The 1153433-nt window shown below is 37.6% G+C and overlaps 1 protein-coding gene across 1 annotated transcript; it reads left to right on the top strand.

The window, feature by feature from the left end:
- Positions 1-204782: 204782 nt before the first annotated feature.
- Gpc6 (glypican 6) lies at positions 204783-1148690 on the top strand. Its single transcript, XM_048341182.1, has 9 exons — positions 204783-205592; positions 437216-437374; positions 665746-666137; positions 832054-832219; positions 1047354-1047484; positions 1064453-1064596; positions 1127338-1127474; positions 1139870-1140045; positions 1144083-1148690. Exons 1-9 carry the CDS (start codon positions 205433-205435, stop codon positions 1144283-1144285), a joined length of 1668 nt encoding a protein of 555 aa, XP_048197139.1. The 5' UTR covers positions 204783-205432; the 3' UTR covers positions 1144286-1148690.
- The last annotated feature ends 4743 nt before the right edge of the window (positions 1148691-1153433 follow it).

Below are 1153433 nucleotides of genomic sequence, written 5' to 3'. Positions count from 1 at the left end.
CATGTTAAATTTCTTGGCTTGTGTGTGCATGTGTGTATAAGAGAGAATGAAAGGAGAAATAGAATCTAAAGCCTTGTGCATACTTCTAGGCAACACTCTTATGACTGGACTCCCTCCCCAGCCCCCAGAATATGGCACTTATCATTCTTTCATATTTTTTTCCTATTCCATAAGGGAATAATGTGTCTCCTCATTAATTTCTAGTAATAAAACACAACTAATGCCTGCCACAAATCCAGATATTCAAAGCTAATATAAGCTCACTGATGTTTTTAGATAGAATGTACTCTAGTCCTTTTCTTTCATCTACTCAAGTTGCTGCAGTAATAAACAATGACTATCTAGCTTCATCACATTTGAAGCTCCTACTTGCTTTTAGTCTTGGTTATTTGGAGCATCCCTTGGTATACATGCTCAGATTATCTTTGAGGGGAAAAAACGTTAATTAATTCATTCAGATTTCTTGAGGCAGACTTTTCCAGCCCAGCTTAGACCTGAGAGGGGATTTAATAGGAGAGTCAGAGGGAGAAGCATATGACATTGGTAGCCCTCTTGGCCTTAGAAAGGAGTTAAGATTTTCTGGCTTCTCCCTCTCCTGGCTTCTGGTCATGTCCAGTGTTGCTTCCCGATTAGTTCTGCTTGGCCAGAAGGCATTGGACCATAACAGGTGTATCTGGAGAGATTAGAATTGATTCCTTTGCCTCCAACTCTTCTTGGAGATCACCAGCGCCAGTGTCATCTCCGTTTTGCGCCATTTTCACAGTCTGCACATTTACATTATTGTGTGGGTGTGTTGGTTTTAATTTTATTTCTAGTGCAAACAATGTACCGGAAAACAAATAACTTGTAACCACGATTTCAAATCTCCTCAAAGTCTGTTATTTATGAGGTTTTATTTTTTTATTTAATTTTCTTGGATTTTCCCCGTATTGGCCTGCATAGTCTTTATAGGAGGCATCCTCGAACCAGCAGAACTACTACCAGGTAAACCGATCTCCTCTTGATCTAACAGAGCTGGATCCCAGATTCTGAGATCAAGATCTGAAGACTTTGAACTACAAACCTTTAATTTACAATCTCGTGGGTGTATCAGCTACTCTTGGTGGTATATGAATGGAGCAATTCAAGTTTTACAGCAGCCAGCTGACCATGAGCTTGGCACCATCACCTCAGTTAAAACTGCTTTCCATTGAGATGTCTAGAATGGAATGCATTGGGCATCATGTCTACTTTATTTTTACTTCACATAGCCTCCAAAAGTTAAAATGTTGCTAATTAGCTTTGTCTTTTTTTAATGTATTAAATTTTATCATTTCTATTTTGAATAAACTAGAAATTAGGTTTCTAGGCTAAACAAATGGTTTTTGAGGTTTATTTGAAGTTTCTGATTTGGCTGGAGATTCATTGTTGTGGTTTTGATTTTGCTTTGGTTTGGTTTTTGGTCTTCTGAGATAAATTTTTGCTGCCTAGTTCAAATAGGCCCTGAACTCCCAATTCTGTGTATTATCAGTCAACTTGTCAGGTTTTCTTCAAAGCAGTTTTAAAGGTCAGATTTTACTAACATTAAATATATGTGATTTTATTCGTATCAAAAATGGACATATAGGGGCTGGGAATATGGCCTACTGGTAAAGTGCTTGCCTCATATATGAAGCCCTGGGTTCGATTTCTCAGCACCACATATATAAGAACTGGTACTGTGGCTCAAGTGGTAGAGTGCTAGCCTTGAGCAAAAAAAGCCAGGGACAGTGCTCAGGCCCTGAGTTCAAGCCCCAGGACTGGCAAAAAAAAAAAAAAAGGAAATATATGTCATAGTATTTTCTTGTCTCTCAATGTAATTGTATGATTTTTATCCTTAAATTTAATTGTAGTAAATCCCACTAATAAATTAGCTCATCTAACCCCTTGATATAAATCTTAGTAGAATAACATTGCAATCATTTAAAAATAAATTATACACTTCTGTGTTCCTCTGAATATTAATCTTCAGTTCTGTATTATGTTTGTCAAGTCCCAATATATTACTCACACAACTATAAACAAAAATGCAGAATCTTTTTTTTCTTTTGATGGAATCATTTATTGAACACAAAAATTAAATATTTTATGTTTGGTTTGATGAAGTTAATTGATGCATTTTTCTCAGCCCAGTGGATTTTATGTTTTTAAGTACAGCATTTAGACAATTTAGGGAACTTTAACCTTTCATTATTTGTGTGTGCGTCTGTTTCCTTTTCTTTCTTGAGCTTATTTTACACAGATTAATTTTAACACAATTATATTTATTTTCATGGATTTTATTCATTAGCATAAAATCTGAAGAAAGGGAAAAGTATTATCTTTAAATTCCTGAATTTTGCCAAATTTATGTTGCCCTTCTCATACCTAAAGTTTTTATGCTTGCGATGCATTTTCTCCTTTACTCTTTTTTTTTTTTTCCCCAGTCCTGGGCCTTGGACTCAGGGCCTGAGCACTGTCCCTGACTTCCTTTTGCTCAAGGCTAGCACTCTGCCACTTGAGCCACACCGCCACTTCTTGCCGTTTTCCATATATGTGGTACTGGGGAATTGAACCCAGGGTTTTATGTAGATGAGGCAAGCTCTCTTGCCACTAGACCATATTCCCAGCCCTCTCCTTTACTCTTGACTAGGCAAGTCAGTTATTCAAATGATTTTTCTCCCTCAAGAATAAATACTGGCAATTTTCCCACTTTCCTGGTCCTTAATTTATTTATTTGTGCTTTAATCAGCATTAATTTTCATTATTTTTCCATTCTGTGTACCTGGAACTCATTGAATTTTAATGTTTAATTTATTAACTTTGTTCATTTTTGTTTGACATAAAATTATTTGAGGACATGTAATTATCATTATTTTGTATAAATTCTGCCATTGTGGTTTGTAAGTTCTTGAAGCTCCATGTGTGTTAAACAAGAATGGCATAAAAATGTCAAATGCTTTGGGGTGTTTTTTTTTATTTCTAAATTTGACATTTACTTTTTATTTTATTACATTGTGGTTTTAGACTATGATTTGAAATACTTCTCTTTTGAACTGAGTATTTCTGTTTGGAGCTAATATGTGGTAATTTTTTTCTAAAATATTCCTGGGGCTATTTTAAAAAGAAGAGCATTCTTTCATAGCAGATTATAGCTTTAGTATTTTTTTATTAAATGAAATGAACTAATCTCTTATTGTACTCTGTAGAACTTCATGCAGAGTGCTTTCATATAGATGAAATTGCAAGGACAAAAAATGGATTCTTCCATTCTTAGATTCTCCCCTCCTGTTGCTATTTTATGTGATTCTTATTTCAGTTGTTGCGATGTTTTCTTCAGGTATTCCGAGGCTATTTTGCTTGTCACATAAAGGCTCATTGAGAAATCATTTGGTTCTTATTTTTAAAGAGAACAGGTTCCCATTCAATGAGTGTTTTTCAAACTTAAGTTTTATGTAAGTTTGTCATGAGTTGTTTCTTTTTTCATCTCTACTTTCTGGTTATATCATTCCCCATTCTTTCATGTTTTCTAAGCTAATTTGAACATTTTATTCAAATGCATTGGGATTTATCAAGAGCTCATACAGAGCTATTGCAGATTCTTTTCTATTACATTTATTTTGTGGCTATAGTTTGTTTTCATTGCCGGAAGTAACAGAGTCTGTTTTTCATACAATAGGAGGCTATGTCTGTAACTCTTGACTATGATAGGTTTGTAGCAGTAAGTGTACCATCTTCAGTAAACTTCCAGAAAATCACCCTTTTGAGAGAGGAACCTATTTCTTGAATAATCTATTTCTATAAAGGTCAGTCTTCATTGCCTTCTGTTAACATATTCCTTTTTTTGTTTGTATAGCGCTTTATACAGATCTATATGTTTCAATCTATCTATCCATATTCGTATATTATCAGATTAGTATATTATCAGATGTGTTATTGTTACAATTTCTTGATTTTTTATATTACTTTCATCATGGTAAAATTATTTAAAATTGTTAAGATGAAAAATTCTACCATTGGGGGCTGGGAATATGACCTAGTGGCAACAGTGCTTGCCTTGTATACATGAAGCCCTGGGTTTGATTCCTCAGTACCACATATATAGAAAATAGCCAGAAGTGGCCCTGTGGCTCAAGTGGCAGAATGCTAGCCTTGAGCAAAAAGAAGCAAGGGACAGTGCTCAGGCCCTGAGTTCAAGACCCAGGACTGGCAAAAAAATATATATATATATATCATTGGATTCTTTGCTCCATGACTCCAGCTAAAGAATTAAGCAATCATTGTGTTGTTTGGTCTTGTTCTTTGTTTATTTAAATCTTTTTATTCATTCTTTATATGCTTGTGAGTTTTAGAAGTGATGAGTGCCTTGAGGCAGTAAACAACTAATAGATGAACTTTTATCTTTAAGTTGAAAAGCTACTACATTGTTTCCGTAGACTGTCAATTGCTTGGGGAAAGTAACAACTTTTCTCTTTCACTCATTCCATTTGTCAGTTCTTCCAGCAGCATTATTTTCACAGGTATCTTTCTGTCCTTTCACCAATGTCTGTCTAGCCATGTTCTGCTGCCTTCAATATATCATTTAATACCTGCCCATTTCTATTTAAGAAACCCTGTGTTAAGGTAATGTGACAGAGGACTACATTGCCCCTTTTTGCCCAATTCATATTTTTTTTAATATTATCTTCAAATAATAGTACAAAGAGGTTTCCAATTAGCAAAGCAAGTTACGAATACAATACATCTCGGTCAGCTTCATCCCTTTTAAACATTCTTTCTCACTTTTGGCCCACTTCTTCCCTTACTTTCCTTAATTGTGGAATATATATAATGAATTATTGACTGCATTCTTCTGCTCTTCCCCACTTCATTTTTCTATCCCTCTCTCCTTGGCCCACCACCATCTTGAAAGTTCCCACTTTCTGATGCTTACTTGTTGGGGTTTGACTTTGATTTCTAAGGGCTTGTACTGTTTGAGCTCTCCATACACTGTTTGAGTCTATCATAATATCAAGGAAACAAACAATAACAAATGCAGGTTAGGGTGTGACTGAAAGGAAACTCTACACTGTTGATGGAAATGTAAACTTACTCAACCACTCTGGAAAGCAATGTGGAAGTACCTCGAGAACTAAATATACAACTACACTATGACCCAATAATTCCACTCCTGGGAATATATCCAGCACAGAGAAAGTTACAGCAAATACACTAACACAACCCTGTTCTTGTAGCATCGCTTACTGTAGCCAAGATATGGAATTAACCTAAATGTTCCTCAATGGGCATCAGGAATATGTGGTATGTAAACATAATAGAATTTACTCATCCATCAAAAAAAAAATGATATTCTAACACTCACAAGAAAATGTAAAGAATTGAAACACACACGCACACACACACACACACACATTAAGTGATTTTTGATCCAGAGAAACAAATATTGCCAAATGTATGATTAGTGAATTTTCCACACTGTGTTGTAATAAGTATATAAAGTGAATATAATGCAATTATAAACATGTTAGTTCCCATGAAGATAATTGTAAGGTTGGATCATGAGAAGGATGAAACGGTAATAAATAGTTCACCAATAGAGTTGATGGAAGGGGCTAACGCAAGATTGGTCAGGGAGATTAGGATGGTTTCCTTCATTTGTGGTAGCTAGAGTGTGCTTGTAAATGTTTAGATAAACCTACTGGTGGCAAGTAAAGGCTTATAGATGAATTAACTGATGTATGGAAGACTCTGAAGGTTTTGTGTGTGTGTGTGTGTGTGTGTGTGTGTTTAACACAATTCTAATATCTCCCTAGAAAAAGCAAATAGGACTCAAGCACAGGGGGCCCTGGCTAATTTCACCTTTATCTCCTTGTCTCTGGCCCTTGTCTTTCAAGGATAAGCCATCTGGTCAGAAAGATCACAACTCCTCAACTGTTTGGCTAAACACAACTTCCCATTCACCATTTTGGAGAGATTATTGAAGCTCCAGATCTTCAAATTTCCTTGTAACAGGCAACTTTTCTTCATGATCTGTGTAAAGAATTTCTTCAAGATCTGTGGTTTCTTTGAAGATTTGTTTTGCACTTTTTTCATACAGTGTAGTATTTTGGTAAACTCTAAAAATGAGAGCTCTTTAGCAATGTTCAGTAAAGATTTCATTGTCCTGAGAAAACCCCAATCAGCACTTTTTACCATGACAGATTTGTGATTATTTCCTTCTCCTAAATTTGCATGTGTTGCCAAGAAGCACAAAGGTTTCCAGGAATTTTTGTTAAGAATTTCAGATATTCCAGCAAGAAATTTTATCTCTGCTAACAAGATCAAGTTTATAACTGTAGCTAAACATGTGGCATCCCACGTAAGCATGCTTCTCTGTAGATAAATGTGAAATATCCCTTGCAACCCAATGTAATATTCAATGGAATTATGTATCCTTGAGTTATTAAGTGCCTTAAGTGTCTAGAGAGGACTGTAAATGTTTCCTGATTGATATATATCAACCATCATGAGTTTCATGCACATATAAAGTGATGAGCGTGTTAGTGACTATTGGGACTCACAGACAAAAGCATCTCTAGAGTGTCCTGCAAGAGACCCAGCATTCACCATTCTGAGTTGTGAGCTGACTCTGTCCTTAGGATTTTCATTATTAGAGGCTGTCAAAGATAAGACAGAATGTCAGAGAGACCCCCGCCACAGGGCACCTCAGGTAAGGTTTTAATAGTTATCTGTGTTTGAATAAGAATCCTCCTGATACATTTTTCTCCCAGTACAATGAAGTAATGTCTTTATATTTCTAAAATGACACTTCTATTGGGGAGAAATGATGGATTAGTGCATTAATTGATGCCAATTTCACATGGAACAACTTTATGGAAAGCACTTTGTTCTGATTTTCCAGGTCTCTAAGAATAATGTAACATCTTGTTTCACCAAGTTAAGAGTGGTCTGTCTGTGGATATGAGCTATATATAGAAGAAAATGACCTTAGATTATGTATGTATGTGTATATATATTATATATAGAGAGAGTAAACAGTGAACATTGGTGTTTATTTTCCTATTTACAAATGTATACATTGGTACTAGACAAGTTCCTGCCATTTCATTGAATTAATTTAATTATTACTGCTGGAAAATAAATGATGGATAGAGTAAGATAGGCTAGGAAGATATGAAATATCTGATACCTTATATAATGAACTAAAGAGATGAATTTTTCTGGTTCTTTCTTCTTTTCCCAAATGTTCTCACATGGTTTTCTATAAAGCATGAAAACATACCTTGTAATATAATGTTAAGTATTTATATCTCTTCTCTAAGACAATTTTTCTTTTACATTGCTTAGTCTTGACACTGAGTGATATTTCAGTAGTGTCTCAAGGATTATCAGTCAATCACAAATATTTATTGAATGTACTGTGTGTGTTGAGGACCATGCCATCCATTTTGAGGTAGTTCAGAGAAACAAGGCTATCTAGCTATAACCATTGATCTAAAGATAAAAACAAGAAGAGAAGGAAGATAGAGAATACTGAAAAGAACATTATTTATGCTAGTTTTCAAAGGTTTATTCCAGGTCCTCCACCACTCTGTCTTCTGTCTGTTTGTGTTTCTGTCTCTAAGCATGTATCTCTGTCTCTGTCTCTGTCCCCCTCCCCCCTCTGTCTGTCTGTCTGTCTGTCTGTCTCTCCCACCCTCCCCCCCTCATCTGCTAAGAAGGCATCTTAGTTCCTATATTATACAAATATGAGTGGAGTACCTCTAATGTGTCGTACACTGGGCAAGAAGCCAAGAGTACAAAAAATGAAACTTAGTTTCTGTCCTCAAAGAGCTTGTGGTATAGTGGTAATGATAACCACATCGAGTCCTGAAAATTATACATGCATTAATTACAAGTAGATAGAGCACAGGATATGAATATCTAATTCTGCCTATGAGGGAATAGGAAGTATTTCTTCAGCAGCTTATATTTTAGCAGACTTTATTTTTTCTGGTCCTGCATCTTGAAACTGTGGGCCTAGGCACTGTCCCTGAGCTTCTTTTGCTTAAGGTGAGCACTCTACTACTTGAGCCACAACACCCTTCTGGCTCTTTTGAGTAGTTTATTGGAGTTTCCTCCCAGGCTGGCTTTGAACCATGATGCTGAGACCTCAGCCTTCTAAGTAGCTATGATTACAGGCAAGAGCCAATGATGCCTGACTATTTTAGCACACTTTTAAAACATAAGGAAAACCTATAGCTTGCATGAGGAAAGAACACATTCTTAGCAGGTAGGACATCATGAGCAGAGACAAGAGAAGGAGAAACAGCACAAGTTATCAGCATTGTTGAAGGTGGATATGAAGGTAAGGACAGAAGAGTTTGAAGAAGTGCTTCATTTCCATGTTAAGAAGTGTAGTTTCTATCCTCTGGGCAGTAGGGTACACTCAATAATTTTAATCATAGAATGACAGGGACAGCTATCTATTTCAGATCTATATAAAAGTTCAGTGGCAGACTAATTTGAAGGAAATAAGGCTGAAATAAGAAAAATTGGTCAATACTCTCTGGCAATGGCCAGGCTTCAAGATGATGAAGTTTGCAACCAAAATAAAATTTGCATACAGAAAGAAAGAAGACAGATTTGAAAACCCTTTACGTAAAATTGGTAAAATGCTGTCGTAATTTTGGAGTTGCCATAATAAAAAGAGAAGAGTAAAAGAAAATCCAAGCTGTCTGATATACTCTAAACTAATCACAGCAATAGTTGCAGTTGTCATTTCAGGCCCAGTTATCTGCCCAGAGTGAGGACAATTGTCCTTGGTGAACAGTTTAGAGGAAAGAGGTCTTGTGTGATTGCCATTCGATGCTATTTTTGAATCGTTACAGCCATTCCATTGATAGGGAATGGAGACACAGCCATTGGGAAATAGCAAGTCCAATGTTTCTTGACTTTTCTTACATGTTTGAAAAGTGGCCTACTCTCTTCTCCAGTGCCCCAAAGAGGTAAGTAAGTTCCCTATGGTTTCTCAAGAATGCATTTCAGAAAAGAAGGCAAATGGTGCAGCAACAGACACCACAATGAATTACCAGCCCTGTATGGCAGCATGTCTCTTCCTGTGTCTTCTTCTACTACACCTAAAAATACATAATAGACTCTTGATTTACTACTAACAGAATAAGAGACAAGTCCTGGAGCCAACTGTTTCATTATATTCTATCCTAGATGTCAGCTTGCTCATTTACAGAATAGAATGTTGGAGATATGGTCCAGGGGTATGAAATGTGTGAGTCTCCTCTCCATCCATTCTCCAAAGCATCATTGTCTCCATCAGATGCTATGCTAAAGAGTACAACGTTTTCTCCTTGTTTAATGGGAGATAGATGGAGACAACATTGCTATATTCATTACTATCCAACATACTCCTGTTCCATTAATATACTGTTAGTAATACTGATGACAATAGGTATATGTCATGCCTAGAGAATATGCCCACAATTTTTAAATGATAAATTAAGGAAAATTCTTCTAATAGAAAATATCTGTAACCTTTAAAAAGTCTCATTAACCAACTATAGACTCACCGTCTGAGACAAAAGCTATAAAACATTCTTTTTTTTTTTTTTTTTTTTTGGCCAGTCCTGGGCCTTGGACTCAGGGCCTGAGCACTGTCCCTGGCTTCTTCCCGCTCAAGGCTAGCACTCTGCCACTTGAGCCACAGCGCCGCTTCTGGCCGTTTTCTGTATATGTGGTGCTGGGGAATCGAACCTAGGGCCTCGTGTATCCGAGGCAGGCCCTCTTGCCACTAGGCTATATCCCCAGCCCTAAAACATTCTTAATATGGAGAGATGACACAAATTGGACGTAGTAATTAGAGGCAAATCAATAAAACAATGTGAAATAGATGACCATGGAGCAGGACTTCAAAACCTTGTGTAAGAAAACAGCATATTTCTTTTAAGACTTATTCTCAATGATGGCATGACTGCCAATATCTAATTCAAATACAGTGAGAGGGAAAACAGGACTAGCAAAGTAGAGCTAAAACAAAGCCAACTAAAAAAGTGGCTGAGAGCCACAATCAAGACAAGAGTTTTGTTATAGACTCTCAGACAGAACTTTAAGGGGAAAATTATTGTTCTGTCTTCCAAATTAAGTAAACATGGCTACTTGTGTGGCACTGAAACTCATTATACACACGGGCATGCTTCTAGTTTATATCTTGATGATTACTGAACTATTGTAAACAAGAGTGCCAGGAAGGGTATGTCAGAAACCATGTGCTCATTTTGTACAGCTAACCAAGAAAACATGTTGCTAATGAAAATAACATTGCAAAAAATCAAATTTATTTCTCCATTGATACATTGATGGACTGTGTGTTTAGAGTATTTTGTTTCTTAATTCAGAATCACCATGTAAACATGCAGCCATCCTTAACAAGTTGTACCTCTCACCTGTTCAGAGTTCTGAGAATTCAGAGCTGAGCTAAGACTATGCTATCTATGAGGACTAAAATAACATTCATCGTTGTCAATAACATATTTTAACGTTTGTATCCTAGGTAAAAGTAGATCAGTAAAATTTGGATCACATAAAATAAAGCCATTGTTTAAATATGAGTTTTTCTTTTTATCTTTTAAAACCCACATCTAGGAATAAGTTATACTTATGTTAAGCTATTGACCCTCTAGTCCCTATGCCAGGCATGGTCCTTGTCACTGAACACAATTATCTTCTTCAGTGAACAGTCTCATCACTTATCCCTGTGTACTATACTAATATCAATTCTTACATGTATCATGATGTGAAACATTTTTAAATTGTTTTAGGAAGTAAGTTATATGTTTTGAGGTGTGTGTGTGTGTGTGTGTGTGTGTGTGTGTGTGTGTGTGTGTGTGTGAATTCATTTGACATCAGGATTTTGGTCTCTCTCTTCCAATTAATATTTTGGTCTTGGCTTAAAATATTTGGTCTTAGCATTGCTTGACAGATTGCTCTTTAGTCAGTTAGTAGCTACTGAGAGAGATAACTCCTATATCATAGTCCAATATGATTCCATCCAGAAGAATCTTATTCTATAGATCTCACTATAAAAACTGAACTTTTACAGCCACTGTTGATCTTAAACAGGAATTTAATTTCAAAATATTTTCTTCACAGTAAATGTAGTCACTCATTCTTTTTCTTAGTTATTTTTCATGGACTAAATACAGCAGTAGAACAAAGCTCTATCTAAGGCAATTCTAATTCTCCCTGCTCCCTCTATGTGTTTCTGTGTCTCCCCTGGCCACTATGGGTTTTCTGAGTAACAATGCCATTGAGCAGCATTTGCCAGATAAAAGCCTGCTGAGAACACTTGTGCAAGAGAAAGTGCAACTCAGGGGAAAAATACAAGTAAATAAAGGACATTAGGAATAAACATTTCTCATCAAAAAGATTATGTAAAGACACCTAATATTGAACCTTCCAAGTGTGCTGTAATTTAGAACAGATCTCCTCACTGATTAAAATGCCTAGAACATGATGCCAACATTGCTTAAAATTTCAAGGCCCACGTATGACAATGGGTCTCCTTTATGCACATTCTGCATCTACATTCCCTCCCTGGAGGGCCACAGTTTCTTCAGGGACTTCATTATTTTTCCAGGGTTAGAACATGGTTTCTTGGGAGATAACATACTAATTATACAAGGTGCTGAAAAGAATTGTTGGATGTTCTCATTTGACAAAATGATATTGAGCATGCACTAGCATACTAAGCATCAGGTACTAAAGATAGGATTTTTTTAAATCTCATTGTCCCATACTGATAATAGGATGTTAAATAATACTGAAATTAGATAATTTTTATGAGTGTTGTTTTACTGATAAACACTAAATCATTAAGCCAGAAAGGAGGGTGAATAACTCAGTGGTAAGATGGCAGAGAAGTTCTCAACAGAGACTTGATATTTAAATGTTTAGGTATTTCCCTAGTAGAAAATATGGAGAAGGAAACGCGAAGAAAAAAAAATCTGTAGTACTTATCTTCCTAATCAAAGGGTGTTAAGTAACAATTGAACATAAAATACCCTGACTTTCATAGCAAGAGCTGAATGGTAAGAAGATAAGTTGGAATATGGGAAAATAGATGTCAGATTGAAGCTAACTCCTGCAGCCCACAAGACTGCATCAATGGGCAGCATTATCCATTTCACTGTAGACGAACCTGATACCATTATTACACTGAAGAATGACGTTTTGAGAAAATAGTCTCTTTTAAAGAAATGGATTAATTTTTATGCCTGGGAAATGAGACTTGCAATATCTTCCATACTGTATTACCTCATTGCAAAAAGTTGAACTACAAGGGATAGAACAAGTTATATACACCTTTGCGTGTGTTGAAGGACTCAAGTAGTAACAGCAAACAACCCATATTACTACTTCACCTTGAGCCTCTGGCTCAAGTGTAGATACACTCACAGAGCCCTTGAGCACTCTACAGTACTCAGGACAAAGTTGGCTGCTCTGTAATTTAGCACCAACATTTATTTAGATTAGATAAGACACTTATGGTACATTGAAAACAAAGTGATTAAAAACACATTTTCACAAATCTCATTTGTAACACATAGGACTTTCAGATTTGGCAGTTGTGTGATCTTAACAAATATGGTTTTAGTAATGAATTTGTGTTTAATTTATGGATTTGCCTTATTGAATTGTTTAGAAATTAGTGCCCATTTGGGAAAGATCCTGTTGCAAGGAAATTAGTGTGTGGGGATGGATATAAGGTTAATGGATTTGGGTGTTTAGAATATATTCATTCACTCAGTTCATCAGAAAGACAGTCCGGAATTTGAAAAATAAAACTATCACCATCTGCACAGCCACATTTAGCGTTCATCAAAATATTTAGTCAAAACAAGCAGTTCAAAGTCTGATCCAATCTACAAAGAGGTCTGGGGAACCCCTCGCCCAGTTGTTTAGCACTCAGATATGAGACCAAAGAGGTTAAACTCTCTAATGTCAGATGTCTAACATGAGCAAAGTCAAAACGAATGCAAGGTGTCTGGCTATCAATGCAGTTTTTCTCCACTACATCATTGGGGCTTTGGTTCTGTGGTGATTTATTACATAAAAAGGTAATCATTTATTTTTTTTAGTATAGTCAAGTGGAATTAGTCTGCATTGTACATGATTGTACAGGTACCTCTGGGACACATATTAAGGATACATACATGCACATATACACATATGTGTACAGAGAGACCATTTTGCATTTTCATGGTAACAGTCTAGGAGTCTGAAGTGGGACTGAGCAGAAGCAAATAAATTCTAGAATTGCAGGGATGCTGGAACAAGAGTGACATGTAGGAAAAGCATCGTAAGAATAAAGCTGAGATCAGATCTACACTATCTCTGTATCTTATCTGAGTATATTGGAAATCATGTATACTAGTGTTAGAACCAGGAAATTGAAATGGAATACCAAATTCGAGAGACACAGGGTAAAAAAAAAGACAAACAACTACAAAAGCAATACTTGCAAAACTGTTTGGTGTAAAGGAACTGAACAACTCATGGGGGGAGGGGAAGGGAAAGGGGGAGGAGAGGAGGGGGAACGAGGGACACGGTAACAAACAGTACAAGAAATGTATCCAATGCCTAAGGTATGAAACTGTAACCTCCCTGTAATTCAGTGTGATAATAAAATTAAAAAAAAAAAAAGAATAAAGCTGACACCTGGAGAGAAATAGACCAAGGACCTGGTAATCCCAGGGAAATGGTGTCTTGGCTCCTCATTATCTTCCTGTTCCTGAATGCTTCCAGTGTCAAAACTCATTTACATTTTTCTGTTCTTTCATTCTCACAATACATTTATCTTTTTTTTTTTTTTTTTTTGGCCAGTCCTGGGCCTTGGACTCAGGGCCTGAGCACTGTCCCTGGCTTCTTCCCACTCAAGGCTAGCACTCTGCCACTTGAGCCACAGTGCCGCTTCTGGCCGTTTTCTGTATATGTGGTGTTGGGGAATCGAACCTAGGGCCTTGTGTATCCGAGGCAGGCACTCTTGCCACTAGGCTATATCCCCAGCCCCACAATACATTTATCTTTACAGTAAATTAACACTAGGAAATATCTCAAGCCATAGAATCTGAAAGGAAGTATGAAATCAAGAGAATTCCTCCTGCCCTGAGTATGTAGAAAACACATGAGAAAATCTTTGATCTATCTATCTATCTATCTATCTATCTATCTATCTATCTATCTATCTAGAGAGAGAGAGAGAGAGAGAGAGAGAGAGAGAGCGAGAGAGAGAGAGATCTATTTATACGCTGTCTTGGAAACATGAAAGTAGAAAATGATTAACTCCTGACTAGATTTTACATAGAAAATAGAGAAAGTTGGGGCTGATTACATAGCAATGTTTAATACCTATGTCAAGAAAATCCTACCAAAAGGTTGTGTTGGGTCAATGAAAGTAGGCTAAATGATATGACTAAAAAAATCATAATTTTGAAAGCTTAGCATATTAACTGTTCATTTGTGACTCAGCAAGTCATATGTTTAGACAGGCAACTTCCTTGCAACTATCCTGGTGTAAAGTCCGTCCCCAGAAGGCTCCATGTAGATGCCCCCACCTCATTAAGTCCACCCAGTTTCCTGGGTAACCAGCAGACCTAGAGGCCGTTACCTTCCCTTTCCCTGAGGTCACATCCTAATCCACCTGGCCACACCCCTTGCCCCTGCCCTAAATAAAGCAGGGCTGGGTGTGGATCTCCACAGGAGAGCAGTTTCTCTCCTGCCTGAATACTGTGTGGCATTCTCCTTTACTGGCTACCTAATTTAAAAAACCTAACATATATGGTGCTGTGACTCGGATAGGGCTTCAGAGTCAAGACAGGTGGAATTCCCCTCTACTTTTCTCCTTTTTCTGGGAGTATCCCCAGTCCTGACGGCCCTTTTTCCACGAACCGAACTGCTGCGAGACACCAGTGGCACATTTCACTAATACCATTGCTGGCCTCCATATCCACATCCACACCACTTGTCTACCCTGGTGAGTGAAACTGCTGCTACTCCGGTTCTCTGCTGCTCCGTCCGCCGCTTCTGCAGCTTCTGCCCAGTAAGCTCATCCACTCACCAGGCGCCTCCCTCCCGTGCTTTTTGGGTTTTGCATCACAGGCACATCCGAGCCCGGACACAGCTAGCACGCCTCTTGACAGTGCAATGAGGCCTGCTCAAAATATTCAAACAGATACAGTTTTTGCCACTGCAATGGCAAATGGTCAGAAGTCACTTATATTCAGGCTCTCTTTCTCTCTTTTCCTCTCTTTCTCTTCCTATTTCTCCCTCTCTCATCTGCCTGCTTACTTGCTTACTTTATAAAAACTCCAAGTCGTACCATCCTGATAACGTGCCTTGCTCACAAAGCTGCCTCTTTTCACAGACCTCCGATACTGAGGCTTGACCACCAATGTGCTTTGTCAGCAAAGATATCTAAAAGTTCTTTTCTCTAGCATTGACCACGTGGTGGATATTGGGTTTAACAGGCACCAGCTCAGGCTCCATTATGCCTTGATACCTGTTCTCTGTTAGTGTGTTTGTGTCTTCCTGCCACCCCCCTCAACATGGCATCCCACTGGAGTTTATCAAAATATGGTTTCTCCACTTTATAATCTGAAAATTGTTGTTTGCTAGCAAAATTGTTTTTCTAACCAACCACGTGGTTTTAAAATATTGGGGAAAAAAATGTCATTTACTATTGGAATTCCAAAACAGTCTACTGCTGAAATTCATTTTTGCATGCTATAAAACCTATGTGCACAGTGTGTATGACTGTGTAAATGTCATTTGTTAGTATGTCCATCTAGCTATATATCTGTGCTAAAACTCATCACATCTACTGAGTTTTGTCATTGCAGAATTCTGGCAAGTATTTGGTCAATTATTGACAAGGTACAGGTAAGCTCTAGTCCCCTTGGTCTCCTTGTTGTTTTAATTGGAAATTAAAAAAAGGGCTTTTGTGGAAAAGACTCCATGGATTGCAGTTCGAAGCCAGCCTGGGCAGAAAATCTCTCTCAAACTCCATCTCCCAACTAACCAGCAAAAAGCCAAGCTGGAAGCATGGCTGAAGAGATTTATCTCTTACCAGCCAAATGCTGGAAGTGGAGCTCAAGTGGTAGAGTACTAGCCTCAAGCAGAAGTGCTCAGGGACAGTGCCCAGGCCCTGAGTTCAACCCCCGTGAATGCCAATGGGGGCAAGCCATCCTAGCAACAGCACCTAGACCACTGGGACTCAGCCAGTTTCAGTAACAAGGATCATGGAGTGGAGTAAGAGGAAAATGATCACATCCTAAATGGAGTCACTTTGTCTCACCCTTTCAAAATTAATCAGAGCTGGGGGATCAAGAGATAGTAGTTTGTCCATCTAATGTCCATACCTGAGTATAAGAATTAGCCAAGTCATCCAATTTTTAATTTTGTGCCCTAAGCCCTTCCTTTTGCCTTAATATATATTTTTTGTCCAGGCCCTGCCTCATGAGACTTCTTCCAGGCTTCATTCAAGGACTGGCATCTACCACCAAGGGACCCTGCTGCTCGCCTTCTCCAGGAGGGGCCACATTTCTGCCTTTTACCCTTAATGCCAATGCCCCTTGCCAGCAGGAAGCAGCCAGAGAGAGTCTTTGCCCTTTTCCATAACTATTTTTTTTCTCAAATTTTTATTATCAAAGTGATGTACAGAGAGGTTACAGTTTCATACGTTGGGCATTGGGTACATTTCTTGTACTGTTTGTTACCTTGTCCCTCATGTCCCCCTCCCAAAAGGCTGGAATGTAAGGTCCGTCCCTGGAAGGCTCCATGTAGATGCCCCCACCTTATTAAGTCCACCCAGTTACCTGGGTAACCAGCAGACCTAGAGGCAGTTACCTTTCCTTTCCCTGAGGTCACATCCTAATCCACCTGGCCACACCCCTTGCCCCTGCCCTAAATAAAGCAGGGCTGGGTGGGTCTCCCTCTTCTCTCTCTTCTCTCTCCCTTCTCTCCAGCCATAGATCATCTTGGCCACAGGCCAGCAGTTCGGTAATAAACTTTCTCTCCTGCCTGAATACCACGTGGCGTTCTCCTTTACCAGCTACCTACTTTAAAAACCTAACACCTGAGAAAAATACCTTAGGCATCACAGGTCAGTTCATCAGTAGTAACTCACTATGCTTCAGCTGTTTAATTCCTTTGTCATATTCCCTTTGTCCAGCAAATACATGGAGAGAGTTAAAACATTGTCTGTTTCTGACTCCAAACAAGATCAGGGAAGGAAAATCTTCTGAGTTGCAAACCCCCTTAAGTCTTTCCTCAAACCATGCTGGGTATCACCATCTCCTCTACTGTTTTGAATGGCTTTAGACTTATGAGCCATAAACTGAGAAGGTGGCATGAAGGCAAGAAAGAATGAGGCATACATAAGAAACATATATGGGAAACAACTTTGGCTGTTGTCTGCAGCACAGGAGGCCTTCTACAAGTTAGGCTGTCGAATTTACATCAGCAGAAAATGGGCTCCCGACACTGTATCGCTAAGGCCAACAATAATAACTAATAATAATAATGGAAGCCTCTTCTGGAAGATGGTGCTTATATCCCCAGTGGGGAAAGGAGCTAGTGCCTCTAAAAAAAAAAAAAAAGCAGATTGTCAGTCACTGTTATCTTCACTACTCAGGAAGCTGAGATCTGAGGATGGCACTTCAAAGCCTGCCCAGAGAGGAAAGTCCACAAGACTTATCTTGGATAAAGTAAGAAAAGAACTGGAAGTGGAGCTATGGCTCAAGTGAACGAGTATTAGCCTTGAGCAAAAAAGCTCAGGGACAGAACAAAAAAAAGCAGACTTGTAATTTAATCTAGCTCCAATTTTTTATAAGATTTTTTAATTTTACAGTTTACATATTGGCTTATCATTGTTCTTTGTTTTGTATCTGTAAGAGATTTCTTGCTCTTATCTGTGAGCGGCTCACCCTTATATGGGGAAAGAATGGAGACAATAACTCTTCTTTGATTTCTAAAGAAACTAGATCAAAATGTCACATTTTTGTGTGGTGGAGAGGATAGAGCATTGCCTAAGGAGAAGCTTGAGGCTATGAGTGGGGTAGGAAGGGGGTAAAGAATAGAGCAGCTTCTTGGGGAAGGAGAAGACTGCTTTATTTGCAGAGAATGACTTCATGTTTACTAAGTGGATGTTATCTTTCTCCCAGGCACACTCCTGGTTCAGAGCCAACACCCCCAGGAAATTGGGTGAGATTATTATCTCCAATTAACTAGGCAAAGGCCAGAAGTAGAAGCAGCAGAGCACAGACTTGAGTTGGGGAAGCTAAAGGACTGTGTCCAGGGCCTCAATTCAAGCCCTAGTAAGAGCATAGGAAGATAGATAGATAGATAGATAGATAGATAGATAGATAGATAGATAGACAGACAGATCAATAGATAGAACCTTGGATGACACAAAGTCAGTCTAATGCCTTGCGCAACAGTCCTATTCTGCTAATGTTGGCTACCTACATTTTATGTGAGTTAGAAACTGAGGTCATCTATGGATACCTAGAATTATGTTTGTTAAGAAACTACCATTCTTCATCATAAAAACAAAACAAAAAAAAGTGTGATGAGCTCTTCGAGAGAAGGTGGGTTTTAGCAATTAGAATAAAAATAGAAATATCTAAGAGGATTCAACTCTAGACCTTTTACACAGGCATCCCCAAGGACTAGAGGATATTGTGTCCACAGCTAAGCTCCAACAGACTAAAAATATCTCAAATAAATCAAAATAAACAGGAAACAAAAATGAAACAAGCACTTTGATCTATAAAGATGGAATGTAAGAAGAGCCTCAACAATCACCGTGTTATTCTCAATAACAGCTTGAGGTTAAGGCCACTTAGAAGAGAATAATAGAGAGAGAGGAGCAAACAGATATTTTGCTAATAAACTGAAGACTCTACTACTCAGGTCCCAAATCTCGTTTGTAATTCAAATAGTCAAGGATATCCCCAGATCATCACTTTTCAAGAATTTTTGAACCATCTCATTGTAAACCAAGGACTCCAAAACAAAACTGATAATATTCCACTCTACATAAAAGAGGACCCTTTACACAGTCAGAAAGCCCACTGGGTCCTATATATGGGATTAGTTATGAAGGCAAAAAGAAGCAACATGCCAAGGCCCAAACTTTCCCCACAGGACAATTCTACCCTCAAATTTCCCACTGTGTCCCTGACAATCTTGAACAATAACAACAACAAAAAGCCTCCAGGGAAGGAAACAATGCTCATGAGATTTATCCAGCAATCATTATACCTGACACTAATCACTGGATACTTTCATCTGCTTTCCTGATTTATTTCAGAATGATGTTTACCTTTTTGAAGACATAGTTTCAAGCATTATTTTGGAGGTATTGATATTGTTCATTTGCTTATTGAGGTTTTTTTTTACATATGTTTTCTGTAATCAGGAGGTCAGATCTGGCCAGTGCCATCATTAACTGTGGAGGGGTATCAGATTGAGGGTCAGATTAGAGCAGAAGCCAACTCCATCTTCACTAAGATCTCCCCCACGCTATCCAGGGAAGTTCCCCTTTGCTGTGATAACATTGTGTAAACTGCTTGACCACCTGAAACATGGAAGTTTCAAGGAACATTCAAGGTTAAGCCCATGCCCTCCTATGAGTAGGCGTATCCACCTGCATCATGTGAGCCCCACCAAATCCATGCACCAATTATAACTAGAATGATAGGTTGGTTCAAACAGATACTATGAGACAGACTGTAACTCCATTGGCCACCTGCGTGTGACCTGGCATGCTCTGTAAGTGTTGTAACCTCATTGGCCACCTGTGTGTGGCAGGCTTGACCATGTGGTGTTTGCCTTTATAACCCGACCCTGAGTGTGGCCTGGGGCGTGCAGTCCCAGCTCCCGAGTCTGGGCCATGACCCTGGCTGGTCAGTATACTTTTTACTTCCCCAATAAATCCATCTTTTTACTTGAGACTGTCTCTGAGTGGTGGACTCTTGGAGGGATGGGGGATTCCCCATTACATTACAGACCCCATTACATTGTGGTCCCCTCCCTTTGGGGGTCCCCATTACATTTTCTATTGTCTCCATCCTTTCTATCCCTCCACTGCAAGTTTACAGTGAAACTGGACTTTGTCTAGTTCCTGTAGACACTAGCAGGCCATACATATAGCCACATATGGCATGGAAAATGGTTCAGTGCTTTGGTAGAGCTAGACATACTCAAGCAAAGAAAAGTTATTTGTCCATTGAAAAAACAAGGAATGAAATTAAAGGCATATTTTGTAGTCCATACTTTCTTCCTATGGAAATTGACCTTTCTTACTCATAAAGTGGCACCATGTCTCTGAAACTCTTTTACATCACATGACAACATCCTTGAAGTGCCAGACTTTGAAGTTAGGCCCCATTTTACCACGTGAACCCCATTTTAGAATCGAACCCTGAGCCAATCAGATTTGTACCTGTGTCCTAATCTTGCTTGCTTGAACACCTGATTGTTGTAACCTTGTTCTTTGCCTTTATAAGCCATGTGTGATCACAGCTCGGGGCTCCCTCCTAACCTCCACTGTGTCGGTGGGTAGGACGAAGCCCAAGTTGCAGCTCCCTTAAATAAAGCCTTGCCTTGCTTTTGCATTTCGGAATGTCTGGGTCTCAGTGGTCTTCTTGGTGGTGGTTTCGTGACTTGGCACAACATTTGGGGTTTCATCCGGGATGGCCCCAGAGACCCCCAAGACCCCAGACTCCGAAGGTAAGAAAATAGCGCTGTTCATTCTGTGTGTCTGTGTCTGTGTCTGTGTGTTTTGTAGTTTTGTTTTCTGTTTTGGCCAGCCGCCTGAATCTGAACCTGTAGGTAGTGAAGGACCAGCCGGAGTGGACACGCTCGTATGGGCAGTCCTGGAGGACTTGGGGCACACCTCAAGCCCTCCACAGGGGGCTCAGGCTTCCCACTACCACCCTGAACCTGAAGGACTGGACCGAGAGGCCCTTCTAACGGGCGCCCGTCCAGTCCACTCTATATTGGGGGTTGTCTGGTCCGCTCCTACACAGGAACAGGAGAGAGAGAGCCTCAAGACTGTGTGGTCTGCCCCCTCACAGGGGCAGGAGAGACACAGTCAAACCTGTAAGCCGCGGCTCCCTAAGTCTGTCTGTAAGTGTTGTCTGGTCTTTGTGCCTGTAATTATTTTTGTGTGTTTCTTTCTTGCACTGTGCCTGCCTGACAAACGGATGATGGGGAACGTTCCTTCCACTCCCCTGGACTTGACTTTAGCTCACTGGAAAAATGTACAGGTGACAGCCCACAATCAGTCAATCAGTGAGAGTGTCTGCAAAAAAGAACTCTAGGGGGACCCCCACCCAGCCTTCTTAAGCAGAAAATTATTTGGTGTACTAAAATGTTTTACTAAGACTAAAAATGTTTTACTAAAACTATCAAGCCCTGGAAAATGAGGCTGGAGAATGCTAAAATCATTTGTTGAAGGTTTTTGTCTTAAAATGTATGGCCGATGCTTATTCTGCGTGCTTTAAGATCTTTTGAAAATGTATGTGTGTGCATGTGTGAGTGTGAACATGTTCAAGACTGCAGGATGATGCAAAACTAAGTTTAAGTTTAAAGTCAAAGGGTCATCAAGTTTGGGCATTACCAAATGCTTTAAAGGATTTCTCAGGGTTCTTTAATTAAAATTTAAAAAAATCAGAGCTAAGTGTCAGAAATTTGGATTTAAAAAGCTATACATATATACTAAACTAATGGGGATAGAAGTAAACTCTCATTAACTCTGTATGTAGGAAGAAATGGGCCAATGTTTCTCACTAATATATTGGAGCTGAATGGATAAGTATTTCTAATTGTAATTCTTGCATTAAGGAAAAATTCAAAGGTCTTCATGCCATGCAGTAACTGGGACTGAAGAAAAAAAAAAAAAGAGGCTCTTTTGAAACAAGCAGCCCGTAGGCAAAGGGCAGCACCTGGTTTCAGAATGCCTGTGAGCTTCAGTTTTTCCGATGCAGATAAAAGCTAAAATGTTGTGTTAGTGTTAAAAAAGGCTTTGGAAATCAAGAATACATTTCTAGATAAGAAATTTGGAAGTAAAAATGTCCTAAATAATTATTGCAAAGTGAGAAAAGGAGAATTATGGCTACCAAAATGTTTAATTGCCATTCCAGCTTCTTTGTAGGTTTTTTGTAACCGTTTCCAGCAGACCCACAGGGAAGCACAGGTGATTCCTACAAGTTTGTCGAGATCTAATACTGACCCTTAATAAGTTCCAGGTAAGAGAGCATGCTTAAAAAGTACTTCTGTGTGGACTACCTTGTTGCTTATAATTGGAGTAAAGTGGCCCCTTATAAGACTCACTGATCTGAATCTGCGGTTCGAAGCCAGCCCGGGCAAAGAAAGGTCCCTGTGAGAGATTTGTCTCTAATCAGCCAGCAGAGTGCTAGGAACAGAGTTGTGTGGAGCTCAAAGTGGTAGGGTGCTAGTCTTGAGCTGGAGAGCTGGGGGATAGCGCTCAGGCCCTGAGTCCAAGTCCAGTGGAAAGTCACTCCTCCTGGGACAAAAGTGATGGAGCATCCAGAGGCAGTAAGCCACTGCTTGGATGGCAGAGATGGTGTCAGATCCTAGAGTCACTCCTGTCTGGCCTTTCAAAAGTTAATCAAAGCCAGGAAGTCCTAGAAGAATAGTTCATAAGCATGCCTTTCTAATGCCCATGTCTGTCTACTGGGCAGGAACTTGCCAGTCATCTGTGATAGTGGTTAGTAAGGGTAAGTTTGCCAAATGAGAGGATAGATTAAAATCTCACCCCCCCCCCACATTTACTCAAAGCTCTGACTGGCAGTGAGAATTTTAAGCTGATACATCTGTTTAGGAAAGAAAGCTTGTAGACCTGAGATTGTGTCCTTATTGAGATCTGTTAAAGGCCTGTCAGCTTGCCAATGCCCCCAATCAACAGATTACTAAAGGAGCTCGCCTCTGTGGGAATAGGCCAGGTGTGTATTGGGAAGTAGATTTCACAGAAATTACAAATATTTGCTAGTTTTTGTAGACACCTTTTCAGGATGGGTTGAAGCCTATCCAACAAAGCATGAGACTGCGAATGTAGTGGCTAAGAAGATCCTGGAAGAAATCCTACCCAGGTATGGCTTCCCATCCACCATTGGGTCAGACAATGGACAGGCTTTCATCTCAAAAGTAAGTCAGGGAATAGCCGCTGCACTGGGGACGGATTGGAAATTGCATTGTGCTTATATACCCCAGAGTTCAGGACAGGTAGAGAGAATGAATTGGACTCTAAAAGAGACCTTAACTAAACTGGCCTTAGAGACTGGCGCAGACTGGGTGTCACTCCTTCCTTTTGCTCTGCTTAGAGTAAGAAATTCTCCCTATCAGCTTGGCTTTACTCCATTTGAAATGATGTACAGGTATGCCCCGTCCATTATCCCTAGCCTTCAGACTGAATTGCTTGCTGATTTGGATGATGCTGAATTTTTGTGTAAACTCAATTATTTGCAGCTCATGCACAAGAATGTGACCCCAACTTAAGGCATTATATGATTCTGCTTCTGTCCCTAACCCCCATTTATTCAGACCAGGGGACTGAAATCCTTAGAACCTCGGTGGAAGGAACCCTAGACAGCATCGCCACTTGGGTTCATTGCTTCCATGCCAGGCCAGCTGACCTCTTTGCCCTGGATGACGACTACAGTGGTGGAACATGGGAGGTCTCCAAGCACCCAACTCAGCCGCTTTGCCTTCACCTCAAGAAAAGAAAGTTAGACTGAATATTGTTGTAATTCTCTTTTTGCCTTCTTTCCTTACTACCCTGGCTAGTGTTGATGTTATTTTGGCAGCTCACTCCAAAGTGAGGTGACCCCCTTATTTTAGGTAGTTTTGGGCTTGCTCAGGAATATGGGTATAGCCACCCAACCCTTAGAGCACAGCTGAGAAGTTTATGTATTATTTTGTTGCTTACATTTGCATACTAAACACTATACAGCTAATGGTAAGTCTGTATAGCTGAAAGTTAATTTTCATTTTGCAGCAATCCTGCAGTCCCTTGGTAAAGTAGACTAAGGTTATAGGTTCCTGGCTAGGTAAGGTCAACACCCCTGAGTCAGCCTGAAGACATTACAGAAGATGGATGATCTTCACTCATCAGCCCCCCTTTAAAACCGAGGGACCAGAGTTATTTTCAGATACTACTTTGGGCCCTACTGGCCCATGCCTTACCTCTATATCATCCCCTAGACATGCAAGCCATTGAAATGGACAGAATGGAGCCATGATTGGCTCCCAAGGTACCAAAAAGAAAAAGGGGGAAATGAAGTACCAGACTTTGAAGTCAGGCCCCATTTTACCACGTGAACCCCATTTTACCACGTGAACCCATTTTAGAATCGAATCCTGAACCAATCAGATTTGGACCTGTGTCCTAATCTTGCTTGCTTGAACACCTGATTGTTGTAACCTTGTTCTTTGCCTTTATAAGCCCTGTGTGATCACAGCTCGGGGCTCCCTCCTAACCTCCGCTGTGTCAGTGGGTAGGATGAGGCCCGAGTTGCAGCTCGCTTAAATAAAGCCTTGCCTTGCTTTTGCATTTCGGAATGTCTGAGTCTCGGTGGCCTTCTTGGTGGTCGTTTTGCGACTTGGCACAACAATCCCATTGGGAAAAGAATTGATAGTGTTGAAATGAGTACAGCATCAAAGCCAAACAAATTAAACTATTTTCCTTGAGAGCAATTTCTAGAGTTTGAGATTCCATCAGGGTTAAGGCTAGCTGAGATTCCAGAAGTGGAGAACACTGGGCAGCCAAGAGTCATGGACAATGAAGAAATATGGCAGGAAAGGGAAAGACAGCAGGCATGAAATCCAGGAAGAATGACAAAAAAATGGGGCTGCATGGGTCAAGCTTGCTTGAGATTAAACTCCACCATGATCACTTTCCTAAGACAACTCTGAATCAACTGTACATCTTCCTAATTTTTTTTTCTTAAACCAGCAAAGTTTGGTTGTCTTTCTTGAAGTCAAAATGGAAACAACAGCCAGAGCTCTTTTGGAAGACAAACCCTTCCTGTAATTAATCTTAGCTTCACTCCTTTGCTGACTCCATTTCCTGCATGTTTAGGGTACTTTCTATTTCTCCTCACTAAGTTGTACGATGGCCATCAAAGAAGTCATGTCCCTCATTGGATTGCTCTTTATCATTAAAGTTTCCTTACCACAAAATTTCCTTTGCCTTTGCCTTATTAAAGTCAGGTTTTAAACAAGAGAGTGTCATTTTTACATGTTTCCAAAATCTACTGTTCTGGTATTAGTTCTATCTGCCTTTTATCTATTTTAGTTTGATATTAAGTGCATAAGAGATACCTGTCTTTTCCTGATCATAAATCAGTGATTTCTTTCTTACCATTTGCTTTGGATATGTTGACTTAATCTCTGCTTAGGTTAGGTTTATCATGTAATGTTATTTGAGTCAAACTAGTCTGGGTCTCCTATTGGGTTTATATTTACTTTACAAGGCCTCCCTTCATAGATCAGTGACAAGTTATCGTATCAGCTTGGTCAGCTTGATTAGTAGCCATAATGTGAGAAAACAGTTGTCAACCCAGAGTAAGACATGTCAGTTTTTCATTACAGCATGCATATTACAAAAGATTATCTAGTATCCCTTCTCACTCAACTAAGTTAAGAAAATGCATTCCTCACTTTACTTATAACAACTTCAGAGAATATAATATCATGAATCATCTTCTCCCAAGAAACAATGCTTTTTGTTCTCCCTAAACATTCTTAACTATTCTTAACTTAAACATTCTTAACGTTTTATTCTCCCTAAACATTTAAATTTGCACAGCTTGGGAATCAGAGACAGAGGACCATTCCTAATGAACAATGAAGGGGTTCAGCATTCCCATATTTAATACCTAAAGAGACTTAGATTCTGGTAGATGAGACATTAATCAAAGTCAATTTTGTTTGTTATAAAGCTTACTTTGGGTTTTAAGCTCTTGTAAAATTTGATGTAAATTTATTCTTTTAACAATTAACAGAGAAAGATTAGGTTTTACTAAATTCTAATCCCCAATGCTTCTGTTATAGAGCTTCCCCGGCTTCTTTCACATAAATTATTATATTGGCCAGTGCAGAAGATTGGTGTGCAATTATTTCTGCAATCTGCCTGAGTTCCTACTACTCTAGGTTCAGCCCTCATGGGAAGGTTATTGAAGAAATCTCTGACCCACGTGTGTCAATCTCCTCCTCGGGCCAGAAGATAAATCCAGGTATGATATACTTGTGGCAATAGGAAGAAAGCCCTTCTTAACCTCAGGGAAGGCACTGGCACACCATCAGTTTTGCCTTAGTTTATTAAAGAAAAAAAAAAAGCAAGTCAGTTGGCCACATGCAAATGCCAGAGAACCAAGAAAAACTTTCATGTGTGCAGCTCAAAATCACATGTCACGGAGCCCAAGTGGAGAGAATGGTAAATCAGGACCATAATGCAATCCTCCAGCACACAACTAGTCATCTGTCACCACACTTGAAGAAATTGGATTCAATATTTAGATCTTTTCTAGATTGTGCATTATGATTCTGCATAAACAGTCAGTACATAGGCCCACAATTCCAAAACATTTTTATTACATTGCCAACCATGGATATCTATGCTAATTGAATTTATAGAACACTATAAATGCCTCAAGATATGTGACATATGCACTGCTATTTCCAGAGAGGACCAAAATTAAATTATATGATAAGACTTATTATGTGGTTTTTTTTAAATTTATGGAGAAAAAAATGTGTCCCCTTGTCTATAATTCATATATATTTAGCCCTTTCCAGCCCACAGAATCAAATGAGGTCGTATTAGCATTTTAACTATATCCCATTTTACTTGTTCTGTAATATAACTTGTATAGATTTCTATGGCTCAGATTTTACACACACACACACACACACACACACACACACACACACACACACACCTATGTAGTGGTTTTTAGGTATCTCCAGGTTGTATTGTGTAAGTCTACAAATAAGTTCGCTTAGAGAGTCACCACCTCAAAAATCCTTACTGTTCTCTTTTCCTGAAAAAGCAATTAAGGATTTTATTGACATAAAATTGAAGACACTCATTTTAAGTTAGGCTTTTCCATGAATTTTAAGAAATGTATCACATTTTCCAAAATCCAACTTTTGGGGGAAAAAATCTGAAATGAAATATTTACTAGTGATATTATTTGAAGACTAGAAATCAAAAGAAAATCAGTAAACTTAAGACATAGCAAAAAGAAATCTGTGCAAAAGTCAAGCTTACTTTGAAAATGATGAATAGATCCTTAGTTATTTTTGTGCCCACATAGAGTATTCTATATATAAAAGGAATCCATAAAGGGAAAGTGTCAGGGGGAAAAAGATGCACATTGTGGGTGGTGGACTAAAGTTAAAAGATTACAAACTTGCCATCAAAACCTATGCAAGTAATAAGACAATGAGAGAAAAACTTGAAAGTAGGTGAAAAGATTAAAGTAACAACTTAAAAACCAGACTTTTTTCATCTCTAATATTAAAGCAAGAAAAATATTTTAGACAAACAGAAGTTTGTGTAGGTCATTATCAGATAAGCATTACAAGCTCCATTAAACGCAGATTATACAGCAGAAAGAGGACAATTCCAAACAAAATTTGCATCTACATCAGAATGCAGAGGGCTGGAAATGTACTCGTGAGGGTATACAGTAAAGGTAGAGCATCCACTGCTATAAAACAAGTCCTAATAAATTTAAAGGACAGAGGATAAAGTGGAATATTATTTTTACATCATAACTTAAATTAAAACTCAGTATAATAGGTAGAAAATCTGAGTACCTGGAAGTTAAAAATCAAATCTCTGCATAATTTATGAATCAAAGAAAAACATAAACATTGGAAAATATTTTGATACAAATTAAACCAAAAACACGATTATGTCAAATTATAGAAACCAGCTAACAAAACATTAGAGGAAATTTTATAATTTTACATGATTATAATAGAATAGCGGCAAGATCCACAGGGATTCATGCTTCTACTTTAAACAGCAAGTAAAGGAACAACTAATCACATCCAACATGAGTAAAAAGAAGGAAATAATAACAAACCAATGGAATAGAAAGTGGAAAAACTCATATAATTTAAATATGTTCTTTGCATGGTTATAAAATTGAAATATTTTAACTACATTAATCAAGAAAGCAAGAAAAGACATAAATGACCAGAATATTAAAGTCCAATAATCAGTAAAAGATAATTTTGTTTTTAATAAAATGGACAAATTATTATTAAGTGGGCCAAGTTTTCAAAAGATAAAAATCACTTAACTGGTCTCAAGTAACAGAAAATGTGATTTTCTACAAACTAAGTAACATGGATTTATAGCTAAAATTTTCCACAAAGACAATTGAGAACCAAGATGCATTTGCTGGTAAATTCAACCCAATATTTATATATTAACAACAACAAGAACTCACTAATCCAACCAAACTTATCTGATAAAATAAATCAAGAATTGACACTTTTTACTCCATTTAATTAGTGAGATATTATTTTGAAGTTGTACATTTTATCAAGAAACTATTTGCGGGCTGGGGATATGGCCTAGTGGCAAGAGTGCCTGCCTCATATACATGAGGCCCTGGGTTCGATTCCCCAGCACCACATATACAGAAAATGGCCAGAAGTGGTGCTGTGGCTCAAGTGGCAGAGTGCTAGCCTTGAGCAAAAAGAAGCTAGGGACAGTGCTCAGGCCCTGAGTCCAAGCCCCAGGACTGGCCAAAAAAAAAAAAAAAAGAAAAAGAAAAAAAAGAAACTATTCGCAACATCCTCAAAAGAAGTATGAAAACTCATTGAATGCTACCAAGTGAAATCGAATGATATGCAAAACCAAAAAGTAGAAATATAAAAAAATTAATAAATTATGACCAAGTAGCATTTACTTCAGCAATACAGGATGGTTTGGCATATATGAATGAGTGTGATTATACTTTATCTTATTAACAGAATAACAGAAAACAATCCATACAATCATCTAAAATGAGGCAGAAAAGACATTTGGCAAATAGTCAATAGACATGTGAGATAACCTGGCATCAGGGAACTTTCTCAACTGGAACATCTGAATTTTCTTGAACAGTGCTTTTGGTTCCATAATTTGGTTTATCAACTAAGGAAAAAAGTAAAGAGTTTAGAAGACTGATTTTTTTCACACTTTGTCTTTCACAATTTGAGTCTATCATTTTGTAGAGCTCTTCTTTGATTTCTCATCAATTATTTTTCCAATTCTGGCATGTCATATTTCATTCATAATTTATTTATCTTTTTATTGTAAGCTAGGATTCAGTGGTTCATGTCTGTAGTCCTAGCTCCTCAGAAAGGTAAGATTAGAGGATTGTGGTTCAAAACCATCCTGGAAGATTCCTCAGAAGGCTAAGCATAGAGCTCCCCTATGACCCAGCAGCCCCACTTTTGGGCATCTATCCAAAAGACCACAAACAAGAACACACTAAAGCCACCAGCACAACAATATTCATCGCAGCACAATTAGTCATAGCTAGAATTTGGAACCAACCCAGATGCCCCTCAATAGACAAATGGATCAGGAAAATGTGGTACATATACACAATGGAATTTTATGCCTCTATCAGAAAGAATGACATTGCCCCATATTTTTTTTTTTTTTTGCCAGTCCTGGGCCTTGGACTCAGGGACTGAGCACTGTCCCTGGCTTCTTCTTGCTCACGGCTAGCACTCTGCCCCTTGAGCCACAGCACCTCTTCTGGCCATTTTCTGTATATGTGGTGCTGGGGAATCGAACCCAGGGCCTCATGTATACGAGGCAAGCTCTCTTGCCACTAGGCCATATCCCCAGCCCACATTGCACCATTTGTAAGGAAATGGAAGGACTTGGAAAAAATTATACTAAGTGAAGTGATCCAGACCCAAAGAAACATGGACTCTATGGTCTCCCTCATAGGGAATAATTAGCACAGGTTTAGGCTAGTCACAGCAGAGGACCACAAGAGCCCAATAGATATACCCTTATGAACACAAAAGATGATGCTAAGTGAAATGAACTCCATGTTATGGAAACGAGTGATATATCACTGTTATAATTACTTTCAACATGCGATGTGAAACCGTAGCTTATATTATTGATGATCCTCTTGTATCCCCTTCCTGTGGTTGTACCTGCACTATCTCTGTATCTTATCTGAGTATATTGGAAACCGTGTATACAGGTATTAGAACTAGGAAACTGCAAGGGAATAACAAAATCGAGAGACACAGGGTAAAAAAGACAATTACAAAATCAATACTTGCAAAACTGTTTAGTGTAAATCTACTGAACAACTCATGGGGGAAAGGGGAAAGGGGAAGGGGGGAAGGAGGGAGGAGGTAACAAACAGTACAAGAAATGTATCCAAAGCCTAAAGTATGAAACTGTAACCACCCTGTATATATGTTTGACAATAAAAATTATTTTAAAAAAAAAACATCCTAGACACAAAAGTCCATGAGACTCCATGTCCAATTAACTAGCAAAATGTGGAATCAGAAAATTCAGATGTTCAAATAGAGAACGAATTGTTTTTGATCCATTGAATCTTGGAAATGGGAGAAAACAAACTTTGCATTAATTCTCATCCTGAGTTGTTATTGGTGAAGTAACAGTACTGAAGTGAATAATAAGAAAAACTGAAGGAAATATCTTAATTTTGCGTTAGATTTGTTAACTCTAAAGTAGACATGAAATATTTAAGAGATGAAAGATGAGATGTGCTTATGTTCCAATTTTCTATATTTTATTAAAGTATTGATTTTCCGGGTGCATATAATTAATATACTCACAAAGAAACCAATACAAAATTTTCTACTTTCAAAATGTCAGCAAGTAAATAACGTTATAATTATAAATAATGTTTCAAATAAGTATACCCTCCCTAACCCGGACTTCTTTATTTGATATTGTTTGCTGGATATTAATGTGGTAATGCAAAATGTTCAATGTTACATGCATTCTACACCAATGTATGTATGTTCATTGTTATTTTAATTAATGTTTATATTTACTTACACAATATTAATGGCTATACAGTAAGGAGAAATCACTGAAACTGGTTATTTGATGAGCATAGATATTCTCAATGATTGAGTTGATTTTAACCATCAATGCTTTTTCTTAATTCATGCAAATTAAGCAAAAGTTTACAGTCCTTGACTCGTTTGACTATGTCAACAAAATATGTAATCAATGTATTTCCTGAATCATAGAATTGCTCATTTTTCATGACAAACAGAAAATAAGGGTTACCTTCCTATGATTCATGCTGTAATATCTTGTTTCCTCTTTTGCATAAGCTGAGTAGATTCCTAGGAGAGAAAGAGAATGCATCTATGAGTCAGCAATTCAGATCCTTCTGATTTTTCTGTCTTGTGAGCACATGGATCTCCAGACAGAAAAAAAAAATTCCATAGTTCTTGACATCCTTTATTTTCAGCCTGATTTAGGTGGGTTGTAAATATTTCAGACAAAGACTTGCTCGGCAAATACTTTGTAGATGTTTCCATTGTGTTTTCCTCCCTGGAGTAGATGGAGTCTTTCAGGTTACCAGGGGCCACAACACTGACAATTTAATTAATGAAAAGTCAGTGAATTGTACAAAGGCCAAGAAGCCAATAGTCCCCATCTGCCATTCAACATTCCTTCCTGAGACATTTCCAGTTCTAATTGTGGTCTAATTCAGTCAGACACCTGGAAAGTGCTCATTCTCCTCATAGTTCTTGCCTAGTGGCATACTATCCACTTACTCAGAGATGCTGGTATGCTAAGAGCCAACCAAATACACTTTGGTTTTAACCACAAAATCCAAAATTGTTCCAAGAGAATACTGCAAACACCTTCAGTTCTTTGGCTAGCATTAAACTGAATGTAGCTGGGCATTTTAGTAGGTAGGTCCTTTCCAAGATCAAATACTGTCATGGTTTTGCCTCCTTCTGCTCATATTCCAATAAATTGTTACTTATTTTTTACATTCCATCCTGAATTTATGCTGTCTGCAGAGCATTATCTTATAACCATGATTTTCCTCTTACAGGAATTGGGATTATAATTAGTATTTGGGGTATTCCTTGTTCTTGAATCCTCTACAGTATCTTCTCTCAAAGACCATTTCCTACCAATGGATCAGAGATTTCATAGTACCTGGTATCTTCATTTATTGAATCTACTAATATGAGCTACCATATATTATACACTATACTAGATTATGTGCATGTGACTTAAGAATCTCCTTCACAGAATGCATATTCTAACAGAAGACACAGACACAAACAGATATTCAGCCTTGCTGGATGGTTGAATGGATTGCCCAATGATTTGCTAGATCAAAAGGATATTTAAGGGACTGGGAATATGGCCTAGTGGTAAATTGTTCGCCTCGTATACATGAAGCCCTGTGTTCGATTCCTCAGTTCCACATATATAGAAAAAAGCCAGAAGTGGCGCTGTGGCTCAAGTGGTAGGGTGTTAGCCTTGAGCAAAAAAGAAGCCAGGGACAGTGATCAGGCCCTGAGTTCAAGCCCCAGGACTGTCAGAAAGAAAAAAAAAGATATTTAAGCAGATAATCCATGAAACTCTAGGAACTTGGAAATCTAGCATTTAGTTCAATGTCTGGCTTATAATAGATACTGAGGAAATGTTTGCTCAATGCATAAATGATTGCCTAAATGATTGCAAATAAACTTATCAGCAACTTTAAGTATCTGCTATTTTAGATTATTATGTTCCAAGTGACTACAAACAGGTCTTCTATTAGTCAGATATAAAATTTTAAACTCTATTAAAATCATCTAATTCTCAAGAGTTGTTAGAGAACATTCATGTTCCCTGTTAATTTATTGGGATTATTGATGAGGAATTATAATTAATTTCATAAATAAGAGAGCAACTATCTTGGAAAACAAGAATCTTAAACCAAGAAAATGGCCAGATAATGTTGAAAGGATATGGTAGAAATATAAGGTAGTAAAAGGAAAAGGCCTTTAGTCCAAAAATCTCTCCCTAAAGGGCCAAAACTTTTTAAGTAATTAGTCTGCTGTTATTAAGTAATAATTGAACTGTTGGTTCATTTTAACAATGTTACCTTAAGTAGAAAGTTAGCAAATAAAAGAGCTTGTGGAAAGTACATACAAAAAATCACTTAAATTGCATATTCACATATGGAGTCATTTTTCCATTACATTTATATCCCAGGCCACATGACATTATTAATGTCAAATGCAAGAAATCTATGAAAAACTTATGTGTATATATGCAAGTCCAAAAATATAGTCATATTCAATTGACTACATACTTTATAAAGATTTTTATTGTCTGCAGATTTTAAATCAATGCTAATTATTACTGGTCAAAAACCAACTCACCTTTTCTGTACTTGAACTGGTTTTGGTGTCTGCATTTGTGCTATCTATCTATAAGCTTAGCAAAAATTCAAACGTAGGTCTACACTATTCTTTGCACTCAAAATAACTATTTTCTAGCTAGTAGAAGAAAAGATCAAGTAATACTTGTTGATTTCTACAAAATAACTCTACCTGGGTACCCAACCTTATTAAATATGATGATTAATTTAGTATCCTAGAATTCTTTCTTAATTTTCTTGGCAAAAGCTTAAGCTATTAGCAAAGGTCAGGAATTTGCTCAAAAAGACAATGGATACAAAGTATACGCAGTTTAATTGTAAAAATTTCCTAGCCATGTTTTGAAACAGGCTCCACCACAGAATCTTCAAATTGCTTATCATCTATTTATCTATTTGTCTGTGTGTCTGTCTAAAATCAGCAGCAACATCATCTATCTATGTATCATCTATACACCATCTATGTATATCTATCTACCTACCTGTCCATTTTGTACCTATGTTTCAACCCATTACTTATCCATAAATGCTGAGATGTCTGTTATGATGAGTTTCTTGGCTTAGTGTAGCTAAGACCCCAGAAATATCCTTGTAAGTCACTAGTACTAAAACCATCAAGCACCATTCATCAAGAATATTAATTGTCTCAGGGTCACTTTTGAGGAAATATGATTTGGTGATTCTTTGCCAAAAATCTTAACTAGATTAGCACTGTGAAGTCTCAGACCCTTGCATACTTTTGAATATGGATTGGCATACAAGAATTACTAAGATTTATTTATAGAGGGCTTAATTTGGAAATTAAGTCACTTATAGAAAAAAATAAAGTATGTTGTGTCCTTCTAAATTGCAAAGCACACTAGTTCCAAATTACTAGCATGGCATAGCATACAGGTATGGTGGAAGGCATTTAAGAAAAGTGGCATTCCTTTATGGGCAAGAGATGACTTATTGACATTTAATTCAAGGACATATAGATTTTCACTTAAAAATTCAGTTATCATATTTTATAGTGTACAATAAGCCATACACTTTAGCCCAATTAATCAGAATCAGATTGAATATACCAGGCCAGCACAATCATCATTCCTGATTCAACTCTTAGTACTACAAGATACTCATCTTGATCTATAATTATTCCTTGGAATTCGAAGGACTTTCTAGAGCCTAGGATGTTGCCCGTGCTTTCCTTTTCTTCCGTCAGCAACATCCCTACCTCTTATCTTATGTACTTTTGAGAGTGCCCATCAGGAGTCACCCTTCGTGAAGCCATCCCTACAATCCCAGGAGACCTCAGCTCTTATTTTCTTCTCTATACCCAGAATATAATGCTCAAATCACAAGGGTTCTTATCCTATCTGTGTTATAATAGATAGTATAGCCATATGGCAAAATTGGAAGCAGAAATTCGCAGAGATTAGAGCAAAGGCCATCTTCAATAAAAGATGAATAAGACTGAATACTGGTGGCTCATACCTGAAATCCTAGCTCCTCGGGAGGCTGAGGTATAGAAGAACACAGTTCAAGGCCAGCCCAACAGAAAAGACTTTGTTCTCAAAATAATCACTAAGAAACATAGAGATATGATTCAATTAAAAAAGCAGCCCAGCAAGCACAAGGCTCTCAGTTCAAACCAGAGCACTGCTAAAGAATAAGGTTAATAAAGTCCTTAGCTAGAAGTGGTAGTCATACATTTGTCCTTATGACAAAAATACCTGCTAAGACACCATAAGGGAAGGAGGGGTTTTGTTGGCTCATGGTTTCTGAGTCTTCAGCATGTTGTTAGCAGTCTCTGTGCGGTTCTTAGACCAGTGGCAAGGCAAAAATATCATTGTAGAAGAGCGTAGCAGAGGAAAAGTTATTCACCTCTGGGTGGCCAGGAAACAGAGACAATACCTTTCAAAGGTACACAGCCATTGACCTTCCTCTTTCTTAGTTCTTTGTTCTAGATTTCCAACACTCCTCAGAACTGCCATTAATTATAAATCCATAAGTAGATTAAACTATCATGAATAGATTCATCCTTATTGAAACAGCATAAAAATGATTTAAAAAACACTAGCTAGGATGAGAAAAATAAAGGAAGTGGTAGTTAAAATGTACGTACCTCTGAATAGTTGAAATGTATCAAATGTGTTCCATCTTTAAAGGGCAAAAGCAAAGATGATTTACTCTCTGAAGTTAAAAAAAATACAACAAAGTTTTAGTAGTTCAGTAGGGCAAGGTTGACTAGTGAGCTATTTATAAGGTTTGGATTCTGGGCTACTTTTCAAGGAAGGGGGCTTATTGCGACTGGATGAGATATCAGACATAATTGAATAATAATGATTGGCTACATTTTAAGAAATAAACTCTTGTTTAGGAAGCAACCTGTTTGCACAGATGAATAGAACACAGTCATTTCAGATAAGTTGACATGCCAGGATTTCCTGATGCAAATAGAGAAGCCATTTATTGATGTATATTCAATCTTTCCTCATCTGGAACAAGCAACTAAGTCATGTTGCCACAAGCTTTCAATTCTTAGAGCTTTCTTTTCATAGGTATGTAGGTGGTTGTACATGTCACAGATACCACACATATGACCACCAAGGTAAGGACAGCTTGACTGTAGGTAAGTGGGACTATATGTCTTAGGTTCTGATGTAAGGATAAGAATGGAAAGTGTTAAGTAGAAAACAATGTTGGCTTCTTTAGAAGAAAGGACTGCATTCTCTTGCTTTGCTTGAGACATGATACAGAGGTAGGAAGCAGTCAATTCTGATTATATAAAGTAACTTTAATGCTGAAGGTAGTAAAGCAATGAAACAGAACCTGCAGTTTCAATCAATCCCTATTGTATTCCTCAACCACTTTCATTTAGACTATTACAAAAAAAAAGGAGGTCCAACTTTTAATAGCCTAAGGAAATTGGGATTGTTTTACAGTCTTCCAAACTGCAACCAAACTAAAACTGGATGTTGAAATTAGCCAGCCCTTCTACTTGATTTTCTTCTTTCACTTGGAGACCACACTAAGTGTATCCTGTCAATAATCTTTGAAGGAGGAGGATGCAGAGGAGAGAGAGAAGGAGGGGAAGGAGGAGAAGAAGAAGAAGAAGAAGAAGGAGAAGGAGAAGGAGAAGGAGAAGGAGAAGGAGAAGGAGAAGAAGGAGAAGGAGGAAAAGGAACAGGAGAAGGAAAAAAAGGTTTGTCTGAATTTACCAAACTGGTGAGAGCTTAGAATTGACTCTAAGGCAGTCTGGACTCTCTCTGGCTTTCACTCTGTTGCCTCCAAATTGCCACTTGTTATCAGACAGAAAAAACAGAAAATTAAGTTAAGGAAACAGAGTTTCAGGAAATGTGAAGGAGATGATGGAGACAGGGAGTGTGGGATTGCAACAAAGATCTTGGCTCTAGTTCTTAATTCATTGATAAAAGACAAGCCATCTGACCAGCGAATATCGTTCTTATTTTTATACTTCAAACATAAGAAGAAAAGTACTTTTTGAGTAAGATCATGCATTGTAACAATGATTTCCTCATGCAATGTGAAGCATGCAAATAAATAAATCAATGGTCTTGCCTCAAGTAGCATAAAAACTAGTAAGAAACGCAAAAACTAAGTGAATTTAAAAAGAATTATAACCTTTTTAATCATGAAAATTTTTCATTAAAGATTAAGATATTATATATCGTTACCATAAATTATATCATAATTGCAAGCAAATTTAGTTAAAATATAATTTTAAGATATATATGTATGTATTCATATATTACCACAATTAATATACACTAAAAAGAAATGTACTGTGGTCACATTGGTTTCTTTCCAAGGACACAAAGATGATTCAACACAAACAGATTAATGAACATAATGCACACATACCGAGCACATACACAGAATCAAGAACAGAAAAGATCCAACCATGTCAAAAGATGCAGGAAAAAATCTTTCATATGATTTAATATTTCTAAGTGATAAAGGCTTTGAAGAAACTGAGAAGGAATGTATTTTCAACTTAATAAACAGTACCTATAACAAACCAATAGCCAACCACAAACAGAGAAACAGTAAAATCATTACCTCTAAAGCTAGGAACAAGACTCTCATGTCCACTTCCCTCATTACTATTTACTCTTGTACTTGAATTCACAGCTGGAATCATAAGGGAAGAGAAAGAAATATAAGGATTACAAATAGGAGAACAGAGTATCCTTATTCATAGATTCTATATCTAAAGGACTCTGAAGACTTCACCAAAAAACTCTTTAGATCTCATAGACCCTTTCAGTGTAGTAACAAAATACAAACCAGTAGACTTTCTGTATACCAACAATGAACTGCCTTAGAAAAAAAGTCAGAGAAACTATCCCACTCATAAGAACCTCAAAAATAGCTAGGAATAAATTGAACCAAGGAGGTAAAAAGCCTCTTTATAAAGCAAGCTGGGTCCCAGTGGCTCATGCCTATAACCATAGTTACTCAGGAGGCTAAGATCTACAGACCTGGATTCAAAGCAAGCTCAAGCAGGAAACTCTTCTTTTTTCTTTTTCTTTTTAAATTTAATTTTTTTTTGTCAAGGTGATATACTGAGGTGTTACAGTTACTTACATGACGTGGTGAGTACATTTCCATGAAACTCATATCTCCAACAAACTACCCAGAAAAGCCAGAAGTGACACTATGTCTCAAGTGGTAAAGCACTAGCCTTGAGGCAAAGAGGCTCAGGGATAATGCCAAGGACCTAAGTTCAAGACTCAGGAATAACAGGAAAACAAAACAAAACAAAACTATACAACTTTGAAGAAGGAAGTTGAAAAAAGAACATCAGAAAAAAAAAAAAATAAAAAAAATAAAAAAAAAAAAAAAAAAGAACATCAGAAACATCAGAATGAACTCCTATGTTCATCGATCACCAAAAATAATATCATGAAAATAGTAATACTACCAATAAATCTATGGATTCAATGTAATATCAACAAAGTTCTAAAAGCATTAATTATGGATATAGAAAAATTGATCAAAATGTTATATGAAATCAGAAAATACACCAAAAAGTATAATAAAGCAATCCTTTACATACAAAGAACAATATGGAAGGTATCCCAGTACCAGACAGCTCCTTTAACAAATAGTATAAGAAAAAATAGGCGTCCATACGTAAAAGTTTGAAACTCCATCCTATTTCTTATTTTTTAACAATTTGATTAGATAAAAAAAATATAATTGGGCCACAATCATTGTCTTATTGACGATGTTTTGTTTTTCTCAACCATGATATTTTTAGCGCACATAAGTACCCTCTGTTGTTCAATTATTTAGAAAATTCCAGTAGAATACTGAATGGACTGTGGTCTTTGTGTATAAATATATGCTAGTGTCATCCAAGGGAGAGAATCACATGCTTACACTGATAAAAGTATAGTTTGTGTTTGTTGCTTTTCTTAACTTTTCATTCATTTGGGAAAAATAGAAATATTTTTTAAACTTCAACTATTAATTTCTCACGTTTTTTTGTTTTCTCCAAAAGACATCGATTATATAATTCATTTCAGGTAAGAAGTGAGGCTTAAATAAAATTGCTTTATTTTTTCCCTTTGTTTTTTCTATTAGTAATTGTGCAACTATATTCTTCCCTTGCTAGAATTTGTCAGTAGATACATCAGGAGGTTTCCTATGCTGTCTAAAATACAATCATAACCTTTAGAATCTAATTTCTCTTTCAACTAATCTTTAGAGAGGATCATTCATGATTTTTCCATGGTAGCACCTATTCTCTTATATAAATCACTATTTAAAACCTTTTAGAGTCCTCTATTTGATCATCATTTCTCCAAATCCCTAACTATGACAACCTCCTGAAATGCCCACTAAAAAATTATGTAGTTAATTTTTGCACAGGGACTGGACATGAAACTCTTCTACCGTAAATTACCAGTCTTCTCTTGCAGGCTTGTAGAGAGCATACACGGTGCCAGAATTCAATTATTTCTTTCCACATTTACTGTAGCATATGACTCATCATTATTCAGGACACTGAGACTCTCCTGTCAAGTACAGTAGTTAGCACATTCAGGAGATTTAGAGCAAAGTTGGTTTTGGATTAATAGTTATCCCTTAGTACTTAACAACATATCCCCAAATATGTTCATGAAAAAGCAGTAAAACTGGTGTGATGGAACATCTTGAGTCTACCCAATGAACTTTGGAGGGAAGATGAATACCCTAAATTATGATAATATGGCAACTACATTCCTCAAAGAAAAGACCTAGGACCAACAACTGACCTAGAACTAGCCACACAGAGAACATCTGTTGAATATCTGAGTCCCTTCCTGAATTTAGTTTGCTGTAAAGCAATTTGAGAAGAGTCCACATTAAGTAATTAAAAATAAGTCTTAAGGAGCCAGTCACTGATTGAACATACCTGTAATCTTAATAACCCAAGAGGCTGAGATGTGAGGATTGCTATTGGAAGCAGAAAAATTCTCCAAACTTTCTGGGAAAAAGCTAGGCCGGAGGCATGACTTAAGCAGTGGAATGCTTACCTAGAAAACACAAGGCCTTGAATTCAAGCCCTTGTATTGGTTTTCTTTTTTCTTTTATCTTTTTTTTTTTTTCTGGACGGGGGCTTGAATTGTGGGCCTCGGCACTGTCCCTTAGCACTTCAACTCAACCTTAGTGCTATACCACTTAAGCCACGGAGTCACTTCCAATTTTCTGTTCGTTAATTGGAGATAAGAGTCTCATGGACTTTGCTGCTTGGGCTGGCTTTGAACCACAATCTTCAGATCTCAGCCTTCTGATTAGCTAGGATTACAGGAGTGAGTGCCCAGCGCCCAGCAGTGTCGTTTTGGGTTGTTTGTTTGTTTGTTTGTTTGTTTTGTCTGCTTGTTTTCTAAGTCCCTAAAAGGAGGCATTCTATAGTTCACTTCTTTCTACCCTGGAGCCTGAACTCTCTTCAGATTTTTTTTCTGCAGCCACTGTTGTATAAGTACCGCGCGCTAACCGATTGCGCCACTGGAGCTCTCTGCAGCCACTGTTTTAAGCAATTAAATGAGGAATATGAATCTTGGAAAGCTAATTCTTCAAAGTTAGAACTGACCAGTTAAATTTATTAAAGCAGTCATGACTAGTGTTGGGTGTGTCATTAAAATGTTGAACATTTAGTCATTACAAGTGAGGAAGAAAAGGTCAAAAAGCAGTCATAATAGAGAATTCTCTTTTTAAAGAAAAGAAAAGGGTAAATTTTAAATATATCTTATCATTACTACTCCGGTACAAGAATTAAACCCAACCACAAACATTCCAAAAAGAAAACTAAAGAAGAATTTATTATCCTGGGATACCTTGACATATTCTTATTTATTCTATATAAAGTTTGAAAAGAAGTAAAGAAATTTAAAATGAGATTTTGTTTCAATTATTCTGCTCAGCATATGGAAACTAAGAGTTGGGAATTCACCAATGATATTCTGAAGCAAATGTAAAAGTTCTTCCATTTAATTATTAGATACTAGAGAGTTGTTAGCAGGTGTTGGTTAAAAGAGCAAAAATCATTTTCTTAATAAACACAATGAGAATGATCAGAATCAACATTTTTAGGACTCTGGAAGTGAGCCAGATGCTTGTAGCTATGCAAGGTTGTGTTTATTCAAGAGAAAGGGGCTGAATCTTGGTAATAACAGTGAACCCATGGCATTTTATATATCCTTATTCTCATCCCTGGCTGTCCATCTCTACAGTAACCATGGAAACCAAAAGCCCTTTCATGGAGAAAGCTGCCAGGCAGCCACTAGAGGGAGAAGCATGGAATTAAACTTACCTGAAAGGCCCATTCCCAGAGAATGATATTATTATTTTACCTGTTATGTGATTTACTAGGAAAGCTCTCATGTAAGACTGACAGCATTTGACCTGAATCATGATTCATCAAATGTACAAAGCCCCTTCTCTGAAGAAAAACCAAATTCAAGCAACTATTAAGTGAGACTTTAGACAGATGGTAAAAGGAAAAGTTAGAGAATAAGATGTCCACAGGTCCTTGCAAAGCTAAAAAACCTTTTTGGGGTATATAGAAGTTGGTATGAATGTATAAGATAGTGCCTGTGATCAAGAAATAAGTGAGAAATCTCTAAGATCTCTCTCAGCTCTACCTGGTGTTGAGGCTCCGAAATAGCAGAAAGTGAACAAAAAAAGCAGAGATGTCAATCATTAGCTGAAAGTAAATCCCAACATGCACATGAAACTCCTTTGCAAAAACAGGAGATTTACATATTCTGGGCATATAAGGAAAACTGACCACTAAGTGAACTGATCGGATTTTTCAATGTCCAAACAATCACCAAGAATACAAGCTGTACAGAATTATTTTTTCAGTTGCTAGAAAAGCTAAACATGAAGATATGTGTTTGTATTCACAGCTACTTGTGAGGTAGAGAGCAAGAGCTTCATCATGTGCAAGGCCAGCACTAGAAAATCTGTAGTGAGGCCTCATCCCAACAAATAGGCTGAGAATCATGGTGTGTAATTTTGGTCCTAGCTATACAGCTGGAATAGGTAGGTGGACAATGGTCTGAAGCCAATCTGGGTCAAAATGTGAGACTTTGTCCAAAAAATAATTAAGAGCTAAAAGGGCTTAATGCAGGGCTCAAGAGCTGAATCACCTGTCTAATGGGTGTAAAATTCAAAGATCAAATTCCAATCACAGGAAAAGAAAAATAACTCCTGTTTTGAAAATAATATAACAAGACTTATACAGATAGAAAAAATAGAGATGATGCACAATGAAAAGGGCAAATGAAAGAAACTTTGGAGGAAGACCAGCCACTGGATTTGCTAGATAAAGTCAAGTTGTCTATTTAAAATGGACCTGGAAGACTGAAAAAAACCTGAGTAAATTATTAAAGTGAAGTATGACAATGATGCTTAAGCACATAGACAATATCACTAAAGACAGTTATTCAAAAGACCAAAAATAATTCTAGAGATTAAAAGTATGATTACTTAAATGGAAAAAAATCAAAAGAGAGGCTAGATAGGAAAGTTGAGTAGGTAAAAGAAAGGCCAATTAATATTATCCAAAGCTGGGTGGTGCTGGTGGCTCACTCCTGTAATTCTCGCTACTCAGGAGGCTGAGATCTGAGGATATGGTTTAAGGCCAGCTTGGGCAGAAACTTCCATGAGACTCTTCTCTCCAATTAATCACAGAAACAGTCCGGGTGGCTCACATGATAGCATACTAGCCTTGAGTAAAAGGAGCTCAGGGACTGTGCATAGGCTCAAAGTTCATGCCCCAGAACAGGCAAAAAAAAATGAAGGTTTTCCAGTCAGAATAAAGAATGGGGACAAAAAAGAAAAATATGAACAACTCAGAGATCTGAGCAGGCATCATTACATGTACCAATATATGCACAATGGAAGTCCCCAAATAAAATATATGAATGGGAAGAAGTATTTGAAGAAATTGTGGCTGAAGTAGCCTTTTTGAATTTAAAAAAATGCAATAAGGTGGATCTCCTAGAATCATAAGGAGTCCAGGTAGGATAGACTCAAAAAGCTTATGTAGAGAAATCATAATCAAAGTACAAAGACAACTTGTACAAAAGTTCCTTACTAAGACTCAGAGCTTCTGCTCTTGGAAAATCATGGTGGTCAGAGGGCAGTGACTGCAGAAGACAAATTCCAAAAATACCAATGGATGTCTGGTTCCCTACAAAGTATCATGTTAAGCTTCCTATCCATAGATAATGATGATAAAGTATGAGAATAATAGCATTAATATTAAAATAGATCACTTATAGGATCATACTTTTATAAAAATTAAACTAATGTGCTCTCTCTATTTCTATCTAAATATTATATTGTACTCTTACCTCTTCCCTTAAAGGAAATACTTAATGGCTTCTCTGGCATATTCAAATACCAAAAGTACTGCTCTTGTTCTTTGGGGTCATTATTAAATAAAGTGTTACTTAAACATCAGCACTCTGATTCTGTGGCAGCCAATGCAATAAGAAAGATGGCTACTGACAACATTGTGGAGGAAGCCTCACTACGGGTAACAGAGAAATACCAAATGCTGGTAGAATGATTCAAATGAAATATAAGAATATCTTAAGAAATCATAACTTCTCAAATGTTCTTGCATATTTTAAACTCAAAGTATAGTATTAAGAAGAGACAGCCAATCATTAACACCCACATAAGGATGGCTATTGAACCTACTACTCTATAATAGGATATCCTAAATCCTATATTGTTGCAGCAATATGAGCAGCACTATGTTTGCCAGATTACACATTATTTTTCTGTAATGGCATCCTAATAAGCTTGCTTCTCCTGTCTCAGTAAATTCTTTTACTATGATTCCACAAAAAGGAGTAACATACACAAGGTTGATACACTAGTGAGTCATGATGAAACAAGACATATGACACAGACAGAATAGCATACAATTTACAACTTATAAATTCCTTATTTCTAAGATTTTCTGTTTAAGAGTTTCGGCTCATAATGACCAAAGGAAACTAAGACTGTAGAATATGAATCCACAAATGAAAGGATAGTACTGTATTCGAAGGGCTTAGAAAAAGGTGATGGGTGAAAGCTATGTTCAGCAAAACTTATCCTTCAGAAATGAGAATTAAGAAATTTCCAGATGAACATTTACCAATAGAAATGGTATGCTGTCAAAAATACTAAAAGGTCCGTAAGGGTATTATGAAAGAATGAAAGCAATAATTTGAATCAACATTATGAAACAAAAACAATGGCATAGACATTTATTTAGGTAAGTAAAATGAAAATATCGATGTATTTTTGCTACTTTTTTGTGAGCTATCTAGATTAAAAGACAGCTCTCCAAAGCAGTAATTATAAATCTACATTGATTGGCACACAATTTTAGAAGATGTCATTTATATGACAGTACAACGTGGAGTGGATGGAAAATAAGCTGTAAAGGAGCAAAGGTTTGCAGTCCATGAAATTAAGTTGGTATTATGATAACAATCTACTTAGATTATTATAACAATCTAAGAAGATTTTTATCACTAAGATGTTAATTGTAATCCCCATGGAAATCAGTAAGAAAATAACTCCAAAAATATAGTAAAAGAAATACCAAAGGAATTAAAATACCTTAAGAGATAACTACTGTGCGTGCACACACACACACACACACACACATACAAACACACACATACACACAAATGAACTGGGAGAAACAAAGAGACATAAGGCATTTCAATAAAAATTTAAGAACTACTTGCTTTTAAAAACTACTTGGAGGTGATGACTCTAAAGGACACACTAAAGTTACAGGAGTTGAGTCTCTTGGCTTTTTCTAAATTATTTCACTTTTGCTTTCATCTACACTGTCCTTTAAATCCTAGAAACCTCTTGAGATTAAATACATTACCTTCTAATATTCTCACTATAAAGACAGATAGAAAGAAAATACCTTTCAACCCTTTGTGTAGGAAGAATAATTGTGAAACTTCCACATAGACTCCTTACTAATGATCACATTAGAGCATCCTGCTTAATGTTTCTGCTAGGCTAATTAACAATCTGGAAACAAGGCCAGGGTAAGGGGTGGGGGGAAGACAGGGAGACAGAAGGAAAAGAAAGAGAAAGTGGGCTGCAAAGGAGCAGAGGGAAAACATATATTTCTAAGACAAAATTCCTTCTAGGTTTTCTTTTTTCTATAAAACCACAATCTGTGTATCTGCTTTTCCTTATTCAAATCCCTCCCTCTCATCCAGGCCTTCAATGAACATACCAATGTCTCTCACATTTGCCTTTTTAAATTTAAATTTATTTATCGTCAAAGTGATGTACAGATGGGTTACACTTCCATAGGTAAGGCAGTGCATACGTTTCTTATTCAACTTCTTACCTCCTCCCTCATTGTTACCCTTGCCTGCCCCCCTCCCCATCCCCCCATGAGTTGTACAGTTGGTTTACAGCATATAGTTTTGTAAGAAAGAACAACATTACCCCATTCATAAGGAAATGGAAGGACTTGAAAAAAATCATACTAAGTGAAGTGAGCCAGACCCAAAGAAACATAGACTCTATTGTTTCCCTCATGGGGAATAATTACTACATGTCTAGGATCATCCTAGCAGAAGATCACAATAGCGCAATAGCTATGCCTGCATGAATGCATAAGATAATGCTAAGTGAAATGAACTCCCAAGTTATGGAAACAAGTGGTTTATCATTGTTGTTACGTTCAAGGTATCATGTGAAAACATGCCTTTTTCTTTTGTCTTTCTTCCCCACGGTTTTACCCTTGATGTCATTTTAACTGACTTTGGTACCCTGGATATTGTATATACATATATTGGAACTTGGAAAGGGAAGGGGATTATCAAAATGGAGAGACAAAGGATAAAAGAAAACCAATGTGACAGCAATACTCACATTGCCTTTTCTTTGGCCATTTCCCTTTTTAGACAGTTCTGTTATCCTCACTCATGGAAAAACTGATCTATGAAATTACACACACACACACACACACACACACACACACACTTCCTGTCTCCTCTCTACTAAACCTCCCCACGAGCTATCAGCTTGAAATGAGCTCAGCATTTGACACTTCTTTGAATTATTACATTTTTTTCTTAACTCTGCCTTAGTACCCTGTCAGGCTCAGAGACACTAAAAAGTGACTTGAATTACAAAGGCTAACCTTAACAGATAGATAAACCCCAAAACGGGCTATGTAAAGATGGCTAAGAGGAGGGGTCACTAAACTACCTTTCAAAATTCTAAACACGAGGCCCTAGGTTCGATTCCCCAGCACCACATATACAGAAAAAGGCCAGAAGCGGCGCTGTGGCTCAAGTGGCAGGGTGCTAGCGCTAGCCTTGAGCGGGAAGAAGCCAGGGACAGTGCTCAGGCCCTGAGTCCAAGGCCCAGGACTGGCAAAAAAAAAAAATTCTAAACACAATCCTATCCTTTAATTTAGGGATTGTCTAAGTCAGTTTTTATACTACGGTGACAAAGTGTAGTATCTACTATATCTCACAAGGATTTCTCTTAAGTTTCCTCCCTCAGTAAAGACTCTTGAAGAACTGGAGTTGCCTCTAGTTCATTACTCATATGTCTTTAGTATAAAACTTTTGTTTTCAATGCATTTCATGTCTCCAGTGGCAGTTCAGTTTCCAAACAACAATGTCTCCATTTATAGGCAACCCAGTAGTTTCATGGAGAACACCCACTAGAGTATTTTTTCCAGAACTTTTCTGCATGACCTGTCCAGCTGCAGACACTGGGAGAACTAAGACTTACAGCTGGACATATTGCTAGACTTGATAATACCAAGTCTAAAAGGCAAGGAGAGGAAATGGATATTGAGTGACCAATTAACAATCACTCTCACAGTTAGGAACTATTTGATTTCGAGATACAAATATCCAAACCAATACCTGAAAATATTTATGGGAAAACTTCTAAGAAATCACATATTCAAGTGCGTGTAAGTTGTCAATTCTTTTGAAAGACAGAATCAAGAAATTAGAAATCTAGATTGATGCCTTTTGATTTTTCTCATCTTTCCACAAACACCAATACATCTTTTCTCTCTTTGCTAGGCTTTTCTGTGTTTTTTTTTATTTTATTGTAAATAAAGTTTCCTTTTATAGTCAAAGGAAAATATATTTCTCTTAAATTTTGTAAAATAGTAAATATCATTTAATTCTAATTGTACCTAATTGCGTTCTTAATATCAAGACTCCATGTTATGGAAACGATTGTTTGTTTTTTGTTTTTTTTGGCCAGTCCTGGGCCTTGGACTCAGGGCCTGAGCACTGTCCCTGGCTTCTTCCCGCTCAAGGCTAGCACTCTGCCACTTGAGCCACAGCGCCGCTTCTGGCCGTTTTCTGTATATGTGGTGCTGGGGAATCGAACCTAGGGCCTCGTGTATCCGAGGCAGGCACTCTTACCACTAGGCTATATCCCCAGCCCTGATGATGTTCTTGTATCACCTTCCTGTGGTTGTACCTACACTATCTCTGTAATCTTATCTGAGTATATTGGAAACCATGTATACTGGTATTAGAACTAAGAAATTGAAAGGGAATACCAAAATTGAGAGACACAGGGTAAAAAAAGAAAAACAACTACAAAAGCAATACTTGCAAAACTGTTTGGTGTAAGTGAACCGAACACCTCATGGGGGAAACGGGAAAGGGGGAGGGGGGGGTATGAGGGACGAGGTAACAAACAGTACAAGTAATGTATCCAATGCCTAACATATGAAACTGTAACCTCTCTGTGTATCAGTTTGATAATAAAAATTTGAAAAAAAAAAAAGACACAGAATACACTAATCACATCCTCCAAGCCCTAACAAAAATTCAAAAGAAAAATTAACACACACAAATATTTTTTTTCTATATGCTGTTGAATCAGTTGTGGTACCAATGCTAGTTTTACATGGGCTAGACTTTCTTGTGTACATGAGTAATATTCACTAAGAAAGAAAAGATATACATCTGTCAAATAATGATTATAAATTTATATATATTGCATCACCAGTAATAAAATATATTGATTATATTTTCATAATTAACTGGTTCATCTTCACTGCACCAAATAATTGTTTTTACAAACATACCTATGTACATCTATATTTTCAAGTATGTACACATATAGACTTCTCATGTCTGTACATGCTTAATTTATAATTGTATACAATGCACAGCCATCTTCTCTGGCCCCTGTTCCCCACTGCAAATTGTCAGCTCTCTTCCCAAATAGTCCCCCTCTGCCTTTCTGTCTTCTTTTATTTTAATGTAGATTTTCTATGTGAGAATCAAAGCATACAAAATTTACTACTCTGAGTCTAGCTGACTTTTTCTTTAATGCTACAACTCCCAGTTCCATTCACTTTCCTGTGACATAATTTTATTCTGTTTTTTTATAGTTGAATAATACTTCAGTGTGTATATATGATATTTTTATGTAAGTCTGGTAATTCCTTGACTTTGCCTTTCATGTTCTTGATCTAGTCATATGATGATACTTTCCACTATGTTTTATATTTGATTGAGCTTTTGATATGCTTGATCTAGTCATATGATGATACATTCCACTGTGTTTTATATTTGATTGACTTTTTATGTCCACTATTTCCATTTCATTTCATTTTTTCAGAATCTCAGTTCCTAAATTTCTTATCCCTGTTTCTGTCTCTCTTGTTCAGGGACTTAACTGACTTCCTCCCTTCGTCTGTTAGAATTTTCTTTGATCCTATTGATCATTTCTACACGTTTCTCTTTAGCTCTTTTCCAGCATTTCAACCATTTCTTCTCTGGATTTGGCGATGAGGAGTTGTGAGCTTTAATAGGAGTCATTTTCTCTTCCTTTTAAAATATTTCTTATGTTTTTATGTTGAAATTTATACAACTGTTGGGAAGGATATCTGTTGACACTTATTTTTTATATGTGTCTTTCCTTGAATCTTTATGGATGAGCCTTTTTGTTACCTCAACATTCTGCTGAAGGACTGCCTATACTGAACAAATTTGTGAATGAAAATAATACATATTGTCTTCTAACATTTCTAATGTTAATTACTAATTATCTAGTGAAGAGCAAGTCCCCAAACCTATTGTGTGATATAACTTTCCAGAAATGATGGCAAAAATGCAGGAAATTAAAGGTCAAACATAAAATCATATTCATACAGTCCAGAGAAGCAATCTAGGCATAGTCAAGAGAATCTCCATGCATAATGACTGCCCCGCAGCAGTGGCTCATGCCTCCAGGCCTAGTTACTCGGGATGTAAAAATCAGGGGGATCTTGGTTTGAGGAGAAAATTGTGTAAGACCCTCCATCTCAAAAGAAAATAAAACCTTAGGTGGTATATACCTGTCATACTAGATATAGTAGAAGTGAAAATTGACAAATTAAGGCCCTGACCAGCCTGGGGGCAGGGAGGGGTGAAGGTAAAAGACTTTATCTCAAAAATAACTAAAGAAAAATGAACTAGGGCCATGACCCAAGTAGTAGGGCTCCTGCTAGCATGCTCAAGGCCCTCAGTTCAAACTCCAATACCTTCAAACAAAGGGGAAACAAAAATTGCATACATTTTCCATGCCCATCTCAGATTCACTATAACTTATATGAGGAAGACACTTATTCCTTTTCTTTACCCATATCCAATTTATCCATTATACAAGAAATTAGAAAGCAAAGCACAGGACATTGTTAATATTCTCTGTACTCCTCAGAAGTACATTATCTACAAGACATTATCTTTTATATATTCCTTTCTTATCTAAAATATACAAAACACTTGTACAAAAAAATCAATGCTATTTTGGTATCTCAAAAAATATGTAATCATATGTCCTTGTTATTTTTGTAATATCTTAAACAAAATCAATGATATTTCAAATGCCATTTTATTCTTCCTGTCATGTACTTTACTTTCTTGCATTTCTCCACCACAAAGCTATGTTAGTAATTTCAAAACTCATAGTGTTTTATGATGGGTCCCTGGTAAAGGTGGAGGATATTGAGAGATGTTGTAGACTACTTGAGACAAATTCTATATATTTAATTCTTCCATAATTCCCTTAGAAGCTATAATCAAATAAGAAATTTAAATCATTCATAAAGTTTAAACAATTCTTTGGAACGTCTACTTTTTAAATTAAAAGACAGAGTAAAGGGTTGGGAATATGGCCTAGTGGTAAAGTGCTTTCCTCACATACATGAAGCCCTGGGTTCGATTCCTCAGCACCACATATATAGAAAAAGCCGGAAGTGGAGCTGTGGCTCTACTGGTAGAGTGCTAGCCTTGAGCAAAATAAAGCCAGGAGCAGTGCTCAGGCCCTGAGTTCAAGGCCCCAGGACTGGCAAAAAAAAAAAAAAAGACAAAGACTCATAGGCTGTAATGTATCCAAAATTGGTTAATTTTGATTTGGGTTTGGCATTTATTGTTTACCTTCTATTTGCTTGTTTTTAAGCATCAAAAATATCCACACAAAAAAAAGAGTCACTGCAGCAGTGGATCTGTGATTATTATTGGTCGCTTGTGGCGACAGGAATCTGAGCCTGAGACAAAGATTTCCAACATCAGCAAGGTCAAAATTGTGACAAACAATTATAACTTATATTCGTCACAAAACAGCTATGCATGTTTGAAATTTAGTTCACATCATTACCATCATTGTGCTGGCATAACTACATTTTTCAGTTTTTATTGGTTCTAGCAGGTTATTAGAAAAAAGTGCATAAGAAGAAAATATGGAAAAGAAATAGTGTAGCAGCATATACCATGTGTCATGATTTTCTGTAGTCTCTTGGTGCTAGTTACATGGTAGGAATAATCAACTTAAATCTATACAATTTTTGCCAAACAAAATACACTATCCATTCTACATCATGACCTTGCTCCATTCATCTGATCAATGACAATGACTTTGTCTCAATGAAGTCATTTGGCTTACTTTGATCTTTACAATACCCAAGAAAGACTTTCATCATTGACATTGATTTGTTATGCATTTGACTTTTTGATGACATAGAAAGATAAAACCTTCCTTGTTCTATTAGTAAGATGGCGTGGCATTACAAATTACATGTTTGTTTTCTAGTAAAATATAAATGACACTCGAGAAAGCAATTTATTCTAAAACCATAGTATAAACTCCTATACTTTCAAAGAAGTGATGTAATCAAGTTGATAAACCATGAACCAGGCTTATTTAAATGAGTTGTCTTTGGCATATGGAGAGAATTATTTTCTGTTATGAAAATCAAACAAGCTGTTAGTGAATCACAGAAGACAAATACAGAAAATTGCCTTGTGAAATCACATTTCAAGAGGATTCATTGCCCATAACAATGATAAAAGAACAACTGGAATAAGAAAGAAAATTGTCTTAGGAGCCAAGGCAACAGAATCTTCCCTCTTGATATTATTCTAAAAATAAATATTAATCATATTAATGGCATAAATGTTTGAATAATGAGAATACGCATAGTGTCACCAAAACCATACAAAATTACAATTATGTTCCATCACTAAAGTCATATTGAATACTTTAACTGTCTCTACACCAGTGTAAACAATGAAAATGCTGTATAAAATATTTTAATCTTTCAAAATGCATAATTGAACCAACCAAAGTTTTAAGAAATAGTAGAACTCAAAAAAGTAAAGTTATAACTCTGAAAATAAGCAAAATGCTAATTTGTTTTATATATTGAGAAACCTATTAACTAAATAAAACTTAGCTTTAGTTTTTACAGGCTTTAACAATACCTGGGGAGGAGCTACAGAATATAAAGAAAAGAATCTACTAGATAGTTTCTACGATTTTCTATGAATTCAAAGATTTGAACTCAAATGTCTACACTGAATGTTTCAAGAAATCTGCCCACATAAGAATTGTGTGTGTTGATGTGCACATGTCCACATAGGTGTGTGTTTATGTGTGCACACACACACACATGTCAATCCTGGGCCTTGAACTCAGGTTTGGGTGCTGTACCTGAGTTCTTTTGCTCAATGCTAGTGCTCTACCATGTGAGCCACACCTCAGCTTCTGGCTTTTTGATAATTTATCAGAGATAAGAATCTCATGGACTTTCCTGCCTAGGTTGGCTTTGAACTATAAAGCTCACATCTCAGCTTCCTGAGTGGCTAGGGTTATAGGCATAGCTACCAGGGCTCAGGACATATGAGCTGAGCATTTAAAACTGAGTTTGAGGTGAGCTCTCCTGGAAATTTGTAAATATAGGCACATCATTCCTCAACTTGTATCAAGCTTGGTTCAAAAAGCTTGACATTAAGGATTTGACTAAAATTGTCACAGGCCAGAAGTACCTTGAGTCCCTGCTGGTACTAGCTGTGTTATCATCACTCCTATTGGAGAAAAAATAATAGCAAAGTATGAAAAAATAGAAACAACAAATCAAATTTCACAATCACACAAGAAAACAAAACCACCCTGAAGAAAATTTGTATCAGACCTGAAAAGAGTTGACAAGAAAAAGAGAGAGAGAGAGAGAGAGAGAGAGAGAGAGAGGAAGAGAGAGAGAGACGTTTAGAAGGCTGTTGCTATTATCAGGCTCAAAGAAACCAGGGAACAATTGTAAGAATGTTTATAGGGAAACGTTTTGGAAATGGCAGCCTTGAGGAGTATCATGAATGTGAGATAAGGGAACAATGTTAGCCTGAGATGACCATAGAAAGAAAGAAATGTCCTAAATCCCTCTCCCCACTGCCATCATTGTCCTGACAGTGTTCATTTTTAGATAAACACTCCCAGGTGCCAGACTGCAATGGAACATACTGATGTAGTTCATATGAGTCAGTCCCTTAAGACAGAGATTATAGTGGTGAATACAAGACTGGGGATGTGGGAACAGATTTCCAAGGTATATATATGAATGAGCTTCATGGAGGGGTGTGTGTGTGTGTGTGTGTGTGTGTGTGTGTGTGTTGTGTGTGACTGCAAACTATTGCAAGAGCTGCTAGTTACTTGATATTTTGAGAAGCATTCAGAAGACAATCTACATATACAGTGAATGAAATGGCAAGCTTTAAAATAATCATCTTGAAGAGCGTTGTAACACTTATATTTACCTAATGTTTACTTGACTTAAAAATGCATGCAGAACAACAGTCCATATGTAGTAAGATCACATGAAAACAAATCAGTTCATAGGTGTTTAGCGTAATATGAAGGAAAAAATAAAGAAAAAGAATAAATATGTAAATATTTGCATGCTGCAAGAGGAGGTCTAGCATACAATCAGGAATAATGATAATATGCCATGAACTATGGATTGTGATTAATTCAGTGAGTAAATACAATTAATAAATTCAAAAATCATAAGAAAAAAAGAAACTCCACTATAGAAATAAATGTAATTACACAAATCCAAACATAATTAATGTTGTGGTGGAAGATAGTCATAGCATACACAATTATTTTTAAATCATTTTTCTAGAGAGATAGCTAGAAGGATACCTTAAGTCACAAATATCAATAATAAAAAAGTAATGCTAAGCAATGATAAAATTTTTAAATATTAATTCTCTAGGACAATATAGTAACTCTAACATTATGGCAATTGAATAAGATAATCTCTAGCCATACAAAGTAAACATATAGTAAGAATGAGAAACTGATAAACTATACAAGTTGTTGACACATTTTGTCTATTGATAAAGCAGACTTAATCAGCCATATTATGAGATGCAAACACAAAGTCTTAATAGATGATAAAACACAAATATATATGAGTGTGTGTATGTAAATATACATATGTACATATATATGTGCATCCCATTGAAGAATTCACAGTCTTCTGAAATTTATGTCAGTGATTTTTAATTCTTTTAGTGATAGACTGTCTTGATATAGAGCAGCCCCAACAAAATATTCAAATCATCAGTTGATACTCAAAACACACTACATTGGTGAAGATTTAATGGAAAAATGCCTCCTGAAAAGGACATAGGAACTGCCTTTGGTATTTCTTGTCCATACTTCTTCTTCAACGTGTTTGCTGATTCGCAAGTAAAAATGCTTAATTAGTAAACAAAACCTTCAGCTGTGCTAAAGCGTCATATAGGCAAATAATTCGATTTCCAGATGAAAAGTCCTACGAAACACCTCATGCTTTCAGCTGGAGGTTTTCTTTCCTTCTGCTTTCCAGACTTCCTCTCTTTCCTATTATTTGTCTTATTTTTGTTTCCCTCTCAAAATGTCTGGTATTACATACATGAACTACCTATCTACCTACACACACACACACACACACACACACACACACACACACACACACACACAGCTTTAATTAATTTCCTTCCTGTGTAGAATAAATGATCAATAGACTCAAATTGGGCTGTAATTTTTCATACGCACTGTTCATCTCTAAAAAGTATCCAAAGTATCAGACACAAATGTCAATGATCAGTTGCCATGATGACAGACCAAACAGAGAAAAAATATTTTCAGTTAATCTAGACAGTCATGTTTTCAGAAATAGAAAATATATACATATAATAGAAAATGCCATTTGATAACTGGAAACTCTTCAGAAGAGTCAAGTATGAACTATACAAGTTGGACATAAAGTTTAATGGATTATTAATACCAGCAGATTAAAAACCGCTGAAGAAAGAACTAACAAACTGGAAGATAAGTCAGGTGGAATTACATAAACATAAATAAATAAAAAGACAGAAAAACATAAGTAAATAAAAATAAATTCAGACATCATAGAGCTGGCATCCAAAATTCCTAACAGATACAATGTGTGCAGATATAAGGGTAAGAAAGTTCATGAAGACATAGATAAGAGAAAGTTAAAAACTATTACAAAGAAAGAATAATGAAAACACATATTAGAATAAAATCATTAAAAGCAAAAAATTAAAAATAGAAATATGCTCTTCAAAAAATGCACAGGAAGTATGAAATCTTATTTATCAACAATAACAAAAGGAAATCAAAAGTCAGTGTATTACTATTTAACTTAAAGCAAGATAGGAGTTTTTTCAAGGAAGCAACAACTGAAAAAAACTGAACATTTGTGCACCCAAACTAAAGGAAATCACTAAAATGCACATGAAGACCAAAGAAAAATGATGTACAGGAATCACTAAGATGCAGGAGGGAATTAAGTATACAAAAGGAAGTAGAAGGCTTGGAATGTGGCTTAGTGGTAGAGTGCTTGCCTAGCATGCACGAAGTCCTGGTTTTGATTCCTCAGCACCACATAAAGAGAAAAGGCTGGAAGTTGTACTGTAGCTCTTAAGATTTGAAATTTGAGCAAAAAGAAGCCAGCAACAGTGCTCAGGCTCTGAGTCAAAGCCCCAGGACTGGCAAGAGAAAATAAAAAAGAAAGAAAGAAAGAAAAAGAAAAAAAAAAGTAGAAATGTGAGTAAATCCATATAAAGATAAATAACAATATTGCCTATGGAAATGAATTAACAACCCAAATATTTTTTTATAAAAATTACTCTTTAAAAAGATAGGTTCTGTACTATGTAAAGACTGTATCTAAATTTTGTGTATTATGTTCTGTTATAAAATTATGTAATATACAATATACATGAACTTCATTAAGGTGTAGACTCAAAAAGGAATGCTCAACAACACCAACACTAGGATGTTTCTAGGAAATAAATCAAAGCAAAGAAAGGAATTATATTTATAGGGAAATAATGCATTGCTAAAAGTCATTAAGAATAAAATATTCTGGAAAACATACTTTGTATGGGGAGTGGATGACTGCATATTACGAGGGCACTTTTCCCCCATGTAATGTTTGTACTCAAAAGCATTTCCAACGCAGAACTTCGGAGTCAAAGCATGAGTTTGGAGCCAGTAGAAGACATGAGAAATATTGAATCTCCAATGTATATCAAAGGTGGAGGGAGGGGGCAGGTTTCCAACAACAACACGAACATCCAATGCTTTCTGCAGAACAAAGTAAGAAGACCTGACTCTAAGAAAGTCAATGGTACCTTTAACTGGGTATTTTTATGGATGCCCAGATGGACATATTATTTTTGTGGCCAAAACAAGTATCATAGTACCTTGAGAAAGGGAAGGTGGGAAAGAGAGGGTTTACTAAAGCATACTTGAATATTTGGGTTCTCATGTGGGCTCACAAAAGAAATTAGACCCCTACCTCATACCATTCAGAAATATTTCTTCCAAATAAACTAAAGAAATGCTTTAGTTGATTAAAATTCTGAAAGATGGTAAGTATATTGGCCAACTCAAGAGAGAAAAAAAAGATTTCTTAAACACACAAGAAAGATTTTTTTAGGCATAATCAAGAAACACAGACAAGGAAATATTGATAAATTTGACAACCTAAGGACTTCTCCTTATCCAAAGACACCAGATGATAAAAAAGATGAATCACAATGAGAAGAAGCTATTTGCAACACATTAGTATCCAGAATATATAAAGAACACCTACACATGAATAAAAAATAAAATAATGTATGTTAAAGCCATATGCAGTAGCACAAAACGCCCACCATCTCATGTGTTAGAAGGAAGAAGAACAAGAACAATTTATTTCATTTTGGTGACAGGACATAATATTGCACAACTGTTCTCCCAAAGCAAATCACAAACAAGCACATAAATAAATGCCTCCAAAGTTCAAAGATTAAGAAAACTACATCCTACATGATTAAAGGGAATAAATCTATGTGGGAAATCCAGAAAAATCATAAAGGTAATGATTAAAAACACAAATAGGAAAGAAAGCAGGTTGAGAGATAATGGTATGCTTCTTTTTTTCTTAAAGTTGGCTTAACATACCATTTTTTTTCTTTTTTTAAATTTTGTTTTACTTTATTTGCGGTACTGAGGACCAAGCCTAGTGCTTACCATTGAGCTCTACCTTCAGCCCCCAAAATTGCTAGCCTTAATATCGGATATTTGCTTTATAAATAAATACAGATATCTAAGCATTGCTAAACCCTTATTAGTAAGAACATACTGACTAAAGTAGCCAAAAAAGAGCTGATGTTTTCCAGAAATGGTGCATTCATTTCACAGCCTGGACAAAATAGTTCAGAATATTCAGAATTGCGAAATTTCTGGCAACTCTAATCCTTTTGTGCCCCTATTTAGAATACTCTTGGCAGAGGGATGGAATTGCTGATCAGAAGGAAATTCTTCAAATGGTTGTTGGGAAGTCCAATAATTAGTTATGAATTATGAAGACTTCTTGGTGTATGTGAGCTCATCCTGGAGCTTGGACTCAGGGCCTGGGCACTGTCTGTGAGCTTTTATTGCTCATGACTAGTGCTCTACCACTTGAGCAACAGCACCACTTCCAGAGTTTATGGGAGATAAGAGTATCTCAGACATTCCTGCCTGTGCTGGCTCCAAACTGCAATCCTCGAATTTTGACTTCCTGAATTGCTAGGATTACAGGCATGAGCCACCGGTGCCTGGATATCGTGGCATTTCAATAAATGAGCCACAATGAATGGCAGCCCTGTCTACAGTGTTGACCCTAACAGGGCACTTCAGTAGCCAGATATGTGAGATTTTCCAACAATCTCTGGTGAGCTGTACAAACTAAAGAGAATTTCCACTGAACTGTTTTTGTGTTTTTTTTAACAAGTTGACATAACTTAATTTTTCAGCTTTGTCTTATAGTGAAACTTGGATGGAGAAGAGAAGCAACTTTTTCTGTTGTGGAGTTTCTGTCTAAGAACTTGGTAGAAGACTTGATGTGAAGGACATGAAGAGTCAGTGAGTCCCTGTTAACTCTTTTAACTGTTTATCAGTTCTTCTAGAGTGATGACTTTTGTCTATTCTTACCATTTTTAAATTATGCTAAAATACAAGTAGATTTGATTACAAACTCTCCATAAACAACTCCCTTGCTTTTTGATATTACTGGAAATATAATTTTCAACCACTCACTTCTGGTTTCCTAGACAACATAAACTCCCTGGACAGGTAAGAGGCTAACCCACTGTAACTTTCTCCACTGCTTTTTTGGTCACTCATCCTCAGATGACTTGTAAAACCATGTCTTTCTTGCCTATCCAACAACATTAGTAAATCTAGTATTTTTTATAAGTTTTTATTATAAAACTGATGTACAGATAGGTTACAGTTTCATACATTGGCATTGGATACATTTCTTGTACTGTTTGTTACCTTGTCCCTCATACCCCCCTCCCCCCCTCCCCCTTACCCTTTCCCCCCCTGAGGTGCTCAGTTCACTTACACCAAACAGTTTTGCAAGTATTGCTTTTGTAGTTGTTTCTCTTTTTTTTTTAACCCTGTGTTTCTCAATTTTGGTATTCCCTTTCAATTTCCTAGTTCTAATACCAGTATACATGGTTTCCAATATACTCAGATAAGATTACAGAGATAGTGTAGATAACAATCACAAGAAGGTGATACAAGAACATCATCAATAGTAGAAGCTACAGATACACATGGGATATTGAAAGTAGTTACAACTGTGATATAACAATCATTTCCATAAAATGGAGTTCATTTCACTTAGCATCATCTTATGTGATCATAAGGGTATAGCTATTGGGCTTTTGTGATCCTCTGCTGTGACTTGCCTAAACCTGTGCTAATTATTCCCAATAAGGGAGACCATAGAGTCCATGTTTCTTTGGGTCTGGCTCACTTCACTTAGTATAATTTTTTCCAAGTCCTTCCATTTCCTTACAAATGGGGCAATGTCATTCTTTCTGATAGAGGCATAAAATTCCATTGTGTATATGTACCACATTTTTCTGATCCATTCGTCTACGGAGGAGCATCTGGGAGTAAATCTAGTATTTAAGTAAAACAGCAGAAGATTTTTTAATGCTAGCTCTTTTTCACAGCTATTCACACTGCAAGAAAAAGAAATACCTCAACAAATAGGATACATTTTCAAATTCACTTTTTAAAGCATTATTCAGTACAGTCCCTTGTAGCGATGACATTAGCATTTTAGCAATTATTTTAAGTCAAATAATTTATAGTTTTAATGAATTTAAATTATTTTAAATTGAAATAATAATGCTAATAGTTAACTTAGAAAACATCAAGTACTAAGGAAGAATACTCTAGATTTTGACATCCATCTACAATACAACCACTATTCCTGTATCAGTCATAAAGTTATCCGTGAGTTAAAGAGTTGAAGTCAATTTTAAATCTCCCATTCTGGATCTGTGGGATTCCATTCCTGTAACCAGGGTGACAGGTTCCAGCCTTGTGTGTCCTTCACTATTGAACCGAGGACATGAACGTAGTGACCCTTAATTGACTTTTGAGCCTCCCTCTCAAAATCACCCACATGACTGCATCAAACTTTTGTTGGACAAATTAAATTGCATAGCCAAGTTCAACCACTAAGGGCAGCCAAAATGCAATAATTCATGTACCAACATGGAAAACAATAATGTATATATAGTGAACCACTCTCATGATGCTCAGAAACATCAAAGCTATTTCACTTGCATTGTTTTTTTCTGGTCTAGAATTATGGGAACACTGTTAGCATTATATCCTTTAAATTTCATTGTATCTGCCTTCCAATCTTATAATCTAGTTATAGTCATGTTGTATATCTTTATTGTGGAGTCAGCGATCATCTTGTATAATTATGTAAATATACTAATGGTTTCTGGACTTCTTTTGGGCCCTTCTTAAATGGCCCGACTCCTGGTTAGTAATTTCCTGCCATATCTAAATCATAATATGATAAACCATGAAAAATTTCTCCCCTATTCTTAAGTTTGTTTCTCCATTTATGTGAGCAGTAAGTAAGTCATGAGCTACTTTCCCTTCCTCCTTTACAGCTATGAGCCATCTTTCTTGGGTTTGTTAAATGAGACATGTGAATTAAATAGTCTGACATGGTTGTTGCATATTAAGTTGTTATAAGAGCCTCAGATGTTCCTATTTGCTAGGAAAATGTCACTTATTTAATATTGTCCTAAGGCTGTAGAAGTCCTCACCCCATTTTCTTTCCAAGAGAAAATTCTCAAATAATTTAAATTTCTTATATGAAATATTTTTCTCTTTCTTTAAACCTAAAGGAATACAAACTTTACATTGGGGTAATGACTGAAATCGCTGTAGAATAAATAATCCAAAAAATACAAAATCTTGAAAGTTAAACTTTGTTCTGTTTTCATGGTGAAGTACTTGAAAGTGTTGAGCTATATTTGTGGTGTCAGGCTGTTTTTATAAACAGAAGAAAGTGAAATATTGAAGTCTGGGCACCAATGGGCCATGTCTATAACAACAGCTATGTAGAATGCTGAGACCCAAGGACTGAGGTTCAAAGATAGACTAAGCAGGAAAGTCTGTGAGAATTTGTCATCAAAATCACTAGCAAAATCCCTGGCTGGTGGCATAGCTCAATTGGTAGAATATGTGCCTTGAGTTCCAGGTCTGATATTGTCACATACACCTACAAAAACACTGAAACAGAAAAGTAAAATAAATGTAAAATAAAAGCAGCCAAGTCCCTCTTTTTTTTTTTTTTTGGCCAGTCCTGGGCCTTGGACTCAGGGCCTGAGCACTGTCCCTGGCTTCTTCCCGCTCAAGGCTAGCACTCTCCCACCTGAGCCACAGAGCCCCTTCTGGCCATTTTCCATATATGTGGTGCTGGGGAATCGAACAGAGAGCTTCATGTGTAGGAGACAAGCACTCTTGCCACTAGGCCATATTCCCAGCCCCCAAGTCCCACTTTTTTAAATAACAATACTTCCATTATTTCTCAGTATCTGTTCATCATACATTTTCTTGTGATAAAAAATGTTTGCTGGTTATAGTGTTGCCACCACTCATATCATCTATACAGGTTATCTAAGATTAAAGAGGTGAAATGAAAAATTGTAAAGTACAATTCCAGAACCCAGGAGGCTGAGGCCAGAGAAGCACGAGTTTAAAGCTAATCTAAGCTATATCGCAAAATTTCATGCCAGCTGGGGTTACACCTCATAACTTTGTTCTTGGGGTTGTTGCTTGTTTGTTTGTGGTTTTTTATTTATTATAAAGGTGATGTACAGAGAGAATACAGTTACATCAGTCTGGTAATGAGTACATTTCTTTCTGGACATCGTTTTTGCTTTAAATGGAGGGGAGAAAGTGCAAACAAAAGCAATCATGCTATTTAGCATACACTATGTGGAAAATTATCTATGTAACTTGTAGGCAGATTTGGGAGTGGGAAATGGGAAAAATGAAGCCAAGGGTTACATTGTCCACAAAGAATAGTACTCATTACTAGATTTGTGAAATTGTAACCCTCTGTCCAACACCTTAGTAAAAACAATGAAATTATATTTAGACTATAACTTAAAAATTAATGTTGCAAATCAATAAGGTGTATTGCTTGCATGCTCTATGTCACATATAGACCTTTCCTACAAGGGAAGAATCATATGATCATCATCAAGTTTCAAACAAAAAAAAAGGTTTTATTTTAATTACAATTTAAAATGCAAGCAAGTATTTCTTCATGTCTAAAAACAATTTGAAATACTAGTTGAGATGTGAAAAAAACGTATGTTGATGCCATATGCATTATTTGTAAAATTATTCCGGAATATAGTGATATTGCTTTTTAATCTTCTTTGACCTCATGTTCACTCGATTTAATTAATGTGATTATACTTTCAATAACTTTCTAATAAAAATATACCTGTCTGACAATAGAAGCTTACCAACACAAAATACATATATGTATATGCATATGCATACAGTCAGTAGATATGTGAATGCTCTTAAGTTTTTTTTCATTTTGGTTATAATCTAACATCGGTCATGGTGTAAATTAGCATATCAATTTGAAATAATGATGCAGTATCCCTTAAACAAACCTCTAATGCTGCAACAATTTCCATAGCTGTTTTCATGTTTCCCTGTTTTTCTTTCATTCCTCTTCAACTGGAAAGCCTGGGAATGGGAATGGTCCTCTGGGGATGTTATCGCGAGATTCAGAGAGCAAGGATGACACTTCATTAGGGCACAAGAGTACAAATGACTAAAGATGCACCTTCTCCACAACCCAACAAATCATTCTGGGACTGGGACCTGTAGCACTACTTTAAAGATATAAAAAAAAAAAACTGAGCATACTCCATAAAACACTTCCATCACAACCTTTCTTTTATTATGGTCTCTTCTCCTCTGTGGGTGAAATGTTTTTCACACTCCAGTATCCATTCATTACCCTGTGGCAGGTGAGGTGCTGAGAGCTAGACGCAGGCATTATCTTATTTAAGCTCATGTCAAGCCTGAAAGGTAAGCATTTTTTTCTCTTTTGTCACAATTTAAAACATTTTTTTTAAAAAGCATGGCTCAGGAAAATAAAGAAGTATGTCTCAGCTTAAACTTATCAGAGTTCTAAAGAATTCTATTTCTTCTACATTTCATGAGTACAACTTTTCTACATAGCCTTGAGATGTCTTTGAAACCTAGAAATTTTAATTTTTTTCCACTGAACTATGTGTGTATTTTATAACAAATACATTTTACACTAGATCTATTTCTTTCCTTGATCACATCATTATTTAGAAGGCTGGTAGCAAAGGAACATGCAAGGTTTACAGCAATATTGTGAACAGCATTGGCAATGGAGCCAATCTTTCCAGAGCTAAAATGGATTTTGCCCTGTCACCAAAGATTTCCTGTATTTATTAACAGTTCCAAAATAACCTTTCAATGCTGCGTAAAAGTTCTAGAACTTCCGTTAGTGTCTACATGAGTCACAGATGTTTCAAATACCCCAATATCATTAACAGTCCTGTCCTAATCTTTGAAAAAGTCCTAGAGCTCTGTGAAAAAAGAAATGTCAAACTCCTTAAACACGTAGAAAGAAAAAAGGAATACTCATTTGGGACTTGAATAGTTCTTCTTGATAGTTAGACCAGAGAACTTCAAGGGAACTAACCAAAATATATTTCACAACCTTTAGTATAATCAGGATATTGGTTTTGTATTTTCAGTTAAGTATTTAAAATTATATAGTTAGAAAAAAAGTCCAAGTGATACTAAAAGAATTTAGAGTTGAACAATTTCAAGGGAGCAAAGAGTTAAGATTTTTTTAAATAGCAGTATATAATAATTCGAGTAAATTTTTTCTTTGTCTGCCTGCTTTTATGGTTCAGGTTGGTTGGCAAATTGGTTGCTGACTGGCTTTGAGAAAGGAACTCCCAAGCTCTCTTTACCTTCCTGTCTCAATTTACCTAGTAGCTCTGACTAGAAATACACATCATTACACTTCACTCTGTTAGGTGGGTACAAAAATGAAAAGATTCTGAGGTAGACACACAGACTGGCAAATTTATTAATTGGGCCTTGACAAATGAGATATTTATATAACTGAAACATTCAGGAACTTTTTAGAGCTCTTCTTTATATTTCTAAATTACATTGATAAGATCAACTGAAGTTTCATTGGGGACCAAAGATATTAGCTCATTCAATTCATCACAGTTAATTATCTACCTGAACATAATCCATGTCTAATATTAAACTCCATGTCTATATTTGGAGGATACCAGATAAGGTACACCTCAGGGGAGTTAAAAAAAATGAAGTGAAAGACTTACTATCTGTTAAAAAAAATGTAGAGGCCAGACCTTTTAGAGACTTAATAGGAAAAGAATAAAAAATTTGAATATATGATCACATAAGATGATGCTGAGCAAAATGAGCTCCAAGTTATGGAAACAAGCAATTTATCATTGTTATTTTTAACATACTATGTGAAATTCTTTCTTTTTTCTTTTGTGTATCTTCCCTATGGTTTAGCCCCTGTTGTCACTGTATTTGATTTTTGTACCCTGGGTATTATATATTTTTTTATTTATCTGAATCAGGGAAAGGAAGGGAAACATCAAAATGGTAAGGCAAAGGGTAAAAGGCAAACCAATGCAAAATGTAAAAATACTTACAAGATGATATGTTGTACACTAACTGTACAACTCGTGGGAGGTGGGGGGTGGGAGGTGGGGAGAACAGGGGAAGAAGGAAGGTGGGAGAAAAATGAGGAGGTAGCAAGTTTGACAATAAATGTACTCACTTCCCTATGTATGCAACTGTAATCCTTCTGTACATCATCTTGACAATAAAAATAAAAAAAAAATATTGGGCTAGGAATATGGCTTACTAGTAGAGTGCTTGCCTAGCATGCATAAGTTCAATTCCTCAGCACCACACCAACAGAAAAAACCAGAAGTAGGCACAGTGGCTCAAGTGGTAAAGGGCTAGCCTTGAGCAAAAAGAAGCCAGGGACAGTGCTCAGGCCCCAAGTCCAAGCCCTAAGACTGGCCAAAAAATAAAACACACAGAAAAATCCTAACCAAAAAATATGTACTCAGTATTTGTATGAAATATAACTGGTCAAATAAAAATATTGTTCAATTTTACTGTTAACATTTTAGATTTAGGTTACTCTGAGAATTCAAGACCAGATGATAGATATATAATAGACGAAGATGAAATAGGGATAGAGAGATAGATAGATAGATAGATAGATAGATGTTAGATAGATAGACAGATGTTAGATAGATAGATAGATAGATAGATAGATAGATAGATAGATAGATGATTTCTATTAAAATCCTCATAGGAGCTAGTTGAAAGTATAAGATATAAGAATAATGAAAGCATATATGGAATGTAACTGACAATACTGACATATTAATTAACTAATATTAACATGTTACCTAACTAATAATAATATGCTAGCAACTAATATTAGTTAATATGTTGTGAATTTATCAGATTATTGATGGTGAAATTTCCTACCGGAAGTAATATCACAAGTCCTCCATGGAGATGACCTGTCTTCAACCTTCAACCCTTGGATGTCTAGAGATTCAGCTAAAACCAACTTCACTACAAAACAAAGTAAAGATATGAAATGAGCCAATAAAGTTAGATAGTAACTGATTGAGATTTTCCAAATGGAATATTTATTAATTTACTCTTGGTTGCTGGTGTTGTTTACATTTTCAGAATATTATTTTGTAAACTGATAGAACAAGAAGATCGGAAATTCTCAGCTACCACCTGTCAAGTATTTCCTTTGGTGCTTACATTTTCCAATGCATAACATCAGGCCATATCTATCTCATACAGTCTTTATTCTACCACTATTCTTGGGAAGTATCATGTTCCCTTTGGTGTTTTAAAGGAATGCTCAAAAGACTTTTCCACAAGTGAATTGTCTATCAAATTTGTAGACATCTAAGACTTAAGTTGATTCAATGACAGAGTCCAAGTCTTCCTCTTCTAAAGCCTTTAATTGAGTAGATCTTAGATGGAGAATATTTAATAAGTGGCAATAGTCATTTATAAGCAAAAGTTTGATGTAATATGATACTGTTTATGTAAGCTATTATAAAGTATTCTAAGCATCTCTGTAATCTATCTTTGTTCATATTTCTTTTTTATTCATAAAGACAGGTAATATATTTTATTTTAAAAATTATTCCATAGATATATTATTTTATCTTCTCACATTATAATATCAATAGCTAAATTAAAACTTTTTTTAGAAATCTGTAAAAGGAAAACTCATAAAATCCACAAGTGCAGGGAAACATAATTTTCATACTGACCCTTTTATTTTTTAATATAAAAATGCATTTTTAATATCTTAATAGAGCCACATTTGCCAGATGCAGGCCTTTAATACTGTGACTGAGACTTGTGGCTACATGAGCGATAAAGCAAGAAATCTATGGCGCTGCTCTTCATGGAGCACTGGGTTTTCCATTCCGTATTATGCTCATCCTCAATTTGCTTTCACGTGGCTTTATTTCTTGTTTCAAGCTCATGCACTTGGAAATCATTAGTTTCCATTGTAATTCAAATTGTAGTCAGGGGCTATGCACCCTGGGGATCTGCACCACAAGGAATATTTCCTGAAATACCAGCATTATGTACCTGTAAACCAGATAAACAGGAGATTTTTCCATGAGCAACATTGCTCTTAGGCTTCAGAGGATGAAAGTATATAATAGTCATTATCTGACAGATGCCACCTTATCCTTTACAGAAAAAAGAAGAAAAAAAAGAAGATACTGCCATAAGTGGAAAATGATCTTTCTTTGTCACTACTTCTGGGCTCTTGTCTTTATCATCCATTTAGACTGAGATTACAAATGTAAATAGCGCCAGCCATGAGACCATCTTTCCCCAGAGCCCTCCACCTGTGATTTTTGTACCGCCTGTCCTAAGTATGCTGCAGAGAATCTGCTCAGGAGGAAAATAAGGACACAGAGAACAGAAATCACCTCGTGATGCCGGATGCATACATGGCCATGCTCCACATCTCTTCATTGTTCTGTGACTGCACCTCCGCAGTGATGGACAGAGCTACACAAGTGCCAAATGAAAGCCACTCAATCCAAGCTTGTTACAGTTCCTCTTTCTTTCAACTTTCTGCCAAGAAAATTTTCTCACTATGAAGTTTATTTGATTGTATGAAAGCTCAGCCCAAAAGTACTGGTCAGTAGCAACTGTTAGAAATCCCAAGACAAATGGTTGTGTCCCTTGGGGTGTAAATTCTGGGAAGTCAACTAGACCTTCTTGTCTACATAACAAGGTGACTTATTATGTTATTATTCCTTTGGCACTGATATTGTCAAATCCTGTCTTCTAACTCTTTGCTTCTCTCTCCTCCTTTCTCCTTTCCCCTTCCTTCCCTTCTTCTCCCTTTCTTTCCTATTTCACTTCTCTATACTTGCTCTCTTCTCTTGCTTTGAATCTGTGGCCTGTGCTTTGCTCAAAACCCAACTATACTCTTGACACTGGGACTGTTAAATTGGCTGAGAAATTGTTTCAGTTTCCTTCAATGAGATCACATGGTTTTCATTGACATTTCAACAAAAATATCCTAGGGGCTGGGGATATAGCCTAGTGGCAAGAGCGCCTGCCTCGGATACACGAGGCCCTAGGTTCGATTCCCCAGCACCACATATACAGAAAACGGCCAGAAGCGGCGCTGTGGCTCAAGTGGCAGAGTGCTAGCCTTGAGCGGGAAGAAGCCAGGGACAGTGCTCAGGCCCTGAGTCCAAGGCCCAGGACTGGCCAAAAAAAAAAAAATATCCTAAAAATACAAATCCCAACCTGTGAATGTTTTTATGCAAGTGCCCAAAAATTTAATGTTATGTGACTCACATCTTCTACTAAAAGTAGCAGGTTTCAATGATCATCATGAGAATACCTTGTTATCCTAATCTAATATTAGACATTGTATAAAAATACCATTAATAATAAACACATTTCTAATGGTAGAATCTCAATAAGGGTTGTATGAAATGTATCTCCAATTCTCTTCAAATTATTCTTATATTGTTTGTCAGATCAGCCTTTGCGCACTATGTTGCCCTCATAAATCATATCAGAAAATATATATTAATGAAAACATTAAAGTGAGTGAAAAATTTAAATATAGCTATCATATTTTCTCTTGTATTAAGAAAATAGGAAAGTAATAATAATTTAAGATTCTTATCTTCAAGCTATGGTCAAGTCTTTCATAAAAATAACCTCATATGCCAAATCACAATTGCTTCTATGGTAAAAAAAAAAAAAAATTATTGTAAAGGTGAGGTACAGAGGAGTACAGTTAAGTACATAAGGTATTTAGTAAGATTTCTTCTTTCACAATAATAAGGTTCAATTACCCATACTAAAGAAATAATCTCCCTATTTCTTTTTGTTTCTATTTTGTTGTATCTCATATTTAAATAAGAGAAGTAAATTACAGATTGTGATAAAGTCAGTATCAAGTACTATGATTCTATAAATAGATAGGTCAGTTGCATTATTTGTTATATAAGTAGAACAATGGTGTTAGCTTTTAAAAGAAAAGAGATATACAACTATGTAAAATAAATCATTTAGGACTTTGACTGAAACAATAAACAGTAAACAGTTGTTTTGCATCAAAATTGCCTCAAACACAGGAGGCTAATATGAATTAATATTAAATGTTGCCTCAGGAATTGCAGCTAGCTGCCTCCGAAAATATATAATGTATAGCTATATATCTCCTGAATTGCTAGTAAAATAAATTTTGAATAAATCAGGCATTGCTTATAGCTTAAGCCTATTTATAGAGTGAAATTTTAATATTAATAGCATTTTTAAATTTTTCAGGTTTATTGGAGCTGATCTTATTCTAAAATTATTTAAATTAGAGGTCTAATTGTAACTTCTTTCTATCTAATCGTGTATAGAATGATACTGATTTTATTCTTCGGTGCTGTTTATTTTATTTTTTAAATTTAATCCACTTAAATTTAATATGGAAATAAATATTTTAATGTAGGTATCTGGAGGGATTTTGCTTTAAGTCATAATATTTTATTTTAATATCTGTTTTTGTTATATAAATCCATTTTCCACATTCAAACAATTTGTACTGAATCTTAAGTTTTCACTCAAATCTTAGAGCATTCATCTAATGGTTATTTAATGTTTAATATTCAGTAGGAATTAATTTCACAATGTTACAAATGATTAAAAATGACAATTTTGTATTACAGAGTTAGAATTTCTGGTTTATAAATCCATTTTTAATTTACCTTTTGGAGAATATTGTGGACACAATAAACTGCTTACCTTAGCTTTTTATAGAAGTAGCTACCAAATGAGAAGCAAAATTTGCAGTGCCATTTGGTTGGCTAATTTATCTAAAATACTATAACTGTAAAACCAGATAGAAGGTCATAATTATAATTTTCTCTTAGTGAAACCTGTGATAGATCTCTCCACATTTAAAGACTGCAGCATTTTGCCCATTCTTTAAAAAAAAAAAACAGTATCCAAGAAAAGCAAATTACAACTCTTTACTAAAGGTATACATATATAAGACACACATATATTAATAACTTATCACTTCAAGGAAAGAATAAAAGAATTCCATCCTTTACCCTAAACATCCAGAAGAGAGGTCCTATTAATTCAAGGTCTCTTACCCTTTCAAAGGAAATCATCTAAAATTTTATGTGGCCGTTTAAATGATTGCTTTGGGAAATTTATATAGTAGTCATGGGAACAAGTAAAGAAGTCAAGGCAACGTTGATCATTTTAATGTGTGCAAGTGATCCATCCAATTTGTAAATACCTTGGACAACTCTTCTAGGTCATGAATGATCAGAAAAGACACTTATGTAGAATTAATGAAATAAAATATAGCCTCATTAATATCTGGAATCCTCTAAAGTATTTTTAATTGGCTAGGTTCATTGTAAATACTCTGGGTATTTCAAAGAGAAATAAACACCTTCTCAAAGGGTTATTACATAGTTGATAAAGAAAACATATTTTCTCTCTATGGATTCAGAACTAAGTCTTGTGTTGTTTGGTTTTTGAGTACTTCCCTGAATAACAGTTCCTTGCAAAATATACTTCTCGGATTTCATCATTTGTCTGCCTGGGAAATATGTAAAAGTGTCAGTCTAGGTGCTTTTTATTTAACCCTCATTGAGACTTGATTCTTCCTATGTGCTCTGAAGATCATGTCTACCACTTTGGTTTTAAGGGCAGATTAAGTGGATTTGTACCAGGAAAGCTGCGGATACAAAGTAAAGGCACAGTGAATGCTGACAGCACTCTGATTTCAGGGCCACAACCCAGGCTTTCTATACCACTTCTGCACTCCAATCTCTAAAATTAGATTTCTTTTAAATTCCTTTTCTATGCACTTTCCATCACAGCAGGTCAATGACTGTATCACTATGGGTCAGAAGCAAGCAGTAACTGTATTTGCCTATATAGAAAGCAGAAGCCTTCTCAACAGAAAAATAAATGAAGTTCTATTGGTGGGGACAATTATAAGTGGGAGGAGAGATAAGTAAATGGAGATGTATGAATGGGGATGAATATAGTCAAAGAAGTGGGAAGGCATCAAGAGTGGAAATAATGCAATGAAATTCGCCTTTGTACAACTAATATACAACTAATAAATAAGTGGTATTAAAAGGTCAAAACCTACATAGTACAAGCATATATGTCAGAGACCTCAGGGGGCAAAGTATGTGTCAGCCATGTTGTAGCCATCTATATCAGTCCTGTGAAGAATCGGCCATTGCAAAGAATTTTTAACAGTCTTCTGGCCTGCATGGCCACATTGCTCATGACATTGGTAGTGTTGCCCTACTGAAATGCTGTAGTATGACAACAGGGTAAAAGCACAAGATGTCAACTCTGGGAGTTTGCAGCGGGGGCCTCTCAATATCCTCTCAAGTCCCACTCTGAACTGACTGTCAAAGGCCACCTTGTCTAAGACAAAATCCTCGCATGGCAGTATTAGAGGGGTTGCCATTTTACAAGAAAGTTCATGAATACATTATATCTTCGTCAACTACAGCAAGTTGAAGTTCTAGTTCAGAAGCCAAATGCATGAACTCCTCTATATTTCAGATCTACAAAAATATCTGCTTTCACTTGCAGACTAGAGAACCTCTGGTCTCGACATTTCATTCTAAAATCATGTCTGCTCCATGAATAGCAAAACTTAAGTATTTAAGGAAAAAATCAAAGGTTAGTTCTTTGTTTCTCTCTGTTCTTGTTTAATTTGTTTAGTTTCTTTATTTCTCTTTATTTCTGTGATATCTCTCTGTCTTTCTCTCTCTCTCTGTGTTTGTGTGTGTGTGTGTGTGTGTGTGTGTGTGTGTGTGTTTGTACATGCACACGTACCATTACTGGAGCTTGACCTCAAGATCTCAGACTTCCGCATGGCTTTTGTGCTCAAGGCTGGAGCTCTATTACTGTAATCACATCTCTACTGCTGGCTATTTTCTGGATAACTGGAGAAAAGAGTCTTGGATTTATCTGCCTGGACTGGGATCTCAGCCTCCTGAATAGTCGGGATTGCAGATGTGAGCCAGGGGTGCCCAATTTGTAATAGATTACAATAATAACAATAATAATAATAACTAAACTAAATTGTTCACAATTTTTTCCTTCACTCCAATCAAAAGATGCATCCTGGCCAGGCCAGGTTAGAAGTTTTCACAAGCACTTAAAGGGAATGTGACTCAAGCACGATGGGTTTGCTCTTTCTTTACTGCTGGGATTCTTCCAACACCATGTAAAAAGGCCCAGACTCCTCTTGTTGAGTATGATACACCAAGCAATTCAAGGTGCCTTCCCTGCTGAGCCAGATAAAACTGTGGATGTGAAAGTGAAATGTTACTAAACATCCAGTCCCCACCAAGACTCCAGATCAGAACTTCCCAGCTGTCCTATGGAACTGTGGGGGAAATTTTGGGATTTTTTGGATCTTAGTGTTTGAGGGGCTTTGTTATGCATCAGAACAAACTGAAATATCTGCCTCTTATTCCCACACCATAGAGTTTCAGAATAAAATATTTTAACAAGTGTTACCAATATAGATAAGATCTGTATGAGGCGTCACTTCATGTTTGGTTACCTATCTTGGAAAAGTGATATTACAGAATGTATTCTGTTGTGGTAAATAAATGACATAGGTCATGAGTTTTGTATCAGTACAAATCTCCCTAGCAACATGCTTATATATGGATACTCACCAATCAGCACTTCTTATGTTTGTTAGTATAATTAATTTGAAAGTGAAGAGTGGCTGTGCGGGGGTGTTTATCAAAAACTTCCTTATTTGAGCAAGTATTTCCCAAGGGAGCATTTTCCTTGACACAGGAAGGAACTTCAAGATAAATTTTGCTCCCATGTTCTCAGACATAATCACCTGAGTTATGATGTGACCAAGAGGATTTTTGCTTTACTAATATGGTCCAATGGATCGTGGAAAAATGTGGTTCCCTGCTCCGGGAAAGAACCAGAGGAATCTCTTGCACAGTGTGTCTGCTACTTAGGCTGCCACATTTTCCTATTCATTGATATAGTACAAGGTCAGAGATCAAAGAATGAGAAATGGGTTATTTATGGTTCATCTCATTCATTCCAGGTACACCTTACTGTTCTGGTCATAATTACCAAGTTATTGCATGAGATTCTGTGAGCTTGGCATACCAACCTGCTTCATTTGCTAAGATGCTATAAAAACACACCAGCCACATGGCAGGCAGCTGATTTCCCTGTACATTATCCAACCAATATGGACCAAAATTAGAAATTTGAGACATTTGGACTTTTTTCCTTAAAATAATTTAGCAACTCTAATCCAAAGACTTCAAAAATGCTGAAGAAGTTGCAAACAATTTATCACATAGATATTTTTAGAAGCATCCACATCAATGAAAGAAATCCTTTCTAGTTTATGACTAAAAAATCACCTAATAATCAATAGCAGTATGGTTTCTTTCCTATACAATCTTCTGCTGAATAAATGACTCATTAAAGAACCATTTAAGTCCACAAATTTCATGGTCTTTGATCTTCAAGGAGAAAATGGGAATGATTGTTTAAAACATGTTCTAAAGTGGCAATGATGTCATTTTAAGAAAAATATTGATTATATGAAAAAGAGTCATTATGGATCCACTGAGATGCAGAAACTTGAGCATGCATGTATTTTTCTGTATATATATATGTATATATGTATGTATATATATGTATGTATGTATATATTCCTTACCATGAATATGTACTACCCATTTCTAATGTTTTAGCCATCATTACTTATTTTTGGGTTAAAAAATGTGAGGGCAAAGAAGGAGATGTTTTATTTTGTCATCTGTGTACCAGTATTTTCCTCAAGGAAAATACAACATTATATAAACCTTTAACTTCCTAGAAATAAAGAAAAACAACTCTATGGAATTTACTTCCATTTCCACAAACTGAAAAGCCAAACGATATTTGAAGTAAAGGCAAACAGGAGTTGCCAAAAGTCAACACAAATCCTCCCTCTGAACTGCACAAATCCTATCCTGCCATCTAAAAAAACAAGTTACTACTTTGGAAATCATTTTCTTTTGTCTCATCTTAATCTTCTTCCTTATCTCAAAAATGTTATTCTCTAGCTCTCCTCTTATCTTCACCCTTCCTTAACTCTATCATGACCCATGCTGAAGTCTTTGGGGAACAGGATTTCAAGCTGCTTCTTCAACGTTAAAATAAGTTCACCTCACAAACTAATGTTTAAAATAATAATGCTCATTACTGGTGTTTTGTTGTTTGTTTCTGGTTTGTTTGTTTTTTACCATAACTACATTAATCCAAGAATTCTCAATGGCAATAAATAGAATAAAGTATAATACATATTAGTAAACAAAGCATTCAAAATAAGAAGAATGTTTATATGTTTTCATTCATTAATATCTTCCTAGAGGATTTAAACTAAAGGTAAGTAGTAAAAGAGGAAAAGTATATGATATCTTATGAGTAGTATAGAGACTCAAATATCATTTACAATACTCTTAATAAATGAAATACTGTAAACAGATATATATCTATGTATGTGCGTATACATATATACATAATATATATCCTTTATGTGGAATCCATATATGCCCTTTGTATACACACATATATATGTTTGCTTTAATAAAGCACTATACACATACCTATACACAAACACACATACAAAAAAACATTAAACACATAAAAAAATATTATATTTTGTCAGGCTTACTAAAAACCCACTATCTGAAAGGCCCTCCTAAATGGGTTTTGTTTTTTTTTTTACCCCAACTCCTCTCTCTGCTACTTTAAAAAGTCTGCCTGAAGTTGTGGCTCAGTGGAAGAGTGCTGGCCCTGAGCCTAAACCCTAGTCCCACTAAGGAAATGAAAGGGAGCTAGACAAAGAAGCACAGGGCCCTGTATTTGTGAGGGTCTGTATGTCCTCTCCAGCCTTAGAGTTAAAAATAACATGGCCTTCCCGCAGGGATGAGTGGGAAATGGCCTCTTTGGGCCTTAAAGATAGTATCAAGGTTTTACTTTTCTCCTCCTCGTCATGAGTGCAAAAATTACTGACTAGCCCTAGTTTTCAAGATGGAAGTATCTTTTTAGTTTTTCTTTGCTTGAGAGGGTTACACACTGTTGTGTGAGTCTGTGTGTGAATTGTTTCTTGCTGCTGTTTCCTGCTTCTCTAGATCTCACATGCATAACTTTACATGCATGTCTGTGTACACATTTATACACATATATAAATGTATGGATATATTTTTTGTTTTATTTCTTAATTCTCTGGTATAGCTCGGCTGCCAGTCATAGAAGCCTGGCCCATAGTATCCCTCCCCACTGGATCAATAATGCTCTTTTTGCAAATCTCAATATAAAGATAAAAAGGGGACCAAAATCCAAATATATAGAAATTAGCAAATGCAATTACGTCTATTCCAGAAAGTCTACATGTGGTACATGAGACAGTTTACACAATGAATTTAAGATACAAATAAGACCTCAGGAGAGCTTATACATTATGTTTATATCTTTGTCGAATTAGGTTTGTGTATCTTTGAGAAATGAACTAAATTTGAGAACAGGAATAGAAGAGAAATACAATCTTGAGATGTGAGTTTGCTCATTTATCTGTTTGAAACACTGTTATCTACATCTGCTAATTAACTAGCAATCAATTCAGATAAAGTAGCTGGTAGAAATCTCAGTCCATAGGCCCTCACGATGAGTAAGTACAAGTTGGTTTCCAGTGTCTAAATTAATTTCTCTCTGGTTCTTCATGCTCCTGAATGTCAGACAGCAACAGGGATGCCTTGCTTCTTTGAGAAAACCCATCCTTGTTTATCTCTGTTCCTCAATCCTAGGTCTTTACTTCCTCTCTCTTCCCACTTCATTACTTGGGTGTCTCAATCCCCTGCTCTCTTATAAATGTCCAGGCCATTCACAGAAATGTGGGAACTACCGTTTGCTTCCACTTTCATCTGGCTCCAGTTCCAATTCTTGTTCTTTTCCCTTCAGGCACAATGGATGATTCTGCACTGACATGGAGCTATCAGGGTCTGGAATTCCTCTCCTGGTCCACTTCTAAATAATCATTGTGCCCACAGTTGTCCTCCTAATGTAAAATTCTGCCATCTTGGTCTTCTCACCACCAGCTTTCATTTTGATATTAGCACTCTGCTCAGTGATGACCCAGGTTCCCACACTCTCAAGACATTTGGAAAAGCTGGAAAGAAAATAAAATTAATTATTGCCCATGTAGCATTCATTTACAGTAACCAATTTTAACTTCTCTCCAGCTTTTCTTTCTTGATATTTTCCAAAATAAACAACTAGGAAAGAAAGAGAGTAATAGAGTTGGTTTTGAAAACAAACATATAGAAACAAATATTTTTCATGGAATTTTGGAGAGAATTGGGATAGTAAATGAGAGAAAAGGGGATTACTAAATACCTTTCTTTTTAGGTTAAAAAGACATTGAGGTTATACACTCACACAAACCCCCACCCCCACCCCTAGAATTTCAACTATATGGTGAAAAATCATGCGAAATAACCTTTATTAAGCTTCCATAATTTTCCTTCTATCTAAAAATAGTCCTTTATGCTAATTCAGGCAGTGTGGAATAGTGTTGGCAAAAGTATAAACAGATACATCAATAGACTAGACCAGAGAGCTCACAAGGAGATCCACATAAACACAGTTTACTGCTCTTTGACAAACAGGCACAAGCAGCACAGTGGGGAAAGAGTCTTTTAGACTCACAGTACTAGGGCACATGGACAAATATGTTCACAGCAATTAATCTAGATTCAGACCTTACACCTTTTACAAAACATAAATCCAAAGAATATTTCAGATCTAAATTTAACACACAAAACTCTGATCTGACAGGAGAAAAGCTAGATGTCATTGAGTGTGGCTATCACTATTTAGATACAACATGAGAGACATGAGTCATAAAAGAAATAATTGATAAGCGTGATTTAATTAACATTAAAAAGTTAACTCCTGGGCTGGGGATATGGCCTAGTGGCAAGAGTGCTTGCCTCGTATCCATGAGGCCCTGGGTTCAATTCCCCAGCACCACATATACAGAAAATGGCCAGAAGGGGCGCTGTGGCTCAAGTGGAAGAGTGCTAGCCTTGAGCAAAAAGAAGCCAGGGTCAGTGCTCAGACCCTGAGTCCAAGCCCAGGACTGGCAAAAAAAAAAAAAAGTTAACTCATCAAAGACAGTCAGGAAGATGAGACAAGCTACAGATTGAAAGAAAATACTTGACAAGGATATATCTGATAAAGGACCAGCATCCAAAGCATACAAAGTTATTAAATTACAACAATAAGGAGAAGAACCACTTGCTTTAAAAGTAGATGATAAGCCCAAATGAACATACACCTCACCAAAGAAAATCTACAGATGGGAAATACACATACGAAAGCATCCTATACTTCACATGTCCTCACGGAAATGCAAATTTAACCAGCAACGGCCTCTTACTGCCCATCTATGAGAAAAGCCAAAATCAGAAACAATGACAATAGCACAGCAGAAATTCATTCATTGCTGGGGCGATGCAAAAATTCCAACCGTAAACTTAAACTAACCATGTAATTCCAGAAACCCTGCTCCTTAACATTTACACAAGAGTTTGAGAATTTGTGTCCACACAAAACAACATATACCCTAGTGTTATAGACAGCTATGTGCACAATTGCCAGAACTTAGAAGCACTGAAGATATCCTTTGGAATGTTGAGTGGGTAAAGAATCTTCAGCACAAGCAGACAGAGTATTATTCAGCATTAAAGGTTCATGGATTGAACCACAAGGCTCCCTCAAATGGGAGGAGTAACAGGAAAGGTTAGGGCTTGTATGTTTCTAATTCTGTAGCATAACAGAAAGGAAATTCTGGTCTAGGAAACTCAGTGGCTTCTGAAACTCCAATCACAGTGAGGGGGGTGTGGAGTGAAATTTTTAGATTTTTAGGGAATAGATACACATTGGTGGATAAATGAGCAGAGACTAAGTGGCATATATAGTCAATGGAATATTATTCAGGCATGAGAAAGAAATGAAATCTTGTCATTTGTGGCTCTGTGGATGGAACTGAAGGAGATCATGTTAACTAAAATGGGCCAGGCATAAAAAGCTAAATAGGGCATGATCTCACTTGTGTGTGGAAAATAAAACAGTTAGCTTCATAGAAAAAGAGAGGGCAAGTGTGGACTCCAAGAAGGAGAGGAGGGATAACAGATACTAAAGCACAGTGAGATAAGAGGAAAGTTCTAGTATTCCATGGCATAACAAGGTGACTATAGTTTAAAACACCTTAAAAGAACTCCAAGGGAAAAATTCAAGGATTCCTAATGCAAAGCAATGGTTACTGTTCAAGGAAACTGAAAATCTAATTGTTCTAATTTCACCATTATGTACTGTATACCTACATGCATCAAATGATTACACAATATCTCCACAAATATGTACACAATTATGAGGTACAAATACACACACACACAGAAATTTTCATGTGGACACATAAATCTCAGTCCAGAAGGATGAGTAGAAATTTTCAAGTAAATGCTTCCAATGTGGCATATGAAACTTAGAAGCATTTCTCCATAAGTAAAAGCATCATATTGGATTCAATATTGTCCTTTCCTCTGGGGACTTCAGTCTCCTTTGAACCCATGAGATGATGTGATTTTGGAAATTCAGTGGGGGAAATGGCTCTGGACTATTTCCTTTTTTTTCCTACATCTTGTCTCTTTTGAGAGAATATTGATTTCGCAAACCCAAATGTCAGGTTCTGTTCATTTTCTGAACTTTATTTCCTTTTGTGCTGTGTTATCTTTCTAAGTGTAACAAATAACAGGAAGACAAAATCTTGTTAGGGGAGAAAGGCTAGGCAGGAATCCATAACCGGTGCTTTAGCTAAACATCCTCAGTGGAGCCAAGGGGGCAGAAGAAGCTGAGGAATTATCTTACTCATGTTCTTCATCAAAATTTTAATTCTAAGAGAGCAGGGTGATCCTAGGTAATCAAATCTCCTCTGATGCTTTTTGTTAATCTGGGGCACAAAGCAATTGCTAGAGAATTTTATTCAAATATATCTACAATGCATATACCAGGCTCTACAGTTACAGATACAAATGTAAGACAAGGATTCTGAATTCTGCATTTCTTGAAGGAATGCAAAGGACTAGGAATTCCAAGAACGCTGAGCTACCCAGCCCCCAGAGACAGAGGCCTCTGCTCGTCCATCTCCTTACTCCCTCCACTCAAGAAGCACACAGTAGTAGAGAGGAAATGTTGAATGTTGAATCAGTAAACTATTTCTAAAATTACACACCACCTCCATTTGTTGTTTGTTTCTAGCAAAAACAACTCCAGATTTGCTCTTCACTGGAATGTTTTGAATTGTTATCATTGCATTGTTATGATTCTGCCTTGCTTTACACATCATGTTTTCAATACGAAGCCTTGCACAAGCTCTTTACATACATGTACACACACACACACACACACACACACACACACACACAGCACAGCCAAAACAAAATTCCACAGCAGACGGATTTGAAAGCTAACATTTTGTTCAATGGTCATAGAAAAAGATAAAATATTATTCCAAACCAAAACTCAAGTCATTTTTCTATATTTATTTACTATATTTCTAATTTACTATAATTACTTTACTTATTTAGAAAATAGAGTGAGGAATTACTTTTCACTCAGTAAACATGTGACTATTAAATATTTAGGTCTAGAGAATGGATTTCTCCACATTTTATGTTCAAAATATTCTAGAAAGGAACAACTGTTATAAATAAATGAAGATAAGTGAGGATAGTGATTTGACAGAGAAAAATTACATTCACTGGCTTCTAAGAATTAATCTATTCTATAATAACTTATGCTATTTTAAAATACCATCTGGAGGGATTTGCCATACATAAATTATCCATTAAGAAAGAAGTCTACATGTAAGGGTTCTGACATCAGGATTTTTCCAGCTGTGTCATATAGTCACAGTGGAGGTAATTAGTATTCCTGAATTTCATGAAGGGGTTAGAAAGAACCTCAGTGTAATCAGCCTCTATCATGTTGCATATCTTCTCCCATAGCCCAGTCTGAATGGCCCAGCACATGGCCCCTGCCTTCCAACTCTAATTCACATAATCTGGTTATCTGGTTCGGAAAGGATTACAAAAGACCATTTCGATGGTGTAATTGCAGGTGAGTGATATCCAAGACTGAGAAAATGTAGATGATTAGATTGAGCAAATGTTATACTATGATTCATATTTGTTGATTGTAAAAATGCTTTGGGGAGATTGAATTAGCAGAAAGAAGATCTTTTAGGAAGCTCAGAAGAAAAAAAAAAAGAAAGAGTCCCCCCAGGAGCATAATTTTGTAATGAATTAAGTTATTGTGGACCTAAATGAGCATCCTAAAAGTGAAAACAGCAAAAGAAGACAGCTTACAAAAGAATAGAAAGAAAGCAGATAAGGCAAATGAATTTCAATATTTGGCAAGGATGATAGTATGCTGAAAGTAACCCTTAAAATTCAAAATTACTATATTCATATTGATGAATTCTGGCTAGACTATGGCATAATTATCTAGATTTTTTAAAACACCAAAAGTAATCATTGGGAAGTTTTTGTGTTATCTGTATAAGTGTTGTGACTAATACCCAATTTTCTCAGCAACATTTGTAATTTTGCTTTCACAGTAATTATTGATTTGTCTGTAAGATGTGATTCTGTGGAGACAGAGTCTGAGCATATAGACTAGGTAGGCCCCAAACCTCAAAATTGGGACTCCATCCTCCACCCTCTGAGGGCTGGATTACAGGTATGTGTCAACATGCCTAAATTTTGATTTAAGTTCCATCTGTTTGGGCCTCATAAAGCAAAGTTGATGGCCAGAGAGACTAACTTATAGTACTAAAATCATGTTTCTTATAAGCATTGTGTTTTAAGAGCATATATTCAATTAGTAATAGGTCTAATGCAAATAAAGAAATCTCAAATTGTTTAAAGTGCATTACAGGATAAAGACATGGTTATTGAGGAAATGGTTGTTGAAATAGTCATGAACTACATTGAGGGAATTTATTCTTCCCACCACCATGGGCACTGATATTTGAGGCAAAGGTGCTTAATTAAGTAAAAGACAACACTACATGTATCAGGAAACAGTGAACTTATTAGTCTCGACCTTCCAACCTCCTCTTCCTGCTCTCTCATCAGATTGCACAATGAACCTCAACCCCATCTCCTCATCCCCTCCCCCTGCCCCAAGCAAAAGTGCCATGTGACAGTGAAAAAGCAACCAGGAGAGAGTGCTAAGTCTTTCTTCCTAGCACATGATACCTTTCTTGGCACAAAAACAGTAGGAGAAGCTGAATGCTAGAGGTTTATGCCTGTAATCCTAGCTACTTAAGAGTCTGAGATCTGAGGATAGCAGCTGGAAGCCAGCATGGACAGCAAGAAAGGCCAAGAGGCTTTTATCTCCAATTAATCTCCATCCATCCAGAAGTGCAGGTGTGGCTCAAGTGGTAGAGCACTAACCTTGAAGAAAAAAAATACCCAAAGGACAGAGCCCAGGCCCTGAGTCTAAGCCCTGTTTTCTCACACACACAAGAAAAAAAAAATAGGAGAAAGAATTAAGGGAAAACATTCATGTTGAATTAACTGATTCCCAGCAAGAAGTGTTATGTGTTTTACTGAGTGGACATGATGGAATATTTGGTACATAAGGACTGTTCCTAAATGAACAAATCCTATCTTACATGTTTCTTAGAAGTGTGTGTGTGTGTGTGTGTGTGAGCGTGTGTGTGTCACTGTGTGTTCTTTCAATAAATAAAGTGATAGGCATCTACAAGTAATTGGTGAGGTGGGAGCAATCCTTGAATCCAGGCAGGCAGTAGTTGGGGGAGGGGAGGAATTTCCTTCTCATTCACAGAACTGCAAAAAGGTGATTTGTGACGTGGCTTTGCTCTACTCCTTTCCCATGCTGTAAGATGAATCTTCTGTAAGATGAATCTTTCCTAGGACAGAGATTACCGTTTCATCCTGACTGCAAGCATGTGTGCGCATAAAACGCCACATTTCCAATTAGCATGTGTATCCAGAGGCAGGGTGACCCATCAGGGCTGTCAGGCTAAAAGCCCAACAGCTCAGGCAGATTTTCCATATCACTCCTTGGGCCTGCCAAGAGCCCAGTGTTCCTCCATTAGCTGTCTTCATCTCTCTCTATTCCTTTGTTTCCAAAGTCACCCTCCCTCTTCAGGGGTACACTTGCTTAGATGGCCCTTGAAACAAAATGAATGAATGATCCTTCTTACTAAAACTTGAAGAATGATCTGCTTTATCCCAGGGAGATGAGCACCCTCTTATTTCCAATATGGAATACGTTACAACCATTCAGCTTGCTTTCTTCATAGAGAAAAATGTGCTGTCTGCAGACTAGTGAGCAAGTTGGCTTTCTGTGGAAGAAATTGCACAGGGGAAATCTCTGCTCAAGCCCAGCACATGATGGTGTCTTCTTTGAAAGCCTAAGATATATTTTTGCAAATGGAAAGGTTGCAATACCATAGCTTCCCTTCACGTCAATGATATGCCTATTTACTAGACAGGTGTGAGATCTTCAGAAAGACATTTTTTGAACTCTTGAAATCTACAGGTGGAAATTTAATAAATCTCTATTTTGTTGATAATCAGTGTAAAAGTAAGAATGTCAGTGGGGAGATTGGTAGCAAATTGATACATCTGGTAGATATTAATATATCAGGTAGATACTATGTTAGGTAGATGTGCCAAAAGGAAATATTATTTTAGTATATTGCATTGTAGTCTGAGATCTGTGGATCGTGGTTTGAAGCCAGCTATGACAGAAAAGTCCATGAGACTCTCATCTCAAATAAACTACTCGTAAAAGGCTGGAAGTAACTCTGTGGTTCAAGTGGTAGAGCATTAGCCTTGAGCAAAAAGAAGCTAGGGACAATGTCCAGGCCTTCTATTCAAGGCACAGAACTGGCACAAATAAACAATACAAGTATGGTTCATATTTCCACTGGGCTCATTACATTAATTTGTAAGTAAGTGACATGGCTCAAAGTTTGTGTGCTGTTTCTGCAAGCCATGGTGTTTTAAGCACCACAGATTCGAACGCATCCAAGTTCATTGAAATACATCAAACACATTTTCATTACACTGAGCGAAGCAGAGAAGACCACAGAACCTGAAGAGACACAGAAGACAAATTTGATCCATTTTCTCCTGATATTCATGAAGGAATTACCATATTTTACCAGGCTGTGCAATCAATAATGCATTCTAAATGCATTCCATTTGGTTCTCTGCAATATTGGTTTTAATGTCCTCCTCGTGCTGTTAAAGTTCCTTTTTTCTGGTTTTCTAATCGGTCCAAGTTGATCTTCTTAAAAGGAAAGAGGCAATAACTAGCTAATTGACAAAGCACATTTGCTCTCCTGCAAAGCATATTACAGACTGCAACTCAGCCTGTAGCACTCTGATGATGTGGGGGAGAGGGGATTTTATTATTCACAGGGGAAAATAAACAGGCCTGAGAACAAGAAAGGCATTTTCTCTAGGCTTATTTACTCAACACAAATGTGGGCTTAAGACTGCCTGATTTGTTTATTTGCTATCTTTTGACACTACCGTTTTAATGCTATAACTGTTAGCTAGTAAAAGCTTTCATTTTATTAAAAGTTTAATGAAATAGAATTTATAAAATCAGGCAAAGAAGATTTAATTTTTTGTATGTATTGTTTTTTTTTTTTTCCTTTCCTTTTCTTTTTTTTTTTTATTTATCTTTTTCTTTTATTCATGCTGGGACTGGGGCTTGAATTCAGGGACTGGGAAGGGTTCCTTAACTTTTTCACTCAAAACCAGCACTGTACAATTTGAACACCAGTTTCAATTCTACTTTTTAGTCTAGTTAATTGGAGATGAGTCACAAACTTTCTTGTACAGAATGGCTTTGAATCGTGATCCTCAACTCTCAGCCTCCCCACTTGCTAAGATTATGGGCATGAACCACACTGGTGCCTGGCTTCATGTATTCTTCCCTTGTGATCTATCTGTGCTCTGTAGGTTGTTTGATGAAATACACACACACACACACACACACACACACACACACACACACACAGAAACACACACACACACATAAAGATGGGCTCATCCAAATTTACCAATTCAGTCCAAATCAGGAAGATCACAGCCTTTCGCCCAAAGGTTCAGGTTTTATAGCCTTTTACATTCATAAAACAACTTGTTCAGTTAATTTCCAATTGTGAGATTCTTGTAAGATTGCTGTTACATTAGTTTGCCTTTTGTCTTTTGTCTCACCATTTTGATGTTCCCCTTTCCTTTCCTAATTCAGATAAACATACATTCAACTTGGTGGAGGGCAGGGGGCAGGGAAAGTAGGAGAAAAATAAGGGAATGGGCAATAAGTTTGATAAGAAATGTACTCACTACCTTACATACGTAACTATAACTCCTCTGTACAGCACCTTGACAATAAAATTAAATTTAAAAAACTTGGATAGTAAGTACATTATGAATTAATGGCCTAGCTATCAGTCAACATCATTGATCAGCTTTAATTCACTCCTCTTCTTTCTGTTTAGTGGCTACAGAAAGATGTGGAGGTGTGCAACCACAGATGGCACCTCTGTTGGTTGTAATAAATGTATTGTTCACATTATAAATCCTAAAGTAAAATTTGATTATCTATTTTGGTCAAGGCTAGTGCTCTAAAACTTAAACCATAGCACCACTGCCAGCATTTATTTATTTATTTATTTATTTATTTATTTATTTATTTATTTATTTATTTATTGGTAGTTTATTGTAGATAAAAGTGTTATGGACTTTCCTGCCTGGGATGGCTTCAAACCACAATCCTCATTTCTCAGTTTACTGAGTAGCTAGGATTACAAGCATGATCTACCTTATACTACATATGTATATAAAATTTTAAATTCTTATCGCAAGAGATGATGGAATTCTTTGGACAAACTCATTAGTGTTCCAATGATTACATCTCCTTAGGAATATCAGGGATGTTATTTTAAATCACTATGTAATAAATAATCAGGAGTATTGGAGTATTTAGTTTTTTTTAGAAAAAATATTTATTTAATAATAGGATGTTCATTTTATTATGTGTTTTTATTTATTATAAAACAAGTGAACATTTTTTAAAAAAATAAATAGATGAATACTATAAATTGCTTCAAGGAAGTTAGATACCTTAGAAGGATAGAACAATGCTCCATATACAAAAAAAAAAAAAAATCAGTGAAAAGGTAGACACAGTTAAGTACTAACTTCTGTGTTATAGACTGAGAGTAGAGAATAAAAGGAGATGACATATCAACCTTTCTGCTGAGAATAATTGGAAATACTTTCTTAAAGATGGTCAGAGTGCAACCAGAACTCAATGGACAACTGTGCAATATAGACTGAAGGTAGACAGGTGGTCCAAATGGATCTGCAGAACTACATGGAATGTTTCTAAGATATCCATGAGTGGCTGACTGAACTGAAATATATGATCTCACATCATCATCAACTCAGTAAATATTCATGGAAGCCCATTATTGTGGATGCTAGAGAGATAGCAGAGAGAGTGAGAGAGAGGGGAAGGAAGATAAAACCTCTGTCTTTTTTTATGGTCCATTATGAAATATATAGCATGCCTAAAGAGAGTTAGAGAGGAGAGTAAAACAAAAGGATCACATATTAAGATACAAGCAGATTTTAAGGAAACCAACAGATATTGCACCAACCGTGCAATACTCCAAGGCTAGCAGTTGAGGAAAGCAATTCATATCTCAGTGAGTAAGAGAAGTTTCTGGAACCCAGAGTAGATGCAGAAAAAGGGTTGTTAACAAGAACCATGACCTTGGTTAGAGAGCATTATCAACCTGGACTAATCAAATGGATGAACATCTTCCTCCTGCATCTTAATTTTCTTCAGAACTCCCTCTTAGCTAACTAGAAAGCAGAAGGCAAAGGAGACATTCAATGCAGCCAGAAATGTCAATGTGAGGATACAGCAAGTGGTGATGTAGGAGAAGTGATGCTATTGTGAAAGCAGAGGGCAACAGAAATGTTGAATACCGTCCCTGAATTAACCAGGGTCTGTCTACCAGAGAAAGGAAACTAGTTGTATCAATCAATCCATAGATGATAGATTGATCAGTAGAAATGACACTGAGATAACAGATATTTTATGAATTTTAAATATACACTTACACAAAGTTAATGTAAATATTATTTTCTTTCATTAAACTGGAAGCTTACAGAAGTCTCTAGGTAGAAATTCTTCTTGTGCCTTTAAGAGCTCTCAGCTGATTGGATGAGCTCCACTAAGATTCCCAGTATTAGCTCTTTTACATGAAATTATCTAGTTTTACAAGTTAACCAAAGCAACTGTGTACCTTCAGAGCAACTCCTATACTCATACTTCACTGATAATTCCAGTAGACTATGTTGGGGGAGGGGGAGTTTATGCTTTTGTAGGGGAATGTGAATTTAATTTAAATATATCCTCCAGGAAGAGATCACTGCCTCCCCCAAAAAAAACTGAATAAAAAATACAATTGCTCCTTGACTTACAGTTAGGTCACATCCTGATAGACCTACTGTAAAATGAAAACATTTTCATTTTTAAAAAGTATTTTATAGCTTAACCTACCAAAGATCATAGCTTATCCAAGTCTACCTTTATTGGACTCAGCATGTCTACCACTGGGCAAACTCATCTATCACAGTCTGTTTTCTAACATAGTGTTGAGTATATCATGTATTAGTTTTCTTTTCACTGTACTAAAAGTGCAACACAGAATGGATGCATAGTTAAGAAGCAAAGAATCCTAAATTAAGCCATTGTGAGATGAATCAACCTAAATTGAAGATCATCTTCCTGTATGTAGGGAGGGAACAGATGATCACAGAAATATTCAGACACCTGAGCCACACAGTGAAGTGTTGGGGACACTCGGCTCCGGGTGCTTCTCCTGCCAGCAGGAGGAACAGGGAGCATATCCCAGGGGGGTAGAGCTGAAAAGAGGTAGAGTCGCGAAACTGCCCGCCTCGAGCCCCCCTTATGTTTAAGGCAGGACACAGGACAGGCAGACAATTCCGGGGAGATATCGAAGCAACGTCCGAGGTCTTTATTCTGGGATTGGATTTATATAGCAGTAATGGCGGCAGGAAGGGGAGGGATTTGGAGCAGCTAGCTAGGCACTGTGATAGGCTGGTTAGGCTGTCCATCAAGGGTGACATCATGGGACTTCCCCTAAGGGCCAACGTCACAGCCCACAGGACTGCCTTTGGGTTGATCACCCGCAGCCATCTTGGCGCACACGCGGTCTTAGGTGGGAGGTAGGGTTGTTTAGAGTCGCCTTCGCCGCCTTTCCGGTTCCAGACCCAGAGAAGGCAGGTGGGGCTAGCAGCCATGCGGCTCCAGGGCTGGAGAAGAGGCGGGCCGGCTAAGACCACCTCTTAAAGCTGTAAGCCAGCACCCAACATCTCCCCCTTCTGTTTTTAAATAGCAGGAGGCACCTTACTCGAGAATGTGCCTGTCTTAGGTTGCCTCCTTCATGGGAGGCCTTACTCGTCATGGGCTAACACCCTAGCTCTTCAGGCAAACCTAACTGCAGGGCCGGCCAGCCCAGTAGAAGAACTCGGGGAAAGTGGAATTGGCACTAAAGAGAAAGCCCTGTTATTTCTGCCTCACGCCTGTATACCCCAGTAGGCTGCGCATCCTGTTGGGTGATGTGACCAACCTCATAGGGTTCCCAATTGGCTAAAAGTAAAAGACCACCATTGACTGGACAGCCCTGGCTTATCACTTAAGAAACAGGGGAGACCTATTTGTTCTAGCAAGAGGCAATGTGAACATAAGGCAAATGTAGACATAAGGCAAATTAGGGGCCTCTCCCGCAAAAGGGAGTAGGTGAAGGAGCCACCCATTTGGCTCAGTCCAGAGAAAATTGGAGTTCTTAGGCCGTTTCTGTGCCACTCATGGTAACGCAGGCAGCATTCCCCTTCTCTGGCGGTGTGGTAGAAGCAGGTTCAGGCTCTATAAACATTGAAGCAAGGTGCCAAATCCTCAATGCCTATTTTCCTCCAACGGGAACCCCTAAGCTCAGCAGCAGGGGAAAGGCAAAAGGGAAGCAACAGTGCAATACTCCATTCTAGTTCTTTTGCAAAGTTGCAGGCAATATCGCCACAGCAAAACATTGCACCACGAAAGACGCCAAGGCAGAGTCCAGGAAGCAAGCAGGGCTGGGCACTGGGAGGAAGGGAGGCTGGCTGCCTCTGATGTTGTCCACCACCAATGCACTCAGGCAGGCTTCCCGTATTTCCATGGAGGAGCAGAAGGAAATCCACCACGGTGTTTGTTTTTTCCTAGAGAGAATGAGGAGAAGACATTCCTCAAGAGCAAGTGCTCTTGGGTGGTTATTTTGATGAACAATACTTTAAGTTTCTAATGTAAACATAGCTGTCCTTAACTGGTCATAGGGGCTGCTCCCCCCTTTTGTTTTTATTAACAACAGAGGAGGGGCACCAGGCTGGGAGTATGGGCGGAGGTTGTCTCTTCTGGAACTCCTTCCTGCTGAAAAGGGGCGAAGTAGTCAGGGGTCCCTGATTCATCATTTGGCCTGGTATCGCCCAGTTTGGTTGAAAAAAGTCCTCATCATTTCCAAAGCCACATTTTGAAAAACCAGTTTAGCTCCAGTGGGGAGCTGAAATGGGATGCTATGACCAGAGAAGGTCCAGGAGATGGGAGACAAGACGCGAACAGAACAGACACGTGGCATGGCTTAATGGCGGCGGAGCTGGTCAGAGCCTTAGCAGGCTCACAGCAAGACACCTTCAAGTCCCTGCCCAGCCTTGAGGAATTTGGCATGCCCATCATCTGGGGGATGGGTGGGCTCCACCTCCAACCAATGTTTAGGATTTAGCCAAACAAGCAGAATTTAACCGAATCTCCAATTTAGCAAACATCAACAAGAACCGAAAGCCTTTTTTGTCTCTTTTAAAGCAGATGTTAAGCAAATAAGCCCTTTTCCTCCTGGGCAGCCAGGGGCTGTCTCCCCTCCATCCAATACATTCTTCAGCAATGCTTCCCAGTCTCAAATGAGCCTTTACTGTCCCCAGGTGACCCTTTACCACCTGGGGGGGCCTGGGGAGAAACGCCCTTGAGGGATAGGGTCAGGTAGACCCCCAACAGGGCTTTCCTCTCCCAGGCCCATGCAAGATGGTGGGGAACCTCTGGTGGAGGGGCGACCAGGTGGTGGAGGCCACCGGCCACCATCCCGCTCATCAGCCACGTGTCCTGGGACCGAGGTGCCTGGCCCAGGATCCAGGGGATCAGGCCAAGGCTTGTCCATGGGTCCATCGGAATGAGGTGCAGAGCCCCTCTCCTCCTGAGCAGCGGGAAGGCTGCTTCCCTCCCCTCAACATACCCTCACTCTCCCACAGATCCCTCCTGGGCTCAGATGCCTTTCTCCAGGAGGCCTGGGGAAAAACAAGCCTCAAGGGCAGAGTGGACTGGAAAGGCCTCCTGAGGGAGCTCCCCTCCCAAGTCCAACTTCCTCCTTTTCACTTTCCGCTCTATGGGCCCTGAGCTGTCCAGCTAGTAGCCCCTGCCAGCTGCACAGGGGCGGCGGGTGTCAAGGCCTCCCAGATCCTTTCGGCCCTGGAGTCTGAAAGGTCCTGTCCGGTATTTTGGAGCTTGAACCTCAAAACCCTGAAGGGTGGATTGCTCTGCTGACTTTGGGTTTGCCCCATGGGGGATGCTCTTACCTCCATGAAGGGTTACTTGGCTCTCTAGTAGATCTTCTAAGCCCCATGTTCGTTCGCCGCGCATTTGTTTGCTGTACATTTGGGTGCCAATTATGTCGGGGACACTCAGCTTTGGGCACTTCTCCTACCGGCAGGAGGAACAGGGAGCATATCCCAGGGGGGTAGAGCCAAGAAGAGGTAGAGTCGCAAAACCACCCGCCCCGAGTCCACCTTACATTTAAGGCAGGACACAGGAGAAGCAGATGATTCCAGGGAGAAGTCAAAGCAATGTCTGAGGTCTTTATTCCAGGATTGGACTTATATAGCAGTAATGGCGGCAGGAAGGAGAGGGATTTGGAGCGGCTAGCTAAGCACTGTGATAGGCTGGTTAGGCTGTCCATCAAGGGTGACGTCATGGGACTTCCCCTAAGGGCGGTCGTCATGGCTCACAGGACCACCTCTGGGTTGATCACCTGCAGCCATCTTGGGGCACCCACGGTCTGAGGCAGGAGGCGGGGCTGGTTAGAGCCACCCCTGCTGCCTTTCTGTTTCCGGACCCGGAGAAGGCAGGTGGGAGCCCAGGGCTGGAGAAGAGGTGGGCCGGCTAGGACTGCCTCCTAAAGCCTCAAGCCAGTGCCCAACAGTGAAGCCAAAAAGTGAGCCATATTGACACGGGTGGAAATTAGCAGTCTCTGCAACCTAGAGGAGGATTTGTCCTCCAATGTCCAAGAATGAAAACAAGAGGTCAATTATTGGGGTGGAGTTAGCAAGAAAAGAGGGAAGGAAATGAGATTCGATGGTAAAATGAGGTTACATCGGGGCCTTTTAAGCAACCTATAAATTTTAGATTGTATTTTAAATAAAACAGAAAGTAGTTCAAACATTTTGAGCAGAGTCATTTGAACTGATATTATTTTTTTAGAAAAGAAGCTATGTTGATCTTTGAGTAGAGAAAAGGTTGCAGTCATAGGGAGATGAGGCCAGGAGCTGTAGGACATTCGGGTCCTATTCCAGAATTAGAATAGTGTTGTTAGAAACTCATCTCATTTCAAGGTATCAACAGGACATGCCTCTTAGCTGTAGCTCCTATAGAAAGGAGAGAAACCAATAGTGATTGGCTCACCTGAATTTGTGGGATTACAACATGCTGATTTTTGAAAGACTAGGAAAGGAAATATATGGGGCTGGGAAGATGAAGACTCAGAAGTTCAAATTCAACATAAATTTCTAGTTTCATCTCCAAGAGACATTTGTGGCAAGCATCTGAAGTTGGCAAGAAAGGTCAGCACTGTAGATGTAAACATGATAGTTAACAAAATGACTGTATTAGGGTAAAGATTACTAGTTAAACAAAAAGGTTGATGACTGAGATTCATGGGTAGCATAGACGATTTTTTTATGTTACCAGATCATATGTTTACCTTTTTATCCTGTGTAGCTATTTAGAAAAGAAAAGAAATTATTTTGGAGGTTTAGCATACATATAAATAGGGAGCATATGATAACTAAAGTATGATATAGGTAGCATATGTTAAGGTAAGTGTTTGCTAGATGAATGAGTGAATTGAAAGGAATTGAACTGTTATGAACAGAGGCCTGGCATGATCAAAAACCCACAGGAAACCTCACAAAAGACAGATTTTAGCACAGAATGCTTGGCATTCACCTAGTTGAAGAAACAAGGTCCCTACAGGTTGGCAAAAATATGTTATAGCCCATCCCTGTTACTTTACAGCCTCTAGCTATGTGATCCTGGCCAGCTATTAAACTCACAAGCATCTAGTTATGTCAGAGTAAAACATGTGCCTCTCACACAATGTTTGGCACAGAAAAGTTGTTTAATAGAAACTAATATCCTTACTTGCTTCCTCAGAACCTCATTAAAAGAAGCCAGAATGCCATCATTTATGAATTTTACATAGTATTTATTTCATGGCTACACTACAGAACCCACAGAACTCATTACAGCTCATGAATTTGTTCTGGGTTGTAAGAAAGTTGGAAGTTGTTGAAATCTGCTCATCTAATTAACATAATCACTTCAGTGTCAATCTCATAGCTCTTGCTCCTTTATTCTCCATATTGGCCACATACACATATTCAAATATTTGTTGATGACTGACTGTGTTCAGTGCTCAAGGCACTGTGGGTACAAAGCATCTCAAGTCCCAGCTTACATTCATTTTAGTCTTGTCAGTGGTTGAGTCTCCAGTTTATTAATTACATTTGCAGCAGACCCAATGATTTGACAGTTAATTTTAAGAAATATCTTTTGCCTTCATTACCTTCACAAAAAGAAGGCAATTATACTTGCACCAGAGAAAGTTTTAAGAAGTCTGTAGAAACACTTTACAAGTAAAAAGTGTCATGTGAGTTCTATATGTAGCTAAATGTCTTATGAGATCTTAAAGGAAATACAGGGATAGAGTGACTGCACACAGGAAATAAACAGTCTTGTAGAATAAGCAGAACACAGCCCAGGAGGTAGCATGTGATAAATGTGAGAAGTGGAGAATCACTACATTGGTTGAGTGAATAAAATGGATGAGAAAAATAGATAAGGAGTGATATATATACCTGGACATTAATGGGTCACACTTGTAATCCTTACTACTCAGAAGGCTGAGATCAAAGTATTGCAACTCAAAGGCAACCAGATCAGGAAAGTTCATGGACTCTCATCTCCCATTAACCACCAAGAAGTAGGATGTGGAAATGTGGCTCAAGTGGTAAAGCCTCAGCCTTGAGCAAATAGCTAAGGGAAAGTGCTCAGACTCCGAATTCAAGCCCTTGTACTGGCACATTCACACACAAGAGAAGAATGGTATAATTTAAAGTTCATGGTTGAAGCCATTATGGACTGGCCCACACAGGAAGTGAGAGGTGAATTGGAGCATCCAGAACCATCAAGCTTCCAGAACAGCACATGGAACAACATTTAGAATGTAAAAACCTACAGGCACATAAGGACTCAAATAGCATTAGTATACCGGGTCGAACATAGTAGATGGTAAGAGTGGTTTTGAATAAATAAAAATGCAGATTGTATTTAATTGGTGCTGTTCACACATTACATTAGGAAACTTGCTTTGTAGGGAATAGAAAAATCCAAATTTTGTTAGAACACTGAGACTGACTGGCTGGTGTCCCTCCTGTTACAGGATGGACTCTGGGATGATGTCTCTGAGTCTGGTTCTTCCCTCGGCTCTGCCCTGCTTTCTCTGTTGGCTCTGTCCTCAGTCTCATCGTTACAAATGTGCTACTGCTGCAAGCTTCACAGCCGTGGATAACAACATCTGGGAGAAAAGAAATGGTCTCTGTATGGCAGTCTTCAGATACAAGGACTGGACTGGTTTCCAGTGGGTACAATACAGTCGCTGGGCGAACTGGAGTTTACAACCTATTGTTATTTATGCTAGGAAGGGCTGGAAGAAAGAAGTAAAGGCTCAAAGTACAAAGCAATGATAAGATAGAATACTTATTTTCCTGATTTGATCATTATACTCTACATGCTTCTGTTAAATTATCGTTTTAGAGCCTATAAATACACCTACTTATGCATCCATTTTAAAAAAAAAAAACTAAAATAAGAGGAAAACAGTTCCAAGTTTTCTCTGGAAACATCCATTCACATTTCATTTGCTCTAATTTGTTTACTTGGGACTTTTTCTTACCAGAACCCTGTTCTGTGATCAGATCTTGCTAACAGGAAAGTAGATTGCTGAGCCAATCACTGGCCAGGAGAGTGGGACAGCTGGGGCTGAAATAGACCCCTTTGGCTGCCTGCTCAGCTATAGAGCTGCAGCCCTTGAAGAGAGAAGGACACGTACCACTAGGAGCCAATTCTGGATTCATCCATTCTGGACTTATCCATTCAGGATATTACTAATATGTGCTATATACACAAGAGACTTATAAACAAATGATTCTTCTGAGTAGTCACTGATTTACTAATTGGCCAACAAAGAAAACTCTCTACTCATAAAACTACCTAAAGAAGTAACCCTTTGGATAAATATTTTAATTAAGTTTACAAATTAATTAATTTATAAAAAAAATCAAGAGGAAAAGGAGCTGAGAAAATTAAACAGGAGTATAGAGTAGAAATGTGCTAATTTACCTGAAAAAGCATGCTTGGTGTTACCAATAGTGTTTTATACTGAAACATAAAAGCATACAGCTTCGCTTCAAATTAGATCTTCAACAAATAGCACCCTGCCATACTGGGGGTTTGTGTGTGGTAGTTATAGCGTACAAAGGATGACAACTTTTCTGGAAGGCAATCTAGCATTTTGCTTTAGGAGCTTTATTGATAGTCATTGACCCTGTAATTACACCTGCAAGAATGGGTCTTAAGGAAATAATCAGTGATGTAATTAAGGGCCTCTGTACAGAGCCTTTCATAGCAGTCTCTGAAGAATAGCTAAAACTCGATGGTTATTAGCAAACAACAGGCAAAAGGCCAAATAAGGAATGGTCCATAGAGTGGAAATGCTTTAAAATTACTTTCATGATTTAGGAAAATACCTAATGTAATAATATTTTTAAATAAAGGACTTCAAATATGTACTTTTCTAAAAGTTAATTGAATTTTCAAAAAGTTAGTGACCCTTTTAAAAGTTCCACTACATTTTATCTATTTTGATTGACAAAGGTAAGACAATGTTTCACATTGCTGAGACAAAATCCATGAGTGATCACAGTAGTGGCTTTTCTGTAACTTTCTGTAAAGCATCAACAATTCTCTCTTGATAAGCAAACTAATTTTACTAGAAATTCCTGTGTGATTTCATTATTGCAATGGTCTGTTTAGTCAAGCTATTTGATTTTCTACATTTAATACATTTTACTGAGAAGTAGCTCATTAAATACCTGGTGTTCATCTTCCAGAGTAACTTATTTTGTAAAATTTCAGTCGTTTGACATGGGCAAAGTCTCTTGATAATCCAACATTCACAAATTCTATGCTATGAATTTAATGTATTTATATTTTACCTTGGCAGATCTGGTTAACAAAACATCCTGTCATATATTATTAGCATTACTCTCTTACTTTAGTAGTAGTCAACTTAGCAGAGAAGTACTATGTGGCCAGTACTGGCTTTGAATTCTTTATCATCCTGCCTCAGCCTCCTAAGAGATAAGATTACAGATTTGCACCACCACCGTCAGTAAATCAAAATATTTCTAAAACATTCATAGTAACCATTACTTGTGCATTTGTGATTAAAAATAAATTGTCAAGTAAAAGATTTGAAAGGCCTTCGGGATTCTTTCTACACAAAATTACAATGCTCCTTTTCATAACAAGTTCTCAGTTCACAAGATACTCCTGAAAAGTTTGGTGAAACATTCTAATTCTATGTGTAGGCAACATATTTTAATTTCATAATCAAATACTAATATACTGCTTTCTATCTTTGCATTCTAAAAATACTTCCAAAGGCTCTTAGATCTTCATTTGGTTCTACATATGTGTTTCTACAATTGGATTAGATAAATTGGAGCTTCATAAAAATGAGGTGGAATTAAACTATTTCATGGTCGAGTTTTTATATTAAGAAATAATATAATTTTATCATGGGTCCCCAGTGCCCTGGCAGTAAACAAATGCTAGGGCCAACTCTAAGCTTTTATCAGAAATTAAACTTGGACCCAAAGCCAAGATTCTGCTTTTGAGCTAAGATGCTTCATGTCTGTGGCAGCTTTGTTCTTCATAGACTAATTGCTGTAATACAGGATTATTGATGCAGAATCCTCCATGATTCCTTTGGGTCTGATAGATTTGCATGTTGAAAATTAAAGTTATAACATATTCAATGGTAAAAGTGACTAACATGTTAGAGATTTTTACAGTGAAATCTGAAAAGCACACCCCCCCCCCCAAATCAAGACAGCCTTCCTTCCCCCCCTTGCTCCACCCACATCTCTGCCTCCTTCCTTCTAATATTACTCGGAGTGTCAGATGCTGGCATCTAGTAAATCCAATTCTTAGTGGCCCAGAGAATGTTCTAATTATATCATACAGCTAATTAGAAAGCAGCCTCTTTGCTAGAGAAGAGTTTATTTAGTTCATCAATGAATAAGACTTGGTTTGAATTTTGATTTTAAAATCAAAGGCAAATGGAAATGGGATGGAGTAGAGAGAATGATACCTCCCAACAGGAGGAACCCTCAGTAATTAAACTTTAAAAATAAGTATATGAAAAAAAATTAAAAAATAAGTATACGATTTTACCTAAGAGCTAAAAGGAGAAGAATTCCTACCATAACTAGAAATGTTAAGTATGCATTCCTGTTACATGAGGCTTACAAGGTATACAAATAGATAATTTAAAATCTCATAGTAGTTGCAGTTGCTGAGACAATCTGTGCTAAAAGCTGGTCACCTTCCTTAGCAAAAGATAGAGAAAATTCAATTTTGTTAATGAATATTTCATTAATAGCAAGCATGATTCTGTACATATGTGTGGGTTAAATTCCTTCAAAAAATCTAATTTCTGTAACGTACACTTGTAGTTAGTGTGGATGCTGGATTTATTAAGGAAAAAATACCGGTTTTGTTTTTCCTGGGCTCTCCAATGAATTTGGAGGTGACATGACAGGTGTTAATCATCAAAATACGTCCATCCTAACCTGTTTGATTCACCTTTTCCCCTTTTTTGCCTCAGCCCCATCTGGTCACAGCGAGTAGCAGAGAAGGACATGTTCATACTAATTTTTGAAATTGCTACCAATTTACCATGACTAATTAAAATGTGGGACTCCATAACACGCAGGTCAGTGGCTGTCCACCCTGGCTGCACTTTGGAATCATTCAGGAAAGTTAAAAAAAAAAATAAACCCCAAAGTCTTGTATTACCACCTGCTTGCTTCATCACAGATGCATTTATTCAGGATTTCTGGTCTGAGAAAAGAGAACCATCTTTTCCCAAAGTCTCTTAGGTAGCTGTAGGTGTACTATGAGATAGATGGTCTGGAAAGCTTACAAACGTTCTTGAGTAGCTTTAGGAAGAGATAAAGGCAGGAAGACAATTAATGAAAAGAATCTATTCTATCAGCTCAGACAATCAGCTCAAGATAATGTCTCTACTTCCTCTAGCAGAATTTTAGAAGGGACACATGAGTATATCTGAGAAGCTGGTGATGAGCTCTTTTCCTACCTCCATACCCCTCTTCAAACCACACTCACATTAAAATGATCGACTGGCATAGAAGGTAATATGTTTTACACAGAATCAGAATCTCCCAAGAGAATTCTCTGGGCCCTAAAAAAAAAATTAAAGCCTGGATTCTCTGTAAAAAGAAATAATCTCAGAGGTGTAAATGCTGAATTCAAGAAAGGAAGCCCCAAAATTGCACCCACTGGGACAATTTTTAATCTCGGCAATAGAGGACATTAAAAAACAACAGACAGGGGCTGGGGATATGGCCTAGTGGCAAAAGTGCTTGCCTCCTATACATGAAGTCCTGGGTTCAATTCCCCAGCACCACATATATGGAAAATGGCCATAAGTGGCACTGTGGCTCAAGTGGCAGAGTGCTAGCTTTGAGCAAAAAGAAGCCAAGGGCAGTGCTCTGGCCCTGAGTCCAAGGCCCAGGACTGGAAAAAAAAAATACAGTTGACAATAAAACAGTTAAACAATCCAAGTGATAAGGTTTCTCTCACTTGAAGGGATAATGAGCTTCGTATGAAGACCCAATTCCTTCTCAAATCTAACCATGACTATCTCTTTGCCATGCCCTGAAGCTGAGGTAAAGAAGACTGGTGCATTGCTTCATCTCATCTAGCCTCCTGTGTCATTTTCCCCAAAGAATTCTACAGATCTCATCCATTCCCTCTCCTTTAAGTTATATTGGACTGATGCTGTTCACGCAGACCCCACATTTTAAAGCCTTTTAGATTTTCATCTCAAATTACTCAAGGAGCTATGTACTTCAAGGTCTTCTTTTATAGTTTGGGTTTTATTTCATCTGTCTCTCAAATTGCCAGTCAATGCTCCCTGATTTTCTTTGAACCATTCTTAGAAGATCTCTTTCAAATCATGCTCTTTAAAATTTCTCCATCCACCTTTCTATATTACAAATCTAAAGTGTAATGTAGGTGTTAAAATCAGCTATGAAACTATTCTAACTACATTCACTAAGCCTAATAAATCTTAGATTATTCTTCACTTTTTTTAACATAGAATTACCAACTCATCAGGAAGTCAGAATGAAAGAATTCCTTAAAAGTGAAAGCATTTAAAATGCATTGGCCTGGATAAGTAGACCTCACAATATCAATCGTTTATTTTTTTTAAGTGAAGAAGACTATTCTTGATTCAGTCCATTATTCTTGATTCAGTTGTCAATAGACAGAAGACACACACTGCTAGCAAGAACAGGAATGAAGAACAAATAAAAGACTAAAAACAATAAAATCAGTAAGACAAAAATAAAATTTTATGTACAGTTTTTCTATAGGTAAATTTATTATTGAGGATAATGAATAAAACTCTCCATCACACCAAGCACTAGTGGCTCACACCTCTAATCTTTGCTACTCAGGAGAATGAGACCTGAGAATCTCAGTTCAAAGCCAGCCTGGGTAGCAAAGTCTGTAAGAGTCATATCTCTAATTAATTACCAAAAAGCAAGATATGAAGGTGTGGCTTAAGTGGTAGAGCACTAACCTTGAGTGAAAAAGCTAAGGGAGAATATGTAGGCTTTGAGTTCAACCACTGTAAATTAAAACAAAATTTACCAAACAATGGAACATCAGCAAAACATTTAAGATACAGCACCTGTAGTGTACTATTTCTTACTGCTGCCTTTGTGAGAACAATAGGTGGTATGTTGAATTAGATATGAAAATATCTGTGACACCAAATAAAATGAAAAACTGAATTCAAGAATAAAACCATGGTGCTTGGTTAACTAGTTACACTTTTATTGTAGCTACCAATACTGAAGTGTCTCCCTTGGATGTGTCCACCTCACCAGATATTTAGACAAGTTCATTTGGGATTTACTTGAAATTAGGTCACCTACCTTGTAACTGATGTATAGTTATGGGTATCTAAATATTGTCACTTACTCTACTCTCCCCAAGGCTACCCATTTCAACTTTGTAAGGTGATGTATTTCTTTTATGAACAGCTTATATTTTGTTCTTGCCAGGATGATATGCAGAAGGTGGATAGAAAGATCCATTGGAAAAAAAAGCATAAAGCTCCAATCATCTCAAATTCATCTCTAAGGAGGACAAAACCAAGTACATGAGGTCTAAATTTTTATACACAGTTGATTACTCATTAAATATTTGAAGAACGATGGGGTAATTTGGAATCACTTTTGTTTACATATTTACAATAGCTTAAAAGATCATTTATTTATTTATGTTTTAAGTTAAGCAGCTTTGTTGTAACTTAACAGATCTGGCAAGTGACAAGTACAGAAACACAACACTATCAGAGACAGCCAAAAGAACCTGGAAACCTCCTGTTCCTTCTCTTTCAAGCGTATTTTCTGATTTCCATAAATATGTTTTTTTTCCAGTGTACCATAACTTACATTATCAACAGGTTTTTAGTGTTTAATCATATGACACTAAAATTTGAGACCTCATATATCTCTGTAATTTTGCACTTCTCATACAATGGCTACAAATAAAATTTATCTAATGTAAAAGGCCTGGTATGGAGATCTATGCCTGTGATCCTAGACAGTCAGGAGATAGAAATTAGGAAGATCTTTGAGTTCAAGGACAGCTTGGACCAAAAGTTAACAAGGTCTCACCCCAGCAAACAAAGTCAGGAAAGATGGCATGAATCAACATGGGAGAGGTAGGTATATATACATACCACAGAGACCAACACTAACTTGGGCAATAAGTCAGTGAGATCATATCTCAGCAAACAATGACAGACATAGCACATTAGAAGGTGACCTCGGCCTGCCCAGGACAAAAGTAAAACCTTATCAGGAAAAAATAATAAGTTCAAAGGGCTTAGGATGTGGCTTAAGTAGAGATTTCCTTGCATAGCAAGCAAGAGATAACAGCCTGAGTTCCAAACAAAATATTTATTTTTAAAAAATTTCATCAGAAATCTAAATTCAAGGACTAAGAGTAATAAAAAGCAAAAGTAATAGTTTACAAATACAAATATGATGTTTCAATTCTTCTATAGCCTATTGTATTGCAATTTACCCATAAATCTCTACTTTTGTAAAACTCAGCAGTAGGAGATGAGAGCCCAGAGAACAGGTGATAACCGTGTTATTCAATCATCTGCAGCCTGTGCCTAGACCAATGACTCTACACCTTATTAGTAGCAGCAAAATCTGGAAAACAATGAATGAAATTTTTAATAAAAGAAAATCATAAACTAATGCAAAGCTGGGTCAAGGATGGAAGGTTGTATCTCATTGAAATTCAAGTTTTGCAATTATAAGAATCCAAGTAAACTATGTAGTGTATATGCCAATTGGGGTTGAATATATTTGTAGTCCACTTTAAACTCATATATCCTAGGCCATCAGCAGAGTCATTTTAACTAATAGTAGCTAGGCTTAACCAGTTTCAAGCTTGAAACATGAAAATCACACATAATAGCATTAAAAGGGTAATTTAACAACAGTAACTGTCATTATTTAATTTATGCAAAGAGAACTATTCTCCACCACTCACCAAATAGATTTCTGAACAAAATCCAGAAAGGTACTATTAAGTACTTCACAAGAAGAAATTATATGTCTCTGCATGTGCGCCCACTAACATCTTTATTTGTTAGGAATCAGTGGAAAATTAGATGCCCAAGACCATGAAAAGAGAAAACTCAGTGACACCTGTTTCTGTCCCCTTTGGCCCCCAAGATGGTGCCTTCTTGCTTCATCTTCACACATGGCAGGGGAACACGTTGTCTTAAGACTACTCCTGAGAGCTCTTCCTTCACAATCTATCCATCTCCCAGGAAAACTACCTCATTAAAGATAGTTCTATCACTAAAACCTGAATCCACCTATGGAAGATTAGGTTTCAATATATACATTTTAGGACGCAAGAACAACCTTTCAAACATACCTATATAAGTGGCATACAGTACAAACCAATCAGTCAGCAGCCTGGATTAGATATGGGGTGAAATTTCTATCTGAACTTAAGAAGAACTCTTATTTGCAGCATCACAGCAACTTTTCTCACCTGGAACCCTGCCAGTGATCTACTGGTAATGTGTGGTTGAAAATGCTGCTGTCATCAGATTCTTCCTGTGGTGGTACTGTACACATCTGTTGCTGAGATAACATGTTCACTTCATATGCAAGATCCAATGGGAGCAGGAATTGCTCCCTTGGTTTAGCAAGTTGTTATTTATGAATGTTGAGCAGAGCAAAACTGTGGTTACTTGCAGATCCTCATTAATAATACCTCCTACTATTCCCACAAAAGCAAATGAGTTTGGACATTCTGTGTTCTTTCTTCACCATTATTTGAATTCCCACTGAACAAGAGAAGACAATAGGTCATTGTGCCCATGGTTCAAGTAGCACAACCGTTTATTTTAGAATTGCAATGAGAGCCAATAATTTCTTTGTCTGACTCAATGTTGTAACAAATAAAATGACTGCTCCTACCACAATGTCAAATGGCACAAGGCTGCTACTTCTTTGCTAAGATAGTTCAATGATTTAAAATTTCCCTGAAGAGTCTCAGACCCTGTTTGTGAAATTTTTCTGCTTTCAGGACAAATAAAGGCCAAAAAGTGAAAGAAGCATGGATAGTTAACATTGGAAAATTAACCACAATGACAGTTTGGAAGGAATGAACAGCATACAGTTAACCCCATCCCCTTTTATGATAGTGACTTTTCATTTAGGTTATATGTGAAACATTTAGATATTCACCAAATAACTGTTTGTTAGAATTATGTGAAGAACTCTGGAGAAGACTCTAAAGAAGTTCAAGAACTAACATTCAAGTGATACTTTGGCCGCCACATTTCTGCTTCATCTTCCCTTCACGATTTCTTCTCTACCCATCTACTGTCCCAACAGCAGATCTGGTCACATATCTCCCACTTTGATATGCCATTTTTTCAGGTCTTTCCTTTTTCCACCTTCTTCATGAGGGGCATACCAGTCCTGATTCTGTCCCCAAAGACTATCTATCAGACAGTAGTATTCACTTTTAAGTAACTTTCATTTACACCTTTATTTCCTTCCTTTTTCTTCTTTCCTTCCTCCTTCCTTTTCTTCTTTCCTTCCTTACATCCTTTTTTTCCTTCCCTCCCTACTTCTTGCTTTTCTTCTCTCTTTCTTTCATCTTAAGCCCATAGGAATTTCCATAATCCTGAAAAACTATGTGTCTAGAAGGAACTGTCTCTGATTCACCCCTGAACAGTACTTAGTAATAGTGTTTAGAAGTTACTATATAGGCTGGGGATATAGCCTAGTGGCAAGAGTGCCTGCCTCGGATACACGAGGCCCTAGGTTCGATTCCCCAGCACCACATATACGGAAAACGGCCAGAAGCGGCGCTGTGGCTCAAGTGGCAGAGTGCTAGCCTTGAGCGGGAAGAAGCCAGGGACAGTGCTCAGGCCCTGAGTCCAAGGCCCAGGACTGGCCAAAAAAAAAAAAAAAAAAAAAAAAAAAAAAGAAGTTACTATATAGAGAAGTCGCTGTCTTAATTAAACCACCACTAATATAATTCATAGTTGTGTCATTGATAAAGAACTCCTGTTCTTGATAATGGCTAAGAGGTCTAAAAAGTAATTTTTTTAAGTTGATTAGATGGCTTTGAGAGGCATTAGCTATCTGCATGCCAACACACTGAAAAGCACACATTCCATGAGGAATATTTAACATCATAACCAAACTCCTAATGCTTTTGCATCTGCTCGGGTCACTAAGAGCCTGAAGCTTTGTGTTTGAATTAGTTGTTGCTTTTTCCTGTCTATTTGTTTATTACATAGCACACGTCAGCATACTGGAAGATCATCCTTACTGCCAGCTCATATTTCCAACACCAAAAGTTAAACTGCATGTGTCATACAACCTACATTCCTAGCTAGTCATTTTATATTTATACACACACACACACACACACACACACCACTGTAGCAGTCAAGTTTCTCCAGAGAAATAGAAGTAACAGATATGTGCATGTGTATTTGTGTGTCTATAGAGAGCAAAAGAGTTGGAGAGAGAATAATGGTATGTTTATATGGAGAGAGAGAGCACGAGAGAGAGTCATTTTTAAGAAGAATGTATAATTGTGGAGGTAAGTATAATACTTTTGCTATATCTAGGCTATTCAGTTCTAGACAAAAAAAAATGAAGTTCAAGCCCAAAGGCTATCAGCTGGCAGAATTTATTCTTACTTAGTTCATTCTTTTTCAATTAAGGCCTTCCACTGATTGGATAGGACCCATTTTGACTATGGAGAATAATCAGGTTTCAGTGTTAATCTGGTTTAGTGTTTGTTCCACTCCAGGAAAAGCAAAGTATTTTCATAGAAATATTTAGAATTTTGGTTGATCAAATATGAAAGTACTGCAGCCTTTCTACATTGAAACAGAAAATTAGCCATTGGAAATTTCAAGTTCTCTTATACTACTTTAAGAGAGAGATAAGGAAATAAAATTTTGCTCGCATACATAAGGGAATTCAAATTTGTTTATATAACAAAATGCTTAATCAAACTCCTTGTTAGGCTAGACCAATTCTTCTTTTAAACCACTGGAAAAAATCAGTAAAAGAACTGTCTTTGGTCTCATATTTTGATTTTGATGGAAAGACCTTTAAACACAAACACATGAGACTTATAGAATTAAGTTGCTAGCATAAAGACTGTCAGATTTTTATGATACATGCTAGAAGAATCTACATTTCTCGTAACATTTGTTTCTTAACTATCTGTCATAAAACTTCTTTATTACAGAGTTCATAAAGCATTTTAACCTCCTACATTCAATTCTTAAAGTAGCCATTAAGTGCCTACAAGGCACCCATTTGTAATGTTATTAATAGTAATTATGACACAATTCTACAAGGGAGAAATATCAACATAAAGAACTCATACACTGTAATCTTCTTGGTGAAGGATGATCTGTCTTTTATACAATCAAATAGTATGAAGTTTTACCTCTTCAGTTTAATGAATGAAACATTTTTTTTTTTTTTACTCTACTAGGTCCATGGAAAAAAGAGATGTGTAAGGCGATCCTCGCTGTCATAGCCATTTTCCTAGAAAGGCCCTCATGTACAGTAACTGCTCACAGATTTTAATGGAGTCTTGTGGTCAGTGAACTATGCCAAATCCAGCCTGTGGCCTGTTTCAGCATAGCCTGAGAGCTAAAATGACTTTTTTTTTTTTTGCATTCTTACAGGGATATAAAAAGGAATTGGGGGGCGGGAGAAAAAGAAGATGGTACAGAGCCATTTATGGCCACAGGCCCTAAAATATTTACTACTTAAACTTTCATAGAAACAGTTCATGAGTTTGCCAAAAACTGGTCTGTAAGATGAAGTACAAAATTCATAGCACAAACTATACCAGCTTGCACACTACAAAGGCAACTTCATAGACAAAGCATATTTCAAGTGCCCTTGGTCCTTCTCTTCCTCCTGTCATCTGTACTCAGCTGTCCCTCAAGAACCAGCTCAAGTTCAGCTCTGGGAACCTTCATCTGGTAATCTGGATCTATAAGAAATCTTTGTCTTAGAACTCCAGCTGGCATTAATATTTGTTTCACACATGAATGGTTTTGTTTCCTTTTATGTCCATAATTTATCTAGGCCTGTCTTCCCACATGGGTGTAAAATCCTCACATAGTTTTCTTTGAGCAGTGTCATGTAGTCATTTGGTAGCAGTATTGCAAATTTTAAGAACTTTCTGAACCCAGAACAGCTAATGTCATATTAAGCAATAACTTAGGAGCATGATTCGTGAACAATCCTCATCAAGTATTCCCAAACCTCACACATATGTTTTTTCTCCATGTAGTCCTCCCAAAATTTAGATGAAGTATAATTATCTTTTACATATAAGATTGATTGACTGATAATATTAATATCTTTAGTGGTAACACTTACATGACTTATGTTTCATACTCATAAGTACATTAATCCACTAGATATTTCTGAAGTATAAGGCAGGAAGAAAGCCAGACAAATTCCCTGCTCTAATTCAGTGAGAGATTTTAAATTCAACTTCACTGAAATTTTAAACATTATGCCATACTATTGGTGCATTTTCTGTGTAAATAAATGTACCTTTGATGAAGATAGCTTTACTTTTCCACAAATTAGAAGAGAACTAACAATGCAAGAGCTAAAGCAAAGATGGCCCTAGAGAGATAGGCAGGAAGTGGGAGCAAGGAGTTCAGGAAGACCAAGTAAGAACTCCAGCGCTTTTAATGAAACTACATAGATTAAGTTGGATGCGTTGGTCCATGCCTAAAACTCAGGAGGCTAACATCTCAGAATCAAGCTTTGGAGCCAGTCCTGGAACACAGTCAGTGAGATTCTTATATCCAGTTAACCAGCAAAAAGTCAGAAGCAGAGGTAGGGCTCAAGTGATAGAGTACCAGCTGTGAATGAAAAAGTCAAGTCAGAGCTGGAGGGTCTAAATTCAAGCCTCCTTCCTAGCACATGCATCTGTATGTGCACGCACACACACACACACACACACACACACACACACACACACACACACATACTCACCCATTCAACTATTTACATAGACTTTGGAACTGCAGTGAATAAACTTTAAAATAAAGATTTGGTCAGTAGTTAGCACTTCCTTGCTAACACTCAACGAAGAATCAATTCATAAATTCTACATTCTCTTAGGAAGTCAAGTTTAACAGGAGTCTTTGATGCTACTTACTGGGCTTAGCAATGATTCCTTTTGCCTAACATCAAATCACAGATAATGAAAAACAACAACAAATTAGTTAGAGTACTTGAAATTAAGATTTCTATGCATCCAAGAAAGACTCAACAGAGAGGAAAGGTAGCCTATTAAATGTGAGAAAATATCTGTAAATTATGTATCTGAAATACAGTTGTTATATACGTAATTTCAGAACACCAAAATGGGCCAATTAAAATGCACAAAAGACAAGAACAGGCATTTCTTCCAGGAAGAGCTACAAATGATAAGAACATGAATATACACTCAACACTTCTAATATTTAGCAAAATAAAAATCAGTTTGAAAAGTAAGTCACACCCACTGGGATAGCAACTGCAAAAATTATGATGCAAAAAATATCAGTGTTGGTAAAGACATGAACAAAAAAGCAGTACCCTGGAACACTATTGGCAGAAGTACTAAAAATGGCAGAGTTGTAATAAAAAGCAATATGGTGGTTTCTCAAAAGTTAAAAATAGAATTACCATAAGATCCAGTAATATTACATGTTTTTGAAAATGGGACCCCAAAGAGATATTTCTTTCATTCACACTTTATAGCAGCATTGTTCACTCTAGCCAAAAGGTAAAAACTAACCAAATACCCATTGATGGTTGAATGAATAAACAAATGTATTCTATTCGTACCTTAGAATATTACCCGACGCTAAAAAGAAGAGACAGTACGTATTCCAACATGGATGAACCTTGAGGATATAGTGAAATAGTCTGAAAATTTGCAAAAATAACTGCAAACAAGTTTCTATGAGGCACCTGACAGCGCAGATTCACAGAGACAGAAAATCCAGGGCTAAATGGTTCCAAATTTGGGGGCGGGGGGGGGGTGGGGAGGGAGATGGGCCAGGATGATTCCAAATTGGGGAAGAGGAGGGTAGATGGGGCAGGAAGGCAGTTAGTAAATAGATCAAGACCTTCAGTTAAGCACTACCAAAGGCTTCTAGAGATTGACTACACAACAGTAGTGATGTATATTTGTCCCAATTGTTATATGCAAGGAACTGCTCTAGAACTTTCTACAGATACACAAAACCACAGATGCTTATATTCCTCATAAAAATGGTATAGTGTTTGTATTGTACCCCTGCATATCCTCCACTGCCCTTCAAATTGCCTCTAAATTGATGGTGAAACCCTACCACTATGTAATTGTTGTGGAAAGAAGTGCTGTATTATTTGAGGGATAACATTAAAAAGAAAAGTTTATATTTGTTCAGAACAGATGTAATTTCTTTCCCTTAAATATTTTTTAGCTGAAGTTCATTGATTCCAAGGTCATGGAACCCATAGATATTGCAGGGTTATAATACTTTGCACTATTGAGCTGTACATTTAGCTGTGATTTGTATAATAGATGTTATGCTAGATATCTTTTTACCACAATTAAATTTCTTGAAATAGAGTTAATAAGGATCTTCAATCTTTAAACTGGAGGAATTTTCGCATTTCAAATACCTAAGGTGATTATATGAGGCTACAGAAACAATTGCTACCTACACCCAAGATTCTTCAGCTAGGAAAACATCTTGAACACCTGAAAAATATTCAGCTCTGCTTGCTTTTTCATTCATGGAGATTCTGAATGGTTGATGCATACTCCATTTAGTTTAAAATGTTATAGACTTAGCAGACATCATTTCCCTAACTCTGGGAAACAGTGACATGTTCTTGGACTAGGTCACAAACATTAAATATTTCCTCATTTCTCAATTCGCTTCAAGATTTTATTCTTTAATTTATTTTATTGTCAAAGTGAAGTACAGAGGGGTTACAGTTTCATCGTTAATACAGTGAGTACATTAATTATCCAACTTGTTACCTCCTCCCTCATTTTCCCCTGCCTCGCCCCTCCCCATTTCCCTCTCCCACCATGAGTTGTACAGTTGGTTTACACCATAAAGTTTTGTAAGTATTTCTGTTGCTTTGGTTTGTCTTTTTATCCTTTGTCTGTCGATTTTGGTGTTCCCTTTCCCTTTCCTAATTCCAATACATATATACACAATATCCATTTGCAGTACTATCACTTCAAGATTTTTAATCTCCAGTATTCCCAAGTAGAACATAGAAATGATGCAGAAACTCTCCATTGTATTATTGGGGAGAATAGCTTGCAGAGATAGACAGTGGTGGCTTGTGTCTGCAATCCTAAGTACTCAAGAAGTCTAGATGCACTCTAGGGGAGATAGGAAGAAAGGAAGCTAACGGTGGACACATAAGGCTGGATGGCTGAAGAAACCAAGGGTATGGAAAGGCGAGCACACTATTGAAATATAAACTGGAAAGAACATGAGCTTTGGTGATGAGATGTGAGACTTTCAACAATTATTTGATTCTTCTGAGCTAATTTGCCTTATCTATAAAATTATATAACAACACTTAAGACATGTTTTTTGTCATGGTGACATGAGATAACTTTAAATGCTTCTCACCAAGGACAGACAACAGGAGACAATCAGTAGGGGACAGAAATGCCCATTCCTTTAATTCTTTAGACTTTGGAGATGGCTGAGGTTCATTTTGCTAATTTTCAATTATGATTGCAAGCAATAAAAGACTTTCATTCATTTATCCAACAAATATGTCGTATCCCTCATTTCAGGCATATTCACTTACTGTTAAGAGAATGATCATTTTCTTAGAGAAAAATGTATATCTTAACAAAAATGAAAATAATATAAAGTTTGTATGTAAATGATATATAGTTAATATAAGGTTCATAGGAAAGGAAACCCACTACATGATCCAGGCAGAAAGAAGTTTATTGGGGGGAGAGCAAACTACCAGCCCACACAAGATGGAGGCATAGGGAGACAGAGGAGAAGGAACGAAAAAAGAGAGAGAAGAGCAAGAGGGAGTAAGATAGAAAAGGAAAGAGAGCAGGGACTGTTTTGAGCTGGCTTACATATGAAGAGGTGGGCAATATGGCAGGTGGATTGGATGTAACCTCAGAGAAGGAAGAGGTAACTGCCTCCCGGTGTGCCAGTTACCTAGGTAACACAGGTACTTGGAAAAGACTTCTGGTGAGGGCATCTGCATGGAGCTGTCCCGGGAGTGGACCTTACAGTTGATACCATACATTTCAAAAAAATTGTCTTCTGAAAAAAGTAACAAAGAATCCTGTCTCTAGAATTTTCTATGGTGATACTTACCCTTCACCTTTAACACAATGTCTCATTAAACAATTCACCCTTAAGATGATCAGATTCTCATTGTTCAAGTAGAAGTATTTTTCTTTGTTATATTGCCCTGCATTGTCAAAAAAGTTTTTCCCACATGCAGGCTGTCTTTGTTAAAATTATTGTAGAGTTCAGCAATTACTGTGTCATATCTGTTTGATCAGATTTTCTACAAATAACCTTGGCTGTGGCTGGTGTTAAATAAAACGATTGGTCATCTGTGCTAGTGCAAGGTGCAGTATAAGATATGGAAAGATAGAATGGGTGGATAAAATAAAACCATAGAATGCATGCCATAGGCCTTGCTTGTCCCTCAATAGCTATGTTAGTACACAGACTAGAAAACAGATAATGTTTGCCAAAATGAGAAGGAAAACAAAAATCACTTAAACTACTTGAGTTGTGACATGAAAGATAAGTGAATGCTTACCAGTTAGAAAAAAAATTAGAGTTTGGTATTTGGTCAAAAACAACAGCTTGGGGATAAAAATGTTTACTAGTTGCAAGCAGCATCTGCATCTGTGGAGCACAGGAGGTAGCCCTACCTCAGATGGAACTCACAGCAGGAGGAAAGGAGGGGCAACCAGCCTTGATGGCCATGCTGGTGAGTTTGACTTTTTCAAAAGGTTATGCAGAGCTGTTAAATATTTGCCAAAAAAGTCACAGTTTCATATTTGTTCTTTTAAAGATTCTCTAAATACTGCAAGATGGGTTGGAAAATTCAAGGCCAGTAAGTGGTTACTGTTAGCATTTCCCTAGCCTCAGGTCCTCAGCTCCTCCCACTAGCCCCCAGATCCACCTATATCTAATGAGCCACTCCTACTCACTACCTACCGACTTCCCCTTTACCCCCAGAGAGAAGCTGCCACCTGGATAAGGTGCAGCACCATGTAGCTCCCTCTCCTGTGGGAACCGTGACCCCACTAATAAACCTCCTTATGAACCTTCTTCTTTTGTCTGTGATTATCTCCGCACGGTCCTCTGGGATGGCTGGGACCTATGTGTTCATTGGTGCTGAACCCGGGATAGGCTCCCCAGTGGATTTGCTCCCTCATTTCTGGGGGGTCCAAGCTGCCTCCGGGACCTATTCTGCTGTCCTAAACCCACCCAGAGGACCACCAAGGTAACTTCTCCTGACCGAGCGCTCTAATTCCATCCACCACGACAATCTACAAATTCGCCCTCACACCCAGGGTAAGTGATCATCTAACCCAAGGGCTCAGATCTGATTTTCTGATTTACCACAGGGCCGCAGGGCCACAGGGCTGTGGCTTCAGGGCCACACTAAAACTCTTGGTGCCAAGTTGCAGGCCCCACTCCAAATGACCATAGCATAGGGCCACACTCTGTGCTTGATCCTGGACAGGGTGACAGACTCATTGCTGATTGTCTCCTACATTTCAGCGGACCAGAGTAATACCGAGGATGCTTGGTATTTAACCCTCAGCTCTGCTAATCACTTACCATGGGAGGGGCACAATCCCAACAGATTTGAAACTCCAACCAGGGTGAGTGACCAATAGCCAGGAACTTGGATTTTCTGTAAGGCCACTGGGCCACCTTAAATCTTGGCTCCAAGTTCCAAGCCCCACTCCCAGGGAAGGCCACTGGGCCCTCCACCTTAAGCCACTGGGCTAAGTCAAGGGAATCAGCAATTGTTGGTGTTTGGACTCAACTGCTCTCTAGTTCAGCTCCGCTGGACACTCATCAAGTGGGGGACAATCTAAAATGCTTCAGGAAAGCTGCTCAAGTTTGAGCCCAATCTTACAAATTTGGAATGTTTTACAGGATTTACATAACTTATATGAACGCTCTGGCAGATGGAGTTCTCTCTCTCTCTCTCTCTCTCTCTCTCTCTCTCTCTCTCCCCCTCACTCTTTCTGCCTCTCTCTATGCCTGCCTGCCTGTGATGGGCTGGTACCAGCTTCCAAAGGTACCAATATTTGTTTAACATCTGCTTTGAAAGACACAAAGAAAGGTTTTGTGTTCTTGCTACTGATGTTTGTTAAGCTTGGAGATTTGGTTAAGTTCTGCTTGTTGTTGGCTAAATCCTGTTTTCTCTAGCATTGACCATGTGGTGGACAAGAGAATTGGTTTTAGCTAGCACCATCTTGGTTCCATCAAGGTTCCAATAACTCTTAGAGGTGGAGCCCACCCATCCCCCAGGTAATGGGCATGCCAAATTCCTCGAATTCCTCGAGGCAGGGCAAGGACATGTCTGAACTCTGTAACTGTAGCCTTTCAATTCAAATGTGCCTTGCAATTCAAATGCTGGAAGATGAAGGTGTCTTACTGTGAGCCTGCTAAGGCTCTGACCAGCTCTGCCACCATTACGCTGTGCCACGTGTCTGTGTTCTGTTCGTGTCCTGTCTCCCATCTCCTGGACCTTCTCTGGTCGTAGCATCCCACTTCAGCTCCCCATTGGAGCTGATCTGGTTTCTCAGAATGTGGCTTCTCCATTTCCTCGATGGATAATCTGTGAAAACTTTTTGTTTCTAGGAAATGTTTTTGTTTTCTGACCACATGGTTCTAAAATATGGGCAAAATAATATCATTTTGCCACTGGAATTCCACAAAACTTACATGGCCAATTTAAGAGAAAAAAATTCTAAGCGCACCCCAAAGCTTGTACACAGCTGTCTGTATGTCTGTCTGTCTGTATGTATGTTGGTAAAACATGTAAAAACTGGCATCATGGTTTCAAAATTACTTGCTTAAAACATCAGAGTTGTGTTTAGTGGCCACAGAGTTGCATTGGGGTAGCATTGGTGTCTTCCCCCTCCATGTCTCAGAACCTGTCATGGCTGCTGCAGAGACTTGGTTAGCCTTTGGTCTGTGTGGATTTTGTGAAGATGGTTAAAGGCCCAAGCCTTCTAAAATCTGCTTAAAGTTGTCACCCTGCTTAAACTAGTAGGGCACCAGCCTACAAAAGCCAGAGTACTCAGAGTAAGCAACCAGGGAATACTGGGAGGTTTCAAATGTCTTTAACGAGTCTGTGTAGAAATTTTGCAGGCAACCCAGCAGGAGGTGTGACAATCCATCCAGGGGACTCTGAGAGATGCCACTACAGCCTTGCCCCGATCCAACCCATCTCTCCTGCCTGCCTCCGTCACACATGACTAACAGGCCTGCTGATTCGGGATGGAAGACACAGCCACTAGAGCTAGAGCCGCTAGAGCTGAGACTTTTACATTGTCCTGACCCTTTGCCCTCTTGATTGTTATTCATTTGTCTTCTCTTCCACCTGCCAGTAAATGATTTGGTTTGATGGCACATTGATCTCATTCAGTCTGCTGTTCTCTAAGTGTTACATCAGAACTCTGGCAAGTACTTGTTGGTCAATTCTCAACAAGTTACAGGTAAGCTCTACTCCTATTGTTCTCCTGTTGCTCTAATTGGAAATAAAAAGGGCTTTTATGGCTAAGACTCCTTGGATTGCAGTTCGAAGCCAGCCCAGGCAGAGAAAAAAATATCCCTCTAAAACTCCATCTCCCAACTCACCAGCAGAGCCAGACTGGAAGCTTGGCTCAAGAGAACCAGCAAAATGCTGAAAGTGGCACCATGGCTCAAGTGGTAGAGCACTAGCCTCCAGCAGAAGTGCTCAGGGACAGTGACCAGACCTTTCAAACCCCGTAAACAATGAGCACCTAGACTTTCAGGACGATGTCTATCCTGACAATGAGGAACTATGGAGAGAAGTAAGAGAAGAAGAAGTTTCATCTAAAATGGAGTCAATTTAAACTTGCCCTTCCAAAATTAATCAGAGCCGGGAGATCAAGAGGAACAGTTGTTTACCCACCTAATGTCCATACCTGTCCATTTTCCAACTGGAAAGAAACTTGCATTCTTGCCTTTGTTACTTGCTATTTGTATGTATCTATCTATATAGCCTCTGATTGGTTACTCTCATCCAGTCTACTATCCCTAAACAATTCCTTCCTGCCCCCAGTCCAATTATTCCTCCTTCCTTATAATGAGCCACAATTGGGTTTATGTTCCAAATGGAACTTTTCTGGCTTGTGCCAAGGGTGTGTTCTCCCATGTTGTTCATGTTAACTGGTCCTGTTAACTTGTCAGCCTTTTGCCTGACCTTTTCAAAAGTCTTTTAACAGGATACCATCCCTCACCCAGGACGCCACCTGGGAACTTGCAGTTCAAGGCCATCCTCTTACTACATTGCTCTGCCCAGCACAGATCTGGACCCTGAAGACCCCAGCCCCAGGGACTCCTTGATGTGCCCAAGCTGCAGGAGGTAGCCAGAGGAGACCATGACACCCATTGGCTCTGATAACCATTCTCGTGGAAATGATGAGGACTTTTACCAACCAAACTGGATGGTGCCAGGCCAAATGACGAATCAGGGAACCCTGACTACTTCGCCCCTTTACAGTAGGAAGTAGCTCCAGAAGAAACAACCTCCACCCATACTCCCAGCCTGGTACCCCTCCTCTGTTATTAATAAACAACAAATGGGGGGATGTTAGCATTTCCCTAGTCTCAGGTCCTCAGCTCCTCCCATTAGCCCCCAGATCCACCCATACCTAATGAGCCACTCCTACTCACTACCTACCGACTTCCCCTTTACCCCCAGAGAGAAGCTGCCACCTGGATAAGGTGCAGACGCCATGTAGCTCCCTCTCCCATGGGAACTATGGCCCCACTAATAAACCTCCTTATGAACCTTCTTGTCCTGTCTGTGCTTATCTCCGCATGGTCCTCTGGGATGGCCAATACCTATGCTTTTAGTTACAGTAAACATCAATGCAAAAATCTCCTGACTTACAAACTTGACACTATTTTATGGCACCTACATATATTAAGTATCTTACTTGATTTCTATTGACCTGCCAGTGGTAGGAGCCAATCCACTATTTTACTCAGAAAATCTGAATCAATAGGATGGAGCGACAAAGACAATGACAGGGCAGACAGAAAGAAACACCAAGAAAACTGAAAAATCCGTGGACGCAATACTTTTGTAATTCAGCCTGGGTAATGATGAGATTCTGGGTTTCGTTTTCAACAATCTCAGAACTCTTGAGGTTGCTTTTAGAGTTTGAGCGTGTGGGTCATTTACACCCTTGAGCTGGGACTTCACTTTCTGACTTTACCTCTTTTCTTTATCACAGTTGCCCAGAAATATTAAGAAAAAACAATGCATCTCATTCCGCGTTGGTTTTACAAAAATATGTAAAAGTATCAGTTATTTCACTATCTGGATCTTTGTCTCTTTAAAGGTGTTTAATTAAGAGTAATGCATGGTAGTGTTTGTTGTTGTTTTTTCATATTTCTACTGCTACATCACACCATGGACTCAATCTGTGTTCTCTTTATGGCTTTAGAGGCATCAATGTCTCTAACACTAACCAGATTGCAGGGTCAATTCCTGAAGCCCAAAGCCAATTCAGAAAACATTTCTAATTTAAGATGCTGTTCTTTCAAAACTACTCATGTTACCAAACCTTGTATTAGTGACAGTTCAGTAAATAAAACCAATATGATTTCCACATATATACTAAGGAAAGGATATATTTTAAGGCTCATGGGATTTAAAGGCTGTCAGTCCAAATCTTTAAGACTCTGTCTTAAGAACCATGAGTATGAACTTAAAATGGTGAAGATTGAAGCACTAGACACCCAGAGCTACATATCTGAACACCTTGCTTTTGGACAGTGAGGGTTGGTTGACTGTTGTGTGTTTTAAGTAGTCAAAGGAAATTCATTCAATTAGCAGCAGAAGGCAAATCTTCACTATTTTTTGTACCTAGCAGTGTGATCACTGGTGAATGATCTTGTTATCTGAGACTAATTACTATTGTCTTTTAAATAGATGTATACTTAATGCCTGAATTGTTTTGTGATCACATCTAATTCTTTGACAGCAGGCCATGTTTCCTTCCTGATTAAGTTACTTATGAAACCTTTTATCCATCACTGAATGTAGTTACCCTTTTGGAAGCTCAATCTTAATATTTACAGTACACATACAGTATTGTATTGGAAAGCTATTTTAGGAAGGTGCTGTGGAAACTTGATGTGGTGGCTAATAGATGCAGCCCCCCCATACCACCCCCCCCCCCGGCCAGGCAGTGATTGGGAGGATTCAAAAAGTTCACAAAGCCTCATCTCATCCAACAAAAAGCTGGGTCCAGCTTTTTTCATCCCAGCTACTCATTATCGTGGCAGGCCTACATAAGAAAGAGGGGAGAGGGAGAGGGAGAGGGAGAAGGAGAAGAAGAGGGGTAGAGAGAGAGAGAATATTCAAAAAGAATGAAAGTAAAACAGGATGTAGATATGACTAAAGTTGTAGAGCACCTGCTTAGCAAGGGTGTGGTGCTGAGTAAAAACCCCACTACAACCAAAAATGTAAATGTATTTGTTACATACACATACACATTTATCATATAAAGACAGGCACACATGCCTCAGAAATCATCAAATTTTCAGAATAGTTTTGAGATTGTTTTCAGGGAGGTACATACAGTATTATGGCAAGGAAGATAAGAAACTAAATTGGGTAGTAACAATGAGAAATGAAAGGAGAAGACAGATGGAAAAGGCATTACAAAGCACAAACACGACCCAAAGACTTGGCTTGAGTGGGCAGATAGTTACTATTCCAAGAAAAGAAACAAAACCAAACATGAAAGGCAAGTCTCATTTCAAAACTGCTAAACTGGTGCCAACCAAATGTTCACTAAACATCTTCAATCTATGAAACACTCCCATCATGTAGATCAAGAAGGGAATTTTAAGTTAAAAATTCTGAAAGATCCAGGAGCTTGTGGCTCACACCTATAATCTAGCTATTCAGGAGGCTGAGATCTGGGATCATGGTTCAAAGCCAGCCCAGACAGGAAAGTCCAAGAAACTCTTTTCTCCAATTAACTACCAGAAAACCAGAAGTGGCACTGTGGCTCAAAAGGGCAGAATGCCAACTTTGAATGAAAAACTTCAGGGACAGCCCTCAGGCTCTGAGTTTAGACCTCACAACCGACAAAGAAAAAAAAATTCTGAAAGAAGCCTAGTAGAGTATTAAACAAAACTGAACAAGAAAAATAATATACCATCCGTTAGAAAAAGATACCAGAAAATAGGTAAAAGAAGAAGCAGTTAAACACATAAAGAAACATGGTACTATAGATATGAGGAGAGAAATCTCACTTAGTTTTGGTTTGCCTTCCTAGCTACAGCTTAAATAACCTAGTGTTCATCCTGTCTCTTTCTTTTCTCTTTGTCACAAGACATCCATTTGAAGGTAAATTCAGTGGGCATCTTCTCCCAATCACTCCCTGTGAAATATCTCTAAAATCTCAGAGACTATTAGAAAAAAGTGAACTGTATTTGTCAATGTGTTTTATTTTTTGTTTTCATGCCTGTATGGTTTGATTGCATGCCCTTCATTTATTTAAAACTTTCTTCTTCTGTTTATAAAAAGCCATATTTGGAGACTCCTAAGCATTGGGGAGGGAGACTTCTTAGTCTCCATCTTCACCTCTCCTTACTTTACCTTTAAAGTATTCACCATGTTTACCTCTTCAACCCTTCCCATCTCATATTTTTAAGTTACCCTCAAGAAATTTCTCCTGGGTATATCAGTTCTCTTTCTGGGTCCCAGCTCTTTCTCATGACCTCTGACCAATTACACTAAACAGTCCACTGGAAAGTAACAGAACACATACATCGGAAAGTCAGAACTCTCCATCTGCCTTCCAACAGCTGTCATGCCTCTGACTTCCAGTTTCACGCAAAGGCCTTCCTTCTCTCCGTGAATCAAAACTCAGAATCTGAGAATTATTCTTTCGTTGCCTATCTCCCACTCATCATAATAAAGTACACATCTCACCATGCATTTTCAGCCATGTAGGTTTTTCTTTCACATTCCTCTACTGATTTCTTCCTAACTCTCCAGCAATTCCTCTCGCCTCCCTTGTTTCACATCCTAGTCTGCTTTGTGACTAATTAACTCCTGTCACCATTCCGTGCTCAATTCAAGTGTTATTTCTCCTTGAATCTACCATATGTCAGGAACTGTGCTCAATACTAGAAATACAAAAATGAATAAGGTAATGTATTTAACACAGAACACATCCTATATATATATAGATATACATATATATGCATATATGTGTTTAATGAATGTAAGAAATAGAAAATAAAATAAGTGCAGAACATGAGTATAAAATAGAACAGAATACAGAGGAGAAGAATATAGTGGGTTCCTGTGAGAAAGCAGAGGGTAAGGAAGGGTTGTCTAAGTGATGTCATCCTAGAAGACATGTTCACCAGGTAAATAGGATGGAAGAGTAAGTATACCCTAGAAGAGTGGCTTGAACATAGAGCATGGAAACATGCCATGGGGAAGGAAATGGCAGCTTTCCATGGTGGTAATGTTCATGCTTGGTGGATATGCCAAGTGTTGAGACACAAAGGCTGAGAAAAGTCAAGTTCCAATGGAAAGAGTAGCAAAAGAGCAAATATTACAGTTTAAAATAAAATGGTCAGGGCAAAATGGATAGATGGGTTTGTATTCATTACTCCTCAATAAAACAATGCAAAAAGTAAAAAAAAAAAAAAAAGTCATACAAAAAAAGTCAGGGCACACAATGGTCAAGCCAGGCGACCAGAGATGTCAGCTACAGATTACTTCTGCAGTTTTCCAAACAGAGGATGACTAGGAATTCAGCAATAGCAGAAATTGTAAAGAAAATGAAACAGAAGATAGGAGCATATAGTCTGAATGTTTGTCTGTTACATCCCTTGTGATTATATTGGTGGGTTAGGCTGTGGAAGGAGAGTAGATCTTGAGGGTGTTAACTTCATGAAAAAAAAACACAACTCAGTGGCCTTATTAACACAAACCCCAAGAACTGCCTTGCCCTTTCCACTAAGTGAGACACAGAGAAGGAGCTCTCAGTAAATCAGAACACGATAAGTCACTGGACTTTAAATCTGCCAGCAAATTAATCTTAGACTTTCAGATATCAGTGTAATCTTAGACTTTCAGATATCAGAACTGTAGAAAATAAATTTCTGTTGTTTATAAGCCAGCCAGTTTGGTGTATTTTGTAATAAACATCTGAATGAACTAAAGGAGAGAGCTATTAAAGTAGCAAACATAACAAAACATAGTGTCTTGGTGCCTGGGGTAGAGAAGGTGATAGAAATACACAGATTCTTGTGTTTTGTTTTGTTTTGTTTTGTTTTGTTTGGCTTAGGTAACTTGTTGGATGCTTCCAGCTCAACCTTTTTTTAATTCTTTTTTTGCCATTTCTTTATTGTCAGAATGATGTACAGAGGGGTTATAGTTTCATTACATGGGGCAGTGACATTTCTTATCCAACTTGTTACAACCAACTTAACCTTTTTATGAAACAAATAAGCATTCAAGAATCCAATGTATAGTCTACAAAATTAAGAAGACTGAGGAAAGGGATAGGTAGGAAAGGACTGGGAAAAATGTTGAAAGGGGCAACATTGATCAAGATATATTGTATTCATGACTTTCTTTGTTAAGTGGCAACTCTTTTGTACAAATACTTGAAGATAATCTTTAAGAAAAATAGTGAAAACTTGGGCTGGGGATATGGCCTAGTGGCAAGAGTGCCTGCCTCATATACATGAGGCCCTGGGTTGGATTCCCCAGCACCACATATACAGAAAATGGCCAGAAGTGGCGCTGTGGCTCAAGTGGCAGAGTGCTAGCCTTGAACGGGAAGAAAACAGGGACAGTGCTCAGGCCCTGAGTCCAAGGCCCAGGACTGGCAAAAAAAAAAAAAAAAAAAAAAAAAAAAAAAAAAAAAAGTGAAAACTTCCATGATTTACTAATATAATTAGTGTGTATGTGAGTGTGAACCAGTTCTGGCAATTAGCCTCAGGGATAGGGCATTGTCAGATTTTTTTGCTCAAGACTGACAGTCTACCATTTGAACCATAGCTCCACTTCTGTCTGTTTGCTAATTATTTAGAAATAAGAGTCTCACAAATTTCCTGCCCAGGATGGCTTCAGAACTCCGTCTTCAGCTCTCAGCCTCCTGAGTTGCTAGGATTACAGGTGTGAGCCACAAGCACTCAGCTACAGTTGTTTTCTTTAGGTAGCAATTGTTCAAAACACTGAGCTAACAAATATTCCATTATTCTTGAGTATCACATCAACACCTCCCCTTTCTTAAGATAGTCATATTTAATATTCATCATGTGTTATTTCATATATTTTTCTTCTTGCTGCCCAAAATATCAGGGACATATATTTTGCATTTATTCTTTTTTTTTTTTTTTTTTTTTTTGCCAGTCCTGGGCCTTGGACTCAGGGCCTGAGCACTGTCCCTGGCTTCTTCTTGCTCAAGGCTAGCACTCTGCCACTTGAGCCACAGCGCCACTTCTGGCCATTTTCTGTATATGTGGTGCTGGGGAATCGAACCCAGGGCTTCATGTATACGAGGCAAGCACTCTTGCCACTAGGCCATATCCCCAGCCCATTTTGAATTTATTCTTAAATCACCAAGGACTAGATTACTATATCCTACTCTTTTGTTTCCAAATAAAGTACATCTGGCTTCCAATTCTAATGCAAATTATGAATTTTTAGTTTGTGTATTGATCTAATACTTTTTAGAAGGCAGCACACATTTGCTACTCCACCTACAGGCAAGAAGCTGATGGTCTCACTAAGCAACCATACTCCACCCCTTTGCATGGTGTTGATTTAACTCCAGTCCAATCTGTGCTTTTTCTGTCTTCAGTGAACAATGCCAAACGAAAATGAACTCCATGCTATTGAAACGAGTGTTATATCACTGTTGTAATTACTTTCAACATGCCACGTGAAACCGTAGCTTCTATTGTTGATGATCCTCTTGTATCCCCTTCCTGTGGTTGTACCTACACTATCACTGTATCTCATCTGAATACACTGGATACTGTATATACTGGTATTATAACTAGGGAAGTAAAAGGGAATGTCAAAATTGAGAGACAAAGGATAAAAAGACAAATGACTCCAAAAGCAATGCTTGCAAAACCATTTGGTGTAAAACCAACTCAACAACTCATGGGAGGAGAGGGAAAGAGGGAGGGGGAGGGGGGAATGAGGGAGGAGGTAACAAACAGTACAAGAAATATACCCAAGGCCTAACGTATGAAACTGTAACCTCTCTGTACATCACTTTGACAAAAATTTAAAAAAAGAAAAAAAGATAATGAAAGGAATTTTTTTTAAAGCATATGCAGAGTTAACAGCTAGAGTCATTGAAATGTGGGGTTCTTGGCTGCTGATAATGCAATTACAAACGTTGGGATTTTACAGGAGGCATCACTGATTCATTCACAAAACATAGAATTGTAAGGTGGGTAGCTAAGGACCCAGTAAGAGGCAATTACTATAACAAGCTATGGGAGTTTGCCTTTGGCTGGAAAGAGATGCCAGTCAGCTGTCTTCCGTGGGCTGCTATGCTTCATGAAAGCTGATGCTTCCATATCAGTATGTGTGATCCATTAAAACAGAAGTGGTAGGGACCCATGAATTATAAACTTCCTATACTCATCATAGAATCCAACTAGTGGGAAAGTAGGCAAATCTTCAGCTCAGGTAGTTACATAATCATATAATCGTCCATGTCAGTGACAGACATCCTACCCTTGAATAAATGTGTTATTGCTCTGTTACTCTAACAAAATACCTGAGACCTGTGATTTGTGATTTCAATATGTTTCAGCCCTTGCCTGGATGGCTTCATTGCTTTTAGGCTGACATAAGGAAAAATATAGTATCAGTGGGAGTGGGTGGTAGAGTTGCTTGCATCAAAGTAGCCAGGGAGCTAAGAGAGATAGAGGGAGAGGGAAAGGGATAGGAAGAGGGTGTGAGGAAGGAGGGTTGGCAGGCCCCATTACACCCTTCAAAGTCACAATAGTTACCTATTTCCAATAAGGCCCAACCTCCAAGGCCTGCCGCCTTCTGTGTGTGATGTGAGAATGTGGAGAACATGTCAGATTTGAACAAAAACAGGGGAGTTAAGAAAATTTTACATGCCCTTGATCCATGCACATTGAACATTTTAGAAGTGATGTCTATACCTTCAAATTGTGTGTTAGAGGTCATAAGAAAACAGATGCTTAGAAATATTAATTAATATTGCATCCAGGAGCTGTTATCCAAGCTATGTTCATTCAGTAACCTAAAATCAACATTTTCTACACAAACCCTCTCCATTTTTGTTGGTCTTTTTATTAAAACATCCACAGTTTAATAGCCTTTGACACAGAAGGAGTCTGCCTTTCCATCACTTCTACTCCCATGAAAAATAATGTTTATACATTGTTAACATTTCACTTCACTGTTAAAATAGCTCCCACTCCAGTTGCTGTCAGCCATCAGTCCAGAGGGTAAAACGGAATACTCGTGCTTGTTATAATATTTCTTGTCATGTCTACAACCTCACAGCACAATGCAAGCCCAGAAAATTGATGATTATTCTGTATGGTCAGAGACAAGTCATGCAAATCAGACTAAATAATACACTTGCACATTACGTGGTGCTTCAACTATTTAGAGTGTCTTCTGACTGACTTATTGTCTACATTTTAAACTTGTATATTTTATCCTGTGCTTTCTAGAGCCTTAATCATTGCAGTCATCTTTTTATCAGAACTATTTTAGTTATTTTCCATTTGCACATAAGTGTATATACATAGATATGCACATGGGTGTATACATAGATGTACACACTTAGTTATACAATATCACACATCTTTTAGACTCAGACTACTGGTTGAGATGGAATCAGTTTTGTATCTTCGTAAGGCACAAAACTGGGTTTAGAGTGTGAATTTAGAGTTTAGGGTATGATGATAAGAATAAAAAATATCATCTAGGTATGATGCACACTTGTAGACCCAGGTATTCTGTTTGAGTCTAGGAATCTGAGGCTAACTTGGACAGCATCAGGAGGCCACATCTAGAAAAGATGATGGGGAAAATAGGAAAAGTGAAGAAAAAATGACAGACATTTGTTCTCATCACTGATTTCTGGTATACAATTCCAGAACCACTCGATTCTCCAGAGTGACAGTAGATGTCCAAGATGATGGAGATGAGCCTGGGCCAGGAGCCCCCCAGCTAGCTGCAGAATAGAGACCGGTCACCAGAAAGACCAAAGCTAGATAGGAAGAATGAGACTCTCAGTTCAGAACCCAGCCTCCCAGGAAGGGATATGGTGACATGAAGGGTGTAATTCTAGGAAGACAGTGTGAACATTGAATCCAATGATGGGACAATAGGTGGCCTCCACTGGAGCACTGTTGATATGTGAAGGATACCACACACACACACACACACACACACTCATAGTTTTCTGTGTAGGAATGTTGAATGTGACAGCAGAGAGAAAAAAATCTTATTTGTTTTATCCTCCACACCAACAATCTCAAATATGCAAATAAATTAATTGTATGCTAATGTTATCTGAAACTACTAAGGATGTCATGCCCAAATATGACTCATGTTCTGTTAGTAGAAGGGTAGAATAGCCTTGATATGTGTTTGCCACAAAATGTCTCCATGAATGAACATTAAAACTGAATGAAACTCTTGGGGAAAAAAACCCATCCAAATGAAAACTGAGAAATCTTATCAGCCATCTGGAATTTCTATGCACAGTGCCAAACATCCAGATACTCGTGAAAATCTGGATAAGTATTAGCTGTCATCTTGTTGCAACATGAGTTGTTGTTTTTTCAATATTTAAATGTTTCTAGTAAATGTTTACTCCCACTGACTTAAATTTCCCTTAAATCTCATGTCATCATTCATATGATGTCAGTAATTTGAACAAAAATCTATGATTAATGAATCAAGTAGAAGCACAATAGCCAGTGCCAATTCAGTTGTCATAACACGATTTTAGCTGAAATTGCCATGCCTCCTCTCAAGACTGGGTATAACATTTGTTAAAGTAGAGGTGCATAAGTTATTAGTCTGAACTTTCTTCTAGCTTTTTGTTCTGAATGGATAAAAATGGCTAGAGGCATGATTCAGATGGTAAAATGCTTGGCTAGAAAAAGTAAGACTTAAAGTCGAACACTTTTTAAAATCTGAATGAGAGTTAGCCGCCAAAAATTACAGTCAGGAGAGAAAGAGAGAGAGAGAGAGAGAGAGAGAGAGAGAGAGAGAGAGAGAGAGAGAGAGAGAGAGAGAGAGAGAGAGTGAAACTATCTTGGTTTCACTTGTCCATAAAAGAAAAAGCCCCAAGGAATCACTCAACAAATATGAATACAATGTTGTTTACAAAGATATTCAAGAGTAGGAAGATACTCTTCGTTCAAAAAACAAAGTTTCTAATAAATCATGTAATGAATATTTGTGATTTGTTATTGTAATTTACCTATTCCCAACAACCCTTACTACACACTAATCCAAGAGATGGGTAGTAAATCATTCTCTCAAATAGAATAGTATTTATGTTCAATTTGTTGCATAGAATATTTAAACCAAGCTATATTTTTCTCACTGATTAAATATTGTTATATTTTTCTCAAATGTCCAGAACAATTTCAAATTTCATTCACTGAAAATAGACTATTGGATGTTTCCAATTTTAATATGACCTGACATCTTAATGTGAAATGTATGACTCTATAAAGATTATATTTTGATTCTTTATTTGTGAGAAGTGTGCTGCATTATAACACAGTTGAAAATCAACCTGATGTTTTCAGTACATTTGTAACAACACCAATGTGTGCAAGTAGGCTTAGACCTGCACCAGCAGTATGTAGAAATTGGTTGCATGAAACTGTGCTATTGCACCTAAGTAATTGAATTCTTCATTTATTTAAAATAAACTCAATTTTAAAAACTGAACCATTTTAAATTAGTTTTCTGAGAAGCACAATATCATGATAAGACTTTTAAAGTTGTGTGCAATTAGACACCATTGCTTTGTGGCATATACATGAGGTACACATCGTTCCCCAGGCTAACATCAGTCAAAAAACTGACTAAGTTGGGATATATTTTTATATACCACTTATGTAAGAATTTCTTACATTCCAATAGCAGTCACTGTGATATCTATGTAAGCTATCTTTGGTAATTTAACTGAATATTCATTATTCTTAAAATTAAGAAAGTTTCCTCTAATACATATGTAGAACCTCTTATTTAAAACAATACACACAAGTGATTTATGACTAGAGTTAGACACGTTTCAACTAGATCATTCAAGAAAAAGATTCTGCAAAAGGTGTGCTGATGTTTCATGAAGCACCATCACAAATTCACGCAGTTAAATAAATGAAACAAATTTCAAGTGAAAATTGAAAATTTGTGCTTCAGGTGAACTAATTCAGCAGTGATACTCACTAGACACTATGTTGGAAATAAACTATACAACTGGGGGGGAGGGAGATTAGAAGGGAGAATATGAGCGAGGGAGTGACACTGCTCACATGAATATACTCAATGCCTGACTTATGTAATTGTAACCCTTCTGTACATCACCATTACAATATTTTTTAAAAGAAAAGAAAATTGAAAATTTGAAAAAGGCTTTAGGTCTATATATAAAATATCCTTAAAGATAATTTACACATTCAACTGTTTTCAGCAGTTGCATCATGAATTTCATAAGAAGGTAAAGCTAATGGACCAAACAAGTTATCTAAAATCTCAGCAGGAGAAGGAATGTGGCATAGTGGTAGAGTGCTTGCCTAGCATGCATGAGGCCCTGGGTTCGATTCCTCAGTACCACATAAACACAATAAATAAATAAAATTATTAAAAAAAATAAAATCTCAGCCAAAAAAATCAAGAAATTTCCAATGATGGTTTTCAGTAGTTCTAAATTCAAATTTTGATTATAAAATATCTTCAATCCTTCTATGATTTTGATGCGGAGACAGAAAAGAAATCACCCTACAGTGCAAAGGAATGAACAAAACCTGAAGACATAAGGAAGGCAAAGCTTGTTTATAGCCTCCCTGCACCAATGGAAGGACTTACATAATACAAAACACAAAGAAGTAACCATAGCCCCACAGATATGCGGAGGAATAACTGTGCAATCTGAGATGAATTCATTTCATAATAGAAGTGACTTGACACTTCATGCTGCTACATGTGGAGTATGGCATATTTTCCTCTGCTTGCGTTGTTTCTATGGTAATCTTTCTTCTTTAATATCTGAACAAAATTATTGGCTATAACACTTTAAAATATTTGACCCAATCCAGTGCTGAAAACAGCACAGTCTGCTTTTCTAGATCTGTAGATAAGATCTGTAAGGTCTTAATCTGTGTTGCTTGCAATTTAGTGCTCACAGATCTGGACAAGGAAATCCAAGACTAAGGAAGACCCCAGAAGACATGGTGTCTGCTGAATGCCTGCCCTATACCTCGTGCCTTTCACCTCCACACATGTAGCAGAGGGCAACAGGGGGCAGAAGGCAACAGTCAACCCTCTTTCCTTAGTTACTAATTCCACTCATGAGGTTACAGCCCTTGTTACCCCATGACTGAGTCTTTTCCGGTACGTTTCATACGATTGCATGTAATGTGATTACATTTGACGCATATGAAGCAAAATATTTTAGCTGATGTGTTGGACTTTATTCATATTTTCAAAATAGAAGGCTATTTATCAACTCTTAGAAAAACAAAAGCAAAATATCAATACAAATATTTAAAAACAATGAGGATTGCTCCTTTGGCTCTCTGAAGACATTGCTTTTTGTCCCTCAAGACAATCAGTTAACGTCTGATTCCAAGTTTGGCAGCATGAAGACAACAAACGAGACTTTGAAATATATTGTGGAACTGATCAAAGGTCCTATGACATGGTCTGTATTTTATCTTCATTTAAAACAGCAAAAGTGGAAAGCTGTCAGTAGACACTACCTGTAACAGTAAATATGAGGCGAACTTGCTAAAATCAATAGTGCCAAACCAACCCAAGACAGATGATAACCCTGAATACAACTTGAGGTTTTCATTTTATCAATGAAAGAATTTTGAGACTTTCTGGGAAAAACCATTCCATGGTCCATTTGAGGCTTTTAACCATTATTGACAATTTTTATATAAATACAAAACCACATACATATATTATTATATTGATTTATATACTTGAGTATGCCGCTCAGTCTGCTTTTTAGACGGAACACGATTAGGAAGAGCTCACAGATGCTTTAACATTAGTTATGACTCCAAGAAAAGTCTCAAATGTGGATTGGGCATTGGCATAAACTTAGCTTGCTGGCATCGGAGTCAGTAACAGGTGGCAGACTACGCAGTTAAATTGCAAAGGCAGCACGCTTGCATGTCCTGTGTTCGATCTATCTTTTTTTAGTAGGTGTAATTTGGGTAATTACGAGTGACCTTTTCCTTTGCTTTTTTTTTCTAATTGAAAGCTCACATGCATAGGATTATTTATTCATGGCTTCGAATATACTTCATATAAGTTTTAATCCTCCATTATAATAGTGACATTTATGTATCTTGTGGTAGGTAGTATACAATTCTTTTCACAAATATCACATTACTTTTCTCCCTGGGTATAGTTTTTATATTTCCCTCCCTCATTTCCTGTACCTCTTAATATATGTGTGTATGTGAGTGTGTGTACATATATGTGTGTATGTATATATGGGTGAATGTGTATAGGGGTGAATGTATATATGGATGCATATATAAATCAATTTTCTCCATATATCTTCATGAACATATATATTCATATATGTGTGTTTGTGTGTGTCTATATATGTACACACACCCACATGCACGCACAAATTTGGCACCTTTCAAGAATAAAGCCTAAGATATATCAGCAACTTTTATCATCAACTAACTTCATTCTTTAGCTTCTTTATTTTTGTGCATTTGATTATTTTCCAACTCTTTTCGTTTCCTTACAAATGGTAACTTTCGCTATTCTTAGGAACATAGATAGCTATTCAATTTATTGTTTTAAGAGTAAATAAAAATAGCTAAAATTGATGGACATGAAAGGGGCTTTACCTAAAATTTTGATTAAGATAAAGCCACCCTTCGATAATTCACTTATGTTGAAGTTTAACCAGTATAAAAGAGAGAACTGCTGCATTCTTAATGTCCAAAATTATTATAAAAATGAAATATCTGCAACCAAATACCAGTGGCTCATGTTTGTAATTCTAGCTATTAAAGAAGCTGAAATCCAGATTGTGGTTCAAAGCCAGCCCAAGCAGGAAAGTCCACGAAAACTATTATCTCCAAATGACCACCATCAGGTGCCAGACATGGAGCTGTGTCTCAAGTGCACCCCTGAGCACAAAAGCTCAGAGAAAGCACTCAGGTCCTGAGTTCAAGCCTTAGTATGGGCACAAAAACAAACAAATAAATAAGTAATAACTGAAGGAGAATTCATTTCAGGCCTGCCTCCTTGGCTTTTTCTTCCCATTAGCATATATTAATAATAATGTTATAAATCCACAGCTACATGCAGTGTATTTTGAACAAGTGCACTTTACCCATCTTTCCGGTGCCTACTTCCCCTCTTTCTCAAATAGCATTTGGTAGGTTTCCTTAAGGAATATTAGTCATACTGGGTTAAGGTTCACGTATTAATTTCTGTTAAGGCTCCAATCTGCAAATAAGGTCACATTTTGAAGGTGCAGGGGACTAGACTAAGAGAAAGGGGCCTGGACAGCACTCAATCCAATACTGACTGACCTCAACTTGAGAGGACTTAACTCTGCTGGTGAAAACAAGAACTCACCAATGGTGATGGGACTGGCTTCCTTTGCCATTAAGCAAGACAACTCAAGTCACGCTGTATCTGCAATCTATATGAATGCACATTGAGATTTATTATAATCCTTTTTCATTTCCCATTTGGTTTCTGTGCTGATGTTGCAGTGGATTTCTATTGTGTTCTGCCTGTCTCTTCATAAGTCACATATATTCTGTAAATATTTGAATTTTCCATTTTGGAAAATAAATTAAATTTGGGAGAAAGAGTATCATATAACTTTTCATGAATGTTTTGATACATCCATATTATTGGGCTTAGTGACATCCAGTGGTCATGACGGGTCAGTGGCAAGATTTCAGATCTTTCCACAAGTGCCTTTACCATGTGCTTTTTGTCAAGAGCAGAGAGAAAGGAATTCATTCTTTGGTCACTAGTTGTTTTATCATAAGTACAATCAAATACCAGCTAACAATTGGTGATACACAAATTGAATTACCTTTTACATCAAGAAAAAATGAAGTTTTGATTTCTTTTTTTCAGTTATGCTACCAAGTAATATGTCCATCCCATTATTCAAAAATATTAACACCTATTTTTTTTTACTCAAATTTTTATTATCAAACTGATGTACAGAGAGGTTACAGTATCATACGTTGGGCATTGGATACATTTCTTGTACTGTTTGTTGCCTTGTCCCTCATGCCCTCCTCCCTCCCCCCCTTTCCCTCCCCCCCCAGGTGTTCAGTTCTCTTACACCAAACAGTTTTGCAAGTATTGCTTTTGTAGTTATTTCTCTTTTTTTACCCTGTGTCTCTCAAATTTGGTATTCCCTTTGAATTTCCTACTTCCAATACCAGTAAACACGGTTTCCAATATACTCAGATAAGATTACAGAGATAGTGTAGGTACAACCATAGGAAGGTGATACAAGAACATCATCAATAATAGAAACTACACATACACATAGGACGTTGAAAGTAGTTACAACTGTGATATAACAATCTTTTCCATAACATGGAGTTCATTTCACTTAGCATCATCTTATGTGTTCCTAAGGGTATAGCTATTGGGCCTTGTGATGCTCTGCTATGGCTTGCCTAAACCTGTACTAATTATTCCCAATAAGGGAGGCCATAGAGTCCATGTTTCTTTGGGTCTGGCTCACTTCACTTAGTATAACTTTTTCCAAGTCCTTCCATTTCCTTACAAATGGAACAATGTCATTCTTTCTGATAGAGGCATAAAATTCCATTGTGTATATGTACCACATTTTCCTGATCCATTCATCTATGGAGGGGCATCTGGGTTGGTTCCAGATTCTCGCTATGACAAATTGTGCTGCGATGAACATTGTTGTGCTGGTGGCCATACTGTGATTTTGTTTGTGTTCTTTTGGATAGATACCCAACAGTGGGGCTGCTGGGTCATAGGGGAGTTCTATATTGAGCCTTCTGAGGAATCTCCATACTGCTTGCCAGATTGGCTGAACCAGTTTACATTCCCACCAACAATGAAGTAGGGTTCCCTTTTGGCCACATCCCCTCCAACAATTGTTATTATTAGTTTTCTTGATATATGACATTCTTGCTGGGGTGAGATGGAATCTCAATGTTGTTTTGATTTGCATTTCCTTTATGGCCAGTGATGTAGAGCATTTTTTCATATGTCTATTGGCCATTCTCATTTCCTCATCAGAGAAGTTTCTTTGTAAGTCTTTAGCCCACTTGATGAGGGGGCTATTGGTTCTTTGCGGTTTTGTTTTGGAAGAAGGTAATTTTTTTAGTTCTGCATATATTTTAGAGATGAGGCCTTTGTCTGTTGAATGTCCGGTAAAGATCTTCTCCCAGTCTGTGGGCTTTCTGTTTATCTTGCGAGCTATGTCCTTTGCCGTGCAGAAGCTCTGGAGTTTGATGCAGTCCCATTTGTCCAACCTTTCTTTGATTTGTAGCCTTTCAGGGTCTTTGTTAAGGAAGTTCTGTCCTGTGCCAAGGAGCCCAAGTGTTTCTCCTACTCCTTCCTTTAGTGTTTTCAGGGTGCCTGTTTTGATTTCAAGGTCTTTAATCCATTTGGAATTGATTTTGGTGCAGGGTGATATATAAGGATCTAGTTTTAGTTTGTTGCATGTGTTGAGCCAGTTTTGCCAGCACCACTTGTTAAAGAGGCTATCTTTCTTCCATACTATTGTTTTACCTCCTTTATCAAAGATTAAGTAGGCGTAGTTCTGTGGGTTTAATTCTGGGTCTTCAATTCTGTTCCACTGGTCTTCAGGCCTGTTCCGGTGCCAATACCAAGCTGTTTTTATTACTATAGCTTTATAATACAGCTTGAAGTTGGGTATTGTAATTCCTCCAGCACTGTTCTTTCTGCTTAGGAGTGTTTTTGCTATTCTAGGTCTTTTATTGTTCCATATGAATTTCTGGATTGCTTCCTCTATTTCATTAAAGAATGGTAACACCTATTTTTTTAAAAAGTTATAAACAGGGATCTATTGAATAGTACTTTTTCATACATTTTTCCATTCCATGTGTGTGTATGTATGTTTGTTTGTGTTCTACTACTGAGACTTGAAATCAGGGCCTCTTGTTCTTGCTTGGCATTTTCACTCTGCTGCTCTACCACTTGAACATTTTCATTTCTGACTTTTTGCTACTTAATTGGAGTTGAAAGACTTAGATTTATCTGTCCTAGCTGGCTTCAAAATATGATCCTTATATTTCAGCCTCCTGAATAGCTAGGATTACAGGTATCTGCTACTTGTGAAAAAAAGAAAGAAAGAAAGAAAGAGAGAGAGAAAGAAAGAAAGAAAGAAAGAAAGAGAGAGAGAGAAAGAAAGAAAGAAAGAAAGAAAGAGAGAGAGAGAAAGAAAGAAAGAAAGAGAGGGAGAGAGAGAGAGGGAGGGAGGGAGGGAGGGAGGGAGGGAGGGAGGGAGGAGGAGGAAGGAAGGAAGGAAGGAAGGAAGGAAGGAAGGAAGGAAGGAAGGAAGGAAGGAAGGAAGGGAGAAAAAAAGAAAAGAAAGGAGATAGGGAGGGAGGGAAGAAAATGTTGGTTTGCTTGCTTGCTTTTTGTGCTGGTATTGGATCTTGAACTCAGGGCCTCATGCTTTTGATTAACTTTCACATACAGGCTGACCCTCTACCACTAGCCACAACTTCCATTCCTACAGTATTTTTATCTAAGTAAAATGATTATATATACACATGTGTATGTTTTTCTAAAATAAGGAATATTTTCCTTCCGAGGTTCTTGTTGAATTTTTAAATGCTACATATTTCATTAGAATGTGGGGAAGAACTTTATCAGAGACATAATATTAAGTTCTGACTCTGTTCTAAGTGCTAAATTCAAAGACTAAGAATTAGTTTGCTACCAGAAAAGGAGAGAGTCCACAAAATATATGTAATAAATTTTTGTAACCTGAAACACATTATTTAGTATTTTAAGCTTGTTTTTTAATAATAGTTAATTTATATTGTTAGTTATCTAAGAATAATGATTACATACTATTACTGTACATTTTCTACTACATATTATATATTGTATACTATATGCTATATAGTATAATATAAGTAATTATATATTAATGGAATGTAATATTTCAATATATTTTATAGTCATATATAATATATGACATTACATATTTTATATATTCTTATTATGAACTTAGACACATTATTTTTTTTGCCAGTCCTGGGGCTTGGACTCAGGGCCTGAGCACTGTTCCTGGCTTCTTTTTGCTCAAAGCTAGCACTCTACCTCTTGAGCTATAGCACCACTTCCCACCTTTTCTGTTTATATATTGCTGAGGAATTGAACCCAGGGCTTCATGCATGCTAGGCAAGCACTCTACCGCTAAGCCACATTCCCATCCCTTAAACACATTATTTAGTTCTTAAATTTGTTCTTTAATCACACGAACACTAATATATATTATTAGTTATACTAAAAATAATGATTATATATTATCTTATAGTTAAAAAATCAACCTTGAAAACTGATACATGCATGAAACCTACAGATACCTAAGAACTAAAGCTCTGAGTCCTTGTATATAATAGAACGTTAACTCATATTAAGTCCCTTTTGTAATACAGCACAAAACTAGAGCAATGACATGCTGAAATTCATGAAGCACATACTTACAGTGAATGAAATCTAAGAGCATGGTATTTATAATTTTATTGGAGATTTGACATGCATCTATGTAACAACTAAGACAAAAAGGGTTCATTGAATACATCATTAAAGTCTGGGACAGGTAGAAAGTTTAGGACAATGACAAGTCGGCCACAGTTATCACTGCACCTGAAGAAGCATAGATATTTGATTATCAAGGAAAATATGAAGGAAGGGAGAAAAGGAGCACTCTAACTCCAGGTAGTAGACAGGATTAAACATGGAAGTGAGGCACAAGCATGTGGGAATGGCTGAGGGAAATCCTGACCACAGATGATGATCGTGTTGGAAAACGAGTGAGAGATGACAGTGGATTCATGCCTTGGCCACAGTGGGATGGACCCAGTGCCCAAAAGCAACAAGAGTGATCACTATAGAATTTTAGAGTTCTACGACACAGTGCAGGTAACATGCAAAGAATTCAATCTAGTATTTGAGACAGGTGGACTGAGTTCCTTGTCAGGTAACCCTTAAAGAAAGCAGACCCATGCCAAGAATGCTTAGATGTTGGCATAGTAAAAACAAGATTTACACACTTCAGGTCATGGATTGAGCCTGGTGTTTGGCAGTGTGTGGGTGGGAGAAGTCAGTAAGGAATCAGAAAGTTATGCAAGACACTACACTGACACTGTGGAATTTTACACAGCCATTAGAAAGAAGAATATTACGTCATTTGCTGGAAATGGATGGACCTAGAACAAATCATGCTAAGTGAGGCAAGCCAAGGTCAGAGAGACAAACTGCACATAGTTCCTCTCCTATGAGGAAGCTAGTTCTAAAATATACAAGATCATAATAAATTATACAGGTCTCTAGCCATTCACACACTGTGAACCAAAGGAGTGGGGGGGACGACACAAATTCACAGTGCCCATGTGCATGATCATATAAAATAATATTTACAGAAATGAGCTCCAGGAAATGGAAACAAGTGTGTTTTTTTTACTTTGTTGTTTCTTTGATTTTTTTCTTTGTGTCTTGTTAGTTTATTTATCTGCCTTTAGGAAGGTAAAGAGGATCATGGAAATGGTGGAACAAATGGTGAACAAATTCAGCAGTGATACTCACTAAACACTATGTTGACAATGGACTATACAACCTCTGGGGGGAGAGGGAGCGAAAAACTGGGAGAGAGTGAGTGAGAAGTGACATTGTCCAAAAAGAAATGCACTCATTATCTGACTTATATAATTCCTCTGTACATCACCTTTAAAATAAAAATAAAAATATTATTAAAGATAACAATAACAATACTGACACTGAGAATGAGGTATTAGGGCATCAGGACCAGAAAAAAGAATTTTTAAGGTTATGGAATATGCATAATTAATGTGAATTATATGCATGTACGAAAATGTTGTGGTAAAACCCATTGTTTTGCACAGTTATTATGCAGTAATTAATTTTTTTAAATATCAAAGGAAACGTCTAGAAAGTCTAAGGAGCTAGAAATTTAGGAACTATGAGCAAAAATTAAAATTTCAAAGTCAAACTCTACATAAGACAGTTATGTTCTCAAAATTAACAGAAAATAAGCCTGGGTATGGTGGCACAAAACTATAACTCCAGCTATGTGAGAGACATTGAGGGGAGAATTGCAGTTTGAGACCAGCCTGGGCTGGATATTAGCTAGATGCTACCTCAGGAAACAAGCTGGGAGCAGTGGTACATTTACTGTAGAGGAAACTGAGCTCACTTTCAAAACAGAAAGAAGAAAGTCCCAATTGGGAAGGTAGAAGATGAATACAGAATAAGAACAATTAAAATAGAAGGCAGTGAATAGGAGAGTCAAACATGCACTTTTTCTTAGTGCAAATAAAATATTAGACCAGACATCCATTTGCAAAACCAGACATTAAATTTTTTTTATTATTAGTTCTTATTTATTTGTTTTGGGGGGGAAGTCCTGGGGTTTTTTATTCAGGCACTTGCAATTGTTAATCACGTGCTTTACCACTTAAGCCATGCCACCAGTCATTTTTTATTTTGCTTTCATTCTTTTTTGAGTAGGTTCTCAAATTTTTTCAAGGTAGACATAGACTGTGACCCTACTATTTATGTTTCCTATTTTATGATGTCAGGGAGGCACACCACTTCCAGATTTTATTGGCTGGGATGGGATTCGCATGAACTTCATTTGCCTAGGGTTGGTCTGCAACAAAGATTATAAGCCTGAGCTACTTACCTGATTCAGACAATAACTTTTGAGAGGAGAGTGTGTGTGTGTGTGTGTGTGTGTGTGTGTGTGTGTGTGTGTGTGTGTGTGTGTCTGAAACTTAGGGAAAGAATAAACTTAGAAAAACAGATAAGTGGAATTAAAGGTGAAGGGATGGAAGGCTTAAAGAAATAAAGCAAAACTTGAACACTTTTGGTTGGTAGAAAATGGTCCTGGGAGTCACAGAGGGATAAATCAGAGAACTGAGTGCAGAAGGCTGCCAACTTGAAGCTGTCCCACAGCCTCTACCAGGAAGCCAGCTGTGCACAGCCACAGAGCCTGCTCCCGCAGCTCCCTGCAGGCTGCGAGCAGAAGGCTCACCATGGAACTATCCAAGATCAGAGATGAGAAGGATGCATGAGGGAGTCCAGAGCACTGGCAGGAGGAGCACCATGGCAGCTGACCACTTCATATATGGCGGAAGGGAGTTCAATTTGGTCTGTAGAGAGAAACTTAGTCTCAGTACAAAAGCTGTGATGGATAATGCTGTATTTTGCAATCAAAGCAGACGGCCTGGTTTAATGGGTGTGGAGGAGGAGGAGATACGAAATTGTGCAAAAGAGCTGATTTTGACACATCTGGGTGAGTGGGAGTGGGATTTTATGACAGGTAGCTCCCCGTGTGCCTCAGGAATACTCATAGTGACGCCAAGGATTCTGATGGGAATGTGGATGCTGAAAATATCATTTTGGACATGACAGAGATTAAAATATTAAAGAGGTAACCCAAAGGCCAGATGATAGCAGTTTGGGTAAATTGATGTTTTCTCTTTTTTTTCTTAGAGCAGCGGTTGTCAAAGGATAGGCTTCTGACCAGCAGTGTTGGAAGGATTTATAAACTCAACATGTCAATTTCTGGGTGCCATTTCTGAATTGCAAACTCTAAGGAGAAGCCTTTCCAATACATTTTAATTCGTATTTATTGTGCTCATTTATGTTGTACAACATGTGTGTGTTGTCTGTGTGCATGTGTGTATATAATACTAGGATAAATGATTACTGCAGTCCAATGAAGTAACATACCTGTCACCTCCCATGTTAATTTAATGCATACTTAATTTTGAAAATGACTGTCTCATCAAACAGAGGGTGGAAGAAGAAGACAAGGAGTTCACCTGTTTAAAAAAATTAGTATTCTACTATAGTCATTACTAATAATGACAATAATAATAATAACCAAGAATAAATATTTCTTTAATCCTTTGTACTTTATACGATTATTTTAAATGTATCTCAGAATTTAATTTCAGACAATCATTTTATTTCATGGATTGGGGGAGGTATGGGTAGGTGAGACTTTTAGGCCTGGAGAATTATCATGAAAATGGTGTCTACTGGGTAGAGAAATTTTTTAATATGACACAATGAAATGACACAAAATCATTTTTAAAGCAAAATAGAATCTACTTTAAAAGGCAATTGTGACTCATATCCATAATCCTAGCCACTCACAAGACTGAGGTCAGAAAATCACAGTTCAAAGCCACCGTAAGCAGCCAAAGTCTGTGAGTCTCCATATCAATTAACTAACAAAATGCTGACTGGAGCTGTAGTTCCAGTGGTAAAGCATTATCTGTGAGTGTACAAACTAGGTGAAGAATACAATGCCCTGAGTTCAAGCGCACGCACACACACACACACACACACTCACACACATTATTTTCCCCAAAGCATAATATGTATGTAGACAAGAAAAGTAAATTGAAATAACTTTCATGGATGTAAAGTTGATTCCAGAGGTAGTAGGTTGGAAATAAATAATTTGCCTGAGTGAAACAGTGAATTGGGAATAAGAGGTGGAATTTGCTTGGTGTATAAAGAACAAAATTCTGAACCTCTTGGACTCTGTTTCATGACACTTAATGATGAGTGTTGGATTGAAAATGTGGTTTGAAATCTATCACTAATATATATGAAGCTCATGACTTAGGGAGTTAATTCTATGGTACTCATTTCTTTTCCATGAAATAAATATGCTAAAAACATACGACTTCATCTTTCTTGAATTGGTATGAGAGTAAAAATACCACTTACACCATCAATCAATACCTTGCCCTTCTCTCCTTTCACCTCTATACTATATTTCTAAGACTAAATTCTTAGTAATATGAGGGACACAGAGATGAATTTAGTATACAATAAAGGAAATTAATATACATGAGATTTGGGAAAGAGATACAGAGACAATTTGAGGGGATCTGAGGCTAATTGTTGCTACTTGGAATAATAACAGAACTTTTGCACTTCTTAAAATCTGACAGAAGGCTTCTAGAACAACAAATCAAAGGAACAGGAAATGTATTACTTTTAATAGAAGCCATATTTTAAGCTCGTGCTTGCCATTCATGGGATAAATCTAGTTCTAATGAGACCCAATCTCATCTCTACCTTAGAGACACCCTGCAAACAAGCAGACAAAGATTTTGCTCTCATGAAACCTGTGTTCATATGAAGAAGGCTGAAGTTTAAAAAATAATTATGATAGTGCCATTTTCTGTATATGTGCTACACAAAAGGAAAACAAGCTGACTGGAGGATATGTGATTGGAGCTAAAATAAAATTGATGGGAGGTAGAGCAGAAAAAATATACAATAGATGCTACATTACCTGACAAAAAATTAATCGTATAAGTTGTGGTGGAGGGTTCTCAAATCCTGTCTTCACTTCAGCTCTGCTTACTCTTTTCTCAGGTAACTCCATTTGCAAAATGAGACACGTGGAATGCTCCTGTTTCTGACAGGATGTAAGTTCCATATCTCTATGTATTCTTTTCATTTAACATTTTATCAAAAGGCTAAAGCTAGTAGATATTTGGTGAAATAATCCTTGCCCAAACAGATGATTTTCAAATAAGTAAAAACTTCTCTGAAAGATTATCCTGTTTTTTGTGCTAAGATCAATCTGGACCTCAGTGTGACAGAGTCTATGAATATTGATAAATTAATTCTGTATGTTCTTTGTGTCCTTCTGTACCCTTGTACTGAAGAAGCATAAACAGTACTGTTCTCTCCTGCACCTCTCTAACAGCACCTAATCATTAGTAATTTTATGACATGTAATAGTACTGGTGCTTGCCAACCATTTTGTAGAAAAGGTGCCTTTTTCTCTTGCCTTTCTTCCCCACAATTTTACCCCTGATATCACTGTAACTGATGATGACACCCTAGGTATTTTGCATACATTTATCAGAACTACGAAAGGGAAGGGGAAAAAAATCAAACTGGAGAGACAAAGGGTAAATGCGAACCAATGCAACAGCAATACTTACAAAACAACATGCTATAAACCAACTGTACAACTCCAAGAGTGGAGGGAGTTGGGAAGAGGAAAGGGGCATAGAGAAATAAGGGAGGAGGTAATAAGTTTGATAAGAAATGTACTCACTGACTTACATATGAAATTGTAGCCCCTCCCTCTGTACATTACTTTGACAATATAGAAATTAATTAATTTTAAAAAAGAGAAACAAGGTACAGGACTTTAAACATTCACACAGTGAGACCAAAGGAGGATATCCTTAGGAAAGGATCACAAAGGCACAATAGTTAAGTGCATATGGTCATATAAAATGAAATTTATTGAAATGAACTCTAAGAAATGCAAACAAGGTTTTTTTCTCATTTCAGGTTTTTTTTCTCCCCTTTGTTACTGTTTTTTTATTTCTGTATCTTTTGCCATTTTTATAAGTTTATATGATTTGGGGAGAAGACGGGGAAGTTCAGAAACAGTGGGACACAGGGTGAACTCATTCAGCAGTGACTAGTCACTATGTTTAACATGAACTTTACAACTTGGGAAGGAGTCAGGAGGGAAACTGGGAGAAAATAAGGGACGGCGTGACACTGTTTAGAAAGGAATGCACTCATTACCTTATGTAATGACTTATGTAACTGTACCCCTTCTGTGTGTCACCTTTACAATAAAATAAAGAAATTAACATGACGTTTAGAGATTGCTACGTTCCTAAAAAATACAGAAAATAATTTCAAGAAGAGTAAATAATCATTGTAATTCATAGCATTATAAATAAGAGATAGTGAAGCATTGTGTACTACTGTGGCTTGAACTCAGCATAGTACCACTTCAGCCAACCCTTACGCTTGGCCTTTTAGGGTTTACTAATTTTCCAGGTAGGGTCGATCCCTTGCTTTTGCCAAGACTACGGAAGACCAAGCCTCTCTCATAGGTTGAGTTACAATCTTTTACTACCATGCCCAAACCCGCCTGGGACTCTTTTTCAAGATCAAACTTTTGCTAAGCCTATTCTGAAGAATCATGACAAGTTAGATACATTGCCAATTTCTTGGTAATCACTTTATGAAAAAAATAGCCTTCCTTATTAGATAATTTACATAAAAACAATTTACAGTGTCATTTAAATTTATGTAATTATTGAAATGCCAGGCTAAATATGTTCTCTAGAGATATCTTCATAAAATTGTAATTTCATTAGTATTTGGAAACAATATTGCTTGGTAATTTCTCTGCTGTGCATGTTGTTGAATTTCTTCCTTATTCCCAGTGGGGCCAAGGTAGGAACATATAACTGACAAAAACTGTCAAAAAATAATCAGCCTTCACTCACTTAGAAATAAGGAGATATCAGGTACCTTCAATTTATCTAAGTTGTAGATTTGATTTCAAGGATTCTTTATCAATGTACTATAAACAAATTCCCAAAGAAGTCAATTAGCTCATCCCTTAAAATGATAGTTATCATCTCAAAATATTTCAAAATGTCCTTCCTTGCAAAGGCAACATCTTTTGTTTCATTTCATTGCACTCTGTGCCAAAAAAAAAAAAAATCAACAAGATGGAGAAAATACAAATGCTGTCTTTCTACCACTCATTAATTGTTATTTACATATAGTGGATTATAGCTCAGTATAAAACTCTCCAGATGTTTGCTATCAAATATACTTTTTGCCATCAAACAAACTTTTTTCAGTTACTTAATATCCATCCATTCTTTCTGTCCAGTAACTTATCTCACCACAATGCATATTCTAATTGCCTCAAGTTGTCTCAAAAATGCTGATTGCACTATTTTTTTACACATGACATGTTTCTTACAGTTCTTGAGTCCTTTCTCTTTTTTAATCTGACTCATCTTTTCTTTTTTTTTTTTCCCAGTTTAGGTCATAGACTTATTGAGATGACATTGTCTGTAGTACTAAAGAGCATTTTATCTTCCAGATATACCATAGATTAGTGTAGCTTGTTCTTCTAGCCTAAATTTATTTCTGACTAGTTGTGGTATTAAGAATACAACACCAATGATGCAACAACACCCATTGTCATATCAGAAGACAGCTGGATGAGCCACCACTATTAACACAAAGATTAACTACCAAATTTCGGGCCTGACAGGCTCATTCCTCAAAGTAAAGCTATCTCTCCCTTGGGACTGTAAAGTTTCTGTAGATTCATTGCCTTTCAAATGTTCTATTTCCTATCAAGCCAAATCATCTTTTTTTGTTGTTGTTTTAAATATGGGTTATGAGGCTTGAACTCAGGGCCTAGGTGCTGTCCCTGAGCTTTTTCTCTCAAGGCTACCACTCTACCACTTGGAGATACAGCTCTACTTCCAGGTTTTTGGTTTTGGTGGTTAAATGGGGATAAACATCTCACAACTTTCCTGCCCAGGCTGGCTTTGAACCACAATCCTCATATCTCAGTATCTTGAGTAGCTAAACTTATAGGCATGGGCTACCACCGCCCAGTTCCCAAATCATCTTTATGCTAATTAGTAAGATCAGTTTGAGGTGGCATTTTACTAGAAGTACTTCTAACACGTTAAAAATCAGAATGGAACATTCAATAGTTTTATTATCTGTTACTGAGCACCTCATGTCAGGTTTTACGTGACAGGACACATAGGAACTGCAGTTCTAAGCACTATAGTAATCCTATGAGATAAGTCCTATGTTGCCCCAGCTCCAATAAGGAAACTGAGGCTATTAGAATAAGATTACTAGGCAAGTTAAAATTCAAATCGTTCATTTGCAACAAAACAAATAAAATAGAAAAAGGATCTGAATAAACAGTTCTCAGAAGGAAATACCAAAGTGACAGGTTTTAAATAAAAAATGTTCAACCTCACCCATTTCTGGAGAAATGCAAATTACACCACAATATGATATCATCCCAGGCCAGTATAGTTATTACCAAGAAGGTGAAAGAGATACTAAATATTGTTAAGAAGGGAGAATGGTGAACCATGTGCTCTCTTAGTGGGAATGTAAATTGATATGATCAATCTGGCAAGTAACTTAGATATTCCTCCCCCAAAATTAAAGAATAGAATTACCATATGATTCAGAAATGCCAGTTATATTTTTATATCTAAAGGAAACAAAAACAGTATATCAAAGAGATATTTTCACTCTCTTATGCACATTGAAGCATTATTCACAGTAGTCAAGAAATAATTACAACCTGTCTACCAATGTATGAAGAGTGAAAGAAAAAGAAAATGTACAATGCGTGTACACACACACAGAGGAATACACACACAATGAATAAAATTCAGCCTTGAAAAGAATTCTGTGTTTGTAACAAAACAAATACACCTGAAGGATATTGTACTCACTGAAATAAGTAGGCAGTGAAAAATAAATACTGAATAATTGTATTTAGATTTTTTTAATAACTCATCCTTATAAAAAGAAAAAAGAATTCTACAAGTGTATGAAGAGATGGGTAAGAATATGATAACTTCACATAACAATTATATTGAATATACATATAATATAATATTGGAACCCATAAAATATATGTGATTACTAGTTGCCAATTAAAATCTAAAAATTTTCAATTTAAGTACCATCTCATTAATGTCAGAGCCACCAGATGCGATTGTGTAATGCCATCTGTTTCCAAAGTCATAAACAGTCACCACTAAGTGCTAACACCTTCTTAGATTACAAATATATATTTATTTGATACATTAATAATATTAATAATAATAATGGATACTGCAAAATACAACCATGAAACTCAAGGAAATAGACTTACTGCATATAGTGGAAGTAGTTTATTTACCTCGTTTGCATCCTGTCTGCCATACATTCTCATTCTTCAGCAATCAATTTCTGAAAACTCCATTCGTTAAATTTCATAGTTGTGGAAAATTTTAAAACTAGATCCAAAGGAGAATTCAAATAAGTTCAGCAAAATAAAACACAAAGAAACAGGTACTTGAAATGGATGGGGTATGGTTAAGGGAAAAGAAATAGACAAATGAAGAGGAGAAGATGAGGAGAGCGCAGTCAACAATCCAATGTATATTCTACAAAATTAGAAAGAGTACTGGAAGGAGTAGGTAGGGAAGAGATGGGTAAGAATAATGAAAAGGATGAGATCAATAGAGATACACTCATAAACTGCTTTGTTAAATGGCGACTGCTTTGTACAACTACTTAAATATATGTATAAACCTGTGTATATATATATACACATATACATCTAATTTAAAATTAAAAATACAAGTCACACACAAAAAAATTCTTGAAATAGCGCTTCAGGAGTTTTCAGGAGAAAAGCTCTGTTTGGTTTGGTTGGCTCTTGGTGATGAATGATTGTCTCATAGTGATAAAACCCAGTTACTAAGGAACAGAAACAGATTTCCTAGAAAATCGAATTGATCTTATTTATTTGATTTACTTGAATCTACAATGCTAAATGACTTAATCATTCTTAGGAAATCCCTTAAAATGAGTAGCTAATTTTTTTCTTTTTAGTCTTTTGTATTAAATATTGCACGCATACAAAAATATTCCAAGTAATGTTTGTAAAATACAAGTAACTGACACATACTCACTTAAAGAAAATACCAGATTGGGTGCTGTGTCTCATGCCAGCAATCTCAGCTATTGGAGAGGCAAAGATAAAAAGGATTGTGGCTTGAGGTCCAGGCAAATATTGAGACACTATCTCAAAGAAAAAGCCAGTAATACCCAAATGGATCCCAGTCTTAGATTGGCCCCAGGCAAAGAACATGAGATTTACCTGAAAAATCACTAGAGCAAAAATGGCAGGGGATGTGGATAGTGAGGCTCTACAGAGAGAGAGAGAGAGAGAGGGGGGAGGGAGGGAAGCAGGGAGGGAGGTGTGGGAGGGAGAGAGGAAGATAAAAATTTGTTTGCTTGTTGGTTTTTAATGAATTAATTTTAGATTAATTTTAATGAATTAATTTTAGATAGACTGCAGTAATATCTCACTAATTTGACATTCACTTCCTTCAAGGACTATTTTAAGAGAAGGGTGGTTTTACTTTCATGTAGTCATGGGTAAAGCTTTTATTCATCTATGCAGCTGTATTTTCCTATCCTTTTTAATACAACAGTGAAGATAACTAATAATAGCAAACATCTTTGTCTCATTTTCAAAACAAAAGTCATTAACATTGTCCTATTAATATGGTACTGACATTTAGTGATTATGGTTTATTTTGATAACCTTTACTCAACAAATAAAATTTATCTGTATTCTTAATTTGACAATGGTTTCTTCTGTGAATAATTATTTAAGCTCATCAAAAAGCATTCCTGCAGTGTTTTCTGCAGGGATTTTTCTCCTTAAGATTTTCATGAAGGAAGTACTGAGAAAATAGCGTAGGGAATGTTTACTATGGAGCAAGCTTTGCATTTCTGAAGAAAAGGAGCCAATTTTGCACAGGACATAGAATTCTTATCATCACATAGCACTGGGTTCAGTTTGTTGCTATTTTACTTAAAATTGCACATCAATGCTTATGGTCAAAAGGCTGCAATATGTCTGACTGACAGATATTCCCGCTACCAAGCTCACATTGACTTCCTAAAATGTTTTATTTTTTTTCCAAGTGTCTGGGAGAATCCATATGTATTTGGGCATTATTTCCTTAAGTATCTAGAGTTATATCCTTCATGTAGTCTACTGTTAAGATGTGGGCCATTGTAGTACTCTCAAAATCTAAAATCTGTCTCTAAGACTTGACAAGATGGATATCATCTTCTGGGCTCTTCCTGCCAGCAACATATTAGGTCTGTTCTGATAGAGTAATACTCCATCAAATAGAAGCAGAAGACGAAGTGTAAAATAATATGATGCAATTATTTTGCATCTTAAGTTTTTGTCAAGAAAATCATCTATATCTATCAATGGATCTATATATATTTTGCTTTATTTATTTTTATTTTTTGGACAGACGTAGGGCTTGAACTCAGGGTTGGGATGCTGTTCCTGAGCTCATCAGCTCAAGACTACTGCTCCACCACTTGAGCCACAGCACCACTTCAGTCTTCCTGGTAGTTAATTGGAAATAAGAATCTCACAGGCAGCCCGGGCTGGCTTTGACTATGATCCTCAGAACTCAGCCTCCTGAGTAGCTGGGATTACAGGCATGACCCACCAACGTCCGGCTCAATGCTATTTTTTAAATGAATTCAATATTATTTTTTAAATAAATTTAACCTATGTCAAGTAAAGGGAAAGAATGTACAATCTATTTCATCTAAGCCCTTAAGCTTTTTACTACAGAAATGAGCAATCTAGTGTTTAAATGGTATTTTGATGATCTGGCTTATGCCCTATAATCTGCCTTTCTGTACATTTCTGAAAACATTACTGCAGGAAGAATCAAGATTGTTGAGAAGTTATGACTTTTAAAACATTTACTAGCTTTAGTTGGCAGACTTTTATTCTCAAATGAATTTTTATAATTTATATTAGATTCAAAAAATAAATTTGATAATATAGCAGAGAGAACCATCGCCACATTGGACACTGATGAGAGGGAACTAAGCAACTCATGGGTAAGAATTGGAAGGAAGGAATGAGTGAAGGAGGAAACAGATGTTGCTAAACAAAAGGAACATAATGTACATATCATCCAAAATGGAGCAAATGCTTTTATTGTTAAAGTTCAAAGACTTCACAAGCTATGTAGAACAGAATGACAATTTTCAACATTGTGAAAGTTAAAATGTATACTGTGAAATATATGTAAAAACTTAAACTGAATTAAAAAGGAAAAAAAATACAAAAAAAGGAAATTTGATGATTTCACACACATAGAATTTATCATCTAAAACATTTACTAATCATAATATGTGCTTTTGACATAATATTGACAAGAGTAAAAATATTTTCTGATTTATGGTTATGTCTGTTCTCATTTCAAACATATTTTCTGCATTTTCTGTCCAATTAATTAGAATGAATATAGAATATAGTATTTATTCAATACTCCATACATTTAAGAAAAATTAATTATGGGAATTGAATTATTCATCATCTTAATAAGCATTACTGTATTTTATTCACTTAATTTTTCTTTATATTTCTCTTTCATGTATTTTTAAATTTTGGATTCTTCTTGTTAATACTATTTGTTTCCCTTTTCTCCCATGTACACTGAAAGCATTTCCCATTAAATTTATCTCTACATTCTGCTTTAGCACTATCATTTTTGTTTTAAATTGTAATATTAAAATCATCTTTGCACCCATGATTGTAGTTTATTATATTAAATGGTAAAAACAGTACACGTTGTTCTTTGTGTGTGTGTGTGTGTGTATATGTGTGCGTGCGTGTGAGTGGTCACAGTCCTGGGGGTGCAACTCGGGGCCCCAGTGAAGTCCCCAACCTTATTTTACTCAAAAGTACCACTCTACCACTTGAGCCACAGCTCTCCTTCCTGCCTTCTTTTTTTTTTGGCCAGTACTGGGCCTTGGACTCAGGGCCTGAGCACTGTCCCTGGCTTCTTCCCGCTCAAGGCCAGCACTCTACCACGTGAGCCACAGCGCCGCTTCTGGCTGTTTTCTGTATATGTGGTTCTGGGGAATCGAACCTAGGGCCTCGTGTATCCGAGGCAGGCACTCTTGCCACTAGGCTATATCCCCAGCCCCCTTCCTGCCTTCTTTGGGTACATTAGGGAAAATAAGAGTCTCATGGACTTTCCTACCCAGGCTGGTTTCAAACCGTGGTTCTCAGATCTCAGCTTCCTGAGTAGCTAAGATTGCAGGCATAAGCCACTGAGGCCTGGCTAAAGGTCATTATAAAGGCCAAAAAAAAAAAAAAAAATCACAAGAAATTTAAAGGATTTTTTGTTGTCTTTTTGTCTAACTAAATTTGAAATGTTCTTATAATTTAAAATCATTGATTTAATCAATAAGTTATCACCGCCAAAAATATTTTCACGTCATTTTGAGAAGATGGATACTGGCACAGAAAAAAATTTTTTCTGAGAACATACTCAATGCACAAGCAAAGTATTATTGATGTTTTCAATATTCATTTTGCCATTCCAGTAAAAAGCATCAAACAGGACCTACAATCAATGTGTCTTCATCTTCTGAGATTATTGACTGATATTTCCACATTAATTTCTTGTTGACCAGGCTTCTGATTGTTTTATACTTTTTTCCCTCCTTCTTGGCAATAAAAATATCTTACTTGGACTATAATCCCCACCAATCCAAAGAGCTAGATACAGTCATGTCCCTAAATTCTGGCCAATAGAATTTGAGAAGTGATTTGTGACACTTCAAGGTTAACCTATCAGAACAGAATGCAGGTCCTTCTGAATGGGGCATTGCCATTCTTTCTGATAGAGGTATAAAATTCCATTGTGTGTATGTACGACATTTTCCTGATCCATTCGTCTACTGAGGGACATCTGGGTTGGTTCCATATTTTAGCTATGACAAATTTTGCTGCAATGAACATTCTAAGTGAAGTGAGCCAGACCCAAAGAAACATGGACTCTATGGTCTTCCTCATAGGGAATAATTAGCACAGGTTTAGGCTAGTCACAGCAGAGGATCACAAGAGCCTAATAGCTATGCCCCTATGAATTCATAAGATAAAGCTAAATGAAATGAACTCCATGTTATGGAAACGAGTGATATATCACTGTTGTAATTACTTTCAACATGCCATGTGAAACCGTAGTTTCTACTGTTGATGATCCTCTTGTATCCCCTTCCTGTGGTTGTAGCTGCACTATCACTGTATCTTATCTGAGTACATTGGAAACTGTATATACTGGTATTTCTAGGAAAGTGAAAGGGAATACCAAAATCTAGAGACGCAGGATAAAAAGACAAAGGACTACAAAAGCAATACTTGCAAAACTGTTTGCTGTAAACCAACTGAACAACTCATGGGGGGAGAGGGAAAGGGGGAGGCGGGAGGGGGGATTGAGGGAGGAGATAACAAACAGTACAAGAAATGTATCCAATGCCTAATATATGAAACTGTAATCTCTCTGTACATCACTTTGACAATAAATAAGAAAAAAAAAAAAAGAACAGAATGCTGTGAATTTCTCACTGACTCCTTCCCACAGCAAGAAGGCTTGTGTTAGAACAGATACTGGGGAACATGAAGGTGGAATAATTTGCTGGAATACAACAGGGTAACTGAGACTGGGTCCCTGGCACTTAGTCAGTGTGTTTTCCTTGTTTCTTCTGTGAAAGGAATCTGTCTCCATAAAAGCATTGTTAGTTGGGACTTTCTTACAGGTTTGCATCCATAATAAGTCTAATAAATAGTTATAATTCACTCATTCTTGTTCTTTACAAACATTTGTATTCTCTTTTTTTTTTCATTTCCACCACTTGCAATGATACTTTCATTGAAAAAAAACAAAATCAGATACAATACAAATCAATGTGCAAATGCCATTATGATAGCATTTTATAAAGTTCTTTGCAAATCTCTAAAATAATGAATTCTAAAATACAATTCAAAAGAGATACTTTATTTTACTACTAAATTAAGATAAAATGAATTGTTAACTCAAGATTTAATGTGAAGGATTTTAAATTTAACATGTTGTCCTACAATTCTATTAGTCTTATTTTTATTTGTTCTTTTTAATTTGTTAGGTCTCAGAGAGGAAGATTCTCACTGATACATTTGTAATATTGCATTTTTTCTGGAAAAATAGAACTGCTAGTATCTGCAAATTAGTTTATCTACTTACTTAATTAATCTATTTATTTATTTAATTGGATATACTGAAGTTTAAACCCAGGGCTTTTGCTTGTTATCCAAGTGTTCTAGCACTTAAGACATATCTGCAACCCAAATAAAGATATATATATGTATATATATGTGTGTGTGTATGTACATTGTATATATACTATATATTGACTATATACAATATAGTCTATAATTGGAAACATATAAAAGTGTATAACATGTAATCATATATAATACATAATTATATAATTCACAATTTCATAACACCTGCTTATAAATACAATTACATATGAGTGCTACAAATTAAACCTGCTCCTTGTTCATGCCTCAAAAATGATCTACCACAAATTACATCTCCAGTCCCTATTTCTATAAATTTGTAAGCTACAAATTGATTTCTCAGAGGATTATATAAGAACAGTTTAATTACTTAAAGCTAATTTTGGTGTTTTATTATTTGATAAGCTATCTGCTCTTTTCATTTCATGGTAATAACCTCTGTGAAAAAGCCTGGATGCAGCATACAGAAGAAATTCCTTCCCTTGGATGGTCCCTGGAAGTCTTGCCTCCCTGAGCTCCTTCCCATCACTGCAGGATCTGAAGTCCTCTGTAAGCCCTCAGAGCTCATTGGTGGTGTTCCGTTACTGCTTGTTCAATTTTAACCAGAGCTTGAACTAAAGTCTAAATGGTTAGAGCATTGCTCCAAAAAGTGCAAGTCACTTTAAAAGTCACTTGATGAGCTGAATACAAAGACAGACTCACTAAATGCATGCTGTTCATGCACACTCTAAGAGGAAGGAAACTGGGAATATTAAGTTTGCAAAAATTATTGTGTCACCATCCATTTGCATTTATTGAACAACAAATCATTGAGGGGATAAGGAGAGAAGACTTGGCACTAGAAAATGTTATCCCCTAAAGATGTCTTCAGTTTGTTTAGATCAATATAATACTGGTATTTTGTGACATTTCAAGTATGTAGTAAGCACAATAATTAAAATTCTATGTTGATATTTGTGTGTTTTTATTAATTTCTCATAAATTTATTTGAAGTGTACATAATAGAACTTAATATGAATAAAATTTTGAAATTCTGAGAAGAAGCAAGTATCACTTGTGTTCTTCACTTGAACACCACCAAGTCAACTGTACAAATTTGGGACTTTGTCTCCAATAATGACCTATTTGGTGGGCAAAACTATATTTAATCTTTAAAATCTGAAGAGGATTTATGTAAAATGTGTATTCAGACAAAGTGGCAGAACAGTAATGACAGGGTCACATAGGATCAAATAAGCCTTTTATCAAATGATTACATAAACATAATTGTCATTTTCTACAAATAGAAATAATAATGTAATAATGGATGTCCTTTAGTGATCCCTGCTGGCTCTTGACAAGCAGTATCTCACTGACATTTATTCTTAAAACAACCCTTCAAGGTGAGTTCATTATCCCTACTTTACAGATGAGAATGTGAGCTTTGAAGAGGTTATGAAACTTTCCCAGGCTGGAAATGTGGCTTAATGGTAGAATGCCTGCATGCACAAGGTACTGGGTTGAATTCCTTAGTACCATGTAACAAAAAAAATGAGAGAGAGAGAGAGGAGAGAGAGGAGAAAGGAAGGAAGGAAGGGAGGGGAAAGAGGAAGGAAGGAAGGAAGGAAGGAAGGAAGGAAGGAAGGAAGGAAGGAAGGAAGGAGAGAAACTTGCCCAATAGTTGGGTCAGGAATGTCTGTGAGATTCTCATCTCCAACCACTAGAAGGCCAGAAGTGGAAGAGCCACCAGGCTTGAGTGAAAAAGCTAAGGGACATCGCTTGCTACAATTGTTACAAGAAATAACTATGAGAACTATGTAGGGTTCTGTCAGACAGCTAGAGTGGTGTGTGTGTGTGTGTGTGTGTGTGTGTGTGTGTGTGTGTGTGTGTGCGTGCGTGTGTGTATGAGAGAAAGAGCACTCCATTACTTGGAGTTCATTTCGTTTAGCATCATCTTATGTGATCATATGTACATAGTCATTGTGTCATTATGATCATCTGCTGGGACTATCTTAGATATATAGTTGTCCAAAGGAGGTGCCACTTAAGAAAGCAGTTTATGAATACAACACGTCTGGATCAGCGTCACTGTCTTCAACATTCACCCTACGCCAAGTTGCCAGTGATAAGAAAGCCCTGGATAAAGTAAGTGAAGAAGTTACAATGAGGATAGATAATTTCTTTTTACCATTTTTAAAGGGAAAAAATATGATTCAGACCTGCCTGATGTGCTGACTTCATATCAGCTTTTATGACACATCACAGTCAGTCTACACAGAGGGAAATGAGTCAACCCTGTTACATGGTCATGGACTTCTCCAGGGAGCTGCAAGCATCTGCTGAATTCATGTTATGATCTTGTCCATTATAAGAACCTAAAGCAATTAGAGTCAGCACGATAAACTGCATAGAGCCCTTCAGCTTGGATAATGGATAGGGACATTATCCAGCTAAGGACTTTTAGTCACTCATCACTCAGTTATCTGTAACTTTGGAACATCAATAAAACAAGCACGGTGCCACCTGGTGTTTCCTTAGCATACAAAGAAATCTATAGACTGTCAAGGAAGACTAATTGTGATGAGTAAGACAAAGATTGTTCAGATATCTGAAACCCAGTCAACTATAAGACAATTCTACTTATTAGTCATACTTCTTTCAGAAGAGTACTATCTTGATAATGTTTAAAAATGAGTTTATATCAAAGTATAAATGTTTCTACATTCTTTTCTCATATTTCTCTAACATTACTCAGGATTTTCATCACTAAAATAATCTTATCATGCTTGTTCTAAATGAGGTTTCCATATTACAATATCTTCTTCCTCATCCCTCTGCTCTTTCTTATTTATTGTCTATGCCAAAACAAATATTTCATAGGAAGGGGAGATTGTGGTCCTATTTTGAAATAACCAAGGAATTGTGAATTTTAAAATAATTATATTGTATGTTTAATTCTGAAAAAAGAGTACTATTTGTACTTTATGAACTAAATTAGGAAAATAATTAAAAACAAAGTTAAAGATATTCTATGATGACCAAAAATAATATAAAGTAAATATATGGCTAACTAGAGATTTCTCAATCAAAAAAAAAACTGGAATGCTTTGTACTTACAGAAAATGGTGGGAAGACTAAGCAAATAAGCTTGGACAAAATAGATTTATCTGGAAGGATGATACTTGTTAAGGAAAACAAAAGAAGGCTACTTCTAGGACTAAAAGCTAGCTAAAGCTAGGCTCTTTTTTTTGGTCAGGGGTCTTGAACTCAGGTTTTGGGCAGTGTCCCTGAGCTACCCACAGCCTAGTGCTCTACCACTTTGAGCCACAGATCCACTTCTGGTTTTCTGGTAGTTAATTGGAGATAAGCATCTCACAACTTTATTGTCCAGGCTGGCTTCAAACAACAATCCTTAGATCTCAGCCTCCTGAGCAGTTAGGACTACAGGCATGAGCCACCAGCACCCAGATCATATTTTCTTTTAACTAGTCTTTTTTTTTTTTTTTTTTTTTTTTTGGCCAGTCCTGGGGCTTGGACTCAGGGCCTGAGCACTGTCCCTGGCTTCTTTTTGCTCAAGGCTAGCACTCTGCCACTTGAGCCACAGCGCCACTTCCGGCCGTTTTCTGTATATGTGGTGGTGGGGAATCGAACCCAGGGCCTCATGTATACAAAGCAAGCTCTCTTGCCACTAGGCCATATCCCCAGCCCCCTAACTAGTCTTTTGACAGAATGTTGTGTGTTGGGGACAGCTGTGCCTTCAAGAGGCCACAGCTGGCTTTAGCCTGTCCCCTCCCCTCCCGCCTTTAACAGGAAGAGAAGCCCCCAGCCCCTGGAGCGAGCATGCGTCTGATGGCCGGGGACCCCAGAACCCAGTCCTTGGGGGGCTGGGCCTCCGCCCACAAAGGAAGTCCCCTGACATCACTTGATGGACAGACCTCGTGGCCAACCTGTACTCCCTCTCCTATGCCCCCCTTTGGGGGTATATCTGTGGCTCCTCATTTGAATAAATCAGACGTCCTAGAGGCGGTCTCCAAGACCACCGCGCTCCTGTCTTTCCTTGGGCTGGTGGGCATGGGGTCTCGCAATCACACGCTAACTGAGGCTAACCCGGGACCCCGCTTCCGTGTCTAATCCCTACCGGCCCGGGCGAGGGGAGTGGGGCGACGTGAGAGAGTGAGTATGGATCCCACACGGAAGAAGCAGACAAGCCCAGGAACCCCCCCCCCCTCCCATGCAGATGGGGGAGGGGGGTAGAACGAAGTCCGGCAGTTGTGCTGTGTTTTCTGGAGATCATGATAGAAAAATTGTCACCATCATCTTCTCCCAAGTTTACATCTGTGCTAGTAAAGTAACCATAATGGACTGAACTCTTGAACCTCAGAGCTGCATTTGCTACTGGTTATATACTCATGTGGGAACTTCTCAGAATCAGTGTAGAAGGGGAAGAGCTGCTCCCTAAATTCTAAGGCAAAAGGAAGTCATGCATAAAATGAGCATTATTCTGCTCTTCAAACTTGGAAAAGAAAAAAAAATTGTGGAAAATATGTTAACCATAGCAGAGTGCAAGAAAGTACGAACAATTTCTGCTGTAAACTATTATGTTGGAAAACTAATCTCAGAAAATCAGTCAGATGAGGAAAACACCAAATACTGCTTATGGGAAAGCTCTAGATTCAACGAAAATGGAGAAAAGAAATAATATGTCATCTTTCAAGCCTTTATCTATCACTTCCCACTCTACCAACCTACCTACCCAACAGCCTTCCCAACTCTTAAGTCTCTTTCCTCAAAGAGCAAATACTTTGACAGAAATGACAAGGACATGCTGTTCCTTGACTAATCTGAAAGTCTAGGGTAACAGGAAATCGTGACTTTCAAAGAAATACTATCCAATAGTTAATATCATGCAAATGGATTCTCAGAGATACCATAATGCATGTAAAAATTGTGTGCACAACACTTTAAGCAAACTTAGGGATTTCGCTTTCATATAATACAACAATAATATTCAAAATATGTAAAAAATGTGCTATCATCTTCCATTCTGGTGAAATATAAAACTGAATTTCTAACCCCTACCATAAAATGCCCCCAAAGGACCACATGCCAACAACAGCATTTATTATTAGAAAATTTCAGCTCTTAGGTCTACAATGTAAAATTTAATAAAGCAGGTATTTGACACTGTAATACCTACAAGGACATGAGTGAGGGAGATGAAAATAGTGTAAAACCTAATAACATTCACAAAGTTCCATTTGAAAAATACATATTCTAGTGTCAATATGACAGCTCAGACTCAAGGTTGAAGGTACATCCTTGTAATAATGTGATGTTTCTCATCCGCAAAACATTTGATCCTGAACAGCTAGAATTACTTTTTCAAAGGCAAAAAATATGAAAAATATTTTTAAAGTTGAAGAAAAATGTCTACACTATTATTCTTCAATGTATTGTGTTTTAGTAAAGCTAAGAAAATATTTAAATAAAAATCGATTAGATTAAACTATTGAACATGTTAACTCAGAAATGAACATGATGTAGAAAGTACCAATGCTTTTAGAAGCTTTCTAGGAGTTTTTGGACAGTCAAGTGAATCCTAGAATTCTGTCAACTAAGAAATCCAGGATCACCTAATGAAACCATACTTCCAACATCTAATAGTAGAGAGCTTTTTTGTAGAGCTCAACTTTTTACATATTTATTTATTTATATTCTAAAGGTGAGGTACAGAGGGGTTGCAGCTACATAAGTCAGGTAATGAGTACCCTTTTTTAACAAGGTCACCTCTTCCCTCATTTTCTCCCAGTTTTTTCCTCCTGATTCCCCCACAAGCTGGATCACTGCTGCATTTGTTCACTCTTTCTCCTGAATAATAAAAACAGAATCACTTTCTGACCAGGTTCAATCTAGAAGACCAAATTTAACAAATGCAGAATAACTCCTAGGGAAATTAATTTCTAGCACCACAGAAAATGTAAAGAAGGTTTATGTACTATATATTCAAAACAGATTATTATACCTTTTGTAACTGAATGTTAGTACTTTTATCAGACATAAGCCTCACCTGAGTACAGCAATGTTAAGACAGGGATTTTAGGTCTGTGCTACACAAAGAACAGAAACAAGTGACAGATAATAGAAATTTTATAGATCTTTGACAGTCATTAATGTTCTTTAAGCTTTAGGTAATTTTCCCTTTCCTCAATGAAGCATGTATTGTTTACATTTTCTTTTCTCCATGTACTCTAATCTGGGGTATTTCTTCTTAAATGGAAGCAAGTAGGCACTTGCAGCTTAAAAGCACTCCAATGATTTGTGATTGCTAGAATTTTTAGGGACAAATTAGTAAATTTCTGAGAACTATAGCATAGACACAAAGACTATTAGCAGTTTATACTTCTGAAGAGCAAGCTATAAACTTAGGTCTTTCTCAGCACTCAGATAAACTGATGGTATGAGATCACTTATACATTACTATAAAATAAAGATGTAATCTTATTAAAGATCTTATTGAAACAAGGAGATTTAAAAGTGTATTCTAAAATGATTTTTAAAAAATCTATCCCTAATAATGGGTAACATTATGTTTCATCAAAGTCAAGGATTCTTGTTTTTGCAAGTATTACTGAGCACCATTTGTAGCACATTAGTCATTCAAATGCAAAACTATGACCAAAATATATGTAAAGTAATAAGAGAGTTCAGTAAGGTCAATAATTAAGTCCTAGCAACATCATGATGTTATTCTGTATATCTATGCATTCCTCATAAAAAGAAAGTTTCTTTGGTAGTTTGAGATAATTATTTTTTTACTATAGTATAGCACATAAGAATGAGAAGTAACTATACTGATAAATCTATGCTGTACAGATTTCACAATCTGTAACATATTTACTCATAATCTTGTGTGTGTGTATATATATGTATATATATATATACATATATATATATATATGCTTTTAATAGCTACTAGTTCCTTCACTGGAAAGCACATTTGCTTTCCAGCTGGTCGAAGCTTTTTGGTTAAAAACCACATTCTAATTTCCATAATAACATATGTGGTATGCAGCCTAGAAGCTAGTATTGAGGTATTCTTCTATTCACATGGACATGGACATACACCCCCCTAGTTTGGGGTTTATCTCTATTGATATACATGGAGAAATTTAATTAAGAACAGACAAGAAAAAAAAAGACCAATGGAGGAGAAAAACAAAGTTATGGCATGGTGTCTATTGCCATCCTGCTCCCTTCCAGTGCCTTTGAAATATTTCAGTCTAGGATGACAGAAATATTTCTCCTGTGAGACCACAAACAAGGTTCCTATGGGGTCCCGCGGGGTCCTATGGGGTGCTAGAGCATGACAGGAAGCAGAGTACATGAAAATGAGATCTGATTCACTATCTGAAGGTGAGAAGGTTCCTGAGAATGGTGTAAGTTGTTCACACACCAGTCAAATTATATTCAAATCATTGGGAAATGCAAAATAGTGATGTTGCAAAATAGTGACTTGAAAATAATACAATTCTAACTTGAACTTGTTTTACGATTCAAAAAAAAAAGCCTATTTTAAATGGAATGGAATGCCCAAAGAATAGGGAAATATACAGCCCTAGGAACTGGCTCTTCGGGGTTCTCCGGACTTCCCTCCAACTCTCACCAAGGCTTCTTTCTCCAGGCTGGATGCTTCTTTGTCTCTATAAACCTCTTTTTCTACTTGGGAAAACAGAATTGCCAGTGAGTCCCAGGTGTCACATCTGTATTGCTTTCCTACAGCTACTATAACAATGGGCCTCAAACCAGATAGTTTTTTGTTAAAAAGAAGTTTATTGTGTTTCTGTTCTGGAGTCTAGCAGTTGGAGATTAAGATGGGGGCAGCCCTGGGCACCCTCTGAAGACATCAGGAAAACATCTATTCCTGGCTTGTCTTTGGGTTTTTGATAGTTCCTCAACTAGTGGCAGCATGAATCTAGTCTTCAACTCTTTCATTTCATGTCCACATAATATATATATATATATATATATATCACTAAATGTCATTTTTATATTATATGGTATGTATTATGTATACATGTACATATAAGATACATAGATAATATATCTTGTAATGTTCATATATAATAATGCATATTACACACACACACCCCCCACACACACACATATTGAAGCCCCAGGCTTTGTTGCTTATTCTACTGGATTTTTGTTTTTAGTTTTCTGTAGTGCAATTGACAAATCAATTAAGACATACAATTTGATGTTTTGATATACATTGTAAAAGAATTATCACAATTGAGCTAAATTGACATAATTGTCATTCCAGTTATCTGTGTATGTGTGTGTATTAAGACCACTCAATACACGAGCCAATTTGAAATACACAATATGTCAGTAAAAAAACTGTAGTTTCTGTGTTATATCTTAGATCTAACTATCGGCTTTTTTGAAAGTCCTGGACATTAACCAAGGACATATACTGTAGCACTAACTAATATCCCCCGTACCTAGAATTTATTCATCTTGTCATGACAAGTTGATACTCTCTGACAAACACTTTCTGTATTTTCCTCACAGCATCAACCTTTGTTAACCTTTTATTCTGCTTCTGTGAGTTCAACATTTTTAGACTCCACATATGAAAGAGATCGAACAATTATTTTTCCTTTAACGGTTCATGATTTGCACCGATAACTACCCATGTTACATATAGTATATACACCATACATGTGACATATATTATGTTTAGTAACTATATAATTCACACTCATAAGTATTCTTAAATATTTAATGCATGTGTACATAGTTACTCCTATCTCAGATGCCTTTCTTATGGACTGACATACTTCCCACTGAAACTAAATTCTATGTTCTTTCTCTTTAAATCTAAGTCGACATTTTCAACTGTCTGCATGAAAATGATGTAGCAAAAGAGTTGTCATATGCTTTCTGAGGCTAGAACCTTAAAAGCCAATGGAACGTTAACCTAGTTTTGTCTCTTTTCTTTCTCCCTAGAATTCAGTGACCATATTGTAAGATTGAGCCCCAGAGAGGTCCTGGAAACAGATCCAGTGGCATTCTCATCCAACAGCCAGAATCAACACCCTGATCAGAAACAAGTGGCCTTCAGATGATTCTATCTCCAGACTTAAGACACTTCTAGCCAAGTCCCCACACAGTGTGGAACAGGAGATCTCTGTCCCGACCGAACCTTATCCAAAGTATGAACTCTCATGCTGATCTTGAGAGGTAATAAAGAATTATTGCTACTTTTAGCCTCTGTGGTGGTCTGAATTATGTCCCTTTCCCTCAGTTTCTATGCTGGTGTTCTAGCTCACAGTATGGCAGAATGCCAATGTGTCCGGAGATAGAACTTTTGGAGAAGTCATTAAATTAAAATAAAAGACTGGTAAATTGGGGCCTAGTCTAAGTTGGACTGGGTTCTTGTGATTGAAAGCAGGAGACACCATAGGTGCTTGTGCCAGAGAACAAACCCTATGACATAGCAAACCATGGCCACTTGCAAGCCAAGGAGTCAGACCTCAGTAAAAGTCAAACCTCCCGAAACCTTAGGCTTGGACTCCCAATCTGTAGAACTGGGAGAAAAATAAACTCCTGTTGTTTCTCCACCCCACATATTATGTTTTGTAATGGCAGCCCTGGCAACCTAAGACAGTCATGAAACGGCATGATTTGCTATATAGCAGCAGAGAAGTAACTCAATGACTTTTTACTATAGTAGTACAGGCAAAATTAAACATGACATCCGTGATGTGTAGGAACATAGAATAAAAATATAGCCTAAATGCTGACAGTTAATTTAGAAATACTACAGTGACAACAAGCCTCAACAAATACATAAACATACAATTACTTACATTACATCTGTGCCTTAGGGCAAATAAATTGACAACACAGGCTCTTTACAAATAACGCACCACAAAAGCATACCATTAAAATGCCCTCAGCAATAAATCTTCCTATCATCATCTGTATTTAATGACTGCTACAGTGTATGCCTTATAATTTAGAAATACAATTGAAAAATAATTCCACTTTAAATATATGTATAGCAATTATCCAAGAATCATTCAAAATATGCATAAATAATGAAGTACCTTCTCAAATATCACTTCAAAAATTATAACATGCCTATGGGGAATAATATTGAAGAGAGGCAGTTTTGTTATTCAGAGTTTAGGAATAGAGTGGTTAGATTTTCTAAAAAATAGAGTCACAAAAGATGCTGTAGAAAATCTCATGAAACAAAGAAAGCAAAATGAAGGTGATGAATTAAACTCTAAAGGAATAACAGCTACAATTATGGAGTACCATGTTTGAAATGGTATTCACGTGTTTGCTTTGCAGTATAGAATCGTTCGTTACTGCCATGTTTTGAAGAATAAAAACTAACTTAGAAAGATTCATTTGTGCAAAACCTCATACCTAGGAACTATTGACATAGTTTCCATTAAAACAACTAGCCCAAATGAAACATGCACTTTATACTTATATAGGAGCCCACTAACTTGAAATTTTCCAATAGCAGATTACATATGGCCCCATCAATTTATCTCATACAAATATGTACCTTAATAATCAAGGAATGTGGCCCACAAAATTGTATGGTTCAGAGAAGCATTTGTATTATTGGAAGTCTAGTTGTTTAATTCCACTTAAGCTACTATAGCAACTAGCAGATCATTACAACCATCTTAGGATTTCAGGAAAATATGAGAGAGTGGTCACTGGCATCTAATCAGGATCTTTCAGGAAACTTAATTTTATTACCACAATATGGCAGATCTTCAAAAAGACAGCAGGTCCTAAAAGAGAAAATAATGCACATCCGTGTATTGGGGTCCCCAAAAAGGCAATGATCCTGTAATGTTTTAATTAACTTGTTTGCCATTCATTTTTTGTTTAATTTTGGTTAGCTGCCAGCCAGTCAGTTTTATAAGACACTAGTAAAGTCCGTTTCTGGTGTTGTTGTCCTAATAGCAATTTGTATTAGAAACTGGGTTTGGGACAGTAAAGTCACAGAATCTGAAACTGGGTTACCAGGTGGAAAAAATCATAAGATACTCATTAACATCCTAAAAATGGGAAAGCATTACCACTTGATTCTCAGTAGTTAAACATGCCGGTTATTTTATGGTCTATAAACCATGAGGGTTGGATATGATGGATATTCTTGAAAGAACTTGACTAGTTTAAGAAACATCTAAAAGAGTGGTAAGGCACAGCTCTGGGATAAAGAAGCTCTGCCATGAGCTACCACCACTGCAATGAAACTGCCCAAGAGCGGGAAATCCTCCAAAACAATGAGCAAAAAATATTAGTCTTTGTCCTCTAACTTGCTATGTCAAGTATTTAGATTGTAGTGATAAGAAAACTAACAGGATTATAAAGAAATGGGAATGGGTAGTTCCAACTACAAATTCAAAGAGGGAAAAGAAACATTGATCTAATATCAATTGATATATATATGTATTGATATCATAAAGTAACATTTTATATAAAAATATTTGCTATATATAACAGAGTAAAACTCAATGACATCTTGTTGTGACTTGAAGCCATAGGAAATAGCCCCTAGAAACAAAAATTCAAAACAAGTTGTGCTGTGCTGCGAAGGTTCTATCACTGAAATTTCCCCCTCTGAGCAGAGAAATTGCTTTACAGTCAGAAGCCATGAGATTGCCCATCAACCATTAGCATTTGTCTCCTCCTAATGTATAACATAGAAGAACAATCGAGTCAAATTTATAACTGAAGATCAAATGTCTCCAATCCAGCACCCAGTTTCTGATAGTTTATCTTTTGTATTACAAAGGAAATAGCTATTTGTTTTCTCTACCATCTGACCCAGAACATTAACCTGTAAATCAGGTGGTTTGAAAACACTTGGCGTTATGGAGATTCTCATCTCATTTCCTGATACCAGGTACTGCTTCCTCAAACATCAATGTCTGCCATCAGAGCCTTTGGAATCATCCTCAGTTTCCTTCCCTGGATAGTTCCCACGTGGCCAGAGATCATCCAAAGACAGGAAATAATGTTCTCTCAAACCTCTCCACTCCTGAGTCTTCTCCAACTAGACTTTCTGCATTGTGGTTTTTAACAATTTTGTGGAGTTCCTTCAACTGTATGGTGGCAACTGTATCAAAGACAACTGATAATTTTAAAAGGAGAAGAAGGTATTTGCAATATTGTCCTTATGTGCAGAGGTCATAAAAAGGTGCAGTCATACTTGATATCATTGCCTGAGATGCTGCACAGTCTTGTGCCACACCTTACCATAGTTTCTTTTATTGTAGCCCAGTATGTTTCCTTCCTCCACCATTGGCCCACACTATTCAGGGAAATATTGCCCATAGGTCATCTCCCAGGAGAGCCTCAACTCCTCACAGTAGAAGTCCTGACCCTAAATCGCAGGAGAGCAGAGATTTCTATGACTTATGTGGATTTTACTTGACACAAATGCACACAAATATGAGTTAGATCTGGATATATCAACACATAATATAACACACACACACACACACACACACACACACACACACACACACACACACACACACCAGTTCTGCTGCTGTACGAGTTAACCTTGACAAATGTGTTTTCTTGCTTGGAAAAGTCAAGCTGCCTACTTTGAGAAGGTGGCTGTGGGCTTTATATATTGTTTGTTTGTTTGCCAATCCTGGGACTTGAACTCCAATCCTGGGCACTATCTCTGACCATCTTTTGCTCAAGGCTAGCACTCTACCACTTGAGCCACAGCATCACTTCTGGCTTTTTCTGTTTATGTGGTACTGAGGAATCGAACCCAGGGCTTCATGCATGCTAGGCAAGCGCTCCACCACTATGCCACATTCCCAGGCCTGGCTGTGGAGTTTATATAAGTTGTTTTTTTATACAGTAGTCCCTAGAGTACTGAATGGAAGAAGAATTAGCAATATTAGATTATGGATATTTGTCATAGCTCTTTTTTAGGAAAAGATTATTTTACTCAACCTCAGCAGGTAGATGAGGCATTGCCTATGCCAGAGCTTTGTTATCAAAGGCTATGCCTACATAACTGTATCACTAATGAAACCTCTGGAAGGAACCCTTATCTTGGATCCATTCAATTGTAACTTAAATAAAGGAACAAGTAAAATAAGTTCCCCCAAGGCAGGCTTCATTCTAGCTACCAACTTATTATAATTGTCTATACATGACATGATAAATATTGGGAACCCAGAGAGACATAAGGTGTGCATTTGATGCATTTGTCTGTACTAAGGAATGGTTATGAAATATTGTGTAGAATCTAGTAAGTCTTCTTGGTTTTCCTAAGGACAACAGCAAGCCTTTAAATTAAAATAGTAAAGTGATATAATCAATATTTAAGTGATATAACCCTACCAGCATGTTATACAGAGATTGCTTTGACTTCAGTATGGAGAACAAATTGGAGAGAAAGGCAAGTATGCGTCCCTGAGAACCATATGCAGAGCATGACAATGGTACAAGCAGACATGTTGTGAAATAAACCATAGAGCTGATACAAAGAAGCAGCAAGGAATCACTTTACCAACAGGAGCTGGCAAATCCAAACCACTTTTTAGATCCAGTCTCCCACTGGTCTGAGTCTCACAGATAATCTTGCCTTTAAACATACCCATAATTGTGCACTTATTTCTTCTCTGTTCACTTAGATGTATACTTCTGTAATAGAATTTTTCAAATGATGTGAGTTCTTTGCATACAGGTCTTCTTCTTAAGAGAAGGAACCCTAGCAGACCTTTCCGTAACAGTCAATTTAGGAGGGTCACAGAGAAAATATTAAGTAGAAGTATATTTATAAAATGAGTCAGTAAGTGCTTATTCTAATAATGTCAAACAGCAAGCAGAAGCTTTACTCTGATGATCTTTGAAACTGTCAAAAGTACCTGCTCCCTCTGATTCCACAAATGAAGCATGTATTTTATTTCTCCTACAATAAAAAACAGGGTATAAGAAACGATCAGTGAAAGAAAATCAGCATAGAACCATAAAGGATATATGCTCTGATCAAACTGGAAGAATTTATTAATCAGAAATCAGAACATAATACTCCCTCACTTTATTTACCCATGGAGATATGTTGCAAGAACACCAGTAAGTTCTTGAAAATAAAAATACTTCCAACCCTCTATGTGCTCTTTTCTCATATATAAAGTTCCATTTATAAATTAGGAATAGTAAATGGTTAATAACAATAATTAAAACTAATGTAGAGCAATTAGAACACTACATTGTAATAAAAGTTACTTAAAGCCTGTTATTTTCCCCCAAAATTTTCCCTCAATGTTTTGGGACTCTTGATGTCTGATAACTTCAGCTGTGGGAAGACTAGTTAGTAAAACTACGATATGAACTTTAGTGTGCTAGTCCCCCGTGTAGTGTTATAACAATGTCAACTTGTGTCAACTGCCTTCTTCAGACAGTAGGGTTTTACTTGGCCATTTGCCCTCATTGTCCAATGGTCTTTTATCTATAGTCTATTTTTTAATTACTTTTAAATCATTTTATTTTAAGAGAATTTCAGATTCATTTTGTGTCCCAATTAAAACAGAAATTTGATCACATGTTGAACCTAACCTTTCTCAAGCTGGAGAGCAAATGTAATCCTAAAGTTAAATAAAAAGCCAGTTCTCTTGAGGAAATGCTCATATTTGTTTATACTATGTCATTTACATGCTCTAATTGGTTACCTTAGCATTCTAAAGGTAAAATTTAGAATAATTTCCTTATTTGAACTTTAATTTGCAAACTATTGTGTCTTCACGTATTTGGTTATAAATTTGCATAAACAGCATAATTACAATTATCTGCTTTCCCCTAAAGATTAGTAAAGGAAAACTACTAATTAATCTCATTTACATGTGGATAAGGTTAATTGCTAAAACCAATTTTTATTTTCTCTTACTAAGCTGTAATAAATGCTGTCATGCTTATTAAGATACAGCATAGATATATTATGTATTAAATGGAATAATAATGATATTTGTGTAGTATCTTTCACTCCCCATTTTAAGAAATAATTTTCTCTCTTAGCAAGAACACATTATTTAATTAGATGAGTGATTTCTGTCTGCAATCTCACTTTTTACAACTGTGATCACCTATCTTTCCTAGCCTACTTTCACACTTCTACTCTTTGCATCTATATAGAAATAAATATTGTTAAAAGTCCTATATTTGAAAAGTATAAATTAGAGATAAAAGAAATGCCTAAAATATAATTGTATAAGTTAACACTTATACAATTGTACTCATATTTATAAGCACATTTATAAGTACATTTATTCAGTGTCACTACTTGACTGTATACATGGGTCTTTCTCCATTCTACTTCATGGCTATTTTTTTAAATAAAACTTTCTGCCCAAAGTTATTTGTACGGTTTTCATTATATACTTAGTAAAGCCACCACTCTGGCCTTCTGCCCAGCACTCCATGTTCCAGATATGCCTTTCTAAAATATAAATTAATGTTTTCACATGGAGATTCTGAAAAACCACTATTTCTAAGCTCCATAGGATAGCAAAATCCTTCACAACCTGGCTGGAGACCTGGGTTTGACCGATCATTGTAGTCACTTACCAACACCATTACCAACTCCACTCACAAAAGAAATCCTTTACTCCCTGCTTTGGTCTGTCTACACTAAGCACCAACTGTAATCTAGACTACCATCCTTTCTGGTAAAGTCAGATTATAACCTGGAGTCCTGAAACCCACATCTCCTGCTTCTGAAGTGTAGTCATGCACACGTGTCCTCTCTCCACCCACTGTTAATTACTGAGTCTTTGGACATTTTAGGAAGAGGCAGAAAGCCTGGGTACAAGTACAAAATAGTTCTTGGGGAGCCTGTGTATAAAACTGACTGGCAGAATCATCCCAGAAAAAAAAGGAATTTAAGATGCAGGGTATTCATAAATTGCTTTGTTAAATGGCAAAAGGAAAATTTCAATATATAACCTAAAAATTAAGAAAAGTGACAGAAGGGTATGCTTGGAGGGAATGGTGAGAATGCAGAAAGGGGAGACATTGGTCAGGAAGAACTGTATTCATGAACTGCTCTATTGAATGGTGACTCCTTTGTACAACTAACTAAAGAAAATAAAAATACTTTTTTCCAAAAAGGAATTTAAAATGTCAAAGGTTCTAGTAATTTCGTACTGAGGTTCTGTATTTTAAAAAACATGTTCCTTTCCATGAATTCATTTTGGAATCATCTAATTATATTCTTTCTCCTAAAGTGGGCCTCTGGGCCCACCCCTGTTCATAGACTTATTCCTTTATCCACGTTTCTTAGTTTACTTCCTCTTCTAGTCCAGGTGGTGGGGGGGGGCGGCGGGGGAATCTTACTGCTGTCTTTAAGAGTTGACTTAAAATTCACCTCCTCTGTTTCCTTATTCTCGAGCATCCCAAATATGCATCTGTCCCCCCTGTTTCTTCTACCGTGGAATTTATCACGCGGTATTTGTTCATTGCATTAATTATTTATTGTCTCGTAGTTGTTTTCTGTGTGTGTTTAAGGCAGTATGGTGAACACGTGTGGCACTTGAGATACAAGAATGCGTTCTTCTTCCTTAGCTGTACCTGACTTCCCCGTGGGAAATTCTCTTCCCCCCACAGGTCTCCGCCCAGTAAATCAGTAAATCCGGTTGCTCTGCCCTCACCGCCCCCTCCCATGCCCTACCATTCCAGGGACGTTTTTGCCCATTTTACTTTACTTTTCTTCTCCCCGCACAGCAAGCATGTTTCCATGGAACCCTCTTCTCGCATCACTGGAATCGCTCCCTTGGGACTCTCATGCTTGATCTTGTGGACAGATGGTGTCTTTGAAGAATGTCCTTCCTCTGAGGGTCTCTCACTTTGAAGATCCTGAGTGCTCAGCCTTTCCTTCTGAGAGAGAGGCAGAGCGTCGTCATCTCCCCATGCGTGCGCCCTTTCTGTCAGACCACAGGATTTCCCAGCAGGAGAGGGCATCTCGGCCTCCTGAGCCATTCCATGTGGCTTTATGACTACCTTCCCCCCAGTGGAATGCGGAATACTGAAGGCAGAGGACTTGTTGCTCAGTCTCCTTCGCCTTCTTCCTGAGTGCCACCGCATCACTCACTAGCACAGGACTCTTCATGGAACTTGAGCAAATATAAACATTCAGCACTGCGCCCGCATCGCTCTTTATGGAAAGGCTGGGCCCCGTAAGAGGCATGAGAAGTGCAGCACTTACTTGAAAGGGTAAAGAGCTCAAACTATGAAAAATCATACTAGAACCCATTATTTTCTAAGTTCAGCAGGGAAGAGGTTTTTCCCTTTCTAGTACCCAAATGTCTTGCATGGTGCTCAATAAATGTTATGTTATTAGACACATAACAAGGTTTGATTTGCCCTAATCTGGTGATAAAACAATGAATTCCATGATTAAATTAGTCTCTTGCATTTCATTTGTTATCTTTAAGTTTATTACCAATAAATATTATATTCAATATAGAATCTTTTAACTAGTATTGTATAATGTTGCCTTCACAGAAAATCACATTTGTGGCATCTGCAATTTGACTATTGGAAGTTTCACTGCTTGACACAATAACATATCTTTCCGTTGGAGTCTACATAAAACAGGTTTGCTAGTGCAATAAAACATTTATGGATGAATATGTATGTTACATTTTTTCCTTTTGCATATGCAGGAGGCCTTCTGATGAATAAAATCAATCTAATAATCTAAAATTAACAAAGCAACACTAAGAATTGACAATTTAATAAAATTTAAAATTCAGGGATTACCAGTCTGGTTACAAATTAGAATTACTGAGAAAAAAAAATTTTCATGCCAAAGCACACCATTCAATTCTTTTATTCAAGCAGTGGTTTTAAAGAATAGCCCTGGATTCTATAACATTTTTTAAGTATCTCCAGATGATTGTACAAAAATGGCTCAAAAGTCAAGACACAAAGAAGAGCACATCTTAATCTTGCTTTATCCTGCTAAGAAGTTTCACTGCAAATGTCACAGTTGATTATACTTGTCATGAATATTAAAAGGGACAATAAGAGAGGCAAACAGGGAACAAATGCAGCCGTGGTACTCACTAGACACTATGTTTAAAAGGAACCATACAACTTATAGGCTGGGAGAGGAAAGAAAAACTGGGAGAGAGAGCGAGGGAGGAAAGAAGAAACATAGAGGAAAGAAATGTACTCATTACCTGACTTAGGTAACTGTAACCCTTCTGTACATCATCCTTATAATAACAATTTTAAAAATTCATATTGAAATCAAACATAAAAGTACATTAGAGGCAATAAAAGAAACTAAATCTCATTGGAAAGATGGATGATTTTCTTCATGAAGTAGAGGCACTATAAGTGGGGCCAGGGGCACCCTGTTGTGTCAGAGAATAAGGAGGGGTGCAAAGGCACAGTTCAGAGGGGTATCTACAGCATAGGAGCTCCAGCTGGAAGAGCTCTCAATGGCCAAATTTGAACAATAGGTATGGATTACATGTAGTGACTTGTTTCCAAAGAAGACAGCATGGAGAAGTAACTATCAAGTAAAGAAATCAGCCGAGCTCTACCCATACATACCATCAAGGTTAACCCCAGCCATGAAAAGTCATGTGGACAGCCTGTGACGCTGACAGAGTAGTCCAAGATCTTCCTCCTGAAAAGTCAACACTTTTTGGTCAGAAAAGTCAAATAAATCCAAATCAATTTTTACTTTGCAAAATACCTGTTCAATAGCTTCCCAAACTGTCACAGTCACAACACTAGTAAAAGTCTGAAAAACTCTCAGCTCCCCAGAGGAGCCCCAGGAGACATCAGGGCTGGATGTTCTGCATGATTTTAAACAAGAACCTACAGAGAACCAGTGAAGAACTCATACTGATGAACACTAAAGCTAATTTCAATTTTAAAAGAATAGCACACACACACACACACACACACACACACACACACACCACAGTTGCTTCATCTGTCACAACAAATCATAATAATGTAAGATGCTAATGATTTTCTAAATTCCTAATACAAAGAACTCTACTCAATTTTTACAGCTTTTGTGTAAATCTAAAACCTGCTAGTATTAAAAGCCTATGTAACTAATAAAAAAAGTACTTTGGACCTTGATGTATGCAGAGGCATAAAAACACTAAAAGCATTCATAATAGAATGATATCTAAAATTTGTTTTCTAGAAGATGAATAATACTTTTACAGTCTATTAATATATTATAACTATAATTAGAGTTATGATTTCAGAATTATTATGTAATATGATATTTTTCCATTCAGAAGTATTAGTTCAAAAGTTTGGGTCAAAATAGAGCAAAAAGCAGTATGGATTTTCAAGTGCACTCTAAAGGAGTTACACTTAAATACTCAGCAGGCTACAACATTCTTACAATTCGGAGATTCAGAAGGAAAGTGTAGTATTTATTCTACAAGCGAGGCGTACAAATATCTAACAGGAATTTGCAAGGAATTGAACATAATTTTGCTAACATAATTCCATTACCATATCTAGGCAAAGAGAAAAATCAGTTAGCGCCTGAAAAGTCAGTAATTGAGGAGCTATTGGAAGAAATTTCTATGAATATGGTATTCCTCCCCTTTAGCCAAATGAAGAGACTTTTGTCACGAAAACATGGGGTCAGGATAAAGCTGACTCTGAAATAGCTAATAATAATTCCATAACTGTGCAAAAACAAACAAGAATTAGTAAAACAATAATAATAATAATTTGGAAACTAGTACCAAATTTGAGTTAAAACAATTGACAGAATCTGTCCCTCATCTCTCTGTCCCAGTTTAAAGAAGCCATTTTATTACATTCTCAGATAACTTATTGTCAGAAAAATCACAGGAAAAACTCTAGGGATGGTGTGTTTCTCAGTCCTGGAGTTCAATCTGGCAAGGGACTTGAATTAACTAAATGTTTATTTCTTCCACACATCTAAGAATGGGATACTAGGAATATCAAAGGGACCTTCCCAGCTCCCAATGACTACTCATGCTTTGATTTCCTCGCTTCACAGGGACTCCAGGATTTCCAACTGCAGAATTCCAAGCAGTCAGACAGAAACAGCATGGAGTTTTCTAGAAGCCTCAGACTCCTGCTGTATAACTCAAGCCAACCTTGCCTACCTGAAATTAGAGTTCACTTGTCACGAGACAGTGGCAAAACCCCATGCAGACAAACTTATGGAGCAGATGTGGTAGTCCCCATCTTAGGAAAGTACCATTAGCCAGATCTTCTTCCTTCAAGTCTGATGTAGTCTGAGGTGCTTTTACTAGGTAAGGACTCAGCCTGAGGGAGAGTATGAAGAGGGAGGATTTCAATAATAGTCTGTTAGATTATCAGTTATAAAGCACTGAGTATATTGAACATGAAAGTAGATGGTTTCTTACTTGATAATGACCAGACTCACTAGAAACCTGCTCAAATCTTATCCAGTGAAGGGAGTGATTATTGTTAAGTTTGTTTCAGAAGTTGTTTTCCACTCACAAGTTCAACTCAATCTGCCTGGTTACAGACACCCTACACATGCAATGCCATTAGTATAAATCACCAAAAATTCCTTGTTTGGAATTTGTACAGTCATTTGCACAGGTAATAAATCAATTTCAGCCTCAAGACAGGCAAGTAGAGTACAGAAATTAGTTTTGAGAGAAAATCAGATCAAAATATGATTGTCAGTTTTTATTTAGAAAATTATTTGGTTTATTTACGAACTTGGCTTCCCTTAGCTCATTCTACCCACACATCAGGAAAGCTCTAGTTTCTTTTATATCTCAATTTTAATTTATAAATTTAATTGTACTAAAACAATGAAAGAATATTTTGTGAACAGTTGCACACTTGTTACTTCAGTTCAGCATTTGCCAAATTGCAGCCTATATTTTTGTCAATATGGCCCTGCTCTGCACAGCCGAATCACCTGGCGTACTGGGATGAAGCTGAGCTGTTCAGCATGAATCACTCTGGATCCTGTGATGCCAACCTTCACTTCCCCTTTTCCTCAGGACAGGGATGAGTACAACTCAAGGCACACTTCTTTCCTGTCTTCCACACACAGTCTTTACTAGGTTCAAAAACTGTGAGGATCTTAGTTTCCTCATTTCCTTCCTCCTCTTCTTCCTCCTCCCCTATCATCTCCTCCTCCTCCTCTTCCTCCTCCTCCTCCTCCTCCTTCCCCACTCCCCCCTCCCTCTCCCCCTCCCCCTCCCCCCCTCCTCCTCCTTCTCTTCCTCCTCCTCCTCCTCCTCTTCTTCCTCCTCCTCCTCCTCCTCTCTTCCTCCTCCTCCTCCTCCTCTTCCTCCTCCTCCTCCCCCCTCCCCCTCCCTCTCCCCCTCCCCCTCCCCCCTCCTCCTCCTCCTCCTCCTCCTTCTTTGCTAGTCCAATTTGTATAATTACAGGAGACTAGAAGGCATTCAACTCAAACCAACAGACATTGACACTGAGATGGTAATGTTGAGCTTATTCATGGCAAATGCAATTTTGAACATGGTTTCTGCAAACAAGCTTCAGTCCCAGTCACCATGTGTAAAACTTAGACCAAGATTAGTTTGTTCTAAGCCCTCAGAAACTGGACTGTGATGCCTCATTCTACCCTCAAATCTAGTCTCATATCTGGGAATGGTCATGTAGTTACTTTGGTCAGAAGGTTAAGGAAAGATGTGGAGTAAGTATGTGTAAATGATTTCTCTTCCTGGCAACTTGAAAGGGCTGCCCTGTTCTACAGAAGACATGTTTTGACACCTATAAATTTTCTCACTAAGCATCATTTCTGAACTGTTTAGTATACTTGTGCACTCTGAACATCTCATCCAGAAATATTTCACTGAGTCAGTGTAAGATCCACCCCCAGAAGGGCTTTATGCAGATGCTCCCCACCTGTTCATGTCTGTGCCCAGTACCTGAGTTACCTAGGTAACTGGCACAACTGGAGGCAGGCAGTTACCTCCTCCTTCTCTGGGGTCACATCCACCTGGCCATACCTCCAATCTGGCTCAACATGGTCCCCGCTCTCTTTCCTTTTCTCTCTTACTCTTTCTTGCTCTTTTCCCCTTCTTTTTCCCTTCTTCCTTCCCCTCTGTCTCCCCACCCCTCCATCGTGTGTGGGCTGGTAATTTTCTTCCTTCCCCCCCACCACCCCAATAAACACCTGTCTGCCTGAATCATGCAGCTGGTTTCCTTTCTGGCAAACCTTACAGTCAGTAATTTAAACAACAAAATTTAAAGCAACAAAATGAAGTCTTCCTTAATCAAGAATTGCTGTGAAATAGTTACAAAATAAGATGAGTTTGAACACCTAAGGCACAAAACTGTGAGAAGCAATTATTTTTAACATACCATATCCATTAGAAAAAATACATTCAACTGAAAAAAAATACAGGTAAGAAAATTTAAATGAAAAAAGAAAAAAAAAGAGGAACAGAAGATAAGTTGAACAGGATATGAAAAAGAAAGAAGAGCCAAGAAGAATAGAGATTCTAGCTTTATAGTCCTCATTCAAGGACTGTCACGTAAGATTTTAGACTTTGAGTAGTTAGCAAAGGTTACTAAACCAAACCAAGCAAACATCAGTTTGATGTTTACTGCCACACAACCTTTGCTTTTCCTGGATGCTAGAGAAAACTACATTTCCCAGGTTCCTTTGTAGTCAGGGAAAGAGGATACCATCTTCTGAACATAGAGTGAATGAAATGTTGCCTGTGCCTGCCCTTAAAGTCATTTTTTACATCATCAGCTTAGTCCCTTCTGTTTGTCAGAAACAGCTCCAAAAGATACAGCTTCAAGTGATAACTTCACAATTTGGAAAGAACAAAATTCGCTAGGACAGGAGAATAAGCAAGATATGTGTCAGGATTGTGCTTGCTTCTAACATTACCAAAATAGTCTTGTTCTGGACTGCTGAGATGTTGTTTCTGTTTGTTACAGCAGCCAACATTATCTATCCTAACCAGCAGAGTAGATGTGAGACACAGTCAAGTTTGGCATTGATTTAAGGACATTTGTCAACTGTGCCACCATAAATTAAAGCAGGCCAGTATTAAGATGAACCTGAAGGTAGATCACCACCAACTTCTATGCATATTAGGAACTTGTGAACATAGTGAAAACTCCTCAATAGATAATACTGACCCAAGAAGCACCTTCAGGGATTTCACTACATGATTTTTAGACAGTAAAGCTTCATGAAAGTAGAAATCTTATTTTGTTGAACATTCTTTCCCTATTTATTAAGTCATTCTTGACAAAAAGTAGACACCCAACAAATACATGTTGAATAAATGAGTGAGATTCCTGGTTGTATGTTAAGCAGACATTGGGACATGTCAATGTCCTGGGAGTAATCTAACTTGAGTAGTTGAAACAGTCTTTGGTGAAAAAAAGAGTAACTAAAGAGAACACTTGGCATAATCAAGATTTTTAATATATGATAGGATATTCTTCACTGCCTGAGAAGAAGTGATTGGTTAAAAGGGATGAAGGACATCATATCAGGGAGGAAGACCACATTGCCAAATACAACAAGGAGTGCCTGTGTTCTCAGTCTGGAGGAAAAGAATTAAGATGAATGTGAGTATGGGTAAATTTGCAAATGATAGAATTAGCTGAAAAGAGATCATTTGGATATGAGGAATATGAGAAAGGAAGGATCCTGAAAAGCGTAAGGGAGGGTGGGAATATTTCTTGAAGAAAAACAAAACACAAGGAGATGGAGAACAGTTAAAAGTCATCTAGATAATACTAAGGGAATAGCTTTCTTAAGAAACTATGAATTTGTAGACCAGAAAAATGGGAAGCCTCATAAGAATTTTCATTCACTTAAAAATTTATAGTACCTCTTCAATTATAAAGCATTGTGTCATTTACAGGGATCAAAGTGTGCTAATGGTGTTAGTGTTTTTTATTTATTATGGTTGAAGCACCAACTATCAGTCATTCACATAAAAACAAAACAACTTATTAGTTTGTGGCAGGTACACAAAATTACTGGCTGTGTGAAATTTTCCCTTCTCAAGCCTGCTGTTTTATTATAGTGGTACTCACAGGTTCCTCACTTTATTTCTCAAGTTAAAGCTTTTAATGTGTTCTCTCTCTGACCTTCATTACATAGATCACAGTGAGCCTGACAGAGTCTGGAAACAAGGCTGATAAAACTGGGAAATGAGAGAATCCTTCTACTTTTCTATCTTTCTATGGCTCCATTTCCCCTCTGGAGGAAACAGAATTTCCTCTTTTCTCATTCCTTTGCATGCACAGGATAATCTCCATGTAAATGTGCTGAGAAGTATGTTAGTTAAAGCTGAGAATTTTCCATAAAGGAAATAAAGATGCTTCTATGTGTTTTCCTGCCTGATGGAGGGGAGGCTGGATGTCCTTTTTCTATAGCTATGAAATCAGACCCCAGTTCCTCTTGCTGCTCAGTACCTAGAAAGGCCAAACATTGTGGCTGGCAATAAATAACTGAGGTAGTTTATTTTCTAGCCGTTTCCTAAACTTTGAAGTCATAGTATGAAAATAGTAATGACTTGATCAAATCGGATGGCTAATAAGTATTAGCAATCTATCCATTGATGACAGTTAAATCTGTATTCACTGAGTATAATAGCCCAAACAACAATCATTTTCATTGTATAACATCAGAATATTATATTAAATAAGTATGGCTTATTTTAGGGCCATAGGGATATTTTTTTCTCCAGAACATCGATGTTATACACCATTGCAGAAGATTATTCTGCAAATAGTTCTTGGACAACCTCATTTTCTATATTATTGAGCATTGTTTTGGGAATGTTAAAGCAATTCTATGTAGAGATAGGTAATTTATAGGATAGCTTTTAGGAGAAATTACCAAACTACAGTGTGATTTTAGCTCTGCATACCTTATCTATCTGCTCCATTAGTAAATCAACTTGAATGACCTGTGAATTATCCCAGTGAAATAGCAGAATTGTAATGACAGTCAATTAAACTAATTTCTAAATTCACCTCCTTGCTTTTACCAAGGTCACTCAACCAAACAGATTTTTATAAAAATTAATATTCTGTCTCCTCTTTACTAAATCATCTCTGATGGGCTCAAGAGGAAGAAATGCTGAATGCTGGACTAGTATTATCTTTTAAATCCTCCTAGTGAACTTCACTGAATCCTCTGCTAGATTTATCTTTTTAAACTGACAGATTAGATAACCCACGGCATGCAGAAAAAGAGTAGGAGACTTAAAATCTGTAGTTGATATGATGTTTATCTTTTTAACACTAAATGATTATTTACACTCATGATTTCCTTGCTTTTGGAGCATCAGAATAAATTCCAATGCATGCTCCTGATAGCACAAGTCAACTGAGTAACTAGGGCTGCCTTATGGGATAAACAAAGAGCTATGGAACACATGCTTTCCTGCATTTCCTCTCTATTAATATTGCATTTAATTATTGAAGCTTGTACTATCACATGTTTAATTTCATCTCAAATCATATTTGCATTTAAAAATATCAATCTGTGATTTCTATGCATATGAGATCATAAAGTTACCATCATATCTCAGTTTTCCACAACCTTCCATGAGGCTTTCCCTTCCTCCAATTAATTGATTAAATGTTTCATAAGCATTAAGGAAATTGTGCTAAGTGAAATAAGTCAGTCATGGGAAGACAACTCTCCCATGATTCCATTTACATGATTGATATACCTAAAAACATTCCAATTTGTAGAATGAAGTGGTAGTTGCGAAGAGCTGAGAATAAAGAGCACTAGGGAGCTACTGTTCTACACATGTAAATTTTCAGTTAAGTAACATGATAAGCTCGGAGATCTGAGGTACAACATTATACTCATCTTCAAAGCTGTATTCCACACTTAAGAAGTTGTTCAGAAAGTAGATTGTATGTCAAGTGCTCTTACCACAATAAAACTTTAAAGATACTTTAAATTCATTATACATTCAACAAACTCCTTATTATCTATTGTATATCAACTAACATCCAAACCATTGAGCTTTAAACAGTATTTTTATTAAACTCCTCTGGTAGCTTACAGGGAAAATTCTCTACAAATGTGTTTCTGTTATTCTCTCTTTTAATGTCTTTCAATTGTTTCTCACTGCAAAACAATAAACTCAAAACATGTTAACATAGTTTGGTGAGCCTATCACAAACTGGTTTCTCATTATCTCTATTTAAATCTCCCTTCATCTGATATCTTTCCAAGCTACAGATTAAACAAAACAAGCTGACTGTCTGAAGTTCTAGAAGAATCTATTTATAGGAGACAGGGTGGATCCCAGAATTATCAGTTGACTGGAGAACCAGTCTTGATGCTGTTTAGCTTCCAGGAAAGATGCCCAAAATCTCATTGCATGAATGGTCTGAGATAGAAATCACTACCATAATCAACTGGTATATCTTCCAGTCCTGAGTTTGAATTCACAGGGAGTACCAAGCCTCACACTTTCACTCAGGAGCACCATGACCAGATGGAGAAAAACATATGGAGTAGAATTCTCTCAGAGACTAAATGCTCTAAATAGGTGCCGGCATGGGACGGTACAAGAACTCCCCAGGCATGTCTGGGTGATAGATGCACCGCAAATATTTTATAAATACATGGATTAAAGCATTTTCCAATCCTAACAATCTCAAAGTACTTACATGTCACTGAAAGACTGTGAATAAACAACTTTTCAGAAATACAGCAATATATTGTCTAGAAGAATCTAAATGCTTGTTTCTGCCATCATATAGGTCACAGTCTTAAACTGTTGGTTGATACCTAGTAATGCACTATGAAGTAAATTTTTGTTTTTATTAAAAAGAATGAGTCATCAAAGAATGGAGTAGAAAAAGAAGAAAGCATTTATATTTAAAGCTATTCATTCTTTTTTTAGTTGATAAATGTAAAAATATGTGCATGTATACACAAACATTGGGTCACAATATCACATATATTTATATATATATGGGCATACTTGGATGTTGGTCTGCCGGGCTCAGGTCACCTCCCCTGGCATGGGGGTTCAGGCTCTACTCTAATCTAATCGCTCCCTTTCTCACCCTCTCCCCTGGTCACCCGACCCGCAGGTAAGGCCAGAGTGGAGTGGGGGGGCTCAGGAAAGACCTCAGGTGCACGCGGCCGTATGAGATCCCTTGTCCTCCCTCCTTACCCTCGAAGGAAGCCAGGCGCAGACGGGTCTCAGAGATGCTTCAAGAGCAAATTTGATTTAATAAGGGAGTGGCTAGGAGTTGATATAGTAGGGGTGACGAGAAAAGGGGTGATTGACCAAGAGCTGGCGATAGGCTGGCGAGCTTGTCATAAGACCCCCCCTCATGAGCTAACATCACCTGGATAGCACCACCCCAGGGGCAAAGCCCATGAGAATGGGGAGCACATGGGCTGGCGAGAAAGTTGGGGGGCTGTTCGCAAAGCCAGTTCTTCTGGTTCCGGACCCAGAGAATCGTGGCCTGCTTCTGCATTCCCCCAGGGCTGGGGAAGGGGGGCATCTCCGCTGCGCTCTCCTCTGCCCTTCTCCCTCAAGGCCAAAGCTGAAACCCAACATTGGTCAAAAACTTCAACAGTCCAGATACTGATATAATACTTCTCATTTTCTTTCAAGATAAGACCAGAGATGTTTAGAAGAAGGCCATTCTCAACCACTTCAAATGTTTTGAGGGTAAGGAGAAGTGAGAAAACAAAAGTCATCTTTCACTCCTCTTCAGATCTCCCAAGAGAAGAAGCCTCATCTGAGAGTTCTACCTGTATCTATTGCATTGGACTCTTAATTTTAATAAAATGCCTAAGTGAATCGTATATGCATTAATGTTCAATAGGCATTAGGTTGCTGACATTAATACTGTTCTGCTTACATTTGCTAAGATCCTTCCATTCTTTTTGTGCCTACCAACTGCTTGTTCACTGTTGTGATTGGTGTTGTTTGAGACAGGATCTCAAGTAGTCATGAATGGCTTCAAACTCACCATTTCCTTTCTATGTCTTCTCAGTGCTGGGATTATCACTGTGCCTTCCCATAAGTACCTCCAAGCCACCAGACTCTAAAACAAACTTTGCCCACAAATAAGTTGTTTTAAAAGATTGTGAATATAACTCTTGCCTTGGGAATGGTTCACCAATAGTTAAAGAGTGAGCCGGTATAAATTGTTCTGTCTTCCCATCTGTCAATTTTAAGGTACAGTCATGACATTTAATTTTCTCTGTCAACTTGAAAACTGGACCCTGAGTATCTAGATTTTTTTTTTTATTTTTTTTTTGCCAGTCCTGGGCCTTGGACTCAGGGCCTGAGCACCATCCCTGGCTTCTTCCCCCTCAAGGCTAGCACTCTGCCACCTGAGCCACAGCGCCCCTTCTGGCTGTTTTCCATATATGTGGTGCTGGGGAATTGAACCAAGAGCTTCATGTGTAGGAGGCAAGCACTCTTGCCACTAGGCCATATTCCCAGCCCTAGATTTTTGCTTAAATATGTTTTGTATGTGTTTGAAGACATTTCTGAATGAGCTTAGGATTTCCATTGGTACCGTGAGCAATGCAGCTTGTTCTTCCCCACACAGGTAGGACTTACAGATTAACCCATTTAGGACAAGAAGTTAATCCAAAGGTTTTATAGAAGTACCCCTTGGCCTGTCTCCATCTAGGACACTGTTTTGTTTGTGTTTTTTTTTTTCTTATCTTCAGATTCTGACTCATACTAGACCTTGTACTATCACTTCTATCAAGCCTTGTGACTTGATATAAGACCATATTATGAGCTCTTCTGGACCTCCAATATGCTGATTACAAACCTGTGGAATTCTTTGCCTCCCTAATCATGTTTGCCAAGGTCTTACAATCAATGGATCAATAAATCAATTTATTACTGTTTCTGTTTCTCTACAAAACTCTGGCTAATTCAATAACCATATTTTCTCCATGGTTCTTCTATGGGATTGTGCCAAAAATATTATTTATGTACATTGCTTAATGATGCATTCTGGAGTGGTTTATTTTACTTCTTCCATTTTCCCATCAAGTTTTCCAGTTTTCAATGAATCGCCTTGACCTGGATCTATAGCATATAGCCTGCCACTTCAAAACTCAATGTAAAGACTCAAGGAATGGTAGCTACAGATAACAAACCAAAAAATACTCTCCCCAAAGTTTTGCTCTACTCAGATGGGTGAGGGGTTGAGATAACTGGTTTTGTATGGCACTCAGGAAAAGTACAAATGACTTTCAAAGTTGTTGACAATTACCACTTCAAACCAAGATGGGGTTATAGAAACTAAATTTACCCTGTCACTTGAAAATATTTTTTTAAAAAAACAAGAAAGAAAATACCCAGAGAAATTATATTTATTCACGATTTCTATATCACATAATAAAGAAGAGTGATCTCTGGGAGACAAAAAATAAATAAATAAAGTAATTCTTATTATACGTAAGCAAATAAGTTCTCTGGCCTTGTAGAGTATCTACTCTTCCCCACTAGACAGTGCAGCCTATACAGAATATTGAACCCTTCATAGGAAGAGAGGACATCTGGGAAAGGAAAGCAAGGCAACCAGAGTTTGCAGGGAAGACATTGGAGAAAGAGCAGGAGAGTGGAAAATGATGCCAGATAGAAATGCGCATTGACTCCAATGAAGGAAAGCTATGAATCTGTTTGAGTAGATACAAAGGATGGAATGCCTTGTTGCAACAAATGCTAGCAAAATTATTGCGTACTTTATTTTCTGTAGTGACAAAACTTCATATAACAAACTTTTATTATTTTACTCTCAAATTCCATTCATGTGTCATGACTATTTCAGTCTTTTCAGGAACTGACATCCCTGAAAATGACATGTGAAAATGAAAGTTCAAGAATCATGCTAAAATTCTACTATCAGATAAAATTGACTTCAAATTAAAAATGGTAAGAGGAGACAAAGAACTTTACTACATACTAATAAAAGAATCTCTCCTACAGGAGGATATAAACATCCTAAATATCTACACACCAAATATAGGAGCACCCAACTTCATCTAACAAACACTACTGGCTCCAAAAACACTCATAGACCGAAACACGTTGGAGACTTTAACACTCCACTGTCACCTTGGAGAGATCAACACCCCAAAAACTGAGCAAAGAAACGTCAGAACTAAACAACTGCATAGACCAACTAGACTTTACCGATATCTACAGAATATTCCAACCAGCAACAACTGAATACACATTCTTTTCAGCAGCACATGGAACATACTCCAAAATAGATCACATCTTAGAGCCCAAAGAAAATCTGTACAAATTCAGAAGTATCAAAATCATTGCCTGCATTCTCTCAGACCACAATAGAATTAAATTAGAGCTTAACTCAAACAGCCACCATAGAAAATCATACAATTCATGGAGCCTAAACAACACATTGCTGAACCATCAGTGGGTCATTGAAGAAATTAGAACAGAAATTCAAATGTTTATGGAATTAAACCAAGATGAGCACACAAAGTACTGGCTCCTTCGGGACACAGCAAAGGCAGTACTCAGAGGAAAATTTATATCTCTGAGTGCCTACATAAACAAACTGGAGAAACAGCAATTCAACAATTTAAGGAAGCACCTTAAGCTCCTTGATCGAGAACAAGAAGCCAAATCCCAAGCCAAAGATGGAAACAAATATTTAAAATCAAGTCAGAATTAAATGACTTAAAGACAAAAAAAAAAAAATCAAAAGAATCAACAAAACGAAGAGTTGGTTCTTTGAAAAAATTAACAAAATAGGCTGACCCCTAGTAGCAAATCTGACCAAAAAGCACACCCAAATAAACAAGATCAGAGATGAAACATGTAACATCACCACAGAAACATCCAAAACTCAGAATACCATAAGGGAATATTTTGCAAACCTTTATGCCAACAAATTCGAAAACCCAGAAGAAATGGATGATTTCCTAGCAAAAACTGATATCCCCAAACTCAACCATGAAGATTTAAACCTTCTAAACAGACCCACATCCAGTATTGAAATAGAGCAATAAGAGATCTCCCATCCAAGAAAAGCCCACGTCCAGACAGATTCACAGCAGAATTCTACAAGACCTTCAAAACAGAACTCACACCAATATTTCTCAAGCTCTTCAATGAAATTGAAAGAGAAAGTTTGCTACCAAACCCATTCTATGATGCCAGCATAACCCTCATCCCAAAACCAGGCAGGGACTCATCAAGAAAAGAGAACTATAGAGCGATTTCCCTCATGAACATGGGTACAAAAATTCTCAACAAAATTTTGGCCAATCTATTTCAACAAGTCATCAAAAAAATCATACACTATGACCAAACTGGATTCATCCCTGGTATGCAGAGCTGGCTCAATGTATGCAAGTTAGTCAAAGTAATCCACCACATCAACAAGGTCAAGAATAACTTGATTATTTCGCTAGATGCAGAAAAAGCATTTGATAAAATCCAGCACCTATTTATGATAAAAGCTTCAGAGAAACTAGGATTCCAGGGAACATTCCTGAATATAATTAAGGCTGTCTACAACAAACCCACAGAGAACATTACATTTAATGGGGGAAGGCTAAAGTCATTTCCTCTAAAATCAGGAGAAAGACAAGGTTGTCTGCTCTCCCCTCTCCTCTTCAACATAGTACTAGAATTCCTAGCGAGAGCAATAAGGCAAAAGAAAGACAGAAAGGGGATCCAAATTGGAAAAGATGAAGTCAAACTCTTTCTCTTTGCAGATGACATGATCCTGTATCTAAAGAACCCCATAGACTCTACTCCCAAGGTACTTGAGCTGATCCAAAACTTCAGCAAAGTAGCAGGACATAAAATAAACCCTCAAAAATCAATGGCTTTAATATATGCCAATGACCCAAAGACTGAGGCCGAAATCAGGAAAGCAACTCCTTTTGCAATAGCCTCAAAAAAACATAAAATACCTAGGAATAACCTTAACAAAAGAAGTTAAAGACCTCTATGATGAGAACTTTAAAAACATGAGAAATGAAATTAAGGCAGAACTAAGGAAATGGAAAAACATCCCATGCTCCTGGATTGGGAGGATTCATATTGTCAAAATGGCAATATTGCTAAAGGCTATGTACAAATTCAATGCAATACCAATTAATATCCCAACACCATTTTTTAATGAAATAGAGGAAGCAATCCAGAAATTCATATGGAACAATAAAAGACCCTGAATAGAAAAAAAAATCCTAAGTAGAAAGAACAGTGCTGGAGGAATTATTATACCAAACGTCAAACTGTATTACAAAGCTATGGTAAAAAAAAAAAAAAAAAAAAAAAAAAAAAAAAAAACAGCTTGGTATTGTCACAGGAACAGGGCTGAAGACCAATGGAATGGAACTGAAGACCCAGAAATGAACCTGCAGAACTATGCCTACTTAATATTTGATAAAGGAGCTAAAAAATAATAGTATGGAAGAAAGATAGCCTCTTTAACAAATAATGCTGGCAAAAGTGGTTCAACACCTGCAACAAATTAAAACTAGATCCTTATATATCACCCTGCACCATAATCAATTCCAAATGGATCAAAGACCTCGAAATAAAAGCAGATACTCTGAAAACACTACAAGAAGTAGGAGAAACACTTGGGCTCCTTGGTGCAGGACGGAACTTCCTTAACAATGGCTCAGAAATACAACAAATCAAAGAATGGTTGGACAAATGGGACTGCATCAAACTGCAGAGCTTCTGCAGGGCAAAGCACATAGCTTGCAAGATAAACAGAAAGCCTGCAGATTGGAAAAAGATCTTTACCGGCCATACAACAGACAAAGGCTTCATATCTAAAATATATGCAGAACTAAAAAAAAATTACATTCCTCCAAAACAAATCCTCAAAGGACCAACAGCTCCCTCAACAAGCGGGCTAAAAACTTAAAAAGAGACTTCTCTGATAAGGAAATGAGAATGGCCAAGAGACATATGAAAAAGTGCTCTACATTACTGGCCATAAAAGAAATGCAAATCAAAACAACATTGAGATTCCACCTCCTCACCCCAGTAAGAATGTCCTTTATCAAGAAAACTAACAATAACAAATGTTGGAGGGCATGTGGCCAAAAGGGAACCCTACTTCATTGTTGGTGGGAATGTAAACTGATTCAAACACTCTGGAAAGCAGTGTGGAGGTTCCTCAGAAGGCTAAATATAGAGCTCCCCTACAACCCAGCAGTCCTACTTTTGGGCATCTGCCCAAAAGATTACAAGCAAGAACAAAGTAAAGCCGCCAGCACAACTATGTGCATCACAGCACAATTTGTCATAGCTAAAATATGGAACCAACCCAGATGCCCTTCAGTAGATGAATGGATCAGGAAAATGTGGTACATACACGCAATGGAATTTTATTCCTCTATCAGCTAGAAAGGCATTGCCCCATTTGTAAGGAAATGGAAGGACTTGGAAAAAATTATACTAAGTGAAGTGAGCCAGACCCAAAGAAACACGGACTCTATGGTCTCCCTCAGAGGGAATAATTAACACAGGTTTAGGCTAGTCACAGCAGAGGATCACAAGAGCCCAATAGCTATGCCCTTATGAACACATAAGATGATGCTAAGTGAAATGAACTCCATGTTATGGAAATGACTGTTATATAACTGTTGTAATTACTTTCAACATGTTATGTGAAACAGTAGCTTCTTTTTTTGATGATCTTCTTGTATCCCCTTCCTGTGGTTGTCCCCATGCTATCACTATATCTCATCTGAGTACCCTGGATACTGTATATATACTGGTATTAGAACTAGGGAAGTGAAAGGGAATATCAAAATCCAGAGACAAAAGAAAAAATGACATACAACTCCAGAATCAATACTTGCAAGACCATTTGGTGTAAACCAACTGAACAACTTATGGGGGGAGAAGGAAAAGGGGAGGAGGGAGGGAGGAGTAAGGAAGGAGGTAACAAATAGTACAAAAAATATACCCATGGCCTTACATATGAAACTGTAACCCCTCTTTACATCACTTTCACAATAAATAAGTAATTATTATTTTTTAAGTATCATGCTAAAGATTGCTACAACTGGATCATATTTATCCATGTAAAATATTGATTTGCATATTGAATCTTTTGTTCCTAGCAAAACTGTATTTCATAAAGAATTTTTGGCACTAAGCAACAAACAAGGCTTTATGTGGGTAGGCATATTTCTCCATCTTTCTTATTTCAATGGAAAAATTACCTTATAAATTTATGTCCTTAATTATTAAGAAAAAAAGAAACTGATAGGAAACCTTTCATTTTAAGCAATTAGAAAGGTACAAATGAAACAAATGTATTCACTCTAAAGATACTATGGAACTTTTCCAAGAATGATTCTGTATGAAAGCAAAGTGAGGTTCTTTAGACAGAATGTACAAGTTAACTGGTTCATGCATAAATGCTTCAATATCTATGGGAACTTAAACACAATTACTCATTAATGTATGAGTGAGTTAGATATGTCACAGAAAATAATTGAACATATCATGTTTATGCATATCCTTGTAGAACTTTTGAGGGTTTGAACAGAGAAAAATCATATTTTTAATTAATTTACCTTTCACACACAAAGCAACTTATTTCCATGCTGGAATATTCAGACACTCCACAATAAGAATGAGAAGTTAAAGATTTGAAAATTAATGACATTGTTAAGAATCTCTCAAATTTAGTAAAAAGTTAAATTCAAGAGAACCAGCAGCATATTGGAATAAAAGTATACCCAAAATGTACACTTCTGAGCTTTTATGAAAAATAAAAACACCAAAGAAAAGAATTTGTAGTCAGGAGCAGTGTGTTAGCCTGTAATTCCAGCACTCAGGAAAGTGAGGTAGGAAGGAGTTACAGGCCAACCTGAACTACAAATTAAGACCCTGTCTCACATAAAGAAAAAAAAGCACTTTTTAATAAAGTGACTTTAGAAATGTGAAAGCATAATTACAAATAAAATACCCAAATATACAAAGTAGATTTGCAATTTAAACTATTATATAAAAGAAACTGATGAACAAAAAACAGACTTTAAGAGTGAAAACGTTTTGTATTACACTTAGAAATATCATCTTCATATACTTTTCATGATACAATTTGTTGGTGAGAGTAGAGTAGAAATATGTTCAGGTGTTTAAAATTTTCAATCACTCATTTTTACATTAAGTCCAGATAAACAAAATGAATGAATGGAGATTCTACTTATAAATAACCAATGCATTTCAGTAGTCGTATATGCTATACAAACTTAACCTCTCAAGCCTCTTGCATGTATGTCTTCATTAATTTCTGAACAGGAACTAGAAATTGTCCCTAGTTATATATTTTAGTAACTACTACCAACTACAAAAATACATTTTATCGTACACATATGGATATAAAATTGTCTGTTTAAGATGCTTATAGTTTGATAGGAGGAATACGGAAGTCATTTTGCAAAAGAAATGCAGGAGCACAGTACAGGGTTAGCTGCTAATACATGTCTTTTTTATTTAATTTATTTATTAATTGAATACAAATTTTTTGACAAGGTGTTGTGCAAAAAGGGTACAGTTACATAGTAGGGCAGTGTGTACATTTCTTGTGATATCTTACACCCTGTTTTTCTTTCCCTTCCCTAGGTCAGGTAGACATATATACAGTACAAAATGTATCAAGAACATATACAGTATCTATGTGGCCAAGCCCAAGAAAATTCGCCTAGGGCTTTAAATGTAATGTCGATATTAGACAAGATGTCAACAGTAGTCTTATATGAACGTACATACATAGCTTTTGGGCTATTTTATTCCACTGAGAGGTCAATTTTTTTACCTTTATATGTTGAGTAGTTGTTTGGTTTTAGTTACATACTGTTGGGTCGCTGCCCCAATCCTGTGGGAAATGCCATTTGACAAGCAGTTTTTGGTTTCACAGACCTGGTCTCTACTGTCTCTCCTTCACCCTTTCTTAACAGTCATATATCAGGGAGATCTTGCCCCTTTGTTTTCTGTGTTCTAGGCTTGTCTCACTCAGCATTATTTGTTCGAGTTCTGACCATTTCCCTGCGAATAACAATATTTCTCCATTCCTAATCGCTATGTAGTATTCCATTGTGTATAGGTACCATAGTTTTTGGATCCATTAATCTGTGGAGGGGCATCTTAGTTGTTTCCATATTTTGGCTATTGTGAATTGTGCCACGATAAACATGGAAGGACAAATGTCTTTTTGATATCTTGGGACCTGCTGTTCAGGACAGATGCCTAGGAGTGGAATGGCTGAGTCATAGGGTAGGTCTATATTGAGCTTTTTGAGAAACCTCTATACTGTTCTCCAAAGTGTTTGTATTAATTCGCACTCCCACCAACAATGGAGAAGGGTTCCTCTTTTCCCACACCCCCTCCAGCATTTGTTGTTTCCTGAGTTCAGAATATAGGCCATTCTAACTGGGGTGAGGTGGTATCTCAGGGTTGTTTTTATTTGCATTTCCTTTACTACCAGGGATGTTGAGCATTTCCTCATGTGTTTCTTTGCCATTTTTATATCTTCTCTTGTGAAGTCTCTCTTTAGCTCTTTTGCCCATTTCCTAATAGGTTTATTGGGCTTGGAGGGGCTTAGTTTTTTGAGTTCTCTGTAGATGACCGATATCAGGCCTTTGTCTGTTGCTGTGCTGGTAAATATCCTTGCCCATATCATTGGCTGTCTTTCTATTTTGGAGACTATGTCCTTAGCTGTGCAGAAACTTTTTAATTTGTAGTAGTCCCATTTGTCGAGTCTTTCCCCTATTTGTTGTGCCCCTAGGACTCTATTCAGGAAGTTCCTTCCTGTGCCTATAAGTTCGAGCATCTTTCCTACTCTGTCCTTCAGTAGTTTCAAGGATTCAGGTCTGATATTGAGGTCCTTGATCCATTTTGAGTTGATCTTGGTGCATGGTGATAGGCTTGGGTCTACTTTGAGTTTTCTGCATATGGCTGCCCAGTTCTCCCAGCACCAGTAGTTGAAGAGGCTATGTTTATTCCATTGTATGTCTTTAGCTCCTTTGTCGAATATCAGTTGGCTGTAAGAGTGCGGTTTTATTTCTGGGTCTTCAGTTCTAATCCATTGGTCTTTTGATCTGTTTTTATACCATGCTGTTTTTGTTATGATGGCCTTGTAGTAGAGCTTGAAGTCTGGTATTGTGATACCTCCTGCACTGCTTTTTTTGCCTAGAATTGCTTTGGCTATTCTAGGTTTTTTGCTGTTCCATATGAATTTATGGGTGGTTTCTCTATTTCAGTGAAGAATGTGGCTGGGATTTTGATAGGTATTGCATTGAATTTGTATAACAATTTGGGCAATATGGCCATTTTCACTATATTGATTCTGCCTACCAGAGCGAGCCCCGGGTCGCTGGGTTGTGCTTGCGCCCTCCCGCGAGTCTGCTGTGGGGGGGTGGTATGTGTGGGGCCCAGGGGGATCAACTGTCCGGGCGCGGGTTAGAGCCCTCAGACTGCGCCTCCACTGCTGGGGGTGCGTGATCAGGCACAGGTGTCCCTGCTGGGTTGGTATTGCCCACCAGCACCTGTGGCTTTAGTTGAAAAAGTCCGCAAGGAGCAGGCGCCTCGGGTGGGGCTTGGCTTGCACTGCCTGCGGTACCCGGGGCCCTGTTGGGAAGGGGGCGGGGCCGGTGCAGCCGATTCCGGCTCCTCGGCTGCCTTGGCGCTGCTCCGCTCTTCCCCTGTTAGCTCCTGTGTCTTCCCAGGGCCTGTTGGGAGCTTGCCGCCTGATTTGGGAGTTCTTTGTTCCCTCGGGGTGGGGAGGGGGAGGGAGGGAGATCAAGCTTCTTTGTAGGGTTTGGGTCTCTGATAGCTGGTCTCCCGTTGGGGGAGGGGGTAATGGGGAGACTCACTGGTCCTGGATTGTGTGTGTGTCCTGCACCGCCATTGGTCCTTCGGGGGTGGAATGCTGGGGTGTGGCAAAAGGTCATGGTGGCGTCCCCGCCTCTCCCCTTCTGCGCTGCTCGGTTTCCCTGCTGCTCACGTCCGTTCCCGGCCGTGTGTACCCGAACTTCCCGTCGCCGCCATTGCTGTGTGTCTTGGTCCGCACTCTCCCTGGTGTCCATGGAGTCCCGCTGTCTGGACTCTGCGCTCCCATTGTGGGTTTTAGGCAGTGGGTCTGCAGTTCGCCGGGTCCCCTTTCCCGGCCTGGCCCTGTCGGGCCAGGGTTGGCTGGTTGGGGGAGGGTACCCCGGAGATTCTCCGGCTCTGTGCAGGTTATAGGCTCCTCTTTTATGCTCCTTTTTGTTTCCTGAGTTTCTCCACTGCTTCTGGCGGCTGGTTTTGCTGTGTTCTTGATGGGGTGTTGGGTGCTGGAGTTCCCAGCTCGCTATTCAGTTGGAGTGAGTCGGGTTGTCTCCCTACTGTGGCGGCGCCATCTTCCTCTGAGTCTCACTGGCTGGAAGAAAAATTGGGGCTGTTGTTCCTTGGTATTCTGATTAGCCTGGTTTAGGTGCGTTCTGAGCCTAATACATGTCTTTAAAACCATGACTCACTGAAATATACAATGAACACATGTCAGAGATTTTGTTGAGTTCATTAACATGAGTTCCTGTAAGCTGTTAAGCTGGTATGAAGAACAGGTAGGCATAAATGTAGGCACAGATATGCAATGTATTCAAAAATGTTGGTGATAATTGCACATACAGATACACAGCTAACAGGCAAATATGAAAAATACAAGATTCAGACTTCAGTTTTCTGTTGAGGAGACATCAATTGTATTCCTAGCACAAAAACTCATTTGCATTGCAGTTGACAAGAATAATTTGTATTGCTCTAAGTTTTTGACTATTTATAGAGTTGTAAAATAGTCAAAGGTAATCAAAGACCCAGAACTTTCAGTTTCAATAAGCCCAGAGAGTCAGTCAGACAGCTAAACAGAACAGAACTCAATTTAAGACAGATTAAAACCCACCAGAAACAAGCACTGAACAACTAGGAAGGCCTACCTCAGTTTGCAGCTTCAGGGTCACATAGATACAACAACACATGTGGATCCCCAGCTTCAGATATTGGGACTGAGGCAAAGGTCAAAAGCAAACACAGAAAGCAATGCAGATCTCTCAGGATCATTCTCATTTATCAGTGGGTTCTTACTTCTTCATTGATTTAAGCTTACAGCCACAAGATAATCAGTAATACACAGGAGGTTCCCTGCCATTTCTCACTCATCAGAGAATGTATTTCTATTATCCATCTGACAGATATCATCAAAAAGTCACACCAGAAAAATCAGTTTTCTAATCCTTGTTGTCACCCAAATAGAACAAATTATTTTCATATACACACAGAGGCTCATTTTTAAAAGGAGCAGAATAGAGATAAATTTTATTGCCACTTGGGCATTGACTTAAGAAGTGAAAAAGACAATTTTAAGAAGAGATAAATCTGTATTTAAATAGCCCAAGTGGTACACATTTCTACCAACCTGGATTTCCAGGTGATTTCCCTGGGTATCTTCGTAAACTTCTAAATTTGATAAAAAAAAAAATATATATGATGCTCCCATACGATCTGTCCATGACTATCAAAACAGTTCAAATATTTTATTTCACATACTTATTAATGAGCCAGTAAGATTTTAAAACAGTAGACGCCAAATTTTATATGTATGTTTTTATAGACAGAGATAGATGGGATATCAACACACATATACAGTACACACACACACACACACACACACACACACACACATACAGTATACATATAACATCATCTCAATATATTGGTGATCTCATGCTTGTCAAAACTGACGCAAATTCTGGAGAGAGAAATAAATGTGCTAATTAATGCACAATGGCAGGGGATCAGGGATGACTTTTCTCTTTGTACGGCACACAAGGGGGTTTGAATTCAACACGTCTATTTATGTGTACCATGAATCTGGATCTGTCTCGTTTTCCATCATTCTTCCCATATCTTAACTATCCCATCCCCAGCAATAATGTTTTATTACAGACTAAATTCAATCAATTGCATCTCTACTAAACAAAATGTAATTGATTTCTTTCTTTCTCATTTCATTTTTGGTTAAACAAACCTAAAAGCAACACAAAGAATTATACCACGGAGCCCTGGCTGGCTGGAATTTTATTACTACCAATCTACATCAGATTCTGAAGTGCTGGCATCACAGGAATGGACCACTACACCTGGATTAAAAAATAGTTTAAAATAATCATTTAATTACTGCAATCTTTCTTAGAATTATGGAGTTGTAAAATAATTCATTCAAAGACAAACCAAGTTGCTACAAATGGGACTCTCCAAAGGACCACCTAGGAGAATGACACCTGGAGAATTCTATTGAGAGCTACTCAGTAATTTCATTTTCCCATTTTAAAGTATGTCACCAATATTCCTTGCAAAATCAAAAAGATAAAGTAAAAATATTGACTTATTGAAACGAGGTAACAAAGGTCATAAGAATATCCTCATTAACCTCAGGTTATCCTGTAACCTCTCTGTACATCAGTTTGATAATAAAAAAATTGGAAAAAAAAAAGAATATCCTCATTAAAACAGTAGAGGGGAAAGTTGGTAGAAAGGGCAAAGCTAAAAAAGACATAATATCACAACACATTGTAAAGCATTCAGGAAAGAGAGAAAATCCAATAAAGTTCAAGTATATGATTTCAATCCAGAAGATGACACTGGATGGATTTATTGAAGTTAGATGATTTTTTTTAAGTAGCTTTGGTGCTATATGTTTTTAAGCAGTGATTGTTATTCCCTAGCAGAGATGACTTCACTAAATATGTGTGGCAAATAAGGAAGTTCAAATATAACTTGTATCTGGATACAAAATACTAGTATTGGTGGAGAGGGGGAAGAAATGTCTTTGAAAGAGTAATTTCAGAGAGGTAGAAGCATCAGAGAGTCTAACAAAGGAAGGAAGCAATTCACTTTACTCTGGATGATTTTTCCCTTAGAAGCCCATAGTTGGGACGCATTCTTCTTTCCATCTTCAATTATTGCCTTATCCCACACAAGTACCATGGTAATTTGAATTCAGTGGATGGAACTTGAGTATGAATATAAGTATTGATATCTTGCACTGATTTCACTGAATAAGCGAGAAAATGCCCGTAGGTAGCCTTAGAGGGGTTTCCTTACAATTTAGGACTGTTGACACGCAATACTTGGAGCCACACATTAAAAAAATGGTTGTGGTTCTTGTTTTAATTGAAGATATGAGTCTCCAAGTTTTAGAAGTAGTGTGATACAGATGAACAGATTTTAGAGTTTAATCAAGACAGTTTTATTTCATAGTAATAAGGGATTATTTTTCATAAACAGTTACCAAGAATAAGTATCATTACTGTTATTTTCATCTTATCTCTTTTAGAGATTTGAGGCATTTTCTTCATATAGAAACATAGCATCGATATGATACACTTAAAAATTTATGATGGGCTATAACAATATTCCATAATAATAACTTGGTAGTGTAAAGTACTGCTGTCTACTTTTTTAATTTTCTCTAAATACATATGCTTATATATCAATTTTTCAAAAAGAATAGGCAAGTATCACAAAGTATATGCCATTTTTTGACAGTCAAGAAATTAAGCTTGGACATAAATGATATTTTTCTGCCTCCCCTAGAATATTTTTCAGTTAGAACTCATGGGGGAGATGGTAGTAATAAAAATACAACCCAGCAATGATTTTATTATAGTAGATTTTTATTATAAAGATGTTAAGTCAGGAGAAATGGTTTATGATACTGCTGATTCTTAAAATATGAACAGCTTCCCTCCCTGCTTTTAGAAAAGTCTAATATGAAAAAAAGACAATGAGACCTTGCTGAAAATGTAGAGTTATGACTGTTCTTTTATTTTTTAGATCTTCAATCATGACTTCAGGATATGGCTTTGAAATATAAAGTGCATTTCATTAAGATAATTTTTATCATTGAAATTTCTCATATCAAAGTTTTTTCCAGTGCTCTTTATACAAAAATGAATTTCTATTTTTGTAATTAGTAAGAGATATATTAATCAGATTATTTTGTCTTACATTAGAAGAGAAAGGCTAGAGTATTATTTGATTAGTGTTCTAAAGCAGCAAGGGCCTGTGTGTGTATGTGCGTGTGTGTGTGTGTGTGTACCTATATATACTTATATATACAATGAATTCCATCACTTGTCTAACCATTTTCATATCTATGCATAGCCATTTACATACATATGTATATGTGCATATATATTTATACACATATACATATATGTAATGAATTAAGTCATTTGCCTAAACATTTTCTTGTCTAGAAAACTAGATTCCAGTGCTAGAAGTTCCTCATCTAACAATATGCCTTTTTTTCTTTAAGGCTGAAATCGACCCCAGAGTCATCCTCAAGTCAATTGAAGTTCGCGCATGAAAGAAAAGCTATTTGTCAGGCCTGATTCAGTGGTCTAGCAGGAATCAAGCAATTTAGCAAGAAATTTTTATTTCAAATAATATTCATTCCCACTAAAATAGAGTTCCCTATTTCATTGATATCAGTGCACTACTGGGGAAAATAACTGTTAGCCAAAACAACTGTAATGGAAATAAAATTTAATATATGTAAATATAATGGGAAGATTCAATCACACATACTCCTTACTGTTGATATTTCCTATAATTTATTGGAGATGGGGATAATTTCTAAATATTTCTATTAAAGATATGGATAGAGACAGCAGAATGCTATCCACAAGATCCTTAGGTATCTATACAATTTCTAAAAACATCAAAGTAGTCAAAGTTGTCAAAATATTCTATTAAACAGGCAAATGTACTATATTGTGTATAGCTAGGATGCTATTCTCATATTGAAAAATATGAATTGTGACATATGACATAGAGGTAAGAGAAGTTCCAGTTATGATTTATAGCATTTATATCCCAGAGTTTTGATTTAGATGAAAGTACTAAATAGGCAGAAAACTTAAAGATGGATACTAAATGTTATCTGCCATTCTTTTCACTTTCTGAGAATGAAACTAAAAGTTTTTGGAGAGTGAGAATCATGTCTATATTCATGGCTGTATCCTCACACTCAAGATGGTGCCCTGCCTTTGGTAGGTAAAGAATGGATGCTTTGATTCCCTGGTGAAAAGGTAAGACTATCTTGATGCATTGCAATGGCTTTAGATTTGCCTAATGCTAGTGGTGCTGCAGAGATAGGGTTGAAAAGAGGATCCTTATTTCTCTATGTAATGTACCTTGGTTTCTAAGAATATGTTCATGTATTAGATGATATGGCATAAAAGGAAAAGATCATAAGGAATTTGGTTGTGTGGTCATAACTCAAACAGGAGGAACAAGGCAGGCCTTTTTCAAGAAAAAGAAGAACCACTCCCATGGCAAGGACAGTTTAGGGAACCTCAGAAAGAGGCCCACTGTGAGGACCCACAATGGCATCCTGGGATGGATCATGTTTGCTGGTACAGACTCAAAAGACACTAGACTTCTAGACTTGACAGATAGGTTATCACTATCCATGGAAACATTCTGGATAAATGGTCACCCAATATTTGACTTACCCACAAAATGACTCCAATTTACTAATAGTATCTCACTTCTTATTGGGAATATACTCTCTGTGCTAGAGAGGTTAAGTAGGTTCTTCTAAGGCTCACGTGTTGGCAATATAATCTCCACTCAACAGGTATAAGAGGCAAGATTTTTAACAAGTGATATCCCTAACTACCTAATGAATAGATGAATGGATTAATGGCTTCCTTATTGTAATGGACTTGTTTTCAAGAGGTTGGAGTTGTTGTAAAAGTTTGCCAAGTGCTCTCACTAATGTCTTCCCTTCTTCCACCTCCCACCATAAATGACAGAGCAAGGTCCCGGTGGCTGGTGGCTGTATTTCTAACTACTCAGGAGGCTGAGATCTGAGGATTATTATTGTGGTTCAAAGCTAGCTCAGGTGGAAAAGTCTGTGAGATCCTTATCTCTTATAAACTACTCAGAAAATGCTGGGAGCGGCACTGTGGCTCAAGTGCTAGAGCATTAGTCTTGAGCACAAGAGGTCTCAAGGACCGTACAAGGCCCTGAGATCAAGCCCCAGGACTGACAATAAATAAATAAATAAAATGTATAGTTTTTTTAATTTAAAATTGACTTGGTGTCCTAAAGGTTAAAAGGTCAAAGTGGGTTATATGAGGCTAAAATTAACTGTTGATTCTACTCCTCCTGAAGGCCCTAGGGAAGAATTTGTTCTTTGTGTGGTCCTTCGTTATACATGGCTCCCTTCTGACCTATTTCCTTATTAGAAAAATTTTGGGGACTACCTTGAGATAACCTAAATAATCCAAGGTAATTTAATCTCAAGAATCTTAACTTTATCACATCTGTCAAGTCTCTTTTGTGATGGAAGATAGTATACTCATAGGTTTTGTGATTAGGATTTGAGCATCATTGAGAGGTATTGCTCTACAATGGTCAAATATTAAGGTAAATGGTTAGAAATATTTCTCTTCATTTTAGGTAATATAAGGTCTGCTTTCTGAGAATGAAAAATATAGGGAGCATACACTCAAACATATTATCTTGAAGTGGCAAGAGATGCATCTTTTATCCCTTACCAAGAGTTTAAAGGAGCTAGATCTCAATAAAAGAATGGCCATTGATAATGTTTACAATGGTGCTAACACTGTTAGAAAGAAGAAACATAAAAGTGATTTCTTTTCTACTTTTGAGAAAAAAAACTTGGAACCAATATTTAAGTCCATCAATTAGGAAGTGAATGAAGAAAGTATGTTTTCTGGTATGATAGTATCTGCCAGCATATGGTCATGGTTAAATGAACTAAATCTATATTTAAAAAGAAGGAAAGAAACAAAGGCATGTTATACAATATATTTAAAATTAACTCTACATACTATAATGTCAAGCTTAGTTTTTATTAGATGGATGTATTTTGTTCAGAAAAAAAATCAGTTGAATTGAATGTTTTATGTGCAATTTTATGTTATACTTCAAGAAGATTTTAATAAATCAGAATATTCTGATTATAATGTATGATGACATTTATCATAAGTGCATTACAAATTATTTGTATAATACAACATAATACCCTTGCATATATATCTGTATATCTATATCTATATATATTACTCATCATATACTACAATGTGCAGGCAATTCATATTCTTTGTAATGTTAAACCCAGTGAGCCTCTGTACACATTTAACCTATTAACTAGTACATAATTAAGCATATACATTAATTCACTTATAGGATTAAAGATTTCCTGCTGACGATTAACACACTTCTAAAAATCTAAGAGAATTTTTCATGTTTTAATTGAAATCTCATTTCTCTTGAAGGGTTGTGACCATTTCACTTACTGACTTTGAATCAGAGTCAACAACACAAAGTATGAGGAACTGAAAACTTTAGGTTATTTTTGCAGGGTCACAGTTATTCTCCTATTTATGATTAATTAAAATACAAAATTACATTATGGAGAAATTAAAATGTTCTCAAAAATGTTTTGGAAAACACTCAATATGTTCAAACGTATTAGTGTTAGTAAGGTTTCTGGGTACATGAAGCAGATGGTGAATGTTAAGAAGGACCAGACAAATTCGTTAAAATGATCTTTTTATGTATACTTGAGTTTATTAGCTTCTCAGATCCTACTTGAGTGCCAATTACAGGCAAGATCTTTTTTAGGACATGAAATAATCAAATCTCACAAACAAAAATCTATTTCTCTCTTGTTCACTGGCTTTTCTGAGCCATTATTCTTTCAATTAAAAAGTACCAACATCTTCCAAATTTTGAATGCCTTTTGAGAAGTGATGTAAAGAAACAAGTTAGATATAAGTTGTACAGATAACAGAATTGATATTTCATAAAGAAACAATACTATCCTAGAGTTTTAAGTGTGTCTGAGAATAAGGATATTTACTTCATAATCTCTGCACTGGTTTGCTTTTCGTAGTCTTCTACTATACCTAGTCTTACTTTGTAACCAACTGATAATTGACATTTTTTAAGCACCTCAACTCTGTAGCACTCTAGACTGCAGGCTTGTAAGGGTCGAGATAGAGCCTGCATTTTCACAATTTCATGACACGTTTCTAGTACAATGCTTTTTTGTGACTGAACGAGCAATGTATTTAGAGAAATCAAAATAGTAACAAATTATGAAACTCAAATGATAAACTGGGAAGGATGTTTCCATCACTTTCCCCAGAGACAGAGACAAAGGAACAGATGAAAATCTACACCTAGTATCACCCATTCATTATCAAGGAATGATCCATTGCTTTTGAAATTGCCTGTGTTTCTTCACTCTCACAAGTGACCAGAATTGGCACATCTTCCCATACATGGACATGAAAAGGCCCAGCCTCAGTTTCCCTATTCAGAGTGCCATCCAACTTACCCTCACATCTATACTTCTAGCACATGCACATCACATGTCTATGCATGAAGCATGTATCCACAGGTGCAAACATGTACATCCACATGCATGTGTACATCCACACACACTTGATGATGTAACTTGGCCAGAGGCTTTAACTTGCTCAAGGATGAATCCCCATGTAGTCATTTTGGGGTTCTGACTTGGTTTTTTGCGGTTATGGCATTGCACCAGCTAGAAGCACAAGAGGGTCCTTCATGGATTGCAGTTACTGATTCACATCCAACTAAGCGGGCTGGGAGCACACACCCTGGAGAGGACTGCTTAGGCAAGCTGTTGGCATAGTTTGATTTGGAGATGCAGGGGATAGACCCCGGTTTTAAAAATCAAGAACTTGGCCTTTGTCTCTCTCAAAAGGGATTAAAAAATGGCAGACATATGATACCTGGCAAACAACATGTGGCCTGCCACAGTGTATTGTCCTTCTCCTGGGTTTCTGTTCAAATGCTTCTTTCCATAATGCTTTGGGTTCCCACTGAAACGAATGAAAAGAGCCAAGGTGGTACATACACAGCCAGCAAGCAGCAGCCATCCGCGGAAAGCCAGGGAGAAGGTGTGGGAGGAGCTCTGAGTTGTACTAACTGCTCTTCCTCCATTGGGCTCCCACCTTTGGGGCTCTATCCCCCTCCTCATGGAAAGGGAGTCTGTTTTACTTCCGTGCTTTCCGTTCAAATTCAAATACATTTGCTCTGTCTTCTTTTTTTTGGCCAGTCCTGGGCCTTGGACTCAGGGCCTGAGCACCATCCCTGGCTTCTTCCCCCTCAAGGCTAGCACTCTGCTACCTGAGCCACAGCGCCCCTTCTGGCCATTTTCCATATATGTGGTTCTGGGGAATCGAACCCAGAGCTTCATGAATAGGAGGCAAGCACTCTTGCCACTAGGCCATATTCCCAGCCCTTGCTCTGTCTTCTTGAAACACTGTCTTGCCTTTAATTCTCAAATTGGAGGAGAAAAAATGAATCCAAATCCATACATGGCATCACGTTGACTCATACAGACATCAGAGAGGTAAGGAACACCTGTGTTTTCATCTGGAGACATGACAAATGCAGAAGTGGCAGAACACACAAAGACTGTATAGGAACTATCCTCCCCATCGTATTCTAGCACCTTCTTTTCTCCAACTTTCTAGGATGGGAAACCAGGGAATTTTCAGAACTCAGAAGATGTGGGAGATGACAGGAGAATTCAACAACAAACAGGAAGGAGAGGGCTGCAGTTATCAGACTAGAGTTTAGACCCTGACTCAAAGAGGCTGCATCGTCTGCCTTAGCTCCACTCAGAAGGCGGCTCTGGGAGATCATTGAAATGGTCAAGAAAATCACATTCAGATTTCTTTTGTGTAGCCTTGCAATTTCAAACTACAGCACTTTTTCAAATCATGCAAAGGCCAACACAACACACATGCATGCTGACTCAGTACCTGGGACTACCGTTTCATGTTTTAAGAGCCTCAAATATTAAAAGAATTGATTTAACTCTTCTGGAAGCAGTTTTCCCAAACACCCTCCTAGGGCCGTGAACACTATCAAGGGAGGATGGGATAGGAGGAAACTACCTGCAGTCACTCAGCTTGATTTATATTCCTCCTTAGGCGATCAAAGCTGCTATCATGTACATGTCTCCCCAAAGGAGAAAAATGCAAGACAAACACATTTAAAATCTCTAGTGAGGAAGCTCACCATATGTTTTTCTCACCTAGTCCTTAGCTCACTGGAGTGTCTTGAGGGTTCCTGATACAAGGTTTTATGTGCTGAAAGGCTGAGACCACAGTTTGTTAATTGTTGTAAGGCGTGACCACGCTCAGTACTAGCTAGAAGAATTATCTTACAATGTTAAGTATCAAAAAAAAAATCATCTGTTGGTCTCTTTTGTCGTCTACATATATTTTGTTGTCCTGTCAACTTTCATCCCATTTGTTCAATGTACAAATTGTCATCTGAAAATACAAGAACAGAATTCTAGTTTATTTACTCTACCTATCTACCTACCTACCTACCTACTTATTTATTTCTGTGAGAGTGTCCTTGGTGCTTGAACTCAGGGGTATTATGCTCAAGGCTAGCCCTCTATCACTTTGAGCCACAGTTCCATTTCCAGCTTTTTCGTTGTTCATTGGAAAAAAGAGTCTCATGGACTTTCCGCTCCAGCTTTGCTTTGAACTGGGATCTATAGATCTCAGCCTCCTAAGTAGCTAAGATTACTGGCTTGAGCCACTAGCTCTTGTTCATTTATTTTTTTCCTGGTCTTGGTGCTTGAACTCAGGGCCTAGGCACTGTCCCTGAGCTATTATGCTCAAGGCTAGCACTCTACCACTTAAATCAAAGCTCCACTTCCAGCTTTTTTGTGTGTGCATGTATATGTATGCTTAATTGGAAATAAGAGTCTCACAAACTTTCCTGGCCTGGTTGGCTTTGAACTAAAATCCTCAGATCTCAGTCTCTCAGTAGCTAAGATATAGGAGTGAGCCACCATGCCTGGCTCAATTGTCATTTTTTAAATACTTGAAGAAGTTCCTTTACCTGAATACAGTGATAGTCTCAACAGCTTTGGCTTTCCACAAGAGAAGAGGGCTCTTTTGAGCTCTGAGAGTTCTCTACCATCTGAAGGAAACAGGGCATATTCTGCAGGCTTTCCACAACCAAGCAGAAAAAATGAAGAAAAGAGAATGTGAGGACTGTATTAAAGACACGGTGGGCGAAGAAGATGAGAACATGTTGGAGGAAAGCCAGGAGAGAGTGTCTCTCTGTCAGTGACTGCAGCCTGATAGCCTCTATGGGGGCAGAGATGTGTACTCTGACTCTCTTTCTCTGGAGACATTCCTCCTCTGCTGCCTCAAAAAGGTCCTATCACGTCTGTGGCCCAGGCACTGTGAAATAGAGAAGCTTGTAGAAGTGTAAGGCTGCAATGAACCAAGGGGCCCAGAGAAACTAAGGGCAAGAGAATTGCTATGTGAACACTTCTTTTTGGTGTGTGTGCAGGGGTTCCAGAGGAGAGGTGGGGTAGCATAGGCTAGGGTAACACAGAGGACGGGGTTTCTAGGTCCGGAAAGAATCATTTTTATCTCAGAGAAGGCCACAATGACCGACTAGGTAATCTGTTTTCATCAACACTTGTCTCACTAGATCCCTGTGAAAACAACTCATGGCAAGATCTGCCTTACGCAATTATATCTACCTGAAATTGGCAAGGTTTTTCTTTTTTCCATCTGAGCAGAAGAGAGTCTTAAAATAGAAATTAAGCTCCACTACAGGAAAATTACAAAAAAGAAAAAGAAGTTTCATTCCTTACACTTGAGTTTGTGGTCTGTGAAAATGCATGACCATTACACAAATATAAAATTTTCCATTTGAGCTGCTACCAATTGCAATTGCATACTGATTTTGTATGATGGTTAACTAATCCTTTAAGTCAACTTGAACATGCCCATGTGTTGCTCAAAAATTAGAAAGGAAAAATAAAAATCCAGAAATCTTCCAAAGTCCAGAGCCTTCTTCTAATGAATACTTCAATTCAATGTTGTCATGTCCCATATTTTTTTATTGAATGGCAAAGTCTGTGTGATTCATTAAGGTCTCATTCATTATGAAAATAGACCCACAAATTATATTCTTTGTAAGTGAAACCATTATGAAAGTAATTTACAAAATACATTAAGGCTTTTCATGATCTTTCTAAAGGAAAAGGCAAATAGTTTTAAACACATTGCAAGGTCATTATCATTTAAAAGTCTTAGATCTAACTTTTCATTAGTTATTTTGTAAAATATGTCTTGCACAAATATCTAAATTGTATTATACTTTTCACTGCAGAAACTACTTTTGATGTGTGCCTGGGAGAATCACATTTCAACTATGGTTTCATCGAGTTGAAAATAATGATGAAATTCAAGGTTTTATTTTAAATACGCATTCAAATGTTCTTTTCTTTTTCTCTCAAATTTGTGTAAGCTTGTCTTGCCCCTTAGAGATTGTAACATGATTCATCTCTTCAATTTTTGTATTAAATCATCATTTCAAACTTGCAAAAGCAGCATGCAAACCAGGCAGGCATGTTCCAAGTTTAAAATAAGGTTGTTTGACCCTCTTTGGAGTTGAAAATTCCATTCTCAACTTAAATTAAGATGGAAGTCAGAGTAGATTTAGTGCCCTTCTAAGCTGTGCACGTTTACAATGCTGTTCATTACCGTAGACATGTCAGTACATGTTTGTTTCCCAGGAAAAAAAAAATAGAGCCCTATTCATTATTCATACAGGTCCTCTCGTACAGTGAAGACATTCATTCTCTAATGTCTCTATGACTGGGGTGTTGTGAAGTCCAAAGATGTTATTTTTGGAAGATAGTGTACCAATTAAAAGCAAACAGCACCGATTGCTTCGTAATGTCTTCAACATTGATTGGCCATGACTGCAAATGAACATCAGGAGAAAAACCCATGGCACATTGCCTCCTGTCTCTTAGTTTGCTTCAGACACCTCCCTGGAAACAGATCATTAGCAGATAGAACTTCTAACTTGCAAGCTCTGATTTTTGTTTTCCTCCAACTAACCCCCAAACTGTACTCCATTTATTCTCTCACAAGCATTTAATTATTTCACCCTGAAATGTAATAAAAAATGTGCAAAGTTAATATAGAAGCAAGTGTTAGCAGTGATTGCTGAGAAGTGAGTTCAGGATATAAAGATAAATAAGATCATATTCTTCCAGTGAAAAAGAAAGTTTGGTATGTTTACTTTTTTCTTTTTCATTTGATAAGAATGGAGTATCCTATAAACCTAGCACTGAAATGAGAGTATGGCAAGTTTGAGATCAGTTTGTGATACATAAATGACATCTTGTCTCAACAAAAATGAAATTGTGAAATAGTCAATGGACAAAATAAAACTTACCAATGTTACTGGATAGACATTATTGGTCATTTTCATAGGGATTTATCTTTTTTCGTTTGCAGAGTGACATTAATACAAATCTGAGTGTTTCCTCCTACTCTGTCATTCTTGGGATCAACAATAGACATTTGTATGGTTTCTAAGAGGTGTGTTACTGTAGCCAACTAATTGAGAAAAGCTACTTGTCTGTTGCACTTGAGAACATTTCCTTAATCCCCTCCATCAACCTCTACAGAAAAAGGACTGTTTCTTAAAGGTAGAGCCCTCTACAATGTAGTTTAAGTGACTCATATTTACATGTCTTTGACGTCCAATCCATTTAATTTTTTCCTTGCTAATATATGGTTATTTATAATAGAAGCTAATGACTTTAATCATTGTATTTTGAGGTTATTAGCAAACTTTCTAAATTAATAGCTTTGAATACATTGGTTACTACATTTTAGGATATTCAGATGGCTTCCCATTACTAAAAGTAATTTCAAATTAATTGTATGATTACGGATGGCAAGGTTTAATCACATTAATACCTTGATGTTGTGTCAGATTTTTCTGATTCTAAGTAATCAACCCAATTTACAATTTACTTTTCTAAGTAACTTTTTGTTTTCATTCTTAGGTAGATATTAAGCTGTAAAACAGATTAGAAAATAGTCAGATTTACTGTGGCATGAGAGAGGTAACTTCTGAACTGGTTTCACAGAAGATTATTAAGAGGGCTGAGGATATGGCTTAGTGGTAGAGTGCTTGCCTTGCCTGCGTGAAGCCCTGAGTTTGATTCCTCAGCACCACATAAACAGAAAAAGCCAGAAGTGGCGCTGTGGCTCCAGTGGTAGAGTGTTATCCTTGAGCAAAAAGAAGCCAGGCTCTGAGACCCAGCCCCAGAACTGGAAAAACAAACCAACAAAATTATTAAGAGATTGAAGACTTGAACCCAGTAATACAATTAAATACAGTAACATTTTCTGGGTTAATCAACAAGGTGTTTTATTTCTCTAAAAATCAAACTGGTTATATTGTTTGTTTAATGTTGAAATAATTAATGACAGGTAATTAACCAACATCTTTAGAAACCTGAGAAATCATTTCCATGAAGAGTAAATGTGATTTATTGATGAAGGTTAGCAGCATGCAAAGAGCCTGCCTCAACAAATGTCACTGTTTATGGTGTCAGGTGATATGCAAACTATGTAGAGCTCCATTCTTCTCACACAAGAGTAAAAGAACTGGAGCAATGATTGCCGAGATGTATGGCCCCCAATAAGCTAGGTAAGACAAATTTACTGTCCAGTTACAGAATCATTTCTCATAGCAATAAAATCCAAATGTATAATGAGCAAGGCAAGGTGATATGATCTCCTTTGATAAAGTATAAAAACACAAGTGGATTCATTTACGGTAAAGTTTTTGTTTTTGTCACCCTTTCATTGACATATTGGATGTTGAAACATTTCAAAAGCACATGAACATTAAATAATGTTATTGTTGAAGGCATCAATTAATAGATGAGTCACCAAGTCCAATTGAAATACTTCTTGATATATAATGCACTTTTTAATGATGATATAAAATGATGCTCAAGAAGTGTTATATTTGCCAGGATGGTTTCAAGGCATACAACAGTTTCTAAAAGTAGATATTTTCTTATTTAATATTTAAATATACACAACAGCTTAAGACCCATTCCTAGCTATGACAATTACTTTGAATCAATGGACAGATGACTCCTGGATCATTCATTCATACATACATACATACATACATACATACTCACACACAGACATACATAATGGCACCTTAAATCATTGTAATGACTTAATATGTTTTCTATTTACACCATCTTGAAGATTGATGGTAATATTTTCAAGTAAATCTGAGTGGTGGTTATGAATATACAAAATATTTTTATTGCTTATCTCTCCATTATATATAAAAATAAAATATCTTTAAATAATTATAGCTTGTTTGGTTCACTCTTCTGTCTCTGGTTCCAACTATTGGACACAATTTGGATGAAGTGGGTCTGTGATTCTCTGTTCTGAACCCAGACTTTGCTGGCTTCAGAGACTGAGAAGAATATGCAAGACAAGAAGAATGTGTTGTCCTAAGTGTGCATATAGCTTTCTCCCAACATATCAAGCATACAGCTATCTGAAAGATATAATTTCAGTTCGTTTGCATCCCTACTATGTATTTTCATAAGGCTTGAAATTGTTAAATGGTCTCTTTGTATGTGGTTGGTTATAAGGTAGAAAAGGAAATGAAATATTATTTTCATGATTTCTGATCGTTATTCACCCAGGTTTACCTTTCCTTTCTCTGTAGCTCAGCAACCTTCCCATTATCCAGGCACCTGGCAGAGCTACTGTTGTTAAATTTCTGACAGCTTTTTCATTACAGGCTCTGTTTTTCAAGAGGCAGGTTAACTAAGCAATTTTGATTTGTGCCAAGCTGTGATGTGGAATAGACACTTGAAGTCCATTCTCTTGTTTTCACAAGATTTCATTTGAACTTATTTGTCCTACTTTGATCTAAAGAAAAACAAAAAACAAAAACCCCACACAAAGATAAAACCCCAAATCTAGCAAATTTCTCATTCATGACACAGTGTAATTGAACAAAACAAATAGAAAATTCTGTAAATTGTCTTTTCAACTCAAGGTTTTTAAAACAGTTAACAACAAACAATTTCATACCCCAAACATAGTTTTATTGGGAAAAACATTAACAGCTATTCTTTCCGATGAGATACTAAGATTTCCTTCTGTCCTGTTTGGAAAATATAATCCAAATAATGTTATATTTGGCTTAAAAGTAGGACAGTCATTTTTACATCAATATATCTTGTTCTCATAGTTTAAAAAAAAAATCACATTTCTGCTGGGCAACTGAGATCTAAGGACAGAGGTTCAATACCAAGCCTAGCAGGAAAATCCATGAGACCTTTATCTCCAATTAACTACCAAAATGCCAGAAATGGAACTGTAGCTTAAAGTGGCATAGCACAAAAGCTCAGGGACACTGCCCAGGCCTTGGGTTCAAGTCCCAGGGTCAGCACAGACACACACACACACACACACACACACACACACACACACACACACACACCTGTTGGAAAAAGAAATGCAGATAAGAAAGGGAAGACAAATGTCAACTATCCAATGGAATCAAATTGAATTTCATTCTCTGGTCTCCCTCTTCCCTGAAGTCACAGAGCTTCTTGTCGAGAACATTTCTAAATATATGCTCCCTCCCAAACAGAATCAACTGCCCCATACACAAACCGTCATCACACTAGTGAGTTATACCCTGTGTTTACGTGGTCTTGCTACCCATTTCCCATACAATTCCATGTGGTCTCACCATAACTAATAACTAAAATATTCCTCTGGAAGGGTCCAGCTAGCTGCTTTATCATCATCTGAATGCCACTTTCTTAGTCTTTCTTGATTTTCTTGGCCACTAATATTTGTTCCACATTTGAAAAAAATCGCACAATTCCACCATATTTTATCTAATTTCTGTACTTTTATGTTTGTAACTTATCTCTGTCTCTTGCCTTAAATTTCTCTTCTTGCTCTTCACTTACATTGTTTCATGAGGAATCAGTAGAAGAACCAATGGACAGAGACACCAACCCTAAGAAATTAGTTATATAACACCAAGGGAAGATGGGTTTGGTGACCCATGTAGGAAGTGAAGGATCTGAGTTCTTTACAGTCTGCTGTCTTGTCATTGTCTCTCCATGATCTGTGGCTTGTTTCCTATTTACAAGAGGGCCATTCATCTCTAAGGATGTAAGAGGTTAGGTAAAAAGACCTTTCTATCTTTTAATCACAGAAATGTTCATCAGAAATCTCTCCTTCCATAACATTAGTCAGAAATGGCTCTTACATTTACTCTCTCGAATAGTTAATGGAAAAAAGAAAACAATTGCCCACAGTAACTTCGACTAATTGCAGTCAGTTTCTTGGGGGTGAGCATTACACTACACAAACATAGTGTTTTGGTGGCAAGGAGGAAGGGACAATGGCTGTAACATAGATGATTGACAGCACCTGTTTCCTTGATTGTCAACTATCAGAGACTCTCTTTCCCTCTTCAAATCTTTGAAGTGTTTTGTTCCCCTTCTTATTCCTGAACAAATCATTATGTAAACCAGCTCAGATGTGAAAGTGCTGATAAATAAGGATTTTACTGAATACTGTTTTCTCAATAAGAGACAATCTTCAAGTTTTACACATGGAATCACGTAGCATATTGTGGTTAGTCTTTCTGTTTTCCATCCTCCTATTGTAAAATAATCTAAAACTCAGGAGAGTTTCAGATATGTCTGTCTCCTACTTAATTTTCTGTGGCATCGCTCTGTATTGCATCTTCTCATATGGAATTCTTCAGTGTTCTAACATTGTCCTTACTATGCACAATATAAGCATTATAGCTGGGTTCCAGCCTTTTGCCCACTCCTCCAGGTCAAATCTTTTCTCTCCAGTCTCTTCAGTGAACTTCTGTTGTATCCCACACTCATTCCAATACTGCACCGAGGCTTCTGCTGTTGCCTTTAGCTCGAATGTTTGACTTTATCTCATACCCTACTTCCAAGAGTGCTATGTTACAGTAAGTGGCCCAAGCATGCTACTTAATTCTTCAGTCTAAAGCTCACAAATCTACCTTAAACTCTTCAACTCCTCCTTGGGATTAACATAATCTGTTTATTCGAGGTTCAGTTAGTAACTGCTTAGGGCTTATGTCCAATAGCCTGGTGTATGTAGCTGTTTTGAACATTCACTACAAACTTAGTGATTTGTTGATCTTCCGTTTAAAAACACCATAGTTAATCTATGCATTTTCTTCTTTGTAAGTTATGACAATAAAATGCGCTTATTTATTTTAAAATTTGCCTTGTCCCACATACTACAGATGAGCCCCATGGCCACCCAGCAATCCATCATGGCAGTGACTGCTTACCCTGCTTTTCAGTCCCTGAGCCTTGTCACACAATATAAGATGGTGTACATTGAAGCCTGTGCTGTCCAATATGATATCCACATCGGGCTTTAAGTCACTGGACATGTGGCCTGTCCCCATGCAGGAAGACTGTCCTGACAAAATACACATTGCTACTTGAGGTCTGAGTATGAACAAAGAACGTACAATATCTCTATAAATTTTATATTGATTACCTTTGAATGACTAATATTTGGGTAATATAGTCTTAAATATATCCAAATAAAGAATCATCTTTTAAAACTTCTCTATACTGGTTACTAGAACATTTAAACTTACATTTTTTCCCTTTTTATTCTTCTTTATTGTCTAAGTGAAGTACAGAGGGTTTATAGTTTTGTATGTAAGGCAGTGAGTACATTTCTTATCTAAATTGTTACTTCCTCCCTCATTTTTCCTCCCACCTCCCCATTTCCCTCCCCCCCACCCACAAATTGTATAGTTGGTTTACACCAAATGGTTTTGTAAGTATTGCTGTTGCAATGGTTTGTTTTTTTATCCTTTGTCTCTTGAGTTTGGTATCTATGCATTTTCCATCTCCAATGTCCTTCTTTATGGATTTAGCTGCTGTCTAATACTAAGTCATGGTAAATCATGGCGAGTCTGAGTTTGAGATAATAGGATGGGCATGTGTTTTCTCCTTTCCTTTGGAGTGGGAAAAGCCTACTTGGTCCTAACAAAAGTTCTAAGGAGGTTATCATATAGAGAAGTAGTGACTTCAACTCCTCCCCTTACCAAATCTCATAATAAGTATTTCAGATTTGGAGTAAACCAAGTTCTGATTTATGTGAATTCTGCCATGTAACATAGATATCACAGGGGCTGGGAATGTGGCTTCATGGTAGAGTGCTTGCCTTGCATGCATGAAGCCTTGGGTTTGATTCCTGTTTATGTGTAAACAGAAAAAGCCACAAGTGGGTACAGCATTAGCACTGAGCCAAAGAAGCCAGGGACAGTGCTCATACCCTGAGTCCAAGCCCAAGGACAGGAAAAAAAGAAAAGAAATTAACATAGATATCACGAAAGCAATAATTGTGCTAAAACATGAGGAAAAAATCAGTTGCTATTTTTAGAAATAAGTGTTTAGCTATGTAGGACTTTTGTTTTTGTTTTGCTTTAGCTGTGGAGTTTGAAGAAAAATATCTTGATACTAACAACATCATTTAATAAAAAGCATTTCCAGAGCTTCAATGAGCTTGAGTCTTACACTGAGAGGGTTTTACACGGAAGGTCTTTAAAGTGGAGGAAAAACTTGAGGGAAAAGAGAAAAAGAGGAGGTATCTAGTTCATTGAGATGATAAAGAAGATGCCCTTGATGGTGATGACAAACAGAATGATTCAAATTTCCTGAGTCATGCTAGTTATTAACAGCATCATCAGGAAAACATGTGGCTTTAAAAACAAGTGCCACAAAACTAGGCATTGCTTTGTAGACATCTATGAACAATGGCCATTTCAGAGAACAGCTTATTTTTGGAGGAGTGAGTTAGGTACTGACTAGAGACCTAATTTTCAGCACTCAGAATTCCTAGATTGGAGTTTGCTAATTAGCATAAGAAAGTCAGTGCCAATGAAAGAAACCTAGAATCTTCTTTATCCCATTACACAGGCTTTCAATGTAAAGGGGGAGATTCAAAGGAAGAAGCCAGTTGATGCCCCACTAGAGAGCTGTGTGAGTTTGGCCTAAACTCTGAGTACATAGTATGAGACCATCTCCTGAGAAGAAAGCAAGAAGTAGCCCCTTCCCCAATATCTTCTCCAGGTTCCATAGTCTTGTTTTCTCCTTTCCCATGGTTTTTCTGTTTCTTCACTTTCCTGTTCCTCCACACACAGGAAACCTAAGCACACAGTAGATTGGACTATTTGGTATGTAAAATACACACACACACACACACACACACACACACACACACACACACACACACACAAAGATTTGTCGCGTTTGGAAACAAAAATTGAAGAGAAAACAAAGCAAAACCCCGAACCCTTGATCTCTCATAGGTGCATAAACTACCTGACTTCAGAAAACAAAAGCAAAGCCAAACACAAATTAGACAACTAATCAGATCCGTGGTTGAGCGCTGCTATTGTGTGTGTGTGTGGGGGGGGGGGGGTTCGCTATAGGTTTATTTCGCCCCTGCCTTTGTGTTTAACTAGGACAAGAGCAACAATTGGAAATAGGGTGTCCTTTATCTCCACGAAAATAAAGCTTAATCACATAAATAGATGGCTGAAAATACCGCTTCTTTCTACCTTGCTTATTTATATCATGAAACTCAGCACCGCGGATCCGTCTGTAGGATACGAAATGAATGAGAAACTAGGGACGCTTGCTTTATTTTTTTTTCCCCCCAAATTAATTTTGTTCCCCTCCTACCGAGCCCGAGAGCGATCCAGTCCAGATTTTGTCTGCGACTCCGCCTCGGAATTTGGGCTGTGCAGCGAGTAGCACGTTTCTCCCTCTCCCCGCCTTTCTCCTTCCCTCTCGCCACCGGCGTCTGTCTCCAGGATTTCTCTCTTCCTATTTCAGAAGGACTCTCACAGGCTGCCTCAGTCTGTGAAGCGGAGGTTTCCCCGGGATCCTGTGCATCCCCATCCCATACCTCCACGCGCACACACAGAACCCCGCGCTCACACCGACTCACCCGCGCGCACGCCGGCGCTCGCCTGTCCACCTCCCTCCCGGGGGAGCCGGCGCGCCTCGCCTCCCGCGCCCCACACACTCCGGCCCGCAGAGCTCGCCGCGCCCCGGGATTCTGCGGCTCCGAACTCCCGCTCGCAGCTCCGAATCGCACCCTTTGCACCCCTCACATTTATTTATTTATTTTTTTTTTAAAAGAAAACATTTCTTTGCTTTCTCCTGGGTCTCGTTTTCCTTGCACCCCTTTCGATCGGAGAGGCTAGCGGAGCCCAGGCGGCCGCTTTCCCCAAGCACCTCTGGTTGGCTTTTGCCATCCTCCATCTGGCTCATAAAAGTTTGCTGAGCGCAGTCCGGAGAGCTGCGCTGCTCGTCCCCTCGGCTGGCGGAAGGGGGGCGACGCCGGGCAGTGGCTGGAGGCGCGCTCGTTGGCTCTGGCGGGCTTTCGGCTTTGGGGGACGACTAGGTGAAGAGCGCACGGGCCCTGGGGTTTTGAACCGAGCTGGATTTGCAATTGCACCATGCCTTCTTGGATCGGGGCTGTGATCCTTCCCCTCTCGGGGCTGCTGTGGTGTCTGCCGGCCGGCGCGGATGTGAAGGCTCGGAGCTGCGGCGAGGTCCGCCAGGCGTACGGTGCCAAGGGATTCAGCCTGGTGGACATCCCCTACCAGGAGATCGCAGGTAAGCGCGGGCGCTCGGCTGGCCCGGGCTGCAGCCCCGGGGGCGGCCACTCGTCGTCCATCGGCCTCCCTCCTCCTGGCCCCCTGTTGCTGAGTTGGTGTTCACTTTCTCTCGGGGCTCCTCGGAACCCCGCGTCCTGGCGCTGGGGGCGGGGAGGGACGGAGGGTGCGCGTGGGTCCCCTGCCTCATTGTGTGCGCACGCGGGAGCGCCCTGGCTCCGTCCCTTCCTCCCTCGGTCGCTTGGCCCTCGCGCCCTTCTGTCCCCGTGGTGGTCGCACACCAGGCGGGCCGGGGAGTTCGGGACACCCCGGGACCGCCGCGGGGCGAGGGTAGATGGCGAGGCGGGGACGCCCATCCCGCGCCTCTCGCTCCGGCAAACTTGGAAGAACTGCGGCCACAGTTTGCCCAGCGCCCCAGCCTGAGTGGCGCCTTCTCTACTCCCGCCTTCGCGCTGGCGGGGGCGGTGGAGGGACGCGGGGGTCCCCGGGTCCTTTTCGCAGCTCTCCTTGGGATCGGGGAAGGTTGAGCAGTCGGCTCCCCGGCCCTGAGTGGGCTCAGTTGGGGGAGACTGGAGGGGTGCGGGACACGGCGGGGAAGCCCAGCTTCCAGGACGCCGGCCTTTCAGGACTGGTTTGGGGACTTCTTGCTCAGGGTTGGGGCGGGCTTTCCCCGGCTGCGGTTGGCCACCAGTCCGGTGGGGACACCCCGGCCACCACCCCGCGCGGCGCCGGGTCCCGAGCGCGGCCTCGACCGCTCGCCACCTCCTGTAAGCGGAGCCTACTTAAGCGGGTGGCTCAGTTGGAAGATGAGACTTGGGGTGCGCACCCCCCCCCGCGTGCCGGGGGTAAGAACCCCCACTTCTCTGTATGCGCTCGTGTGTAGCACTTGGGCTCCTGTCGACCACTTGTGCAGCTGCAGCAGCCTATCTGGCGGCGTGTTTTCCGGCTCTTTGCTCCAACCGTATCCGAGCTTCTCCGGGGCTCTGAATGGAACGTGTCGGGGGACCGAATCCTTGGGCGGCAAGGGGTCCGAACTCTGAGCGGCCCAGGGAAGCCTGGGTGTGTGTGTAGGAATGGGGGGGGGGGGGGATACTGGGGCGGTGTGGGGGGGGGGGCTGGGGCCGCTCACGCCGGGTGCCTAGAGTTCCTGGGGGGAATCTCAGATTCCCAGCGTCTCTCTCTGGTTTTTTTTTCCCCCTTGCCAAAGATAACTGCTGGGTGGATGACCAGCGTCCTGCAGATGTCTGAACACATCACGGTTTTTCAGTACCTCGCGGAATTGTTGCTGTGCGGTGATGGTTGACCTGCAAACTCTAGCACTGAAGCCGAAATGAACGCATTTATGTACATGTGGGCATTGCAAAATAACTAGATTAATTAAGAGGCGCGTGTATCCAGGAGGAGCGTGGCGCATTCTGTAGAGGGAGTCTTTCCCAATTCACAGCCAGCCGTTTCCTCGGAGTCAATCCAAGGCGGAACCTGTGGCGACTTTAACATCAGGATCCCTGCCTCAGTCCCCCTATTCCAGTACTAAATAATTTGTTCATCAATGAGAGAGAGAGCTTGAGGAGAGAGACTACTCCCCCTCCAGCTTCTTAAGTTTCTTAACTCCTTTGTCTACTGTTATTTCATTCTTTTTAATTAATTGATAAGGATCAGCTGGGTGTTTTTTTCCCCTTCCCAAATTTAAGGAAATCCAACTTTTAAAAGGTTTGTAGTATAGATTACTTTGAGCAACTTTTATTTATTCTTTTTTCCCCTCCTCTAATCTGGCTGATTTCAAACTACCTTTTTTAAACACACAGATATTTCCCAACCCGATTTCCAGATAAGGTATCTCAAAGAAGAAAACAGTTAAGTATTTTAAAATTGCTTGGGGATTCTTTTAGTGGATAATGAGACTCTCAGAAGACTGCACTTCACCCTTTACACAGCAGGCTTAATATCAAGATTTTTCAGTGTAGTAGTAGTTTCTGTGGGCACCGTTTATTTTGTTGGAGAGCATTCCCTGTGGCTTATAGACATTCTTTAGTAGAATTTTAACTGCAGAGAGCTTGTCTCACCCCCCCCCCGCTTTTTTTTTTTTTTTACAACTACAGCTCTACTTCTTAGGGATTGTTCACAAATACATGCATTTTGCTAAAGTCACCTACATTTTCATAAATACCAGCATGCTGCGGACACTGCCTTAAGCCTGGTGTCCTTCTGTGCTGGAGATAACATAATCAAGATTCAGGTCACCAGGGGGTCAGAGGTACATTTGACAGGAAAATAATGAGTTGAAAGACAATTTTAAGTATATACTTGTTTTTCTCCAAAGTAAGCTTTACTTAATGCTAAAGGAAATTGGATTCATTACCGTTGTTGGAACAAGCACTTAGGAAATTGGTCCTGATATTAAAAGCACACACTCCTCTCAGGCTTTTGGTAATCCTTACCTTTATCTAAAGCAAGTAAGAACTACTATGGTACTGATCCTCAAACTCTTTTCCATTCTTCACCAGGTTTACACCAGTGGTTTGCTTGAGAAATGCCATGCACTATTTGTCAGCCAGGAAACCTGAATTTAAAAGAAATGTTAGGGGGAGCAGGTGGCTCATTCTATTAATCCTAGCTGCTCAGGAAGCTGAGATCTGAGAATGGTAGTTCAAAGCCAACCCAGGAAGAAATGTATATAAGACTTAGTCTCCAATTAACCAGAAAAAGTGAGGAAAAGGTTAAGCAATGGAGCTTAGGCTCTGAATTTACACACACACACACACACACACACACACACACACACACACACACACTGCCCATCAGATCTCAGATCCATGAGCACTGTTTCTGCTTGAAGGTGATGTTCCTACAGTTTTACTCAGAACCCACACTGATAAAGGACTGTGGTCTTCTCTGTCCCAGAACAAAGAAGAGCTCTTCAAACCTTCACCTGGGGGACTGTGATAGGCAAAACATGGACTTGTACTCTCAGAGGGTGTTGGAAAGGGCCAGTTTGGCCCATCGGGCTGCACTCAGCCCTGGTTTTAAGCCAGAGCAGCCAGCCAGAAGATCTGTCCTTGTTTGAAGATCTCCAGAGGAACAGATTCTTGAGCTCTTCTCAGCGGTTCTTTCTAATACTTGGAAATTCCTGTGGTATAGAAATGTTTCCAGGTATCTGTTGAAGCCAAAAGCCTTCAACAATGTGCTTGCTTATGTTCTCTTGTTCTGTCTTCTGGGAAGATGCTGCAAACCAGGTTGTTGGTTTTTTTATTTTTTATTTTTTAAATTAGGATAGTTCTTTGGGTCAAAGGTCAGAATGAAGCATTCCAGCTTTTGCTCAAGCCTCAAGGATACTACTGTTTATCCTACTTCTCCATTCTCTCTTCTTGGTGGCTGTAAACTTTTCCAGGAACTTCCACAGCTACTGAGGTTGAGGGTGTAGCTCTGAGGTAAAGTACTTGTCTAGCATGTGCACAGCCTTGAGTCCACAGCAACGATCACACACACACACACACACACACACACACACACACACACACACACTCAGAGGCTCCTCCTGCTTAGAAGTCTGGGAAGTTGGGAGAATGTTGAGTAAACCTTGCACTGTGGTTGTCTTAGGCCTTGTGAAACCTGGTTGGGAACTCTAATTATCATCATATCTGGTAGTTCACAGTGACTCACTGGCTGATGTGTGTATCCATTACTCATATAATGTACTTTCATATTTTAACAATCTCATATAGAAATGATGCGCCCACTACCTATTTCTAGATGCTACCTTGAATCCATTAGTTCATTGAATTTTTTCTCATGACTTAGTCTATACTAACATTAGCTCGTTTATAGATGCAAAGATAACGATAGAAAAATAATTACTTTACCCAAAGGTGACTCAATTAACTGTCATGAAGTGATGGAGTGGGAATTCAAACCCAGACATTCTTACTGCAGATACCACAGACCAGCCTCGCTTGCATGTAGACATAAGCAGGAGTGGACATCTAGCACTTGTTGAATGGACCTGTGTCAAATCTCTTTTTTCCCAAGTCTTATCCTTAGATAGACTGGTATTATCAGTCACCATATGTAAGATGTGTCTTTCTTCACAGTCATGTTGAATACTTTTCCGTTGACTTTTATCATAATTTCTCTGGATTATTTTTAATTTAGATTTCATGTTCTATGTTCTCATGAATTGGTTACCCCCTTAACATGTCTATTATTTATGTATTTTCCCAGTCATTTTATTGTGCATTTATGGTTAACTAGAACTTAGAAGGTCAAGTACAGGACATAGCCTCTTCCTACACACTGTGCCTCCAGGAATAGTGGGTAAGAGCCCAACAGAACTTCTGATGGGTAGTCATCCATGAGGAAGAAATAACACATTTAGAAGGAAATAGGAAATTTAGTTTCACAGATTAGGATAAAACTCACAATTTCAGTAGTTACAGTGTTCTACTTTCTGTCTCTGGTATTTTGAGGATTGGGTTATGGCTGAATATAAGGGAAGTTATTAAACTCTTATTAATCTCTTTAATGTTAACTCATTAACCATGGCAAGGCCTAACTCTAAAAATAGGGTATTCTTTTATGCAGTGATGACATTATAGCACTGTTTTTAAAGACTTTTGTGAAAACATATATATAATATATATGCATGCAGATGTGTGTGTGTGTGTGTGTGTGTGTGTGTCTGCTCTTTGTTGGACTAGCCTCTCTTTTCTTTGGAAACTTGTACTTGCCTTTGGTTTGATAGCATGCCACCATATTTAATAATTGAACACATCTTTACATTAATATATTTTTTCTAGGTTCCATATAGATATTGCCATAAGTGGGAACAGAGTTTTGGCTCACTCATAATCCTGTACAGTCACTAGTTATACCAACTTGAAATAAATAGTTTAAATTCCATTTATCTACTTGCATTCTTTGTCCTTTGGTTTGTTGGCTGATGTCTTTAAAAATCCTTTGGCTGAGCAGTATGAGTTATAAATGTAGTTAGCTGAGCTTCATTATTTTTTTCATTGACAAATCACTAGATTTCTAACAGAATTTTATCATTCCAAGTGTCATCATAATCTAAAATCTGGACAACTAGGAGTTCTACTTGTTAAATCTTGGGTCAGAAATTTATTTTACAGTAATCTTTGCAAACTGAGTTACTTCAGAAATTTCAATTAGAGGATAATATGTCATCAGTGAAAACAAGAGTTCATTTAAGTTGACTGATACCCTTTTTTTAAAAACAAATTCTCACATCTTTTAATTGCATTGCATCTTAATAACTTGTGAGTGGAAATATAGGCCACTCAAAGCCAATGTAATGTATGGCATTATATCTTCAAAATGTTTCAGGAAAAAGTTGTAATCATCATTTATCTAAAAAAGTGACATTTTTAAAAATTATGGGTAATTTTATAAACATTTATAAAATACAAAATTATGAAGCACTTTTATGCTAAAATGACCTACTTTCAGACACCAGATTTGTACTCAAATAGAAGTATGGGTAAAAATTGCAGTCAAATAACTATTGGTAAAATGATTTCACCTACTTAATCTTAACTTTTATTATGTTCAAACTGACAAAACTAACCTTTGAAGACTGTTTTTCCCAGTGTTAATTCCTATCTCTCCAAATACTGATACAAGGGTGGTGAGGTAAGTTAAAAGATGTCACGTTTATAACACCTGTTATAAACAGCTGCTTGATATATAGCATATACATATATATACACACACTATATAGAGGTATATAATCTAGTTCATTTCTGTATTTACACACCAGATTTGTACTCAGTTAATTTCTTTAGCAGTACATACCAACTTTAATTGATTTCATAGAGTTTTTCAGTATTATTCAGAGGTTGTGGATTATTTTTAATATCTTCTTCCTTTCTTTCAGCCATCCTTTCCATTCATTGTATACAACTGTGTGTGTAGGTCTTAGTGTCATGTGTTTGGTCTAGAATCATAGACAGTTTTGATCCTTGTTGGGAAGCGGAAACTCAGGGTACTATTTCAACTTAGGTAATTACAGCTGAGGTAAGTGCATGGCACTAAAGGCACCTAACTCTGCAAGAGCAGATTATCTGAACACGTGATCTGGACCAAGGGGCTTAGAAATTCTTCCTTGAGGAAAAGCCAGTGAGCTCTGCATTCTTCATAAGAAGCCACAAGTAAGGGAAGGGACAGGGGAAGGTACACACTTACCTGTGTGCTGACAACACTAGAGCACAGGAGAGGAGTCCTAAAACCTGCAGAAACAGGAATGGGAGAAAGGAGGAAAAATGAAAACCAGAGAAGCAGAAACTTAGGGTCAAAATATTGATTTACACCCTTGATCCCAAACTAGTCCCTGAATAATCAGCCTTATGTTTACTTTTCCATAGCAGGCCTGGCCCTTTAGTGAAGAGCACATCAGAGCTAAATATGTTTTTTCTTCTTTTCAGATCCAGTTGTTTAAGGTATATCACAGGAAGGAGATTTTTAACCATTTAGGTTTTCTCTTATGTTCTGTACAATTGCATTTGCCCTGCTAACCAGCCACATGTTTAAGACAAAACCTGGGGCTATAACTCCTCAGTTGCAGCTGCCCTTTGCAGCTCCTTGCTGCACAGAATGGCCACCATGTTGCTAAGTGACATTACCTACAGACTGGTGCCTTTTTGCTGATTGCCCACTCTCCTGGGAGTTCCCTTGACCTCCTGCCCTTTTAGATGGTGGCCCCTCTGTAAGCTTGGGGAGGTCTCATGCTGTGAGGGACTTTCCCTTTCAAGCAACCTGTCTAAGTGCCTCTGAAATAAACCTAGCTGTGAGCTACTGCCCCCTAGAGGTCATGCTTTATCCTCCATTAACCTTCAAATGCCACAACTTCAATGGCTTTGGCCTTTGGCTGGAGAGCAGTAATAAGCTGTTAAAGACTGTTTTCCATCAGAGTTGGGCACAGATTTGAAATGTGATGTTGGCTGTTCAGAAGACAAGGTATTGTAGGGGAGCAAAACAGAGAGGAAGAAGAAGAGATGCTAGTTTAAATAGAGTAGTGACTGTGGGAATGGAAGGAGTCAAGAAATATTTAGAAGGTAACAGTGGAAACTACCAGCAGACCATTAACAAAGAAAAATGACTTAGCATCTATTGTGTCATTGACAGTAATAGAGTCTGTAGTGAGAATGTGAGAGGGGAGGACAGGAGTATAGAAGGGAAGAAAGAAAAAGGACAAGAAAGGGAGGGAAGGAGTGTGTTGCAGAAACATTAATTCAGTTACTAAGGCAATATAAATACTCTGGCATAGTTTATGTGGGCTTTTGAGTGGAGACAAAACTCAATGTCATTAAACCAGCAGAGGCTTGTTAAGAGAGGAACGGGGAGAATGCAGTCATAATATTCAATGCATATCCTATGAAATTACAAAATTAAGAAAACTGAGGAAAGAGTTGGGTTGAGAGGAATGGGGGAGACTGATGAAAGAGGTGACGTTGCCCAGGATGCATTGTAATTATAAACTGATTTGTTGAATGGCAAATCCTTTGTGAAACTACTGAAAGGTCATAAAAATACAAAGGAAAAAAAAACACAGATCACCAGTGTAGCTGAAAGAAAGTAATTTCTTAAATAGAGTTCAAATGATTTATCTGTCTCAGAACTACCAAATTATCAAAATACACAGAATCATCTATGTCTGGAAATTTAAGGCATACTTGTCTGTGCTGTGGTCATATTAAAAAAAAAGAATTTACAATTTTCAATGAGATGGAGAATTAATTAAATTGTATCACCACCCCCTCAGATTTAAACAATGCTGAGTGAATGGTGTAATTACCCAATGTCATTACTGATTTAATGACAGGAATCAAACAATGGAACAGTTTCTTTGGCCTTGCTGAAAAGGAGTGACAAGATTTAATTGGGGCTCTGAAGAATTGGGGAGAGTTTGGCAAAGGAGCATGAGTGAAGGTGGTGTTCAAGGTGGAGTTGATAAGTGTGAGAAAAATAGTGTGTGTATGCAGGAAAACCCAGACATTTATTAAGAACTTATGAAAAAATAACGTCAAGTGGCCAGGGTGGGGTTGGAATTTTGGAGTGTCTTGGAAGTTTTCAGTGTTATGGCGGGGATGAGGTCATCACCGTGGGACTCTGGCAGTGATGTGACATGATTAAAATATTGTTGCAGATGGGTCAGCACTATAAACAGAATGGATGAGAGAGGAGATCATCCGCAACCCAGGGAGGGGACAAAGAAAACTCTAAGGCCTCGGCAGAGTCTAAAAGGAAGGAATGAGGTCAAGAGGTGCAGTTTCTAAGAAAAATAATATTAAATTTCAGCTCATTAAAACAAACAAAAAACATAAGAAATGTACTTACTGCCTAACATAGGAAACTGTTACCTCTCTGTACTTCACTTTGACAATAAAGAATATATATATGTGTATATATATATATATATTATGATTTGATCATGCTACCTACAAGTCCCAATCAAATCATTGAAAGAGGATGAACTGTTGAAATTCTTGCCTGAAATAATGTGTCTGTTAAGATACCTTTGTCTTGGTATCATAGAAAATCCTGACTCTCTCAATCACTGCTTCACCTGGCAGAAGTCCTAACAGAAGGAAACAAAAGGAAGTGAGAAAGCAGTAAGTATATTATATCTACATAGTGCCCGGTTATCTCTGTTTTTCTGATCCTCATCCTTATCCTTTCACATCAATCCACGAAGACACAAGAAAGCTTCTGGGGCACCAGCAGTGAAAGCCAAAGCCACCAGGACACACATTTTCTCCAGATGTGTCTCTTCATGGGTAAATTACTGCCACCTGAGTTACTTAGTCTTCATAATCTTAATAAGGATCTCAAGAAATTGAGTTGTCAATGGAGAAAATTAAAAGAAACTACCCAGATTCTCAGAATTAATTAAATATTTGATGTTGTCTGTCTTGTCTGGTATTTCTCAATCCTGGCCTGTGGTAAACTGATAAATGTTTAGCAGCTGGCCTGGGGAGAGGCAGAGGGTATTTTTTTCCTGATAAGTACCATTGGCCAATGTCTCCAGTAAAAACATCCCAACACGATCAATTTCAAGCTGCCAATAATTAACCACCAGTTCACAACATTTCTTAAACATTTAACAATCAGCTCCTGTGAGTCAGAAGGAGCCTCACTTGTTCCGGGCAGTACATTTAGAAACTGGTGGGACATTGAAAAGAAAGAGCCGTCTTTGAGCTCTGTCTATAGGTTTTTGTTGTTGGTGGTGGTTGTGGGGCTTGAACTCAGGGCCTTGGGTGCTGTACCTGAGCTCTTTTGTTCAAGGCCAGCACTCTTAACCATTTCGAGCCCCAGCTCCATTTCCAGATTTCTGGTGGTTAATTGGAGATAAGAGTCTCACAGAGACTTTTTAGTCCAGGGTGGCTTCAAACTGCGATGTCATGTCTATGCATATTTTGACATAATTGGTTTGGAAAGAGGCACCTCACTTGCTATCTCTCTCCCTCCTTCCCTTTCTTCCTTTCTCTACCTGAAGTAATTCTGATTTGCTCCGTGGTTCAGAATCAGTGGTCTTGAGCAGGGAGTGCTTTATAATCTACATATCACAGATGTTCTGGCTGGCTATATACAAATATCTGGGCCATCTCTTTGAGTTTCTGATTGAGTAGGTCAAGGATAGGCATTTCTAGAATGTCCTCTGTTGATGCTAATGCTATTGGTGCAGGTATCTCTACTCCCAGGTCCCTGGAGTCTACCTTCTGGTTTCATTAGAAGTGGTTTAAATACAGGTTTCTGCCAGAGTAGACAGTCAAATCTTGGATAATGGCTTTTTCTGTTTTTCAGCTTGATCAGCTGCACGAACCTCCATTCAGAAAATACATTATTAGTCTAGATTGTAGCAATGATTTCCCAAGATTTCTTTAAAGCAATTGATCTGGGCCAGTAGGGAATATACCAAAGCAAATTACATACCATGTACTCGGAACCGAAGGGACCTACCCCCTTTCATAAGGAAAGGCACCTTTCATGTTGCTTTGAAGAGAAGATCAGTAAAACTATGGAAAGCTTCTTTCACTATTAAATGCCTATTTTTCTGTGCTAGGTTGGCATGCTTTGGGTTGGTACATACTCTGTTTGTTTTAATTATCTTTGTCTGTCTAATATTCCTGACCAAGAGGTTCTATACAGTCACTTCCTTTTTGAGTTATTTTTCATATTCTAGCCTTCAAGTACATATCTAGACTTTAAAAAAATCTGATCTCTAGGTTCTTATTCAAGAAGAGATTTTGAGCAGGTCATTTTCATTTCATACACATTTAATTAAAGATGTAGCAAGATCCCTTCTGGGTAGACACCCTTGAGGTATGGGCATTGTCACTGTTATCATTGTTCCTTGTTACAGTACTTGGATTCATTAAGAAATTGACTTCTTTATATATCCCAAGGACAACTGAGATTAGGGGGGCCAGTGATCCTCAGTTGAATTTAAAGGAACTGCAGCTTCTTCCTCATAAGGTAGCAATGAAATTGAGACACGTATTTTCACTGCAAAGCAATTTGAGGTCTTCTAAAGACAGATGAATGACTTTTGCTTTCTGTTTTCTTTCTTCTTTTCAGGGGCTAGGGAGGGTAGTATTGGGGTTTGAACTTAGAGTCTTGCACTTGATCAGTAGATGCTCTACTACTTGAGTCACGGCTTTCATTATTTCATTATTTTTCAATTACGCTTTCACTGTTGCCTGGGCTGGCTTAGATAGGAATCCTATTTATGTTTCCTACATGGCTGCCGGCAGGAAGCACCATAGTGTCTAGCTTTTCTCTTTTTTCCCTTTTTTCTTTTGACTAATAGAGTGTCTCATGATAATATATATATATGTGTGTATATATATATATATATATGTTTGTTTGTTTGTTTTTGCCTAGGATAGCCTTAAACTTAAATCCTCTTGATATCTCAGTAGCTGAGACTACAGGCTTGACCCACTACTTGCAGTTCACTTGTTTGTTTTTTTTTAAGTAGGTCAGAACAGATCAAAGTTACTACCGCTTCTGAAATGAACTTGAACAAATAGACTGAGCACACACTGTAGATATTTTCAATGATAGGCTTTAACTTTTTCTAGGGAAATCAGAAAATATTGTCTTTTCAGTTGGTGGCTTTTAAACCATTTATCATAACGAAAAGCTTCACCATTTTTTTAAAGTATAGTATAACATTTCATTGTAAAATGAACAACTTTTAGGAACGAACTTGTGAAACACACCATTCTTGTATGCTTGTAATATCCTGTGTCTGTAAGATTTCTGTTCCTATTCATACTAATGGAGTGATTTTAAATCTAGAGGTTTTTGGTTTGTTTTCAATACTTATTTTTGGAAAAGTTGTAGAAAAAAATTCATCCATAAACAAATGCATTTTTATCATTGACTTGTTTTCTGTTTGTTTAAGAAATGTATTTGAAGAAGTTAGGAACTCTGTTTGAAAAGCAGGAATTTTGTAATTCCAGTATGGAATAATGGGGTACTTCTGCCTGAATATCTATCTGCTAGGACTTTTTATTCAGCCATATACACTGTATTTGCATTGAACTTGGGAAGCATAGTTCACTGGTACTTTTACATTAGCAAGTGCTAATGTGTAGAAGGATTTTTTGTGTTGTTAACTTGTTAAAAATTAATTTCTTTATTGTCAAAGTAATATACAGAAGGGTTATAGTTTTGTAAGGCAGTGAGTACATTTCTTATCAAATTTGTACTTGTGTTCTTCATGTGATTTTATGGTATCTTATTCAGTATTCTTTCTGAGACCGGGGTATTGGACATCAGGAGGTCATATACTGTTTAAAGCAAGGGCCAACTTTTTATTTGGCTGCAATAAAAATATATACATTTCATTTATATGGCTACATGGTTCTTTTGTATATTTTTTTCTTCTTTTTTGGTACTGGGGATCGAACTCAGGAGGTTGTACTTGCTAGGCAAGCGCTTTGCCACTGAGCTACATCCCAGCCCTGCATGGCTCTTTGGAAAGGCCATTTTTGATGGAACATGAAATTCCATGCAGGATGGCAGGTAGTCATCAACAAGCAAACCTGTTAGAATAATCTTTTCCCCTTCTTTCAGTTAGCAACTTTCCCACTTTAAGCAAAAATAAAATGAAGATTGCTTTCAGTCACAAAAGGAACTTCATTATATGTTTTGTAGAGGAGATATAAAATTTTTACCAACCACCATTTTTCTGTTTTAGAATACATAGAATACCCATTTAAATGATAGTTTAAGTGAATTGAGTATTCACTAGTACAAAACTATGCCTTTTCCATTTTGTTTTTAAAATAAAAAAAAATTGAACACATGAACTTTGAGTCAATTATTTCGCTCAGGCTATTTATGTAAAGATAAATAATTTAATATTATAGGAAGCTCTACACATAAACATAAAGCTGAATGTTACAATTTGAATACCAATTTATTCTTACCCAGAATATGCTCAGCAGATTGTACAAAGGTTTCCGGTTTAACAAAAGGTTGGCTATATATAGAAATATTGCTTGGAATTAATCATATGTGGTAACCAAGGTTGCATTTTGCGACTAGAGTAACAATTTCCTAAAACTGCAAAACCTACAACACATTATAAAATGAATGTTAGCCTTCTTAACCATTAGTTTGTAAAGCACAACTTTTGACAAAACCATCGTTATCCCTTTGAAATACTTATTTTCACAAAGTATGACCTTATATTCGAAACAAAGTTTTGATATGTTCTATACTTTAAAAGACCTTGTAACAGTATGATTTAGGAGGGGGGGAAAACAACTGAGTTTCTGTCGTAATTACTATAATCAGGAAAGCCAGAGGAATGGAATACAAATAAGCAAGATCAAGCATTTCCCAGATCAACATTTCCAAAAGCTGCCTTCATTCAGGGTGACGATTCTGATTTTAACCTAATTAAGTCTTTCAGAGGAGCAGTGTTTGAAGAGATCAGTCTGAGGTCCCTGAGACATAGACATGCTGCTATCTCCAGGCAGGCACTGCCTGAGAGACCCAGCCTGGGACATCGGCAAGGCCCCACGCATGTCCAGAAGGAGGCTCTGCTGCACAGCGCCAGTCTGTAGGTGCCCCATCTACAGCCACATTTCAGCCTGGTTACTGTGGAATTGATTTTCACGGCTCATGACAGAAGCTGTTTCCAGCCCATGAAAAGGAAGTAGCTGGGGCTGATACTCCCTAACACAAACAGCAAATTGCTCTCTGGCTTTCATAGCCTTCGAGGTCTGTTACCTTAAGGTTCTAATGGCCTTTTAACAGGGTTTCCAACTGAGCAGCAGATGTAAAGGATCTCGAACATTGAAAGCACTGTTTTTTTTTTTTTTTTGCCTTTCCTTGAAAGAATCATTTTTTTCCCCTTTGTGCAGACATTGTACCATATCCTAGGATCTATTCAGTGTTGTGTTAGATTTGAAAAACTGAAACAAATATCAGATAAATAGAGGGTCATACCGGTGCTGTAATACCATCTTATGTGGCTGCCAGGAATTAAGGTCAGCAAAGGAATATTTTCACCATTAAGGATGGTCCCACAGGGAAAAGAATAATGAACGGAATCCTGTGTAGCTTCTAACACTCCTCATACTTTAAGTCATCTCAATTGAATCCTAGAGGTTGCAGTGTAGTTCTGAAAACAGCCCATTTCCCTTTGGGAATTGTTTCCAGGCTGCCTTGGTGTCCCTTTCTGTTCTGTGGGTTTTGTTTCCTGAGGCCCACATCTGTGAAGTGTACCTCAAAGTGGCAGTTCTATGCTCTGTGCATGGGGAACACTGAAGGCCCAGTTGAAATAGATTGAAGAGGGGATTTCAGTCTCGTAGTTCTAGTTGTTAAGAGACAGACAGGGAAAGCGAGAGCGAGAGTGAGAGAAAGAGAGAGAGAGAGAGAGCACGCAGGGTTGCAAAAGTTAAGCATAACTGAGGAGTCTTTGTCAAATTGGAGGTTTTTCCATTTCAAGAATTAGAGAAATAGTATGGCTTTTGATTCCACTTTCCAGTGGTAACTAGAAGAGGTAAGAGAAAAACAGCCATACTGGTGAGTCACTTCCTCCCCCAGGAACTTGTCTGTTAACTAACATAAGCTTTTGAAATGACTTTTAAAATGATATACTTAAACAGCTGGCCACCATTCTTGCCCCCAGAGTTGAAAAGGTACTCATCACAACTCTGAGGTGAAAAGTCAGGCAATGTCCTCTTCCGCATGTTCCCCGCCTCCTCCCTCTCTTCTTCAAGCAGATACCCATCTGGTTTTCCTTAAGTGCTTCTACTTGTTGAGTAACAAGGAAAACATTTTAGTCTGATCTTGTGGAATTAGGTTGATTCAGTCTGTCCAGTTGAGCCCTCCTGGGCAGGCATTCACCGTGTGTGAGATGGTTGTGGTGATATAGGACTGAAGCAGAGACTTTGGTGACTCCAGGCTGGTTTCTTCAGTCCTTTCCCACTAGACTGTGTCTCACTTATTTCATCTGTAAATAGGAATGATAGAGCCCTTACCTCTTACTGTGATTCTATTAAATGATTTCCCATTCATAGAGCTCTTAGAATACGGTCTCACACATAACTGAGGCTAAAGAAATGCCTACAGCTAACGAATAGTTGGCAAGAAAGTCTGTCTCATACATGAGGTAGGGCCTCCCTGGTCTGCACAGTTGTTTTCAAGCTTAGTCTGCTTTGTGGCTGTTATTATTCAGCTTGGGAACGACCAGGTAGCCAGGCCCTCTCTTAGTGGTCACTATCACCTCGGCCTCTCTGAGGTTTCTGGAATCTTGTCACTCAACTTCTGTTTTCCTCCTTAATTAATGTTGGGACCACAGCAGTTTCAGCTCTTTTTGAGTCTTCCCAGACTACTGAGCTAGGATTGTGCTGTGTGTGTGTGTGTGTGTGTGTGTGTGTGCGTGTGTGTGTGTGTTGATTTCTGATTACTACTTTTACTCTGTGTCACAGAGTTAGCCCTAAGGCTGGTGCCCAGCAGCCCCTAGATCTCTGCAGACTGCTAAATAGGATCTAAGGTAGAAATGCTGCTTCTCATTGGCTTCTCCATGTGAATCAGCGCTCAGACGAGGATCCAAGAAACTTGGCAGACATTTCTTTCCTTTCCCTCCCTTCTTTCCAAGGAGCCTTGGGCAGGTCCTCTTTCTGGCTAAACCTAAAAGCTCTTCAGTAAGGCTAATGGACCTTCTTTTCCAAAGAGATTACATAACAGATCCTCTAACCCTAAAGCCTAGAAGGGAACAATAAAGGGTAAATAAATTAGAATCAGTTATTAACACATGTTTAGCCTCATTACTTGATTGATATGGGAACTTCTGAAAAATCTCTAAAACATCTATAAAATGAGAACAATATGAATTCTTTGGTTATATGAAAATCTTTGGGCTTCCCAGCAAAAGGACTTATTCTTTGTTTCGTGCTTACAGATTAGTTCTCTATTTTAATTATTTTGGTAGGCTATGGGACTTGAACTCCTGGGCTCTGGCCCTGAGCTCTTTTGCTCAAGGCTAGCACTCTAGCACTTTGAGCCGAGCACTACTTCTGGTTTTTTTTTTTTTTCTTTTCTTCCTGAATGAATCTTTATTTTTATTTTTTTTTCTCAAATTTTTATTATCAAACTGACATACAGAGAGGTTACAGTATCATACGTTGGGCATTGGATACATTTCTTGTACTGTTTGTTGCCTTGTCCCTCATGCCCCCCTCCCTCCCCCCCTTTCCCTTCCCCCCCTCAGGTGTTCAGTTCACTTGGTTAGCTGGAGATGAGTCTCATAGTATTTTCCTGACAGGGCTAGCTTTGAATGGTAATCCTCAGATCTCAGTCTCCTGAGTCCCTAGATTATAGGCATGAGCCACTGACACCCAGCACAAATTGGTTCTTTTAAAGTTTTCTTACTGCTTAGAGCATTAGTTTCTGTATCTTTATAATAAAATGAAATAATACCTTCTGACTCATAATCTTCCCCTCCCCATAAAGATTAAGCTGTGTAACGCATGTGAACATACTGACAGACAGCTCTCCAAGTCCCTGTTATTTCTCTTTTATTCAGTTCCCTCCCAACAAGTTAGATGGTAGTAAGAAGTTTTCTGTTTCTTATGCAGAAAAGGAAAGGAAACCTAGTAGACCCATTTCCCATTCTAGACTTAATCATTTCTAATTTTCTTTTATGATGAACTTCTGAGAGAAATTCAAATAGAATTTTTTTTTTTTTTTTTTTTGGCCAGTCCTGTGCCTTGGACTCAGGGCCTGAGCACTGTCCCTGGCTTCTTCCCGCTCAAGGCTAGCACTCTGCCACTTGAGCCACAGCGCCGCTTCTGGCCGTTTTCTGTATATGTGGTGCTGGGGAATCGAACCTAGGGCCTCGGGTATACCGAGGCAGGCACTCTTGCCACTAGGCTATATCCCCAGCCCCTCAAATAGAAATTTTTAAAAAGTAGTTTTGAAATGCTCTTACATGTCAAAAATAAATCTTAAAAAGAGATTTGCTTCTTTACGGTTTTCTACATAGAAGTAGCACTGAAACTTTCTTTCTTTCTTTATTTTTTTCTTTATTAAAGAGAAGTACAGAGGGATTATAGTTTCATTATTTAAGTTACTGAGTACATTTCTTATCCAACTTGTGCACTGATACCATTTTTCTTATACCATTTTGCAGGTGTTTTGGTGCTTTCTGCCAAGAATGATCTAACAGCTTACTTCATTTAGTTTGTTTGTTTTGTTTGTGATTGACATAATTGTATGTATTTGTGGGGTTCAGTATGATAATTCAATACATGTATAGAATATTTAATAATTAAACCAAAATAATTAGTACTTCTACTGCTTCTACTACTTCTACTGCTTCTTGAACTTTCTTCAAGTGTTTCATGGAATACATGAAGACTTCCCTTCACTCCTACTCTTTTCCACTTCCTAGTAACTGTAGTTCTGTTATCTTCTACTTTAAGTTTTTTTTTTAAAGCTTTCACATATACATAAAGATTCAAAGTGTTATTTTGTCATTCCAGGCTTATTCTACTTTATGTACTGTCCTACACCTCCATTCATTTTGCTACTAACAGTAGGATTTCCTTTGTAAAGCTGAATAGTAACTTTTTTATACCACATGCTCATTATGCATTCATCTGCTGATAAGAATCTCATTTGATCCCATGGTTTGATAATGTGAATGATGCGAGAGTGATGGAAATTCAGATATCTCTTTGATAAGCTAAATTTATTTTCCTTTGAATTCTAGTACTAGAATAGCTGCGTTGTTTGGTAGTTCTATTTTTAACTTTGGGGGGCACTTTCATATTGTTCTCCATGTTTTACCTTAATGCTCATTCCTTTCACCGGCATATGAGTTTCTTTTTCTCTTACCAATAGTGTTTTGTTTTTTTTTTATTGCTGGCTTTTGTTTTGAGAGTGGAATTTGTTGTTACTTCTGTCATTTGCTTTGCCTTTGCCTAATGATTAGTGATGTTGAACATTTTTTTCATATAGTTGTTGGTTATATTCATTTCTTGAAACTAATGGTTCTTAAACTTGAGTGTAAGTCACCCAGAAGTTCTGGGTATATGTGGGGTGTTTTTAACTCAGTAGATCTGAGTCAAAGCTCCAAACGCTGTTTCTAACAAGTCTTCCTCTTAAAGAAATACTTGTTTAGCAGGTCCATGGACTACACACAGACAGGCATTATCTTCACCAATTCACTTTGTTCTCAGTGGCTTAAGAAGAAATTTCAAATATTATGGTTTGGCATTCCACAACTCAAACTATCTCCCTTTGTTGCAAGCATGCCTCTTTAAGGAAATGCCCATTTGATAAAAATGTTTTCACCCAACTTACTTTTGTCTGGACCCATATCATTTGCCTCTCCCATGACACCGCTGAGCTGTCCTTCCAAATTTTCCTTTTACCAAGTAGGTTCAACCCAGCTAAAGTTCCCCTTCAGAATCCACTCAACAATCTTCTTCAGCCTCTTCTGTGAAAGGTCACCTGATTACTGCTTTCTTTTTCACCAAGGATAGATAATGTTCCCCTCTTCTTTTGTTCAAGTTCTACTCTTCCAGAATATCTTGCAGCTGTTACCATGGGGTACTTAGTTTTTATCTTTCAAGTTAATCTCCAAGGAACATGAGAGTATCACAGATATTTTCTCTGCATACAGTGCCTGAGCATAGTGGGTATTCACTATATAACTGAATAGTCCTTGATTGGAATTATAATGAAGATTTTTCAGAGAGTAAGATCAAAAATAGATGGCATACTGTAATAGCATCCTTATAATTCTTTGACAGATTGTCATCAATAAGCTCTATTAGCTTAAACCAGTGAAAATCAATTTGAGAATATATAGGCCAGCAAAGTTTACTGTGTGGAACATGTATTTTGTTGCTTTCAATTTACATTAAAGTGTAACATTGTTCCAGTGAAGCAATACAATAGATAGGAATAATGTCTATCATGTTTTCTTTTTTCCCTCTAAAGTTGACATATTTTAGCTAACACTGACAGCAATTTCCAAATACCTAAAAAGATTAGAGAAGTTAAATATAAAGAGTACTTTAAATGGCAGTGACATTTCCTTGGAGATAAAGAAGTTGATAGGAAAGTTAGTTTTAAAAAGTCAGACCTAGCGACAAAGCAATCAAATTGTACTGCCATTGTGATGATCTATTTACAGTGTAGGGTTTGAATAATCAATCCTACCACTGGCATGTACATAGGAACCACTTGTAATTTTTTGTGAACTCCATTTTTAGCTACCCACTTAAGGCCTCTTTAAAATGCCAATACAGTCAGTCAAAATTTATTTTTAATTGCTTGGTCACGAGAGCAGCACTCAGTTTGCTCTGCCCTTGAGGTCCACACACGGAGTGAAGGTGGGCTTACAGATAAGAGAGACTCTTCAGCGAACTGGGAAGAAGATTTGAGGAGTCAAAGACCACAGGTAAAAGTGACCCCATTGGTGAGAGAGGGTAAGTGGAAGTGAGAGCTGAGTCAAGGGGTTTTGATGTGATTATTGTCTCTTTTGTGGAATAATTTATTTCTTATCCACCATTATAAGTTCTTTCATATTAGTGGACAATCTTTTAAATAAATCATGTCCTTTGACCTCTCTAAGCCAAGGACCATTCTGGTGTATTTCAAGGCTGTCCATTGATCTTTGTTTTAATTAGCTGAACTAGACTGTGCATCTGTCCTAAGGGAATTGTTAAAAAAGAAAAAAAAAACTATGAAGGAAAATACTGAACATCAGGCTATCTTGGTTGCCATATGTCTAATGACATTTGTAGAGAAATATTGGGAAAATAATCACATGGATCCTATGATTATCCTTGCTAAAGATGTAATTTCAAAGAGTGGTAATTCTTTTTCATCTTCCAATATTGCTAAATTTCAAGATTTAGCATGGTGTGTATTGTAAAAAAATTCATGGTTACTCTCTTAGAGCATGTCTGCTTGTGTATAAAGACATAAATGTTTTGATAATGCATGATGACACTAATGATGTGGATATACATACATACATGCATGCATACATACATCTATTTCTCTTTTGCCACAGGAAACTAAAAGGAACAACTTGTGTTGTGAATCCATTCACTAGCTTTCTTATATACACCATGCTGTAAGTGGTGCCAGAGAGAGAAAGGCGGGAATCGGTTGGCATTTTTTTTGATGCCTTGTGCGATCTGCTTTGGTTTATTTTGTACTTAGTTTCTGTGTTTTCTATCATGTCTGCAACTTTGAACATTTAAGAGCTTGGGCTTGTTGGAGTTAGCATATGAAGATGTTTTAAATGAGTTCTGGAATTATAAAGACAGGAAGAGACAGAGAAGAAGGGATGACAGCAGAAAAATTCCTCCTTTCTCCAAATGCCTCCCTTCCCATGTGGAAAACACACATCCTCTCTTCAAAGTAGCAGCTGCAGGGACCCCAAAGACAGGCAGAAACACACTAATCTAAGTTGTAAAATGCATTTTGGTAGCTCAGCAGAGATTGAGCTGTTTGTGAGGAAAGGATCAGATTTTTAAATGAAGGTATTTAAAACCGCAGCACTACAGAGCCCTATTTATGAAGTTGGCAAGAATCCACTTACTGTTCCACAAGACTCTTCATCCCCAGCTCTACGCCCCTGTGCTATGGAAGCTGTGTCTCCCTGGCACACCTTAGCCAGGTGTACAAAGGCACAGACACCTATCTTTTCACAATGCAGCTCAGGAGATAAGTGAATTAGAACTAGTGTTAAAAAGCAGGTTTTATTTTGCTGAAAGTTGATCTGGGCAAACTATCTCTTTCTCAGTACAAGATTAAACAATCAGGGTTCTCAAATTCTGTGAGTGTGTATTTCACTAACTGATGTACGTGTTAAGGCATTAGGCATACTGGATATTTCCTGGCAGGGTAGTGGCAGCGTTGGAGGTGTGGTTTGCTTTTTCCTAAGTGCTAAGCCTGATTGCTGGAGGAGAGACATCACATTCTGTCAAAGAAACATTTAACTATTCACTTTGGCCATGCAAGTTGATCTTGTATAGTGGGTCTGTTTTCTAACCTGGAAAACCTAAGCTAATATGTGAAGGAATATATTCCTTTCGACGGGAGAGTATGCATTTTGTGCAGGTTCACTGGTCACCACAAGTAATGGTAATAAAAGCTGTGTTATGGTCTCATACATGAAGTGTGATTTGGTAGAACATCCATTTAAGTCACGGTAGGCATGTTAATTAAGTTTTCTAATTCCTAGTGGACGTTTCTCTCTGTTTTATTTTAAAAAATGAGACAAAGACTAATGACAGTATGGGTTGAAGGTGTCCCCCTCCCTCCCACGAACAAGACAGACCACCATTTCCTTTCCTAAAAAAAGGATATAGTTCGTAGGTATAATTCTTAACTTACTCTCATAATATTTTATTTCCAAATTTTGGAGCAATGTCTACTTTCTAATTTGTTTGTGAGAATAGAGAATATAAATATATAGTGTATTTGGTTAGCCTCTCACTCAGTCTGCAAACTCCTGAAAGAAGGGCCACATTTAATTAGTCTTACATTGCCTTTATTGTCTGCCGCCTAGAGGAGACTTTTGATACACATGGTATGAATGAATGTACCATTAGTCCCAGTGAAATGGGCTTTCATTTGAGTCCTAGGAAACCATCTTTCTGTAGGTGTTGACTGATTCATATATTTCCTGTAATGGAAGTATTCCACATACTATTGGATGTATCAAAACATTACATTGTCACTTTTTATTTTAGCAGATTGAGCACATGAATTTCAGGCCCTCAAGGAGCTTGACCTGAAGGAGGGCATGCAATGGAAGGTGGAATGTGAGGCTTAATTGGGACTAATATTGAGCTATTTCTTTACCATGTAAATTATTAATCTAGAGGGTACAATTTGTATTAAGGGCATATTCAGCTAAAGAAGGTTGTCCTTACCCTAATCATTTACATATTTTATCTGCAATCTTGACCCTGAAGAAAGTTATTGTTATAAAACCATTAGTTTTATAGCTATATGGAATGGTCATTCCACTGATCTTTTAAAAAAAGATAAAGTGATTTTGCTTTTCTTTGTTCTCTTACTATAGTTAAAGTACCAAATGATTGACTTTTCTAGATAGTTGAAGGTTACCCTTTAATGGATGAAACAGAATCAGTACAAACTGTGGACATTGTAGTGAGATTGTTAAAAATGGACTTTATAGTGTATGTTCTCCAATACCAAGTATGTATGAGATAATAAAACAGAACCTATATTGAGCTCTTTCTGCATCCTGTATACTTTTACAGTATCTTAAATAATGCTTTCAGCATTTCTTTTATGATAGGTGTAATCCCTCACATTGTATAACTGAGAAGATGATGAGAGTAAAATCGACTTTTGTGATAATTTCCCCAAGTTATTAGGCTATACACCTTTCACTGTAATTCTTTCCCAAATATTTGGGAGTATTTGATTCTCAGCAATTAGACAAAAAGTAAAAAGTAGCAAAAGATGATTCCTGTGCTAAGATACTCCTAAGAGTAAGCATGAGTGATAATTTATTCTTAGTGTAGGCTTTTGAGTCCCATGTGAATATAGGGAGTATGACATTGACATAATTCTCTTTGCATACGATCTCCCTACCAAGGTTTGAAAATTTCACATCATTTTAAGACCTGATGGGAGACACAGCTTGCCAACAGTTGTAGTAATTGAAAATCGCAGGTTCTGGATCTCTCAGTCACCTTTTCTTTCAGGATATTCATCCATGATCTTTTATCTACCTCCCCTGGTCTCTGAATTGGCCAGTCATGACTCAAAGAATCAGCGACATTGAAGAATTCTTCAATGTCGCTGAACTGGAGGCTGCAGTGCTTTGATAACACGTGTGAAGATCCCATCAGTGCCTGAAGTACCCAGTGTCACGGGTGGTGGATGGGCCTCTCTATGTCATGAAGTGCTCCTTGGCTAGAACAGTGCTCTTTGTGGACAGCCTCTGTGGTTTGGTTAATAGCTGTGGTCTTGGCTGATGCTCCATTTTTTCCTGCTTGTCTTTGAATCCTAATTACTCATTCCTGGGTTTCTGTCAACAAATCCTTTACTGCTTACATCAGCAGTGGTTGGTTTCTGCTTCATGCCACTAAGTATCCAATGGAGGGCAGGAGGCAAATCACTGTAGGGTAAACCTTAGTTAAAAGTTAGCTCTCTATCTCTTCTAAATCTGGAAGATACTATGTAGCTGGCTGATATAAGTACAAAGACTTGAGGTACAGATGCATTTTAGTGGCAGAGTTATTGTTCTCTTTGGATATTGCTTTAGAAAAAGACTCCATTTTCTTTGAAATGTTTTCCAACTGTGATTTCTCATTCAGTGTCTCTGGTTCTAATTTATGACTATGATCAAAGAGCTAACACATATCTGAAACTGTGTTGACTTCCATTTGAAAGGCATCCTATTGAATGCTGCTTTTCACCAGGCCTATGGTAGTTGAGGGATTGGCTCATGGAATTCATGAGGAGGTTGAGTCCTAGGAGTTGGAGTTTTCTTAACATAGAAGGAGACAACTAGGCAGTGGAAAATTAATAAATACCTATGTATCATTAGATGTCTTCTAAGCAATAAGTATCAATTATTCCTTCCTCAGAAGTATATTGAAATATGAGCCTCTTGTAGGGTATTGAGTATTGGTTTTACTGGACCTTTACTGTTGCTGGCTTTATTTCTCACTATTTTATCTAGTTTCTAAGGGGTAGTGTCTTACTATTGTAAGTCTCACATTACTATTGTAAGTCTCACAGACTTTCGTGCCTGACTGGCTTTGAACTGTGATCCTGATTTCAGCCTCCTGAATAGCAATGATTACAGGCATGAGCTACTAGTGCCTAGCTTCATTTTTGTACAGAATGTTTGTTGGCTATTTTTCCCTTTGAGTACTTTTTCTTCTCAAGCAAAGTCAGTGTATTACTCTTTCTATATATTGTATAATTACTTCGAGTTCAGGAGATAGCTCTCTCTTTCTCTTTTTTCTGCCTCTAGTTTCACTAAATGGGGATGGAAACCAGAAAGCTGGAAATGCCTGAGGCGAGATGAGAGTACCAGGCATGAGCAAGGAAAGTTCAGATGAGGGCTTGGGACCCTTAGTTCAAGATCCAGAAGTGTATGAGGAATATAGTATTTCATGCAAAGTTAATAGTCATTATGACAAGCATTTGAATTTGGTTGTATTCCCTCCTCCCCTCCCTCCTTCCTTCCTTTCTTTCCTTTGCCATTTAGGATTAGTGTAATTTCTGATTACATGGTAAGTCCGATGCACCATTATCTTTTCCATACTACCTTCCCAATCACCTTTGTGAGGCAAAATGAATTCCTTCACTAACATAATTTTTCTAGAACAGAAACTTAGACTCTTATTCCTGTAGACCCAAGGACCATGAGGTATTTCTTCCTTTGTCTTTCCATCTGAAGGCTATATCAATGACTGAGTATGCTTTGTTCCTCTTGAAAAGCAAAGTCCATCTGGTATAGCACCTAGAAAGAAAGATACATAAGGTCTCTGGCTCAGGGATCAGAAGGCTGAAGCCAGAAGCAAAAGAGTGATGACAAATTAGTGCTTGACAGTAGGGAAAACTGCGACTCTCAGCCCAGTGTTTCCAAACTCAGAGAATCACCTGGTTTTTTTTGTTTGTATGTTTCTTTGTGGTTTTCTTCTTCTTCTTCATAGTTCCTCCACTCCTCAGGATTTTAATTTCCTGAGTGTACTTCTGAGAATGTGAATATCTCCACCATGAGCTCAACTTCCTGTGCTAGTGCTTTCCCTTATAATATTTATTTATTTGAAAGAGCTGGATTTTAGATGCAACACAACTCTTACTTTTTCATATTCTACGGTGTAAGAGTAATCCAACATATTCCTATATACACATGGCACTTGTAGGTGAATAAATGTTGTGATTTCTTTGATTGAAAAAAAAATTAAAAGGCAAAGAGCTTCCATTTTCTAGGGAAATTGGGCATCAATCTTTAGCTCCAAAGTTCCCTGGGAAACACGGTTGCTGTGTGAAGATTTTAAAGCTCCTCTAGGGATAGGCTTATGCAGTTTTTACTTGTTTTACTTGTACTTTGCCCAGGGTTGGACAGACAGATAAGCCTCTTAACGGGAAGATTTAACTGCCTGACTGTTCACTTTTGAGGTGTTAACCTGGGTTTAGTGAGTAATATGAAGGACAGGCAAACGTTGCTGGGGATAAGCAGATAAATACAGATAAAGTAACTTCAGTCCTTCTGGAATGGTTCATGGTTATCCTTTTTCTCCTGCACACACATACACATACACATGCATGCACATATGCACACATAGACACATAGTATATGTGTGTTAAAAAATAAACATAAGATAGAAAGATGAATAAGACAAAATGAAATTATAATGTTGTTAATGAGAATGCCAATGTTGAAGTCAGAAAATCTAAAAGCTGATTATAATATATAAGTGTAGTGATGAGGACATAGGAAATAGTGTCACCCCAATTCTCAGCTTTTCACATAGAGTGGTGCATTTCTTTACTTCCTTCAATTTCTCTTGTTTTATATAACTTTCCTTCAGCCTCACATAATGCTTACCTTTCTCAGTTTCAGACTTCAGGGTCATGTGGGGACAATTGCTTTGGGACAATGACTTCAAATGTCTTCTCAGAAAAGGAGAGAATGTTCCAGAAAAAGATCATGAAGGCTACACAAACAAATATGTTTGAAAACAAAGATCCCTTTATGCTAGGGTATAACTGAGTCATACAGTGTAAAGAAGTCGATGAGAACCTCAAGTCCATTGAACACATCCATGTCATGACAGAACCTTCCAGATGATTTTACAATTTGGTTTATTATTGTCAATGCAATCATATTTTCTTGGTTAGAAAGGAGAGGCCTCTCCAGAGGCAGAAATCTTGTAGCCTGTTATGTTCCTTTCATCAATAAGTTTCTTCAATCACGAGTTGGATTTTATATAGTAGCTATATATTAGCCGCTATATATTAGAAGGCTAAACACATTTTGGAATATTTCTCAACTTACTACTTCTTCAGATTTATTTCATTTTAGTTCATAAAGAGTTACTCTCCTGGTATCCCCTCAATGGTTGCATTTTCTTCCAGTGTGTAGATTTACCATACTTGATTGAGTGGGTGGCCTGTCCCTGGACGCCTAGGTTGTCTTGTGTTTCCTACTACAAACAATACTATCTACATTTTTACAAAAACACAAGGTACCAGAAGGTGGAATTTCTGGGGAGGGGTGGGGGTGTACTAGGCATTGAACATTTTGGTGGAACTTGCCACATTTCTGTTTGTATTACTGTATTTTTTTGGGGGGGAGGGTGTTACTATATTCTTACAATAGCAGCACTTAAGAGCACCCAAGGTCCTCGTGCCATGCTAACTAACAGGAGACTAGTCATGTGTTGATGGACTTATGCCATGTTCAAGCCCAGGACCAGCACAGTACAAAGAAAAGTTCACAAAATATTTGATTACAGGAATCAAGAGAATGGGCAGAAGTCTTGATACAAAATGAAAATAAAATGCACATGTTAAAGGTAGAGTTTTGAGTAGTGTCCACCATTTGAGGGAAGCATAGGAATTATTGCTGTTAATGTTCATGTTAATAGCACATTAGTAGCATTAATACCATAGCAGATATTTAAGCTGTTTTGACTCTGCAAATAAAATCTTAGTGGTTCCAGGCAGGCAAAATGAGTAACATATAGAGGTTGTATTGTCTTAAGTTTCTCCCTTAATGTTCAAATAAAGAAGAATGACTGTTTTTTAGTTAAATATAGGTAATGTGAATAACCTGATTAGAATTTAAGAAGATTAAATGTCTGAGTTAGGACTCTGCTGGTAAATATCACTTATGGAAGGCAGTCATAATAGAGAATTATATATAGCCTTGCGGCTTTTGCCATTCTATAAGTAGTAAAATGTGATTTATTGCTCTGTACTCTTGTCTTGTGTTACTCAGAAGCTACAAAGAAATGATGACTTAGAATTCTTGAATAAAAATGAACTGAGAGAGCTTCTTGGTTTTCTAGATGTGAGATCATAAATAGATTGTGACACCTATTTTAGTTTATGACTTATTATCTATAACTTGAAACACCCACATTACATTGAAGTAATGATTGATCATTCATAATGAAAGGCAGCTATGGTAGTTTCTTTATCAGAGTGTGTCAGCATTAAATTGTGGAAGAGTGCAGGGTAAATATTTGAGAATATGAAGATTTATTTCTTAGGGTATTAATTGGCTCAAATTGATTAAACTTCTTCATCCCACTTTCAAGACTAAATAAAAAGTTTCAGAGCCAGAGACTATGGCTCAAGCCTGTCATCCTATCTAGTTAGAGGGCAAAGATCAGGGAATCAAAGTTGGAGGTCAGCTGAGGCATAAAATCTGCAACATTCTATCTATTTCAGCCAGTAGCTGGGCACAGTAACACATGCCTATTTTCAGTGACATAGGAAAGCAAAAGGAGGGAGATTGAAGTCTAGGTAGGTGTGAACATAAAGAAAGATCTTACCTTCCAAAAAAGAGGTTGCAGGTATGTTTTAATTGGTTGTGCCTGCCTAGCAAGTGTGAAGCCTTGCGTTCAATTCCTAGTAATACAAAAAAAAAGAAAAGAAAAGAAAAAAGATTTTATAAAAAAATAAGTTTCTCTTAAATGCTAATTTGAGATGAGCTCAATAAAGGCCTGCAGCTCAGTATAAGTCATTGTCACTATACCTTCCAACTTTAATCTTGATTAGTTCATTTCTAACTTGGCACAATTGCTTTCAGCTGACTTTCTTTCCTCCCTCCCCCTTCCTTCTTCCCTTTCTCTCCCTCTCTCACCCCCCCTCTCTTTTCTTTTCTCTCTTTCTTGTTTCCTTTTTCTTTCTTAATTCCCCCTAAAGAAATTTCATCTGGTTTGCATCTTGTGTCATTTCATTCTGATTACTCTTAAAATCACTTTTATGTGTGAAGAATCTTTGTGTAAAATTATAGTACTTCTGTCATTTTATAATTTTCTCATATCCCTAGCTGAAACCCTGAATTATTTATTAAAAATTTTATCTTTAAGCTGGACACTGGTGGCTCATGCCTGTAATCCTAGCTACTCAGGAGGCTGAGATTTGAGGATTGTAGTTTAAAGCCAGGATAGGCAGGCAATTCCCTGACACTCTTACCTACAACTAACCACCAGACAACCAGCAACAGTGCTATGGCTCAAAGTGTTAGAGTGTTAGCCTTGAGTAAAGGCTCAGGAGTAAAGGCTCAGGGATAGCGCCCAGGCTCTAAGTTCAAGCCCCCTCACCCACCCATATTATCTGTAAGTAGTTGTGCAGCAGGGGTTTCAATGTAGCATGTCAATTTATGAAGACAGTGCATCTCAACCAATGTCACTCCTCTCATCATTCTCCTCATCTATCCCAAACAACTCATCCCCTCAATTTTCCTAATTCCATTTTCATATGTATATAATATATATACACATATTGAATATTGTGCCTGCATTCTTATGACTCAATTGGTAAGCCATTACTTTGATTTATTATTTGTGATTCATCTAATACAAATGAAATTACTTTGTAAAGAGCTACAAAAGGATATGATATCATTTTTAATTGTAATACATTTCTATCAATATCTCATTTCAGAATTGTAAAATCAAAATAATTTGTATGATCTTTAGAATTTGAAAGAAAGTCACATACCATGCAACCATTATCTTTGGTTTTCTTTTTTAAAGCCAAATGTGATCTGGCCAAATGAACAATTTATTAGGCTTTTCACCTAAAATTCCAGTGACAATGACACATTTATATTTGTTTAGACAGGATTTTAATATAGTAAATAAAAAGATAAAAGAATAAATGTGTTAAATTAGCAGCCCTTAGAGGAAAATGGGTTGTGTATCTGTAGGTAGATGCATCTTGTTGATCTCTATTTTTTTTTTTTTTTAGTACTTGTTGATAAGGGCTGACAGAAATAAGATTTTACTTTATTCTCTTCTCATTCTTTGTAACCTTAGTAACTAGCCTCTTAATTTAGATTATATCCATGTCAACCTAAAAATAAGTGATCTATATTTGCATGGCTCAATTTTTAAGCATTGTATGTACCATAAAAGGTCCTTTAAAATGCACATGTCCATTTCAATAGGGAAGAATTATGGGCGGTTTATTTTGAAAAATATTAGTTGAACAAACAGTAAGAATTATTATTTGAACAAACTAAGAATCCCAAGAGCAGTTCGTTTGTAGCTCATAGAAGATGGAGTTCCCAATATCATTTGCCCGAGACTGATTCTGTCTAGGTATTAGGCAGAAGTGTCACTCTGCATCAGAAACTGCCCAGTTCACATGGAGAATCTACAAGGCAGATAGATCATCTCTACATAGAATATAATGATCTCAATATTAGGATCCTCCTTCAATCAGTGAAAAACAAGATACTAGGTTCAGTGCCTGAAAATATAGCATTTGTTTTTGCCTGGAGAGAGGTGTAGTAGAAGGAGCTGGGTGAATGGAGCTTTTCTGGACACATAAAGACCCAATTGTAAATGAACTGTGGAAAAGCAGTAGTGGAATGTCTTTTGTAAGCATTTTGACTATCTGTGCATCAATGGTCTTTGCTGCTGTTGAACCAGTCTTATTAGAAAATATAGGAATACTAAGTTGCTTGTGAAGTCTGACTAATTGAAGTCAGAGAGGTCGAGTCCAAACAGAAGATAGAATTGCTTATTCTGGCTTCCAGAACTTTCCTCGTCCAGAATTCTCTACTTCCAACATACTCCACTCACTGTAAGCCAGCTCCCTGGCACTTGAGCAGGCTCCATAAAGTACCATCCCCTTGTACTCATCTTGGCCTCCCTCCCTTAAGTACATAAGCTACCTCTTATGTACTAATCCTTTTGCTTTCTGATCAAGTCTCATTATGCTCTGGGAAGCCTGCCTTAATCTCGTTGCCATAGTCAGGGTCTCTTTTCTTCCCTCTTCACTGTCTTTTTGAGATAACATTGAAACAAAAAATGATGGTTAAACTCATGAAACATATAAAATAAATCAAAGTGTGATCATAGAAATGAGAAGAAATGGGTTAAAGATGAGTTTGAATTGCATATTGTACCCTAAGGAGAAGAAGCTTTTTGTTTAGCAATATTAGTTTCTGAGTGATTATGTACTTGATGAATAATTGGAGGCCTGTCATAAGTTTGGAAGTAATCTAGTTTAATATTGATGTATGCAGGACTTGTATCAGTGAAAAGACAATAAAATTTAAATTCTGATGTATTAAGATAGACATATAAAGCCTATAATTTTTGAAATGACTATATGCCCAACATTTATCTCTCAATCTATCTGTTGAAAATTTGGGTATTGATTTCCACTTTTGTATTTATCAGTGTAATGAATATTGATTGTCATAAAAATGTCATGCTGACATTTTATAGTACCGGCTTCACTCCTAAATAAAGAAGTAAATTAAGGCTCTGTAATTCTATCGTCCTATGTTTCTCAAAAAAATTTTCCTACCTTCTTTCCCCATTTCTTTCTCTCTACTTCTCTCTTTTGTTTATTTAAAAGCTAAAGTACCCAAGCCCTGAGTTCAAGCCCCAGTACTGGCATACATGCATGCACGTATATACAGACAGACAGACAGACAGACAGACAGACAGACAGACAGACACAGATACACACATACAGAGAGAAAAGAAATCAAATCAAAACCAAAAAAAGCCCCTTAATTTCTGAATATCTTGAACAGTTTCTTCTGCTCTTCTCTATACATTGCTTTTCAAATCAACATTCTTTTAATTTCTACTTGGAGTTGTCACTAAAACCTTCTCAGAATCCCTTACTTAGAACCCCCTCCAGCCTTCTTTATGAGATTCTCATTTATGTTCTGTGCTTATCATTACCTTTTCACATTTGTCTCCTTTAAATTTTATTTTGTGTTAATTTTCTTTCAAAGAAAGTAAGACCCAAGAGGACATTCGCCATTAGTGTCTTGTATAAATGTTGGAGTTTGACAGAAACAGAAATAACAGACTTTCTCCTTTGCCTCCATACTTAGACTGCAAATGAAAAGCAGTCTAGAAAAACATAATAGATGGAGATTAAAGGTGATAGTAGATCACCTTTAGAAATTTTGTAGAGCTTAGGTTTAAGAAAGCTTGTTGCCTGTTCCCAAACTCATTGGCGTGCGCCCAGAGTTAATGGCACATCTGGACAATTGGAGAATTCCAGTGCTTTTCCTCTGGAAAAGACCTAGATGGTAAATTTACCAAATGAATAAGATAAATTAAATTGTCTAGGGATTTAAGCATGGTATAGGAATGTATTTTCCTTTTACAACAATTTTTAATTTCATTTAAAAATAATATATACCACAATCCATGAGACTGCCTTGGGGCAGCATACTATTTGGAGGAAGTTGGAGAATGAGACATTGGTTGTCTGTGTGCATATGCTTCCGAAAAATGTTTGCATGACGTGATTAGAATGGACTTGTGCTATTTATCAGTTTTGCAAAACATGGATTGTTGAAATACAACAATCCAGGTTGTGAAGATTGTTAAATAATTCATGTAAGATATCAGAGTAGAGCTCCAACAATTTGTTCTAGTCTTATTTGGATATAATGTCTGTGAATGACTCAGTAAATGAGGTTATAAATATTCATCTATTTTATCACTGCCAACAGCTGAGAGTCTCTGAATAGATGGTGGATGGTTGGGCCGCCTCCTGCTTGCCAGTGTCTACCCATTGACTTTCCTGACTTTATTTCGTGTTAGATATCAGGAGTTCAGGAACATTTTTGTTAACTGGCTGCAGAAACTAAATTATACTTCATTGTATTAGAATATGAAAAGCTGTTACCTGACTGAAACTGCCAGGTGGTAGGCTAGATTCTCATAAACCTGAAGGCAAAGGAAACAGGCAGGCAGTCCTTAAAGAAACGATGCACAATTCTCTACCTACTTCTCAACAAAGTCTATAGCTTGAAGTACAGTTATAAAGCTCAGTGTGAACAAAATGCATCTTGGGAAGGCAAATTTGTCTCTGGAAGGTTAGGAAAAGCCTTTTTGTTTCATTTGAAATCTAGGAATAAATTTACCAAATTATTTGTCCAAAAAGATAATATAAGTCATATCTAGCTACACAGAATTGTACTTTTAAGAGACTTTTTTAAAGAACTGAATTCAGAATCTACTAGTAATAGTTCTTCTTTAATAATGAATTCATAGAATCTGCTGTAACTCATTTGTCTAAAAGTTAAAAATATTTTACATGCCAAAATATGGTTTGTCATTTAATTTTATGTTGCTGGTGTTGTACATTTCTGTTCACAATACTCCTCTTTTAAAAATCAGCATTCATTCAATCATTTTCCAAGGGAAATGAATGAAGCAATATTTATCAAGCTTTGATATAAGAAACTGTTAAAGTTTTAAAGACGGCTATAAAAATTACATACGTACATGTTCATTTATTCAACCATTTTCCATTAGACCCAAATTACATTATGGAGGGTACTTATTTTGGTGACCAAACCTGTGTAAAAAAGTAAGTAGTATACATACCATTGTGGGAAAGTAATAGATACATTTTGCAAATGATACAAATGTTTTTCTTATTCCCTTTTTTTTTTTTTTTAGTATTTTCATTTGGAAAACTACTGTGCAGACAGCTTGTTGTCAGATATTATTTTATTGGCCATTTCCTCTTCAGGAGTGGTCAATATTTTCAAAGTACACATTTTACTGTACTGAAATGACATCTATTAATTTACAACTTTTTTCTCACTACATGTGAATGGAAACAAATATTAGCATTATAACTATTATACAGTTTCTATATGAATTGTACACCAAAGGGCTCACGTGTTCAGAGCTTGGCTTTCAGCTAGTGGCTTCAATTATCAAGGGACAATCACGTCCCATGTAGATGTTAATTCTCTCCAGGAGCTAATCCTTGATGAACTCATACTGAATGGGCTATTAGGAAATGGAGGCTGGTAGAAGAAAATAAGTTACTATGGGCCTGTCTTTGCAGGATTTGTTTTGCCCTGGCCCCTTCCAATACCTTTTCTTCTGCTGCCTAGCTGTCATGAAGGGCACAGCTCAGTTCCTCTTTGCCCTTTCTCCCCTGATGCCCTGTTTCCCTGAATCCATAGTGCTAGGGCCGGGGAATTGAGAACTAAAATTCCTGAAACTGCCAGCCAAATAAATTTTTCTCCCCTTAAGTTGTTTTTCTCATATATTTAACTACAGAAATGATTAGCTGATTAAGAGCAACTAATTCTAATTTTGTTACAAATGTTTTTCCCTACTTTCAGAGTACTTGCACATAGTTATGTCACACACAAATTAGGGTTTTGTCTAAGATTATATGAAAGATTAAGGCCACAAAAATGTGATAGAAGGGTTAGGCACTAGGGATATTTAAACAAGCTCACATATTCACACATTTTGATTGTCCATTCAAGCCTACTGCATCAAAGCACTTAATCAAGCAACAGCGTTGGGGAATACTATAAGCTCGGATTCCAAAGTGAAAACCTCTTCTGATTATAGACCAACCTGTTGCCAGTTCTGACATGTTGCAAACAGATGTTGTCCGCCATTGGAACTCTTTTCATCTTATTGGGGGAAGACTGTTTTAAAGTTCTTAGTGGTTATTTTTCTAAAAATAGTTCACTTAAGACCTTAATTAGGTACATGAAACTGTTTCTTCTATCATCAGTCCTAGTTTAGGCACATGTGCACCATGAACAGAAAACATCCTTTGTTTCAGACATGATACAGTTTGCTGAGGCTATGAGGGAGTGAGTAGAAGGGAAGCTTCATTAAAATGTTATGTTTGACTAGGTCAGTGAATCTCAAACCTGGTATAAGTGGGAGTATATGAATGAGTTATTGCTTTTGTCTTGCTAGTGTTTGGGTTGCCATAATAAAGCACTGCAAGTGGGTGGTATAAGCAACAGAAATCTGTTTTCTCTGATTTCTGGAGAGCAAGGTGTAGGCAGGTTTGGGATTATCTGAAGCCACTCTGCTTGGCTGTCAAATGGCTGCCTTCATACTATACTCCCCCCACCCCCCACCCCTTGAATGATTATGTCGTCTTTCTCTGTGTCCAAATTCCCTCAGATTTGAGGTGGATTGTATCAGCATCTAGCCTCTGGTCCGCATTTCATCATAATCAACTCTTTAAAGGTGCTATTCCAAATGAAGTCATGCTCTAAGGTGTTATATGTGAGGTTTCTATGTTTGACTTGGAAGTAGGAGTACAGTTAAGTTTGTAGCACTAAAAGTGATAAGCATTTCAGTACAGGTACAGTGACCATGGTGAAGACCTTCATTTTTAGTCAAAGCAGGAACCAAGGTAGGTTCTGCAGCTCCAGCTGGAGGAAGATTAGAAAGTACAACCTGGAAGTTCTTTCTGCTTCACTGAGCTCTGGGCTTAAGTTTTCTCATTTTGGAGTTCTGCGAAGGTTTTCTGAAATCATAAGAATCCTTTACACAGGTCTGTAGTGGTCCACTGAGACATCTTTACCTGAGTTTTCCTCAGGAACACATAATTGTCGACATGGCTGAGATTTGGGAGTTTCACCAGCATATTCTTTTTACTTCAGGATTTTGAACTCAGAGATGAAGTTGTAAGTGGGGTGTGTATGTGTGTGTGTGTGTGTGTGTGTGTGTGTGTGTAGTGTGGGGATCTCAATGAATGGCCACAAAAATATGCAGATGCCATGGCTGCTAAAAATACCTGGGAAGAGGGTGGATAGCTCTTGGAAATCAAGGTAAAGTATTGTTCATGGTGCCAGCATGGGGTGACTTGCTGCCGACTTTTATCTCCTATGTGGGGAGGATGTGTAGGACTAGAGACCCATAGAAACCTTGAGTTCTAGGCAGAGATTCTAACATGAAGTCGAAGCCAGCTGTCCACCTCGATGCTGCGTGGAAAGGTGGCTTCTGTTTTTTTTTTTTTATCTTAGCTAACCTGTGTTCCTGTGAATCTCTTCAGCTTGATTGCCAAGGAATTCCATTGTGTGTCATCTTGGTTGCCTGACAGAAATAATGCCCTCCATTTCCACATTCTTAAATAAAAATTTAATGTATTATAGAAATTTTATGTATTATAGGAAACATGGTAATTGATGTTTTCAAAATCTACCAAAATCAGAAAGAGTTGTTTCATGGCTCTGTGATGCAAAGAAAGGAAGGTCTCAGGGAGAGAAGTGCCTATTACGTTTTCTGTAGCCCTTGACCTAGACCCCACTGTGTAATTTTGGGGGGTTAATTAGTAGTTTAATTATGATACTTTATACAAGTTGCCTCTTAGTTTTATTGTGAGTGATTTTTACTGTGTTATTATTTGTCACAAATAATAACACAGGGGAAAGGAAGTCTGGTTTTTAGTGCTGGTTTGCAAGTAATAGGCCAATGACCCCTAATGCAGGCACTGGTCTCTTATTTACTGTCTCTCCTCATCTCAGCATCTCATTTATAAAATGATGTAGATAATGTCTGCCAACCTAATTAGGAGTAGTAGGGATCAAAAAAAAAATAATGTCACAGGAAATACTTTCCAAACAGCTTCTCACTGTACAAGCAGAAATGATGACTACTGGAAGAGAAGTGGAAGAGAGGCATTTGCAACTTAATATGTACTCTCATTTCTCAAAAATCTTGTCTGATCAGACTAGACCAAGGTGTCTTCATTACAATCTTATTCCTCTCATTCTGGTTTGAACTTGAAATGTCTTGAGATTCCTAAGCTCTAACTAATAAGTTCCTGTGTCACTGTAGAACCTACTGGGCAGACTGTGATCCGTTTGTTTCTGTCCATTCAGTTTTCTGGCTGTCTGTTAGCTTTTTAAAAAGAGTAATTGTTGCTGGATGCCGATTGTCCATACTTATAATCTTAACAATGGGTTGAGATCTGAGGACTGAGGTTGGAAGTCAGCCTAGGCAGACAAATAATCAGGACATTTAAAAAATCTGTGTAACCAGCAAAAAACTGGAAGTAGAAACATGGCTCAACAGCCATGTTCACACATCCCAGTACCAGAGAAAAATAAGACTAGTTGTATAATTTTTTTTTATAAATACATCTTACAAAAAGCTTCTTAAACATAGGAACCTGCTTTCCCTGTCCTTTTCTCTCTGTGATTAACCTTGATTAACTCAGTACCTACAACTCAGTATGAACGTGACGAGTAAGTGGCAGGAGAAATTTTCAAATGAAAGGTTTCCACGTTTGTTTTCCTAACATAAAAAAATTTAGTTCTTCGATGCTATGCCCTTCACTTTTTAATCATAGTCCTTATTTTGAAAAATAAGTGCATATATGTCTCAATACATTAAATGTCTTTTCCTGCAGTACTGTGGTTTTTACATAGAGTATATTGATTGTAATAATGTTGGTTTTCAACAGTAATAATTTGCTGGTGAATGTTTGGTTGTTCTCTTGGCTTTATGGCTTATCTTGAAAAAAAATTGTTTTAGACAACAAATGCTACCAAGGGACCCAGTACATTAATATGTAATCATAGAAAGTGTTCTAATGGCTCAATTTCATCAGATCAGCTGGAGATTGGAAAATAATGTTTCTGTCTTATTTTACATTGTGATTAAAAACATATCACATTAAATTGACCACTTTTACGTTTTACATTTATAGTTCTGGTGAGAGCTTTCTAGAAGATCATTGGTTCTCAAACTTGAGTGTGCAAAATAATTACCTAAAGACTTTTCTGTACCTACTTTACTGCATCTCAGCTCCAGACCTACTAATTCAGAGAGCTTTGATTTTTATCATGTTCTTCAGTGAACACAAAGCCCTGACAACTCACTGAAAACTACTGAGCTACCACTGGAAACTACCCTATGATGTATCTGTGCACTAGATCTTCAGCCTGACTATTTACATATGATTTGTTCAGATACTAAGCAAATAGGGTCTGAACATAAAATTGCCTCTTTCACATTGCTTCCAATATTTACTATACATTTATTTGATTGCATAAACAGCTGTGGATGTGTGTGCGCATGTGCGCACACGTGCGTGACACAGAGACAGATATAGAACTCAGGGACTAGGCTCTGTCCCTGAGCGATTTTGCTCCAGGCTAGACCTCTACTACTTTACCCATAGCTCCACACCTGCAACAGTACCATGTTTTTTTGTTTGTTTTGGTGGTGATGGTGAGTCTAATTGGCGACAAGATCCTGCTCTGGCTGGTTTTGACACACAGTCCTCCAACTCAACCTCTGAGTAGCTAGGATTGCAAACGTGATTCACCTGGGTCTGGCCACCAGACCAGCTTTCCTCTATTGGCTTTGAAGGGACTAGTATCTTACATTGTATATAATTTGAAAGTATTTTTTTTTAGGACAAAGATTTAGGAAATTAAGATTTGAGAGTACAGACTGTAGGGTTATAAATTTCCTCCTGAGGCTCATTTCTCACTTTTTGTTTTAAAACCACATGATTTCTCTCTCTCTCTCTCTCTCTCTCTCTCTCTCTCTCTCTCTCTCTCTTTTTTTTTGGCCAGTCCTGGGCCTTGAACTCAGGGCCTGAGCACTGTCCCTGGCTTCTTTATGCTCAAGGCTAGCACTCTGCCACTTGAGCCAGAGCGCCACTTCTGGTCATTTTCTGTGTATGTAATGCTGAGGAATCGAACTCAGGGCTTCATGTATACGAGGCAAACACACTTGCCACTAGGCCATATTCTCCTCCCCTGATTTCTCTTTATTTCCTAATGTAAACAGGACTCTAAAAGACCTGTGAACTAAATACTGTAAATTATTTAGAAATTGAAGATAAATAAAGTACTATAGCAATATTCCTTACTTTACGTGTAGCATTTGTTTTGAGAGTTGCCATTGAAAAGTTCTGTTTTGGTATATTCACTGGATTGTAGTTTATATAATTATGATGTGTGCTCACATTTCATCTCTTACCAGAGATACACACACATTAGTTGAATGTGGTGTATGTGGTGGCATACTCCAGGAGTCTGGATGTCCCAGGTGGCTTCCATGAGAAGGGAGAGGCAGCAGCCAGTAGTGAACGGCTTCATCACGCACGCTGTGCCTCTCCTGGAAGCACTTTGTCACCCTTGTGTGCGAGGTCAAACTTCCAGATATGGTCAGGATCTTCACACAGTCCGCAGGCTCCTCTGGCGAAGTCACAGAACAAACCTTTCTTTCTAGGAAATGTAAAGAAAGTATGTTCACAATGCCAGGAACAGGTTTCCCCAAATAAACTTGTTTTGCAAATGTTTCATTCTGGGATGCATATGCAATCTCCTTGTTTCTGTAGACTTTTATCCACATTTTTTCTTTATCCAAACTTCCCTCTCTACCAGTGCACAGATATTTTCTAGACAGATATAAAACAAAGAATGTTAGTTAACATTGCACACACTTAATCTTTCCCTCTCCTGTTTCCACCAGGTCTTCATTCTGCATTGATATCTTTGTTTTGAATGTGAGGTATGTGTCTGAACATAGTAGACACAAAATAAATATTGGTTGAAGTATAGTGTTTTCCTGTTGTGGAAATCTAACATAGTATACCCCATTTGCTACCACAAAGCCAAGCAGGGAAGATAGGGAATGGCAAAGCAAGCTTTACATGTACACTCAAGCTATTTCTTGAATGGATATGACTTCCATTTTAAAATGTAACTAACTGGTCATGGGTGAGAACAGAATTAGAATCAGAATTTGGCTTTCAGAAGCCATCACTCCACAATGCCTCTTACTATGCCAAAGAAAGATAGCATATGAAAGCCTAGAAAGACGTTTGTCTGAAGAAAAGATTTAAGTTTTGAGAGTAGAAAGAATACCATCAAAAAGAATCAGGGAGGTATTTAAAGAAGAAATAAAAATAACTAGCTCAATGTTAAATGAATATCAGTGTATTAATTGCCTAAGTTACTTTCTACAGAGACACTTTACAAGAACAAAGCTTCTATATGCAACCATTTTGAAACCACTGAATTGGAAAATTTTAATATTCAGTACATAGAAAAAACGATGAACATTTTATTACATTTATTCTGAGTTTATATCTTGACACTAATGGAAATGTGGAAAGATGAGGTATATAAAGTTGCTTCAGCCTCACAATATTATTCCTGTGGATGTAGCTAATCTCAATGAAGTAGAATTAATAAGTAATCATATTGATGTGCTGTAATTCTTTTTTTTTGGGGGGGGGAACTGAACATTTACCAAGCATTTACATAGCCTATAAACATAAAAATTCAAGATACATTATTTATGGGGAACAATGTAGAATGAAGTGAACATTTTAATCATTGTTTTTCATTGTGTGATCAGAGCTTGGAAGTTTCTTTCAAAGGTTGAAGTTAAAATAAATAATATTCCTACCTGGACTACAGGCTAAGGCCAAGAACAAGCTGTACGGCCAGCCTAGGCATGATGAAAGGTTTCTAACTAAGATGACTCTATCAGCCTCTTTTGGGGAATGTTTTCAGATGAAACACACTGGTCCTCTATTATCAGATTCTGCCCTCCCCTTAGGCTCTGTGAGGTTTGTGGATTTGTGTTGTAGGAAAAATTCCTATAGCTCACTGTCCATCTCAGGTGATCTAATGAGCTAATGTGAACAAGTCCCCAGTGGCTTCCTTCCTTTTAATTTCCTTTTCTTTTTAATTGTCTCTCTGGGTGTAATCCTAAAATAGAAGAACAGACCAAATAAAAAGACTGGCATTTGCTAAACAGAGGAACTGTTTTCATTTCTTTACTAGCATGAAATTTTTCAATGGGGTTTCATTATGATATTTTCATTTGCACACATGATGGTTTTTGATCAACTTTATTCCTTCCATTACTCTTTTCTAACCGTCCTTCCCACTCTTCAAGTTTTTATTGAGTTTGTATGCTACTTTCACTTACACACACACACACACACACACACACACACACTCATTTAGCTGAGTTTTCTGATAATGAATTTCAAACTTATAATGTGTTTGATTGCATTTAGATTTGAATTTGTTCCGTGTTGATGGCTCACTCTTGATAGAGAGGCTTTGCTACTTCTGTTCCACACTTGGCCAGCTACCCAGTATTTTCCTAGCTCACCTGTCTATTAGTAGTCCCAAACATACACTGGTCTTTTTTTTTGTTTCCTCCCTGCCTCATGATAGAAAAGAGCTAAACAGAGAGAAAGGTGAGATTTCGAGGTTGAAAGAAACACAATGTTCAGGAAAGGTTATACAGGATGGCCTCAATTTTCTCAGGAAAATAGGGATGAGTTAATCTTCTGAGATGGAGCTACTATCAGGTGCTATCAGTAATTCATTGTAGACTTAAAAGATAAATAAAAGCATTGCTGCAAACCAGGACTAAATGACCGACTATTCCCAAAGCTAGTGGAATATCGTAGAATGCGGGAATATTAATTTTCCTTATTTTCCAAGAACAACAGGAAATACTAGAAGCCAAATGAGAGAAGTACATACTTTAGTGACTGAGAAATTACATGTGTGCTTTTCATTCAATTACTTATGACTATGGACTAGGAATCGGTATGGTGGTAATGTAGAACTTTAAAACATGTTTAACTAATATATATATATATATATATATATATATGCACACACACAGACACACATATACATCCTGTGTTTTGTTTCAGTTGTAATCAAGCCCACATGCATTTTCAAATTCTTTGCAGGACAAATCACAAAGTAGATGGTCTAATAAATGGACAATCAAAAATTGGCAACTACGTTAAGGCACACATTTTCTCTGAGGGCAGCAATTTTTAAGAGACATTGAATGTTTTAGCTTTGTTTTTCATTTCATACATTTGTAGTAATGAAGTTCAGCCTTTTGCAAGTGACAGATTAAAACATACTTTTCTGCTTAATCTTTTAAACGAGTGAGTCTTATTTTATGTCCAAAAAGGTATACTTTTACAGCAGAAGACAAAAGCAGGGCCATTGAGTTAGAGAACCAGAGGAAAATCCCTTGGGGCATAGCAGCAGCAGCACAGTTAGCAATAATTTTAATTGGACACCCAAACTAAGCCAGCCTCAAATCATGTGTATGTCTTACAAATAGGGTTTATTATGTCCTTTAAGTCCTTTTAAAAGCTTATGAAGATTTATACCAGTAGTTAGTTGCTTTGTCTGAGCTACAGAGAATATTTAACAGATTTTATCAGGATTAATAAGCATAAATGTCTCAACAGATGAAATTTTCTAGTGTGAATACTGTAGTAATTTGATATTCTCTTTATTCATTTGTAATACTGTCAGTAGTAGGAGTTACCCTTTGATATGAAACTACATAGTTTATATATTTGTCAGATTTTTGTGAAACTATTACATAAAACAGCATGGAACACTTTTCTAACCATCCAGGAGCCATGTAGTAAATATCTTAAACGTATTTTAACCTTTCTACCTTAAACAATTTTAGGATATAGCAAAGATATTCATTCCATTTATTAAACAAAGGCTTGTTGAACTCATACTATGTGCTAAGTGCTAAAGATATAGTATCAAACAATTCCTAATGGACTTTATGGCTTGCATGTATAAAATACTAATATATATATATAAATATATATAAATATATATATATGGAACATAAATCATAGCAATGTGGCCCCTGGGAGGCAGAGAAGAGGATAGCATCTGTAAAATGAGGAAAGATCTTCTGGACAAAGCAGCTGAAGGTCCAGATCCAACTTACAAGTGAAGGAACAGGAGGGCGACTTTCCAGACAGAGGGAATGGCTGCTGTGGAGGTTCTAGGGGCAGAATGGGTAGAGGCTGCTTTAAGAAATGAAAGGGGACCAGAGGGATTGAATCAGAAGGAGGAATAAAGATCCCTTATAGGCCAAAGTGCATATTCCTGGAATAAGGCAAGTAAAGCATTATCAAATCACCACAACTTACAGAGGAAAATTAAAACCACTACCCATTGCACGCACATTTTAATATTATTTTAAATATGTGCCTTTCTTTTGAGTTGTGTATAGATAAAAATAAGAAAAGATTATTTCCTCTCTTCTACCGCTGTCTTCTCTCCTTTCTGCTCCCTTTTCTTCCTGTTTCCTTCTCTCTTTCCTTCCCTTTTCCTCATTCCTCTGGCCTTTTCTTCTCTCCCTGTCTCTCCACTCCCCTCCCCTTTCCTCTCTCTTCCTTTACCCTCCTCCTTCATCTTTTCACGTCTTTCCTCATACCCTATCCTTCCCTTTCCCACCCCTGTTCTTCCTTTCTGATTTTTCCCTCTCCTTCCTCCCCCTCCTCTTTCCTTTGCTCCTCCTTCCCCTTTCTTCTTTTCGTTTTCTTTCCTCCTACCTTTCCCTTTTTCATCCCTCCTTCTCTTCCTTTCTGATATTCCTAGTGTTCCATGATACAATATAAAAGAGAAACATAGGAAATTTAACTGTAGCTTCACAATAATGCCTATGCAATTAAAAAGTCAAATCAAAGATACAAAAGCAATTCATTAAGACTGTTTAGGCCTGAAGTGAGCCAATGACAGAAAGACCTTTGCTTGTCTGATGTGGAAAGCTTCCTCGTCAGGTAGAACGTCCTCGAAGGCTGCCTAGCCTGGTGTCTGCTCTGCTCAGTACACTGGTCCAGTAGTGCTCCCTGCTCTTTTCTTGCTTTGGGTAAGCCATTGTGATTCATGTGTTTTAAAGCATGGCTTCTTTTTATCTTGAAGAACACTATCATCACCTTACCATATTCAGGAGATATGAGAGAGAAGATGTGACGTTTAGTAATAATTAGAAATGTGGCACATATTGCATTTATAAGACACATCAAGCTATTTTTCAGATATTAGGAGGTGTAATTGAGTCTGCAACACATTTTGTTAATGGCATTTCCTTTAACTTTGAAACCCATATGTATTTCAGGGGAAATGATATCCATATGTTAGATCCAGTTATGCAGTTCATTAAAAGATATATTTAAAGTACTCTTGAAAATGGTTTAGAAGGGGCTGGGAATGTGGCTTAGCGGTAGAGTGCTTGCCTAGTGTGCATGAAGGCCTGGGTTCAATTCCTCAGCACCACATAGACAGAAAAAGCCAGAAGTTGCACTGTGGCTCAAGAGGTAGAGTGCCAGCCTTGGGCAAAAAGAAGCCAGGGACAGCACTCAGGCTCTGAGTTCCAACTAAGGACTGGCCAAAAACAAACAGACAAAAACAGAAAATGGTTTAGAAGATTTTTCTAAAAAATAATTCTTTAAATTTGTTTTCATTGATGATGTTAGATTGATTTTTGTACAACATGATGTTTTGAAGTACATACATATTGTGGAGTAGTTGAAGCTAAGAAATCAACAAACATATCATCATACATAAGTACATTTGTTGTGAAGAAAATATTTGCTGTCCACTCTAAGGAAATCATGCTTTTATATATTTACTTAGAATTTTAATTTTTATCAAATATCCCCTTAGGAAAAACAAACTCTTTAACTATAGCGAATATATATCATGTTCATTATTTTTCTAACAGCAATTTTTTTTTTTTTTTGGCCAGTCCTGGGCCTTGGACTCAGGGCCTGAGCACTGTCCCTGGCTTCTTCCCGCTCAAGGCTAGCACTCTGCCACTTGAGCCACAGCGCCGCTTCTGGCCGTTTTCTGTATATGTGGTGCTGGGGAATCGAACCTAGGGCCTCGTGTATCCGAGGCAGGCACTCTTGCCACTAGGCTATATCCCCAGCCCCTAACAGCAATTTTTTGATCCCTTTTGAACAGTTTTTAAGCTTCACCAATTTTGATATAGGCAAAATTTGCAATAAATAAGTTTTAATAAAAGTGTATCTATATGTTACCTAAAGCGAGCTGTCCAGTTACAGAGATGCCATGTCCCAATGTTATAGAATTATAAGGTAAACTTCAAAAATTGAAATAATTAAAAATGACAATTAGAAACAAACCTAGACAAAATTAGACTATCGAAACGGATATCAATCTTACCAAAAAGGAAAAAAATTAGCAGAGGAAACACGTTAGAAATCTGTGTGTTCTTTCTTAATTTCAAATGTGGATATTTTCAGGCCTGGAGTAATGTGATCAAATAAATTACCAGCAGTGTTCTGTATCAACTGTAATTTAACACATCTGTCCCAAAGAGTAGTGAATAATGAGTTATACTCATCAATCCAAATAAAAGAGAGTTAATTAGGATTAACATCTCCAACTCTTTAAAAAATGTTTCCTTTTTGTTTTCTCAATCAGAGTTTCTAATTTAGGGATTCTGTAAAGTTAGTGAAAGAATATCTTTAAGATAGATTGAAAAACATTCACGCTATTTTGTATGTGAGAAAAATAAAAGATTCCTCCGATCTTCCTTAAAAAGGGTATAACATTAAAAATCTAATAACATTTCTTATGAAAATATCTGAGCATGGCAAAATTGTTTTCGACAACAGGGGTAATTTGCCACATTGAAATCAATATGTATGTGAAAAATGGACTCTGTGTGGATAACTAATACTGATCCTCAGGGTTCAGCAAAACAGTTTTCAGGCACAGAAAATCAGCAATCAATAAAGCCCTAAAGTCATTGAAAACTCTCTGAGGTACAGGAGTTTTCCAAAAAGTGATGAAACCACCTGCTAAACAAATATAAATCATCATATATCCCTGCATACAAACTCCAGGACATTTCCACTGACTTAACAGGAACTTAAGAGTTACAACTATGAGAAGATGGAGTGAGATTCTGAATATAGCTCTATGAAGTTGGGAACTTCTCATTTGGATCCAAACTAGCAAAGAAAGGAGAGGCCAGGGTCGAGAGATGATCTCCATGGATAAGGATGATACTGCACCAACCCAAAGAACTAGCTTTTATGAGGGCTTTGTTTAAACTCTAGAGGAAAAAATAGTAGGAGATATTTTTCTGACCACAGTCCATATCTTTTGTGCTGAATTTAGGATATAAAGGAATGAACCTGGGAGGCAAAATGCATGTCACCTGTCTCATTCTAACCATTTAATCTCCCTTAGTTTCATTATCTTCATGTTTAATATGCAGGTCCTAGCATCTTCTCTGACAATCAAGCTTAGCTTTCTATTCAGTATTAAAATGGAAATATAAAAATGGATTATATTCTGTTACTCAGCAAGACAATCAAAAGGTACAAGTCGAGGTATTTAGAAGTACTATTAAGAAAGCTAATGTCCCACTGAAGGAAAAAGATGCTGTACCCACCAACCTATATGGAATGTGAAAATACATATTCTTTCCAGATTAAGAAATCTCCCTAACTGTGTAACCAATTATAGACAATAACATCTGTATATAGAAAAATATTGATGACCCATGTTGATAAAACTCATGTACAAAGCTCCAGCCTTCCAGTGAATATTATCAAATTCTAGAAAGAGAACCACATAGGTTTTTATTTGACTTTTGAGCAATGTGGATTTCTCTGAATTGCAATCTGTATAAAAGGATTTGTTTATGTGTACAGCTTTCATTGCTTTCAGGATCAAAAGGTGCGTAGCATAATGGGAAAATAAATACCGAAGCTTTTTTGCATTTTTAATATTTTCTGCAATCAGTGTTGTTTCTTTGGTCTTGTAGAGCTGGTATTTCATGGAAAGATGCCCTCCTGTTATGGAAAAATATTAATGTGGCTCATGAACTCAAAGAAAGAGACAGTTTTTGTTAGCAATGGCATCACTTAAACACATTCTTAGCCTGAAAGAGAACATGGTAGAATTTCTTTAGGGTATGAGAGTGTTCTTTTTTGTTGAATAATGTTTGGTCTGGGCTTTAAATGAAGCAGGGACATTAATTTAATGAGACTCTTGGTAATCATGCAGAACCATTTGCTGACTTGATAAGATTCAGGTGCAAATTTGTCAAGTCATCTAAACGCTTGCTGTATTTCCAATTGTGTGCATGTGACTTTTTTAAAAACCAGGAAAATGAAAAATGCAGGAGATGACTGCTAGGTTGAAATCACATAAAAATAACGCAAATGAACGAGAGAACAGAAATGATACTGTACAGTGAGTGCATAAATTAAGAACTATTTCCACAATCTGTTCAGGAGTTCTGTCATAATATGTACTTTGTAACCATTAACCAGTGCATTCCTATTTTTCTCTTCAGCAGTGAAAGAATAAGCAGAGACAGTAAAACTGGTAAATTGGTTCATTTTATAGTAATCAAACGATTTGATTGAAATCTCAATGATGTATTCTCTGCAGTTAACACCTGAAGCTGTATAGAAATAATGACCTTTGATGTATCTGATTTCAACACTGTTATACAGTGTTATACAGTGGCTAACTTTCTTTCCTCCACACTAAAATTATCACCATCAGATCTGACTAAATACAAATCACAGCAGTCGTCTGTGCATAAAGACAGACTTCCCAAAGCTGTGAAAATGATTGGTGAGTAATTTGTTCCAACCTTGACAAGAAATGAACAAAAGGCCTGGGACCATACTGTTCTCATGACAGTTTGTACCTATACATGAAATAGTTTTTTCTTTGAAACTAAGCCATGAAGGATGAACTTACTTAGGTAAATAAAATGTCTTCAAGAAACTGTGGAAAGGGCCATGTGCTGGGCACAGGTGTCTCACTCCTGTATGCTAGCTATTCAGGAAGCTGAGATCTGAAGGTCTTGGTTTGTTGTCAACTTCAGCAGGAAAGTCTGGGAGACTCTTATTTCCAATTAACTACCAGAAAACAAAGTGGTGGCTTATTGAGAAAATTATTATTTTTATAACTAGTTAAAATAAGACTGTTGAGAATACTGACATAGTACCAGGTTGATACAAGTTGAAGCCAAACAGGCCTATGGTTACCAGACTCTTTTATAGCCAATCGTTTGAGTGCTCTGTCCCTTCAATATCTTGTTTGCCCTGTCGGTGACATGATTATTTTTGACTAAATGTTGGCAAGATGAGTAAAGTAACAGACCATTAACACTTCCTAAAGAATGCCTATCATCAGACATTGTGATGGCTCATACATGTAATCCCACAGGAGGCTGGGTTTCATGTCTATGATTATAGCACTCTTGCTTTAGAATTGCTACTGATACGCATAGATTACTAAAACAAAATAAAGTAGACTTAAAAACCAGGGCTAGATAATGTTCAATCTATAATTCAACCTTTTGGGGGATACCTTTCTGATTCTTGAAGGCTTAGCCCAATTCATTTTGTGGCTTAGTAGCTCTTTCCTTTCACTTGTGCTTTATCATTTTGCAATAGCAAATTACAGTAGCCATTGCCTGAGCATTGTTTGAACAAGTCTGTCTGTCTACCTGCTGTTTCTGTTTTGGAATATTAATAACATGAGCAATGAACTAGTATTTTTTCACCATTTCCTAGTCAAGTCCTCATGTATATGAGCAGACACATCTGACATAAAGGTGTCCAGGAGTATCAGCAGTAACGTATGGCTGGTGAGTTCCACTCAGACTTCACCTTTATACGATATATCTACTGTAGTTTACCTTATGTTCGTTTGTTAACTACATGTAGGTGTGAGAAAACAAAAGACATTGTAAAAAGTTCAATATGCCTCAAAAACATAAAATTTAACTTTTTCATATTGTTTTAGACTTGGAAACCATTATACTAAGTGAAGTGAGCCAGACCCAAAGAAACATGGACTCTATGGTCTCCCTCATAGGGAATAATTAGCACAGGTTTAGGTTAGTCACAGCAGAGGATCACAAGATGCCAATGCCCTTATGAACACATAAGATGATGCTGTGAAATGAGCTCCATGATATGGAAATGACTGTTATATCACTGTTGTAATTACTTTCAACATGCCATATGAAACTGTAGCTTCTATGGTTGATGATCCTCTTGTATCCCCTTCCTGTGGTTATACCTGCACTATCATTGTATCTTATCTGAGTACATTGGAAACTGTGTATACTGGTATTAGAACTAGGAAAGTGAAAGGGAATACCAAAATCGAGAGACACAGGATAAAAAGACAAATGACTACAAAAGCAATACTTGCAAAACTGTTTGGTGTAAGCCAACTGAACAACTCATGGCGGGAGAGGGAAAGGTGGAGGGGTAGGAGGGAATGAGGGAGGAGGTAACAAACAGTACAATAAATGTATCCAATGCCTAATGTATGAAACTGTAACCTCTCTGTACATCACTTTGACAATAAAAAAAAGTTACAAAGAAAACAAAAATTGAAACACTAGAATTCAGCTTTACCACTTGATTTAGGAAGTCCAGTCCTTAAATGATAGCTGGTGACAATCTAGAGGTGACAGGGAGATTAAAGAACAATTTGTCATTAGCAAGAAAATTTCATAGTATGCTTGTAAAGGGATTACTTAGAGTTTAATTATATTTCAGAATTTGAGTATTTGAAGATTGAGATATGACTTTAAAAATTTAGTAAAACACCACGATACCTCCAAGTACTTGTATAATATTTACTTCTGTGATTATTTCTAGGAAGATTTGTAGGTGTGTGTGTGTGTGTGTGTGTGTGTGTGTGTGTGTGTGTGTGTGTTATACTGGTCCCGCAACTTAAACTCAAGACCTAAGCATTGCCCCTGAACTTTTCAAGGCTAGCACACTACCACTTGAGCTATAGCTCCATTTTAGGTGATTAGGTGGAGATAAGAGTCATGTGAAACCATGACTTTTAGTTGTTTCTTTTTTTCCTGTATTCCCTTCCCATGGTTTTACCCCTGATATCACTGTATCTGATTTTAGTACCCAGGATATTGTATATATGTGTATTGGAACTAGGGAAGGGAAAGACAATACCAAAATCTAGAGACAAGGGATAAAAAGACAAACCAATGCAATAGCAATACTTACAAAACTATATAGTGTAAACCAACTATACAACTCATAGGGAGGTGGGAGACGGAGGAAAACTGAGAGAGGAGGTAAAAAGTTTGATAAGAAATGTACTCATTGCCTTATGTATGAAACTGTATCCCCTCTGTACATCACTTTGAAAATAAAGAAATTAAAAAAAAAAAAGAGTCATACTAACTTTCCTGTACAGGCTGGCTTCAAACACAATCCTTAGATCTCAGCCTCCTGGGTAGCCAACATTACAGGTGTGAGACAACAGGTTCTGGGTGTTGATGTTATCATTAAGTGGCAACTCATTTTCCATGGAAAGATCTTCCCAGGAGAAATGCTTTTCTGTAAATTGGGGAGATTGCAGTTTTTGAAGAAATGCAAAGCTGTGGTAATAATAACATGAAACAAAGGAAACATTTCCCCACTTCTGCTTTTAATAGCATAGTCATTAGTGCTCCCATAATTATGTGCACAAGTATTACAAGGTAGTTTTTTTAATTGTAAATTATATTGTTTATATAGAGTGTATTGATATATCTGTAATAGAAATGAATCTAATTTTTTGTAGTTAATTTGACCCTAATAATCAAAATGTACCATCATGTAAAAAGTATATATCACTAGGATTCTTTTATTTTTACAAAATACTAGAAGCCATTTGTATTCAGTTTTCATATATACTATTTACAGTATTTTTAGAAGTCAATATCTGCAATTACCCATGAATTAAAAAATACTCAGAACACAATTGTTATGAGTTAAAGGTTTATTTTCTTATTGATTATTATGGCTGTCAAAAGACATATGTGTCACCCTTGCCAACTGTATCAATTTAAGCTCTCTGCAGAATTTCTTTTTTTGAGTATCTGTATTTCATAATTATAGTAATAGATATAAAATGAACATATCCCTTTAACTTTTGAAAAAGATAACTTCATAAAGTATTTTGAAACCTTTTAGAGTTCTATTAAATGAAAATTAGGGAAAAAAGTACCTTATACAGAAGACAGTATGTATGTATGTATGTATGTATGTATGTATGTATGTAGTTTTATAAGAATGTTAGCTGGCATCTACTTTTCTTAATTAGAAGTATGTTACCTGAAGTGTGCAAAAGATTTAAAAGTTGTTCCATATCCAGAACTCCACTCAAAGTTTAGCTGATGATTTTCAGTAGAAATTGAATGTGTTATCAGTGAAAGCATTATAAGAACATCTTCTATAGTATTTTATTTTATAGTAGGTACCCCTACTGATATTTCTCTCTTCCTCCAACCAGGCTTGTACTAGTTATACAAAATGGGGCAAAATCATTGGCTGTGTTATAACAAAGATGCACACTGAATAGCACACTGCTATTCCCATGATTTTGTTTTACCTTTTTGTCTGTGTTATGAGCTAGCGATGTAATTAGTACACATAGTCTTTAAGGTATTCATTTTGGGGCTTAGGAAGTGAGATTTTTCAGCTCCATTTACTCCTGAGCATCTGACCTTGAAGCAGAGAGAAAACAAAAGAATTTTGGCCCTTATATACAGCCAGGTTTGACCCCTGGAACTCTATTCTTACTTCATTTGTGATCCACTGTCAAGAAGCACTTTCTTCCCTGGCTTAGCCTTAAACCATGAATTCCTCGAGAACAACAGCTTTATTGTGTTCATCTTTTAAAACATTCCCAACATCTACTAGGAAATCTGGAGTGTATGCTCAATAAATTGTATTTTTTAGGTAAAAAATTGTTTTAAATTAATCAGATTCCTTCCTTTGAATATTAAAAGTGAGGATTACTTAGAAGAAAAAAATCACAGACATTAGGTATAAAGTCACAGTTTTGACAGATGTATACATTTATGTCTTAAACTCAGGCTTTCGATTAGAACAGAAAAAATGTATTTTACCAAAGATGAAACCTGGTAACTATATATATGTGTGTTACATATATATATATATATAATTGTATAATATATGTATGATCAATTCTTTTATGATGAATTTGTTACTCAGTGTTTAGTCATTAGTTTTTAATGATTCCTACTCACGAAAATTCCTACTAATTGTCCCTCAACAAACAAGAAAAACAAAACAAATCATACCTCCTTCCTCTCAGGAAGTAATAGATTGGGAGCTTTTATAGGGTAGCTCATACATTTCTTTCTCATGTGATGTTCCTGTACTTCATGCTTAGCTGCCACTGCCCTCAGAGACAAAAGCAAACTTGCTTACAGTCTAGAAATGTTCCCACGAGGAATGTGAATACGATACATGAGAAGTGAAAACTCCTAGTCAGGGTCTTTTCCTTCTCTCTTCCATATTCTCTTGAGTCCTCATCTAATGTGATTATGAGTGATCTTTTTTCCTCCCTCCTTACCTACCTTACTCCTTTGTCTCTTTCTCTCTTTTTCTTTTGTCAACTTTGGGACTTGACAGCCTGGATGCTGCCTCTGAGCTCTACTTCTGGTTTTCTGGTTACTAATTGTAGATATGGGTTTCGTGATCATTTCTGCCTGGGCTGTCTTTGAACTGTGATCCTCTGCTATCAGCCTTGTGAGTAGCTAAAATACAAGCACAAGCCACCAGCACCCCAGATCTTTCTCTTATTTTTCATTATGCAGTTATTCAATGGAGTTTCAATTCAATAAGTCATAAGTACAATGTATAGTAATGTATTTCACCTTTTCCATCATTCTTACCCATGTCTCCTTATCCTATCCCTACCCATAAGTTCTGTAGTTCAATTTTTACATAATATACATTGATTATAAAGACTATTTTCATGCTAAATGAAGCAAGTCAGGCTCAGAAATCGAGAGAGAAAAAGAAAGAGAGGGGGAGACAACAAATGCCTTCTACCATAGGTGAAAGGTAGAATTAAAAGAAAGCATACACAGGGTTATATGCATATAAAGGATGCTGTACTTAGGGGAGGAATCCAGTGCTATCAATACTCTGTGTCTGTGGTTTTGCCCCAAACCCTTTTCAATGCCTCAGCTTTGCTTGCCAAACTATCCACTAGGTGTTCTACTTGGATCCACATTGATCATCTTAACAATAGCCGAAGTTGAGCACATCCTATCACATGTATTCCTATTTTGCTTGTTTTCCTGCAACCTTTAGTTGCTGTTACTATGTGGTCGTGACCCCACATATATATTCCTTATGGTTCTGGAGACTGGAAGTCCAAGTTCAAGTCTCCAAGATCAGGACCTGTTGATAGCCCACTTCTGGGTTGCAGGGAGCTAACTTCCAACTGTACCCTCCTGTGGTTTAGAACACTTCCCAAAGCATTCTCATTCCACCTAGGGGGTTAACATTTTTGTGGTCTCATGATCCCAAAGGCAACTTGGAAATTTGGAGAGAATCACCTATTTCCACGAAGTTGGTAGTGGTTAGGTGTTGATCTCTAGTGCTTGTGGTCAAAGTTGGAATCCCAGAATTGTCACTTACATATGCTTATCTTTATTAGTTTAGTAAGACAATTAAAGCATATAAAACACATAGCACAACAACTGGCATAGACAAGCACCCATTACCTTTTCTGTGCTCTTAATTTTATATTGCAAATACTCAGAGCTACTTTGAGGGTGCTGTAATCAATGTCATTTGCAGAAAATGTATAAAACTTGGTTTCCTTTCTGGTATGATTACTTTTTTAAAAAAAGTTATAAATGATATGCAATTAGTAGTATCAACCTGAAGAGCTCAAGTACTGTTCTTCAGGGACTAAATTAATCATGTGAGTAGTTACTCTCTAAGTAGATATTGCATCATACATGTCCAACAGCCTCTTAAAGTATTCAAAATTAATAAAGCAGCGAAGACATTAATCAAGGATGGTATCTAGCTGATTTGCATAAATTAATTAACATCAACAGCTACCACAAGCTGCAGCATAGAAGCACCTGGGGAAACCTTCCTTCCCAATGAAATAAGGATGTGAGCCTTCAGGGCACAGGATCTATTTCCAAACACTCATCAAGGTCACCATTTACATAACGCAAGTGACATCCCACAGCCAAGAAACTGCAGTGCATAGCTCTACTGGAGACAAATCCAGGAAAATACCAAGCAGGGGAAAAAATCATTTAGTGATGTCTTTCATTACTGTTCTGGAGTTTACATCTTAGTACTGCATTGAGAGCCTATGTTTTGATTCTATACTGCCATATACATGACTAATATTGGCCTGGCTTATATATTATTTCTAAATTCAACTTGTTCTTTTCCTTGATTGACGTTTCCAGATAGGAGTGTGGGCAACCGAGAGAATAGTGACGATTCTTGCCTCCAAATTTGTGCAGAGTTTAAGGAAAATCTTTACTTGTTTAAGTGACTGTTCCCATGTCTACGACTGCAATGAGCAGATGTCACCTTAATGTTAGCTTTAGTAAGTCACTCATTTATTCATTTACTCAATGAATGTTGCTGAGAAACTTGGGCGGAAGGGCTGCACAGCTCAGGATTTCCAGAGTCTGGAACCTGTGTGTCATGCAAGCAGTTAGTTGCGGAAGGACACTGCTGATGCTTGGAAATGGTCCTTCTTAAAGAGAGCTGGAGAAACTTTTAATCATTCTAAATTAGAAAATATTTAATCCCTCACTTCTGAGCCAAAGCATCAAATGTTACCAGAAACTTTTGGGCAGTTAACCAACCTCAGTCTTTGTGTCTGGGCAGATAAAACTTCAGGCAAGACATCAACATGATAGAAAGATTTATTAGAAAAGAAATATGGCAGCAAGATAGTGTGTGGCATCCATAGGCCAATGGGAAGATGGAAGTCCAGCCCATCAGCACCATTTTGGCTGTCTTCCTAGAGACTGACTTTTTGTTAAATAGTCAGAATTGGATAGCTTTCTGATTGATTATCCTCTCTGTTCCTTGTAAGGTTGTGATACTGAAGATTTACTGTCCATTCTTTATTTCCTCATTCTTTTGTAGCCTCTGGCCCCTAGTTTTCTTGTCAGGCAGGTTTTGGCTTATCAGCTTAACTTTGCAGTCTGCAAGAAGTCTAGGCTTGCATTTCTACTAACCTGTATCATATTTACTGAGCAAACAAAAGTCATGACTCATAAATTTACTTTCCATTGTGAATGGAACAATTTAAGATACAGATTTACTTGTGCTGTCTCCAATCCTGTTTGTCAGGGAGATGGTGGCATGAAATTTGGTGAGAGGAAGCATGATGCTGATTAGAAAACATCCTAATATTCAATGTCCTATAGCTTCAGATAGAGTCCCGGTACAAGCAGAGCCAGCTAGTACTCACAGATGGTATTTGCCTTGCTTGATTTATACACCTAAGTGATACTTGAGTTATTACTTATAAATCCAATTCACTTGTAAGCAGAATTCAAAAGCAGCCAATATACATGTAATTATATAACTATGGACTAATATATAACTATGGACTAATTATATAACTATGGACTAATAGGATAGACCCCATAAAACTACTGCATAACTGACCAATCAAGTATTTTCTTTGTATTGTGTCTATATTCATAGTATAGCATTTGTCTTGCATTTTTCTCCAGTGGCACTCACAAACCACTTCTGGTTTAGAACTGCCTGACATATTATATTATATTGCTGTTTGCTAAAATAAACTAATATTTTCAATATGCCTTAGTTTACCTATGTAAAAATTCAAATTCTGGTTTTGCTATTTATTTTTTTATGAACTCAAAGAAATTTTGTTGGCCTTATCTTTATAAAGGCATATTTCTGGCTTTCACAGGATCTTGTTTACTGTTGTTCTAGAAAAATCTCTCAAGAATTTCTTACATTTCCCCCTGTTGTGTCTCTCCTTCATTTCCCTTGTTGATTTGAGATTTTCTGGCTCCCCATGTAGTTTCTCTGGATTTGTGGTCTCTGTAGTTTTGGTCATGTGTTAGAGAACATAGGAACTCATTTTCAGAAATTGTGTTGACTCAAGATAGATTCACTAAGATAGACTCATCAAGATAGATTATATTGGAGCCATGGCAGTAGAGGAGAGAAATTTCAGTATTGAGTTGAGCTAAATTAAATCCAAATTTTGCAAACACAGGTGAGGACTCATAGCTGGGCAATGTGAGGGTCAGTGGATGGAAATTCACTAAGAACAAGATTGGGTATGGAGAGTAGTTGGGGATTCTTGGTAAACTAGGCTCAGCAGGCTACCGGCAAGGGCAAGTAGAAGTTTTTGAAGAAGCTGAGCTAAGGAGTGAGTCTTTATAGACACAAATGTGTTTTCCTTTCCTTGTTCTGCTGTTTACCTTAGTGCTGATTGATGACACGCCCCCCCCCCCTGCTTCATTGCATCCTCCAGCCTCAATTCCTGAATGTCTATTCTTGAAACTTGCATCAGAAGCATTCCCTACTTTCTATTTGAAGTTACATGGCTCAGGAAGACAGTGGGGGACATGATTCAACAATGGTGTATTTGAGTCACAACAAAAATTCTTCAAAAAAAAAAAACCAACAAAACACCCATAAAACAAAATCAAGACAGAATACAAAACAAAATCCAAAACAAAAATCTTCCATAGAAATTCACCCCACGTCAATTCAACCTGTACCTCTGGAGGTGGACACAGGTGATAGTAATATTTGTGAAACTTCTCTAATGATTCTTCTGAGTAGACTGGTGTGAAGATAATGACACATGGGTTCCTTTGGTCCATAGCTGATGGATGGCTCAGTTTGTTGTCATAATGGGATCACGGGAAAGAATGAAACAGATCAGAACTGGCGATTCTTATGATATAGGCATTGTTCTTCCCAGCAGTGGTAGCTCATTGACTCACAGTGACAGTGCTAGTGAGGAAGTTGAGACTCTACCTCTTTCTGATGAGTCACGGATCTACCACTGAAGGGAGGGAACATTAAGCTATTTCTATTTCTTAACTATTATTTCATCCTAGGTGTTATTTCTGTTTGCATATTTATTTTCTCTTCTTCTAGATGCATCATGTTATATTAGGGCTTCACAGATGTATTATGAATGACTGAACAATTTTATTCTCCCAAACTTTTCAGATTGCATTTCATATAGAAGAAAAACACTCCACATTTGATTTTACTTCTTTGTATTTCCTAAATGACTTTACCAGGCAATCTGCTTTCCAGATTTGTTTTTATTTTTCTCATATTTTTCCAAATGTGCTTATCAAGCAATCAACTTCCTGCATCCCATACGCACTGAAGTATATTAGAAAATAAAATATTAAAACCAAAGAGCAGAACGTACAGTTTAGTAAATGTATAGGGTGTCATAAAATGTTCTTTCTTGTGTAAATGAATGGAAGGTTAGTATATTCTGTAAAATTATGAGAAATAATATTAATGAATAGGGTTCATACCATGTGGTTTAGGATAATCACGAAGTTGTTGCCAAAAAGTAACTACAATATAAGTTTTCTTGAAAGTATCTTTCCTAAAGAGTGCAACAAGGAAGCAGAATATCAAATAAAACAAAATAGTTGTGATTTTTGTAGTAAAAGCTTATAATGTGAAGACTAATGATCAGGAGTATGGCATGTGATGAACAAGGAGATGAGAAAGTAAGTGCTGAATTTTAGGTGCTGCTGTCTTGATGAATGCAGGATTTCCTAATATCCTAAATACAATCTCAGACATAAAAGGACATTATAGTTTGTAAAGTTGCTAATAATTAAATTATACTAGTTCAGTACATAAGTGCATAGATAGGCCAAGGCGATAATTACGGAGAATATGAGAAGACAGCTACAACTGTAGACTTTCAGATGTGTCCTCAGTTATTCAAATGCCAAAAGCAATATGGCTATCAGCCTTATGACATCTGTCACACAGGTAAAATAACAACGCAACAAAATTGTGTTTTTCTCAATTGATACGACAGTGGAATTTCTGAACATTTTCGTGTATAATAAAACCATTGGGAAATATTTTTTCCATGTAGCCTTAGTTTTCAAACTCAGCAAATCATGTGCAGAACTTTCATTAACAGAAGAAGCTTGAAGGATATTGGAAAGACATTTCTACTCTGTAGGAAGCCTGGTGACTCTTTTGTTTTTCTCTGCAAGTTTGTGGTATCCACTCAACTACAGTAACAAGAAATGTCTCTGTTATGTTTCCAATGTTCCCCTGTGGCCCATTTTGAGATTTTGCTCACCCATTTGAGATACACCCAACAGATTTGTTAACAAGAAAACAAGGTCAAAACTGAGGCTGAGGGGAACCCATGTGGAAGGAAGTAGGAAGGAAAGATGAGGGCTGAAGAAATCTCTTGACTGGAAAGACAGCTGTCTGCCATCTTTTGTATATCACCTCTGCAGCTGCACTTTTTGCTTGAGCACTGAAGGACACAGATCAGCAGCAGAGGGAAGATGGACCCATGGAGTTCCAAGCAAAGCCAGATAACCATTTACAGGAATGCTAAAATGGGATTCTGAAAATATCAATCTTATGACATTTGCAAAACATTCATTCATCATGGCAACTGGTCAACATAGCTTCTGATGAGCCTTGGGTACAGTTCTCAGCCTTTGCAATTAGCTCACTCACTCACAACCTTTTTTGCAGTGTGCTCTATGAATGCAGGGTACCTCTGTGTTATCATCAATCTATTGAGAGTACAGGTAGCTGCTGTTCACACATCACATATCACAGCAAGTACAAGCTAGGAGTGATTGAGTCAGGAAATGGAGGGCCTATAGATGTTGAAATTTATATCTGAAGAAGGAAGAGTAATAATAATAATAAAAAAACAGTAGCAACTCGACCAGAGACTATCATTAAATATATAATATTCATACACACCTGCCCACCCATTCAGGAATTCTTTCATATATATTTATGTGAAAAGTATGCCATCATAAAATAATTATAGTTTCTTGTACTTCCATATATATTTTTCCAAATAACCTATTCATTGTATGACCCTATTTATGCTAAAATATATGTATATATTTTTTAAAATAAATTGCCTATACCAATTATAGTTTAAAATATCATGTTATTAAATTAAAGGCATCACTAATATATAAAATCATGTTTCATCATGTTTCACATTTTAGTATACCATATTAAATGTACTTTCAAAATGACTTGATAAATAGAATACTATTAGAATTAACCATCTAAAATGTGAACATGCACGAATGAGTGTATTCATACAAATAAAAAAGTGATATCATGAACTATCCTTGAGATTATACTTTACATCTATTGAAATTAGCCATTGTGAGTCATTCTTTATTATGACAAAAATTATAAAAATTTGAAAGTCCCAGTTTTCAAATACCATCTTTAAATTTATTTTAGTATATGTACCAACGATATTGGAAATAAGAGTTATTTGTATATATATATATATATATATATATATATATATATATTTCTGAAGAGAAATCTCTTTGAAAGTGAATATCTTCTTAGATGCCAGGACCCATTGCTGTCTTCAAGCTCATTGCTCTTGTGGAAACGAAGCTAAGATTCCCCAGGGTCAGCCCTCACTGTGACAGTGGATACAATTCTATTCTACGCATTTTCTATTTCTCTACATCTATGATTTCCAGAAAATTCTTTTATAAGGAATAAGGTGTTATCAACATCTTCTACCCATTCAATGTACATTTTCCCACTGGATACACATAGATAAAACCAGCATTACACTTCTTGTAATAATCCTTTGCTATTTGAATACAGCTAGCATTCACTCCCTGTGTTTCAGGCTTACTATCAGTCATGTAGAGAGACCATTTTCTTCCCAACACAGAACTTTATATTTCTGTTATTGCAAAGCAAAGACTTTATCATTATTTATTTCTTCTGGAATTTCTGATATAGTGTTGGCTTATATTATTTTCAAAATCAACCAAGCCCTGCAAATCCTATTACATTTGTTTTGTAATTAAACTCTACTTCTTTCAAATATTATGGGGGTTAATATTGTGACCCATAGAAGTTCATAGAATCCTGGATGCACAGTCTCTTTGTAAACAAACATGACATAAATAGGGAAAGATGTAACTCTTAGCCTGTAAACATGGTAGTTATTTTGTTTGTACTGTAACCCAAGATTGTTTGTGAGATGATGGTGTGTATAACGGAGGAAAAATCCAATGCAGATTCATGGTTCAAAAACAATCAACGAATCTGATCTTTCAAAAGTTACTTGGAACTACCAAAGGACCATGAGCAGGAAGAGTCTTTGGGTAGTTAGGTAGTAGTAATATAACTTTTGATGTATGGTAAAAAAGAGATGATGAAAGAGAAAAATGTTTCAAAGAAAGTTTTGAAAAATATTTATTTATAAACCATCTGGAATATTACTTTGGTATTAAAAAATAGTAAGCAACAAAACTATATTTATTTCATAACTGCCTTAGGTGAAATTGGCAGTATTTGAGAAAGTATTACCACACCAGTTTCAGACTTTTGAAACTAGTTGTTTTCCTCTCTGCAGATTTGAATTATTTTCTTTAGTTGAAATTGATTTTCTTTTCAATGCTTTTCATTGTTGAGCAGATTTTCTCATTACTTTCTTCTGTCAAAGTGTCAATAGATCTAAGAATGAGGTAATCATATTGTAGTATCTTTGATATCCAGCAAAGGGCTATTCCCGTCTGTTTCCCTTCACATTTTGAGTTGCACACATTTTGAGTTCTGTGTGTGTGTGTGTGTGTGTGTGTGTGTGTGTGTGTGTATTTGTTGCTTTCTATTTTGAGGGTTTTTTTTTTTTTTTTGGCCAGTCCTGGAGCTTAAACTCGGCCTGAGCACTGTCCCTGGCTTCTTTTTGCTCAAGGCTAGCACTCTGCCACTTGAGCCACAGTGCCACTTCTGGCCGTTTACTATATATGTGGTGCTGAGGAATTGAACCTAGGGCTTCATGTATGAGAGGCAAGCACTCTAGCCACTAGGCCATATTCCCAGCCTCTATTTTGAGTTTTTAAGAAAAAGAAAAACTATTTAAGCAAGGAAGACTGAATTTAAGTACCAGCACTTTAATTGTCCTTTATTATGACCAATACTTTACAGTCCTATAATCTAGTCAGTGTACCTTCTGATTTGCTTGTCTTCCTTAAAAAAAAAGACTTGTGATTTTTTTTTCTTTAAAACCTCATGTGCCATCGTAGATTTACCCTGCCATTGGGTGGCTTAATTTGATTTTAATGATACATTATCTGATGCTATAAACCTTACTGAACTCATCTTTGCTATGCTGTTAATGATGGAATGTGGATGGTAATAGTATTAGGTGATCATGAAAGCAGATATTAGAGACATAATCATTTTCATATTTAATACAGAAGTAATGTATTCTCAGTAAAGAAATTAGGACTTAACATGATATTGTGAGCTGTTTGAGAGGACTCTTTTTCAGATGTAAGTAAATACAATTTGAAGTATTCTTATTTTTCTTGTGTATGCTATAATGTGTTTCATGTCATGTGGTTTTCATTGCCTTTAGGATCATTCATTTGACAGGGCCTAAAGATAAAAAAACAACCTATACCATCACACAAATCAAAGCAACAAATTGTGTTTTTGAGGCTTAGAATGGTAGAAATGAAGTAATACAGCTTCTCCTTGGAAAAGTAGCAGCCAACTATTATTTTAATGACAAACTTTTGATCACATTATTCTTCTGTAGTAAAGTGAGGTTGTCTTAAATGAATTTGCCAACCTTTAGTTGGCAAGCTTGAGGTCATTTTACAGTGTGTTAGTAACATGAAACACTTGAGAAGCCAAGAGCATTCCCTTCAGTTCCTTTGTACTATTTCAAAAATGCTTTTATTACATAATTAATAGGTGTTCAGGCAATTCTGTGTGAAAACAGGAAGTTGTTTTTTACATCCACTCCAGTGGAACTGATATAATTTCTTTTTTGTTTTTGCCAGTCTTGGGGCTTGGGACACAGGGCCTGAGCACTGTCCCTGGCTTCTTTTTGCTCAAGGGTAGCACTCTACTTCTTGAGCCACAGTGCCACTTCGAGCTTTTTCTGTTTGTATGCTGCTGAGGAATTGAACCCAGGGCTTCATGCAAGCTAGGCACTCTACTGCTAAGCCACATTCCAAGCCTGATATAAATACTTTATGTACATTTTGTATTCAAGTAGATATAATCTTTGAAGAAGTATATACTATAGGTTTTGCTCTCTGCCTGGCTTTCTCAGCAGCAGTGCAGTGGAACTTCATTGGAACTGGCGTCTAATGACATCTTTTGTAGATTGATGCTCAGCATTACACTATAGGTATAAACTTGATGCCCATCTTTAGGTTATTCTTGGTTTTATATAGTTTATAAATTTGACGGGCTCAGAGATATAGTAGGTGAACTCAGCTGTTGTTTTTTGATTTCCTTTAAACTGTTTTATTGTCATCACTTTTAATATATTCTGAAATGAACAAGGAAAATTGGAAGGTAGCAGAATTGCAAAAAAAGATGTTTTCAATAGCTTTTTATTTTTATTCATTTTTTCTATTTTCTTTGCCTTTCTGGAAATAACATCACGCAACCTGCCAAATAGACAATGATGTGTCATTTCAGTTATGTAGGTGATATTGGGCTAGAAAACAAATTCAAAGTCAGAGTTATCACATAAAACAAGCAGAGAAAGAGACCCTCTTACAGAGGGCATTGTTTTGCACAGTTCATACATCATACATCTTAAGCCTGTTCCTCATTAGAAAGAGCTGAAAACTTTGGGGAGACAAGCTTAGTTTCTTACAATTTCCACATTATATTCTTGTGTTTTCTATTCTCAGCTTAATGAAATGGCAGCTGCTGATTTTGGAATATGAAATGGAAGGGGATCCTAGAGACCATGACTATTTATGCCCTTAGTTTCTAGTAAAGACAGTAGGTGTAATGGTCAGGTGCCATTGATACTGAGGAACAGAGTTCAGGGAGAAATTTTAGACTCTACCAGATAGATACATGGTTTGATGTGTGTGTGTGTGTGTGTGTGTGTGTGTGTGTGTGTGTGTGTGTACACTGAGAATGGAGGTTATTTGTAATGCCTGCTCTACAAATAAATTATATCATCTAAGAAGATTAACCTACAAGTACATTGCAGAGTGAAAGGCTTAACATGCCTAAATTGGTTTTGAGGTGGCTCAGGTTTGAGGCTGCTGAGAACCTAGTTTTTAATCTCTGTAATCATGGTGGAAATAGAGGAGAATATTAGAGAATAAATACTAAATGTTGGAAACACCTTGTCAGTTGGGGAGATGATTAAACTGTGATTATTCCGGAGGGTGAATTAGAAGAAAGGCATTTCTTTCTCAAATATGCAGTGAGGGGGGCCTATTTTCACTGCTATATCAAGAAATTATTAGCATACTATAAAGAATATCTTTTAAATATATGTTTAATGTCTTTATTTTAGTAAGGTTTGCTATGTGTTTAAACATGTGTAGAACACTTTCATGACTTCTGGAAGTGTTCTCTTGCCTCCCATTAATCTTTGCTCATGGCCCTTTCACCTTACACAGCCAGTGATTTGCTTTAGTTATTGTAAGAGTTTTGGTTTTTTTCTAGACCATAGTGTGTACAGTATTTTATCTGTCAACTTCACTCAGCTAAGTTATTTTGAGATGTTTGGGTAGCATTCCATCGTGTGGCTTTATTTACAATTTGATTCTCAATTTATGAATCATTGGGATTGTTGCCAATTAGGGGCAATTATGAATGAATCTGCTGCAGACATTGCTGCATTGTGTGGAAGAATGGAAGAACTCAAGTATATGGTAGTGTATGTATCAGCATTTCTGTGTTAACATAGGTGTGATCATTCTTTTTAATTCCAAGTTTGTACTCATTTATGATTGCATATTGTAGTACCTCCTGACCGTTTTCATGTATATTATGCTAATGACTAAGGATGTTCAGATTTTTTTGTGAAATTGTAATCATTTGTTTTCTTTGATGAAGTTATTCGCCAGGCTGGCTGCAGGGAGGTAGAATCTCAATATTGTTTAGCTTTGTGTTTCCTTCATAGATGATGATAATCAACAGATTTTCATGGGTTTATTGGCTGTTTGAATTTCTTTTGAGGGTTCTTTGATTCACTTGTCCACTTACAATTAGATTAATCTGTTAGTGTAAAGAAATATCACCAGGAACCACCCCCCCACACACACTTTGTACAATTAATGTGTGCTGTTAAAATGTTAACTCATTAATATCATTTACTTATTTTTTTTTTGTTGACTGTGGTTCTCACCACAGAATTTTGTAAGTTAACTTTATTGTTTTTATGTAAGTTATAGAATAGGATATGCTATATACACATATATAAAAGTTATTGTAGTGGAACAAGTTAACATATCAACCATATTGCAGTTTCCCATTTTTTGGCCCTCCCATGGGAACACATATTATCATAATCTCACTTTGCAAAAGGTCTGAATTGAATGAATTATTGTTAGCAATAGATCTTATTTTGTATATTAGATTTTTCAACTTGCTTATCAAACATATTTACTACTTTCTATCCTTTAATCTATGCATCATAATTTCCTTTAAAATACATTATTTTACATTAGTATCCCAAGGTTTAAATATTGTATTTACATCTATAACTTTGTTTTTGTATGTATAAAAATGTTAAGAATATGGCTTTACTAAGATTTCTGAAAAACTATAATCTTCATTTTGGCATTAAACCAAATATGGTCATATTGTAGAGTTGCCGTAACCCCAATTATAGCTCATATTTCAAAAGCCAACAATATACTTTATTCTTAGAAAAGAATAAACTGTAGAAAAAAATACTCTGCAGTTGTCCTCATGAGTATAAATTACAATTACATTCACTATGCATTTTCATGATTTATTATTTGCCATTGAAAATTATAATTTACCTTTTAATGAAGAGAAAGGTCTGCATATTTAATTATTGGTTTATTATATTCATATTGTCTTTCATTGTACAAATAGGTTGTTCAACATGGCAGTATAGTAGTACATGTATCTTAATATCATACCTTTCATATTTAATTGTTTAATTATTGATTATTTTAGAAATTCTTGGCAAGTTATTTTAGAGATATATCCATAGTTATATATTAATATTCTTTATATGATTTTACATTATTTCACTGAAGACCAGAAACATACACAAGATTGGCATTTAAGAAGTTGTAAAATTCATTTATTTATTTACTTACTTTTAGTATAAGAAAATTATTTGAAAGAGCAAGTTTTCTATTTATTTATTTATGTTTTTAATACTGGTCTTCAACTTAAGGTCTTTTGCTTACACTTGGCTTCTTCCCTGAAAACCTTCACCACTTGAGCCATATCTGTATGAATGAGAAATTTTGGTCCCAGGTCTCCATCTGGTTCTGTAGCTAATGTGTGTGCTCATGCAGAAGACAAGATGAAGAATCATGTGCCATTAATATCTGTGTTTTCCCTTGTGATTAAGAAGGTCCAGAGGTGTTTTCTGCTGGGAATTATTTTAGGTAAATTCCCATGGAGCCATGAGAGTTTTTAAATCGAGGCTTGGATTAGTTACTGTCCTTGTTTTCCTCACTTTCTGTAAAGTGCACTGCAATCGAAATTGGACCTACCCTCATTACTGCATTAGCATTCTCTTTCATGAAGTGCTCTAGGCTGCAACTCCAGTTGATTAAGCATGCTCTTTGAGTGAACAAAGATTTCTTATTCATGGGCTTGACCATTTTAAAGTAAAGGGCTGTAGAGTAGGCCATCAACATATACACAAAGAAGGTCAGTATTCCTACTGGGATTCATAATGTTTGGCCACCTGTCATTATCTATTGTCATATACAGTTCAGTGGCCAAGCCATGTTTGAAACACAGAGGTGCCTAATACTTCCTTGGTCTTTAAGAGTTCACAGTCAAGTGTTGCCTGAGGACCCATGAAAAAATACATGTGGTTGGCTAATTGCTCCTAGCACAATATATAAATTGTAGTTAACACTCCAACTACTGTCTTGTAAAATAGGAACTTTTAAGCTGAACAATTTAGTAATCACTAAATAATCATTAGACAGAAAAGAACCATGCCTTTGGTTCCTATTACATATTGGGCATCTGCCCGTATTTAATTGTAAAATAGTCCTTTAATCTAAGCATTTTGCTACCCGCATTTCATTTTGACAAATCACAGTTCAAAAGCTTCTTCTCAAAATTTAATAAATAAACGCATTTCTACTAGTTAGACTATGATTAGGAACTGGTCTCCAATATTCTGTTCATTGCTCAGTGTTTATTTTAATGTAGATCACTTTTCCAAGATGGTTTTTTACCTTGTGTTTAGTTCATTTCTACAGACTTTGTACTTCGTTCTTAGGCTGACCTTATCCTATTTGCATGATGAGGGGCAAGTTGTGTTAATACTTTGAGCCATTCTCATTAGCAAATCAATAATTTTGACAGTGCTTCTAAGTATGTTGACCTGTATATAAATGTTAGGAGATATTTTGAAATGTAACAGAATAGGACAGATGGTCTCATTTTTAGAGTTTGTGTCATTAAGGACTGCCTCATTTTCAACCTTGACAAGTCTTATGTGTGGTCTTGCATTTAGAGATTAAATTCAGAATTTAACAATCTGTCCATTTTCATTCTTTTCCATTCAAATGGTTTTGTGCACGGAACACTTAGCATCCAATATACTTGAAGGTCCATGCTACACTTATTGGGCACCCCATTGTTTTCTGAGCAGATAAACATGACTCAATACTTAATCTAGAGAACTTAGGATATCTATGATTTCATGACCAGGAGATCTTCCTTTCTTCCATGTGTGCTCCTTAGGGTGGTATTAACATTGTATTTAAGTAGGCCACAGTAGAAACTCACCATATGCTTCCACCAGTGCATTTTTCCACACAGCTTCTCGCTATTCCAAACCTGAGGTTTTCATGAGAAATAGGATTTTCTGTGTTGTTTTATTTTCAATCTCTTTTGTCTTCACAGTTGAGTTTATGAAAGCATTTAATCTGAAGGAAGAGAAATCCCTGTGGAATCAATACTGACCTGCCATAGCCCTTACATTTACTTTTTTATTGACTGCAACAGAAAAGTGACTGGCTTCTGGTCAATTCACAATTGGTTCTATTAAGATTGTCAATGGAGAGTGAAATCCATGGAGTAGGCGCCTACTTTGATTGAAATCCAATGTTAAAATATTTCTTCTTGTAAAAATCTGTCCTTTTACTTTGCACTGGACTCTCTTTTGGCCCTGGTTGTGCTGTGCTAAGCTCATCTGCTATTTCAGCACAGTGAAGGAATTTTCACAAAGGTGCAGAGGATGCAGGAGGAATGACAGATGGGAAAGACAGCCACTTACTCTTACTGTCCTTGTCATAGCCATGCCTTGCAGGTCCATCATACCTACCTCTCCTCCAATAAGTTCAGTGATTATTTGGCGCTGTCACTTTACCAGGGGAAACAAGCTGGGGAAAGTTCTGATGGATGTCTGAGAATTGGAGTAGCACTCTTCATTTTGTAGGTGATTGATAGGTTGTCCCTGGAATTGTAGAGAATGAACTCAGAATGGTCAAGAGGTTGTTTGAGACTCCCTGTTACCTCTCTATAAATCTGGAAAATATTGGAATCATCCTAGGTAGGTGAATTGTTCAAAAATTTGTAGCACTTTTTTTTTGTAAGTTGGTTAGGTGGCTTTTGCTGTTTCATACTGGATGGCAAACACAAAACGGAACAAAAACAAAAGGAAGAAATTTTCTTTTTAAAGTTAGAGGGTGAAGGACTAATATGATTAAAACAGTTCCATAATGGTGTTCAAAAAACTAGCTGTAATTGGGTGCATCATATTTTTTGATATACATATATATGTACTATTTCATGGTTTCAGTACATTGTGACATGAGCCAATAGCCAAATGGAAAAAAAAGGGATCTCAAACCCATAAACAGAAAACTAGAGATAAGATAACAGTGTGTTGGAAATATTATGACTTTCGAGACAGTCTACATTGGAAAGGGAGGTCACTGGGGCAGGGAAAGTTGAATATCTTCTGCCTGAAGAAGGAGAAGTCAACAAACTTGAAGCATGTGTATACTTCATGAGGATAGAAATGAGCGGTATTAGGTACTGAAGAGCCTGGGAGGGAAATATAAAACAAAATCAATAGAGTTTGCTAATATCTAGATAGAATATATTATAGTTTCATAGGCCTCTTTTCCTCTGTTAACAGATAATTCAATAGTATTATGCCCAAATTGTTGTCTGAGGAGGTTTGTTCTGTGGAGAAACTGAATGAAAGAGACTACAGCTATGGGAATACCTTATATAGTGTGACATTTGAAGCTTCAGATCACTCTTAAAGGTGTGTTTATTCAAAAGAAGAAAAAAAGATGTTTATTCCATGACAAACCTCATTAGTTGACAAGTTAGTCCTTGTGCCTAGTGTTCTCAGAATTGTTTTGTTTTCTCACTTTTAAATATTTGCCAGGATTACCAAATATTTACAGTATGCTCTGACAAGAAAGAAATAGGTCACAACAAGATGAAAAACAAAGCTACTGAAAAGGAACCTGGAGATACTAGATTAATTTAGAACAGAAGAAATAAATAAAGAGTAAAGAAAATTAGCTTAGAGATATAGAAGAAGAAATTCTATCTGGAAAAAGAATGTGGTACCATTGCAACCTGAATCACCAAAAAATAAGGGAGACCTCAAAAAGCAAAGCAGACACAACAACAAAAGCAGAAATATTGGTGTACATAATTTATACACATATATGTGGTTTGATCATTAAGGAAACATTAAAGAAAATGAATCAAATAGGCTTTATAATATGCTAAAGTGATGTTGTCTTCAGAAAAGTACAGAGGAAACAAAGAAAAGAAAAACTCTCAACATAATTATTAGAAAGTCCCAGAGCTAAAAGACTAGAACTTGAACATTCTAAATTAATGGCCACAAACAGGGCCAGGAATATCATGAAATTTCCTGAAGATGAGATATTGTCTCTAAATAATAAAAATAAATGACTTGTGAACAAAGAATTAAGGATCCAAATGACACGGGATATACCTTCAGCCCCGCAAAAACTAGAAGAAATGAATGAAAATCACAAGTCAATCTATGACAGGTTTAGGTCATAACCATTTCAACCAGAGTAGGAAGGCTCCAAGGAGATACATTACCTGATTATCTTTGAATATTTTAACATTCATATTTGAGTATTGATGAATTTGAGAAGAATCTAAACAAAGGGAGAGAACTTAGGCGACACCAGATAAGAGATAAAATTGGACAAGAAAAGAAACATAGCTATGCTCTTATGAATGCGTAAGATAATGCTAAGTGAAATGAACTCCATGTTATGGAAATGACTGTTATATCACTATTGTAATTACTTTCAACATGCCATGTGAAACCGTAGCTTCTATTGTTGATGATCCTCTTGTACCCCTGTCCTGTGGTTGTACCCGCACTATCACTGTATCTTATCTGAGTACACTGGATACTGTATATACAGGTATTAGAACTAGGAAAGTGAAAGGGAATATCAAAATCGAGAGACAAAGGATAAAAAGACAAATGACTCAAAAGCAATACTTGCAAAACCATTTGGTATAAACCAACTGAACAACTCATGGAGGGAGAGGGAAAGGGGGAGGGGCTGGGGGGAATGAGGGAGGAGGTAACAAACAGTACAAGAAATGTACCCAAGGCCTAACACATGAAACTGTAACCTCTCTGTACATCACTTTGACAATAAATAAGAAAATAAAAGTACTTGAAAAAATAAAAGAAAAAGAAGAAACATTACAATTTAGAATTTGACTCACCAGAGTAAATACTACAAATAGTGCGCCTATTGCTCAATATGTTCAAATATATTTAGGGAAATAGATCTTTAAGCGCTTTGTATTTCTTTATGATTAGAAAGGAATGATAAGTTGCCTGATTTACCTTATAAGTTTATTTTTAAATGATTCCTTATGTATATGAATTAAAATATAGCTATCTGTTAAAGAACTTTTTCAAGGTTAGAGAAAGGGCTTTCAATGTATGACAGGAAGAAAAATATAGGCAAACTTGGAATCATAATGTTTTAGGAGAAAACAAACTACATACATCTTTTTTTCTGATGTGGATTTCAGAATCTTAAGTACATAGACCAAGAGAAATTGTTGCAATGATAAAAATAATAGTTTATTATTATTCATGTTATTATTCATAGTAGTAATGACAATCTTGAGATATTATTTTCTGGAAAGAATATAAACATGCACAATCCTGAAGATGTGCTCTGGGTTCATACAGCCACAGTGTCATGTGATTTACTGATTATCAGTTTATTAAACTACAAAGCTAATTCCCCTAACTTTCTTTGCCAGTCAACTCCTAAGTGCTTTACAGGTAAAAACTAGACAATTGGTATCCATCATAAATTTTCACAGTAGGGGAAAGATTGATTTTTAAGACAGGTAGAGTATTGTACTTATCATTGCCAGTTCAGCTAATTTCTATTTTAACAATAGCAATTTAAAAAATTACAGAGATTTTGCTTTTTTCTTTAATCAGCACCATGCTGGTTATGAGCATAAAGGTTCATTTAAAGTTTTTTGTGTTTTTTTTTTTTTTTTTGCTGTATGCTTGATTGTTAATTTCCAGGTCAGCATCTAGTCTGTCAAACTTTCATGGGGTGATAATTTATGCTTATAATGGACAGTCTATTTAAAAGCATGATGAGGTCACCTAGCTGAAGTAGGATCCCACTCTCACTTTGTCTGAATCATATTATATTAGAGTCTGCTAATTTTCTGCTGTTAATAAATACAATCTGTGAACTGTGCCTCATCTCAAATTTGTGTCACTTCCCTTTCCCCGTCTTTCCTTCACTCAACTCTAAGTGAAAGCACCATTTCTTTGATCGATACAATCTTACAATGTATTCCAGAGTGAAGAACATAAGTTTAATTAAAAATACTCTATTCCAATACCACACAAGTTATTTTCAAACCTTCAATTGAATGGATTTAGCCTATTTTTCATAAATAAGACACGAGTTGATTCAAAATTTTAGAATTGAAATGAATTTTAGAATGTCTTGACTTTAAATCCATCAAATTTGAATAAAATTATTCTTCTCAAGACAGGCTGTTTTCCTTTCCCCATAAGAAATATTGTCAACTGCCATTTAATAAATAAAGGCAGTTGCATAAGCATGTAGCTTTTCTCAGTATTCCATATGTATGAGCAGCCTAGAAGACCATAATACAAGTTGGTCTTGATCTTTTACCTGCAATTTTCAGCCCATTATTGATGGTTTCTAACTGAAGGATAATATTAATAAATAATTAACTTGGCTTTCTGCTGGGACTATATCTAGTAGTATAATAATTCTCTAACTCTTGGTGTGAAGAAGCATTCCTCTTTTTCTTTTTCCTCCTCCCCCTCCTCCACTTTCCCTTTCTCTTCCTTTGTCTGATTCCTACTCCCTCTTCTCATTGCTCCTCTCTTTTTTTTTTTTTTGTTATGTGACCATTATATACTTAAGTGATCCATGAAAACATCATTGAGGATATTTAATGTGGATAACTTTATTTTGTAAGAGGGAACATATATGGGGAAGGTGTATATCTGTATGTTTTATTAAAGACCTCTCCCAGGGTGGTCTTGGACTGCCATTCTCCCTTCTTCCTTTTCCCTTCTCCTCCCACATACCCTTGTGGCTCATTCCTGCTGCCTGGGTCACTTTTTGTTGCCAGTGGTATGCCTCCATTACCAATTTCCACCTGTTCTCTCCAAGTCCACATCCCATTTTGTGTCCATCCATCCAATGGTTTAGTGGAATTCATCCAGCCCTAGAGAACTCATTTCTTGATTTTTAAGTAGACAACTTAGAGGTTTGAAAATCCCACCTTCTTAAGAAGCTCTTTACAATGCTGTTTCACTGGAGATAGATATTTATTTGCTCATTCAGCATGAAGTACTAGCTATAGTTCTGGTGCAAAAATATGGAAAAAACCATGGCTCTGCACAAAGAATGACAATTTGATAGGAGACAGAATATTGGACCAAATTGTTAATTATAGTTATGACAGCATTCTTTATAATGTATAATATGGACATAAAAATAGACAAATTGCTTTAGAGGCAAGTCAAGGAAAACTTTGCTAAAGTGCAAGAGTAGAACTGAGTTAGGGTGATACAGTTGGAGAAAAGGATAGTCCATGTTTGGGGAATGTGTTTCTGTGCTGCTTTTTTTTTTTTTTTTTTTTTGGCAGATGGAATCTGCAAAGGGCACTGAAATGTGTAATCGTTAGATGATTTGAACTTTGAAGCTACATTTTCAGCCATCCACAGATCACCTACTTTGAATGGTGGTTTCTTGTTTGATGCTGCCTTTAGATTCTCAGGACCCAAAGTGGTATTTACTTTTATGATTCCACTGGAACAAACAACCACCTGTCTGCAATTTTTGTTTGGAAAAATTTTAGAAAACTTCATGCATTGAACTGGCAATCAACATCTTGCACACTGTTGTCTATATGTTTCAAGACTTGAGAAGATCTTTGGAGCAATACAAAATGTCCGTACTTATGAACATAATAGATATGAAGAAACTTATTTGGATTGGTACAGTGAAAATGTTTAGGTAGTTAGCCAAAGTAAGCACATGGCTTCTCTCTCTCCTCAACACCCCACAGGTACTTTGAAGTTTTAGAAGACATATGAAGTTTTTTGGAGCAAACAGGCGTATAAGTTGGGATATGCCTGTACTTACATACCCATGCATTTGTCTATAATGTGATTGCTTTTCATGAAAGTCCATAATCTCTAGATCATTTAGAAAATACTTCTTTATGTCCATCACAGATAGAATATATCTTGTTAACTTCTGGTTGTCAACGAGGAATAATGAATTTGTGTTTACAGATAATCGTTTCCAACCACATTCTATTTTTAAGTGTTGACTTTCTCACTCAAATGTATAAAATCTGTATGGTGGTAAAATAAAGACAAAATGAAATGTCCAGCTAACCTTTTTTTTTTTAAAAAATGTGTTTCTGTGAGAGAAGCAGTCTGTAGTGTTTGTTGCTTCTGGAGAACAAAATAGCAGATGTTACATGGGAAGTAAATGCATGTAATTGCAAGTCAGATTCCGAGCTTGAACACAAAGGCAGAGGGTGCCACTGTTTTCCCCTTTTAGTGGCCTCACAGGGAAAAGCATTTGCAAAGGAATCCTTAGCTTTTTATTCTCTGAATCATAAAATAAAACAAAAAGGATTAGACTACTGTGAATTTTTCATAGGTGCAAAATAATGGGGAGGTTGGTATTTTGTAACAGCTTTTTTTTTGTAGTATAAGCATGATATATAGGTCTATAGCAATGTCATAGTGAAGTACTATGATTGCAAAGAGGAAATATTACAGGTGGCAAAATATTTTTGTGTATTCAACTCTGATATGTGTGTAAGTTGTAGACATTAGAGTATTTTTTAATTAAATAAGCATTATCTTACAATGCCTGATAAACATATTTGTTTGGTCATTGTCCAAACAAATAATGATAGATCGAATCAAATAGTGAGCTCCTTCTAATGGAAATGCTTCTCTGATTGGGATCCTTTTTTTTCCCCTGTGCCTGTTGGAATGATGTGGTCTCTGTGTGTCACAGTATCCCAGGAGCAAGACTTCCAGCTTTTTGGTTGTGTTCATGGTTTTATTTCCTGTTACACTTGTTTATTGACTCTTCTCTTTCATAGCATACAGGAAGATATTTTGGGGGACAATTTTGTAAGGAAAAGTGCTTAACATCAATGGAGCTAGATTAAAGTCATAGGTCGGCTCTTAGCCCATTAGTAATCATTTCAGGGCCTTGGTCTCCTCAGTTGCAAACACAGATCAGGCCCAAATCCATTTATAATGGAGTAATACCTGTGTCATGTGGGTAGCACTTCCAATGAAGTGCTTGAAATAGAAAGCATTGAAGTAATACACTGGATGATAAATCTTTAAATAACTAATGGTGCTGAGAGCAAACATCTAAAATAAGTTTGAAGGAACTAAAATTTCAGCTTTGTAATTGGGGGTAAAATGTGATCAATGCCCTGATAAGAGAAAGATACTGTCTCTTAAAATGAATCTGTGGGTTCAGAGGAGAACAGAGATTTTTTCAGAAATGTGATAAATATATGAATCAGGTTTTGACAGATGACTATTTTGGCCATGAATTATTGTAGTTTGTACATTCATATTTACACTTTTCAAAACAATTAGGTCTTTTCTTTCTCTAGCAGGATTCTAGTAAAATTTATTTTCTTGAACTTTTCTAGTGGTAGAAATATTTATTCTTTGTTTCTATGTTAGCAATAATTTTACTAAATAAAGACAGAAAGCAAATTCCCAGGGAAACTTACATGACTAAAAAGTTTACGGCCACTTACACCCTACGTTCCATTTTGCTCAAGTCCCAAATAGCCTAAACGTAATTATATACCCATCATTTTTGTTCTTTAGAGGGAATTTTACTTACCTTTCGTGAAAATGACAACCATCATTCTCTCAATCTCTAGGCCTTGTTTTATCTTCCAAATGTTCTCCTGGATTTTTTATTTTTTATTTTTATTTTTTGCCAATTCTGGGGCTTGAACTAAGGGCTGGGGGCTGTCCCTCAGTCATTTTGTGGTTAAGGCTAGCACTCTCTCACTTGGGCCATAGCATGACTTGTGGATTTCTCTGAGTACTTTATGGGAGATAAGAGTCTCATGTACTTTCTGCATGAGCCGGCTTCAAACTATGATCCTCAGATCTCAATCTCCTAAGTCGCTAACACCACAGGTGGGAGCTACTAGTACCGGGCATTTCTGTCTTCTAAAATAAAAATAAAATATACATTGAATCACTAGAAATCCAAGCATAAAATATTCAAGTACAAATTTGCACCCAAACATCCTATCTTCTTACACATTTTCTTTTTTACTGGCTGTAACATTTGAAGTGAGTCTGTTTTTGTAGACTTTATAATAAAATATGAAGGAAAAATTATTCTTTATTGTACAAAGGAATTTGGCATTGATCACCATTTGATAAGATGCTCATTTCATTCTTTAACATGTTGGGGAGACTATTTTTTGTGAATTGCATTTTATACCTTTATGTTTATTTTATGTCTATTTTCTAGGATATTATATCCTGTTAGAGATAAGTAGCATACTTTGAAATTTATTATTTTACTCTTCCTGTTATTTTTCCTTTATTCTTTCTAAAAGTACTTTAATATTACATTTTCTTCAAGTCCCAAATAGCCTAAGCTTAATTATATATCCATCATTTCTCTTCTTTGGAGGGAATTTTACTTACCTTTTGTGAAAATGACAATCATCACTCTCTCTGGCATCTTCTGAATTGAAATTACCCACTTTTTATTATACTTCAAAATGCATATTTTTAAAGAGTTATATCCTTTATTTCTCTTTCTTAAGCTACTTGATAGATGATTCATCATCAAATTGAAAATGCCTTGGAATAGATATAATTTTTTATGATAGATATAATTTACATAACAAATGTCAGTTAATTTTTTATTACCTTTTTGGGAGAATGTATTTGTTTTTCTCCTTTCATTGTAAGCACATAAATATTTGGAGAACTTGTTTGAGTAAAAACTTTAACATAGAAACAATATAAAATATCATTTTCTTCTAAGATATTCTTATCTTTCATTATTTAAGCTTCATGGAGATATGTTGTTCCTCATATTTGTCCTACATTCACCTTGGAACAAATATGCCCATGTCCACCTATTTGTTTGTGTAATTTTTCACTAATAATAAATTTGCCTACTTTGCTGACTGTATTTGTGCATGTATTCGTGTGTGCGTGTACATGTGTGGTGATTTCCCTTAGCTGTTTCACTTAAGGCTAACTCTCTACCACTTGAGCCAGAGTTCCACGCTTGTCTATTTTGCCCATTTTTAATCTTTTTGCCAATAGAATTGTATTTATTGTTTCTCTCCAGATTTTCTTCATAATATTATGTGTATAATGCTTATTCAACATGGATACCTGGAGTTAAAGCTTACTCTTTTTTTTTTTTTGCTGAGGTGAATTTGATTGAAGGTGATTTTTGATTGAAGGTGAATTTGATTGTAGGAAGCTGTGGATTCCTCACACCTTCCTTTTCTCTTACCATGAGATTTCAGGTTATTTTTCCATGAGCTCTCTGCCCTTGTCAGCAAATCTGCCCACCAGAGACTCAGAGCAATGGATGTATTTGATCTTAGCCTGAAATCTCCAAATCTGTGACTTCAATTAGAGAACCTTTTCAGGTTGATTCCCCCAGGTATGGCATTAGAGTGACGGGAAACTGACTAACACAGTATTCTTGGCAGTTTCTTCTGAATAGAAGTTTTAGGGATTATGTGTTTTATTGGAATGGCAGCATCATAGGAATTAGACATGTTTATTTTTACGAAGAGAAGGCCACGCTGTTTTCCAAAGTGGTTGTACAATTTGTGCATCAGCTAGGCACAGTTGCTGTCATCATAAATCTTTGTCAGTGTTTTTGAGTGTGAGATGTTTGAGGGTTACTTTATTTCCCCTTGTGTAAAGTCCTTATTTCTATGTTTAAATATCTTCCTACCCAGTTGTTCCCTTTTTATTGATTTATGAAGTTTTTTTGTTTACTGGATATGAATATATTCTGTTTTAAATGGCAAATATCCAGCTTGTGTCTTTTTGTTTTCTTTCTACTTTCCAAAGGACTGTCATAAACCAGGGTATCCACTTTCATACTCATCAGGAAGATTTTTTATGAGTAATCTTTTGTGTCTGTTGACTAAGCTCAGTTTTTTCATATGTTTATCATGATATTCTATTGTGATTCTTAATGATGGTGAAGTAAACATGTCTTTTTGCTTATTTTTGTCTGGATAACCATTTTGTACCAACATTTACTGAATTGTCTAGATGCTTTTGACTCATCATCTGTAGTACCTGCCCTGTCGTAAACTTTTATTATATGTGCATGTTGGTCTTCTGACTCCTAATTTTTAAAATTAATTTATCTGAATGTGTAGGAAATTGGGTGCTATTTTAATTATTATAGTTCTGAATAAAAACCCTTATTATTCTTTTCCAAGTCCTTTCTGAAATTTATTTACAGCCCTTTACTCATTACTATACCTTGCACAAGCAACTAATCAGAATCCAAAAAAAACCTCCACTAAGAGTTTGGATGGGAGTGTAATGAAACTATGTATCAATTTGGGGAAAGCTCACATCCTTCTGACATTGAATCTTCCTAATGGCATATATAATTTTTCATTGATTTAAGTTAGCTCTAATGTCTCGTAATAAATTTTTATGAATTCCTTTGTAAATGACTTGTACAAAAATTAACTCTGGCCCTTAAACTCATTTATGTTTCTCATAATATTTTCAGATATTAACCTTGAAATATCACACATTTTACTGTAATGTTTTTCTACTGCCCTCCCAAATAAAATATGCTTACTGGCAGTAAAGGACAATTACTCACATACATTTCTCCCTCTTCTCCGCAGAGAAAAACGATCCTTTCAAGCATTGTTGCTCCTTGAGAATCATTCATCCAGTCTATTATTATTTCCATTCTTCCTGCCAATGGCATGGCTAATTATTTAGAAGGTTTTTTTTCAGGTATTTATAGCTCATACAATTATTTTTTTCTGCAATGTGGGTAGTATATAGTACAGACATCTTTTGTACTGTTTAACATAATGAACATCTAACAACGTGTTTAGCATTTGGCCAAACCTTCTCTGGACTATTATTACAGTAATATCCTCGCATAGTTTAAGTTCGATTTTGCCAACTTCTTTCACTCCCATCATGTGGCTGTCTCTACAGCATTTTCAAGCCAGGTGTGTGCTAGCATCCTTGCTATGAAGAGTAGGAATGTGAAACTTGTACAGATTAGTTAGCGGGGAAAAGATGCTCATAAGATTGTCCAGCACAGGGATGCTTCAAATTCAAGTGGGCTGTCATAGAGCTAGTGGTCCTGTCTAGACTTCTCTGAGAAGATGGTGATAAAGAGTAAGGAACTCTAGGCTCAAAATATATTGGACAGTTTTTCTGATTGTTCTTCAGATTACCTAACTGGAAGCCTCAGGTAAGTCTTGAAGGTTGCACTCATTGACAGATGTCCTGCCCTGTTGGTATTATATTCTTCCCAGTCCACCCCTGCTTACCTTCTACTCTGTGGTCATTTGAATTAGTAATCTCTGCCTTGGAATTAGCCTGTCATTTTTATTATATACACACAATTTTACTTATTTTCTCTGAATTTGTTAAGAACTTATACTTGTTCTGATTACTGAATATCAAATATATTTAGCTGTCTTATATTTTCTTATGCCAAAGGTTATAAATTATTGTCCTATCAGCAGGAGAAAAATTATATCATACACAGAACATGATGTCATGCACTTTATGTATGCTTACTCAGTGTTAACTGATGGTGAAAAGATTGGAATCTTCCTCTATCTAATAAAGTAGTTGTAAAGTTTTGTAGTTACCCAGAAAAATTGAATACTGTTGAAGTCACTTCACCTCATCATACAAACAGGTGGCTGAATTTAAGAGATACAATATTGGCTTGTAAAGCCCAACTTGCTCTGTGCTTTATTAGCTTATTTCTGGGGCTAGGTTTGGATTACAGAGCCACTGTTGTTGGTAGAGTCAGATAAAAGGGATACACTAAAAACTTTTTGCACAAGACCTTACTATACTTGATGCCACTTGCCTTTGGCTTCAGGTATTTTTTTCCTAATTTACTGAACGATTTCTGTTATAACTTCAGCAAGAGCAAGTTTTGTACCCTAGATTGATGACTATTCCAGATAAGAATTATACCGAGCATCGGGTATTACTGAAATTTCAATTGGGAGAAGTAATTATTGATAAAAAACATTGCCCTATTGACTCTAGAAATGCAAGGTGCTTGCTTGTTTTCATTTCCTTTAAGTGGGCTTTTGATTCTGGGAAATGGAATTCCATGGTCTCCTCTCTCAATTTGTAACAGGCGCTGTTTTGTTTGGAATTTGAAAGAAGAAATACTATTAGAAAAAACCAAAGTACAAGTTCTTTTTTATTTTTTTAAACAAATGGATGTGTTAATTATCTATATGGGATAGAAGGCAGACTATAACACCAAGTAGCAAGGATATCTGAGTTGCTGAGACCTGGACATAATGGCCTTTCTTGACAATCATCCATACCTGGTAGTAGGGAAAGTAAATGTGAAACTATTGCAGCACCCTGAGCTAAATAGAGCCGTCTCTCATTGCCTGTTAACATGCTGCACAGGTGGAATGAAATGCTCAAACTGACAGATACTGTCAAAGCACTTAACATGTTAACTTTTATTTTGATGATGCTAGAATACACATCAGTTGTTTGTTCAAAACATCACAGTGAGGTTTCTGGAGTTAACTTGTTAGCTAGAAAGTAGAAGCAATGTCCTGTTCCACTGACCATTGGTAACATAAATCAGTTAAAAATTATGGACTTGTGCTGAATCTTAACAATTTACTTGGCCAGTTCACTTAAAGAATAGACATACATAAGCACTGTTAAATTATTCATTTGGTTCAATTGCTTTTCAATGCATGTATTAGATAATATTTTACTATAGAGACTGAGGAACAAGGTACGAAGGATAACTGGCAATATTTTGGAAATGCCCCTATTAGTTTCATGGTTCAAATTTGTATAAGTACTTAATATCAATCTACCAGTACCAGTACTGTGATTACTACTTAACCTTTGTATCTTGTTTATTCTGAGTACTGTTCATATTGAGTTGTCCTGGGCTGGGAATATGGCCTAGTGGCAAGAGTGCTTGCCTCGTATACATGAGGCCCTGGGTTCGATTCCCCAGCACCACATATACAGAAAACGGCCAGAAGTGGCGCTGTGGCTCAAGTGGCAGAGTGCTAGCCTTAAGCAAAAATGAAGCCAGGGACAGTGCTCAGGCCCTGAGTCCAAGCCCCAGGACTGGCAAAAAATAAAATAAAAAATATTGAGTTGTCCTTTGTTGTATATGGAAATTGGTTACTGGACTCCTTGGAAAGATCCATGCTCTAGTCTGCTCAAATCTCTCATAGAAAATGGCATAGTAAATGCATGTTACCGAGCACTACCTTCTGTATAGTTTAAGTCCTATCTAAATTATTTATCAACCTATTATTAGCAGAGTGCTATTGGCTCACATCTATAATCCTAGATATTCAGAAGGCTGAAATCTGAGGGCTGAAGTTCAAAGCCAGCCCAGGCAAGAAAGTCTATGAGACTTTTAACTCCAACTAACATCAAAAGTGCAAGCCTGGATCAAGATGTGGAGTGCCGGGCTGGGGATATAGCCTAGTGGCAAGAGTGTCTGCCTCGGATACACGAGGCCCTAGGTTCGATTCCCCAGCACCACATATACAGAAAACGGCCAGAAGCGGTGCTGTGGCTCAAGTGGCAGAGTGCTAGCCTTGAGCGGGAAGAAGCCAGGGACAGTGCTCAGGCCCTGAGTCCAAGGCCCAGGACTGGCCAAAAAAAAAAAAAGATGTGGAGTGCCAGCCTTGAGAGGAAAAGCAAAAGTATAACACTTGGGCCCTGATTCAAATCCCTGTACCAACACAAAATTTTAAAAAGAAGAATAAGAGTTATTATGATGTAAATATGATATAAGTGGTGGATACACTGTTTAGCTTAAGCATCAGTTACAAAAATTTACACTTATTCAGTACGGTGCACTTATTTTCTTTAATACTTTTTTTTTTTGGCCAGTCCTGGGCCTTGGACTCAGGGCCTGAGCACTGTCCCTGGCTTCTTCCCGCTCAAGGCTAGCACTCTGCCACTTGAGCCACAGCGCCCCTTCTGGCCGTTTTCTGTATATGTGGTGCTGGGGAATCGAACCTAGGGCCTTGTGTATCCGAGGCAGGCACTCTTGCCACTAGGCTATATCCCCAGCCCCTTCTTTAATACTTTTAATCAGCAGTTTGTTCTTGGATGTGGAACCAATGGTAGGAGAACCAATTGTATTTATTCATTTACTGTTTACAGAAATTCATTTGCTAGGTATCATTGTCCTCATTTATATATGAAAAACAAACAAACAAACAAACAAAATGGAGACACATAAGATTCAATAATTTATCCAAACCAATAGAGAGAGACGACATGGTAGAATCTGTGTAGGAACTCAGATGTCATGTTTCCAAAGTTTGCACTCTTAGCCAATGTGAATTCATCCAGCCAATTAAGACAATTTTTAAAGCCTGGGAATGTGGCTTAGTGGTAGAATGCTTGCTTAACATGTGTGAAGTGAAGCCCTGGGTTCAATTTGTCAGTACCACATAAACAGAAAAAGCTGGAAGTGGTACTATGTCTCAAGTGATAGAGTGCTACCTTTGAGCAAAAGAAGCTTAGGGACCATGCTCAGGCCCTGAGTTCAAGCCATAGGATTGTCAAAAAATAAAAACAACATCCCATACATATACCCTTTGGAGAGCAAGGAAACTGAATGGAGTCTCTTCATATTCCATGGATATATTTATTTTTGCAGTTCACAAAGGGAACAGATTGTTTTATAGATGTAGTTTAGTACCACAGAGTTTAGATTACCCAGCAGGTCACATTTTTTATAGCTGAAAATGGAGAGCAGTTAGAACAGGAAGAATGGATGTTCTTAGGTTCTGTTTTCCTTCATGGATTTTTCATCTCCCAAAGCACTACTTCAGCCTGCAATCTCAGATGGTGCTCAATTCACTGCAGAATTAAATTTTAGTTGCTGCCTTCAATAACTGGAGAGCACCCCTTTTGGAAAGGACTCACTAGGAGCCTTATTTGTTTGTTCATTTTTGCTAGATTAAAATTTAATATTTTATAGTACTGCAAGGAAGCTACTGACTTTAAGAATTGGTATTCACATGTTCCTTTTCTTTTTCTCGCTTATAAATATAAAACAGCAAGTAACAAAAAGAATGATTTCCTGCAAAGTTATTAGATGTAAGGAGCTGAATATGGGAATTATAATTCACTTGAAGCTGATGACTGAAAGGACTGAATGGAAGAGTGAAAAGTGTAGTTCTTAAAGATAAATTACAACTGTAATAACTTCTTTGGTAAGATACATATAGAACTGAAATTTATGGCAAGCAGTCAGACCAGAAAATCAGGAAGTGTGGATTTTCTTTCCATCCTAATCAGTTTCTTCACTTCCTTTTCTGAATTGGGTTCCTGCCAAGTCTAAGTCATGTTACTTGTATCTCTCACATGTTCCTAGGAGACCTTTTAAAATCTCACGTTGGTTTCCAGATACTGATTCCTGCCCTAGCTGGACTTTTGAACGTGAAGGTCACTAATCTGTATCCTACAAAGAGGATTCACACATTTATGTTATAGAAAGTAGGCTGAGAAGAAAAATTCACTACTGTATTAAATTAATTAGGGCCTTTTAGCATTTTGTATTCTCAAGCTTAATCATTTGCTTGTTTGAACTAAAGTCATCTTCCTTAATCACCATCATTAGTAGCTGGTCATGAATGATTCTCTCTTTGAATTTTATAAGCAAGTTATTATTTAATACATTTTATTACCCATCAGGGATTAGATATCATCCAGCACATTACTAGCCCAACATATTTGTCCCAAAGCATGAGATGAAATGTCAGAATATAAGAATAATATACCTCTGTAATTCTCAAATTGGTGTGAGGTGGTATGGGTGGGCTGAGAGAGAGATCAATGGGATGAATTGGGACATTGAATCTTGGTATTGTTTTATAGTTTCAACTTGTCAGGTGATATAAAACAGTTTACTCTCAAACATGAGAACCAATTTGTAGTCTTTAATTTCTTCAGGGAAGAACAGTTGCTCCTAGTCTTTTAGAGGTAGCCCAATGCACTTTGAGGAAAATCTTTGTAAAGTTGACTTATTGCATTTCCTAGTTTCTAGTTCTGATCTTTCAGATCCGAAGTAAGAATTCTCAGCTTCAAGTTCCTTTATATATCTTTCTCCTGATTATTCTTATGCAAGGGGGACAGGCTCCCATTTCCCATATTTTTTATTGTGAAACCCCTTCCAATCATGACTCTTGACCTTATCTTCTGCCTGGAGAAAAAGACACCATATTTCATTAGGAAATTCCGCACAAAGTGCACCATGTATATGGACTTCTGGTTTGTTTCCTTGTTTTATCTTTAAAGCCACCCTGGTAAATGTAGGTATTTCACTCTAGACTGACATATTAACCAGATGATCCAGTAGAGCAAGAACTGATCTCCTTGTTCTATCCCCATGCTTGTGTGCAGTACCTGGGAAACAGTAGGGCCTCAAAAATAATTGGTGAATGAATAAACATTCAACTCCTTCTCTGCAATTGGGAACCTACAATAAATTCCTAATAGAGTTGACAGTGATGGGTAGAATGAGTTTCAGAAATTGGGAGAATAGTCAGTTTTGCCTAGCTTTATGTACTGTGTTTTGCAAGTTGAACATTCCTTTTTTTTTTCATTGCTTATTTCAGCCACTCAAGTTTTCCCTAGGTCTAACATCACTATCCAAAGGTCCCACACATTAGAGGCAATAATATCTTCATTAAGTATAAACTTGCATCAACAGACTCTGCTTTTTCACAACGTAGACAGGTGGGAATTTAAGAAAATCTCTCTGGAAAGGATTGACCCAAATGGGTAAGTGAACCATTACATTAAAGGACCTGTTAGACAATTAGATTTAGGTACTTCAGTGAAATGTAGCTTACTGGCTAAACATTGGGTGCCAGTTGGTGGTTTACTGAATCCTGTTAAAAAATTAAATGTTTATTATGTGTTGAACATTTTCAAAAGTCTAGAGATACAATAGATAGGGGAAAGTCATGTTCTACTTGGGCAAGCTATATTCTTTTTGGAAAATATAGGCAATCGATAATGACATATATAGAACAATTGCTAAATAACAGTGGTGAGGGGATGATGGATGAGGAGGCAACAGTGAAGTTCTTACCATTTCATCCGATGCCGATGAGAGGAATGCAAATTCCTCCTCTCCGTGGGAGACCACGGAACACTCAAGAGATTCGAACTTGGCTAGGCCACAGGAGAATGCAACTGGAGTGGAAGAGGACGCCCCATGAAGTCCTTAAGGATTATGCTAAAGGATTTGATTTATCTCAGAAGCCAATTTCTCATGCTTGATGGGAAATTGATTTTAGGGAAAGACGGTAAAGTAGGAGATCCATAAGTGATGCTGGAAGTCAGCTGGGAAGAAACAATGGTGGGGTGTACTAGCACCACAATGATAATGTTAGGAGTGAAGGATTTGAGGCATAATTCAGAGACAACACGGGGAGGTCTTACTGGGGCAGTAGATGGGTTGGTATAGAAGGAAGAGAGGCAATAAGGATCACACATAAATATAATGCCCAGAAGGCTAGGACAAATCCTATCAAATTCTGTTTGGAATTAATACATTCTTTTGTGTTAGATAAATGCAAATTGACATTGATAATACAATACCCACTGAACCACAAGAAAAGGCAATTAGAAAGTAAGTGGGAGAGGTCTGAAAAACATTGAATTACTTTGCCTATTCTAACTCTTCGCTTTACCCTTACTAGTTGGAGTGAAAAAGGTTAACACCAATCACTCATTACGTATTGAATATATATATATATATACCACATATGTATATATTTATTTATACATACACCTTATATTTGTTGCTTCTAAATCCTGTGAAATAATGACAACCCTTTACCACAGAACAACATTTGACCTGAATGTAAATTTGCTTAGCTTTCTAAGTTAGCACAAGGTTTCACAAAGATAAGACAGTTCATTTACATAACTCAGAGTGTTTTGGCTGGCAAACTCAAGGAGATGAAGTGTATGGACCAAGTTTGCCACATTCATTTAGTTTGGCTGACTCCCAGTTGCTCCTTGTGAACACAGAGGATCCCATCTGTTTGGCTCTTGGCCAGGGACCATGGCGCCTGTGAGCATTGAAAGTTCTAATTGCAAACACCCAGTACTTCATAATTGGTTTATGGTACCCCAGATACTCACCAGTAACATTGTTAATTAGAATCAATATAAATGACAATTATTCCACAACTATGCTACTGGCATGATATGAATATACTCAGGTGATTGCACAGCCTACATTTGCCTACCTTGCATCATGTCACTTCTATAACTCAAAAATATTTTTGGCATTTACCTCATATCCTCAGCCCAGCACAAAATGGCACCTTTCAATTTTTAATGCCATCCCAGGCCCTCCTCTGGAAGGATCTTCTCTTAGACTGAGCAAACGGCTCCAGGCGGCTGAATTAGACTAGCTGACCTTTCTTTAACACGGCCATGCTTTCTACCCTTTGCACCTTTGCTTCTTGATTTTTGATGTTTGAAAGGGCTGTTTTACCCCCTTAATCCCAAACTCTCACACATTATACTCACTTCAAATGCCTGCCTAAAATCCCACTTTGATCTCCTAATATTTCCTTTGTTCTTTGATATTTGATGTCTTTCCTGTTGTTCTTGCTTAACCCTCCTAAGGGTTTATTGCTCTTACGTGTACGTCCAAATCTTCTGCTGTTCGTGGAGCACCTTATGGCAAAAGCTTGTGGCGAATTATGATTTGGAGATTTCCACTGAAGTTTTGGTATCACAATAAAGTCTAAATCCAAGCAAGCAACACCAAAAAATCACTTTGTGACAAGATGTAGAAATGGCCAGTCTGAAGAATACTCGTCCAGCTCCTAGTTCTCATCAGCAAATGGCTCATATTGCCATCCAGGCCATTCTGACCTTTGTATTCCTTGCTGTATCTTTGTGGTCCACCTTTGTTTTCTGAGTGGAAAACATGCACAAGGATGGGTAATGCGGTATGGAGTGGGGGCCTGGGGAGGAGCCAGCTGACCTTTCAGCCGCTTTCTGCCAGAGATGCCAGTAGACTTGCAGCAACTCAGGCCAAGCTTTTTATTTGTGTATTTATGTATTTATTTGTATGTTTTTAAGATTATATTATTTTTCTTTGAATTCTCCAGATCTTGTCAGGTGTTTTCTTCCTTATCTTCCTTGAGGACCTCCAGTTAATCTAAGATTAGCCTGGCACCCTCTATTTTCCAGGTCTCTGGCTTCATCAATAAAATAGGTTACAATTTTTAGCTCTATTACTTCCTCCATAACCTTGTTCTATTGATCCATATCATGGTTTATTCTTTGATAGAGCCTGCCCCATCTATTTCTGGCTTCAATCCCAAGTCCTATTCCCACTCTTTGAATGGGACTATTTAGTTCAGTAATTGCTGGGGCCTTACAAGGCTGACAATCCTGAGCCTTTTGTGGTATTTTTACCTTATCACTCTTCTGCTTGGCCACTACTGAGCTGCTGTTTACCTTCTAAATTCACAGTGAACAGACTTATTTTACTTGGCTGTAACAAGTGATTTCCAGAAATTGTGACAAAGACCATGACAGAGACAGTGTGTATAAAGCAAAATACAGGCAGATTCATAAGAAAACCCATTTTATTATTATTATGGGTACATTTAAAAATGGATTTGATATCCTAGCAAAACAGAAAAGGACCATGATTTACAAAAGTGTATCCATTGGTATTGCATGTTTAAAGTGGTTTTGCTGATAAAAATGTATGATCAAAAAGTTTTGGAGAATACTAGATGGCTTCTATCTGTAATCGTAGCTACTCAGGAAACTGAAATCTGGAGTCCAAATAGGAAAGTCGATAAGTCTCCATCGCCAAAATAAGACCTGGGCTGGAGATGTGGCTCAAGTAGTAGAGTGCTGGCCAAGCAAGCAAGCAAGCTGAGGGAGTGTGAGGCTCTGAGTTCAAAACTATAGTACTAACAGAAGAAAACAACAACAACACCTCCTGGGGTTGCAAGTGCCAGCTAGGCCCAGGCTCCCTGGCCAGGCCAGCGCCGCGCATTCTCTTCCCCGGGAGTGCCCAGGACATGTCTTGGGCCATGGCCCTGCCAGGACGATGACCCTGTTCATTCCCCCTGGCTGCCCTCCAGCCTGGCTGCCCTCCATCTTGAGCCATGGACAGAGGGGTTCCTGGTGATGCTGTCACAGCGGGTGGGATGGGGAGATTCCTGCCGAGGGCAGAGAGAGGCTGGAGGCCTGGCCTTGTCCCCATGCATGGGCCTGCCGGGCTTTCTTCTTGGGGGAGTTGAGATCGCCTAGTTCTCAGGGATCAGCCTTTGGGGGTCCCAAGAGGGCCCCCCCCGCCCCTCCTCCCAGGTGTAGCAGAGCTTTATATGCTAGGCCAACTTTGTGCCACCGAATTATACCCCCACTCCTCCAGGCTGGTGTGTGTGTGTGTGTGTGTGTGTGTGTGTGTGTGTGTGTGTGTGTGTGTGGCTGTGTGTGTGTGTGTGTGTGTGTGTGTGTGTGTGTGTGTGTGCTGTTCCAGGGGCTTGAACTCGGTCGGGTTCTGTCTTACAAACAACAAATCCATGGAGACTTTGAAAATAAAGTTGAAGTAGCCAGCTAGTGGCCTGCATGAATTTATTTTACCAAGTCTTAAAAAAATAATAATGAGTTCGATGGGAGAATCTTCTATTTCTCCTTTCCTTTCCCTCTCCTCCTCTCCCTTTTGCTCACTTTTTTTTTGGTGGGGGGGGAAGGCGCCAGTACTAGGGCTTAAACTCAGCCTCACACTTTCACTAAGCCCTTTTGCTCAAGGCTGGCACTCTACCACTTACTTGAGCCACAGCTTAACTTCTGGATATAAATAAACAAACAACAACAAAAACAAACAAACAAAAATACCATAAATTTGGAACTTCTGGGTGGAATAGATTACACTGGTAATCCTAATTATTTGGGGCAATTGCAGTCAGAGCTTAGCAAAATAGTTTATGAGACCTCCATCTCAACCAGTAGGATCTATAAGTGGTGGTACAATGACTATCATCCCAATTAAATGGCAAATAGAAATAAGAGGCTGGAAGTCCAGGATGGCCGTGGTATAAGTTGGAGATCAATTTGAAATATAATGACAGTAAAAAGGTATGATGGTGATGATGGTGATGGCGATGATGATGTTGTGTGTGTGTGTGTGTGTGTGTGTGTGTGTGTCTCAAATATGAGAGTGTCTGTCCACAAAATGCAAGGCCCCGAGTTAAATCCCACTAGAACAACAAGATATTTGTGTCCATTGGTTTGCTTCCAGTTCTTGACCTTACCATCACTTGTTGTGTGACTTTGAAGTAGCTCAGGAATCTCTTCGGAGCATATGGTCCTCACCTGCAGATTGGAAGCAAAACTATTTCTTGCGGTTGTTAAGAGGTGATGCATGAAAAGTGAGCAAACACCTGGCACACAGTCATGTATCCACTGCTGGTTTGGATTCCATTATTGCTGCTTTTATGATTAATTTTAAGTTGTCCCATTATCCTGTGTTTCCACACACTTATGGTAACACAGAGACACATCCGTCATGCCTAGTAAGAAGCATGTCATCCTAAACACATTTAAATTGGATTTTTAAAGATTATATGCACAGTCCCCCCCAACTGCAAAATTAAAAATATTAATAGGGTTTGTGATAGATATGCATAGACTTTTGAAAGGAAGGGGGCAAAGTAATTCCCTGTAGTTTCAAAGCAAGCAATGAATTCATAATGCACTCGATTAGACCATTTTCTTGGTAAAAATTAGCCTAAGGTGGATTTTCTTTGGCATTTCAGACATTAAACCCTTAATTAAATGTTTATGATAAGCATGCTTTTTATTAACTGTTGTCACACATTGTATGGTTTTAAAGTGTTGTTCCAGTATAAGTTGGCTTGAAGAATATAAAACAATACTGCACATTTATGTCTTGTGTTTGCTGAGATCTGAGTGTGTAAGAGAATTCTTCAGTGAGGTAAAGAAAAGTTCACTGTAGTTTGCAAGACTGGTTCATGTGGAATTTATAAGAATGGACTGGCCAGCATGCCCTTTTAAAATTCCATAGTTAATCTCTTTATTGAAAGCTGCTGGACTAGTTGATTAAGAAAGCCTATGGGATGACTGCTTTTAGTGTCATACAAATGAAGCTGAATTGTTGCTAAGTAAATCACTATAGATCAAAGTGCTCTGTGGTCAGAGAACTGCAGTTAATTTTTTTTTTTTTTGCATTAAGTTTTAAAGAGAGGGTGAAGGGTTGAAGAATGAAACACACCAAATTTGACATCTATGATGTCCACTTACATTCATGCATTTCTTTACACATCTAATCTGGGTGATTGGGCAAGCAGTGCAGCAATGCATAAAGGGCCAAAGATAAAGCTAAACCAATTAATACTTGTTTCCCACTTATAATTGCCTGGATTCTGCCTAGCCATTAAGAAACCAGTGGTTGCATAGGGGAAAGTTAAAGTGGTTCCAGGATAGCTGTAGCCATACATCTACTGTCTTCTTCCCAGTTTAGAATTCATCTGCATGTTAAACATCCACAGGACCATGGTTGGCAGTTACTCTGTGATTTGGGGGTGCCTTTTGTATACCCGGAAATGTAGAATTTGCTTCCCATTCTTCTGTGCTATCCCTTCTGTCCAGAGCAGCATTTGAATAAATTGGGTGGAATACATGAATTCATGAACATAAATTTTGCTGGATTCAGATGACAGGAAAGAAATGAGCAAAAGAATAGGCTAAAATGGAAACTGAATCTCTGATAAGAATTCTACATGACTTCTAGCTGTAGTTTGGTTCTACTTGTGAGAAATTTTAGGCACTGCAGGCTTGAAATTTGTGTCTGAATAGTCTAAGACATGTATGATGCCAGTATATTGAGTGGTAAAATACCAAACAAAAAACATTGTAAATTGGGTCAGTTCTATAATTTGGCTACATTGGCATGATTGTTCATACTTAAAATCGATCCGTGTGGCTGACCTGATTAATTGCAAAGTAAAATTAATTTGTTACCTTAAATTGTCCACTCACAAGAAAGACAATAGCATAGACAGTAAATGTCACCCACTTGGTGATATTTTATGCACAGATAGGGGAGAGGACTTAGAGAAACATCTAATTGAATGAAAATGAGAGGCCACATCAGGTTTCTGTGGAAGTATGTGTGAACAAAGCAAATTCTTTAGCCATGAATTAATTTAGAAAACAGTCTTTTATTGCATAGAATAATTGACCTAAGGTTGGGCTTATTAATACTGACACAATTAGGCCAGGAAAAAATAATGTCGTCATGCTTGACCATCTTCAAGTTTAGTGGTGATATTATTTTTCAGTTTAGCTACTTCCTGATGAATCAAGGCATGGCAAACACATTAGCGAACATTTCTAATGTGTCTGTGTATTACTACCATAAAGCATGTCATGGGTGGGACAAATTATTTCCGCCTCAAGTTCTTAACATGACAGTGACCAATATTTTCTTATTTTTTGTCATGAGAGGAGTAAGAAACCATGTTTACTAGATACTGGTGCTCCCCTGCATGTAAAACTCTGGCATTCTTGGTATGGGTGCCTTCCCCAACTAAAACAGTAGGGCCCATAGATTTTCCATCTTTCTTTCTTCTTTAAAATGATGCATTTGCACTACAGAATTCTAAGGCATTGCATTCTGTAGCCTGGAAACTGTGATCTTTACTTTTAAGTTTTGTAATCCTGACTCAAGCTCTCAGAACTCACTTCAAGCTCAGTGAGAGATGTGCTTAGGAAAGCTGTGAAGGCTCTGAGTGACTGAGGTCTGTCAGAAACTTCCCAGGGAGGGGGACAGTGGGGCAGTCTGTGGCAGGGCTGTCATAAGATATGAGTCCTACTGAGAGTTGCCATTGAAAACCAGTGCTCCACACATAAACCAGACTGAGCATACATCTCATCATACATTTTACTATATATAGCTTAGAAAACTCAATTTGAGACAATGAAGGAGCTGGCCAGAAACTGAACAAGAGTCCTAGGGACATATTCTACAGCTTCTAGGTACGGAATCAATATGGATAGGCCAACATGAATAGTTTCTTCTCAACGCAGGTAAATGGCACACACACACACACACACACACACACACACACACACACTCAATATCATTAGTAAGAGATCAATATAGATTAGAGTAATTGAAGCTTGAGACTTACAAAAAACTTCTTCAAAGTTTTTCCAACTAAACTGTTTGTTTTCATAATAGATAAATCCTTTCTAATCAGAAATCATTGTAGACTTCATTTTCAGAACACTATTTTTAAACCTCTCAACCCGCTGTTGTCTTCCTTAGGTTGTTTATATGTTTGTAAATAATTTGTTCTCAGAGGCAGGAAGTGAGGGCTAACTATTGTGCTAGTCCTGAATAAAGTATCAGGCATTCCAAAATTAGTGGCATTCACTTGATTTGATTCTTTTTAATCTAGTGCAAAAGAAGCAATTAGACAAAAAAACAAAAAACAAAACAAGATTGTTCTTTTTCTTTTCTTTCTTTTGTTCATTTTTTTGCTCTTTTTATTTCTGATCAAAGCTTTTTGAAAGAGAGATTATATCTTTCAGTTAATTTTTTTGGTAGACTACAGCTTCTAGGTATGGAAGTCTGAGGATAATTCCAGTTAAACAAACTGAGGCAACATTATCATTTCCTGAGTGATCTAGATCTTAATTTAAAAATGTAAGATGAATCATAATTCATTATGCAATTCAATTAACATTTTTAGGACAGTATTTTCAAATGATTTTGCCACTTTTCAAAGGAGATAATGTTAAAATGGCTTTCTTAGACATGATCTCTCTCTCTATATATATATATAAAATATAGACTATATAGTCTCTATCTATCTCTCTATCTCTCTATCTCTCTATCTATCTATCTATCTATCTATCTATCTATCTATCTCTCTCTCTATCTATCTATCTATCTACCCAGTAGTCTCTCTCTCTCACTCACCCTCTCTCTCTCTGTCTCTCTGTCTCTCTATATATAGTATGTATATATGTATATATATCCAGGTCTCAGATAAAACATTCAGCTCACACTTTTTCCTACTAGCAGCAAAACAAAAGCCAAGCCCATACAAATTTACTGAATAGAAGCTGCAATAAAATTTCTTCTCACTTTTTCCCCCTCCTTTTCTCATTCCTTGTAAATAAACAGTCACAAACAAGACAGCATTTTTTTTTCTGTGTAGAGATTGTATAGGTCACTCATGTTACTATTGTGTTTAAGAAGTAACATTCTACTTGAATATGTGTCCACTCAGCCACCATCCATCCACATATTAGCTCTAATTTTACAATAACTCACTCCTTAGGGGTGTTAACTATTGAAGCATTTTATTACTTTGGTTCTGTATTTCTTAGATTCCCATGGCAAGATAATTCCTATGGCAATATAATATAACTCTCACATTGATAATTACTTCAAATTAAGGGCCAATTGAACAAGCCCTTTGGATCTTTTGCCAAAATGCAGAGAGTATGCAGGTCTTTCAATATCATAGAATATTAGCTTTGCCTTACCATAACAATTATTAAATTGCATTATTGCTAGACATATATGCATATCATTAAAGGACTATGTGTGTGTGTGCATATTAATGAAGGGGAGAAGGGAGAATTCAATCAAGAATTCGATGTATAGCCTATAAAATTAAGAAAAGTAAAGGGAGAAGCGGGTTGAGAGTGATGGGTAAGAATATTAAAAGGGGTGACATTGATGGAGATGCATTGTATGTTTTCCTATACTGCTTTGTAAAACGACAAGGCTTTGTACAGCTACTTAAAGATAATAAAGATAATTAAAGAAACAACAGCCTTTAATGACTATTTGATAGGGACAGAATTGTGTGCAGGAAGTAAAGGATATTTTCTGTAATAAAACAATGTAATGTGCTAAAAAATATTCAAATGAAGATGTGTTGAACTAGTCTGCTGGAAGTAAATGGCATTCTCAATAGGTAGAATATCCCTTTATATTGATGATAATTCCAGTTAAACAAACTGAGCCAACATTATCATTTCCTGAATGATCCAGATCTTAATTTAAGGATGTAAGATGAAGCATAATTCATTATGCAATTCAATTAACATTTTAGGACAGTATTTTCAAATAATTTTGCCACTTTTCAAAGTAGATAATGTTAAAATGCTTTCTTAGACATGATTTAGTAGTCAAAAATTGCTGAATTGTCCTCATTGCCTATTCTTCACAATGTATGTCCACACTTACATGACAATCACATTTCATACTTCGCAGTGTTTGGTCTAAAATATTCTGTATTTCTCATTAAGGTTGTGCAATTACAGAATCATTATCTTTATGATATGACATTCTTAGATTTATACCACAGAGCATTAAAATCATAAACTCATATAAATATAAATTCCTAACAACTCAATTGACAATGGCCAAAATGAAAGAAAAAACTTCAGATCTCTATCCATAGGTGAATAAACAAATTGTGATGTTTATAGTCAACGGATTACTATTGTCTAATAAGAAGAATGAAATGAGATAAGTGCTCAGTAAAAGTAAATGTTTTTTTAAACTCATTAAATTATTTTATTTATAAGAGATACCAAGAATCAGCAAGTACACAGAGATAGTGACAGGGAATTGATAGTTGTGGAAAGGAGGTCTGTTTAATGATTGGTGCATAGTCTATTATTCCACAGAGGAAGTAATGGGATGAGTGACAAAAAGACTTTGGAACTGGGGAAAGTGATGGTCCCATAGCATTGTGAATCCACTAAACACCACTAGATTGTTCCCCTTAAAATGGCTAATTTTTGTTGTTGTTATCTGAGTTTTACTTCAGTAGAGTGTGTGTGTGTGTGTGTGTGTGTGTGTGTGTGTGTGTGTGTGTGTTGATCCTGAGGCATGAACTCAGAGTTTGGGTGTTGTTCCTGAGCTCTTTGGCTCAGGGCTAGTGCACTAACACTTAAGCCACAGCTTCAATTTTTTTTTTAATTAATTTGAGATTATAGTTGTATGAAATGTCCTGCCCAGGCTGGCTTTGCACCACAATCTTCAAATCTCAGCCTCCTGAATAGCTCAGATTATAGCCAAGAGTGACCAGTGCCCAGCTACAATAGATTATTTTTTAAAAGGAATGAATGTATCACTGTTTTAAAATTTTTATTGTTTGTAAAATCGAGCGGTATCTATTTCAAGAATTATTGTTAATACAGCAATAGAATTTGTTAAGTGTATGTTTAGAGTATGGTAATTTATCATTTTTCAACAAATATTTGTAGCTATGGAGTTGTGCCAGTTTATATTTTGCAAACTTTTTTTAATGCACCTTAACTTTGCTGTTCTAAAGCCTCCATGAGAAATTTTATAATTGGAACAATCAGTATACAAAGATTTTTCTCAGTTTTATACATTCACTCTTATTTGGATTGAGTCATATTCTTTATTATACACTAACTTAATTTATTCCTGGAGGATGTCTTGGCTAGTAATGCTGGGTTTTTTTATTGAAGAATTGAAGAAAGTAGGATGGTTGCTTTGGAAGATACAGAAAATTCATTACATAATTAAAGCATCAGACATACAAGGAGCTTGACCAAAATGAAAAACAATGGTATTCCTCTGGCAATATCTCTTAGTATCAATCAATTTACATTAGGTTCAATAGATATTCTTATTTTTAATAATTATGTATTGAGTTTGTAATATGCTGCATAACATTCTGCGCACTTATAAGGGCAGATACAGGATAAACACATAGATGGTGGAAGATACTTGATTAGCTGTTAGGAAATACTTGGAGCAAGGGGAATCTCGAGTGCATGATAAACCCTTTCAGTTCTCTCTAACTCCGTATATCGGTGATCTCTGGACCCCCAGCCTCCATATCACCTGGGACCTTCCTGGAAATTCAGTCTCATTAACTTCACCTCAGATTATTCCCAGGAGAATTATGCAAGTTTGGGAATCTTTTGTTCATGGAAATGAAATTGGTTTGAGCAAAGGTGTTGGTAAATGAATACTTTTATAATTTTTGATTGGCTGATGTAATTTATTGGGTGCAGAACTGGAGAAGGTGATACAAAGTACCTCGTGCTATAAAACGGGAGAAGAAGGACTTTTGTAGAGGGGTTAGAAGTTAGAAATTGAAGCTGATGTTCTGTTAGACATACAAGGAAGTCATGGAATGTGTGTAGAGAACTGACATTCAGGCTAGAATGACAAATTTGGGAGCCTTTAGAATAACAGTGGTTGATAAAGCCATGGGACTAGATAAACGTAGCTAGAGAATGAGAAATTTGAGGAAAGCAGGTCTGGGAACTGAAGTCTGAAATGTAAACCCTTATTCTAGGCAGAGACCCAACTCTAGGGGTTTCATAGATAAAATCCAGCTACTCATCCAGCTATGCCAAATAGAGTCAAGTAGTAGTGAAGGGCAGAGAAGAGATTTCTTGTCACATGGGTCTGCCACAGAAGGAGGCATGAGCTTTTGGTTCAAATGGCTAAAATGGAGAAAAAAAAAACTGGGGTAGAGAGAGACAAGTATGTGTGATTACATGGTCCATGCCTGGTTAGGCCCAGTAGATCATGCTCAGTGTTTGTTCTGCTGGGTTTTCTGCAGGATTTATCACTGGAAAGACAAGCAATCTGGTTTCCATTGCAGTAGTTACCCTGGTCCCTGTCCAGCCCCACCGTTAGGTACTGTTATGATGGAGGGTGGCACCTCTATTCTTCTCCTTGAGGATCATTTTAACTCTTGAAACAAGGATGTTATCAATTAGTTCTCATTTTCCTGCAACCAAAGTTGATGACAGGGTAGGAGAGACTCAGCATAAAGGACCCAGGGAGAAAATGGAGGCGAGGACATCAGGCTTTACTCCTTACAATGAGAAGCAGTTCTAAGTATATGTGTTGGAAACATAACATCGCTGGAGTGTAGGAAGAAGGGGAACCTAGTAATGAGCACCAAATGAATTGGAAGGGTCACAACTATGAACGTGTGCTGTCCTAGTGGCCTCAAGGAACATCCGTGTACTGTCACTCAGCTCAGGCCCTCTAATGAACTTACAAGTGTATATGTTCATTTCTACACATTACATCACATTACAAACTCCTCAACCTAGTGTGGAAACTGCCTTGTATTCAAATGTACTAAGACAAAATAAGCCACAGGATAGATGAAGAACGATTACATGCTGTGTGTGAATATGTTCGTTGGCATTTTTAAGACCCTTAGATTTATATCTTGTTGAGGACCATTCCCCCAGGCGCCATATTCTCTGGGTCATCTGCTCTTTTGCACATGACTACTCAGCTAAGTACAGTCAGTAACTTGGGCAGAAGTCCTGGCTATTGTGTTTAATGTCCCTTGCCACTTTTGCTCCTTTAGAGCTCACTTCTTGCTATTTGGATGTAAATATTCACCATCCTTGCTTTCTCTTGCAGTACCTCCTCATCTGTCTCTGACAAAATTCATATACATCTTTACTAAGAAAGAATATTTTATCCAAGAAATGGCTTTTAGTCACAGAAAAGTGTTTTAGATAGACAATTTAAGAAGAAGTGAGTGGAACTTTTGATGTTTTCCAAGGAATTGATTCGGCAAATCCGATTTACTGTATTACTTTCTCTTTTTCTAAGAATCGTATGAGAACCAAGAAGCAAGAAAATCTACTGATTTGGCAAACCCACTAGTGCCTGTGTGAAGCATGTTGGCTTTGACCATTAGTATATTTTCAGAGCCTTAAGTTTAAGGTCCCAGATCTGAACCAATTGGTTGTGGATATCAAGTGGAAAAGTGGAAAGGAGGAAGACAGGACAATATGCCGATTTGAAGCTCGGGGGTTATATTCCTAGGGGATCTGGGACTCTCAACATTTACTTACCAGTATCAGCTGCTGTAAATTGAATGACAAGTCAGAGTAAGTGCTTCGGGGGGTAGATTTAAAACAAGAATATGAAAAGACAACTCGGTGCTCTTTATATTAGAAAACTAAGGATGGTTAGAATTCTGTGAAGAAGACCAGCACAGTTATTTCCTCTACCCATGGGGGTAGATTGCTATGTACAGGGAAAGGCCCAGAAAAGGAGCCTAAAGAAGGGGGAGTTTTCTGGGGAGAGAGAAATTCCAGAATAAGCCTTAACATTCCCTATTTTTTGTTAATTAAAAATTGATAATAATAGTTGTATCCAGTTCAGCAAACCCGAAAATATTTCTGTGTGAACCTAGAGCCTTTTGTGTGCTAAGCAACTATTCTACAAATAAGCTACATAGTCAAGCCTCCTCCCCCCGAAAACCCTTCCTGTGTTCTTTTATTCACAGGGTTCGGACATTAATTCACTATGCCACCTGGTCTCAGGTCGATTACAGAGAATAAATACTATTCTTTCTCTGCAAAACAAGTTTTGTTTTGTTTTTTGTATTTTGATTACTATTAATGTCTGACAGTTTCTTCCCTTTTTCTCCCCCTTCTTTGTAATTTAGTTTGGCATTTTTATAACAAGGACATTGGCAAGGAAACAAAAAAAATGATTTTCCCTGAGTTTATATGACTAGCTCTTAGAAGCACCGCCCTAAGGCTATAGGGCAAAGACATTCATGACACAAGATGAAGTGGGATGTGACCTGACCAAGTGACAGACTTGGGAGGCCACCATGCCATTTTCAGTACACGGGGCAAGGTTTTCATGGAAGTGAGAACTTTTCAATCCAAAGTCTAAACCTTTGTCTTATCCATGAAGGGTAAGTAGGGGCAGGAAGTTAAAGAGAAGTAAAGGAACTTGATCTGCACCAGATGAACCAATGGCCTGCCTTGAAGAGATTTTCACAACTGTATAGGGGAATGGAGACAGGTAGAGCAAGAAGTCCCTTGATTGCAGGGACACTGGATGTCTTGAAACCCTTTGCATGCAGAAGTATTGAGATGAGATCTATGCTCTGAGAACATGACTGGTGAGTGAAGAATGCAGTCTGATGTGGGATTCGGGGGATTCAAGAATGTACTTATCCATTCCTGCAAATGATGAGGGCCTGGGACAGAGTGATGATGCTGGTTGTTGGAGAAGGGAAATCATAGGCAAGAAGATGAATGTGAGCAATGCCACTGTAGTACTTGGTTGAGAGTCAACCATGTAGGCCTGGTGTAGAGTATGGTGCTCCATGACACTGAATGGAGAGAACCCAGAAACGGCAGGAGGAAAGCTAGTTTAAAGGAAAGCAGGAATTTTATTCTGACTTTGTATCTGAAGCATAGACAGTTGGAAATGGTCCAAAATCAGTTGTACCTATAAGCCTGGGCTAGACAGATCTAATACAGGTTTGGAAAGGAAAATGGGCCCTCATTATTTTGAAAGGTAATCAATGAAGCTGAATTGAACAGCATCATCCTTGGAGTTGAATTGGTATAATTAATACTCTCATTTATTAAAAGAAATCTCACACATAAATAGCTTATGCTAATTTCTTTGAACAGGATGGGTAGTAAGAACTCTGGGGTAACATGTTCAGACTTTGTGCTTATAACAACTGCTTACATGAATATAAGCCATGATCCAGAGAAAGCCTTTTCCTTTCAGGCAAGACATATGTTTGATTTCCAAGGGCAAGGTTTCTCCTTTGATTGCCAAGCTCCCTAATTAGGAAGCCCTGAAGATCACTGCCTCAAGGTTGTTCAATCTGAAAAAGTACTCAGAAGTTCAAATATATTTTATGTCCAGTAAAAGTCACTCTAGTTGACTGACTGCAGTTAGCATTCAGTTAGTTAGCACAGAGACTTACCTGTTAGCTCCAGGCAAACACTGTCTACAACATTGGTATTCAAGACAAAAGGCAGCCATCAGTGTAAATTCTTGTCTACTATGCAAGGTGTATCTTTTGATCTTTTCAGAAAGTGCTAGAAAATTGGATGGTATTTGCAGGAGCCTTTCAGCTGAGAAATGTCAATAATGTAATCGTGTTGAGACCAGTACATGGAATTGACTTGTTGGGAGATGGATACAGGTGCAAGGATGAAATGTGTATCTGATTATTATATAGAACTGAGTTTCTGCATGAGATCCTGAGCCACCAGGCTATGTCAGGAAGCTGAATTAGGAGAATTTGATGAACCCTCTGAGCAGGTATGTTAGAGACAACACCACATCTCAAGTATTCAGAAAACAGAAAGGAATAAGGAAGTAAATTTATGTCTGCTATTTGCATTTCTGCTGCATATCCCAATGTCTTTCTTTTGGTGGATAATCTGGTGCCTGGAAAAGCAAGACATGGCATTCCATTTCTGTCAAAGTGAGTCCTTGCTATTGTATCCTATATTTTTGCAAGCCAAACAGCCAGAAGTTTTAAGTTGCTCTTCAGTGATTTTAATATGTTGCAAGTTGTGTCTGACTAGTTTAAAGATAACTCCAAGATGAACAGTGGTGGCGAACACTGATTTTGTAATTGCTTTTAGTTACCCCCCCCCCCGTTTTTTTGACTGTTTCATTTATTGAGAACTATAATGAAATTTGTTTTTCATGATCTGCTTTTGAATCACCTGTGGATAGAAAGAAAAATAAAAAAAAAAACACACAGCATTCAACCAAGATTAATTAATTTAATGCTTGACTTCATTCCCAGAAACAGACAACATATTTGGCAATATAATAGTTTCTGCACAAAAGAAATACTTTTTAAAAATTAAAAATGTATTGATATTGTTTACCACATCTATTCTACTTATGCTAGAATATACACTCACATGTATTGATATTATATGAGAGTGTGTCGAACCCTTAGAATCTGTCTTTGGAGAGGTGAATGGTTTAAGTGGCCTGTTTTGTCTCCTGGGATTTGACTTCCATGGGCATTCTCATTCTTCGAGAAGAATCTAGCTGATCTTTCTGACAATACTCATATCGAATAGTCTGATAATGTTTACATGAAATAGTTACAGTGAACTGGAGGTGTGGTCATTGTTTTCATGCATTCTTTCACCTAGCCATTATACTATCATCAGGTAGCTACATCATAATTCCTTTTGTATGGATACAGAAGGTGAGACACTATAAGTTACATAGCCAGTTGAAGATCCCATAGCTATTAACAGGTGCAGTCAGTATTTGAACCCACAACCTAGGGCTAAAGCCTTCACTGAATAGTGAAGGCTTCACTTGGATGCAATCCTTAATGATGTGAACTTCCAATTTTATCATGTGGCAATATTCCCCAAATTCTTATTTGCTGAGTATCTTTTATCAATCACCCTCTTTTCTCTAAAAAGCAGACATGTTGAGAAAGAGTTTTAAATCATTTCTGTTTATGTGCTTATTTTGATTATGAAGCAAACGTTTATTAAAATGTTTATGGGTTTCTGGGGAATATTTATTGTGTTTTGTTTCATAATTAACATGCCTTTTGCAGGATAGTCCTGAGAGGCTGACACTGACATTTGATTTTAGTTTTTGTAGTACTGGGATTGGATCGAAGCTTTTGCAATAGCTAGGTAACTCTACCACTTGGACCATTCCCTCACATCTTTTGGGAACAAATAACTTTATTTTATACCACGTATCTACAGCAAGAAATGTCTTAAGAGCAATGGTTTTGATTTTTATTGTGTTAGCTGCCACTCCCAGTGACATTCAGTGTGCTTGATGAGCATTTTAATTGAAAGAATTGCTTGTATTTTTGTCAAGCTCATAAGCAGACAGATACATACCACTGAAAATTCTTATCTGAAGCACTGATTAGTAGCTCAGAGGTAGAGATCTTGCCCAGCTTGCATGAGGCTGCGAGTTCAATCCCCAGCTTTTCAAAACAAGCAAAAAACAATCAAAAACCCAATTCATTGATATTTTTGCCTATGATATCACATTGCACTCAGTATATTCCTTTATTTTTGTTGCCTGTACAAAATTATGGAATTTGGTGTCATCAACTTCCTCATCTGTTAGGAAACGTGACATTCCAAATTGTACCCATGTCTCTATGTGGTTAGAAGTGTTGGGTAAAGAAATGCAACTTTTGCTTAAAACACAAACATTATCCTTGAATATGTGTGTTTTCAATAAATCTTTATTATCTCTGTAAAATACCAGACTACAGATAAAATACATAGCACTGTTATAATTGTGTCTGGAGTGTAAATGATATCGGGTGTGTTTTGAAGTGCTCTTGAAACAAGGCAAAGGTGTGGAAAGCCCTGGAGTCATGAGCTGGAAAGGTGGGCTCCTGCTAAGGAAAGCAAACATTTCAAGACCATGTGAGAAGTGTGAGGCCTAAGTGATTGGAGAGTCACTTATCTGCAGTAAGAGAAGGAGAGAATACAAACAGAGCCCGTGGGTCTCTCTGTAGTATGGCATTTCACTCCATGTGGAAGACAAGGGGAGCCTCTTGGAACATTTGCTTTCATGATCTCTGTGCTTTACTCTTGAGTAAATAACAAGTAATTGGGCAAGGGATATATACTTTAAAACCTGTAAACATGTTGGAAGAAAAATCTGTTGGAGCTGGGTGCCTGTGGCTTCAGCCTGTAAATCCTAGCTACAAGGAAAGAGGCTGAGATCTCAGGATAATGGTTCAAAGCTAGTCCAGGCAGGAAAGTCCATGAGACTCTTATCACCAATTAACAAAAATCCCAAAGTGGCTCAAATGGTAGAATCCTAGCCTTGAGCACAAAAGCTTTCCTCTGGAAAGGTATCCAGGGTTTGGGCGGGAGCGTGGGTGTATGGGTAGGTGACAGAAGCACACCTAAAAGCAGACTCAAGCGACCCAGAATGAGAGGCATTCTGTGAATTATATAGCCTCAAAGGCAGTATATTCTGAATAGAGAGCTCTTGTAAGATTTACAAAATATGAGGTGCCTATTTGCGCTGTGTGTTAGTGAATTAAAACAATGGAGCACCTACACATTAAGTGAGTAGGAAAATAGAATATTTATTGAAGCCAGGCACCGGCAGTTCACACCTATAATCCTAGCTACACAAGATGCTGAGCTCTGAGAATCATGGTTCGAAGCCAGCTTTGCAGAAATGTCTGTGAGATTCTTATCTCCAATTAATCACAGAAAAAGCTGTAAGTGGTGCTGTGGCTCAAATGTTAAGTGTGCTCGCCTCGAGCGAAAGGAGCTCAGGGACAGCATTCAGGCCCAGAGTTCAAGTCTCAGCACAGACAAAAAAGAAAAAGAAAAGAAAAAGGAAAAGGAAAAGAAAAACGGATGTTTCCTGAAGTTTGAACTCAGAGCTTCCTACTCAGCTGGTAGTCTGCCACTTGAGGCACATTTCCAGACATGCTTTAAAAAAAAAAATACTGGTTATTTTCAAGATAGAGTCCTTTGATCTGTCTGGGTTGGTTTTGAACCCTGATCCTCTGAATCTCAGCTTTCAGAGGAGCTAGGATTGTAGACATGAGCCACGTGAACCCAGCAAATAAGGAATCATTTGAGATTTCTCTAATTGATGTTAATTTCTTTTTGGTTTCACATCCTGACAGGTAGGATGTAGTGGAATAAGATTTAGTTTACCATGATGAGTTCACAGTTCACCATTCGTCTAAAATTACCTTTGGTTTCTACACACTTTGTATTGTATAAACATCCACTAAGCACAGAGTTCGACTCTTCCGCCTTTTCTGCTTCTCCCTCTTCTATTTTCAATACCCAAGAGTGAAAGGAGAGCTTTTCTGTTCTGTGGCCATCATTGCGTGGCCAGTGTTCTGGGCCCAGGGTGTGGGGTGCACGTGTGAGGATTCCAGTGGAGTGTACGGTCTGTTTTGTCCTCTGAAATCTTGTTGGCACTTTCTCTTGATACCTGTAGTGTGGCTCTCTCCTTGCTTGGTATTGCTGCTCCCTTCTGGAACTGCTGGGTGTTCACATTTGTTCAGCAGCTTTCATGGTCCATGCAATAGTCTAAGGCTGCAAGCTCATGTCTTGTGGCTTGTCCTGCCTTCACGCCTGGAGTTCTGAAAGCTTCCTGCTATGTACAGTGCATAGAAGCCAGGAGAGAAGTTGTTCTTAGCGTTGCAGAGTGTTCAAAACCTCATTACTTCTGCCTACATGACCCCATTTCCCAAAATATTGATCAAAGTTCCTGCTTCTCCTGCTTCTATCTCTCATTCTTTCTCCAAATCCTGAAAACGGTGTACATTGCCTCTACATTGCCCAGAAACAAAGTACTTGTTACTGAGGCTCTGATCAAAGACTATAAACTAACCAAAGGAGAGAGTATGGTAGAGGAAGGAGCTATTTTTAAAGTTTTTTGTGTGCCAGTCCTAGATCTTAAACTTAGATCTGGATTCTGTCTCTGAGCATTTTCACTCAAGGGTAGAACTCTATCACTTGAGTCACAGTTCCACTTCCAGCTTTTTGGTGACTAATGACACACTTTCATGCCTAGGTTGGCTACTAACTTCAGTCTTCAGATCTCAGCATCCTGAGTAGCTAGGATTAAGGGTGTGAGCCATTTGAGCCTACCTAGGAGATATTTCTTAATGCATCAGGGTGAGATGCCTTCAAATGACAAGTGCCAAAATATATTATGTATTTTTATAATGACTCTTATTTAAAACAACTATGAGATGGAGTTCAACTGTATAGAATATTGGTCACTTAATAACTTCTGAATTAATATGGGTAGAATTTGATTAAATTGAGTCATAAGAGCAACTTGGAAGTAACTTTATCAATGAGGAAGAATTTGTGGGATTTGTGGGATTTTGTGGTGTTCCAACTTGCTTTAATAATCTTCAGGAAGCAACAGCTTTACACTTTGTCCTAAATAAATATTTCTCAAGGGAGTACTCAAGTGGCTTTTAAAATTTTAAGCTCCCTGCATCTTTTTAAAATAAAAGCATTGCTGAGCCAGTACAAATGAGACTCTCCAGTATTTTCTTCTCCCAATGAACTTGATCCTAACACTGCAAGTCTTCATTTTTAGGTGAAAAGAGAGGTCAGCAGAGTCAGAACTAAGAGTTATATTTATGAGTGACTATTTCTTAAGTGGCTACCTAATTCATTAGAATCTCTTTGAAGGTATTTCATATGATGTCATTCATGTTGTGTCTTAGTAAATTTGGCTAATACAATTACCAAATAAGTAATTCTTGTTGAAGAAAGACAATTACTGTGTTGAAGGTTAATCACTATTTGTAGTCACTAAAGCATAAAAGTAAAGTTGATGGAGAATGTATTTCATGTAACTGGAGCAGCTATCAAGAAAAAAAATCATACTGATGCATGATTTGTGAATCTTTGTTACAATATAAAGGCAATTCCATTGTTCCCAGTTTTGGGAAGGAAAATGTAACTAATAAAACTTGTTTCATTTTAGAGATTCTTATGTGTTTATGTGTGTTTGTAACATATGCTATATATAATCAGATTATCACATTGCATATTTTGCCATAATCTGATCATTGTATATGAATAAACATGGGAGTTTGATCTGTTTTCCTGTGTTATTGCATATGTGACACTGTTACATCTGTTCTCCATCCACAACTAGGTTCTCCTAGCAGCATTTCTTCTTTTGATTTGTCTTACATTGGATTTGATTTTCATTATAGTGCAATTAGCTTCATGTTCTTTTCGGGTGTCTTTTCCATCCAGATTTACTCAACCATTACCCCAATGCCAATAGCAAGTACTTCCATGGTTCATGGTAGCTTATGATATCAAAGAATAAGTTCATCCATCTAAAGTGCAGCTCATGGGTTTTCTCCCAGATTTCCTGACATCTTGGCTGACAAATATATGGCACGTTCTGGTCTCTGTTACTGACAAAGAAATTTCTTTCTGACTTATTCCCTCCAGTACCTTAGTTATGTGGTGGCAATTGTGATTGATCTGGCTTTAGAGATCCATTATCTAATCCTCAGTCTATTCTCCCTTTGTTTTCAAATTATACTTTTTTATCTTTGAGAGTTACATGAAAACATCACAATTCTCCCTCTATCATTTCTAACCTGCGTACTTTTCATTTCAATGCTGGACTAATCATGCAGTGTTGTATGCAGGAATATACCTACCTATATTTCTAACTGTTAACTGTATCTTATATTCATCTGAATATCTACCCATCTATCCTTTCTATCATCTCTTACTGTGTACCTTGTTGAAAAATGATTACTTCTAAATCAATCATAATTCTTTATGGGGCTACATGTTTGATCCTAACAATGCAAATTTGGTCACTAGAAGTGATACATTTTAGCTGCATTTACTACGGTTCTATATCTCAGACAGAAATTAAAAACAAGGTAAGTTGCTAAGTTGTGGAGGATCCATGATGGATCCATTATGGATCCTCCATCAAATCATCAACACAGTAAGTTTGCAGCAGAGAACAATTATGCTTTAAAAAAAATGCCCTGACTTTTCTCTGAATTGCACATTAGTTAGAGCATTACACTTGTACAACTTTATAAATTATCTTTTCTATATGAAAATTCCAATAAACTCTGTATAACCTGAGAAATAGTTGAAAGCCACCTGAAAAGTTGGACAACACTCAGAGACCCTTTGTAGTAAGTGGTAACAAAACAAAACACCATCACGCAACCCTGACGGAGCAGCATGTCATCAGCAATGACATTTCCAAACCTGATGGTACTGATAGGGGTTTTATTAGTTAATTAAATGTGTGCAAATTACATGCACTGTTGCAGATAATCTAGAAGAGGACATGCATGCTTCATTGGAACTCAATTTCCTTTTCAGAAATTATCACTGTATTAAATCATTTCACTTTCTAAAATAAGCCATCTTGCTAATCTTTTTACTCTCTATTTTGATCCACTTTTCATGTAAACCATGGGTAGTTTGTTTCCAGTTTACTTTTGACAAGTCTTATAATAAGTTTCTAGCACATTGTGGGGAAGAAGTTTCTTGAGACAGTGCAGACTTCTCATATGTGTAACCCATTTATTTTGGGAGGTTTGAAAGAAGGCAGACAATAACATTGAAAAATTTGAGCAGGAATTTATGCCATATTTTGTACACAGGCAAGATTCCACTCCCAATTTTCTATCCCTCTCATGACTTTTGCTCTGATTTAGGGAGCTCTTTTTAATAAAAATCAAGTGAATCAAGCATACATTCTGAACTCTGTCTATTTTCTTTTCTTTCTTTTTCTTTTTTTTTTTTTTTAAAGCTAGTGCTGAAAACGATTTTGGCCACCATATGTGAAACCTTTTTTATTTACATGAGAAATCTAACACTTCCAACATTCCCCTAACAGCACAAGCATGTTTGTGGCAGTGCCTAAGCTAGGGCACAGTTTCATTCCCAGGTACTCTACTGTCGAAGGGGCTGCTTGGATACATGACAACCATCATTCCATTGCTGTTCAGCTTTCCTTATTCCAGAAGAGTTACATCAGATCACATTAATCGTTCACCAGAAGTCATATTCTCAAGCATGTGAACTCAACAGACCCTCAAGTACTTGAAGATGTAAAATGTCTCCAGGAAAAAAAAATGAGAAAGGAGAAATTAAAAGGATATATTCATTTCCTTTCCATCCCTGCCCTAAGTGACTGTGAGCAACAGGGGCTAGCCCTGTCCTTTGGGGTCTAGCGAACCAAGGCTGGTCTGGGCCAGCAGAGGGTCTTAGGAGACCAGGATGGACTGAACAAGGCACTTTGTTGTTTGGATCTCTAGGTTTAAAGCCAGAGTTGAAGCATAATCTATTTTCTAATATATATTGTTTATACCCTTTCCAATTAAGAATTCCTTCAATTATTTATTCAAGAAATACTGACTGTCTCGGAGATCCAATGGACACTGTTCAGAATGCTGGGAAATTGCTGGAGACTGTAGAAGAAACAGTGTCCCAGTCCTTGGGAAGTGCATTTATTATTTATACTTTCAAGCTTAAACTTTCATCATCACCAAAAAACAAAACAAAACAAACAACAACAAAATAAACCCCAACAGCAGTGCACTGCTCTGTTGATGTTGCAGTACAGGAAATTAGAAGAAAAGAACTGCACATTCAGAATTCTTACTGTGCCAGCTTGCTTGCTTGTAAAAACACCAACAGAGAGGAATATATCCTTTCTTGAATCATGGCATTAATTATGTGGCAGTTATTCTGATTCTGGGATTAAATATAATGAAGAAAGGCCTAACATAGTTCCTGTTTTTCTCCTGATAGGATAATTTGTGGTGCTCTTTTCTTTTTTCTTTTTATCTTACTAGAAATTTGTCTATTTCATTGGGTTTTCCACATCTTGCTATTTGGATCCATGGGTTTTCTCTATTGTGTTACTGTTTTCTACTTCAGCAATTTCTGTATTTCCTTTGGTCTGATTGTTGTGGGCTTACTTTGCCTAGATTCCTGAGGCAGGAACTTAGATTATTGTCTTGAGATGCAGCATTTTCATTTTCCCTTCCAAAACATGTCTGAATTCAGTGCTGCTTTTGTTTTATGTCATATTGTAATTTTCATTCATATTTATAGATTTATTTTATCTTCCTTACAATGTCATCTTTTCTTTCTTTCTTTCTTTTTTTTTTTTTTTTTTTTTTTTTTTTGTCAGTCCTGGGCTTGGACTCAGGGCCTGAGCACTGTCCCTGGCTTCTTTTTGCTCAAGGCTAGCACTCTGCCACTTAAGCTACAGCGCCACTTCTGGCCTTTTCTATATATGTGGTGCTGAGGCATCGAACCCAGGGCTTCATGTATATGAGGCAAGCACTCTACCACCAGGCCATATTCCCAGCCCCAATATCATCTTTTTGAACCATGGATTATCTAAGAGTAGCTTGCTAGATTTCCAAGTGTTGTGAGGTTTTCCTATCTTCTTTCTGTTTCTTCTGCTGTTGCTGGACCATGTGCTCTGTATATTTCTACATCTTTTGAACATGATGAGATTTTTAAAACCTTGCATATTTTGGTGTATGCTTTGTGCTCGTGTGTACAAAAAGACTGTGTTCTGCTGTTCTACAAAAATCAACTGGACCCGTTAGGTTGTCAATATTGTTGAGTTCCTCTGTTTCCTTGCTCTCATTTTCTGTCTATTTGTTAAACTGAGAGAAGATTTCTAAAGTTCTAATTAAAATTAATTCTTTTTTTTTCTTGTTTCTGGTACTAGCACTTGATGTCAAGGCCTGGACACTGTCCCTGAACTGTTTTTGCTCAAAGATAGAGCTCTATCAATTGAGTCAGAGTTCCACATCCAGCTTTATCATGGTTAACCTGAAATAAGAATTTCATAGGCTTTCTTGCCTGGACCAGCTTTAAACCACAGTTCTCTGATCTTAGACTCCTGAGGAGCTAGTTATAATAGGCATGAGTTACTGGCTCATGGCTCTCTAACTCTAATATTTGACTGACAGTCCTATTCTGTTTTTTTCTCTTCAAATATTATTGCACTTCCATTTGGTGCATACATATTTGAGTCTGCCAGAGCTTTTAGATGCTTGCCCCAGTTACCATTATGTCATATCATCTCTGGCTTTGATCTACTTGTTCCTTTTTTGTGCTCTAACATGAAAATATGAGGTCCTGCTTTCTTTTGCTAAGGGTTTTCTGACCCATGACGACTGAATTTGTTGCTCTTCATGTGTTCTCCAGGGGCACTATAGAGGGTTCCAAGTGAGGCCTTGTGGCTGCTGAGTGATGGTATAAAGTTAACTCTGCTTGGTCTCCTCTGAGAGCAACCAAGTGGGAAGAGAGAGGAAGATGCCTCATTTCTGGTGACTCGAATGGAATTGTGTGTCCTTCACGCTGTCACCACTGCCTGTATGAAGATTGAGCTCTAATATGATCAAACACGCTTTAAGTATAAATCATCTGATCAAAAGACACAGATTGGGAGAATGAATTTAAAAATGTCTTCGATGGGAAACTCACCACAACTCTAATGATATAGACTTGTTTAGAATAAAAAATACTTAAGAAGATACATCACAGAAACATTAACTAAATAGACTAAGTACACACTTAAGTGCTGTACCGAAGAATAAAGCTATCAAGAATATAACAGCTCTAAAGATGCACGCATCTGCAAAGAAACTTTTCCCTTACGATTCACATCATGAGTATATTTTCAAATAGAGTTTTGTCAGCTTAGTCCGTCATTTTTATTATACCATTGAAAGATGAAGCATGTTAATAAATGAAATGCTACTTGTGAGGCAACCAGGTTTTGAGATTGCACTTTGCATTGAATGGGAAAGCTAAGGGTATGAGTTTGTTCATGTTTGCCAATGTCTGAAGTAACTATCATTTGAGAAGACTCTCTGTGTGTGATAAGAAATGATGAAAATACCAAAACTATAACAAGAAATGTACAAAATCTGCACCCAGCTTTTTGTTAATTTCCACGTTTAAACTTATCACCATTAAGTGTGGCACTGGTGGCTCATGCCTGTAATCCTAGGTACTCAGGGGAATAAGATCTGAGGATAGAATTTATGGAGACTCTTATGTCAAATAAACTACCAAAAGGCTGGAAGTGGAACTGTTGCTCAAGTGGTAGAGTACTTGCCTTGAACCAAAACACTCAGATACAGTACCTTGACATTTCATTAAAGCCCCATGACCAACACACACACATACACACACACACACACACACACACACACACACACACACACTATTATTAAATCTGTATTAATCAAGACAGTGTATTTTAACACATTCTTTTTTCCCCATAGCCTGCTATACTGGAGCTAACTGACAAGTGATTATGCAGATTGTGTCATTATTATAATTTTTTTAAAAAAATGGCAGTAGACATTCCATCCTAATGCAGCAAGAAGCTACTTTTCAAATTCACTTAAATGACACACATTATTCTGTCTCTCTCTGGCAGCCCTTCAGTTGTGCCCACAGCTTTATGGGTAGATGCCTTTAAACTGTGGAGGAGACAGAGTACAATGTTGCATTCATTATTCCAGACAGTTGTCATCATCCTGCAATGAAAACTCCTTTTCAAATTTTAATTAAAATCCCAGAATTGGCATGCCCTTTGGGTTTCTAGATAATAGAAAGGTTTTTAAGCTATCTGCAAATGTTAAAAATTTGTTCAAACTGGGGATGCTCTAAAAGAAAGTAGGTTTTGGGGTAGAACTTTCTACCACAATTTATTCTTTTCATAGCAAACAGAGCACAGAAACTTTCAACATTTTTTGATTGCTTGGATTAAGCAAAATTTTAAAATAATTTTGTAATTTGAACTCATAGTAACTTATTAGAAATACTGATTAAAAAGTATTTCTTTCAGCAAGGAAGGAATAATGCCCAATTTATCAGTTAAAAATACAGAGGATTGTTGGGTATCAATAGTGTCTCATGCCTGTAATCCTAGCTACTCAGAAGGTTGAGTTTTTGGGGGCTTTTTTTTTGCCATTCCAGGGGCTTGGATTCAGGGCCTGAGCACTGTCTCTGGCTTCTTTTTGCTCAAGTCTAACATTCTGCCACTTGAGCCACGGCGCCACTTCTGACCATTTTCTATTTATGTGGTGTTGGGGAATTGAACCCAGGGCTTCATGTATAAACAGCAAGCACTCTTGCCACTAGGCCATATTCCCAGCCCCAGAAGGTTGGGGTTTGAGAATAGCAGATTGAACCTAGCCCAGGCAGGAAAGTCTGTGAGACACTTATCTCCAACTAGTCACCAGAAAATCCAGAAGTTGCCCAAGTGGTAAAGTGACAGCCTTGAGCTTACGATCTAAAGGATATCACCCACACTCTGAGATCAAGGCCCATAACACACACAATTCACACAAATATAGAGCATCATATTCAGTAGGATAGCTTGTAAATCATCACAAATCTAGACATTGGCAAGTTCTGGGATTTGTTAATTCAGAGTCTTCCTCATCTTCAAGAAGTCAGGTGCTGTACAGACTCTTGGCTCCTGTTGACTAGAAGAGATTTTGAGGCTGCCATAGACACTGGGCAAATCTTAAGGATTGTGTGAATGGATCATTTAAATTGTGAATGAACCCTTAATGTAACAAATACAGACAATATTGGTTATTATTGTCAAAAATACAGTAAGTCTACCTTAGTGGTAGGCTTTTTATATGCAGTGTTGATTACACGTGATAGAAGTAAATAATCAAAAGAGATTTCAAAGACAAACCTCTTAAATTTGTACATGTGCATTTCTCACTTGATGTGGATAAGCTCACAGTCAGTTCTCTTTCATTGTCAGTTGCGTGTACACTGTTAAGTTGTATCTTCTGTTTCCCTGACACTGATTTTGTGAAAATATGCTTTCTGAAAGCAAATGATACCGTGTTGAAGATAGCTAAAATTTAATGTATTAATTTCAGTGTTAAAGTGCAAATGGGAGATTTGTTAAGGCACCATTTCTTTACTGAAACATAGATGATATTATGAGAAAAATGAATCAAGCATCCATCACAGTACTGAACTGAACTCTATGAATAGTCATGATAGGTGATTTATTCTCAGTTTCAACTCCAGATTCAAGTTTAAAATACATTTGCACACACACGCACGCACACTATTCCAAAGATAATAGGAATCTGGGTGACTGGCTTAGAAGTATAATGATACCTGATATAATTTTCTTCAAGAAGATGCTTAGAATGGCATTGTAGTAGTCTTCTTGTAGACATTCTAGAATCTCCTAGAAACATCAGGGCAATTACAAAGGTTTAACTAGACTATATCAGCCACATCTTGTCTTCTTAGGTTTAAATAAACTATAAGTGCAGCAATGAGAGACAATATTGATCCCTATTATCAAACATTTTTATAATAAGGAAAGCAATGAGCTGAGTTTTAACAATGTTAGAGTATAGTACATTTTTGTTCTGTTTTGTTTTTTTGCCAGTCCTGGGCCTGAGCACTGTCCCTGGCTTCTTTTTCCTCAAGGCTAGCACTGTACCACTTAAGCCACAGTGCCCCTTCTGGCCTTTTCTTTTTTTTTTTTTTCTCAAAATTTTATTATCAAACTGATGTACAGAGAGGTTACAGTTTCATGCGTTAGGCATTGGATACATTTCTTGTACTGTTTGTTACCTTGTCCCTCATGCCCTCCCTCCTCCCCCTTCATATCTTCTCCCCATGAGGTGTTCAGTTCACTTACACCAAACAGTTTTGCTTTTGTAGTTGTTTGTCTTTTTTTACCCTGTGTCTCTCAATTTTGGTATTCCCTTTTCTATATATGTGGTGCTGAGGAATTGAACATAGGGCTTCATGTATAAGAGACAAGCACTCAACCACTTGGCCATCTTCCCAGCCCTATATACTACATTTTTTTAGTATAAAAAACAAGTGTTACTGATAGGTTCTCATATTTCAGCTTATCAAAGGGTATTTCTGTGTGAGTTATTCTCTAGAAAAGGTAAAATACTGAGAGCTAAATATGCAATGTGAAGAAGATGCTGCTATACTTATATTCTAATGGGAAACACATACAATGAACAAATAAACACATAGAATATCAGTGAATATTATTGAGCAGTAAGACAATTAGGACTTAGTATGTGCAGGCAGAGAAAATTATAGTACAATGCTATATAATGGTAGTGCTTGGAAAACAAAAAAGCTAATGGAAAAGGACACAAGAAGAAAAATTGAGGTAAATCTACTACCAGACTTCTTTAGCTTTATCCATGCTAAACGAGGGTCCTAACTTTCTGTTCCCTGTTCTCTTTATTCTGTTGTTAACAAATTAGCTAAATTTTGTTGGGGGACTTAAGACCACATCAATTCCACATTGGTAAGATATTGCTTTCTTTGAATTATTTAACTGACCTATTTCTGGTTTGATAGAGACATTTACTTGGAAATGAGTTTAATTTCTGTTGGACTTTGATTTTATTTTCTTAATAGTTTGAATTCTTTTATTTTTCATGCCTGTATATGCCAGATATATAGTATGTTCAAGAAAGATATGAAGAGAGTTGTAATGACAAGATAGAGAGCTTCAGGTATTTTAGGAGCGACAAAGATTTAACTGTTTTGGAGGAAATAAGATGTTTACCATTTGCATCTGCAAGGCTGATTAAGGTTTTGGCATTGTGAATGACTGGCATAACAATGAAAGAAATGAATGGAGCAGGTTCTTAGCTGATTCTGTCTGCTTTCTGATAGATGAGTATAGAAATCTGGGCTGCCAATCAGCTGCCTAAACTCCAGGCAAAACATCTCCTCTTTGTCCCTCATTTATTGACAAAGCACAAATTATGATCAGATCTTATTTTTTTTGCCTTTAAAATTAGGATTGGTTCCATTGTATTTTGTCATAGAATTATTTGATTTCTTTTTCCATTTTGCCATCCCTTGCTTCCCTGTTTTCAAAGTGTGACTTCCTGTAGAGCAATATTCTCAGAACATTTATGGGGTCTAATAGAAGGACTTGACTTTGCTTGAAACCTTAGAAAATCAAATATATTATTGTAGTAAGGGTGATACAAGCCATGTCCATTAGCCTGGATCTGTGAGATAGTTGATACAATGCAGATAATGAGAAAATCATTCTTGAAGGGCACATTGAATCATAGCTCTCACTTCTATATAATTCTGCTGTGACCAGACAGATGGGTGACTATAAACAAAATATCTTTCTATTCCCTTCTGAGACTCATGCAGGCTTGTGGATACTCTAGAACTGTCTGGAGTTGCATACAATTAGCAACAGAATGTTAGCCACCCTGCTGGAAGCAGCTCAGTGTCTCCCTCTGTGGTATGTAACAGTTCAGAAGTGACATTAAACCCATCAAACAATGGTACTCAGGCAGCATGGATTTCCACAAACCCAGCTGTTGGTGCTGGTAATGCTGCTTTTCACCAGAGGATACTTTTTGGGAGGAATAAAATGAATGGACAGACTTATGTTTATTTTAATGAACCTCAAGTTAATTTTCGTTGGTCTTTTATCTGCCCATTTAAATGCAAAGGAGCACATTTCATAGCACAGTGAAATAAACACTAACACACAACCTCCCTTCTTTATTCTAAGCCTCTGCTTCCAGAGGGACTAGCCTCTTAGTAGGGAATGTTTGGCATTGTTGCTAAACTCTAAACACATTTAATTTAGAGGCAAGTTTACGTCAGCTCATGTTTTGAGTTATAATTCTTCTGGCAACCGAAAAGCAAACAAACGAAGAAAGAACTGGTGAAAATTGTTTGAAAAAATTCAAAATGACCTATGTGTTGAATCCATGAGATTTTCTCTGGTTACTCAATTTTTCTTAGGGTTTGACATTCTGTGAAGAAAAGCAATGTAGTTCAGACTGATAAAATGGAACCTGTAAAAATGAATGACTTATAATGAGGCTGCACCTCACAATTTTCTTACATAATTGATTCCTAATTCATTGTTTTATCTCTTTAGTTAAATATGATTTCAATTTCTTGTGTTTATAGTTATATGTCATACTTTTTTGTCTTTATTTCATATTATGTGAACTTTACTCCAGTAACAACAAAAAATGCTCACGTGTGTTCAGCAGATAACTGTCAAGCAGTTGGGTTACTGAGGAGTTTATCTAGTGTCCTAACCTGGTTTCAGGATACACAATGGCTGTGCCTGTAGAGTTTGTGATTCAGGAATATAATGCAGGAGCTAAAATCTACTTAATCATCAGAGCCACCCAGTGTTCTTTTATATGATTCCAGGTGGACATACCTGGAGTTTCTGATCCAAAGGGTGAAAACCCTTGAGAGCAATCTGAGAGATTTCATACTGATTTCCGTAAACACTCAGATTTGGGGTAGTCTGAGGTGAGTAAAGTAATTAGATATTACTGAAAATACTTTAGAGAACATCTGTCCATTTAATGAGCTTCATCATAAGTGAAAATTTGGAGATCACAGAGCAGAGGTCAGAACGAAAGCCAGCAGTAGGAGAAATTATTGAGTTCAAACACAATTCCTATCTCTACAACAGGGGCAAGGTGAGGAGGGAGATAGTCATTCATGAAGATATGTCATTCACGAGATAGTCATTCATGAAGATATGTCATTCACGAGATAGTCATTCATGAAGTTGTCTCCCTAGGTATCCATGGGGTCAACATTTCCTCTGAGTGAGTCTCCTCCCTGTGAGGTGGTGATGAGTTTCTTGAGATACAGTAAATTAGTACTAGAATGTTAAAGCATGGGAGGGAAGATAAGTTGGGCAGGAAGGAGCTAAGACGTGGTGAGCCCAAACTACCACTCCTATGGTCTTTGCTGATATTTGGAAACTTGAACTTGTTACAGTCTCTCAACTCATATACCTCTTTCAGTCACTTCTTTCTTATGTTAGATGTAGTTTTCTTACTGGTATAAGCAAAACTGAAATGAAAACTCTCAAAGAAATAGTACTATAGTTATTCTGTCTTCTTTAGAAGTGAAGTATATAATGACTGTTTTCTATTCTTGGTATTTTAAGCCTAGAATTGAGGCAAATGTAGACATAATTTCAAAATTCTTTTTAGGAAAAATTTTCTTATTCAAAAGTAACCCTATGTCTGGAGCCATGAATCACATTAGGATGTTTCCGCCTTTGAGTTTCATGTCTAATCATCTTATCTTTGAGAACTGCAGTGTAGCCCAATCAGTGAGGACCTAGTCATTGATAAACAATTAGTTCTTCTAGCAATCTACCCTGAGCCCCCTTTGCTGTTTGAAGCCCACAATACCCTGGACTTTGTACGAATAAAAATAGCTCCTCTCTAATAATGGCATCGAGCCTGCTTAATTATTCATAAATTATTATTTTCCTGATTATGCTTCTGACTCAGATGTAAATGATATTAAGAGTCTACTATTTTTGGAACTCATGAGAGTAAACAAAACAGTAGCTTTCAGCAAGGTAAATTGGGAGCTTACTGTATCATTTTTTAACTCTTGGAAATCTTTTATTTTTTCTCCTTGTGTTTACATATTTCTGTTTACTTTTGCCGTATGAACACTTACAGTAGATGAAAAATATCTTTCTGTGATGATCAGTGTAAGCCCTTTCAGACCACTGCCATATGCATGCAATTATTTTATCTTCATTTTAGGAATGATTAGAAGATATGTATATATATGTATATATATTTATCCATTTTAATATTTCCAGGAGAGTATCTTTTGTAAATTTTTTATTTCTTCCTTTTTTCAGTGCATAATTTATATACCAAAACATAGCCTTGAAGGGTTTAATCCCTGTTACTGACTTGGATGTTTGTGCAAGTGTGTATTTGTGCACCTACACATATGTATCTTTTTCATGAACGCCAGTCAAGCAAAACAAAGACTGTTTTTCAGTAGCCCTGGTGTGTTAACCAGTGTATTATATCTAGGGTTAGATGAGTACTTGGAACACCCTTGGCTCTTTCAAGTAAATCTACCATGACACCCTAAGCCAAAATCTATATAGAAATCCAAGAAATCAGGAGTCAAAATTGTGATGAGCACAATCATAGCCAGCAGGGAGCTCTGTGTCCTGGCCAAGATAGATGAGACAGGAATGCACAAGAGTACTCTGTGTCAGGAAAGGGGCAAGAAGGTGGAGGTGGTCCTGAGTGGCGCCCTACACTGGACTACTAATGGACTTTGCAGCTTACTTTTATGAGCCCTTCTGGGACTAGCTGTTGGGAGGATCAGGGCTGCACAGGGTCAGAGGTGGAAAGGTCATGGGGTCTGGTTTGAGAAAACAATGATAAAACTCAGAATCCATCACTTTATAAATCTGCAGCAAAAAGACTTCTGTAGCAGATACAGAATAGCATTCCCTGAAGAAAGACCCTAGTAAAATTAGCCTCCATTTTTTTTTTGTGTGTTCTAACAAAAATGTTACATGAGTATCTTCTGATAAAGAAATGTATTTAAGCAGGCTTGGTGGCTGTGGCCTGCATTCTTACTATTAAGGAGACTGTGATTTGAGGGTTGCAGTTCAAAGTCATCCAGGATAGGAAAGTCAGTGAGCTTCTGATCTACAGTTAACAACCAAAAAGCCAGAAGTGGACTTGTGGCTCAAGTGCTAGAGCCCTTGCCTTGAGTACAAAAGCTCAGAAACAGTGCCCAGGCCCTGAGTTCAAGTCCCAGGACTGGTACCAGAACAAATGGATTTAAAATCTTCTGTTCCTTTTGTAACCTGTTTTCCAATCTTTGTTATCTCAAATAAACTGTTTAATACACAATTTCCTTGTGAAACTTACTGATTGAAATCTTTTATTCGAAGGAAATATTACGAAGGAAGCAAGAAGTAGGATTGAAAAGTTAATCAAACTAAGATTTATTTTAATTCAAATAAATTGGCTGTATTTTCATGCGGAATAGCATTTTCAAATGAATATATTTTGAAATATCACTGTAAATATAAACAACATTACTTTTTTGTTTTGATTTTTATTTGTATTCAAAATCTGGTCTTGCTTTGAACATTCTGGGGTAGATTGAAAGCCTGCAGCCGAGTAACTAAGCCTTCTAAATAATATACTAAAGCAATTTATAAATATCAAGACTTTAGTGATTAATTCTCTAGGCAAAGGATGGAACATAATAGTATATATATTTTTTGATGTTTTAAAATCATAAATGACTACAGAAATAATTCTGGTATTTGAAGGCTGCTTCCTAACAGTGTACATGATAAATATGAAACTTTACTACTCCCTCCCTCCCTCCCTCCCTTTCTTTTTTGATGGTAGTGCTGGGGACTGAACTCTGGGCTTTGTACTTGCTAAACATGTCCTCTACCAGTTGAGTCATGGCCCAGTCCTTGCGCTTTTAACTTGTTTCTCAGAGTCTCTTACTTTTGCCAATGCCAACCTCAGAAGGGATCCTGCTACGTTTGCTTCTTTTTTTTTTTTTTTTTTTTTTTTGGCCAGTCCTAGGCTGTGAACTCAGGGCCTGAGCACTGTCCCTGGCTTCTTTTTGCTCAAGGCTAGCACTCTGCCACTTGAGCCACAGCGCCACTTCTGGCCATTTTCTGTATATGTGGTGCTGGGGAATCGAACCCAGGGCCTCATGTATACGAGGCAAGCACTCTTGCCACTAGGCCACATTCCCAGCCCCTACGTTTGCTTCTTAAACAGAAGATTTTACAGGCATGGACCACTGCAAACAGCCTAACTATGTGGAACTTCTGTACATGACTGACTGATCCGTATGTTCAGTGGCTTGCTTCGTGAGTTTCTCCCAGGTCAACATGGCCCCTTCTCCAATGCAGGTAGCCTTTCGGAAGGTTGCCTGGAACTGCTATTCAGCGTTCAAAGCTCATATCTTTGTCACTTAAAAATTTTTTTTGTAGTCACATTCCTCTTAATTCCTCAATTAGCATGCCATGAAATTATCTAAACTCCAACTATTGAGTGACTCATTGGCAGTCTTTACTAAAGAATTTGTTTTGTAGTTGTATATGATGCTATTTCATTCAAATGAGCAGGCTATATTTTCCATAAAGGAAATCATTATCACAAAGCATTTTCTAATGTGCTGTAATCTAAATTATTACCATTAATTCTATAAACTAATTTCTGGACCATCATTGAGATTATTGGCTAATACGTAAGTCACTGAAGTTAAAATTGAACTTTCATGTTCATTGCCTTGGATCGTGTGTTCCACTGAGACGTTAGAAGGTGAAAGTTGCCTTCTCCTGCTTAATATGTCCCAGAGTCCTAGTAAGGAAAGAGACCTTACATGTTGTCATCTACTTTAATTTTCTAATTTCAAAGCTGAAGAAAACAACTATAAACTTCAGTAACTTCCCAGTATCATTGCATGAAGTAATAAAAAGGAGACACTAAAACGGTGCATCTTTTGATTCCTACATCTGGGTTTGTTTCTGGTACATCACTCAGTTTCATTGTTCTGTCTTCATTTGTCCCTACCTGCTTGGTGTGTACCAATTACAGTGGGAGGAGCAATGTATTGCAGTGTGTTGCCTTATTTGCCTTCTTAGACCTTCTTTAGGGAAAGTACTCAAAATACTTTGGTTTGGGGAAATATACATCTTGAATTTTTTTTTTGTGCCAGTACTAGGGCTTGAAGTCAGGGCCTAGGTACTGTGTCTGAGCTTCTTTTACTCAAGGCTAGCACTCTACCATTTGAGCCACAGCACCATGTCCAGCTTTTGCTGTGTATGTGGTACTGAGGAATCGAAACCAGGGCTTCATGCGTGCAGAGCAGGCACTCTACTGCTCAGCCATATTCCCAGCCACACATCTTGAATTTTTAATTCCTTTCTACTACCAGTGTTGACCAGTGTTCAAGTCTGACATGACTTTAGTGTGCATATCACTTCTGTGAATGGTAGTAGATACTCAACTGTAGCAATGTGTCTGCTTATCTCTAAACCTAGAAATGATATTATGGGCCCCTCTTTTTTTTTCATTTCTCATTCAGAGTTGTGATTAATTATTCATTAAAGATGAATGTTTCAAAATTTTTATTTGAAAGGGCTCTCTCATTTAACTGAAGATTGACTTTAACACTTTTTGGCCTAGTGTAATTTTTCATAATCTTTAATGTGGAAATCTTCTAATTTGGCATTCATAAGTCTAGTACCATGAAATAATTAATTATCTGTGTTTTATTTATCCTGAAATTCTGTGAGAAAAATCTTTGGCAATTATGTTGTCATAATTTATGAAATCGTTCTAAGGAAAAGGCATTATCAAATTGGCAAACCATTAGTCTTTTACAACTAAGTTGCTATTGAAATCAACTAATAAGGTCGTAAAAATTGCTATGTCTTTGTACATCCTAATAATTGCTAAAACATATTATTACTTGGCTAGGGTAAAAATCCTTCATGGTTTTAAGAGCAAACCCCATTTCTCTGTCTTGGAATATTTCTAAGAGCGACAGTGAATAAAACTAAAGTTGTTTTTATGATTATCCCATTTTATTTTCAATACCTTATTTATATTATGTCCTGATCATCCTGAATGTATCATTTATTTCAATCTTCTCTTCCTTACCAGTCTCCCTCAGAGGGATTCCTCTAATACTACAATGAAGTTAGTATTATATTCCAGCGGTTCAGATCAATCTATAATTGCGGTCTAGAGCTCTGTGTTGAAAAAGATTTTTGAGATTAAAGCGCAGATCAATGGAAAAGACTACCATAGCCAAACTGTGGTTTCTGCCTTAAAAATGGGTTCAGGCAGTGACACATTTTCAAGTTTTCCCTGAGGAATCCCACTAGTATTTAGTATCTACGTAACACCCAGACAATTAATTAATTAGAAAAGGGAATGTCTATGAATGTGCTGAGAAATGATTGGGTTCCAGCTTCTCATTTTCCTGGCTACTATTTCTTATATATAGCTTATTAGTAACCTTCAGAAAACTGAATTATTTGCTTTTAAAATTACTTGTAGTTAATGCTCCAATTATACTATTTACAGGAAGGTCTGCTTTTTGGATCCTGTATTTTTCATGAGTTGTTTCTCCCCCCCCCCCATTTAACACACACACACACACATATATATATATATATATATATTTAACATATACATAACATTAACATATACACTTATTGTACTATATATATTTTTAACCTGGAGACTGAATGTACTTTGAATTTTCTATATTTTACTTCTTACATTGAAAATATCCTATGAGAGTTTGTTTATTTAAACTGCTTATTTATTGCTTTCAGCCCTTCGAATTATTTAGCTCATCTTTTTGTGTGCTTGTTTCTTTTGTAACTTGAACAATATTTATGTTTAATCTTCACTCTTAAGAAATTAATGAAGGCAATAAGTAAGTGTATATCTTGCTTTAGTATTTTTCCTTGTTTCAAGAAAGCTGAGGTAGTATCATTGATCCTGATACATTATTAAAATATTTATAGGTGTTAATTTTCAAAACACACTGAGATTTTAAAAGGTGACTACTTGAATTTTAGCCACTAGAGAAGTCAGCAGGAAATGAATGGTCAACGAGTAAGGATTGTGCATATATCTAAGGGTATATCATTTTAAAAGTTTTACCATGATGTGTTTCAACCTAAAAGCCTCTGTTGTGGGTTTTTTTCTTCCTTTTATAAAAGGCAACACAAATTAATTATGGTTGATAATCACATGCATGATGACTGGTTAGATTAATGTGATGGTAATCATAAAGAAATCATAAGAGTATTAATGGATTAAAGTGGAGAGAATGATATAAAACTCATCAGTATTACTTCCGTATACATAAGGACTGGACATGAAATCAGAAGACCATTTAGTGATGATGACAAAACAAGTCGTTACATTTTTAAGTGGTGGTGGGACTGTATTTTGTGTTCGATCAAAGAGCAAGTCAGTCACTGTTTCACAGTGAATTTTTAAAGCTCGGAATGGTAAAAAAAAAGGAAGGATGAGAAAGCTGGGGCTATGGCTTCAGTAGCTGAATGCTTGCCTGGCAAATAGAAGGCTTTGAGCTCAAACCGTACTAATACCAGAAAACAAACAAAATAAAACAAAGAATAAACAAATGAACATATAAGCCCATGAGCCCTCTTTGCCACCACACTTCCTGAGTCATGAGTGGTGTTAATGTGTTGACATATTCTTCTAGGGTGAAGCAAATTTACCTTGATTTTGGCATGTGTTTCCTTAAATTTGAACTATTTGTTCATTGAAGAAAACATTTTTGCTTAGTGTTGACCCTGTGTTAGGCAGTATGTTTTCTATTAAGCATGCCCCATGGAGACAAAAGGACATGGTAACTGTACTAGAGGCAGTTTACATGGTGAATTTCCACCTAAAAGCTTCTACAAAAGAGATGCCTCTCTACTACAGAGACCTAGAATATTAGCAAATGGAAAGAAGCGTATACATACCTAAACCAATTTAGGTCAAGTTATTAATGAGTAAGCAAGGTCCTATGCTAAGTAAACACGTCACTGGGGGATGGGTGGGGTCCAGGCCCTTATTTCCACAGGAAACAGGAACGTGAAGAATTTAGAACTCACCAGGTGAAGAGCTGAGGCACTGCAAGGCTGCCATGACTCAGGGACTAAGAGCAGGACAGTGTGGCTAGGGAAGAGGACACTGAGACAGAGGAGGTGGGTTGATGGCAAACGGGAAAGATGTCAGGAGCTCAGCCCTGCCAGTCAATGACTTTGGGATCTGTACTGATGTAACAGAGACAATTGGGAAGTGTGAAACAGGGAGCAACGTGATCCATTTGGTCTGTGCTTTTGACAAAATCCGTCTTGTGGAAAAAAATTGTGGAAAAAAGGCATTGGAAGGGAGTCGCAGATGAACATGAAGGAACTGGTTCTTATGGGACAAGTGGGGAAACAGCTGCTCAAAGAGCAGGGATCTGAATGGTGTAGAAGCCAGAATGGCTTGAAGGAAATAGACGTGGTTCCAAATATACATATACACATACATATCCCAATCTCTATCTCTTGTAGAATTAATTCATGTTTGGTTTGACAATATGAAAAATATAGAGAGATGAATGTTTTCAAATATGCCTTTTGGTGTATATTCACTGCTGTGGTTCCTCCCTTTCTCAGTTCCCAAAAAACTTACTGTGCATTACCATAAGTGTTTCTATTTCTTTATTCTTTCTAGTAGCAGCTCCCCATTATAATTATCATTTACAGAATAGTGAGCAAAGTGGAGTTTTCCATTAGAATGTAATTTATGTCCTTGACAAGTTTGTGACTGGCTGAATACAGGCCAATTTATATGTTTCAACATAAGAGACAGCAAGTTATACTATTCTCATGTAATCACTTGGACAAAGTGGATGTGTTGGATAAGAAAACGTTTCTGCTTTTCTATAGATAAATAAATAAAGGGTCCCAAATGACACCTGTGTGACGAAAGCTGTGTCATTGCTCTGTCTCGACACACCCAGAGCATATTGACTGGGCCATCCCATAAACGCAGAAATGAAAAGGCCCCTTTATTGGAAAAAATCCCACCTTGCCACTGTAGTCAGTCAAATGCTATTATCCTTTTATTACTCTGTAATTTTGAGGGCAAGTTCAGTGAATAACTGTGAAGGCTATTAAGAGCTGTCATGGAAAATTTATCTGTCTTTAAATGGAAGGTAGAAACATTACTGCAGAAACACACTGCCTCGATGTAGATAATTCTCCTCTTTGAGCTTTTTAAAATGATGCTTATTGTTCCCTACTATGTCTCCCAAGACCATTCTTACACCAGTCGTGATGATTCTGCCTTTTTCTTCTTGTCAGAACTAAAATTTATGGAAGAAGCTTGGCCCATGGGAACCAATCTGGTGTCGTGGTAGTGTCTGAACAAATAATGTACAAACAGGGTCAATAGTAACTTGCAGAAAACATGGCTTAATCCCACCTTGCTCCTCTGTGGTTACCAGGCCCAGAAAGAACCTATGACATCCATGTCTCTGTTGCCTCACTCTAGGCTCAGGAGAGTGCTAATGTGGTTGGTGAAGGTCATAGCAGACACAGAAGAATAAGTGAATGTTTAACAAAATCCTCACACTGCTGTCCTGTGGTTACAGCAACAAATCACCACATACATGATGCCTTTAAACAACTGAACAGTATTCTCTCACAGTTGTGGAGGTCAGAGGTCAAGGTTTAAGTTGGGCTCTCCTCCCCTTTGACATCACAAGCTTTGTTCTTTCAGAGTGCGGGTGTTGCAGGCATCTCATTGGCTAATGACTGCACCTCCCCTCTCTGGCCTGGATCCCTGTGTCATAGTGTGTCTTTTTCTTTCTCTTCATAGGAACATTCTCACAGGATTTAGTGCCCATTCGAACCCAGCATGATTTCAGCTAAATCCTTCACTTGATTGTATCTACAACGTTCCTATTTCCAAATAAGACCTTTTCCTGAGATTTCAGGTCAGCACGAATTTGGAACCACTCACTACTGTTACTGATTTCAAACACAAGCAATATTGGTGGATATATTTTTTTAATTCCAATTTTATCAACTTGTAAAGAAGCTACTTATTCTTCATTTTGTTCCTTGATCAGATTACCTCAAATCCCTATACATGGTTCTTAAGGGAATAGAATTCAATAAGGAATGACTTTCATCTAATTGTAGAACACTATTGAAAATTTGCTGAATTCAACTCTTGCAATAGAGAGTTTGAGAGCGATCATGTCTACATATGGTTCGAATTTATGGCTTTTTCATTTAACTGAGTTTTGAAGTACTGGCTCTCTGACATAAAGTTAGGTTCTAGCTTTGGGAATGATTGTGTTTTATGTATTTGTATGACGTTCTGCTCTGTCATTTCTAGTGTATACTGCAGATTTTAATTTGATTAGTTCTGAAAGTCTTATAGCTTTTGAATTGGGATCAGTACCTCTGCCAACGTTCATCCATTGGTGATGCAATCCTATATCCCAATAGCCTTTTGAGCTTGGGATTTTATAGGTGATGGATTGAGACTTATATGATATTCCTTGGAAAATATCAGCTCTAGCAAAGAACTGCTATTCGCATTCACTTCTGGGAAAAGAATCTTCCAGTAAAGGAATTTGCTTCTTAGAGCTATGTAAACAAACCAGAGATAAACCCCTGTTTTAGTGAGTAGTAGCGCAATGGGAGCCATCAGGTAGATGAGCTGTTACTCAGAGGGGAGTTATCTTCTGCAACTCTAAGAACTGCCCTCTAACCCATGACTTCAGTATAAATTTAACTTGCTTTTCTTCAGGGACCTAGTAGGGAGATTTTAAATGGTACAGTTAAACCAGATGTTACTCCTCATAACTGATGTCTCCCTGGGTCAGATTGATGGTGAGTCTTGATGACCAATGCCAATTACCTTTGATCACTAGAGAGCAGCTTTCAGTAAAATAAATCCATCCCTGAACATTACCCTAAATAAAGGCTTTCTCAGAGTGGATGTTGCCATGTCCAACATGGGTTTATTATGAATCTCAGCTTCAAATACTAAGTGGAACACCTATGCCTAGGCAATTATTTTTTATTGAAGACAAAATGTTTAAACATATTGAATTTTGACCTCTTGCAGTAACTTTTTCCGAAATTCTGACTTTTCTAGTGATTCATGAACCCTGTAGAGTGGGCTTTCATTTTATAAGTTTCTTTTCTTTTAAGGTTTAATGGTTTTTACTAAAAGGCACTTACCTAGCTACAGCTAGTATGTTGCATTGGCTACATTCACTCCAGCTGATGAGCTGTGGCAGATCCTTTAATGTATATATTTTTCTTTTTTATTTTTTTTTCTAGAGTGTACCCTCATAGTGTTTTGACAGTTGGAAGGATGGGGGTTATGGAACATCTACTTTCTCAGCTGCTCAGCTGTATTTTTTGAGCCATATATCAGCAAAATTACACAGCTCTCTTAAAGAAGGTGTTCTATGGCCAGATGGTACTCTGCAGGAAACAACTCTTTAGTTTTCTTAAATCAGGATTTATAGTAAAATTGTATAACACTTGGATGTGGAGTGCTTCAGTTTCTGTGGAAGTCTTGGCACCACAACTATCCCTCCTTTCTTTCTGTCTTTGTTTCCTATTCAATTAAGCAGATAACAGAATGCCTGCCCTGCTATTCAATAACTGAAGAACATATTCTTTCCAATTTCCATTGTACTGACTGCTCTGAGACCAGATTGAAAAGTTCATTTTCAATTGCACCATTAGCTGGGCAACTGCGGCCAATCGTTACCAATGATTTTTTGTCCCCCTAATTGTTTTGTTTTGTTTTTTTTTTACCTTTGTGAGCTTGTTCAGAAATAATGAAACAGCATCCTTCCTTTCCCTAACAGATATTTGAGCCAAGGGAAGTTGCTATTTCTTCTATAAACTCATCAGCACTGCCTTAAGGAATCCCCTAAACTGTCGATTTTCTAGTCTAGTTAATAGAGCTTCTAATTTGCAGAAATACCCCAATGCAAGATTTGAACAATTAGAAAATTGCAAAAGGAGGTTCTCTAGAGACCTCTTGCTGCAGCACCTGCTGTTGACTTAGCATCTCATTCCCTGTTGGATATGTGGGAAGTAGGAGGCCAGGGAAGGAAAACAAATACCAGGTTATAAAGACAGAGACCAATGCTTCCCTTTTTTTTTTTTTTTCTGTTTTGCATCTGTTTGCCAAGGACTATTTCTCATTCCAATTGGAAGATGGATAAGACTTGCAACAAATCCTACCAAAATAGATTTATGTAAAACATTTCAGTAGTTATTTATTTAAACATGCATCCATAAAACAGGTCAAGTTTCTTTTAACCTATTGGGATATTGTGGATACTCTTCCATATTCCAGTATACTTTATTTAATTATTTACTTAATTTTTTAAATTCCATTAATTCGTTCACTTACGTTTTTTGGGGCCAGCACTGGGGCTTAAACTTGGGGGGCTTGGACGCTGTCCCGGAGTGATTTTCCTTAGGGGTACTGCTCTCCGGCTTGAGCCACAGATCCACTTCTGCCTTTTTTTTTTTTTTGGTATTTAATTGGAAATAAGAGTCTCATGGACTTTTCCTCTGTAAGCTGGCATTGAACTAGAGCCTCAAATCTCAGCCTCCTGACTAGTTAGGAATAGAGACATGAGCCACTGGCGCCCAGCTCTCCCACGTATTTTTACATGGAAGTTAATTGATTTTTCCAATATCTGTATTTTCTTTCAGCCTGTGGTAGATCCTGTTTGTTTTCTTGTTTGCCTGATTTCTAAGGGAATATTAAAAACATTAAAAAGTTACTAAAACATGTTATCTTTTTGTAGGGCTATTGGTATTCAGTGCTTCTTTATCATCTGATTGACAAATGTCACAATAGTTTCTCCAATTTTACAGATAGACGGTAAAAGGCTCAAGTAATTTGGACCAAGGCCATAGTCAGAAAGGCATATACTTCTTGATAAGTCCTGTTGGCTCTGCAGTCATCACTGAAAGTAGGTCTTGTATTTCCATATGTAACTGGGTACATTTAGATATATTGTTGAAACATAACTTTCACTACTTTTTTTCAGTTGAGAGAAGGGGAAGTATGTATTAAAATTTCCCCTGGCGGGGATGGTGTTTGAGGGACTCTCTCCCATATGATATGGAAGAGCAAACCCAACTTCGACTAACTTTACATTCTGGAAATAGAAGTTGAGGTGAATAAGAGTTTGTCTTACTCTAACAATGAGAATGTGAGTTTCACTTTACTCATTTACAGAAGAGAACCAGAAGATCATTTACACTAGAGGGTCTAGGAGTGATTAAGTGAATTTAGATTATAAAGCAGTTGTGCCTGATCACATATTTTGTGGTCTTTATTATTCTACAATTGCTCTTTTTATTTTCATGTGTTACCTTTAAAAATTTTCAGAACCAACCTTTATGTACAAGTTTTTATTGTAAATTTTCCATTCAACACTATTTCAAAGAATTTTTCCACATACTAAATATTCTTATAGAATTTGTATTTAATTACATATATTATGTTCCTATTTTTGTTCCCATTATAATTGGCCTAACCAATTCTTACAATTCTTTGTTTCCTACCTTTTGCTATTGTAAATTATACATTGAGAAGCAATTTTATTTGTTGACAAGGTGCATGATTTTTTTGGGGGGGAGGAGGTAGATTCTGAGAAGTACTGGATGAAAGTACGCATTTACATTATGGGTTTTTAAGTTGTCATTTTTCTAACCTTATTGAAATACAATTTATATCTCACATAATTAGCTGCTTTGCAATGTATGATTCACTCCATTGGGATGCATCTCCTCAAACAATATACAAAAGTTCCTGTTTTCTCACATCACTATTGGCACTTCCTATACCCACCTCTCTCTTTTCTCCTTTCACTTTCATGTAGCACCTATTAAGTGTGAAGTGCTATCTCATCATGGTGTTTATTTAGCCTTCAATAATACGTCAATAATGATGATGATTAATAATGTCTAACACATTTTCAAATGCCGATTCACCATTTGGATCTTATCTTTGGAGAAAAAAAACTGTTCAAGTCCTTTGCCCACTTCTTAAAAGTGGCCTATTTATCTTTTTGTGGTTTGAATTATTCACCTTTTACATAATACTTTCTAAATTAGTGTTAGTAACTTTTCACCATGGAAGACATATTGTATTCTTTTTTTTTTTTTTAGTTTCTATTTGTAATCTCTTTTGGACAGTGGGATTAAATCTCCTGATAATCCTTCCCAGGTTATGTGCTAGGCTGTAGGCCCAATGGGTTATGACAACCACATTACCTAGAGGTTTCTGGCTTATTTCTTTCTTTAGTAGCATACCTATGTTGGTTTTCCTTATTTCTTTGGTTGTTCAAAGGCTAGTTCTTTTTTTTTTTTTTTTTTTTTGCCAGTCCTGGGCCTTGGACTCAGGGCCTGAGCACTGTCCCTGGCTTCTTTTTGCTCAAGGCTAGCACTCTGCCACTTGAGCCGCAGCGCCGCTTCTGGCCACTTTCTATATATGTGGTGCTGGGGAATCGAACCGAGGGCTTCATGTATACGAGGCAAGTGCTCTCGCCACTAGGCCATATCCCCAGCCCCAAAGGCTAGTTCTTTACTTAAAAGTCTTCCTCATCTTGGAAGGATGTCCTTTGCCAAGTATAATTATATGGTGTTTTGTGACCCTAGGCAGAGCATGAAATGCATATTCTTAGCACAAACGGACAGCATTTCTAACACTATCAGTTCCTGTGAAGGTATCTGGAAAGGATTATATCAAACCAAGGGTTTTACTATAATAGATCTAGTGTTGTGTTAGTAAATTTGTTCTGGGTTCCTTCTATGCTACTTAGATATTAGGATCAAGTTCTTAGGCTTTATGCCACAGTTCAAAGTGACATACTAAATTTCAACAAGGAAAAAGAAAGGATTTTAAATGTTCCAAACACAAAAGAATTCTGTTTGATATGACGGTTTTGCTAATCATCTTAACTTGATCATTACACATTATATACCAGTATCAATATACCATATTTTACTCCATAAATATGCACAATTATGATATACCAACTAAAAATAAAGATTTAAAAAAGCATGATGTAGTGGTAGCTTTTCAGTCTACCTTGAATCAATCCTGGAACACACCAGAGGATACAGTGAGATTGAAATAACGTAACCAGAGGGCAAAACAGCATATGAGAAACAACTGCAGGAATGACCAAGTCCACTGAGCTAAAATCATTTCTCCACCAGTTTTCTTCAGTAATCCTTTGCACTCTCTTTCACTTTTACTTTTATTGCAAGGTTTTCCGATTTGAAGCTGAGCTGGGCTGGATTTGTATTGAGCTGGTTCCCTCCCCTACAGAGACAACTACATTCACCATGAGCAGTTGCAATGAAAGAACTTTGTACTTTGTCGCCTAGTGTGCAAACTCTACTTCACATGGTTTTTCAGAAATTGGTTAGGTGTCACCTTGTTTTTCTGTACTCTTGTCATCCAGCTGTGTCCAGGGAGAAATGGGGTGAGTACCAGAGGTAATCACAAAAGCATCCAGTCTGAATCAACCTCTGGCTCAGCATCCTATGCCCTGAGCCTCCACTATGTGAACTACAGGTTTACCATTAGGTAAGATTTTGGATCAAGTTGATGAGTGCAATACTTGTTAATGAATGGAAGCTGCCATGCATTGAGCTCTCCATGTCTTTTAAATGAGGCACTATACTAAATACTTGATGTGAATGATCTTATTTAATTCTCTCATTTACTTCAAGAAGCAGACAGTTACTATCTGCATTTTAAAGGCAGTCTACTATTGGCTCACTGCCCAGTATTCTCAAAAGATCACTTAGCTCCTAGGTGGCAGGGATTGGGTTCTAATCCGAACATATCTGTAAGGGAGGCCTATGTACCATGTTCTAAAAAGTTGTCTCAACAAGAGTGCTTTTGTTTATTCAGCCTCAGTAGCCACTAATGGTATTCTGTGTTACTAATCTTTTTGTGGTTCTCCTGCAAATTATCAGCTCAGGCTAGAAAGAGAAACAGAAGAAACCTTGCATCTGTTGTTACTTGGCCCCATTCTCCCTCTGACTGCATCACACACAGGACTGTTGTGACTGAGTTTAACTGCTCATCAGGCATCTTTGGGAAAAACTGAAAGCCCAAGCTGGAAAGGAGCCGTACCAAGTGAATGCATCCTACTGCTCTTCTCATTGCAGTTTGTCTTTTGCTCTTCTTACTTATAGATTTGAATACTGTCACTTCTTTATCCACTTCTGAAAGCTATGTGAATGCAGACATCACATGTAACTTGTTTCCTGATGAATGCCCAATACCTGGCATAAAATAGTTGAGAGTTTAATAAATCCATTCTGAGTGAATGAATGTGAGTTCTCTCTGATAGGTTAGAATGCAGAAATCCAAATCCAGGCTTGAAGGGATTATTACTATTTCCTAAAGACACACTAGATGTTAAAATGAACAGAAAGCTTTCAATGACAGACACCAAGAGGGATTATTGCCTAGACTTAGCAATCCGGATCTTCATGTTGTAGACAGTATTTACATAAGACAGAAGAATTTCTCTTGGGGTCAGTCTGAAGAATGTTAGAGTCTACATGGACTTGGTTTTCCCTAAGGTGTGCATCCATTCTCTCCAGGTAGCCTTTGATGGGCATTATAGAAAGAGCAACTCCTTCCCTATCTCCTTCAGACAGCCATTCACTTCCCCTGTCAGGGCTAACTGGCCATCTTTCTTCAAGGGTGTTTGCGCCCTCCCCCTCTTCCCCCACCCCTCCACCACCCTGGGCCAGGCAGTTCCATGTGTGTTCCACAAATGGCTTTTAAGCCGGAAGGTAATGTATATTTGATTAGAACTACTAGGAATAAGATTCTGACCAAAGGCATACAAGAAAACAAGCATAGATTTATGCCTAGAAAACAAAGTTGAAATAATCAGTCTTCTAATTAAGCAATTAAGCTTGGGAAGGTTTGACATGCCAATTTACACTGGGTGCTGGAGGAGATACAACTGGACATCTGGGGTCCATTACATACAATCTTTTAGTGGCTGTTTTTCCAGTCTCACTTCTCCCAAGTCACACTGCATCTCCGTGTTTAACTCTGCTCCTTTGACACCCCTCATCTTTTCATCTTAGAGACTTGCTAGTGCAACTTTCCTTAATTTGGATGTTATTGTGCCAATGCTTTATACTAAACTTAAGTCTGTACTGGTCAACTGATCTGGAGTTCTGATCTTCTATTTATTTTATAGTTTAAATGGTTTTGGTGTATTAACTGGTTTGGTCTAGTTTGATAGAGCAGCTCCATTGGAAGACTTAAGGCCGTTTACTACCTGTAATGAATTTCTTCTCTCATTTTTATCTTTCCTTTCTTTTCTTCCACTAGCCAACATATCTTACTCAGTGTCAACAAAGCTCATTGTTTGAAATTGTCCTGAGGAATGACAAAAAGACAGGATCTTTATTCTCTTTGGACTTACATCCATTTGGGATACCAATAATTAATGAAATAATCATAGAAGATACTAGCAGTGTGTATTAGTGCCTTGACAGGATAATTAAGATATCAGTGAAAGACTCTTCATAGGCCCAGGATATATGAGAACCTTTGAATGGAGAGATAAGGAAGTGTACGAATGAAGAATGACTTAACTGAAAGGCTGAACTTAAGCAAGAAGAATTGAACAACAACAACAACAAAAAAGATTGGCCGTGATGAAAAGCAAAAGATCCAACTCACCTACCACCTTGTTTTGTTTTGGCTCCCTAGCAGTATGTGACACAATGTCAATCAAAGTTACCTTTCTTCTTTATTATCTTCAACCAGAATTCAGGCAGGAGGATGGCAGAGATGATTGTCCTATTCGTGTTTTGTCTGATCATAGTTGTGTCCCTAAGCACCCAGAATAGTACCTGGCAGACAAAACGTGTTGTTGCTGAAATGCAGTGGGCTTCCACACCACCCAGGGGAGGGAGCCAGGCAGAGCAGGCCAGTGGGGAGTCTGGGCCACTGGGGTCATTGCAGGTCATGCTCTGGATTTAGCTTTTAGCAAACGCAATAGAAAACATTCAACCAAAACAGAAATAGGACAGAGTTGCCAGTTTTTCTCTTTCCAAGAGGGGATTACTGGAATTTCTTATTAAGTAATGTTATGTTATACTAAAAAGAAAAGAAAAGAAATGAATAAGAGGAAGTGATATTATTTCCAACACCAGCACCTACTCTGTAACACACAATAATTAGAAACCAGAAAGAGACAGGTCAGAAGGTTTTTACTGACAGTCTCTCTACCACAGTGGGAAATGAACTTCTGAGGAATATTTTTGCCCCCTTCCCTCTGTTAAAAAGACTTCTTTTCTTAATGAAAGGCATTCCATTTTTAAGCCTTTAAAAAGCATTGGCTTGTTTATTGTGTGTTTATATATTTTAAAGGATTATATATGTGTTTCTACTTACTTATCTACCTAGACTTTAGTGTCCATTAACAGGCTGTGCTAATCGAATAGAGTAGATTTTAATCCTTCTCTTGTACATGAATAAATTCAGAATAAAGTTGTGGGAAGGAAAACGTATCTATCTACCAAGTATTTGGCATTTTCCATGTCTATCTGACTTAATCTTTACAAACCGTTTGAGGAGCTGGGTGGTATTTTCTTTAGTTAGACAAGAATGTGAATTCTACATTATCAACTCACCCAACCAAGGGCACACAGGATGAGGAAAAGGAAAAATCAAGATGCAGGACTTTCGGTATTCAGCTCCTGAAAAGTGATTCCGCATAGGAAATGCAAGTATGTAGGAAACTGGGTTTTCTGAAGCCAGAGTCTTATCTACACTGTTCCCCTAGGAGGAAATACATCAACTACTGCTTCCTATTAATTTTCCCAGGGCCAAGCCTACTCCATATGTGTCAGGTGCACTCAGCACTGAGCACCTCCAGGTGCCTAGTATGGCCACTCACCATTCATGATGATTTTTTTCATCTACAACGGCTGTGCCCAATAGGAGGCTCTCTGGGGCCCTTTCTAACTGCAGAAGTCAATGAAGTGTAAAATTCACCTTAGTTGATGCATGAAATAGGTAGGCTGAGGATGCTGCCAAGACCTGATCCACCTGCTTTTCAGTCTCTGTTCTAACCACTATTTGGTGCTAACTGGAAATGTGTTTCTTGATTTTTCTCTCCACGAAGCTCCTCACACCTAGAAAGGTTTATTAACAGCTTTAAATTAAGTGCGAGATGAGCCCTTCACTATGTTGCCTCATTGGATCTTTTACTGGGTCTGTGTTTCATATAAAATATACTGCGGCGATGGAAATCTAAACTTACTTACTGGGCTTGTCTTTGAATAGAGTTCTATTTTCTCATTATAAGTAGAGATGTTGATCTCACTCTACTTTGCAGCAGAAGATGGTAGGCACTTGGATTGGACTTTGAGAATTATTTAAGGTTAGACATGTCTTGAAAAGGAAAACCAAGAACAGAATGAGGTGAAAACACAGCTATCATCCCAGATACTCAGGAGGTAGAAATTAGAAGGATCATGGTTTGAGATTAGTCTGGGTAAAATATTAGGGCCCTCTCACCCTCTCTGTTCCCACCACTCCCATTTCAACAGTCTGGGTATAGTGTGCTCTTATAATCCCAGCTAAGCAGGAGGCCTTCCTAGGGAATTCACAGACCAAGGCTAGCCCCAGGATAAAAACACGAGACCTATCCATAAAGTAACTACCGCCAAAGAAGTTCTGGGGAGTGGTTCAAGTAGCAGAGTACCTGCCCAGCAAATGCAAGACTCGGTGTTCGCACTCCCCACTTCTCCTCCACTCCCCAAAAAAGGAGGAGGATGAAAGCAGGGGAAAGGGAAGAGAAAGGGAGAGAAACTTTTCTGTTAAAGATGCTTCCAAGACAGAGCCTTTCTCACAAGCGTTCATTCTGGGTCTCCAAAGTCTTTGTTTCGTGATTTGAATGTTTAAATAACTGGACATCAGTTCTGTGGTTCAAAACACAAAGCTAACTGGTGTATGCTTCACTACATTAAAAAATAAAAAATGCCCTTTTCTTCAAATGCACATTTGTCTTAAAACCTTTTTTTAATCAGAAATGTTGGTTCCCTGTAGAATTAAGGCACTCCTGGTTTCTGTGGAAACCTCTTGATTTTAGGAAACTGGCATCTTTTCTGAGGAGGACTCACATTTGCTTTCCTAGGAAACAGCGCAGATTTCCTGGGGGAGCTGACAGAAATTCTTACTCTCTTACCTTAGATGACTCAGTTTTGTGATTTTGGAAGATCTTCAATTGGTCTTCTGTGCCTTTTTATGACAATTAAACTGTTTTCCTTTTTGAATATTATTAACCTTAATAGACCATTAGAAACAAGACAAAACAAAATAGTACCAAGTATCATGAAAACAGGAGTACAGAGATTTGCTCTACTTGGGAACAAATTAAGATAGTCTGAGAGGGAAAATACTAACCAAAACTTCAGCCCAAGAGAAAAACCTAAAATTACAAAAAAGAAAGAAAGAAAGAAACCCACAAGAAACTAAAACAAAACAAAAAAAACTGACGGAGGAAGTGCTCATGTCTAAGCCAGTATTTGCCAATAGAAAGTCTCAAATCTTTACACCACTCCTCTTTATCACACAGAGATGAGGATGGTCACTGCGATTAGTTTTATAAAATTAAACTATTTTAGAGGGGGCTCATGTAAAATAAAAATAAGGGTCTTAATACCTTTTGTGTAGTAAGGCCAAATACTTGGTAGATTAATTGCTTAATAGTCTCCTTAATTACACCTTAAAAATCAGTCTTCTTTTCCTCTAAACATGTTTATGACCACTACACTGATTAATAATTTTCATAAAAAGATGTGAGAATTCAGTGCTCTTTTGTCAGATTATCATTCTCATGAAGGTGTTTCCTATAAAGCATTTTCCATATAAGCCTATAATTAAGGTCCAATTTTATAGGCTTGATGGACTACAAAAATGTGATAATTAATCAGAGTAATAACAGTAATATTTCTGACAGTCTGAGTTTCTTATAAAAAGAGAAAATATAAAGCCCATTCCAGTTAATCACCTCCTTAATCGAATATTTAAAGAGAAGAATAGCAAGACAACGATTAATCGTGGGAAGGTTTTTTTTTTTTTTTTTTTTTTAGTAGAATCTAAATAATGAAGATTGAGAGAAGCCAGTTCTTCTATTCAGTGTCAATCTGGGCTTTATATTTCCTACTTTTCATATCATTTAGTTCTGTTTCCATTTAAGTGCAAAAGACTTCCCAAGGTAATGGGGCTGGACAGCTAGATGGAGAACTTATCATTCTTCACTGTGTCCTAGACTGCTACATCTGTTACTTTGCTATCATCTTGGTGTTATTTTTTTGACCTCTACTCGGTGTGTATACCTATCTCCTAGCACTTTCTACTCTTGTGGGAGCTGAGGTATTGTGTGATGCACCATGGGAGTGAATACAAGGTATAATAATCAGAAGTAGACCTGATCCAGCTGTGTTCTGGAAGTCCTTTTGAAGAAGTGGTAAAACCGAGATTTTCCAGTAGCTTATATACTGCATTAGACAAATCAGTCCACTGCTCTGATTTCAGTTCTCTTATCTTCCTGATAAAATGTTTGGACCATTGCTTTTTAAGGTCTTTGTTAGATACCACCTGCTCCTATTTTCTGTAATTAGTATATTACTATTGTCATAAATGCTGGGGAGGATTTCCTTGAATGGAAGAATAATATCTCTCAAGAGTTTTCTCTCAAGAGTTTTTCTCTTGACTCTTACCACAGAAACACTCATTTCCTTAATCTTAGTATAATACTTTTATTTCTTCATTGAGTAAGCTCATGTGTAGTTGTATTATGGAGATGAGTTAGCTATTTGTATGTGCATGCACATGTATTTATGATCCTTAATGCAGCTTCAACATGGAAGGTGGAAACAAACACACTTCAGTGCTTTTGGAAACATAGGTTTGGAGTTTGAATGATGTTACTTCATCTTCATTGTTTTGTTCAAAGTAAATCAAAGGACATTCCGAATGTAAGTGTTAGGAATATAGTCATCACCACCTTATGGGATATTTTGTAAGGATTTGTGGGCATATATCATCTACTCTGCTTAAACTCTTTTCTTCCTCCAAAACTCATGCCATATGATCCATTAAAACATGCTTCATGGCACATTGTTGTCTAGACTTAGAGTCTTTTTAACATGGTGCTCCAGACAGCTACCACCAATCAGTCACAGCTGTCCCAAGAAATGAAATATATCTGGCCATGCACTTGACAATGAGTTGCTGGTACAATTTGAATCAAAAATTCTGAATGCCTTGCTCTCAATCCAATGTCTCCTCACAACTGGTCACTCCGTGCATTAATATATCTTCTGTCATGTTAGAAAAGTCTTGTTACAACTAAAGTTTCTAAAAATATACACCCATGGAAGTTTTCAAGAATGTCATGAACATTTTGCAAATTACATTATTATATATACCTCTAGCTTAAGCATATCCATTTGGATATTTTCTCATCTAGTACCCAGACTTGAATTAATCAAAGATACCTTTGGATTAACAGGTAGCAATGAGACTCTATGGTTCCATTGACACACTTAATTGGAAGGACATAATACTGGCCATGTAACATTCCCATCAACTCTAGTTGTGAATAAACTGTAGAAAAAATAGTGAACTTGAGATTCCTATCACACAAAAGAGTTTCCTTAAAAATCTTAAAAGTGTCTCAGTTTCACAAAAGATAAAAGCCAAGACAAAAGTTGAATATTGTAAAAGATAGTAAAATGAGATAGTAACAAAATGTATTCATGGATTATTTTGTATTTTAAAAAGCCCTAAATGTCCTTAATGGAAAAGCTGAGATTATATATTTAGTAGTGTTATGAGAATGATAATCTAGTTATATGTGATTAAGATTTAGACAATTATGAAGAATGCTCTTATTCTGCAAAAAAAAAATGATGTGGTTGCAGAGAATAGCCAAGATATCTGTGATATATTCAAATTGATCAGCAAAAATATGAGATGCTGTATATAAATATATATGTGTGTACATATTCATATTTTTATGTAAAGTAGAAAGAGAAAACAATTTGAGCAAAATATTAATTGACAAGTCTAAGGTATGAATCTATACACATCATCCTAGTATCTTATACTTTTCTGAAGGTTAGAAAGGTTTGAAGGTTTCAAATTAAAGATTTTGAGAAAGAGTCATCAACTCAATGTATTTCATAGCAGAGATCATGCTTGACTTTGAGCTTTTATGATGAAGTATCCAATGTCAACTATCTGATTAAATTCCAAGGAATTCAATTGCAAAATGCTGCAATAATCTTTAAAAGGTACATTTTCTTCACTTACAGAACTACTTACCACCAGGAGAAAAATTTCAAGTACAGGCAGTTGTTTGACTATGATAATTGATAGAAAAGTTGACCAAGTAGAAAACTGCAATGTGTTATAGTAAAAGCTGCTGAGATTTGCTCGTATATTGCATGAGCATTATGGTTCCTGGAGTTATATATTATTCCAGAAGCCCTGGATGAGGAGGATTTCATCTAATTCTGCTCAGATTCTGTGAATGACTTTGAGTAAGTCATCTTAACTTGTGCAGAACTTGATCCTTGTATAAGATCGAGGAGTTAATTTGAGATTGCTTCATTTCTTTTTTTGTGAAGATCAACTATGCAACTATAGTGGAGTTAACTGCTTTCTTACCAAAATGTGCAGTCTTGGAAACCCTTGGAGAATTGTCCGTTTTGATGGCTTGTCATGTTTACCATTTGTATGCCTTCTTAGAGTTTGTTCTTACATAATCTCATATAAAATTTTTCCTTAAACCTGAGTCACTATGTTAAGAGAAATCTACCTGTGCTTTGACAAACTGATTTTTCTGCAGTGCTCTTGGTTTTATTCTGAAAGGAAAACTGTGTATGAGAGGAGCTCTAGGTAAACATGATGTCCTGTGTCATCTATGAAAGCATGGCAACAATTCTTTGTCCAAGAGAAGTATATGAAATAATTGGATAGCAGTTCCCCACACTTATAAAACTACCAGTTGATAGAGAAGTCTGAGTCCACTTTCTTCGTGGAGTAGAGATGAGACATGATTTGGGTATGACACGACTGATAAGGTATTGGCTAGAAGTAAGGAGACATGCATAAGTCCAGTTACTATATACACAGAATGAATGCAGGAGCAACCCTCTTAAGTTTACTCCAAGGAGATAACACTACAGTCCTGCCTGATTATTGAAGAAACTGAGCAAAGCTATTGGATATATCCAGTGAAAGCAATGCACCACTGAATGTGGTTAATGGGTGGTGATGAACAGGAAGACATCAGTGGTGATTGATTGGAATTGGCATGACACAATGGAATCAGAACCCAGATAACTCTGGTAGATTTGTACTGACAAAGACTGCCAAAACACTTCCCCTTGGGAATCTTGGATGGGGAGTGAGTGTTGATTCCAAAGTACAGTGATAGCACAGCAACATTTTGGAGATGTAAAATGAGTGAGGCTCCATTGAAGTATAAAAGGCAATGAAATCTGTAACTAATTAGTGATGTCTGCCTAGGGTGAGAGTGGAACCCCAAAAGCATGTAGGTCATGTGTTTGTCATTCATGAACATGAAAGAAATGAACTAAAAAGTCTAACTGATGTGGCAAATAAATAAAATTAAATTAAAGTGGTTGATAACTAGTTTGGAAGAAAGTTAACGACATATTTTTTTACATTTCAGTTTGAACTTAGCTCATCAAATATGTCGGGGTTCCCAATCAGTAGCTGCTAAGATAAGCTTTGATGGAAAAAAGAAAGACATCAGACCTAGGGGGTCTATGGAAGGTGAAAATCCTTTAGAGGTAAATGAAATAGATACATTTACTTTAGTATGCTGTTTGAGTTCGATATACATGCATTTCTTATAATGATTACTCAGCTCTGTTCATTGTAGTGGATTTAGCATTTGGGGTTATGTAATCACCAACCAAGCCAGCTGGCAATTGCATTACTCCACTCACTAGTGAGTAAAACAGAGAAGCATGCAATGTTTTTATTTAATTAAACGTGAGCTTTTGAAACCGTTTTAAGCAATAGATGCTGAAACTTCATAGTTATTAAAGAATGAAAGTATTCATACCTAATTTTGAGATATCACAGTTAGAAGTTGAGCATGGAAATTGAGTCCTGGTTTTATCTTTAGCTGACTTCCGTTGTGGCCTGGGACCATACTTGTCAACCATGTTAGAACATGTTAGAACCATAATTGGAACAGGAAAGTTGGTACCTACAGAGGCAATTAATTGCCTCATAAAGATAAAAGGTTTGAGTTCATGCTTCTGAAGTTTCTAGTACAAGATGCAGCAGCCTCCTTGTTACTTTGTACTTCTAGTAAGGGCAGTACATGGTGACAGAACAAGTGGCAAATGGGGTCTTCTCATCCATCAGGAAGGCATGTGCTACATGACCTAAAGACCTCCCATTAGATCCTGCCTTCCAAAGGACCACAGCCCTTCCCAAGAATGCCACACTGGCCCAAGTCTTTAACATGCTCATTTGTAGAGGATATTCATGCCAGTCACAGCCTATAGCGACTGGGACTCCTCTCTTTGTCATCTCAAGTGAGGTATTCATCAGATAGTTAATCTTAACTGACAGCATGATTATTATAAGATAAACTGTGGCTAACATTTACCGAGCTTTTAGTATGTCTCAGGTCCTCTACTAAGAACTTTATGTGTAATATGATAAGAATTATGTCAATGTGTATGTGTTCAGTGAAGAAGTGGGAAGAGTTATAGGAAGGTGGAATTTCTATTTCACGTGGTCACATGGTAGACAGAGTATAGAAATTGGTTGAAATGTCTTTAGGAAGTAGCCAGCAATATATATATATAAAAGTAGTACCTGTCTATTTCAAGATACAGCTTTTGCTGGTTTGACAGACTAGTACCAATTAGGCTTTGAATAAATGACAGGGTGAATGACCAAAACTGCTGTGGCATCATTAGCTCTTAGGTTGGGAATTCAGCCTTCACTTATTATTGTATTTAGCAACTTTATTTTGTAGTTTCTCAGTGTTTCTCTTGACTTGGTACTTTTACTTTGTAAGACAAGACTCAGTTGCTGACTCATAGATTGTATTTGTCCACTATAAAACTATCAACTGCCAAGTATACTTATTTTCACTCCTAAATAAAAAGAAATTTCAGAATGTACTTCCATCAGAACTCACACAGCAATTCTAAGCAATAAAGATTAAATTCATTGTCATTCTTCCTTAGGCTGAGGCTCTGGATCTACATGACATATATAAAAAAAAAAATCTTTAAAGCCATTATAAGTTGATGACATAGTCACAAGTACTTACAGTAACATCAAGTTTACATTACAATGGTGTCCTGCCTGAGAGAATATAAGCCAGTTATTTAAATAATTTGCCCATAATTTCCCCTACTACTACCTTGAAAAGAGTCAGGTAAAGACAGTGTTAGTGATAATTTTGACAGTTGGGATAAAAATTCATTAAATCAATTTCTTAGTTTTTAAGACTGTAATAAATGGACCTACATAGCTATAAAATAAATTCATTTTAGTTCTCATAACAAAAAAGAAAATACCTTATGATATGGGACCTTAAAAATCTAGAGTGTTTATTGGATTACTGCCTCATAATAGAGCTTTATAAAAGCAATGATGACTTTCATCTTAAGCTTCTATCAATGACAAGTATCTCTGGAGGAACTGTCCATGGGTGCTTTCTTTCATGCTTTTCTTACAGAAAATGATATTCAGCAGCAGCCAGCATTGTTCTAGTCAAAATTAGCCTGGGGAATTTTATCTGACCCAAACTTAGAATGACTATATCGATAGATGTAATGGACACACACTATCTACACTGATTTTTTTTTAACGTCTAATGTTTCCCATATCAAATAAATGCCTATCTGCCACAAGTAAACTCTGCTTGTTTCTGCTTTCAATGCTAGATTCAGAGATACTAGTGTGTGTGCTTTTCCCAATGCTGGCTAAGTCCAAAGTTGGCTTCCATATCTATAGATGAATAGTAGCTGAGCTATTAGTTCACATGCTATATGGCTGTTTCTTTGTTGGCATCTTCATCAAAAGATACCAAACACTGGGTGGAAGGAGATGTTCTGAGTCTGTGCGGGACCTGCTGGCCTCATTCTTGTTCACACTGTAAAGCCAATGCCTCACAGAGTGTGGGCATACGATCACTGTGACAGTTTCCGTCCACATCCATTTATTACCACCAGCCGTAGCAGACACTTCATCTGCACTGCATGTCAGTCTGATTATCTTAGTGGCTGGAGACAGGGAACAGAGAGTGAAATTTTTCAAATGCTGATTGACTTAGTGTAGGCAGATAAAAAAATTCCCACCTAATGGAAGGACAGCATTTTCTGTGATGATGATGATGATGATGATGATGACGATGATGATGATGGCGATGATTTCATTGTGTCATTGTGATTCCTGAACCACACTTCTAGACGTTAATGTTTTCATAAAGTTCCAGAACAGCAAATAAAAAGAGAGAGCAGCTCTGTCTTGCTTTTGTAAAGAAAATGTTTTGAGAAGTCTTTCCACCCGTATAACTAAGAAGTTATTGCATTATCTGCAGTTGTTTAGGAATGGCCAGATTAACTCCAGTAAGCATTAATGCTGCTTTCATATCTTGATTATCCTCCTCATGTGGAGAGTAGTGATGGAAAAAATTAAGTAGGTGAAATTCTACTTTTAGAGAATAAAGGGGTGGCTAGCGTCAGCTTTTTTGTATGTATAATGTTTGATTTATGTCAACAATTTATATTCCAGTGCCCAGTTGAAAGTTGTATAGCTACCATCTGTTAAAACAACCTTAATTTCCAACTTTGTTTATAACTACACAAGGTGCCACTTAAGAAATTTTTCACTTCAGAACATAAGGGTATTAATGTTTGTTTTACTGGCTCATAAATAAGAAAAACACTCACCCGAGAAAATAAAATATGTTTTTCAAACAACATTAAGCATTGCAAGTAAAATAAAGTGTTGACCTAGAAGGAAAAGCTGACCAGTGTAGCCACAGCACCTCTGGTGTTCTGAATTTCAGAGTTCCTTTTGACTCGCTCCATAAAACTGTGCCAATTAACAGGCTATGATGGTTAGATGATCAATGGAAGGTTCTTTGATAAATTTATGTAGGAACTTCCAATCTCTGTAAGATAAGCATGAATGTTGAGGTGAAATTTACTTTTAAAGGTATTGGTGAGTAGGTTTCATTGATTAAGCCAGAGTAAAGCAAATCAATACATGATATATAGTCCTGGGGTTACGGAAATATTATTTATTCAAAGAATAACATTGCATTTGTTTAAGGAGCACTGTGTAGAAACAAATATTTCTCCTTAGAATTAAGGTAACCCTTGCAGATGTTGAACCTTGAAAACTTATTTCACAGTATAAAAAATGTTAGTGGGCATGTTATCACACTGACTAAATGTAAGGCTTAGCATCAGTATCTCTGCTACTGAGCCTATGTTAATAACATTTAAGTGACTTAAATCTATTTAAGTCACTTTAAATGAACCAACTGTGCTTGCATTCATAGGGTACCTTTTATATAACAAGCGTTATGTAGGAGGTGTCAGTGCCAAGGAAAAGCTGATTAGTGATTCTACTAATGCAATTTTATTTCAGATCTCCTGAAATTACATCTGTTATAGATATAGAGTAATTGTTGCCTGGCACCAGTGGCTGACACTTACAATACTTGCTACTCAGGAGGATGAGATCTGCAGAAAGCAGCTGGAAGTTAGCCAGGTCAAAGCCAAAACTGGAGGACTGATGCAAATGGTAGACCTCCAGGCTCTAGCAAAGCAACTGAAAGAGAGCAAGAGATGCTAGGTATAAGCCTCAGTACAAAAAAAAAAATAAAATAATAGACATTTATTTAATTTTCTTTCTCTTTTCTGTAATACAGTAGAAATTTTACCAGAAGAGATAAGAGGAATTGATTTTTTTTGTGTGTGTGCAGTTATTGTATAATTCAATCATATGAGGTTTTGGGGAAATGCAATGGATTTAATACTGTTATAAAAGGAATGCAAAGTATGTTCAAAACATGGAGACCATAGGTAAATTGATGGTGTATATCTTTAGAATCCTCCCCTCCATTTTTCTCCATTAAGTTCACTTATTGGATGTTTTTTCAAGATTAAAGTGGCTTAAAGGTGATAAGTGCATCAGGGTGATGTGTTTCTGTCAGGAGGATCTCAATGTATGTGCTGGACTTGGAAAGCTAGAAGTTGTGTCAAAGAATAGAATAAAAAGGACTAGTGGTATAGATCAATGGTAAGTGTTTAGAATGCCTAGGGAAGTCCTAGAGTCTATCTTCAGCACCAAAAATATAATGAAATGAAATGTGTAAGTGAATAAATAGATATATGTTGTATACTATGGAATAATTCTACACACAAATTTCACCAGAATAAATATTGAGATTGGTCATTTCTCACCAAAAAGAATAAACCCTCATACTTTCAGTGAACCTTGTTGAAAATTAAAGGATGTCAAGGGACCACATTCCTCTGCATTAGCTATTCCCACCTGAGAATGCTTGACCAATAACCTTTGTGGGGTTGACTGATGGTTTACGGGTCATACTTCTGCTCCTAGGTGCTTTGTCTTTTTCTTTCCCTTTAGGTTGTGGCAAAGGATTTTTGATTCCTACATACTATCCTTCTTCCTGTACCTGCAAAGATGCTTTATTTTCTATAAATTCTACCCCATGTCTCCACCAGTGGCAAATTATTCTTGCCTTCATACCCTGCTTTAGTGATAGGTCACTTCTCATGGCAAATGTTGATTTTGCTTTCCACAGGACTACAGAATTATACCCATTGAGAACTACAGTGCTCTGTTTCTGTAAACTCAAAGCACAGAGACCATTTCTCACCATTGTATCCCCAGGATCTAAAATAGCACTTTGCACAACAGGGATGTTCAAGAAATGTTTAACAAATGAATAACTAATGAGTAGCTTGTGGTAGCCAGAAGTATTTTAAGAAGACTCCTCTTGGGAATACATTATATACCTGAGCCAAAAAAAGGAAAGAAAGAAAAGAAAAGAAAAGATGTTTTAGGCTATGGATCAGATTATGGATCAGACTAGGAGGGGTTGGTCAGAGTGGTGATAATAGAGAAGGGGAGAGAAGGAGTTATTTATTACTTACACTTTTTCTTACAGTTCCTTATATTTTTAAACCTTTACTCCCGCCCCAATCTTAAGATTGTGGCTCAAATCTGGCACAGGCAAAAAAGTTCTTGAGACTCTTTTTCTAATTAACAAGCAAGCAGCTGGAAGTGGAGCTATGACACATTGAATTGAGCACTATTTCTCTCTATCCCTTCATCATTGAATCTCTTGACCAGGAAGTCTGTCCTGCACCTTTATTAGAAAAATAAAATGAGTGGGATACTTAGCTGCTGGTGAGAAACAATAACATAGCATTCCCAAGTTCTGTTACCCTGCTTCTGTTGTGTCTATCTTATTTGAAAAACATATGTTTTCCAATTCTCTGTGTAAATGCCAACGTCAAAGGAAAGTGAGAAACAACGGTCTGGGAAAATATGTTTATTTTACTTAATATGTAAGGCTTCCACAAGGACTTGCTTCACTTTCAATTGATTTCACAGTTTGTTGTTTATTTTTATTTATTTAGTTAGTTAGTTACATAGCCTTAGGGTAATGTCAAGTTACTCATAAAGAAAGGATTTTAATGAATACCCATGGAAGGTCTTCTCCTCCTCATTTATATCTGGTGATTTTCTTTCACTCACTAAATTCTATAGCTGGTCTCCAGAGCACAATGTGATACTGAATCAGTTTTCCATCACTAGTTTCAATTCCTTCTTGAGCTCCCCTACCCACAAACTATCACGCAGAGGATCAATGGCCTTGTAGGAGAATATATTTGCTCAGTGAGTTACTGTTCTAATCGGAGTTGTGTACTGTGTTATTTCCTTCATGAAATAACTGAAATGCAGTGGGGACAGGGTTGAACAGAATCTCTGTATTTCTTGAAGATTAATTGAAAAAAAATGCTATGAAATCAAAGAAAGAAAGCATAGCTGAGCTGTGAATGGGCCATTTTGAATTTATGTTTGACTTTCTGTTGTGCCTGGACAATGTTGTTTAACATATTACCAGTTAAGAAATAGTGCTTGGTAAGAAGAAATTGGAACTGAGTTGCATTTAAGTGAAAGCACTGCATATGTACATAAATCCTGCATCTTGGGCTGATGTAGTTGCTGTGTGTGTGTGTGTGTGTGTGTGTGTGTGTGTGTGTGTGTATGTATGTGCGTGCATTCACACCACACAAACATCTCTTTTAAAGGGCATTTGGAAGATAACAGTTGTTGAGGGCGTCATTTGTTTCAGTTTCCACTACTGACTTCTACTTTCTCATAATAGTATCCTGAGTAGCTTTTGCACATAGTAAGCATATGTATTCTACTTGCTATATATAATTCTATATTCACACATCATAATTAGAAAGAGAAATTGTTCAAAACATGTCTGAGTATCAGAGGATATCTGGCTTCCTATTTTTTATTAATAGTGCAGTAGTGCAAAGTATGTGGAAATTAAAGGATGAAAACTGTACATATTTCACTAAATCTGATTGTAGAATATAAATGAAATGGTCTGTGGGCAGATATTTAATGTTAGTCTCTATGTTAAGGCTGCAATCTGAAGAAAAATGAGAGCAGAAGAGTAACATACATCCATATACTCGGTGTGCTTCTTTGTGAGCAAGATCACCAAATTAGACAGAATAGGTTCAATTAACTGAACTTTGAGTATACATCTTTGGGCTCGTTGTGGCTGCATTTCACCATTTCATATCTTAAAAATATTCTAATAGGTAAAACAGTTAAATCTGCTGTTCCTTCAGAGTAACATAGAAACATTGTTTGCATCTGAGCCCTTGAAATTTACATGCCAGTTTGAAGTTTATTTCTTTATGAAGGACAAAACAAAAATCTATTGTGCAGCTGAGAACCTGCAATGTTTGTTGAAGTGAGGATGTACCTGAAATGAAGCCCAAAAAAAGCATTTAATTTTGTTTTTGTCTTTTAGCTGATAGTATGGTGTCTTTTTGATTGAATAAGCTTTGAGCATGGTGCAGTCTTTTAACAGCAAGTGTAATGAGGTAGTTCAATGAGTGTTCACTAGCCTCTTGAGGGGATGAGAAAGATTACATTGTTGGTTTATGACAGCCATTCTGCTTTGATGACACAATATATATGTGTATACTTAAACACATACATATATATGCACATGCATAATATACACTATATATGCTATATATGTATATATATATAGTACAAACACACATACACATACACACCTACACTACTGGCAGTCTACTTGATAACTTGTTGAGCTTAGATCATCAGAGACACCTCTGATTTATGTAAACTGAGTCCTGGTGAGGCTACCGTGATTAGGAATTATCCAGACCATGAACTTGCTTTTTGAAACAGGAGAAAGAGCACATAGAAGATGAAGTGATCTTCCTTGGGGGACTGGGTGGTGATGAGGAAGAAAGACTTTGTAAGTGAGAAGAGGATAGAGAGGACTGTAGAAATCAGACTTTGCTGAACATTGAAGCCCATAGTAAGAAGTTTAGGCTAAATTAGAAGGCCAGTTACGGAATGTCTGCAGCAGGAAAGTGACACAACTGTTCATATTAGAAAGACTGTCCTGGAATCTATGGAGGGTAAAATGTGGGGAGAAAACCAGGAAGAAGGAACTTTGCAGTCTTATGAGTAAAAGATGCATGCAGTTACTTATTCATTAGTCTACCAAGAGAAACCACTGAAATACTAATATGTGAGAGTCCTGTGATGACCTCTAAGAATTCTGCAGTTATTGAGCCAGGACAGCACTCCACAAAGCTGGCTTTTACTTGGAAGGGCAGGTAGTGTTATGTCCCACGGAACCAATGTGACATGTTAATGCAATGGAGTTAGAGGTCTGAACCCAGTGTCAAGTTCATAGTGGAGCTTCAATGACTAGAAGAGGCTTGAAGAACTTTCAGAAAAGGCGAGTGCTAAGACCCAAAGGCTGTAGTAGCAAGCTTGCCATGAAAGAACATTGTCCCTGGAGGAAATGAGCCAGAGGAAGGGTCCCGAGGTCTTGGTGGCAGTCATCTGGTGCCTCTTCATGTAGCAGTTATTCCCTGTGACACCTCTGGGAGCCAGCATGGTGTTAAAGAATGAGACTGTTTCAAGATAAGTTCTTGATGCTTCGTCAGCTATTTGTTATGAGCACTACACACATGCAGTCATTTTAGATTCAACGCAATAGCTGGGCACCCAGTGGCTCACACTAGTAACCCTAACTACTTAGGAAGCTAAGGAAGACGAGATCAGAGAGTCACTGTTCAAAGCCAGCCTGGGCGGGAAAGTCCTTGAGACTCTTATCTCCAATTAACCAACAGAGAACTGGGAGTGGCATTGTGGCTCAAAATGATAAGAGCATTAGCCTTGAGCAAAAAAGCTCAGCCACAGTGCTCAGGCCCTGAATTCAAACCCTACAACTGCCCAAAAGGGGGAAAAATACAAAGCAATTAATTTATGAACTTAATTCTGCTTATTTTTTATTTACTTATGTGATACCTTTGCATCATTGTCATACAGCTGTTTTAGAAAATTATTAATTATGAGAATTGTCAGGAACTGTTTTTTTTTTAATTTTATGAAATTTTAACTATTGCCTAGAGACAAGCCAAAAATTCCTTATTATCCAAAAACAAGAATGAGTCATATACATTGAGAATATTTCTCCCACTGTTTAAAGCTGCGTTGCCTTAAATGGTATACAATGCAGCATGGGGTGAATTACTTGAAAGTCTCACTGATGTACAGATTTAGTTGAAATTGTCCTCATATCTAATTTGCTTCAGGCAACATTCCTTTATTGGAAGTGGGTGACAAGTTAGGAGGAGATATGATGCAAATGACCATCTTAGCTACTATCTGAACAGGTAGTTGTTCTGACCTGAAGTGGGAATGATTGGAAAAGAACATTGTTGTTCCTTAGCTGCAAAACTTGTTCCAGAATGTTATTAAAGGGAGGGAGTGGGGGAGAGTGAGGGAACTGAAGAAACTGTATGAAAGGAAATGTACTCATTACCTGACTCATGTAATTGTAATCACTCTGTATAACACTTCTATAATGGTGCCATTTGCATCATGCAGTGGATGATTGATTTATTTCCTCAGACTAGCTAATAGAATACTTTCCTATGGTCCTCGAGGCTATTAGCTTATAGTTGCAATTTTCAGCATCTCATTTTTGAGCCTCTTTGTTTTAATAAAGTTAAATATAATCAGAAACAGAACTCAGTTTGAATATTCGCCCTCACTCTTCAGTGCTGGGTTTGCAGTGGCTCCTACTGCAGATTTCCTGGGTTTGCTTCACATTTCTTCCTCACAGTTGTTCTGCCTCAGAGGCCAGCCAATGGAAATGAATTCTAAGCAACACTCTTGAAGTATGAATTCAGCCACAAAATTGATTACTGAAGATTTTTTTCATTCAGAGAAATGATGGTAATGACATGCTTGTGTTCACAAGTAAGAGTTTCTCTCTTTAAGCTCTTAATGTATAGTTTGCCTTTAAAATTAAATCGCTTTCTTTTCTGAACCAAACACAGATTTAATCTCCACATAATTACTTTTTAGATGGTTCCTTTGCGGTGTATGTAGATGTGGAATATGTTTATAAGTTTCACTGTTATTATTTTAATTTTAAGAGGAAAAAATAAGAAAACTTATTAAGGTAAAAAGTCACCTTTAACCTATTAAGGTGGCATGTAATATGATATGAATGTAGTTCAAATAAAAGTTTTGTACATGAGTGAATGTGTCAACATTTGCTTAGGACAACAGCTGAACAGAGCTGACAGATCATCCACATTTAAGGTGCTAATTAGTGTATTTAAAGCATTGCTTTTAACTGCAAAAATACATCACAGCACTGAATAAACTGTCTAAAACATATAGTGCAATATTTTTGAAAAAGCATTCTCAGAGGTATTCTCACTAGAAACTTGTCTGCCCTCAACTTTAAAGTTCTGTTTAGCAATATGAGAGAAAGAATATGCTCACAGTAATTAAGTGAAGACCGTGAGAACCCAGAGTGGTGGTTTAATTAAAGATTGTTTTCCAGATAGATTTATGGGGGGGAAAAGAAGCAATGTGGGTTGCTAAAGATGTGTTTCATTGCTGGGAGTTACAGCTGGATAATGGTTAGGAAGAAACACTTATGATGGAAAGAACCACCCAGATCTTCATTTATTAGCTAAGTGCAATGGGACAAATCAAGAATCTCAGGTTTTTCATCTGTTAAAAAATTAGTAGCTATAACTGCTTTGTGTGCATCTATTAAGGAATAAATTAGATAATGCATGGCTTGCAGTTTCCTCCGTTATAGAAATAATCCACCAAGCAGCCAGGTGTATTTAACCACATGATTAAGAGATGGGAGAACATGTTACACACACAGGAAATTTGGAAAAATGGTTAATATCCTGTAGGACCCCATGTTCATGAAAGGAAAAAGTTATGTCCCGGAATAAGGAATAAGAAATGTCTTATTGCTTCATGTAAGAAGAGTAGCCCATGTTCAGAAAAATTCAGGTCCAATTGTTCTGTGAAGAAATAAGTCATGTTTCTAGCAGCTTAGAGTTTTTCACAGTTGAGCACATCTGAGTGTATTTAAAGTTCTAATCATTTCTCTCCCTCTGGCTGTTAAGTAGTCACAACTGATCATCTCTCTGGGAGTGATTTTGTTCTTGAGCATTGTTTCTCCCTCCACCCCACCCCCGAACCCCACGGCTACTCTGCTACCTCTACCAGACCACCACATACACACACTTCTGATATTTTCTTGATTGATGGAGTTGTGATCATTTTCTCTTTTGACCTTATAAGATAATGAGAGCCGGTGGAGTGCCCTTTCAGTTAAATCAATAGAAAGTGCTTCAGTGTATAATATCTTATTAATAGAGATGGTTAATGGCAAACGCAGGACAATTTATGTAGCTGACCTGCAGAGCACCTGCTTGAATTAAAGGGATGGATGCCCCGTGACCATAGTGACAGTGGAGACAGAGAAAGTCAACGGCTGGAAAACACGCATGCTGTCCCCCGGGCATTCTTTCATTCAGTCTGTGCTGCTCTGAGACACGTTTTAAGGCTCCCAGGCCAGGTTTCTGTGAGAAGCACTCTGCCATGGATCTCTGTGTATAAAGAATTTATCGGGAGAGTATAGCACCTTCCTGGAGCAAGAGAAGCAGAGTGCAAATTTGGACATTGCTCCAATTGTCATAGATCTCAGCCGGTGTCGGTTCTCTGAGGCCATGTCCTATTGGTATGGCCCTTCAGAGATGTTTCAGATTGAGAGAGATGCTCTTGTACTTCAGAGCTTTTGAATGAGGCTATCTTGAGGTTATTGTTATTAGGTAAAGCTCTCCCATTAGGTAAAAGAGCTACTCACCTCTGTGTAGCTGGCAGACATCCATCCCACATGCTCATCCACCCTGATGCAAGAAATCTGCATGGTCTGTCAACCTTAGCTACCACATCAGTGAAACCCCAGCTAATTGGCTTTGACTCCCTCTTCTCCCAACTCTGATCTTCCTGGCAAAAATGATCATTAAGCTCACAAATTATAATGAGATTGCATTTATTGTTTTTCCTGTAATAAACTTAAAAATGCCTGCTATAGAGCTTTGGGGTCTTATTTGTTCAACATTTCTATCAGATTATTTTACTCCTGTTGATGTTGAAACTTAAAAGGAAGGATTCGCTGGGTGATGTGCCACCTGCATATTATCCCAGCTAAGCTGAGGAGACTGAGATTGGGAGATGAGAATCAAGGCCAGCCTGGGAAGAAATGTGTATAAGACCCTTTCTCCATAGAAAACACATGGCAATGGTAGTGCGCCTCTGTCATGGCACAATGAAGATGTGTAATTGGAGTATTGTGGTTCAGGCTAGCCTAGGAAAAGAGAGGTCCTTTCTCAAAAATAACCAGAGTAAAAAAGGGCTGTGGGTATAGTTAGGTGGTAAAGTGTGTTTCTAGCCAGTGAGAAACCCTCTTGAGTTCAAACCCTGTATACTCCCTGAAAAACAAAGAAGGAGGAAGAGAGAAGGAGAGAAAGAGGAGGGAGAGGGTGCGGAAGAGCTTTAGCATCTGAGCTGCTTTAGAACAACTCAGATCTAATGTGAGAATCAGCTCCAAGGCTCTGTGAGACTTAGGGCAGGCAGACAGGTGTAAGACCAAAGAGTACATTTTGTTGAAGGTCTTACAGAAGCATGGTCCTGGCTGGTAGCAAGACCATTGGATAGTGTAACACAGGTCAGAGGAAGTTGTATTTGTTAGTTAGAAAAACTGATTTTATCCTTACACCTATTATACCTTAAGATCATATCCCAGAGTAAGACACACCTCTGGAGCCAGAGTCCAATTGTTAGTTCTTTACTCCACTGGTTTTATCTATGCTATGGTTTGCTGGGAAACAATGCAGGGACAGCCAGCTAGAGTTAGTTAGGGGGAAATCATGGCAGTTGTGACAATGTAATCACAGTCATGTCAAGCAGATGATAGACAAGCAAGACACATAGGCTAGAATGTTGAAGTTACTGGGAACACCAGTCCTTCTCCAAGGAAAGAATAGCCTTTCCCTGGCTCTTTGTCACGGGCATCCTATGCTGAATTTCATGTCTACAGTAACACAGGGGTATATACTTAGGCTGTGTCTGTCACTTTAAGGGCAAGGGCAGCGTAGAGAAAGTGAGACACTCGCCATAGGAATATAATTTAAGGCGTGATTTAAAGAAAATTTTGAATTTTTAGATTTTATTTTTACTAAAATCTTTCTATTACTTATTATTGGTGTTATAGTAAAGAATATAAGTGGGATAACAACCTGATTTGGTTATATTCACTCTTCAACTGCTTTTTTCCATTCCTACCTCTCTCTTTTTCTTATAACATTTTTTTTTTTGCCAGTCCTGGGCCTTGAACTCAGGGCCTGAGCACTGTCCCTGGTTTCTTTTTTGCTCAAGGTTAGCACTCTGCTACTTGAGCCACAGCGCCACTTCTGGCCATTTATTTTCTATCTATTTGGTGCTGGGAAATCACTCAGGGCTTCATGTATGCGAGGAGGCAAGCACTCTTGCCACTAGGCCACATTCCCAGCCCTCCCCTCTAAGTTTTTTTTTTTTTTTAAAAATCAGAATGACATGCAAAAAAAAAAATCCATGGGAAATAAACTTTGAAATCCTAGATAGGAAAAAAATTCAGTATTTTTGTTTCATTTGCTTGACTTGTGCAGTGGTTTGACTTGGCTCTGATCAATTTCAAATATATAAAATTGATGTAATAAATGTCTTTTCACTTTCATGGACCTGATCCAATGAACATTTTTTAAATTGCCTTAGGTAAAATTAGTATAGATACCTTTTATAAATTAAAAAAAAGACATCTAAACGGAATTTATTTAAATGTTTGAGCTCAGTGTCTAGCAATCACACCCACAATAGACCCCTGGGAACTGGAAGCTGGCATCAGAGCTAAAGAAGAGTTAGGAAAGGGTCACAGGATTAAATAGGTTTCACGGAATAATCAATTCAGGGACACGGCCAGCACTCAAATCCCAGTCAGTGAGTTTCAAAGCTGGGATTCAGTTCTGGGGTCAAAGCCAAGTGGCAATAGTGTAAGCATCACCATGCTCCAGTGATCCCTGAAGAGAGTTTGTTGTGAAACCACTGTTGCTTGTCCTCTTCGGTGTCAACTGAGCCTGCCAAGTCTTAACTTAAACTCTGTAAGCCTCTCTCCATTCCTGACGGAATGAATTCCAAATATCTCAATATGGTATCAAAGCCTTTCGCACAATATGGCTTTACTGTGACTCTTCTCTCTCTCCCAAGCCCCCTTTAGAAAACACTCTCCAAAGTCACAGATATAAACAAGTTTTTACTATAGCCATAGCACCCTTTATCCTCTTGACTGAAGTGCAAGTCTTTAGGTCCCGAGTCTTTCCATTTCTGCTTTCCCTCACTTAGGAAGTGAACATAGCTATCACAAGATGAATATCTGCCTTTCCTCCAAAGCCTTTACCACCTCTCCCAGGTAAGGAAGGCTGCAAAATGACTTCTTCCCTTCTAATGTCCTGACATACAGTAGTTAGTTCATATGTCTACCTTCTAATAAATTTTTATTTGCTGTATTTGTTACTTTGTAGTATTTTTAGTACTGATAAAATGATACAAATAAATGTTTATACTATCCATAGTACACCGTCAATAGTCTGGGCCATGTGGAAAGCATAGTTCACCACATAAGTCTCCTACCATCACAGGATCATTTCATGTTATAAGAAGTATTTTGTGCCATCTTTATCTGTAAATGAAACAAAAGCTCTATGAAACTTCCACTTTGCATGAAGCTTTATGTTCATCTATAGGCACAGCACTAAGTTTGTCAGCACTCACAGGAGTTCAGGGAGAAAAGTGTGGATGTGTGGATGGTGGTGATTGGGCAGAACAAAACAGAAATGTGTTCTCCAAATCCACACACAGATACCTACACATGCAAGTGTCTATTCTATTTTTTTGCAGATTACATTTTATTTTTTTCTGAATAATTACTTATTTATTGTCAAAGTGATATACAGAGGGGTTACCATTTCATACGTAAGGCAGTGGGTACATTTCTTGTACAATTTGTTACCTCCTCCCTCACTCACCCCTTCCCCCCTCCCCTTCCCCTCTCCCCCCCTGAGTTGTTCAGTTGGTTTACACCAAATGGTTTTGTAAGTATTGCTTTTGGAGTCGTTTGTCTTTTTATCCTTTGTCTCACGATTTTGTCTAATTTCACTTTTAATAAAGTTTGTATCATCAGTATTCCTTGCAAGTTAGGCTCATAGACAGATGAAATGAATTTTCTTTTGCAAAATAATTATTCACACCGTTGATACCTTTCACAGTATTCTGATGCAATTCTGATAAATTCAGGCGCAGCATACTATATTAGCTAATTTTTTTTTTAGGTCTATATCTTACACTACACTAGTTTTTGGAAATTCTGCCAGCTTTACTAAGTTGAGGTCCAAATATATATATATATTTAGATATCAAATATTAATTTTAGGCTGGGAATATGGCCTAGTGGCAAGAGTGCTTGCCTACTACACATGAAGCTCTCAGTTCGATTCCCCAGCACCACATATATGGAAAACGGCCAGAAGGGGCGCTGTGGCTCAGGTGGCAGAGTGCTAGCCTTGAGCGGGAAGAAGCCAGGGACAGTGAGTGCTCAGGCCCTGAGTCCAAGACCCAGGACTGGCCAAAAAAAAAAAAAAAAAAAAAAAAAAATTAATTTTAACTAGTAACATCAGGATTAAAGATAGAGCAAAAACTAGAAAATAAAGCAAAGATATAGCAAGCAATACAACCCCACAGAGGAATTATGTGCAATATAAGAAAGTATTGATCACTTATTGTATTGAGACTTCACAAAGTAGAATAAACATTATGGAAAACAACTGGACCTGCTGATTTTGTAGGAGTGTAGACATAGAGCAAACACAGCCTTCCTGGGCGCATCCAGCAGACAGTATTCTACCTCATGCTGTGATTATTTATTCAAAGAGATTAGTGAGGGGTGAAAATCCATATTCTTTTTCTAACATCATGCACTAAAAATGTTCGTTTTCTGAAGATTACAAACTTCTCTACTCTGAAAGTAGACTTTTCATTTCCTGGCCTTTGAGATAAATACAATAAATCTATCTATATGTAATAATTATCATCCGCAGTGTTTTACCTACTACTTAAATTGGTTCACCTCTGAGATTTGCCAGGAAATTAGCTCATCATTAGGTCATTTCTTCCAGCTATTTTTCTCTAGTGTTCTTTAAGGAATCATAAGCATTCTCACAAGGGGGAATGTTAGCAGGTATTTCTCTACCATGAACCCAGCATCCCCTAATGCTATATAATTTTCAAGATTCAGTTCAATATTCAAATAAATAAATAAATAATTTTAAGGCTGAAAAGAAAAGTATGTACTTGATATGCAAACACTAGAAATGAGCCTAATGCATTGTTCAGATGAGAAGATGGAGGCCTAGATATAATTCTTAACCTTGATAGTGATACTGGATTTAGTGTTGGCATCACTAGATTCTTTGTTTCTGGACTTTATTCCTTCTACTTGCAACTCAGAGTCATTTGGGGACCCAACTGTCTTCTATTCAGTGGTGATGCTCTATAATTAAAAGCCCAGTTGAGTGGAATCTCAGACATTGGCACAACACAGAGCTTTTTTAAGGGAATTAATTGTTTTGCTAAAATAACCTACAATGCTTTTCTTCTCCCAAATAAAAAGGTGAACAACTCCCAAAGCCAATTGTAATACCTTTGAAAAACCTCCATATTTCTGCAAACTTTCTCTTTCTCAGAGCTACCTTCTAAGAAGTAAACATCCCATTAATGAGATTTGTGTTTCTGTATTCCATCCATTTCATTACTCTTCTAGGCTAGGAAGAACATTTCCTATGAAAGTGAAAACTTGGCATTGGTACCTGAATTAGTGAGGACACTTCAGGCGAGGAATAAAGGGCTGTCTGGGAGGTTTATTAGCTGACAGTCTAGTGACTGAGGCAAATGTTTTGGTTGCTGGTAGTTTTTCCTTAAGTTTTGATAGCTGCTTCCGTCTTTCCTTTTGCAATCCGTCTCTGAACACACTGTCAGTCCATGTAGCTGTTGATTAAAAACTCTTGTTGGTTGTTTAGGAGCATATCCTGATAGAAGCCCTGGGGCATTCTGGAACAAGGGTCTCAATCTCTATATTGGAAACTCTCCTAAGAAAAGGAACAACCATGACTCTGTAGTTGAATCCTCATCTCACTATTGTTGCGTACATTTCTGGAAAGCATGCTGCATGCTGTATGTCTTGTGGACTGAGGGGCAATCTATTGTTCAGACAGAGGGACCCTGAACCACACAACACAAATGACTTGTAGGGACATCTGTAAGCAGAGACTGCATGTCCTCCGGAATTTTAAGTTCCCCAGGGAAACAGTGCCAGATAATATACTTTGTCCTCAGGCCTAGAGTTTGATCAATATGTAGCAACTCTAGGGTTGCATTTTCATCCTAACAATGCTGGCTTGCTAACTTGTTAATAAATATGCTTAATTCCTGAGTGCCGTGGGCAAAGGCTGAAGTCTACACCATTGTGACAGTTTTACTGTAGTATATAATGGTAGGGCAAATAATTCTTTAGGGGGAAGGAAAGTATTTATGGAAGAAAAATGAAAATAAAATAAAGGTAGAAGAAAACGGTTGAGAAAACAAGAATTAATAATTTTCTTAGAGACTGTATAAAGTAAGAAACTTAAACAATTCTTCTGTGAAAATACCTTTCCTTTCCTTATTATTACTGGGGCTTGGTTCAGGAACTCTTCTCATTCCCACTTAGCTTTTATGCTCAAGGCTAGGGATCAACCACTTGAACCACACTTCTACTTCCAACATTTTTGTGGTTAATTGGAAATAAGAGTGCCATGGGGGCTGGAAATGTGGCTTAGCGGTGGAGTGCTTGCCTAGTATGTACTAAGCCCTGGGTTTGATTCCTCAGCACCACATAAACAGAAAAAGCTGAAGTGGCGCTGTGGCTCAAGAGGTAGAGTACTAGCCTTGAGCAAAAAAGAAGCCTGGGATAGTGCTCAGGCCCCCCAAGTCCAACACCAGGACTGGTAAAAGAAAAAAGAAAAGAACAAAAGATGCATGGATTTATATGTCTGACCTGGCTTAAAACTGAGACTCTCAGATCTCAGTTTCTAGAGCTATGATTATAGGTGTAAGCCACCTCACTTCTTTTTTTTTTTTTTTTTTTTAAAGACAAGTTCTGATTGTATAGGCTGTGAACCCATGTGGGCTAGATGGTCTCAAAGTCATGATGTCCCTTGTAGTTCGTCTTTACTGGGGTTAAAGGCTGGCAAGAATACCTTCTTTTAGAGTATAGAGAAACAGATAGATGTGAAATGTATACTGCAGAGCAGACATTTCATTTTTATCTTTTATATTATACATTATAACATTAGCATAGAAGTAGTTTTGAAAACAAAAATGGAAAATAAAAGGATTTTAGAAAATTAAGTAGATGGAAGTACTATTTTGCCATTTGGAGGGTTAATTGTGTGAACTTTGCTTAAAAATCCTCGAAAATAAATGGCTTGGGAAGCTTTCTTAGAAAGCAATGGGCAGGCAGAAATGACAGCCATCTGATGGTGAGATGGATGGAACTGAGCGAACTCCGTGGTTCCTAGAGTGGACAAAGCAAATAGGAGTCTAGGGAATCGGTGTAAATAGGAACAAGTATGAACAGACTCACCGAGTACAGACTGTTCTTGACAGAATGTATAGATAATAACAGCAAACATTACTTAGGCACTTTAAAACATCTACTCATTTGCTCTCTGTGTCTCATGAAAATCTTGCAAAGTATTCCTTTTAAGAAGTTTATGTGCTTATGCAATTTTGTGGTGAGTGAAAGAGCTTTATAATCACAAGCTTTTCTGCTGTAGAAACTAAGGAGGATATAGTTTACCCCTTTGTAAAATGGTATTGACAGGAAGCAATTTTTTTCACTGTTCAATAGATTTAAATTTTGACTTGTCAGGCTGGTTTTAATGGAGGCAAATATTACACAGATAGTGAGAAGACTGGGCCTGTATGCAGCACTAAAATTGGTGTCAATCAATTCTACCACAAAATATTTGGAGACTATAACCCCCTCTCTCTCTTTTTCCCTCTTTTTCCTTCTCCTCCCTTCCTCTGCCTTCTTTCCTCCTTATCTTTTTATTCTTTCCCACCCCTTTTTCCTTTCCTTTCCTTTCCATTTATCTCTTTCAAAGAGAAACAACTGTCTTTGGCTTATGCTTTGTTAAATCTAGGACATTTTCACAAGCAACCCACCTTGATCTGTGGGAATTAGATTTTTATTTTTCAGTGCTACATATTTGTATTATCATACCAGCATTTCTTATAGAATCAAGTTTGGTGTAATTTATGGTTTATAGCCTGATGGATTTAATGTTTGTTATTTAAGTCAGTTTGAGAGAAGATTTATGTGAGGAAAGACACATTTACCTAAAATGAGTAGGGGAACATAGAAGGTCTAGCTGTTTAAGATCTCCATAAAATCCTATGTACTTTGAAATTTGAACAAGCTGTATGATAAACATTGAAAATTTCTGTTTTCACCTAGAAAATAATCCTTTAATACTGAAGGTTTAAAACTACATGCAATATTTCAAATAGTCTGAATGATAAGTATAAATCAACTAAACTCCTGTCAGTCAGTAGAAGAAAATTCAGCATAACTTTAAAAAAACATTTAAAATTTGTGTTTATGACATACAATATGTAGAATTATGGTTGAAGGATGAGAAGTTTACTGTTAGGGAGAAGAAGGGCAATTCTGGCTTTGTAAATATTCTGATCAAATTTATAAACAGTGTTACTTCTAGTACCTAGCAAAGCGTAGTTAAGGAGTACATATTGACTTGTGTCATGATGTTTGCCTGACTTAGATAGATGAGACTAGTGGAATTGTTGTATTAGTTAAAGTGGTTGGAAAAGATCCATCAGATAACTGTTTCCTAAAGATTATTAAATGAATCATGGGGTCCATTGAAATGCCTAAGTCTTTTATCTGGATTGTGTCTTTATGGGTTTACACTTATGGATACCAATTGATGCCACAATCAAAACTGAAATCATAAAGTGGAATCCATAATCTCACCTAACATATTTTTCACTATTTAAGCCAGCCAATAATTATTGAGTACACCTTATCAAGCTCCAATAAGGACAAATTCCATATAGTGAGTTCTACACAAGCACTGCTTTCTCATTGCCTATATCCTAACATGGGAACCTAGAAATGCTGGGGAGTAGGGGAAGAATTACTTGCATCATCATGCACTGGGTTGTGAGAGCTGTAATGAAGGTGTTAAGTAAAACACATTGGCAGACACAGCAAATGGAGCTGTTAGGCCATGGGGGAATTTGGGCTAAGCCATGAAGAAGTACAAACAGTGATCAAAGGATGAGCAAGAGTGCAGACATGCAAATAACTGATGTGGTGCTTTTGTGTCAGGTTGTATGAAAACAAAACAGCTTCAAAGATGAAGTCTTTCTGGAGTATTTTAATATGCGCTTCTAGGGCAACTATGAGAAGGCAGTAGTTTAAAGTATGATGGCACTGCTAATGCCCCAAATTGTTCCCTTGCTGAAAGATCTGTTAATTTACTACCTAGCAGGAACCAGCAGTAAATAAAAGCAAGACACTGTTTGCCTACATTTTGCAAAGACCAAATGAGATAGAAAATTAATGATATTTATCTCCACTGTTCTCCTTTTAAATTTCTTGCGAACTAATCTGCAGTCTGCAGAGAGTGATCAAGTATTGTTGAAGTTGTAAGGAGAGCAAAGAAAAATAGCTTGGATGGAGATTTTAGAAAGGGAAAATATACATGAAAAATATTGGGAAATTATTCTTTTTGTTATTTAAAATATAACTCCATTTAAAGAGCTATTATATTGAGAAAAACATTTTTATACTGAAATAAATCTAGATGAGCTGTTAATATGATATTAAAATTTAGGTACTGCTTGAGTGGTGAAGAATAGATTTGAAATCGTGATCAATCATAAAATACATGATGACACTGAAGTCTCTCATTCTGTAAAACCTGATTTGATGAAATTCAGGAGGAGACAAGTACTAAGAACAATTCCTGGAAGTCCACAAAGCGTATGGGGCAAATCCATAGGGAAATGCCTTTGCTGTTCCAGGAGCTTAAAAGTTATTTCCCAGGAGCCAAAAAGTGCACTGACAGATGAAAGGAAGCAGTTGAAGTTGGATGTCCACAAATGAGAAGGGGGAACATGCAAAGATCGTGCCACTCAGAATTAGATAGACAAGCTTGAGTTTGAAGGTCAGCCAGTTTAACCTACTTTCTGGGCAATGTATCTGACTTCTTTAAGCCCCTCAGTGTAGTGATAAACTCTAAAATGAATAAATATCCTATATGTGGTCCTGATGATTAAGAAATGAACCTGACAGTTGACAACAATTTTTATTCATTGTAAGTTATATCCTGGAATGGAGATACTACACAAATCCTAGTATTAAATATGGAACACACACTTTCAGAGAACAGCAGAAAGGAGAATATTCCAGGACTTGCTGGAAAATAGTAGATTATCCAGGGGTTACAGTGAAGGATACCATCATGACACTGTGTTTGTCTTATATCCTCCCAAATGTGGCAGATTTGAGGCCCGAAACCATACGGAAGAATACATGATTTACTGCGGTCAGGGGAGCGTGGAGAAAACTACCACATTTGCTTCACAAAGAGATGACTTCAGACTGACACAGTGAGGCAATGCTTTATACAGATTCTAGAGAGAAAATCAGGTTTCTAGCTATGTTACGATGAGCTTGTAACTATGCGTCAGTTTCCCTGTCTGTACAATAGGACGAGATGCATTTTCTGAGGTTACAGATGAAATGTAAGGAGCTTGCTTTGCCCTCTGAAACCCAGAGACTGCCTGGACTCCCAAAGAGGCTTTAAAGTATAACATGTCTGTTGGTTTTTCCCTGTTATTGGGTCTGTCCTCCTGAATTGAGGCCCATAATAAGCACAGTGACACACAACAAACCGAAGGATATACAATGGTCCTTTCTATACCATTTCACTATAGCACCATCAATGATAGAGAATTTGCCTCAGATCCCCTGATCTTCCCCAACTAACAGAAGGTTGGAATTCAGATGCTCTTAAGGAAATGAAATATTTTTGTTTGAATAAAACAACAGATAATGTTCTTCTATATAGGGGGTGTGAGGAATAGACCTCACTGTTGAGGACAGATGACAGTATCTCAGAGATAATAAGTATAAGCCAATTAGCAAGAAAGTATTGTGAACTATGAGAAGGGGAAAAATAGATTCTTCATTCAGATTGATCCTCTTAATACTTAGTCTGCTTTTAAGGTGAAAGTTATTGGTACACCATGTGTCTATGGCCTGGGTCTATGCAGCTGGGGTCTTTGGGTACTTACATAGTATCCTTAAATCACATTTATTGGTAGCTCTGATGCCCCACATCAGTTCGTTTCCCATCATAGAAATTTACTGAAATAAAAAGGTCCTTTGCATTCGAGGAGATGTAAAGGAAGATTTTATTGAGTAAATGTTGTTTAATTTTTTTTATACATTTTCCTTCCATATCACTTCAGGAATTTTAAGAGACATTTTTGTTATTTGGTTTGTTTGCTTTGTTTTCACAGTCTTTTTGCCGTCTTGGTAAATCAGATCCCGGAAGGGAATTCTCACTGTTGCTCCCAATAACAGAGAAATTTCATTTTAGTGTACCAGAAAGACATCAATAAGAGAAAGGAAACTTCTCTCTGGAGGCATCTGAAGCAGAGCTTTAAGAGATCCTCTATAACACAAGATTGTCAATGAAATCAGAACCCTTCTCAGTCCACGGCACCTTCTTAGTTTTTAACCTTGTAAGCCCAGTCATGAGTCAGGGTAGGCCTTGGAACAAGTGTACAGTAGGCAGACTTCAATGGCAAGGATCAAACAGGGTCTTTTTCAGCTAACAAGTTCTTGGATGAGCAAATTTCCTTTTAGGATTTCAGGCACCACAGATTAGTTTGAAAAAAGATGAACCCAAGTAGGGTGCTGGTGGTTCACACCTGTAATCCTATCCACAAAGGAGGCTGAGATCTGAGGAATGCGGTTCCAAACCAACCCAGGGAAGTAAGTCAGTGAAACTCTTATCACCAATTAATCATAGAGAAAGCTGGAAGTGGAGCCTTCGGTCAGGTGGTAGAGAACTAGCCTTGAGTTAAAGGAGCTCATGGACAGCTCCCAGGACCAGAGCACAAGCCATGGAACTAACAAAAAATAAATAGGTAGATAGATAAATAGTTAGATAAATAGTTAGATAGATAGATAGATACAAGATGAACCCAACAAGAGAGAAAAATAATGCTCAGATCTAGATTTTGGATTTTGGGATTCCTAAATGACAATCTGTGTGGCGTTCTTTCCTATGGAAAGAAAATCTACTTCTTAATCATGCTCCCAGAAGATTCTAAACTGTCCATGCAACCATGACATACATTGTTTTGTTTTAGTCAGTCTTCATCATCATGACCAACTGAAGATATTTGCATGGATGTAGCATAGAAGCCAGCAGTTGCCTATTTCAAATTTCTATCAAAAATGGAATGGAGGCTCCATTTTTCAACCACAGTGGAAACACACAGGAAAGACAGCACGGTGTGGAACACAAGTGGGAGAGAACATGTCCTTGTAAAAGAGGCATTGAAACCATCTGTACACCAATTGTCAGTGGTAAAAGTGAAAAACAGGCTTTGGGTTGTATTTATAGCTGTGTGGACAATGAACCAGGCATTTTTGTAAAGTGTGTAATGCACTTTCCAGACCACACTGAGTACATTGTGTTCTATCCCATTGCCATATAATAGAAAGATTGAAATTTAAACTGGAATGTATCTATTTTTTCCCAAAGGGTGGTTAAATATTCTATCAGACAAGCAAACTCGTGTTTTATTTCGGTTATGGCAGCATGGGAGGAACTGGGGTGCTGCCTATAGTTTCTGATAAACTAACGTCTAAGCAAGTGTTGTACGTCTGTATACCTTTACAAAGCCTAAAACACTTCTTTTGTTGTATCTCTATTTAGAGAGTGCTTTCTCTTGTGTATTGAATCTTGAGCTTTCTATAACCATAGAATATTTCTCTGCCCTCCAAAATTTGCTACCTACCTATTATGGATGATGGACCACATTGTGAGATTAGGGTAACACTGCGCTGCCCAACTGTTTCATCCCAGAAAACAATTGCATAACATATGTCAAAGAAATCCAGGGAGAGTACCTTTCTTTTGAGAACTCAGATCTAAAACATATTATGGGCAAGGCTTTGCATGGGGCTCAGGTGCCTTCTGATAGGCACCTGGCATGTAGCACCTTTTTGTAGCTGTGTGTCTTGCTTAATTTCTATAAAGCTCATTTTAATCACCTATATTATTGTAACAACACATTATATAATGATAATAAATTCCTGCACAAATGTTCCTCAAAATAATACTACAGTGGGATGGAACCAACAGTCCCATACTGCTTCATGTGAATTGCAGTGTAAGATAAAAAGTTAGTCAAGGAATGGGTTAATCTTCCAAGTTCAGTGAAAGAACCATTGCTCAAGGTCCCTGGCATGGCAAAGCAAACTACAAAGCCCTGCATGGCCATATAATCTCTGATTTTAATAATCTGATGAAAGCTTTCTCATAATCATGTTTTGATTGCCAGAGTCTTCCTCACAGATGCTACTTCTTCAACCATTTGAACATATTATTTCTGGGACTCCAGTCACAGTCTGAGAAAGACAGTTCAAAGATTTGTTGCTCTTGAGTTTTTGCTATTTTGTTCTTTGCAATTTGGCCTTGGGATAGTGGGGAAACAAAGGCAATGACTTTTGCATGTACAGATTTTGTTTTATATTATAACAAGGCAATCCAAGGCTACATATTTTTCTTGCAGGAGAAGTTCAACCAAGTTTGATAATGATAACAAGATAAATTCCATTTATTCCTTAACCAATCATGTCTAATACCCAGACATCTGTTCTGAATTACATCTAGTATCAAAAGCCATCACTTCCAGTGAGTTGGAGAGCTATTAGTATGGCCAAACAATAAATGGTGAACAGAGAGGTATTTAAAACAAATGAACAGAAACAAATTATGGTTATTGGAAATAAACCTTTCCTTTGAGAAGAGAGACTTGGGAATCAAATCAAGGATCAATAACTGGTAACATAATGGTTCTCTGAATAGAATGGCATGGGTTTCAAAGGATAGAAAGTGTTAGTAAAATTTAGTGATAATAACATAGCATTATTTCAGGAATGAGACAGGAGACAGGATTAATGATATTAATCACATTCAATTCATGAAATACCTCTAGAAATAGGTTCTTATGAATATAGTCTTTTGCTCAACTTTTCATTTCATAAAAATTTTTGGAGAACCCAATTAGCCAAGGATATTAAAAAAAAGTTGAAAATAAGCAATCTGTGCAAGTTAACAGGGTTTGTTAAATAATCTCCCTGAATTTACTTTGTACATGGTTAAATACCTACTAGGTATAAACTATAATACCTATTTGGGGTGGAATGACAGAATAATTTTTATCCTTAGGAAATGGGTAGCCTTTTGGAGAACCCCCGTTTTTTTGCAATATGCATAGTGAAAATCAGACTTATGGTACACCACATATTGTTAACATGAAGTTGAGCCAGTTGCCAGTGGCTAACGACTGTAATCCTAGCTACTCAGGAGGCTGAGATCTGAGGATCACAGTTCAAAGCCAGCCCAGGCAGGAAAGTGTGTGAGACTCTTATCTCCAATTAACCACCAGAAAACTGGAAGCAGCTCTGTGATTCAAGTGGTAGAGCAATAGCTTTGAGCTGAAGAGCTCAGGGACAACTCCCAGACCCAGAATTCAAGCCCCACGACTGACCCTCCCACCAAAAAAAACTATGAAGTTGAAAGATTTCAGTAGTAGAATTAAAGAGAATCACAGATGTACCAAATTGAAATTACTGATTTTTAAAACCATTTGATAATATTTTCTGGGACTTATATGTAATTGTTCAAAAGAGAAATAGTAAAGGGGAAGGCCAGAACATTAGATTAGACTAATCTGTGTAGTCTTAAACATCATCCAAATTTTTAAAATTTAATTCTGAAGGTGCTAGAGAAGAATAAGTAACATTTGATTAAGAAAATTACACTATAATATCTATAGTGCAAAGCACCACTTTGGTCAGTGTAGAAATAGCAATATGCATTATGTACACTTCAACAATATTATGGGACATAATTTTCACTCCAAGAAATTAATATGCAATTCATTGCCTCTTTGTGTTGTACTTTAGGTTCTCAAAATTGTTTCAGATAACTAACTATAAAAGATGTAATAGCATGTTTTTTTTCTTTTCTCAATAATTACTTATTTATTGTCAAAGTGATGTACAGAGGGGTTACAGTTTCATACGTAAGGCAGTGGGTACATAATAGAATGTTTTATGTTCGGTTGGTGGGAAAATATGATTGCAGTTTCCAAAAACCCTCAAAATATAATTTCTAATTTTTGTTGTAAATTGGGTTTACATGTAGATGAAGGTAAGGGAATTTTCTACTGTCTAATTCTGAATGTTTAATGTTTTTAGAGAGTAGACATGGAGAAATTAAACTATTATCACAAGCATGAGCTTTCCATGCCAAGAAGCTATGAACTGCAACTATTTTTCTTTTTTTATGCTTCAGTATAGTATTTTTATCAATTTTAATTCAAGTATTTGAACTTCACATTTAGCCACGTTTTTAAAATCTTTAAGTAGTTGTACATAGGAGTTGCCATTTAACAACAAAACAGTTTATGAATGTAGTATATCTAGATCAATCTCACCCCTTTCAATATTCTTACCTATCTGAGCTACCCACCCCTTCTCTCACTCTTCTTAATTTTGTAGGACTTTTTGTTATAGTTTGTTAATTTTATCTATTTTTTTTCCCCAGAGCTGAGGACCGAACTTGGGGCCTTATGCTCGCCAGGCAGGCGTTCTTGCGCTGAGCTAAATCCCCAGCCCCAATTTTGCAGGATATACTATTAAGACTGAATTCTCTCCCTCTCCTCCTCATTTGTGCACCCCTTTCCCGGTGTCCACTCCCTTCCCAGTATCCATTTGCTTGTGTTTTGCTTTGCTGATGTTGACTTTGTCTTTGCAAGGAATTACACTACTTGAGTTCTCCCTTGAGTCTACCACATTTCACTCAATACATTTCTTATACCCATCATATTTATTTCCTTTTAACATTTTTACGACTTTATACATATAAAGCATCCATTCCATATACATTTAATTCTTTCCATTTATGTTTAAATTTTGGTTACCCTTTCTCAGGCAAAAGTTCATAATTGGGGAACTTGATATTATATTTTACTAAAAATAGAGCTTATCAGTAGAACCGAATTATCACCCTCCAAATACATAACTTACTTTTTATATACTACACCAACCTTGTGTATAACTTTTCAGTTTTTTCTCTGCCTATGGTAATTTCATAGCAAATATTTCTGCTAGAATAAGTCAAATTATTATTTCTTATAGGATGTATGCATGTCTTAGAAAGGGATTTGTTTTAAAGTTTATTATTTTCTCTTTTTACATCCCGCTTATGTTTAGGAAAAATATAAATAATGTCATTATCTTCATAAGGTATTAAGTGAGTGCACGTAACTTCATTTTCTGTAGTGGAGGGTTATGGGTCTTTCTTGTGTATAATGCTGTCCTAATTAAGAATTTTAGGTACCATTTCTGTATATGATGTGCATATTGAATGTAAATTATAAAATTGGACACATTTAACTCAGTTGATGTTCTATAAAGGAGCAGTAATTCAATATTAGTATTCAAAGAGCTTCAAACTCTATCTCAGTTGGACTTTGCAAGGTATGCACTGAGACTTCACCATCTTTTTCTTTCTTTATCATCTCTACAAAACAGATGATGATTATTCTACACATCTGTGGCAGTACTGGTCATAAACAGCTCATCCTCTATGTTTATGTCTTCTCTTCTGAATTTTCAACTTGTTTATAGGGACTTTCATCTTTCTTAGTACCTACCCTATTGCCAAGGACATAGTAGGCCTTAAATTCTTACTGAATCAAGGAGTGAATGCTATAAGCAATGACTTGTTACAGATTAATGAATTTCCACTAATTAATTTGCTAAACAGTGATTTAAAACAAATTTCAACACTGTATAGAAACTGTCTAAATACACAACAGTGTTTAGTTTAACATAAATGGGATGCAAAAACATCCAACAGAATACATAGAACATAAGGGATTTTAACACATCTTCTTGGCTTCTCAAATAATTAAGACAACTGCTAGTTTGCTTTAAAAAAAAGAATTCAGTTGTGTAAATTATATTAGAACCTCCTAGGATTAATGATCAAGATGAAGTGATCTGAATGTGGTTGCTGTTTTGGCTGGCATTCCTATAAGTTCAGGCTATCTCTTTTCAGTCATTTAGTACTCAAGGGTGTGATTAAAACTCCCACTTGTTCCTCCTAACCCAAACTTCCTTCGTCGTTACTTTGCCAGAAAACTAAAGGGGACCTGGCTTGTTGCTTCTCTGAGGTCTTCTTTGTGGCACCATTTGAGTGCACATTCACAAATACCACCATAACAGATTATTTGAGTGACTCTGGGTAGGAGGTTGTCAGTAGCTTCAAGAATCATTAATTAAGCTAGAAGGTTTTTGCAGACAACTAGGGTTTTTATGATCCATTACAAACCATTTTGGTACAGATGAAGAAGCAGCACAAGTGGCTTGTCCACAGATATAATTAGACATAGCAGAATGAATACAATCCGGTTTTCTCCATCCCTTTTAGGTATTTTGTCTGCATTGCCAAAAAGAGATCTCTCAATGCCAGATTCTTTTTTTTTTTTACTCTGGAAAACCTGGGATTTAAAAGTATATAGAAATTCTTTCTTGTCATTTGACCTGGAGTTTATTTTGTCTTTAAAACTCTGTGCTTCACCAGGAATAATATACATTCATTTCACACACACTGGCCCAGATTTACTTTGTAAGCTATTGAAATTTAAGTTTCATAGTAGTTAATACATTTTTTGGAAAAATTTTAATGAAAGAAGGTCCTTTATCCTAAGATAAAGCCCTTTGTCCTAAGATGGCTGGAAGACCAGAACTTGAGACAATTCTCTTCACTTATTGTTTATATATTCCTGAAGTCATATTATGAGGTGCTCAATCATTATAGCAGATAAAAAGGTTTGCATCACTTTGACCAAGGCACTATCAGTGGGCATGCTTCACAAATACACTTTCCTGTGAAATATCCAAACTCAATTTTGAGATGAGACAATAGTTGCAATGATTCATTTGAGAAATATAATGTGATTTCTTATAAAACTCTGAATTATCAGGCTTCTTCCAAAGGTAAAGTAAGTTTTGGTCTTAATAAGCTGGATCTTGGTTATCAATTTCTCTGTGTGTTTTCCATCGGAAAGCTTTGGAAAAATCCAATTCTGGCTTGTAGCTATTCTTAGTTTCTAGGAACATCTCATCATTATCAAACTAGGGGTTTTCAGAACAAAGTTAACTCTGTTAGCCCTAGCATTAATGAACTAATCCCCAAATAGGTCTAATCAAGCATTTGCATATGCCTGCTCTGAAAGAATATCTGTTTGTTACAGAGTTGAAATAGAGACCCTCCCTCCCTTTAATCCCAACACAGGGAACTGTGCCCATAGAGCTAGTTTTTCACATGCTTTTTGCTGCCTCTCTTAACCATCCCCGTGATGGTTTTAGATAATAACTTACTTGTAGCAAGCTTGAAAAATTAATAATACATTGGCAAGCACACGGACTTTGAGCATGTAAGAATTTCCGAGTATTCGCTGAAGTGCCCTCTTAGAGGATGTGATACTGTTGCATATGAAAATCATCATAGACAAAAGATCACAAAGGCCTTTGTTCAGAGGTTAAAACTATAGTCTAAGTAGAAAGCGCTCAAAATATTCATTGCAGGCAAGGCCGAGTACTACTGGGTGAGCACACAGATGTAAAATCCTAAGTGCTCCAAATGGAAGCTTTTGTATGGTTTCATAACACCATATGTAGAAAATTTAGCGGTGAACTCCTGTGACAGGTCAAAGTCAAAACATGATTCTATGTATGCAAATTTTGTTCTAGGCAAACAAATATTAAAATCATTTTATAGAATTACATTCAAGCTCTGTGTATGAGGTATATATGACTGTAAGTGAATTTTGCATTTAGACTTAGATCTCATTTCGAAGATAATTTATTATCTCTACAAAGTCTGAAACCTTTCGAAGCCAGCCTGAGCAGGCCATTATCTCTCATGAACTACTCAGTGAAAGCCAGAAGTGGCACTGAAGCTCAAGTGGTACAGCACTAGCCTTGAGCTCAGAGACAGTGCCCAGGCCCTTAGTTTAAGGAAAACAAGAATAAGAAAATAATTTAAAAAATTCAAGATAGGGATAGCCCATTAGTATAATATAGTCTGAAGGCTTTCATTGGGGCTTAAATCTTAATATGCTCGCTAAATGAAAATGTGTATTGTATGTGAAGCAGTTGTTTTGCAAGGCCCTTCTCTTTTAACCAGTAATCAGGGTATGAGATGAGAAAAGAAACCTGGTTTCTAAAATTCTAGAAGACATGCTCACTTTCTGCTTTTAGATACTTGAGTACAAGAAATGTATCCAATGCCCAACGTATGATACTGTAACCTCTCTGTACATCAGTTTGATAATAAAAATTTGAGAAAAAAAAAAGAAATGAAATCATCAGTTCTAAGTGAGAGATATATAAAATGTACACATATATGTATGTATATAATATGTATTAACATAGTATATAATTATATATAATATATAACATGTATATGTGTACTATAATATATAATTGTATAAATAAAATATAATATACATATTAAAAAAAAGAATGCTATGTGTAAATTTTAGTATGTTGTTAATTCATTAGTTTGCATCCTCATTTAGTGAGTACTCTTTGACTATGTATTACATAAAGAGAAGAACAAAGATACACAATTTAGGGCTTATATCTTCACGTAGCTGAAATCGCTTAATATTGAATGTGTCCACAAAGACATTAAGTTCTTATGCTGAATATCCATAGCCTAGAAAAGTGATACACACTGACTACAGGATGTACGTGTGTGTGTGTGTGTGTGTGTGTGTGTGTGTGTGTGTGTGTGTGTGTCAGCCCTGGGGCTTAAATCCTGGTCCTGGGCACTGTCCCTGAACTCTTGCTCAAGATTAGCACTCTACAGCTTGAGCGGCAGCTCCCCTTCTTTTCTTTTGGTAGTTAGTTGGAGATAAGAATCGCTCAGACATTCCTACCCCAGCTGGCTCCAGACCCTGATCTGCAGATCTCAGTCTCCTGAGTATCTGGGATTATAGGCATGAGCCAGAATAGAGTTTTATAAAATATTTTTTGAAGGGAGTGAACCATATCATGTGAATGATGCTGGGAACTCCCAGGATGAAGTAAAGAAAGAACGGAAAAGGGAAGAAGGGAACAAGCACAATTAAAGGGTTGATGGGCAACCACAGGCAATGTAATATTACTGGAATTACACGTGTGAAAGAGAAACTATGTAGAATTAAGGTGTGAAAGAGATGTGGGCACCACCTTGGAGGTTCTTGTGGTCAGACATCGACTTTCCTTTTGTGCATTCAGCTTAGGGATTGTTGTCTGGGTCCTTTACAAAGTGAAATTCTTTCTCCTGTACTGTAATGGAGGCAAATATTAACTTCTCCTTGAAATCAGAAAGAACAGTTTATGGTAGAAATAGTGCCGAGTATATAAAATTTTCTACTGACGAAAGAGAATGTCTCAGCCTATACAGCATTGCTCTGCTTTGTCCACTTAATCATGTTCTCTCAGTCACGGTTCTCTAGTATCCATTATTTATTTTCTCTATCACTTGATTTTTTTTTTTTCTGACTTCCCATTAGTAGCGTCTCAGCTTAATGCTTGTTCATTTTTAGCACAAGAGCCAAATATTTACAGTTGAGCAAGCCAGAGAAAATAACATTAAAAAAGTTAACAATTCCAAAGAGAACACTGAAATAACAAGTAGTTTCTTTTTCTTAGGAAGACCATGATTTCCTGGTGTAATCTCATCACCTCTTTTAATTATGGGGTTTCTTCTTTTGGGATCCCAAAGTACTTTGTAAATCCTATATGTCAATTTGAAATTAAGTCATAATTGCTCATTCTTACCTTATTAAGCAGGGAAATTTGTGTCAGTCAGCAAGTGTTAGATAAGAACACTTACCTCAGGATTGGTTTCTTTTAGAACCTTCCTTCTTCACACATTCCAAAGAATAGGGTGCCATTTATTTTTCCAGTAGTGCCAAAGTGCTTCTTTTCAATTCCCCTGTCCCTTCTACAGAAGAAATTGCTGCTTTAGTTTCTCTAATCCCTTGGAATATATCTCTGTGGAGGAGTAGAAGGTGCCAAAAGAGTCAACAATTCCTATATTTTACAATCGCTGCCTCATTAAGTATATCTCAGGGTGAGTGTGGATGATAAGGAAGGAGGTATTTCTGGGGAACCAACTCTGTAAGTGATGATAGCAAGTCTGTAATTTATCCCGGTCAGTATTGTTGTATGTGAATAAATGATTCAGATAATCTAAATTTAAAGGCCCAGTTGTCTGGAATGCATTGTAGAGAGTTGTTTATGTCACTCAGAATTTGCAGGAGAGAATGACTGTGTGTATGTGGTGTTTGAAAGAGGGAAAGGAATCAAAGTGTTTTTGAAGGCCTGGGTTTCTGACTATCTCACTGAAATTGAAAGGATGTAGAAAAGACCAGACTGGGAAAGGTACCAGGTTTACTTTCTCAGATTCATATTTTACCTTAATCACCAAACTTATCTCTATTTAGGATGATTGTTGTATCTTTTGATTCTTTTTGAAGTTAGCAATATATCATAAATCTCTTAGATGAGAAAACATCTCCATTTGTGGCTCCCCTTTGATTCCTTAGACACCTCATTCATTTAATGCCCTAGAGCAGAGGTTGGAAAACTGGGGCCTTTTGGAAAATGAGGCCTGCTCCTTGGTGTCATATGGCTCATCTGTTAATAATTAGCTCCTCACTTTTTTATGATTTGATTCTTTTTCTTTTGCTGTCCTGAGGCTTGAACTCAGAGCCTGGGCACTTTCCCTGAGCCTCTGTGTGGCCAATGCTGGTGCTCTACCACTTAAGCCACTTCCAACTTTTTCTGAGTTTACTGGAGATAAGAGTCTCATGGACTTTTCTGCCTGGGCTGGCTTTGAACCACAACCCTCAGATCTCAGCTTCTTGAGTGGCTAGACTTATAGGTATGAGCCATTGGTGCCCGCCTTTGGGGGAAAAAAAATTAAGAAGAGGGTTATTACCTCATAGGTACAAATTACATAAAATTTAAATCCGTTTCCAAACATAACATTTTATTGGAACATAATATACAATGCTCATTCATTTGCATATTGGGTAAGTGGCTTTGCAGAGTTGAAAAATTGAAGCAGTGACCTCAAGAACCACAGTGACTTTGAACCTACATCGACCTTATGACCCATGGTACCTGCAATTCTTATTAACTAGTTCTTTGCAAAAAAGTTTGACAATCCTTGTGCTAAATGACTGCAGCAATCTCACATTTGCTTATTAGAATTGAAAGGACACATACAGTTCTTTCAAAAAAACGTTCCGGGCCATACTTGTTGAACAATCATGTGCTTGGGGTAGGTTTTTGAGATTTATGAGCTGTGTCAGATACCAGATGCTCTAATGTACAACTTATTAATGCATTTAATTAGTATTGACGTTTTCTACTATTTATGATATCAGAATACTATGAAAGTGTATATATCCAGGTGGAAAGAAGAATAGAGATGGCCTTTTAGGTGGGTTTGTCTTTCCACTCACATTAAAACTAATAGCAAGTGCCTTCACTGGGCAGCTTCAAGGTGCAATATTGTTAACAATACAGCAGTATTTCATGTTACAGTAACTCTATTAGAATGTATTAGGTAGTAAGGTGATGCTGGGTGCAACATACTGGCTTCTATAGCTGAAATTGGTTTGCAGTCATGCTTTAAACTATTTGCCTTTAGAAAAAAATAACTTTAGTCAACCAACCATAGTAATGACTATTTTTTAAGTAGCATCACATACAATTTTCAGGATTATAAGCAAGGCCTGATACTGTGAGTTTTGTAGTGCATACAAAGCATGGGATTTACATATACACATATTCATTTTGCTTAAGGTAATATAGGCTATTGGAAGGCACATCAGATATTGATTCTTGTCAACATGTTTCTTAGTCATTCAACACTAGCAAGATAAGCATTATCATTTGACTTGGAGACTTATTTAAACAGATGCCAATCAGTTTAAAGACATAGGGCATTTCTTTTCAAAGCTTCTTTAAGAATCACTATGTTCACATGGATAATGTAATGAATATTGAAACTTTGATCTTGAATAGTTTCAAGTAAAAGATGTCAAAAACCCTTTAGAAAAATTTGTTTTTGTTTCCTGACAATCAAAAGTACCAACACTTTGGCTCATTGTTTTGATTCTTTGGGTCTTATTATTTATTTATATTGCCTGTGAAATAACATTAGGAAGACTAAGATGAATTTGTGTCCAGTCATAAAGAACATGGATTAAAATAGATATTAAGAACCTTGCTTTAGATGAACTATATGTGCTTCCCTACTCCAAAAACCTTTAATAGTTAACGGTACTTGATCATTTTTTGGCCTTTCTTTCTCTCTCTCTTTCTCTCTGTGTGTCTCTCTCTGTCTCTGTGTGTGTGTGTGTGTGTGTGTGTGTGTGTGTGTGTGTGTGCATGCATGCCCATATGTATCAGGCTCAAACTCAGCAGTTTCTCATATATGGTGTTCTACCTCTTTAACCATACCCCCTCAATTGGAATTTTACTGCTTAATTGAAGATGGAATCTCACAAACTTTTCTGAGTTTGAACCATAGTCTTAAAATCTCATTCCCCTGTGTGGCTAGGATTATTCAGGTGAGCCCCCAATGCTTGGCTCACCTTTTCATTTTAATTGTTTACTTAAATCATTCTTAGTTTAAAAAGCTTTATGACTTTCTTCCTTTCCTCTCCACTTTAATAAGTCCCTGACTTTGCCTTTTTCTTTTAGTTCCTGGTTTTCCTTTTATTGGCTTTCCCCTGTTTATGGTGTGACATAGAGTTGAAGTTAGAATATTGAGTGAGATTGTCTGTGGAGTTCCTCCTATGTCCCGTGGATAAATAGAAGTTAAACCAGGTATATAATCAACTTTATAAAAAGTCTTGTTATTTCCAAATGAAGGTGAAACATTCCTGAAGGTTGATTCTTGTTGGCCAATTAATAGATATATAGCTCTTACTTTGCTTTCAACATGTCTGGATTTTTGTATGTCATCTGCCTCTCTCCACAAGAGAGATAACAAACAGAAACAAATAGAGAGTAAGGAGTAAGTCTTGGAGAAATGTCTGTATAGAAAATAGATTCAAAGATCAAAAGCCAGGAAAGATAACCAAGACAGAGGCAACAAAGATAGCAAGAAAATGACAGTAGTTATATTTTTTTTAAAAAGCCATGAAGTGTGGATTTTCTAAGAGCAAAGAAATATCAGTACCACCAAGTCTATGGATGAAACACATAAAAGGAGTGCCGGCCTATCTGGGACATTTCAGTCTGTCTCTTTCCTCCCTCCTCCCTCCTCCCTCCTCCCTCCTCCCTCCTCCCTCCTCCCTCCTCCCTCCTCCCTCCTCCTCCTCCTCCTCCTCCTCCTCCTCCTCCTCCTCCTCCTCCTCCTCCTCCCCCCCCCCCCCGTCTCTCTCTCTCTCTCTCTCTCTCTCTCTCTCTCTCTCTCTGTGTGTGTGTGGGAGACTTGGGGTACAGCCCTCTCAAATATCAAGCATCTCCCGTATTTCCAGTTTCCACACTTCATGAGCTTGCTATTCCATGGAGTATTTCCTTTCAGAAAGGAAGAGGCTTGCAAAATAAAGTTCTCTTTATTTACTGGGCCAACTAACTGAAAGGAGAATATGTACTTTTTTCTTTTTCTTTAAAATCGGGACAGCATTTCTTTGAAGTTGATGTGTGGAGGTGCTACTGTGGGCAGCAGCACCATAGCTGTTTATTGTGTTTCCTGAGGCAACCTTGGGTGAGGGCTGGAGAATTTTAACAAGTGTCTTGACTTTCTCTGCACCTGGAGATTAATTTGCTAGTAAAAACTTTATGAACCCTTAATCATTCATACCAAACATATTGGATTCTCTGAAGCTAAAAGCTTCAGCATTCATAATTAAGAGACAACAAAATAGGCCCATTTAAATGTGGGAATTGCTGCCCAGAACATTTAATAACTTTCTCTTTTTCTTAAAGTCATTGATAATTTAAGTTTAAACAGGGATATACTTGCTTAATTGTGAAAAAAAAAATAAACATGAAATTGTCACCATTTCTAAAAGGTAAGAATTATACATGAATGGTGATTCTGCTTGGGTTTTTGAAATTGAATTCTCATTTTAAAAGTAAGTGTAATTACTACTAGTTCTTATTTATATAGATGGAGTCTGTTTATGAAGAGGTTACTTACTGTGACTGTTTTACCCTTGTCCTCTATTACCTTCCATTGAAAACAAAATATGTAGGTTTACTAGCCTTTTCTTTGAAAAAAATATACATTTACTTGGCTAGTATATTCATTTTCTAGTGCTTGTATTATATGCTTAGTAATAATTATAGTAAGTAATGCATTTAATATGTAAAACAGTGAACCATAAACAAAGGCACTAAAGAAAGTTTATTATCTCTGGACTCTGGAAGCCTAAAGTCCATGTTTAATGGGTTCTGTCAGGAGAATTGATTCTGACTGCCATAAGATTGTATTTGTTTATTCTTGGTTAGGCACAAGTACCTGTCTTGACTTTGGCTACTTTGCCTGCCATCTTGGGTGTTTCTTGGTTTCACCCTGATGTTTCCCTTCTTCTTTTCATGGAGTTCTCTTGTGAGGCTATGTCCAACTTTCATTTAAGGCAGCAAATGCATTGAGTTAGTGGTCCACCTTGCTCTATTCTGACCTCATCTGCTTTTAAAATCTGCAATGATCCATATCCAAATCTGGGGGCTGGGGATATGGCCTAGTGGCAAGAGTGCTTGCCTTGTATACATGAAGCCCTGGGTTCAATTCCCCAGCACCACATATATAGAAAACGGCCAGAAGGGGCGCTGTGGCTCAGTGGCAGAGTGCTAACCTTGAGCAGGAAGAAGCCAGGGACAGTGCTCAGGCCCTGAGTCCAAGGCCCAGGACTGGCCCCCCCAAAAAAACAAAAAACAAAAAAACAAAAAAACAAATTTGGTCCCTTTCTGAGATATTATGTATTATTCCTTCAACATACAAATTTGGAAACCCAAAACTGTAACAAGTAGAATAAGCTATTCTATAATAACCAGTCATTGGTGATTTTACTGGCTTAAAATAACAAAGGTTTATTCCTCAAATTCCAGCAAAGGTCTGGTACATCTTCCACCATCTTGCCTTTGCTTTGCTTAGGGGTTGACCATCTGTTGTCCTGTCCTTCTGTCATCACTGAGGCAATGGAAGTGAGCATGGGAGGATGCATAGCCTGGAAACCAAAATGTTGCTACAAGGAAGTGACTCACATCTTCTACCATTTTTTTTGACTGAAGTAAGTCACATTGCTCTCCTTAACTGAGAGAGAAAGAAATTCCTCCCATAGAGCAAGAAAGAGGACAACCAGAAATAAAGATCAGAAAGATATCATTCACCTATTTTTACCTACAGGTGACTTTAATAAACCCTGGACTTCAACAGATAAATATGATGGTTTTCTAGGACTTGAGATGTAGGATTATGCTTCCTTTTGTCTCTTCCACATCTACCTGAGTAAATTCTACTGTAGTTTATATTGTGAGCAATAATTATTGAACATGCTCTCATTATATGTATGTATATGTATGACCATAGTCCAAGGCTGAAAGATCACGTATATAGGTTTTTCTTGTGTATAATTTATGATGATGATGGTAATGGTTATGGCTGTTATTATCATCATCGTGTTTCAAGGATACAATAGGGCTTTTTTCACAGGAGCTACTCAAGAGAGACACAGCTGCGGTCTACCTACCTTTAGTGAGAAAGAATTGCAGAATAAATGCCCTGTTTACTCTTCTCCTCAAATTCTCTCCCAGTTACTTCCTATCATCTCATCCTGTTTATCTCCCATTGACTGTATTCAGAGTCTGTCCATTTGTTCCTTTCATTCCCTACCTTTTTTACACATGGCCTCTAATCTCACCCTGTGTTCATAAAGTCTGTATCTGTCTGTCTCTTCACTGATAACTCCAGTGCTAGGAGGAGTAATACTTACCCAATATTGGAGGAAATGATGCATTAAAGTGTAAATACAACAGTATTGTCTTTGAAATAAGAGCATTGTAGTGGAAGGCAAAAAAGTGAGGATAATGGTTTACTCCTGTTTCATATGGAGTAATAGGAACTACAAGCTTATGAGGAAAGCAAATAATGTTTTCAAAACAACTTATTTTTCTTTCCTAGATTCCATAATGTGTACATTTCTCCTGAGATCTCTTATGACAGCATGCTATTTATTGTGAAATTTTGTTCATTTATCTTATTTTCTAGAAATAGAATGTTTTGTGTTCAAAATGTGTGCCAACTACCCATGACAGTTATTCCAAAGGGTCCACGATTTCCTATTGTTCTCTCTATATTTATGGGGTAATTTGTGGTTAGAGAATTTGGACAGTCACCATTAAATAAAAGTACTTTTTTCCCTAAATAGCTTTAAGTTTGAATTTTATCACTTATATATGAGTAACAAAGGGAAATCCTTGGTCAAGATAATCTTTAAGAATATATTTGAATATTACTTTTTATTTTTTTAAATCTTTTTATTGTCTGTAAGTAGTTGTACAAAAGAGTTGTCTTTCAACAAAGCAGTTCATGGATACAGTGTGTCACCTCGTTCAACATTCACAAAAGCTTTATGTGGCTTACATTTTCCTCTAATAGTAAACATTAATAGGATAGGTATAAAGATTTATTGGATTTCCAAATGAAAACAGCCCAATGTAGTAACAGAAGTATTACCACAGTGCAACCTGAGATTCTCAGTGAATTAATGTTTTACTTAGCTGAGCTTAGAAAGATTACTGCTCCAAATGTTTTCTAAGCTGTAACTGTCAGTTTGTCTTTACTTTTGATATGGAATTGGGATACAAGGCTATTGGGGGGGGGGGGGTTATGTTTAATGTATTTGCAAGTTTCTCCCTTAGAAGCCATTTCTTAGCTATTACTTAAGGACATTCTAGCATGGTTTAATTATTCTTTGTAACTTGAGAATTAGTGTTGTAAGAGTTTGCATTTTCAGAGGCTGTCTTTGCATTTCATTCCAGGCAAAAGGTGTCCCCTGAATTTGTGCAATGTGATATCTAAATTTAGCTTTCAGTGATCAAGTGTGTGGGAAATGAAACACATAGTGTCTTCTAAACCACTGTCCTTTTGTTAATATTTCAAGCTGTCCTTTACGGAACAGGCTGTTCTGTGGGTTTCTGACGAGTGCTCACGGTTATCTGCTTTATCGTTTTCTGTCTCCATGGCGGGACTAAAATGACTTCTGAGCGTCTCTTGAGGCAACTTTCTTACAGGGCAGTGTCTAGTTGGCTTCCATACAAAAATGCTATCTTTGCTTCTTTCTCATTACAGACACCCTGCTCGTTTCTAGTTATGAACTCTTGTCACTGTGATGGATTTCTTGACCTGGAGAGGCTGTGGCAGCCAAGCTGATGTCATTCTGTATTTTGTGTCTCTGTTTTTCTGACTGGATAACTGGTCATTTGTTACTGCTGACTCTTTGACCTTGGCGAACCCTTGGTAATATTCGTTTTTATGTTGGACAGTGTGAAAATTCAGCACTTTTGGTCATAGTATTTTCCATGAAAGACTGAAGTTTACATGATTTTTTCCTATTAATTAAATTAAAATTCCAAAAACATTTAGATGTACCAATAATACTCCATTTACTATATCCAGTATGAAATACGATCACATAGCCCTGAAATCCTTTGATATTTATTTTGTTCTTATTTTTATGCTGGTTCCATGCCTAGGTGTGGTCTCTGAGCTTTTGTGCTCAAGGCTAGACTCTACCACTTAAGACACAGCTCTACATGGAGCTTTTTCAGTAGTTAATTGGAGATAAGGCGCTCAGGCTCTGTCTGGGATGACTGTGAACTGTCATCTCCAGATCTCAGCCTCCTGAGCAACTTTTATTACAGATATGAGCCACCGGCACCTGGCTTAATAGGCTTATTTTTTTAAGTTTTTTCCCCCCAACCAAAATGTTAGCTCTTGATTATAGGCAACCATGATAAAAATTCTTGTTATTTAGGTAGCTCACACCTGTAATTCTAGCTTCTCAAGGGACAGAGAATTGTGGTTCAAAGCCAGCCAAGGCAGACAAATCTGTGAAACATTTTTCTCCAATTAGCCAGCAAAGAGCTAGAAACAGAGATACAGCTCAAGTGATAAGAGCCCCAGCTGTGAGCAGGTCATAGAGTGTTTTTCTTCCCATTTTTGATATTCTGCCTTCAACAGTCCCTTATGAGTGTCCTATACTTAAATAGACATAGCTTTGAATAGTACAGTTTTTAAAATTTGTTATAGGTATCTTGCACATGGATTCAATTATTACTTGATTATAATAATAAGTATTGTCCTATACTTACATAGTATATGGTATAGTTATGTACTATAGTTATATGATGTTATAGCATGCCATACTGTACTTATAATATATAGTATACTATGTACAACTTTATAAAACGAAGTAACCTTTATAAATAGAAGTTTCTATCAATTATTCCTCTTGTCTCCCTTTACCTTTAGTCTGTTATCAACAAGGACCATAAATTTGGCCAACATCTTTTAAATTGAATATGGGGTGACAGATTCAAGGTCATATGCATGTTTGTGGTGGTTGTTGTTTGTTTGTTTTTTGTCCTCATGCACATAATATCTCTCTAAAAATATATCCCAAATTTAAAAATAAAATATCAGAAATTAAAATTACTGAATGGTCTACAAACTTAGTGACTGACAAAACTAAATTCTAGTCTTGGTAATGCACCAAGAATAATACATTAAAAGTAAGATGTGAATGTAAGCAGCCCAGTCTTTGCACAACATACTGTATTGCAATAGTTTATCATGGTTATTTACAGGAAAAGGCAGTAGGTTTGTGAATCCAGACAATCTCTTATATACAGATTATAGACTCACACTTAGAAACCAATCAAGTATACCACTTGTAGATTTTCCCAACCTTTAACATTTTGTGAAGATCCTATGTCTTCTGTTTACAATTTGATGGACCAACCAAGTCCTACCAGGGGACAGAGTATTTTTTTTTCTGAACAGTTTTTGCATTTCTGTTTTATTTAATAAATTCATTAATGATAGAATCAGTCTTAGAATTGGAAAGAAATTTAAAGGTGGTTCATCCTATGACTTTTCTCTCAGCAGAAGTCACTTTTGGCATTATTTGCAGATAACTCTAATCTCACTCAATGTCAGATGTCTCTATATTGAAAGATTTATCATTATTTTAGATCCTTCCTTCTTTGGTATATCATTGGCCTATTGCTTGTATCTTGGTTTTTGAGCAGTACCAGGGTGTGGTCTGTTGGGCACTCAATTCTGGGGATGAAGCATACGCTTCCTCTAACAAAATTGTATACATGAGTGAAAAAACAACTCTGAAATTGCACTAGTAGTGAGAAACAACAGCAGTGCACACAAGCTCATAGCATGTGGTATAGGTACATTCAGTTTAGGATTAGGAAGTCAGGAATTTTTTAAAGAACATGACAAATCACCTGAAACCAATAATTAATAAGAATTCAGGACAGATTGTTGGGAGAATTAAAAATATTGTGATAGATCTTAGCCATTGTAAGTAGTTGGCTGTAGGTGAACATTCAGCTAATATTCAGTAGTGATTCCGAGACTGTAGAATTTAGAGCATTCTTAGTTCAGCAGGCTAAAATTGGAACATTGTGATTGTTTCCAGTGCTTTGCTGTACAAATGGAACCCAATGGATACCATCTGCCATTGTCTTTTTAAACATATAGGGTCCTTCAAACACTTCAGAAAATTACGTTTCCTAGTTGAAAGTATATATTTCATGTCAGAAGACACTGAGATCTGGAGGTAAGATTGCTTCTAATTAAACTTCCTAAAACCTAGATATCTTGGTTGCTGGTTTAAAGTAGGAACTTTACTTTTTTTTTCCTCTGATACAATACTGATTTTAAAAAGAAAATCTTACTTGTATAACCTTATATCTTGCTACGTTTATCTTCTTATATCATGCTCCTTTGATCTCCTTTTTACATTCCTATCTTATCTCATCTTTGTATTCTTAAAGGCTGTTGATGCAGATAGTTGTGGTTGAACTGAAATGGCTACATCCTGAAAGGATAAACTTAATGTAGGTGCTATTGCACAATACTTCAAGTGTCTTATAGATGATCCAACTCATAGCCACACCATCGCCTTTGAATGAAAGAAGAACCAGAATAAATGTCTCAACAGCCGTCAATGTTAAATGATCTTTTAGAGCTGTGCAAGACTTCATTTGCTTTCAAGAGTTGTGACATATGGCCAGAAATGGCTTGAGGATTTATTGTGTTCTCTCTATTGGATGAGATTCAAAATATACTTTAAGAAAGATTCTATCCTTCATCATCCTTGAAAACATCCTTCAGAGCTCATAGAGGATACAGGATTCAGACAGAGTGATGAAGTTCACATACCTTAAAATGACACACACTAATAGAGATTGCCAGTTTATTACAGCAAATTGCTAGGGGGAAAAATGCAAACTTTCTACTGAAGCTACAATTTAAAAGACTGGCTTCCCATTGTCCTAAATCATATATATATATATATATATATATATATATATATATATACATACATACATACATATATATAATCATATACATATATGGTTTAATTATTTCTTTCATTCTTAAGACAGAAAAACTAAGAAACACAAGTTTTCATGTGGGTTCTTGCTTCTATAAAGGTTGTGAGTAATAAATGCACTTAAATCTTCTAAGGAATAAGGACTAGAAAAGAAAAAAATGGATGAGCAGAAGCACCATTTAAGTAAAACATTCTAGGAAAGAGGTCACCTAACTTAATCAACTCTCCTGGGTACAATGAGAAATCATCCAGCCTACTGTGTACATAAGAGGAAAATAATAAAACATAAAACCCCAGAAAACAACTTCATTGGCACTGCAGCCATCTCCATTTCACCTATGTCCTTCTCTTTTCTTTTCCCTGCCCCTGGCCCACATCTGCTCTATTTTCTTACTATTTGCCTCCAAGGTTTCAAAATACTGCTGATAATTCAAAAGCCTTCCCAACACAGGACAGTTTTTGTGTAAATCATTTTATTTAGGAATTAGGACAATCTTTTTGTTTGAAGTAGAATAAATCGTGCTCCAATTTCAAGTGTTTATGAAAAATACGTTGTATTTCAACCTGAATATTATGTTACATAAATCACGTTTGCCATCCCATTCTGGGGCAACATTCAGTTTAGAAATTCAATGGCTTGCTGTCTATTCTAAATTATTTTTAGGGAAATATCTAATTATCTCCTTAGAAACGTCATGCTTCATTAAATGGTCACAGAATGAGGCCTCTGCGTGAATGAAAATATTGAAGAAATGAAGAAATGTCAAGTGATAGGCATAGTGGCTGTTGGGAAAAATGGTATCACCCATTTGGTGGACCAGAGAACCAGTAGACAGAGATGGTCATAAATCTTGCCAGAGTTGGCATGGAATTTTCAGTGTTTCTGGACTTGGTTTGGGTAGGAGACCCACTCTCCTTGTCATCTAGTTTCTACATCTGCTTGAAGGTAAAGGATTCTTGTCAGCTGAAGTTGAGCATTGTAATCGTTTTTGACAGTAGACGTTTATATGTATTTATTGCTGACATCTCATTAGTAATTTTTGGCATGCCACCGTGCACCAGTGTTGTACATTGTCAATGAAAGCAGAGACAACATGAGGAATGGAATGACAACAACTCTAATTAACGAGAGACATGCTCTGAAACAACTTTTGTGATGAGGTTGTATGATATGAGGTTGAGATAAGGAAAATTGTGGTACACTTTTTTGTTGCTGTTTTGCTAGTAGATTGAGGGCCTACCTAACATCCAAAGATCCGCTTCTGTTAATCCTCAAATGTATCTGTTCTGTTCTTTTTCTTTTCCTCATTTAAAGTCTTTGTCTTGACCTACATTTCTCTCCCTCACTCTTTTCAGAGAAATACTCACATTTCTGCCTAAGAGTTACTATCTAGACCACATAGTTTTGTACAGTTTATGTAGCTATTCTCTGCTTCACTCTTCGCATCTGCTAGAACTGACCCAATATGTAATTGTATTTCGAGTATTTACTTGTTTTTCACTTTCCTTCTTGGCTGGTGTGTAAGCTGTGTATGAGAACAGAGACTTTTTCTAGCCTGTGAAGATTTGTATTTCCATAACTTGACCCCATTACTAATGGTAAGTCAGTATTTATTGAATTCATTTCAATGAATCAGGATGGGAGTTGGGAAAATAAGTATTTTTTTGATGTTATGTAAAGATAACTGGATTTAATGGCAGTGTTAAATTTCTCTATTCATTCTCCTTGACAACTATGACTGTCTACTTGAAAGGAAATTATTAAGCATCATCTTGTTGCTATGGGGGCTAGTTTTGTGGGGGGGTTGGGTTTTTTTGGTTGTCATTGTTTTTATTTTTTTAATTAAGTTTTATTGACAAAGTGTTGTGCAAAGGGGGTACAGTTACATAATAAGGCAGTAAATACATTTCTTGGGATATCTTACACCCTCATTTTTCTTTCTCTTCACTAGATCAGGTAGACATATATACAATATCCAATGTACAAAAATCATACACAGTAACCACGTAGGGTACACCACAGGAAATTCACCTAGAACTTTAAAAATAATGTCAACAGTAGAATCCTCCTGTGTCCTTCTCGTGGAGTTGTTTTTGCTTATCCTCGTCTTATATGATCATGTGTACATAGCTGATGAGCTGTTGTGGTCCACTGATAGTTTTTTTCTGTTATTGTTTTTAGATATTATCTCACTATTGTGGCCAGGTCTCACACGCCTGACTTAAATGATCCTGCCTGGGATCTGGCATTATGTGCATGTATTACCATATCTAGACTCTATGGGTAATTTTTAAAAGTGTTTTTTGGTGTCTAGATTTCCCAAAGACTCATCAGACAGCCAGTATTGGGCATACAAGTAGAAGAGGGAATGAAAGAACAGGAAGAAATTAATTATGAATAAATATAAAGGAAGAAAACCTTTTAAATTCTTACATCCTGGTAAAGTGATACGTGATCCAATAATTCACTATTCACTTCAATACTTTCATTATTGCGTTGGTTATAATGTGTCTTCTAATGAAAGTTGAGTTCACATTCTGACTTACTTCAACTAAAATATATCCTATGATATAATCCTCTAGAAAAATGTTTGAGCAAAATTATCTCACGATAACTGAATAAGAAATAGAATCTCACATGATAATTTTCTCCATGTTACGTCATAGTCAAATTCAGATGCATAATTTCTAGATTTCAATCTTGATTATTTTTCTATATACAAAATTACTTTTTTCCTTCCCCTAATTTACTGTCAAGAAATGTTAAAAAAAATTATTTTCTTCCTAAGTCTTGTCCTTTGGTAAATGCTATCTCTAATAACCTATAACCTCAAAGTTACTAAGTGACATTCATCTGTCACGACCTCTGACTGATAAATTGCATTTGTGCTGAGAGGAATTATAAACAAATTATAAGGGCATGTTGGTGCTGCCATAATGCTAGCTTCATCTTGATATGGAGACTTACAAATGGTATATCCTGTGGGGGTGACCCTAAAAGCTTTGCTTATGGAATTTTCGAGTACACATTGCCTTCCATGGGATAGGAGATGACCAGGGTGATTCCCTATACCTTGTCTTTCTTTTGTTTTGTTTTTGGCCAGTCCTGGGGCTTGGACTCAGGGCCTGAGCACTGTCCCTGGCTTCTTTTTGCTCAAGGCTAGCACTCTGCCACTTGAGCCACAGCGCCACTTCTGGCCATTTTCTGTATATGTGGTGCTGGGGAATTGAACCCAGGGCCTCATGAATACGAGGCAGGCACTCTAGCCACTAGGCCATATCCCCAGCCCCACGTGAGCATTTAGCTGAAGTATGGTGGGGAATCCCAGAGGAGGCAAACTGTTGTTTCCTATTGGCAAGCTGTGAGTCAGGTTCCTGCAGCCCTCTGTTGTTTAATGCTAGGCATAACTGTCTTCTGAGCCTGAATGTTTAATTCAATCCAAGAATCCTTGAAAATACTGATCGCAAGTAAAATGAATAAGAGTTTCCACGTATGTGACAGATACCTTCCTAAACTGTGATCTTAATAGGCATTGACTGATATTAAAGTAATTTGGACTTTGGTTTCAAAGATAGTGTTTGCATTAGCTTATTTATTTCAATCAATTGTTTGCCTCCAAATTAGGAATCTCATCTATTTAACTCTGTGATCAACAGGCAACTACTGAATATCATTTCCCTCATGAAACATACTGCCAAATTCATTATAGCTAAACATCCCCACTGGCCTGAAGAGCTAATTTTCATATATATCCTCTTGCAAGATGGAAGCAACCTGTAATTATAGATTGGAGAATTGATTTTGAAACAAATATTTTTAAAATTCCTTTTAAAAGTTCAGTAGTTACTCAAATACTGTGTCTTAAAAAATACAGTGTAACAAATAGTATTATTCACATTTGTAGCATTAAGAGCAAACAAACCCTGACTGGACTGTGAGATTCAGCATTCAATGCATTCAAAAAGAACAATCAGGAAGTGCAGGCCAACTGAAAAATGACTTTCAGTTAAACTAACACAAGCATTAATATCTAAAGTAAATTCCCTGGCACAATTTCTAATTAATGCAATTGTACTATCAGGTATAGGGCAGTTTCATTAGGTTAAATGGAAGTAGAAATTTGGCTTGGTTACTGTGAATTGTCAGAGTAAACAATTGTAACATTTAACTACCTCAGTATTTCATCACAAATGACACTAATTAGACCATTATTTTTTAGTTCCTACTTTCTCAGAGCAGAATTTTTAGGCTTTACAACTCTACTTCCACCTGGGTCCTTTCGGGTACTAATTATCAAATTGAATTAGGGAACTCTTAAAACTATGTTAGGAAAGGTAAAACTGCCTAGAGTTTGCACTATGCAGGTTTATTTCAGAACTTAGCAAAATTAGAACACTATAGGCAAATGGTATAGTAATAAAGACATAATACTGGAAATGAAAGCTTTAACTATTATATATTATATATACACAATTTGTGGATATTCTTTTGATGTCATTTGTTTGCCTAACTCAAATTTACAAAGACTTAAAAGACTTTATATACTTCTATAAAAGTTTTATAGTTTTATATTTTTTTGTTTATATCTAAGATCTTCTACATAAACTGTGAAGTGTACAAAAGAGTTTTTTTTCTCTATTGCTTTTTTATCTTCAAAAAATTGTATGGCCACTTATGTGGTACATTTATTTCCATGTTTACCACATATTGTTTAGTTGGTCACTGCATGTATTCTTTGACAATATATATAGTAAGTGCTAAAATTTGCTAATTGGATCATTTCTTTTTCTTCTTTTCATTCCTAACTGCTTTTATAGTTCTGGGACTTTTTATAATGTTTTGTCATTATCTACCAAATATTAAAACTTGGCAGAGATTTTTTTCTTCAATGGCAATGGGTAGGATTACTCAGGATAATATTTGGCCTTTCTCAAGTAAGATAATAAGATTTATGTTTTAGTGGCTTCTATGGAATAGATTAAAGTTCTTTTTTATTTCTAATTAACGAAATGTTTCATGATTTATGAACATTGTAATTTTGTCAAATGATTTTTCAGAATCAGTCGGCATGATCATAGGGTTTTTATTGTTGGGTGGTTAATCTGAGTTTCATAATATAGCTTGATTTTCAAAAATGGGTCTAACCTTACATTACCAATATAACCATTGGTTGTGTTTCTTCTTGTTTGCATATATTTGTTAGAATCAATTTGCATCTGAGTTCATGAAGACTGTAAAGTTGTACTTGACCTCATTCTTCTCCAACCTATTCTTTCTGCTCATGCTTTTATACTTCATCATTGTACTATCCTACTGTACTCTCATTGTACTATCCTACTACTTCTAAAAGTAGTTACATAAATGTTCACATTTTTCCTTTATTTAGAGACTTAGGGAATTCTCCATTGATTTGGTAAAATTAGACTTAAAATTTTGGGATCTTAAAATTTCTTTTCTAGACTTTAAAAATTATTATGGGGTCCTTAATGTATTGATTTTTATTTATTAATTTAAGTCAGTAGATTTTGAAGAATTGGTCATTTTTACTTAAATTGTAGAATGTATGTGTACATATCTTAGCTTCTTTTTATCTTGTATGTATCTTAACTTCTTACCCTTTAATGCCAACTGAGTCTACATTAATGCCTTCTCTTTCCTTGTTGATACTGGAAATTTGTATATTCTCTCTTTTCTATCTCCAAACTTATATCAGTTGGGTTTACCTTTCTAAACTACTAGCTTTCTATTTTACTGATCTTTTCTATTGTTTTTTTTTTCTAGCAAAATTATCTGGATTTTCAATGTATCTTTCTTTCTTACATTCTTTCTTCTACTTGACTTTGTTGTTGTTGTTGGTGGTGGTGGTATATGTGTATGTGTGTGTGTGTGTGTGTTTAATTTGAATCTCATGAACTTATCATACTTGAAATGCATTTCACTAATTCTGTCAATTATCTTTCCATTTTATTCAATTTTGTGTTCTCTCTTGAGATTCTTTGCATTGATCCACAGATTATTTAGTAATGTATTAACTCCAAAAAGGGAGAATTACTTGATATTTTTCTAATAATGAGTTCTAGTTTAATTTAATAACACTTGGAGAAAATTCTATGTCTGATGTTAATGAGTTGAATTTTGTTATTTTTTATGGTGTGGTTATTGTCTATCCAGATGCATATGAATAGGATGTATATTAAGCTGTTATTAGTTTGTTAAACTTATAAATGTCAATTAGATTCAGTTGGTAGGTGATAATTTTCACTCCTAAATCCTTACAGACTTTCTAGCAACTTGTTCTACTTATTACTGAGAAAGCGATATTGACATCTTCAATGGTTGTAGGTACCTACTTATCTTTTTGGTACTGTTACTTTTTATTTTATCCACGTAGCCCCAGTTTTTCCTATATGGTTGATTGGGATTTTTTACAGTGTATTTTTGAATCTTCTTGGTGTCTGGTCTTCTGTGATTATTTAATAGTATCTCTTTAAATAATATATTTTCCAGTGCAATTGAGATTTTTCTCTGTTCTTCACATGCTAAGTAATGTTCTATTTTTTTCCTTTTCCTTTTTCTTTATTGTCAAAGTGAAGCATAGAGGGGTACAGTTTCATATGTAAGACAGTGAGTACATTTCTTTTCCAACTTGTGGGGCATTGTGAGTTTTATAGGAGTCTCTGTCTTGTTTAAATCTGTGGGAATTGTTTATACTTACTTCTGTTTCAGTGCTCAGTTAAGCTGGTTACATTTAGGACACTACTTTCAACCTGATTTGTGATTTCAGTATGGGATCAGTTTTTATCTCTGTTTTGTTATATTTGGATCTCCCTCATGTATACACCAGGCATAGCTAGCTTGTGTCCTGTGTTACACACTGTCTGTTCACTGGTATTAAACCCATATATGTGTAACTAATGGTTGAGGGCAAGTGTTCTTGAAAATCCTTGAGTATTTTCAACATTTTTCTCCCCTATTACCCTATAGATTTCCCATTCTTTATTGTGGTCTTATTGTTCAGTTAATGTGATTTAGAATCATATATCCAATATGATGATGAATGACTATGTCAGAATGGAAAAGCATGAATATCTCTAATAACTAAGGAATTGGACAACTGATACAGACAACTGAATTTCATTTAGACCTCATCAAATTATTAATGTACCCTATTTAGGATACTATTCTGATGTGTAAAATAAAATAAAAATCTTCCCTTTTGAATGAAATTAAAAACATTACCTAACTATATTTTGTTTGCAACTGAGGAGTCTGTGCTAGAGGCAAGATGGTTGATTCATTGGCCAGTAAGAAAAACTTGTATTTCTGAAAACATACAAAAATAATGAGTTTGGAAGTAGATGCCTTCTCAGATATTTTGCTTTTAAGCCAAATATTAAATGACCCATGTGGATTTTGCAAAAGAAAGTCACCTGTTGAACTGTTTCTTTCAGTGTGTTCAATGGAGTACTTAGGGAGAAAGAGATTAATTCATTTTTAATGCTAGGAAAATACAGTCATTAAAAAGTAGATAATATAAAATGCCAGCAATGCTTTTAACATCACAAGAAGTGCATTTCTTTTTAAATAGCTTGCTACTTTTGGAGATCGAAATATGCTGAGGTATTAAATATTAAAATAGAGGTTGCTTTTTTAAAAAGCAGTGTTTTGTATCAGAAAAAATAGTTTGGACCAGGATTTCTGTTGTATAATTGATGATATTGCTAATAAGATAGTCTAGGAGAATTATTTGTTATGCTTTGATAATGCCTGGGACAATTTTGTGGCCATAGTCCCTTGTTCATGTCTTTTCGATCATATAGTCCTATAAAACTATATGAATTAGTCACATGATCACTTTCTTACATTAACATGGTTTCATTATTTCCTGGAGAAATCCAGTCAGATGATAATATTGATATGAACATTACTACCTTGAGCATTTTAATGGGAATGAAATACATTTTTGTATAATAATTGTCACAGAAAATAAATTTTGTGATGGCCTCTCTCTGTCTCTCTACTTATATGATGTGATTTTTCTGAACTGAAAATGAGTGTTTCTCTGTTTATTCGTTTCTCTATTTATTGGTAAGCCTCCAATGTAAATATAGCCATTAGTCTTAAAAAGACGGCTCCTCGTCTTTCTATGCTCAGTCATCTTCTTGTATCTCTCACAGTAGGTTTTTGTGGTAGGAATAAACAACAGGCAGTTGACCCATGACTTTCAAATAACAACTGAACTTCTGTGTCTTCTATCAGATTAGAAAAAAGCAAAGTTAATACCAAAGTTATCTGTTACTTTTACTACCTCACTCTTGAATTATGTCTGGATAAAGTTACACACACACACACACACACACACACACACACACATACACAGCTGTCAGTTGGTAGAAGTGGCTTCTCAAACTCTCTACACTTGTGTCCATACATAGCTGTCACATGTGAAAAACTGAACTTGCTTTTCTAAAATTTCTTTATTGTCAAAGTGATATTCAGAGGGGTTACAGTTTCACAGCTAAGGCAGTGGGTATAATTTTTATCCAACTTGTTACCTCCTACCTCTTTTTCCCCATACCTCCCCTCCTCCCCATTTTTCTTCCCCCATCAGTTGTACTGTTGGTTTACAGCATATAGTTTTGTAAGTATTGCTGTTGCACAGGTTTGTCTTTTATCCTTTGTCTCTCCATTTTGATATTCCCCTTCCCTTCCCTAGTTGCAATACACATATATACAATATCCAGGGTACTTGCTTTTGAAAGCAAGTTGGTTAGTTTCCTTTCTTTGTTATGTGGGTTTCTTAAAATTAGTTACTTGATAGAAAGACTTTTTTAAGATAGCAAATATTTAGTTGTGATCATGTAAGTAAATAAAGTTCTGTGCATATACAGAAGTGAAAAGAGCAGTTTATCTGTGTATAAATAAGTAATGATGAAACTAGAGCATTTTCCTAAGCTTTATTCCATTAATATAAGAGAAACTTAAAAAAAATCTAAAGGGAGAAAACAAAGGAGGGGTTAACATTGACAAGAAATGTATTCATACCTTACTTGTATAACTGTAACCCCTTTATACAACACTTTGACAATAAAATAAAATCAATTTTTAAAAGTCTAAAGATTTTCCTGTTAACATTATATAATAATCCACTCGCATTTCTAATGCGCCAATCTCAATGACCAATATTATATGTTGGCTATAAGAAGCAAAAGTCTAGATACACTAAATTAAATTTAATGTATTACATCTCACTTCTTATCTTTCTATAAATAGTGGTTGAGAATATGTGCTCCATTCTCAAATTTTTCAGTTTTAACATTACTAGTATTAGAACATTTATTTTTATTAGCAGACACTAATTTTGCAAGGGAGATTTTGTTGTGATACTTTCTTTGCTCGCATATTATGTATCCCAATCAGATTCATCCCCTTAATCATCTTTATCCCACTTCCTTCTTCTTCAAACAATTTCATTGGATTTTATCACTGTGTTTTCATACATGCAAATAATCTTATTCAGCCGTATTCACCTTTATTCACCCTCTTCATTCCCTTACCTATTCCAACTGATAGGCACCTTCGTAGCAGAGTAGATTATATTTTTTCTGTTCCTCTTTTTTTTTACATGCATTAATTATAGCAAGGTGTTTTATCATGGTATTTCAGACATGCATATATTATATTTTGACTACAGGAACCCTCTCTATTTCTTTCTCTTTTTCCATTTTCTAAACACTCATTAGTTTACAGTTTTCATTAAAATATTTATGTATGAAAAAAATGAAACTGCTTTTGAAATCATCTTTGATTTTAAGTATTTCATCTTCTTGGTGACAAAACTTAGAGAATTAAAGACAATTGTGGATAAATCCAAGCATGTAGCAACTGTAATTCCTAAAGCATCATAGCTATTATTTCCATTCAGGATAGAAATGAAGATTCTTGCAAATTATAAATGTTAGAAGAGTAATTAAATGCTAGAGGCATTGGCCTGCAACTTATGTTTTGTAAGTGGTTTGGGCTGATAAGGGCATATTTTATGGTGTTTAAACAAGTCTTCATGCTTTGAAACAACAAAAAGACTCTAAAACTAAAGGAAGATGATTTGTACAGTAAATTTCCAAAAGTATGAGAATAATGGCAAAATCCAGCAAAATTAAATATCATGCGCAAACAATCCACAAGGAAATTATGATTTTCTTAAGAATTTATATAATCTGAGGTGCATTTGGTGATACACATATGGTTTGTGGGGCTTTAGTCTCTCTTTAAGCATAATGTGTTTTACTTGACATAGGAATAGGAATATAACTAAAATATGACTCATTTTCTGCCTAAAACTGTTTTTCTGAAAGGCTGCTGGTATTGGAGAGTTCCTTTAATTACTTCATCCTTAACTATTTGTTTCTTAGGAAAAGATTAAGTACATTCTTAACAGCAGGTGTTCATTTTAATATAAATGAACAATAGAAGAAGCCATTTAATCTTAATGTACTGCTGTACATGAACTGCTTGTTTATAATCATTTATAAGTATATATACAAATTAGATATGTGTGCATATATATGTACTATTTTATGGTAGTTAGATGTCTTCTTGTAAATACATGTTTTGTTTCAAGTAACTTTCAAAATGGAAGCTTTTAGAGTGGCTGGAAACTCCATATTTATTATGAACTGACCATTGGAAAGGATGAAGCAGGACAAGAAATTATTTTACTCCCTAGAATTTTCATCCTACAAATCATCAGTTCAGTAATATTACATTTCTGGAGTTGGCATTTCAATTTCTTATTTCTGTCACTTTTCTAGTCTCCAGTGATAAAAATGCAGCCTGCCTCAGATCTTGAAGCTCATCTATTTCATTCTCTTTAAGCCCAATAAGGAGCCTACCTTGTACATGGTACCTTAGAAGTCACTGCTAAATGAAGGCCTCTATGAAATATTTTCTAAAAGTTAAACTGAGACATGAATGAGATTTTCAGAGCCATATCTTTAGTCTCGGTTTTGGGTGTTAGGATCCAGGTAACAGCACTATAAAAGACATTATGTTCAACTTCTATGAAATGGCCAGGCAAATCATAAGACATCTCCATACAGAGTAACTGAAATTTAAAAGTAAAACAAAACAACAGTCAAAATTCTGTTGATTTGTTAAAAGTCAATTAACACTGTCAAAATCACATTTGGAAATTCCTTTAAAGACTACTAAATCTTAGGTATGGTTAAACCTTTTCAAAATCAGGGAATGGAATAAAAAAATTATATCTGTTTTCATGCATGTAATCAGGAAAAGAATACTTTTCCTTTAGCACTATTGGAGTGGGCAGAGAGTAAACAATTGTCTGGAGGCATGTCTAGATGATATCTAGACTTTGAAGGATATACCTCATAACCAGAATAGAGCTACATGTGGTTTAAATAAAGAAGGACATCTGCTTAGAAGAGGGATGAAATTGTATTAGGTGTAAGGAATCTATATTTATTTTATTGTAAAAATTCTGAGTTCAAGTAACCTAAAATTGTTTCCCCTGATTTATAAACTAGGACACAGAAATTTTAAGTCCACACTTGAATGTTGAGCTCAATTTGAAAATTTTTATAAATATCATTTTGATTTTGAAAGTAAGTCTGTAAGCAGAAAAAAATCAAGCTGAGTAAGTGATATAAATATGATAACAGTATCAGAAAATTTATTTAAAAAAGTGGAAAGTAGAGATTACCTGACTCTCCAGAATATAGGGAGATGAATAGTAAAGAGAAACTTCTCATAATTAATGTCATTCAATGCAGGGCAAGTCTGCCCAGCAACAAGTTCCCATTGTCACCATTCCAAGCCAGCTTTGTGGGCAAGTTCTAGAATGTAGAAAATTGGATTCACCAAACATTTATCCATTATCTACTTTGTACTTGGAACTTCATTCAGTAATCATTTGCTGTCTGCAGTTCTGGAACTTGGGGATCATTATAAGAGAATGTACATGTAGAAAAACTAAAAAAAAAAAAAGCTGAAGGAGCAGTTTTCATACAGCAAATTTTTAAGACTGATGATTTATTTCTCATGGTGAGTAAGACAGAGAGCCAGCTGGGGCCAAGTTTCACTGGTTTAATTTATTTTGGAAACAATAATAAATAAGACTTGCATATGGGAGGGGGATCTGTGAAGTCATTACTAGGAAATGAAATCTACAACAAAGGCAAGATAAGAATTGCATTTTGGAAACATTGATAAGTGAATGTCAAATCATGCATTTCTTATGATACAATTTGGTTACTTTGGCAACAAAGACATTATTTCTCATGTCTGATAAGCAGAATTCCTTTCCACCTGTGGCTTTTGTCACTGTGACTCCAAGGGGCGTTCGTTAATGCTTAAAAGAAGACTAATGAACATCTTCAACTGTAATATATACACATTGATTAGGGAGGAGAATGTTTCTTTAATGTTGATCTTAATATGCCACAGAAAATCATCATGGAGATTCACTTATACTTCTTCAGGCTTTTGAAATGTTTAGTTGGTCTTATGGCCTTGTCATAGTTTCTATTTTCAGATGACTGAAGCTTGTAAAATATAGGCTGGAAACTGTAAAAGGGGGATTTGAAGGACATTTTTTTTCTTTATAAGTCAGGAACAAGGATAAGAACATATGATTTAAAAAATATTGGCTTTAATGACATGCAATTCACATATGGAGTTTCCATTATATTTATGAATCTCATTATATTTAAATTTTCAGTCTTTGCCTAACCAGAAATGTTGTTTAATCTCCTGCAGTCTATTTAATTGAAAATATATGTAAAAAATTAAATGTAATTATATGTAAATATATGTAATATGTTATATTTAAGTATAGATCATTGAATTAACACTATTCATAGTAATCCCAGTTCTTCATTAGTGCTATAACTATGAGAGAAATATTATGGACATGTACAGATTTGTGTAAATCATATATATATATATGTTTATATATCATTTATTATTTTAGGATTCTAGGGATAGAATGCAGGGCCTTGTTCATGCTAGGTAAGTGCTGTACCACTGAGCTATACCACCAACTCTGCTTATTTTGATTGTAAACACTCATCAATATTTACCAAACAACATTAGTGTTATTGACAAAGATCTAAGAAATATATAGCTATTCTTCAAAATGTAAATATGTGTAGGGAACATAGTCCTACATTTTAGAAAGAGAATGGTTATGGAGGATGTCAGTATAGGAGAGATAATGAGGAAACCATGGCAGGATGGTTGCTTTATTAAGGAGTAGATATGACGACTCCGCATTGGGAGATAGTAAAACTAAGGACAATGATGGGGGGAAAGTAGAACATTCCAGTAGAAACAGGATAGAATGAAGTAGAAAGAAGAAGACCCAAATGTATGGATGAGAAATGGCTGATGTCTGTGACAGAGAGGTACATAAAGATTTTGTCTTATCAAAAAGGGATATTCAAGGGGCTGGGAATGTGGCTTAGCTCACTGTGGCCCAAGTGGTAGAGTACTATCCCTGAGCAAAAGGAAGCCATGGACAGTGCTCAGTCCCTGAGTTCAAGACCCAGGACTGGCAAATGAATGAATGGATGAATGAATGAATGAATGAATTAGTAAATAAATGCTGACTCAGCCCCAGTTGGGCTGTAGTTTGTCATTTGGAGAGCTCATGTTAGGAAGGAGTTGGATGATTGAGCCATAAGATTAAAAATGAGGTATTGATTTAGTCCTAGTAAGAGATAGGTTACTGTTTCTAGTGAAAAGAGCAAATATTACATCACCAGCAAGCTCCACTGATCATGTGGGGATAATCCTGATGATACAAACTTTTCCTATATTCCTGTTTCTTGTGTTTTGATTTGGTTAATAGCTTATGGGGGTTCCTTTGATGAGTTACAAATACAAATACGTTTAGGAAGTGAAAGTTTGATGGAGAGGTTGAAAATTTATTCCTGTACCTCTGTACAGGACAAGTCTGATATTTGTGCATTTTCTTTATGTGTACTTGGCAAAATGTCTGTAGAATATGACAACTAAGTGGTCTTGGTGGGTTAACAGGAACAAATTCAACACAGAAAAATGACTTAGCAAAGGTGAATCTATGAACTTCATACTACCAGGGACCATCTCAAGGTCAAACATCCTGGTGTAATTTGGTAATATGACATTAACATGCTGTATAAGGGAAAGGAAAGGAGGAAGAAAAGAGAAAAATCCTCTTTCAGATAAATAGAGAAGGGCAGTCAAGAGGATAAAATAGGCGGAGAATGAGGCGAGCTACTGAGTGGGTGTCCTAGAATGGAGCAGCAGTTAGTAGCACTTAATCTTGGGATCATATTTGCAGAGTTAAGTTCAGAGAGGCAAAGTAGTGAGGAAGATAAAGTTGAGGGACAATAAAAAATCTTGACTTAAAGCTTTCATTTTAATTTGTCTTTCCAGTCCAAATGCCTTTGTTGCTTTTCTTTGACCATGTGGAGCAGCACAGACAGAGCTTGATTTGGATAGAAAAAGGAGGGTAGTCATTTAAAAACAAGATGCATCTCATTTTCCATTTTGTAGAAACCAAGATGTGTGTGTGTGTGTTGGGGGTTAATATATGGAATTCATATGTACTAGTTATTATGCATAATATGTATAATCATAATATACCTTTTTCGAGTACCTATGCACTATTATTCCTTTATGAAGTTGAAACACTTAATCTTTCCTAATGAAATTTAACAAGGAGCACTTTTAAATATGAAAGGCTATCCTTTATACTCCATGCTGCTTTAGAGAGACAGAGATGCTATTAAAGTGAAAACATATATAGATTTTGGAGTCAGAATATCTGACTATGATACAAGCTTTGTGACCTTGGACAACTTACTTAACCTCTCTGTGCTTCAGCCACTCTATCTGGAAAGATGGGTGATGATTTAGAACCTCAATTTTATATACTTGTTATGAAGATTTAATAAGTTAACATTTGTAATACTCTTAAAACTGTCCTTGGCTCAGAGAATTCATTATATAAATAGTGTATGTTAAATATAATAAATAACAAATGGAGCATTAAGCTGAGAAATTCAGATTTATAACCTTTTTTTCCCTCATCACCTGATCATTGTGAAGCAATTTTAGAATGATAACACAAACCTGAATTGGATATATTTGCTATATGTTTTTGGTTTCCTGTGAGAAGAGTTCTGAGGGTTTATAAAATGATGTCCCTGATAACATCAGGCCTCTGCCACAGGACTGACTCTGGTTGTGGTCAATTCTCTATTATGAGAGAAAAAAAAATAGGACGGCAGAGATCTATATTTTCCTCATGTTGGATATTGTTTTGCTTTCCACACTGGATCAGATAGTTCCCCAGAGCATCTCTATTCATATCGTGTTCTGATCGCCCATATGCAAGCTAGAGTAACACCATTTTCTTTATCATTATGTGATGAGACTTGTCACACCTCCTTATGAACAGCAAATTCTTAGCTCAGGGAGCAGCCTGGGGCAGGTCATAAAATAAAGGATTATAGCGCCAAGATATTAGTGTAATCCAAGCATCAGCACTTTTCACTGTATTTAACTCAAAGACCAGGAGGTCTGCCCAGGGAGCTAGTACTGCTTAACTATGTTTGGGCAAAGAGCCAAAAGGAAATTGTATTTCACTAAGAAATGGTCTGGCATTCCATATGTTTAGGTAATCCTGGTCAGTTAGCAGGAATATATGGCCATTTCACACACAGAAGATAAAAGATTAAAAAAGAAACTTTTATGCTAAATGCGATGTTGATAGAACTTGAGGCTGAAGACCAGTTGGAAACATATCGTGTCTTTGAATTATTTAAGTTGTAATAGTTTGGGACAAGAGATGCATGTTTCATTGTAGATAAGTTTCCATGTGCACTTGATTTGGAACTCTTTTCCCTGGATTACTGGTCCAATAATGATGATCATGACCCAAGGCTGAGTCACAGGTCATTGTAGAAATCTCCTTACTGCATCAAAGAGCCTAAGATGTCCTCCAACCCATGGATTTATAGATCTCGTTTACATTCAATTCTGCCTAAAGCTAAGGAATGGATTAGCCTATTTCTTTTTTCTGTTTTGTATTGGTAATGGGGCTTGAATACAAGGTCTCTCTTTCTTGCTTAGCTATTTTGCTCACAAGAGGTGGCCTTCTACTTGAGTCACAACTCTACTTCCAACATTTTTCTGGATAATTAGAGCTAAGATTCTCTTGGATGGACTTGCCTGGCATGACTTCCAACAGTGAACCTCACAAATCAGTGTTGTGGTTAGGATTACAAGCATGAGCCTCTGGCACACAATTTAACCTTGATATGTTAAGACATCCTTTGCTAAAATGGTTTCTAATATTGTCATAGTTGTTCGAATGAGGCTGCCATCTTCTTCGATACCAATAATTCTTCCTTGAATTAATGAAAAGTTCAGGAGCTTCCAATGATATAACCGGACCTATAGGATGTGTTGAGGAGTAGACTCCCATCTACCATAAGCAGATGATGTGCACGACTCCAGGTTAAGGAAAGGAACACAAGGCACAAGCAAAAGAAGACAGAAGTATTAAGTGTTTCCCAGTGATGGGAGCTGGCACTGGAAGCAACTGAGAGAAGAATAAGAATATAAAATACATTGAATTTCAGAGGGAGGGGTAGAGTCATGAATAATGTGTGTTTGTATTGGGGGAATACATTCAAGGCTTTTGTCTTAGGCATATGAGGGTATGTGAGAATTAGGAAGAACTAGGAACCTCTCAAAGCTGGCTAGTAGGGGCACATTTGTCCTTCCATATAGTACTGAGAAAATTCATTTTTACATAAGATTCAAACTTAAAAAAACTAGCCTCTTAGTTGATGTTCTGTGGGCATAGATCTACTTTACAATCTTTACCTTTCATTCATTTGTTTATTGGAAATGAAAGAAAAGATTAGCCAAAGCATGCTAGGAATATTTTGTAAGTTTCAATGCAGCTCAGCTGAAGCATCCTTTTCCCCCATAATGAAAATTTTATTCTTGCATAGTGGAAGGAGATTCACATAATCATTTTTTAAATGAACATAACAAGTGTTATGGTTTAAAAATAGACCACAAGCGCAAAGGACATTAATTACATTTTCCACCTAAATCCTAACCTGATTCTTCCAAAATGCAGCTGGTTCTCCTCCCATGGGAATTCCTCCTTCAGAAAGTCACACCTGAAAGGCTAATTTTGGAGGGTGCAAGTGTGAGAACTGACACCTCCAAAAGGCAGTGACCTTTGTGTGAGTCAGCTTTCTACTATGAGCAAGATCCTACCATTACTTCATATGCTTTCCCCGCACTGTTTGAGAAGTGTCAGGATGTGTCTTGATGAAGCTCTCTTTCTTTGTCTTTTTGAATCATGCATCTGTAGTCAGTGACTTACTAGAAATAAGAAGAAGCAGTCCATGTTGTTTTCTGTCACCAACACCTGAATTAAGCAGAGAAAATCACTAGATTCAGTAGAGAGGACACTTTAAAAAAAATGTTAAAATCCCCAAACTTCTGTGTAATTATTTGGTTCATGTTTCTCCAGAGCTAGGCTGGGAGGTAACTCAATTAGTTTAATTCCATAGAAAGGCCAAGTCAAAGTTGACCCTAATAAAACACCAGGAAGTGGGTACTTGAAAGGGGTGGGGTGGGGTCAAGGGGAAAGGGTAGAACGCTGTCAAGAATGCAATGCATAAGTCCGCAAAATTAAGGAGAGTGAGGGAAGGAATGGGTGATGAGAGATAGGTGAGAATGTTGATTGTTGTGACATTGATCAAGATATATTGTATTCATAAGCTGTCTTGTTCAATGGATACTCCTTGTTACAGCTACATAAAGTTAGGAAAAATAAATATTTAAAAAATGCTACTTATAAAAAGTATCTCTATTATTGACGATGTTCTTGTATCACCTTCCCGTGGTTGTACCTACACTATCTCTGTAGTCTTATCTGAGTATATTGGAAACCATGTATACTGGTATTAGAACTAGGAAATTAAATGGGTAATACCAAAATTGAGAGACACCGGGTAAAAAAAGAAAAACAACTACAAAAGCAATACTTGCAAAACTGTTTGGTGTAAGTGAACTGAACAACTCATGGGGGGAAAGAAAAAGAGGGAGGAGGGTAGGAGGGTACTAGGGACAAGGTAACAAACAGTACAGGTAATGTATCCAATGCCTAATGTATGAAACTGTAACCTCTCTGGACATCAGTTTGATAATAAAAATTTGAAGAAAAAAAAAGTATCTCTTGACTTAAATTAAGGAAGGTAATAAGGAGCTATGAAAAGTTCCTCTCTGAAGGAATCCGGGCAGGTGGTCCCATAGACTAGGTCAGGAATTACTTCACAAAATTTTCATGAGTTTTTCCCTTCCCTTTTAAACTGTCAAAGTTGACCACATTAATGAGTGATAGGAACCAGATGTGAGAGAGAAACTTACAAGCATGAATGAGACATGCTAGGATCCTGAGTTTGAGTCCAGTCTGGGTGCAAGACCGAAACATTGTCTCAAAGAAAAATAGGCTCCATTCCATTTGGAAATGTGGGTGTTGGGTGAACAATAAAATTCCCCACTAAACACTAAGATACATTAAGAAAATTAGGAGTATTCGTGGGAAACATCTACTGAAAGTTGGGACTTAGGCACAATTACAAAGTTTCACTAGAAAATACTTTTATAATCACTACGTTGTTTACATCTCTTTAATATAGCCATACCCTGGTCTGCTTAATTTTCCATTCTGGATCATTTATAAGTAAAATTGGTATTTATATGTACTATTTCATTCCCATTTTATAAAAGGAAAAGCATAGCCCCACAGAAGCTTATTATTACTGAGTTCTAACACTAGGTCCTGAGTCTAAAATAAGTGAAAACAGATCATGTAAATCACTGTTTCTCTGAACTCATTCATTTCTTGTTCACACGTAAGTTGCTGTGAGTCTGGGTAAATCTTGTGGTCATGCGTTTGCAAAATTTTCTTTAACGACACAGCAAGTATAAGAAATGCGAGGGGCTGGGGATATAGCCTAGTGGCAAGAGTGCCTGCCTCGGATACATGAGGCCCTAGGTTCGATTCCCCAGCACCACATATACAGAAAACGGCCAGAAGCGGCGCTGTGGCTCAAGTGGCAGAGTGCTAGCCTTGAGCGGGAAGAAGCCAGGGACAGTGCTCAGGCCCTGAGTCCAAGGCCCAGGACTGGCCAAAAAAAAAAAAAAAAAAAAAAAGAAATGCAAGTCACACAGAGACACCAAGCTAATCTCCTTCCTGAAAAGACAGTATTTTCCTATTTAGCTTTTCAAAATTTATAATAAAACAAAACATGTCAGCCAGAAGAGCGTACAATAAAACAGATTTCTAGAGCGATTTTTCCAGGCTTCATAGTTTGCTAACTCCTAGCCTTGATAAAACTCCTCCATAGCTAGGCTTTGAATTCCACTTGACTTGGCTTTTATACTTCCCTTACAACAAGAGCTTTTGGGATGACTCTAAAAGGGAAAGAGTAAGCTAGAGAGTTGACTACCAGGAATTAAATTTTCTGTCCTCAAGAGACACACATTTTAATTCTGCTGTGCTTTTGTAGGCTAGAGGAAACCATTACTACTACCACCACCACTACCACCACCACCACCTCCACACCCAAACAAGAATCTCCCATGTGCTAGAGAAGAGGAAGACATAAATACTTGCGAATGGATGCAGATTTTTTTGTTCATGCTACCATGGCATTACACAACACCTTTATTTGAAGGAAAAGTTAATAAGGAAATGATCTGCCAAATCCCAGCCCTAAGCTCTGATAAAGATGGTCTTCTATAGTTCTGTTGGAAGTATGATTTTAATGTTCTTTCCTCGGTGCTTTCTGCTGCAGACATTAGACCACTCTTATTCATCTGCTTTTCTAGCCCTGCCTTGCCCCCATGAGGCTCTAAGCCTCCCACAGTGCAATTGGGATCACTTCTCACTGCCTGGATTTATGTCACAAAGGGAGGATTAAGAGTGTAGTAGAGACTAAACCCCAGGAGACAGGTAAATAAGAAGAAAAATGGATTCTGTTTTTTGTGCAAATATGGATGAGTTGAAGAAAAGAGGAGGCTGGAATAGAAAGGATGATACTTCAACCAAAATAGGGTTAAGTAGAAGGTACCCTAAAATATTCTGGAATTTTCCATCATTTTGAGCGTGGATTATGCTTTTCTTTAATTATTTTTCTCCCTGATGTTTCAGTCTGACAAAAACAAAACAAAACAAAACAAAAAACAGGATAACAAAATTTCCTGCTCTGGTTGTCAATGTAAATAATGCCTTTTGATACACTCACTTGCTACTCTTTTGAGCTACTATTTATAATTTGTTTAGAATTTATAATACTATGACTCTTATTTAGTGGTCTTATGTAAGCTATTGTATAAGAGGCTTAGTGTCAGAAGCAAATAACTTATAGTACTGACCATAATGAAATTATGCTGAATTTTATTAGCAAATTTATTATGAGGTATACATGAAAAGTGTTTACAACTTCATTAGTCTGTGCCATCATTCAGAGAAATTTCCTAATCCATTCTTCCAATAATCCTCCAATTTTTAGAGAAAAAACGGAGCATGTATTCTGTTTGTGTTTTTAAGAGCAACAATTGGGAATTGGAAATCATATTATGTTAATATCTTCTCCCATTGTTTACAAAATAAGTAAATTCATATAATCTTTTTAATTTTTGATGTTAAGAATTCACTCCTGTAAATTCAATTCATATCATGGAAAAGCATTCTGAAGTTCTAATAGTATACTTTTCTGTGTTAAGTAGGTACTTTGCAAATACATACTTTGAATATTTAGTATAAACAAAAGCTTTGAGTCCTCAACGTAATTGTTTTGTTCTTTTTATAAAATACAAATACCAAAATTTTATACACATCAATTATTCCTGGGAAATATCTACTGATAATATATTATTCATCTCCCAATTATAAGAGCTCTCAGGACTTGGAAAATATTTCTTATTCCTGGGTTAAAATGGGTAGAAGCTACATAATTTTCATTTTAGCTTCAATTAATATTAGTAATGATAATATGTAGAATACTTTTCTTGCATGGACAAGACCCTGTGTTCACTCCCTAGGACCCTGAAGAAAATCAGAGTAATACTCAACACACAATAAGAGACAAATATCGAAAATGCTAACATCATTAGTATTTCAGTCTCCTTCATCTTCATGTTTAAATCTTTCTTTCAACACAGTCACAGTTGCAAGGAAGTTGCTCTTCTCAACAAGCCCAACTTTCTTCTTGCCAGTGGTGTTTGTACATATTGCTTATTAAATGTGAATAGCTTCTTTTGTTTTTCACTTCCTAGTTTTTACTCATGAAATGACTTATTTATGTTACAATGATAAACACTCCCTGCTTTCTTTGAACTCAGGACCATGCCTCTGTGTCAGCTTTCTTGTTCATAACTGGTATTCTACTACTTAGAGCCACATCTCCAGCCTGGCATCTTGCTTGGTATTTTGGTCATGGAGTCTCTTGGACTTTTCTATGTGGGCTAGGCTTGAATCAAAATCCTTCGGATCTCAGAATCCTGAGTTGTTAGGATTGTAGGTATGGGATACCAGTGAGTGGCTATAATGTTAGATTTTTCCTTTTTAAAATATGATTTAAGTTCGATGCCAATTCCTTTTTTCTCCCTTTTGTGTAATTTATAGTACTGAGCCTATCCAGAGCATTATATTTCTCGATTAACTTTTAAACAATAATTGAATATTGTCTTGTTGCTAACTGAATTATAAATTTCTTAGGAGAGAAATCTGGACTTTACACACTTTTTCCTGTTGTTTTTTTTTTCAGTAACAAATACATATCTTTTCACAGAGTAAGTTATCTACTAAAATGGACAAATATGCAATTGGTCAAATACTAGAAATGACCAAAAGAGACAGAAATTTTGATAAGGGAATAGGGACCAATTATTTGTAAAAGGAAAAATAGATGAAATAATTTGGATCTCCTACTCAGTGCTACTCAGGTACCAGGAAACCTTCCGTACATTATTTAATTTATCCCTTCAGATACCCAAGGAAACTGACTATAAGAAAGGTAAAGTTATTTGTTCAGTTTTATGTAAATAGCAAACACACAATTAGGTACAGATCCCTCTTATTTCCAACTCTGATGTTATACTCTTTCATACCACAAATCTATACCTTCCTGAATATGGAATGAACAAATGCAGTGTGCTTTGTTGTTATACTTCATTACAGGACACAATTGATGTAAAGGGATATGAAAGGAATACAAAAGTAGTGCTCTAGGGGCTGGGGATATAGCCTAGTGGCAAGAGTGCCTGCCTCGGATACACGAGGCCCTAGGTTCGATTCCCCAGCACCACATATACAGAAAACGGCCAGAAGCGGCGCTGTGGCTCAAGTGGCAGAGTGCTAGCCTTGAGCGGGAAGAAGCCAGGGACAGTGCTCAGGCCCTGAGTCCAAGGCCCAGGACTGGCCAAAAAAAAAAAAAAAGTAGTGCTCTAGAATCTGGATTGCACTAAAATAACAACATAATAAATACAGATATTTAATAATGAGTGAATTACTATAATACCATGCAGGCAATTTTTTTTTTCTTAGCTGTGGCCTGAGGGAAGCCTGTGACCTTGGTTAAAACTCATTTTATGCAGTAGTTATAGTAGCTGTACAAACTGATTTAGCAAGTCCTGAACCATTGCTATAGGGAAAATGAAAGGCTAGGTTTCTGCAAATCTCTGGCCACAACATTTTTATCAGTTAATCAATATTTGACCTTGCTTTATGTGTACTTCTGTTTAAAGGCTCCCTCCATTTCTCTCTCTCTTTCTCTCTCTCTCTCTCTCTCTCTCTCTCTCTGTGTGTGTGTGTATGTGTGTGTGTGTGTGTGTGTGTTTGTGTGTGTGTATGGAGGGACATTGCACATATGACCAACAGCATTCAACGGCAGTAGAACTCATGCTTGAATGCCTTTCATCTAGCACACATATTTCCTTCCTAAGGAACAGTATATCCTTCTTTTGTCTAAGACCTCAGCATTACACATGGGAACCATTTTAACAGCAAAATCACAAACATAAAGCACAAAAATACAAGAAAAAATGGCAGTAATAGACTAGGAAATGGACATTCGCTTATACTGTGAGCGCTTAAACAAGAAAAAGATGTCAATTTGCCGGTTTGCCTCACCTGGGAACATGTGTTTTGGCTAACTTAAAATTTGCCTATGTGTAGGTGACTGAAAATGTTGCAAGTAGTGATTTTTAAAGTAGTAATAAGGGGCTGGGGATATGGCCTAGTGGCAAGAGTGCTTGCCTCGTATACATGAAGCCCTGGGTTCGATTCCCCAGCACCACATATACAGAAAATGGCCGGAAGGGGCGCTGTGGCTCAAGTGCTAGCCTTGAGCAAGAAGAAGCCAGGGACAGTGCTCAGGCCCTGAGTCCAAGCCCCAGGACTGGCCAAAAAAAAAAAAAAAGTAGAAATAAAGTTTGGCAAGTGATTTTAACAACTGGACCGAAACTGCATAGAGAAAGAATTATCTAAATATCTGCTACCTATTAAACTCAGTATTTCTAATCATAAAATTGTAGCACTTGAGTTCTCTCTTGTATCTCATTATCCTTTTGCTATTGTTATTGGATAGAATTATTGCAACCTAAATTATTGCTGGTGATCAGTGTGTTTTGCTGTGTACAGTATCTTCAGATGGAAGCTGGTTTATTGGCTATAGTCTGAAACATTTTCTTATTCATATTTCTCAAATCTTACTCTAGGGCTTCTGAGATCTATTAATGAGGCAAAATAAAGATTCACAATCTCAGTGAAGCCTACAGATTGTATGTCTGTGTGTGTGTGTGTGTGTGTAATAATTGTTATTATTTTGGGGGCCATCTTGGGACTTGAGGTCAGGCTCTGGCTGCTATTCCTGAAGATTTGTGCTAAAGATTAGTGGTCTCGCCATTTGAGCCACACCTCCCATCTTTGGCTCTTTTGGTGCTTACTTGGAGATAAGAATTTCACGGACTTTTCTTGCCCAGAATTGGCTTTGAACCACCATCCTCAGACCTCAGCCTCCTGAGTAACATTACAGACCTGCACCATTGGTGCCTATCTCAGAATGTGCTTTGAAATAAATTCTTCTATTTAGATGAGTTGTGAATTTAGAGTTTGGGGATATCAGTAGACTGAATATTTCACAGACTTTCAGCATTTTGCTTGCACATGTGTAACATGTACCTGGCTTTATTACAATAGGACAAGTGTTTTCTGTGTGGGTCAGTAGGTAGATCACTTATCATTAAACTAGCAGGTCTAGACTTGAAAGGAAAAAGTGATTTTCCTTCCTAAGTGTGACTGGACTTACCACGTGTTGTCTCCTTCCCCTACACTAAGCTTAGACAATTCTGAATACTGCAATATGCTACCAGGTTCTTGTACATTTTTAAAGTTTTGTTTTTGAAGTGGTACCCTTGAGCTCTTATCACTGAGACACTAAACAGACAATGAATGACTCCATAATGCCTTCTGTGAGTGGTGGTTTCTTTTAGATACACGAGCTCTCATTTTCTCTCTATTCAGCCCATACCATATCTTTGAGAAGCTTGAAATGTACTCGGACTCCAGGCAAGGGCCAACTCACTTGTGCACTTCTGTGTGGAGCATCCATCTGAAGGAAAAGGACATAGTAGGAAGGTGTAAAATGGCAATTTGTGAGGATCTCTGCCCTTCTCTACTGTGTAGCCTTGACCAGATATTAGGAGAAAATCTATTTTCTCTTTTGTTTTTCTCTCCATTGAGGATTCATTAGTAGGTCATAGTTTCTTTCTTTTTTTTTTTTCAAATTTTTATTATCAAACTGATGTACAGAGGGTCATAGTTTCTTTGCAGAGTGTAGATATCAATGAGATTGAAAATTCATTCATCTGAACTCACTGCCAATTCACAAATAATAAGACCCGGAGAAAAGGAAATAAAGGTTATTGATTTTCTAGGCAATGTAAAGACTGGAGTTGTATTTCTTGCTCTCCTGATTGGTCCTTCGCTTCTGTGGTCAGCCAGGTAAGAAGAGAAGTGTGGTGACATTGTGTGGAGTTGTATGACCTTGACTTCTCTTAAAGCTCTATGTATTCTAGAAATAGGAGAAAGAAAATAATTGAGTTAAGCAAGTCACAAGGAATAGTCAATTGATAGTAAATACTAAGATGAAGAGCGATGAATGTAGAACACTTTTAGAAGGGATAATCTAGAATGGGCATATGAAAAGTTTGTAATAGAGACAGTAATGAAAGATAAGCAGGATCAGGGAAATGTAAGAATTGTGTGGACTAGAAAACTAGATTTATAAAAGCTGTGTGTGGCCAGACAGCTTCATACCTGTATTCCTAGATTCCCAAGACTTTGTGGTCTGAAGATCCTGGTTTGAAGCTAGCCCAGGCAGGAAAGTTTGGAGACTCTTATCTCCAATAAACCACCATCCTTGATCAGGAAAGGGCTGAGGCCCTGAGTTCAAACCCAAGTATGGGCATTCCCCCACCCGCTAAATTGGGTGGTTAAGAAGATTTCCCTGATGGGTGGTGTATGATCAGGGCAGGGGAAATAGAGATGTTCCATTGAGTATCTGGAGCAAATTTCTGAGACAAATTGGATAGCCCTTGAGATGAGGTTGGTGAGGAGGGTGACACAGCCAGAGGAAAGAGAAGAAGAAAATACAAAATGATGTTAGAGCTTCAGCAAGAGATGAAATCACTTTGGATCAAAGAAAGGTAGCATGTATCTGAAGGTCAGACATGACTTGATGTAGGGATTAAAAGGACAATTTAGGCTGCTCTGCTGAGAATATATTATAAGTTAAAGTGCAATCTTAGAAATCAAGCAGAGGACCCACAGATGGGATGAGTCCATCATGTTTCTGAAGGTCATGAGGTAGAGTTTTAATGAACTTCACAACAGCTAGAACCAGGCTTTAGAGGAAATGGCAAGTGTTTTTATAGGGAATGGTACAAGAAGGTATTTTCAGAAGAGAATGACGGTAGGTACAGTGATACTGGAGAATAAAGTGTGACAACTGATCGCAGTGTGTATGGAGACTGGAAAATGCACATGGACATCACCGAAGAATCTGCTATCATCCTGCCAAAGCTTTGGAGTCCCTGAAGGCTTATCAGCCAAGATGGTGCATGGCATCGTTCAGAAAGATGGTGGCACAGGCAAGAGAGAAAACAAAGATGTCAGAGCAGGTGTGGTAGAAGGAGGAGCTGTGGTTCAAGTGATCTGGCCTGTTTAGTTGGGATGGACAGAGAGGAAACATTAACAACTGCACTTGTGTTATACATGAAAAGAATACTATTAAGAAGTGTGTCAGGGGGGCTGGGGATATAGCCTAGTGGCAAGAGTGCCTGCCTCGGATACACGAGGCCCTAGGTTCGATTCCCCAGCACCACATATACAGAAAACGGCCAGAAGCGGCGCTGTGGCTCAAGTGGCAGAGTGCTAGCCTTGAGCGGGAAGAAGCCAGGGACAGTGCTCAGGCCCTGAGTCCAAGGCCCAGGACTGGCCAAAAAAAAAAGAAGTGTGTCAGAATTACCTCTACAGATAATTCATTATTTCTTCATTATTTGTCAGGGAATAAATTAGGTATGGCACCTCAAATCTCGTTCCAAAATAAAGCAAGTGCTTAATGAATATGAGTGCCATTGGAAGATAGAAGTTGCTCCTCAGTATGATGGGAGAGTCCATTCCCATGTTTCACTGGAATGAGAAATTGTGAGCCACTTCTGTCCACACACTAATCTGTTGGATTTTCCTGGGCTAATTTTGATTGGGAAAAGTGTAACTTGATTAACTCAGCACCCGTTCTGAGGACAGGCCCATTGAGGACCTCTACAGCATGAACGTAAGTGAATAAAACGTCTTCCATTCATAGCAATATATACTGGCAGAGGATTAGCTAATTCATGAAGTTGATTGTGCTCTCAAAGCTCTTTTCTTCTGTCTTTGGAGGTACTGAGAAAACTTGTCTCAAACATGAGTATTATCCAGGACATTCCTCATTTGGGTACAGATTTAGCACTATTTTCTCTAGGTATTTTGAACAGCACCACTAGTGGATGGTATGCAGGTGCCTGTCACTGAAAAAAAGAAAGAGAGAGAGAAAAACTCTCAAATATTCATGAAGTGCCTGCAATTGCATTTTAATTTACTTTAGGAAATTGCCTACTTTGTTATTCATTTTTGTTTTGCATAATAGTCTTGACAGCTCTGGTTGGTTTCTGATTCTGAGGAACTTGTGCAGATGCAGATCTTCAACCATCTAGTGCAAAGACTTTTCTGTTGAATCCTAAATTGAATTTCATTCATAAGAAGGTAATTTATACTTTCAGGCATATTTTTGTTAATCAACTAGATTCTTTTGAATGTCATTTCCTTTGAGATCTCCTCATATAACAAAATTCTGTTTTTTTCATCCCTTCTAAATTTTTTAGCAGACTATTGGTTAGAAGAGGGAAGAACATACTAGTTATTGCTGAGGTTGTATTTTTTTTAGAGGATCAATTTAGAAGGAAATTAAATTTATGGCTAAAGAATAGGTCGTTTCAAGAATTTGGCATTGTCTATATATGAGACAATAACAAGTTGAAAGGAGTTTTTATACTGCACATTGAAAAGCAGGTGTATATAATACCAGTCATTTATTCCAGAACAAGGAGCACTGAGTTACTTTTTCAAAGGCATATAGGAAAATCACATTTTGAAAAGCTATTCATACAGAGACTACAATGTCTTTTTAACTAGATTAAATTGTCTATACAGGATGTTCATGGTTGTTCTACATCAGATGCCAAGATAACTTGACTTGGTTACCTATTCTTCTCGGAAAAATGTAGCCATTGTTGTAGACTAGATTAAAACTTGGTTTTTAGGACCCTGGTAAATACTTCTCCCTTCATTGTAGCTTCTGCTGGTACTAAAGAGTTCCAGATTATCTTTATTGAGCACTCTCCATTGCAATTAGAAATTTAGTTTGCTTTTCACTATTTTCAGTAGAATAATTCTTGCCAATTTTGAGGTCTCTAGATGTGGTAGCATTAGGAGGACTTCTATTATTGTTACTTTTGAGCCTTTGCTTTCCCTTCCCTGCTACCTCACTTCAACTGCCTGATTGTAAAATACATGTACTCAACATAAATGTAAACAAATCATATTGTTCTTTGTTCTAAGAATTCATTGCTGTTCCACAATTGTTGTATTATGAGGTTTGATTCTAATTCCAGGTTTCCGCTTTGTGTCTGGTAATTAGTAAATGTTGGTATTTACAAAATCGATCTTACTATGTTTACTTTGTTCTGTTTATTAAAATGCAGCAGAGAGACTTGAAAGAAAGACCTCTGATTTGGGAATTTAGTAAGGACATAAAATGCCTCCTGCTCTTCGGTAGTCTCTAAAGGAAATCTCACACACACACACACACACACACACACACACACACACCAACCAAAATGGTTGTACTAGTGCATGTGTTTTCTGATTCCACCATTGCCCAACTAAACTTCTATTCCATGTTATTATAATATTTTTTTTATTTCTCAAAAATATGCTAACAATCCCCTTTTTAGTAGTTTTCTCAAATGCTAGATTTCCCATGATAGGATTTGAGAGAAATTCTTTCCTGAAAGATGACACATGCACCTCTGTATTAGTAACCACAGCGACTTGGATTCATTTCAGAAGTAGGTTAATAGAATAGATATTTGGTGGCTGAGAGGCAAGCTACAGCTGCTCTGTGGGTTAAGAGAACCTTTATACCCTCAACTGCATCACACAAAAGTGATTCAATGGCAGACAGTCTGTAGTTCCACTTTACCTAAATGGAAATAAGGCCTACTTCCACATAACTTTACAGAGTAGAAACTCTGAAGGTGTTGAGACAAGAGCTCACAGGACCATAGTTGTCTTAATACATGGCACGTCATAGGTTGACACGTGTGGTGGTCATTAGAATCATACACATAATAATCCTCGTGGGCACGTGATAAGATTTGATTTCACTCTTCCCCATTAAGTTTCCTTACTCTTTCTCCACAAAATGTGAGCCAAGACAGTGTCTCATTTCCAGATGGGAGTTTTAAGTGCCACTGTATGATTTCCCATGAGAAGTCTCCTGGTCAGCCTGATTTCTTGTTTCCATAGTGGACAGAGCTTCACAAAATGGATGGGCTTGGAGAAAACTAGGCTCAAAGAGACAAAAGTTGCCTGTTTTCTTTCATATGTGAAAGTTGGATCTAAATTATAAATACATATATATGTAAACAAATAAGGGCCATGCATATATACACAAATACATTAATTAAAGTGTGGTTTGTGCAGGGTAGGATTGTCATGTGAAACTCCTTTGACTAGGGATACTTAGAGTTAAACAATTTGCATGTTTATCCTCTTCTCCCAGTGTGATAGCTTTGGAGATGGAGCCCTTGTGAGGATGATTTGGTCCCATGAGTGGAATCCTCAAGATGAAGTTTCTGTCTGCTATCTGTGTTTACGAGAAGACAGGTATCGATAATGGTTCCTCACCAAACACTGTACTTGCAGGCTTTGATCTTGGAGTTCTCAACCTCCAAGACTCTTTTAAAAATTATTATTGCCATCTGAAATATCTAAGAAGTACATGTGGACAGTTACCATTTGCTTATTTTAAAGTTCTTGAAATAACACATGCTACCTAGGAGTAATTGCATTTATTTTTATGATACATTTAGTTGACATCTCTTTGACAATTTTTTCTGGAGATATATTAAAGCGTTAATCTTGCTTCTACTAAATGTTAGCATCAGAGACTTGGGAAATTTTCTTTCAAATAATTTTGAGTCTTGTTTTTGCTCATTAGCAAATTAAGCCAATTATGCTTTCTAGGCTCATTGTGAAGATGAACTAATTGTTTTTTCCATGAAATTTACCTAGGAGAATTCTAAAGGCAAATATATATTCATTTTGGTAATTTGTAGTAGTAGTTCAGACATATATATAACCATGTAATGCATACAGTAGAATATAGAGTTTATTATTAAGGAAGCACAAAGTGTCAGTAAAGGGCAAATAAGCACTAAAGTCACTCTGAAATTGTGAGCTGTAAGCATCCTTCCAGGAAACCAAAGAAAAGACTGAGCATTTAGAAAAACTCAAGAGTCTCAAGTAAGTCATTTCCACGAGAAATCCTCAGCCAATTTAAAAACTTATTCTATCAAAATCCAGTCAAAGATCAACAGTTTTACTGACAGGACTAGAAGAAGCTCTTTCCCAGCACGGCAGCTACAGAAGCTGCCCACGTAAAAAATTCATGGCAGCGAAGTTTGCAATCTTTCAAGTCAGTGTGTGTTTTTTAGGAAAGAGGCCAGGCCAAGCCAGTGGAGCCCTGCAGGCTGAAGGCTCCACATCAAAGGAGTGATCTGCAGATTCCTGCAGCTCTCCACCCTCTCCAGAGGGGTGGGCTTCCATATCTCACCCACATCCTCATGTTCCATTAGCCACTGGATGTCTTATACTTAACACCAAATGCCAGAGCACTGCCCATATAGTTTAGCCACTGAGTTCAACCTATTCATCAAATGTGGTCTTAGAGAACATTCTGGAATATGCACAGTAAATGGAGTTCCTATCTTGCCAAATTACCAAGATAGTTTGGCCAGGACTTTGGGGCTCTGGTAGTTGGAAACATCCTGAATACAATTTCCAACGGTATAAGTCACAAGCTGCCAACAACAGTAAATGTTTTCTGCATAAAATCAGAAATCAAAAGAAGGCGCTTGTGTTGGAAAATAAGAAAAAAAAAGAGTAAGGTTTATAGAAGTAGGAAACAAAAAAATGCCTGCAGGTTAGAACAACATGAACTACTTGATCTATACACAAAACAAAGTAACAACAAAAAGGGTTTTATTTTACATTTCTGTTATCCTTATTCATTTAGAACAACAGGAAGATGAGAACTGACATAGAAAATGAAAGAATTGGGAACTTAGCTGCCTCTGGGTCCATCCAAACCTTAAACTGTAAATTCAGCTTCAGAATTTGGGTTGGATGGATAGCATTTCCATTAGCTGGTTGGTTTTCCTGCCATCACTTTGGATAAGGAGGGCCATTACCAGCAATAGAACAGTCAGGACAATATGCATGGGGGTCAAGCTACCCATTAATACAAAGAACTTTTGAATAAATCTTCTATGCCAGGATGTACATAGTATTCTCTCACTTGAAAAGTGCAATGTAGATCTAAGTGCAAAGTACTTGGAGCTCACATGTGATTTTTAGTGCATTTGCAAAGAGTTACTGTGGACTTTCGTCACTAAACTTTAAAAAGAAATAAGTTGAGCAGGCAGCAAGAAACACCTGCTATCTTTCTTACTGCACCTGAGAAACATCTTCTTTCATGACAAGAATGACAGTATGCAAAGATATTCATAGTCTCAGTAGGAACAAAATGTAACGTAATGCTATTTTACTCCCTGCCTAATATTGAATATCTATGGCAATTTGGAGGCAATGTATTTCCAAAACCAACTGTCCTTTCAGAGCACTTGATAATAAGGTGTGCTAAATTTTCATATGGCCACATCAGAAAAAAATGCATCAACTTTTAGGTTGCATTTGTCCTAGATTTGATCCTAAAGTTTATAACTAATTTTCAGGTGATATGAACCACTCTAGTTTTGTCTGTCATTAATATGAAATTAGATTCTTTTTCATGCTCCACAGTGAATTCACATTTGATGTTCTTTGCTTTGTTATGTTACAAAAAACGACTTTGGCAGATTAGTTTGGAGCACATTTATTTATCTTAGACAATATTTCTATACTATACTGTAATACATATATATGTACATTACTATACTATATTATAGCTTGTGTAATTTTGCAGTCACATCAGACCAAAATGTCACTCTGTGTGTGTGTGTGTGTGTGTGTGTGTGTGTGTGTGTGTGTGTGTATCTATGTATGTATGTTGTGTGTGTATTGGGTTCTGGTCCTTAAATTCAGGATTTTGGCACTGCCCCTTCGATTTTCCAGTCAAAGCTGAGCCACTTTCCACTCTCAGCATTAAAATGGTTAATTGGAGACAAGATTGGCTTTGAATCTTGATTCTGAAATCTGAGCCTCCTGAATAGCTAAGAGTGGTCTATCTATGCCTAGCCAAAATCTTACTTTAAAAGTTGATGGTTTTGTACATTTCCCCTCAATTATCCATGTGTCTCAGTTGTAAGTAGCAATGCTTAAAAAACTATTTTTTTGTAAAAAGCTTAAACTACATTTTGTCCTGTACAAAGATAAGATGAAAACATTAATCACAACTCCAATAATCACCCCCGAAGTGACTTTGTGATAGTAATTTCTTAGTTGATGGAAGGGAAAAAAAATGAAAGGGAAATACTTTAATATCTACTTCAGTAGATTACTTCACTGAAGTGATTGTGAAAGTGAAACATAAAACAAAGCTCATGATAACATCACAGTGGCTATTTGAGTGGTGTTGAATCACAACTGGATGGACCTGTGAGGGGGCCACACTTTCTTTCAGGGAGGTCATCACCCGTTCAGCATTCCTAGGTGAAGGCATCAGGTCTGACTCAGACTGTGATTAAAAGAAAACCTGAAGGTCATAGCTCTAAGTTACTCTGTTTCCCTTGTAGAAGCAGAGACAGAAGGGGGGAAAAAAAAAGGATGCTAAAGTTCAGTCTCTAAAAGAATGTTTTGCTATTGAGGTGTTTGGTTTTCTTTTTTTAACTGAAATATATCTTATCAGTGAACACTAAAGAACTGTATTAAATTGAATTGTGTAATGAAACTGTGCAACCATCCTGTGTGAGACATATTTGACATCTTAATTTTCTTGCCTATTCTGACATTGAAAGTATCAGCTCTTCATTCATCGTAGATCTCACTAAACTTCAGTGTGTAAACTTATGATGAATGATTAAAACACACCGGGCCAACTGGGAAGGCTCTAGTTTTCATTTTCAAAAACCATAAAATGCTTTGATTTGCAGCTGTTAGAAGGAAGTTAAAATATTATCTGAATACTGCCAACTTGCAGAGTACAGCTGATCTACTACTGGTGACTGTGTAATTATTACACTGTCCCATACAGCAACCAGATGGTCCATCTCCCTTGATCTGAAGAATGCCAGTTCACTACAAATTTTAATTGATGACCTGCATATTTTATTTCCTTAAAACCTTAACATATATATGATAGATTGTATTTAGACTAAGTATATAAACTATGTATACTATATTCAACTATATATATATAATTATTGTAAAGGTGATGTACAGAGGGGTTACAATTACATAAGGCCGATAGTTAATACATTTCTTTTTGAACAATGTCATCTCTTTCCCTTGCTTTTCCCAGGTTTCTCCTCCTGTCCCCACCTACAAGTTATATAGTTCTTTTTCAAAATAGTATGTGGAGAACATCACTGCTGCCTTTGGTCGCCCTTTGTCCCCACTTGCCTTCCCAAAGACAGATAAACTAACATTCAAGACAAAAGGTTAAGAAAAAAATAGCCATAAAGGGAAAACAAAACAAAACAACAACTCTTATTTTTATTTCTTGGAGCTTATTTTGATAATTAGTTTGGGTTGTTTATTTTTGTATTTTCTTTTTTGGTACTGGGGATTGAACCAAAGATGTTGTACCTGCTAGGCAAGCACTTTGCCACTGAGCTACATCCTAGTGCAAATAGTATTTTATGTGATTGTATTTACATAGCTATTAAGTCTTGTGATCCTCTCCTAAGAATATCCTCTTTTAAACCATTAACTTTTGAGCTATAGATTCCTTAAAAACTTTACCATGTACCAAGTTGGCCTGTTAACAAGTTGCTTTCTTAAAAAAGATTAACGATTTTTTAAAATCACAGGACCAGTAATAACACGTTGTTGAGTATTCTTCTTTTATTATTGTTTGAAGCAGTAAGCATATGTGTGTGTGTGTGTGTGTGTGTGTGTGTGTGTGTGTGTGTGTGTGTGTGTTTTGGGTGACATTGCCTTAAAAGAAATGTTGGGATCTGGACGATCCCTTTCTCCCCCCCACGGGGAGAATGGTAACCACAAACTCTATGAAAGTGCACTCAGCCTGGCCCTCCGCCAGCGGAAGGCCAAAGGCGTGCTCACATGGGCAAGTGCTAAGTTGAGGACGGGTTGCTGAAGCTTCCCCTCCCCCCAGTCCCCCCACATGTTACCGAGGGCGGAGGCGAAAAGGAAGGCATCAGGAACACGCTGCGGTGGTGGAAAGCATCTCAAAGACTTTAATATGGAAGGGCATTTATATAGAAGTAATGGCGGGAAAGAAAGGGGGCTGGCCAAAGGGCCAGTCATAGGCTAGGGATCACGTTCATCAAGTGACATCACGAAACTTCCCTTTGTGGGCGGGACAACCCCATCATGGTGGCACGGACATGTTCACCTCCCAAGGGGTGGAGGCCAGAAGGTGGGAGGGACTTCTATTGTCCCAAGGCTGGTGGAAGGGCAGCCTTTCCCAGGCCATAATAATCCCCAACAAGAAACATAGTCATTATTTGACTTATGAATATTAACTCCTCGATATATCACCTTAATCATAATAAATAAACATATTCATATATGCATACATACTCACACACACAAATATATGTCTGAACACCATTGCCTACTGTCTGTAGTCCTAGTGACTCAGAGGGCTACAATCTTAGGATCAACATTTGAAACCAGCCTTGGGAAGATAAATCCAAGAGACTCATCTTTCAAGTTGTAGAGTGATAGTGTTGAACTAAAAAGCTGAGCAAAATCTCAACGTCTTCAAGTCCTAGCATAGGCGCGCACACACACACACACACACACACACACACGCACACCATACCCCCAAAGTTACAGTATTTAGAAATAGGTGAAATTTCTGGAAAAATTACAATATAAAATTGTTTGTGTTTTAATACTTATTTAGTAACAAGCCCTTGAAATTTTTCTTCAAGTCGTATGTATGGGATTGTACAAGGTAGAAATCACATCAGAGACTTGGATTGTCCTTCTTAGTGGGAGCCTATGTTATTGAAGCAAGACACACCAGCGTGGAGAGGCTGTGACATCTAGAGCTCACATCTTTAACTCTGACTCAGGCACTAATAAAGGGGACCACGGGGCTTTACCTGTATCGTGTGGAAGTCACTTGAGTTCGGTATTATCTCTCACATTTGAGATATCAGGATTTTAGTTACTTTGTAATTTTTTTTAATTTTTATTGTCAAGGTGAATTACAGAGTGGTTACAGTTACATAGGCTAGGAAGTGAGTATAGATCTTGTCCAACTTGTTGCCCCCTCCCCCTTTTTTCTCCCCCCTTTCCTCCTCCCCAATCCCTCCAGTTTTATAGTTATATTGTCTCATTATATTGTCTTATAGTTTATATTGTCTTGTAAGAATTGCTGTTGCATTATTTTGCCTTTTACCCTTTGTCTATCAATGGATCTGAAAAAAAAATATGTATATATGTTACTTTATCTAGTTGACAGTGACTCCTAGTAAGACTTGAAATTTAAAGTAATTTAAGGAAGTATTATTGCACTGTGTAATTTTCTCAAAAATCACACCTGTATAGAGTGTGGCCGAGCCAATTTTAGGAAATTATTCAGATATTCTTAAACTAACATAGTATTACATTTACATTTCTATAAGACAAATGAGAAAGTCTAAGGTTTAACTCTAGGGGAAGAGTTGTTTTCTATTTTTTAAAGGAAAAAGCAGTATATGTAGTGAAGAGGAATTTATCTTGATTCTAATAGACCACTATCCTTCATGAAGCTACTTAATATACTAATCACATCGACTTAAACGAGACAGCCACTGGATTTTCCAGTCGTATTGCTATTTTGGACTTATTAATGTTTCAGAGCTTACTTGTCTCACGTTGGCAGGTGCTTGTGTATGCTGGTGACTCTCTTGCGGGCTGATTAACTGTTGCTTTTACAGTTGTCACATCTACTTTGAGCTGTCTCCCACACTTGCCTTACTTCTGAAGCAAGAAGCCCCTTGGGCCTCCATGACTCTTAATACAGCATGACTACTCCTGAAAAATATTAACAGTTTGTGGCAGATGCTAGGATAGTGCATTCACAACACAGTTCCACGCAGAGCCTGTTGGCAGGACACAGTGTTTAATGTGCCACCCCTTTCGTTCTCCCATGATACTGGGTTTATTGCCCAGCCTTTTGTTCAAAACACTAGTAACATATAGATGATGTATGTTCCAAAGTTGTTCATTATGATTCAGTCCAGAATCTGGTAACAAGGCAGAAAGGGAGCTTATTTTATTATCTGACAGGATTTTTTGGCATAGAATTTCTTTATGATATTTTCACTTATTCATCCATACTAGTGTTCATAGATATGCTAAGTTTTACTTTCATTATTTTTACCCTTAACACACCTTTTAAAATAATATCATTCACTTTCTGGAAGCCTTATTTGCTTTGTAGTTTAGGAAGAAGCTGTGAAAAGACTTTGAAAGGTATACAAATAATGGCTGGGTATCTTTACAGACAGTGTGAAGGGATGTCCTACTGGGTTATTTGATTCTCAGGAGCCTCTGTTCCTATGATTATCCTTGAACTACTTTACTACTCTCTAGTTTGTAGATAATCAAGAGCAATGCGAATGTTTTCAGTCTATATATACACATATACTTTTTAAAAATTGTTTTTCAAATACAGTTGAGTTTCAGCTCCCACTATTGGCCCATCAATCATAATGTCAGACTCTCCCTAAGGGAAATCCTCCTGGAGAAGCTGGCCTTGGTTCACCCACTCATATAGAGAAAGAGAGGGAGCTTTGCTTACCACTCTTATGTGTCAATTCACTCACAGCAGCCCAATATTGTCCTTAGACTTTAACACATTCATTTTGACATAGAGAATTCTGCACCCAAAGTTTATCTTCAAGAACGATCCATTATGTCTAAAATTAGAACTCACCTGTGTATGAACTTTGGTGAAATGGTTTAATGCCATTAGAATCTTTCAAGCACTGAAAGCTGTGCCTTTCATTCTTAGTCACAACGGGAAGTGACAGTGACCAGTGACTCGGGCCAGCAATGAACATTTGTAGGGACCTCACCATGTACTACTTTTAATTTTGTTCTAGGAGTTAGGAAACACATGATAATTCAGCAGAGAATCTAAAAATGAGCAATTAAGAGTCATTTGTTTAGTTGTTGTGAATGGCCTAGATCTTACTCCACACCTGGGTATCGGCTCAAAATGGAGCTCAAGTGTCTTTGCGGAGTTCATTTATGGATGAATCCTACAGAATCTGTAAGGCAGGCTAGATTCCCCCACTCTTTGTAAATACAATGTCTGTTCCCAAGGGCAAGCCAATGGTGAAGAGCAATATTAATCTGTAGGAAGAAGAAAAAAGAACTTCCTGTGAGTCCCCAGAGAATGTGCACATCCAGAATTGTAAATCCCAACCATTTTCAAATCCTTGCTATATCATTTTTTTCTCCACCACGTACTGGGCAATGTGTCAGGAACATGCTGCCCCTCCACCCACCCTCCCCTGCCATGACGTAGCTAAGGATTCCTCTCCCCAAACCTGCTCTCAAAGCCCAACTGTCTACAAGCACATGTGTAAAAGAGAAAATCAGCCTGAGAGTCACTGAACTAGAATAGCTTCCGGGAGTTTATCTGGGAAAACTGTCAGATGTTCTTCTAGTGTGTTTATACAGGTTTACTCACTTTCGACTCTTGCCTTCATTTCTGGGAATTTCTCCAGAAAGTGGTGAGCATTGTGTAATAGAACATGCTGAACTCTCCAGGGCCCTGTAAGAAGAAGTTGAACACATTTTTGGTCTGTTTTGGAGTAATTTTTCTTCTCCAACTACCTTGAAGCTTTCAACAAAAGGCAGCGTAAGAGATAGTTGAGCTTTATGTCAACCAATGAAATTCTTGCAGTAGTGTGCAAGATATTCTCAGACGCTTAGTTATTCAAAAATGTCACAGATAACTCCAAAAAGCATCAGGTGATAGGTAGGTGACAGGAGGAAATGATAGATGTAATGAACTGTTGAATGGATAAACCAACAGGGTTACTTCTCCCTGACTCCCATCTCACTAAGGCCCTGACTATATTCACTAGGAGCATCTTCTGTTAAGACAATGCAAAAGGAGCTTTGCAATTTGTGATAGTTGAAGTGCAAATACAATGCACTGTATTTCTGTGCATGTGTACACTTTTGTTCCTCATACTGGTGACAGTACAACAGCACACATCTCAGCTCAAACCTCTTGTCATCCAACTCCTTCTATTGTGTCTAATTTATACACCATCCACATATGTGTAGTTCACATGAATATTATTTGAAGGGAATACTTCTCGATGTTCCACTTGAGATTGCAGTTGTGGATGTATAATCATCGAAGAATTATATGTATGGAAAATTACATTATCAACTGATTTATGGACTCTAATTGAGGAATTCAAATGAGTTTCTCCTAAAAGTAGTTTCAACACCAGAAAGTTTGAAAATCAGTACAGACTGAGTCTCTACAGCAGAGTTCCTGGTTTTATCTAACTGGCATTACTGCCTCTGCTGCTTATTCTATGAATCAACAATGTTTGTTTCTGAGTCTATTATTCTCTTTGAATTCTACCTAATAGGAAGTCTCTGACTTTCATTACTGCATTGGTTTATTCTTAAATCATTTATTTGCTTAGCCAAAATGTATTGGATATCATCATGGCACAGGTACTGAGAGACAGAGATTAGGAGCATAATTGCTGAGTTGCTTTGAGGGTCCCTGCCCTTCAAAAGATCATGTTTCTATATGAGATGTGGGTGGCCATTGACATACAAAAATGTGGGTAGCATACGTCCATCTGCATGTGTGCAGGATGGGACAACAAGAGGAGAATAACACTTCCCCACACTCCAGATAGAAAGTTGAAGAAGTTCAGAAGAGATTTGATTAATGGGAAAAGATAGAGGGGATAAGTTTTAAAGTAAAACGAGTAGCTTCTCAAGTAGAGACAATAGCATAATAAGATCAGGGTATTATTAAGCATACTATGCTCTTGATATCTTTATTTCTATTTGCCAGAGGATTTAAGGAGACTGTAAAAATGAATGGCAACATAGGCTTCTACATAAATAGCTTGCGATGAGGGTGCATCAAGATGAACACTGTTATAGACACAATAAAAGAAATTAAGTGATGTGGTACGTGTTCATCATTCTCAACTGAAGTGGTCAGTGTAGTTTTCTTTGAGGGGAAGTTAATTAATCTCAGGGGATTTCTTGAGGAAGAAACACGTGAACCACAAATCAATTATTACATAGTTTGAACTATGCAAGAGTCTTAAAAAGGAAAACTCAGTAACATGATCATAGGGAAGTTCTACTTATAAACAGAGCTGAACTGTTCTGTTAGCATCTTTTGTAATACTGTTATGAATACTGTTATATGTACATATACACTCTACATTTCCTCTTCTGCTCATACTCTAACATTTCTTGTATTAAGTTTCACAGTAGAATATGTGACTGGCAATGACCAACAATCTTGAGAATACGCCTAGGCAAAAAGCTGTCTTTGGAAGTAGCATCCACCCTACAAAGATTAAATGGAATTTCAGTCTTGTTTTTCCATCAAAACTAGTTCTCAGTCCAGGACCTCTTTTCCACGAATGTCTTGCTCCGAAAGAGCACATCTGATAAATATTTTCTTAGGTTCAACTATATTGACAAATCCAGGTATTATGTGAATTTGGACATACTTGCTAGGTAGAAGTAAGGATATGCTTGTTTTTCAGGTGTAGAATATATACATTTCAGATGTAGAATAATTATTTCTTCTGCCTCTTTTTAGAGCAAGCTAAAAAAAGATATTCCCAAGAAAGAGATCATGAAAATAAATAGAAGTTATCCATACTCCCTCCTGTGTACTTAATAGCTATTTCTATTGATAATTTTTTAATATATTCTTTTTAAATTATTTATTTATTTATTGCCAGTCCTGGGGCTTGGACTCAGGGCCTGAGCACTCTCCCTGGCTTCTTTTTGCTCAAGGCTAGCACTCTGCCACTTGAGCCAAAGCACCACTTCTGACCATTTTCTGTATATGTGGTGCTGGGGAATCGAACCCAGGGCTTCATGTATACAAGGCAAGCACTCTTGCCACTAGGCCATATTCCCAGCCCCTTAAATATATTCTTTCAGCAAGGCCCTGCTGGCTCACATCTGCAATCCTAATTTACTAGGAGGCTGAGATCTGTGGGTCATGGTTCAAAGCTAGCCTGGGCAGGAAAGCTCTTTAGAGTCTATTCTCCAGTTAACTACCACCACCAAAAACAAACCCTCCGAAGTGGAGCTGTGGGTCAAGTGGAGGAGAGCTAATGAACACCAAAGCTCAGTAAAACCCACCAGGCCCTGTATTTAGGCCCCATTATTGGCACCAAAAAATCCAAACCAAAACAAAACGAAACAAAAATCTTGTTTCTATTTATTTTTGTTTGTTTGTTTCTTATCAGGGCCTCAAGTTCTCACTTGGCCTTTTCTCGCAAGACTGGTGCTCTACCACTGGAATCACACCTCTACTTCTGGACTGTTGGTGGTTAATAAATGGTGATAGTCTCATGGACTTTTCTATCCTGTCTAGGTTTGTAGCTTGATCATCAGGTTTCAAGCCTCCTGAGCTGCTAGGATTACCATCACGAACCATGAGTGCCTGGTGATTTTAATTTTTTTGTGTATACTTAATATATACAGCATGATATTTTGATGTATCTATACATATTGAAATTATTACTTCAGCCGAGAAAATTAGTATACCTATCATCTCAGACTTGACCTATCATCTCAGACTTGGTGTTTGTGTGTGTATGCCTGTGTGTGTGTGTGTGTGTGTGTGTGTGTGTGTGTGTATATATATACATATATATGTATATATATGTGTGTATGTGTCTAGTAAAAGCAGATGATTTCTACATTTTTTTGTAAATTTCTCTTACAGTACAATGTTTTTAAGCATACCCTCCATTTTATAAACATTTTATTCCACATAAGGAGAGTTTTTTTAACCTTCCATAATCAGCCTATTCAATTTAGGCCTTCATTTCTCCTTCAAGAAATAGGACGTTTGCTCTCATTCCAATAGAGTCATTCCCACGTCCCCTAGGTTCCATCTTCCTCTTTGGTTGAAACATAGCTGAACTTTATTCACAGGAATTCTCTACTGTTAATGTTTGAGTCCACTGCTGGCACCTAAACACTAACATTCTAAAGACCTAGGTTCGCCAGGATACTAGAATCGATGATAGCATTTGAAGTTATATCATTTTACAGATTAGATCCCCAGAAAGAGACCTCTTGCCCTTTATTATTGCAGAAATAATGGCAGGGGACGAAGGACTGTGTCCTTTTTTGGAAGGCTCCTATAATTCATGTGTGAAATGGAGACTAATGCTATTTACCTGTGGGCATCCATCTTTAATGATTAGTGGGAATTAAAGTAATTATTATAAATTAATGGCTTCATGAGTTGTAAAAGGTTGGATATTATGAGGTTTCATTGTCATCGAGGCGGACAATTAGTGAAATATACACTTAGAGTCTGTACCATAGATCTTGTGACATTTCTAGCACTTTGCCTTTTATGACTTTCCTCGGCATGATATGATCAGTGTTACAGTCAGGTCTTTGCAGATGCCTACTAAAACTTCAGTATTTTATGGAGAAGAAAAATAATTTTTCATGAAGGCTTGCATGCAGTTCTATTTGATTAGGTTCTTAATCATTCACCCTGAGTTGGCCCCTGTACTGAATTGGTGTGTGAACTAGTTTACAGCCATTGAGCTTTGAACAGTAAATTCTGAATTCTCAAGTGAGCTGTCATATAATTTAAGAAGAATGCTGATATGCTGTTATCAGGGTCAAAAACAAGCACTTTGTAAATTGGTTTATTGTATATCACTGCAGGATCACCAAATTCAATTGTGAAAATGGCTAACTTTGAGTAAGCAAAGACTAGTGTGGGCTTACTGCTGCAATAAACTTGAAATTGATCATCATCTATGTGAGAATTTGTAGGCAGCAGTTGGTTTGATGGATGCCCTATGGGGTCACAGAAAGGAAAAGATGTAAGTCAGCAGCTCTGGTCAGTTGAGTTGCAGAAGGTCATACGAGGTGAGTTACTGTTTGTCTCAGCTTGGCAAGCCATGTTTGAGCAGCTCAACTAGATCTTGTGAAGCCTGGCTGTAAAGCCAACACTTGGTAAAAAAGGAGAGGGAAAATACTTCAGAGGAAAGATAACCTTGCATGCTGGCGAACTGATACCATCTTTGAACATCTGGATTTGCAGGTTTGGGTAATTCGTAAGATCTGTATGGCAAATGAATGACAATTAGATGTAAAATTTGCATCATATTTGTGAATGATACTCTATTTAGAGTTAGCCGTATGAGAAAAATATGTTTACAAAACGAAAATGGGAAATAAGGGAGCATAAATATTTTAGGGAACATGATAAGATGTAATATACTTACATCTGTCCATATATTTGGGCATCTGGATATCGTTGGTAGAGATAACATGCATAAAGTCAGACAAACCCCTCAGTAAGTAAGCACTGGGTATCTAGCTCCACAATTCTATGCATTAGAAAGGGCATTCTGCCCATAATACTAGATGTTGGCTTTCAAGCTTTTTGCCCAAATGTACTATAAGAAGTACATTGCATATTGCAACACAACATTATATATATATATGTGTGTGTGTATATGTATATTGTGTATATGTATCAAAATGTTCACAACCAGTATTTTATTTGTTTCATGATGAGCTCTGAGATATTCTATTCTATTTTAAACCTGATTGCTGGTGTCCAGCTGCTAAAGGAGTTTTAGATCCTACATTATAAAGATGCCTGAGCCAAAGCAAAGTGAAAGAAACAGGTGTAACCTCCACTGGACGCTTTTACATGGTACTGTAATTTAAAGGTGTAGCCATAGCATCACTACTTGCCTAGAAATCAAGTCGTGTTTAATAGGTGCATCAATGTTGAAGTATTGGGCCAATGTGTAGAAGTATATGACCTCATAGAACTTGTGTTTCTCTGTGTGGAAGATCTTAAATTATCGATGTGTCTTTGCATCCTGGACTGCTGAGATTCCTAAGGAGAAGGGCATCATGTTACCCATTACAAAGGAAGACAAAAAACACAGTTATCGAGTCATAACTGAATAAATGAATAAATTCACGAAGAATGTAAAGGCAATCAAATGTATTTTATTCAATATTTATTACAGAAGCTATGCTAAGACCTATGCCAAGGTGCTGAGAATGTATTAAGACATTGGCTCATAATTACTGGTTTGGGATATAATTGGGGTAGGGAGGAGGAAAGGGCTATGAAATAATGAACCATACTTGGGTAATTCACACTGGAGGCCTAGAGTAACAGCTTTCTTCTCCGCTGTGACTCTCTGGCCTAAAATAGCAGCAAAAGTCTGGGAATGAAAATTACAAAACAAGGCTGAGCCTCCTTGATTCACCTTGAATGGTAAGAACTTTGCTATGACAGGTGGGAACTTTCATATGTCATAGGTCAACGCCCCATTCTCCACACTCCTGAATAACTACCCTGTTACGCTCTTCATCTCTCTCCAGGAAATTCTTTACTGTCTACTCTGGCACTCTGACACTCAGAAATGACTGTGAGGAACCAATTTTCCTTTGAGGCAAATAGCTATTTGACCAATAGATCTCAATGTGGGCTGTGAAAATGACTGATTCTCTTGGTGTAGGGCATTTGGATATGATACTTATCTAAGGGAATGGCAAAACCTATCAATAATGTATGTTCTTTTTCTTTTTTTTTTTTTGAAGGAACACCTTTTTATTTTTGGTAGCAAAAATAGGAGAACCCCAATGATAATATAATAAGCATACCTTCAACTTTCTCATAGTCTAGCGAATAAGAGCCCTGATTTAAAAATTATTTTTCGCCTTAAACATTCCAAACTCATTCGCATCATTTTTAGAATCTTAATTGTGCCTTCAACTATGGAATTCCCTCTGTAGTAAGTTGTGATCTGTGGCCAATTTCTTGATTTTTTTGATACCTAGTCATGTTGAAGAGAAATACCTAGATAATTGCTTACACCTGGCTTGTGTTCTTCTTATTAAACAAGATCTAATACTCCACAATTTCCTAAAATTTCAACTGCTAATTCTCTTTTAAAGAGGTTCCATGGGGACCTATGAGCTACTCCTCCGAACAACACAATATGTATTCAGCTTCAGTGAGTGGCTTGCTCAAGCTGGTATATACTTGCTTGTAAGAAAAGATATCCAATTGACAGTATTTTTTGGAATCTACTACTAAGCAGGGCCATTATTCAAAATTACATTGTATAAAGCCAAGTGGGTTGATACTTGCCTGCAATTCCCACATTCCTGAGCTAAGGCAAGAAAAATCCCCAGTTTGAGGCCAGCCTGGGCTATATAGCAAACCAGTGTGCATAGTGTGCGTACTTGTGTATAATATATAATCCATGTTTATGATTAAATTACAGTAAAACAAAGAGACCTTCCTGATTATTTTTCTAGTTGTTATGTCAAGGTTTATTGTACCTGAATACAGAGAACACTCTAGAGTGGATACTTTCCGAATTAACATCTGCCAACATCATTTAATTGTTAGAAATTAGGACACTGGAAATATGTATATAATTTAAAATGTTAGAAAATATAATAAAAATGCTTCATTTTAAAGCAAACCTTTCCCCTCCACCAAAAACAAAACAAAACAAAAACAAGAACAAAAAAAAACAACCCAAAAACAAATAACCTCAGAGAGCTGGATTTATGGTGGAAAGTTCTGGAACCCCAAGTATTCTTCAAAGAAATAGAACAGTTTGCATATAATATGCTTGTGTATATATTGAATTTGAATATATACCCGAACACACACACATATGAGAAGGAGAGATTTGGGTGAGGCTTCTTATATTATTGAGGGTAATATAATGTGGAAAAAGCAGGCAGGCTTTTATAAGTCCAGTTGATCTTCAGTCCTTCCTACTTCATATTCCACATTCTTTTTCCCTGTCCGTATTCACCTTGTAGTCTCCTCCTCACCTCAAACAATAAGCTACTATGAAATAAAAAAGTCAGTTGAATGGTAAAGGAACATGGGTATAGTTCTATGGAACTTGTTCTTTATCATCCCAGCATGTTAAAGTAGTAATATCCTTATGCAAATGTGGAAAGCAAATTAAATAAGTCACATCTTAGTACCATTTTCAAAAGTGTTACTTTTTAAATAAAATTCAGGGAAAAATTCTAGAAATACAAAGGCTACCATTTAAAGTCTCTATTGAAAAAATGACATCCTCTGAACCACTGAAAGAGAAGGTTATTTAATTTCCTCAAACTTGAGTGAGAATTTGAACATGTCCCATAATGTTTGTTGACCAACTTCACTAACAACAGCAGCTGTAATTACTTTCAACATGCCATGTGAAACCGTAGCTTCTATTGTTGATGATCCTCTTGTATCCCTTTCCTGTGGTTGTACCTGCACTATCTCTGTATCTCATCTGAGTATACTGGATACTGTATGTACTGGTATTAGAACTAGGGAAGTGAAAGGGAATATCAAAATTAAGAGACAAAGGATAAAAAGACAAACGACTCCAAAAGCAATATTTGCAAAACCATTTGGTGTGAACCAACTGAACAACTCATGGGGGGAGAGAGAATGGGGGAGGAGGGAGGAAGGAATAAGGGAGGATGTGACAAATAGTACAAGAAATGTACCCAAGGCCTAACGTATGAAACTGCAACCTCTCTGTACATCTCTTTGACAATAAATAAAAATTTTAAAAAGATAGGAAAGGATCATATATAATAACAGTACTCTGACATTGTTGAGACAGTACTTGTTTGGAAGTTTAAGGAAATGAACTGGAACCTATCTGTTAAAGAAACAAGTTTCCTTCTATATTCAGGCACTTTTTATTAGCTTGTATAGGAATTTTATAGGAGTAAAGACAATCCGATTTAAATTATCTCTGCTCCCCTAAGGTCCACGTAAAGTTTAACTTATCCTATAAGTTAGCTTCCTTTCCTGAGAAGATATGCTCAAATCCATGTCTTAGGTTCCAGATAAGCTAACTAGTTATCAAATGTCCAATAATGAAATAATTCAGCTTGTCACTAGACATGTAAATTAACTATCTTTCCACAATGACAAGATGAGAGAACTTTAAAAGACTACACTACCAGAAGAGGACCAATCCTAAAACAAATAGCATTCTTCCATATGCTTGCATTTGGATTGAAACATTCTTACATCTTTCCATCTTTTTGCTCTTTAAGGTTTGATTTTCTACCTCTCTCCCAGGAAGGTCAAGGAGAGTGACTTTCCTTCATATTCCAAAGCTCTAAAAGTCCAAGAGTTTCATTGGCTCCTGTCAGTGAACTGTCATTCATGCCAATGACACTGCTCCCCTCACCAATGCTACTCCTGGTTGTTTTCAGACCCAGCGCTTTGGCCAGAGACAGTGGGATCTGGCAGGATCACATTTCTTCTGCTACCACAGTGCCATGAGCCTCTGGCAGGCATTTGGAAAGATACATTGTAAAAAATGACCTACACCAGAAGGGGGCACATACCAGGAAAAGCAGCCCCATCTTTGTGTGTTGAAAAACAGATGATAATTTCTGGTCTGGTTGTATGTAGCTGAGCTCTCATCCTGTAACTTCTTGTTGGAATGTTCTTCTTGTTCCACATCTTCACTTTCTTGTATTTATTTTAGTATTGGTGTAAAGCCCTTTAAGAACACAGGAGGCATTGGAGGTGTGGCTTGATAAAAGCTAGCCAGTGAGGGAAAGCATCACATACCAAGTTCAAATCCCAGTCTTGCACACACACGCGTGCGTGTGCACACACACACACTAACACAGGAAACTAGACACTAAGCTGTCTAAGAAACTTTGACCTATGAAATACTATCTATTGTGTTTGATCTGCTTGGTGATCCACCTTTCAAGCTTTCTATATACAAGGTGATAACTATCAAGGCTGATGCATACACAGTGGTTACCACAGCAGCTTGAAATTGCACATCTTTTTTTTTCATTTATACTTATTTTTATGATCTTTATTAATAGTGAACTTTGATGTGTCCAACTCTTCTCCACCTGAGCTAGTTGACCTGTGAAATTATCTATCAGATATAAAGACCTAAGGCACTTTGAGGAAGGAATGAGAGTGGGAAACCATGAAGGACAAAGGTTTGCCTTCTTCCTAAATTATAACTTGAAAAATAATGTCACTATTGAATACTTGTGAGTGTTAGAAGAATTTAAGCTTCCTATTCTGGCTATGTAAAGAAGTTGAAATAAGATGGGATAGTGGGAAAAGGCGGGAAATGCAATAAGATGAATAAATTCTATAAAAACAGGTAGTTGACTGGATTTGGCCTAGAGCTAATAATTTGCAAATACCTGTTTTAGGGGAGAAAATGAAACCCAAACAACAAAATTGTGTAACCCTCTTTAAGCATTTAAAGTAATTTCTTTTCTTTTTGTTTGTGCTGGTCCCAGATCTTGAACTTAGGACCTAGGACTGTCCCTAAGCTTTTTTGCGCATGGCTGACACTCTACCACTTGAGGTACCCCTCTTCTATCATTTTTCTTTTTTGGTAGTTAATTGGACATAAGATTCTCATGGAGACATTGCCCCATTCGTGAGGAAACAGAAGGACTTGGAAAAAATTATACTAAGTGAAGTGAGCCAGACCCAAAGAAACATGGACTCTATGGTTTCCCTCATAGGAAATAATTAGCACAGGTTTAGGCTAGTCATAGCAGAAGATCACAAGAGCCCAATAGCTATGCCTTTATGAACACATAAGATGATGCTGAGTGAACTGAACTCCACATTATGGAAACAAGTGTTATATCATTGTTGTAATTATTTTCAACATGCCATGTGAAACCGTACCTTTTTGTTTGTTTGTTTGTTTCTCTCATATTCCCTTCTTGTGGTTTACCCCGGCTATCACTGTGTCTCATCTGAGCACCCTGGATACTATATGTGTGTGTGTTAGAACTAAGGAAGGGAAAAGGAATATCAAAATTGAGAGACAAAGGATAAAAAAACAAATGATTCCAAAAGCAATACTTACAAAGCCATTTGGGGTAAACCAACTGTACAACTCATTTGGGGGGGAGGAGAGGAAAGGGGGGAGGGGGAGATGGGGGAAAATGAGGGAGGAGGTAACAAGTTGAACAAGAAATGTACTCACTGCCTTACATATGAAACTGCAAACCCTATGTTCTTCACTTTGACAATGAAGCGGGGAAAAGGAGTCTCATGGACTTTTCTGTTTGTGTTGGCTTCAAAACATGAATCTTAGATCCCAGCCTCCTGAGTAGTGGAATATGGGCTCAAGCCATTGGCAACCAGCAAATCATCATTTATAGTAAGAAATACTGTGTCTCTGACATTTTCATTGATGTATAGAATGTACTTCAGTCATATTTCTTTTCCATCACCTTCTTGTCTCATACTCCTTCCTTCTGTATACAAGTAGTCCTTGTATGCTTATATCTTTCTGTTTGTTTATTCATGTTTTAGGTTTAGATTCTGAAAAGTAGAAGAGGTGCTGCTTGTCTTTCTGATTCTTGATTACTGAACATGGTGCTCTCCAATTCCCGACTTTTTTTTGCATTTGAAAAAAAAATTAACTCTTCAAGTTCTCCAAGTTTAGACAAATCTGAAAAGCTATAATATCAAGACTAGGAAATGAATAAACTGACTTTGTACAAATTTAATAGACTATTCATTTTCTTTTTCTTCTTCAATTGAATTTTATTGTCCAGGTGACGTATAGAGGGATCACAGTTACGTGCTCCGAAGATAAAATTTCACTCCTATTTATGGCAAAATGCTACTTCATTGTCCTATGACCATAATTTCTTTATTAGTCAATATTTGATCAACTAATCTGATTCTGTAATTCGGGTATTCAGCTGATGTAGAAGAATGACAGTGGCTATTTTAAAGATTAATCCAGTTGTGGAATCAGTGTAGGGGCCAACTAACTGATGAATGAATTAGAACGGAATATTTTTCAGCTATTAAGAAGAATAGAATCATATTGCTTATAGAATGGATGGAATGCTAACCAAAATAAACTAGACTCAGAAAGGCATACTGAATTTCTTTTCTCTCTGAAGCAGAATCTAGACCAAAAAAATTAAGAAAATGTAAAAGAGGAAGCAACAGTAGGGAAGATATTTAAAGGAGAAGGTGATGAGGGATGAAAATCATTGAAGTACTTTGTAGGTGTGTAAGAAAATAAAATGATTAAGCTTATAATTTTTTTTACAATTTGGGAGAGGAAAATAAAGAGAAAATATTTGATAGATGTACATTATATGCATATATGGACATATCACAGTAAAACTGCTTTGTATAAATAATATATTCTAAAAAATTAAAGCAATTAGCCAAGCATCACCAAAAAAACACTGAGCACTGTCAAGTTGAAGGAACTAATGAAATCATCTTCCCTGTGGATGATATTCACAAATCCAGTATTGGGAACTGCTTTGAAGGAAGTATATTTCTTTGGGGAATTATTTTTCACTTTGTGAACTTCCCATATTGGCAATCTTCTTCAAGAAATGCAGCTCCATTGGATCTGTTAGCTTTTAAATACGCATGAGTCTGAGTAAAGAAGACATAACCAGAATCAAAATTATAACATTTTTGTGAATGAAAATTACTCATGTTCATATACAAGTAATTAGAACTCACAGAGAGGTTTTGTTTTTGGTTTTTATACAGTTTTCTTTTTTTCTTTGTCAGGCTTGATATTCCATCAGATGAAATTACTGATTAGTGAGTCATTGCTTTTGATAAAGCTGTATTTCTTCCTCCTCATTGTTGTAAGCTCTGGAACCCTGCCTTTCGATGGAATGTGGGTATCAGAGTCACTTTGGAAAACACATTGCTCTGTCCTCCTTACTTTGGTCAGTCAGAACCCTGGACTAAGAGCTGCCCAGGGCCACATCTGTACTTGGACAAATGTGGTTGTCACAACTTCAGTGAGAATTCAACACAGCAAACAATAGTGTCTCCAGTAAGAGGGCCTGAGAAAGAATAGGATTCTGATGAGGTGTCTTGGAGTAGATCCAAAGAACAAATTGTTCCACCTTCATTGCACTCTGCCAGCAAGTGAAGAAAATTCTGAAGAAGGATGATTTTATATTAAGGGACCTCAACTGATCCCATCATGAATGGTGATACACTAGTAAAATAATAAGTCCATCAATCATTGTTGTTAGTTACCTGAGCTAAGGGGAGAGGTCCATTTGATATAGGTTTCTTGGTTGGCCTTCCTTTATCATGCCTCAGAGAAACCTTGTCTGAGGTTGGCCTTCTGTGAGATTACATATGTTTGTTTTAAGAGAATGGGAGAATCACATGGATTCTGAATGTCAAGGGCAGCTTGTCTTCCTATCTTCTCCATGCCTACTCTGTGTAAAAACTGTTTTGACTACTATTTTTTCATAATATACTTCTAAGATTTCGTACTAGATATTCTAATCTTATAAGAGTAAATAATATACCAGTGTCTCTGTATATTACATATTTATCAAAAATCTTAAGACATAAAAGATCACAGGTAAAAGTAACAACATTTTTCTCAAGTCTTAATCCCGTATAGAAGGAAATTATTTACATGAACTTGATATATATTATTCTTAAGAATCAGATATTTTGTCTCTTTTAGAAAATACACACGTGATATTTTACAGTCTCCTTTATTTTTATGTATTAAATAATATCTGCCTGTAAAGGAAGCAGTATAATGTAAAGGAGTGGCTGGGTATATCAGGACATAAAAATGTTGTATTATGGATGAAACTTGCATTCCCTTTAATTCTCCAATTTCCATATGACATAACACTAATTAAACCCATAAATGGCTCCCTCATCTAATAGAACATTTTCTGACAGGTAATGTCAAGACAGGTAAGGTTTATGTGGCATAGAAGACTTGCCATTAAACACACACACACACACACACACACACACACACACACACACACACACACACCTGTCAGCTAGGGAACAGCAGGTGCATTCCAACAGACAGAATGATGGTAGGGGGACTTAGGCAACTGTTACTACCATTCTTTGACTTTCTAGTCAACTCTGATGATGAGACTTGATGTCTTTTGCTTTGCTGACTCTGTGGCAGGTGTCATCTAATGTTAGTTTATTTTGAATGAAAGGAGGAGGGAATAAAAATAAAACACAGTGTCTCTAGGGATTCGATGCACCTGCACTGACATCATTTGAAACAATGATTGAGTGTCACTGACGTCCTTCTTTAGGTGTTGGGAATGTGAACTATGCAGTAGTACTGAGGCCCAGATGGCATCTGTGCAGATGGCTGGTGTGAACAAATGAACCAGGTTTTGAGGAAAATGGTAGAGAGGCTAAACTTCCAGAAAGTGTATAGAAAGTGTTTGACCTTCAGTACTGACCTTACCATTCTCCTTGTTGCAGGGGAACACTTGCGGATCTGTCCTCAGGAATATACATGCTGCACGACGGAAATGGAAGACAAGTTAAGCCAACAAAGCAAGCTCGAGTTTGAAAACCTCGTGGAAGAGACAAGCCACTTTGTCCGCACAACATTTGTGTCAAGGCACAAGAAATTTGACGGTAGGCAAAAGAGTTTCTGCTGCACTTCCTTAGTGGTGTGCTTTCCTACGAGAATGATTCTGAGCTATGAGAAGAGTGTTTTTGTAAAGAGACATTTTTTTTCATTCCTGCTTAAACATTTATAGTATTGTCTATTCTTTGATAAAGCCTGAGCTTACTTGACAGTATATTTTTATAGTAATATCTTGGAAAAAATTTGAGTTAACAAAGAGCTGTTTTGCATATATGCTTTACCTTTGAGATTTATTCTGAAAGATTCCACTCCTCTTTTTTTTTTTCCCATTATTTGAGTTATTCTAATTCAAGCTTTGTTACACAGTAGCTTGTCTTCAATTTTCATATGGGGATTTTCTTTTTTTTTTAATGTGTCACTTAATATTATGTGAAATAGAACATCACTTTTTAAGAGGGCAGGCTTGTCTTCCAAGGATACAGTGTGCCATATTGTAGAGTTTATCTCTCATTGCAGTGTGTCACAGGTTACAGAGCAGTTAAGATACATTCCACATAGGACTTAGGCTTTCCTTTGATTTCTTGATTGTGAGCAATTGACTTTACATAGCCCAGTTTTAAAATAAACACTTCATATTAGGAAGCACAGAATGAAAGCAGTTATTACCAGGATTCCAACATCTGATTTTCTCATTGGGGCCACAGAGAAATATTCAAATGCAATATGATTTAATAATGTGCAAGTGTGTTAATTAGTGTAAAAGTAAAGTGAGTACTTTTGGGAAGTGTATAATTTTTAGTGCTTAAAGAAGTCAAGGTACTGTACTATGATTCATTTACAAATTGTGGCAAACTACCTTTGTCTCCATTTGATGAATGATGTTTCTCTACATCAGCAGAGCTAATCTTCTTCATCCCCTAGTCAGTTCACAGAGCCCATTAGTGAAAGCATTGCCAGCCATGTACTAGTGGCTCACACCTATAATCCTAGATACTCATAGGGCTGAGATCTGAGGATGAAAATGGAAAGCCAGAGTAAGAAAGAAAGTCTGTGAGACTCTTATCTCCAATTACCCACCCAAAAGCCAGAAGTAGAGCTGTGTCTCAAGTGTCAGAGCATCAGCCTTGAGCACAAAAGTTCAGGGACATTGCACATGCCCTGGGTTTAAACACCCAAGGACATTACCAATACCACCCTGCCATACACAGACACAAACACTAACAAAAATAAAATAAATAAAAATAAATGAAACAGAAATGGGTTTGCTGAAGTTTTACTTTTCTGTTTCGTAGGTAAAATGTACCATTTCTGCATTCATCTTTTTATTCTGACTATCACTGTTATGCCAACTCCTTTCCGAATAATTCACTAAGTTTTAAAAGACGATGTCTTCAGTAGGCAGGACAGGGGTGACATCTTCCATGTTATAAGGACTTCCTCTTTTCTACAAGGGATTCAGTAGCTGCATTGTCCTTTATGGACCTGCATGAAAGAAACTACTTATGTCCATGTGATGCTGTGAATGTTGTGGCCTTGAATGAAACTCGAGAGTATTTGAGGATTGCCCTGGTTTGATAGATTGCAAATCTCGTGGCTTTCCAGGAGCTCCTTATAGGGCTCTGCCTTTGGGAGCCGCCAATCTGTCATTGCAAATTGAGGTGAATTGAGACATTTTATCATTTGCTACAGAAAGCAGGTGAAAGTGATCTGCAGCTGCTGATTTTTATCTATCTCTTTGAAAAATAATGATAGTGCCTTAGCCAAGCTGTGCTCCAATTGGTGCTAAAATCATTTCAAGGAAGCATCTATGGTAAATAATATATACTGCTTTTAAGAAAAATATTATTTGTTAAGTCATTTGTAGTAGATTTCTTTCTTCCTTCCTTCTTTCCTTTTTTCTCACCTTCCTTTCGCTTTCTTTTTCCTTCCTTCCTTCTTCTCTTTTTTCTTTCTTTTCTTGTCCCTCTCTCCTCCCTCCCTCCTTCTCTTCCCTTCCTTCCTTCTTTCCCCCTTCCTTCTTTCTCCCCTTCCTTCTTCCCTCCCCTCCCCTCCCCTTCCCTCCCCTCCCCTCCCCTCCCCTCCCCTCCCCTCCCCTCCCCTCCCCTCCCCTCCCCTCCCCTCCCCTCCCCTCCCCTCCCCTTCCCTCCCCTCCCCTCCCTTTCCTTTCCCTCTCTCCCTTCCTTCCTCTCTCTCTTTCTCTCTCCGCAGCTTTCTTGAGTAGTGGTTTTAGACAGGTAATAAAGCTGTTTAACAAGAGTTAGTGATATACTTTTGGTATTATATCAATAAATTGTAATATTTTCGGATCCATAGTAGTTAAGCCTAGATCTCATTTGTCCTAATTAAGAAACCTTTCCCTTTCTCTCTCCCATCCCTTTTGCAGGTGTGTTTTAAATCATTCTAATGTACTTAGAGGTCTGATGTCAGTCACTTTGACAAGACATTGATTTTTCTAAGATTGGAGCTGACAAAGGGGTGATGAATTCTTCAGTAACATTGCATTTCACTGCAGTTGCATTAGGCTGCCTTGGGAGAGAAGTTAAGTTTTTCTTTTATGAAGATTTCAGCCAGACTTTTAAACAAAATCTAAATGTTATGTTAGTGAGTCAGCTCTTGAAAAGCTAATTTTTTTAAGTAATATTAGAAAGTACCATCATGATTTCTGCCCTTCTTTGGCCAAATTCATTTTGTAATTTTATGATTTAGTTAATTTTACCTGAAAGTGAATCTGCTTGTGTGTGTGTGTGTGTGTGTGTGTGTGTGTGTGTGTCTGTCTGTCTGTCTGTGTCTGTATGTACATGTGCTGCTAAGGATAGAACTTAAGACCTTGTCTTGTGCATGCTAGGCAAGCAGAGCACTGTATACTGAGCTATAACCAAAGCTCATCCATTGGCTCTTCATTGTGGCATTTTATTGTGGTATTTACCAATGAGCAGCAGTTGGATTGAGCACAGGAGGAAAACCTAGGATCCATTGTGGAATATTGCCTTTTGGGTTTTATTTTCTTACACAAAACCAGTGGTGCTGGTTTTTACTTTCTTGGGATTTATATTTAGTAACTTCCAATTTTGTCATTTTGCACTATTATTAATGTGTCTTGGTCTTAGAAAGACACTGTGGCTCAAGATTTTGTCTCTGGTTCAAGGTTTTCAAAAATCTAGTTGGGTCATTTGTATTTGTATATTTTAGATTTGTATTGTTGACAAGATGAGGTTAGTTTATGAAATACTACTGTCCAATTAAGAGAGGAAGGCAATGACTTCTACTTTCATTAAGAAGAGCAACCATTTCATTTGCAGCCAATATACTCCATCCAGTCCACAATATATTCAAAGCGAATAAATTAAATCACTCTAATTATTAGTGTCCCCTTTCGATTTCATTCTTTTATTAAAAAAATCCCTTGATTCCCTTTAAATTCTTACTTTGTAGCAATGGTAAATTCAAAATTCCTATATACTTCACATGAAATGGTCTACTATTTATGGCCAAATTCTTTCCCAACTTTTAATTAATATTTTGCATCGTAGAAAAGAACACTATGTATAATTGCATATATTTATTGGATGTCAGGAAACTAGTCCTGAATCAATATGAATTATTTCCCTACTTTGCTAAATCACCAAATTGGCTCTGTAGCTTCATTAGTGCTGATATTTACAGCTAGGAAAAAGAGTTGACAAAGTATATAAGTCCTTTCCAGAAACTTTATCTTTGGCCAAGAGTCTGCTGCTTGTTATTTCCTTTATAAACATAAACTTGCAGTCTTGTGAAAGTGTATTATAGATACTTATTTTCTTGATATTTATTCTTCCCCAAGTGTAGCATAGGTTATTATTTGTGTGTAACCATTTCTCAGTTCTCGGGCATGTCTCCACCTTTGCTCTTACCACACAGCTGCACATGGTCCTCACCTTTTGGGCTGGGGCCTAGTCACTACAATGATCACTTAGAAGTAAACAAGGTTGCACTTTAGTTGATTTGTAGCAAGTTCAGCTTGTCCGTTGCTCCCTCTGGTTAGAACTTTGCATGAGCACCTAGCCAAGTGTATCTGGCAGACTGATTACATTCATTATTCTTTACTCTCACCTTTCTCATCTCTGCCCAACCTCTCACATAGCCAGAAGTTCAAAAACAAAATAAACAGAATTGGATAAGAATGTATTCAATGGGAGGGTCATTGTTGTGTACCCACTCACTAGCTACAATTCTGTTTCATGGCCATCAGAGCTGCCAGTTTGGCCTTTGTGCCTGTGTCCTCACTGCTTTTGTGCTTCTAGTGTCTCCTGTGAGTTCTGGGAAAAGGAGAAGTAAACATTCTGGTAGTTTTAACAGTAACACAAGGCAGCACCTGGCCTCATTCCTCATTCTAAGCTGCTAACCATTTATCAGGAATAACGATAATGTAAAGTTGCACAACCTCAAGTGCCAGAGTCAGGATTCTGTTCTGGGTTTGGAACACCTGGATCCCTGCCCTTAGCCACCTATACCCCATAATCTCCAGACTTGTTTTCCAGTTTCCAAATGTGCTGACAATTCATGGCCAATGAGCTGTCCTTCTATCTCCCCTGCTATTTTGGGAAGGAAGTGGAAGTGACTGTCACAGAAAAGTAGAAAGACATGATTACTCCCCTAAATATAGTCCAGCTCCCAAGGAACCTGGAACAGAGCCTCGAGAGAGAAATGATACTTGCCAAGTTTCCAAGAATGAGGAAAGCAAAATGGTAACCTAATACTTACATTATCCCATAAATAATGTTATAGGAAATCCATATTTTGTTGAAATTCTGACTGAAGCTTTTACTTGTTTAAAGTAGATAGCAGTGGGGGAAAAAAGACTGAAATTTCTTTAACAAGGCAATCATAATGCTGTTGGGTAAGAATCTAGCCACATTTTTGGAAAAGGAAAACGCAGTATTGAATTGGAAGTTATTCTTCAAGGGGAATGCAAAAAATGTTATTAAATCAATGAAAGCATATTATTTTCTTTGCCTTCTAAAACCTAGTGGTTTCTGTCTTGATGAAGCAACAAGCTTTCTTCACCCCCAAGAATATCAGTGAAATACAAATTTTTCAGAGAGGAAATTTTGCCTGGATGGATGTTTATTTTTTTAACCCCTTGGATTTATTGGAGCCAAATTTTATTCACACTTGGGGCTCCGTATGAGGATTTTATTTAATATGTTGATTTTATTATTTTATTTTTCTTCCTGTTTCTTATTTATGTATTTTAATGACATACATTTGTCCAGCGATTTTGGCAGCAAGTACATTTTTAACAGAAAAAAGAAAGAACTCTAATTTCCATCTTCTTGAAAACCTTTTTCTATAGTAACACCTTTAGAATATCCATTGTGCAGAAATAATTTATTTGCAGAAGCATAATATTTTTATGCTGCAACCTGCTTGTGTTTTCTTCTTAAATATCATTTCTCATCTGTATACTGTAAAGATGACAATAATATAATGACTTCTTTAAAATATAGCCCAATTTTCTCAGAGAATGTACTCATATGAAAAAAAGAAAGAATGCAAAGTAGTTTTCCATATGGTGGTAGCCTTCCATATTTCCTACTACATGGGGGATGTGTGTGTGGAACTCTTTATTTAATGCATGTAATTTGAAAATATTTATCTAAATGTGTAGTAGATAAAAATAATGATGAATGTTGACTAAAATTTGGTCATTTCCCCTCAAGGAGACACCCTCAAAAGGTTTTTCTTCTTGTAGGGAAATGTGTTAATAAAAATAAAAGGTGCAGGTTTGAGTGTTTCTTAAACCAGAAGTCCATTGAAAAAAGAGAAGAATAGTAAAGTTTTCTATGTGAAAATATCGGAGAAGACTTATTGCAAGAGTGAGCAGTTCAATAGCCTTCAGGACTGGATTATAATTGGAGTTTCTGAAAGAGTTGAAGGGTTTCAGTGACATTTTATTGGTGTCTTATGAAGCATTCAGGACATTTGATGTAGTTGCCACTGATTTTCTTCCAAGTTCTAATTTATTGGCATTTACATATATATATTATATTTTTCTATAATTTTTATTCCTTGTATGAGCCTTCTCCTGTTGTGAAACAAACACAATTTCGGGGAATATACAAGAAGTAATCATGGTTCTTTTATCTGTGGTGGTTTTCTAAGCTGTGCTCAATGCAATTTGATTTTAGACACCAGATTTGTTCTGATCCCGTTTGGATGTATCCTTTTTATACCAGCAGCACTCTACCTTGGATATGTTCTGCTGCTAATGAAGCCTCCATGTAGAGGGAAGCAGGAAAGATTCTGTATTACAAAATAAATGGCACGATTGTTTCCAACATACTACTTCATTGAGAGGAAGTTGGAGGATAGAATGTTTATTTCTTCATCTTAGCCTATTATATTGCTTTGCTCTACCCAAACATTGACTTATCACATTTGCTTTGCCTTTTAATGGGTTCAGAAATTTGGGGATATTTGCCTTTTCTAAACAAAGCACCATTGGATAGACACATGTGGTACCCCTGCCCCTCCATATTTATACATAGTTTCATGGACACAGTCACAGAAAGGTATACTTGTATGCCTTGAATAACCAGGAATAATATTTTCACTTCTTTATGCTTCTGGTCCCCTTAATCATTATATGGAATACTAAGCCATAAGGGTTGCCACGTTAGTCATGGTGGGAAGTAATTAGTTTAGTGTTCCATTATGGAGGCTAAGATGCCACCGCAGTGACAGGTTTTATGCATGGGACAGTCTTCTCGAAGTCAGAATGTGATGAACAAAGTCATCTTTACAAAGCCATCTGACAATTTTCCCCAAACGACTGACCTCTGAAAGTGGAAATCAGCTAACTAGAGATTTAGCATAGACAGAACTAGTGAACAAGTTTATAAATCACAAATGCCTTGAGTTGGTATAATTCAATACATATGGCCCATCTTAAGAGAAGACGGCCATTTAAATGTAATATATGCAAAGCACAGATCTTGGTGTAAGTGGAACTTATCTTCCTTCTCTCCTTCTCCCTTTCTTAGTTTCTAACTTCTTCCCTCCTTCCCACACTTCTTCTTTATCCCTCCATTTCGTCTGCGGTACATCTTTCAGACCTGAAGATGTGCAGTGGGATAAATCTGCATCATGGCTTTTGTGATGTGCTACCAATCTTTTCCTAATTCTTGAACCCCTACCGCACACCTCAAAGTAACTTAAAATACATTATGCTCCCAGTGTCATTGAGATATTATCATCTTATTATCACCAATTCCCTTGCACAGTGGCTTTGCTGAGCAGCTGTTTCACAGACAAGCCAATTTCTTTTAAGTATGGCTCTATCAGACTCGGAAACCAGCCATACCAGAAGGGTTCTTGGTCATGAATGTTAATGAGCTGACAAGTATCTGTTCTGTGACAGAGCCTCACTAATCCTTTGAGTAAGTATGAGTAAATTATAGGAGAAATTTTATCGACATTAAACTGATCTGCCACCGAATTTAGAAAACGGATTTTCCTAGTTTAATGAAAATCAAGAAAAATTATTTAATTGAGTTGTAAATTAAGGCTTGCTAGAAATGTGTTTGTCATTTGACCTGAAAAAAGTACCTCTGTATAGATTGGTCTGCCAAAGAATGTGTTTAATACCAGTGGACTCATTATCTCCTAGGAGGACTAGGTGAGGCAAGATAGGGAGTAGACTTACTCTATAAGTAGAGATGTGATTTTGAGAAATACTTGATATTCCTTGGTGATGAGGAATGGGATTAAAAACTGTTACTCCTTCCTGAGTTTAGATGATATAAACAGGTTCTGTGGGGAAGAATAGAATGGAAAAATCTACTTAAAAAGATGAAGACGAATCATTCGCTCAGAAACCAGTGACTTACCCTTATAATCCTAATACTCATGAGGCTAAGATCTGAGGAGCACAGTTCAAAGCCAGCCCAGGAGGCAGACAAATCCAAAGGCCTCTTATCTCCAATTAACCAGTATAATAAAGCCAAGAGTGGAAATATGACTCAAACGATCCACTACTGGTCTTTAGCGAAGGAGTCAAATGAGAGTATGGTGTTCTGGGTTCAGTCCCCAGTAACAGTGCGCACGCACACACACACACACACACACACACACACACACACACACCATTTATGTGCTTTTAGCATTTTAAGGATTCAGAAGAATATGAATGGAGTAAATCTTTACTTTCTCCAAATATGTAGACAGATAAGAAAAAAATGAGCAAGAAAGAAATCCTAACATTGAAATATAAACTGTAACATTCAGAAGACAATGTAAAATTTGTGAGTGATGAATATACTACCAGTAACATTTCTCTATCATTCAGTGGCTTATTCAGTATTAGGCACTGTAGCAACTCCAAGGAAAGAGTGAGCTTCCCAAATAATTAATTTCATATCATCCTTAGAATTTCATTAGTCAGGAAAAGAATCTGAAGACAATTGAGGAGGAAGATTAACTGGCTAGCTAAACTTACCCTCCATGGTCCATAAGACTCAAATATTTATTAAAAAATCACTCTTAATGCTCATAATTCTGACTACTCAAGAGCCTGAGATCTGAGCATCAGTGTTTGAAGCCAGCCTGGACAGAAAACTCTATAAGACTTTCATATCCAACTAGATAATAAAAAAGGCAGAAGCAGAGCAATGGCTGAAGTGGTAGAGCCCTAGTCTTGAGTGAAAAAGCCAATCATTATCAAGAGGACTTTATTTCAAATGTTACTCTAGTAATAATATTACAAGCATTAATATTAGTTTATATAATTATATAATGTCACAGTATATTATAATGTTACCAGTAGTAATATTACTAACACTACATTAGTAGTTGGTAATCTTCTCTTACCTCCATATCTCCCATTGACTTGAATAACAAAACAACTGGGAAATAAAATGCAAACCTTGATGTTAGATAGCCGCATATTGCCAAGTCTTTTCATGTTTGAAGAAATTATACTTATCCACATGTTTTTAATTTCTGAAAATTTCCCTGCATATAGCTTCCCTTCAATATTAAAGTTTGTGGCCATTATTGGTTTGATATCATTCAAGATCCCGGAATGACCTCCTCATGTCTCCTTAGTGCTCAGTTGACACATGGTAGTTTTCAATTATTTAGTGTTCTTTTCATTCAATAAGTTCTTTAAAAAATATGATCCATTGCATATTTTCTGTTGAAGTCTAAGATCATTAAGTATAGGGATTAGGTCTCCTATTTCTATTTTATCTTCCTGTGCTTGACTTAATATGAGGCATATTTAATATCGCTTCAGTGTTGTCTGACTGTGGTACCAACCTGTGCTAACCCAAGGGCACATACCAGGTAGATGAATTACTTAAGTTCCTCTAATAAATACGACAGAAGAAAATAGGAAGCCTTGAATTCTAGTTATCTATTAACTCTTAGGGTCCATAAACCTGGAAGTCATATTTGATTTCAGCAGTATTTATTCCAGTGGATTTACTGGAACTAATTTAAATTCCCAGGATAAAGATGGTCTTTATTTAGAGAGTAAAGCCAGTGAAATCTCTTACTTTACAAAGCAATACATGGCAATTTGGATACGGATATGTTATGGTTCACTATCTCTCATTCACACTCACACACACACACGTCTCCACACATGCACACAGAAACAAGGATATGCTAGAGCACATGACTCTCCAGAATGATCATTCAATATGCATATAGCAGATAAGTGGTTGGAACAATGATTATTGTGGTGGACTAAGAAAACTATTTGCATAAGCATTCTGCACCAATGGAGCCAGAAAACCCCTGTAGGGCTCATTATCAGAACATAGAGCTTGGGTTCAGAAGTTTGAGAGAGGCTTTGAAATTCTGGCTTTTACATATTAGGGTGAATGTAAAGTTGATCAATAACAGGTTTCCATTCTTTTTTAAAAAAATTATGCAAGATTGGGGATTGAATCCTGCCTTGTATTTGCCAGACAAGTACTCTACCAATTGATCTATAAAGGAACCCTCGCATTTCCATTACTTTTAAAAATAGGTTCTCACATTTCAGCGGTGCTTTCTGCTTAGCTAGGATTGCAGGTATGTGCTACTATGCCCAGTTTTTCCTAAGTGAGGTTGCTTCTAACTATATCATCAGGAGTGTTTCTACTACCCTGCAAGCAGAACAGGAACTATCAGGCAAAACCTATTGATGATTTCAACATTTTCCTTTATCTAGACATAAACCTGGATCACATGCAAAAATTGAAGACACTGAGGAATTAATTTGACTTAATTTGTATTACCCATTTTTAAACTAATAAATGTGTTTCCATAAGGTGTCTGTGCGCGCGCGCACGCGCGTGTGTGTGTGTGTGTGTGTGTGTGAGTGTGTGTGTGTAGTCATAGGGATTCTTTTTTCATTTACTACTTCCAAATCAGGAATGTCTTTTCTTCCACATAGATTACAGGTGACTAAAGGAATCCCTACACTCTTCTTTTCACTAGGGCTCCATAGTTAAGGCAAGGTGTCCCTTGTTTAGGACATTAAGTCAAGCTCTACATCATAAATTCAGCCTTATCAACTGAACAGCCAGTGGTGGTAGGCTAGGGTCAAATATAAAATGTTCATTTTATTGACAAAAGATACTTTGTAAGCTCTTCAGGCAAAACTATTTTTCTCTTCAACATGAGGTTAAAAAATCATACTTTAAAAATGTAATATAGGGGCTGGGGATATGGCCTAGTGGCAAGAGTGCCTGCCTCATATACATGAGGCCCTGGGTTCGATTCCCCAGCACCACATATACAGAAAATGGCCAGAAGTGGCGCTGTGGCTCAAGTGGCAGAGTGCTAGCCTTGAGCAAAAAGAAGCCAGGGACAGTGCTCAGTCCAGAGTCCAAGCCCCAGGACTGGCAAAAAAAAAAAAAAATGTAATATGAACATGTCTAGAAAGAGTTTCACAAAACAATTTATATTTATTATGGAATTCCCCTTGTCTGTTCTTCCTTTGTCATGCCTAATCTTTTCCATTAGTAGCTCACAAGCCTCATAATCACTTAGACAAGAGCATCAGCAACTGTGATAGTGATTGGTACCATGAAGGAGAATACTGATGAAATTTTAGAAGAGAATAAAAGAATTTTATAAGGACGGGGCAATCGATGGGTTTGTGGAAAGACAGGATGGGGACTATTCTCAGAGTTATTAAGGATTTGGTTATATGAAAATATAACTAATGTTAAGGAGATGAGTACTGCAAAAATTCCATGATGCCAGAGATAATTTCATGAGGCAGGACAAACAATTCTTGAATTACAGAGAAAATGGCCCATTACTAAGGTCAGTGCAAATGTTTGAAATGTGTGAAGATCAGCCTGTTTCCTGAATATCAGTGGGTGTTCTTTTTTCTTTTTTTTTTTTTTTTTTTTTTTTTTTGCCAGTCCTGGGCCTTGGACTCAGGGCCTGAGCACTGTCCCTGGCTTCTTCCCGCTCAAGGCTAGCACTCTGCCACTTGAGCCACAGCGCCACCTCTGGCCGTTTTCTGTGTATGTGGTGCTGGGGAATCGAACCTAGGGCCTCGTGTATCCGAGGCAGGCACTCTTGCCGCTAGGCTATATCCCCAGCCCCCAGTGGGTGTTCTTGTTTGTTTTCATTTAAATGAATGAATTGATTGGGGAGTTTGGAGTGATTTAGAAGAAATGTTAAATCCCTATTTTACAACAACAGTACACCATGAGGTTTGTGCTTTTTAATTTGGTGGTTGAACAAGGTATGTGAATTACATAGCAAGTTGCTCTCAGTTGATTTCTGTATCCTTTCCTTGCCTGTTCATGTGACAATACTTGGAAATAGGGAGTAAACTTCTAGAAGTCTGGGAGTGAATCAAATACTTAATGGTTCATTGTTAAGAATTATTTACATTAAAGGGCTCCTAAAATAGTGGCTCTTCTTCAGAGTACAAGCAAACTTTTAAAAGTGACCCATGGGAACAGAATCTTTAGAAGAATACAATGGTTTTGTTATTTTATTTTAATGCTAGTCTCCTGTAAGAATTCACACTACAGTGAATATATATTATGTTATAATCACAAAAATCATTAAGTTGTTCATCTGGTTATGAAAATTAAGTTGAGAGCTCTCACAAGACCATGCCAAGTCTTCCAGACCCCTCTTAACTTATAAGAAAAATACTAGTCTTGCTGAAATTTTTTTCGTGTGAGTGTCAGTTCCCAATTGCAAAACACAAGCTGTATTGAAGTTGCTTAATTTCATGAGACACCTTGTGGAATATTACACTTCTGTTTAACTATCATGCACAATGTTTTCCCAACAATATTGTATATGCAGGACAATGCACTCCTTTAAGTAGTCTAACCAACAACATCAGAGGACACATAACTGATGATAATTGCTCAATTCGTGTAATGAATTGAATTTTCTCAGTAAATAACATGCACACAACTGACTAGATATATAGATCACTGGGGATGGATGAGTACAAACAACTTCACACATTCTATTTCTCAGGTCACTGGAAATCCCAGAGCCTTCCAAGCTCAGTCGAAGTCTACTTTATGAAAGGACATGCATATTTACTTACTGTGTTTACTCACAGCGCTTATTAAATACCAATTGATTTTTCTTTATCATTGCTTCTCAGCAATCTTAAATCCTTATTTACAATGTGTAACTCCAAAAGAGAGCCCAAAATCTTCATTTCTGTCTCTAGTTGGTAGGAAATGCACTGATGAACAATAATCACAGTAGCATGGCATAACCTTGAGGTGCTGCCAAGGATGAATGAGAGATGTGTTGCTGGATGACTAATGGTATTTCTTTATCCCCAGGTTGGCTAGCTGGGGTTAATAGCAAACCACATTTATTTGTGCCGAATTCTTGAATAGGTCAAGAAATTAAGATTCCTTAGACTAAGCATCTCTCGGTATCACCTGCACACTGCAATGATTTCTTGCCAATGAATAATGCTGTTTCTCTACTGCATGATCTACAGAGAAAACACCAGAGCTTTGTCGAAAGATTGGCTCAGTCCTCCGATTGACTCCTGCATTAGAGCCCTATTGTTGGATTCATCCAGGTGTTCGCTGTCCTTTTCCTTATATAAGAGATACACCATTTGTTGTCGTTTACTTTCAGTCGTTTATGTTGAGGAATGCATTTTAAAGAAATAGAAAAACATAATAACAACGTATTTTCTATCCCTGTGAGAGTTTTTGTCACTATCCAGCATAACACCATGATTTTGTGGGAAGATAATAGAAGATGCCTTTAGAAATGAGTGGAAAGGTCAACTGTTTGTCTTCTTGCTCATGTAAAACCGTAAATGTGTCTTTGTTCTCTGCTTTCCTTTGCTATTGGCTTCATTTTTAAAGTTCTTAAGTATTTCAGCAGCAATCAAGAACTATAACATTGTTGTCAGATATTTTAACCTTACATGCAACAACCCTTCGAAATAAGTAATACAATGAAAGAAAGAAAGCACAAGTAACCTTTAGAAAGGCTAAATAACTTGAGCTGTAATGAGTAATGACCTTTGTGTCTTCCCAAATATTTCCTTGCCATTTAAACAAACATCACCATATTATCAAATAGTGAGAGCATTTCAAGTAAATAGAGACATGGCTCTTTCCTTTTGCCACGTAAGTGATAAAATACTCAATTTAAATATGATAATTAATTTCTTCCATTAGGAGAATAAGGCTTGGAAAAGTAACACACATTTTATACAGATAGTAGCGTGGAGAAAGAATCTCTAGGAAACTAATTTTAATATGAGGTATATATACATTTATATCAAGAAGTGTACATGATATTGAGTAAATGGTTGTTGTTGTTGTTTTTTTTCCAGAAGTATAAGATTTGATGTTCCAATATTGGATTCTGTTTTCTCCAGCTAAAATATAATAGTAAGCACAATGCTCGGTTGCATTTTATATTTCACACAAGCTAATAGAGCTGATATTACAAAACTGTTCTGTATATACTAGGGTTGAAAGGGTTTCCTTTTGTCTATTTGTTTGCAAAACAAGCACAGGCTAATGGAGGATCTTGTGTGGAAAGCCCAGCCATGCTGGAAGCTCATTACTTAGAACTTAGAAAAGACTCTCTGGCTCGTTTTCCCACCCCCTAGTTGGAGACAGTTGCATGTGTTTCAATTAAAATTTCCATTTACTTCCAACTGGCAATGGTAGCATCCATTCTACCAAACAGAGAGCAAAGGTCACTGATTCCTGCCTGGACAGACCCTGTATAATATATGCCACTAGCCTTGCTTTAAACTACCCAAAGCAGACCTGGAGAGATTCTGAAGGGTCAAATTGCGTGGGGACTTCTACCTTATTTACTGATGGAGCTTTGGTAGCTGTTGGTCCAGATGCTTGCAACGGCTGTTGCTTTGTGGATTGGGATTTCACAGCAGCTGTTGTTCTTTGCTAGAGCGTGTTTCTGAAATTCAAAATTTAATAGTCTGAGACCCTAGTCATTGAAAGCTATGCGGAAAGTTAATTTGCTGAATCCAAGTTTATTTTCCTACCTAAAACGTAGTTTTTGATGGTGTCTTTCCCATGTGAAACACAATAAAGAGAGGAAAGGACTTACTTAGTACTATTACCAAGGCACAAAGGGAAGAAAATGAAATTGCCACTGAGCAAGTTATGGGGTTGTCAGCTTAGTGACTCTGCCACATTTGCATCATCACAAGTTTGAGAGTAGATCATAGTCTTTTCCAACTTCATTCCTCTTGGCAACTTGATGAAACTACAATTTTTCCATCTGAAATGGTTGGGATAACAAATTCTACCCTGTAGAGATTGTTAATTAAATGAGATAAAATGTATAGAGCATTTACTGTCATTGCCAAAATATTGTTACTAGTTTTACCAATCCATCCACATTGCCTTTATAAGATTTTTCTGATAAACCAAAGGGTTCTTTATTTCACAGAAGAAAATTTCTTGGCTCTGTATATATGAATGTGCCTAATACTCTAATTAATATAGTTTGCATTGATTTAGTAGTACTAAGTTCCAGGCACCACTGTCAGTGCCTTGTAGGTGTTATTCCATTTACCCATCACAGTGGCCATGTGAGAGAGGTATTATTATTTTCATTTCTATAAAATCATTAACAAATCTCTTGGTTAGAAACATAAGTGAGTGAAGTCACCTAATAGATCAAGACAGGAATAATAAGACAGGTAAACCCATTACTTCTGCACTTAATTCTACAAGGCAAGAGAGTCAGATTACCATCAGATGAAATAACTCAGCTTTGTTTCTGATGTGACATTTTCTATCTATAATGGGAAGTTCAGGTGATTCTACCATGTCCTGTGGCTTTTTTCATTCCCTGAATTCTATACAGTTGACAAATAGATTCACATTTTATGTGGTCAGTATTATTTTTTGAATAAGAATATATGTTTACATTCTTGCTTGGAGGAGTCCGCGTGTGACCTAATTCACCATAATTGGGTAGTCTCAGGCTTGACATGGCCACACTGTAAAGGACCTAGTTAGAAATGCCATCACTGAAACTTAGTAGAAAAGGAGAATCAGTATTTAGAAAGCTGAGCTACTGTGAGTACAGCGACCATGTTCCCTATTTTAATAGATTAGCAGGGATCTCTGAAGATAGCATCACAGTATTGGAGATGCAAACACACAAGGGACAGAGTGAGATAGTCCCCAGTAAAGGTTAAAAGTGAGTCCAGGCTTACATGAAAAACTTGACCTAGGTGAAGCTTTATAAAGACCTCAGGCTTTCAGACACAAGACAGCAACCGGCCAGCCCTGAGTTCCATCTTAAATAGTAGCATTCAGTGTATTTATTAATCCTTCATTGCTAATGCCAAGAAAGGCCTTTAGAGACTGGCTTTCTCGCTATAGATGGTTTTATCATTGTTGTGAAAAGGGAAGGCCAAAAACCAACAAGATACTTGCTGGGTCAGCAAGGGAAAAAATATGCCTCATCTCTCCTTAGGAAGTAATTAAAACATGGCTTTCTTGGAGAGATTTGCAAGTTGTCATACTTTTATTTCAGTGAATAAAATATTTAATTCAGAAATTTGCTATACATTTTGTTACATGTTTTATGTTGTAGCTCATGAAGGAAATGCTACCATTCATGCTAATATCACTATTTAAAACAAGGGAAAGATATTTAAAATTTTTAAGTATTCTGTAAAACTTCAATTGAAATCTACTTTCATCATGGTTCCATTGGTAGTTACTATTGTTCTAATTCCTGGTAAACAAATACATTAAAATTTTTACTTTAAGTGCAAATATCATGCATCTGCACTGTGTGTGTGTGTGTGTGTGTGTGTGTGTGTGTATACCAAAAGTATATTTTATAGGATCCAGTGATATATGCAGGAAGCTGGTATTTGTGTTTGATTTAAGCAAGAAGGATTAGAGAAATATATATATATATGTATATGTATATATATATATTTGTATCTTGTGGACATTTGATCATATAAGTGAATTCTTACTAAAAATAATACTTTAGAGAAAAAGTGATTCCAACTATCCTAAAAGAAAATCCTTCATCTTCAAATTTAGTCTATTATGTTAGAGACAAGCTGGGAGAAAATCTTTTATTTTTCTGCCTCTCATTTTCAATCTAAAAGTGACCATGTACATGTCAAAATCGATGATAAAACACCTCTAATTTCAGTGAAAGGTTTTCACACCTTTTCGGAGAACACCTTTTACCCTCTCAGAAGTGAGTGACCTTGACATTTGGGTGTTGCACTGCTTCTCTTTCCAGTATGTTTTGCCATCTTAATGACATCCAGGAAAAGGCCAATTCAATGCATAAAGATTTGACATTCCAAATAAGATATTTACTAGGAGCTATGTTGAAAATTTAGCTTTTATTAATTAAAAGCCTCATAGCTTTTATCAATACCTTAAGTCTATTTCTCAACACTGTTGTTTTAACTGTCTTTGAAATTTCCTCACCTTTTTGTCACTTCAAAATACTGACTTTTTTTTTCTAAACCTATGGTCTAGGGAAACCAAAAAAAGCAAAAACAAACAAGATTTACCTATAGCATATTCTTCTTTCAACATTCTCTTTTCTATATGCTTTGAATATTGAGCTGTTACTTGCCGCAGGTTTCTTCCTCCTTGTATTCAGTTATTTTATCCAAGGTGCCACCAATCTCCTAGGCCTCACAAGACATCCTTGCCTTTATCTCCCTTTGGTGTGGGTCTCCATGCTGTTCCTCCTGCCTTCTATTCATTGTCAGTGGGGAGGAACACCACTCAGTGTAACATTCTGCAATTTACTACTTCAATTACATACCTGTTCTACTCTGGCAGGTGTCGGTCCCTTTGCAATCCTGGAAATGAAAAGTGTAAGGAAAACTCTGGAAGGAATTTTAATGGGGTCTGGTTCATTGCTTATTTGGCAGCATTTTAAACAGAGGCTTCCTATGGGATAAAGAAATATAAATCATGTGAAGTAATACACTTCAACTACTTGTTCAACTCTTTGCCTTCTTCAGTAACTGAAGGTATCTTGATCTTGTCTTTAATAGGAAATGTCTGTTTCCTTGAATATTAAGGACGCATGAATAGACTTTCGAAAGATTATCAAAGTTTCTTTTTAATCTGAAGAGAACATGGTATCTTGATAAAAACATATATTAAAAAAACAACAACCCTTGTCTAAGAAATCACTTCAATAGCATTAGGAAATATGAGGGTAAAAATATAATGGAATGATGTACTTTCTGCTAATAGAAGGCCTGTTTGTTGAGCTTTGACTAAAATTGACAGAGAGCAGTACCTATTATACCATAATATAGTAGCACTTGTATTTAAGAAATCAGAGAAATGAGTGGGCTGGGAGGTGTTATAAGCTTTGTATTAATCCTTGTAATGATAGTGTTGTATTGGTAGTTTCAAAGGCAATTGCTACTTGAATTTTACTCTGAGGTGGGAAATATTACAAGGTGCTATTATTTGAAGCTAAATCTCCATCTCATGTATTAAACATGTTCTGGACTGATAATACTTTGTTTGTTGTTGCTATTGTTTTGTCATGGCCCTGAGGGCTTGAACTTGGGGCCAGGGAATTGTCCCTTAACACTTTTACTCAAAGCTGGTGCTCTGCCACTTGAGACACACCTCCACTTGCAATTTTTGGGTGCTTAATTAGAGATAAGTGTCTCATAGAATTCCCTGCCCAAACTGGCTTTGAAACTAGGTCTTCAGATGTCAGTCTTTTGAATAGCTAGGATTACAGGCTTGAGCCAGATTGATTGGTTGATTGATTGATTGATTGATTTAGCCAGTCCTGGGGCTTGAACTCAGGGCCTGAGCACTGTCCCTGGCTTCTTTTTGCTCAGAGCTAGCACTCGACCTCTTGAGCCACATTTTGAGCCAAATTTATTAGTATGCTTTATGTTTTAGCTGTTTTCCATGCTTATGTCAAATGGATTTCATCTTTGTTAAAAGTGTCACTGCTCTGTTGAAGCATTTCTAGAACCATTTATTAATCCTACACATTTAGAGGGCTTCTTCCTTTTATTAGACGTGAATGTTTAGATGAAGGTACCTAAAGAATAAGCTAGTTGACAAGATGAAGACAGTAAACAGGTAATTACAAGAACAATGACAAGTTTGTTGTTATAAACACACGGAATATTTGAGACAGAAAGACTACCTTATCTTCTGTAGTCAGTAGAGTTCTTCGAAGAGCTGATGGACTTAAATTTTAACAGAAGAGGAAATCAGTAGACAAAAAGGAGTTATTTGAAGTAGAAGAAAAGGATGATAATACTTGCATTATTTCTAAACACATTTGGCCATTATGACTCTGCAATATAAAATAATCAGTTAAACTCCTGTTATGATGCCCATAATATGAAAAATGTTGAATTGCCTGGTTCCTTGGGTTTCTTTCAATTATAAAGGTTTTGTTGTTCTACAAGATAGTATTGGATCACTAGCCCTGGATAGCATATGAGAGTAGCCCATGTCAACACACTTGGGATCAGGAACATGGGAACAAACACTTCATCTGTTATTTCTGCAGAATTATGCAGAAAAGGGTATGATGTCTGGTTATTTCAATGACAGTTTTCTTTCAGAACTTAAAAAATATGTATTATGTACCCTAACTAGAAGTTTTTTGAAAAGAATAAGCCATCCCAAAGCATAAGTTTCCTATACTTCTTTTAGATTAATTTTATTTTCCAGTACATTTATTTTGAGATTCACAATAAATGCTAGGTTAAATCCCACCTACTGTGGTCAGGACAGTGAACTCATTTTAAAAGCAGAAGACATAGCTGAATACCGGTTTCTCTGACCTGTAATTCTATCTACTTGGGAGGTAGAGATTGTGAAGATATCGGGGATTATGATTTGAAGCCAGATGGGCAAAAAGTTTATGAAAAACTATCTTCACTAATAGCTGGATGCACTGGTACATATCTGGCATCCCATATCCCAGCGACACAGCAGGTTGAGAGCAGGAAGTTCTCAGTTCCAGAACAATCCAAACAAAATGTTTGAGGAGGTCTTCCTTCCTTCCTACTTTCCTTCCTTCCTTCCTTCCTTCCTTCCTTCCTTCCTTCCTTCCTTCCTTCCTTCCTTCCTTCCTTCCTGCCTTCCTTCCTGCCTTCCTTCCTGCCTTCCTTCCTGCCTTCCTTCCTGCCTTCCTGCCTTCCTGCCTTCCTGCCTTCCTGCCTGCCTGCCTGCCTGCCTGCCTGCCTGCCTGCCTGCATTCCCTCCCTCCCTTTCTTTTGTTTTGCCTTCCTTTGCACAGAATGGATCTGGAGCCTACCACAGTAATAAATCTGACTACATATAAAAAGTCATTAGTTAAGGCCAAATAGTAATGTTAAGGTCATTAAGGAAATAAGACACTAAGAAACAATAATAAAAAAGGTTAACACAATGTAGTAGAAAGAGTATCCATTGTGATTTATAATTCATTACACTGTTATATCTACTCATCAGAAGACTCCAAAATTTCCTTAACAATGAGCTTTTATTTTCTCATTTGTCATACTAGGATAAGTCAGTACCGAAAACTGATTAGATAGGTAGGTAAATAGATAGATAGGATATATATATATATATATATATATGTTATACATTTCATTATAGTATTGATAACCTTCCTACTGTTATTAGGATCACTGATGAGCTGGAAGATTGAGCTTAAAAAGAAAAGTTGCAAATTTCATTCTTAAATCTACAGTACTTAAAAGTGAGCAGAGGTGGCCATGAACAGAAACAGGGAACACTACACCTCAGGCTTGAACATCGTTTTACTGGGATCCACAATGTTCTTTCCATGAGATAGATAACTTATTTTCATGACAGTATAAGTATAAAGATCCAGTGCTTTACTTGGTCTGATAAAACATTTCACTTGTTGGTAACTAAATGGTATATTATCTTTATTACATAGTATTTTCTTGGATACAAGGTGTCTTTTTTTTTAACATGACTACATGCCTCATGCAATTTCAAAAGATAGTATAAAAGTATATAGTATTAAAGGTAGATGTTATGAGATTATTTAAATAGATGAAAATGTAGTCTTTTTCCAGTGATATTTATCGAATTAATTATTATTTAATGTTAGTCTCCTGGCCATTTTATAAAGATTCATTTTCTTGAACATGCAATGTCATTTAATGTCACTGAATATATTGATAATACTCTTTAAATATCACATAACTGCCAAGATTAAAGGAAAGCTAACTGTCCACTGCATATTTAAGTTTCTAGTGCATGCCAATTAAGCAAAGATGAAAAACCATATGCCCCTGGACTGTCCTACTTTCTAGTAGAATTTGAAGCAAATATCTATAGTTTTGTATTAATTAAATGCTTTACCTAAGACTTGTTTCTTTTGATGGGTTAAATTTTAATTACAATATTACCATTGTATTCTATAACATATAAATGTAGAATATATTATATTACTATATTACCATTTCATTACTAGCACCCAGTATTAAGTTCCCACTATGCACTGAGTGAATCTGCTTAGTGTCTATGCAGGGAAATGTGCCCATATCAAAGCTCAGATGTGCTGTAGTTCAAAGTTAAAACGTTGACTTCTGAAATGCAATTGAAGTGGCTATGCCATTTGATATCATACAGTCATTTTAGAGCTGAAAAGTATAAAGAGGATATGAGTGTCTGGAGAGGAAGAGAGAGAGAGAAAGAGAGAGAGAAGAGAGAGATTCAGTACGAAGATTTTTTTTGGGGGGGGCAAGAATATTTTTGTGTGTTTTGCTCCATGGAGCAAGTGAATAGGAGTAGAACTGAATGAATCAAAATTATAAAGAGTAAGATTTCTGAACATAACATGTAATTTTTCACAGTTACAACTGACATTTGGAATTGTGTATTTGTGAACACTATATATATAAGACTTTTTTCAGGTGTATAGTAATATACTAGTTTTTAAATTATTTGCCAAAGGAAAATACTTATAAAATGAGCATTATACCAAAACCAAGATATCTTTTTTTTTTTTTTTTGCCTGTCCTGGGCTTGGACTCAGGGCCTGAGCACTGTTCCTGGCTTCTTTTTGCTCAAGGCTAGCACTCTGCCACTTAAGCCACAGCGCCACTTCTGGCCATTTTCTGTATATATGGTGCTGGGGAATTGAACCCAGGGCTTCATGTATACGAGGCAAGCACTCTTGCCACTAGGCCATATCCCCAGCCCCCAAGCTATCATTTTTAATTAAGAGTTATGGTACCTATTTATAATCCAGTTCTTTGGTTAATAACAGTCCTAGGATTGACTGGTCTCCAGTACTAGTGTAGGATTTCTCAATGTTGTCCTAGTGTATATCATTTTTATTGCAGATTTTAAAAAATTAGTGACATGAATCAAGAGTTTAGGTTCCTTATGAAGCCATGGAATATAGTTTTAATATAACATTGAAAAAATTTCTTTACTCATCTATCAGAAAGAATATTGTGTCTTTTATTGGGAAATGGATAGACCCAGAACAAATCATGTTAAGCTAAGCTTAGAAAGACAAATAGCATATGTTTTCTCTTATATGTGGAAGCTAGATCTAATGTATCACTAAACCATGATAACTGGCTACAGAAGGTTGTGCAAAGGAGAGGAATCCAAATGTGTAACTCCTCTGATCATCTAAAGTACTATTGATCAAAATGAATTCCTAGGAATGGAAACTTATTTCTATATTGTTATTTTTGGTTTTCTTACATCTTTTGTTGTAACGTGTGTACGTGTGTGTGTGTGTGTGTGTGTGTGTGTGTGTGTGATAGACAAAGAGGGACACAGGGATAGAGGGAAGTAGGGTGAGCAAATGCAGTCATTGTATTCTATATACACTATGTTAAAAATGCACTGTATAACTTGTAGGTAAGGATGGGAGGCAGAAAGAGAGACAAAGTAAAGGAAGAGGTAAAAATGCCAACGAAGCATTGTACTCATAACCTGATGTATATAATTCTTACCTCTTTGTCCAACTCCTTAAAAATAAAAAAATTAAAAAAATGTCCTGCCCTGTATTTAATGGGAGTTGAGCTCTTCTCTACCAACCTTCTCCCACTTCCTATTTCCAAACTCAGCTCTCATGACAAACATGGGTACTCGGACACTGGCACAATCATATACAGACAACCCTGGCAAGCATACTCATGTGCACACATATACACACTCCCTACTAATTGCTACCCCAGTTTGAAAGTGCTAATTCTACTGCTTAGCTATCCATTCAGGAAAATTAAATTTAGAATGTTTTGATTTGTGGTAAATTTGCATGGAGAGAAATCTTGTTTTCATTATCAGAGCTAAAATTGGTTCCGTTAAGATTTTAATATACCAGAAAATCAATATTAAGATCTTGTTTTATATAGTTTTATGCCTCTTCCAAATTTATAGCTTCCAGAAATCCACATTTTCCCCCAATGACTCTTTCAAGATGTGAGACTGTATTGTTAATAGAATCTGTATTGAGGTACCAAGGCTGTAGCATAAACTTGAAGTTATTTCGATGTTAGGCTATGCCTTATATTTGCAGTCTTTATAAAGTCTGGGCAAATTAAATTTACTCAGTAGCACATTGGGGTTTAAGCTGTGTTGTTAATGTGGAATAAAATTTGAGGGTTACATGAGAACCTCTTGTTTTTCACTGCCTTTGCTTACTGAGGTATTTTCTTTGCATATCATATCCAGAACTGAATGGTAATTTTGAGCAGTAAGATTCTTTTTCCCTAGTATTCACAAATTAAAACTAAGAAAATTATTGACTTGCTAAGGAAATGATCCAGTATCTTAAAAATGCCTAATTTACTTTCACTTTCATTATGTCTCCCAAAAGTTGACATCCTCATTGTCATTTTGGAATCTGTATACTTGAATCATTGAGTTATAACTGGCTGAGTTGTGTTTTGTTTGGTTGTTTTGTGTGTATGTACAGTGGGCATTGGTCACTGTCACTTCCTCTACCATTCTCCCTTACTCCATCCCCATCTACCTCTCCAGGATTTCCATTTCCATTTTCACATATGCACATTGAAGATTATGGCTGCTTTTTCCCATCATTACTCTCTCATTGGATAATGTACTTCCCATTAGCCCTTACTTCTTTCAGATACCACATGTTTCAGCTTTCTATGTTCATTCTGTTAACCTGCCTGTTAAATTTTCAACACACCCTGTACGTACTATACTTTTGTAAGTCTCATTGTGTATATATGCTTATAGCCCTGTTTTCATATATATGGCTGTTAGGTTTAACCTATGAGAGGAAACATACACTCTTTGTCTCACTGAACCTAACTTACTTCACTCAAGATAAAATTTTTGCAGGCCAATTCATTTCCCTTCAAATAACTACATTACTCTTCAGTTCTAGTTTAGTGTTTTTGAGCAACTTCTTTCATTCTGACATTCACAATAATTGACATAACTTATATTCCCACCAAAAATACTACAGTTGCTTCTCTTCCGCCACTTTACACACCTGCAACCTCATCAGCATTAGTTATTTGCATTCTTGATGATGGCCATTCTGACTGGAGTGAGAGAGAGAGAACCTCAATATTGTTTTGATTTTCATTTCCTTCATGGTCAGGGATGGTGAGAATCTCTGCATGTGTTTATTGTCCATTTATATTTCTGGGAAAAAATATAAGACACTCAGTTGGAAAGTACAGGTATCCTCTTTCATTAGCACCCAGCTTGCCCTAGATTTTTCCTGTTTATCCATCATCAATATGTTCCAGATTCTTGTAAAGGAGATTAAAGAGCTACCTATATACTTGCAAGAAATCCCATGGAAAGTGTTTTATGTATTCCCAACTGATTTATGACTCTTGTGTATTCACAGTGCTTTTTTTCCTCTTTAATTTGTGAGAAAATTGCTTAACTCATGATTCTCAACCATCTGTGAGGTATCGTTTAGCATGAGAAATCTGTGAAAATCTTGAGGATAAAAGAGAACAAATGAGATCTTGTGAATGATATATGCCAAGGATTCTCAAATATGGTCCCCAGTTCACAGCATCAACATCACAAGCAAACTTTAAGAAATGCCAATTCTTGGTACCACCTCAGGCTGCTGAACAAGATACTCTGGGCATGGGCCCAGCAATCTGTTTTAATAAGCCTCATTATTCTAATCCAGGTGGCTATCTGAGAAACACTGTTGTAAGTTCTTCGGCTTCTAGTGTTATTTAGAAATATATCATTATTTTATAGAGCACAGAGGTATAAATCCTTATAGTAAATCTAATTGGTTTGTCAAGATTAGTTGAATAGATTCCTTTTGTATTTTCTCTTTCTACAGAAACCTTTAGATTTCAATAAAAAGCTTTGTTAAGCTTTGCTAAGAAATTTTTATGTTCAGAACAGTTAGGTCTATCCTGAACTAGGAGACCTTAAGAAAGTGTTTTGCTCTTGTTAAATTTCTGGTATCTCATGATTATTGAGGGATGACCAACTTGTGCATAGAACATCATAAAAGAAAGAATATACCCTGCATCTGGAAAGATAGCAGATGAATGAAGATGGAACTGTCCTTTACCCATCAGATCCAAGTCAGGTTATTACCTGAAGCAGTGAAGGACAAAGGAATAGTCCTAAATATACAGTAAGTACATAGTGTATGTTATACACTAATTATTTCTTTGCTAGTGGGGGAAAAATAAGATCCTTACTTAGGTAAGTTTTATTATATTCAAGAAGAAAGAAGATATGGAATGAATGTTATAAAAAAAAAAAGTAAGCTGTTTTTGATGGTATAAATGTATAATCCCAGTTATTCAGGAGGCAGAACCGAAAAGATCATGAGCTCTTTGTGAGCCTCAACAAAGTTATCAAGACTTTATTTCAAACACCAACTTAAAAAAGGGCTAGAGGGTTGACTCATTCCTATCATGTGAAAGACAACTCTGAGTTCATTCTTCAGTAAAAATGGATAGACAAACAGACAGAAAGTATCTGAAGTTAAGAGGTGTGAGGGATACTTGGAAAAGATCTGATAAAAGTACATAATCCTGACATTGTAAGTAGATACATCATGGGAGAGGATAGGACTTTTTGTTCTCCATTAGAATTGATTTCTTGACTGATTTTTAGCAATGAATGCATTGGAAGAGCCCATGGTAGTTCTCGACTTTCTAGTGCTTCTCAATCTTGATGGAATTGAATTTGTGGAAAACCACAAAGAGTAGATCAAAGGGGCTGGGGATATAGCCTAGTGGCAAGAGTGCCTGCCTCGGATACACGAGGCCCTAGGTTCGATTCCCCAGCACCACATATACAGAAAACGGCCAGAAACGGCGCTGTGGCTCAAGTGGCAGAGTGCTAGCCTTGAGCAGGAAGAAGCCAGGGACAGTGCTCAGGCCCTGAGTCCAAGGCCCAGGACTGGCCAAAAAAAATAAATAAATAAATAAAATAAAGAGTAGATCAAAACTTTAGTTTTCTCCCATCAGAAGATAGCTGTTAGAAAGATGACATTTTTTTTTCAAAATTAACTTATCCAACAACAAAAACCTGGGAAAACATAAGAAGTTGAAACAGGAATGAAGGACATTGTACTGTCTCTGATTGCGCAGCCCAAAAGTATTTCATCAGTGATAAGAACCAGGAGCCTCATTTGCATAAAACCCATCCCCCACTTAACAGAGGCTTCTCCCTCAAAAACATCCACATCTGCCAATAGATACTGATGCATAAATATTAAAAAAATTATTTTGTCCTTTTTCTGTACCTTTGTTTCTATATTAGCTGGCTAGTTAAATTCTTTCAACTTATATGTCACTTCTTTCTCCTTTCTCTCTCTCCCTCTCACTGTAGGGGACTGTCAGTATATTTATCCAACAGAATAAACTGGAGAGCACAGGACTGTCTGAGGTGTCTTTTTAAAGGAATGATTCATAACACTGAATGAACATCAATAACATGTTGAAATACCTCAATAATTTTTATAACCATCTTACAATATTTGTTATCAGTTTTACTGACACATAATTTGCACAACTGTTTCTGGTAGAATTGTGTCCCTCCAAAGCTTATATTCAAGCCATTATCATCAGTACTTAACAATATGGCTGTTGCAGAAACAGACAAGCCTGAGTGGGGATGGTTTTAAATTTAACATGATGAATGTCATTATGAGAAAAAAGAAACACAGAGAAAATATGCCATCTGTGATGATAGAGGCAGAGTTTGCATTGATATTTCTATAGGCCATTGGAGGTCAAGGATTGCTTGTATGCACTAGCAGCCAAGAAAAGGCAAGGGAGGATGAATCCCTGAATCACTGAAATATGGTCCTGTTGATACACTCATTTTCAACTTTTATTCTCATTTAAGTTGGTAAATTTTTGTTATTTTTTAAGAAACTCACATTAATAGCTCTTATTATACTAGCCATAGCATAAAATGTAAGTTTTAAAAATGTAATTCAGTGGTTTTAAAGAATTCACTGAATGGCCCAACCATTCAGTTGTAGAAGATTTTCATTCTGTCAAGAATGCTGCTCAGTTCAGTCTGTTAGCTTTCTGTTCATGTCTTCCTTAAACAACTACTCACCTGTATTTCTCTCTCTCTCTCTCTTTCTCTCTCTATATATATGTATATGTTTTTTCTTGATATTTTGCACAAATGGAATCATACAACATAGTTTTGCCCATGAGTTCTTCAGTTAGCATAACACATTAGAGCTGACTCATGTGCTACGTTCTCTGTGGTATGTGTGATGAACTTAGGGTTTGGTACTTACTAAGCAAATGCTCTCCTGTGATACTCTATGCCTTTTTATTTCAGTTATTGCTTATGTAGGTCTTGTATTCTAGATCAAGAATTATCCTCAATCCGCCTACCTGTGCTTCAGTATATAGATTACAAGTGCACACCACCATGCTCAGCTTTTCATTTTTTGAGAAGGGGTGTGATCTTGTGAACATTTTCCTGTTTCTTCTAATCTAGGATCTAGGTCTACATATATGACTTGTCACATTCTATGACATAGTCTATGAGATAGTCTTTTCCCTTCAGTTAGTGGTGCTCAAATTTGAGTGTCTGAAAGGCTTGCTAAAATATATATTGCTGGCGTATACATACCACATTTTCTTGATCTATTCATTTACTGAGGAGCTGGGTTGGTTCCATTTTTTAGCGATGGCAAATTGTGCTGTAATGAACATAGTTGTGCTGGTGGCTTCAGTATAGTCTTGCTTGGGGTTGATGGGTCATAGGGAATCTCTATGTTTAGCCTTTTGAGGAACCTCCATACTGCTTTCAAGAGTGAGGGAACAAGTTTATACTCCCACCAACAGTGTAGTAGGGTTCCCTTTTGGCCACATCCTCTCCAGCATCTGTTAGTATTAGTTTTCTTGACAAGGGACATTCTTACTGGAGTGAGGTGGAATCTCAGTGCTGCTTTGATTTTTGTTTCTTTTATGGCCAGTGATGTTGAGCACTTCTTCATGTGTCTCTTGGCCATTCTCATTTCCCCCATTTATTAAGGGAGCAGTTGTTTCTTTGAGGATTTGTTTTGGGGAAACTTAATTTTGTGAGTTCTGTGTATATTTTAGATATGAGACCCTTTTCTTTTGTATAGCCAGTGAAGATCTCCCAATTTGTGGACTTTCTATTCATTTTGCAAGCTGTGTCCTTTGCCGTGCAGAAGCTCTGCAGTTTGATGCAATCCCATTTGTCCAACCTTTCTTTGATTTGCTATGTTTCCTATGAAACTGTAATCCCTGTCACTTTGACATTAAATAAAGTAAATTAAAAATAAAAAGTGCCCTCTCTCTCTTTATATATATGTATATATACATATATACGTATACACACACACACACACACACACACACACACACACACATATATATATAATTGACTCAGAGCTATGGCTTTAATAGGCCTGAGGCTGGTACTTGAGAAGCTGCATCTGTCTAAGAAAGTCCTGTAGAAGCCTACTGTTGGTCCATGGAGCATCTTTTGAAAACGAATTTAACTGAAAATCAGTTTAGTGTATTGAGGCTCTTTGATTTGTCATCCCATCCATTCCAGTCTTCTCAGTGTCCTAATAACTAGAAGAGGTTTCCCTTTCCTAACCTACAGTGGCGTCTAGTCCACTGATATCTTTGAAACCATCTTTAAGTTTTGATAACTGTCAGCCATGCCTTCTGTGCACAGTGTCTCTGCCAAAGCTCTCAATTTGTAGGATCACATTTTAGAAACCATCAGCTTAATGCCATGCTCTGTGCTGGACATATTGTTGGGATCATTGTCCCTTGCCCTGTTTTAATAAAGTCCTAGATCCACAGTGATGCAGACTGTTGCTAGCATTTCATTGCTCTTGCCATTTCTCCTCCTCCTCCCTGCCCTCCTCCTCCCATCCCTCCCACCTCCTCCAGTACAATCAGAGCATCAAAATCATGGATGGAAAACGTCTGGCATGCAGGCTGTATAAGATCTATGAAATCACTTGATTAGATGTTATGGACATTTATGCTTCCAGTATGTTTTATCTTGGCTGCCTGTATTGATCATTTTGAATGGCTCCCAATGATAGTTTCAATATCCAATTTTTTGGAAACAAGGTTCCCAACCTCTGAATGGAAGATATTCACTGAACTTCTAATGGAAATCATTTTCCTTTCCTTTTTATTTTAATTCATAGATTGTCACTCACTATGCTTGTGTGTTTAATTCCTGATTAGAAGAAAAAAACTGATTTGCTGGTAGAGAAAATACTTAGATACAATAATATTAATTTAGTGAAGTTAGACAAGAAACACAAAACAGTGGTGCATTCAGGTTTTCCAAGGATGAATATTGTTTAAATAGAGAGAAGAAACTTTTTAATTAAAAGTACGCAAAGTATTGTTAGACTTCATGCAAAATATTAAATTTCATATTAACTGAATGTTATGAATAAAGCAATTATTAAGAACATAAAAAATAAAAGATTGCCCACAGTATACAGAAATGGCTCTTATTTATCAGCCTCTTTGCTCATTTGTCTATTTATTATGACAATATCTTTGCAGAATATTTTTATATAGAAAGTAGAAAGTAAATACTCTTCTTTCCTTACCATTGATTGAAATGTATCTTTCATTACTAATAGACAAAAAAAAGTTACCTTGAGCTGTACAACTTACTATTCATGATATGAGGCTAAGACTTAATTAGTTCCTTGAATTATAATAAAACATGTAAATGAAACTAGTGACATTCTCATTTTTTCCAAACATTACTAAAAGTCTAGTACTTAAAAGCACAAACTGATGAATTTAATTTCATCTAATTTCCACTACAAAAGAAAAATCTTGCATGTAGTACACTTATGTATATTCTAGACTTAATAACTTCAGTTGTCTTAACGTACAATCACTATTCTCCTGATTTCTGCAATGCAAGTAGCTAAGATACTGATGGTGTTAGCCAACATGTCTGGCTTCTACTTGAATTTTTATACCACGTATCTGGAAAAATATGTTTACTACAAAGATCTTTTTACATTTGAAGCATACTCCCATCCCAGGACATGCTATACATTTCTGAGCAATGTGGCCCCTAGAACATCATTCTCATACCAGTGGTACCAGTCATTACACTAACATTATGCGAGCGACCGGTATACATCTTCCTAAACCCAAATTACAACTATTCCTTTATCAACAACCTTGTGCTTACGTTCCAGTAAAGTGCAAGGGTTCCCTATGATCATGTACCCCAAGGAAGTATGAAGTAGGGGAAGGGAGCTTGGGAAAGAGAACAGTCTTAACTAAGATAGATACTTACCTATCTAAATTTGGGAGAAGCTAGAAATCACATGGCCATATGAACTGTTGAATGGATTCTTCTTAGTTCTTGGGGAAGGAGACTTTACCACTCTGCCCAAAGCTTACATATTTTTGTCCTCATGAAATTCCAACTCCACCACCCCTAGTAAAGAAGGGCTCACAGATATAATGTAGAAAGTAAAAGAGAAAGAAAAGACTTTTCAAGTAGAAGGGGAAAAATGTGTGTGAAGACAAGTGAATTCATCTTTATATAATGTCCTGACAAGTACTGTTTTTTCTGATAAGATTTCTCACTTTTGCTGGTGCCAGCCTTAGGCCCTTGTCCTCCTACTTCTATTTCTTAGGTAGATAACATTACAGGTACATTCCATGTTGCATTTCCCTGAACTTTTTGAATGATAAAGTTAAGAAATTTTGAGGCATCAAAATAGGTTTTCAAAGATATTTTTTGTTTTGTTTTGTTTTGCCTTCAATGGAGAAGGGTAAGTCAAGGTCTTGTTAATGGCCTGGGTTTTTCTGCAAGTTCCTATGTCTCTATATAGCAGATACTTTCCCTAATTGTCCTATAATCATCCTCCCTCAGCCTCAAAAATTGTGAGATTGTGCACTGCCATGCCTACAATGCTGTTTAAGATTTCACTCTGAACCTCATATTTTTCAGGATTTGAAGATCACACATACAGTGATGGACCCACAAGACAGGGACCACAAAGCTAACACATTAACATCATGCTTCAATGGCAATTATTCCATTTCCACAAAAGAACAGAAGTGCTGAGTCAGCCCTTACTGGGAATGACCAGCTAAGCCCCAGTTATTTTTCCCAGGTTATTGTTATAGCACTTTTCAGCCAATGAGACCATTGAGATCAGGAAGTTGATACCTCTCTCTCTCTCTCTCTCTCTCTCTCTCTCTCTCTCTCTCTGTCTGTATGTGTCTGTGTGTGTAATTGAGGACCATACTCAGGGCCATAAGTTTACCAAAAAAGCACTCTTTCATGAAGCTAACTTCCATACCAATAACATTATGTTAAAAATACCTGTAAGGAAAAGCTACAGAAATTGTTGAGTTTCACCGTGTATTTTTCTTGCGTGGGAAACAGGAGTATGGATTCATAAAAAGAGGCATGATTGACAGGAAGAACCTTGGGAACTATTATGATTATTTAACCAACATTATCACTGTGGTTGCTTTTATGTAAGATCTCAGTGGACATCAAAAGCTTTCCACTTTTCATTGAAGTCAAAATAGTTTATCTGTATCTCCAGAGATGCTTCAGGTACAATGATGTAAGAATCACGAACAATTGACTAGCAACATTTCTTGAAGACTCTCAGTTTTAAATAACAGTATACTTGAAATGTTTTGCCAGTCATAAAGTGGGATATGAATGCTACTACTGTTCCAGTTGAGGTCATGTACAAGAAGTTTTGTAATTAGAAGTTTAAGTTCTCATTTGGGACAAGTATCATAAATGTGTGTGTATGTATGTATATATGTATGTGTGTATGTATGTATATTGTGTGCTGGCCCTAGGCCTGAGCACTGAGCTTTTTTGAACAAGGCTAGGGCTTGACCATTTGAACCACAGCTCTATTTCTGGCTCTTTTGTTGCTTAATTGACCATAAAAATCTCATGAACTTTCGGGCAAACTGGCTTCAAACTGGGATCCTCAGAGCTCAGCCTCCTAAGTAGCTAAGATTACATGGATGAGTCATGTGTCTGTTCTGATTAAAATGAAGGAACTTCTTCCATATTTCATAAGAAAATGGAACTTTGTACTCTACAGTGTTTCCTAGTTGTTTGTATTTTTAGAAGCAAACAAATTTCAAAAATTTGGAAGTCAGCACAAACCTTCCTATTTTTAACCCAAGTATTTTACCAAAGGGAAGTACATCATGACCTCTGATTTATAAGATCGATGCAATCCCATATGAAAGTAAGAGTTTCTAAATTGAGCATCTTTAGCTTAATAAAGTGTTCTTCCTATTTGCCCTGAGTTTTTCAGTGGCCCCTGCACCCTTTGATTTGCATGGATGACCCCACTGTTTGGGAACCTCTGGTGTCATGCACAGCTTCTGAGGGATAGAAAAGCTCTTGCTAAATAAATAAGGTTTACCTGTGTCTAGAATCCCATCGCTGTGGCTATCAGGCAGGTGTGTGTACAGTGGAGTGTGTGAGCTGTGTGATGTGAGCTAGTTCTTCAGTCTCAGGGTGGCAGAGTGTTCTATGAGAGAGCCCTCAGGTACACATCTAGAGAGCATCATGCCTTTTTTCCTGGAAAGTATTTCTGAATTTCTTCAGATGTTCAAAAAGAACCCTGCATTCTGCCCCATGGAACATGACGGATGGTTAGAGTACTTTTAACACAAAGATGAGAGTCTCCAACAGACTTACACCTCAACAAATGCTTTATTTGATGGCATGGTGAAGTACATCCAGACAGCTAAGTGTGATAAATATGGCAGGGATTCTTCAGTAGGCTTCTACTTGATGGAAAATTGTTTCTGCCTCCATGTAAAGACTGAGGTGCCAGTATCCGGGAGAATTATTAGAAAGGAGGTATTATTTACCCAAATCACAAATGTATGCTACTAATTATAAGCAAAATTATCATCTCTCTCCTCAGATTCAGCAACAAGGATTTACTTTCTTCTTACTGGCTATGATGGGTTTTCACAGGAATGTACATCATATGCGTGTGATTTTTGAAGTAACGTACATTATATATGTGTGTGGCAAATCTCTCTTACTTATATAGGCTATCTTTTGGTAATACAGTGAACATTATTGTAGTATTTAGAAAATAAGTAACCAGTATATGTGTGAGAGAGAGTGTGTGAGCTTGTGAAAATAGAAGCCAGATACCTATCCTACATGGTAAGTTGAAGAATGAGCTATTTAGGATGGGGAGAGCCATTTGGTTAGAATACTCTTAATTCCTGTGATTTTCATGTTGACTACTACCTCTGTTGGAGAATGTAGGGGTGGGACTAGTGAAGCCAAGGAATCTCCTGGCCCATGTCTGCCCATGAGATTAATCATGTGACCATGGTAAGTGGCAGTGAGGTCTAGGAAACCCAACCCAGGGTGAAATTTAAGAGTTTCTTTTATGAAGGGGGGAGAATGGGCATCATCTCCTCTCAAGAGTCTATACTTACTCATACTGCACCACTGAATATTTGAGGATGACAACAGGTCCCAAGAGACAATGCTAGAAATGAGTTTTAAAATCTGAGCTTCACACTCTTACTGGAGTCTTCTTCCTCAAGGCTGAAATGCTACTACTTTAGATACACCTCCACTTTGGGCTTTTTCCTGGTTAAGTGAAGATGAGGGGCTCTCAGAATCTCCTCTCTAGGGTAAGTTTGAACTGTGGTCTTTATATCTCAGCCTTCTGAATTGGTAAAATTATAGGTGTGAGCCATCAGAGCCTGCCTTAACATTTTTAAGACCATGAGGAAGACCTATAACTTGTAGATCCATGCTACTTTGTTCGGAATTTCTTCTGAAATTTAACATTAGAACTATTTAACATATTTTTTGATTAAACATTTGTTTGACTCTAAGAATATTGGTAGAGTCCTAGTCTTACTAGGGAAACTTTTTTGTTTTTGCTTCTGTATATAATTTTGTTTTCTAGTACTACTTTTTGGTGTTTTTTTCACAGTACTCAAAATCAAATCATGAATGGGAAAAGACCATTGGTTTGCAAGTTTCTTCTCTCTAGAAGAAAATTATCACGAAATTTAAATATTTGCAGAGAAATTTGGGATGTAAATATTCCTTCATTTTATCTGGCATGTGTTGTGAAGAACAAAAAGGAAATAAGCCTTAGATATTTTATGCAGTTAACTTTTGTATTTCTTTGGGTTTCTTCAGTCTGATGTTTAGAAAGGGGGGTCGGAATAGCCATTAGCCATTCGGTATGATGTGAAGACCTTGTGTCTTCATTTTAACCAAGCATTTCAGTGGGTCAGCCAGGTTTCTCCATGCTGAAATTACCTTGTCAAATGCTGTCTGAGATGTGGGGGAATTATTCACCCACCTGGAAACCTAATAATGAAGTCAATTTTGACTTTGCACTGATGTGCTTGGCATTTTCATATCTTAATAATTTTGGCTTTCTCCAGTAATTTATTTTAAAGAGAATTATGAAGGCCTTAAATTAAGAAAGCAGGGTATACTTACAGTTTTGGAAGATTTTAGAGGCAACTCATCTGAATTTTTTACTTCTAATTAAAAGAGAGAAAATACATTTAGGACAAGCATGGGGCATTCAGTAGAGAATAAATGTCAACTAATACCCAATAAAAGCTCAAGCCAGACCAACAGTGCACTTGAAAATGAATAAGTGGGTTATATTTATTACAGGAAAGAATGTTTTCTCTTGCCATCTACAAAGTTTTTCACCAAAGTAGTTACAATATTGACTGAATATTTTAGTCTACATTTTTCCTTATTTCTTCCTCTCTGTTTCTCCTAATTATAGCAATTGCCAACTGCAAGAATAAGAACATTTAAAATTTCTAGATCCTAGCCACCGTAAAATATGGATTTCATGCCTAACATTTTATATTGAAATTTTCCATACTACAGTGTTCTCCTTATTGATAGAAAATTTGTCAGCACTGATTAGTAAGTATTCTGTGAAATAGATTATTGTTTGTATGGAGGGGTGTTTGTATGCTTGATGTTATCTGTTTACTATAATATGATCAGAAGGTGACCCAGTTTGGTAGAGACAAAATACAACTCATGGTCATTGGATCTAGTAGCCCAATGGATCTTGAGTAGGGAAATGAACAGAATTAGATAAGTGTTTTAAAATCCGAGGCTGCAACTTTCTTTGATATGTGAGAGGCACTTGTTCCCTCTGGGGCTCTTTTTAGTGATTTAGGAAATGAGAATAACATATATTTACTTCACACAGCTGTTGAAAGGATTTTGAGAGTGTGTGCACATGTATGCACACCTGCCTACATGTGTATATATGCACAAAAACAATAATCAATATGCACAGTACATTAAAAGCCCATCACATGTACAGTAAAGACATATTAAGTGCTAGCTATGATATAATTGAATGTCCCTCAAAAACCTATAGGTTAGAAAATCTTACTCCCCTGCCTATGGTGCTGTTAGTAAGTAGTATTTCCTTTGAGATCTGGGGCCTGGTTAGAAATCTTCCTTTCAAATGTAATGTACCCTAAAAAGTGATATTCGACATTTTACACTACCTCTTTTCTCTCTTTAAAAACAAAGATGTACAGCTTCTTCTCCCTTAGGCTACCTCCATAACTTGTCACCTGGACACCACACCAAAAGTAGCAAGACCAACGGTTCACAGCCTCAAATAACAGAAACTGTGAGCTGAAATAAACCCTTCCTCTTTATTTATCTCTGGTGTTTTTTTTACAGTAACTGAGAACTGACTCACACACTGCCATCATTAGTATCTACAAAGTATTTACCAGGAGGTAGTAAAATGTCAGGGTTTTGTTGGATTAGAAGACTAGAAAGAAACCTCTAAGTGATTAATTTAAAGTCACATCAATTTTTAGACTGGCCTTAATATGTTTTAATGTGTTTTTTTATTTTTTATTGTCAATAAGTTGTACAGAAGGGTTACAGTTTCATAATAAAGTAGTGAGTACATTTCTTGTCAAACCTGTTACCTCCTCCCTCATTTTTTCCCCACCTCCCTCATCCCCAACCCCTTCTGCCCCAAGTTGTACAGTTGGCATAAAACACATTGTCTTGTAAGTATTGCTGTTGCATTGATTTGCCTTTTACCCTTTCCCTCACCATTTTGATGTTCCCCTTCCCTTTCCAAATTGAGATAAATGTATATACAATATCCAGAATACCAAAATCAAATACCGTGGCAACAGGGGTTAAACCATAGGGAAGAAAAACAGAAAAAAAAAAGAATAATTTCACATAATACATTGAAACTAACAACAATGATAAACAATTTGTTTCCATAACTTCGAGTTCATTTTGCTTAGCATCATTTCATGTGATCATATGTAAATAGCTATTGAGCTATTGTGATTATCTGTTAAGACTATCCTAGACATATACTAATTATTACCAATGAGGGAAAACACAGAGTCTATGTTTCTTTGGGTCTGGCCCACTTCATTTAGTATGATGTTTTTTCAGTAAGTTTTAAAAAATATTTTCTAATTTTTAAATATGCACACAAAGGAGTTGCCATTTAACAAAGAAGTTATGAATACAATGTGTCTTGATCAGCTATTCCTTTCAACCTTATCAGTCATCCCTTCACACTCCCCCATTAAATTTGCAGGATATTCATTGGAATCTTGACAGCATTGCCCCTTCTCCTCTTATTTGCCTACTCCTTTTCCCTTAACTCCACCCCATGCCTTTTTGGTGTTTTATTTTCCTAAACTTTTGACTTTAGTGTTCTATGGAATTCTTCTATTTGAGTTCTCCCTTGAATCTACCCTATTTCATTTACATCCATTGTATTTTATGGTGCATAGAATTGTGGCTTCCATGGGCTGACCAGGTAAACTAGATCTGTTCTGAAAGCAGTAAGCTAGAAAATCAGCAGTTATCTCTGATTCCCATGGAAAAAATGAACATTAAGATGATGAATCTCACTGCATTCAGATGCAGAACCTGTACCTCTTCTTTGTTTTTAATCGGTGCATTCTAGTAACTTTGTTGTAATCTTGCATCACAACAGGAAAACTAAAGTGGTATTTACCAATGAAAACTTTTCTCTGTGAAATATTGAATTTTTCATCTTAAACATTGTTTAAGTGACTGTTAAGACTTATGTATATTTACATTTGCCTATCCCACACCGGTGAAAAATGTTCAAGCATTCATAGACTTTGACCATACAAACCCTGTTCACATTCTATTTTGAAGGAATTTGGAATTGACAGAGACATGGAAAAATGTGTACCAAGAGCTCTTCTGTGCCCTTCACCCAAACTCCCTGATAGTTAACATTATTATCTGCTTTTTTTTTATGCCTTGTTACTTTGGGAATTGGTTACAGTCATGATACCCATTATTGTTTTACTTTTCTCCCTAATAGTAGTTTAAAATGTTTTACATATAGAAGTGTGGAAAGAATTCAGCAGTAAATATCCCTAACTTACTACAAAATTATTCCATGAACAGCTTACATTGCATATTTCATTCTAATCCTGTCATCCACCTATGTATTCATCCATTTTTCTGTTCTAGTCACTGATGTCCTAAAGACATCAGTAATGCATACTTTACTTGCCCTAAAATTCATCCATTAAGTAACTTTCATCCATGGTCACATCATAAGGGATCAATGTGTATTTGATAAATTCCAAGGAAACAACTTATATTTTAGTATTAGTAATCTTGTCATAGAAGATTGATCAAAGAAAGGTTTAAATCTCAAGACCTGTGTTTTGTGATGGTGAAAGTTGGGGAAAATTACATATAATTTTCTAAATCTCCATTTTTGGAATTATGAAATGAAGTCATTTGACTTTTTGATAGATAAAACTTCTTATGGCTCCTAAGGTGTAGAAATCATGAACTTTAGACTCCCACCTCGTGATTACTCTACAGCATACCACATTCCATCTTCTGCTTTCTTTCATGAGAATGATTCCTGATGACATCACGTGGAGTAGGTTAGCCTGAACATTTAAGGGGATAAAACACTTATGCCTTAAGGAGTCTTGGTGAGTGAATCATTTGTACATAACATTTGTAGTATTCTTCTGTGGAATGGAATCTTGCTGTTACTAATGCAGAAGCCTGCTGCTAAATGCTCAGACTGTACATATTAGCCAGCTGGTGGCTGAATTCTGACTATTGAGCTGCCTAGAATTGGAATAATAAATTTTCCTGAAGAAAGTGCATTGTGTTGTAGCTTTTTAGATTTGTGACTGTAATCTGTAATCACCAGGGAATTTATTTAGGTTTGCAATTATACTAGAGTTAGTAATTTATAGTACAGTGATGGGAATTTGCTAAACAGGAGACATGGGCTGGGAGTTTTCCATTAATAATTTTGTGAGCCTTCTTTTATGCCAAGTCATTGGTAAGGAAACATTAAATAAATAGTTCATGCTTGTCATAGCTAATGAAAGAGAATGAAACATGTTTACCTTGGGAGTTTTTCCATTTATTTTAAGTATGATCTTCTGTTTCATGAGGGCATGTTACTATAAGACTATTATTTTATACAAGTGTGAGTATGAATAATAATTTCCTAGTTATATAATGTTATGTTTTAAAATATATTCAAGTAATAACTTTTTCTGTCTGAAAAGTAGCACAGTGTCTTCTATAGACACTCTCTTGAATGGAAGGATATTTGAATTGACTCATTAAAAAATTAGGCATTCCCTTTCAATAGAAACAACTTTTTAAAAAGAAAACTTTCTTGTTAATACATATAACTTATCTTAAGTAAATATTTAAACAAAATGTTTGTCTCTATTCATAACCAAGCCAGGAGATAAGAAGACATATTAGACCTTAGTGTAATAGATATTTCTATACACTTAACCATTGAACAAACTCATTATTATTTGGACTTGAATAATTTATACCATTCAATTTTTCACAAAACTCTGATAATCATGAGTATCATTTGCTCTTTGTCAAAAAGAAAATCATTTATTTAACATTGTAAAATAAAATTTGTAACATATTTAATAATGAAAGTAGTCTCATGCATGTAAGAATAAAAGTACCTTGGAACATAGAAATTTTTAAATCATTAATTTTGTAATCTGTAAAACATGTTATAGAATATGTTCAATGAGATCAAGCTAATAAATTAATATTTCTCTATCATAATACATAGATAGAGATATTGTGGGGGGTTTTGTTCTTTGTTTTTTGTTTTATATTGTTGTTGTTTTTGCCACTCCTGGGACTTGGGACTCGTGGCCTGAGCACTGTACTTGGCTTCTTTTTGCTCAAGGATAGCACTCTGCCTCTTGAGCCACAGAACCACTTCTGGATTTTTCTCTTTATTGTGGTGCTGAGGAATGGAACACAGGCCTTCATGCATGCTAGGCAAGCACTCTACCACCAAGCCACATTCCAAGCAATAGGGATATTCTTTCAATGTGAAATGAATGAATGCTATTACACTACCTTCCTTTCTGTTTAAAGTTAGGTATCAGTTAACATAGGGTGCAATATTGGAAATATTTTGAGTTTTCAAGTATAATTGCAAATGCCTATTTAAAGGTAACTCATACAAAGCCAATAATATTAACCAGATCATTCTATTCATTTAAATTTAAGAAGCAAGGTAATTTCATGTTCAATTCTTGGTTTACTTTATTATTTTTTAAAAATACTTCTTTATGTCAAAGTGATGAACAGAGGGGTCACAGTTACATACGTTAGGCCATGGGTACATTTCTTGTACTGTTTCCTCCTCCCTCATACCCCCTCCCCCTCCTCCTCCCTCTTTCCCTCTCCCTCTATGAGTTGTTCAGTTGGTTTACCAAATGGTTTTGCAAGTATTGCTTTTGGAATCATTTGTCTTTTTATCCTTTGTCTCTCAATTTTGATTCAATTTTGAAACGGAATATCAAAATTGAGAGATAAAGCATACTGTCACTTCCCTAGTGCTAATACTATTATATAAAGTATCCAGGGTACTCAGATGAGATAAAGTAATAGGGCGGGTACAACCACAGGAAGGGGGGATACAAGAGGATCATCAACAAAAGAAGGTACGGTTTCACATGGTATATTGAAAGTAATTACAACAGTGATACAACACTCGTTTCCATAACATGGAGTTCATTTCACTTAGCATCATCTTATGTGTTCATAAGGGTATAGTTATTGGGCTCTTGTGATCCTCTGCTGTGACTTGCCTAAATCCGTGCTAATTATTCCCAATAAGGGAAACCATAGAGTCCATGTTTCTTTGGGTCTGGCTCACTTCACTTAGTATAATTTTTTCCAAGTTCTTCCATTTCCTTATGAATGAGGCAATGTCATTCTTTCTGATGGAGGCATAAAGTTCCATTGTGTATATGTATCACTTTTTCCCTGATCCATTTGTCTTCTGAGGGGCATCTGGGTTGGTTCCATATTTTAGCTATGACAAATTGTGCTGCAATGAACATTGTTGTGCTGGTCACTTTAGTGTGCTCTTGTTTGTGGCCTTTTGGGTAGATGCCTAAAAATGGAGCTGCTGGGTCATAGGGGAGCTCTATGTTTAACCTTCTGAGGAATCTCCATACCACTTTCCAGAGTGGCTGAACCAGTTTACAATGCAAAGCAGAAAGAACAGTGCTGGAGGAATTACAATACCAAACTTCAAGCTGTATTATAAAGCTATAGTAATAAAAACAGCTTGGTATTGGCACAGGAACAGACCTGAAGACCAATGGAACAGAACTGAAGACCCAGAAATGAACCCACAGAACTATACCTACTTCATCTTTGATAAAGGAGCTAAAAAAATAGGATGGAAGAAAGACAGCCTCTTTAACAAATGGTGCTGGCAAAACTGGTTCAACACCTGCAACAAACTAAAACTAGATCCTTATATATCACCCTGCACCAAAATCAATTCCAAATGGATCAAAGATCTCAAAATTAAAACAGATACCCTGAAAACACTACAAGAAGGACTAGGAGAAACACTTGGGCTCCTTGGCATAGAATGAAACTACATTAATTTAAGGCCCAGAAATGCTACAAATCAAAGAAATGCTGGACAAATTGGACTGCATGAAACTACAGAGCTTCTTCTGCAGAGCAAAGCACATAGCTCCCATGATAAACAGAAAGCCTACAGATTAGGAAAAGATTTTTGCTGACCATACAATAGACAAAGGCCTCATATCTAAAATATATACAGAACTAAAAAAGTAAAATTCCTCCAAAACAAAACCTAAAAGAACCAACAGCCCCCTCAACAAGTGGGCTAAAGCCTTAAAAAGAGACTTCTCTGATGAGGAAATGAGAATGGCCAAGAGACATATGAAAAAGTGCTCTAAGGGGGCTGGGGATATAGCCTAGTGGCAAGAGTGCCTGCCTCGGATACACGAGGCCCTAGGTTCGATTCCCCAGCACCACATATACAGAAAACGGCCAGAAGCGGCGCTGTGGCTCAAGTGGCAGAGTGCTAGCCTTGAGCAGGAAGAAGCCAGGGACAGTGCTCAGGCCCTGAGTCCAAGGCCCAGGACTGGCCTAAAAAAAAAAAAAAAAAGAAAAGAAAAAGTGCTCTAAGTTACTGGCCATGAAAGAAATGCAAATCAAAACAACATTGAGATTTCACCTCACCTCAGTAAGAATGTCCTTTATCAAGAAAACCAACAATAACAAATGTTGGAGGGGATGTAAACCATTCTTGGTTTACTTAAAAAAAAAAAAAGGAATGCTTTAAGGCAAGACATGAATTCAATTCTCTTAAACACTCATAAATATTCTGAGTACAGTTGAAGAAATGACTCTATTTGATCTATCATACTTGGAATGTTTAAATAGATTCTGGTTTATGTATGAATAGGAATGCTAATGTGACTTTTTGATGGGTGACTATATATTAGATTACATCTCTAACTGGTTTATTAAAACTATAAAAATACACATGTTGAAATATATATCTGAAAAAATCAGCATGCATCTATGAACTGAAATGTAAATGAAAAAAAAGTTGAGGATAATTTTGTGTAATATAAGGATTATGAAATTGCCATAGTTCTGAAGTAACCTTGATGATCATCTTTGCAGAATATTCAGATATGTTGTGTTTCATTGTTACATGTTTACAGTGAAATTCTGTACAGTCATAGAACACATAAGAAAGCTTTCTGTGCAGTGAAGTATTAAGGTAATAAACAAATACCACATAGGAAAATGTATGCATTATACAGCCATCCATTTAAAGAGGGAAGTTATAAAATATAAATGCATATATATGTATGTATATTCACATCTATATTATATATTTAAAGTGAATTGTTCTAGGGAAGCGATTCTTCTGTATACTTGTTGGAAAGTATGGGAACTTAAAGTAAAGATAGAAATTTGAGTGGTACTTTTTACTATAAGCCATTTCATATTACCTGATGTATACCGTATGCTTTTATATGGTTTATTTTTATAATAAAACATTTTAGAATGTGTTGTGCCTAAATCATTCAATATGTCTCAGAATATAAATGAGTTGAAGACTGTCCATACTGTGTTTGCATTCTCATAGAAGCTGTAAGAGACCCAAAGAAAAGAGGTCAGCTCCTATGGACTGAAAGTGGGGAATATTCAATATCTTAGGTTCCATAGGCTTCTATTATATTATACCAGGAACTGCGCTGCTTTTAACAACAGAAATTTATATCTCATAGTAATGGACTTTGGGAAGTCCAACATCAGGACACTGGCAGATTTGCTATGTTGCAAGGGCCTGATTTCTCATTATACAGTGGAACGGGGAAAGGCAATTTGTTCTTGCCTCTCTTCTAAAAGGCAGTGTTCCTATTCACTAATGTCCTGTTCCTGTGATTTAGTCAACTCTCAAAAGACCCAACTACCTAATGATTTGGATTCATTATGAATATTTAGTAAGGACAGCAGTCAGACAATAAAAAAAATAAATTTTTAAATGAAATAAGGTATAATAAATTCACAACATTTCATTTTCTTGACCTCCTTGTAGTAAACACTTTATTCTGAATCTATTCAGATTTAGAATCTGAGTCACAGGAAGTCTAAGAATATTTTTATCTGCATGATAGCTTTTAAAATTGATGATTACTTTTATATTCCTATATGAGTATTAAGTGTTTCATTAAGATGTATGGTCTAAGAATAAACCAGAGAGGAAAAAAAAGTACTAAAACTTTGGGTGAATTAGAAAAACTATTTTTACAGACTTTTATGCTTAATGATAGGAGGTAAATTGGTCCAGTACTTGAAAGGGTAAGGCATGGGCTGTAGCACTTATGGTTGAATAAAATGGGAACTTCTCACTTGATGATGCTTTTAGCTCTCTTTTAGAGGATAATATTGCATAACCACAATTTAACTTATTACTCTAACTGAAACTCAACCTGCATGAACTTATTTTTTGTAGTGACTTATTTTTCAAAGTACTTGTAATTTGTTAAATAATATATCTACCACAAAACATTTACATGTCACTTGAATATAAAATTTAAATTTAAGCATCTCATAAAGTATTCATACATTTTTTACAACTGCGTGCTAAGAAACTTATGCAATAAGACATAGTAATTTGTATATTGAAAGGGATACTTAAAGGACATTTCCTTTAAGTACATCGTAGTAGAATCCTGTGGCTATTTGGAATTAATAATTAAACAAAGAAAAGTATAATTTCTAAGCCTGACATGGTGGTACATGCTTTAATTCCAGCATTTTATAGGATGAATGCAGGAAGATCATGAGTTAAGTAACAACCCAGATACATTACCAGTTTCAGACCAGCCAGGTCTACAGAACAAGACTATCTCAAAATACCTAGAAAATAATATTAATTTCCTTTCTAGTAATGAAATTAGGCATTTGGCAGCAATTCTACCTGTTGCTACTACAAAACTAGGTTTATTTGGTTACATTTTTCTTTTGAATTTCAATGAAGTGCAGGATAGTGTATCAAGTAACTACCTCCATATGAAGTATATTTTTCTGACAAGATATTAAAGAATGTATAGTTATCATCCCTTGTTTCATTTCATATAATCTAATGTCTACCATTGTATGTACAAAGGCAACGAGCAATCTGTATGGAGCTATTTTTCTTTATCAAGCAATAAACATAATATTCTATAAATCATTTTGTTCTTTAATATCCTATTCTTTTAGAATATGTGATTGATTTATTATGGCAAATATGAAGGATTATTGTCTCTCACAATGCAAAACAGGTTTCAGAGGATGACATAGTTCCTCAATGATCACCACACACACACACACACACACACACACACACGTACAAAAATATGTATATGTAATAGGATTGTACAATTAAATCTATTTCCTAGAACCAGGTGTAGTGCTTAACGTATATACTTTCAGGTACCCAGAAGTCATAGGAGAAACGTTAGGTCAGCTCTGGGAAAAGCATACCATTCTATCCAACAAACTGAAAGCCTAATGAAGTGGTAAAGTACTTGCCTTAAATTCATGTGCCTCTAAATTCAGTCCCCATTACAACAACAAAAATATGTTCACTAACATGCTATAACCTAATATTTGGAAATATGTGAATATATGAGCTATGCTATCTTCTTTTAATCGTCCTCTAATGTGAACCTACTAAGAACCTACTTATCATGAAACTACTGAATTAAGATTTGCCTCTCTAGCCAGGGCTATGTTTGCCTAATTCTTTTTTTTTATTTTTTTTATTCTTTAAGCAGGCAGACATTGTATGTGGGATTGGGAAGTTGAGGTTTTTATTCCATGCTCTTCAGTAAGAGAAGCAATATATCAAGATATCAAGATAAGTCCAAATATCAAGAATAGTGTTTATGTGTGGCAAAATTCGGGGTGGGGGGCACAGAGGCAAGTAATAATGGGGTACACAGCAAAGGATTAAGGACCATAATATAGGAGAGAGGAAGCACTTACAGGAACATCAGCTAAGCAGGCAGAACAAGTTAGGGAGATTATTGTAAAATTGCTTAGTAATAACCTAGTCCTTGAATTAGCAATAGGTATATTTCTCTAGCTATTTAAAAGCATGGCGATACTTATTGTCTTGGCCAACATAATATTAATTCTTTGACTCTGATGAAATGTATTATATTAAGATGTTTCAGAAAGACAGAATGGGCAGATTAATATATATGCAATCATACATAATTATAGAGATATATTTATGCATGCATATGTAATTATAAACATTTACATATGTATTCTAATACATCAATTAAAAGGAATTGATTCATGAAAAGATGGAAGCTGAGAAGCACCAAGATCCATAGTTAAGAAGCTGGAGTTTTAGGAAAGCTGATAGTACACTTGTTTTGTGAAAACTAGCATGTTTGACACCCAGGAAGCAGCAGATTTTCATTTCGAGTGAGAAGGCAGGAAAAGACCTATGATTCAGCTCTAGCCCTCATATGGGAGGAATGTTACACCTTTTGTTCTATTTAGACCTTTCTATATTAGTCAATCTGCACATCCAAATGTTAATCTCATTTAGCAAGAGTCTTTAAGTACACCAGAAATAATGTTTAATTAAATGTCTGGCCACCCCTTAGCCCCAAGTTGATACAGAATTAAGTATCCCAGACACTATTCACAGAGAGATTGGTGATTTACTAACAAATATGTCAGATGAGGACCATGATCTTTACAAGCAAATGGTATGAAGTTAGACAGCTACTAGGAAAATTATGATAGCTCTCTACTCTCACCATTTTTATAAATTAATCAAACTGATACAGAGAGGTTACAGTTTCATATGTTAGGCATTGGATACATTACTTGTACAGTTTGTTACCTCGTCCCTCATTCCCCCCTCCCCCTTCCCCTTTTTTCCCCTTTCCCCCTCCTGAGTTGTTCAGTTCATTTACACCAGTTTGCAAGCATTGCTTTTGTAGTTGTTTGTCTTTTTTTACCCTGTGTCTCTCCATTTTGGTATTCCCTCCATTTTTAATCCAATGTAGTAGATAAAACCTGCTGGGACCACAGTCCTCCTTTCACACCACCTTTGAATTAACACAATTGGTTGTGTTAACACATAGATAACTGGATTATGATACCTCTGTTATGAATTCAGGATGTACCCTATCTTTTGCTTTTTTCCTTCCTCATTTCTGAGTTCTGCTTAGTGATAGGGAGTATGTTACTTAAAGTGCTTGACATTACATTGTTTCCCTTAGGTTTTTCCAGTAAATGAAAATTTTCACATACACTGCCATATTTGTTTACCTGATGAGATATAGCTTCAACAGATGGAATTCTTGCTATTTCCCCACTATGAAGAAACAAAGGCAGCCATTTTATATGGTTGAATATACGATTGCTAAATAGGCTGTGAGATACAAGAATGTCTCAAAGCAATTTTTAAAAATTGTTGCTTTAAGGACCGTTGAACCTTTTGCATTTGAGTTAGGTTTTGTAGCTGCAACATTTGTTGCAGCTTCCATAACTTCCAATCATTTTTTCCTAGCATAGTTGTCAACTGATATTCTTTAATTATCTTAAAGTAGTGTACAGAGGAGTTGTCGTATAACAAAGCAATTTGTGAATGCATTTTATCTTGAGCAATGTCACTCTTTTCAACATTCTTACCCATCCCACCCTTAAAGACCTCTTCTCTCTCCCTTTGTAATTTTGTAAGTAATATGTTGGATTGTTGATGACAGTCATCTACTCTTTTCCTCTTCATTTGTCCACTCCTTCTCGCTGACCCACCCCAAACATTTTGAGTATCAGCTTCCTGGCATTTTATTTTCCTGCATATTGATTTGTCTTTCTAAAGAATTATACTATTTGAGTTTTTCCCTCACTCTACTTTATTTCTGTTAATACATCTGTTTACACATGGATAGCCCTCAATGTATTTACTTAAAAGTTTATATGCTATATCTAGCTTCCACATGTACCCAAAATATTATAAATCAGAATATGTACAGTAAAGCCACCAGCTCATATATATATTACATATATATGTAATATATGTATATATACATGTATATATGTATATGTATATATACATATATATACACACACACACACATATATATATCAGCACTATTCACCATAGCAAAGGTATAGAATCACCTCAAATACCCCTCAATGGACAAATGGGTTGTGAATATATGGTATATATACATAATGGAATTTACTCATTCATTAGAAAGAATAATATTGTACTATTTGTAAAGCAATAGAAAGACCTGGAAAATTATGTTAAGTGAAGTAATTTCAGCCTGGAGAAACAAAAAAAAGTATGCATGGTTTCTCTTATATGTTGTCAATTCTTTTGTCCACACAAATGAAGAAAGATAAAGGAAATTCAGAAGTCACAATAATTTTGTGGTTACCTCTTGGCAGTGACATCTGAATTTAAGTTTTATCCCTTGTCCCTACTCAGCAACTTCTCAACATGTTGAAAGCTCTAGTATCTTTGAACACAACGAATTATCATCAAATCAAAGAAGATAATAACTGTATTTTGCATGTTTATTTTAATAATTCACTTCAATATTCACTTCTAATATGGAGTAAATGTCTGTGAAAATTTCTAATAATCTTTGCTGAATGTACATGCATATTGGAAAATAGGTTTCCTTGAGTTATTTACATATTTTATTGATTTTTTCACCTTCACTTTGAAACACCACTTTGATTGCAATCAAATAGTGGTTAAAAAATAAAGTGCCCCAAAATACTGTTTCTGAGCTTTTTTTTTTTTTTTTTTTTTTTTGGCATATCAAGTCCAAGTGTTTTCTCATAGACATCTACCTTCTTATAAATAAGGCTGATCAGGGAAGCATGAAATTGAGAGCATTTTGAGGGCCTGTTGGAATTGAAGTCACTACACTCTGCTCGTACTTGACCATCCTGTTTTGGTGATTTGTGTTGAAAAACGAGAAAAGGAGTTAGTTCAAGAATAGCAACTTGTAGGGTCAAAGATGGCAGCAGAGGAGGAAGTACAGTGGATAAAATCCAACCATGCTCATACTCAAAAGATAAAGAACAGCTAGTCTTTTGATACTGTAGGTGTTTTCTGCCTTTGGTAGATAAAGATGAATAGGCTAATGAGGACTGGTGACAACTCGAAATGTCAGGAGACTTGAATATTCTCTTCCTCTGCTTTTAGCCATGTCAGTGCATTAAAAAAATAATCTATATAAGAATGCTAAGGACTAAAGGGAGATGGGATTGCATTTAAGAGGAAAGTAACAGTTCAGGAATAGTGTGTAACAAATTCAATGCATCTGTTAACAATGGCATTCTACATTTTCCCTGGATTGTGTCTCCAAGACAAAGGGACAGAGCATCTCTGAGAAAGAAGCCACATTAAAAAAACAAACAAAAAAAAAAGCATCCTCCAATGCCTACTGTATGAAACTGTAACCTCTCTGTAATTCAGTTTGATAATAATATATATAAAAGCATCCTATAGTACGAATGAGAATCTGAATGAGACTTTTTGCTGTCCTGAGGTTTTTTTGCTAAAGGCCAGTGCTTCCAAAACCACTCAACTAGGATCAGAGCTCCACTGCCATTTTCAGTGGTTAATTGGAGATAAGAGCCACAAGTACTTTCATGTCCTGAGTGGCTTTGAGCAGAGATCCCCAGATCTCAGCTTCCTGAATAGCTAGGATTATCAGTGTGACGCCACAGCTATGAGACATTTTTAATTCTTCCTGTACTTTTTGCCATTCTGCAGAGCATGCAGCGGTGATCTTTTACCTGGGATGCACCTTTTAACTAGAATAGTTAAGTACTGAGGACAACATGAAACAACAAGAACAAAAAAGACATGGTCAGACATGGGCTATACAGGAAGAAGAGAGGAAGTGTACTTACCTGCAACAAAAATTGGAGAAGTTTGGTCCATTCTAGTGAGGGAATTCTACAAGATGCAAAACTATTAATGATAAGTGGCATGCTGCTGATATAATTACAGTTGAAGTTTCAGAGAAAAATAAGCTTGCCACAGGTCAAAGTGTTTGTTAAAATAGTCATGAATAATCCATTTTTTTTAAATCTCCAGAAAAATGTTACTAAGGAATAGCTAAATTTGGTTGGAGGGTGAGGGAGGTATGGGTTCCTGGTGTGGAACTTCATTCTGGAGAGAAGGGTCTTTGTGAGGTTTAAAATTTTGCTTCTAGGCAGGTTTCTTCAATGTACTATTTTCACTTTCCTAACTTCAAAAAAATATCAGTTTCACATCTGCATATTTAGCAGTACAAGGATGCTAAGAACTGGATGGATACAGTCATCATAAGAGGGAAAACAAGAGTTTTACAAACAACTAAAGCATGAGCTGGTAGTGTACATGAAATATTTATTTCATGCATTGGAGTAAATGACCATTTAACCCATCTGATAACAGTAAATGCTTTCAGTTTCAATTTTTCCTTTTGCTCTGTCAAAACCCTTAATATACATCTGACATAGAATAATCTTGTATCATCACTGCAGTTGCCCTTTGGCTTGAGATTCATTTGGGTCTCATTTAATTATCTGTCGTGAATAACCCAGGTATTGGGATATTCCAACGGTTAAAATTATTAAGCTAAAGAGACATATGTACAGATTATGGTTTCTTGGTTTGGGTGAGATTAAACTTTCCTGTCCATGAAATATTTTTCAACAAGTTTGATAATAGAGGAAAGGTGATTTAAGTGAATTCTGATGGTTTTACCCAGATTTCAGTCATAATCTCTTTGGCTTTTTCACTAATATCCTATTTTTCTAATATATTTTTAATATATATTATTGAAGACTCTTTAGTCCATGTGCTTCAAATCCTGATATTGTCACGTTGGGAGATATTAATAGCTACTGTGTGATTCATTCATAATAGAAATTATTTACCCTCATTTAAAAAATATATAATTAGATAGAAGATACATTGTCAGTTCTTGTTCTGTCTATAAAAATCAATTCACATCATGATTATACTCCTAGACTATTTGAGAAGACTGAAACATGAACTAATGGCTTTTACCTCTGGGGAAAACTAGATTTTTTTAAATCTATTCAAGTGGTATTTTTAGATAAATTGAGGAATTATCTTGTTTCAGGTATCCTTTCCTGTATTCTCATGGTATATTAAAATGAAAACACATGAATTACGTATTAAAATGAAAACACATATATTACACATTCATTATCCCTTACTGCCATTTATAATCGGAGGAATTACCAAGGTGGCCCTAACTTTTCATGTAAGAAGATATTATAATATTCTAATTCCTGTTAGTCCTGTCATTTTTCCATAGCATTCGTCTACAACTTCTTTCCAATATGATGGATAAAAAAAAACTAGAAGACCTAAGTATTTACTCATATTAATAATCTTGGAGGAGATGAGCTTGAATAAACTATAATGAATTTGACTATTAAATTTCTTTCTGTGTTGAATTAATAAACCGCATTTAAAAAGACCCAAATACCTTCATGTCACTTCTTCCATTTTTATTTATTCAAGCATAATAATACCATCTTTTATGTTTTACTAATAAAAAGAGAAGTCATAAACAACAACTGTGAAGCAATCACTAAATGTGAAGAAATGCAAAAACAAGTCTACATTTTCAAAATTTTGAGCAGGTCTGTTAAAATATGGACATACAATTAATAGTGATGAAATTACTGCAAATATTTAAACTTTTGTTGCAAATCATTTCCGTTGGCATGAAACACATCTGAGTCAGGATTTTTATTTGAGAATCAAGGTACATCACCAATGCAGAAAACATTTTTAGTATTTAGTGCTTTATGGTATATGGTGTTTGTTATATACATGTTCTTGCTCTTGGAACCACTCATGTGTTAATTCTTTTAATACTCATAATTAGTTGGCAGGTATTTTTCTTATTTCACTGAGGTGGAAACTAAGATGTGAGGAATTTAACTAGTCTTTCTAAATTTACACAATGATACTCCTGAGCCTGTCTTCATAAACAAAGACAGCTCAGGCAGATAAATCAATGAGACTCTTACCTTCAATTAATCAATAAAAAACAAAAAACAAAGCTGAGGTGATGTGAAAATAGAAGCATCTCAGACTTGAATTTAAAAAATAAAATAAAATAAAAAGCTAAGCCAGATCACAAATTCCTGAGTTCAAGCCCCAGTCCTGGCCTTAACTACAGAATTAACTACCTACCAAAACATCCTTCCAAAAAAAGCATTAATTTTCCTTGAATCTTAAGTGCCAACAGATGATTGCTTATTATTGAAGAACTAGTAACTAATTCCTCTGTAGACAGGCGAAATAGACAAGGTGAGTTAAAAACAAATGGTCTCTTCATATGTAGTCAAGGTTGAAAGAGAGAAAGAGAACAAGAGCCTGGAGATACAAACATGGTTAATACAGCCAAACATGGAAAGTACAAGGAAATGTTACAAATTTTACCAATTATTAACTATTATCAATAGCTCATAGAAATCATATTTTCCTTTAGTTTGTACTTTTCAAGCAAAATCTAGAATAAAATGTGTTGCAATAGCCAGCATATTTTAAGGAGAATACCAAAAACGTCATGGAAGCACTTGAGCCTTAGACTTCATTGACATTCCATTCCTATTGCAATCTGTCCAAAGTATTATGGACTCTTAATTTAAAAAAATGTTAAATTTTACAGGTGAAAAGAAGACATGTGTCTATTATGGTTTCCAGGGACTCATAGTCTGTCTCAAGGAAGCTCAGAGAAACTGGGCAATATAACCATGGGGGAAAGTCACACATTCGTGTCATCCACAGTCATAATCTACATGTGTATAATTATTCGTTAATTTTGGACAAGTAACTTTCTGGTTAGGCCACATTTACATTACACACCGTAAAGTACAGAACAGGTAGATTTCAGTTAACTATATGACAAAGGTTTGAAGCAGTTGGTTTTTCTGTATAATGACATAAATGGAAGTGAAATGAAGAACAGATGTTACTGGAAATACCCAGTTTGATATAGAAAGATGATTCAATATAAGGGATGATTCATTCACTAGACAGGAAGTAAGAATACGTGTACATCATTGCACTAATTATATATAATCTATTAGATGACAATTGTAAGTTTCTTTTCTAATCTGTGAGCCACTCTTGCAAAAACAACAACAAAAGAAATATGAACTTTCATTTCTATTTAAGAAAAATGTTCATTCTGCAAACTGGAAATTTTTACTAGCATTTGTACATCTCTTTTATTTCTCAAAATGTTGGAATGAATATAAAACCTATATATTCTATTAAATAGAAATGTATTTTCATTTTCTCCCATGAAGGGTTAAAGTGCTGTTTGCTGTACCTTGTCAGACTGAGTGTCCTAGAAATCTCTGGTAGCTCAACTCTAGATAAATTATATTTTGCCCTCTAATGAATGCAAGCCCGCATCATATTTTTCTTCCAAATCTAATTCAAGTTCTCCTTTCTTAATGGGATCTCATTTAGGCTCCTTAATGATATTTTCTGTTTTTTGTTGTGAAGCTTCCCTGTGGCACCTGGGGCATTTCTCTTTGTCCTCCTTCATGGCATTGTGTATTTTATTTTGATTTTTGAAAGTCTTGACTAATCCCACATAGTAGCCCATTAGCCACAAAAGGGCATTGTCCAAATTCCCTTTCTCACTGAAATGTCTACAAAATTGCCTTGAAAGTACCAGGCCTACAGGAAGGATTTTTTTTTTTTTTTAAGAGATGGAGTGCATCTTCAGAATCGATATGGAATATGTTGCCATTTCCATCCGATGACTAATCTCTTTGTTCTCATCTTTTAACATCAGCTACATTCCTTCCTCTAAAAGAAATAAATGGTTATAATTCCTAAATGATGTCATGTACCTATCCCTATCCATCATGCTCCCTCAGAGGACACTGTTACATAGATAACTCTAGAGACAAAGGCAAGTGCCTTGAGAAGGTAATGTTGGAACTGCAGAAGGACGTATACAATGTAATCATCCACCTTAAAGAATGGAGAGAAAAAGTATTAAAATACACTAAAGTTGTTTCTGCAGACATCTCTAATATTTTATTTCACAATGGTCTGTGAGATCCATTCTGAGTCTCCTTAAACTCAAATGAGGCAGCATTTACGGAAGACCTATGGTGTCAAATTGGGTAACGAGATAATAGCACCACTGGGAATTACTTGTTATGGTCTAATTTTTTGATATACAGGCAAGTGTAGACACATAATTCCTTCTAAGCAAAAGACTATCCAAGACCCTTGACCCATTAATCATAGTAATAATAATACTAGACGTATGACTATAGATATGTACAATTCTAATTTTGCTCTCAACCCTACTTCCATTCAATTATTCTCCACGTTCTTTCGAGTTTGCTATTTCATGTGTGTTCAAACCAGTCCTGGCAGTGAATCTATGATCTCCCTCATTTTCTCCTCACCTCTAACTTTGGCTATTGAACACTCAACTAGAATCCTTACTATGATACTATTGCCTGTCTTCTATTCAAGGGAGATAAACAAGAAACAAAGGAGATATATGAGGAAATACGTGATTTTGAGATATGAATGCAGGATACATATGTGAACTTACAGTACATGTACATTGCCACATACTTACATGTTTAACCCTGTTGTGTTTATGTGTACATGAATATATGTATATATATATATATCCTATATATATATAATATGCATATGTACACACATATAATCTGGAATTTCATGAAATAAATATTTTCCTATGGGCATACCATAGTTTTCATTGTGCTGCATTAGTTTAGATTCTATTTCCTTCTTTAAAAAAGTTCCTGATTGTTTCCAAGTACATTGATTACAGGACACACTAAAGAACTGAGTCTTGGGATCAGAAAGTGCCTGCTTAGTCAGAATACAATGAGTGCCCACAGGTAGTCTGTCCTCAAGGAGACATAGACTTTGAGTGGTGTGGCTATGCCTACTCCAACACTATTAACAATAGAAAGTTATAGCATCAACATGCCATCTTTTTCTCAGACCTGTCATGATGCATCAAGTAAATTTTATTTCATAATCTCCACCCACATTCTATTGTTCTGAGTGAATCTAAACTCTATCCAGTTTCAGTGAAAGTGAACATTTTAATATATGTAAGAAATTTCTCCATGAAGTGCTCTATGAATTCATAAAACTATTTTGCATGGTAAAACTTTGGCTTAATTTTTCTTGCCAATGAACAAATGACAAAAACCTTTAAATACCATTGGCCATTTAGTTTTGAACACAATGGGGCTTATGCTCAGGGCATGAAGCGTTCTAGGAAAGCACATCCCTAGCATGACTTTTTCGTGTACAGATACAGTTCACCTTTAAAAGAACACCGGAAACATCCACAAATTCCTGGCATTCTAGGGGAGATTTTAATAAAGTGCTTTGCAAATTCTCAGGCATTCTGCTGCTCCCATTTTTTCCTATGTTTACCCAAACCAGAATTAGACTTGCAATAGGGTATTGAAATTAAAAGCACAATTTTATCAAGTAGATTATCAATTCTGCAGAACAAAGTTTTAGCTTCGCCTGCAAGATTTTTTTGCTGATCTCATTTAAGAGAAATTACCAGGTAATATATAACTTTACTTTCCTATTTGTTCCATGAATAATACAGAAGTCATCATGCCGTCTTCACTAGTGCTTTTAATTAGAGAAACAAAATAAATGCACAAGTCTGATTGTGTGGGCATTTACAATTTCTAATCTTGAACTTTAGCCCTATCTTTTATGAGGTCATATAGGACGGATTTAATTATTGATAACTAACTGTTTAGTGATATTAAATTCCTACGTGTCATATTTTAAGGTGACCTAATTGTCAGGGCTAGTGAAAACTATCATCTTCCTTACAACATTACAGGCTAGGAGAGTGGTTCAGTGGCAGAATGCTAGTCTATCATTTTCAATGCCTTGGCGTGGATTCGTAGCACCCCAAAACAAAAACAAAACAAGAAGACATTAGCATCAGTTATATTCAGAACTTCTCAGTGAGGTTATTCAATATCTCTTTAATTAAATGTGAAATGTATAGTAATACCTTTCAAAACTAACTGATGTTTGAAAGCATCTATGTTGCTATAGTTTCCTTGTGTAGATTAGAATAGATTATGAAACACTTCAGATGTTTTTGTGTGGATTTTGTTAAAATTCGACTACAGTGAGGAGTTGGTAGGTCTAGAGATTAACATGAAAGAAGATGGAAGAAAAAAAAGAATTTCTGATGGAAATGAATTTACTGTCAAGGAGATAAGAAAAAATAGGGTTTTTTTTCCTCCTTAACCTTCCTACCTACATAGGGAGGGAGAGAGTTTTGTGTGTATTTGTGACTGTGAATTTTGGTAGTGACATTTACATATAGAGATTTAGGTAACTACATAGAAGACGGATAACCTGACTCTATTCAAGTCTTGATCTTAATGCTGTAAATCCTTTCAAAATTCTTGCTTTCTACCTGTAACCTGACATCTGTGAAGACCAGTCATCTGTCTTCTTAAATTTTCCATCAATCCTCAGTATCCCCAAAAGAGTTGCTAGTGATGTGCAGGAGGGCTGGAAAAGAAGAAAGGTACTAGTTGGCCACTTGGGGCTCCTGCCTGGAACCTTAGCTACTCAAAGCACTGAGATTGGAGAATCAAGGATTGTAGCAAGCATAGGAGGAAAAGTCTGGGCAACTCTTATATGTAATTAACCCACTAATTGCAAGTGGAGCTGTACCTCAGGTAGTAGAGTGCTAGTCTTAAGCAAAAATGCTCAGGGTCAAGGCTTCGGCTCTCAGTTCAAGACACACTGACACAAAAGAAGAGTAGGAAGATGGGGGAGAGGGATGTACCACAAGGAAGGCCAAGTGCATAAGGCTCTTCTTGCTTACTATTCTGTTGATGACAATCTTTGGCACCACTCCTAAATTCAGCCCACTTTGCAGGATTTAACTGAAAAAATCCAAGCAGTAATTATAAAGTTACCTTCTTACTGTGTACACAAGCTAAACGATTTCTGTAGATGGTTTTGGATTATTTTGGGGGGCAGGTTTGGGGAGTGGGGGCTATCAGGGGTGGGCTCCCATTATGAGAATTGTTTAAGGAGGCGGATCTGGGTCTTGGTAGCTCAAGCCTCTAATCCCAGCTACTCTAGAAGCTGAGATCTAAGGATTGAGGTTCAAAGCCTGAGCAGGAAAGTCCCTGAGACTCTTATTTCCAATTAACTACCAAAAAAAAAAAAACAAAAAACAAAAAAAAACCCCACAGAAGTGGAGCTGTGGCCCAAGTGGTGGAGCACTAATCTTGAGCATAAAAGCCCATAAACAATACTTGAGTCTTGAGTTCAAGCCACAAGACTGGTACAAAAAAAAACAACCCATAATAAATAATAATAAGGAGGCAGCGTCTGAATATTGGACCCCGCCCCTTCCCCCCCCCCCCCCCACACACACACCCAGAGAACACACAGAAGGCATTGCTCTCCATTGATGCCACTTTAATTTTTGTTCCCTGGAAAGGCCAGTCTCTTTCTGTTGGTGGCTTTTTTCTTCCTAGTCAGTGAATTCAGTATATGGACTTTCTCCCTGTTCTTCCTCAGAGGCCATCAGTCACTGTGTTTCCTCATGCAAGACATTTAAGGGTGATTCTTTTGCCACCAATCTATTTCCATGGTTTGTATTTCAGCTCCTGTGGTTTGGGTTCCCATACCCCTGGGTCCTACTTCACGGAGGGCTAGTCCACCTTTAAGTCTGGATTTTGCCTCTAGATCCACTGTAGGATGCTGAAGTAATGCTGCTTTTTGTTGTGGCCTAGAAAATGTAGAAATTGCCTGGTTCTAGTCGATTTGGAGCAACTGGTGGTCAATTGACAAGATCACACATCAATCTGCCTTGGCAGTTATTGTAGCCAGAAACCTCAAATGCTATAAAGCTGTCAGTCTTGTACATTTATGTGCAAGGAATAATAGATTTCATTCTTTCCTCCAATATTTTTTGATTAGGTAGGGAGTTATCAGAGAAACCATGTCAAAACTTCAATACTCTCTATTTTAATGTTAACATAAATGTTATTTTTTCTAGATAGTGAACCAGTGTCTAGAAACTGCTGTCTATTACTTCTTAGAAAAGATTTGGAAATTAAACTATAGCTTCCCAGAATATAGTAAGCTTGTCCAAATTTTGACCCAAAGATCTCAAATGATTCAAAGAAAGGCAATATGGTCGCTGTTGTTGAGTGGTTAAGTTTATAAATATCTGAAGGCAGATTGTTCTACAATGTGTGTCAGGAAGATATTGAACTTCCGTATATTCTCTGTTTTCTCATCTGCAAATTCAACTTAGTAATAGTAATTAGTATCAAGGGTTAAATGTGATGACATACAGTCGCTGACAAATAGAAATCTATATGAGCCAAAGTGCTTGGAATTGTTAAATAGAAGTTCTCAAATAGTGAATGAAATACTGAGGTAATAACAATATTCGATGTATTTGCAAAGACCATTATAATTTAGGTTTTCTTCTCTTTTTATTAATCATAAAGACTTCTAAAACCGGGTGCTAGTGGCTCATGCCTAAAATTCAAGCCTCCCAGGCAATTGAGATCTGAGAATTGTGGCTTAGAGTCTTCCCAGATAGGCAAATTTGAAGCTAGACACGGTAGAGTGTTGGACTCCAGCTAGATCAGTGGCAGGGTAATGTGGTGTGGGCCCTGTTATTAAGCACAAATAAGAGGATCGTAGTGCAAGCCTAAAGCAAGACTTCATATCAAAACTAATGAGGATGAAGATGCTGGTGGAATTGCTCATTTTGGTAGAGCTCCTGACTAGCAAGGCTGACAATCCTTGAGTCCAAATCCTAGTACTACCCCCCCCCCAAAAAAAAACAGACTAAGGAAAGGGGATGACACCAATTCTTAGGTAAAAAATACAATTAGAACACATATGACATATTTTTACAAATGTATGAGCTCATGTTTTTCGAAATGCTGTCATCCTTAAAGGCTTAAAGTATGATACCCAGCCCAATCTTTTCTCTTGTATTTTTACTTTCTTTGGTTTTTATGAAACAGATAAGAAATTGTATTAAATTCCATGTCACAAAATCCTATTTATTCTTCATTTTAGTGAATAAATGCTGAAAATGCATAGTTGACAAGTGAAAATATAGTGGTAATAATTTAAGTTGTTATAATTCAGAATATAAATTATTTTTATATAGACTGGCTAATATTTCTCAGGATGACCTCAAACACTTGATTGTCCTGGTTAGACTAAAATTTTCTAGGATAACAGACATGCACCACCATGCTGTGCTCAGAATATAACATTTTAGTAAATTTTAGGGGGGGAATATATACGGAATGAAAATTAACTAGAGGTAGGAAAATATGAAATGAATGGTCTACCAAAGGGAAAAAGTATTCATATCTTAGGAGCTTAATAGATTATCGATGCTGGCTTGTATTTTAAATAGAAAAATAATCATTTAAAAATATATTGTAGTAGAAACCATCTGGTAGAAAAATCAATTTAGTTACAGTGTTTAAAGTTCTGATTAGATAACTACTTCCTTAAGCCCTAGCAGTCAAAAGGACAGGATATACAAAGGGTAAAAAAAGTGTTTCCTGTTAATAATGCACGATGTTAAACACATTCCTCAAATGCAATGAGAAACACACAGGCAACAACCATACAAAATAACATATCCATTGTTTCTTGGAAAAACAAATGTTCCTTTAAAATACCATTTCATGAGTACCCAGAGACAAAAGACAAGCAAACCACAGTTCCCACAACCAATCAGAGAACGCCTTTATGAGGGATCTAGGCTTCATCATGAACTTTCACCACCAGTTATTGGCTCCCCCTTTTTTCCTTTCAAACCCTAAGTAATTATTAGCTTTGCTAAAATACCTATGATTATTCTCTAGGGTATGACCACTTAACCGAAAGGAAATAACACATCATCATCAGGATTCTTCCACTTCTCCCTCTACATCCAGATGGATTCAATACTTTAAAACTCCTTTATACTACCTTTTAAAAATCTCATAACACTCTTAGGTTCAGAGTGGGAATTATTTTAAAACCAAGGCACCATTAAAGTCAGACTAGGACCACACCGAAAGAACATAGACTATATGAAAATAATACTGACAGTGATGATAAACAGACAAAAAGAAAAAAATAATAATTTTGAAGATCTTGGTACTTTGACTTTGCTATCATTAAGGACCATCCAAATACTTCCTATTTGATTTAGCCTTGAGATAATTTGATTCCTAGAGAAATATTTCCTAATTCCTATATTCTAGTTTGAGAATTTTTTAAACTTCACTTTACAAAGCTGCTGAGAACAAACTGTACACTCTGTCAGGAGTGCTTGTAGCACTTGGTTCCCACTCCATTCCAGGGACCACGGAAGCTTTTTGGCACCATAATAACCAACAAACATGTGTGGACAATGATGGAGGCAGAAAGAACTGAAGAAACAAATACAGCAAATATTTTCTGTTAAGAACAGGCTCAGCAAGCACCTGTGTGGTAGGTTCTGAACTCTGATAGGAATATGTAAAAGCTGCTAGCAATGCCTGTGTATGCACCTGTGGCTTCTTCCTTAATACACAAATTATGAAGTCTCATCTACTTATTTTATATGTGAGAATATGAAACTCATGTCTTCTGGAATCCTTTCTTTCTGTCTGTCTCTGTTTCCTTTCCTCTCTTCCTTACTCCCTCTCTCTCTCTCTCTCTCTCTCTCTCTCTCTCTCTCTCTCTCTCTCTCTCTCTCTCTCTCCCTCTGTCCTTTCCTCCTTTCCACCCTCATTCTCTCCCTCTCATCTCCCCTCCTGTATATGCTCACATAGTATTTTTGTAAGAAGTGGGAAAAGACAGCTCTTTGAAAATCTTATGAAACAAGCTGCCTTCAAAGAAATTATTCCAGGAAGACAAGTTAGATAAAACTGCTCAAAATTAATTGATTCTATTCTTATCCTTAGAAGGTTATCATACACGAGTTGATAATTAAACACAAACTTATATTCTTTCTAAAATTCAGGTGTCATATTCTTTATATATAGAAAAAGAAATAACAATATCGTAGATAAACATAAGAAATAGTCTCCTGAGCTGGGCATTGGTGGCTCACATCTGTAATCCTAGTTACTCAGGAAGCTAAGAAGTATGTTCAAAGCTAGCCCTGATTCTGAGTTCAAGTCCCAGGAACAAAACCATAAAGGACAAAAAGAAAGAAAGAAGAAAGAAAGAAAGAAAGAAAGAAAGAAAGAAAGAAAGAAAGAAAGAAAGAAAGAAAGAAAGAAAGAAAGAAAGAAAGAAAGAAAGAGAAAGAGAGAAAGAGAGAAAGAGAGAAAGAGAGAAAGAGAGAAAGAGGGAAAGAGGGAAAGAGGGAAAGAAAGAGAGAGAAAGAAAGAGAGAAAGAAAGAAAGAGAGAGAAAGAAAGAAAAAGAGAGAAAGAGAGAGAGAAAGAAAGGAAGAAAGGAAGAAAGAAAAGAAAGAAAGAAAGAAAGAAAGAAAGAAAGAAAGAAAGAAAGAAAGAAAGAAAGAAAGAAAGAAAGGAAGGAAGGAAGGAAGGAAGGAAGAAAGGAAAGAAGGAAGAAAGAAAGAAAGAAAGGGACAATAGAAAAATAAATCATCTCCTGTCTATTCATCATTAAAGTTACCTCAATTTCTATAAAATCATTCAATTCCATTCTTGTTTCTTCTGGAAAAAGTGATCTGAGGAACATAACATAGACATAAACACTCAGACAACCACAGTTATATTTTGGAAAAGGTTATATTTATTTATTTCTCATCTACAGGTGAACTGGCTGATGTTTATGATTTACACATTTTGACTAATGGCTTTGTTTGTTTTTTGCTTCATTAGCTATAGAATCTAGTATTTTGCAGACAGGGACACATTTTTAACTTTCTATACGTGGATGTCTTCATGGGTGGGTTTTTTTATGCATTAGTATACACATATTCATATATGTATATTTCTTAGAAAAATTAATGAAAATAATAGGCATTGAGCTAGGAGAGTCAAAGGTTAATACATTGATTATAAACATCGGGACTTCTGAATGAAATCTGTGAGCCTCACAAACTCATCTCAACCAGAATCACCTCCGTGGTAACGAGGCTTAGGAAATTGTAGTAAAAGTGCTTTGATAAAATGTGTAATTAGGAAGGCAAAGATCAAGGCTTTAAAGAGAAAGCTTAGTGAAACAGATGTCCAAAGAGCCTTAGCAGGCTCAATGTCTCAATGTTTCTAATTACACTTTGGTTGAAAGAAGGTTGAGGATTTGAGCCTGGCACACTTGTAGAGACCATTTCCTTATCTGGAAGTCACATGACATGTTGAAAATGCTTAAAACTTTTTAATTAACCATCACAAGGTTTATTGAAAAATGCTTGATATCAGTGTCATCAATTGGTAGCTATCAATTCATATTTAAATTTTAAGGTCTATTAATATGTATAAGCCATTATTTATACACAGGGAATCCTTTTTTGTTTTTGTTTTTGCCGGTCCTGGGCTTGGACTCAGGGCCTGAGCACTGTCCCTGGCTTCTTTTTGCTCAAGGCTAGCACTCTACCACTTGAGCCACATTCCCAGCCCCTTGTTTTTGTTTTTATGAGTGCTGTTTTATGCATTTGTTTCTGTTTCTTTGTATTATTTTGCTTTTGTTTTTTAAACTGGGAAATGTGTGATGCTGAAGAATTGGAGATACTGGATTGAGTGAAAACTGCCTCTCATTTGAGTACTCCAAATGGATCAATGATTTAGCTTTCTTTTTCTTTTCCATCCATTGGGACAGACAATCCCTACATCAATTATTTTTAAAGAGAAAAAATATTTTTAATATCTTGCTAACCAAATGTTTATAGTGAATAAATTTAGAAGTAGGGAAGGATCTTTAAAAGTTTTCACAAACATATGTGTTGCCATTGTAAAATTCCTTTGTCCTTTGATCATTAGAACAGAATATTTTGGAATGGGTGAGGATTTTCATGAACTGGGTTTATTACTTGGTGATTTGTAATATATGACAGTTTTTGTCTTTTAATAGAAAGCTGGAATGTGGCACTTTTTTGTTACATTTTTCATTTGTTTCCTCATATTTTTACTGTATCCATGCACCAATCAAATGACAAAACAACTTTATAAAGGAAAGTGGGTAACAGAATTCTTTTCCTCAAGCGTCTGACTCACGATGCCATTTAGAAGTTGTTTAGACCTCTTTTCAATGTACACTTGTCTTTGTGGAAACTTACAAAGACAGACTTTACATCTGTTTGAAATTTATAAAACCAGTTAATAAGAGTTTTCCTAACAAAATATATTACACTCATATTCTTCTATAGCTGAAATACATATTGTCCAGAAGGACAGAAACCAGCCATTTTGTCACCATTGAGTCATTGTTGACTGATTAACACATTGTTCTCATTGCAACATATGGCTAGCCCATAATTAACTGAAAATAATTCAGTGGCCTTGCTTGGATTTAAATCAAGTAAATTCTACTTGAGGCATCCATGGCTGACATAGTTTATGATGGTAATAATATCGTCCTTTAAATCATATCACTTCATTTCCTCTTTGGTATTTTTTCTTTCCCATCGAGTTTTATTTCTTTTAACTATAGCAGGCTTCCAAACTACATCTGTGTTGCTCTAACTTATGAGTAAACTTTTCAAATAAAGTGTGTAAAATGTGTTCTTATTTATTCAAAAGATGTTTTCAATTACCATTAAGATCATTGTTGGTCTAATGTTAGCAGTTTAAATATTTGAAGCCATTCTCTGGAAACCAGACACCCCTCCAAATTCTTAAAATCTGGCATTTTCTTCATTTTATGGTGGTTTTCCAAAACAACTGTTGATTGCTCAAAGCAGAAGTCTCTTTGATGACTAGAGGCTTAGTCAGAGTAGAGTGAGTGGGTTAGTAGCTATTTTTCTTGGAATTAACCAGTCTTTCCATTCCTAGTCTTCTTGCTGCCTTAGAACTTTTCTTCATATACTCTCAACAATGGCACATCTTTCAATTATTTTGTTGAGTCAGTATTGCTTCTCATTTCATTGTGTTATACTCCTTTGCAATACCTTTCCCCCCCGGGCATCAATAACTATCTGCTAAATAGGTAGTTTCTCTACATCCATTTCTTTCTTTCAGGCTCAGTTTAGTGCACACTGAATTTGATCATTGGATTGGCTCAGGTGATCCTAAATCACAACCAAGATTTATTTCTTGGCTTGAGTTATACATGCAGAAGATGGTTGAAAGGAGATGAGGATGTGATTCACGCTTTGTCCTTTGTTCCTGAGAACCAGGCTACCAGAGGTTCGAGGCAATGGTGTGTCATTGCTATTTTAACCATTGAACTCAGGCTCATGTCCAGAAAGGAAAGACAAAGAGGGTCCCTATTTCTTCAACTGTGATGGACTGGCCTTCATCTATTCTAACCCCGTAGGAGAAAGAACTCGCACAATCTATATGATGTTATATGACTGAGAAAGGTGGGTCATGATCTTTTAGATATTTACCATTCCATAACTAGGTGGATAATGTGAGAATAATATGGGCATGTCACACAAAATGAGAATCCCAGCATGTTCCTCAAACATACCATGTCTTCCGGGTCCGAGACAGGTAATTTAGATGCTTAGTAAATTCCCCAGATGATTCATTTAGATTTCAAATTTTGAAAAACAACATTAGCATGCTCCATAAAAGATGATGCCACAGTCAGTGAGAAGTGAATATGTATTTATTTGCTTTTTTTTTTTCCGCTTGATTATCCTGGGGCTTGAACTCAGGGCCTGAGTGCTGTCCCTGAGATTTCTAGTTAAAAGCTAACATTGTACCACTTTAGCCATATCTCTTACTTCTGGATTCTTTTTTTTTTTGGCTAGTCCTGGGGCTTGGACTCAAGGCCTGAGCACTGTCCCTGGCTTCTTTTTGCTCAAGGCTAGCACTCTGCCACTTGAGCCACAGCGCCACTTCTGGCCATTTTCTGTATATGTGGTGCTGGGGAATCGAAACCCAGGGCCTCAAGTATATGAAGCAGGCACTCTTGCCACTAGGCCATATCCCCAGCCCTACTTCTGGATTCTTGGTGGATAATTAATGATAAATGTTTCATGGACTTTGCTGCTCTTGGTTAGCTTTGAAATGTGGTCTTCAGATTTCAGCCTTCTGAATGGCTAGGATTTCAGGTAGGAGCCACCTAGGATTGGTGAGAAATACATGTTTTTAAAAATGTGCCCAAAAAGAAAAAAAAAGAGGGTATGGTTTCACATGGCATATTGAGAATAATTACAACAATGACATAACATTTGTTTTCATTACATGGAGATCTCACACCCATTTTTTTTCGCTCATATTCCCGTCCTGTGGATTTACTCCCGCTATCACTGTATCTCATTTTAGTACCCTGGATACTGTATATATGTGTATTAGAACTAGGGAAGGGAAAGGGAATACCAAAATTGAGAGACAAAGGATAAAAAGAACAATTCCAAAAGCAATACTTACAAAACTATTTCGTGTAAACCAACTGTACATCTCACGGTGGGGAGAGGGAAAGGGGGAGGCAGGAGGAGGCGAGGGGCGGGGGAATGAGGGAGGCGGTAACAAGTTGAACAAGAAATGTTCTCACTGCCTTACATATGAAACTGTAGCCTCTCTGTACTTCACTTTGACAGTAAAGGAAAAAAAATACAAAAAAAAATCTCCATCATTAGGAACGGATATCATATCTAGCCACTGTTCTTTTACACAGATCTTGAGTGTAACATTGTAATCTTTCAATGAGTCTACACAAGTAAAATACAAACCTAATCCCTCACTTTCCATTCAAGTCATTGAGTATTTGCCAGAAAGCTAACATCTCTAAACAGCGTCAGTCCTTGCATCTGGCAAGAGAAGTCAGGCAAGAGGTAGACACAATAAATGTAAAAGAAACTTTATTAGAAGAAAAATGTGGCAGAGAAAGAGATCACTTAGCATAGACATGCTATGGGAAGATAGAAATTCTGCCCATTTCAGCCATCTTACAGAATGTGGCATTTGGTTAAACAGAGAGAACTGGAATTCTTGAAGATTGTTTTCTGATTGGTGGGTTTTTCTATTTCCTTTAAGGGGAGTGGTTAAAGATTTACTGTTCTGTCCTCATTTCCTCATTATTTTGTGTTCCTTCTTCATTATTTCCTAGTCCACTTTGTTTCCAGGCAGGTATGGTATTTCAGTTTATGTGCCATCTGCAAGTTTTATAAGCCCAGATTTCTTGGTTGCATACTTTTCTACTACCTTACATCCACACAATTTATAGACTTCTGATTGTGATAGAACTCCGGCAGACATTCAAAGTGTCATCACACTGGTTGTTCATGTTTCATGATTAACTTTAACTCTGGAACTAGCATTGTGCTCATGGCCTAGATGTTTAGCACCTCACAATGGTGGCTTTTTGAAGGCCACTGCATGACTGGTGAGGGAATTTTAGGACTTGTAAACAAGATTTCTTCAAGGAGAGATCAAGATGCACGTTATAAAGCTGCATCCAGTTTACTCTGTCTCTCACACACTCTCAGTACACTTGGTTACACTCATTTCACAACACTGGAATGATGATTTTTTAAAAAATCTACCTCCCTCGATTCCCAATCACTAAAGCACTTATTAATTTAAGTTTGAAGAAATAAATTCTCACATTTAATATTTTGCTTGATAAATAGCTGAGTAGATCACATTTTCTTTTCTCTCCACTGTCTCTTAGACACAGGTATAGCTTCTCTGAGCACAAATCTCAGAAACTGCCAATATAGTGAATTTTCTAGCACTGTCCTTCTATGATCTAAGAGCTAGCAGTGGAGGAGCTAATGGGAAGTCCAATAACTTACAATGCAGCGAAGATGAGGAGGGCTCTTAAAATAATATATTTCACAGGAAGAAACAGATTGCCTTATTTTAAAGTACATTTGAAACACTATGGGTTTGAGAAGGCTGTGGTGTTATTGAAAGAACATTCTCATTTCAAAAGCCAGGCTTTGTGTGCCTGAATTTCAATCTAAGTTATCTTGAACTTGGTTTCACACTAAAAGGACTAAGAGCTATTTCATTGTGAATGGAAATGCAAGATTAAGAAAAGAGGATAAAAACCACAGCCCTTCTGATTTTCCTCAGAAAATACAATGGTAATCTTTTACAGAAAGTAAAGCAAAACAAAATAACTGGCATGTGGCACTTAGGGAAATGCCATGAGGGTAAAGTCACAAGCAGGTAAATCATAAATTATGGTAATAAGGCTCTTAATAGCTCCAGATAACCAGATTGTATAGAAAACCTAGCTAATGCCACTATAACTGGCTTAACAAAGGATGTAAATCAACACATTGGTATCAGTTGCCATAACAAAATAGTGCTATTTGAAATAAAACCAAGGGCTGAGAGCTGGCTGTACCTAAGAGGAGATAAACTTACTCGTAAGCAATAACAAATGCATGGGCTTTCACCAATGAAGTTTTAATTCTGGGGCTGAAGTTAACTGCTCTTAGAATCTAACACTTGAAGGGAGGCCCACATTTTGAGGGAAAGAAGCTTTGGGAAAATGTTTCAGGTAACATTATTTGTCCTTTGTGGTTTGTGTTCAAATAATTTTTAACTTTCTGAGTTCACAATTTTGTTTATTCTACACAATATGAAATGAAGTAAAATACAGAAGATATAAAGTGAGTATGAAAGTATGTGGCAGTGTTTTATTCTTACCCCCATGGCACTATAAGTATATAAAGGAGAAGAATTTAACCTTTAAAAAAATGATGCTATTGTCACCATTCAAACAGTGATCCGAGTCAGGCACCAGAATATAATATTACTATTAGAAGACTCCAAGTTACACATGACATGCTTCATCCATAAATTTCCAGCCAATGCACCAAATATGCTACCAGGAATTTAGGGCAGCTAGTTGACTTTGGTCCTTCCATCTGGCAAGAGAAGAACTGGGGCAAGATGTGAACCTCAGTGTAGGTGATAGGAAAAATTATTTTATATATATATGGCAGAGAAAGAGAGCATGTAGCATAGATGAGGCACTGGGAAGACAGAATTTCAGCCCAGCTGGCCATCTTGGCCTTCTCCCTCATTAAAGACCCTGACTTTGCATTAAATAGTGAGAATTAAGATGGCTTCTGATTGATGGGTCTCCTTTTTGTTTTTCCTAAGGTTGTGTCACCCAAACCCTAAGATTTAGTGCATGCTCTTTTTTTTTTCTTCATTCTTTTTGTCCTTCTTTCCTCCTTCTTTTGGAGCTGTCTTCTCCCATTTCCTTGTCAGGCATATTTTGGTTGATCAACTTTCCTAGCTACCTGTAGGATGTATTGGCCACAATTCCCTGGCCATCTGCTTTTCTTCTAGCTTGGTACCACTATATCATCTTAGAGCTTAGAAAGTCAAAGTTCATCTATTGCCTTTCATTTTCTTCCTTTTTCCTTAATGGGAAGGTCAAAGTAAAAGTACTCTATGTGTCACATTTGCCTGAGGATTATAAAAAAATAACTTCACCCCTTTTCTCACAGACCTGGCCACCTTATGTGGAAAACAGGACCCTTATGTTCGCTGGGTTCCCATTAAACTAAGAAGGTTGTGCTGGGAATAGGCTCCTCCCACTGTTGGGGGTCCCAGTTTCCGAACTGTGAATTCTTGGTCTTCTCTTTCAGTCTATAAGCTCTTAGGCTTCAGCTTTTCCTGCTGTCCACTGAGGTAGGTAGGCTGGGGGCTCTTACCTAGGGCTTGGGCTCACTTCTGATAGAAGATGAGACCACACTGTAAGCTCCAACAATTACTGGAACATTAAAACATTTCTTTTCTCTTTTTCCTTTAAGCCTAAGGGCAAATTCCTTGTGAGCAAGAGTAGAAAGAAAGAACCTTCTGAGTAGCTTTCTTGTGAATACCTTATTCCTTTCTCATGCAAATTTGTCTTTTTAGCCAGGGTTTCTGAATTTGTTTCTGGAAAGAATTAGTGTACCTCCACTTTCTTCATTCTAGAGCGGCATTTCCCTGGTGAGAAAACCTGCATTTATTAGGAACACGTTGTTGTCCTCATTCCAGATCCTCTCTCCGTTTTTATCCTTTATTTCAGATTAATAAAGTTTCTGTGCGATTCAAGTAGAGACAGTATTGTTTTAATGCTGGCTATAAATACACAATTTTTCTTTCACTATGACTGGTAAATATGGGGGGAATCAGACAATAGTAAGGTTGTAGAATTTGCTTATTGAAAAGTTTCATCGGCTGATTTGATAATAATAATGGATTAAACAGCACACCTTGAAAGGGCTCTATAGGATCCATAAAATGAACATATAGAGACACATGCATGTGCGCAAGTGCACATACACACGGCACACACACATACACACACATCACCCACATAATTTGCTGGTTCTAATGCAATAGAAACACCTTGTTCCAAAATAATTCAGCATTTCCAAATGACCTCAACAGAGCATGAAATTGATTCTAAGCATGGAATCCAGTATTACTGTTCCTCTAGTAAGCCAGCCCAGCCCCAGACATTGAGCAGCTAGCTATCTTATGTCACCTCTTGTGGTCTGAGTCATTAACTTCTAACTTACAGCAGTCCATCCAATTTGGTTTCGATGGAGCCCTTTCTGATGGCCATTTCTACAAGTAAATTTCTGGTCTTTGCCAAAAAATAAGGAATTGCTTTTTTTTGGAAATATTTAATAGTCATTGGCCACTTAATGTATATAAACCATGTTGCTTTTACTATTACTTTGTCTTTGGGGTGTTTTGTTTGTAGTTCTACTTTTCCCATAAGTCCTATATAAGGTTTTGTATAGCACCATGCTTGCTTGTTTTGAAACTCAGGTTTCAAGTTTATACCTGAATTGACCGCAATTGAGTAGGAAGGCACACAGCAATGTTAGAGACAGCCTGAAGAGTTTACATTGCTTCTGGAAGTCTGTGGATCATTGTGCCTACATTGTTGTTCTCCAGAAAGACCTAGCCTCAGAGAAGCTGTTTGCAGCAAATCATAGAGATTCTGCCCTTTAAAACTGAGTTCAGATTGCACTAAGGAATTATGGATAAAATGAAGAAAACTCACAGAATCCTGAGATTAAGTTCTTTGATCATGTGCGTGTATCAAAGAAAATGCGAGTTTGGGGGCGGGGAATAGTGGTAGAGTGCTTGCCTCGTATTCATGAAGCCCTGGGTTCCCCAGCACCACATATACAGAAATGGCCAGAAGTGGAGCTGTGGCTCAAGTGGCAGAGCGCTAGCCTTGAGCAAAAAGAAGCCAGGGACAGTGCTCAGGCCCTGAGTTCAAGCCCCAGGACTGGCCAGAAAAAAAAAAGAAAATGAGAGTTTGTTTAATCGATGCATTGGTTGCTTGGGTTTAGATGAGAGGCGAGCTAAAAAGCACAAGAAAGAAATGTGGATTCATAGTTTAAACAAGCACAAGGCAAATTAGCACTCAGAATTTGGAGCCCTCATACTCACTTGTTTCTGCAGATTGGTCACCTGGTTAGCTGGGCTTAGTGAAAATGAATATGATGACCCTGATGTACAAGTTATAAAGGATTCTCAGAAGTTAGTGATCTAGCTCAGAGCTAGAACATTTACCTAGCAGACAGAGGTCCCTGGATTGATTTTAAGATTGAGGCAAGAAAAGTAGGAATAGAGGCAAATAGAATTTATTTGCAAGTGACAGTAAGGTGCCAGACGTGTGGATGGCCTTCTAGCTACTAAAGGGTTGGTTTAAGTCCTCAACTGGATTGCACCTGTACAGTCTGCCTTATGCCAGAGGAGGAACAGGAAGAGGAGGAGGAGGAAGAGGAGAAAGTGGAGGGAGAGGAGGAAGAAAATTATGAGGAGGACAAGGAGAAATGGGAAAAAGTACAGATTAATTGAGGCAAGAGAGAGAGAAGGGGACCCAATAATTAGTGGTACACTTGCAATGCTATGGGGTTCCCCTTTTATATCCCTTTCTGCAAGCCTCAGCTGTTGTAGTCTCTGGCTGAATCACTGTCCAACTGTCCACCTCAACTCAAAGAAAGGGCTGACTGACCCCTATGGCTCTGCTCTAGGTTCTCTGCGTGCATTGTCTCCACTGGGCTTCTGTCTCACCCTATGAGCTTCGTTTTTTTCCTTCTCAGTTGTCCTCAGTAATATTTGCTGAGAGATTTTTTTAAATGTAGAGAAAGGATGAAGAAGTATAAAGTAGAACCGAAGAGCTTGTGTAAGATGGCAAGGAAAAAAAAGATTCTTAACTGAACTAAATGAAGTGTAGAAGAAATCTCTGGAGTTCTGGGGGAATGATATTTTGCACGAAGGGAACCGAAGTGTGCAAAAGAACTTGCATGTGCAAAGGAGCTGAGGTGCTACTAGGTAAGTGAAGCACAGAGAAATTTTGAGAGGAATTCAGCTATCCTTGGAGACTGCAGCCAGAAGCCATCTGTACACTGTCACTCAAATACTGACCCAGCACTATGGTCCACTGGTCCTTGGAGGTGCTTACCTTCTCATCTTCCCTCTGCCTTTGTTCCTGCCTTTTGCCCCGTGTGTTCCTCAGAAACGAGAGTGCACATGGCCATGATGCTTTCCCAGCTGTCTTCTGTGCTGTGGCTTTGGTCCAACTTCAGATATATCCCAGAGAGCCATGGCACTTCCAATCAGGACTTCCATCAAATTCAGGAAAGACCCACTGATTCCTCTTTCTCTTTGCTTTCGACACATCTGTATGCCTATTGCATGATAAAGGGGGAATGAGGTGTGGTCAGCCAATGCACATCCTTTCACAGGGCTGAGAGCAAGGAGGTTTCCCTTGCTGATTGTGTGAATATATTTCAGGAAGTTCTGCAGTGATGGAGGCCTGGGGTCAGTGCCAAGACTTCTGGCTTCATTGAGCTCAAGTTGGGCCATTAGCATCAGCTGTCTGCAGTCCATTAGTTGTATGTACATTACTTTGGGTTGATGTCAACGGTTGAGTGGAAGGTGTTATGGGTAGTGAATGTACTTGATTCTGTGGATTGTAAAATTTTATTTCCATGACTTTCCCATGACTGAAAAGAGATCAGATTTTGGATTAAGATATTTGAATAAAGACATTCACATACTTCTAAAAACTATTGTATAAATTTAAGAATTATCAGTTAGTGGGAATAACTGTTTTTAAAAGGTGTTGTCTTGGCCTTTATAGAGTCCATTTTCTGATAGAATTTCAAAAGTATTCCAAAGTACTCAAATCAGTTTTTTACTAGAAAACGTGGAAATGAAAAACAGACAAAAACTAGACTAACTGAACAAAGGATTCCAGTAGTAATTGTTGGTACCCTTTTAGGAAGAAACCAGGAAGTTGGACCAAGTAACTTTGGCTCTATTTGTAAACATAAATAAATAAATAATCCTTTCTTTGTTAAAGAAGAAAAGTTTGCTAGACTAGAAAATGGTCATGTAAAATTTGCTGCACTAGCCAGAAAAAAAAAAGAGAAAAATTGACTTTTCAAAATCATCATGACTTAACACCAACAATGCATTTGCTTCAGATGACTTTTAAAATGTGGCTATACAGTCTTTGAATTTTGCTTAGCAGAGTTGAAAGCCTCTAGGAAAAGGTTAAACACACAGTCTGTTTATGTAGATAGTGAGTCTGGTGATACATTGGAAATTGGAACAGCGCTGCTTGCTACACTCAGACATTTTGAGATCTTTTAAGCCATCTGGAAATTCATATATTCTCATTTTGAAGGCTGAATGACTATTAGGAAAATAGTTATGTGAATATTTTCTGAATAAAGATACATATAATATTTATAAATAACACCATTAGTACAATATGGGAGACATTATAGTAGCTCTTTTTATCTAATAACTACAAAGACTTTAAGGCATAGAAATAGTGTACACTTTCAGTGATAGCTAAAAAGTGATAGTAGAGAATTGTTTTAATTATCTACCTGACTCCTAATTCAGACAGTTTATATTCAGTTACTAGAACGTTCAAAAAGATGAAATTAACTTGAACCATCACATATTTTCTGAAACATGTAGCCAATTGTCCAGATACTATGTTTTGATGTAACAAAATATGTTTTCTATCTCTAAGGACCCCTGTAGGTAAAATTGGAGACATTCCCACATTCCCCATGAGATTTTTCTGTAAATAATGTTCATGAGGAATGGCCCTGCCTTAAAGAATATGTGAAAGTAGAAAATCAGTTACACATTTATAGCATTAGCATTTCTTTTCCCTAAGTTATTCTCCCTTTCTTGATTGAGGAAAGGAGAGATTGCAATTTTATCTTAGCAACATCTTCCTTCTATTATATTTGCTAATATGGAATCTGAAGTATAAATATCTGCTACTTTCACCTTCAGTATTTTTCCTAAAGTCTAGAAACCCTTTCTTTCTTATCTATGAAAGTGCCAATGATAATTGCATCTAACCTACAGGGTAATAGTGAGAAAGAAATCAAATGATAGATATAAAGTAGATCACATTTGGTTTGGCCATGGGCAGTACAGAATCTGAGTTAGGTATTATTGTCATTATTTTATGTCCACAGTATTCTGGGTTCTTGTGGATGATTAGATTGGTCATTAGGCTGATTGATTTTGCACTTGGCACAATGGTAGTTACTCAAGAGCTTTCTCTGAATGCAGTATTTTCAGTTTAGTAATGTCCACCAAGTCTTCATATGTAAACCAATTTCACAGTTAGCAGTTAGCTAAGGTAAGCCATGGCTTGCTAGTTCTACCCGTGCCCACAGCTGTCGAACTAGACCCCTCCTGCATAACTAGCCATTGATTACATTTTACATATAAAGCATATTCAAGCATACATTAGGTGAAGAATATATCAAAAGTTAGATCCCATGAGCACTCAAGCAACTTGTTTGAAAAATATTTTTATTTGATATCATTATCATTATTATTTTTGTTGTTTTTGCTATTGTTATTAGTCCCATTATTGAGGCTTGAACTGAGGTCATCAAGATCTTACTAGACTTTTGCATTCAAAGCTGACTTCCTATCACGTGAACAATACCTCAACTTCTGGCTTTTTGCTAGTTAAGTGGAGATAAGACTCATAGGCATTTCTGCCCAGGCTATCTTTGAATAGTGATCCTTAGATCTTAGCATCCTGAGTTGCTAGGATTATGGTTGTGAACTAACAGTATGTAAATACAAACTAATTTTCTGTCCTTCAAGAGATGTGTGAATTCTTCATAAAGCAATATTTATTTGAGCCATCCATTTATTTGGTACTAGAAAATGATGGGTTTGGGCTGGGTCCCTACAATTAAGAAAGGTATTTTCAGTGGCTGGTCACAGATCGTTCATCTTATCAATGAACATAAATCTTCCTTGTTAGTTTCATTTAATTTTACTTTTATAGAATAAAATATTTTGTTTTCCATATTAGTATGAGATTATATTTAGCAACTTTTTTTTTCTAAGTTGCTATTCTTTCCACACAATTCCTTGTCCCTTATTGACTTTGCTTGAGTTATGGGCTAAATTGCATATATTGAAATCTTCAGGACCAGAGAATATGGCAGCAATTGCAGGTATGATCTTGAGACATGCAATTAAGTGACAGTTAGGTATTAGGTACTAATTAAATATGAATACTGTTCTCATGAGAAGAGAGTATCTAGACACAAGTATATACTGAGGGAAGACCACATGAAGTTACTGAGAGGAAGTGACCAATATCAGGCCAAAAGGGGAACGCAAGTAATCCATCCCACATTGATATCACATGTCCTTCTGTTGTTCATGCTACTCACTTGCTAATACATTATATCTAAATATTAATTCAAATTGAATATTTTTTTTGCCCATCCTGGGGCTTGAACTCAGGGCATGAACACTGTCCCTGTGTTCTTTTTACTCAGGGCTAGCACTCTACCACTTGAGCCACATCTTTTTCTGTGTATGTGGTCCTGAGGAATCAAACCCAGGGCTTAATGCACACAAGGCAAGAACTAGGCCACATTCCAAGCCCCTCAAATAGTATATTTTTACAAAGCATTTTTTTTGGTAATACTTGTATGGAAGGTCCACATAGGTGCCTTGTGCTTTAATTTCCCTTTATATTTTTTCATGAATTTTGTCCCTTTAACTGATCATCCATCACTAATGATTGCTTGGAAATGTGTTTGTGTGTGTGTATGCATGTGTGTGTAACATACTATATATATATATATATATATATATAGCATTACACATAGCCTATATATATAGAAATATATGTGCATATACACATATCCACATATATTTATATTATACATACATACATACATACATATATATGTACATACACACACCATGATAAATATCTATCTGCACACTCATAATATTTAGCATTTGTAAAAGAATGCACCTACCTATGCACATTGTCTACAAAGATCTTCAAATAACCAGATAACTTTCTTCTACTATAAGAACCACAATGTTACCTCCCTCCATTTTGATTATTTGTTTCCTATACACATGTCAACTAGCTTTGGATACATGCAAAAAAACACATGTTCAAGCTGTCAACCATCAAAAGATTATGATAAATAGATGCCGTTAGATCATAAATGCATTATGATAAATAGGTGCCAGTGGCTCACCTCTGTAATCATAACTGCTCAGGACGGTGAGATCTGAGAATCAGAATTCAAAACCAGCCTGGCAAGAAAGTTCATGGGACTCTTATTTCCAATTAACACACACACACACACACACACACACACACACACACACACACACACACACACAAATTTGGAGCTGTAGCTCAAAGTGTTAGAGCCCTAGCCTTGAACAGAAAATATCAGAAACAGCACCCAGGCCCCAAATTCAAGCCCCAGGACCAACCCCCCCCCTCCAAAAAAAAACAAGAAAATATTATAATAAATATTACTTATCCTGAAAATATTTAGTTCTGATAAAATAGAAAACAAAGAATATAATAATAGCTTTTCATGGGCTGGGAATGTGGCTTAGTGGTAGAGTGCTTGCCTTGCATGCATGAAGCCCTGGGTTCGATTCCTCAATACCACATATATAGAAAAAGCCAGAAGTGGCACTGTGGCTCAAGTGGTAGAGTGCTAGCCTTCAGCAAAAAGAAGCCAGAACAGTGCTCAGGTCCTGAGTTCAAGCCTTAGGACTGGCAAAAAGTAATAATAATAATAGCCTTTCAATCCTATCAAGTAGAAAGATAGTTCCTGCACTGAGTGAAATTTTTGCCAAGAGCTTTTTAGAAGAATTTGGTTCTCCAAAGTCAAGAACTGCCAAATTGTTTTTTGTTTTTTTTTTTTTTTTGCCAATTTATAATTTGGCAAATACCTTTTTTGTTTTTTATTGAATCCCACATTTAATGTGTTCCTCTGGGTTGTACTTGTGAGAACTGATTACTGAGTAAATTTATGTGGGGAAGTAAATAAGAATGTTACTTCAAGGTAATTGAGTTTTGTAGATGAAAGACAGCCTTTCTGGGTTTAGAAACATGGGACACTGGGACTATTGTAAACCACATTTTGCCCAGACCTGAGTTTTATAACTTTCCCAGAATGTTCTTTTGCCATTAAAGAGGCAAGGTAGATTTCTGCTTAACCAATAACTCCAGGTTTCGTAAAGACAAACAAAGTAAAATAGAAAAGAAACAAACGAAAACTACAGGGAGTGGGAAGTTAAAGAAAAGACAATCATGTTATGGTTTCTATCCCTTGAAAATATTTAAATTCAGGTTTTGAAATTTCTCAACCGATGCTGTTGTTTACTTCAATTTTATTAGAGACGAATTACATCTCAGGAAGTCTTTAGTCAAAATTTGAGACTCTACAGTTGAAAGAAACCATTATTTTAAATTGCTAACTTTATATTTTGGTTTCCTCTAGGAATCAAGGAACTTTTAAAATGAGATAGAAATTACTATTTATTTTTGATAAGGTTTGCATACTTTATAGTCATCCAGTAAATCCTTATTTTACTTCATCTTGCTTTTTTAACAGTTTAGTTCATAGAATGTGGCTTTTAATTTCACTTCCTATTTCATGGTCTGAGAGATTCTAGAGTATAGATTTGGATACATTGTAACTGAATTGAAGATCCTTGAAGTTCTAAATCATCTGATTATCTTTGTTCTAGAAAAGACATTATCCCATTCTTTATTAGTTCAGCCTATCTACCTCTTGTCTGTCCTGCTTTGAAAACTCAAACCACTTTGGTTGGAAATACAAATTATTTAAACATGGAAAATAAACAAAGGTCATATCTAGTAAAGACTATTAGATTTTGTTTTCTTGTTAGCATAATCACTTAGACCTGATAAACAGAAAAGATTATATTCAAATATCATCTATAGAACACCTACTTAACAGTGGTTAATTTAATAGTGGTTAAATACTGAATGTCACCTTTTTTTTTCTCCCTTATTAAAAAGTGAGAATTTATCTACTGTCAAGACGACTTTTATGAGTTTTTTTTGTTGTTGTTTGTTATTATTGTGTTTGGGTTTGATGTTTCTCTGCAATTCTTTGATTTTTAATTCTTGGATGCAATAAAGATTGCTGAGTGAAGAAGAGAATCACAAGAGTAAGGGACAGGAGTTAAAAATGAAAGTAGCAGCAAGTGCATAAGGAAGTCCTAGGCTTTCTCTGTTTTCTTAGTCAGGTTTACTCATACTCCACTGGCACATTCTGCTTAAGATGATCACTTCACTTACAGGCACCTAAATAAGAGAAAATGTTTTCATAGCTTTAGTAAAAAAAAAAAAAAAGGCAAAAGAGCTGGGTGTGGGTGTAGGTGACTCATGCTTGTTGTTGTTGTTGTTGGGAGTCCTGGGCTTTAAACTCCAGGCTTGAGCACTGTTCCTGGCTTTTTTGCTCAAGGCTAGCACTCTGCCACTTGAGCCACAGTACCCCTTCTGGCCGTTTTCTATATACGTGGTGCTGAGGAATTGAACACAGGGCTTCATGTATAGGAGGCAAGCACTCTTGCCACTAGACCATACTCCCAGTCCTCATGCTTGTAATCACAGCTACTAGAGTGATGAGATATGAGGATTGTAGTTCAAAGCCAGGCTGGGCAAGAAAGTCAGTGAGACTCTTATCTCTAATTAACCACTAAAGAGTGAGAGTGCTAACCTTGAGCACAAAAGCTCAGATACAGCTCGCATACCTTGATTTCAAGCCCAGGACACACACACACACACACACACACACACACACACACACACAGAAAGGCTAATGAAGATGAAATAATAACAATCATGAGTCTGATAAACTATAAAACCCATCACAGACCTAGCCAGAGTTTGAAATATATTAGTGTAATTTAGTGTAGAGCGTACAGGTCTTACAATGCAATAACATCACATAGAATTTAGTCAAATTAAAATATATCACCTAATTTAAAACAAGGTTGAAAATACAAAGTACAAATTTGAAATCATTAGAACTTATAAAATTATAACGCATGTAAGCTTGAGTTCAGTTTTTTTTCCCAAAACTAAGATGAAGTGGTTCAGTCGGCGAGTGGTTGTTCAGTAGAGTCTGGTGTGTAGTTGTTCAGTTTGGCCCAGTGAGTAATTATAAATTTTCTCATTATAGACTTTATCCTAGAAAGACAGGAAGCTATAGCAGTCTGGTGCACATCAAAGAAATCCCACAGTGAGATTTTTTCAAGCAAGTTTCAGTGAGATTCACTTGAAGCACACTACTTCATTTGTGTTATCACTAGGAAAAATGAAAGGAACACTTCTTTTCATTGTTCCCCCACTTTTTGCTGGTTCATGAATTTCCTTCAACCATAGTACCACGATTTTGGCATTGCGTTATATAACTCTAACACCCCTGAGAAAGAAAGAGAACAGCATCGTGATACCTTCTCAGTATTACAAAAATGAACAATGCTTTGAGAATATTGGTCTAAAACAAGAGTCAATTACTGGAGCTAGAATAAAGGTGCTATGGTTGTTTATTAAAAGTGAGACAAAAATAATTGGGGTTGTTTATCAGGTTTAACAATAAGCTAAAGTAAGATTCTTTTTTAAAAACTTGAACTTATATATTCAATAGTGGTGGGCATTGAGGTCATTAGCTTTTGTAGGCAGAAATAAACAATGAATTATGGAAAATATAACAATTAAGATGCCAGACTGAAACTCTATTTTCTCACATGCTTGTCAAGATAACAAGGAAAATTGCAAGACCTTCACTATGTATTGTGACAGAACTAACAGATTACAAGGCAGAATCCATTTCCATTATATTCCTGATTATTACCCTGTGGTGATATTGTTTCTCAAGGATACATGTGCCAACTTTTGTTGACATTGGACTTACTTTGGCCAGAGGAAAGTGAGAAGAGTCCAAAAGTGTCAGTACCCAGCCTCAGATGCAATTACCTTTTTTCCCCAGTTCTTTTGATCTTTCTTTTTGCCACAAGAATGGTCTCACCCTTAAGTTTAGTTTTGGTCCCTCTGGGCACCAAAATGAGAAAAGTAGGAAGCTGAGCTGACATATTAACTAACAGTGTATGGAAAGTATCAGTGAGAGGAAAGTTTATTACTAAGAATGCATTTTTATTGCGCTATGTCTCTGAGATTTATTTGTTATTACAGCAAAGCTGACTAATTTGGAAATTTGTATGTTTTTATATTTTAAAACTGTGCCCAACCCTACCATGTGCTGTTTCAATAAAAACCCTCCCTCCCTCTCACCAGAGCCTCTTTCCTCCTTTCGGAGCAGAACCATTTCTTAAAGAGGGATAAGCAGGTGAAGTTCTGGACTTTTTAGTCCTATCACATGGGAATACTTAGAAGTAGAACTGGCTGGTTTCGCTGGAAAGTGAGAGAGTCAGAACGAGGAAAGTGCCATAACCAAGGAAGCAATGCTGACATTCCTGAAAACATTTAGACAATGGCATTTGTCCAATAGATTACATGAATATATTCACTTTTAGAGTATAGTAACAGATTGTGGACATTTTAGAAGTGAATATTCATCGGGCTGGGGATATGGCCTAGTGGCAAGAACACTTGCCTCGTATACATGAAGCCCTGGGTTCAATTCCCCAGCACCACATATATAGAAAACGGCCACAAGTGGTGCTGTGGCTCAAGTGGCAGAGTGCTAGCCTTGAGTAAAAAGAAGCCGGGACAGTGCTCAGGCCCTGAGTCCAAGGCCCAGGACTGGCAAAAAAAAAAAAAAAAAAAAAAAAAAAAGAAGAAGTAAATATTCATATCTGTATCTTATATTGATTTCTGATCCTAAGCACACTATTTGAGTTCCTTGTTGTTCCCTGAAATTGAAGTACTTGCTGACTAAAAGGAAACTAATCATTAAAATAGAGGTCCCTTGCTACAATATTTTACCAAATCAAGGCACAGAAACCTGCTGATGTCATCCCTTGAAATTTCCCTGCTTTGTTTCCCCATAATGTTTCCTTGAGGTAGGATTTCTTGTGTCTGGGTACATATGTGAAATATAACATCAATCATTCTCAGATATTACCTCAACCTGGCACTGTTAGTTCACACATGGAATCCTAGCTAATCAGAAGCTGAGATCTGAGGATCAAGGTTGGAAGCCAGCTGGGTCACACAAATCTGAGTGTCATATCTCCAATTAACCAGCAAAAACCTGGAAGTGTGCTTCAAGAACTAGAGTCAAAAAACCAAGTGAGAACATGTGGACCTGAATTTGAGCTTCAGCACTCACTCTGTCTCTTTCTCTGTCTCTGTCTTGTCTCTCTCTCTCTTTCTCTCTCTCTGACACATACAGACACAAAACACACACACACACACACACACACACACACACACACTTCTTAAATGCAGAATCCTCAGGTAAAGTTTTATAGTAAATTTACTTTCCAAGGTAAAACTCAGATGAAGCACTGAGACTTTGGTCAGCTATAATTACATAATAGCATCCTGTTTCTAAAGTTGAGTCTTTGTACAGTAGTTAGTACTATAGACTGCTAAAAATCAACACACTTTTTGCATTCTGAAAGTGCAGTTCTCAACTTGAAATGCAATGGAATAAGTTAATGATGATGGAAGGGCATTCTCTGGAAGTAAGAATAACATTCAGGCAACATGACCTCCATATGTGCCTGTCATATTAGAAATGACAAATGGGGACATTCCAGAGGTGACCAGCTTGTTCCTATCATTTCGTATTATGCAAGGCATGGTAGTCACCTTAAAAGAATATATAGACAACTTTGCAAATTCACAGATTGCTAAGCATTCCCAAAACATCAAAGAAGAAAGTCAACATATCACCTTCATGTGCACGGTAGAAATGCAGGGCCACATTTTAGAGTAGAGTTTCAATGGCTCTGAATGGGATTTTTATGAGAACGCTCTCATCACACTGCTATAAAATTTCACTGAAGTTGTCAAGTGCAGCAACAAAATGTGCATAACATTTAGCCAGGTGGCATTTGGTGATGTGTCACTTCCGTGAGGCAAAGGTATTATCTCATGAGTTTTCAAATGTGGTTCCATAGTTAGGGATAGGCTAATTGATTAACAATGTTTCAAAGACGAGGATGAGAATAGTCATGTGGTTTGATTTATATGTATGTATGAGGAACCTTTTGTTTTGACAAGAGTAAAACCTTTTCAGTTTGACTTTTTTGTCTAAAATTATATTTTTACACATTGGACGTTCTTTGAAAAGTACACTCCAAGTATAAAACTATTTAAATCTTTGAATCCCATTTTAAAAACAAATAGCCTCAGCTGTCTTTGGAAAAAAGAAATAACTCTATTGCAATACTACCCATAAATTTCTATCCAAGACACATTTACCATTTATTTTAATAACTCTAACAAGGTTCCTTTCTGCCATCTGTATCACAGACTAGCAAGCCTTTCAGGCTTCTTACTTTGGAACGAAGTGTCAAAGTTATCGTGGACATTGATTAAAGATGACAACAACATTATAACCATATACAAAAGCCAACCATGACAAGTTGTTCTTTGAAAATTGACTTTTTAACTTGAAACTGTGGAGGAGAGTGGAAAGTTCACTTTTATAGAACATAATATGTAAAGTATCTGAATGATACTAAAGCAAGTTTTTATTTCTTTATGATAGTCTTTGCATAATAGCAAAATACTATCTGTTTATATTAAGATGATTACTCAACTCATGAAACATTTTTATCTCCTTTTATAGAGCTAAATTTCAGGTGCTCAGTATTGTAGCAGGGAAAAAATTATAAGGAAGAAATACTAACAACCTGCCATCTTCTGTTCTGAATGTAGCAATGAAATGAAGAAACGTAAAAATGAAGCAAGGTTTGGGCTGAGAGACAAATGGAGCAAGGCAATATTTTTTACATGGATGCTCAGGGAAGGATGGTCTAAGTGCTCCCCACACTGGGCGAAGGAGAAATACAAATGTCCGGAGGTAGCAACATGCTTGGAATATCCCTGGAGTTCGAGAATGGTGATATGGCTAGAATGGAATGGGCTGAAGGCAAATATCACATTAGAACCCTTGGAGAAGTTCGTAAATTCATATGTGGTCTCATGGGAAATTATTTCTCACGATAGATAGATAGATAGATAGATAGATAGATAGATAGATGTAGATCTAGATATACATTAGATGAGACTGGAGTTTGAGCTCTGAGCCTTCCACTTTCTAGACAAGCAATTCATTCTTAAGCCACACTCCTAGCTGTTTAAGCTTTAGTTACTTTTCAACCAGAGTCTTACGTTAATGTCTTGAGGGCCTGTACCACAATCTTCCTTTTTACGTTTTCCATAAATCTGAGACAACACCTGCATGCCACTATGCTTAGCTTCTCATTTGGCGATGTGGAGTGTACAGAATTTTTTTCCTCAATCTGGCCTTTAGTATCTGCCTCTCAATTTCCTGGGATTATAGGAGCCAGCGACAATACCCAATCTTCTTCTAAGCAGGGTAGAAAGTTTATAGTAGAGATCCAAGTCATTTGCACAATGATCTGATTTGTTTGGAGGAGAGGGTGTGGAATTTGGAAAACCCATCAGGAGACTGCTGAAATATCTTAGATGGAAGAGATGATGGCAGCCTGAGCCAAAATAATATCACGCAGGTAGTCATGGGGCTCAGACTCCGTGTCTATTTGGAAGCTGAGAATACCAGTTTGGTTTTCAACAGAAACATAAGCAGAGTATAGAATGACTCCAAGTTTAGAACTGTGCTTCATTAGGTGGATAAGCCAAAAGGAATGATGTCTCAGAAAGGATCATTTCATATGTCAGACATTCTGAACCCGGTAGGATTTGTTAACAGAACTCACAGAGTCTGCCATCTGGACTGGGGAAAATATTTTATTTTCCATTTTCAGAAATTCTTCATCTTTAATTGTATCTCTAGCCTCATTACCAATGGAACTCACACATGCATTCATATCACATTACATTTGGGGCATATAGCTGCTAATGTAATTTATACTCATTACCACTTCCCAATAATTATTGGCAATTAGATCTGTTGCCAGGTCTTATTATTAGATGTGTGAATACAGCTCATCTATCATAACAACCCTAATATCCTAACTTTCTTTCAACACAATTATTTCCTTTGGAATGACAGGTATTTTATTTTAGTTATTTTTAGAAATTCTCTTCAGAGAGTGTTCACAGGCATTAGGAGAATGTCAGAGCTCCATGGGTCACATATGTTGAAACATTCCTTTTAACCACAGTGTACTCCACTGAAAAGTAAACGAGTGGACACAAGAAATGCAGTGTAGATACTAAAGATAAGTGATCTCTCATCCTGGGCTTAGAATGGGACAAGTGCATTGTCCAAATCATCCCACGACACACAGGAGGCCCTGAGTACCCAGTCTTCAGAATGAGGGGCAAAGACAATGGTGGAACCCAAGTACTGGCTACGACTTAGTGTGAATCAGTTTACCTAGGTACAAGCTGCGCAGACTACATCCAGCGGGCCTTGGCTTCATGGACGGCTCAACCACTTTTCTCTATGTAACTGTGGAAATGTGAGCAACATAGTCACTATACCAAAGTCAATTTTCCTCTTAGGCTTCAAGCAAATCTTTTGTTAGTCCCCTACATCTCGCATATTGTCTTCTGAAGCACAAAAGAAACAAACCTTCAATTCTTCCTCACTGAAGGTGTCTAGCTGGCCAGTTCTTCACTTGCCTTTGGATAGACTGATGGGAGATAAGTAGACAAAGTCATTTTCAACAAGATCCAGTTGGTACCATTTTTTTTCTCTTTGAGGAGAGAAAGTGGGGAGACTGGGAAGGGGGGACTGTGTAGGTAGGTAAGGATAAAAAGTGGGAAATGGAAATATAACATGGGGCAAATAGCATGTATCTCTTGAGGTGCTTCATTTTTAATATTTATTTTTAAAGTGAAGTACAGAGGGGTTACAGTTTCATATGTAAGACAGTGAGTACATTTCTTGTTCAACTTGTTACCTCTTCTTGGGGTACTTCTTGTTTCTATAGTTCCTGCTCAAATACTTCCTCTTCCTATTGTCTTGTGAGTTCCTGTTCAAAAGCTTCCCACAATGCCTTTAGTGCCCATTGAACCAACTGCAAGAGCCTGTGCAGGCCAACCCTAAGCTTTTCATCAGTCAGCCCAAAGCTACAGGAAGGAGATATGATAGGAACCTTGTTTTAGGCCTCTGTCTAGATGGCCAGGTAGTCTTGTGAGCTTTCTCCATGCATTTTCTTTCACTTTCCAATATCCTTACTCTACTTACACACTTTCTTGCCTTTCATTTTCTCTTTTGTCAGGCACAGAGCTTGAATGAAGGGCCTGGGCCCTGTACCCAATGTTTTCCTCAAGGATAGTGTTCTATTGCTTTGAGCCACAGCTCCACCTCCAATATTCTGGGCTTTCCTGCCCAGGTTGGTTCTAACTGGGATTCTCAGGTCTTCACTTCCTGAGTAGCTAGGATTACAAGCTGTTTATATTTTGGATGTGCTAAAGATAAAACTCAGGACCTTGTACTTGCTAGGGAAAGGCTCTTCCGCTGAGCTAAATCCCCAACTGGTTTGCCTTGTCAACCTTTTCTTTTTTAATGATGTGAATTAATGTTTATTTTTTAAATTTAATTTTATTGGCAAGGTGATGTACAGAGGGGTTACATTTATATACGTAGGTGATGGGTACATGCCTTTTAATTCTTTTATTGAATTTTAATTTATTTATTGTCAAAGTCATGTACAGATGGGTTAGAGTTTCATATGTAAGGCAGTGAATATATTTCTTATCAAACTTGTTACCCCCTCCTCATTTTTCTCCCACCTTCCCTCCTCCCCAATTACCCCTCTCCCCAGTTGTACAGTTGGTTTACAGCAAATTGTCTTGTAAGTATTGCTGTAGCATTGGTTCACCTTTTACCCTTTGTCTCTCCATTTGATGTTCTCCTCCCCTTCCTTAGTTAAGATAAACATATATACAATACCCAAGGTACCAAAATCAGTTACAGTGACATCAGGGGTAAAACCAAGGTGAAGATAAAAGAAAAAGGCAGAACTTCACAATAACAACAACAGTGATAAACCACTTATTTCAATGTCTAGAGAAAACAAATCCCTTCCTCTAGACAGCATCCCTTTTAGCTTCTTATCTCTGTTGACAAGAACATTTCTTCTCTTGTGATACAGGGGTGACATCTTTCAGGTAGGGAGTCTTCTTCCCTTTTTGGTGATAAGAATGTCTATTTCCTGGTACTCTGGGTTCCTTATTATCTGTGGTTCTTAAAGTATTGAAATCTCAATATAATTATCATGTCAGTGTGACATATTTAGGGGTAGCATATCTGTCATCCTAACCAAGCCGACATACAAGAATATATTGGCCAAATTTTCTCCTCATAAGCCTATTCCTGCTCTCAGCAGCACATTGAACTGCTGTCTTCAGTGACCAGGCATTTTTGAATTGGATGTCCTTGATCAAAGCAGTACTTGACCACTTTAAGCTGGGTAACCCAATCAGCTTATAAATATGCAATATGTTATTTTTCTCTTGTCTATGATCTTGTATATTTCTCCCAGCAAAGCTCACATTCCACTTTTTAACTTGTTGTTTTTTATATGTGTACTTTATAACCTTCGTCTTATTTTTACTTGATACCAAAGTGGTTCTATTATCTGTAACGCTAGAAATTATACTTCTTTTAGACCATTTTTAAAAAATATTAAGTAAGGTCAGATGCCAGTGACACATACTTGCTATCCTAGTTATTTAGAAGACTGAGATTTGAGGCCATTCCAGGCAAGAAAGTCCTTGACATTCTTTCCTTTATTTAAGTACCAGAAATGCTGGAAGTAGAGTTGTAGTTCAAGTGATAAAGCACTAGCCTTGAGCAGAAAAGTTCAGGGACATTGCCCAGGCTCTGAGTTCATGCTCAAGGAACACACACACAAATACACACACATACACACACACACACACACACACACACACACACACACATACATACACACATAACCAAAAAGCAAAAAAAAAAAAAAGCACAAAAAAACAAACCACAACCCTAAATAAGGTTATTCTGTTTTTCTTATCTTAATTTAATATTTATATTCAACATCTCATAGTCATGTAAAGAAATTATCTCAAACATGTGCATTTCTGTCCCAGCCTTACTTGTAACAGTGATCCTTTATAACTAGGCCAAATCCCCAACAATGGTGCTTTACTTAAATAAATTGTTCCCATGTTATATAACAATCAGAAAGCTGAAAGACTCGAGTTTATGTTTCAAGTCAAGTTAATGGAATGGGAAAATATTTGCTGTACTTTATTAAAATAAATAAGCAGATTATAATTTATGTAAGCAGTGGGATTTCAGGATATTTTCAAGGACTTTTGGAGACAGAGGAATTAAAGGGAATGAATTATGTTAAAATGATCACAGTGTTTAACAAAGGACCATCAGTGTGGTGAGATTAGTAGTGGTGACTTAGGTGTCCCACTGTCCCTTGTATTGTCAGCATACATTATTTTTGTAGTCAGGAATAAATGAACAAATAAATGGTAGCCCAGAAACTGACATTTTATTCCCACATTCTTTCCTGATGTTAAGGAGTTTTGTGGAATTTAGCCAAATACACCCATATTCAGTGAACCTTCAGGTTCAGTACACAGCCAAAATTCTTTCAAAATCCCACAGCATTTTACTTGAGAACATTTCAAAGTAATACAGCAAAAGCAGGGAATGAAAACAGAGTCATAGTAGGAATGGAGAGAAGTAGAAGTGAAAAGGTCAGACAGAGAGGGTTATAGAAAGAGGGGAAGAAGGAGATCTGTAGCTGGAGGGCCTGGCCAATGGGCCAGGACCAAAGGAAAGAATTTTACTTCAGACCACTGCTTGGATTCTTTGTTCAAAACATTCTGACCTTAATATTTCATGATCCCTTACAAGTCAAATGTAGTGAAATTCTACTTGCTCTTTTGCTCAATATATGGTAGAGGAATAATGCTTTTAATACACATGAAAATACCCATACACAAAGAAATAATGGTCAGAGTTTTTATGAGGTATTCAGCCTGTGCATTCTGAAACAAAGGTTACATAGTTAGTCATATACCCGAAACACTTCCAGCTAGAAGAGAAGTAAGAGTTATGCTTCTTAAATTGACATGCTATTTTGGCAAAGGGTAGACAACCTTGGAGAATATGTTGTGCTTTTTAATATTCTGAGCACACCTCATTTTTCTATGCATATACAGAACCTACTGGACAAGTATGGTTCCTCCTAAATTGGACTCAGATCCCTTCTTGTTGTGCCATGTTTTACAATGTCCTTGTGTTTCATTGATCCCTTCACTTTCTGGGAAAAATAATATGCTATTCATAGGCATTTGTTTACAGTGTTGGAAACATCATTAATTTCTTACTTCAGAGCGCTTTTAGATTTGTAATTAGTGACTAGGAAGTCAATAATGGTGTGTTCTATTTCAAATTAGCCTTGGACAACATGGCAACTAGATATATATCTCTGTACAGCTTGTCGACTCACAATAGTTCTTTATATTCACTCTAAAGCACACACCTGCTGGTCATGTAAATGAAAAATAAAACACAATTAAAGACTAATATGGTCCCCCTTCTCCTCCCATCTATATACAGTTATGGAAAGGAAGAGGTACAATAATATGGGGTAGCATTTCAGAAAGAATGGTTATCTCTTTAGATAATTTAACCTGGTTATTTTTGTTTTGTTTTAAAGAACAGTACATATTTATAATTATAAAAATTAAATTTGAGGGGCTGGGAATATGGCCTAGTGGCAAGAGTGCTTGCCTTGTATACATGAAGCCCTGGGTTTGATTCCTCAGGACCACATATATAGAAAATGGCTAGAAGTGATGCTGTGGCTCAAGTGGCAGAGTGCTAGCCTTGAGCAAAAAGAAGCCAAGGGACAGTGCTCAGGCCCTGAGTCCAAGGCCCAGGACTGGCAAAAAATAAAAATAAAAAAAAATTGAAAGACCCTTTCTATCATCTCTATCATCCCAGCATAATTCAGGCATAAAAAGAGAGCCAATTTGTAAGCTATAAAGCTGTACCTGCTGTCATTTCAAGTAAGAGGACCAGATAAAATAGCTTGTGAATTTTAAATGGCTTGTACATTTCTGCGACCTAATGAATCCCATCACATTATGATGTACCTTCACTTAGTGAACTTAGTCAAACTTGTGGAAAACAGTAGCACTAATCCATCTTTTGAGTTTTATCTTCTGTTTTCCTGGGTTTAATTTACCTTCATAATTATAAAGGGAAGACTTATTTTTTCCACAGTGGAAAAGAGAAAAACATAAATTCTTTGTAACTTCACCAACAACGTACTTTAGTCTGATTATCTTGGCAAAGTCCTATTTCATCCCATCCATGGCCAGAAATTTGTTCTGTAATTATGCCTTCCAAAGTCTGGGATGAGACAAAGCTAAGGAAGACCAAAAAAAAGAAGAAAGAAAGAAAGAAAAACAACCAATAGGCTGATGGGAATTCATTCCTATGTGTTCTATTGACCACACCCCCGCCTCCCTTCCACTGTGGTTTCACCTACAGAACTATCCAACTACAGTCCTCATTTCCATCTTGGAGGCTTCGAAGTCTTCAATTTTATTTCCATTTCTCTCCATCATGTTGTACTTGTAATATTTATTTTCTGAAGCTATTTTATTAAAACATTCATTAAGCCCCATACGTGTGAAAAGTGTTGTTTATCCCAGTTTTAAACAGAGGCGCATATTTAGCTGCATCCTTCATATCTGCACCATGATATCCATGCTGAGAGAATATTTTAGTTCTTTATCATCACTTCAAAGAAAAAAAAAAACCACAGGAATACTTGTTCTTGAAAAGTACAGTGGGAATGAGGCCCTCCCTTGTATTGTAATGGCATTTATGCTGAAGTCCAGGGCTAATGCCATGTCAGTGGAAGTGTATGCGACACTGCCATTAAAAAGTATTTCATTACCCTAGAGACCCAGACATGCATGCATTCTCTGTGACATTAATGTAGTTATCAAGACATGGTCTTTGAATTTCTTTGACTGTCCCTTTCAATTTAATAGGTTAACTCATCGTTAAATACCACGTGGGAGTTTAAAAACTGGGTTAATTAAGTATCTCCGTACATGCAAATTGTGCCCTACATGTGTTTGTTTTTCAAGATGGAATACTTTCTTTTGTGGTTATAAAGCCTGTTTTAATAATGCAGATGCTTCTTTAACAAATATTTAGCATGTACTTACTGCATGCCTTAAATACATCTTCAATGACATTATTCTTTATAGTGGGGAGAAGAGTTACATGGGAATGAATGTCCATGACACGTGGCAGAAAGGGGTGAACTTTGTGAGGATTTTTTTTAAAGAAAAAAATGTAAGACCTCTGGGTGTTTAGAGGAGAAAGATAAGACTTGGCTGGGGAAGACTGGCACGTGGCACGTGGGAGCTTACAGCTGCAGAGACCAGATGTCATTTAAGGTATGGATAGTTTTTGTTGTACTCCAAATCATGAGGAATCATGTGTTCCACTCATTACGGTCACACAACGCCTTTCAATTTGTGATCCTTCCATGGCTGTTATTTCAATTTGCTTAGTTAGAATCTTACCTGTCTTATGTGATCGCCAGTTAATTCGCCATTTCTCTTTACACACTGCATCTGGTTCTTGTTCGGATCTTCGGTCTGATTCAGTCTTTCTATGATTGAAGTTCCAGAAGACCGTCTTTATAGGCCAACTGATCATCATTTTGAGTGAGTGGGTTACCAACTCTTTGAGGCTTTTGGTTTCATTTTTGATAGCATTTAAATTTTGAATGAATACCTCTAGCCTATATTTTTTCCTGGTTAGATATTACATATTTGCACATCCACTACCGCAGATTGGGTACATCCTCCCCATGACTCTTATATAGCTAGGATTAAAGACACATACCTCCACATCCGGCCTCCTCTTTGTGTTACTGTGTAAGATACGCCTTTCTGATGCAGTCACTTTCGATGGGGATAGAGAAACAAATGGCATGTTGCCAACACATGTGAATTTTTCCCATAGAAAGGTATTTCGATGAAAGTCATTTTTCAGTGTTCCTGGTGGTAGATCACATAGGTGACTTTGTGACAGGAGTCCACCTGAAGATCACCAACTCCAATAAAGGCAATTCAACCTCTCAAAAAAAAACAAAAAAAACACAAAACCCAGAGGTGAACACCCCCCAATTCTTGGCATCTCCAATAAAAGCAAAGAGGCAAAGTATGGAATTTTAACAGAGAAAAATAAACCATTAAGGGAAGGGAAACAATAGCCCTGAGCTAGGAGGCTCAAGAGCAAATGCATGGTTATAAATTTCAGTTTTCAAGGACTTGGGAGGAGTTCACAGTCATGATAGTGGACTGCTCTTAGGGAAACAAAGGAGCATGACTTGGCAGAGTGTTGGAAGAAGTCTGCGCACATACTAGGTTGCCATTCTGTAGTTTTATGGGTATATATGAAATGTTACCCATAAGCATGAAGCCTTAAATGCAAGTTTGTCACTTAAAGGTCATGCTAACAACCCATATATTTCCACTGCAGAGATGCCTCAGTTTGGGTAGAGCTGGGCCAGAGTGGAGCTGTAGAAACAGCTAACTGCAAGAAGAGCTAACTGCAAACTGGCCACTACCCCAAAAGAGTGACAGCTGTGGGAAGCACTAGGGAGGTGGTAATGTCCTCATGGGCCTCCTTGGGTGTGTGTGGGAAGGGGGCTTGCTTTCAGCAATATTTTTCCCAGAAGCAAACCTGCTTCACCCCTAAGTACTATGGGTGTGTTGGCATTTCTCTTGGAAATGGTTCCAAGATGGCATTATCAAAGAAAAGATGCATGATTGACTCCTGTCTACATTCTTGTTGTTCTTCTTTTAAGAATGTGATGGCTGATACTTAGCATCTACAAAGTGACACTCCATGTCCATGCCCTTGGGCCGTACCCAACTCTGCACCATTTGCTTTCCTTCCTTGTTTGAATTCTTGGAAGACTCTAAGACAAAGGCAAAACTACATGCAGATTGACAGCATGTTTAACAAGGCGCAACCCCATTTACTAAGAGAGGTTATGGACCACACATGCAAATCATATATAATGAAAGAATAAGACATGTCATGTCTCTTGTTGAAAAGTATTAACTGAGAGGAAAGATAAGTTTTCCAGTGTGGCAGTTTTCAACTTGAAAGAGTAAGGTGATGATGTTATTAAATATTTTCTTATAGAAAAAATAATGGGATAATTTCCATTGTGAAGACAGTAACATGATCTTCACATCCTGGAGTAGAAAGTGATTTGTGGTCACCTTCCAGCTCATGTAGCTAGTACTTTACGGTCTTTGCCATGAGCATAATAATGTCAGTTGGTACTGATGACCTGGCATTGAGAGTTCTGAGCTGTATAGGCATTCTTGGACAGGTTGATAAAAATGTTTGTACCATTAGAGGTTGACAAATAAGATGAATGCATTCGCTTCTGCCCATGGTATTTTATGTCATATCAAATAAGTTTCCCATTTATTTCACTGTAAGCATTCATGTTATTAACAAAACACTCCTTGCATCATATTATAGAATACACTAGAATAAAATAATTATTAAACCCAGAAGTGGAGTCTCAACATTTGAAAGTACCTTAAAATTAATACAGTGATATCACTTATCTGTATACTCTTATTCCTCCCCAGTCTAACTAAATACAATATATTCATTGTTGGGAACTATAATTAAATGAGGCTTGGTCTCCATAGGAGCTATGTAAATTATTTAAATAACTTTTTGCTGACTCTTGATATCTTTTTTGTTGTTTTAAATGTTGTGGAGATACACTTAAGAGTATATATGATCAACTAATTTTGAGTGACTTTTAATTATCTTTCTACTTAATCAGGTAATGTCAATTTCACCTGAACAAATCAATTTTTATGCTTAAATATCACCAAACTCCAGTGGTTTCATAAGGCTTGTTACAATATACTTAAAATATTTTTGTCTTGCTACTTTTCTTAACTTTGTTCCTGAAAAGAATGATTGCCAGCATTTAAAAGAGTTTTAGCTGATTTTGTGAAAGAGACACTAAATCAAGTGCAACTCATGGTGTGTTTTCATTTGGATAGGTAGACATAAACTACAGATTATCTTTTCAGAAGCAATGAAAATGTCCACTGAAGACTCTAAGATTTTAATTCCCTGCTGCTTATGACAGTATTCACTCTTGGGCAAATTTAGCTTCTGTTAAGTTTTATGAACTTTTTCTTTTGGCTTTCTTCCTTGAGAACTGTAGAATAATCCTGAAGTGCATGTGAAGTTTCACATATGTATATCATTAAAGCTTGAAGTTTCTTCAGTTAAAACATTCTGGACTGTTATGTTTATGTAGACCAGAAATCTATTATTGCTGAAAGGAAAAGGAAGCAACTTCTGTCATGTGGTTAAATTGCAATATTTTAAATATCCTTGGACTGTTGTAAATTTATTTCACACAGCATTATATGAAATATTGCTTATGAGTAGTTCTGGCAAATAGATGCTCATATTTTAACAATTGTATATTACATTCCTTCAGGAATGGATACCACAGTGAAGTTAATTTTAAAAAATAAAAATAAAAATTTGATGTCAATTTCATATTTTTCATAATACTCAAGGATTAGATTTCCAAGTATGTATTTCTATGTACTTATTGCTGTAATTCACATATTTTAAGTTCTGATTTTGAAGGAACTCCAAGGAATATGAAAAGATACAGGTTATTTTCTAGCCTAAAAATAATAAATAACTGTATTTTTATATTTTCCTAAATGACTAACATTATAGATATAGATACCTACAAGATCTGATTTCCAAACTGAAGAACCATATCCATACCATGAAGTTTTTGTTTTAGAAAAGAATTGAGTTTCAGACAACTAAGTAATGCTATTCGACTAGCAAGGTGCCCAAAAGACCTATTTTGAAACAACTCAACTTTAAAATGAACCTTCCCTGTATCCATGCACCATGCCAAAAAAAAAAAAAAAAGTATTCAAGATCTAAATTTACAAAGGAATACTTATTGTCAGACCAACTAGGAAGACAGAATTGAAAATTATAGACAGTACTTACTTTAATATGCAAAAATATACATTGAAAGCAACATACATAGTAAACTTCTGACACTATTGAGACGAAGTTTTTGATCAATAATATTTTCTAGGACTAGATAGCAAAGGAAACTATTCAATTAAAAAAATCATAAACTTTTTCTTTTTATCATGCCTGGTCAGTTCGGTAATTAGGAGGATTAGACATCTTAAAAAGGAGAATTTGAGTCCAGATACCTAAAGTACATAACAGACGCTTGCTTGTTTTCTTGGAAAATGAGCTCTTCTCAGAGCGCTCACCCTTTCCTTCAAATCACGTGTTCTTTTTTTTTATCCAACTTCTGTTTGCACTAATTATACACTCAGCATTCAAAATTGTAGGTTAACGACCTTCTTGTTTAAGAATTCCTTGAAATGTGTGCCTTCATAAGAAAGTATTAAGTATATGTGAAAAACCAGAGAAGAAAAAAATGCTAGAGCTTTCCCAAGACTCTACATCTAACTAGGTACATACTAACTGGAGAGAAGTTAACCGCTAACCATTTTTTCTAGATAAACAGTCAGTACTTCTTTTTAGTTAGGTATAACCTCAGAAAATTCGGATGAGCTATTTTCATATACAGAAAATAAATCAAATAGTTGAGGTTTGCTTGTTTGTTTTATTTTGCTTTGTTTTAAGAAATTGAACAGCAATTAATAAAATAACACCTGGATAATTTTCAAACTAGGCATAAGGTTGGCTTAAATTTTTGTTGTTGTTATTTTTCATGTGTTTTAAGCAGTATAGACAGGCTGGAAATTTTGGTAGAATTTAATTTTCCTTTCTCAAACAGATCTTACTGAAAGTCAAGGAAGATAGTTTATTTCCAGAAACTGTAAGCTTCTGGAAGGTCAGCCTGTGTTGAGAGGAGTACTCCCACGCAACCAAAAACAGGGATTTAAAGGTCATGTTCTCAATTGCTACAAACTGGCTTTCTTCAGAATTTGTCAATGCTGCCTGCAAACACCTCCTTGCTTGCTTTGTGCAGGTTCCGCCACCAGAGAGACATACGTGACACTCCTAGGCCCCGATTCAGAACACAGTCCATACTGTCTCCCCTCCGTGGGATAGCGCACAGGCCAGACAGTGCCTCCAGATGAGAGGAGGAAACTGGGATTCCTTCTGCTCTGCTCTGTGTGGTAACCTCATTCACCTGCTCAAGCCCCATACATCTCTTCCCAAGGCCCAAACCCTTGATTCTCAAACCTGGCTGCAGTTTAGGACCACAAGGGAGCCAACCCTCCACTGCAGACCAATCAAACCCAGGACCCCAAGCATGAGGCTGAACACAAGGAGCCTTAAATATTCTCCAGGTGGTCCCACTGTGAATTTTGTGGCTCAGTACCATTTGCCAAATGATCATCTTCCTTTTCATTTCATTTTTTTTTTTTTTTTTTTTTTTTTTTGTAGATTGTGGGGCTTGAACTCAGAATCTGGCTCTCGTGACCTTTTTATACTCACAAATAGTACTCTACCACTTTGAGCCACAGGGCCACTTCTGGTTTTCTGGTGATTCATTGGAGGTAAGAGTTTCATGGACTTTCCTGCCTGGGCTGACTTCTAGCCATGACACTCAGATCTCAGCCTCCTAAGTAGATAGGATTACAGGCATGAGCCACTAGTACCTGGCCCCCAAATGATAATCTTAATGCAGAGAAAAATAAAATAACTACCCTAATTTCATTAAAATTCCAGTTTCAGTGTAAGGAAAGCAAGCAAGCCATACAGAAACCCTAACAAATCTCAAACATTTTAATCAGAGTTGACTCTGTCCAATAACTGGTTCGCAAGAAAGTGAATGTGAAATCAAAGTGACATTTTTGCCTCTTCCTGTTTGTCATCTAATTTAAAGATTTTTTTTTTTTGCAGAATTCTGTTACTTATTTTCCAGTCTTGAGATTAGTCAATTCGTATTGACTAGTGGTGAATTTCTCCTTGTGATATTATTGCTTGATTTATCTCTTTTAAAATGTCATGTGAAAACATAGAACCTAACTATTAAGCCACTCAAGTCTCCACAACCAACTAGTCTTTCTCCACGACCCAGCTTTCCCACAATCCCCCACCCTTGCTAGCATGCTGCCATAGTTCCACAGAGTGCTCAACTCACATCACAAAAATGGACTGTGACACCAGATCTAGCCTTGTAGACTGCAAATGACATCTACCGACGAATTTCAATTCCGTCCAGGCAAAGTGCGATCATGAGTTTTGAATTTGCAACATTTTCTCCTTTATCCCCAAAAGAATCCCATTTAAAGAAAGATAGACCTTGTCCTCCTTCACCTACTAAAACATCTGGGGTTAAACTTCTACTGTTTTCTCGCCTCCACTCTACCCTTAAATATGATATCTGCCTTAGCCTATTGGCACTAAGGGAATGTTCCACAGTATGGTCCTTTTGTGTGTATCTAGAGATATTTGTTATGGATTTGAATATCACATTTTGTGTATGTGCTAGAACACTGTGACTTTTGGTATAAAAACACATCTGCCGGAGGAAATGATGATTTTACTTGGAGCAGTTAAGCTACTTAAATTTGAGCTAGGAGAGCCTACTTTTTAAAGTATAATGTTTAGTCTTCTTTATGTGCTGCTCATATTATTCGAGTACTTAGGAGAAGGAGGCTCTGGAATACTGGTTCAGAAGACATACTGAAACATAGACTCTGTGTCTGTGTACCTGCTGCATTTATACATAAAGCAGTGGCTTTTAGAGAAAGAACCAGACACTTTGTTTATACAGTTGTCAGAATATGATGAATGAGGTCAGTAGTCTGCCAACCTCAATTCCTCTCCCTTGGGTTCCACTGTCTTCCCTGAGAGTATTCTCTAGTTATCAATATCATATGTTTTTCTGGTATATGTCTGTGGAGTCCTAGTTTGTGTTAGCTTATGTTAGACTTCTGGAATAAATCTTCTAAGTCCCAAAATTATATATATGTATATGTATATACATATACATATACATATATATATATATATACTTCCTTTAAATAGAACATGGATATGTCATGTTTAAGACTGGCTCACACCTGTACTTGAGGTTTGAAGCCAGGGCAGGCCAGTAAGATTCTCATCTCCATTTAAGCACCAACAAAAAATAGCCTTAGGGAAGTTAAGGAAGTTAAAGATTACTATTAAAAAAAAACACAAACAAGTAAACTTAAACTCCAAAGACAAAGTTAAATTCTTTTGAGCCTTTGGAAATGCAGGAAATTCCTTGGAAAATTCCTTCTCCAGGGGCCATTAAAACATCCTAAATTGGCAAGTAATAAAAATAATTTTAGTTACTTATAATTTTGTCTCAAAGAAATTTGTAATGCTAAAGCATTTTAATGCATGGATAGACCATTGAGAGCCATTTCCCTAGACAGCTAATAGCATATGTTCATCTATCTAGAGAAGTGAAGATTTGTTTTATTTTGTCACCTGTTCTGATGTTTAACAATTTTCATAGTCAGAGAAGAATATATTTCTAATGTAAAACTTAAGACCCACTTTTTTTTTTGGTTAAGTAGTCTTTTGGCTTTGCTCAGGTGTATGTTTTCCTTTCTTTGTAGCTCTATGACTTTCTCTGATTTTTTTTCATTCACTTGGTCATTAGTTTCTGCACTTTATTAATTTTTGCCAAATAATTACTTATTTATTGTCAAAGTGATGTATAGAGGGGGTTACAGTTTCATACGTAAGGTAGTGGCTAAATTTCTTGCACAATTTGTTACCTCCTCCCTCACTTTATTCATTTTGAAAACACCATCCCCAAACTGCAATTTGTTTTGTGGGAGCATTTCTACTTTACATATAAGTCAAATGTGTTAGGTTTGATAATTGCAATTCCCTTTCCCACCTAAAGTCCATCAATGAATAAATATGCTTTTATTGTCCAGCTTTTCAGAAATACTTCCTTCAAAGCAAACTGTCTATATTAATCTTCCAATGCTACCATAACCAGATAGTTTTTTAATCAAGTCCATGTGAGTTAGCAGTCTTGTTCCTCTGTAGTTGAATATCTGACAATAGTTTCCTTTTTTAAATCCAGATATATACACACAAGTACTTCTGCCTTCATGTATAGCTGGAACCACAGTTAGATGACTGAATTATAACTGCGTCATGCCGTTGCTGAGTTTTAGCAGACTATTCCTGCAGGATCCAACAAGGATAAAAATTGATGCCCCTCTTGAAACAGAGTGGTACAGATGGTACAGTTTTATAGCTGTCTCCAAATACCAAATGCCAAACTGCTCCTTTGATAAGGCAAGGTGCTGCACAGGTTTAAATATAGCCTCTTGGTAAAATGTCAGTGAATGATGAATCCCAGGCACAAACATACCAAAATGTTCTGTTTAAACACTTTTTACAACCATGGCTGTGAAAATTCTATATCAAGGAAATTATGCACAGGGGAAAGGATGGGAAGCCTATCCTGAAAAACCTATGTATGATCTAACAAATCAACAAAATTTGGGAGTGTAGCGATAGAATGATCCACTCGTAACTAGTGAAGTCAGGTGGTTTTTGTTTGTTTGTTTGTTTGTTTGTTTTGTGTTGTTTTCTGCTAACACCTGCTCCAAGAGTGTAAAACATTGTTGTGTTAAATGCTTAGGACTCCTCTCTGGAGCAACAACGAGAAATACTTGCTTTCTTCAATTAGCTCATGTTTATATAAATTATAATATGAGTGGGTTATTTTTATTTGGAAAATTTTTCAAAAGATGTCAAATGATGACTTTATGACAATTTCATTGCTATCAGAGAATGAGTAAGTTGGACATTAATGTTACCTTTTTGTAAACACACACACACACACACACACACACACACACACACACACCAGTGTAGCATTGCTCTGAAGTGTGAGATTATCCAATAGGGACAAGTTTTGACAAGTCTCTTAGAATTCCTATAGTCAGTATGACATTATTTCTGTAGGAAGAGGACATAGATATGAAACAAATAATTTCCTCTCATGGATGTATTTTACCTACTTTTATTATGCTAAATAAAGTCTCCTAAACTGGAGGATATGAGATCAAATATTTCCAAAGGCACTGAGTTAAAAATTCTCATTCCCAAGACAATTTACAAAGTAAAATAGAGCTTTTAAATTACTTATAACCCAATTTGCCAGGCTGTCAAAGTTATTTTTCAGTCCTTGACTTTCTTCCAGATGGATGTTTTAGTTTTAATAACCTGTTGAGGTAGATATATAGAAATTACACTTTTTAGAGAAGGCCAGTAAATCATGGATTAGCATATCTGTGATAGTTCTAATTGGGTAGCAGTTATTAAAGGGTTAAATTGCTTATTTATTTATTTATTTTTGTCTCTGTATGTTGTCAGACCTGGCATTAAATTTTTTTTCAGAAAGTTAAGATTCAATTGGCTTATTTTTACAGAATCATGGTCCTGTGAATCTGGAAGGATATATAAATTCATGCTTTGTCCTTGAGAGTCAATCTGTTTGTGCAATCTGTTCACATTTTGTAATCTTTGCATACAATTTACATTTTAGGATTCACCTCTGGGAAGCTCTTTTGTTCTTTTGCTCTGTCTCTGGATCTGGACTCCAGGTGAGGGATACTAAAGAAAAATGTAAATCCAACCATTATTGCAGAAGGCTTTAGAACTCCTTAACAACAAACTTGGAGGGGATCACCTTCATTTAAATTGGGACTTTTAAAAGGAACTTGACAGGTGCTGTGAACATATATACTCTTTTTTTTTTTTAAATGAAGTACAAACAGCAGGCTGTTAGTTTCTGTGACAGAGCTCATGACCCACCCAAGATAGGTAGAAGGATATATTCTCTCCTTCTGGAACTAGGGTTGAGGTTCTGTCCGGAGGGAGGTGCAGAGCAGACATAGTATCTTCACTGAGACTGTTGAGATTTGCATTCTACAACAGAGTAGCTGAAAAGGTATGCAATTTCTAACTCATGTCTATTATACTACATCTGTAATATCTGTACAGTTTAGCAAACATCTAGGGAACAATTATAAGTATGAGAGGGGACTGGTCAAAGATATTGGTAGTATGTTGCACTAACCTGTCTTTTCCTCAGCTCCATTTGAAATGAAGGAAAGGGGAACAACAAAAGTGATAGAACTGATAACAACAAGTAGAATCCTATAGCCTCAGATATTGGTCATAATACAGAAATCCAGGGAGGGCTGGTGACAACTATTCATAGAGAAATGGAACAATGTTAATGCTGTCTCTGAAGGGAAATCTACAGTCCTGTGCTTTGAAATAATCAAATTCTGTGAGTGGTATAAGACTATTCCACCCAATAATTTATGACGCAGGGCTTAGAAACCATTACTGTATGACAATCTTATACAGAAAGCCATGGGGTGCAAGTTTGTCACTGAGCCAAGGGAGTATTTCTGAGAGCAACTAGCCTTTATCTAGCCTAGCATGAAGGATGGGAGCAAGCTGTTCTATGTTTCAGAGAACCTCAGAGTCCCTTCATGTGTGACTAGCTAGTACTAAGTAAGAGTAGCCATGGTTAGCTGCTAAGCTTGAGCATTTCTCTGCCCTCATAAAATGGGTCTAGGTTAGTACCAGTCCACAGAGCTATTCAAAATACATCATTATGTGTTCTTCTTATTGGCCTGACATTACTATATGTGAAGCAGAAGTCATCCATCCCACTCTGTTCTGCACTTAGGCCCCAGGCTTGCGCTCCATTCTTTTGATTTAATGTATGTTCCTGTTCTCCTTCTCTAGTCCTTGGTCATTCATAAATACTTAAGTAGCCAGAATGACCCATGGCATTTGACTTTATTCCTTACAGTCTATTACCCAAGCCCATTAGTAAGCACTGAAAGCTAGTAGTGCATCTTAAGGTAGGAAAGAAGCAAGTGAGAGATATTAAAATATTTCTATATTTAAATGTAAAGTGATTTTAAATCAAAATGTCAGCTTGAATATATTTTCCACTAAGTATGTATTTACAACCAGAAATTCCTTATTTACCTGTGACTCATAATATCTAAGGCTTGATGTTTTTGCTGGAATATTTCCTAAATAGGCAATAGGATAATCAAGGAAATAGAATCAACTTGAAGTTTAAAACAAACCAAAAAGAATAAACTAAGCTCATGCCCTAATTAATCAATGGAGTTAATCAGAATGCTAGTGGGTTTATCAATAACTTCATGTTAATCAGGTCCTTCTACAGGACATCTGCTTTGGGAGTCACTGGATTACAGAGACAATGCTAAATATGAACTATTCATTTGTCTAGGTATTAATGAATGTTTACTTAGATGATACTCTAAGTCAGGGACTTGCTTTAAAAAGATGTTCTTCAAAAAGCTCAGAGTGGGGCAGAACAGAATAGTAGCTACATTATGAAAAGACTCCCACTGCCTGGGACAGTGTTCTGGCTGCAAGTTGTATAGAGCGATGCAGCTAGTTATAACAAGACATTGTGTGGTGTCATGGGCAGAGAAAGCCTTTAGAGCTGAACATACACTGTGAAATAACTATTATTCCACACTGCATTCTTCTTTAAAGCAAAAACCTGACAGGTATTGAGACACATTAATAAATACCTGTTGAAGAGTATTTTGAGCCTTATTATATGTCCCCTTTTTAAGATTACAAACAATTGCCTTCTAGGATCTTCTCCTAAAAAAAATATTCAAATCTAATGACCTCAGTTGTTTTAGTTGATATAAAGTCATATTGTCTTCTTTTTTAATAATGAAAACAGAAACATTAGAATTAGGATAATGAACATAGTCTACATCATTGAGAAGTAGCTGAGTCACAATTACCAACACTAAAGTTATGTATTTTTTAAAAGTCAACAGCTAGAAGAGGCAGGGGCACTAGGTCCCAAAGGTAAGGTCCCTGTCCTTTCTTTGCCATTTTTAAAATTGGTGTCTTAAGTATTGGTGCTCATACTCCATGTAGTGTAGCTTGAACTTTTCTTCATATATTTTTATGTTATTTAAGAGATGTAAAGGGTCAGGTACCAGTGGCTCAAACCTGGAATCCTAGCTACTCAGGAGACTGAGATCTGAGGATCGCAGTTCCAACCCAGCCCAGTTAGGAAAGTCCTTGAAACTCTTATTATCTCCAGTTAACCACTGGAAAACCAGCTCAAACTAGAAAACTGGCTCAAAGTGGTATAGTGCTAGACTTGAGTGCAAAGCTCAGGGACGGCACTCGGGCCCTGAGTTCAAGCCCCACAACTGATGAGGGGGAAAAAAAAAATAATAAGAGAAGAAATGGTAAGTATTTGGTAAGCACTCCAAAATGATGAGAATTTTTGGTGATTTCTATTTGTTTTAACTTATACTAAGTGAGGCCAGCCCTAGGGTCATATAATAGGACTCAGAGCTGTCCTCAAGATCCAGAGTATATTTGAATTGCCCTTTGTAGCTAGGCATGTATCATGCATTTTCAATTGTTAACAAACCATCTTCTGCTTTTGAAAAGCCCATCAGCTTCATTTATTTTTACTTCCCACTCCAGTAAAGCACATGTTCAGGTGTTTCTCATGGCATAGATTGTTACTGGGAACCAGTGTATTTCCCTTGTTACTGTAGGAGCTGGGCTCACTGCCCGTGGCCACGTTCTGAGAGACTGTCTGCCATACAAAGATCAAAAGTCAGTGTCTAGCCAAGTATTTCATTTTGTGAGCAATTAAAGACCTATTGTAGTGAAAATGAGGACAATTTCTGAACTAAAGTATATTTGATTTATATAAATAAATGTCATGCTTGTAGATATTTGAATGTGTTTTTATTCTCATTTAAAATCAAGTAAGAAACTAGATCATTCTCTCCCAGAAACATCACCCATGTCAGAGTCAGATCAGCATTGTGAAATGAATATACACGGGCAAGATTAGCTATATTATGAATCACTGGTACAAGAACTCTGACCCAACCGAAAGTGCCAGGCGCGTTGTGGTTTATGCTGTCTGCTGACCTTTAACTCTGTAAATTTAACTGAGGCAATCTGGCTTGAATTATTCATATGTATTTCTTTTAATAATTCACAGTCCTAAAACTTTCTTTTAAAGATGCTAGAAATACAGAATAATACAGTCACAATATTTAAAGCAGCATTTTTAACCAGTGTTTTGCTATTTAAAAAAGTAAATGAACAGTTTGGTGTACTGTCTCTACCTCGACTTTCATTTTCTAACTATATCAAAGGTGAAAACAGGGAATTTTTGGTCAAAATAGGCTATATTCACTAGTTCATGCCTTGTCCTTTAGAAACTGCAAGTGTGACCTTATTTGGAAAACAGGTTTTGAAAGTATAATTAAGGATTTAGAGATGAGATCATCTTGGATTCATCCAGGTGCGGCCTACATTCCATGGCAAGGTTCCATTGGAAGGACTTGTACACAAAGAAGAAACCTATGGCAAGATGGAACTGAGAGGTAATGGTGCAATCACCAGCCAAGGGACTCCCTCAGCCCCAGAGGGAAGAGGCAGTAAGGAATTCTGCCCTGGAGCCTGGGGAGGGATTGCATTACATGGATGGTCTCTAGAACAGTGAGAGAATACCTTTTGCTTGCCAGTTTTGTGGCATTTTTTAAATGGAAGCCTTAAGAAGCTAATACAGTTGGTTAAAAACAAACAATACTGCTTTCAATACATATAGGTACAGGTAGTGAAATTCTACCCAGGTTTATGATGACAGTATGAAAAATGTTATTTTTCTCTCTTAGATAAAAGAATCCTTCTTTTTTTTTGGCATCATAACCACTCTGACTTATTTTAAGAGGAAAAGTTTTTCTAGGTTGAACCCTGCCATGTGAAATAATCATATCGATGATTCTAATTGGCTAGGAACATTCATCAAAGTTTGATGAACAAGAACACAAATGGTCCTTCCCCAGTCATGCAAAGGATGTGAACATATCACCTATTCTGTAGCCAACAGGGGGTGAGTTTCCTTGAGGAAAGAAGAGCCAGCATGTGGCACTCAGGAACAGTCATAACCAAGGATGATGTTGAGTCCTCCATTTTATGAGAAGGAAGAAGACTGAGTTAAAACCTCATGATGAAGAAAACAACAACAGTTTCTCCCAGTTTCTATAAACATAGTAAAATGGAGAAAGAATACTTAGGTAGTTGCCAACAGAATTAGCTCATCCTGTATTTATGTGTGGGGGCATGCCTCAGGAGAGGGTGTGAAAGACCTTCACTAAGATCCAAGAGAGACTCGATCAAGCAAGACGGCATTAAAATCCAGATTAGCATCATTTCAGGAAAAGAATTTGGGTTATCATTTACCCCAACCTGTTGAAATTAAAGTAGCATGGAGGGCCCTAGGCAAAAAAGAGAGGAGAGGGGACAGGAGAGGGAAAGGGAGGGGTGGGGAGGAGAAGAGAGTAGAGGGAAAGGGACCAGTAGAGAGGGGAGAAAAAGGGGGGAGGGGAAGAGAAAAGCAACAAAGTCGGGGAGGTGGAAAAGAAGGGGAAGGGAAGGGGAAGGAAGAAGCAAATATTGATTCCTCTATTTAGAGACTGATACACATGTTAATTCGCAATTAGTAAGGGATGTCCACTTACTGAAAGGTATTTAGCAACCTCTTTGCTGGCGAGGCCGTTTTTAATTTCAGAGACAGAAGGATGTGGTTACCTGATTTGTTGTGATCAGCTCTAGTGGTTTAATACTCTCCTATAGTTCACAGAATGAGACTAAACTGGCAATGTAACCAACAGGTGATCCATTAAGGATTTGAGTGCTGTTAAGTCTTCCTTTGGGATGGATACTTTTACAGCCAATAAACCTGGCCTTACCAGCTCTAGTCCGCTTGCTTGCCAATAATAAAACCTGGAATGTGCAGAGTGACACCCAGTAGAGCCACTCCTTAGGTTTCCATGGTCAATATTGACGCTGGAAAAATCTTTTTAAAAAGGCATGAACTCCTGGATTTTGTTAGATGTCCTTATGGGACTGAGGATGAAGGTGATGTTGTAGTTGCTGTGTTTTGGTTTGTTACAGATTTTAGAAAATAATATTGGTCCTGTAGATTTAAAAATCCTACCTATTGCTATAGGTCACACCTATAATCCTAGCTATTCACGAGGCTGAGATTTGAGAATTGCAGTTCAAAGCCAGCCTGGATAGGAGCGTATTTGAGATCCTTACCTTCAGTTAACCACCCACAAGCTTAAAGGGAGCAGTGACACAAATGACAGAATTCTGACCTTGAGTGGAAAAGCTAAGAGAAAGCACCCAGGCCCCAAGTTCAAGTCCAGTACACACACACACACACACACACACACACACACACACACACACACACAGTAAAAATTTTAAATCACTAGTTCAAATAAAAAGGATTTGCCAAGTGACTTTAAATTTAATGTTGAAAAATACTAATTTTCTTGCATTATAACGTATTTTTACATTCAACAGATAGATCTGTTATTTAAGTCTTGATCATTTAATTGAAAAATTATAAAATTAATATCTGGGAGTGATAATGACATATTCTACTTTAATATAATGTTACAAAATATAATGGAACACCTGAAATGAAAGAACAGTGGTAATAGTATGGAAGATAAATTATATGCTTCTGAGTCCTGCATCTCACTGGGTAATGGTTTTACCATCTCTCCTTCTGTCATAGAATATTTCCTTATACGGGTTACCTGAAAAAGGACTAAGTTCACTGGAAAAAGCTAAACATTTATGACTTATTTGCAGCAGTTGTTCCTAGATTATTATAAAACCAACTTTTAAATGATTTTATTTTTATTATCATAGAATGAAAGCAATGAAATGGCCCTAGAAGCCATTTGCTTACATTTGCAGTTTTAAAGCATAAAGTCACCTGCTTGACACATCTCCATAGCCTTGGCTGTCCATTCACTTTCTCATTGTTGGCAAGACAAGCTTTTCAGAGCCATCTGCTTAAAATATTTTTGTGTTTTCTCATCACTTGCTGCAGTACTTGCCAAGAGTGTATTCCATGAACAAGTAGCTCAGCCCTTTCAGATTGACTTTCTCTTAAAAACTTTGTTCTACTGGGATACATAATATTCAAATGGTTATTTCTCCTAAATTTTTCTCAAACTTTTATTAGACAATGTGGACCAGAAATGTAGGCTTTACTGTTGCTTCCTCGATGAATCTCCTGGACTTGTGGTTCAAGGAATTTCTCATTCTGTGAAGAACATTGTATTCATTAAAAATCTCTACAGCTCTATACATGAAAATATGGCTTTATCTTTGAAATTTGAAACCAGACTTTGGCTCAATACCATATATCAGTGTTCTGCATTGAGGACAGATTGTGGACTTAACGAAGTATTGTAATTTTTGGCAGCATTTCTCTTGGGATGTTTGTGCTTTGTGTATTTCTAGTTCCTGTCAGGGTCTAGGGCTCCCCTCCACAGTCTTGGTATACATTTAGTTATGATGTCAAATGTAAGTTCAGATGTGAGTCCATCTCAATTACTTCAGGTCATCTTCTTATTATCCTGACTTTCAAGAAATTTCCATGAGCATATTGAAGGGAGGAAAGGTTTATATGCCAACTTAAGATGACAGGGCTAACTGGGACCAATAGCTCAATACTATAATCCCGGGGACCAGGAGGGTATAAATTGGAGGGAATCATGCTTCAGAGCCAGCTCACAATGTAAGCTCATGAAGCTCCATCTCAACCATTGGTAGACACAATGGCGCATGTCTATCATTTCTGGGGAGCCCAGGCCAGCTTGGGTGTAAAAGGGGATTTTTACTTGGAAAATAACCCAGACAAAAAGGAGCTGGAGGCATGGCTCAGGTGACAGAGTATCTGCGTAGGCTGTGTGAAACACTGAATTTAATCCTCAGTACTGACTGCAAAAAAAAAAAAAAAAAAATCCCTAAAACCAAAATCAAATGTGATCTGGCTGCATGGCATGGTTTTCATGCCAGCATGAGATCTGAGGGCATTTAATCCATAATTCATCATAAAGAAATCTGGCAAGATAACTCTGTGATCCGTTTAATTAATTACTTTAATTTATCCTATGGTTAATTTATTCACGCCCTGAAGAAACTTTTCAATCTATATGTTAAGTATATATATGTATATATATGTACGTACATATACATATATATAGAGAGAGAAGAACATGGAACAAACAAACAACAAAAAACATGGTAGAAACCCTTTGCATTTGGGTGTAGAATTAGATTCTTGGATGCTTTTATTTTAAGCTGGTTGGTTGTAGTAGACTCATTTTAAGAATCATAGTTGAACTTAGAAACTGAAAATACATTTTAGCTAATATTTGTATATGAATCTTGTGTGAGTAGACTCTGGCAGATTTTCTTTTCAGGAATCAAGTAACATTCAAGGTGATTTTACCACAGCTCCCAGTTATCAGGCCTCTGGCAGCAAAACTGCTCTTCATATAAGCAAGCATGTCACGTCACTGAGAAACAAATTAAAATACAATTTGAGGATGATATGAAGAGACAAAAAGGTAAAATAAAAAGCATAAAAATGGGATTTTCCCTCTTAAAAATGTATAGGTTTTCCCGTGTTATGTGCCTCTTTTTATAGGGAACATTAGAAATGGAAATAAAAACAGAATTGCGTCTGTCTCCACTAGTGTTCCCAGTACCTGACACATAAAAAAATCAGATATATACATAAAATCTGATCTGTATGGTTTCTTAACAGACAGTACTGAGATATTATATAATACAGTAAATTAATGTGGTTTAGTAAACATGTCTGTGAACTTATATTTAATAGTTCTTTTGCTAAAATATTGAGTCCCAAATATTTTCAGAGGTTTTTTCTCTTTTGTACTTCTTTATTGGCATATAATACCTACACCTATATACGGTGGAGTTCAATATGATGGTCTGAGACATTCATACAATGTATAATGATCAATTCTTGGGAATGTACATTTTCATCTCTTTGAACATTTGTCATTTCTTTATGGATGATGATTTGAATTCTTCTAGTCTTTTTTTCTTGTACAGAATATCTAATAAGTTCTTTTAGACTGTAGCCACTTTGCTATGAGGTAGAGCACTAAAACTATTTTGGAAATTGATGTTCATTCTCCTACTCTCACCTCCTTCCTGCTCTTCTCTGTGCCTTGCATCCACCAGTGCAGATCTTTATGGCTTCCTTCTGTTCTGTTCTCAGAATGATTATTTGTAAAGGTGGGAACTCTTTCTACTCATTTGGTTTTAAAATAGCATACCTAGATAATATGAAAGTACTATTGAAAATTGAGTGTGGAAATGCTTCTTAGAAAATAAGCATTCATGTAGAGAGCATAAACTGAAGAATCCATTGGAGTGTGGTGGGGGGAGGCGGTTATGACAGCAAAGACCAGAGTGCACATATCCAGTAGGCAGCGGAAGGCAGCCTGAGCTCTCTTGTCAAGCAATCATTACACCTGAGGAAAGAGGCCAGAGGCCCTTTCTCTATGGACAAATACAAGCCAAGTGAGAAAGTTTTAATTCTACCTTTTTTTTTTCTGGCAAATTGTAGTCAGTTGTTTATCTCACCAAACCACATTGTCCCTGGCCTTTTAATTTTTAAATTCACAAGGAGTGAAGGGCACATGGAAAGGTAAAAGAGATAGATTCGCTTCTTTGGGGATTTAACACTGCCTTGTTCCTGGAACACAGAATAATGTAATGATCACTCAAGTTTTCTTCTATTTAAATGCCTCTATTTTTTATTATATCCCAATGTTGAGTGGATTTTTATCCACTACATATTTGCTTTTAAACGCCAAGCAATCATAGTCAAGGTCGTAAAAGAGGCCACATACCACCTATTGTCCATAAATGGCATATGAAAAGAAATAGGAAAACGTCTTGACATTTTATCTTACATTTTTTGCAAGTGACATATTTAATTTTTTTACATTTTAATCTTTTAAAATTTTCTTTTTCCAGTGCTGGGGCTTGAATTCAGGTCCTTTGGCTGTTGATTTTTGTTGTTGTTGTTGTTCAAAACTGGCACTCTGCTACTTGAGCCTTGCCACCATTTCCAGCTTTTTACTGGTTCATTAGAGATAACTGACATGAATTTGTTTGCCCAGGCTTGCTTTGAATTATGATCCTTAGATCTCAGCCTCCTGAGTAGCTAAAATATATAGGTATGAACCACCTGCCCCTAGTTTACTTTTGTAATTTTAAATATCATTGTTTCCTCCACACATGAGAAGAACATGATTATACCATGAAGCTTCAAGTATTGAAATACACTGACTTGGAAACAGTGTTATGTATAAGTATGTATATGTCACATTTATTATTAAGGCTTGCATTTTTGTTTCCTTTGATTCAGTGTTTAAGGTACTAGGCTGTGTTTTGATGAGAAGACAAATTACATAGGAGGAAGATTGCATAATGAAGTCTAATTGTGTAAGGCAAGAAGGTAGGAAAAGGTTGGCATTGTTGGCAACTCAATAAATTACAGAAAGTAAAAATAATAAAATGTCGTGATCAACAGTTTTGGACCTCGGGATAAATGTGCATGAAAGAAGATTTTACTTTTACTCAACACCCATGTTCAGGGTAAAAATCACCTGGAAATAGTCTCATCATGTAATTTCCATAGTAGAGTTGTCTGAAGAATGGAAAATTCTATCTTGGGTTTTCTGTTTTGTTTGTCTCCAGCTTAAAGCAGATCTGTTCCCGTCAACTTGAGTTGGCCCTAATACTGTGTCCTATCTTTGGATTTAGGTTTTGTTAAGTAAGTACATTGCATATACTATGTCTGATTAAATGAGCAATCAAATAAATGTAGTCCTTTTCCTTATCTGGTGTTTATTAACTACTACAGTGGCTGGTTGAAATTATTAAGTGGCTGATGGGACAGTAAATTGAAGCCATCATGGCTAAAATACACTTGAAAGACACAACACAGGCATGTATCATGTTATTTCCATTTCTACCTGTCAGCAGAAAATGGAGGCAACACTCTTCCTTTCTGTCTGATTATTCTATTATCGACAGGATGAGGGATGTTGCAGACACACATGCTGATTTAGTGTTGTGCTGATGAAACCATTCAGGTTGTGTGATGTGTCATTTTTCACTACTGCCTTATCAAGGTGTTTCAGCTGTGCCCAAACCAGCCCTGGTAATTGCTTTAGTTGCTTCTGGCAAAGTTATGTCAATGTCAGTCCCTAAATGACTTTTGACTGCTTTGTGTCAGATGTTCCCACTAAAGAAAGTGTAGGACAGTTTATACATGTGAGTGGGAGTATTAATTCAAAGTGTAGATGTCCATGTTCTCTCCTTTTCTTTTTCCTCCCTTAAATGAAATGCCTTAAATGGAAATGTAAGGGTTTTTTTCCTTCATACTTTTTATTAGCATGAATAAGTTTTACAAGGGGGGGGGCATTCATTTTGACATGCTCACATTTATCTACAATGTACCCATCCAGTTTCATTATTTGATTCCTGACGTATTTGAACCATGTTCACCATCCTTCACCATCTCTGCTCACTCTCACTCCTCCCTCCGGTACCCATACCGACCGTGAATATTTTCTGTTTTCACAGGTAGAGAATCCAGACTCCTGTCCTGCTTCAAGTGTAGTCTCTTTAATTCATAGCTTTTCTTCTATGTGTATATGATCCCTCAGCTTGCCTCTGTTAGACCACTGATGTGGATGCCTTAATAGAGCAATATAGATCAAGAGAATAAGGTGAGATAATGATGGGATACCAAGAGAAATTAGTGCAGATTAGTCATTTCCGAATTTGCCTTGGAAAGTGATGGAGGGGAACAAAGGGATTACAGGAAAGTTAGAATGAAATTAATTTTCAAAGGGCTTTAATATACAAACATATGTTCCTGCTGAAACTACATTAAGATAAAGATTTTCTTCTTACTAATATTTGTGGGTAAATACCATCAGTCTTGAGATGGATTAGACTTCTCATAGTATAGGCAAGAGTTGATAAAGTTCTAAATGAGGTGATGGTGGTAGTAATTTAGATATGTGAGGAGAATGATGGCAGGAGTGGCAATGATCAAGATATATTGTACTCATAAACTTATTTGCTGACTTGGAATCTGTTTGTGTAATAGTTGAAGATGATGAAGAAATATGAAATGAGACAACGATATTAAAAAGAACTTGATTACATGTGCTCCTAGGTCATTACATCAAATATATCTTTTTCCTACTGTCTTTTATAATTTAGTACTTGTTGGCTTTAAATTTTGTCTTATTCTTCTCACAGGATACAGGGATATGGGTAGAGTACAGGGCTATCCATGTAAGGGTAGTTTCCTTATAATAATGTGAGATAAAGCATATTGTGTAGGTTTTAAGTGGAACATTGGAACACAGCTTTGATATATGAATTTGATATATGAATTTCAACAAAAATAAATAAAAGGGGCTGGGGATATAGCCTAGTGGCAAGAGTGCCTGCCTCGGATACACGAGGCCCTAGGTTCAATTCCCCAGCACCACATATACAGAAAACGGCCAGAAGTGGCGCGGTGGCTCAAGTGGCAGAGTGCTAGCCTTGAGCGGGAAGAAGCCAGGGACAGGGACAGTGCTCAGGCCCTGAGTCCAAGGCCCAGGACTGGCCAAAAAATAAATAAATAAATAAATAAAATGATTGCTTTCTACTGAGATTCTCAAAGGTTATTTACAACGCATAATAGTTAATAACGGATCTTCTAAATAACTGAACATTCAGCTATCTGAGAATAGTATAATATGAGGCACCATTGAAATAATCAGATGAGATGAAGCTGTGCTTAGATTAAATAGACAAAGAGAGCCACAAGAGCCATGTAAACCATATTTCCTCTCTCTAATGAAGCATCGTTAGTAAACTACATGTCTCATGACTGATCATAAGATCAAAAAAAAAAGAAATCAAGATACAGTACTATGGAGGTTCTACAACTTCAGTGTCCAGGATAACAAAATTCTAGGAAAAAGTTAATTTCTATTTTTAAAAGTCCAACTTTGAACTATAGGTGTCTTGTACAATAAGATGGGTGACATTAATGTAGCCAAATTCATTTATATTAATGTTTAGTTAAATTTTATGTGTTCCCTAATGTATCTATGTGAATTAATAATGAAAAATAAATACTAAAACTGAGGAGAAAAGTCTCTCACTTATGTACTCCAATATTGCCCATTTTTCATATATCTTGTTGTACTGACTCCTAATGTAGCTTTACCTATTTAAAGATCCCTGTATTCTGGGCTGCTTCTGCTGCTTCTGACTTGACATGAATGATATACAGACAGGGTTATCACTTTCTTTTCGGCAGGGTATTTTTTCTTAGAGAAACTTCCATAGTAGTCCATGAATAGTATCATTGGCTGTTTCGGTGTTTTTCACAAACAGTATACATGTGACTACAGCTGTAGAATGTCTGACTGTAACCAGGTCTCAGTAGCCTCCACTGATGGTCTAAGGTTCTAGGCTCTGACTAGTCCTCCTGTATTGCCTTGTGATCACACACAGGTAACTATATGGTATGATGGAGAGATTGCTCTTTTCCCAGCATTACTCAGCAGCTCTTCCCTCATATAAATCTCTGGATCCTCTTCCCTCTGCCATTGCCAAATTTGTTACAAGCATCTACAATCCTTCGGGAAGTTCAGCTCTATAGCTGCTCACATTCTTATTTCATAATATTCATCAGTTAAACATATTAAAAACCACACACTGGATAGAAGGGTTTGTTAGAGCAGGTGGGCACCTTGTACATTTTGGGGGACCTTTGTGAACTGCTATATGTCTTAGAACCTGTAATCTTGGTCCATCCTGAACTCCTCCTCCTCTTATTTTCCACAGAGAAAGAAAGCTTTGACTGGACTTACTTCCATTTGTGCATGTCTGCTTTATCTTCTACATATGCTTATTTCAGGGATTAGACTTAGAACATGCCAAAGATTCTACATGTTCTGTTGAAAAACCCCATTTTGATTTTACAGTCATTTAATAAGAAACGTTTCTCTTTTTTTTACTTGAAAAAAGTCTGAGAATCCCATTCTGTACCCTAGGTTTCATAGCATGCAGATGGAGTGGGTAGTGGCTGTATGAATATCTATTCCTAAGAAGAATTTGAAACAGTTATCTATTATTTAGCTCCCTTTTGTTCAGTGGAGCCAGGAGAAAATGTCCCTTTGTGACAGGTAAAGACTTGATTTAGCCTAGTGACCTATGGGCTAATAATGGGAAATGCAGAAGTTTAAATCCATCAAGAGATATGATGGCCAATAGGCCATGGAGTGATACCCGCTGTTAAGCTGATTTACGGACAGCTAAATGTAGCTGAATGTGTATGAATCTCAAAGAGTCAAGGTTGGCTACTGAATATATATTTAGACAGGTGGAAAAGAGCAAATGTTTGTTTTTATTTTTTTTAGAAGGATGCACCTATCTTGTTTGTTCATATTCATCTCAACCTGGATTATCTCTACAGGTCATCTTGTTATCTACACATTGGTGTCTGAACTATACCACATAGAAAATTCCTTGTGGCCATTATGTATAGCACTATGATTTTTATCACACAACAAGCATATCTAGCCAGAGATCCCAATATTTACAGGTTTATGATCTCTCTAAGTATTAGCTTTGCCCCTTGTTATGCAACTTGTTATGTGACCAAAGCAGTTACAAAGATGGTGATTTATTAATTCCAAAAGACTCATTGAACATTATGGTGTGTATTTTATTATTGATGTGTAAGGAGTAAAATAAATTGAACAAGTTAGTCACTTTCCTCAAGCAATGTTCACTCAAACAACTATTTTGAGAGCTTAACATGGTATTTGTGCCTACAGAATAGACATTTCAAGAAACGAAATATAGTTTCCAAATGGCAGATCAGGAGAAACGCCATGTCCACTCATGGTCTTTAGAGGGCATAGGATGTGGAAATGGAGAAAAGGCAAGGAGAGACTGGTGTGAATTGAATAATGTCCCTTGAATATTCGTATGAAAGCATTATCTTTTGTTCCCAGAAGGTGACTTGATCTGAAGAAAATTAGATAAAATATGGTTGAAGGAAGGTCACTAAGGTGGCCCCAATTCACGACTGGTGTTATGATAACAAGGGGCTGTATGAACAGGAAGAAATGCATGGAGAGATGACATAATGATACATGAGGAGAAGGTGGCCATCTTCACAGCAGGAAGATAGGCCTGGAATAGATATTTGCCTTCCTCAGATGGAGCACACCTGACTGACATCGTGATGTTGTACTTGTAGCCTGAAAGTGGATGGTCAGACATTTCTATTGGTTCAGCTACCAAATTTGTGGGGCTATGCTCTGCCATCTCTGGTATACTAGTGGAGTGTCTTCTTCAGCTGGGAGACAGAATCAAGAAAATCAGATAAAGTGTGGATTGTGACTCCTCCGTGGATTATCTGGAGGAATAGAAGATGTGAATAAAATAGAAATTGCATGAGATTGAGGAGACTTGTGGATACAGAGTGAAGTCTCAAAGCTGTGCATGACAAATGGGAGTCAAGGTGCTCATTTTCCCTACCATGGTTATGGGAAGAGGTTGCTCTCAGTGGAAGGCAATACATCTAGGCACTTTTTAGATGTCTTAGGTTCTATTCTGGACAAGAACAACTTCAGGGATTCCTATATCCAACCATTTGATAATGGCTACCCTTTTCTTTGGAAGTTTCATGATAGACAATAGGAAGCCTTGAAGGTTTTGATAAATAGCGTGATACTTGAGAGCTGGTTTTAAGGACAATTGCATGGATAGGAAGGGTGTCAGACTAAGCCATGGAAGTACTTGAAACAGTCTGGTAAAAAATACCGGAGGTATGATATGTTGATTGGTGGTAAAGGACTTATCTAGCATGTGCAAGATCCTGGGTTTATTCTTCATCAAAACAAGATGGCACAGAGGGTGGGGGAGGGGAGAGTAGGCTTAGAATTAGGGCACCACCCGTGAAAGAAAGAAATATGGCTGGGTTTTGTTTCTGCATAATTTTCCTCATTGATTTTCTCCTGTGACAGAAGAAAGGTGTTTCTTTCAAAAAGAAAACTCAGTGAATTGATGGGACAAAAGTCTACACCTTTTTATGGTGGTATGATGTTGCTCTATTTCCAGAAACAGAGGATTTGTCCAAATTAAAGCTTATTTAATTATAGACAATCTTTTGTGTAGTCGACAACTTACAGAATTTATATGAATAGATATCTTAATAGATAATCCAGAATATATGGTACATTTGAAACTTCTCCTGTTTGAAAAGTATGTATTTACTGCTGGTAAGCAACTTATTTGCATAAGATGGAATTTAATTTTTTATTTTTACACGTTTGTGAATACTTGCCAAACTGGATAAGAATGATGTAGAGGGCACCATCAATAAAAACTGGGGGCAATAATGTTCAGAAATCAATCTGTATGTTCCATGGTATTAAATAAAACTTCATTTTATTATGTGACTGAGTGAGCTGAATTCATCTATCTTCAAGTGTTACCCAGAGTGGAAAAACATGTCTGTAAAATCAATGAAAAATTGATATCTGGTTATTTATCATGGTAATCTTAATGTTTCCTCTGGGAGTTTTAAAGAAAGCTATTCATTTTAAATACATGTCATAAGACTAGCAGTGTTCAACCTTTGAGCTGACAGAGAAGGTCTAAATTCCCTTGAGCTTTAACTATAACCCAAAGGTACTATGATACTTTATGCCACTAGCCAGAGTATTTTATTGCCTTTAACTTCTGATATATGCTATAGGTTTCATTGATTTTTTAGCCATGTTATACCCACAGAGTTCATTTTTCCATTTTCTTTGACTGTAGGTCTTATAATCTTTTTTTGACAGCCACGTAATTTTATTGATTTTCATTCTCCTTCAGTTACAATTTAGGAAAGAACATTTTAGAATATTTTGTTTAGAAAATACTGGACTCACTGGCTCCTAACTAGCTCTATTCTCAAACGAGTGTCAACCCATCTTATTAATTGTCCTAGTAGACTGCTTCAATAACAGGCAGGCAGTAGTAAAATAATAGCTCCAAATTTAATTTTACTTTTATATTGGTACTATAGAGCAGTACGTGTCAGGAAATATATAAGCGTAACACCTGTCATTTAAAATTAATTATGCAGCACCTCATTTGATAGTATAAACACATTTTCCTCTGTTTCCTGTGCTTGAAATTTTATTTTGATATGTGGGTGGTCCTTTGCCACTCAGCTTAATTGCTTAGACTCAATTTCTGATGTAGTTTGAGTTGATAGTTCATTCTCTGTAAGGTCAAATTTGTTTCCCATAGATAAGAACCCAAACATAGTTTCCCCCTCCCCTTACTTTGACATTTGCTGTTAGGTGGCACTTGATATTTATGAAAAATATTTTCCAGAAATTTTTCCTCTGTCTCACAACAATCCACCCTGAAAGGTTACAAAATGCTTGCTTTTCCATCCTCATTAATCAGAGGAGACTGCTGAGGCCCAACAGGTTGCATTTACTTAACACAGAAGCTAGAGATGTATTAGGCCAGGTTCTCGATTATTTTTAATTAATGTATGTTAATTTTCCAAAGTGAGAGATTTCATATTGGTAGTTCCTTACATGCAGAAATATGCTTTGGTCATAACTGAACTTATAACCGAATAACGCCTATCTTCTGTCCCCTAACAATTCTCAGAAATTTTGTAAGGATTTTATTATGAATTTTTCTACATACATATAATGACTTATATCCTATTCATTACCCCTCTGCATGTTTTCTGGTTTCATTCATTCAGCCTTTTCTTTTTGGTGGGAATACGAACCAGTTCTTGGCCTTAAACATAGGACTAGTGCTCTTACTTAGCTTTTTCACTCCTTCTATCATTGAGTCACACATTCACTTTCAGCATTTTTGTTGGTTCTTTGGAGGTCAGAGTTGTTTGAATTTGTCTGTCCAAGCTGGCTTTGAACTGCTCAGACGTTAGCCTTCTGGGTAGCTAGAGTTTAGAGGCATGAGGCATTGGTGCTTGGCTTACACACAGATTCGAATTCACATTTCTCCTCTTTTATTCTACAAAGCAACTGGAAAACACTGTACTTCAAGTTATTCATCACAGAAATGATTGATATTCATTGTTTTGCTCTTATTAACCAGCCAATTGATATAGCAGTTTGAATAGTTGATGTGCATTTCCTACATTGTTGTATGCAAGTATCCCCCATTGTTTTGTTTATATCACTCCACTTTAAGTACAGTTAATAGCACAACCTTTCTCTATGGGATGCAATCAGTATTCAGAATCAAATTTCCTACAATGCTAATGAATGATGGTTCCATCAACATATTGAATAAAATTAGAAACTAGTCTTTTTCTCTCTTCCAATTTATTTTAAACTGAAAAACATAGTCTATGACTCTTAATATTGAAATAATTTCACTAAGTTTGTGAAGTCATTGGCCAGTTCTCATCTTGATTGATTCTTTGGATAGTTTGATATGAAAGGAGGGTTAAAATCTCCATACACCTAGAGGAAGGAAAGCTTGCCCCAATTGGCTTTCCTGGCAGTGTCTGGGCCCTGGTGATATAATTGCATCAAAGGGAAAAGCTTCTCAAGACATCACAATCACATTATTTGGATTTGACTTAAGGCACAAGTCAGCCATGCAGGGAAGGCAAGTGGTGTCTACATAGAAAAGAAGGACATAGGCGAGATTGGGTCTCCTCTCATCTATCTGTGAGGGTTATTTTTATTTTTTTCTCAGAATAACAATACTAGATGTATGAAGAAGACTAGATTTATGACCCCTTTTTTATAATTAGTAATTTGTTAAAAAGTCTATGTGTGGCTAAAAAGTATGTTACTCACTGTTCTATTCAAGTGTTGGATTCTTCAGTATAGGGTCTGCTTTTCTTGTTTGTTTTATAATGTATTGTTGTGTTGTTGTTGTTGGTTGGTCATTAAATGAAGGATGATCATTTGCATGACTTTCTCCTCCTTTGCCTCCAGAAATCCATCTGATAGATTCCCACATGTGTTGAACTAAGCATCTTGGGTAGAAAAGCACTGAGGATCACATCTTTCACAAAATGTGAAACATTTTCTCCGAGGTTGTGTACTGTAGTTTAAAGTACTGTGATTAGGTTAAAACATGTTTATGTAATTCACCAAATTCATGTTGGTTAAACTGAAATAATTTGCTACATTTTTTTCATTTGACACCAGTAAATCAAATGTTTATTCTGTACTTTCATCCTTATAATCTCCCTCTTTAAAAATATGTTTTCTCTTAATTTGTTTTTACCTCTCTAACATCTATCCTCTTTTTGTGTTTTACATATTCGTCTATTTTAAGACAACCAGCAAAGTAATATTTGTAGAAAGAAACTTATTTATATTTGCACGGTAGAATTTAAAGTTCAAGCAGATTGGTTGTTATCAGATATTTGTGTTTAGGAACATTTTCTAGTAGGATTTCTTGGGTTTAAATGGTAGTGCTATTTTTTTGGTCATATGGCTTTATCCCATTTCTGTAATCATTGTACCTTATTTTCCCCAGTTATTAAAAATAATTCATTGGGTTGAAACAAGTGGAATGCATATGATAAGTGCTGAAATATTAAAGTTACTTATTACTGTTTGTGGAGTTTACCTTTACAAAACATACAAGGTAGTCTTAAGGTTATTGTTCATCTGACTTAGTTTTATAGGATGAAGCCAGTGGGTACCTAGAGACTCATCCAACCCTTTTCTTCCATCCATCTGTTGTGGGACAACCTGATTATTTCAAAGCATTTGTTTCACTCTTAATTTATTCTCAGAGTAACCTTGTTTGCCCAAAAAAGTCCTTGACAGCACACACACACACACACACACACACACACACACACACACACACACCACACCACACCAATTTAGATGGATTGCAAATTCATTTGTTCGAGAGTTTTTTTGTTAAGTTTTTACATTTACTATTAAGTGATCAATTTGTAAAGCAATTGGGATTATGGACACGACTTTGTCTTGATGCACTGAGAACATGTAGGGTGGGGTGGGGTGTATGAGATGTTCAATCCTTAGTAACCAGAGGTCAAACAGAATCTAAGAAATTAAGCCAGAAAGAAGAGAGGATAGAAATAAACAAACTCTGATAGAAATGTGTGTGGACTTTATCAACGCTTAGAAAGTGCCCTTTCTCCTCCCACTGCTATAAAGGTTAGTGAGTTTGGTGGCTTCTGAAAAATGTAAGCAGAGATGCACCATTATGATATGCCAGTTCCCCTCCCAGCTATATATCCAAAAGAATTACAGTCAGAGTTGGGAACTGACACTTGTATACCCATGTTTATATCAGCATTAATCACACCTACAGAAAGTTCAGGGAGCCCAAGTTCAGGGGCAGAGACAGAATAAAGAGAAACTGGGCTTTGATAACATGCTATAATATGCATGGACCAAGTAAACACTATGCTAACTGAAATAATGCAGATCTAAATATCACATATCCACTTAATGGAAGTCCCTACAATTGGAAATTTCAGAGGCAGAATTGACAGAGGTTATCAGGTGCTGGGGGCGGAGAGGACAATCATTGTAGAGTGGACACCGTTTCATCTGGAGGAGGAAAATAGGTTCCATAGATAGATAGTCGTAATGGTTAGAGAACATTGTAAATGTACCCAGGGCCAGTGAATTGTGCATTTAAAATGAACACCACAGTAAATTTCATGTTTCTTTATATGTTAACATAATTCTTTAAACATTCAATGAGTTGTGTTTATTTTCCATTGCACACTATCTGGACCTTGTTCAGGGGAAACTAGCTCATCTCTATGCCTGCTCTTTCTTTCAAACCTGAGTCATTTCAATAACTTCTTTTCTCCACAGTTTCAGTACAGCTAGCCTTGCTCAATGCAAACACACTAGGGTCTAAGATTTCTACTTCATACCACATGTGGTGATTTCAGGAAGTAAGAAATTAACTTTAAAACATTGCATTTTAAAACATAAACCTGGGGGGGATGAGTGAAGAGGTAAGTTGGATAAGAAATGTACTCACTGCCTTATGTATGGAACTGTAACCCCTTTGTACTTCACTTTGACAATAAAAAACATAAACCATGTGCTGAAAGAATATTAAAAGCAATTAAAATGATTATTTTTTCAGTGGTTTGTATTCTAGTTTTGAGATACTGTTTTTTGACTTTGTGGCCATAGGAATCTTGTGAAGAAGAAACAGTTTGTAACAAAATGCCCAACTTGATCTAAGAAAAGTCTTCTGTAAGGTCAAACTAGGGAGGATTGATCGTATTAGAAGAGCTGGGAGATGCTTTAAAAGGAAGAAGGGTATAAAACTAAATATATTGCATTTCAGTAAACATTGGAAGAGGGGAGAGGCAGCCACCAGTCAGCAAACTTTGTGGGTTTTTTTCAGAAACAGTATTCCCTCCTTTTCCTTTCTCCCTTTTTTTTCTCACTATCCAGGTCAGAGCTAGAAGCTTAAGTCATAATAGTTATTCCCTGAGTATTTAATGCATTTGCTTTCTGCACTTATCTAAAGAGATGCCTGGTTCTCTAATTCATCGCTATGTTCCACATGTGCCTTTTATTGTAAATCCACTTCAATCATTTTTAGAAGCAGCAAGGACATTGATCATAAGTACATTGAAATACAATTTCTGTTTATCATAAATCAGTGGCTTGCTGCCAGTGTAGCCCAAGCAGACCTTATGTGAGGGTTTGTGAGATTGGTTAAGCATGACAATTACAAAGACAGATGTGGATTTTTTGTTTGAATACCTAGTCATTTAATTTCATTGAAAACAATAATTCCTGGTTTTGCTACTTGATCTTTACTGCACAGTTGTGCATGAATTGATGTTTTGTTACCAATAAGATTCAAACAATCTTACTACATTCTGTGTATCATCTTTTATAAGATTGCACATACTTTGCCAGAATTCTCTGAAGCTGGTTTTGTTTTAAAGAAGAAAGGCTATTGCTTGTCTATTGCTTCTATTCCCTGAACAAGTGAGAAACTTGAGAAAAATATAGCTAGTTTGAAATTTTTCAAAGTGGAGACAATGCCCAATACTTCTGTGTTTAATGGCTAATCAAAATTATATTATGAAATATTCAGAATATTTCATAAGAGTGTGAGTACAAAGGTCTCCCGTGTGCCCTTAAACCTGCAACTTTTCCTTCTGGTGTTTTCTTCTTTATACTCCCAAACTTTTGTCTAATTTTTTCTATGTACAATGTCATTATATCTTTTTAATTTTGTCTGAAAAAAGTTAGGAACAACATAGAAACATAACCGAGCTGAGTAGATGGTGCATACCTAACATGTGCTCTTTTTGTTTCTTTTATCTAAACTCCTTGTCTGAGACAATAAACTGCTAAAACCATTCCTTTCATACATTCTTTTTAAATAGGAGGGATATAATTGATGACCAAACTACTTAGCTACTGAGAAAAGGTGGTTTCTGTGCTTAAAGTAGCCTTAGGGATGTAAACTAGTAGGAAGGCTCAGAGTGAGGTTTTCCACCAGAGGAAACAGCTCTAAACTGACACAGTGGCTCAAGTGGTAGAGCACCTGCTTGTCAAGCATAAGTTGCCTAATTTCAACCCCTAGTAGCATAACAAGAGCAAGAGTTGACTTAGAATTAAAAACTCTGGTCAGGGTGAAACTGAGGTCACATTTAATTGACTTACATAATAAAGAAGTCTGATAAAGTGTCATTCATTTTATGTACTACTTCTATGGGTGAATGCTTATGGTAGAGGACAAGGTGGGTCCAGAGGGTCAAGGAGGACCATTTACAAAGCTGTTTCTTGGTAGCCCAGAACCATGGACAGCTCCGCAAGGGCCTGGAATCTCAAAATCAGTGTGAAATGCGAATGTATGTGAGCCTGTCTGACAGCTTCTTTATGTGATTGGCTAGACAGCATGGTCTTGATTAGATGACTAGAACTTTCTAATTTTAACCCTTTCCTTCCAATTTTTGTCTTCACTGCTTGGCCAAAGCTCCAGGTATGATCTGAAAATCATATTCGTAAGAACATCATATATATATACATACATACATCTATATCAGTCTATGAGTATGTATGTGTATATGTTCACACACACAGACTATATACTCTGCCTTTTTGTCTTAGCTTGCAACTTAAGAACACTTGTTATCAAGAAGCCATGAAAAGGACCAGGGAGTATTCTTATCTATTATTCTTAATTATTGATGTTATTCATATTCTGCTTTAATTTGTGCTTTCTGAGCTCTTCTCAAGAGTTTCAATAGGGACTCTGAAGTCACTCAGATAGTAAATGAAAATTAAAAAATAAAATAAAAAGCAAGCCCTACTTCCATATGATATTAAAATCTTAAGATTTTCTTCCATTCCACTATATTGTCTATCTTTCCTGAAGTTAAAGATAAAGAGTCTTATGTCCTAAGACAACTTAATGAATTGTACTTCAGAAATTATAACATGACTATCTTAAGGTTAATTCAAATGCACTTTACAGTATTAGGAATTATTTTAGTAAGTCACTATTTGTGTGAAGGGTATCACAGTCATAAACGTAATGGTTGAAGAGATAGTATTAATTTTTATGAGTAATATAAATGCATGTATAACTAGAGTTAAGTTGATAATAAGAAGAGATATTATTATAGATAATTGGCTGAATTGTATTCTTGTATTTGATCAATTCATGTATATGAACAGATAATTGCTGAACACTATACTAGTCCCTCAGCTCTTTTAAGGATTTAATATTGGTGGACAATAGAGAAAATTGTCCTCCACCCTCATATAGTGAAGTGTGTTATTCTTACTATTATTGTCAAATCCATCTTTAATGAGGAGAGCTTCTTCAGTCTTCAATATCACATACACTTTATGAGGTAATTATGAGTTTTTATCCAGTTAGAAGATTTAGATACTGTGCCAACACCTTACTTCTATATCTATACAATCTATGATGTACAATTTCTCTCTCTTTGTTTCTCTTAATTTTATTGCTGTTTTAGAAATTAAGTTGAGGTTAGAGGAGTGGCTCAGTTGTAAAGTGTTAGCCAGTGAGTGAACGTCACAGGTTCTGAGATTGAGTCTCAGTTTTGGACCTAAGAAATAAATAAATAAAAAGATGAAATTTAAGTGAATAACCTACATGTAATTTTCTTTATATAAAAGCAATTTTCCAAGGGTTATTGAGTTTGAAGGACACATTTGTATGGGTGAAATTCTTGCTCTGAAGACTGATTTCTATAAAGTCTACTGATAACAATGTAGAATTTCCCAATAAAGAATCTATCTGAAAGGAAAGCAGTGAAGAAAACTGTGCAGTAAGGAGACAATTAACAAAGGACACTTTTCCCCTTCGTTTTATATTGTAGTACTAGCATCTTCACCTGGGGATATACCACTGCGATATGGGGCTAGCCTGAGACAGTTGTCAAGGCTCTGGGATCATTTTGAATTGTTAAGAATTGCATGGCTTCCTGATGCCAGTTATCCACATGTGTAAATCTGAGTTCCTCAGGAGGCTGAGATCTGAGAATGAAAGTTTGAATCCAGCCAGGGTCGACAAATCAGACAGACTTTATTTCCAATTAGCCAGAAGTGGAGGCATGGCTGATGTGGTAGAATGGCAGTGGTGAGAAGAAAAAAAAAAGGAGGGGGGGAAATGGGAAGAATTGGAGATCGTGAGTTCAAGCCTCTACTGGGCCTAATCCACACTAAGTAATTCCTTATACAATGCTTTCACATGGATGACAAGGTGTTGCTTATGGTAAAAACAGTAAAGGTAATTTAAGACATTCACTCTACTTTTACTTTCATTGGAGGTTCATCAGTTTCTGTGAAAAAGCTGCTGATAATCAGTCAGGATCTCCAAGGCAAAACTGTAGTTTATTCTTTTTTTTTTTAAGAAAAATGTTTTTCATTATAGCTCATAAAGCCAAGCTTAGCATTTCTGAGAATAGTAAAAATCATTTTATTACAAATTAGCTAAATTAATTTAATCATTTTATTGTCTACTCTCCATAGATTTCCGGTAAACTTAACCACATATGCAAAATTTCAGCATATTATGCTCAGTAATTGAGTACGCTTATTTAGTGAAAACTCTAGAATTCTCAGTTTAATATCTATAGCTGTGTCAGCATGCTTGATGAAATTTTACATGCCTTATGAATGAGACATAGGAAAGCATGTCTGATTTCTCCAATTCTCTCCCTCTCACTTTTTCTCCCTTCATTCCTCCTTATCTCTCTGTAAGTCTCTTTGAAACAGAAACAATGCACCATTCCCTGCTGAAGACATTGTAAATGTTCCCTGGCTTTCTTTAACTCATGGCAGTGTTTCTCTTGATTTACATAGACAGGGCCCTGAAATGCAGTGTGAAGTGCAGAATGGAACTCACAAGGCTTTCCTTCATAGATTTGCTCCATGAGGCATTTATCCGTGTGAGAAATTGGTTTCAGAAAACAAGACTTTTCTTGTAATTCATTGCCTATCTCAAAACATATTTTCCTATAGAGCTTATTACATGTTACTGAAAAGTTTTATATCTTTATCCACAAAAAAAAAAAATACTTGTTTTGAAATCATGCTCTGGTATGAGCACCTACGGAAAAGCAGGAATGGAAGCAGGATTCTATATCAACTGGAGCAAGGATGAAACAGTCACAAAATGCGATAATCACACAACGCTCCATGGGCTAAGGGTACTCAGTGTGGCTCGCACAGCACCACTCCTGGCCTTGTGCCTCATGCAGGCTGGAAGAGGGAACTATGTCAGTGTCACTTCACAACTTTGCAGCAATCATAGCTCTGGCAACTGTAGTTACTTCCCAATGAAAGTCAGAGGTGACAAGACTTAAACTATAGAGTTTCTGTATGTCTTTGACAACAACTGAGCAGCACCCCCGCCCCCCGTGTCAACCCTCACAACTCACAACCATCACCCCTCTTGTTCCTTTGAACTTTTAACCAAGTCTCAGGTATTCTCTGTCAAGCAAATGTACAGCAGTGAGAAAAGATTACCCATCTCTGTTCTGGAGAATGAAGACAAGTTATCCTTAAATTCAACTTGAATCATGAGTGTCTGTTTGACAATGAAATCCCCTGATAGTACAGAAACATTATCTAGGGTGTGTAGTATTGAGGATGGAACTCTCAGGGCCCTTTGCTTCTCTGTAGAGAAGCATTTGTGCCAGACTGACCTCAAACACAAGATCCTCCTACCTCTACCTCCTGATTATGTGGGATTACAGGTGTTTACCACTACACCCAATCTTTAAAGAAAACTTTGAAATGCTCAAAATCAGTGGCATAATCATGAAAACATGGACTAAAATAATAACCATGTTTCCCAGTTAGAAACTAGTAATAGAGATGAACCCTTTAGTGAACATTTTTGGAATCGTTAAGAAATTGTTCATGGAGTGGGCTGGGGATATGGCCTAGTGGCAAGAGTGCTTGTCTCGTATACATGAGGCCCTGGGTTCAATTCCCCAGCACCACATATACAGAAAATGGCCAGAAGTGGCGCTGTGGCTCAAGCGGCAGAGTGCTAACCTTGAGCAAAAAGAAGCCAGGGACAGTGCTCAGGCCCTGAGTCCAAGCCCCAGGACTGGCCAAAAAAAAAAAAAAAAGAAATTGTTCATGGAATATTTATACAGCCTTCACTTTTTTATATTAAAAACACTTCTTAAAACCACTCTGTTTATTTTGCTAACAAATTTGATCTATTTATCTCTTATTTAATAGATAATACATGCTATTTTTGCTTCAGGTATTTTTCATACTGAATCATTTGCTTTGGACAGGTGCCAACATGGTTGTCTTGGTTCTCTGCTTCACCTGGCTTGTTCTTTGTGTTACAGGCTCACCCACTTTCTACCCGGCCTGATCTCAAACCATGGTCTTTCTTGGTGCACCTCTCAAGTAGTTGGGGTTAAAGGAATGAGTCACCACGCCAGCCCCTGGCAGCTTTTTCTCTTGTTTCCTGAACCTTTAGCTATGGCCATGAACCTGAGCAATTAAGTCATAAAGATTAACCACTTTTCCTCTTCCTTTTAAGTCTTTTTAAATTGTATTGTCATCTTTATTCTTCTATTGCTTACCTTCATTGCTTTCAATGATATACTTGAAGCTATTTCTTCTAGGGTTAGGAGTTGTCTTGTTTGTCAGCTTATGTAGCTTAACTAACCCTTTTTCCACTGCGTTTTCCTCTTCGGCCACCCCAGTTTGTGTTCAGCTGGATGATGAGAGCACTTCCTCATTCTGTTCACAGTATGAGATCCCGTAGCCTGACCTTCATGGCCTGCTAAGTAATATCTGGCCTTTGCCTTTCTTTTCGATCTCAGCTGCTACTTTCACCACCCTTTTTTCCTTTCTCCAGCCTCAGGCCTCTGGAATAGCTACAAAACAACTGCCTGCACTTCTAAATCTGAAGGATTCGTCATGGGAACACCGTGACTAGAGCATGTATTCTTCCTGAGGTGTATACATGGCTGCTTCCTGGGGGTACTGCTGAATTTTCTTTCTGAGGACGTGATGAAATAGCTGGACACCTTTTATCCCTGGTTCTTACTCGAGATTGCTATATTTTGTACCATGGCTTTGACTGTTTTCATTCTTAATACTCTACATACATTACTAATTTGAATGTGAGCTCCCGGGAATGTGACATTTTGTCTGGTTTTGCTGTTCAATCTTGTTACTCGAGTAATACCTGGTACAGATATGTGTCGACAGAATAAATCTGCCTGGTTTGTGAACCTTAGGTTCTGTTCTGTGCTGTTAATTAAGCCTCCAGCATAAGTTTCTTTCTAGTATGTAGATCAAAACATAATGTTTAGAATGCCATGAATATTTCAACCTCATACATTGTACAAGGTTGAGCATTAGTGAGTCTAAGAAACACTTCAAAGTTAAATCTGCATTGCAAGCATTAAAGGCAGATGTACTTTTTCTTATAATCCATCAATTGCTCAAACTGATAATGGCATTCTTTTTATATTTATTTTATGATTGTCTTGTATAGTTCCATGGAATTCCTATCTATATCACATTTATCTTGATGAAGTGAATGTGGTCTTTATCCACATGTCTACAATAACCAAATCCCTAATGAGTTTTCCTGGCAAATGCCCTAAACTGGAGAAACTTTTTCAATACCTTCTCTGAAGTTGTCATGATTAATTTCTTTTTGTGAGTTTAATTATCTATTTATTTTTTAATATTTCAGTCAAACTACTCCTCATATCTGCTTTGTTTAAAAAATGTATTTTCAAGGTGATGTACAGAGAGGTTACAGTTACATACGTAAGGCAGTGAGTACATTTCTTGTCAAACTTGTTACCACTTCTCATTTTCCTCCCACACCCCCTACTCCCCAAACACCCCTCAAAGTTGTACAGTTGACTTACAACATATTGTCTCGCAAGTATTGCTGTTGCATTGGTTCCCCTTTTACCCGTAAGTCTGCTTCTGAATGAATGTTATGTGTAAAAATATATATTTTCCCCAATGCACAGAAGACTGACTGACTTAGGTGCAAATCAAGATTTGAAGTTCTTTTCCTTAGATATGTTAGTCATTAATATTAAGCAAATGAGAAATCTAGTGTAACACAATTCAGATTTTGTGGCTATGGAACATGTTCCTTTTAAAACCATTCTGAGCAAACCACCCTTGGCTTATGACTAATCCTAGCTACACAGAGGGCTAAGATGTAAGGACTGCTGTTCAAAGCCAGCCCAGACAGGAAAGTCTATGAGACTTATCTCCAAATAACTAGCAAAAAGCCAGAAATGGAGCTGTGGCTCAAATGCTAGAGCACCAACCTTAAGCAGAATATGCTAAGGATCAATATCCAGGGTCTAAGTTTAAGCCCATGTACTGGCATGAAAAGCAAACAAAAGACTTGCTGCACTTCATAAGATTTTATGTTATTCTGCATCAGGTGCCATTTTCTGGTCTTGTTTATGTTATCTATTATATCACTACATAGGTAATTTAAAAATAGGACTGCTTATTTATTTCATTTTAGGGAACCTTTTCCTTTTATATCTTCCTTCCATTTCTGCTTGCTTCTCTCAATTGTTATTCAATTGATGAAGTAACCCTGAACATTTCTGATTTGATCTGTATTTTTCTCGATAATTCTTTCACTTTTTTTTTTTTTTTTTTTTTTTTTTTGGCCAGTCCTGGGCCTTGGACTCAGGGCCTGAGCACTGTCCCTGGCTTCTTCCCGCTCAAGGCTAGCACTCTGCCTCTTGAGCCACAGCGCCGCTTCTGGCCGTTTTCTGTATATGTGGTGCTGGGGAATCGAACCTAGGGCCTCGTGTATCCGAGGCAGGCACTCTTGCCACTAGGCTATATCCCCAGCCCCAATTCTTTCACTTTTAAAATCCATTTTGCTTCATCTTTGGGGAAACTCCCTTAATTTATTCACATATTCGCTTATTATGGACTTTTATTTGTTTATTCACTTTTGAGCCAGAGTCCTGCTGTGTAGCCAAAGGTAGCCTCAAACTCACAATCCTCCTTCCTCAGTTTCCTAGCTGAGATTTCAGACAGGCAACATCAAGCCCAACTAAATTCTTGTAAATTTCTACAATATCTGCCTCAGTTCCCTCTCTTTCTTCCATCTTCCTCTTTACTCTTCCTCTTTCTTCTCCATCTTTTCTTTGTGTGATTTTCTAATTGTAAGCTGTATAAAAAATTGTAATAGATCAGAGTCTCTCTAAAGTTTGAATATTGGTGGCTTATGATATGTTGGAAGATTGATTTTAGGGGTCCAAATATTTATTATGAATTGATTTAGGAAGAGTAATTATGGGCTTGAAAAACTGAGAGAACTGAGGAGAACTGAGAGCTAAACATCACCTCACAAATTTTAATTGGGGCCAAGTAGAATGCCCACAGCTTATGAGAAATATCTGTTCAAGTAGGGGCTTTAAAAAGTGTTATTAATTACAACTCAGGAAGATTTAAGCCAGTGAGAGACCCAGAAAGAAACTACGTACTTCCTTCTGTGTGAGAAAATACTGACCCAGAGATTTCAAATCTAAACCCTGTGCAGCCAGGATTGAGTTTAAGTTGGCACATCTACCCGTGGATAATAAATTTAAATCAAGGAGAGAAAAGTAAAAATATACAAAGCGGGAATTAGAACATTATAAAGTAGCTTGTGAGGAAAGATCAAGCGATGAGTTGTGTGAAAATATATCCATTTGGCTTTCAGTTCAGGGGATAGCAAAGGGAAAAGGCAATGAGGGGTGGAGCAGCATTGTGTGTGTGTGTGTGTGTGTGTGTGTGTGTGTGTGTGTGTGTGTGTGTGTTCATGGGTATGCATATGCCCACATGTGCACATTGCAAAAGCATAATCATATGTGTTAATCCATGTGATAACTCTTCAGATGCCTTGCTCATGCACAAAAGTGTAGTATCATCTAATTAGATCCAGAGTTGTACATTATTTCTACTTGAATCCTTCCTCATACAATTAACATGGTTAAGGAATGTATTTTGTTGCCTTTAGAAAGATTTTTATTTATTTCATTGATTTTTTTTTTTTTAGTTTTCTAAATTGTTTCCTCAGGACCCATGATAGTGGATTTTATTTACATAAAGCCATATGTGTTCAATAATAATTGTGGCAAATTATTCAATTGCTAAAGATGTATCCAATATATATTCGAGTGAAAAACTGTTTTTCTCTGTGACTAACATATAGAGATTAATGGTTCATGACTGGGAAATCTCATTGCTTTCTCAAAGAAATGTTTCCTCCTGATATACTTTATTTTTGCTTATCTAGCTCTGTTTTTAAAAAGCTGAGGAAACCCATTATGTTTTCAGTATTAGGAAAACTTGAAATCTACACTTCAGGAGGAGAGTAATTCCAAAGACTTCACTAGTACAAGGTGTTCTAAAACAATAATACGGTATAGTATCAATCCTGATTAATCAGAGCAAAAACCCAAAGTGAAGATCACATTTAAGTGTATAAGTATCACAATGCTCTTCACACTGTAGTAATTCCAGGGAAATATATAGATGGAGCCTTTCCAGCTTGGCTTCTTCAAATTATGATTGTCAAAATAAAGCCCCTTCTGTCTGTGTTTTCTACTGAAGATATATCCTAGTTGTAGGGCCAGTATATTATTTTGCAATAGCTTACCATTACTGATCCTCTCACATCTTTGGAAAATGCCAGTCTTTCTTCGAGCAAATTGTTTCCAGCCACGGCAAAAGGACTTCAAAGCAGGTTAAGTATAGCGGGAATGTAATGGTGTTCTACAACAGCCTTGCCTCTGCCCCTTACCCCGGCTCTTTCTCCTGCTTCCATAAGGAAGTACTAATGTGATCAATCTGACATCAAGACAGGCCAAAGCCTCCTAGGGCTTCCAGAGATGAAGACCTGCAACTCCTGATGGTTTTTGTTGGTTTTTTTGTTTTGTTTTGTTTTTAATGAGGAAAAGATTGACTGGGAGTTTCCTTTTTTGAAGTATAAGAGAACTGGGTCTTTGATTCTTTTTCCCCCCTAAAGCCCTGAGCTTATAGATCTGCACTTGTATCGTCCTTGTGATCTAAGCATTTTTACATATGTCCTAATACTTTTATTACTACCTCCTGAAACTCAGAGTTCAATGACAGACTGTAATACACATTCCTTAATACTCAAGCCACTGTTTCGCCAGCACAGGGTACCATCAAGAGACTTCAGATATTTAGGCAAACCTGTTACCTGTTGGTCGTTTGCCTAGAAGGGAAAAGGAAAGGTCAAGACTATTTGAGACATATAATTCATTATTACATAAATCCAGACTTAGGCAATTACCACATATGAAATAATGCTATTCATTTTTCTACTGAGACTTTGAGTTAAACTGTATGCAAATATCAAACATAAAACAATTTGCACTTACTATGATTAGAGAAAAAAATGCAAATGTTATAAATTGCATACTGAAGGGACTATTTTTAAAAGCCCACAAATAAAATGCCATGATTGAGGACCTTGAGAATTGGACTTAAAAGGAGAACATAAAGTATGCATACATTAGAAAAATTGCTGCATACCAACACAATATTTTAATAAAAAAGAGGGATCATTATGGGGTATAATGTGTATATATTGTAATAGTCAAATGCGTTGTAGAAACATGAGTGAACTAAATGAGAAGAGATCAGGGATTTTTGTCCTTCTTAATGGCAAATCAGGAAGTCATAAGGATAACTGAACTTATGACATATTAAAAATGGGAAATGCTAGCTGGGTAATGAGTTCAAGTTTGGAGGAAGAATGGTACTTTGAAGACTTCTTAGGTCTAAGATTTTATAGAACAGATGAAAAGAAAATATCTACTTGTAGCAAGGAACTGATTAATGTGATTAATGTCAGACAGATGTTATAACCATGATTTCATTTAATTCAGAACAAAAGAATCTGGGTTTTAGCTTGGCATAAAAGCAGACCTTGCAATGATGATAGAGGAGAATTTAAACATTACACCTAACTACTCATGAATTGTCAACCAAATAGAATGCTTCATTAGCCAATAATTGAGAGAATTTTCAGCTTTGGTATAGTTTTTGTTGTTGTTTTCTTTTTCAGAATATCTCTTGCTTCTTTGGGCTTTAGCCAAACATTATGTGTATATGTGTGTATGTATTTTATATATGTATATGTAATATATATGTAATATATGTATATATATGTAATATACACATAGCATGTTACAAAATGTGCTCTGGGTTTGTATTTGATGAATACATGGAAATATGTAGGTTTTTCTTTCAGGATCCTGCTGTATCTTTTTACATACACTTGAAACAGCTATGGAAAATGAACCAAAAATTGAGAAATAAGAAGAATAGGATTTGATCTGCATGATGACACTTTGAGTCACTGCACGAACTTAAAACTAGCTAAAGAAAATCACATTATAATTACCTGAAGTATGATGTTAAGATTTTAAAGCAGGAATCACTTTAATTTTTGTTCAATAGCCATTGTTTTGAAAACTACCTTGGAAAGTTTAGTGTATTCATAAGTTAACCTTATTACTTCCCATACTGTCATACCGTATTATGGAATTGTATGTTTTCCAAATCTGTTTTTCTTCATAGAATTCTAAGCTACATGAAATAATAAGTATATCTGTCTAAAGAAAATACTCATTTATTCCTTGGAACGTTATTGGTCTTCTTTTTCTAGCTCTGTTTTTACACAGTTTGAACATCTTATGGTCCATACACATTTTTCCGTAAACAATTTGTAGATTTGGTCCAGACAAATGCTCCCAAAGTTTAATTTACTAACCATATTGTGTGTGTGTGTGTGTGTAGATAAGAACAGAAATTGAGAGAAAATGTTTAGAAACTTTGACAATACTTTGCCAGAGTATTTTATTTCTGCCTAATTCATAATTTAAAATGTACTTACACTTTATTTCCTTTTGTAACCATTGTAATTTCATTGTCCTTTAGAAGCAAAATACTGGTTTGTGCAAAGTAGTCTTTTAGCACAGGAAACTGGGCTTAGATACAAGACATGCAGTGGCAGAAGAGCATTTGCAAGACATGTTAGCCCTGCTGGATAAGTGTTGAGGACGAGAGTATGTGAACGCCTGCACAGGATTTCCTTATCCATCTACATCCAACTAGCTGGCTGTGGGACTGCCCTGTCCAAGTCTCATGTTGACAGTTTGTAAACAGTAGCTGCCACCTTCTGTGACTGCCTGTGCCCTGCCAGGACAATCTCTGCATTGTCTATCTAGCTGTCCTTAACCCAGGGAGGATTGCCCTTCTTGACAGGAGTTTGCCTGAAGTTGACATGACTCTGCTAAGCAAGAAAGAAAATGTAGCATCTCATAATAGATGTCTTTTTGTGTCTAGTTGCTATATTTTAGTGTCAACTTTCTTTTGCATATTAACTACTGTGATCTGATGGTGCATTGTACATCGCTCAGTAATATTCTTTTTTAATCTTAAGGATCTGATATGAATAAATGCATATTGCTGTCAGAGTCTTTTGGCATAATCCTACTTATGCAACCTTAGAACTAACTCATAACAAGACAATTAGAGGTTGGTGGACAGTAACTTAATCATCAAAAGGATACAATGTACAGTCTACAAATAAGGAAGCAGATTTTGGGAGGTAATATGTGATATGGTCAAGATCCAATTCCTCTCAGTTTTGATGTTTGCTACAGTATCTTCATAGTTGTCAAAAATGCTACTAATAAATAATGTTGAAGAACAAACATCAAACATCACATTTATCACTCATGGAGCAGAAAGCATCATAATTACTTTGAATGTGTGGGTGCAGCCACTCAACTTGTTCCATGAACCAAGTCTTTAATTATTTACAAGAATTCTCTTAGTTCGATAACATAATTGTGGGCACTTCTGTGTGGTACATAAAATATCCTGTTTTAAAGGCCTATGACTTAACAGGCACAAGCATGCTGTAGTTTTCTGCTTTGTTTTATTTTTCTTCTAACATTCCAATATTCTAGCATATCTTTTTTGTTCTATTTTTTTTCCCTCCCTGGGCTGTTTGAGAGGCTGTTCTGGCAATTATCTGCTGGATGAGAATCACATTTGCTTTACTTTAGCCCCTCAGGAAAGACAGCAAATACTCCAAATGTCTCCAATGACATTGCATTCAGTTTATTAAATTTTCTCGTGTTCCCCTTTAGGGATTTCTAGCAGCACAGGCTTTGGACTTTTTATCAGCACTTGAGGTTTTGCTCTTATCCTGTGATATTCACTTACCGAAGATTTTGATGGTGGTGTTCAGCAACGTTATCTTTTTGTCTTTTTATGAATGTCAAATTCCCAATGTGCATATGAATTTCTGTTCTCAAATTATATTGTCATAAGCATTTGGCAGATCTTCAATGACATGTAGTTTTAGTAAGGTCTTTATAACAATGGCAAATATTTAATATGCATTCAATGCATCTTTATGACATGCCAAACCATAAAGCTTGCAATAGTGTGTTACTGAGCTTATGCAAGTATAGTCCAGGGAAACCCAAGTGCTAAACCAGGGGTAGAGATTCACTCCCCTCTAGGCATACATTGGGTTCCTTGCTGACACTGGCTAGCTCATCTCTAACACTTCTTTAATGGTGGGTAACTTACCTGACTCACAACTTTCTGATTCTATCCTTACTATCACATTGTTCTCCAATGCTTTCCAATGTAGACTCAAGCTAGACCCAACAAATGACAGTGTTAGTTTTGTAGAAAAATTGAAGAAAATCATTTCCATTGCTACTTTTAGTATATTGTTTATTTTATTACTAGAAGAACCTCCTTTAAAAAGAAAGGGAGTTAGAATATAAATCTATACAATCAATTGAGATGGCTTTTCTTCGAATTAAAAACATTTCTTTGAGAAATGAACTATAATAATTCTTTACAATACTGTTCACATCCGGGAATATTAACCTTCCTGAGACATAACCCCCTTCTAATAGGCTGATAACCATCTCCTACCTAACTTCTCTCTACATATTGAGAACATGTGGTTAATACATTCTTGATAATAAACTTTTATATTTTTTTTGCTCTTAAAGTAGAATTAGGCACCATAATTCTTAGTATACGACATTTTTATATTGAAGTTCCTTCAGCTCTCTGACGATTGAATATATGTGTCTGCTCTGGCTATTAGACATTTCTCTCTCAAGAGGGTTCCATGATTCTGAAAACATTCCTTCCTTCTACTGGAATTCTGTTGTCAATTACTTTGTTTGTGCAGCTGAGCATAATTTGTCCTGAAAATGAAAACAGGAAATTCAGAGGCAAATTTAGGACCTTAGGTGTTAGAACTTTATTGGAACAAATACACTATGTATTTCCAAACTGTGATTTGGGCTTCACTCAACAGTTAAATGTTAAAGGTAAATTGTGTTACCTCAAGTGTATTCAGGCCTATTTTGGATGTGACTGTTTGATTTAATTAGCAAAGAAATGAGTCAAATAGCTTACACTGTGCTGGTTAAAAATTAGATTCCCATCAGGAAGTGCTAGCATATTTTTAAAATTATGAACAGAAAATATTGTTTTAAAGTTAAAGACTATGCGCAAACATAATTGAAAACATCCTCAGAAAGGCTCTGTAAACATGGGTCATCAATTATGCAGAGTTGACATGGCTGGCTTCTTGCTTATAAATTACCGCTGAATATAAATGTTTTTAATTTCTTTTTTGACGGCAAAGACTTTTTTGACTGAAAAACTTCTACTCACTGACAGGCTATCCAAGGAAACAAAAACAGCATGATACTATTTCTTGAGGGATTTCTTTTTTAAATTTGTACTTTGGATTGCGTGAATACTTTCAAAGTAATTAAGAATTCATCTGTTTAAAGAAGAAATCATTGTAATACCCTGGAACAATAGCAGATGCATCTGTTATATATTTAGTGAAGTCCACAGAGAATTACAATTAAAGACAATACATATGCCTATAATTTAAAAGATGATACTTTGGGAGGACATTAAATGATAGAATAGTAATATGAACAGAACACAAACAGTTGTGAAATGTAGTTCATATATTTTATGCACTTTTGCTAAATCTGTAAGTACCAATGCTTTCTAATAAATCACATGTTTTCTAATGAGTTAGACATATTACTTATGATATTGTCAAATACCTTCCACATGGAAGAGCTAAGACATGGACAGATGTTCCAGAACAGTCTTCCAGCTTTCTTACCTTATAGAAATCCTCCTGTGTCTACTAGCTTTTATAAACTTCATTCCCAATTATTTTATCAACTTTCCACTAAACATTGACATTCCTTGGGGGGTTTGGCCTTGTATAAATTAATTCCATATTTAGAGTTTCCCAAAGAAATGATTGGTCAATATGAGCAAACTATACAGTAGAAAACTTACAGTCTAGGATTTCCTGCAAACTTTGAGTCCACTATGATTTTGTTAGATAATAGTCTGTGCTTGGAAGATAAAAATAATCAACTTCCTTATGATTTATAAACATTCTTCTTGTGTATAACTCAATAGTCTCAAATATTATAAAATTATAAATTAAGATCAAATACACTTTAACCAATATAAACATTATATCTCAATATTAAATGTCCTTATTAAGAGACTACAATCATTCTATTCATAAATTACTCAAAATGTGTTGTTACCAAAATTACTTAAACCCCTTACAAATGACAGTGTGCTTGAAGCCATGACAGATGAATATAAAGGGGAAGGATAAGGAATTATAAATAATAAACTAGAAATGGAGAGGGAAGTCTTCTAAGTGCAAGTGACAAAATGCCACACTGGAAGTCAAAGATGACAGCAAAACTGAAATCAATTATTTCAGGGTCTGTGTAGAAAAGGAACATCCTTCCTCAGGAATTATGTAAAACCTTAATGTACTTAAATAAGCTTGGAGAGTTTGAGAATAGTGTTAGTATGATGAAGTGAACTTTGCACGTATTTTCCCATCAAATTTTCTTTCTTTATGTGGTTTTGAAACCTCAGTGTTCTGGTATCGGACATTCATGGAGCAAAATCACTTTGTCTTCCAACTATCCCTTTAATATAACTTTGACTAGCCCCTTATGTCCAGGTTTTTGTGGTATTTGGCCATATAGAATAACAACAACAATGACAACAAAAACCACAAGTTAATATAATGACAGCTTGTCCTCTGGGTTTTCCTACCTTTTCTTCTATGGACACCTCAAACAATATAAGCAAAACTACTACTGAAAAGTGTGAGGAAATTCACCAGTAAAGTTCATTTGTCTGAGAATTTAGAGGATGATATGTTTTCATGTTTCTCCTATCTTTATTCTTGTTGGTTTGTCTTTCTGACTTTTACTATCCAATTTAGATTTTCAGAGAAAACATACATTTCTGATTCTTGATGCTATAAAACAAACCTATTAGAAAGATAGACAGATGGATAGACAGATTTATGTCTTTTTATTGAAGAGCAATTCAAAACAGAAGTTGCAAAGGATATTAACAATACCACTTTATCTAAAATGTGGATCTCAGTATTAGAACAAAAATATAGTAATAAATGCAGTTAGTATAAAACAGTGAAAATCAAAAGTAAGTGAGTTGCCAGGGGCCAGTGGCTCACACCCTTAACCCTAGCTGCTCAAGAGGCTAAGATCTGAAGATTGAGGTTCAAAGGCAGCCCAGGCATAAAAGTCCTTGAGACTCTTATCTCCAATTAACTACCCCCAAACCAGAAGTGAGCTGTGGCTCAAAGTGGTAGAGTACTATCCTTGGGCCGAAAAGCTTAGGAACAGAGCCCAGGCCCTAAGTTCAAGCCCCATGAGAAGCAACAACAGCTAAAAAGAAATCATAATAAAATAAAATAAATTTTTTTTTTTTTTGGCCAGTCCTGGGCCTTGGACTCAGGGCCTAAGCACTGTCTCTGGCTTCTTCCCGCTCAAGGCTAGCACTCTGCCACTTGAGCCACAACGCCGCTTCTGACCGTTTTCTGTATATGTGGTGCTGGGGAATCGAACCTAGGGCCTCGTGTATCCGAGGCAGGCACTCTTGCCACTAGGCTATATCCCGAGCCCCTAAAATAAAATTTTTAAGTGAGTTAAGAATTCAACTTCAGAAGTGAAAGGGAAAAAATAGAAGAAAAAAACAAAGATAAAAGAACTTAATGAACAGAAAAAAGTAAAAGTACATTTGATAACAGAGCAAGATCTGGTTCTTTTAAGAATACTAATAAAATTGTTTCTTACAAGCCAAATCAGTATTATGGACCATAGTCACAAATAACAATTTCCACAATGGAAAGAAAGAGATTAGTAATTGCAGATGCATTTAAGTAGAAATTATGCCAATTTACCTTTTTTTTTCTTTTTCTAATGTAGGCTATTAGTATAAAATAAGTTTGAAATTTCCTTTGTATTTTCCATAAAAAAATTCTTAATATATTTTTCTATCAAGTCATGTTTGTGATTTTATGTGATTATTAGAAATGAGATACATTCTACAATTGATTTAAGAATAACAGTGTTTTCTATTAAGGGGTATTTTCCATTTAGTGGTATTACCAATTCTTTTAATAAATTGAGCTGTTTTGTGCTAGTAAGTGTAACTTAATAGAGCTACGGGTGTCTGTAGATTTTTGGGATCAGGTCTACTTATTACATGGCTTTGTTTCTAAGGGTATGATCTCAAACAGACAGTTCCACCACTTAAGTCCCATTCAGGTGACATCAGAACAAGATTCTCAGATGCCATCTGTATATTCCTTAAAGTTTGAGAAGCACTGTTGTTGCTAGGTGTGTGTTTACAGCTGTATATTATACTGTATGTTAAAGTGTGTTTGTGCATGTACATGTATATTTTATATGTATACAATGATATATGTAATTGTGTATGACACACGCACATATATCTGATGAAGATATAGATGTATGTAATTTAAAATGTGAATAAGACTAGGGAAAACAATTCTCTTCTGATTTAGAAAACAAAATCCTACTACACTAAGTTTCCACAAATAAAAACACAAATTAACCTTCAGACACAAAGGATTCTTAATTGTTTTTGTGAAACAAATTTTGTTTTTTTATTCTGATTTGAATAGATATAATTTTGAACATAAATATTGATGTGTAGAAATAATTATGGCTGAAAGTTTTTAATATAATTACAATATTATGGAAATGACTACACAGTAGGCAACTTTTACCATTAAAGTTTTAAGAGGAGTGAAAAGTCATGTAGAATGAATGTCTTTGGGCAAAAAAAAAAGTCTCATCATCTGTTAGGCATATGTTGAATAATTTCGGGAATTGTTTTAATATCTGGCACTAATTCAGTGTAGGGTATGGAAAACTGCGATTTTTTTTTAAAGCCATGTCTTTATTTACTTTTAGGACAGAAGGTTAAAGTACAATGAGGAAAAAAATCGTTGTCATATCTGCTTCTTCTGTATCTATAAGGGAGGCGAAAAATGAAAATAGGAATTTGCAGATGAGATTAATGAAATAAAGGAAGTGTCTAGCACTAATTAAAATTAAAAAGGATAAACAGATGGTCTTAACACAGCTGGAAGTATTCAAATGAAATTCTGCCCATGTGGTTAGCTAGACACCTCTGTTGCCAAAAGACACACCTGTTTACTTTTCAATGACTTCTATTAATGGTAGCTTTTTAATTCTTGCTATCTTGTGTCTTAACTCATTTTGTAGTTTTTATGGTTCTCCTGTACTTAGAGATCAGTGACTCTCAGTAACTGAACTACATACATCCATGAATATCTATGATGCATCTAAGAATATCAATCATAACCTAAAATGGCAAAGTCATCTTTCAACTTCTTTTAAAGAGATTATTAAAAATAGAAAAAAAGAAAAACAAATATTAGGATATATATTTTTGTAGATTCTAGACAGTTTTGTTTCCTTTGGTGTTTGATTTGATTTTCTAAGTCTTACTTCTTCAATATTTTTCAATTTTTGACATACACAGCATACTGAATATTAACAAAGCCCAAATGCCAAGATTTTGACAAGTGACAATTATTTTGCAATTTCCCTAATAGAAATAAAACTTGAAGAAGGAAGTTCAAAAATAACCTCATTTTCAATATTTTACTTGTTTGCTCACTTTTCAACTAGAGCTCTGTTTAATATTTTGCTAATTATTCCTAAGCTTTTTTTCTGTATATTTTTCCATTTTACTTATTTGTAACTATGTTCCATATACAATATTAAATTTTATTCACCACTGTTTATCACCAAGCAAGGCATTATTTAGTATAGAGACATTATATTTGCAGCATTATTACCCAGTATGCCATTAGACTCACAGAAAAAGAATCAAATTTTACTTGATTTTTAATTAGTAAATTGAATTTTTAATTGAAAGAAATAAACTGGTATTTAGTCATTAGTCCTAAATCTTACTCATTTCTTATATGTTCTCTTTTATTGCCTGTGAAACTAGTGCAGGAAATTTTATTTAAACCCCAAAGACCAGGAAAATTTTTCATTTTGTTTTGTTTTTACATTTTTAGAGAGATAGACTGATAGATGGATAGATTATAGATAGAATATAGATGCATCATACAGAATATATAGAAGGGCACATACCTAGATAGATGATAGGAAATAAATGATAGATAATATATAGGTAGATAGACAGGAAGGCAGACAGCTAGGTAGGGAGGTAGATAGATGGATGAATGGATAGATAGAGAGATAGAGATAGGCATGCAGGCAGCCAGACACACAGACAGATTGCAGGTGGATGGACAGACAGTATTAATTTTCTAGTGTTGTCATAGAAATCTAAACTAGGTATATTAAAACACCAGAAATAGGTCTGGGAATATGGCTTAATGGTAGAGTGCTTGTCTAGCATGCAGGAAGCCCTGGGTTCGATTTGGCAACATCCATAGAAGCAGAAAAAGCCTGAAGCGTTGCTGTGGCTCAAATGGTAAAGTGCTAATCTTCAGCAAAAGATACTCAGGGACAGTTTCCAGGCCCTGAGTTCAAGTTCCAGGACTGGCCAAAAAAAAAAAAAATTAAAGAAAGAAAAAGAAAAGAAAAACACCCAAAGTATGCTTTTTCACTGTTGTAGATGCTGGAAGATTGAAAATCAGCATGTTGGGAGGGTCATGTTCTCTCTGATGAACCTAGGAACCTGTTCCATGCCTTCTTCTTTTCCCCTTGGTTTGCCTTTTGGAGGGTGCGTTATTTTTTACCTTATGGATGCATCACTTCAGTTGTTGCTTCCATTGTCATCTGGCCATCTTCCTGTATCTTCTGTATCTTCTTATAAGGACTTTTGTCCTATTAGATTAGTTGTTCATGTCACACACATCGACCCCTCTTTATTGCATCTGCAAAAGCCTTATTTGCAAATAAAGTCACATTGATGAGGCCAATATAGGACACAGTTTTACTCATGACAGTAACCTTACACTTGCCACCACTTATGTAACTTTGAGAATTATTTGCTCAGTAGACGTGTTTTACTATTTAATAATTACTTCTATTGTTTAATCCAACATCTCTTGTGGTGATTTTACCTGACATAGGCACTGGTTTTACTGACAGAAAAAGTATCATGTGTTGCAAAAGTGAAAATTTTTCTTCTAAGAACCTATTATTATTTGTATTTTAGTGTCAATGTTTCTTTTAGGAGGCATTTTATGATGTAGTCACATTATAAAATGTGTGATCCCCACATCTTGTTGCTTGCACTCTTACTTGGCGAAGAACAGAGGAAGATTCCCATGGATGGGGGAGAAAGGTGTCCAACGATGAGGCTTAGAATCCTGCTGAGCCTATGAGTGAGCTCAAAAGCAGATCCTTCCTAGTCAAGCCTGGACATAATTGCAGGCTGCAGAGAAATCCAAAGCCAGGGAACTCAGCTGAGGCTCAATAGGATTTCTAGTCTAGAGAAACTGTGACAAATCAATGTGGGTCTAAGCCATTGCTTTGGTGATGCTACAAAGTAATGGATAACTAATACATGACTAATAACTAATTGGTAATTCGTACATAACTAATAATGAGTGGATAATTACTATATAATTAATAAGTAATAACTAATATGCTTCCTCTTCCACTTCCATATGCCATCTATAGCCAGGAGTCAATTCCTTGTAAAGATTCTCTTATTTTGCATTTTTATGTATTTATTTATTTTGGCCAGTCCTGGGCCTTGGACTCAGGGCCTGAGCACTGTCCCTGGCTTCCTTTTGCTCAAGGCTAGCACTCTGCCGCTTGAGCCACAGCGCCACTTCTGGCCATTTTCTGTATATGTGGTGCTGGGGAATCGAACCCAGGGCCTCATGTATACGAGGCAAGCTCTCTTGCCACTAGGCCATATCCCCAGCCCCCTATTTTGCATTTTTTTTTCCTAATCACATCTTGCTTTTTTTAATAGCACATGATGAATGCACCCATAGGAGGGCGAGTTGGTGATAAGAAAGGCTAAAGTAACAAGATTTATATTTATATAAAATCCTAAAAATCCAGTTGTGTGTATTGATAATAAAACCTTTCTGTCTTGCGTAGCAACTCAGATCACCTTTCCTAAATTTAGAGTAACTGTTACATGTTTGTTTGTGTGTATGTATGTCTGTGTGTGTGTGTGTGTGTGTGTGTGTGTGTGTGTGTGTGTGTGTTGTGCCTGGTAAAATCACATAGTCAATCAGTATGCTCAATGCATTATCATGTAAGATAAAAAGAATACTTTTCATTGTGTTGAAGATTCTTGATTTATTTAGGGGATGCTACTCTACTATAAATAAATAAAAATTGACTTTTACCAAAGAGCATCAACCAATTTTGCTAGCCATGTTGGCTTCAGATTGCACCAGAAGAATTTTCCTGGTTTAATACAGAAATTGTGTACTCTAAATTTTAGTTGATGATAAAAGTACACCCTTTCAGTATGAAAATATATAGCGTCTAAGGTAACATATTATCTTTCTTTTTTGATTCAAAATGATTTATCAGATTAAAAAAAACAGCAATTCATTGATCATTTCATCACAAATTGTAGGTATGCTTTACAAATTCTTGTGATACTCTCAGGGAAATAAGACAATGAAATCTTTGTCTTGTATTTTTGTTATGTTGTAAAGAAGCACTTCTGAATTAAATTCCCAGTAGATATGAGAAATTATATCCCTGCCATATGTTCAAATACATCAATTTCTGTTATCATCTAACTTCAATTTAGGACATAGATTTCCGATGATTAATGATCAGATTTTAAAATAATCTCAAAAAATAAAGATTGAAAACATCTTTTTTTTTTTTACCCTAATAGTCTGCACTCTGTCTTTTTCCTTGTATTTGCTGTTATATGTTTGGATCATTTACCAGAATTTATTTACACAAAATTTGTGTCCTTGGTGTATCCCTTTAAAGGTGCAATCATTCACTGAAGTGCAGTTCATCTTGATTTTGTACCAGCATGATGAACACCACCCCTTGGAGGTTTTCCGTTTGTATAAGTGAGAATGATTTTATCCTCTTCTTCAAAAGTTAGCTCTCTTTGCACTCATGAATTTAAGATACCATTGAGAATAGAACTATCTGCATCTTCATGAAACCTAACATTTATTAAAAGAAAAAAGTGACGTCTGTGCACTCAGAAGTCAAAATTTGATGTAAAAAAATTATGTAACCTTTACAGTTCAATGCCAAGTCCTGAATTTTCTGTCACTTAACATTTTTTGCTTTTAAAAAATACTTGGGTTTAGTCATTTTTAATTGACTCTAAATTGTGCAATAAGCTTGAAGAGTATAATCAGGAATTTGACATGTTCACAAAATTTGCCATCAATCACCTAATATCTTTGAGGTCAAGCGTGACTAGCATTGTTAGGTTGAAGGTCACTAAGTATTTGTCTTTTTAATTACTTTGAAATGTCACACAAACAATGGGTAATCTGTATCTAATGTTCTCAGTGTATTTTGAGTTGATTGTGATAAGGCCTTTAAAAAATTTGTCAAGGCCAAAATAATCAGCCAGTATAGCATGATACTGCCTTCCTTCTAAAAACAGAATTAGTGGGTAAAAATTGACAAGGAACTCATAAATGCTTCTTAGAATCTAATCTGCTAAATCTGGTTTGGAATGAAATAGAATGAAAAATTTTACTCCAGAGAAATGAAATATAGCAAAGCAGTTCCTCTGAGGGACTTCATGCCTGGAGAGGACCTGATAGTTTATCACAACATGGTTGAGAGAGAGGGAGAGAGAGAGAAAGAGAGAGAGAGAAAGAGAGAGAGAGAGAGAGTATCTATGTTAGCTAGTCAACAATGGTTATAGTCTTGAAGTCACTGTATTCCATGCAATACCTCTGTTATTTATTTGTTAATAAGTATCTATATAATGGTGTGTTTAATCAAGGATTTCTTTCTAAAATGAGGCATTCATAAAATTAAAACAAATAGGACATTGTTGTTTTCAATGGATGTTTTAAGTAACCTGATTATTGATGGACAAATACATTCACTTATTTCATCATCTGTTTACACAAACCTCTTCATTCAATTTTTTTGGGTAAATAGAAAATCTTCAATTAAAAACAATGCACCAATTAGAATCCTTCTGAAAATTTATGATCTGACTAAAGTCTTAAGCTGCTTATATATGTATAATCAGGAGTGGGATCACGATTCTTTTTGTGGAAAATAACAGATGAACTCAAGAGCACAATTAAGAAATTTGCTTTATGTTGTTTTGTTTTAGCAGACAAGTTCCCATTCATAGAGACTAGGCTGTTTCATTCTTGGTGACATACTTGAGTTCTCTGACTCCTGTATGGTCCACAGTGACGTATTTATGTGTGTACATTTCTGTCGACCTTTTGGAGGGATCCCCCCCTCCCCAGAGTGTTTGGAATAGCTCTTTGTCGGTTTCAGTTCACACCCATAAAATTGGCTTCAAGTTTCCACCTTGTTTGAAACTCCTTGGCCAATAACCTTCCTAATTCAAACCAGATGGCCAAAAGTTCACCCAAACAATTTTGAAACATGCTGACCCTTTCCACATCTCACAAAGTAGTTTAGAAAACCTGATCTAAAGTCCTATTTTCCTTTCCTCGGGGTATGTCAAAGAAAATTCCATAACCCTTCTAAGGTCACTTTTATGTAGATCAGCAAATCTGGAGCATTTCCCCAACCCACCTATCCCCACCGTCTAAACTTGCTGTAGAGATTGAGAATCCTCTAGAGTCCTCCCATCTTTTTGAAGATGGACACTTGGAATGCCTGCTCCATGTCTGCATTCTTCTGTGGGTAGCTCAGTCTTTCCTGGCCTGTAGTTATCTTAGTGCAATAGGATCCATGTTCCCATTCATCAGGAGTCATGCTCTTCCAATACAAGGACAATGGCCCCCTTAGGACTAGAATTCAATCTCTTCCACCTTTAAGAGGCATTGTTCTAACTGCTGGATCATTAGCATGCTCAGGGTAAGGGAATCCCAAATGAACTTTTCTCTGAAATTGCCTTTCTGACTGTCAGATAGAGAAAAATCTCCTTTGCAAAACGAAGTTTGTAGGTTGATGTTTTTATTTACAGAATGCCCCTTTTGTTATTTGTTTGATGCTGAAAGAATACTGAGAAGAGTCTGGGGGAAAAGTTTTAGAGAACAAATATTTACTGACACTTGGCACTCAAAAGAGAAGGTGAACCTTTTACCTACTGTCATGTGATTTCATGTTGTGGAGCAGCTGTCAATGACTATAATCACAGAAATGTGACCTTGAAAATAATAGCAATATGATTTTCTACTAAAATACACTACTTTTGCTATAGAGAGATGACCCTTTCAACTATAGATTCTATTCAAAAATTGTAGAAGATATCCACTAACCACCAGCTAGCTATAGGATATTGCTTCCAAAACCATCTTCTCTGGAATTCTTCTTACACATTCTTCTCAGAACCCACTCCAGTTTACCATTCTCTATTTGTGCTAATATTGCCCACATGATGGTATGCCTAAACCTTCAAGTAATTTGAGTGGTCTTCCAGCTTTCACTCTTGCTCTTGCCCATAGTTTTTCCTGCATAGAGCTGCCAAAGTGACTGTCTTAAAAAGAAGATAATAAATAGTTCATATTTGTATACATTATTGTTTATGCCCTGTATACTCTGCCTTGCACTATCATAATAACAGCACAACCAGCTATAGTCAATTGGTAAGGAAATATGTGTAATAAAATGTTATTATATAAATATGCCTCATCCCTCCACCAGTTTGCCAATCCTTATTTGAAAAGTAAGTCTCAGAATTTGTGGATCTTCTGTTCGAGACCCTCACCTGTCCTCTTGTTATTTTTTTTTCCTTCTGATAAAATCTGAACTTCTTTTCGGGGCTCACAAAGCCTGGCTTCTTATAAACTTGGCACTTACCATCCCAACCTTCCTGTCTACTTCTATGCACTCCAACATTCTGGCTATATCTCCTTATAGCCTGATAATTTGCCATTTTCTCTACCCTTACCTCTTCCATCAGTGTACTTGGCTGATGTATTTTTTGTTTTGTTTTTAATCAGATGAATTGTAGCTCAAATTTATCTCTGCAGAGAGATTCCTCTGACTGCTTTGTGAAAATTATTGCTCCCTTAGTCCCTGCACCAATCATTCTTTATCTGTTTTACAGAGTCACTTTCTTTCAGGTCTTACACTATGTCTAGTTGTTATATTTTGTTTTTATGTATAGGTAGAGACTTGCAAGATCACTACTATATGGGGGATACTTGAATCATAAGTAGTTCGCAACTAATGGTGGCTGAATAAATAAATAAATAAATTTAGCATGTTTATTTTCAGTACAGAGTCTACTTCTGGTACTACTTAAGATAGAAAATAATTTCTTAAATACCCAGTTAAAACATAGTGAATCCTCTTGTATCTTATGGTGGCAGCAGGTGTTAGTTGAGTTAGAGAGGGTCTAACATCTAAAAGAACTTCCTGCCTATTCTGTTCAGCTTAACACACACCCAGAGAAAACTTCAGTAGGTTATGCTTTACAAGGACATTATGATTCTGGGACAGCAGAGGAGAGAATCATCAGAGCTAGACAATACCATCAGAACATATTCTCAGAGGAGCAGTTCTCACAATCTGTGTTTGCTCAGCATAAAGAAGAGAAACAGCATTGTTGACTCTATGTTGATGTTCTACTGTATAACATACCAGGAGCTTGAATGTCCAAACACTGATAAAATTGTGTGAAGATGCATATGGACATCATTAGTCATCAGAGAAATGTCAATGGAATCCTCAGGGAATGTGCCCCTGTATACTCCCCACAATGGCTTACATGAGAAATGCACTTTTATGTCTTTCAAAATAAGTTATCATTTTGGTTAAGACCAAGAGTTAGTCAGGATGAAAAGCAACTAAAATTCTCAATGTACCATCAGATATAAATTAGTACAATCCTTCTAGGATACTAAAACTGAACATTGACCCAACTTAGGACTCAACCATTGATTTCCATATATATAGAAACAGAAGTGAGGACATATATATCCTATACAAGGTACATAGGAAAGCTCACAAGAGAATCATCTGAAATATCCTAGATTGGAGGAACCCCAAGCAAATTGTGTAATGTACAGAAAAGAGAACAAAAACATTGCTAAATGCAACAAAACAGATACATTCCATAAGCATAACAACAAACAAAAGAAATTATACATTGCCAAATAATGACGCTGATGGATAATTCCATTCATATGAAGTTAAAAATAATAGTACTTATTACCTATCGAGGGTCTGATGCTTAATCTGGATGTGGCTCACACACTTGATGGATTACTTTCCTTTACTTTGATATGAGCTTTCAGTAGGTAAGTGATACACTAATAAAATGTCCACTTACCCAACAATCTCAATCTCTTTGCCAGCCCTCTTAAATAGAAAAGTCACTGCTTTCTTCAGTTTCCTTCCCAACTGTCTGTCCTATAATCCTATTCCATACCGGACATTCAATAAGGATGAGTAACAGTCCTTTTTGAATGGACAAGAAAGGTAGATGTATTCAAGAATATTACAGCTGCCTTCTTTTTTTAATTAAAGTTAATTATTGTCAAAGTGATATACAGAGGGGTTAGTTACAGTTTCATATGTAAGGCAGTGAGTACATTTCTTATCAAACTTGTTATCCCCTCCATCAATTTTCTCACCCCTCCCCACCTCTCCAGTTCCCTCCCTTCCTACAGCTGCCTTCTTTCAGATCTTGATGAGAAAATATTAATCTGACATTAATAAATCACCTCAGTCTATTAAGTTGTTCCTTAGCCTTTTGATTTTCTACATAAAGTTTCAAAGCCACACGGATGTCCCCAATACCCTTCATTGTTCTGAGTGCGTTTATGATAATCTTCTGCTTCTCTAGTAGAGATGTTAGGCATGGTATAACTTCACTGAGAGTATACCCCCTGCTCTGCACCATTTATTGTAACTAATTGGCCTGGACCACATGTGATCCCATTTAACAAAATGTTTGATGGCTTTGCCAGTTGATGTGTGCTTCCCAAGACTCCCTGAGTGTCTAAGGTTTTCATTAGTTTCAGAGCACACTGAGTTAATTATATCATGCAGGGATTTTTAGGTTGAACAGTTGACCTAAGAAAGGCATAAATATGGGGATGCTGCAAGTGGGAGAGGCTGGTTCTTATTTTGGCAGCTTTGGAGTGTTACCTTCAGAATTTGAAAGTGTTTCACTGTGGCCTTTCTTTAGCAAAAAGTTGATGACCTGGGAGTGACTTACTAGATCCAGGTGGTCCTTAGATGAAATAAAACAGGACCTCACCCCTTGCTGGAATGAGTAATTTGTGGTAAAACTTGACGAGCCCATGACAATCTGTTGACAGAATTCCTTCTTGAAAGGTCAAGGCAAAAATGAACGTTAAAGATGTAAAACCAATTCAGATTCAGCTGTGGCTCTGGGGTCCATGTGCTTTGTTGTGAGAAGTGTGGGGAATAGGAAGAATAAATTCGCTGAAGATTGTAGCGGTGTGACTGTTCATTCTCTGCATTGTTCGAAGGATCATTTTTTCCTAGGACAATGTGTGGGTTGTCAGTTGCGATGCTAGAGCCAGTGTAAGGGGAAGTTAGTTGATATAAACTTATTTTCTGAGCCTAAATTCTTGTGCCCGGCACAACCATCTTAGGTTGTGGAATGCTTGAGAGGACAGTGAGGTAGCTGCTCTTCAAAGCAGTTATGGAGGTGAGAGGAATCCAAAGGGAGTCTACTATATCCCCCAGCCCTCAGGAGAACACTGAGATTCTGCACATGACCTGGCATCATATTTGGGTTTTGTTTAAAGGACTTTATACCTTTTCAATCTCTTCTATAGAATCTTAATTATATCTAGTTTATTTCTTACACCTAGGACAATAATTCCCAGACTTCTTCTTTTTGCCAGTTTTGGATATATAAACATAAATACTATATCCATTACTAATATGAATACATAAAGAAGACCTAGATATGAAGGGGAGGCATAGATATAGCATTTTTATTTGTTTTTTTTTAATTGTAGTCTGTCTTTCACAGTCTTGGATACTGGGTCAAAAATTCTAAGGTGTGTGTATGTGTGAGAGAGAATGAGTATGTATGTGTTTGTGTGTGTGTGTCTGTGTGTTTGTATGTGTGTTTCTGTGTGTATGTGTGTATATGCATGCTGTGTCTTTTGCACTCAATTGGCTTTTATGCTCAGTGCTAGCACTCTACCACTTGAGTTACACCTCTCCTTCTAGCTTTTTGCTGGTTAATTGGAGATAAGCATCTCTCAGACACTTTTCGACCCTGGCTAGTTTCCAATGCAGTTGTCAGATCTCAGCTGAGTGACTAGCTAGGACTCCAGGTGTGAGTTAGCCACAGGCACGTGGCTTAAAAATACAAGGGGAAAAAGTGGATTCTACATATATGTAATTATGACAGTGCCTTGGACTGTGAACTTGATACTACATACATTCCTCATCTATGTCCCCAAATCTTTCCTAAAGTATGTGAAAACGAACTAATAAAGCAATAAAAAAGAGTAAGAGGCAAATATTTCGATTCATTCTAAAAAAAAACAATCCAATTTTAAAAAGCTAATCTCTAAATGTTTCCCCATCCTAGAAAGATGCCCTGTTCCCAAGTTCTTTCTCTGAGGAAAAATCATATTCAACCACAACTGCATATTGCATCTCTCCTGTTCTCTAGTTTCCCAGACTAATCCCCAGTTTCCCAGCGTGCACGTGCTTTCTGTTTTGCTCTGGGAGAGGAAGACATTTTACTAGAGGAATGTGTGTAGCTGACAGCAACTGCCTTTATTAAGACCACCACAAAAACAACAAAGCAAATATTGGAGATGAATATAAGACAGATGATTTTGTTTATCTCAAGTGAAAAAGACAAGCAATGAGACCCCTGGGAGCCTGAAAATGAGAAACTTCTGAAGCTAATTGAGATATGATTAAAAAGATTGCTGTGTGTTATTGCCAGCAGTCATTGAGTTTAGTCATTAGGTTCCCAGTGTTGGAGCAATCAAACCCATTATTATGGCTTTAGCAACCAGCAGACTATCTTTTAGTATATATATTTTCTGTAAAATGATAACTTATTAAGTGTGTAAGTGGAGTTTCTGAAACAAATTCGATAAACATATTTGAAGAAATTGCTCTCTTTGGTAGTATTTATCCTAGACTCAGACATGTCTTTTGAATTCAGCCTTTCTATACAACAGTGTTGTGTGATGTAAATGCAATGCAAATTATGTGGATAATGTTATATTTTCACAGGGGTACATTATAAAGGTAGGAAAGGAAAACAAGTAATTTTAATATTTTTGATGAGGCTCAAAGATCTAAAATAATATTTCAATAGGTTCTACATATAAAAATTACCAATGAGACCTTTTACATTATTTTCTTGGACACAGCTTTGTAAATTGAATGTGTATTTTACACCTACAAAATATTTCAATTTTTTGTCTGTAGCAAGCTTGATGTCTACAGTCTACAATGATGGGCAGGGTAGGCTACTCAGAACATAATACATCATTTCTATAGGCTGAGAACATTTGAAATTTCACAAGTATACTTCTTAGTGCTTTTATATTTGCTGCTGGTGGAGAAAAAATAATACTCTATTAATGTAAACTCCTTGTATATGAAAGAATGGTCTCATCATAAACAGCATATCGCAATTGTCCTAGAAACCATTTATACTATCACATTTTAAATTATATCTTGTTTAAGCCTAAATTACTGTTTAGTCTAAATTTTAGCCCAAATATAATCCATATTTTTCATATTTTTGTGATTTTTATATATTAAAAAGATACTACTGAAGGAAAGCAGACCTACTACATGTTAGATCATCTTTTGAAAAGTGTACGGTGTATTCTACAAAGTTCCTATTTTCATGGATACATCTGTATGAAACTACTATCCATTAAACACATTAGAATCACCATAGTTACCAAATGTTTCATTATTTAGAGTTTGCTAAGGCATCATCAATTTACATGTAAAAATTTTATCCATTCTGGTAATAGCAGATTATTAAACTTACTCATATGCTATATATTTCTCAATTTAAATTTATGTCTTTGACTTACATATACTATAGTTTTTGTTTTTTTATAGTTTATTTTTTTGCTTTTTCTTGTTTTGTATTGTTTTGTTTTGGGGGTTTGTTTGTTTGTTTTGTTTTTTGCTTGATCACCAGGCTTGAAATCAAGGCTTGATTACTGTCCCTGAGCCCTTTCCCATAACGCTAGCACTTTGAGCCACATCTCCACTTCTGGTTTTCTGGTGGTTAACTGGAGACAAGAGTATCATAGACTTTCCTGCCTGTGCTGGACTGGAACTGTGATCATCAGATATAAGCCTCTTAAGTGGTTAGGATTACAGGTGTGAGCTATGAGCTCCTGGCTAATACTACAGTTATTTGATGGTACATTCAAAAATCTTAAGATATATAGCAATTAAGAAATCACACTTGTAGGAAAAGCAGTGGGGGGGAGGGGTCAAGAGTTCTCTTTACTCTTTGAATGTATAGCCATTCTTGTTTTTGATCAGTCAACAATATTACAGAAACTAGAGAAGGGAGACTTCTCTATGCCAGAAATCCTTATTCTTTTGTCATTCTTTCTTTGTTCTCCTAAATTCTTCCTCTCTCCTCCTCCTGAAAGCAAGACTTACAATCATAGCATAGAAGTTATGGGATAATAGATGCTTGAGGTAAATGTGAAATAGTGTCGCCAAGTAATCTACTGTGGCATTAATAAAACAATATATCAGACTTTGAATTTATATTGAAAGGACTGAGAGGTCAAGTGACCCCGTTGTCCTGGAAGAGCTGATTCAAAATGCCTAGATGTACTAGAAGTCATCTCATATACTATGGTCAAATTCAGCGATTCTGCTACTGTGGAGCATGCACAGAATGACAGAAACAAGAGGAATAATGGGATTGGTCAAAATGTGATGAATGAATGATGTAGAAACTTCATTATATGGCAGTGGAATTGGTAACAGTGAATGAGAAGTCATGCCCATTGTCTTTAGCAGATGGTTGTAATGATGAGAGTAATTTTACTTGGCTCCTCTACTTGGACAATTGTGACAGCTAGTAAAAATTTGATAACCTTTCATTCATGCTTTGCAATATGAAGACATTCACATTTACAGTTTAAAGACTTTTAGGGAGCTTAAATATTTACTGTTAAACTCGGGTGTCTTGGCTTATTCAGAAATGAAGCATTAGAGTCCTGTGGTTTTAGGATGAAAAATGAGAATGCTGTTTTACCAAGTACAAATGTGTCCTAAGGCGTGGTGTCCAACAAATAAGCCACAAACTATATTAAACATGAATGAACCATAAAGAGCTCTTCAAAACTCAAATTTAGAGTCATTAAAATCACTTTGAATTTGCACTACTTGTGTTTATAATTAAAACATGCTCACAGGATCTCACAAGTGGGAATAATTACAGAGTTATTGTTACACAATGAAGCTAGTACATCACTTATACAGAATTTGCAAATACAGTAGACATTGTAGAACCTGAGCAAAGTGGATGACAGATTCATTTGCTTTCTCATTGTCTGGGTGAATAACATTTAATAATGTGAATACTATTAAGGGTTTGAAGTGTTACTCCCACCTTACCCCTTCACTGATCCCGTGAAAATTCAGAGGCTTTTAATTTGAGAATAAGGTTTTCATAAAACAGTATGTAAATATAAAATAAAAACACAATTGGATTTCAATTTTGAAAATTGCTTGTTTTCAACCCTTTGAATAACCTTAGGAGATTATGTTTACTTAGGAGAATGAAGAGGAGAATGGAGGAGATTGTAGTCAAAAATTCATTGTAGGGCTGGGGATATGGCCTAGTGGTAAGAGTGCTTGCCTCCTATACCTGAAGCCCTGGATTCAATTCCCCAGCACTACATATACAGAAAATGGCCAGAAGTGGCGCTGTGGCTCAAGTGACAGAGTGCTAGCCTTGAGCAAAAAGAAGCCAGGGACAGTGCTCAGGGTGAATCCAAGCCCCAGGACTGGAAAATAATCATAAAAAAGAAGAAAATATGTATGGTGATATTGTGAATAAAATGAAAAATTAATGTATCCAAAGTTAGGCCCAGTAAAGTTATTTTGTATCTTTCTCCATTGATTTGTTTCTTTAAAGGAACAAATTTTGTTTCATTTGTTTCTTTAAGTAGTTATACAAAAGGATTTCAATTCAGTGTGTCAGTTTGTAATTACAATGGGTCTTGATCAATGTCTCCCATTCCACCCTTCTCCCCCATCTCTCCAAATCTCTCCCATCCCTGCAAGTCACCCAGTTCTACTTTCATATTGAAAATCATGACTGGTGAATTTGCCCACTATTCTCTCCAGCCAATTGCATGATTATTAAGGTCATAAATATTTTCCTTTCATATTCTTTCCCTACTGAAAAACAAATAGCAACAGAATTCTTGCAAAGAAAATCCACACAATTAATAAGGACAATAATAGGTTATAAGTCATTTGAGCATTAGTAGATAATAAATAAAGCAGTAAATTACATTATGCCAGGATTCATTTCATTGTATTTCCTGTAGCTTGTTCAAAAGAAACTATTAAATTTAAGACCAAGGAGTTAAACTTAAGCTTCATATACAATTCATTCTCCTTGCCACATTTTCTTCATATATGTTGATGTGCTTTCTTTTCTGTGTGAATTTTTTAATTGTTCTTATAAGGGTGATATACATTTGGGTTCCATCTACAGAGGTCAGATAATCAGTACAATTCTTTTTGCACGATGTTACCCCCACTTTTTCCCTCCCTTCCTCACCTACAAGTCGTGTAGTTCATTTTTAATATAGTGTCTAGTGAGTGCCACTCCTCTGTATTTGCTTATCCTTTGTGTCTCCATTCTGTGCCACCCCCTTACTCTTCCACGGACAGACAAACCAAAGAACAAGACGAAAAGAAAAGGAACAACAACAATGAAACATTCCTTTCCATTTCCTGGCGTTTCCTGGAGTTCATTTCAACAATTATTATCATCTATCTATCTGTTTGTCTGTCTGTCTACCTAGTTAATTAGTTACTTATTATTGGCTATGGGGCTTGAACTCAGTGCCTGGGCTGTGTCACTAAGCTCTTTTGCTCAAGGCTACCACTTTGAGCCACAGCTCCACTTCTACTTTTTTGAGTGGTTAATTGTTGATAAGTCTCATGTAGACATTTCTGCCAGGCCAGGCTTCAAACCACAATCCTCAGATCTCAGCCTGCTGAGTAGCTAAGATTACAAACATGAGCCACTGATTCCCAATGACAAATAATATTTAGTAGGATCAGTGTCACAAAGGCATTGTGCCTTTGTGCTCCTCTCTTAAGACTATCCTTGTTTTGTTTCACTGTGCATAAATGCCTAGAGTCCTGTAAAATTTATCATGTCCCAATGTATTTCAGATCTAGTTTCCACATCTGAGAGAAAAATCTGTGCCTTTTCTCTCTCTGAGCTTGGTTCATGGTATGTTTTCTTTTTAACAATAAATCCCAATGGATAATAATGACCTTTTTTGAATAACAATAATTGATCTTATATATTAGGCAAAAGGAGCTGATAATAATAATGGGTTCTAGATGTGCATACACATTAGTCTTGCAGAGAAAAAGGGAGGAATGGCAATCAAGTTGGTCAGATTGGCTCGGGCTCATCACAAAACTGATTCACCTGGGAAGCTAGATATAGGTCTCCTTTGTTACCCTTCTTTGCACTTGACTTGTATGTTCAATTTTCAGCAATAATGATAATAATAACAACAATAATAAGCACTGCTACCAGGGACATCCTTGGAGAATTATTTCCTACTTATTTGACTCCCTTTGTACTTACGTGACTAGTGGACTGGATCACTTCTATATTGTTTGTTTGTTTTCATCTACTGATTGGCAAATTAATTCTGAAAAGTAGAGAATTTTTATACCTGAAGTAAATTGACTTGACCAAGGATAACTGACCAGCAATCTCAAGGTCACTTCTCCATGGATATGAAAAAGGAGACTTGTGCAGTCTGGAAGAGAATTAAATGGAAAACGTATGTAAAGCTCTGGGTATCTTCATCACCAAGGCAACACTTGAATTTAAAAGAATTTATCATTCCTCTATGCCAAAAAAAAAAAGGCACATACCATATTATGAAGGCACTTAGAGGCCCCGACAGTCACATGAAAATGAATATAAGTGTACCCTTAGGAGACCAAAAGTCCCCTTGAAACTAGAGAGGAATGTGAGGAATTTCAAAAATAGCTACATATCAAAACTTTATATCTGTGGGAAACTTTTGCAGCAATTTGTAATCTCCTAAATATGTGTGACAGCTACATTGACATCCTTGAACTATGAGTAAGAGAATTGCGATTATCTCTCCTTGCCATATACATACATCTATTTTTAAGAGGTTTGATGTAATTTTCAGTTTAAGATAATGCATACCACTACCCTTTAATGACAGTGATGAATAGAATATTGATTAGAAAACAGCCTGAGTTGCAGCTAATTGATAGGGGTGGAAGAGAGGTAGCAATTTCCATCTTCAGTTTTATGTGATAACAACAGATCTCACAGCTGCAATAATATATATATGTATACATATATATATATATATCAGGTACATCAAGGGAATGTAATATTTGAATTAGATTTTAAAATTGAAATGTCTGATGCTTAAAGTAAATATGATCTTATATTTCGTATTACAAATGAATTGATTCATTTATCCACTGAAGGGAAGAAGAGTATAATTTGCATAGACAGACACAGAGGACACTGATTAGAGTTTTAACAAGAAGTTTAAGTAAGCCTTTCACTTTGCTTCCTGTAAAGAAGCAGGTACATGCATTTTTTTTGAGATTATCATATTCACAGAAATGTACCCTTAAGTGTCTTGTCTACTATGAGATATGTGTGTGTTCATAATCCATATTAGTGCAGTGGAAAGCAACTACTTCATTTAGCAGAACTCAAAAAGGTACACAATTTGCTTTTAAGGTTTTTAAGGTAGTTTTCTAAGAAGACAAAGATAAAGGAGGAGGAAATGAGCAAAAAAAAAAAAAACCAACTAAGATCATTTTCCATTTTCAAAGATGGCTGTCACATCCATTCCTAATTCAACTGACTGCAAATTCTCCCTACGTTTGGAATTCTTTTATTTCTTATTGTACTGGCATTTTCCCTTAATGTGTACAACATATGGGGCTTCCCTTGAGAATTACACTTGAAATACACAGAGGCCAATGGTTGGCCCTCTAGCATGTATGTTTTAATGTGTACACTCAAGTTTCTACTATGTGATAGATATGCCCATAGTTCTGGGGGTATAATGGGGCTTTGGGGCCCTTAGGAAATTCCTCCCTACAAGAGTTTACAATCAAGTGGGGGGATGGAGGAAAAAATCAGGCAGTAGATGACTAAAACAAATAGTTAAATAAGTAATTTTGTCAAAGAGATATTTTGTCAGCTATCTGGAATAATAGGAAGAAAAATAGGGGAGAGGAAGAATAGGTATTAAGTGGGATTTTCATTGAGGTCTTCAGAAAAGACATTATTGAATGGGTGTGTAAAAGGGAAAGGAGAGCAGATGAATTATGATATTGTCATCTATTGGGGAATTTAACTACACCTATTCAAGTACAAGTGACTGAAGTGATTGACCAACTTCTCAGTAATCAATAACAAGCAGTTGCAAGACACATTTAAAATTAAAACCACTAGAGAATGTTACAGCAAAGGGACCTGTTTTAAATTATATTCAAAATTCATTGTTGATGTACCTTTTTAGTCAACTGTGCTCAGGAGACCTATACAGCAAAATGATGGCAGATTAGAGTCTGTAAAAGAGTAACCACCTAAAGTAAACATGCAGTGAAACTAAATTATTTGTTTTATAAACATTTCAAATATCAGAGTCTAATTCAGTGGACAAGTGTTTTCTTAAAGCATTGTGCAGCAATTAAGGATAGAATCTAAAAAAAAAAAAAAATCAAGGTCAGGAAGCAGTATTTTCCATAATTAGCCAGTCAGAGAAAGAGCAGCTTTTTGCTAAGAATTCAAAACATGACCAGAAGGATAAGTGGGATTGAAATTGATAAACAGTTTAATATCATACTTGCTTTGTGGTACCCTGGCAATATCACATTTGCTCAACAATACAAATCCTTTATAAGATAAAAAATCTTCTGATCATATTTCAGAGCTTTTCGATGAAAGCAAAGAACAATCCAGGTTGTGAGACATGTTAGATGAGTTTAGTACTAACTTGAAAGAACAGAAACATGGAAAGAATATTAGGTGAACTCTGCTGAAATATCTGCATGAAGAGGAAAATGCAAACTAACTGAGCCTTGCTGAGTAATGGGGAATAGAACGGATGAGGAAAGTAAGAGTAGGTGAGGAGGAGCAATCTGATTAAAATGTAGTGAAATATCTTGGTGGAGCCTCTTTGAACAATTAGCATACACTGGAAGTAAAGACAGGAATGAAAATGGATTATGTACAGGGTATAGGTCCTAGTAGAGTAGGGAGGGAGAGGATGAAGAAAAATGAACACAGTCAAAATTCTGTATGTAGTTGAATGAAAATCGAACCACGAAGCCTCTTGACATTGGATTCTATGGGCCAGTGATGGACAGAGGGAGCCTTGTGAAAGTACATTGTAGGCATATATCGATATGAACACACACACACGCGCGCGCGCACACACACTACTAATAGATAGTAATAATGTGACAAAAACAAAAACAGAGCCCTAAAATGATTGAAATCTACATTCCACTGCAATAATACTAGACATAGAGCTCAAGAAGTTATAGTCCTAGTTACATTCTGAGACACTGTGGCTAATTTTGAGATGAAGCCTTTATATATATCATTTGTTTTCTATAGGAAACTATCTTACTTAAAAGAGAAACAAATCCTGTTAACATCAGTGATACAAGGACAGCAATAAAGCAATTGTAGGTGTTTCTTTATGTTCAAAATTACAGAGGAAATTCTGGTATTGTTTTCATAATTATTGACAAAGCTAGGCAGTTCACATGGAAATATATAGCAAAGTTGGTTGTCTGTGTTTTATGAAATTATATAGATACTCACTGAGACTGTTCCTGATCTTCTTGAAGACTTTTACCCATGGAGCAAGGGAATTTATTTTCTTAGGATGCTGCCTCCTATCCTTCAAATAGTGCCAAATACACCTACCAACCTACTTACATATATGCATACGTACCTGAATATATATGCGGTGCATATGTGTATGTTTATTACTTGTTCTGCAAGCCTTGAGATCCTATGAATTCTTTTGAACGGTGGAGAGGAAAATAGAACAACACCATCCCACATTTTATTTCTATTGTATCAATAATCTCTCTATGCCTCTGTTTAAACTTTCAGTGGTTTTGTGTATCTTCTCTTGCAGAAACATTATTAATGGGTAAGGGAAGGAACAGCCACTCAGAATCATGATTTATTAGACTCCATATACCAATTTGTGATTATCCCTAAAACTCATTCTTGACTTGTTTGTAAATGTCAGGCAGTATGACAGTATGTTGCATTTTTCCAATAGTCTGACTGTAAACATCTCTACTCCTCCCACCTCTGGCTTTCTCTAATATGGTATTCTTTAATTAATTAAATTTCTTCCTATGTTATAAATTATACTTAAAAGGTCAATATAGCCAGACATCATGGCTCACACTTATAATTTTAGCTTCTCAGGAGGCTAATATCTGACTATGGACATTCAAAACTAGCCATGGTAGGAAACTCTGAGACTCTTTTCTCTAATTCACCATTAAAAAGCAAGAAATGGGGCTATGGCTCCAACAGTAAAGTTTACTGACCTTTAGCATAAAAACTCCTAAACAGTCCCCAGGCCCTGAATTTAAGACCTTGGACCAGCTCCCTCCCCCCACAAAAAAAAGCCTAGATATGAAATAGTAGCATTTCCTACCAACAAGAAAAGAGTTAGAAATTTAGAGAAAAGAAAACAAGCAATAGAGATAGATAGATAAAGATAGAAAGATAGATTTAAGATCACAGGAGCCCAATAGCTATACCTTATGAACACATAAGAAAATGCTAAGTGAAATGAACTCCATGTTATGGAAACGATTGTTATATCACAGTTGTAACTACTTTCAACGTGTCATATTTAACTGTAGCCTCTATTATTGATCATCTTCTTGTATCACCTTCCTGTGGTTGTACCTACACTTTCTCTGTATCTTATCTGAGTATATTGGATACCGTTTATACTGGTATTACAACTAGGAAATTGGAAGGGAATACCAAAATCGAGAGACACAGGGTAAAACAAAACAAACAAACAAAAAGCAATACTTGCAAAACTGTTTGGTGTAAATGAACTGAACAACTCATGGGGGGAAAGAGGGGAGGGGGGAATGAGGGACGAGGTAACAAACAGTACAAGAAATGTATCCAATGCCTAATGTATGAAACTGCAACCTCTCTGTAATTCAGTTTGATAATAGAAATATATATATATATAAAAAAAAACAAAAAAATAAAATTGCCAAAGTAATGTAACAAATGTGAAAATGTCTTTAAAAGCTCCTTAATTGGTCCTTGATAGTTACAGAAGGAAAAATCATACGTGACATTTACCATTTGACATGAGCAAATAAATACTTTGTTCTATCAGTGATGTTATTTGTAAAGATATATTTTCAAAAGGAAAATTAAGAATGAATCTTCCAAGCTGGGAAAAGTAGAGTGGTGTGCTGATTCAGCTCAAATTAAATATATAGATGCTTGTGACTAAATAATCCCATGCTGGTCTTCTCTCTTGAGGATCTTCCCAGAAGAGGGAAAACCTCCCGCACTCTAGCGTACTTCAGTGATGCATAGAGAGTTTGAGGAAAGTGGAAATAAAATATAGATTACTGTAGTAATGATCTATGTTCTTTTGTTTATGCCGCACTTCAAGGGAAGGCTATAGACACTGTGCAATTAGAATTTAGGAACTTTTTTTCAGTATTTCATGTTAACCTTGTGAACAAGATGGATAAATGTGGGCCACATGACAGGCAGGCAAGTGGATTTGTAGCTGACTGGACAGTTGTCCCTTGGTGGTTTGATTGATGTGCTGATAGCAATGTAGAGGTTGACCTACAGTGTCTTTCTGTGGGTTGCTCTTAGATATGCCTACCCAGCCTATCTGTCCTATATTAAAAAAAAAATTCAGCAGAATGTCAGGAAGCATGAGCATCAAATTTGCTAATAATGCTAGGGATAATGCTAATGGTGGTGATAGATTACTATTCACATAGTTCTTTCAATCAGCTAGTGGGTGGAATGGGTGCAAACTAGATGATCAGACAATGGAACACTGGTGTACAATCTACATCACTGTATAGGCAGCTGAAGGAGATGCTTGAGTGAGTGTTTGTGAAAAAAATGAGCAAGTGGGACTCATTGGAGAGTGAAATTTAAGGGAACATGCACAGGATTGCATATTGCATAAGAGGAGGGCCTGATGTAAACTGCATAAATGGTTAGTTGTAATGCTGTAAACAACTGTTGAGGACTAGTGTGAACCTTGTCTTGCATAAAGTCTCCCAAGAATTTACCCTGGGCAATGGCTTCAGAAGCATAGAGAGCAGGTGAAGAGGATATGAGAGCAAGGCAGGGAATGGGGTAGTGGAGAGAAATGAGGATATCACAGACCATGTAGAATAGGAAAAATGCCAGTGCTACAGAACTGGAGAAACCTGGGCTTGCTCCTTCCATCTGTAACACAGTGTTTACTAAATTGCATTGAGCCTCCATGTTCTTTTTTTTTTTTCTGTAAGAGTGATGTACAGAGTGGTTACAGTTACATGAGTACGGTTCTGGTACATTTCTTGTCAAACATTGTTACCCCCCTTCCTCTTTCTCTCCCACTTCCCTCCCTCACTCTGCCAAGTTTTAAAGTTCATTTTCAACGTAGTATCTTGTGAGTATTGCTGTTGCATTGGTTCACACTTTGTCCTTTGTCTCAGCATTTTTGTTATTCCTCTTCCCTTCCCCAAATCAGACAAACATGTACAAGACAGAGTACCAAAATGAAAAACAGTGACGGGCTGGGAATATGGCCTAGTGGTGGAATGTTTGCTTCACATACATGAAGCCCTGGGTTCAATTCCTCATCACTGTGTGTGTGTGTGTGTGTGTGTGTGTATACAAATATATACAAATATATACATACATACAAATATATATTTACATACACATATGCATACATATATTCCCATACATACACACACACACACACACACACACACACACACACACACACACGCCAGAAGTAGTGCTGTGGCTTAAGAGTTAGAGTGCTAGCCCTGAGCAAATAGAAGCCAGGGACAGTGTTCAGGCCCTGAGTCCCAAACCCCAGGACTGGCAAAAAGAAAAAGAAAAAAGAAAGAAAGAAAAACAAAACAGTGACCACAGAGTTTTCCTTATGTTAAAATGTACTCATTACCTTACTTATGTAACTGTAACCCTTCTCTCTGTCCTTCACTCTTACAAGAAAAGAAAAGAAAATTAGTGAATTATAGAACTCAGAGAGGGAGAGAGAACTGGGAGAATGTATGCCTTAGTGGTAGAGTACTTGCCTCCTATACATGAAACCCTGGATTCGATTCCTCAACACCACATATATAGAAAAAAAGGCAGAAGTGGCGCTGTGGCTCAAGTGGTAGAGTGCTAGCCTTGAGCAAAAAGAAGCCAGGGACAGTGCTCAGGCCCCAGAACTGGCAAAAAAAAAAAAAAAGACTTGATTAATGGCCTCATAATTCTAACTGCTTTCCAATCAACTATGAAAAAACCTAAATAGCTGCCCCCCCCAAAAAAAATAACTGTAACTGGGGATGGGGAGAATCATGAAAGTATATTGTATATACATATGAAAATGACATAATAAAACTCATTTTAAAAGATTCTGCTACTATTTCTCTTCATAGGCCATTATTGAAACAAATTTTTAAATTTTCTCTTAAGTGATATAACAATACTCTCAATTTTCTGCATAAATTTTCAACATTTTTACTTTAACTCTTGGAATATTTTCAGTTCTACTTTGTTTATAGGTCTTGGAAAAGAAAAACATTTTTTAAAAGTTCAATTGGCCTGTGGTTTGTCTGTTTTATTATCTCCTTCTATGTGCCAATTTTTTGTTTATATTATTCTGATTTTAATGGTTTTTGATAAATTTATTACTTCTTTCATCTTTATTATTTCCTCCCTTTTATTTTGCTTTCTAATAAAGATCTTAAGATCTATGCTTCCTTCTTCTCCTTTTTTCTTTTCTTTTTTTTTTTAATCCAGTAGAAGCATTTTAAGCTATGATTTTTTTTTTCCTACTTTGATCAAAATTTGGTACCCAGAAGTATTGCTTCTAAGGTGAGCTTGTTTCTAACCTGATCAAATTGTTCTAAGTGCTAATTTGATACATTTTAAATTTTCTGCTGAGACCGAATGACATGAATATTTAATTTTAGGGACTTTACATTCGTGAAATTAATACATGCATTCCCTGATTTTCTACTTTTTTTTTTTAGCTTTTCATTTTCTGCCTCAATATAGCGATAAGATTTATTTCCTGCTGAGTGGAGTTGTATTCCTTTTATTCTTGAGTTTCAATCTATTCTAGATCATTCTCAGTTTTTACCAAGATGTTTCTTATTAGATACATATGAAATGGGAAATTTTTCCCTCATTTGCCCTTTAACACTTTTGATCTTTCCATGTGCCTTCCACACTCTTGACTTAAATAAAGTCACCTTCCAGGCTCCCTGGATATCCATTTTCTTTTCTTTTTACTCGATTACCTTTTTCCTTTGCTCAGCCTATGCATCCACAAACACCATCTCTCCCCAGGACACGTGACTGCTGCCTGGATTTTTGACCTGCGCCCCTGGGTGTCCCCACCTGTACACTCTAACTTCCTACCTCTCTTCCTCAAACACCTATTCCTTGGGTCTCTACAAAGAAGACCTTCAACTCACCACGCTTCAATCTAAAATTGTCTTCCCCACACCCAGTTCCTTTAGCCAAACTCTTTTATGGGTAATCGATTCTTCTAAGCAAGAGAGAGAGAGATTGTCACTTCTGCTGACATCAATCACTACCAAATTTTATAATGAAAATCTCTCTTAAACCTGTCTCCTCTCTCTCCTTTCTTTCTCCTCTCTTTCTCCTCTCTTTCTCCTCTCTCTCTCCCCTCTCTCTTCTCTTCTCTTCTCTTCTCTTCTCTCTCTCTCTACACACACACACACACACACACACACACACACACACACACACACACACACACATCTCTAGCTGTACACTTGATTCTTTTCCCATAGCTTCCTGAAGCCTAAGGTCAGCTCAAGGCCAGTCCAGTCCCGGCACTGATCCACTGATTGGGGATTCATAACATGTAAATGAAATTCATTATTTCCTGCGGAAAACCCTCTTAAGGTTCTCATTCCTCCACACAATAGAACTCAGACTACTTGTCATTGCTTAACTGATTTTTCTGTTTGTAATTGTCTCTTTCAGGCTTCAAGTCTCAAATTCCATCATTCTTTTTTGTGCTCTTTATATTCCAGTATCATTAAACTTTGAGCTGTTCCTTGGAGTTCTCATACACTCCGTGCCTTTTTAGTGTTTCTTTTCTTCTGCCTGGAATGTCTCAGCCTGTGGCCCCTACTTGACCTAGAGATTTTTTATCACCATCTAAATCTCTCCCTAAACATCCTCATATGTGATCCAAATACTCCTTCCTCTCATCGCCCCATAATTTAAGATGCTTACTTCACTAGGCTAGGTCTCTACCTTGCATCTGCCTTTTCATGTTTTTATTTTGTTAGACTTACCAAATTATATTGCAATTACCTGCTTTCATGAGGTTATTCTCTCCAAGACTGTAGTATTTTAAGGCCATCTGTTTTCACAGTGTTGAGTGCACTGTTTGGCTCACAGTGTGCCTTAGTAATGTAAAAGTGAACCTGTTTTGAAGTACATTCGCTGCTTAAAAAATATGATGTTGAGATTTCCTCGTGAGTATATGTTATGATATGATAATTTTCTTTAATGTAGTACTTATTACTTTAAATTCTACTTTGGTTAATATTATCATCTGTAGTGTTCTTTTGATAATGTACTATGAGAAAGTCTGCCTTTGAAATGAAACAAGAGAAGACAGTTCCATGCATACTGTACAAATGTCTCCCCTTCTGGTTTAGTCCCAGCTATTTAGTTTAAAAAAATTTCTATCATTTTATTTCTTTTGAAATGGATAAGTCACTTGCATCCTATATGTTCTTTCATTTACTGTTAATGTGGTCTTAGTGATTTTTAAAATTATTTAATTTTACTACCAGTAATCAGTAGAGTTCTTACAGCTCCAATACAGTAATGGTTACCCCAGTAATGACTGTGAATATTAAAGTAGGTCCCTAAACATATTGTAGTAAATATCTTTATAATGAATTTCTAATCTTTTATGGAATAAAAATGTTTTTCTTCATGTATGATTTCAACTAGCAATGCTCCAGTTTGGGGTACATTTCTTTTCAATTGCTTTTGTGGTTTTCTTTTTGAATAGTTTATTAAAACATTGAGATTGATATGTTATAAGAAACTATAGAAACGATGGAGTAGAAACAAACTTGCCACCAGTATCCCCTTCCTAAAGTCCTGGGGATAAAGAGTGTGGGAGTGGGTGTTAGTGTGTGTTTAAAATAACAGCAGTAAACAGACGATGCCCTCTATTTAACTGTGCTGGTCATTGGGTTTGGAATTCTGAGCAGAAATCATTTTTTGAGATTGTTTTTTTAAATTTTCCTCTACAATGTGTGTGTGTGTGTGTGTGTGTGTCTGTCTGTCTGTCTGTCTGTCTGTCTGTGTCTGTGTCTGCATAATTTCTTTGGCAGGTCTACAACCTGTTTCCTTCCCCCAACCCCTCCAGGCTATAAGCCTACCAAACTTTTAGTAGAAGAGTTTCTCTTCCCAGACCCCCTAATCTGCCACCTTTCTTGTGTGTCCTTACATTTTGCCCTCTCTCTTCCATTCTAGCCACAGCATCTTCATCCATAGATCTGTCTTCCAGAGTGTTTTTGACATGCTCTAACATAGTTCTCGCTGGCTCCATTTTCTCTGAGGCTGTTTTGAATAGGCTAGTAACCAGTTATATTGTTTACCATAAAAGTACTGTGCCCCAGAGTCCAGAAAAATCTCTTAACCATGATTTTGGTTGTCATATTGTCATTTGGATTTTAGTTTAAACTGATTCTGAATAAGGAGAGGGCCCCATCGATTTCTGTGTCCGGTAATCTTTCTTAGGTGAGAAGACCCTGATAGGTGTACCCATGGTAAACAACTTAGCCTACAAAATATGGCGTGTGCAATGGGAGATGTGCACTTCCCACTGTGTGCCGGACACGCTACGCGCAGGGGCTCAGCAGGGCGCTCCTGCTGCTTGTCAAGGCCGAGAAGTTTCCAATTTCATGTCAGGCAAATGTTATGCTCTTCACACATGAGATGAGCTGTTGCTTATCTATGTGTTTTAAATGAAAATTTTTTTTAAAAGGAACAAAAAAAAAAAAGCCCAGAGCTACATTTATGAACAGAGTTGCAAGCTACTTCCACTGGCCACATTAAAATTTGAACTGCTTAAAAGTAGCTCGAGAAAGCCACTGAAGAAGCTAATTGATATGCGCGGGAAAGTTCTATAGCTTTTGGGAAGCTTAGCCCTCCTTCTGTTGCAGAATTGCAGTCTTGAAAGGGCACCCGTCATGTGTGTGAAGAGTTCCAGAAACACATTCTCTCCTGTCATCCCCACAGGACCTGTGGACCTGCAGGCCTGACTCATGCCCGTGATGGCTGCGACATTTATGGGCCAAGCTGCATGTCTTTTATCGAGAGACAATTACTGGGGTAGTGCTGAGGCAGGACTGAGCCCCTGGGCACAGTTACTGTCATACCTACTGCTGAGGTTTGTGAATTAATGATCAGATGAATTCAGCAGGTTGTACAACATTAACTTGAAATTGTCAGCTCCTCACTGAGTGTCCAACCATCATCACTTTATACCTGTTCTTTCATTCTGCATCTGAATTGTGAAGAATAAACACTTTTTAGATACCCTGCTTCCTTATTCTTAAGGCACTTAGAGTCCTAGCAGTAATGTTGGGAGTTCTTGTTTCCACTTCACTCAGCTTTGGTGAAACAGCATTCAGAACAGGGGGGAATGACTGTTTCTTTCCTTGACCCCATCATGGTTGAAATAGTAAGAGACCCTTTTACTTTCCAGACCACAACGTCTCGTTACTAAGAACATGGTCCACACCATCTCAGCGAATATTTACATCGAATTCAGAAAGCTCCATTTTAGGCAGGATGCTAACAGCCAGCTTAACATCACTGCAAGTGGCTCTGTCTCTCTATCTCGCTGCCTCTCTGTCTGTCTTTGACTCTCTGTCTCTCTGTCTCTTTCTCTCTGTCTCTCTCTCTCTCTCTCCCCCATGAGTGTAAGTGTACCTGTGGGTGTCAGTGCATAATAAGCAAGGTGTAAATATTTTCCTAGCCATGTTTATCTTCACTAATAACTAAGTAACCAGAATATACAGGTTCAAAGACACTAAGCATAAGATAAAAGAAGTAGCTGGGCACTGTGGCTCATGCCTGTAATCCTAGCTACTCTTGTGTCCAGGCACGAATGATAAAAGCTAAGGGTTAAGATTAGTACCCAGGCCCTAAGTTAAAGCTCAAGTACTAGTGTATGCACACACACACGCGTACACACACACACACACACACACGCAAGACGGAAGGAGAGTGAGTAAAGTGTGGGCTCCTTGGTTCCTTGGAAGCGGGCGTGGGCAAAATTTTTGGTACTTTTTTTAGCTTTGATGCATATTATTAGATACTCTCAACTTTTCTACTCTGCTCAGTTAAGGTGTTTTGTTTAGGGGCAGGAAAAATATTTTTCTTTTATTCTTTTCTCCCTGAGTTGTTACCTACTATATTAAAAACTGACAACTGGTGGTATTTATAACTAGAGTAAAAACACATGAATAACAATTGGATGACAAACTAGTTTGGGGTATTCCATTTAACTTAGAATCTTGGCAACCCATCCAAGGCATTTTTTGGTTCTCTTCTCCTTCCTTAGGGTACAATCCTTATATATTCACCCACCAATTGTCATTCCTCTCAACATGCCTAGAACCATGCCTCTGTGTTGCCTTTCTAATAAAAACAACTATCCCAGCTAAAAAGAGATGGATAATTAATCACTTATTCCCCCTGGAAGAAAATGGCACATATATCTGAGTAGCAAGGGGGAATTAAGATAAAGAGCTTTTAAAGGGTGCTAGTTCCCTCTATCCTTAGAATGAGCAGGTCAGCAAGCAAGGAAAGGAATTCAACACAGGATGACATGAGGCTAGAGGAAGTCAACAAGGACATATTTCTCAACAGAGATAATTGTTGATGAACAACAAAACATAAATGGAAGTAACCATTCTTCTTCCAGCTCTCTCTCTCTCTCTCTTTTTTTTTTTTTTTTTTTGCTTTTGTCTTTCTCTGGGCCTGGGAACCATCCTTCTTATGGATAAAAACAAACTTTCATATCCATTGGAATATCTGTTCCCTGATGTAATGGTTTACCTTTGGGTCTACACTCAAGAATACCTTGAGGACCATTTGACTGCTGCGGGCTGAACACAAATTTAGTGCAATCCAAAATACACACTTAGAAACACCAGAGCGGGGGGGTGGGGGCAGGGACTGGGAATATGGCCTAGTGGTAAAGTGCTTGCCTCACGTACATGAAACCCTGGGTTCAATTTCTCAGCGATACATATGCAGAAAAAGCCAGAAGTGGCGCTGTGGCTCAAGACATACAGTGCTAGCCTTGAGCAAAAAGAACCTACAGAAAGTGCTCAGGCCCTGAGTTCAAGCCCCAGGACTGGCAAAAAAAAAAAAAAAAAGAAAAGAAAAAGAAAAAGAAAAGAAACAGAAACAACGCCCGCGTGGATTCTAAGAGTAAGTGAAGATCCCCAAGTATACCACACAGATCTCCTGTGAACAAAGCCCATACTATTTCACCTTCACTATGAACTCATTACCACATGCTGTGGGCGCTTCTGTGATGGATGCCACAGACATTAGTTTTGCCATCTTCCTCAGTACACAGTAGCTCTGGGCCTCTCTCTCTCTCTCATTGCAGTGTCTCAGTGGATAGTTTCTGTGGCTGTGGCATGTAGGGAGTCCAGTATGGTTTTGCCTTGTGAAGAGATTCATATATGCCAGGGAATTGGACAGCACCAGGATGAGAATTTGGAGCCAGCCCCCACGAGGTCCCGCCAGCTGCTCACCGCCACTGGGCGATTCCTCGGGAAATCCAACCTCCTCTTAGTGACTTTTTTTTTTTAATTAAATTTTGTCGACAAGGTGTTGTACAAAGGGGGCACAGTCACATAATAATGGAGTGAATACATTTCTTGTGATATCTTACACCCTCATTTTTCTTTCCCTTCCCTAGATCAGGTAGGCATATATACAATATCCAGTGTACTAAAATAATATACAGTAACCATGTAGGGTATGCCACAGGAAATTCACCTAGAATTAAGGATAATGTCAACAGTCGAATCTTCCTGTGTCCTTCTCTTGGAGTTGTTTTTGCTTATCCTCATCTTATATGATCATGTGTACATAGCTGTTGAGCTATTGTGATCTTAGTGACTTCTGATGGACTAATTGGGCTTCTATAGGGACCGTCATCCTTGTTGTAGACAAAGCATCATTTTTGCCTCCCATTAAGGAAACAATTGGTGAACTGTACTTGTGTGGGAAGCAGTAGAAGTCAGTACGGATTATATGGCCCAAATATCAGAGGTTTGGAGAGTTCCACCGGCTATTTCCAATCTAGCTCAAGGATTTGATCCCTGTTCTAACAGATGCCTTAGGTAAAGTAACTGTTTCTTTGTATCATTCCTTACTTCCTCCTGTGGAACCTGCACATTTGAGATGGACATATAATAACTGTAGAAAGTGGAAAAGATTATAAGGGATTCCGCCAGCTGAGGAGGCAGTTTGGGGCTGCAATTCTATTCTTCTGTCTCCAGTTCTGAAGCCATGCTAAGTGAACATCTTGCCAAACAAAGCATTCAGCAATTCCAAAGGAAGCTACCCTCATTAGTGAAAATGAAGTTTGTCATAGATGTACCATATTCAGCATTCAACAACTTCCTTTGTAGAACGGGGCTTTCTGGAAGTCTGTAAGAAGAGTCCTGCTTTATAAAATCAGAGCATTTTTGTGAATGAAAGATGAAGCACAGTAATGGTCTACTTACTTCCGTTACTCCACTAAGAACTGTATCTCAGAAATTGATTACTTCTTTGATGGATAAAAATAGCATGTCTTTCTAGTAGAAGATGGGTGTGTTTACTGACATTTCATCTCTACATCTTGTTTTTCATTCTCAATAATATTTAAGGAAGCCAAACTTTTCAGCAGTATTCATGAGAAATGTCACGAGCCAACTTTAACTCCATTCTGGTGAAAACAAAATGTCTACAGCACCCAGTAACATGTGAGCAGAGCAGAACTGAAATTGGCCATAGTATAACTCTCATTCTTATACTGTAAATGGTGGATGGTCCAGTCTATTCTTACTGAAAATCTGCCACACCGTAAGACATTGCCAAGAGAAGGCCTGTTCATTTTGTACTGAATGGGTTAATCGTTTCAATGCCTTATGTATAGATCTGGCTTTCCCTCTGTTGGGGATTTGAGAGATATGATGATGGAAGGTAGATAATTTTTTTCCTTTATTCAAACTTCACAATCTCTCCAGCTGCACTGGGTTTTCAAAGTGTTACTGATAAGCTGACGATTTTGTTTTAGGGGCTTGAAAGGGAGTGGGAGATTAAATACTACAAACTGTGAGTAAATACTACAAACTGTAAGCTGTCCCTAGGCAAATAAACAAGAGCTCTTCCGAAGAGATGTAAAATTGGTTTCCCAGACTTAACTTCCACAACTGGTTTAATAATGCTCATAAAAATATACTCTAATTGCTCTGTGGCACTTTTTACATCGAAAAGATGCTACTTCAAACTTTTATGACTCCCTTGTTCTACAGGTAGATGTTTATATTATGACACATACATCTAATTAGCTAAACAAGGAAAACCATCAAATAATTCCCCATGTGGAAATTCCGCCTTCTGGACCAAGTTCCCAATGCCAGCCCTCTGCTACAATGTGGGGTCGAGTTCTCCATTTAAGTTCGTTTGTGTTCCCCAAGGCATATAATCTATGTCTATTTGCAATTCAGTTCATGTAGATACTAGATTCCTGCCATCTACATTCATATTGAGGACACCACATTGAAGAACATAGAGATCAGCTTCTATAGAATCTGCCTGCAGAATGTAAATGGGGCATCTGGGCCTTGGAGTCTTCTCTGACACTTCTCCACTCCAAGGTTGATGCTTAAAGCAGCAAGGTGACTCTGACAGAGCACTCAGGTGATAGGAGCCATTACAGTTGCCTACAGTTTTATATTCCTGAGATCTATTGCATTAGAGAGAAAGAGACACAGAGAGAAACAGCAGATGCTTCTATTCTTGCTCAGCCTCTGAGGATCATAGCATAGTAACCTCATTTACCTGTAGCACGGTGAATATTCCTTGACTATTTGTGTCTTCAGTTTCAGGATTCTCTAACTCTCCTGGTCTGCCTCTTGCTAGTGGTAGTGAGTCTCTGTTACATCCCTCGTGTCCTACAGGTTAACCCCTGCACTATTAGGCAAGGTGGGAGATTTGGGAGGAAGCTTCAAGGTAGAAATCTTCTATGCCTATACCAATATGGTTGCAAGCTCATCTCCCTTTCTAGACTAGCAATACTAAGGACAGTACATGTTTTTTTTTAATTTTATTATCAAACTAATGTACAGAGGTTAAAGTTTCACACATTAGGCATTGGATACATTTCTTGTACTGTTTGTTACCTCGTCCCTCATTCCCCCCCTCCCCCTCCCCCCTTTCCCTTTTCCCCATGAGGTGTTCAGTTCATTTACACCAAATAGTTTTGCACGTATTGCTTTTGTAGTTGTCTATCTTTTTTTACCCTGTGTCTCTCGATTTTGTTATTCCCTTTCAATATCCTAGTTCTAATACCAGTACACACAGTTTCCAGTATACTCAGATAAGATACAGAGATAGTGTAGGTACAACCACAGGAAGGGGATACAAGAAGATCATCAATAATAGAAGCTACAGTTACACATAGCACGTTGAAAGTAGTTACAACAGTGATATAACAATTGTTTCCATAACATGGAGTTCATTTCACTTAGCATCATCTTATGTGTTCATAAGGGCATAGCTATTAGGCTCTTGTGATCCTCTGCTGTGACTAGCCTAAACCTGTGCTAATTATTCCCTACGAGGGAAACCATAGAGTCCATGTCTCTTTGGGTCTGGCTCACTTCACTTAGTATAATTTTTTCCAAGTCCTTCCATTTCCTTACAAATGGGGCAATGTCATTCTTTCTGATAGAGGCATAAAATTCCATTGTGTATATGTACCACATTTTCCTGACCCCCTAGGACAGAACATTTTATTTCATGTGGTCCCCAAATGTGTTCAGCTGGTGTTTCACACAAAGTAGCTATGTCACGAAGGAATATAATTGAAGAAGCGATGAACATTTCATACTAGCTCTAATGGAAGCAGGAACAGACACATTAGCTTTTATGAACGCATTATTAATGCGTTAGTCAACAGGATGAAAACACATAACTCTTGTATCTGGCATAATGGGCAGTCTGTGGACTTATAAGAAAGGTATTTTTTCTAATCTATATTAGTAATTCAATATAACTTCACACTTTCCTATTGGCCATAACTTACCTTGTACCAGATTTCAGATATAGTATAAGTATGACCTTGACCCTTAGATTCAGTGGTACATTCAAGAAATTAATATCTTGCCTGCCAGATGCCAATAGCACATATCTGGGATCCTAGCTGCTGAGATTTGAGGATCGAAGCTCAAAGCTAGCAGGAAAGTTTGTAAAACTCTTTATTTCCAATTAACTATCATCTCCTCCCAAAATACAGCTGGAAGTAGAGTTATAACTCAAGTGATGGCATGGTAGCCTTGAGCAAAAAAAATTTTTAATTAAAATATTAACAGAAAATTTCAGGAACACTGTCCTGACCATAAGTTCAAGGTATAGTACCAGTACTAATTACAAAGAGAAAAAAAGAAAAACAAAATCCTGTGAATGGAGTTGTAACTCAGTGATAGAACACTTGTCTAATATATGCAATACCCTAGGCTTGCTCTAACAACAAAGAAGAAAATCCTACCTTAAAGTAAACTATATATATATATATATTATGAATGTATATGTATCTATAATATATAATCATATATAATACCCCACTTTCCTGTCATTTTAATTAAGTCATTAAACAAATAAAACCACAACCTAATTTTCATTTAGCAATGAAACTCAATCACAATCAAACTAACTCACCTCAAAGCAGCTCTTGGGGAATTTTGTATTTGTGGACTCCTTACTCATCGTCTCACATATAGGATATTGATTCTATCATCTAAGAATGTAGTCTCAAATATGGAAGTCAAAGATAAGAAGTTCTGTAGTGCGAGAAACATTCTCTTCAAAAAGGCTTCACATAGTGATAGGACTTAAAGACATTAAAGTATAGATGACATTTGTTGAGTTTTCTTTGTTGGAGATGAGTATTTAATTCTATTATATACTAGACAGTTCGACAATAACTATTATACAGCTATTAATTGGTTTTTACTCAAATATAACAAACAGATGGTGTGCTCCCTCCCCACAGTTTATTCGTGAAAACTCTTAAGGCTGTAGGTTTTGGTTATTAAAGAGCCATAAGCAGCAAAGTCAAGAATGGATGGAACCAAGTCACTGAAAGCAAAACCATTGTTCTTGGCTACCAGTTCTTGGCCACCATGATAAGACTGGAAAAGTCCCCAAATGTGCCTTAGTACTTTTGAGAGTTAATTATGCATCCATCGGGGTAAACAGACAGTAGGTATCTCTGCTTCTTGTCCAAAAAAGAGTTTGGCTTTTCTGTGAGTTAGAAAGGAACACCACATGAACTTGCCTTCTGGGAATCTGGCTTGTGTTTCTGCAAGCAACCCTTCATTCTAATGCATTAAATCATCTTGAACATAGACTGCATTAAGGATTACAGCTGGATTTTCTACAGAGAATGGCTTCTCCTTTCCTCTTATACCCGAAATAACTTAAATCAATCAATTAATCAAACAAACAAACAAATAAACAAAACAAGCCAGTCATATTCTCTGAATAGGCCTGGGTTGCTACCCCAAAATCTCATCCCTCAAAATAATTTGCTATATAAATACTTTTGTGTTTTTGTTGTTATGCTGGTACTCGGCCTTGAACTCAGGACCTAGGTACTGTCCCTTAATATTTTGTCTCAAGGCTGGAACTCTACTATTTAAGCCACAGCTTCACTTCTGTTTTTTGGTGTGTTTTTTTTTTCTTTTGTGGTGGTGGCAGTGGTAGTTGATTAGAGATAGCTTATCCCAGACATTTCTTTCCGAGGCTGTCTTTGAATTGCAGTCCTCAGATCTCAGCCTCCAGAGTAGCTAGGATTACAGTATCTAGGAATACAGATGTGAGCCACTGATGTCCTGTGCTGTATTTTGTGCTTCTGAACTTTACATTCCTTCTCATACATCCACCTCAGAATTCTAGCACATGATTGCAAACCCACTGCCTTTCTAGATTTAAAACCTGCTGTTTGGTTCTTTTGGTTACATATGCTTGGGAATTGAAATTGCTCAGCAGCCTTTAAACTTTGCAAAGCACCATGAAAAATCATTCAACTGAAAAGCACTAAAATATGTAAATTGTTGCTATTGTTCTTAAGTGCTTCTTCACATAGGATATGATGGTTTCAAAGACAAAGTAAGATTTATTTCATGTCAACGGTGATTATATTTACTGCATGGGATTCAGATCCCAACATGAGCTGTATTACTTTCATAAAATTGAAAAAAAAAATAAAAAGCAGGTTGTTTTGAACTTTAGGATTTTTATATTCCATTTTCATTATTTTATTTCATTATTTTATTCCATACTTGCTTGCTTGTTTTTTTCCTCCCTTGCTCTCCTTCTCGCTTTCTCTGTCTCTCTTTTCTTTCTTTCACCTCATCTCTATTTTTAAGAAAATTATCAGTTTGGAACAGTTTGCAAAGGCATGCAGTGGTAAAATTGACAGTAGTTTTATCTTAGGTGTGGATTTCTAGACTGAATTTAAAAAGCAGTTTAATTTCTTTTAAGAGAAAGTTATTTTAAAAAATTGATTTGAGGGGACCAGAACTCTGCTTTTTATGTGAGTAAAGAACTTATAAGTTAGTATTTCATGTAAACACTAGCACATGATCAGTCACCTACGATTTGCCAGAATGTTACATTTCTAACTTCTGAGACTTTAGTCCTTCTTTCTCCTTCCTATGCTTCTCACCTGCCATACTTATTTTTAGAGTTTGGGGGGTTTTTTGGTTGTTTTTTGTTTTGTTTTGTTTTGTTTTTTGTTTTTTTTGCCAGTCCTGGGGCTTGAACTCAAGGCCTGAGCACTGTCCCTGGCTTCTTTTTTTTTTTTTTTTTTTTTTTATTTTTTTTTTGGCCAGTCCTGGGCCTCGGACTCAGGGCCTGAGCACTGTCCCTGGCTTGTTCTTGCTCAAGGCTAGCACTCTGCCACTTGAGCCACAGCGCCACTTCTGGTCGTTTTCTGTATATGTGGAGCTGGGGAATCGAACCCAGGGCCTCACGTATACAAGGCAAGCACTCTTGCCACTAGGCCATATCCCCAGCCCCCCCTGGCTTCTTTTTTGCTCAAGGCTAGCACTCTACCACTTGAGCCACAGCGCCACCTCTGGCCTTTTTGTATGTATGTGGTGCTGAGGAATCAAACCCAGGGCTTCATGCATACAAGGCAAGCACTTTACCACTAGGCCATATTCCCAACCCAGAGTTTTGGGTTAGTTTTTAGTAACAATAATAATTGCATACAATTACAGGATATAGTGTCATGTTTTGATAGGTGTACACATAGTCAAATCATCAGATATTCTAATTGACAAATCTACTACCTCACATATATTTATTGTCTCTGTGGTGGAAAAATTCTAAAGTTGATTTTTCTAGCTTTTTCAAATACAAGATATACAATAATCTCTGTAGTTATGGTACACAGTGTGATAGATAGCTAGAATTTATTTCCTTATCTCAGTGGAACTTCGTAACCTCTGACCTCTGTGTTCACTTCTCTTCCTGTCTCATCTTCTAGTCACCACAGTTCTGCTTCCTTGGTTTAACTTTTCTAGCTCACACAGATATGGATACATTCTGCATCACATGCCTTTCTGTACCTGACTTATTTAACTTAGCATGATGTCCTATAGGCTCTTCTATATTGTGGCAAATGAAAGAGAAAAGCATATTAGAATGCTGGCCAAACAATACAAAAACTGAGATTCCCATTTATCCCCTTCTGTCAAAGTAAAGTAAGTTTTGATATCCTACAGCCTTCAAAACAAAGTATTTTCATTTTGGGGAAGCTCCTTGTGTCTGCTTAAGGAAGCATCAATCACCATTTTCTGAGGGACCTTTTGGGCAGACATGACTGGTGAAATGAGTCAATAAATGCTTCCTGACCTGTAGTCAGTGTAAAAGCAAGACTCTGGGAACATGAGGTATGCCCCCAGAATAGAGCCATATGCTTGAATGCAGAAGCCCCTGGAAAAACAACCAGGCAAAGGAGAAGAAAGCTATCTGGGGTTAAGAAGCAAGCACAGAGGGATTTACTGACTCTTAGGAAATTTTAAAATACAAGTATATCCTTGACTTAGCTGTCACCTTTAAGGAAAGTAAAGTAGATTCTTCAAAAGGATTATGCAAAATCAAAAATGATCTAATCATTATTAATGGGTAGATCTGTATTATTGTTCTACTTTGGGTCCTGATGTGCTGTATACAGATAATATGCAGATCGATATACTGGTTGCATGATTGTCAGCCATATTAATTGTGATTCATAAATGTCACCTACCATTTGTGCTATTGGAGAGTAATTCTGCACATCGGTAATTATGGTAGATTGCCCCTATGCCAAGAAGACATTGCATAAATCCTTCAGCTGAGGTTCAACTGACAAGCTGTGAGTAATAGACTGCACCTTGGAAGAGATTTATATTTGAGGCCCAGTTAGCTGGAGTGCTTTCCACTTTTCATTTCTCAATAACTTGACTAGAACTGAGGCAGTCCGTTATTTCCCCAATTCTCCATTTTCATGATAGGATAATCAATAAAGAGCAACTGTTCATTCAGAGTCACTCTGCTGGATTGGGATTAGACAGTTTAACTATGATATTGATTACTTTGGTAATTTACCACTGGGGGTAGACACTCTGGGAGGTCATTAGAAATAGGTTACTTCTTACAGATCCAAGTCCTCTTGTGGTAAATGCAGAGGTTTGCACAGCTGGCATCCTGGGTTCTCTCTGACTCACGGGGAACAAAGTAGCACAGTTCTGTCGATTATACTCCATGGCTTCTAATGGAAATGCAAAACTGTGACAAGATATTTTCCCCAAGCTGTTTTTCCCCTGAATGTGGTCTAGAAATGATGATAGCCCTGCGGAATATTACAGACATGCTATTCAGAGAAAGCTAGTAAAGATTATTTAAATGAATACTAATACTAATACACACATATGTTATAATATATCCATTGAGGTGTTTCCACATACCCATGTAAATGCCATTATGTAGTTGTTGGAGTAAACACATAGTTTCTTTAAATCTAATGGCTTCCCATTGAAGCTATACAAAAATAAATAACGTATCTTTACTTCAAGTCTTTGATTTCTGAAGAACAACTTAATTTTAAATATAAGAAGCCTCTTGTGTATATATACAGCCATAGGCTGTGCTTATTGAAGATCACGGAAGATTGGCTGGGTGTCCTATTGAAACATTTTTTTCTAGTAGAGAATAAAAAGCATAAGTTGCTCTTGTTTTAATATGTTATTTATATCATAAATATTTTTGAAGTGGCATGAGCATAACTAAACATTTCTACCCACACACCTTCCAGAACATAAAATTCAATCATGAATGTGAAGCTGTACTGCTCAATTTATGTATGTCCCAGTTTTCAGGCATTTTTCTTCATTCAGGTTAAAGTGTGGGGTGAATATTTTTCTCATTAACAAATATTCACAGTGTTGAACTATATGGTACATAAATACAGTCAACTAATGAAGACCAAGGGTGTCATATCTGTCTTCAGTGTCTACATTTCAAATGCTGGCATGATCCCGGCTCTTTTTCCCATTGAAAGAATTTTGGTTCATGGACTAGGCCTGTGTCTCTCATAATAACTATGTTGTTCTCAAGCTCTTTCACATTTTCCTGAAATTCAACTTTTTAACCTGGTGGGAAAATGCTAACATTCATAAAAGTCAAGCACTCAATTCAAATTCTACCTTGTCTCCTAATGCTACTGCAACTTTCGGCCCATGACCAATGAACGAATCCCATGACTGTAACATAGTCATCTGCCCTTCAACGTTGGTACTTAAATTGTGCCTTGTCCTTCTGCATTTGGAGTGGGGTTATGAAGTCAGTGTATGAGAGGGGGGAAAATGAGGCCTCCAATTGGGTAGATTCTAGTACAGAATGTCAGCTTCTACTAAACATCTAAGTTTGCAGCCAACTCTAGCTAGCACGTATTCAACAAAATGAATTGAGAATTGTAATGCATCCCTTCTTTCAGTGACATTCTAAAATTATAACTATTTTGCTAAAGCTTACTCAACATAGTCCAGGCGTTTGATGGACTTTATATGTGCATGTTAGAGTTCTGAAAGTTTTCTGTCTTTCAGACTTCAGGCAGTGAAATGCCAGTGACTGACACTTATCACATTTATCATCTGAGGATTGTGGTTCAAAGCAACACTGGGCAGAGAAGCCTACAAGACACTGTCTCAAATTAACCAGCAGCGAAACTGGTCTGGAGGTGGGACTTAAGCAGTAGAGTGCCTGCTCCACCACCTGAAAGGCCAAGGCTCAGGGTTCAAGCATGGGATTGATCCTCAGCACCACCAAAAAGGAAAGAAAGAAAGCCAATTAAATAACTTAATTATGTTCAAAAGGTAGTAAGCTATTTATGTTAAGTTGCTACGAAGGATGTACTCCATCGTTGGACATTTTGTTTAAATAATCCTATAAAATGGGGTCTCACGTGACTGACTAGCTTTTTTCTCAAGTATGTAAACCTTATGTATTTAGGTACTTCTGTTTGGTTAAAATGAAATAAATGTAGTTAGTTACTGGTGACACAAAGGGTTTGGTTCATCTAGGGTCACTCATTTTAGATCAGGGGAAATCCTGATGGATTAAAAGCCAAAAGCAAAAAGCATTATGTGCACTATTTTTTCCCTGCATGGTGTTAACACAGGGATCATTCTGGAATGCTTTAGGCTAAACTACCTGGAATTAGTGTTGATATTGTTTCCTGAACATTAATCCTCCGTGACAAAATTGTTACTTTTTAAATAATCAGTGTGAGAAGCATACAACTGGGAAACTCCTGCCTGGAAAGACATAGGCCTTAATGAAGGTTCTCTTTTTGAGATAATTTTGGCTGCTTATCAGAACAGAAACAGCTGTATTTGGGAGTTACTTAAAGTTTTCTATGTAATGAAGCATAAAAAAAGCAACAATTGCTGTACTAGGAAATGACATTCTGGTGTAAGAACAAATGGTCTTCAATAGTGCACTAAGGAAATTTGACATTGGGGGAAATTAAGATAAGAGTGTTTTCCTCAGCTCTCAGCCTTTATTTTTTTGTACCATATACTTTGAATTTAGGATATTTTGCCACCGAGTAAAGATAAGTCTACAAACCTTTTCTGTCAGAAAATTTCCTTCTCCAGTCCTCATGAGCCGGAATGTAAAGCTAAAATAATCTCCCTTTACTCATTTGCAAATGGCTGTTGAGACTTTATTATTATAAGCAAATGGCAGATGGCTTGCTCCAATGGATAGCTGATGCAAATTAAGCATATACTCTATTTCATAAATGAAGGGAGAATTATTGGAAACACTCTTTCAGTGATCAGTAAAAACTGATTACCATCAAAGAAGGGCATGATTGCTAACCACCAGCTTAGTGTTTAGCCTTAACATCTGGCTGACTTGGAGGAGAAAATTTGCTGAGCTTAAAAAATGTTTATTCCAACTTTCAACTCAAGCATGTATAGAACACAGATGAGGGAGCATCTGATGTCCTTCGGATTTCTGTTGCTAAACAAATGTAACTCATCTTCAAGCAAAATTTGAGTAAGACTTCTTTTTTTATTCTGACTGATTTTTCCTGTTAAGCTATTGAATAACAAGGACTAGAGGGGGGTAAAAAACAGAAAATTAAGGGTGATTAGAGCCCTGAAAACTATGTGAAGGATAATTTTGGTTTTACATTTCATCCCATCAACTTTGATCTAGATGGAATGTCATTCTTTTAATTCATCTCATGTTGTGCAAAGCATAGACCTTCCTGGAGACAGATGCATTCAAGACCTTACCTTGCCTTTACTACGACAACTTTGCCACACTTGTGCCCTGTCTGTGCTCATGTTGTTCTTCTTGACCTTTAGATTAAGATTACATTCGTAGAATTATATGTTCACCTATTGGATAACATAAGCAGTTGTCAACATGATTTCTTACTCACCAATTCTTCCTCCATAGCCTGTAAACAATTCTGTGGTAGTGTTTTCACAGAAACCTGATACAGACCACACATTCAGCAAATGGGTAGAATGAAGGAAGGAAGGAAGGAACAGATAAATGAATGAGACCAGGAAATTTTCAATTGAGGAACAAAGGCATGCGGTAAAAATGATGATGAGGAAGTGAAGAAGAGTAAGGGAAGCTCTAAAAGAGAAGTAGAAAAACACAAGTAGTGATCAAGGCCATTTGGGTATATTTCTAAGAGAAATGGCTTCTTGAGATAAATTCTACTTTGTGTAGACTACTAGTAAAACAACAAACTTTTTTGATTTTAGCATTATGGGAGTTTGAACTTAGGGCATGTGCTACCTAGGGAGTCTCTTTACTACTTGAACCATGCAACTCTCCCTTTTGGCTGTGACTAGTTTTTGATGTGGGCTCTTGCTGTTTTCCTCCTGGGCTATCCTAGACAGAAATCCTCCTTGTTTTTGCTTCCTGTGGTAGCTGAGATGATAGGTACGCCCCCACCATGTCCAACTTTTTCTGAGACTGCATCTCAGAAACCTTTTTCCCAGCCTGGCCTACCATTGTGATCCTCCTGAAGTTAGCGTCCTGCGTAGCTGAGATTACAAGTATGTACTACTGTACCCAGATAATGAAAGCTATTTTTATATATGCTTTTCATTTAAAGTGACTTTGAAGAAGGATACATATTCATGATGTTTTTTTACAAAAATTCTTCTTTGGAGGATTAGTTGCTTATTCTCGGTGAAATAGCTTTCATAAAAAAATGTCATTTATCAGGCCCCAATTGGGGAGCTTCAAGGGATCATTTTTCTCTTACCCAAAATGGAATCTAAATCCTAATTTCCAAAAAAAAAAAAAATAGGAGCTAGCTAAAATTAGCATTGATTTAGTGCTTTGGGTCAACTTAAAGTGACATGTGAACATCAGGGAAGAAAACGTTTCTCAGTCTTACAAATCTCAGTGGGGGTTTTTCATTGGCTCATTCCATTACAATCTTAGTCTCAAGGATAAGGGTTTCTAAGTCAATATTTTTTTAAAGCCTGCCCTTTTGTCTTCCACTAAATATGGTAGTCTTTGTTTCTTCTATAACCATGTGAGAACAGAAGGAAAATTTCTTCTCAGAGAAGACAGAGCAAAGGAATATATACTTCTTGCCAAAGGTTATCACAGTCTAATAGCAAGAAGGAATGTTCACTTCTCTAAACAAAAATGTGCTCTGTTCTCTGATGCTGACACCATTTATTTAGCCTCGTTAAATAGCTGGCAATGTGTTCCAAGTTTGAGAAATACACAAGCTGTAAATGGCTGCTGCTTGTGACAAAAGATGGGTGAACCCTGGAGCCTTACAGAGGTCTCTAGAGGAGGCCTTGAGGATGATAACAAAGAGGAGAGTCTTTCTCTGCAGTTATGGGCTCCCAGGCATATTGAGTTCTTTCTCTTCTCTCCCTGACATCTGTTTGCCCATCATCAGCCTTTATCCTTACCTTGTTTTTCTTTGTGTAATTAACATTTTTCATCTATACTTGTATATATGCATTTACTTTCTTTGCTTTTAATGTGTGGAGATTTGTGCCAACTTTTCAACCTGATGGGAATGAACTTGAAAGCAGAGTTGGCATGAACCTTTCAGTCAATGTAGGGATGGGGAAAACTGTGTTACACTTTATCTGGAGTATTTTAGTTGAAGTCTATTTTTTCATTTTCAACATGCATCAACATCAAATGAGATTCTTATAGTCTACCCCAGAGTTACTCAGTCTCAGATATCTGTGTGTATTCACTTAAGTAGTTGAGACATTTGTACTAAGAGAATGATCCGCTATTGTACTTGGCAGAGAAATGTGGCTTTCCTGGGCTTTGTGCTTAATCTAAGCGATTGCTGATCACATTTATGCCATTGATCACCTTGTTTAGGCATGGATACTGTGATTAGGACCTCACACATGCTAAACAATGACCCTATCAAACATCCCTCATACCCCTCTCCCTCTCTCCCTTTCTTATCCACCCCCTCTCCCCCCACCCCCATAACATTGATAAATGATAAAATATGTAAGGCACTTAATTTAGTTCCTCACACTAAATAATCAATCAAAATTAGTTATTAATGATCTTTCTTTAAGCTAGCACAAGTGTGACTTAAGCTGCCAGGGCTTGCACCATGGTGCATTATGATACTATTTCCTTCTATGATAGGTCCTCGTAGCTAGTATGCTCATTGGGGTTTCTCTCTCTGCCTGAACCTAGAGCATCCATCCTGTCTAATAGCTTTGGGGAGAAGATCAAGAGGTTTTCTTGTATTCTTCATAGCAGGGAACAAGTGTTACCTAAGTTCATTTTAGATTCTTCTGTGGACTCAAGATTTCTTCTTCCTCAGTGGTTATCTGTGCCGGCCTCTGCAAATGCTTTCAGAAATTTACTCTCTAACTTATTTAGTTCTTAGCAGGTCAACTTAAAGTTAATATTAGACCAAGCCCTACTTCCTCTGGAAAATAACTCCTTTCCTCCTACATACTCTCTAGGTCAAATAAGGCTTTTTACGTATTTGGCCGTGACTGAAGTAGTTCTCATCTTAAGGATCATCCATGGGTCCTGGGCTGATGGAAACACTCTAGATAGCAAAGTCTGCTTAGGTTGGATTCCTAGTGTTACTTCACGCTCTCAACAGCTCATGTCAGTCTCATAAACCAAACCCTGTGTTCCTCCATCTGTTTTGTATGTAACATGATCTCCTATCCAGAGAGCCAGTAATGCCCTCTGTCAAAGAAAGTTTCTCCTGGGTGCCCATGGCTTATGACAAATTCCTTGTAACTAAGGAGGCTGAGGTCTGAAGACTGCAGTTTGAAGCCAGCCAGGGCAGGAAATTGGAAATTGTTACCTGAGATTGACAAGCAAAAAAACTGGAAGTAGAAGCTATGGCTCAAGTGGGAGAGCATCAGCTTTGAGAAAAATAGCTAAGGGACAGGGCCAAGGCCCTGAGTTGAAGTCCCAGTACTTAAAGGAAAAGAAAAGAGAAAGGAAGAAAAGAAGGAAGGAAGGAAAACAAGTAAGCAGGCAAGCAAGCAAGAAACAGGGAAAGAAAGAAAAGAAAGAGAGTGAGAGAGAGAGAAAAGAGAGAGAGAGAATTGAGTTACACAGTCACTTTGATTAAAAAAAAAATAAATGGTATGCAAGGTCACAGTGTAAGTCAATGAACTCACTGGAAACACAGCCAAAGAAGGCTGACTCTGAACCTGAGCAGCACACCATGTCCTACTTCCTTCCCAGGGAAAGACTCACCAAGGCAGGAAGAAAGAGCAAAAGCCTCTGAATTATACATGACTGTTTGTCTGTGTTCCCTCCATGGCTAATTGAAGACTCAGGGGAATGCTGCCTTTTTGGCTTCATCTCTTATATCCTCTCATTTGTCTCCCAAGTGTTATAAAGCACACTCTACAATTTAGCTTCATCAAATGGGACTTGGCGGGCACTGAAGAATCCTAGAGTTACATGTTTTGTGTCTTGATTAAGAACAAGATACACAGTTCATCTTGGTTGATTCACTGACTCATTTTTAGAATGAAATAAATAAGTTTTAAAAGCTAACCCTAGGAGATGTGCAGTCTGGTAGGAAAGGAATGTGAATGGTTGCAGAGAAATTATGAAACAATTTGAACAACTAAATAAGGATAACAACAAATTTCCTGACTTATTTGAATTATCTGTGTGGGAGGAATCAAACTTGGGTGAACTGCGACAACAAAAATTTAGAGTTTATTGTAGTTTGTTCTAGCTCATACAAATGAAGACTCTGAGAGGGCGCTGGTGACTCATGCCTGTAATGCTAGCTACTCAGAAATTGAGAACTAAGAAAGTTTAGAGTCTTTCTCCAAGTGACCACCCAAAGGCCAAAAGTAAAGCTGTGACTCAAATGGTAGAGTGTCAGCCTTGAGCAAGAAAGAAAACTATGGACTTAGCCAAGATCCTGAGAACAAATTGAGGGAAGGTGGAAGGAAGAGAGAGAGAGAGAGGGAGAGAGAGAGGGAGAGAGAGAGAGGGAGAGAGAGAGAGAGATTCTGGAAGGACACAGTTGATTCAAGCTGCTGAAAACAAAATGGATCCTGTATAGTGATTCCAATTCACTAACACACCCATGTGCCTGTGCGTGTTTGTGTTTCTGTGTCTGTTTGCAGAGTTTAGAAATAGAATTTTTATTCCATCTCTGATTATTTATTTGTACCACATTGCCCTTTATATAGGATGGGTTCAGTGGTCTTTACAAGGAAGCACCAATACATTGATAAAATGACACACTAATTGTGATTTCACCAAGTAATATTAGATAACTGTACGAGGAGCTATTTCTTCTTTCTGTCTTGTAGTAGTTATCTGTGAAGACAAGTGTCCTTGCTTAGCTTTGGAGCTATCTTTGAGAAAACATATTTTGTCATCCTCTACTGAGAAACATCATCAGCTCTGGTGGAATGACAGACATAGGTGTGCTCTTTCAGGTCTGTAGCAGCTGAAGTTCATGGCCCCTGCTTGGTTACACCAGACTTATGCATAATAACTTGTTTGTGCAGAATATGGAGTTAGAAAGGTCCAGAATGAAAGCTTTCCACTAGAAGTTTTGACTTGGGATGTCGTGGGGTGAGCTGTGTCAGGCATGGAGGAGAGTGAGAGAGGAGTTCTTGTGTGGGGTGACTACAGGAAGGTACTATGTACACAGGATAAGATGAAGATTGGGTAGTTCTGTAACTTCCTTCCCACATGGAAAAAAAAAACAACTAAAGCAAACATCTATGTTAATAGATGGAGGTAGGGAAGCACAAAGAGAGATCATAGACTTTTAGGAGGGTAGTGCTGTACCTCATTTCTTAGCTGAGGGCCCTCATCTCTGGAGAGTCAAAGGCATAGGTACCTAATCACAATGTCCTTTTGAGGGGTCATCCAGTGTAAAATTGAGAAAAATTTTGACTCTCTCCTGTGTCCTTTCTTATTATGACATGTTAACAATACAACCCTCAGAAAAGTTGGAGTCGTGTCAAATATCATTTTTTTTTCCAGTCAAGGTCATTTTTCCTCACATGCATCGTGGGTAATTTCCTCTTTCATCTCTTCCATTATGTAGAAAGATATACATTTAGGGACTGGCTTGTCCTCACAATGAAAATACTTTCATAAAGAATTTAGCCTCCTTACCCTCTCCCCACAAAACAGTGTAGAGAATAAGAAAAAAAAAAAACAATAGTTTTCAGAAAAAGCAGCAAAGTGCTACTCTGGTTATTTAGTTCATTTATGTAGTTCAGATTCTCTATTTAGCTTATGTCCTCTAAGAATTTCCCAAGTACATTTAAAATAGTCCATTACTGATTCTCCTGTCTGGTCAAATGTCTCCAGTTACAAGTCTGTGACCATAGGGATTCTAGTTAAGTCTCTGGGAAAATTCCTTAGCTAAACAATTGAAAAGAGGAAGTGGAAAGAATGCACTCATAAAATTCAATACATATCCTGCAAATGTAGGAAAAGGGAGGGAAGAGGTGGGGGTGGGAGGAATGGGTACAAATGTTGAAAGAGGTGACAATGCTCGAACTACATTGTATTCACAAACTGTTTCGTTGAATAGCAAGTCCTTTGTACAACTACTGACATATAATACAAAACAATTAACATGGTGGGGGAAGTTGAAACAACTTTCTATCCTAGGATTTTCTTGCTCAGTTTATGCCTTCTGATTTGCCAGTTCCTTTTCAAATGTATTCTCTGTTAAACCATTACATGTCCAGCTGTGCCAAGAGTGTCTGCTTTCTATCTAGGCTCTATTACCTTCCTCTGTTCTGAGCCCATAAGACTGCTTTAACTGTGCCATGTTGATTCATCAAAATAGGTTTAGATTCAAAGGCTCACCTGCCTCAAGGGCTACTTCAAGTCTTTTCTTCAAGCCTACTAGTGGTCCATGAAATCCAATAGACCTCTTTTTTTCCCTGCATGCAACACCTCTGGTCTAAGATGCACACATCTATATAAGGCAGGCTGGGGAGTTGTTCTCAGCTTAGAACTTGTTCAATTTGTTCCAGTTATCCTTTTTTTTTCCCCCTGATACTGACTCTTGAACTCAGGACCTGAGTTCAGTCCCTTATCTTTTTCCTTCAAGGTTGATACTCTACCCTCTTGAGCCAGGATTTTACTTTCCACTTTTTAGGTGCTTAACTGGAGATAAAAGTCTGACAGAATTTCCTTCCTAGGCTGACTTTGAACTATGAGTCTCCTCTTGCAGCTCCAGAGTAGTTTAAGATTATAGGTGTGAGCCAGTAGTCTGCAGGGAGCCAGTGCTTCTGAGAGGTCTCTAAACATTGTTCTCTTTGCTAGTGGTAAAGGCTATTCTATGACATCATGTTCAAGGACAGTCAAAGCTATGTAAAACCTTTCTAGATATGCACAGCTTATATTGATTGCCACACAGACTTCACCCAAATCTGGACAGGTCTTCTTTTATCGTATATACCATTCTGAAATTTCATAGTTGGGTATGTGTCAGGTAGAATAAGCTGGAACTTTCACTGAAGATCAAGTTCGTATGAGCAGAGGGAAAGACTTCCATTAATCTTTTGCCCACATTCCTAGACCGTTGACACCATTCCTTTTATTTCACCATTACCAGCTGTTTTTAAAAAGCCTTGGAGCCATTTGGAAAGCTACTACAATGTAACTTATACTTTTCATTTGATCAGGAGCTAAGTTATGCTAATATTATACACTTTTGTGAAAGTTCTTCTTAGTATATTGCTTTTACCAGAATTCCAGACACATTTAATGCTATAATTAGTGAAAGTCATGTATAATGCCTGCATGATAGATTAACTTCTTCAGGAATCATCTCTGATAATACAGCGTTGAATTCTAACTGACTTTCCCAAAGCATAAATTTAAATGAGGACATTAACACAAAGGTACACTCATCATTCTCTTAGGGAGAGTGGGTTTTATCCATAAGTATCAAGTATAAGTATTTATTCACAGACCCAAATGAGTCAAGCCCTCTTTTGGGCTCTGGAAATTCATGGTGAGAGAGAAAAGAGGGGGGAGGAGAAAGTAAGAGAGAGAGAGAGATCCTCTTTTAAGGAACTTACATTTGAGTGAGAGAGATTGACAGGTGAAAAATACGGGGAGACTTTTAGTTACAGCAACTAATAATAGACAAGGGAAAAGGTGTGGGGAGGCAACGAATGACTGCTTTAACCAGACAGCTCAGCAGAGGCACTAAGACCCAAGTAAAGCCAAAAGTAGGAGAAGAAACATTTCCAGAAACACCCTCAAGCCAGGCCCTGGGGGCTCAGCCTGTAACCCAGCTCCTCAAGAGGCTGAGATGTAAGGATTGCCTTTCAGAACCAGCACCAGCCCAGGCAGGGAAGTCTCATGAGTCTCTTATCTCCCATTAACCACCAGAATACGGAACGTTGCACTGTGGCTCAAAGTGGTAGAGCACTAGCCTTGAACAAAAGAACTCAAAGACAGCACCCAGGTCAAGCCCCAAGACTGACAAAAAAGAAAAGGAAAGAGAAGACAAGAAAACAAACACCCAGAGACAGCAAGGCACTGGCATGGTTGTGTCCTGAAGGAATGAGGGGGGCATTCGCTGTGTTCATTGTCTGTAGTTACCAGGATATGAGGCCCTGAACCAGGCAGTGTGCAAAATACTCAGTGCTCACTGTCTCCTTTGTTTACCAAACCATGTACAAGATTTTACAGATGTGGAAACTGAGGCCTATGCAGTTTAGGACAGAGGCTGAGTCACATCAGTTTCGATCTGAGATTTACATCTAGAACAAAAGTCAAGCACTGGAAGGATAAAAGTAGGGTTGTCTAGGAAAGAATTAGCAAGCTGACTTAATTAGCCTGAAGAGCATCTGGGAAGCCAAATGAAGCCATGGGAAAGATGAAACCAGGAGTGATCAGGGAGGAAGGAAAGCAGGGCCTTGCAGTCCATCAGCTCCAGCTGCACATTTAACCCCTGTGACAGCTCAGGGCTGGTGACATTTTCCAGTTGCTTGCTTTCCAGCCGACTGCCTGACTACTGATTCCAAAACCCCAGCCTTCCTCTGCTTAGAGCTAAGTGGATCTCTCTTCACACTCAAGGCAGAAGTTGGCAAACATTATCCAAACAAGCCAGTTTAAACAGAAATTTGAAATAATTCAGAGATATAGTGCTGTTTGGAAATAATTCTCTGGAAAGTCATGAAATTCTACCACATGACTCATTATTTGCAGAGTGTAAAGTCAGAAAATGAATTCTTTTGTTGTTGTTATCATGAAATGCTATTATCAGTAAATAATAATAATAATAAGCTCCCTTTGGCAAACACATGATTCTATTTGATATGACTCCAAAATGTCTTTATTTTATGTAATCATTTCATTCATTCATTCATTCATTCACCCCATCTTTACCTAAGCTATAGAAGACATGACCCAAACAGCTGCTCAATGAAAACTACCTTAGGAAATGAAAATCTGTCAAACTTGTAGCCATTAGAGCTTGCATATTTAGAGGGAAATTTTTCATTTGTTAATAATAACCATGTTAATGGTAGATCAGATATAGTCAAGCCTCACTAAGTACAAGCAGAGTTCTACACGTTTTAACACAGACACAAAGATACAGGCACCAGGATCATATTAGCCCCAGGGTTTGAACTCAGGACCTTAACTTTTCCTTGGTTTTCTTGTTCATAGCTGTTGTTTAACCACTTGATCCACACCTCCAGAGAAGCTTCTCGCTGGTCACCAGACGTGACCAACTTTCCAGAGCACCGGGTGTTAATATTATGATAGAGCTTGCTGATAGATCTAGCCCCTGCCTGCCTGCGTATCTACAGAGATAGCCCTAATAATACAAGCCACCACCTGTTGCTATAAACGTTTGCGCTCAATACCAACAGACTTCTCACATTCCCTCTTTCTGTTCAGTTCAGTTCTGTAACTTCTTTGATTTTTAGTTTTCTGGTGAGTGGGATACTGCCACCATTGCCATAGATAAGTGGACTTCTGGACTAGCAATTTAGATGCTCTGACAAATGTTTGTTTGATCCAAACCACTCTCCTGCTTTCTCTACTTTTTGTAATCCTGTCACACTTCTTCTGGCACTTTCTTATATATCCTGACCCTTCTGTTAGGTAGACTAGCAATGTAAGCTAACCTTTGTGTTCATCCAGGGAACTCTTTCCAGAAGAAGTCTCATTCACCCTACTGCTCACCCATTCCTGTGCATTCTAGTGATATGTAGTAGTTAGTTGTTGCCAATGAGTCTTTTATTGGTTGCTTAAGAAAAGTATTTTATTAAGGGAATGGCTTTAAAGATTCATTCAAGTTGATTTAGTTCAGGCTTGAAGAAAAGATATACAGCTTTTAAGAAAATATATAACAAGAAATCTCCACCTACACAGGCATTATCATGGTTTAATTTGCAATTTAGTCATAAAATTATTTGTGTAGGGTTACATTAAGACATTTAATTTCTGCCTTGAGAATTTCTAAGTTAATGTATGTAACAATTATTGATAGTGTTAGCTGCATTCTAGGTCAATAAGCACCAGTTTTTTTCTTCATTTGTAGCTGAATCTATATGTTATGTATCTTTATGTATCTTTATCTACATTTACCATTTTTATCTATACCTCGTACCAGGTAAGGGTCCTGAGTCATTAAGCTTGGGCTGTCATATATTTAAACAAAACAAAGCAAACAACAAAAAAAGCACTTTCTACTAAAATACATTAAGGGAACTGCAAGTGATCAAGTCCACTGGCCCTTATTTATAATACTCAGTGAAGTGAGATCTTGAAAGAGGAGTCAAAGGTGAGTTTTTTTCAATGCTGGTAATTAATTCTTGCTTTGCATAGGCTAATTGAGGGCAATCATCGAATACTTGATGTCATTTCATTTCCTAGCTGTCAATGGGACTACAACCTGCTTTCCTGGCTGAATCTGTTAACCTCTGTTCTTTTTTGTGCTGCTAGACTGGTGTTAGAGCTAGAGGGGCACCAAGAGCTTTTTTTCTTTTTCTTTTTCTTTTTCTTTTTTTTTTTTTTTTTGAATGTCAATATTTTTCCTCAATAGAATGCTGTTCTCCTTTGACAAGATCTTTTTTTCTTAACATCTCTGTTCAGGCACAAAATAATAAGACTTCGTTGTTGTGGTTGTTTGTTTGTTTTGTTTTTCCTGTTACTTTGGGGACCAAAATGAAGAGTGTGAACTATATAGTATAGCTTTTTGGTAGTGTGCCTGATGTTGCAAACGAACTCAAATGAATGCAGCTCTTTGGGGTTGAGTCATTCAGCAAATAGTTACTGAGTAGCTGCGGGATTGCAGGCATCCCGCTGTGTATGGAGGAGGTGAGAAATGAATCCTAACACCTATAGTGAAGGAATTCTAAGAAGGCTGCTGAGGCTTGAGGTGATAGCATAGGGCCCATTTAGCTAGGACCCTGGGCACCTCCAGCAATTGTTTTGCCGTCCATGTTTACTTGCATCTGTCTGTTTCTCAAGTTTTTGTCTTAGGACAACTTATTTTGCCAGCCTTTGCCTCTTTACAGATTCTTCTTCTTTTCTTCCTCCTTATCTCTGCTCCTATAAGTGACATTCTAAGCATGTGTCCTAAGTCTATGCCACTGACAAATATATATGGCTGATGTTCTTTGAATTTCTGGGCTGGCTGGGTATTTGTGCCTTGGTGACCATTAAGATTATGGCAGTATTTACTTCCATCCAATAATTCAGAGAACTGCAGCCAAAACACAGGATAACACATCATTTCTTTTCTCCTGAAAACTAATTTAGATGCACATTTTTGGATTTAAAAACTGTATATCATCATTTCAATGTTTGCTTAAATGCTTGTCCATCTTCATTTTGACATATTTACAACAACCTTACCATTTTGCTTCTTTAAATTTTCTAAGCCAAGCATGGTGGTGAATGACTATAATCCTGTACTTAGGAGTGAGAGGCAAGATTACAAGCTCAAGGCCAACTTGAGGCTACTTGGTAAAAACTTGTGTGAAGAAACAAAACATTTTTTTAAATATGTTTACTTGCAAAAATAATTTTCTGTGTCATAATATTTGTTTATCCATTTTTTTCACTTATGTAAATTTGCATGAAGGGCTTTATTGTTTGGGAGAGATACATAATTTTACAACCTCCTCAGGATGTAGTGTTGTGGTTAACAGTGGGAAGGCCAGGATAAATGGGCTAACTGAAGTCATTAGTCCACAGTGACTACTAATGACTGTCCTCTTTCGATACAAGAGGATTTGTACACAACTATGATTTTAATGTACTTCAGGACATTACCCAACAGGTTTGTTCTTTCAACATGTATTGTAAAAAGTAAAACATTGTTGAGCTCTTTATAGTGCTTTATAAGTGAGGCCAAGCATTGTGCCATAAACCTGTAATTCTAGCTACTTGAAATATAAATGTATATATACATAAATACATAAATAAAATTATATATGTATATATTTTATATATTATATAATATGATATATAATATATGTTATATATGTTATATGTTATACATTATATATCATATTGTATATAATAATATTTTATATATTTATATATTATATATAAATATTATATAGCATATATAATATAATATATAATAATATATAATGTATAATATATAATATATTATATATGTAAATAATTTTATTTATTTATTTATTTATTTATTTATTTAGGTCAGTCCTAGGGCTTGAACTCAGGGCTGAGCACTGTCCCTAGCTTCTTTTTGCTCAAGGCTAGTACTCTACCACTTGAGCCACAGCACCACTTCTGGCTGTTTGTTTCTATTTATGTGATGCTGAGGAATTGAAACCAGGGCTTCACGCATGTAAGACAAGCACTCTTCCACTAAGCCACATTCCCAACCCTATAAGGAAGGTATTTGTTCAAGGCCAGCCCAGGGAAGAAGTTAGTCCTACTCCACCTCAACAAATAAGCCGGATGTGGTGATACGTTTATGCAGTCCCAGCTATGAGACTATATAAGTAAGCGGATCATTGTTCCAGGCTGGCTGGGGGAAAATACCATGAATAACATGAGGCACTCCATGGAAAAATAACGATTGCAGGAAACAACTGGGAGTGTGATTCAAAACCCAGTACCACAAAGAAAAAAGAAAGAAGGAAAGAAGGAAAGAAAGAAAGAAAGAAAGAAAGAAAGAAAGAAAGAAAGAAAGAAAGAAAGAAAGAAAGGAGAGAAAAGGAAAAACAAAACCCTAGAGATGACTATATCATGCCAAATATACTCATATATCCAAATATAAGTGGAGTACATGACTTCCTTGACTTTGCAGTAATAATAATGTTTTGAGGAGTATTCTGTGTTTTACTTTTATTTACCATAAACCAATGCGATTTTTTTTCCCAAAACACTCAAATAGTTTACATTATCATAGGCTATGACATTTTTTCTCCAGTGATCATTGTATTCTTCATATATATATATATATATATTCTTCATATGTAGAGCCAGAGTGAAGGACCAGAGTAACTACAGAGTAAGACCCCATTCTGTAGTTGACTGACCTTACTGTAAGTCCTACCCCCCCACCCATCGCTTGCCAGTAAAGACCATTTCCAACCGTGAGTTATGAATGGAATTTTCAGTATCTAATCGTGAGTGTGATTTCCAGTATTTGTGAGAGGGATTTCCAGTATCCAATTGTGAGTGCAATTTCCAATATCTAATCAAAACCCTGCAGCTGTGCACACATCCCCCCTTGCTACACCCCTATCACTTAACCAATCAATTTTAAATGTGTCGGTCCCTTGATCTGACCAATGACCCTTTCCAGATTCCTTCCTGCCACCAAATGTGCCAAACATGCTCTAGGATTATTTTTTAATTTCCCTGCGGTGTGTGTTGATTTGTTAAAAGATGCTATGATGTATGCTAAGTCCCTGCCTAACCCCAAAAGATGTATAAAACAGCTGGGAGCCCGAGGCTCAGGGCCTCTTGTGTCACCAGAGTGCTGAGTGCTAGGAGGACTGAGCTAGCTCAAAATAACCGCCCTTTTTGTTGCTTGCATTGGTCTGGGTCTCGAGATTTTTCGGGGAATCCGAACTCGAGCATTTCACATATATATGTACACACATATATGTGTGTGTATACTTATCAATAGGCAGATAGATATAGATATAGGTAGAGTTATAGATATAGCTGTAGATCTCCAATTGAAATCTCTCTTCTTCCCCCAGGTGATGGAGCCCAGTTCCTTAGATGTCAGTATGGGGTGTCCTCCATGGACAGCTGGAATCTTACACAGTTCAGGTGGTTGAGCACTAGCCTTGAGCAACTAAGGCTCAGGGACAGCAACTAAGCCCTGGGTTCAAGCCCCAGGACTGGCTTCCACTTGAGGATTTTCTTCAGATTTCCTCGGGATGATCTTTCCCAATTGGAAGACAATATACTCTACATTTTTCTTTCCCTTATGAATCTAAGAAATTGACATCATCTTACAAATAGGGAACCAGATGCAGTGTGCATTTAGAAGAGTACCAAGACTAGGAGAACTTAGGTAAAAAGAGGGCAAAGTTAGTGAAATAATGTTTAATTGGATATATAATTGGAGAAGTAATGAAGAAGATAAAAGTTATGAACTCAAGACAAAATAGCCACACACACACACACACACACACACACACACACACACACACACACACAATACCAGCAGCAATTTTAAGGAAAGGTTACACATGTTAGTTAATTCAAAGTAAGGTGTATGTGAGAGATAAACTCCTTTATTGAAAACTAAAATAAATATATGAATTTAAAAGAAAATAAAAATCCCCTCAAGAGAGTATCACTATGGGCTGCACACATAGTAAATTACATCTTACCACACCAGATCCCATTAGCTTTTATAAACAATTAGCTCAGCCATCATTGTGTATTTGCATTTTCCAATCTTCACAGCTTCAAATGACCCCTGGCTTATTTGGGTAGTTTAAAAAAAAAGAGCAACAACAAATAAAAGAACCCCTAAAGCCTTTTCTAAACTTGTACACAGCATTCTTCATTATTAAACAGCTGGCACTGTAGCTATGTGAAATTTCATTAAATTAGCCTTAATGGCTTTAATGACCAAAACGACACATACACACATATACAGAAAGACCACCCAATAAAATCTTAGGTTGTAACCTCTACCCTTTTTTCAGATCACTTCTATTAAATATTTATTTATCATTTATTTACATATTTGTTTGTTTGTTTTATGGTTCTGGAGCTTGAACTCTGGGTGTGGGCACTGTCCCTGAGGTTTGTAGTTTGGGATTCCTTTTCCCAGCTGATTTCAAACCATAATTCTTAGATCTCAGCCTCCTGAATAGCCAGGCTTACAAGTGTGAGCTACTAGCACCCAGCCCTGGTGAAGATATAACATGGCTGAAGTTTGAAATAAGTCTTAGAGTTATTTCATAACCTATACTTTATTTTTAACTTTCAATATTTAGGTGGTCACATTTATTTTCCTTTGTCATTCTATTTCTTGTCATTGTATGACCATGAAATAATTGGATATAAATCCATATCATATCTTTTTATTAATTTGATCTCAAACTTAATGATTCACTTTATTTTTTGATGACCTTAGTATATGAGGTTTATCAAATCTTACTGATTAAGATAAATTTATAATGTTACTATGTCTTGTCTTTACAAGCAAAAGAAGATTTTCACAAGTATGTTTCTTTTTCCTTCCTTTTTTTAAATTTTTAAGTTTTAAAGATTCTGTGTCTCTACTGGCACTTGAACTCCAACGTCCTGGGCACTGTCCCTTAGCTCTTTTACTTAAGGCTTTTGTTCTATGCTGTAGCCACAGCTCCACTTCTGCAAGCTTCTTGCTGGTTAATTGGAAAGGGCCACAGACTTTCTGTAGGGCTAGCTTCCAACTGTGATCCTCAGATCTCAACCTTCTGAGTAGCTAGGATTATAAGCACAAGCCATCAGCATCAGGTACCCTTTCTGTTTTGTTTTGTTTTCTTATCCTGTGACCTCTACAGGAATAATTCCTCTTGTGTAGATGAAGAGTTGGGTAAATAACTGACTTCTCCAAGTTAAGGGATGGTTAGGCTTTGGCAAGATGCAAAATTGTAACTGTTACACTTAATATCTTAATTTATAAAAATATTAATATTCTATGTCCCCTGTACCTATGGCCCACCTATGTTCTCTATGGTTCTCCCCCAACCTGACAAATATATTCCTCCTTCTATACTTTCTACTGATTGAGATTCTTCTTTCTAGAATAATCCTCCTGCTTTGTGAAAGTGACCCATTCTTCAAGGTTTAGTCACTCAGCTACAATGGTTTCTGCCTCTTTGTTCTCCTAGCATTTGGAATATATAAACAGACACACACACACACACACACACACACACACACACACACACACACATACACACACACACACACATAGATACCTATTTAAGTACTAAAGGTAGAAATTATGACCTCACACTTACAAGTCCTTGTAAATGCTATTTAACAACCCCTTCCTCTCATTCTTGAGGAGATGCATTGTATTTGTTACTCACTGTACTGGTCCTATGGCCACATTAGTGCTATGTCCAAAATGTAGGACTTGTAAAAACAAATTAGTCCAGCTTTAATGAAATAAAGCAGAGAGACTCAGTTAGAGGAGGGTTCCCTGGGAGTTTAAATGGAGTGAAAGATGTAACCATAGGCTTTATTTATGACCTACAAAGAATGAGTTGTAGCTGCTCCCTAATGGCTCACACTTGTAATCCTATCTACTCAGAAATCTGAGAGCTGAGGATCATGGTTCAAAGCTTGCCCTGGCAGGAAAAGTCTGTGATACTCTTATTTCCAATTATCCACCAAAAATCAGAAATGGCACTGCAGCGCAAAGTGATAGAGTGCTAGCTTTGTGTAAAAGTGCTCTAGGGCAGCACTCAGTCTCTGAGTTCAAGCCCCATGAGCATCGAAAAAGAAACAAACGACAACAACCACAAAAGAATGAGTTGTCTTCTATTTGAGAACTATTGGAGCAATTATTAACCTGGAGGTCTAGCTCACAGAGCAAGGAAGCCAGGGTATTTGCTTTGACTTGGTATGGAGCAGACCTACCCTAGACACACCTATTGGCTGTTGTTTTTCTTTCCAAACGAAGTGTTCTTCACTTATAGATTCATTAAGCAAACAGAGAACTAGGGAAACATCCATTTATATAACACATGCCAGCTGAGTGGACACTTTTCAACTGCCTTCCTGAAAACATAAAGTTTTCTAACCGTGGCTCTGCTTACACCAGCTCCCACTAAAGATCATGCTGTCAGCTTTTCTGCAGATGCAGAAGTCCCTTTCCAAAGCCCAGATTTATTCTGAGTTTCAGAACTTATCCTGTTTCAGGATGCTGTGCTAAAACATTTTCCAATCTCCTTTTTATTCTCTATTCCGAATAGAAGCCTGTAGTTCATATGTGTGTATAAAGAATTTTACCAAGTTGCTTTAGATTTTGTTGTGAACTTTTTTATGGTTCACATTTTTTATTAGTAACAATGAGTTATATGGGAGATGCATTCATTCTGACATGCCCATATATGCACACCCCTGAGAGTTTTTGAAGTTATTTAAAATCTATGCACTTATTAAGCAATTAAAAAATCCTTTGCATTCTGTGATCAAGTAGCCCAAAATATATCTGCATAAAAAATCAAACAGATACAAAAATAAGTAATTAATAATAGTTCTCAATAGAACCTGAACTCAGCTTAATAAGTGGCACAGGATTCGTTTTGGCATTTGGAAAACTGATATAACTTCCACTCCTATGAGCCTCTTATGTCTGCATCTTCTCAGATTTTTACATCGCCTTGAGCAATTTGGACGAGAGCCAAATATAACATTTAATTTCAGCAAATCACTTATCATTGTTGTACATTCTAAGGATGTACTGAAAGGTACTTTCAAGCCTGCAAATATCAACTGATCACACAGCAATGATACCTCACTTACAGAGGCCTTTGTGTAACCACAGTGTTTTCTTTAACAGTTAAACTATCTCAGAATAGTAATAAACATAAAGTACTCCTACTGCTTTTTTAAAAAGGTGTATAGTTTACCTAATCCATGAATCATGTCATATGCTTTTAATTCTCTTTTGCACTCTAAAAAAAAAAAAACCCACATATACACAGTACTACTTGCTACATGACAGGAGTTGGCAAGCATACTTTTTTCAGTCATATGCCAGAGAATAAATGCTTTCTGCTTTGTGGGACCATAGATTCTCTGTTCCAAAAACCAGCTGTTATAGGATGAAAACAGTCATAGACAGTATGCAAAGCACTAGGCACACCTGTGTTCCAGTAATATTTTATTTGTAATAACAGGCAATGGGCCAAGTTTGGCCTTAAAGGCCATAGTTTGCCAGCCTCAGAATTATGAGACTTTTTCCTGAATGTAAAATACTGAGAATATGCTTGCAATTTAACATATTGCATTGTGTCTCATGCTCATGCTTCAGTCATGACAGTCTTTCTCACATCTCAAGTTATGAGCCAGTGCTCCATTATGACACATTCATTACAGAAGTGAAATGGATATGTACAGCTGCCGGGATTAGGAAGTTATTGGGGAAGCTGAAGGTTATAGGTTATGGGTTCTATATCATAGCATCACTGGGGTCTTAGTCTCTTCACGCTGCCACAGCAGAATATCACAGATTGGGCTTCTTCTAAGGAACACAGACTTATTTCATTCTTGAGACAGGAGAGGACATGATGAAGGCACCAGCAGGGTTGGTGTTTGGTAAGAGCTGTTGTCTGCTTCCACTATGGGCCTTGATACAAAATCCTTGGGTAGGAAGGGAAGCCATGTCCTCACGAGCAATAAATAGAAGGGCAAGAGAAGCAGACTATAAGTGAAGCATCTTTTATAGGGACTCCCAGTCCCATTCAGAATTGGCAAGTGCTTATAGCCTAATCATCTAAACAGACCCCAATTTTTCAATGCCATTGTACTGGCATACTTGAATTTTAGAGGGCACACATTTATTCCATAGCACACCACAAGTGACATTTGCTAAAGAAAAATACTATTTGCCTCTCTCTCTCTCTCTCTAGCTCTGACACACACACAAACCCACACTGAGAGAAGAAGAGAGAGAGTTTGTCTGCTTAACAAACTCCTTTTCATTCTTCAAAATGCTCTTTCTTCAAACTTCCCCTCAAACTAAATGAATCCCTCACAAGTACATTGATTTCTTCTTGGAGTTCCTAAGCCATGTTGTGCTTAGTTGATTGCTTGTCGATAATCAGGACACAGAAAATGGGGGCAGAGTAAAAATGTAGGAAGGGACCAAATTCTGAAGAGCTTTACACACTGTCTTACGTAGATTGTTTGAAGCAGTAGACATCATTGAAAAGAATAATCCAGGAAAGTTACAGATCTGATGGATCTTTAAATATGTGTGTATACATATATGTATATAGCAGAACAAATGCCAGGAGAATGAATTATAGAAGAATGAGATCAAAGAGCAAAATTGGTCAGAAGCTATTTCAAGATATAGGGAAAGATGACAGTGGTTTAAATCAGGAGGATAACGGGCAAGACAGAACAGCATTGAAATTCATGTTCAGCTTTATGAGTATATTGGATAAGAGAGGGGGGGAGAGAGGGAGCTAGATAGGGCAACACAAAACAAATCAAGGAAAGCTAGAGTGTTTTGGTTTAAACAACTAAGAAGATATCATAATAATATGTGAGTGAAGGTATGAATATCTGGGAAAGAAAATAACAACGCCAGAGCCATTCTGACCAGTTGACAAACCTAAATCATGAGCAGATCGGTTCCTTCCTCACTGAGACTATCATGTGCTACAAGATGTGTGATAGTTTGCTCAAGAAGAAAGATGTATAGAATGTGTTAAGAGGTAATTGATGGTATTCTCATCTAAGAGACATGGCCATGAAAAGTGTGTAGGATACCAACCTGAACCTATATTACATGTAAATGGCACCTCAAGTTTCTTGAATGATGATAATTTTTTAAAACACTCCCCAAAGTATACCAAATCTTATTGCCAGCATCACCTATGATTAAGATTTTAATATACTTATAGCTCATTCTCTAATCCCTTCTCCCCCATCCTGTTCAATCCCAAGGATAAACTTACAAAGCTTACATTTATAAGGACCCCCAAATTGGAGAAAAGACTGACACACATTTATGGGTTCAAGCTACAACAGAAGACACTTGCACAAGTATTTATCCTATGTCAACAAGAAATATGGAGTAGAGTCTTATATTACCATTCCCAACAAAGTTTATCATCGCAGTTTTGCCCAAGGCCATCAATGACAGCCATCTGCAGTGCCACTAGAAGCAAATATTTTCTTTTTAAGTGTTTTTACTTGAGTCAGGGTTATTTCAATGACATGTCACTTGCAAAAGATTCAAATATTTACAAAGAAGATGTAATTTTTTTTCACTAAAGTATATTAATTGAGACAGGATGGGAGCCAGGTTCAGGTAAAACCCAGTTATTGTATATTTTATTTCCAAAGATACTCAACATGAAGCATTATTAATATTCCTTCTTTATTGGTAGGGGGGGTTGGTCAGTACTAGGGTTTGAACTCAGGGCCTGGGCACTGTCCCCATGCCTCTTTCTGTTCAAGGCCAGTCCTCTTGAGCCATAGTGTTACTTCCAGATTTTTCTGAGTACTTTCTTAGAGATAACAGTCTTACAGACTTTCTTGCTCCGGCTGGCTTGGAACTGTAATCCTCAGATCTCAGCCTCCTGAGTAGCTAGGATTACAAGTGAGAGCTACTGCCCCCGGCTTTAACATTCATTCTTACAGAACATACCACTAAATAGCGTTAAATGTAAGTGTGACCAAAATCACCCGAGCTCTTCATGGACCTGTGTCTACTATTCTAAACTTGGCACCTTCATTCATTAATAATTTATCTAGGGAATGAGGCAAACCTTTGATTCTTTTAAGAATTTTTTTAAGATTCACAATTAACTCTACTAAGTTTACAGTTGTATAACTATAATGTAACAAACACAGTCTTTATAAAGAATATTTTTCATTTGTAGATTGAAAAAAAATAGAAAAACAGGAAAACGAGATGCATTTTTGGCTCTTTGTAGCAAGGAGGGGACCATGGCTTCCTTCTGTGTCTTCGTACTGATAATATTTCACCTTTCCATTCGTACAGGTGGCCATGTCTCTAGCTGTTTTTACTTTCTAGCTAAGGTAGGGGAGCTGATCATACAGTTTTCCTGCCTTATTTATAGGTGCAATGGTTGGGTTCATGGGAGTTTATTGACTTTCTTTCACCTGCCAAGGGAAAATCAGGGGGCACAATGATCATGAAACTTGGTAAGGGGAGCAAATGGTCTTTACATTTATTATCATGGGCAGGGGTTCCTCAAGCTATGTTGATGGAGAAAAGTATGCCCTGAAGAGCTTTTTACTCAAAATGAGCAAAAATCAGTAGAATGGATGGTTACATCAGCAAAGATGAGCTTCTCAGGACAATCAGACATAAGGAGAGATGCAAGGGTGTGTCTGCAAAAAGAAAAAAGAAGTCATGGTAGTAGGAGTCAGGATTTTGGTTAGTCCTTACTGGACTTAAAAGTTCACTTCCTGAATTTTCTGTCTTCATGCATCACTTCTATGAAACGAGGAGTAATAATATTGACTGACATAACAAGATTAATGCAAGGACAATGAGAAAACAGCCCCTCAAATCTTATGTTCCATTCTCTCCTTGAGATATGAGACCCTGCTGAACTATGGGGTACAAAAGGACTCTTTCTCTTTGAATGGAAAAGTGTAAGGGAACCCCCAAGTTAAGTGAAAGACCAAAAAATTCATTTTATAACCTCTTATTTTAGAATATCACTACAGATAATTTTGCTGAAGTTCACACTAAGATGATGAAAAAGCATTTACATTCTGTCCTATTATGTGTTGTGTTGTGTTGTGTTGAAGGAAACAGATAGCTGAAAACAGTTACCTTGCAATAGTTACCACAGATTCAAACATTTTTAATCTCTAATGTCTACTTTTACAATGGCAATGAAGCAGATGGAAATATCTACATTATTAGTAATTATGAAATAGAAGGCTATCTAAGCTACAGAATTACTTCATAGTGGTAGATTTCCCCTTAGGAAACCAAGTAAATTCATCATCTTTATTTTAAAGCATGAAACTACAGTTCCGTTTTAAATTGCTAAGAAAATTTTCACACTCATTTTCAATTTATAGTCATTTTATTACAAATGTTGACCAACATAAAATAAATGGCATTGTAATTTATCAATATTATTTATTAATCATTGTACACAGACCAGTCATGTATGTTATTTTCTTTCTTTATTTTTTTTTTTGGCCAGTCCTGGGCCTTGGACTCAGGACCTGAGCACCTTCCCTGGCTTCTTCCTGCTCAAGGCTAGCACTCTGCCACCTGAGCCACAGCGCCCCTTCTGGCCGTTTTCCATATATGTGGTGCTGGGGAATCAAACCAAGAGCCTCATGTGTAGGAGGCAAGCACTCTTGCCACTAGGCCATATTCCCAGCCCTGCATGTTATTTTCATGTAGCAATCCTATGAAAAATATGGAGAAACCAGAGGGCAAGTTATGAGTTAGCCTACAATGATCGCTGGTACTTGGTATTTATTTTCACATGCTTTATACATCTATTTCCAAGTTTAAATTTATGGTGAATTTTATGACAGTATAAGGTTCAAAGAGAAGCCATAATTTTAGAAAGCCTAGCAAAAAAAAAAAAAAGCAAATAAAAATTTTATGAGATTTTTTTTAATACCATGAACTGTAAGATATTGCTATACAGGAAATCTCTAAGTATTACCTATTAGAAATGCAAATTCACATGTCCTACCACATATGTACCCAATCAAAAACTCTGGGATTTGGCACCAGGAATCTGATTCACCACACCCTACAAATGAATCTGATAAATGCTCCACTTTGAGAAGCTCAGTTCTCTTACAGCCCTTTCTCCCATAAATGAGCCAATCTCCTTTAGTTAATATATAAGTACTTTAAACACACTTCTTATGAGAAATTCTGCAAGTGAGAAAAAAACGCTAAATACACTCTGAAAAATGTTACATTGTTATGACATCATTATAAGAGCTGAGGAAAATGCCTTGAGACCTTGTACACATTTCTAGGTGGGATTTTGATTGGTTGTATGACCAACTGGTAGAGCTAATAAGATCTTTACAGCGATCTGTTAAAACCACTTAATGTGCCATGCACTGGTGCCTCATACCTGTAATCTCAGCTACTGGAACGAGTAGGATCTGAGGTCAGAGGTTCAGAGCCAGCCCAGGAAAGACTCTAATCTACAATTAATCAGCAAAGAAGCTGGAAATGGAGCTGTGGCTCAAGTGGCACCACTATCCTTGAGTAAAAAAGCTCAGGAACAGCACTCAGTCCCTGAGGTCAAAACCCAGCATCCCCAAGACAAGAAAAAAAGTTAACATATTGGTAGGTACCATTCATTCGTTTTCATATGGTCAGGAAAGCTCCTTCCAGATAGTGATAAGCTGGTTCATCACCAGTATGGACATTGCATTCTGTCCTCACCAGCTGTGTATAGTGTTAGCATTTTAATTTATGAGGGAGTATTTTGAAAAGGTAGAAGCTAAAATAGGAAAAAAAACCAGAGTATTGAGTATGATCTCCCCAAGTGCTAGGGATTGAACCCCGTAATCAAGTCTTCTACTACTGAGCTATATCCCCAGCCCAAGGGTCTGCCTTAAAGAGATTTTGTTGCAAAAAAAAAAAAAATCTAATTTCATCTTAACAGTCCAAGAATTGTGGATTTTTTTTTTCAGTTTACAGATACAGAGAAAAAAAAAAAAAAGCCCAAAGTAGATAGATGTGATTGAGAACATTTTTATTTTTAAATGACAAGCTCTTCATTTTTATCGTGCCATTTGTAATACTTCAATATTTGTTAAGAGGTAGACTTTTTTTTTTTCCAAATGAAATTGTTTGTGCTATGCTTCGGTCCTCCCAATCACAACACTTAATAGGCTTCACATCTGTTTATTTTCATCAGAATGTGACCATTTTGACAGAAGACACTGTTGTGTGTTTTTCTAGGGGAGGACAGGAAGGCATTTTGAGCATATTCAAGGATATGAAATTAAGATGTTTTACAAGCCAATTAACATTGAAGACATTTTTCCTTGAAGGATTAAAAGTAACTTGAAGATACAGAAAGTACAGGGAGGAAGCCTTCCTCCCAAGAACCCAAACTTTTCTTTCCTTGATCACTAGAACCTGTCACTTTTAACCTCTTTCTGGCCCAACATGGAAATCCATTATTCTTAGGAAGGCTGACTATGTAGAAGGGAATGAAGAATTTGTTTCTGGAGTGCCAAGCTTGCATTTGCTGGGCTTTTCCATTCCAAAAAGAGCTTAAGCTTTTTCATCTAAAGTCAGATCTACTGTCTTACTTTAAAATGTATGAGGTTAGCTCCATCTGGGTATATCACTTTCTGGTATCAACAGAGTCTCAGTTCCCAAATTTCTCTGACCCGAAGGGATGAATTGTAAAACTCGGGTGACTTTCCACAAGTTAACATCCCAACAAAACATAACAAAGAGACTAGCTAAGGTTTGAAAGAAAAAGTAGCCTCACCTGGAGAAAGAAAGTTTCTAGTCTGCAGAGCTATAGCATTGACCATGGGCCTTCATTACTTTCCTTTGTCATGCAATACAGAAGTACTTCTAGAGCTTTCATATGGAGATGTGTGAGGTGGCTACAATGTAGAGTCTGCAAGACCTCCTATGAAGTCTGATAATCTTTGTATCCACTGGGCTCTAAGAGATTAGATGCTAATGACCCACTTACTCACAACCTGAAGGTGTGGAATTCCTTAAGAAAGATGACTCCTTTTACATCATACTCACAGGGGTTAAGAGAAACAGAGGCAAGAAACCAATTGGAGATATATATATATATATGTATATATATACATATATATGTATATATATACATATATATGTATGTATTTTTTTCTTCCAGGACAGTCTTAATATTATACATATGATATTTAGAAAATGAAATGAAAATTTATTAGAAATTGTCTTTAATTTGAGAGGCTTCAAACTTTCTTCCAGACATAGTATTTTATAATTCTATTAAAAACCAAATAATGACTGTGAGAATATATTAGAGAATGAGTGACTGTTAAGTTGCCAGATTCATTATTAAAAGGATAATATCCTTTTGTTCTATGGAGGAGCTGGCGTGGAGTGTCTAGGTGTTATTGAAACCATTTTCTGAGCTTTGAGCAAGTCAAGGGGTGTGAGATCGTGTGAGACATTGAACCATCACTCAGTTAGGACATAGGGCTGGTTGGTCAGGCAACGTTTTCAGTAACAAATTCAGGTTAGAGACCATGAATGTAACTTGAGTCCAGTCTACAAAGTTCAGGGATTCTGTTTATTTATTTCCTATAGTCACAGCCGAGAAGGACTGTTTAGAACGTTAAAATGAAATTTTCTAGGACTCAACTTTCAGCTGGTTTTAAGAAAGATTATAATTTCATTAGTCAATGTAACCATGTCATGAATCCACATCGAAAAATGACATAGTTAATCCCTAACTTCCTTTTCTTTGGTGAGAGAAGAATTTAAGCGAGATGCAAACATAAATAAAGATGATAGAAAAGTTTACTCGAAGAGAAATATGATCCAGAAAGGAAACACAGGTGCATTGGTCTGGGTGTCTCAAGACATGGGGGAGAGGAGTCCTTTAGCTGATCTCTGCCCTCTCTGTTGTCTTTAATCATATTCACATTACAGAACTTGGGCGTTAGTTAAATAGTGAGAATGACTCCTGGAAGACTGCTTTTTGATTAATAAATCTCCTTTTGGTCCCCTGTAAGGTCTTGATGCCAAAGAAGATTTCATGTTCAGTCCTTATAGCCTCATTACTTTTGTCCTTTTTACTTCCTGTTGTAGTAGCCATTGGTACTGGCCAAGTCTAGGGTGTGGCTGCCTAAATCCTACCTGGTCCTTTTTTCAGCTTGTAGATCTGATTAGAAAGATGAAGGTGTGAAAGAACTAGCACTTCCTGCTTTGAAAATGTGTTTTGTAATTGGGGCCAGATTTAAAACTGGCAGAGGGCCTTCAGTAACCCAATTACTTCACTTGAACATGTGTAAATGACATGTTCAAGTATTTGACAGAACTAACTGAAGTTTCAGTTGAACAGGTGAGAACTTAAATTTTAAACACTGGAAAATTAGGTCAGCCAACCCTATAAAAACAAGATTTAATAAGTAGCAGATGACATTTTGTCTTACTCTATTAGGTTTTGCGGTGGAATAAAAAAAAAATCATGAGCAATGTAAAGCACACACTTGCTGTGCTGGAAGAGCTACATGGATTCGCTGCTGCACACCTGCCCCCCACAACCCCAAATGAGGACATGTAGTACCTGGGGAAATTATCCAGCATGTGCACATTCGATGTGTCAGCTGTCATACAGGTACAGTAGGTAAAAGTAGTGGTGTCAGGTCTAAAAAGTTGGAAAACTATGTAGTACATTTTAGAATATATTTATTTCAAACTGTTCCAAGAGACTTTGGTCGCAAGATGCAGAGAAGCCAGATTTCAAGAAGTTGAATCAGGAGTCTTTATTAGAAAGCCAGCCACTGCAAGCAGACACTTGTGCCCAAAATACTTGCAGCCTCCAATGCATTTAATACTGTGAGGAAACTGAGCCACTAGGCTAGTAAAGAAAGAGCAGAAAACACAATCTCAACAAACCAAATCAACTCTAATGGAGAGTTGAAGAGAGTGCTATGGTGACCTGAGGAGAATCAAGAGCCCCAAGGCCTGGCCCAATAGCAGCAGAGGTCAAGGGGCTTTAATAACGTCTTGGTTAGGAGGCAGGGTCACAGGGAGTTTAAAGAGTCAAGTTCATGGTACAGGTCTGGCGGGCCTGGGCACCGACTGTTCCCTTTCCACCTGCTTCAAGAAATCCAGGCTTGCCAATCACCTGGGGATGGGGTGGAATTTCACCTAAGAGTTTTCAGAATGTCTCCATCAAGATGCCCAGATGGCACTAGTCAGGCACAGTATCCATATGTCAAAGGTGCTCAAATGTTGAATACCTAATCTGCTGTGAAATCTGTTCTTTCTCGGTAAGGAGTTCACAGAAGAGGCCTCTCCACATAGGTTACCCACACAAGTCACTTTCTCTGCTAGCCTAGGCATCTTATGAAGTCCTCATCACAAACTTTTGTGAGTTTGTTCTCAGGTACATGACTTAAAAATATAAATAAATCTGAATGTTGCTGTACTTATTTTAAAATATTTAGCTAGATGCCAGGAGTTCACATCTATAATCCTAGCTATTCAAGGGGCTCATATCTGAGGATCATTGGTTGTTTGAAGCCAATGTGGGTAGCAAAGATTGTGAGACTCTTATCTCCAATACAACACTAAAATGCTGGCCCTGGAGGTGTGGTTCAAGTTGTAGAGAGCACTAGCCTTGAGCACAAAAGCTCAGAAATAGTGCCCAAGTCCTGAGTTCAAGACTCAGGACCTGCACATCAGGAAAAAACAAAAATGAAAGAACAAACAAAAAGAAAAAAATTGCTTCATGAAATCTGTTCTACTTAAGTACTCTTTGAAATCTGAGTGTTGATATGTCATACACACACATACATACACACACACCAGTGACTAGGTTTCATATAGTTACTCATTTTTAGAAAGATTTAATTTTATATGTAGATATAAAACCCCACAAATAACCTGTGTACTGTTTTGTATCCTTTGAGATTACATATTATCCTAAGAAATACGAAGTTATTAATTTATTATGCGTAAGGGTGCCCAGATTTTGAGCAACATTTTTGCCCTAATGATATTGCTGTCTAGCAAATACAAAAATGTCAACTTTCATGTACCTCAGTGCAAGGAGTACTGAATTTGCTAAAGGAACAAAATGACAATGTTCTTCAATTCATCGAGCTTTACATGCTGATTCTTTCATTTCATGTGTATCAGCACTATTTATATCTTTGTCACTACTACAAAGGTAATGGTGAATACATCCTTCAAGTATGTATTTCTTATATCTTAAGAAAGAAGATATTAGAAAATCATCTCTTAACTCAAGAGTGTATATGTATCAACTACTGCAAAATAACATGATAGAAGAGTTGCTATGGTTATTGTTTTTGCATCACTTACATGTGAAACTGACTATTAATATATGAGGCATTGAGACTATTCCGTGAGGTTTCTGTGCAATTAAACAGGAAGGCTTGATGATTTATAATGGACAAAACTGAATATAGTGAGCATATCCTGCCAGAGTATAGAAAATGATTAAGAAATCTAACTGAGGGTTTCCCAAGAATGGAAGTGAAGATTTCTGTGTTAATAACTATCCTTGGACAGAAGAATTATTCTAATTACAAGGGATCTCCAGGTCACTTCAAACAGCATCCAAAAACATAAGTACCATGCTCTTAGAATAGAGATTGTCAGGACAAACTCTGCTGTCTGAAGTTGGTGACCTAGAACAGACATAAAGAAGGTTATATGTAATATGATGTCTGTAAAGCTTATTAGATTTTTGTAACTTATTTCATTTCTGAGCAATATGCATGGAGTATGTTTTGTTAAAAGAAAGGAAATTGAATTCAAAGTGTGCACTAAAAAGAACATCAACCTAGAAAATTGAATGCAGTCATTTCTCATATTTCATATTTTAAAAATGTTTCCAATATTGTGGAACATTTCTTTTATCCATGAATCTGCCTGCCAATGCTAGAAGTTTGTATTGTGTTTGAACTTTTATTATTTGGTAGATAGGGTAGGATAATATAAAGTGGCTGCACGATATGTACTAGTATTACATTCACTTCAGGTCAGACCATCAGAGCTCTAAGTGACACATTTATTTTAAAATTATTGAGAGATCAATAGAAACTATAGACCAAATTCTGTAAAGATCTGAGAAAAGGCATCCAGATAGAGCAATGTTTGCCTCTGACGACTGAATGATGTAGCAGGTAGGATTGCTACACATTGTATCTGGGCTAGGTCTGATAGAAGGTTGTATCATTCCCTGAGAACAAATGATGGGCTTTTATTCTTCAGTTGTGTGCCATTAAAACAACTATAAAGACTAAAATTAAAGAACGAAAGATTAAGTGACAGTAGGACAGTCATGTCTGTTTCTATGTGTTCATTAACTACACTGAGTTTTGAACTCAGGACATTGTACTTGCCGGGCAGGTAATCTTACCACTGAGGCAAAAAATAGATTAGTTGTGACCCTCAGCTGAGGGTGGAGTTGGAGCAAAGGTTGCGAGAATCAGTGATTGCTAATTGGATAGGAGGTTAGTTTCTGGGATGATGAAAATGTTCTAATATTGATTGTTGTAATTAGTTAAGCATTCTACAGCAGCCAAGAATAGATGAATACAATAAAAACATTGAATTGTATACTGGAAAATGGTACATTTTGGCATATCTTGTGATAACATAATAAAGGAAAAAAGTTAATTGTCATAGTACACACTCAAATGATGATAGGGATACGTTACGGCCAATATTTTTAGTTATTTCTGGCTGTCTCATGGAGGTGAACAAGAAAAAGATGGGATTTTCATATGAAGATGCTCTAATTGCCTCAAGTTATGCTTCATCTAATAGATCTTTAAAACATGTGTTTGTCTCCTTTTCTTGGAAAATGATACAATTCAAATGTTTCCATATTTGGATGATCAGGAATGAACAGAGACACAAGGAATCGTGGTCATTATGACTTATGTGCAGAGCTTCGGGCTCTTTTTTCTGATTGAATGGCTTGAAGAAATTTGTATTCATTTTTATGAACCACTCAGAATATATCAGCATACTAGCTGTAACACAGCTATGTTCTTTTTGGGTGTGTGCCTTACTGATTTTTAAAAAGTGCTTTATTATAGCATAATTACCATATATTTCACCCATTTCAAGTATACAATTCAATGTTTGGAAGCAATTCAATCAGAATATTATTTTTTATAGCCTCATTAAAGATCTAAACTTATTTTTCTTACTTTCACCTTTCAGTTACTTCCAAATCCTAAATTGCCCTCAGGAACAGGCTTAATATCCTAATTCTACATTCTTTGTCTAAATAAAATCCACATGGCATCACTTAATTTCCCCACTTGGATTACAGTCCAACATAAACTAATTTTTTTCTTTTGCATTCCAAAGCAGCCGCTCCCAGTATTCCTACCTCCATGAATAATAGAATTTATCTCTCAAAACTCTACACATAGGGTTAGATGAACACAGACCCTATCAACTCCTTGCCCTTGTCAAATCAATCACTCCCAACCATGGGTGCTCCATCAACAATTATCCTAGTATTCGGCTGTGCTCTGGACCATGTCTGAATGCCAGGCCAGTTTGAGCTTTTTCATTTAATAGCTACATGGTGCTGGCACATCACTTAAACTCGATGAGACTCAGTGAACTAGAAAAAGTCTTTTCTTTTCCCTTGTTCACATACTAGTAGTTTGGGAAAAAGTTTTATGAGCCTTTAATGAAAGTTCATACCTGTTTGTTTGATCACTTGGCATGGGAGAACTATTTGATAATTATTCTTCATGTAATAAAAGTTAAGAACACAGATTTTTAGTGAGAAAAGTAATGCCAGGAAAGAATCAGAGGAGCAAATATAGACTAAGGGCTGTTCAGGTTTCAAATCATTTAAAATAATAGCAATGAGGGGAATGAGGGTATTCTATTCAAGTCAATCACTCTGATTTCACCAATATGGAAGAAACATTTTCTGACCAATCTTAACCTAAAACTTCATCAATTTATTTATTTCTGCCCCAGTTACTGAGGCTTGAACTCAGCACTTCAAGCTCTTACTTGGCTTTTTCACTCAAGTCTGGAAATCTACCACTTGAGGCACACCTCCACTTTGAACATCTTGCTGGCCTATTAGACATAAGAATCTCCTGGACTTTCCTATCTGGGCTGGCTTTGGATAATCATCCTCAGATTTCAGCCTCCTATACAGGTGTGAGCCACCAATGCCTGATTAAACTATTTTCTTCCTCTGTCAAAAAATAATATTTAACACTGCGAAGGTTCTTAAGCACTCTGTATCAAAATTAGTTTGTATAAATTCCACAAAGTTTACCCTTTCCTAGAACCTTCTGTATTTAATCAATCTCTCTGTAAGTTTATTTAATCATGAGAAAGGGAGAATAAGGAACTAAGAATTTTAATGAATACATGGGAAACAGCATGGAGGAATGATATAAATTTTGAAAACTGATTGCATTTTTATAATGCAGTCCAAATTTCACAGGAAGTTTCATTCTTAGGCTATGATCTGGTACATTTTTATGGTAACTCTGCGATGCATGGGTAAGTATATAGCATGCATAATACATGCAATTCATACATACATTTTTACTATTGCTAATTCTCCACTATGTTTCTATATTAGTGACATTTCTTTGCATTTATTGAAAAGAAAGCAGAATTGCTAATTTCCACCATCTTTTATAATATTTTAATGTTGAAATACAGCTTATCTACCAATTAAATTTGGTCTAGTGCTTGAGCTGCTAGTTTCAACTTAATTCCCTCATTTGTTCCCCTTTTATTCAAGCAAAGTGTCATTTCATTTATGGCTTCTTTTCTTTCCCTCCAGCCTAAGCTTCTTAGAAAATAAATGAGGCTATAAGTCCTCATTTAGCCCTTCTTAGCTCTGTGGATTCTGGCTCAGGATTTGATTCTTGCCTCTCAGTCCCAGTTATTCTTGTAGGTCATCATGCTCTTCCTTTTCTCTATCCATTTTCTTTTTGTAGTAAATTGTAAAGGTGTTTGTTTTTTTTTTATAGGAGTTTTGATATTAGAGCAGCCACATATTTCGAATCAGAATGAGTCTCTTAGAATACCAAAGAATTCACAGTTGCTTTGGCAGCTGGAAAGTCACCTGGGACCCCTCTGGAGACTGAGCAGGGGAGCTTGGCTTTTCCTGGGCTGTCTTGAGCCCACTCGGTTTGGAGAGGGTGGTGAAAGCACCTCTCTCCTGTTTTGTATCCATTGGTGTATCCATTGAAGAAGGATCCCAACTTAGCCCATGGAATTTTTTTTTTACTTGGCATAGTTTTTTTGATTTAGATAAATAGTAATATAGGTCTGTTTAAATTCCCATGGACACACAAAGAAGATACATAGTGTTAGAATTCTTAGCTAACAAGGGGCACTGCCAAATGATAAAATATTAATTCTATTACTTTGTATGCAGATACGCAAGAACTAGAAGCAATTACGCTGACTCTAATTGCTTCATAGATGAATACAATTATGATGTTACACTCATTCTGTCTGTATTCTCAGTATAAAATAACATCCACATAAGACAGTCAAGAAATTTCATTTAAAAGTAAACCTTACCAATGTGAAATATATTAAGGCAATAAACCCAGAGATTAAACTTTCATAAACAGTAAGAGCTCATTGTTTTGTAAATGAGTGTATAATAATATCTTTGCAGCTCAAATGAAACTATAAAACTGACTGGGGGCCTCACTTTTTTTCTTGCAAACTTTTGATTTATTGTTTTAATCTGCTCTTAGCATTGAATAGCAATTAAACATTGGAAATGGGCTCTGCTCCTCTTACCACATTGCTCTCTCTCCCGTCTCACTTCCGTCATTTCTGGTATAATGACAAGCAATTTAGAGGTACAAGAAACTATTAGGATGTAAGTAGCTTCTGATGTTACAGGTGTTTACTACTAATGAATAAAAATGAGATTACAGAAAGGTTACACTTAAGGAGGGATCTCTTGGGAATGGGGAGGTTGAAAGGCTTGAAGATCTATAGACAGCATTTGGAAATGAAGCACATATTCCTAAGACATAGCTGTATCAGGATGATTCAATAGACTACAAGTTAGTTATTGAAATTATCCATATTTAAAGTTGAACAAGTAAAATTAGATCTTTAATATCGTGATATCTCACCTTTTCTATCAATTGGAATAATTTGAAAAAAACCTAATAAAATACAATGAGTGTTTTTTTTTTCCTCTGGAGTGACTGATTCCATAAGACTGGAATGGAGCTAAAAGCTTGCTTTTGCTTCAGTTTGCAGATGATGCTGTCATTGCTGGCACAGGGAACACACTTTGAGAACACTGGTCTAACAGAAAAAAAGTGACTTTTTCATTTTTCCCATGCACTTCCTTGGATAAAACTTATAATACTGACAAAAGTGTTTACAGTGTCCTGCTTGATGATATTGTTATATCCTAGACTCAAGGATAGATTAGATATACAAGGAATTGAATATCACACGTAAGATGATAGACTTAAGCAATACTGGACATTTAAGGATTTCCTATCTCCTTCATTGTTGTATACTCTTCAGTAAGCTGTGTTTATCCTAACCAAGATACAAGACATTGATTGTCCCTTTAAAGACAATGGTTTAAGGAATTATAATTTTGCTTTCAATTCTAAGCTTGTCTTAATAGAGAGCAGATGGGTGACTCAGACAACATGGTAGTTATGAAATTAAATAGGCCATTTAGATCTTCTTTTCTCTCTCTTAACCAGTGTCTATATAATACATCACAGATAGTAAAATAGTTTGTTGATTAAAAAACTCATTTTATACATTTATTCAGCAAAGAGTACCTTCATTTAAATTCATGAGACAGATCAGATTCAAACTTTTGAAATAAAAGAAAATTGAAAAATACATTTCGAGTCACCTGTGGAATATTCAGTAATTATGGAATATTGTGTTCTCGTGAGAAATATTGTCTGATGCTTGGATGTGAAAAGTCTTATAGCAGGATGTATAACAAGACAGTTGCACATGTATGAAATGAAATATACATATATGTGAAAAATAAAATATGCATATATATGCATATTTTCTTCTTACATTTTTGTAAGAAGAGTAAATTACCAACATGTTTAATATTTCTCCTGTCTTCATATATCTGTACTTGGCTATGTTGTCATATTGAAACTGATGTAGGAGAATTGTCTTTTCTTTCCTCAGTGTGAAGATTTATGTATTTGACATTGAGGTCCCCAACTGTGTAGCATTTAATGCCAAATCAAATGCAACATCAAATTGCCTTGTATTCATTTAAGTGAATTTTCAGATTTATGGCAGACAGGCACTGATCCAGGGAACTAGGGAAAGGACAGTCACTGTAGATGATTGTGTGGAAGCAAAATGAAGTAAATACCTGGGAATTAATTACTTGTAAGGTTAAGGTCCATTCTTGGAGAGAGTCTGGTGTAATTTATTCTGTAATCAATTTGCAAACACCTGGAGTGTAACAAACGACAGGTAACATTGGATTGCACAGAAACAGGTCATGCCAAACAAAACTAATTTCCCTCTTTGACAAAGTGATTGGTCCCATAGACTGCAAGATCCTGTGATTACAGCCCACTTTGACCTTTGCACAATTATCAAAGCTTCTTCATACAGAATAGTCATTGACAAACTTGCTGAAGGTGATGTTAGTGGAATGATAATCAAGTAGATATTGAACTGATAGAAGAAATGTTCTTGGGGTTGGTCAACCAGTAATGGGAGGACAAGTTTGTAGCTATTTAAAAGTTTGCCACAAGTTTGATTGTGGATCTGAAACTCTCTCTCTCTCTCTCTCTCTCTCTCTCTCTCTCTCTCTCTCTCTCTCTCTCACACACACACACACACACACACACACACAAATTGTTTAAATGCTTTTGTGAAAGGAAACTGTGTTCATATACACTGAAAGTGAAGTCAGTGTTGCTATAACTTTTTTTTGACAGAATTCTAAAAAGATGATTGAAATCCAAAGTAATAATACAGAAAGGTGATGTAAAATAACTGGATATGGGCTGCTACTCGAATAATTGATGCTTTAGATGTGCCACAGAAAGCCAGATTCATGAATGTAATTCTAGCTCTCAGTCAGGAGGCTGAAACGTGAGGACCACAATTCCAAGCTAGCCTGGGTAGACAAATCCTAGAGACTCTTATCTACAATTAACCAACAAAAAGCTAAAAGTGAAAAAGTATGAGGTCCTGGCTATAAGCCCACGTCCTAGCCTGCAAAACGAAAGTGTCAAAGAAAACTAAAACTAACCATTTTTCCACCCCACAAATTCCACACAAAAAAAATATGAAAATTAAGCGATGTGAACTTCCTATCTATGTATCAGCTCAGGGTACTGTTCCTTAGCTTTATTTGCTCAAGGCTAGCACTCTACCACTTGAGCCACATTTCTACTTCTGGCTTTTTGGTGGGTAATTTGAGATAAGAGTCTTATGGACTTTCCTGCCCAGGCTGGTTTTGAACTACAATCCTCAGATCTCAGCCTCCTGAGTAGGGTTAGAGTCGTGAGCCATCATTTTCATAATTTTTAACAGGAATATATTATATTAAATTATATGCCACTAAGATTTCCCTTAAAACATTCTTGTAGACAAAGATAACTAACATACTCTAATGTTGTTACCCATTCAATTTTGGGGCCATTCTCACTAAAAACAATGTCGCAAGTCCTCAATGGGCTGATGCGATGAGACACTGGTTCTTCTGTAGCCCAGAATAGATCTTAAATAGCAAAGAATATGGTTATTTGTTATTAGCAGGTATTTTCATTTTGGGGAAACTAATGGTAACTGATATCTATATCCCACTTCCTATATGCCAAAAATTTTCTGTCCTACCTTGTGGGTAGCATGTTGGCTTTATATATAATACTCATTTATAAAGGACACTATAATGTTGGTTTTCCAGAAAAAGATGTTTAAATGCACTAAATATTAGTAACCATAGGATTCTTTCTAGTGAAGTAGCATTTAAAAAACTTTTTCCAATTTATGTATATATTTTGTATACATACTTCATGAAGATTATATTATAACTCAAGTCTAAAAAGCTGTCTTAAAACATGAATATAACATTGCAAAAATGTCACATGTAAAAATTAAAATTAATTTCACAAGTAATAATAAACATATGTGCAATTAAATATCATACCCAGTTCAATTTCCCTGCAATGCTATTTTCTTGAATGATATCATACAGTAAACATTTTACCAATATTTTAGACAGAAAACTCATTTTGCTTTTCTTTACCTATTTTTGAATTAAGCAATATATACAGGCTTGTATATAGTACATAATTAATTAATTGGTTAGTGAAATGGTATACTGAGTGTTGAACCCAGGACTTTGTTCTTGAAAGGCAAGCACTCTTCCACTTGAGCTACTGTCCCCTGGTGTTGCATTGTTACTTTGCTTTTGAGAAAGAATCCTATTAGTTTAGTCTCATCTATCCTCAAAGGTATTATCCTGTCTCCACATCCTGAGTAGTTGGGATTACAGTCATGTGCCACAGTGTTCTGGTACAGAAGACAATGTTTGACTAACAAAAAGAAACACACATAACATCTTTTGTTGAAGACTTCTCGTGTTTTGAGAAACAACTTTTCATCTTAATATTTTTACTTTTCTGCCGTATTTATCTTAATTTATGTCATTAATATATAACATTTCTAGAAAAAATGTTACACAAATATACATCTGATAGTTTTAAGGCATTTTCTTAAACTTTTAAATTTCATTTCCAATAAGCATAGTTGAATGGAAATTTACTTAATACTCATTAAGTGCATAATTAAAGATCATAATGCCGGTGTCATATGAAATTTGTGGGTGTTTTGCAACTCGGTCAACCTCAAGCTACCTTTTGATTATATTCTAAGTTAAAAAAATTTAGAACCATTTTCCACTACAGTTTTTGTCATATGTACTAAAACATTGTTATTCCTAACTTTTCCTGCTTCTGCTTTGGAACAACAGTCTTTAAGGGTTTGGGGAACCATTCAATTTGACATCTTTGGCACATGGAACCAGAAAGTGTGGCTTGGAGAGACACAAAAACTGCTTTGGCAAATGATCTGTCAAGTGACCCATGAACAAAAACGAGATTGGGTTGCCCTTTGAAATAAACCTATTTGAATTTTATTATCTCCGGTGCACCTTGTGTCTCTAATCTTGTGAAAGGTTAGTATTCTATCCATCAGAGCAAGATTCAAGCCCCAGTTGATGTCTGTTCTTGATGATAACTGGGTGCAGCAGGCTGAGCTGGGAGAGGAGATTGATTACCATCAGCTGTTCAAAAGGAGAGGAGAGAAATGGATAGGGAGGGAGTCACATGTACAACACAAGCAAGCTACCTTACCCAGATCAGGTTATTTAAAACCCAACCAAAGGAAAAACAAAGACTGCTTTTGTGTCTTTTGTTCTGGCGAGTGTTAGGCACAATCAAGGTAATTCAGAAATTGAAATATCAATCATTTGAAAGCTGTTTACCAACAAAAATGTGCCCCTGGATTGAAATAAATATGTCATTTATCTAGGATTTAGTTTGATTTTTAACATAATGTAAAGTAGAATGCCTACCTTCCACATTGTAGAATTTCAAATACTGGAAATCCCTTCCTGTGTAGAACTAAATAGAAATTATCCATTAATATGTTTTAATACATTCAAACAACAAAAGTATAATTTTTTTTAATCTATGAATAATTATATAATCTCACTGAGACCATTTTGGCCATATGCTATGGTTTAGAGAGGACTACTTCTTTTGTTTATTAGAGGAGTCTCTTTTACGGATCACTTTGAATCCTCTAGATTTTACGAGATTCACATTCTATTCTTTACTAATTTGTTAATACATTCCATGATTTTGAATATTTTTCTGCTTGTTTGCTACATTCTTCATGCCTTTTATTGCGGGGGTGGGTGTGAGAGGCAAAAGTCAAAATTGTTAAATCTTGGCCTTCACATGGTAGACTTATTAAGCAAAATGCTTTCATAGAATATTTCAAGTCTCTAAGTTATAATAGCACAGGTATTTTTCTAACCGTTTAATTTATAGTCATTGTAAATCTTTTGAAACTAAACAATATACAGAAGAGGAAATATAAAGCAACTATCACTTTCAACATATTGTGAGCTGATAGTATATTTTTTTCATTTTTTTTGACATGTGAATTTACAAATTATGTACAAAATTGGAATTATACTGTATAGGTTTTAACATCTTTTATTTCTTTCTTGGCACTTTAAAAAAACCATAGTACTGAAGTTCTGAATTTAGGGCTTTGTGTTGCTAGACAGATAGCCTATGACTTAGATAACATCCTTAGGCCTTTTGGGTTTTTGTTACTTTTTGGATAGCACTTTAATTTTTTTCTCATTGCCAGCCTTGTCTACAAATGCCCCATTTAGACTCCCTATGAGGCTGGGATTATAGGTGCACACCACCACACCTAAGTGTTAGTTGAAATGAAGTACTGTGAACTTTTTGCCTAGCTAGGCCTGCAACCATGATACTCCTGATTGAGTAGCTGAATTATAGACATGAGACATCATGCCTAAAATGACAAAATGACAATTTCAGCTCTTGGGTTTTTTTTTTCCTTTTTCTCTCTTTTTTTTTTTTTTTTTTTGTGGGGTGGTGGGGAGGGATAGAACTTGGAGCGTGGCCATTTTCCCTGAGCTCTTCTGCTCAAAGCTGGCCATTTTGAGCCACAGCTCCACTTCCAGTTTTATGGTGGTTAATTGGACATAAAAGTCTCAGACTTTCTTGTTAGGCTGGCTTTGAACCATGATCCTCATATCTCAATCTTCTGAGTAGTCAGGATTACAAGTATGGGTCACCAGCACCCAGCTCTTTCCTTGAAATGTTTTGGTGAACTGGTAAAGCATATGTTTTAGAGTCATTCACTTTATAGGCCCTTGCTAAGGGATTTTGTGCTTGTCATTTTATGTTGTGTTTATTTATTAAAGGGGGGTCTGTAAACTATATTAGCTTCAATTCTCACAGAATCTGGGGCTATCTCTGTAGGAATTACGCCTGTAGGCATCCTGTCTATAGTGCAACTGTAGTGCTCCGTCATCTCTTAGTTATATACATTGGGAGTTAACTTAAACTTTGTGTCCCTGGTCCCCAGACACAAAGTGTGAATGATAATAACAACTACCTCAGAGAATTCTTAACAAGCTTACATTAGATAATTCATGAAAAGTCCTTCAAACTTTAGTGAACTCATAGCCTGTGATTAATAACTGTTAGCTTTGTAAAATATTATTTTTAAATAATTATAAATACTGCATGTTTTACATCTAGAGGGATAGTAAAATTGCTTTTATATCTTTTAGCTTGTAACAATAATAATGTGAAGGCAATTTTGACCCTATGTTTGCAGTAGAACTCTTCCTATTTTGTTCTGTTCTGCTAAAGCATCTTGAATGTCTGCATATTGGTTTGTTTTTTAGTTGTTGTTGTTGTTGTTGTTGTTTATTAAGAGCTTTGTATTCTCCCTTGGCTTTTCCACTTAAATCTGGTGCAGTACTGCTGGAGATATGCCTGCTTTTTGCTGGTTAGTTGGAGATAAGACTTTCTTGGATTTGTCTTCTTTGGTGGGCTTCAAACTCCGATTCTCAGATCTTAGTCTCCTGAGTAGCTAAGATTTTGTTGTTGTTTTTGTGTTGGTGTTTTTTAACAAAAACCATAGGTAGTTGAAACATCTTAAAACTGAAAGAGTAAAGTAGATGATATGAAGACATTCTGCTAAATTTACTTTTTGAAAACACAGCTTTCTGTTTAGGATTACTCTCATTTAGACATCTGTTGAGCAAAGGAAAGTTGTCACATGTTTTCAGCAGTGCCAGTGCTTGATGGAACAGAACGAATATAGCTTAAAATTTTAGCTTAAAATGAAGACATAATATTTAGATGAAAGTGTTCTCATAGAGCTACCCTTGAACAACGGAGAATAGCCTCATATCTTTAGCTCCGTTGCCTGATGTGCTACCTGGCTGCTCTGTTAGGCTCTGGCAGGCATTTCTTCACACTTGGGCATTAATTAGCTCAGTCACTAGGTTGTCATCATTCCTTTTCTCATGCTACAAGACCCTTCCTTCCCTCAGCCCAGGACAAGTCTGTTGTCTTCAAATCAGTGAAGACTAAGAGTGACTTAGGATACAGTGTTTGGTGTTACAAAAGAAAAAAGAAATGTTTATCAATGTGACCTCTGGAAAAGTGGCTGTCTACCAGGAGGAAAGGGGGGGCGGGAGGGGGAGCAGTTGAGCAGTAGGAACAGGATAAAGAGGAAAGGGAGGAAGGGAGGGAGGGAGGGAGAAAGGGGGGAGGGAGTGGGGAGGTCAAAATAAGGACAATTATGGCTACCATAATGCGTTTATTCTGCAGCCCTTCTTTGCTTTTTTTCTGAATAATTATTTATTTATTTTCAAAATGAAAAGGGGGGTACAGGAGGGCTACAGTTTCATAATAAGGCAGTGGGTACATTTCTTGTACAATTTGTTACCACCTCCCTCATTTCCTTCCCTCCCCCTTCCCCCTTCCCCTCTCCTCCTATGAGTTGTTCAGTTGGTTAATACCAGATGGTTTTGTAAGTATTGATTTTGGAGTTGTTTGTTTGTTTACCCTTTTTTTTTTTTGGCCAGTCCTGGGCCTTGGACTCAGGGCCTGAGCACTGGCCCTGGCTTCTTCCCGCTCAAGGCTAGCACTCTGCCGCTTGAGCCACAGCGCCACTTCTGGCCATTTTCTGTATATGTGGTGCTGGGGAATCGAACCTAGGGCCTCGTGTATACGAGGCAGGCACTCTTGCCACTAGGCTATATCCCCAGCCCTGTTTGTTTACCCTTTGTCTCTCGATTTTGATAGTTCCTTTCCCTTCCCTAGTTCTAGTACCAGTATATACAGTATCCAGGGTACTCAGATGAGATACAGTGATAGCACGGGGGCAACCACAGGCAGGGGACACAAGAGGGTCTTCAACAAAAAATCACTATGGTTTCACATGGCATGTTGAAAGTAATTACAACAGTGATATAACACTCGTTTCCATAACATGGAGTTCATTTCACTTAGCATCATCTTATGTGTTCATTAGGGTATAGCTCTTAGGCTCTTGTGATCCTCTGCTGTGGCTAGCCTAAACCTGTGCTAATTATTCCCTATGAGGGAAACCACAGAGCCCATGTTTCTTTGGGTCTGGCTCTCTTCACTTAGTATAATTTTTTCCAAGTCCTTCCATTTCCTTATGAATGGAGCAATGACATTCTTTCTGATAGAGGCATAAAATTCCATTGTGTATATGTACCACATTTTCCTGATGCATTCATGTACTGAGGGGCATCTTGGTTGCTTCCATATTTTAGCTATGACAAATTGTGCTGAGATGAACATTGTTGTGCAGCCCTTCTTTTCATCTTTCCTTCTCCCTCTTCCCAGTAACCAGCATCAGACATGGACTAAAATTAATGTGCTAGAGAACAAAGGAGAGTTGCCACAATTTTAAATCATTGCTATACATCTGATCATCTAGGGAGCTTGCTACTCTACTCATACTTGGATACTGTTCTCAGATGTACTAAATTACTGAAATACAATTTAGGCATCAATCATACTTTTTGAGAGAGCATGAAAGAGATTCAGAGATTCAGAGAAAGAGAGAGAGAGAGAGAGAGAAAGAGAGAGAGGCAGAGTGTGACTATCCTAACCTGTGCTGGTATCAATCTCACAATCCTCTAAACCTCAGGCTTCCAAGTGCTGGGATTCATGTATATGCCACTACATCTGCCTTAGGCAAAAACCTTAAAAAGTGATTACAAGGTACAGTCTACTTTAAATGTCAAATGAAGAAGGAAAGGGAGGTAAATTCTGTTTTTCTGTTTTCCTCACTCACCTTGGCACCTACAACACACAATCATTTCACTAGTTCATGACCTTATCGTGGGCTTTGGCCTATAAACTAGCCTTAGCCCCTCAGCTCATATGAGGTAGTGGTTTGGTGTTGGTGGGTCTTTCTTATCTAACAAAGTGATTACATAGAGAAGAGATACTAATAGGGCAAAGAACTGGGTATGTGAACACAATTAAATGTGCAATTATTTGCTTTTACTATCCTATTATTTATTCTTTATTTATTATTATCCTAAGCTTACTTGCTTCTATCAGTTAAGAAAAAAAACTAACAGGCAATGATTTTTAAGTTGACTTCAATTTAGTTCTACACTTTAGGTACATAAGGGTTAAGCAGGAACAAAGCTGTGGTGAAAGTCATCTCTGAGTGGGAAATGGAAGCAGGCTGAGGGGAAGGTCTACAGATACTGTCAGTAGGCCAAAAGACTGTGCCTCATCAGTCAACTGGTCTGCAAATACACATCAACTCTTAATTTTCTATGCAGTGCTTAGGGAAAGATACAGAGTGAGTTGGTAGGCTCAGAACAGTTATTTGCTTCTGGCAGAAACCATAAGAAAATGCCAAACTTAATTCATGAATGTGAGAATTAGTAGTTTATCTCTTCGGCCCTAAAGGCCATAATTGGTCTTTCTTACTTTAACAGGATTTGGGGGAGAAATAACTTACCACCAGTCTAAATAAAAAAAATTACCAGTCTACTGTGTAAAAGATTAACCAAATATTAAAAGAATAGTTTCACCATGTGAAAATCAGAATTCAAGATGACAATGTCTGTACCATTGCTACTAGTCTCCCTGTGTCAAATGATTGCATAGTCCACTTTCCAGGAAGTTATTCTTTTTCTGATGCTGAATTCCACATCAGATCCTGGAAACAAACAAACAACTCCAAACTCCTTCCATTTAATCTCTTCCACTAACTTGACTTTAATGGTATTAAATTGAAGGACTTTGGTGCAAGGTATTGATTACTTTTAATGAACATTTCTGTTGGCAAACTGATGACTTACCATTAAAATTTTTCCTCATGAAAAATCGAGTTGATTAGATTAGATAAATTGGAAAAAAAGAAAATGGTGATGTCCGATTGACCAGAGTAATAAATAATACATGATTTATTCAATTATTCTTAATGCATTAATTACTTCTCTTGATTAATGAAATGTATTATTTTATCATTAGTAAAATGCATTATCATTATCATACCCTTGACTTTCTGATTTAATGAATGATTTTATTCCTTTTCAACTATTAGGATTCCACCTATTTACATCTCATTTATAAGAGAACCTTATACACATAGCAATTAAGACAATACAAATGCAACCAACCTTGGGATTAAAATAATGAGCAATTTTGAAATTATGTGAAACAGTATTTTTTTTTTTTTGGCCAGTCCTGGCACCTGGGCTCAGGGCCTGAGCACTGTCCCTGGCTTCTTTTTGTTCAATGCTAACACTCTGCCACTTGAGCCACAGCGCCCCTTCTGGCCATTTTATGTATATGTGGTGCTGGAGAATTGAACCCAGGGCCTCATGTATAGAAGCCAAGCACTCTTGCCACTAGGCCATATCCCCAGCCCCAGTTTTTTTTTGTTTTTTGTGGTGTTTTTTTTTTTTTGCCAGTCCTGGGGCTTGGACTCAGGGCCTGAGCACTGTCCCTAGCTTCTTTTTGCTCAAAGCTAGCACTCTGCCTCTTCAGCCACAATGCCACTTCTGGCCATTTGTACATATGTGGTGCTGAGGAATAGAACCCAGGGCCTCATGTATACAAGGCAAGCATTCTTGCCACTAGGCCATATTCCCAGCCCATGAAACAGTATTTTAAAAGCTTTATTTGAACAGAAATTTGAAATTAAGCCTTGATTTGTAGTGCACATTGAGTTTTGTTGTAGGGCATTTGGTAGGTTCTGTGAGATATAAATTAAATTTAGAGGTAAATTAAATTTCTGTTTTTGCTGGGTGCCAGTGATTCACACCTGAAATTCTAGCTACTCAAGAGGTTGAGAACTGAAGATAGCAATTTGAAATCAGCTTGAGCAGAAAAAGCCCATATTTCTCTTATCTCCAGTTAACTACCAAAAAAACAGAAATGGAGCTGTGGCTCAAGTAGTACAGTCCTAAGCTTGAATGAAAAACCTAAGGTACAGCTAGATCCCTGACCCTGAGTTCAAGCCCCTATGCCAGCACAAAACAAAACAATAAAATCTATATTCATTGGTTATTATGGTGGAAAAGTTTACAAAATGAGATTGTACTGGAAATGTGGCTCAACGGAAGAGGGCTTGCCTAGTATTCTTGGGGCCCTGTGTTCAATGCCCAGTAAGACACACACACACACACACACACACACACACACACACACACACACACACACACACACGACTGTTCTAAAATTGAAAGCATCAGAGTAGAGTATTTTTTCTCTTTCATTTATATGCTATTTTCTGTGTGAAGGGTTACTATAGGGTTTTCTCCTTATGAAATTCTTCACAGAGTCATTAGACAACTAGAGAAATCTCTAGGGATTCTTACTTTAAAAAATGACTAAAATCACCTAAATGCTCTAAGTCATTAAGTGGTTTAAGAATTTTCTTCTGGATTTCTGTTACTTTCAGAGGAAAATGTAGAGATAATGGCCTGCCAGACTAGGTTATAACATCTCCGATTAAAAGCAACTTTTATTCTACTACTTATGCCAGAGTTCCAGACTAATAATTGCACTGTCTTTCTATCAGAAATTAATGGCATTACATGTTTTCTTGAGTTTACTTATCTTCAAACATCTCACTAAGAATTATGAACCCTTATGCTAGAGTAAAGCAAAGTTTTTCTGCTAAAATATTAAGTATTTTATGATATTCTATACCATGTAAGTTCTCCACTACATATTCTCCTTTAGTGCTACAGGTTTTTCTGTTCAAATCAAACACTGAAATATGTAGCAACTCTTCTTGTGTACCCTCCACTTTTTTTTTTTTTTTTTTTTTTGGCCAGTCCTGGGGCTTGGACTCAGGGCCTGAGCACTGTCCCTGGCTTCCTTTTTGCTCAAGGCTAGCACTCTGCCACTTGAGCCACAGCACCACTTCTGGCCATTTTCTGTATATGTGGTGCTGGGGAATCGAATCCAGGGCCTCATGTATATGAGGCAGGCACTCTTGCCACTAGGCCATATCCCCAGCCCTACCCTCCACTTTTAACTACCATAGTGTCTACTGGATCACTTGTTTTCAAGTCATTTTCACCCTTGATCAGTAGTTCAGGGAGGAGAGCTCTGTGGGAGAATTCTGGAGAAAGGACAGCAGATTCTTCTCTAGTTGTCTTTTTAGTAAGTTGATACACAGTCCTAGAGATTGAACCTCTGAGAGCGCTCTGATATCTAAGTTCAGGCAAACACTGTCTTCCCGAAGAGGTCCAGTGTATGTCCAGGTTAGAACAACTTTAGAATATCAATGTCATAGGTCCAAAGTATCTAACTTATGGCATTGGCTTTTTTGTGTTGTAGTGTCTTGTGATTACTGTAATTGGTAATCACAATAGTGATCTATAAAGAACATCCTCTGTTAGAATGTCACTTTGGAAAGAGAACCACATATAATTTCTGTATTAGATTACCATATTCCATGCCTTTTATCTTTCTTGCCATTGAGATTTCTGAACAGAATCTGGGCCCTGTTCCTATGAATTGCCTGGAGTGCAAATTAGGTGTCCGTTATTATGAGGATACTCATATTTCCTTAAAGAATATTTAGTATAGAGTTATACTAGTAATGTATTTAAAAAATTTTAGTTAAGCATGGTAATACTACAGTATGAAAACATGAATTATATATAGCTTTTCTGGGGGCATATGTATCTGGAGGTATTTGGTTGTTAATGCTATATGCATTATATATAGATGTAGATGTACATATAGATATAGATGTACATCTAGATATAGGTGTACATCTGTCACAATGAAATGGGTAACATAATTTTTCAGGTATTTTTAGCATTCTTTTTTGTGTTAGTCATTCTTTCATGCACTACCGAAAATCTAGCCTTCTCTGGTTCCTTTTCTCCTACCACATGACAGCCTTTCTGAAGAAAACACAACCCTAGTGACTTAAGTATGCACTCCAGTCAATTATCTCTGTCAACTAATTAGTGGGAAAGAAAAGAAACACAGATGAATATAATGTATATAAATAATTGATATACAACTTTAAAATCATTTTGAATTTATATTTAAATATGGTTTGATCCACTGTATCTTAGGAGTTTAGAATACGTCCTATTAATTATTCATATGACAGTATGAAACCTTTGCTTGGGGTAAACTACAAAGCCTCTGTGCTGATTTGTCCTTTCTTAGAGATCATTTTTGTGTGTAATTGCTTTGGTGCTGTGAATGGCCCGCTGGTTCTATGATCTAGGGAAACTTAAGTAACACTGAAGGCCTAGATGTCTTCATCTGCACACTAGATACTCACGGCTGAAAGGCGCCAGTGTGTGCCAAGCTTAATGCTTTGTCTGAGATCAAGCACATTCTCAGTTCTTATCTCTAGTGATACTTTAAATCAAGCTATTTCTTGTTCCATACCCATTTTTATATACAACTAAAATTGTATTTATTTACTTTCCCCCCAAATAAATAATCAATTAGATACTATTTCTGTTTTGTTCTGCAAGCGTTCTCAAGAACATGAGAATAGAATAGCAAAACAATGTCATCCAATGTTCAGTCCAACTCCATGTCCAGTCCATCAAAGTGTGTGTTTATTGTCAGTAGTGTAAATCAAAACATTGCTGGCTTGAGTAGGAGAAGCTTTTGCTGTTTCAGAAAGCCTGCCATTCCTAGCAAGCTTCTAGCCTGGCTTTTCTTTTCTCTTTGCTTCTTTTGGTCCTAAGTGCCACCTTTTATTTTACGCGTTTTCATTTGGTCATTTCTCTAGATGTTTTCCTCAGCTATCCTCAGGGCGGCTCTCCGTTCCTAGGAGTTCATTTTTGCCCCTTAAGAGGCCTTGCTAAACAATAAGCAGAGTTTTCAGGCTTTCTTCTGCTTCTTTTTTTCTCATGGAACACTGGGGTTTTTATCTACAAGATTGTTCTCCCACTTGAGGCCGTCTGCCCTGCAGCAAACAGATGTTTGCTTCCAGATCTCCTCTTTCTTTGCATAAAATCCTCCCAGAGGCTAAGGCTGGTGGGAAAAGTTTATTCATTTATTTATGCACCTAGGAAGCATGACTGAACTCTGAGCATGTACCTTTGATGTATATTTTGTGATTGGGGAAGAAAACATAAAAAGCATTTCTTTCAGCCAAATTGTTCTCAAAGATGAGTTTTGTTGACCAAAGGCTTTCTTCCATATGAGCTTCGCCTTCTCTGATTAAAGAAGAGTTACATTGATACTGCTTTAAAAAAAATGCTCTTGAATTTTCATCTTTCTGATGTGTTTGGTCATCAGAATTCATTAGCAAAGTGGATCAGATAACTATCTTCCAAATCTATATCTTGTTCAAATGACAGCCTATACAAGTTAGAAGTCATGAATTAATATAGTTAATTTTGGAGGACAATTGTTTTGTCTCAATGGTTTGGATGCCTATCTTTCATAAAAATCTAAGATCCATGTACTATAAGGAAACAAAATGTTTCATAATTGCCTGGTATATTAGCATCTTCCAGTATCAAATATTAACTTTGACTGTGGGATTTGTAAATGATATAATGACTTTGAAGGAGGAATAATTTGACTTTCAAGGATCAATTAAGCTAATAGCAAACGTTTAAAACAATACACACTGAAGACAAAAATTGCAGTCTGGAATCTAATGAAATCTCTCTCTCTTTCTCTCTCCCTCTGTCTGTCTCTCTAAGGTTTTATGGAGAACTGTGTAGCCCAGATTGCCCTCAAACATCAAATCTTCCTCCCTCAGTGCTGGGATCATGGCCGTGTGCCACTATATTCAGCCACTATACTCTTCCAATTCAAGTTCACACATGAATATTGAGTATTATGAATGTATTTGCCTACCAATCCTTGTCTCTATGTTCAGTGACAAAGACTAATTAAAGTATAGTAAAACAAACCAAAGCTGTTGGGTTTAAGCCACCAAAGGTCATGGCTCAATGCAAGGCCCTGAGTTCAAAGCCCAGTTCCGTCAAAGAAAACAACCCAAAAGATAGAGTGAACGGGCAGTCTGATTATAGCTATTCACCTTCAAAAGGGGCTTATGACAGTAACTTCAGTTTCCTTGTCTGGAAAGAAAAGGCCTTAGGAGACTTGCTTTTACTAATAGAAAAACAAAAATTTTGTGCCTAAATAGATTTATTCCTATCTTTGAAGAGCAATGAATACCTGAAGAATCTCTTTCACTTTGTCTCTCATTACAGACATATACCTAACAGGGAGAGAAGAAAAAAAGAAGAAAGAGAATAGCAAAGAAAGGATCTCTTTCTGTCTCTATTTGCTTCCTCTCTCTCTCTCTCTCTCTCTCTCTTCTCTCTCTCCCTCCCTCCTCTCCTTTAAGCATTGTTTGCATACCTAGACCATACTATTGATTACTCACAATTTATTGCAGAAGGTACTACTCTGTGTTCAATAAATTATGCTTTAATTCCTGAGTCCAACAAAATGGTTGACCTGAAACAGAAGATAAATGAATAGATTGTTCAGAGCTCATATTCGATTCTATTAATTATGTTTCATTAGAATTTTTCAAATAAGTGAGTTTTTCATTCTTTTTTTCCTCCATAAAATTATTATGCCTTCCACCCTATTCCTGGACCACGAAGGCTCAGCTGTCTTCATTTTTGGCTTCAACATTGAGTTACTTGTGATATACTTATAACTTGGTGCTGATATTTATAATTTAATACAGAGTATAGTTTATGAAAATCTAGGTGACTAGTATTCGTGATAAGATTTTAGTATGTTCATGAATTCATGTAATCAAAATGGCACTGATATACAACATATGCAATTATTTATTTCAACATTGATTTTCCACACTAAATTTTAGAGAGTTTAGTTTTCTTTTTGTTGTGTAATTACTATTTTAATTTTAGAAATAACATGGAGTAATCCCTGATAGTTTGATGGCTGCATGTGGCATATAATGGACAATTCTGGATAATTAATATTTCCATAAATATTAGAGTTTTCTATTAAATATGATTGTTATACATTTTTGTGAGGTGCAACATATATGTGATATATGTACTTATAATCAGAGTTAATATTTGCATCTCTTTATCAATTAAAGAGGGTTAGTAATATGTAACTCAATCTTACATTTTGATATAATAAAATTAAGCAATATTTCATGGTTGGAAATGAACGATACAGGGCTTACCACGTGTGACTCATCGATAATCCCTAAAACCACATTTTCTTTTGTAGCAATGAGAATATCAACATTTAGAAATAACTGAATTCTTTCCTACTCGCACAGTAAACTCTTGGACAGAGTCCTTTTTAAGATTTAAGTGGTTTTGTTCTTAGTTGAAAATAAATACAAAATAGTGATCAGCAGTACCGGTTCTATCAATTTGTCAAGACAATGGCTTGATGCTATCTTAATCAGAATTGAAGTGTAGAAATCAAGGGCTTCTTCAGCCACTTTCAGAGAAAAAGCCAAATAGCTTCCATGAATTCCTGACTAGAAAAATTTGTCACTTTTCTCCTCCTGTCGCTTCAGTGTGAACCCCAGGACTCCAGAAGAAGCGTCTTTTTTTTTTTTTTTATCGAGTTTTTACTTGGAGTCCTTGACATGTCCAGGACTTAATTTGTCTCTGCATTTCTGAGGGAGCATGTAGCTACAGGGAATAACAAGGAGCTTTGAAGAGGTGAAGCAGAATCACTCTTTTGTTGGAAACTTAGATTGATAAACTCAGAAGTGTCATCTTTCCTTAGCTTTTTCTCATCCAATTTATATTCTTCAAAGGGTATAAAACATGGATTTGCTCTAACAGGTTCACTCAGTGCGATGAGAAGTGTTCAGTGCCTTCCTGGCTCATGTGTACCATACATACATAAAGTACCTCTTTAGAAACTATGACGTGAGCACCAATAAACCTGGAAGTATTTAGTAGCTTTAATTTCTGTCTTATTTTTTATTCTGTCAGTGATCACAGTGATGCCTAATAGGTATTCTGTGTACAAGAGTTCTGTGTTGGTCTACAGATTTTCCTTAGAGTCTCTTAAGCAGGAATTGCAATTGCCAGTATTTTGTTCAAGTTCTGTTAAATGATAGTATATATATATAAAATGATTATCCAAGATGCTTCATGGCTTTCTGATTCACTGTGGCCACCTTAATTAAGTTGGTTATAACTTTAGCATTAAGTGAATTTAATTGCCTTATGAGACTGAACACTGTTAATTGCTATATATAGAATGAGAAAGTAAAAAATGTTCCATTTGTCCATGAATCCAATTTATACTATTCGAAATACAACAATTTAGTGAATTTAATATTACAACAAATTTATAAATAGAGCAAATGTGTTTATCAGGATGCATTTGTTACTCTGTTAATGATGGTATTTTGTACATTGTGTTTATCTACTTTGCAGTTTATATTGAACAAAAGGGCTTCCTAAAATTTAATAATACATGAAAAATTAATTGAGCTATTTTAGGAAAATGTATGTGGTAAACTTATTATTTAAATGGATGCTCTTTCAAAAGGAAATCTCTGGCTCTTCTGATTTTTTCATCTCATAGTACATCACAGATTCAGGTCAAATGTCATTGAAAATGTTTTCACCAACCTACCAGTAACTTAATCATCACAGAAGATAAAGGATGGAACTGTATAGTTTACAAATATAGTTATATATACATATAAATAAAACAATAATATATAACAATATATAACTATATCTATTACCATAACTATAACCTATATATATATAACTATATGTATATGTATATATATGAAATGAAACCAACCATTAAATGTGGCTATGTTTAAGATAAAAAGATATTTTGAGCTTTCTAGATTTCATTAGTTTCTAATTGCCTTCTTGTCTTATCCCTAGAATTTTTCCGAGAGCTGCTGGAGAATGCAGAGAAATCCCTGAATGACATGTTTGTCCGGACTTATGGAATGCTGTACATGCAGAATTCCGAAGTGTTCCAAGACCTGTTCACGGAACTGAAGAGATACTACACTGGGGGCAACGTGAACCTGGAGGAGATGCTCAATGATTTCTGGGCCCGGCTCTTGGAACGGATGTTCCAGCTGATAAACCCTCAATACCACTTCAACGAGGACTATCTGGAATGCGTGAGCAAGTACACAGACCAGCTGAAACCATTTGGGGATGTGCCCCGGAAACTGAAGATCCAGGTCACCCGCGCTTTCATTGCTGCCCGCACCTTCGTCCAGGGTCTGACAGTGGGGAGAGAAGTTGCAAACCGAGTTTCCAAGGTAATTTGATCATCTATATCCTTTGAATCTTTCTCCCTCATTCACTCAGATGTAATCAAAGGTTTAAAAACTTAGGGTAAAAATTCCTTCCTACTAATCAAGTGTCCAAGCTCAACTTTTTTTCTTTACTTTCTTTTTTTTTTTTTTTTTTTTTGTTTTTGTTGTTGTTGTTGTTGGTCATGGGACTTGAACTCTGGGCCTGGGCACTGTCCCTGAGATCTTCAGCTTAAGGCTAGTGCATTACCACTTGAGCCACAGCCCCACCTCTGGTTTTCTGGTGGCTCAACTCTTTACCTTTTTTTTTTTTTTTTCATGTGAGAACAAAACAACAACAGAATTTTAAGTATTGCTGTGTTTTGTTTTATTTATTTATTTATTTATTAGGAAATAATGTTATTTATCAACAACACAGCAGGGTAATTTTCATTAGGATTAGGGTCAAAACACCTGGCTTGCAACTATGGTCACTTGAAATTTTTGATTAAAGCTTTAAGGATGACAAATACTCATGTGACAGCCCTTTCAAGGGTTCTAGTCATCTGCAGCATTGAGGCTTACAAGTAGAGATACGTCGTTCTAGAGGACAGCAACTGATGTTTCTTCTTCATCACACACATGTCAGAGTGGCCAGGTTTCTTAATAGTGAGAGAAGAGCCCTTTGCTGATTCCTCTAGAACCGAATTTGGCGGGGGAGGGGCCTGATGGATGCAAAGCATAGATTCTAGCAGGTAATACCTTGGGTTGCCTATTATGTTTGTAACTCCATGTCATGTCTTCTGGTGGACTTATGAAAAAGATAAATCACTAATCCACTTTGGGGAGCCTTGAGGATAATGTCTCTAAACCTTTAATGCAAGGGATCGTCTTCCACTGCTGTCATTAAGCATAGAGGGTTTCCTGTCTGGAGAATATCATCCTTTGTTTAAGTTCTGCCTTGACATTTAACTGCTTTTATGAAAAGAGCCTACCCATTGATGAGGTGAGACCGACAAACAAACTCAAACACCATAGAAGCATAAGAAAAAAATACATGAGAGGAATCTGGTAGCATGTCACCTAAAGAAGGTCATATTTGTACAAAAATTATTGCCAAACAGTACCTTTTTATTGCAGGGCTGTGCAAAAGAGGTACAGTGGTTTTCAAAAATATTGGCATGACCTTGCTATATTTCTTTTCAACTTTGATCTCATTACTTACATCCTGGCAAGAAGACTTTGTAATGTACATAGCCCTAAAATATTTCTTTATGACATAATTTGTAAAATTCATAGAATTCCCTTTAAAAATGATCAGTTCTGCAGTATCCTGGCCACCCAGGACTCGCACCCATGACAAGAAAGTCACCAGCATGCAGTCAATCGGGCTAGGAGTCTTTAGGTAGCTGTGCACAGCGTCTGCTCTCCACCATCAGGATGGTAATGAACAGCAGTGAGCCACCGCAGGGCTGGGTCTTTAAAGGTAGAAGCTATGCATTCTACATCAGGTGGTCACATAGCACAGATTCAGAGAGTTAATGCAGGGGGGAGAGCAAGTCACAAATGGGTTAAGCAAGCCGTTTACAGAAGCAGAATTTCGTGGTCAGGCTGACCTAATATCAACTGATTTTAAAAATTGGTATCATGTTTCCCAAATATCAAATAGGCAAGCATGTGCAGGCTAAAACAGTCCAGTTCTCAATCAGTAAGTGGACCAACCTGACAGTCGTCATGGCATTTCTGTAACTACTACCATGGGTGCTACCTAGAGACAGAGAGGAATAAGGGCTACATATGTTTTAAAATGTCAAACTACAAGGAACTAGTCTCACAGGTGGGTGTGTAGCCCTCTAGCATGGAGTCACCAAAATGGAGATATAGAAGCTATGAGTAAACTCTAAGTGAAAATTTACAAGCCCTATTGTTTCTAGGAGCTCAAAGGCTACATTTTTCCTTGCTTTTCACAAGTTCCTAAAAAAAATAAGCATATGGAAAGGTTGTTTTCCAAAGGCTTTTAAAATTCCTTTGGAAAGAAATTTATTGATGTAAGAGCATATAATGTGATGTTTAATACAATTTCCTTATTGGATATCGATAGTTTTACATACCAAAGAAACAAGGTCCTCAAAAGTAAATTAACTAAGTAGCTCAGGGAAAAACAGAAGAAAATGTAACTGTACAAAATTTAAAGATATACTTCCTTGAGCAGATATATTTGGTAGTATTCAATACATATAACTTAATAAACTGAAAGACACTGAAACTTCTGATTAAAGCTTTGCTCTTGTTGAAGAAATATGAATGTAGCTCTTTAGAAACTGCAGGAAGGAAGGAATTTCAAGCATAGAATCCCATGTGCTGTTGTTTCTACTTATGTGCATACAGCATGACCTGGGAGGTTCCAGTGAGAAAAGAGAATACACTTTTTCTAGCCCAATGTCTAGAAAGCCACAGGTGACACTGCTGTTGACCATTTCCTCCTGTGTCTTGGGAGATGGCAGTAACAGCTGCCTAAAGGTGGCTTCTCCTGGGTCTTTGCTGACTTTGTGATCTTTGGTTACCAAACTCAGCAAGATTCTCTTCAGAATCAAGGTTGAAATTGTGGAGCAGCCATCAATAGAATATCACTTGTAATTTTTTTTTCCCAAAAGTGAAGGAGGATGTGCTTGATAGCAGCATGTTATTTTCTTCTGGTTCTTTTATTTGCCAAGCATCCCCTCTAGGTATAGGATATAATCTGTAAGTCATAGACCTTATAGGTCTGCCACTTTATGTGCATGTTAGCTTGGGTGATTTGAGTAGTCTTAGTCCTAATCACTAGAAATCATGAAATTTATTTTCATACCCGGGCTCTCTATCTTTTGAAGATAGATAGATAGATAGATAGATAGATAGATAGATAGATAGATAGATAGATAGGGAGATAAACAAGGAGATAGATAGACTGACCAAAGCAAGGAAGGAAAGAAGGAAGGAAGGAAGGAAGGAAGGAAGGAAGGAAGGAAGGAAGGAAGGAAGGAAGGAAGGAAGGAAGGAAAGAGAGACATTGGATTAAAAGAAGGTAAGCATTAAAAATTAACTCAATTATTTAAATACTTTACCAAAACATTTTATTTAATGCTTGCCAAATAGTCTATACCTAGGTGAACCAGAAGTACTTCTACTAACACTTGCTGACTTTATCATCCTGTTCTATGGGAATTTGATCACGAGATACAGAGAAGCCCCAGTTTGAAATGTTGAATAAGGAGTATTTATTAGAAAGCCAGCCACTGCAAGCAGACACATGTGCCCTCAAAACGCGAAGCCTCCTATGCGCTTCATACTGCTAGGAGACTGAGCCACAGGGCAGAAGAATAAAGAAAGAGTAAAAAAAAACCCAAATCTCAACAAACCAGATCAACTCTAATGGAGAGCTGAAAGAGGGTGCCATGGGGGCTGGGAATATGGCCTAGTGGCAAGAGTGCTAGCCTCGTATACATGAAGCCCTGGGTTCAATTCCCCAGCACCACATATATAGAAAACGGCCAGAAGTGGCACTGTGGCTCAAGTGGCAGGGTGCTAGCCTTGAGCACAAAAAAGCCAGGGACAGTGCTCAGGCCCTGAGTCCAAGCCCTAGGGCTGGCAAAAACAAACAAATCAAACTATGATACTTGGGCTGGGAATATGGCCTAGTGGCAAGAGTGCTTGCCTCCTACACATGAAGCTCTCGGTTGGATTCCCCAGCACCACATATATGGAAAACGGCCAGAAGGGGCGCTGTGGCTCAGGTGGCAGAGTGCTAGCCTTGAGCGGGAAGAAGCCAGGGACAGTGCTCAGGTCCTGAGTCCAAGGCCCAGGACTGGCAAAAAAAAAAAAAAAAAAAAAAAAAGAGGGTGCCATGATTGTAAGGGTTGCAGAAAGGAGACCACCACATGCTTCAGGCAAAAGAGAGTTTATTGTGAGAGAAAAAACCCCACAAACTTCTGGCCAGCACCACATGGTTGGTGTGCAGAGAGTGAGAACTAATGGTGGAGAGGTTGTGTAGGGAAAGGCAGGGAGGGGATGTGGACCACAGTGTGTGTGGAAGTGAGCCTGGGGAATTGCTCACTGTCTAAAGGAGGCATGACGCATGACTGGGGAGGTTCAGGAAGTGACCTCAGAGGATAAGGAAGTGACCTCAGACTGTGGGGGTCCTTTGCTCACTCACAGTCAAGTGGTTGACAGTTACAGATGATTACTGGTTTGGGGCAGGTGCTTTCTGGTAAGGCTACATGCTGTCCTTCATGAAGGGGGGCAGGCGGCTATTCTCTGGGACAGATGTAACAATGGTGATCTAAGGAGAGTCAGTAGACAAGAAGCATGTCTCAGCAGTAGCTGAGGGTGGTAGGGCCTGAATAGAAACATGATCAGGGGCCAGGGTCATGGGGAGATCAAGAGTTCAAAGAGGTCTAACAAGTTCAGGGTTCAGGTCTGGCAGGCCCAGAAACCTCTAGACTAATTCTCTGCCCCTGCTTCCAGGAATTCTGGCATGCCTATCACCTGGGGGTTGGGGTGGGATTTTACCTCTAAGATTTTTTGGAAAGTCTCCATCATCCACTAAGATTCCAAGGTAGTGCCAGTTAGACCCAATATCCATATTTGGATCCCAAGTGCTTTTTGTAGCAAGAATAAAATACTACGTATGTAGAATGAATACATTAAGAAGTACATGTAAGAATGAACTTTGAAGCTTAAGATGTTTAGGAATGAAAATTTACTGTTGGTGAAATGATGTCAGAAGAGGGGAGGAATTCAAAGCAAGATTAAAGATCAACAAATTTGCTTTGTGCTTCCATCACATTCGGGAGAATTTCTTCCCTTCAGTTTCTCTCTTATTTACAGCAACTCCTTGAATCTTTGAAGGCATCATTAATAGCTTGTAATTAATTGTTTTGACTGGGAAATTTACCTCTTTGGCAAAACACAGCAGTTTGATACAAATGTTTTGACAGAATGTAATAGGGAACTTCCTTGTAAGAGAAACAGATGACTCATTTGTTAGTGTCTACCAAATCATCCATAAGTCTCAACAGAATTATCATTTACTGCTTGTGTTTGCCATTTTATGGATACAAACTATGTGTTTTTCTCATCATTGAAAGGAGCAAATTCACCGTAAGTGATAATAGCTCAAACTCTGACTGAGGAAGTGTTAAGCGATTTTGGAGTGAATAGCTATGATCAGTAAAACAGGATTCATTTGATGTATGAATTACCATTTCTGAGCATGCAAAGTGTTAGCAGGAAGCAGAGTCTCAGGAACTTTCATCCTATGGTAGTGAAAGTGTAAATTGGGATGTTTACTTAATGATTTGAAAATGCTTCTATTAATGCACACATGCATATATTTAAGCTATAGTTCCACTCTTGGAGAGACAGTTTAAGTATACAAGTAGACATGCAGAAGAATGTTTGTAACAAAGTCCTTAGCACTGACAAAAAAATAGGAATTTCACAAGTATCCTGTGTGTTCAAAATGGGTGATCTCTCTATATCATGAAATCTCATCAAGTATAAACAGCAACTGCACTTTATGAGCAAACACAGAAGTCTTATTTTGAGAGAAAGAGAGAACTAAGACCACCAAAGACGACATACCACTTACATAAAGTTCAAAAATACTGAAGTTCATGTCATTTTATTTAGGAAAAAAAACACATACATTGTAAAGTTCTGAAGACAATGTAGAGAATGATGGACACAGTAATCAGATATTATTACCAGTGGGAGTGATATGTGGATGAATAATCAAGCAGATATGCTTAGGGGTGTCCAAAGTTCTTGATAGTATACAATTCTTAATTCACCGGGATATGGGTGGGTAGAGATGTATGGGCACATGTATCATAGAAACTATGTAGAGAAAGTCTTTATCGCTGTGAATCTAAGATTCTTTTTCACCTGAATAGCTATGGTCACTATTCTGAGCTACCTTTATTTACTTACACAACTTACTGTTATATTTGACTTGCTAGAAAATTAAACTTTTATGTGCTATACTGTACCAAGTGGTATTGGGTGTACATGGACGGCAAAGATCTAAAATGAACATAAAAGCAAACTTTGCTCATTTTGGAGCCTTAGAAGAATGCAGGCCAACTACTGTTTAATCATGTCCCTTATATTCAAACACTGTTCTTATCTTTTTAATTTTTTGTTCCATTAGTGGGTACAAACCTGTACCACTGGCCCCTCTGATGGCATTTTAGGCAGTGTAAGGAGTGGAGAGAGAGACCTGACACCACTTGAGTCACTCATCATTGAGGCAAGCAAATGTGGATATGAGACTCAGATGAGGAACACATGGCCTTTATATCTTTTTTGCTTTCATAAAGTAACTTGTAGGAGTAACAACTAAAAGCTGTATTAGCAGCAGTCACTTCCAACTAGGATGGTTGATTCACTCCTGACAAATTGGGTATCTAGTAGATCTGAGATACAGAAAACTTGAACTGTTGGCAAATACTGTCATTTATCTACCTGTCTACAATCTTTCTTCCTTTTGCATCATGCCTTTGAAAAGAAAGTGTGTTTTGAAGTATTTAGAAAAACCATACCTTTTTTTTTTTATCAACACACTTCTTTGTCTGCTACATACACTGGTGGTGTTGCATGAAGAACCTATTAAAATGTTCATGATGCAGAGTGAATGCTTCCATTGAAGTCATTCTCTGATCCCAATGGAAAATCCTTCTGCAGAATTCAGTGTGGATTCAATGTATACAATCACTGAATTACTGTCTAGTTACTCACATTATGGAAAGAACTTTAGATATAAAGACTACTTGTAGTAACTGTCTCCTGAATGACCAGGTTTCTTCCTTTGGGGGCAATTTTTTAAATTGAAGTTCACTTTTGTGGAGTAATCTAGAAATGAAAAGAGCCGCAAAGAATGCAAATAAACTTTTATAATTCTTCTGTGGTTAGTACATTCTCTTCTTTAATTGATTCTTATACAGTATAGATGACTTCACTACTATATAGTGTCAGGAATAATTAGTCAGCCTTTTGAAATTATCAATAATGCTTTTACGTTTACAACTTTTAAGTCACCCTGAATAATTTATCCTGACTTTGTTGGGATGGTCATGTAGATATTGTATTATATTTGGAAAGTGCTTTGCAGTTGATTAATAAATAATTTCATGATAAAAATAGTAATACACTGATATTAATACTAGGAAGCATTATGATAAGAACTAGCACATTAATATAAATTCATTGAAAAATGTATGAATTTTACTGTGGCCTACTGTGCTAAACTTGAAGTCACAAGAGAATAGGCAGTCCAGGTGTCAAAATTTAAAAAGAATTTTTTGCCAGGAACTGGTGGCTCATGCTCTCAGGCAGTGTTACTGGGTCTGGGGGGTGGGGGGGGGGTAGAGATTCCATGTCCCTCCAAGAGTCCCCTACTGGGATGGGGATTTAGCTCAGAGGAAGAGCACCTGCCTGGCTACTGCAAGGCCCTGAGTTCAGTCCTCAGCTCTGGAAAAGGAAAATAAAAAAAAGAAAAAGAAAAAAACTATTAAAAAAAAAAAAAAAGAGTCCACCACTCAGAGATAGTCTCAAGCAAAAAGATTTATCAGGGAAGTAAAAAGAGAACTGACTGGCCAGGGACACAGCACAGACTCAGGAGCTGAAACTGGGACCCCCTAACAGTTCAAGCTGGGGTTTATAAAGGTAAAAGCGTAGCACAGATGTAGGGGGTTGATGCAAGGGGTAGAGCAAGCAACAAACAAGCAAGCCATTGGCAGAAGCAGAATTTTGCAGTCAGGTTGGCCTAATATATAACTTCATTTTAACAATTGCTACCATGTTTCCCTAATCAAGATGGAGTCAGCTTTATTTCCTACAAAAGCAGGAAAGTTCTTAAAATTCTTATCTCTAGTAAACTGCCAAAAGGTGGGAAGAGGGATGGAGTGGATCTGAGATGCAAATGGCAAAGTGCTAGCCTTGAGCAAACTCAGGGACAGCATCCAAGCCCTGAGTTCAATCCTAGGACCCACCCTGCCCTCTAAAAACAAAAAAAGGAAAAAAAAGAGCTTTCTTCTCTGCAGTAGCATATGGAATAGATCACAGTTGGGTCTAAGTCTATAGCAGTGAGAGAGAAGGTCTCGTTTCTCTTAAAACAATTTGATAGCTTTGATTAAAATACTTTTTTAAAAAAAATCCGTATTTCTAAGTTCCATACATTGCAAGTCTGTAGCCTATGTACATACATCTGGAAAATGATTGAATTAGGAAAATGGTAAAAGAAAAATAAAATCAAGGCAAATGAAGCCATTTATTGCCAAATCATTAAAGGCTGCTTGTGTATCCTTTCTTCTTATTTTGAAGCCATGTCTGTTTTAATGACTTAGGCTTATGTTATTTTATGTAAAATTTATCCTGTTACTGGAATTCCACGAAAGTGAGTATTTTCCTTCTTATGTAACCCAATTTTGCAGTCTTATTCATATTGTAAAGCACAAGGAAGGGAAGGGGCTTTTTGACCTTCTCTAAATATGCCACCAGTAGGAAAGGTGTGAGGACTACAGCTCTTAACTCTAATGTACCTATCAAGTGCAATCTTCTGCCACCGACAGTGTACAATGGGTGATTGTAACAATCCTTCATTCATCTGGCCCAAAGCTAGATCCTTGATAATTTTAGAACCATTATGAAGATTTAGCTGGGACTTATTCAGTAGTTTGTTCAGTGTTTTGTTCTTTTTTTGCGATAAAAAGAGTAAGCAAATTAAAGTTCTTACAAATCCTAATTGTGAAGAGAGTAGAAACACGGTGTCAATAGGAAGATGAATTCTTTGGAAGAGAGAGGGCAGGCAGCTAGCATTATCTTAGGGTACCAGTGAACATTAAGGGTATAGAAAATTGAACTACATAGGATATGTGGGTTTGGGGTAGATAATGCACTTACCTGCCCCGCCCCCCCCCTCCAAAGGACATTTAAGGCAGAGGTATCACCAAAGCACAATGGCAGAGATGTGAAATCAATTGTATTGCTGAGGAATAAAGTTCAAAGCAAACAGTAGGTGGAAATACATCTAGAAACCTAAGCTGATCTTCTGAATTAAGATTACGTGTTTCACTAATGATTTTGTGCCTCTCAATTTTGTAAGATTCATAAAAAAATAAATCTTCTGTGGCTACAAGCATTCGGTGCTTTTGAGGGGGCAGTGGTTTATAAGAAACAGAAAACAGTAATGAATGGACTTGCCTTTGAGGAAATTGTTCTATCCAGAAGAGGTGGAGATATTAAAATTTCTAAGATCATGTAAGTGCCCAATATAATGAAGTATGGACAAAATACTATGCAAATCAAGAGACATATGGTTTTTGTTTTAAGAAATTCAAGTAGATAGACATAAAAAGTGGCGAAGGTCTTTCAGAGAAGAAACAAGGGGAATAGGTCATGCTTATTTGGAGATGAAGCCAAGAGGGAGATTTGAACCATATTATTATTTGGACACTATGTTTTATTCTACTTTAGAATATGAAGATCTTTGAATAAATAATAGCTTCTAGCTGAGGTTTCTTTTTTGTCTACAGATGATTATGCAATTTGATTTTTAAATTTTTTTATTGTTATTATAAAGGTGATGTACAGAAAGATGTTTGCATAGAGATGGTACCATGAATTTGGGGAGACTGACTGATGGCAGGTATTGGAATGGGGAGTTGTTGTGACTGGATGAGAAACCATGAGACCTGAGTCAACTCACAATGGAGCACATCTAGACAGAATTTTCAGAGTGCCTACCTAGCATGAGGCAGAGCTTCTGGCAAAAGTCCGTCTCCACTTAGCAGCAGTTGTCTATGTGGCGAAAGATTTGAGAATTATCAAGATAGAAATGTTTATTGGCAAAGGGTGGTAACATGTAGCCAGAGAAAGAACAGACTACGATCAGACGGACACGTAGGATTTATACATATTTAAAGAGGATTCAGAAGAGGAAAATAAATGCAAAGAACTAAAAAATTAAAATGTTGTGCTATAGGTTTAGGCTAGTCACAGCAGAGGATCACAAGAGTCCAATAGCTATGCCCTTATGAATGCATAAGATGATGCTACGTGAAATGAACTCCATGTTATGGAAAAGACTGTTATATCACTGTTGCAATTACTTTCAACATGCCATGTGAAACCGTAGCTTCTATTGTTGATGATCCTCTTGTATCCCCTTCCTGTGGTTGTACCTGCACTATCACTGTATCTTATCAGAGTACATTGGAAATTGTATATACTGGTATTAGAACTAGGAAAGTGAAAGGGAATACCAAAATTGAGAGACACAGGATAAAACTACAAACAACTACAAAAGCAATACTTGCAAAACTGTTTGGTGTAAACCAACTGAACAACTCGTGGGGGGAGAGGGAAAGGGAGAGGGGGGAGGAGGGAGGTGGGAATAAGGGAGGAGGTAACAAACAGTACAAGAAATGTATCCAATGCCTAAAGTATGAAACTGTAACCTCTCTGCACATCAGTTTGACAATAAAAATTTAAAAAAAATGTTGGGCTAAAGTAGAAAATGGAGGTTGGATTTGTTCATGAAGTTATTACAAAGTCCAGCAAACACAGCTTGGTTAGTGTGACTTCAAAGGTTGAGGAGTTAAGATTCCTTTCATGTTCTGAAAAAAACAAAAATCCATAACTTGTAGTCTGTAGACTGACACACCTGTTCTAAATAAGGTCTTACCATTCTACACAGGACAAGAACAAAAACAAAATGGTAAGAACTCATAGCATCTTTACTCGTATTTTCTTCAGCTGGTGTGGTGAGTTTCTTATGGTGCACATCCTATTGTTTGTTCTCTGTAGGGTTAACTATCTGGTCATGATATATTTGAAAACATCAATCAGTCACCTCAAGATGATCCAGATAATTTGACTCTCAAACATAATTTGAGACATAGTCTAGAATAGTGCGATGAATAGGAAACAATGACCAGAATTTGATCAATTCTGTGGGCATGTTTGTTTCATCTGCCCTATATTCAGTGCACCTTTACCGTGTGTGCCCTGTAGCCCTATCTTCTGTTTGTTCCAAGGAATAGTCTCTATACTTACAACTACATCAGACTCACAGTAAAGCCCATTTTGATTGGCATGTCTACTTCTTGTCAGTGCCCCCAGAGTGCAAGAATTCCTCCTCTGGGGCCAGGAAACGTGTGTTACAGGAAGATATCTTTGTTACTAATAGGGAAGACCCACTTGTGAAATGTGCCAATTAAAGTATATCATAAAATTTTTTAAAGCCCAATTCTAAAATTCTAGTGCTATAACTCAAAGAATGATGCTTCTGAAATGGCTTCCTGAAGAAAAACGGACCTGACAGCTTATCCCAGTGTCAACATTACCTCTGTCCTTGAATATTTATCTCTAAATGCATTTGTGGTTGTTCTAGCAGAAGGCATTAGAAAGTAAGGTTTGAATAATACTTATTCTGTAACTACTTATATATGCAAAAGGAGGTGTCAGAGTGCAGACAAAAGGTAAAGCTGGGTGGGTGGTAACAGAGGTCAAACATGAAAATTTGATGCATTTCTCCTTTATTGTCCCATCCTCTAAGATTCAATGGTGTAAGGACATTTCCTGATGCAAGACCCATGCACTATGGAAGTTTATGAGCCAAGATAGACATCAAAAAGAATTTTAATAAAGCCAGACAGATAGATACATTGAACTAATAGTGCTGACAGGGTAAAGCAGAACTTAGGTAGAGTGTGACATACAATTCTTTAAATGAAATATTAAGTCTTACAGATATTTGTTCCAAAGAAATATGGGTGGTACATTATTACATCCCATACATTTTTCTTCATTGTTATCTTTGTGATTATAAGCGTAGGTTCTTCACATGTGTGCATTGTGACTCTTTACCTTTCACAAATAGTATTTAGCACAAACTCAATGGATCATCCCAGATTCTTAGAATACAGTAATCATCCCAAGCAATATTAAAAGTCGGCGTTTTCTGTGTCACACTGGGGTTGCCAAGAGTTGAAAATGGACAGTTCACAGTGTCAGTAATAGGGTAATGGTGACCTTGACATTCACATGCAAGTAAAACTGTAGCCAAAATCAATAGACAATCCAAGTTAACATCAGGTGACATTTAAGTAACTTGAATAAACTGAATTTTTAAATTAATTTCTTGCCCTTGCAAGATGTACTACATGTCAAAAATGCCACTGAGTAATATTTAATAGTCAGCAGAGAGCAAATTCCATTTTATATGGGAATTTGAATCCCTTCTGTTCATCTTATCTACTATAGCCAATATGGCAAACTTTTCTGTGCTCATTTTGTGTAAGACTTTGGCAAATCAAAAACAGACATTCACTGAACATTTTAAAATTCAATAAATATATTAATTATGGAAACTTTATTCCAAACACTATTTTTATAAATAGAGATATAAGTTTCTCCACAAAGAAATATATTCATTTATAAATAATATGTGCTAAAACTTTCATTTGCACTTGGCTTTCTAGCAACACACTGACTCTTACTAAAAATATATCAATACATAAGGCAGCACTAATTTCCCTGTTCTTCAATAAAAAGGCCAATATTTAGGAAGAAATGCATCATTTTATAGTGTTGTGAAAAATTGCAGGGCACTAAGCCTTCTAGAAAAGGTTTTATCCACTCCTTTTGAGAATTCTGTTGCTTATTAAGAGGCAGGGCCAGGGAGAATCAACTGTTCAACTATGCTGCAATAAAGAATTTTATTGAAAAGACGAATCTTATGATATCCTGCTGCATTTGTAGGCAGAAGATAACCATATAAAATATTTATGATACCATTTTCATAAAATATTTGAAATATCTATGTTAGGATAGAGAAAAACGTACCCTGACATTTTGGCTGGGATGCCGAGTAGAACCCAGATTGAAATTAGTCGTCTTTTTAAATTTTTAAGTGCTAGTGATAGTTTTCTTTTCAACTTGTTTTTCTTAATAACCAACAACAGTCTAATATTCCAAATGTTTAATATTAAAAATGTGAAGCCTTGTATACCCCCCAATTACCCTAGTCCATCCTCTTGATCAAATTATGATTTGTCACTGAGCATTATAGGACCCAGAGAACTGAAGTGACATAATCTTATGAATCACACAAATTACGTGGACTATTTTATTTTTAACAAGAGCAAACAAAATGATCACGCTTACTTAAATCAACTGCATATTTTTGTTGGTCATCCAAAAACTGCTACATATTTTTAACACATTCATCAAAATCTTACTGTGGAAAATTCAAGAACACAAAGAAGAAAATGAAATAATAGCAAATTCTTTCTGTATAGCAATGGCTCATTAATTTCATTGTGTGTGTGTGTGTGTGTGTGTGTGTGTGTGTGTGTGTGTGTGTGTTTTCCTAGGAATTGAGCCCAAATCCTCAATGATACTTAGCAAATATATTACTGAGTGACATCTCTCAGCCTAAGATGTCTACTTTTAATACCTTGTTTCTAGTGTACCTCTAATGAAATTTGGAATTGTCTACTCATCTAAGATGTTCAGTATTGAGTTCTAGTTTGTTCATTTCAACATCAAATACATTTTCTCATTTCAGTGGAATTTCTTTAATCCAATACTATTATTTCTTAAAAATTTCTATTACATCCTAAAGGATGTATTCTTCTTGGCAGTATATAATAAATGACTGTTAAATAGTTTGCATTTGTGTGTGCACACACACACACACCCTTGAGTTTTTTGTACTCTGAATTCCATGCTATGGAAGAACTGCTCCCTTATTATATAATATATTTAAGTGTGAAATTTCTTGATTGATCTTGTATATACGATGGCTACATGTCTTCTCCCACTCCCCAGTCCTGGAACTTGAACTCAGGGCCTGGACCCTGTCCCTGAGCTCTTGTGTTCAATGCTAGTGCTCTATTAATTGATGCCACAGCATCACTTACTGTTTTCTGGTGGTTAATTGGATATAAGATTATCCTGGGCTTTTCTGCCCAGGCTAGATTTGAACCATGATCCTTTGTCTCAGCCTCCTGAGTCGCTAGGATTACAGGCATGAGCCGTCATGGCACTGCAGGTTAGTATTTTAAATGTAGTTTTTCAGCTACCCACTTTCCTCAAAGAGAATAAATATAGGGCATGAAGTGGAGGTAAGAACAGCACCAATAGAAGAATGATTCATAAAAACACATGTTTAATACTTTCCCTGGAGCCAAAACTCTGTATCTACATCGGATTGCAAAATGGTGAACATCGGTCTAAAACTGGGGGGGGGGGGGGGAGACCAAATGAGGCCATGATTCAAGGAAAAAAATAGCTTTTTGTTCCATCTGCATATGTAGATTATTTAAAATATTTGATATGCTAATGGATTCTATTTTTAAGGGACATATTCAATGAACTTTATCCATAGTTCCTGATTTACTCACTTGACTTTGAACTCATTTTCCACTAGCCAGCAAGATGAGGCAGAGTATTCTTTAATCAAGTAAAAGCAAATCTGTGGGTAAGAAATGCTGTACAATCCTGGGTGTTGAGATCAGGCAGTGTTCCTCCATTGTTTAATACATGCAAATGCTTGCTCACAATACATCCAACCATGAGTTTATTCTCGAAGAAATGGACTTTACTTAGCAAGCATGTGCTCAGAAGTTTTCTTACCAATGAGATCATAACATCTTAACTTGGTCAAATAAATTTCCTCCTTAAGGGAAACAAAGTAAAGCTCACAGTTACATAGTACTGCCAGCCACTCTGCTAAGTACTTCACACTTAGTCCTACACCTTTGAGATAGGTTTGGTTATTATCACTCTGGTTAAATGAGGAACCTGGGTGTGGATGACACAAAGCTTATACTGCAGTTCCATTCTGCCTTATACATGACTGAGGATTGTGTCTTAAAATACAAAACTCCTCGATAAATGGCACTCCATTCAATAATATGATATAAATCATAATGCGTAAGTTAAATTTTCTTGTAAGTACATTAAAGTAAAAAGAACAAATGAAATCATTTTAACAATGTTTTATTTCACCAAATGCATTCAAAAGACTTCCATTTAACTGTGTAATGAATTAAAAAGTATTAATATTTTAATTTTTGTCAAAAACTATTAACTGCAAATATGACCTACCTATTTGAAGAGCTCTGAAATACGTAATATTTAAAAGTGGATCCTAATACTCATGAAGGTGATTTGTCACTGTATTAGGTGGATCAGAACTACCTGGCTCATTTAGATGTGGCTAGAGTTGCCTTTTTTGTTTAATAATGAAGGTGCTTTTGTTGAATTGTGTATAAATGATTTTTTTAATTTTGGTTTTTAAAATTTTATTGTCAAGATGATGTACAGAGGGGTTATAGTTAAATAATAAGGTAGTGAGTACATTTGTGGTCAAACTTGTTACCTCCTCCTTCATTTTTCTCCTTCCCTCCCCCTTCCCCCCAATTGTTCAGTTAATTTCCAACATACTGTCTTGCAAGTGTCACTTTCTCTGGGAGAGTTTGCTGAAGCCCTGGTTCTCTTTGATTTCTCATTATATTAAACACACACCTAGTCACACTAAAACATGTATTTTTTTTCACATTTCAGTTTGATCTAGTCATATTTCACATTCTTATCAGCCAAACAGAAGTTATTTTCCTATTCAAGGCAAAAATAAATAAATAAGAAAGAAGAACTTCATCCTAGGAAGTCTAAACTCCTAAGTTCTCCTCATTACAAGGGAAGGAGAGAAATGTTCTCTCTGAATAATGCATTTCTGTCTCTGATTGGAACTCTGATATAAATAACATAGAGTCTTTGTGGCGAGATTTGTTTGGGCCAGTATTCTCAGAAGCTCTGTATGGGACCCTACCGTGTCTCTGAGTGTGGTATGCATTTCTGGAGATCAAATCTATGACTTAGGATCTGCCCTAGGGGAACTCACTAGCCTAATTAATACAGCAGTTTGAAAGCATCTGTGAGTCTTATCAGCCATAGTTAAAAATATAAGTACCCAATAATGATCATGAAAGGGGCACTCTCTCAATTGTTTAGCTCTTAAAAATAGATCTTAATACTCATGAAGGTAGCCCATCAATGGATTGAATGACTCAAAAATCACACGACTTAGTTTTGCACAGATGGACCTGAGGGGATTTCACTTTTTTTGGAGGCGGGGGGTCGGTCATAGGGCTTGAATTCAGGGTCTGAACAATGTCCCTGAGCTCCTTTGCTCAAGGACCTACCATCTGGAGCAACAGTGCCACTTCTGGTTTTCTGGTGGTTACTTTTAGATAAGTGTCTAGTGGGCATCCTTGCCTGGGCTGGCCTTGCTCCATGATTCTCAGATCTCAACCTCCTGAGGAGCTAGGATTATAGGTATGAGCCACCAGAGCCCCAGCTTCATTTTTTTTTTCATTGTGAAAATACTCTTCAGGTAATAGCCTCTGAAGCATTTATTCCTTTTGATCGTTTATAAGAGTTTTTTTTTTATCCAGAATATTGCAAACTATTAGTGAAGAATTACAAGAACATTTGGTCAATAATTACCTGAAAATTGAGGTTAGGGTCCCTAAAGTGCATTTCATTATTAGGACAGGGGTTCCCAGAAGATGAATCCTGTCATATTCAATAATTCCTATTCATTTAGTTTTGAACTGGTACTGGAGCTTGAGCTCAGGTTGATGTTGTCTTTTTAAAATATTATCATAGTTATCATCTTCAAGTAGTTTTACAAAGGAGTTACTGTTCAACAAAACCGTTTATTAATACAGTGCATCTTGATCAATGCCATCCTGTCCTCATTCTTCCCCATCCCTCCAAACTCCACCTCTTCTCTCTATTTTCCTTTGGCTTTTTCATTCAAGGTTGGTGTGCTACCATAGGGCCACAGCTCCAATTCCAGTATTTTGATAGCTAATTGGAAAAAATAGTTTCATAGACTTCCCTGCCTAGGCAGATCTTTAGCTCTCAGCCTCTTGAGGAGTTTAGGATTACAGATGTGAAGCACGGGCATGTGTCTAGTTTTTAAGAGCATTATGGAATTGTGCTATTTGTGATGTGCTGTTGCAGTCCTCTTTCATCCAAGATGAAATCACTGCGGGTATAGCAATCTCAGAGGCTGAGTGTTCTGGATTCTCGCAGCTTCCTCCAGGCTCATAGGAACATACAACCAGAGAGCTGACTTTACACTTCTTCTATAATGCTATTCATTACATTAGTTTAGAATATGTAAAGTGATTTACTGTGAAACTTAAACTCATTTCCCTCAAGATAACTCAGAATATTAGGTTAGCAGTTTTTTGAATACAACTTGGACTCGATTTCAGGGCGTAAGACAATTTAGTGTCAGCATCACATAATTTTAACTACCATGTTATTTTTTGTCTACTTTCCACTGCCCAGTCAAAAAAAAATCTGTTAAAGATGAGACAAGTAATTGAACCTTTCTGTATAGATAATATCCTAAAAAAAGGTAATAAATATTTTTAAAAGATGGTACAAGGATGCAAATGGCTTTCCAGTAGAGAGAAAGTTCATGAATTATTTCTGTCAGTGTCCTCTCATTCTTACTTTTTCTTCCTTTCAGGCTCTATGGTCCACACTTTATTTTGAGTACTCAAAAATCTGACTGGTTGGGGCTGGGGATATGGCCTAGTGGCAAGAGAGCTTGCCTCGTATACATGAGGCCCTGGGTTCGATTCCCCAGCACCACATATATACAGAAAACGGCCAGAAGTGGCGCTGTGGCTCAAGTGGCAAAGTGCTAGCCTTGAGCAAAAGGAAGCCAGGGACAGTGCTCAGGCCCTGAGTCCAAGGCCCAGGACTGGCCGGAAAAAAAAAAAAAATCTGACTGGCTATCTGTTTAAACCTAAGGTTAATAATTTTCAAAAACTTTAATCACTTAGTAGCTTCATTATAGGTGGTTTTGTTTGTTTCTCTATCTGCTGAAATCTAAATTATGATTACCCCGGGCAGAGCTTGCTGTTACCACAAGGAAATTCTCCAAGCTTTAAACTCTGTACCTTCTTTTAACTATCCTAAGAATACCTTATTCACATACCTTGTTCACATTTTGATTAAGTAACTGTGCTGTTCATAAATCTTGCCAATTCAATTTTTATTAACCTGGAATATTTACCAATTTACTGCTGCTATTTCCTAATACCACAATAGAAATTGCAGGTTTCTGTACACAGAGATTGACAAATCTGAAGTCAACTATCTTATGTTGCTGCCCAATTATTTGTTTCACTTCATTGCCCTGATTACTCCAAGAAAATGTATTTATTTTGCACCCTAAGAACTTGCTTATGACACTTTCTCTGCCATTTTCCTTACCCTTCATGCCATTCTCTTCTTCCCTTTCAAACCATTTTTTAAAATCTGCAAATATCAACTCTTTCCCATATCTAGTATTTCCAGGACTGATCTTTGGCTTTTATGGGACCTCTGGTCTAAGATTTCACCATGAATTCAATTATTCTTTCTTTTCGTCCTTCCTTCTTTTCTTTTAGTGTGTGTGTGTGTGTTTGTGTGTGTATGTGTGTGTGTGTGTGTGTGTGTGTGTGTCTTTATGCTGGAGTTGAAATCAGGGCCTGGCCATGCTGTCTCTTAGCTTTTTTGCTCAGGTTTGGCACACTATCCCTTGAGCTACAGCGCTACATCCATCTTTTTGTTGATTAAGGGGGTATAAGAGTCTCATGCACTTTCCTAACTAAGCTAGCTTCAAACTGGGTTCCTCAGATCTGAGCCTCTTGGGAAGTTAGGATTACAAGTATAAGCTACCAGAGCCCGCCTTTTTTTTCCAAGTTGTTATATGTTCTTGTAGGTGAACTGCCACAATCTTGGATCTATATCAGCACTAGGGAAGCAAGAACCAATTCTCTCATCCTTAATACTTCTTAGAGAAAACCTGAGTACAGTTGGCCTATTTATTACCTATTGAATAAGTAAGAGTAATATTGTTACATTACCTTTTCCTCCCTTTCAGTCTTACCTGGTTGGTAATTTGGTTAGAGGCTATATGTGTCATAATGTCCTCCACTATTACAAATGGTGGCCTAAATGTAAGAGGGTTTCAGTAAAGGATGTAAAACACTACCTCCTCAAAAGAGGAAACATTACAGTAGTTCTGTTTAAGGTTTATAAAAACTTCTGTATGCAAAGATTTTGTAGCTAATAGAAATAATGATTGATCACAGGCTCCGAAGTCACAGTTCCCCTTGGCTTTCCTTCATCCACGTGATGTTGTTGCTCAAGTTTTGCAGGTGAGTAATGAATCTTCATCTGTGCTCCAGATCCAAGGTGTCTTTCTCTCCATCACCTAACAATCTATAGATATTAGTTACTATATCAGTAGATTTCTTTTTCATGCCTTAGGATTCAGCTCATCTATCCAAAGGCTAACTCTGCCTGAGTAAAATTTTGTTCAGAGAATTGTATATGTACCACCAGTTTCATGGTTTTTGCACATTAACATTGTGGATATCCCTAAGTGTGATTAAAGAGCAGAGAGAAAGATGTACCAAGATGCCAGAAATCTTGGGAATGCTTTCACTAAGAATTATAAGAATCATTAAAGAAAAAGGAAGGGAAGAGAGTACAAACAACTAATCTCTTTTTGTTAAATGCTCACACTGCACATTTACAATTAAGCTGTTCCGATTTCTGTAATTAAAATAATTTCCTTTGAGAGACCTTAATCGTTCATACCCATGAGTGAAAAATAAAAGGCTGCTGTTGTGAATGAACGATTGAAAGAAAGGTCTTATTCAAATGTGTTAGTTCCTGTGAGAAATCTTTGAAAATAAACCAAGCCTGAAAAAGACAATCAGTAGGATTGGTCAAGGCCCGTTTTGTAGTGTATGGAATGCATCAGCTCATACCCTTATCCATATCTTATTCTACAAATATTTCTTGGGCACTAACTCTGTCAGGTGCTATGGGTACAATGATGACTAGGCCTAGACTTCGTCCAGAAGGATTCTCATTCTGAAGTGGGTGGGAGGCGGCGGGGTAGGAGTGGGTAACCAGAGGTATTGCACTCTTGTACACTAATATATTCATTTTACACTTGATTTCAATTTGGAATTCATTTAAATTTGATTTAAAAATCTAAAGAAAAGAAAAAGTGATGGGAATATTGCTCAATGGGAGGCTTGCCTAGCATATGCAAGGCTGTGAATTCAATACTCAGCATTGCAAAATCAAGTGCATCGGAAGACAACTAATGAGCCACCTGCATGACCATTAATAGAAGCTCAACATGTGTCAGCCATTTGTCTTTAGGGTATCATATCTAACTTTCCAGCAGATAGAAATTTTGCCAAAATAAGGGCCCAGATTCTAATACAGATAGGAAATTTCAATATTTTCTGAGACGATAAAACTGCATGAGCAATTGATTAGTTAATAGGTATTAATGAGTCACACATATGCTCGTAATTTTACATGTTTTTGCACATGTGTATGATATGAATATTACATTATGTTAACTAAGAGCCCTCAGCAATTGGAGCTTCCTGAGATCAAATTCTTACTTTGTCCTTCATGAAATGTCTAAATTATTTCATTTCTTTCCTCTTGGCAAAGTGCAGGAAATAGACTCCAATTATTGGGGGCCTTTGGAACTGAGGTATAAATGCAGGACTGCACCTCTGAATATTTGAGTATGCTCTAGGCAAGGAAATGTATGGCAAAGGTAATGTGCTGGTAATTAATTTCAAAGTGGTGAGCCATACTGTCTTGTGTGAGTTCTTGAGTACAGTTTTGGAATCTGTCTACCTACTTCTTCTGGCTGTTACTTACTAGTTAATTGGACCCAATTTTAATTTTGAGATGATGCAGCTTACTTTTACAATAACGTTCTGTACATATATCATTTTAATGTCCAAAGATGCTAGTGAGCAGTGGGAGACCAGGATGTGTGATACGTCTCCACGAGCCTCCTAGGATTCAACCTGTCCTTTTGGCAGAATCAAACACCTACATCCACTGTGCTGCATTTTCTTCAGCAATTCATAATTTGAATTTTGGCACTCAAGATGTATTAGGTGTTAATTCACATTACTGCCAGAGATAATGGACATCCTGCTGAAGAGATGGCATTTCTGGTGTTCTCTATTCAATCCTATATTTGATCGGCATGTGTGCCCTAGGAAAACTGGCAGAGTACCTTGTTAGAAGGCAAAGTGCCATCTAACAGTTGGGGAGGAAGTCAGACAGAAAAGTGATCACAAATGAAGGCAGCTGAGAGTGTTCAGGAATGAAGTGCTGGCTCACTGGAATAGAGAGAAATAAATACTCCTATGAGAGTCTCTTATGCAAACAAAACATCTTAAATAAATCTTAGAAGATTGACGGACTATTTTCCTAACTTGAGAGAACAATGTTTAAAATTTAGTTATATGATAAAGTTGAATAGCAATGTCTTCTTCGTATTTACTCACTGTGAAATCAACATGATGGCAAAGATAGGATATCAAACCTGTCCACCACAGATGTCTGTGCACAGAGAAGAATGGCGATAGAACACTAGTTATCTATCCCTTGTTACCTGGTGATGTTCGCTTGGTTAGTGAGCCACTGGAAGGTCTTCTGCACTGTGGGAATGTCAGGTAGATGAAATATACTATATTCTCACAAAACTACGAAGCAGATGTTCGTTGTTGTTGTTTTGTTTTGTTTCTGCTTTTAAAGGGTCCAATAAATAAAATCAGATTGTTTTTTAAATGGTTTACTTTTATATTGTAGTAAAGATGACATAAAGCGGGGTTACGGTCACATAGGTAAAGTAACGATGTGGAACATTGTTACCTCTTCCTCATTCTTCTCCCACTTTCTTTTACCCCTGACATCCCCTCACCCTTGTAGTTACTTTCCATCCTAGGATCTGATGGGTATCATTTTTGCATTGGTTCACCCTTTGTCCTTATAAAAATCAGTCTTTTTATTATATTTGTTTTTATTAGTGTATAAGGTACATTATTTTAAAAATAAATTTTAGCAGTTCAAATGATTCCAACAGAGTGAAGTTAGGGAAGTAAACTTTTTCATTCATCATTCTCTCTGCCTGTCCAATTAATAGTGGAAAGGCTCAGCATTGTGTTTAAGTGATTTTTCTCTCTACAAACTGTCAGTTCTCCTACCCATGGCCTTACTCTTGTTTGTACACAAGAACTGGCTGTGCTTCTGTTATCCTCACTCTTATTGTTCCCTTGATAGGAACTTCACAACTGTATTTCTTTTCTGTAGAATCTTCTAAATGACTGTGGTCCAGTTTCTAGAATTTTCCCTCCTTCCTCTCTCTCTTTTTGTCTAGAAGCATTAAAAAAGAGAACTTTACTCAGATTTAGATCAGGACAAAAACATATGCTTCAAATCTTAGGATTTCATCACTTTTTAATGTTGTAAAGGCAACATACATATCAGCCTTAAGGGAATCAAACAACAATTTGAAGTCCAGTTAGATATCTGATTATATTGAACATAGTATATGATGAGCTGAGACTAAACATATGTTATGAATCAATATATGAATTGAATATTTTAGTTTATTAATAATTAAGAATTATTTGTGCTTTACAATTATCATAGTCCATGCACATGATGGGCTTTAGAAACTGGAAAATATCTTTGTTTATTATTTTTGTTGCTGGTACTGGGATTTGAACTCAGAGGCTGGGAACTTTTCCTGACAGTTCAACTCACGACTGCACTACCACTTGAGCCACTGCTCCACTTCCAGCTTTTTGAGGATTAAGTGGAAAGAAGAATCGCATGACTTTCTTGCCCAGGCTGGTTTCAAACCAGGATCTTTATAAATTTGAACCTTATGCGTAACTAAGATTTATAGGTGTGAGCCATGGGTTTTCCACTGAAAAATCACTTAACTTGGTAAAGCTTCTATTCTTTTCTGTTTAAATATAAAATCATTTATAAATGGGTAAAGACTAGGAAAATACGCATGTGTTTTATATGGATTAGTAATAAAATTTTTGCAATACAATTCCAATGAAACTAAATAAATTCTTTGTGTTGGGACAGCAATGATTTGTAATGAGAGAACATTTTTATGGAAAAATTTTAATAATGTTTTTAAAGTTATACCCAAGTGAACAAAACTCTACTATAGTGAAAGGAATTTAGTTTTTTTACATGAGCTGTCTTGAAACTGTAAGGAGAGATCCAGGAAACTCCAAAGAAGAAATGGGATTGAGGAAGAGAGATTATTGCTGTTCCTAAAACTGCTGATGCCTTGTTTATGAAAGGGATCTGAATCTCATCAGAAAACCTGTTAGGTCTCTCTAGGTTTCAATGAATTGTGTCTAATTGACTCACTGAGTAATCAAATTATGGTAATTTGGAAGAGACATCCCAACCTCTTCATGTAAGGTGTTCAGGAGTGATTTCCTCTTTATTTTCTTTGTTTTGTGGTTGTAATCAGATTCACGACATGAAGTGTCATTAATCACCTATGATAATGGTACTCCCCCAGTGATTTATGGAAAAGGCTAAAGCAATTCTGACATCTGACAATAGTTGCAGTCATTTGATCTTGTCTCTGTGAACATGTTATTGTGTTTCATTAACTTGAGTCATTTGGTGAATTTCAATAAGTGCTCACATATAGTATTTAAATTTTCTCATATCATAAGAATAGCAATCAGTTGGTAGGAAAGAAAATGATGAAAATAAAGTCGTTCTTATCTGGAGTCAGTATGGAAATTCATATAACACAGTAGTGCATGTCGTTAACAGATAGCTGATGCTCATCAGCTATCCGACAACACAGCAATAAAATTATTGCCGTGATGGAGAGAGAAAGTTGTTGGCTAGCAAAGGAAAAAGGGATATTTGAGTATAAGTTTTACATACCATAAAACTAAAAATTCTTATTATGTAATGCCCACTAAGTTGAAGATTTCAGTAATACCCTTCTGCATTCTACCAGTGTGCTGTTGCAAGTGTTCTGGTGTTTTTCCATTCTAATAGGTGTGTATTGGGATCTCATGCTGTATAATTTGTATTTCTCTAATGTAATGAAATGGACCATCTTTCTGTATGCGAATTTGTCATTTGTTTATACGTTTTGGTGAGGTGCTAAGATCTATGGCCCATTGTTTTAAATGCTCTCTTTTCACTGAGTTTTAAAAGCTATTTTTATTTGCTTGACAGACTTTTATCATATATGTTGTTTGCAAATACTATTTCCCAGTCTACAGACTTATGTTTTCATTATCTTAACAGTATCTTTTGTTGAGCAGAAGTTTTTAATGTTAATGAAGTCTAGCTTATTGATTTCTTCTTTCATGGATCATGACTCTGGTGTTTATTCCTCAGATGAATGTGAATTGGGAAGAGAGTATATATCAAGATTCATATGATGTCACTTCAGTTCTCTTTTCTAAGCTCCAAACTTAACAAACTGTGCTTTTCAAATAATACAACGTGGCTAAAATTGTTTGCGCCGTGTGTCTGCTTAACTAAACCTGAGAGATAAGAGTTAATCAAGATTCTCAGAGTCCTAAGTTTTACCAGGAGTATTAAGCATGAAGCAGTTCATTCCTTTTGCCCTTAACATTCAGCAAGTATTAAATGAGCTGTTATACTGCTTTAAGTGCTATGACTGGAAGAGTGGCCAAAAGAGTCAGAGACCAGGGCTCTTCCCCAAAATTTCTTATAATAAGAAATAAAGAACACACACACACACACACACACACACACACACACACACACACACGATTAACTCTGGGACAATGTGCAACAAAAACAGTTGTAGTTAACACTGTGTTGGAAGCAATACATTCTGAATCTATTGTAAAGGGAGTAGATGACAAGCAAGCTTGGGAGAAACTAATCTGTGTGTGTGGGCATGCGTGTGTGTGAAAGAGAGAGCCAGAGACAGAGAGAGAGAGAGAGAGAGTTTGCTAATACTGAGGCTTGAATTTAGGGCATCATACTCTCTTTTGGCTTTTTTTACTCAAGGCTACTGCTCTATCAATTTCAGCTCCAACTTCATTTCTGACTTTTTGCTGGTTAATTGGAGCCAGGGGGTTCTCCTATTTTTCTGCCTTGGCTGGCTTTGCATCAGGATCCTCAGATCTCAACCTCCTAAGTGGCTAGAATTATAGGCATGTGCTACTGGCATCTAAAGTAACTAGATTATGCAAAGGTGATGATGAGTTTTCCAAAGGGGCAATATATAGAGGGTTGTCCTGCACAGATAGCAGTGTAAAGAACAAAGGAAATGTTGAGGTCATTGTACTGAAAATTACAAGGAATCAGTGAATGTTAAAAGCAAACCAGGCTTGATTAGGAGTCGTGATTTTGGCCAAAGATCCTCTTCGTAACCCTTTGTTGGCCTCCAATCTGGTCATTGAACTATCCTTTCATATAACACTGTGAAGGAGGCAAAACAAACATTATTTTATAAGTTAATAAAAGTAGAATTCAAAGAAAAATAAAAGCAGCTCTCCTTTCTCATTGTTACTGCTTGCTGCTGATTCCTGTCAATTTTGTCCAACATTTTGTACATTAAAATGGGGAGACAACAAAGTATTTACAGCGACACATCATTTATTTAGTGCCAGCTGGATGAAGTGCAACATTGTACTTCCTTCACTAACCACTGAAGACATTTTTTTTTCCACATTGGTCACTATGAGAAAGGCTGTAAAATCCATCTTTATTGGAAAGAGGAAAATAGATCACAATAAATTGCAAACCCATCAGGGAGTTTACTCATAAGCAGCAGGAGAGAATCAGAGTGAGTTTTCATGTGGAAAGCAAGCGACAGACTGAAAGAAGCACTCCATGGGAGATGGCAGGCCATAAAAATATCAGAGGTGTTGCAAAGGATTTGGAAATAGTCGACTGTGTCAACCCATTGTGAATTCTATAGATAGTTTAAGGTCTGTGCAGATGTTATCCAGAACCATTTGATCAGGTTGTAGCTTGTATGGAGTATAATAAAATGGCGAGGTTGTCAGCATGTACAAGTGATATCACAACAGATTATTTTTGTTCCTTGTGAATTAGAAATTTTCTCAATAAAGAAAAGGAATTGAAAGATGTATCTCAGCACCGGGGACTTTGAAAAGTAAGCAAAGTGAAAGAAGGGAAGAGAAATTCCAAATAGATATTCATTTAAGATATTGGGAGTCCTGCTGTGTTATTTATATGAGTGCTGTTCATATTTGCTTTGGTTTCTGAAGATGCAAATATGTTACAGGGTATCTTACTGGGTATTCTTATACACTGATGTTAGGCAAGCACCATCTGTCTTTATTGCTGAGGGCCAGTGGAAGCCGAGAAACAGAAGTATCCTTTCTTAACTCATAGTCTATCCAACAAGATGAAATGCACATACATCCAAGATATAGAGTAGCAAAGAAATACGTTTCAAACCATGTATCAGCCTATAAATAATATGCAATGTTTAAAAAAAGGTGATTTTTGTGAGCTATGGATGATGAGCAAAAGGAAGGAATTTAACCGAACCATTAGTATTTTGTCTTATTTTTTTTAGAATGGATAAGTTGCTGCTAACATAAATTAATCAAAAACTACTTCTCAATCTATTTCAAAAATAATTTGTAACCACAGTTTAGAGCCACTTATTTAAAATAATATTTCTTTCATTGTAAGAATATGAATTATGTAACATTTATTCAGTGATATGTTAGTTATTACTAATGTTTTAAGAGTCAAAAGTGCTTTTCATTCACAAGTATTTATATATAATTTCTTGCTGTCAATAATTATATTATAACTTGTTATATAGCCCAGCACATTGTAGTTATATTATTGGTAGAAATTATATGAATGAAGAGGTAACAAATAGTTTATGTTTATATGGGGGAGCTATTAGATATATTTAACTTGATATTTTTGGTCCCGTCACATAATTCATAAGGTCAGTATGGCCTTATTAATCTAAAATAATAAGTAAAATTTTGAAACCTTTCTCTAATTCTGCCTGTATGATTGTATGATATAGACAAGTAAAAAATGTAGTGTTATATATATATGTATATATAAATATGTACACATATATATGTACATATACATATATGTCTATACTTATATATGTTTGTGTGTATATCTATGTATATATACATAGATATGTATATGTATATTTGGTTATGAAGCTTGAATTCAGGGTCTAGGCACTGTCCCTGAGGTTTTCTGCTCAAGGCTGGTGCTCTACCACTTTGAACCACAGATCCACTTCATGTTTTAGGTGGTGAATTGGAGGTGCAGGTTTTATGGCCTTTTCTGCCTGAGCTAGCTTTGAATCTCAATCCTCAGATCTCAGTCTCTTGAATGGCTAGGATTACAAGTGTGAGTTACCAGTGACTAGCTCATCAATCATGCTTTACAGAGATGACATACCTACCTATAGTTCAGACACTCACTAGCCAAGCTAAAAATATTGCTAAAGAATACATCATTTTCACTATTAAAACCTTCAAGTGTCTGAAAGTGGATTTGTAAAATTCAAAAGTCTGTCTCTGTTAACCAAAGAACATACATACAAATCATAATTTCATCCAAAAGTACACAGGGAGACATCATAGAAATGGATCACAGTAGATGAATATAGCAGGAAGTTAGTCTGGAGTTTGTCCTTTGACAAAGAATGTCAAACTTTTATTTTCAGCCTATTCCGGCTTCTGCTCTCCTTTGCTCCTTGAAACACTGTGCTTTTCATGCAACTAGTTTTCTCTGGCTGAGTAAACCAATTTGTCTCACTGACTCATTTTGGGCCTGTTATTTTCACATTGGAGCTCAACCCAGTACAGAGGAACATGGAAAGAACCAGCAAAGAAAAGAAATGGCATCTGCCATCAGCCCTTTTCTAACTTCAGCCTCTGCCCTCTTCTGGTGCAGTGCCTTCATCTGTCTGGGCCTTTGTAATGGGAAGGTTCTGTTTAAGGCTCTGGAATCGCAGGTCATTCTTTCCTCCCTCTGACTCCTGTTTTCCCAGTTATCCGGGGAAGGAAATTGCTCTGGGTGCTGCACAGACTCAGAGTCCAGCACATGGAAGAGCTTTGCCCACCATGAAGTCAATTTCACTGTTGTTATTCATGGAATGACACTAAGCCCATTTAGGATTTCTCCCGGGAGATTATGAAAGTTTTTGGTACAATTTGTGTTTCAGAAATGACAGCACAGTAAAAGCAATATGCCCTCATGCCTCGGAAGTTCACCAAGATTGAATGAAGAACACATGTAATCCTATCAGTGCTGAATTGTTCTTAAATTCTCTCCCACAGTAACAGCTAAATACCATTTCTAAAGTATTTAGGAGGACCCCCGTCAGAATTTTTGCCACTCACATGAAAGCTTAGCTGACTTGGGGAACTTGTGGGGAAAATAAGAAAGACTATGAAAAGACTTTCCTCTTTGCAAGGGAGACATTTTCACCTCTTTACCACCACCACCCCAAAAATGTAATATGCAGATGTTTCTGGAAGAAGCTAACTGGAATGGAAAGGCCTTTGAGGAACTGCCTTTGATTCATTCAGGGATGCGTGTCACAAAGCAGATAAAACGAAAAGGAGAGAATATATGGTACATGTACCCTAGAAAGGAGTTAATCCAATTCAGAATCTCAAATATGAAGATAAAACCTGCCCTGGTCGGCTTCCCCAGAGCCATATATACATTGGCCTCACTACATGTGAGAAAGAGACTATAAATTAATGGTATAAGCCCAACATATTGGACAAGTGAGCTTACTTGCCACTGTATATAAGCAGACAAATCCAATCTTGAGCCTTCTAGAGTTATACCCCTTTTGTCATTTATTATTCCCTCCTGCTACCAGTGTTGTATATTCCCTTCTTTTCCTTCCTTTGCTTCTCTGCTTTCTTTCTTTATAAAATGCATGATCTTCCATTTATTTGCCTTTTGTTTCTCTTATTTCCTATGGTTTTTTGATAATACCATTTAAGATATAGAGAAAGGAGATGTAGCTGTGTGTGTGTGTGTGTGTGTGTGTGTGTGTGTGTGTCTTTTGGATATCAAATCCAGGACTGTGAACATACTAGGCATGTGTTCTACCACTGAGCCATATCCCCAGTTTTTGAGACAGTGTCTCACTAGTTAGTCTAAACTCCTTAGCTTTCAACTGTTACCTTTTGCTAGGATTACAGGCCTGTACATCATTAGCTTTAAACTCCTTAACCTCTCTACTTCTACCTTTTGAATTGCTTGGATTACAGGGCTGTACCTTCATGCCAGGAGAGCTGTAGCTTTTTCCACTCAGCACTCCTTTTTACATGCCACCTGGCCCAAAGAATTAATCCTCAGGGCTCTGCGGCCCATTGCTAAGAAGACACCAGAACTGGGGTAATTGTCTTCCAAGTGTGGATTTTTCTTGCTTATTTTAGTAAAGTTTGTAGGATGTATATTGTTCAAGTAAAGATAACCAAATTGTAAGCATTTTCTAAATTAAGGGTCTAGTTGGAAAAGTAACATTGTATTCTAATACAATCATAACCATTTTTTTTATACTGGTGGTGGTGGTGATTGTCTGGCTTGAACAGAGAACCTGGCACTGTCCCTGAGCTCTTTTGCTCAAGGCTAACATTCTACCACAGCTCAATTTCCAGTTTTATGGTAGTTAGAGATAAGAGTCTCACAGACTTTTCTACCTGGACTGGCTTGAACCACAGTCCTCAGATCTTAGCCTCCTGAGTAGCTGGGATTACAGATGTGAGCCGCAGGTGACCAGCTATGGCTAATTTCTCTACTCTTAACAGAGACCATTGGACCTACAAAGGTCCTTTAAGCTACGGTCTGCCCAATTCAATTGTATACTATTCAGAATCAGAAAATGAAGGATTCATGGTCACCATTAGCAATTTGCTAGATCCAAACAATGATCTAATGCCACAATCATCTTAGAGCCTGATGATTTCTTTTCCATGTTTTTAGTACTCTTTGAGTCTACTCTTCTCATGTTATATGTAAATAAACACAGTAAATTTACTAGGCTAGGTTTATAGTAGATAAAACCTTCTGATGGTTCTAGCCAAAATGGTGCATATCACTGGGCAACCATAAAGGGAACTCTGACCCCTGTGAGGTCATAATCCCCCCTTTTGTCATTTGTCCTGATAGAAATACTACTCTTTCTCATAGTTACACTGGTGGCCTCAAAGACTAGAGCATTGTACATGGGCCGATAGTTCTAACCCTCCACTGTCATTCTAAGATTTTTCAGAGAAGCTGTCTGCTGGACTCATTTAGGAATGTTTTGGGACATAACTCTTGCACTGGAAAAATAAAAGATGAAATTAGTACTACCTAGAAAATGAAAAAGCCATAAAGTATGACTGTTCTGTTTATAAAATGCTTTTTCCACCTTGTCTTTGAAAGGAGCATACTTCAAACACATTGCTCCCTGATAATTGCCTCAGTCAGCTTTATGAGCAAAACTCCTGCCGTTCTTTTTTCTTTCCACTTTACACATACTGTAATTCAACCTAATTTCAAATTAGCTACAATGGTAATTCCTTAGGTACTATGAATTAAAATGCCCACCTGAAAGGCCAGGTGTGGTGGTTCATACCTGTAATCTCAGCTACTCAGGGGAGCCAAAGATTGAGAGGATAATCATCTGAGGCCAGCTGGAGCAAAACCTTTACCAGACCCCTCCTCCACCACTAGCTGTGTGAGGTGGCGATCAACTAGGATGTCAGTTTTCAGGGAGGCACGGGTAGGAGGATCATAAATTAGAGCTAGTCCTATGCAGAAGTGAGACTACATCTGAATAATAACTAAATGTTTTTTAAAAAAAGATGTTGGGAGTGTAGCTCAGGTGGTATTGCTCATGCTTAGAAAGTGTGCGGCACCAAGTTCAAACTCACAATAAAAAATAAATATATAAAGTACTTACCTTATAAGTATGTACACTGTGTCAGATAGTTACTGTGTTTCACTTCTATGAGTGCTCTACCCAAACTCCCTTTCCTGAGCAGTGCTCCCATACGAACCCAGAGCTGCTCTCATTGTGGTTGTAGTAAGTGACTGTTCTGTACAATTAACACGGCACTGTATACTGCCCACAGGTATGTGTCTCATCACTTAAACACAACTTCTGTCACTGTGAAATGCTAATGATGAAACAATGTTCCCATTCCTGGTCTGCTACATTCCCATGCAAGCCTTCCCAAACAGCCTGGAGACTATAAGAAATGCCTCTTAGGAAAGTACATCTAGCCTTGCATTATTATTTTTTAAATTGCAGAGAACCTAGCAGGACACTACTAATATGGATTGTTTATTGACACTTCCATTGAGTCAGTTATGTATTGTCACATTGTATCTTCTCAAGGACTTCATGTAACAATAGTAACTGCTATTATATAATCACTCTTGTTACATAGATGGTCAGACTGAGGCACAGGTAGCCCCAGCTAGTAACATGAGATTGAAATGCAAATGAGAGTTAGAACCAGAAGTTGACCTCTATGCTCTGATTCAAACATAGACCTTTAACCACTGGGCTACACAGCAGCTACCCAGGAACTTTGGGCTGAATAGGGCAGACATTGTTGGTATTACTCAAACTTTGGATAAAAACAAATTGCTCATTTTAATAGTACACTAGCAAATTAGGTTATTTGGTTTTGGTTGGTGTTTGTTGTGTTTACTTAAATATGGCCCAAACAAAAAGACCTTTGGATTTCAAGTGTTATAAGGAATGAACACCATGTCACCATTGGATTGCAGTGGGTGACACCAAGCAAAACTAAAATCAATCATGAAGACATTTGGGAGGCTATGGTTTGTAAAAGTTCCTCCAAAACCCTTACTAAAGCCAATAAATGCAGGCCCCAAATCCTCCCCTTCCCCAGTTGAAAGATAAAATGGCTATTACAATCATGGGTCACTTCAAGTTCAATGGAACTTACTCACTGAGGGAAAAAAAATAGCCAAATGAAAAGTTAGTTTTCCACCTATTGTCAATGATAAATGTCTGGCCTACTTTCAAGACCCTTTTTCTGGGGTTCAGCTAATTACCATTCTGTTAGGCCCAACATGTCAATAATGATGGAGAGGATGAAATACGGAAGGATTCTGCGGATTATCACTTGACTCTGCAGACAGACAGCAATTTAGTTAAGCAGCTTTCCAGGTATCTCCTGGTGGATCTGATGGAAGGATTTAGTGTAAAGCCAAGGGTTATAACCTGTTGTCTGTGAGACAGAGCCTTTGACCAGGGATGCTGCATAGCTACCACCTCCCTGTGCTGCCCTTAGGATGCTACCAGCTTGACAGGACCATGTGGACATCGCAGTTACCTCCACTCATCAAGGAACATGATAATTGAGGCTTTGGTGTGATGCCTCTCAATTTACTTCTTTACTAATATAATTGGTTCTCATTGCCTATGAGAGAGAGCGCTAATGCAAAGTCTGATGCCCATTAATTTTGGAAATCCACAGTAAACAGAGGCATGATAGGTATTTTGGGAGGGTAAGATCGTTCTGTGCTCACTACCACCCTTCCACATTCAACAAATGCTGACTGCATTGAACGACTAGCATAAGCCAATTCGATCAGTGGCATTCCCTGAGGTCATGCAACTTGAACTAAACCAATGTTCTATTTATCTGAATCTATCAGAGTGCTTGATAAGCCCAGGCTCAGAGTCCTTGGGGCCAGATCTAAGATGAGTGTGTCCAAAACCAGAAAATGCGGAACTCAGCAAACTTTTGAAAGCAGAGAAATGATAATCCACTGGAGTGTTTTTCTAAAGAGTGAGCTCCTTCTGCCTTCTGGAATGTAACACAATTTTCAGCTCTGACTGGAAAAAAACCAATTGTCCCTCAGTAGGAGATGAAGGGTAAACAGTGTGTTACAGCCATACCAAGAATTCTACTCAGCAGGAAAAAAGGAGAAAGCATTAGCCAGGTATGGTGCGGATGATTGTAATTCTAGCACTTGAGAAACTCAGGCAAAAGGACTATGAATTTGAAGTTAGCCTGGGCTATATAACAAGTTCCAATCCATCCTCAACTACATTTTGAAACTGAGTCAAACACAAACAAAGGAACGGATGGAACAAAATGTGATACATAAATTGACATCATGGATGTGTCTCAAAGATATTATGCTGAACTAAAGACTTTAGACACCAAGAAGTACCCACACTGTGATTCTTCATTTACTTGAAACTCTAAAATAAAGAAATACAGAACTTATTTAAACTACCAGAAAGCAGGCCTATGCTTGTGCCGCTTCAAGGTTAGCAACTGACATAAGAGATTGTATGAGACAAGTATGTATATGTATATTATATATATATGTGTATATTATATATATGTATATATATATATATAGTGAGGCTATTTCTAAAAGTTTCATGTATGCAAACTTTTTCAAGCTATCTTCAAGACAGGCATCTGTGCCACTTTCATTAGATTGGCTTGTTTGGGGGCAATACTATTATGGCTTATAATGTTGGTAGTGATCTTGATGAATCCTGCCTGCATGCTCTTTTGTGTTCCCTCACCCTGAGGTAGGCTAAGCTATGCCCTGCTATGATGTTCCAAATTGAAAAGTATGCAGTCACTTTGTTAAGGTATCACTTTGCCATTCTTTAGCTATGGATGTTGAATAGTTTGTTGGATATCTTCAAGCCTCATTTTTCTTATCTGAAAGATGGATGTAAGTCATAGAGCTCTCTTCCTAGTACATTTAGAGAAGTGCAATGGATTCTAAATATCCCAGTGCATGACCTGTAGTGCCTGAATTCTTCAAATAAGAAATTATTCTGCTGTGTCAACCCTTTTCTGAAACCCTCACTAATATGTTCTTGGTAGGATCAGTAGGCCTCCATCATTACGGCATTGACAGGTGAGGTCACTGCTGGGTGATGACCTCTTGCCTCTTCTAGTTCACCATGAGCTGTTTGAGATGATGAGCACCATGCCTTCCCAATGCCTCTAGTCCCAGCACCTATCACAAACCTGCCCATCAGTGTAGGACATACAACTCCCTTGAGGACGAGCTGCCATTGACCTTGAACCTTGTTATTGGACCAAATTTTGAGCCTTCGTGGATTTGAAGAAAAAAACAAGATCGCAGCCATGAAAGAGCAGGTGTTTGTTTCCATCCTTTTCACATTGGAAATGGAAATGAGACTGATGCGCTGACCTTGTTCAGGAGAACATGGGCAACGCTTTCTTTGCTTCTCCTGGAAAAGGATCAAGTGAGGAATGAACAATTCCGCAATGGAGGACAAGTTTAGAAATACTGAAATGTTAGGGGATAATAATTTTAGGTTAAACCACAATGTTATTTCCCTATGGTGCCTAACCTCTAGCTTTAGTTCTGTGCTGCATCTCATTGCTGGCCTCTGGTTCTTGGCTGGATCTTTAGTTCCTCTCTTCCTGGATGTACAGTTGAACACTGTTAGCATGAGATCCTCAGTAGTAAGAGCTTTATTACAAATGTTAATATTTTACCCATATAGTATGTCTTCCTATGATTTTTCTAAATTAGAATTACATTGTAAGTATAAAAATAAAATTTAAAATAATACATAAGTTAATTTGATGTAGAGCCTTGCTTGGCTTGAATGTACATTTTCACACAGAATTTCTCGGTGGCATATTCCTTTTCCCTTTAGCATCACCAACATTCTGCCTTTTAGTGTCTGTGGAGATGAAGAATGAATTACATGGGGCCACAGGAGCTATGTAAAGAAAATCGTATCTTCTCCTTTTCTGTCCCCTCTCTTCCCTCCCCTCCCCTTTCCTATAGACTTTTCAGTGGAGTTAACATTTTTCAGAATATATCTAAATAATATGTTTGTCCAACAACAGAAACACTAAATACAAATCTCCCTATTTTGATTTTAACAATTAATAAATGCTGTTGTTTGAAGGGAGAAGGGAAGAAAATTTAGAATCATTTACTTATATAATGCTCAACCAAGTAAGGAAGTCTTCATGTACCATTTAAGACAATCTTTGGTCAGGATAAGGACCTTAGAAAATTTGTATGTTTTAACTAGTCTTCTGCAATCAAGTGATACAGAACATACATTGAAAGTGCATTTTGCTACCAGTATGTGCCATGCACTCCAAGACATTTTCTTTTTACAGCACTAGGTAGGAAAGTTCGCACATATTACTACCCTTTGTTGGCTGAGTGTCTTGTTTTTGCATCAACTCCACAAGGGAGAGAGCAGTTGAGATCAATACAGGTGACTTTCCTTCAGTCAGGTTTCCTCAGAAGCCTGCCCAATTTCTCTGCATAGGGGACTCCTGCCTGACTGGGTCTATCTACCAGCCTGGAGGCTGGCACTGCTGAAAAGGAATTATAAACAACAAAGATCTTTTGCTCACATCATAGCATCAGAAATCACAGAATATGTCAGAATATGTCCCTGGCTTTCTTTCCTTTGTGCCATTATCAACTGCTATTTCAAAAATCAAGATGCTTTTTAAAGAGTTCACTTAAAATTGCATGGTATTCACCTCAGAATTCATGCCCAGCAAATGACTTCTTGACAACTTATCATACATTTATGAAAAGCTCAGTGTCTACATATTTCAAATAAGGGTCATTTAAAGGGTGAGCCGGTAATTCGCCTAGCATGTTTCTTAATGCATGTTCTGTAAATATGTTCTTTATCATGCTGATATATAGGGCTTTGTAAAATTGTTTTATAGAAAAACAGAAGAATTAGGACATAAGTAAATGAAAAACTTCTGCTTGGCTTTTTCTAAAGCTGCTTAAAAAGAATGGTTTTTTGTTTTGTTTTGGTTTTTTTTTTTTTTTTTTTTTTTTTAACAAAGGACAGTTTCAGTGGAAAGATTATAGCCAGAGGCCGGAGGGAGCAGTTTTAATCTCAACTCAGCCTTACCAAACTAGGAAAAACCATTCACATGATTTATCTCAATCAGAAGGAAATGTTTAGAAGAGGCAAAATTTAAAGACACATACGTGGGGGATGTGTGCATGCAGACACACATGAAGAAAACTACATGCATAGAAGAGAGATTTTCTTCTTTTTAAAAATTCCTCCTCCTCCTCCTCCTCCTCCTCCTCCTCCTCCTCCTCCTCCTCCTCCTCCTCCTCCTCCTCCTCCTCCTCCTCCTCCTCCTCCTCCTCCTCATCATCATCATCATTGTCGTCCTTGACCTCGTCCTGCATGTTGGTACTATGCTTGTACTTGAGGGCCTAAAAGTTGCCCCTTAGTCTTTTCACTCAATACTGGCATTCAAATCACAGTCTTCAAATATTATCCTCCTGAATAACTAGAATCACAGGTGTGAGGCACCAGCACTTACCTATAATGATTTTCCTTTTTTTTAAAAGTAGTATGGGTAGTTTAATGTTTTTTTTTCAAATTTTTATTATCAAACTGATGTACAGAGAGGTTACAGTTTCATACATTAGGCATTGGATACATTTCTTGTACTGTTTGTTACCTCATCCCTTATTCCCCCTTTCCTCCTCCCCCTTTCCCTTTCCCCCCCTGAGGTGTTCAGTTCACTTACACCAAACAGTTTTGCAAGTATTGCTTTTGTAGTTGTTTGTCTTTTTTTACCCTGTGTCTCTCGATTTTGGTATTCCCTTTCAATTTCCTAGTTCTAATACCAGTATAGACGGTCTCTAATATACGCAGATAAGATTACAGAGATAGTGTCGATACAACCACAGGAAGGTGATACAAGAACATCATCAATAGTAGAAGCTACAGATACACATGGCATGTTGAAAGTAGTTACAACTGTGATATAACAATCGTTCCCATAACATGGAGTTCATTTCACTTAGCATCATCTTATGTGATCATAAGGGTATAGCTATTGGGCTCTTGTGATCCTCTGCTGTGACTTGCCTAAATCTGTATCTTGGTTTTCCAATTCTTTCTAAGTGAAAAAAAGGACAGTTAAAATTCTTCATCCCTACATGGAAGACAGGTTGTGACATCAGGAATCGTATCACCACTCTTAACAATGCCTCAAGAATGGGGATCAGGCAGGGCGTAGAGTGGGTTCACAGTGCAAGGTGACGTGTTCCATCCTCACAAAGACTCTGGGTCTGCATTCTTTCTAAATTCTGACGTTTCCACTTAGCATTGTCTGACATTTTGCAAGCTGTTTAAATACCTGTAGATCTATGTTTTTCAACAGTGAAGAGAGATTGCCATAACTATTTGTGAAATAGTATGAGGATTAACTAAGATATTGTTCATAAAGCTCCTAGCTTTGAGCCCAGCTTTTTAATCATATTCTCCTTAGGTGTTTAAAATACTAAATACAGATCAAAATATCACCATTCTAGTTTATTGAACAATAATGATTTCATAGAGGATGGTAATCATTTATCCTTATGAAAACCCACTTGACCTGTGCTAGTGGTTTCTCCACAATCTTTGTGCAACACCAGACTTCACATTACAACCAGGATTTCACAATAATACTTCACTCTAGAGTAAATTTTGATGTAAGGCACATTTTGCTCATTTTCCAAAGGCAATTATGTTTCCAAAGGCATAGATCGGAAGTCAGGTGTTATAACACATCTTCATTAAGTTCCACTTTTTAATCTAAGTGCAATTTACAAGGTCATAAAAGTTATCCTTTGCATAAACTACTGCCTTTTTCTTACTGCAAGCAAATATTACTTGAGCTAGCCCCTGGATTTCTGTCTGAGAGTCCGTTTGAGTGAGGGAACTGGAAAAACAAAAACTTGGCAGTAAACATCCAAATGTTAGATTTGTTTTTTACTTGTATACTTGAACTCTCCATGTATTAATGAGGATGATTTTTGCATTTCATTTTCACTGCATTTGTGGTTTTTGATGAATGTAGTTCATACTTTCCAGATAAGAAGCAAGAAAAGAAATAAATAAAACAACTTTTTTAGACTGATTGCTAATTTATATGAATTCATGTATTCAAATTTATGATCTTTGAATCAAACAAGTACTCAAGTGCTATTTTTCAAATTCCTAACACTATTTACATAAAAGCCTTTTTGGAACTACCAAAAGAGATTATTTGTCATTGAAAAAAATTCAATGGTATCCTGATGTTTTTTCAAGATGTTTTGAAGCTATGTGAGAACCAAATATCATTTGGAAGTTAAAACCTGTTAGTGAAAAACACTTGTAAGTAGAAATATCAGATGGCTTTTTGGAGTTGCTTTCTTCATTTCAAATTCTGCTACAACAGTCAAAACATCCATTTTTAAGGGGTGACATTGTCCAGAAAGAAATGTATTCTTTATGTAACTTAGGTACTTAAGTACTTATGTAACTGTAACCCCTCTGTACATAACCTTTATAATAACAATAAAAACTTGACAGAAAATTAATTTAAAAAAAGATAAAATGAAATAAAAACTGGATTAGAAAACATCCATTTTTATAGTGAAGAATAGCAACTTTGTAGTAAGGAATAGTTTATTAAACAGCACATTGTCTTATACAGTAATGCATTCGCTTTCTATTGCTACCATAACAACCCCAAAGCTGTGTCTTTTAACAACATGAATTTCTTCTCTTACATGTCCAGTGGTCAACTCCATAGTGGTTTCTACTGTGCTGAGTTGGAGGTGTACACACTGCTGCATTCTTTCTATTGGCTCCAGGGGACAAGCCACTTTCTTTCCCTCTCTAAGTGCTAGGTGTCACCTGCATTCCTTAGCTTGTGACTCCATTCCTCACCAGACACAGGGCATCTTCAGCTCTTGCTCTGTATCTGATTTTCTAACAACTCACTTCATGTAATTTTTTTTATTCATACCTGAAAAATCCCTATTGCAATGCAGCATAACATGCTGACAGATTCTCTGGAGACTAACATGTTGACATCCAGAAATCTGAGGTCTACTCTTCTGTCTACCACAAGCAGCCACTTAACAATGATTTTTTTTTAAATTATGAACAAAATATTGTCTAAATAATTCTCCAAATAGAAAAATTTCAAATTACTAAAGTGGATTAAGTTTAGCATTGTTGTTGTTTTTAATTATCCTTTTTACTCTATGGCAGTACTAGAGGTTGAACTCTCGCCCTTGCTAGGCAAGAGTTCTATACCACTCAGATGAGATGCAGCCATCTTTGCTTTGGTTTTGTTTTAATTTTGTTGTTCTACTCCTGAGAAGCCTGAGTTTAGGGACTTAGGCTCTTGATCGGCTTTTTCACTCTTGGTTGGAATGCTACCTCTTGAACCATACCTCCAGTTCTTGCAGTTTGCTGGTTAATTAGAGATAAGAATCTCATACACTTTGCTGCATGGGATGGCTTTGAACCTTGATTCTCAGATCTTGAATCACCTGAGTAGCTAGAAGTGTAGGCATGAGCCCAGGTCTCCATTTTTTAAAATCAGAGCCAGCCTAGACTGTGATCCTCCGACCTAAGCATCCTGGAGACCATGGATGAGAGGCATACCCTACCATACTCGGCTTAGTGATTGAGACTGGGGGACTCTCTTACTTTTTTTTTGGCCTGGTCTGGCCATAAACCCTGATTTCTATCTACAGAGCTGGGATTACAGGTGCGTCCCATCATGACTTGGCCTGCCTCAAAATTTTAAAACATGACTCTGAATAAAACTCTATACTTCTTCAAAATTCTCATGACTGGCATGTAATTTGTAAAAGTTACAAAATTTGTGAAATTATGTAGAACACTAACACAAAAGAAAGAAAATACTACCATCTACTAAGCATTTACAATGCTTTATAATTATTATAAAGAAGAGAAGTGGAGCTTTTGTGTAATTCTTTTAACCTGTAAGGTTAAAAAATATTACACAAATTATATAAAATCCTCATGTAACTTTGTCACTACTGTTTGCCTCAGGATTCTGTTTAAACCTTGTGAACTCCATTCTTACTCCAGTTCCTAAATTGGTAAGAATTAAAGGTAATGGCAACATTTCATTCTGTTTAACATTCCCATGATTTGGGGAGGGACTATAGTGGGATGACTAAGAGCTGATTTAGAGAAACACTTCTCCTTGCATTGTCTGCTGGTTGGGGTAGTTTGCTTATACTCTGTACGTGTAGAGTAGTGATTCTCAGCCGGGAAGCTGGCCACTAGAGTACATTTGGTTATACTTGGGGATGTTTTTGTATGTTGTAACTAACAGGCAGTTATTAAGTACCTTTCAGTTCCTTTGGTGTAAAGAACAAGAATGGTACCAAGCTACTTACAATATACAGCACAGTCCCTCCCAACAAGTAATTGCCTGAACTTCCTGTCAGCCATGCCCAGGTGCAGATTCAATTCCTTTATGCAAAGGGATCTGGAGATTGAGATGGAAGGATCTGTCTGGATTTCATTAACATAATGAACATCCTTTTCAATTAAGTATCCTCTGTGCAAACAATGTTCTCAAACTTTCTTTTTTTTTCCCTCCTTCCTCTTCTCCAAACTAATACTTAAATACTTTCATACCTCATTCTGGTCATATAACTTGCAGAGTGTTCATAGAAAAGAATTCAGAAGTATCCTTGATGAATCTCTTGCTCTATTTCACTCACTCAGTCCAGCAGTAATTCCTCCTGTCTCTGCCTTTCACTTCCTAACCATTGAACTCAGCCTCTCCCTCATCTTGCTTGGAATCTACAATAGCCTAACTTGTCTCCTACCTCCTTTCCTGGTCTTGACAGTTTGTAATCCAGCAGCCAGTCTTTAAAGTTTGCATCAGCTCATGTCACTCCATTCCAGAGCTTCTTGTTACAAATGGAAGTAAACCCACAATTCTTACCCGAGAAGGCTCTGGCAAAGCATCAGCTAACCCAATAGCTATAGCTGAAGTGACTCTCCAGACTTCCCAGTTTGCTTCAAGTCCTTGAGCACAAACTTGTTCCCAGTACAGGCTTCTTTCCCTGCTCTGCTTCACATTTGCATGGCTCCAGACCTCCTCTTCCACATCCCCAAATGCTAGGAATTTCCGTTTCATCTCAGAGCTGAGCTTCTCTCCAACTTCCCACTACATCCTAGTTTTATTTCTCTCTCTGAACTTGAAAGCAGCTAAATCATCCCCTCTGACCAAATGCTCACAAGCTCATGATGGCAGAAGGCAGAGTTAGTTCTGCATCACCATTCTATTTCTTGCATGCAACTATAAAGTACTTCACAGTAAGTTCTCAAATGAGAATGGGTTATTGATAAATTATTTTAATTAATAGTTTTTGTCCCCAATTGCTGAGTATGCCAGGCCCATCAAGTAGGGGCTTGAAGATTGATGAAGGCCTCTCATGTAACTAGACATAATTTACAAACTGAGTGTCTATCTCATTTTTATATCCCAAGATTACTTTCCAAGATTATCTACATCTTTGTCTATTTTACTCTTTTATTTCTGCTGAAACCTATGATTGCCTCTGTATATTTAAATAAAGCTCTGCTTAGAAGGCTCATACCGATATCTATCAATGATTTCACTTAGATATTTATAATTGCATTTGACTATAATCACTATATCTTCTAACTAATTTTTTTCAAAGGAACTTTATCTTGCCTCATTGGGAAAAGCAATACTTTGTAGGATCAATTCAGATAATCCAGAAGTGTATAAAATTTCAGTTACCATCAGCCCATTTCTTTGAATTAGCATTTATCCCATGCAACCGAGGTCCCTGCGGAAAGGGAATGTGTCTATCTTGCTCAATATTGGGTTGTGTTTTTTTTTTTTGTTTTTTGTTGTTGTTCTGAGAGCAATGCCTGACACACATGGCTTTTAGTAAATATCTGTAACATGAATGAGATAATAAAGAGAGAACAGTTAGCATAGTATGTGACACCTGGCAGGTGCCCAATAAATGATTCATACAGCATGGGAGAGATGTTTAAGCTAATCATCTGCCTCCTCTAGTAATGAGGCCATTTGGGGAACCCACCAGAGACACCATCTTAGAAAAAGAGACAAGCGGCGGGGAAGGGAGGCCAATTCCTTCCCCAGCGAGGGGTTCCATGGAAGAAATAAATGGGTCTTGTGTGGAAGGTGGGTGTCAAAATTAATAAGCTCTTCCTAACAAAGCCTGGGCACTTAATTAAAATGAATTTAATACCCAAAGTTAGATTGCTGTATTGAGATGGCCTTCCCAGTAGTGGGATCCACTGAATGGTAGGTAGCAGAGATCTTCTGCTTCTTAATAGCAAATGGAATTATTAAAGAATTACAGTAGACATTGCCATTCTATAGGTTCATTTGTGAAGTGCTGATTTTCATGTTTTGTGCATTGCTTAAAATGTTACTCCTTTTCAAACTTTTAGATATGTTAAAACAAGCATTTTATATGAATATTTAATACACATGCATGAGGAGAAATTCTACCTAGTTTTCAAATGTGTTCACCTTGCAAATTTCTGCTTCAGAGGAGCTAAGAGGTTAGAGAAAAATGCTGTATTATTCTACATCTCACAAACTACTACTTTATGATACTTATTAATTGCTAAATCTCTGTTCAGGGAACCAGTCCTTTAGTTTCTGTAGCTCAACAAATGCTTGCTTAATCAAGTTTGTCCTCACTGGCCAGTACTACAAATGAGTAGCTGAAAGATAAAGACCTATTTATGTATCCATTGGGGATTCTGATTTTGTCGAGATAGTTATAAATGTAGGGTGGGTTGTTGTTGTTTTTTGGCAGTGGAAGGAAATTATAAATACTGCTTCTTTTACTTTTATATATGTGGCAGTTCTTATAGGTAATGTATTGGTAGGGTCAGAATATTCTGGGGTAGTAGTCACAACTCAAGAATTACTCTGGGCTACGTGAACTATGGTAGCACTGATAAATCATAAGGTCAGAAGCAGGATTTGGTGTCAGAGATGATGAAGTGAATTTGGATTGAGAAGCATTCAGTTTAAAAGTGTCGAGGAGGTAAGACTGGATTGTGAGAGTTTACCTTGTTAGCATGTTGATATTAAAAACAATGAATTATTTGTCCAAAGAAAAGGGGATTTTTTTTTTAAGGAGGGAGGCATGGTGGTGTTAGCTTGTAATATCTGCATTCAGGAAGTTGAGGCAGGAGGATCAGAAGTTCAAGGCCACCCTCATTGGTGAGAAGTGTGAAAAAGAGAGAATGAAAAGAGAGAGTATTAACCTGTGGGGCTGAGAGGGCCTCATCCTCATGAGACCCCCAGTCTCACTTCTGCCTTACTTCCTGTTGTCTGCTTCTCCCTGTCTAGCATGCATTTCTCAGTTCCCAGCTTGACAACTCTGGGTGAAGGGAGAAAAAAAAGAAGTAATGCCTGATCATAGTAAAATTGCAGGAAAAGCAGAGTAAAGAAAGCAAGCACCCAGAGATAAATGGCTAGATGTCTAGAAGGAGACTTGCTGGATCAAAGGGTCTGCAAGATTTTACAGCTTTTACATTGCCAAATTGCCCTACAGAATGGCTCAATTAATTTACACTCTGCCAACATGGTTAATGGACTGTAGTGTAATTGTCTGTTTATCTATCTGTTCTCCTCATTAGGCTATAAGCTCTTCAAGGACTTTTTAATCCCTCAATGTCCAGCATCTAGCACTTATCCTGATGCAAGTTAGGCGCACATTAACCCACTTCCCTTTAGTACCTCTAAATTCTTTGAAGCACAAAACAAATGAATTAATATCACAAGATGTGTGCATAAATAAGTGACAGACAGTGGCAAAATGTTGTAGAATTTCTTCCCCAGACACAACGCACTCATAAGCTCTTTTGTAAAGTCTTACATCTGTGTTTTCACTCAAACATGTATAATAAAGTCCTAAATAATGTATAAGTATGATTTGAGGGAGTTACATAAACCTAGGGATGTACTGGTGTAAGTATTTTAAATAAATACTTCCAAAATCCAACTATCTTTGTAAGTGACATTGCAGTAACTCCCCACAAGGTGAAAATTTGGCTAGCATGTTGCTATGGAGATCACTTAAAAATGTTGTATAAGATTATGGTGCTCTCTCTCTCTCTCTCTCTCTCTCTCTCTCTCACACACACACACACACACACACACACATCTCTGAACATTCTCATTCTCAAGGAATATGCCTGCTTAGTGAAATCTTTAGCAAAGTTGTAGAATAAACAGTATGATGTTTTTTTTTCTCAAATTTTTATTATCAAACTGACGTACAGAGAGGTTACAGTATCATACGTTGGGCATTGGATACATTTCTTGTACTGTTTGTTGCCTTGTCCCTCATGCCCCCCTCCCTCCCCCCCTTTCCCTCCCCCCCCAGGTGTTCAGTTCACTTACACCAAACAGTTTTGCAAGTATTGCTTTTGTAGTTATTTCTCTTTTTTACCCTGTGTCTCTCGAATTTGGTATTCCCTTTGAACTTAAAAAAAAAACAAAACAAGGGCTTATAAAGATAAAGACCCAGGATTGCTTGCTTAAAAAATGACAGCCACAATTATTTATATTTCAAATGCATATTCAAGAAGGATATAAAGATTTAATGAGCTGTGGGGCAGCAGGCTGAAAAAGTTGCCTTCTGCATTTTCTACAAAAGGATGGACTTCGGAAGAGATAAGTGAAAATACAAAGAAAACTGCTATGAGAGAGATTCAAAGTAGACTTCTGTGGTCAAAGAGGAAATTGTTCACTTGAGAATGCCTTCGTATGTGGAGGTCCAGTTGAAATGTCATTTCCAATCGAAAGATTCTTGTACTGATGCCAACTGAGAAAGATGTTGTTGGCCTCCTCAGTACCTTAGTTGCAGCTCCTCTATTTAAAAAAAAAGAAACACTCACTGCTTACCTGTTGGGAAGGCAAGAATAAATAGTTCATGCTGATAAATAACTTTGTTCTCAACTATAGATTGTATAATGTAAAATTCAAGCACAGTCTATGCTTTAAAATATTTACATATGTATTATGGGGTAAATAATCATGAGAATATTCCATTTTATTACTTGCAATGAGTTTAGTGAATATATTTAATGAATGACTGATTGATAATTGTTGATAAATTTATGTATTTAATTATTCATAGAGTTATATTATTTGTAAAGCAATGTATCTATGACATAATCATCTGACACTCAAAATTATTTGTCAGTCAGGTGGGAACAAGAACTCATACTAAAATAATGTCTCAATAATGTATTTGTTTTATTACTGGCAGGTCTATGAAAGAAGAAAATGTGTTTGGTAGTATCAGTATTTCTAATGTGTCATATCTACCCATCAAAGACATTTAAGATTCCTTGGTAGAAATGTATCAAATTATCAATTCCTGAGTGATACAAATTAATATCTCATTAAAGATGCTTACACTGACATTGGGATAGCATTATGAATGTAATTCCAACATTATTTTTGTAAAGTAAAATTACAGCAAATATGAAGCATTGTAAGTTTTTTTTCTAGGAATAATAGAAAGTACCAAGGTGATTATTTGGACTAGGTTTGGGAAAGAAACGAAGGAATCAGTAAGCTACAATGGAGAGGGAGAAAATGATTCACCCAAATAAACCGTATGAAGAAAACTACATTTAGCCAGTGGTGCAGCTCCTTATTGTAGTCATAGTTCAGTTGAACTTGATTCATGGGAAAATGCAGTGCACTGTTTAGTCTTTTCCTTTATGAGAGCATGCAGAGGCTTTTGCATATCTACTTTAATTGGAATATTATTGAAATAGTTATCAGTGCATTTTTACAGAATGTGTAAAATATTACATTTAAATAAAATGAAAATCATAACTATGCCAAAGTTTTGGGGTTTTGAATTGACAAAAGTGATCATAACGCAAAGCTTCAAAGCGGTTCATTCTAACGGCTATTCTGGCTTTGGGAGATGGCCTTGTCTTAGACTTTTAAGAGTGTGGTTAGACTGGAAGACCTACAGGAATGCCCCTCACCCCATTGTGGAAATGGTACAAGAATCCAAGCCCGAGTATTAGGATTAAGAACAGCTTTCTAAAGCTGTGGAGATGTGTGGGGGGTTCCAGAAGCTCAGGAGAAAAATACACTGACTGAGTCGCCATCCCGATGCCCAATAGAAATCTCACCTGCGTCTCACCTTGTTACCTCTAGCTATATAAAAGTCACATGGGAAGTATTAGGCTTAACAGATGAAAGACAATTTATTCTGATCTTTTAAAAGTTTGGCTTTGTTGAAGTACTATGTAGACACTGCCTCCTTGACTCCTGTTCTAAATCTTGGCTAGTAGATTCTGAGTGAATTAAATTGCCCATTAAAATGAAACTGATCTTTCTTTTGCTGCCTGATTTCGGTGTGATTTTTCAGCCTCTTAACATTGATTGACAAGCATGCAATGACTTTTGGAGTTAGTTTGATATTCATGCATTGACATTTCAGGCATCTCTTGTCATTGATTTTCTGTTCTTGGTCTCATCTTTACCCTGATATTATCGTACTAATACAGTTTAAAATAGTGGAAATTTAACTCTCCAACTTCACTGTTAGTACATTATGTTACCTGAGGAAATAGAAATGATATGATTAATTTTTAATTATAGCTTATTTTGATAGATATCAAATTCATGCTTCTAATTGGCTTGTCTATCCATCTAAGTCATTTATGATTTCTTTGGTAGAAATGTGTCAATTGTTGATTCATGACTAACACAAATTAATATCTCATTAGAGATGCTTACTGTGAATGCGCCAGTACTTTTATAAAGTAAAATTGTAGCACATATGATTAAGTGTAAGATTAAGTGGTGAAATTATTATCATTTTGGGAGTCAGTGGTATGAGAATTTGAACTCAGGGCCTTGAACTCGCTAGACAGATGCCCTACCACTTAGGCCACATCACCAGCCCTATCTGCTTTAGTTAGTATTGAACAACGTTTTAGGGTTTTGCCTATGCTAGCCTGGACTAAGTGCCTTCTGCTGATGCTTCCCACGTAGCTGGAATGAGAGGCAGGTGCCATAGCACTCAGGTATTAGTTGGTGGGGTCTTCCTGGTGCTGGGCTTGATGTCTATGGGATTACAGGAGTTCATAATATATAAAATCTAAGTACATGAGAAAAATAATTGTAACACACACGAATCATTATTAGGGAATTAATTAAAGTGGAAGATTAGAGAGTTAGAGAAGTAAAACTAATAAAAAGAGATGTCACCCATGGGAATTATGCATGGCTTTTCATTTTAGATTAGTTTGTCATAAAAGTATAACTTAGACTTTTTTTTCTGTCAAGGGGCTTGAACTAAGGGCCTGGGTGCTGTCCCTGACCTTTTCTACTCAAGGCTGGCACTCTACCACGTTGAGCCACAGCTCCACATCTGGTTTCCTAGGAGTTAAATAGAGATGAGAGTCTCACAAACTTTCCTACCAGGGCTGGATTTTAACTGTTATCCTCATATCTCATCCTTTTGAGTAGCAAGGATTACAGGTGTGAGCCACTAGCACCCAGTATACTTTTTAAGGTCCCCCAGTCATGCATGAATACCTTTTAGTGGTGAGTCTAGGAATAAGAGAATAATCTGGGGAAATTACAACAGCCTTTTTGGACCCTTTAATATGGCTATCACTGAAATGTAGGAACTGCTTGGTGAAACTGGTGGCCTCAACTAAGTATGTGGCACGCACTGATAATCCCAATATTTAGGATGTAAAGTCTAGAGGACCCCAACATTCAAGATGATCCCGGCCTACTAGAAAGATTCTGTGACTATAAGTCAGGTGTTGGTGAATGTTGCTCAGTGGTAGACTGCTTGCCTTGGAGGTGCCAGGCCAAGGATTCATCTCTTGTGCTGTAAAATAAAACAAAATTTAAAAAAACAGATAACCTCCTGAGTGAAGTGACTGCCAAATCTTTATGAACTTATACACAAACCTCATTGATTTCATAAGGCAATCGAATTAGACATTACTGTTAGGCACAATGATCACTTTTCCTTAGTGTCAACAGCTAAGAAAATTACAGTTGACATTATAGATAGTAACACATTTTGTCTAAACCTAATTATGTATTTGCCACATGCATGAATATAACTAGATCTACCTATCAAAATGTCCCCCAGGACATTCTGACCATGGTTTGCTGCTGTTGGTCAGCATTGTGACTTTTGAAGTGAGTTGGGGGTTACCTGGTCATGAGAATTATCTGCCTAGACCAGGAAGTTTCTCCATAACACCATCACCAGGACCCAACCAGGGCCACAGGCACCATTTGGTGTCTGGGAGAGCCATGTGCCTTATTAGTCAAACCTAGAAAGTTCTTTCAGGCTTTCCATTGCTTAGTTTTAGGTATATCAGAATCTATTGGACAGATGAGTGTGACTACAAAGTAGCCTAAAAATAGCGTGATCTTGAGAGAATAGTCTTGAAGTTGAATCACTTTTCCTGAACAACTTCCAACATCTTACCAAGTAGAAGATATGAACCATCTAACTCCATTTGTGCACTCTGTTTTATGTGATGAGAGGTTTTCTTAAAGACCCAGAAAGGATCTAGGCTACATTTATTTTTTGAACTAAGTCAACTACTTTTTCCCAACTGTATATAGCCTACAGATATTCATAACAGAATAAGCATTGTTAGTGCATTCAGAACTACCCTGAGGGGGCTGGGAATATGACCTAGTGGTAAAGTACTCGTCTTATATACCTGAAACCTTTGGTTTGATTCCTCAGCACCACATATATAGAAAAAGCCAGAAGTGGCTCTGTGGCTCAAGTGGTAGAGTGCTAGCCTTGAGCAAAAAAGAAGCCAGGGAAGGTGCTGAGGCCCTGAGTTCAAGCCCCAGGACTGGCAAAAAAACAAAAAACAAAACAGAATTACCCTGAGGTCTCCTCTTAGTAGTGAGTACCTCCATGGTACTGCCCCTGGGCAAAACATCATTTTGTGTCAGGAATATTAAAATCAGTATCTCTGTAATGTATAGAAAATGATAATCTGGGAAACACCTCTTAGTCTCCTATTCATGTGGTTATAATGATAATTAAGTAGACCACCTGACCTGGCTGCTAAAGACTCAAATAACTTCCCCAGGCTCCAGCCACTGGGACAATACTTCCTTTTGTCATGAGCTTTTTGGTCCTAACTTTCTTCTTCAAGTTGATAAAAACATAAAAACTGCACAACATTTCATCTTTCCCGGAAGAAATACTTATATTTTCAGAACACATAGCCCCTAATTAGAGTAAATTATTCCTGATGGAATAAGCATTCTACAAAAGCAGGAAAGAAACCAAATTTAATTTTCCACTGCCATAGGGAGATCTTGACTATTCAGAAACTGCCTGTAAATCTTAGGAGCTGTGCTTGCAAGGGCTAAACTGATAGAACTGAGCAGGAAATAAGCCTGATTGGCATTTTGTAAGTAATGTTTGAGCACAAAAGAGATATTTACAATAATGGCCAAGACTTACCATCAACAATTGAACTTGACACTGGCAAAGAAAAAAAAAAAGTAATTTCAATCCATTAAAATAACATCAAATAAATTATGATGTTCATTTTCTTGTACACTGCTTATCACTTTTTAATTTAAAAATATGCTAGGATATCTCTAGATTCTTTTCTATCATCTCTAGATTCTAGTAAGAGGAATGGGTTACCATTGTCTTTGATGACTTATGACACATACTGTTTACATTGCTAACTTGTTCTTCACATATCACACAAGTTTCTCAAGTCTTCTGACAGTTGTAGCCTGTCAGTTGTAGCTGTGGAAGCCCGGAGGGCCATATTGTTTTCTCCCAAATGACTTAACATTATAACCTCTAGGTTTGTTTCCCCCCCCACCCCCCCCGACTATAAAATTACTTTGTATTCTTCAGCTTGGCATAGGGTAGGAGAGGAATTGCTGTGGTTAGAAATATATTCATAGTGCTCAGTAAATGTAAATCTAATAACCATGTCATTCGCTGTACTTCGAAGGGAAGCAAGGGGTTCTTACGGAACCATGGTTATAATCAAGGAAACAAATCCTTGTTAGTAAAATTTTAGTATAAGCTCTGTCTCAGTGTTTGAAATATTATCACTAAGACTCATTATCACTAAGATTCTACTGTCACAAGTAAGTATTTATGGTTCTTTTCTAATAGGGATGACTTTTGTGGAAGAGAATAGGCTTTCAATGTCCTAATCTTGAAGTTTCACAAGCAGTCAACAAATCATCCTCTTTTTTTCTGGCCCCATGGAGAAAGATTTGCCATTTGACAAATGTGGTCTACTTTTCTAGCTGTTTTAAAGGTTTGCCATGGGTGCCTTAGGTAGCTTCTCTATATCCTGATTAGTACTTTTCACTTGTTCCTAAGGTGACCTGCTTCGTCTTCTTTCTACCAACAACCAATGCATATTATTCTAAAAAAATTTTCAGTGAAAATTCATGACATAATCTTCCCATATCATTAAAAACTCTGTGCAAGGGGAAAAAAAAAGATGATTTGGGAAGAGGAAATAGAGCGTGTGGAAAGTGAGATGTTTAATGTAAAGCCTGTCCTCACTTCAGTAACCAGAGTCTTCACATATGCTAGCTGTCTGGGCTAACAAAACGAGGCATCTCAGGGTGCTACAGGCTGTGTTCGGATTCTTCCCATGGTTCTTGATGGTTTCTATGCCAACAATAGATTAGAGTATTGCACTGAAAGTAATCTCTACCTATTTCTAAATACCAGGTTGCTTTTATTCAATGCACTTTTATAGTACTTCACTTTGCAGGGTTATGCAGTATTATTTGTATATATGTCTTATCTCTTTTTGTACACTGTTAGATAAGGAACTTGAATATGTTTTTGTATACCTTCAAAGACTTTTCCACATACTGTCTAGGATCAGTAAATATGTTCAGATACATGGGTGTCTGGGTCTGTAGAATCAGTTTAGGTACATGTAAGTTATTACATTGACTTTTGATAGACATTTGTTTATGTGTTTATATAGTTCTGTATTTGTTTATGTGAGAGAACTGCAACTTGAATGCACAGCCTCCCTCTCTCAATTGGTGTTTTCACTCAAGGCTGTTGCTCAATCATTTGAGACACACCTCTGCTCTGGCATTTTGCTGGTTAACCGGAGATAAGAGTTCCGCAGATTCGTCAACCAGGCTGGCTTTCCAGCTGCAACCCTTAGATCTCAGTCTTCCCAGTAGCCAGGATTACAGGCACAAGCTACCAGTGTGGGTCTACCTCTTTCATTGTACCTAGACAATACCGAAGTAGGACAGCCCTTAGTTGAAAATGTTAAATACCGATTAGAACTAATTTTTTTCTGTTTGTTGAGGTCATGTGAGTATGTGATTTTATGTGTGCTATTCCTCAGTAATCTGTTAGCAGACTCCTTCATACTTAGCATAAGTAAGTTTGTAGTTTTTAACAATAAATTTTACTTGTATTTTTACTTGGTATTATTATATTTTGCGGACAAACACTTTATTATTTGCCTCTGTTCCATAAATTGACAATTGCCCATCTTTTCTGGAATTTCTTTTTTTTTTATTACTAGACTAATGACAGAGATGATATCTTGAGTATTTAGCTGTGTTTTTATCAGTATCTTGCTTTTAAAGTTGGAAAAATTAAGGTAAGTCACCAATCTAAAATTATTAGTAGGGCATGGATTCTAGATTAAATTTGCTTCATTAAATCTGTGACAACAATTGGATACATTAAAAGATACAAAGAAAAGGACAGCTGAAATGTACTGACATTTCAGTAGAAACACAAAGGTATGTATGTAGATATGAAATTATACATATATATTTGCATGTATGTTTGTATTTGGAATGATAAAGATCAAAATCAGGATCCTACATATATACTAGGAAAATACTGTACTTCTGAACTGCACTATCCTAAACACAATATTAACTGTTAAAAAAAATCACTTCCCCTCATTCCCAAGTGAGTAGTGATAATTATACCACACTTTCAATTTAACTGTCCTGTTTCTTCAGTGCTCACCGTGCACATTGCTATTTGCATTTTATTATTCACAATATATTTAAAGCAGGAATCAGAGAAAAGCAAACTGCTGTTAGGAGTGTTTCATGCCCCGATAATACTGCCAGCAAGAATATTTCCCATTTATTTTTAGATGCACGTGGGGTTACTTTGTTTGGTTTTCATTCTGTATATCTCTATTAACATCTGAACCTCAAGAGAAATTACCTTTAAGTTGGCAGTTCTACATTGGCTGTGCAATATACTGACTCTCCTTCTCCATCACCCTTCATCCCTCAGAGAAAGATTTGCTAATCCCAGTGCCCCTGCTGAAACAGTTCTGGTCACCAGCTGTTCACAGCAATGGATAGGAACTGTTGAAAGACTCAAGAAATGTGTACAGTTTACTTAAAATGAGTCACTTCTTGAAGACAGGTATACCTTCTCAGTAATTAGCTAACCTGTCACCTATTTTCTCTCCTTCCTTACCTTCTTCCTTCTTTCTTTCCTTCCTTCCTTCCTTCCTTCCTTCCTTCCTTCCTTCCTTCCTTCCTTCCTTCCTTCTTTCCTTCCCTTCCTCCCTCCCTCCTTCCTTCTCTTTACTCCTTCTTGCTTGCCTCATATCTATATCATCTTTCATCTGCCTATATATATTTACATTTTAAACATATATATACGTATTTATATTTACATATTCATGACAAAAACCCTTAAGCCATGCCCATACTTTGAAGAAGTCCATCTGTAACTCACATTGATACATGATCTAGAAGAATCTAGAATTGAGAGTCCCAACACAAGCATTATAAAAATATTTACAGTGGGTTGATCTCTGTGTAGTGAGTAACATGGGGAATGGTAACACTTTGAAAAGCAGACAGCGATAATGTCAGTCAACCTTTTATGAAGGTTCTAAGTATTATTACATGAGTACAGATGGATTTAATAATCAACAAAAAGCTAAGGGTTTTATAAATAAGGATCTTAAGTGGAGAAGTGGTTATATATATGATCTCTCTCATACCATAGATACTTACCTCTTTTGCCCTTTAGTTACATAAACACTTAATTTGAAATAATAAGGAAAAACTTACTTATCAATAATCAAAGCAATATTTTGTGCCTTATATAACACTCTTTTATATGATATATATTTATGTATGTACAATCCTGTATATATATCATTATAGATATATATTGTTAGATAGATCTATCTAGATAGATCGAGATAGGCAGATCTAGGTATTTCATTTATAGATATATAAAATCTAATCTTAGCTAATTAAAATAAATTAAATTAATGATAGCTCTTTCTTAAAATCTATGCAGTCTTTATATGTGATCCTGTTTTAATAGTAGAGACCAAACGAAGGACATTGTGAGTGCTAGGTAAACACTCAACTACTGAGCTACATTACTTTCCTCTCTATATGGTGTTTTCAGTAGTCTATGTTGTTCTTGTTAAGCTACTCAGTCTTTCAGTATTAACTGGATAGCAAGTAATTTTCTATTGTTCTCCAATAACTGACAGTCATGTACAACCACTGAAACATATTTATGATGGCTCCACTAAAAACAATAGTCAAAAAGATTATGAAATAAAAAGAAATACAGGGTGTAGTTTCGTGGGACTGTTTTGATCAAGGTTGCAATGCCAATGGGTTGTACCTTCTTCACCTTTTTTCTTTGCACTCAGCTCCTTTGGGCACTGATTCTCATTTGGAAAAGATTGGTGGTCATCGCTTTTCCTGCACCTGAGCATCTTAACTGATAACTTTGTGGCTTTTTACTCACCTTTTCTCCAGTTTCATAGGTTTAGAAAAGAAAATGGCCATCACCAATTTATATTAATGTAATCCTCTATGAGAATACACATAAAAATTCAAACTGAGCCCCTGTATTTTAACAACTAGTACCTAAAGTGTTGTGTTATCTTGGCTTTCTATTGAACTCCCAAGTTTTGATTTATGATCATTTTATTCTGAATTATCTGTTTCTCAACCATCCTTTGGGCAATCTTTTAGAGTTGCTGAATGCATACAGAATGGTTTATAACCTTCATAATGTTGAGAGAAAGCACTTTCTCTTTTAAGACAGACCCTTCCACACCAACATCTTGCAGCGAATATATATATATATGTGTATATATATATATACACACACAAACATACACGTACATAATATTAGTAATGTTCACACAGAGTTTTTACTATGAACCCTGCATGAATTGGAGACTGTTGTGCTGCAGACATCTGTCATGCTTTATGAGGTAAATAGGTTACTGAAATAGAGGCACATTACAAACATAATGCTTCCTCTAGGACTCACTTCATGCAGGCTATCAGTGTGGTTGGACTCTAAAGAATTCTTTAAATTAAATGGAAGCCTTGCTTGGGAACTGATTCAAGTAAAAAGAGAAGCCACAGAAAATGTATTTTAATTTTTAATATTTTTCTTCCTTTGGTATTTCTTTCCACACCACCCTACCACTTCTGATTTTATAGAAAGTGCATTTATATAAACTACAGTGTTTCCAGAGTTGTTTAAATCCGGCAATATCTTCTCTTTTTATGGAACTAAATAACTAATCTGAACTCCACATGCCACCTTAAAGATAATATTATGGAAAAGTAACTTGGTATTACTGTTCTGGAAAAAATGATTCTCTATCAGAACATAACCACCTGCAGGTATGATCTGATGAATGGATTCAAGTTGGGCTTTTGTGCCCAAATTTTGAAATCTTATCAGATGCCCCAAGACAGCTTTTGGGAAAGAAAATGTTCCTATTAAACTTGTGAAATACATTTTTTTTTCTTCTGACAGACGTGAGTAAATATTCTATAATAGGAAAAATATATTGAGTCCACAGAGACGTTTATTTTTTTCACTTCTCACTCAGGACTTTTTATTGGAATAATCTTTACATAATTTGAGTTTTAACTTAAAAAAAAACACAGTCTTTTCACCTTTGAAATTCTTTAACACTCAAATTTTCTTCCTTGTTTATGATATCAAATGAGTAATAGTTGTTTTAATAAGCAATGACAAAGAATATAAGTGCCTGAAAATATTTGAAACATTGTTTGCCCCCTTCAGTGAATCAAAACTTGTGTACCAGTGCTTGGTGGTGTAGTTCAGTGGTAGAATGGTGTTGTGTATGCACTAGGCTCTTTGTTCTACCTCCAGCATTGAGAGAAAGGGATGGTGGGAGGGACAGAGAGGTGAAAATGTAATTTACTATGTAAATAGTATCATTTAGAGTCAGAATAATGATTACACAAAATCATAATAGAAACGGAGTGTTGTTAACATGTTATTACCATGTGTTCATTAGCTAAAAGCATTTCATTGTGGTATTTCTCCATACATGCATACAGTATAGATTAGATTCACTTCCTCTCTAATGTCTCTTCCCCCTCCATCTCATGAATCACCAGCATGCTTCATTGTTATCTTTTAATACATGCATCTAAAGTACGTGAGGCATGTTTACCCATGTCACTCTCCCTTCCTCCCCCACCGTGAAGGTTGCTACCTCCAAACGCTTTTACATTCTGCTCATTCATTTGTGAGGACTAGCATTCACAAATAAGAGAGACAGGGAATATTTGTCTTCTTCATTCTGGATTATTTATACTAACAAGTTCTCTGATTTAGCCACTTAAACTGAATTTTAAGTAAGGCCTTTCAAATTCTGTGGTGTTGATATTGACGACACAAAATACTTTTTTGTTTTTATCTCCACACCAAGTTCATTTCATGTGGCTATTACTCTATTGAGTCACCTTTACATTTGGAGAGAATTGAGAGTAATAAATAGAACACTAGGGAATGTTTTAAATAAGAAGTAGGAAATAGCTGTTCAGACCTCTATCTTAAGCTAGCACGTACAGCCAATTGTTGAGGTTCTTGTAGAATATGTATTTAAAACTTTTTATTCTTCCTTCCTTTCTTTCTTTTCTTTGCTTTTCCTTTCTTCCTTCCTTTCCTTCCTTCCTCCCTCCCTCCCTCCCTCCCTCCCTCCCTCCCTCCCTCCCTCCCTCCCTCCCTCCCTCCCTCCCTCCCTCCTTCCTTCCTTCCTTCCTTCCTTCCTTCCTTCCTTCCTTCCTTCCTTCCTTCCTTCCTTCCTTCCTTCCTTCCTTCCTTTCTTATTTATTTCCAGACCTGGGCCTTGAACTATGGGCCTGAGCACTGTCCCTGTCTTCTTTGTGCTCAAGGCTAGCACTCTACCACTTGAGCCACAGTGCCACTTCTGGCTTTTTCTATATATGTGGTGCTGAGGAATCAAACCCAGGGCTTTGTGTATGCAAGGCAAACACTCTACCACTAGATCATATTCCTAGCCCCAAAACTTCTTATTCTTGCTTATAAAGTTACCTTGTTAGATATTTGTCTCAGATATTAGGTATACTCTTTTAAGCCAAAGCATGTTTTTATGGTAAAACAAAGAGTTTAAAATCTAACTACAAATCTCTTCATAATCATAAAAGATATTTCATTCATTTTTTCTCCAAAATGTTGAAATCATTTGTCCACATATTTGTCCACATTTATGATATATCTTATGAAATGGTGGAGCCTCTGCAGTGCCTCCTTTAGGATTGGAAATATTTAGCTCTGAGATACTACCCTTCATTGCCTTTATCTGTTAAAAGTCATCTGTTCTAATGGAGACTCAACAGCTTGATGACAGTCGTCATGCAATACATGGGCATGTGTCCAAAAAGAAAAACAACAACAACAACAACAAGAGTAGCATGTCCAAAATTCCCTCACCTTCCTTTAAGTGTATTTATTCCCTTATGTACTTCATTGTCCTTTTTTTTTTTCATTTTTCACACATATCCTTGCTTTGTTTCTATCAAAAAACCAGAGTATACTAGTGGGACACCAGTGGCTCACACCTCTAATCCTAGCTCCTCAGGTGGCTGAGATCTGAGGATGGTAATTGGAAGCCAGCTGGGGCAGAAAAGTCCCTGTGAGACTCTTACCTCCAATAAAATACTCAAAAAAAGCTGGAAGTGGTGCTGCAGCTCAAGTAGTAGAGCACTAGACTTAAGCACAAAGCGGCTCAGGGACAGAGCCCAGGTTCTGAGTTCAATCCCCAGGACCAGCAAAAAAACAAAACAATACAAACAACAACAACAAACCTGGAGTGTACTTTTCACAATAAAATTTTTTTAAAATGTAATGAGACCATCAAAATAGTGACTGGAGAATGCTTTCCGTTATTAAAAAATATCCTTTGTTAATTTACTACAACTTAAAGGAAGTACAATGGGAGCATTTCAGACTTCATTTTAGAAAGACAATTTACTGACATTTAAAACAGTGGCCATCAGAGAGCTATTTGGAGGTCTGTGACTGTTTTGCTGACTCATCTAATCAGAATTCCTATTGATGCCATTCATTTAATTTTCATTGCACTAATTAGTGTTGTGTGTATTACACCAGCATGATGCATTGCTTACAAGAGCGGTGAAGACAACTGCCCCTGTGGACTGACACTCTAGGACAAGCAGCCCTACAACAAAATCCTACACAATACATTCCAGATTTATGTTAGCTTCTTTGGGAAGGTATGGCATGAGAAATCTATAGCCAAGGGAGCATGTCTATATTGAGAAGCATGAAAGTTTTGAAGAAATTCCACTGGTACAATTTGTATATTGTGTCGAATCTGCTTGTTTTGCAATATACCAGGGAATCTGTGGCCATGAATTGCAATGAATTTGCTTTCTCATCTTTTGAGGCTTCGAGGATTGCTAGTGTTTTCATTATACTGAGCGAAAGTAAGTCTGCTACCAAGTATCTTTACCCCTTCCAGACATAACAGGTGCTTTGGTGATTTCAGTCAGTTTCATTTTTCACTGTCAGTCTACCAGCTACTTGATCATTCTTTTGTAGATTTAAAATGGAATTTTGAACACTAAATAGTCACTGTGCTGAAAAGTATTTCCTAGGGTCCCTAGCATGGGCCTATTCAACTTCTGGACAAACAAGACATGCTTGACAAGGAAAATTTAGTAACAATAAAAGTGCACTCCTTATGCAAGATCTTCAAAAAGAATGACTGATTTGGCAACCAGTTACTGTGAGTTGAAGTGATCAAAGCAAGAGATTGAACTTGAGTGAGACTTTGTTAGAGAGAGGAGACTTTCAAGGAGGGAGAAAGCCTTGCAGCAAAAGTTGAATAGGGCATATGGTGACCTTAACACATGAAAACAAATTATGGTATTGATTACCTAGAGTATCTTAGCTGTTTAATGAGAAGATGTACAAATACATGTCTATAAACAGGACCTATTTGAAAATTAGTGGAATCGTTGGCAGCAAAGGTTTAACTGAAGATTCCATAAGCAATATGATTGATAGAGAGATACAAGATAATAAAATAGCCCAAAGAGGTTAGATCACATAGGATCAAAACAAACAGTTCTCATCTATTGTCAATTTGTGTCTGTCAAGGCCTTTGAAGAAATGGAGGAAAAAAAATCAAATTATTTATCTAGTGAGTCCAAACATTAGGACAATGTGTTAATTAAAGAATCTTAATCAGGCAATTGTGCTTCAAAAACATGTTTCCAATTATATGGAAGTTACAGGTTAATCAAAGAGTTTGGAAAATAATAAATTAGATAATTTTGCAGGTAACGGCCCATCATTAGTGTCTCACAGTCGTGCTAATGCATCACTTCTATTTCTGAAAATAATTTGTGTACTCATAAAAATCTCCTCACCTTCAACCCCCAGCTATGAAGCTGAGATTGCTGATGAAAGTTGTGTTTTAAATGTCCCTTCATTTTCCTGAGTCTTCTTTGTGATTTAAGCACTTGCTTATTTTTTAAGTGACTTGCGAATCTTCAATGTTCAATTAGCAATCATTATTCCATTAGCTCTCAGACCTACAAAAGAATTAATGGCATCATGAATCATAATTAAGTCTTCTAGTTTGGGCTCATGAAAATCCAAACATTGAGTTGGCCTCTTCCTTATCACACATAAATGTTTTCATGATTTATTTTTGCTTGTGCAATTTTACTTGAATTTCTCTAGTCTCTTTCTGTTTGATTCTCTAAGGGATATGAAATTCTTTAGTCATTGGACAAAAGTGACATTGGAGCATGAAAGCATAGAAAGGATTTCTTATACCAAATGTACATATGCTGTCTGTATATCCTCTTCCATTTATAACTTTTACATAAATAAATAAGTGACCAGATGTTTAAAAATAGAAAGCTGGTAAGTCTTCCTTAGATTTTACATTTTTCGACAGCTGTTTCATCTCAGTAAGAGAGCTGTGGTCATAATTTATTTGTTCAGAAGTATTATGTTGATTTTTCTCACCAGAGGTTTTGTTTATAGAAAGTTTCTGTCAACAATATTTGGGAAATTTTAAACACTGTATAAAGAAGAATGCAAAGGGAGTATGAGTATGGAAACATATTTAATGAAAACAAAGATGTGTCAAAAATAAATCAATTTTTTTAAAGCTTACTGTCAGACGGATTCCAATGAGAGAGAAATCCTCTGTGGGAAATTGACTATTTATTACTTTAAGAAAATGAAATCTTGTATGACGCAATTGTTTTTGTTAGATCAGGCCCAGCTGTTCGAATCCAATGTTTGGTCCCACTTTAAAGAAGAACTTCTTTCCTGGGATAGGAATTTACGCCAAATATTTTCTGCCTACAATTTTTCAAAATAATCAGTTACTTCCTACACAACAGATTTTGAACACATTGACAAAGATTCCAATTGATTTCTCTATTTAGAAGTCCATTTTGCCATTACGGGAAGAACAAATTCTACTATAGAAAAATTGGTATGGTTGGTTCTCTGCATCTCAAGGTCAAGCAGCCACATGTCCAAGTTATTTGGGAGGAAAACACCTTGATTACATCTGTGTTGAAAGATGCAGAGATTTCTTGTCATTTCTTACTCAATGTCATATGACATTGTGTACTTACATTCATGTGTTCTTGTTCATGTGTACTTACATTATATTAGGTAGTATAAGTAGCCTAGAGAAGAGTTAACATAGATGGGAGAATGTGCCTATTTATATCAGCTTCACACAAATACTGGAGACTGTAACATTTGCAGATTTGGGTATCTACAGGAAAGTTCTAGAACCAATTTCTCACAAATATTTGTAAAATATGACAAGTAATATAAAACAAAATAATCAGTCTATCTCAATGTAAATATTCCTCTAAAAATGTATAAACATAATTGGTTATATTTTTATCTTTGTAGCTGCATATCCCTACATCTTCCTCAATCTTGAATTTGCTTTCATAAAATTGAGTTACAATAAGATGAGGAAGGGGACATGGAGCAAAAAGAAATGCCCCTCTAGAATAAGCTTAGTTTTTAAATATACCAGTCAGTCTTCTTTCATACTTTTGTACTGCTGAAGATCAAACCTAGGGCCTCAGACATACTGGACAAGCACTCTACTTCTTGAACTATGACCCCTTTTTCCCATAAATCTTTTGTTGTAATGACATTAGTTTACATTTCTAAGCAAGCTGGATGGAAATTGGGTAACTTAAAGTCCTCTTACCACATAAAAGTTGTACCTAACCCCATGGCCCATCAGTTCCCTTTTGCTTACTTCCTCCATAGCCATCAGGGTTTGGCCAGTGTGTTTCTGCATATCACTTTCCTCTCTTAGCTTTCCTATGCTTTTCTTCTCCATACCTTGCCCTGCTCAAGAATTTCCAAAAATAGACACCTGTGGCCTGTAACAACACCAACTGAAAAATGATGCATAATAGGCTAACCTTCTTGTTCTTAATATGCTAACACTCTAAAATACATTTATTGTTTTTTTTTTTTTTTTGTCTATTGTGGGGCTTGAACTCTGGGTCTGAGCACTGTCCTTGAGCTCTTCAGCTCAAGGCTACTGCTCTACCACTTGAGCCACAGCACCATTTCCTGAAATCTGTTTTTCTTAATTCTCCCTACTGTAGTGTGAGGAGTATAAAAAGACTGGTGCTTAAATTCCTTTCTCCCCACATGAACAAATGATTTCTCCTCTGAGTTTCTGCAGTCTATCTGTGAAAAACATGAATATAAAGAGTAATTTTAATGTGGATTCATGGAAACAATGTGCTTAAATTCCTCAGGACATTGCATGAGACATAATGAGGACTTAAGTTGGAGTTTCTTCATGTGGTCTCACCTCTTCCTGTCCAATTATTTCTGAAAATCTCACTCAGTTCAACCCAAGTTCATTTCCCACATTCTTTATGACCCTTATGTGATCAGTTATTAGTGACACTCATTTAGCTCGTACATTGTCTTTTCTTGTGTGTGGTATCATGCTCCCCCAGCTAAATTACAAAGAGCTGTATGTCCTGGACTTTCACACAGTGTCTTGCACATTTTGTGTTGATTAATAGATTAGAGTGAAGCTTGTCATAACAGTTTATTGGGCTTGTCCAAGCAGAGAATATAGATGACAGTAGGCTTCTCAAACAGCTGTTCCAGGATGAGTTTAAGTGCAGTGACCACAGGAGGTTTATACAAAGTCCCCCAGAAAATGGAACAGAGCCACTCAGAGCTGGAAACTCTGGATGTCTGGCAGATCTCAGAGGTATGCAGTGTGTAGAAATGAGGGAAGCTCATTTTAAACAAAGACTTTGGGTAGCTTATGAGGTTCAAGGGTACAACCATGGATAGAAACAAACCTTGCAAAGAGCAACTAGAGCTTCAAAGGAAAAGGGGCATCTTAAGGAGGATTTGCTGTAGGTGAGACATGCTGGTTACAAACCAGTTGTCAGCTATGATACACCAGAAAAACAATAGTGTTAATAATATGTCATCCACAAGGAGAGTAATACCATTTTCAGGGTTAACTTACTAGAATCTATCTGAAGGGAAAGAAACAAAGGATCAGTTTTCATGATTCATCCATTAAGTAGTGAAAACCTGATCCCTTCAATGGGCTCATTTTCACGAAAGCCTAAGAGAGAAAGCAGATTATTTGCCTTTCAGACACACTCACAGGGAGAAATCAAAGTCTGTATTCAAATCGTAGCTCTATGCTCCTGGATAAAGCACACTTTTAATCATCCTGTTAGCTTTCCCAAGATGTTTCCATCATTACTGGTACGATAGGGGGAAAGTCCAGAATACTATTTAATCCATATCAGATACTCAAAAAAATGCTTGCTAATTTTCCAGCAAGCATATTGATAGAAAGGCTGATCCAAGTTACAATTCATTATAATTATTTTAGGAACCACAGTTTTCTAAGAAGAGGCAGGTTTGAGGTCAAATGTTTTATTTCCTCAATTCACATTTGAATCTGTGTGAAACAGTTGGTTAGTAATCCAGGAGGGTAGAAGTATATGAAAGAATAAATCTGTTTTGGAGCGAGTGTGGCAGAAGGCAAATAATCTACTTTCTCTCTTAGAATTGAGTGAAAATGAACCAGTTGAAGGGGTCAGATTTTCACTACTTGATGGCTGTATCTTTCTATGGGTTCAGAATTGCATGTTTGCTCAAGACTCACAAAAAGAGGCGAAATAAGCAAAAGAAGCCCAGACAAAGAGAAAAAGAAAGGGTGAAAAACTGAGGTGAATACAAAGACAGTCTTGAAGGAATTTATACAAGAATCGTGATTTTGCTAATACATTGATTATTTCTGTAAGGGGATATCTGCAAAAGTAAAAAAAAAAAAACAAAAACAATGAATCCAAGAATAAACATTGCTGATGAGTTTTCTGATAGTATATGAGAGACAGCTACTCTTCGATTTCTTTGGTTACATACAACAGAGACAAATTTTGCTAACTTCAATAGACAAAAGGGAATATATTGTAAAGATTAAAGTGTTTCTGCCACATTTTTCTTCCACAAAGCACTAGTAGAAGAAGATTGTCTAACTTCTGAGCCAAGGAGGGGAAAAAAGTAGTGTCTCTCTCTGTCTCTCTCTCTCTCTATCTCTATCTCTCCCTCCCTCCCTCCCTCCCTCCCTCCTCCCTTCCTCCCTCCCTCTCTCCTTCCCTCTCCCTCCCCCCCCCCCTCTCTCTCTCTCTCTTCCATTACAGGTCATCATCATCTTGCCAGATCATCAGCTGCAATCAGCTCTCCCTATTCAAGGTGTTGCATCTGCTGATTCAACCAAGCACACATCAAAAGTATACAGACAAAAATATATCAGGACTGAACATGTACAGATCTTGTTTTTTTACCAATATTCCTCAAACCAACATGATAACAACTATTTACATGTATGGGATATCAGGTGTTATAAGTGATCAACAGATGACTTACAGCATAGGAAGAAAAGTGCTAGCTTGGACTTGGACATATTTAGATTTTTGTTTCAAAGAAGGAGTTCTGGAACCAATGCCCCACAGACATCTATGGATAATTTTATTCAATTCACCTACTAGAAGCAAGTTATCATATTTGGACTCAAAATCCCAATTTAAAATGTTCCTCCCAAAAAAGTCAATTTTTAACAAATTTTTCAGTAAAGCTGAGGAGGTAGCACATATTAAGAGTTACTTGCCTGGGGGAAGGGAAGACTGTAAGAAATGTACTCATTACCTGACTCATGTAATTGTAATCCCCTTATAATCACCTTTATAACAACAATAAAGTAAATTAAATTTTTAAATTTTTTTAAAAAGCAGTACTTGCCTATCATTTATGAGGCCCTGGGTTTAATCCCAAAAGTATTTAAAAAAATATTTCACTGAAACTTAAATGATGATCATGGAATAAGTTGATGACAGTGTTTTGAAAAAAGCCTTCCTCCTTCATGCACATTATTCAAGATCCAGACCTAACAATAAAGGTGATCATTTTCTGTGGATAATACCACTTTCCCTTTACCAAGTACTAAAGGCAACTCTGTGTACTGATGTCTGTAAAGTTCTCCAGAAAGGAAACATACCACATGGTTCAGGCAGAAAAGGAGTTTATTGGGGGAGGTGGGCGGGGGAGGGGAAGCAAACAGCCAGCTCATACAAGATGGAGGCATGGGGAGACAGAGGGGAAGGAAGAAGGGAAAAGGATAGAAAAGTGCAAGAGAGAGTTAAAAAAAATAAAAAGGAAAGAGAGGGGGAACAGTATTGAACCGGATTATATAGGAAATGGTGGGAGATATGTCCAGGTGGATTGGATGTGATCTCAGACAAGGAGGAGGTAACTTCCTCCAGGTGTACCAGTTACCTAGGTAACTCAGGTACTGGGTGCAGACTTAAACAGGTGGCGCCATCTGCATGGAGTCCTCCCTGGGGTGGATCCTACAATGTCTCCTTATATAGAAACACATCTAAATTAAATTTAGAGATACAGAATAGAAAATGCCAAGTTAGAGAAGGTATGGTTGAATTACTGTTCCACCTTCCATTCCCTTTTAATGATCTTTGCTCGACTTGTCAATACTCTTGGTCCACTAGCCACATACACCCCACATGTGAATGAAGTCATAGATAGAGTTCAACATTATCAAGGATGCTCAACACACAGAGTTGATTCTAATAAAGAAATTGCTTTTTTTTTTACATACTAGATGGGGATATTAGATATGCTTTCCATATCCTTTTTACTTTTCCTTAAGTGGCTGTCAAAAATTCATATTCATAGATATGCTTGTTAGACATAATTGTGTGGATAAAACATCTAGACTTCTCCTTCCTGCCTCTGTTGTGATTTGGTGAGACTAAGGGGAAAAACATCAAACAGTTCTTTTTAAAAAGAAAACAGAAATGTGCAAACTGGAAGGAAATTTGGGGTTCAAAGGGATATATAAGGTCAACAATCTTTCAATTTGTAGGAAGACATGCCTCCCCAAAGAAATGTTCCTAGAGGCATGCTGGAATCCTTTGTTTTATTTAAGTTCTCCTAATGATAATATTAGCAGCCCCAAAGCTTCTAATTGGGCTAAGGATCCATTGACCTAGTAATCTTGTTACCATAATATGTTATGAAAATGGATTTTACTCTTTGTTTTTCAGCAGGACAGGTTGTGGCACGTTCAGCTTTTTGACTACTACTAGTTTTCCTCCTAACTTTAAAAACACTTAATCTGTACTCTTTTCTTTTATCCGTTTATGTTTTTAAACTGACACATAATCTATACTTCTTAATCATGAGATTTTTATGAAAAGTACAGTCATTTTTCATCACTGTCTACAAGTAATATGTGGTTGGAATCTTCATATATTAAATTCTACTTGGATGCTACTAAATTATTTGTCCATGTTAAGATTTATAGATGAATAAATTAACAGGGATTATTCATTCACTGAAACCCCTGCAAGGGAGAAGTAAAACTAGCATAAGTTAGGTAAAACCATTGTAAGTTAGACTACAGAAATTGTGATCCTATTTATTGCCTTCTTTCATCAAACTAACAGAAGCAAATTAAATCAAAGTAAATCTCTTGTTACCCAAGAAATAGTCAATATCAGAATTAAGAAATAATCTTAAATTTAATCTGTGCAGGCTGGGGATATGGCCTAGTGGCAAAGAGTGCTTGCCTCCTATACCTGAAGCCCTGGGTTCAATTCCCCAGCACCACATATACAGAATACGGCCAGACATGGCACTGTGGCTCAAGTGGCAGAGTGCTGGCCTTGAGCAAAAAGAAGCCAGGGACAGTGCTCAGGGCCTGAGTCCAAGCCCCAGCAAAATAAATAAATAAATAATAAAGTTAAAGATATTTAAAAAAATTAATCTGTGCAACAGAAATTTCTCCCAGATAGAGGTTTATAAGAATTTTGGCGGGGCTGGGGATATAGCCTAGTGGCAAGAGTGCCTGCCTCGGATACACGAGGCTCTAGGTTCGATTCCCCAGCACCACATATACAGAAAACTGCCAGAAGCGGCGCTGTGGCTCAAGTGGCAGAGTGCTAGCCTTGAGCGGGAAGAAGCCAGGGACAGTGCTCAGGCCCTGAGTCCAAGGCCCAGGACTGGCCAAAAAAAAAAAAAAAAAAGAATTTTGGCAAAAATTACAAAACTCTTTGGTGTAAATCAACTGAAAAACTCATGGGGGGAAAGGGAAAGGGGGAGGGGGAGGGGGAGGGGGGAATGAGGGAGGAGGCAACAAACAGTACAAGAAATGTATCCAATGCCTAATGTATGAAAATGTATCCTCTCTGTACATCAGTTTGACAATACAAATTTTTTTTTAAAAAGAATTTTGGCAAAAGCCTAAAGATTTATATGATTTGAAGGGAAAACAGATTATCCTGTACTGTAGCTTCACATAAATAAATTACATGGTGTTCTTTTCTTAAAAAAAAAAAAGAATTTTGGTATCTTTATTGACCTGCAAAAGCAAATATATATTGAAATTTTGGATTGTTAGCAGAAATTAGTTATTACAAATGAAAATCTAAATTTTTACAAAAGCAAAATGAGTTTTATGATGAAAGATGATTTTCTTTCTAAAGATTAGCTGTTTAAAAAAACGTTACTTCAGCAGATTGGAGTCACAGAGATGTCAGCCTAAAACTAAAGGTAGATTAACTATGTATACCCTACAACTCAGACAACAATTTAGGTTAAAAGAAAAAGAATAAATTGGATGCTGCATAAATACTTGCAGGATATCAAGGGCAGATAAGGACGAGGGTCTGAGGGGAACTGTGTTTGGGAAGTCTGTGAATAGTTATTAGGGCACAAGCAAGGTCCCCTACTGTAGTTTAGAAGTGATGGCTCAAGATCTGATTACACTACTGAGAACTGGATGATCCAGTGAATAAGCCTCCCACTGCCAGTGTGAAATCAAAGCTGAAAGGCAGCACCAGCTCCAGCCTTTTCCCTCTGTGTGTGTCACATTGACACTTGTTTGTGTTTACAGTCACATGACTGTGACAATGACATAAATGGTGGTTTTAATCCTTTTCTTCTATTGACCATGTCAGTGGTTGGTAGGTAGGGAATTTGCCTTCACCTAACTTGATTTTCCTCTATAACTCCCAAGAATGTGGACTGCTCAGAAATTTTAACTCTCTCCAGAGCCATGTGCTGCCTTTCTTTCTTTATTTCCTCCTGCTCTGGCTTTCCCATTGTTTCCTGCACAGTTGAAGCTTTCTCTGCCTTGTGGTCTTTGCACATTCTATCCCCAGGGCCTGAGATGCTCTTTGCTGAGACCACAGGCTGCTGGCTCTATCCTGCCCTTCAGGTAGGTGATCAAATGTCACCAGCCAGAGAAGCCCGAGCTGACTCTCAGATGCAGATAGATGATCTCTACCGTCACCTCCTCTCTAACCTCTTCTTGCACTTTAGTTTTCTTCTGAGCACTTCACACTATCTGGGTCTTACATTTATTTATGAGATTTTTCTGTCTCTCCTATCAGAACAAAAGTTCTACAAAGTCAAGCACTTGTTTGTCTTCTTTATTTCTTTAGAGCCTAGGCCTGAGCCTGTCACACGATCGATACTTTTCTAATAAAAAGAGATATTTATGGATTTTTAAAAAATTAAATATAAAAGCTAAGGCAATTAAAGGTCAAGTAAGAGCTTTCCAAAAAGTGAATGCTAGAATAAAAGCCCCCACACTGTTTTCAAAATAAAACTTAAAGTGTGATATTGACTGTAGTCAGAAAACCTATTATTGAGAATTCAGCAGGAATGTATTACATAATAAAATGCTGTAGGCTAAAGCCTGGTGCTAGTGGCTCCGGTCTGTAATCCTATCTCCACAGGAGGATGAGATTTGGAGATTGTGGTTTGAAGCTAGCCTGGGCAGGAAAGTCCATGAGACTCTTATCTCTAAGAAACTACTCAGTAAAAGCCAGCGGTGGCTCTGTGGCTCAAATGGTTGAGCAAAAGAAGCTCAGGGACTGCAGCAAGGCCCTGAGTTCAGGTCTCAGCATTGTCACACACACACACACACACACACACACACACACACACACACACACACACACACACACCCCAGAAACACAAAAAACAACAAAAAAAGCCCCTGGTCTGGATAGGTGGAAAAAAAGTAAGGAAAACAGGAAGAAAGAAATGGAAGTTTGAACATAGGCTTGCAAATCATACACATATACATACTCACATAAATGCAAAATTTAATGACTTTAGAAATTACAAAAGCTTCAGTGGAGATTACTCTAGAAGAAGAAATGAGCATACTGAAGTAACAACTGGAACTTCCTAGTCAATCCAGTTCTCACAATCAAAGTTCATTGTTATCATTCAGTCTGATCAAATCCTATTTGAAATGCCTGACCCCTCTTAAGGAATCCCTCTTTATCAGCACCAACCCTTTGGATTGAGGGCTCAGCTGTATTGAGACGAAGCAAAAGGATTTTAGGAAAAGCCTCTTGAAGTCACACATCTTAACCTTTGGTTTAGACGCAGATCTGTGCATAATGTGACGTCTTGTGATGTCTTTCAGTTTTCCAAAAGGAGATGTGGGCATTTGATATCACTCTTCCTCTATTGCTGGGCAGCCACGCTCTTCTTCTCCAGTCTCTTTTCTCCCCTTCTTTTTCTCCTGTCTCTAATCATCTGGTTCACAATAAAGGTTCCCCTTCATTCACTCCCCTGCCCACCCCACAACAAGGAGTCAGTATCTTTTATTGAAATTTCTATTTGTTTATTTGTGAGGGACCCATGGAGGAATCAACGGCAAAGTTATAAGGAGAATTTATAACTGGTGTGTGTGTGTGTGTGTTTGTGTGTGTGTGTGTGTGTGTGTGTGTGTGTGTGTGTGTGTGTGTTTGGAGTTCTGTAGGAGTTGAGGAAAGGGAGAGAGTTGAAGAATATTTCTATTGAAGTATTTACCTTACTTTCAGGGAATTACCTGTGATCTTTTTGTCCTTGATTTATCACCCCCTTAGTCTGGTTCTATTTTAGCTCGTTTACTGTGATCATTCCAAACAGCCAAACTGGAGTAATATATGATATTCCAAGGTTTTAGAATATGCATGAAGTGTTGAGGAAATGAGGGGTATAGCCTCCCAGAAGCTTTGCCTGCCACCCTAAATCCATCCAACCATTAAACAGATTCCCTGCCCCAACAGCATCCGTAAATTTTAATGAATTATTCAAGAACTTCATTTGTTTCTAGATAAGAGAAGGAGAGTTTCACAGAGGGGCTGCAGGCCTCAACTGCTCCCCACAGGACCATAGATCAGAGAGATTGTAACCTAAAGCAATATATAAATCTGCTGGCCCTACAGTTCAACATGGCCATATCCACAACTACTGTGGATATCAGAAGGGGTGTCTTTGAACTCAGAATGCACTATAGTCTGAGAGATGATGTAATGCACTGTGTACACCCTTCTACTTCTAACTCCAGTGTCTTTTTAACTTTTAATGAAAGTTCTAAGGAAAGAGTAGAGGGAGGCCTCAGTGTCTATGAAAAGAGAGACAAACAAACATTGGAGACATTCAAGGGCTGGGCTCTGCCTTTGATCTGAATGATTGGAAAAGATCTGATGGAATATTCTTATTAGAGAATCTGGCAGCCTGAATTCTTCTACAGTCAGGCAGTCCTAAAGTCCCAGAAAAAATAGACACTCCTCTAGGAAATAGAAGAAGCAATGAAGAAAAGAGTTGGAGAGAATATATATTCCCTCTAGGAGGAAGAACTGAATAACCACTAATTGAGTGTGTCCATGGCAACATTATAGAACATAACTATTACCAATATACAGAATTGGCTGTATGTGTGCACGCACATGAATGTGTGTGTTTTGGGGTCAGTTCTTTAATCCCTTCACTCAATCACTAGGAAATGGAATAATAATTATAAAGATGTGAAGCATCAGATCAATATCAAGGATATTGAGATATAAACACAAATAACATTGGGCAGGAATTACTAAACTCTGTCCAGGGGTCTTGGGAAGGTTTACTGTGATGACACTCGAATAGATTTTGAAGGATGAGTAGTAGTTCAGCCCAGAAGAGAAAAGGGTCTGGTCATGGGGTTTGGTCACAGAGTTCTTGATTGAAATCTATGCCAAATGCCCAACACTGAACATAGCACTTAACCTTGGGACTATTCCCCCATCTGTAAGATCAAATTTATATGCTTTCAATATTATTATCAATTCAAGAATATGTAAAGTACCTACCCCATTTACTGGTGAAAAAAAAAAAGAAGTTGTTCCTGTTATTAACTAATAAGCCCACTGGAGACATGTGGACTGGAACATCATGCAGTTCGTTCTCTAGATCCAAATGCACAGGGAATCCAAGGAGCCATGGGAGGAAATGCAGACAGAGGAAGAACATCTAAGTCACAAAGACCAGGGCTTAGCAAGTGACATGAAGGAATGTGAGCTTTATCCTTTAGTATAGAGAAAGCCCAAGAAGGATTTGTCAATTAATGACAGTAGGATCATTCTTAGCCCTGCATTAATCCTCAATCTGATGAATTCATGGACACCTGAAAATATTCTATCATCTATTCTTTACTATTTCAGAAATACATTTTCCTATGTGGCTCAAATTAATGATGTTTTGCACAGAATTCTCATACCAAAGCATTTGTGCGTTGATTTCTTCTAAAACTAATGTACTGCTGACTGTAAATTATCTCATGATTCCAGGAGATAAAATATAATTGATGAGTTTTATGTTTTGTTCAAAACTGCATTTTTAATTCTTGTCCTTGATAAGGGTATTCACTTTCTAGAGCTGCTGTGACAAATGATATAAGCTGGGTAGCTTAAAACAATAGAAATCTATTCTATTCACAGTTTTAAAGGCCAATAGTTGAAATCAAAGGTATTTTCTTTTTGAAGAGGTGCAAGGGGAGAAACTACTAGAAGATATTGTCGGTTGAAAGTCCCTTGATCTAGCTTCCTATGATCATTGGCCCATAGCATTGGTGTGCCAAACAGGAGTAAAGATTGACTTTACCCAAGAAACAATGTTAGAGACAGCCTCGATGGACATACATGCAGCAGGAAAAATGTCTGTGAAATTCCCATATCACTTTCAGAACGCCTTCTCTCTCCCCATCCATTGCGGTAAGGTTTGATGGACTCCTCGTTTTTTTATCTCTTGGGTTGGGGAATCTTGGGTTGGGGATCTCGTGTGGGGTAAATTTGTATTCTATCACTGAGCTGTTCTATGTCCTTGAGGCTCCCAGATTGCTCATCTATAGACACTCCTCTTTATTCTGCAATTACTACTTACATTTTGTGTATCACACTTAATTTTTCTGTTGTATTTTATTCTTTATACTTTGGGTATAATCTTATAATTCTTTTTGTTTGTTTTGTGCCTTGAACTTCCTGGACACTCTCCCTAAGTGCCTTGTTCTCTAGGCTCTAGGCCACTTGATCTACAGCATCACTTCCAGCTTTTTCTGTGAGTAGTTGGAGATTAGAGTCTCATGGCCTTTCCTGCCTAGGCTGGCTTTGAACTGAGATGCTCAGATCTTGGCCCTCTGTATATCTAGAATTACAGGCATGAGTCACCAGCACTCAGCTCTTGTAATTCTTTTTTTTTTTTTTTTTTTGGCCAGTCCTGGGCCTTGAACTCAGGGCCTGAGCACTGTCCCTGGCTTCCTTTTGCTCAAGGCTAGCACTCTGCCACTAGAGCCACAGCGCCACTTCTGGCCGTTTTCTGTATATGTGGTGCTGGGGAATCGAACCCAGTGCCTCATGTATAGGAGGCAAGCTCTCTTGCCACTAGGCCATATCCCCAGCCCAGCTCTTGTAATTCTTATAAGAGCTTAAGGTCCAGGCAAATGGAAAATACACTGCTCTGTTTTACTTTCTCTGTAACACATGGTTGTGTTCTATTGTCCTTCTGTATTTGGTGTATAATTTGGTATTTTTCTTTTAACATGCTAAGGTCTCAGCAAATGGCAAATACATAGCTCTATAATTTTACTTCCTCTATAATCCAGAGTTACTAGCTAGCTCTTATTGAGTCTGTTGATGTTACAGGTCCAAGTTTATTTTCAAACGTGTTGCAGGCTTTATTCCTTAATAAAACATTGCCCATTCCCTTATTAGAATGCCATTGTATCACATCTACTAGTTAAGAGTAGCTCTTCCCTTTATTAATCCTAATTTTCTAATAATCAGCAAGAGGAATGAAGGATGCACAGGAAAGAATGAGATCAGAGGCAAATGAGTAAATACTAGAAATTCTGACAAAATTTAAACAAGAGTCAAAGAAACAAATTTAAAATAAACATATGATACTGTGAAAGAAACTCAATATCTCAGAGAGCCTACGGGGTCTGCCTGGTCCTGGCAATGTGATAATAATCATTCAGGATTTAAGATATCCAAAATCCTTCCTACCCATGAGGAACTTACATTCCCTAAACTCAGCCTGGACCTGTATTTTTTTTATACAACGTGAATATCTTATTGATCTTTCCATTTCAGCATGTCACAAAGTATAAATGATTTTTCCTTCCAAAATACTCCCTCTCTCTGCTGTCATTAAAACATCATGAGTTACCATCCTTACCTGGGCTTTAAATGTAGAAATTTCCTTAGTCTTTTCTCTCTTTTTTTCCCTTTGCCAATTTCCAATCTTGTCACTCACGTTTTTCTATATATTATTTCCATTAATTCTTGTGACAGTCCTGTATGGTGCGTACTTATATCCCCAGAGAAGTTATGACATTCAACCAGAGTATAAAATATACTGCAAACGTATCACAAGCATGGTCAAGAGACTAAACATGTGGGACTTTGTTGAAGCCTATGCCGTCTGTACTCTCCTCTGCACACTTCCCAATTTATCACACCTCCACTGACTTTTTAGACCCCATCTGGCATTTACCAGAACATTCTTTGTCAGCACATCATTATCCAGCTTTGAAATGTTGAAGAAATGAGGCTATGAAACTCACTATTTCATTAACTCTTAATGAGGACACCATTTATTTGCTTTAAACACTGGCAGTGCCCTGTAGGCGCCATTACTCCTGACTTGGTATCTGGAAGAATTGTATTCTGAGCAACCAGCTTGATCTTATTGCATGAGTATAGAAAACTGTATCACTGATAAGGTTTCCTTTCTTTTCCCTTTCTTTCTGAGAAGTGCAGAATTCTCCCTGTGACCTAAATTTCCCAATTTATCATGACTATGACCTAGAGAATGTGTCAAGTTCTTCTCTAGGTCACCTCCTTCTTTCTCTGGGCCACCTCTGTCACTCACACGATATGTCTTCTCTCTCCCTTCTTTTCTGAACTTGAATGGAAGGTCACACTGGGCCTATGGGACTTAGCTTCCTGAGTAGCTACACACAATTGGGACCATGTAGGAGATGGAACTTCTCAAGGGGCCACAATGGGGGAGAATGGAAGAAGTGGGAGGAAGACATGCTTTCCTCACATGTGCTCACTTTCTGTCTTCTCTGGATCACTCCGAGGCTTGATTTCTCCTTGAGAAGCCTTTTCTAAAAGCCTGGCATAGGAGTGAGAGAGGGCATCATCCAAGAGACTTGCTTCGTGTCCAGATTTTTGACACAGTTCCCAGTCTACTGACATACCATAATATATCACTTCCTTTATTCCTTATTGGGCTTTTCCTTTTCTCCTCCACTTAATTTTGAGTTTTGGCTGTTAAAATATGATGTGAACACCTCCATCCACATTACAAGCTCTGCTTTCTCAAGCACTTGGGCTAACATGAATGTGAATGCATTGGTACAGGCAAAACTCAGCCCAACTCCTTGTTAGTGTTTGGATGGCTGGTTGCCAACCAAGGGTAGTAACCACCCTTTTTAATATCTGAACTTGGTGTGCATAGCCAAGAGTTGGTGTCTGGCAGAAACGCTTCCTTTTGCTGTCTTTCTTAATAGAAAGTGGAGAGTATGTGCAATTCCAATTCTGTCCCCCAACCCCAGCATTTTGACCCCTGATTTCTAGTTGGTAGAGAAGGAAGGCCAGAAAGCACCAAAGAGCAACTGACTATAGCCTGCTGTTAATATAGTTGAAATAACTTGTCAGCCTTCCATTATGGAAGCGTTTTTTTTCCCCTTCTCCTGGCAGAAACTAGAAGAAGTGCCATAAAATCAGAAATAAGCTATGAATTATACTTTAAGTTAATATGAAAGTGTGTTGTTCCATTGACCTCACATTCTGAAATGTAAGCAGAATTGCCTTTTGAAGAATAACAAAACTGGGGCAAGGATTTCTTTGTAGTAAGAGAGAAGTAGGAAGGACAGGTTTCTTTTTATTATTATTATTTATTATTTTGTTTCATAATAAAAGAGACAGTTTCCTATGACCCAAGTCAGAAATAAATCCTAACATAGTATCTTCGTGATGGATGGAATTACTCTCTTAGCCACCCTAACATTAAACTAGTTAGAGTGTTTTATGTGATCTGTAAGCTCACTTTTTGCACCAAGTGTGTTTTGCCTTGTATTTTTCTAACTATTTGATCATTTATAGTAAGTTAACAAGACATTTCCTTCGTGAGTAAATATGTATGCTTGACATGAATGAAGCTTTATTTCCAACACTCAGGACTTTTCTGTGGGTGGGGGGATGCCAAAGCAGAATATGGCTTATGTGCTATGTCTTCTTCCTGAAAGCTATTTTTATTTTATTGCTTTTTTTAGTATTCAAAAACAAGTCATGGCAGGGAAATAATTGGCTCATTTTAAAGGGAGCTTGATTTGTCTTCTTGTTTTTCATTCACTTTTATGAAAACTTAAGTCAGAATTAGGAAGGGGGAAAAAGTTAAAAAGCTAGCTACAAAGCAAATTAGAACTGAACCTTAAGGAAAATGCTCCATTCTAATTTCAAGTTTCAGATTCCATCACAGGAAAAAGAATTAGAAGCCAATTCTAGTAATTTCTCTACAGATTGTCGTGTTGTCTCCTTCGTGGTCCCTCACTGTAACTACTATACCTTCCTTGATCACCTCCTAACTGCCAATCTTTTCCCAGCTTCCTCTTGGACTTTCCCTGAGTTTCAAATCTGCCCTAATTTCTTCACATCAAACATTTGCTTTTATCCCTTGGCGATCCCCATTCTGCATCAACTACTCGCATTATGCTTCTCATCTCTTTACTTGTTCCTGATCTATTGAATGCTTTCAGATGAGTGCATCCCTCTGAGCTCTGTGTGGTTTTCTCTTTGTCTCTCCCTCTGCAGTCCATCAGTTCCTGTGGTTCTAATGATCATCTCCATTGAAGTGACTCTCACTCTCTACAAATTACTCTTTGCTATCTATCACCTTGCTATTTAGATTTATGTTAATACTTTGAATTGCTCTCTGGGAATGCCTGCTTGAGGGTCTCCTTCATATCTCAAGTTGATCAATTCACAACTACTGCTCTTCCTTCTGAATTTGGATTTCTTTTAGTGGGCCTATTGTCCTCTAAGAAACCTTGAGTTGAATCCAGCCTTGATTTTTTTACACTCTGTAATTCAAGGCCATTCTAATAACTTCCTCCCAGCGGCATTAATTCTCCTTCTTCCCTAGTGCCACCTTCTGGTTGAAACTTCCATTCCTGATTACTCCCCTGGATTCATGTGGTCTCCTTTCAAATCTATTCTGTCTACTAGGTTTCAGGTTAATCTATGAAACAAACCTATTTGCTCAGGCTATCTCCTTGCTCTGATAGCTTTATGAACTATTGCAGGAGCTTTCTTAACCTTCCATGGTTCAACACCAACCCTTGTTTTAATGATCAGCATTTTCTGAAGTTACCCTCACTGCAGAAACTATCATGTGAATCACTCTCCAGTAGCACTTTTTGCTAACTGTGAACATTCTCTTTCACTGTTTCTATATGTCCTGCCAGAAAATCCTCATTTTTCAACTATCCCCATTTTCCAATTATATATTAAGATGCCTCTAAGAGGAAAAAAGGAATCTTTGAAAAATATAAAAATGTTCCATAGTTGTATATATTGTACAGAATTCAGATGAGCTAAATTGAATTCAGAAAAAATATTAAACTTCCATATTCAGTCACATCAGAGAGATTAAGAAAAAAAGTCAAAAGGAAGAAAAAGAAGAAAAGCAGAACTATGAGTATAGAAAAGTGTATGGGAGTTTTAAGTAATAAATATGAAATCTTGTCCCTTTTGTTTTGACCCATGAAATAAATACCTCCATTACTATGTTTTTAGAGGGATAGACAGGAACTCTTGAACTCCCTAGGCTTAAAACAGATTCTTTTGTTTTGTTTTAGTATTGGTTAGGGGGCCTTGAAATCAGGGCCTAGGCGCTATTCCTAACATTTTTGCTCAATGAGAGCAGTGTACCGCTTGAGCCCTACCTCCACTACTAGCTTTTTGATAGTTAGTTAATTGGAGATAAGAGTCTCGTGGACTTTCCTGCTGGGCTGGTTTTGAACCATATCCCTCAGATCTCAGCCTCCTGAGTAGCCAGGATTACAAGCATGAACCACCAGACACCAAAGAGTCTTTTTAATAATATTAACACATAGAAATGCACAGCTTCCATAATCAGACAGAATGAGCTATAACTTGTTGAATTTGGTACTTGAGCACTTAAGATTCTCAGAGTCAAAGACAATTGTTCCTCCTTGTATTATGGATTGTCCTGTGTAAATCAGAATGCCTATAATGTGACACTATTGTAATTTAGAGACAGATAATTCTCTGTCTCTCTCTCTCTCTCTCTCTTTCGGTTGGTACTGAGACTTGAACTTGGGACCTGGTTGCTGTCATTTTTCTATTTTTGCTCAAAGGTAGGACTCTACCATTTGAGACACAACCCCACTTCTAGGTTTTGGGGGGTTAATTGGAGATAGAAGTTTCAAAGAATTTCCTGCCCAGGTTTGACTATAAACTGTGATCTTCAGATCTCAAGATTACAGGTGTGAGCCATGGGTACCCAGAAATAGATAATTCTCTCTTGTGGGAAAGTGTCCTGTACACTGGAGGGTGTGCACTTTCTTCAAGTCTCCACTCAACCAACCCCAATGGGATTGTCCTCCTTTCTCTGAAGCTATGCCAGATCAAAATGTCTCCAGACATTGTTTAACTTCTCCTGGGTAGAAAAAGCTAGAGACAGATATATGTGGTTTAAATGAATATAATTTTCCTAAGGCAGTGAAAATGGCCAGACTAAGACAATTTTCCATGGCAAAGCAATCTGCCTCCTTTTCAGTCCTCATTACTAAACCTCTCCTGTTTACATTCCTCTGGGCTAAGGAAGCTTCATATCGGTGTGTGTTCCATAATGGTACCCATCATCCTTAGTATCCATAATCGCTGGTAGCTATGAAACAGACAAGACTCAAAGGCACCACTCAAAACCAACTCTTATGATGAATATACAAATACAGCAAGAAAAAAGCAACAACTAACTGTCCAGACTGTGATCACTCTTGATTGGGGTCTAGCGAACAATTCAGTCCTAACCTTCTCTACACTGTGACAGACAGACAGATGTAAGGGGAGGAGGGGCGACATCAAGCTAGGAGACATGATCAGAAACAGTTTCCTTGAAAATAATCTCCTGCACTTTAGATAGCTGATCTGTGTGCCCTACATGACTTTTTTATTGTTTCTTTTTTTCCTCTGTGCAAACACAGAGCTCAGCTATTGATGCACTGATTTGTAATGATTGTAGAAATTATTATGTGTAATAGTGTTCTAGGGGTTAGAGTGCCTCTAGAATAAGGAAATATTGAGAAGTATTGGAATTAGAGGCAGCAGTTGTGTTAGAACAAGGAGATATTTTGCCTTCTGATATCTAACTGCTGAGTGACAGAATTTAGGAGGCTACAGAACTTTGACTCTAGTCTTACAAAAATCCCATTCTTATGGGTCATGAAAACCCCTGAAAGAGGTCACGACTCCATTTCACATACAGATAAATACAGCACAAATAAATAAAAATCAAACACCTGCAATTTTAGAGAGTTATTTGCTTAAAAAATAAATAGCCACTTCTTTTGGTTTAGCAGGTAGAATACTTTTACAGCTATTAGAAAAAATTCACAGTATTGAAACCTTAAATTGCTTTTCTTATAATAATTTACCCCAAAGAAACCAATCCCCTATTTTGATTAAGGCAATAAAATATGTTTTCACTATTCAAAGAAAAGGTTTGTTAGCAAGTCACCTGTGCGGGATGGTCAGTTTCTGTGTCAGCCAGAAGGCAGTGCTGTTCATGTGTTTCACTCAGTTACTCTCAGTACTGGATATGCGTCAAGTTTACTTAAACTCACTTCCTTTTTTATCCTCTGTTTATTACAACCCGGACTAATTTATTGCTCATGATCTATCCTTCTCACTCTTCCTGTTTAGTATGCAGCTTCTTATGTGCACACTAGGTGATGTAGCATCACATGTGCAAATCCACACCAAGTAACATTGTAAGCACCATAGCCACGTGACCCAAGCCTTATGTCGTTATCTACTTTCTGCATTACAGATTAGTCCAACAGCAGCACTCAAAATTTACAGCGTCTGGAAAGTTCTAAGTTGGGATGGTCCTATGGATGTTACTTATCCCTATCCACACATCCTCCTTATTATACGTTTGATATACGGCATCTATAGTTGTCCTTTATACTCTCAGAGAATACCACTAGTGGTGATTCACATCTCTGTGGAATGTGTGCCCAGCCGCCCTTTCCCCTGTACACATATGTGGGGCAGTATTAAAAAGTAAACCGTACCAGCTTACCTTACAGCTGATCTAAGGGTGTACATTTTCTCTGCCCACAAAACCCACCAAGCTTATAGTATTTTAACACAAAATTTATACTATGGAAATGAACTTGAAATCTTGTTTTCCCCTTCAAATTCTATTATGCATTTTAAGAAAAGAGGGCACCCTTGTATATCTTCATCCTGTCTTCTTTCAACCTTCTCTTCAATAAAAAGGAAACAATCAATACTCCTTTCTCTTGGATTCAAGGCTCAAGATAGCAGTTTTTATTCTTGGATATAAATGCCCTCTTTGACTCAGATTAATTTGTACATTCAACTAGTGGATTTTTTTCCCCTTTCTATGACAATTTGAAAGGTAGATTAAATATTCCTGACATACTGACCACCTCAGATCCAAAGTCACAGGAAGTAAAACCTATATAGCACTCAGGGTTTTAAAGAAAATCAATGGTTAATTTTATTTATTTATATATTATGTATTTATGTATTTATTTATTTTTGTCGTCCCAGGGCTTGGACTCAGGGCCTGAGCACTGTGCTTGGCTTCTTTCTGCTCAAGTCTACTACTCTACCATTTGAACCACAGAGCCATTTCTGGATTTTTCTATGTATGTGGTACTGAGGGCTTCATGTACATGAAGCAAGCACTCTACCATTAAGCCATATTCCCAGCCCCTCAATGGTTAATTTTTAAGTTGACAAAAAGGAGATGTATTTGTGACATCCCGCAGGGATATTCGAATATATTAAAATTACCATATTGTGCTACATTTTAGAAGGACTCTGTTGTGCTAATTAACACAGGCCTAACGTCACAATGTCTAGTCTTACCCACTTTACCTGCAGAGGCCTCTGAACAACATGAAGATTTTGAATTAGAGAGAGATGTAAAAGGCAGAAGGGAATGGGCTTCAATGGTAAAGTTTTATTACACCGTGCACAGTTTTTTGTTAGATCTGGCTTTGTTAAACCTCCTAACAGACAGGTAAGAAAAGGACACCAGACCCAATTTACAAAGCAGGAGAAAACCCATTTGGGGGCCACACAGGTTGAAGTAGAGAAACTGAAATTCAAGTGGAGGTTAAAGGTCTCCTTGATTCCAAAGCCTTTTCTATGTTTCTAATGCTGAAGGAGAGAAATAGGGATGGTGATTTAAACATGACCTTTAAAAGTAAAAAGGATGATTTTGTAAGTCTCTGATGATATTCTCTATATTTCTGCAAACTAAAGAAAAATAAAAAGAAGAAAGATAAAGAAAAGGGAATGAGCTCTATTTGTAGTAGCTTGAGAAATTTGAGTCAGTGATAAAAAGTAATTTCCTGACAAATGTATATGAAACTAGCCTGCCTTTTCCTGAAAGGACTGTATCTGCTTGAAGTGCCAACAACGTTGATTCTACACTGGTCCCTAACTTTTAGGATAAATCCACACTTACTAGTATATAGGAAACAAATACAAGCATGATCCACTTACCTCTCGGTGTGCCAAAGGACCAACAAAAAACTTAGTGACCTAAAGGCGCCACTGCCATGTTATTTTGCTCCTGATTCTCTTTGCCTGGAATTCAGGAAAAGTAGGATTTTGACTTGTCTTTATTTTCTTTCTGGTATCTGAAGCCTTAGTCAAGGTAGATTGCATATCTGAGAATGATTATAATGGGGCAAGATGAATTTTCTTAATTGGGATATGTGTGTGTGTGTGTGTGTGTGTGTGTGTGTGTAATAAAGACAAGTCAAAATCCCACTTTTCCTGAATTCCAGGCAAAGGGAATCATTTATATATATATATATACATATATATAGAGAGAATATATAGAAATATATATCATATATATGAATATATGCTATATATAATTGTATAAGACTTGAACTCAGGGCCAGCCTGTGCTTGCTGGGATTTTTAAACTAATTATTTCTGAAGTTTCCCATTTGCTTGTTTGTTTGTTTCTGCCTGCATCTGGCCTAGGACTGAGATAATCCTACTTTGTGTGTGTGTGCATATGCAGTGTGTATTACTATACCCGGCTTGTTGGTAAAGATGGTATCTCATTTACTTTTCCTACAAGGTGGTGTCAAACTGACATCCACCCATCTCTACTTCCTAAAAAGCTTGCATTATAGACATAAACCACAATACCCAACCCAGATTTCCCCATGATAAATTGGACAGCTCCAGACTAGTCTCCCTGTCTCTGTCTCTGTCTCTGTCTCTGTCTCTGTCTCTCTCTCCTTAGACTACTAAACATCACTTAGTTTTTCCATATTTTCTTCACGTGAGAATCTTTGGCTTCTTTGCCACATGGAAGACTCACAGTTTTAGGACTTCTTATATGGGAACTTTCTACCCACAAGTATTACAAGTATTGCAGCAGAGCAAAGTGGAGGGTATAATGTCTCCCATAATCTCCTTTCAGTAGTCACAGTGTGGAAGGGAGTGGGAATGTGCAACACAGCTAAAGCCTGTCGCTTTTTTTCAGGCCATTTTGGGGATTAGTTACAAGCTCCATAAATTTTTAGCCTTGAAAGGCATGTAAGCAGTTGGTTAAATATGGTCCACACATAAACCATCTATGGAAAAAAAAAAGAAAAGATAATAGACACTCTTACAAGCCATCAAGGACAGTTTTGTGAGTAGAGGTAATGTACCCTTAGAATGTCCTAACACCTCTGTAAGCAGAGACTGTCAAGAGTCTCAAGCGAATTAAATATTAATAATATATTTCCTATATATAAGGGTCAAAACCACTGAGGGCTATGCCTTGTAGGTTGAAATTTGCGTCTTCATTCTGCCAGAGAAGGCCGCTCTGTGACACATATGTTTGACTATTCTAGCAGAAAATGAAGTAATTGTATTGGCAAGAGACTAACTTTTCATAATTTTAGCCTAGTGAATTGTTATGGGCCATAATTCAAATTTAATGATCTGACTCATTGAAACGATAAGATTCCAGCTTTAGGCAGGCAGATTGCTGCTTCTCCTAGGAATGTCAATTATTTTATATGTCAGGTATCCCCTTTCCTTTCCTCTGCATCTTTAAATAGAAGCCAGACACTGTCAGCCAGCCCTCACCCAGGGCAAGTGTTTGAGTCACTAGAGCTTATGTGAACACGTGTGGTTCTGTATTTGAATCGAGTGAGCCTGTCGCTAATGACGCTGTACAGTTTGGAGATTTCACTGTTGACAAAGACCATATGCTCCCCAGAAGCCTCCCGTGTAACTTTCTGTTTACTGTATATTCAGCTGAGGATTTGAACAGCTTTACCTGGAGCAGAATATTCTATGCACGGGCTGTAGTACGTGATGTGCAATAGAAAAATTGATCAATGTTTTCGGAAATGTGTGAGAACTGAATTCTCTCACTAAGACAGTCTTGAACAAGGTAACTGCAGGTCTCAAACCTACAATCACTTTTCCTCTCTGTAGAGACCAAGAGAGGATTAAGAAAGCACATGAAAAATGAAGACTAATTTTAAAATATAGTCAAGGGGCTGGGAATATGGCTTAGTGGTAGAGTACTTACCTTGAATGCATGAAGCCCTGGGTTTGATTCCTCAGCACCACATAAACAGAAAAAGGCAGAAGTGGCGCCGTGGCTCAAGTGGTAGAGTGCTAGCTTTGAGCAAAAGGAAGCCAGGGACAGTGCTCAGGCCCTGAGTCTAAGCCCCAGGACTGGCAAAAAAAAAAAAAAAAATCCCACAAAAAACCCAAACAAACAATAAAATATAGTCAAAGATCTCTGAAAGGAGAGAGATTATAAATAATGACTTTATTTTCTTCTGTTTAGGCAGGAAGTATGTCATTTTCTTTCCCAGTAACATGGTGCTCTCAATAGTCTTCAGGTTAATTCAGTCAGAATCTTTTACTAAAAAAGCAAAATAGTTCAATATGAACAATCTGATTGACCAGCAAGTACTAAAATAACAGGACAAGTTGTCATTGTGATTGCTTTATCATCCTTCCGCTTTTTGATTCTTAATACTCAAACACATGCAATTTTTGATGATATAGAAGTTAAGACTGTGCACCATTAAAGACAGTGCATCAAAATTGAATCTTGGATCCTTTACCTAGTAAAACATGACTTTGGCTAATCGTTGGTGCCTCATGCCTGTAATCCTAGCCACTGAAGAGGCTGAGATCTAAGGACAGAGGTTCGAAGCCAGCTTGGACTGGAAAGTCTCTGAGATTCATATCTCCAGTTAACTACCAAAAAGAGCTGGAAGTAGAGTTGTGGCTCAAGAGCTACAGTGCTAGCCTTGAGCACAAAAGCTCGGGGACTTTGAGTTGAACTCAGAATCCTGAGTTCAAGGTCCGGTAGTAGTGCACGTGACAGGGCACGCGCATGCGCGCGCACACACACGATTCTCTTAACCTCATTTAACTTCTTTGCAAAAAAAAAAAAAAAAAAAAAAGGAAAATAACAACTTAATTCACTTTCGTAGATGGCCATACCAGATAAATGATAGGATTCATTCAAGAATTTTACAGTTTATGTTACATATAAGCATTGAATGAATGTGAGGTCTTATTAAACCCATTAGAATTGGTTTTTCATGTCCATGAATGATCTCTGAATATTATTATTTAAATGAATTTCACTCATGGAGGTATCTGCCAATTAGACTACTCAACTGAAATTGAAGGCATAACGTTCAGAATTCAGGTATGCAATAAAGGGAGTCATGTTATCATATTTGGAAATGACAGAGCTCTGATTTCTTCTACATAGTAAAATAGTATGAGCAATTAGTTTGAGTTTGGTTCCTTCATTTCTTTCCTGCACAGACTCTTATAATTAAAGGCCTGACTTGCAAGTACTGTGTGCAATCACTAACATACATTCCAGTGGTGGCCAGAGCAATTTTATCCCCACTGCAGAGTCAAGTTAAAATAAACTGGATAATGAGAGCATAGGAAAGAATCGTGCTGATTACCTGAATGCTATACTCTGAATAATTAAACTCCATAGTACAATGGGATGTTGTATTTTTTTATGTGTTTCTTGAAAGAGCAGTGTGATAAGAAGGTTATCTATTTATTTCAACTACAACTCCATTTTCAGGGCATCTTACGTTTGTTTTCATTAACATATCTGTACAATGTTGCTTTTTCTATATAGCTTCTATAGTTATTCATATATAAAACACAACTATTCTTTTCAAGTTGTCAGCAACATGATATAATATTCACAAAAATGTTATATGGTGAAACTGCATGCAGTAAATTCAGAAGCTTGTAAGTTTGAATACTCCTAGGCACAGCAATACAGAAACTAACGGATAACATCTTCAAACCTTCATTTGTTTCAGATTGAGAAGGCCTCTAAATAACCAGAGTCACTCCAAAATAGTACATTTCATTACTTAACTCAACCAAAGCCCGTGGTTGTTCATTTTCTGGAGTGTGGTTCTGACATCCCCATGGTTGAAAGAAAGATAATGCTGTCTGATCATGAAGAGGCAGACAGGCAGACAGATAATAAATAAGAACTAGAGATTCATTTTGCCTCTGGCTGTTTCAGAAACAATTCATTGCCCTGAGATGTCCTATAGGTGGCTTTCTTTTTGATCCCTGTGTGTTTTTGTGTGACTATGAATACACTCATATGCATGCTGTAAGTATGAATACATAGATGGGGAAATAAATGATACATACATAGATAGATAGATGATAGATATTAAAACTGTAAGTGCTACCTAGCCACAAGTGCTAGAGACAGTAGAACAGATTTCTAACTTATCCTGAGGGTTCCTTTTTCAGTGCCAATATAGCTTTCAGGAGGAAGAAAACACTGTGTTGTGTTGAGTGTACTTGTCATTGACAATCTCCTCACCTCTGTGGATACTTAGAAAAGTTATGTCAAATCCTCAACATCGACAAGGGTTTTGCTTTCATGATTCAGACCTGGCCCTTTCAGTAGTTGCATTTCAGGTCAAAAAGCTGGGAAAGTCAGCCTCTCCAAAAGTCTGATTAGCACTTGAACTTCAGGAGATTTACGACCACTATACTTGATTTTTTAAAAGCAGGTTTTTTCCAAGTACAGACCATTTATTCTGTAGACAGTGATATTTATCTTCCACCTTTTCCATACATTTTATGCCTGCAATATACAACCATGCTATTCTTTTCATTGCTCTTCGTAATATATTTATCTGAGAATACTAATGCCACCATCTCTAAGCAGAGTAATTTCTCTAGTCATCATTTTACAGGAAATGAGAGAATTCTGACAATATACCAATTATACCTCTGAGTTTATGACCTTTGTTTTGGAACTCAGGGCTACCATTTGCCCTTCATTTCTCATGTCTATTGTGAAGCAGCTGCCAGACATACGAAATTTACAAAGGGAGCCGGACCTCTCTTGCCCAGGAATAGGTCAAGGTCTCCTCCCTTACTCAGTGGGAACATAATGTGAGCCAAAGTTGTAATTTTCTGTTTTCTAATAGCCACTTTTCACAAAATAAAAAAGAGACAAGACACATTAATTTTAATAATATATTTTAAATGCATCATATAAAATGTCATCATTTCAACATGTAAATAGTTGTTAAGGCACCGAATGGGTCAGTTCATGTTCTTTTTATGATAGAGTGAGTATATTACACTTACAGCCTGTTTCAGGGTGAATGGCTTTCTTGCCCAATTTGTTCCTCAGGGGTCTTTGTGGTTTGTACCTGTCCTTGGGACAGCAAACATGTAGATGATAGAACAAGAGCAATGGTCATAACCACAGGTAGATCATGGTAGGTATCATGGGAAAATCAGGTACTTATCACAGCTTTGTATCCAACAGATATTCAGTCTATATTTGCAATGTAAAGTGATAAGTTGCTGGAGTCTTCAGTGAAAGCAAAGGGCCATCCAGTGCAATTCAGCACAGTGCCAAACATAGATAAGGAAGTCAGGTCAGGGTTCTCAGTTCCTTGAGAAAGTTAACTCCCTTAAGCTTCAGTTTACTCTCATTAAGATTAACTTGAGAATAGTATGTACACACTGACCTACATACAGTAGATACTCTTGGTGCATGTTACTGGATATTGTATAGCTACACAGAGGAGCAGAAGGTGCTCAACTGTTAGTTTGTGTGGCTACAGAACAACTTACTTTCAACCTTGGCTGGACAATAGTATTATAGTAGGATGTTTTTCAAAAGTAAACTCGTGGCTCACTCCTGTAATCCTAGCTACTCAGAAAGCTGAGATCTGGTGATCATGGTTTGAAGCCAGCCTGGGCAGGAAACTTTGTGAGACTCTTATCTTCAATTAACCACCAGAAAACCAGAGGTGGAGTTGTGACTCCCAATGTAGAGCGCTAGCCTTGAGCCAGAGAGCTCATGAACAACACCCAGGCTCTGAGTTCAAGCCCAAGATGAACAGGGGGGGGGGGGGAGAAATGATGCCAACTTCAAATGGCACATTACTGAAACCAGTCAGTCTAGAATATACTATATCTACATGACCATCAGCTTATTACCAGTATTAAGCAGTGACAGCAAAAAGACCGGAGTTTTGTTGGAAGTTCTTGATTTGGAAATCAAAAAAAGAGGATTTAATAATGTGGTATGTGCATCTGTTTCATGCTAATTTGAAGTAGGTATTTTTTCTGCAAAAAAAAAATTGTTTGGCATAAATTGACAAGATTTGTTATTTCCTAGGTAATAGATAATAAGATAAATTATTGTTAATTATTTATGAAATAGTAATATCTGGAATTTATGTTAAAAGTAGTTGGGAGTTATTGCATTCATATACTACTTTTTTAATGGAAATTTCTTTCTATAGCTACTTAAAGATAATTGACAAGATATGATGTGATACCATATGACAAAATAATTACAAATATTGATAAGTATGCAGAGATTCATGATATCATTCTACTTCGGTGGACTTTTCAGAACTTTTTAAAATCAATAAGCATAAAATAGTTGAATATTTAGAAAATGCCATAACAAATACAAAACACAACTTCTTTGGCTCAGATTCTGTTCTGGAGAAGGCCCCTACTGATTTATGTGGCAGAAGCATGATGACTTGTAGAACCACAAAAGCTAGTGGCTGGTGTCTGTAATCCTAGCTACTATTCAGGAAGCTGAGATCTGAGGATTGAAGTCTGAAACCAAACAGGGCAGGAAAATTCAAGAGACTTCATGTCCAATTAAGCAGAGTGAGGGGAAGGGGAGGAGGAGGAGGAGGAGGTAGGGAGGGGAAAAGAGAAAAGGAAGGGAGGGGAGAAGAAAGGAAGGGAGAGGGAGAAGGGGAGGGAGAGGAGGAACAGTATTCCTGGCTAGGGACAGGATTCTGGAAATGTGAGCAGATGCTACACCACCATAAAAGTGGTTTAAAGGCTATGAGAAATGAGACATTTCAGCTTGTGAACTATGTGATTGTATATGCTGTTTACCAAAGAACACTCTGGAAAACTGTGGAGAATGAGTGCCTGATAGACAAAGTGTATGCAGAGAACACTAAGTATTGATCACTCAAAATGACTGTTTTGAGTTAAGATGGGCCAGTATATATGTTACATATCAGATTATAAAGATTTTACATGAAAAAAAGAACATGAATCATTACATTAATAATTTTCTGTCAGTACACATTTCAACCATATACAGTTATTTAGTAGTTATACAACTATTAAATGTACAGAAGGTAATGAGGGCCTAAAGGCATATAAATGAGTGGAAAGTAGAGATGGGAAATACCCAAACTGCTCTGCTTTAAGAGAAGAATTGGGACTATTAAGAGTGACCAGTGGAAAGGAGGCTGTAATGACATCTTGGTTGCGAATTGAAGAACAGAAGTGCCATTTATTAACCAAAAATAATATTTGAAAGGAAGATTTTTATGAACCAAAAGCGGAAGTACAGCTGTTCTGAAGTACAGCATAGTTTGAGGTTACACTGGCAATTGCATATTTAGGCAAAATAAATTTCTACTGGAAAAGATCAAGAAACCTCTTGGAGTCAGGCATAGTGGCTCATGCCTACAGTTACTGTGGTTCATGGACAGCCTGAGCAAAAACTCAAAACCCAGTCTGAGAAATAGCCTTAAAAAGGAGGTGGGGGGCGGGGGCGACACTAGGAGTTTGACTCAAGTGATAGAGTGCCTCCCTAGCAAACTTTCTTCTTCCGTGTTATGGAGCCATCCAAAGTGGAAAAATAATTCAAGAGCAGTCAGGATTTAAAAAAAATAGATTTGTAAACATTCATGTTTCTAGAAACCAAATGTTTAGGAATGCAAATAACTCATAAATGTACTTCTGATAAGAAGACCTTTTTATAATTAGAACACTATTATCGACTGTGATATTACTTCATCCAAGGATTTCATAATGCCTTTTCCATGATTTTAATTGTCTTGCAAATAGGACACAAAGGTCAGATTAATCTACTGCTTAATCATAATGTTAAAAAGAGTGATGATTACAAGCCTGTGGCCTTTTTTTTTTTTCCTTTTGGAAGGAAATTTTGTGCAGATAAATTTCCCCAAAGTGAATATATGAACAGGCCAATCAAAAATATTTTTTCCTAAATTATACTAAGTGAAGTGAGCCAGACCTAAAGAAACATGGACTCTATGGTCTCCCTCATAGGGAATTATGAGTACAGGTTTAGGCTAGTCACAGCAGAGGATCACAAGAGCCCAATAGCTCTGCCCTTATGAACGCATTAGATGATGCTAAGTGAAATGAACTCCATGTTATGGAAACAAGTGTTATATCATGTTGTAATTATTTCTAACATGCCATGTGAAACCGAAGCTTTTTTTGTTGTTGTTGTTTTTCTTGTATCCCCTTCCTGTGGTTGTACCCCCACTATCACTGTATCTCATCTGAGGACCCTAGATACTACATATACATTTATATAATAGGGAAGGGAAAGGGCATATCAAAATCGAGAGACAAAGGACAAAAAGACAAATGATTCCAAAAGCAATACTTACAAAACCATTTGGTGTAAACAACTGTATAACTCCTGGGGGGGATAGAGAAAGGGGGAGGGGGAGGCAGGGAAACATGAGGGAGGAGGGAACAAGTTGAACAAGAAATGTACTCACTGTCTTATGTATGAAACTGTAACCTCTCTGTACATCACTTTGACAATAAATAAGTAAATATTAAAAAACATTTTTCCTGAGTGGAAGCACAACTCTACTTCTCTAAGTCTCCAAATCTCTCTATTCCCAGGTTGTGAAAGGCAGAATTACTGACCCCAAAATCCAACAACCTAGCTTCAAACCTAGCTGCTTCACTCACTAAGGTTACCTTGGTCACCTGGGTTCCTGGGAAGTGTTCACTTGCTCTATCTTTACAATGGTACTAATAATTCTAAACCGTTGTGACAGTTTATTGTGAGGATTGAAGGAAATAATGTATGGAAAGCCCTTAGAAAAATGCTTGCCACACGGTAAACATTAAATAAATACTGGCTGTTTTTTGGCATGATTGCTGAGGACACTCAGCAATAGCCATGATTGATTTTTGTTTGTACCTTTTTGGGTGCCTATCAACATATGTTACAAACAAGTAAGTGATATGCAGTCGGTATTTTATACAGTACATTAAAATCCAGTGGCAAAAGAAATTATTTTATTGTTCAGAAGATCAGGATCTCTGTAGAATTCTCAGGCCAGGTAGTGAGCCATGTACAGCCAGACACCTCCACGGAATCTGCGTCTTTTCATGAAATCTTACCAGAACCACAAGAGGAAAGACCTACAGATAAATGACTTCATATCTCAAGTGATCAGCCCCAACAGCATCTTTTACTTTGATGGGTTTTGTGCTCTTAGAATATCCTTTATGACTTGGGGAAGCTACATGTAAATTAAGAGGCTGATCAAATCAATGGTTTTATCATGAAACAGTTTGTCTACTTATGGGTGTGCTGATGTAGATTTAGGAAGCATGCTATATTGTAACTGTGCCTTTTGCTGCATGTCAATATTGATCACTTGAAATCTGGCTATTTTGAATTGAGATGGCCTGTTGTTAGGTAGAAATAACCAGATTCTGAAGATTTTGCAAGAAAAAATGAGCAAAATCATCTCATTAATCATTTACTATCAGGGACATGCTTCAGATATATGTAGAGAAAGACATATATATATATGTGTGTGTATATATATGTATGAATTAAATCTACTATTTTTTTTCCAAATTATACTGGACAACTGTGGCTCACACCTGCAATTCTAGCTAATCTTGAGGCTGAGAGATGAGAATATGGTGTCATTTGAATCTAGCCCAAGTAAGAAAGCCCATGACATTCTTATCTCAAACTACCAAATACTAGAATCAGAGCTCCAAGTAGTGGAGTGGGAGAGAAAGGGATTGCAGTGAGAGAGACAGGGTCCAGGATGTGAGTTCAAACCTCAGTACCAACACACAAGTGTGTGTGTGTGTGTGTGTGTGTGTGTGTGTGTGTGTGTGTGTGTGTTCTGGTTCTGGGGCTTGAACTCAGGGGCTTGAACTCAGCCTGGGTATTCTTCCTGACATTATTTGCTTAAGGCTAGCACTCTACCACTTGAGCTACAGCTCCATATACAGCTTTTTTTGGTGGTGTATTGGACTTTGCTGCCCAAACTGGCTTTGAACTGAGATCCTCAGATCTCAGCTTCCTTAGTAGCTAGGATTACAGATACGAGCCAGGAACATTTGGCAAAACTTCCAATTAATTTGAATTTTTCAAAATGAGACTATTACAAAGCTTTTTAAAGGAAGTGATATATGCATGAGATCTCAGTCCCAGACAGCACTTCTCAAAGGTTTCTCTTTGGATCATCTAAGTCAGAATCAGTTGGAATGCTTGTAAAAATACAAGTTTGGTACCTTTCTAGCTAAGTCACTGAGAATCTTTGTGTCTCAAACTTTGAATTTTTTTTTACAGAAATGTGCTCTTTATTTTTATTTGCACTAAAATTTGAACATTAGTAGCTGGAAAACGTACCAGAACTAAAGGAAACAGGCTGGATGACTGAGATCCAGAGACACGTAAGGAGCTCTCTCTAGTGTATGTCCTGTGCTTGCCATGGTATTAGTCGCCACTGGAACTAAAATGGTGACAGACTGGGCACTGTTGTAGAAAAACAACATCACTCTATATGTCAGCAACATTCGCTTCTACATGAAGTCATTGTTCCCAATATCTTTCTGGGATGACAAGTCATTTATTCAGAAGATGTAATAGAGTTTAGGGAACCCTGTCAGGTTCCCATGGACCAATTTTCATGAAAACATTGGTTCTTTGTTTATGGAAAATATTGTTTGTCAAGTGTTCCTTTAAAATGTAAATTTTTTGTTGGAGGGAAAGGAATGTGTGTGTATGTGTGTGTATATGTGTGTGTGTACACAGACATCTGTGTGCATACACATATAGCTCTATGTGTACCCATACACTTGTTTATATCACATTAGGGGGAAAAAGTATGTTAGAAATCATTTGTGGGACAAATAAGGTTACTTATGACTGAGTTACTATGATTATAGCAGTTTTATGAAATTTTAATTACATTATGTGCCTACTCAAATATTGGTTTTAAACATAAATCGAGTTACTTGAGAAGCATTTCATGGAATGGGAAATAAAAATGAAATGGCTTATTTACTTATCCCAGTGCATTAAAGATAAAATTCAGTAGGGAAACTCAGAAGAAAAGATGAAAGCCTTACCCAGAAATCTCATTCGACAGAAACCACAGGTGGGTTTTGGAGGTGCATAAATCATCTTCAGTGATTAAATCATACCAGAAGTCAGGCTCACAAGACAATGCTTAAAATGTAAGATGCATGACTTAGGAGTACATTACGGTTGGCTATTTTCTTGCAACATCATAAATTTAGAAACCTACCTGATATTTTGTGGCTACTAGATGGGCAAAAAGCCATCTTAATTCTATTCTAAACCAGTGCTATTTATCAGGTTCAGCAATCAGTAGGGGGAAGGAAGGAGGCAGTGAAAGCACAGAAAAGCAAAGGGAAAGTGAGATGCTAGCTTTGGTTGGCCAGAGACTGACATTGAGCTGATGTGACAGCTCCATGTTGTGCTTTTGCATATGTTTTCTATCCCGGTGATTTCTTTCTTGTTATAAATTACATGGGCCAGTGACTTTGCTAAAACCTAGATGTCAAACTGCTGTACTAGTCCATACATATTTATTTTAAATTATGCTCAAAAAATTATTCTAAGTCATCAGTGACTCATGCCTGTTCTTTTAGCTACTTGGAAGTCTGAGATGTGCAGATCATGGGTCTAAGCCAGCTTGAGCAGGAAAACCCCTGAAATTCTTATCTCCAATTTGCCAGCAAAAACGTTGTAAGTGGAAGTGAGGCTCATGTAAAACAGCACTACGTTTTAGCAAAAGAGCTCAAGGACAGGACACAGGCCCTTCGTTTAAGCCCCAGGTCCAGCTGAAAAAGCAAGTCTAGATTGAAATTAGTAGCCCGTATTGAAAGGGAAATTCTGAGGGATAGCCAACTGTTCATTTTATCAGAGAAAAGTAGACTTTTTCTCAAATATATTTAGTCATATCATGACAAAGCACTGCTGTCAGTTTTCAAATCAGCCTTATCATTAGGCACTTGGAGAAACGTCTCTTAGAACATAGCTGGGACCCTATAAATTAGCTCTATATTTATCTGCAGTCAGAAATTACAGCCTTAAAAAAATACACCCAGAGCAGAATTTCTACCCACATAACAGTACTTTCAAAAGTTGAAGTCTTTATCTATATTATCATTGTCTGATAGTGGAATTACTAAAGAAAGACCAATTGGTAGAAATGTCAGTGACATACTGAATACTTTCTGATGAATCATATTTAATTTATAAACACAAAGCCACCTTGTTTTAAAAAGACATTATAACACTCTCAAGTAGTATGACCAAAAAATCTTTTAGGATCTCAATTGTGGAAATCAATGCTCTATGACCATTTTCTTAGCATTCAAGTTCATTTGAAATGTTGATATGATTTCAAAAATGTCTTCAAAAACATTAAGAGCAAGTGTAGCCAATTTTCCATGATAATAACTAAGCAACACTCTGGAACAGAAACCAGACTAGTGGATGCCAATTCATAAATGAAATAATATTTAAACCTTACTTAATTATAGTTCATAAATAATACGCTTACACATTAAAACCTAAAGTGTTACTTAAATCCCAACAAGTTGTATTTTAGTTTAATCTGAACTCCAGTGATTCTCAGTTTGCAGAATTAGGGTTAAAGTACTACAGTTAGCTATTTCATGGATTCAGAAGGCTTGAGAAATCCTAACCAAGGTAGTCTAATAATGAACTGTCTTTAAAATTAAAATAGGCATATTAAAGTGGGTATCCTATAAATGCTCAGAATCTGAAATACCAGTAGCCAAGAATTTTTGGTATATATAAAGGGAGAGAAATGTAGAAAGGCATCAGAAAACTGAATGACAAAGACAATCCTTGATGTGATTAGAGCTATCTCAGGTTATGTACACGACAGAATGTAAATTAGACAGAATGTAAATTAACTCACGTGTTATAAAATATTAAAACAAGATTTTTGTTGTTTAAAAAGAAGAAACATCATCCTTACTTTAAAAAAAGGTTCTTGTACCAATAGCCCCCTCATCAAGTGGGCTAAAGACTTACAAAGAGACTTCTCTGATGAGGAAATGAGGATGGCCAAGAGACATATGAAAAAGTGCTCTACATCACTGGCCATAAAAGAAATGCAAATCAAAACAACATTGAGATTCCATCTCACCCCAGTAAGAATGTCATATATCAAGAAAACTAACAATAACAATTGTTGGAGGGGATGTGGCCAAAAGGGAACCCTACTTCATTGTTGGTGGGAATGTAAAGTGGTTCAGCCACTCTGGCAAGCAGTATGGAGATTCCTCAGAAGGCTAAATATAAAACTCCCCTATGACCCAGCAGCCCCACTTTTGGGTATCTATCCAAAAGACCACAAACAAAATCACAGTAATGCCACCAGCACAACAATGTTCATCGCAGCACAATTTGTCATGGCTAGAATCTGGAACCAACCCAGATGCTCCTCAGTAGACGAATGGATCAGGAAAATGTGGTACATATACACAATGGAATTTTATGCCTTTATCAGAAACAATGACATTGTCCCATTTGTAAAGAAATGGAAGGACTTGGAAAAAATTATACTATGTGAAGTGAGCCAGACCCACCCAAAGAAACATGGACTCTATGGTCTCCCTTATTGGGAATAATTAGTACAGGTTTAGGCAAGTCATAGCAGAGCATCACAAGAGCCCAATAGCTATACCCTTATGAACACATAAGATGATGCTAAGTGAAATGAACTCCATGTTATGGAGACAATTGTTATATCACAGTTGTAACTACTTTCAACATCCCATGTGTATCTGTAGCTTCTATTATTGATGATGTTCTTGTATCACCTTCCTGTGGTTGTGTCTACACTATCTCTGTAATCTTATCTGAGTATATTGGAAACCGTGTACACTGGTAGTAGAAGTAGGAAATTGAAAAGGGAATACCAAAATTGAGAGACACAGGGTAAAAAAAAGACAAACAACTACAAAAGCAATACTTGCAAAACTGTTTGGTGTAAGTGAACTGAACACCTCAGGGGGGAAAAGGGAATGGGGGAGGAGGTAGGGGGGTATGAGGGAAAAGGTAACAAACAGTACAAGAAATGTATCCAATGCCTAGCGTATGAAACTGTAACCTCTCTGTACATCAGTTTGATAATAAAAATTTGAGAAAAAAAGGTTCTTGTTATTAAGTCCTGAGTTGTAGTTTTGGTTTAAGCAATTAAACATGTCTAAAAACATCATATCTTCTAAGCATGTATGACTAATTTAGTCAAGAAAAAGAAAGTCTGTTAATGTTTTAAGAAAAGTACTGACTTATCAAGTGTGTGTATGTGTAAAATTTTTTTAAGTTATTCAGAGGATAACTTCAAAGATTTTTTGTTTATTTTTGTAGTTGCTTTTGCTACTCCTGGAATTTGAGATCAGCATCACTGACAATGTACTGACTGATTCATTACACCAATCCATTTTCGCCCCAGAGGCAGAGATTTTTATTATGTATTTTTTCTTTCCTTATTGTCAAAGTGAAGTACAGAGGGGTTACAGTTTCATTTGTAAGGCAAGTACATTTCTTATCCAACTTGTTACCTCCTCCCTCATTTTTCCCCCATCTCCCCTCTCCTGAATTCCCTCCACCCCCCACCATGAATTGTATAGTTGGTTTACACCAATTTGTTTTATAAGTGTTGCTATTGCAGTGGTTTGTCTTTTTATCCTTTGTGTCTCTATTTTCATATTCCCTTTCACTCCCCTAGTTCCAATACATGTATATACAGTATCCAGGGTACTAAGATCAGTTACAGTGGTAGCAGGGGTAAAACCACAGAAAGGGAATACGAGAGGGGAAAGAAAAGGTATGGTTTCACATGGCATGTTGAAAATAACTACAACAATGATATGCCACTTTGTTTCCATAACTTGGACTTCATTTCGCTTAGCATCATTTTATGTGTATAGAGCTCCCATCTGACCCAGCAGCCCACCTTTTGGGCATCTACCCAAAAGAGTATAAGCAAGACCGCATTGTAGATTTTTCTGCCCAAGCAAGCCTGGAACTGCAATCCTCTTGATTTCAGCTTTTCCTATAACTCAGATGACAGACTGTGAGCCACTATCACCTGGTACTGTTTTTCTATTTTTTAAAATTTTATTTCACATCAGCTAAAATGATCATTAAACTATAAAACAGACAGAACACCAACATTTTAAGAGCCATACATTTTTACTATTTTATTGTTTTAAATTTCTTTTGGGTATCCTTTAGTCAGAAGATGCATGCTTGTAAATGAATCATATACATTACCTTATTTAATATTTGCAAAACAACAAGCTTAATACATTTTCTCCATTTTTCAGAGGAGCACACTGAGGCACAGAAACATAAAGTAACAGAGTTTATTAATATAAATGTGAAACCGGTTATTATAGATGCTATTTTTTTACTTTCTTATGTGGATTAGTGGTGAGGTATCTAATATATTATGCAAAGTAATGGAAAGGAAAGAAACCTTTCATACTTTTACTCTGAGTCCCAAATCATTTTATTCCAACTTCTGTTTCTACCCATGCTTTAACCTTGCATTCCTTTTTGTGTACTTTTCTCTCTGTACTATAACATTATCATTAGCAATTACTAGTCTCTTAACTTTGTCCTTACTGCATTTGTTTTAACTTAAAAGAAGTCATTGAAAATCAAAAATATGAGAACTGGGAATCTTAGTTCCTCTTTCACGTCTTGATCTAGATGTTCTAAATATCGTAAGGGGAATATTACTCTGTAGAGAAGAGATGATTTGTTGTATGGATGAATGTATGGTTAGCTGTCAGTCATGAGTTATAATTTAATCAAATGATGTTTCAGTATTTAAACACTAGATTGAAGAAATAAAGGACAAAAAGCTGTTTGACAGAGGGCCTGGTAGAGTGGCTTAGGAAGTTGAACACGTACTGAGCAAGCACGAAACCCTATGTTCAAAGCCTAATAATGCCAAAAGGAAGAAGAAAAAGGGTGAAGAAGATGAAACTAGAGAATCTGTGACCTTTTACTGTATCATAACTTGAGCAAATAAACTATAAGACTGAACACTTTTTAGCATTTAGCTAAAAATAATGAGGTTGAATTATAGTTTTCTTGTGGAACAAAGATATAGTCATTTTGTTACTTTTTAAAAGGTAAAACTAAAATACTTTTTTATACCATACTTTGAAATACTTATAAATGAAATAAAAAGACATCTAAGATTTCATTTTAAAGATAGTCAATCATAGTAAGAGATGGAGAACAAGCAAACACAGATAACTTACTAATTGTTGAAGCTGAATATCAGGTGTGTATTCTACCTGTTTCTTTAAGTGTTTGAGATTTTCTAAAATGAAAACTAAAAAACCAAAGTTTTCAGCACATAGCTGGAATTCCATTAAATCTGCAGTGTCATTTTGTACCTCTCATAAAATTCAATCATTAAACATGAACAACAGGGCCTAAAATGTGCACTTCATTGCAAATGTTCATCATACATGAGAATGCATTTGAATATATACTGAATATCTGATATACACCATGAAGATTCAATTATAAAAAATTCTCTCTATAAAAATCTATGCATAAGTATATATATATATATATATATAATTCTATATATAAAACTTCTAAACAGCAACACAAAAAGTTAAGAAGTTTCCATCATATTATAAGTAGATAGAACACTGGCTGGAAGATGTTGCAGACTTTGGGTTCTCTGGTGTATAAAATGGTGTGGTTGGGTCAAGTGACCATTAATAGTAGATTATCCATGATATCCTTTCTACCTTCAAAACTTGATTTGTCAGACCTAGTCTTTTACCAGAGAAATGCATCAGAAAGATGAAACTTTTGGCTTGTGATTAGAGTATGAACCAACTGTTTGAAATGTCAACTGTGTCAGTTGGTACATATTCCTCCCAAGATACATTTGGCACTGTAGTCCAGAGTGGATTTTTTTTATTTTTCAAAACCTTGCATAATGCATGAAGTAAATGAATGATTTGTAGAACAGTCAAAATATCAACTCCTTTCACAAGAACAGACCAAGTCCCCTTTTTTTGTAGTTTCCTTGACACTCCCTAGAGAAAGAGAATAGGCCAACCATTTCAGCACTAATGAGACCATCTAAAAATAGTGTATTCATCAAAAGACACTTTAATATAAACAGTTTTGTATGACATTATTTTAGTTCTCCTAGGTCCAATCCTAGAGAAAAGAGGTTTTATAAATAACTAGGATTTTAAGAAGTATATGTAAATTGCTCTTTTAAGATATGTAAACCTTTAGGTTCAAAATAATGATAATATCAGTTGTGACTGTTACTAGAAGTCTTTCTTTAGAAGTATCTGGTATATAACACTCACTTCCACAATCATGTCTGCAGAGGAGCTGTCATTTATAAAGGAAGTAGTCAAGCACCAAAGAGAATTTGTAAGAAATCTGCAGTCAAATTTTTCTTTCTGTATGAATCTAATAATGCATCAAAGTAACATGTCCATATATTCTAGCACCTGAGAGGCTGAGGCATGTGTATCAAAATATCAAGGTTCAAGGTCAGTCTGAGCTCCATCATGAGACATTGCCCCATCCAAAAACAGAAGAAGAAGAAGAAGAAGAAGAAGAAGAAGAAGAAGAAGAAGAAGAAGAAGAAGAAGAAGAAGAAGAAGAAGAAGAAAAGAAAGAGCTAGAAAAAGTCAACATGTATACCTAAGCTACAACTCAAATTCATGATAAAAACAATTCCCCAAAAATGATAGTTTGCTTTGGGAGGTAATGATCCAATTCCATGGTGTCTATGCATTGGGAATCCAGATGCCATTTTACCAAGTGCCTCACAAGTCTCTACAATATAGGAAGATCACGATGTTAAAGAAGGTCAGCACAGCATTGGTGTAAACACACAGGATACCTCCATGTCTGTCTGTGAGTTTTGAGAATTTTAGTCCACCTTGTGCAGGCTGAGGACCCATCATCTACCTGTCTTAGACAAATCACGAATAGCCAAAGCCCTGGGACATGAGACGTCCATGCCTGGGCCATCACCAGGTTCTGGAGCAGGCAGGCCATCTGCTTTGATGCTACCTTTTTCTGTTGTTGTTGTTGTTGTTGTTGTTGTTCTATAGCTTTTTCTTGGACTCTGGCCCCTGGAGAATTTTCTTTCTTTGTACTTTATTACGCATTTAAATGGCCGGTTTTTAAAATCTCATTCAGCCCATCTATGTTGTCATGGTGAGGTGATCTCATAGGTCACAATATTGCCAGGAATGAAAGGTTTCTAACACTGTACCAATTTCTCACCTGGAATCTGACTATGTCTAAAGCAATTTTTCTGACCTCCAAAATTTGACCACAGTTCAATTTGTTTCCTCCATGCGAACATGAAGCTCCTCAGTGATTCTTAGAATTTTTAGCCTTCAGGTGTTATGCTTTTGGTTTAGAAAAATGGACCACTTTCATAGATGCTAAAGGAGTCAGAAGCATGTTAGAAGATTAGCTCTGCCTGCCATGTTCCCACCCAGATGTTTGCTATAGGCATCTTTGGCACCTTTCAAAAGTCATTGAAAGGAAAGACCATAGCACATGATCCCAAAATGAAGAGTGAGAGAATCAGTTCTTTAGTTAGAACACTTGACAAAATTTATGTGTGACAAAAATCTGATAAAGTAGAAGAGAGCCTTACATATGAAACTGTAACCCCTCTGTACTTCACTTTGACAATGAAGTAATAAAAAAAGAATGCATACTTTCAAAAAAAGTAGAAGAGATTATCCACAGATGTGAGGTGAAAAAAATTGATGGTATAGATTTGTTGATTCTGAAATATTCCCATAATTATTCAAATAAGCCAGATTAAGAATTGAATGTAGGCCAGGAGTGTGGCTTAGTGGTAGAGTGCTTGCCTAGCATGCATGAAGCCCTAGGTTCACTTCCTCAGTACCAGATAAACAGAAAAAGTCAGTAGTGGCGCTGTGGTTCAAGTGGGAGAGTGCTAGCCTTGAGCAAAAGAAACTTAGGGACAGTGCCCTGAGCTCAAGCCCCAGGACTAACAACAACAACAAAAAAATCAGAGCTGAATATAGAAAATAATTGTTGGTATAGAAAACAATTATTGGTATCTTTTTTTCTCTTCTTCTCTTTTCTTTTCCATTGTGTCTTGCTGTATAATCCAAGCTGGCCTACAACTCCACAGTCTTCCTTCTTCAGCTACCCAAAAACCACAATGCCCAACTTGATGGGTAGATATCTAAATACAGTGCTTGTATTTACCCAACTTATCGTCAAACTGTTGACTTGAAATAAATGTCGAGCAACAGAATTGAATGATGCTTATTTTGCAAAGTTACAATGATATGTCAAAGTCTATATAAGGAATATGCTTAGTAAATGCAATATACAACTTCAAGATTAAGACCCCATACAAAAATGGTTTCTTTTTCCTCTTGTGCTCCTTTCCTTTTTGAGCACCACAATAGGAAATTTGCCTTGCAGTCCCTGGTTCTGCTATTTTTGTAGATTGTGGAAACCTTGCTACAATCCTTTTGAGAATTAGTTGAATCTTAAAAGAATGTCTTTGTTCGGACTGAAAATATAGTCTGAGCACGTAAAGCTTAGTGACAGAAGGGTAAATGCTCCTCTGGCTGTATCTCACTTTTCAATTTCCCTTATTGTGTTTCAATTTAAACAGCATACTTAATTTTAGCACCCTTGTTATTTGAGACCATTATTGTATTCTGTGCTTTAAAAGCTTGTAGGTTACTCTTACAAGGATGAGAACATCTTTCAAGCTAATTTAAATTAAGAACAATAAGTTTAGTAATCAGTTACATTATTTTAGCTGCTTCAGAATTAACTTTTTTCTTGCAGTAGTAGCAACAGACACATTAGTCTTAACCAAGCAAAACCTTTAGCTATCAACCATGTATTCAAAGAGCCCATCCCCCATTAACTGACTGACTGTGACCCTCTTGTCATATTTTCACCAATGCAAATACATATTCATGTAGTGTAAATTTCATTTTATGCAGGAATGACAACTGGTTATGTCTGGCGAGATTGATTTGATTGATTTGCTTAACAAATGTTTTCTTTTATAAGATCCAATTATTCTTATAGGCCATTGTAGAGGTAGGCTTGTTCAGTGGCTTGATTCTTAGCTGTGGATTCGTTTAATCATGTTTCACTTCAAATTCATGAACTATACATAGTGGTGTCCAACCAATTTTTCTTAAATTATTAATAGATAGACGCGATGTTTGTGTGGATTTAAATCATTGGTTCTGGTTTAAAAAATACATGGTTCAGGATAAAACAATGGTTTAATGCATAATTTATTTAAGGTTTAGCAAAGATGCAGGAGACGTTCTTTTCCAAACACAAGCACTCTGAAAAACATTACTAGGTAAGTAAACACTGTACTTTAAGAGGGAGTGTGTAAGGCAATAAATGTCATCCCCAACTCAGATAAACACTAAAATTATATTTATGGGATGATGGAGATGTTTTTGTGGCATCGTGCACCTTTAAAACCCAGCCAGGATTATTGATGAATATGCCCTTTGCAGTTGCTTTGCTTTGCTTGTTTTTTGTTTGCTTTGTAGTGATCTTTGACAGATAAAATTGTTTTTCCATTAATCCCCCTTCATTCCAATTTTTTTTAAATCCCCATATGTTCTGATATTTCCAAAACAGTGAGTTGAGGTATAAAACTTATCTGAGGAGATGACAAGCTTTTCCCTTTCCTTGTAAACTGACATTTGTTATTGATCATGGATTTATCTCTTCTGCAACTTTGGGAGCCTTCTGTATTTGTTTGTTTGTTTGTGCTTGTTTTTGATAGGGAAGGTTTTTGTCTCTGGCTCACATTTAGCATTATGCCATTAGTTTTTTTTTGTTTTTTATTTCAAAAGATGTTTAATTAATCAAGGACAGATTGCAGTAATATCCTAAGAAATTTGCTTGGTGCCTGTTAACCTGAAAGTTAGAAAGTAAAACCATTTCTGGTCACCTGCCCTGCTCTTCTTTGGCACAAGCGATCCATGGCATTTCTCTTAGAGTCAATAGGTAATTGTGATGGTGTGGACAGGAGTATGTAATGGATGTGGGTGGACACATGTGCTTAGTTATGGTGGGAAGACTTAACAAGAAACAACCAAATGACTATGGCTTTAATACTCAAATGGAATAAATTCCAAACCTGTCAAGAATCCTCAAATTCAGTGAATGAATATTTTATATGTGCGAAAAGGTCAACAAAGCTGAATGGAAATGGCCAAGGTCAGCATGAACTTGACTCAGTCATTAGTCCCATGACATCCTATAGCAGTCTGGAAGCTTGATGAATTTGACTTGGAATCCGCAAAATAAATAATATCTAAGACTGTTTGAAGGTGGTTATTGGGTATTAGGGAGGGGGGAAGATGGAAAATGTCTTCTTACTAAGCATATTATTTCTGTTTAACATGATGGAGAATGATGGAGAAATGAATAGCAGTGATGGTGATACACCTATTTTTAAAATCCAAATTTCACTGAGACTTGAGAAAGGACAACAGCAAATAAAATGCCCTCAAAATATTAGCTCCCCAAATACCAAGAAACTGCCGCATTAAGTAGTGATACTTAACTGTGAACTTTTAGGGAATAGGATCCCTATAGTCTAATCCACAAAAATTAAAAACTAAAAAAAATGTCACTGGGCACCAGTGGTTCACACCTGTATTGCTAGCAACCCAAGAGGCTGATATCTGAGCATCATGATGCTAAACCAACCCAGCTCCCCATCCCCCCAAAAAATCCATGAAACTCTTATCTCCAATTAACCACCAAAAGCCAGTAGTAGAGCTGTAGCTCAAGTGGTAAATCACTATCCTTGAACCAAAAGGTTGAAGGACAGTACCCACAGCTCCATACATACCAGCACATACCCATTAAAGAACTCAACAACAAAAATAGATACAATGCAACAGCTATACTCACAAGACAATATGTTGGAAATGAATTGTACACCTTGGGAGGGGATGGGAAAGTAGGAGAAAAATGAAAGAGGGGTAACAAGTTTGACACAAAATGTACTACCTGACATATGTAATTGTAACCCCTCTATACAACACTTTGACAATAAAATTAAAGTTTTAAAAAGGGCTGAGGAGTAAGCTATGGTTTTTACCTCTGCAGGAAAAAAAATATAAATGATGCTTAAAGCATCTTATAGGTAGCTCTGGCCAATATATGTAGATTTGTAGATGACAAAATTGGCAGTGATGATGATGATAAATTGTGATATATTTCTGCTGATCCCACTTGTCCCTAACAGTCCTCATTGCTTAGGATGATCCCTTGTCTCCTGGTATTTACCTAAGCCGGTGATGAGGAGAGGCCTGCAGAGGGTCAGTGTCTTGTTCACATTAATTCTGCCAATTCTCCATATTTTCATGATCTGTTCTTTTCATGGAGCCATCTGTGACCTTCCTTTGTACTTGATGGAGTTGAGTTTGTATTCTGGAACTATCCTGAAGCCAAGAAATTTTCGTTTTTACTGCTTTATCAAAGCTTGTGGATGATACACATTCACCAAGGTGAAACCACACATTCTCAAAACTAACTAGGTTACTAGGGAGCATTACATATCATTGGCTTCTACACTGGCAGTCAGGACACAAGACCTTCTTCAGAAAAACTTGCTAGTCTTGGGGTTCTGTTAAGACAAAGAAGGGGGGCATTTTGTCCTAGAATCATCAAAAGGAAATTGCATATTAATATTTTATCTTCACTGAGCTACAGTCTCACCTCCCTCAGGAGCATTTGGAATATACTTCGGATTTCTCACAAAAAATAATTAAGGAAAGGAGAATGTATGTTGCTGTGTTTTGGCTACCTGGGTCCCTATCAAGTCTCTTACTTTCCTGACAAACTCTTTCCATGCTTAAGAAAAAGTGAAATGTTGCTGCCTGCTGGATAATTTCCTCGATTTCTCCCAGGTCAAGTTGATCTGCTTATCGTGCAAGTGAGCTTACATATTAAAATTTAGTCGTGTCAGTAAATCTGTTGGTGATACTAGCTTCTCAGGATGCTAAGATACAGAGGCCTAACATTCAAAACTCTGAGAGACTCCATCTCAAAAAAAAAGTAGCAAAATATAAAAAGGCTCAAGCAGTAGAACACCAGATGAGCAAGCCAAGAAAGAAAGCATGAGGTCCTTAGTTCAAACCTCAGCTGGGGGCCGGGGGAAGAACAGGGAAATTGATGTTTCCTGTCATTGTTTTTAGCCTCTGAAGCCCTCTAGAGCCAACATTATGTCCTAACTCAATGTCCCATTATATTTCTAAAGCTAAGACAATCTCATTTTTTCACCTTTGCTTCCTCAATATGTCTTTCTTGGATGGATGGTTGGATGGATGGATGGATGGATGGATGGATGGATGGATGGATGGATTTACTAATGAGTGAAAAGTATCTCACCTTATATTTTCAAGTTATTATTTCATTTCTGATTTGCTGATATCCAGGAGGGATGCTGATTTCTCTCACTTAAAGCAGTGTGACCTTAGCAAATCATTCAACCACTCTGAACTTCAGTTCCTTAATCTGATAGTAAAAATGTAACTAAGAAACTCCTGGTAAAGATGAAATGGAGGAAGTCAAATGATGAATGTTAAATAATATCCTCTGGAAAAGAGCAGACACAAATATAGATGTAAGCAAAAACTTGGATATTTTTCTTATAAGACCTTTTTTCAGAAGAGAAATCAATGGCTATGAAGACTCTTGGGAGAGAACTAGAAATAAAGGAAAGAATGGTGGAAATATTTCATAGGCAGTGTTCAAACCAAAATTAGTTGTATTTTAGATGTTTACTTTTAAGCAAATACTTTTGTACTTGCCTATAATCCCAGTATTCAGGAGGAAGAGAAAAAGAGAGAGAGAGAGAGAGAGAGAGAGAGAGAGAGAGAGAGAGAGAGAGAGAGGAGGGAAGGAGGAAATGAAGGATGAAGGAAGCAAGAAACAAGTGAGTCAATTGTTTAGACCTTAGAGCTCAGAACTAGTCAATTTCTTAGTTCTTAGAACAGCCTAGAGTGTTAGTACCTTAGAATACATAGTACACAAAGAATTAGTAGTCTGTTTTCCATTATTCTGCCTGTATTTGCCTGTGGGACACTACACTGTGGGTTGACAATTCCAGCTTTCAGCATCACAAGAGCTGAACAGTAGCAATGGCACTGATAGAAAAGTGGAAGGAGGAAGTTAGAGAAATAATCATGGCAATCAGTCTCCAAAAAGAAAACTTACTAGAATCAGATAACTGAATTAAAATCAAATTAAAATGGGTTTATATGTCCATTTCCAAAATCATAATCAAAATCAACAAAAATCTCATTAATGACTGTAGAAAAGGGATTTTGTGAGGAAGAAGTAGATGAACGTTTGTATTAAATAGACCTAAATTAAAATCCTGTTTGCTACTTAGGATCTGGAATTAGGAAAACTATACAGAAACTGCTGGGTTTTAATTTCCTCACATGCAAAATAAGAACAGCAATGCATAACATAGGGATAAATTACTAGGGATATTTTTCTTGTGATACTTGTTTCTTTTTGTTTGACCTCCAGTGGGAACTTACATCTGTCTACTTCTTTATGTTTTTATGTAAATTTTCTGTGTTTGGAACCTTTCCATTGAAAGCATCTTCACTATTCCTTTTTCTTTTCCTTTCTATAGGATAATCAGACTTTCCATATGCTTTCCTAATTGCTTGTCTTTATCCTTCTCCTGTGGTTCTTTCTTGGTGCTGGTAAAGTGTTCTGTTTGCTGTTTTCCTTCATTTTGTTGCTTTCCCTCAGGGTCTGTTATTTTCAGAATATTTGCTTTGATACCTTCAGCTTTTCTTCCATGGTCTCTGAATCACCTATCATTGGCATTGTCTTTCTGCCTCTCATTAATGACCTCATGGTCACATCTTCCTTAGCTTTTAAGTACTTCCTTCAAATGCTCTTTTGTACAAACTTTTATTATCTTTACATGGTTTCACAAAGAGGTTTCCATTTCACATGTCAGCATAGGAGTACAGTGCATCTTCATCAATATCACCCCTGCCATTTTTCTCCTCATATCGCCCCACTAGTGACCCTTCCTGCTGCCATATTTATCTTCGGAGTTTGCACTTTTCTGCCATTCCCTTCAGCCAGGGAAGGCTTTCGGTCCATTTTTAATAGTGGGCTATTTATTTTTGTTTCCTTTGTTTGTTCCTTGTTATTTTCCTTGTTCTTGATGTCTTCCTGTTCTTTCTTGAACCAATCTCATTCTTATTCAACAAGTCCCATTCTCCTTTCTCAGAACAGTTCTTTTCCCTCTTTATTCCTTGACATCTTGTTCTTCCTAAAAATGCTCTTGATTCTCAAGTGGTTGTTCTGACAGCATTCTAATACCAATTTATTTTCTACAGTTTTTCTTTGGAAAGGCCACAGCAACTTTCTGAATTCCTGTTGATGTACACATTTTGTTTTGGGATTTTTGTTGTTGTTATTGTTGTTCTTTCCTTTTGGCCTGTCTTTGTTTTCTTCTGATTTTCATTCTAGGATCTGCTACTGGGAAGTTGAACTAGACATCAAATCATAAACACATAAGATATTTTCACGTTGAAAGGGCCATAAATATAACTTGGTTCAGACAATACGTTTTGCCAGGAAGGAAAATGCCTGAAAAACCTCTTCTCACAGCCCAACTCCTGAGTGTTACTTTCTTGTCCTCTTAGAAACTTTTGGTAGAGCTGTAGTCTCTATTGATTGCCAATCAGACTCTTTTATCCTAGAAATCTCTATTACATAGAAACCACGAGGGTTCATTTCTCTAGGGCAAGAATCAGAGAGGAATTTTTTTCCCAGAACAGAATTATGGAATACTTGAGAATTAGTAGGTAAAAGCAAATCCTGCTGTTGCCACTTCTGTCCCATTTCTAGATGGGACAACATCAATTAATCAACTTTCAAGTATTTGTTCAGCACTTACTCTGCACTACAGGGAATCAAAGCAAAGACATCACACCTTAGAAGTGATGTAAAGGTAATAACATATTTGTGTCCAACTGAGCATACTGTTCTTACCAGATAGCCCTCTTCTGTCCATCAATGAGTTATGGACTTCCTTTCCAAACACACATTCCTTAGTCACATAGGCTTCCGTGAAAAGTTGTTTGTTTTTTAATTTTCAACTTTGTAATGATCAGAGAATCTCCTTTCTTTTCAAAGTGACTTGAAGTTAATTTTAAAAATATTTATCAACAGGAGGTTAGTTTTAAAATGTTTTGCAAATGCAAGACTACATTTCCTTCTTGAGCAATGTCTACGAACATGGTACCCCAGAGGGGGTCTGTGATTAAACCTCACTTTTAGACACCCTATGAAGGGCAAGAAATGTTTATTATTACCAAACAACAATAATAAACTATTAAACTAGTTTGTTACATGTCCAGTAAAGAAATCAAATTGTACTGCCTTTGCATTCCTTCAAAGATAAAGTTGTCTCTGGACCCTTGAAGTCATCTCAACGGGGTAGGTAGGTAGCTCAGCATTAGTGGGGAGGAGACTTCATCTCAGTATTCACCCAGTTCACTGACATATTGCAAGATTGCTTAATGAGCCAGACACTCTTCTAAATGTTTTATAAATACCATTTCATTTAATTCTCAGAATGGCCGTTAGGGCCCCAAACAGAAGTCTTACTCCAGTCTTGCAAATGAAGAAACTAAAATATAAAAGAATAAATAGATCACCCAAGATCAGACAGCTAGTAAGTATCAGAGTTTAGACCTCCAAGTGCAGTAAGCTTGGTTTATACCTTGCTTATTTTATCTAGTCTCCAGAAAGACAAAACTTGGAGTAATCACCCAGGCTTTCCTAAGGGAGGGAAAGGATAGGAAAAGTAAGTCAATAATCTCCTCTACTTGACTACTGTCTCCTCCCTAATGGTACTTCCTTAGGCTGGCCAGCTTGGGCCTTTGCCCTCTCATACATGGGGTGTTGTGACCCTGCTCTTAAAAATGATTTTAATATGGTACATAGTCATAAATGAAATGCACACAAAATGTATTGCAAATTGTGCTTTTAATAACCAGTATTAACAACACTTCCAGGGTAAGCTTCACTCATAGATCTGTATCCTGCTCTTAAATCCTGCTTATAATACTTCACAGTGATGGATCTGAAAAGGTGGCAGTATGTTTTATGATGGCCTATCACCTCTATGATTTAGGACTTAGTCTATGAATTAATGTATTCATAGAGAAGTAACCAGGAAGTGGGGTAAAGTGCTGAGGAGAACATTACAAAAATGCGAGCCAAGATGCTTTAAGGCCCACAAGGCTCCCATGGAGTCTGCTGATCCCAGAGGAAGCATCTCTAAAAGTTTAGAAGTATTAGAGAACACCCCAGAAAGGAACCCAGGGTTTTTCCCCCCATCTTATTTGGTGATCCTTCAATGGCCTTCAATTGTCTCTACAGTACTGAAAACACTCCCATATTAATGTGGGTTATTTTTGACATCATACAGAATAAATATCCATCCGGTTCATTGCTGGAATGGTTGTTTTGGCATCCTGTTGGCTGTTACTCTGTGCCATTTGAAACATATAACTTGTACCTCAGTTTTAAGAGGAAATCTTAAAATCTAAAAGGAGAATCAATAAATAATTTCTTTAGTCAGAACTGGCTGGTCACATAACAGAATAAGTCTATGGAAATATTCTGCACCTACAGTAATTTCAACGTTTTTAATATCAGAGTTTGACAGAAACAAACTGTGTTTGCACATGAAAAAAAATCAAGATTCCCTTTTCCTTTTTATATTCAAGTAAGACTAGTCACTTGAAACCTTAAAAGTTGACATACATTTCCAAAAGAAAACACTGATTCATTATTCATTAAAGCTGTATTGTTGACACATCAGAGAAAGCCATAACAAGTTTGGGAATGTATCAGCCATCACAGTTCTTTTGAGATGAAGAAAACATTAATATGCTTTGATATTGCCAACATGTACCAGATATTGTTTGCCATTGTCTTGATGAGCAATTCAAAGATGGAGGCAATGACGAAATTTGCTAAAGATTCACAAAAGACTTGAAGGTACAATGTAACTAGAATTTAGCTGACTTCTTACATTTTAGCACAATTTTAAGTTGAAATGTATATCTATGTGACTGATCCACTTTGGGGAGACGTTAAGAGCGTCTGGACCAGGTGGGGCATGAACTCAGGGCCTCACACTTACTTGGCTTGCCTGCATGGCTGGTTGTCTTCAACTTGAACCATGGGCTCCAGCTAATCTTTTTGCTGGTTATTTTGGAAATTTGGGCCTTTTTTTCCTTCAGAGGCTGGCTTTGAACAATGATTCTGTGAATTTCAGCCTCCTAATTATAAGCTGACCCTTTGGTGCCTGGCTACCCAAGTTTTTTGTGAAATACAGTGTTCCTTTCTGCCTCACTGTGTACCTGGGCAACAGTTCTCCCTGTTTCTACTTTCCATGAAGCTAGAATGCTATTTATTCAACATTGTCTCCAGTTTGGGATTCACTTCCAGTTTTCTAGTGATCAATTGAAGATAAGAGGCTCATTGACTTTCCTGCTGGGGCTAGCTTTGAACCATGATCCTCACATCTCAACATCCTGAGTAGCTAGGATTAAAAGCATGAGCCACAGCACCCAGTTCAAGGAGAATTCTTAATGCCTCTTACACCTAGAATTTAAAGGCATCGTACACACTTTTTTTTTTCTTATTTATTGTCAAAGTGATGTACAGAGAGGTTACAGTTTCACATGTTAGGCCGTGGGTACATTTCTTGTACTGTTTGTTACCTCCTCCCTCATTCCCCCCTCCCCCTCCACCTTTCCCTCTACCCCCATGAGTTGTTCAGTTGGTTTACACCAAATGGTTTTTGCAAGTATTGCTTTTGGAATCGTTTGTCTTTTTATCCTTTGTCTCTTGATTTTGATATTCCCTTTCACTTCCCTAGTTCTAATACCAGGATATACAGTATCCAGGGTACTCAGATGAGATACAATGATAGTACAGGTACAACCACAGGAAGGGGATACAAGAGGATCATCAACAATAGAGGCTATGGTTTCACATGGCATGGTGAAAGTGATTACAACACTTTTCTTTTAATACCAAATATGCGTATCTCTTAAATTGTACCTCACTATTTTGATTTGGTGTGTTTTTTTATTCTTAGTGCTTTATTACTTTTACAATAGAACAATTTACCATTTCTAGTTTTGATTTGTTTCCCAGTCCTCCAGATCTTGCAAGCCACTTGTGATCATTATCAAGAACACAAAATCATGAAGCATAGAGTAAAGTGTGCCACAGTAGGTTTTAGTGGAATTATTAATGTTACGTTTCTCCAGTGAATCTCATGGACACTTGCTACTGAACAGAATCTGCCAAAAAATGCTTTTCCTTCTGTGTGATTACTGAACAAAATAGAAGTTTCCAATAGTATAGTCTACGGTGGAAAAATTTTGCAAACACCAGGTGGAAAGGACAACGGTGAATCAAGTGTCTTCCACATTTTCAAATGTCAGCTGTTCCCAAGAGAGGAAGCTTAAGTAAACATCATCTATAGATGGAGCAGATGTCATCAATGCAGCCCACATTAATTGCAGTTTTCCAATATCTGTGCTGTTAATAACAGTTCAGAGAAGATTTGAAGTGCTTTGCTTTTAATCAATGGTCATTTAGAGACAAAAAAAATAGTGATGCTAAATGATGTGTGCTTCTTTGGATCAACTCCCTTAAACAGATGGTATCTTTGGAATTGTTATGACATTTATTGTTGCTAGTGGCTGATGACTCATTGTAGGAAAAAAAATCACTGTGTACATACAATCCATGAAAATAAGATTGTCTGGTGCTCTTTGCTGAAGCTAATTTTCAAGCAGAATTTCAACAGATGTGACAATTTTATCACGATGTTGTCAAAATAAGAGCAACCCAGTGACAGATCCGATCTGGCTCATGTTCAGCCCTTTGGTACCATTCTGGTTTGTTTCTAGTATCAGGAGACTTTGTATCACTGTCATTCCTGATAACCCGATCATTGCAGATGGCACATTGTCAATTTGCTCATCCTTCCTGATGGCTCATTTTACAGTCACAAAGCAACACTTCCTGGATTTTCTCCTCCGCCTCCTCCTACCCCCATTGTGCCAGAGGGACAGTGTTTGTAACTGATCATCAGTTGTTTGGAAATCAAATGCTATCATCTTCAGGAGAAAAGATTCAGAGGTCATGGAGAAAGATCCATTATGAAGGAAGTTAGAGCACCCTGAGGAATTCCAAGCTTAGCTATAAATGTTGGACTGATACCCTTGTACAGTTACAAAGGTAACACCCACAACAATTGAAAAGCCTTGACCAGTGTTGATAGGACTATTTCACAGAAAATGAGGTCAGCCCCCATTGTTATCATGCATTATTTTGAGTGTACAAAGGGCCATAAAATAGACTATTATCATCAGTGGCAAGTGGATGAGCAATAATGTTAAAATACTGCCTTCTCATTGTAAAGGGCTGACACAACAGAATACTCAGAATCATTCAGGGTAGATCAGCAAAAGCCTTATATGATATATCATTGTCTCCAAGGGCTAATCAAAAACAGATAAAGGGGGGATAATGATTGTACACAGTAAATCCTATTTTCAAAGAATAGGGAGAGTAAGGAGTGACCTCTTAAGGTGGGAAGGAAGGAAGGAAGGCAGGCAGTCAGGCAGGAAGGAAGGAAAGAAGGAGAAAGAATGAGCAAGTGATGTAAGTCAGAACTGTGTTCTCTCCAAGTAGCATGTTTTATTTTTGATCAGCTGTCCAGAAATATCCAGAGGGCCAAAGTGTGACTGAAAACAATACAGTGAAAACTTTATTGTTTCTTCTATTTCTGAAGTGACTTGGGTTGTGGACCAGCACATTATTCACCTATTAGAAATAGAAAATAGCCTGAAGTTTTCCATTTCCAGTTAGGCTCCAGTAATTCTCAGTCTGTTCTACAGTCTTTATATGGGAATAAAATGCATGATAGTAGCTCCTGCATTCCAGAAAACATCACAGTCAAAACTCTTGGGAAGAGAAAGAAAGCTCTAATTCTGCTTCTGTCATATAAAGAGCAAGATTGAGAGAGCAGTCATTTAAGAAGATAGATAATTTTCATTTACATGATTAATAATTATTGCTTGCCTTGGTTATTTTTGAAGTACTTTAAAATTAAGTATAAAATTAAGTATTCAGATACATGATGAGCCTTAATACTTTTCTGAGCTGTGGAAATCTGGTCAATTAAAAATGACCACAAGTACTATGATTTCTTCTGGTGGTTTTTCCTATCTTTTTAATTTGGGATGACACTGTGTTGTGCTTTGCGCAGTAAGTAGGATGTGTAGAAGTGGGTAGATCCGATAATGGAGAAGTCTGAGATGAAGTACCAAAACCACAAATACTCTCCACCCTCTGACCACCTCCCCAGGTGGTAAACAGTGCTATCTGCTGGAGAAACTGGTAGGGAAAAACTAAGCAACTGCCAGCTGCTACATGCCAGATACTTATGCCAAGCCTTCTTACATCATCAGATCTCCCATGATTGCAGCTTCCTAGGTAAGCTTCCTGGAGATCAACAGTAAAACTGAGATGTTGTGCCCAACCAAAATCACTGACCTCCTGAATCATGAACAAAGAAAGCATTAATGATTATTGTTTGAGGCCCTTAAATTTTCCAGCAATAGGTTATGCAGAAAAGGATAAGTAACATTGAAAGAGTAGAAAACTAGTTAGCCCTCTCTCACAGCCCAGCAGGGTGTCTTCTGTGACCACAGACCAATTGTAAAAGGAGAAGCCAGCATGATTCTCTGACTTCACTCTGACCCTTTACCTCCTGGGAACATTATCTGTTGATGTCCTCAACTGAGTGAAATTGCAAGCTGAGGAACATCTCTTTAATTGGATGGTCCACTGATGTCTGATTTTTGATAGTTTATTGGCTATAGATATGTCCACATATCTGAGAAATCAAATAACTTGATGTCACAGTAAGACCAAAGAATATAATCATGATGCAGGAAGGTATCACAATGTATTGCAGTGCTAGTAGTTGGCTCATGCCTATTAGCTACTGAGAAAGTTGAGATCTGAGGATCATGGTTCAAAGTCAACCTAAGCAGGATATTTCATGAGATGTTTATCTTCAACTAACCACCAAAAATTTGTGAGTCATGAGGTAAAGCACTAGCTTTGAGCAAACTTATAAAAGTTAGGGACAACACCCAGGCCTTGAGCTTAAGCAGTTGGACCAGCACAATCACTTACTCCCTCAATCAATCAGTAAAATCAATCTTCCTTCCTTCCTTCCTTCCTTCCTTCCTTCCTTCCTTCCTTCCTTCCTTCCTTCCTTCCTTCCTTTCTTCCTTTCTCTCTTTCTTTCTTTCTTTCTTTCTTTCTTTTTCTTTCTTTCTCTCTCTTTCTTTCTTTCTTTCTTTCTTTCTTTCTTTCTTTCTTTCTTTCTTTCTTTCTTTCTTTCTTTCTTTCTTTCTTTCTTTCTTTCTTTCTGCCAGTCCTGGGGCTTAGACTCAGGGCCTGAACACTGTTCCTGGCTTCTTTTTATGAATCTAGGGATTCATGTATGCTAGGCAAAGCACTCTATGACTAGGCCACATTCCCACCTCAATCAATAAATTCTTGACTCTGTTGTGAGGCCCCTCCATACCTGCTGCTCTTATTGCTGAAGGCAAAAGATAAAAGAAATAATGAGACACCCATCATTATCATATAGTTAGATCATGGAGCTTCTGGTCATTCATGCTTTCTACCCCATTAATTAGATACTACTTGCAAAAGGAGTGTCTTTTTTTTGTGTTAGTATGGAACTCCTGTCAATTTCCATGTATCTGGAAAACAGGTCTAATATTTGCAATTCTAAGATTACAGACTTTAAAAGCTTCCTAGGAAAGATATGCAGGATCTTAAGTCTTCATAGCAGAGTTAATGTCTTCATTATATACTCAACGTTCTTTAAAGCAGACAAACTGCAACGTGGCAAAATTATCTTTTCTACAAGGACTTGCATTTTCATAGTTACCTATTAATCAGCTATCCGGAATAAGAGTCATGTAATTTAAGAGGAAAAAAGTAATGCTACTCAAGAGCAAATTAGATTTCCCCTAAGACAAGTTCTTTTAAAATACTCTGAAAATGCAATAATAAATTATTCTTCACTAAGGATCAGTTTCACGAGGACATTCAACTTTTAAAAATCAACCATTTCTGTCTGATTTAGTTCAAAACAAATTATTTCATTTCCTTAAGCCCAGGCATTTTTATGTGATTTAGAAATGGTTGAAATTTTTACAGGAATTTTTCTAAAAGACTCACCCTTGAATAAATTATCGATTGACACCCTTGCCCCAAAAAAGTTAGACAAAATTATGGGCTTCATATGAATTTTTAATGTAATAGACTGGAAAAAAAACCTAAAAGATGAGGTGTGAATTTTGGAAGTTTCTTTCTTTCTTTTTTTTTTTTTTTTTTTTTTTGCCAGTCCTGGGCCTTGGACTCAGGGCCTGAGCACTGTCCCTGGCTTCTTCCCGCTCAAGGCTAGCACTCTGCCACTTGAGCCACAGCGCCGCTTCTGGCCGTTTTCTGTATATGTGGTGCTGGGGAATCGAACCTAGGGCCTCGTGTATCCGAGGCAGGCACTCTTGCCACTAGGCTATATCCCCAGCCCCGGAAGTTTCTTTCTTTACTCAAGTGTTTTTCTTTTCCATGGAACACCGTAGCCTACACTCAGGAAATACATTACAAATAAAAATTTAAGATGCAATTTGTTACAAAAATGGGAATTAATAGTAAGTATTACTGTATCCGTGTGGTTGAATGTCATCACAAGAATTCATATATCCTAGCTTCCATTTTGTGCTTAGAACAAAAGGCAGATATCCCACAAATCCATGGACAGTGCTGAATTGACTTTGGGTCAATGGGAATCTATAAGACTGTCTTACCCTTAAGAAAGTGTAATGTAAGATAGATAGTGACTATGTCTTCTGAGATATCATATGGGAGACACACAGCTAGCATGGCTTTTGTCCTTCCCTCACCAAACTTAGACCTTAGTGGCAGACTTACAAAAGAGCGAAGCAGCAACATGAAGAGCCAGAGCCCCCCAAAAAACCACTGAGAGTGTGTGGCCCCCCACAGAGAGTGATCACCAGCTCCAAAGCCAGTGCCAAATCCTTAGTCTCTGATTTCAGTGACTAACTTGATAGATGAGACCTCATGCTGGGCACGTGAGTGTCCATCACGTTAATGGCAGCCCTGGCATGGAGCTTTGCAGCCTGCTCGTGCAGCTCTGATATGCAAGACAGGTTCATCCCTAGGCAGGAAAGGCTGACAACATCAGATGGGATGCTTCACATCCAGTGTGGACTGGGAAGGACAATTGCCTTGGCCTACAAATGCCTATCCAATCACACAGATTAGGCAAAGGAAGCCTGGCTGCAAAACGTTAACCTCTCCCCAAGCACACTTCACTCTGGATTGGCAGGATCTATTTGCCATTCGCTGCCTAATGACTGAGCAGCTTGCTAGAACTGATTTATTGGCTCAAGGCAGCACCGGTAGATCAAGGTCTTCTCTGACTGCCATTGAGCAATCCAAGGAAAAGGAATTGGGATTGATGGTGTCTACCTGTATGGATTTTTATTTAGTTTCTTCAAGGAGGCAGTGAGTATCCCTAGGGATCTTTATAAATAGAATGCATACTCATTAGTTGGAAATCTGGGAGAAGAAATCAATCATTCCTAGAGAATGTTTTGCATCCTAATATTTGTGCTTTTCAAGTTTTCCAAGTGTGGCAACTTCCATTGCTTTTTGTTGGACTATGCAAATTTTCATTAGGTCATGTCTCTAAGGGCAGGAATTCAGAGTAGAAACTCAAAGTTAGTCCCTTTCTTTTCCTTTTGAAAACCATATTAAAAACAAAAAATAAATTTCCAAAAAGGTTGTGTCTTATAGAGGGTGTATTTTCCTGGAAAATTCTCGAATACTATTGGAACACTCACTTTTAAAGAACCAAAAAAGAGATGTGTGTGTGTGTGTGTGTGTGTGTGTGTGTGTGTGTGTGTGTGTGTGTGTTGAGGGGGAGATAATAGGCCCCTTGCCCCAGTGAGATGGAAAATCCAGGTGCTTGGCTGGAATTATTCATTGGCTAAATGATTTCTCCACAGGAGCTTTGCAGATGTTTGTCTCAGCAAAATGAACGGTTTCCTTAGGTTGTAAAACATGACCCACTGCTCCCCCATTTCTTTCTCTCTTCCTCATTCCCTGTTTCCTACCCACCTCTCTTTCTCTCTGATGGTCAAATCTTAATATATGTTGTATTCGCAAATGTGGAGAGTCTGTTTGTATACTATTTCCATATCTAGTCTGCAATGGCAATCATCTACTTTCAAGAACCACGGAGCTAAAACTTTCTAGGTTTAACACTGTAACCTCATGATTTGGTTAACCAAGCCACAGAGAATAGCATGACCTTCCAATAACTTATTATCTTCTATTAAACAGAAAGAAGAAGAAAGAATGCTGGTCACTGCTGGCACCTGCCAATAATCGTAACTACTCAGAAGGCTGAGATCTGTGGGTCACAGTTCAAAGCCAGCCCCAGCAGGAAACTCCTTGGGACTCTTATCTCCAATTAACCACCAGAAATCTGGAAGTGACGCTGTGGCTCAAAGTGATAGAGTGCTAGCCTTGATCAGAAAAGCTCAGGGATAGCACCTAGGGTCTGAGTTCAAGCCCTCTGACTCACAGTGTGTGTATGTGTGTGTGTGTGTGTGTGTGTGTGTGTGTGTGTGTATGAGAGAGAGAATGGTATTTTGGTTCTTCAATGAAACACAACTATTGAAGAAGTAAATGTTTTAATTAATTCATTTGTTTAACACTTTATGAAAATGATGCTGTCTAAAAATTTAAACACCTTGCTCATTATTTCTTACCTTGTCCCTGGTATTTTATGTCAAAGTTTCTGAATTGGGAACTTAAAAATTTCTACTTCAAAGATTGACTCTTGCACCCAAAGTTAGATATGTGAGTTTTACTGAAGAGTGGATTCTATAGTTTTTGTCAGATTCTCAGAGGGACATGATGTAGAAACAGTTAAAAAGAAAAAAAGAAACTAATGCTTTCAATAACCTTCATTGTCATGTGTGCTCTTCTTTGCAGCAGCAGTAGGAGCAAAAGAGAACAAGTGTAGTTCTTTTAACTCTGAGTCCTCTCGTACATTTAGGATAGATAAGCAGTTTGGCTGTAGAGTAGTCTACTGTGTTTATGAAGCACTGTCTTCTATGGTAGCTCCAAGGTCATTGGCTTGCTCACAGCTACCCAAGAAAAGCTAGCCTTTCCCAAGTGACTTCTTCCTTCTTCCCCTGAAGCTCACACACATCCCCCTAGTTCTCTGAATGTTGGAATTCACAGAGCAGCAGAATATCTAGTGAACGTGTGGCCCTCAGGAACTGTTTGCTTCATAACATTTCACCTAAGTTATGGCTGCGACTTAAAAAGTAATACCATGTATTTCCTATTACCCCCGGAATTCAGAGACAAGGTCAAAAAGTGTTAACTGTTCTTCAGACATGCAGGAGTAATGACCTTTTAGAGTTCTTTTTTCCTTTTTATATTTTATTCTACATAACTACAATTTTATATCCACTTCCATGTCTTCATTTATTATATATAATTATGCTTGTTAAAACAAAATACACAGATTTTACTTTATGTGTCAGTCCTTAAGATTAAGTGTTAAACCCAACGAAATACTTAAAGGGCACTATAAAATAGTTTCACCTCAGCATGGAACTTGGACTACTTTTTTATTATGAGTAGCTACTTTTTTATTACAAGTAGTTAAAGGATTTTTTAAAATTTATATTTTATTCACAAATGGTTGTATGAGAGGATTACAGTTTATCATCTTCTTTATGAATACACTTCAGTTTGATCAGAGTTACGCCCTTCCATCATTCTCCTTCCCCCTCCAGAAAACACACACATCTTTACTTAATTATACGTACTTCTCTTCCAGGAAAAGGAAATCTGAATAGAATTCATATGTTTTTTTAAATTTCTTTTCAGTGCTATGTTTTGAACCCAGAGCCTCACATGTGCTAGGCAAGTACTCTACTACTAGATCCCCACCAGTAGACCTTTTTGGTTGTTGCTTTTTGTATAGGGTCTTGCAAACTTTTGCTAAAACTGGCCCCCAAGCTTGATTTTCTTGCCTTAATATCCTGAGTAGCAGGGATTCCATGCATTCCACCCTGCACAGTGGGAAATCTTCCCTTTTGATCAATTTATGTATACCAAATTAGGAACTCATTGTTATTAGACATTTATTATGTTCTAAGCACGTTGCTTGCATCTTCTGCATTTATTCTATACACAGATTCGTTGATATGGGTATTGCTTTTAGCCACATGTTGTAAATGCAGAAGCCAAGCTTAAATTGGTCCAATAGCTTATCAGAGATCATAAAGCCAGAATGGAGATAATAACCTGTTAGGATAGCCTAACTCTTCCAAATGTACAAATCAATTACGCAGAAGGTCTAAGATCTGAAATATTGAGGCAGAAATGCTAAGAATGAGGTTAAGATCCTATTAGTGAACAAAATGTAAGGACCACTGCTTACAAATTTTAAAAGATAATATATGTTATACTTTTTAAGGAACATTTTTGTTATCATTCAGGAGCTGTACAGATGAGTTGTCATCCAACCAGGCAGTTTATGAAGCGAGTCTTGATCAACATTCTCGTGCTCATCCCCGCCAGCCTACCTCATCCCTCACTTTTCTTAAATTTTCAGGATATGTATTGAATTTTTTTTTGCTTTTAACAAAGCAGTTTATGTACATAATGCATCTTGAACTGAGTCATACCTTCAACATGTTCACCCTGTTTTGATCTACCCTTTCCTTTATCTTTCTTATTTTTTAAAAGGTAATACATTATAATTTTTACTCATCTACATTTAAAAAAATGAAACATATGATGGGCATGCCAAATATGTATCGCCTTAGTGTTTTGCTGTGTTGCTTTTATGATACCTTGAATGTTTTATGCATTAGTGAATAATAATTGGGGTTTAAGACCAAAACACTCTTGTTTCGTTAAAACAAGAGCTGGAGCACACTGAGTAAGTTCTGTTGGTGCTGATCTGAAAGCCCAGGTACTTGATTAGGCTTGCATAAACAGGGCACTATAAAAATCCTTTTAAATCAGGCCTACTAGTTGTGGGAATAAAAAAGAAAAATGAAAAACATTTTAAAAACAGTTACAACTTGTGCTATATTTTCCAACTACAGGAGGAATCTACATCAACTTCACAATCTTGGTTCTGATGGCCCCATGGAGACTTGGATCTCCATGGCATGCAATCCTGACAGAGGTCCGCAGGCTCTTCCCTTTCTGTCGATGGTTATTGATGAGGAGAAACCTATCCATGTAGAATGCCATTTGCATATTTCTCAAGTCCAAGGCATTTCGATGTTAAATGTATTAGATTTTTGAAGAACTTAGGTGTGATTAGGTGTAATTTAATATAGATATGGCCAGACTTAGTGTCCCTGGGTAGCCAAAATTCAATTTTTTTTAATTAGTATTTCAGGGGAAAGGCCTCCTCCAGCCATGGTAATCAGATTTTCACTGTATTTTTTATTCCTTTCCAGATCTGACTGTCTTAAAATTTAATTACTGTTAGCAAGACCTTTTATAAGAAGAATAGAAATATTCTCCTAATAGTGTTAGCATATTAAATGTAATTTTCAGGTGGCCCTCCTAGGATTCCAGCACTCTTGAAAAGAGCCAATTTAGCTGCCTCTTCTTCTGTCCTGACAGTTCACGTGCATTCAACTCAGAAATATAATCTTTCCCTGACTCCTCTGATGCTATTGGAACTCCATTGTCCCGGTATATTGGAATGTTCATTCATTTGTGATAAAACCATCAAATCTGTTATTCATATTAATACTGTGCTTACAAATATTATTAGGCAATATCATTATAGTCCCTCTAGTTCTTCCTAAAGGCTTTTGCTGATTTGTTAGGGGTTTTGTTTGTTTTTAAACCACAGCCATCATTTGTATTTGAAAAACAGAAGGAATATGAAAAAGAACACAGAGATGATGGCATTAAAATACAAGAGGAAAAATACATGTTTGCACAAAAACCAAATCAAAGAGCCCCAGAATTAATCCATATCCTTTAAAAGATATAATTGTGGCCACATCTGAGAAGACCATATAAAGAAGTGCTGTTACTAGACGTCTGAAGAAATGTGAGGGCTGGCTTCTTAAACTAGAGTCATTTGGGGCAGCATAAGAAGCTATGACAAGCGTAAGAAGCGTGTAAGCTTGCTGCAGCTGAGTCTCATTCACTCAATAGACCTTAAAAAAACTTTGGCACTTATGACAGGAGAGGCAGCCACACCTGCAGCCCTGTACGTGCACCAAGAGGTTGTCAAGCCTATAGACTTCTAATTACTTGGAATTTGCATAACCATATTTCTAGGCTTGGGTTTAATTGAGACATTTATTCTCCAAATCACAAACAGCATAAGAATCTAAACACAATTTCTTTCATATTTGAATTGTCCCTACTACCATTTCCTCTTTCTTTTCTTAAAATAGACATACAGCATTCTGCTAAATGATAAAGTCGCCTAGATAGTGATTGGCCGAACCTTAGTTTTTACTTTTTACAACTGACCTTCATGATGGATTTCAACTGAAGTAGGTGTCTGGCTGCCCTGGTCAGAATTCAAATTGTTTTCCTTATTCAGTTGTCAGTTGTCCCTTAAATAAAGAAGCTCCTCTAACTACTTCATTTTAAAAAATTTATTTATTTCTTTATTGTCAAAGTGATATACAGAGGGGTTACAGTTTCATACATAAGGCAGTGCGTACATTTCTTATCCAACTTGTTATCAATCTCCCTCATTTTTCCCCTGCCTTTCCCCCTAACTATTTCACTTTTTCTGTATTATTTCTATATTGACTTCTATTGTTTTTAGAAGATGATAGTAAGTAATATGAAGTTCACTGTGGCATTTGGTTTCTGTTGGTTGTGGGGCTTGGACTCTGAGCCTGAGCACTGTCCACACTGAACTCTTCAGCTCAAGGCTAACGCTCTACCACTTGAGCAAAGAGAAAGAATTATGAGACTACCAAAATGGCTGGCTTTACTGTGTGTCCAATAAATGAGTTTTTAATTCCTGTTGAAATAATGCTTTACTTTTTAAAGTTATGGAAGTTTGTCAACTGTCAATTCCAAGCAATTGTCTTAGATTTACCAACATAGCGTATATACACAATCATGTATAGATGTATGTAAGTACATGTTATATGCTAAACTATATTTTACCATGTGATTATTTAGCTTGTATATGATGAGTTTCCTTTCGATTCATGAATAGCTGATGGAAGAGAACCAAACTATAATGTTAGCATATCATAAGGTGTAAAATACAAGTTCTTGATATTAATGACTAGTGCCATAAAATATAAGAGAAATCCATGATTTGATATTCACATTCCTCAAGTGGTAAAACACCTGCCCAGCAAGTGCAAGGTCCAGCGTTGAAACCCCCAAATCAACAACCACTACACAAAGCTACACATGTTACCATTAGTACCTACTCTTGCCTTCTCAAGAAATGCTCTAACATCTGTGAATTACAGACAATCCCTTCAGACTAAAATAGAATGGAAAATGGATGTGAAGTCACCACTGATCAAAGAAGCATTTCAGAACGAGAACCTTGAATTATTTGGCTTCTTGTTCAGCAGTTATTAAGATAGAAACAACTCAAAGAATAGAGAGCTCTGACAACTGTTAAGGAAACATTTATGTTCAGCCTGATGTCAGTGGCTCCCATCTGCAATCATTGCTACTCAGGAGGCTGAGACCTTAGAATCAAGATTCAAATCTAGCTAAAGAAAACAGTTCCAAGAGACTTTTTATCTCCAGTTAACCAGAAAAGGCAGCCAGAGGTAGAAAGTGTGGCCAAACTTCTGACATGCCAGCCATGAGCAAGAAGTGCCAAAGACCTCAGTTCAAGTCCCATAGAAGGAAGACATCTTTGTCTTCTACTAGCTAAAAAGAAGGTGCCACAGATTCTCCACTGAAGCCCCGAGAGTGAAACACAACTCCTCTGACACCTTCATTTTACTCCATTGAGACCCAGGCTACATCAAAGACTTCCAGGAGGAATACCAGAATTTTCCCACTTTAAAGGAGTGCATTGATGAGTAACTGCATTGTAGGAGTCCTTAGTACAGAATTTTAGGACAGAGAATCCATGAAGTAATCCTGCAAATGTAGATAAATACAAATGTATACTATATGCACATAGATAGGCTTGCACGCAACCACAGAGACACACATAGAACATCTATTCTGCTTCACTCCCCTCCTTGATTTCTACTCTTCCTTCAAGGCTGGCTTATGTCTGCAGAGCAAGTTCTTGTTAGATTATTCATATCTAAGGATCATCACCTCCTCAAATTGATGAATCTTTTTTCCCCTATAACCTCATATACTTGAAAATGTAGAGTAATAGCGTGAGACTTCTTATGCATATAACTTATTTAAAGCACAGCCAAGTTACTTTATATTTTTAACTTCAAAATGTGTCTGACTTCTAGCCAAATCACAACTTATTTGAGTGCAAGCACTAATAGTTCTTTGCTTTTTGTTTTATATGGTTATAGACAGTAGAATGCCTACAGACATTGGTGGCTAGGAGTCATATGTTAGTATGCTAGTACCCCATAATACTAATAATGATATGATGTCCTAGCAAGTCCACAAAATATACTTGTTACTTTATAGCCCTTGGCTAATAGATTGTGGAACTTGACACTAAGTACACAGAAGCTTTTGTAGCCAGTAACACTGATAGGACATTTGAATATGGAAGCAATGGGCTCATCTTGAATGAAGAAGCCACTTGAGGTATTATGAAGCTTGCTTAGGAGGATAATCTGATCTGACAGCAAATCAGTAGAGTCACATACTGACCCTTAAAAGACTGGAAAATAAGAAAATCTTATTGGGTGCAGTAACACAAGACTACTTAGGAGGTGGGCTTAGATGGGGAGTAGGAGCCAGTCATGAGAAAAAGATGTTAATGTAACTCCATCTCTAGCGATGACCTAGAGTGGCAGTGTACTCTTTTGTACACTGTGCCACATGGATTTAGACCAAGAGTGACCTTAAGATTCCCTGGCACGCCAAACAGAAGGCTAAGAATATTACAACACTTCTATAAAACCCACAATGCAGGCAGGCAGCCTGTGCCTGAACCGACTATGATGACCACGCCTCCTTTAATGATCTGTTGCCATAGTGAATTTGAAATATCAGTGGGAACAGGAGATCTATCTGGCTCCGTGCATATGTGAGGGAAAAAAACTCATCAGTAAAAACAACCCTTCTACTAAAGTTTAAAATTTTGAACAAACTATTGATTACTTTGCATTTTTTTTGCTGAGACTTAAAAGGATGCTTTAGAGTTTGATTTGTCTCCTTGATTTGTTCCTGAACAATAGACAATGGGATGTAACTCTGTAGCCCAGAGAGCAATCATCCGCGTAGCAACAGGGGAACTGTTTGCTTAAGTGTGTGTATTGGTGGTAAGGTCTCCTGAAGACTTCCACACTCCCTGCTCTAACTTTCTCTGAAGATTGTCTTTGGCCACAGGGCCAACTGTGTTGAGAAGTGCATTCATCGCCCTTCTCCTTCCTCCAGAACTTTGGGATGATGTGTTCTCAAGAATACACATGAATCTCATACCTTCTCTCATGTATTTGGATAGGAGCATCCTTAGCATCTAGTTTCTGGTACAGTTTATTCTGTTAAGCTGTGTGTGGCAGAAGCTGACACCAGATCTCTGTAAGGTCCATCCCCTTTCCATACTCCTTTTCCCCTCTCCCTTCCTTACCATTTATTTTTTTTTCCTGGAGAACACAACCTCAATAAATCTACTTGTTTGAAATCTGACCAGAGACAGAGTATGCTAAATAAAACTTCTATTGTCTATCACCCCAAATAGTTTGTCCTCTGGCTTGATTTGAATTAAGAAGACTATCTAATTATCTCTTCTAAAAAGTAAAGATATCTGAATTTTGAGATGCTTTTGAAATATCTTGAAAAGTCTTCATCTCCTGAGTTTGGACTCCTTATTATTTTTGATCACCGATGTCAGAGCAAAGCTTCTACTCTATTACAGAACACATAGCTATTTCTGAACATGTGTTAATTGCTATTTCTTATCTGATGAGCCCATTGTAAAAGTTTCTTTGCAAGAAACTTAATGTATTTCTAGAACATCACTATTTTCTTATGCAAATACACAGAACCCCATCTCTTTTTAATCTGGAAGTTTTTACTCTGCTGTTTCTTGGGGGTGTGAGTCGTCTAAATGGTTGTTCTTTTGGAGACCTCAGGAAAAAAATCTGCTTTATTAATTGTGGTAAATAAAAATGTGTGTAAAATAGCAAACTTGGGAAATATGATTTCCAATTTTGTATTCAAATCAGGTCAGTGGCATGGGAAATGGGATGCATTATTTTCTTAGGCTGCAATGTGAGTAAAATCTGGCTGCTATGACTAGAGCCTGGTTTAACCTTGCTTTCAAATATTCATTCATGAAAGTCTTGGTGGTGCTTACATTAAAAAAAATACACACTTAAGCTAATAGAAAAATTGCCTACTGTTCCATTTCCTCCCATCATTTTGAAGCCACACGTGTTTGTGCGTACATCTAGTTGTCAATCATCTTTCAGGAACTATTTTCATTAGGAATTTTGGAAGGAAGATATAATCACTATAACTGTATCACTAGCTTCAGCACTTTTTTGTTCCTCCTTCTTTAATTCATCGATGTCACCCAGTCTTGTACCATCCATTCATTCAAGAAATAACAATAAATGACATCTTCTTTGTTGCTAATTTCCTAGAATCATGGCAGGTCAACAAACTTCCTTCTTAATTTCCAAAATTTCCAGAATAAAATCATTCAAATTGATTCACTTTGAATGAATCCAACTGACCTGGAAGTTTTCTATGGTATTAAATACTTGCAGAATCATCTCTGAATGTTTCTAACTTTCATTCCAAGTTGATGAAACCCATAGTCTTCTAAAACTGAAAGTCAAGCCTTTCCCACAAATAGGAAAGAGATATTTTTGAGCATATTAAACAAATATTTTTGTTACTCAATGGAATTCAAAGTGCAGTCCTATTATCATGCCAATCAGATTCTAGGAGAAGACAGGCACAAGTAATCATACTGTAGTGTGATTTGTAGCACATGTCCATCTCTTGAAGCTGAAAGATGAGGAAAGATGAGAAAACTGCCCATCTGCTGACCAGAACAAAAAGGTCATAGAAGATTTCTGGTAGACATAATTTGTTATTTTAATATAAAAGGGTAACTTTAAAGATACCAACCCCGAATTATTTAATTCCCCTTTTTAACATTGCTTAAGTCTTTTTTTCTCAGTAAACCCAGTCTTCTTCAAGTTGCTTAATTTTTTTCCTGTCACTATGTTCTTTCACTGTCTACCAAGTTCCTAAGGATTAGGCATAATCAAGTGACAGGAAAATAAAATAATAATGATTTAAATAGGATGGAAAGAATTTTTCCAGCTGGTTGCTTGTAAAATGTTCTATGAATAAAAGTTGATAATAGTAGTTTTTCTTTTAATCTCACTTGTTATTAGTATTGGGTTGAGTTTCAGCAAAGATGGCCTCTACTTTTCCTGTGGACTGACTCAAGCTCTAGTTCTCATGTTATACTCAGAACATTGTTAAATGGACTATTCAGAATTCATAAATTTTGAGAACCTAATGCTTACTGAGGTAGAAAGAGAGCCTTGTAAAGGTTGGCACTGGTGTAGACTGTTTTTTGTTTCTGGTTCTGTTTGTTTTGTTTTTTAAACTCTTGGCTGGAGCACTGCCTTGAGCTCATTTGTTCAAGGCTAGTGCTATACCACTTGGAGTCACAGTGCCACTTCTGGTCTTCTGGTGGTTAATTGGAGATAAGCATGTCATATTTTCCTGCCTTGGGTGGTGTTGAACTGCAATCCTCAGATCTCAGCCTCCTAAGTAGGAAGGATTACAGGCGTGAGCCACTAGCACCCTGCCCGGACTGGTTTATATCATTGAAAACATAGTAAAGATTTATGCCTCCAGTGATTTTTAACTAGCACTCCATATATATATACAATTGGTAGGCGGAAGCAAGAGCATCATGAGGTGGAGATCAGCCAGTGCTACATGGGCTCTGTTTCAATTTTTTTTTCTTTAAAATCCTATGATTACAGAGTCAATATTTATGAAATTGAGAAAAATAGAAAAAAATTACATCATTCAAAAACTTGTGCAAAATCTGAATTCTAAGACTATGAAATGCTCATTACAGAAAATATTAGTTGCCAATATAAAAAATAAAAATTCAATATTTGGCAAACCGGTTATGGTGAAGATTGATATTTTTCTTTTGATCACCAAATTTGATCATATACATAATACAGTTGATGCTAAGGACTGAGTCAATTAGCCATTGAACAATTACTAGCTTTCAGATATATGGAGGAAATCATTGTACTAGACCATAACACTGAACTTACTAAACTCTTTGTTTAATTAGTGGCAAAGATATTCACAGCTCCTTTACATTGTGAAATGATATCCAATTAATGGTGGTTTGATGAAGAAGTGAGGAAGCATATCCATACAGCCATTCTGTTGTCTACTCTTAATGAAACAAGAACAAAATTATATTACAGGAAGTATCCATCAGTTCATTATAAAATAGACTTTGTGTTAGAAGATTTTATGCAACTATATGCTAATTCAACTGCTGTGAGTACATTTAAGGTCAATGAGGCTAAACTCATGTGCCACAGGTGAAGGTTTATTGAACTCATTTTCACTGGAGGGTCTTAGTTGTCATGTTATTAAATATGATGAGAGAAAGAGAACTACTCAAACCTCCAAATTTTTACTGCTGAGCACCTTTGAGTGTTTGTAGTTACTACAAGTTCTTCCCATTGTTTTTGCTTTCAGAAGACTTGCATATATCAACAAGGGAAGCAGTTTGCAAAAGTTCTGGTAAGAAATCCAGTCACTAGCTGTTTCTTGGTCTCATATGATCTAGGACAATCATGTACAATAAGCAACAAATGAAATTTTGCTGACAGCAACAGCCTGTTTTTCCTTAAGAGCAAAACAATGAAGAAAAAAATTAGGACGCCAAGTAATAATTTTAACCATTAATTTTGAATTTGGAGAAATATCAAAATAGTTATTTTTGAACTAATAGATTATAAAAAGACAGCGTCTGTTTTTCTAAACACCAGAACAGCCCAGAGGGACATTCAGGTTAGATATTTAAATCAATCAATCAACCTGTCTGTCTATCTATCTATCTATACATCTTACCTTGGCTTGCCTTGTTTGCCTGCCTGCCTGACTGCCAGCCTACCTACCTACCTACCTATCTCTGCCATCTATCTATCTATCTATCTATCTATCTATCTATCTATCTATCTATTATCTGCCAACCTCTGTCAACTATCCATCTATATCTATCTCTATCATCTGTCTGTCTATCATCTATATACATTTATCTCTATCATTGGTCTGTCTGTCTATCATATATCCTCTATCTTTGCTGCTGAGAATTTGTTCCCAGGATTTTCACTGGCCTGTTTTGTTTCAGTAGGTTCCAGAACAATTCCAAATGCTCATGACTACTGGTCTGTGGAGGCTCATGTTTATTAAGGTAGTGGTCTTAGTTTTCTTTCTCTATACTTTTCTGGTATTACCTTCAGCATGAATAGACTTCAACATGAATAGGGATGTAAAAGCTGTTTTATTTTTATTGCCGCTCAGTTGTGTTTTTGTTGTTGTTGTTGTTTTGTTTTGTTTTGTTTTGTTTTTGCCAGTTCTGGGCCTTGGACTCAGGACCTGAGCACTGTCCCTGGCTTCTTTTTGCTCAAGGCTAGCACTCTGCCACTTGAGCCACAGTGCCCCTTCTGGCCATTTTCTATATACGTGATGCTGGGGAACTGAACCCAGGGCTTCATGTATATGAGGCAAGCACTCTTGCCACTAGGACATATCCCCAGCCCTGCTGCTCAGTTTTTACCCCTGCAATAAAATAAAAAATAAAAAAAAAATCACTGAGTGAATCCCTTCCCCTACTTGAAATTAAACTAAGATGATAAGGGATCTCAAAAACCAAAAATTCATTTATTTTGAGCGATATATTCACTGAATACATTTTGTTAAATTTTCATTCTTCCTCAAAGAAGTAGTTGAATTCAAATTTAAGTGTCCTTAGATAACACTTACAATATTTTCACCAAAAATTTATGATTGCATTAGTGAAAACAATGAATGTAGCATGAAAATGTGTAAATGCTTTTTATTTAATAATCCCAAATATTATTTTCCTGGAGCTAAATAATAGTGTAAGGAAGAAATAAATTATCACTAAATTTATATCTACATGTGTAAACTGAAGGGTATACTTAAGAATCATCTCTTTAAATGAAAGCAAGGAAATGCCTCCACTCAGATTAAAGCAAGGGAATGTTTTGCTTTGAATCATATTCTATTAAGTGGAAACCAAAATCTTAGATGACAGGCCCTGACTTTATTCAAATAATTACAAATAATGTACATATAGATATATACAAATATATATGTATATTTCATTTGAATCAATTGTTTTTCTTTTGAAATGACAGGGAAAACAAAGTAATATTAAATGTTTCCAAATAACTTGCATTTCTCTTATATAAGCCAAGTCCAGAAATATGAAGCTAAGTTGTTATCTGTATAATCAACCATATATGGTGTCTTTCTCTCTTGTTGTGCTATCCTGGACAAGTTGCCTCTCACACATCACCTCTAGCTACAAAAGAAAAGAAAATAAAGCTCAGAGGTCAGTTTTACCTTGAAACACATTTCCCAGAAATGTCACCTTCAATTGTGATTTATTGAGTCTGGAATGTAGATGGCTAGGCCTTAAGGAATGGAGATTTTCTCCAAATTACAGTCTTCCCACCTACACTGTGAGCATCCTAAAAATAAGGCTAGATCATGAGATATAATCTCATAATTCCATGATGTAATTGCTGTGGGAATTTTTACAAATTAGAATTTCTATTTATGCGGGCTGGGGATATAGCCTAGTGGCAAGAGTGCCTGCCTCGGATACACGAGGCCCTAGGTTCGATTCCCCAGCACCACATATACAGAAAACGGCCAGAAGCGGCGCTGTGGCTCAAGTGGCAGAGTGCTAGCCTTGAGCGGGAAGAAGCCAGGGACAGTGCTCAGGCCCTGAGTCCAAGGCCCAGGACTGGCCAAAAAAAAAAAATAAATAAAAGAATTTCTATTTATGCAAATGATGGAACTTATTAATTCTTAGTAAGATAGTACTATTATTACTACATGGACACTGGTTTTAATAGGGTAAAGTCATGAATGATCCATTCCTCAACCCAGTTTCAACTTAGTTCATAGGTTAATTTTTTTTTACTTATTAAAGTGTTATCAGGATTAAACATTTGTAGCAACCTTTGATTTAAAAAATTACTTATTCCATTCCCTTATTTATTCTTGTACTTGTCATTCAATAACATTAGTAAATTTGAGATACTCATTTAACACTGTGATGTTATATATAGCTCAGCGCCAAGTGAATTCCCAAGGAAAAGTAAATATATTAATGAAACATAAGGCATGTGTTAAAAAATTTACTGGAAAATTTATTTTGAACAAAGTTGAATTAAGGTCAATCCAAACTTTAAGGTGGATGTGTAGATGACAAGAAGTGGGAAATATAGTGGAGAAAAGTAAAAAGATTTGGGGAACTTTGGTTACCAGGAATTCAGATGTATTTCAGACTATGGACAGCAGATTTTTGTGTACATTGATAATATCCACTATCAAACTTGTTTTAGCCACTAGTATTACACTTTGAATATTCTTCCACATTGTATTTTGAGAATCTGTGTATTATAGGAAAACATAAACAAAATATAAAGAATATAATTTTATCCGCACTCTATTACCCAGGTGAAAACAAACCAACAATGAATACATTGATGTATTATTTAAGGAAATTTACATACATTTACAACTTCATGAATTTTTAAATTCAGTTAATATTTTTGCATGCCAGTTTCCAAATCACCTATTGTTTTGCAAATTGCTTTTTGACAAATAACATGAGAAAATGCTGAACATGTAGCACCAAAGTCTCTTGTAAAACATGACTGCAATATTCAGATAATATTTTATCATGTGTCCATTCCTTAATTTAACCAGCCACATCGTAGAATGGCTGCACAGGACTGCATTTAGGATGCATGCAATGTAGCAGACTGAGCTCTACTCCAATTGTGATGTCTTTATTTAAGCTGTACTAGATCAAACTTAATCCCTACTTTCTTCTTTTGTGAATAGTGGGAAGGACTCTGGAGAATCCCTCATAGTGATCAAACACAATGTGGAATTCACATGAAAAACATCAGCAAGCTTTACCAGCCATTAGAATATTTGTCATCTTATGTTATCATAAGCAACTTGTTGGCTCAGGGCACTGTTGACTAAAGGGAAAAAAAAGGAAAATATCCTTTCATTCAAACATGTGTGTACACATCTACATGTACATCTAGCCGGCCGTCTGAGAAGCATTTACTCAGCATCCGTCACAGGCATTCTAAAATTTCCTGAGAAGCCTCCTCCTATGTGCCTAAGAAGAAACAGTTATTAAAAGTTCCACTAAAAGTTATAACTACAATGATTGTAATGTTGCCTATTTAAGCAAGTGTTACTTACCACATGTAGTGAAGATTCTAGAAAAGGATAAGATTCTAGAAAATATAAAAGTGGTCTTAAACTGAGTTATGAAAATATTCCTTCCATGGACATTTCCCAATATTCAAATTGTTGTTTTGATCATTCATGTGGGAATACTGCCACATTTCCACACATTGGAGCAAAAGGCAGTGGGGTGGAAGTGTCAATTATAAAGTTCTTTCTTCACAGCATGATAGGGCAGGGCTCGGCTGCTTTAAGCCCTTCCTGGGGCTGCCTGATTGTTTGAAATCTCTGTTAGGATTAAGAAGTCAGTGGTAATACCATTATTTATTCTCTGCTTTTTTTTTTCTTTAAGAAGCAGATTCTTTAGAAAATCTGCATAGATCTGACCACATCTCAAGAGGAATATTGTTCTGCATACAATGAACTCCGTAGCAGAGATCCCTTTTCTAAGAACTCCGGGCTGGGCCTCTTCCTGCCTCATGTCTTGATGTCTTGTCCGCTGCCCAGAATCTTTCTGAATCTCAAGTCTCTGCATGTTTGTCTTCACATGATTCCTAGATCTCTTGCTGATTCTAAAATCTAAGTGGGCTTGGGAATAATCACCGCTAGGTTTTGTTGTTGCTGCTTTTCTGTTTTCTATATACACATTCTAAGTCCCACCAAACTACTGAATTGGAAACATCTCGACAGTGGTTGGGATTTGTCATTTAAAGTATTCTAGATGATTCTGATATTATCTGTAGACTGACATGTGCAAACTCATGGTCTCCTCCCAGAGTTTGTGAAGACTTGTCTCTCTTCCTCATGACCTCCACTCTACGTCTCCACATCATCGGTTGCTATGCCCAGCTCCTATTTCCAACATGCTCCACATTATTAATAATAAGTGACATTTATCTACTGTTTTATGCAATGCATAACATTAAATTGCCCTCAGTCCTTCTGAACTGCTATAACAAAATACCATAATTAGCATGAAGGCTGAGAAAACTGAGACCAAAGGGCCAGCACTTTTAATGTCTGGTAGGACCCTTGTCTTGTCATAGATGCCCATCTTTACTATGTTCTCACATAGCAGAAACAGGAGCAAGCCATCTCTTTGGGCCCTCTCAGGAAGTCCCTGCCTTTGTGACCTAATCGCTTCCCAAAGTCCTCACCTCTTACTGCCATCACATTGGGTAGAACATACTGACATGTAGAAAGTGTCAAATGAATGCTTCCCTGTGTGTTTCATGAAGCATAGATAGATAAGTTGAAGAGAAAGAGAGAGAAATCATAGATGACCTATCATTTATATGAAATATATATTTTAGTTATATACATAGAGGGTACATAGTAGATAGATATAGCATATGTATATATATATATATATATATACACACACACACACACACATATATATATATATATATATCCTATTCCCTGGTGTTTTTTTTTAAGAGTAGGATATTGAGGATCTGATCACGTAAGTAGAAAAATGGAACCCAGCAGGGGGGTGTTTGCAATTCTTTAAGCATGCCATAGTTTTTTGCCTCACCTGTAAGAGGCGCATGACAAATTCACACTGCATTTTCTGCCCCTAATTCCTTTGTGCATGCCCTCCTATGTTGACCTTACCACACTCCATAGATTGCAAATGTATGTTTTATTGATCACCAAGATTATCCACTTGCATTTCCTGAGTGCAAGGACCATAGGTTATTTATTAACAAATGCACCGTGATTCTGATAAATGATTAATGTCTAGGCCAACCTGGTGGTGCTTAGCACAACCTCAACACTATCCTCCAGTGCAAGGATGTCAAAAGCAAGTCAGTTACATCACCAACCTCTCCTGCTCTTGTTTGGTGTTGGAGTTGTAGGACATTGTGTTGAGAAGGTTTCCAAGATGCAGTAGGATTTCTGCATCGTACATCACACACTGCACCTGCGAGCTTGGAGGGGCTTTATAGAAATATATACACTATTTCCTTACAGATTGTCTGTGGTCAGACTTTGCAAACCAGTAATAACACTAGACTGGCTGATAAGTTATATCAGACAACTACCTAGGTTCATCATTAGGCGGAATAATCATCTTCCTTTGGGTGTGTTGGATGAAAAGTCTGGTTTGAATTAAAATCCAAAATTTAGATTTAGTCAACTTTTCTTATATAGTTGTGAAAATTTTGAGTTTGAAGAGTGAAAAATGGAAACACCAGTCTCCCACAAAACTGAACTTTAAGTATCTTTTCTCTGTCTACTAAATGTGAGGAAATTAGGTTAAAAAGGGAAAGTATAAGTCGATGTAAAGCACAGCTTTGAAAGGGCCACAAAGATATGAGATGGATTCTATCTCTCAAGGAAGTGTGAATTTTTGGCTGAAAACACATCAGAGAATGTGGTTAAGGACACTATCATGGTATTTTATTATCCTGGTAATATTTTTGGCCCGGTGAATTCTAAGAAAAAACTTGGATTATGTTCTTTTTGATCAAAGTACAAGTTTACTCAAATGATACTGAAAGAATAAGCATGTCTGACATCTTTTAGAATTCAATTTCTTTTCTGCACGTATGTTCATGAGCAGCGGAATTTGATATTTACACAGGAGCAATGAGAAAAAAGTACTATTTTATATTTTATTTTTTGGATAGAACATTGTGACTTGCAGGGTCTGCATATGTGTGAATTAGGCTAAGCCTTATGAACACCTCTAGGAGAATATCTCCTAAGGATAGAATGTAGACTTGAGAGAAAATCATAGGATATGAAATTTTGAGTAATGTGAAAGGCAGTATTGACATTGTTCTTTTTTTAAATTTTCTATTATCTATAAGTAGTTGTCCAGAGAGATTTCAAGTCAAGGTGTCCATTTATGAGTGCAACTCATCTTCAGGATTCTCTCCATTTCTTTCAACCCCACCCATCTATCTTTTTCAAGTGCAGATGTGGTATATGACATTTCATCGATTAAGAAACAACAAATACATAATAATTTTAATACTTTAAAAACACCTTTGTAAGATTAACATATGCTAATGAAAAATGAGATACTGAATTGTTTGAAGACGGTGATGAAGAAAAATGTTTTGATCAAATGAAAACAAAATCTTAACACTCCTTTCAACTGGTTTAAAGTCAGGGAAAAAATTAGCAATTTGAATATGCTTATGACTTCATTATGACAAAATGGATTGTATTGATTGGAAGATCAAGAATATTTTTGTTTTTTATATATAGCAATTGCATTTGGTTATTTTATATAATGCTGGCATTTTTTAATGAAAATTGCTTACTTCATTTTCTTCCTTTGAAAATAAACACAGTATGATAGGTGGACGTTAAAGTGAGTGTTCTTGCCTTACCTAATAAGTGTTGTTAAAAATTTAATGTAAGATAGGGAAAATTGTCATTCAAATATCATATTTAATGAAATAAAAGGAAAGTATTTACTGAATTAAAAAAAATAACTTTTATCTTATTCTTTCAGTGAAGTTAATTTTTAGGGAATGCTTCCAAGGTTATGAAGCCAATCTACAAACATCCATGGGAGCACTTGTCAACACAGCAAAGTGGGAAAGAGCAAAAGGGAAGGGTCCCTTCTGAGACATGTTCTCGAGTTCCATCACATGAAATGCATGGCTAAACCACCATCATGCATCATACATCACTTATGGGATAAGCGATGCTTTATTGGAGATAATTATATGACATGACTCTTAATCAATATTACACTGGTTCTTGAAGGCAGGGCTTGTGCATTGTCCCTGAGTCTCTTTGTGCTCAAGGATAGCACTCTACCACTTGAGCCACAGCTCCACTGCTGGCTTTTGAGTATTTTGTTGGAAATAAGAGTCTCACAGGGACTTTTCTGCCCAGGCTGGTTTTCCAACCACAATCCTCAGCCCTCAGCCTCCTGAATAGCTAGGATTACAGGCGTGAGCCACTAGTGCCTGGTTTAAAATGCTTTTTAAATTTCACTATTCTAGAGAATTAAAAGATACTGTCTTTGTATGTATACTTAACCCATAAACCCTATGTACACATACATATATAAACATACACACAGAGTCCAATATATATAGTTTATATGGATGCATATCTCTAGTATATTTATATGTAATATCGCACACACAGTTTGATCATTTAGATATGTATTTTTGTCTATAAGGTTTGTTTCATGTAGCATGCCATTTGTTTCAGATTTATGGTAATTATTGAAATTAGAATTTATTACATAAATAAATGAGAAGAGAATGAGCCTGCTTTTTTGATGGAGAAAGGTACAGGTAAAGCCTGTCTTTTTGTGACTAGATCAGTTTAATTATGTTTTCTTTTCTATAGGTGGAATGTTTCTCTAAGAAATTTTGCATACTGTGTTAACCTTGGTACTATACACATCAAAGCAATTCAGGAGAGAAGTTTATTTCATTTCTTCACAGAGAATACTTTCCCTACTTTGACTTTAGACCTGTGATTGCACTCAAGGTTAATTCAAAGTATCATGGAATTGTGACTGTGAAAAGATTTAGTGAGGACAGGCTAAATTAATGCAAGATCAGTCTCCTGGATATCGATTCTTATCATGGGATCTTGGTGAAATGAAGTCATTATTTAATTAGACTTTTAGTTATTCTAATAAATGATTCTCAGAATAGACTATATTTAGTTTTGATGTTGGCAGTTCTATCATCACTTATGCACATAAAAAGTCAGAAAAATTAAAGGATGGTAGAATCCAAAAAGATATAAAGAAAGCCTTGTGCACAAGATCTCTTTCCTGTGCAAGGAATATAAATAATGTAGAAGTAAAGCTTTTGTTTTGTTTCCATTGTTGCTCTTTTTGTTTTCTGTTCCTTTGTTTTGTTTGTAAGTTTATCTGTTTTTCAGTGGGTAAAGGGGCATAGAAAGGGTGGGACAAAGGGTGAACAAGTGCATCAATAGTACTCATTAGACACTATATTAAAAATTAACTACAACTTGTGGATGGGGATGGGAGGGAAAAAACTGGAAGAGAGCAAGGGAAGGATTGACACTGTTCAAAAAGAAATGCACTCACTACTGTAACCCCTCTGTACATCTCCTTTAAATAACAATAAATAAATATATATTAAAAATAAAATGAAAATGGGGCTGGGGATATGGCCTAGTGGCAAGAGTGCTTGCCTCGTATACATGAGGCCCTGGGTTCGATTCCCCAGCACCACATATACAGAAAATGGCCAGAAGTGGCTCTGTGGCTCAAGTGGCAGAGTGCTAGCCTTGAGCAAGAAGAAGCCAGGGACAGTGGTCAGGCCCTGAGTCCAAGCCCCAGGACTGGCAAAAAATAAAAAAAATTAAAAAAATAAAATAAAATGAAAATGGCACTTTTCCCTAGTTCATACACAATTATAAAAAAGAAATAAACAAACCTATCAGTTCTTAGATCCCATTGGATAACGTAAGTGGAACTTGGGAGTTCTACAAAATCTTCATAAAGATGATCACATCTGACTTAGTTTTGATTTTTAAACACCCTTAAAAAAGTTATCCCTTGCTTATAGCAATGAAAGGAACACTTTGGAGTAGGAAATGAGATTCTTGCTCACACAGTTTAGGAAAGCTAAGCCGGAGAGCTCCTAATGAAACCTTTACCCGCTATGCATATGCCTGACACAGAAGACATCTGTCTAGGTGACTCTTAGTTCTATAAATGGATATATATCCCTAAAATAACTCCTACCATTTTCTTAAAATCCAGTTTCAGTATTGTGCAGTCTATTATATGAGGAGGCAAAAAAAAATGGGCCCAAGATTTTTGAAGAACACATTGCACATAGGAATATTTTTTTATTTTAAATATTGAGTAATTTTAAGTAGACAACTACCTCTCAGATATAACATGATAAATCTTACATCTCTGTATTTTAATCAAAAATCCACAGCAACCTAATACAGAAAAAAACATTTTAAAGGTGCTGAAAAATGAAAATGATTTGTTGAAGAGTGCTCACATGAGAGATGATTTTCCAGTTAATATGAACAAATTATAATTTTTCATGAAATAATTCCATGATGACACTTCTGTTTTCTTATTTAAAAATTAAATATTTCACTTAAGAGAATGAACTTCATCTAACCTCTAGGCAACTCTTTTGTTCTTTATGAAATTTATTCCTAAGTGATAACTTACTACTCTGAAATATAATTACATGTATCCAAATTTTTAACCTTAAATAACTGTAATGCTTCATAATTTTACTATGAACTAATAAATACTCCCAAGTATTATTAGTCCTTTAGAAATTTTGATATGGTGTATTATTTGTTCATGTAGAATGCAATTTTGTCTTACTTCAGACATTTCAAGTATGATTTCTTAAAGAAAAAAGTTTAAAAATAAAAAATACAAAGAAAAGAGAAAAAGAATCGGTAGTAATATTGAAAAAGAGACAGTGTTTCCTCCTCCTCCTCTTCCCCCACCCTGCCCCTCCCCCTCCACCTCCCCCTCTTCCTCCTCCTTCACCTTTGAGGAGGTACAGATCAGTATTTTCCTTTCAGATTTTCAAACCACAGAAGTACAGGCAGTAACTGAAAGTGTTGAAACCACTATTGATGATATCAACTTCTTTTTAAACTGTTATTATAAAGGTAATATACAGATGGGCTCCAGTTACATACGTCAGGTAAAAAGTACCTTTCTTTTTTGGACAATATCACTTCTTGAAGATATTTATTCTTGAAGGGGCTGAAACTCATAGTGTCTGTTGCTAGACTACAAACTTAAAGAAGAAAAAATTTCTCCTTAGTGTAATTATTTTTGCTTTTCCCATTCTGGGCTTTATTTATGGTTTTGGTGTAGTACCCAATGCATCATCATTTATTCACTCATTCATATGATAGAATTTATCCAGCATTTACATGGGTCAGTGTAAGTAAAACTTACACTTAGTGTTCTCTAATATAAGGCTACTTTTAGAAAGATGAGTAAAAAATGGAATTTTCAGTAGGAAAAAAATCTATCTTTCTACAAAACAGGTGCTTAGGCCCAATTACAGTTTGTTGAAATGTGTCACGTACCACTTAATGACAGGGCTATATTCTGAGAAATGTATCATGTGATTTTGTCCTTGTGTGAGCATCACAACCAAATAGACTTGCACAGACCTAGATGGTATAACCTAATACACACCCAGGATATATAGCATAATCTATTATTCCAAGTGTACAGATCTGTAACTGTGTAACTTAGTAATATAGGGAACATAATGTAACCAAACACAGGAAATGTACAGTAAAAGCATGGGTTGATGGGATTTCCTAGCTCCATTATAACTTGTTGTCATATATCTAGCTTCTCAGTGAATAAAACATTATACACATATTATTGTAATTTTTGTTTATCATTTTTGAGAGTATATAAAGACATTATTTTTGCTTATTTTTTTCTAACTAATTGTGAAAGTACTTGAACTCAGGGCACTGTCCCTTAGCTTTTATGCTTGAGAATAGTGCTCTACCACTAGAACGAAATCTTCACCTCCAGATTTTTGGCGGTTAATTGGAAATAAGAGTCTCCAGAACTTTCCTGCAGTGGCTAGCCTCCAACCTTGATCATCAGATCTCAGCCTCTTAAGAAGGTAGGACTATAGGTGTGAATCAGCAGCACCCAGCTAAAGGAATTCTTTATATATTGGCATTTTTTGCATCTTACATTTTCTACTAAATTCAGTCACCTCATATCATCTGACTTTTTGTGTGTTATGATTGACAGGTTATTAATAGCAACCATTTAAATTATTTAATTGCCAGGGAGCCAGCAGCATGCTCTGAAACACAGAGCCCTAATGATGGCATCTAAAAATTATCACATCACACACACACATATACACACACATTTTACATTGATTGCAACTTATCCTTCATTTGTAGTATTATCAAGTTTATAGTATTAGACGAATAAACGTAGCATCAAACAAAGTTATTATTCAGATATATGCTTTTATCTTATTTGTATAGGGGTGGATTACTATTAATAATATTTTTTGCTAGGCGTTGTTAACTCACGCCTGTATCCCTACCTACTCAGGAGGATGAGAGCTAAGGATTGTGGTTCAAAGCCAGCCCAAACAGGAAAATCCATAAGACTCTTATCCCAGTTAACCACTAGAAAACCAAGAGTGACTGTGGCTTAGACTGTTAGAGTGCTAGCCTTGAGCAAAAGAGTTCAGGGACAGTGCCCAGGCCTTTTGAGTTCATACCCCATCACACACACACACACACACACACACACACACACACACACACACACACACACACAAAACCAACCAAAAATAAAAACCCCACTATTTTCTTCAACTTCATGAAAAATATATCTCCAAAATATTACTCAAGAACTTCATAAAATTATATCGACAGTAGCTCCATGTGATAGGAAATGGATGATTTCCTTGAAAATGCTAATAACAACCCCTAAGAAAGCAAGTCGGGTAGAAATTTCCCCATTGAAAACCTAGTACACATCTGCTGCAAAATTCCCAGAGGAGATGCGAGCAAAGTACCTTGCTGTGAATGTGTTTTATCATGTGGAAACATCCTAAAGAACACTAAGTGCTTTTTTTTTTCAGAAGATACTTAAAGAATGACTTCTATTTTTGTAAGTTCCAAGGTAATAATTTTAATTAATACTTTGGGTTTTTTGTATTTGTTTGTTTGGCCAGTCCTGAGCCTTGAACTCTGGGCCTGAGCACAGTCCCTGGCTTCTTTTTGCTCAAGGCTAGCACTCTGCCACTTGAGCCACAGCACCCCTTCTGGCCGTTTTCTATATATGTGGTGCTGAGGAATTGAACCCAGGGCTTCATGTATACAAGGCAAGCACTCCTGCCATTAGGCCATATTCCCAGCCCTTAATTAATACTTTGAAACCATCACTTTGTATGTCCTAAAACCAGTTTTATTTGAGATTTAACTTCTTTGTCCAACCACTTTGAAGATGTGCACTGAATGAGTTTACTTTTAAAAGTAGAATTCCCTTTAAGACTCTTGGAAGAGTTTGGTGGAGGTAATCTCATTGAAACCCTCAAGTTATGAAAAGAGCACACTATAGAAAACAGAGGTTTTCGTTGAGAATTCAGGTCTGGTTGGGAATATTTTCTGACCATTTTCAGTAACTTCATTGTGTCATTTGAGTTTTTATTCTTCAGGAAGAAAAAAAAAAAGTCTTTCTTTTGCCAAGCATCGTTCTTGGGGATTAGCCGACTTCGTTTCAATAAAACCTTTCAAATGACATAGTGATCTTCCTTTGTAGGCAGACACAGTGACATTCCAACACTGAAGGCTGGAAACCTTACGGGCCTGGATCTAGGAGAATATTTTTCCCAGTGGTTGGTGCTCTCTTGTCTCACTCACTTTTTTTTTTGCTTTTCTAAAACATTTATAGTTGAAAGAAGCAAAGTACTCTCCATTTTGTCTAAGACCACTCTAGCTCGCAGGAGGAAGCCGATGTTATAAACAAAATGATGTTAAAGAAATCTGGGGAGCTGGGACAACAGGTCCCAGGAGACAACTTACAATAATAAAAGAACATTCAGACACTGGGAGTGAAATAGAAATAGGCTTTTACTCTTTGGATTTCATTTTGTCTTTTTACAATATATATTTAAGGAGCTTTTGTAAGCTTTTCATTTTACACAAGAATAATCATCTGTGTAGAACTGGAATTGTAGGATTCCTTAGGAAGAAGAAACCTGAATTCTTATCCTAGGCTTAACTATTCTCTGTCTGACGAAATCAACTCTCTGTCAGTTATCTGGTTTTCCTCAACAGTAGAATCAAGGGATTGTTTTAGAAGTGTGGCATTCCAACTGTGATTATAAATATCCAATTTTAGCAGGAAAGCAAGCATTTTAGTAAGTAATGATCCAAGCTCCTGGTCCACAAATAAACCTAAACTCCTCTATTCTTTTTTCCTTTTTTCAAATTTCATTTTCAGCAACATGGTTCAATGCAGGACTTTGATGGATGTGTGAGTGAGCAAATAAAGACATATTTCTTGTTTGCTCTAAAATGCTATAGGGCCCTCATTTTAAGCCAGATCGTTTTGCTCTTCATGTGTAAGAAAAGATAACAGCATACTTGCTATTCCCCTAGGGGTAGTTTATCTGCTAAAGTAACTGAGTTCCTCTCTTTGGCTCCATTACTAAAACAAATTAGGCTTTCTTCCAACTGTCTTGATCCATTGACTAAGCAGCTACTTTAGACAATTAGTCCCAACCCAAAATAGGTAATTTGTGGGGGGACTTTGGAGGGCCCTTTCTTTCTTTGTCTCCCCTTTCCTCTTGGAAGCTCTGTGTTAGACCCTGAGTATCTTCCTGGACATGTTAATTTCAGTTGTGACCAGCTGTGTGTCTTGCTCTACTTAGTGACTGAGAGTAATGTCATGCAAATATTGGAAAACAATGAAAGCACCCATTTATAAAGACTGATGGCTTTCTGCTCATTGCCCTCCTGGAAAGACAAGGAAGGAAGTAATAAGTTGGATAAGAAATGTACTTGCCTTACCTATGACACTGTAACCCCTCTGTACTTCACTTTGACAATAAAGAAGAAGAAGAAGAAAAAAGAAATCTCTGAATGTCAGGCAGAGATGGGCAGAGGCTTGGTCTTACACAGTATTTCCATCGCATAACCCATACACAATCCAAAGAGCACAGGTGACACATTTTAGCACCATTAATATATTTTAATAGAAAATTATGAAGTGATAAGCTTTGAGTATTCATCAGTTTATGTTATTTGCATAATTATAAGTTTATGTAATTTTGTTTTCTTTACCACTATATTAACCCCTTGGTCCCCAAATTTTGCTAACTTCAGATTTGACTCTAGTAAGTCTCTCCCAGGAACTACATGTGCCATTAAATGAGCAGACACGAACCCAAACCCTACCAGAAAGAATTTTCAGGAAAAGCTCATGGTTGACCCAAGGCCTTCTCCTGTTCTCACTGCCATCACAACTGAACTGTTCCAGAAAGTTTGATAAAAGTCAGTGAAATGTTGGGAGTAAACATCCGTTGCTACCATAGTACAACTCCAGCTACTCTAAGTATACGCTCAAGCTATATAATTTTTGTATAGATTGTTTTCCTTTTAATTGAAAACATTTGTGTATAACTCATAAACATACAGTACAGGATAGCTGAATCAAGGTTATTGACATGATCATTCCCTCCCACACTTACCTTTTTTTTGTGTGTAGAGATAATGCTTCAATTCTACTGTCAGCAAGTTTCAAGAATACAATGTGGCCAGGTGTGGTGGCACACATCTATAATCTGGGCTGCTTAGGAAGACTGAGGTTTGTAAATTACCCCAGGCAAAGTGTTCATGGATTTACACACACACACACACACACACACACACACACACACACACCTTCATCTCAACCAAAAACGTTGAGTGTAATAGTTAACTCCTACAATCCCACCTACCTATAGTGGGATACCTGAAGAGAATGGTGGTCCAGATCACCCTGGAGAAAAACAAAACCCTATCTCAACAGTAGCCCGAATCAAAAAGAACTGGACACATCACATAAGCGGTGGCACACTTTCCTGATAAAGTGCAAAACTCTGAATTCAAACCCAGTACCACCTAAACTAAAATAAATAACTAAATAAAATGTATTCTTATGTCTCTATCTTACTAATATTTTGTATCCTTGGACTAAAATCTTTATAACCCGCAGTCCTTGGTAACCACCCTCTCTGCCTCTGCTTCTTTAGATTCTCCATGGAAGTGAGACATTTGTTTCTGTTCCACACATAGTTCACTGAACATCACATCATCCGTCCTGTTGTATAGGTAACGCCACAGTGCTTTTGCCCGTTCACCATGGATAGACACTTAGATTGAGTGCAGATACTGGCTTCTGTCAGCAAGGCTGCAATGAGCCTGAGGTGCAGTTATGTCTTGCAAGATATTTTAAATAATTTTAATTTCTCTCATAAATGTCTTTAAGTAGGGTGGTATATCCTGAGATCTGGGAGAATAAATGGCAGAATACAAGTATTTATGGATTGTTGATATCAATGAAATACCAAGGAAGTAAATCTTAAATTTAATTACAATATCCAAAAACATGATTTGTCCTCATGTGGCAATTTGTTCAAAATGATGATTGATGGCTTGGTTTTATTCAAAGTTGAGGTGTGTGACAGTAGGTATGCTGGTCAGAAAATTCTAGAAGACAATGTGGGGGCATTTAATACTTCCCTGTCTCTGCTTTCCCTTGTTTGGACCCTCTCCATCTTCCGAAATCCTCTGTCAAATTTTGCTATTTCTCTGACTCCCACATAACAATCCCATGAAGCCCCAAACTAGAAGGGTACAATAAGTTTCAAGACATTAGATATCTCAGTAATTGTGCTTACTACCATAGTCCCAGTACCTGACAAGTACTTGGTACTTAACTATTTTTGCCAGATAAATGGCTGGAAATAAGACAATGAGAGCCATGATGAATGTGTTGTTCTCCTTATCCTTCATGGTCACAATGAAGGGGACGTGTGTGTGTGTGTGTGTGTGTGTGTGTGTGTGTGTGTGTGTGTGTGTGTGAAAGAAAGCTGATTGAGGCCATCATGAATGCTGTCTTTTTGTGTAAAACCATGGTGAGGGGCTGGGATTGTCACCTAGTGGTAGAGTGCTTGCCTAGCGTGCATGAAGCCCTGGATTCGATTCCTCAGTACCACATAAACAGAAAAGGCCAGAAGTGGTGCTGTGGCTCAAATGGAAGAGTGCTAGCCTTGATTGAAATGAAGCCAGGGACAGTGCTCAGGCCTTGAATTCAAGCCCCAAGACTGGCCAAAAAAACACAAAAAATGGTAATAATTACCACTCACAGCAGGAAAAATTCTCCTTTTAACTGGAATGTTTGTCATAGTTTCTGTATTAGCAATGAGCTATCTCTCCATGAATGTGGGACAATTGAGTCTGGGGCTTAGAAATGACTGGAAGGAAAGGAGGACCCTAAAGAAGTACCACGATGAAATGTATACATACAGTACAGGCCAGACAGAAACTTGCAACAGCACATGAATTCACTGATTAGAATAAAGATAATCATTCAGTAGACGAATGGATCAGGAAAATGTGGTACATATTCACAATGGAGTTTTATGCCTCTATCAGAAAGAATGACATTGCCCCATTCGTAAGGAAATGGAAGAACTTGGAAAAAATTATACTAAGTGAAGTGAGCCAGACCCAAAGAACCATGGACTCTATGGTTTCCCTCATAGGGAATAATTAGCACAGGTTTAGGCTAGTCACAGCAGAGGATCACAAGAGCCTACCTAGTAGCTATGCCCTTATGAATGCATAAGATGATGCTAAGTGAAATGAACTCCACGTTATGAAAACGACTATTATATCACTGTTGTAATCACTTTCAACATGCCATGTGAAACCATAGCTTCTATTGTTGATGATCGTCTTGTATCCCCTTCCTGTGGTCGTACTCCCGCTATCACTGTATCTCATCTGAGTACACTGGATATTGTATATACTGGTATTAGAACTAGGGAAGTGAAAGGGAATACCAAAATCGAGAGACAAAGGATAAAAAGACAAATGACTCCAAATCAATACTTGCAAAACCATTTGGTGTGAACCAACTGAGCAACTCATGGGGGGAGAGGGAAAAGGGAAGAGGAGAGGGGGGAATGAGGGAGGAGGAAACAAATAGTACAAGAAATGTACCCATGACCTAACATATGAAACTGTAACCTTTCTGTACATCACTTTGACAATAAATAAGAAAAAAAAATAAAGATAATCACTTTCCATGTACTTATCACTTTAATGCAAAATGAATTTGTAAGCATTCTGAGAAGAGTTTTATAAAAGATCACTTGGCTGAATCCCAAAGAGCATCTTAGGATGGGGCTGGGGAAATGAAGGAGCAGGGAGGATTTTTTTAACTGTTCACACCTTGCACTGAGCACCTCAGAGCTGGCTTTCACACCTGCGCAGTGAAATCTGGGACAAGAACCAGTGAGGCACCTCCTGCAGATCTTGTTGAGGATGCTAAACTATCTCATTCTAGGGGCTCTTCTCCCCTGGGCAAATGCTGCCATTTCTGACTAAGGACATGAGGGAAGTGTGTGTGGTCATTCTAAAACAGACATAGTATTCAACTTACAAAGTAGATGGAGTAATTGACAGTTGCCCATAGCACAGCTTGTGTCATTACAAAGTTTATCAAATACCTAGAAAAGTTCCTTAAAGTCACTAAGCCACCTCCGTTTCCTTTTGAAACATCTTTCCTCTGAGCTTATCAGGAGGATTAGGGCAGGAATGGGAAAAAAGAATTTAACATAGAGTACGACAAATATCACTCTCCTGTTATCTTTATTATCAGTTTACTGTATGTTTTTCATGCTACCATATATATATATATATATGAAACAATCTATGCTACAATTTATTTTTTTCTGAATGTATTTTGTTAGTATTTCTATTCAAAAGACAGCTCAGATACATTAGTTGTGCACTAGATTCATTCACGTATGCCAAAGTGGGATGCAAAATGTAACCCTTCAGCCTTTTCAAAGGTGTGTGTGTGTGTGTGTATGTGTGTGTACGTGTGTGAGCACACGCACCAGTAGTGAGCCTTGAACCCAGAGCCTGGACATTGCCCTTTACTTCTTCACTCTCAAGACTAGAACTCTACCACTTGAGCCACACTTTCACTTCTGGCTTTTGTGTGGTTAATTGAAGAGAAGAGGCTCTCAGTCTTTCCTGCCTGAGCTGACTTTGAATCTTGATCCTCAGATCACAACCTCCTGAGTGTCTAGGATTATAGGTGTCAAATATTTGTTTTAAAATATACATATGGAGGGGTAAGAATATGGCCTAGTGGTAAAGTGCTGGCCTTGTATACATGAAGCCTTAGGTACAATTCCTCAGCACCACATATATAGAAAAGGCCAGAAATGGAGCTGTGTCTCAAGTGGTAGAGTGCTAGCCTTGAGCAAAAAGAAGCCAGGGACAGTGCTCAGGTCCTGAGTTCAAGCCCCAGGACTGGCAAAAAAAAAAAAAACCAAACAAACAAAATATACATATGGCAAGCTTTAAGAGCACCAGACAGGAAGTTCTAATAGTTGCCATTAAAACTTATGTGTTATCTATAGTTAGGCAAAGTTACTACTTATTTCCTGTCATAGAGCATATTCATAAACATATAGAAAAATATTTTCAAAGACTGTTGAGCAAAAATGGTAGCCAATTATGAGAAAGACTTATTTCACAGTGCAAATTAAATACAGAAAGATAATCTTAATTTCTTTTCAGAAATTAGAAGATTAAGAAATTATTTTCAGAAATTAAAAGTTTACAAAATTATTTTCTTAAACTTTTTTACATTTTAATTTTTATTATTAAGGTAATGTGCAGAGGGGTTACTGTTACCTAAGTTGTGAGTACCTTTTTATGGAGACAATGTCACCCTCCCTTTATTTTTTTTCTTTTTACAATTTTATGGTTTGAAATACCTTCACTAATGCCTTCATTTTAAAAATAAATTGTTGTCTAAAATCATGTTTACTTTAAATTCTTACATAATCGTAGGCTTGATTGACCCTATATGTAGGGTTAAAATCTAATATGTAAGAATCATGACTGTGCTTAAATAAGTTTTGACAAATAGTATACTCATAAACTGTTTTGCATTTCATGACATAAAGACAATCCAAACAAGACCAAAATACATTGGCACATTCATAACAACAGGTTGGGTAACATGAATGAACAAAGGGTGGTTTTTATTAAAACCTATAACTTAGTAAGCCAAAACAATGGACCCAGTAAAGAATGGGAAACAACACCAGATGGTGTGAAGGAGATATAGAAGATCTTATTCAGGAGTACTGTAATGAGACTACTGTGGAAAGTGAGAGAAATAAAACTCAACTCCATTGGAACACAAGGTAGGAGAGGCATTAAGCACTGGGGTGAACTATTGGGAAAGTGCTGGAGGAAGTTAGTAAGGGCTGGTCAAGGTGATTAAGCCATCTGTGTGTGCTAATTGAAGTCAGGCTTATTGAAGTTCATCTTCTATCTTCCCACTGAGATGGAAATAGGGGCTCTGCCTTTCTTGTTGATTACTTTTCAAAGGGGTTGCTCCTAGCTCCTTGAGAATTCCTAGGTTATAAAACAGACAAGATGGCTTGGAATGTAGCTCAGTGGTAGATCATTTTCTTTGCAGGTGCAAGGCCTGAGTTCAACCCCTAGCACTGCAAAATAAAATAAAAATGGGGAAAAGATTTGGCAAGGCTCTAGAAGGTTAACATCGCAAGGGGGCCTGCCTTGGAATGATGTATTTTATGGTAACAAAATTATCTGAGACTGGATAATGTGTGAATACTGAGAGATTTATTTGGCTTAAGCGTCTGGTGCTAGAACGTTCAAAGATATGGAAGGGAGCTTCCTGTCTGGTGTACAGAGATGGATGAGGAATCCTACCTGGGCGAATTCACAAAGCACAAGAAGGTGCTTGGCTTTCTAACTGCCCACTCTGGTGGCAAGCAATCCCTTCCAAGAGATTAGGACATATTGTCCTGTGGACTAGTCATTAGTCTTTATAATTAAAAAACAAATTATCTTTAAGTACTTGTACAAAGGAGGTGCCATTTAACAAAAGCAGTTTATGAATACGGTACATCTTGTCTGTTACCCCCTCCCACATCCATACCCATTCCCTTCATCCTACCCCTCCCTTTACTTTTCTTAATTTTGTGGTATATACAATGAATGCTTGACTGCATTATCCCCCACTCTTCCATTCATTCTTCTACACCCCACCTCTTGGCCTTCCCCTTCCCCTTGCAAGTACCCTGGTGTTGATTTTGTTTTCTAGTCCTTCTAAAAATAATTATGCTATTATAGCTCTCCATAGAGTCTGTTACATTTCAGTTAATTCATTTGTAACCACTTGCATACAACCCACCTATAGATTTATAGATACATCTATCTACCACAAATGAAGGGAGCCTCTTTGTTTCTCTGAATCTGACTGACTTCACTTAATAAAAATTTTTTCCAAGTCTTTCCATTTTCTTACAAATGGTACCCAATTATTCTTTCTAATGGATGAGAGAATTTCCATTGTGTATGTGTACATTTTCTTGATCCATTCATCCATTGAGGACCTTCTGAACTGATTCCATATCTTGGCTATGATAAATAGTGCTGCAACATACATGGTTGTGCTGGTGGCTTTGCTGTAAGGTTATTTGTGTTCTATTAGCTAAATGTCCAGAGGTGGAATTGCTGCATCATAGGGTAGTTTTTAAATGGTGCCTGTACCCAGCACCCCCAGTAACAGCACACTAAGGAAATAAGCCTTCACAGGACCTATGGTGGAAGCAAACTACACTCAAACCACATCAGAGCCAATGAAAAATTCACAATGTAACTTTTCTAATGTGAATGCTCTGAAAAAAGTCAGAGGGAGAGGTCAAGGTCAGAAACCTGCCTAAAATTTGGTGACGCCAAGAGAACATTACAATCGTTTTGGCCAATTTCCTCCCAGGACGTTGGTCAGCTTACTTCCAGAATTATCTTAACACAAAAGGATCAAAATATCTCAGCAAACTAAAAGTTATTTTCCTCCCTTATTGACATATAGTTTGGAGAAAGCATACATAGTTGTATTGGCATAAATTATGAGTTCGATTATCTCAATATTGACAGATTTATCTTAATTTTTTTCTAGACATGAGTCTGCCTTTTCTTTTCAAAGTAGGACTTACTACCATAAACCAATTATCAATAATTAGAGAGACATATAAAGTAGTAATGTCAAAGCAGGAAGAATGACAGCATATTGTATGAGTTCGATATTTCAATGTGTATGCCAAAGGGGGGAAAACTGTTCCCTGTCTTGAAGCATGCAGAACACATATTTTAAGTTTGAGCAGAAAATATCTGTGTGTCAGTTGTAGGACCATTGCACGGGGACTTCATATTTTAAAGGTATTTTGTAGAGTTTGGTTTTAACTTATACCAATTGAAGCTGAAAGAATCTTCCTGAAGCCTGAAAAAGGAGTAAGGCCAATTATAAAGTGTTCTAATGTCTCCTAAATGGTTTTGCAAAGTCATAATGAAAAATCGTTACCAGAGTACACTTGGTAGGATCCCATTATTGTTTCAGATTCAGACAGTTAAACAAAATCACCAGTAATGCCATCATCTTGAGAAACATACAAATTGACAGGAGAAAAGTGAAAAATTCACATCTAGCTGTGAATGAAAAACCAGCCTGAATCGCAGCTAACGAAGCCACCGGCTCCCTTCCCAGTGTTACAAAGCACAGTCAATAACCAGCTCCAGCCAGCAAAGCAGGGTGCTTTTTCTAATGTTGCTACTTCAGTCAATAAGGTATAATTGGAACCTGCCAAGAAGGTAGTGTGTCAAGGGTGTATTTAAGCAGAAACTTAGATGCTGAACTGTTTGTGTAAAAATTGAGCACATAGTCGAATTATAAGTTGCAGAACTTTCCAAGTTTGGACATTGTAAATCTGCCAGGCGAATGACTTCCACAGCTGGAGCGTGACATCCGCCATCAATGGCTCTATCAGAGAAGAGGAAGGAATTTCAGCTTCACAATAGAGCATTGCACTTAGCAAGTAATTAGCGGGGGGGGGGGGGCATAGCAAGATGGACTCTGTCTCTCAGATGGGATAGAGCAAAGAAGATTAAAATATCAGCTTACTGCATCTCCTTAATGTAAGTTTTGCCAGAAAGGAAACCTGCCACATGGGTCAGGTAGAGAAGAGTTTATTGGGGACAGAAAATTGCCAACCCACACATGATGGAGGCACAGGGAGTCTGAGGGGAAGGAAGGAGAAAAAGAGGGAGAGAGGGAGTGAGGGGGAGAGAGGAAGGGGGAGGAGGGGGGAGGAAAAGGGGGAGGGGGAGAGGGAGAGGGAGAGAACTCATGTTGAACAGGATTATATAAGGAAAAGCGAAAAGTGGGAGGTATGGCCAGGTGGATTGGATGTGACCTCAGAGAAGGAGGAGGTAACTGCCTCCAGTTGTGCCAGTTACTTAGGTAACTCAGGTCCTGGGTACAGACTTTAACAGGGGCAGACCTTACATTCTTGCCTTTTAATAATTATGAAAACGAGTGCCGACTCCCTCTGCCTACTTCATGCTGGCAACTTATTAATTACTTACAGCCCTGCTTCATGAGATTTCTTCCAGGCTTCATTCAAGGACTGGCATCTATCACCAGGGGACAGTTGCTGCTTGCCCTTTCCTGGAGGGGCCACATCTCTGCCTTTTACCCCTAATGTCGGCACCCCTTGAACTCAGGGCCTCTTGCTCTTGCTCTGCTTTTTCACTCAAGGCTGCCACTCTACCACTTGAGCCACAATTACCCTTCCAGCCTTTTGCTGCTTAATTGTACAGAAGTGTCTCATGGATTTTTCTTGCCAGGCTGCCTTTGGACCATGATCCTCAGATCTCAGCCTCTTCAGTAGCTAGGATTATTGGTGTAAGCCTGTAGGTTTTGGTTTATGAAGCCTACTCATTTTTCTCTTCTCTTCTTTTCTTTTTTGTCGGTGGTGGGGCTTGAACTCTGAGCCCAGACACTGTCCTTGAGCTCTTCAGCTCAAAGCTAGTGCTCTACCACTTGAACCACAGCACCACTTACAGTTTTCTCATGGTAAATTGGAGATAAGAGTCTCATGGACTTTCCTAACTGGCTGGCTTTGAACCATGATCCTCAGATCTCAGCCTCCTGAGTAACTGGGATTGCAGGCATGAGTCACCAGCGCCAAGATTTCAGCCTACTCTTTAATTCCAAATCTCTTGACCCTGAAAGAAAGAGATATGATATTACAAATGAATGACAGCACGAGGCACAGCGTACTTCCATGGGCATGTTCTGGTAGACTGGAGAAAAAGTGAAGTCAGTTCCAATGTTCTTAAGGCACTTTGGGAATCATAATTCTCCAAATGTTAAGATTCCAAATCTCAAGACTTCAAGACAACCATGGCATACCTTTCTCTGACGGTTTCACTTCTGCAGATGGAAAGGATGTTAAATTTGTATATCTGAGTTTGGCCTTTTTCTGAGAACCAGCAGATTTTCTTTGGTAGGTGTTTTATGCAAATAATGCATTTTGCAGCTGGATGCTGGTGGGTTACACCTGTAGTCATAGTTGCTCAAGAAGCTGAGGTCTGACAACCAAGGGTGGAAGACATCCTTGACAGAAATGTCTATGAGACTCTCATTCCAATTAACCACTAAAAAGCTGGAAGTAGAGCTGTGGCACAAACATTAGGGTGCCATACTGCAGCATAAAAGCTAAGGGACAGCACCCAGACTCAGTATTCAAGTATTAGTACTGGCACACATACATGAATACACACACACACACACACACACACACACACACACACACACACACCAATATGTTTTACTGCTAACAGAACACAATTAAGAAAATACTGATGAAGGTACTAGTTTGTTAAGGAAAATGAGTAATGGCACTGTCTTCTATGTAAACTTCGCATTTCACTGGCAAAATTGCATTAATCATTTGAGCACTTCCATAAAATAATCTCAGTTTTCCTTCCTTCAGGCCATTTTGCTGATAGATTAGACACTGGCCTATTGCAAGTGATGCTTTGTAGAGGAAAGTTTTATTTATAGCATGAATAAATTTGACATGTGTGAGTATAGAAAAAGCCAATAATGGCCTATTTGCACAAATTTCTCTTATTTGCATTGCAATATCTTTCAGGTAATTAATGAAATAGTCACATGGGACAGGTAATATCAATGACTGTATGATACTTAACAGGGTCTGCTTGCTTTGATGAGCCCAGGTAAGCATTGTTTCATTCTAGCTCTTCCAACCTTCACCTCCATATTACAAAACACAGGGCCTGGAAGACAACCACGACAATGGCACTTATGTCAGATTGCAGCATATAGACACTTTCACATGAGATTAATTGTTTGTTATATTAAAGAGCACAGGCATTATGGTGATCAAATAGCTGCTGTGTTTTTATGTAAACCTTAAAAAGAATTTTATACTTCTAATTACTGGATTCATTTATTAAAAAACAGTAATTGAACTTTATGAAATTTTTCATTTAAAAATGTGTAATACCAAGAACCAGAATGATAGAAGTCTGGCTTATGTTTTGATACAATGCATGGTGACTCCTAGCTCCTTAACAATTTGCAAAAGTCATCAGAAACAGGAAAGTGGTAACTTGGAATTCATTTAGAAGGTACAATTGAATCAGGATTCAGGAAAATAAGGGAAATTACTTGGGAATTTTCAGTACATGAAATTTTAAGTGTATGAAATTGAAATTGATCTATATACATAGTGTTCTCCACCTCATTTTTAGAAAACTAATGTGTAGAACTATATCTATTTACTTGACTTATGTCAATATTGCCACCACAGACTATGAAGCCTAGTTCAGATTCCCATTCAAAGCCTTTGTTGGGTTTTACAGTGAACTTCAGAAAATAGTAACCTCATTGAAATCTCAATTTTTCTTGTCTTCAGGACTCATTATCCAGCCTAGTTAATTATTCAGCTCCTTAAACCTCTCCCTGACTTAAATGGTATACTATACTGAGCTTTGGCATGATTGGAGGGAAAAGTTATCTCGGTTATGCAACTGAGAAATCATGTGTCACTTAGTTCCCAGGATTTAATTTCTTCATCTCATACTCCCTTCTCTCTGTCCTCATTGCCATGTACCTGTATTCTCAAGGGTAGATCCAAATCCTTAGCTCCAAACGTGAGCCCTAAGAGATTAAACTGGTTTACTAGTTTATCCCCATCTCGTCTGCCCAGCTTATCTGTGTCTAAGTCTTCTGATGTCATTTTCTCAAGGGAAAATGCAAACCCTCTCAAAACAAGTCATTTTCTGAGGGCATGATTTATTTCTAAGTGTCTAAATTAGATCGGCTTATTTTCTTTTTCAAAAATCTTTGTGACTCCTTGCTTAATAAAACAGACTTGTGCTAAGCACTTCAATTTAAAAATGCAAATGACATTGAAACTCCTCCTTTCCTAAGGGTATAAAGATATTAACCACCCACTTGTTTATTGGCTCCAGTTAATAGCTACAGTAAATGAACATGACAGATAGCAACAAACTTCAGTGTTTTAACATTTTCACATACACAAGGTTGGTATGTAAAGAGAGAATCCCCATTATATAAATTCATTCACACACCTACTCCTCAAAAGCCAAAGAAGCATGTTTTCTTGACTATAAATAAGAAAGGTGATGATGGGAAAGAGGTTAAAATACCCTATCTCATTGTAGTCTTAATCACTTGCTAACAGCAGTTAAACAAATGGACAACTTGAACATTTTTGAGTTTAAAAATGAGATTGTGTATGTTTTTTAAAAGTACTCTGTAACCTGTATTTTTTTCACTTATTTTTCTTTATTACTTTTGTTCTGGTACTGGAGCTTGAACTCGGTACCTCAGCCGTGTCCCTTAGCTTTTTTGATAGAGGTTGGTGCTCTGCCACCGGCACCAGATTTCCACTTTGGGCTTTTTGCTGGTTCAGTGGAGAAAGGAGCCACCGGCACCAGATTTCCACTTTGGGCTTTTTGCTGGTTCAGTGGAGAAAGGAGTCTCACATACTTAAGCCTTGCAGCACCCAGCTACTGATTTCATTTAGATTTGCATGTTCCTAAGAGAATATTTTATTGTCATGTCTAAAGAAATAAGTGAAATGCATTTCTTGAATCGTGATTCTATCCTTAGTTATTAGTTTCCTGTCCTGAATAAGTTAAGAATCAAATTTTTAAGGACTATGCTCCAAATATTAGTTGAAAAGCCTCTGGAATGACCCCCAAAACACTAGATCCCATCCCCTCTTGTCATCTTTTCCTAATCAATCTCAGTATTGGACAAGTATGACCATATTATTCCTGGAGGTTTTCCTTTGGCTTCCATTATTCTGAAATGACTTGTCAATCATTCTTTGATTCATTTAAACACTCATTTACCCAGTGGCTGATTTACCATTCTGTAGTTTAGGCATTGTTTGGTGGCATGTCAACATTTGGCAGCACCACGTAGAGCAGTGAATGAGTAGTGCGCCCAGCAGGAGAGACTTGTATTCCTGTTGCATCTGCCTGGTGAAGATGAACAATAAATGAGGGGAAAGTGACAGATACTGCTTGGGAAATATCTGCATGCCACTGTAACAACCTGTTTGTGCTGATCTTGGCTAAGATTAGAAAAGCCATAGAGAGAGAGGAGCCCCTAGTCATTTCTCCCAGTACCCCATCTTGAGTCAGCAAACCTTTCTGCCTACTACCTCCTCTAAAATGATTATTATATAAGTTTGGTCCCCAGCATCCTTTTCTCCTTGGAGAATTTTTCTTCTTCTTCTTGTTTTGTGTTACTGTTTTGGGTACCAGTGATGTGGCTTGAACTCAGGGTCTGGGTAGGATCTTAGCTTTTGTACTCTAGGCTAGCACTCCACTATTTGAGCCACAGCTCCATTTCCAACTTTTTGGTAATTAATTGGTGTTTAAAGTCTCACAGATTTATGTGCCCAGGCTGGCTTAAACTGTAATCCTCAGATCTCAGCCTCCTGAGGAACTAGAGCTCTTGGCATTCAGTCAAAAAAATTTAAAATAAATAATCCAACAATTTCAATTGCTGCTACATTAAATAATGTATGCTTATCATTTTGAAAATGTGTTAGTCAAACACATTGTGCTTATATAGCTTTCCCAATAAAATCTGGGGTGGAGGAGGAGGGCTTAAATTTAGAAATAAAATCCTTGATTCCTTCAAGAAGGACTTGAGAAAAATTAATAATTGTTCTTCCTAAGTGTAACAAATACATTTGGTATTTCTCTGGACAAAAACTAATACCAGATGTTCAAAAGATAAATAAATACTGACCAAAAGATATTGCAAAAACAATTTGTTGCCTATACAGAAGACTTTTTTAACCAGGTTCTGATGACCCACACCTATAATCCTAGCTCCTCAAGAGGCTGAGATTAAAGAATTACAATTGGAAGCAAGCCATGTAGTAAAGTTGGTGAGACTCTTATCTCCAGTTAACCAGACAAAAACTGGAAGTGAAAATGTAGCTCAAGTAGTAGAATGTCACCAAAAAAGCCAAGTGAGAATGCAAGGCTCTAAAAAGTCAAGCCCCTGTACTGACACCAAAAAATATTTTTTTCAATAGACAATTTATTATCCCTTTAAAACTAAACACACTCTTTCAAGATGCAGAAGTTTGGGTCACTATCCTCAAAATTATATTTTGTAATCTGCAAGCCATTTACCTTCTAAGTGACATGGTTGAGAGGCGTTAGCACTTTCGTAGAAAGACCCAATATGCTGACTGAATGCCTTGCTAGGTTTTCACACCATGTAAATTATTTAATATTAGTGTTTAAACACAACAAACTCCTTGAAAACATGTATTCATTATATATTTTAGTAATATCCATGAGATCTCAGAAATTGTGGGGATTATCTTTATAACTCAGTAAAATTATGCTTAATATCTTCATTTGACCTAAAACTTAATCAGTGGTTTTATAGGATTCTTTTTAAACATAGGAATTAATGGTGGATGATGTTCCTAAAATTGGCACTGTGAATTCAAATATCATAAGTCTAATAGGATTTTTCCTAGGAAAATGGTATCATGGGGCATATATTCTGATCAGGTTAGATAAAAACATTAAATTATTAACTCTTACAAACCATATTATAGTTTTCTAAAATATTTACGAAGCAATTTGTTAGTTGATCATGAAATTATATTTATGGGTTTATCATCATGCTATGCAAGGAAGCATTCTCATTTATCTTCTTCACAACTCTTCTGTGAAAGGTCAAGTGCATCGGGACCTTGGAATGCTGGACTCACTTCTCAAATTTCATGATTTTAAAAGTTTTCCTAAGTAATGGATCTTTCCCCCCAAGATCAAACATTACACAACTTACAAATGAAATTATCTCATCTTTCAAAGTAAATCTCTTATGAAACTTGAAGAAGGATTTTTCAAGTGATCCTGTATTATGGGAGAGGGACAGACTTTTATACTGCTACGATACATGAAAATTAGAAAAATTAGTCTTTGAGTATTCTTTTACAAATTCTCCTTGTAACACCTTTTGTGGAATTAGTTGCTTCTAGTATCTTTACCACCCACCTCCAAATCATATGGGTTATCTAAAATAGTTGTTGACACAGTGAAGTGAGTACTCTGTGCTGACTCCATTTTCCTTAGAAATAACACAATCTGTAAATCAACGAAGAATGAAAGGATGCTGAATTCTCCTTGTTCTCCATATTCCATTGTGACTTTTTACCACTGTCCTCCTGGAGTTCCCAGTAGTACATTTCTTAAAGGTTGTGGTAATTTCTGACCCATTATTCATGAATTGAGCTATTTAACAGCTCTGTATTTCTCAGCCAGTCATTCAAACAGTAGACTGTTTTCATCCATCCTTCCTCAGCTGTCACTGTTGCTCTTTGGGAGTAATATGAATTCATATATGTGTGAACAACTCTATGGTTCACAAACTAGAGAGCATTGATACAAAAAACATGGTGTGATCTTTGGAGAACTGGTAATAGATGGATGATAGATAGATAGATAGATAGATAGATAGATAGATAGATAGATAGATAGAAGATTGATAGATTAGGTAGAGATCTAGACATCAGATAATGCAAAGATAGATACATCACACAATACTTATACAAATTTCATGTCTATACATTATACATCAACAATTCTCAAAATAATACAATGTGGTCTTTGTATTCCTGTGTGTATTAGACTTAATTGCTTTTTTTTCACCTCTTCTTATGTGCCAGCTACTATATTAAGAGTTTAAAGTTATACATAATCCTGAACAATTGATTTGGTTTAAATTTATGATGATCCTACACACCTTACTTTAAAGCAGATCGGGGAGTGTCCAAGGCCAATATATTATTGTAAGTATGCTAGAATTACTGTACAGAGGTTGGAAATTCATAGTTTCTACCAAAGTGGATTCTCACTTCAGTGACTCATATTTAAAGACACTGTAAGAATGTTTCTTCTAAATGAAGTAATATTTAAGCTATAATGTCTAACTGAGGAAGACAGGTATTCCCCAATGAGATAGACTTGGGGATCCTGTTTTGTATTCTGCACTTGTGTTTTGAAATTTTACAGTTGTGTAAAGTTTGAAATGTCAAGCAGATGGCTTAAGTAAAAAGCAGTACAACCATGTCCCATTATGGTACAGTAATGCAAAATCGAAATAATACTATATCCTATTGTGTAAACACATCAGAATTCCCAGTGAAATACATATTAAAATAATAGAGAAATGGGGCTGGGGATATAGCCTAGTGGCAAGAGTGCCTGCCTCGGATACACGAGGCCCTAGGTTCGAGTCCCCAGCACCACATATACAGAAAAAGGCCAGAAGTGGCGCTGTGGCTCAAGTGGCAGAGTGCTAGCCTTGAGCGGGAAGAAGCCAGGGACAGTGCTCAGGCCCTGAGTCCAAGGCCCAGGACTGGCCAAAAAAATAAAAATAAAAAAAAAAATAATAGAGAAAGCTTGAATGAAACTATCCATTCTTTCTTTCTGTGCATATGAGAGAGAAAGAGAGAGAGTGTATGTTGTGTGTCTATGTAATTTATATATGTCCTATTGGGCACTCTACCCAGTGAATAATAGCATGTATTACTAACTAATGTGGCATTCACATTTATGTTTAAGGGATGAAGTTAAAGACTTGGATGTAGATAAGTAAATTTGTAACATAAACTAACAAGTGTTCACATAGACCTGGCTAGAAATGACATAAAACTTAACTTGTCCCCCATGTCCTGATTATGCTTTAAGTGATCCACAGCATTGATATTACTGGACTATAGGAATTCTGCTATTATGATTATTAGAACCATTTACTTACTCCTAGACTCAGAAATTATCATCTTCATTTATAGCTTTGCACATGCTTTTTGCCTTTCCAAGGAGATTTCTAGGTAAAAGTACATTTAAAATTTTTTAAATAGGATGATTTTTTTTTAACCACAGTAGCACTGTAAACATTTGTCAACTATGTAGGGAATATTTTTGCTTCACTGTTTGATTTGCAATTCATAATTATTTCCTGTCTTTTCCTTGTGATTGTTCAATGGTACGAGATGAAGAAAAGATAGTTTCTGAGCATGTACATTTTAATCAGTATTCAAACTGAACTCAGAAGCCCAAAGCTTTTCTCTGCCTGTGAAGGGAAATTCATCTCCATTGAGACACCATCAGCAACAGTTAAACTAGGAGATGATTTTTTGAAAGAAAATAATAACTAGCATTCAGGTCATTCAATCAAACTTATTTTGTTATCATTTAATTTGGATATGATATAATTTTATATCACCACATGGCTATATGCAATCTTTAATCTGTGATAAATAACTTTATTGCTTCTCTGAAATTCCCTTGTCAAAAATTGTAATTGCATTGCTAGAGATGAAACGCAGGGCCTTGCACAGTCTTAATATATGCTTTACCACTGACTGAACGTCCCAGCTCTTAAGTTTCTTCATTACTAAAAATTAGGATAGGGGAAATTCATTTGTTAAATATTCCTGAGCCTCTCTTTTAAACAATATTCTTGAGACACACCTTGCAGACCATCTGCCAAAGTGAAGACTTCAGTCATTTTTAGTGTATTTACATTGCTGACCGCTATTTGGAGAATCTAATTTCAGAATATTTTGATGGCACAGAAGACTAATTTACCTCTAGTCACTCTCTAGCTCCCATCTCTGCTTCCACCACTCCTGTGCCCCAACCACCAAAACCACTAGCTACTTTCTGTCTCTGTGGATTTGCCCATTCTGGATTTTTGTGTAAATGGCATCATGCAATGAATGAGTGATATTCTGTGACTGGCTTCTGTTACTTGGCATAATGTTTACCAGGCTCATCCATAATACCATAGATATTGTTCTTCTTAATGGCTAGGTATTGTTTCATTGTATGGACATACTACATTTTGCTTATCCACTTCGGATGTCTCCTGTGAGTGGAATCGTACACTCTCTTCCTGAGTGGTCACTTATTTCACCTACCATAATGCCCTCCATATTCTTCCCATCCTATAGCAGGTGTCAGGATTCCCATCCTTTCTAAGGCTAAATCATATTCTAGTTAGGCCTTAACAATATTTTTTTTCGTTTTCTTTTTTTCCATTCATCTATAAACAGAAGTTAGGCTGTTTCCAACTTCAGTTTGTGTGAAGAGGGCCTCACTGGACGTGAGAAGCCACGCAACTCTTAGAAAGCTTGTTTTACATTCTTTTGGATAAATATCTGGAAGTGACATTGCCTCTAATGACAACAATGTTTTATTACCTCTTTTTTTGCCAGTCCTGGCGCTTGAACTCAGGGCCTGACCACTGTCCCTGGCTTCTTTTTTGCTCAAGGCTAGCACTCTGCCTCTTGAGCCACAGTGCCACTTCTGGTCTTTTCTATGTATGTGGTGCTGAGAAATTGAACCCAGGGCTTCATGTATATGAGGCAAGCACTTAGGCCACTAGGCCATACACCTAGCCCATACAGCAATGCTTTGATTACCTTTGTATGAGTTTTGAAATAAAAAAGTCTGCCTTCCAATTTACTTCCTGCTTTTTCAAGATAATTTTGGTTATTTGGGGCCTTTACAATTTGATATGACTTTCTAGATCGGATTTTTCATTTCTACAATGAAAAGTTATTAGAATTTTCAGAGATTGCAATTAGCCTATAAATTTCTTTTAGTTGTGTTGCAAGACATGAAAGATTCCACAAAAAAGAAACCTCCTGAATCTGATAGTTTCAGGAATGCCGCAGGGTATAAAATTGGCACTTAAAAATCAGTAGCTTTTCTATAGACCAGCAATGAACAGGCAAACAAAGAAATCAGGAAAACAATTCCATACACAATAGCCTCAAAAAAGTTAAAAACCTACCTATAAACTTTACCAAGAAGATGAAAGACCTATATAATGTAAACTCTAAACTCTCAAAGAGAGAAGTTAAAGAAGACAACAAAACATAGAAACACCTTCTATGATCATAGATTAGCAGAATTAAATAATGAAAATGGTTATCCTATTAAAATAAATCTGCAGATTTGATAGAGATCAAAATCTGAATATTAATTTTCACAGAAATAGAAAAATCAATCCAAAAACTCATATGGACCCATAGATCATGCCAGCAAAAGCAGCTTGAGCATCTAGAGCAATAATACCACAATATCAAACTTCAAATGATACTACAGAGACATAGTAACAACAAAAACAGCAACAACAAAACATTTTAGCAGAACAAAAACAGACTCAAAGGCCAATGGAACACAGCAGAAGATTGGGAAAGAAAAGCACACCCTAACAACTGTCTGGCTTTTAACATAGAAGCCAAAAACATACATGGGGGAAGACAAATTATTCTATAAATAGAACTGGAAGCCCTAGAGATTAAAACTAGACCCTGTTCTGAGGCCAGGGTAAGGGAGAACAGAAGAGATCAGGAGTCAGAAAGCAGTGTTTTCTTCCAGACACAGGAAGGAAGAGATTGTCTCAAGTCTGTCTCCCACTTTCTGGTAGATAAAAGCTGCCAAATCCTTGGTATTTCTCCCTTGCAGATAACTCATTCCAGCCCTGGCTCCATCTTTCCCTCACTTTCACTGTCTGTGTCTCTTTCATTCTCCTAAATGACACTCTCCTTTGCTCCTTGGACTAATGAAATCTGATTTGTCTTAATCGTCATTTTATTTACATCTACTGAGAACCTATTTTCAAATAAGGTCACACATGGAGGATCTGGGTAGATGTGCATTTAGTACCCTATAGTCTACCCACTATGGCACATAATGGGTCAGAGGTTAACTTTTTTAGTATTATTATTTTGGTTGATTAGTTTCTTTGATTTTATTGCTGCTGGAGAATCAAACTCAGGGCCTTGCACATGATAAACTGGCATCCTATCACTGAGTTCCAAACCCAGACTAGTATTTTTATATAATAGTTCTTATCTGTGTAAAAATAGTAGTAGTATCCTCACTATTATTTCTGATTTTGGTTACTAATTTTTTCTCTTCTGGTCCTGGGCCTGGACATTGTCCCTGAGCCCCTTTTGCTCAAGGCTAGTGCTCTACCAATTGAGCCACAGCGCCACTTTCACCTTTTATTTCTAAGTAGTTCAGTGGCAATAGAGTCTCACAGACTTTCCTGCCTGAGTTGGCTGTGAACCGTGATCCTCAGATCTCAGCCTCCTGAATGGCTAGGATTGCAGGTATGAGCCACCAGCACCCAGTGGCTCAGTGTTTTTGTTATTCAGTCTAGTTAACTTTTTCAACTAACCAGCTGTTCATTCTATTTGATTTTTCTGTTGTTCCGCTGTTTGCTCTTTTTATTATTACAATGTTGTTCTTCATTTTTTTCCTTTGCTCTGCTATGTTTGGATTTACTTTTCACTCCTTTCCTAGCTTGTTAAGGCATAAAATTAGGTTACTGACTTGAGATCTTTTAAACAAACAACCTTGAAAACATGGCTCATACGTTTTGGCATGTTATGTTTTCATTTTCAAATATCTTAGTAATTTCTCTAGTGATTTCTTCTTTACCCTGATGGTTGTATAAGAATTCATGGTTCAAATTTCAGAATTTTACAGTTTTCTCTCTGTTATTGATCTTTGTCTTCAATTCCATTGTAGTCAGAGAAAATGTTTTGTAAGTTTGCAATGGTATTTAATTCCTGTAGACTTGACATTTAGAAATGCCTTTTAAGCTTAAATTTAATGGTCATTTTCTTGTATAAACACTTTGGGATTGCTATAAGAATTTTATTAGATTTCAGTATTCTGAAATTTGATTTTGTTAGTTTTCTATCTTAGAAATTTCAGTTAAGTTCCATGAGCTTACTACAAAGTCTATTTACAGGCTATTGATTGTTAAAAAATTAGATGTAAAATTGTTTAACATGAAAACTTACTTAATGCAATTTAAGTATCTTCAAGTCTGCAGAAAAACACTTCTGGCTCTGATGATATACAATAAGATCATGAATAGATATATCACATCATTTGCTAAATCTATACATTATGAAGTCTGAGTAATGTCCTGAGTAGGCTCAAAAAACATTGGGAACTTAGCTAAATAATTTGCTTACACTAACTTGTTTGTATTTTGCAAGAGAAAAGTAAATGTGTCCGTTTGTTTTGGTCACGTGATTTTCATACAGACAAGAACTATCTAGGTCCATTTTCACTTACTGGTTTATAGCCTTTTCTTGTTTTCCTCCTTATTTAATATTTTAATATTTTTCATCAGGTATGAACAGTTTATTAATGCAAAACAAATGTAAAAATATTCAACCAGATTCAGAAGCCCTAAATATATTGGAGACTTAAATTAATGACTTCTACATGGGTCATTTTTGCTATTCATCTCCAAACTTTGTGTCTTTTTTATCTTATGTTGCCATATTGCACTATTCAGAGGTGATGGATATATAGAAGTACTTTAAAAGTAAAGTATAATAGAAAAATGTGATTATGATAGTTTGCAAATGATGTGCAAACTATCCTTGCTAAGGACAGGCTATACTTCCAATCCTATTGATAAAAATGGAATGATTACATGCTGTAATGTTTTGACATCCATAGCTAGCCAGGTAGTCTTTGTTCATATGCCAACAAATCATACTTTTTTTTCATATGCATTCCTTTATTATCAAAACAATCTAACAGCCAATGTTGATTATACACTTTTTTATACATTTAAGTTACCATTTTTTTATATCTTTCATCAGCACCCTGCCACATTCATATCTTGTCCTGGTAGCAAAAAGGTAAAGTTTTACACTACTCTTACTTGTTCAGGACAACTGTAACAGACAACATGGAATCTATGATAGGAGACATTTAAATTTATGAGTATAAAAACATGTGTTTGTTGCTTCAGAGATAACTTTACTTTCTGAATAGTAAGGTCTTTCAGTACAATCCAGATGAAGTTCCAGCCAAGTGTTTTAAATAAACTCCAATGATTTGATATGACTTGATATTCAAGTCCAAGCTAGATATTCAGTGTTTTCTTTATCGCAAATATGATGTCTTTGACTTGAGGTACAGAGTGGTCTTCTAGAATCTTTGCATAAGGCATTGGGACATCAGCACCAGTAACACGAACAGCAGGAGCATCCAGGAAATTGAATGCAGGTCTTTCCATGATCCTGACACAAATTTCAGCTCCTACTCCAAACTGTGGCCAGCCTCCTTCCACAGTTACAAGATGATTTGTCTTCATGACACTGGCTTCTATGGTATCAATGTCCGTTGGTCTGATGGTACTCATATTAATCACCTCACATTCAATTCCCTCTTTAGATAGTACAGTTGCAGCTTTTCAGCAGTGGCCCACAGAAGGTATTTCTGCTTGGAGAAGAAGTTGCCCAGTATGATGGGGCATACAAGGTTAGCCGAGGCCTGTGGAAAAAATATGGGGGAGAAAATGCAAAAACTTCCAACGGATAAGTAGAAGTTTCAAGACTTAAATAGTACATGGTTTCATTTTCTGAAGTAATTTACTAGGAATATTGTCTGTACATTGGATAAAATAATTAAATAGTGGAAATAGTTAACAGCAAGGTAATACTGTCAGTTTCTCCATCTTGATATTGCTCTTCAGCGGTGCAAGGTTTCACCATGAAAGGACCAGAGTCAAGGGCATACATAGCTTGATCATTTCTTCAACTTCTTGTGTCTAAATTAATTTTACACTTGGCATTTTAAAACAACCTTCTTTTCAGGAGCTTGCGTACAAAAAAAAAATCTTCAGTGAGAAAATATATTTTTTAATTTAATTCAGACATGCAATTGTGAAAGTTCAAAGCTGTGATGTGTGAACATGAAAGCGTCAACTCTGGTCACCACAATCTATTATCTTCTTCAAACACCCTTTATTTCACCAAGAAGGATGTCATTTCCAAAAGTACTAAGAGACCTACACTTAACTTGAACAACATTGTTCTTTTAGATTATTGAAGTTGTTCAATTTTCTCTGCTGGTTGCTACCTTGAGGTAGCCACTCTTCCTAAATGTCAGATTGAGAAAATTGAACTGGTTCCAACACAATTAAGAAAAGAAAAAAAAGCAAAGCTTTGGAATTAATGTGATCAATAGCCTTTGACAGCAACATTAGAAAGTAACAATCGAATGCTAAGGTGTCTAAAACCACTTTGTTCTTTTTATCCTTTGAATAGCAATGTGGTAAAGAGATCTGGAAATATAATAGAGAGATTGATTCAAAAATGACCTTAAGACTTGACTTACTTACTTAATAAGTAGCTAAGCAATCATTGTAATTACTTATATGTGGTACGTGTTGTACCAAGTGGTCAAGGCCATGAGAAACAAGACCCTCCAGGCTGTCCAAGAGATCTCAAATCCACATTCCTGATTTTATCAAATGGCTGATATTCTGACTGAGGAGAAGCAAAGCATCATACGACACCAGTAGTAACCAAAGTAAAATAAAATATTCCACCATAGAAGAACGACACCATTTAGCTAGCTGGAGTGAAAATAGGGTGGGTCCTTGAAGGAAAGCATCCGAATTCGGAAAGAAATTGAAAAGCTAAGTGTGGGTTGTAAGAAAAATTGTAAGCAATTGTACTCAGTTGCAGCTAAAAAATGGCTTTCTCAATGAAATAACCAATCTAGAGAAGATGCTATGAAGACACTAATATGTCCTCAAAATAAAGTCACTAGAACCTCCACTTTTCTTCCATATTTTTCTTGTTTTTATTTTGTTGTAGGAAATGTAAATGTTAGTCCTTCTCTAAATACCTTTTTAAAGGAAAGGTAATTATATTTTGCTTGGCTTCTTTTATTTGCAGTACTTAAATGCTCTTTCTATTGTGCATACTACTCTATTTTGTTTAGACCAACTACAAATTATAAGGAAAAGTAAAAATGAGAAGGGTATTATTTTGGCCTAAAAGTAGCATGGAGTAATGAATGAATAGACTGTGGAGAATTAAATATAGGAAAATGTAAATTGTATAATCTAGAAGTAGGAAAAATGGCTATTTTCTATGAAGTGTTGAGCATTTCTATATGTTTGTAATTCTTATAAATTTGGGGGAGAAAATGCAAAAACTTCCAACGGATAAGTAGAAGTTTCAAGACCTAAATAGTACATGGTTTCATTTTCTGAAGTAATTTACTAGGAATATTGTCTGTACATTGGGTAAAATTACAGGAAAGTGTTACAGAAAGCAAAAACCTTACAGGAACTCAGATTTGGTTTCAAGGTGAAGGGTAGGATGTGAAGGGCTCTCTATCATATTTGAAAGTGTCTACTTGGTAGTGACCACCTCTAACCCCAGCTACTGGGAGGAAAACTACACAAACCCTATCTGGAAAATATTTAAAGTGAAAAGGAGCTGGAAGATGGCTCCAATGGTTGAGTTCTTGTCTCAGAAGTAGGAGGTTCTAAGTTCAAATCCCTTTTCTGTCAAAAACCATTTCTTCGTGTCTCCGAAATCCATCTGTGCTTTATCAGCCTAAATGGTCTTGCTTGTAGGATGTCACCTAAGGATGGAGTTCTGTCTGAATAGAGAAAGTTTAGCCGATCCAAGATGAGATTTGGGTTTAGTCACTTGCTTAAAATTTAGAACACAAATTGGGTAACATATATTTAGTTACTTGGCTAAAACCTGGAAATTGTATAAAAATCAACCAAATAAACAACATTTTTACATGTAGACATGAAAAGGAACTTTCTCTATTTTTTTTCTTGTTGGTATATTACCATCTTAACTATACTTAAATATACTTTTTAAATTTGACTTCCTTTTGAAGTCAAATTCAAATTTTAATGAGTCTAAAATAAGCACTTTTTTGTTTTAGAATTGGTTAGAATCACTCCTTTTTTTATTCAAGGCAAAAAGAGTGTTCATTGTTAACAAATTACTCATTTTTCTGAATTACTGTAATAGTTCATCCTTACACACAATGCTTACCTATATTTCATTAATTTTTTTAACTGTGCAGGAGTAGAAGCCTGAAGATGGTTGCTTATTTATTTCATAGCCTTGAAGCAGGTCTAGATCTCAGAAATCCCAGACAGGATGATATTGATCCTTTCAAACAAGTTAGGTACAAAGGCAGAATATCTGCCAGCCTCCTTTAGAAACGGGGTCAAGTAACCAGTTGGAAACTTTTCTAAAGGTGTCACATTAAACTTTAATAATACCTACGTTTTTATGGGGCTTTTAACTTTGCAAATTGCTTTCATGTGCGTTATTTCACTTCATGTTCTATTCAATGAAATAAAGAGTCTCTGTTTCCGGCTGGAATTACAATGACATAGATATCAAAATGTTGACGGGGTCATTTCAAAAAAAAAATTATTACTTTGCTCAGCACGTTTGAAAGGAACTGACTGACTTTAAGACCAAGTACTAAGAAGGATTTAGAGCTAGGGACCAGTGGCTCAAGCTTGCAATGCGAGCTACCTAGCTAGGAGGCTGAGATTTGAGGAACATAGTTCAAAGCCAGTTTGGGAAGATGAGACACTTTATTTCCAATCAACCACCAAAAAGCTGGAAATGGGGCTGTGCCTCAAGTGGTAGAGCACCAGCCTTGAGCAAGAAAAGCTAAAGGATATCTTCCTGGCCCTGAATTTAATCCCTAGTCCTGGCAAAATAAATACACACAAAAATAAATATTTAAAAAAGGGGTTCAGATTCAGCTAGTATATTTAATCTTCTCATTGTTTTGAAGTTTATCAGAGCTATTTTTGCTTGCCCTCCCCCAACCCCCCCTCCCCCATAGGAGAAAGTGACTACTGTACTCCTCCCCTTCATGCTCATTTCTGAGGCTGTGTTTCTTTCGCGATGATGCGCAGGTCAGCCCCACTCCCGGGTGCATCCGTGCCCTGATGAAGATGCTCTACTGTCCGTACTGCCGAGGCCTGCCCGCCGTGAGACCCTGCAACAACTACTGCCTCAACGTCATGAAGGGCTGCCTGGCCAACCAGGCCGACCTGGACACGGAGTGGAACCTGTTCATAGGTAAGGAGTAGAAACCCGGGGACGGTGGTTGCGCTGCTTGAAGGTGTGCACCGGAAGGATGGTGCGTGGAGAGACTCAGCGCGCCTTTTAGCAACCTTGAAATGTGCATTTGCCTTTTTCTTCCTTTGTAATCTTGCAAAATAGGAGTGACTTACATCTTGCAAAGGACATCCTGGCAAGGATGCCAGGCTGTCTGGATTCGATTAGCAGATCTCTGAGGAAAGGTTGAAGTAATGGACTTCAATTGTGGAGAGCCTGTCTGAGCAGAGACAAGCTAGGGAACAGTCTTGCAAAACCAACTAAAGACACAGAGAAAACAACAACAACAAAAAACGACTTCCTGCATCACCAATTTGAAGTACTTTTTTGTTGGTTTAATTTATATTGCCTCAACATCATCACAGTTTGGGTATCAACTTTTTTCTCAGATTATAAGGTCGAAATAATTCAATTTTTGGCTAAGCCATGAAGATCTTCTATTTCTAGGGAAAAGTAGGGCTCAAAGCACACAAACATGAAAGAAAGAACTTTGGGTGTTCCCAGGTGAGAGAAAGGCAATGGGAGAAAGGAGGAAAAGACCTGTGAATCACAGCTCTGTTCTCGGGGATTGCAGAAATCATTCCGGAGGTGGGCTACCCACAGATAATTTCCCGAATAGCTACCCAAGGATAAAAGGACAACTTTTATAGGCAGGCTTCTCCCAGGAAAATACACAGGCCTTGAAAGAGTAAATGTGTTTTCTTCCCCTCTGTCAACTAGCCTTCAAATAAAAGTACTTTCAATTGCATTTGTTGCAATTACAGAGTGACGGGCACCAGAGGTGAAAATAGCAACAGCATTTGTCAGCTCTGGGCTCTTGATCATTCATGCAAACCTTTCCACAGAATGCAGGATGAAAGTCTGACAGGGCAGACTAGGGTGTGATGGGGAAAAAAAACTGGGGGTATGTTAGAATACAGAGGAGCTCAGCCTAATATGCAAGGTGTGGAAAGGTTACAGACTTAGGCAGGGCAAGTCATTGGCTAACTCAGTATTTTGCTTCAGAAGGCCAAAGGAAAATGGTTTTGAAATTTAATTTTAAAAATTAAAACATTTAAATAAAATTTGAAATTTAATTTAATATGTTTATTTAATATTTGATTATTTTATAAAAATAAGAGTCTTTAAAAGGCTAATTATTAAGATATGCTTCTATCAAAAATGAAATGATTATTTACTAAGATTTTTTTCTTTGCCAAAATGTTGAAGGAGATAGGAACAAAAACGGAAGAAGAAATCTTCTAGGACATAAGATTTAGACTAATTTTGGCAAAGACAAGATACTCAGATAATGGTAGTAAAAAGGTGATCTTACAAAAACAATCTAAAACAATTTGCATTTCATTCTTTTTTGCTTTGTTGAGTGAGGAGCTGAATTTTATTTTCATCTTTTTATTTAAGAAATTGTGGGCTGGGGATATAACCTAGTGGCAAGAGTGCCTGCCTCTAGGTTCGATTCCCCAGCACCACATATACAGAAAACGGCCAGAAGCGGCGCTGTGGCTCAAGTGGCAGAGTGCTAGCCTTGAGCGGGAAGAAGCCAGGGACAGTGCTCAGGCCCTGAGTCCAAGGCCCAGGACTGGCCAAAAAAAAAAAAAAGAAAAGAAATTGTACAAAAGGGTTTCAATTCAACATATCAATTTGTGAGTATAATGCATCTTGATCAATGTCACCCTTTTCATTATTGTCCCTCAACTCTTCCAACCTCGTTCATCTTCTCAGTTTCTCTGGTTCTATTTTCACGTATGTCCATTACATGTTTCTTAATCAGATTATGCCTACCAATATCCCATGGAGTCATCTAGATTGTTTGTACTTTTTGGCTGAAATTGCCTAATTCCTAACTTGGTCTTTGGATAGGCTGCTGTTTACTGATGAAATGGCTTTGTGATTTTTGTTAGGTGGAGGAGATTGTGGGCTTTTTAATTTATAAGAGTGATAGTGACTTCTTACTTGACTTTTTCTCTCTGTTGTTTACTGGCTCTTTTAACATCAAACAAACCCTTATAGTTTGAGCTAGCTGAATTTCTAGATGAAATCTGATACAAATTGAATGCCTGAGAAATAATTTGATTTAAGAACGAAAATATGAACTCATCTTCTGTTGGTTGTACTTTAATGAAAAGTGGAACTGATAGACTTATCTGAATGTATTTCAAATATTTTCTTCCGCTATCTATTTTTAAACTAGCCCTAGTAGTCTTTGAGAAAATTCTTACAGCATTCTTTCTCCTGGTTTAACTATAGCATTGAGACTTGGCTGCCATTTTAGATTTGTAGAGCAAAGTATATGTTCTCGTAATACTTGTCTGGGTGTGAAGTGTTAGTTCTCACATTTGTTACATAAATTACTCAAAAGTGCCAATTCCATTTCCCACAGAAACACATCCAAGATGACAACATTACAATGTACATGAACAAAAAACATTACTGTGAAAATTGATATTCACACAAAAAAATCACATTCAATAGCACTTTCTGGTTAGCAACTACAGCCCATTACTCCTTGGCCCCCAATATCATTTTATCAAACCCTTCACTCCTGTTGCTACTAATGACATTGCCATACCTGTCTAGTCACTAATATGGGAGGTTATATATGTTATGAATTTTCTTTAATTATTATGTTATGTGCAGTGTTAACAGTAGCATGTGATTGGCTGTTAGTAAAGAGCCAAAACTGGTGGCACATTGCTATAATCTTTACAATCCCAGGAATCAATTGAAAGAGGCGAGTAACTACTTTGATTTTGGTTGGTATCTGAATCCTATCTAAAGAAAAGTGGTTCATGTAGAAAGTGAAATGTTTTAAGTGTTTAATTAATAACCTTCATGATCTTCCATTCTCTTCTGAAGCTCCAGGGCTAGAGTTCTGTAGCCAATTGTTTTTAATCTTAGAGACAAGTTCACGATATATTTTGAAGTCGTTCTCTAGCTCTGCACCCTGCACAGAGGAACTCAATAGCTGCTCAACAGATTTTTATCCATTACCCAGTGTAAGTGAAAGGAAGAATGCTATACATTATATGAAAAGCATTGTTTTTGAAAAGTTGCTGTCCTCTTTAAGGAAGATGCTGCTGGACCCCTTGGGGAGTACTTAGAGAGCTTCAGGCCAATCACCTCTGACAGGCATCTCTATTTGTTTTCTAGTCGCCTGTGGGCTTTTCCTGCACGGGTACACAACCCAGCTACCACTTGCAAATAAGTCACATGAATAGAGGCACTATGAAGGTCCCCGAGCTAGGAAGGACCTGAAGGGATACGAGTGGGGGTTTTAACCTGTTCTAAACATTGAAAGCTATGCAAATTGGAGAAACATCCTAATTTGAGACAGTGTAGTTAGCCATGCCCCCCAGGTATTTCTATGAATTCACATGTCATTTTTCCCCCCCACTCCAATATCTGTGAGGGTGGATCCAAATCGAAATGCTTTTCTTGGAAAATAAAATGTTCCCATTAATATAAAATTTTCCTGGAGGGAAACTGTGTGTGCAGAACACATTTCAGTAACATCCTGTGGTTATTTTTGGCCTTTGATACTTTACAGATAAGAATTGTTCTGTTTGACAAGAGGCCATGTTGCAGATTATACCTAGCTCATGAGCACAAAAGTCAACGCTGAAATCGCCTTTATATGACTATAATAAATCTTGCATCTACTTTAAAATTGAGGATGTCTGGGACAACCTCCTCCAAACATCTGGTACCTTCTAAGATTTTATGGACTATGAAAACCAGAGACAATTTTTAAAAACAAAGTACTTGTGTGGGAAGGGAGCTTTGGTATGACAAAAGGCAGAACTTTTGTTTCATTCTGTACTATTTTTATTACGAAACTGTTACCGGATGTTTCTCGTGGCAAGTATAAGATCTTAAAGTGATTTTCTTTCCCCCATTATATAGCTTAAAATTTTACACCATTCCAATGAATAAAACCCTAATAATTTAGCATGTTAATTCAAATTACTCTGACATGTTCACTTTTGCCCCACATTTAATGTAAATAACTAATTAATGATGATAAAATATTAGGTAAAAGAACTCAGGGTTCCAGGTATCCTCTCAGCAGTGAGATTTTACCCAGTCTAAGGGTTCAAGTAAGCGTCTACACTCGGTAAGTGTAGAACAAAGTACTAAATATAGTTGTACTAAATTAATACTATCAAAGCCAATTGATGATTAGTAACCACAACCTACATGGTTGTTATAACTCCCGATACATGCAGATTCCCATCACTGTTTTAGTAAATCTAGTGTGATCTGTTATTGATTCTTAAAATGCTTGGCTGTTTTTATTTTTGACTTCTTTTTTCTATGATGAGGTCTCAGTATCTCCACTGCCACGGGCATGAAGTCATAGGTTTGGAGAATTTTCTATTCTTTCATCAAGAAAAGATTGAATTCCCTGACCCAAAGATGCCCTCCAATGAGGGAAAAAAGCCATCATGAAGATTATAATTCTTATTGAGTCTGGAAACTGAAAGATGGGACAAACCAAACATACCATTTTATTTTGTTCTTTTCAACATGACCAATTATAAAGAAACTGTTTCAAGAATATCAAACATGACAGAACCCATTCAAAGAGGGTACTGCACCTGTGACAGGCCAGGAGACTTTGTGATGAGTCGCATCCATTGTTTTGTTAATGTATTTGTTAGTCCTACACTTGTTTAAGCATATCGACAGACAAGGGGACATAGAAGGTCCCTGCTTGAGAAAAGTAATATGAAATGTGTGCTTCTTGAGTGGAATAAATGGAAATAATTAGACAGGACAGTGGAAGGAAATGTAAAAAAAAAAAAAAAAAGCTCTTCTATTTAACTTTGTAGATCTACTGTTTTAATGGAACTCTGAGTAATTCAGTAATTTAAAAACCACATATCCCTGTTGCTAATGGACTCTTTGAGAGCAGCGAAGGCAGAAACAAATCAGATAATGAGCCTGGTTCTTCCATGGTGACAGCTACTATCAAGTTGGAAATTAGAATCAGCTACATAGAAGCTGTTAGGTTAGCAATGGACTGATGCCATTTACAATGGCAACTCTGGTGCACAAATGACTTTGTGACAGTAGATAAAATCTATTTGAAATTAGTAGATTCAATTGGGTGATTAACTTTATCTGAAATTAGTAGATTAAATGTATTTGAAATTCGATTAAGTGTATTGTCTATAGCAAATAAACACAGGTTTCCTCTCAGTAAAGGTACCGGGAGGCATGATGCTGCATTTCAAAAGAAGAAACTATAAGCACAAACTATGTCAAACATTGGTATGCAATACTACCTTTTAAAAACTTTGTCATGCATGAAATTCTATAACATAAATCTGAGAAGAAATTTTCTAGTTACAAAGGATTCTATAGTAAGAGAGATATGACTTAAGCTGATAGGTCTGCAATACCGTATTGTAGAAACTTCTAGACTTTAAGCATAAAAAATTATTTTCTGGCTAGGCTCAGCGGCATATGCCCATTATAATCCTAGCTACTAGGGAGGCTGAGATTTGCAAATTACAGTTCAAAGGCAGCTGAGCAAGAAAGTCTTTGAGATTTTTGTTTTTAAATTTTGTAATTATAAAGGTGATGTACAGAGGAGTTGCAGTTACATTAGTCAGGTAACGAGTACATTTCTTTATTTTGAACAGTATCACCTCTTCCCTTGTTTTCTTGTTACCTCACACGTTGTAGAGCCTAGTGAGTATCACTGCTGAATTTGTTCATTCTTTTTTCCACCATTTCTGTCCTTCCCCCTTACCCGCCCCCCAAACAGATAAACTTACATACAAGACAAAATGAACAGAAATCAAAAACAGCAATGAAGGAGAAAGAAAGAACAAAAATCAAAATAAGATAAAAACCTCTTGTTTCTGTTTTTGGAGTTCATTTTGATAAACATCATTTTACATGCTCATATTCCCATAGTTACTGAACCTTTGTGATCCACTCCTAAGAACATCCCTCCTTAGAACTCACTGCGTGAATGTCTAGAATCTTGTATAATTTATCATGTACAAATGTATTTTGTCTTTTACCATCCAGTGTGTTTAGTTGTGGATTTGTAGGCACATTCTAGTTACAACAAATGAGGGAAACCATGAAGCCTATGTTTCTTGGAGTCTGGCTTATTTTACTTAATATATTATTTCCAAGTCTTTCCATTTCATTACAAATAGTACACTGTCATTCTTTCTGGTGGAAGCATAGAAAATTCCACATCTTCGTGATCCAGTCGTCTGCTGAGGAGCATCTGGGTTGCTGAGACTCTTATTTCCAATTAACTACCAAAAGAGCCAGAAGTGAAGCTATGACTCAAATGGTAGAGCACTAGCCTTGAGCAAAAAGAAATATCAGAGACAGTGCCCAGGACCAGCCGTGTGTATGTGTGTGTGTGTGTGTGTGTGTGTGTGTGTGTGTTGCTCTTTAAACCACAGAAAAAGAATAGTTTCAGAACTATCTTTCGCAAACAGCTTTTGGGGCTTTTTGCCTTTTAATCAATATAAGAATCTATTCAATAATATCATCCAGAAATGCAACTCTTAAATTGAAAAACAAATGCCAAAGCAATTACCTTAAAAATCTGGCCATACTGTTAGTAAAAGAACTTGTTTTTTTTCCCTCATGCATTTCTAAAACCATCAAGATTTTTTTGTAGGAGAAAAAAAATCCCTGCAAACATTGTTTTCTATCTGTTGAAACCTAATACCATCCAATATTATATTGTTTGGCTCAATAGTTCTCATTTCTGATAGGCGTTTATTATATTGTGTTCTCTATACTGCTGGCAGCATACATAAGCAATACTATTCACTTAAAAACGCATAGTTGTCTGATACTCAGCAGCTTTTTATTGGATGCATTTATTGTCAATTACCTGGACTTCTAAATGGTTTACTTCTGAACTCTGCATATTTGAAAATATTTGATGTGTTAATGGGTTAATGCTTTAAGGGCAGCATAATGTGTGGAGCTCTTCAGCCACTACACAGGCAAGCCTTTCTTAACCAGTAACCACCGACTAATGTTGCTCCTAAGGCCACAATGATTTCTATTCTGCATCAAGCAATTTTCCAGTGGCTCAAACCAGGCAAAGTAAATCAAACCTTCAATTACTTGATGTAATAGGTAGTCATTCCAAGATGTGTGTATATGTACTTCCTTTATTTCCACCCAGTACCAATTCCTATTCATCCATCTATTTCCAGTTATTACATGCCCACCTTACATACCATTTTTCATTATAATTGTATAATTTCCTATTTTCCAATTATTACATATTTAAAATATTTCTCCATGACTGGATTCATGGTATAATATAAGATGATACCAACCAATGGCTTGAAAAAGAGTCACACCTACTTTTGCAAGTATGGAATTCATTGGGACAATAGACATTTGGTTTGTGATAGGACATTAAGTAAAATACCCCCATGCCTGATGAAGCTCCCCAATTTATTTGAAAATCAACAGAAGTATTTGGTTTACCAGGGCACAACGGAAAACACAAAAATATTTCAAATTCTGTATTTGATAATTTTTAATTTTGGTATTAACTTAAGCCTGAATTTTAATATCCTTTCTAGCAACTAGTTTAATTACCTAATTATATCAAAAGGTACTTGGTTTTTGTAATTGGTATTTGATTTTAGGACCATGTTATCTTTCACATTGTCATTCCTCTGAAGTTCAAACTATAAAACAAGTGTCTGGCTTTGGGCATGTTGAAAGCAAAATAAAGTACTTGTTCTTTACAAGGAAATTAAATAGATTCCAAAAGGCCCAGAAACCCAGGCAAAAAATCAAATACTATACACATTAGCCCAATAGCATCCTTAGCAATTTCAATTTCAGGAGATAATAGAACCATGAGGTAGAAGAAATTGTATTGGAGAAACTAGAAAATAAGAAATAGAGCTAAGTGAATTGTTAGAGAAAACATTAAGCCACATAGCTGTTCACAAATAGAAACTTACAACAAGTCCCATGGCCATCATAACCACAGTGTCCTTCATGTGGCAACTAATTTAATAGAATAAAGAAGGGGAAACCTCCTGAAACATTCATTTCACTTTAAAAGTTCTCTTTAGCAGCTAAAGAGAGTGAGAAAAATCCCAAATAATGCATCCTTATGATATTGCAATGCTTACAGAGAGCTAAATTATAGTTTTAAATGATGGATACTTGGATATCTTCTCCCGTAAACATAATATTTACACATAGATGTTTTTCCAGTTGTTAGAAAATCTCTTTGATGTATGGTGATCTTGGGAGTAAAACTAGTGATCATATCTCCACATTGGAGCCAGTTTTCCTTTTCCCCAGGCTCGTTTCCTTAGCAATTATGAAAGAGATTTTTTTTTTACAAGTACTATCCCTTTGGTCTTGTTGCTTTGTGACTTGTTTATTATCAACAATCCTGCAAGGTGTCCCACAGTGAACAACCAGGCTGCAACATGTGGACTCAGACAATTAGTGTGATGGTCAAAGGAATGTTCAGATTTCTTACAGTTCATTCTGTGTCTCGGTATCTAAGAATATATCTAATATGTGTATATATATAGAGAGAGATCAGACATATAATAGATTATCTTTAAAATATATGTATTGTATGCCTTTCTTCATGTTTGTGGACCAGGTATGTACATGGCAGACACAAGAGAACATCATATAACCTGTTGTGAATCTCAAAAAATTCTGATTTTCCAAGAGATAGATGAGATACATTCTTTCAAAGTCAAATTTTAAAAAAAGAAAAAGAAACATAGCTTAAGCTCTAATCCTTGGGTTTCTGCATGTATTTGAGTCCTGATACCACTATCTAGCGTCTGGGTGACTTAAGGAACATTATTTTTGTCCTCAACAAATTGGAGATAGCAGCCTCTTAGAAAGCACATACAAATCAGCAAAGGATAAGGCATGTCCTTAGAGCTGGCACTGAGGGCAAGATCGTGTGGCATGAGCTAGTGACTCACCCGTGAAAGCTGGGATGGAAAATAGAAAGTAGGGGGGCTGGGGATATGGCCTAGTGGCAAGAGTGCCTGCCTCATATACATGAGGCCCTGGGTTCGATTCCCCAGCACCACATATACAGAAAATGGCCAGAAGTGGCGCTGTGGCTCAAGTGGCAGAGTGCTAGCCTTGAGCAAAAAGAAGCCAGGGACAGTGCTCAGGCCCAGAGTCCAAGCCCCAGGACTGGCCAAAAAAAAAAAAAAAGAAAAAGAAAATAGAAAGTAGGAAACAGGTACGAAAACACCAGGCGGGTAGGCGATAACAACTAAAGAAAAAACCAGAGCAAGCTGAAAGCCAAGAAAAAATGGTCAGAGGCTAGTAGGAAGTGAAGGGGCAGGAGGAGAAGTGTTCATTTCATCACGCAAGCTGCTTCTCACCCCTTTCTCTTGGTTCGCCTGACTTCCCAGAAGTCAGGGCTCATCCCAGCAGAGATGACCATAGTAAGGGCTTGATGTCCAGGATAGGAAAACAGTGGTAGAATGGTGAGGATAACCACAGTAGACTTGGGAACATTTGAAAAGCCAGCCAAGCTTAAATCTACATACTTGCTGATGTGTCCTTTAGAGGAAAGATTGATCCGGATTACACTATGGGATTTTAAAAGTCAGGCTAAATACTTCACTTCCTTTTATCCTACAGGCAATGACAAGCCACAGGCCTCTTTTTTTTTTTTTAACAAGGAATGACATAATCTAAGTAATAATCTGGCAGCTAAGTGAACGATGGATACGGATGGAGTATTGCCAGCGAGAAAAGTATTGCCAGTGAGACCAGATAGGTCATGAAGGCATGGACTCAAAGAAAGGAAGACAGCAGCATGGCAGAATTGCACGTAAATATTTATAGGACTCCCTGTGTAGATAGAAGTGACTACATGTGAAGGCCAAGAAGGAAATACATCAGATGTGACAGAGATAAACACTAGAGACAAGGTTGGTGCTGTCAGCAAATACAGAAGCTAGTTCAGGGAATAGTAGAGACAGTTTCTGTAATCAGTTTAGGGCCTGTTGAGTCTGAGAAACAGTGGGAACAAAAAATGGAAATGTCCAATGAAGGATTGGAAAAAAAATTAGTGTCCTATATCCCTGGAAGAGGAGGCAAAAAGCCAGAAACACTGGGGGAGTTCCATGGCCCAAAGGGCTCTGTGACCAAATTCTGTAATCATCTTGATAGAGTGCACCCAGAGTTCTCTCTCCTGAGCTGACACAGGCACCTCCTTATTCCTTTCCTGGGAACTTATGCCATCTTTACCCATAGATTTTAAACACTGAACAGCCTGCTCATTAATGCATACTGACAAAATTAGACTGTATCTATAGTCCTAGCCCCTCTAATTAAGTGCAGATACAATGTCAGTGTAAATATATGTGTATATGTGTGTATGCATGTTATATACTATATATATAGTATATATATATATATACATATATGAACACTTTCCCTAAGAGTCAGTAATAGTCTTGCTTATCATTTGCAATGACAATTTGTAATTGTGGTTAATTCAAGAGGAAATTTACTTCCTCTTGGTTTTGTCATTTTCCGTGACTGGAATCTAGGGTTAGTTTGCTTATTTCTGGCCATCTCCAAGTTCTGAATTTCAAGATGAGGCATGAAATCTGTTAACCAAAACAAACAAACAAACAAACAAAAAACCCTTGAAATTTTCATGGAAAGAATGCCCTATCTCAGAAAGCAGCCCCTGACATTCGAGGTCCTGGTGGTACAGTTGTCACCAATAAAACTCAACAAGCAAAGAGCAATACACCTTGTTCATTGATTTCTGGATGCTGACGCCTCCAAAGAACAAACAGAATATGCACGATACAGCTTTTGCAATGCAATATTCCAAGGAGAGTGAGCTCCTTTTGGGGTTTTGTTTTTTGAATTTCATGTTGCCAACCTCCTGATTTAAGAATGCCCTGGGGTATAAATTATTTCTCCAAACCTCGGTTGTGACTTTTGTCAAATGCCTTCTGCTTAGCCCATTAAAGGTGAAAACTATGAAATATGATTTGATCTGTAACCCAAGAAAAAGGCCTAAAACCACCTGTCCCTCTTTGCAAAGCTGCCAAAACAAAGTGAGAGGAAAGGTCGAGGCTGAACAGTAATTTGAGGTTGCAACATCTGGCTGAGATCAACTGTTGAGCCGACGGGCTCTGTTGTCTTCTCGACTCCTCTTGAAGATTTACCTTTATTTTTCTTAACACACATAGGAGTTTGGGGTTTTGTGATCAAAATTTCAAACAGTCTGACAGCAGCCAGGAAACATTAAGAAAACATGACAATAAATTTGGTTGAATAATGATTTTATTTTCTTTGAATTCAATTTGGAGAAATTAATTTCAGGATATATTTAATGTTCTTATGGAATTAGTAGATATTAAATCCATTTTTTCCTACATTCCTCTAGATTTAATTCTGCTGGGCAATACATTGATGCACAGCCATTTTAGGCTATGATTTCTGGACATCAGATTGTCTGTGTCCAATAGATATTTGTACAATCAACCTTTAATATGTAAGATGATAATAGTTTAATTTAGAGTTTCATTCAGACACCTTATGATTAGTATTTGGATACCTTAACTACTGATATTTGGAAGTCAAGGATGATCAGAAATTTAGCTTCATTAGACAACAAACAAAATATAATTCCTCCACCCTAATTTCTTAATACGACAGAAAACAAACAAAAAGACAAGAAAACAACAACTACAACAAAATAACTAGCTATGGTTATAGCAGGAGAGCAAGCTGCCTGGGATTTTTCATAGCGAAAGCTCTATTCACTTACTCAGGCAAAACACAATCTGCACTAATTGAGTCAACAAGGACACAGACATAAAATTACTGGCTTTCTAACAGCCAGGAATGATTTTTTTATACATTTCAGGTTGACTTTTTATTGGATACGAATTAGGCACAAGATTACATAACACAGAGAATTTCTTATGCTTTAGGAAATAGTAATGAGTCTTAATTACATGACATTTTGTTTTTCAATTTCATTTAGAAATCCTAGTATCCCCTGAACATAGGCAGTCTTCTTTGATAATCACTTTCAAAAGTACTTTTAACCAACCGCTCTTCTGAATGAATAAAATTCCAAATTTAAAATTTCTTACTTAACAAAGGCTTAATATATGCACATGAAGTTTGATAGACAGGTTTAAAAAAAAAAGTCCAAGAAGTATGTTTTAAAAATAACCTTACAGGGACTGGGAATATGCCCTAGTGGTAGAGTGCTTGCCTCACATACATGAACCCTGGATTCAATTCCTCAGCACCACATTAAAAAAAAAAAAATCCAGAAGGGGCTCTGTGGCTCAAGAGGCAGAGGGCTAGCCTTGAGCAAGAAGAAGCCAGGGACAGTGCTCAGGCCATGAGTTCAAGCCCCAGGACTGGCAAAAAAATAATAATAATAACCTTATAAATAGTGATTTCCTACTTTTGATGTGCCTAAAATTAAATTGTGGTTAAACATTTGTTTTTGAAATATTTTCCAATTGATAAGAAAGTTACAAAAAGATAGAGTTCACACATGCCTATCACTCACCTTATTTAATATTAATATCATATATACATAACCATACTATATAGACAACTCCAATTCCAGCTCTAACATTGTACCAATTAGCATTGACATGATACTATGAGCAATAAGCCCCATTCTGCTAGTTAGTTGTTTCCTAACATGAATGAACACTGGTCATTATTTAGAATGTCTCACAAATTACATTATGTCTGATGTTCCTTAGTATCTGCTGAATATCTTCATTGCAACATTACTATTTTCCCTAGTTGTTTCATTTCTTAAGGGAATGTTATGATTTGACTATGTTCCACAAAGTGTTAGAAACATAACTCTCATGCCATCAGTGTTGGAAGGTGACCTAATGGCTGGTGTTTGGGTTCCATGAATGAGCCTCATGTCTAGGGAATGTCATTAGTTTGGGGACTGAGTTTGCTACAAAAGGGAGTTCTGCCTCCTCTTCTCTAACTCGTTCCTTTGCCATGTGATGCTTTCTTTGCAGTATTATGACAAAGAAAGGGACCCCACCCTAGATGTAGTCCTTCCTTGTACAATCTCCTCAACTCCAAAAACATAAGCCAAATATACTTGAGCTCTTTAGAAATTCCTCAGTTTAGAGCCATCTATTATAGCAGCCCAAACCAGCCCAAGATAGGAAGACACTGGACATCCAGTGTAACACCCCATGTCCCCCCTTCTTTGGCCACGATATTGGTTAGCATCCATAGGAGTTGCTCATCTTTGGTAGTTGTTAATGTCGTATTTGTGTCATGGTGATTTTATATTTCTCTCTTTCCTTCAATGTGTAGCAATTGGAATATTTCCCTCAAAAATGGATCTGATTTCTTCACAACTACTTATTTCCCATCATCTCTACACATTTGTCAATTTATAAATGCTTATTTTGAGGATAAGTACTGTCCAATAATATCACCTTCTGTTTTCTTGCTTGAGTTGTTCCATTTGAACATTTGAGATCTTTCCAATTACTCCTCTATCCTATCTGGAATTACCCAGGCCATACCTCCTTCTTCCTACCCTTTTTCTGATCTACTTGCTATCGGGTGATTCATGTCTGTAGCTTTTACTTTACCTTCCTTGTACCCTTGCACAAATAGAGAGATGTCCATTTGCTCATATCCCCCTTTACTTACGAGGAAAAATAGCGTCCTATAATTTTTTAAATCACACTTTAGATACATTTTTACTCTTTTCTATTGTTAAATTGGGTGAATCATGCCAGATCAATTTACAGAGATTATCCTCATATTTATCACAGCTATATAGGCCTCTTTGCTGGGCTATGGAACCTTGTAAGCATTATTTCTAATATTATGCTATCACAAATATTGTTAAAATGATTAATGATATGTATTTTTGTGTTGTGGGAGTACTTTCCTAGAAGGATGGGTGGGGCCAAAAAATGCAGAATTGAGCATGACAGTGCATACTTGAAAACCCAGAATGCACTAGAAAGGCAGAGAAAGGAGGACTATACTCTAAGGCCACCTGGTTGCACAGTTAGACTCTACTTCACGAAAGCTGCATATGTGATATTATTAACTAGAGCAAATTTCCCACCAGAACCTGATACCAATTGGTATTCTCAGCAGCTGCATATAAACCTCGCAATTTCCCCACAATATCACCAACAGATGGCATTAGTACTTCTTTCCATATCAGAAAGATGAGAACCAGTAGCAAATTGCTTTTTTAAGTTTTCATTTAGTCATCATTTTATGCATACATATATATGTGTGTATAATATATATGTGTTTGTACCTACATATACATGTACATATATATGTTCACACATATGTACATGTATATGTACATACACACACATATTGTACCTGTCCTGGGCCTGGGTATTGCCCCTAAGCTTTTGTGCTCAAGGCTAGTACTCTACCACTTGAACCACACTCCACTTCCAACATTTGGAGTAGTTAATTGGAGATAAGAGTTCTAGGCTGGCTTCAAACCATAATTTTCAGGTCTCAGACTCCTGAGTTGGTCACATTACAGGCATGAGCCACCAGCACCCTATCTCATTGCTATATTTTTAACAGAAGAAATTAGCAGATTTCCCCCATTCATCATGAGAATCATATGAAGAATTTTTTAAAGCTAAAACATTTTGCAAAGAAAATTTAGAAAACGTCCTAATGTGCTAAATGTTAAGAGTGAGGTGCATGCTAATTAGCCATTTAGATAATATAGTTGTAAAGTTAGGACACATTTCCATTGTTTCTTAAATTCTTGTAGAGTATTTGGACTTCATCACAAATCTTTTCCCATTATAGAATTCTGAGAAACAAGTATGAACATATGAAGAAGACTGTAATTACAGCAATTATGGAAAAGTAATTTACTGATCATATAAATTGAGCAGATTCAAATAGAGTAGACAGACCATAAAAAGCAAGCAGGATACCAAAAATAAATATTTTGGGAGCAAGGAAATTGCTTGTTAAATGTGCATACCAAATGTAAATGTTTTGCTAACATTTGTATAATTTAGCTTCTTTGTACTTAAAAACATAATTTGTAATTTATAAAGACCAAATTGACACAAAGAGAACTGGATGTTTGCAGATAGGATTTTTGTTCTTGTCCATCTAGTTAGTACAAAATGCTTATCCTAACTAGCTGTGTTTCATGATAATTTGGATAAAATGAAGCAGCAAACTATAACTGCAGGATTATCTACAAATTTAGAAATAAGCATAGCCCATAAAAAATGAACTTAGTGAATAAAGCAAAAATATTTAAACAGGTACAGAGCTCGAAACAAAGGAAAAAGGACACCTTTGTCTAGACAAACGGAACACCTGGCCACCCACTTGACTACTTCTTAGTTGTATAGAAAACGTAACCTTCCAAGGATCACAAGTTTTCCAGGAAAATAGCTTATGCTGAGTGCATTTTCTTGGTTACAGGACACAGGCCACTTACTCCGTCAAGTTGGTTTTAAGATATTTCTTGGAATTAGAGCAACTAGACCAGAATCACATTCTTTTGAATATTTCTATTAGAATTGCTTTTACAAATTAGATTCTGGAGTGCTATCTGCCATCAATAGTAAAGGATTGGAAGAGCCTTCGAGGCTGATCTCACTACTGGACTCCAGGTACTCTACCCTAAATAAGTCTTTCTACTCCACCTCATGACAAGATCTTCTGTAAAAGACTTAGAACAGAGTCAGGAAACGTAATTCTCAAGTCACTTTTTTGCTTTTTTTTTTCAAATTTTTATTATCAGACTGATGTACAGAGAGGTTACAGTTTCATACGTTAGGTATTGGATACATTTCTTGTACTGTTTGTAACCTTGTCCCTCATAACCCCCTCCCCCTCCCCCTTACCCTTCCCCCCCCCCTGCTGAGGTGTTCAGTTCACTTACACCAAACAGTTTTGCAAGTATTGCTTTTGTAGTTGTTTGTCTTTTTTTTTTACCCTGTGTCTCTCAATTTTGGTATTCCCTTTCAATTTCCTAGTTCCAATACCAGTATACACGATTTCCAATATACTCAGATAAGATTACAAAGATAGTGTAGGTACAACCACAGGAAGGTGATACAAGAACATCATCAATAATAGAAGCTACAGATACACATGGGACGTTGAAAGTAGTCACAACTGTGATATAACAATTGTCTCCATAACATAGAGTTCATTTCACTTAGCATCATCTTAGGTGTTCATAAGGGTATAGCTATTGGGCCTTGTGATGCTCTTCTATGACTTGCCTAAACCTGTACTAATTATTCCCAATAAGGCAGACCATAAAGTCCATGTTTCTTTGGGTCTGGCTCACTTTACTTAGTATAATTTTTTCCAAGTCCTTCCATTTCCTTACAAATGGGACAATGTCATTCTTTCTGATAGAGGCATAAAATTCCATTGTGTATATACTTGTTTGCTTTAATCTAAGGAAAATATAACTGTCCAAACACTCAATTGTTCCTTGTTGCTTTGACCCATGTGACAGCAGTCATTGCTACCATCATTTCTTATAACATGAATTTTTTTTATTGTTGTATCTTATCCTGGCAGTTAGTTCATTTTTTTTCCACTTGTCCTGGTTTCTGTTTTATTTCCATTCTTTTCCTCTGTTTTTATTTTTATGTATTAGTTAAATTCAGTTTTCATTGAGGTTGAATTTAAACAAAACTGCACTGTGCACTCTTGGGCACATCTGTCTCTTTTAATTGTCATAACTAGAAGCAATGAGTATAAAATAGTTAGGACAAGTTTGCAATAGTCATGACTATGACTAGCCACCACTAAAAAGTTTGAAGCTTATGCTTCTTAGAAATAATTTTGAATAGGGGAAGGGGACTTAATTTGATGAATTCTGATTATGTTATCATGGATTTTTCCACCTTTCCTTAAGACATTTTAATCTATTTAAATAATCTTCATGGTTGCAAATTATAATGAAAAGTCCAACTAATCATTTCTATTTTTGAGTACCAAATAGGTCCACCATAATGATAGTAAATACTTTGTAAATGTATTGTTAGTTTGGATATCATTAAGTGAAATAAAGTAAACAAACAGTATAAGGAATTGCCAAAGTCTACATATTGACAAATGACAAATGAGTAATTAAATATCACTCAAATATTTGAAGACACTGTTCTTCCCAGAATGACAAGATGCAGGTGAACAGAATAAAGAGAGGTCTTATCCCGAACCAAAGCCAATGTGTTGAATACAACAAGAGAATAAATCACAGCTCTCATAATTGTCAATCTGATAGTATTGTCCTTTCTACCTTCTTTCTCAGGAAGGGACAAGACATTGGTTAAGTCTGTATTCCCTGACCTTCTTTCACTTACCCAAGCCAAGAAGTAAGGGAGAAGAAAAAAATGTAAAGATACCAATGATCTTAATGATCCAGGCATAAAAAATAATGCACAATAATTTTAGGAATAAGAAGGATTGAGATGTTTCCACTCAAACTTGAGAATGTAACTTGGCCCAGGCCTATGGAGTAGCTATAAATACTCATTACAAGAAAGAAAACTGTTTTTCAAGGTGTAGATGGTCTTTGCCAAACAGATTTAATTAGGTTGCTTGAAAAGCTTTTTAAATTAAGATACTAGATGCCAGGAAAATATCATCCTTGCACATTTATATAATGTTTTGTTTACCGACATTTCTTCGTTGAATTTTCAACAAGTCTAGAAACACCCTGAGCCTCCAACTTTTCGTATTTGCCCAAATCACACAGCATCCAAGTCCAAATCCACAGTTGGTAGATAATCCTCAAATTTAGTTAAGTATTTTCAAAATATTTATTTCACAGATTTGTTTCCAATACAAAGGGAGCTAATGCCTCTGAGAAATATCTCAAATATTTTCCTCTAGTAACAGTAGGAAAATTAAGAAAAATGGTAGCCTATCCCAGGAAGAAATGGCAGCATTTATTTAATTTAAGTCATTGTAGGAAGAAAAGAAAATTAGGAAAGCCAGAAGGGCTGTGAGAAAACATGGTGCCGGAGGCCTTTCTTTCCTTCAGAGCTAGAAGCATAAGAATGCCCTAAGAAGACAATCTGTACCATGTGCAAAACCGAGGAGCTATAAACATACACTTTTGCTGTCTTCAGAAGAGACATAGAATGAAATGGTAATGTCAAAGATAGCAATTGATTAAGAAATAGCATTGTTGTCGTTGTTGTTGTTGTTTGTAGTACTATAGTCCTAGAAAGTGCAAATTGGGTTCAATTAAATCAGTGTTGAGTCACAGAAGAAAAGCCTGACTTGCACGTAAACAAGAAGAAAGGACTTAAGTTGAGGATGAAGGACAAGTACCCTTAGTATCCTTTTGTTCCAAGGAATATTTACACATCAGTTTCTTGACTTATTATTTTTTTGGAACTATTTTCTTCTTCCATTGGTGGTGAGGTGCAGAGGGTTTGTTTGTTTTGAGACAAAAATCTATGTAGCCCAGGCTGTCCTTGAATTCACAATCTTACTGTTTCAATTTCCCCAAAGTGCTGAGCTTACAAATATGACACACCAAGCCTGGGTTACCCACCAATTGTGTGTGTGTGTGTTTGGTTTTTTTTTGTGTGTGTGTTTTTTTAATGAATTCATTTATGTAATCATTCGTAACGCTTCCATTTCCTCTGTGCTTGGTGCTAGGGGAGAAGCAGGGAGTTAAGAGAGAAATAAGGTACGTTGTAGCAGAGCAGTAGATGTAGAATGCCCCTGGAAGAGGTTTACATTGCTGGGAGGGAGAGGATGTGGAGAGAATGAGGGAGGCGGTAGGGCTGATAGTCTGGGAACGCTGGCCTCTGACATCTGCTATTTTTGTTCTGTCCTCATCCTACCCTGGACTCTGTGGCCTTCACATTGCTTGGAATAACATGGCCTCCTCTTCTGCTTGCCTAGATCTACTTCTGCACAGCATTTAACCCATGCCTTTGCCTTCTCTGCTCCTGTCCAATCATTCCATCTATATGGACGACCTGCCACTGAGGTTTCTCCTCCGTCTCCCAAATAACCCCGGTGGAGTGTTCCTCCTATCATGCCCTGATTGATTCATGATTAGGAGCCACAATTGACTGATTGGAGAGTAGCTGGGATGTGTGGAAGACACCCGTGAGAATGAGTAATAATACATTAGTTGCCTTGGAGCCCTGGGCTGGGCTGACTGAGCAAGGATGTGAATTCAGAAGGCCTTTCCAGTCAGCTCTGAGGCCTCCCCTCTGATCCTCACACCCTGCAGGCCTCCTCTCCCTGGTCAGTGGTAGCCATCCTCAGTCATTGAAGTTTTCTATATGCACCCATATAGCATCTTATTAGTGAAGATTCTCCCAGATCTAGATTTGCATTTTTTTTTTTTTAACCAGTCCTGGGCCTTGGACTCAGGGCCTGAGCACTGTCCCTGGCTTCTTCTCGCTCAAGGCTAGCACTCTGCCACTTGAGCCACAGCGCCGCTTCTGGCCGTTTTCGGTATATGTGGTGCTGGGGAATCGAACCTAGGGCCTCGTGTATCTGAGGCGTAGGCACTCTTGCCACTAGGCTATATCCCCAGCCCCTAGATTTGCATTTTTTAACCAACTATGCTATACATAGACTTTTCCTCTCCTAAATTTCTCATACTAATAATTTGCTCATTCGGGACATTTTTGGTCCATCTTCCCCCAACTAAAAAGCTATTTTATTTTGTTTATTTTCCCAAAAATGATTCCTAGAGTAGAGTAGATGTTGAATAAATATTTATAGAAGAGCATTTCCCCTTTTTCTTCTGCATCATGGACTTCATCCACTTACCCTGCTTACTTCACATATTGTTGAAACATCAGATGAAATTGTGTGTGTGCGTGTGTGTGTGTGTGTGTTAAAGCCTTCAGAGTGGTTCCCATGAAATGATTAATAGTAACTGTATTATCATCATCATTAAACATCATTCAGTATCATTATCATTTTTAATCTCATTGACATGCTGGAAGGTTGCTAAGCATTCTATTGCAATGTACCAGCATATCATGAGACTGTCACTAACACAAACCAGGTTTCTAGGAAGGCATAGAGTGTGAGTTCCAATCAGCAGTCATTGCTACACCAGGACTCCTTGGTAACCTGCTGGAAGCAGTGGTGGGCTCCAAGGATGGTCTTGGAGAACAACAAGTTGCCTGGTTTCTGTTGTTGTTTTGAGACAGTGTCTTTCTGTGTGGTCCACACTAACCTCAAATTGGAGACCCTCCTGTCTCCATCTCCCAAGTATACCACCATACCCAGAGGCAACATGGATTTTCTATTCTTTCTACTTGGGAAGGTAGGACAGAAGGATTCTTGTTTGGTTCTGAGGTGAGAAATAAGTCTTTCTGATAGTCCTTAAAACACTAACAATGTTCATATTATCCTTCTCAAGTCCCTGTGTCAGTGACATTTCCAGCCAGTGAAATGCAATTTGCTATCAGCACTAAAGCTATATTCCTGGCCTACAACGTAGTCTCATAAATGCATCTCATTGGTCACAAGCTGAACCAGACAAACATTAATATTCTCTCACCGGTGGAGCTGCAGAGAGGAAATGAGTAACATTGTTTTCATTGACAGAGGACAGGAAATGCTTTGATCACATCAAGTTCTATCCCAAACAAGTGGCATTTAGACTGCCTAGATTTAGCCCCAATTTCTCAACATTTTCTCAAGGACACAGAGCTAGGTAATGGAATATTACTAGATTGATTGCTCTGCCTTCATAATTAGAAGGTTTTAATAAGCTGCTTACCCTTGATAAATAGGATTGCTGAAACCGCCATGCTTCTTGTGGAGTAATAAGGTTGAAGTGTCAAGTTTTCAAATGCACTGTAATCTCAACACCATGAGATTCCTTAAGCCTATCCATCATCTAGAGCCCTTAGGAAAATCCACTCCAGTTGCATCTTACTCTAAGTATCCAGTCCTGCAAACCCTGTTGAGGACATTAAGGTGTTTTAGCAGCTTGATGAGTTGTGTGTATTATGCAGTACATAGCATCTGCCCATGTGTGTCCAGAGGAACCTAAGGCAGACGCTGTTGGTGATTTTTTGGATTTTCTCGCTGGTAATCACTCAGCTTGATTTGTCTTTCCCAGGATTCAGAGTGCTTTACCACAGTATTTGTTTACAGATCCATATTGCTGGATATTCTCAAAACATGTGCATTAAGCATAATAACCTAGAGGAAAATATAAAAACCTCTTCTCAACCAAAGAATGCATACTGCTCATATAAAACCATAGGATGGATTTTAAAAATATAATTGTTCTTGCGGGGAGGGATGGAAAAGGGGATAACACTCTTGCACAGATTCCATCCCATATTTAACACAGGTTCAAGGAGATTTTTGTCTTTCCTTTTAGTTTTACTGCGTAGAATTTTGTTACTGTACTGACACAAACTTTAAAAGCAAATTTGTAGCAGACTTTACAATTTATATTAAGAAATTCATTATGAGTCTACCACCATGAATTATTTGGAAGGGTGTTTTCCACAACAATATTCAATGAAAACGTAGAGTGCCCACTTTCCAGAGTTCTACCACTTGAAGCAGTCGAAATTAAAACATGGGTAAACAGGTTCCCCATACCCAGAGCTGCAAACTCTCAGACTGGTGGGAAAAAGATCATCAGTAGTAATTGACTATAACAACGTTTTTTTTTTTTCATAATAAAATCCAGCCATTCATGTTGATAATGTTATGGGAGTAGCTAATGTTATGTAGATAAGTTTGGGTAACATTAGGTTGTCCAAAAACAAGGATTTTCAACCTAGAAATATTAAGTTACCTAAAATCAAAGAAGCCCTTTCATCAGAGGTGATATTTGAATTGGGCACTAACCCATGAAGACCAGTCAGGAATTCAAGCCAAGCCATACATCCTAAGAAGATGATCAAAGATATACTGCAATGAAGTTTATTAGCTTATCTAGAAAAATGGCTTCACTAAACCTTAGCATACATACAGATATGGATTGGTAGGCAGAAAATTATGGAGAAATACCTGAAGATATAACTGTTGAAAGTTTGCTTAGAACAGGTTATAAACCACCCCAGATACTATGCTGTGTTGATGCATTTAGGCTATGGAGATTCTAATCTGTACTCTAGGACTGGGAAAACTATTAATTTTAGTTAAAATATCCCAAATTTATACATACGCTTCAAATTTCTCTACTAATTCTGTTCTCCTGAATTTTTCTCATCCAATGTTTCCTTCAATGTCTATTCCACATAGCATAATAAGTGTGCACTGATTTGTACTGATTTATTTTCCTCAGCTCCTCCTCAACCTCTTTCTACCCTAAATTTTAAGTCTCCTGGAATCTAGACAATTACTTATGTGGTCTTAATCACACCAGAATTAAGGCCTGAGATCTTGTTATTAATGGTCCTGGAAGGAGTCCCTGGCGAAGGTTCAGGGGACAGCTCTTCTCCATGCATCTCCATTCCTCACCCTCCCTACTTCATGTCCTAGCTCACAGGACTCCACTCTCTCTGCCAAACATCCTGCAGACCTATCCACCTTAGGCATCTGTCACATTCGCTTCCATTTGCTGAACATCCCGCTTCTATCAAATAAGCATGTCAGAAAAGGTTTTAGGGGAACTTAAGATCAGTGACTTCATTTTTGAAGAGAATGACTGTCATGGATCATTGACAAAATTACTGTAACTTAACCATAGAAGCATTGGAAATTGTGCAGAAGCAAAATGCTTTGCCACTCAATATAGCTAAGCTCTGGAAATGTTTTCAGAGGATGTATGATAAGAGTAGTGTTTTTTCAACACCAGCTTCTAAGATGGAATTTGTAAAGGTCATTGGTATTAAAAAAAAAAACAACAACTCCATAAACAATTTTGATAAAGAGCTGGAGATGAAATCTCTCTGGGCCAAAGAGTAATTAGTGTATATGTGTGTGTGTGTGTGTGTGTGTGTGTGTGTGTGTGTGTGTGTGTGTGCATGCATGCTGATCCTGAGGTTTGAACTCAGGGCCTGCACACTGTCCCTGAGCGTCTTTTTGTTCTAGGCTGCCATTCTACCACTTGAACCACAGCTTCACTTCTAGTATTTGGGGCAGTTAATTAGAGATAAGAGTGTCACTGACTTTCCTACCCATGCTAGCTGCAAACTGTGGTTCTTAGATCTCAGCCTCTTGAGTAACTAGGACTGCAAGCATGAGCTGCCAGCACCCCCAGCTTAGTTATTTAAATATATATGTATATATACATATACTTAAACCATCTAGATTATACAGGTACTTTGATACATGTATTTTAAAAAGGTATTATCAGATAGTCAAATTAAACTTCAGAAAAACAAATTTGGGAAGACTACGTTTCAGTGAACACACACAAAAAAAAGCTAAATCGAGGAATGCCTTTCTAATAATAAAACAGATGAAAAGTCCTATAAGTTATCTTTCCTATTTTTTTTCTAATTCTTTGTTCATCAGCCAGCATTCTGAGTTGTTCAGATTCAGGGTCCAAAGAAGGTCGAACTCTGAAAAAAGATGCTAAAACATACACCTATGCCAAGGTGTACCCCACCACCACTCATAATGTGAAAAATGCCTTCTTGGGTTAGTAGATCAAACCATGTCATCTCATAGCTGGTGGACAAGTGCACAGCCTCTGTCCTGACAAAGCCCAGAAGTGAACCTGAATGAGTGGAAGTTCATATGCACCAGTGGCATTGTGGAGAAGGCGTGTTAAACCAGAACTGGGCTCACCCCCAGGCTTCTAACTCAGTAACTCTGTCGTGGGCAGTGTGCGTGTCTAACAAGTCCCCAAGTGCTGCTGATGCTCTGATAGGAGACCGCACTTCAATAACCACTGAACCATGGAAGGCCTCCTTTTGACACCTCCTGGCAGCTAGCCAACAGCCTTTGCAGAGCCTCAATTGCCCTTTCCTTCTGCTTGAAACCTCAACAACCATCTTCCTGACCTTCCAATTTGCCTTTCAGATAAGAGTTCAGAAGAGTTCATCTAATCCACACAGCTCACAGAGCCAATTATGCGACCATTTGTTTGTACATTGTAAGAAAGCACTTACCATGCGGTTAGGAGACCTATGGGAAATTCATGGAATTTCTTCTATTAATTATAGGGGCAGTGACTTTAAGAATGGCTGGTACACTGTTTCAGAGGGTAAAGTGGTTTGATTTTGAAATCCTGATGATTCTATCCACATTCACACACATATGCCTAACACATATATGCATACAAAATGTGCACAATTGACACATAAAACCAGTTTTAAAATGTCACCTGAACCTGGTGAAAGTCAGTCTTCAGGGTCATTGTTGGTTACTGGTGAAGATTCTTGGGAAAGCAGAAGCTGAGTGAAGAAACAGAGAAGCCACTCTTCTGACATCTGCGAGTAGGTGCCAGACTAACACGCACAGCCAGAATCCTTTCACTAAAAACTGGGGAAGGGGTAGAGGGGATAGGAGGGCACAAGTAGAAGAAAGGTGGGTCAATCTGAATAAGAGTCTGAATAGATCTGTATGAGATGCCAGGTGATAACCCCTTTGAATAATTGGCAGTCATACAAATATGGGAGAAAAATCTGCATGAAGTACTTAATGTCCTTTAGGTGTATAAATTACAACCCCAGTAGTGAGGAAAATAACGTTGAACACTCCCATCTCTAGCAAAGAAAGGAGATAAAAGAGGATCACCTACATTGAGACTGACCCCAAATCTTGCTCTCTGAAAAAATAAAGCAAGCCACTATTAATCTCAAAACAAATTATAAACTTGAGTTTTCAGGCTGGTAGGATGCAACAAGATGTTTAGCTTCTTTATTATATCTTTTGGCCTCATTTCTGACATAAGGCTTTTCTTGGACCACTTAAGAATAATTTATGATTTGAAGAGGAATATGTCCTGATTATACTGCAAATCAAAATAAAGTGTGCACTTCTGTTGTCACTTTGATTCTTAGCAATAATTTCATGTGTCTTGATAGATTTTTTTTTTGAAAATTGGAATGTGGCTGATTAGCCAGTGAGCTGAAGTCTAATAGACTTAGCAAGTTTTGAATCATAGATCCTTTTGAGAAGTCTTTGAAAGTCAGAAAAACTAGCACAACAATCTTGAAGTCATGTCAAGGTGTCCCAGAATGTTCTGGAAACCACTGGTGGGCATCCAGTTGAGGATCCTTAGCGGAATTACCAGAGGGAACCAAACTTGAAGTTAGTAAGCTAGTCAGCCCTCGGAAGCTGCCAAGTACCACTACATGGCTTCCTTATCAGTAAGAAGGAAGAGCTGAGTCAGAGGCCTTCTGTTTCTCTATGTACATTTGTCAATCATCTCTGATGAATGCAGAGAGCTTTCACTTCTTTTCCATAACAATGACTGGACATTGAGATTAATATTTTTGTGATCCTCGATACCTCCTTTATTTGATTAATTTGTAGAGAACATGTCTTCTTTCCATCAGTCCCCTTTTTTGTCGTCTCCTGTCCTTCTCTAAGGCTACTTCGAATGTAGAGCATTGACAAGGAACAAGGAAGTCTTCCTTCCCCAACCCACAGTCAGACCAAAGTAAAAGTAAAATGTCTTTTCAGCATCCTCTATGGATACTTGGAAGTACCAAGCTTTATAAATAAAGTTAAAATATTCATTATTTTAAAGATTTTTCCTATTACATTTTTGTTTTATCATAATTACAAAATGGGGTCAGAATGCACCAAACTTCGAGGTCTCTATACAACTGTTGTAAAGTGACTGCTGAGACATTAAAACCTTGTAATCTTATATGAACTAATCTTCTATGTGAATTTTGCCTTATTAAAAATTGTGCCTTATTTTATTAAGTTTTGTTGAAATCCAGCTCTATATTTTGGGAAAATAACAGCATTTCATTCTTAATGAATAAGAATTTACTCTTAAAAAATCTAAAATCATTATAATGGTTTTATGGCTTATCTGTTTATTGAACTTAATACATGAATCCATAAAATGATCACTTTACAAAAGACAAGGGAAGAGAAACAGTGATACTTTCTTTGGGGGGAAGGTACATTGAGGCTTAAAGTTAGGGTGTTAATGCTTGTTAGACAGGCAGTCTAACACTTGAACCAACACCTCTAGTCCTTTGTTCCAAATAGGATCTTGAGGGGCTGGAGATATGGCCTAGTGGCAAGAGTGCTTGCCTCGTATACATGAGGCCCTGGGTTCGATTCCCCAGCACCACATATACAGAAAATGGCCAGAGGGGGCGCTGTGGCTCAAGTGGCAGAGTGCTAGCCTTGAGCAAGAAGAAGCCAGGGACAGTGCTCAGGCCCTGAGTCTAAGCTCAGGACTGGCCAAAAAAAACAACACCCAAATAGGATCTTGATTTTGTGCAGCTTATTATAAGCCACGTGCTGCTCCTACTCAAACATAGTTGGGATTTCAAGCCTGTGACCCCACATCTTGCCCTTTATTAGCTAAGATGGGGTCTTGAGAACTTTTTATTCAGGCTATTTTCAAAGTACAATCCCTCCAATCTCAGGACTCCCAAGGAACTTGGTTTACAGATGTGAGCCCCTGCATCCAGCCTGGTTTAAGCAGTACTTTTCAAGGATGCTTGAAATCTTTCCAAACCCAACAGTTGCCTGTTCCTTTTGCTTTGTTCTCACACGTGGCTGACAGATACTACAGATCCTAATGAATTGTTTGAACTATTAGTTGCCCCTATCTCTACTTGTAAATTCCTCCATGTACTCCTCCCTCATCTTTTTAAATTTCAAGAACAAGTACCCAAGAGGTATTCTATAAATTTTTCTGGTGCTATCTACTATAATAGTCATACAGTTATTACTGGTGAGTAAAAAAGGAGAAGAAAGTTGTTCAATAAACATTACTACAGTAATCATACATTGGTTGTGGACATTGATATTTCACAGAAACCTGGAACATGTGCCTAGCACTTGTTTCAGTCATCCAAAGTACATAAAAATATATTAAACCAAATGCATATGAATAAATATATGCCCTGAAAAACACATTAGTCAGTTGCTCAAAGATTAATAAAAGTAACTAAGTCATTAAGAAATTAAGCTAGCAAATAGAGTACACATGGAGAATGTCACTTTGAGAACATGTTAATGAGTAATTGTGTTCCTTTACAGAGTAAGTCTTGGAAAGTGATAGCTTGTCTTTCCTAGGAAAATCTCCGAGGATCTCACAGGGAGCCAGAGTTAGAGGATGAAGTCAGTGTCTGAGAATCTAGAAGAAGCATATCAAATTTTAACAATATAATCTTATTAAGATAAACAAATCTTCTGTAGTAATTAGAATTATTCTCCTGAGGAGTCAATGTGGGTTTCATTAGTGAAAAAATTCAGGAGAAGTACTAATGATCAATATAGGAGAAACCATTAGCCTGATGGTAATTTCTCCCATAACACCTCAGTCCAATCTGAACAGTTATGTAGTTAAAACATAAAAAATGTCTTCTATGTCAGCAATTCTATGCACTTTCATCCAAAGCCATTATTCTTGATAAGACAGAATAATCCAAAAGTGCAACGTCCATCAGCTTGTCCTGGAGATCATTAACGTTATCTGAAACTTTAGTAATGAGGAAAAGATAGGTAAGGTTATTTCAGTAATTGATTATGATGCATTTTTCTGGTGTGCCCACACATTCTTACATCCATGGTATGAAGTTATTGTGTTTTCCATGTGAGAGGTTAAAAAATATCTACCACTTTTGCCCTTTCAAAAGAATAGTAACTTGTATTAATAATACAATATATATATGTACATAAAGTACTTTGATGGTATTCCCTCCTCATCACTCTCCCTTCTAACCACTCTGCTGACTCGTTTCCTCCTCCTAAATAGTTTCCCTCTTCTGCTTTTTTTTTTTTTTTTTTTTTTGCCAGTCCTGGGCCTTGGACTCAGGGCCTGAGGGCCTAGCCTCTTCTTGCTCAAGGCTAGCATTCTGCCACTTGAGCCACAGCACCACTTCTAGCCATTTTCCATATTTGTGGTGCTGGGGAATCGAACCCAGGGCTTCATGTATATGAGGCAAGCACTCTTGCCACTAGGCCATATTCCCAGCCCCCTCTTCTGATTTTATGGATTTTTCTTTTTGTGTGTGTGTGCTGTCTAGGGCTTGAACTCAGGTCCTCAGCACTGTCCTTAAACTTTTCTGCTCAACACTAGTCCTCTGCTACTTGAGCCACAGCTTTATTTCAGACTTTTTGCTGGTTAATTGTTATTAAGAGTCTCATAGACTATGTTCAGCACTGATGGCTCACCCCTATAATCCTATCTACTTAGGAGGCTGAGATCTGAGAATCGCAGCTCAAAGGCAGTGCAAGTGGAAAATTCTGTAAGACTCTTATCTCCAATTAGCTAAAAAGTTGGAAGTGGAGCCATGGCTCAAGTGGTAGAGTGCTAACCTTGAGCACAAAACCTCAGGACAAAGTGCCCAGACACAGAGTTCAAGGTCAGTATGTAGATTTTAAAGAAACATTTCTCAAAATCAGTTCCATCCAAGATTAGAAACACTTAAAATACTTAATTTCTAAATTTTAATGTAAAGTTATTGTCCAATGTCTATTGGAACTCTTATCGACTCTAAGTATTTGAAAATCTGTTAGCTGTACAATGCTAATTAGGATTATGTTTGCCTATTTCTTCAGTTTGTGTAAAGTAGAAAGTAGCATAAGCTGAAAGACTTTAATAATATGGAGAGGAAGAATCTTTTCCAGACTTTGTCCTTCTTTAGCATGTTCCATTAACAAGAATAAGAAAGTTGTTTGCTCAAGAGAGAACACATATGCACCAGGAATTGCCATGTGAACTATGTAACATAGTCACATTGTTTTTACATGTGTATAGTTTCCTGATGGCTTTTGAATAAGTGTTTGAATGTGTGACTTTCAAAAGAAGCAGACCCATTGGATAAAAGAGAATTGACAGAAACTAAGTATACCTAAGAGAGCACATGGCTTTAATCAAGAAAAACCCAGCAGAAATTAAACTGGACAACTGATAAAAGACAAGATCACTTAGATGTATAGATTTGAAAAGGAAACATGCTCTATTCCAACCCGCTATAGATTCATCTTGAGGATACATTAACTTCATAACACCACTCAGTATCTGGAACATACCCCTAGAGATTCTGGTCAGGATTCCAAAATCCCGTAAGTGAAGTTTCACATATATCATGAGCTATGCAAAAGAAGGTCTTGGTACCACTCATACAATTTTTTAAACAGCAGGAAAGCAAATGTAGGCTAACTATTACAGAAAACCTTAGCTTTGAGAGCAAGTCTAGTCATCAAGCCTGTCTCTCAATTCAGTCTGACTCATTTTAGAAAATTGACAATAGTACTCAATTGTCCTATCTATTTATAAAGTTTTTTCTTCGCTTGACTATGAAGTATTAGGACATTAGGGAGAACAAGATGATTCTTGACTCACTGTTTTCCCCATTTTCAAATGAAAAGACCCATCTAAGTACCCTTGATCAATTACTTGTAAGCTAGATAAAGACCATTCATTCTTTCATCCATTCATTCAGCAAATAAAACCTTAGTGCTTTTGAACTGATAACTACTGATATCAGCTAATTTGATTGTTCAACAGTGATCAGGTTCTTTCAGTGGTTCTCAGATGTTAAATGTTCTATGGTTTATAAAATATATCTCACACTCTGGTCTCTGGATGGTTATAGTTAAAGTGAGGTCCAATCAAGATTTGGCAACCTACTTTATTAAATTTAAATAGGAGTGGAAGCATCCATTTTTATAAGCCTGGGATAGTTCCTTCCTGTCCTCAGGAGACACCAATGATTTTACATGAATGTCTTGCGACAGCCTCATAGAGTAACACAGGCGCTGCAGAACTAGCTAGGCCTCCTGTCCACACTATGGGACCAGGCCACAGAAACCTTCTTAGGAATAAATGTTTCTGGATTTGATTTCCTCTGATGTTTTGTTTGTCCAGGGCCACAGCACCTTACCAATGTCCTATTATGAATATTCGTTTCACTAGCAATGAAACTACTTACAAGATTATGCTAACTAGCCAGTTCTCTGGTGTAGATTTCAGCGATGACATTAGATGCAGTCGTTGGCTCCTAGTTTGGGCACTGCAAGTACTAACTACTATCTCTAGAGTTCTGGATTCAAGATTCAAGTTAATTGTGATACACCCATGCTATATTGTTTCAGAAGTAAAATACTGGAGAAATACAGAAGCCCTTCAGTCGTGAGGACCTACACCAGGTACTTTGTGTACATGATGGCAAAAGCAAGGAAGTAAGCACTCAAAGTACATATAAAGTTTTGAGTCAGCCACCAAATGTCCTGGAGACATTTAATACCAACTCATGGAGACCAGTGATGTCTGAGACAAAATGGAAGTGAGAGCTAAAGAAAATAAAAAGGACTTGATGAAGATAGACATCCTCCTGTTATTGTATGATGAGTTTCATTCTTGGGTGTCTCTTTTTCCTTTGGTTGGTGGGTGAATGATACACCCGGAGTTGTGGGCTCAGATGAGTTCAAAGAGAATGCAGAAAAGTCCCTCAATCCTTGCTTCTTAACAAGGTCTTCAACATTCTTTCAACCACAAAGTGATTATTCAAAGTGTATGCTCTAAATAACTTTAGAATTTGAAGCATAGGGTTTGGCTGGCATACTTGGTTCAATCCTAATGTTCTCTTGATTAAAGTTTAAAAATAAAAAGAAAAACAAAAAAGCGGGCTTTACATTCTGTTTACAGAGATTTTTTTTTTTTAAGAAGGCAAATCTTTTACTCAGCTTAACATTGAAGGCTAAATTCAGGATTAGACATTAACATGTTGTTCATTTATTTACACTAACACACTTGCAGCCTGGATAGTTTATTTTCCCCAGTAACCAGATAGATACTATTTGAGGCAAAATAACAATTGCTGCTTGTGGATTAACACATATTGTTAACATATATGTAGCATATATGTCCAAGACAGTCTGAATGAAAGAAAGCATATTTTCCCCTCAGTTTCCCTTTTTGTTCTCACATCATTCCTCCAACACTGCCTCCCCTGTCCCTCATCTCAACCATCTTGACTGAATCTCGGATGTGTTATTTGTCATATCCACTGTCAGCTCTGAAGTACGGATGTGCAACAGGACAAAGAAAGGTAGAAATGAGTGTAAAACCAGGAGTGCTTGTCATTTTGTTTCTTGTTTCCTTTTTTAGTCTAATTGGGCTGCTATAACCAAATCTCTGAATGACTTACAAAGAACGAAAATTAATTTCTCTCTGTTCTGGAGATGGGGAAGTTTAAAACTACAGTGCAGGTAAATTTGATTATCCAGTCAACACAAACCTGTTTCTCTATTCCTGACTGCCAAAGAAAATCGGGCATCTTTTACATTCAACCTTAGATCCATTCATACATTCTTACGCTGCTGTCAATTATCTTATCACCTCTTCCCAAATACCATCTTCTACCAGATTTCAAGTTTACAATACAGAAAAATGGAACATTTTATTGACATGTTTTAAAATTTTGTGGTGAAAGGAAGAAAACATCTAAGTCTTCCATGTGTGACAACAGCTTACTAGATCCCACCCAAAATGACCCTATTTTGAATTTCATTCTGCCCTCTCTCCAATCTCCATACCTAGACGGTTGCTGTGTTCCCCAGCATTGTCTGTGTGTTTACTTGCTCCTCTTTTTGAATATTTGTTTCTCCTTAGCCTTGCTAAGATGTTCCTCCATGAGAAGAATCGTGGTTTTGTTTCCTGATGTATCTAAAGTTTCTGAAATTGTTCCTGGAACATATTTGGTACTGTCTTAGTATGGGGCGAATTGAAATGAAGGAACTACTAAATTACTCTCAACGGTTATCTTAATTGCTCATTTCATTTGCTACTTTAAGTCATTTAAGATCTGAGGAACCACAGGGCTCTCTATGTAAGCACCATATTTTAGTAAAAGAAAAAAATGATAAAGCTTATTTTTTAATATTAGATAGCTTCACTACAATATGCCATTATGTTTTGAGTTTCTAATAGCATTAAACAGTCAACCTGAAAGACGGTTATGAAAAGCAAACTTCAAATTGCATCTGTAGGTCATCTTTCATAATTAAGGTCATCATGCAGCCATGATGACCAACATTAATATTAAAACCTAATACTTAGGAGTAATGATGGTTAGTTTTTTGGGTGGGGGGAGGTGTAGGTGTTTCTTATACAAACTTTTTTGATTTGACAAACTTTCTGATTAAAATGAGTAAGTAGTTCCCTTTTGCAAAGAGCTGTTGAAAGCAATTGTACATTGCAACCCATACTGAGTCATTTTTTTAATCTTGTAAAAGGATAATTTGCTAAACTTGATTAAAAATCAGACATTGAACTAGATCTAGCCAAGATTGTCGCATATACCATTGAGCGACTTTAATCAAATTCAGCATTATTATCCTTTTATTTGCTTTTCCTCTGCCTGCAGGTACAATAAAGTGAAAATATGTAAGCAATGGAGCATATTTATAATACTAGTCAGAGTGCCAGGTGGGTTGTAAAATAAATGTAATTGTTTTCAAAGATTGAACCAGATTAGCATGGATTAACACATTCATTTGGAAACCCATGGCAGGAAGTATTCTAAACATGCCTTCAAACAATCCTTGTTACTCTGTTTATATCCCATCTTAGTACCACAAAATCACTGCCCCATAAAACAGGAAGCATTTTAACTCTGTTCATTTTCATATGAAAGAAATGCAATTTATTAAACAAGACAAGAAAGCAGTTGTCTGCCATATTGAAGGCCAGATTTGTGGTGATTTCCACTCTGACTTTCAGCAGATGAACAACAGTGACAGACAGGAGAGCCAGAACTGCGGCTGTCATAAATATTCATAAGTGCTCCTGCCCAAGGAGCAAAGAGAGGTGTCTGCATTTGCAGCACACGGTTAGCAGAGGATGAATCGAAGTCAGACTATCCAACACATGGGTACAGAAGCCATGGGCAATGCAATGCTGATTTTTCATGGGAGAGGAGTAACCTGTTACTAGGGGATCCTGTGGTCTTTTAGATCTGCCCTGCTGAGGCCATTATCCTCCTCTCTGACCTTAAGATAAACTTGCTTGAGAAAGTATGTTGTCAGCGTCTGACATGCAGCAGGGGAGAGTCAGCCCTAGGGAGAAAAATGGTTTCTGATACACTTCAGGTCCCAAGGCCTACTGTAAAGCACCTGCTGAATTTTAAAAGGAATCAGTCTTTGGAGAATTATACTCAGTGAAGGTGAAAGAAATGTGTATTACAGAGCCTCTGGATAACACACAGTGGGGGCAGAGCTTGATGCTTCTGCAATAGTTTCAGTGTCTCCTCCTTGTATAGTGCAAGAGAGTATAATTCACTCTATGTTAAATGCAGGAATATTGTCCACTATATCTTTGCTCACTCATGTGAGAATGTCACCAGATCTTCTGAACCACCAAAGACTCTTCTGAACTGATCCTGAGTTCTTTTTTTTTTTTTTTAATTTTTTAACTGCTAAAATGCTGCATTGCAGCATTTATCCCAGATTTAGGAACTATGTGAGATCTAACCCTCTGATTTTCTGTCTAATATTTCCTCTGTGGCTTTACTCAACAGCATAAACATTTTCACTTAGTTTGATTTTTAAGGTTATTTAATTATGAATGTAGTTTAAAAATCCTGAGTCAAGGCTGAGAGTATAGCCTAGTGGTAAAATGTTTGCCTTGTATACATGAGGCCCGGGGTTCAATTCCTCAGCGCCACATACATAGAAAAACCCAGAAGTTGCACTATGGCTCAAGTGGCAGAGTGCTATTCTGGAGCAAAAAGAAGCCAGGGACAGTGCTCAAGCCTTGAGTTCAAACCCCAGGACTGGCAAAAAAAGTACCCCTGAGTCATGCAGTATAAACATATATGGAGATATAACAGTGAAAATCCAAACAACAACCCCACTTAATCCGTTGTGGAAGGAACACATTGTCTCACATAAATATATTGACTAGCAAAATTGCAAATGATATGAAAAAAATGACTAAAATAAAGTTTCCATTCTTTAGTAGAAAAATTACCCAGCACTGGTGACTCATGTCTATAATCTAGCTCTTCAGAGTCTGAGATCTGAGAACTACAATTGGAAGCCAGCCCACGAAGACAAATCCATATTTGTCACCATCAAACAGCAAGAGCTAGCAGTTAGCTCACACCGTAGAGCACTGGCCTTGAGGCAGAAAAAGCCAAGCAAGAGCACAAGCCCCTAAGTCCAAGCTCCAACACAAGTAGAAGATATTTAATCATTATTATGTGAGTCTGGATCATAGATAGTCTAACATTATGCAGCACCTACATTGGTAAACATACAAACAGATATAAACCACTAGGGGGAGCAATACTAGAGTTTGAACTTGGGGCCTTGTGCTTTCACTTGGCTAGCTTACTCACCAACTAGTGCTCTTCTGCTTGAATCATGGTTCAGCCTAGCTCTTTGTCTGATTATTTGGAGATAGAATCTTGAAGACTTTTCAGCTCAGGCTGTCTTCCAACCATGATCCAACCATGTCTTCCAACCATGATTTCCTTCCTGATAGTTGATTTTAGAAGTGCGAATATTGACGTGTACAGACAAAACACAAATGCCCAACATGCCATAAAGTTGTGCTAAAGCTTGTCTCATAACTATAATCATCATTTAACACTCTGCCTGACAGAGTACTTTTTCAGATGAAACAGGTGTCCTAAAAGCTACCTAGGAACTGTGACTCATTTGGAAAGTGTTTGAACCATACACTGTTGACTTAGAAGCTTCTGAGTCCAAGAAGGAGAGGAGAACAGAGGGAAAGGAAGGAGAGAGGAAGGGAAAGAGGGGGAGACAAGAGGTGGGGAGAGGAGATGACAAGGGAGGGAAGGAACAAAGAAAAGGAAAAAGAGAAAAAAGCAGGAAAACTTTCAACCATACATTTATTTAATCCTGTATATCAAAAACATTATTTCAACATGTAATTGATAGTAATAACATAATGATTTGCATTGTTTGTTTCATTCTAATTCTTTGGGTTTTATACTTAGAATACAACTCAGTTCCATTTAGGTAGCCATGCTAAGAATATAGCTCAGCGGTAGAAAGCATGCCTAGCATGCACAGGCTCTCGGTTTGATCCCCAGCACATTTCAAGTACTCCATAGCCACATGCAAGCATGGCAATAAAATTTTTTTAAAGCAGTTAGCCTGTTAGCTACATTATAGTTACTCAATAAGACCTAAATAATTTATCTAGGTGAAATGCTATCAGTTTACACACACACATATACACACACACATACACATACACACACACACACACACACACGAACACACCAGAATAAATCAATATATTTTCTTCTGACTCTTCATGAATTCTGGATTTTCATTTGTGTCAGACCTATTTGTCTGAAATGACAGATCCTTGGCTTTCCATTTGCCCCAGTTCTTCATTTTCAGTCAACCAACCTTGGACCAAAAATATTTGAAATAAAAAAGTGTTATATCTTTGTTGAACAAGGGTAGACATTCTTTTTGTCATTGTTCCCTAAGCAAGCAAAGTAACAATCCTTTCCATAGTTCTCTGTTTTAGCTATCATAGGCAATCTAGAGATGGTGTTGGACATATGAGAGAAAATTTGTAGGATAATGCAAATTTTACAGTAGTTTATATAAGGGATGTGAGCTCCTTGTGGATTTTAGTATCCATAAGGAATCCTGAAATTAACTCCTGGTGGATACTGAGAAATGACTGTAGTTGATTGATCTCATGATGAATTCTTAGAATGCATTAACTTTTAGACATCTACTATCTCCTCTAGCTTCCTTGAGCAATTGTGAAAGGTCTTCAAGAAAATGAAAATGTCCTCCTGCCTTGAAGGATTCCTACATTCAGCGAATGTAAAACATGCTTGACTCTGCCCAAGAATGCAAACATAGAGAATTAGGCTTTACGTTGGGAATCCATTTGTGATCTAAATGGGAAATCTTTAAACACAATGTTTGGATGTTGTTCCAGAGAAGTCTGTTGTAGTTTACTGTAGTATTGTGTTTCACTGTGAGGTAAAATGTTAGATTCTAATGCCTGACACTACTAAAGGAGGAATTTGTAAAAATCTGGATGTGATGTATTATTGTCAAGACAAATCACCTTGTTCATCTTTTGTTCCGTCTTTGTTATTACTTTTGTATACGTAGAGTTTTCCTGAAGTAGGCTATTAAACATCCAAGAGGACCATGAAGTAACAACTTCACAAACAGACAAAGCAGCATCAGTTCATCTTCTCTCAAATGCTAGGCCTCACAGCTCATCTTTACATGCCTGGAAAGCTGATACTCGCATCAGGAAAACAGATTATTCCGTGCTACAAGCAATAAGGGCCATCTCTGAAATGATATTTCTTTTCCCCCAGAGTCATTAACCAGAGTACTATGAAATGTGGATGAAAGAAACTTTATATTTCAGCATTTTGTCCACAGTTGGTTTATGTCATTATCTAGTTTGCCTGTAATTCTTTAAAGAAAAAGAAGTTTTTGCCAACTTCCTGAGAGTTTTCATAGTTGGAAGCATTTCTTAACACATTAAGCATTAACTTAGCACACAGAGACCAAGTACAATCATGAGTTGCATGTGGCATTTTGTAAAGGATAGTCCACATGTATAGTGATCATCCCATAAGATTATATGTTCTAATGATGTCCTGCACCACAAAAATCATTTAATGACTCAGAACATATCCCCATCATAAGTAGCACAAGACTGTATGTTAATTAGATAATTAGTTGACATACAGGGTATATTGACCCACTCCATGAGAATGCATTGTTCAGTTAATATGTAGATGTCAATGCAGACACTAAGTCTTCCTTCTCCTCAGTTGTAACACCTACAAGTGTTCATTATTATTGGCAAATAATTGAGCTGCTGTGGATCATGTTTGTCATATATGAGTAGGGCACAGGGTGAGGGGCTGGGGGAGCACAGACTTTCTCCAAGTTGTTTTTTAACATCCATTTGCCTATTATAATCACAATTTATCTCATCTATCGAAAACATAGCCTACTTCAGTTCATTATCCCTTTGAAAGAAAATGATAAAAATTGTGGTACTTGATTTCTCATTTCATCTTCATTTACCTGCACTGGTAGTTCTTCATCCTAAAACGTTTGAGAAAGAATAAGTTATTTTAGCAAGAATGCCAGCTTCCTAGATTGAGATGGTGTACTAGCTGGGGACTGACCAAAGGAGATGGTATAATTTTGATAGAGAGAAACTTGCATTGAATAAGACTTCCAGGCCACTCTGTTCTTTAAGAATCACTGAACTGTGTTGTCCATGATCTGTCCTAACATTTGTTCTTGGACAATGATCTTTGTACGTTATACAAATGTCTGTGAAAATTTCCAAACTGGCTGCATTCAGCTACTAGAACAAATCTCCCTGCCTCACCAGAACTTCCTGATAGAGCCATTCTTTATGCATGTTATTCAAATCACACATTTGGCACTGAATTCAAACACACAGATGTAGATTAAAGACACCGCTATGTAGCATGTGCCTGACAATATTTGCACTAGCCCTACCTTATTTCTTAGAATCATGAAAATTGTGGAGTGTGTAATGATTTCTTAATTATCCTCTAACCCTCCCATGATATATCTTTCAATGTTTTCATTCTGCTAAGGGTGTCTTTTTAAATTAATCTTTACGTGAAAGCCTTATTTACTCTTTATTTACCTGTGGTACTTAAGCCTAGTTCAGAGACTTCACAAAAGATGAGAGCATACAAGCTTTTCACAAGCACCTAAGTCTGTGTGGATTAAATGATGTTAATCTTCAGAAATAGGACAACTTTTGATCTTGGTGCTATATTCCATAACGTGTCACCTCTATAGTAAAGCTTCATATGGCTTTGAAGATGATATACTAATAGAATGCATGGCATATGGTTTACCCATTAATCTTTCCCCGACCAATTTACAATGAAAAAGAATTAATCATTAGCCAAGTTTTATAGCCAAGAAACTGGGGTGGTGTGATCAACTTCAAGGCATTAGGCCAGAGTAAAACGGAGTTAAAAATGAACCCAAAGTTTTCAAAGCCTGAGTTATGAAGACAGCATGTTGGAGAAACTGAGATATGATTTATAGTTGCAGTTAACTGACCAAATCAATCATAGAGGAAATTCAGTGGCTCAAAAACCATTCTTTGTTAGGTTTGAAAAAAAGTTCAGGTGTTGCAGAAGTAATGCATAACTAATTGCATTCAATAATGCTAAGATTTTGATGTTTTCTTATTTTCTAACATTGTTCTATGAATTCCTTTATATGCATAAACAGTCAAATGCCACCTAACTATGTTTCAGTCAATGATGGACTCATCTACAATGTTGGACCTGTAAGATTATGGTAGAGCAAAAAATTCCTATTATTTAATGAAATCATTGTTGACATAATATCACACTGCAATGCATTACTCATAAGTGTGCAGTGGTGCTGGTCTAGACAAACCTACTGTGCTGCCAGTCATAGGAAAGGGTTTTTTGAAATCATATATAGTACATAACCATTATTCATAAGTAACTGTGTTACTAATTTACAGATTTACTGCACTATACAGTGCATTATTATTTTAGAATGATGCTTTCCACTTATAAAATATAGTACAGTGAAGCAGTAGTCTATGTGCTATGATTTGGATGTGTGCTTACCAAAGGCCTGAGTTGTCAATGCTTGGTTTAGCACCATAGTTCCTACAGGGTATGGGACTTTCAAGAGGTAGGATCACGTGAGAGGTCTGAGGTCACTAGGGCATGACCTCCAAGGACATATGGATGCCCATTTCTTCCTCTCTCTGTTTATCCTCTCCATGACATAAACATCACTCCTTCTCCCCTGTGTTCTGTGTTGCCACAAACCCAAAGCAACAGACAATTGGCCATGAGCTGAAAACCCTAAAGTGGTAGACCAGAATAAACCTTTCTTCTTTATAATCTGGTTATCTCAGATATTTGTCATAGAAACCCAAAGCTGATAAGAATCTCCTGTATGCTGCTGTCCCCTGACTGCACCAGAGACCACCGGCCATTTATATGTACACAATATTTGCACGATGACAAAAACACCTAGAGATTTGCTTCTCAGAACCTAGTCCCTTCATTAAACCATTGTTAATTCATGCACGACTGAAGTATGGCAGGATTTTGTGTGCTTGTGCCAGTAATGGGGCTTGCACTCAGCTCCTGGGTGCTTTCACTTAGCTTTTTTTACTCAAGGCTAGCACTCTTGCCACTTGAGCCATAGATCTACTTCCTGCTTTGGGTGGCTAATTTAAGAACTAATATGTCCGATGCTTACCAGGCCCTTGGCCTTGAAAAATAACCTAACCTCAATGGATCTCTCTGTCCCTCTCTACACAATTGGAACAGTGATTTGTAGCAACTCTGAGATCCTATTAGTTTATTCCTTCAGTATCTACTGACTGCCTACCATTAAAGCAAGCATTTTTAGTAATGAGGATGGGCTGTCCTCATCACAGATCCACTGACAGAGCACAGTTCCATGAGTCAGCAAAGGGTTAAACAAAGCTGAGTGTTTTGAAATACTTTATTGGATTTTTCTGAAGCAGTGCTTTGTTATACCTTAACCTTTGTTATTTGCTCTTAATCTTTTTGCCTACACATGATCAAGTCTAGTTTCTCAGATGGAGTTCAGTGAATTAGAATAGACAGTATAAATTAATTTTGTGAATAAAATTTTATGAAACAATACATCAAATACTTCTGTAAAATCAAGATATATTATTATACTCATTGTAGATATTCCTGGTCTAATCTTATAATTATATTTTGAAAAATTGAATTTGTACAGCCTTATTATCTAATCATTTGCCCCATGCTGTTCATAGGTACATAAATGTTTATAGCTATGTGCCTTAATGTTGGTTCATTGTATTTACTAGAAAGAATATTAAATGTAATTTCCATGATTTTTTTATTTTCTCTACTATAAACATGTATATGCTTTTACATAGTTCTGATTTTTTTAGTTAAAAACATTAATACAGCAATATAACACATATTTCTTCTAATCTAATACATATGTTTGGTTATGAGGAAGAAATCATTTGGAGCTAAAGTATTTTTAATATCCAATAACTAATAAGAAGCTGGGTGACAGTGGCTCACATCTGTGTAGTCTTAGCTACTCTGGAGACTGAGATCTGAGGATCATGTTTCAAAGCCACCCTAGACAGGAAGGCTTGTGAGACTTTAACCTCCAGTTAATAACCCAAAAATGCTAGAAATGGATCTGTGTCTAAAGTAGTAGAGAGCCAAACATGAGCAAAAATGCTAAAGGAGAGTCCCCTAAGTTCATGCCCCATTCCCAGCACACAATAAAAAATTTGCCAATAACAGAATTTTTTTCCCCCCAGTTCTAGGGCAGAGGACTCAGGGCCTGAGCACTGTCCCTGGCTTCTTTTGCTCCAGGCTAGCACTCTACCTCTTTAGCCACAGTGCCACTTCCAGCTTTTTCTGTTTAAGGAATCGAACCCAGGGTTTCATGCATACTAGACAAGCACTCTAACGCTAAGCCACATTCCCAGCCTAAGAGAAATATTCTTACTGTGTCTCCATCTAAAGACAATGTTACTCTCACTAGGGCAGTTCTTCAGGCTAAGGAGATGAAGAGGCCAGAAAGAAGCCTGGGAAAGCCAATAGTCCCTCATAAACATTTGAATGCCCAGCACTGTCGACTCATGACATCTCCCTTTCTACCAAGGGCTCATAGTGTTCTTTAACCACCAGTCAATTTATAATGTGGGCATAAAACTAGTATCAGAATATAAATGCTAGTTTCCTGATGGAAAAGCAACTTAAGACAAACACTTTGAATCCCCCTGAATCCATCTACCTTGCAGGGGATTCAACTCATTTTCACGCTTGCAGGGAATGTGTTTTGAGCATTTTAGTGATCATTGGAACATGAAATCCACTCGTTTCCTTCACTTTCCAAATATTATGGAAGCAAAGATATTTACCCAAAGTAAATGAAGAAATTGAACCATGGCTCCCACCCCACATCCAATGATTAGTGTATTGCAACATATTCTGGCCCAGGAATTTTTACAGTGGGTAATGTTATAAATACGTATCTGCTCCTACATCCATGCACACATCTGTGTCCTTCTATCTTTGTCTTGCAATTTTTGAAATAAAAAAGCAGATAATAAGTGCTTAAGAATCTAAGTAACAGCATTCTTCAATTCTGTCTTCATGATCAAATGGGATGGGGTATAACAAGAGCATCTACAATCTTTGGTTTCTAGCCAGTTATTAAAAGGTGATAAATACCTGTGTTTTCCCAGTGGTAGTATTTTATGAACCATTTAAAGAAGATGTATATTGATAAATGATATCAAGTACATGATTGGTCTTTATTTTTTTAATGTTAAAGATGCCATGATTGCTAAAACTCTGGGTATCTCTAAACGCTGAGGACTCAAAAATGATGCATTCTTCATTCTTTGCCTGTGTTTATGCTTAAAAGTGGATTCCATCAGATGGAGAGTGTTAAATTTAAAATATTCACTATGCCTTCTACTAAAAAGTGCTCATCATGCAGTGATGATAAAGGACATGGGAACTATGATGTACAAGTCACAACTTAAGTATGTAGACAGATTTTATGTCCAAATGAAGATAAGAAGCTGGGGGCTGGGGGCTCATGCCTTTGATCTTAGCAATTTAGAAAGCTGAGATCTGAGGATTGAGGATTGAACCTAACCTAGACCTAGGCACAAATCCATGAGACTCTTCTTTCTACTTTATGACCCAAAGGCAAGAAGTTAAAGTGTGGTTCAAGTGCTAGAGAACCATCCTTGAACAAAAAAGTCAAACAAGAGCACAAGAACCTGAGTTTGTCTCATAAAAAAGGATGGAGAAGCTGGTGGCTCACACCTGTAATCCTTGTTACTCTGGAGGCTGAAATGTGAAAATCACCGCGCAGAGCCAGCCTGAACAGGAAAGTCAGTGAGACTCTCATCTGCAATTGACAAGAAAGAAGAGAGAGAGAGAGAGAGAGAGAGAGAGAGAGAGAGAGAGAGAGAGAGAGAGAGAGAGAGAGGCTGGAAGTGAGGCTGTGGCTCAAGTGGTAGAGCACTAGCCTTGAGCACAAAAGCTTAGGGACAGTGCCCAAACTCTGGAGAAATTATGAGATAATTCTTATTAGAAAGATAGCCTAAGCTTTTAAAAGGTATTAGATTTACCAAGTGAAGAGATACTAGAAAAGCATACTTGAGGTGAACATAAGGAAGAATCTTCTCACTCTTCTAAAGTGGTATGGTGTGAGTACTCTTAGTTATTCTAAAGGGGTGGGGTGTGGGAAGGGCCTCCTCTAATCCTACATGTGTTAGAAGATTCTTTCTTATGTGGCTGGAGCTCTTTTGGGCTGACTGTGTAGCAGTTTTTTTGTACTAGATAACCTCCAGTCCATTTACAAAGAGTCTATAAAATGCCATTAAGACATTATTGAGTGATTATGGAATGAGGACATGTGGTGCTTGATTTTATTGATCCTGTACAGTACCTGCCAGGAGTTACACATTGGGAAGGATCCTGAGGTATCCCATGGGCTCAGGATGAGTAAGCCTTATCAGTTAATGGGGCTACAACTGGCAAGAAGTGGGGGACTGGTTTAATTAGGATATACTGTCTGGACTGTGCCAGACACTATTGCTCTTAGAGACAATCTGTCTTTTCTCCATTTCCTAGGGCCTGATTATTCAATATGTTCCTTATGTGCCTAAGCACATTTGGCTAACTCGGGTTTGAAACCTCAGTGATGAATAGTCTTCCTTGTAGAGGGTTTTTTTAATTAACTGAAAATTATACATTTATAATGTAGAATAAAGCATGTGGCATGTGTTATAGTCCCCTTTAGAATGACTTGTGATTTGATTGAAGATTATAATGAACAATCAGAGGATTTAACTAATATAAAATTTTTCCCAAATTGGCCACTTAAATTATTGAAAACCTATATGGCTTTGTGTTTGGGGAAGCTTTGTGTCTGACTTCCACATGCCCTTTGTTCTTTTAAAGTTTGGCTGCCTTAAAGGAAATTATTCAATACAGAGCTCAATTACCAATGTGCTTTGACAATTGGGAGGCTGTATCTGTGGTTTTTATCTGCAACTTCAACAGAGGTGATAAAGAAGTTCTATGGTGTGGAATATAAATGCATGTATCTACCAGAGTAGGAGCAATGCCTTCCTATAGTTTAAAACTTCAGGAAAAATAAAATTGGTTCCATTTTCTGAAGCAGCAATACTTAGAAGAATTTCTTTCTCTAATCAGACCTGCTTGTCTTAAGAACAATGCATGTCAATTGTGAATTGTTACCATGTGAAATATATGTGTATGTATATATGTGTGTATATATGTATGTACATATATGTATATGTGTGTCTATATACATGCATATATGTATATGTATCTATGTGTGTATATATACATACACACACACACACATATATATACGCACACAGCTTGAGTTCTACTAGATACCCAAGAGTTTTAGAACATCCAAAATCTAATTACTTTGTGAAAACCATGAGGTTTGAATTTTAAAATACATGTACTTTTCTAAATGATTCTTGCAGATATATTCCTGAAGAAACATTTCTTCAGTGTCAATCATGATGAGTGCCTTTTTCTAAGATCTGACTTCCATTCTAAATACATTTTTATTTGACTATACTCTCTAGTGAACATTGCCCTCTCTGGAGACCTTAAACAGATAAGGTATCATATATATACATATATACGGATATATGTATATTTATAGCTATATAGTTATATGTAGTAAATATATAGCTATATAGTTATATAGTTACATATATACTGTTTTATATATAACATACATGTATAACACAGTACATATATAACATAGTATATATATAAGCTAAAAGTGATTTGAGTGCTAATGAAAAATGCTATCTGAATGTAAAAATGATGCTTCATTTGTATCTCTTTTAACATTTTATATAGAACTGATGCATAATTTTCTTAATGTAATAATTTAGTAAACATTGAGAAACTATAGTATGAACATCTTGAAACGCAACCTATTTTGCTTAAAATTCTTGCTATGGTCCAGCAGTGTCCCTTCCTATGTTGACCTGCTAAACATGAGAGAAGCCTCTGCTTATTGATGACTATTGCAAAGATTCTCAAGATGTACGCACTCTCCAGGGAAGAGACAGACGAATTGAACTGCAGATTGCTGGACCGTGTGGTATGAGCTCAATGTGCACTGCAAAGTCTCCAGGAAGTCACCTAACTAGGACTCTAAGGATGGCAGGATATCACGGAGGGTGGTACACAGGGAAGGCAGAAAGCACATATGTGTGACCCATGGAGGGAGTAGTAGGACCATTTGTTTGAAAACTATGAGAGAGAAAGAAGCAACATGTAAGAGGATTTGAGAGTTAAGGGAATATTGAACCTCACTCCAGAAACTGTAGCTATAAAACCAAGAGTATCTTTATGTTAGAGAGTGGTCGAGAGTCATCTCTACATCTAATTATTCACCAGTTCACAGATGAAGCCTCCAGACAGCCTTCTTCCTCCATGACTTCTTCATCAAGTGGCACACATAAGAATAGAGTCCTGGGGCTGGGAATATGGCCTAGTGGCAAGAGTGCTTGCCTCACATACATGAAGCCCTAGGTTCGATTCCTCAGCACCACCTATATAGAAAAGGCCAGAAGTGGCGCTGTGGCTCAAGTGGCAGAGTGCTAGCCTTGAGCAAAAAGAAGCCAGGGACAATGCTCAGGCCCTAAGTACAAGGCCAAGGTCCAAGGACTGGCCAAAAACAAAACAAAACAAACAAACAAACCAAAAAAAAAAACCAAGAATAGAGTCCTTCACTAGAATAAATGGTGTGTTCAGTAATGACTGAACCAAGGCAGCTGTCAGATTCCAGCCCAGGAGTACCATTATAATTACTCTCTCCTTAAGTATTTGCAGATAAAACACTATACTAGTAAAAGGAGCAAGTTTCTTTATGTAGCTCCTTTTTCTTTTCCTTAAGAAAACTCATTCTTTGGATTTCATCTCACAATCTCCAAGTATTTTCAAGATATTAATGTTACAGAGCTCAGCCTCCAAAATGGAACTACTGGAATGTCAGCAAGAACATCAAATCTTATTAGGGGCTTCTGGGTGTATTTCCTTAGGTTTATATTTGGGTCTAGGAGTATTAGGGGGCACTTCAGTCTATATAGCTCTCTTGTTTTTCTTGGCAAAATGAAGGAGCCTCCCCAACAAGGTCCTCCACTAAAGATCCTCAAAATAATCATCAAGAACAACATTACTAGAACCCCTGGAAACGCTGCCCTTGAAACCTATTGTTCAGGTCCAAATAGTAAATGCATTTGGCATACATGCTGTGGTTTTTCTTCCCTGAATTATGAAGAAAAAACAAAAACCCATACTTTCCAGTTAAGGCCTTTTAGATAATCTTAAATTTTTTGACTAGAGTGTTGGTTAGCCTTTAAGAGCAAATTTATTACATAAATAATGCTACATGAAAATAACAAATCATAATCAATTTTCAAAATTGTGCTAGTTCCCATCTCTTTGAAACTGGGAAATGGTGCAATTTGCAAGAATAAATATGAAAAAGGCTGTCATTTTTAAAATGAGTGCAAAAGAAGAATAGAAGGAGGGACTGATCAAGAAGCGCTGGGCACACAAATGACATGTTAAATTATAACCCCCTGTACAACCATTTGAAATTTGACAAAAAGAAACTATTCAGTTACTACAGGTAAAGAAAAGGATGTGAAGCTATAAGTTATAATTTAAGTAAAATCTGTGAATTTGGTAGGAATTAGGAATTAGTATGTATTAAAGAATCGGACATTATTAGCAAACCAAATTTTACCAGCAGTACAAATCAATTCTGCCCAGTACTGAATACTGAGCATAAGAGCTTCATATTTATTTGACAATGACCTTCAGTTGCCCCATGCATTTTTTTCAGGGCAACAATCATCATGTAAAAGTATAAATTAAATAACCCATAGTCAATAGCTCAGCGAAAATTCTACCTTTTAGTGGAAGGGATATGAGTATAGCTTTTCTTCCTGTTCCAAGAGCATTTGTATTTTCAAAAACCTATTACATACAACATAAATATGATGATGTTTCAAGTATTATACGCAGGTCTTTTTAGGAAAGGATTTTCATCAGATTTCAAAAATCGCATTGGATTTAAACTATTTGAGCCACTTTTGCTAATCTACAGCTCCAACAAATTCCTCCCTTTGGAATCCATCTACTTGACATTATGTCAATAGAGTTTTATGTTCAGACACTAGCAAATACAATTTGCATGTCTGTAACTTCAGATGGAAAGGACACCGATGGTTGTTCTTGGATAAACAATGTGGAAGATGGAAGAACATCAAGTAGTGACTCAACGTTCCGAGGCTCAGAGCACAGAGCTTCCAGGTGCCTCTCTAGGATTTAGAAAGTAAACGGGCGAGGCTGTCGGTGGAGCTCATCAGCGCAATGATTATAGTTTAGCCTTATGATCCCCTGTGATTCTCTTGGTTAATGTTCATTATATTGCAGTAAGATCCCAGGTAATAAGTCGAGGGAAAAAAAATGGAAGTTTTCCATTTTCAAAGATTGAACTGGTTACTTTAAAATTTAAAACCTCGGGCTGGGGATATGGCCTAGTGGCAAGAGTGCTCGCCTCCTACACATGAAGCTCTGGGTTCCGGTCCCCAGTACCACATATATGGAAAATGGCCAGAAGGGGCGCTGTGGCTCAAGCGGCAGAGTGCTAGCCTTGAGCGGGAAGAAGCCAGGGACAGTGCTCAGGCCCTGAGTCCAAGGCCCAGGACTGGCCAAAAAAAAAAAAAAAAAAGAATTAAAATTTAAAACCTGGGCTGTACCTCAACTTGATGGCAGAGACTTGTAATCGCAGCACTGGAGGCAAAGCAGGAGGACCTCATGTAGGAGACTAATCTGTGGAGTCTGAGGCCAGCCTGAGCTACATTGCTATAGTCTATCTCAAAATTAAATACTGTTGTTGTTGTTTTTAAAAATCTAGGCAGTAAGCAGAGTGGCTAGCTTATGAGACATTTTTACTCCTAGGTCTTAAAAAATTCTTTATGTATGGTACTTGTGTAGTTGCAAGTTTATATAAACTAAATTACAACACATGGAAAAAGTCTTTAAGTTTATCATGTTGCTATACAAAATCAGCTGCGCAAATGGTGTGTGAAGAATATGAAACTGTAAGCTTTAGAGCATAATCAGAGCCTGGAAAGGTTTGTGGAATGTGTGTGTATGTGTGTGTGTGTGTGTGTGTGTGTGTGTGTGTGTATTTGTGTGTGCCTGTCTGCATATATTTATACATATACAAACATGTACATAGAGACAGTTTATTGAAATGTAACTGATTTTCAAAACCTGTATTTGTTTAATGTACATGATTTGATAAAGGTGGACATTTGAATGTACCTATGATACCACAAGTTCAGTCAAAGAATATGTATATATGTTGTGTATATATATATATATATATATACAAAGGAATATATATATACAACAAAATATATGTACATATTACTCCCCAAATTTTTTGTGTGTCCCTTGGTGGTATTTTGTGGGTATTATTTTTGTTTTGTTTAGTTTTATTTTTTGCACTAAGAATACTCAACATAAGATCTACTCACCAAATTTTTAAATGCACAATACCATTCTATATTTACACTATGTTGGGTAGTAGATCTCTAGAAGTTATCCATCATATAGAACTGAATCACTGTACAACTTCCAATTCCTCCTATCCCTTCCCCTGTGTATACAAAGTATATAAAGGCATGTATGTCTCATAAGTGTATGTCTCATATAAGTGTAATCAGACATGATTCTTTCTCTGCATGGCCTATTTAACTTAGCACAATGGCCTCAAGGTTCATCCCGGTTGTAGTAATATGACAGCATTTTCTCTTTTTGAAAACGGGTTAATGTCCTATATAGTATATACACCACCTTTTCTCTATCAGTTCATCCTTGTCCATTTAGATTGTTTTCATATCTTGGATATTCAGATTATTGCTGTAGTGAATATGAGAATGAAGGCACTTCCTCAAGATCCTGATTTCAATTCTACTGGAAACATATCCAAAATGGGATTGCTGAGTTAGGTAGATAGATAGATATAGATATAGATAGGTAGAGATAAAAATATATAATACTTTATTTTCCAGTTCTGCGGAGCCTTGATACTGTTTTCTTAGTGGCTCCAGTATTTTAACTTCCCATCAACAGATTATAAGTGTTCCAGTTTCTCCACATCATCTTCAAACTTACTTTTTTTTTCCAGTAATGGCCATTGTAGCAGAAATGAGGTCTGTTGCAATTTTAATTCACATTTCCCTGGTGATTATAGAATACCATTTAGTATATCTATCATAAAAGTTTTTTTCTTCTTTAGAGAAATATAAGTTTAAGTCCTTAACTAGGTATGTGTAAATTTATTTATAGATTGTCTATTTTGTTCCATTAATCTCAATGTTTTTCTCTATGTCAGTAGCACACCATTGTAATTATAGTTGCTTCCTAATGTTCTTTATATATCCAACTTGTTTTTTCCTCAAGGTAGCCTTGGCTATTCTGGATCTATTAACTTGAGGGTTATTTTTTATTTACCAAATAATGCCATTCATATTTATCAATGATTTGATGGTATAGTATGGATCATATAATATAGATAATACAGATCACAGTATAATATCTTTTTAATATTTTGTTGAATTTGCCTTGCTAGTGTTTTTTTATTTTGAGAAGTTTTACGTCTATATCTTCTGTATCTGGAGCCTAGCAGAACATTCTGCTTAGCACCAGCAAACTGTTTGATTCTATGACCATATTGATTGGATAGTATGGGCATGTTAACATTATTTTCTGTTCATTAATATGGGATATTTTTCTTTTTTATACTTATTTATTGTCAAAGTGATATACAGCGAGGTTACAGTTTCATACGTTAGGTCTTGGGTACATTTTTTGTACTGTTTGTTACCTCCTCCCTCATTCCCCCCTTCCCCCCCTTTCCCTCTCCCCCCATGAGTTGCTCAGTTGGTTCACACCAAATGGTTTTGCAAGTATTGCTTTTGGAGTCGTTTGGTTTTTTTATTCTTTGTCTCTTGATTTTGATATTCCCTTTCACGTCCCTAGTTCTAATACCAGTATATACAATATCCAGTGTACTCAGATGAGATACAGTGATAGCGTGGGTACAACCACAGGAAGAGGATACAAGAGGATCATCAACAATAGAAGCTACTCTTTCACATGACATGTTGAAAGTGATTACAACAGTGATATAACAGTCGTTTCCATAACATGGAGTTCATTTCACTTAGCATCATCTTATGTGTCATAGGGGCATAGCTATTAGGCTCTTGTAATCCTCTCCCATGACTAGCCTAAACCTGTGCTAATTATTCCCTATGAGGGAAACCATAGAGTCCATGTTTCTTTGGGTCGGGCTCACTTTACTTAGTAAGGAAATAGAAGAACTTGGAAAAAGTATGGGATATTTTTCATTTATTATTATCCTTTATTTCTTTCATCGGTGTTGTATAGGTTTCCATGCATAGCTGTTTCAATTCCTTGGTTAATTGTATTTCTATGTATTTCATTCTTTTTGATGATATATAAGTGAGATTATTTCTTAATTTGAATACTAAATAGTCCATTGTCTATATAAAAAAATCCTACTTATTTTTATGGGTTGATTCACTTCCAGAAATGTTACTGAATCTGCCTGTTAATCCTAATGAATTTTTAATGTTGTCTTTAGGGTTTTTTCTCTATATAAAATAATGTGATTTGCAAGCAGCAGAGACAATTTAGCTTCTTTTATGAATGGGATGCCTTTTTCTTTCTTGTTCTCACATAATTGCAGTAGTTAGTTAGGACATCTTGTACAATGCTTCAGATAAATAATAAGAATGATAATTCTTGCTTTGGTCTTAATGTTAGAGGATTTTAGTATTTTGCCATTGAATACAATGCTTGCTGTAGGCTAGGGTCTTTATTTTACTGAAATAAATTTCTTCTGTCTCAAGTTTACTGAGCATTTTAAATGAAAAGGTATTGAATTCTAGCAAAAGTTCATCCTGCATCTATTGACTTAATTATATAATTATACTGCTTCATTCTCCTAGGATTATGTATCAAATTTATTTATTTGTGTATGGAAAACCTCTTTGTATTGCATAGATAAATTTAACTTGACCATAGTATATGGTCCTTTTAACATTTTGTTATATTTAGCTTGCTAGTGTTTCTTTTTTCTTTTGAGGAATTTTAAATCTATATCTGTATCTCCTGTATCAGGAGCCTAGCAGAACGTTCTGCTTAGCACCGGCAAAATCCACATTCTTCCCAAGTGCATGTGGAACTTTCTCCAGAATAGATGCCATGCTACAAGGAAGGTTTTACAGGCTGAGAAGATTGTGTCAGTATCCTTTCTAAACCCATAGATACAAACCTCAATGTCATTAACTGGAGGTAAATTATTAAATTCATGAACACATGGAAACTGAACCATACATTCTTGAAAAGGGAGTCAAAGAAAAAAAATCAACAATGAAATCCAAATACATCTAGAATTAGTGAAAATAAAACCACAACACAGAAAATCTTATGGGATGTCACATTTAGAGTGACGTGTGTGTGTTAAGAAGAAGCTAAGCATATTTTTAAATAAAAGTAAAATTGACAAAGTTGGAAATTTAAACTTGTTGATCTAAAAGGAAAAAATACACAAATAAAATTAGAATTCAAGGGGAGGCATTACAGTGTACTAGGAATAATTGCATGCCAATAAATTAGATATTTTAGAAGAAATGGATAAATTCCTTGACACATAGAACCCACCAAACTGAGTCATAAAAACAATAGAAAATATGAACTGAACAACAAACAGCTAAGATTTAGTCAATGAAGAGAGAGAAAGAAGAGGGAGGGAGAGAGGGAGGGAGGGAGGAAGGAGGGAAGGAGGGAGGGAGGGAAAAGAAGGAAGGAAGGAAGGAAGGAAGGAAGGAAGGAAGGAAGGAAGGAAGGAAGGAAGGAAGGAAGGGAAGGGAAGGAAGGAAGGGAGGGAGGGACTCTAAGTAAAGCCAGGACCAGATGGCCTCATTGGTGAATCCTACCCATTATTTAAGGAAGAATTACTGCCAGTTCTCAAACGGTTCCCAAAATTGAACAGGAGGAAATCCTTTCAAGCTCATTTTATGAGGCCAGTATTACTCTGCTATCTCAGCCAGCTCAAGACACTCTAAAAAAAAAGAAAAAAAAAAGAAAAATTCCGAAACATGCAATGTATTGGTAAGTACATTTTATACATGCAAAATAATGTTGTCCCAGGGACATTTTGCTTGAGGCAGAACTGCCAATTAAGTTGTGTGATCCTCGCTTTCCATTTCAGTCGTAAACATAGTAATATTTCAGCAATTCCTAGCAAGGAAGCATGAGATAAATGAAAAGGCAGGGAAAATGGTGTTATTTAGCAGCAGTAACAGACGCCCACTAGAGGTGTTTTTCATGCCTAAGATTGTTTGTAGAGTCGCTGAGATATCTGAGCTTGAGGACAATTATTTTACCCATGGTGAGCTTAATGCAAAAATATTTTTGCAAGGTGCTTTATACTTTAATATTTCTAACTAATAGGACATTTGCAGTGTGTTTGCTAGAGTTGCACATATGTGAGCTCATGAATTCCTCCTGATGATATACACTTCAAAAATGTCAAGCAACATAAACTCTACTTATACAGGTTCCATAATCATTGTGAGATTTGTCTCTCTCACTGCTGCTCACATGGTTGTGGCATGATATATTTACATATAGTTGCATCAGACCCCTTAGCTTTCTGAGTGTTAGGATCCAGAATTTTCCATCTTAACTTCCTCAACTTAAATCACATTGCCTGGCATTTTAAGGAGTGCCCCAGAAAATGCTTATTAATTTATTAAATAAATTACATGCTGAGACACTTGGTATCCAGACTATTGACAGCATACAGTCTCCTGATATTCCTTCTTGTTTTATCAACTCATAAGAAATGCCAAATATGATACCATTTGTCCCAGCATTTTTCTTTCTGGGGTAATATAATGCAAACATTTATATGAATTCCGGTGAGATTTCATGCCTCATAAAACAGCAAGAATCACAAAAACAGAGACCAGTTATTTGAAATTTCTCCACTACAAATTTAATTTTAAAAGAGCCCAATTCCCCAGTTCTCATGTGAAACTTCTTAAGGAAAGACAGTCTGGCTCAGTGTCTGGAAATTTAGGATCTGTGAATCTGGGCTCTTAGACTGACTAAGACATTTTATTTCCTTTGTGACTCTCTGCATTCAATGAGATTTAAAGGCTGAGAATTTGAAGGAAAAGGTGATAAGCGATTTCAATTATGTTTGGAAAAATAAATTGTGTTTTGAAAGAAAATAACTTGAGTATTCTACTCCACTCTATTAATCTGTAGAGAAATCATACATAGACATTATGATTATCTGCCATTACCTTAGAGAAACCAAATGGGAAGCCCCAAATGATAATAGTGAGAATAATAATCAGCTCAATAAACTTTTAAGTGTATATTAGTCTGCTAGGCTGCTAGAACTACTGATATCCATAATACACCACTACCCAGAATCACAAGAATAGAGCACAGGAGAACAAAGTTAAAGTGTCCTTACCTTAGTCAGAGTTTTCTTTATAGTACTCACTTCTACTTGTAAACTGCTTAATAGGGTTTAAAAAAATCATCTACCCAATAAAAATACAAGCTCTCTGGGTGTTATGGTGAATGGCTATAATCCCAGCTACTTGGGATAGGCAGAGATAGAACTTTTCTTTCATCTCAAGTTTAATACTACTTTGAGATTGTAAAAAAAAAAAAAAAAAGAGGGGGGGGACTGAAGGTTTCATACAAATGGTAGAGGGATTTCAATCCCTAGCACTAGAGGTTGTGCGGATTGAGGGGAGGCAGGGGGTTAGAAATTCCCTCTATCAGCATAATACTCCTAGAGATCAGAAGAGTGCACCTTACATTTGAAAGATATTTAAATAATTGTTGAAAGAATGGGTGAATCTGAGTAAGGCCAAGTTTTCTGACTGGCTATAAAAGATCTTTGATTTTTATTCAAGACCCAGTTCAAGCCAATAGACTTTACATATAATTAAAATGAATAACAGACCAAGATGAATACTCACTTCTGTGGACAACTTTAACAAGAAGTCATGAGATCCCCATTAGAGGGAAGTTTTTTATGAGTAACCACTTTGTCTTCTTAGACTACTAGTAAAACACAAGAGTCATCTATGGATGTGACTACTACTCTCTGTGCACTGACTTAAAGATAAACAGAACATATGTCTATGAAGGGCTTGTCAGTAAGCTAAAAGGAGAACTCAGCAAAAAAGGGAGGGAGACTAAAGGAATAAAATGTTCTATGCAAATAAAATGGCATTTCCATTTATCATAAGAGGATGTGAACCATTCATTGTCATGGAATGCCCACAGACATTCCAAGAAGTGAGTTTCTTAACAAAATTGTTTTCTGTCAATGCGTAGTCATCGTTATTAATAAAACTGTGTGCAGCACTTTGTGAAATGTTCTGTGGACGTTTTTATTAACTGCACGTAAATCCAGAGACTGTGTTCTGTTACAGCTACCTCCTCCTTGAGGGCATTGTGTTCAATGCCAAACACTGACTCATAATTAGAAAACCTGCTCAATCCTGATTCTTTCTCTATGTGCTTTTGTCTTGCTACAAAGAGCATTGCAGTTCCTTGCATAGTAAAATATTCTTATATATGTGTATAATATATATAATGCTTATGTATTATACTTATATAGTACATATCATATTTGAGAAAAGAAGAAATTGAGATACAAAAAGTTAGCCATAACTCATGAGTGAAATCAACTAAATTTCACATTTCCTATTGTTGAGCATAAATTCATATTCCCAGGTCCACAGTTACGAAAAACTCGTTTTATGTAAATGAATTTAAACATCAGCTAAATGTACCTTATTAGATTTAATACTGTACTGAAGAAACTAAGTACTCTTAGATTCTCTCTCAACAATACATAGAAGCTTTTTGTTATGCCAGTGAACTGAGGGCCTGAGCACTCTCCTTGAGCTTCCTTTACTCAAGGCTAGCATTCTACCATTTGAGCCACACCGCCTTCTATCCTTTTCTGATAGGTAATTGTAAATAAGAGACTCCTGTGATAACAGATACTATGTTGAGAATGAAGTATACAACTTGTGCGGGGGTGATAGGAGGGAAAAGTTGAGAGAAAGCAAAGAATGTACTCATTACCTGACTTGTGGAACTGTAACCCCTCTGTATATCACTTTTACAGTAACAATGGTTTTTGCTTTGGTTTTGAAGGCTCACGGCCTTTGCTGCTCAGGCTGTCTTTGAACAACAATCCTAAGATCTCTACCTCCTGAGTATCTAGGATTGCAGGCATGGGCTACTAGTGCCCAGCTCATAGAAGCTGCATCTTCTTCTTCTTTTTTTTCTTGGTGTTTATTTACTTGTTTTACATGTCTTTGGCTGAAAGGGAATTGAGAAATATTTTTATCCACATATTATTTTCCATTCTAAAGTTGTTAAAGTGACAGTCTAGAAAGTTCAATTGACTTGTCCCATTTTGTTACAGTGATCGCTCTATGAAGCACTGAAGGGCTATGTGCCAATAATACTGACTTCCATATTTATGATGTAATACACTGAAAAAATTCAGACTTCTTTTTCATAGACACCATCATATTCAGTCTTCATAAATCTATGAAGAAAGTAGCACATGAGGCCCTGAATTCAAGCCCTGGCATAACAAGCATATAAGTAAATATGTAATAACTAAACTTATGTACATTTTAGAGTTTCTGCCTTTAAAAACTTCATGGTGTATTTGTGAAGGGGGCTCACCTGCCCCATGGTGAACATGTGGCTTAAGTGAGATTTGGTGAGTGGAATGAAGTACTCCTCTGGGCCTTCTGGTATTGCATACCACAGTCATACCAACTGAAGGGTTTTGGCAAAGCAAGTCACAATTCAAATTTAATTTTCTACATTGTTAAAAAAATAATCTGTTAAAATGACTATGGCTACCTAGGAAAACATGAGTTCAAATTTGAAAAGTCTGATTTAGTGAAGCTAACATTAGAAACCAAGAAGAGGTCTTGGTGTGTGTGTGTGTGTGTGTGTGTGTGTGTGTGTGTGTGTGTGTGTGTGTGTGTGTGTTTGTGTGTGTGTGTGTGTGCACGTACATGCCATCACTGGGGCTTGAACTGAGAAGCTAAGGCTGTCCCTTAGTTTTTCATTCAAGGGTGGCACTCCATCAGTTGAGCTACAGCTCCATTTCCAGCTTTCTGGTGTTTAATTGTAGATTAAGAGTTTTACACAAATTCCTGTTCAGACCTGCAATCCTCAGATGTCATCCTCCTGTGTAGCTAGGATTACAAGTGTGAGGCATGGATTCCCAGCTCTGGTTCTAGTACTTTCACACCTGTCTATACAGCCTGAATGGTCTGGACCTTGGTTTCTTCAAGTTGGATATATTAGGAGCCCCAAGCTTCTATCTTATGAAACATAAATCAAGTAAATTTTGTACAACATTCCCCTAAGTCACTAAAACACCAAGACACATTGTTTTAACAATCTTTTAAGAAAAGCCTTTTCAGGATAGAAGAGAGTGAAACAGATTTCATCTTGAAGCTATTTTTAATAAGAAGCAACTTTCTTAGTGAAGAATTCTGAGTGAAGTAAGGACAGATTAATTAATTATCTGACAGATTACCTCAGCAGTGATTCAGAAGGAAAACTGGTCATTGCTTGAAAAAACTGGCTACTTTAGTTCTGTCAGGAAATCGAATGTCATGTGAAGCATTGTGGGAAATTAGAGAAACTCTGACCTTTAATTATGAACTAACTAGAGGTGGATGTTAAGTAGGAAAATCTCTCAATGCTACTTTATAGATATTATGAGGAAAACTGCCATCCCACTTTATGACATGGATCCTGGATTGACATGGGATGTTTAAAGGTAATCATATTCTCCTGGATAAAAGTGGAAATTCTGCCTTTAAATTTGGAGGTGTGCCAAGAATCCTTATGTATGAAACTGTAACCCCTCTGTACATCACTTTGGCATTAAATATATATGTATACATATATATTTGTATATATATGTATATATATTATACATATATATATAATTTTAAAAAAGAATCAGACCAGAGGCTTGTGAGCCATTCTCAGTGTCAATGCATATTGTTCAGGGAAGCCAAACAGCACCAAGACATGAGAAAACAAGGCCAAAGTGATTAGGTCACCTCTGAGATTGAAAATATGAGGCCTCAGAAACAGAAGCAAATGTTGTGCAAGATAATCATTTCTTAGCCAGGAAGAAGTTAAGAACAGAAGACCAGGTAGCTTCAGGTATCATTGTTTGATGAACTACTTGGCACTAAGAAAAAAAAATACCTGACACCTTTTAAGCAATTCAACTGTTACTTTATCTGCAGAGTCTCAAGCGTGGGCAGCAATCTTAACAGGTTGTTTCCCAGGAGAGATTTAGTAACCTGTCACCGATCACTGTGTTAATAAACCATAAATCGGATCTTGATGACTTCAGAGTTGATGGTTCCTTAGGAACAGGTTCCCTTCACTGGGAAAAATGAATGAATGAAAAATGCTCCACTTGTGTGGATTTAATTCTATAACAACCTCAGTCTAGTCTGAGTTTTGCTGGCATTGGACACTCTATTATCAGGCAAACCTTGGATCTTGGAGCTTTGCAAGCCCAGGCAGCTTTCTTTTCCTTGAGAAAACACAGCAATAATCAAGCCTTTGTAGACATACTGACCAGCTAGCTGGACCCCTCTGTGTATGGTACATCCATCTTGTTTTAAAATCCTTTAGACCCATTGCCATGAGCATTTTGCTAATGCTGATAGATGTCTTGTACAAGGTATAGATCGTATTTGTAAGTTCTTTGGAAAGTCTTGCATCGTACCAGGACAAGTCCAATTTCATGATAATGAACATTTCTGAACATAAAAGTCTTGTAGTAAATTAAGTCTGTTTTTTCTTAGGAAAATAATCCAGTGATCTCCAACTCAGTGTGAACTTAAACTTTATGTAACAAAGGCATCACAGATAAGAGCCTGACATATGGGGAATGCTTAATAAAAGAATTGTATCATCTGTGTATTGCCTTTGAATCAATATATTGCTTAGAGAAAATTCTCTGGAACCTTTAAGGTAAAACAAAAGAAATAAGTTTTACTGACTAACTATAGTATCTTGTTTCTCCATTGGCAGCAGCCAGTAGAAAATACAGCTAAGACCTGATTCATTTAGGATTTATTGTTATCATGTTAAATTGTCAGAAAATTACGTGCCTTTATTGTAAGTAATAGGATCATTTGAAGGAAATATACACTGCAGAAAGAAAAGCTAATTAACATACACATTATATATTTATTTGTCACATTTTCTCTGAGAATACTTAACACCCATTTTCAATATGTCTACTAAGAACACAAAGCAAGCACTGGTGGCTCACACCTGTAATCCTAGGTACTCAAAAGGCTGAGATCTGAGGATTGTGGTTTGAATCCATTCTAACAGAAAAATCCATACAACTCTTATTTCCTCTTCAGTAACAAAGAGTCAGAAATGAGGGTCTGACGAATGTGGCAGAACACTTTCTTTGAGCAAAAACGCTTAGAGACAATGTCCAGACCCAGAGTTCATTTCCCAGTACTGACACACACACAAAATAGGAACAGGATACATTATTATCAATTCTACTCACCCTGATGTACATCAAATGTCTGAACTTATTCCTATTTACCCATAACTTCTCAACAAGCTCAACCCCAGGAGCTTACCATTCTATACCCTATCGCTGCACTATTCATCTCTTTATATTTCACATATGAGTGAGATGTCATGTTTGTTTGTTTGTTTTGTTCCTGGTTTATTTGCTTACTTTAGTAGTCTCCAGTTTTGCCCATATTGTCACAAATAGCATGATTTTTTTTCTTTTCCATGGCCAATTAGTATTCCATTGTGTCTATACCATATTTTTATCATTTCCTCAGTTGATAAACACTCAGGGTGTTTCCATTTCTTGGTTATTTTGAATAGTGTGGCAGTCTGCCTGGGGCACAAATAGCGCTTCAACATGATAATTTAATTTCCTTTGGGTATATACCTAGTAGTGGGGTTGATAGATCAAATGATAGTTCTATTTTTAAGTGTCTGCGGAACATCTACTCTGCTTTACATAATAGTTCTTCTAATTTACATTCTCACCAAAGGTATAAAGGCTAATTCTTTTCTATATCCTCACCTTTGTATCTTTTGTCTTTTTCAGAATAGCTAAAGTAATCTCTCACTGTGGTTCTGATGTTCATTTCCCTGATGATTAGTTCGTAATATTGAACATTTTTTCATGTATATTGTCAATTTCAATATCATCCTTTGATAAATGTCCCTTCTGGTGCTTACTTAATTTTATAGTTGGCTCATTATATTCTTGCTATAGAGCTTCTTAAGGTAATTATATATTTTGATGTTACTCTGCAGAATTCTTTTGAGTTTGAGTTGCATAAATTGACTTGTACAGTATGAACATGTCAACATGTATATATACTTAAACCATAGCTTACCGTCCATATTTTTGGTGATTAATTGGAGAGAAAAGTCTCCTAGACTTTCCTGCCTTTAAAGGTTGGCTTTAAATCATGATCCTCACATCTCAGCCTCTTGAGTTGAGAGACAACAGGTATAAGCCAACATGACCCAGCTGAACATATATTTTGAATTCTAAGAGTTCTAAAGGATGAACACTCCCACATAGAATCCATCAGCTATTTGAGTTGATCATGGAATGGTCTGCTGGCCAAAGTGAAATGAGATCATCTGCATATGCTCAGTGTTCAAACCCTGCAGAGGAGTCACCATCACTAAGTGTTCGCTGGATGTGTGGAGATGCTGTCAAGTTGCAGATGATGCTAGCACAGGCAGGACATGAAAATTACTCTTGTAGTCTAAATATATTAGTCTGAAAATGCAGTCTTACAGTTAAAGGTGAAAGAAAGTTCTGTTACTATAGTAAATTCAGCAAAGTCCCTCAAAGCCCCATGCCACATTTCTATCATCATTCAACTTTACAATGACACAACATCCAGCCACAGAGCTCGAGGATGTTACATTTCATTTCTGAAAAATGGAAAAGCTGAAGTCTTCCTTCCTACTTAAGAGTGTTGCCAGGGTAATTGTATAACTCAAACAGAGTAGAATCAGGAAAGCAATAATGAATGCTAGGTAAACAAATGATCAGTCTCCAAAAGCTTGAAACAAAAGTGTGTGCACATCTAGACATCAGTGTAAGTAGGTCTCTGCAGAAATTACCAACACCTCTTGTTTCTCCCATTAGCACAGCAGTTCTGCAAAGCCTTTAAGTATAAAGTTAAAGCATTACATAGAAAGCTCAAGTGTGGTCTGCTTCAAACTGCTTATTTATGACTAAAAGATGCATATGTTTCTCCAGCAATGAGGCTGTTTTCCAATATTTGTTATTAGGACTTTTCCCATCTATCTTATCCAAAGTAACTTCAAAGTGTGAGCACTGCTATGTAAAAGAGAAATTGCTGTAAAATGCAGTCTGTCTTTGATTAGCTTAGCCTTGTGATGGTGTTCCATTGATGAGCTTTATTTTAAAGAAATTGTGGAGAGTAGGAAGGATAATCCAGGATCTAGGTCACTCTTGTAAATTACTTTTCACTTCATTTTATCATCATTTAGTTGCTTCATGTGTATGGTTTCTAGTGCAATCATTTTATGAATTATGGAATGCGTACTGTGCAAGGCTGTTAGATTTAGCAAATACAAACACAGGTCAGACAGTCAAATATAAATTTCAGACAACTAGTAACAGAATGCTACACTGTAAGTGTGCTTTAAATATGACAATACTAAAGTTTTGTTGGCTATTTGAAATTTAGAGTTCAGCCTCTTGCATTCTATCTGTGACATGAACTGAGAGAGCTACAAATAAAAATTAGGTTTGTATACTCTGTGTGTGTGTGTGTGTGTATGTGCAAACTAGGATTTGAATTAGAAGATTTGTGCTTTCTAGGCAGATATGTTATCATTAATTGAAGTCCTTGTTAGTTTTATTTTCTTCCCAGGCTGGCCTTAAACTGTAATCCTCCAAATTTCAGCCTCCTGAGTGGCTAAGATTACAGGCATGAATCACCAGCATGTGTCTATAGATTAACATGATAAGTGATCAGCAGTATTGAGCAATCTGAGATACAAACATTGCTTTCAAGGGATTCTTGTTCTACAGCTATAGTTATTATTATTATTAATAATGAATGCAAAAAAGTCAGAGGTTTCATCTATGGGATTTCAATCATTGTACATTTCAGAAACAAACTATATTAGCCAGACAGTCTAGACAATTGCAAGAGAATCTGTGTGTATGAAGAAATGATGTTAAGTATAAACTGTTAGGTAAACAGTTAATTCAATAACAACACATTTGTATAACGCTTATCGAATAATGATATCGTGCCTGTTATTTTTTTTTAATTAGAGTTACTTTAAGATTACATGTAGACAAGAACATACAAGTGTCCTATCCTTAGGAATCTTATTTCTCTGGTAAGTATGTTTATTTATACCACATTTGAGCTTCATATCCATCTATCTACCTTATTGGATCCTTTTTTTCTTTAGTGAACACAGGTGAGCCTAAGGAATTTATAAATGATTTTCTGAGTAGGAAAAGTAGGAGATTCAACTTGAGTATGCTAGAGTTGAATTTCCTAGGAGGCAGATAGTTCATCTTGCCTAAGAATCTTGATGTATTATTTGACTAAATGAGAAAGCAGAATATTTGACAGGACAATAAGACTAATTTTTAAAAGATTTCTTGACATGTTGCCTTCCTTCGGAAGTAAATCTGCAAACTCGCGTTTAATGAAGTCAGTATGCATGTCATGTGAGACTACACCCATAGAAATAAATTTATATAAATTTATACCCACAATCCTGAGAGAAGTCTGAAGCCCTTAGTAGTCTACATGAATACCTGATGACTGCAGTAAAATATATTTATCCTACAAGTGAGGAGAGAATTGATTACTCTAGAGAGCTAAAGCAATAACTAATTCACAGAGGCTCTTTCTTATGATGAAGATAAATATTCTATGTCATTCAGACTCATAAAATATACTGTTTTTACAACAGGCTCATTGTAATAATTCATCTTAAATGTCTCATGGACATATTTTCATAGGACTTCCAAACAAGAATCGTTTGGCATTCTTGTATTCAAAATAAGTTGGGGAATTAAAAATAATAGGTAGCTTTAAGTAACATTGTTATGTTTTCTTCAGAAGTACAGTAGTATAACATTATATATGAGATAGAAATATTCCCCTCTTGATATTTACCAAGGAAATATTTTGTGTGCACATTTATAGTTGCTTTTGCACTTAGGGAGAAACTGGCTGTGTACAAAAGGCAACTCTGTACGTGAAGAGATGGTGTGGTTTGGGGGGGATCCAGATAAAAAATTTTTTTCTTTTCTACTGCTTCAATTTGAAACGTTGTTTTTTTTTAAGTTGAAAGGTAATCTGTTCACAGTTACAAGTGTCAAAAGACATATTTTGGCTCACAGTGTTGGACAGTCTAGTCCATGATTTCTTTTCGTCTGTGCCAAGGCAACACATCACGGTAAGGAACACAAAAAAGAGTCATACCACCTCATAGCAAAAAGCAAAGGAGAGAAAGAATGGACCAGTGTCCCACAATGCCCTTCAATAGCACATCTCCAGTGACCTAAATATTTCCCAGTAGGCTCTAACTCCTAAAACTCCTCCCACTTACCTCTATCAAGTTCCTAGAGATCAAGCCTGTAACTCCTGGGCCTTTGTGAAAACAAGACCAAAGAATTACAGAGTTAACTCTTCAATTCCTTTATTTTTATTTACATAGCTACTTTATCTGTTTATAGCAATAAAGCTACTAACAATAATCTCTTAGAGATATGTGTCTACTATGTGTAGTACTTGAAGTACTTTACCTAAAGTGCTTATGTTACTCTTACTCTAATCATGTGAGAGTATAAAAGAGGCAATTCCAGAGATTTTAAAGTGAACAGGATGAAGAAGTTCTTAAAACTTCTTTATTAAGCATCTGCTAAACAGCAGATATTGGCTTGGCCACCTGGTTCACATCAAAGCCAGGACCTCTTTTCTAGCCAGTCCTGTGGGACTTTCTGTCTCTTTCCTGGTCCTCTTCCTTTTCTCCTGCTTCTTTTTATACCTAATCCTGTGTTACAGCTTCCCCGGAGGCCCAAACATCAGCATTCCATCTCACACTGTATATTATTTATTCTCTGTTCAAGGGTGGCTCATCTTATCCCATCTCTGTGGGAGAGTCTCTAAGCTCACTCAGGTAAGGGGCAGCCTGACCTTTGGAAAAACAGTGCATGGTATCCCCCATTTAAAGCACTCAAGGTCCCATGTTATTAACATGGGCCTTTCTGTCACACTCTCCTAAAAAATAAAAAGGACTACTTTATCTGTTGTCCCTGACTGTCACTTTAATCTCCATCTGCAAAGCATCTGAAGTAGAGAATCTGTGATATGTGATTTCACCTCTGGAAGAGGGCAGTTGGCACATTACTTTGACATGTAGAGATCTCCGATATATTAAACAAATAATGAAAGTGAAAATGGCGCACAAATGCCTCAACTGTTCTCCTTAGAGGAAAGGTCTCCTATGAATAGATAATTTTGTTTTGCAGGAACAACTGTGTTTTAGATAATGCAGGAAAAGATTGCTTTCTCAGTTTTGAACTGATGATTAATGTATCTGTGAGTAAAAAAAGCAATAATAAAAGGTGAGGCCTGAATTCTTCCCTGTAAGCTATTTCTTAAATGTAAATGTTTGCCGATTAAATGCATCTTAGTAGACAATATTAGCACACTTGGGAACAACAGAAGAAAAAAGCAAACAAACAAATATTTATTATCATGAGTTGTACGCCTGTACTTGGAATGCAAAAATAGAAATAGGTTCTGGAAGACTCAAATACAGCTGTTTAATTTGATGGCGCATACAGCTGTGACTTGTTTATCTTCATTTATTCATGCTAACACATGGACTCATAAATGAGATTTAATGAAATGAGCATTTATTTGTGAAGGGCATGTAAAAATTACTTCCCAAACTACTCTTTTAATGTATAAAGCTTGTACATCATATGTATATGATTGTACTGACATATACTAATTATGCAATTACACTATTGCCTTTATACTGTTCGTTCTTACAGTGTGAGCTAACATGAGTGAAAACTGGGCTTGGCGTTTCCTTTTCCTGCTTTTTTTTTTTTTTTTTAGCCATTTTTAGTCACTCTCCATTATTCTTCATTACTCAATGGTATGGGCAGGCAGCTATGTCTTTTCCAAAGCTGTGTTCAGGCAGAAAGAATGTGTGTTACATACAGTGTCGGGTGAGCTAGTTGAAGCACTGAGCACTTGTCCATTCCACACACTGTGCTCCTCCTTGGAGCTTTGTCCTCTACCTGCACCGGACCCTCCAGTGCCTGCTTCTTCCTGAGCTCCACTCTAAGCCTCTTCCAGAACAATACAGTTCTTTTCCTCTGTCTTTCTGTGGCCTGTCACTACCACGGGCTTGTCTTGTGACCCAGTTTTTCAAAGGGATTTCTTCCTGACTCTAGCCAAAACTAAGATGCCGCATACTGAGGATATATTTTGTATCTTAAACATCCATTAAGGCACAGGATGATCCCTTATCACCTACAGTTGTCACATCTTCAGTAAGACACAAATGAATATTATGCCAAGTCAGAAACAACTGTATGAACTTTTCCTTGTAACTTGGACTCAAGCTCTCTTTGCAGACTAATGACAGACAGTAGATGGGCATCTAAAGATAAAGATACAACACCTCTGGCTTTGTAATCTTCTGCAGCTTAGCTATCCCTCTCCCAGGAGAGTCTTTAATTTTTTTCTTCTTTTATTATCTTTAAGTAGGGAGTTAGAATCCAGTATATCAGCTTATGCATACAATGCCCCTTAATTGATGTTCCCATTGACATCATTCTCCCCCGCCCCCTCCCAGGCAGAACTCATGTCCACTTCATCTTTATCACCAACAATGATTAGCTGGAAAAGCCTAATGTTTCCCTTTTCACATTAGAGCATCTTTCTTGTCTTTTTCCTTTCTTTAAACTACCACATTATCTCCTCTAAACAGCGTACATACACATGTTACTTTTCCTGAGAAAAATGAAGTGGCACTATGAAGTTTACCCCTCGTGAAGTGTTGAGGATGTTTGAATGACTGTGGATACTGTGTATAAAGTAACCCAACAAACATCATGCCTGTCAGGAGCTGGCATTGATGGAAGTTGGGAGGGCACAGATGCCAGAACTCTCACTCCACCCTCAAACCTCCCCTTTATCACTGGATACGATTATCACAGAGACCAATCAGAAACTGACTCAGCTAGTCAGCCTTGCGAGAGAGTATATCTCTTAAAGCATAAATTGGGTTTGAATTCCAAAATATATTTGAAATTTGGTTTAGTTTTAGGAAAATTAATATGCAACAAATATTTTTCCCCGGAAATTGGGTGTGATAGACAGTATCATATTTCCTAGACATTAGAGAAAAAGGAAATACTCTTTTCATGAATTTGTATAATAGAGTCATCAAAAGAAGGTTTCTATTTCTGAAAATGGGTCTTACACTTCAACCATAGGAGTTCTTTTAAGTGTGTTCAAGGCCTATAAATCTCAATTCTCGTGTATAATGGACCAAAAAATAGTCATAATTCTAGTAAGAAGAGTTTCAAAACCAAGATTGGTTTAGCATATTTGTACAGCTTGTGTTTACTTTCACCAAAATAATAGGATTTGTAACAATTATAAGGCAGCTCAGCTCTCTTTACTGATGAGTATTGATCGTTACACTACAGAAGCTTTCCCTCATTAAAAATAAAGTGTTTGAGTCATTGCGGCTCCATCAACAGACCTCTCGGTGTCATTGTTACCTTAATCATGTGTTTGATGGGTATATTAGGACCTCTTTAAAGCATCCGTTGTAACATAATGATCTGCAAAGCTTTCAAAACTTAATTATCTTCGGTGTCACCAACTAAAGCAAATGCATATTCACTCTGTCTAAAGGAAAAGCTGGAGTGAAGGAACAGGCTTCCCTTGTCTATGTCACCCCATGTGGTTCAGGGTCGCCTTAGGAAGAGCAGCGACAGGTGTTTTGCGGGCTCCCTCTCAGCTGTGATCCCAAACCGAGCAGCATAGAAATGGGGAGAATTCGGCTGTCATTTAGGGTGCATATTTGGGAGAATTTGTGAAATACTTGTCAGAGTCCAGTAGCTGAAGAAGAGGCAAGTTATAGGAAAGCATGACTTCTAGAGACACCGGTGGAATTATTCCCTACTCATTGGAGAAAGCAGAAGATTCTAAACAGGAGATTAATGCCTTGATTTAGAAGCACTTGTTTGCTGAGTGTAATGAGTAGAGAACAGAGCTGAGAGGAGGCAGTAAGAGGGGAAAGGAAAATATACTGAGGCAATAGGACACTAGAAACGTTTTGCAGTCACCAAGAACAAACGTAACAGGAAGGAATGATCAATTGTGATAGGATGGGAAAGGAAGGAGAAAATAATCAGAGAGGAATTGGGGCCTACAGATTACTATATTTGTTTTACCTTTTTGATTAAATGTAAGTCTGGGAGGCAATGGGAGTTACAGTAACACTAAGGCTTTCAATATGGTGATATTCAAACAGTTGATGAAATTAGTTAAATTGAAAGGTAAAAATTGTTTGACAATTAGGTGATGCTTGGAAAGATTGAGAGTTTAGAACTGAAAACTCTAGCGTAAAAAATGAAGACACTAATCAGAAAGTTATACCATATATTTTTCTGCAGCACGTTTCCCTTTGTGGAATTACCTACGGTTTTTTATTTGATCATCGTATTCGTTTGTTGCTATGAAATTACTAGACACTAAGATATAAACACTTTCAATTTTATTTGATATTGCTAACTTGCTTCCTAAAGTCATTTGACAATGCAGGAGTCTTTCTTGGTTATTATCAGAATTTGTTCAAGTTTTGGTCATTCATAGAATTTTTAATATTTGGCCGCAGCATCTCTTTTTACTTGGCATACTAGTGATAGCAAGTTTAATGTATGTGTTTATGTTTAATAGAGATGCCGTGCCCTTTCTGAGTGTCCAGTTCCTATTCTTTGTTCATCTTTTTTCGATATTTTTGTCTTTTTGGTTTTGTATGTGTTCTTTTTATAATACCTTACTAATCCTTTGCAAATATTTTTATCTAGTCAGTTTTTGTTTGTTTGTTTTTGAGACAAGACTTTACTATGTGGCTCAAGTTGGCCTCAGACTGAAGCTTGCCCTGCCTCAGCCTCTCCTGAGTGGACACCAGCATGCGCGCTTCCCGACTCTCTTTCTGTCTTTACATATCTTTTTCTGTTTCTAAAATATAATTGGGTTGTATTATCCTAAACCATCTGTCTTCACACATCTTTAATCCTGTAGGACTTAACCTAATAAATCATTCCTTTGCTGAAGCCTTCCCTGATTTCTGAAGCACAATGCTTCCCATTTCTTTTTCTCTTTCCTATATTCTTAGCACTCTATAAAATATAGTCATCATTGAACTATTGCCTTCTTTACTCTTCCTCCCCAAAATAAGTATTGTAATAATTTTATTTATGCTTATTTTATTTTTTGTTATTTTTATTGTCAAAGTGAAGTACAGAGGGGTTACAGTTTCATATGTAAAGGAGTGAGTACTTTTCTTATCCAACTTGTTACCTCCTCCCTCATTTTCCCCTGCCTCCCCCTCTCTATTTCCCTCTCCCCCCATGAATTGTACAGTTGGTTTATACCATAGAGTTTTGTAAGTATTGCTGTTGCATTGATTTGTCTTTTTATCCTTTGTCTCTCGATTTTGGTATTCCCTTCCCCTTCCCTAGCTCCAATACATGTATGTTCAATACCCAGGGTACTAAAATAAGTTACAGTGATATCAGGGGTAAAACCACAGGAAGAGAATACAAAAAAAGTGGGGGCATGGTTTCACATAGCATGTTGAAAATAAACATTTGGTGTGGGGGCTGGGAATATGGCTAGTGGTAGAGGGTTTGTCTTGTATACATGAAGCCCTGGGTTCAGTTCCTCAACACCGATGTATAGAAAAAGCCAGAAGAGGTGCTGTGGCTTAAGTGGTACAGTGCCAGCCTTGAGCAAAAAGAAGCCAGAGACAGTGCTCAGGCCCTGAGTTCAAGCCCCAGGACTAGCACAAAACAAAAATAAAAACCTTTGGCATGAAGAGAAAAGTATCCTGTCTGCTCAAAGTTTATTGTAAATTTTAGAAAGGACTAAAATATTAATTAGGAAATTGTGATTTCTGTTTCTTTTAAAGGAAGATGACGTGAAAGAAATTGGATAACATTCATAACCCCACAGCAACTTAATGTAAAAATGTTTGAATCCAGTTATAGTGGTACATTCCAGAAGACAGAAATAGGATGATCATGTTCTAAGGCAAAATAATGAAACTCTACAAACAAACTAAATGTTAAAGGACTGTTCACAAAGGTTTTCAACTGTCTAGCTGGTACAATGCCTTGAGTTTAATACGGATTCTCTCTCTCCCTCCCCCCCCACATACACACACAAACACACACATACACAAGTATTTGTGATCCACGTATATACCTAGAGGGTTACCAACTCATAGTGACATCGTTTGCTGAAGTTCAGTTCTTCAAGCTGCTGCCAGTGCTTTTCACAATACGCTGGGCTGACCGACCTCTGCAGCCTCTGCTCCTGCAATGTGGCAGGGATGCTAATGGCAGGAATTCTCGCTCAGACTCTGACCAGATACAGAGAGCCACACAGTTGCTTCGGGATTTGCTCCCATTAAAGTCCTTCAGGCTAATGTTTCACACTCAGTCTCCAAATCACCTCTCCTCTCTGTAGCATCATCTTAACATCAAAAGGGCAGTGACAGCCTGGAAAGCTGCATCTTCTTTTCCTTTAGAATGTGTCCCCACGCTTTCTTGTCCTTGCTGAATATTTTCTGGAGCTGTTTCTCTATTAACTCCTGGTACTAGCGTAAGTATGACTGGCATGTCTTTTATGTGAGTTTGGAGCATTAGGCATGATACCTTTCAGAGTTGACAGTCTTCTTATTAAAAGGGCCATTTTCTTTTTCTGTCCAGAGATTCAGACTACCTAGAAAATGAACTTTTTTTATTCTTTTTTTTTTTTTAGCTAAGCTACTGCTACCTAATTTTCATTGATGATAACACATGCAGAAATTGACTTGAATGCTTTGCTGGCTCATCCTGCTGTTGGCTGTGGTTTATTGCAGTTGGACACATTAATTGATCACCTAGACTCATACAGGATTTGATGAGATACCTAATTATCGTTGGCAACTCTTTGAACCTGTCACAAAGTAGCTTTTTTTTTCCTTAGAAGAAAATAAGAAGGTTAAAATTTCCATTTAACTTCATTAAGAACATTTTCCCAAGCTGTGGAATGCATACAGCAATTTCAATGAAAACTCAAAGAACATCATTCCTGAGAAGCAGGTCATTATTCTCATTTTACTCTAAGCTCTTCAGCAATAGCATGTGACAGACTTTTCAGCCATGAATGTTACCCACTTGTGGTGTTCCATGTGTTAGAAAAAAACAAAGCACAGTAGGAACTCTCATTTGTGTAAAAGTTTTCCAAGTTTCAAGTCTTTATTTTGCAATAGGTGATTAGAGGAAATAAAGGTTGAGTGAATTAGGCATTATCACCCCACATTCCTACCAGATGTGTTTATTTCCTTTACTGTACTATCTACTCCCACAACGTGCCCAGTTCTCCTCACTCTAATACACCTGTATGGTCTTCAACATGTATACAGCCAGTACAACACACAGTGTTGTAAACTACCCATGTTCTCAGAAATAATGAGCTTTTCATTGCCAGTACTGTAGTCTACTGTAACTTCAACTTAAGCAAACAAAACTTTCGCAAAGCCCAGAAGAGGTACACATTGACAGACCGGTAGGATCCTCAGGAACGTTCCAAATCCAGTTATCTGGGAAGTGATTTTATGATTGTGAGACGTATAGTCTATGCTACATCACCTTTATCAAGCAGTGACGGTGATGTGAGCATCTCATGAAGGCATTAACTTCAGCGTGTCATAAACCATCCAATGTGGCATTTGTATCATCATTTTACAACTGAAAACCCAAATCTAAGAAAGGTAAAGGGATTTGCCAAAAGGTGCACAGCTATTTGGGCTTTACAATTAAAGCCGGCTCTGCAGTCTCTTCTGCAAGGTTTATTATGTGTGTGACACTTCCAAGGACAGATGGAATGGCTTCAATAATCTGAGAAGATCACATGGGCAAAAAACATATGTGACATACATATTGAAAGGTAGATGAAGTTTAAACAGGCATGTAGAGCAAGTTAAGGTAGAGCAGTATGGACTCTCCATGGAAAGTAGTCTCTTTGGGTGGTAGCTATGCACAATGGTGTGAACCTGTCATCCCAGGATAAGCCTAGGAGAGTTGAGGTTCTACACTAACCTGAGAAGGAAAGTCCATATGAAATTCCATCTCATTGGATAAAGCTAGGTGGGGTGGCATGTGTCCATCATCTCCTGTATGGCTAGAAGAGAAAACTATCAAGATAGCCATCCAGGAAGGAAGTGGGGCTCTTTCTAAAAATAACCCTAGGAGAGAAAAGTAGGCTTGAGATGTAGAATGCCTTTGGCCTTGAGTTCAAACCAATAGTGAGAAAAGAATGAGACAAAGGAAATGAGACTTGAGGAAGTTGAATTATTAACCTAGCCTCACTTATGAGCAAAGGCCTCAAGAATGGATTTGCATGTCATTTTCAACCCTCAAACTCTACTATCACTCTAAAGTAAATGGTTAAATGTGTGGTAAGAGCCAATGGGTTGGAAGTCAAAGCAGTGTTGGGCAAATTTTATCTGATTTCAACTGAGAAAATAGAAAGTACACAAGTACTCTCGAAGGAAAGCGGGCCTTAGGTTTATAGAATGAAATCATCACTTTGAAGGGGGTACTTCATCCTCTGAAAGTACTTAGGTAGATAGGACTGTACATTTTAATCGAGTCCTGCGGCTGCAAATGTCCTCGGTGGCCATTTCACTATCTCCTTTTTTGCACCTGAAGGTTTTTAAAGATTCAAAAATGCCTCGGTAATTAGGTTTATGATGGAGGGAAGAGGGTCAAAGCTTTAGTATTATGTGGGTTCAACTGTTAGCAGGGAGAAGGTCCCAGCTGAATGTTTGAACCAAAGGGAAAACAAATCTCTTCCAACAAGAAGGCTGCCTTTTCTTTGATTCATTTCAGGTCAATCTTTCTGTGTTCTGTAGCAATGGAAAACAGACTTCACCAACTCTTCCTTCTCAGGTCCTGAACCAGCTAGGCACAGAGAGAATTTGGTCATCTGTAAGCTGGGTAGGAGAGATTTCAGGGTTTCAGTTGCTTGTGCATTGGTGGCTTCCAGAAACCCGTATCTTCTAGAAGAGAAATTGTCTTGGTAGCTGGAGTTTATAAATTCCACCCCATCCTACAAATGTCTCTGTGCGGATACTGGATAAATAATATTTATACTGTTTTTGTTGGGATTAAAGTTGGGATTAGATATCTCAACTTTATACAAAAGGTATACTCTTGTTTACAAATAATGTTTTAGTGAAAAACGTATATTTTTAGTTCTCTCAAGGATCTTGGTATTTATAGAAATCCGAGGACTATTGATAGTATCTCCTAAATTATTTAATCTTAAGCATCATGATTTCTGAATTAAGAGTCTGTATTTCCCATCAAATATTTCCTAGAAGTATTATATGATCTTAAGGTTTAGAAATTCTTGAATTTTGGAAATGAATGTAAAAGTGCAGGATAATCATTAATAAGCATTTGCCTGCCTTAAATAATTTAATAATTTATAAATGGAATGTTTTAATAAATTGTATTTATAGGGTAAAGAAGAGAAATAGCTAACTGAACAGTTAATAGTACTGAATTTTGTGGATTTTACATGCCTTATCTCATTTACTGTCCCTGAGCACTTTATTAAAGCACCTTATACTAATAAAATCCCCTATGGACTGGGCATCAGTGGCTCACGTCTATAATCCTAGATACTCAGGAAGCTAAAATCTGAGGATTGCAGTTTGAAGGCAGCCCAGACAGGAAAGTCCACGAAACTCTTATCTCCAGTTAATTACAGAAAAAGATGTCCATGCTACTGTAGCTCAAGTGGTACAGTGTTAGCCTTGAGCAAAAGGAGCTCAGGGACAGCACTCAGGCCCAGAATTCAAGGCCCAGGACTAGCAAAAAAAATTTTTTTAAAGTCTACTATGTGCCAAGCATTATGCTAGATTTGGGTGATATAGCACTGAATGAGACGGATGCAAGCTTCAAACCTTCAAAGCTTAAAAACTAGAGAAAAATCAGACAAGTCCTAACATAGCATATAAAAGCGTGCAATAAAGTAAGCAAGGACAGAGCATTCCCTATTTCAGTATTTCCGTTTGAGCACTGTTAGGTGCAGGATTCTCCTGCACTGGGAGAGGACAGGCCTTTGTGATTCATAAACATGACCCACATATTGCTTCCTCTGACCTATGATTTCTTGCTTACCACATCATGCTGCATTCTGAAAAGAACTGGTCATTTCCTAGACTAGCTTTTTCTGTTAAGCACTTAAACAAGTCTACCTTGAGGAAACAAATATACAAGTTAGGAAACTGAGCCACAAGGGTATGAGAATAAAGAAGGAGAAGAAAACAACCTCAACAGACCTGATCAACTTCAATGGAGAGTCAAAGAGGGATGCAATGGTGACCTGAGGAGAGTCTGGAGACCCTAGAGACATGGCCCAATGGTGGAGGGGCTGAAGTAGGCTCAAGGGCGGGGTCACAGGCAGCTTTAGGTTGCCAGTAGCTGAGGCTTCAGAGGTTTCAGTGTTCAAAGAGTCTCCCCAGTGTACCATGCAGGTTTCAATGTATTGTTTGAGCAACCTGGGGATGGGGTGGGGAAGTGGAATTGCACATTTACATTAGGATACTGGGCTGGAGGCTGGGCGGAGACTTTCAGAAAGATACCCCTGGGGACAGGGTAAGAGTGGGCTAAGCCATGGGAGGAATATTGAGTCATGAGAACGAAGTGGATTCCCATCCATGCACCCTTGCCATCCTGTCATGTGAGCAACTAACTGGTCACTGACGTCCTCTTTCCTCTGATGACAGCTCTATGGCCACAGTTTTCTAGACGCCACCGTCAAGGATGCATGAGGGAAGATGAGACACTATGGGTTGCAAACAGCCCTTGCTCTAACATACTGCTTCCCAGATTAAGAGAGCATGTTAACATCATTTTTTTCGCCCACCTTCAAGGCATTACATAATGAGTTCATCTTTTTGTATTATTATTCTTTTAATGAAAATGAGACATAATAGGATTTTTTTTTATTTTTGTCAAATAGAATACTACGTTCCTGAGACCCATGAGATTACTTTTGCTTCAGAGTGTTTCAATTACCCTTACAGTGCAGGAAGGAAGAGCTATATTGCCGTCTTATTAATTCCATAACAGCCATTGTCCCTCACTTGGTAGCCAGTGTGGTTACACAGGTGTTCAGCATAACAAAGCTGCTTTCTTTGTCCCCAGTGATTAGTCAGGTGAAGGAAAGTGGCTCATTATGCACACTCTACCCCACCAACGCTGTTTCCTAGCTCTGGGCACACAGTGTGGCTTGTCATGGAAGCCCCCGGTTTCATTATAATTACAAAGCTTTGTATTCAGAATAATTATTCTGTGGCACTGACAAGTGGAGGTCCAGGAACTGTTGGGGGAGATGAGTTATACTAAGGGCTGGTATCATAAGCCACTTTGGTTCTTCCTGAGAAAAACACCTAGATGATATTTTATTTATTTATTTATTTATTGCACCAGTCATGACACTCCCTTTTATTCAAATGAGGGACCCAAGACACACCCCTTTATTCAAATGAGGGACCCAAGACTTTCAGCCATTCAGTCAAATGAAGAAGGCAAGTTTGAGCTGGGAATCCATCTGTCCATCCCTCTGTCCTTCTGTCACATGTCCATCACATGTCTGTCACATGTCCGTCCCTCACATGTCCGTCCATCTGTCACATGTCCGTCCATCACATGTCTGTCCATCTGTCTGTCAAATGTTCGTCTGTCACATGTCCATCATATGTCAGTTGAATTCTGCCACATCTTTGTAATCGGTCACATGCCTGTTGCATGTCTGCCACATGTCTGTCACATGTCATCATGTGTGTTGCATGTCAGTCATATGTCCATTGTATATCAGTCACATGACTGCAGCATGTCAGTCGCATGTTGTCACGTCAGTCATCTGTCCATCATGTCTGTCACATGTCTGTCGCATGTCAGTCACATGTTCACCACAAGTCCATCGCATGTCGGTCACATGTCCGCCACATATCTGTCACATGTCCATCACATGTTCGCCGCATATCAGTGGCATGTCAGTCACATGTCCATCACGTGTTGGCCACATGTCAGTCGCATGTCCATCACATGTCGGTCACATGTCCATTGCATGTCTGTCACATGTCCATCACATGTTGGTGACATGTCGGTCACATGTCGGTCACATGTCGGTCACATATCGGTCACATGTTGATCACATGTCAGCCACATGTCCGTCACATGTCAGCCACATATCATCATGTCTGTCACATGTCTGTTGCATGTCGGTCACATGTCCATCACATGTCGGTCACATGTTGATCGCATGTCAGTCACATGCCCATCACATGTGTGTTGTGTGTCCATCGCATGCCCGTCACATGTGTGTCGCATGACTGTCACATGCGTGTCACATGTCCACTGCATGTCCATCACATGTCGGTCGCATGTCTGTCACATGTTGATCGCATGTCAGTCTCATGCCCATCACATGTCAGTCACATGTCTGTCACATGTGTGTCGCATGTCCATTGCATGTCCGTCACATGTCGGTCACATGCCTGTCATGTCAGTCACCTGTCCATCACATGTTGGTCACATGTTTTCGCATGTTTGTTGCATGTCTACCACATGTCCATCACATGTTGGTCACATGTTTTCGCATGTTTGTTGCATGTCTACCACATGTCCATCACATGTTGGGAACATGTCCATCGCATGTCAGTCTCATGTCAGTCACCTATCATGTCAGTAACTTGTCCATCACATGTCAATCGCATGTCGGTCACATGTCCGTCACAAGCCTGTCGCATGTCCATAGCATGTCGGTCGCATGTCCATAGCATGTTGGTCGCATGTCAGTCGCATGTCTGTCGTATGTCGGTCGCATGTCTGTCACGTGCCTGTCTCATGTCAGTCACATGTCCGTTGCAATTGGTAGCATGTCCTTCTCATGTTGGTCACATGTCTGTCACATGCCTGTCACATATCCGAGTGTCCATCACATGTCTGTCCATCCTTTCATCACATGTCAGTCCATCACATGTCTGTCCATGACATGTCCATCCGTCCTTCACATGTCTGTTTATCTGTCCTGGGCTGAGGCTCCGAGGAGGCCCAAGCCCGGAAGTGGCTGAGGCTCAGAGTGGTAGAGCACTAGTCTTAAGCCAAAGGCCTTAAAGCTCATGACTAACAACAACAACAACAACAAAAATAGCATTTGAAATTTATTCAACAGGTCTGAGAATGTGGCTTAGCCTACACGAAGCCCTGGGTTCAGTTCTTCAGTGCCACACAAACAGAAAAAGCTGGAAGTGGTGCTGTGGCTCTAGTGGTAGAGAGCAAGCCTTGAGCAAAAGAAGCTCAAGGACAGTGTCCAGACCCTGAGTTCAAACCCCAGGACGGGGAAAAAAATTATCACTATTTTCCTTTTTCCTTCTCCCTCTAAGTAGTCCCTTCATTTGGTTCATGTTCTGTGTGTGTGTGTGTGTGTGTGTGTGTGTGTGTATGCAAACACATGAATATGTATGTCTTTTAGATCTAGCTTTAACATGTGAGTGAAAACACCTATTTTGTTTTTTTGTTTGTTTTTCCTTTTTTTTTTTTTTTTTTTTTTTGGTTAGTCGTGGAGACTTAACTGAGGACCTGGCCACTGCCCTTGAGCTTCTCCTACTCACTGCTAACACTCTACCACTTAGCTACATTCCCAGCCCTGTTTTGTGTTTTGAGCTTACCTTGTCTCAGAAGGAACGTGCTTGCATGCCTCCATCTGTCCGTCAGTCGGTCCGTACATCCATGCCTCTGTCCGTCCATGCCTCAATCTGTCCTTGTGTCCTAGATGGAATTTTAGGACCAATGGCTGTTCCTACTGGTCCTAGTTCCTGTTTACATGTAGGGTTTGAGGAACCATTGTGTAAGTCACATATATTCATGAAGAATCACGGGAAAAAAACCACAGAGGCTGCAAAGGTGAATCATGTCATTCAAATTCATGCATTTACCTGAAATGATCCAAATAGGGTGAATAGGATCAAAGTAAATTGTGCACATGTGTGGAAATGATAGAACTCCTTACTATGTACCAATTAATCTGTGTGTGTGTGTGTGTGTGTGTGTGTGTATATATATATGGCCTACATGTAAGCAAAAAAGGAAGAAAATAAATAGTATAAAATAAAATGGCCTGAGTAAAATCTTTGTTATGTTCCACTGTTGGTAAATAGTGAATGATCAGCTCTTCGGTGAGTAGAGAGATAGGGATTTTCTTTTTCTGTATGTAGCCTGTATGTATTGCTGAGACAAACATCCACCAGGCCTGCATGTGGACTAGGGAAGAGAAATGGAGCTGCACCCCTTAAGTAGTTCATCTAATGGGGACAAACAGCTGCAGGTAAACACATGGATGCTAGAGATGTAATACCGTGACTAGGAAGTGAATGTTGGCTATCTTTGTCGAAATGTAACTTGTATGGCTATCAATTAATATGATTTAATTTGTAAGCAAGATAGGGTTTAGCCAGGTAGCAGTATTCCTCAGATTTGCTAGCTCCATTGAACTAGGATGGGGGCTGGAGGTTGCCTTTAGCTTTGCTGCAGTGGGGGACAAGCCGTCGAGATGTAGAGATAAAGCATCAGACTGGGGGTACAGGAGAGTTGCCAGTAGGATGACAACGCTGTACTGAGATCAAGTGAGACCAGTCTAGGTCTTGCGGGAACCCCTAGGACCTAGCTGAGAAGTGAAGGACAAGTGCAGCACCTGGCCTGGCCTGCTCGCCTCTCAGGCGCCCTTAGAGCACGGGACTGTGAGTTGGGTGCAGTCACTTACTATAGAATGCCTCTCTTCTCAGATCTCGGTTGTTCCTCAGGGAATGCTCCTGGAATCAGGATGAAATTAAGCTGCATCTCAGCATTGACTGGGTGCATTTAATACATCCTGCTTCCTTTTCCCTAAAAATCAACTATGGAGTCAGATGTGAGGTCGCAGTTGATAGCATTTTACCATGGCAAACTCGTTCTATTTTGGCTTTGGGAACCACAGAATTAACCACAATCCAGTATTGCATGTGTGCACACGTGAGCATGCACCCAAGCTGAATAAAACTAGCACCGGGTTGGGTATATAAATACACACTTTATGAATACAGCCTGAAGAAGGCAAGACTGTTTTAACAGGAGAGCAAGCGCAGAGGTGTGGGGGAGGTTGGAAAGAGGAACCAGTGCTTCAGGGAAGCTGTGAATTCCAGGATGAAAAGACAGACAGTCATCTAGGGCTATGCTGTAGGAGTGCCACGTTGCCCTGTGTTCTGTTCTGTAGATGCCAGCAATATCCCTGGGTCCTCTCTGCTCAGCAGTGCACACAGAGGCGCCATTACGGAAAGATGAAAGGCAGCTAGGAAAACATGACTAGACAGTCAGGAATGGGTACGGATCTGGTGCAGAACATTTCACACTGCCCTACCACCTTTTCACAGAGCATGTTGACTTGGGCCAGCTAACGCCTTGCTCCATGATGGTGGTAAGATGTGCTAAGATGGTGCCACACTTCCTTCCTCTGCTCACCCTTTGGCCGCCCGACAGCTGGGTATTTCCTAGACACAGAAGCCTAGATGACGTCTTCCTTTGTTTCTTTCCCTCACTAGCCAGACACAATTACACATGTGCATCATTCCATCATACATTGCAATTTATTCCAAATCTCAGTTTATTAAATAATTCCAGATGCGAATGTCATTTGATGGAAATAATGTTCAGGCTGTAATTATCCCTTAGAAAGAGAAATGTCGTTTTTATAACTGGTAAAAGGTAACTTAACATGAATACAATGGACTTGGGATGATTACCACCCTTGAATTTGGGATGCAGAGCAATCTGTGAAATGCTATCCATTTATGAACAGAAAGTCAGCATGGTTATGTACCCAGACAAAACACAGATATAGAGATGTTTATAAATATCCACTTGTTTCTTAGTCATGAAGATAATTCATTTCATGTCCTCAATTTTCTTCTTATTCTTCTTAATACAAAATTGTGTACCACACCTGCCTGGTGTCTATGAAACCCAGTTGAACTCATGCTATTCCCATTCAATATTTTTCTCATCATGAGCAATACTAAAGACCTCTGGGATTAAATGGAAGATTCCCCTCAGACAAAGATAAATTCGTACAAAATTAAACAATTTTAAAAGCACTGGACTAGCACACAGGACACCACAAAGGAAGGACTATCTATGGTTATAGTGGTAAGGAATTATACACGTGATTCTTTGTGCAGAATTATGTGAAAATCAGTGAAAAACTTTCTCTATGCCCACAAAATATTCTTATTAAGACATGAAAGCTATATATATTTTTTTAAATAGACATAGTATAAGTGCTGATTGTTGAAATTTCCCCATGCTATGTTTTATCAGGCACTCTGCAGACTTTTTCCAGTTAGTCTCTCAAAACTATTTTACAAATGAGACATTGAGGCTGTTCTACCTGGCTCTAAAAGCACAAGCAAGCTGACTGTACTGTCTGTGTGACATTTCAAGCCTCTGACATTTACTTAATGTTTTAAAATATATGTTATAAATAAGTGTCTCCCAGAGGTGTGTTACATTTGGCTGTGCCCAAAGCTAGTACTTGTGTTGGAAGACCAGTTTTAGCCACTGGAGCCTACTAGCCAACTTTTCTATTTGTCCTCACAAAGTAGTTTTGGCATGGGAGAGAAAGGAGATGCGAAGTAGATGAAACTTCTCTGCAGGATTAAACTTGAAATGGTGTTTGGTGGAAAAAGTGTTTTTAGGCTGAACTTGAGTTCTTTCATTCACTACTCTCTACACGTCGTAAATCAACCAGAAGAGAGCTATTTCCATATTTTAAATTGCTGCAAAAATCTCTCCAGCTTCCTCATTGTGCAGATAAGGCTTCAACATTATATGAAGCTGTAGGTTGAATTTTAATGCTCACTTCAGAAATTGCACTTGCTCATTCTGTGGCTTTTCCATGATCGTCGAACATACAAACCATAACCTAATTTGTTTGCAGATGTTTACTTTCTGTAGTTTATTATTAAAACACTACTACGCTTCTGTGTTAGCTATTCAGAAAACTAAAGACAAGACCTCACCTGCCTTTGAAGAATGTACTGGGCCTCACAAAAATCTTACCTATAACCATTCAAAATTAGTTTAAATAAGAAACATTTCAAAATGCCTTCACCATTTTGATATGCAAGTTATAAAGCTAACAAATCTTTTCAAAACTACTGGAAACTGGAAAAGCTCATGAGATACAGAAAAAGAAACCCACAGAAAATATTTATATATCTATCACCCTTTACAAATTTACAAAATTATGCTTTTGAAGATATCTAAAGCTATTTAAAAATATACACATTGTAAAATTCCAAAATAAAAATGAGAACTGTAAAATACATGGCCATTTTGCATGCTGAATTATACAGAATAAAAATTTACATTTAAAAAACCTATACACATTGTTAAATAGGAACAGTCTTTAAAATGCTTGTATCTTAATTATCTCTATGTATAGTTCAAGATTCTATTGTAAAGCAGAGATAGCAAACATACACCATTATTGGTTATATAAATTTAATTCACTTACTTATATAATGGTCATCTCTGGCTACATAAAGCAAATTATATACATCATTATAGAGACTCCTACAACTTTCTGAACTCTAAAGCAATGATTTGTGTGTGTCATGTGAGCATATGTGTTTATGTTTCAGATAGAAAGAAGAAGTGCTTGATATAGGTGTGGTTTCTTGGATGCTGATATTAAGAACACAAGATTACATTTCAAAGGTCAGCTTAACAGCTGTGAAGTACAAAGATTCTGTGTGTTTGATACTAATGAGCCTGTTCATCCAGTGAGGGAAGTCAGACAAGTATTAGATTAAATCTAGATCACAGAATGTTCTTGTTACACAGAGACAGAATCCTCTCTGGGTACAGATGTGCGAATATTAAGTAGGACATAGCTACAACCTGTTTTCCTTGAATTACTGAGGTAAATAAGATATGAGGAGGAGGAATGTTTTCCAAAATTAAAATTGATTTTAATTTGGGAAAAGCACAATTAGGAGAGTCCAACACCTCAAAATATGTGCCTTTATAGTCCCCTGAATTGACTCATTTGGAAAATAAGGTCTTAGAACTGAAATTCTCAAGCATATGGGTTGATTTAGGTATTATTTAAGTCATTGAATTTTCATAACATTGCTCTTGATCTAAATCCCATTTACTTTTATACTATTTCAGTGATTTCCCATTCTCATCTCCCAGTTTCTCCTTTCAGCTTTGTAAATAAGGCCTCATGGAGTTTATTCATTTTTTTCCCCCTAGTAATTGTCCCCAAGGAAAGGCTTAATCACCAGGCACTGAGCTTAACATCCATCACACAAAGATTTTTGTGTATGTCAGTCTTGGGGCTTGAACTGGGGGCCTGGGCACTGACCTTGAGCTCTTCTGCTCAAGACTAGTGCTCTACGACTTTGAGCCACAGCTCCACTTCTGGTTTTCTGTTCTCTAATTGGAGATAAAAGTCTTACAGACTTTCCTGCCTGGGCTGGCTTTGAATGGTGATCGTCAGGTCTCAGCTCCTGAGTAGGATTACAAGCGTGAGCCACCATGCCCAGCTTGCCCACTACTGTGTTTGATTGGCTCATGACACCTTCAGGAACACTATAGAAAACAAGGAAAGGGTGGATGTATCACTGTGGATGGGTCTGGCAATGCATAGCAGCTGAGAGCTGCTGGAAGGTAACAATCAATCTTGTGGTTGTATAGAGGCAAAGGAGGCAGAGTTTTAAGGACAAGGACACAAACTGAACTTTTTCTAGTTGACAATTCTTGAAGCTGTAGCCTTTAACCCTATACATACCAATGAAGATGGGGTGAAAGGGACAGTAATGGTGTCACATAGGTGCCATCAGCAACACTTGGCAACCAACTGAGCGTGTGGCTATAAGCAAGATGGAAATGTCTGACAAGTATCTTTACCTTCCTGGTTCCACTTACCAGGTGCATGAAACAGAGAGATGATTTCAGATATAAGCATATAAAGTAAGTGGGACAGTTACTCCTTTGTGGAGGACATCCTTGGAGTGAGGGAATCATGACTCACAACAAACTTTCAACATCTGAAAAGGAGCTCTCCCTTTGCTAGGTGATATACACTTCCCAGTATAGGCCAACCTTGATAATGAGCATAGTAAAAGTGAAATACCCAGATGTGGTGATTAAGTTGCTATGGATAAAACAGATCTGAACTTCCCATGGGGGACCGGTAAGATCAGGAAGGCCAACTGCTTAGGCTGTGTGCCCCTTTCTTTACTGACTTCTTTAAGCTCCTTTGTATACGCAAAAGAAAAAAAGAAAACATTAGAAATTGGCCTTGGAAATCTGAGAACACCTGGGAGGCACAATTGGAGCTGTGTTCAGACTCAGGCTGGTTGACATCAGCGCAGGCCTCTGCTGAGTGGTTTGTTCCCAGGCTTTGCAGGGCTGTGAAGATGATCTTGAAGATAAGGTTATTTGGCCTTGGTAGCTTTCAAAAGGGAATTGTTCAAAATGAATAACTATTTTTTAAAGTCTTTTTCCCTAAGAGCAGTAGTACTGGTGATAAATTGAATGCTTCTCACAGAATTGAACATATTACAATCTAGATAGAAACTTGAGTCTGGGAAAAAAATAATAAAACATGGCAGCTTTCATAGTAACACGAGATAAGCTGTTTCTGATACTTAGAGCATCTGGATTCTAGAGGAGGAATTTCTGTTAAGGCAAGTTCCTTCTTCTGTGATACAAATGCTATGTTTTATACAAGGCAGGTCACACACACACAAAAAAAAACCCTGCCTCTTTTGCCTCTATTACCAGTATTGATTCACATAAAATAGAAATTAACACAACCTTATCACAAAGGAAAAAAAACAATACACTCCTAGAAAAAGAACTCAGTTACATTATCTCAATTTTTTTAAATAAATGATTTGCTCATGAGAGATGCATGTGTAGGTCTAACTTTCATCTTTTAGACAAAGTAGAAAAATATGGAAAATACTATTAGGACAGATTCATAATTCATGAATGAGTTTTTTTTTGGAGTTGTTGGTTATTTGCTTGCTTGCTTTTCAAGTTATTACAAAAATTGCATGGTCAAGCCCTCATGAACTTGCCCCCTTGACAAGCTCATTCTACAGTCTACTATTTGCTCTTGACATTTTATTTGGAGAAAAATAGGAAAATAATAGCCTTTGGAAGAGGAAAAGTCATGTCCTATCATTATTCTGTTGCATGTTGCTATAGTGAAGTTAGAAAGTTGGAAGAGCCAGGATATGGAGTGAAAACTCTAGTCTTGTGAATGAAAAACTTCTTTGTGAATGGAAGTTAGAGCCCTGGGCCAGCAATGGAGAAAAATTAAACAGTAGTCCTACTTTCATCTCTTTATGCTCATCAGATTACAAAGTATATCATTTCCTATTTCTTTTTCCTTTATTTCTAAAGTGCTAGATTTAGGTAACTATAGACACGAACTTGAATAAATCTCAAGTATTGTGCTCACAAAACAGAAACAGTATGTATAACAAATTTCTATTTTTATCAAGTCCCATATAGATGATGCTAATTCATCAAAACCAGAACAACACTGGCAAGAGACTGGAAGCAAGGAACTTTTCAGGGAGATGTTAGTTGACTGAAATGTTTAATGGCTATATTTGCCAGTGCATGTGTATATATTACTGTTTATAATTATGCCACAATTGGAAAAGGGAAGTGGGCACTAGGAAAGATTTTAAATTACATATTGATTTTATTAAGCAAGGGGGTAGAAACAGAATAGAGGTAATCAGGAAAGAAAGAAAAGAAGGGAGGGAGGGAGGGAGGAACTGAGAGAGGGAGGGAGGGAGAAAAGAAGGGAAGGAGGAAGGGAGAGAGAGAGGGAGGGGAAAAGAGCATAGATGGAAAACATAAAGGGAGAACATAGATGGAAGTTAACTACAAACATATTTTAAAATTCTCATTAAGCTTGCTTATTAAAAGACCAGACTGTGAAAAATAAAACTTGCATGGATTATAATCTGAGTTTCAGAGAGAGATCAGCTCTGAGAAGCTGATCTTACAACTGAAACCCTAGGTACTGCATTTTAGCAGATATACTGCAGAGAAAATACTGATATCCAGCCTAGGAAGTCACTGTGAGATTAGAGAACAGAATGCATTTCCAATGCTAGTGTTATATCAGGCAAGATAAATACTCAGTAAAGCTTTATTGCAATTATGATGATGACACTGATGAATCTTTCCACATATGTATTATGGAAATTCCTACAGATGGCATTAATTACATAGATGGAACAATACATATTTAATTGTTCTTCTGTTAATTCACTGATGATCTACTATGGTTTTGATGTGGGGTTTTGTGGGGTTTTTTGAGATAGAGTCACACTATGACCCTATCTGGTCAGCAACTCATGATTTTCCTATATCAAATTCCTGAATTTTGGGATTACAGATGTGTGCCATGACTCTTGGCTTGTTTCTCAGGTTTTATTACTATACATTATGCCCAAATCCAATCTCTTTACTTTGGGAATATTTAAAGGATTTAAAGCTTTTTGAAAAAAAAAGTACTTTTAAATATTTATCTGTCAAAATGAACTTTTTTTCTAGGCTTATCCTATCCACTAGGCAGCCTATGTTTCTTATTTTAACTTGGATTCCCAGGTGAATGTAGCAATTTATGAATTCCAAAGAAACAATTGTTTCCATCCATCCATCCATCCTTATGGTGTCAACAGTGAAGGAAAAGGAAATAAATCATAATTGTGAAAGAGAGACATAAAGGTGACTAACCCAAATTCCATACCATTGAATAAGAGCGGGAAAGATATGTACTGTGCTTAGCAAATGCTAAAACATAGCCAACCTAGGCATTCTGAGCAAAATTCAGAAGAGGAAACCCAGATGATAGTGATATTTAGTCATCACAACTATGAAGACCAGTAATAGTCCCCCAGCGTATCCTAAAGTATGCAAGGCCCTAGATGATTTTCACAAGGCCATTGAATGGTTTTCTTTATTCTTCAGGGAAAAAAGGCAAGACCATGAGGTCATTCTGCTTCATTAAGAACCCTTCTGGGAGCAAAGTTTCAATAGACAAGTAGCTACTCTGCCATGCGGTAGTAAATACTAAGCATTATTTCATAGGAATGAGTAAGTATAACACTTTTACAGGCTGCTTCTATGACATACGGACTGTGAAGAGCTTTAGAAATAATTTGTTTGTTTTTACAACACGTAGTTTAACGTAATGAAGCATTACCAAGTTGAATAAGTAGACAAGCAACCCCTTCGTTATGGGGAATTCTGTTCTGAATTAATGAATTGCAAATTGTAAGCTGATCCAGCTCCCATAAATATTATGAGGCAAGAAGTAGCAGTCTTACCTACACAAATTTTCAAGGCAAAATTATTCCGTGACGAGAAGAAGATTTAGAGCATAATTAAGGTTCCTAAAATATAAGTACTTAAGAAGAAACTTACCATATGTTTAAAATTATTGGAGACTACATTTATGATCTGTGATAAGTATATATTTTCTGGAATGCAGAAAAACCCTCTTTTAAGGTTTTCTGTTTCATTTTTATGGCATTATCGTACAGTTCACCACCAGCAATTCGTAATGGGCATTAAAAATTCAAAACTGAAATAAAGATTTTTATTCTGTGTCCCTGATAGTAATTTCACTTTACATTAAAAAAAAAACTAGCTCACTGGTACAAATGCAAATACTTTAAAAATAACAAATCTAGTAAGCCACATTCTGGAAACATTTCTTAACATACAAAATCAAATTCAGAATTTCATTCCATTTTGAATGTCAGTTAATTTGGGCAATGACAGTTAGGGGACTAGCATAATATCTGTACATAGGTTATCATTTTAAAAAAAACTGTAATATTAAGTAATCATATTTTTTTTTTAAAAAAAAGCTCTAATAGGCAATCCAAATACAAGGACAATAGGACAAGTGAAGGAGGAGCCCAGCTTGGAGCAGGTACTTTTAAAATGTCACATAATTCCATTTCATTGTAGTTATATAACCATGGCCAGCTATGAATATCATTGATTTGTTTCTTTATTTTGCACATATGAAAAGCATGGTAAATGTTGCTGGTTCAAATGAGCAAGTTTTTAAAAAAATAATGGCACGTGGAATTAACAAATGTGGTATATACAAGAAGCCAAAGAAGAATTTCATCATCAAATAATCTAGGGTTTCAGATGAGGGAGAGAAGGAGAAACACAGACACCAGGACAGAGACAGGAATAGAGAAAGAGAGACAGACAGATTTCTCAGAAACTTCTTTGAAGGAAATAGATCCTGCCTTTTACTACCTTTGACCTTGGAACTCTCTTTGCCCACTTTTTATGAAACATCTGGGGACAGAGAAAGGTGGTCTCTCAGGGCAGGCAGTCTGTGGCGGCTTGGCAGTTGGAGTGTGAAGGTGTTGTACACAACACTCAATGTGGGCAAAGCTGCCTCAAAATTGATGGCCCTCATAACTTCCGGAAGGTGATTCTAGCTGAATGTTTCTAGTTACTTCCTGTGATTGTATTTTGGGTAGAGTCAGAACAATAATAGTTCCCTGAAACTATTTCACACACCAGTTGATCTTTGGCAGGGCTAACACCAAAGTACCAAAAGAATATCCATGCTTGTTTGTATCAGATTTCACCTACCATGGAAAATTTATTGGAGACTCCATGAACTCATAGAGGAGTGGTTTGTTTGTTTTTTTTTCCTACATGGGACTTGCATTCTTTGTTGGCAAAATAAAGGAACAGAATAGATCCAAGATATCTTCTATGTCTAAAATTCTGAGCCCAATCAGTTCAACCACTCCTCTCCAGTTCCCTTAGGGCACTCCCATGGAGTTCCATATCATTTATCTCACTCTTCGGTAGTGATTAATTTCTCACATTACCTTGCCATGTGACCAATGCTGTAAAAGAATAAAAGATTAGTACTCTTAGTACTTTTAATACCTCATCAGGATTACTTATTTCCTAAAGTAAAAAAAAAAAATCTAAATGGGGTTCTAGAATTCAACAAGCACTATCTGCTGTGCCAATGAGAAGAAAAACAAGAAGGAAAATTTAATCCGCTCAAGATATGTTAACTTCCTGCTGTCAGCATCTTTTTACAGATTTTCATGTTTCCAAACCTTCCATCATAAACTATATTGTTGATTTGTAAAGCAAAGAAAGGAATGCAGTGGAAAGGAAGGTGGGGGAAAAGCAAAGGGAGAAGAGGTAGAGGAAGGGAAGAGAAGTGAGGGGAGAAATAGGAGGAGAAAGAAGATAAGAAGAGGAAAAAGTAGAGGAGAGGAGGACAACGTGAGGTGGGGGAGGAAGAGAAAACAAAATAGAAAGGAAATGGAAGAAAGAAGAAACAAAAACCTAACTTCCTGAAATTTAAACTCGGGTCTTCACATTTACTTGGATTGTTTCCTCAGCTGGTGCTCTACTACTTGAATCATGAATCCAGTCTAGACATTTGCTAATGATTTGTTTCTTTTCAATTTGTTTCTGAAAATTACCTTTAAATAGTTGTGAAAAAGGGGTTTCAATTCCACATGCCAATTTGGTTATTTTTAAATCAATTAATTAATTAATTGTCAAAGTAATGTACAGAGGGGCTACTGTTCCATATGTAAGGCAGTGGGTACATTTGTTATCAAACTTGTTACCTCTTCCTCCATCTTCCTCCCACCTCCCCCCTCCTTGGTTCCCTCCCCACCCTCCCCCAACTTGTACAGTTGGTTTACAGCACATTGCCTGGTAAGTATTACTGTTGCATTGGTTCACCTTTTACCCTTCGTCTCTCCATTTTGGTGTTCCCCTTGCCCAGTTTCGATAAAATGTACATACAAAGCCAGTGTACCAAAGTCAGTTACAGTGACAACAGGGGTAAAACCATGGGGAAGAAAGACAAAAGAAAAAGGCATAATTTTCTATGGTACATTGAAAATAACAACAACAAAGATAAACCACTTATTTCCAAATATTGTGGTTATTTTTAAGATGAAGTGTCACAGACTTCTGCTAGGACTAACCTTGAACTTCTGTCTTCTGAATCTCATCCTTCCTATAGCTAGGATTATAGTCATGAGCCACCAGCTCCTAGCTTGAAAGAACCAAATATTTTGTGGTAAAATTTGAAGAACAACCTTCTTTCAGCCACTTTATTTTCACAAGGTAGTCTTACTGTGCATAAGTACTGGACTAAAATGAAAGATGGAAAGTGACTCCCTGAGTCTGTTTTAGATTTCCATAATTATTTATAGCTTGCAGATACTAATTGGTGCCCCTTCTCTCAAAATTAATCCCAGGAGCTTTAAAAATAGATGATCCTATATAAAATTCTCACTTCTGATAACCATAGTGTCAAATAGCATATTGTAAAAAGTACAGTCAAATATAGTGACTTAAAGAACTTCATGCTTAAAATGGAAAAGCCAAACTAAAACATGAGAACAAATAGGACACATAGCTTTTATAGTCTACTAAATGTCTTAATAGAAAGTTCCTAAGTAAGTTCCTAAGAGTAAATAGGGGCTTAGATGTATGAAGATAGAAAGATAGACTTCCTAATGCGGGTTTCCATTTCTTCACATTTACATATGTACCCTTCCATATAATATAATTTGGAGGAGGAAAGTGAATTCTGTATAACCTGAAAGAACAAAGCAGCATTTTTTTTTTGGTTCTTTGCTGAATGCTAAGCTCATTAGAAGAACAAGAAGCATTTCATGGATTACTGATAACAGAACCTCTGTCATAGACAGGAGGCTAGATTTCAGCCATAAATGGAACCATTGTATACATTAACAAATGTGAGATATTCATCCTCAAATCTGATCTGCCTCCTGCCAGACAGGTACACATAATGAATACACAAAAGCAGCCTTTTTCTTCCAGGAAGCCACACTAAGAAACAAGTTATTAGAACATTAATCATCAAGTGAAAACAACATTCCAGAAGGAAACAGCAAAATCAACATAAATATGTGTATCGCTGAGGTGCCTGCGAAGTTCAACATACTTTACAACCAGGTTAAACGCTAATCATTTTCTAAACTAAGCTCTGATTTCATTCATTTTCATTTAAAAAAAATGACAATTTGGAAGTGGTTGAATGTACAATCTCATCTTGGAAAGCTGAATTACCAGACTTAACTAAATGCAGGACACATTAGAAAGAATCTAAAAAAAACCTGGGTATTTTAAAAGGGGAACAGAGGCTAAAAAACAGACAGACAAACAGAAACCTAATGAATCGAAGTGTTGGAAGAAAATGCAGGCGCAGGTCTCCAAGTTCAACACTGTGTCCTTTACACTGGATGGTTCTGTTCTGTCTCTACCCATACAAGTCTTAGGAAGGACCACATTTCCAGCATTTGGCAACTATCTTGACATTCAGATCTCCCAGTAGAGTGAGTGTGTCGCTTCATGCTGAATGCCTTGGTTGTGCCTGCTAAAGGATTTTATTTATTCTTTAGAACTCTTTATGCCCGTAAACATGCCCATTAGTTTTACAAATTACCACATTACTCATAAATGAGTTGTCTCCCTAACATCGCACATAACTTATTGTTGCATTTTATTGGACCGTTTATGATAAAATTATGGAAAGTGTTAAATAACCCTTAGAGGGGAAAAAAAGTATCTATCACCTTAGCAAAGACCAAAGTATTACATTTTCTTCTAAGGTATTTGTAAGGAATTTGAATTCAGAATACTGTACTATTTCTCTAATGGGACTCTTGGGTTTTCTATTTGAGGCTATTCTTCCTGTTTTTCTTCTTTACTGTTTTCTTATAAAAAAAATATAAGCTGCTTGTATTGTTTGACTTTTAATCTGAAGGAAAATGACTTGGTCCTTCCAAATCACATGAGATCTATTTAATTCATTGTTTAAGTTAGTAATTAAAGCTCAGCCTCAAAGCCTAAAATTCTTCTTCTCCTTATTACCCATGGCTAACAGAAATGTTGACACTTTTGCATGTGACTTTCAAAATGGCAGCAGCCACCCATAAAAACCTCACAATGTTTTTATTAGAAATAAGAAATGTGTAGCCATGATAGTTCCTTTTGAAATTCACTGAGGTAGTACAGACCCAGGTAACACGAAGACTGCCCTCATCCCAGTACAACCACAAAAGTTCTTCTCTTTCTGCTTAGTATTCACAGCCATGGACATTTTCCAATGGCTACCTGGAGCTGTATTACAGATTAGCCTCATCTAATGAAAGCTACTATGAAAAAAAAAAAAAGAAAAGTTAAGGCACACTGAATTAATTATATCTGAGATTTGACTTACACATTAGGTGATTAAATATGTGCATTTGAAAGAGTCCCAGAAGGTAGTTACTTTAAATAATTGTCCAGGGCCTTTTGACTGAAGTAACTTTCCCCACTAGCTTGCTTTTGTTATCTTAATTTTTCAGTGTCATAACTTTGTGCTTGATTCATTCCCTGTCTTTACCTCTTTTTTCAGTAAGCATTGCTAAAGGCAGAGGAAAAGGGAAGGGTGTCCAGGAAAATAGAAAGGCCCATCCACCTTCGAGAAATCCACTCTGTAATGTGGAGACAAATTCACATAGCTTGTATGTCAGATTCCAGTTCATCAAAACACCAGTCTAGAAAACAGAGTCTTACTATCCTATTTTTTTTTAAATCATAGTAAGACTTTATCAAACAAGTACTGAATTAGTAAGAATGAATAGAGACTTACTTGCAGATTAAAAGGAGGGGAGGAAGAGGAAGAAGAAGAAAAACCACCAGAAGGTATTTAACACAAAGGCTGCATTAACCAGGAATGCTCCACAAACACAGGGAGAGAGCTTGAGACCTCCAGAAAATGTTTGTTTTTTTAATTAAGCCCTGAAAATTGACACATTAGATACACACTTAAGTTCATCAGCTTTTAAGCACCATCATACACATATAGGTGTTCCTAAATTGCTTTTAAAAAAATCATCAAAATATCAGATTTGAAAATTATTTACGAAATGGATATCAGGTCACCAAAGCAAGCAAGCAATTATCCCTCCCCCCTTTATTAAAGAAAATATTTTTTACACTCAAACCAGAGAAAAGTAAATAATCTTAGGACTAGAGATTAGTACTTTTAAAAAATCCGTTTCTCATCACTGGGAATCTTTGTTACACTTTGTCTAACCTTAATTTCTAGACCAACTGTTGTGAAATGATGTCAAATTGAGAAATGGAGTCCTTGGAGGAACAGAGAATAGAGTCAAGAGACTGGGGTGTAGTCAGACTACAAAGCCATGGTGAACTAGGTAGGAAAGACTTTGGCTGCTATGCTAAATAATTTGTTTATAACACTAAATATGGTATGTACACGGCAGTGGTAAAAAAAAATTGTAGAAGAGAATGCACCATATTTCCTGGACAATAGTTTTGAGAGATTAAGAAAAGGCTTATCTAAAGGTAGAGCAAAGCATGATATTAACAGATTGAAACTAACAATCATGTCCAGCCAAGAGAGATAATAGATTTAGAAGGAAAAAAAAAGAGAGAACATGAGATTTTTTTAATTCTAAATTTTTAGCTATGAACATAGAGTTGACAGGTGACAATAGCTCCAGTTCACTCTATGTCAGTTGAAGAAAGGTCTTGATTTTACATGTGCTGAAAATGAAAACTGAACTTTATAGGAAGCCTAGGAGATACTATCCAACAATGAAAGACAGGGTTCTGGGGCTTGGGAAAGAGATTCTGGCTGGAGAAGAATGCACAAATCAAATTAAAAATGATCATGGAAGCCTGGAGAATGAATGAACTATGTGAAGAAAGCCTATTGTTGAAAAGAGTAGGTAACTAAGCCAACAGACAGACAGGAGATTTCTAACAATACCTAGTACTACAATACAAGGGCAGGGCAATGAGTATATAAAAGCATGCAAGACTATCAGAAAGAGTTGATCCTTCAAATAGTGTTCACGGCAGCAAAATAAAAGGAAGGCTGTCTAGGTCAAGATGAGGGAATTGTGTTCCTACCCCAAAGCAGTGGTTCTTGAAGATGTAAATCACAGATTGGGTGAAGAAGGAGGTAGAGGAACCACACTAAACTTCGGATTTAATAGGTTTAGGATGGGCTGAAAATTGCACCTCTAACAAGTTCCTGTTGGTTCCTGAATATGTCTTTGAAAACCATTCCCATTTTAAAATAAAAAATAAAATAATCCTAGCCAGAGCCAGTGGCTCACAACCAGAATTCTAGCTACTCAGGAGGCTGAGATTGAGGATTGCAATTTGAAGCCAGCCATGGCAGCAAAGTCCATGAGATTCTTATCCCCAGCTAACCACCAAAAAGCCAGATGTGGAGCCATGGCTAAATATGTACATAATGGTCCTGTCTATTCAGACTTTAATAACCACATCCCTCCTTTTTCCTACTACTGATCAAAGGGTTTTATCTTTATATCTCAGAAAAAAAATCCAGGTCTGTAATCATTCCCATCATCTTTTACTTACAACGCTTCCAAAATTCTACCTCCCATGATATTCAGGAAAGGTGTGACTTTTGCCTGAATGTGATGATGGTTTCCCTTTGTTTACTTTCTGACCCTTTCTTCATCTCTTCAGCCATAACGGCTAAGAATCAGCCTTTCACACTGTTAGTTCAGAAATAATAAACATCCTCTGATACTTTCTGCCCATTGGTTTTACCCTGTGAGGTTGACTGGAAATTTAAACCTACTTGAATCACTATTGCCTTTTCGAGAATAACTGTGAATGTGTACCAGCTGTAGCCCACCGAGACACAACCTTTAATAGCAAGGAAAATGGTGGCAATGATGGAAGGTGCTAAACAAGGGCGTCGTGGTCTATGGCACTAGAGGCTAGAGAGGAAAGACATATCTCTCAGCACTGGGAGTGTGGCTCAAGTAGGAGACCACCTGATGAGGCCCTGAGATCAAAACCCAGTGCTGAAGGGGAAGGAGGAAGAACCTTTCTTGCTTTGAAATAGATGAAGGCTGATAATCATTACATACTAGGCTAAGGAATGCAATTATAGCAAGAGCCTAGCTAGCTGGAGTGTCACATCTATGGAGTACGTCCAGAGAGACAGTGGAGAAAACGTAGTATGAGTGAGTTGGATTAAAAACAAAAAAATTGAGGACCTGCAAAAGGCAAAAGTATGATGCATTAAGGAGACCACGTACAGTTCAAAAATATCTACCAAGAGGATAGAAAGATAGAAATAGATTCTCTTTGCTAAAGGAAAACAAAGTGAATGGATTGGTCAAGGTTGACTGTACCTTGTGACTTAAACCCTGGACAGTCTACAGAGTAATTGTAGGAGAAACTACAAATAATACACAGCTATAACTGTAATATCTGTCTAGTGGTCGCTGAAGTGAATTCTAAAAAGGCAGCTGGCAGTCAGAGTCCTCCACATCTTTAGTGATATTTCCTGTGATCTAGCTGCAACCTGTTCCGATTCTAACATAGACAGAGTTGGGAAATGCTGATATATATGAAGTTTTTATTCTGATGATGATGATGTCTGCTATGATTTTGTTTTTGTTTTTTAAAAGCCTCTTCTGTGAGCAGTGGTTCTCTGAGTTTTCTTAACTTTCCTTACCAGTCTCCCAATAGTAGCTTCCTGTGGTGTATCACTTAACTATATTGTCTGATTGAACTTAACACTGACACTCAATGGTGTACTTATATTTTCTGTAAACACATTTGTTTGTTTTTGCAGTGTGAACCTTCTGTAACCCCCAAGAATATGAAAATGAATTGATATTTTGATTCAGTGTACTATCTTCAGAAAACAGTTTAAGTAATCTCCTTCAACTTTAGGTTTTTCTTTTCCTTCTATTAAGTTTTCTTTGAATTTTAATCATCTACTATACCTTAGGGTATCTGGCTCCAAGAAATCAAGGAAATAAAAGACAAGACCAGAAGCAAGTGTGGTAGGATGCCTGGACTAGGACTCATTTGAATAGTATTTACATAAAGGAAAATGTACTACTACTGAGATCACAGTGCCTACGTGTTCATTAGCATGCGATGCTACTGCAATTCACATTTACTTTTAATTGGGATTCACAAATGGGTACTGTCTCACAATGCACTAGAGTTGTGTTCAGCACTGGAGAACTTGATAACAGAAAGGGCGAGAATGATGTTTAACATATGTTTATAACTGGAACGAGTAGTAAATTGTTATTAAGTAAATTGTTATTATCTCCCATTTACTATGTTCTAGGGATCATTTTAAGATTCACGAGCCATGCCTTGTTTAATCTTCTCAAAAACAATGAACAACTCTAAAGTCCCTATTTTACAGATGAGAAAACTAAAATTTTGACTCCAGTGATGCAACTAGAAAGGAAATTCATTCCAAACAAACTGCTTTTAAATTTTCTCCAGAAATATAGTTCTCCCAAGTATATATTTGTCTTGCAAATTATTAAAAACCTGCCAAAGCAAGGAGAGTATTAAAGGTACCACATTTTGACAAAATCATGGCCATGGCTGACTGCATGATCGAGTTTTAAATCTCCACCTCATATACTTCAAGACTATTTAGATAATTATTACTAACTCATTTCTAAGGCTTGCTTTTCCTCTTATTTTCCTAGACTTTTTCTGACCTGCAGACTTTATCTTTTTACATATATATTGTAACTACTACTGGTGTTTGGTACTAAATATATTCTTGCTTGTAAATCAGAAGCATTCCATCTTCAGTGGTGGATACTTTTAATGAAACAGATATATAAAAACAGCACAATATGATTAAATAAAATTACTAGGTTGTTCATTATCAAGATGATATGAGATTTCTTTCCTTTGAGTACTTTATAGAGAGTTTTGATATATTGCTTTTCACTGGACATTTTTATTAGTAGCAAAGAGAAATGGTGTTATTCTCGGTGGATTATTCATGTGTTTTATTTCACTTTTAATTAAGACATATACTAAGATTTTGACAAGCAGTATTTCTATACAGGAAGTATTGTCTTTTCAAAGTATTTGATATTTGAAATCTAGGTTTTAATGTGATAGTCAAAACTCATATTAAATTCCTTGTCATACTTCTCAGTTATCCTGAGCATTAACTTATTAAATCAGAAAATGCAGAAAGATGTCAGACCTAAAGACAGAGATGTAGCAATGTAAAGTAAGCATAAAGGCTCACTTGATGTGGATATTACCAATTGTCATATGTGACTTCAATAATTAATTTATAGGCTCTTATTTTGTTTCAGATGAAGCAAAGTTTTTAAAAGTTGGATTTTGTCCTGGTGGTGAAAAGAATATATTTCCTGAAGGAAGTAAGATTGCATTATCATTAAAAATGTATACAGCCTCTACTGCATACATTCTTTTAATAGAGCTGTTGCTTTATTTACAAATATTGAAGAAAAAGTCATTGAGGATACCACTAGTTGAGGAATAGAACAACAGTCAGAACCAGTTTCCCAAAATCAAATAAATAGTCGTGACTAGACAAGACCCCATCGCCAACATCCAAGTTGAAATGTAGACATTTTTAATAACAGAAAGGGAACAACACTTACTTTTTTCTAGTTCCATGTCCCTAAAATGTGTACAATATAGGTTTAATTCTGTGAATGATTTATGATGCAAGCTACTACCCATTCACACTCTTCAACCTCTACTTGGTTTCTAAGGACTTTCCAGCACACATGTGTATACACACACACATATACACACATACAAATGTACTGGAAATGGAGCATCCATTTCCCAAGACCAGTTGTTCTGTGCTAATCTGTTTAATCCTAATTATCTTTTAGAAAGTAAGTCAGTTTCTCTCTGTCTCTCTCTCACTCTGTGTGTGTATGTGTGTATGAGAGAGACAGAGAGACAGAGACAGAGACACAGAGGGAAAGAAACAGTGGCAGAGAGGGAAAAGATGAGATGTGCAAATAATGCTTAGCTAAAGAATTCTCCAAAATACCTGTTCCTTGCATGCAACCATAAATGGGTGATTTGTTCTTTGATTCTTAAGTCTATTGAATTTAGTATAACTCAGCATTATCTTTGAGGATAGAAAGATAATGCCTAGCTGAAGTTAATATTCTCACTGCATGGAATAAGATTAAGGAATCTTGATAGTCCTCAAATTTTAGAGCAGAGCATAAGTATTAGAATGCTATTTTTATGAAACAATTTTGACACTTCACGTAAAATCCTTAGGAAAAAGCCCAATATAAACGGATGAGAAAAATATATTCACATGATTGAAATTATTAACCTCAAAGGCCCGGTAGCCAGTTCATGGGAGAGAACATAGATCTTAAAATGATGACAAAATAGTAAATTTCTTAGGTAGCCCAAATTTTATTTGTTCTTTTTACTTATAAGAATAATACCTAGCACACAGTAAATGCTGAAAAATGAGTTGATTGGGATGAATGGATAACATATAAACATTTTAGAGCTCTAATGATCATATAACTAATAATTTCTCAATATAAAGTTCCTTCTACATAGTAGATGCTTATTATTATAGTTAATGTGGTTTATATCAGTGTCATGTTTTCATTTTAGTAAAGCTTGTCAGTTGACATCCATAAATAAGTGAGTCTTTTCCAGGAGGCCAATCATAACACATCCAGATAATTTCATCATCTGTTTTATATACAGTCCAGGTACTTCAATGTATTTGCTTGGGAATTTAAAACTACAGAAATTAATTGACTTGCCTAAAGTGCCTTTCATATTCAGGAAGTATCGTCTTCATATGGTTATATGAAAAGTACAGTCTTCATGTATGTGACAAGGTAGAACCTTTCAATCACTCCATTACTCAACACTCTTATGACTCATTTCCATAGATCTGTGGACTTTTACAGGCATGAGGAAATTAAAGATAACAAAGTCTTATTCTCTAGGCAGTATCAACTGAAAGAGACATGCTTATAAATGAATAAACACATAGTTCTAAAGAACAGAATCTACGCTATGATGAATACAGTTATGACTAATTGAATTCTGGTTAAGGGATCAGAAAAATAAACAAAGAATTAGTCAACATCCTTTATTTAAAATCATGTAAACTTGCCTACAAGTGTGAGGCCCTGAGTTCAACTCCTAGTACCACCAAATACATAAGTACATACATGCAATACAAGCCTTTACACCTATGCACATTGAAAATGACCTGCGCTCTCTGCTTTGTGGGGAAACACAGAATGTGATTTGCAGTCATATGACATGTTGCTTCATCATCTGTAGAGGTCCAATCTACACTCTGTTCATCCTTGTGTTCTCAACACGTAGCAGAGAGCTTGGCCCATTGTAGATGTGCAATAGTTTGTTTTCAATTGACTTACACCCACCACCCAGTTTATTAGAAATAAAAAGCAGTATGATTTCTTTTGGACAGAGTTGTAATTTACTATCTAAGGCAGTCTGACCAGTCAAATATTTATCCCCAGTCCTTGAGAGGATCATGTACCTTCAACAATTATTATTGATACCTTTTACAGGCATGGTACCATAATAAAATGGGACGTCAAAAAATGTCTGTCTTGTTCATCCTTGAGATAATTACACCTTTTAAAACACTATATGTTGGGGATTCCAGATGATCGTGTTTTTCAAATCTCAGGTTGCAAAGACCGAATCGGTTTATCAATAATGTGCAAGAGAGAGACAGGTCCAAGGTTACAGGGACAAGGCCATAAATCAACTCCTTGCCAGTATGTCTCACAAGATTAAAAAGAAAGATCATATAACACTTTGCAGATAAAAAGTGCCACACATTGGTGTACATGTAAAAGGATAGCCCAAAAAAGGCATTATAGGAAAACACAGTAAATATATCACTTGGCCAGATTTTTAAAATTTAGATAATTGGATGATAAAAGTGAGTGCTGATTATTATTTTTAAATTACATTTTGGAAAAGTATAATATTGGCTGCATTTGTCAAATTAAGAAATAGATTATATGTATTTCTGCAATCATCATAGAAAAGCAATGAGTGTCTGCAAGTTAATAATACTGCTTGTTGTTCATCTTTGAAATTGGCTGCAAATGTTATTTCCTTCCCATTAAGTATGTATTATTACCTTGGATTTCCTAAAATCATTGTATACTTTGAAAGTATTACTAAATCCCAAAAGAAAATGACCAGTGTCAGATAATCCTGAATGGAAGAAATGAAAATATAAATGCAATTATAAGGACAATTCATAAGTAAAAAAAATAACTGTCCACCAATTTTCATCTTAAATCCTTTATTATCTGCACTTTTAAGTCTGGCTTTCCCACATCAATTCTCCTTGATTTCTTTGTTCCCGATTCTTAGTTTCTTAATTCTCAGTCCCTATTTTCTTATTATATTCTTCTTGTCATACAGAGAGACATCATCTTTGTTACCACTGTGTTCCTTAGGCATACAAGTAGACTCTGTGTCTTGCTTAATAAAACTAGCTCAGCATCATCACTGAAGGATGCTAGGACTATATCTTGGATCAGATTTCAGAATGACCACTCAGTAGCAGAGTGAGCCTGGGTCGGTTATTTCCCCTAGCCCTGTGAGCCTGGACAAGTTATTTATTTCAGGACCTCCATTGTCTCACTTATAAACTAAGGCATAGAGAAGAGAAACTGTTGTCTTTGAGATCCAGATTTCTGGGCTCTGAATTAATTTTATTGCCCACAGTTCTATTTCTGACATTGTTGTTGAACACTAGAATTTTATGGGTTTATCATAAAGGTCATCTAAGATCTAGGAGGGGAACAAAAATAGACCTATGAAACTTGGTCAGGTAGTAGGAACCAAAGTGAATCCAATTTCATAGAAAGCCATTTTATATGAGTGCTCTGTGGCAGGTATTTTGCTTAGATACAGAATCTGAACAGAAAACCTTGAAACCAATGTCACAGAAAATATTCCTTCAAATAATTAATGGTGTGTGTCTATCGATTGCCAGCTACCCTACTAGAGACCAGCAATCTCTCAGAGCAGAAGAGTGGTCCTCACCTACATGCCTGGCTATTTCAGTCTATGCTCTTCTCAATGATCATTATAAAATAAATCCAAATTAAATTTTATGAACCAGGGTTAAAATGATGTAACTTTAATATGAAGCCTTCTAATAGCAGTTATTTTTATTGAAGTATTAAAGCAATCAGTTTGAGTCACTCTGAAAACACTGCCTTCATATTTCAAATATGGTTAGGAAGCTGTCAACACATATTGCCATAGAATGGAGATATTTGCTTATTAAATGATTTTTACTGAGGGAGAAAAAAAAGACCATTACAAGAAACATCCTGTTTACAAGGGTGTCCTGGGCATAGCAAATGAGAGCAACATGTTCCATTGAATTATAGAAATAAAATAAGCTGAATCAGCTCACAGAGTCAATAGAAATACAAGACCTGATTTGCAAGTCAAAGACAACTGCACCTTAATGGACAACCAAATTTCTACTGTAAAATATGGGGACTAGGTTAAAAAAATAATTGCTCATGACTACAGAAATTGATGAGCATTCTTTCAACACTCTGGGTTTGATGCCCATACTCCAAGATTCTTTAAACATTATTTGTCCACAGATAGAAAATTCAAAAGCGGGTCGGTGCAGTAGGAAGGATGGAGAAGTTAAGACAACAAGCTTTGAATGAGATTTCTGACTCACTTTCAGGACATCCCTTAGGTAGAGATTTAACTTTGTGGAATCTCTATAACCTCATCTTCAAAATGAAGTTCATAATATAGCCTAGTTTATTACGAAGCCAGGGAATATACATATAAATGTAACTACATGTTCCTAACGCGCAGAAATTCCTGAGTAAATGGGATTTTTTTGCTACCTCTACCTTCATTCCATATTGTGGTCCTCAAAGAACAAGAACCATGCTTATAGATCCTAGAGACTGCAGAATACATCCCTGGGTTAGTTTTCTTAAATATGTCTCTTACTACTGATTATAGTTGTTGATGGCAAAGAAGATAGCATGTTAATTATTAGCGGAGAATCTCCCACACAATCCCTGACGTCCACAGGATAGGAACTCAAAACATTTGAATGCATGAATGAAAGAAAACATTTAAATAAACAAAAGTTCCCCATTGATAGCACAACAGAGAAGATGTCTATGAAAGAGTTTTCGGGTACTGCCAGGACTGATGGCTTGTTTGGAGCAGCAAAACTGCCATTATAGTTTTACTTCATTGTTTTTGTTGTTTGTTTTTTATTTACCCACTGGGAGAAGTCTCAAACTTGTGTCCAAAGTGTGACTTCATAATACCTGCTATGCTGTGTGTGTGTGTGTGTGTGTGTGTATACCAGTCCTGGGGCTTGAACTCAGGACCTGTCTCTGAACTTCTTTTTCTTTCAAGGCTCTACTATTTGAGTCATGCTCCACTTCCAGCTTTTTTTTTTTTTTTTTTTTTTTTTTGGTGCTTAATCACAGATAAGAATCTTACGGACTTTCCTGCCTGGCCTACCTAGGCTGACATTGAACCACCATCTTGAGACCTTAGCTTCTTGAGTAGTTAAGATTACAGAGGTGAGCCACCAGCACCTGGGCTGATGTGACTTTTAAGGTACTGTAAAATCCCATAGTTTAAACCTTTCATAGCTTTGAACATTCACTCATAAGTTAGAAGAAATGAGATGGCATGGAGCCCACAGTAAGAATCAGATACCATGAGTAAGCTTTCCTCTTTGACCTCACAATGTTTCCTGCCAAAGGGACGACCTGACCCTGTGAAATGTGAGCCCTAATTCCTGTTCTGAATCCTAGAGACAAATGTTGAGTCTGGGATCTGAGATTAAAAGGATCAATGTGGTTTTTTGTTTGTTTGCCCACAGAGAAGAAATAGCCAGAAAGGTTGGCATGTCATCATTGGCCAAATTGGCAGAAGTGGTATCTCCTTCCCAGTGTACCTGGCTCTTTGTGGGCACTTCATATGTTCTCACTCCTCCATTTCACTCGGCTGAAATCTCCCATACTGCACTGGTGCCCCAGCTACCATATCTCCCAGCATACAATAATCTGTCAGAGATAGTGGTATGGTTTTGATAAACAGAAATCATATGGAGTTTGGAGTGACCCACAGTCTCAATAATATGCTCACTCTCTGTCCTCCAAACCTGGTCTTCCTCAGAACTTTCATCTCAGAGAACAGAGCCATGGCCCCAACCAAGCTCAAATAGCAAACATGAGCCCAGCACTTGGTGCCCTCTTGCCTCCCTCCACGCTTCTCGTCAGTCACGTTCCTGTAGCATCTTTGGCTTTGGTCTACTTAATTCAGTCAGCTCTTTGCCTAACTCAAACACCATCACCTTCTGCCTTTCTAATCCCACAGCCCTCGGGTGGGCCTCATGGCCCTCCTCACCCCTCTAGCCCACTCCGCAGTTAGCAGATAGTGTGATCATTTGCTCTTCTCAAATGTGATCATTTCAAGTGTCTTTAATTCTCTAGAAGTCCAACACTTTAGTATTTTTAAAGTCCTTTTTTACGGTACCTTCTTATGAGTTCTGCAAACCTTTCTATTTTTCTTGTCAGTCAAACTCTGCCCCTCTCCAGAACAACAAAGATACACTTGGGTTTCCTCAATGTAGTATCCTTTCCCCAGTAGCACTTATATGATCTCTCCATCTGCGTCATTGTCCCCACTCTGCTCTCTTTCTCTTTTTCCTTCATTCTACTCAGAGGCCTTCTTTGATATAGTCATGACCCCTCCCCCCCGTAAACACTCCCCAAACTAGCTTAGCCACTGCTGTTCCTGTTAAAGCTTTTGGGGACCAGCATGGATTGAAATCCTACCCTGGAAAGAATATCTATATTGAAAGCCAAAGAATGTGTAAAATCAGGGACAAAGACTCCCATACCTGGGGCCTCTTCTCTAAGGAGCATCTATTTCACTGTCTTCCTTTTGCTTTCAAATCAACTTGTTCTACATTAAACACATACACACAAACAAATGTGCAGAACCAACGAAACAGGTCGAGAAAGATGACTAGATTCTTATCAATATTTATTAGATGAGTTAATATACAAAGAAACTTACTCAATGAGTGAATGAATGTGTGAACGAATGAATGAGTGGGTGAGGACAATTGTGGTAAGGACACCTGGAATGCAAGTCACTAAGTGCCCAGTGTTCTGTTGACCATGGTTCATTTTGTATGTATAAGTAATATAAAATATCCAAATGCAAATTTTCCTTAATTTGCTTCCTCTCCAGGAAGCTCTGAACATTTTGAAATTTATTCTTATGATGGCTCATTTCATAGCATAAGGATGAAAGCTGCTTAACCTTGTAGATGGAGCCACTGAATTATTGACAAGCCAGACATTTCCATGATGTGAGGTAAAAGTCGAAATCAGAGATTACTATGGTCTAATGCAGACAATTCAACACCTCGAAAAATCTCTGTGAACAGGAAATATTATCAAGAAATAAGGACAAAAAAAGAAGGAAGGGAGGAAGGAAAGTATATGTATCAGAAAGCTGAAAGACTTGGGAAGACTTATTCTCTGTGAAAATCAGTTTTCTTTCATGACTGGAAAAGAACTGTTAGAAATTGAACAACAGAGAAATGTTTAAAAAAACAAAAACCCCATTTATAGCTATTGCCCTTGACATCCCTTGAGTTCTGCTTCTGTTGTTATATTTTCTGGATTTTGCGGCTTCTCTAAGTGAGAAAGCTGTGAGAAACTGCCACGTGAAGAGCCCAGTGCTTTGGCTGAACGATAACTGAATAGACCATGTGGCCTCCATAGTGTTTGAAAAGTTAACCAAAAAGGAGCCAAGAAGCACAAGCCATGGGATCTTCAGATTACTTGAATAAGTTGGGCGCCCTACACTGGCAAAGAGAAGTATTTCCCCTGTAAACAGACAAACTACAGCAGTTCCGTGACATTCTCAAAGTCCTCCTTGAAATCCTCCTGGCTAGATGACCTCCCAAGCTGAGCCAGTGAGTGGTATGTGCATCAGATGTCTGTGAGTCCTAGAGCACTGTAAACAACATATAGTGGAAAGAAACAGAAAAGGATCCGTTATCTTCTTACCTTCTTTCCTGACTGTTTTCCTGACTCTTTTTATGAACTCTCTTTTCCTACAGTCAGAGAGGAAGATAAACCCAAGGACTTGTTCTGAATTCCGAAATCAGTGACCCAAGGCTCAAAAGCCTGCCTGATGAATCCAAACATCAGTCCAGAAGGAGCACAGAAGATGGGTTTCAGGAGTTTTTCCCTAGAGCCAGAGGCAGATTACAATGTCAATCAAGTTTATTTCCTTCCCAGCCTCTGTTCTTTACCCATGTTACCCAGGGAACAATTCACTTTAGTTGAATGCCTTCACCTTTCTATAGAAAGTAGAGTGGACAAGGAGACACATACACATGAGTTTGAACCCAGTTAAGTTAATCATTGCTGAGATGAACTTAGTAAATAAATGTAAAATATCTCCTTCTCAGTCTCCCAATCTATAAATAAAAAAGCATCCATTCATTCATCAAACAAATACTTTTGAGGACTTAGTGCTTTCTAGGAATAGGGTTATCACTATCCCACAATGCAGACTATATTTCAGCTAATTATAGGAAGATCCTTTTAAGTTACTATATTACATCTGAATCTGCTCTCCCCCACAAAACTGATGTGGAGAGTTGGACTTTTAACAAATACCTTCTTGAAATAAAACCAAAACTACATTGACATGTTAGCTCACCCTAGTCAGAATGGCTAGCCTCAAGACAATACTGTTGGTGAGGTACAGGAGAACTTAAAAAAAGAAACCAAAAAGTCCTTTACATTCTAGGTGGGAATTTAAATTAGTCCAAGACTATGTAAATTAGTACAGAGATTCCAAAAATACTGAAAATAGAGTTATTGTATGATCCAGCTGTACCGCTCTTGGATATACCTAAAGGAATAAAAGCATAGAATAGAGATACCTACACACATATGTTGATTGTCACATGACTCAAAATAAGTGAATCAGCTTAGGGGCCCATCAACAGATAAGTGAATAGAGACAATGTATGTGTGTGTGTGTTATACATGTGTATACATGTATATATAGTATATGTATATGTGTATATATGTATGTATATGTGTATATATGTACGTTACACATGTATGTATACACACACATACACACTCTGGTGTTCTAGTCAGCTATAAAGAAGAATGATACTGTGTCATTTGAAGGCAAATGATTAGAACTAGAGATTAGCCTAAGAAAAGTAATCCATACTCAGAAAGCTAAATTGTCCTTTCCTCTCATGTACAGAATCTATCTACTTTTTAAAAGACATGAAAATAGGACTATTTCAGAAGAAGAAGGGGCACAGCAGGAATGAGGAGAGAAATGAGCTGGTACTGAGAAAGATCAATTTGATCAAAGCACATTTTTACATTTATGGAAATATTACAATGAAACCAACTTTCTGTACACACTAACAACATAGAATACCTTTCTAAGACCATTGGAGGTCAGATCCTAAGGATTGATCAAACCCATTTTTCTACCATAAAAGAATCATTCCTTAGATACACAATTCTTGTATTCATACTTTTCTGTTTTAAACTCCAGTGACTCCTCTTCACATTCAGATAAAGTCTAAAGTCCTTAATCGACCTTCTGTGTTCTGTCTCTCACTGTAACCTTGTGCTCAGTATCTTTCCACTCCCAACTCTATATATGCAACTGTGAAATAATTCTGGCTGTAAATTCAGAGAAGATAACAGAATAAGGACAGGGAAAAATATCTAGTATTTACTGAGATCATGCTTAGCATCGTGTCATTTGATCCATTAGACCCTACCATTGCTGTTTAAAGGACAACTATGAAAGCCCAAGGGAATGGGCTAGCATGTCTAGACTACAAGTGGAGAAGCAGAGTGTGGACCAAATCCAAGATAGTCAAACATCAGGATATCTTTAACAGTTCCATATTTCTACCACAGAAGAAATAAGTGATCTCAAAGCATATGTTATGCCATTTGTGTCCAAATGTAACAGGGAAGTATTAAGCAAGACAGAAAAATCCCTGGCAAGTTCTATCATTGCTGTGGACAAGTAGCAAGTTAGAGGACACATCAGGACAGTAGTCCTAACAGGTAAGGATACCCTTTGAGTAGATCTTTCTGGAAGATCATGAATGTCAGAGAACAAGATCTAGATCTAGATCCAGGTGTGGGTTTGGATATAGATACAGAAAGAGACATAAATATTCATTGCATAGATAGGTAATGCCACAGAGATGACCCAACAGAATAGGCACCAACAGGTGTATGTGGTTTCTAACCAGCCCTGTCCAGGTCCAGAACATCATCATGCTGATAGTCGCACCTCAGTAGCAAGCATTCAGGCACCTCAGTGGCTACAACATCTGCTGCTTTGTTAGGCTGTCCAAATCAGATTTTGTTCAAGATAAATCAGTACAGGGTTAAGTGTCACACAAAGTAATTTGACTAAAGCATTAAGTGTGCCTATTTATATTCAGGCCTATGCCCTGCAGCTCCCAGGGGTGTAAGAAAGTATTGCTTTTCAAATGGACATAAAATATACATAGTTCTCCTATAAGCTACTGCACATTTTCCCAGGGCCTTTCACTGTTGTATTGATGACCAGGTTCAAGTAATTAGGTGAGTGCTGGGGAATGAGACTTCACATTTCACAGCCTCAAATTACTGAGGTCCTTTCCAGGCCTTAGCTGAATCAGTTTAATTTAATTCAATTCTTAAAACCTCCTTATCCTGATTGCCTCCTATGGGAAGGCAATGGTGTTAGAAGCCATGGGGCAGGCCTTGATGAAAGGTGGCCAGAAAGGCTGAGAAGTGTAGCAGCCAAGCAACGAAAGAACAATCCCTGGCACCAGCTCCTGTGCCCTCTCTAGATTTGTGGCAGTGCTGTTTCACCTCCCAGGGCCTGACCCTCCTCATCCAGAAGATGGGGACAGATCACTCCATCATGGGGCTATTTAAATGATTGTGTACGTTCCCATCTGTAAATCTATTAGTATGATTCAGTCTTCAGAACAGTTTTTGTTCTGTGAGAAAGACAAGTAGAAGGAAGGTTAAAAAAAAAAAAAAGTAGTCATTAATTTGGGAACTCGGAGAACAAAGAGAACCCTTTCAGCTAAGAGCCAATGAAGACCACACTTTGTGAGGGAGAGTAGTTGGCATATATAGTCATGAGTGCAGAAAAGGGAGGCAAGGCTAAGGAAAAACCTGAGGTGTGTTTTCACAGTGGTGAGCAATGGAAAAAAGTGGGATCATCAGGGCATAAAGCCATTGAGGAAACCAAGACTGGGAAATCAAGTTGAAGCCTCACTGTGAAAGGCACATGCCTTGCTAATTTCTTTAGCAATGAGAAGGGGAAGAGGAAGGACTCTTAGGGAGAAACCACTCTTCCCAGTACTGTGACTTGAGAAGATTACTCTACTTGTATGTAAGTCAGGAGAATCAAAGCTGAAAGGTAGGAGGGCAGGAAGTGGTAGGTGTCACTAAGTGCAAAATAAGTACGCTCTTCTAACCACTATGGAGAGAGTCACCCTAGATAAGAAGTATGAGAGAAGGTACATATGTAGGCACTGCTTAAATGTGAAGGAGAAAGAAGGGATGAGTCTAAGGTAACTGAGAGATCTTTAAGATCTTAAGGTAACTGAGGTATCTTTACAGATACACAGGTAGCCCTGGGAAGGAGGAAATTACTCTGCACTAAAGTAGCAAAGTTGGGTGTCCAGTATAGAAGCCTTGTGCCACCCTTCCTTTTTGACCTGGCAATGGTGACTTTGCCAAAATCTTAAAAGCATCCAGATAGTTGGTTTTAAAGATCCATTTGGAGTCAGTATGCCCCAAACCTGGTACAAAATATTAGGGCTTGCTTAAGAGTTTGCCTCATAGTGTTTGAGAAATTAATGTATTCCATAATAAAATTATCTGGAGCCTTTTCTGTGCTGTGAATTGATGTTCAAACAAAAATCTTAATAAATTGTTTTACCTGTTTCAAGGAGGGTATTTCTGGAGTGTCAATTAGATACAATTATAGTTAGAGTTGAGTAATTACTCTTTCTTGTACATATTTTGATGATACATTTTGGGGGAGAAAAAAATAAACCATACTAATTCACATGCCATTAACTCCTGTAAAGAGAACACAATTCATAAATGAAATGCCTTATTTAAAAAGCAATTTAGAAAAACATTTGCAAGTATAAGCATTTAAAATTTAGCTTAAATTTCATCAAACAGAGGGCAAGGACAGAAGGAAGCAAGGAGAATACATGTACAAAAAAGAAAAACAAAAAAAAAAAATGATAGCAAGTGATTAGTAAGAAAATAGAAGACAAATAGGGGAAAGGGACCAGAAGAAAAGAATAAGCGCATCTCCTTTTTTCCAGAATCCCTCAGCAAATGTTTCCTTATATCTTTCTGTCTCAGCTTGAGATGGTGCCTAGCCCTTTGACATGCCAGTGACCCCTGGACTGAGTGTGTTGCCTGGCTCCTATCAACCCATCTTCTTTGCAAGGTTAGAGAAAGGGCCAAGTCATTCAAGAGAGCTGTTGCAGGAAACATCAGAACCATAGTAGGTCTTGAGATGAAGACTGGGAAACTTTGAAGAATCTCATTTTTTAGACCACCCATGGAGCTTGGAGAATCAATCTTGCTCTAACTCCTTGGCCCAGAAAATCAGGATAACTCTAAACAATTGAAAGACGTGAGTAGAAAGAAAGATTACCAACACCTTTAGTTTCTCTTTTCAGTCACCGGCCTGGATGTGAGCAAATGAATGAGCTTAGGAATTTGGCTCTAATTTCTTCTTTTACCACATTATAATATAATTGTCTCCTGCATTGTTAATTAGACAGTTATCAAGCACATTCTGGTTGTGTTTCTTGGCTCATTTAAAAAATAGTTCACTCTACAGAGAGCTTAGAGTAAGTTAAATCTACTACTAGTTTCAAGTGACCAAAATCATGTAAGCATTTTTCTCATTATATATTCATGACTAATTAAATCTAATAAAAACTTCCAATTTTCATAGGAAATATCCATTTTCTTTTGTGCTTACCTTTTAAATTTTTGTTAACCTCTTATAAGGAGATTTTTGAATACCCAAAGCTAGATATAATGGTGTGTAATGAGTTTCCCATTTTCTTTGTATACTATTAGATAGTCTTTGTAGATAATGATCTACAAAGAGCCAGTCTTCTTTTACCTCTTTCGTCCTCTTCAACCAATGTTCTACTGATTGTTTCCAAGAAAATCTGTTTTATCAACTCTTCCGTACATGCTCATATATGTATATCCAAGCAGTGATTTTATTTGACAAAAATAACTGAAATACCATCATCACATCTTGAAAAGAAAAAAAACTTAAGCCCTTAGATTCAATCTAATCCACAGTCAGTGTTCAAGTTTTATGAGAACTGTTTTTTTTAAGAATGGATTTTCCTCCTATACTTGACTTGATAATCTTGTTTGAGAGATGAGAATTACATTCACCAAAGGATTAGAAAAGTTCTAATCCAATCACACACTAGACTGTGTGGTACTATGCTCTGCACGGTCAGAGAAGGACTAAGGAATTCAGGAGAACTATTGGAAGAAACCCCAGGAACACAGTAGGATTTGAGGGGCAGGCTGCGAGGCCTTGTAAAATCTTAGTTTTCTTAAAACTGAAGCCTATTAGATGACAATCAGCCACATGCAGATGACTAGAGAAACTGAAAATAAGCATACAGTGTGAGTAGCAGAATGACATGTGATCGAGTGAGGAACAATGATAGTCCTTAAATTTGCAGAAAATATGTAAGCCCTCATTTAGAGGAAATCACATAAATGCAGACCCACCAGAAATAATGTACTTTCAGGAGAGTCTTAGCTTTGCCATCTATCCCCTTTAAAAACATAGCTTAACAATGCTGATCATTCATGAGTCTTATCTGTAAAATGTGTCACTAATTGCTTATTCTCCAATCACATGTGGACTTCTCGTAACCAAATGGGACAATGTCATTAATTTTGTATGATTTGCTAGGCACATTTCAATTTAAGCCAGGGATAGCTCCTATACTTAGAAAATTACTTCCAAATCTGTCATATTTTTCTTTGGATCCAGATAGGTAGATCTCATTGCCTTGATTCGGGGATGAGAAAAGCCAACTTCAGTAGTAATTTGCAAAGCCTTGTGATTCCTCTATGGATCTAGACTAAGCAAGATACCCACCCACCATCTTTGGATGGTGTTTAAGACATTATATAGTATGAAAGTATACCAAGCATAAAACTCTGACTCAATTAAACTCCCTGGTTAAGGGGTTTTGAATTGCTGTTAGTGCAAAGTTCTCAAGCTCTTACAATGAAGTCTTTACTTTCTGGGACAATAATTGGAGTAATTTGTACATTGGTGGAAACAAGTACTGATTACATTTAGAAGGAGCTTGTCCTTAACTATAATCTCTATTGTGTATATTCAGGGTGAAATTCTACAATATGAAAAGTACAGATAAATGTAATGACAATTGAATTTTAAAATAACAAATTAGTTTCTGGGCATATAATGGAACTTATCTATTTTTATTATACATAATGTTATTTAATAATGACTATTTTAATGTAAATAGGATTTTCAAGTTTAGATAAACTAACACTATTGTCATCCTGTCCTTCACAGTTCTATCCATAAATCTCTTTTGGTTTTTCTAGGCAGGTTATAGTAGAACAGAGCTAGCACTCAAAACACAGCCACAACTATTTTTGTTTTAATAGTAATTTCTTTACCAAAATTATAAATCACATGAGAGTAACATAATCCTGTTGTGGGTCAATAGGCGCCACTTACTTGACAAATCATATTTTATTCTTATTTTTCCTTCATGGGGCATAATTGACCTCCCAACAGAAAACTCACATGTTTTATAGAGAGAGACACACTTATATACACCAAAGAGTCTATCCCTTCTTCTAAACTTTAAAAGGTAGAGCATGTTAAATTTCTTCTACTAATTGATTCTTGGCTACTTTGCACTCTGTGACCCATGCAAGCAAACTTGATGTAAATGTGACACCTGCCTATTGGTAATGGGATCCTAGCCAGAATCATGGCACTGGATAATGGAGGAGCCCCTGGTTATAGTCTTTCCATGTTGAACTTTGTGATTTCACACTTCATAATGCAAGAGTATTACTTTAAAATGCATTAAACTTCTAAAGATAGCAAATAGCCTTTCATATAATGCATTTTAAATAGGCTCTACATTAAGAATTTTTAAAAATGTTCATTTTGTAGGCCATCATAATCGCTTTTATAACATATTGCATCCTGTTGATTCACCCTGTTCTTGTCTCCTGGGCTTTGCCTGCTTCTCCAGGAGATACCAGCCTATATTTGCTCTTCTATTCATGTCAGAATCTGATCCTGGCTTCCACTCTCAGTAATATGCCCATTTCTCATCTTTTTCCATTTTTAGAAGTTATCTCACTTTCTTTATTATTATTATTATTGCCAGTCCTGGGGCTTGAACTCAGGGCCTGAGCACTGTCCCTGGCTTCTTTTTGCTCAAGGCTAGCACTCTGCCAAGTTGAGCCACAGCCACTTCTGGCTGTTTTCTATATATGTGGTGCTGAGGAATCAAACCTAGGGCTTCATGTATATGAGGCAAGCACTCTTGCCACTAGGCTATATCTCTAGCCCTGTCTCACTTTCAGTAGCATTGACTGGGTCTTGTTTAATACAGAGTGAGGCCTTATAAATAGCTTCCCTGTCTAAAATTTGAAATGGAGATTTACAGACACTACCCAACCATACATTACAGCTCTCTGTTTTGAAATCTTCTTTATCGGAGAAACTGACAACACATTCTGATGTAAATTATCACTCATGTTAATAAAATGCATATTATAATCTTCATAGTGAATTAAGCTGTAGTAGATTTGTGTCAGAGATGCTGATATCTAAAACATACAATTTGAAAACTGACAACACTTAGTTTTTTGATTTTACTGAATAAAGTGATAGATATTTAGTATCAAATATCTATCTGTATATTTCATTTAAAAGGTTTTCTCTCTGTTGGTTTGCTAAATAAAGTAAAATGAGCATGGGCTTAATAAATCAATAAAGTAAATACTTATAATTTGGTTATATTAATGAGAATATTGAGCTAATTCTCTTTTTGCTTATAAGGAAATTCATGGATAGTCATCACATTAATATTAGTAAGGAGACATAAAGAAAGAGAGGAGAGGCATAAGGAAAAGGAAAAGAAGGAAAGAAAGAAGAAGATAGAACCAGTATTAAAAGTTATGGGCCCTACCAATGAAATTTCTTATTTAATTCTAGCTGAATGAGTGACTGAAAGCAAGATACTCTTTAAAATCTTATTTTTCTTCTCTACCACATTATGCTTAAATGGTGATCTGTGAGATTATTAGTACTTTATTTAAATCCATGAGCACTAAATAAAAGTGCTTTTAAACCATTTTTGTCAAGTTGCCCTATAATAAGAAGCAGGAAAAGTGTCGTAAAGATGACAGAAGTGAACATAAAAGGGCACATGGATGCGGAATGTGAGGGTTTTTTCTGTTTAGACAAACTTAGGGAGAGAGGAAGGCATGCCAGGCAGAGGGAATAGCATACTCAAAATCACAGAGGAACCAGCAGGCCTAGAAATGTTGAAGAAACAGAAGTGCAACAGTCTTACTCCAGGCTTAATGGTAGAGCCAAAATTTGCACTTGGCTCCTTCTGGCTCAACACCCTGCTGTCTTTACAGCACGTGAAAATGATATTTGTATGTTCTTTTTTTATGATTATTTTTTAGGAGTTGTACAAAGACCTTGTCATTCCACAAAGCAGATTATGAATACAATGCATCTTGATCCTTGTCACCCTTTCAACAGTCTCCCTCATCCTTCCCAACCCCACCCATTCTCTCAATTTTCTTAATTTTCTAGGATATGCATTGAGTTTTATGACTGCATTGTCCAGCCCTATTCATTTGTCTCCCCCCCCCCTTGGTCCCTTCCTCCTATCAGTGCTGTTGTAGCCACTCCTGGCATGAGATATTTGATGGGAACACCATTCTTTACCATTTTAGGGGCTGCTTTCTATTGTCTCTGGCTCATCAGGCTTCTACTCCGATTATCTGGCCACTAAGGCACGATGAAGACAGCCTGGGATAAACAGTCAAAGGTTGGGGTGCAGAGATCAAGGAGGGAGGAACCCAGAAGGGAAACAAATCTCATTTCCCAAATGTCATTTTTGTTGTATTCCCAGTATGTTGTAGGCATCACTGATGAATACATCCTTTTGGACTGATGACTGTCATAGGTCCTTTGGTCTTCATGAACTCTTTTCTTCCTTTTAAGAATTACGTATGTTATTTTATAAATGCATTGGCATAAAGACCTCCATTCTTATATGTTAAGCGTTGATCCATTTTTAAAAAAATAATAACATTGAAACATATTTGTGAGCCCTAGGTGTTGTGAGTATGTTGGCTTGGTAAAGACTGGAAGTGTTATTAACTCCAGAAGTAAAGAATATGAAGTCAGTGAACTGTGCCCATCCCTACATCTGAGTCACTTCCCTACCGTACCAGCCTCAGAAAAGGCTTAGGTGGTGGGAGCCATGAGCAGGAAGGCAGACTTTAATTAAGTCATTGCACAACTAATAGTTTTGTCTCATTAAAGGTTAATCAGTTTAACTTTTTGGAGCAGGTACTACAGAAGGCAACGTCTGTGATCTGACTTGTAAAAAGAAAATTCACCACTTAACAATAAACTACAGCCTCTGTTGATGCTGGTGCAATAATTTACCATACCTTGTTTGTTATGCAATAAAATTTCCAAGAATGAAATACCTCAGCCTCTAAAAATTAATGCAGGATGAGATCACAAGTTAATTCGGGCAGGAAAGAGGTAGGCAGAGAGACTTAAATACTTCAAAATAATGTGCACCTTCAAAATATTGTCATTCTGAAAGTAGACTCATTTCCAAGTAGGTACTGGAAAAAGAATACTAAACTCTCAGAATGCTAGAACTGGAAACATTAACCTTTCGGTATGAGAAAGATTGTGTGTGTGTGTGTGTGTGTGTGTGTGTGTGTGTGTGTGTGTGTGTGTATGTATCTGATGGATTCTTTCTCAAGGGCTAGAAGACATACAGAAACTAATATAAACAGACACCAAAGTGGAAAAAGATATGACTGTCTCTACTGTATCAAATTAGGAAGTAATAGTAGAAAGGGCTAACGGACAAGAAAGTCAGTCTTGCACACCCATGAGCTGAGGGGAGAGTCATTGATGGGGCTGGAAATCCTGGGCTTTGAGTCACAACTACATTCTCTGGAGGTTCGGATAGCATACTGAAACACAGAAGACAAGTTTGGAGCAGTCTAAGATGCTGAGCCCAGTTTGATGTTGCCAGAGATGCCTGCTTGAGCATCTTCCTGCCTTCCTGGTTCCCGCTGAAAATGAAAACTTGCCCTTTTGCTTCAGAGCAAAGGGAAATTGGATGAGAAGTGAAGGCTGCAAGTCAGGCAAGTCAGGACCTCTGGGGATGAACTTTCATAGTCACTGCTTCAAGTTATTTCATGGCACAGAGTTGATTAAAAGAACTTTCCTTTGGCATTGCTACTATTGAAAGCAAGAGAAGAAAATGCTAGTTTCTAGAAAGCAGGACAGCTGTCCCCACAAGAATGAGAAATACTGAATTCCCTGGGAAAAAAATACATATGGATGCAGACACAGAGTGCACAACCAGAACACAATAATACAAAAAAAAACCCAACAGTAACATCCATTATTGAAATCCTTGCCTCCCTTCTTAAAGATAACAAAACACAGACACATAGCAATCTATGTTCCTTTGGATGAAAATCAGGCTCTCTTATTTGACATCATTCACCATTAACTCCATGGAAATGGCCCCATGTTAACACACTTTTTGAATGGATTCATGCCAGTAATTCTTCTGAAGAGTACCAGAGGGACTGAGCTGGTCAAGCTGAGTGATGGGTTTGTGTGTTGGCTGCTGACTGTGTTGCACACTCAAACCAAGTGACAGCCCTGCACTGGCCATTGAGGAGAGATAGTGATTGTGGCTGATACTGACAGAGAGGTTTAATCTGTTTGGAAAGCTAGCCAGAAGAAAGAGAAATTGAAAAAGGAGAGTCATGCATTCTTTTAGATGCTAACCTTTTCCCCATAGTAGTAATGCTTTGCGGGCCTCAAATGGCGACCACATGATCATACTTCCAGATAAATATTGGAAGTCTGATTTCAAACTAGTGAAAAATTCCAGGTGACATACCAGCAAAATATCCACAGATACCTCAACGTGTAGATGTGAAACCCTAACAGCTTTCAGGAAATGGAATGTTCTCTAGAAGATAGTAGTGACATTCCTGTGTGGACATTTGAACTATTGTGTTTAATTTGGGATTTTTTAATTTAAATTTTATTGTAAAGGTGATGTTCAGAGGGGTTACAGTTATACAAGTCAAGTAATGAATATATTTCTTTTTGAACAGTGTCACCCCCCCTTCTTCCTTTTCTCTCAGTTTTCCCCTCTTGATCCCCCTCCACGCCCCAAGTTGTATAGTTTATTTCCAACACAGTATCCAGTGAGTACCACTGCTGAATTGGTTCACCCTTTGTCCTACCACTTCTGTGCTTCCCCTTCCCCTCTCCAATTTGGGATTTTTAATGAAGATTCTGAAAGTAAAGGGTTACAAAGAGACACTCATTCTTGCAGTAGGATGATACCATTTTTCCCTCTGTGTCTAGAGCATAAAGAAATAAATCTAGAATAGTCTGAATATTTAGAGGCTCTATTGCTTAGGAAATTAGTTTAGTTCTGCTCTCTTGTGAAGGAAAAAAATTGTGCCATTTAAATTTAGCTACATGCTGTCCCATGACTATTTTCCTATTCTAATATGGTTGGATTGGAAGTGGCCAAAGTGTACAACTCACTTAGCCTCTTTAGCCACCCTCCCCCACACCTTGCCACCCAGACTGGGACCTAGAAGGACTGCTTCCACTACTACTGGACGGGCTAGAGATAAATCAATAAGATTGATCTTCTCAGCACCGCAGGATATTCTCTCAATGCGCAAGACCATGGGAAACAGAGCAAGGGCAACGTTGGCTTTAGGCCTACATTTTAGATTATGCTTCTGTGATTTGTTTTGCCTGTTTTCTGAATATTCTCCAGTGAAACCTTCGAAGGCTCTCTGGGAATCAGCGCTGCAGCTCCACTTTGATGAGAGAACACCTGGGGAGAATCAGGGCGCACAGGAAAGCAGCTTATTAAGTGTTTCAGCAAAAGTAAGAGAACTCATTTGTCACACTGCGTGGCATTCAAAAGAACAAATGCTTCCTAGATTGAAATACGAGGGAAGCTAACTCTGGGGGAAGAAGGGAAAAGTCTGAAGTGATATTCATGATAGAAGAAGCCAGAGTATAAAAAGGGATGTTGCTAGGGGGTAAAACTGGGAGATTTGTCTTCTCTCTACATTTCAGTCATTAGCAGCCTGAGTTCCTTGAGGTCCTAGTTTATCATCTCCGATTTCCTAACTGCTTTTGTGGCATGTAGCCCACACAAGCAGGTGCTCAGAGCAGCTTTGTAGAACTAGAGGTGAACAGGAAAAGCACCACCACGTGCTTCGATAATCCCTTTCTTGAGGGTGAAATGACAGCAGTAGGAATCCTGGGCCTCATGCTAACCTGCAACCCACCCAAAAAATACAAAGCCCTGCCACAGAAATTCCCCTCATACACAGAAAGACACAGGTTGTCCAGAAGCTAAGCCCAGAAATGACCTTGTTGCATGATGGAAATGAGTTGAAGGCCTTTCTCAAGTCCTTTCAGGAGGCTAGGCCTGGCAGGCAAGGAGTTTAGAAAGGCAATGAGCTATTGCTTCTGCACCCTCCAAAACTACGCACACAGCCTTAGAGAAAGTGGGTTGCCCTGTTGAGCACAAGGTTGAAGGTGAAAAGATTAGTTAAGTTGTAGCTTTAATCAAATCTACATAGTAAAAGAGCCACCAGAAGGCAAAAGAAAGACTAAGGTATTTGGTATACCCAAATAAAGATAAGTATCTCATAGATTTCATTAGTGAGAGAGGAGATGACTTAGAGGATTACTTCTCCTATGTAATTATACTTGTCTTTTTTTTTTCTTTTCCCAAGACTGGAACTGGAATTCAATTATTTGATGCTTTCCCTCATTGGCTGGTGCTCTACTACTTGAGCCACGCCTTATGTTTGTGATCACCCTTATGATAACACAGTGTTTCAATTGTTTGTATTACTAAATTCCTCTTTATCTAAAACACATGATAATGCTTAGAACCAATAAGAAAAAAACAAATGCAAAATGTTTTTCGATACTCTCAGTCTAGGGACAATTATAACTACCTTCTGAATTCTGCCCACTATGTATTTTGGTAAATAAAACTTTATTGAAACAGTCATGCACAGTCACTGACATTTTCTATGGCTGCCTTCACATTTCAACAGTAGAGGTGAGTAGTTTTGTCCAAGACATGTGGTCACCAAATCTCAAAATATTACTATCTGACTCTTGCGTAAAAGATGACACCTCTTGCTCTAAGGAAAACTAATCCTTTGGTTCTATAGACATTGGCTTTAGAAACTGAACAAATGAACTGATTTGTGGTCTTAGATAAAAAGCCAAATCACATACATTCTAACGCATTTAACCCAACAGGCATAGCAGAGTTCTTAATCAACTCTAGAAACAAGCATGGCCATGACCTTCCCCATCCTCCCAAAACTGGATTGAATAAAGTTCACATAGTTGCCTCCAGTGACTTTCCCTGGACACTGATCTAATATAAGCTGCTATTCATATATATCCATAAGAACTTCCCATCCATGGTAAGCAGTGGTAAAGAAGTGAACTTGGTGAAAAGACAGGCTCTCATTGGCTAACAGTCGGCCTATATCAGTGTCTCAAATTAGAAAAGGAATCTTTTTACTCCATTCTGTCTTAGTCAATCTACAACTAGAATTTTTGTCCAAAACTTTTGGCCCTTACATTTTGTAAAAAGAAGAGTGACCAGATTTGGGTAGACACTTGAAACCATTACAGTAGAAATTGTTCTTTGACCCAGCACAAAGAGAGGACCCAAGGCTACGCCCAAGCTCTCTATTCAGATATTTTTGTTTTGGTTTGGTTTTTTGCCAGTCCTGGAGCTTGAACTCAGGGCCTGAGCACTGTCTCTAGCTTCTTTTTACTCAAGGCTAGCACTCTGCTACTTGAGCCACAGCACCAGAAATATGAATTGTGTTTATATTTGACTCAGGTATATTTGACAGGCCTTTTCTATATATGTGGTGCTGAGCAATTGAACCCAGGGCTTCATGTATATGAGGCAAGCACTCTTGCCACTAGGCCATCTTCCCAGCCCCTATTCAGATATTTGAAGTTCTTTATTTTCCATGTAGATTGTAGTACAATTGGGACCGACGAAAAGTGGTCCTGGTTAGAGGGTATATAAATGGAGTTATTGGTCTCAGAACGCTGAAATGCGGTGAAGTTAATACAAGTATCAGGTCGCTGGATTGATGACTTCAAGGGTTCTTTCAAACTCTAAAATACCTCACGAGAAAAGATGAACTCCACAAATCTGTTCTGAGCTTCTTCCTTCTTGGGTATGGTGGCATAAAGAAATAGAAACTTTCCAATTTTGAAAGTATGAGTACTAAAGATTGCAGTGAATGCCCAAGCTATCCTGCTTCAAGATAGAACCCCATCTCAGGTTGTGACTCTTGGAATGTCATTAGTAATATTCACTTCTTTTTTTTTAATCCGCTCTCATGTTAATTAAAAAAAAATAGACAATGAATCCCCAGTGTAATATCTTGCTTCTTATGAAAAGCTGGAAATGAAGTAAGGGCACCATGAAAAAGTCCTGTTCTTGAAAGTTACTCCCTCTTCCTGTCTCTAACAAACATTTACGAATTCTCTAATTCTGGCAGCAATATTATGAGGATCAGTGGGAAATAATTGCAAAGTGCTCAGAAATGTTTTCAAGGAAGGGCTCTTAATCCTTCATTATCTTCTTGATTACCAACTACTCCAATAACACATTCCATGGTTCTCCTCTTCTTGGTTTTCATTTATGCTAATAGAAAAGGCTATGGGTGCACATGATTTTAGTTCTCTGGAAATAAATGACAAGAAATGAATAAATCATGTCCTACTGTAGGTTGGCAGGCAGGACATAGGATTACTAAATTATGCACTGTGTAAAATGAGGAAGCTAGAAAGAAATCAATCTTGGGCCAAACTTGAGTGGCCCACACAACACAATTCTAATGCATCCGTTAGGAATCCTCAGTGCAAGAGTTCTCATAACCTAGTTAGGTTCATAATTAGGACACGGGAACAACCAAAAGGGGAAAAAATAAGGAGTTTGAACAGCAGCCAAGTGAATTTTTTTAAAAAAAAAAAAGAAGAAATATCAAATAAGGTAAATCAATGGAGTGAGAGGACACAAAGGGGAAATGAAAAACATTCAAAGATAAATTAAAGTAGGCCCAAGGGTTATGCAAGCAATTTACTATAAATATACTAGGAGAAAAAAAGATATAGATGTAGAGGAATAAGGAAGCACAAAACAGGTAATACAACATTATAAGTCAGAGACTAAATAAAAAATATTGTGGTCAGTGAAGAAGAAAGACAAGCATTTGAAAATGTACAGACATGCTTTTCTACATAGCATCCTTCTCACCAAAGTTTGCAGTATCTTGAAATCCATCATAATATCTCCCTAAATTCTATAAGGAAGTAATTGTGGCCATCTGCAAAGCTTTCAGCTTCTCCCAGAATCACAGAAAATAACAAAAACGTACCTTTCAAACACAGAGGAAGAATTTTATCCAATCTTTCCCATTAAAGGCAGCCAATTGTTGATTCCGTTAAATTTTAATTAACCTATAAAAAATAAAGTAGTCTAATCTGGGCTGGGGATATGGCCTAGTGGCAAGAGTGGTCGCCTCGTATACATGAAGCTCTGGGTTCAATTCCTCAGCACCACATATACAGAAAATGGCCAGAAGGGGCGCTGTGGCTCAAGTGATAGTGTGCTAGCCTTGAGCAAAAAGAAGCCAGGGACGGTGCTCAGGCCCTGAGCCCAGGTCCCACGACTGCCAAAAAGAAAATTAAATTAAATTAAATTTTAAAAAGTAGTTTAATCTTGTATATACAGTACAATTGCCTATTATGTATGAAGACTTTACTGCTGTAGCTACCACAAGCCTATCATGATAGGTTGTGTTTCCAAGTCTCCTGTAAGGTTTTCTTAGTATACCTGAGTCAAATATAAACACAATTCATATTTCTGACACCTTCTGTTCGTTTGTTTATTCTGAAACTTCACATACATGCACATGTTTTTGTTTCATTACACAGAATATTGATGAGACATGTCCTATGTTCGGGGCCGAAGTCAAAGTCCATTTTTAGACTACTTATAGAAGGTTGGTAGATTTTTCCATGAAACACTAGGTTAAAAAAATTCTCAGCTCTTAAAGAATCTGATGTCTGTTGCCACTTCTCAACTCTGCCTTTAACAGTAACTCTGCCTTAAACAGTTTGTATATTATCAAATGTGACAGTTCTCTTCTTTTTTGATCATTAAACAAACAAAGGTGTGTCTGTAGACCATATGAATTTAACAACCTAATCTCAGGTTGTCAATTGTGTGACTGTGTCAGAATTTACTGCACTGTTGCCTTGTTGATGAACACTTGGATTGTTTCCATTCTTGTAGTCAAATTAGGGCCACATTTCTCTTGTATACATATTTAGGGGAGAAGGTACTAGATCATAGAGTTGGTGGTAAGATTATCTTTAATTAATACTACCATTTTCCCAAGTGGTTGTACCAATTTGTACACCCAGAAGTGTTGGTCTACATTCTTGTCAGTATAAAATCTAGCTTGTTTTTTAACCTTGATTATTCTAGTGAGTGGATAATGGACGTTTTTCAGTTTGTTTTATGTTCCCCTGAATGTCTGTTGTTGTTTTTTTTCATGTTTATTGCCCACTGTGTACTCCTTATATGAAATAACTGCTAATTTTCATGTCCCCTTTTTTATGTACTGGGACTTGAACTCAGGGCATGGGCACTGTCGCTTAACTATTTTACTTCTGACTAGCACTCTACCACGTGAGCCACATCTTCACTTCTAGTTTCTTGCAAATTTAACTGGAGATTAGAATCTTATGGACTTTACTACCTGGTCTGGTTTCAAGATACCATCCTCAGATCTCAGCCTCCAGATTAACTAGGATTTCAGGCAGGAGCCAGTGGGTCCTGGCCCATACTCATTTTTCTGAATGGATTCTTCATTTTATTTTGATTTGTAGAGGTTTTGATTTTGTTTTGTTTTGTTTTGTTCACATCCTGGATACAAGTCCTTTTCATACAATTTATATTTTTTTCTCCCAATCAATGTTGATGTTGTGATTGTAACAGAGGGAAATAGAGCACCAGGATCTAGAAGCAAAAGTAATATTCAGGAGAAAAGTCAAAGGGAACTCATTAATGTAGCAGCACCAGTATTTGTAACTATCCTCCTAAGTAAATCCTGTCCTAGTTCATCCATGGTCCAGCTCAGTAGTACTAAGCCAAATTGAGAAACTAATGACATTGATACTACTATTGAAAACCTTCTTTCCAAAAAAAAAAAAGCCAGGTTTGGGAAACTAGTTTTGTGATGCCTACAATGCAACAAGCCAAAACTTTGTTGTTCAGGATTCTATATTCTATGCTACACATTCTCTCTTTAGCTATGCATTCTGCTTCTATTAAGTTATTGCCAAGCAAAGGTGATTTATGAAGATGAGAAGCAGACATTGCTAAATCAGGAAGAAAAGCAAAAGAGAAATAAATGTTTCCTCAGAAACCACAAAGGAGAACAGATGTCAGCAGAAGCAGATGTATGCTTTGCCGGAGTGAAAGAAAGAATACTTAATGCAGTAAGAATCCCGGTAATACAAGTAACCAAGAAAGAAGAGCATCTCCAAGTGTGCAGAACCCCTTCATGTGGTGTTATGCATCCTAAGTGCCACCTGGAGCAGCACAAACTCCCAATGACAAATGCATTAAGACTATTTTTTTAAAAAGAGGAAAAAATGAAAATGGACTAGCAAATGGAGGGTTGCACTTATCCTATTTTTAGAATTTCAAACCCATACAGAAGGGTTGCCTTGAGGAAGAAGTTAAGTTATCCATTCTGTATCCTATTTAGCTCAATCAGCTAAATGGCTAATGCCTGCTTATGACCCTCATATGCTGTAATGAATGATTCATTCCTTCTAAAATTTCAACATATAAGAGAGAACGATGTAAATGGTTTAGGTAAACATCTTGAGAACAGTGATTCTGTTCAACAACCAAATTACTTCCTTCTAAATCATAACATAAGGAAAACTACCTCTTAAAAAATCTTACATGCATCAACTAACAAGATAAATGTGTTTGGTAGAATACTAGCCCCAAATACAACATTTAAAGGGATGATACATTAGGGCTGGCATGGTGGTATGGTGGTATATATCTGCAATCCTAGCTACTAGGGAATTAGATAGGATGATCATGGTTTGAAGCCAGTCTAAGGGAATGTTAGCAAAACTCTGTCTCAAAACAAGCTGCATCTAATACCTCAGTCCTATAGTCCAGCTACTTGGGAGGCAAAAGTAAGATTTCAGTCCAGTGTGGGCAAGAACTTGAGACCCTATGTGAAAAATGATTAAAAATCAAAAGGACTCGGGGTGTTGCTCAAGGGGTAAAGCATTTTCTAGTAAATCTGAGGCCCTGAGTTCAATCTCCATTGCCAAAAGAAGTATGAGACATTAGTCTTGTTTTTTTATTGTTATGGTTATTATAAAGTTGATTTACCAAGGGGTTATTATTTCATACATCAGGTGAAGAGTATATTTCTTTTCAGACAATGTCACCCCTCCCCTCATTCCTAGTTTTTCCCTTCCATCCCAGCCCACAAGTTCATTTTCAATGTAGTGTCTAGTGAGTATTACTGCTGCATTTGTTCACCCATTATCCCTCCATTTCTGTGCACTTCCTTACCCCCACCGAAGACAGATAAATGAATAAACAAAACAAAAAGAAAATAAAAACAAATTCTTGTTTCCATTTCGATTTCCTGGAATTCATAAATATCGCTTATAGGATCAGAAACACAAAGGTTGTTGTGTTGATTTTAGTTTCCACTCAGACACATTTTCAACAGTTTGGAAACAATATATAATAAAGAACTAAAATTAGCAAACATAAAAAAATGCTAGGTGGTGACATTGTCCAAACCATACTATCTACCTAGATTATGTGACTGTAATCCCTCTGTACACCTTTATGATAACAATTTTTAAAATCTCAAAAAACAATAATAATGCTAGTCATTACCAAAGTGGAAGAAAATAAAGAGATACTAATTGCCACCAAGCAAAGTGGCAGAGGGTTTTGAAAACAATAAGAAATATTAATAACATGTATGTCGTAGAGCAAACTGAGCTTTTTCAGCCTAAGCTCCAGATAGTCAGATAAATAAATATGAACTTTAAGTAGGTCATAATTTGAAAGGCAAAAATAATCATAATAAATAACATGACTAGGGCTGGGGATATGGCCTAGTGGCAAGAGTGCCTGCCTCATATACATGAGGCCCTGGGTTCGATTCCCCAGCACCACATATACAGAAAATGGCCAGAGGGGCGCTGTGGCTCAAGTGGCAGAGTGCTAGCCTTGAGCAAAAAGAAGCCAGGGACAGTGCTCAGGCCCTGAGTCCAAGGCCCAGGACTGGCCAAAAAAAAATAATAATAATAACATGACTAAGTATAAGGATACTTCATCATTTTCATCTTTCTCTTTATAAACATGTATTCTTAATGTTTCAAAAAAACTCTTCCTCTTATTTATTTTCATTTTCTTCTTCTTTTTTTTTTAAGTCAGAGTCTCACCTATATAACCCAGCCTAGCTTTCCATTCTCAGACTTCCTGCCTCATCTTCCCAAGCACTGGGATTATAGGAATGCTCCACCATACCCAGCTCACTTTGTACTCTTCATTTTCTATCTGCTCCAAATTCCACTGTGTTCTTTCCTTCCATTCCTGTCCCTGGACCTCTTAGTTCACTTGAAATTTCTTAAAGGCTCATGGCCTTTACATTTATTTTCCATTATGCAATTATAATTCATGTACAATACTATAGTAAATCTATTGGGTGAAAAGTGACATACACACATAAACACATACAAACCATGAAAACTACTATGTGTAATATTGAACAGGGCTTTCAACCATACTTTTTAAGTGTTTGTACATAGGAAAAGACTGGAATGGAAATCACTAGTATATAACCAGTTCCTGTATTTCATGCATGGGACTGTGAGTTGTGTTCTTTCTTTCTTTGACTATTAAAAACTTTCCACATTTCCCTTAATAGGATGTACTTTTTCCCCATTATACATATGCAAATTGTGGAAGTAATTGCTCTCTTTTTCAAAAGACCACTACACCCACAACATCTTTTAAGATGAAATGAATTGGGGGGTTCCCTCCCAATATCTCTGAATAACAGATCTCAGGGTCTTTCTATTTATATCCATTCTCCTGTTTCAATGCAGCCAAGATTGACATTTAGTAGGTGCAGCCAAGAGAGGTGGGAGTGGGATTGAGTGGTTGGATGGAGTAAGTATTCCTGCCTTGCTTAGAGGGACAAGGACTCAGAAGGAGATAAGGCTGCAGTAGCCAGTGCAGAGGGTATTGCTTAGAGGACAAGAGAGCCTTACATATACAAGACCCATGGCCAGCATTCAAATAGCTGTTAGTTTCTGCGTTCATCTGGTCCTAGATTGCATGTGAACACTAACTCTTTAAGACATATGTTCTTTGGTTTGAGGCCTTCCCACATGTGTGGATCATGCTCTCCTGAATTGATGAAGTGGCTGTTTAGTGGTGTCCATTTATATTTGATACCCGGCTTCAAAGATGGCTGTTTGTGCAACGGAATGCAATCTTTGAAGCCACAGCAAATGCATTTTGTGCTTAAGTAGATAATGAAAATAGCAAGAAAAATCGATGAATGAAGCCACTATTTGTGGGCCTTTCGGCTGTATTAAAATCTAAGGTATTTGGAGGGAAGTGCAGGCAGAGGGAAAGCTTGTTCACAAAATAGATAATATGTGGCCTCCTTCTCCCCAGAAATCAACGTTGATTTGTCCTCAGTAATTTTTTTTTTAAATTTTCTACTGAGCATGCATTTCTTTTTCAAAATAAAACTAATCTACTGGAAATTAAGTTGATCAATAGGCAATTCTGAGTTTTTCCCATTTTTAGAATGACTACACATTAGTAGGAACAAGTCAGTAAGATGGAATAGATACATTTATTGTAGTGATTTTATCATCTCAACTCAAAAAGATTTTCTGTGAGACAAAGAGACAGAATGACACACAGAAAGAAACAGACACAAAGGGAGAGACAGAGAGAATGAGAGTGAAAGATGGAGGTACAAAACAAACAGAGAAAGACAGAGATAAAAGTAGAGAGAGATAGAGTAGAGAGCTAGAGAGAGAGAGAGAGAGAGAGAGAGAGAGAGAGAGAGAGAGTGTGTGTGTACATGCACATATCAGACTATTAGAACAGTGGTTCTCAGCTTATGGTGTAACCCAGTCCCCTGTCAGGCCTGAGAAAGCACAGATTTCAGAACCAATTTCAAGAACCATTTGGGGTGGATCATACTAGAGATGTCTCAAATCCATTCGTCTTGTTTCCCCACTGTACCAGGCAACCACACTGATTCTATACCACATTCAGTAGGGTCTACGATAAAGGATTTTTTTTTAAGTGGAGCAAGGAAGGATTTGAAACATTATCCAACTTAACCTATTGTGTAAAGGGGAAGTCAGTGGGGCCTTAGCAGACAAACCTAATTTATTAAGGTCACATAGATGCATACCATGTTCCAAGAACAAAATGCGTCCATCTCTGAACTCTCAAGTCACAGTTGCAGTACACTCTACCACCTGGCTTTTGCAACTTCAATTCTAGATTCACTTAAAAATTACTTACAATTTCAAGTACTTTCTAAAAGTGACAACTGCTAGAGTGCAGGTGTCACACTTTGAACCTGTGGGGAAGGAAAACTAGATCTTCCTAGGACACCCACTAAGAGCTGGCAGTGAGGCTCTTTATACATTGGACTCATTTAATCTGTAGCCCACTCAGAGAATGAAGTCTAAATTTTCAAATGTGGAAACTGAGGCTCATAGAGGATGCATGGCTTACTTCAAGTCATGCAGCCAGGAGTAAGACAGGAAATATTAGAGGTGACTAAGATGAACAATGGAGACTCAGAGGCGAGCTCATCCCCCAAGGAGTACTAAAGCTCCTTGTAATAACATGGCAGGCACTGAGTCAAGAGAAGACCAGGTCAACTCCCATCACCCACAGGACACTGGCATTCAGAGCTCTTGTTGAGCTCCATCCTTCATTTCTTTGGAGCATGTATCTAGCAGTGGAATTGCTGGCGTATATGGTTAATTCTGTTTAACATTTTGTGAAACTACAACTTGTTTCCCATCATGGCTCTACACTCCCACCAGAAATGTCCAAAGATTTCAATTTCTCCACATCTTTGCCAAAACTTACTTTTTTTTTCAGGTTCCTATGTGGGTTTTTGTTTTCTCCTCTGTTTTGGCTGTTCTAGAAGATCTATTTACACTTGTTTCAGCATGATAAGTCAAAGTCCCCATGGTGATTTGTGAGCAAGTCTTCCATGACATTGGAAGGGACTTGTATTTGTAAATACAACCAGGTCACCTTTGCATCCCCAGCATGAAGCTTAGTGCTGAAGACAAAGTATTAATGAAAATACATAGGTTTTACTGGGCACCAGCGATTCATACCTATAATCCTAGCAGCTTGGGTAGTTAAGATATGAGAACTATGTGTATGCATGTATGTATGTATACATATATACGTATGTATATATATATATGTGTGTGTGTATATACATATATATAAATGAGTTGTTTAGGGGGGGAATGCTACTTAAAGAAAGTGTTTTCAGAGATGTTTCAGGGGAAACATTTTAAATTAAGAGACGGGTACCAACTTCAGGTCTAAGCACAACCTGGCATTGGTGTCTTTTCAGAGTTCATATTCTCTCCATAGTAAGATTGATTCAGGCATTCTAAGGAGATTCCTCCTCAGGCATTCCTCATAGCTGCATGACTCAGAGTAAGCTACGCAACCTCCCCGAGCCTCAGTTTTCACATTCAAAAATGTGAATCACATTGTAGATGCTGTTGGTCACCCAGTTAGTGCTCAATTTTTTAGAATAAACTCATTTCTTATTGTTTCAACTATGATTTAGAAGTTGCCAAGTTTAAAATATACATTTTAGTAAGAAATTATTTACATGATGTGGGTACATAAACCTCCCCAGGAGAAAATGAGGATAATCCAACTCACAAATACAAATATAGAAATGTACTGCACATTCACTCAGGAATCTTTCAATTCAAGGTTGTTTTATTAGAATAATGTTCTACCAACTGGGGTTCAACACATGATTTTTCCATAACAAGAGAAAAACAATGACTGCAATTTCTACCTCTGACTTTTCTTTCTTTTATGTTTTTAGTTTTATTTTGTTTTTGACACATGATACTTGTATATACCTATGGGGCATTCTAAAATTAAAATAAGAAATAAAGCACTTGCAAAGTCCTAAGAGCACAGAATCCTGCTAACTTCTTCTTTTTTCTTTTGTGGATATTGTGTCATTATCTTTCCCTTCCCATTATTTCTCAGCAACTATACAACCTAGTTCTCCAAAATATTTAGTTCTCTTTTTTTCCTAAAATGATGTTCAGTAGATTATGGATAATATAAGCAAGTTCTGTGCCAAATGCAACTTATTTCTTTGCTTGAATCAAATTCAACTTTGGGGATTGGTGTGTATCTCAGGGTAGCTCGTATCTAACATGTATGAGGCTCTGGATTCAATCTTCTGAAAAAGAAGAAATTCTACCATTGGTTATTGGTGTCAGTAGAGTATTAAAAACTAGCCCACTAGACTCAATAATCAAGATGGCATAGAAATTCTCATAGATGTTTACTAGAAAACTCGGAAAGCATTGCTTGTATTTATGATGTAGAGCTGTTTTCAAAGAATTCCAACGTTGGTAAAACCTGATTTTGTGGAAAATAAATAAGTTCTCCTTTCTAGAAGTCCATACTACAAATAGAATTATACCAGCTTATAGATATTGCCCTCTTCTTAAAGCTAAATAGCAGCCCAGGGTTTCAGTAGATGACCAGGATTAGCTGGTCTGTAAAGTATTAGACTTATTCATATGGAAAATGAGAATTGGCCTTTGAAAGGAGCCATTTCACTCCACTTGTTTCCTGTGTGACCCAATCTCATTCAGAACAGGCAGATTGTTTGAAAGAAATTTTCAGATTCTACTTAGTATTTGTATTGGATGTTGTCTGTTGCCTCTCTAAGCTCCCTCTTAGGATTGCAGGCTAGAAGGATCCAGGAGTTTATTTCCATTTCTTTTAGAATAAAACTGAGAATGTGGAGACTATAGGAAGTTCCTAGTGTCTTTGCTTCAGGCAGCCTGCATGTCTTCCTTTAAAAGGTAGCTTGCGCATAGTGAACTACAGGTAAGGACCCAAGCATGGATAGTTTAGACGGCAAATTGTTGTCACAGCTAAAATGGTAATTTTGACATTCTCTTTTTCAGGCTTGGTGGGGCCCACTGCTTATAAACTAGCTTTATCCAAGCATAAATTACAGATTCAGATTTATGCTTGAGCTAAGAAAACAAAAACAAAACCCAAAGTGATGAGTCGGAAAGACTACACTGCTACTATTTTTCAGCATAGAGCATCTATGAATTGTCTTAGCATCTTGACTAAAAAAAAAAACAGTCTTTTAACATAGGATTATTCATTTACACAAGACCATCTTGTCCATGACCCTAAATTTTTAGATTAACTTAAATCTAAGAATAGGCACCTACTACTACTGGTCAAGCATTGTCCTGTGTATAAGTTTCAACATCTTCATCCTTAAAAAACTTGGAGTTCACAGAGATGGAAAGACCAACAAGTAGATAAGCAAACTGTGTATGTATGTCTAATAATAACCTCTAAGATACATTTTAAAGATATATATACAGCTTTCAGCCTGGAGCCTATAATCCTAGCCACTCAGAAATCTGAGATCCGCAGATCACAGTTCAAAGCCATCCTTAAAAGACAGTGAACTCCAAGTTATGGAAATAACTGATTTATCATTGTCATTATTTTCAATGTACCATGTGAAATTAAAAAAAAAAAAAAGACAAATTCAAGAGACTCTTATCTCCAATTCACCAGTCAAAAAAACTGTAGGTGTGGCTCAAGTGGCAAAGTGCCAACTTCCAGTGAAACAAAACCAAGCAAGAATGCAAGGCTCTGGGTTCACTACTTGTGTGCATACATGCACGTACACACACACACAATATATAGATAGCTTTCCATGAAACACACAGGTACCTTATTTTTATTTGTTCCTTACCATGTAATTTAGAATAAGACCTGTCCCCATGAGGAGGAATTGCTAGGCCTAGCCTTGACCAGTGTCTATGCCATTTTATGAGACATGTCATCTCTGCTGAGCTCAATAATTGTTAAAGCCACGCTGGAGATGGGACTTCAGACTGAGTGAGCAGGAAAGTGATATACCAGTTAACAGGGTGAAAAATGAATGCAAATTCATTCCCCACCCTCCCAGCAGCCACGGCTCCCACTTCCTTGCCCTTCTTCATCCCCCTGCCAGTTCGCACAGAAAAGGACAAATATTAGGAATGATGTTCGCTTCATGTCTCAGTGACCTAGAAAGGAGAATGTGCAGCTAGGCGTGGTGGTGCACTAATGATGCTGAGCCCCAAAGCAAGGCAGTGACACGTAGAGGAGAGCGAGGAGCTGAGAGCCGCTGCAGTAGCCTCAGCACTTCCCTTCTGCCACGTCTTCCTGTAGGAATGGGGCTCCGGGACTTCTGGAAGCTTCCCCATTGCCATGGGTCCCCTTCACCATGGCTGGTCCTTTTTCTATCAGGGAATGGAGTAATCTCAACATAATTAAAGTCGGTCTGAATGGAATCAGGGCAGCATGCCTCAGAGAGTTCTGTGATATGAGTGGTCATTTATTTGGACCATTTTATTCTGGTGTTTTGCTTTTTTTCACAGAAACAAAGAGAAACCATTTCAGCTACAAAGAAACTGGCATGCAGTGTACAAGAATTCTATTTCAGTGAGCAGGAAAAAAAAAAACCGCCCAGTCCCACCCAGATTCTCAATTGGTGTCAGGGCCTGGGTCCCACATCTTGCAACTGTCCTGGGAACTGGCCATTCACCACGTGTCCCCTTCTTAAGGGGTCTGTGAATCTGGGGTCACTGTGTCTCAATCCCTAGTCATTGACAAAGGATCAAATATCTGGGTCCCTCCAGGCTTCATTTTGGTCCAGATTTGGATCACAGGCCCCCACTCCCTGCAGTCATGTGAGGCTTAAATTAGTTACCAAAAGAAAGCATGACCCTGTCCTTCAGCAACTTCCTTGGTGCTCTCCTGCTTCCTGAGCCTGCTTGAAGCCTGTACTCTTATGGAAGCTGTCCTTGGGCAAAGCATTTCATCTTACAAGGCACTTCAACCACAAAACTCCTTTCTTCTGACGGATTATCAGAACTACTAAATATTAAAGGAAGTGGGACTCAGGCCAAAGAGTTTTCCTGTCTTCCAATCTTTACAACATCTTCTTGTTAAGAGACTATCATCTTCAAAAATGTAAATGTTTGCCAAGAGAGGGTGGCATATGCCTGTAATCCCAGCTGTGGAGGCAGAGGTGGAAAGATCCTAGCTCAAGACCAGCCTGGACCCTATCTGAATAAACTAACTTAAAGCAAAAGAACAGAACTATCACCCAAGTGACTCTCCTCCAGAATACAGTGCTGTCTACTATTGATCCTGTTTTCAATCCCCAGCGAAAGAAAGAAAGAAAGAAAGAAAGAAAGAAAGAAAGAAAGAAAGAAAGAAAGAAAGAAAGAAAGAAAGAAAGAGAAGAAGAAAGAAAGGAAGAAAGGAAGGAAGGAAGGAAGGAAGGAAGGAAGGAAGGAAGGAAGGGAGAGAGGGAGGAAAAGGAGAGAGAGAGAGAGAGAGAGAAAGATAGAGAGAGAATTATCTATAAAAAGAAAAGCTTAGGAACTGCTCCAGACTAAGGGACTGAGGGTACCTGGCAGTGAATTACAATGTTTGAGCTGAGTCTGCTGTGTCCTGTACTAAAGAGAATGCTATAAAGGGTATCGTGGACTAGCTGACTAAAATGGAAATCAGACCATAGAACTAAAGTTTTGCATTCCCCTTAGACTTACTAAGTCTAAGGACTATACTACAGATTTACTTATTTCTTCTTAAGAAATACACATTGAAGTATTAAGGAATGAAAGGCCACGATGTGTACAGCTCATTCTAAATAGTGTGCTACATAAAGTAGCACATACATATTAAGCATGTAAACTCGGTTACATTTCCTCAGATCTAATTATCCAGTAGCTAACATTGAGGGCTGATTTGTGTTCATAGCACTTACCTGGCATGCCCTGGGTTTAATCCTTTACACTGCAAAACTCAAAGAGTTTGATAGTTTTCATCTTTAACACTCAAATTCAAAGAGTTGAAGTGGCACATACAATATATATGTATTAATGTATACAGTCTCTATCAGATAGATGATTTTAATAGATGATAGATAGACAGATAACAGAAAACTGCTAAAAAAAAAAGTGAGACAACATGTTAGCAATAGATGATTCTGGATGAAGGATATACAGTGTTCTTTGTACCATTCTTGTAACTGTTCTGTTCATTTTAGATTATTTCCCAAAGAGACAAATGGAAAAGCTTCCCCTAAGATGCACCTACAAAGTAGCAACATGAGATTTTATGCGTGACACGTAAGAAGCTGTCTTGTTGTTTATCCATATGTATGACCCTGCATACACTTGGATAGACATGATCATTTTATAAAACAATGCTGGAAACCTAGGTGAGGATAGCTAGTGTTAAGGCTAAATATAAATTTCCTTAGGATTTTATGAGCATTTGTGACATTTATGGCAGTTTGGGTAGCATGGCCTGGCTACGTGTGACTCCGGGGTTGTTGGCTTTGGATGATCTGAAGGCTTGTTGGCGATCAGTAGCAGGCATTATTGCAGTGCAGAATAGACTTAAGAATGGACACAAGAGGATCTTCAGAGAATTGTGGTAGCACACTCATAGAGCAGTGATTCAGGAGAGAGGATGATAGACTTTGAAATGGACTCTTGTTCCAACATGTCATCATTCAGATAAAGCTTAGGTGAAAGCAGAGAATGAGAAACACTTTAAGATGTGAGGAGAAAAAGATAGAAACAAGGTTGAAGAAAGGAAAGAAGCAGAGACTTATCTTTCCATTTATATAAATCCAATCCTCTTTGTCCCAGCATTTCCTGTCTCCTCTAGTAATGACAGGAACCACACAGCTCCCCACAGAACCAATGCTCATTTTCAGAGTTGGAGATGCTGAATTAAGTCTCCAAAGACAACGGAGAAAGGTAACAAATAGAGTGTGTGTATAGAAGGCATTTGGGAACCAAACGCAGATAATAGAAAAAGCGGTGCTCATAGGAACTGAATTTTTTCATGCACAAAATGGAAGCTTGTATGGCAGATTCATATGAAAAATATCACCTTGATTGGAAAGACATCTAATTAGCACCAAAATAGCATCCATCCTCATGTTTTACTCCTACCATTGTCCTTCATAATATGCAAGTATGTACCTTTTCATTTAAAAAATTACTTTACAGGAAAATACCTTTTTGATCATCACCTGCTTTGCTTTATATAACATTTACATACTTCAATATGCTACAGTATTTTACACAGCAGTTGCTTAAATCCACTCGGGAAATGGAGCCACCTCTGGGGGAATCAAGAATGCGTTAACAAGAAAATGGTCCTCACTGCACGCTACTTCATCTTGGCGGCAAATACCAGAACAATCTATAAAGGATGGGAGGATTTTGAGGAGCTGGAAACTCACTGTGTGAGCTGGCATCTTGCCACATCCTCAGGATGAAAACTCTGGTCTTCCTCAAAGCGCCATGGGATCCAAAACAGCCCGGAGTGTTTGGCTCCTCATTTTTCTATGTCATCCGGATGATGGAATGCCAAGAGTACAGCTGGGGTCTGGGTTTAATACTAGCTGGGGGAAAGGGTACCACATAGTCAATCATTTCCCACCTAAGCCAGATTCTCCCCTAACGATTAGCCGGCATGCCCGTGAAATATTGGGCCTGGGTTTCAGAGGCTGAGAGCTTATAGCACACAGGCTAAATGTTGGTGATGCCAAGATACTGGTGGGGACTGGGAGTGTGAGAGTCTCTTGCATGTGAAGCACCTGCCTTAACCACCATAAAGATATCAAGCCATAGGCTTGTGCAATGAGAGGCCATGGTATATTCTCAACAGCACAAAGTACAAACTGCCACAACGTTAATACCCACTCCAGGGAGCACAGATTCTGCGTAAGAGGTTGCATTTGAATAAGCTGGAATTTGAGAGATCAGTTCCCCAGCTAATATATTCAAGAAACTGAGTGTAGGCTTCAGGGTAGTAGGTGGCTAGATCCTGTGTTTCTAAACACATGTATGATGAGAGTGCTGGAGCCTGGTGCCGGTAGCTCATACCTTGGAATCCTAGCCACTCAGGCAGCTGAGATATGAAGATCAGAGTTTAAAGTCAGCCCTGGCAAAAGAGTCCAGGGGGATTCTTCTCTCCAATTAACCAGAACAATGTTGGAAGTAGAACTGTGAACTCAAATGGTAGAGTAATAGCTTTGAAAGAGAAAGCTAAGGGATAGGTACCAGGCCCTGAGTTTAAGACCCAGTTCCAGCATGCAGGTACATGCAGGTGAGAATGCACACACGTGTGTGCACACATACACATACACACCGAATAAGATGCTGAATGAGGTGACCCAAAAATGTATGGGATCCAGAATTTTTAAAATTCTAATTCATGAAATAACTGAGGCCAAACGTTGTAGAGGAAAATATTCTAGAACAACATTTGACATTGTGAAATGCCTCTGGTGTCTGTCTGTCTATCTATCTGTAGGGTGTTCCTCTTACCTATTTTATTCAGATCCCAAGTTCCCTGAGTTCAATCTCTCTCCTGTACCACAATTAGAATGGCAACCATAATTGGAAGGGTTTGTTAGCAGCTCTGCTACTGTTTCCTAATAGTTTGTCTGGTTTCTAATGACCTGGGTGCCACACAGGAGGCCTTTGTAATGGTGCAGTGTCACCACAGGAGCTGTGCATAGTGAGTGTTACTTAATCACAGCCAACAAAGATGAAAAGTATAGCATTTCCTAAGGAAGCTGGAGAAGCTGTATATTTTAAATGCCATGAATGTAATGTGGAGTGTAAGGAAGCTTCCATTGCTGGACTCCCCTTTCTCCTCTGGTTTAAATGCTTGAGGTGAAAATAAAACTTTCAAAATGGCATTCATAATAACAGAACTGGAGGTAGGGGATGGCTCTGGAGTGTGGCGTAGAATAGGAAAACAAATCTGGTTAATGTGTGGTGTGCCAGAAGGGGTTCCCAGTGGGGAAAGTTCCTCTGTGCACAAACACCACTACCAAATGGACTGGCCCAGGTACTGAGAGCAAACTTAATCCTGGCTACTCAGATCTGACGATCATGCTTCAAAGCCAACCCAGGCAGGAAAATCCATGAGGTTCTTACCTCCAATTAAATCCTCCAAGAGGTCAAAAGTGAAGCTGTGGCTCAAGTGGTAGAGTGCTAGCCTTGAACACAAAAGCTAGCCTTGAGCAAAAAAAGTAACAGCACCCAGGCCCTGAGTTCAAACCCAGGACTAGCAAGAAACAGAGGGTCTTTAAACTCAGCCTGTATCTCTTCAGTGCTGTTTGGGGACATACTGAAGCTTTTGTCTGCGGTTGGACACTCGTCGCTGCCCTTTTGAGTTAGGTTGATCTATTGGTTAAATTCTGTCATAGGCTTTAGTGGGAAATCTGTCTTCTGTACTTCATCTATCTGGTTTTGTGCGAAGTCTGAAATAGCTGGAATCATTAAAGAGTTCCGATTTCATGGGGCAAGACTGTGGAGGAAGCAGTGGGTGTACTTTGACACTTGGGAAATACGAGTACTAGCCTCATTTTAGGACCAGTGTTTGTTGTTTATAGTTCCATATTATAGGGATATGGATTTTTTTTTGTTTAGTTTTTGGTGGTACTTTAGCATGAACTCAGGGTCCCAACCGTGCTAGGCAGGCACTCAGTCACTTGAGGTACCAGTCCTTTCTCCTTTAGTTGTTTTTTAGAGTTCGTGCATTTGTTCCCCTCAAGTTAGCCCCTGACTGTGATCTTCCTACCTATGCCTCCTGTGTAGATGTGATACAGGTGGGATTTACTACACCGAGCTTGTTTGTTGAGATCATATCTTGTAAATTTTTGCTTGAGTTGTGACCCTCGTGATATCTACCTCCTCAGTAGCTGAGATTACAGGCATGAGCCAACAGACTTGGACTCAGAGACATAGATTTGAATAAATAGATAAGCAAATAAATATATGTAAATAGATTTCATGCCCGTGTTTATTTAAATCGACTTAAATATGCATGCAAATATATTTGTGTATATGCATAAACATATGGTCATATTTATTCAGGTTGCCAGATTTAGCAAATTAAAGTACAGTATGGACAATTAAATTTGCATTTCAGATTCATTTTTAAGTTTTTAGGATAGATACATACATGTATATATTATGCAATATCTGAAGCATAATTGCACCAAAAGAGGGGTATTAGCCTGAAGATGTACCTTAATAGTAGAGCACTTGCCAAGCAAGCACGAGGCTCTGAGTGCAATCCCTAGTACCAGGCTATAGAAGGGTATTTTTATATCTGAAATTCAAATTTAGTACAGTGGGAGTTTTTCCTGTTTACTCATATATATGCATATGTGCATATATTTAGTAAGCATATATATAGTATAAGTGTGTATCTCTTTATGTGTTTCTATATATGAGTGTGTATATGTTTTGCATCTGTATGTAAATAAATACTCTGTGTCTCTCTCTCTTCCTTCCTCTCTGTCTCTGTCAGATAGACCTAAGAGAGAAGTATAAAAAGTAAAATAGAGCTGGGTGCCATTTGGCTCCCACCTGTAATCCTAGCTACTCAGAGGGCTGAGATCTGATGATTGCAGTTCAAAGCCAGGCTGGGCAGAAAAATCCCTGTGAGACGCTTATCACCAATTAGTCACTCAAAGGCTGGAAGTGACACTGTGTCTCAAGTGGTAGAGCACTAGTCTTGAGCACAAAGAGGCTCAAGGACAGTTCCCATCCCTGAGTTCAAACCCCACAACCAAACAAAAGGTAAAATAATCTAGCCACAGGACACTTGGGTATGACTCCTAAAGTTGTATTTTTTTCATTTCTTTCTTTGCCAGCATACTGCCTTGAACAGGTAGGGCTAATCACAGGTACCCCCTGTCCTGTAAGGGGAACCTAATCTCTATTCCCCAAAGGAGTCAACCTCCCTGCTTCCCTCCCCTCCCCTTCCTGTCTTCCAGCATATTATCCCTTAGTAGAGCATGGGATGTCCTCTCTTAGTCCAGTCTTGGAGAAGGGCAGCTTGTTGTGGAAATAGCCCTGCCATTCCAAGGACACCGTCTGTATTACAGGGAAAAATCGGTTAAATCCTGGAGGACCAGAGGTGCTTGCAATCCAGAAGCATACAGAAGCATATATGTCACTTGTTGTCATTCTTGGAAGGCTTAGTGAGAACTCAGGAACCCATAGGAGTATCTACTGGGATGATGCAACATGGCATCAATGTCTGCCATCACCAGAGTCGAGATATTTCTCATAATTCTGAGAAACGTGGCAAGGAGACCCAAACAATGAGCTCATATAAAGAATTACATTTTGTGGGTGATGAAAACGTAGCTGTGAATAAAGCAAAGAGAGCCAATAACAGCCATTCCTGAATGAAACCCTGCAGGAGTATGGATTTTCTAGAAAATAGTCCACAGCCCAAATCCAGCTCACATTAAGGCCATTTTCTCTGTGTGCTGGGAGCATCTTGAGGCTATGAGAACAAATTTCTCTTTGATACTGACATATCAAAATAGATAGCCCTCCATGTTTCTCGTTGTCAGAAGATAGATAGCCTTCGAGCCATTCTGTCACTAGTGCAATTGATTGTGTCATTATCAGAGATGGAGAGTCGGGGAAGCCATACTCCATACCACAATTAACTACAATAACCTTTTGAGGGTCTTTGCAATAAAAATTAGGCTTTGGAGCACATGAATATTTTTATAAGACAGAATAAGCTTTTAAGCCATGTAGGAATTTTTTTTTAATTTTACTGGCACTACAGAAAAATAGGTTGTACAAATTATGTGTTCAAATCCTCCACCGTGCGAAAACCACAGAGCCAAGTACATGCTATATAAAGATGTTTTACTGTACCTTACATCTTGTCAGTCATTAATCTGTAACTTGTGAGCAAGAAACCAGATTGTTAAAGGATCTTCTCTTGCAGTAAGTCCAAAATCCACAAAAGATTATTTCATTTTAAGATGCTAGGTGGTTTGAGATACACAACACAGAACGCTACCTTCAAGGCTATGTCTCGCCTCACATCTACTTCCACCCAGAACTATAGTAAAGCTGTCAGGAACGATTGCTCTTGCCTTTGGCATTAACTAGAACTAGCTGAAGAAATTTTACCCAAGTGATTAGTGGGCTTCAGACTTCTTTTCAAAACCTCTTAGCCTTATAAGAGTTGGCACAACCTACAAGCCGTTTGTTAAATGTACCTTTATGTAGTTCATTTTCTATCTTTGCCTATAATTGCCACACAACTGGGTTTGACCTTCAATTTCATATGTGAAACCTGAACCCCAGTTCAGTGAAAAGTAGAGCACAGAAGCTATTAGAAAAGAAGACACTTTGATTCACTGCAGTATGTTAATTTGCTTGTGGCTTTAGTCTGGTGCATGATGTTTGATAAATGATGTAATTTTCATGTCTCTAATGGGTAAAAATAATTGTGAGCTTATATCATTCTATAACTAATGGCATACAGCTATTGATATCCCTCCCCGTGCATCTCAAAGTAAGAATGTATAAGGCAGAAAGGAAAATACTTTCACTGGAACAGTGGGAAGATAGAGGAGGCATAAGGAAAGGAGATCAGGAGGAAATTGTATGGAATATTGTCTTTTCTGGTAGCCTAGTCAATGTTAGGCAAACCCCATCTCGGCTGCAGTTCCTCTATCCTGCGGAACTCAGTCATCACTTCTACGGTTGACTGACCCTCTGCTTCTCGCCAAGTAGCATGTATGTTCACAGAAACTGTGTTGGACTTGGTGGTGTTCACACCTGTAATCTTGGCCACTTGGGAGGCAGAGATCAGGTGGTGGTTCTAGAACAGCCCAGGGGAAAAATAAATTTGAGATCCTCGTCTGAACAAACAAGTTATGCATAGTGGCATAGTTCTGTCATCCCAGCCATTCAGAGGTATAGGTAGAAAGATTACAGCCTGACAATGTCTTTGGCAAAAAGAAAGAACCTATCTGAAAATTAGTTCTGAATACCTGAGAAACCACTAAAGCTAAAAGGACTAGCGGCATAACCTGAAGAGTAAAACACCCATTTAGCAAGTGAGAGGCCCTGAATTCAACCCTCCCTCCAACAACAACAACAACAAAAAAAAAAAACAGGTCCCAGAAATCTAACTTCTTAAAGTTCTGAAAGGTCAAAGACCAAAGTCAAGATGTTGGTAGATTTGGTTTCTGTCCTTTTGACAGTCAAATGACTGTTGTGCATTTACACAGGTGGCGATAGTTCTGCTTTCTCCCATTAGACCAGGGTCCCACCCTTATGATTCAATTGAATTTCAATTACCAACACTAAAAGCCCTATCTCCAAGTACTTAGATTGGAGGTTGGGCTTTCCACATATGCATAAATTTTTTGGCAAATTTACTCTTCTGTGTCAGGCCTATATGTTGCTCTTGATAAATATACATTTAGCATCAAAATGCTGTGTAGAATACTTTACCAAGAAATGTAATAATTTTGCAGTTTTACAAAAAGTCTTTATTCCCTCAAGTACAAATATTTGTAGTTGATGATGGGCATTTCAGATGTTGACTTGTTTTCACAATGTTATTTTTCTGCAGATGTGTTTGTAGGAAAAATAATGTTTTGCGTTTACTTGTGCTCTAGAAAGCACTAATCGCCATCCTATGAAAAGAGATCTAACACGGATCAAATTCTGTTTCCCAAAATATGGTAAATGTAAACAGCTGTCAACTGTTGGCTTTTTTCCTCTGGTACCACTATTATAAAGAAACAATTCTAAGTCTACCAGATTAGACTCACACTCAACAAAATGGCACTTCCTGGTTGTATATAGGAAGAAATGGAACTGAAAGGTGAAAGGTCATAGATTCCAGAAAAAGTCTTAATTGGGGGAGAGAAGAATCAGAAGAAATTAAAGGCCTAACAATCTTCCTGAGTCTGTTTTGTTTAGTTTTATTTTAAGAGACTTGGGCTTGGTGATCTTTTTAGGACCATTAAAGGAACAACATTCCATTTTGAAAAGTGGATTGATAAAATTAGGAAACAGACATCATTGAAGGAAAAGTAATGGAGATAAATTCAAGTGATACTAATGACAAAAAATTGATCTATTGACTCTAAGATGATGGATATGCCTCCCATCTGAAATCATATAAGCTAGACTTTGGACAACAATTTATAGAAAGCAAAATCCCAGGCTGTGTCTATCCCAGGTGAGGAAAGAAACCTGGTAACCCCATGCAGTCCTTTTCCATCCCTAATTGCAGGGTGTCTGTAATTGGGAGGCGGCTTCAGCGAAGTGCGTTGTGGAACAGCCTTCTGCCTGCACTGCGTCTCCTATCACACATTTCATAAGAAACTCTGCCACTCTTCACTGTATCAAGTACACACACATCTTAAGTGGAAAGCCATGGTGATACTGTGACTGTTTGTTCAACCCCCTGCCAGAGCTGAGCTTCACACCCGGAAGCTGTACCACTTGAGTGAATTCAGATTAAATCTTTGTTCTCACTTTGTCCTCTAGCACAGCTGCCATAAAGACCACCACCGACAGATGGAGGCCCTTCTCCAGATAATGACCCAGAGGAAATTTCGTTCATGAATCAGACAGAGCAGTAGATCCAACCCACCATGGAGAGGTTACAGCAGTGACATGCCAGGCTGGCATTATAATCTCATTTGCAACATGCTTGTTCAACAGCCTTTGTGCTGGAAGCTACATTAGGCATCTGGGCAGTAGTGCCATTGTACACACTTCATCCTGTGTGTGAGGTATTTTACCAGGGCTAATATCCCTGATCAAATCTGTGTTGTCCTTCCATTCCCCCATCACATTAGAGAGAGGGAGAAGGGAAAGTCAAAGTATAAGCACATTGCTGAAACATCTACTCTTTTTTATTAGTTAATTTGATAAAGTTATTTCAGCTTCAACTACTGTAGTCCTGGGTAAAAAATGTCAAAAGCATCACAGTTTTCCTCTGTGTATCACAGCATTGCATGACAGGGTGAAAAGAGGTGGATGAGAATTCAGACCCTCCCTCCACACAATCCTTTGAGGCTTGGAGCTTTGGTTTCCTTATCTGGAAATTTGGAACAAGAACTCTTCCCACAAAGTGACTGCGATTTCCTGTCATCTTGCTAGACCACAGTGTTAGCTGAGTGACTCTGCTGAGATTTCCTCATCTCTAAAATGAAGGGGAGAGGGGGCGATGGCATGTGATGTGCATACATGTTATTAATTCAGTTGACTGAAGAACAAATGAGTGGAACACACTTGGTGCCTGGCAATGAGTAAGTACATGCTACTTCCTATTCATCGATACAATATACCAATCCCTAATGGATGCCTCCCGGTTTTCTTTATTCTTTATTCTTCTCAAATTGCTCTCTGTGAGTACACATAGAAACCAGGAGGTAGGGTTTCTGTTATGCAAAAAAAGTTCTCCATGATTCCAGGTATCTTCCTCTAAACACATGTTAGGAAGTACTCCCTGGGAATTCTAAAGTCAAGAAAAGATAAAGCATTAGGAAAGAATTTCCAAAGGAATGTTTTTAAATATACAAATATACCAAGCTGGGTGGCCTTGGGCAAGTCTCTTAATCTCCCTGTTCTTTACAGGCTAAATTGTAAAATGAGAAATTGGGTTATATTATATTTGGAATCTCTTTTAAGCATAATAACACACGAGTCTATGATTATTACTGGGTACAAATGTGTGCCGAAGGCCATTAGTCAGCTGGTGAAAATATAGCACTGGGAACCATGTGAGGATCATGGTATAAGCCCAGCCAAATGGCTTGTATTTGTAAGCTGTGGGTCCTGCCTTGAGCAGATGAGGATTTGTAACAATGGATTATTTTCAAATCTGTCAGCAACTTGGAGCCCATGCTCTATTGATGGTGGGCGTGTAGCTTCGTTTCCAGCATATGCCGGGAAGCAAATCTGCATACCATGGAGCAGACGGTGCTGAGAGATGTTTAGAAGGAGACTCTGTGTCATTAGTCAGCTGGACTCGGACCGTCTACTTCATTATTACATCTACACCTAGAGTAACACAATTGTGAAGGATAGAAAGGCTAAGGCAAGAGACAAAAGGAGACTTTAAGTAGGAGACATGGCCGTTTACATGGTTACCTGTAACTTACTCAATATATTGAGATAGAAGATGCTTCCGTGTCCAGAAGAAGGCTTTGAGTAGGTTGGGGAAGTTATTCGCACTGATGCATGTTGAATGATCTCTAGGTTGAAATGGTTTGAGGTTATTTATTGTCTCAATGACAAATACAAAAATGATCATAGTAGCTACACAGGGTTTAGTGCCTATGGTGAAGATGCTGGAGGAGAGGTGAGTCCCCGTCGTATAACCAGGCCCTTCAGAGAACCTGGGGCCTCCTTGATGGCAGGAGACAGAGGCAGCTCAAGAAGCAGAAGGCAGTGCTTGGCAGTTAACCGATTCTGTTAACAGAAGCTAACCAAGTGATTAACATCAAGTACATTAAGGTGCTCCTTGGAAAACTGCAATATTATCGAGAGCTGTCAAGAGGTCGCATGGAGGGATGAGTTCCTCAGGGTTCACTTCCTCAGGTGGAGGTGATGGCTCTCGGTTGAGCTATCGCGTGTGATTGGATCACCAGACTGCTCACAGGGACAGAGATATCAAGGAGTCAGGGGTCTGACAGTGATGCATTACGGGACAGGATCCCGAGGCTGATTATGATGCAGGTAACAGGAATAAATCACCCTTGAAGATGCTGACACTGGCACTGCGGGAGGAGACAAAGCAGCGCTCTTGAGATGTCAGTAATTAGAAACAGGAAGTCAATTCTGCTGCAAAGTCCCCGCCTGAGACTGAAGTGCTGAATGACGTCCGAGGGAATATTTCAGTCCAGGCCACTATCTTCCAGACAACAACACAGGACAAAACCTTAACATAGTGGGATAGTGGGAAGGCAGTTTATGTATTACCTTGCCCTTCTATCCTTTCAGATCTTCTTATGCATAAATTGTCAAAGACATATTTTCTATTCATCCACCTACTTGTGTTTGGAAGCTTGTAATAAACATTAATCAATAAAATCATCTTGAAGATGTCAGTATGCAAAGGTAAATAGAAAAAAAAACTGATACTTCAATGAATAGTGAGCTTTAAAACATTAGCAATAGCTCCACGGTTCCTCTGACTTTTATTTACGGCCATGTAGCTCTATTTTTTTTTTGCAAATGAATTAACGTCCTATCCTCATTCTTCCATTAGATTGTAAATTCCTTTAAAACCAAGCTGTCACTTAAAATTCTTTGCAAATGCTCAATGTTTCATGCACGCGTGAGCCTTTACAGATTTTGGGCTATCAAGAACCAAATGAATTTTGTTTGTGGTGTTTTGGGTAGATGCCCAAAAGTGGGGCTGTTGGGTCATGGGGGAGCTCTATATTTAGCCTTCTGAGGAATCTCCATACCATTTTCCAGAGTGGCTGAACCAGTTTACATTCCCACCAACAATGAAGTAGGGTTCCCTTTTGGCCACATCCCCTCCAACATTTATTATTGTTAGTTTTCTTGATAAAGGACATTCTTACTGCGGTGAGGAGGAATCTCAATGTTGTTTTGATTTGCATTTCTTTTATGACCAGTGATGTAGAGCACTTTCTCCTATGTCTCTTGGCCATTCTCATTTCCTCATCAGAGAAATTTCATTTTAAGTCTTTAGCCCACTTGTTGAGGGGGCTGTTGATTCTTTGCGGTTTTGTTTTGGAGGAAGGTAATTTTTTTAGTTCTGCATATATTTTAGATATGAGGCCTTTGTCCATTGTATGGCCGATAAAGATCTTTTCCCAATCTGTGGGCTTTCTGTTTATCTTGCGAGCTTCGTCCTTTGCCTTGCAGAAGCTCTGCAGTTTGATGCAGTCCCATTTGTCCATCCTTTCTTTGATTTGTAGCATTTCTGGGTCTTTGTTAAGGAAGTTCCGTCCTGTGCCAAGGAGCCCCACCAGCACAACAATATTCATCACAGCATAATTTGTCATAGCTAAAATATGGAACAAACCCAGATGCCCATCAGTAGACGAATGGATCAGGAAAATGTAGTACATACACACAATGGAATTTTATGCCTCTATCAGAAAGAATGACATTGCCCCATTCGTAAAGAAATGGAAGGACTTAGAAAAAATTATAGTAAGTGAAGTGAGCCAGACCCAAAAAAACATGGACTCTATGGTCTCCCTCATAGGGAATAATTAGCACAGGTTTAGGCTAGTCATAGCAGAGCATCACAAGAGCCTAATAGCTATACCCTTATGAACACATAGATGATGTTAAGTGAAATGAACTCCATGTTATGGAAATGACTGTTATATCACTGTTGTAATTACTTTCAACATGCCATGTGAAACCGTAGCTTCTATTGTTGATGATCCTCTTGTATCCCCTTCCTGTGGTTGTACCTGTACTATCACTGTATCTTTTCTGAGTACATTGGAAACTGTATATACTGGTATTAGAAATAGGGAAGTGAAAGGGAATATCAAAATAGAGAGACAAAGGATAAAAAGACAAATGACTCCAAAAGCAATACTTGCAAAACCATTTGGTGTAAACCAACTGAGCAACTCATGGGGGGAGAGAGAGAGGGGTAGGGGGAGAGGGAATGAGGGAGGAGGTAACAAACAGTACAAGAAATATACCCAAGGCCTAACGTATGAAACTGTAACCTCTCTGTACATCACTTTGACAGTAAATAAGAAAAAAGAAAAAAAGAACCAAATGAAAGTATGATAATACTAACTTCTCTAAATGAAAAGATATGCCCGTTTACTTGGGTACAGGAAAGGGAGTGGGCTGCTTGGAGACAAGACAATGCTGAAGCCATGTTAGCATTCATTTAGTGGGAGGTGGGGTGAAGTGACAATAATGGCTGTGACAAAGGAATGTTGTTTAGAAGGTGAAGGCTACAAAGTCCCACGTGGGGGAGAGGAAGAAAACTCTGGTGAAACTGCGAGGAGATGCTCAAATGAAATCTGTAAGAACAACTGTACTTGTGGTGCTGTAGGAAATCAAAAGACAACTCTCCTAAGAAATAGAACTTAATCCTATTTTCAACACCTCCCAGGAGGATAGTGCTGGAAAAAGAAAATCACCACCAGCTCCCTTGATCCCACTGCCTCCAGCCACGCTTTGTGAGCCCTTGTACTTTCAGATGTTCCTAAAGTTATAGATTACATGGGTTTTTATACATTTACAAATATAGGGCTCATTAGTAGGACCTATGTTTATAGTGCTGGAGTTTGTTTTGCTTTGCTTTCTTTTTAAACAGATCCAGGTTTCCCTAGATCCTGTTTATTCTGTAAAGTCACAGGACAGAACAATGAGAAATCAGAAAAGAAGCGTGTATTCACCATGATTGGGAGTAGGATTGCTGGAAGAAAGCATTTCTGTTGTTTCTAGAGAACAATGAGAAGCTTTACACAAATGCATTATCTCAAATTATTACTTCCTGTTGTTTTCCAGAGTTTACAAAAAATAAATGATGTGTCATATTTAATCTCCTTTGTCCTTAGATTCACCATAATAAATATTAAGGTAGTACATTTATTACAGTGCTTTTCACTGGAAAGACAATACCCATTAATTTTAAACTTGGGCTGACAACCCCTCTAACACAGCATTAGAATATTGCTGTCTCAATTTTAAATTATTCTAATTCAGGGTAGATCAGGACTCAGTGGAATGTTAAGTAATGGTAGTATACTAACACTACAATTATTTTGAACCTTGGGACTTGTATCTTCTTTCTAAAAAAATTTTCAAACTATTTCGTATACCTCCAAATTTTTCCTCTTCCTATTATCTCCATTTTTTCTTCTGGAAAATTTATCAAATATTTATTGGAGCTCCTCAGCTTATATTTAATTTCTATGCCTTTTTAAGTGGTTGTCACTGCTGTCATTGGAAGCAGTAAGAAATACATTAAATTATAAATTCATTCAAGCATTTCTCCATTATCCTCTTAAACATAAAACTTTGAGTATATAGCCAATAAAATTATACTTATTAAGACACCAAAGAAAATAATTGCTTCAAGGTGTTTGTTTTCACTCATTTCTTTGAAAATGGTTGCTGTTAGGTAATATCTTAAGTGAAAATGAAGATGGAAACAAAACTTAAGGCAAAACTTAAGGCAGATCCTTTTGTGCACAAAATTCAGCTTTCTGTAATACAAAAAAACTTTAAGCTGATAAACAAAAAGGTCAGCAACTCAGTTTAAACTAAAAACAAATGTGGATAAAAATATACATGGTCCTCTAGAAAACCAAGGTAGTGCTTAAGAATTATGTCCATTCTACTACTTGTGTGATATGTATGTGTTTGTATATGTATATATACAAATACGCTCTTTAAGGTACGACTGTTACAAGAAGCCAACTAATGCCTACAAAATTCAACAGCAACATACCTAAATCAATAATCCATTTCTCGATATCCCCGCATATCAAAGAATCCATCCTGATGTGGGAGTATATCACAGGCAATAAAATACAAACCCTTTTCCTTCCATTACTTTTCTAACTTGTTGGGGCTTACCTTCACTTAGGGCTCTGTGAAACATCACTAACATATCTAATAGTTACAGAAACAATGCATCCCATAGATTTGACCCTATAAAAAGCCCTGGGTTTGTGATTTATTTTTGAAACACATGTAAATTTTAGCTATTCTATTCAGTAGTATCAACTTAAGTATCTATGCTAGTTGAACCACATGAATAGGTCAGGAGAGAAGGTTGTATAAAGACTGTCAAGTAGAATAAAATTAAGATCGAATGTTGCATCCTCTAATTCATACCATCGCTCCATCAGGTCTTATGCAACCCAGTCTGTATTGGATTGTCTAGCAGTATATTCTCAGTGCATATGTTCAATGAATATTTTTATGAAGATATATTTGTTGAAAAATCCTTCTCTCCACTTACGAGATACAACATGACCTAATAAACAACCCCTAAAATATTAAGATCAAAACATCAAACTTGACATTGTTTAATTCAATGCCTTCAATTCTGGGTCAGGTATAACAATCTTTTCTATGATAGGAATGACATATTTAGTGACAATAAATAATTTGAAGACAGGTCTATGGTGGCATAAAATATTTTATTGTATGCTAAAATTAGGTACTACCTGTAATACATAAATGATATGTTCCTTTGGTTCTTCACCTGAATTTGTATGTCTCTCTCTCTCTATTCCAGTTGGATCTCTAATTTCACCTACATTTTAGTGGCTGCTAATCAGATTCCAACAAAAAGAGGTACTGGAAACTCCAGGGACTGAAGGTTGCCCATCTGGCCCCGAGACATGTGTTCTCGTATTTGTGAACATCTGGCCCATTTTATTATGGAAAATCTCAAATGGTTGTTATGTCCCTTATCTGATTTTGCATCCAATGGGGATGCTAGTTAATGTAGCCCTACTCTAGTTATTAAACATCCATCTAGTATGAAACAATAAGAAACCGGAAGATTGAGCTGCCTATTTGTTATCTAAAGTTTGGGTTTGTTGTTGTTTTATGCCATACTAGGGAAGATGAGGGATGCTAAAAATATTTTCCATCTCCTTTCCTTCTCTTTTCCCAGAAGCACAATTGTAGCAGCTTAGGAGGCTCTCCCAAAACACAGGTGTAAGTGCACACATTTTTATCTATTGCACAGGAAGTTGATGATTGTTCTTTCTGACAGCATGTACTAAGGGCTGTTTTACTCTTGCCATTGCTCTCCCTGTACTCTGTGGCTTTGTCTTCCTCTGTGAGACCCAGAGGAATAGGCCACTTTTCCACCATTAAGCATGATTTCAAGCACAGAAGCTAGATGCTTCTAGGAACCTAAATGCAAGAATTGCACATTTTCTGCAATACAGACTCTCAATGTGAGGGGTTGTTTTATTCCAGGGGGAGATCCTCAATGCCTACAGACATTACTAATCTGCAGCTTTGTTGTTGGGAGTTGCTCTTAGCGTCTAGCATGTAGAGACCAGAGATGTTACTGAACATCCCAGATAGAGAACAGAGAATTGTTCATCCCTACATTCCATAGCCTTGCTTAAGGACATCTCATAATCTCTCTCTAAGCTCCCTAGGAATGTATACTTCTAAGTTAAGAGAATACAAATCATGCAAATAGAAATCATGCTCAGAGAAATGGTGATTTGTAAATGCCCTTTAAAAGAGGAAAGAGGTTTTTTTTTTTCTCTTGTATTCTTCTGTTTGAGTGTGTGATTCTTTTTCTTTCTAATGGAGGATGTGGAAAAATGTGTTTCACATTTACACTGCATGCTGTAGACCACATTATTTAATTTTAGCAAAGTCTGAAGAGTTATCTTTAGCAGTGTTCCTTTAACTTTCTAGTAAGCTTAATGTATTCATCATGCTGGGTTTTATTTTTTTAATCTGGTAATTCATGATCTTTTGATGTGTTGAATCCTCACTAATCCTGAGAGACCTTCTCTCCCAGGGCTATCCAAGTTTGAAAAATGATAAACAGTTTGCCTGCTGGCGTACCTTTCATATGGAAACAAACCAATCCAGAGCCCATCTCCTGACCCACCTCCTTTATCAACTTCTTACAAATTGAGCCAGAATTCTCCCACCTTAAATCTTCTGAGGGCCAGGTAGCGGACAAGGTGAAACATCCCGAGGGAGTTAGGACACTGCCATTACTCAGCCCCAAACTTGGCTCAGTATACCTGTTCTGCCTGGCCCACTGTTTCTCATGACAACCATAAGAAAGTCCTTTGTGCACAGTCTTTCTCTTCACCTGTCTGTCTGCTCCTTGGCCCTGCTGCTTCCTCGTGTGTCCCCATGCGGGCCACCCTGACCCTGCTTCTAGGGATCTGAAAGACTATCCTTCCTCACTCATGAAAATGTTCATGACTGCATCTCTATCCATTCCTAATTGAAACAAATCCTGGGTACATTTTTTTTAACACTTACTTCCCAGAGGGATTAAAAAAGAGAGGAAATCTTGACAGACACATATTACTTATTCCAGGGCACATACTTGGTAATATATCTGGGGGCAAGCTGCCATGTTCCTGTGAATTTGATCTATTAAAACAAAAAGAAGACGAACGGAGTTACATTATCTTGATGGTGTGGTATTTGAATAATCACCTTTGAGAGGAGTTACCTGTATCTGTAGGACCAAGGAGTCAGGAAAGTGGAATCTTTGACATGTGTTTCCCATTCATCAGGATTACTAAGTTTTTGCACATTGCTTTTTTTTCCCCCTCTGGGGTAGGGTAGATAGAGATTGACTGTTGGTTCATTCCGTGAGCATTTTGTTGAGGAACTTCTTGGTTGTGGTGAACTGGACTTAAAAAGACAGAATTCCCACCTGCCACTAGAGGCACTCACAAAAATTTTTACAGAGCATGTGTTTGCATCAATCACTTAATATCTTCCATTTCTTCATCTCTGAAATGGATATTGAAACTGCCTGTCTTCATGTGTTTTTTTCCATAGTGAGAACATTTAAAGCCCTTACTATGTCATGGGCTCTTGATAAATATTAGCTCTCATAGCAGTTAAAAGGAAGAGAAACAACTGGCTGAGAAAATTAGCCTGAGAAGCTCTGACATATATGTTAAAAAGTAAATAGAAAGTCAAGGTGGGAGAGAATTCCATGTAGTCAGAAAAAGGCTCACAAAGCTTTGGAAAGGCTGCTGATTTTTCTCAGCCAACATATTATTTTTGGTTTCTTAGTATTTTATTAGGCTAATATTTTAGTGTGTACTTAATATATAAGTTAGATGGGTCATTTATATTTAATTTGTTTGTTATACATATACATTTTTGTCATTATTTGCACTTGTCTCTGTATATAACACTTGTAAAATATCCTAAGAAAAATGAAACTCTTTAGATTTCCCTGGCCCTAAAAACCATCATTTAGTTCATCTCATTTATTCTCGTCTTCCTTCTCCAAAAGGAAGGAAAAGCAATACTATGACTCAAGTCAGTTCTTTCCTTTTATGTCTTTATTTATGCTTTGGTCTGAGTTGCTCCTCTGTGTAGGTCATTAGAATGAGCATCATTTTGGTCATGATTTTTGATGGTTCCCTGGAGTTATTTGTGGAAGGGCTTATATGTAAGAAAGACATAATTACAAACTTGTTAAAAGAAAGATTATTTACTCATTTTTCCAGCATGGCTCCTTTCAGTCTACCTCTTAAGTAAATCTATAGTCAGCATTTTATTGATCGGCATCTAGAGCAGACTTTAATGTTCTTAGACAAATACACCATTAAGAGAAAACTTGAAAAATTTCCTGAAAGTCTCATCATAATTCAAAATAGTAGAAGAAAGAAAACTCGGAAGTGGCGCTGTGGCTCAAAGTGATAAAGCACTAGCTGAAGAGCTCAGGGACAGTGCTCAAGCCCAGAGTTTAAGCCCCATGACACACACACACACACACACACACACACACACACACACACACACAGAGAGAAAACTCATGCTTTATTTTCAATCATTTTCCCTCTGTTTAAAATAATACCAGAACAATGACCTTTATTTAATCCCCTGCTGTGATGCTCTTATTACAGAGAATCTCAGGGTCTTTGGATATAGATATTATTCATTCTATGAAATCAATTATTAGGAAAATTAATGACAAAGAACCACATGATTGTTGGGCCAATGTGATCGTCATATGCATGGTTCATTTTATCCATTTTATTGTTACTATTTCTCTATTTTGTTAGTGTTTTAAACATTTTAAATATCTTGCTCAATAATATTCATAATTTAGGTAAATTCCACCTAAAACATCATCTTTTATGGTATGAATGGATCTTATCTTCATGGGATTACAAGATAAGAGGTAGAAGTCAGGATAAAGTAAAACTAGTTTAAAACACAGAGTTGAAGACTCTGAGAAATTATGGATGGCCACAAATGGTACAATGCTAAGTTTTCATCTTTTTCTGAAAGTCATTTGTTTATATGTAAAATCATGCTGAGAAACTACTTTAGTACTTAGAGAAAATAAAAACATAAAAGCTTTTATTTATCAGGTACTTAAGGTCCAAATATCATAGCACACAAGTAGCAAAACTCCCAAGTACAAATGAGGATGGCATAAAACAAATTTTCTTTTATAGCTTTCAAGCATTTTACAGTTTATTGCTGTTTTATTCATTGAGTAAGAAGTTTCTAGGTAAATATATGAGCTTACACTTGTAAATCAGAAACCTTGACAATAAGTTTTGTTGTTCATTCTGCACAGGAATCAATTTTTTTGTGTATTAATGTTAGTCTATGGATATATAAAACAAACAAGACCAATGGTAATATTAGGTATTGTTGAAAATACCATTAATAGCCAACTTTCTACACTGTACAGCTATTGCAAGTTGTCATTTTACCATTGGGTTTAGTTCCGTTTTGCTTACAAAGCAGTTATGGTTCTTTTTTGTGCTCCCTGGAAATATTAGTAACCTTGCTGCCTGTGTCCAAAAACGAGACTTTGGTTGCCTGAAATAACAAATGAATCTTTAGGAAGAATGTACTCGCATAGCAAGACACTGGTTATTTATTGGACATAATAACCAAGATTAAGCACATAAATAATGAGGAACCAAGAACTTTTATAACCTTGAGTCTATCCAGAACTACTACTGCAAGTTAAGAACTTGACAAAATTCAGTTGCTTATCTTCTTTCTTTGAAAGCAAGAATTAGTCTGACAATTTTGAGTAATTAAAAAATAAATCTGTCTGCTAGACACCAGTGGTTCATGCCTATAATCCTAGCTATACTGAAGTCTGAGATCTGAAGATTGCAATTCAAAGTCAGTCCAGGTAGGAAAGTCTGTGAGATGTTTAGCTCCAACTAACCACCAAAAATCCAAAAATGGAGCTGTAGCTCAAATGGTAGAGCACCAACTTGAGAGAAAAAAAAAGCTGAAGGACAGCATCTAGACCCTGAGTTCAAGCCCTAGTACCAGTACAAAAAAAAAAATAACAAGCCAATTTATTTGTATTTGAGTGAGAAGCCAGAGCCATTTGGTAACAGGGAATATGTTGGATGGAAAAGGCTCAGCTTGCTAATGATAGCACCTGTGTCTCCTTAGACATCATGCTGGCCTCAATCACCAGGCTCTGTCATTGACATCATTACCAGTTTACAGACAAGGGAGCTAAATGCCAGGAAGTTTAAATGACTTGTCGAAAGTTAAAGAGTTAGTAACTTGTGGAGCCAGAATTCTTCTTAAGGCTTTGGCTTAAAGACCACAAGCTCAGTATCAGTCATTTTCATGGCCCCATTATACACAAACAGAGTTCCCAGAGAAGCCAATGCAATTTCCAGGGAGCAGTTTACAAATAGAGAGAAGAGTCTAGCCCACAAGGACACATAGTTCTGTATAACCTGCACCTGTGAGAAATTTATCAAAATAGTCTTCATACTTAATACCTAATAGACATGCACAGATTTTTGGTTTGGAGAGCTAATTAACCAGACCTTGAAGTGAACATTAAATCCTCCCCTCTCATTGTCTACAAAATCAATGTGGACCTTATTAACACCTTCTTTTATATCCCAATTCTGTAACCAAGGACTTCTGCCCATTGATGAGGCACTGTAGGAAACCCATTTTCCCATTTTAAAAAATTGACATTCAATACCCTGCATCTGTTAAGTCCCACACAGCAATGGACCAGCAAATCAGCCTATCTCCACTCCTCACCTTTTTTCTTTTAATATCTCAATCCTCATTTCAAATAAGTCAGGATTTCCTTTCTTTCATCAATATGTATGAGCAACTGGGATGGTTGGAAAGTCGTCTCTGACAGCTAAAGCAATCAGCTCTGAGCCACTGGCACTTAAGGCTTCTTCTCTTTGTTGACCTGTTCTCTGATATGTGAACTTGACAGTCTCACTGCACCTTTGCAGCACCTGTATTCCTGGCATAGGTCTGTAATACTTGCCACATGCTAATATCCTTGTTGTTAATCACAGAATGTAACTGAACTAACTTCCTAACTATTCTAGGCACTAGCTACAGGACAGGGACAGGGATTCATTGGGGGCAATGAAGCAAACAGAATTATCGAGCACTTGAAATTATTTACACGCATGAGAAAAACTAATATTGTTCTATTTGACCTTAGCCATTTGAAATTATCTGCCGCTGTTCACCCCTATTCCTTGCCTTGTGTAGTGATGTCAGCCATATCTCTTGAAGGAATTATTTTTAAAAAACTCTCAATTATCATTTAAGCTACTCCTTGTGAAGAAACTTATACTCACTGCTCAATACAGATTGTCAATGATTCCTCACACAAATTTAAGAATATATGTTCCATTCTCAGCTCCAGTGAAGGGTATGGAAATCAGGACACCCTATTAAATAAATGCCAAAAGCATTAGTAACCAACCAAGGTTTGAATCTGTCCTCTTAGCCTCTACTTTTCCCATTAACTCAGAAGGTTTTCTTTGTCTAGAAAGATGCAAAGTAGCTAAGCTCAGTAAAAATAACAAAAATAATTACTATTGCAAGATCAATGACTGCTTTATATCAAACAATGCAAATAATATATTGTATATTTTTAAAGAAAACTAGTAATCTCTGAAGATCTATATCAGCTTTTGCTGAGTAACAAAGTACCCCAAATTAAATGGCTTTGAAGAAGCTAGCCATAGGTCATCTATTTGAGCTGGAATGTATTTATACACCTGTTTCTGTGGTTACTCTTTGGGCTTTCATAGGGCTAAGTGATAAAGCCTCATCTATTTCTACTGCTCTGTAATCCAACAGAAGCCTAACCTAAGTTTTTCACATGATGGAAACAAGGTTTGATTGAGAACATGCTATGCACATTCCATAAGGCTTCATTTGGAATTGAGCTTTTATGGCTACAGTAAAAAGTTAAAGACCTTCCATAGCCTCAAGAAGTAAAGAGGAGGGCTGGGTATGTGGCCTAGTGGCAAGAATGCTTGCCTCCCATATAGGAAGCCCTGGGTTCAATTCCCCAGCACCACATATACAGAAAATGGCCAGGAGTGGCACTGTGGCTCAAGTGGCAGAGTGCTAACTTTGAGCAAAAAGAAGCCAGGGACAGTGCTCAGGCCCTGAGTCCAAAAGCCCCAGAACTGGCAAAAAAAAAAAAAAGAAGTAAAGAGGAATCATTTGCTTCTTGACAAGACATTCTGCAAATCCCATGGCAAAGAATATGTTACCTGGTTGATAGGGTGAATACTCAGAATCAGTTTCACCTGTTGAATATCTTTAACAAGAGATATGGCAATGTGTATTTTAGTTAAACTGGTTATTCTGTTCACCAGGCTCAGGACAATCTTTTAACTGTCCTTATTATGCTTAGATATCTGCTATCAGCAAAGCCAAGGATATCACTCTCTTAGGATTTGAGTTTGAGACCACAGTTTACCAAACTATAATTAAAGATATTCTGAAAGAATAGTTATTCCATATTTGACTTAACATTTCTTCATAAGATTACCTCAGGCATTATCATTTTGAAACTAAATTTAGTACAATTTCAGTGATTCTATTCCAAATAGCCTGTGCCTGTTTGGAGAATTCCCCTGAATAGCCTCTCACCAAGGGATGTTTTCTCTACCATGAGTTTGTTCTAATTGGGCCAGTCTCTGTATTATCATTAATTAGCAAATTCATCTTTTAATTTTACTCCCACGGGGGACAGATTCAGTCAGGGTTGGATAGGTAGGGAATTGAGCCAATCTATCAACAAGTCGAATTTTTCATTATGAACTTTTGCTTTCTTTTCTCTCTCTCTCTCTCTCTCTCTCTCTCTCTCTCTCTCTCTCTCTCTGTGCACATTTGTATATATATAATCCTATTAATCTTATTTGTACTCACATACCCAAGCAATGTCTCATGAAAGCTCATCATAAAATATTCTAGTATCATTTATTTGGGGGAAATTTTTAAATAGGTATTCTTACTGTTTAAGTTGTTTTTGTTTTTTTTTTACTGTTGCTCTTGTTTTGTTTTGTTTTGTTTAGCTTTAACCTATGCCAATGGAATCATTGTTTTATTGCAGATGTATCAACATCTCTACATGTAAACACCTACTATTTATTGGTCTGAGAACCAAGAGCACCACTATGTGAGAATGCAATTCAATAGAGCTAATCTCAAAAGCAATTAATGCTCACATTCTTTATGTGCCCTGTGGTGGTCTTGTTTGTCTAAGGAATTTATTGAAATAGATATATTTAATTAAACTCTTTTCAGCATTTGAGCAAAGATACAACTTAAGGCATGACATTCTACTTTAAAAAAGGAGAAAGAAAATGATCTGAATAACTTTAAATTATTTTAGCCTTTTGTCTTAAAAGTATGTAAAATTTCAGAGAGTAAAGACTAGCTAGGAAAATATCTCCATCTCTATTTTGAGAAAGGGGCAGGGGAGAGAGAGAGAGAGAGAGAGAGAGAGAGAACAAACTATTTCTAAAGCTTCCTTCAGGGTACTCATGGAAAATATACAAAGAATGAACTACTATGCAAACTAAGTGATGAATTAGATGGCAAAATTCAATTCTACTCCCAGCTCCTAATGACTGCATGTTTTCCTTCCCCTGTGACAATGAGCTGCTGGGAAATTTCTCAGCATCACCATGATTGTCTGCTTCAGGAAACACTGGACCATGGTTTTGTCATGGGCTTTTGTGTGTCCAGGTTTTCAATCTTGTCCTAACATCGTGATTTCCTTCTGTGTATTCTGTCTGACAAAACATGTAAATGTAGGGTACATATATCAGACAAATGGAAATAAAATTCTTGTTCACTATCCCTGTAACTTTCCAGGTGCCTATATTGGCACATTGCAGTACTCATAACACATGTCCTAGCACATTAATATTTGCACACATGTGCACTGAGGGAGAGTAGTGCCTCCTAGGAGAACTACTGCTAGGTCGTAGGTGACAACACTAACATCAAGTTTATTACATTTGATTTTATCGAAAGGGTTAGCTTTCTCACAAATTTTAGTCTTTTTCAGTGGAAGTGCTTATTGAAAAGAGGAGGAGAGAATATGATCAAAGTACACTGTATGAAAAGGTCATTATGTAAAGGTCACAATGAAATCCATTTTTTAATGCAAGAAAGATGAAAAAGGTAGAGTGGGGAAAGAAGGAAAGAAAGAGTAATAGAAGGAGATGGATGTGATCCAAACATAGTATGTGCATCTAAGAAAATATCACAACCTAGGGGCTGGGGATATGGCCTAGTGGTAAGAGTGCTTGCCTCATATACATGAAGCCCTGGGTTCAATTCCCCAGCACCACATATACAGAAAACGGCCAGAAGTGGTGCTGTGGCTCAAGTGGCAGAGTGCTAGCCTTGAGCAAAGAAAGAAGCCAGGGACAGTGCTCAGGCCCTGAGTCCAAGCCCCAGAACTGGAAAAAAAAAAGAAAGAAAGAAAATATCACAACCTCTCACATTATATAACTAATACATGCTAATATGGGGGGAAGAAGTGTTTATTGAACAAATTATTTCATATGATGTTCTTATATTTCTAAAGAGAGTAGATGTAACTTCATTAATATAAGACTTAAAAACAATCACCAATATGCTAGAAAGTGCAGCCTGTGTTAGAGCCCAAAGAGCTAAGATCTGAAGTCAGAAGATCTGGCTCTCAGTCTAACTTGGACAAAAATACTTGAGCTTTCTGAGCTTCAGTGTCTTTCTCTACAACATGGAGATATCACTGTGTACCTTGCCATATTCCCGTGCATGTTGCATACTTGCAGATCATGAATGTTAAAATCCTAAAATCACCTCTCACAGAGCTTCTTGTACATTCATAATGTAAGCTTGAATTTTCCCATCGAATGCTCAACATCCATGCACAGTGAAAACCCAAGGATAACGAATAGAAGGTGCTGCTTAGGGAAAACAATGGAATACCTGAAACAAGTTAATTAAAGCCTAGAAAATAGCCATAGTTGTATCCTATCAGTAGCACCATGTCATCATTCTTCTGATATGGGCATATTATTTTCAGAAATGTGCAAAACTCATATCTGTTCTTCGACTTATTGATTGATTGTGGGATTTGCTATCCTGTGACTTGAGCTGAGGGCCTGAGTGCTGCCCCTTGGCCTCTTTGTGCTCAAGGCCTCTTCCAGTTGAGCCACAGTGCCACTTCCACCTTTTTCTGAGTAGTTTATTGGAGATGAGCGTGTCATGGACTTTCCTGCCCAAGCTGGCTTCGACCCATGATCCTCAGATCTCAATCCCCTGAATAGCTAGGATTTCAGGGGTGAGCCACCTGCATCCAGCTATTGTTCAGCTTTAAGTCACTGAACATGTATGTGAAAATTAAAATACCAGGTGTGTCTTCTTTGGAGCACTGTGTGATCTTGTCATACTTTAGTTCAAAATGGAAATAAAAAAGGCAGAGTGTGTTTGGCAGTAATCCTCTCTGATGGCAAAGGTTCACCCTTATTGTACAGGGCAGAGCAACATCCCAGCAGTTCAAAAAGCCAAGTGGACAGTGGGACTGCATGGCAATCTTTATTCTGTCTCAGCACTGCTCAGTGGTGTTGGACACTGCATTCAGTTGAAAAGTTTATGTACCATTCATGAAAAACTGCTATTGTCTTCTCCCCCCCGCAAAAAAAAACCCCACAAAGGTATCCATATATTGTGCAATGAATGAAAAGGTAGGCTTTGGCCTCCCACAGAAGCAAAGATAATCCCAGTTCTATTATTGACTCATTGTCCATCCAGGACAAATCACACCATCTCCCAAGCTCTCCATTCTAGTATTTGCATAACCAACCTGCTAAAAACCTACCCAGCAATGCTGTGAAGAGTAAAGATTATGTTTTCTGGAGCCAGCCACAATCAGCACTTCACAAATATGACCAGTATTTCAGTACAGGATGGTATTTCTTTCATCCTGAAATTGAAATGCAAGCATGTGATAATGGCTCTATATTGAATTTTGACTCTGATTTGGATTGTATCAGAGAACATGAAGTACATATAAAATTCTCTTATTTCAGACTGCTGAGAATTCTGAAACTGCTGCTTCTTAAATGGGTCTCCAGTGAACTGAAATTGCTTGATAAGATCAAGCAACCCTTCAGACTTGCAGCGCCCTTTTCCTCCTATGAAATGGAAGAAGTTAGGCATTTGCAGCTAGACAGCGTAGCTGCTAGATGATTTAAAAGATAGGTAGTTGGTTCTGCTTCTTAACTTCATACAAACCAAAATCAAACTATCTATTCATATTGTGCCCAATACCCACCTTGGATAAATGATAGAAAAAGCGAACTGCTTGAGGCCGAATCTTTCTTGAGATGGAGGATGAAGATGACAGAATTTGTTTGGGGCTATCAAGACATTTTCTTCAACAAAGGCAAGTAGAATCCCAGTGCAGCCCATTACATTGCAGCCACAGCACTTGCCTCTGCGATGAACTCAAATCTGCTTGTTAAACTATTTTGTACAGGGGTTTGCAACTCTTTCTCTCTGATGTGGGCCTTGCAAAAGTTGTGTCCTTTTTGTGACCCTCCTTTACCCTCAGGCTTCTGCACCTGCTGCTGCCCTAGGTAATGACAGAGCTTGGCATAAGTTTTCCATTTAGAAGCTCAGATGCCAGAGGCAAAGGATATTCCTGAGAGACCTTTGGTGCCCCAACCTTTATCGCAGTGGCTCTCAAATTTTCATTTGCATAAGAACCACCTGGAGGGTGTGTTTTAACAATACAGGTCCTGTGGACTCTTCTACCTACTGCAATACTTGTAGGTTTAGTCAATTTCTGGACTTTGTATTTTTATAAGCATCCCAGCTTACTCTAATTCAGATGATGATTTTGGAACATAGATAGAGGAACATCACTTTACAATATCCAAAAATCATTGTTACAAAATAGGAGATGGTAAAAATGTATGTGAAGAATAAATGCTCAGCAGCCTATATAAGTTCACTTGTGTAATCATCTGTCCAAAGCAGCACTGTGTATTTGTGTCTTTAATTTCCTTTTCTTTAGTATTGTTTAGGAACAATAGTGTAGCAAAAACAACAGATATGACCTATAAAATATTCACAGATATAGGTATTAGGGAGAGAGAAAGAAACTAAAAGGTCAGGAAAATTAGCACTGATATTTGCAAGTTATCTTACTCTGAGCCTCTATTTGCTCATGTAGAAAATGGAAGTAAGGACTGATTAGCGATGAAGTACAGTGTCCCAGGGCCTAGCACCTGAGGTACTTGGTGCTTCTGCCTCAAACGTGAAAGTTAGGAAAGGTACTTTCTCTATGCTTCCACCCAGCTTTTCCCTAGCATCTTGTACTTGGTAGGTTTAGGAAGGTGTTGGTCCCATGATTTCTTCATACCATATGAAACCAGACTTTTAGAAACAGAACAGTATCTGGAAAATATGGCTAGAATTCACAGGCAGATGTAGCAGAGTGATCACTCTTTTGCAATTTTATTTTTAAACTGGTTTTGTAGTGTGAGATCATGCTTGAATAACATGTTTGATTCTGAACCCCCTTTTGCATTCAACAAAAATTTCTACAGAAAAAACTGTTAACATTCAATTTATTTTTCTGGAGGAAAAAGAAATCAGCTTTTAGGGGATACAGACAGTGCTGAATTCGATATTGGGATCAACATGAGCAAAGCTTTTACAATCAAGCTTGAACACACAAATTGAAATCGGGTAATAGTCAAAGATATGATTAAAGTGTTATTCATTTGCATTAATTAAACAGCCATTGAACATTATTATTTTATGTTGAGGATTAATTGCATAATCTTTTCAATCAGAAACCACCTGAACTGGAAGTCAAACCCATTCTAGTCCTTGACCATGTTTTCTTTAGTGATAGGTTTGATTTGTTTCTTGTTCATTTTCTTGTTCCTGCCTTCCTGTCTGCTTCTGGTTACTTAACTTGTCCATATTTGGGTTCTTGTCCCAAACAAAATAAGAATAATTATTCTTAGCCACGTCCAGGAATATTAATGAACAAATACAGTGTTTGTAGACTTGTCCTGGTCAGCACAAACCAGAACCTCATTCCTATTTTGAATCAAATATGCACTTTGCAGAATAAGTTTGGGGAGAAAAGATTTCCTATAAAGGATCTTGGAAGTGGTTCAGTCTGTAGAACAAACCCAGGTCTCTACCCTGAATTTCTGTTTCTTTCATCCCTGGAGAACATATTTTCAGTACTAATGACCCATGATATACAATGTCTGGTCTGGCTATCTTTTTATGACAGTTTAAGTGTTCAGATGGCCCTTAATAGTTGTTTGATATTTTTATTCAACCTGCCTTTATGTCCAAAGATTACAACAACCATCAGTCTTAGGAATGCAACCCCCTCCTCAGACTTTTGTCGGAAATTTTCATAAAGAGTGAAGGCAATTCTTATCTGCGATGGGATATATGTATTCAATAGATATTGCATAAGTAGACTACAATTTGTAAGTAAAACATGTCTAGTTGAAAAAAGGCTGGAAATAAGAAATTTTCTGACAGTTCTTCATTTCCTCTGCCTCTTAATTCTCAGGCTGAGTATTCCAGTTCATCCTGAATTCAGCTTATTAGCGATTCATTCTCTGCCTGTCTTCAGATCACAGTGTCCTGAGAGTGAAGTTTCTCAGCTCTATTATTTGTCCCTAGCCCTTTCAATCTCTTCTTCTACTAAGTGGAGATACAGTTCCTCTACCTCATCAACTTTCCTTTGCAGAGGCCCCTACAAAACCCTTAAACTGGAGCAAATTTAGGACAGTTTAAAGAATAGTAATCATGCTTTTTCCCCCTCATTTGGATTATAATACTCAAATATTTCTTTTAGTAAGTTATTATTATTTACATGAATGATATTGGTGTGTGCCCATTAATACCTAGATGCCTTTGACTTTTTGTTTCCTATACTATTTTGAAACCATCTGACAAACTGAAAACCTATCCTCTTTTATTTGAAAATAATAAATTGCTACATTTATTACTTAATGATGAGATAATACAGCAATGCAAAGAATGAGACAGGCTAACTTTTGTTAAGGTCATAATATCCCAGAATACTACCCCTTTCCATTTTAATGTACACTCTACTGTAACTTTGATATTATTGTGTTCATTTTACAGAACAGAAAATTGGGTTTCATAAAAGATAACTGGCCCAAGGTCACTCAGTTACATCTCCACAAGATGAAACCTGTATTTGAAATCAGATTTCTTTTGTTATTTGCCTGTTCTTTTACTTCTTTGCCAAGATGTTTCCTCCTTCCTGTCTAGCTGTTTGATGACAGCAATGCACCCATCTCTTATTAAATATCTACTGGGTACTGAGCATCTCACATGCATTGTCTTAGAATGCTCTACAACCCTAGATACTGACTCTTAGCATCACCACTTGGTTCTCTGGGAAACTGTAGCTCAGAAATTCTAGGGAGTGTGGCCAAGCTAAAAGTAGCGGGACCACAATGCAGAGTCCAATAGAGTCTTGCTTGACACTGGAACTGGAATCAGGTCTTTTTCACTCATTCTTAAACATGTGCAGGGAGGTTCTGATTGAGGGTGGATAAAGAGGTATTTGTGGGTGACTGGCTCTCACATTGTCAACAAATGCCCTGCCTTTAATCTAGCAAGTGCCAATCGTGCATTTTTTTTGTGCCTTTGTGGTAGTATCACTGTTGAAAATGTCTTCCTACACAAAGGGAAGAAGTGCTATGGAACATTTACTAATTATTTGATAGCTATTATGTGCCAAATGGAGAAATGAATGTATGGGTTAGGTAAGCATCATTCAGCATGAGTCATACTGCTACTGAATAAATGTAGTCCGAATCTGTATAGTCTTTCCTCAGGTACCAATGCATTATTCACTACTTACTAACTCAGCCTTCACAGTGATTTTGTAGACCGTATTATCACACTACCAAGAACAACAACATTGGTGTTTTCAGTACGCAGATTTCCCTACTACCCAGCTCCTGACTGTACCCATATTCTGTAAATTCATAATGTTCTGTCTATTCCAATTTCTCATGAGTAGCCTGTCCTCTTTCCCTAACACTTCTCTCATTTAAGCATGACACTACACCTACAGTTTTGCTGAGACAATCAATAGATTCTCAGCATCATATAAACAATAAACGACACCATACACAGTGAAGCAAACTCATTAAATATTTACTTAGATTGACTTAGCTTAAAGCAAATTTAAATACATAAATAATTTGTACTTAAGAGTCAGATTCTGAAATGAATGTGCAAAATGTGAGTCCAAAAGAAGTACTAGGGGCTCATTCCAAACATCTCTGGCCACATAGGTCTAGAGAAATAGACACATAATGCTGTGATTTGTTCCTCTCACAGAAAATGGTAACTTAATTCTGGAATTTTCCTCATTCTCTGATGAAGATCACTTCCCTCTCACAAATTTCTCCACTGAGAAACATAAAATACATCACAAAGGATGATATCTTTCACATTGCCAAGAGTATAGAAGCCTAAAGCATTTTACTACCCTTAACTCCAACACCCACGTATTTGCTACATTAGCACTACTACACTGGCTTCTCTCCAGCCTCTGCAGGAAAATGGAAGATGCAATAGACAGGAAGCCCAAATATGTGGGTTCAAATTTGGCCTTCCAGAACACTGATTGGTCCTGGCAAATCCAAGAATCCCTCAGACTCAAAACTTATTCATCTGTGAAAAGGTAGAATTATCTGCCTGTCTACCTCTAAAGACTATGATCATTAGAAGAGTTACTAATGATGTGCTGTGTAGAAGACTTTGTAGTTAACAGCATTATTCTCATGAGATGCTCATATTCACATTATCAGTTAAGTATAATTATAATCACTATCATTTTGTGTGGAAGTCCTTCCAAACCTGGAAAGTACTGTGTGAATCCTTATTCTGCAAAAATAAAAATAAATCAATGCTTTTCGAAGAATAATCATAAGGACTTATCAGCTTGTATAATCCTCTACAGGAGGGAAAATAATATACTAAAGACTAAATGTACTTGAGCCTAGTTCAAATTACATGGATCATTATATAAGATGCCAAGCCAAGAAGCATAGTTAACATGGAGATCAGCTTATCCACTTGTATGTAGCCCATGCATTCTATTGTCAGCATTTATTCTAAATTGTACAAAATTGCCATATAGGCCACAGCAGCCTGGGTTAGTGAACCAAGAAAGACTTATTACTCTAGGCACCAAGGATCCATAAAAAGTATGTGTTCCCTACTCTGATGTGGTCTTTTTTTTTCTTAAAAAGTGTCATTATTTCTTGTGTATAAATTGTTATTATAAAGATGATGGGTTAGTATAAAGAAGGGTTACAGTTACATAAGTAAGGTAAAGAATATGTTACTTTTGGACAATGTCACCCCTTCCCTCTATTTTGTTATTTCTTAAGTCAGCATAGGCTTAGTGCTGCAGCAATAACAAAGAAACCTGATATTGATGTGTTGTCAGAGCAAAGATACACATCTATCCACATAGAGTCATGCTTGCCTCCATTTCTATTACTTCAGAACTCAAGCTAAGGAAGTTGCCACAACAAATGTTGTCAATTGCCAATGGAGAAAACAGCCACAAAGTCATGGAGTCTCTCACACCAGCATGTCATAGGTATGGGCTAGAAGTGGCATGCCATCCCCTCACTCCTCATTCCTCAGTAGCTGAAGTCTGAGGAGCCAGAAAACACAATACAAATGCAGGCCTGAAAGTGGAGAGAGCTAGAAATATTTTTGCAGGTGGCACATGTTAGATGTAAAAGAATCCTGGGAGTTTTCTTAGACTGGAAGTTCATTGAGTATTCCAAGAGACAAGGTTGCCCAAAGAGCAAAAGTAGCATGTGGAAACAAGGAGAGAGTTCAGTTCCTAAAGCCTGCTGCTGTTACATTTACAGGACAAATCTTTAGGGAGCACGTCCTTACTCATTCTGTGTCACACAGTGCTGAAAAAGAAGAAAGAAGTGACAGTCACAATTCTACAACATCAGGAATGTTTTGTTGTATTTTTACCCTCCAAAACAGTCATGTTTAGCATTTTACATTAATTATGTCAAGAAATACTGAAACCTTAGGAAGGTTAATTTTTTTCTGCATAGTGGGAAAAAAACAGCTATTTCTAGAAATAATTGCCTTTCTAATCATTTTTGTCCTTACCTAAAATGACAGTCTTAGACTACAATATGGCTGGAGGAGCGTGCTCTAGCCTTGATGTCTGAAAAGGGTAGATTGATTCTCAGGAGATGAAAATCCAGAGTAAAACATCCTAGAAAGTTAAAAAAAAAAAGAAGCTTTAATTCTCTCTCTCTCTCTCTCTCTCTCTCTCTCTCTCTCTCTCTCTCACACACACACACACCACACACACACACACACACACACACACATAGGCTAAAGAATTTTCTCTTCTCTTAGAAAGAATAAATGGTCCTAGAAAACCACCCCAAGCTCAAGTGAGGTTTGTAGACTACCTTCTCCAATGCACATACATCCTCTTTGTCTAGACAGATGAGTTTAAAATGGGGCTTTGCAAAATGCCGTTAACAATTCAGGAAAAAGTAACCAGGCAGATACAAATACGGGCCTTGGGGTTACTTACACATAATGTGCTGAAAATGAGATATGTTCCCAGAATTGTTTCTCTGCTCCACCACTGGAATACAGAAGTCTAAATATGGTAATATGAAGCTGTGTCATATCTGATAGAAACTGAAATACACTCCATTTTACAACCCTACAGAGGAAAGACATTTTGGCAATTGGATGAGAATCTGGGAGATGAAGATTCATATCAACATTTGTCTGAATTATTCTCATGAAATGATATTCATCCCAAACACAAATGTGTTTGATATATTGTTATTCAACATACTTTTAATTATTCCTTTCATTAACTTTTCCTAATTGTTTCTAAGTATTATTTGCCTTTGGTGGGATAATCTTATTTTTATGATCTCAGAAAGGCAGGATGGGGAATAATTACATCAGGCTTATGCTACATCTGTAGATGAGTATTTCCCAACACACCAAAACCTTCGAAGAGTTTGGTTATCCAAGAGTTTGTAGGAATATCAAGGGAATATTTATTGGTATTTGCTTCAATTCTGGCATTCAACCTTAAATTGCTTAATTTCTACCTTATTGTTGCTGTACGAAGCATCCTTGAAACATGTAGTTTGAATGGCAAAGAAATGACAGAAGCCAGGAAGGATTTTAATTAGAAATTCTACTCCAGCAAAATTGCTAGCCACAGAAAAGTGGTGGTGCATGTAAAGAGGAGCGAGGTGGTGCAAAGAAACACTTGCAGTTGGATAATTGTCCCCCTGCTCAACAACACACAGATAGAAGGATGGCCTCATTGACTTCCAAACAATGAAGTCCGGCACCAGCTTGCAATTCCACTGCCACATGAGAAGCAGAGATAAAGAGTTTTGGATAACCCAGGCTAAAAGGCATGGATAAGAAAATAACAGAGCAGCATGATTCTTCAACCCAATTCACTTAAAAATGGAACATAACAGAAAGGCTGTTAGAGTTGGGTAGCATCCACGTCGGGATGTAAATGGCAACAGATACTCTATTATCTCGGATATGAAAGAAATAGTGTCCAAGTCACCACCACTGGGAAAGGAAAATGAAAGCAGGGGTGGTGGGGAGAGCACTTGGGATTTGAAGTTGCACAGGATTAGGTTTCTAGGCCGATAGTAGACTCAAGATGGAGAAGACCACGGGCAGGTCACTTGACTTCTTTGAGGCTCAGTTTCCCCCATAAGTATACACGTACAGTTTTTCATCATAGGATCCCTAGGAGAATTAAGTGAGTTACCAGATATAAAGCCAGAAAACACTCAGTTACCTGCCCTACTTTGTCTAGCGAGAAGGGATCCCAGAACCAGTTCTCATTTTTAAGTCTCCATGACTTAGGATGCAGTGGTTGCAGTCCTGGTCCCTGTGTGACTGTCACGCCAAGGTGTGGAAGCAGAGGGGAGCTGAGACTATGAAAGGAGTCTGCCCATCATTGCAGATGTCAGCATGTTGGACGCTTCTGCTGGCGAGGGTTTATTCTATCCTTGGTTATGAATACCACCTATGTCAGGGGGACTCTTTCTTCTTCCACTCCACATTGCATAAGCAGCTGCTGCACCATCAAGCTACCCACCATTGCTTATCATCCATGTCATGGAGAGGGGAGCCCTCCCAACAGCGCGGGGGGCCTGTCAGCCTCAGCAGCTATGCCTCCCTGCGCTAGCTACTTGTATTCCCTGAACCTAAGTGATCAGCCCTTTCTGAAAGGACTGATGAGTTAGCAAAGTGACATCTAAAACTGTTCACCAAAGAAGCCGGGTGCCAATGGCTCGTGCCCGTAATCCCAGCTACTCAGGAGAATGAGATCTGAGGAGACTTTTATGACCAGTAAACTACCAGAAGAAAGTGGAGCTGTGGCTTAATTTGTACACCATTGGCCTTGGGAAGAATAAAGCTCATGGACAGCACTCAGGCTCTGAGTTCAAGCCACAGGATGACACATGCGCAGGTGCACACACACACACACACACACACACACACACACACACACGGCCCTAGGATATAAATGTAGAACTGATCATTTGGATGATTGCTGTCACTGTACATGATGACAAGCGCTTTAGGATTATTCTTCTGTCAATAGCAAATCCCATTCAATCTTTATGCTAACACAGGAGGAAGACATTATCTTCCCCATATTTTCAAATGAGGACTCTGAGTCTAAATGAGGAACCGGCTTAGGAGAAAAGAAATGGCTCAAGAACCTCCCAAACATTTCATGGCCCATATAGGTGACACAGAACTTCCTTGTACAGGAGAGAGAAATTAGAATCGGCCTTGTCCCCAGAGCTATGCTGACAAAACCAGAGCTGAACTGTGTACCATGAGACCCCTGAAACACCACACAAGGTCTGACATATACCAGAGGCTTGGCAAAATTTTATTAATTTGTTGAATGAGTGAACAACAAATGTGTGATATTTGTGCCATTGCACAGACCTAATAGACAATTTCAAGGATCCTTGGACTGGTAAGAAGTAAAACCTAAGGACCGTTTGTAGAGGCAGTTCACTGTAGGAGAGCCAAGTAAAATCTAACCATAACAAGAAAGGAAATATTACTAAGCAGAAAATTAAAAGCAATAATTTTGGCTGTTGGCCTCAGAGGCATTATTTTTAAAGACCTAAGTTCAGAAACATCTGGCAGTACATAACATTGCCTGTCAGACAAATCCAAGAATAAAGGAGGCATCTGTAATGAATTTATTTTCTGATTAACTTTCTATAGAAAGATTTTGCTCACCCACAAGATGCAAAGGGCAACTTAATAGGCACACGGTTATTAAAAATTAATGCTAAATGCAGTTATCAGAAGGTTTGCTTATTTTACTGTTATTAAAAATGCACACAGATTGGGTGAAATATTTTCTGCCTGCAACAGATTGCAGAAAATGGCTTTCTTATCATTAAAAGTGAAAATTAAGCAAAGTGACAGTCGATGATCTTTTCCTCTAATCTATTTTTCCTCATCTTGTCAAAAAAAAAAGTGTGCAATGGAATAGTACATCTCCTTTAATGAGGCAAAATAGAATTGAAGTCATATAGCTATTAACATGAAAGAATATATATATTAGTTTTGACCTTTGCTTTTATAAAATTTAAAAGAAGTTCAGAGACTTTTGTCCTGATATAAATGCTGTGTAAGAAAATTCTAAGGACTAAATTGCAGTTCTGTTTATCTTCGGCCTCATTGGGAGACCAACATAGAAGTTTTAGCTGCAGTACTAAAGCAAAAGAATCATTTAAACAACACCAGAAAACGTATTTTCTAAGAAAGCAAAGATCTCAGTGGAGGACATATTTCTTTACCAAAATGTTGCATTGGCTTGCTTAAAATCTGCTTTCCATGGACTGACTAACCCATTCATTCCTAAAAATACTCCTTTCATAAAACTATGTTTAGCTAAGTTCTCACTTAAAATTTAAACAGGAACCAATGGCACTGAAAACTATTTGCTTTCTTCAGTCTCTTTTTTTTTTTTTTTAAGAAAAAGAGCCAGAGAAATTATCTCAGGGTGCCTGCTGTGGCACACATGAGCACAGCCAGCATACATACACACACACACACACACACACACACACACACACACACACACACCTTTGCCTGGCTCTGCCACTCACAGTCTGGCACCAACAGGTTATTCACAGACCCTGCTTTGAGTATTTACTTTAGATCCTTATACAGCTTCTCCAAAGAGTGGAAATCTACAAACTTGCCTAAAGAAATCACTCTTCGTCAGGAGTTGTTCTTTTTGTTTGTTCTTGTCAAAGAATCCTTAGGTTAGTTCCTTATATCAAGAGACCAGTACAGCTAAATTTGTAACATTTCTTTTTACCTTTTTGATAATCGTTAAAAGGCAAGGATGAAGTACTTGTGATTTTTATTTCCACACAATACATTTTTTTTAATTCTGTAATAATCCAGAGATCTGTATTCATCATCACTTTATCCGAACAACTTCCAGGAGGCTAGAACAACATCCCCATGTTTTATAGGTCTCAGACATCCAAGAAAAAAGCCTGCTATCTGCCTGTTGTTACACATTTTGGTTGGAGGGTCAAGAGCTAGCAAGCATAACTTGGGGATTTAATTATGGTCAATGTGAATGTCACATTTTAAATCCTACATGAATTCACAGTAGCTCGGGTTTTATGACTATTTTTATGATACCAGGAAATATAGAAATGACTTGCATAGGAGGCCAGGCTGTCCTAATTTGTATTTTCTTTAGAAACTCTGTACAATATAAATATGTCCCACAATTTCCCCAGTGACTGACATCTTAAAAACTTATAGGGAAACAAAAATGTGAGAAATGGCAGAATGTTTCATGGATAGCGCTTAAAGCCTAGCATTAATTTGCATTGTACAAACAAACCTAAGAAGGGCTAAGAAACTGGTTGCCATTAATTTTATTGTCAAAGACTTGTTTTATAAAGCAAAGAGCCAACTCCAACGGATCCAAGTTGGACTCACCCTCTTGTACAACAGTATTTCTTCTAACATAGAACATTTGGAGTTTCCGTAGATCTGGCATTCCAAAAGTGAGAGAGTTTCAGGAAAGGGGGGCTTGATATGGCACCTGCTTGTGACATGAACTGAGCCACATTGAGATCCCTGCCCACATACACTTCCTAGAACTTATTTCATTCACTCTACAACCATGTGAGACGGGTTTCAAAAGGGGGAGCTGAGGCTCCAAGAGGTAGTTCAAATCCAATAGAAAATGGCTATACCAATTGAACAACCATGATGTTTACTTTCCCAAAGCATGTGAAAGGGGGGAAAAAACATTATAAACATAGAAGGATCCATGCTTACTGATACTCCTAAGGATATGTTATTGTTTCTATTATGTTAATACTAATACTAGATACAAAATCATTACATCATGCATACATTCCACAGTTGATCTCTAGAAGCAGTTGCTTGCAGTTGAATATAATTTCCAACCTAAAGATGAAGTTGTCTCATTGAAAATATGTGTTGTTGGGTGAGAACTGGCTATTCTTTCTGTTTGTTTATTTTTGCATTTCTCTGAGGTATAATAAGGCCACTGTAATAAGAAAATGTTTAGAAAAACAAATAAAAATAACCTTGTTATTTAGTCATGCCAAAGAAGTAAGATCACTTTGAGGACTTCTTGAACTCTTCAAGCTTATTCCATGGACCAGGGAATGTGGTAGGCACTGACTTTTGTTGAAATGTTTTTCTCTGTCCCAAGAAATTAGCAGGCTATCAAGCAGAGGCACTGGAGAGCAAGGAAGAAAGAAAGAAAGAAAGAAAGAAAGAAAGAAGAAGAAAGAAAGAAAGAAAGAAAGAAAGAAAGAAAGAAAGAAAGAAAGAAAGAAAGAAAGAAAGAAAGAAAGAAAGGAAGGAAGGAAGGAAGGAAGGAAGGAAGGAAGGAAGGAAGGAAGGAAGGAAGGAAGGGAAAGAAAGAGAGAGAAAGAAAGAAAGAAAGAAAGAAAGGAAAGAAAGAGAAGAGAGAAAGGAAGAGAGAGAAAGAAAGAGAGAGAAAGAGAAAGAAAGAAAGAAAGAGAGAGAGAGAGAGAGAGAAAGAGAGAAAGAAAGAGAGAAAGAGAGAAGAGAAAGAAGAGAAAGAAAGAGAGAGAGAGAGAAAGAGAGAGAGAAAGAGAGAAGAGAAAGAAAGAGAGGAGAGAAAGAGAGAGAAGAAAGAAAGAAAGAGAGAAAGAAAGAGAGAGAGAAGAAGGAAAGAAAGAGAGAAAGAAAGAGAGAGAGAGGGAGGGAGGGAGGAAGGGAGGGAAGGAGGGAGGGAGGGAGAGAAGAGAGAGAGAGAAAAGAATAGAAAGAGGGCAGTATGTGCTACAACATGGGTGGAAGTTGTTGGCCTGATATTCTCTGAAATAAGTCAATCCCCCAAAGAGAAATAATGAGTGAGGTACCCAAAATAGTCATGCTCATTGAAACCAAGTAGAATGCTAGTGGCATGGTAGGAAAAAGAAATGGCAGATTCCTCAAGATGAAATATTACACAAGATTAGAAAATTCAAGAAATCTATAGTACAACATTGTGCATACAGTTTTCATTGCTGCATACTACATCTATAATTGCTAAGAGGCTAAATTCATATTATGCATTTTAACATCCTACATTTAAAAAAAAAATAAAGACAATATGACCCATGCTGAGATGCCGGAGCATACCTGCTGAGAAGCAGGTTCAAGTGGAGACAAACGAGTGAGCTATGACACTGCACTCCAGTAGGTCCAGCTTCCTGAGACCAAGTGCATGCTCAAATCAGGTGGAACCAACCAATGAGGGAGCCTCCTACCAATCTCTAGAAGACAATCCCATACTTTGTTAGGACATTTCAGAGCACTAGTTCCTCAGTATTGGAGCTCAGTACTGCTTGATTTGTTACTAAGTACCTTGACATCCTCACAGAGCTGCCTTCCTTCCCTAGGGCTGGTTGGTTGGTCTGTCAAAGAACCTTAATGACCATTAGTACCCGGAGCCCCAGGGGACACACTGATGAGAATCACTCATTTCTGTTAGCACTTGGATCCTTATATGTGCTAAAGTACACAAGGTTATTTCTAGATGGTTCTCTAAGCTAATACTTTTTCTGAGAGAACAAGACTGAAATTCTGATTTGCATATTCAAGTTCCCTGAAACTACCTTCTAATGGGCTTTTGAAATCTGTACTTTGGACAATAGGAAACCATAAGATAAAGGGGTTGTAATGGCTCACATATGTGTGTGTGTGTGTGTGTATGTGTTTATGTATATACACATATAGATGTGTATGTATATATATATATATATATGTATATGTATATATATATATATATGGAGGCCCAAAATTTGGATAGTCAGGAATTTAAGATGTTAACATTGAAGATATTCTTAGAAGTTTCTGGAACCAGAGACATCTTTGAAGTCACCTTGTCCAAAGGCTTAATAAGTAAAGGGCAAAACAGAGACACTGAAAGCTAATTTTGTTCAGTATTGATAGCAACTGAAAACGGAAATAATTGTGGCCAAAGTGTTTACTCTAGCTCAACGATGGCAACTCCTAGCTGCTTCATATTAAACTATTAGTTTGGCTTAAAATTGTTCTTGGTTCCTGTTTATGGAAGAGTTTAATAACTGCTATCCACAGTAATAAGAGATATAATAATGTTTATCTTTTTATTTCCTCTGAGGATCTTAGAATGTATTCCACCATTAATTAAAGAATCCACTGAGTTCCCCTATTAGATAAATATTATTAACCCCATTTATAAAGGAAATGAAACTCAGAGTGATTAGAGACAGAGCAGTACCATGCCCAGACTTAATGGTTATAAACCCACAATCAGCAGGAGCATTGGGATTTCCACTCTCAGTCCTTGAACTAAAATATACGCAACAAGTTTGTACTGAGATATTGCTTTGTACATCAGATGTGTAAAGAGCTGGAGAACAAGTATCAAGACAAGAGCTTCAAGTTCTGTAGATAGTGCCTGTTCTGAGAGAGCATGTATGAAACCTCTGGTAGCAACACCAAGACAATAAAAGGTGAAATTGCAACATAAAAACCATATTATTTTAGGAAGTACTATGATGTTTGAAAGTAGTAAGAATGTAAATCAAGATGGAGAGATCAGAAAAAACTTTGAGATAACTTCAACCTGGTAATTTATGAAGGGAAAAGATTCCAGTGGCCAGCTTTGAGAACCATTCTTCTTTATATTTACTAAATCTACAAACATTTCCTGAACATATATTTAGAGTCTTATCTAGATTCTAAGGTCAAGAAAGCCAGGTACCAAAGGAGATAAGAACATAGACCTGGTTTATCTAACATCCTTACTTTTTCTAGGTCATGCAGAGGAAACGAGAAAGACTTTTCTCCTGAAATCTCAGGTGCCTTAGTTACCTCAGACAAGGAAAAGTCTAGTAAAGAATGAAATTCAACAAGAAAGTTGAAAGCAACTTGTTTGCGTGTGAAGGCAAGAGGTAAGGTCTATTGCTCTAGGAGAAAGAAAGATATGTTTGTGGATAGGCAACCAAAGTGGGCGTGGAGATGTATGCCTCTAATTCCAACACTCAGGAAGCCGAGTCAGGAGACTCATGATCTAGGCTTCATAATGAAGACAAATGAGAAGGCAGTCTTTGGCTTTGTTAGGAGTACATGATTAGTTAATTATGAAAAGAGGGGTGGAGCAGGAGAAAAAAGTGAGCAGAAGTCAAGGTGAAGATGGAGACAGACTTCAATCGAATTTTTTTAGACCAGCAAAGCACTAAGGAAAAACATCCGATGAATGAAGCCATGCTCTTCTAGTGCCTGTCTCCCTTCCTTCCCTTGCTCTTCCTTTGTCCCCTTACTTCCTTTTTCCTTTCCTTCAAACAGGCTTTTAGATCTGGGAAAAACAAAAAAAAAGGAGACAGAGAGGATATGGATATAAAGAAAGTGGAGGGTCAGCTAGTCTGGATTCTTGGGAAGGAGGAGGAAGATGTAATGAGACAGATTTTGAAAGCAGAACACAACTCAAAAAGTGAGAAAATGCCTGTTTTCAACCTGTCGCTTATTATGCTGCATTAGAGTTGGTGTTTGGTTGAAATAAAGATTGTTTTCACACGTTTCACTGTTCTTCAGTTAATGAGAAAACAAACACTAAACATTTATCCCTGCACCAGTTTCTATCAACTCCACAAAGTCCAAAATCTGGGAAGGGATTTCAGAATCGCTTCATACCTGGATTCTTCTTCCCTTTTCCTCACTGAGGGGTCCGTCTTGGTTTAATGGTCTCTAGTTGATGGTCAGTTAGGAAAATTGACTATAGTTGGACTTGATGACAGAGCCACACTGTGAATGAAAAATGTCACACTGGAATCCTACTGTGTAGGGCAAAGATACTAAGGTTAAATGGAGATAGAGAGATGTCTAAATAAAAGAGTTTATTGGGCAGCTGCAGAGGCTAGCAAGACCAGGGCCTAGAACCAGTCACAACTAACAACAGGAAGACTGGGTAGCAGCTAGACACCTGTCCTCCACATTAAAGTCCAACAAGCATTCTGTAGTAACAGTTCAGGGAAGGAAAGCCTCAATTAATTACAGGGAGCTTACACTGGCTGGAGAGAATAGATGTGGGGGGGGGGATGGGGGGTAAGTTTGGGGATAGAAGTTAAGGACCAGTATCTGAGGTACTGGTATATGTGATGGGCATTTCTAGAAGGGAAGGCCGAAGGAAGAAATGACACCTCAAGATTGTCCTGCCAGAGTTTCTTCTTGTTATTGTTATTTGGTACAAGTCTTAAAAACTCAGATCTTTATGTTCCACTTGGCTTTTTTTTTCCCCTCTTCTTTTTTTATTTGTTGTAAAGGAGATGCGGGGAGGGAGGGGTTATGGTTATGAAAGTAGAGTAATGAATAAATTTCTTTTTAAACATTGTTACTCCCTCCCCATTGTTACTCCCTAGTCCCCCCCTTCAAAGTTGTAAAGTTCATTTCCAACATAGTATCTAGTGAGTATCATTGTTGCCTTCATCCTTGGTCCTGCTGTTTCTGTGATTCCCTTTCCCTTCCATGTATCAGATAAGCTTCTATATAAGACAAAGGGTACAGAAAACTAAAACAAAGAAAAAATAGAAATAACTGCATACAGACATAAAAAGAACCTCTTATTTCCAATTCTTGGAGTTCATTTGGATAAGTTTTGTTATATATGGTCCTATGCACTTAGCGATTGGGCTATTGTAATCACCTGCTAAGACTATCATAGATATATTGTAGTTATTGCAAATGAGGGAAACCATGCAACCACTTGGCTTTTTCATTCAAGGCTTGCACTCACCACTAATGCCATACCTCCACTTTGGGCTTTTTGCATGTTAACTGGAAATAAGAGTCTCACAGACTTTTCCACCCTCCCTGGCTTCAAATCTCAATCCATATATCTCAGCGTCCTGAGTAGCTATAACTATAGGTGGAAACCATATGTACCCAGAACTGCCAGGTATTGTTGTTGTTTTTCATTTATTTATTGTTATTGTAAAGGTGATGTACAGAGGGGTTTTGGTTACATAAATCAGATGAAGAGTACATTTCTTTTTGAACAATGTCACCTCTTCCCTCTCTCTCCCAGATTTTCCCTTTTATCCCCACCCACAAGTTGCATCATCCATTTTGACTATAGTGTCTAGTGGCTATCACTGCTACATTTGTTCATACTTTGTCCCACCATTTTTGTGCTCCCCTTTGCCCTCCCAAAGACAGATAAATGAACAAACATGTAAAGGAAATGAAAACAGAGGGAAAAAAGCCTTCTTGTGTCCACTTCCTAGAGTTCATTTCAATAAATATTATTTTAATATAGTCAGCTAAACACAGCTGTTGAGCCTATGTGATCCTCTCCTAAGAATATCATCCTTTTGTCTTACCCTGTGTACATGCCTAGGAACCTGTATAATTTATTATGTCCAAGTGTGTTTTTCCTGCCTTCTACCATCCAGTGGGTTTACTTATACACTTATGGGCATATTCTAGTTAACACAAATGAAGGAAACCATGTTTCTTTGGATCTGGCTTACTTTGCTGAATATAATTTCTTCCAAGTCTTTCCACTTCCTTATGAATTGTGCAATATCATTCTTTCTGATGAAAGCATAGAATTCCATTGTGCATATAGACCACACTTTCTTGATCCATTTGTCCACTGGGTTGGTTGATTCCATAGCTTGGCTATGGCGAACAATGCTGCAATGAACATAATTGTGCTGGTAGTCTTAGTGTGGTCTGTTAGTGGTCTGTAGGATAAATGCCCAGGAGTGGAATTGCTGGGTCATAGGGAAGCTCTATATTTAGTCTTCTGAGGAACCTCTATACTGCCTTCTAGAAAGCCAAGATTTTAATGTCCATTCCAAATATGGAACTGTCTTGTGTTGGTTTTAACCCTTAGCTGTTAACTATTTGTATTATCTCTACACTCTTGCAGGCCAGGCACTTTAAAATTAAATTTAGGCCATCTCAGAATTTATTTAACATCATTTTACATCATCATTGTCCATGACACAGGAGAAATTATTTATTCAGAGGACACACACACACACACACACACACACACACACACGTACACACACTCTACAGTTTACTCGAGAATAGTAATTCTGTGTCCCCTTGACTTAAACACTATCATGATTAAGGATTGCCAAGTCAAAGAAAAAAATGCGGTGCTCAAATTTATTTTGATTGAAGAACTGAAGGAAAAGAGGGTTTTAGAAACCACTCCTTGTTTCAGATAAAAACTCTGATATCAGAAACAAATGCTTTAAAGCACTCTCCATTAGAGCCATGGTTAATGAAGTTATTAATATGAGTTAGGAATTTGTTCTTGCAAAAGAATAGTTTCCTGGGAACTCTACACCCACATGAAGAAGTTAGTGAAGGCTGAGGTGAAGTGGCTTGCTGCTTACAGCCTATTGTCTGGGGATTCTGTACAACATCCAGAAGTAGAAAGCCAGCCCTTCTAGGGTTTTAGTGAGAGCGTTTGGTTCATACTCCCCCTCCACTTCCTTCTTGGGAGATCAGCAGCTATCTGTCTTTGTGATGTCTTTGGTGGAGATGTGTTTTGCAAAGGAGTCTCCTGGGACCACTGGACCCACTTTTCCTTAGGAAGTTATGTTTGCGTGCTGAAGTAAAAACAACACTGAATAGAAAAATCAATCTCGAAGGCTGGGAGTTAACTTGAGAGCTTAGATTGACTATATATGTTTGAAAATGTCCTAGGCAGACACTAACCCGGGCCAGCTGCTTTCAGAGAAGCAGAATTTCGCTGACTACAGTAAGGTGGATACTGTAGTATGGTGAATGTTGAAAAGCTCCTCTTTTCTCCCTCCCTAAAGGGGCCCAGACTAGGTTTGGCTAGCAGAGAGCAGATGTGTTTCTCCCTTGCTCTCATTACCGATAGCATCTGCACAGGGCATCAGCTGCAGACAGGCAGCTGCCCGGACTGACTGTGAGATCCCTGTGGATAGACTCTCATCTCCCCAGAACTAAGCACCATGGAGAAGTGCTCACTCTGGTCATTCGAAATGACATGTCTTGTAAAACTTGAGATTCATATTCATGGTCAGAGGCAGATTTCACCTCGAAAGGCTTCCTCATCTCCTTCAGGAGAAATGAAATGACCTCCCCTACAAGGCAGTACGTAAACAGGTGAAGTCCTGGATCAATTCATTTATTCACAAAAGTAAGTGTCTGAGTATCTGGTTTTGCTAGACTCTGTTACAGAAAATACAATAGTTACAACAATAGTAAATTCTCATCCTCACAAAGTGTGTATATAAATATATCACACATTTATATTCATGTATATTATATACAATATGCAAACATATATAATATATTACATGTATATTTTATTATATATAATATATATTATTTAAATACATATATGTATATGAATTTTCTCATGGTTTGTAGACAGGCAAAATAACCAAATTAAATGTAAAAGAGTAGTATTTCAGTTAAGTACACTGGAGAGAGAAAAAGGCAGGGAGAGGGGCCAGAGTGCTCGGCTTAGGGGTATTAATTAACAGAAACAAGAGACCAATGTTGCTGATACCAAGGAACCATGGGAAGAGTGGCAGATGGAGTGGAAAGCTCACAGGGGGCCATGCATGGTCTTATAGGCACCTCAAGAACTGGACTTCTAAGCCCCCAATGGAGACTACACAGATTGCACATGTCAAGTCTGCCATTTGCCCCCACAGGTCAACAGAAGAGGCAAGTGATTGGTGAAAGGCAGAGAAAAGGAAGTTTGTATGTGTTGTGAGCACGCCATAGGAAGAGGTGAACTTAGCACTTTAACCCAACTTCAGCATACAGACTCAAGATTCAGGCTTAAGTAGAGAAGTAATTTGGGTAGGAAGACCAAGGGATGTAAGCTTATGACATATTCCTGGTTCAAGTATGTTGATAATTACAGAGGGGCCCTGGAGAAGTTCTTGCTGTCTTCCCTGGAATGCAGCAGTCTGCTCATGATGAACAAGTCATTATTGCCTAGCAGGTGATCTGACCTGGGAAAGCTCTTCTGTCCCTCTCCTTGGGGGAAGCACTAGTTCAGGTTTAAGTGAGATCTTGATCATTGAATCCCCTGAAGAGATAAACCAGTGCTTACTCTACTGGTCAGGAAAGAGATGGAGAGAAGGCAAATAAGCTATCTGTAGGTCAGGAAGAATTCTTTAGAACTGGGAGAAACAATGATGTGTTGTTTACGCTGCTTAATGTAAGGAATTCTATTATGGTGTGGTTCTAGAAGCTGATGGGTGGCCTTGAGGGCATTCTGGGAATTCAAGTGAGAGAAGAGCATGCCTTTCTGCCCTGCCCCTTTGGATTGAAGGCAGTCCTACTCCACACGACTGAGGAATATTATGATACTTCACCCCCATCATATGTGTCTTATCATTCGTGTTTAGCAATAAAATATAACCTTGGTGAATTTATGGGTGTCATGTCTCTGTGAGCAGAAGAATGATAATGGCAGTGCTATGGTATAAACATAGTGACTCCTTTCCTGCCTCCTAGGCATTAAGTTCTGCATTTTGTGCAAGTGCTTGGAATTTTCCACCAGAGCTGGAGAGTGCAAAAACCAAAACCAGAAACGGAAAAGCGCTCAGTGGCTTTGTTTCTACTGAGTCTGGAAGCTGTGTGACCAGGCAGTATGAAGCAAACCTTTATCTGTATAAGACAACCACGTGCTTTATTCTCACTCCTAAGTGTGACTTGTAGTATTCCTCACAAATTCTAGACAATCCAACCTTTGTTTCCTGGCACTTTCCTGTCCTTGAAGAAGAATCAAGACAACCCTTTCCTGTAGTGTTAATGGTTGCACACTGAAACTGGCTCCTCTGATTAGGAAATACAGTGGGTTGAATTTCTTGACAATGGAAAGGATTATTCAGGACCAGAACTAGTGAAATTTGAAGGAGTTAATTACATGTGATCATTTTATGGGGCTGTGATTCATATAACACAATTTCATTTCAAGCAGTGAGAGAACTCAGAGAGAGAACTTTAAAGATTAAATGCAATATTCTATATAGTCAGTTGAATCTATGATATGTAACTTTCTAAGAAACTATGTAAAATCTAATCACTCCATGTCACATACTTTTATTTAACTTTGAAATGAATCGTAATGCCTGCAAACCAATTTCCAAAAGGAAAGGATTGCATTTTGGAATTCTCATGTACATTTCAAACACATGAATTATAATTGCCAGGAAGTATTTATCTAGTGGAATCCATTTTCACATACAACTGACCATGCCATGATTATTAATGATGGGTTGGTGTTTTTGAAAAGGCCTGCCTTTATCTCTTCCCATTTTCCTTTATCTTATATTTCCAAATCAACTCAGGTGGTGAGCACCTTTATGCAGAATTGAAAACACATCACATGTAAAATAAGAGTAGAATGACTGATGCTAATGAAAAGAAAAAAAAATCCACTCAGCTTCAGCATATCCTTCCTCTACAAATTTAACTGCCACAAATTTTGAAAATTATGCATGTCCTCGGGGAAAATCTAAGGAGTAGCAGTGAATTGGAACAAGCCTGAGATGATGTCTTTTGTGTACTATAACACTTCAAAATCATTGCTTCCTGAAGAAAAAAAATCACAGAGGCTTTTAATATTCATAAAGATTAGAAACAGGTGTTTGAACAGAACTCTAGCCACCTTTGACAGGAGCACAATGGCTTGTCTGAAAGGGTCTTCATTTCCACTGTCACTCACTAGCAGGACTGAGAACATCAAAACAGTTATACTCCTGAGCTTTCAGTACCTGTTTCAAAGGATTATACTTGACATTTCTAATTTTTTTTTCAATCGTTAAACTCTGTCCTCCCCTTTTCAAATGGTATGATTCTGTTAGCAAATCAAAGAAAGCAGAAGAATACATTAGTGCTCATTCCTTATGGATTCTGGGCTGACCTCATTGCTTTTTATGTCTACCGGTAGACCACACAAACTATTTTTGGCCTGTCATTTATCCTGTGCAGACAGAGCTGTTCATCTGCCTTAGAATAATCAATTCAGCCAGATAGGGATGGGTAACAAATTGTGGCTTAGATGTGAAAGTGGTTCCAAATAGACAGTGTTGGGTGCTTGTCGTTCTCTGCCTCAGTTTCCCTCTCTCTCTTTGTAAGCAAGTGAAGTTATACCCAAGCCAATAATTTGGCTCTGTGCTTTGGCAAGAGAGAGTATTTGAAGACTCACATGCTATTATTTGGGGTGACCAATACATAGCTCGAGACACTTCATCAGGTTTCCATTACATATATAAGTCACTTTGAGAAGTAACAGGAAGATACTCCAGGGTGCCCTTTTATTTTGAGGCAGCCTAGATGTCTCAGCTTCAGTTTCCTCATTAGGCTAAGCAAAGATTTGCATGCTTTCTCAAAGTTTCTATCCAGGGTTAAATGCCTGTCACATAGTACATCAATAAACTCATTTATATCTGCAAGGAAGAAGATAAGGAATAAAATAAGAAAGTACAACCTTCAATTGCTGAGTAGTTCTGTAAACACATCCCTTGAGCTGGGGAATAAGGTCAGTCATGGAAGTCATATCCATTTCTGCGACTGACAAGAGAAAAAAGAAGAAGAAGTAAGCTTTAAGATGTTGAAATTGCTGAAAGGGTTTAAGTCAAAGCAGTATATCCATGTAATTTTTCTTTTTTAAAATAGAGTTTTACCTTTTTACCAAAAAGGCAGAATAGGGTCACTGTTGGAACAACAGTTCGTTCTGAAATTATTTTGATCACACTTGTAGGAAATTTATAAATCAAAAAATGTAAAACCATTGGCAATGATATTTACATTCACATAAAAGAGTTTCTTCCAGTGTACAGGGACATGCATGGCTCCATGATTGCCTCCTTGTTGACATTTCAGGGGAGGCTTCTAAATTTAGCTGAATGATTTGGGGTAGGGGTACGGGAAAGGACATACTCCAAAGTACCTTAATATCTTTCTTCTTTTACTTAACATTTTGAATGAGGTAACTGGAATTTTAAAAAGCTGATAATTTATTGTTGTTATAAAGGTGATATTCAGAGGGATTACAATTCCATGAGCCAAGTAATGAGTACATTTCCTTCCCTCACTCTCAGCCCTTCCTCCCCATTCCTACCCATAACTTGTATAGTTTAATTTCTTTTTCGGGGGGGGGGGGTATCATTGTTTTTTCATTTTCAGTACTGGGGATTGAACCCAGGATGTTGCACTTGCTAGGCAAATGCTTTGCCACTGAGCTACATCCCAGCCCTTACAGTTCACTTCATCTGTGGCCAGTGAGCTCCACTGCTCACTCCTATTTTCATGGGAAATTTTAAAGAAACCAAGAACAAGGAACCTCATGTCCTCATTTCTCTAGACTGAAAAAAAAAATCTTTTATGGTCAATGAAAACAAAAGATTCGTTTCTTATCATTCTTGTGATGAATTTTTAAATCACTGTAAATATCATCCAAAAAAAAAAGTCCTAAATGCCAAAAAGAAATGTGAAGTGAGTTTGCAAATATGACTTGCAGTAACCTTCCAACAAGACCTTATAGTCACAGAATCATTTCCATAGAGCTACTGATGTACCCATGAACACTTGAGGCTTAAAAGAGGAACAAAGAGAAACACAGAGAGAGGAGAAAGACAGAGAGGTAGGTTTATAAATTATTTTTTGACTTCAAGTCCCCAAAGCAAAAGCCTGCTCACATTGCCAGCCTGTTACTTAGAAACTAGCACCTCAGGACAGGAGGATATTGAAGTACTATTGAATCCACTTCCCTCAGCTCCCACCTGTGAATGATGGCTGGCAGCAGGAGTTTTATGATACTATTGTAAAAGTAATGTTCCTTTTAAATGGCCATTTACAAAGTTGCTGATGAAATGTATTGCAAATATGTTCATTTTCAGGATGGTTAGGAAAATTAACAGCAGTGTACTTTCCATATTGTCGTATGTGTTAACATGCAGAAGGAGTCAGAAACAGCTGTTTATTGGAAAGGTATTTAAATGTGACATGCAGCCCGTGAGTCACATGGATGGAACAGGAGACTGGGGATGCCAAAGCTTGAGGGAAATCACCCAATGCTGTTCTTTAAAAAACACTCTTACCAACAGTGTCCCAAGCCTTGTACCATTTCCTTTAGCCTCAAACTTGTTTTTATTGTGCTGCAGGTCTAATTTTCTATCCTATCAAGATGGTCCCAACACCTGCTTTTCAGTCTGTCTACTAACAATAAAGGGTAGTCGGGCCCCATTAGACATCAGATTATACTTTGAAGAAATCTCTTGTCCAGCCAGAACCACTGAGACAATCACACAAAAGAAGGAACCAAAGAGAGAAGTGAATGTATACAAGAAACGGGTGTCTCATTCAGTTTGCCCTAGCTTATCCTAGACAAAGACCTGGGCTTAGGCATATGACCTCTGGGATGCCTTTTATATTAACAGACATTTATAGAGGGTGTTACACAGTTTTAAAAGTCATTCTGATTCTTTATTTCATCTAACCTTCACAAGCCCCTCTGGGAAAATTATCCAAATTTTACAGAGAAAAGATAAAAGCTAGTGGAGATTAGGTGATTTGCTCAAAAATACACAACTAGTGAATAATAGAAGTAGAATTTGAACTCAAATCTTCTTGCTCCAACACCATCATGGAAGTCAGAACTCAATGACTGCATCTAAAATACACAGGAACAGTGTACATGACCAGGAAAACACTCAAAACGAGCAATATTTGACAAGTCAGTGTCATTGAAAAACTCTACCATCTTCTGTAACAAAGAAGTGTGACAGCAAGGTTGTTATAATAGCCTGGCAGTGTGGCTGAAGCTGTATCCCAACTCAGAAGAAGAGTGCAGCGATTGATTAGCGATGTCTGCTAATCAATCACAAGAAAGGCACAAGAAATGGCTAATGGCAGAACATGTATTTGTTCTTACTATGCTAAGGAATCACTTTATAAAACATAATTAAGTTTTACAGTAAGAAGCTACATAGGCCAATAAATTTGCAAGTCTCTGCTAAACATTAATGTATGCTATGTTAAACACTGCAGATGGACACCAGCAAGTTTAAGCAAAAGTCTTTGCCTATGTGACCTACAATTCAATCTGGAAAATAAATGTGCAACAAACCCTTTAGATTTTAATCTTCTCATACTGATTGTCAACACTAAAAAGACTCCCAAAGGAATAAATTGCATAATAAAAGGGGTTCATTTTATGACATATGTGATATCTTTTGAAAGAAATAGTAAAAGATAAATATAGTTGTAGAGAAAGCTTTGACAGAATCCTTGTATTGTTTTGTGTTATAATTTCTTACAGTGTGTGTATGTATGTGTGTGTGCGCGTGCGTGTGTGTGTGTGTGTGTGTGTGTGTGTGTGTGTGTGTTTGTACCAGTCCTGGGATTTGAATTCAGGGCCTGGGGATTGTACTAGAGCTTTATTGTTCAATCCCAGTAGTCTACCACTTGAGTTACAACTCCACTACTAGTTTTTGGGTGCTTAACTAGAAATAAGAGTATTATGGACTTTCCTCCTCAAATCTCGGCCTCTCTACTGCTAAGATTACAGATATGAACCACTGATGGCTTTCCTTATATATTCCTGCCATATGAACACATTTTACAACAGAGCCTAAAAGCAGAAAAATATTTTTTGAATCACTTCTGAACTTGCTTATCTACACATATGCTCACACGCATGTTATTAGCACTATCTTCACTTTACAATTGTGGGTTGTGGGTTTAGTTTAAATAAAAATGAGTATGAAATAAATAATCAAAGCTTCTCTACTATTCTTTGTTCCTAACAGGAGCTAAGAAATAAACAAACCTATGAAGTAGACTTCTAGCTTCTTGGAGGAGAATTGATTGTAACTCTCCTGTTAGTAAAATGATAGATTGAGACCACTTTCAAAGAAATCTGGGAATAATGAATTTGACTATGAGGAGGGGATTACAGGTGGAATGGCATTGCCCATAAGTTGATAGTAGGTGAGGCTGGAAAATAGGTTCGTGAGAACTTATCATGCTATTTTCTCAACCTTCATGTGTGTTTTTAAATATCCTTTAAGCATTCCCATTAAGGGCTGGGAATATGGCCTAGTGGCAAGAGTGCTTGCCTCCTACACATGTGGCTCTCGGTTCAATTCCCCAGCACCCCATATATGGAAAACGGCCAGTAGGGGCGCTGTGGCTCAGGTGGCAGAGTGCTAGCCTTGAGCGGGAAGAAGCCAGGGATGGTGCTCAGGCCGAGTCCAAGGCTCAGGACTGGCCAAAAAAAAAAAAAAAGAATTCCCATTAAAAGTACTTTTTAAATCCCCCTTAATAGAGTGAGAATGATTTAAAGTTTCAGACATAGAGCCATAGAATGAAAAGAGGAATATGCTCAAAGCTCAGATAAGCAAATGAGAAGTACAATGTAGAATTGGTGCAGATGCAAAGAGAAAAATCAGTGTTGTACATTGCTACCTCCCCGCCCCCGTGCCCCCGTCACCAATTGTCTCATGGGTGTAAATGTATCATTGATTTGGTGTAGCAGGCTTCTTGGATGCTGTAATTTCTCATCTGTTTCCTGCTGCAAACCCATCGGCTACGCCTGCATCCAGGTCTGCATGACAGCTGGGAGACATTAATCTCAGGAACACTCCCCCATGGCTGGTCTGGCTGATGCCTGCTGTCTACTTAGTTCCCCAGCAGGTTCCTGGCTCCTCTCCTCGTACTCTCCTGGCACCATAACAACTGTGGAACTCTTGTCACTCTTGAGCTGGGGTTGCTGTGCTGTACCTTGGGTGGCCTTCACCATCCAGGGTTTATTTCCTCCCACTTTTTCCTGAATCGAAAAGGGATTTGTCACCTGGGTGTCTGGACCCAAGGCCATTCTGTGATTTCAGTATAAAAAAAGCTAGATTGGAAACAGGAATACCCATCCCATTTTCTTTTGGTGACTATGGCCTTCAGAAGTCCCCTGACGAGCCCTGTGTACTAACTACTGGAGAACCTATATGATATTTAGTGATAAGATTGTTCTACAACCAGGCCATGCCCCAAAGCCTAATTCTTGGTTCTGGTTATATCTCATATTCTTGGCCTTGTCTTCCTGTTTATTTTGCTATGCATAAGCACTAAAGGAATACTTTATCGTGTGCAACCTGCTGATTAAAAACTCAGTAAATTAGTACAAAGCTACAATGACAGGGACTGAGATTTCCATGCTGAGTGGAGAATAAAAATAAGTTAGAAGTTGCAGGAGCTCACTTACAGTGACCTTCCATGTAGGCAGACAAACATACAGACAGACATGTATGTATATATCTTTACATATGTTATAAATTACATATAACTTATAAATATAATTTATTTACATTAATAGTGCTAACCTTGATAATAACCACAGAGATAGCATGTATGGTTAGTGGAAGATTGCACTTGAAGAAACAAAAAACTTCTTTTCCCCTCAGAAAAAATCAAATGGCTGAGAGTGGAAAGGCAGAGGTAATAGGGAAAGTGTAAGTGGACAGGAACAAGAAGAGCAATTCCATTTGGTAGAAATGGGACTCAAGGATTTGATAGTCTCTCTGGTCATCTTAAAACTATTATTCCCAGGAGAATTAGGGTCGTCCAGGAAAGGGAACTGAGGAAGGGACATCAGAATAAAATGAACAAGGGAATAAAAGTAAAGCATTGACCCAGTTGATAAGGAGGCCAACAAAGCACAGGGAATTCAGCAATTCATTCTGCTTAAGCTGGGGAAACTCTATTCTGTCATTCTATAGAGATGTGGAAAGAGTCTGTATGTGAAATTCTGCCCAGTGTCTGTATTCACCGTTCATTCTACATATAATCTCTGATACTTACAGGAAATTCCTTCCTCATGCTCACTAAATGAGAAGGGTTAGAAGAGATAAGAGGGGGGTTTGTGTTCCCAAAGCAATCGTTGGGGGAAAGAAGGATGCTATTTAAAATGATTGTGACTGACTCTCAGTCTAAATTGCATGTTGTGCTCTATTCTCTAGTTGGTTCTCTACAACTGAGGCAGTCTAAAGCAATGCCCACATAGACTACTGTTCTGTAATGATACTGCATTTATCTTAAGGTTTTTTTTCCTAATAAGAAGCAAAACTACCATAATGTCAAAATAATATTTGGTGAATCCATGAGTTGAGAAAATAACAGACTAAAGTAGATTTTTTTTTTTTTTTGCGTTATAAGATGTGTCTCTGTGACTGTCTGTGTTCCCAGGATGAATCTTTGCTCTTGCTACAAAGTGCTGAGTGGGTATATTTTTGATCATAGAAAACTTCTCTTATGCATCAGGAGAGACACAGGAGTCTTATTACATTCTGTTTGTCATTTTCATAGTCTAACTTTCACAACAAAAGAAACCCAGATTATATCAGGACTGAAATGATCACAGATTGGGATCTTAGTTTCTATACACTGTCTGGTCAACAGACGTCATCAATCTCTCCTTCCTGGTTGGTGGCAGCGAATGATGGAACACCGTGTCTGCTCTTTTTATTTTTTTTTTCCAATTAGATTGATGAATGTGCATTCCTTGAATTTTAAAGGTCATTAATTTTCACATTAGTATCTTAGGTTGGTGGCTTACAGATTGGTGTATTGATGGTTTGGTCTTTCATTGATTCTTTATCATCTTTACCACAGTGATACATGGTGGCATTTCCTTCCCCAACTACGATGTGATGCATGAAAGACATGGATATTTACAGAACAAAAATGAACCTAGCTTTTGGTCCCTGTGAGAGAATTTTAACATTCCTGGATGAAAACAACTATGAAGTGCATTTACATAAAGTGGCTTTGACAAGTGCTCGCTTCTCTACCTGAGCTATAGTTAATATCTGCAGTATGTAATAATTGTAGCCTATGACCTCCCATTTGTATTGATGCTTCACAGTAATTAAGGACTTATTTTCAAAAGACTGCATTAAAGAACTAAGTTTCCCAACTCACCACATGATGTATAACCCATGTTGAATTAATATATGGGTATGAGTAATGATAAACCTCTTATAAATTGATACTCTAGAGACAACCCAGCATTTGATAGCCTCTCTAACACAGAAGAGACCCACACATACCTTGTTTGTGCTAGACACATTCTTATTTTAGTAGTGGCAATAAAACAAAAGTTTAAGCCAGCATTGGTGGCTCACATCTGTAATCCAAGCTACTCAGGAGATTGAGATCTGAGGATCATGGTTGGAAGCCAGCCCAGACAGGAAAGTCTGTGAAACCCTTATCTCCAATAAACTACTCAGAAAAAGGCAGAAGTGACTCTGTGGCTCAGTAGTAGAGTGCAAGCCTTGAGCACAAAGAAATTCAGGGACAGCAGCCAGACCCTGACTCTAAGCCCCAGGACCAGCAGAAGTTGTTGCTATTATTGACCACTTAGAAATACCTAAAAATAAAAACTGGGCTTTAAAACTATTCTATACTATAATAGTTTATTGAAGCAAAAAGTTAAAAACACACACACATTTGAATCTTTGAAAAACAAATCTCTAGCTCAGTTTTAAAATGAACATGCACTGTGAAAAAAATAGAGGTTTCAAACTCATCAGTAATTTTCTGAGTAACCTGGGTGAGTTAATTTAACCTCTTGGCAAATTTCTCCTTTGCAAAAGGAGGTTAATTTAAATGATCAAAAGGCTCCTCGGGCTCTAAGTCTTTATATATAAATATTAAGAAATCATGTAGAACATCCAAAAAGCAATTGAAACAAGGAAGAGTTATCCAAGGTGCCACCATATACTTTAATTACTTTTTAAAAGCACAAAAGATACATAAGCTATAAAAAAAATTCCAGGGCTGCATGGAACAGGGTAATAAATGTTACCAATCAAATCAGCAATTATTTTATTAAGCGATTGTTAGAAACCAATCATGTCCAGGCTGGAATAGGAAAGGAATTGGTTCTTTGAGGACAAAATTAAGTCTGCCTGGGATTTTACAAAGTATTGGGGTAAAGAACTTATAATCAAAGAACATATCACTCTAAGCTCATTTCTATGATCAAACCAGAAAATGTAGATTTCTTTCATTTAAAATAAAAGGAACTGAGATGATTTTTAGCTCATTAAAAATCCTTACCTTGAGCCCGCACCAATGGGTCACACTTGTAATCCTAGCTACTCTGGAGGCTGAGATCAGAGGGTTGATGTTGGAAGCCAGCCCAGGCAGGAAACTCCAAGAGATTTATCTCCAATAGAATACTCAAAAAAGCTGGAAGTAGCGCTGTGGCTCAAATGGTAGGTAGAGCACTCACCTTGAGCAAAAGAAGCTCAGGGATAGCACCCAGGCCCAGAGTTCAAGCCCCAGGACCAGCATGCATATATATATATATATATATATATATATATATATATATATATATATATATATATATATATGCTTGCTGACCACTGGTGGCTCATGCCTGCAGTCCTGGCTACTCAGTATGCTGGGATCTGAGGATCACAGTCCAAAGCCAGATCGGGCAACAAAGTCTATGCCACTCTTATCCCCAAATAGCCCTCAAAAAAAAAAAAAAAAAAAGGCCAGAAGTAGAAGTATGGCTCAAGTGATAGATCCCTAGCCTTGAGCATTAAAAAGCTCAGGGACAGTACCTAACCCTGAATTGCAGTCCTGGGACCAGTACTAAAAAAAAACAAAACAAAAAAAAAACTTCTTTTATATTACCACTAAAGTTTATGAGCCTGCAGCCAGCAAATGCCCTTAACACTGTCAGAAAACAGTCCAGAGGGGAAAGTAGAACAAAGATAATACCAACAAACCAATTCAGCTCCAATGGAGAGCTGAAGTGGGACGCCATGGTGACCAGAGACAAGCCATGAGACAGGACACAGGAAGTGAACATGGAGACATGAGGCATGGCATAAGGCCGCCTAAATTAGTCTGACCCTAAATAGGGTCAGGTTAGGGGGCAAGGTCACAGGAAGCTCCCAGTCCCAAGCACTAGACTGACAGGTTCAGTTCTATAGGCCAAGTGCCCAACCCTGTCTTCAGGGATTGGGATTCGGAAACACCCCATCACCTAGGGATGGGACTTCCCTTCCTACAGGAACTCAGGCACATCCATGGAAACAAGATGCCAGACCCTACAGTTCACCGAGTGGACCATGATGGTGCTGGCCAGATCTGAACTCCTTACTTCAACGTGACTACCTGCAGAGTTGATATTCAGGATGGCTGGCTTTATACCATTTATACCTCCTTACTTCAACTTAATCCAGTCTTAAGGCCTAATCCTGTGTGTTTGTTTTCTTTTGCTTTTTTGTTGGCTTATTGAGATAAGATCTCACTATTTAACCTAAACTGACCTCAAATTTGTAATCTCCAGCTATACCTCCCAAATTCTGGGATTATACAGGCATATACTGTAATATACCATTCTTTCAAACACCCCTTAAAGGTCTAATCTCTCAATACTGGGGACTAAGTTTCCAACGTATCAATTTTGGGAGACATATTCAGTCTTCTAATTCAGAACCAGTGAGCGCTTGTGTGGACATCTAAGAGGTATAGGTCAGTAAAGACAAAGGATAGATAGCTCCTGAAATAGACATTACATTCTGGATCTCACACATAAAACTTGAAGTTTTCTTCCACTTCCAATGGAAGTCAGTTGAAGTTAGTTACTTAAGACTGTTTGAAGAAGCAAACACTGTCATCGAGAGTGGGCCATGTCTGGAAGATGCAGGCTCTTAACAGGCTGGGGCAGTCCAGCTAGAAGAGAAGACTCAAGGCTGTGAGACAGATACACCAGAATCTACATTCATGGTCTGGGGAATACTAACAGTGGCCTTGAAAGACAATGGGAGTGTCAATGTCTTTCCTGAATAGGACGCATCTGAAACCCAGTGGTTTAGAATGCCCAGAGTTATAAATATGCTCTCCAAGAACCAGTAGAGTCATGATGATAGACAAGAAAGTAAAGAATTGTCTCAGCAAGGCAAAATATACTTCTACAGCAGGGTGCGCCAACAGCCAAAAATCTGGCAAGCAAGGACACTGAGCAGACAAGCTGCAAAGTAGGAGGCCCTGACCCCTTGCTCAGATTGGTTAGCTCAGATTCTCAATCTGCTTGTGATTGGCTAGCTTGAACAGGGTAAAATGGGTTTACAAAAGGTGTTTGAAATGAGATTAGCAGTACACAAGTAATGTCAAAATATACCTGCACCCTCTGCTATTTCTTGAACAGTCTGAGGTGTGTCTTAATTCCATCTTGGAAAGAAACTAGTTGAAAACCAAACCTTACATTGCAAATATCTTCCCTTATCCCAGAGCAGTTCCCTTTTCCTTAACAAGAGCCAAGCCACCAGGCCAACAAAGCAGGAACTCTCAAGCAACACACCTATCAACTTTCCACAGAGGGGAGGCAAGGCAGGGCAGGGTCTCCTAAATCTTGCTAATTTCGTCCCTATATGTAAATCAATGTCATTCCCAACATACAAAGTGCCCAGGATACTCCTTTTGTCCTATCTCTGTCATCACCATCCTTCAAGGTTCAGCTCATAAGCTACGTATCCCAAGACACATCTTTTCTAGAGACATTAAACTCCCAGGCCCCTAGAGTGAATTACACACGATTAACCACTGAAGTAAGGTCAGACCTGGCCAGCGCCCTCCTGGCCTTATGTGATAAATTGTAGGATCTGGCATCTTTGTCTTTATGGTGTGTCTGAATTCCTAGAGGAAAGGAAATTCCACCCCCAGGTGACGGGTGTTCATGAGTCTCTGGAGACAGGGGTGGGCACTTGGCCTATAGGTTACTGAACCTGCCAGTCCAGTGCCTGGGACTGGGAGCTTCTTGTGACCCTGCCCCCTGCCCTGACCCTAGTTAGGGTCAGACTAGTTTAGGCGGCCTTATGCCATGCCTCATGTCTCCATGTTCACATCCTGTGTCCCATCTCCTGGCTCATGTCTGGTGACCATGGCATCCCAAGTCAGCTCTCCATTGGAGCTGGATTGGTTTGTTGGTATTGCTTTGTTGTTGTTTTTTCCTCTATCTTTCCTCTCTGGCCTGTTTCCTGACAGTTTTAAAGGTATTTGCAGGCTGCAGGTCTTTGTAACAACTGGCTGCCTGCAAACTGCGAATGCTCTAATAAAGACTCCAAGATTCAATCCTTCAAAATGTGGCTTCTCTGATAATTTACCTTATAACACCTCAAAGTTCTTAATTAGACTCTATAGTTTGGAAAGGTCCCTGCCTGGGCTGTACAGTCCCTATACCCACATCCTGAAAGCCCTCCAGTGACAGAGATCTTGATGACTCGGCAGGAGTCCATTACAGGTGACTGAGCTAGAATTGTTGAGAAGGAAAGTTCTTCCCAGTGTTGAGCCCCATTCCTTTCTTTGTGTCAATCACACTCTGAAAAGCCCAGGGATGGCATGGGATATGCCTTTCATCTGTTTCCCTTTCACAATTTCTGTTGAGTCTGCAAGTTAAAAGTGTTTTAGCCTTTCTTTTCTGATCTGAAAGAACTCGAGAATTCTCCTGACTACAAGAGCTCATTTAAACAGCCTTCTTTTTGACATAGCGTTACCCTGAGAGTTCAAGTAGGCCCCTAACTGTCATGTTCCCTTTTTAGTTCAAATACAGCTAGATTAGTTTATGGTTTTATACGTCCACTATCACCCTAGTCTGTAGAGAATTTGGAGCCAGAATATCAGGGAGTCCAAATGACAAAAATCAATACATAATGTAAAAGATAAGATTATGCAAAAGACATTTTAGAGACACAACTTTACTGGGCCAAAAGCAAGGGAACAGGAAGGCTGTCAGTGGCCTAATCGATTGTGTTTACATATGTAAAGAGCACTGGGCTTGAGTAGCTCAGCTCTTCCTGAGAGAGGCTTGGTGATATTTTTATCATCCTAACCCATGGCTTAGACAAGAATGCTCATGTCCTTCTCCCACCCCCACCTGTGACTGCCACCCCTCTATTTTTATTTCTATGCTAATTGGCCTGTTCTACTTGTCTCAGATAGCTAAAGCTTGTACAACAGTGTCTGGCTTATTTGACTTAGGAAAACATTCACAAGGTTTGTCCATGTGGTAGCGTGGGTCAGAATGAGATCCTTTTTATGGTGGAATAATAATACTCTCACTGGCCTATTTTTATTATCTACCCATCTATGAATGAGCATTTGGTCAGATTCTACCTTGTGGCTATTATGAATGATTTTGTGGTATGTATTGGCATGCAGTTACTCTTTTAATTCTGTTCTTACTGTTGTCTTTCTTTTTTTTTTTTTTTTTTTTTTTTGGTAGTAGTGGGGATTAAGATCAGGTCCTCCATTTGAGCCATGCCTCCAGCCCTTTTGCTTTTGTCCAAGCCACTTCAAACTAACGTCTGACATGGAGATGTCTCCTTGTCCTTATTCTTATACCCAAATGTCCACTAAAGTGATGCTTTCCGATAATTTCCTCATACTGGCTCTATGTGCAAATCATACAACCAGACTATCATATAATCAGACTATCATACAAGCAGACTATCTCCATCTCCCAAGTAGGTAGGATTCCAGGAATGAACCACCATGTCCAGCTTCTTAGCACTATCTTTAACCTCACTGAACTTTGGGGAAGGGAAGCATTATTAACCTATTACAGGTGTTATGTTGCTGGTATAACACTTATAAAGAATTGAATTTAGGGTACATTATGTGACTATCTCAAAAGTAGCATCTGCTGCCATGGTCTTATCTTTATTGTTTTGTTTTGTTGTTATCCTCATATCAGAACAAAACAGAATCACTCGGGCTGGGGATATAGCCTAGTGGCAAGAGTGCCTGCCTTGGATACACGAGGCCCTAGGTTCGATTCCCCAGCACCACATATACAGAAAACGGCCAGAAGCGGCGCTGTGGCTCAAGTGGCAGAGTGCTAGCCTTGAGCGGGAAGAAGCCAGGGACAGTGCTCAGGCCCTGAGTCCAAGGCCCAGGACTGGCCAAAAAAAACAACAACAACAACAACAACAACAGAATCACTCGAAAGAGGAGCTCTTAGCAGAACCTGAGTAGTCAGGAATATGTGATCTGTGCTGAGCAGACCAATTAAAGATAGGCATAAATACCAATGTGTTAGGGATGCCATAACAATCTGTCACAGACTGGGATCTTTAACAGAGATTGAATTTCTTAGAGTTTGGGAGTCTGTAAGTCGTACCTTGAGATGTCTTCAGGATTGGTTCTGTCTGACTCAGTTATTTATCTGCCAATGAAATTGCAATGGAAGCTGTGTGGAGGGGGAAAAATGCACACAAAGCAACCTGTTAACAGGTTACAATTATTGTTGGTTATTAGGGGCTAGGGCTCACATAGAGCCAGCATGAGGAAATTATTGGAAAGCTTCAGCTTATTGTGCATTTGGGTATAAGAATAAAGAAAAGGAGACAGTGTGAGCTGAGGGTTTGGCCAGGGGAGGTGGTACCATTCTTAGAGAGAGTCCATGTGACAAAAAGATTTAGCAGAAAGAGATGAGATTCTCTTTGAAAAGGTTAAGAATTAGGACTATAAGACATTAGACACTGCTATCCAGTGGTAGGTAATGTCAACAAGGATTTAGAATTGATGAAGATAGTCAGTGGGTATAGAAAAAAAATCAAAACAAAATTAGAACCGTAGAAATGGATGAGAAGGTTCATGCCTACAGTTAAGAGGACCTCCTAATTAAGAAGCAAATACACAATGACTAACAGCTAATATTCACAAAAAGAAAGACTGAGGAAGAAAGACCAGTAGGAAGAAACAAACTAATGTACACCTTGGCCTGAAGCATGGGAGGATTTGAAGGACGGCTTGTGGTGTCCACTGTAACAGAGCTACAATACCTGGCAATGAATTGTCAGTTGGTACTGTTTCTGACCAAAATCAGATGAATGTGAATTGTTGGAAAAGGGAATAAGACATGCATCTAAGCTGTTCTCCTTCAATAGCTTGCCTGAAAACAGTCCATGAGGCAGATTTCCACATTGTTTTTAAAACAGTGGATATTTATACTTATCTAAATGCTGAAGGGAGAGGAAGAATGAGGTCTCCTGCAAAGAGGACAGAAGGGGGACCTGCCATCAGCTGAGACAGGGTCTTAGAAGGCATTTAGATAGCTCCCATTAAACAGAAAGCAAGTTCATTAGCTGAAATGTTTTCGCACAGAAGTGGGCATGTGATGTTCTCTCAACTGATCTTAGTTTCATTTAATTATCAGTGGAAGGATGAGTACTTTGGATTAACCAAGAGCGTAAGAGGTCTGGAGGCAAGGATGAGTCTAGGACATCATAGGCAATAATACTGTGTTGGATGGTCAATCCCCACTGGTCCCCGAGCCTGAGTCTGATGATCCAGACTTCTCTAGTTCTGCCTGGCTTGAGGAGCTTAAAAAGCCCTAAGTGATGCTCACTGTTGTCAGTAATGAATTTCTGGTATAGGAATAATTTAGAAGGATACTCAGAATAAGAAAAAAAATCTACTTTTTTTCTTTTATGGGGGGGAGAGGGCTTTTGTGCTCAAGGCTCATGCTCTATCACTTCAGCCACAGCTCCACCTCTGGCTTTTGGTGGAAGTAAAAATCTCTTGGACTTACCTGTCAGAACTGACTTCAAACCATGATGATCCTCAGATACCAGCCTCCTGAGTAGCTAAGATTACAAGTGTGAGCCACTGGTGCCCAGCTAAAAGGAATACTATTTATCCAACCAGCAGAAGTGGTCTTAGAAAGGATTTATTCTATATTGCAATATGAAGCAAGATTTTCATGGCACTTTCTCTCTTTTTGCTTCCCTGAATTACTTTTACTTTCCTGAATTACTAAGTTCTGTATATGTAAACAGATAAAGCAAAACATAAATAATTTTAAAGGCATTGAGAAAGATAATTTATGGTTTTATGATATATGAAATACAGGTAATTAAAATTTCCATGCCCACAGACTAGGTCTTCAGACCAATGAAACAGAATAGAAGACCCAGAAATGAACCCACAGACTTATAGCTTCCTAATATTTGATAAGGGAACCAAAAACTCGGAATGGAAAAACGACAGCTTCTTTAACAAATAGTACTAGCATAACTGACTATATACATGTAGAAAACCGAAGCTAGACACTTATAAATCACCCTGCACCAGAATCAATTCTCCATGGATCAAAGACTTCAATGTTAGGCCAGATGCCATGAAAATATTACAGGAAGGGGAAGGGAAACACTAGGGCACCTGGGCACAGGTCAAAACTTCCTAAATAAAGACCCAGAATCACAACAAATCAAAGAAAGACTGGATCAATGAGATTGCATCAAACTGAAGAGTTTCTACATGGCAAAGGCCATAGCTATCAAGATAAATAGAAAGCCCACAGAACAGGAGAAGATTTTTATTAGCTATGCCTCATATCTAAAATATACTTAGAGTTTAAAATTGAAACCACCCAAAAATAAACCCTCAAAGATACAACAACCCAATTAACAAATGGGCTGAAGACTTAAAGAAAAATTTCTCAGAAGAAAAAGTAAGAATGGCCAGAAGACACATGAAGAAATATTCTGGCCATAAAAGAAATGCAAATAAAAATATTGAGATTCCACCTCACCTCAGTTAGAATGCCATTATCAAGAAAAGTAACAATAGCAGATGCTGGTGGGGATGTGGCCAAAAGGGAGCCCTACTACACTGTTGATGGGAATGTAAACTTGTTCAGCCACTCTGGAAAGCAGTATGGAGGTTCCTCAAAAGACTAAACATAGAGCTCCCCTATAACCTGAATCCTTCTTCTGGGCATTTATCCGATAGAACACAAATAAACACAAATAAAACACTAATGCTACCAGCATAACTATGTTCACTGCAGCATTGTTTACCATAGCCAAGCTATGGAATCAACCAACCCAGTGGATGAATCGATCAAGAAAATGTAGAATATGTGCACAATGTAATTCTGTGTTTCCTATTGTACCATTCGTAAGGAATTGGGAAGACTTGGAGAAAAAAAATGTATTAAGTGAAGTAAGCCAGACCCAAAGAAACATATGTCTCATGGTTTCCTTTGTTTGTTGTAACTAGAATGTGCCTATAAATCTATGAGTAAACACACTGGATGGTAAATGACACACAAAAAATACACTTGGACGTGATAAATTATACAGGATTCCAGACATTCACACAGTGAGACCAAAGGAGAATATTCTTAGGAGAGGCTCACAAAGTCTCAATAGATATGTATATATGATCATATAAAATGATATTTGTAAAACTAAACTCCAAGAAGTGGAAAAAGAAATAAAATTGTCATCCCTATCCCTGCCAATTTTAACTGTGTAACCATTGGAAAAAACATGTAAAAGGGAAATAGAGATAAATTTCATCAAGTTCACATTATAAGACATGCTTTGCACTTGGTTCTTTTGTATGATGTCTCACTTAACACTCTTAGCATTCCATTTTACAGATTTCTGAATTAGGGGTCAGGAAGTGGCCTCATTTGTGATTAAAAAGATAGTGGACGGGCTGGGAATATGGCCTAGTGGCAAGAGTGCTTGCCTCCTATACATGAAGCCCTGGGTTTGATTCCCCAGCACCACATATATAGAAAACGGCCAGAAGTGGCGCTGTGACTCAAGTGGCAGAGTGCTAGCCTTGAGCAAAAAGAAGCCAGGGACAATGCTCAGGCCCTGAGTCCAAGCCCCAGGACTGGCAAAAAAAAAAAAAAAAAAAAAAAAAAAGATAGTGGAGTTTCAAAAGACATGGGCAAGAGTTGGAAAGTCCAAGAGACATGGGAATGTCAATCTTGTCTCATTAGTAAGGACTAAGGGAGGAATCACAAAATTGAAACATGACTTCTAGTTGCAGATATGTAAATATTTAAAATACTATACATTAATTTAACACCTGCTCTCCAATTCCTTCTCTGTCCACTGTGACATTTAATTATTCTACAATGACCTTTACCCTTTTAGCATATAATGGATTAAAAGGGAAGGCAACAGAAACAAAACAAAAAAAATGTGTGCTTCTGCCTTTAATCAATTTGTCTTAGCCAGCCAAGCCAGACAGAAGCAAAGAAAATGGCTCTTTGCTTTCATTTATTGCAACAATGTCAACATAATAAATAGGTTAATCACAACATTCTTTAAGACTTGGGACATTTCAGACAGTCCTTGCTCTTTTGGAATGGAGAATCACCATTCAGGGTTGACTTTGGAGAGTTCTGGCTCTTAGCCTGAAAAGAATTCCCATTCTTTTCCTGGCCCCTTTTTTACCTGGTTGATGCCAATGTTCCAGAAAGTTGAACCTTATCTGAGAACAAACCTTGCAAGACAGCTCTGAAATGTATAGCCTGGCAGTGAGCTTTTAAAAATACATCAAGCAATCTACAGTAGTAAGTTTGGGGTTTTTTTGTATTAATAAAAGACACAGTAGAAGATGAAGAGACACACTGCATTTGACAGCATCCAAGAACTGTGTCATTGGTGGAGAGTGTATATGTCATTGTCACTGAAATTGCATCTGGAATGCAGTGTTTCCCATGGCAACCTGCTGGACATCCCTAATCCCTCCATCTGGGATCTGGTGAGATGAAGACCCAGCAGAGACAGAGCTTAAGTCCAACAGCTACCATGCCCGCAGGGTCCAGCATAAGCAGCCCAGAGAAGTAGAGTCCTTCCCTTCTCCTTGCTGGTAAGACAAAGGATCTAATACCTGAAGCAAAAGCAAGGCTTTTATTGCTTTCTATATTTGGCTAATGTATTTGATACTGGGCTAAGAGGGAAACAATTGCAACATTTCCATGACTGAGGTGTTTTCCTTACTAAAATTCTCCAGCCTGTGTGCAGTCCTGTGATAATATGTGAATGAATGAACAAAGATATAGGTGACGAGGTGATAAGAACCTGGACTTTCCTCTTTCTGTTGAAGCTTGCTCTATGCATTCCCTGTGCACATGAAGGCCTGGAGTCCTCTCACTCTTTCTTTTACTATATATGTTAGGAGAGGTCAAGCTGATGAAAGGTGAGAAAGGAGATAGACCCCCTCAGCAGACCAGATAAGGATGTAATCATCGCTGGATGATCCCAAACCCAGAACAGAATCAGAGATGCAAAGGAATACCCAAGCTGGGGTCCATGGTCAAGCATAGTCAAACCAGGAAGTCTAATCAGGCAGTTGCAGCAATAGATCTTGCCTGGGGCAATGCATACTTTCGGGGCCAGGCCAGTCAGTGAGGTTTCTAATTGCTCCCAGGTGAGTAATGAGAGGAGCAGGGGGTTATCTGGAGTCATGAAGGTAGCTTTGGGTTATGAGAACAATGCAGATTCCCACCAACATATTTATTCTTCAAAAATATGCCTCTTCCTTCTGTGCATTAGATGCTACTCAAGAAACGGATGTAGGACAGATGACTTTTTGCTTTCTAGTCTCAAAGAGCTCAAAGTCTAGCAGGAGAAGGAGATTAGAAACAGAATGCATGACCCCTATGTAAAATTCAGTCAGAGAGAGGAAAGGTAGTAGAGGAGCCCAGATAAAAGGGCTCTTAGAGAGAAGGACCCCAAAATCTCAGTAAAATTTAAAATAAATACTTAAAATCAATCCAGCATTTGTCAACACATTCCTTGAGCAGAGCTTATAACCTTCCACCTGAGAATAAAAGAGAGGCATTTGCTGAGATACCTAGGGTCAACTATGGAAAGGGGCAGGAGGTCAAAACAAAAGAGAGATACAGAAAGAACACATGGTACATAAAGTGTGGAGGGAGAAGGAAAACAGAACAAGAAGGGGAACTGAGGACAAGTAGTTGAACCAAACAATATGGAAGCAACTTATAAGGAAAAACTGGTAAGATCATCAAGGCTTGCAAAATTTGTTTGGCAAATAGAAATTGAATTTGTATAAATGTATGCCATCAATATAAATGATTTATATTTATGTCCTATGCATCAATATAAATAATTATATTACATTGTTTTATTGGCATTATTCCCAAGGATGCTGAAGAGCATTATCAACTGAGTTGGAAGGAAAGTTTTTAGGCAATAAATCACACACACACACACACACACACACACACACACACACCCCTTTTGTTGACATCTTCAGTATTTGAAATATTAACCTTTCATGTTGCTGGCATTGCATTGGTCAACTTGTTATGGTAGATTTAGAGTCAAGCAAGTAAAAACGCATTTGTAGCGATCAGTGAGGAAAGGAGTTATGTGACTGGCTGCATCGAGTCTCACACTGATTTCAAAACTTATATGGGCATAACAGTAGGAGGTCTCTGTCCATCTACTTTTAATTCTAATGCTGCCATCCTAAGAATTCTATTTTTTCTCTTTTTGATTGTCTTACTGGTTGACAATATTGGTTAATATTTAAACATAAAGAAGGGTCATAAAGAGGAATGACTATGATCCAACTCTATTGTATGTTGGGATATGTGATGGGCACCCATGATCCCAGCACTCAGGAGACAGAAGGATCCTGATTTACAGGCCATCTTAAGCTATAGAGTGTGTTCCAGACCACCCTGGGCTACATAGGGAAACGCTGTCTCAGAAGGAAAAAAAGCATCATAGTAAAACCCACTACTTTATATAATTACTATACATCAATAAAAATAAACCCCTTTCTTCAAAACAACATTAAAAACATAAAAGCCAAGTCTCCTCAGCTTAAGTATGAGTGTAAAGAAAGGAGGAAAGATTTAGGGGAAATGTGGAAAAGGTTGATTATTCAGAAAATATTATTTTTTGTGCTAAAATCAAGAACACACTGCCTTCTAAGGCATAGGGTTGGGCCTGTTAGTATGGGAACAGAAGAATAATCCAATGGTTAGTTTTCAAGTCTAAGGAGTGAAATTGGTAAATGTGTACAGTCCAATCTAAATTTTTCAAGCCAAGACTCCTGTATTATAAATATATGTGAAGAAAAGAAGTTGATGCTTGTAAGAGACCCATCTTTTTCTAAAGCACCAGGTTGTGTTTGTTCAAGAAATATCCTGTTGCTTTTCTCAGAACAGTCCCATCTCAATACAGTAGTTGATTTCAGGGTTCTGACCCAATCTAAATGACATTGTGTTCTTCCCGCTTAAAGTCCTCAGTATTGCTGCACAGAATGCTTCTTCATTTTTGTTCCATCGGAAGGGTTGCTCCATCCTGAGAAACCGCTTCCTGTAGGTCTCTCAAGGTGGCTGCTTTGCTATGATGAGTGAGGCCACTTTGTTCCGTTAAGTGCTTTGTGGGGAAAGCATTTCCAGAGCTCCTATAGAAATCCAAGATAATATCACTCAATGAACCTTCCTTTCAGCTGCTGTGCAGTGTGGCGTTTTCAAAATGAAGAGGTTACCCATCCACCCCCACCCCCCTCGTGTCTATGTATGTGATATATTCAGAATGGGTCTGTTTCCTAAAGGCATCTGGAAAATACATGTAGAAGAAATAATGAAAGAAATAAAAATTAGATCCGGATGAAGTAAAACAGCCAACAGTAGAAAGGCCAATGAGGTTGCTAAACTGCAACTCTAGATCTGATGTTCTGAATGACAAGGCAGAATGAAAAATAATTACAGGAAGTATCTCTAAGTGCTTCTGCCAGCTTGCTATGGTTTCAATTCCAAACGGTGTTTTGTAGTTTGGACAGGAATGTAGTGGTAGGCAACTAGATCCTAACTATAGAATGCAGAGCTCTGCAGACTTGGAAATTAAAATCATTTTGCAAACTTATTGACTAATTATCACATGCAGCATTTAAAAGCATTTAATCTTTAGGAAGTATAATATGCAATACAGTGACTATGCAGACATAGACTTCTTTATCTAGAATATATCACCTCGCTTTTTCTTTAAAACTAATTCGTTTTCATTGTCTCTTGGTAATCCCTAAATTCACTGTTGTCTAAGAAAAAAAAATCCCATACTCTATTTTCAAGATACATGTCTGCATTGAAAAACAGTGGTATTATTGATTTCTAAATACCCAAAGGTGTCTTGAGGTTAATTTAGGTGTATTAACAAAATCACTCAACATATGTCTCTAGAAACTGGGTGAGAATACTGATGGAGAGGCCCTAGACATCCATTTTTTTTGAGTGTTGACTCTATCATCAAACAGTAGACACCCTGATTTTTTTTTCCTGTTTCTAACACAAGTGAGTCAATGTTCCTTCCTTCCCTTTATCTTAAAAACTAACAAGGTACACAAAGAAACTAAGCAGAAAATTTCCAGGAAAACATTAAGGCCTTTGACATTGGATGTTTTATTTGACCAAGAGAACAAAAGACTTACTTACCGTGGGAGAAGCATCTCTCAAATCATGTGACTCTTCCCATAATATTTTGATGAGCTCTGGAAGCTTAGGTATGCTTTCTCCATTAGCTTTTGAACATGGATGTTTAAAAATAGGTGCTAATGTTTAAAGGCAGAGAGATAATGGCAAACAGAGTGGATGGTGGAGTCTTCAGATCTGGGATGGCATGAGCTCCCTGTACAGATTCCAGGCTTGTCTTTGAAATGAAGCTGAAATTAACACCTGCCTCTTGGAGTCACAAGATGAGGAAGTTGCAGACCCTGATCCCTATCAACCCACAGGAAGTGGGTGGTGGTTGGTGGCCTCCTTCCATGATTAAACCACACATTTGCTTTTTTATCTGAATATGACATTAAGTGTCTGTATCTAAACCTTTCATTACTGTCTACTGCAAAGGTCTCACCTGACCTGGCATGATGATGTGTGCAGCTTGATCATGCTGTCCATTGTTTAAAAGTTGTGCTTTATTCACATTTTGGGGGTGGATTTGTGGGCCTCTGGCCTATTTCCCTGTGACCTTGATGTTTTTGGCTATCTCTCTAAAGGCTAGCATTCTTACACCATTTTTCTGGGCTTTTAGTTACCTAGTGTTCAGAATGAATCTAGTAGCAACAGCCAAATGTTTCACCACATGGCATTAATCTCTTCTGCCCTGCCAGACTGCTCCTTCAGATGCAGCCATTTTGCCTTGGCCTCCTAGGGCTGCATTCTCAGTACTTTTCCAGCGGCCGCTTACATCCTTCCCACTGATGCTCAACATCTCTGTCCATTTTTGTCCCTTAAGTTAGGCCTAACCCATAGAACACTTTCCTTTGGGTTTGCTCGATGGATTGTGCCATGTTCTTTGGTGTATTCTCTCCGAATAGATATATTGTGTCTAATAGAGTTTAATAGGTTTAGAAGCTAGAAAATCCCATGAGATGTCTACAAATCCAAATGTTTAATTTTCCAGGTAGGAACAGCTGGCTGCTAACTTTCATGTCACACACTAAGTACTACAACATATATACATAGATAATTTAAACCCCTCACATTGTATGAGCAAATAATGTTTTTTCCTCTAAAAGTTTTCAGTGAAAAAAATCATTGTCTAGGAAGTAGAGGTATGGCTCAAGTGGCAGAGTTCCAGTCCTGAACAGAAAAAGCGAATCAAAACCACAACGCTTTCTTTAAGCCAACACGAAATACAAATTAATAAAATGAGAATGTCTAGTTAGAGAGCTGGTTTTGGAAATGTAGAAATTATATCAACATTCATTTATATCTCCATATGAAGAGTTCCATATCAAAAGATAACTTTGATCATTTTGTGCATACTAAAATAATGTGTGTTTTCTTTCTCTTTCATTTTGTTCTTGAGACAGGATCTCTCTATGTAACCCATGAAGGCCTCACTCTCCAAATCCTCCTGCCTTAGTCCTCTGAATGCTGGGATTGAGGTGTATACCACCTCACCCGTCCAGAAGTATGATTTTAATGACCCATAACCTACTATTTACAACCTTCCAACTTGGGGTAAATTATTTTACTCCAGGGTCTCGGTAGTTCCCACTTTGCCTTAGTGTTGAGAACAGAAAATGAATCTCTATGGCCTAAAGTTATTAGAGCAATTTTGGGCCCTTGAAAATACAAAGCCTACCTTCCCTCCCATTCTCTTTTCTTCTCATTATCCCTCTCCCTCTCCCTCTCCCTCTCTCTCCTTCTCTCTTTTCCTCTCCCCCTCCCCTCTCTCTCTCTTCTCTGTCTCTCTTCTCTCTCTGTCTCTCTGTCTTTCTCTCTCTCTCTCTCTCTCTCTCTCTCTCTCTCTCTCTCTCTCTCTCTCGCAATCTGTCTCCCCTCCCTCTCTCCCTCTCTCTCCTCCTACTGGAAAATGAGCTTTTTCCAATAGAGCATTTTAAAGATAGGTTTAAATAAGAGGTAAAACAGAAAATAACGAAATTCATCTTTGCCAGTTCAGCAGGTGAATCCCAGGTGAATGGAGAGAAAGTCGTCACCTCCTACAATGAGATTTTTCTTTGAAAAAGGCAATACAGCGTTGTTTTTGTTTTCTTTGGGTCTAGTGGCCAGTGTTGCAAGATACAGTGCTGGCTTTTGTTTTGTTTTTCATTTTCCTTTAGGTTCACATGGCACTGAGCAACAAAATAATAAAAGAAAAAAATCTGTTTTTTAATAATACCAGCACACACACAAGGAAGAGGAAAGAGCCCCATTGCTTACCCATTTGCCCACCAATCACTGTGTAGACTCAGCAGGGAGTCCTGACAGCACACCTGACTTTTCATTTATTTATTTTTTATTGGTTCTTGGAGAGGTTTGTGGTTCATTCCATGTAGGTTGCAAGCCCTTCTATTACAGGAACAAATGGTCTCTGGGGTGATTTTCTTTATTAACTTTTAGGGCAAAGGAGGGAGAAATAGAAGAATTGCTTAACTGCAATATGCTGGCAAAAAGTTTGGACTTTTGTACTCTTCAATGATACTTTGAAATGTTTCACTTGATCCTGCTTCTTATGATGGATTGACTGACTGTACAGAAGGCAGCAAAGTGATGGAGTAGAAAGACAGCTGACAGAGACAGAGAGAAATCGTGGGATGGTCAGAGCTGGCCACTTGGCCACTTTGGCTGAGCTATATCACTAGATTTTTGATGTCCCTGCACCTCCATAGGATGAAGGAGTTGCCTGCCACTGTCCTCCTACAATAAGACTTGACAGCTTCATGAGTGAAGATGAAACCTTCACTATTCACTCTGTTAAGAAATCCAAGGCAGTCTCCTCCTGTTCATAATGCTTCGATAGTCATCATGAAATAAGCGTGTGTGGTGTTACATGCCTGCTGTGCCTTTTTTTTTTTTTTTGGAATGAAAACTTTATTGTGAGAACAGTAGAGAAAGCTACAAAAAGTTTCAAATGGAGAAATCATTGTTCCATTTTTATTTTTCCATGATGCCTCTTCACTGTCGAGAAAGGACTGCTTTAGAGCAAGTCAAGGATAGTATTTATCTTTCTTTTTATTTTCAAATTTTTATTATCAAACTGATGTACAGAGAGGTTACAGTTTCATACGTTAGGCATTGGATACATTTCTTGTACTGTTTGTTACCTTGTCCCTCATACCCCCCTCCCTCCTCTCCCTTTCCCTTCCCCCCCCAGGTGTTCACTTCACTTACACCAAACAGTTTTGCAAGTATTGCTTTTGTAGTTGTTTGTCTTTTTTTACCCTTTGTCTCTCAATTTTGGTATTCCCTTTCAATTTCCTACTTCTAATACCAGTATACACAGTTTCCAATATACAGATAAGATTACAGAAATAGTGTAGGTACAACCACAGGAAGGTGATACAAGAACATCATCAGTAATAGAAGCTACAGATACACATGGGACGTTGAAAGTAGTTACAACTGTGATATATCAATTGTTTCCATAACATGGAGTTCATTTCACTTAGCATCATCTTATGTGTTCATAAGGGTATAGCTATTGGGCTCTTGTGATGCTCTGTTATGACTTGCCTAAACCTGTACTAATTATTCCCAATAAGGGAGACCATAGAGTCCATGTTTCTTTGGGTCTGGTTCAGCCACTCTGGCAAGCAGTATGGAGATTCCTCAGAAGGCTAAATATAGAACTCCCCTATGACCCAGCAGCCCCACTTTTGGGTATCTATCCAAAAGACCACAAACAAAATCACAGTAATGCCACCAGCACAACAATGTTCATCGCAGCACAATTTGTCATACCAAGAATCTGGAACCAACCCAGATGCCCCTCAGTAGATGAATGGATCAGGAAAATGTGGTACATATACACAATGGAATTTTATGCCTCTATCAGAAAGAATGACATTGCCCCATTTGTAAGGAAATGGAAGGACTTGGAAAAAATTATACTAAGTGAAGTGAGCCTGCTGTGCCTTTAATCCACACCATGAAATAGGTACAAAGAATGATTCCGAGACCCACTATGCTATGCCCAAGGTTCCAGAATCTGTGGTTGGTGGCAGCCATCCTCTGGCATGGCAAACATCTCAGGACCATGCCACTGTCTCTCAGGAACATCCATCACACAAAGAATGCTAAGTCACTCTTGTAATATGCAAGGTCATAAAGAGTGAGGAACAATGAGAAGCTCTATTCTAGATCATGGCACCCAGACTGAGAGATCAACATAGTCACAATGGAGGACCAAAGAGGAGTTCACCTGCAGGCAAGAAAGAAGGAGAAACGAGTTAGCTAGAACACAAATGCTTTTCCTTTATCATCTATGCTTTTGCTTTGAATCTTTCTCTTTAATAATAGGAAAGTCTTGGAATCTAGTAAGCAAGTAAAATACCTAGTTAGCATGTAGATTCTATTTGAGCAATTTCGGAGGCTTTTAAAAGCTCCAAGGGAGTGAGAAAAGATGAAGTTGTTGGTACAAGGTCTACCATTTCTAGTAAATGAGTTGCTTTCCTCCTCTTATCCTGGTCTCCCAAACTATAAACTAATTGGCTTGACCAAATTAAATCCAATCACAGAATAAAATATGGAGGATACAAAGATAGAGACAGTTCTTTTCTCTGAAGGCTCTATACCCCTTTATTTCTGTGATTCATCATCAATGAAAAGACCAATAGTTTGGTGTGAATTATTTGGACATTCCAAGCTACAAATAACATAAAAACTTATTCATATGAAGAATAAGCAATAAAAATTTAAATAGAGTTATGGTTGGTAGTATATACTTCAATGTCCATCAAATTTGTAATTTACAAGGCTTACTCTTCGTTGCTTATGATGTAACTAAACATTTCAAAGATATAATAAAGTGGTGAGATTGTGCTTACGTGAATATATTATATTTTATGAAACACAATGCATCATTTTACTAAAAAAGTAACCATCTCAAAATGAGTCTTGTAGATTCTAATCTGTGCACTATGCGAGGACAACCAGTGAATTATTTCCCCCCATAATTTGCATTTCCTCCTGCATTGTGGATGCAAAATAATGGTCTTTATTTGCCTTGGTTTCAGAATTAAATTAGTTTGTATATTTGTTGTCTCCTCAAAGTGTTGTCTTCCCAAATTTGGTTTCAAATACAGTTATTTTCATTCAATTCTGTTTCTCTCTTCTCTCTATTTCTCTCTCCTCTCTCTTTCTCTGTCTCTGTCTCTTTTCTCTCTTTCTCATTTGGCCTTTTTTTTTTTTTTTCCTGCTGCTCCTGGAATTGAACTCTGGGCCTGGGTACTGTCCCTGAGCTCCTTTTTGCTCAGGGCTAGTGGTCTACCAGCTGAGCCACTTCTAGCTCTTTCTGTGCTTAATTGGAGATAAGAGTCTCATGGACTTTACTACCCAGGCTGGCTTTGAACCATGATCTCAGATCTCAGCCTCCTAAATAGCTAGGATTACAAACATAGACCAGAGCCCATCGGGCCTTCATCTTTTACTTTCCTTACTGTTACTATTCTGGATGGATTTTATTTTTGTATCTGATATCCATGAACTCTTTTAAATTCCATTTAATTGGTTCACTTCCATTTTCTATTATTTTCCTTCCTTCATCGTACTATGTGTGATATATTTAGCTAAATCTGTTATGATTTTGATCTAATCCTTTCTCAAGGTTTTGAGGTGTGTGTGTGTGTGTGTGTGTGTGTGTGTGTGTGTGTGTGTGTGTGTTTAATGGACCTAACCATGTTACAGTGTTGGTAAAGTAGGAAAAAAGAAGATCAGAAACTCGGTGTTTCCTGAATGCAAATAAATTACAAGGAAGAAACCAAAAAGGCATTCATCACAGAGATTATTTTGAAAGTTAATAGCAAACTTGGGGGTCTTGAAAAGCAGCAGGAAATACCAGGTTTGGAATAGCCCAAAATCTCCACATTTGGGAGGGATATGTGGGGGAGGGGGGGGGATGTGTAACCTAGAAATAACCTTACACAGGAACAAACCAGCCACACTTTTCAATTTCAAGCTAGAAGAACTAAAAAGTTATTTCTACCTAATAAAAAGGTACAATAAGATTCTAAATTCCCCCAGAAACATTTCATCTATGTTATAACGCATCAAAAGCCACCAAGGGGCCATTTATCCTGTAGCCACTGCTTATAAAGTTTTCCGGGCATTTGTGATTTTTTGCGTGCTGGGGAGGATGGAAAGGGACTTTAGGACAGAAGGGAGGAATAGAATGGCCACTTTGATTAAGCTAGTAGAAGAAAATATAGGAAGATTTAAAATTTTTGTTCTAACTATTTATTTAACAAATAAACGTTCATTTAACTCCTCTCAGGACTCAAATACCTTCATCTTTCTGCATCCATATGGTTAGTTCCAGCACCCCTATAGATTCTTAAATCTGCAGATACTTGAGTCCTCTGTATAAAATGACAACATGGAATTTGCCTGTAACCAATTAACATCTGTCTTATACTACCAGTCAAATCTAGATTACTTGTACATTTCCTAATCCAAGGTAAATGCTATGCAAGTAGTTGATAGACTGTAGGACTGAGGAAATAATGAGGAGGAAATCTATACAGGCTTAATAACATACAGCTTATGTTTTTTCTTACTATTTCCTATCTGAAGCTGGGTAAGTGTGCAGACTTGAAACCCACAGATATAGACAAGTGACCATATTGTTCTAGGGGTTGTAACAACCCAGATGAAGTATCAGGCCCTCTTCAATATTACGTAGCAATGGAAAGATCTGATATAGAAGCAAATATCCACATATTAAGACAGCCAGGGATCTGTTAGCAAGGTTCCAAGATAGTAGGATCAGAACTGTTAAAAGTTCCTAGGATAGAAAAGACTCTTCTAAGAAATGGTATAAAGGCCTGAAAAATTCCTAGGCCCTGACCAAGGATCAACAAGACACTCAATGAATAAAAGTGCAAGTGACACTAGATTGAGTCATAGAGGTGGTTTGGGGAGGAGAAAAAAGTAAGAATTTTTTTAAAGAATTGTTAAATTAACTACAGAAAAGTAAAATGTATTTGTCAAGCAGGTTCATCACGGATGGAGTCAAAAGATAACACTGACAAAATAACTGAAAATTTTGGTTGCAAAAGGACAAATTTTTCTCAATCTTTGCAAAAAGAAACTTATTTACATCAATGTGAAAAAAGTTAGTAAGCCCAACAGTAAAACAAGTGAACGAATTTATAAGGAGACAGACAAAAATAAATAGCTTTAAATTGTATTAAGGATGTCCCACTTATACTGAGAGACATTCAGGTAAGAACTATACTAAGAGGTCATTTTATTATGCTGACCCATTGGGAAAAATACAAACATTTTGAAATCTGAAAGTTGGAGACTTAGAGAACCAGAAACCGTCATGTTTCACAGGAATATAGAAATCTGACCTTTGTGGTGGTAGCTCTCCAGATTCTCAAAATGTATACCTAAAAGTTTCACTTCCTATACTTTATCTAAGATGTATTTGCACAAATGTTCAATATTTATTATATACACAGATACTCATGGCAATATCATTTGCATCCCAGAAGCCCTGAGCCATGTTAAGTGTAAGCAAGGAACTAGAAGGCAAAACTGGCAAGGTCAGCATGTAAAGAGTCTTTCTTATGGCAGGTTCGGTGCCAACTTTATGTCTTTAGAGTACAGCAGTGGCCTAATCAAGTTTACATAATTAGGCTGAGCACAGTCGTTCATGCCAATAATCCCAGCTACTTGGAATAGATAAGAAGGATCACTACTAAAGCTAGCTGAGGCAAAAAATTATCTAGACCCTCTCTCAACAGACAAACCACATATAGGTACCAGGCCCCTGCTATCTTACCTGCATTGGCAATATAAATAGGAGGATTATGGTTCATGCCAGGCAAAGACCTTCGACCTATCTGGGAAAACTAGAGAAAAAAAAAAAAAAAAAAAAAGAGATAGGCAGCATGGCTCAACTGGTTAGACCACTTTTTTTTTTTTTTGTGAGACTCTTTTTTTTTTTATTAATTGGACATAAATTTTTTTACAAGGTGATGTGCAAAGAGGGTGAGGGTGCAGTTACATAGTAGGGCAGTGTGTACATTTCTTATGATATCTTACAACCTGTTTTTCTATCCCTTGTCTAGGTCAGGTTGACATATATGCAATATACAATGTATCAAGAACATATACAGTATTCACAGACTTGGTCTCTACTGTCTCTCCGTCTCCCTTTGTTAACAGTCATATATCAGGGAGATCATGCCCCTTTGTTTTCTGTGTTCTAGGCTTGTCTCACTCAACATTATTTGTTCGAGTTCCGACCATTTCCCTGCAAATAACAATATTTCACCATTCCTAATCGCTATGTAGTATTCCATTGTGTATAAGTACCATATTTTTTGGATCCATTCGTCTGTGGAGGGGCATCTGGGTTGTTTCCATATTTTAGCTATTGTGAATTGTGCCACGATAAACATGGTAGTACAAATGCCTTTTTGATATCTTGGATTTTGCTGTTTAGGATAGATGCCTAGGAGTGGTATGGCTGGGTCATAGGGTAGGTCTATATTGAGCTTTTTGAGAAACCTCCATACTGTTCTCCAAAGTGGTTGTACTAATTTGCACTCCCACCAACAATGGAGAAGGGTTCCTCTTTCCCCACAGCCCCTCCAGCATTTGTTGTTTCCTGAGTTCAGAGTATAGGCCATTCTAACTGGGGTGAGGTGGTATCTCAGGGTTGTTTTTATTTGCATTTCCTTTACTAGCAGGGATGTTGAGCATTTCCTCATATGTTTCTTTGCCATTTTTATATCTTCTCTTGTGAAGTCTCTCTTTAGCTCTTTTGCCCATTTCCTAATAGGTTTATTGGGCTTGGAGGGGCTTAGTTTTTTGAGTTCTCTGTAGATGACCGATATCAGGCCTTTGTCTGTTGCTGTGCTGGTAAATATCCTTTCCCATATCGTTGGCTGTCTTTCTATTTTGGTGGCTATGTCCTTAGCTGTGCAGAAACTTTTTAATTTGTAGTAGTCCCATTTGTCGAGTCTTTCTCCTATTTGTTGTGCCCCTGGGACTCTATTCAGGAAGTTCCTTCCTGTGCCTATAAGTTCTAGTGTCTTTCCTACTCTGTCCTTCAGTAGTTTCAAGGATTCAGGTCTGATGTTGAGGTCCTTGATCCATTTTGAGTTGATCTTGGTGCATGGTGATAGGCTTGGGTCTACTTTGAGTTTTCTGCATATGGCTGCCCAGTTCTCCCAGCACCAGTAGTTGAAGAGGCTATGTTTATTCCATTGTATATCTTTAGCTCCTTTGTCGAATATCAGTTGGCTGTAAGAGTGCGGTTTTATTTCTGGGTCTTCAGTTCTAATCCATTGTAGACCACTTTTCTTGCAAGCACAAGGACCTGAGTCCAAACCTCAATACCTACCCAAATGAACTTTTTAAAATTGCATATTTAAAAGACAAACCCTCAATGTCAAAGGACAGATTAGAAAGCACCAAATCCAGACATAATGCAATGATAGCCAAAAACAAAAACAAAACAAAGCAAAACAAAAAAAAAAAAACGTTTTGGAAACCCTGAGGAAAGCGTGGACCTTCTGCCTGTGTACACTCAAGGTCTGTGTTCTGAAGCCTGTCTCCTTGACAGGCCACTCCGGCTCCGTCTGTCTGCTGAGACCTAAGACCCTCAGTCCCCAGGAACTGTTCTTCCCTCTAGGCCTCTGCTGAACCATCCTCCCAGCCCAGAGCTCATGGGGCGTTTTAATTAACCAATTTGACTGGGAGTAAAAGACGAAGATGCTCAATGGATCTGACCCCAGCAAGCCCAGGCATTCATCAGCCTATATATAAACACAGAAGCTGGTTTTTACTTTTTCTTTTAATGAAGAATTTGATGTCAGTGAATGAACTGACCAGGGTAGTTGTAAAAAAAAAAAAAAGAGAGAGAGAGAGAGAGAGAGATGCTTGGTTTTTCAATTCTTTCATATGCTTTCACAGTGAGGACAGTCTCTCTGTGAAGCTAAAGCAAGGGCAAGAGGAGCAAACGCTGCCCTGAAAGAAAGTAAACCAGACGGCTGTGGAATTCAAAAAGGGAAGGGTTTTGTCATGGAGGATTTATTAAGGACAAGTTTTAGATGAGTTAATGAGAGCTCTGAATCGGCAAATTTCACCCAAATGAAAAGAAAATATTTTTTATAGACTTTACCTTTGTGATCTCAAAATAAAGCTAAATTTTTGGAGGGCAGTCCCACAGACAGCTTCTGCCTCCACTATCCTCGTGAGAGTTTATGACACCTCAACAAGCCATGTAAAGTGAGGTGCTTGGAGGAGGACATGATCTGGGGTTTTACTATATAGCTCAAACTTGCATAAAACCCAAGATCCTCTCCTGCCTCAGCCTCCCAAATGCTGAGATTAACGACATGTGCAACCATGCCCAGCTACATTCAGGTTATTTGAATTGAATTTTCAAGGTTATTTCAAAAACTCAGAAAACAAACACCAGCTCAAAAGAAAGACGTTCTCCTCCGGCTTCCTCTAAAACACTCTAGAAACCTTTATTCTCCAAGTGAAAGTCCACCTGTTGAGCACAATGTTGTTTTATATTTCTTCTTCCTGACAGCAGAACATAACCCTCAGGATTCCTTGCAGTTGGACAGTTTTCAACCTAGTGCCACTCAGAAATCAGCAATGGTGTCAGCTCCTCATGTAAATCTTCACTCATCACAGTAAATGCTTCCAGTAAAACCAGATCACTTTTTTTTCCCAAGCCATTCCTACATCTCTGCACACACCCCCTCCCCTTCGGGAGATATAGTTTCTAATCTGAGGCTGAGAACCTTAGTGTTCTGCGAACCAGGAGCCTGGTTTTCTTTCTCTATATTCCCTTTGGGATAACATTTTGGTTTTTTTCTTAACCTTCACAATGTTTGCACAGAGGTGGATGGTAAGGTCCTAAACGTGAACTATTTGGGTATTACTGAACAAATAGGAAATGTTATTTTTGTGTTTCATGAAAATGGTTGTTTGCTCCAGTTCTTTATTTTTACAAAATGAATTGTCCTCCACTTTGACAAGCAGCAACTGTGTCATCAAAAGGCAGAGTATTCTGGATCCGAGATTCAGGCAAGTCTCAGCCGGCTGATTTTTCTATTTCCTGCCATGCTGACTGGAGTCGCTACTTGGTAAATACCAGGCAGATGGGCTAGTCTGGAAGATCCAAAATGGCTCCACTCCTAGCACTGTCCCCTGGGCCCTGCGGGGACTGTCACCTGAAGTGGCCACATGTCACCCAACCAGCACAGTGACCTCAAGAAGAGGAGGTTTGCACGGGTGAACGAGGAGGTTGTCTTAGACATTCACTCTAGAAGTTTGTCACTATGTCCTTCTACTACAGCAGTCTGGGAACCCACCTAAGACTCCAGGGGATGGGACCTAAACCCTGCATTCCCACTGGAAAGACCTCCAAAAACTTTACAGTCATCTGCAGTTGCCAAAGAGGTGCATCATGAGAAGATAATTCAGCCTCCTATGTCTCGGTAATGAACGCATCTATCAAGGCAGCTCCCACTACCTAAACACTCACTGAATGTGCATAGTGGCACCAGCCATGCGTCTGAAAGCTACCCATTGCCATGAGGATATGGATCATGATATTCCTCACATCAGTTTCGGACAATACTTTGCCTCTCCCCTCCAAATGTTGCAAGTTTCTCCACTTCTTACTCAGACTACCTAGTGGTGCTGGCTTCTAAAAGGCTAAATTGTTGAGAGTTAATGAATGAGGTTCCGGACAATGCACTAATAATGGTTAAAGCAGCATCTTCATTCATTGAGCATAGTACCACGATGAGGCAGATGTTCTCAATAGTTTCCATTCCCTAATATGAAGAACATGACACTTTGTGGATGAAGGGACTTAGGTATTATCTCCTGGCTGTTTCGTGGAAAGGCCTGACTTCACAGCTCCTCTTTCATTCCTAACCAGAAAGTCTGTGCTTATGTAAGCATAATGCCTTGGCCTAGAGGTGCAGCTTTACCTGCAAGCTTGGTTCATTGCCTTGGAGTAAAACAACTCCAGATCTCTCAGTGTGTGACAGTAACTCTCACTATTATACAACCTATTTCTAACCTATCTATGTTTTTATTCATAAGGAGAAGCAATATTCTTCATAAGGAGAAATAAGAGTTGAGCAACACCAGAGATTTGTATAGACATGAATAGCTCATCATTAGCTAACATACTATGACTCTCCTCATTTACTTGTCCAGAAATAACAGCTGTAAGACCAGAGGTAAAAACAGGATCCCATATATATTTAAATACGAAGAGCACAGAGATAATTAAGATAGCACAGGATGGCCTGTGGAACCTTCGGGGCAACTTATGGTCATGTGTAACTTAATTGGTTTCAGAGAAACTTAACCAGCTACTGTCTTGATGTCTGAAAACTATTTTGTCTCTGGTGTCTCAAAATTACACTTGCAATGACAGAGATTTCAGTGTGTCCCAATGCACAGCTTCCCTCAGCCCCAAGGAAGGAGGAGGCTGTCCTTAGACTCAGGGTTTGTCTGGCAGGTGGAAAGCCAGGTGGACACAAAGGGATCTACCAGTCGGCTTGTGGACTATGCAGACTTTCTCTCTCCACTGGAGGCGGGAGCCCAGATTCACCAGTCAGTAGATAGATGCCTTTTCTGAGATCTCGGGCCCGATGGCGACTTTCTCACTTTGTAATACATGGGAACTAGACTCCTAACAGCAGCAGTCGCTAAAAGTGAAGAATCTTGGAGGAGTTTTCTGAAATAACAACAACAACAACAACTATATTTTCCTTTCATGCAAGGGAAAGCAGAGATGGGGGTGATTATATTACCTAGATATCTGTGGTTTTGAACCTAAATATTTGTATATATTCTAAGCACCTGTGTATAATTTATTTGTGTAGATTTTTCAGGCCTTAGACCATCTAGCATTTTTTCACAAACAACTACACAGTAGGAAAAACATAAGCCCTGCCTCTGTTTATCTCTGCCGCCTTTCCTCCCATTCTCACAATGAACCTATATATAATATAAATCAATGTTGTTTTATGGAGACGTTGCAGACGTCCTTTACCTGAGTTTTTCCAGGAATTAGAATATTTTGTATATTTTAGGCTCCATGAACAGTGTGTTTGAATGTATTTGTGTGCATTCATAACTGCTATTTATCTCAGTGCATTTTGATGAAGAATTTATTAAATTCCTTTTCTTTAAGGAAGAAGTTGATGGAACTCAACTCAATATTGTTAACTACATTCTCATTGTTCCTTTTTAATTATGATCCTGATTTTTTTTTTTTTTTTTTTTTGGCCAGTCCTGGGCCTTGGACTCAGGGCCTGAGCACTGTCCCTGGCTTCTTCCCGCTCAAGGCTAGCACTCTGCCACTTGAGCCACAGCGCCGCTTCTGGCCGTTTTCTGTATATGTGGTGCTGGGGAATTGAACCTAGGGCCTCGTGTATCCGAGGCAGGCACTCTTGCCACTAGTCTATATCCCCAGCCCGTGATCCTGATGTTTTGAGCTGATTTGTATTGCCTTTGAGTCTTCAAAGTAGAATTCAACTTTATTTAACTAAATATCTTCATCCTGTAACTTTTAAAAAAGAAAACTACTAATAGGATAAACCATAGAATAGCTTTTGAAAAAAGTATGAAAAAAGTATGACCTGTGATCAAATTAAATGAAAAATGGATACATGCATTAAAACTTAATCATCTTAAATTGATTTGTGTAGCAAAGCAAGTGAATTGACATGAAGAATGGAAATAGTAGGATAGACAGCCTGGCGTGGGGCATTTGACTCTGTATTTTATTGCCTCCTGTCAGTAGGATCTCTGGTTTCCACAGGCAGACTGGCAACTAACTGTTTGAGAGAAGGCATCACCCAGAGCCCTATTATTATCGTTTGGGGAGATGAGTTTGCAGGCTCGGCAATCTTCAAGGCGAGCTAGCATGCTGGTCTTATATAACATGGAACGGGACTAGGAACATGGCTTAAGTGGTAGAGTACCTTTCTAGCAAGCACAAGGCCTTGAGTAAAAACCCCAATAGCTCCAAAGAAGAAGAAAAAGGAGAAAGAAAAAGCATAGAAGGACTGAAATCACCAGGTTGTGATTCGGTGTTAAGCCTTGAGGACCTAATTCAAATTGCCCAGGCTAAATCTGCTTTCTGGCTTTCATTACAACACATATGATTACTTCACCAACTCAACCTATTCATTTTGGATATATATGTGTATATACTCATTAGATAATCATTTTATTCAATACACATATAAAGCAAATTAACTGATAGCTATCTCGTAGTTATCAATTCCTTCCGTTACATTTGTTGGATAATTCAATGGAGCCATTTCTTTTTCCCGTACAATGATTTCCTGATGGTTTTTATAAAATATTGTATCCATCCAGAGCAACCTGCTCATTCATTATAACTAATCATCAAGGACAAAAAAATACCTGCTAGGAGATTTTATAACAAAGGAAATCATTTTTTATAAACACACAAAGTGTGTATATAAAGACACAAAAGAAACCGACTAGCCTTCAGACAACATTCAGCCATTCTTCCAAACCTTAAAGACTAAAACATCTTCAATTGTGAAATAGTACAACCAAACAAAGTACATCCTCTGTTCATACTGCCAGGTAATTAACTCATAGGATTTGGAGAAATAGCTGTTTTCATCTGAGACCCCTGCTGGGACATACACAGCTAACTCTGCCTTATCTACAGAAGAAAAGTTAAAGGAAAGAACAGATGTTGTGAGTGCTTCTTATGAGCCCTTGTTTGTAGGTATGCTTTTGGGGTCACCCATGTGACAGTGATGGGTACAGAGTGAGGGGGTTGGAGGGAGGATGCTCTCCACTGCTCTGGACTCTACCATGGAAGACAAGCGTCCACTCTCGCTCATTCCGTGGCGAGGACAGTAACGACTCAGATGTCTGAGGGAGAACACTCATTGATAGCTGTAAACACGGATATGGCTTCAGAAAGCCTTAGGCTCTTTAAAAAAACAGGAGTCTTTGTTTCCCAGGCAGTTCTGGATGTCCTATAAAACAAATGTCATCTTAACACATTTCTCACCCATCTAATTCATAGCTACTTTACATCCCTGAGAATTTTTCATTGTGGACTTGGGTTGAACATGGTTAGATAAGCAATAAAAATAAAATTTGGTTTCTTTACACCCCACTCTAAAACAGCTAACTATAAACAGTGTTGTACATTAATAATATATTACATTTAGAAAGTAGATTATATGATAGATGTGCTCTATATTTCATTGCATGCTTAAAATATTCATGCACAGAGAGGGGGAAATACAGAGCACATACCACACTGTTTATAGTGTTATTCTGGGAAGTAGGATTATGCTGTATTTCTCCTCTTGGTTTTTCTTTTCTACATTTTGTGAATATTGCATAATAAATGTGTATTATTTTGAAAATGTTTTGAAGATTAGTTTCTGTGAGCTACAACAATTGAAAATGTTGACATCTTTTTACTTGATAGGTTAAAAGTCTAGACTGTACTGTTTAGTTTCGTAGCTACTGGCCTCTGGGGTTATTTTTAATCGTATTTAAATTAATTAATTGAATTCCTCAGTCCTGCTCTAACAGACTTTCTTCCATTGTCAATATTTCATTATTACAAAGAGTTCTAATGCAGATTCTGGTTACCCAGCATGGATGCTGCAGAAAGGACACCTGTGCCCACAATGCACAGAGAGAGACAGAGAAAGAGAGAGAGAGTCCTTGTCCCTTGCCCTTTTATATGCCTCACTAATCCGTGGCTTAATAATACCCAAGCTTTTTCTCATGGACATTCGGCCCTTTAGAACAAAACAAGGCATGATTCCTACTTCATAACTCCGTCTCCAGGCCATCATTACAGGAGACTCGTGCTTTCTGAATAATAGTTAGTTCCATTAAGCTCAAGACATCTTCACAGACATTTGAAAATCCCAAACCAACACTTCTCCCAAGAAGTGTTAAAGATCAAAAACAGAAAGGCATACTTTGTAGAAAGGTAGCACAAGTAGGAGCATGTCTTTTTTTTTTTTGGGGGGGGGGGGGAATCCAGAAATGCTTCACACAGATAGATATGCTTGACTGGTGTCTTGATATTTGTGCATTCCAATTTATAAATCTGCATTCACTTGCCTCTAGTATTTTCATTTTCCCCCGCACTCAATTCTTGATCATATTCTATTTTCAAAATACAGTTGATTGCTGACCATATATTGCTTTTTATTTCACATGAAATAGGTAGCTGAGGTCAACTGTCTGCATTTGTACTCATTTTCTTATTTGCAGGTATGGTTCTGTGCAGGCAAACTAATCCTAAGTCTTCGACTGAAGTAAAACATACTCTGATTTTAGTTGTCCATTTTATTTTTGACTATGTAAAAGAAAAGTGGGAAAGATTGAAGTTATTTTTCAGGCAGTCGTTTTGAAAATGGGTGACTAGATTAAGTACCTAGAGCTCCTGGCTCTCAATAAATTATGTCCCTGTATTTTTTACAGATGCAATGCTCTTGGTGGCAGAGAGACTAGAAGGGCCATTCAACATTGAGTCGGTCATGGACCCTATAGATGTCAAGATTTCTGAAGCCATCATGAACATGCAAGAAAACAGCATGCAAGTGTCTGCAAAGGTACTTGATTAGTAACATTTCTACTAATATATGCACACAATACAGGTGCCATGGCATAAAAATGAAATAACAAGGTATGTCAGCTTGGATTATAAATTCTAATACACTGCCAGTGGGCTTTTCCTATTGACTCACAGGTATGCTACTTCATTAAAAATGTCGAACAAAATGGCTTTGAGAAGGGAAGTTAGTTTTGAGTTCCCAACTACTCAGTCATGATTAAATTATTGGCTACCCAAAAGTCCTGGTGAGCCCCAAATATGCTAATCTCTCACATGTGTGAGCAATTTGGGGGGAATTTTCTTTCCCAATGTTTGTAATTTTCACACATACCTTGTTCTTTCTCTAGAAATGTCTCTTATGTCACCAGTTGTATACCTGAGATATACATGGTATATGTTCAGTTGTTAATAATTCAACATCACACATGATGTCAGTAATTAAACATTTCTTCTTCCTTTTAAGGCTACAGTATAACCTTATTAGTGAACTTTCAGAAGAAAATGGTTCTTTGTATGGAGTCAAGCACACGTTAAAAGGCAAAAGATACCTCCTTCTCATTAGTCATAGGAGATGGGCTCCTGGGTTTTGCACCTGCAGAATACAATTACCAGGTGCACAGTTTGTGTTTGTCTCCATCCAGCTGAAGATAAACAAACAGAGAAGTGCAATGGGTCTCCAGCCTTGGTCTTCAGTGCTTCTTTTCTGCCACAAGGATGGGCCGCACAGTGCCCTTCTGTTCTCTTTACAGGTCTCCTGTAGCAAAACCTTAACCACCTCTACAGCAGTCTTTTAAACCTGGTGACAGAGCAATTGCATTCACACTGAAATATACCAGGCCTCATAACCTATACTACCACCACCTAGAGGTGGAAATTTCTGGCCTCCTGAACCATAGGGAGGAACCATGTTCCTTACTTCTCCACCACCCATTCTCATGCCTCTTTCTCTTGGATCCATGTAGCCCATCAGGCTATAATTTTCCTCTCTTTGGCATCTCATTTGGCATCTCAACTTCCATCTCATGTTGGTGAATCAACATCTCTACTTCCCTTCTACACCATTCTTCTTCTTGCCTTGAAGCTCCCTGTCCCAGCAACTTTAGGCAGGGAGTTGCAGGGTCTGTGGGTGGACAGGGTCCTAGGGGAATGGAACCTGGACTCCAGCAGGATATGGTAGAGGGAGAGAAGAGTATGAAGGTCCAAACAAAAAGCCCTGGTTTTGGATGAGATATCTAGGCTTTCATTCCAGTTTGTTTTTGTCTTTTCTTGTTTAGATACCACCTCTAAAGTATTGCATTTCTACCTTTTTATGGATGTTAGCAGCTTATTGACCTGATATTTGCAAATGATCTGTTTGGGCAGGTCAAATTATGTACTGCAGTGCTCAAAACAGGAGAAAATTTTTCCCTTTTGCTTCCTTTTTTTAAAACTGTGTAATGGTCCTCAAGTTAATGGCAGTGATGTGAAACTGAATTTCCAAAGTGTACCAATTTTTATTTGCTGTGCTTTAAAAAATAGAAAACATAGTTAATACTTATCTTCAACTTTGCCACTCATGCTTGTATGCATATTAGGCTAGGTATTCTAATTTGGAAGCAGGAGAGTGTCTAGGCTTTTGAATGGAGTAGGCCTTTTCTGGGAACTGTATCTGGAAGCTTAAGTATTGCTTTCTACAAAGAACTGCCCTTGTGTTTTAAAAATAAATGCATTTTGAACGTAGCTCACATTGTTTGGCAGTATAGGAAGCATGCTGGTGCTAGTAGTTATGTAAACAGAGCTGAATTGTAATCTTTATTCAAGAATATGTGTATGGAATGGGTGTGAGCTATTGGTAGTGGGTTTGGCTAAATAGATCTTTCAAGGCCCAGTGATTTACACTTTCTTTGAAAGTTTTTGAAAAGTAGAAATATCATTTTGTTACATTCCCCCCTACTCTTGTTTCTAAAAGAACAAATTCCCTAGCAATACAAAATGGCATGTACTAAACTTTACCGTTTGAATTAAAGATCATTAAACATGAAGAAAAAGGAAAAAATATATCAGGCAAAGATTTACACACATAGCTTTCTTCCAATTTTTAAATGTTTTATGACTATTGTTTCAAATGTAATCAGGAAGGAGGAGGGGCATTGCAGAGCAGAAAGACAACCTTGGGATCCCACAAGGTCGCCTTGGCTGGGTATGAATCAAATTGGATTTGGCCTTGGCAGAAAGTGGGGTAAGAAAAACTTTGGTCTGGGTTTCTTGCTCTCTCAGGGAGATAGCTGAGCCAATAGTTTGATAGACCTATTTCAGGGCTTTAATGAGCTTGGGGTACTCCATGTAAAGGATGATGTTCCAAATTGCTCAACTTTTGGGGCTAATAGCACCCTTGGGGTTTGCACAAAAGACTATTTTCTTTGCTAAAAAAAAAAAGTCAGATCTATTACCTTTCACATCTATTACCTACAAACCAATTAGTGTTGTTTTGAGAGGCCCCATCTCCCAGCAGTGTTGGAGGAATTCAGGGAGGCGAAGCTTGCAGATGTTTGAAATGGCTCTGGAGAATAGGATAGGGGGGGAAAAAGACCATGAAGAGGAAAGTGTCTGGAGCCTGAGACCATCCCACACTTCTTAGAAGTAGGTGTGTGTTTGCATGGGTATGTGCTCATGCTCATGTCAAGCACTGCTATTTTCTTTCCCAACATTCATCCAGCAAATATTTATTGAGCATCCATGTGGCATACGTTGTTGTTGGCATGTGGGAGACAGGGGAGGTCCAGGTTCAACGCATCTCAAATGCACTTTCCAATAGAAGAGACAGACACGGAATAAATAAACATGTACACGGACAAGTACACAGAAAATAATGCCAGACAACACAGGTAATGAACCTCCTCCACCCCCACTGCCCAATTCTGACAAAAAGTTCCTTTTCCTAAGAAACCTTACAAAAAGTTGCTCTAACATATCTGCTTAGTCTTATGACTTTCTCTGCTGAATCCCTTCAAGTCCATCTTTCTTCTAGCCACCCAAGTATTTCTAGATGCTGAAGGAAGTCATGTCCACCTCTTTCTTTCAGTTTTACTGTCTTTCAGTACCCCCCCCCCCCCCCGGTGATACTGAGGATTTGAAGTGAGAACTTTGCATTTACTAGGCTGGCAATCTATTACAGAACAAAACCTCCAGTCCTCACCAGGGTTCCTCATAGCTCCTTGCATATACTTGCAACTCCTCCTGCTTGTAATGCTCCCTACTTCTGTCTCATCTGTCCCTCTGTAGATTCCTATCACAGCATGCACTGCAGATTGAAAATCTGACCCACTCTGTTTGGTATTTGTTTCCTGACAATCTCTTGATTTCCTTTGAGGGAAACTCACCTAGAACTGGAATCATACTGTGTTGCAGAGCAGCACATAGAAACGGTAAGCAAATGCAAATGTACACAAGTTGTTGAATTGTTATTTTTAATGAAACACCGTCTCTAGTGAATTCCAGACAACTTTAAGAAAATTCTCCAAGGGAAAGAAAAGAAAAGAAAAAAATCTGAGAGTTTCTGCCTTTGAACTTCAGATATCAATATATAATCTCCTTCCTCTCCTATCAGGGAAAATAAAACTGATTTTACAAGATGTCATTTTACTATAATAGGAATAATTTCAAATCTAATCCAGGAAAAGATTGGTTTGTCAGATATAATCTAAATTAAGAAGGAAGACTTATTAAATTGCAATTGAAACTATCCATTCAATTAATAGTTATTACAGACAGGAGTAGAACCCATTATAGAAGAGCAAGCCAGCCTGCAGGTTCTTAATTTTCTCTTCCTGATTCTTTAGGTCAAATAAAGACCAAAAAATCCTAGGCAAACAGGAAGGAAAAGAAAACTTTTAATGTTTCCTCATCTATAGAGGTGTTGTTTATCTAAATGTCCCTTCCCAACACAACACTTTGTAGTTTTACAAACACATTTTTTCATTAATTATTCAGTTGTATTTTTCTAGTCTCCAAGTTATTTTCTTTTCTCTAGATCTTTCTCCTTTCAAAATATTCAGAGATAAGTAATATCTTGAGAATTCCGATAGAGAAATACCTTATTTGTGAAGACATTATTTAGAATTTTGTTTAATATGAATATTTTTTCCAGTAGTGTACATATTTCCTCCTAGAATGTATTACTTGTGTCTCCTTAAGGCAATGAGTATGTTTTTACTTGCATTATGGATATTTTACTTTCTCTGCCCACAATTGTTAGTTATCTGAGAAAAAGAAGTTGCATTTTACACGCTCTAACATTCTGAATGCTCTTTTTTTCTCTTTTAACTTTTATTATTTTTAAGTGGTTACACAAAGGACTTGCCATTTAACAAAGCAGTCTTTGAATACAATGCATCTGGATCAATGTTGCCCTTTTCCACATGTTACCCATCCCTACCCTACCACCTCTTCCCTCACGCTTCTTAATTTTTATGATATACATTGATTGAATTCTTGACGGCATTTTCCCTCGTTTCTCCTCTTAATTCATCCACCCTTTTCAAGTATCAGTTTCCTGGTGCTTATTTTGTTGACTTTGACTTTGCCTTTCTAAGGAATTATGCTATTTGAGTTCTCCCTTAAACCTACCATATATCAGTTCATACATTTGTATACACTTGCACTCCAACCAATGAATTTACTTATAAGTTTATACACTAAATCTAGCTTTCATATATAAGGGGGGAAATGGAGCCTTTGACTCTCTGGGCTTGAGTTACTTCACTTAACATAATTTTTTCAGGTCTTTCCATTTCTTTACACATGGTACAATATTCTTTCTAATGGATGAATAAATTCTACCACAGATAGATAGATAGATAGATAGATAGATAGATAGATAGATATCACATTTTCTTGATCCATTTATCCATTGAGGAGTGAATAGTGCTGCAATTAATATGGTTGTGCTGGTGGCTTTACTGTACCCCGGATTGTAATCTTTTGGATAAATAGTGGAATTGCTGAATCACAGGTGTAATTTTTTGAAGACCTGCATCCTGCTTTCCAGAGTGTTTTATACATTTAAAGGACCCTATAGAGCCCTCCCCCAAGCTACTAGTACTAATTCAAAACCTTGGTAAAGTAGTAAGTTATAAAATTAGATCACAAAAAAAAAAAACCAAACAAACAGTAGCTTTCTCATATGTAACAATGAGATGACTCAGACTGAAATCAGGAAAGCAATTCCATTTGAAATAGTCTGAAAAAAATAAAAATAAAACTTCCTAGGAATTAACTTAACCAAGAATGTGAAAGAGCTCTATTGTGAAAACTATAAAAATGTAAGGAAAGAAACTGAAGAAGGGGCTGGGGATATGGCCTAGTGGCAAGAGAGCTTGCCTCATATACGTGAGGCCCTGGGTTCAATTCCCCAGCACCACATATACAGAAAACGGCCAGAAGTGGCACTGTGGCTCAAGTGGTAGAGTGCTAGCCTTGAGCAAAAGGAAGCCAGGGACAGTGCTCAGGCCATGAGTCCAAGGCCCAGGACTGGCCAAAAAAAAAAAGAAAAAGAAAAAGAAACTGAAGAAAACCTAAGTGAGTACAAAGACTTTCCATGTTCCTGGACTGGCATTTTGCCCAAAGCTATCTCCAAATTCGATGCAATACCCATTAAAATCCCAACATTATTTTTCAATGAGATAGAGGAAACAATCCAAAAATTCATATGGAACCATAAAAGGCAAAAGTGATCCTTAGCAGAAAAAGTAGTACTGGAGGTGTAACAATACCAAACTTCAAACTCTACTACAAAGCTATAGTAAAGGAAACAACTTCCAGAAGGAAGTGGGTTGTGCCTGTAATCCTAACTACTTAGGAGACTAAGATCTGAGGATCATGATTTGAAGCCAGGGTAGGCAAGAAAGTCCATGAGACTCTTTGCTCCCATTAATCACCAGAAAGCTGGAAGTGGAACTGTGGCTCAAAGTGATGGAGTGCTAGGCTTGAGTGAAAAAGCGTAGGTACAGCCTTCAGGCCCTGAGTTCAAGCCCTACAACTAACAAAAAGAAGGAAGAAAACAGTTTGGTATAGGCACAAATGCAGGCCTGAGAACCAATGCACACTCTTTCTAACACTTCATTTTACACATGGGAAAATAATTTTTTGCTGAGTTGAATTCAAAACATGAAAACACAATGCAGAGAGACCTCAACAATAAGGAACAGTAAATACTTCGAAAGTTAGCCAAATTTCTCTTTCTTTTTTTTTTCATTAGGTATTTTATTTTATTTTATTTTCAAATTTTTATTATCAAACTGATGTACAGAGAGGTTACAGTTTCGTACGTTAGGCATTGGATACCTTTCTTGTACTGTTTGTTACCTTATAGTGGTTATCCAGTCAGAATTTGACATCAGACAGACCAGAGATCTTATTGTTAACTAATTGTGTGATTTGGAGAAAATGTATATATCTATCTAAACTCAATTAGCTAAATGAAAACTAATAGAGTCCTCAAAGAGTTGTTTGAATGGATACAATTCATGTAAAATGCTTCTGATGGAATGTGTAAAACCACTCTTAAAGGTTAAGTATCTTCATGGTTATCATTGAAAATATCTATGATATAGTAAGCTGTAATAGCATTAATTCTCTGCTTTTTTAACTTGTCCACTAGAGTCTGTGGCTTTACTTTCACCATCTGAGATCAGAAAAGCAGACCTGAGGTCCAAACTGTGCATTTAATCCTATGACTATATAGTTATTTTCAACTGAAAATTATTTCCTAGTGGAAGAGATGGACCTACATAGATGTCCAGCATGAGCAGGCTCCAAAGAAGAGCTGCTGATGGCTATGTCAGCAGTCCAACCATAGTCTATGTTGTCATCCACACCAACATTACCACTGCAAACAGACTTTAAAGAATTCCAGTGCTCTCTAGGTCCAATAACCTACTCTTCATACACAGAAGAAAAAAAATTGACCTGCTTCATTGACAAATTGTTTCTTCCTTCTTGCCTGACCTCTGAGAAAAAAAGCAAATGGACATACTATTTATAAATGATTATGGCCTATGCCTATTTCTCCCTTAATTTTGTTTTCAAAGGAAAATCCTACAGACTCAATGATTCTAGATTTACAAGATTTTCTCTGGTTTATTCAAATTCAGATTCTGTATTCCACCCATCCATTGTAACATTACACTAAGGAATAGTAACCTTGAAACATTTTCTACTTTCTGACTTCTTTACCACCTCCTAGAAAAATCAAGATCTGTTCTATTTCTGTTTGTAGCAAGGCCATATTTTTTCAAGGAAAGGCATCTTTTGAAAAACAATATAAAATGAAAGTTTAAGAAGAATGCTTATAATGCATTTATAGGAAATATATCCAAAGCAAACTACTTTTAACTCCTCTTCTATGTAAAAGAGATTAAAATTTTTCTCATTTTGATGAGGAAGGAAAACTCCTGATTATTTCTAACCTTTGGAGATTTATCTTAAGATTTTCTTTTAGTTTAACTGCACAGAAAAAGATGAGAAGATTATATTTAATGTAGTCTACTCAAAAATGGATGATTGAAACTCAGTTTCATTTTTAACACCCAGTATATTCTTAGGAACAAGGGAAGGCATTTTCCTGGACCTCCTGAAATAGCTCTTACAACTTTTATCCTCATCTCCTGAAATTTTCTCTCCAACTTTGTACAGACAACTCTTTCCACTGGTCCAAATTTCTCATGTGCAGTGATGATTGTTTTAGAAGAATGTCATGAGCCTCTTCCCATTCACACATGTAGAACTTGATGTCCATCTCTCAGCATTTCCTTTCCACTAGGGTGCATGTAATCTCCTTTAACTCCAATGGAGTTAATTACCTCTGTCCTTTCTCTGTAGTTGTGTAAAAGAGCAACCTCCATAGGGAAAAACATGCTAGCTTATGGTTTTTGCCCATTGCTCTGTGTAAATACACCTACTACGGCCGATTTCAAGTCCCAGTGTGATGTCATTGAGCATCTCATGATATAATATTCCATTCTTTTATGGGTGATTGGCACAAATAACCTCAAGATCGTAGACCCACTAGTTTGGAGTATGTACTACACTTAATTTTAAAATAACGTATAATTGTAAATTAGTACAACTTATTCTTTAATTAGTTGTTTATGTTTAACAACCAACTTGCAGAATTGCTGAAAAATTCACAAGTGATCTCAGGAGTCAGTAAGAGCTGGTGCTCTAGGAAGCAGCCTGTGTCATTTGGTCCTTGTGGGTATTCTCATTACACTGAGCACATCTAATGACCTGAGCTCTTGTCAGAACCAACATGGGATCAGGGCATAGTCACTTTTCTCATCCCCAGCACTCATTTTTTGGGTTAGTGACACTCAACATATATTGCTGAGTTCTGGGTTAAATGAGGAGTGATACAGTGCCAGGCTGAGGTCATTCATATTCTGCAAAGTGAACTTAAAGAACTGCTATAAAACCTAGAAGCAAAACACATTTGAAATCATCATTTAGGCAGGCAGAGAGCCCTGGGGTTTCTTTTCTCCATACCCCAAAATAAGCTGTATTCAGTTCCTTGAAACTCTTTCCTCCCTGCTCCCCCTTTGTGGAAAAAAATATTAAGTCAAGGTGTTCTGCTATTTGAGGAAAGTAAAATGTTCAAGGGGGAAAATAATTCTCCTTAAACCAATGGAAGGAATTTTGTTTTACTGAAAAAAATTTAAGAAGTATGGAATGCATCTGATGGATATTCTGGAACCAAACTGTGTATGCATCAGTAGTACATTTTTAAGTCTTAAAACTGACATGGTGGCTGGCTTTTAAAAACTGAAGCCAAGAAAAGGAGCCAAAACTAAAACTAATGACTGGACTTGATTCAGTAGATTCCAAAATTCTCTTAACAGGATGATGGTCCCATCCTGGAGTTGGAGTTTGCCAGAGGAGTTGGCCAAGGAACCATTGCAATCGATCTTTAAGGAAAGAAAAGCATGAGTCAGGGAGAAACGTACAAGAGAGAAAGAAAATGGGAGAAGAGGGAAAGATGAGAGACGAGATTGTTCTGAAATGAAGGCCAAGAAAATGTCTTCTTAAAAGACAATCCCTATAGAAATTTTCAAGCAAAAACCTGGACATTGAGAACATTTTGTGTCATGACTATAATGATTTTTATAACTAAAATATAGCAATTCTTAGGAAATTAGCAGAAAGCTATTAGGATTCAGAAGAATAAATTTGTGTAAAGTTGAACTCTAAAAGCTCCAGCTTAATTTTATGGAATGGTCAGCATAGAGCTCCTATGCCCACTAACTTTGAACAAAATGGTTTTTTAAAAAAAATCCTGAGTTATCCACTGCCACTGATAAGAAAATGCCTTCTGGAGCACCGATTTCAGCCTCAACTCCCACTTTGAGAAGAAGCCTAGGACTCTGTACCAAAACTGTGGCTCTCTCTCCAGGCCATTGTTCACCATTTTGGTTAGGCGAGAGTATCAGGAAGGGTGATATTGTTTAAAGAACAAGTTACCTGCCCCTCTAATGTAAGCAATACCCATTGCCTGAGCTCTGAACTCAGTCACAGTACTACCGTTCAGCTGTAGATTAACTGTCTACCCTCTTAGTTACCCACAGTCAGCTCCTGTCCAAAAGTAATACATAGAAAATTCCAGAAGCAAACAAGTTATCAATTTAAAATTTTGTCCCATTCTGGATAGCATGATTTTATCATGTCCTTTGCCCAGTGTATCTATGCTTTATATGCTACCTCCCCATCTGTCACTTGTAGTCACATATGATTTTAAAATGACTGTCAATATTGTTAGGTTCAAAGAACTCTCATTTTATGTAATAATGATTTTCCCAAAGCAAAAAAGTAATGATATTATGATTTGGATATGCTACAGAGAAGCCATAATGTGTTTCTGTTAGGTGAAAAGTTATATGTATGCAGGGAACAAGATACACATAAGTGTTAGCACTGTGGTTACAGGTATGCATTGGGAGAGGTTGTCGTTAGAGCTTAACATTTCAAATAAGGGGGCAATTGTAAGTCTGTTAACTCTAGCTCTTAGCTCAGCCCTCGCCCATCAAAGAGCAAATCTGACTGTTCTGTGTACAAGGTCATCCACTTTCTAACAGGCTTCTCAACTACAATAAATACTGCCAAATAATAAAGAAGCAGGATTTTTTGTTCTAGTTATTACTTTAATGTTGTTGGTTTGGTTTGCCTTAATTTGTCACAATAAATGGAACAATAAGTGGAAATGTGTGTATGCATGCGTGTGTGTATATGCCCACACATACCAGGGCTTGAATTCAGGGCCTGGATGGTTTCCCTGAGCTTTATTCAGGGTTGGTGCTCTACTACTTAAACCATATCTGCTCTTCCAACCACCTCTCCTTTTCCAGCTTTTTGGAGGTTAATTGGAGATAAGAAAATTATAAACTATCCTACCCTACCTGGCTTTGAACCAAGATCCTAAGATCATGGCCTCTTGAATAGCTAGGATTACAGACAGAGAAAATGGTGCCCAGCTAAAATAGCATTTTCTAAGCATGGATTCGTGATTCATTTTGTAAATCTGAAGAAGAAGTATTCATCCTTGATCGTGAAAATAGTCTATCAAACACATAGAACAGTTAGCATGTACCTAAGATATTCAATATTTGGTTTTTCTTTTCTAACTTTTTCCCTCCCGTGTTATTTGCCTGGTAAACTTTTTTAAGTTTAGAAACTAGGGAGATTATAACTCAAATTTTCATTCATAATCTTTCATTTCTGATTGTTTTAAAAACCCCAGGTATTTGCAGAGAAGTCATAGATACATTCTGGAACACTGTGATAAACAAAATGTATAAAAATCCTATTCTTCACAGTGCTTAAATTGTCCTTCCTCAGCTCTCCAGATTATGTACATTTTTGTTCTATCTAATTATAGATTATGTCAGTTAAAATCCTACATTTTTATACATCATGGTTTTCAGTGTTTGATGTGTGCATCTTACCTTTTATCTTGGTACTAGGGTTTGAATGTGTGGCCTCATACTTGCTAGGCAAGTGCTCAACCACTTGATCCATGTCTTCAGCCACTTCCTCCATTTTATCTTCTCAATACCCTTGAAATTTGAGGAGACCATTCGATATGAGTTTAAGGAAAAAGAGAGAAGCTGATATTCCAAGCTTTTAGGCTCTTATTTATGAGTTGCTATGTTCTAATTTGCATGTTAACATTTCCCTGTAAGGTAGGAGTATTAAGTGTTGGGGCCTTTGAGAGATGAATATGGCGTTAGTTCCTAATAAAGGAGACCTAGGGGAGTTATGTAGCCCTTTTCTACTTTTCAATCACAGAAGGACTCAAGTGTCATCTTTGTATCAGAGAATCCTCACCAGATAATCTGCTGGTACCTTGACCTTGAACTTCAAGAAATACCTTTAAGAACTGTAAGAAATACCATTCTGTTGCTCATAAATGACACAGTCTAAGATATTTTGTTTGGCAGCTTGAGTGGCCACATTTGGGTCAATTATACAAAGACCTAAGCAGATATGATAGCTTTTCTTTCCTTGCACATGGACATGGCAGACTGAAATTCCCTCAAAGAGTTAACAAACACTTCAATCATTAACACTGTAATATAAATTAGAATCAAGTAAGTAAGCAAAACCTTACTTTCAAAACATCGAATCAGACTAAATCCATGCAGCACTGACTGTACTTAAAAGACTAGTGTTCCATTTGCAAATTTCAAAACAGTACACAAAAATAGAAACAACTTTCCTACTCTAAGAGCTCCTGGTGGAAAACGTGGGAGGATGGGATTTTCTTTTAAAACACAGGAACTGAGACCAGGTTGTATTTGCAAGCATTGCTTCTCATGTTTCTAGTAATGACTTTGGTATATACACACACACACACACACACACACACACACACACACACACACAGCTACCAAACACAGTGTGGAGATTAAATAGACACAGATATATAGGTGTAAAAGTGTATGTGTCTCTGGAAAAAAGCTCACCACACATGCCCTGTTAGCTTAAGAAAATATCTGAAAACACGACGATATTTTGGTACGAAATACATATATTTAAAAACATAAAGCACAGCACTTAAACCTGATACCACTCCTCCCTCCCTCTGCTCCGTCTTCATCCCTCTGAAACTATAAAATGTCTCTTCATCCAGCACTTTCGATCTTAATGTCGACTGCCTTAATCTCAGAATGCCAATGTACTTCTGAGACATTATCTTAGTAATCCTCTTAAGAGAGCGGATTCAGGAGCTAGCTATCCTCCCGAAACTCACACGTCTTTTGAGTCAGCTAGGTAAGAAAGATAATTCCTTTGAACATCTGCAGCATTTGTCTACATCGGAGCTTTCAAATACTTTCTGGAATTATCTAATTATCCCTTTCAATATCTCTTGTGGAGAAGCAGATGGGGGTACACTGCCTCTATTCTTTTTTAAAGGGGTAGACCTAATGATTTATTCCACAACAAGGAGACTCAGCCTGCTGCTACATCCTCTAGAAACTTCTATCTTATTGAAAAGAGAAGACTTTAATGTCTTAAAATTATATTCTCTCAAATTAAAGGTTACAGGTGGTAGATTTGCATTACAAATGCCTCCAAATAGATACGGTTTTTATTTGAATCACTTCTGGCAGGTTACAAGTGGATTCATGGTGAGCTTGTTGTTCCCCAATTACCAGTTTTGTGAGAAACTCCTGGAGAAAACATTGCCAAATAGTTTGGGGCCCCAGTACAAATATCAACCTTCCTTTTGAAAGTTCAGAACACAGGGTAGCACTAGCAAATATACCTAAACAAGCCCATTTAACAGCTTTGAGCTTCTGCAAATAAGATTGTGTGAAAATAGTTAAGAAACATCAGCCCAGATGTTTCTCTTCTTTCATATTTCCTTATTCAGAAAGCAAAAATTCTGGGCAGTACCAGTAGAACAATGATGTCACTAAGTAAATAAAACCAAGCAAATGCTTTTCTGGATGCTGGGTTTTGTTTTCCTGCCTGGTATGTTACATCATATACTAGAACTTATCTATCTGTATACTAAACTAGCATTATGATTCCTACTTGACAGGGGAAACTGAAGCTGACAGAGAAAACTGTAAATATTGGCATGGCTTTAGGCCAGCCCTAGCTCACCCCATCTTATCTATATACTTCCACTTGATCAACACAATCTGTTTCAGGGCTTTAAAAACAATCTTTAGTTTAAGAGTCCAAATTATACCTCCAACCTTGACCACTTGATCTACTGACTCATTTAACCTAAGGCCTCTACCTTCACATACTTTTTCATTGATTTCTTCTCTTCTTCAAAAGACAAAATACAAGGGAATCAGCTCACTAGAGAACAGTTCATCGGATTATTTTAACCTACCTCTGGGCTTCATGAACCACAAAACATGATCTGACTATACTTCTTTCTGTTATAGCCAACTCAGGAAATTGAATTAGCCCTAATTCCTTCCACGCATTTTTTTCTTTCACTCCATGAACCCTATATATGTTTTAATATTTTTTCTGACTAATGGATTGCATATAACCTTAGTCTTTCAGGAAGATACAACTAAACACAATAAACTAAGTGCCAGAGAAACAGCACAGTGTGTCTTCTTTCCTCCAGACATGAATCCTGTTCCTGAGGACAGCTCCTAATCAGCTTCCAAAACCCTCACTTCCTACAACTCCATCACACTAGAAATCAGACTTCGGTTTAGGAATTTAAGGAGGACACAAATATTCAGATCATAACAATTGCATTAAACAAAAATTTTTGCCAAGATTTCTCTTTGTATGAGACTAACACAGGGGTATTTCATCAACACTAAGCTAAAGCAGGGTAAGCTGGCATTCTGGGACATCTTTTCAATTATTCTCATGAACTCTTGTCAAATACTGAAAATCAGCCATTATCGCAAAGCTTAGAACTTCTACGCTGACCATTTCTCTTATGACAATTCTGTTTCTCTAAAGAAATGATGGAATAGATTAGGAGACCATTTAGATATGACATTAACATGGCCTTTTTTATGTAGGCTTCCACCTGTCTGTGGGATGAACTGTGGTTTCCCAAATAATTAGAAATCTGTGTTTTATTCAGTTTGGATCATCGACCCAGTAATCTCTGTTCCGAATGTATCATCAAATTCTAGCTTCACAAAATTAATGGAAAGATACTAGACTGTGTTAATTAAGCTATGCCCTTTGAGACCCCCAAACAAACAGCAACAAAAATTGAAGTGGCAAGTGTTTCCTATTCTGATGAAATGTTTCCTCAAAACACCTGTCTAGCCATCACCAGTTCCTCTGATGTAGGTTTTACCCAGACAGCAATTAAAGGTCTATTAACTCTTTCAGTCTGGGCTCCAGGAACTCTCAACAAGACCACTACTGTTGTGTTGCCTTGGGCTTTATGTTTTCTAAAAGTCAGCAGTCATTTTTCAAAGCAATCCAAAATAGCACCCGCAACAGATCCCTAGAGCTTTGGAAATGTTAATACTCCTCCATCTGCAACGACCTTGCCATGGGGATGTGATTTAGGCACTGGGAGAAAAGGCCCTACTATCTTTATCACACTGGTTTACACTATCAACTTCAGAAATTGTAGGAGGGAATAATCAATAGTGTGTTAAGAGCAATCTTAAAGAATGCCAAGACAAAGGACTTCTGCTGTGCGAAATGCTGAGTTGAAGGAGAATTTTGGAATGCAACAAAGAGAAATTGGCTGTAGTGGTAAGGCAAAATGATTTGTGTGTGCCTCAAGATTGAATTTGTCATTGGGAATGGCAGTCAAGGGCGAGCTCCCCCTCCCTCCCCCCTCACCTACCTTAGTGGAATTAGGTAATATGTACGATGAAAAGTGATTAAACAAGAAATAAAATCACAAAACCAGAAGGAATACATTGCATATGCAAGTTACAAATAAGCTCACATGCATAGTCAAAAAATTTTATTTTTAAAGTATCTACTATGACGTAAAACCATTTGGTGTAAACCAACTGAACAACTCATGGGGGAGAGGGCAGGGGGGGATGAGCGAGGAGGTAACAAATAGTACAAGAAATGTACCCATGGCCTAACATATGAAACTGTAACCCCTCTGTACATCGCTTTGACAATAAACAAGTAATTATTATTTAAAAAAATAAAGTATCTATGAAAAGATTCATCCTCTATACATAAATGGATGAAAAAGCTTGATGCCATTGGCTCGCACCTGTAATCCTAGCTATTTGGGAATCAGACACTCGGAAGATCAAATTTTGGAGCTACCCCAGACAGAAAATTTCATGAGACTGTTTCTCCAAAATAACCAGGTGAAAACAAGACTAGGAGCACAGCTCAAGTGGTAGCAACCCAGCCAAGCAGGCAAGGAAGCATGCAGGAAGAAAGACTGGAAGGAAGAAAGCGAAGAAGGGATAGAGGGAGGAAAGAAGGGAGGGAGGAAGGGAGGGAGGGAGGGAGGGAGGAAGGAAGGAAGTGAGGAAGGAAGGAAGGAAGGAAGGAAGGAAGGAAGGAAGGAAGGAAGGAAGGAAGGAAGGAAAGGAGAGAGAGGATAGGAGGGAGATGGAAAGAAGCGAAGAGGAAGAATAAGGTTAGACTTCATCAAAATGTCCTGAAATAGTTTGAAATAGTTTTTATAAATCTAGGAAAAGAATTACCTATTGATAACTAGGCAAGAAGTTTTCTAGCATCTAGAAACAGCAGCGGAAGGGCTCCCACACCACCCTGAGTGAAATCACTGTGAAAAAGAGCTGGCAACTCAGTCCCTAAGTTCATTACAATAGAATGTTTGATTTCCCATGGCAACCCTAATTGTGACAAGAACAGCTGTCAACAAGAAAATGAGAAGAAACTGTCATTATATTGATTTCATCCACATTTGCTTGTCCTATTTCCACACCATTGCTCAGGAGAGTGTTTTCAAAGAATTCTTCCAGTAGACGTGTTTGTTATTCAAAGGGAAGTCCCTCAAGTTATTTGGCCTTATATGTTACACATGAAATACATTTGTCTTGATAACATGAATCCCAAAGAGGTGTTTATTGAATGCCAAATTCAAGTATATTAAAATATCTGGGAGACCATTTAATCCAAAAACATCCTATAAAATACTTATTATAATGCCTATTTTTAATATAGTTGATTCTCATTATATGCTGAACTTACATTCTATAAAGTCCATACAGACACCAAATGAGCAAATATGGAACCACAGTTCCTACTTGAAATATAGGGTTGGGCTTCTATGAGCCACTGGGTACATTATTACCGACAACTCATCAGTTCATAACATTAGTCTTTGTGTGCATGTTTGTTTAAGACACTTTTTAAAAGATGCATATACTGATTAACATTGAATTGTTGACACTCGATTAGAGTGAAATTTAAGTAAAAAGACATTTTTTTCCTAGTAGACACGTCTCTTGATTCTTATGCTTAAGAGCACTAGAAAGTTCTTCAATTCTATGCTAGGGCACCATTTAAGTGGTGAAATAACCGAGGAAAAGGACAAAAATTGTGACAAGCATGGTAATAAACATCACAGAGAGGATACATGGTTACAGAATGACAGCCGAAATCAGAAAATAGCATCACTTGGTCCAGCAGCTGCTACGGATGTTGGGCCTTGCCAATGTTTCTGCCTATGTTTATAAAAGATGTGCTGAGCCATGGTATGGAAATTAGAAATACGTTTGGATGACTTGACAATTTGACAAATACCAGATTCTAGAAGAGATGGGGATTGGCATCCATCAATGAGTCAGAGAATATGGCGTGCGTTTTGTGTGGGGAAATTCTGTCTGTCATCCTACTGGTTGTGCGTTTCACTTTCAAAGCTAACGTTTCTTGGAGGTCAAGTTCCATGACAAGCGTGGGAAGGGCTGTATGGTGCACGGCTGCATCCTGGTTGTAAGAGGCAACTAACTCCAACGTCAATTTCTTTACCTCTCCATGCTTCTTGCAGGTCTTCCAAGGATGTGGCCAGCCCAAACCGGCTCCTGCTCTTAGATCAGCCCGCTCCGTGCCTGAAAATTTTAACACGCGTTTCAGGCCCTATAATCCCGAGGAGAGACCCACGACTGCTGCAGGCACCAGCCTGGATAGACTGGTGAGTACTCTCTGGGGTGGATGGACGGGGTGGACAGTGGCGGACCCAAGGCATTCACGCTGCAAAGCCCACTAGGAGATTCTAAAGCAGCTGCTTTGTAGGAGTTAGCTCTTTTTTCTATCTACTCTGGGTCTTAATGAGAATAGTGGACAGTAATGGAATTTTTCTTTTTAGGTCATGAATTAGATTATTTAAGGAATCTTGGGTCAATCCTCTGGTGCAATGACCACATTTTCAACTTCATAATTCTTCTGAAATAATTTGAAAACTCAGTTACCAGTTCTTCCACAGAGATGGAATTACATTCGCACATTTCTTATTCATCTGCTTCATTTCTTTTCTTAAAATGGTTATTTATTCAATGATGATAGAATGTTACTTTAGTGTGACTTCTTACATGCAGTTTTTCTATTTGAAAGTCTGCCAAGAAACCCTAAATTAATGGGCTTTTTTTTTCTCTATATGTGTTTTAAAGGTTGAAATCCTTAGTAGTCACTCTTTGAGCCATTTAAATGTGCATCATGCACAGAATGCTATCTATCATCAGAGCAATTTACTTGGAAATTACAACCATAAACATACTAAACACAAATTTTTGAATGTGTTTTAAAAACCAAATTTGGCATAACAAAATTAAAAGCTCATCATTTCAAAGAAATACTGCCTGATAAGTTCCTATTCCATTTCTTCAGTTTATAGTACTATAAAGAATTTATATACCTGTGATTGTTAGTGCTGTTTACATTGCTTTGCCAATTATCTTGATGTAAAATTAACTGATAAAAAACCTGAAGGTGCTAAAGCATTTGAACCATGTCTGATTGTGTCATATAAACCCAGGTCTTGAGAGGTGCTGGTTATGAAAATACTTTTATTAGTCACTGTTATAAATTACTTTATGATTTTAGTTAATATCCTTCTACAGTCTAAAACTTATAAGAGTAAATTGGTTCTGTTTGACCTCCATGTAAGTATACCTCAGCATTTTTCTCTATTTAAAAAAAAATCTAATGTACTTACAACATAAAGAGCTGTCCATTAAGTGTCAAAATAAAGGGTAACTGCCGTCATTAAATGCTGAATTATGTTAGGACTATGTTACCATTTGTTAACAAGTAATCCTGCTTTCAGTGCAGGTTTTGGAAAAGAGTATCATATGTAATCATTTCAATCTATTTCCCTGGCTTATTTCTATTGTCTACCATGGATTCTTAAAAAGTTTAAAATTAGTCGTGATTTTTCTTTTAAATAGCCAATTCAATCCTGCCAAACAGCTAGCCTATAGATTCAAAGAATGATGCTTTCCTTTCAATTCTTTCATTTGAGTTCTCCTTTACAAATTTCTTTGTATATCTTGCTAACTAGCTGCACAAATGATGAGTTTAGGTTTGATCCATTTTTCCCCCATTTTACTTGGCTCTGAGTCATTAAAAAAGGTTAAGTCTTTCAAGAGCTTTGTAAAATCTAATTTAAGAACTATAGTACAGATCAGATGAATAAATTTTAGAGACATGATGTGAAAAATGGTGCCTGCAGCTAGCAATACTGAATTATACACTTAAAAACCTCTGAAGAGGATATGTCTCATTCACCTCAGGTTTGAAAGTCAGATAAATATGAAAATTGGAATTGGAGCATTTTAAAAAGACCTTAAAGCTTAAAGCTGCCCCCAAATAAAGGTTTTGAAAGTATTAGCAGATAACGAGCTGATTGAATATACCTTTAAAATATGTGTGATCGTTTTTCCTGAAAGTAATTAATAATGTCTAATCATCAGAATGAAAACCAAAGGCCTGTCCAACCAAACATTGTTGCAAAACATTCATTGGTATCACATAGTACTACTTCCTTGTCGCTGCAACTTTCCAATCAGTAAGAATTACACTTTCGGGGCTGGGGATATAGCCTAGTGGCAAGAGTGCCTGCCTCGGATACACGAGGCCCTAGGTTCGATTCCCCAGCACCACATATACAGAAAACAGCCAGAAGCAGCGCTGTGGCTCAAGTGGCAGAGTGCTAGCCTTGAGCGGGAAGAAGCCAGGGATGGTGCTCGGGCCCTGAGTCCAAGGCCCAGGACTGGCAAAAAAAAAAAAAAAGAATTACACTTTCGTTTTTGTTTTTGTTTTTTTTAATTTTTATTGCCTTACATTCTGATCCTTCCCCCAACTGTAAGAACTAGAAATTTGTAGTTCACAGCTAATGAACAGAGTTTTCAGTTCCTCTAGAGATGAAATAAGCATAAGGTGGTATGCCCATACAAGGTACTTTTTCCTCAGCTCCTAAGAGGGAGAAGTGGCTTCCACATCAAAAGGAGGTACACCAAGGTTATCCCAAGAAACATGAGCTAGGCCCCAAGCTAATATCAGTCTCCATTTGAAGCCATTGGCTTCCCCAAGGCCTTTGGCCTTGTAAGGGCTGGATATTGATTGGAACAGGAGTGGGGGGAGGCTCGCAGTCAGACATGATCATCTTCAAGGAACAAAACGAGACCCTCAATCAGGCTGTTTTCCAGCACAGCCCATTTCAACCTGTTTATAAACAAGGCTCACATTACCTACTTCTGTTTTCGTTTTCCCCGAAAAGATATTTCCTGAATATTTATAACAAGCATGTGTCCCAGAAAAGGAAGGTAATTGGAAAAGATTTCCCTTACTTTCTTTGCTTAGGTAAAGAAAGTGCTTCAAAGGCCAGCATCTAAAGAAATCTCTAATCATCCTACCTTTATTGCCAACATGAAAATAACTTAACTAGAAGGTTCTCAGAGTGTTACTTCTGAGTGCCACTTAAATTTGTACCTGTGGTATTAACTTTGGGATTTGGGGGGATGCGTTTTCATGTTCATTCTTGGAAAGCTGGATTGTGTATGTGTATGTGAGGAGAGAGAGAGAGAATTGCTAATTGCAGAGCTCAATCTCAAGTTTTTGCTAAAACTTACATAAAGGAATGGGAGGGAGGAATTCTTTAAAATGTCTCAGTACCATTATTTACCCTCTTTGTTATACTTACAAGGAAGTTGTAAATTCTTTTATAGCAGCTGGAAAGATTTCCATTGTTTCCCCAATAGTTATATAAACCAAATCCACAGTTGTGGGAATCAGCAGATTTCAAACCTACCACCCTAAAGTATTTCAGTTCTCCAAGAATGAATGAATAGATTTGTATAAATTCAGCTGTTCAGGGAAAGCCAGCTCATGTGAAAATATCACAGCGCCTACTGCCAGCAGCCACAATTTATTGAAGGATACAAATGCCATCTTCTCAGGCTGCTGCAAACACTGATCTTCCCACCCATCCAGTGTATTTTTTTTTTTTTTTTTTTGGCCTGGGCTCACATTAGCAGCTCTCTCGCACACACTGACTATTCAGGATTGCCAGTTAAATAGGCCAAGGCAATGATTTGCACTCACAAAGAGACTGGTTGGCTCTCTTCCCTTTTTCTTAAATTTATCCACTGTGAATTCTCTTAAATAATCTGATGCAAAGCTATGATTTTTTTTTTTGAAGAAAGTTCCAATTCACTAGAAGTATCGACTGCAAAAATAATTCAGCACAAAGTAGCTTCAGTTTTTCAGATCTGAGCGTACAGGGGTGTTTCAAATTATCCACTCTAAAAGGCAATTAGTTGTACAGCTCAGAAAATTAGAGCTCAATGTGCTAGATGGCTCTGGAATATACTGGGGCAGGGACTGTCTGTGACTTACTCCTGCTCTTTCATTAGAGCAAAATGTACTCTGACTTGTATTCCTTAGAGGAGCACATTTTATAAAAGTAAATCCTTTTAAAAAGCCAGACTTAGAAGTTAACTCAAGTGAGTAATGACTTAGCCCAGTAAGTATTCAACTTTGTCTTGTGTGTGAGGAGTTCTCAAACACTCCACCAGCCATTCTGAGGGATTATGGGTAAGAGGAATGCCAACCTATTAAGCTAACCATTGTACCTGTGCTGTGTTACTGTGTAGAGAATAATCTCTTTTTCTTTTTCCTTTAAATTTGTTTTCCTCTTGCTTCCCAGAGGACTGTGTGGAGGACCATGCAGCACAGTGTAAGCACTGGTCTTATTCTTCTCCCCAACCCATTTGTCTTTGTACAACCACTCTGGAGAGTTCCTCAGAAACTTCCCCTCAGTTTTCCATATTATCTGGAGTGAACTGAATACTGCTCAAGGCCAACTTGTTTAGTAGCTTCCTCTCTGCTTGCTATGTATGGTTAATGGCCATTGCGGTATTCTTTCCCAATGGCAGTGTTTTCAATCTAATCTTTGTATAAGACTTGGTCATTGAGTCACTGATTTAAATTCTATCCCAATGTTCAGACCAGCGTGGACTGCAGGAAAAAACTAGCTCATCTCTAGTAGGGTATACGGCCTTTCCTCTTGGGCTGAGCAAATAATTATTTTACTAATAATAAGAACAAATCTACATTGGCTCTTGTGCATAAGCAGCTAATTTTTCCACTAGCTGGGACATAGAGAATTTAAGAGATTAAGAAATGGTTTGTAGTACAGACAGGTTTAGTCTCTCTCTCTCTCTCTCTCTCTCTCTCTCTCTCTCTCTCTGCCCCTTTTACCCTACCTTCCTGCTTTTATTTACTGATTTGTTTTAGAATATTCTTGGAGAATTAGGTATTTTTTATTTAAAAGTGGGTCGTACTTGACTTTTTATACTAACCATAACTAGATGTTATCCATGCTGGCTCTTTAAGTGCCATTCCATAATGGTAATACCCCTGAATAGTAACTTATGCCCTGTAGCATATTATGACCCAGGAGAAAAAGGTGAGGATCACGCATGCAATCCTTCACACCTGTGGCATCATGGGGCACTACTCCTGCTGGGTGTAACACTGTCCAAAATTCTTTGTACTACAGAGATAGTACATTCTCTTCTTTGCAAGAGAAAATTGTCCCTGACATAGTGCTCTGATTCCTCAGTCCTTCTGAGTCTAGAATAGATCAGAAAAAGTTAATAAATAAATAAATAGGTTAAGAGGTAAATCTAGAACAGGGACCGTTTGAAAGTAATCTTGAGGGAAGAGCAGAGAAGCCAGAACACAAAGCATCTTGATGTTAGACAAGGAATGGGATGATAAGTGGTCAGCCAAGGTAGGGTTCTAATTGTTTATACCAACTGAAGCCAGAATAGCTACAGTACCAAAGTCTGGGCCTGTCCTTCTCAACATACTTTCTGGGAAATCTCTGTATGTGTTTTCAGCAGATAGACCAGCCTTATTTCCCTAGTAGATGGTTACCCTGATCCTTATAGCTTTCCTCCAAGAATCATGTTTCCCTGAATAGACTGAAATGAAGGCAACCCTGCTGTTATCTTCATGTCTGCCGGATTTCCCTGATTGTCTCCTCTACTCTTCATCTAGTCCAAAAGGAAAAACCAAGACAAGCAAAAACAACAACGAATACTGACTACAGCTTCTGAAATGTGTTGATTTGTCATCTGTTATGTCATGTTGTTTATACACAAATTTAAGGACTTGCAAAAGATCAGCAAGAGATGTACTTTTGAGCTGAGAATGTAGCTCAGCAGTAGAGCACTTGCCTAGCATGCACCAGGCCCTGGGATTCCCTGGCATTTGAGAAGATGATGGATAGACAGACAGACTGATAAATGTGCACACACATATATGCTTCTTACTGTTTTGGAACAGAGTGGACAACTAACATTCTGGCATTATTTTCTGTCTGGTTGAGACCAGTTTCAGAGGAAAATACTGGTCATAAAGATGTGCTTCAAAGACTCTTTTTGGTTGTAAGGATGGGGTAATTGCATTTTCTGTTGCCAGGGCATTTTATTGTCACCTCAAAGGAGTCTGTATCCGGCTAGCTTCACTATTTTGCATTTCAAAAGGATGTCAGACTGTATTTAAGAAACAGCTTTATTTTCTGTAGCTTCAACCACAGCCTAGGTAAAACTGATCATTTCTACCTTCTCTACACACACACACACACACACACACACACACACACACACACACACACTCACCTTCTATCTTTGCTTAGCTTTCATAGGACAAAGTAAAACCTCCTGAACCACAGTAAACCAGTTTAATTAGTTTTCTGAAGATAAATGGGTCAAAGCCACATTGGCTTTCTGCCTCGACTGCAGCTGAATAAATTAAGCCCTATTCACCCCAGCAAACAAATGGCTACTGCTCAATCCACTTCTGACAGCAAACTGCCCAGTCTTGCCTGAATCTACTTTATCTGTTCACTGCATAAGCCCTGTGGAGACACCCCAGTTTCATTTTCAACAAACCCTTGGTAATAACAACAGCAAAATGCAATGAGTTTTAAAAGCAAGGAGAGAGGCAAAAACAATATTGAAACCAACCCACCCAACATAGTCAGTCCTAGTTCCTTCTCTTCTCTCAGCAGCGTCAGCAGCTGTGGTCTCAGTGAAGGTGGCCTGTCCCTGGCTTCTTTTGTTGCTGGAGGCTTGTGGTTGATGAGGCCCAGGTAGGAACTCTCATGAGACACACATATGAAGTGATAGCTTATCTCCAGGATCTTCTGCTAATGCCATGGGTAGGAAGGCTGCACAAATCTAATCCGGTGCTATGCACTGTTGGAAACCTAAATGAAATCCGTGCTCCTTGTGTGGATTTTTTAGCTCTGCTCCAACAGACAATGGACTGCGTTTTTGGTTTTGTTTTTACCTCCTTGGGAAGCTATTCTTTCACGCATATGGAAGAGTGATGAAAATAGAAGGAGCTATGTTTCATTGCCTTATGAGATATGCCATAAGGAAAAAGTAGATAAATCATACCTTCGGCTGCATAACTTCCTGGGAGATGCTCACGCCATCTATGCTTTCGACAGGTCCAGAGAATCACATGGATGTCAATCATGAAATCAAAATATGCCATACATTTTACAGGAGGAAACCTTTTACATGATTAATATTTGGTGTAAAGGATCTGAAATCATTTGGGGATAATTTTCCAGTCAAGCCCTGTTCAACTCCATGATTCCCCTTTTCTGTCCTCATAAACACTTAAAGCAAAAGATTTTGTGACCTCCATGTCATAAAAAAAATGAATGTTAGACTTTAGATCCCAAATCAGACTATTACAGATTTATAGCTCTTTTATGGCATGTCAATATATTTATTTTCTCCTTCAGACTTTAAAATTTCTGTCAGAATTTCTAGACTTCAGCAAAACCCAAATTGATGCATTCTATGGCTATCAATCAATCAACAAACATACTTATTGAGTTCTTTTCTGTTGCATAGCACTTAGTAAAATGAGCTGCCATATGCAATCTACATCACAGTGAGATTCTAGTATTGGAATCATCAAAGGCGAGGGGTACTATTTGCAGAAGACATTGGTTTTCAAATCAGTTAGACCCACTAAGCCTGCTCTCGGGAATAATACCTAGTGTAGAGCACAAACCATTAGCAAATAGAAATTTGATTTTGTAATCTAAGATAGACTACACCAAAGTGTAGAAAGAATATTAACCAATGAATAATCATTGACAAAATATGCAAATTAAAACATTAAACATCTGTAGCATCCTCAGTGCAGGCCATATCTAACAGCTCATTTTCTCTCCTTAAGCCCAGAACTTTGAGTCTTGAACAAATTAAATAGAAACTTTGTTGTCAGTTAGAAACTAGTCAGGTATAAACACCCATCTGTACCCTCATTCTGCAGTATAATTGGTGTTTTGCTGAGCTGATTGCAAAAGTCTGAGGTGATGAGCCACCGTAGACTACTGAAACCATACCTTTTAAAGTATTTGTTCATATGACACATTACTTGACATATATAGTTTATCAAATTATTGAACAGCTTTAAAGAACCTTTTTCTTGTCATGGAAAATCAGCAGTCATTTTTCTTCTGAGCTGTCTGAAATACTTTGCACCACAACTCCCAAATGTGATGTTCATGCTTATGAGAGACAGAGGTGAAGAAGTGGAATACTTCATAAATACCAGTTTTGATATATTTGCTGTATAATCAATCAGCTTTTAACTTACTCTGGGGTCTATAGAATGCATTTTAAAGCACTGGGAATTTGGCTATTCCCATAACATACTTGGACACTCTTTACTACCAGCAATAAACCTCAGGCATAAACATTGTAGAGAAAACCAGGTGGAAAGAAACCTGCTTGAGTGAAAATTGGCTTCCCTTTCTAAGTGTTAAAGGTAGAATGATATCTGCAGTACACAATAATTTTATTACGTACGCTTATTCACGGTCATTATCGTCAAAGGTCCTATCGTCATGGTATTTTCTTACACCTAAAACCATTAAAAATAAAAATTCAGGTTGCTAGAAAATGAATAAACTAGGAGCAGAAGTAACTCTGCTATATTGCTGGTTAACAAATTAATTGTTTAGAGTTTGGGTTTATATAATATCAGCAGAAGCTTGACTAGTGCTATATTCATCACAATGAGCCAGACTCAGCCAAGACCACAACTACAAACAACCTCCGCAAGACACAGTCACACAAGTGTATGTCTTGTTTGAGTCAGTTACCACCATGCAACAGCTGTTGGCCTGTTCCTCACCATCTCTGTCACCCTTTCTTCTGACCCTGAGTGACAGTGGAAACAGAAATAGAGAATGTGGGAAAGAGAGCTGTTAATGTCTACACCTAGAAAGGACACAACATCAATCACACTGTTCACATCTCATTGGCCAAGTGAGTCATGTGACCAAGGCAACCAGAGATAAATGTACCTGTGTGTCACACAGAAAAAGCATTGACCTATTGGTGAGCAACAGAGTCCAGGAAAGATATTTAAACTAAAATTTCAACTGTTTTACTCTTTCCAACTCCAAGATAAACCTGGTGTAGTTCCTTAGAATGCCTAACTGACAATCTGCCAAAACAAACACCAGGAAATGAATACTCAAAAGAAGGGGTGGGACCAAGGGGCGGGTGATAGACCAAGAAAGAGAGGAAGGGAGGAAGAGCACAGTCATAAAATCTGGTGCATACTCTACAAAATTAAGAAAATTGAGGGAAGTGGTTGACTTGGGAGGGATGGGGGAGAATGATGAAAGGGATGACATTGATCAAAAAGCACTAATTTGTTGGATGGCAACTTCTTTGTACAACTAATTAAAGATAATGTTAAAAAATAAGTATCAAAACAACCAAAACAAATTTAAAAAAAAAAACACAAACGAAACCATCATTCATTCACTCATCATTGATTCTAACATGAGCCAAGCATCTAGGACATAATCAAAGCTAATCCATCTTGGGTAATAACAGACAAATTAGCTATAACTTAAACCATGGCATGCTTTAAAGATTGTCATGCAATAAACTGACTTCTCTAAATGCCTCTGAAAGAATGAACATGTTTTAAATGTTTTGTAGACTAGTAGAAGAAATCTAAGTCCTTATTACAAAAACAGTGTTGATATTGCCCTGCTAAACCAGAATTTCCTCCTGAGTTAGAAAGATTTTTATCATCTGATGCTTCGTAAGAACTTTGTATTCAATTATATAATCCAACTGGAGCAAAGAGATCTCATGCCAAACCTAAAGATAATGTGTCAAAGAGGGATGCACTCATTATTATCCATGATTAGTTCCAATTGGAAAATAGAGTGAGCCAAGCCTTTTTTATTAGTAGTATTTTAATGTCTTTCAGATCCAGACTATATATATATTTCCAAGGAGACTCCAACCTGTCACATTGTGAGTGCTACTCTCCTATGACTGTGTCATGTTTGCTTAGGGAAAGCAATTTTTCTACTCTTCTCCTTTCTGGGTCAACCTGGTTGGAGCAAATCAAATTATTCTCCCTTTTTCTCTCTTTCATATATCATCATTTAAGATCACCAAGAGCTTGCGTTCTGGAACCTGCCCTTGTCTCCTTTTACAATAACAGGTTATTTCTAAACAGAATTCATAAAGGGGAAAACTTTTTACAGGTTAATCAGGGAAATTGCACCGCTGACAGCAACGGCAAACGAATCGATTGTAATGGAATGGGGGTGTCATTGACTTCTGGGTGAAAGTATTTGCAAAATCGGAGAACTTTGATTCAGCTGGAAGAAAAAAAATCACAATACAAATTCATAAATTATTTATGTGTCATGGAACAGGAAACCATTGACTTTGTAAGTTTTATTCTAAGAGATGTTGACCTCAGAAAACTCCCCAAAGCAACCAACATCATTTCCATGAAAAATATTCTCCTCTGCGCTTGAAAAGCTGAACATTTCCTTTGCTCATTCTTTGCTGTTCCTTGAATGCTAGGGGGTGGAAAAGGCTGGAACTGCTCTGGGAAGAAAACACAGGGGCAACAAACTGCTTTAATTGATCTCACATAAAACCCAAAGGCCTAGAGGCTGTCTTTAGCATAAGACATGTGTGTGTGCGCACGCGCGCGCGCACACACGTTGTTTCTAGTAGCTGGGAAAAATCAAATGTTTCAGCCTTCAAGGAACAAGAAATATTTTGTTAGGGTTCCTCATCCTCTCTTTTGTCAAGGCTTTCTTGAACAAGTAAATGCAATTAGAAGCTCTTTACAACATTTGCTTTTTCTAAAAAAAAAAAAAAAAGAAAGAAAGAAAGAAAAAAATTGCTTTTTTTTCCTATGGTTTTTGTGAGGTGAGAAGTAAGATGATGAGAAATAATTTTTGAAGCATCTGGCCTTGGCTTTACTCATGATATGGAAAGGAACAGCCCCGGTATGTGAATGCATTCATGTATTTCTTTTTATAATTACCTTGAATTCCCGTTATAATAAATGAACAGCTCAGGGATTGTTGCAATGACTTACCAACTTGAGGTTGACATATGCTACTTTCACACAAGGGGCAGTGATTCATCACTACTTTTTAAAATTCAGGGACCATCAGCTGTTATGAATGAATGATGTGTAAAGTAGAAACTGGTACATTTTCAGCACCTCTCTTCCTCTCCCATCATGCCCTGTGCTGACTACCACATTCCCACAGAGAAATCCAGAGATTTTCTCTCTCCCACAGAGAAATCCAGAGAAATTCTCTCTGCTTTGTGGAAGAGGAGGGAATGTAGGATCCTTTGCAAAATTGTCCTCAAATCTGAGGCATGTTCACTATTTCAGTTTGGTTTTGTTTGGGTGAGTCTTATTTGGGATTTGTTTTTTGACTTAGCTATTTGGTCTAGTAATGAAAGACAGATTTCAATATGCATCTGGATAGACTTGTTTCTCTTTAAAATTCTGCTTTCATTTTATATACTTTGCATGTATATTTATAGCTACATATCTATCTTCCCTGTGTATTAAACCTTTCATCATTACTGAATAAGCTGCTTTCTCTACAAATGGCTTTTGGCCTTTAAGTCTATTTCTTTCTGCTATCCATGTAGTTGCACTAGATTTTTTGTTAATGTTTAACTAACAATTTCTTTTCTTTTTCTCTCTCCACTTTCCACCTTTCTTAACCTGTATATCTTAAGAGTTGATTGTTGTAAACATCACACAGGCATATTTATTTTTAAATCCAGGGCACCATGCTTTGTGTTTTAAAAGGAGCATTTAAAAGGAGCATTTGCAAGAAATATTTCTTCCATCTTATAATTTCTATGTGTCATCTCTGCATTCCAATTTCTCTTCTGTTGTGTGCATCCATTGAGGATTTTTTCACTCCACTTTTCTTTAGTTATGCACTCAGTGATGACCCTCGAATTTCTTTAAAAACTGGCTTTTAAATCTTTCAGTAGTGGTACAATAAGGTGTCTAGTAACATCAACGTCAAAATACCACCAATCAATGGTTATCTTCACCTTTCTTCTGAACCATACAAGGAATTTTCAAGCACCTTCATGGTGCTAATTCTCACTCCAAATTATGGGCTATTGTTGTGAGATGACTTAATTTTAGCTGGTATGTTTTAATCCCTTCCAAGATTTTAGGTGATTTTTTACCTTATCCTGGAACCAAACACACATTCCCATTCTCTCTGATTGTCAGTGCTTCCCGCCCAAAATTCTTCACGGAGAATCGCTCGCTTGATCTGCTGCACATCTATCTCTGCATTTGCCTTGACTGATAGTTTTATTTGCAGATGCCATTGTCCTCATATTGCGAAGACATCCGTGCTTAGGACGCAATGTCAGATCGACAGTGATTTTTCTCAGACTGCATTCTTGCTTATGTTTCACTGTCTCCCTGGTTTCTATTCTTTCTCTTTGTTGCATAGTTGGCTCTCTGCCTTTCCCTTTAGAAGTCATTCTGTGTTTTCTTTCATGTTGCTTTTGAAGTCACCTTTGTTGCACAGTAGCCTGTACATGTAGAGTTCCTAAAAGATTTGTTTTGCAGCTGGATGCAGAGACTTGTGCCTGTATAATATATAAACAAGCTAGCTGCTACCACCACCAAGCACTGGGTACTGCGTGTAATCGTATTTGCTTTTATCATTAGCAGCATAGATCATCAGCTTCCCACAACATGGGAGAAATCCTTGGCCCATGTTGTTTCCATGTCCCCGGGCCATAGGGATTTTTCAGGTCCACTAAAATCTTACAGGCCGGGCTGTATCTAATGTGGTGTGTCACTGTTGTCTCTGGTAAATTGTGAGCTACGCAACAAGCACTTTCACTTCTGCAGTTCACCAGCTGACTACCCAGTCACTCCCACAGTTGCTTCCTACTTAGAAGGTTGCCCCAGCTACAGTCCTGGCCTTATGGGCTAGGGGTGGTACCTGTGAAGTACCTAGTTTATCCTGTTCTATTTGGGGATTGCCATGTTCCTCAAACACCTGTACACCAAAGCCTTGGTCACCAACTTGTATCTTTATAGGTTGGAGCCTACTGAAAGGAAGTTAGGTCATTCATCGTGCTCTTGAAGGAGAGATTGGCACAGTAACACTGCTTGAGCTTTCTGTCCTTCCTGTATGCAGGGAGATAAACAGACGCCCTCTGTCACATGCTTCATCCATGAAGGAATAAGCTACTACAGACCAGAACAATAGAGCCAACTATCCACAGACTAAAACCCCTGAAACCGCGAAGCAAAGGAAATCTTTTCTCCTTATAAATTGATTCAGGTATTTTGTCACAACAGAAAGCTGGCTGTCACAGGTAGTTGCTAGGTAGGCTGGCACAACACATGAATGCTTTTTATTTCACTCATCCATTCATTCATTTCCTAACTCAAGCAGGCAGAGAACAAGCACATGTAGAGAAAGAAAAGCATGTTTGGATTTACCAAACTCATTGCCATGTGACCCATATGAGAATTGTGCAACTGAGAAAGAAGCCAACCCCAGAGAGTTTAACAATGATGCTACAGCATAAAGGTATAGCACAAAGGCTGAAGGCCACACTATAGATGCATGTAAGCAGAATTCAGACTATGCGATGGTGATGAACATTTTCCTCTGATCTCACTTTCTGTCCTTTGAAATGCTGACTCTGAGGCAGTGTGTATAAAATGCCTAGATGAGCCATTTTCCTCATTAAATCCACTACCAATGATACCATGATAACAGTGGTAGACTAAGCTTGGCTATGAGTACTAATCATAATCATGGTAACAAGCAAGAACAACCTTTCAGTTGGAGATTTTATTGTTCCATAGGAACAGGCTTTAACACAGCCTATCCCTAAGCTCTTCTGCCCAGACTTTGTTTTATGTACAAAGTGCATGGCTTCAGCACTGAGCGATCTCTGCTGAGTGCAGGCAGGACTAAGCATCAAGGACTGGGAGAGAATGGAAGCAAGCACACACTGCCTTCTAGCACTGCCATCTAATAAAGGTAACACTGGAAATTCTCTAAGATGCAACCATCCTGCAGGCTTGCAATGAAATGCCCATGGGTGCCCACGTGAGACACTGATGAGAAAGACTCAACTTCTATGAAAGTATTCTGGACAGATGTAGCTAAACAGTAGATGAAAATGACCCAGAGGAATGATGGAGTTCAGACAAACCAGGGACTCATTGCCAAGAGCAGTGTGCATCCCTATAGCCTCCTATCACCACCAAGGACAGCTGTTGAAAGATTCTGAAAAACATTCAAGTCAGGACAGCTAGACATACTGGCAGAGGACATGAACAACCCAAATCAGGTAGTAAGATTGGTTGTAAAGGTGAAGAGCATTTGAAACAGCCTTTTTTTAAAATCTACTTCAAGGTGAACACAGGAACAAGCCTAGACTGTAATTTGCCTATAAAATGATCTAGTCAGTGCTTGGAGAGTAGATTGGACCAGGAATGACAAGAAGAAGAACCTTGTGGCTATTTTTATCTATGCCTATCTTGACCTGTTTCCTTGTAACATAATAGGACAAACAGTTTTCTAGCCCAAAGATAAGGGATGTAGAATCTGAACCTCTTATGTATCCTAGATTTCCATTCACCAAATTATCCCACCTGTCGGTCCTACAAAATAAATGTGGAGTTAATCCAATCAGGATTGCCTGAGTCTTTTCTAGTGCCGGAAAGAGTAAGAGGAGGCTGAAGGTTTGCGAAGAGCTTCAGATGAAGGGTTTTCATATATTGCTTTACTCGTAAAGATGGAAGTAAATGGGACCATTTCATGTTTCCCTTGAGGAGATTCTGGGGCCGGTTTGCTGGTTCCCATGAGCCTAACACTACAATCCAACCCATATCCATGCTGTTTCTTCCATCATTGAAGGTCAACTTAGAAGTGGCCCAGCATTTGGGGTTTACTGCTAGTTTGTCTCCTCTTAGCTGGCCAAGGTACTTTGGAATGAAGAAGGAGGGAATTTTCCTTTCTGACTTTCCTTTCTGTGAAGTTGCACAGAAGCTTTGGGAAGCCTAGGAAAAAGCGCTACTCGGTTGTTTCTTTCTCACCCAAAGGGGACCAAAGAAAGGAACCTTGCGAACAGCAGAGGCAAAGGGAAGAAGATTGCTATGCTTCTAGAATGTGAAATCAACTCTCTTTCCTAAGTTTGTTTCTCCCTACGGTGTGGTTCTATTATCTGAGGCCGCTGCCCACTGCAACCTGAGATTCCAGGTCTTCCTGTGAAATATTACTGGGCATGATGTTTTGTTTGTTGGTTTTTAGCAATACTGGAAACTGAACTCAGAGCCTTGTGCCTGCTAAGCAGGCGCTCTACCAACTGAGCCAAGCTCCTAGCTCAAACACATTGTTTGGGGCTAAGCAATGGATCAGAAGTAAAAGCTAGAGTTCTATTGATTGAAAACCATAGAGGCTTTCCACACAGGTTATTTAAAATGCTTGTGGGAATTGCAAAAAGCCCCTCCAGGATTTACTGACTTTGGGTTTAAATCCCTTATTACATATTTTTGTCTTGTGTCTGTCCAATTCATTGCATTATCTTGACTTGAGGTTATTTATTTCCAGTCTTTTTAGTCCACATGACTCACGCGGTTCTTTGGTTGACCAGAATCACCAAAGTCTTAGACTGGTTCATGTCAGCTCTCAAAACCTGATTGTTCTGCTCAGTTGAGCAAGATAACAATGAAGCCAGAGTTCTGATGCTTAACAATGCTGCCTTGGTGCTGTCCTGTACCACCAAGCTTGCAGCCTCCAACACGTGTTCACACCAGGAGTGTAAGAAGACAGCGCCAAGACAGCTATGCACATTCACCACCACTGTCGGGGAAAACAATCCCAAACATTGGCTCTGTGACTTCCTCTTCAGTCTGAGGAGGCTGAACGGCCTCCCAGTCTAACCCCTAAGATCCACAAAGGGGAAATGACCAATCCCTAAGTCACACCAAGGCAGCCAGCCTGGATGTTCTGCTTTTCACCTTCCAGTCCAGGAATATGTCTAGTTATGATTTTCAGAAAACAATGTCACACTGCTTGTACTAAGCATATTATATATTTGGTTTTCTTCCCCTAAAAGCAAGAAATTTGGATGTACCGACTGTGTATATGTTGTGCATGTGTGCATGTTTAAGAATGGAGAAAAACTAAAGAATTATAATCACCAAGAAACAAAAGAAAAGTTAAAAAAAATAACTTGCTGAAGTCACTGTTTGCTGTCTCAAAAATAGATCCTTTAAAAACGAAAGGTAACTTTATCTATTAGAACAATTATGGATTTGCTGCAAATTTCTTGCTACACACAACTTCCCCAACTGTCACAGTATGGTTATCTGTGACAATTAGTAGCTACATGGCTTATCTTGGCTTTGGGGTGTGTGTGTGTGTGTGTGTGTGTGTGTGTGTGTGTGTGTGTGTGTGTGTGTGTGTCCTGAGCTTTTTCACTTAATGATAGCACTCTACCCCTTGAGCAACAGCCCTACTTCCAGCTTTGGGGGTACTTTATTGGAGATAAGAGTCTCATGGACTTGCCTACCTGGGCTGGCTTCAAACCACAATCCTCTGGTCTCAGCCTCCTGAGTATCTAGGATTACAGGCATGAGCCACTAGCACCCAGCCATGAGATATCTCTATTATTTTAAGTTAACTTCTAAGAAAATTGCCTTCTGGGCCGGAATATGGTTTAGTGGTACAGTGCTTACCTAGTGTGCATAAAGCCCTGGGTTCAATTCCTCAGTACCGCATACACAGAAAAAGCCAGAAGTTGTACTGTGGCTCAAGTGGTAGAGGCTAGCCTTGAGCAACAGAAGCTCAGGGACAGTGCTCAGGCCCCAGAACTGGCAAAAAAGAGAAAGGAAAATTTCCTTCTGAGAGATTGTCATTTTCTAACAAAAATATAGAGAAAATGCTAGAATTTTGGGTGTGTCCCTGAACATTTTTCTCTCCTAGTCCAAATGCCCAGCAGAGGGGAGCAGAACAAGATAGAAGAAGTGAAAGAGAAAACTCATTAAGCTTCTTTTCAGCTTGTAAACACTAGTAGTAATTCCAGCGCTCCTCCTCCTAAGAGAGCTTCAAACTTTGGGACAAGGCCAGTCTTCCTCAGCTGCCACTGTCCATTAGCTGTAGTAACTGCCTCACACCAAAATCAGAATCACAATTGAGCCCTCTCTACCACTTATGTGAGACAGCACATCTCAGCTTGTCTCTAGGACTCCTGTATTCAGGGTCACAGAAAAGGACTTTGTTATTTCTTCCTATACAGGTGTGATTTCACACCTCATTTTAAAAATCAGGGCACACTGATTCATGGCAGGCTGTTTAGGTAGCGGGAACTCAGTTTTACTGGCTGTGTTTGTGGTGCTGTTTTACCCCCTGAGTCAGCAAACTTCCTGTCCAATGGACCAGCGGAATCTCGTGCAAGATGATTAATTACCGAGCACCTTGTTGCAGATGTTTTCTTCTTCTGAGTTCTGGGGTCCTCTGGCACCCCTTGCCTGGCTCTCCTCTTCTGCTCCATTTTTCCCACCCCCACGGCTACCTTGCAGCTGTAGCTTCTCTCCTGGAATTGGAGGCTAGCACATGAGAGGGAACAAAAGGTGTTTTCATATTATGCTTCATTTCCTGGAGTCAGAGAGAAAACAAAAGCAACACTCTCTAAAAAAAAAAAAAACAAACACCAAATACTTGGAGGAAAGCCTGCCTCCTCGACTGACACTTCCCTTGACTTCCACCCCCTGTGCCTCTGTTCGGCCTTCTTACAGCTGCACGAGGTTCTCCCCTGGGCTGGAAAACACAGGTTCAAACATGAGCAGGCCGTTTTCTTTTGTGAGAGGTTTTGGAGTTTGTGTCTGAGGTTTCTGAGTTTGTATCTTCCCTTGGTTAACAATGTGTGACACCAGGCCCAGTCTATAAGCACTTCCCACCAGATGGAGTGCAAATGTAAAGAGCTTCACCTACCCCTCTCCCTCCCTTCCTTCCACAGCTCCAGCGTCCACTTTCCTAAGGATAATGGGGGTCTGCAGGGAAGTTCCCTTCCTGTCAGAGACAGAGCCACCTTACACATATTACACATTGATGTCCATGTCCACAAACACCTCCCCCACCTCCCCTGTGATTTTCAGGGGAAAAGAAACTAGCAAAGGTCGCAGCACCTCTTCCTGGTGTTTCAGTATAGGACAGAGCTGACAGAAAGATATGCTGCTATTACTACCAAGTGCTTCTCTGTCCCATAGACCAGTAGTCACATTTGTGAGAGTTGGATGTTGCTTAAAATATGATTTCAAACCTGGCATGGCGTCTGACGTTTGTAATCCTTGCTAGCCATGTGGCAGAGATCAAGAGGATTATTGTGCAAAGCAGGCCAAATTACAAAGCTGAGCAGAGTTGGGCCGTATCTGTATAAATAGAAGGATCATGGTCCGGGCCCATCTGGCATAGATATGAAACAGTAAATCACTGAAAGCAAAATGACTTGGGGTGCGGTTCAAGTGGTAGAGCGCCTGCCTCGTGAGTACAAGATCCTGAGTTCGAAACCTTTGTGCTCCCAAAACGACTGATTGCAAAAGGTCAAGCCAGAATCGCAGTAAATCAGCCAAGGGGGTTGGAGAGAGAGAGCAAAGATGTGTTTGTATCAAGCCCTACAGTAACTGCTCACTGGGCTAAACAGACTGTTACTGTCTTTGGAGGACCTCCCGTTTCTATCTCTGCATCCCCACAAGCAACGTGTTCCACACATGCTTCTTCGAAGAATGACTACGCTGTTAGACATGCATAAATGACCTCCTGACTCATCCATGGTAGAGATCATCCTAAAGTGAATTCCCCAGCAGAAGCAGAAGAAAGCAAAGTGAGCCTTCTTAGCGAGGCTGGTGTCTGAAGCTTTGCTTTCTGGCTGGCTGGCTGTGAGTCTCACTAATGTCCATTGCAATTTTTGTATCACTGCTCTGTCTTTGTCAGGAACAAATGCAGAGAGAGACCCCCATAGCCAGCCAGCAGCACGGCCCGGCCTCCTGGATATCTTTGCTAGCAGGAGGTCGTACATGAGTGATAAGCAGACTGGTAAATACCATTTCTGCACAGCCTACCATTCATGCACTGCGTCTGGCATTTTCCTTCTGGGGGAAGAGGAGGGGGACCCACCTTCTAGTCTGTAGCTACACATACACTTCAGAAGTGGGTGGCCAGGTGTCCGAGGGATGCTGACCTCCAGTTCAAGAATCCAGGATCTAGTCCTACTTCTGCTCCTGAATCCTTGGGTAGACCCAGGCCAGCCACTTCCCCTCAGGAGCCTCACAAGGCTCACCTTTAACCCTTTAAACTGGAGCCTTAAAGTCTCCGCAGTCCATCTGAGCTACAGGGTTGGGAGCTTGTGTTTCAGACTAGGAAGCGCTGGTCCCGGCCTGACCCACAGTCCAGTCAGGGAACCACACTGTGGGAAGAGTGGGGCTGGAGGGTGGGGCTCTGTGGTAGAGCTTGCAAACCAGGCCCTGGGTTCCATCCCCAGCACTGCAAAAAGAACACAGTGAAGCAAGGCTTCCGAGGCCCCTCCTGATGCTAGAGCCCTCAAGTTTTATTTTCTATTCGGGATACCTGGTGAATCCTTTTTTAGAGCATACTTCATACTTCTTTGGTTAAGCAAAAGTAAGCCAGAAAGGGATAAAAGTTTAAAGTGCTTTTTAAGTGTCCCGAATAATGCTACAAAAGAACAGAGGTGGAGAAAATTCATGCTTGAATGTAAGCCTCAGAAAACATTTGAGCCAGATGCCAGTGGCTCACGCCTGTAATCCTAACTACACAGGAGACTGAGGTCTGAGGATTGTGGTTCAAAGCCAGGCTGGGCAGGAAAGTCTGTGACGTTCTTATCTCCAATTAATCACAGAAAAAGCTGGAAGTGGGGCTGTGGCTCAAGCTGTAGAGTGCTAGCCTTGAGCAAAAGGAGCTCAGTGCCAACGCCCAGGCCCAGAGTTCAAGCCCCAAGACCAGCAAAACAGAAACATTTGGCTGAGTTCCCCCCTCCCCCCAGCACAGCCCATGTGATGATCTCATAGTGTTCCAGTGTTCCCTTGGCCCCTGGCAACCTTCTCTACCTAAGCCAGCCCCCCTCTGCCCCCCCTCCACCTCCCCATCCATTCACACCTCTCACCCTCAACAGCCACCACTTAACCTGGGAGATGTCCTATTCCTCCTCCCTCATAAGAGAACCATGCTTCCATTTCCCCTTTCATGAACCATGTCCCAAATTACACAGCCGAGGTCTTCAGCCCAGGAACAGTTCATTCTCCACAGGACCTTCCAAGTGAGAGAATTCTATACGATCTCAATTAGAGGGGAGTAACTGTGCAAATGTAATTGGAATTCATGTTCCCGGATAAAAACAGATTTCCACTGACAAGGTTAGTTTGGAAGCCCTTTGGGAACCCAGAAGGCTAGACATGGTGGCTTATCTGTATAATCCTGGTTCCTTCGAAGTGACGATAGAAAGATTGCAGTTCTAGGCCAAAAATGAAAGAAAGAAACAAAGAAAAGAAAATACATGAATATACAAATAACTACTAAGACCTTATCTCATAGAATAAGCCATGTGTGGTGGTACACACATTTAATTCTAGCTCTTTGAGAGGCCCAACTAATAGAATTCCAGACGCCTCCATAATAAGATTGTAGTCAGAAGTTGGCCTCACAAACTCCAGACTCTATCTGAAAAAAAGAAAAAAGAAAAAAACAGTGTGGAAAAGATTGGGGCTGGAGGCATGGCTCAAGCGGCAGGGCACTTGAAGCCCTGAGTTCAACCCATGCTACTCCCACTAAAATACATTTCACCAAACTTTCTTCTTTTCCCCTTCCCTTGGTTCTATGTGGGACAGACATCTCTGGGTCAGAAACTTCACTCATTCTCAAACGCATGACCCCTTGATTCTTCCAAGGGGTAGAACGGAAGCCAAATGTCATCGCTCAGCCTCCATAACCTCGTTGTACGGTGACGCCGCCAGGTAGCTGGAAGCTCTATGCAGTTCTGAGCTGAAATATGCCTCCTCTGGACCTCCACCATGTTTCTATCTCATGGTCAGGGATTTTTCTAGTGGTTCCCAGTAAAGTATCGCCTGCTCTGTGTCCCTTTGACCAGTATTGACAGTATTACTGTCACTATACCTGATGACCGTTATGACCCACTTTCCCCTCTCCTTCCCTCATCATTACTGTGATTCTGGAAGATACACAACCATTGCCTAGGCTCTGCCTTCCTGTGGACCCTTTTTAGGATCATTTTTAAAGATCATCCACACATCAAGATGTTTACGCTTTGGAACCCCTACATGGCCACTAAGTGACCTTGGGCCAGTCAGCTGATTTCTCTGCACCTGTCATGCAGCGATTCTCATTCGTCCTGGACACCATGGAAGATGCTCATGCTGGGGTTCTCTTTCCAGAGAGGCTGACCCGTTTATTTCATGGCTGAACTATTCATTTGTGTCTGGTTTAGGCAAAGAAAAATAATAAATAAATAAAAAGTAATCGGGAAAACTGCTGAGGACATGGTTCAAGTAGTAGAGTGTGTGCCTAGAACACATAAAGTCCTGACTTCAAACCCAAGTACTCCCCGCCAACCAAGAAGAAAAGAAGAAGATGATTGCATGGACAACATAGCCCTCGGGATCTTGGGCTATTTCACAAAGCTCTGGCCATGGTGCCTGGTGAGTTTGTTGGAGGTAATTGTGAGCCTTTGATGTGTTATCTTAAGGTGCTGATAATTCCTGTTAGAATTGCCACCTCAAATAGGTTGCAAGTGAGTTCTCTTCCATCTCAGAAATTGGACCTCCTTCCAAATATGTAATGAAATTTCCCTCCTTTTCTATCACGTTGTAATTTCACTTGTGACTTCTATATTCTGTCTAGTTGGCAGACTAGTTTGAGAAACTGTATGAAGCGCTTAATGGGAGGGATTAGGCCAACTAGAAGATGTCTGAGTTGAGTTCCTGCTGGATGGATTTTTTTGAAGGGATCAGCAGCTCTATTCTTTTTTTATAAATGAATTTTATTGGAACACAGCCCTGCATTCATATCGACATTCTCTAATTCCATATTCACAGTATATCAGCAGCACCCCATAGTCATGATAGACACCCCATTTCTGCACAGCCTAAAATAATATCCCCTTACATTTCACAGATGAAATGTGCTGTTCCCTGATTTGAAGCAACCATTAAATGAGGCCAAGTTTGGCTGTTGACTGGTGATCTGGGCCCATTTCTATGGCCCAAGTCCCAATCCGACAGGAGCATCTGTGTAGTTGCATAGATCCAGATAGAGGGTTTAGGACTGCGCATTCAGCTGCATCCTGGAAACAGTGGTACAAAGAGAGTATCCTCTTTACATGTGGAGAGATGTGTTTGTTTGTCAAGTTGGGGCAAGGACTGCTTGAGCTTCTATTAAAAACCCCTTCATGAGCAAAGACATTTCATAACAATGTGGAAAGGAGCCTCGCAAGGCTAAATTAAGAGCAAGGAAACTAAAACCTGAAAGATAAACTAAAGATAAGTTTTTACCAGGCTTTGTCAAGCAAGAAATTCCCTCCTCAGACAAAGGGTTGGGCACTTGGCATACAGAGACAAAGTCGATTTTGAGTACTATCACATTTTTCCTAAAATAAAAACCCATACCTTTCTGTATCTTTTTTTCTCATCATGGAGCTATGGAAAAATCTAGGGTCTTCCAAGATTTGATCTCTGCTGTCTGTCTGGGAATCGGTAATTGCAAACTATACAGCAGGAGTGTTTCATGCAACAGGACTCTTAAAAAGGGGAAGATGGATAGTATTACACAGAGACCCTCCTCCAGCTTGGGTTCTTGAAATGGGACGCTCCTCTGTGTATGATATTTATAATTTTAGGGCTTTGTTTTTCTCTCTTGTTCTTTGGGGGACTTCTTTAATCCTTATTTGGCTTTAGTGTCTTCTAGTAGGTGTTTTTGAGGCCAAATGATGAGGTCATTAGAGAGCCTCTGGATAGCAGTCCAGTAATGAGCTATATAGCCTCATCTCCTCTCAGTGCAGTTTGTAGATGGACAATGGTAATAAGAAGTGGGAGTTGAACAAAGTAAGAGACACCAACAGTGTCATACTAAAAGATTTTCCAAATTATATTCTTGCTGTTCGTTATTTTAAAATAAAATGGATCTGGGCACCCATGACTCATGTTTGTAATCCTACCTATTCAGGAGGCTGAGATCTGAGGATCATGGTTCAAAGCCAGCCCAGGCAGGAAAGTCCGTGAGACTCTTATCACCAAGTAACTACCAGAAAACTGGAAGTGGCGCTGTGGCCTAAAGTGGTAGAGTGCTAGCCTTGAGCTGAAGAACTCAGGGACAGGGCCCAGGCCCAGAGTTAAAGACCCATGACTGACAAAAAAAAAAAAAATCAAAATGGAAAAATAGGAGCTTTTTCAGAATCTCCCTGTGAGTCTATTGAGGCCCTGGTCTGGGTGCTGACTCAGCTATTGGCCTCTGGTTTTAGGCTGCATTTGCCTTCAGAGCAGGACACAAAATATGTAGTTTATAAACTTATGAGAACTTCATAGAAATGATAACGCTCTTGTGTCCACTCATTGCAAGAAGTAGGTTATTTTTCCAAAGGGCTTTAAAAAAAATTGCTTTGGAATGTTTTTCTTTTTCTTTCTTTTTTTTTTTTTATAAACAGAATTAGTTTGGTGGTTCTGATTGAGTTGACCAGTAATGAGTTTTGCTGTAAGTGAATCTGATGTCAGATGATTGCAAGAGAAGGAACAGATGTGAGGAGCTCTGTTTACAAGAAGAAAGATACTTTTACTCTCCAGCTACTCCAGGCAAGTTGTGAGAGATTTGCGTTGGTTTTTTTTCTCTGGATATTTACATGAAGTTTCTGGAAATCATTTTGAGGATTCTGTACATGACAAGCATCCCCCTGGGGCAGTGGATGAGGGATTTAGGGATGAAATTGGTCCGCGCATCAGGGATGGGAAAGGTTTCCAGATCCTCATATGCTTTGTGAATTAATAGCTGTATGCATTGTTCTCTTCATGTGGTATGGAGCCAGGAAGTCTCATGAGCCACAGGAGTTAGTTGGAAAATACTCAGGGCCTCCCTTCACTCTTTGCTCTAACTTTCTTTTAGGTAAAAATGGTTTCTTACTTGGCCATTTCCCAGAGTTTGCGTTAGATATAGCTGTGGCCATAAATCTCATTCAAAGCCAGTGCTATGAAGCACCTAAGTGTGCAGACTTTGCGCTCCAACCCTGAGATCCCAAGTTAGTCATCAAAACTGTAGCCAAGGAAGCTTTGGGTCATTCTCTCCTTAGAGAAGTCCAGTTGGGATCAACTCATTTTTAGGATGTGAACAATTACTATGCCTTTCTGAGGACTGCCAAAAGGAAGCCAAAGCCTTGGCCTTTAGTTTACTTCTCTTATTCTCTGAAGAAGGCATGTCTGATCATGAGTAACAGAATGTGCTGTTACATCTCTGCAGTTGATGCTTCAGCACATCTTCCTTAATCCTTGCAATGGCCCAAGAATGGGACATTATCTGTTCAAGCAATTAAAGCCTACAGAAGCTAATCAAATTCTCTGGGATTTCATAGAAGCAACAGAAGTAGAATTGAAATCCAGACCTTCTAACTCCAAATACCTTTTTTTTTTCCACTATGACAGGCTGCACGTTGAGGGGATCATGAAATGTGGGTAGCCAATGGGCAGAGTTCTGCTGTATGATGTAGAAGCCATGTAGATAAAGGACAGGAAGCTGAGAAAAGGAAATCATGAGGTTGGAGAGGAAGAAGGATGAATACACAGAAAGCAGAGGAGAAAGGAAGCAATAGAGGAGATAGAGAAGGAAAGAAGTAGGGAGAAAAAGAAAGAAGAGAGGGAGAAGGGAGAGAGCTAGGGAGAGGTGGTATTATAAAATTAGAACTAGGAAACTGTAAGGGAATGCCAAAATCGAGAGACTCAGGGTGAAAAAAGGCAAATGATTACAAAAGCAATACTTGAAAAACTGTTTGGTGAAAGTGAACTGAACACCTCATGGGGGGAAAGGGAAAGGGGGAGGGGAGAGGGGGGAATGAGGGAGGAGGTAACAAACAGTACAAGAAATGTATCCAATGCCTAAAGTATGAAACTGTAACCACTCTGTATATCAGTTTGACAATTTAAAAAATCAAAAAAAGAGAAGCAAATAAAGAGATTTTTTAAAAGTCTTAAAAAAATAAAATTAGCACTTTGATTCAGGTCCTTTGTAGAAGTGTGCACCCAGTTTTCATTTTCTGGTGCACCTCACATTGCCTTTACAAGACTTGAAAGCTAAATCAAATATAAGACAGTGTAGAATTTCGTCTGTGTAACTTTTATTACTAGAAAAGACCAGAAAGTAAGTAAGTACATTAAGCTCAATTCTGTCCATGTACCACCAAGCAGCTGTAGATAGTACATAAACAAATAAGTGTGGATGTGTTCCCATAAAATTTATTTGCAAAAGCAGCACCAGTAGGACCACAGTTTGCTAACCCCTGCCTTAACAATGGCTTTTGCCCTGGGCACACATTACAGTCACCTGAAGAAATAGGACGTGCCAGCACCATCGATCCCTCTCTTCATCTTCTGTGTCTTTCTGAAGGAGGGTTAGGGTATCAACAAAGAGTTTTACAGTATCTCATGAAATTCTAGTGTGAAAACAAGTTAGATGACCTTACATCCTGAAATAGTGATTCTCATTGTAGGGTGCTTGGAACAGCAAAGTCCAAATCAGATTGTGAAAGATCTCATTCTCAAGCCCTATTCTAAACTTATCAGCTCTGAATTCCCAGGAGTGGAGGATTTTTTTTAATCAAATCCAGATACTCCAGTGGTTCTGGAATGTGCTTGAGTCTGAGAACCACAGGTAGGACCTTCAGAGTAAGCACTTGCTTCCATAGCCTTCAAATGAGCAACCGTTTTGAGCAACGCCCAGGTAAAATGTACCATAGTTCAGAGCCAGCTCTGAATGTAGCACCAAGCACGTAGCCCTGAATCTCCGTTCATCTCTCACTACATCTCTTGAACCTTGGGATTTTCATCTATAAAATGGGTCATATTTATGTGCATACCTATAGGGTGCGGTAATTACTGTAGAGACAGTGAAAACACTATGAAGCATGGCACAGACATCTTGGAATACAGAGAAGGATATGCAGTTATTGTACATGGTTTTTGGTTCCAGGAGCCTGCTGTGGCCTAGTGGCTTACTAATAAGCATCATCTAGAAAAGTACTCAGTAATTCCTTGTCTTATGCTGACCAAAACCAACATGGTTCTGCCCTCTGGTGGGGGAGAAAGTCATAAAGGGAAGAAGGCAAGGTGAGCTCCGAAATGCCAATAGAGACAAGAGGGTGGGCTGGACACTGTCACAAAAATGAAGGAACCGTTAGAATTAGATATCACAGGATGTGCTGAATCCGTAGACCCTTACATGAAGTGGAAGAACAGAATAGTGAATCTTTTATTTTCCAGGAGCCTCAGAGACACACTGGGTGGTATACTTTGATATACATCACCTGTCAAGAAGTAATGCCAGCTACAATCACGAACGTGTTGACAGGCCTACATACTTCTATGAATAACATACATAATTTGTTCCACTGACAAAGTGGGACATTTGGGGTCAGATTTACAGTCTTTAGGTTTGACATCAAAGAGGATAAATATTTGACTTAAAATATCCCTTAGAATGGAACTGGGATCTAACACAGTATGATGATTTTCGCGTTCTTTTACAACCACAACCAAGAAATATCACAAGATGTCTATTGTTTTACAAATGATGAGTTTCTAAATGTAAAACTCCCCAAAATTAAAAATAAAGACCCTTCAGGAATTAACTACCTTTCAGAGACTAAATTTATTATCTAAACATTAGAGAAAACACCCCTGCCAAAATTGGCAACATTTATAAAATCCCTTTATTGTTGTCTTCCTACTTTAACCAAAGGCCCTGTTGGCTTTAATTTTGTGATTTCAATTTTCTCTCCTGGTTCATCAAAGTCAGGGAGAGATTTGTCCATCTTTATTTGAACAAAGGCTCAAAAAGTATTATTTAGACATTAGGTAGATTAGGTGTCCTTTTTCTTAGTAAAATGCTCTGCAAAGTATTTTCTGGCAGATTTCTGGGGGAAAGTAAAAGGAGGTTAACAATGGTCCACGCCACACCAGAATTGCAAGTGCAACACTTGGAATCTCGTTGGGGGAGGCTGGGGTAATACATCCCTCTGTTCCCCTTCTGGCCTTGCTGAAATATTCTAATCCCAAAGGACTGGTCCAGCCTGCTTTTCTCAGGGCAGCATAACTGCTTTAATACATCTGTTGAAATGCAAGCTACACAGGGTGTGAACGAGCTCAAAATATGCTGATTTCCAGATGTTCTTTGGTTCTCTCAAACACTAAGGGCCCCTAAAGACCATCCCCGGCTTGGTGGATGCCAGTGGTTACTCAGATTTCTTCCCAGGGCCAAAGCAAGAGTTTTAAAGCCCCATAGCTTTCTCCATGAGCCCATGTGGGGTATTGTCTAGGTCAGACATTACTTCTCAGTGTGAAAATTGCAGTCTGGCTGGATTGGGTTGTAAAGTATTTGACGTCAATGCTGGTGTTTTGATTTGTTGCTCATCTCTGGATGGGAAATTTTCCCGAAATAGGAATGAAGGGACCTTGGGTGACCTTCCGTGAAGGAGAGATTATGGAATATCTACTTTCTCAGCAAGAAAAAGTTGAAAAAAAAATTTAAAAAAAACAAAGGAAGTAAATGTGAGCTTATTACAGGGACAGTGAAAACCTTCCAGACCCGAAAGAAAAGGGGACAACGTCATTTATGATGTACGTTTGGAATGCACATGATGGTGACATTGTAAACTCACACTCCTTTGAGAATTAAAAAAGAAAAAACCAGGGTTTTTTGAAAAAGAGGGTATGGTAAATGCTGAAACTAATCAGAGGTTCTTCTGGGTCTGTTTTATGGTACCCAGGTTAAAGACAGACTTATCAAAAATCGTTATAAAGACTGATCTTCCAGGAAGTATGGAAAGGAATAAATGTCTACCACTGCCGATATGATAGCATAGCAGGGAAAGAATTCCCACAGTTTTGTGACAGATCTGTGGCCACCTCACTCAACATCCTCTGAGCCTCTCTTCATGAACACATTTCCCTTCCAGTTCTTTGAAGGAGAAATACGCCAAAACTCTTCAGAGAGTTCTTCTGACAACCTTGGATCTCTGGTCACATGTCAGTTCTAACCCATGCAGGAAACGATCTTCGTGTCTATGAGTCTTAATGTTCTCATTTGGCACATGCAATCGGTAATACCTAATGATGAGAGGCCAAGTGCTTTATCGAGTCACACTCTGGTTAGGTGGTAGGGAGCTTGAACTGGGACTTGAATCTGGCTGGGCTACTAACAATGAAAGTGCACTTAATCCATGATATATGGAAAAGGTAATTAGCTGTGTGTTCTTTAAAGAACCAGATTTAAATTTATTAACAATGACAATAGGAATAGTGTCTGATGAGGGGGGAAGGGATGGGAACATAAAAAGTCCTTAAACAAAGGCTTAATGCTCAGTGAGACTCCTGTATCTATTTGGTCCTACTTCCCTTCATCTTTTTCCAATAGCCAGCTGTCTCCTGAAGGATGCAAGATAGGTGACTGGTGAGCCTTGCAGGCATTCTGCCCTATTCTTGTTGCATTCTCTAATTCATTTGCTTCTTCTTTATGGATTGCAATGGATTTCCTTTCATTGTAAATGAGGTTCCTCATTAGCAATAGCCATTTGAAAATAGAAATCATACTTAGATGATAAATTCTCACTTGAGGGCCAGGGATAATCCTAAGGAAATCCAAGGCAAACTTGACCTGAAGATTGCTAATCTTGAGCTAGGCATTTGGTAGCTCAGGATTCTAATTATAGCTACTTAGGAGGATGAGATCTGAGGATAGCGGCTCAAAGCCAGCCCAGGCAGGAAAGTTTGTGAGATTCTTATCTCCAATTAATCACCAAAAAGTATGAAGTGGAGCTGTGACTAAAGTAGTAGAGTGCTAGCTTTGAGGAAAAAGGCTCAGGGACAATGCTCAGGCCCTGAATTCAAGCTGTAGGACTGGCACCACCACCCCCCAAAAAAGAGAAGATTTCCAATCTTTACTGTGGGCTTGGTTTACACTAGAGAGGTTTGGGGAAATCCCTGGGCAGCACATAGTACAGGATGGCAGATAGAGACACAGACCATATGATGACTAATATCAACCCGCCATGTTTGCTAGAACATTCTTTGCAGACAACTTAAATTTCTGGCTGCTAGTTTCTATGAGATCCAAAACTTTAGATACTTTTGGTCTTAGGGTTTTTTGACCACCTATGTCCAATAGCTTCCAAGTGCTTGCTGATGGCATCATTGAACTCTATCTCAGACAAAGTGTGCTTTGAGGAAGACACACTGATGGCTTCCTCTGATAACCCTGATAATACAAAATATGCCATAGGTGAATATATTCACTAATATTTTGTACTTTCTATTTTGCAAATGAAGTTGGAGCAGCCAAGAAATTTCACCCATTTTAGATGTCTGTAGTAAACCCATGTAAGATACCTCAAGGTGACTTCTATGTTACACATTTGCAGCTGGCCCAGGGAGTGAGTTACAATGGGAGCTGGCTCATGTTTTGACCCTAATATTTAGCTGGTAATTATACACCTTTCTATTGCCCTTAGCTGGAGCAGAGTGAGACCATGGTCTCCCTTCTGGAAAGAGGCATTATGCTCTCACCATTGCTCTTGCGGCATAAGCAATGAAATGGCATAACCATGGGAACCAAGAAAAGAAGGCATTTTCTTTCTGGATCTCTCTTCCTAATACATTCATATGGGTAGGAATGACCTCACCTGCACACAAAGTATTGCTCCTCTGACCATTCACTTAAGTTTCTCTGATAGGACTACAACGTCAGGAGATATACTGCCAAGGGGAAAATTAAGTTGGATGTGAATAGTTCACAACTTAAGGTCATTGTTTCATCGGAACTTGGAAAACAGGAATGCTTGAAAAGAGATCAAAAGGGAAGTAGAGTGAGGCTCTGGGAAGGCCAAAGTAGTGCAAATAAAACTGAGCAGAGAGGGCTGGGGATATAGCCTAGCGGCAAGAGTGCCTGCCTCGGATACACGAGGCCCTAGGTTCGATTCCCCAGCACCACATATACAGAAAACAGCCAGAAGCGGCGCTGTGGCTCAAGTGGCAGAGTGCTAGCCTTGAGCGGGAAGAAGCCAGGGACAGTGCTCAGGCCCTGAGTCCAAGGCCCAGGACTGGCAAAAAAAAAAACTGAGCAGAGAAGCAGTGACATCTCCACACCCATACCCTAAACTTCCTAAGACCAAAGATCCACATGGCAATCAAAATCTGCCTATGAAGTATGCAAAATTGTATCCTTTCTATGTTTGACAAAAAGATAGAAATTCCCAGGCAAATTTGCATTTATCCACAGGTGGTCCCCACCCCTGACTTGTAGGCATCAGAAGGTGAATAATTTCAAATGGCTTCTTCAGGAGAGTAATGGCAACCACATGGAGACACTTAACACTCATGTAAATGGTCAAATCTGGAGCCAGGCAAAAGTTATAAATTGTTAAGTATTAACACAATATGAGCAAATTAGCCACAGTAGAACATATAACATATTTAGATAGATAGATAGATAGATAGATAGATAGATATCTCAATTACTAAACAATTAGAAATGAAAACATAAAATCTAAAGGAAAACTGTAGAGCTAAGTGGAGATCATTTTACCCCCACAGTTCTGTATCTGAAAATTAAAAGAGCAAAATTCTGGAAGCATCACATAATTGAGCTTTGGAAAAGCATTTCTTTAAAAGCTATAAAATTACATTCATCCTGATCACCTCTTAACAGTATGGATAAGGTGGTTGAGACACAAGTGTATACATAACTTGGATATATGTGCACATCACTATAAATGTAGAAACAAAGAACAGATCTAGATAAATAAGACTTCTTACAGTGCCACTGTATGTCAATTGAGCCACGGTATGAGATTTTTTTAAATCTTGTTTCCATTACAAATATTAACAGTTTAGTAAGTGGAGACAAAGGCAGCTCTGGTTTCTTTCTGCTCACAATGTAAAACGGAAAAAGGATCACCAAATATTTGCCACATGGGAATATTACTACATGTCTATATCAAAGGTGTTAAGGTTCACCTAGCTGACAACTAAACATTGTTTGAAGAGCTGTCTCTGGGCCTGTCATTCATAAGCATTTGCAGGCAGTGGGGTTGGGGAGCCCCGCTGATACATGTCCCATTGTTAACTCTTGTTCTCAGGTAATCATTTGTAAAATGAGAGGAAAATCGTTTGCAAAGATACATATTATCATTTTCAATGACCAAGTAATAGCTAATATTTATTAAATGGTTACTATCTCACAAACCCATTCATAGCCAACAGGTTCCATAACAAAACCTACTACTCAGAGGAGGAACTTCCCTTAGGGCTCCTCAACTCAGGCTGGCACCAGTTTCCTTCATCAGCTATTGACTTACTCCTTAATGGTGCGCGAAAATCCTGTTAATGGTCATTAACATATGCTATAGCTTAGATCTTGAAGGTCCCCCAAGCACTGAGGTATGGAAGGAGAGTTCCTCATCCCATGCCACAATTTGAGAAGTGATGGAACTTTCCACAGGAGAGAGAACTTTCCAGTAGGAGAGGGTGTCCTTGAAGGGGTGTTGTGATTCTTCCTCTCCCTATTCTCTGCCTTCCTTTCTCTTCTTGATGGCCATGAGGTGTGTAACCTACTCATTGCATATAAGTATTACTGCTCACTGTACCATCGCAGACCCATAGCAGTGTGGCCCAAATGACAATGGGCTGACAGCGCTGAAACTGAGCCCTCCCCGACCCCCTAAAAAAAGCCTTTTCACTTTCTAAGTAGACTTTCTTGAGTATTTTTTTTACAGTGATGGAAAACAGATTATAGCCTTGTGTTAAAGAATGTACCATGGAGAAGCACATTCTGCTTCTAGTTGACTTAATCTGATATCATCACGCAAAAAGCAACCTGCTCCTTAAAATTTTATAATTTGAACAGATCATGAAGCAATTTGGTCAGAGGGGAAAGAGTATAGTGGCTTTGGTGACATATGATTTGCCTGAGAAAGTTCTCAGCTCACTGACCTGCAGCTAAGGAATGGTTAATAATGAGTTAGGACTGGCCATAAAGATCATTTTATGCATCACATTATAAAAATGAATCAAAGACTAAAATGTTACCAAATCTAGAAAATACCTGGAAAAATGATAAGACACTAATCATTTGGGGAGCATTAAAGTTAAATCATAGACGTGTTTTTCAAAGTAGGGTTTCCACATTGCTTATGTCACGATCATATGAGTACTGTTAAAATACAGACCATGAGCCCCATTACAGATATTCCGTATGTTCTTTCAAAATTAAACATTCCAGATGTGTCTTCCTGCTTCAATCCAGTCGACATTGCAATGCAATATAAAAGAACACTTAGAAGAACTTGTTTTACTTGTGTTTCAACAACTGAAGAAACCTGGTTGCTGGCATTCTTTAATATGAGGCATCATTGGTTGAGCTGTACCACTCAAAAAATTATGTCCTAAAACCCACTACCTATGAGCAAGGCCTTGATTGCAAATGAGGTCTTCGCAAATATAACAGAAGTCAAACTAGAGTGAGTGGGTCTTAAATCCAGTGAGTAGTGTTCAGATGCAAAGAAAGGAATTGGAAGGAGAGGCCTAGAGGAGACAGAGACACAGGGAAAATGCCTATGTGAGGACAGAAGCAAAGATGTGATGACATCAGCTAGAAGTGAAGGGGTGACCACCCCAGAGGCTGGGAAGATGAGTGAACCAGACCTTCCCTTGGATCTTTCCAGGCAGAACAAACCAATGTCTTCATTGGAACCTTCAGGCCCTAAGGACTGTGAATGAATACTGTTGTTTCAAGTCGCCAGGGTGGTGCTTTGTCACAGTGGGTCCTTCCTGCATCTCCATCCTCAGCCCTAGACTCCATCACCTCCCTGTTCAATACTGTGAAAAGCAGCTGTTCTTGCCTGCAGTTGATTTTGCCTGCCACTCTCCCAGAAAGGATTTGAAGGATTTCATATTTCACTCAATGGGCAATGTCACCCTGAAGTGTGAGGCTTTTAAAAATTAAACTTGAAAACATATCTGAAAATCTTCTGCCCTGCCAGAACTGATTAAAACACAGTGGGAAAGGCAGAGAATAAAGTAACACAGAAGTGATCCTTGTCATCTTGGCCAGATTACATTTCCCTCATGTAGTAACCAGGTGTCTGTCACTCGGGGATCATCCACTTAGAGGGCAGGCCGAGTGAAGGTCATTTTGGTTTTTATTGATTCTATGGCTCTGGCATTACTCATAAGGATTTACAGTATTTAACCCACCAGGGGAAGCCGTGAACTATAAATGGCTTCCCGTTTGCCAGGAGAGCCTGCTTTTTATAAGCGACACCAGCTATGTGGTCTCCTGCGCAGCTGTCTCTAATGAAAGCTTGCCACCTCAGTCTCTGCACAAAGGGACGTGGCCTCTCGCTTGGTGGAACGGATTCTGCCTTTGGTTCCAATCGGCACAGGCTGTTTCGCTTACTAAGTGGGGGACTCCAGATGCAGGGAGATATGGAAAACCCAGTGAGTAGAGAGACCTGTGCTGTTCACTTCCTCCGTCAGCATCCTCCGTGACCAAAACTGCGATGGAGAAAATGAAAGCTGAAGAGCATGAAATAGGGAAAATAGCAAATTAAGGATAGAATTTGATGACTTGTGAAGAGTTTTCACACGTTACCAAGGGCCCAGGACCCCATCCATCCGGGCATGAGATACATAGGTCTGTTGAATAAGGAAATTAATGAACTCAAGAGTTTATTTTTTTTAATTTAAAATACAGGATTATTATTTTAACAGTCCTTAGATGGGACTTGAGGAAATATTAAGTACATGTCTAGTGTTTATTAATGGTGTTCTTACAGCATCCATAGCTGAACGCAAGACTAAAATGAACCCTGAGACTAAAAGGGGGAAAGAATCAAAAGTATTGACCCCACCTTTATTCAAAATTTTGATATTTTATTCATCACAGAATGTCTTTGCATGTGTTTTGAATTTTGGCCAAATTGCATGAAAACAGTATTTATCTTACTTGATCGTTGAGTTTGTGGGTTACCCTCCCCTTTAATCTTACACCCAAATGAAATGTCTCACTTGCCTCTTTGGACACTTAGAGTATCTTTTGTTGGTGTTGTTGGTGTTGTTAAGAGGAGAATGTGAAGATTCAGGTTTTCATTAAAAACAAATGTTGAAGGAAAAGTCCCTGTGAAGCAGGGTGCCATCTCACAGATGAGCCTGGAAAAAAAGAAACAAAAAACTCCTGGGATCTTGTGTGCTGGCAGGGGGGAGGGGGAGGGGCTGGCTTCCCTGACGAACTCCCCCCTTCCCAGAATCTCGGGATTTTACTTTGCTGCGCTCACATTGCCAGTTTGCCAGTGGGTAGGCACAAAACCATGCCAGGACTTCAGGACTCTGACACTGTAATTATGGTCTTTATCATTGGTCTTCCCCCAAAATGGGGAAGGCAGTGTTGACAGGGAATGTCAGACCAACGACCCAAATCCCTTCCCAGGGATATCTCCAGCCTCCAACACCATGGAGCACTCACTGTCCACCATCTATGTTCCATGTACAGGAGTGTGTCTAACCCGACTTATGATCTGAGCCAAGTAGGGTGGCATACACCTGCAGTTCCAATTATACCTTGGGGTGTAGGGAGGAAGATCCTGGTCTAAAGCTGGTCCAAGGCAAAAATAGGAGACTCTAGCTGAAAGAATAATGTCATAAGTAAGTAAAAATAAGCATATATTTACAGTCTGGGGATGTGACTCCAGTGGTAGAGTTCCACCTACCAGGTGCAAAGCCCTGAATTTAAACACCAGTACCATCAGAAAAGAAGGAAGGAAGGAAGAAAGGGAAGGAGAGGGGGAGAGAGGGAGGAAGGGAGAGAGGGAGGGAGGGAGGGGGAGGAAGGAAGGAAGGAAGGATTTTTAAGTAGTGCTCAGTGGTGCATAATTATAATCCAAGTACTCAGGAAGCTGAGACAGGAGAACTGTGAGTTCAACATTAGCCTGGGCTCCATCACAAGACTGTATCTTAAAAACAAACTAACAAACCAAACACACACACACACACACACACACACACACACACACACACACACACACACACCATTGTGCTTTGTAAAGATTTTCAAAGTAATATGGTATTCAGTATTTGCTGAACTAATCCATGAATCAAATTCCTCTGCTTTAGTATCTGGTTAATTTTGTTCTATTTTATCCTAAGCTCTCAGAGCATTCCAAGGAATTTCCTTTTTTGGAAAAATGTGGGCTCTTAGCAATCAACCTAGGCTAGGATACGAAAACAAAATATTCTTAAATTAGTACTAGTATTATTACATTTATGAAAGGCAAATGGATCAGCAAGTCTATATTTATAGAAACTCAAACATTTGAAGTAGATCATAAAATTCACCCTGTTTCTCAATTTAGAATCTGCTAGCAACAAGCTCTTAGTAAAATTATTCCAAATCTGTCTGTCAGCCTATAAATTCTGAGGAAAACTCTATAGGTCAATCTTTCCTGTCTATCTTAACCTAACATCAAGTACTAAAACTTCTTTTTCCCCCTTAATGGTATTGTGCTCCCTACTTTAAGAAAACTAAGATCAAAAAAATCTTTGTTTTGTAGGGGAACAAAAAACTCTACTTGCTTTGCAGAAGAATTTCATTTAAAAAGCAAACTCCCTCTGAGTACTTAAAATATGATTCAATTTACCAAAATGTTACTGGTGCATAACAGAGAACATCCTGTTCATCTCCTGTTATTTAGGACACATCCAGAGAGCATGCCTACTGAAAAATTATTGTCCTTCTGTAACAGGGACATAGTGCCATCTACATGCTTAATGAGGAACGTGTATGTAAGTTTGCCAGGGGCTCAACATACCTGGCTCAGGAAAGCTGTCCAAATCTCTCGAGAACATCCACCTGCCAGGGCTGGCACTTGACTGTGTGGGAAAAGTTCTCGTTGTTGTTGTTGTTGTTGTTGTTGTTTTACTAAAGGACATTTAGAGCTAGGTGGCTTCACATAACCAATATGTGTATTGCCTCGCAACTCTGAAAGCTAGAAATCTAAAATCAAGGGGTCCTGGGAAGCCACCTTTCTTTCTGAGGGCTCCCAGGGCATTGCCACCTCTCCTTGGCTTTCATTGGCTTGAAATTGGGCCACTTCAGTGACTTCCACCATGGCCAAATGGCCTTCTCCCTCGGTGTCTGCATTTCTTTTCTCCTTCTTCTGTTCTTACACAGTGCTGCAGCTCGAACTCAGAGCCTTGCACTTGCCAGGCAAGTACTGGCTCAACCACAAAGTGACATGTCCAGCCCTTCTTCTTCTAAGGTCACTAGTCAAATTGGATGAATAGCCCACTCTACTGTATAATGACTCACCTGAATGAATGACATCTGCAAGGATGTTGCTTTCAGATCAATCCATCTACTGAGGTCCAAGGAAGAGGATTTCAACATTTCTTTGGGGGGAGCTCAATTGGACTCATGATAGTCATTTGTTAGTGTGATGATGGTCAGGAAGAGAAGGAGTGCTTGTCCTGGGTGGACTTTCCATGAATGTTGTACTACGTAACACTTTTCTGATTAAAACTAGCTTTGTGATGGTCTACTTGTGTGGATGGGTGTTCTAAAGCTTCACTTCTAATCAGAATAACTCTGATAAGCATGGAAAGAACTGGTGCAGGAAGAAGGACATGAAGGGGGAGGTATGGATGGAAAGATAGGAGGGGTGAGTAGGCTAAGGACTTTAACAGAAAGGAGGACTCACCTTGAGAGTAAGAGATGGGAGCCTTCGGATGATGGGGAATGGATGCGAACTTGGTCTCTTGATTGTCAGCACCCTATATTTGTCTTTCCCATGATGTAACACCCAGAAAACCAAGAGATGAGCCAAGTAAAGCACAATAAGGATATTTCATTTTTGAATATTGCTTTGGCTTACATTGTATTGTGTTCATTATAGGCAAGCCCAAAGTATTGGGAGATAGGATGGAATTTTGACATTTCAGAGATGTGATGAGAAGAAATCCCATCATGCCCTGCTCTCTGAGCTGCTATGTTGATCAATCACATTCTCTTGTTTTCTCCCCACCTCCTTTGGGGAGTTCTGTTTTCAGTTGGGAAAGAAAATTAGGTGATAAAGGACAATGCCTCCAAAAAAATGCATGTCAGAAAAGACCAAAATTGTCCAGAAGACCAACTGCCCAGAAAACTCCCTGAGTTTTCAGCTCTAAGCTTTTGTTGGTGTATGTTTTGACCTAGTATGATATTCCTCACAGATGGTGTTATTGTCCTGCAGAATCTGCCTTCAGAAGTTATCCAACTAAACCTCATGGCTAGTAATTTAATACTACAATATGAAATGAAATTCTCCTTTGAAGTAATGCTCAATCAGTAACATTTTTTAAAAGAATGCCTATGGATACAAATTGACCTGACATAATTTAATAAAATGTTGAGAGTAATTTAGGAATAGGAATGAGACAGTTGGACAGTGAGATTGTTCCTGTTGGCCTTTAGTTTCCTCCATGATTTATTCAGAAGTTACTACTGAAACACATACAACTAAGTTTAAAAGTGTGGTGGGACTAGAGATTTTAATGTAGCATTATACTGGAAAGTCTAGTTAAGCTTCTTCCTCATTATCAATTATATTTGGGATGGGTTGTAAGAAAGGTAAAGAGACATTGTCAATGGGTCACTTGTTTACCAAAGACAGTACCAAAGAAGGTACTTGATTTGTGGGGCTACTGTTACCAAACAAAAGCTGGTGCTCATCATGCACTTCACCTCCTCCCTGGCTGCCTGCTTCTATGGAACCATTCATGCAATACCAGAAATTTCCAAGTGTGAGGAAAACTATTATTTTCAGTCTTTAAACAGCCTAGACTTAGATTATCTGTTTCCTGGCTTGCCTCATTGGTTGTTTGGTGGGTCTCTTCCAGCCTATAAGGGTCTCAGAGCTCTTCTACACTTCTAAAGCCAGACTATTCAATCCTGGTTATATACTAGAATCAACCACTTGGAAAGTGCTGCTAAAGCTGTCTTCAGATCAACTAACTTCATCAGAAGCCCTGTGGTCCAGACGTTGGCATCTGCCATTGCTTAAGTGTCCCGGATGATTAAAAATGGAAGAACCACTGTGCAGTGGAATAGCTGTGTCCTATTCAATTGTAGAAATAGGCAAAGCAGCATCCCCAACACAGGGCAATTTGTTGGGGGCTCAGGGACTTATTTGGGGCCCCAAACACCTGTCTCATGTCCCACTGTGGTCACCAGTATGAGGCAACAGAACTTCTTTCAACTTCAGCATGACCTCCAGAAGACACTGTGAAAACATATTCAAGAGTGTGGTACTTATGATATGATACATGCACTTACATAAAGATATGCATGCATATGTTTTACCTAGAAGAAAGTACCCGTAATCTCCCAGCTACAGATGGAGTAAAACAATGAATTATTTTTATTTTAGTTTTTATGTGTATGAATGTGGAAGGAGAGCATCTAGCAGAAAGACCAGGTACACAGATGTATTGGGGCACTGCTATCTCAGCAATACTAAAAAGGCAAGAGATAAGGGCACAGAAAAAGAAGCCCACAATCGGAGAGAGCCCCTAGCAACAATCATTCTCCTCCCATTGGCCAGTGCCAACCCATCACTGACACTGGCGAACTGGTTATAAAAAATTAATGGCTGGGGAGGGGAGAGATTGATAGTGAATGTGTAGGCAAATGCCTATAACATGGGAAAGTTAAGGCTCAGCTATCCTGTACTTTCTGAAACTTGAAAGCATACTGAAGGTTTTTAAAAGAAAACACTAGCAACATCTAGAAAAAGAGAGACAGAATGACTGGGGGGAGAGACAGAGACAGACAGAAAGTGAGCAAAAGGAAGGAAAGAAGGATGGAAAAATGGGAGGAAGGAAAGAAGGAAGAAAGGAAGAAAATAGCAACCAAGAAATCTTAAACAGAGGGAAGCCTCATAAGAATAAAGTCATGAGAAAAAGTTTATATAGATGGCGACTTTTCCCCCAAGCTCCTGTGAAGTAGCACCTGGGGACAGAAAACCATGGAGATCCCTATCTACATCCTTTGCCTGATGAGAATTCCTGAAAACAAAATAGGCCTAGAGCGAGTCCCTTATACCATGCTGATTCTGAAATCAACTGGTTCACGGTACAGCAGAGCCTTTTGTGGAAAACAAAACTATGGAAAAGAACTTGAGTGAGAGAAGACCCCTGAGATATAAGACGACACATCTGACCTGTGATTGCACCTCAGAATCACTCAACCACAACCTCCCAGAAATTTCTTAGCCTCCTAAGCTAAGAGACACTGTCACAGTCAGCCTTTGCCTAGAGTGGGAATGGCTGTTCATTTGCCATGGGCTCCAGAGGAATGCGAAGCTGTGGCCAGGTCATAGACTCTGACCCCATTCTGTGACCTGAGCCCATCACCCAGAGCTCCCTCTACCTCAAATTTAAATGAAAACAACCAGATGTGAAACAGCAAAGGGCTATTACTGAGGAATGTGATCCTTGTGAATTCTCCTGATGGATTTGAGTCGGCTATGGATGGCTCAGAAAACATTCCAGATGATTTCAGTGAGACAAGGGCAGAGGAGTAATTAAGCCACACAGTCAGGAGGGCTTCCATGCAGAGAACAAAGGGCAGGGAAAGTGGGGGCGCGGGGACAGAGTGACCAGAAGATTCTGCCCTCAGCTCGGTCAGGGTGGGGGCTCCGGGAATGCTGTGTCACCTCCATCCCACTCCTCTGTGTTACAGGAACTCCTGAAAACAAGTTCCCCTTTGCCCTGCATGCAGAGTTCCCCTTTCCTAGCATGTGCACAGAGGGCAGCCGGGTCTCAGGACCAACAGCAGCTTCATCGCGCAGCAGGAAAGGGGAAGTCGTAGAGCCTGGCAGGCAGCCATGGAAGTGGGCTCACCCTCCTCCACCCCAAATGCTGTGACACCTGCCATTGCACACTACTCCATGCACAGCGCAGAGCTCAGAAGCCAGCGGTACTCAGCAATCCCAGTAGGTGGGGTCGGAAGGCCTCTGTGCCTCCTCACACAGCTGCTTCTTGCCTCTTGGCCAGGCAGATTCACCCTGGAAGTGTAGACAGCAGCAAGGGGAGGCTTTATTTTCCTGCTTCCCTTAGGCTTGGGCAGAGGAGGAAACGACAGAAGAGTGAGGAAGTGCACATGGGCCAGCCCTGCAGCTGAAGGTCACAGTGCCCTTGCTCTCTCATCTTCTTCCTTTCTCCAGGGAGACCTGGAGATGGCGCCTTTGCCCCACTGTGACAAATTGTGGATTCGGCCCCATTTCTTAGGATCGTTGCTCACCTTGCTAGCAAGACCCTTACTAAGAAATCCTACAACTAGCCAGGTTTGCACCATCAACTCCTTCTAGAAGTCAGGTGACCTTTTCCTCAGACCCAGCTCAGACCAATTATACATGGAGCCTTCACTGCCCCATTGCAGGGAGATCTTGGAGATGGGTAAGGTACCACCTAAGAAATGTCTCCTTCCTGTAGCAAAGATGCCAGGAAAGGCTAACAGGATCCTTTGGACACTGGGGGGAGATCAACTCCATACCTTCAGGGCCCTAGGCCCAGGGCAATGGAAGTTCTCTTGGTGTGAAGTCAGTGCCCACTTCCTGAGAACCATTAGTAATCTCTGTCACAGAGTGACCGCAGTGTGGTCAGGGAGGGGCCCCTTCCAGTCTCCTTGCCCAGCTCGCAGGTAGAAGGCACTGGGAAAGGAAAGGGAGGGGAAGGGAGTTGTCTGTTACCAAGTGTGATGCTCGAGGCAGAGTCACCCAGAGAAGAGAATGAGACCAACAGAGATCTTGGCAGTTTGGGCTTCATTGCCTGGAAACTCTTCTCATCAGCTAATCCAAAAGCTACTCTTTCTAAAAAAATTTTTTTGGAATCTAAAATTTAACCAGTCTTGGGTGTTTAATGTAATGTGAGATTGCTGTATCCTCCCTCATTCCCAGTCTCTCATGAAAACGCAATTCCTTTTCTCATTTGGGGATTTGAGAAGAAAATAAAACAATCCAGATCTAGGTCAGTAGAAAGTCTGTGTGCTGGGTGTGTAAGTAGGCCTCTCCGCTAATTAACACATTCCCGGGAAAATAAAAAGGAGTGAAAGGCAAGTGTGAGGAATGGATATATGTGTGTATATATATATGTGTGTGTGTGTGTGTGTGTATATATATATATATATGTATATATATATATATGCATGTATCCTCTCAATTGCACTATTGTGAATTCAGAAAGATAGCACTTGGCCTCCAAACTGCTATAGTCATCACACATACTGAAAGTTTAAATTCCAGTAAGCTTCCATGTTGAAAATTCAGCCAATCACCTGACAGGATAGGCAAATTTCTCAGGCCATTAATTAGTACAAGGGTCACCGCGAATCTGCAGGTTCCCCATCCATGGATTCAACCAACTGTGGATCAAAAATACTCTTTAAAAAGGAAACTACATTATGGATGTACTGAACAGGTACCAACATTTTTTTTCTTGTGATTATCTGCTAAGTAATACAGTTCACCCAATGTTTGCCTAGCACTTACGTTGGATTAAGCATTGTAAGTGATCTAGAAATCACGCGAAGTGGGAGGATGTGAGGAAATTTTGCGCACATACTAGGCCATTTTATGTAAAGGACTTGAACATCTGGGGTTTGGGTATCCATGAAGGATAGCCAATCTCTCAGATCTTGAAAGATGGCTATGTTTACTGAATTGTGTTACTGAAGCTCTAGTTCTGCTATTCTTGCTTCAGGAATAAAAACATGGGATCGCCGGGGAGAGAGAGCTGAAGAGATAGTATAGAAAATCTCTGCAGTAATTTCATAAGTCTGTATCAGGATTACAATAGTAGCTACATCAACTACAGCTGTGATCAAGTTGCACATTTGGGGATAAAGTGGATGAAAGGTGAATAACCTCTACACTATATTTCTCAACGTTCTGCAAATTTATTACTATTTGCAAATAAAAGGTAATACGAGTACAGTGGTTCATGCCTATAATCCCAGCTATGTAAGAAGTAGAGGTAAAGGTAAGAAAATCATCATCCATGGCCAATCTTAGGGGAAAAATAAAAATAAAAAATGTGACATCCTCTAAGCCTGAAAAATAACTAATGCAAAAAGGGCTACAGGCTTGTCTCAAGTGGTCGAGTATTTGCTAAACAAGTACAAGACTGTGAATTCAAATCCCAGCACTGCCCCCCCCATAAAATTGAGAAAGGAAAAATCAAACAAAAAGGTTAAATATTATGAGAAGAAGTAACCAAGAGGTAGCCCTACTAAGTGAATGCCAGTGCTAGCTGGATGCTGAAAATAGCATTCAGATCTTTCCCTAACTCGTGTCATTGATCCAGGGATTCTGAAGAAAGAATGCTTCATTCTTTCTTAATTGCTTCAAATTCTCTGAGTCTTTAGGCAACAGGAACAATAGCAAAAGCATTTAATGGAAGGTTCTAGAAAGCTGTAAGCAGGAGCATGTCCTTATCACAGTGCCCGGTGGTTCTCAACAAGCTCTAGCCAAATGGTGCGTGAATGAATGAGCCATTGGATACAAAATGTAAAGTAGCATCAATGGGCATTATCTGACAGGTAAGACACCCACACTATACCTCTCAACCATCTGCTGTCCCCTGAAATACTCACTGGTCAGAAGTTACTTGCCTCGCATGTAATGCACATGAGGACGACATGTGTATGGTTCTCTAGACAAAGGCACCTGCAGAATGAGAGTTCTCAGCCAACTCCATCCCCAGGGCTCCACCCCTACTCTTGTACCCTCCCTGGAAGTCAGGTGTGTTTTGTGGTTTGGTGGTTGCAGCCTGTCGATATCTATTATCACTGATCCTGACTTCGCTTGGATGCTCTCATTTTAATCAATTTTGAACAGAACTCACTGAAGTCTGTTCATGAGAAATGCCAGCACCACGACACTGTAGTACTGCTCTGTACCCAAATCTCATCGATGTTGCTATAATATGGTACTACCACTCTTTGCTCTGATAGGTATACTTTCTCGAGAGAGAGAAAGTTCCTTCGTGGTACAGACATGTCCTTTTCATGTTTACAGTCTCAATGCCAAATGGGGCACCTTGCACACAGAAGGTTCTTACCAAATGGTTGTCGGCTGAATCCATGGACCCCCTCAGTATGGACCCAGACAATCCCACTGTGCCTAAAGAGGAGGCACCACGAATGAAGTTATAGTACTGATATGACGTCTCAAAAGAATTCAAGAAAGAAATTAAGTTGGAAGAAATGCAACTAAAGAAACTTAAATTTATCTCCCAGAGAAAGAAGATAAAGTGAGAGTCGTAGGGGCTCTGGGAGAGCCTTGGTTTCCTGTTTAATCTATAGGGGTGAGGGACATTGTGTAGCTTTTCTGTGGATCAAAATTAGTTGGGGAATAGTAGACGTCTAGGATGGAAATGCAGATTCCCAGGCCCTGGTAGTTCAAATCTGTGTTTACAGCACTGTAAGCAACCAGCCAGGTATGGGATGGGGGGGGGGGGAAATCACTGTTGCTCTGACCTTTGATCAGGGAAAGAACACTAAAACATTTCCATAATTCCCCAAAGGATTCATTGCACTTTCCCTAAATCCTCTTTTAGAGCAAATTTTAGGAAAGTTTGCTTTTAAGTCCCTATTTACAGAACACACTATTTTTAAATAACAACATTCAAAATGCAAAACAAAAATGATTTTTAAAAAAGCTTGTCAAGACAAAAGAGAACAAACTTCCAAACTTCTGTTCCTGTACTGGAGTTTCCTCTTTTTTGTGTGTGCCAGTCTTGGGGCTTGAACTGGGGGCCTAGGCACTTGAGCTTCTGTGCACAAGGCTAGTGCTCTACCTTGACCACAACTCTACTTGCAGTTTTTTAGTGGGTAATTGGAGATGAGTCTCATAGACTTTTCTCCCAGGCCTGGCTTGAAACCATGATCCTCAGATCTCAGCCTCCTGAGTAGCTAGGATTACAGGTGTGAGCCGCTGGTATGGGGTCTGGGGTCACCCCCTCTTGAGACCAGGAGAAGCAAAGTCAAGTTCTAGAATAGTCCCAGCTCCTCTGACATTTCGACTTTCTTCCCAATCATGTAAGTAATGGAGAGGAAAGACATAGCAGCCATATCCATTTATCTTTCGGACGTTCCTGGGCATCCCATCCGTTCCTGTAGAGAAAAGCAGCCCTCTGAACATGGACAGAGCCTTTGTTGAAGGCCAATGATCTGACGTGGCAGAGAGTATTGGTTTTCCACATAGAAAGCAATTTGAAGAAATAAAGAAATCAAAACTATTTGCAAATACTCACTTTCCCTTTGTTCTCCTTAAAAGAAGAAAATGAAGCATGTTGGGATTTCTGACATATGAGTCACTGGTGGACTTTTATAAAAATTCACAAATAGCTCATAATAAGAAAATAATCAAATCAGCAAATCTCATAAATCTGGGGGTAAAAATGAACAGGTTAAGGCTTCGTCTCTGTTAGCAAAGTCTTACATCTGGCTCCCCAGAGCCCGATTAGCATCATCGTGTAAGTCCTTATGAGCCAGGAATCAAACATAACTCATCCAGAGAGAACCAGAAAAACAACCCCAGATGAAGGCTAGAGTCACAGTCCTCACTCTAATTATTGAGACTCGAAGCTTCTTGGCTGAGATTTTGTCTTGAAGCAATGAAGGTTATTCTCTAAGCACTAACTGCTTAGCTACCAAATCTATTAACAGAAGCCCCTGGCGTTTTCTCGGGAAGGCACGTCTGCCACTGTTTTTATACTTATCTGCCACAGCAAGGTGATTTTTTCCCAGTGCTGTGGCTTCGGCAGAGTCAGATTTACTGTCTGGCTCCACTACCTTATTCCCAAGCAGAGTGCAATAGGAAAAGGCAAGGCTGTCTCAAGTCCCCGTGGATTCCTCGGGCAAGGTGGTGAAAATTTTGTTTTCTTTACTACTTTCCATTTCATAAGAGAAATAGTCTCCAGGAGAGGATTTCTAATGCGATTTTGTTAGATACGGTCCATTAAATATGTAGGGCTAGTTTTCCAGCCTGTATCTGTCGCCCTCGGGGAGAATGAACTTTCCCTTTGTCATGAAAACTCGAGGGAACAGTTGGACTGTGCTGCTTTATGAATGAAAAATCCAGAAGGGGGACACTTTTTCCATCTTACAGTCAGGAAGAGTTTCAGAACTTTCACACCGGCATGCTGTAGAAATGGCTTAGGTTTTTATCGCATTGAGCTTCTGGAATGCACCCTGAAAATTAATACTTGTGCTGATAGTGAAGATGTAAGATTGTTAGAGAGAGATAGGTAACAGGTAGATATACATAATAGATGATAGATACATGAAATGATTGATAGATGATACATAGACATTGATAATAGATGGTAGATAGTAGATATTGACCCATGGATAATTGATAGATGATAGACAGACAGACAGACAGAGATAGATAGATAGATAGATAGATAGATAGATAGATAGATAGATAGATAGATAGATGGATGGATTCAAGAATAATAGAAGCAACTGTTATATATAATCAGAAGAATAAGTGGGAAAATAGCATTTGGTTCTTTTGTCTTTGGACCTGCAAGGGGAGAATGGATTGATTTTAAATATTTGCCTTGAAAATGTACAGGCTTGTATTTATTTGGAGGCTTCTCAGCATGGTCCTTGTTAGCAAAGGCTGAGAAAATTAGGAAAGACTCGTTCTTGGTGGCATTAGGAAAGGTTCAAAAGTTAGAAGAGGGTCCACACAATAGTACTGGAGGTCTAGAAAATTAGCGTGGACTAATAGCTTGGGCAGAATCCAATGCCCTCTAGAACATGAGGCCTCCCACTGCACCCCTAATAGATTTTCCATCCTCTTTGAAATGAGTAGATCGCCCAACAGCTCCCAGGGCTCTCAAGGGCATGAACACTTTCCAGCTCGCTGGTCTGGTGGAATGGTCAGTGTAAGAGGGCGGGGGGAGAGCCAGCGCTGGCTCACAACCAAACCCTGCAGCTTGACTCTGTGACCGAGCTAGGTGACTTCACTGTGCCCCCCACGCCCCATGTCTTCATTGTTCATATGGGTTGTGACATGAGAACAATGACCTAGGAGAGATGGGTTTAACACCGTGCCTACCACATATTAAGTATCTGATGGCATTACACTAAACCAACACGTCACCATATGAGTGCTCCGTGATCTCTGTTAAGCGGAGAGGCCTAGACCTTCTCAGCATTGTGTGCAACTTGGCAGTGACCATGGATGTGCCTGCTGGTGGCTAATAGCAATGAGGACCTGCACCGCCGTGGGTAGCAGCATCTGCCTGAGAGGCTGGTGAGATGGCCCACCCCACCTCACCAATGCATAGCCTGTGCAGTGTCGCGAGGCTCAGCTCCTCCGCCGCTCCTGCCTGCTTCAGTTCTTCTGTGGCCATGCTGAAGTTCTCACGGATAGGGAACAGAGATCCCCAGCTTATACACCAGGCCCCACAACTGATGTCCCCAGAGCTGAGGACAATGGCTTTTGCTCCAACTGGGTTGTATAAGCCCCGTTCACCGGGCACAGCTCTTTCTGTGTTGTAGAATCACACAAAATGTTGGTTGAATGAAGTTAGCATAGCCACTGAAGAATCAAAACAAGAAATTCAGAGAGTTGGGGCTCACTTCTGGTACCCACAGCTCTGCCCACACGTAGAGAGCTGTTTTCTGGGCAGATCTTTAGCCACCAATAAGGATCAGTGATGGTAATATTTATTTTGAGTAAATTCTCTAGATGCAGCAAGTGATGGAGTATGCATGGTATCTACATTAGTAAATTCAGACAGGAAAATTGATTCAATGAACAAAATTGTTTTTTGAACAGATAAAAGGAGCGCAAAAAATGTTAGCTAAGTCATTTGGAAAAAGGTGGCTTCTAGTGTTTTCAGTAGTGGCACCATTAGCAACTGACTTTAAATACTTTCTTGAGCAATGTAAAAGGCAATTTCAAAGGAAAGGGAATATATTATAATGCCGTTAACCATTACACATTGTAGAAGTACTTATTATAAAAGAAAATCCTCTCTAAGTTTTGCCATTCGGGATCTAGGCTTCTTTCATAGAAATAAAGACTCAAATACTACACTCGGTTTCATTTTGGAATATTAATGGAATTGAAGTAAGCCATAAATTTCCTTTTGACTCATTAAGTTAAAAAGTCAAAGTGCTAAAAATATATACTTACGCTTCAAAATAGAAATGGATAGTTGTAGAAAAGAATTTGGTTGTTGGTTCTATGCACAAATGTGCCTTCAAAGATCTCTTGGAAGAAAGTTGAACAAATTACAATGCAGATTTTGGCTTGGTATATAAACATATGTCTATATTCATCACATAGCTTTACTCGTCAAAAAATATCTTAAAACTTGTCCAGTCAGAAAAAGTATCCATAACATAAAATTTCACAGCCCCCTTTTAGAACTGTGGCCTTAACATTTTGTAGGGAAATAAAGCTTTGGTTAACCTTGGCTCTGGCAGACCTCATTAAAATAACAGCCTGTCAGTTTCAAGTTTAAAATAACAGGGTTGTCAGTTTTATATGCAATGGAACAATCTACAATTTTAGTTCCTGGGACAAGATTGTGGGAAGGGGGTAGGTGAGCAAAGATTGGACAACACTGCCATCTGGTGGTCACAGTGAAAGTAGCTTCTAGGTAACTACAGATGAGGCAGAACTGCTTTGATTTTACAGAAAGGTATTTGGAGAAAACTTTTTATATCTTTTTGAAAGCCTTTTGTCCTCAAAATGTATGCACATGCTCAGAGCTTGCCTGTGATTTGTAGTCTTAAAACTACAGAAAATTGGTAAGAAATGGCTCCTCAGTATCTTGCATATCGTTTGAGGCAATTCATTTTCAGAAGAGTAGAATCTTAGGAAAAGAAAGAGGGATCTAACAACTTCTCAAAGATTTTCCCCTGTAAAAAGGCTGTCACATATCTCTTTGTTTGTCTCATGAGACTCTTGGTGGAAATTCAACAAATGGTATGTGATTATCCCCCCTTTCGTAGTGATGGTGATACTCTGGTGAAAATGAAAGCTGAAAACTGTCGGAGGGCAAAATCATCTACAGCTCTCCCAATGCTGATTGCATCATCTTCTCACTCATGCTTGGAAGCAATTTCTAGAGGAAGGCTGGATCACAAATAGACTGGACTGTAACCTGACTTCAGTTCACTTTTCTCCTTGATGTGCTTTGGGAAATTGATAAGAGACAGGAAGTGACATCAGAGAAAAGATTTCTTTTAATGGGTTCCACTGATTTGCAGTGCATCCTAGCCCACCAAAACAATGAACCAGGAAATGCTAACACTCCCGTGCTAAGTGAATAGCCCGTTGAGCCCCTTCAAGTTGCAACTCTTATTGTGGGGAATGTACCCAAACCATCTCAGCAATTTCTGCCTGCTCAGTGCTCAGGAAGGATCTCAGACATGCTAGAGATAGATATGATACAAGGGAAAAACTCCACACCAAACTGTGGGGCCGATGTCATCCAAGATGGCAGCCACCAACCTCATATGGCTGGTACCAAACAGAATGAGATGGGATGTAAGTATCAGGTACAACCCAGATTTTGAAGACTTAGTTTATATATATAATATATAACATGTTATATATTATATATAAATATATAATATATATTTATATAATATGTATATATGAAATACTTTACTAAAAAATTTTTGTGTTTAGTACTTGGTGATATCATACTATTCTTACTACAGTGGGTAAAGTAATAAATAATAAAAATGCATTATTAAAATTTACTTTTTAAAAAGCCAGGCACTGGTAGCACTGTAGTCCTAGCTACTCAGGATACTGAGATCTGAAGATTGTGATTTGAAGCCAGACAGGGAAGGAAAGGCCATGAGACTCTATTTCCAATGGACCAGCAAAAAGCCACAAGTGGAGATGCAGCTTAAGAGGTAGAGTGCCAGCCTTGGGCAAAAAAAAAAAAAAAAAAACCAGCCAAGCTGAGTTCAAGCCCTGACACCAGCCTGAAACTCATTTTTTTAAACTTTCCTAATGAAGCGACAACAAAGGTTGAAGTTACATGCATAGCTCGCATGTGTGGTTTGCATCCTATTCTAGTAAGCACTGCTGTCGTAGGCTCTCATTGCTCTCTTATCCTCAGTGGCCATTCTGCCATTTGTTGAGACAGGGTTCTCTTCCGCTGGAGCAAAATCAGGCATTGTTGACATCTCTGCAGCTTGGAGAAGATGAAACTCATCCACGTAGGTTATCAGATTCTTGAAATGTAAAGGTGAAATTCAAGTCCTGTTATATCACCTGGGTCTAATTATGAGATGGGAACAGGGCACTCCCTGGTTAGTGCCCCATGGGGTAAATTAGATCTTTAAGGTAAGCAGATGGCTCCCTGGAACAGGTAATTTACCTCACAGGGGTAAGAACTCCATTTCCAAGAAGGAGTGCAGTGCAGTCGCCCTATGCCATCTGTCCCTGTGGTGATGCTCCTACTCATTAAGAACTTCCAGTTCCAAGTGTCCTAGCAGTGCATTAACTTACTAAAATGTATTAAATCCCTAGGAAGAAAACATTTAAAAGGGGGGAAGTGCCACCTTCCATTTTGAAAATGTATTTGTAGGAAACGCATAGTTTAAGGCTCTCTTCTCTGCTCCTTTCCCTATACTGAATACCTATACATAAACCCAAAGCAACCATTTCCCCATGTGGTCGGGAGATCTGCAAGGCAGAGTCTCCTTCCAATAGCAATCAATTTATTTTACAACTAAGGGCATCTAGGAATCAGGTTTAGTCACAATTCTATTTAGAGATTCCAAAGTTAAATTTACACTGCTTCGTTTCTTCCTTTTTCTTTCATTCATATGCAACAAATGGAATTCTACTCTAGGCAGACATTGTATAAAGAAATTGAACACATACCTCTTGGGATGTTTTATACACGAAGGACAGTGACTCAATGTCTCTTATAGGCTGGGACAGGGCAGGGGAGAGGGGACTTAAAACTACAGTCACAAGAAACAGGGAAATCCTCAAAGCAAGAAAGGTGAAAACCTATACTCAGTGGGAAGATCTAAATGGCTCTAGGGTCAAAGGAGGAGTCTTAGAAGAAAGATAACCAAGTTGAGATCCACTAAATCATACCATCCCCCTCACACATAGGGCCCCATCATTGCATGTAGTTCACGGGCTTCCCGGGGCCCATTGCTTTGTGTTCCTGGGTATATTTGTTAATATTTCGTGCTATCATTTTTAAAACTCCCTTAAACCAGAATCACTGGCAATTAAATCTAAACCAATTCTCCACTCAACCTGGGAAGTTAAAAGCATAACATTATGTCAGAACTCTACCACACAACAGATGTAAAAGTAACAGCTCTCATGCACAACACAAGATAAGTCTACATAGTTAAGTGTAAATCAAATCACATGTGCCGAAAGAAGATGTATATGCTTTCATTTGTCATTCCATAAAGACTTGGGTCAACGCATCTCCACCCTAAGTGACTTTAGAATTTAGATAAATCCAACTTGTACCTACCATTTGCTAAATCATTTTCTGAGCTGAATTGAAATTCCAGTGCATGCACATCTTTGCGGGTACTCGAGCTGTTGGATAGAATCAGGTTTATCATGTCTTGCTAAGAGGACCAGCTTGAGTATACAACTCTCAATTGATCAAAAAAGATGCTTCTAAGTGGGACATCAGTAGCTCACTATTCAGGAGGCTAAGATCCAAGATTTCCAGACAGGAAAATCATGAGACCTTGATTTCCAGTTAACCAGCAAAAAAAAAAGCTGAAGTAGAGCTTTAACTCAAATGATAGAGTGCTAGCCTTGATCTAAATAGCTCAGGGACAGTGCTCAATCCCTGAGGTCAAGCCCCAGGACCAACACAAAGAAAGGAAGGGGAGGGAAGAGAAAGGAAGGGAAGGGAAGAGAAATGAAGGGAAGGGAAGGGAAAGGAAGGAAAGGGAAGGGAAGGAAGGAAGGAAGGAAGGAAGGAAGGAAGGAAGGAAGGAAGGAAGGAAGGAAGGAAGGAAGGAAGGAAGGAAGGAAGGCCTTTCCTATTATGTTTCAAATACCTGTGCATTTATTTCTTAGCATTGGTATAGAAGAATCAAGTCCCACTTAGAATCAGACCTGCTTGTAATGTCCTAGGTTTTGTTTTCTGAAGGTGAGGTTTTAATATTTTAAGAATAACTTCAAGTACTCTGGAGCTAAGTTAACAAAATCACTGTGTGGCGCTGATGACAGGTAGAGTTTGAGGATCCGTCTAGATGTCCTGGGCGCCACCTAAGCCCCATGAAGGTGTCGTGCATTGGAAAGATTACTTTGCAAAGAATCAGAATGTATCAGCAAGACTGCATATCTGAGTGTTCAGCCTTTTTCCTGTTGGTAACATTGTCTGTTTTCTGAATGTGAGCTCATTTCTAGGTTAATCCTATCCCACAACATGATCCTGTTGATTGCATCAGGGAACAGAGGAAAACTGATTTCCAAACCACAATGCGCTTTCCAGAAGTGTTTTTTCTTCTAGAAGGATGATAGAATAGATGATGGTGAGGGTAGAAATCAGCGTGCCTCCTATAATGCAAAAAAATACCAAACTCAGTTCTACATTTGGAACTACACCTAAGATCCTGTCCACCATTCTGCCAGCAGCACTTCTGACAACCTATTTTAGAATCAGCCCCTGTCTCAATTCATGCTGTCGATCAAGGCAGCTCCTGGGAAGATGTTTGTTCTTACACAGCCAAAATAATGGCTAAGAATCAATAGAGGCTGAAGTAGCCACCGCGTGAGTAAAGCTAGTCTCCAATGCAGAGCAGAGAGAGTGAGAGACAGTCCATACGCAAGGGAAGAAACGAACCAGAACCAACAAGGATTCAGGAAGAGAAGACAATCCACGCTTTAGAATTTGAAACCAGCCGTAAATCATGAGGGAACAGAGCAAAGAAAGAGATAAAGTTGGGCCCCAGGATCCATGTGAATAGAGAAGAAGGGAGAAGACCACCCTACGCCATGCGGCAGAATGTAAGCCCAGACCCTAGGCACTGACCGGGAGAGGAAGTAACTTGCTTTAGGTCATGCAGAAAGTCACAGGTCCTTTTTGGTAAATGATGTCTTTTACAGTAATATTAAATAGAATCGAGGTAAATCTCAGTCAAGAATGTTCTAGAAGTTTTGGACCATGGAACTCTGGTTTTACAATTTGACAATATCCCATGATTCAACAATGAAGCCATTCTTTAAGGCTGTTCACATTTTTTTTCACTCTTTAGAGGTACATAGTGTCAACACTGAGGAACACACTGCACAAAGTAACTCATTGATTTCATATGAAATCCCACAGACCAAAGGACGTCCTCTTTTTCTCTTCCATTGAATTCAGTATTAGCTCAACTGTGTCATCTCTCAAGGACACCTGAAGCATTTGCTGTACTTCCTTTGCAGCAAACATACTATCTCAGGGACTGTGGCACAACGACAACATGAGGTACAAACACGAAGATCTGAAAGTTTGCTGTTGCTATTTTCTTCAATTACGCTACAGAAGTCTGATCTGAATAGCACTGGAAGACATTTCTGATGTGTCTTGTATTTATTTCACACTGAGGACCAGTGTTTTGCTAGAAAAGGACCCCTCTGGCTCTGCAAGGTCATGCCCTTCAGAGAGTCTGATCATTTAGCTAAGAAACTCCAAACCAGAAGCCAGAGGGGATAATTCTGAGTCTTTACGTTTTTTTTATCCAATTCCCCAGCCCCTGAGAAACTCCACAAAACTCAGCATTGTCTTTTTGAATCTTCAAAGATTCTCACACTTCCTACTGGGTTTTTATCCTTCCTCATTTTTTTTCCTACAAAATGCATGAGTGTTTATCTTCCTTGGGGAGGTACATTTAAAGTGCCGTGCCGTGGGGGAAATGTGTCACATGGAAGAGACGAGAACTTGTTATTCGAGTTGCTGGGAATGTAGAGTAAAGGGCAGGATACGGGGATGTTTTTAGAAGGCACAGTGACTTGAAGACAGGGCAATACTGAGTGCAATATGTGAGCCAAATCTGCCTGTGAGCCAAATCTCACCAACAGAACCCCGCTGACATCCCCAAGTTCCCCAATAGAAAACCTGGAACAAGGGATTGCTCCACTCAGCATGACAAAACTTAACCAAACATTGTGCTGCAGACAGGGAGACTCAGAGACATGGAAACTGATACCGACAATGAACACAAAATAAATGGAAGACCCCTGTTCCATGAGAAGAATGTTAAAAGCCATCCTCAAAAGGGTAGATTTGAGTTGGCACTGGTGGCTCATGCCTATAATCTTGTCTACTGAGGAGGCTGAGATATGAGGATCACAGTTCAAAACCAGCCTGGGCAGTAAAGTCTGTGTGACTCTTATCTCCAATTAACCACAAGAAAAACAGAAGTGGCTCTGTGGTTTAAAGTGGTAGAGCATTAGCTTTGAGTGAAAGAGCTCAGGGATAGCACCCAGGCCTTGAGTCCAAGCCTCACAACCAACCAACCAACAACAACAACAACAAAAAAAAAAAAAACCTGTGGATTTGGATCCAGGCTTCTGCCTAATCGGGACAAGTTGATTCAGTAGAACTTACGGCTTCAGCTTCCTCATTAAGGCTTTGGCACTGGTAACCCCTAGTTCCTCTAAGGATGTTAAGGACAATGGATGGCCATGTTCTCTCTGAGACTTAGGAACTTTGAAAACTCTACTCCACAACACATGTTGTTTGGTTAGTGGAGGTGTTATGTACATAGCCTGATCATGAGGCAGGCTCTCCTTGAGACTTAAGTGACTTTATCCTGGAGGAAAGATCACTCTTCTGCAGAGTAAAGCTGGGCAAAGTCACTGTCTCCAACACTGGGTTTTTCAACCCTTAGGTTACAAACATGGCTTCATGCATTGTGTTCTTTCTCTTAACTTGACCAAATAAAATAGCCTTCTTCATAAGGTACAGAGCGGGCTGCCTGCATTTGTTTGAACAGATTTGTTTTCCAAACCTAACAAATGACCTTCAGCCTATGAAATATTCACATTGTTTTCCCCTCATTATGTATTATTTAGTGTATAGCCCTTTAAATATTAATCATCTTTTTTTCCCTAAAGATATAGTATATATTATTTACATCCAATTACATTATGTTTTTAGACAGATGAAATAGGCACATTGGAATCTCTCTGAAGTCATAAAACAGCCCAGGGCATGGGGCCAGGTACAAGCAACAGGTAGTCAGGAAGTGGATTTTGGTCCTGAGATGATTGACAGGGGAAAATCGCATGATTCTCTCACAGTGACTGCCCAAGGAAAGTCCAGAGGAAATAAAAGAGTAAACAGACTTTTGAGTCTTCTGTGGATGGATGCACAGCCATAGAGTGGGGAGGGGGGGAACTCTTGAAGAAGAAAGTCTAATATCTCCCCCATCGAATCATCTACATAGGAGACAAAGGTAGTAAGACTGCAATGCACCTTTAAATAAGAATTCTGCAGGTCACTTGCTTAGAAAAACCACAGCAAGGATGGATAAGAATAAGACTATAGAAGATGGAATTCATTTGACTTTTAGTTAAATTCTCTTGCTTTTTTTTCCCCCCTTCCATGCTAAGATTGTCTTTGAGATGGCCGAGCCTCTAGCATGCCTGTGTAAATGCCACCAGGACTGACATTTGTGACGACTGGAACCTAGAATCATAATTACAGGAGTGGAGGGATCATTTGACATCCTCTTTTGCTGAGGGAGGGAGTAGAAGGGAGGATGGTAGTCAGGTCAAGGAAATAAACTTCTTTTCTACAGGCCTGCCAGAATTTGCCTGTGCCTAACTTATTCTCCAAAGGAAAAGTCTGGGCAGTAGCAGCTGGCAGATAATCAATAACTTTTGAAAGCTTTCTTCTGTTGACATATAATTGGTAAGTCTGTTCATGTATGTATTCATTCAACAAATAATTACTATGAACCCAGGACACACAGAGTACTGTTTGTTCAGTCTTGGGCTGCAGAAGAAATAGTCCCTAGGTGTCTTGAATGTCCAGCTGCTACTTAGTGAGATAAATAGCAGAAGATCAGAGCTATGGCTGAGAGCAGAGGATTCTGCATACATAAAATCACCCCATTCCTGGAGGGGACATTGGAGAGAACATGATGTTTTTTCTTAACCCCTCCTGGGAGAATTATGAATCCTCCTCCTTGCTAATTGTTTCAATGACCAGAGCTCAGCAGTCAAAGGAGCAAATATCGGCTAACCTTTACTTGCTTAAGAAGGAATATGGTGTTTGTCAGAAGGAATTATCCAGACAAATTAATATCCATGCTCTCATGCTTCCTTGTTTCCTTACAATGACAGTATCTACACCTCTGTTCACCCCATCAAGGGCAGTGACAAGCACTCATATAAAAATATATAGTAAAGGTTTAATAAAGGAGTACAAGAAATAAAAGCCTTTTATGTTATTTAACTCATTAACCCATGTATTGGAGCTTCCTCTGAACAGTATTATGCTTCCCTCTCTCATTAAACTAATTTCACTGACTGTCACTAAGTTATTTTGTTTGCTAAATCACTGATTAAAAATAATAACTCATGAGACCTTCTGACCTGGGGGCTAGTGATCTCAAATTGTTTTGGTCTTATGCCTCCATTAGCAAAATATTCAGGATCACAGACACACAGGGCACTTCCCGAGTGTGGCACACATTAGAAAAAATCACCCGGTACTTCTTAAATATGTACAATTACCACGTGTCAATTTAAAATCTCAATTTTTTTGAACCAGGTATGGTGACACATGCCTATAATCCCAGTACTTGAGAGGCTAAGGCCGGAGAAGAGGAAGTACAAAACCAACCCGGACTACATAACCAGACCTTGTCTTTGAAAAAATGTATACTATTCTATTTTTTAAAAAGCAAGAGGAAGTAAAGCCTCACCCGATGATTTCCTTTGGTCTGGTTTCAATGATATAACATGGGAAATTCCAGAAATAAGCAATCCCTACGTTTTAAATTGCACCTTTTTCTGATTAGTGTGACGAAATCTCCCACTACTGTGCCCCACCCTACCCAAGAGATGACTCACCCTTCGACACAGAATCTTCCTTGTATAAATGCAGCCCATCTGGCATTGCAATGGCTCGATGACCTTCCACAGCAAGTAACAGTCCCGATACCTTGTGAGAAGGTGGGTCTTAGTCTCACACTACAGCAATCACCTGACTTCCTGTCATGATGGAAACATTGTGTTGTCTCACATCCTTCCTTGATGAAAAGTGAATACAGTACAATACGATAGTTTGGGAGACAAAGACTATCTTTACCTAACTTTTCTTATGTTAGGTTGTTATCGTCGTCCTGTTTTCTCATCAGTTTTGTTGTCAACCTCTTAGTATGCCTAATTTACAAATTAAATTTCATCTGTGGTATTGAGTATTCATGAGGGTCTTGGAATGTGGGCCCCCGGCCCTGGGGTAGCTGCTGTGTTCTGCCTGCCATTTTATCATTGTTTATGTGTACTTGCACTGTTTGAAATGAAAGAAACCCCAAGTTTCTTAATTAACAACAACAAAAAATTTTTAAGTCACTATTCCATTTAATGAGTTTAGCTAAAAACCATGTTACCTAATCTATGAATGCATTCAAATTATGAACAAAGAATCTATACACCATGGAGGGGAAGCCAGTCCACCACCCCACGATGGGAATGGCCGCTGCCATTGAACTAACTGGCTCGCCATCTGTAGGTGAAGTACTAGGAAAGCTTAGTTCCTCTTAAATTTTTAGGAAAGGAGAATCAAGGCCCCAGTGTTTTCATCCTGTATCACACTTGAATGGACATCCTCACTGACAAGGATCCTGACTGGGCCTCACCAAGTCAGCAAACCAGCACACATGCACAGATCATCGGGATACGGGTGATGAGACAATCGAATCTATGTGGCGAAGTGAGATCAGCATCTGTGTTTCAATCTGTCTCACTTCCACAATGTTCCTAGGAGTAGGACAAGGTTTTCTTTGTAAATCTCCAAAGCCCCTGCTTCTCAGCTGCACAAAGGCTAGAATGCTGCATCACAACAGAGCTGTGAACACTGAACAAACCCGGAACTCCACGAAGGCTCCCCACCCAGCACTGGGTGCGAGGGACTGCTATATACTGGACCCACCAAAAGCTCTTACAAGCCACAGGCCTTCCTGGCCAAGTCTTATTTCTTCCCCCAACTTTTCATTCTTCTTTTTTTTAACTGTTTTCAACCATTACTGAAATGTTTGGGAAAGAAAAAAGACAGTGAAATGAACATCAATATGTAATTTTTGTAGACTAAGTAATGGTTGAGGGTTTGCTCGTTTTGTTTTGTTTTCAAGTAAAAGACAAAATAGCAGCATGGGGGCTGGGGATATGGCCTAGTGACAAGAGAGCTTGCCTCGTATACATGAGGCCCTGGGTTCAATTCCCCAGCACCACATATACAGAAAATGGCCAGAAGTGGCGCTGTGGCTCAAATGGCAGAGTGCTAGCCTTGAGCAAAAGGAAGCCAGGGACAGTGCACAGGCCCTAAGTTCAAGGCCCAGGACTAGCCAAAAAAAAAATGGCAGCATGGATTTCCTAAAAGCAAAGACAGTTTCCTACAACTACAATACCATCATCACACTTAAGAAAAGTAATCTTCATATCATATCTGTTCTATATTCAGATTTCCCCAGTTATCTCAAAATATAGCTGGGTGTCTGCCTCTACATCCAAGATTTAGTCAAAGTCTTATGACATTTGGTTGCTATGTTCTGAAGTTTCTTTTTCATCTACAACCATCTTCCTGCCTTTATTGATTTATTTATTTTCCTTTTTGAAGAGTCAAGGCCAGTTGTCTTATGTAATGTCTCATCCACTGGTTGTATCTGATCATTTATTTATGATGTTACACAGCTTGTTCTTCCATCTCTAGTATTTCCTGCAAACTATAAGTTAAGTCAGAAAGGTGAAGTGATTCAGCTTAAATATTTGGCATAAAATAATTTTTATGTGAAGTTTTCAGATAGAAGTACCTGCATGAGCTTTCTTTATGCTCTTTGATTTTTTTGTTATCTCTGTTGTTACTAGTCATTTTACTTAAATTCTTTCCTTCTTTCCTTCCTTCTTTCTTTTCTTTCTTTCTCTCTCCCTTTCCCTCCCCCTTCCTTCCCCCATTCCCTTCTTTCCTTCCTTCCTTCTTTGTCTTTTCATACTTCATTAGTCTAATTGTACAGCTGTGTAAGGTTGTGTGGCAATGACGTCACTGCTTTCCTATGACCTTTTGATGGTGCCAAATTACTCCAATAACACCAGTTTTAAAAAAAAAATAGCAGCTGAGAATATGGCCTAGTGGCAAGAGCGCTTGCCTCCTACACATGAAGCTCTCGGTTCGATTCTCCAGCACCACATATATGGAAAACAGCCAGAAGGGGCGCTGTGGCTCAGGTGGCAGAGGGCTAGCCTTGAGTGGGAAGAAGCAAGGGACAGTGCTCAGGCCCTGAGTCCAAGGCCCAGGACTGGCCAAAAAAAAAAAAAAAAAAAAAAAAAAAAAACAGGAAAAATCCAGATAAATCCTACAAGAGAGCTTAGATTTTTCCCTGTTAGTCCCAGCATTATATATATGCATCAGATTCTTATGGAATAACAGAAGTTGTTAACTTTCAAAGTCTACAAATACCATAGATAAAAGAAATTTAATACCTGTGTATTCCCAATATCACTAATGGAAGAGTATTACTCATATCAAATTGGACCAATGGTAAATATGATTTACAAGTGGTGATGAGAGTTAATTCATCCTAGAGTTGCTTATTGGGGAAGCAGTAATTTGTCTTTGATCTCAGATGCCTGCTTCTATCAAGCTTTGTGTTATTAATGAATTGGGGGCCAGAGTTAACATCAATAAACCACTTGTACTAAGAATATTCATTAGCATAAAGCTTAGCTTTATACGTGCACTTGTTTCCAGGAAAACAAAGCAGTAAACCAACACTGAGGCCCAAAACTATAGCAGAACAGTTACATATGTTATTCAGAAATCCAAAAAGTAAGTAGAACGAGAACGTATTTCTAAACCATGTGAGAATTGAAAAACAAGTCTGATGATGAAAAGAAAATGGCCATCATTGGGACATACTTTAGAATCCCAGGCATGTTCTTTCCCAGGGGTCCATTTGTTCAGCTGTCTACCTGGCTGTCCCAGTCTGGAGGTAAATTGGCCAGGTCCTGTGCAGAATGTTCAAACGGCATCTCCATTTCTCACTGTTCCTTTGCTGTTTCCCCCTTCACTGTACAATGAAAATACACAGCTACTGAAATGCCACAGTGAGCATGTTCTGATTCTAAAATATGCTACAGAAAGCAATCAGGGGTGAGTCTCACACACACCCTATCCCCACAAAGGCCCCTCCTTCTCCACACACTCCTTTTGGAATGAAGAATACACATCATTGTGACCCCCTCCCCTAATGACTTAATGTTTAATGAGCACCTATTTTCTGCTGAGAGATACCATTGACCACTCCTTCCTGGGTCTTGCCAGTTTTAGTGCTAAGAATTTAGCAACAGGGAACCCACTAAGTGCAAAACTAGAAAGACTGGGCACTCAACCCCTACTAAGCCCAGAGGAAATGACACCCTATCCCTACCCCCAGGCAGCAGGGACTTCCGGGAAGCCACCAGTCAGAGCTTGGAGAAAACAACATGTGGCATCATCAGGCCCACATATCCCCCACGTGGAGTCTGAATCTAATGGGGACCAGAGAATGTGCCTGGGAGGAGAACATGTCTGAGTCCGATTTAAAGATGGTATCCCTCATTTGTAGCTAGAATGTGCCTACAAATCTGCTTACCACATTGGGTGGCAAGCAAGTGGTTACAAAGGAATTAACTGAAGTATGATAGACCCTATGGACGCATAAATAGTATAATTCTTCAGAAAAATAAGGGAAGGGGTGGGTTAAAATGTTGAAGGGATGACACAGACAAGATGCATCGTGAATACATAAGCTGCTTTGTTAAATGGCAAAATAAATGCAATACATATTGTTTAAAAAGTGAAGGCAGGGTGGGCTAGGAGGGGTGGTGAGAATTGAAAGGAGTCACATTGGTCAAGAGGCACTGAAGTGCTACTCCTTTGTATAACTACTTAAAGATAATGAAAATATTTTAAAGCAGCAAGCCCTGAGTTCAAAACCCCAATACCACAAATGAAAGTTTTCTAAGTATTGCTTTTGGAGTCATTTGTCTTTTTATCCATTGTCTCTCGATTTTGATATTCCCTTCCCTAGTTCTAATACCAGTGTATACAGTATCCAGGGTACTCAGATGAGAGATAGTGATAGCACGGGGGCAACCACAGGCAGAAAATAGAAGAGGATCATCAACAAAAAAAAGCTACAGTTTCACATGGCATGTTGAAAATAATTACAACAGCGATATAACACTTGTTTCTATAACATGGAGTTCATTTCACTTAGCATCATCTTATGTGTTCATAAGGGTATAGCTATTGGGCTCTTGTGATCCTCTGCTTTGTCTAGCCTAAATCTGTACTAATTATTCCCTATGAGGGAGACCATAGAGCCCGTGTTTCTTTGAGTCTGGCTCACTTTACTTAGTATAATTTTTTCCAAGTCCTTCCATTTCCTTACAAACAGGGCAATGGCATTCTTTCTCATAGAAGCATAAAATTCCATTGTGTATATGTACCACATTTGCCTGATCCATTCGTCTACTGAGGGGCATCTGGGTTGGTTCCATATTTTAGCAATGACAAATTGTGCTGCGATGAACACTGTTGTGCTGGTGGCTTTAGTGTGTTCTTGTTTGTAATCTTTTGGGTAGATGCCCAAAAGTGGGGCTGCTGGGTCGTAGGGGAGCTCTATGTTTACCTTCTGAGGAATCTCTATACCGCTTTCCAGAGTGGCTGAACAAGTTTACATTCCCACCAAGAATGTAGTATCACCTATATCTCTTAATCTCAAAAAAAAAACAAACAAACAAACAACTCTTCCTTGCCTAGTATTTAAAATCTGTTGCAACTGGTATTGGGAGTAGCAACTGGCTGCTTTTCAGAATGGCCCTCCTTTTCAGTTTGCCTACAGTGCCTATTTAATAAATCAGTGTGATTGCTTTTATCATTCTCACCTACCCCTTCCCACCCACCCCCTCCATCACGTTAAAAGAAATTTTGAGAATATGCACTGAATTTGCTTTGCCATTTAACAAAGCAGTTTGTGTAGACAATGCATCTTGATCTCTGTTATCCCTTCAATAATATAGCCTTATGTTTAGACTCAGGGTACGAAATTTTGGCTGTAAGTGGTGTGTTTTTCTTAGAAAATCGTATCAGGAGACATAGAATGGCAATCCTTCATGAGGGTCAAATCCTTCCATGTTTCTTCCCTCTAAAATTCTCAGCTTTTCCTTTGTAATGAATAAGTAAGCAGTAGGCAGTATCTTGAGATTGTGTAAATATCTTCATCAGATGCTTTGACATTGTGTGCATCTGTATGAGCTTCCTACAGCCACTGTAACAAAGTACCACAACCTAGGTGACTTCAATGACAGAAATGTCTCACAGTCCCGGAAGGGGACGCTGCCATCAAGCTGTCTGAAGGGTAGGTTCCTCTTAAGGCCTGCGAGCAGAGGAGCAGCTCCAAAACTCTCTCCTTGGCCATCTTCTTCCTGTGTCTATTCACGCCATCTTCCTCTATGCATGATTCTCTGTCCACATTTCCTCTTTTCATAAAGATGTCAGTCATACTGGCTTGGGATCACCCTAGTGGCCTCCCCTTCACTTCTTTATAAAGACATAATCTCAAAAGAAGGTCACATGCACCTGCATTTCAGAAACAAATTTGTGCAGACCCAATTCAGCCCAGAATAGATGCCTTTCCCTCGCACTGGCTTCCCTGCATCTGCATGGCTAGAATAGGATCTCAGGACTAGGCTGTGTGGATCTAGATACTTGTTATGGAGCTGAAAAGGTATTGACTCCCTCTCCCTTCCCTCCTTGCAAGTAAGAAGTCCGTGCTGAGCCTGAAAACTCCCAGGACAGTTAAACTAAACTTTCCCTGTCCTCCATCCTTTGTGATGTACAGTATGCACTCATCTGTGCTTAGAAGGACTTTCTCTCTCAGTCTTGCCGATCTTGAAGTGGATTTGGCTTATAGTTCACCATCCAAGTGCATGCTGCATGAGGCCCGTAACTGTACTTAGAGGTGACAGCAACTGAATTAGTGAGAATATGTGTAACTTGCAGTGGCAAGCAGTCTGTTGGGAGACGTGTTTTACCTGTCTGTGCATTGTTTTGGAGCCTTGCTCTGATATCCAAGCAAATGAATTCTAAAGCTTCTCCTGAGGAGGTTGGCAGTAGGGACTCTCAGCAGGAGAAGGGCCTGGAGCCAGGTGAGGCACTCCCTTAGTATGGAATTCAAAGGATGGAAGGCCAAAACAGAGGGAAGACAGAGCCAGTTACCTGAGCATTCACTGCCAGAAGCTAGAGGAAGATGGGAAGGTGGAAAGGGAGCTCTCCTGGGCCGTTGCCCCTGCAGGAATGTGGTGCCTTTCTCTTCACAATAATCACCCATGCCCCTCCCATCCCAGATATGCAACGTTCACCTCTGTCGTCCCATCCTTGTGTAGCCACAGACAAAGCCTGGAGCCGACGCTTACTTGATTCTCTTGGTTTCTTGATCAGGTCACAGACATAAAAGAGAAATTGAAGCTGTCTAAAAAGGTCTGGTCGGCATTACCCTACACCATCTGCAAAGATGAGCGCGTGACAGCAGGCACTTCCAACGAGGAGGAGTGCTGGAACGGGCACAGCAAAGCCAGGTGAGGTGTCGGATGTGCAGATGGGACCCCAGCACACTGGGTCCCCCCAACCTCCGCAGCAAAATTCCACAGACCTGTTTATGCATAAAGCAACCGAGGGTGGCAGAACGGGGCGGCATCCTTGGGTGACAGCTGTGGAGAGCGGGGTGTCTGCTGGGCACTTTCTCTCAAGGCACCGGAGAGTGTGGAGCTCTTCTTCTGGGTGAGGACGGAAGGAGGGTGACAGATACCAGCTTCCACAGAGTCTTTTATGTTCACTTAATGCCCTTTTAAGGTAGTAGCACTATTTTTATCCAGAGTTTACTTTGCATCGTTCTTTTTACTTTGTATGGTGACTTGCACGTATAGTCCTAGCTACTCAGGAGGCTAGGATCTGAGGCTCACAGTCTGGATCCAATCCAGGCAGCAATGTGTATGAGACTCTTACCTCCAACTAATCAGCAAAAAACCTAGAATGGAGGTGTGACTCAACGGAGAGCTCCATCCTCAAGCTAAAAAGCCATGTGAGCATGCAAGACCCAACACATGCACGCATACATGTCACACGCACGCACGCACGCATGCACACACCCCAGAGACATTAAATCCATCTGTAACTCTTCCCCTTGGGGAAAAATAATTGAATTGTTGGTTTGAAAGTAAGATGGCAGAGGACACTGAGGAAGCAACCTAACAGGTCCCTTGCCTTGGGATGTCCTGACAAGAAATGGCTCTGACTTCATCTTCCTGCTCTGCTGACCAATGCTGTGGGCACTTGATAAGGAATTTCCAAATGTGCTGATTCCACTCCCAAATGGGCTTGGCCTGGGTTCACAGGAGGTGGGGAAGTTGGATGGGAGAAGAGGCTGGGAGTTGGCAGGCAAGGCAGGACATGAGGAGGGGAGCCTGCCCCAGCCTCTCATGGGGGGGGGGGGGGACTGCAGGTGGGTGCAGCAGCTGGTGAATTGGACTCAAGGAATCCTTGGGGCTTGACCAGCAGGTGGCGAAGCTAAGAAAGGAGACTATTCTAAAGGGGGAGGGGGGTTCGTACTGCACAGTTTTGAACCTATAAAGCAGCTGTGATCAAAAGGGAATAGAATCTTAAGGTTGGAAGAATGTGCAGAAGGTAAGCAGGGAGGGCAAATGAGGTGTCATTGGGTATTATTTCCTACACTGCTGTGTTTCAGTTTTTTACCATCCATCAGTAATGATAGTATACTAATAGTACCAGGAAAAGCCTAACCAGGGGAATCTAAAACACCTATACAAATGGATGTGACCCTTTCAACTTGCCCAAATCTTAGATCGTGAGAGGATGAAAGGAAATTTGGGATATTAACAACATGCTATTCAAAAATACTGAGCCTTTTACAGCCCCTGGCCTTTTAGAAAGGAGACCTCTGCCCATCAAATTGAGCTATGAATGAGCAGATTTGGATGTGTCTGTTCCCAAGGATTCTGCTGAAAGACATTGGGAAGGAGCAGGTGGCCTAATGAGTGAGGACTTGATTTTTTTTTTTTTTTTGAGTTGCTCTGTGACCAATCTGTGCTTCCCTTCCAGCCTGGGCAAAAATGAACACTGTTGTGAACCCATGGATAGTGATACAAATTTTAGAATACTAGCACATAGCTGATTTCTTTCCAAAAGCAATATAAAGAATGGTTATGACTGGCAGTAGGAAAGACAACTAAACTCCATCAAGAAAAATGCCTGGGAATATATAGACTACTGAAGTAAGGGTTACTCAGTTGTGTCCCACATGATGCAAATGAGGTACCCAGACAAGGCAAATGACTAGTCCCTGAGCCCCCAGTTAACCAAGGCAAAAGCTAGACCCTCCCTCTCTAACACTGGAGAGTGAAGTACTTTCCACTTCAAGCAAAGAAAATAGGTTCTTGTCTATATAAAAGTGTTGGTGGGTCTATACTGTTCATTCAGTTCCTCAATCCTACCACTGCTCTAATTAAGCAGTCATTCTATGCAGACACTAGGAGAGGCTGTGTGAACTGACTGCCTTGAGAATGCAGTGGAGGTGAGCCATGGGAAAGCATAGGAGCTGGAGAGAGGATGGGGGGGGGGGGGGGAGTCTGGACACCAAGAAGCAGGCCATGCTGCTTCATTGTAGACTTAAAAATGAGTCACAGAAGTGGAGAAGCAGATGACCCTTACTCAGGGCCACACTTCAATTTTATCCGGAGACCAATAGGAAGCATCGGAGGATTTCATGCTGAGAAGAAAATAACCAAGTGAATGAAACAAAGTGACTTGTAAAAATATTCCAGAACTTAGCCCAACATCGCACATCTTTTATGATGCAATAAGAATATTATCATAAAGATGAAGCTATCAAATATTTGTGGCTGGAACTATGTTCCCATTGGAAAAATATAATTTCATGGCTCCTTTGGTTTTTATTCTTCCAGTGGAAAAGTCTTAATATTACAACATTTTTTTCTCTTAACATAGTAAATAACCAATACAGATCCATTGAGTTAAATTTAACTCAAATTCCAACCAAACATTAATTTATCTAAAAAAGTCACATGAGATTTTTTTCAGGAAAACAAATTCTAACTATAGTATTTTGAAAGTTAAAGAAGCCATTGTATAGAGCAAAGCTATTCAACGGACACTAAGTTATAGTTGGAGAGGAAAAAAGTTCTCCTGTGTATATTGTGATCGTAGCTAATAACAATTTGCTGTATATATTTTTAAGTTAATCGGAAGGATCCTAAATGTTTTCACCAAAAAGAAGTGATAAGTGTTTAAGAAGATGGTTATTCCACCCTGATTTTAACATTGTACAATGTATACTTATATAAAAATATCATAAGACCTTATAAATGCATACAATTTCATGCCAATAAAAAATAACCATCAGGCGAGGCACTGATGGCTAATGCCTGTAATCCTAGCTACTAAAGAGGCTGAGATCTGAGGACCAAGATTTGAAGCCAGCCCAGGCAGGAAAGTCCATGTGACGACTCTTATGGCCAATTAACACACCAGGAAGCTGCAAGTGGTGCTGTGGCTCAAAGTGGGAGAGTGCTAGCCTTTAGAAAAAAAAACAAAACTCAGGGCCAGCACTCAGGCCTTGAGTTCAAGCCCCACACCAGACCAAAAAATACAAATCTTAATAAAGAAGAATGTATTTGTAATGAAGATAACGGTAATACTTTTGCACTTTTGAAGTGTGGGTTTTTAAGATAACAGTCTTTTAAATGAATGGAATGTTTATGAAGTGAAGTTAATGGCACCTGTGGCAAGTTGGTGAAATAAAACAGGATGTACCTGCTCGTGGTTGCTGAGGCAGCAGTGAGAGTCTTAGTCAACTCAGGTGCTATAACAAAAAATACCATGGGCAGATCAAGAAGCTGAAACAACAGAAAGTCAGAGCATACAGGCTAGCCAAATTTGGGGTACCAGCAGGATTGAGTTGCCACATGGGACCTCTTCAAGAAGAGGTGGCCTTCAGAACATGAATCCCTTCTTTTTTTTTTTTTTTTTTTTTTTTTTTTTTGCCAGTCCTGGGGCTTGGACTCAGGGCCTGAGCACTGTCCCTGGCTTCCTTTTTGCTCAAGGCTAGCACTCTGCCACTTGAGCCACAGCGCCACTTCTGGCCGTTTTCTAGATATGTGGTGCTGGAGAATCGAACCCAGGGCCTCATGTATACGAGGCGAGCTCTCTTGCCACTAGGCCATATTCCCAGCCCCATGAATCCCTTCTTCCCATAGGTTCACAAAGGTAGAAAGGGACCATTCTTGGCCCGTATTCTCTTTCTAAAGGCACTCCCTCCCCAAAGTGGGTTCGAATCTCATGTCCCATCTAATCTTATCTACCTCCCAAAAGTCTCCCTTCAAGTACACCATACTGGGAAATAGGGGATGAGGCCATGGGAATTTAATTTATAGCTGATAAAACTCAGAATCATATACCATTTAGCAGATGCCTGCAACCCATCTACAGCCACCATTGGGAAGTGAGTCTGAAGGTAGGATTTCTACATCTCCCATTTTCCACTGACCCAAGCAATTTCTCAGGTGGGAATGGGCGAAGACCCAAACATGCTGTGACTCCAAGGAACTGAAACTGGAAGAAGGCTAGTAAGTAACAGAAGAAAATCCATAATCATCTAGAAGGCCAAAGGAGGGGAAAAAAAATGAAAGACTCATGGTGCAGGCTACAAATCTAGGCCTCCTAAAGCTCCCAGGATGAACCTGGGAACCCAAGCCGGACATTTGCTATCATCAGTCATACCTACAAAAGGCAAGCAGGCAGCCGGTGGCCAGAATGAGCTGTCTGTGCAAGAGCTGGGGAAGAATGATTAGATGAGAGGCAGAAAAGCACAGCTTTGGAAGGAAATAAAACTTTTATATGGTTCACTTAGACAGGGTAGAGCTTTGTCAGGCAGTCTCCCTATGAAAACAGAGCCTACAGGTGTTTTGTCACAAGGATCTTACCTATTTCTCTCAGGTAAATTCTTGTTTGGGTTTTCTTGGTTGTTGTTGGTTTTTTTTTGGGGGGGGGAGGTTTTTGTGGACATGGCCAAATTAGACTATGTCATCTAGAACTTCCTTTAAAATTGTTTTCTTGACATTGGGACTATTTTAATAAACTCACAGTCTTTAAGGAGAAAATGGTATTGGAGGAAGTGAAAAGGGGTAGCAAAGGGAAATCCCCCAGCGGGTTATCTGATAGGAGGATAATTAGTTGAGAGTCTTTTGGCCTTTAAATATGTCATTTCCAGACTCCCTTTTCATCCTATAAAACTAGTAAAATAGCCAGGTGCCAGTGGCTCACGCCTATCATCCTAGCTACTCAAAAGGCTGAGATCCGAGGATCAAGGTTCAAAACAAGCCTTGGTAAAAAAGGCCCATGAGACTCTTATCTTGACCAAAAATCCAAAAGTGAAAGTATATCTCAAGTGGTAGAGTACTAGCCTTGAGTAAAATAAATACCTAAGGGACAGCACTCAGACCCTACGTTGAACACACACACACACACACACACACACACACACAACCATTTTCTGATTTTGTTTCAAGTATGCCAGTGTTTCTGGGAGGAGGTAATCAAGGAGCTGGCTGAGAGACAAGAATTAATTGGTCTCACAGGAGACATGGCTTGTGCAGGGAGCTATGTTTCAAGACATCTGGTCCTCGCAGAACTACTGTGTCCCCTAGGAAATCCTTCCGGAGGCCAACAGGTAAACACCGTAAATTGTAAAAAGTAGGAAAAGAAGAAAAATCCAGAAAATACATCATCCATTCCTACCAGCCACTATATGGATCGGCTAACCAAGGGAAATAGCAAGTTATGACTGGCAATGTCTGAACAGATGGAAGGAAGGCGAAATGAGGCATGGCGATGAGAAATCTGTCAAGATAGTGACTCGTCAGATCTGGCAGGACGACATTGCTTTAGTCTGGTGGCAGAAGATGTCTCGAAGCACTCTGACTATATTTGAAAGAACTGTAAAATACTCACCGTGGCTCCAGCCAAACACACAGGGAAAGTAGATAAGTATGCTGGCACTCCTTGAAGGTGGCATCTGGCTTGTCTCGTGGGGCCTAGCACACGGGGAAGAGGAATCCAGGGATCTCCCTGACTGTCTTGGGGAAATGGCGTAGACCTCTTGTGTTTGGAAGATGTGAACGAAAAGAATGGAAGGAAGGGAACTGGTGGCTACTCCTCAGCTTGGTAGCCTTGGAAACTAGCCCATTGTCTTCTTTCCTACCTCTTCTCCTACTTTGCCCACTCCCCTTCTACCAAGAAAGAGTGGGCTTAAGGAGCCCCTGCCAATGAGTTAAGCCACCCAGGCATTGAGCTGTTTCTTCACTGCAGTAGCCAATGGGCTGCGGATTCTCCAAGACTTTCCCAAAGCCATTTCCTGCCTCCCTTTTCCAGAAGGAGCGCTGCCACCACAAACCGTTCTTCTACACATGAATTCGGGGGTTTAAAGCACTGGATTTTGCTGTTGTCTGCCACCCTGAGAAACAGTTGGGCATTTGGGGGAATCATGTGACTACTTTATTTGCCTAGGAGTGAATTCATCTTGTGCAGTGAATAATGAAGTGTGTGACGATGGTACTGCGCCACAGGTTCACTGCTGGGTCCTGGGAGACCTCACAGCTCATGAGCCTTTGACCACAACTTAGCGTAATATCTCACAAAATACCTCTTGCCACAGACAACCGTAGCTTCACAGTCTAAAAGAATTTATAAATCCACTTAAAGCAAAAGGTCACAGTGTGCTTTGGGTAATGCAATTTTCCAGCCAGGAAAAGTGAAAAAGACAAAAACAAAACCTAAATGAAAGACTTTAAAAGTACTGAAATTTTAGTTTTTTAAAAACTTGGATTAAAGTATCTCAAACCAAAAGAACATTACATTAGCCACCTTACAGTGGATAAAGTTTGATCCCATTGAACACTGACTCGCTCAGGCCCTGCCAACTAGCATTCTGTTTTCTGCCTCCATGAACTTGACCATCTAGGTATCTCCTATGGGTAGAACCAGTCAGACTATATTGGTCCTTTTGCCAAACCTTATTTCACTTAGCCTAAGAGCCAGAAGGTCATCTATGTTGTGCTATGTGTCAGAACATAAAAATCTTCGTTTTTAAGGTTGAATAATCTTTCTGTTATAGCATACTCTTCTGTTATAGATACTCTTCCATTGTATCCATTCATCCATCAATGAACACTTAGGTTGCTTTCACTTTTTGCTTATTATGAATAATGCTACTACAAACTGAGGTATATAAATACATAATCTAGTTCATGCTTTGTATTCTTTTGGGTATATACCCACAGGTGGTATTGCTGAATCACAGAATGTGAGTAAACAGTATGTGTGAGAGTGTAGTGTGTGTGTGTGTGTGTGTGTGTGTGTGTGTGCATGTGTATATGCTGGCATGCTGGGGCTTGAACTCAAGGCCTCACACTCTCACTTGGCTTTTTCACTTAACACTGATGCTCTACCACTCAACTCCACTTCTAGCTCCTTGCTAATTAATTGAAAATGAGAGACTCATGGACTTTTTCTACCTGAGCTGTCTTTGAAACTATGATCCTCAGATCTCAGCCAGGAGTCTAAAATCTAGTGACTCAGATGTTCAGGAACTGCCTTTCCATTTGATTTGAGGGTCTGCATCATTTGCATTCCCAGTCTCTCCACTGCACCTTCAACACTTGTTACTTCTGTTCCTCTGTGTCTGTTAATAACAGACATCCTAATGAGTACACAGTTTAAAGCTTGAATTTTTAGTACTTCCAGAGAGAGATGATACTGTATGTTGCAGTCCCTTATTTGAAATCCTTATGAACACATAACAGTCTATGTATTAATAAGAAAAGTTGGGGCTGGGAATATGGCCTAGTGGCAAGAGTGTTTGCCTTGTATACATGAAGCCCAGGGTTCAATTCCCCAGCACCACATATATAGTAAACGGCCAGAAGTGGCGCTGTGGCTCAAGTGGCAGAGTGCTAGCCTTCAGCAAAAAGAAGCCAGGGACAGTGCTTAGACCCTGAGTCCAAAGCCCAGGACTGGCAAAAAAAAAAAAAGAAAGAAAAGTCAATGTAATGGCATAGAATACATAGAGTGGGCCTGATTCTGTCTAGTTAATAAATTTTCATTTTTGTTTTGTGTTTTCTGCACCAATATTCATTGATAATATTTCATTATAGATTTCAACAAAACTAACTTTATACTTCCTCAGCAAAATGTTTACATAGATGCATCAATCCAAATTCTCTATTAATATCTGCCACTATGGTAAATAATTAAACTTGATCTTGTATTTCAGGGGGAAAAAAGAACACACATTTTCAGAATTGATTTTTTTAGATTTTAGAAAAATACCACAGTGACTATGCTGTACATTATGTAATATTCCCCAGTGAGTTACAGACCAACCACCTACAATCAAACTCACTGATATCTCTGCAGCAAAATGTAGAGAAAAGAGAACTGTAATTGGCCTCCTTTCACACTTGAATATGTTTTGCTAACATATGAATTGCAAGAGAAAAAATAAAAGTGAGGGGAGTATTTCAGAATTTGCAACTGCAGGTGAAGAGATCTGCCTCAATACCTGCTATGATTTTGGAATAAAGTGTGTTTCCCTTCTCAGCCCCACCCCCCTCCCAACATAGGCTTGAGTGTTGAAGTCTTAGTACTCAAGGCAAAGTTCAAAGGTGGAACTTTGGGGAAGTGATGAGATCATGAGAGCTCTGACCACATCAGTGGATTAGCCAACTGATGGATTCGTAATTTGATGGTATTACTGGGATGTATTAGAAACTAGGGCATGGGGCCTAAGGAGAGGAAGTACTTTGCTGAGGACATGACCTTGAAGGTATAGGTCTATTCCCGCCCTGCCGGTCTCTGCTTGCTGGCTGCCATGAAGTGAGCAGCTCTCCTCCCCCATTTGTTCTGCCTTACCTCCCTCAGGCCCAAAGCAATGGAGCTAGTCAGGTGACTGTGCACTGAAACCTCTGAAACTATGAGCCAAAATATGTCTGTCTTTCTTTTTGTGGATTTCCTCAGATATTGTATCATAGGGACAGAAAACTAACAGCTCCCACTTGGACTCCCATCAATCACCTGGGGACCTCTGAACACATCTTCTAGGCTAGCATGTTACTTCTCAAATTTATGTTAGCATCCAAGCCCCAGTCTTTAGAATGGGTGAGATGTACTTCTTATGTCAAAATAACTACCAGCAAAAGCATGCTGAGAAGAAATACTGAGCCTTAACAAGTTACCATGTATCTCCTCCCAGCAAGCATAATCATTTAGCAACAGGATCTTTCTGGAAGTGTTGGCTCAACCAGGAGGAAAGCATTTCAATTGTGAGAATGTCAGGTGCAGTGCTTGGCCAATGAGAAAGTTCTGCATGGATGTCAAGTGTCTTTAATGTCATTCAGATGACAGAAGCTGTCAACTCTGCATGAAAGGTCTCGGCACAGAGCCTTTAGCTGTCTACAAGGTAGAATGCCAAGCCCCTCTCCCCTGCTAAGTTTTCATGGGGCATATACCCTAGTCCACTGTAATGTCTACATATAGTCTAGGAAACCTACACTAGCAATATGAGATTGGATGTGAAGAAAAATCATCCTGTGGAACTGTCAAGGATTTAGCTCCTAGCCATGTTCTTTTAAACAGAAGCCAATCAAAATGCGGAGGCTCTGCCTGGCTGTTCTGGCCCACCCACTTGCCACTCCACAGCATGGCGCTTTGGCAGAAAATGACATCCCTCTTCAACACTCCAATTTGTGTTCACTTCTGGGTTCTCCCTGTTCCAAGTGGATGTGCATCCAACCTTGGAACCTGGGCTGTCGGTGCCAAGAGTTTCCTTCTGTATCTCCCAGATACAGAATGGCACAGAAAGCCCATTGCTGCTGGGTCAAAGAGCTGTGCAGAAATTAACAAGAGAGAGGACAGTGGGGGCACCTTGTGGGCTCAATCACAGGGATAGCCTCGTGGGACATGAGTTTCATGTAAAGAAGCCAAACATGAGAGACATGAATTAATGGATTCATGAGCCTTGGTGCCAAGGTGGATTTCACAAAGCCTTCCAGCAGTCACCGTGGATTTGGCCTAGGGACCTATGTCTTGAGTGACAAAATGGCTGTTTCCTTTTTCAATGATTTTAAGCTTACGTTTTCACACTGTCTTTAAAGTTGTCCTTTGAACAGACAAAAAAAGCGAAGGCTCTGGAGGGCACAGGTGTGCTGTATGCTTGTTTTGACGGTAAGTGGCTGGGCATCAGTAGGCACGGTGAGAAGCTGCGTTTGCTTGGCAGTCTCTTATTGTTTGCTGGATGTTCAGACTCCCAGGGGCAGCATTCCCATGGAAGATACTGCAGTGAGCTACTGATAAATGAGGCTTAGCCAACCCAGCAGCGTGTGCTGTGCCACAGGGGAGAGAAGGAACTTGCCTCTGAGTCAGCCAGACATGGCTGCAGAACTCCAAGTCCAGAATTTGGAGAGGTGACACCAACATCTCCTCTTACCTTGTACCCTCTTAATCTGTGGGTCTTCACGGCCATGTTGATGTAATGGGCCATTACAATGAGCTGGAACTCCTGGAATCTGGCACATAGACTGACACGTGAATAGCAGTCAATGTGTGAGAAGTCACCCCAGGAAGGCAATCTTAGAATCCAACAAGAATTGATTGCTGATGAATAGACAGTGGGAAGGAGGATGAAGGGGGTACCACTGACCAGATACGTTGCACATATAACTTATAATGCTGACATGCTGAATTGAAACCCCTGCGTATAGTCATTTAAAGATAATAAAAAATATTTTAAAAGAGAATTTATTGATATACAAGAGATAATAACTATGGCATGATTGGCCCTCCCCATGAGGGATCTCCCAAGATTCCTAATTGGCTGCCCACTACTCTGGCCCTGCACACAAGAGGCTGCAGCCAGAGGTCAGAAAGGACTGGAGAGTTCTTGGAGAGTTCCTTGACTACCTGGCTTCCACCCTGGCAGGCCCTGCTCGGGCAGCTGCTGTGCCATTTGGTGCCTGTTAGAACAAGTCTTTCTGTAACCTCTGTGAGTTCCCCTATCCTGAAGCAGATTTTTTGAGATTCAATAACCTACCTTGGGGAAGAGAAATTTTGGTTTCTATGGCTGGTCTTGGGAAGGAATTTAAGAGCCAGAAAACAGAGATGAAGACCAAGTATTTATTTTATAATATTTCGGGGGGGTGCGGGAAGTACATGTGAATACAGGGATGAGATTCTATAAGACAAGAAGAATCCATTGGCAGGAGTATCACAGCTTAAGAAAGCAGGACTAGATGGAGCTGGGCTTCGATGGCTGAGCTGTGAAGTGTGAATTGTAGTTACAACCTGCCAAGGAGTGGGGCCCAGTGGCTGGGTTTGCAAACTCTGGAGCTAGGCTACCTTTAAATCGTGACTTGCCATCTATTAGACTGGGCATCTGCTTATCCCCACTAAAACTCAGTTTTCCATTTCACACAGGGGGGATGAATCATTCCTATCTCTTCAGTGGATTGGAAGACCAGACTTAAATTTATTTTTTGTGAAGGGCTAGATGTGTGGTGCAAGTGGTAGTGTGCCAGTTCAGCAAGCCTTGAGTTTCAACCCCAGTTAGCAAGGGCTCACTGGACAGAAGTGACAGGAAAGATGTGATGTTTTAGGAAGATTAACCACACAGCTGTGTGGGTGCATTAGGAAAGAAAGAACGGGGACTGGAAAGGAAGTCATTGAGAGCCATTTTTGTATTTATCTCTACTCCAAGGAAGGACAGTAGAAAGAAAGAAGCAGTTATGAAGAGCTTTGTGAGACGAAGAGTGGGCAGACTTGGAAAGTGTCAGGTTATGGGGGTGAGGAACCCAAAGGGCTCCAAGAATGTTTCTGAGACCTCTAGCTCCACTTGTTGAACTGTTCCACCGGTAAGCAGTTGACACTGGAAGACTGACAATTTTGACCTTTTGGTACAATCAAAGTAAGTATGAGGGTCAAGTTGGATGACAGTGGTTTTAAGTTTATAATCCTAACTTAGATCCAGAGGATTGCAATTTGAAGCCCTCCTGGGCAGAAAAATCCGTACAACTCTGTCTGCAAAACCCAGAACTGGTAGCATGTAGAATGCCGGCTGATGAAACAAGGCAAGTGTAAGGGCCTGAGTTCAAACCCAGCTTACAATATCACCTGCATACACACATACACACACACACACACACACGAGTACATATATACATATGAGTGCAAATATATACATGTATATAGCATATTATACCATCAGATGTTATAAGATAAAAATCCTTATAGTCACATCAAATGTGCTAAAAGATTTCTTCTCTATCCAGCAAGGTTCTTTGGATTACAGTTTCCCTTCTTTTGGAACGATCTTCTTCTGACAGTGCTCTCAGATCAGATGGCATTTGGAGGTCCAGTTCTTATTCCCAAAATTGACAGACCTGAGAGTGCTATCAGGTCCTTGAATGGAGCTGAGCATCTTTTTGAGTGAAGGAATTTTTATGACAATAATGTTTCATTATCTTTAAGTAGTTATACAAAGGATGTGCCATTTAACAAAACAGTTGATGAGTAAAACGCATCTTGACCAGTGTCACTCCCTTCAACGTTCTCACTCCCCCCCTCCCCCCGCCTACTTTGAATGAAGGATTTTCAGAAACAATTTTTGCACATCTCCAAGTGAGCACTTAATTGTAGGTAAGGCAACCTGAGAATTTGATGCTATTTGTAAACAAACTTGAGTCCATGCTCCACTGTAGCTCCCTCTGAGAACGTTGATTTTGACTGCCCTTCACCGAGTGGTTTGGCTCCCTGTTCGAGATCCCATGGAAGAGTCTGGTTGTGAGGTTCCTGTTGCATCACTCTGATCTTCTGCCTCTCTGTCTTGCAGATACTTGCCTGAGATTATGAATGATGGACTGACCAACCAGATCAACAATCCCGAGGTGGATGTGGACATCACACGGCCTGACACATTCATCAGACAGCAGATCATGGCTCTCCGAGTGATGACCAACAAATTGAAGAATGCCTACAATGGCAATGACGTCAACTTCCAGGACACAAGTAAGGAAATCTCTATCAGTCATTGACTTCCACAGTGAAAAATGGTTCTGGAAGAATGCCCTAGAATTTTTCTCCCAATAAAGAATGAGAAGCTGTCACCAAAAGTGCAAGGGCTGGGGCTGGGAATATGGCCTAGTGGCAAGAGTGCTTGCCTCCTACATATGAAGCTCTCGGTTTGATTCCCCAGCACCACATATATGGAAAACGGCCAGAAGGGGCGCTGTGGCTCAGGTGGCAGAGTGCTAGCCTTGAAGCCAGGACGGTGCTCAGGCCCTGAGTCCAAGGCCCCAGACTGGCAAAAAAAAAAAAAAAAAAAAAAAAAAGTGCAAGGGCTGGAATGTTGTTCAGTGAGTGAGTGTTTGCCTACCAGGTGCAAGGCCCGTGGTTTGATCATCCCTATGTTTTGAGTTTGCCTCTTTTTCCAGGTTAAGTGACCTTGATACTTTTCCACTTAGGGTTTTTTCAATGGGATATGACTTTATTTTAAGTGAAGTATCTGTACTTTTGAGTCTGATTCCTCTTCTATAGATCAAGAAGCATCTTTCCCTAAGTGCTGGTGGTAGGCTCCTTAGAGATGATGTATAAAGGAGCTAAGACAGTGTATGAAGTGCAGTGAGTAGGTCCAACTGCATTATTTTTCTCTCTCCAGCTGTGCCCAGACCTGAGCCATATACATTTGTATAGGAAATATTGACCAAAATGCCTGTGCAATACTACAGTGATTGTAATATTAAGGATAACAAAGAGTGAAATGCTCATGCAATATTATACTGAATATAATACTAAGGATCACAAATGCAATGAAAATGAACAATAACAACTACACACAAAAAACCCTACCTACCTTTCTGTTTTGTCTAAGTGATCTCTAGATGCATAGCTCTACAATGACAAGAGGTTTGGGGTTTAGGTTTGATTTTTGGTTACTCTGAGATGTTGGTTTTCTCTCAAATGTTTACCCTAAGAAAACTCTCAGGAAAAGAAGTCTTGAACATAAAGATTTAAGTAAAGTTTCAGGTGATTCTGTAATTTGGTCACTGAAGCAAAAGATGATGCCTGTGTGCTTGAATTAATGAGAGAGAAACAAGTTACAGATGGAAGCTATTAAGTCATTTCAGTCTTTTCCACTATCCCACCAAAATGTCCCTGAAGAGAAATCTTGGTGCTTTCTTCCATTTTCCAGGACTCCAATATTAATTTTCTAAACACAGGGTTCTTGCCAATCCAATGAACTTCACTGCTGTCAAATCTCCCCAAATCTTCAACTTTTCTTTCTTTCTCGGTGTATCCCTTCCTCTTCAGAAATGAATGTTCTGTGAGGTTTTAGCTTTTGTTCATTCTTCTTTCCTTATCAATTAATCAATTAATCATTTCCTCATTTTATTCATTCTGTCTTCGTATGCAATAAAATGCTTTCTTACCCGGTGAGTAAATAGACTGTATAATACAAGACATGTAATAATTAGTTGATGATGGTCTTAATGTTTCTCTCTCCTCTCTGACCTAAAGAGGCTACATATATTTTAACCCAGAAAAGCTCTAGGAACATCCAGAAGGTAAAAATTTTCCTCCAGTTCTCCACAAAAGAAAGCAGAAACTGCCAAGAGCTAAAACCATCCTTTGACTGTAACCCTAATGTGGCTGGCTATTTGAAAGTAATACCTATCATGCAAACCATTATGACATCTCACAACCATCATCACCCTTACTACCTCTGACATGCTTTTTGAGTTTTCTGTCCCACCCATCTTGCATTTGTGATCCCATTTCAGAAAGAGACACAGGCATTTTTCCCACCTAGAGCCTTTTGTCCTTATTTGTTTCCCACAATTTTAATATTCCAAGTCACTTTAATAATATCTTTGTAAAGGTTATATTACTTCTTGTTCATGATACCCGTGTTCAGAACAATTCCCTTAGCAATTCTGATAGCTCGGAATTTAATTAATGGGCATTTTTCCTCTTGTAAAGGCCACTAAAGATAAAGCAGAGAAAATGTTAAGAACTTGAATAGTGTATTCAAATGATCTTATCTGGTATTTAGATGTCCCATTTGGACCTAAGAGTATGTCTTGTTCATTCAAAGGGGCTTTAAAAGATTCCCTACCCTATTGTGGCTTTATTTAAATAACATGAGCAGCCAAAATGGCAGCAATTCCTTAAAAGCAGCTCCAGGCATATTAGCACTGGGCGAGTTCAGGCTGTGGTTGCAGTCTTGAACATGTTGGGCAAGAGCAAATGTCAGTATAAAGCTTTCAATTCCTGAGTCCGCTCAGAAACATTTTCTCACTTACTTCCCACAGCAACATAAATGTCTCTGTCACAACTATTTCACTCTAGGGCTGGGGATATGGCCTAGTGGCAAGAGTGCTTTCCTCGTATACATGAAGCCCTGAGTTCAATTCCCCAGCACCACATATACAGAAAATGGCCAGAAGTGGCGCTGTGGCTCAAGTGGTAGAGTGCTAGCCTTGAGCAAAAAGAAGCCAGGGACAGTGCTCAGGCCCTGACCCAGGACTGGCCAAAAAAAACAAAAAACAAAACAAACAACTATTTCACTCTATTCTTGTAACATGAACACAGATTTAGATAATAGGGACATAAACAGGTAGGACTCTGTTCCAATCAAACTCAAATCTTGAATTTTACATATATGCTTCTTATAGTCACAAAATATTATTCTCCATTTTTTAATTCTTATAAAAGTATAAAAACTCCTAAATGAGAATTACACTAACTTATCAACTCCTCATTTAAAGGAGATTTTGCTGGAAGGACCTGGAAAAAGTTATACTAAGTGAAGTGAGCCAGACCCAAAGAAACATGGACTCTATGGTCTCCCTTATGGGGAATAATTAGCACAGGTTTAGGCTAGTCACAGCAGAGGATCACAAGAGCCCAATAGCTATACCCTTATGAACACATAAGATAATACTAAGTGAAATGAACTCCATGTTATGGAAACGATTGTTGTAACTACTTTCAACATGCCGTATGTAATTGTAGCCTCTATTATTGATGATCTCCTTGTATCACCTTCCTGTGGTTTTACCTACACTTTCTCTATATCTTATCTGAGTATATTGGAAACGGGGTATACTGGTCTAAGAACTAGGAAATTGGAAGGGAATACCAAAATCGAGAGACACAGGGTAAAAAAAGACAAACAACTACAAAAGCAATACTTGCAAAACTGTTTGGTGTAAATGAACTGAACAACTCATGGGGGGGCAGGGAGGAAAGGGGGAGGGAGGAGGGGGGAATTAGGTCCGAGGTAACAAACAGTACAAGAAATGTATCTAATGCCTAATGTATGAAACTGTAACCTCTCTGTAATTCAGTTTGATAATAACATATATATTAAAAAAAATAAAGGAGATTTTGCTTGAGAAAGAATCTATTCTTGCTCATAGGAGGAGAACACAGATTGGTAAAAGAGCCCAAAGAAATTATACCTCTACCTTCACCAAAGCTTTATTAATACTCTCCCAATTACCTACTTGCAGTGCTTGTTTTTTTTCTATATTTCAGAGTATCTTTTTTAAAATTTTATTTTTATCTTTAAGTGGTTGTACAAAGGAGCTACCATTCCGCCACACAGTTGGCTGTGAATACAATGAGTCTTGATCAGTGTCACCTCTTTTGTCATTCTCCCTCATCACTCTCATTAAAATGCTTTTCAAAGCGTCCTATCTGCTGACAACCACAGCTCTGAGGTACAAAAAGAGCAAAGTGGGAAATATCAGAACACAATTTGCATGTTGACCACTAGAAGAATTCATCTCCTGAATGCCAGTGTGGTAGCAATACATTCTCCTTGGACTCCTGATTCACACATTCCTTAGGTTGTAGAACTCTGGATACAATGACTCTTGGGCTGCAATCCTATTTCCTACCTACAGGCCTCCAGCCCATCACAAACCTGCGGGGCAGGTGGACACACTTTGGGAGGGAGAGTCCCCAGACCTCTTGTGATCTTTGCCTGTGTCTCTTCCAGGTGTGCGCTGTAACTTTCTTTTTCAATCTTCCCACCCCAGGTGACGAATCCAGTGGCTCCGGCAGTGGCAGTGGATGTATGGATGACGTGTGTCCCACCGAATTTGAATTTGTCACCACAGAGGCCCCTGCTGTTGACCCCGACAGGAGGGAAGAAGATTCTTCAGCAGCTCGGCTTAGCCACTCCCTTCTCTCCTTGTCTCTGGCCTGCCTGGTCCTGGCTCTGCAGAGACTGTGCAGATAATCCTGGGTTTTGGTCCGATGAAACTGCATTTTAGCTGTTGGAGTGGCCAATTCCCTTCTTTTCTTATACTCTTGGGCAATGGACCATGCCACAGAAACTTACCCTTTTTTATGAGAAGAGAGCAGCATTGTAATCTGCCTCCTTTTTTTGTTTTCCCAAAGAGTACCGGGTGCCAGATAAACTGCCTCCTCTTTCCTTCAGTTATCTGTGGGGACCTTGTTTATTTGCAGAGAGAATTCTTACTCCAATCTTTCATACCAGGAGATTTTTCTTACCTTCATTTGCTTTTATGCTGCAGAAGTAAAAGAATCTCACGTTGTGAGTTTTTCTCCCATTAAAAAAAATTAAAAGGTAGGAAGAACAAAGAATTTTCCTTTTAAAATCAGGCCAAACCCCAAGACAACTGCATTTTCAACAAAGACGCAACGAGAGGAAAATAAAGGAACTTTGATGCTATAGGTTCAGCATTGACGCCCAGCTCCCAGGGTAAGCTTTTCTGTGACAAACCAGGATGACACAATATTTATGGGAAAAAAGCTTGGATTTTAAGTTGTAGCGAAAATACAGTGCTGTCTTGGAGGCATCGTCTTGCACTCTAACCTACACAATACCAAATTGATTTGGAGGTACTGATATTAAATTTAGAATTCTGTCTTTAATGCAAGAGTAAACCTTACTACAACTCAGCACCTCTCACCTGCCCAATTTCAAGTTCATGAATGGCACCATTTTTTTTTTAATTTCCTTCATGTCTTTCCACTGTATCCAATTGGCACAGATTCTTCTTCAGTTACTCATGGACACCCCTACTGAGTCAAGCTTCTCCCAAGTGTATTGAAAATTGTCTTTAATGATACGATCATTGCTTTTGCTATATGTTTATCATGAATGATGACTCTCACTCACCATATAAGGTTATTTTCCTGAAATGACAAGTAGGTCTATATATAACCTTTCATTTTTTAATTACTTGTTTTGTGTCAATTGGTTTCTACATCACAAGGGCATTCTCTGACAAAATAACTCACAACAGACAAAAAAAAGTTAAAGAAAAAACCCTATATATATATAGTATTGACATGGAGATTTCTTTCACTTTTTTAGTCTTAGTATGATCATCTATTTTTATATCTATAAATATATATATAAATCACAGATTTTAACTTCTTAATTCTAAGCTCAGGGTTGACACACCTTTGTAACAAAAATGTTTTGTCAACCAGCTCTTCTTGTTTTGTGCTGCTCAGTGAAGGAATTCCTCAATGACCTATGAGCACCAAGACTCATAAAAGAGAACTTTTTATGTATCTAACTGTCCATCTACTAAAAGTTTGCCAGGGCACACCTTTTTCTCAAGAGCATGCTTTGTTCCTGGTGCTCCTGCCTGTACTGAGCTCATGGGGCAAGCCCCAGGTGTTCAGGCCTAGCGATGAGAATTATATGTGTAAAGAATGTTATTCACATACACATATACATACACACAAAGGAAACATTGCTTTCGTGTACACCTTCAGTCTAGGATTCCTGCTTGGCACTTAGATAAACAGCCTCAACTCGAGTCCAATCAAGAACCACAGATTAAGCTATCTGCCAAGCCAGACCCAACTCTTCCTCCTGGCAGAAGGAAACAAAATATACTATATGGGGCTTTATGAATACAGTTAGTTGGCTGTTCAGGTGTTTCTTGGTTTTACTGATACATTTGGACTAGAGAAAGGGAGTGTGTGAGAACACCATAGTATGCCAATCACATTTTAACTAACTTGTCCACAGTATTGACACATACATGATACCTTATGATCTCTGTTCTCATCAAAAATAAAATTAGTTATGGATTTGTCATTCCATTTTAGTAGCGCGCACACAATAGTATTAAGTATATCTGAGCACTTTTACAGAACAACAAGTATTTACATGCATCTATTGCCACGTTATGCCTAATGCAATATGAAATGTAGGATTCTGCCAGACTTTGTGGCATCTTTCATTTAAGTTGTCATGAAGTGAACTACCTAGTTCAGCATTCCACATAGCTAGAAAACCATCCAGCAATTCACCACCAACCTTTGACTTCCTATTGTCCATAGCACAGACCATCTCTCTCTGAAGAATCATTTGTGTTGCTCATTTCATCGTATGTTTAAAAATCAGTATTGATTTCCTTCAGTAATTAAGGTGCAATACAAACTAAATCCACTGGGGTTTGTTTCCAGAACATTTGAGTAATAACTTGTTTTATGGCTTTAAACTACAAGTCTTTCTTTAAAATATATATATATTTCTGCATTGTCTTCAATGAAATTGATCAGGGTGTCTTGTTTTATCTTGTGCTTTGCACCCCCTAAATGGTTTTGTGCATGTGTATGAAAACACATTATCTTAATGAATGTGAACCATGTTCTGTACTCACTAATCGCACAGATAATATATAAACGCCTGCTTCACCTGTCTCAACACCATCATTATAAATACTACTCCTGTTGAAGAGACATATGAGCTGGGCAGAGAGCTGAAATGATTATCCCTTAATGATGCCACAATATTAGTCACCCTGCATGGTTATGGTCCAAATAATACTCAATTGCTATTCCTGGTCTTTATCATCATCCTATTATACTATATGATTTTCAGACTAATTTAACATGAGAGCTTATTTTTTTCCTATCACTGAGATTTCATTGACTCTGCTCACCCCTTTTTCACTGTGTATTTTGGGATCCTCCCCCAAAATTAATTCTTCTTATTTTTGGCATAGTGACAGGGGACACAGTGATGCTCCATTGATGTCATGGCCTCCCCACATTTATTGTGATGTCCCCTAAATTCTGTAATCACATCTTGACTTACAAGTAGAGAGGAATGGGCTCACTGAATTCAGATGCTAGAAATTGGTGGGTGAGACTCACAACTGCAAACACTTAGCTTATTGAAGTGCCTCTATTTACATGTTCTTTAGTTATAATATGTATTTTTCTAACAGAAATACACGTCTGTAATTGATGTATATTATACTTTGTATATGTTACAACAAATGCTAATCTGAGGCTAAGGTCTTTAGCAGAGAAGAAGGAATCAAAAAGTTGTGAATAAGAGCTCTGTTTGTGGTTCTGCTCTGCTGGAGAGCCATGAGACAGACATCTGTCATTAAAGGAAAGCCAAGTTGGCTCTTTGACTAGAGCCACCTAAGAACATTAGCTCTGGAAACCCGACTCCCTTACAGAAACTTACCAGGTAGAAGAAATAACACGTATCACCTACTTCAAATGTAAGGGCAAGAAAAATACAATTTTGCTAGACTGAAAAACACTATTATTCATTGACAAGCAGTAACAATTTAAAAAGCAACATTCTGGAAAATCAAACACATTGAAAATATTATTGGATGCAGAACCCTGAGATTTAATTTATATCCCCTGCTACAGACATTAGCCTACTTTAATTCTTTTGCCATTACACACATGCTTTGGCTACAGACTGAACACCAACTAAAGTCACCAAGGAGGAATAAAACAGCAAATTCCTGAGTTGTGATTCTTTTATTACATCTCTTTGCAAGGCTAATTATTAGGTGGCTTCATTCAAGGTAAAAACGTTAGCAAATGCAGTTTCTACCTTATCCAAAATTGTTAGAAATTAAGATTCATTTTCACTGATGCACAGTCACTAACATCTCACTTTTTTTTGGTGTGTGTATGTCCCAGTGCTGGGGCTTGAACTCAGAACCTCAGGCTCTCGCTTAGCTCTTTCCCTCAAGACTGAAACTCTACCATGTGACCACACCTCCACTTCTGGCTTTTTGCTGGTTAGTTGGAGATAAGGATGTCTCATATTTGACTGCTCAGTCTGGCTTCAAACCAAGATCCTCAGATATCAGCCACCTAAATGAACTAGGATTACAGGCATGTGCTATCAGTGCCCAACTTAACATCTTTTAATTTTAAAGAACTTTAGCTTTGCTAACAAAAAGAGAGTGAAGGAAATTATGACATGCATTTGCATTATGTTCCTCCTTGGTGCAGATATTAGCCAGTGTTGAGTTTTAGGCCAACGATGACAACTCGAGCAGTGATTTGTACGCATTCTGGAGACTTGCTATATCATGGTTTGCAGCACAGACTCAGCTTAGCATGGGAACATTTGTAATTTTCTTCAAGGTTGAGAAGATACTAGATTCTAACACTGCCTTGTAATGAAGTACTTCCATGAGAAACACCTACGGATGGCATCATAGTGAGGTCTCTATGTGCATATATGTAATCTATATGCAGGATAAATGTGTGCACCAATCAAACTGAAAACTTTATGTGACTGTCAAACAACTATTATTTGGGTTAAGATTTTTCATTTCTGATTTGGATAGAAAAATTGCTATTAATCTTGTATTAAAATAGTTTTAAAAAATCAACCCATGTACTCTCTCCATTTTCTTAATTGTTGCCATGGTCTAAGTTTGAGAGTTTTGTGGATCATCTTTTATTTGATATTTTCTTTGGAAGTTTCGATACATAAAAAAAAATCCACTCAAATCAAACCAATGCCTCTCAACAAAGTACATACCGAATGGAGGAATAAGATCTTTCAGAATTCAAACACTAGGCTTCCCATATGTAAATGAAAAACACTAGGCCGCTCTTCTTTCATGTTAGTTTCTTGAAGAGAAAAACTTAATGGCTTAGATCTGATATCCAGAGTATATAAACAAGGACAGAAACCTAAGATTATATGTCATTGGAATAACAATTTTCAAGTTAAGTAAAATGCATCAATTTTTATATTTCTGAAACTCTCTTAATGCCCATGGAAATCCTAAATAATGTGTAACCCAGTGAATGTTCATTTAACAAATATTTATTGAACTCCTCTCACTAGCCCTGCTCTGGGGGGTATTGTATATGCGTTGCCCAAAACCACCAATGGAAAATAACTTATTTCTTAGTGCTCTTAGCCATGATTATTATAAATACATCATTAATTTCAAAATGGCCTTTTAAGTGAAGGAATCCATATAGAAAAATTATCGAGAATGTAGCATTTCGCTGTGATACGATAACTCACATTGCTATCTTAGTTTTTATTGAACAAAGTAATTTTTACAAGACAACTTTCAGATAAATCCACTGATAAAAATTTTTTAACTCATTTGAAAAGAGACTGATACCAATTTATTAGGAAGGAAAAATGCCTCCATTAGTTTGAGAAAAATAAAATCATAGACCCTTTTATCTGATAACAGAAATATTTATTTTAATTTCCTTTTTGATGAATGGGATGGAATACTTATATATATGTATGTGGATATATACATACACATATATGTATGTATATATTATGTATGTTATGTTTGTGAACATGACATTGATAATAGAAAAAATACCAGTGCGTAACATAGTAGCAGTTACAGTGATGTATCACAATACATTTCCATTCCACAGTCACATTTATTTGCTGGTTATAAACATGTGGCTGAACATATTTTCTTGACTCACAAATGGGGCCCTGCGAGGCAAGGAAGAGCTAAATGCCTGCCTTCCTAGCCCTGCCCAGGGAGCACTTGCTCATGTTCATCTTGAAGCAGAAAGCTGAACAAAAGAAGGGAAATGTTACCCATACACTGCTCAAGTTTGGAGAGAAACAAAAACAAACTGGACTGAAGAACACTGTTTCCCTTTGATAAAGTCATCTCTTTTGAAACTTGAAAACAAAAAAAAAATTGACTTAGGCCATTATCTCTCCAAAAATATGGAATGAGCCATTATCATATGTCCGACACAGTTCTGGGTACAAGAGCAAGACACAAAGATTTCTGTTCCTGGACAGCTCGCATCCTTGTCAGGGAAGAGGGAGAACAGCAAATGCATCTGGTAATAAGTGACCAAGATGATTCACTAAGTGGAAGGTGCCTTGGAGGAAATAATACAGGAAAAGGAGCAGGGATTAGGGAGGTGATTGGTGTTCCAGGAGAACCTCTTTGGGTGACATTTGAGCTCCAAATTAATGTCAAGGAAAGAGGCAGGCATAAACAGATCTGGAGACAGCACAATTAGAATATATATAGTATATATAATATACATAATTATGTGTACATATGAATATATATATATATCTACTCTGACAGTGGCGGTGTGGTAGGAGATAGTTGTTAAGAGGCACCCATGTTATGCTTAGTGGCAACAAAACAAGTTTTTAACACATTAGGTCAGAGGCCTAATGGGACAGACTTGGCCCTATATTGCAGCCTTCTGCTAGCACTTTCAACATCTTAAAGAATGTTATAAAAGGGGCTGGGGATATGGCCTAGTGGCAAGAGTGCTTGCCTCGTATGTATGAGGCCCTGGGTTCAATTCCCCAGCACCACATATACAGAAAATGGCCAGAAGGGGCGCTGTGGCTCAGGTGGCAGAATGCTAGCCTTGAGCAAAAAAGAAGCCAGGGACAGTGCTCAGGCCCTGAGTTCACGGCCTAGGACTGGCCAAAAAAAAAAAAAAGAATCTTATAAAAGCGATTTTGTCCAGATCCATGAAATCATGGTATATGCCATCATTTTCATAGGATTTCTGTGAGACAAAAATCATAATGCCCATTCTATACTAAATAAAATGAGATTTAGTGAGCATAATGAACTTAGTCATAGGAATAAGATCCTGTCATAAGACCTGCTACTTGTCAGTAATAGGCATAAAAATGAATGTATATGTGAATATAGTATTTCAATTGTAATTCAGTATCTAAGGGGACTCAGATTTGGAAGCAAGTGTGCAAACAACAAATAGGAGGGCAGAAATTCATACATTTTTATTTGCAGAGAGCACATAAATTACATGTTTATTCCAAAATGTAGTGCCATTTAGCTGCTAATTTTTCCTCAAATTTTCAAATGAAAATTGTTGGCAAATAAACCACTGATTCTAGATTGAATTTACAGCCACTGCAAACCAAAGTGAGATGCCTAGAACAGGAGCACATCAAATCTGCTTCCCCATGGCTCAATAATTTGGCCTCAACAGAAAGCCTACCATCACTGTGACTACTCCACTCCCTACTGACTCCTTCTATACACCAACCTCATGTTTTGTCTATCACAACAACACAACAATAAGTTGATTCAAACCTAAAGCTAGCACAGACGCTTTGTTGACTAAATCTACTATGAAAGTGTACTGTGAATATACTATGATACTGAAGACCAGCCATCAGAGTCCTTGAGACTATGACTGCTATTCATGTCCATATTCAAAAAATTGTCCCCAGGTGTACAGAAAGGTGAACGTCAAGTTAAAGAAAAGTCTGTCTACAAAAGGCTGCTTGTTTCTCTTCCTTGATCTAGCATACCTTATATTTGCACAAACCATTTCTTTAAAGGAAATTCACAAATCTGTTCCACTTTCCTAATCTTCTTCACACTTCTATGTAGTAGGCAAGGAGTTATTATCATTATTGAACAGATGGGAGAATCCACACAGTGTAGCCAACATCTTTTCTGCCTTCTGTTGTTTCTCTTCCTTTCTTTTTCTTTCCCTTTCCCTGTGGCCCACCCAAATTGTTAGAATTTGAATATAAATAATTCTAGGTCCTACCAACTTATTATTTTTGTAGAAACAACCCAGTGGTGCAGCCACAGAAAAGCCAGTAACCAATTCTCTCAGCCGAGACTGGCAGAATGACACCTGATTCATCTCTGGCTCTGCATCATATATTGTGAATTATCAACTCCAACTTTCTGCATTGAAAAATGAGATGTCCCCAGATTCTCATAAGCCAAGCTGTTCCATCCAAAGAACAATATTAAAAGCTTGTTAGTGACACAGGAATGATTTTATTGGGTTTCATTTGAACCAATGCATTACTATGATGTAGCATGTGGAGGCTACTTTTATATAGTAAAAGATAAGCCTGGGCTCTGTTTATGTGTTTGAATATGAAAGTGAAATTTGTAACTAAAGCAAAATGGAAAACTTGACATCAAGGAGTATATTTTTGGGCAGAGCATGAACCAGGTGCAATAGGCAGACAAAATGTCTTTCTCACACCTGAATCTTATTTCCTCCATGCCTAGAAGCAGAGAGGGAGTGATGCAGTCGCACAAAAGTAGGGAAAACAGAGGGAGAGAAAGGAATGAAATCTAGTGTCCATGAAACCCATAATGTGTTCCCTACCTTTACCTGACCACTACTGAACCTCCCTCATGAAAGTCTACAGCTAATAGGAGAATGGCGCCTAGCTAAAAAGAACAGGCACAAACTACAGAGGAACTGTGATCCAATGAATGAAACCTCATCTCTATTCACCAGATATAAATCAGAAGGCCCTAGGTCCCAAATTGTCCAAGACAGTCCTTATTGTCTATTGCCCCAGTATAGCTATCACTCATTTCACTCTTCAGCGTCCTTGGTTTGAATGATAAATTATATAGTCACCTTAGGTATAATAACAGCCATTCATGAGATCATTTCATACTCCAATGTATGTGACACCTTACTGTAAATCTAATTACAGAGGTGTAAACCCTCTTTTTACCAAGATTCGAGGTGATTAATCATATTGAACTGCAAGTTCGAAGGAGCAATTTCAATCCTACCAAAGAAGTCCTAAGTAATGTTATTTATCCACCCCTTCTAAGGCTACCTTGTCTACTTGTATTGAAAACAGCTCTAATCAGAATCCAGAATCCAAAACCAATGCTGACATCATCAAACACACAAGCAACTCCCTTCCTGCCAATGCCTGGGTCTTCACACCAGCCTCAAAATGGGCCTCACTTGGTACATGCTGGTAGGACTCTGACCTTTCTGCATTTCAGCAATTTTGCTTGATATTATCATGAACAAAACCACTGATGGCCAATGCTGCTCCAGAAGTATTGTATTTAGATCCTCTTGGATGCCACTGACAGATTGAATCTGAGGCTTATTTTATGCATGTGCCCACCTTACCAGCCCAGAACAACTCTAAGCATTTTCTTTTGTCTTCAGAGTGCCCTCCCCTCAGATGACAAGCCACGTGATGATGTTTCCTATTCACCAAATGCCATCACTGCCATTCAAAAGAACAGACCAAAGTGCAAGGAAGTGATACGTAGGGAGTGATCTCACAGATGATGAATCCTCTCCAACTTAAATTGCCATTCACAAATCCTATTTATTCAGCTGTT

Source organism: Perognathus longimembris, chromosome 3 (genome assembly GCF_023159225.1).
Source record: "Perognathus longimembris pacificus isolate PPM17 chromosome 3, ASM2315922v1, whole genome shotgun sequence".
Taxonomy (NCBI): Eukaryota; Metazoa; Chordata; class Mammalia; order Rodentia; family Heteromyidae; genus Perognathus; species Perognathus longimembris.
Note: the sequence above shows the minus strand (reverse complement) of the source record. Positions and strands in the feature narration are given on the sequence as shown.

Bases quoted from the DNA above. Each gene is read 5' to 3' on its own strand.
- Gpc6 (XM_048341182.1), top strand. From the start codon at position 205,433: ATGCCTTCTTGGATCGGGGCTGTGATCCTTCCCCTCTCGGGGCTGCTG. The intron at 437,375-665,745 runs GTAGGCAAAAGA...TCTTATCCCTAG, and splicing joins AAGGCACAAGAAATTTGACG to AATTTTTCCGAGAGCTGCTG. The intron at 1,064,597-1,127,337 runs GTGAGTACTCTC...TTTCTTGATCAG, and splicing joins GCACCAGCCTGGATAGACTG to GTCACAGACATAAAAGAGAA.